Source organism: Podarcis cretensis (genome assembly GCF_951804945.1).
Source record: "Podarcis cretensis genome assembly, chromosome: 10".
Classification (NCBI taxonomy): domain Eukaryota; kingdom Metazoa; phylum Chordata; class Lepidosauria; order Squamata; family Lacertidae; genus Podarcis; species Podarcis cretensis.
Genome location: NC_137179.1, coordinates 37,254,557 through 38,398,799, shown reverse-complemented (window position 1 = coordinate 38,398,799; position 1,144,243 = coordinate 37,254,557). Strand labels below are relative to the sequence as shown.

Below are 1,144,243 nucleotides of genomic sequence, written 5' to 3'. Positions count from 1 at the left end.
CTTTGCCCCTCCTCTTCCACCTCACTTGCACGTCCCCGCCTACCCCCCCCCGCTCCATTGGGCCACCCCCACCCCACAAGCTGCGGGCAGGGGTTCGTCTGGCGCCCGCGCGGGTCGCTCTGGCCGTTGACTCACTTCAGGCTGGGAAAGGCGAGGGGCGTGTGGAGGAGGATTTGGGGGGGGGAGGGGGCGGTTAGAAGACCCAACTGCCAAAGGAGGCGGAGGTCACCGTTTGTCAGCTCGCGAGCGCGAAACATGCGCCCTCGAGGAGACCGCAGAGAAAACCCCGAGCGGCGGCCGTTCGCCCTTCCGAGCGGCGTCTGCGATTGAAATGACAGCACGAGAGACGGGACTTGGACGTGCCTGAGCGATGGGCCGTCTTAGGGAGGAGCGGGAGGTGGGCCTGAAGGGGTTAGAAGGCAGTGCACACAAGCCAATGCACACGACGTTCCCTCAGAGGGCCGGCATTTACAGAGACCACGGAGGAGGGAGAGGCGACCGATTTCCGTCACTGACACTTGATGATGATGATGAGGATCGGAGGAGGGGGCGCTGGGAGAGACCGGATCTCTCGCTCTGCCGCCTGTCATGTCCTCCCTGTCAGAACAAAGATGACGACGCGTGCTGCTGCTTCGTGTTTAGTCACTTCCTCGCCTTGCCAGAGCAGTTGCTTTTGAGGAGCCTCGCGGCAGCGTGTGCGTGAGAGGAAGGGAGTGAGGGACAAAGTGAAGAGCTGCCGTTTATATTAGAGATCATATGTATAAATGCGTGGTGGTGCTCAGCCTTTAAATCCGTTTTATTCTCCATCGACATCGCTAGCCCAGCCCTAAACTCTTTGGTCCTGGGGATGCATTACAGCTGGGTGGCTTCCGTGTTCTCTGTGGGTCAGCTGCACACACGGAGTTCAAATGAAAGTTGAGGTAACAGGGAAATGATGTTCACGTCTGGAGGAGAATCCTGCCTGTCTTTCGCCAGACATCATACAAAAACACTGCCCAGTTTGTTTGAAGGTCCATGCTTGTGTTATGTATAGAGCTGCACCAGGACTTTCTGGATCTGTGTCTGTAAGTAGGAGGAACCATCCACTGTATGGTTCCAATGTGATACAGATGTCAAAAATTACAGGAAACACACATCCTGGTACAGACAGAGCATCAATGATGACAGTATTATGGAACCACAAGGCTTCCTAATTCTATTCTTCATAAGTGGTACCTTGGGTTACAGACGCTTCAGGTTACAGACTCCACTAACCCAGAAATAGTTAAGAACTTTGCTTCAGGATGAGAACAGAAATCGTGCTCCGGCGGCACGGTGGCAGCTGGAGGCCCCATTAGCTAAAGTGGTGCTTCAGGTTAAGAACAGTTTCTGGTTAAGAACGGACCTCCAGAATGAATTAAGTACTTAACCCGAGGTACCACTGTATTGACGCCTTACTGAACACAGCTTCAGCCTAAATCAGAGCTCCTGATTTAAGGTACACAAGCTGTTATTTCCACCTTCTGCTCATTGGCACTGTATTCCTCAAGAGGGGCAGATACTGCCTTCAACATGTTCAGTTCTCACACACCGGCTTTCACAGGGTTTCCCTATTCTGCGTCCTCTCATTTTGCCAGATGCAAATACTATAATGCTTATTCTTAGGCTGGTCCACACCCATTGTCTTCCAAGACACTTGTACTAAACCTAGAAGCCACATGAATAGAGTGCACTCTGAAGTAGTGCTACCTCTTGCTCAATCTTAATACAATGCTCTTCACATACAATTGCAATAAATGTTCACATAGAAAAATGTGTCATAATATGTGTCAGAAAAATGTAAATGTTACTGGGGTGGGAACATTTTAAAATATTAGGCATGCTGCTTCATTGCCCCAGCTCATCCCAAATCTACCTCTGGAGTCTGACTGTTGAAACTTGTGCTTGGCACAGCTGAGTGATCTTTCATGTTCTTCAGTAAGTCCTAGCCTTATAACATTTTTCTTCTCTTGTGTCTTCTCATATCACTGGCAAAGCTTCCTGGGTGAGGTAGCACAATATTTACTCCAAAATCAACAACACAGAGGAAACTTGCTTGATTTCTCACAATACTCTTTCGGATCAAAGAAAGCTTTTTCTGACCAAAGAGATGTGGTGAAAGGGTTGTGGAGAAAGGCTAAGTTCCTTATTATATCTTATACAATGAAAGACGAAAAAGGACATGATAAAAGTTTTTCCTAATCATAAAAAAATCATAGAATCATTTATTCTCTTTAATCCCATGGCTAGCACAAGAAGAAAGAAATATGGAGGACAACAATGGAATGGAAAGAGAACAAAAAAGGAAACAAAACCAATTTAACTGAATGCTTTCTACCTGCATTATGAGTTGAGCACTCTCATAAACAATCTCAGCACTTAATGGGGGTTCCCATCAATGCTTAAAGTAGTAATATTCCAAATTTATGTTTGAGATTCTTGGTGAATTTGAGCATATATAATTCAATAGAACAAGTGATATAAAAATAGGTACCTTTTTCTACCTTATCAGATTTCCTCTGGTAAGCTACCCAAATACTTGGGTAGTGAGGACATAATGGGCCCCAGACTGTAATATTTCTTTTTAATTCTGTGCCACATACAAATGATTTTAAAGAAACACGCCTGGGGTGTTTGAAGTTATGGTGATAGGTTGGGGCCCGGCAGTGGGTAGGGTGAGGAGAGGCAATGCAGGGCACACTGCCTACTATAGAACAGGGCCCAAGAGTCAGTCAAAAGAATCCTATCAGATCTGTTGAAATGGCTATTACTACTTTCTGCTGTTTCTTATTTAGCCTCAGTTTGCCTCCCTCCCTGCAAAGTTCTTCTTTAAAGAATGCAATCAAATAAGAGTCACTGCAATATTTATTTCCTTTCTGAATGCAGCTGAGTATTACCTTATGCCAGATATATTTAGGTCAATTGAAAAATCAAAACAATGAACAGACGCATCCTGCAGACTAATTTATGTGATTCTCTTGCATGTCTTCCCAGTAGGAGAGAATAAAAATACATCACATATACAAAATTCGCTTTCTCTCTGCAGATCAGTGTCCTCATCTGTACTGATCACTGTGGCTCAGCAAGACTTTCCCAGACATTTTAAAAATTGCATTTGGGAACACAGCTTTTTGGGACTAGCAGATGTGTTCCACTCAATTCTTCATTTTCTGGCTCCTAAGTGGAAATGGTAACTATAAAAAACTAATGAGATAAGTTCTTAAGGTTCAGACACTGAACCTGGTGATCTCGCTCTCTTTGAAATGCCATTTTTAATGCTACAGTTTTGCTTCTTCCCTGGAAATAATTATATCCTTTTGTTCCCATAAACAAGAGAAGAAGGTAGCAAATTCAGATACACATTTCCTCTCATCTACCAGGAGGCCTTAAATACAAAGCTGGCAAACCCTGTGGTCTGGTGGTGAGGTTTCTTAATTCTAGATCAGTAGTCTAGAACAATATTCTCATCCACAATTTTATTTTATTGTGGATGAAAAAGTTCACCTAATTCGGCACTGTCCACCAAGATTTAGTCCCCATCTGGCCATTTTTTATAGAAGCACCATCTCCCTGACCAGAAAACCTATTGATCCTGGAACAGGCTTAAAGAGTTTGCACCTGGTGTTGAGCCAGAGACACAGATTGGGGATATCAACCACATTGCTACCCAGTGCCCTTCCTGACCAAGTTGGCGAAGATGGTATCTGGCATGGTATTGGAAGATCACAGGATGATAATTTTAGGTGACCCCAGAATCCATATGGATGCTGCTGTTGGGCTGGTTTGGGACTTCATGCCCCCATGAAAACTGTGGGGTTTCCTCAAAGGGTCATTGGTCCAACACATCAAGCAGGGTATATCCTTGATGCAGTCTTCTCCAAGGGATTTGAGGGATGAAGCAATGAACTCCCTTGCCACAGCCACACCATTATCTGGTGACCTTTGGATTGGTGGTGACAATTTCCCTCCCACTCCTGCAAGATTGGAGGCCTTTGGGTGGTGTTTGGATAGCCTGCCCCCAGAGACTGATAGGACATGACACATTCCTGAATGCTCTAGGGTTCTTTTCAGAGAGGAAAGGTGATGATTTTGTCTAAGCTCTAGTCTCACGATGGAATGGTGAGATGAGATGGATGGTCGACACTTGAGCACTTTCTCCAGTGGCTCCTTGATACTCTAGGCAGCTGCAGGATATGTAGCAAGCCAGATGAATGACTAGAGTACAACTGACGCAAGTGAAGTCAATCGAGAGGAGGTCAGTGCACATAATGTGGCAGTGCAAGTAGTGAAGAAGGCTCATTTCACAGTCTCTTGTATCCTCCAGCAGCCAGCAGGCAGAGCTTTTTTGGGTGGTCCAGAAGTTGCTGAGAGCTGATGGGACTGGGTCTGGCTTTAGTCACCCTGGTGGGTGACCTTGTCTGAGAGTGAAACAAGGGTTGCACATTACCAAGGTTCACCCCTGTTGAGAGAGTGTTTCTAATGTCCCAGGCAATTACACTACAGGGTGCCGCAAGGCATTATCTTGTCCCCTATGCCGTTTAACATCTACATGAAGCAACTGGCAGCAGTCATTAGGAACTTTGGGGCAAGGTGCCACCAGTATGTTGATCACACTTTGTTCTATTTTTCACTGACATCTGGAACAGCAGAAGCTGTGCACGCCTTGGACTGGTACCTGGGTGCAATGGTGGGCTGAATGATGGAAAATAAACTGAACTGAACTCGCCACGGGACCACATTCACCCAGTGCTTTTCCAGCTGCACTGGCTCCCGGTGGAGTACAGGGTCAGGTTTAAGGTGCTGGTTTTGACCTTTATAGCCCTTTGCAGCCTAGGACCCTCGTACCTATGGGACCACCTCTCCTGGTATGCCCTGCGGAGGACCTTAAGGTCCATAAATAGCAACACTCTAGAGGTCCCGGGCCCTAAGGAAGTCAGATTAGCCTCAACCAGGGCCAGGGCCTTTTCAATACTGGCTCCGGCCTGGTGGAATGCTCTGTCTCAAGAGACCAGGGCCCTGTGGGATCTGATTTCTTTCTGCAGGGCCTGTAAGACAGAGTTCCACCTGGCCTTTGGCTTGGAATCAGCCTGATCCCATCCCCCTCTTTCCTTTTCCTTCTGTGATGGAACCCCTATTTGGGGACTTACCTGGCTTTTTTCTGGCCCACGTAGGACCAGTCTGGATAGTTGCCTTGGTGAAGATTTGACGTTTTCTTCCCGCAAACAGTTTTTGATCTGGGCTTCCACTGAAATGAGGCTGCATTTTAAGTTGTATTTTAATCCTGTTTTTAAGTTGCATTTTAATCAATTGTTTTTATACCTGATGTTAGCCACCCTGAACCCGGTCTTGGCCAGGGATGGCGGTGTATAAATAAAATAATTTATTATTATTATTATTATTATTATTATTATTACTCCCTTTGAAGGATCCGATTCACAGTCTGGGTGTGCTTCTGGAGCCAGCTTTGTTACTGTAGCCTCAGTTAGCCTCGGTGGCTAGGAGTACTTTTTATCAGCTTCAGCTGGTTTGACAGCTATGGCTGTTCCTGAATAGTTTAGCTTGACAATGGTAGTTGGTAACTTCAAAACTGAATTACTGCAACACACTCCATGTGGGGCTCCCCTTGAATTTGGGCCTAAAGCTACAGTTAGCACACTTGCTGAACAGAATGACAACCTGACACTCCTGTTCGGAACTCTGCACTGCCTGCCAATTGTATCCATGCATCTATGATCTTAGGACTGGACTACTGCAATGCACTCTTTGTGGGACTGCCTTTGGGCCTGCAGAATACAGTGGTTAGACTGCTGATATGGGCAGACAGCCAACAGCATGTGACACCTCTGCTAAAATATCTGCACTTGCTGCCCATATGCTACTGGTCCAGGTTCAAAGTTCTTGTGATAATATACAAAGCCCAGGACCACTTGAGCCCAGGATATCCTAACGGCTGCATGTGGCGTTACATCCAAGCTCAGTCACCAAGGCCACCTGGGGAATAGATGTTAGTTGCCTTCTGTGTTTCAGAGGGCTGACTAGAAGCTTCATTCAAAAGTTGGGCATTTAGAGTTGCTGGTCCCATGCTATGGGAATACTCTTCCAGCAGAGATTTAGCAGCCATCATTGCGGCCAACCTTCAGACATATCTTGAAGATATTTTTATGTTGAAAGGCTTATTCAGTTGCTTAAACTTTTAAAAAGCGAGCCAGCCATTCTTATTATCATTTTGTATTGTTTGTATGGTGTTTTATGCCTTATGTACTTTAAATTTTGTTGCATAATACCCTGATACTTTATTTGAGACGCCATCTATAAATATTCCAACAAGCAAGCAAGCAAACAAATAATAAACTTGCAGTAGCTGATATTGGTAAAGCCTCACTCCAGCATTCTCTATCTAATAGGCAATCCAACCCCGGTTATGTCTTGCAGATTTGCAAAAGTCAAAGAAAATACTACATATTAGTACAGCAAATCAGTACAAATCCTGTATTAAGCCTAGTACGGCAACTATGCTGGCACATCTCTACTTTTTAAACACTTTACTCCAATATTTTTAATGTGGATCTTGTAATCATATTACAAAATCTAGAAATGAATGTTATAAGATTAATTTGACAAGGTTGCCTCAGCCTTCTTTTATTACTCCTTTATTACTCTACATGGTGGTGGGCAGAAAAGAGGGTTTATCACATAATGCTTTCCTCTTGAGTAAGTGGGAGTAGAGATTACTGTCTTCACACTAGCTTGTTGTCAGCAAGAATAGCTTGCCATAATTAATTGCTACATGAAGTAATTTATTCCTTTTCTGAGCTAAATGGGTACCTTGAAGTCAAAATGCCTCTTGCAGTAGCTCCTGGGGATGTATGATGCACAATCCACCAGGAACATAAAAAAAACCAAAACTAGTGTATTGGTCCACAAGGGGAGGGAACCTCCAAAATCCACAGTTGGGCAAAACCTTTATTTGGACTAACCAGAATGTCACAGAAGCTTCTGAGTTTCCAGAATGCTTCGTCAGGCAGGATGTTACACAAAGCAGGGGTGACAGGGAGGAATAATCATGATAATCATAATAATAGTTAAAAATTAGGCCAATGTTGTTGCCTATCCTGACCCTCACTGCTGAATTTCTGTTTCTACCGAATTCTTTAATGCACAGATCTGATTGATGCATAGGCAAGGCACAGCTTGTGAATTACATAGTTAAGTGTGAGCTGAAACATTGACCCAACAAGCTACACACACTCTGTCTCTTGCTATTCTACAGTGGTGTGGGCACAAGCCTTACCATGGCAAACAACAGGTGTCTGTGCTCTGGGCAAGCAAACAGGCACTTCTGTGAGTGGGCTGAACCTGTAAGCTTTGTTTGTTCCAGTGCTGGCATCTCCATGTCCTTGGAGCTGGCTCAATATCCTACTTTCAGATGCCTACTCCTAGCTTTGATTCTGATGCTGGTGATCCCAACATTGGGAAGCAGTGATGTCACAGCACTGCGGCCCTTGGAGCTGAAGACTTTCACAACCACCTTCGCCTGGGCTCAAGGAACAATGTGCCTCTCATACTAACTTGTAGTTCAACAGCACAAGGAGCAGGTCATGGCCATGGATTGTGGGATAAGCTGCCCCTTTTAGGCAGTTCTCCAAAAGAGGTCAGACGTAGACTGGTAGCCTTCATTTCTGAACCTCTCAGAAACAAAATGTTAATTAGGAGCTCTCCTTGGTCCTGTAACCAACCAACCTTCCATGCTGCTTCCTCCATGGGACCAGTAGTGGACAGGAAGGGACAATGTCCATTTTTTTCTCTTGAAAAAGTATGACAGTATTCATTAGTGGTAGATCTATTACTGCTGCTATTAGTACTACTGTGAAGTATTTAGTTAAACTATCCTGTCTGAACTGCACTGGCTACCAATTAGTTTCTGGCCCCAATTTAAAGTGCTGGTTTTGACTTATAAAGTCTTATGTGGCTCAGGACCCCAATACTTCAAAGCCTCTCCCCCTTATGAACTGACCTGGACCCTGCAATCCTCTTCTGAGGTCCTTCTTCAGGTTCCTCTTCACATGGGAAGTCAAAAGAGTGGACAAAATCTCCCTGAAGGTGTTGAGACGTCATTCCAGGAGGTTGTAAGCTGCCCATGATTGAACATGCAAGCCTGGTAGAACTTTATCTTGTTCTGTGTTGCACATTGCCTGGATACCTATGTTAAACGCAGTATATAAGTTTTTCTAAGGGATAAATAAACCAGATTGTAACATCCTATGGTGTACATTTAAATTAGTTGCCCGTATTGCCTTGCCAAGTGATGATAAGAACTTCCTTTCATGGACTTCTGATCAGATGCAGAACTGTGGTGTGATTTTCTTATTGCTTGGCAGGAGGTCTTAATACAGTGGGTTTTTGTTTTTTTTTGAAGTTGTGATTCATGCCATTGGTTGACAGTGGTGGTGGTAAAACTTACAACGTGATGTTACTGCATTACATAGGGATGGCTTCTAAATGTTACAGCAGAGAGAGGAAGAACTCACCACAGGGATGCTGTTTTCACCACCCTTTGCTTAGTGTGCATACCATTTAGCTCAGTTTCCAGACTCAACAGACCCTCACCAGTAATCCTCTTCCAGACATAGGGAGCAGCATGGCAGAAAGTACAGGGGCAGGAATGGGACAAATGGAAGAGCCAACCTGTGCAAGAAAGGGGGGCTGAGATTGAAGAGCATGAGGAGAGGCAGAGAGATGGAGTTTTAAATAAAGGCCTTGCTGGTAAATGTTGGAATGAAAACTAATGCACCCACTGGGTATTGTGTGTTTTTAAAATAAAAGCAAACCTCTCTGATACTGTCTGTTTGATGAGATCTCAGCAGCTCTCTTCACAATAAACTGCTTCTCTTTTTGATAGTCTACGTCTGAGGAGATGAACTTTCCCCCCCCCCACAAGCAACAAAGAGCTATAATTATGTCATTGATTAAAACCCCTTCAGAAGAAAATACACAAACTCTACGAGATAAGAAGATACGAAATATACCGAAGCTACGCTTGTAAAAGAATAATAGATTCACTGCTCACTGGAAGAGTGAAATAAATCACTTGGATGCCTCTAAGTGCAATCCTATACATCAGGGTGGTCCAACACATGGCCTGTGACCCATGAGGCCTTGCCTTCAGCCCTGCTAGCGCCCTTCAGCGGCTCTGCTTTTCCACCCTTTCCCATAAGAGCTTCTCCTCCCGCTGGTTGGTTGCTTGGCCCCTCTTCCCTCAACAACAAAAGAGTGCTGCCCTCTTTTGACAGCTGGGTGGTGAGTGGCTGCCTGCCAGGGATTGCAGGAGTTTGGGCTGGATGACCCTTAGGGGTCACCTTCCAATTCTACAGATCCCCCCACTCACGACTGACCTGACAGGGCCACATGTTTGGGGAAGACGGTGGTGGCTGTGGCAACTGGCAGGCAAGTGAGGTGGATGAGGCGGCTGTTGTCCCCCTCCTCCCCCAACCCCATGCACTCTTCTTCATGGGGCTCAAATCATTTGGACTAAAAGGCTTCTAAAATAATGTCATTATTGTTGTTGTTGCTATTATATTTATTTATACCCCGCTTGTTTTATCCTGACAGGGACTCAACGTCCCTGACAAGGAGTCGACCTATTAGTTGTGTATTTAATCATATATATTCAATTTAATATATTAAATGTTTATATTAAATAATATTAACTATAATGAAAACACTTTAATTCATGATATGTAAATCTAATTCCGTGTGTGACCCACAGGTTCTGTGGTGAAGTACTCTTGTGGCACACTTGGTCTGAGAGGTTGAACCACCCTGCTATACATCTCTACTCAAAAATAAGTCACATTGAATTCAGGAAGGCTTAAAGGTAAAGGTACCCCTGCCCATACGGGCCAGTCTTGACAGACTCTAGGGTTGTGCGCTCATCTCACTTAAGAGGCCGGGAGCCAGCGCTGTCTGCAAACACTTCCGGGTCACGTGGCCAGCGTGACGAAGCTGCTCCGGCGAACCGGCACCAGAGCAGCACACGGAAACGCCGTTTACCTTCCCGCTATAAAGCGGTCCTTATTTATCTACTTGCACTTAGGGGTGCTTTCGAACTGCTAGGTGGGCAGGAGCTGGGACCGAACGATGGGACCTCACCCCGTCGCGGGGATTTGAACTGCCAACCATGCAATCGGCAAGTCCTAGGCGCTGAGGTTTTACCCACAGCGCCACCCGCGTCCCTATGCGCCACCCGCGTCCCTATTCAGGAAGGCTTATGCTCAGGTAAATGAATTGCAGCCCAATTTTCAGTTCTAGTGTGGTGGAACTCCCATGATTTTTGGAGGATGTTTGCCAAAATTTGCAGTAAATTTCATCTGATAGAAATTTAGCAGCAGCTGCCTTTCCTATCACTTCACCTCTATAAACGTCATTAATGAACTCCTGAATATTAGGATAGATAGAAAGAAAGATGGCAGTCCTACTGTTGGATTTTTGTAGACTTGATTCTCACTGCTTAGAAACTGCAAAAGCTAGCACTCCTTCCCCAAAAAATATGGCTTGTTTTTTCCCTGAATCCACCAGTTAGACAGAAGAGTTCCTCCTGAAATAAGATGACAATTGTTATATATATTTTTCTCTTTTTCCTTGGTCCCCAGCCTTTTCATATGGATAATACATGAAAGCTGCTAAGCTAAATGGTCTGTATGAGTAAGGCTGAAACTTTTATTTGTTAATTTCATAGAGCTGTTAGTTAGAGATAAACACTTTGACTCCTACACTCATCCTAATCTCCATATGTTCAGTTATCATAGTCACATAAGCACACAAGAGAATAAAATTTCAGGAAACAGTTATCTGCATGTCACAATAATGTTTCCTTGGAGGTACTAATTTCTATCAATATATTTGACTTTCATAGCCTTACTAATAATTACCTACAAAATCTATATACTTAGTACCATGTTCATAAACAATACAATCTCTGCTTCTCAGTAAAGGTTTAACAGACAAAATAAATTGAGCTTTCAGCAATGGGACTTTATTACCTTTTCAGTGTGCAGCATAATATTTTCACCATGATGGTATGAAATATGTCAAATAAACTGCTCTAAAATATTTTCACTACATTCCTGAGATTCCTTTTTGCCTGGTGCCCCAACTAAGCCATTGAGCCCTACCCACTACTAATACTTTGAGAATAAGTCTCTCTGTGATTTATCATCCTTAGTTCTTTTTTATTAAATGTTTTATTTACCAGAGAATTGGAGAAGGGGTGGTCGTCCAGCAATTTTCCCTTCCACCAACCACCAAATATCTCATTGCATCTTTCATTTATCTGTTTTAAAATTAAGTGTGTCATATGTTTGAAAAAAGCATTTGGGGATGGGGAGGGTAATATGTAGAGTTAGTTAAAGGAACTGTCTGATGCTATGCATGTTTATTTTGAAGGATTGAGTTTGATGCAGTCTACTTCCAAATAAGTGTGCCTAGGATTGCAGCCTCAGGGAATGTTGATGTGGATTCACAATGGGTCATTAACATTACCATTTTCTCCTGCTACAAAGAATCAGATCTTTGCATACCTAGTCTTGAAGATTTTCTAATGTTTAGGCCTGACAAAGAATGAGATGGACTCCCATTTCTCCTGGTCAAGAGAGCCATGATACAGTTTGCAGGAAAGGGAACATAAGTACAGTGGTACCTCGGGTTAAGAATTTAATTCGTTCTGGAAGTCCGTTCTTAACCTGAAACTGTTCTTAACCTGAGGTACCACTTTAGCTAATGGGGTCTCCCACTGCCACTGTGCCGCTGCTGCCCAATTTCTGTTCTCATCCTGCAGCAAAGTTCTTAACTCAAGGTACTATTTCTGGGTTAGCGGAGTCTGTAACCTGAAGCATCTGTAACCTGAAGCGGAGTCTGTAACCTGAAGCATCTGTAACCTGAGGTACCACTGTGCTGATTCTATAAAAATAATTAATGAAATGCTTGTGTAGCATAGAATTTATTTTATGTTTGAAGTGAGTCAAACACAATATATTCCCCCTCCCTCCACTTTCCCTCAGTGATGTAGATTGCATTTGATTTTTGAAGGCTCCATTTTCTGGTGACAATGCACGCAATTTGTTCTAATGACTCAATCATCCTACACATTGAATTTAAAACAAGGAGGATGCCTCATACCTTCAAGAATCTTTGCAAATGGTCTGACACAAACCTCCATCCTTATACAATTATCCATTTATTTGGCAAATCTTTCCTGCATATGGTCCCAACATATTAGGGACTCTGGCCACAGACTAGGGGCCTTTTATATATTAGCATGTGCTTAACTAAATAAACTCAGCTGAACCATTACAAATAAGCCTGCTTCTTCAGCCTCTGAAGTACATTCTCTTGATGAGCCCAGGTAACACGCACCACTCGTGTTTTCTGATAAATAAAGTGTAATCATTAACATTAATCCTCTTTCTTATGAGTAACACCATTTCCTTGACTGATGCTCCCTTAGGCCTCTAGCCAGGTCAGTGTTTTCTCTTGACTTCCTGCCACTTGCTGTCTTTACCCACCCCCCTCCCCAAGCAAGTAGAGATTGTGATAGGAAGATGCCTCACCATTTATTTGTGTCATCGGCTTAGTTCTCACAACTCGGTAAGCCAAACATGTGTAATCTCTCTGAGCACCTCCTAGCTGCTTTGCTCCTTCACTGTCCTTTTTGCTCCTGCACTGTGCTAAGCTAAGGTTTGGGCTTAGAGTGTCATGCAGTGGCGTAGTGTGGGTTACCAGCACCCGGTGCAAAGGAAGTATTGCGCCCCCTAACCCGTGTACCCTGCTTGGCACACTCCCAAACAATGTATATAATCAGCGTAAAGAGCACCTAGGTACTGATAGGTGTAGGCCCTGGTTGTCGTTATCAATTATATGTGAGTTGACAGAGCATGCACCAGCCCATGTCTTACTCTATGTGCTTGGAGTGTGAGAACTGCCCAAAGAGACACAGATTAAAACAGAATCCCATCCTTCAAATTCTGTAAATCGCTTATAGAAAGCAAGATATAAAGTAGAAAGGGCTAGATTAAGGAGCCAGGAAGTTTATAAGGAGCTGTTGTATATGGCAGTTCTTCAAGATTTCAGGCAAATATGTTTGTTTGCTTGTTTATTATATACCCCACCTTTTATCTAAAAAGTTCATTGTGTCTTATGGAGTTCTCCTCTTCCTATTTTATCCTTGCAACAACTTTGCGAGGTAGGTTAGGCTGAGAAGCAATGACTGGCTCAAGATCACCCAGCAAGCTTCATGGCTGAGCGAGGATTTGAACCCTGGTCTCACAAGTCCAGTCAAACCACTCTAACCACACAAGTGCACCCTAACCACTGTATCACAATCATTCTTCATTGTTATTTTAATTAGAAATTTTAAGTAGTTTTCAACTACTTAACTACAATCTTATGAATTGAACCTTTGTTGTTGTTGTTTAGTCGTTTAGTCGTGTCCGAAGTCGTGTCCGACTCTTCGTGACCCCATGGACCAGAGCATGCCAGGCACTCCTGTCTTCTGAATTGAACCCAAGAGCATATAAATTCAAAGCATGTGCTGGATCATTGAGTCATGCGTTCTCCCTATGTCGCTCAGCTACTTCTCTACAATGTTATCAAATAAATGTATTTAGCAAAAATCCAAACCCTTTTACTCCTTTATAGGATCTGATAGGAAATGAACAATGGTAGTATGATTCTAACAGAGAGCTGAGACTTTGCATCTACAAAAGAAATACTGTTCTGCACAGCCCAGAGTCCGTTGTCTGATGCATGTATGACAGGTTGTGCAAAGATGTAGTGATTATTACGCGGACTGAAATCCACACATGACTTGTTAAAACTCAATAAACTTAGAAATAAAAAACCCAATCAATTTTATGACCCATCTACAATAATCTATAATAAACCCATGTTAACCACATTCTTTTCTCTCTCTCTCTTTTGGAACACATAAACTATAATTACTTATTTCATTGGAGCAGTCTACAGCAGAGTGCCTTCAGGAAATGACTTACATAGAGAAGCTGCATGAGAACAAATCTCCTAATGCTAATTTATCTATCCTGATATTTAACACAGATTTAGCACATTCTTTTGCAGACATAAAATAAAAAGTGCCTATTTACCCAATTTCCCTGAGGTCTGAGCTGCTATTAGAACCCAGTCCAAGTTCATCCTGAAACTTAGATTTTTGGGAAACAAGATGAAAAACATAACAAAAGCAAAAGCACACCCACTTCTTATATGTGCAGTGGTTTCCATTTCCATTAATATACGTTCTCTTTCATGTGTTTTCTAGAAGTGTGCATTAGCTCTCTGTGTACCCCGAATAACAAGACAAATCAGAGTGTTCCACATCATCTTTCATGCTACCAAGCTGGATCACACCATGGGCAAGATGTGTTGAGGAGGATTGGCAGAGTCCACAACAAACAGGAAGTGTTGCCTCAGTTTGCCCATAAGGTTTTCTGAGAAACAAAGCCAAACTGACATGGGAAGCACCCAGAGCTCAAAAGGGGAAGGGCTGGAAAGGAGATGGCCGGGCTGTGGGGACTGGTCCATTAGGGTATATGTGGCATTGCCCCATTAACCTGTCATTAACCTGGGCAGCCCCTACTTATCTGCTTCCTTACAAGCAATCAGGGGAGGGTCTCCCTGTCATTGGCTCTGGCTCCACCTACTTTGGGCTCTCTGGCTTCTGCCCTACCAGGCTCAATGGACAATAATCACGAGAGGATCCAGGGGGGCCATGGCCCCGGCTGCACATTTTTGAGAGGGCACAATCAGGCGCCCCCACAATAAGCACAGAGCCCTGGCAGCGGGTGGGTTGGTCTAGTGGTCAGGTGGATGGAGGCAGCAGGTGAGGAGCCTGCCGGAGGCGGGCTCCTTTTGCCCTCCACGTGGATTCCACACACACACCCCTGGCATGTGCTCCCACCCCAGCTGCCCAGTCCATCAGGGGAGTGCAACACTTGCCCCGTCCCGAGCAGGGCATAAATAACAGAGTTCAGAAAATGTGCTGCTTTAGAGTGATAAGGAAGTAAATTATATGATATGGTCCATAATCCTTTTGCTTCACCCCGTATATGTCACATCTGATTGTCAGAGTATGGGTGGCATAAATTAATTAATCGTAGATGGTAAATTTTCACTTGTCAGCATTGCCACCTCTGCACTCTTGTTTTAGTGATAGCAGTATTTGTTTTGAAATGTGTGTGCAGGAACACTCAAAATATGAGTCCAAAACTATTATATGTGCTGTCTTTGCTACCCTGAAATTCTGATCTAGGGGAATTGGTTGAGGGCCCACTCACCCGGCTCCACTCACACACCACACACCAAACATGCTTGTAAATGCCATTCTTGGTTAGAAGGAAGCAGGTGCAGAGAGACCCACCTTTGATCATTTGTTCTGGTCTGAGAAAGCAAATCAATCTCAAGGTTAGCCAATGGACAATTTTCAGCTTCAGTATGTTGAAATAAATTAATATATGCAAGTAAGTGCATTTCCCTATGGGCAATGCTCACTGGCATTACCATAATTTGTCCTAGTAAATAAGGGGGAAATGATGGTGATCTTGTGCAGACACAGTGAAATTTATAATGGATAAAAGCAAAATGAAGGGGGATAAGGGTGGGGATAAAGCCGCAGTCCTATCAGGACCCGGTTTGCAGGATTTAGATGTTACGTTAATCTCCTAGGTGCAGTGAAAGCATGTCATGTGCTCCTTTTTATCACAACCCAGCTAGTTTTCGCCATGGCTTTCCTGTTTTGTTGCAATGCTAAAAATATGAAACTGATGACTCATCAGTTCCAACCAACATATATTTCACTTGTGTGGTTACACAGACACACTGTAAATAAGCAATTACCATTGTTGCTGGGAGATTTATTTTGTTGTTGCCGTGCCAACAATACAATTCTAATCTTTGTAGTTATGTTTACAAGAGAGGTGCTGGAGAATCTGAAGATCAATCAATGTTGATCAAAACATTGGACGGTTACTTGGCATCTTTACATAGATTTCTCTCACCTTCTGTCCAGATTCGTTTGTTCAGGTCCATTAGTGCCCTGTTGTTGAAAGCAGGGACACGGGTGGTGCTGTGGGCTAAACCACCAAGCCTCTAGAGCTTGTCAATTGAAAGGTCGGCAGTTCGAATCCGCACAGTGGGGTGAGCTCCCTTTGCTTTGTCCCAGCTCCTGCCAACCAGGGGCATAGCTAGCTGCCCCGGCACCCAGAGCGGTGGGGGCCTGGCGAGCCACCCACAGGGGCGCTGCGGGAATCCGCCCGGGGGGGTGGTGGTGCGGCGAGCTGCCCACGGAGTCTGCCTGGTGGACGCAAGCCCCATGCTGCCATTTTGGGCAGAGTGGGGCCCCGAGCCACTGCGTCACTCTCAGGAGAGACACATGGCTGGGGCACGCTGAAAGTCAGGCCCCACAGTAAGTGCTGCCCCCCCATGGTGTTCCATTTTGTCACCACCCTCATGGGTGACACCTGGGGTGGACTGCATCCCCTGCACTCCCCTTCCTACGCCCCTGCTGCCAACCTAGCAGTTTGAAAGCATACCAGTGCAAGTAGATAAATGGATACCACTATGGAGGGAAGGTAAACAGCGTTTCTGTGTGCTCTGGTTTCTGTCATGGTCGTCCTTGCACCAGAAGTGGTTTAATCATGCTGGCCACATGACCAAGAAAGCTGTCTGTGGACAAATGCCAGCTCCCTTGGCCTGAAAGTGAGATGAGCACTGCATCCCAAAGTTGAATTTGACTTGACTTAACCTTTATTGTTTAAAGTCCTTGCACACCTATTTATACCAGTGCAAATTTAAGTCCAAAGCTGGTTTCCAACACTGCATTCTAATTGTGCAGATTTGGGACTCATTTCACACAGGCACATTTAAAGACAGTTACAGACATTATGCTTGTCAAAAGGAGTGTTAAAGCATAGGATCTGAATGAATTGCATTACAATGTTAGTGTTGCTTGCAGCATGTCATCTTCATTGTGATGAGATTTGTTTCCATGCAACTGATCTGTACTGGGTTTTTCACCTTACATTGGAGTTGAATATAGCCTTAGAAAATGTCCTTTATATCTATTACATCAATCATATCTATAGGTATTATCTGTGTGGATGCGAAGAAGGAATTTCTGTTTAAAGTATCATTGGGACATTTTTTAAAAATAAAAAAATGGCATTTAACTTTACAAAGAAATATATTTGTTTAGAAAGTCAGGGTAGGAAAAGAAAAGCTTCACTGACATTTTAAAGCTATTAAATTCATTGTAGAAAACCATCAATATGCATACGATGCTAAAATGCATTTTAAAGGATAGGCTGCAAGCAAAGTGATATTTTGTATGACAGAATTTTTAAAAAGCCATCTGCTGCATTAAGAACATTTGATATTTCACCATGGTATAGGCATTTGTCATCAGTGTGACTCAGATGGCATGTAATTTGCTCTTGAAAGTATTCTCCTGCAGCCCTGTAGATTTCAGGAGTCATTAAATGGAATTACCAACAAAAGTCTAGAGAACAGCAGTAGGCTGCCAAATAGCTGGGCTGTAGATCTTCAAAGCCTACCTCTGGTTCCTTGCTAGGATAAAAAAAAAATCTTAATGTGTCAGCTGTAATTATACTCAGAAGTGGCATGATCCTAGGAGATGCAAGTATAAAAAGGCCTTTTGCTAGTGCTTCTTGTTATAAGAGACAGCTGAAATCCTTTTGGATTTTTCTCATGGTGGTATATTGAAACGTAAATATACAGCCTTCACGCTTGTATATGACCAGCAGTGCTAAAATCAAGAAACACATTTTGCAGCAGGCATCTATTAGCTTGGAAGGAAGGTTTCAAACCTCACAATGCTCATACAGAAAGCTCACACTGTTTGCGTGTTGAGTCCCACAGTGCCACCCCCCAAAATAATTCACACTTCACACATCAATTTTTGTTTAAGGTTTTTGGCATAATTTTGGCCACAACTTTATTCAAATACAAAAAATGTGAGTGGTTGCTTAGGCATTGGTTATGACTATCTGTCCATGCCCTCAGGGACAGAGCTGGCCTTCCGGACACCAACGGAAGCCAGAGTGGGAAACAAGTATTGGGTGAGAAATGAGGCTGGGAATCAGACCCACACTTCTCACCCTCATGTTCCTGTGGGGCTTGCACGGCCCAAGTCCGGCTCCACGGACAAGGACGAAAAGAATGGCAAGCCCCTGGATTCCTTTAACGGAATTCCCTTTCCGCATCATTTGGAGGGATAGGCACTTACCCCTCCAAGCACCAATTAACCAATGCCTAACCGCCAACCTTACAAGTTGTGACTATTTGCTACGCAGTAGGCAAAAACCAAATGGCACCAGCCAATCAGCCAAGTGGCAAAATTCCTACCAGGCCCCCGCTCCAAGGCGAACGACCCCATGACAGGCATAGCAAGGTCAAGCGATCAAGAAAAAACCACCCTATTAAAGGGAGGGAGGGCGGGTGATCCGGTGCAAAATGGCCAAGAGGACGTCCCCATGTCTGGCCCCTATATTTAAAGCCTCTGACCCCTCCTCCGAATTGGCAACAATCAAAATTCCCCAGCAACCCAATTAACCCCTTAAAGGCTAGGGTTGCTGACCAAATTTGCCTAGTCACGGCAGGGTGGCCTGTTCCCCCAACCGCAACACATGCTCTCTGTTAGGGAGAACACGCTTTGCGTGTTGAGTCCCACAGTGCCACCCCCCAAAATAATTCACACTTCACACATCAATTTTTGTTTAAGGTTTTTGGCATAATTTTGGCCACAACTTTATTCAAATACAAAAAATGTGAGTGGTTGCTTAGGCATTGGTTATGACTATCTGTCCATGCCCTCAGGGACAGAGCTGGCCTTCCGGACACCAACGGAAGCCAGAGTGGGAAACAAGTATTGGGTGAGAAATGAGGCTGGGAATCAGACCCACACTTCTCACCCTCATGTTCCTGTGGGGCTTGCACGGCCCAAGTCCGGCTCCACGGACAAGGACGAAAAGAATGGCAAGCCCCTGGATTCCTTTAACGGAATTCCCTTTCCGCATCATTTGGAGGGATAGGCACTTACCCCTCCAAGCACCAATTAACCAATGCCTAACCGCCATGGAGCCTCCAGCTCACCGCCAAACCACTCACAGACCCAACCAAGACCTCAGCTTGGCCACCACCGCACCTATCCAAGCCTCATTCCCAGAAGCATAAAGGTGCACGCCATCAGCTCGGAAAAAGGATGGCGACTTAAAAAGAATCTCAGGGTGAGAAATCACATCTCCACCCAGCCCAAAAATCTTTTTAGATACAGCGGAATTGATGCGTTTTCTGGCCCTTTCAGTGGCGGCTGGGCAATGACTGCCCCTCCACACGCATCGTTGCAAAAGCTTTAACCAAAATATTTTAGCTGTTGGCACCATTGCACGCAGTGTCTCCAGGTCAGTCAAAATTGCAGCACGCAGAGAAAAACAGTCCATAGAAATCAGGTCATTCTCGCCCAGCTGCACCACAATACCCTTCACGTAGCAACTGCCCCTGGATCCGTGGCAGGAGCTCTGACCAGCGCATTCCCTGTCTGGACAGCCAGGACAACTGAACACGCGGAGGAAGGCCAAGACCTGGACCCGCTCTAAGATAAAACAAGCAAAAATTGTAAGACACCAATAATGTTAACGAACATAACCTTTTAATGCATTCGATTTCCCACAACCTGTATTTTATTCCCACTGCCTTATTAACACGCTTTCCGGCCTACTCGGTGGTAGTTTGTCTAGGCATTTGTTCACGACTAGCTGCGCCTGACCTCAGCAGGGCAGCACTGACGACTGGGCCCCACCATACCGTCAGTACCAGCAAACATTGTGGGGGGAACAATGAATCCCAAGGCAATCGCATCCCGCCAGGTGTCGTTCCCCCTAGGGGAAAGATGCACCCCATCTGCCCTAAAGAGGGCAACAGCCTTGAAGAAAATAGCAGGGTGCAATATTACAGAACCACCTAAAGCAAGGACCTATTTTATTTTATTTATTATTTGTTAATTTATTTATTTTATTTACTTTATTTTATTCTATTGTCCACCGCCCTTATTAACATGCTTTCTGGCCTGCTCAGTGGTAGTTTGTCTAGGCATTGGTTCCCGACTAGCTGCACCTGACCTTAGCAGGGCAGCACTGACGACTGGGCCCCACCATATCGTCAGTACAAATAAACAGCGTGGGGGAGCAATGAAACAGGATCAGATTCAAGCTCACCCCCAAATGCTCCCAGGGACTCTTGTGTGGCCCTTCCCCCAAAAGGGGTTGACAAAAGCATAGCGAATCCTTGGATTCCCTTAATGGACTATCTTTGCGCATTGGAGGGGACAGGTGCTCCAACCCCCCCCTCCAGACCACCTTGAACCAATGCCTTAAATTATTATGAGTCCAGGGAGAGCTGCCATCAACTCAACTCAATCCAAGCCCTCTTGCATGCAGGAATGCAAACTTAAGCTGGAGGAAGACAGCAAACATTCTCGCCCAGCTGTACCACCAGCACTGCGGGAGGACCTGCACAGGTCACCCTCGACCACACCAAAGGAAGGATCTCCTCCCAAAGCATTCCCCATCAGGACATCCAGTAAATGTTCACATGGGCAGGAAGACTGGGATGGCGCCCCAGTCCAAACTCGTCAACATGCTTGCCAGCCTAGTGTACGATGCTGTGACCCAAATGTGCACAGCTGCTCCTATGAAAAGGAAATAACAGACAAGCATCAGCACAGACCTCATTTGACACTTCTTGATATAACCCTTGTCAGCGTAAGACTTCCAATGACCCGTATTCACAATCCTGTCTACTGACAGGCCCCCAGTCTGCAGCCTTTGCAGCAGTCCTATTCGGAAGGAATGAGGCATGTTCAGCGGTAAGCAAGCCGCAGGCCGTAATAACTGTTGCACGACGTAAGCACATTGATGCCTGGCTAACGGGAACCCATTTTCATGCACTAGGAGCGGGCCAGCCCCCAGGGAATGAAAAGCCAAATATTCTGTTATCCATAACTGGGCAAGGGCCCTCCTCACCTGTGGTGGGAACCCTGATTGTGGCACTCCTGCCCACTAAGTCTGTTTTAGAGTTCCCGATTCTAAAGACAAGCTCCAAAGGATAAGGAAAAGTCCTGAAGCAATAAGCCTCCAGACTCTCAGCCCCATGCTGGCACCAACAACCATTTTCCTAACCCTCAGTGCGAAAATGCAATGGACTACTGAAAGGAATCTCGCCTTGATCTTTAACCAGCAGACAAGTTTTAACTTGTTGCAGATACTACATAGGTAAAATTGACCAACTTCCTGCCCACTGTCCTATGAGGTTGGAGCCTATTCCAACCTTCCAAGGCCCTGCGCACTACAAACTTTATACAAGGGTCTCTGAAAATTAAAGCTTCAGTGTAACAGACATTGCAGCAGACTGAATTCTGATAGTTATAACAGCACGCCCAATCTGCAGCAGGTGGACCAAATACTGCAGGATCTGCTCAAAGGATGGGGGCTAATTCATCTGAATGGCCGAGGACTGCAAGCTTAAGGCTAAGAAATCCATCCAGCCCATCCCATAAGAGCTAAAAGCAGAAGGGGAAATGGCTGCTGCTCTGTGTGAATACTAATTGTTGTCAAAATGCCACAGGTGGTCTGGAAAAGTCTGGCAACAACTGAGTCTGGAGCCCAGGATCTGAAGCGCTTCATCTGAAAATGGGATAGAGTGTCAGCAACATCATTAGAGGATCCCGTAATTTGGAGAGTAGGAAGCACAATATTAAACCTTAAGCGGCGCAGCTCGAAAACGTGAGCGGAGGGGTGGAGAATCTGCTGGAGCGTGAGGACCGTTTTGCCAAAATGCTCACCACTACCTGGTTATCAGACCAAAAGCAGATCCGATGGTCACTGGACTCCTCGGGCCACATGTGAACTGCTACTAAAATGGGGAAAAACTCAAGAAAAGTTATGTCACATGATTGCCTCACCACACCGGGCTTGAGGCCATAGCTTTGCACACCAGTGGCCCTTGAAATAAAACCAAAGGGCAAAGATCCAGCAGCACCAGCATGAACCTGAAAATCCCTAAGCGGGTTCAAGGTATCCTGCCATGGCGAACTACTATTGCATACATTCAGGAATTGCTACCATCGCCTGATATCTGCCTTCACCACACTTGGTAGGCATACACAAAGGTAAGGGGACCTCAGGCCGCAGGCAACCTGGCCTAGTGGGAAGATTAATTAAGTGACCCAGCAAGATCGGATCTGATGAAGCATCACTTGCTACAGAGGAAGTATTACAAAATAACTTCCTTCAAGGCAGACAGGTTCTCCATAGGCGAGTGGTTTGTTTTAGCAACGATATCCACTGGATCGCTAAATAAAATGGGAATATGGGCAAAAGGTATTGAGCTATTGCTTGCCAGCTTCCAGCTTCCAGCGCTTGGGCAGGGGGCATCTTGTGCTGCCATCATGATATGTAAATTTACAGGGCCGACGCTGGCCAGAACCCCTAAAGAAGTCCTGACAAAGCTGTCGCCAAGCCAGCTTCCTTTTCCGACACACACTCCGTGCAATGCAAAAAAAAAAACACGCTCTGTGCGATGCAACTACGCACTCTGTGCAACGCACACACAAACCCTCTGTGCAACGCAACTACATACTCCGTTCAATGCAACTACACACTCCGTGCAATGCAACTACACACTCCCTGAAATGCAAAAAACACGCTCTGTGCAATGCACACACAAACCCTCCATGCAATGCAACTACATACTCCGTTCAATGCTACTACACACTCCGTGCAATGCAACTACACTCCCTGCAATGCAAAAACACGCTCTGTGCAATGCACACACAAACCCTCCATGCAATGCAACTACATACTCCGTTCAATGCAACTACACACTCCGTGCAATGCAACTACACTCCCTGCAATGCAAAAACACGCTCTGTGCAATGCACACACAAACCCTCCATGCAATGCAACTACATACTCCGTTCAATGCAACTACACACTCCGTGCCATGCAACTACACACTCCCTGCAATGCAAAAAACACGCTCTGTGCAATGCAAATACACACTCCGTGCAATGCACACACAAACCCTCCGTGCAATGCAACTACGCACTCCGTTCAATGGAACTACACTCCATGCAATGCAACTACACTCTGTGCACTGCACACACCCTCCGTTCAATGCAACTACACACTCTGTGCAATGCACACACACTCCTTGCAATGCAAAAACAGACTCTGTGCAATGCAACTACACCCTCCATGCGATGCACACACATTCCGTGCAATGCAACTACACACTCCGTGCAATGCAACAACACACTCCGTGCAATGTAACAATACACTCCGTGCAATGCAAACACACCCTCCGTGCAATGCAACTGCAAATCTCACACGCAATGCAATGCAATTGCAGCCCGTGCAGCGCCGTGCCCTGCAATGCACAGAGCAAACTACAATGCGGGCACGCAAAGGTGCTTTCTCCCACTTGCATATTGCAAATGTGGCGCCCATTACATCCCTCGCAGTGAGGTAACCACCAAAAGGACCTAAGTGTCCAGGTAGAGCAATGGGGGAGCATGCAGCTGTCCCATACAGGGACCAATCCTGCAACCTAGGCATTACCGGCACTATGCGCTGACCCAGTGAAACCAATGCTTATAGACCACATGGGAACACTATTCAGGCCGGAAACGCTTCCAGGCCATCAAATTCTAGGGCAAAGCCCTAGGATCACCTGCTAGGCCAGGCATAAATTCCAGTGAAATAGGGGAGTTGAGGTAGCCCACAGCTTGTCCAGGTACCCCTGCTTGCCCTTTTAGAGGGAAGCACTCCTTCAAGAAAACCCAAAGTTCTTTTATCACAAATGGGCAGAACTACCCAGCATCAGAATAGCCTAAAAGGAGCAGTTAGTTTTGTTTTGTTATAACAATGGCTAAGAGGGGGATATGAACCCTGTCTCCCAGGTCTTACACTTTAGCCAGTAAGCCACAATGGCTCATCTCTAAAATGGCATTCGCCACTATCAGGACAAAACAAACTTAAAGAAGATAAACTTGTTCAGAAATGGCATAGTTCAAGAGCATATACAGAGTGCTCATAGTCTTTGGAGGCACAGAGAGCCTCTGGGGCCCTTTGTCTGCCTCAGATATACATTAGGAGCAACTGGGCCTGCAAGCAGATACATTCCTATAGCGAGAATGAGTCACGTGGCAGAGACTTAACAAGTAACTGCTACCTGTAGCAGACTTAGGCTTGGAAGTTAATGTGCAGGCCGAATAGGCCTCCCTGTTTCTGCTCTTGAGAATCTTAGTCTCATGGCAATATTAAAAGAAGCCAAATTAGTGCTCCCACCCAAGGCTAGCTTAAAATTTGGCCAAAAGCGCTGCACACACTCAAATTAAAGCCAACCTTCGGGGATACTATAAACGAAAGTGATTCCAGCTAAGCTGGGAACAGCCCTGACTAGCCCCACAATTAAACAGGCAAAATGGGGGAACAGGGGCTCTTTCCCTATTGGGAAAGGCAAGCCACGGCTATAGGGAGAATCTTCCCACAGGGCAGGGTAAGGGGTGGGGTGGGAAATCGAACAGGAAAAAGGGGGGGAATTAAATTATTTAAGGGACTAGAGAGGATTAAAAAGAAAGGGGAAATAAAGAAATAAAGAAATGTAACCAGACAATGAGAAGATTGTCCAAGTACTCCATGTGATCCGGTGCAAAATGGCCAAGAGGACGTCCCCATGTCTGGCCCCTATATTTAAAGCCTCTGACCCCTCCTCCGAATTGGCAACAATCAAAATTCCCCAGCAACCCAATTAACCCCTTAAAGGCTAGGGTTGCTGACCAAATTTGCCTAGTCACGGCAGGGTGGCCTGTTCCCCCAACCGCAACACATGCTCTCTGTTAGGGAGAACACGCTTTGTGTCCACACCATATGGGCAGTTCATAAACAGTTCTTGAGAACTCCGTGTCCTATATTTTTCCATCCTGCATCCCCTTTTATCCTATTCTAACCCTTATTAAATTAAATTTAGCAGGCCAGGAACTATAGAACTTTATTTATTCCTTTTATTAATTAAGCAGTGTTAGGCAACCACCCTAATAATGAAGAGATGCCCAGGAATTTTGGCAATCCTTGTTCATGAGACTGAAAATCTCAGAGGCCAGATTCCTGACTGTCTTCAGTAACACTTCACTGGGGGTGAATTGGGCCCCAAAGCAGCATACAAAACATGGCATGATTCTGGATGATTGATTATGGTCAAATCTTCAGCAACGAAAAAAGGGAATGGATACATTTTGGCTGCTGGATCATTATATTTATTTACTTACTTAAAGCACTGCTCAACCACTTACTATTTTAAAATCTCTTAAGCAGTATACAAAAATACAATACTTTTTTTTTTACAATTATCATAAAAAAGATATCAGCAGGGAAACAGTAATATGAAAGAAGAAATCCAGTACAGCTTGGTTTTCAAATGTAATCCATTCCAGAAGACTGTTCAACTTCCAAAACGTTCAAAACCCGAAGCAGTCATTTCCGGAAGCATTTACATCCGGAAAACTCAATACGGAAGCCACGTTGCACGTTTGGCTTCCGCAAAGCATTCAAAAACCAAAGCAGTTACTTCCGGGTTTTCGGCGTTCGAAAGCAGAAATGTGTTTCCTACTTTAAAGCTGTCATCCAGCTGGGATTGATTTCACTGAAAGTATATGACTGTTTGCTATGCTTGCTAGTTTCTAGGTAATCCTAGTTTCTTCTTCATTATCATATTCAACTGAACCTCCTTTGCAACCTTGACCCCTTTCCCCTCTGCCACAACTCTGAGGGCTTTTCTTCAGTGTCGCCGTAGCCTTGGCTATACACTTTTACGGTAGCTCCTCTGCGTACCATTGGATGAACTGCTATGATGTCACAAAGAGGCTTGCCAGATTAGGTCTCTGAGGAAACTTTTTGCTTAGGGTTTTAACAAACAAACAAACAAACCTCAATATCTATATTCAGAGATTTGTAAGGAAAGTATATAAATTTTAAGCATTTCATGAATGTGAGCATTCAAAAGCAATTTTGTGGGTACAAATTCATCCAGGACTTTCAAAGTTCTTTGATAATATTGTATTTCACGCTTAAGAACCTGATTAAGGAAAATCCAGGCCTCTGTGTCATGTGCTTCTTTTAGCTGATACAAAATCAAGGCACGGGTGAGTCACTGGAAGCACATTGTATCTGTGCTGCAACATCTCCTTTATTCCCTAGCTACACTGGTAGGGAGAAAAAAGACCACCACCCCCCAACCCTGCTACATGACTTTTGCATTTGAATGTCTGAAGACCCATTAAAGAAATGCTACTGCGAATTCAACCCAATGCCACAGTATGCTAATGACTTAGGCACATGATAAGCCTTGATCACATTTTCATAATAAGGCCTGCATTCTGCTCCCTAAAGACATATACTGTAGCAGAGAATCTAAATGAAAAATGTGTTCGTGAAATGTTTCTTATGAACACCTACCTGCTCAGATGCCTTTTTACGTCAAATGCTACCATAATTTTATTGAACAAACTGCATATTCAGCTTCTTGCTTCTCTTCTTATGCTTTATACTGAGCAGGGCTGCCGGTCCATCTAGGCCAATGCTGGTTTCTCTGACTGGCAGCAGCAGCAACCCACAGATTCAGAGAAAGATGTTTCTAGCCCTACTTCCTGAGAGCCTTGTGAATGGAAATGGAAACTGAAGCAGGGACATTTTGCCTAGAAAGCTTGTGCCCTACCACTCAGTTGCAGCCTTTCGGTTAGTACTACTTCTGGTGCGAGGGCATATTTCTTTTAAAGTATACTTTTTTTTTTTTTAAGATCTCTCTGTTGGACAGGATCAGTCAGTAATTCCCTGGCTATTCAACATTTGCACACAAGGCATTATGTGCTACACAAAACATGCATACTCCTTCCCCAAAGCTTAAAAACAAACCCCAAAACAAATATTCAGAATTATCACAAGCTACCAGCATGAGTCTGACCAAACTGCGGGAGGCAGTGGAAGACAGGAGTGCCTGGCGTGCTCTGGTCCATGGGGTCACAAAGAGTCGGACACGACTAAACAACAACAACAACAACCACACTTTTCAGCCTGCGTATCCAAATGCTTGCATGGGGCATCTCTTTAAATGAATGAATGAATGAATGAATGAATGAATGCTAGTATGTGGGCAGGTCATTATGATGAAGCTCTGAGAGGGTTTGAGAGGAAACCAGGAGGTAGAGGTCATATTTTGGTTTCTGTTAGCTGGAAGCAAACAAAGAATGGCCATGTCATTTTGATTTGCTGCTAATGTCCTGCAAGGGGAAAAAAGGCAATGGAATAGAGAAGTGAGGGAAAATTAGGCTCAAGGCAGAAGAAAGTAAGTAAGATATGGCTAACCTTTAAACAATATGCTCGAAACCCTCATACCGCATGTATGATATCTATAAAGGGAGGAAAACTGCTTTGCTGTGGAGGGCTATTTTTCTCCCCTTTCACATGTTGGCTCCATGTTCACATAGCCTATGTTTTAACTAATTCAGAGCTCCAAGGATAAAAGGTGTCTATAAGCCAGCAAATAGACTACACTCATCCCTACAGATCACTCTGCAACAGATTGAAAAATAGTCTTCGTTTTCTTTCGTATCTCCAGAACACCATCTGTGAGAGAACACAACAGAATGGAAATTGCTCATGCAAAATGAGTGGGGGAAGGAGAAATGGCAAAATTTCACAGTATGTGGCTTAGGGAAGTTGTTTGGCTGGTTCTTGCAGCTTGCTGTCTTGGTCTCAAAGAGTGAGAGAGAGAAAGGAGGCAACTTGGCATTTTGGAGAGCAACTTCCTTTCGTGAGTCAGCCAAAACCAGGGCTATGAAGGATACTTCAGCTCGTCTATCAATGTATGTGACTGCATTTGTTCAAATGCTCAGGAGCCATTTAAAATGGAAGCTTGAGCAGTCCAAGGAGTGATAAAGACAACAACAACATCCAATAAATAAATAAATCATAGACTCCACATTCTGAATATTGGTAGTCTGGTGTAAATCAAAACACAGATGCAGAATCATGGTTGATGTTGGCTTGAGCTCCTTGATGAAATTGAGGTGTTGCTATGCTGACTGAGATTATTGTTCTTTCGCACACTATGGACTTGTTCTGCCATACAGCCCTCCATGTTCTTGAGTTTGATTACAGAGATCTAGGATTGTTCTTCAAAGCAGTTTGCTTTGGTAGAATTTCAAAGTTGATAGTCCTGGTTGTGGCTGTTCTTTGGCCCACTGAGAAGGGGGGCACAAGAACATGACTGTGTAGCAGTAGCCTGATTAATACTCTTGAAAAGAATAAGAGGACCTACCACTGTGAGTGGGACGTGGGTGGCGCTGTGGGTTAAACCACAGAGCCTAGGACTTGCCAATCAGAAGGTCGGCAGTTCGAATCCGCGCAATGGGGTGAGCTCCCATTGCTTGGTCCCTGCTCCTGCCAACCTAGCAGTTCGAAAGCACGTCAAAGTGCAAGTAGATAAATAGGTACCGCTCCGGCGGGAAGGTAAATGGCGTTTCCGTGCGGTGCTCTGGTTCGCCAGAAGCGGGCCACATGACCCAGAAGCTGTATGCCGGCTCCCTTGGTCAATAAAGTGAGATGAGCGCCGCAACCCCAGAGTTGGTCACGGCTGGACCTAATGGTCAGGGGTCCCTTTACCTTACCACTGTGAGTATGACAACAAGTCAATGCTTTTAGGTGTGTGATTCTGAGGTGAAATATGTAACTGAGGTGAAATATGTAACTGGACAGAACAGGGTGGTCTTTCATAGTTTGCAGCCCATCTATTGTTTGTAGAGCTCAAAATATGAAGTATGGTGTTTCCACATTGTTGTGGTTTTCAGGTGGGCTTCAATCATGTACCAGCAAATTCAGGGCATGCAAATAAAAGTTGATATGCAGCTCTTGCATAACAAAACTGCTGCCTACATTCTCCCCAAAATAAACTATTGGTGATAAGTGATGGGAAAAGGCACCAAAAAGTGTATTTGTTTGATGTATCATTGCCTAACTTTCTTGCAAACATGAACAACTGCTCGGTAAATAGTGGACATCAACAAATCTCCCTACAAATGAATCAGGATGAATGCTCAATAAACAGGTGATTTGGAAGTGTCCATTGTTACTATATATTCATAATAGGTGAAATGATAGAACTTGATAGAACAATTTAGAATTCATATTTAGACAGGGAATAGGTGGTGACTATGGAAGAATTCTGCAATTTGAGGGATGGATGAAAGGGGATCAGGGATAAGAAGTGCAAGTATCCTGATTTCTGACTATTGGGACCCTTCTGATTTCTGAGCGGTTAACATACTGCCACTTATTTTTATGCTTTGCTCCATTGAAAATGAAAGGAAACATTTTCAGACTTGATGGTATCACTGGGAATTTTCCATCAGGATCCACTATGGCAACACAATCCCAAGGCCACTGGGCAGGATCATGGCCATGGATTACATTTCGAATCCACATCATACCGTAGAGCTTTGGTTTTAAATGCTGATGCCCAACCAGAATTTCTACAGAGAGAGTGCCATTAGCATCTCCTCTTCCAACCCGATGGTTTCTGCACTGCCATACAAATGTATTGTTGGAACCTACTGGGATCTGTCAAATGTTTCTTTTTATGAACACTTAACAGATTCTGAAATAGAGATCATTCCCTCAAATCACAAAGCATAAAGCACCATTCCGAGACTGCCTATAAAATTGCTTTAGTCCAGGGGTCACTAAGGTTTACCTCGCCTCGGCCGGTTCACTCCAGCGGAGATCCCTCTGTGGGCCGGATTGTGCGTGTGTGAGAGTGCGCTCGCCTGTGATTTCCGGCATCTGCCTCTGTGCAGACACAATTTCCGGTGTCTGCGCATGCACAGATGTGATTTTCAGCTCCGCAGAAGTGAGTCCCTGCACTGCACTGCGCCTGTTTAGCGCAGTGCACAGGGACTCGCCAAGCAGGCAGCTTGGTTCGGGGGTTAAACTTGGTTAAACGAACCTCTGGGCAGCTTGTGGCCCATGGGCCTTAAGTTGCCTACCCCTGCCTTATTGCAACCATTTCCAGATGTTACTCTGAACACTCACAGAAGGAAGAGTGGGGTAATTCCTGTTGGCTCCACCTCTGTGCATGCTGACCACAATGATTGTACATGCAGTCAGGGGCCCTGCTTATTTAAGGGTCCCTGAATATACACAGAGAGCCTACACATGTAGTATCTATGCACAGAGGATATTTCATACATTGTAGTGAATGTGTGAATGGTCTCGCTTCTGCCATTTCTCTGAAGTGGCACCTGCTGCTTTTCAAAACCAAACCAAACCAAACCAAACAAACCAAAAAGCAGCCAATGTAAGTGATCTAGGTATCACTTTTACACTTCAAGCTATAACAGAGGTAGTTACAACCCCTCTTTAAATTAGCATACCTTTGTTTCCCCTGGATCCTATTTTAGACATTATCCTATTTGACTTTAACAAAACTGAAAGGCAGGTACGATATATTTAATATGAAGCTGGGTATCATTTTCACTCTGCTTGCACTTGAACCAGTGTTGTCAAACTGACTCCCTCAAAGACTTCATAAAGGGATTGAATAATACGACAGATGAGCAAGCCTGGTGGGAAATCTACAGATACTTTTTATTTATTTATTTATTTTAAATAATATTTATTTAAAATTTTCCAGAATAAAAAGGAAAGATAGCAAGAAAGAAAGAAAAAACAAATATGATTTACACTTGGTTTCAGTGGCATCTTTCCCGGACTCCCCCCCCTCCCCCTCTTGTATTCCATTTCCCTTAAATTGATTCCACAGATTCTTACCCCAAATTTTAAAACCTTATTTGTAATTTTAAATAACCCATTTATTCCAAATTAATTTATCTTATTTATCTTAATGAACCATTTTTCTCCTTATATTTTATATAATTCCCTAAGATCGACCCCATTTCCCTTCCACGAATTCCCCTATTTTCAAACAACAAACATGAAAAAAGTAAAGAAAGAAATAATATATAATTTTACAGCCTTTGGATTCCAAATCTCCCCCCCCCCATTCCCCGGTTCCAATCCCCAAAGTTCATCCGTTGTCTACTGCCAGCCTGGTGTATCCACGTCTATATCTCAACTCCACTTTGCCGTCTTTTGATAGCTTTTAATTTCAGAAAGTCCAATCTCGAAAAAACTCTCAGAAAAAGTCATTGTTCTTCCATCCAGACCTCTATGTTTAAGAGTCTAACTTAAATTCTATTTCTTGGTCCTTTTAAAGTCTGGATGTTCCAAATACTCCGGCTTCAAATTTGGTCCAGCTCTTATTCCTCAGGTTGCTTTTTCCTGTTCTGCTGCAGAAACCTTCTAATTCAGAAACTTCTTGTTCTCCACAGAGGCTTTTGTTATTCAGGAACATAACTTGCGTCAAGTCCCTTCCTTTCTTCAATAGATAAATCCATTGTCTCCTTTAGTATGGAAACCTCTGTAGACAAAATAATGCTTCGTTTTTGCAGCTTTCCCAAGAGATAACAGATCCTGCTCAAATTCATAGTATTTTTCCACTTGCTGCTACTGTTGCAATGTCCCAGCCTCCCTCTAGAGGGAATATGGTAACTTAATTTCTTTCAAAATCAGACCCAAAAGTCAAATAACTTGTTGCCTTTATTTCCAATAATTTATGTCCAAATTGTAACAAATCTAACCAGCAAAGCCATCGTAACAAAGTTCTCTTTTATTTTCCTGCTTTGACAGCTACTTTGACAGCTGTCAAAGTTTCTGTGTCTCTTCACCAGTCTCTCATAGCGGATCGTTCCCGGTTCCCGGGGGGGTTGCATTTTAGTTCCCACAAATCAGTCTTCTCCTCCAGCACAATTATTGTAATTTCCCTTCGTGAAGTTAAAATTTTTTTTCAGGTAAACAAGTTCATCTCTCAATCTTAGTTGTCAAATCCTTGCGTTGAGCCATCTACAACAGGGGGGGGCGGACTTCCTTTTTGCACTCCCCCCGCTCGCTCCAAATTCAAAGATCAAATTTCCCTTTTAAGTCCAATCAATTTACTCACGGGTTGTTCCTTTTAGTCCAAATCCGAAATTTTCAAAGAAGAAGTCGTTGCTCTCCGCCGAATGGCATGCGGCTTCGCTGGGCAGGGGAAGCATTGGACTCACAGCACCACACACCCCCCGTCACCCGCTCCGCAACTTTTAAAAAGGCTCCTTCGCGGGTCGGGGGGGCGCAAACGGTGCCCGCCGAGTCACCAAGTCCATGGGCATCTCCGCCCATGGTTTTTGAGGGTCCCCGCGTCGCCGGCACGGCAGGACCCGACCCCTACCCAGCCGACTCCCTCCGGAGCTCGGAGGGAGTCCGCCATTCGGCGATGGCGCCGACCCGGAAGTCTCTACATATATTTTTTAACATCACCCCTTTTAATTAGAAACTCATTCCTTGCAGGCCTAATGGAAGGAGTAGGTTTTAATGTGTCTGGCATACAAGTGCATAATAGGCTTCCATTTACACATACTTAAATAATTAATTATGAAGAGTCGTTAATGGCAAGACTAGAACAACATCATCTAAAGCAAAATCTTCACAGTTGACTTTACTGAGTAGGCAATGGTAGGCTCCTAATGAACAATTCATTTTTTATAGTTCTGCATATTGTTTTTAATACTATTTACTATACTATTTCTTGTCATTTCTCTCCTATAAATATTGCCATTGATTGATATCTTTTAAGATCATAATTTTAAATGTAATGTTGAAGCCTTGGGTCTCATAGCTTCTGTGACATCATTGCAGCTCAGCAAATGGCTGATAGGAAAGCAAATTTCAATGAATTGTTTTCCTCACCCAAGTCCTGAACCTTGAATGGTGCAAAAAAAAACAACAAAAAAAAACACCCTTTCTGTGCAGGTGAGTCCAGAGGGGTTCTCTGCCATAACCAGGCCCAGACCCAGAGAATCCTAAGTCCTTTGATCTGCCCCCCTCTTTCAGATCAGGGTCCCAAAGGCATGCATATGAAGGGATACAGAAAATCTCAGAATCAGAATCCAAGCTGTCCAATGAGGAATTCTATGAGAGAACTTACAAAACAGCATCTGTAGAAGGTGTTGAAGGGCATTCCGAGTGCTGAAAAATATTGCTGAGGATTAACCTTTTATGAACTTGCATGAACTTGAGTTGAACTAGTTCATTTTGTAAAAAGAACATGCCTGAACTAGCTCCTATTTTGGCAGGATGAACTATAACTAATTCCTTTTTAATATGAACTTCTCAAGCCCTGTGTGGCATCCATATTCTTCAAATTAGGCTCTGCACCAAACCAGAGAGATAATGTTGCAGTTGCTGAGGACCCCAATGTAATCTGAGCAAACTGCAGGTTTGTGCATAGATGATACATTTCAAACCAAAATTCCTGCAAACCACTGTCTTCTTCTTTGATCCATCTGGGGTGCAGTATAAATGTAGGATGGAAAATTCTATCCTCATTGATTGAGAAGATCGGAATAAGAAAAGTGCTGCTAGGTTAGTCTAAGACTCAATCTGCCTGAGCACCCTGTTTTCCCAAAGTGGCCATCCAGGCAGAGTTTGTAGACCATAGCCCTTGCCTGCTGTTGCTTCCTGGGAAAGGCCTGTATATGGAGGTTCCTATCACCACCACAGTTAATAGCCATCGACAGACTCCCTGAATTTGTGCAATCCCCTTTCCAAGTTATCTATGCTGGTGGCTGTCACCACACCTTGGCAGCAAATTCCATTAAGTACCATGGGAAGAAATACAACCTGTCTTTTCTGAATTTACAGCCAATCAATATCATTTAGCTGCCTCTGGATTATAATGTGTGAGAAGGAAAACAGCAGCATTCTATCCACTTCCTCCAAATCGTGGATAATGTTATAAACCTCTCAATAATCCAAATTGATCTTTTTATGTACTAGGACGTTGAGATATCTTCACAAATATAAATCCTTTCTCTTGACTATATTTTAAAGGTTAGCCAGCTGACTCCATGGCAGAAGGAGAATGTAGAAGACTGTGTGGGAAAGAATGGAGTCAGAATGAGACATCTTGGTTTCTTAGAGACTCCAACACCCCACATCCTTTCCTGCACAGACTGTACAGCTAAAGATGCCTCAGTAACCAGAGCCTACTGCTCTCTCATACAGTCTGTTGCTAGTAACAGATGACTCAGACTTATTATTACCTTTTCCACTGCAAGTGGCGCAATACCAGTGTGTGGAACCAGGGGCTTTTCTTCTACAGAGAGGAGCAATGTAATGTTGGGTGCAAACGGTTTCCCTTTCAGAACACATTTTGGGAGACAATGTTCCAAACGGAAGTTCTTTCTAAACTTCCAAGGAATGGAGCTGGACAATTAGATGAGTACATATTCAATGTGACTTGATGGAACATTTTTAGGACAGGGACGGGCAGACTTCAGGGTTGTCAGATCTATTTGTTTGTTTGAATTTTGTTGTTGTTTTTACTAGAACCCCAAAATCTACCAACCAGAGCCAAGTGCAAAAGCCACACATTTTGGATTAAAGCACAGTCTGCCTCTGAGCATGTTTTGAGCCTAGGGGATTGTTTTCAGTACCAGAACTGAACTAAGTTGCGTTCTCAGTAATCCAATCCTGGTTCGCTTTCTACGGTTCAGTAGCCCAGTTTCCAAAGAAGAAGTCATTTTATTGTCATTTTATTGCTGGTTTATTGCCCAGGGCTCTGATTCCAATCTTACGTCTAACTAACCCCTGTTCTATGGGACGCAGGTCGCGCTGTGGGTTAAAGCCTCAGCGCCTAGGACTTGCCGATTGAAAGGTCGGCGGTTTGAATCCCTGCAGCGGGGTGCGCTCCCGCTGCTCGGTCCCAGCGCCTGCCAACCTAGCAGTTCGAAAGCACCTCCGGGTGCAAGTAGATAAATAGGGACCGCTTACCAGCGGGAAGGTAAACAGCGTTTCCGTGTGCAGCTCTGGCTCGCCAGATGCAGCTTTGTCACGCTGGCCACGTGACCCGGAAGTGTCTCCGGACAGCGCTGGCCCCTGGCCTCTTAAGTGAGATGAGCGCACAACCCCAGAGTCTGTCAAGACTGGCCCGTACGGGCAGGGGTACCTTTACCTTTACCTTTAACCCCTGTTCTAGAAAACAACTGTAAGACCACTACTCTGTTTGGAAGGCTTTTAGGGGCTAATGTATGGGGAGAGTACAGTCACCCTGTAAGTTTTATTTTAAACTGAAGGGTAGGATATTAGTGAATATCACTGATATGAGTGAAAACTGACACAGAAGCACATGTTAATGCAATGTCATAAAAAACCCCAACACCTGTTGCAAAGCATTTTAAGGTGAGCCAGTGGAATACCAGATTAAAATACAGTGAGCAAAGATTGCAAGTCTTTGGTAAATGTCATCTGAATTGCAGTTAAAAAGATAAGGTAGCGTGTTGTGATGCACAAGACTGATCGGCTCTAAAGGTCACAACTAATTTAAATTTAATTAAAAGAGATGCCCTGAGAGCAACACACCCAGTAGTTCAGTGGAATGTTGATAAAGATTACAGATGCGTATTTTAAGCTTATTTGATCAGATTTACATCCCACCCTACTGTTCTAACCACATGGCTTAGGCTGCTCACCAGAGCAATACTCCATAAAAATAAATCCACAGGTACCACATTCTTAAGGGATAACACTCAAAAGGAACTGAAATGTATAGAAAACTGAAGGTGATGACAAATGCCTCTATAGATTCAGTGAAGGTGAAGGTGTTCAGCATCACTATCTGCAGCTCCAGAGTGTACCAACAGGTGATCTAACAGAAAGCTTTAATAGTATCACATATTACATATAAAACTTTGATAGTACCAAATACTACATAGTTATGTAGTAGATGGTTTTATATACTCTATGGTTAGGTTCCTGGGTCTGTCCTCAAAAGTGACCGATCAGTATATGACCCGAAGAGCATATTTGGTTGAGACTGATGATATCAGCAGAGCACTGAAAGTCTTGAGCCAATGATAGACAAAACAATTGAAAATGCTGGTGGGTCTGCTTCAGATATAGAAAATCTAGGACAAGACAGCCAAACTATTCATACCAGGTGGGTTGCAAGAGTACTTTGACACGGAACCTGTGGGCTGCACACTGTCTTGTTGTGTGGGTGGTGGTGAAGGAGTGAGGCCAAAATGTGACTCCGCCCCCAGCCCTCATGTTGTCTTCCCAAATCTGGTTAAGTGAGATGCTGGGCTTTGGGAAGGAGGTGTGAGGCTCTGGCAGGGTTCTAGAGCCCTCCCACCTCCTTTCCAAAGCAGGGAAAGTGCTAACTAGATTTTGGGAAGGAGGTGGGAGGACTCTAGAACCTGCCAGAGTCTTCATGCTGCCTTCCCAAAGTTCAGTGCCTCGCTTACCTAGCTTTGGGAAGCCAGTGCGAGGGCTTGGGGGTGTCAAAGCTTGCCAAGGGCCACAGAAAAAGGCATTGAGGGCCACACGTTAGACCCCACTGTTGAGCATAAATCTGTTGAGCATAAAGTAACTCTGAGATTTCAAAAATGATTTTGGACACTAAGATGCCTGTGATTGCATCATGAAACAGAAATCAGAAAATAAGTGCTGCAATGTTCTTCTTAAAAGGGGGGGAGTGGAATGTAATATAGATGGAAACCAACGTGTTCCATTAAGTGGGTGCATGGAGGGGAGCAGTTCTACCTGAGAATTTCAACCTGGGAAGGCAGCTGTTTTGAGATCCATTACATTAAGAGTTGAACAGCATTAAGCTTATTCCACACCTTAGTCTCCTGTGATATAATTCTACAAAGTTTGCAACAGCAAATATTACAACACCAGCAGCAGCAGCAACAACAACCCTTTTGATGAATGGGCACAGGAATCTCCCAGTACACAGCAGGAGCTCCAGGAAAGATCCAAGGTGGATTGGGAGAAAGGCTTCCCCATCCATGATGGGGGAAAGGAAGCCCTTTGCACAGTCTGCACACATCCCTTTCTCTAGTCGTAGCAGATGGGAAGGGGGAGAAGCACAGAAGTCCGCCCTTCCCTTCTTCCTGCACACCTCACCCCATGCTTTCCCTCTTTTTGACTGACTCCATAGGGCAGGAGTCAGCAACCCATGGCTCTCCAGATGCTGTTAGTTTGCAACTGCTGGCAGCCCCAGCCAGCGTGGCAATGATCAGGGGTGATGAAAGTTGCAGCGCAGCCGCAACCTGAGGACTGCAGGTTCCTTACCCTTGGTGTAGGGACATGCATAGAGAGGAGGTTTTCTGTGCATGTGGCCTAAGTTTTGGCAGCATTGTCTACTGCCTGAATTTTTGCAAACGATAGGGACGTGGTGCTTAGCTGTGCTTCTTACATTAATTGTGAAAGGAGGACCCATCCACCCTTTTCATAGTGAGAAAGATCCATTTCCTGTGGGAGGGTGATGGCTGTTTCTATGGAGCATTCATTCCTGCAACCCACACCTGCAGCCAAGCATATGTTCACATTAGGGAGGTCACAGCAAGATCACCTTCCCCTGCTACATTTGCATGGTGTTGTTCACAACAAATAATTCTGAGTAATGCAGAAGCTCCCGGGGTTGTGCTGTGATTTACTCATGCCATTAAAAATGATTACCTTGCCCTAATGGGCAAGATGTCTTCACCTGAAGCTTGAGACCTTTTTGTTTTCCTCACCCCTGCAACACCCGTCTCCAGACTCCTATTCATAAAGCTATCATCTGCACGTATGTGATGGCTGTCTCAAATGTTCACATTACCGCTGATTCCACATCCAGCGAAGAGAAATACACATCAGTCCCCCCCCAAATGTTTTTATAAAGGATCAATATGGGTAGTGGCTAATGGAAATATGAGTGAGGCTTTAAAAGTTTGCAGTGGGAGTGCCCTGGATGTGGAGTTGCCACTGAATGACCTATTTGTCTAGGGAGGTTCTCGTCTCATTCAGTAGCTCAAGAAAACAAACAAAATATCCATTGCAGTCTCCTTCAGTGTGTCAATGTGACATTGACATCTGCCACTAATTCTAATTTGTGTGACTCCCATATGATTAACAACATTTGTCCTTTATGCTTTTATTACCAATATGTCAACTTTTAGGAGACAGCATAGATGTGTCTAAGACTTCGATCTTAAGAGTACTTATTTGGAGATTTAGCTCTATGGAGTACTGCCAAGTCAATATGTTTAGGAGCTGGACCAGCAAGAAGTACTAATTGCTGTGCAATGGGGCCTGTGCAAGAGAACTTATAAGTAGATTGCATCCCTTGTGAGAAAAAAAAAACTCTTCAGCCTTTAGCATAAATACAGCTAGGAGCAATAGGGTGTTTGTATTGGTTTCCATTGGTCTACTGCATCCCCCAATGGTGCTATTTGAAATTAACTAAACACTTCCTTATTTTATAAATATTGTATATGCATTTCATTACTATTTCATATAATTACATTGGTTTCCAATAAAAGTTCCAATAAAAGGTTTGTTTTTGTTTTTGTTTTTTACGCAAACCAGAAAATATTAAACAGCAACATGCAACAGACTTTTTCACGTTTCTTTCTGGAACAATTCAGCAGTAGCTTGGTACGCCAAACCGTAAGTCTTTAGCAAATGAAGAGTTGCCAGATATACAGAAGCTTCTATTCTTTTATCAGCAAATACCTCTGGGTTATCCCCAGTGTCAGTTTACAATAGAAAATTCCAGGCATTGCTCAACAGCAAACAAACCCAACCCTTGAACTTAGAATCACTGTTCTTTTAACAGTTTAACAGCAGACAATCCATTGTTTTCCATTTGTTGCATACCTATCAGTTCTGATTATTTATCTCATTTGAGCGCCCAGCTGCCAACATTGTTTTGCGGCTAAAGATTATTAGATTAACCATCCAGTCACGTATCATGCAGAAAATAAATATAAAGAAAAAAAATGCACCGTGATTTAATGCATGTTTGCTTAGAAAGAAGTTCTACTTTGTTTAACTGGGCTTGCTTCCAGATAGGTCTGCTTAGCTGTGCAGCCTTAGGCTCGACAGCTTATGTCTTTGTCATAAACCACAGTCCTTACTTGAGGCACATCCTTCTGGAGTTTTCATTGACAAATTGTATCGATCCTTTCCCCCTTCAACATAACCATTAATCTTGACCCTCTGAAAATGAACAGTCCATACCAATTCTCCTTACAAAACAATTATGGTGTTTGCTTTACTACCAAGACAACAACAGCAAAATAATAATAATAATAATAATGAATAGTTGTTCTCTGGTGTCAGATCCACGTTTTAGAAAAGTTAGACAGCCCAGAAAAATGGAGGGGGGGGGAATCTGTTTAGAAATAATCCTGCATCTGTAGAAGGTCTGAAATTGCCTAAAATAAGTCCGGTTGAGATTTGCTACATCTTTTTCTGAGATTCAGCCCCAAAAAATTCTCACATTTTATGAATGCAATCCACATGTAGCAAACAGTTGTCATACCAAAGGCTAGGAAGAGTACTTACCATATGCACAGTTTGTAAATTGTCTATGAAATGCAAATACTATGAGAAATTACTCATTATTTACAGGAAAATGCACCCTTCTTTCCCCCCTTAGGAACAGAAGGTTTTGACAGACCTTTCTTAAACTAACATGTAGGGATGTGGGGAGACATTTGATTCAGTTTGCATTTCAAGGCAGACCTACCAAATCCAAACTTTCTGGAACAACAGGAGACCCAAAATACAACAACCCTTCAAAATCTGCACTTTTCTGAATTTTGCCATGAAGTTCTTCAGCCAAGTAACTGGCAGAACAATGGGGAGGAGGAAGAGGATCCTGGTGAGATGTGGGACACCCGGGACAAGCTGGGGAGGGGAAGGAGAGGTTGGTGTAGGAAGTACTCACAGGGTGATGGAGGATGATGAAGGGGTGGGGGTCAGTGCACAGGAATCAGAGTGGCAGGACCCATCACCAGAGGGGCCCCTGTCTCCATGAAAGTGGTGGGTTCTGAGGCATAGGGAGCAGTGGGTGGGGTGCTCCAGGAGGCAGCAGCAAGCAAAGGCCCATAGTCCAGCTCACTAGCTGACCAGATGGGGCTTGCTAGCTCTGGGAGGAGGTGTGTGATTCCTCCTTACCTGTCCTATTTCAGCTCTTTATATCTTGGGTATCTTTGACCTGCAGAGTGGCTCCAGCGCTGGAGGGTTCCACCAGCATAGCCTGGGCGTTCCTCCAAAATATCCATAGCAGGGTTTCTGCCAGATCCCACAGCCCCTCAGCAAACTGCTCTTCAGTAGAAGATTGCACCCTAAAGCTTGAACTTATAATAGCAGGTAAAGGCAACTCATAAGTGTTGCCCAAACAACAAAAGTTTACTTCATGAAGGGCTTAAGATTCCATCAAGACTTTGAAAGTGATATGCTGAAATCCTGGGCTTAGCATTGTATAATACATCATAATGCTCTTTCATGCAGAGTTTTGATTTACTTAACAGAAAGCTCTGTGAGCTGGATTTCTGACTTTGCAAATATGGGCACAGACTTAGGCCTGCTGTATTAACTTACTTCTAAATATATGCACTGGAAGCCTAATAATATTTGTTATTTCATTTGGGGCCAGGAAGGAGTCAAATTCAATTAGGGCTGCATGTTAGCTACTTATCAGGATAGTTTTGTCAGATTCGGATAAGAACGGGACTCCAGTGCTTTTAATAGCTGCATAGGAGCAACACTGGTTCTCTTGGGTTGTACGACACATGCTATTTTACTTGGAACTGATTTAAATGGGACTGATGTTCACATTTTAGAATTGGGGGTTAGGTTTCACTGTGCATTGAAGTATCACTGATTTCAAAAGGGTGAAGGCCAAAGGTAAAAGTGATGTTAAATGTGCTTTCTGGTGGGCTGAAAATGATCAGGATCACAGGAGGGGTGGAGGGGTAACTTTACCTTTTCTTTCATACGGCAGTCCCGAAGGACCCCTCTCCTCTGAATTTTCTATTTGCATTGGCAACAATGAGGGATTCCAACAAATACCAACATCAGAATGGATTTCCCTCAGGACCACAGCAGTGCAGGAAGAGTTAAACCCCTCACTAACTCTGATTCTTACCAGTTAAGGCAAAGATGCATTTAATGTCAGGTACCATTTGGTGCTTAGGAATGCCTCATAGAATTGTAGAGTTGGAAGGGACCACAAGGGCCATCTAGTCCAGCCCCCTGCAATGCAGGAATCTTTGAGCCAACATGTGACTTGAACCCATGACCATGAAACTGAGAGTCTCAAACTCTACCGACTGAGCCATCTCTGTCCATGTTTCAGACTTGTACTCCTAGAAGTCCGTGATTTAAGAAATCCCCTGGTCTGTACAGTGGAAATGGAGAATATGGGGAACAGAATGAAAAAAGGGGAAGAGGTGAAAATGTGGGTTGTCACATAACAAGGCAGGATAAATAACAGAAGTGGAACATTTCTGGACTTGCCAGGTTAGACAACGCTCTAGCTGTTAATGGGATAGAATTGTCAGCACTGGGAGCATTCTATACCTTGATCGCTCACAAGATAAGTATTTGCATTTTCCTCTTAGTAAAGTGATAGCTGAGAACTCTCCTTTGTGAAGTATCTGGCCACTCAAGGCTATTCATCTCCAGTTAACATTTTTAAATTAATGATTCACAGGCAGACAAATAACACCTTTTCCGGCATACTGTATAACTAAGGTATGAGCAGTCAAAGGTAAGATGCAGCAAATGAATAGTACCCTCCCAGGTGTTAAGATCAGCAGAGGGTGCCCTCCTGGGAGTTTCACCTCCTTTAGAACTTTAGGACTGGGGAGGCCCAGATGAGGACATTCTCTGTGGCAGCCCCTAAGTTGAGATTCCCTCCACGCAATTTCTGGCTCCTTCACTAGGCAGCCTTTGGTGAATACTGAAGATGCAGCCTCATTACTCTGGCCCTTGATGCCTGAGATGTGTGTTTTCAGGGCCCACACCATCCCTGAGACCACACTCCATTTTAAATGTTTTTAATTCTGAATTAACTGCTGCAGCCCACCCTGGGACTTGCTGGTGGAGGACAGGCAACAGCTTGAATGGTCACATTGGCAGGGATGTGCTGGAAGCTACAACTAGGAAGATCTTAGGTGAGCACTGTGAGGCACTTTTAATGAAGAAAGCTCGTTTCCAAGGCTTGCCCTTCAGGGCTGTGGGACCCATGGGTAGGGGATGGAGAATCATTAGGGGCAGCCATCAGGAGCTGTGGGGCCTGTGGATGTGCATGACTCCGGAAAGGTTTCCTCAGCATCCAAGTTGTTTAATTTATAACAAGCAGATATAGTTGCCTGTGACTCCAGCAATAGTTAGCACCCCCCCTCTACCAACATTTGACAGATGAAAATAGGGAAATGCAGACTCTCCTGCCTCCTTTCCAGGGCCTGGTTAGCCTTTGTCAGCACTGGGAAGGAGACAGGAGGACTCCAGGATCCCATCAGAAGCCTCTCATCTCCTTCCCAAAGCCCTGTAAGCCTGTGCCTGGCTTTGGGAAGGATGCACAATGCTATGACAGGGTCTGAGAAGCCTCTTGCCTCCTTCCCAAAGTCCTGGAAAAGCTTGCTAGCTTTGCGAAGGATGCAAGAGGACTTCAGGATCGTCCCCACAATCTTGGTGGCCTGGGCCCTGCTTCATTTCTGGGACATTTCTGAATTGAATCAGAAACTGGGATGGCTTCTGCATTTCCGGGAATGCCACATTTAAATAGTGGCAGTCAGAAGGTTTGTTAGCCTCCTGCATGGACCGTGAACATTGCAGATCTTGCAATGTGAAGTTTATTAAATATGACCCTAAGCATTCACTTGTGTCTTCATTCTAGGATTTGGCATAAAAGTTTTTCTGTTATTCTTTTTTTACTTGAAGCCCACTTATATATGAAGAGAGGAAGCATCCCTTCTTCTCCTTAAAGAGGATAATATAAAGTTTCTCATAAAAGCTCTCACGATTCCAAGAGTTGAAAGTTTGGCTTCATTAATACGGGCTCAGAGCATTTCAGATAATAAGGCTGCTGCATTAGAAACATGACTGCACCTCGCACCAGCCACCTAAGTGCAGCTGCCAAGCCGTATGTTCCATATGGTTCTGGCATTTTAATTACAGTTATTTAAATATGCAAAATAATCTATGCTATCTGAATGGAGTGTTCTAGTGGAAAGGAAGTTGGTTTTAAAAGATTATTTTCAATGAATGTGAGTGATAAGTGTCTGTTGAAACCATGGGTAATTAGTTCTGTGTTCTTATAAATTGTCAGATGATCCTACATCATCATCCTATCTAACAGTGTTAGAGAATAATAAGGGGAAAAAATGTTTTCAAAATCTGTCAAATCTTATTAAAGGAGCATTACCAAGAAAAACCTCATGAAAAACAGAATAACAACACACAAAATGGAACTTTAGATGAAATATGGCTTTTTTAAAAAAACCAGGAAAAGGGTTAACTTTTGTTTATTTTGTTTAAAGAAATGTGTATGCTGCTTTTATGCACTAAAACCTCTAAGTGGTTTACAAGAAATATTAAAATCATCACTAAAATAATTAAAGATAGATAATTAAAATTAACATCAAAAAATCAAAACATATCAACATCTCTGTGTCTAGATGAACAGACACATGAACAGAAAATGCTTTAAACAGGTGCTGAAAGGTGTCCCTTGAAGACTGTAAGCTGCAGAGGAAAAAAACAGTGTTATGATAGCTATGTATTGGACTCCTTGAAAAAGCAGAAAGTGGGTTAAGTCGGAGGTAGCTGATAGTGAATTAGAAGAGTCTCTGTGGGGTGGGGTAGGGTCCTGTGGTAGGGTCCTTAATGGTAGAGACACTTGGATTCAGATGTGCTAAATGAGTGCATGACACAATTCTGTTGTAATATTATCCCATGCTGATACTTTACAAGACAACAGGGGTAGTATTATAGTTCCCAAGGAAGAATGGGGACGCGGGTGGTGCTGTGGTCTAAACCATTGAGCATCTAGGGCTTGCCAATCAGAATGTTGTCTTTTCGAATCCACACAATGGGGTGAGCTCCTGTTGCTCGGTCCCTGCTCCTGCCAACCTAGCAGTTTGAAAGCACAGCAGTGCAAGTAGATAAATAGGTATCGCTGTGGCGGGAAGGTAAACGGTGTTTCCGTGTGCTCTGGTTTCGGTCACAGTGTTCCGTTGCGCCAGAAGCGGTTTAGTCATGCTGGCCATATGACCCGGAAAGCTGTCTGTGGACAAACACTGGCTCCCTCAGCCTAAAGCAAGATGAACGCCACACCCCATAGTTGCCTTTGCCTAGACTTAACTGTCCAGGGGTCCTTTACCTTTACCTTTTAGGATAGTTCCCATGGAAGAATTTTCAGAAGTCCTTCCATGGCACTTTTATTTATTTATTTCATTGTTCCCTCATGGAATTCAAGGCCAGTTACATGGGGTTCCCAGGTGGTCTCCCATCTTGCCCAGAAGGCAACCTGCTTAACTTCACCAAGGTGAATCAAGCAAGGGATCTCAAACCATGTACTGCCTTGTCTGAGCTTTGTGTTCCACACTTTCAGTTTAATATTAGAACAATGAATTAGCAGCATGGAAAGCAGACAATTTCAAATTTAATTAGGTATGGTTAGGTTGTGATTTGTCCTTTAAGGCTTTATGCCCTGGCAAGACCTTCTGTTCAGTCACTAGTTCTACGAGTTGGCTGTGACCCTGTAAGCAAAGAGAGTTGTACATGTTCAACAAATTGGCTTCAGTGTAAGTTACAAGGCTTACAAAGATTAAGAAATGCATTTCTAATAGACTTTCCTGGCTTTCCTTCCTGAATGGGGAAGTCCAAAGCAGCTTATAATAAACAATAAAAATGTATTTCAAATCATAATAACCTGCATTAATAGAAAACATTCCAAGATTCAAATAACAAATCCACAATTAAATCAGCAAAGTTTATTAAAACCATTTACATGTCTTATCCAAAGAGCTGAAGAACTAAAAAATGTTGGCATCCGTCTTCCTCGGGAGACAATGGAAGAGTGTGCCTTCTGGGTAAAATGCAAGCATTGGAGAGTTACACTGCTTGCAGTGGCTGTAGAGACCAACATGGGAGAGACATGTTGTATTGCAAATGGGGCAGATGAAGAAATAAAAAATGTATCTTGTCAAAAACTCAGTGATGCACTCCCTTTCAGGGTCCCAAAGTTGGAGAGTAAAGGTAAAGGTAAAGGTACCCCTGCCCGTACGGGCCAGTCTTGACAGACTCTGGGGTTGTGCGCCCATCTCACTTAAGAGGCCAGGGGCCAGCGCTGTCCGGAGACACTTCCGGGTCACGTGGCCAGCGTGACATCGCTGCTCTGGCCAGAGCCAGAGCCACACACGGAAACGCCGTTTACCTTCCCGCTGGTAAGCGGTCCCTATTTATCTACTTGCACCCGGAGGTGCAAGTAGGTTGGCAGGCGCTGGGACCGAGCAGCGGGAGCGCACCCCGCCGCAGGGATTCGAACCGCCGACCTTTCGATCGGCAAGCCCTAGGCGCTGAGGCTTTAACCCACAGCGCCACCTGCGTCCCAAAAAGTTGGAGAGTAGTAATACAGAAAAGGATCTGTTTCCTATGACTTCATAACCTTACGTTGCAGTATGCATGTCTACCATTGTGTTTAGGGCTGTGATCTTAACCACACACCCAAAGAACCCAGTGGTACCTCGGGTTAAGTGCTTAATTTGTTCCGGAGGTCCGTACTTAACCTGAAACTGTTCTTAATCTGAAGCACCACTTTAGCTAATGGGGCCTCCTGCTGCTGCCGCGCCGCCGGAGCACAATTTCTGTTCTCATCCTGAAGCAAAGTTCTTAACCTGAAGCACTATTTCTGGGTTAGCAGAGTCTGTAACCTGAAGCGTATGTAACCCAAGGTATCACTGTACAGGACACAACATCATCAACTGTTCATAAAGCATGGGTAGCTTTATAAGGCAGAAGGAAGGCACTCTCAGAGATCCTAGGACCAGACCATATTAATAATTACCAGCACCTCAAGTTGGATCTAGAAGCAAACTAAAAGTCAGTAAAGCTTGCTGGTCCTTGGTGGTTGAAAATACTCGGTTCTGCTTACACCTATCAGGAGATGAGCTTTTGCATCAGCTGCAGTTTTCAAACTATCTTCTAAGGCAGTAAATCAGTTTCCAGTAAAAGATACAGATACACTTTGTTTTATTGATCAAACTGCCACAGACTGGCCTGCCTGGATAACAAACTGTTTTGTCATGACACTTTTCTTGTAAAACCTACCCTTTGATCCTATCCTGGGCCCCAGGTGGTAGATTTGATTGAGGCTTTTAAACAACTGCCCATTTTGCTGCAGATTTGCTCTTTGACCTTTGAGTGTTGCTTTGAATTTCCCCCAAGGCACACTTTAGACCATACTGGGTTTATATTACTGCTTTGTCTCTGAAGCTGAGTCTAGATTTCTGATGGCAGTGAAATTTGCCAGGTGCCTTTGGACTCTATTCTAGGATGTCCATCCTCTATTCCATAATATTAATCTTCCGACACTGGGCATTCCAATTTATTTCAGAACTTCTATAAATCATTCTTTAAATCTGAGACCACTAACTGGCAAATAAAACTTTAAACACCTCTGTGTGGTTTTAAATTGCCTCTTGTTTTAAGGTGCCAACTTTCATTTAAAGACATGTTATTTATTCTCCAGCAAGCCAGAACAACCCTCAAAAGAGATTCATTTATAGACTTTCTTCACATGTTGAACATGATTAGTTAAGGCCATTTACACGGCAGTGACGAAGGAGGACACAGATTTTGCAAAAATTGGCACATGCTAAGGTATAGGTATAGACACAACTTTAGAAATAATTGCAATAATTTAAAACACAATGCATCTCACCATAGTGAGGAAGACTGTGACCAAATGACCTGTGTGCCTGTTGAGTTTGCTGTCCCAGTGATCAACTTCAAGGACCTTCTCATGTATCTTTAAATCAGATTTAGATCAGAAGTCCCTCAAACAGAGGTTGCCTTCAAACAGAGGACCATCCACAGTAAAGTATGACACATGGCGGCCACAGTGCAGTACTCTGTCCAACTCCTGACCTTTATGCTTCCAGTGGACCACAAAGAATGTCTACTACACACACAAACACAATGCTTTTTTCTAGAAAAATTGGTGCTGGTACTCACCATGGTTACAGTAAGTGCCACACTTTTAAACAACAACAAGAGAGAGCTGCCAGTACTGCGTTCCCTTGAGTACCCCCTGGGGAAAAACACAAGGCACTGCACACACCTATAATTGAACCAACTGCCACCCTGCAACACCACTGAAACTTACCTAGGCGGGGCTGGGTCGGAGCAGTAGTAAGGTCAGGGCTATGTGAAGATGCTCTGTTGGGGGCAATATGAGGCCTGGCTTCACTGGTATCCTCCCCTGCTCCAGCCCCATCCAGTTAACTGACAGTGATGCCTGTGTTGGGAGGGTGGCACTGTGGCACAATCAATCCCTCTTTCCAGGGAACTCTGGGAATTGTAGCTCTGTGAGGGGAATAGGCATCGCCAAACAGCTCTCAAATTACAGCTTTGGGGGAATCCATGACTGCTTAAAGTGGTATTGTAGTACTTTAAACGTATCTGTGAATGGGGCTTCTTTCTGGTAAGTGGTTAGCAGTTGGGCCCAGAAGGAAAGGCAAGCAAATGGGCAGCGGCAGCAACATTGGGGAAGAGGTGAGCCCACCAAGAGCAGTTTGCTCACCTCCTCAAAAAACCCCAGAAGCAGCATGGCTGTGTCTTCTGTTCACATGCATGTTGCAAACCACCCTTCTTATGTTGCAGATGTGATCTTCAGCTGCAGGGCAGTATATACATTTAATAAATAATAATAATTGACAAGGTGTGAGTTACAAGCCTTGGTCCTTTGTGCACAGCTCTTAGTGATTAAATTTGTTTCAATCCCTAGGTAGAAGACACACACAAAAATTACAATATTACAGGATTTATCTCTTACGAAATAAGTTTTCCATTCTGTGTCACCTTGACTGAGTAAATGCATCATGTTATAAACTAAACTCATTCAGAGCACAATGGAGCATAAAAGAAAAATGATTCTGAAAGGCAGAGGCACAAGTTGACTTTCATGCTTCCTAAGGACAGATATAGAAGTAAAATATGAAACATTTCTTTTATTCCTCATAATGGTTCTGGGAATCTTCCCAGCTATACAGATTGAGATGAAGTGAACCAAAATATTTCAAGACACCCCACGGCTATCTGAGCTCTTAAAGAAGAGAGAACAAATAAGAGATACTTCCCCCAAATTTCCAGGGAGTCCTGGTCATTTTGCTGATGAGAATTATTTATTTCAGGCTGCCTTAAAGTTCTTCATGGTGGATGTAATAACTAAAAAAGAGAAGTGTATACTTAAACTTCACATATTTTGCCATTCTAATGTATTAATTCTAGATAAATGTGCCTGGAAATAAATTCCACTTAACATCATGATACATGTTCAAAGGTCATGTTCTGCTCAGAGGTGTCCAGGCTCTGCCACCCAGTGATTGATTGATTGATTGATTGATCAGACATGTTGATTATCTGCCCTTCATCTGAAGGTCCCAGAGACCAGAAAAGACACAACCTATACAAAACAAAAGAATCAAACAGCATAAAGCAAAATGCAGTTCTATGCTGTTCAAATTTTATTGGTTCAATTCAATTCATTTACAAATAAAAACTGCAGTGACAGAAATTCAAGTGCCCTGTCCTTTTCTCTCTCTCACATCCCAAAGCTTGAGCAAAGTGGTCAGTCCATCTTCACCTGCCACTGAAACAACATCAGTGTCTCTGTGAGATGTGTGGTGGCATATGTTGAAGAAATTGATTATCCAGACCCATTTCATTCTGGCATCAGGCCCAGTTTTGGCACTGAAGCTGCCTCGTCTGTCTTGATCAATGACATACAAGGAGAGAAGCAGGGAAGTGCAACCTTATTAATCCTTCTGGACCTCTTTGGTGGTTTTGGACACCATTTCCCATGGCATCCTTCTGGATCAGCTCAGAGGCAAGGTGAAATGTCCATTTTGTTGCTACCTGCAGAGATTGGCAAAGGGGCACATCGACTTGGCCCCATGACAATTATGTTGTGGAAGATCCAGCTGGTTTTTATTTATCCACCCCCTCCCCAATGCTGTTTAAGATGAAGCTGCTGAGAAAGGTCATATGGGGATTTGGAATACAGTGTCATAAGTACGCTGATGATACCCAGTGCTATTTTTCTAGAAAAAGAGATGCCAGAACTCAGCACAAACACCTCCCTCATTTTCTTAGAACGGCAATGGCGCCCACCTGAGAGGTGCCAGAACTGAGTTCCAGCTGGAAAAAAGCTCTGATGATACTGAGCTCTCCATACTATGTGAAACGGGAGAAGCTGTGTGGGGTTGGGCCAGTGTCTGCAAGCAGTAATTAGTTGGATGAGGGCTAGTAAACTGGAGTCGAATCCTAAGAAGACAAAGGCCTTTTGAGTAGCCAGTCCTTGTGTCTGGGAACTGAGTAGATGGTCTGTTGCACTGTAGCTGATGGAATGGGTGCATGGGGCAATGGTGCGCTTACATTTATCTCTGTTGCTGAAAGTCCAAGTGGTATTAGTGCCTCTAAGTGCCTATACCAGTTATGGCTACAGCCATACTAGATGACCTTTCCAACCCTACAATTCTATGATGCTATGATTCATAGCTTTTCAGAGCAAGCTTTTGGACTTCACTTAACATCAGTCCTCTACATCTCCCCACTGCAGCACTTCTTGTCCCTACTTATTGACATCTGAAATTGTGTCCCCAGTATTAAGCATCAAAGACTGCAGTGGAATTGTTTTAGATGCTGATTTGATTGATTTCCCATTCTGCAGGTAGCATATTCACCCTGTAACATACCATAAGCGATGTCTTAGCAGCAGAACCTAGCTGCAGTTACTAGAGCGCCACATGCATTTGTTACATAACCCGTTGACCAGATTCGTGTTCAGCCTTGTCTGTCTAATTATACAGAGTCTGGGAATACTGTACGTATGTTTCTTCCTCCAGTAACTAATTAATGAAGGCTGAAATAATTCATGATGAATGTAACAGAAGCATAGTGGCAGATACTAAAGCTAAGACTTGATCTACTTTCTCACCATCCAGCAGACTGTGAATATTATATGCACACAAAGCATACAGAATGCATTTTTTTTAAAAGCCCGTACACAGCTATAGAAAAGGAGCATTGCATTATAAATTGATTGTGTATGTCAGATTAATCTCTGAAAATTATACGGCACATTAAACAGCATTAAATGCACAGGGGATGCACGGCTAACCTTACAGCCAGATCCTATGCTTTGCTGTTCAGGACCATGCTGATCCTGCTCACTCGGGGGGTAAATTCCATTGAGTTCAGGGTTGAGTCTTACGTTTGATATAATTTTCTAAGCACTATACATATAAAAGATAGTTTTTGCCTGTAGGCTCACAATCACATGATACAAAAGGAAAAAGGAATGGGCGGGGCAATGGGAACAGTTGCTCCTTCCGTGGCCAATGGATGGTCTCTACCTTGCCAATGCCTGGTTAAGAAGCTTGAGGTACCATGATACAGAGTTCACACACAATCTTACGTGAAGTCATCTTTGAAGAAAAGCTACTTCTGTAACCATCTCTATGGACAATCATTGACTTTGAATGCTCCCCCTGCCCAAACTAAATAATTGGGGATAGTTGGTGGTAGAATTTAAGCTTTTACAGACAAGGCCATGTTCTGCTCCAGTACTGCTCACTGATCCCAAGGCTTTCTGAATAGGGGGAACTATAGTGAACCATCTATTATTTCCACTTAATTTTTTTTAATAAATGTCCTCAGTACTAAAATTGTGGATCTTCTTATTAGTCACATGATTTGATTAACAGGAAAAACATATACATCAAAGATTGGAAAGGTATTCCTGTGCCAAGTACATTATTTACAACACTAACGTGGGGAATGAACTTGAGTCTCCTGGCATATAAATGGTCAGAAATCCTATACAGTGATCTATGTGAAGAGTCTCCACATTGTTGAGAGGGAGATCTGAAATAAATAGTATGAGTTATTTCTTTCGTCTGCTGCACAACAAATGGAACTTGGGAAAGCACTTCCTTGTAGCTTCTTTCCCCAATAGCCCAAAAGAGTTTAGCGGTTGAAAAGTCTTTGGAGCACTGTTGGCATCTCCTCCTTCAAAAAGTTCAACACAGCAAACTGAAACTAGTATAATGCTTGGATGCCTGTGGAATTGCATTGCAATTTGTTGAAATCAATGTTGCAGGACTTTTGCATTTAACAACACATAGTTATGGAATTCACCGACACAAGATGTGGCAATAGTCACTAACTTAGATGATTTTCAAGAAGTATTGGTTACATTATCAAAGGCTATTCATTATGATGACTATATGGAACCTCTAATTTAATACTGTTGAGGATCACTTGCTGGGCAGCTACAGCAGAGAAGGGATATTGCCTTCATGCTTGGCTCACAGACTCTGATTAGCCACTGAGTGAAACCTGATGCTGGATCAGATGGAACTTTTGTCTGATGCAGTAAGAGGTTTCCTTATAGTCTTCACTTAAAAGAGCAGCCTAAAGCAATGCTTTGATTTCTGGCAGAAACCAAATAGTAATTAGAAAAGATATTTAGGCACAATCCATTGAAATGTCTCTGGCACAAGGCACACCAAAGTGAACTGGCAGTCCATGTGGGTGCCCAGTTCTGCCCAGTTTCATTTGTATTTTGCTTGATCTTCTCCAGGTGCAATTTATCGAGCAGTTTTAGCAATGATGTATCACTTCTGGAATGGAATGTATTGGCGTGTAGGAATTTTAACGTGGTAGAATGCCAATAAGAAATAAGTAATTTTCTGTTGATTTGTCTCCCCCCACCCCAACCAGCTGAAATACTGTCATTAATACGCAACTTCCAGTCCCCCTATTTTACATATCTCTGCGAAGTAACCATAATTCTGGGCAGTTTGATATGACAGGCAGACCTTTTCTTTCTATTTTGAAAACTAAAGAACTGTAAAGAGAGAGAGAGAGAGAGAGAGAGAGAGAGAGAGAGAGAGAGAGAGAGAGAGAGAAATAAGTGCTATGTTGCTTTGGGGTTGATTGCTTTTTTTAAACCTGGTTCTGAGGAAAACTGTTCTTATTCCATTCACATACGAATGTGCAGCCGAGTAACAAATCTCACCATGTGTCTCAGGTCAAATACAGATGTTCTTTTTCTTCTTCAGGAAAGCATATATTATAAACAGCTGGAATTGCATGTATGTATATATGTAAGAGAGATAAGCGGGTTTTTTATGGGCTCTCCTTGGCTTAAAACATTTGCACCAATTCAGAGAAGGATACTGCATCTGCATGACTATTCCTCATGAATTATTCTTCCTGCACAGAAGTGGTACTTATTGCCTGGAGAGGAGATTAACTAAGGACTGGAATGACCCAAATATTCCATATTTAATGCATAACCATGGTTGGCGCTTGCTGGATCTCATAAATAAATCCTCAGAATGGCATTTCTACATCCTGCTGCAAAGACCTACATATACAGAAAAGGATATGCAGAAGATTTTTTAAAAAGAAAATATAATGTATGAGTGCCAGTGCAGATCTTAAGAAAAAAGGTAGAATCACCATCTTTCTTACTATGTGGATATAAACTTCCCTGTATAAACAGGGATCCCCCTAGTAATTTCCTCATCAATTTCCCCCTCATTCCACAGTGCCCAACAGTTTTCCATACAGCTAGGATCCCCACACAGGAAGTGTGGGTATATATGGTACATAGTTGCACAGTTCCACGTTTCATACCCAAATATTCTGGGTGGTGGTTTTTTACATCAGCTTTGCAAGTAAGTCCACAAACATTTCTGACTCAGATGATTATTGACTACTTCTCTGCTCGTATAGAACTATTTTTGTAATTTATGACATTTAGTTGGCTTAAAAGAAAACAAATACTTTCATTCCTGGTCAATTTGATTTAAATATTACTTGCCACAGGCTCCTTCAGCACATTGGGGCCAGGCAAAACCTCCTGCTCTCCAAACAGATAGAAGTGCATTTTCCTTCCCATCCATGACTTCAGCTCAATGTGTGTCTTTCACTGTGGATGAGGCAACATATGTAATGAAGTCATCTCTCAGAGTGTGAGACACTAATGACTGCATACTGTTTTGGTGGCAGCGGCACAGGCAAGGCTTGGCCATGGGTGAGCTAGAGGCGGTGCGTGAAAATTATTTCTCACACAACGGACAGGTGTCGTCATCAGCCTCAGCAAGGCATGGGGATCATCGGGACTCTTCTACAATTTGAATTCAGATGGGCCATTCACGGACAAGCTAAGAGACAGGACTTATGGGGCAGTCCTGGGTGAAGCCTACCCTTTCCTAGCTTCGCTCAGATCCACCTCTAACTTGGAACTGCTGGAACGCCTGCACTGGCAAGGTGCCTTGGAACCCACACGTATCAACTGTCCCATAGAAGTCAACTCCTAGGGGCCAAGGTCCCTTCATCCCCCAATAAAATATTTGAGAGGGCTGGGGCCCCCCAAAGTTGATGGGCATTGCCATTCACATGGTGTGTGTGTGTGCATCATCATGTGATCAGTTATGTGGGGTGGAGATTACCTGGCCCCCAAATATTTTATTCAAGTTTTGATGGCATCACACTCTTATTAATAGACAATATTCTGATGTGCTGGAAGATCAAATGAAAACATAATGAGAAGCTGATATGAGTTCTAGATGAGTGCCAAAGGAACAACATTAATCTGAACAAAGGAAAATGGAAGTTTGCCACAACAGAAACAAAATATCCAGCACATAGCTTAACCAAACAGCCATTGAAACCATAGCTTAATGTCTCTTCTCATTGAAACAACAAAACTGCTGTATAAAAATTTGCTGAACTCATCCCTTATCCAGCAATATTTGTTCTAAACAAGACAATAGTGCCAATGACGTTAGGCCATTTATTGATTCGGCATGCTGCATTTTCTTGACTGCTGATCCATGACCTTGTATTCAGAGAGGGCACCAGCAGAAGCACCTGTGTCAAAGTATTGCAATGTAAATGAACCAACAGTGACATCAGGAGATGCCAGGTCCTATATTGTTTATGCTTCCAAAGCACTAACTACTCAACTGAGTTGTACTCAGAGAGAAAAACGGTTCACCTGTGGGAAAACAATAACCGTGGAAACAGACTTGGAACACTCATAGAGCAGATGTCAAACCTTCAGAAATGAAAATAAAGACCCAATTACCATCTATCAAAAGGGAGTGTGGAAATGGGCATACATGACTGAGCAACATATGATGCCAAAGTGGTCCAGACAGAAGAGATCTACAGAACACTAAAAGCCTTAACCTGACGATGATGATTATTTAGTATTTATTAAATTTATATACCGCCCTTCACCTGAAGATTACTGGGCAGTTTACAGTATAAAAGCAAAAAAGTACATAACATAATAACAAACAAAACTATACCCCCACTCAGTTTAAAAGGCCATGGATTGTTTACTTAGCCAAAGGCCTGGGAGAAGAAAAAAGGGGAGCCACTGCAGAAAAGGCCTCTTTTTGTGGTGCCCCTGTTTGGACCTACTGTGACTCCTCAGCAACGAAATTCCTCAGTGACTGTGAGTCAGTTTCAGCTTAATCTACCTCATAGGGTTGTTAAGAAGTTAATATGAGGCTGAGGAGACTGTCTACACTGCCCCAAGGGCAAAACAACAATGTAGTTATAATAACAAAATTATCGTAGGCTTTCGGTGTGACCATGTTTCAACTTACCTTTCCTCATCTGTAAAATGGGAACAATCATATTCCTCAGAGGATCTGTGAAAATGAATGAGCTATAAAATATAAATATGTAATCTTATACAGTATTTATTTGATTTTCAAATTTACATGTCAAAGTTTTTAAAAATATTATTCTATTTAACAGATTTTTTTATAGAAAAAACTTCAAAGCCAGAAGCCATCAAAAGTGCATACAATGCTTTAAAAAAAAATTGAATAGACTCTTAACACAAATGGATTATGAGCAAAAGAATGACATAAAATATGCTATCTTAATTATGATGATACACATATTTCTGAACTGAAATACTTGTTTATAATGTTTCCCCCCCTGTATCTAATATAGAGGGTTTTTTCCTATTCTGAGCTGAGTGGGAGTTTGGCTTATTTTTAACTCTGCTTTTTTGTGTGTTTTTTTTGTGTGTTTTTAAAAACCATCGCTTACTTCAATTTTTCAATCTTACCTAGAAAGCAAAACATGAAGCAAGCCACACCATAATTGCATTGTTAGTATGCCAGTAGATGTAATAATCTACTATATCTTTGAATAATAAAGACAAAAACTTGATTATCATTTAAATGCTGTTAATATATGCCTGCGGGTTAGCCAGGACACCAGGTGTTCTTCAACACAAAACAGCAATTCATGTAAAATTACCAGTCTCTGTTGGTGATTATTTCTTCCTGACTCCAGTCCCAAAATATCCCTGCTGTTTTGTTTGCACTGTTCATTGTTTCCATTCAATTGGGGAGGGGGGTTGCGCACATCCGTGTGGGGGAGGGGGTGGGAGAAGACGGCTTGACACTCCTGCGCTAGCAAAGGAGCAGAGCTGAAGTGCTCTGGAATTCCTTACTTCAAGCTAACAACACTAGTTCAGCAGCTTCGGGTCTCCCTCGCCATGTAACCGATGCTCTTCGGTCAAGGGGAAAACAATAGAAAAATAGCAATGAACCTATTGAAATAAAAATTTTAAGGTCATATATATATAAATGTTCATAAATGTACCAAGCAAACACGTACATAAATATATAAACCACATGTCTGAAGCAGCACAGGAAAACAGCCCTGAAACCATTTTGACTCCCAAACTGACCAAATGTTTTCACTGCAAGGTCGAAGGAAAATGGAAAAGCCTCCCCATTGTCTTTTCCTTCACAAATACTGTCTTAAGGGTATGTCTGTGTATGAATAGGGTGAGCCTGTGACCTGGCTCAGGAACTAAGTATTTATCATTACAAAAGACTAGCTAGGCTCCCCAGGGTATCCAATCAAGTGACCATTAACATGTCTGCCAGACAGGAGATAAACAACACACTCAGATTTATGTTGTAGACCGCCCTTTCTGTGATGTAGGTATAATGTGTCTGGGGGGTGGTCTTGAGCTACACCCCTTCTGTGATGTATGTATGATGTTTCTGGGGGTGGTCTTGGACTCCAGGGCGGGCAATTTAAAATGTCTATATAAGGGTGGGCACACCTTTGTTCGGGGTCCTCCTCCTTTCCTGCTTGTGAGGGGGCACCCTGTTGCAACAGTTCAATAAAGATCAGGCTTACGAGCTGCTTTGCTTCTCAATATTCTCTGGTTGGCCTCTCTTATTTTCTCCGACTGATGGAGAACTTGCAAAGGACTCTATAAGGGCTCTTGTGTCCCCCATAAGGGAATGAGGGCAGATTTTCGTTTATTACACTTGATAGACAGTTTCTGAAAACTAGGGCCAGACATAAGAACAGAAGAGCCTCTGGATCAGGCCAGTGGCCCATCAAGTCCAGCATCCTGTTCCCACAGTGACCTCCTTCCTTGGAGGTTTTAAAGCAGAGGCTGGATGGCTATCTGTCATGGATGCTTTAGCTGAGATTCCTGCATTGCAGCGGATTGGACTAGATGAGCCTTGGTGCTCCTTCTGCCTCTACGATTCTATGAACTACAGGAGAAGCCTGAAAGCAGGACCTGAGCAATCTATTATTATTATTATTATTATTATTATTATTATTATTATTACAATTTATACACTGCCCTATACCTGGAGGTCTCAGGGAGGTTCACAAACAAGACCACAACATATAAGGTCAAACCAACAACATGGCACTCTTGCTTTCTTCAGCTTCCAGCAACCATTCTTCGGAAGCATACTGCTTCTGACTGCACGCATTGGACAGCGCTTCCCAACTTCTCCATCGGATTAAAGGTAAAGGTAAAGGTACCCCTGCCCGTACGGGCCAGTCTTGACAGACTCTGGGGTTGTGCGCCCATCTCACTTAAGAGGCCAGGGGCCAGCGCTGTCCGGAGACACTTCCGGGTCACGTGGCCAGCGTGACATCGCTGCTCTGGCGAGCCAGAGTCGCACACAGAAACGCCGTTTACCTTCCCGCTGGTAAGTGGTCCCTATTTATCTACTTGCACCCGGAGGTGCTTTCGAACTGCTAGGTTGGCAGGCGCTGGGACCGAGCAGCGGGAGCGCACCCCGCCGCAGGGATTCGAACCGCCGACCTTTCGATCGGCAAGCCCTAGGCGCTGAGGCTTTAAACCACAGCGCCACCTGCGTCCCTCCATCGGATTAGCAACTTACTAATCGCCACGTGCGGCAATTGCACATGCGTACCACAATGTATTGCTGAGCTGGGAAGCTCTGATTTGTTGACATTTTTCAGAATGTGCATTCATACCTAATTCTTACATGGAAAAATGTTTCATATAGAAATTTTGCAACTATCTTACTGGCCCTTAGATATGGAGCTTTCAAAAATGTGTGGCTTGAAATCCTCCAGTCTGTTTATACAATAATAGCAGAAACAAAGACCACCTTTGGTGAGCTGTTGGGACATTTATTGCCATCAGAGCTATGAATGTGATGTCACACCAGAGCACAAAACATACAAATATTTGTGTATATAAGCAATTTTCAAAACAACAACAACAACAACAACAAAACACCACCCAAAACCAACCTACGCAGTCTTCAAAACCTCCTAGGTATTGGCTACAAGAACACTGGCTACAAGAACCATACTGCAATAGGTTCCTTTTATAGCCAAACAACATATGACATGGGGGACCCATAACTAGATCTCCTGACATTTGTTTGTGCTGTATTTTGCTAGTGTCTTGGGGAGTGGGTGGGAGAGATTTGAGCAGAGGAATGGAACTGCAGGATGAGGTACTTAACCCTTTCTCCCACTGCTCCAATTTTCTGATCTGAAAAAACACCTCCTGAAACCTATTATTTCTGCAGGGAGAAACAGATGCACTTATATTGCCCACCCCCTGGGTCTGATAACAGATTTGAAAAGGGGATAATTTAGATAAGGAAAGTGACAAACATCCCCATCCCTAGAACCACTGCTCCAGTTAAATTTAGAGCCTTCCATTACTGCACAAAAACAAACTTTTTGAGATCCAGTTGCAAATCTTCTGCATAATGTGATTTTTAACCCTAGCCTAAGGCTGAACTGCTATAGTGTGATGACATTCTATTGAGCTGTCCAGCTGCTAAGTGGATAAAATACTAGCACAAAAAGCCTACAGAAGAGGCTTATGTAATGTTGGTTGAGAGGCAGATGCGACTACAGGAAAATTAGTTTGGGGTAGCAAAGAGGGGACAAAGATTATTATTAGGGGAAGAAAAGATTTAATCCATTCTGTATAGGACTTTTGTATACTGTGACTGAAAACTGGGGGAATAAATGGAAGAATGGGGAGAAAATGGTGTGGGGGAGCATCTGTCAGCCTTTGGAGTTATTTCTGGTGAGAAGGGATGCAGAGAAAAGATCAGCTATCGTCTGGATGGTATACGGTTGTCAGTGTTGTGCTTATAGAGTGGGGAATGGTATGCGTGAGAGTGTAACTAGGATTTATGAATGAATTAGGGTATGAATGGGAAATCGATACAGAAAAGTTTTTACAGATCTCCAGTAATGACTGAAGTGAACAGGGCCAGCCAAAGACATTTTGCTGCCTGAGGCAGAACAGCCAATGGTGCTCTATCTCCCAAGTCAGGGAGTACACAGCACCCAAGGCCAGCCAAGCTATTTTTGGCGGCTGAAGTAGAAAATCTTACAAGCACCTCTCCCTCTCTCTGGAAGTAAAAAAACAACAACAACCCAATAACAGTAAATTAAATAGCTAACCATTTGCTGCACTTTCATGACACTCCAAATCAGATGCCTGAGGTGGCCACCTCACTCTGGCTCATGCTTGGCCCAGTCCTGGCAGAGAAGCAAAACATCTTAATGAAGTAGTCATTAATAAATCAATTCCAATGAGCTGAAAGCCAATCTATTCTGCCCCTCCTCCCTGAAGAATGAAGAAGGGTTCTGTGCCTTACTCCAACTCTTCCTTCTGTTCTGACAGCAATAAGTGCATATGGCACATTTTCTTAATAAAGGTCTCTTTTGGTACATTATGTTAAAGATTTGAGTGAATCTCTCCATTTAATTGGCACTCCACGTTTAAAGGTCAGTCCCTCTGTCCAGCCATCCACGTTCTCTCTTTAATTGCCAGTGCACATGACTAAATCACCCTGTTGTTTGAGTCATATGTCAATATCTCAACCTGAGTTTCTTGATCTCAGAGGCAGAGTAGACTCCAGAAAGTAGGTAAGTGCGTGGGCAGAATTTTCCATTTTGTATGCACCAGCATATTGTCTTTGAAATTACGCCCCCCCCCCCCCGCCATGTGGAAATAGAAGCTTCCAAAAGGTAGACCATCTTTTTTAAAAGCCACTACAGAAACCAGGAGGTCTTTATTCTGAGGGAACAATTCACCAACTAGCCTAGGGGTTGCTGGGCTTAGTGGCACCTCATCACACAATAGCTGTGTCACATTCTAACTTTGGTTGCCCCCAGACTGTCAGTATTTTGCCAGAGGGATTTAAGCACATGCCAGAAATTTGGGTGCGATTCAAGAGCTCTGTTGCTCTTGCACAATCAATCCACTTAAAAAAAAAGAAGTCAGCACAGGGATGGGAAATGCACTGAAAAGTGTGGGGTGAACAAAAGATTAGTGGGAAGTTGTAGAAAAAACGACACCACACAAACAATTCAAGATGAATGCTCAATAAAGGTCATTGCTGTGAGCCCTCTAGACTGTAGCATAAACATGTAATTTTTTTTCAAGCATTAAATTGTTTAAAATATATATCCACTCCATGTGGCTTTAGAGCAAGGGCAAATAAACCAGAAAAGTGTAAGTGGGACCCATTATTGAGCTCACTTACACTTTTCATGCAAATAACATTGCTGAAACTTTTTTAAAAATACTGGAGAATGACAGGGAAATTCACAAATGGGTTTATCACAAGGGAACAGGAGGGATGATAATAGAATCATAGAGCTGGAAGGAATCAGGAGAGTCAACTAGTCCAGCCGCTGCAACGCAGGATTATTTTGTCCAATGCGGGGCTCAAACCCACGACCCTGGCTTTAAGAGACTCATGCTCTCTACCAATGGAGCTATCCCAGGCAGGCCTATGTTGTTGCTTGACGGAGAAAATGAACTGGACACATGGTGGCTAAGCTATGCTGTGAGCTTGGAGTGAGGGAGCGGTATAAAGAAACGATTCATGCTGGGGTAGCTGTATCTCTCCATTTAAATATCAAATACGACTGTTACAAATTCTTGAACCCATGTAAAAAATAACCTCGAAAGCATCCTGCACTTTAACATTGTAATCCGTGCTATAACAGAAAAGCACATGGGCCCCATCATATGGAAGAGCTGCTGTCAGCGATCATCAGCATGCATACAGCACTGGCATTTTCCCTGCTTTTATTATTTTTTAAAGCCTAGTTGTGTTACATAACTGTGATAAGATAGTAAGAAGAGCAGTGCCAGGCAATATTATATTCCTTGTCTGGTGGAAGTTACTTAGCCTTCAGCCATGTCCCTTTTATTGCACCACTTGAGGCAGAAAACAGGCCCCAAGAAAAGCCCCAGGCGCCAACTGTCGGGTCTCATTACCTCCGTCAGCTCCTTCACTTTCTGACTGAAGGGGGAAATTCTCCTACCAAGCGAAGCCTGTCACAGAAGCGAACACTTTAAAACACTGACAGAATGAGTAATTAGGATCTGTTCATTAATAAAGGATGGAGCCACAATCTGAGGCTGTCAACCACAAATACAATGTTAGTACAGCTGTGCGAGGTTGAAGCCAACGAGGCTACGCTGAAGAAATTGGCCAACCTTTTATCCCATGCCATTTTGTTTGGGGTTCTGTAAGCAAAAAGCTCCCCCCCCACTTTCCTCACCCATTGCTGCAACCCTGCCATTAACATATATACTGTTATTTTCCTGTCAGAGATCTTAACCTGTGGGACACAACTTGCCCATTGAGAAATATATTTTGCCGCCACTCTGCACACCACCAGCCCAAATTTATTTTTCTGGTGTTGACATAGTCTCTGGTCATTCAAGGCCAGCTTCTGATGTAGCCTTCAATGCCAAGGGACAAGGTGAACTCCTCTAACAGAGACCAAATATCTAGATTATTTCAAATATGTAGATTATTTTTGGCTCTAATGGAGCAAGAGAAGAAGCATTCCACACATGTCCATCAGAAAGCTTCTTCCAAAAACTTTATGAGGGGCTATTAAGTCTGTATAGTTCCTTCTGCAGAATCTCAGCTTTCCTAACTCAAACAGAAGAGCTGCGTTCATTTTTCCTTTGTTCCTCAGCACCATGACATCTATTTGTATACACTTTACATTTCTTTTATGTGTTTTCTCTCAACTGTTTCCCCTGTATCGGTTTCTAAAGATATATTGGGCTTACATTTTAATATCCGGGCCAAATTCAATTTAGTGTACAGGTCCCCATCCCCCATGCAATAATTCTACAGGCGATCTGTGTTGCATGCTGTGCAGCAATTTATACCTGCAAAAAACCACAAATCACTAAGGTTCCATGCTTTCCCTTCTAATTCAGCTGTCTGCAAACTCTCATTCAAACTTCTCTTAAACCTTTAAATCTCCCCATTAGCTTGAGGATAGTACACAGATGATGTCCTATGTTGCATACTGGTTCACATTCCAAAGGGGCAAACCGAACACCATTATTGGAAATCAGTTCCTCATCATGATGTTCTGACCATTGTCATGTGCTGATGCCTGACTTCCCTGCAGAGTTAATATAGGACCACCAACAGTAAGCAAAATAGTGTTTGGTGAGTGGCAGCATTGACACGGACACTATGGGACTAATGGTCAATGTTACGTTAATTTTCATTGCTTTTGATTTTGCTGCTGGGAAAGCATAGGATCATGACTCCATAACACTGGCTCAGCAGTGGCATTGCTGGGCTGTAATATCAGGATGCAAGAGTGAGCTGGGAGTCCTGGCTTCAATTGCTGCCACCAACTCTCTAGGTAGCCAAGCAAACTGTGTTCTCTGTCTCTCAGCCTTTGCCTCCCTAATGAAGAGGTGATGACAATATTTGGCTGCCTTACAGATCTGCTATAGCTAAGAAATACTGAGAAAATGTGAAACACCCCAGGGACTTGAAACTAGATTATTATTATGCACTACATAAATACAGACTATTGCTATTGTTAATGTTTGAGGTTCCCATATGTTGATTACATTGATTTAACCACCAACTGAGTTTCAGCAACTATATTAAAAATACAATGGCCATGTGATGTTTGCTCATATGATAAGCTGGCCATTCTGCCTTCCACTGCCTTTATAAGTTTTGATCTCAGGAAATGCCATTGTATATAAGCCAAACCTATTTTCTCTGCCTCACTTTTGTTGTGGGCTTTTTTTTTTTTTTTTTTGGATGTTATATCAATGGTTTTGCATAACTGCACAGTTATTGGCTTAGACAACCTCCTTGAGATATGTTTTTTTAAAAAATGGAAGCGCTTCCTACAATTATTTTGCATGACTTAAATAGGCAAGATTAAATATTCTCCATTAATTATTCACTTGGTTCTGCTGTGCACTTTCCTCAAACAATTGTGTACAGGTTTGGGATCTGAACAAGAGTTTATCTAAACCAAAACATCTGTGCCTTATGACAGCCTTGATTTCCCGCTGGAGCACACAACACACTGCAGTATCACAGAATGTTTTGCAGACTCCATCCGCTTTGCACTTCTACCTTTCCCCCTTCTTAATATGACACAACAATATAGGGCGCTGAAGGCAGAATTAGCAAGAACATATTTGCGTCGCCACATAACTCTCAGCTTCCAGCTTGACAGCGAAGGCTGAACTTCTGTTCCCATTTCACTGCTTTGCTACACACTTGTCCAAACTTCTAAGCGGTCTCTTGCCACTTGAGACATTCAACCATGGATTATGCATATCATCATTCCAGACCTTCTCTCCTGGTATGCATTTCCTAGGTTAGTTGAAAGGCAATCTAGATACTGTAAGCAAAAACAGTGACCAGTGGCATGACAAGGTGTGGAAACATTATCCTGAAAACATTTTGATTTTTCACCAAACCAGTGTGCAATATATAGAAATGTAGGTCAGTCAGAAATGTAGGAGATAGATATCTAAGCATGCTTTCTTGTATCATTTAAGTTTTTTGTCAGTTATTCACTACAACTTACCTTCAAATCAACCAGCTGTTTTAACCAACAGGCAATTGCAATCAGCTGCAGATCATTAACACTGAAGTGACATTGTAGCAAAGGATTTAGAAATCTGAGGCAACACACTGCCTTTGACTCATCGCCAGAGTCCATTTTACTGGTTAAGTTGTGCAAAGGGAGAATTTGTATCCTTGTTGTCAGCTACTGTGCTGCCTTTGGTACATAAGATCACCAACTGAGATGAAGCTACTGAAATCCTAGGGCACTGAAAGTTCAATTAAGGACACAGGGACAGCTTTGATCTTGAACTGGTGAGCCTTGGTTCATTTACCACACATTGGATCCTGCTGCTCTTTCACATCCTGCACAGCTGCAGAAGAAGGCAATTCTGCTTTGAAGTGGTCACTTTGCCTGCAAATACACCTTTAAAGAAGTCTAAAACAGCCTGGCACCTGAGCCTGTGACAGTCTGTTGTACAAATCCTTCTGAGTTCACAGACAGGACGTATCTAACAGCTCCTTTGGTGCTGAAATAGTCTGTCGTGTCAGCTCTTCCGCAAAACATGCCAGAAGGCCTCCCCGGTAGCATATGGGATACTGCTTCTCATGAATAGGGGCCAGAGCAGCATATTAGGCATAGCTCTTCAAACCATTCATCTTCATAGCTATTTGTTTATGCAATTCATACACACGTGACTCAGAACTCAGCTGTCACTATTGCCATCTCCCACCCTCCTCTAGACTTGGTTTTTTGTGTTCAGTGTTTGCATCATGCATGGCTTGAGTAGGAGTACAAGCCTCAACAAAGAACAGGGAAGCGATCAGTGGCTACAAGCCACAATGGCTCCTTTCTACCAACGTGAGCCAGTATGCCTCCGAATACCAGTTACCAGGGATCACAGGTGTGAGAGCTAGTGTGGTGTAGTGGTTAGAGTGTCAGGCTAGGACCTTGGAGACCAGAGTTCAAATTCCTGCTCGTGAAGCTTGCTTTGGGACCATAGGCCAGTCACATCTCTCAGCCTAACCTCACAGGGTGGTTGTAAGAGTCAAATGGAGATGGAGAAGAACCATGTACACCACCTTGAGGTGGAATAAGAATGTAATAATAATAATAATAATAATAATAATAATAATAATAATAATGCAATTACACCCAGGTCTTACTTACAGTCTTCTTGGTTGGCCACTGTGAGAATAGAGTGTGGGACTAAATGGGTCTTTGGTCCAATCTAGCAGGCTCTTATGCTCTTCATGCTGGAGTTGTCCTATTGATATCAAAAACATTCCCATAACTTTAAAATTAAGCCTAATGCTGTGCATACTGGAAGGACAACCATGCTCAGCACATTTCGGAAGGGAAATCACAGTTTTGCAAACCAAAGCATTAGAAGCAACGCAGAAACTAGCACAAAGAAAGCTCGTATCATATAATTGCTGAAGGCCAATACGACACTTTCAAGGAGCTGCCCCAAAACCTTGTAGTGTGGGATGCGCTCTTCAAGATTCCAGCTATCCCATTCCAATTCTCTCCCTGAATTTCTTGCACACCCCCAACATTTGGTCAGAATTGTGTGGCATACTCAGTCCTCATTTAGGGGCTGCTTTGAGGGAGTTGTGTCCCCTTCTAATGATTTTTCAAAAAATTGTTTTGTACCTCTTCCAGCTCTGCTGTGCCTGTAGTTTTTGTACATCTCAATCAAGTACCTTGCATACCTGTACGTAGACTGAGGGTGGTTGAAACTTGTGTATTTTGATATATTTATTTAAAGGTTTTTTTAAAAAAAGTTACCCTGAACTCTAAGATCAATACAGTTAACACTTCAAGCCTCACCATGTCTACTTGAATTAAATGGGACTTACTTCCAAGTAAATGGGTTAGCATTGCAACTAAAAATGTGTTCCCATTCTTGGTTGAGGTTGGCGGTCAGGATAAATAGATACATTGCACTGGCAGAGCAACATTTAATCCTGGTGCAATGAGTTTATGGCCACCAGTATCCAATTCTAAGCACAAGGGGCAAAGAAGAGGACAGAGTTTGGATGTGCTGGAATGAGAGAATCATAGCCAGAATCCTGTTTGCTTAGAACAGGGTGGGGAATCTCAGGCCTTAGGGCTGAATACAAACTCCCAGGCCTCTCTATTTGGCATTCAGAATTCCCCCAGGCCACACAGCCTCTTTACAGGCCCCAGCCCTCAATGTCCCTGCTTTAGTCTTCTTTCATAGTTAGGAATGTGTCCTTGGACACTGATAACGCTCCTTGTTTGCCTGGATGGAGAATACAGAGGGGTGTGTGTAGAAACTAGCCTAAGGTACAAAAGAAAAAATTACATTTGTTGCTACATCTACTTTTTGCCTTTGGCTCTTCCCACCCTTGCATGTGTCCCTTGGAAAATTGCCCACAAAGGAAAAGGAACGCCCCCACCCCCAAAAGCTGAGAAGTTGTCGTTTCCCTTGATGATGGTGCACAGAAATGCTAAAAGGAAAGAGGCAGTATAAGCAAAAAATAAAATTAAAATCCTCAATGCAGTGAGTAGCAGAGCCCAGGGTGGCAGGCCGGCCACATTGGAGGACAGGATTCTAATTAATGGCCTTTCTTCAACAAATGCTAATGGGGAAGCATCTCATTGAACATGGAAGTTACCAGGGACTCTGTATAGATGCTTTTCAAGTATGGCTGAGCTGGCTTTTATTGGAGTTATAGCGCTGTTGTGAGGTTGCAGGAATGCAATGATAGGACATCAGTACAGCCCTGGTACAGCAAGACTAGCTTGATCATATTAATTGTAGCTTTCTATGGATTGGGAATACTCTTGCATGAGTGGCTACTGCCCTGTGCGGTTGGTTGTTATCCTGGGACAGGATGCTGAGCTGAGCTTCTCTTCATAGTTCACAAAAATTACTCACTTCAGTTTCCAGTTTGGTTCAAATGATTTAGGGTTGACTAACATTGACTGATGAGCCAGTGCTTTACTCCCTTGCATAATCTTCAGTTCTGGCAACTCCATTAAGTTCTTGTGTCTTCAGATCTCGTGTGATTAGCGCAGGTAACTTAGAAGAAACTACGAAGTCTGCAGATAACACCAGCGACAGAGAGCGCCTGCCTTACAAAAGCAGCAGGACATCGCAAATGTCCAGTTGCGTTTGGACATTGCCACCATGGATTTTGCATGCTGCTCTGAGCAATTTGTGCAAAGTTGGTTGCTTTGTTTGCCTCCGTTTATGTAAGAAGCAGCAGCAGCAAATGCTGATGCTGTGGTAAATATACAAGGGGCTGATGCGGGGCTGGCCCAATACATTTTGGCATCTGAGGCAAACTACAAGATGGCATCCCCTTGCAAGGGAGGAAGAGGTGAAGATCTTCATTGGGAACAAGGTGGTGGCGGGGCGGTGGCGGGGGGTCAATTCAACTTTACCTGACCACTGAAATGGGAATCTTGCTATGGATTTTTGTATGTGATGCCAATAAAAGGTTTGATGATGGTGAAATGGGAATCAAAGGCTGTGGCAGGAGGGGAAAGGGCCCACTCTGAAACATGCCAGGTGGGTACAGGCTCCAGGAAATCCCCAAAGGAAGCCCCTGCCATTTACTTCCTAGGATTGGGAGGAGACCAGCAGTTCCACTTTTTCACCAAGAGTCCACTGTAAAAGTGGCATTGCAGGGACTGCTGAGGAAGAGGCAGATCCGGTTTCCAAGGAGTGTGTGGCAGCAGCAGTGGGTGATGCATTCCTTGTAGGCCAGATCTGCTGCCGCTGTGGATCCTGCTGCTTGAGGCAGTCGCCTTACATTGCTTCATGGATGGGCCAGTCCTGGGCTGAGGCTGCTGCTTCCCTCCCTCACCGATCAGCCTCCACGAAAGTCTCATCCCTTCCATTTATTTGTTGACAAACTTCCACACCCTAGCCATGCCACTGTGCCACCCCTCTGTGCCCTCAAAATGTATCATTTTTCAAATGATTTAAATGTACAAATCTGTAGGAGAAAGAAAATTGGTCAGTCTCTCACCTGGTACAATGAGTGTAGGGGACTGTGTGTGTGTGTGTGTGTGTGTGTAGCCTCCACTGAACACTCAGTAACATGGCCTGTACTGAACAACACTTGTTTCTGAAAACATGACCCATTGTCCCTTCAACTTATTTCTGCCTATAGTATTAGCATACATGTCTTTCCAGATATTTATTGATTTGGCTGTTGCCAAAGCACCTCCCAGTCACATAGAAATTAAAAATGATTTGGCATGGCATGTTGTTTACTAGTGGCACTTGGAAAGCTAGCAGGCGAACATCGTGATTGTTCTATTGATTTGTGGTTCACTTGGAAAAACTCAGCTGGGCAGCTGAAACTGACCATCATGGCTTGAAATACTGGCATGTCTTTTGCAGGACTGAATCCTGCATGACCAGAAGAGCAAAGTGTGGTAAGCGACCTGAAAAGCGAGGGTTTTTTAAATAAATAAATGGAATGATGCAAAAGACCTAGTAGACCTGTGTGAATGAATTTAAAGGCAGCTAAAGAAAGAATTCACTTATTATTGTGAGAGGGTTGCCTAAGACAGATTTCGGCTGGTCTCCTGGAAGTTGGGGTTCCAGGCTCTTCTGTCTGCTGTGAATGGGGATAATATATGCTCCCAGTTACTACCTACTAGTGAAAGCTGCATAGGCCAGGGCAGTTGCTTAATCCCCTAACCACCCTGAGTACAATTACTGTTTCTCTTTGAGGGAAGGCCATAATTCACAGTTAGAACACCTTTTATTTTATTTTTTGCATATCTAGGATCAGAAGTTCAACCAGTGAAATTTCCATTTAAAAAGATTCCAGGAGATAGGGCTAAGAAAAAACTGATAATATTGACGCAGGGCTTTCACATGCAAGCAACAGTTCTTCAATGGAGGTGTTTCTCAAGCCAGCATAGCTTTTGATGGCTATTGTTTGAGTTTTGAATGATCATTGATTCGATGGAGATCTGTCTTAATTACTAGCCCCATTCAGACGGAATGCACAAGGGCCAAGAGAGTGGATGGGTGTGGGTTGCAAACGCAAGCCCTGAGTCCAGTGATCCAATGCCCTAGCACAGACCATAGTGCAAAGGTCTGCAAAGTTGCTAAGTGCATTCTGTTGAATACCCTTAGCAACTTCCCTGAGATAGGGATCCTTGTCTTATCAGAGTTTCTAGCCATGGTGAAATTATTAAGTACGGTATGTTCAATTGAATGCCCTTAGAAACCCTTTGCAGACCTTTGTGCTAAATGTGTGAAGATCTAAGGAGGACCATATGGACCCAGGGTGTGGTGTGCCTCATTGCCTCTGTCCATCTCTTTAGCCCACAGAGGTTCATGGAAAGAGGCTTGATCAGGGCGATGACAATGTTCAATTCTGGTTATAACGTGCATTACATAGAGTCATAGAATTAGAAAGTTGGAAGAGATCACAACCCCCTGCAATGCAGGAATCTTTTGCCCAACTTGGGGCTTGAACCCACGACCCTGAGACTGAGAGTCTCTTGCTCTACCAACTGAGCTAGCCGAGGTTAACATTCTGGCCTTGTTTGGATTCCTGTTTTCATTTTGCTTTGTTTGGTTTGGTTTATCCGGTTCCAGTTTTCAAAGGGCTCCTGAGAAAGTGGCCACTGGTGCCACCCTGACCCATCAATTGATCTGCCTCCAGATAAACCTGAGAGCAGGGAAACAGGTGGGCAGGACACCCAAACAGGCACCGGTGTCAGCACTGGTGGGCTCTGCTAGGTCTCTGGCAACCCAGGTGCTTATCCTGGTCCTGTTTTGATTCACCATTTAACATGTCAAGCACCAGAGGCTGAAGTAAGTCTAGGAGCTGTTATCTCAGAGTAGCTGAGCATATAAACAAAGGCCCAAGCTTACACAATGTTTTTGTTCACACAGTATCCATGGGAATCGGGAATTATTATTATTAGAAAAAGAGATACTGCTGCATTCTTTTCCTGCCAAGCTTTCACCAGTGCAAGCCTACATACGTAGATAAGAAATATATTTTCAACTGAGTAAAATATAGATTCCCATGAGACTGTTTTTGTATTCTTTGTTTTAAAAAAAGAAAACTCCAGAGGGCAAAGCGTTTCAAACAGAAGCTGGTCCCATCTCCACAGATTTCTTTCAGCAAGCAAGAGGGGAATGTATTTAAATTAAAACAGTTCCAGGCTACAGGCTTTTGAAATGTGCCCAGAAATTCCGCTGACGCCCTCTCGTAGTACATACCCTCCAAAATTTCTCTGATGAAAATGGGGACGTCCCATTCCATAATGATAATTTTACTATTTATACCCCACACATCTTACTGGGTTGCCCCAACCACTCTGGGCAGCTTCCAATATATTTTAAAACATAATTAAACATTAAACATAAAAAACCCCTCTTCCCTATACAGTATTGCCTTCAGATGGCTCGGGGGTCAGATAACTCCATAACCTCCTACATTTCTCCAGTGAAAATAGGGACATCCTACCATTCCCTTCAACATTTCTCCAATGAAAAAAGGGACATCCTAAGGAAAAAGTGGGACATTCCGGGATCAAATCAGAAACTGGGATGGCTTCTCTAAATCATGGATGTCCCCACCCATATTCTCTCTTCTTCCTTCCTCATCTTCCTCATTTCCACTCTTGTCTTTTTCATTCCCTCTTCCAGGTTCTGTGTCCTATTATTCACATCCTTCAGTTGCCCTTTTAACTCATTAACTGTAACCTCTTATTCACATCCTTCAGTTGCCCTTTTAACTCATTAACTGTAACATCAATTTTTTTTGTCCATTTGGCCCATTCTCTTATCCATTTGTTCCAATTTCGCTTCTATATTCTTTTCGCTCTGCTTGATGTTGGAGTTAACCTCTGCAAACATTTTCATAATTTCCCCTTTAAGATCTGACTCTTGTTTTGAACCTCTCCTCTCTGCCGGTGTTTCCCCATCACCTCCTTTCTTTTGTGTATGAGACATTATAATCAAAATCCAAATACTTAATTTACAGTCCACAAATGTTCAATCCAGATATACAATCAATAAAATATTTTCCCTCTAGTAAGACACAGAATAAGAAAAGTATATAAAAATCCTCCTTCTAAATTCCCATACACTTAAATTTATATATGAGTTAATTTATATAAACAATTTTTTCCCCTAAATAGATTTTCCCAATCTAGTTTCAACTTGTATGGCGGAACACCTATTAACCTATGAAACCACAATATCAACATAGGCTGCAACATGGTAAAATGGCTGAAATGCTATGTGCAATGATAAGAGAAGGATGGGGAACTGGTGAGCCTACAGGTACCGTTGGACTACAACTTCTGCAGGCTTGGCCGTTGACTTTGCTGGCTGGGACTGATGGAAGCTGGAGTCCCATAGACCACAGGTTCCCTATCCATATTTTAGGAAATTGTGAAGGTTTAGAGTTTCTCTCAACGTGTGACTGGCCTCTGGCAAGATATTATCCCACAGTGTAACCTACCACAGAGGCTAAAATAATATAATGTATCCCACCCTCAGATCTGAAGAGGAAGAGGCATATAGGATAAACATAACAGTGAATAATAAAACATGTAAACTACTTGGGAATGTCATGGTTTTGTTACTACATTTTGTTTGCTATTGCATTATGCCTTTTAAAATATCCTCTCCACCGCTTTCCCCCTTGTGGTGATACAAAATGGCCGCTGTACTGTGAATGCCAGTTGCTGTGGACCACAAATGGGGAGAGTGCAGTGGTCCATGCGGTCTGCTTGAGGGTTTCCCATAGGCAGATGGGACTGGCCACCATGAGAATGGGATCTTGGACTAGATAAAACTTTTGGTCAAATCCAGCAGAGTTTTCTTTTTTCTATCTGGTGTATCCACGGGCAAAACATACACTTTACGATCCTTAGGAGCACGGATGAAGATAATATTTAAAAGGGAAGAGTAAAAGGTAATGAATGGGTGAGAAGTGGTTTCAAATTATATTCCAGGATCAAAGGACAGCAATCTGCAGAGGAAGGACACCATTAAAACAGCTCTGAAGCCATATATACAACAGGCCTGTTTGTATTTCTGTCACAGGACCTAGTTATCTGGTATCTCCCTATTTCATTTTCTTTCCTCTGTCTCTTTTCTAACCAGAGTTTTCTACAGAGGACTAGAGTACTGGCCCAACAAGTATGGCAATGCAGCCATTGCTTTAGAACTCCACCAGTGCAAATTCCTAAGGCAACATTGTAAAAGGCAAATGATTTGAAGTTCCTCCAGAAAATATGCAGCATGTATCTTGGCAATAAGCCAGCAGGCACTAAAAATAAGTCTTTAATACCTCAGTCCATTATAGCTAAGTTCATAAGTATAAATTCTAGAGCCCTTCTTTTAAACTTAACAGTTCATGACTATAGCACAGTGGTTAACAGATGCACATGGGAGAGAAGGAATTGGAATTCATTTGGGAGACAGTGGTGTCATATTAGAACAACTGTGTCTGGAATCCCTATAAAAGGGGCATTTGTGGCCTTGGCAAACAATTGTTTGATAGCTGGAAGGTGCTCCTCCCCCGTTCTTCACCCTACATGCAAGCATTCACTGAAATAATGAAATAACCATGTACCAGGCATTCTTGTTTTCGGGAAAATCTCTTTGGAGTTGTTTCTTTTTTAAAAAAAAGCAAAAGGAGAGCATGCTATAATTATTACAAGACATAAAGAAAGTAAAGATGAAATAATGTGGTTCTTCCCAGTGCTTAGGACTAGGAAGTAGCAGGGAGACATAAACAGAGGCTTTATATAGGGTTGCTGGATTTTCACTTAAAGCAAATGATTAGTAGGTTGTGGGATGGGCAGACTACATCCTGAGATCCTATTCCTTACACAATTTTAAGTGCAGTAGCCTTGTCATTTCCCCCCCCTCCCTCCGATGCGGGGCAACCCATTTCTGCTGGGATTTCCCCCTCCCTTCAGACAACCAAGTCAGTTGTGTATGGAATATGATTGCATAAGTGTCATGGTTACCTTTTCTGAAGGTTACTAGAATAACCACATTAATGTCACAACTCTTATCTCCAGTTCCCACATTGCTATGAAACATCTCTCTCTCTCTATACTGTAACTTGACATACAAAATTTAAGGGTGCAGTTTTTTGTTTTGTATGTTTTGTTTTTTAAAAAAACTTTATTCCCACACCAGGAAAAGTTTCACAGCATGCCAGGCAGGGTTAAAGAAACAGAAGCAGAGCTAGTAAAAATGAAAATAAAAACTGGCAGTCTTCTGCTTAAGCAGTGTTCCCAACAATGCTTACTTTCGTGAGTCAGCCAAAACCAAGGCTATGAATGATACTTCAGCTCGTCTATCAATGTATGTGACTGCATTTGTTCAAATGCTCAGGAGCCATTTAAAATGGAAGCTTGAGCAGTCCAAGGAGTGATAAAGACAACAACAACAACATCCAATAAATAAATAAATCATAGACTCCACTTTCTGAATATTGGTAGTCTGGTGTAAATCAAAACACAGATGCAGAATCATGGTTGATGTTGGCTTGAGCTCCTTGATGAAATTGAGGTGTTGCTATGCTGACTGAGATTATTGTTCTTTCGCACACTATGGACTTGTTCTGCCATACAGCCCTCCATGTTCTTGAGTTTGATTACAGAGATCTAGGATTGTTCTTCAAAGCAGTTTGCTTTGGTAGAATTTCAAAGTTGATAGTCCTGGTTGTGGCTGTTCTTTGGCCCACTGTGAAGGGGGGCACAAGAACATGACTGTGTAGCAGCAGCCTGATTAATACTCTTGAAAAGAATAAGAGGACCTACCACTGTGAGTGGGACGTGGGTGGCACTGTGGGTTAAACCACAGAGCCTAGGACTTTCCGATCAGAAGGTCGGCGGTTCGAATCCCCGCAACGGGGTGAGCTCCCATTGCTTGGTCCCTGCTCCTGCCAACCTAGCAGTTCGAAAGCACGAAGTGCAAGTAGATAAATAGGTACTGCTCCAGCGGGAAGGTAAACAGCATTTCCGTGTGCTGCTCTGGTTCGCCAGAAGTGGCTTAGTCATGCTGGCCACATGACCCAGAAGCTGTACACTGGCTCCCTTGGCCAGTAAAGCAAGATGAGCACCACAACCCCAGAGTTGTCCACGACTGGACCTAATGGTCAGGGGTCCCTTTACCTTTACCTCCATCAGCCTCATCTAAAGGGCAGTGGGTTGGGAAAAGCCGGATTAATCTGAAATAGTAGCATGCTTAGAGTTTTCATTATGAGCTGAGACCCATTAAGCGTTACCCATTGCCTCAGACCACGTTCATCCTCTGTCCCAGTCCACAAAATTAAAAAGTATCATTTTCAACCACTGTGGTCCAAGACAATGCTGTATTTATAATCAGATAACTGGCAGTTAATGGGGAAAACTGAATATGGATTTCTGTGACTCTATGCAACACTTCTTTTAGTCTATTTCGCATTATTGCAAGATTACAACATTGCCCAAAACATCTTGTTTTCAGTATCTACAACTTTGTTTAGAAAACAGTCTGAAGGAATCTAATGTACTATCTCTGAGGCCTTGCAGGTATACCTGATGCTAGTACTTGAATGAGATGCCGGCTTGGAACTATGTGTACCACCTTCAGAGTGTTCAAGATTCCCCGCCCCCTTTTTGATTGACATCCTAGTCCTATGGTACTAACCAAACACCTCTGCCAGTGCTGCTAAAGCAGCCTCTTGGGCTATGCTGGTTCCACCACTTCTAATGCCTGAAAGGCCCTCAGCTTTCTTCTTTACCACCTTAAAAGTGATGGCACCATGTAAATCTACTACTGGAAAGAATAAGCCAAGCAAAAGTATGCCACTGCCTGCTTTCTTCTCCCAAATACCCTCTTGTATAGGGGTGGTGGACGCGGGTGGCACTGTGGTCTAAACCTCAGAGCCTAGGGCCTGCTGATCAGAAGGTCGGCGGTTCAAATCCCCACGACGGGATGAGCTCCCATTGTTCGGTCCCAGCTCCTGCCAATCTAGCAATTCGAAAGCACATCAAAGTGCAAGTAGATAAATAGGTACCACTCTGGCAGGAAGGTAAACCGCGTTTCCATGCACTGCTCTGGATTCCCCAGAAGCAGCTTAGTCATGCTGGCCACATGACCAGGAAGCTGTCTGTGGACAAATGCCAGCTCCCTTGGCCTATAGAGTGAGATGAGCACCGCAACCCCAGAGTCGTCCGTGACTGGACCTAACGGTCAGGGGTACCTTTACCTTTACCTTTATAAGGGTAGTGCATCCTGTTTTGCTGCTTGAGGAAAAACAGGCACTTTCTTCCCCCACTGCTGCTGCTCCTCTGCCAGTGTCATGCCTCATACCTGCCCTGGACAGTGGCGGCAGCTTCTGACGAGATCTCACAAGATCCTGTGCACTCCATGAGATCTCACAAGATCTCTCTGGAAACTGGTGCCAGTGGTGGTACCACTTCAGCACTGGTGGCAGAGGCAGTGGTGGCAAGATGGAGGCCACCACACAAGGCAAGCGCCTCTTTTTGCCTTATCAATGTGGGCCAGCCCTGCTCTTTTATCGCACATAGGAAGGAAGAGGGATGTGATAAGCCATTTGGGCCAAGGGACAGCTTATTTAGTTTGTATCTGAACTCAGGTCCCTAAATGCCTTAGGATCTTGTACATTCTTGGACTGTGTGGTTGCCACTTTCATTATTGGGACCCCACACACTTGTAGTATAACCTGGGACTGGGAATTATAGAGGTTGTGTAGATACATAGTATGGAGTGGCCATAGGTGCCAACTCCCTGAGCCCCTGTGTGCCCAAGCACCCACAAAATTCCCCATGAAGGGGCTAGGCACCCACAAATTTCAGTGCCAGGGCCATGCACGTTGCATGGCACCCACGGCCCCAGGCACCCACGGTTGTGGGGCCAAGCTGGCATTCTTGAGAGTGGTCATTGCATTGATATTGAAGAAGCACCTACACCACTGGTCCCCAGCTGGTGGTCTGCAGGCTTCAGGGGGTCTGCATAACCCACCCAGGGGGTCTGTGGCACCATTTACATAACAGAAGCTACCATGGAGATATCAATATTTTCAAAAGTATGGGGTCCATGGCTTGGCTTTTGAAAAACAGAGGATTCACAATACTTAGCTAATTGGGAACCACTGACCTACACCTTAAAGGTCTTAGTACAAAGGTGTGGAAAGTTACTTCCAGACAACCTGTTTATTGAGCATTCATTCTGTATGGTTTTCAGGGAAGTTATACCACACCTGCTGTTTATTGAGTGTTCATCCTAATTTATTTCTAAGGTACAAAATCACATGAAGCAATTGGCATCCCATACTTTCCCATGTATCTTACCATCACAGTTGTGTTGCTGTTGTTTTTGTAAAATAAATAAATGGGAGTGGGTTTGTTGCATCCGAGTGCCAAATCGACTTTCATTGTGCAACCTGAATTTGCTGGTATGTGGTTTAGGGACAGCCTGGAAGCTGCCTGGCAATAGGCTGTTGGTGCTATAACAGCTTACTGTTAACAGTCCTTAAGTTGCGCAAACTGAAATCTGCAAACTACAATTTGCAAACTGAAACCTGCAATCTGCTGCAGCCAAAAACCACAAAAGAGAAATGAATCACATTCTTTCATCAGTCCTTGAAAAGACACACGTGGGATTTTTGCTCTCAGAAGTTCTCATTTAAGAAAAAATAGTAGGTAACCACTAGTGAATCGTGGTAAATTTTCAAAGGGAGCATTACTGGCAGTGACAGATGGCGGAGAACTTTCACGGAAAGCTTTCCTCTTCCATTCTCCAGAGCATTCAAACATGGATTGCTTAGAAAGTTACTCAAATGAACTCAGCTGTTGAGCAGCCTTCCATAAACAGAAGCGGTGAAAGAAAAAAAATGCCCAGGCCATTTAAGATTGTGTAAATTACACCAGCATTTTCTGTATTATCGTTTTACAAGCAGGTATTTACAGAACACCTTAATGATGGGGGATGACAGGTGACGTGTCCAACAACTTTGCTTATGGGGCAATAAAAGTAAATTAGTGACTGAGCAAGAGAGGAAAGGAAAATAAATACAGATTGTAATAATTTACAACCATAGAAAATAAAAGAGGGAATAAGCTAGGATGGAAAGAGTTCTATCTAAGCTATAAAACCCTAAGTAGTCATTTATCTTATCACTTAGAAGAGGTGGTAAAGAGTCTGAATTATGTTTTTGAGTATTGAAAACGTGCTGTGCACGCATTGACTTATTTTATTCTCATCCATACACGAACTTGATACTCCAAAGGCAATTTGAAGGAACTGAGAGAGGTTGGCCAATCTCTTTGGTTTCCTGTGTGCAATTTGTTATTGGGTGTTTCTTCACTGGACTATTCCAGTGGACTTCACATTGGACTATTCTTCACTGCCCTCCCCCATATGCACACAGTGGGTTAATGTCTGGACAATTTTTATCTTGTTGCGTCTCTAATTCAAAAGATACATCCCCCTACTGAAAGGATGGGTTATGCGAAAGAATTGTAGATACTGAAGCCATGGAGAAGTGGTGCTTCTTCAAACATTGTCAGACTCCAACTCCCATCTTCCCCTGACCATTGGCTGATGGAAGATGAAGTACAAAAACATATGAAGGGCAACTTCTCGAGTCTTTATGCAGTTCCCTTTAAAAAGAGACCTGGATTATCATACCTGGCAAGCATCTAACTGGTCATGTTCCAAATACAAGCAGTTTCCACTTGCAAAACTTTACTTTTCAAAGGGGGGGGGGAATTCTTGGTTGCTGTTTAGTTCTTAAATGACTTCTGACTGAGCCTCTTGGGCTTGCTGATCAGAAGGTCGGTGGTTTGAATCCCAACCCAGGGTGAGTTCCCGTTGCTCTGTCCCAGCTCCTGCCAGCCTAGCAGTTTGAAAGCATGCCAGTACAAGCAGATAAATAGGTACCACTGCTGTAGGAAGGTAAATGGCGTTTCTGTGTGCTCTGGTTCTGTCAGGGTATTCTGTTGTGCTAGAAGCAGTTTAGTCATGCTGGCCACATGACCTGGAAAGCTGTCTGTGGACAAATGCCAGCTCCCTCGGCCTAAAGCAAGATGAGCACAACAACCCCATAGTCACCTTTGACTGGATGTACCCATCCTGGGGTCCTTTACCTTTACCTTTTTTACCACATGGTATACAAAAAGGCCCTGCAGGAAAAATGTACAACCCCTAGTTTGGTGGTAGGTTTTGACAACAAAATGTTTGAGGCATGGATAAATAGGGATGAAAACCTGTGGGAAGATGCATATCATATAAACTGTGAGAGGATTTAAGGGCCACAAAATGGAATCTTTTCAAATAGGTTCACTTTGTTGTTCATTGTTTCATTTCTTAGGGGCACTTCCTGTCTCACACTCCGGTGATCAAGCTATGTTGCCGAAACCCTTGCTTCTTTTTTTTACAGCCATTTTATTAGGCAAACTCGGATGTTTTCACTTCCCTTTCTCAGAGGTGCAGTGCAGACTACATCAGTGAACTGCACCAACAGTTTGCAGGAGAAAACAGCTAGAGCGAACATCCTGTAAATTAACAGGTGCAGACATATCCTAGGAATGTGCATGAAGATAAGTGTGCCATCGATACAAAATCTGGTGACATTTGCAGATCTGAAGATCTTTAATCCCTTGCATTTGGCTTATGAAAGTCTCATAGCCACATCACTGAAGGACACAAATAAGCCCGAAAGCACTTGGACAGTGCTTTTATATAGATGCATACAAAATAAAAGATATTCTGAGAAGGATTCCAGAGGTCATAGGATTGGAATTTTGTAATCTAGACTGTACTTGGCCATCCAGGGAGGCCAGCAGTAAATCCAGTTATTCTGATGATGTCTTAATTTTCTAACATGCACAGGGGAAACAATAATCAAACCAAGCAAATATAATCAATTTTTGTGCTGTGTGCTGTGGCAGATAGAAATGCTGCACTTTTAAGATGTCTGTATTTGCAGTCCTTTGGTTTTCCCCTTTGAACTCTGGAATGCTGAATCTGCCAGTGTTTGTCTGCATAATAGGGCCGTCAATAAAGACTGAATGGAGTCATTTAGCTCTTACTGCACTATTTCTCTAATCAGATGCTCTGCTGCTGGAAGTGGAGTCAAAAGTTAACTACCCTGAGCCAGTGATAACAAACCCATATTACGCAAAAGCTTTACAACAGCTGGACCAAGTCCATCACTTTTTTTTGCAGGGGAGGGGGTCAAGTGATGGATGAGTTCAGTTTTCAAAATGTGCAAGCAACAAACATGTCTGAAGGGAGCTAACCCCCCCCCCAAGAGCATATAACTGTTTTAGTCTCTCCATGTCATATATCTGTAGGATGTTTTGTTGTTGTTACTGTTCCATTGTAGTTACCACATCAAATGGTCTATACAGATGTGAATAGTATTACAAATCAATCCGGATTATTGTTCTATTTTTTTTTTAAGATTAAATAACTGCTCTGGGGTACCTTGTTAATGATTTTTAGCTTCCCTACTGGTCCGTTTAGGTTAATCAATTTTATTTTAAAACAAACAAACATGGATATTCTTATTCTTATTTTTAAAAATTGGTGAAATGCCTCCCCACAACAAAAACAACAAAATCCTGAAGTGATGTAGATGTAGAAGAATAAATTGAATTACCCGTATTTTTCACTCTATAAGACGCACCAGACCATAAGACACACCTAATTTTTGGAGGAGGAAAACAAGAAAAAATATATTCTGAAACTCAGAAGCCAGAACAACAAGAGGGATCGCTGTGCAGTGAAAGCAGTGATCCCTCTTGCTGTTCTGGCTTCTGGGATAGCTGCGCAGCCTGCATTCGCTCCATAAGATGCACACACATTTCCCCCTACTTTTTAGGAGGGAAAAAGTGAGTCATAGAGCAAAAAATACGGTAATAAAAATACCTAAACTTACTGAAAAACAGGGTCAGAGTAAAAACATACAATCACTGGTGCTGTCCAAGTGCACAGGAAAACAAGAACTTATTTGCCTGGCATCAGACTAATAACAAGGTTGGTGCCAGGGAGGCCTTCCCAGGGAAATCACTCCATAGATGGGAAGCTACTAAGAGACCCATCCTCATCACCACACTCCAGACCTCTCTTGGAGGGCCTTAGATGAGCATCTCGGGGTCTGTGCAGGTTCACATGGGGAATCCGTACAGTGCATTCCTACACACCTACTCTGAAGAAAGCACTTTTGAATCCAGTAGGACTTACTCCATCATAAATGGATCACATCCTTAATTTTTTATAAGCCTTAATTCTTATAATTAAGCCTGCAGGCTTAATTAGGCTTGCCAGATCTCTTCGCTTTGCTTGTAGCATGGTTTGGCCCAAACAGTGCCTCCGTGTCAGTCACCTGGCATCATGTGACTTTAGGGTCAAATAAAATCACAGGGCCAACTGAAAAGAAATAACTCGAAGGGTTACAGTGGTTATCACCTCTGACTGTTGGCCATGCTGGTGGAAGTTGGTAGTGGGAGTTGGAGCCCAACGATGTCTGGAGTGCCACAGGTCCTCACCACCTGCCACCTAAAAAAGAAGAAATGCCCCTGGAAACATTGGAATGTTGCAGTTAACAAAACTAGTCATTTTCTTCTTTTAAGCCCATAGCATAATGGAGACAACAGCAAATGGACACCAACTGGAAGTGTGGATAGCTCAAACGGACAGCCAGGCTTGATCTCAAGAAGTACTATTGAAGATCTGAATAAGCACATATAGATATTATGAGGAGAAACACATACAGATCTATTTATTGGCTTACCAACTCAGTCCCCATGCCTCTCTGACCCTTGTATGTTGTTATAATATGAACTGAAAAATACCAAATAAGAATATTATGTTGAAAAATAAAGCAAAGTTCTAATTGGAAGAGTCTGGCTTACAAGAAAACGTAGAAATAGATTGGTCGTGCATTGTAGACTATCTGAAAGTCAAGTCTGGTGTTTGCCATGAAACACAGCATACAAAATTCAGCAATTTTCAACCCTGTGTTAATCAGGAAATAAATGTGGTTTCTCTGGCAACTCTATTTCAAATGTGTGAAACACACCCACTGTGTTGGTAAAAGTGAGGTGTTTTAAATGGTGATGAATGGTGATTGTACAGGTTCATATCTCCTTGCTCTAGATTAGATCCTATAGCAGCACCAAGTACCTGCTTAATTCATCACCAGTGCTGGTACTTGGAAAATAAAGCTAACACCCTGATTCTCTGAGTTCTTTGTCAAGAGAGTTCCAAGAGTGTACCTGGAGAACTGAAGCATGAAGAATGCTACAGGATTACATAGGAGGTGAAAGGGATTTTTTTCAGTAGGGCTATGCCAAACCTTTTAAGCATGAAATGGGATATTTTGAGGGGACAAAATACTCTGTGAACCTCTCACCCCTGTTTTCTCCTTTTTGCAGCCCTGACCCACCTTGAGCCAGCCACCATTTTAGTCAATGAAATTTGCCTCTGTGATGACATCACTGAAAAAGCTATAGTGGTGGCAATAAGTTTCATTTGCTCTCACTGAAGTCATCATGTAGGCAAGAGGGCTACATGATTACATTACGATCTATCGGTATGAAAGCCAAATGGTCAGAAAAGCCCCCAGAACATCCAGTTGGGACTTACATTGGAGCAATACCATCACACCTGAATGCTGGTTACCAGAGAGGAAGTGCTATGTATGTGCCCGTGTGTGTCATCCTGTTTTGAACTCCTCCCCAGTCAATTAAAATGGGAGGTACTTTACACAAAGGGGTGAAAATATTTGTGCGAAGGTGTGGAGCAGGGAGAATGTCTTACTGTTTCAGCTCAGCCCTTTGTTCCATCTGCCTTGCGTATTAAAATAATCTCTGACAACCTTGAGGAGTCACATGAAGAATGCTTAAATGCTCACTTTACAGCTTATGGTGTAAAAGGGGGGGGGGGGGTGGAATCATTATATATGAGTCAGGCGTGCAAGTTCCAATGAAAGACTCTATCTAACTAGGTCAGCCAGCACCGACAGTCATACCCCTTCTGCATTATTAACAAACTACAATGAGCAAATGCTCGCTCACATGTTTATCTTCCAGCAAACATGTTAGCAGCAAATGTGTCCCATTCCAGTGACACACCCTGTTTTCTATTAATGACGATTAATCCGTGGGTGCATACTGACTTTCCCCCAGCTACGGTCGGTGCATTTCTGAACCCTGATATCCAAAGGGTCAGGAGATGTGCTTTTGTGAAAGAGCACATCAGCACTGCTGATAGGCAGTGATCATGTCAGTTGTCTAGTCTGACTCATATGTTTGGAACTGTAGCTTTGCTTGCAAAAAAAGTACTGCACAGGCTGGGGTTGGGAGAAGGACCAGCTCATACATATTGATGAGTGAGGCAGAAATTTCCAATCCTCCCCACCAAAGGTAAAGTACAATACTGTATTAACAGAGCAATCCTAAGCATCTACACTCTAAAGTCAGTGGCACAGTGCTCAGTGGGGCTTACACCCATGCCCGTGCATGGAAGTTAGCAACCTGAGTCTGCAAACCGAAGCAGGAAGATGAGGAAGCAAGAACCGTCAAAACAGGGACGGGGAACCTGTGTTCTTGGACTCCAACTCCCATCAGCCCCAGCCAGTATGGCTACTGGTCAGAGGCTAGAGGGGCTGGGAGTTAGAGTCCAGTGATGGCTTGGTGTGGGGAGTCATCTTTGCTTCAAACACAGGGGCTCTGACTTTTGAGGAAGCAAGCATGGGATTGTGCCGAACGGGAATAATCTGTTGTTCTTTAAGTGGGGCTGCCATACGTCCTGATTTTTCAGGGCATGTCCTGGAATTCACCTCTGAAAATGCTATCCTGGATTATTTTTTGGAAATCGGGCAAATGTCCCAGAAAACCAGCAACAGGGGTTAAAACGTGCTGAAAATGCCTAAGAAAGCTCCAGAACTCAAAAATGATTGTAGCTTTTTACTAAAGAAAGCTCAACAACCTTTTGAAATTGGACAACCCAACTTTAAGGCTGCAAGCTTATGTCTGCCTTATGGCAGGGCTGGCCTGGTGTGAGTGTGTGTAATAGTAGTTGGAGTCTGACCCTAGCCATGTTTTCTTAGAAGGCAGCCGTATTGATTTCAGAGGCCCTTTTTAAACAGTCAGATGTGCTTAGCGCTGCAGTTTCAGTCAGTAACCTTGATGGTCTGAGAGCAATTGCTCACCGCCATCCCCAGAAGCTCTTCTTCCCTGAAACCAGTGTTTAATCTTTGCTTCTCCAAGCTCATGTGACAGGCAGGGGTGAGGATTTCTTATCTTAACAGCCAGAGTCCATAATCGGAAGGCTCAGGATGTCTTTGAAACCTATGTATGCTGCCTTGAGGTCCAGGATGGAAGAAAGGGGAGTTAGAATTCTAAGCAACAAGAGTAATGTATAGAACAAGAGGATGGAGCTGATGCTGTTGTGCCAGTGTTACTATCTTTCTTCCAGAACACAGATGCAATCAAATGAAGGCAACTGTTCTGATTATCAGAAGAGTGTTATACCACCAGTCACCAGGAAGCATCTTATTCATGTCCATTTATTTCCTATAAAGTATCTCAACATGATTTAACAGTAAAAACAATTATGATGATTGGTGCCTTCTGAATGCGAGGCAGACACTCTACCACTGAACTACAGGGGCACATGGTAGTGTGAACATCCTTTCCTGGCTGGTGTGTGAAACAGTCCTGTGTTTAGTGTCAAACAAGAATGCTTTCAGATATTCACCTGAGAAAATCAACATAGTTCTCTGCAGTGAGTGCCCATCTCAGTGTGACATAGGCTGTATCTTCTACCATCAAATAATTACAGTCGTACCTCGTTTTGTGACCAGGATCCGTTCCGGAGCCCCGGCCGCTAGCCAAAATGGACGCAGGGCAAAGCATCACGTCTGTGCACATGCATGGAGCGGTTTGTGCTACTGTGCATGCGCGAGTGGCAAACCCGGAAGTAACTCGTTCCGGTACTTCTGGGTTTGCCGCAGACGTTCGCCGGAATGGATGCTAGACAAGGCGGACGTTCACAGAGGTACTACTGTATTAAAAAATAACCTGAAATTCATTGTGATATGATCAGGTGTGGACTAAAAGGCCAGTCCATCACAGAACACACCCTTGACTTGCTTTGGCACAGCATCTCTTCCCCTTGAGACAGGTTCATCTGAACATTGGGGGTATGTTCTGTCCCCCTTTAAAACCATTTTTGAGCCAAACTTATATATTTCCTTTAGCAGTAACTGGAGAACATAAAGTGGAGGTATCAGCAGGCCCCCAAACAGGGGACAAAGTAATCTCTAGCAATCCAGCTGGTTGCATTAAACCTCTCCTGACCAAACCCCAGTCACGCAACCATCAATGGCTGGGTTGTCAGGGACCCCTACGATAACACTAGACTAACCCCCACAAACATACAGTGCAACATATAAAATCTCTCTGTGTGTAACATTTAAGGTCCTCACTCTCTGAATGGAAGGTTGGTGCATATTTTCCCCTGCTCTGCTTCTCAGTAAGAGCAAAGTCACCAGGCAGAGTGGCAGGATGGTGTGACCTGCAGGCACGCACCTGATGATTAGGAAGCAATTCAGTGTTCCAAGCCTACTGTTGAGTCACCAGCAGAGATATATTGAATTCTATCAGTACTGAAATTCTCGTGTGGGAGGCTTAAGTCTTGAAGTTCACAATTAAAATAAAAGCCAAAACAGTAGTGTAGATTTACTTTCAGTCTCTCAGCATGTGTGATGCTACTTTATTTAAATATGTGTTTTGGAATTTTCTGCAAACACATAAAGTTGTTAATTCAGATTATTGTGATATATATATATATATATATATATATATATATATATATATATATATATATATATTCCCCATAATTTGGACAAGAGGGAAGTACTGAGGTTCATGGCTCAAAATGTAATGGAGATGGTAATTGTTGTTTGCATTCCACCCTCTCTTTCTAGGCTCCTATCACCCATAAACACAGCTGCGAAGAGTCTTAATAAGGAACACCAAATAAGTCATCATTCTTGCTTGCTACTTTTGCAGAACGAACTTTGAAGGCTCTTTTTAATTTTCCCTTCTTGCTAATGCTAGCTCCAGCAGGCTTTCCCTCTTCCTCTGCTGTCATCTGTAAACAGCTATTCTATCAGGCTGCAGCAAAAGAGAGAAGAGAAGCAGGGCCACTCCATTGGCTTTGATGAAGCTGGTTCCATCAGGCTGTTCCTCTCCCTCAGCCGTTATTTTGCAACAACCATTACGTTGGACTATGGCAAAGAAGAGAAGGGAAGCTGATCACCCCCTGTCAGGCTTCTCCCTCAACTAACCTGCAACCTGGCAGCAGTCATTCCATCAGGCTGCAGCAGAAGGATAATATTTGGTATGGATTGTTTCTATTCCAGCTGGTTATTATGCGAACTTTGTAATGGGTCCAAGTTCCCATCCAATCACTTTTCCTTTTCCACTTTTCAGCTGAGACATAGGGCCAAAATTCTTTAAATAGACAAAGCAATGTCTAACTAAGTTAGACTAACTAAGTAGTCTGTTTTCCTGTCCTTACAACTCAGAAGGTACCTGTTTAGTGAACGAGGCTTGCCAGACCACACACTCAACAGAAGCTGGCTTTCTACAGATCTCTCGGCCTTAATAGAATGCAATGCCTCAATCTCAGATTTGTTTTCTTCTCACATGCTCCTAATGACAGAGGCTGACAGAGATCCACTGCACTGGGCACTGAGCCTAGAGGGTACTGCAGGGCATTGCAACTATGTCATAGTGAATTGAGGAGAACAGAAGGTGAGAGGTGGGAGTGCTGAATTTTTGGCTCACACAGCTGCTGAAATTTGAAAGACCCAAGTCTGCCCTTGCTAATGACTTCCTCTGGGTAGAATGACATCCTGGAAGATCCCTGCAGAGTCCATCTTGGAAAAGGACCATATCCACTGCCCAGAGCCAGAATGGTTGAGAGCTCAGCACCTAGATTCTCCAGTCATGCATTCACTTGAGTAGAGATAGTATGGGCTGAAGCAAGGAGCAGAGGCTGCCATAGATCCTTGAAGTCCTCTTTGACTAATGAAGATGCTAAAAGGAGCTAGACGTGGAGGAGAGAACTCAAAGCCACCAGATCAAAAGGCCCATTGACAACAGCAAGGACTGTGTCTGAAGATCTGAACCACAGAAGCAGCCCCACTAAGAAGGTACAGGAACGTCTCTTCTTCTCTGCCTTAACAGGACAAACCATTCAAACAAGGGATTATTGGGTGCACAGTATTTGGAATTGAATATTTGACCCTATGGTGCATTTTCTGAGGCCAAGCACACATAACCTCTTGATCTATATATTTGGACATTTTCTCAATGGTCCAGGCATATACAAGAGAATATATGTTTTTCAATGTGCATCCTGAAACCAACAGAAAAAAAGACACTTTCCCAATTCACATGTGGATTTTCATGTAACTGGGAAGTGGCTCATTGGTATAGCACAGAGTGGACCATGTCAAGAAGAAAGGGACAATGTATGAACAGACATAATTTATATTGCAGTACTCCCTCAACCATGACTGACAAATAGTAATGCCAAGTTTTGTGAGGTTATAGCAGGAGGACTGACTTAGAACTTCTCTCTTGCATAAATTAGAGGTAATCAGTGCATTTCTGAAAGAATCAGGATGAACTTGATCCATGTGCCCAGCTCAAGAAGCTGCAGATCTCTCTGAATCCCACTTAGATATATTTTTATCCTACCACCAATTTAATTATGCATCAGTCACATAATTGCCTAAGCTTTTATCCAAATAAACTCTGAATTACTTTTCACACAGATGCACACTTTTAAAAGCAGCAGAAGGAAATGGGCAAATCTTTTGAGAAATTATTGCTGCTGTTTGGGGCATTGCAACTGCATTCTCAGCAATAATTTTAAATAATGGCTTTAAAAGCATGAATGGTGCTCTTGAAAAGAATACTGTGCAGAGGACCTGCAAAAAAAAAATAAAAAATAAGTGAGGTGGCACAGACATCTCCCTCGGGCTTGTTATTAAATGTGTAGTGCTTCCAGCGCTTCTTTTCAACGATGCGTTAAAAACCCACTGCTGCCATAGGAACAAAAGAAGAATGAAGCCACTGGTAAGTTGCCAGCGCTGAAGAACGCTGTGACTCACTGAATTCTCTTTCACAAAAATGAAGTTGGCTGAGCTTTAATGACAACACTAATAATAAAAATAAAATGCATGCATCCCACCACCTTAGCTGGCCAATGAATTTCAAAAACATACTTTATTAATTACAAATTCCATTATGAAAATGTCACGGGGTAGATCTGCTATGAAACTAATGAAGCTTAAGCTTCAGGGTCCCTAATCCCAGAGGGACCCCAGAAGTGAATTTACTCCACATTGTTTCATGGGGGGGGGGGGTTAATAGACTCAATTTGAGTCAAAAACCATAAAGCACAGGAAATTTTTATTCACACCAGTGACTCTGACATGTGAGATAATCCAGCACAGCAAATTTAAGGAGAGATAATCCAGTACAGCAAATTTAAGGAAATCTGAGATGTAGTAGCTATAAAAAATAAAATAAAATGTGGTAATCTGCTGTGGAAAAATCCCATTGAAGAAGATAACAGTTGTTATCCAGACCTCATTGCTGGTTGCAAAGGGAGCCCTATAACAGTTTAGGGCCTCAAAAATGTAGGTCCACCACTACATCTGCCCTAAACCAGGAATGCGGACCCTGTGGTGATGCTACCTGGCCAGCTCCCATTCAACTGCAGCCAGCAAGGTCAGGGGGATGGGAGGTGGAGACAGGCAACATCTGGAGGGCCACAGGTTTCCCATCCCTGTCCTGCACTACCTTTGTTATACTCCACTGTCAGATTCAGTATCTCTCCTGTAGCTGGAAACCTCAGAAGAGGAGAGTGCTGTTGCATTCAGACCCTGTTGGTGGGCATCTGGTTGGCTCTTCTTATGTTCTTATGACCATCTTGAAATCTGCCTCTCAAACGTGTTACAGAATTGCCTCCCCCCGAACTCTTCGTTAAACAGCTGGTGACTGCCAAACTCTTGGACAATTACCTGTGGCGCTGTGAATTAAACCACAGAGCCTAGGACTTGCCGATCAGAAGGTCAGCGGTTCAAATCCCCGCGACGGGGTGAGCTCCCGTTGCTCGGTCCCTTCTCTTGTCCACCTAGCAGTTTGAAAGCATGTCAAAGTGCAAGTAGATAAATAGGTGCCGCTCCGGCGGGAAGGTAAATGGCATTTCCGTGCGTTGCTCTGGTTCGCCATAAGCGGCTTAGTCATGCTGGCCACATGACCCAGAAGCTGTACAGCGGCTCTCTCGGCCAATAAAGCGAGATGAGCACCACAATCCCAGAGTTGGTCACGACTGGACCTAATGGTCAGGGGTCCCTTTACCTTTATGTGGGGCAGAGGTTGGGAAGTATTGATGTTTGCATCTCTCATTCTCTCAAAAAGCGAGAGAGAGGGAGAACTGTAGCCTACAGCAGAAGTGGAGTCCAAGGAAGACCTGTCCAAAGTCAAGTTGGGTAAGCAGAAAACACAGTAGCGGTGAGCGGCTGTAATTCTCCGCTGACAAGAGGGGATTCAGTTTGCAGTTTATTTCAAGTTACTCAAACAATGCTCTGCTAAGTAAAAAAGATGAAGAGATGCAACTCCAGCGCTCTCAATGGGAAAGTTTCTCACATCCCATGAGATCATCCAAAAAGAATGGTCTTTCATCTTGTGCAGTAGTTATTTTGTTCTCAGCCAGAATTCTGTCTAAATTGAGTTCAAAACGAAGGACACGCGAATTGCACTTTTGAACAGTGTAACAGGCAGCACACCTAGGGACCAGCATAATAAGCCTGATAAAACAGGCTTTTCTATCAAACTCTTTTAAAGAGCATAGCATAGACACTGGTAAGCATCTGAATGAAAGACAATCATGGCTTGCACTGCACTGTGTGAGTCACTCTGAGAGTGGTTATTTCTTCACCAGGGACTGGAAGGCAGACAAACACCAGACCAGGCCCATTTTGAGATTTTGGCCCACGGTGACTGACTGCATGTTGGGGGCTTGATAAATGGCCTCTTGTTTTCACTTGAGCCATACATGATAAGGAAAGTCATTCAGTTCCCATTGCTGTATTATCAAGAGTGCACAATGTGTGAATTAAGTGCCTTCCCCTAGCAAGAGAGATTCCAAGTGTCTAAAACAGATAAAGGGAAAGAAAAATGTCAAAATCAATGGCACAGAAGCAAGCGCAGCAGCTCCTTCTGCCGCAGCCGGCTCAAGCTGTCTTATTTTATCGGCCTGAAACAGCTACTAAGATCAAGCCTGCGATGCAATGATTCCCCCCCCCCCATAAGTAAGGGTCAAACAAACACGCTCTAAAGCCTGACCTTTCTAAAAGGGGATTACCTATAAATAGCAATGGTTATCCCTCACAGTCTTCTGACACAAGGCAACCACTGGCATGAAGAGGAGATCCTTTCCACTTGTTCTTTCAGGAGAACTTGGGAGAGGCACGGGGCACTTGCTGGCCAGGAATAGCCCAGAAGAATTTGCCAGGGATCAAGTAAAAAATAAATAAAAATAAATGCCCAGCAGCTGCCTCTGTATCAATTCCCTCTTGGCCCCCAAACCCCTCCCCAGCCCCCAGTCTAAAACAGAGTGTGTGGAACATTAAGGCTTTATAGCTGAAACATGTCACTTTTAGAACTCATTGATTAAAACAATAATTTTAACCATTTTTTTTTTTAAAAAATAATGGGCTAAGTACTCTCAGCACTGTTTGTTCAAACCCCAGGGTGTTTGAATGCTAGGATGAACGGCTTGGCATGCTTCTGCTGTTCCATTCAGCTCTTCTCTTTGAGTCGTGAAAACCGACTGCATTGGCCACTAGGCAACCAGGGAGCAAATCAAAAGGACAGGGGGAACAAAGTGGTGCTGTTCATTTTTCATACAGAAATGGTACAGTGCATTCTAGACAGGGAGCTTTGGTTGAGGCACAGTTTGTTGTCAGGTAAAGAAGACAGGCAATGTAAACAAATAACTTCCGTACCTGTGGTCTGTGGCAAGGCCGTCTTAAGGAGTTGTCTCTAAAATATCCCATGCGTTGAAAATGGAACTGTGGTGCATTTATTTGATTGTATGTCCTGCTCTCTGAACATCTCAAATTTCCAAAAGTCATATGATCAGTAAAATAAATGTCTGGTTTTTGAAGAAGCCTCTTAGGTGCTCATTTGGTGTTATGGATGTGGTTTACAAGTTAGCAGTGGGATTGAAGTCATAAGTGGGGGATTTGTGTGGGCAGCTAAGGAAAGTTTGGGCACACATTATGCCCTGTTTAGCCAAGCTGAACTGCAGCTCCAGCACAGCAGATGTAGTCTTCCTATCTGGAGAAATGCTGTGAGATCCTGCCCTTCCTGTTGGATATGGGAAATGCAGGTTCAAATAACTTTATCAGTGATTAATCTCACTAGGCAGGTCACATAATGTTAGGCACAACCCCCTCTCTTGGTCTCCTTACTTTACAGACTTGTTGGAAAATGTTGACCTGGGCTCCTCAGAGGGAAGACAGGACACAAATGTAGCTAATAAAGAAATCCATTCACCAATAAAGCAACCCTCAGAGCTTCTTTCTTGTACTACCATGTCAAGCAAGTGAGTATACGAGGAAGGGGACTAAACTGAAGAGAAGAACTGGGCAAAAAAGAGCACTCAGTTGTGGGAGGAGATAATTTCAGGGAAACTGGAGGAGGAAATGGTTAATTTCCTTAGCAGAGGAAACAGGGTAGGTGAAATTAGAATAGAAAGGTTTTCACAAAATTCCCATTTCTCCATTGTCTTCTTTCTCACCCCCATTCTCTGTTCTGAAACTTTGATTAGTGAAAGATTGATAAAACTGATGCTCCATCCCCAAACCTCATGAGATATAACGGGCTTCAAAGAGATGAAACAAAAAATGCAACTAGATACAACCCAAAAATGATTTGAGGACACTTCTGTACAGTAACATATTGGGTCCTGCGATTGCCAAGGGAGGCTCTGTTGGGGGGGGGGTGTGTCTGTGGCTGGGTGTTGCCTGGTTCGTGCTGACTTGTGGCATGGCTTTCTCTGTGGTAATTCCCCATTTGTGCCCTCGATGGCGAGGTGCATCTGTTTCCCTCATTAGTAACACTCAGGAGGAATTAGATAACATTCCTGTTCAGTTGGACATTTAATGGCTGAAAGATACTGTTTGCGTGGACAGGCGGAGTCCCCAGATCCCACGCGGTCCCCCCCCCCCGTCATGTGGAATAACGACTCAAGACAACGTGCTATGGGATTAAATTGGCCACAACTTTATTAAATTTCAAATGTGGGTAGACCTTGGCTCAGGCATTGGGCGTTCTCCTTCCCCAGTCCCCAGCCGGGGACCTAGGGAGCTTCAGGGTTATCCAGTGTGTGTGTGGGGGGGGAATGGGCCGGCTCTGGAGAACATATGTTCAAGCAGAGATAGCCGTCCCCGTTACGCCGCCACCGCAGGGGAGAGCAATGACGACCTTTCGGCGTACGGTCAAAGCCTCCCTTCAGAAACCCCTTTAAAGGGGAACCCTGGTATCGGCCCCGCAAAGAGGAAGATGGACTAAAGGATTCCGCCCAAGGCCTGATACCGCCAAAGTTGTGACGTTTTGCTACGGGAAAGGCGAAACCTGCCAATGCAGGGAAATTCCTTTCCGGCCCTTTAAGAGCGACCTTAACGTAGCAGTGCCCGCATACCTGTGAAGAAAGGCTAACCTGCAAAACCTGTGAAGAAAAATTAACCTGCAAAATAAGACATTAACTGAGGGTGGGTAGGGCGGGAGAAGCTCTGGAGCCAAGTGAGGATTCCCAGGTAAGATCCTCCCTCTATTGTGTGGGCAGGTAATCCCTCCCCTACCTGGCCTGGTCTCCTTGGCAACACCTCCCCCAGGTGGGATTGGACAATTGACTGAGGTAGGCAGAGACCTCTAGGTATCCCACCTGAGGGAGGCAAAGCCAAGCCTATGCTGTTGGAGCCGCTTCAGATCTAGGGGCTGCACGCGTCCAGGCAAAGGGCACCCCCCGTTTTAAGCGGGGAGCGGTCATTCCAGCAACCTTGACATTATTAGCTATGAGGGTACGTTACTGCTTTTAAATGCTTTTAAATGTTTGTAATGTTTTAAATGTTCTTTATTATTTTTAATTGTTTCAAATATTTATAAATTTTATTTTTAATTGCCACCCTGGAAGGGCAGGATAGAGATTTAGAATAAGAATAAGAATAAGATAAGAATACTGCTGCTTGATTTCCAAAGTTCCTGGAAGCTGTCCGTCTTCTGTTTTCTGAGCACCAGAGTATTATTTTTCAGCAAGAGATGTTGATTCCCCTTTATTCCATGTTGGAGAGTGCTTAAGGTCAATTATAACATTGCAATCTCTCTGATGCGTAGTGGAGCCAGGCCAGGTCAAATAGGAAGTAGACTTGAGCTCATTGACAGAAGTGCAGCTAGGAATGCCCTATTAAAGCTGTATGTAAACAGCTACCTGGCACTTTTTGTGAAACTGACTCAGACTGTAAGTTGATACCATAATGGGTCCCTCAACATGCCAGCACCAGTGAAATACAAACCAATTAGTGTGTCCTTATTCAGCCATTTTGTGGAGCCCTGCAGATTCCTGACCAATAAACCACACATCCTCCTTGGCCCATACACACTTACACACACACACACACAAGCTTTGTCCTATCCATATTCTCCTATCTTACCCCTGAAATGTTACTAAGAAGAGACAATATTTGGTTCACATTGGTGAAATTGCATGTATTATTCTTGCAGTTGACACATGATAGTTGTTCATCTGTTCTTATAGATGATGCAGTCACTATACAGAGCAACGGCTCCTCAGCAGAAACTTAAATCTAATTGTGGCCTCATTCTGTAGCTTAGTGCAACACACCGCAATGGCTGCATTTCCTTCCTGGCAATCTTTCAAGTGGGCAGGACCAGAGGCCAAAGTGGGTGGAGCAATTCATGTAAATATTGCCTTTGTGCAATAGGCTAGTTTCTATGCACACTCCTTGTTGTCCTTTATCCAGGTTAGCAAGAGTCATTATCAGCTAAGTCGAAGCACTCAAGGAGGGTATGAAGCAAAGCCAGTGAGAGGGGAAAATTCTGAAGGTTTGAGTACACTGAGGCCTAGTGTAATGGATCATGCTTCCCTGAACAGGGTCAATGCAGCAACAAGGTGTTTCAGGATACAGTTGTATGTGCCTGCCAGCCTGCTCTGCCTCCTTTGAACTAGCCTGTTGTCCTCAGGTGCACTGGAGGCTGCTTTCTGGTCACCAGTGTTGAAAGTAAGATTCAACTACCAGTCTAGGTACCTTTTATACAAATTTGGGAGCAGGCACCATCCTGTTTTGTGGCTCAGACAGCAAAATGCCTTAAGCCAGCTGTGGCCCTGAGCTGACCTATAACCAGGCATAGGCAAACTCGGCCCTCCAGAGGTTTTGAGACTACAACTCCCATCACCCCTAGCTAACAGGACCAGTGGTCAGGGATGATGGGAGTTGTAGTCCCAAAACATCTGGAGGGCCGAGTTTGCCTATGCCTGTTCTGGGCCAGCCAATTTTATCTTTACTGATATAAATTGGTGTTTTGTAGTGTTAAAGACACCCTGCCTCCCCCACCCACCCCACAAAAAAAGAATAGAGATGTAAATACATCCAACAGTTAATGTTTGGTTGTAAGTATTCCAGGTTTCAATCATGAGACATCCAATACGTCAGTTCAACCCAGGCTTGTTTACACAAATCAAGGGATTTTCAGAGTCACAAGTCACTCCCTCTTGGAATAACTGTGTAAGCAATAACATGGCTCCATTTATAAGCTTAAGCGTAAGTAGAGGACAGGAGTCATCCGAAATGCTCTCATCTGGTTTTACAGTATTCCAAAGCAAATGAAAAGGTCACAGTTGCTGCATGAGCAAACTCAGTAAATGGTTGCTGAATAAACTGTTCCTTCCTGCAACACTTTGAAGTGTGTCCATTAAAAACGGAACATCGCATGCCATGCTTTTTGCAGCCATTCTTCCATTGTGGGTGACTGCTTTTCACTTCCCATGCTTTGCTACGTTTTTTTCTTGGCTGAGTGGGTGTTTCAGCTGTGCCCCTGGTCTAAAAGCTACTGCTAACCACTAACTCACCCTAGCCACATGCTGCAGAACTACAACTCCCCTTAAGCAGGGCTTGCATTGTTCTGAAGCTATGCCTGTCCATACTTTCATAGCTGATGCCTATTAGCACAGCAGCCTAGATGCCATCTTCACGTGGTTGGTACTTATGGTGCACACAGAACCCTCATGGTTCTTACCCATAATGCAGTGCAGCACCACCATGATGGTGCACAAGGGAGCCACGGAATCCATTGTTATCATGGCTTCACTTGCCATTGCCCAGAATGATGCTTGTTAAAATGTTGCTGCTTTATTTTAACCTGGGCTCGTGCTTTATAGCGTAGATCTTGTTCCTTTATACAAAAGCAGTTGGATTAGAGCTCGGCCTTTGCATGCATCTAAATAGAATGAAGGCGGCAGCAACGGTGGCAGCCGGGAGGTGAGGATTACATCAAAGCTTTCAGGACACTCAGAGTACTGCTACTGGAGCCAAGGGATTTTCATGGGTGCAGAGGCACAAAGTAACCCCTCTAATCCCTTTCTCACTGGCTTACAGCCTCCAAAGAAGCTTAATAATTAAAGAGGAATACAGTCAAAGTGTTTTTAAGGACATATGGCGCAGCAGATTATTTTAGTTGTTTCCGAACGGCAAACGCATAGCAGGCTCTTAAGGAGAAAACTGGGGCTGATTCCCTTCTTTTTGTCTTTGCCCGCTCCCCTCCCAAAACAATAGTTTGTACATTATGTGGGAAAAGAAGCTCACAATAGATAGAAAAGGCTTTCACATCCTGTCAAAGCTGAAACAACCAGCAAAAATGCTGTGCTCCTTTGCACAGGGAGAAGAGAATATACCACACTGAACATAGTGGAATGAAGAACCAAAGCAGGGACATGTGCACCTTCTCTCTCTCTCTCTCTCTCTCTCTCTCTCTCTCTCTCTCTCTCTCTCTCCTATTTCTCTTTCTTCCTTGTCGCATCTAACAAAAATGTGTGACATGATGTCACCGCACTGTATGTGTCTCTCCATCAGTGCTTCACATCATTGGCTGGCTGCGCAGGAGAGCTACATGGTGTGATGGCAGTGACTCACACCAGGCATTGTTTGTGTCAGATACTAGAAGGGGGGAAAGGAGAAAAGGTGTGGAATAGTGGCAGATCTGCCTCTTATACCATCAGCATGGCCCTGTCTTCTGCAGAAACATGCTTAGTACAGGTCTGCATAGGTTCTGTAGCTGAAGGCCAATTCACACAGCCAATTTGGCACAGCGAGTGACTCTCCAGCAGACCTGGCCTTGAGACAAAGTGCTTGTAATCTTGATTCATCATTTCACCATGAACGTAACTCGCAGCTCAGCCTTCTTTTTTGCAGCGGGGCAGCAAATCTAGGTGGAGTCTGAATTGTAAGCTGTGTTCGTGTGAAGAGAGCACAGCTGTGCTCCCCCTAACATAATGCCATTTTGTATGCATTAAATGTTTAGCAAAACTTTCCTGCTCTTCTGAATGCCTCGCAGAACACAGCATGAGTTTGTAAATAGGTAATATCACATTAAAATATTGATGGATCGATGTTCCAGGGGAGGGGGTGAAATGCATTTTTAATAAAGACGCATCTAGATTATTTTCACGTAGGCCATGTGTCACCTGATCCTTCAAGTTAAACAAAGCTTGGCTAGATCAGTATCATTGGGTAGAAGGTATAGAGCCGAATGCAGTGGATCTCTTGGGGTGATAGGCGTAGGTAGAAGGAACACAGCCAAGAAACAATTGTGAGTATTGTGGGGGTGTGGATGAAGATAGGCGCAGAATGCCTAAGTTTGGCAATGGTGGGAAGCAACTAAACATTATGTATGTGGTCAACAGGACAATGGAGCTGTTAGGCACATGTACACCTCTCCGTGTGCTAATCAGATCAGTATTGAGGTGTCCTGCGCGGACCAGGAGTGTAAGGGTATCAAGTTGGTGTAGTCAGGCTGGTAGCAGGCCACAGGCCAGAGTTGTAGGACCTTGGACAGCTCCAACTTAGGAACTTGATCTGATAGATCTATAGATCATCTTTTCTGCTTCCCAAGGAGGGGAGAGCCTTACAGGGATAGTCTTTGGGCATATAGTTGTGTTCCAGCTCTGTCAGTTCCTCTGTGTTGCCTGCATGAGTGTAAAAAAACAACAACACCCTGGCATATGTGGGAGAATGAATGCTCCAATGTTGTCTTGAGTGAGTGGCTCAAAGGGCTTTTAGCTAACTTACTCAGAATCACAGTTATCCATGGAGTTGGTCCAGCACCTCTGCAGTTTTCACGGCTACTCCTTTCCATCTGGCTAGACACTCCTCCACTGGGTCAGAATTTGAGCTGCTTCTCAACGTGGAAATCAGGAGCAGATAGTGTGGTGGGGCTGCCCCACTTACCTGATTTTCCCCAGCTGCTCTTTTTGACCCACCCAAGTTGGTGCCCATCACTACCTTTCTCGGTGCATACTCACCCTAACATGTGCATGAGCTATACTTTTCTGCACAGTACAGCTCATGCATACAGGGCTTGCATTTATTAACACTTACATGTGTAGGTCCCTATGCAGATGGCAAATTCAGTACATGGAGATTGGAGGCAGGTTCTTCAGGTATGGGCTGTAGCTCAGTGGTAGAAAACAGTGAGGCTTCAGACATCTGTTGAAGGCATAGCTTTTTGCCCAACACATATAATTGACCCCTGTCACTTTGAGATTTTGAAATATTAAGTGACTTACACACACTTTAAAATCAATAAATAAAACGAGGAAACCAACTCTAAATAGTGTTGCAACTCAACTGCTGCTTTCCTTCAGTTCAGTGGAGCAAATTTTGGGTTGTCATCCCCGCAGCGTTAATGATCCCATAGCTTGGAGGAGGAACAGCATGGGCACTGCTTACTCAAGCATTGGGAGGGTGGACATAGTTTTGTGCTGCATTTCCTGGTGCATGCACACCAGAAAACATTCTATTCCACCCTCTGATGAAGTCCAACTCATATGAAGAAGCAATTGATTCTGAATGTTAGCCATTTGTAGCTCATTAAGGAAGTACCAATTAACCCAAATGACCTGCATAATTGAATTTCATGGACATTGGCACTCCACTTCCAGCTTTGTCTTCTTTGCCAAACCAGAGAAGTGCTATCAGAAAAGCCTTTTTTCATCTACTTTGAAAGGAATTATGGTAATTTACCATAGCAGACATTGCCTTTGGTTTGGATCAGCTCATTTCTTTATACGGCCATATACGGCTACAAATAATTCCAGTTTGCCACAAATATATGCCAAGGGAAGAGGACTTAAATATTTTCATCAAAATAATAATAATACAAGGTGACAAGAATTCAATGTAATGGAATCAGAGGTACCCTAAAACTGAGGAGAGGAAGGTAAACTTTGAACAGATGAACTAAAACTGAGAGGAAAAAAGCATTTAGAAATGAATAAAGAGTGAGAAAAACAAACATAGTAGCCACAGTGCTGTGTGGGTGGGTGTAACTCTAAGAGAGGTTTGCACAAACCTAAGGAAAAGTAAGAGAAAACAAATTAATGAAGTGTAAATCTTTAAAAGGGTGTTGTTTGATGGAAAATACTGTCAGAATACAAAAGAACAAATAATTCACATGGGAAACCCTATTATTGAACTTAGGGAGAACAGAAAGAATTGATCCTATACTGAGCCTTCCTAAAAGTTTGCTGACTAAGAACAACTCTAACATAAACTGGGGTATGTGGGGGGAAATACATTGAAGTATTGGTTTTTAATTTTTAGTAAAAGGTAAACAATTTGGAGGGATGTCAATAGTCTACTGCTCTTCTTAAGGCTCTGCTTTCCCAGGCATATCTATCTATTTATCTCTATCATCTATCTATCTATCTATCATCTATCTATCTATCTATCTATCTATCTATCTATCTATCTATCTATCTATCATCTATCTATCTATCTATCTATCTATCTATCTATCTATCTATCTATCTATCATCTATCTCTATATCTATCTATCTATCTATCATCTATCATCTATCATCTATTTAATTTGTAAATCTCTAGATCTCAGAATAACAATGCTATTTACTTACTTCAACATCCCTCCCACAAATAACTGTGACTGGGAAAATCATTGTCTGTGATGAAAACCTAGACGTGCCAATCAAAACAAAAGATCCACCCTACTGCTCCATGCCCTCTGTCCCCTCACCTCACTTGAGCCCAGGGTGGTTTTCTAGTCACTCTGTGACTTCACTTTTTTTTTTAATATAAAAAACGCAGTGGTCATTTTATTGTAAATGCAAAACTGCAGTGTGTTTGTTGTTGTTTTTTTGGACACCCAAGTCCACAAATCAACTCAGGTCTTTAGGGGGTCGCGGATCTGATTCAAGATCCTAATGGCACAGTCTGACTTGGGCATGTGAAAACCTCACCCAATCAAGCCAATTTGCCTTACAATTTTAGCTTCTCATAGAGCTGATTTGCACAGTGTGTTTGTTTGCTGTTCAGATTAAATAGTCAAGAATCCCATAATTACTTGGTACTCATTTTATACAAATAGACACTTAAATTTATACTGCTGTTTAGAGAAAGTACCCAGAACTGTTCCTTTAAAGATTCCAGGTGGCGTGCACACAGTTTAGTGCTTGCTTACACAGAGAAAACAGAAGTTTTGAACCCCAAGCCATAGAACTTAAAAAAACCTCATAATAGCTAATGTCATACGTGCTTCTTTATGCTGAGTGCTCAGCTAAGCAGAATGTTTTCCCAGTAGCTCACACACTAAACTTTATGCAAGTTATAAAAGAAGCTTATCTAGTCCAATAAAAAAAAAAGTCTTGACCTTTGAAACCACAAATGTTGATGGGAAAGAAGATTTTCAGCTATACAATATATTGTAGTAGATAATAATTTTTTTATACAGATATACTTTGAAACAATGCTAGGAGATTATGTTGTGCTTACCTGTACTAGGAGCCAGAGAAAAAGGTTGTCTCGACCCCATTAAGTTAAAATGTATGGGTGCTGTTTTAGGTGTGCTTCCAGTGTGCAAAGCAGTTTACAAAAAAGTCAGAACAATAAAATTATATCAATAAGGAGCATTAACAATCATTTAATACATTCAAAAATTAAAATAACAACGAACTAACAACAGATTAAAAATTTCATCCGCTTTCTAAATATCTCAGTAGGCTTCCCTAAACAAAAAAATGCTTTTAACAAGCATTGGGAAAAGAACAGCAAAGACCCCTGCCTGATGTCAGTAGAATGGGATTTCCACAGGTACGTGCTGCCATACTCAAAGATTTGAATTCTTTAAAACGTGGAATGGGTATTATTGTAACTGTGATAGTTCCACTGATCAAAGCAGTCAAGTGGTAAGGAGGTAAGGAGAGCTACATCTGGAGAGCTATATTTGGGCCACTATGGGCGTTGATTGAAATCTGGGCTGTTCTTAAGGGTCGCTTGTTTTGGTTTTATAGTCTGATCCTCAAAGATGTATGGGGGGAGGGCTCCTCCTTTGCCTTTGCCACTGTTCCATGGAAGATGATCCAACAAGCATTAAGGTATCAATCAATGGTGGTCTATAGCCATTGCAAGACTGTCACATAATTCTGCAGTATTGTTTCTAACTACACCATACATTTAAAGTGCATTCAAGGAACATGACCCTCCCACAAATAATTCTGGGGACTGCAGTTCCCACCCACAGGCCCACAGCTCCCAGTACCCTTAACAAATCACAATTCCCGGGATTCTTTCTGGGGAAGTAATGTGCTTTCAATGTATGGCGTGGATGTGCCCTTAAACCTTGGAATTATTAACAGAGTTCAGCATCTGCTGCATAACTGTTGCAGATTGTTGCACACAATATGATCCACTCTGATTACCATTTTACTTTTTTTTTTTTTTTTTTTTTTTTTTACATCTACAATTAATGCAGTAATCTAAATATATCACTAGCATGAATAATTGAAATGGATCTTTGGCCAGTCAAGACATTACTCAGGTTACTTTTCAAAACGCTCCTCTTTTATGACTATTAATAACAGAAAACAGCTGTTTCCTCAAGAAGAAACTGCATTTAATATTAGCAAGTTACACAGCTGTTGAGCTTGGGTGGTATTGTGAGAAGGACTAGCCTAGGGATAGCAATGTTGGAATGTACTATGTTTTTAAGGAGTTTTAAGGGCATTGCACCCATGTGGTCCTCACAGATTGAGAAGCTGAACACACAAAATGGCACCTGTGTGATGTACAAGTGGCCTGTGTTTTCTCAATGTGACCCTTATCGTTCTTTAACTTACACAATCAATGTACAGTTCCTGTGAGTAGGGGGAAGGTCCTTTGCAGTGCCAGGCCTGTTGGTCCAAGACATTTTGGCACCTAAGGCAAACCACAAAATGCCTCCCCCTGCCAGGGAAGAAGGGGTGTGTGAAGATCTACACTGGGAACAAGCAGGGAATAAATATCTACATTGGGAACAAGGATGGGAGGAGGCCAGCTGCACCTCCTATTCACCAAGAGGATGCTATAGAGGTGGCATTGGGGGTACTCCTGAGGAGGCAACTGATCCAGCTTCCAAGGAGCGTGCTGCATTCTTGGCTATGTGGATCCTGCCACCTGAAGCATTTGCCTTACCTTGCCTCATGACTGGGCCGGCCCTGATTTTTCCACTGCTTTAAACAACCAGCTGTGGTTGTGTGGCTCCATCCTATATCTCTTGAACCAGACGTTGCTGATTTTAAAGAAAACCAGATTGAATGTGTTCCACTGGCATGCCCTCAAGCACTGAGCATTCAAACCAAGACAATGCAATTCATATTGTTCCTGAAAGGCAGCGGATGAATATTTCAGACATAAATATTTATACATGCAGACGCTCTTGGTTGCAAGGCCATTTTGACAAACAGAATTCTTTGAGTTACAAACAAAGGGTTTCCTAATGGATGGAATACAAATGTATTAATAGACAAATTCTATTTAATCTTGCAGCAGAGGTGGAGGAAAGATCCTTGGTTCAGTGACAATTGCATCCAGGATCTTAATGACTTACAGTGACCAGGGCAGAAGGTGCTGGGTCACCCTTTGATTTCCCCTTCCCATGCAGGCCAATGAAAAGAATTAAAAACATCAGCTCTAAGGCTAGCATAGTTTTAGGACCTTTTGTGGGGCATGTTGGGACAACCAAAAGCCATAAGATCTTGAAATCAATTGGATCTTTCAGTGTGCTTGGGGCAATGACTTCTCATTTACGGCCCCACAACCGCTGGAGCACCCCCAGCAGAACGGCATGACAGCAGAGCCTTCTTTTTTAGATATTTATTAACATTTAAAACACATACATTTACATTTACACAATACATATTGTGATGGGATGATGAGCTGCTTGTGCGTAAAGCTTAGTCCCTCAGAGTTTGCTCAACTTAGCAAGGCTCTGTTTTTAGTGGAGCCCTTAAGCATGGCTCCCTCAGTCGCTGGCAGAATCCGACAGTGGGCGTTTACGGAATCTACTCCAGCATAAAAGCTCCTTGACGGAAACGCGTCGTCTAGATTCTCGGCGCGACAGTTTCCAGCGAGGAGTGGGTGTACCTATGGGAGGACCTGAGACTTCTCCGCTGTTATCGCTGGAAGACTCCCTGAGCCATTCCTTCGTCTCTCTCTCTCCCTGATCTCCCACTCTCCCCCTGCTGCTGCCTTCCGCCGCTGCTGAGTCTCTCCTGACTTCTGAGAGCCCCTCCACCGCCTGTCTTTCCGATGGCAGTTCCCTGACATCCACCTCCCCTCCAGGGCCCCCTTCACCCCCTCCCGCCCCCTCCCCTGCTGGCGGTGAGGATGGAAAACCCCGGAAAGAACACTCCTCATCATCAGAGGATTCAAACACTTCTCTCCACTGCCTCCCGTCTCTTCTCCCTGTGTCCTCTTCCCCGTCTGAGTCTATTCCCTCTTCCAGCCCTGATTCTGGGAACCCTTCAAACTCCTCTTCCTCATCGGTGGTGCCGAAGTGTTCCCTCCTGAACCGTCCCACGGGCTGAGGTTTCCTTGGAAACCGTTGATGAAACGTTTCTATTAAAACCTCGTCATTGACCTCCTCTGCCGGTACCCATGTGTTTTCCGACTCTGCTTCCACTTCCCATTCTACTAAATACTCCACCTGATTCCCTTTCCACCTGGAATCAATGATTTCTGCCACATGCATGTTGCGTTCCCTTCCTTCTATGACTGGTGTTTGAGTAACCTCCCTCTCACGTTCCCCCCACTCTCGCCCCTCTCGGTATGGCGACAGTAGAGACCTGTGAAATACTGGGTGCAGTTTCATGTGGTTGGGTAATCTGAGTTTGAATGCCACCGGGTTGACCTGTTGTATGACCTCAAAGGGTCCCAGCCGTTTGGGTCTCAATTTCTTACACCCTCCCTTGAACGGCAGTCCTTGGGTGGATAGCCACACCCTGTCCCCCACCCTTATGGTTTCACCTTCCCTTCTGCTTCTGTCTGCTTGCTTTTTGTATTCTTCCTTGGCCCTCTCTAAGTTAAGTTGGAGTTGCCGGTGGATCGCTTCCATCTCTTCAACAAAGTGTTCCGCAGCTGGGACACTCCATCTCTCCCCTCCTTCTCCTGGAAATGCCCTGGGATGACACCCATAATTAGCCAGGAAAGGACTTATCCCTGTGGACACATTCTCCGCATTGTTGTAGGCAAATTCTGCCAGGGCCAACTTATCTACCCAATCATTTTCCCTGTCATTTACATAACACCTCAGGTATTGTTGTAAAATCCCGTTTGCCCTTTCCGCCTGCCCATTTGTTTCTGGGTGCCGGGCAGTGGAAAAATTGACTTCCACGTGCAGTAAGCTCATGAGTTTCCTCCAGAACCTGGAAGTAAATTGTTTCCCTCTGTCGCTGACCACCCTCAAGGGGGTGCCATGCAACCTGAAAATATGCTCTACAAACAACTTGGCGGTTTCTTCCGCTGTGACCGCGTGTGAACAGGCTATAAACTGGCACATCTTAGTTAATAAGTCTACCACCACCATGACAGCTGTCTTCCCTTTGGATTTTGGCAGGTCCGTCATAAAATCTATGGATACTGCCTCCCATGGCCTTTCTGGTGTGGGTAAGGGTTCCAATAGCCCCGCTGGTGCCAGCCTCTCCCCTTTGGCTCGCTGGCACCTGTCGCACCCCCTAACATATTCCCGTACGTCTTCCCTCACCTTGGGCCACCAAAACTCCCTGGTAACCAACCACATGGTTTTGTGCTGCCCGAAGTGCCCCGCTGTGGGGCTGTCGTGTAACTGCTTGAGCACTCTGCCCCTCAGTTCCCCATCAGGTATGTACAGTGCCCCTTTGTAATACAACACCCCGTTCTTTTCCTCAAACCCCCCTGTGTTCTCCCCTGTCCCCCTGAGTTCTCTGAGTTTCTCTTGGGCGTATTCATCGTTCTCGGTGCCCTCTACCAGTTCTCTTTGCCCCACCAATGCCGCCCCACACACCCAGTGGTCCTCAGGGATGATATGCCTTTCCTCAGGCGCTCCCTCCCCCTCTAAATACTCAGGTTTTCGAGAGAGAGCGTCCGCCCTTACGTTCTCTGGTCCTGGTACGTAACGAATTTCAAAATGGAATTTGGAGAACTCCTGGGCCCATCTCACTTGTCTCTGGTTCAGTACTCGGGCAGTTCTCCAGTACTCCAGATTTTTGTGGTCGGTCCGCACTTGGACCTTGTGCTGCGCCCCAATCAACAAGTGTCGCCATCTCCGGAACGCTTCATGAATGGCGAGCAATTCTCGGTCGTATACAGTGTAGTTCCTCTCGGATTTGTTCAACTTCTGCGAGAAGAAGGCACACGGTCTCCATTCCTACGTATCTTTTCCCGGCTGTAGAAGCACAGCCCCCACCGCTCGGTCTGAGGCGTCAGTCTCCACTTTCAATGGTTGCTGTAGATCCACGTGCAAAAGTTGTTCTTCCGATGCAAACGCCTTCTTTAATCTTTCGAACGCTCGCTGCGCCTCTTCCGTCCAGACAAATTTCTTCTTGCTGCTAAGACAATCAGTGATGGGCGCCGTCAAGTGGGCAAAGTTCTTGATGAACTTCCGATAGAAGTTTCCGAAGCCCAGGAACCTTTGCACGTCTTTCTTAGTTTTCGGTGTCTTCCATTCCAGTACCGCTTGAACCTTGCTGGGATCCATGGCCAATCCCTTGTCTGACAACCGGTACCCCAGGAATTCCACCTCTCTGGTATGAAACTGACACTTCTCCAGTTTCACCCACAGCTGGTTTTCTTGCAGTCTGCTCAGTACCTCTCTTACATCTCGCACATGCTGCTCCTCATTCTCTGAGTACACCAGGACGTCATCTAAGAACGCTACACAGTTCTTGTAAAGCAATGGTCCCAGGACGTGATTCATGAACGACTGAAAACAGGCCGAGCCCGCCTGTAGACCGAAGGGCATAACTAGGTATTCAAAGGCCCCCAAGGGGGTGAACATGGTGGTTTTCCACTCATCTCCCTTTCTCATACATATCAGATTATATGCCCCACTTAGGTCCAGCTTGGTAAAAATTTTCCCTTTCCTCACCCGGGTCAAAATGTCATCGATTCTGGGCATGGGGAAAGTCACTGGTTCTGACACTGCATTTAGGGCCCGGAAGTCCACGACCAATCTGGGTTTATTAGTATTTTTTTTGTCCACAAAGAACACTGGGCTGCCCCCCACCGCTCGTGACTCTCTGATGAAACCTCGCTTGAGATTCTTGTCAATGAACTCCCTTAACTCCTGCATCTCACTGTCTGACATTGCATACAGCTTGCCCACTGGCAGTTGTGCTCCTGGGAGTAAGTTAATTTGACAGTCAAAGGGTCTGTGCGGGGGCAGTTTATCTGCTTCTCTTTCGCTGAAGACGTTAACCAGGTCTGCGTATTGTCGTGGTACCTTCCCTTTATCAGCTACTTCCATCCCTGCTAGGGTGGCCTTGGCTCCCACCTGGGCTTCCCCTTCCTTGCAGTGTGCCAGGCAGTGTGCTGACCCAAATGAGACTACTCTCTGGTGCCATCCCACTAGCGGATCATGCAGCGCTAGCCAGCTCATTCCCAAAATAATGGGCGCGCCTCCCAAGGTGGCCACATTAAACGCTATCAGTTCCGTGTGTCTTGCCACCCTCATTATCATTGGGACAGTCTGCTGGTTAACTTCTCCTCCCAACAGCGCCCTCCCATCAATCGTGGTCACCTGCAAAGGGTTACTTAGAGGGATAGTCTGTATCTGGTGTTCGGCTGCAAACTCCTTACTCATAAAATTACAGGAGCTGCCTGAGTCCAATAGCGCCTTTATCTTTAGTGGGTGTCCGTTTGGCAGCTCTAGTGACACCTCTATTACAAGCGCTGGTCTTGGTGGTTCCGGCGTGGGCACATTCACTGCTCTTTGGCCTGGCTGCTGTGCCCCGATGGTGGCAGCCAGGCGTTGGCTTTTACTTGCTCCTTAACTCCCTCCTCCTCCCCCCCAACAGCTCCCGCCATCCCTTGCCATTCCTTTCTTTGTGGGCAGACTCTGGCAAAGTGACCTGGCTGTTGGCAGAGAAAACATTTCTTGGTGCCCTTTCCCTCCTTCTTCCGCCCTTCACTGGGGTTTGAAACTGCCCGCGCGCGCGCTGTTCCAATTTCCATTGGCCCTACTGGCGGGGAATGCTGCTCGGGAATCTCTGGAATGCGGAAATCCCTCCAACGTTCCCCCTTCCCTTCCCGCTTCTCCAAAGCTCTCGCCTCCTGGCGTGCTCCTATGGCCAGCGCTGATTTAGTCAGCTGGTCCATAGACTCCGCCCTGGGCGCCCGGGAAAGTTCGTCCTTCACCGCCGAAGATAGCCCTTCTTCAAAGAGCATTTGTATGGGTTCCGCCGACAGGTCCCATCCCAATTTATGAAGCAACATGGTGAACTCAGTCCAGTACTCACGGACAGATCGGCTCCCCTGTTTACACCCCATTAACTGTCTGCGCACCACTCCCTGCTCAATCTCGCTGGAAAAAATAAGGTCCATGGCGCGAAAAAACTTCCTCGAGTCCTTTAGGGCGTCATTATTAGCTGCCATCAGGGGTCTCACCCAGTCCTTCGCCCCTCCTTCGAGATGGCCAATCACAAACGCTACCCTCGATTCCTCATCGGGAAAGTCATCAAACTGCAGATTGAGGGCATATTGCATCTCTGTTCTAAAGGCTTGATAGTTCCTGGGATCCCCCCCAAACTTCTGCACCAATCCTGGCACCTTCCTCGTGAGTGGGGTGGCTTTCCCCTTTTCTGCATCCTGAGCCCTCCTCTCCTCGAGCCTAGACGTTTGCAGTGCTAGCTGGACCTCCAACATCCTGTACCTTTCTTCCAGGCTTGGACCCGCTCCAGCTCCTCCTGCGTCTCCTGCTCCGGTTGGGTTGCTCATGATGCTTCTTTTGCACAAGCTGCTTTCAGAGACTGTCGGATTGCTGTGATGGGATGATGAGCTGCTTGTGCGTAAAGCTTAGTCCCTCAGAGTTTGCTCAACTTAGCAAGGCTCTGTTTTTAGCGGAGCCCTTAAGCATGGCTCCCTCAGTCGCTGGCAGAATCCGACAGTGGGTGTTTACGGAATCTACTCCAGCATAAAAGCTCCTTGACGGAAACGCGTCGTCTAGATTCTCGGCGCGACAGTTTCCGGTGAGGAGTGGGTGTACCTATGGGAGGACCTGAGACTTCTCCGCTGTTATCGCTGGAAGACTCCCTGAGCCATTCCTTCGTCTCTCTCTCTCCCTGATCTCCCACTCTCCCCCTGCTGCTGCCTTCCGCCGCTGCTGAGTCTCTCCTGACTTCTGAGAGCCCCTCCACCGCCTGTCTTTCCGATGGCAGTTCCCTGACACATATACACAACACACTACCTTATTTTCATAACATAAAACATACCTACATTACTCTATACGATACCTACCTATACTATACATATCAACATACCTACACACCTACCCCACACGGACACCCACCAAGTGACTTGACTTCCAGCTGTTCTTGTTACTCTACTTTATTTTTCCAACTAGCTTAAACGTATTTCATTATTTCTTTGATCTCTTCTTCTATCTTAACTTTACTCTCCTTTCACTCTAATCATTTTCTGGATTCACTCAGTATCTGTCAAAAATTCTACTTTTCCACATAGATTTTGATGTATTCCTTAAAGATAGCTCACTCCTTGTTCACTTTTTGTACTACTGGTCTACCGCCAGCATCTTGTGGTGGAGAAGAAAAGATCAGAGACTGCTTTATGCAAGAGTAGTGAATGGTATGGTAGCCCAAACTAAAAGTTGCCTGAATGGATGACAGGCAAAGACCAGGAGAAGATTTGGATCTGAAGGATCCTGAGCCTGCTCAGTCACCTGATATGCCCATGTGAAAATGGAAAACAACCCCAGAAAGGAAACAACAACAACATGGCTTTGTTCTGTCTCTCATTCTGCATGCCTGTTTGGACTTTGGAGACTATGGATCTTCCAACAGCAGAGTTCCTAGACCTACTGGTAGGGTTGTTTTCTCCACAGATGTGTACCCAATCAGCTCCTTAGATGGGAGATCACTAAAGGCCCCATAGAAAGGCAAGAAATACCAAATACACATATATACACACACATCTTTATTTTTCTATTGTGAAAATGGTTATGCATGAGAAAACTGTCCATCAAATATGAAAACAGATAATAGATCTATATATTTAACATATTTGAGATCATAAATAACAAATATTAAATGTACTAAAAAGACCATAGATATTTTAATAAAGAAATACACAAATGCACATTTTTACTATTCACACCCCAAAATATCATTAATCTCCCTGCCCCCTAAATGTACTTTTAGCTATACTCCTGATTTGGGAGAAAGACCACTGCATGTGGAGGCACTGGGCCATGAGCAGGCTGCTCTGCAAGATAATTTTGCTGCTGTTCCACTTGTATAAATCTACAGTCAAACGTTGAGTCTGATGGACCTAGCATAGGGGTCAGCAACCCGCGGCTCCGGAGCCACATGTGGCTCTTTTACACCTTTGCCGCGGCTCCGGGGCGGATACTAGCGAGGGGAGGAGGCGCATTGTGCGCCCCGACACTCCCCACTGTTGCGGGCGCTGTACTGGCTGTGACGTTGCATGGGGTGGTACGTGCGTTAGTCACGCACCGTCCCGACGTCACCTTCCCACCCGCCCACTACATTGTAAGGGGCATGTACGCTGGTCACTGCATTGTAAGGAGGCGTGTACGCTGGTCGCTGTTTTGAAGGGGATTGAAGAACACACACACAAAAAAAGGTAACTTGTTAATTTAATGTTTATTTCTATGAGGAGGAGTAATTCTGAGGGGTCAAACAAAGAAATAGTAAAAAAGTGACAAAAAAGTTATTTTTATAATGACGAGTTTTGCGGCTCCCAGTTTTTTTTCTTCGGAAACGGGTCCAAGTGGCTCTTTTTGTCTTAAAGGTTGCAGACCCCTGGTCTTCAGATGGAATAGCAGAATGAGAAACCTCTGCCAAAACAAAAGGTGAAGTCATCATGTGATATCCTGCCTGTATTTACTTATGTAAAGGTGGAAGATTCAGCGGCACAGGCTTAACAGAGTTACGGTCACATCACATGTGTGAAGAGTAATCTTAAATTGTTCTCTCTCTCTCTCCATATATATATATATGAAATGCAGAAAATACAGTATCTGGCAATTCTAAATATATATAAATAAAGTGATCATTCACAGTAACAATGATTGGTGGTAACACAATCATTCTAATTTTGTTATGCTAGTTAACGCTTGTAGTGAGCCGGGAAAAATCCATCTCAGTTCCAAACTAAATTAGAAGAGTAAAACTTCTTGGTTCATTTTAATTCAGCAGTTTTGCACTGGAGGCTTCCTTTGAAGCTCTTTTGTTGAAAAATTGAAGAAAGGAAATTTTAATTAATCGGCTTCTTAGATCGCTTGTCCTCATAACCGATATATTCTTCCACAAGCTCATGTGCAGATTCTTTGCTTGAATGATGGGGGGAAATGTCAAAAGACATCATTTAAATCAGAGGACCACTTGCCACCGCCACAGCTTCCATCTATTTGAACCCAAACCATGTTATCTCCTTTTTTAAAAAATCAGTGCAACAGGGGAGGGGCTGGAACCCTTCTTTCTTCATAAATTCAATATTCAGTCATCAACTTTCTTTGAACACCAATCCTGAAAAGCTTTGAAACCTTTGCTGAGCAAGAAAGTTGAATGGTAAATTATTATGGCCATAAGGTGAAAACTCTGGGAGGGGTATGTTTTCATCTTGAATCTCAAGCTGTCAATATGTTCTATATTAGCAGGCAGGAGGAAAAAAGCAAAGGACCTAAGGCAGTGGTGTCCGAATTTTTTTCAAAGAGGGCCAGATTTGATGAAGTGAACATGTGTGAGGGCCGGCCAAAGTTGGTGAGCTTTTTTTAGAATTGCTCCCCACAAAACGTACAGGTTTATGGCCATGCTGTAGTGTAGTCCTTATGTGACTGTGAATAAAAGGTGGCTGGGCTCATTGTCTCGGGGTTTGGGAGGAAAGAGGTGACAAAACTGATTTCCAATAAGTGCCCCCCTTTATTTCCATAGCAAGTCCTTGAGTCTGCACTCTGAATGGTGACACCAGGGACCTAGAAGGGGCAGGGCTTGTCAGTCCAACCCTGCACAGTCTCATCAGGGCTGACCTTAAGGCAACTGGAACAATTTGGCCAAACTGGGCCCTGCGTGCCGCTTCAAAGGGCCCCCCCCGCACCAGGGGAATTTAGATGGATTTTATTTATATCTATAAGATTTTGCAGACTTTGGCTGTGAACTGGGGCCCTACCAAAAAAAAATTTTTTTCAAGTTGCGCCCACTGCTTCAAACTGGGCCCCACTGGCTAGCCCTGAGTCTCATAGCTGCTGGGCCTGAGTTGCCCTGCCCTTGCATGAAGTCTTGGGTTTACAATTTTGGGAGAGGGGAGACTGTGGCACTGGGAAGAGGGCAGGCTGGTGAGGCCCTCTAGATTTAGAGGCCTGAGTTGCCCTGCCCTCGCATGAAGTCTTGGGTTTGCAATTTTGGGAGAGGGGAGACTGCCTGCTGGGGAGCGGACTGGCGGGCGAGGCCCCCTAGATTTAGAGGCCTTAGGCTTCAGCCTACTTAGCCTACTTACATCCGGCTCTGGGTCAAGGTGGCCACCGCCCCTCTGCCACCATCATCGCTGCAGCATCAACGTCCTGAACGTGTACTTTAGTATTTATTTATTTAGACACGCCCCCCCAGCCGACCAGATTGGTCGACCCAAGGAGTGATGCAACCAGGGACTCCCTAATGGCGCGGGGGCTAGCCATGCCCCCTGCGCAGAGGGGAGAGCTCGTGATGAGCCCGCAAAAAGGAAATGGTTTTGGTGGGCAGGTGCTTGGGGGCCGCAAGGGATTGTTTTTTCAAAATTGCCTGGGGGGCCATTTGAAACCGGACTTTGGACATGCCTGGCCTAAGGTGTGTAGACATTCACAGTAAGCGAGCCAGTGGCAAAGTTTCAAGGTCACTGTTTCTTCTAGAGAAATCTGACGCTCATTACTAGGCAGATTAGTCCAATCAAACAACTATTTGATAGTAGAATTTCAAATTAGGAACACTCAGACTTCCCTGCTGTTTCAGTCCTTGAAGTATGCCCTGTGTCTACCTATTTTATTTATTTGTTAACTTTATTTTGTCATTGAACAACGTTAGAATAAAAATATAAGAAGACTATCTGGGGGGAAACAAACAAAATCTGTGGCAAAACATTTATATGTATCACAGCTTTGTCCCCACAAAGCAGACCCCATTTCTAGAAGTTTGCTTTAACGGCACAGTTCAGCAAACCATAAATACAGTAGTTTTTGTTGTATCCTTATGAATAACCACACTAAGATTTTTTCTGTAGTTTATCAAGCGTCCCCCCCATAGTCGTGATATCCATAGGCAAAGAAACGTTTGTCATCTGACTTTCAGACGTTGACTTCATGCCTGGAGATGTTATGGACCCTGAATCGCCCCTGCATTAGGGATTGGTTTCTGTTCTGCCCTGAGGTCACTGCATGCAGTCCTCTTTCTGTTCTGCTGCATTTCCGCTTCCCACAGAACCTGCGTTGTTCACCTCAGTGTCTGCTGTGGCAAAACTTTCTATAAACAATTGTGCAGTGAATTCCCTTATCATCATATTCTTCCACACCGTTCATTTCAGTGAAAAGGAAACACAATGGAAATTGGGGGTGGGGAGTCATCAGTTTTATATTCTTTGCACACTGAAACAACAACAGTGAATACTGAACATATTTGCCGAATTGATTTCCATTCCAGACCTGGGACAAATAAGCAAACACTGGCACTTTCCACTCCTGTTTTTGTCAAAATTCTCTTACATTCCTATTCTACAGTTATTCCATTGCTCTCATGGTGGGTTGGTTTTTTTGGTTGTTGTTTTTTAACTGTTCCCTTGGTTAGTGATAGAATGTCACCAAGTTCTGCCACTTTGAAAGAATTCCCAGTGTGCAGCAGTAAGTAGCCACTTCAGGCTGTGGGTCTGCCAATCTCAACTTTAACCTAATGGCTGGCGATCTGTGTCACAGGTTACTGAAACATTTAAAGGGCACAACCATCATTTACCGTATTTTTTGCTCCATAACACTCACTTTTTTCCTCCTAGAAAGTAAGGGGACATGTCTGTGCATGTTATGGAGCGAATGCCTAAGGATGGCAGGGGGCGATCTGCTGCAGTCGTGAGCAGAGGATCCATGGTTCCCCTTCCTTCCCTCCTCCGTGGCTCGCTTTGCTCGCTTTGAAACAGCAAAGCGGGAGAAGAGCCACTGAGTGGGGAGAAGAGAGGGACAGAGAGCCTGGTTACAAAGCATGGGTCCACATGGATCCTCAGGATTTTTGCACTGGGTCACCCCAAATTCACCATCAGATCACATAGTATGTCCATGGCTACAGCTTGCACCAAAAAATCACGCACCCACTGTTGCTTGGGGCCGCAGTGGTGCAAAAACGTGGTTACAAAGCATGGATCCACATGGATCCTCAGGATTTTTGCATTGGGCTACCCCAAACTCACCGTCAGATCACATGTCTGTGGCCACAGCATGAACTACAAAAATCATACATCCACTGTTTCGTTTAGAATATTTTTTTTCTTGTTTTCCTCCTCTAAAAACTATGTGCGTGTTATGGTCGGGTGCGTGTTATAGAGCGAAAAATACGGTATTTATTTGATTTCACAGGATAAATATGGCACTTGGGTTCCAAGGAGCCACCCTTAGTTTATCTCATGATCTTTGTTCTGCTGCGTCAGAGCATGCACACGTTTTTTAAAAAGCCAATTGATTTAGCATTTCTATGTCCCTCATTATACTAGAACATTTGCTACATGTCGTCTTCCCAGTGTTCTTCACTGGTATTTTATTTTGTTTTAGTGCATGATACTGGAAGACATTAACAATCATGATGCTTTTTTAAAAGAAAACCTTACTCCAGAATAGCTTGCTTTGTTCAGTCAAAACTCATAGTTGCCTCTGACCTCCGCCATTTCTGCAGATGGATTAAATATCCAAAACAAACAACACAGCACAGACTATCTTTTGGGGATTTTGATGAAGTTATGCAAGTCCTTCTTCCAACAAGGTAATTAAAAGCCATTTATTTACTCAACAGCCAGTGTGGCGTAGTGGTTAGAATGTCAGACTAGGACCCGGGAGATAAGAGTTCAAATCCTCACGTGGCTAAATAGCTCACTGAGTGACTTTGGGCCAGTCACTGCCTCTCAGCCTAACCTACTTCACAGGGTTGTTGTGAGGATTAAACGAGGAGATGATGAACCATGTACACCGCCTTGAGCTCCTTGGAGAAAAAGGTGGGATATAGATGCAATGAATGAATGAACGAACAAACAAACAAACAAACAAACAAACAAACTTAATAAAGATAGGTGGGGAAGGGGATATTTTATTTCTCAGGTTAAATGAATCCCACAGTGAATTTAACTATCAATAGGGCACTTTCCTCAAATACAACCCTCCAAGCAGAAACCCCCAACCCCCACCTTCCAGTTCATGCAAGTTGCTTTGGCTGAGATCCCATGTGTTACTTTACTCGCACAGGTAACTGATTTTTGGGTTTAAGAGACACCAAATAACACCTGTACCAGACTAGAGAGAAGTAATCCTGGAAATCAAGCGAGAGACCGAAATACTTCTATTTCAAATGTCCCCACCCCCAGAGTACTCTGTGTTCTTTCCAACAAAAGCAAATTTTACTCTCGCTGTTAGCTAAGGTTTAGCATAAGATCTCTTCTGTTATGCTGCCTGTGACCTCCTTAGATCTTGTCACAGCCCTGCTGTGCAGAATGAAATGGAATATTGCAGTGCTTGTTCCTGAGGGGAGATTCTGTCTTCCTTACCTTTTGAAATAAGTAAGTCTTTTGGCTGCAATAATCCACTGCCATGTCCGTCTGTATGCACGGATCAGCTTGCTAAATTTGTGTTTTAAAAATCTCATGAAAATTTCCCGGCATCTTAGTGCAAATTTCTACCACAGGCACATTTTGTGTGCAGTTTTGACTAGCACATTTTTTTTGCAAGCAAAATTTTTCCTAATATAATGTATTTTTGCATGCAGTTTGTGGCTGATGGAACTTGGAGTTCTACAACAATCTAGAATGTTGACTACTCCATCTACACCCACATCTGATCCTAATTCTGCATTTAAGAGAACATGCCTAAAGAGAAGGCTGTTCTACTATGGGTTGTTCGGAATGATTATTATTATTATCCTCCTGCATCAATTGCTCCTGCTTCATCAGCTCTTCATTGCAACCTCTTATATATCACATTGTGTAGCCCAAGCTAGGTCTTCTCTTGCAGCCTACACAATGCTCACTGATCCAAGCTATATGGCACCATGGTGCTGGCCCACTGCAAGACACTTGTTCATCCTCTTCTGAAGCTTAAAATCAGACCTGCTCAAGGCTATTGTGCCACCAGTGCTGTGAATCTCTGACAGCCACATCTTTCAGAGGGTGCGTTTCTCAAACCACTTTGGTTCCCAAGCTTGGTTGGGGCTTGATGTTCACTTTGTTTGCTTTAAAGGACTCAACCTCTTCTCAATTTCTCTCTTTGTTCCCCCACGCGCAAGAACAGAACATATCGTACTAACAAATGCTAACGTTTTATTGCCAGATCAGGATTCTATTTTATTTTTTTGCCCAGTGGCTGGCATGTATCTGAAAAGAAGATTTAGCAAATATTCAAGACCAGCTTGATTCAAAACAAATGTACTAATTGTTAGTGCCTGCTTGTGCCACGTACTGCTTCCTTGCTGCTTTTGTCCAGCATATAGTGCTAATGATACTTCACACTTGGAAAGCACTTAAAATATTCTTTTAGCTCTTTCATGAGCCATTATCAGACAGTCACGGCAAAACAAAACAAAAATGTGGGAGAGGAGGAATGGTTAGGTTAACCCCCCCAAGGACAATATTGGATTAGAGTTTAGCTTAAGCCAGGAGTTGATGTGTTTTGCTATCAATATAGGATGTGGATCATTGGGATCCATTCCAGCTGGGATTCAGGCCTCATCATGGGACTGAAACTGCTGGTCGATGATCTCCAGCAGGCTAGAGACAAAGGTGAAAACTGTTTCCTAGTTCTATGGGATCTCTCAGCGGCCTTTGATATCATTGACCATGTCATCCTTCTGGACTGTCTAGAGGAGCTGGGAGCTGGGGGCACTGTTATACAGTGATTCCGCTCCTTCCTCCTGGGCTGTGTCCAGGAAGTGGTGTTGAGTGTTCAAACCCCTGGGCTCTCACTTGTGGGGTGCCTCAGGGTTCTGTTCCTCTCCCCCATGCTTTTTAACATCTACATGAAGCTGCTGGGAGAGATCATCAGGGGTGGGTGAGGTGGGTATTCATCAGTATGTGGATGACACCCAGCTCTACCTCTCTTTCAAATCAGAACCAGTGAAGGCGATGAAGGTGTGAGTGTCTGGAGGCGGTTGGAGGATGGATGGTGACTAACAGATTGAGGTTGAATCCTGACAAGACAGAAGTACTGTTTTGGGGGGACAGGGGGCGAGCAGGTGTGGGGGACTCCCTGGTCCTGGATGTGGTAACTGTGCCCCTGAAAGACCAGGTGTGCAGCCTGGGAGTCATTTTGGACTCACAGATGTCCATGGAGGTGCAGGTCAATTCTGTGTCCAGGACAGCTGTCTACCACCTCCATCTAGTATGCAGCCTGAGACCCTACCCCCCCCCCCACAGACTGTTTTGTCAGAGTGGTGCACGCTCTAGTTATCTTCTGCTTGGACTACTGCAATGCGCTCTATGTGGGGCTACCTTTGAAGGTGACCCAGAAACTACAACTAATCCAGAATGTGGCAGCCACACTGGTGACTGGGGGTGGCCGCCGAGACTATATTACACCAGTTCTTAAAGAGCTACATTGGCTTCCAGTACATTTCCGAGCACAATTCAAAGTGTTGGTGCTGACAGTTAAAGCCCTAAACAGTCTCGGCCCAGTATATCTGAAGTAGCGTCTCCACCCCCATTGTTCATCCCGGACACTGAGGTCCAGTGCTGAGGGCCTTCTGGCGGTTCCCTCACTGCGAGAAGTGAGGTTACAGGGAACCTGGCAGAGGGTCTTCTTGGTAGTGGTGCCCAGGCTATGGAATGCCCTCCCATCAGATGTCAAAGACATAAACAACTATTTGGCTTTTACAAGACATCTGAAGGCAGCCCTGTTTAGGGAAGTTTTTAATGTTTGAAGTTTTGTTCTGTTTTTAGTTCTCTGTTGAAAGCCACCCTGAGCAGATGGCAGGGTATATTATTATTATTATTATTATTATTATTATTATTATTATTATCATCATCATCATCATCATTATCATTATCATTATCATTATCATTATCATTATCATTATCATTATCATCATTATCATTATCATTATTATAGCATTATTTCCATGAAATAATATTGTGTGAATAGGTGAATCAGATACCTGTGTTACCTGGTCACATAATAATCACCCGATTTATGGGGAGATGAAAGAAAGCAATGCTCATATCTGCAAAAACAAACTCTGGATCATGCGTAACTCAAATCCTTTGTGGTTCTCGGGCTTTTGACATGACTATTCCCTCTCCCACCACCTTGATATGACTGCTTGAATGTGACATCTTGTGTAATGCACCTCCAGGCAGTGCTGGCTTTATACACAAGCTAAGCAGGCTAAATCTTAGGGCCTCAGGTTATGAGGGGCCTCTAAATACATTTTTAAAAACCCTAAATTTCAAGTTTTACATAATTACATAATAATGCACATTTTGGGTAATGCTACTGGGCATCTTAAACTCAATGTGGCATAGACTGTGTCCGCACTCCCTTTTACTCTGCCTCCGGGATGCTCCCACTGCTGGCTTGGGAAGTGGTGTACATATTACATTAGCTACAATCTGTATCTATCCTGTTTCTTAAAAATGAAATAGTGTGTTTTGATGCGTTTTCCCCAAACCAGCTCCAATCTGAATTGAGAACTACAGTACCAAGCTCTGCTTTTAGCTAGTGATGTGTACTCAGCCCCAGAAGCTCAGCGTTGTCTTCATATGGCCCGGCCTATCAGAATGTTTTATAGTTTTGGATTTATTAAGTTTTTTAACCTGCTTGTAACCATGATCAACAATGTTTTCTTATAGTGTATATTTAGAATGAAAAGTAATTTCCAAGGTAGTCTCTTTGTCTCCAGCCCTTTGTACTCAACTTCCCTCTTCACATGAGTAATAAATGAAGACGACTAGCCTCTTTCAAGCAACTTGGGGGTAAGGAATAGTAAATTACTGCTGGAAGTAATTAAGACTCAATATATTGGTCACTGAATGCAAGCCTGGAATCATCAGGGACATGACTTCAGTGTCAACACATCCTGCTTGGTAAAACTTCAATCGGGATCTGCTGCATTTTGCCCCAGAACTTTCTCTACACCTGATCATGCTGGTTCTCAAATGATTCTCTTGCATGCTGAGAGCAGCTTCACCTCTGCATCAGAATCACTGCTAAATGTATTTAAAAATAAAAAAAATAAGAATTGGAGTGCACTTATATAATTTGATATGTTAAAGACAAAGTTCTTCTGGTCTCTCCTCCACAAAATCAGTCCGTGGGTGTAAAAGAGTAGCTTTTCCTGCAATTGCCCCAGGCAGGTCTCTGTCTCCCCCCCTCCCGCCGGCATGCTTTTTGACACTCATGCGGCCAAGCTAGTCCTGTCTGATCAGTTGCCAGGTAAAGGTGTGTCAGCTGAAGTAGTGGAAATTTCTCTTCATCTTATAAATAGTTGAACAGCCTGACTTGGTGAAATGTGAAGCGAGCAAATATTCCATCTTCTCCTCGGAGGGCAGATCGGGATTCAGTCTATAGTGCTGTCATGTCAACAGTGTCAGCACTGCTGTTCATGATGCCATGGCACTATAAGTTATTCATGCGAACACCACCAACAAAGGTTTAGCTTCAGCCAGGGATGAACATCTACCTGCAACTTTCTCCTTGGTTAGAAGAAGCAAAAAGGCTCACGGGCCACTTAATCTGCGACAGAAATAGACTGTACAGCCTCTAGGGCCTGCGTGTGTTGCAAATGCAGAAATGTGACTGCGTGTCGCAGCAGAAAAAGGGCTCCCAGCACAGGACTTTTTAGGAAAAGGGAGGGGGGATTATCATTAAAACCCTAATGCAATGTGACTGGCTTACTTGCAATTTGCTAGGGAAAACTGTACATTTCCCTTATGATCATGTTTATACACTAGCCTATTAGCAGGCTTTTTTCCTTTGGCTAATCCTAATGCTTCTTGGCTGAGCACCCTGACCCTTGTTCTCTGATGTCTTAAGACAGATCTCCATCAGAGGCTTTTAAATCACAGTGAAACGGCAAGAGTTCTCCTAAGCCCCCCCCCTCTCTCTCCACCCCCTGAAATAATGGGTTTCTGCCTTCATACTAAGAAGAAGAGGAGGAGGAGGAGGAAGAGGAAATGCAATGGCAGCATTTTAGATCTGGTCCCGTGCCCAAAAGCATGCTAAATGCAGCCTATTGTCATTTTCTCATTTCTAATTGATAGGGCCCTGTCAGGGCGGGTGTCTCACGCTCCAGAAAAGAATGTCACTGGGCATCATTCCCTGCACCTTGGCGAGACATCATCATCTAGTGGTAAAAGCAAGGGACTGTGAATGAAGAGGCAAGCATCTATTCTTAGCTCTGTCGTTGACCACTCAGGAAATTGGCCCCAGCAAGGAAGAAAATGGGCTGATTCTCCCCACCCCACCCCCAGCAGCAAGATGGATTTTTTATATATATAAAATGAACATTATTATAGTAATAAAGTTTTCCACCATTCACTTTGGGGACCATGTTCCTGGCTGTAATCCTGAGTACCCTCAGAAATAGGTTATATCGAAACCAGTAGAGTTTAGGTCCATGTAAATGAGATAGAATGGGACGCGGGTGGCACTGTGGGTAAAATCTCAGCGCCTAGGACTTGCCGATCGCATGGTCGGCGGTTCGAATCCCCGCGGCGGGGTGAGCTCCTGTCGTTCGGTCCCAGCTCCTGCCCACCTAGCAGTTCGAAAGCACCCTTAAGTGCAAGTAGATAAATAGGTACCGCTTTATAGCGGGAAGGTAAACGGCGTTTCCGTGTGCTGCTCTGGTGCCGGTTCGCCAGAGCAGCTTCGTCACGCTGGCCACGTGACCTGGAAGTGTCTGCGGACAGCGCTGGCTCCCGGCCTCTAGAGTGAGATGAGTGCACAACCCTAGAGTCTGTCAAGACTGGCCCGTACGGGCAGGGGTACCTTTACCTTTACCTTTAAATGAGGTAGAGGTGAAGGCCTGAATTTGATCGCTCCTCCTTTTTTTGGGGGGGGGGGAGCACAACTAACAAGCATATTTTCTACACTAGGCTACGATGATGCAATGGGAACTCTCACTTCCTGTGGTGCAGCCTTGGAGCGCTCAATATCTATGCATTGGCAAGTAAGTTTCTTGTAAAAATATTGCCACTGTAGCCCTTGAGAGAATGTGCTTGAAATGTTGCTCTGAAATCTTCTTTGTCTGTTCCTCCAACTTTGAAAAGGGGTTAGAAATGTAGGAATCTGCCTCATTTGAGGTCAGACTACTTGTCCACATTGCTCAGTATTTGTGTGTCCTGATTGGAAGTGGCTTTTCAAACTCTCACAGAGAGTTCCTGCTTACTGATCCTTCTAACTGGACATGCCAAGACTTGAACCTGGAACTTTATGCATGCAAGGCACATGTAAATAGTCCCTCCTCACATGTATGGGTATGTGCTGGGAGGGGGGGGTATGTTTAAAATGGAGTATATACAGGTCTAACTGATTTTCCACTTGCTGTTTTGCCCTTTTCCTGCCATGTTCCCCTGGAAAACTCACTCTTTAGCACTAAATCAGGGCAAACATCAATCCAGAGAAAACCCTATGGACATTCACACTTTTTGTGACGTCCCTATAAAGCATGGGTCTGAGCAATTTCCTCCTTGCATGGCTCCTTTCCAAGCGGAAACCCACTCTTTAGCAATAGATCGGAACAAGTGGCAATCTGGGGGAAAACCCAATTTGCCATTTGCTCCGACTGAGCACTAAAGATCGGTTTTCCTGGGGGAAAGCAGCAGGGTAAGTGAAAATGTGGATGATTCCATGATGTTGGACAATTAGGGATGTTTGTGAGGGGTGTTAAGAGGCAGGTGGAGGCCACAGGAGGAAGAAAAAGACAACTGGAAGAAGATCCTTAATCCTAAGAACCATGAGTAGAGCCCTGCTGTATTATGTGTGGGGCTGCCTCTGAAAATGGTTCAGAAACTTCAGCTGACGAGGAATTTAGTGGCCAAACTCCTCCAGAGGCCTTAGTTGCTGAAGGGCAGGTTTCTGCTTGTGCTGCTGCTGCCAAAATAGCTTCCCATGCAAAGGAGACAGAGCAAAGCAATTCAGGTTTGCCCCACTACCTCTTAAATCTCCTCTACCCTTATTAAGTTACAATACCATTTTACACTCTTGCCTACAAGGCTGATAGGGAGTTCCCAGAGCCGGCCTTTGATGGGTCAGTTTACTTGGAGGAAACTGGAGAATTTATTCTGGGTGTGTGTTTAATATGTGTTTACCTAGAAAGATAAGATGGGAGAGGCAACAAGGTTTTAAGGTAGCCTTCAAAGCAGCATCAATTCCCCCAGAGAGCAAGCAACATGCCCTTGGGCTAATCCTAAATCTGCTTTCAGGCAGGCAGCTGGCATTCAAAATTCTCAGAGTTTACTTCAGCTCCCAGCCAAGCAAGTAAAGTGTGCTACAGCTGCTAACCACCAGCCATCAGTGGTCATTTCTCAAGCATCTTCCAGCCATCAGTGCCCACTGAGGAAGCATTTTAGTTATAGAAGAACCCAGAGCAATGGCCATGTCCTCAGTTGTGGCTATATTGATAGCTTTCTGTTGGCTCAACTAGGTCTAAGTTGATGAGGTCTGCGTCCATAGTCACCATGCATCAACAGTGTGAGCCACTCTTCACTCTTGCTGTGTTCAAACATCCCCCATCACTTTGCAGATTTTTCTCAGCATCACTGCAGTTGTTCCAGTGGCTGCCAATGCCTCAGCAGGGAGGATCAGATTGGAAGCATGGGAGTTGTCTCCTTCTTCCATAGTTAGGAGTCCTGCAGTGAATCCTATGCTCTGTTGCCGCAGGACTGGATTGAATTCCAAATCCATGCAAACGTGTAGTTCAGTTTGTTAGCTGCCTACCAAGAGTACTAATCTTTCATGAAGCATGATATTACCATTTAAAGCTCTAACCCAAAACTCTTGTTCTCTGAGAATTGTATTACACAATTAAGCAAATTGCCCTGAGGTCACACAGCAGTGGAATGGAAGGAGCTTTATTTGCAGTATGCAATAGACATGCATCTGTGAGTGGCTGACGTTAGAATTGTCTATGGGATGGAAAGAAATAGGCCATTACCTGCAAATCTAGGCTTAAATAGCTTCTCTCTCAAACTAGGCAAATCTATATTTCATCTGACGCTCACCAAATTAGTGTTACCCTTCTTAAACTTCACTGGAACTGATGATAAGCTTACATTGTGTACAAAATGGAACTGTTCTTCACTGAACACAGAATTCCACCCGGGCTTCTGAATGTGGATGATAGCATTATGTAATGCCATCTCTACTCCTTTCTCGAAACACATTTCATTGGCAAAGCTCGGCAAGCTGTGGGCTGTATGGGTGGCTCAGGGACAGAAGCACCCATAAACCCATCCCCTACTCTCTCCCCACTGTATTTCACATGGAACAAACCATGGTTGGCTAGTGTTGCCCTCCAGTTGTTGTTGGACTGCAGTGCCCATATCCCTGACCATTGACCATGCTGGCTTCTATTGATGGGAGATGGAGTCTAATGACATCAGGAGGGCCATAGGTTCCCACACCCTTGGAATAAACAGAAGCACTACACTGTTAACCTTGGGGCTCCTTTGTGCCTTCTGCTGACCTAACACTGGAAATCAGTAGAATGTGGCCTCTTCAGGAAACAACCTGAGATACAGTGGTACCTCGGGTTAAGAACTTAATTCGTTCTGGAGGTCCATTCTTAGCCTGAAACTGTTCTTAACCATGAGGAACCACTTTAACTAATGGGGCCTCCCACTGCTGCTGCGCCGCCGGAGCACGATTTCTGTTCTCATCCTGAAGCAAAGTTCTTAACCTGAGGTACTATTTCTGGGTTAGCGGAGTCTGTAACCTGACGCGTCTGTAACCTGAAGCACCTGTAACCCGAGGTACCACTGTACAAACATAGGAAACAGGTTCTTCAGGAAACAACCTGAGATACCAACATAGGAAATAGTGGTCCCAGTTGATAATGGGTTACAGGGCCAAGCCTGGCTTCAGGATCTGCACATCCCAAAGTTTAAAGTATGCTCAGAATGAGCTGAGCTCCGGGACCTTCATTTATTCTACCTTGAGAGCAGGGCTGCCCATGACAGTGCAATGTACCAGCTAGAGCAGGGTTTCCCAAACTTGGGTCTCCTGCTGTTTTGTGTGGGTTTTTTTGGACTACAACTCCCATCATCCCTAGCTAACAGGACCAGTGGTCAGGGATGATGAGAACTGTAGTCCCAAAACAGCTGGAGACCTAAATTTTGGAAACCCTGAGTTAGAACATTAGTCAAGAGTAGGGGTACTGAGGTTCCAATCCCTGCTCCGTCTCAATGCTTAATTGTTGTTGTTGAGCCAGACACTATCTCTCAGCTGACCTCATGGCGTTGTTGTGAGATTTTTTTTTGGAAGGCAAAAAAAATTACTATATGTAGGCTGCTGTTACAGAATACACTTTATTGGGAGTGGGTGGCGCTGTGGTCTAAACAACTAAGCCTCTTGGGCTTGCTGATCAGAAGATTGGCGGTTTGAATCTGCACGACGGAGTGAGCTCCTGTTGCTCTGTCGCAGCTCCTGCCAACTTAGCAGTTCGAAAACACACCAGTGCAAGTAGATAAATAGGTACCACTGCAGTGGGAAGGTAAACAGTGTTTCCCTGTGCTCTGGTTTCCATCACGGTGTTCCGTTGTGCCGGAAGCAGTTTAGTCATGCTGGCCACAGGACCCAGAAAGCTGTCTGTGGACAAATGTCGGCTCCCTCGGCCTGAAAGTGAGATGAGCTCCACAACCCCAGAGTCGCCGTTGACTGGAATTAACTGACCAGGGGTCCTTTACCTTTACCTTTTCCCCCCTTCTTTTCTTTTTACTCTTTATCATTCTATAATCTGTAGATAAAAGTTTTCTAAAGATGCCACAAATACCAAACTATCTCTCTTCCAACCTTGTCATTTGAGACCTTGTAAAGATTATCCTGTGCTTGACCACTACTCAGGGGCAGAAGGCATTGCCAAGGGCAAAGACTTTAAATGTTTTCCCTTTTTTGTGATTTCTGTAGACCTTTCTTCGAAGAGCTGTTGGGTTTTTGTTTTTTAACACAAAAAAATATTTTATAGGGTTAATGAGATTTGTCATTCTGGCAGTCTGACAGATTTGACTATCTCTCGTATTTTTTCATTTCACTGTGCAGAATGCTAGCAAAGGAAAGGTGGCTGGCGGTCAAAGTTCTTCCCTTTTTAGCAATCTGTTCTTGCACAAGATTTATTTTTCCATTGTATCAGCTTTTTACAAACGAGACCCACCCTGAATGCACAGTAAACCCTCTGTGAACTCTGCTCCTGGCCTTTCTTGATGGCAAATGTTTCAAAATGGGACTGTTTGGAATGTTCCTCTGCTCAGAGCCTCATGAAGCAAATGAGGCTGATATTTAACATATCCACTGCATGCGGCTCCTTCACATTTGAAACTGCCTTTTGCTGTGCCAAATTGTGGGTCCATCTAGCCTAGTGCTGCCAACTTTGAGTAGTGGTGGCTTTCTGGTGTGTCCAATGAGGGACTTAGCCAACATCTGCAAGCCAAGTCTTTTTTAAAAAAAACAACAACCACCCTATGTATTTCAGGGATGGAACATGGGAAGGCTAAGTTCTATCATATTATTTCTGGGCCCTCTCTATAAATGAGGGTGAAGGCCCAAATAATTGCAAATAAAATTGTCTTCTTCCTCTCCTCCTTCTCCTTTGGTACTGATTATTCCCACTAGAGTAGCCATCTGTCTTACTTTACAGAAGACTGTCGTTCATTGGTAGGGCTATCAGAAGGCAGCTCTGCTATCTGAAGACATCTTTCAGTTGAAGGGTCCAATCCAGTATATATAAAGAACTCTGAGAAAGGAGAGCATCAGGGGCCTTGAAATTGCACATCAGCGGCATACCCTGCAACATGTTGAGTCCCAAAGCCAGGACGTGCGTCTTCCCATCTGTACTCCCATGTGAATCATGTGACCAGTGCAAGATCACAGAGCAAAAAAATGTGTTGACCCCCTCAGTTTCCACAGTGCCTAAGAACAAGCATTGTGGGGTGCTGTGTAAGATTGTGGCTCCCCAAAAGAGCTTTTCTCAGGGTGAGATCTTGGCACGGAATCACGCGATATCACTGCAACCAAAATGGCCACCATGGTCTCATGGGGTCGGGGGGAGAATGGGTTGTCCTGGTTTTCCCAGCACACTTGCAGGGCATGCAAGACTGGTCAGACACACAGGTCACAGTCTTCCCCACTGTCGTGAAATGGATTGTGTTTCTTATTAAAGTGCAGTAAGTATTTTCAAATTTGCACCTGTTAATAATAAATAAATAAGCATGTGCCACATTTATGCATATCTGTGTCATATTTTATTGTCTCTTGAGTGATGTATTTCCTCCTTTGGGGTGAGGTGTTTGTGGTCACCCTAATTTCCGCTGCTATGTGCTCAGCTCATTCACCACTTCGAAAGGTTGCAAAAAAACTAACAACAGCAGCACCACACATACATACATACATACATACATACCCAAGCTAAAGACCTCTTAATCATATTATAAACCTGGATTACTCTCATTAAGTAGCAATACATATTTTCCACCCCTGTTGGAGTCACTATTTGATGTGGTTGGCTGGAGTCCTGTGGTTTTTGAGACTGGAAAAGGGGTGAGAAACGAGATCCCTAAAATAATGAATAGTTGAGTGGTAGAAGCATTCTCTTCCTTTCTGCTTCATGCACTTCTGTGTGTGGCATTTGCAGGCTGCAGCTCTCATGCCGATGATAATAAAACAGTGCTGCTGCCTGCAACACAATTGAATAAAATGAGACCATTTCCCCCGCCTTATCTCTGCTTCCTGTTATTTTCCTAAATGCATTCCCTCCTCCCCCCTCCCCTTGCTAAAAATATACAGCGAACCTTTAAAACGGCAGAGCTGCTTTTGGCCTTGCTATCGTCATCCAGATCAATTTGGAATAAAGTCCTCTCTCCCAATCTATTCTAATTTCAGTGTACACTCTTGCCTGGCTCCTTGCCAGAATGAAGCTCAGCGAATGGTAAACACTCATTGATTCACAGGCACACAGACTTCCCTGCTATGGAAGGAGTTTCTGGATGTACGGCCACCCAGCACCCCACCCCCTCCACTCCACTGCACATTTACACATCTATAAACATCAAGTCGGTGTCACTGTTGAGACATCCGGCCCTGCAAGTGTCACGAGGGACAGAGGATGCCACTTCACTGAGCCGTCCATGCCAGCAACCATCCTGAGCCTTGTCCGCCTGCCCCATCTTTAGCCCCACCCACCCTAAGTCACAACAGGCATGCAAGATTAGGTTGTACTAAGCTGATTTGAAGCAAACTGGCTGAAGCCAGATTTCAGATACATTTTTTGCTGGGTGATGATTAAGGGCTCTTCTCTGTTCAGACTTAGGCATGCCCATGATGATTGATTTCCATGAGTGATTTTTGTGGACTTAGGTTTCCCCAATGCTACTTTGGTACAGATCAGAAGTTGAACATTAAGTGCATATTTCTTGGACTGGTAACTCAAACATTAGGAAATAAAGCAAAAGAAGAAGGAATGCATTGTGTGTGCGTTTTGCATATTGTTATATGCCTCCTCTCTCTCTCTCTCTCTCTCTCTCTCTCTCTCTCTCTCTCTCTCTCCCCCCCCTTCTCTCAGCACTTACCAAATTTTAACCCAGTACAGTGGTACCTTGGTTTTTGAACATCTCTGTTGACAAACGTTTTGGTTTTTGAATGCCGTAAACTCGGAAGTAAAGGCTTCTGTTTTTGAACACGCCTCAGAAGTCAAACATGCCACACGGCTTCCACTGAGTATAAGATCCTGAGGCCTTGCTGTCAGCTATTAAGTTTTCAGTTTTTGAACATTTCAGAACTTGAACGGTCTTCCAGAACAGATTACATTCAAAAACCGAGGTACCACTGTACTAGAATGTATCTTCCAGATGTGTCTGTTTGGCTTCTAGAGTACAGTACTGTGCTTCTTTCTTTAGTACTGAATATGAGAACGACATCTAAAATCTGTTCAGTATTGGGTCCTGAAGTCTTATTCGCACAGCATAATGTGTACAGAATGAACACAAAGAGAGTGGAAGTGGGATAGCATCACAGGCTCTGCCCCCTCCCCAGGTTTCCATGCATCTGTCTGGAGGCTTGAACTCAGTAAATGCATGTTTAAGTTGTGCGTACGTGTGCAGTCTTCTGTTCACACAGTTTCAGATGCTATGAAAGTGCAGATCCCAGCTGTGCTACAGACCCCATGCCTACACCACTGAACAAAAATTGATTAATTATTAAAATATTTATATGCTACCTTTAATCTAAAAAGATCAGGTTACAGGGTGATTAACAATAAAATAACCATGTATAATAAGCTTTTAATTGCTTTAGTTTTTTTTACAAAAATAAATAAATATGCTTTTCATCTAGTCCAGCAACCTGTTCCCACATTGGTCAATCAGATGCTAATGGAAAGCCAGCAAGCAGGGCCTGAGTGCAACAGCATTCAGGCCCTTTATGTCACTTGTAAAACCTTGAATTCTGATAGAAATGTATTGGCCGACAGTGCAACTCTTTCAGAATGGGTGTAGCATGGTTCTTGTTAGTGATTTTATTCAAAAGGCATTTTGCAGAAGCTGCACTTTCCACATTGCCTTCAAAGGCAGCCTCACATAAAGTGCATTACAGTAGCCCAGCCTAGTGTGACAACTAAGATGCGCTTGTTTCTTCAGAATGGGGCAGCTTCCTCCAATTTTAATCTGTGTATTATAACTTATTATTAATATTTTGCTTATGTGTCTTCCTTCCAGATTTGAAGAATGATCAGGAGAGAGTCCTTCTGGGTTGTTTTCTTCTGTTTTATATCTGTATTGGCAAACAACTGTGCATATTATTTGCTATTCTGTCTGATTTGTTTTTTTATTGTGATGGCCTAATGCTCCCAATATTAAATATGACTTACAGCTACATTATCAAATACGGCTGCTAGATTTGTATGACGAACTGAAACACACTTCTATCTAATGGACGGGCCAGGGAGCACAATATAGGATCATTTTAAAAATTAACTAAGTTTTTGTTTAGTGTTTCTGGTCTTAAAATGGCACAGCAGCTGAAACCATCAGTGCTCTTCTGGGTTTAAAAAAACCCCCAAACACCTGCCTGCTCAAACTAAAATCCTGCCAATTTGCACTTGATGGACTGCAAACATTCTATTCTCAAAGGACTAAAACAAAGCCAGGCCAAGCCAGTACTTTGAATCAGGGCTTATAGAGACTTATGTGTTAATTAGAGGCTAATTGGTTGTTTAAAGAACAATCGCTGGAGTTTAACTGGTATAATTTACATAAATGGTAAGGAAAGGCTGTGTAATATCTTGATTGTTGTGTAAATATTTGATGTGTGATTTTTTTAAAAGAAATCCTACACATTTTAAATGTTCTCTGCCCAGTTCGTATGAAGTGGGTTGAATACTTCTCTGTGTTTGGAATAAAACAAGATTGCTTTCAAGAGGGTCTTTTTAGTGTGACAAGAGGAAATATAAGCACAGATTTTTCCAGATGTGGTTCATTCTTACTGCTCTGAGAATTGTATCTGTGTAAGAGGGGGATAGGGGTGTCCTAACATCTCTCAGCACCCAGGATTCTTTGAGGTAAGCCATGACTGTTTAAAGTAATATGATACCACACCCTTCAACAGCTTGAGTCCCAAAAATCGGGACTCACGTCTTCCCACCAGGGACTCGCACAGTCCCCATAAATGTGGGGATCACTTTTTTTCAGGGCAAGATCTCAGGGTGAAATTGCCCGAAATCACAGCACCCAAAATGGCCACAGTGCTCTCACATGAAAAAACAGGATGTCCCTTTTTTCTGGGACACTTGCGGGGTATGTGATACTGCTTTTAATGTATAGCGTAGATGAGTGAAGCCTTACTGTGGGACACCAAGACCAACTCACTCAAATATATTACTGAGTGAATTGTGTGTCCCATTGACACTTGTCTCTCCTTTTACTCTGTTGTTTGTTTGTTTGTTTGTTTTCAGGGGGTTGGAGGAAGTGCCTTAACTGTGCATGAGAGCAACTGAGTGCAGCAAAGCCACTTCTCTAACTTCCAGGAAGATGGGTCACTTTTGCTTGTCAAAAGGGCATGGTGGTGGAAAGGTCAGTATACAAACATACTTCCGTCAGGAGTGCTAGATTGGATCTGCTGGTGCATTTGCACCGTGCTGACCTCCCATTGTCTCAGCCCTACACTTTTCCCTCCCACAAGCCAGGAAGCTAGTGTAACAGCTCTGCCACATCCAGCGAGCCATTTCTGTTGTTAGATGATATCATGCCTTACCAGTACTATTACAGAGAAGCATCCGTGTCTAGGCCTTTCCCCTAAGGGGTTCTTTGGTTACCTTTCCCAACTCCTCTTCCCAAAGCACATGCTGGGAAGAAGCAGAAAGTGTTGCTGAATCATTGCATGATTCTGATTCACCATGATTACTATAAATTGCTTATTTAAAGCATTGCAGTATGAAATAATGGCATTGCTCTCTTTCTCTCAAAACAGGGACAGTTGTTAATACTCTTTGCATTGATCAGAAGTTGAACAATTATTTGCTTTAAATTTGTCCTTCTAGCTTAATAGCTTGCCATATATTTTTTCCTTTGTCTTCTCATAATTAATAACAGAAAGTTCACAGCAGTGGCCAGCAATCAAGCTCCTTATCTCATGCAAACAGAAACCTATTTATGGAAAGAAGTGGTTGAGGTACAGTAAATTAGAATTAGCATTTTTTATGCCAGCATCATAGGGGAGGGGGCTTCTGTCATTATCACATTAAGAGATGAGTCATTTCATCCCTGTGGGCTAAATTCCAGAGCTGCATATTCTCCCAGTGGCCACTTTTTTCTTGTGATGTGAAGGCTACAATTCCATTTCAATTTGGCTTCCAGCCTGGCTTTGGAATGGAGATGACTTTGGTAGTCCTGATCTTTGTCTGGAGATCAACAGAGGGAACAGCTCTCTATTTATTTCACTAGGCTAATCTTAGTTGCTTTTGACACTGCAGATCACATCAGTCTCTAAGGCCAAATTTGCACATAATCCTAAAGCAAACCATGGCTAGACATGAATGAATGTGTTTATGGTGTAAAACTGAAGCTGTTTTGATCCTTCCCTGGCCTTGCTGCTTTCAGATTACCCAGAGCTAAACCATGGCTTGGCTTAGTGTTGTATCCAAACCTGGCCATGTGAGGTGAGACAAATTATGAGCTGTAGCCAACTGCAGCTGAGTCAGCAATCTCTGCTTACTGTTTCATTATTGTGTTGAATTAAGATAGTTATATCTAGATATTGGCGGCAAAATCTTTTTTTTAGAGTTGGCAGTTACTTGATCTGGTGGATTAGTTAGTTTTTGTTTTTATTTTTAATGTAATTTGAAAAATGTTCTTTCCTTTCTGTATTTCTGTATTTTTTGTTACTACCATGAACCCTTTGGAAAGGCACTTCATAAATAGTTAAAATAAAATTATGAGAATTGGCCAACTTGCTGCACCATCATATTGTGTAGCAAATTGTCTGAAGAAAACAAAAATATGCCAAAATCCAGGTGGATTAAAGTGGTCTAGGAGGTTCCTGTGAGGACACCTTTCCCTCCAGAAAGGAGCCTGAGACCATGTAAATAACATACTGAGCATCTGTTAAGGAACATTCTCCTTCATAGTCTTCCAAATTGGTGACAAATAGCCCCTGAGACATGTGCTACGTGTGAAGGAAATACTTATTTTGAGTAAGGAAGCCAGCCTATGCCAAACCTGATGCTTCGACTTCTGCATATTCCAATGTTGTGTAGCAACACATTAGATAGTTATGATTTAATCTATGAAGACTTTCTTGAAATTTATTGTAAGGTGACTTATAATTGATGCTTAGATCAATTCTCTTAATTGTCCGTTCTACTTTTGGAGAAACTATATATTGTCCATTGGACTGGGAGTGGAGGATATGTGTTCCTTCCATCTGTCACAACAGATGGGACATAGAATGAGAAAGTAGTATGTGCCCTCTCTTCTTTAGCTAACAAGAAGGGGGAACAGAAAGAGGAAGGGAAACTGTCCTTGACAGAAATCAGGAGCAGGAAGAAGACAAATAGGGAAGGTGACATCCTTCTGAAATGTTCTGCTTTGTTGCTTTTAAGGGAATGGATTTCAGGCTTTCTACCCTCAGAAAACCCTTTCTGCACCAGTTGGCCTGCTGAGAAGCCACTGAATGGCATTTGTTCCATCCTTGCCCCTTTCAGAGAATCCTGGGTTACATTATACCCTGGAACATTCTGTTCCAGCTGTGCTTGACATCTGAAGATCAATCATCGTGGGCAGTACATCCTTTTCACAACACCCCCCATTGCTTGTAGTTTAACTGAGGAGCCCATAATCAGCTTCCAAACAACTGCAGAGTTCCTAGGAGTTTCTAAGTTCCAAGCTTACATAACGACTTTACAGAAACAATAATAAGGCTGAGGTTATATTGGTAGGCATGTGGTGTAAGGCCTTCTCATTGGTGGTGCCTAGGCTCTGGAACTCTCTATCCTCAGGGGAGCATCCTGGTCATAGGAACATATAAATGTGCTTCATAATGAGTCCCATCGATTGGTCCATTTAGTTGTGTGCTGTCTACACTGAGTGGCAGCAGGTTTCTGTTTTATGCGACTAGAGATGGAAATCTCGTCTATCCACTCATGATTCAGATCACTTGACAGAAAGGGTGCCTGAAAATTCCACACTCCCTTTCATATTATGTAGTGCTGATATTTGAGTGAAACACAAATTTGCATTGTATATCTGTTTTTGAAGTAATTCTCTTTATTGAAGTCGATGCATATGCCATAGCCTGGTACTCCATTGATTCTTGTTTTGTTGAAATGCTTGTTTTTTGTTTGTCATTCTATATTTACCATTTGATATAAACACACACACACACACACAGATCCCAGTCCAGAATCTTTCCCACATCTACCCAGAGACATACATATCCTCAGCTACCTCAAAAGCAGAGAAAGTGCAACAAAACCCAACCCCCCGCCCATGAGAAGTCCACTCAGATTTTTCTCTCCCATTTGATCATTTACAAAGGTGCAATTTATTTTATCATTAGTTGACAGCAAAGGGTTAGGAAAAAAAACCCTCAGGGGAATTTTTAGCTCATCCCAAGGTGGGGAAAGAAGTTTTCTTAGATCCTTGACATGACCAGATTTAAGGTACGGTATGTCATGTATGTCTACGATGCAAATTCCATTTCCAGAACCTGACACTAATACACAGTGAAGTTGCAATAGCAGCACTCTGGAAAACAGCAGGTATTTTCTTTTTTGGCTGCATTTTGCTGACAGAATTAACACAGGAAGCACTTTGCTGCCACTTGCCTAGAATTCCCTAAGGAACACCTTCCATCTGTCAGAGACTCACACCAGAACACTTTAACCTGGAAAAATCCACCTTCAAACATTCTACCTCTTTCATCCAAGCTGCTTCTTTTAAGTGCTTTGGACTCAGAGCAGCTTAAGCAAGGGGTTGCCTAATGTTTAATCTCAAAGAATGCTGGATTAAAAATAATATTTTGCGTGATGTACAGCACAGCTCAAACCGAGCAGCAAGGCTTGTATTACCAAAATCATCTTGACAGTTTGCGCAGGACGATTGACTCAACCCTGCATTTTTCTCCTCATCACAGTGTGTAACAACTGCAGTGTCATCATAGGCCGTATTTTTCTATTGTGAGGACAGATAATCTGACTTAATCTGACCCAGGTCACGTCAGAAATGAAGCACTTTCATTTGGCAATGCAAAAGGCAATGGAAGGCAGGAATGTGCCTTATTCCACATCAGACAATTTGTCCATCTGGGCCAGGAGCACGTAAACTTTTTCAGACCAAGGCTTTGTTGGTCAACCTTCCTGGGGGCTAGGTGCTAGTGGTGGGTGGGGCCAGAGGCAAAAGTGGACGGGCCAATGAATATAATTTTTACCTTTGTACAAGAGGATATTTTTTATACACATACATCCCTCTGTCCTCCATTCAGGCAGCCAAGAGGCATTATCAGACTTCAAAGACACATTCCAGCCAGGCAAAAACACTCAAGAGGGGTATGAAATAGGCCTGTTGGATGGCGTGGCCAGGGAAGAGTGGGTGCTGCTGATGAAGGAGCGTTGGATCCATTTAGTCCCGCATCCTGGTTCACACAATGGGCAGTCAGATTACCTGACTGGCTAATGTATTCTTTCTTCTGCCTAGTAGGTGAGATGATTAATGAAGTGAACAGATTGTGCCCATAGAGTATGAGGCCCTGAGCCTCAGGAGTCAAAGTAACTAGGTGTCAGGTTTAGCGCTTCTCCCACACAAGACACGGAATGCTGCCAGTTTAAGTAGCTGAGGTTTATTTCTCAATAACACAACTCATCATTCACTGTCAGAGTCAGTTGACTCGACTGGCTTCTGATCCCTCTCAAGGCCAGATATACGCCACGTCCTTCGCTGCCTCCTGCTGCCTTGCCTCTGCTCTAATCCATGGGTAGGCAAACTAAGACCTAGGGGCCGGATCAGGCCCAATTGCCTTCTCAATGCAGCCCATGGACAGTCCAGGAATCAGCATGTTTTTACATGAGTAGAATGTGTCCTTTTATTTAAAATGCATCTCTGGGTTATTTGTGGGGCCTGCCTGGTGTTTTTACATGAGTAGAATGTGTGTTTTTATTTAAGATGCATCTCTGGGTTATTTGTGGGGCATAGGAATTCATTCACACACACACCCCCAAATATAGTCTGGCCCCCCCCACAAGTTCTGAGGAACAGTGAACCGGCCCCCTGCTGAAAAAGTTTGCTGACCCCTGCAAAAATCGCTTGCTCTGCCTCCTACTTCTTGGTGACTCAGGTGCAGCCAATTCCTCCTCCTCTGGAGATTCCTCTCTGCTGGGCGTGTCCCTAACTCTAGGGGTCTAGCCATGCAGGGCATGGCTTCCTCTTTTACACTCAGGAGGAGCCAGCCATTGAACCACAACACGCTCAGCCTCTTCCTCCATCTCTCAACATCAAGGAGGCCCTGCCCCCAGCCAGCAAATATTGAGAGGGTCAAAGACCCCTCCACCCCATAAGTTGGTTTGCCTGTACCTTATTCCCCTGTATACCATCTTGACCATCAGCCTTTCTCCTCATCCTATTCTTGAGTCTTCTAGCTGTCCTCACTTACACTCCCTGCCTGCCACTCTCTGTCTCCACCCACCATTCCAACCCACCCTCCTCTGTTCCACACAATCATTTCTACCTTTTATGTCTTCATAAGGCTTCTGTTTAAAGGCAACACATCAGTGTGTGTTGAATGTGTGAGGGGCATCATGCTATGCAACAGATGTGAATGCCGCAATCTCTGTATGGATTCACAGGAGTAAGACACATCTTCAGCTAGCAATGTAGGGTTTCTTATGCTGGAAGGGGGAAAAATGGCTGCAGAAGGAGAATGGCCCATTGCCATAAATTATTAAAGGCTTTAAAAATTAATAGTACACCAGGAAGAGAATCACAGAATACATTCCAGCTCTTGGATTTCTCTGCAAAACCTAGTGAGCCGAGGTGAACATATCCCAGGGGCTCAAACACATATACTGATTCACTGTACCGATTCCTTGGAAAAAGAAAAAGAAAAGTGAAGAAAAATGAAGATGACAGCGGTTCCTTGCCATTTGAAAATCCTCCTAAGTTAAAATGGCAAAATGCAAATAGTAATTTGAATTTTGTACTTCCCTGCCTCCTACACATATCAATAAAATCAGAACTTTTTTTTAGTTGCAACTTTAGCAAAAAACAGAAGGAAGAAATTTCCAAATACAAAATATGAAAGGATAACTAGTAGTTAACAGACAATCAATTTAATGAGTATTTAAAGGAGAACTGTGAAAGCTAAAAAACACTAGCAGGACTGGAATAACACCTACAATGTAAATTAGTAAAGATAAAAGAACAAAATACACGATAAAAATGTGATAGAAGATACCAACTGAAGGGACGGATGGAAGTCAGGTCTCGGCAGAGCCAAAGGGTTTATATGCTGGTAAATGTACTGATTGTTGGAAAAAGATTATTTAAAGAAAATAATATTTTTTTTAAAAAAAAGTAGTTAATGGACAATCAGATATTTATTAAGATATTTTAATTCACAATTAACAATATGTAAACTTAGATAGAGAAAACTCCCAAACAACAAAGGCATTTGCTGAAAGTGTTTTCTTGTACTGTCCCATTCCAAAATCCCTTTGTGCCTTTCCCCATTATTTCCCCCCCATTATTCTATAGGTTGTCTTAACTTTATTCACACCTGTCCAATATATTTCTTTCGGTATGGATGTTTTACTGATTTTGAGCTGGTTTCAGGGAGTCGCAGCCCAAGCTGTGCATATCAAGGGTGGCAAAAAGTGGCTCATGCCACAATGCCTTCTCCCCCATCTAAGGAAGAGGATACATTTCCTGCAGTGAGCTAAATCCATTAATCAAAACCATATTTTTCATGATTGAGAACCATGGATTTCTGCTGCCCTCTCCCAAAACCCTGATGAAAAAACTGTACCACCTTCATTCTTGGTCCCCCTTTGGATATCAAAATTATAGCTCATTTCAATACCTAAATAAGATACCATGTGTCACCCCTAGCTAGTGAAGTGATATAGCATTAAAGGTAAAGGTAAAGGTACCCCTGCCCATACGGGCCAGTCTTGACAGACTCTGGGGTTGTGCGCCCATCTCACTTAAGAGGCCAGGGGCCAGCGCTGTCCGGAGACACTTCCGGGTCACGTGGCCAGCGTGACATCGCTGCTCTGGCCAGAGCCAGAGCCAGAGCCGCACACGGAAACGCCGTTTACCTTCCCGCTGGTAAGCGGTCCCTATTTATCTACTTGCACCCGGAGGTGCTTTCGAACTGCTAGGTTGGCAGGCGCTGGGACCGAGCAGCGGGAGCGCACCCCGCCGCAGGGATTCGAACCGCCGACCTTTCGATCGGCAAGTCCTAGGCGCTGAGGCTTTAACCCACAGCGCCACCTGCGTCCCCCTATATAGCATTAGTAGGTTACAAAGCGGCTCAAACTAGTGTCAAAATATCACTGCAGCAGCTGCTATGCCACAGTTCAAAGGAAAGTAAGTAGGGTTGGATTAGACCTTGGTGCCTTGTGTTAAGATTTCTGCTCTGCTGTGAGCTCCCTGGGGTGTGTAGGAAAGCCATGATCTCTCTGGCTTAGGTACCTATCTGTGAAATGAAAATGATAGTGATCTGCCTGAAATTACAAAGGAGAAATAAGGATTGTATAGCACTTTGCACATTGCACATTTGTGGTTTTATACCAATAGTTTAAAATAAAAATATATATATCCATTTAGAGGAAGTCGGCTAGTCATCTCATTTCCCAATATCCTGCGCCATACTTGAAGGGGCCCAACTGCACATGATGCTTAGGAGTGATGTAGCAGAGGGGAAACACAGGAGAGTGCAACTCTGGGGCATTTTCAGAGGCCAAGTCATCTGCTGGAACACCAGGATGCCTGAAGGGCTTGCTTTGCTCTGGAAAATGACTGAGGTGATAATGAAGCTTTCACGATTATGACAGATTGTCGTTGTGGATTGTCACAGAATAAAGGCACGTAATGGTGCAGAAAGTAGATACTTTCCCTTTTCTTTGATGGCATTCCCATTTCATGCTAGCTGTTTAAAAGGCGACACAGTTTGCAAGATTGCTTGCAGTTCAGATTAAAAGTTCGCATTGCATTTTGGCTGGTGGAAGCTCTTTTGTTAAAGCTCGGTGTGTTTTAAAAGTTGAACCACTGCAGTCAGGCGTAAGCACAGCACATGTCGTTCCAAATGGTGCATGTACACAGCAACGTGTAGTTTGCCCCTAGGAACACATGCAACCTTTGTTTTACTGTAACCTAAGTATTTTTTTCTGTGCGCTACTTTGCTGCTGTCTGCATTGAAATGTAAGTAAACCTTCTGGCAGTAAGAGCTGTTTGACAGTGGAACGGACTCCCTCAGAAGGTGGTGGCCTCTCCTTCATTGGAGGTTTGTAAGCAAAGATTAGATGGTCATCTGTCATGGATGCTTTAGTTGAGATTCCTGCATTGCAGAGAGTTAGACTAGATGACCCTCATGGTTCCTTCCAACTCTACAGTTTTATGATTCCAGGCTTCTCCAAGGGACAGTTTAATGCAGGGGCCCAGGGGTTAATGCATGATGACTACAGTGTAGTTCTGACAAGGTGGCCTTAGGCAAGCCTTGTTCGCCCACCTCCTCCCACCCAGTGATTCTATGGGTAAGTATGGCTTATTCAAATCAGTGGCAGTGACAGGGCTTAGGGTCCCAAGTGTGGACATATTAAATGATCAAGATTACCAGTGTTCTTCTTGATACAGCCCCAATATTTTTCACTGCTACAGCAGCGTTTGTTTTTCGACTGATAGTCATTTTAAGGGCTTATAGACCTTTTGTTTCTCTCTCTTGCACTAAGTAATTTATTTTTCTATCGCTTTTGGACAAACAAGTGCAGTGACTCAAGCTCTAGTGTCTTTGGGGCTTAGTCATTGTCAATCACACTAGAAAATCTACAATCTGCTCTCATATTGAAATGAAACACAGTGGAGAGAGCACAGCACACTTGCCCAAGGCTGAGTCACTCTCAGCTGTTCACCAGAGCTCAGTGCTTCTAAACAATTAATTTTATGTGATAAAGTAAAGGCTGCTTTATCTTTCTGATCTGTTTTGTTTTTTTAGAGTTTTACTGCAGCATTCAGCATGCTGCCAAATCAACAGAGCATTCTTCTCCTTCCTTGTAATCACTACAGAAGCAAACCCCTGCACATCTCAGAGGCTAGTTTGGGTTTGAGCGTATGTGAATCACAGCATTTTTCAGAACAACAAATGCTAGACAATGAACTATTTAGAGCAAGATAAAAGGGCCTTTGACTGTGACCTGAAAACAGGTAACTCCAAAGAAAGACAAGTAAGAAGCCAGTTACTGAATATTGGATTTGCCTGACATATAGCGCTGTGTCTTCTTAATACAATGGTGCTTATCTGCTGTATATTTGTGGGACTATTGGTATTTTACTGCTTTTATTCTGCAGAATAAAAGGAGCTGTATCATCTAGACTTCTTTATCCTAGCAGTAAATGATTTTGCTCCAACTCTATAAAATGTAGGCAAGTTTTATTTCAAATGTTCATGATGCACAACTGATGAGCTTGTTTATTTATTTCAGAATCATTTCTTTTTGAACTAGTGAATTCTACCAGTTTCTACAAGGATGTGATTCTGTTAGAGTTATCATAACTACCTGTGCACTTGCAAAATTTAAGGAGAGTGGACTTGGGCTAAGAAGAAAATTTTCTATTAAAAACTCCCATTTGTGCGACGACCCATGTGCAATAAACTCTATGGGAATACTTGAAAGTCAGCCATATTGATTACCAATGAACAAAACATTAGACCTTCATTTTGACAGGAGTTCAGATATGAGAGGTAACAACTAGAGAATTTTTATATATATGTATAACAGTTCCAGCTGCTATCTGTTGTTGAAAAACTGGTCAGGCTGGATTTTTCCGATGCTGGTTCTTGCGGTCTGTTCCCCACAACATTTTGAGCATCCAATTAAAATTGAAGACAGTTTGTGAAATGTAAGTTGCATGTAGAATAGATATGTCCATTTGTTTTGCAGTAATGGTTTTGCATTAAGATTGCAGTGTCCCAAATGGAGCAGTCTGGGAGTGCGGGGAGGGCAGGGCAGGGGGAGAACCCAGTCTGCACTAGGAAGAGGGGTGTAGGAAACTCAAGTTGAAATCCTGTACCTATACACTTCGAAGTAAGTCCTGTTGAACTCAGTGTGGTTTGTTTCTTAGTAGATGTGAATAGGAGTGCACCATCAGAGATCTCAAGGGCTGAATGAACATACTGTAGCCACCAGTGCTGGCCTGTGGCCTCCAGGAGGGAATATGGCCTCTGAGTCAAAAAATATATATTTGCCACACTGTTTTTAATAGTACATCTGCTACAGTAGGGAAGAAACAGGTGGCAAGTGTGCCTGCTCAGACGTGCTTCCAGGTGTCAACTGTGATGGGCAACTTCAAGGCTCCTGCTCACCCTTCCTATCTTTAAACCAGACTTGGAGCAGATAGCTCATCAAATACAGGGCTCCTTCAAATAGAGAACCATCTTCTGTAAAGAAGGACACACGATCACACTAACGGAGAGCCAGACCTTTCTGGGTGTGCATTCCTTCTGTGCAAGTCCATTCCTCTCTGTATGTTAATGAGGTGAAATGATAAACTGTGGTACAGAAAAACAGGGAGCGGAGTAACCATGGAAATCAGCCTGTAGCAGAGATTTGGGCTATCAAAAGGGATTTATTTTATATCTTTGCCCATTATTTACTCATCATCTCTGCTAACAAACACTTATTAAGTAAATCTTGGACTCCTTTAAAAAGAATAATTAGAAGCTAGTGTCAGGAATAGTGTTTTTGAGACATGAGTCCAGAGAGCATGCCTCTGTCTGTTGAGATACTTCCAGTTATGTCAGATATATTGCCTCTGCACAGTTCTGCATACTTTAAATGCTTAATTTTTCCTTAAAACTTGTTAAGCTTGTTGCTTAGATACCATAGAGATAAGCACCTTAAAATACTTATAATAGAGAGCATGACACTGGAAAATATCTTTGGACTGTTTACTCCCTGAAATGTTTTATGAGAGGAGATAACGCGCCAAAGGCATCTTCCAAATGCTTTTTGCTGTGCAGGTGTGTGTGGGTGTGTAATCTTCGCTTGCTGGCTGTCTCTTTCCTGTGCAGGACACCTAATTCCTTCAGATTCAACAGGATTGCTCTGCCTGCTCTTCAGATGCTATCAAAGTCAATACTTGACATAAAAAGTCATGAGAGTTGGACAGCTGCTCATATTTCACAAAGGAAAATGTAACAACCAGTCTTATACTCTGCTATGTTTACTCTCCCAGGTACCATGTTCTTTTTTAAATAAATATATATAAAACAGCTACAACATTTTGACAAATTTGTGGTTCACTATGTAGATGAAGGGGAAGTCAGCCCATGCCTTTAGAGCCTACATCTGAGTTGCCAAGGCTTGGATTCGCTTCCCTCCCTTTCCTTATAATCAGTGGCCTACAGGCAAGTCACCATAGCATATCTGATATACCAAAGGAATATTTCAGGAGCCTGTAATGGACTATATTCAGGTTTCCTTGCTTGCTACTGGCCTAGTATTGTTCTTGTTTGTTCTGTCTCTCTGTGTATGCCTTGCGGCCTTGCCAAGTGTTCTTTCTGATAAGGAGGAAGTTGTCTCTGCTGAGCGCAGACTAGAGAGAAGAACCTGTCGCAGCATGGAGGCCTGAGTGAGCACTCCACCTCTGAGACCAACAAGGCAGGGCCAAGCCTTTACATTAGCTTCCTGGCAGGTGAGATCCTGTTGAATATAGGGAGGAAGAACAGCAAAGCAACAGGGAGATCAGTGTGGTGCAAACTCACTGACAGGAGCACTGGATTGGCTCTGCTAGTGCATTTGCACCCCAGCAACTTCCCTGCTACCTCACCCCTTCCTCTCTCCTTCCTCGTAAGAAAACAGGAACCACCAGGCAAGAAGGTAGGGCAGCAACTCTGGTCCACCACCAGGAGTGGTAAGCCACTTCCCTCTGCTGTTTGATCATCCCACAAGTTCAAAAGGGCAGGATGTGGGGCGTTTTAGATGGGGTATTCCTGCCATAAGTGGAAAAATGTCCACCTGCTACCACTACCACACCAACAATCCCATACCCCTCAGCTGTCTGACTTTCAGTGGTGAACAGGGCATCACCCTGGCTTCTGATTGGATCCTGGGATGTTCTGTTTTGGCTCCCGCAAGAGTGTGGCCCCAAAAGACATACATTTTGAGGGGCTGTGCTCTCATGCATGTCACATGACTGGGAGCGTGACCCTGAAAGAGGTGTGTCCTGATTTTCCTCTGTGGGATGTTGGAGGGGATGCAATCCAGGGGGGTGATTGATGTCATATGAGAAAGCTGCACAGGGCCACCTGTGCAGAATTTTAAAGGAACATTTCCTTACATTAGCTGAGGTTGATTTATAGGGTGCTACTGTTGAGAATGGGACGCAGGTGGCGCTGTGGGTTAAAGCCTCAGCGCCTAGGACTTGCCGATCGAAAGGTCGGCGGTTCGAATCCCTGCGGCGGGGTGCGCTCCCGCTGCTCGGTCCCAGCGCCTGCCAACCTAGCAGTTCGAAAGCACCTCCGGGTGCAAGTAGATAAATAGGGACCGCTTACCAGCGGGAAGGTAAACGGCGTTTCCGTGTGCGGCTCTGGCTCGCCAGAGCAGCGATGTCACGCTGGCCACGTGACCCGGAAGTGTCTCCGGACAGCGCTGGCCCCTGGCCTCTTAAGTGAGATGGGCGCACAACCCCAGAGTCTGTCAAGACTGGCCCGTACGGGCAGGGGTACCTTTACCTTTACCTTACTGTTGAGAATAATAAATATTCCTTACATTTGAAATGATGTAAAGCAAAATGCTTTTCCTGAATGCCCTCCCTGGAAATTTGAACACAGGAGTTTTGCAAGGGTTAGTCAGTTAAATTTTCTTTTCCCAAAACCGCTTCTTTCATTTCAGCTGCTAGGCAAAGCTGACTCACATAGTGACAAAATTACAGAGGTGGAAATGATCTCAAAGTTCATCAGGTTCTCCTGCACAGCACTGGGATATTGGTATGGTTGGAATCCACCAAGCTTCCACATTGTGGGTGCGTTGAGATGCTTTCTTATGGTTTGCTTGCTTGATGCATCAGTGTGCATAACCTATCTAGAAGCGGTTGAGAGTAAGGGCTGTTTTCTACTCCATTCTCATACTGGGACTTCAGAGAACTTTTCAGGGGAAAGACATATAAAGCCAGGTCTGCATCTGAAACTTAGCCTCACGCCACCTTACTCAGTTGCTCCTTGAGATGGGCATAGGATGTTCCACTCACCCACTTCCTTGACTGGACCCAAGGCCCGGATGGCTTTTGGGAAATTCCCTACTTCTAAAAAGGGAGCCAGAGAGCTAAAGGGAGACCTTCACCATCAGGGCTGGCCCAGGACGTTTTGCTGCTTGAGGCAAAACAGAACATGCTGTGCACCCAATTTCTCCTCCTTTGCCCTCCTGCTGCCTCTTCCACCATCTGAGATGACTGGAGGTAGGCCAGGGAAGGCCAGGCTGCTGAGAGTGGGTGGGGAGAAAAGAAAGGAGGCTGGAGAGGAGAAGGTTGTAGGGAGTGGAGGAGGGTAGTCAACAAGCGCAGGAGGTGGTGAGCAGCACACTCTAGAGATAGCCAGGATCTGCCACCCCTGCCAGCTGTCTCCAGCCTGTCATCCTTGAGGTCCCTTCCAGCTCAACAGTTCTTTGATTCAATGATTCTATGATTCTATCGGCAGGCAGGCATGCCCTGTTCACCATTCATGATCCCTATGCCTGCTTTGTCACTGTTGCCCCTGCCCCTGGTCTAGGCAGCTGCTGTGGACTGGATGCAAAGGAGTGGTAGGAGGCACCAGCTGGGGAACCCCCAAGGGAAGACAGCTCAGAGCCAGGGGAATTGGTGGTGGGATGATGATGAGTGGTCAGAGGGAGAAGAGGCAGCAGCCTGGGAGGAGGAGGTGGTGGAAGCTGAAGAAGTAACAGGGTTTAGTGAGCAGGAAGCTGCTGTGGCAGAGAGCATCCCAGAATCAGAGGCAGAAGCGGAAGCGGAAGCGGGAGAGGAGGGGGGTCAAGAGGAAGAGTAGAGCCAAACTGCTAAAGAAGCCAGGGAGTTTCCCCCTCCTGCTATAACTAGCTCCCCTCCCCCTCATCTCCCAGAATGTGAAGAGGCCTGTGCTGTTTTGGTTTCTTTAACTAAAGAGTTAACTTCTCTGACACCAGTTTTTATTGCTGATATGCTCCTGACTCTAGCTCCTGCCACCAATGTATTTTATGAAGGAAAGAAGGAGGGTGTTTTTTGGTGGGAAGGGGGAGGAATAATGAGTATGGGATTAATCTGAGTTTGAACTACCTCAAAAACAAAACAAAACCCTGAACTGTTCCCATTTTGGGGTAAAAAAAAGTGCAGCCTATTTCTGAACCAAATACAGTGGTACCTCGGGTTACATATGCTTCAGGTTACATACGCTTCAGGTTACAGACTCCGCTAACCCAGAAATAGTGCTTCAGGTTAAGAACTTTGCTTTAGGATGAGAACAGAAATTGTGCTCTGGTGGCGCAGCGGCAGCAGGAGGCCCCATTAGCTAAAGTGATGCTTCTGGTTAAGAACAGTTTCAGGTTAAGTACAGACCTCCAGAACGAATTAAGTACTTAACCCGAGGTACCACTGTAAGTGAAGGGTGGACAGGCTTGCAGAACTTTGAACATAACCGGTACAGAGGTGATTGAATTGCCTGCAGAATTCAGCATAGGATTACTTTTCATTCAAGCTTCATAGGAATCTAATATTTATGTGTGGTCTGAAGGTTCCAATGATGCAAAAGAAGCTGTAAACAATTGTTCTTTCCCTGCGTTGTGAAGTGAGGGTGGAAGAGAACTTCTCTTCTGTGACACTTTGATACAGAATCTGCAATGAATCTTTAACCCTAACTTTCAGATAAGAGAATCCAAAGTGTTTTCTTTTTAAAAATAAATATCAACTAGATTTTACATTATGATGACTGTAAAAGCATTTCCCCCCACTCCTGCTAGAGCAACTGGGAAAGAAACATGCCCATTTGGCAATTTTATTTGTCTTGACAGAAGCTTTAGCTTGTAAAAGCATTAGCAGCACTTGATTTTTATTTTTATTTTTTTGACAATGGTGGGAGAAATAGCTTCCTGTCCTTTGAGTTAAATGCCTCCACTTATGTTTTTGCTTATAGAAAGGCAAACATTAATAGCCTAGGAAGAGATGCTTTTCTTAAACTCAAGCAAGGTGACACATAAGGCTTAAGACAGCTAAGGAAACATGATAGATAGTTATGTGGCTGAATTACAGACAGACGTGGTGAAGCCCCCTACCCCACCTCCCGGAAGCTTTCTGCTCTTTGTAGATCAGCTTATTATTGGAAATGGAATACACTTGCCTGCAGTTAATCCTCAAAGTAATTAAATGGAAAGGAAGTGATTAAATCACTGAAAAGGAATTGGTTGCTGTTTCAGAGGGGGGACCTAGGTCTGCTAAAATACCTCACTGTTAGCTAGCTTAGGCCCACTCATTACTTTAAGTAGCATTTCCTGTTTACATAGGTAATTAATGTTTATGCGCTAATCCTATGTTGTAATAATTAAATAGAAGTGAACGTGGAAAGCATCATTATTGTGGTCTGCTAGGTAGGAGGTACAGAACGGTTAGGATGTTGTTGTTTTTCTCCAGCAGTGGGATGGGATTAAAATGACAGTAGATGGTAAACTGGTACCAACATAAGCTGCAGTTGGGCTGAGGTTTAATTGCCATGTTGGTTTCAAAGAATGAGAGGCATAGAGCAGTTGAAACAACAATAGTTCTGTGTGGTGCTGTGCCAAAAAAATGTTTCCTGTGTCTTTTTCAACGATTCTCCATCAATTCAGGAGAGAAATTGCATTCGAAAATTACCAGTTTCCTGCCTACAGACACTAGGCAAGTTCCTTCACTGTTCTCTTTCTGGCGCCTGCGAAGAGCATTTTTGTTTAGACCGGCCTGCTCAGATATTCAGAATGCCTTTTTTTAGTTTATTGCTGGTTTTCATTTTCTTGAATGTTTTAATTGCCCCCCCATCATATTGTTTTTTTTCTTTTCGTAAACTGCTTTGAAGTTTTCTACACACAAGGGTTATACAAATTTATGAAATAAATATGTAAATAAATCAAGATGGAGAGGAAATTTTGGTGACATTCTTTCTGGTGTGGTACCAGGTTTTTTTATCACACTTAACTTAAAACTTTGAAGTGACTGAGATGTGTGTTTGTGTGAGAGAATATCCCTTCATTCTACACACCAACTCACCAGGGGATCTGCACTCTGCAGCCTTCTTGGGTGTCCTGTAATTCCTCCCATAGGGCTATTTTGGGTTAGGATGTGCAGACAGGGAGGAAGCCTTTAGAGCACCAGATAAAAGAGTTACTAGGGTGAGTGTTTTTGTAGCAACCTGCTGGAATGGAAGGAGTGAAGTAACCCAAAGTTGCTAGTCTGTCAGCTTGGCCAGTGGAGATCCCCTGCATTCCCATCTCTCCCTTGGTCATAGCCAGATGGATTAGCGCCTGCTAAATAACAGTTCCAAATGCCAGACGGTCAAGTATGATATACTTGGCCTTCCAATGAATGCGAAGCATAATTAAATGGAAAACAGAACAATAACAAAATATGTAGGGTTGATAGCTTTGTTTCTGGGAGCTTCTTGTGGGATCATTAGCTGCAAAACAAATGAATATTCAGCAGCTGAAGTTTCACCACAGCACTATGTCTCTGCTAAAAAAAGGCTGTACCTGTTGAATGTCTGTCTTTCATGCAGCCATTAAAAAAACCCCCACAGACTCACTCTACACTTGCTTGGCAACTACATGACTAATGCTGAACCCACTAACAGGCTGGCACACTTTGTTTTTGTTTGGAGTGGAAGAGGAGAAGGTAAAACCAACTGTTTGATTTAGCCTGCATTCCTTTGCACTCTTCTTACCTGAGAGGAAGTCTGACTGAGCATAGTGGAAGTTACTTCTGAGTAAACATGTATAGGATCACGAAGTTTAGAAAGTCTGTGTGAGCTAAACTTCTGCAAGAGCCCTTCCTATCAGATACATTATTTCATTTGAGTTCTGCACCACTTAACAATGTTTCTGGAGCTCTGTTTGGAATTCCTCATGATTTTCAAAGGAGAAGGATAGATGGCACAGAGGTAAGAAACTAACAGTGGAAAGTCATCTGGTTTCCTCAGATCTCTGCCTACTATTTTATAAACCTGTCTCACAGGAAATGAGTTGCAAACTGCTAATTAGTGTGGCTCACTTTTTCACTAGGGTCTGTGCTTCTGTAGATTCCCTTCTCCGCTGCATTCCCTCATATCCAATTTTCCCTCTGTGGGAAAGTTAGTGAACCAGAAGCTGCTGCACAGCTTCTTTTTCTGTTTTCTTAAATATATATATATATATATATATACACACACACACACACAAATTTACTGTGGAAAACAAGAAGTCATATGCAAACAAACCAACATACAATCTAAACACTAATCATTTAAACAAAAAACGGAATCTCCATATAAATGATTCAAACACACTGTAATAAATAGCTTAGATTTCTTACATGCAACAAACACCTTAAATAGCTCAACTTCTCTCACATTTTTCAAATAACAAATTCCTTGCATATCTCACATTTCCTAAATACCTTGAAAATCTCAAATAAGAACTTACCCCAACAACTAAAAGCACTGTCGGTGGGTTTCCCCTAATGAATCCAGTCAGCAAAATTCTGCACAAGAGACTTGGGGGGGGGGTGTTTGTTTTACAATATTCCTTTATCAGCATTTGGTATATTTTTGAGAATTCTCCACGCTTGTTCTTTTTGAATAATATCTCACAATCAGTTTTCTTATTTCTTGTTTGTGTTCCAAATTACCTAAGTGGGGTTTTATTTTATTTGAATATATTGAATACCACTCCACAGCTTCAAATGCACCTGCTTGCCATTATCTTTCTGATTTTATTTTATTTTTTTTTAAAAAAAATCAAACTTGAGTTTTACTGCATGTGTTGGGCCAGTTGCAATTTGGGCTAGACCGACTCTGCTAGCCCCTTTTGCCTTCTGCTCCAGCCATATGGACTGCATTATCCAGCCACCCCCTTCTCCCATTTGTGCTGTCAGAAGTGGAAACTATGAAGAGGCCACTTCTAACAGGCTGTGCCCAGAGAGACTCCTGGACATTAATAAATGTAGCCACAGGAATCAAAATACAAGGGCTTTATTTAGAGCTTTAAAAGGTTTGTGCCACCACAGATTTCCCATAAGGAAGGAGTAGAGGGCACTCAGAGAAGATTTAGGCCAATCATTCCTCATTTTCAGTGCTTCTGCCCCCTTTAGCTCAAATTGCAAGTGACAGCAGGAGACCCTCTTACCCATTATGCTTCAATTAGCTTGAATTGTCAGCAACAGAAGACCTATTACATTCAAATTGTTGTCCTTTTCTAAGGAAAGCTATTGGCTGGTCACAATGGTGCTTGTCAAAGGCAGCTGTCTGGTAGCTACCCTATCCTTGCTTTCTGGGCAGAAAAAGGGAACGGAATATGGCAAACCATTTTAATTTTGAAAACCTGATGAGAAAAGTGCCTGGGGCACAAAAGAAAGCACCTCTTTGAGGTAACAAAACTGTACTAAAGGGGTCTTGAAAAATTATAGTGTTTGATAATGCTCACAACACCAGTGGTTCAGCAAAGAAGATGTGAAAACTGCTGGGTCAAAGAACAATGTAACTAAGCCTTCCCCATCTTACTGCCATTGAGATGCTGTTGGATATCAACATCCATCAGCCCCAGACATATTGGCCAGTTGTAGCCTAACAATGTCTGGAGGGTACCAGGTTGGAGAAGAAAGGCTGGTGCAGCTTTGCTGCCTACAGACAGTTCCACAAAGAAGGAGTGAAGTCAGTGGCTTCCATCACAGACTGTGTGAGTTACAGCTGCTCAGCCCCTGTCTCTTACCTCAGAGGGCCTTGGAGTCAGCTGTTGACTCTTAACTGGCCATTGGCAACAAGGGAAGATTGGCTTCCACCACAGGCTGATGGAGACCCAACTGCTCAACCCTACTCTCTTATCTCAGAGGATTCTGGTGAGAGCTGCTGCCTTGGAAGACACAAGAGACAAGCAAGGAAGAGAGTCAGAATAACCCTGGTTCCTTGAAAGACTACTATGGGAAGCTGCTAGACTTCATGAGAAGCAAGTTGGCTGAAGCTTGAACTCTCTAGTCAATGTCAGCTCAAGTATCAAAACCAAATTTCACAAGGTCGCACTATGAGATCACAACAAGTCCAGCCCTGGTGGAGTGATTCTAACCAGGACAATATAAGGTTGTTAATCAGATTCACCTTACTCAGGGCTGGCATCAATGCCTCGCATCCTTGGGCAGCTGCAAGGACTCCATGGTGGTGTCAAGACCAGCTGCTGATGCCTGTTCTGGGCACCCCTCAGTCTCTTCCCCAGTCTGGCATGTAGCCATTTTTACATAAAACCTTTTCAGCCTTAGTGCCACATTCCCTTCTGAGGAGCCACATATTTTAACTTTGTATAGGAGGCTGGTTTCTGCACACACACTCACACACTCCTTGCAGAGCTCAAGGACAAATTCCAACCAGGCAAAAACACTGAAGGAGGGTGTGGAGCAAGACTTGTGAGAAATATAGCCTGGGGAAGGAGGGTGTGGCTGAAGAGGGGGGGATGACCTGGGAAAATCAAATAGAGAGGCCAGGGTGGGGGGCTGCATTTGGCTCCTGGGGATGAGGTTCCCCACCCCTGGCCTAATGGAGAGGGTTGTTGTGAGAAGTAAATCAGATAAATACTCTAAAGCATTTCTTCATTATTACAGTACCTTAACTGTGCAAATAGTTGCATCTTGGTTGCCATCAGGAGAAAAAAACACTGTAAAACACCCATTTAAGTCATGAAAGCAAAATGGAGCAAGTAACAGTTACTTATTTATTTGAAATATTTATATGCCTCCCTGTAGCTATGTTCTCAGGGTGGATGGCAACGAGACATAAACAAATTAAAACGTGTGCAGGACCTTAATAAAACATTCCACCCATTTTGATGTGATGGTGATTTTAATGCCTTGTCGGTGTACCCTTCAGATAAACCTTATACCAATTAATACACCCATACCATTTTTGACAAAATGACAAATCTTTCTAGCACCACAGATTTAAGAAGGTGTTTTTTTTGTTGGTTTTTTTTGGTGAAAAGTTTCCTGAAAGTAATAGCAGTGTTAAAAGATACTTTGATTTAGTGGCTTGTTAATTTGTTCCTATATGATTAATGCGATTGCAGAATAGATTTTGCACATTACCCGTATGGTATTTTTAAAGCTTTGCTGCATAGCCATATGTTGGTGTCCAACTAATGGTTTGAGGACTGGTGTTCATAAATCGTTTAAAAATATCAAAAATTAGGTATGCAAGCTTTAAAACCATGTCTAAATGATTCACTGATTGTGAAAGGGTTTAAAAGCAACCTACATTCATTGTATGGTATATGTGCTGTGTAGTTAGATATGTACTAATCCTCTAGAGTAAGGAGAGTTGATTGGATAAAATATTTTGGCCACAAGACTAGATCCCTTGTTGCATGTATTTAATTCCAGCAGATATAACAGGAATGTATATGCATGTCAGAATAGGACCTATATTTTATATTCCAGCTCTATACACAATCTTTATATCAGTTGAATGGCCATGTCTTCTACCAAAGAATCTTGGGAAATGTAGTTCAGTGGGTATTCTTGGTTATAGATCTGTTGGCAAGAGGGAACAATTGTTAAAGTTACAATTAAGCTAACACTTTAGCTATACTCTTAGACAGTATATACAGACATTACTGTATATTGCATTCTGCCCAATGCCTCTGAAAGGGTCAGGGCTGTGAAATAAGGGACACCTAAAGCTTTGATAACTGCAAGCAGTGAGGGTTTCCCATATCAGCCTAGAATAACCACCCCTGGTGAGTCTATTTCAGAAATGGACTCACCAGGGGTGGTCATTCCAGGTCATGCATGAAGGTCTCCAGCCAAGATGTCTGTGGGGCTTACCATGGTGACACTCTCAAGCATTTTGCCGTGTGACTTGAGAGATCCTGCCTTGCTTTGGAAAATGGAGGTCAAATTACGTAAGTGCCGCATAAAGGGCCAAGCGTCAATGTAGAAGCAGAAAGTAAAACTGTGAACCCACAGCAGCTGCCTGCAGACCGGCAGACTTGTGCAAGAAGCAATCTTCCAGCCTTCAAGAATGAGTGCGTGCTTTTTAAAAAGATAAAAGAAAAAGCAAGAATAAAACGCAAGAAACAGATCTTTAAAAATCAAAACATTCAAATTCCCGAGAATGCATCTGATGAGCCCAGTTTGGAGAAGTGAAATCAACAAAGCCAAGTTGCACTGGACTCAAAGTTATGGCACTGCCTTCTTCTGTGTTATATGAAAATGCTGATTTCAATTTAAAAGTTTGGGATTAGGATTGTAGATTTTATCCATGGGACCTGCAAGAAAATGTTGTTTTGGGGTACTCCTGTTCAGTCAGCTTCTGCACCCTCCATCACAAGAGATCCATAGAGTGGCAACACAAGAATGGGCCTTTTCTGTAGTGGCTCCCTGTCTGGAATGATCTCCCCAGAGAGGCTCGCCTGGCACCTTCATTGCATATCTTTAGGCACCTGGCAAAAGTGTTTCTCCATAACCAGGCTTTGGGCTGATTAACATTCTATGGTCTTTTAAATGTGTTTGTGGGAAAGGGATAATTGTCCCCCCCTTTTGTTTTATTATGTATTTTGTGTTCTTATTTTGTATTTTTATGTTGTAAACCACACTTCGACCTCTGGGTGAAGGGCGATATATAAATTTAATAAAGAAAATAATCTTGAATTCTTCCTTTGATTTCTATGGGCAGCTCTCACTTCCGTCCCTGGAGACATTTAAAAGTAGCTTCTTAGTGAGAGAATTCTGCCTGGGCAATGAGGTGCTTCTCCCCAACCAGTTATATCTATGTGACTCTACCTCCATGTTTGCCAAGTAATTCTGTTCCATTCACCTCACCTCTGTTTTTCTCTTTTCTATCTCTTTTTTCACAACAGTTGTCCACAGTCCTTCTTGAGCTGTTGGGGGGGGGGAACCCTCTCATGGTTGGGTTATTCCTAAGGTTGTTTGTTGTTATTTTTTGTTGTTGTTTTTTTGCAGCCCTACAAATCAGAATCAGTGGACACCCCCTCCCCCAACTTTGTATGTGGGTGGTATAGATTTGGCTATGTAAATGCAAGCACTCAGAGACTTGTGATCAGTATTAATATGTAGATGACAGCTTAGGGGAAATCTAATGAATTATATTTTATTGATTGGGTGTCTTATGGTTTGCATTATATGCTGTGAACTGCCCTGACACCTCCCTTGGAGCCATTTGTGGGAATTTAAAGATCAGTGAAGGAACGAATAAATAGATGGATAACTAACTAAACAATTTTCCATTTTAGTGCTCCAGTAAAGTCTTTGACATCAGCTTTGAATAGAGGCCAATATGAGGCTTAGAAATGCATTCCGTCTCATGAAATCATTGGCTTACGTGTGTGTGTGTTGTGTGTGTGTAACTTGCCTCATCATTTTAGCTTCTGGCATCTTCAATCCCTTCATCCTCCTTTCACCCTGCAAAGATTCTGACTGAATAATTAGGCTCAGTTGTGCCTGATTACTTCCTAGCTAGGGGCACCTCAGTGAACTGACCCTGATAGATAAATAAATAAATGTGCCGGGATTAAACTCAGAAATCCTCCTGTCGCTGATTGTCTGGCAGGGTTTTCCAGCAGGACTCCTGCAGAGCTACTATACATCCTGGCTGCAGCATTCCCCTGACAATCTGCAGGAAATACAACCAAAAGGCATTGTATATGGCAGGACTAAATTGTGGGCCTCCTCTCAAGTGGCCAGATTCTCCGCCTTAACAAAAAAACTAAGGCCAAAATGCAAAGTCAGTGATCCAAAGCTCTGACATTCTTAGACTGAGAGGGATGAAGAGAGGAAGTTGAATTAACAGTTTATGGGAGAGGGGGAGCGGGGGTGTTTTATCTCTGTCAGAGAGATACGCATTAATCCACCAAGGTTATTCCAGTTGTGCAAAAAAATAACCAAGGCAACCAGCTGAGTAATTAAAAAGCTAACCATGCTAATTTTTTCCATCAACAAGCTTTTAGTGAATGGCAAATTTCCCTCAGGAAAAAAAGAAAGAATACTAACTTAAAAGTGCTGCAGCAGTCTGCAAGCCAAGTAAATCCGGCTACGGCTACTATTTTTAGGGATTTAAAACCTTGGCTTCGGCAGTGCTGTGGTGGCTAGAATAAGAAGATTTTGCAAGTGTGGTGGATTAGCCCCAGAGGCAGTTGTATGACAAAGCAATATATTTGCAAGAGGAGAAATGGAGAATGGAGGTTTGTCCTTTTTCTTTAAACACAGAGAGAGAAAATTTGATGTGCTAAAGTAGAAGTGGAATGCGTCCATTCAAAATTACCTTCCAGCTCCATGTTGTGTGAATAGTTCACCTTCCAGAAAAAGATCTAGCCAAAATCAAACAGAATGGTTTTGCTGTGCCACAAACGAGAATATAATGATGGGAACAAGCAAGCTTTTTAAATTGAAGTTACTCTCCTAAAAGCAATGGGAGTACTGCTATGTATGTGGTTGCCAGCTAGTCCTCCCCGCTGCCACCACATTATCACAGCTGGCTTTTGCTTAATCCTCTGATGTGCTGCTAACCAGGATACCTAAAGGCTCATCTCTGCTTGCACAGTGATGGGGATAATGAAGTACAATGATGAAAGGACTTTTGGTTCTTTTTAACCATTTCACATTTCAGCTTTCCCATAAAACGAGTGTCTCTGAAAATCTGCAACAGGCTCGCCAAATATTGAAGGTGTCAAGTGCTTCATGGTCTTTATCCTTGTGGCTAGTCTGGAAGTGCCAGCTGGTGAAAAATACCCCCGGCACACATCACGCCAGTGCTTAAAAACTTGCACTGGCTGCTCATATGTTACTGGACCAGAGTCAAGGTTCTTGTATTAACTTACAAGGTCCTTAAAAGTTAGGGTCCAGAGTATTTTGAGGACTGTCTGATCCTTTATATGCCTGCCCGATTAATGAGATTCACAGGGAGTCACTATTGGTAGCCACTCAAGGCTCAGATGCAGTGCTCATAACTGCCAGAAGTCATGTTTTCAGTGCAGGGGGCAGAAGCCTGTGGAACTCCCTTCCAGCTGAGAGAATAGGATGCTGGACTAGATAGGCCATTGGCGTGATCCAGCAGGCTCTTCTTATGTTCTTAAGAATGCCCTGTCAAGTTACATTTGTGTTGCAACAGGGTTTGTGCAGGAGATAGCCCTCTTTGATTATGTGGATTTTTGAACATTTTTTAAAAATATATCATGTGTGATCTCCTTCATGCCCACCTTCTGCAGCTATTTCAGACTTCTCTTTTCTGTGAATTCTGATGAAAACAAACCTAATCTGTACATCTAGGGTAAATATGCAGATCAGAACTTAATTATAGTGGTACCTCGGGTTAAGAACTTAATTTGTTCTGGAGGTCCGTACTTAACCTGAAACTGTTCTTAACCTGAAGCACCACTTTAGCTAATGGGGCTTCCTGCTGCCGCTGTGCCACTGGAGCACGATTTCTGTTCTCATCCTGAGGCAAAGTTCTTAACCCAAGGTACTATTTCTGGGTTAGCGGAGTCTGTAACCTGAAGCATCTGTAACCTGAAGCATCTGTAACCCGAGGTACCACTGTATCCTTTAAATAATTATCACACTTCTCCATTTTTTGAGATACGGTTCTATACTCAGGAAAAAGACCCAGAATGATTTTTTAAAAATGTGTATTGTAGGATAAAGCATATTTAGAGATCCATATCTATGTATTTAAATATATTTAAAGCAAGCATTTAAAAGAACTTTTTTTCCAAGTGAATTTTTATTGTTTTCCTTACATATTCTTTTCCAACAAATTGTAATAACACCATACATTCCCTTTGACTCTGCCGAGTTGCGACCCCCCTCCCTCCCCACAACTGGTATATTTACCCTCTTTCCATCGTGCACATCATTCTCATATTAGTACTATTATACATTGGAGGTATTATGTCAATCCTGCTAGTGTCTTGACCTCTTTACAATTCTTCTTTAAATATTCAATAAATTTACTCCAGTTATTTTGGTATCTTTGATCTCCCTGGTCCCGGATCCTCCCTGACAGTTTGGCAAGTTCTGCATATTCTGTCAACTTCGCCTGCCACTCCTGAATAGTTGGTATATCTTGTACTTTCCATCTTTGGGCCAGAAGGGTTCTCGCGGCAGCTGTAGCATACATGAACAAATTTTGATCTTCCATTTTAATTTCTGTTCCTATTAAGCCTAATAGACACGCTTCCGGTCTTTTGGGGAAAGTATATATAAATATTTTTTTGAGTTCATTATAAATTGATTCCCAAATTTTTTTTACCTTATTGCAGGTCCACCACATATGGAAATAGTCCCCATCTGCCTTTTTGCATTTTCAACATTTTCTTTCTTTTTTCCTATACATTTTAGCTAATTTTACTGGTGTCAAATGCCATCTATACATCATTTTTAGCAAGTTTTCCTTTAGAGCCATGCATCCTGTAAATCTCAAACCCTCCTTCTATAATCTTTTCCACGCATCCAATTCAATGTTATGCCCAATATCAATTGCCCATTTTATCATTGATTCCTTTACTTCTTCGTCTTTTGTATACCATTCTAGCAATAAACTATACATTCTTGATAAAATTTTATCTTTACAGTCTATTAACTCGATTTGGAATTTTGATTTTTTATCTTCGAACCCATTTCGCTTTTTATCTTCTTTTAATAAGTCACTGATCTGGTGGTATTGCAGCCACCCTGTTAACCTTTTTTCAATTTGGTCATATGGTTTGAGCTTTATCCCTTGGTCTGTTTTCCTAGTAATATCCTCGTATGTTACTCTTTCCCCTTCCATGTTTACTTTTTTTGTTGTCAACTCCTCAATTGGTGATATCCACCACGGTGTCTTTCTTTCCAGGAGGTTTTTATTCCAATCCCATACTTCATATAAAGATTTCCTAATCACATGGTTTAGAAAACCTTTATGTACCTTTACTTTGTTGTACCATAGGTACGAATGCCAACCGTATCTATTGTAGTGGCCCTCTAGATCTAATAGGTCAGTATTTTCTAAAGTCAGCCAATCTTTTAACTATACCAAGCACAAAGCTTCATAATATAAAGTCAGGTCTGGTAAATCAAAACCTCCTCTCTCTTTCTTATCTACTAGTATCTTCATTTTTATCCTTGGCCTTTTCCCCTGCCAGACAAATTTCACTAATTTTTTTTGCCAATCCTTAAATTGTCTTATCCCTTTTACCACTGGTATTGCTTGAAATAGAAATAACAATCTAGGTAGTATATTCATTTTTATCACAGAGATTCTGCCTAATAATGACAATTTTAGTCTGCTCCATATATTCATATCTTTCTTAATTTCTTTCCATACCACCTCATAGTTGTCCTTGTACAGGTTTATATTTTTTGTTATCATCCAAATTCCTAAATATTTTATTTTTTTTTAGCTATTGTGATTCCTGAGTCTACTTGTAATTCTTCCATCTCTTCTTTTTTCAGATTTTTTGCTAGCATTTTCATCTTATTTTTGTTGAGTTTAAACCCTGATACCTTCCCAAACTCTTCCATTCTTTTTATTTCCTCTTTCACACTTTGTCTTGGTTCTTCCAACGTTAAGACTAGATCATCTGCGAAGGCTCTTAATTTAAATTCTTTTCGTCCCACCTTGATGCCTCTGACTTCTGATGATTCTCTTAGCTTCTTGTTCAAGACCTCTAGGACTGTAATAAATAGCAAGGGAGACAAAGGACATCCCTGCCTAGTACCTTTAGTTATCTCAAAGTTATCTGATATGTTGTTATGTTGTTATGTTGTTAAAAGTTCTTTTAACAACAACAAGCATTTAAAAGAACTTTTAAGTATGGATTCAATAGTATTTAAATGCTTTTTATGCAGATAAATGCAGAGAAGCTTATGATTAATGCAGGTGATCCAGAGATGGTCAGTAAGCAAAGTCATCAGTCCATCCCCAGGGGTGGAGGAAGGGGGGTGCGGTGGGTGCAGACCGACCCAGGTGTCACCACTGAGGAGGGTGACAAAATGCCAGGCGGCACTCACCACGGGACCTGCAGTGTGCCTGAGCCACACGTCTCTCCTAGGAGAGATGTGGTCGCTTGGGCATAGGCAGGCTCCATGCTGCCCAAACAGTCCACCCACTGCCTCCCCCCCCCCCAGGTGTAGGGCGGCTGAATGGGAGGAGGCAGGCAGACTTGGGAGGCCCTGTGGTGCGCCCCTCCCCAGGCGCCTGAGAAGCTTCCTCTGCCACTTGAACCTGCAACTTGGTATTATCAGCACTATGCTCTATCTAACTGAGCTATCCAGGTGGCATGTTACATGCAGGGAGACTAAGTTGCTTTGACAGCCCCAAAATATATATAAAAATTGTTATTCAGTATAAATGTTATCCAGTGAATACAGAACTGCCAGAATGGCTGCATGGTTGCCTCCCTTCCCGCAATGTACAGGCTATGACCATCTGGCCAGCAGTAGATCATAGACTTTCCAAAGCCCTGTTTGCCACTTGGTCTTGATACGACAGTCCAGGATTCGCTGCCCGTAAGTGCAAAGGAGGAAATTAAGTGATCGCTGGAGGAAAGAGGTACTGTGGAGCAGCTGCTCTGTTAGTGCTATAGTGCTGGTTCATAAACCGTTTTGGTCATTAAATTCAACGGGATGCAGGCATGATTAGTACCTAGCTCTAGGTGGATGCATGTACATTTTGATTTATTGTTAATAGCCAGAGTCTTCAGGTTGGGATCGGATCAAATTTAAATATAGAACCCCAGTGATACTGCTGATGTTGGAATGAAGCAGCACAGAATACGTGACCCACAATAATTTGATACCGGGCTGCGGGCGGGGGGAGTCGGACTGAGTAACGTCCTGCCACAGAGCCCCTGTTTCTTGGAACAAATCCACGCCCTCTAAAACATGCCAACAATTCTTCCATTAAAGTGATTGCCTAAAGTCTATGCAGACCACAGAAAGAAAGTCAATGTGGCTTTTATCACTCTAATTCTCTCAATTAGTCCCCCCCCCCGCCCCCCTCAGCCCTGGATGCTTCAATCTTTCTCAAGATAATGTAGCTTTTCCCTTAGGTTCTCATTCAAGATTTGTCAGAGAGCAAATGTGTCTCATGCATTGCTCTGACTGCCATTCAAAAATATGCCAAAGCTCTTGTTGTCACATTGTTGCTATCCAAACCATTCCTGCAGGTTAAAATGCCTTCCTCACCCCTTTTATTCAGTCTACCAGCTCTGTGCATGTCTGCATACAACTTCCATAAGGCTTTGTCCATCAGAGGGGGAGGGCAAACGTTTTGCAAAACAGGTCTTAGCGTACGTGAGACATCCCAATCTCTGCATGGCACCCTCTTTCTTGCCTCTTTCAGTTGTGTAAAGCATTGGAACCCAAGTATTGCAGCACAGATTTTTATTCTGCAAAGTCAGGAAGGCAAGGCTGGGATAGACAGGATACAGTAGTCAGCTGTGTCCCTATGCAGTTCAGGCCAGTGGGAAATTTGACCCAGAAGGTTTTATAGGTCACACCATATCACATGACTTGTGGTTCCAGCTACTTCTTCTGTAGCTCATTTCTTTAACCAGACCCCAATGGTGATGCACATACTGTATTTCCCATTTATTGCCAAAAGAGATTTTAGGAATTGATCTACGACAGGCACAGAGGTGCAAATAGTTTTTAAATCTCGACTTTCAGTGAGCTGCTTTGAACTGTGGAGTTGTGGGATCTGAACAATTTTTAACAAATAACTGTTTTCCTCTGGCAAAATACTAAACTGAACCAGCTTCAAGAAGGTTAGAAGATAAGTTACAGTATTTTGAAAATACATTTTAAATTGTTTTGATTTTGTGATCAACATTGCAAAACAAATACATTTAAGAAAACCTAAAAAATAAATAAATAAACTATTAACTAAGAGTTTAGTGTCAATGGGGGGGAAAGGGAATAGAAAAAGAATGTCTGGGGGGGGGTGTTTGGTTTTTTTTGCAGAATCTGGATTTCATATTGGTCTAAAGAATGCATATTGGTTCTTTGGTTGTCCTTGCCCCATTTCTCCCAGTGTTGTGAATTTCCAAGAGAACAGTGCTATAACACATCTTTTAATGTGGTTCTAATTCACCTGAGTGGGACGTGGGTGGCGCTGTGGGTTAAACCACAGAGCCTAGGGCTTGTTGATCATGAGGTCATGGTTCGAATCCCGCAACGGGGTGAGCTCCCGTTGCTCGGTCCCTGCTCCTGCCAACCTAGCAGTTCGAAAGCATGTCAAAGTGCAAGTAGATAAATAGGTACCACTCCGGCAAGAAGGTAAACGGCATTTCCGTGTGCTGCTCTGGTTCGCCAGAAGCAGCTTAGTTATTCTGGCTACATGACCCGGAAGCTGTACGCCAGCTCCCTTGGCCAATAAAGCGAGATGAGCACTGCAACCCCAGAGTCATCCGTGATTGGACCTCATGATCAGGGGTCCCTTTACCTTTAATACACTTGAATAAATGCCCCAAGTCTTAGGGCCTAGGAGATTTATTGCACCAATCACATATTAAGAGTCCAAGGATGCAATCATATGCACCAGGAACGGGGAATCTGTGGGCCTCCAAATGTTGTTAGACCCCCCCCCCATCCCACCATTCATAGCTGGTTCTGATGAGAACCCAACTGGGCTTACTTCTGGGTAGGCATTTATTTATTTATTTGATAGATATGTAATATGTTGATATCCTGTCCTCCCTCCAATCTAAAGCTCAGAGAAGCAAACTACAATAATAACAAAGCAATCATATCTCAATAAAACATTGTTAGAACTACATGATCAAATAAGTAGGACCACATCCCCGAAAAAATTCCTTCATAGTTACTTGAATAAGTTTGCACTGTCAGCTATCCTGCAAATGGTGGGAAATGTGAATAAATACACCAAGTATCAAAAGATCTCTACACTTCTGTTTTGTTTATTCTCTTTTGAATTTTGCTGTCCAAATATGCATTTCTTTTTCTTTTCTTTGTGAGCCTAAGCCAGCCTTCTCACCATTTTTATTTTCGCAATGACTGCTTTTCTATTAGGACAGCCTTCTGGATTGCAATGGAGTCGCAAAACCTTGGTGCTATCCTGGGAGTTGCAGACAAGATAACCAGCTCATACCAAGAACTAACTTAGTTGGTCTTTAAGGTGCTACTGGAAGGAATTTTTTTATTTTGTTTTGACTATGGCAGACCAACACGGCTACCTATCTGTAACAGCCTGTTCTTTGAACAGTTCTGCAGTTATGAAAAGAGGTGCAGTCACAGTTCTTCCCAAGCCACTCCTGCCCTCGTCCCTTCTCCCCTTTTGCCTACGACGAGGCAACACAGGAGTCCTGGTGGCTCTGGCAAACAGGAGAAGAGAGGTGACCAAGCGCCCTGAGGAAAGAAATAGTTTTTATTGTCGCACAGCAGTCGGAACAGATCTGGGCGTGAGCAATCTGGAATCTGGCAACTCTTGCCCCAGCGCCATCTGCACTGGCCATGTGGATAGCAACTGTGTTCAAGGACTATATTGGGTCGTAAAAGCTTCTACCCACTTTAAAAAGCGACGGCGTCATTTTTGATTGATATTAGCAAGCCGTAGTATGTCACATAGCTTCAATCAGCATTTCTCAGTAGTCAGACTACATTAGTTTGGGTCAATAATATCAGCAATCCCATGGGACAAATTTACTTGCATGTCTTTGTCTGGTAATGATAATGACATTGTCTGCCTGTGGGGAATTGACGTCACAGAACTAAGCAACCCAGGAAGAGCCGGAGTGAGCGAAACAGAAAAAGAGCGCAGAGGGGACTCACTGACTCAAATGATGCACTCTAGGAGGATGCTACTATGGTGCAGCTGATGGGGAAAAAACAATAATTAAGTACCTTTTTTGGAGAAGCAAACATTCTGAACTACAGGCAAAGCAGCCAGTTAGATACCATGCCTAGGTGTCTCCATTTTGCCACTTTGTCAGTTGCCCGACTTTAAATAATGTCTTTGGCCTTAGTCAACAATATGTAAAATTTAGAAGGAAAGGGACTACAGGTTCTGCTACGGTGATGTGAAAAAAACCAGGTGGTGGTGGGGAAACCATTGCCTAAGATTCTGGAGAACCAATACCAGTCAGCACAGAATATATTAGTGTAGACGAACACATAATCTGATGGCCTAGTGTATGATCCTTGAGAACTTGCATAGGTTCTGGTGGTGAAGACTTTCCTGCCCCCACCCCCCACTAAAAACTCCTGGGTGGAAGGAAAGAAATAAAAAGAGCATACTAATGTGAAAGATGAATTTCAGATATTTCTGATCCCTAACTGATGATGGGCAACTTTGACCTACAAAACTGTCTCTGGAAATGCGACCTCTGCACCAGCACGTCTGCCATGCCTCCACTCTGCCTAAGGACAAGGTAGGCAGGAGTTCACTATTCCAAGTTACAATTTATCTGTGAAATGTTCTAAGCTCAGATGTTCTCCCACCCAAAATAGAACAGTAGCTAATCATTTGTAGTGTGTGTGTGTGTGTGTGTGTGTGTGTGTGTGTGTGAGAGAGAGAGAGAGAGAGAGAGAGAGAGAGAGGGGAGCAGCATTTTTAAAAGAATAACAGTAATTTGAAGAAACCTGGGTGTGGTTATTTTGTTTCCTTGTCTTGTAACTGCGTACATATAAGATCTTCTCTTTGTATATTGATTTACTATAAATACACAGCTTCATTTGTATGTGTGCTTACAGACATTTAATTTAGAAAGAGGCTCCGTCACTATTGCTGTAGCAAAGCCAAAGCATGCCTAAACTAATTAAAGCTAAGTTTGTACACTGATTACAGCTTTGCATAAGATGCATTCCTGTGCTTAGGTTCTTGTTTGATACCGGGATGCTTTGCCTTGACTCTTAGCTTTATGTGACAGTACGTGAAGCAAATACTCCTTTCCTAATGCTCCAGGATTTTGTGGGAAATTAAGAGTGTTGCTACTGCCTGCTGCTCTCCACCACTATTTCGATATAAACCCATCCTGTCAGCTTGGAACTGTCTCTGGCTACTGGGATATTTCTGCCAGATCTTCCTCATTCCAGAATGCCATTGTTGCCTTGTTGGATATTGCATCGCTCTCTTTCTTGAAGAAGCCCAGAACTTTGTTATGTCTTGCAACAATGGTCGCCCAGTGAGCTTCAGCACTAAGCAAACATGTGATGACATTTCCCCCCTGCCTAACAATCTACTCACGACACCACACTGGCTTTCTGTGCACCCCTCTTTCCATTTTTTGGCTCCATTCCAATGATTAAGTATGTGGAAGTCAGCTCCACTGAGCGGGGACTGAATCCCAACTAACATGCATAAAAATGTCCTGCACATAGGTGTGCAGGGCAACACTATGCAAACACAATCTCCTGATAAAATGCAATACATCACTGGGATTCTCAGGCAGCAGTTCCCAATTAGCTAAGTACTGCAGACCCCCAGTTTTGCAAAAACCAATCCATGGACCCCCTACTTTTGAAAAGGTTGATAGTCTTTTTATGTGAATGGAACCACTGTTCTAAAGTATTGTGATTCTTGGGTTGGCTGTATTGTGTCAGGGATGATTTTGTATACTGTTAGCTGCTTCCTAGTCAGTAAATCAGACAATGAGCCCCAATAGATTGGGACCCTTTTTCTTGTCCTTTTGCAAGCTTCTCTTGGTGCACTAGGCAAAAGAGTTGTTTATATTTCCTTCCTTCCTTCCTTTAATTTAAAGTTATTCTATGCCTCTAAATTTAAATTTAAAGTTATTCTATGCCTCTGTCTTGGGCCCGGTCTTATTCAACATCTTTATCAATGACTTGGATGATGGACTCAAGGGCATCCTGATCAAATTTGCAGATGACACCAAACTGGGAGGGGTGGCTAACACCCCAGAGGACAGGATCACACTTCAAAATGACCTTGACAGATTAGAGAACTGGGCCAAAACAAACAAGATGAATTTTAACAGGGAGAAATGTAAAGTATTGCACTTGGGCAAAAAAAATGAGAGGCACAAATACAAGATGGGTGACACCTGGCTTGAGAGCAGTACATGTGAAAAGGATCTAGGAGTCTTGGTTGACCACAAACTTGACATGAGCCAACAGTGTGATGCGGCAGCTAAAAAAGCCAATGCAATTCTGGGCTGCATCAATAGGAATATAGCATCTAGATCAAGGGAAGTAATAGTGCCACTGTATTCTGCTCTGGTCAGACCTCACCTGGAGTACTGTGTCCAGTTCTGGGCACCACAGTTCAAGAAGGACACTGACAAACTGGAACGTGTCCAGAGGAGGGCAACCAAAATGGTCAAAGGCCTGGAAACGATGCCTTATGAGGAATGGCTAAGGGAGCTGGGCATGTTTAGCCTGGAGAAGAGGAGGTTAAGGGGTGATATGATAGCCATGTTCAAATATATAAAAGGATGTCACATAGAGGAGGAGAAAGGTTGTTTTCTGCTGCTCCAGAGAAGTGGACACGGAGCAATGGCTCCAAACTACAAGAAAAAAGATTCCACCTAAACATTAGGAAGAACTTCCTGACAGTAAGAGCTGTTCGACAGTGGAATTTGCTGCCAAGGAGTGTGGTGGAGTCTCCTTCTTTGGAGGTCTTTAAGCAGAGGCTTGACAACCATATGTCAGGAGTGCTCTGATGGTGTTTCCTGCTTGGCAGGGGGTTGGACTCGATTGCCCTTGTGGTCTCTTCCAACTCTATGATTCTATGATTCTAGTATCATGTACATAAAACTGAAAGCTTGCATCTCTTTTAAGACTGTGGTCTATGACAGTTGTAAGTGGATGTAACTTCCAGATGTTTAGTATTCTGAAGTACATGCAAGAACAGAACAGTACTACTTAGAATCCACTTGGTTCTCCATTTGGCAATTACTATTTATTCCTTTTGCCACTTGTGTGGCAATGCCATTGAGTTTAGAGCAGACTCTTTATGCAATAGAGCTACTATGTTGGAAAAACCACAATGGCCCCTGGCATTTATGCAATAGAGAGTGATCTTCAGCTACTGGCAAAATGACTAAAATAGGTTTTCCACACTGCTGAGACAAGTCCATACACTTGCACTGATGATGTACAGTAAAGCTTTTCATACTGCTTTGGTCGTCCAATGAGCGGGGCATAGTAGACAGATGTGGGAGTCCTGGAATGTGGGGGAGTCTTCATACAATCAGTTTATAGTGCAACCATTTTTTATTTATGGGATCTAGACTAGCTTTTTGGCTCCACATCTGGCCCCAGCACGTGGGCCAACTTTGTCAGGTGGGTGGGGCAACCCACCTGTCAATCACGTCATGCCATAATGATAGCTGTCCTGACTACCTGTCACAACCTCTTGCACAGGGTTCTCAAGTGCATATTCATGGAGGATAAGGTATCAATGGCTACTGTGATGTTAACATATGAGAATGCTGGAGGTGAAATAGTTAAACAGGTTACCCAATCAGAACCCAGTGGGTGGAGTCAGAGGGACTATAAAACCAGCTTTGGGAGGGGCGAAGAGGAGGGAGTTTATTGGGAGTTGGGTGGTTGGTTGGAGTGGGAGTGAATTGGGAGTCTGTGGGTAGGTTGAGTCAGTGTAGTGAAATAAGCTGAGTCAGGAACAGTTAGGGGCTAGGCAGACAAGTAAGTATCTGAGAGGTGGTTTAGTGAGTGAGAGCAGGTAGCAGAAGTTATAGGTCTGGATAGGCAGCCCATGATTGTAATTGACTGAGACCGTTTATGAAACCACACACTTGTTAAACTGCGATAAATAAACAGAAGTTTATTGTCAGGGGTTCAGGGAGAGAGGCGCAGAGGAGGGAGGAGACCGAGAGTGAGGGAGAAGGATTCCAGCCTGACGAGGAAGAGGACGACAATGACCCGAGATGGTCCATGAGTCCGTCCAGTGAATCGGAGGATTCCCAAAAGGGAGCCCCCCTGGTCAAGCCAAGGGGAGCCCAAGGGGGAAGCAGTCAGGAGCAGGGGAACGTAGGGGGAACCGCCAGTGGGAGTTGGAGATCGAGACCTGCTTCTCCACCGGAACGGAGTGAAGAGGGTGGAGTTACCAGTGTGTCGGGAGGAACAGAACAAGGAGCAGAGGGGGGAAGGAGATCGGGGCAAGACGTCCTGCCGGAAGGGGCGGAAAGCAGTACCGGGAGCAGTGTGGCTGTTGAAAGGAAGGTCAGGAGCAACGTACGCGCGCCAAGTTCAAATGTGGAGGCGCGCGGAAGTGGGGAGAGCTCTGGGGAGGAGCCTGGTGCTAAAGCACGAAGGAGGGGGCAGCAGGCAGGAGAAGACTCAGCCTCTGGGGAGTCCCGGAAAGAGGGAACACAGGGGGGCAGGAAGACCCTGCGGAAAAGGAAGGAGAGGAAAAGGTGGAGCAGCACAAGCCTCTTAAATTGGTGCAGGGGAGGGACGGACTCAGAGGGGACTTCTAACATCTAAGGGTAACAGATGTGGAGCCACGGAGTTTGGATGTAACGACGACAATGATCTTCAATAAAACCTTTTGTATATAACTTGGACTGGACTTAGGTCTCTTGTGAGCTGGGACCCAGGGTGGCTTTGACAGTAAGTCCCCTCCAAAGAACGCAAAAATTTTTTTTTGCAAAGCTCACGAACGGTGACAGCCATGAGTGCGGAGGAGCAGTTGACAGCTCTGCGAACTACAGTTTCCGAACTCACTGCTGCAGTCCTTGCGTCTCAGAAGAAGCATGACGAAATGGAGAAGCGCTGCCAGGACCTGCAAACCAGGTGGGAACGTGCAAGCAGGGAAGGGTTCCCAGGGTCCAGATCAGAAGGGATTGGACTTGGACGGAGGGGGGGCAGCCTAGTCACCCACTTCGAAGGGAACCTGAAGCACTACCCCAGTTTCAGAGCAGACGTTTTGTATGCATTGCACTTGCTTCGTCATGACTTTAAAGATGAGGAGGAGAAAGTGGGGTTTATTGTTTCTCACTTGCATGGGCCGGCCAGAGACTGGTTGCGCAATTTGTGGCGTGAAGATGGCCCTGCCCGCCGCGATGCAGATGAATTCATTAAAGCAATGGATGCCTGCTTCCAGTCAACTGTAGATGTGGATCTTGCACGCAGGGAAATTTTTGGATTGCGGCAAGGCAAAGCCACTGTGCGTCAGTACCATTCCAGATTTTTTGCTTTACTGACTGCGCTAAGCTGGGAGAAGGATTGTGCACCTGTGAGGGATTTGTTCTGGGAGGGGCTCAGCGGTCCCATTAAGGATGAACTTGCCAGGGGAGACAGACCCCGGACCCTGGAGGAGCTTGTGCAGAGGGCTTTGGCGATTGGGATAAGGCACGAGGGACGTCCTTGGCACACTGAGGAAGAACGTCAGGTGCGTCCACCAGCGAGGACGTCTTCTTTCATCCCCAGGGAGTTCAGTCAGTCACATCCTTCGCCACTGGGAAGGCAGGGGGAGGAGCCCATGGAACTTGGTGGTGCTAAGGCTCAAGCAACAGCCAGAGCCCCAGCTTCCGGTGCAGTAAAGGCACAGCCTCCTAGAGGGACCAGGAAGTGTTACATTTGCGACAGTGCACAGCACATGGCGAAAGAGTGTCCCCAGAGGCTGCAGAAACACACTGCAGCTTTAGCAACTGTTGCAGCAGAAATGATGCAAGCAGAGCAACCTCAGGGAAACGACAGTGCCTGGCTGGAAGCAGAGCTGCTGGGGCTCAGCCAGGCGAATCTGTAGAGCAGTCCCCAGCGCTTTTGCAACGCACAGACCCTTTACCACCCAAGCCAGCGGTGCAGCTCACTGCAACACTTCAGTTGCCGAATGGAACCACCCTGGAAGTCCCCATCACGATTGATTCTGGGAGCAACGCAGACTTTGTGGGGACGCACTTTGTCAAGCAGCATCGCATAGCGCTTCTGCCAGCGACAACACCTCTGAACGTAGTCACGGTGGATGGCAGGAAATTGCTAGGAGGACAAGTTGTGCAACAGACGCCTCCCATGGTGATGAGGATTGGAAATCATCGAGAAGTCATCAGCTTCAATGTCACCCGCCTTTCAGACACGCCTATAGTATTAGGCATGAGTTGGCTGGAGAGACACAGTCCTGCTGTAGCGTGGTACCAACGGCAGATCACCTTTTGCTCATCGTACTGTGCTCAACATTGCATCCAGTCCAGCCAGGAGGAGGGAGCTGAGCAGCAGTTGCAACTTGGCTTGGTGCAGGCAGTACCCCGCAAGTACGAGGGGTTCCTGGAGGTTTTCTGCGAGAAGGAAGCTGACCAGTTGCCGCCCCACAGGCCTTATGATTGTGCCATCGACCTGGTGCCAGGGGCGCAGTTGCCGACTGCAAAGCTGTATTCCATGTCTGAGGACGAGATGCAAGAACTCAGGGAGTTCATAGAGCACAATTTGAAGCGCGGATTCATCCGAGAATCGAAAGCGGTGGGGGGCAGTCCTGTTTTCTTTGTAAAGAAAAAGGACACGCCCCAAAAAAGACTCATTGTGGACTATCGATTCATAAACAGTAAGACCAAACCCAAGGCCTCCCCCATGCCCAAGATAGATGATCTCCTGGCAACCGTAAGGAAGGGGAAGATCTTCACCAAATTGGATCTGCGTGGAGCGTATAACCTCATACGCATCCGGGAGGGCGATGAGTGGAAGACGGCCATGTTCACGCCTCTGGGCACGTACGAATACAGAGTGATGCCATTTGGTCTCCAAAATGGATCTCACGTCTTTCAAGCATTTATGCATCACGTGCTAGCGGGACTTCTCTACAAGAAATGCGTGTGTTTCCTCGACGACATCCTGATCTTTTCGGAAACGGAGGAGGCCCATGAGAAGGACGTAAAGGAAGTCCTGCAGAGACTACGGGAGAACAAGCTCTACGCCAAGTTAGAGAAGTGCCAGTTTGATGTGACGGACGTGGATTTCCTAGGCTACAAGCTGTCCGACAAGGGGCTGGCCATGGACAGCGCCAAGGTCCGCGCGGTGTTGGACTGGAAGAGCCCTCGCAATCGGAAGGAAGTCCAAAGATTCATCGGCTTCGCCAACTTCTACCGCAAATTCATCAGAGGTTTTGCAAAGGAGACGGCAGCGATCACGGACACTCTCAGTTCCAAGAAAAAGAGGTTCGTGTGGACGGAACAGGCGGAGCGCTCTTTTCAGAAGCTTAAAAGCCTTTTCGCCTCCGAGGAGCAGCTGCTGCACGTGAATCCAGGCAAGCCCATACGAGTAGAGACCGACGCGTCAGACAGAGCGGTTGGAGCCGTACTCCTGCAAGAAGATCCACATGGAAACTGGAGACCCGGTGCCTTTTACTCCAGAAAGCTCAGCAAAGCGGAGCAAAACTACACCATATGGGACAGGGAGCTGTTAGCCATTCACGCAGCGTTCAAAGCGTGGCGACATTTCCTCATTGGAGCCAAGCACACAGTGCAGGTCCGCACGGATCACAAGAATTTAGAGTATTGGCGCACGGCGAAACTCCAGAGCCAAAGACACATGCGCTGGGCAGAGTTCTTCGCGGATTTCGACTTCAGGATAGAGTACGTCCCAGGGGACTCCAACGTTATAGCCGATGCGCTCTCCAGGAAACCGCAATATCTTGAGGAAGCGGCGCCAATAGCAGCCAGGCACATTTTTGCACCGCAGGCGTGGGCGTGCGCTGCCATCGCTGTCGACCTGGACGCAGTGCGACGCGCGTTGCAGGTAGATCAGTTTGCACAATCCAAAATAGAGGAGCTGCGTAGGGGTTCGCTGAGAGACGATGAGTTCCAGTTACGCGACGGACTGTTAACTCACAAGGGTGCCCTCTACGTGCCGAGCGACGAGCTCCGAGCAAAGGTTCTGCAGCAGTTGCACGACGCTCCCAGTGCGGGCCATTTCGGCAGGGAGAAGACAATAGAACTGGTGGCCAGGGACTTTTGGTGGCCCCAGATGCGAGGAGAAGTAGCGGAGTACGTCGCCAGATGTGACACTTGTCAGAGGTCCAAGCCAGTACACCAGAAGCCGGCGGGCTTGCTGGAACCACTGGAAACACCACAGCAACCGTGGGAGAGGGTGGCGCTGGACTTCGTCACTGACCTGCCCAGTTCCAGAGGCAAGACGGCGGTACTGGTGGTGGTGGACTTGTTCACCAAGATGGCGCACTTCATTCCCTGCGCGAAGGTGGCGACGGCGGAACAGACCGCCAAGCTCTTCATCGACCACGTGTTCCGGGCGCATGGGCTGCCGCGGGCCATCCTGTCCGACAGGGGGCGCCAGTTTATTTCCAATTTTTGGCAGAAGCTCCTAGGTATCCTGCGCGTCAAGATCAACCTAGCGTCGGCAAGACATCCACAAACCAACGGCCAGGCCGAGAGGGTCAACGCGATCATGCAGCAGTACCTGAGATGTTATGCAAATCAGCGACCCACAGCTTGGGTGGACTACCTACCGATGGCGGAGTTTGCCTACAACAACACGAAGCATGCGTCGACGGGGGTGACGCCGTTCTTCGCGAACAATGGACGTCATCCCAGGACCTTCCCGGGGTTCGTAGCACCAAGAGAGGGGGAGCCGCAAGAGGCCGACCAGTTCGCTGCAGAACTACAAGAGGTGCACGAGGAGCTGCGGAGACATTTGGAGCTAGCCAAACAAGCATATAAGGTGCAGGCAGACAAAGGCAGAAGAGTGGGAGAGGACATCCAGGTGGGGGACTGGGTGTGGTTAGCGGCCCAGGCGATGCCAACCAAGTCGTTGGCCAAGAAGAAGCTAGGGCACAGGCAGCTAGGACCATACCAGGTGGAGGCTAAGATCAACCCCGTGGCTTTTCGACTGGCCCTCCCCGAAGGTTCCAGAGTCCACCCGGTTTTTCATAGGTCGGTGCTCACTCCCTACAAGGCCCCGCACAGGTTTCAGGAGTCTGAAACAGTACCGCAGCCACGCACAGAGTCACCTAGGAGGGAGGGATCGCCTAGGGTCGAACCACTCAACGAGGTCACAGAGATCCTGGACTCGAGATGGGGGGAAGAGGGAATAGAATACTTTCTAGTCAGAGAGGGTGCACCAGTCAGTGCCAGTGGGTGGGTGCCGGACTACGCTTTAGACGAACCTCTTTTAAAGGACGAGTTCCATGCCCTTTTCCCACATAGACCCATGCCAGCCGAGTACTTCGATGACTGGCTCTTTACCCCCACATGTTCAGGCAGCACTTTCCACGGCTTTTCTTCAGCCGAGGAAAGAACGCCGAACTCAAACTCGCCCAGGGGATCGTGTTCGGGGGTGGACACAGAGCCCTCTTATTGGTGGGATGAGCAACCAGAGGAAGCCTGGCGCAAGAAATGGCTGAAGGGGCCTTGGCCGGCAGCACCAGACGAAGTAGCAATGGAAGAGGGAACTGCGAACATTTTGGGTGAAGAACCCGAATTCGAACACACGTACACTGAGCTGCCAGCAGAGGTCATGGACGTAGCCGAACTGTATCCTGCATCTACCTCCGAGGAGCTGCAGTTCCCACAACCCGCACCCGATGGGGGGGAGGGGGGAAGGGGGGGCTTCGAGGGGGGGATGGATGTCAGGGGTTCAGGGAGAGAGGCGCAGAGGAGGGAGGAGACCGAGAGTGAGGGAGAAGGATTCCAGCCTGACGAGGAAGAGGACGACAATGACCCGAGATGGTCCATGAGTCCGTCCAGTGAATCGGAGGATTCCCAAAAGGGAGCCCCCCTGGTCAAGCCAAGGGGAGCCCAAGGGGGAAGCAGTCAGGAGCAGGGGAACGTAGGGGGAACCGCCAGTGGGAGTTGGAGATCGAGACCTGCTTCTCCACCGGAACGGAGTGAAGAGGGTGGAGTTACCAGTGTGTCGGGAGGAACAGAACAAGGAGCAGAGGGGGGAAGGAGATCGGGGCAAGACGTCCTGCCGGAAGGGGCGGAAAGCAGTACCGGGAGCAGTGTGGCTGTTGAAAGGAAGGTCAGGAGCAACGTACGCGCGCCAAGTTCAAATGTGGAGGCGCGCGGAAGTGGGGAGAGCTCTGGGGAGGAGCCTGGTGCTAAAGCACGAAGGAGGGGGCAGCAGGCAGGAGAAGACTCAGCCTCTGGGGAGTCCCGGAAAGAGGGAACACAGGGGGGCAGGAAGACCCTGCGGAAAAGGAAGGAGAGGAAAAGGTGGAGCAGCACAAGCCTCTTAAATTGGTGCAGGGGAGGGACGGACTCAGAGGGGACTTCTAACATCTAAGGGTAACAGATGTGGAGCCACGGAGTTTGGATGTAACGACGACAATGATCTTCAATAAAACCTTTTGTATATAACTTGGACTGGACTTAGGTCTCTTGTGAGCTGGGACCCAGGGTGGCTTTGACATTTATGTTCCAATTTAACCCTGACTGGACTCAGTATTTTACCAGGTAGGGCCAAGGTGGTGGCAGCGAGAAATCAAGTGGTGGCACAGGGATCAATAGACGGTGAAACGTCCGGGGACCCTGTGTGATCGCCACAGCTACTAGTCATTATTGAGAGGCAGTGTGCCTCCGAATATAAGCTGCTGGGAATCAGGAGTGGGAGAGAGCTATTACCTTCTTTTCCAGCTTGTGAGCTTCCCATAGGCATCTGTTTGGCCCCTGTGGGAAACAAAATGGTGGATTAAATGGCCCTATGCCCTATTCAAGCAGACCTATTCGTTTCCTAAAGCCAAATGGATCAGACCCCAAGTGTTTTGAAATGACTTGCATAGATTAATGAGTGCAGCCGGTGTTGGTATTAAATCAATGATAATATAAGAAGATTTTTCCTAACCGTTATCCTAGAGGGGATTTTTTTTTTTTTTTTAAAAAAAGGTTACAGTCATATATTTTCTAAGTATATTCATCTTTTTTTATTTAATTCTAAATATATTCTCCCAATTTGTGAGGGTTTAATCACTGCACAGAGTGCATTCAATTTTATCCATCCTCTTAAAAATAAGAGCCTTTTTTGAGCTGGAAACCTTTCAAACATGCTTTCCCAAGATCCGTCTGGAACTCATCCATCTTTCCTCTGACAATTCACCTAGCAAATATTTGCCCGTGTTAATTGTAGATAACCAAAATGCCGTTAGTGTTTACTCTAATGATACATCATTTCTGAATTATAATTGGACAGCATTACTATGGAAATTCTCCTTGAGGCAGCATCCATCTACAAGCCAAGTTTGTTCATTACTATCAGTCTTCTGAAAAGTTCAGTTAGCTGCAGCATGTAGGCAAAAACCTCAAAATGTTTAAATTAACATTAAAAGAAGAGTTCATCTCCACATTCATTTAGAAACCTTTGAGTATCATTCCTTATGATTTTCATTCCTCGGGGGCCTTTTTTCCTTGCGGTGCTATCAACAAACAACAAGAAACCTCAAAATGTTTTCATTGGCACTTAACATGCTGCATGCGGCTTGCTGCCTGCTGCCCAGGAGGACTCCCCTGAGTGAGTGCTTGAGGGCCCTGCTCTTGCCACTTACCATCTGGCCTGGGGCGGGGCCTGAAGCCTCACAAGGACTGCTTGCTGCTTGCTGCCTGCTGCCCAGGAGGACTCCCCTGAGTGAGTGCTTGAGGGCCCTGCTCTTGCCACCTACCATCTGGCCTGGGGCGGGGCCTGAAGCCTCATAAGGACTGCGTGGTGCTTGTTGCCTGCTGCCCAGGAGGACTCCCCTGAGTGAGTGCTTGAGGGCCCTGCTCTTGCCACTTACCATCTGGCCTGGGGCGGGGCCTGAAGCCTCATAAGGACTGCGTGGTGCTTGCTGCCTGCTGCCCAGGAGGACTCCCCTGAGTGAGTGCCGAGGGCCCTGCTCCTCTCTGCCACTTACCATCTGGCCTGGGGCGGGGCCTGAAGCCTCACAAGGACTGCTTGCTGCTTGCTGCCTGCTGCCCAGGAGGACTCCCCTGAGTGCCTGAGGGTCCTGCTCCTTCCTGCCACTTACCACCTGGCCCAGGGCGGGGCCTGACAAGCCTCACTAGGACAGTTGTTGTTACTGCCGGAGGGGCAGAGTGTTTTTAAAATGTTTTTTAAAATTTTTTTATATGTGGGGGGTGGGGGTGGGATGGATGTTTGGTTGGGTTTGGGGATTATTATTTTTTAATTATTTTTTTGATGTTTTGTAATTTCTACATTTTTTGTTTGTATTGTTTTATTGGTTTTGTTTGTTTACGGTGTTATTTTGTTCTTAGGGGGAGGGTTTAGGGCTGCCGGAGAGTGGGCCCCAGCCCACAAAATGGCTGGGGCATGTTCCACAGGGGGGGATGCACTGGGACAACCGATCTCAGTGATCACGGGTAGGAGGAGGAGTTACGCTAAGACCAGACCATGTCATTACAGAGGAGGCAGGTTTAGTCGTTGTCTGAGGACTATCCCTGCCTCCGGGTCTGGTCCTGACCGGATGGATACAGGAATCAGCAAGGGATACCCACCTGACCTGAAGGTGCTGCTGTGCAATGCCAGGTCAATGATTCATAAGACTACTGCCATCCATGACTTGATCATGGATGGAGGACTTGACCTGGCATGTGTAACAGAGACTTGGTTGGATGAAGCAGATGGGCCTGTCCTTGCCGCTGCTTGTCCACCAGGTTTCTCTTACGCACAGCAACCCAGGTCATGTGGGCGGGGAGGGGGGGTTGCAGTGATTTTTAGGAAGTCATTAGTTTGCACCAGGCGTCCTATTGGGAAGACCCAGTTTTCCGAGTGCATGTTCTGGAAGTTGGGCAATAGGGGCAGTACAGGATTCCTTTTGGTGTACCGACCTCCCCGCTGCACCAAGGATTCCCTGCCCGAGCTGCTTCAGGTCGTGGCGGATGTTCTCCTGGAGACACCTAGCCTGGTCGTCCTAGGGGATTTTAACATCCATGCCGACACGACCTTACAAGGGGCTGCTCGGGACTTCGTGGAAAGCATGGCCTCCATGGGGCTGTCCCTGAATAAGTCTGGCCCAACCCATAGTCGCGGACATGCCTTGGACCTGGTGTTTACCTCTATGGATGTTGGTGATCTGACACTAAGTAAAAGCGAAACGAAAGAAGTGCCATGGTCAGATCACTTCCTGGTGCAACTGGACTTCTCTGCGACCCATCCCCTCTGCAGGGAGGTGGGACCAATTCGGATGGTCCGCCCCCGCCACTTAATGGATCCAAATGGTTTCCAGAGAGTGGTAGGGGATGCTTTATCCCATGTTGATGGCCTTTCAGCCGATTCCCTGGTGGCCCGCTGGAATGTGGAGTTAACCAGGGCTATTGACTGTTTGGCTCCGAAGCGCCCTCTCCGATTGCATGGAGCCCGGACAGCCCCGTGGTTTTCCACGGATCTGAGGGCAATGAAACAATCGTTGAGACGGCTAGAGCGCCGGTGGCGGATAACTCATTCCGAATCTGACCGGACACAGGTTAGAGCTCAACGTCGAGCCTACCAAGTGGCGATAGCGACGGCGAAGAAGAATTTCTTCACCGCCTCTATTGCATCTGCAGAAAACAGCAGCAGGAGACTTTTTCAGGTGGTTCACAATTTAGTGGAACCACCTGCAACATCGGGGCCCAGTACGGGCCACATGTTCTCCTGCAATGATTTTGCAAAGTTTTTTGCAGATAAAATCGCTCAGATTCGGGAAGAAGTAGACTCCACCGTGGGAGCAGGGCTGGGGCGGGAGAGTGCTAGAGTTCTGTCTAGTCAAGTTGAGTGGGATCAATTCCAATCTGTTACCTCCGAGGATGTGGACAGGCTGCTTGGACGAGTGAAGCCAACCACCTGTCTCCTGGATCCTTGCCCATCCTGGCTTATAAAAGCTAGCCGGGAAGGACTGGGCGATGGGCTTCGTGGGGTGGTGAATGCTTCCCTCCGTGAGGGAGCCTTCCCAGACCCGCTGAAAGAGGCGGTTATTAAACCGCTTCTTAAAAAACCATCTTTAGATGCGGCCACGATGGCCAACTATCGCCCAGTTTCAAATCTTCCATTCTTGGGCAAGGTGATTGAGCGAGCGGTGGCCGAACAACTCCAGGCACGCCTGGAAGAAGCGGACCATTTGGATCCCTTCCAGTCGGGATTCAGGCCTCATCATGGGACTGAAACTGCCTTGGTCGCACTGGTTGATGATCTTCGGCGGGCTAGGGACAAAGGTGAGAGCTGTTTCCTAGTTCTGCTGGATCTCTCAGCGGCGTTTGATACCATCGACCATAACATCCTTCTGGACCGTCTTGAGGGGCTGGGAGCTAGGGGCACTGTCATACAGTGGTTCCGCTCCTTCCTCCTGGGCCGTGTTCAGAAAGTGGTGGTGGGGGATGAGTGTTCAGACCCCTGGGCTCTCACTTGTGGGGTGCCTCAGGGTTCTGTCCTCTCCCCCATGCTTTTCAACATTTACATGCAGCCGCTGGGAGAGATCATCAGGAGGTTTGGGCTGGGTGTTCATCAGTATGCGGATGATACCCAGCTCTACCTCTCCTTTAAATCAGAACCAGTGAAGGCGGTGGAGGTCCTGTGTGAGTGTCTGGAGGCGGTTGGAGGATGGATGGCGGCTAACAGATTGAGGTTGAATCCTGACAAGACAGAAGTGCTGTTTTTGGGGGACAGGAGGCGGGCAGGTGTGGAGAATTCCCTGGTCCTGAATGGGGTAACTGTGCCCCTGAAGGACCAGGTGCGCAGCCTGGGAGTCATTTTGGACTCACAGCTGTCCATGGAGGCACAGATCAAATCTGTGTCCAGGGCAGCTGTTTACCAGCTCCATCTGGTACGTAGGCTGAGACCCTATCTGCCTGTGGACTGTCTCGCCAGAGTGGTGCATGCTCTGGTTATCTCCCGCTTGGACTACTGCAATGCACTCTACGTGGGGCTACCTTTGAAGGTGACTCGGAAACTACAACTAATCCAGAATGCGGCAGCTAGACTGGTGACTGGGAGCGGCCGCCGAGACCATATAACACCGGTCTTGAAAGACCTACATTGGCTCCCAGTACGTTTCCGAGCACAATTCAAAGTGTTGGTGCTGACCTTTAAAGCCCTAAACGGCCTCGGTCCAGTATACCTGAAGGAGCGTCTCCACCCTCATCATTCTGCCCGGACGCTGAGGTCCAGCGCCGAGGGCCTTCTGGCGGTTCCCTCATTGCGAGAAGTAAAGCTACAGGGAACCAGGCAGAGGGCCTTCTCAGTAGTGGCGCCCGCCCTGTGGAACGCCCTTCCAGCAGATGTCAAAGCGATTAACAACTACCTGACATTCAGAAGACATCTTAAGGCAGCCCTGTTCAGGGAAGTTTTTAACGTGTGATATTTTATTGTATTTTTGCTTTCTATGGAAGCCGCCCAGAGTGGCTGGGGAGGCCCAGCCAGATGGGCGGGGTATAAATAATAAATTATTATTATTATTATTATTATTATTATTATAACATGTTTGTTAGCATAGTACAAGAGAAGCCATTTTGGATTAAAGGCAGATCATGCCATACTTTTGAAGCACATGATCCTTCCCAAAAAGAATTATGGGAACTGTAGTTTCCCCTCACAGAAATACAGTTGCCAGCATTCTTAACAAACTACGGTTCCCAGGATTCTTTGGTTTGAATATGCACACTTTTAAAAGGATCATTTATTTGGCATACTATTTTGTGTGCATATACAAGTTTATTCTCAAATTTTGCCAGAGGACTGGTCTACACTAAAACACCTTAGGTAAATCTCATTGATCCAGTATCAGTTCCTCTTGCTTTTGTTCACTAGCTCCAGAATCAATATTGGCTCAATGGAAATCTATCATAAGTGCATTCTGCTTTCAATAGGCAGGCCTTATGCTTGGCTGGAAAAGTGGTAGAAGAGGCAGGTATGACTATAAATGTGCTGGGAATATTTGATCTGCAGCTTAGATTTGGTATAAAACACAGGTGGTTTGGTCAATCAGCAAATTTCAACATGCTGACACACATTCACAGATTTTCCCTGGCAGAACTAACTGGTATGAAGTTAGAATGTATGAAGAGTCCTGCTGGATCAGGCTAAAAGCCCATCTGGTCCTTCTAGTCCAGCATCCTGTACTCACAATGGCCAACTAGATGCGTATAGGAAGCAGGACCAACAATTGGCATGCAGAGACATATTGCCTCCAACAGTGGACAGCCTTATTCTCCATCTTTGTGTAATCTTCTTTTATAGCCATCAAATTGGTGGCAATCACTTTATCAGCACTTGATCCATGCCCACACAGGTGAGTCAAGGAATGCCTATTTAAATGAACCACAATGCTTGGATGTGAGATCAGATTAGGGGCATTATGGGATTTAAATGGCAGCTCTCAAATCCAGCTGCTCAGGACTGATTGGAATGCAAAAAAAGGAGGACTTGACAGGATGTTGCATAGTGACACCATGCGCTTAGGTTGGCCTTGGAGATGCGCACTGCTCAATCCCAGGCTGCTTTACAAAAGAAAAGAAAAGCACTTGCCAGTTGGACCTGCCTCTGTAAAGGTGCCTTTTCAAGCAGCTCCCACTCTGCAGACTTGCAAGCAATAGACATGGCGAAGAATGATGTTGAAGGAGCCACCGTGGACAGAGCTTTCGGATCGCCACACTGGTGGACAGGCGGAGTCCCCAGATCCCGAGTGGTCCCCCCCCTGTCATGTGGAATAACGACTCTAGACAACGTGCTATGGGATTAAATTGGCCACAACTTTATTAAATTTCAAATGTGGGTAGACCTTGGCTCAGGCATTGGGCGTTCTCCCTCCCCAGTCCCCAGCCGGGGACCTAGGGAGCATCAGGGTTATCCAGTGTGTGTGTGTGGGGGATGGGCCGGCTCTGGAGAACATATGTTCAAGCAGAGATAGCCGTCCCTGTTACGCCGCCGCCGCAGGGGAGAGCAATGACGACCTTTCGGCGTACGGCCAAAGCCTCCCTTCAAAAACCCCTTTAACGGGGAACCCTGGTATCGCCGCCGCAAAGAGGAAGATGGACTAAAGGATTCCGCCCAAGGCCTGATACCGCCAAAGTTGTGACGTTTTGCTACGGGAAAGGCGAAACCTGCCAATGCAGGGAAATTCCTTTCCGGCCCTTTAAGAGCGACCTTATCGTAGCAGCGCCCGCATACCTGTGGAGAAAGGTTAACCTGCAAAACCTATGAAGAAAAGTTAACCTGCAAAAGAAGACATTAACTGAGGGTGGGTAGGGTGGGAGAAGCTCTGGAGCCAAGTGAGGATTACCAGGTAAGATCCACCCTCTATTGTGTGGGCAGGTAATCCCTCCCCCTACCTGGCCTGGTTTCCCTGGCAACGCTTCCCCCAGGTGGGATTGGACAACTCACTGGGGTAGGCGGGGACCTCCAGGTATCCCACCTGAGGGAAGGCAAAGCCTATGCTGATGGGGCCACTCCAGATCCAGGGCTGCACGCGTCCACGCAAAGGGCGCCCCCCGTTTTAAGTGGGGAGCGGTCATTGCATCATTTTAGACAAAACACTTTTCAGTGCCTCTGGCTCACATATTCACTGAGGGATGAGACACTGGCTCGAGTTATGCACATACATGAGTGAGTCAGCTCTGTTCTTGCACTAGTGTGAGAGGAAAGCCAAAAGGATGCAAAGCCTTTGCAGGGAGGGGGATCATAAACTGTTGGAGGGCTGGTTGCTGAAGCTCAGGCGCTCTCACTGCAAAACTAGCAACAGTTGCTGCACGGATTATTTTTTAAAAGTCAAATCAGTTTTACTTCCCCAAATGTGATTGCCTCTTCTGCTTCTCCTTGAAATTACCCAGATTGTTCTTGCATCATCTCTACAACATCTCCCAGTTCTCTGTTTTCTTCACTCCTTTTTCCAATCTCTCTCTCTCTCTCTCTCTCTCTCTCTCTCTCTCTCTCTCTCTCCTCTCTCTCTCTGAAATGACGCAGGCTATGAATAATCTAAATCAAGTGACAGAACTTTCTGTCACTTCCTCAAGCAGAATAACTTTCTAACACTGTATTTGAAACTGTCTGCTGGTAGAATATTTTCAATCTGTTTTCCAAAGTGCAAATATGGGAAGGGGAAGGGGTGGCAGTGAGGAATAATGCCAAAATGTACTTCTCTCTCTCTCTCTCTCTCTCTCTCTCTCTCTCTCTCTCTCTCTCTCTCTCTCTCGCTCTCTCTTTCTCTCTCTCTTTCTCTCTCTCAAATGGTCTATTGATTCTCTGTTATTCACATAGAGGGTGGTACATGGCTTCTACTTGCCTTAGGCAAGCTGACATTTTTCTGTTTTTCATGCCATTTTGATTGCACCCCATTGAGGATACTTGGAAATCAACCAGTATATTTAGTATTTAGCCACCTGTTTCCAAGCCTCTTCCTATATAATTTAGGTAATGAGCATAGATATTTATTTCTGAGCTTCTAGAGGCATGTGGCTGTATTTTGGATGCTTATCTAACAAGAAAAAAGCACCGGCGTTTGGTCTGAAACCCCTAACAAGGCACATGACCATACTTAGGCTGCATACACATGACATTTTATTCCAGAATCAATGGAGACCCAGTGTTATTTCTTTTGTTTTTTAAAAAATGTAGTCCACATACAACCGAGATCTATTGCATATTTTTTTGCCCTTGTAAAGCAATGTTTCATTTATTCTACATTACCATACAGTGTGCCCATTTGAAAACAGGTGTAGTGCTGTGTGTGTGTATGCACACCTTCCCAATGATGTTGTGAGTGAGCATATACTAAGATCGTAATCACCATTTCCTTCTTCATTCACCTGGGGCATGTGCAGAGGAAGAGGCATGGACAACCTAAGCAAGGGGAGGGTTTTCGAAATGTGTATCAAGTAAAAACCAGCAAGAAGAAGGTGCCAAGGGAAGTTGGTGGGGGATGTGATAAGGAGAAAAGTGGTGGTGCCACCAAATTTTGGAGAGTTTTGTAGGGACTTTTAGAAATTGTTTTGTGGGCTAGATAAGGCCCATTGACTGATGGCTAGATATCCCTGGAACAATGGAATGAGTTGTCTTTCAATGTAGCTTGCACTGTTTTTAAAAAAGTGACTAAATTCACTGCTCAGGAAGCGGGAGAGTGTGATGGATTGACCATCTTTCATGGATGGCAAGGAAGCATCTTTTCACCAGCATGTCACTTTTTCTCCAATATAACCCAAGACCCGTGATGGGCTTTCACTTGCCAGAGTCTTTGTAATATATTAGGAATGCGGTTTCACATATAAAACGCATTCTGCAACATAATTTACCATGACCCAACTGCCTGAACACAGAACATTCATTTCTGACCCAGTAGGAACACAGGACAAACGATGGAGCCAACACAAAGCACTGCATGAATAAATGGGACACAACTTTATTAACTACATTTCCAGTTGGTTCAGAGTAGAAGTAACTAACATAGTGCCCTCCACTATGTACAATAACTTCCATCATCCCTAATCACTGGCAATCCTGACTGGAGCTGATGGAAACAAGTACAACAGCATCTGGGGGGCACAGCATTGACCACCCCAGGGTATGGGGGCAGGCACCTTGACCTGCCTAGGCCAACAGTCGGGAGCCAGCCTGCCCAATAGCCAAAACTGGCTGCAAGGAAACCTGGAAGGAAGAATTTCCCCCCTCTATACTGCCTTGGTCAGACCATACTTGGAGTACTGTGTCCAGTTCTGGGTGCCACAATTTAAGAAGGATGTTAACAAGCTGGAATTTGTGCAGAGGAGGGTAACCAAGATGATTAGGTGTTTGGAAACTAAGCTTTGGGGATGCTTGAGGGAATTTTGTATATTTAGCCTGGTAAAGGGGAGACTGAGAGGAGAGATGATAGCCATCTTCAAATATCTCAAGGGCTGTCACATGGAGGATGGTACAAGCTTGTTTTCTGTTGCTCTAGAGGGTAAGATCCAAACTAATGAATTCAAATCACAAGAAAGGATATCCCAACCAAACGAGAACTTTCTGACAGTAAGAGCTGTTTGACAATGGAACAGACTCCCATGAGAGGTGGTGGGGTCCCCTTCCTTGGAGTATTTTAAGCATAGGTTGGATGGCCATCTGTCACGAATACTTTAGTTGAGATTCCTGCATTGCAGGCATTGGACTAGATGACTCTCAGGGTCCCTTCCAACTCTACAATTCTATTATTCTATGGATGCTGTAACATTACCACTGTGGAAATGAAATTCAAGTGTCTGTCCAATTACTTCTGTGTGCAGAATGTGGAATGGGGGTCACCTTGTCCTTCACCTCAAGCAGGGAAATGTCTTGAGCCTTTTAAGATACACCAGCTAAAATTGGGCAAGATGCCCACTGTAGCTTTTATATGACACAGGCAATTTTAGGCTCTTGACAACTCCTGATGAAAATGCAACACAGAGAGTTCAGAGAGTGATTCACTGACTATTTATAATGGTCAGTGAATTGCCAGACAGATAATGCCCCCATTTTGTCACAGTTTAACCACAGTTTAGCAATTTGCAAGTAGAAATTCACAATTTCCCAGTTAACTCTTCCACGGATGAACCTTCATTTTCCATATATTTATATATCTGTCACCATTTCACTGCACCATGAAGCACTACGGGTTGCAATGCAGACACCCCTTCAGGAAAGAAAGTGCCCGGGGCATCTTGATTCTGCTGCCATGCTTCTTCCAGAGATACCTCTTTAACTCAAAGGCAGAGATGGGGAACCTGTGGGCCTCCCAATGTTGTTGGGCTACAGCTCCAATCAACCCTGGCTGGCATGACCAATAGTCAGGGATGATGGGAGCTGTAGTTCAACAGAAGCTCAAGGCCTGTAAATTCCACATTCCTGCCTAAAGGAGTGATTCCACAGATGCCACTGAAAGGCATGGGCATAGGTGCCATCCATCCATCTATATAGATTTAAACTGGGGAAAGCTCACACTGCACATGCTTTTTTTACAGCATACAAGAGGCCAGGTACCCGTCCTGAGGAATTCAAAATTCAACATGGAGTTGGAGAGTAAGGAGAGGCAGGAGCAGTGATTTTTTTCTTTAAAAAAATGTTTAGGGGTACTCTCATTTTTCTACTCATATTGAAATACTGCCCCTCAGTGAGGCCAAACTTAGATTCACAAAATGTTTACGGGTATGTGTCCTCCCACATCCCCCCAGAAAAAAGGACTGGGCAGGAGTAAATAGGGGAAGAAGGTACAAACTGCATCAGCTGCAGATACTCAAGCCTGGTTACAGTAGTAGTAGTAGTAGTAGTAGAAGAAGAAGAAGAAGAAGAAGAAGAAGAAGAAGAAGAAAGAAGACGGGGAGGAGGAGGAGGAGTTTGGATTTGATATCCCGCCTTCCACTCCCCTTCAGGAGTCTCAAAGCGGCTAACATTCTCCTTTCCCTTCCTCCCCCACAACAAACACTCTGTGAGGTGAGTGAGGCTGAGAGACTTCAGAGAAGTGTGACTGGCCCAAGGTCACCCAGCAACTGCATGTGGAGGAGCGGAGACGCGAACCCGGTTCCCCAGATTACGTGACTACCACTCTTAACCACTACACCACACTGGCTCTAGTAGGGCAGGGATGTCCAACTTCCAAGAGACTGCGATCTACTCCCACTAAGAAAAACCTGCCAGTGATCTACCCATTGTATTGACCAAAGTTGTTGAGCTTTTTGGGGGGAGGAAGAGCCAAAGCTGTAGAGCTTTTGCTTTTGCTTTTCGGGGGGGGGGAGGGGAATCGATCAGGATCACACGATTAACCAGGATCGCCCAGGGACCTACCGCAATAGACAAGTAGATTGCGATTGACCTGTTGGACATCCCTGCAGTAGGGCATAGGAACTAGGGGCTCGTACCAAAGTCTGAATTAAAGAAGTGGGTTTTGAGGAGGGTTTTTGCAGTCTGTGAGGGAGGTCATATTATGCAGGTGTTCTAGGTGAACTTTTGAAGCACCCTGTGAGTCCCTGATCTGTTGGTGCAGAACTTGGGTAGACTGAACACAACACACACATTTGTGACCTGACTGGGCCATGTGCCAGGATAGAAGTGCTCACTTGCAATTGGCAGGATCTTTGGCAGTTGTTTGACAACATCTGGTAATAGACACTACTGGACTCTCTATTCCCTCTCGCAAATTTACTTCTTTTTTTTACCCCAATTTGTCAGAGCAGTCGTGAAGAAGGTGGTGAGTCTGTGAAGTGGCTACAGGACCCCCAGATGCCACACCGATCGGCCTTCTGTGTCCTCAGTGATGGTAAGGAGTAGCCATTGTCAGGCCTAGCTCTTTCTTCACAAAGGACTGTGTGGAGCTCTAGCACTGACAACCATTCCTGGGACCGAGCTCTGGTAAGCTTTGGCAACTCTGTTCATCAGCAAATTGCAAACAGAAAACTATAAGAGTGTTCCTATTTATAAGTGACCTGGGAGAATGATTCCCTGCTAACATGACCCAAGACTAAAGGAATGGAAGAAGATCCAAAAACAGGGAGATGACTGCATTCGTGGATATCTGACACACTTCATCCAATTGCTTAACAAACCTTACTAGACAACAAATTAAAACACAAAGCAGACTATGCAGTCTGGTGGTGATATCTGAGAGCATGCGTTTAAAGTTCTTTCTTCGCTGACCATGCACGATTAACCTCGTGAATTTGGAGTTCGGGCAGCACAAGTTGTTGAACAAAAAGTTCAGTTGCTCATGAATAATTTGTTTTCTAATGCACACGTGGAGGCAATTGTTCAACACAAGCCTTTTTGTGTTGAAGCCATCTGTGACTCACTGCATCACTGAGAATGATGTGAGTTCTTTATGTGGGAGCAACCATACGTGAAGATGCCTGGAAATGTCAGGCATAAGGCCACCTAGAGAGAAATGATCAAGATTGTATGGAAATAGTAAATTCTTTAAAATTTACCACTAAAAACCAATCACTTATGTGTTTTATTATGGTCAATTGACCAATAAACAAAATACAAATTTGCAGCCTCATTAGAACCAGTTATGAATGATTAACACTGGCAAACTAGGAACTAACAGTCATAGCAGGTCTGAGAGTTACGATATTTTACCACTTGTTTGGTAATAGATTTAAGGTCAGGGAAGCTGCTCAAAAGGGTCCCTAAGGAAAGGCAAAGAAACTTCCTCATAAGAGGATAAACTATACATTCTCTAAGCCCTGGAAATTGTCTTTGAATGATTACAATGCCACCACCTATCCATGAAGAGATCTTTGTCAAATTTCCTGTCTAGGATCTTAGAGGGGGTCATGGGCTGGTTGGAGGCACCTGCTGGGGAACCCCCAAGGGAACCCCCAGAGGAAAAAGGCTCAGAGCCAGGAGACTGGTGGTGGGATGACCATGAGTGGTCAGAGGGAGAAGAGGGAGCAGACTGGGAGGAGGAAGTGGCAGAAGCTGGAGAGACAAGCGGTATTAGTGAGTAGGAATAAGCTGGGGCAGAGAGCAGTCCTGATTCATAGGCTGGAGAGGAGGGGGACCAGGAGACAGAGAGGAGGCAGGCTATGGAAGAATCTAGGGAGTCTCTCTGTCTAGCTGAAACCAGCTCGCCTTCCCCCCGGTCTCCCAGAACATGCAGAAAAATGAAAAGAGCAGAGAAGAGATTGGTTGTATGCAGGCACAGTCTCTGGTTGCTTGGCAAAAACCCTGGAAAGGAGGGGACTTAGGCGGCTGTGGGAAGGCCTTCACGTCTCACGACTGCCTCATTGGGGCAAGACCTATAGTGCGATCACTGCACTTCTTTGGTTTCTTGAATAAAGAGATAACTTCATTGACACTGGTGTTTTTATTGCTGACGTACTTTGACCTTAGTGGGTGAAATATGGAAATGGACTGGACTGAAAACCCTGCTCTTCTGTAAGAAAATTTACACATGGCATTCATATGCCAGAGGCAGTCCAAGTCAGGCCTAGAGACTGTGGTGTGCATAGTTCATTAGCTGATAGGCAGCTCTTTGCACATCTATATTTTTTGTTCTCTGCTTGACTATAGATTTGGCTTGCGCTAGATCAATGACAGCAAATATGTGAGACAAACCAGCAACACAATTTCCCCCCATTAAGTGCCTTTTCCATATAAACAAAAAAGAGTTGAGCAACTCCTGATATGCCAGAGACATTGGCGTGGCAGAGGATCAGTTCCAGATCTAATAACAAATAGAATCTGTCTATGCCAGGATACTTCATGAGCTACTAAGTCCACCTTCGAGATTCACGGCAGTGTTAAGGACACTGTTGAGTTTACGCAGGTGAGCTCTCAGAGAGATGGACTGAATTACTTCTAAAGAAAAGGTAAGCCCTGGAAACGTGACTGGGGCTCTCCACACAAAGCAGGACTTGAATACAACCGTACTCTCCCCACTTGTGATTTTCAGCAACAGGTATTCAGAGGCATACTGCCTCCAACAATGTTGGTAAAAATGCAGCCATCATTGCTAGTAGTCATTCATATCCATGAATGTGTCTAATCCTCTTTTAAGCCACCCACATTGGTAGCCATCCCTATATTTTGTGGGAGAGAATTCTGAACTTTAACTATACGTGAAGAAGTCTTTCCCTCCATCTGCCCTGAATCTTTCAACATTTAGTTTCATCGAAAAGTCCCACATTCTAGTATTTATCCATTATCTCCACATCAGGCATATTTTTATACTTACTTGCCTTTTTGCTGAACTAAAAATCCCCAGATGCTGGAAATTTCCTCATAAAGGAGCATCTCTAGTCACTTGGTCCTTTGGGTTGCCCTTTGCTACACCTTTTCCAGCTCTGCAACATCCGTTTTGGGGTGAGATGACCAGAACTGTGCACAATATTCCAAGTGTGGTCTCACCATTTTGTTGTTGTTTAGTTGTTTAGTCGTGTCCGACTCTTCATGACCCCATGGACCAGAGCATGCCAGGCACTCCTATCTTCCACTGCCTCCCGCAGTTTGGTCAGACTCATGTTTGTATCTTCGAGAACACTGTCCAACCATCTTGTCCTCTGTCGTCCCCTTCTCCTTGTGCCCTCCATCTTTCCCAACATCAGGGTCTTTTCCAGGGAGTCTTCTCTTCTCATGAGGTGGCCAAAGTTGGAGCCTCAGCTTCATGATCTGTCCTTCCAGTGAGCACTCAGGGCTGATTTCCTTCAGAATGAATAGGTTTGATCTTCTTGCAGTCCATGGGACTCTCAAGAGACTCCTCCAGCACCATAATTCAAAAGCATCAATTCTTCGGCGATCAGCCTTCTTTATGGTCCAGCTCTCACTTCCATACATCACTACTGGGAAAACCATAGCTTTAACCATACGGACCTCTCACCATAGATTTGTGCAATGTCCTTAGGACTATGTTGTCCTTCATATTAAAGGTGTTTACTAAATTTTCAGGGTTATTCTTTCATATTCTTTTAAAATTAAAATAATACTAGAATAAATGTGCAGTTTCAAGTTCAGATGCAGATTGTCAAAAGATTTTGCCATATTGACATATTTCAAAGTAATCCTCTTTAAATCTTCAGCAACACTACTGCATTAAGCCTGGATATATATCTCTGGAGGGTTTTGTGCTTTTTTGGGGTAAAACTATCACAGCTGATTCTCTGGCTGACTCATTAGCATACTTCATGGCACATGTTCAACAACTACAATGCATTGCAAAACAGAACAAAGCTGTAGATCCCAATCTTTGCTTGGTACAAAGTGTAAGGTACATTGAGTGACACAATGATCTAACATTTAAAATACACGCCTGGTTGTTCTACATTCCCATTAAAAATAAATCTCTTATCTTTGTGAAGGATGAATTGATTGAACTGCCTTTGCAAATTTATGCATGCCAAATGCAATTAGCCATCAGAAGAGAAAACAGCACATGGTGGAACGTTTTCAAACATGCCTTGGCAACAAGCAAGGCAGTGATAGAGCACTTTGCAGTATAAGACCCGTTCACTTCTATATGAACTGAGGATGTAAGTGGCCAAGTAAAATATTTAACTGCACACCACAAGTACCTGGCAATTTTGTACGATTTGGAGAGAAAGCCTGACTCCACCATAAAGCCAACTGATGGGCTTTCATACCCTCCAACATTTCTCAGTTGAAAATAGGGATATTCTATTCTACATCAGGGAACACGGGTGGTGCTGTGGGTTAAACCACAGAGCCTAGGACTTTCCAATCAGAAGGTCGGCGGTTCGAATCCCCGCCACGGGGTGAGCTCCCGTTGCTCGGTCCCTGCTCCTGTCAACCTAGCAGTTTGAAAGCATGTCAAAGTGCAAGTAGATAAATAGGTACCGCTCCGATGGGAAGGTAAATGGCATTTCCGTGCGCTGCTCTGGTTCACTAGAAACGGCTTAGTCATGCTGGCCACATGACCCAGAAGCTGTACGCCGGCTCCCTTTGCCAATAAAGCGAGATGAGTGCCGCAACCCCAGAGTTGGCCACAACTAGACCTAATGGTCAGGGGTCCCTTTACCTTTACCTTTATTCTACATCAGGAAGCTTCTCCTGTGTTTGATTCCCTGCACACAGATGCGTCATTTGCACATATACTTCTGTCACCTTGAGCAAATTACAACCTCTCCACTGAACTTACCTCACAGGTTTTTGTAAAGAAGAAAACGTATGAGGGAAGGGATAATGTACACCACCGTCAATAGATAAATGAAATGAAATAATTTTTTTAGCTATAAGCTGCTTTATCACACATGACTTGCCTGCTTGATTTCAATGTCAGTTTATGACTGCGGCCTTGTTAATTGTTTAAATTCTGAAATAACTTTTCATATTTTAAGGTGTTTTTTAAAAAACAAAACAAAACAAAATGAAGTTTTTGGCCATACTTGCCACCAGTTGATATAACAGCCCCCCCCCCCCATAATCATTCCCAATCCCAATCCCAACCCTGTGTAAGGCATTTATGGGAACCTGTGGCCCTCCAGATTTTGATGGTTTCCAAGCCCCATACATTCCAATGGTCAATGGCCTCAAAATGCATGTTATCTGCATTTTGATGTGAAAACTCATGAGTATGGGAGCTGCTTCAGAATGGTGTGAATTATGCTACCATGTAGTCAGGAACAGTCTGTTGTGTCCTTCATACAAATTCATGACTCATCCTGTGTGCCATTGCTACTTTGAAAAATAAGAACCCTTTAGACTTCCTCCTAAATACAGTTGTCTCAGAGTTCAGTTTCATTATGAACCAGAGAACTGATCTTAACATCAGACCTCATCATCAGATGTTCATTCAAGCATAACTCAGGAAAACAAGTTTAATACCCAACAGCCTTAGAGGTAAACAGGATTAATATTCTTCTCAACATCTTCCTACCTATCTATTTATGTGGCAGTCTAAAGTTTCCAATCTATCTTTGTTCCTTGTGCCCCCTCAACAACTTCCTCTCTGCTATTTTAAGGTGGCAGTTGATACTCATATAAAATTCTAGCTATCTGTCCCATTTAGCTCATCTTTATTTTGAGACTGTCAAAAGATAACTAATGAGTATTGGTCCTTGACTCCCCACCTTAAAATTGTATCAGTTTACATTCAGTGTTGAAGGCAACAGAAAAATCTGAGGTAGTTCAATGTGCATTTGGAAAATAGTTGTGATAGAAAACTCCTGACAAATCCATTTCTGCTTGTACTGGGGGGTGGGGGAGAGAGAAGGGGCAGTTTGCCTCATCCATTCTTTTCAGGAAGACTTGGGAGATTCAATCATGAAGGGACAGGGTTGGAGTAAGGGAGCCACATTGGTTGAGAAGGCCAGTCAAAGAAAACTGTAGCTGGAGCCAGGCTTCTCAGGCCAACTCCACCCCGCAGACCAACTCTTTTCTTTCTCCCTCCCTCCCTCCCTCCAATAATGTGGGTTTTACCAGTTGCCTTTTCAAGGGGACGAGTAGGATTTTTTTGGGAAGGGGCTGGACTTCTTGATTGGCCTTTAGGATCCCACTCTTTTTTCTGGCTTTCTGGGAGTCGTGCTTCTGTAGTGGCAGCAAGACCCATACACGTACAGTCAATTAAAAGTTGGTTTTGTTAAGTTGTGGGTGAACACATCAGACGGCACAGCGATTCTTCAAACAGCTCTTGTTTATTCACAGGCCAGAACAGAACTGAACTGAAGGGTTCAGCCAACCTGCTTATACAGAGCTCCACTACAACGCAACTGTAACAACTTTCTGTAACTATCCAATCACTGAACGTCACTTTCAATCCCTTATTTGCATATGTGGACCTGAGTGAAAACTATCTACAGTATCCCCCTGCTGGCCCAGGGTGAGAACTTCAGTACATAACAGGTTTTATTCCAGAAAAACATGCCACTTGTCCGGAGCTCTCTGCCCTCATGACTTATGGCTACCCTGATGATGATGCAACTAAATCCTCAGCGTTGTTCCTCTTCCTCTGGAAACAACACATGAAAACGAATCTCTTCCATCGCTTCTATGTTGCCTTTGGATACACCTGACCTGTTGGGGGCTTTTTTGGGGTGGGGAGGGGTCAACTCTTTATAGCAAGATGACCAAAACTATATTACAAATGATCTTACCAGATTTGCTCTTCAGGTGCCAAGAATAAAGGGATCTTATTAAAAAAATTGTATTGATTGTGCATATGATTCTCCTGCTTAATATATTTGTATATTTTATGATGTGAATGGGATTTGTATTTTTGGTTGTTTTTACACTATGTTTTTTTCATGGAAGTTGCAATGGCCTGGTAGGCTAGTCAATAAGAAAGAAGGAATAATAGCAAAGGATAAACAATTTATTTAAAGACCTAGAAGACAGTGGTCCCTTCCAAATGCAGATTGCCTGTTCTCAAGTTGATGAATGTGGGCACACTTAGCAGTTTCTGCTAAGAGGCAGTAGAAATATGGAATTCATTGACAGTTAAACTTCTAAATGTCCACTCGGATCAGATCAGAATTTTTGACAGGATTATGCAATTCTTCTTTCAGGAAACCCTCCCAGTAGCTATGGATGTTCCAGGACCTTTCTGAATGACTCAGAATTATATGAATCCTGACACACACAATTACCATATTATCCAGTGCAATTTGCAATAATAATAATAATAATAATAATAATAATAATAATAATAAAAACCAGCCAAGTTTGTACTTACTTTTGACAAAGTCATCTCCAAAGCATAAGTTTGCTTTTGCATTTAAAAAATAAAAAGGCCAGCTTAGCCTTATTATTGAAGTATTGCTTGTTATTGTGATTCAGATTACAGAGGAGTGAACTGCCCCTTAGGGACCAAACCACCTTTTGAATAAATTACTTCCGACATTTTATTCATAACTGGAGGCCTGAGAGACGGAGCGTCTTTTCCAGTAGCATGTCCTTGCTGGTTTTGTTTCTGGATATGCAGCATGGAAAATAAAAGCTTGAAGCAGGGTGGGGTGGAGGGGAGATAAGTAATGAACTCACAACTAATGTGTGTGCTAGATTTTATCCTCTTTCCCCTTTTCTTTTCAAATGCTTTTGAATGGATAAAGGACGCTGCCTAGCTTTGTGAAGAAACATTTTCTGCTGGGGTTTGTGAAGAGGATTCAGGTCTGTTTAGGTAGGATGAAGTTTCATCATCAAGAGATTAGCTTAGGTCACTTTAGTCTGCCAGACCATTAGTCCCTTATCCTTCTTTCTCTTCCCCCAATTATCAAGCTTATTGTAGTCATTTATTACATGGGGAAAGACTCCCCCCTCCCAATGTAGGCAGCTACATGAAGTCCCATTTTATTTTATTTTATTCTGAATAATTTATATCTTGCCTTTCAGGACAAAAGCCCTCCCAAGGCAGCTTTGAGGAAATTTTAAAAACAGAATAATATAATAAATATAAGTTTTATAAAACTCCCTGCTCCTTAAAGCTGTAGTTAAGATGCCAGTACACAAACATATCAGTAAAACACAACCTGCAACACTTTTTCTGCTTAAACAAGTTCTGCTTAAAGGCAGCACAGATAGATCATCAATGCCTCTTTGAGGAGAGAATTCCAAATATTTGGGGGCCATCACTGCAAAGGACCTGTCTCTAGTATCCAGTCGGATAGACCTTAACATCAGACAACTGAGCAGATTTCCTGATCCATGCAGGTTCATATGGGTGCAAATGGACCTTCAAATAACCTATTCAGGGCATTAGAGGTCAAAAGCAGCACTTTAAATTGAATCCACAAATAACATTGTCAGTACTGTATGAGTATAATTTTCTGGCTTCCACATTCTATACCAGATAACGTTTCTGCATAATATTCAAATGTACGCAGCCCTACATAGTGTATGCCAGATACAGGAAAACTCGGCCCTCCAGATTTTTTGGGATTACAACTCCTATCATCCCTAGCTAACAGGACCAATGGTCAGTGAAGATGAGAGTTGTAGTCTCAAAACATCTGGCGGGCTGAGTTTGCCTATGCCTTGTGTATGCTATAGTAGTCTAGTCTGGATGTAACCACTACATAATTCCCCACCACTGCCTGCCCTACTGGCACAATCCTCATAAAACAGCTACTAGATATAAAAGGCTTGGTCTCTCATTCAATGTAATGGCTTTAAAAAATAAAATTATAATAGTATTAAAACGGAATGAGGAAGAAGGAGGCAGGCATTCAAATAAGGCTCTGTTGGGTGCTATGCAGGTTCCATCTTGCACCTAGAATTACTGGGCTGTTGTTCTGAATGTGGATTTGTGTCAGGTGTGCATGCAGGAGCCAGGTCCTGGGACCAACAGGACTCTGCAGGACTGGGGCCTCCCTAAGTTTGTTCTGAAGAGGCAAGGCGCGGCCACACAGGTGAGGCTGACTGGTAACTCACAGGACCTGGTGGAAGGGATATAAGGTCAGCTTTTTCCCTTCGGCTCTTTGCCTCAGCAACACATTCCTTGCCTTGCTGTGTTTGATTCCTTGATCCTCAGACCCCTGACTTCGTGACTCCTTGCTTCCTGATCCTCGGACCCTTGGCTTCTTGACTCCTGGCTTCTGGACTCCCGTTCCTGCTCTCACCCCGCCATCTTGCCCCCAGTCCAGATGTCCCCAGCCGGGACTTTGAACCGGACCGTGACAATTTGTGTTAGGGGAGGGATAGTACCTCTTGTAGGGGGACATGTTGTGTTCCTTCTGGGGTAGTCTGTCCACCTTGGGTCCTCACCTTGCACTCAGCTCTCATCTATGTCTCCTAGAAGCTGTCAGCATGCAGCCGCGGCCACACCCTGGGAACTGCTTCGAGTGGCTGGCAAAACCAAATGAGGGTAGCCTATGAGCCTCAAACCCTTGGTGAATTAGGGGCTTCCCCTGCATGTGAAGACAGGCCCTGGTGGATTGAGCAGATGAGACCAATAGTAGGTGCAATGGTCAAGAAGCTGGTTTCTGCACATGAGCTGTATACGGAAACAGGAGCTAGTTTGCACACCCAGAGAAACACTTCTGAGGTTGCCTCATCACGCACAGCTCCCAGCACAACTTGCCATTTTACTGCAACACTGCTGGCCTTTTCTAGAAAGGTCTGCCTATGTGGAAATGAATCCCGTGGCCCCCTTTCAGGTTGTGTCAGCCAGTAATTTTAGCACTAAGATTAGATTTGGAAGTTTAAAGCATCCACCCTGGAAGCTGGATGAGCAAGTGCGACGCTGTGCTGCTTTTCACATGTCTTTGTTAAACGGAGAAAACTGTGTGTAGGAAGCAGCAATCTGTACCCACAAGACACAGAGAGAATCCATTTGTTCTTTATGTTGAAATGTTCTTTTGTGAGGCAGCTGCATCTTCGAGCGAGAAAGAGAAGAAAAAGGATCAAATAAAGTCCAGATTCAATGTGGATATAAAACTCCCTGTCTTTAAATCATTTTCTTTTCAGAGGTCCTACCCTCTGGAGCAGTGGAAAATAAGCCTGCTCCATCTTTCATGTGACAGCCCTTCAGATATTTGAGATGGCTATCATATCACCTTTCAGTCTTCTCTTCTCTAGGCTAAACATACCAAACTCCCTCAGCCATTCCCCATAAGGCTTGGTTGTCAGACCCTTGATCATCTTGGTCACCTCCTCTGCACACATTCCGAGTTTATCAACATCCTTCTTTAACTGTGGTGCCCAGAACTGGACACAGTGTTCCAGTGTTCCTAACCCCAACCCTAACTCTAGCCCTAACCCACCTTTCTGGAGGTGATATGACTACCTCCAATGTAGGACTATTCACCTTTTGTCCATACCTTGTGTGAAGCTTTTTGCACAACCCTAGTGGCCTATAAAGTTAAAAGAAAACCTGAAGCCCCAATACTACTCAGCGCAACAATGTACGACACACCTTCCTCTGCCCCCCCCCTTTTCTTCTAAGTTCCAAATGTCAGCAACTGCTGCTAAGCGTCAATGGCTTTCTGCCCAAAATGACCTGGCAAGTGCCACATCTAATGATTCCTTGGGACAATCAATTTATAAATTAAAATATTTCACAAGTGCTTTCCAAACGCTTTCAGCATATTACTGTGGTTGGCTGATTATAAGTCACTTTCAGCCAGATTGTGACATCATTAACCATACTCAGACACTTGGAGTATCACCTTCCTTTACAATAAGCAATATAATAATGCATTCCATATAAGAATGTCCAGGGAAGAATATTATTTACGGCATGCTGTGGAGAATTAGATTCATCTAGACCAATGCTTAAGCAAAGTGTAGAATAATTATGGCACTATAGGTTACAGCTCCATAGCCCAGAATTTTGTACTGGTGTTGGTGGAGGATAATAAACCAGGGCTAAGGTGTATGAAACAACCTATTTTCTTCTTTTTTTTAAAGCAAAAGCACCTCCTGAAGGTTTGAATTTCAGCTGATGAATGGTAGTAGAAGGGATTGCTTAATGACATGATGTTGCACTTTGAACCCCCAATTGTTGGGACTTCAAAGCACAGCACAGGACTGTTTGAAATCCCTCTGCAAGCAGCCTTGTGCTGCTCCTTAGTGGAAAAGTTTACTAAGGGCTTTCAAACAACCCTTTCTAAGCAACCCTGTATCCTGTTTGAAAACCCTTTGTAAACATCCCCCAGCACAGCTCCTTAAACCTCTGAAAATTGGAGCAGAGCTTGGCTGTTTGGGAAAGAGCTTTCAAAAAGCCGTGTTTCTCTTTGAACCTCTGGAACGCAGTGCTTGAATTGGTTCCCACTGAATGGAAAACACTTTCTCCTTGAGCTGAGATACCATCTAAATAGACTGGGCAGAAAAGACTGTTGGAGCACCGTCACACCAGCTGATGGGTGAGTGGGAGCATGTCTTCTTTCAACAAAATAGCAATCACAAGTTCACTGCAAGTTCCCCATTGTTGCTTTGAAGTCTGACCTCACCCAACCCTACAACTAGTGTACATGGAAGCGGTTTAGTCATGCTGGCCACATGACCCGGAAAGCTGTCTGTGAACAAATGCCGGCTCCCTCGGTCTGAAAGTGAGATGAGCACCTTTGACTGGACTTAACCGTCCAGGGGTCCTTTACCTTTTACCTTTTAATCAAGCAGCATTTCACACAAGCTTGCTCTGGATGATCTCTTTCTGTGTCTTGTTAATCACAGTATATATATGTTGTACACTGTCATGGAATATTCTGATCAAGAAGACCTAAGAAATCTCTTAAGGGCCATAAATGCATCAAATAAAATTGAAGAAGAAGTCCACAGAAATCTTCTTGTTGAACTTTCCTGCCTTCTTTTTTGCTCCATGAAGCATGACATAGATATGGGCTGCCTTTCACTGAAGTGTCAGTCTTCTACGAATGATTGGCAAGCAACTAGCAACAAGGACCAAGAAATGTCTGCTCAACAATAGGAGATGGGCTGATAAGTGAATACCTTCCTTTATTCTGCACCTCTTTAAGCACATGTGCCTATGTACCATAAACACATACACCACGGATGCCTCCATCACTGCAGAGTACTTGACAAGATTGCACAGGATACTAAAACTATGTACTGTATGACTTTTGGTAGAAATAAGTGCCCTGTCAAATAATTACCATTTACTTGAAATATGAGATGGGGCAGCAGAATAACATAAGAAGGATCCTGCTGCACTGAAAAATGTCAAGCCTTCAGATGTCTGCGGAAGGTCATAGAAATGTTTCTCTCTTTGACATCTGATGGGAGGATGTTCCACAGCACGTGCACCACTACCGAGAAGGCCCTCTGCCTGGTTCCCTGTAACTTCACTTCTCGCAATAAGGGAACCACCAGAAGGCCCTCAGAGCTGGACCTCCGCGTCCGGGCTGAACGATGGGAGCAGAGATGCTCCTTCAGATATAGAGGGCCAAAGCCATTTAGGGCTTTAAAGGTCAACACCAACACTTGGAATTGTGCTCAGAAACGTAATGGGAGCCAAAGTAGATCTTTTTTTGATGAAGGATGGGTGTTGATCTGTTTTGCTTTGATGTAGGTATAGCCTTCCTGTGCTTCGACAGCCATCAGCAAGCAGCACTGCTCACGATGTCATTGGTAATGCATGGATTCTTCCTTCATCACCACTTAGTGGTGGCAGACAGGAACTTCATCATGCAACACTGCATGGGCTCCCTCTGGCATTGCTCCAAGAAACCATATTTAGATCCATGGTGTCTCAGCATTGTTTATTTAAAAAAGCCATTCTCCAGACAGCTCTCAAATGTGTTGCTGCTTGCAGCTGGTTATGGAAAAATGCAGCAGGTTTAAGTGTAGGCTCCCTTGGATCACAGGGTGGAAATTCTATTTCTTTGATGAATTCAGAGTCTGCTGAAAATATTCGTATGTCTGTCACAGTTCAGCAAGCAGCCTGATGTGCCAGCTATTAGTACCCAGCAGAGAGCAGGCATGTAACCTATTTAGCAAAACGCTCACATGTTTCACAACCAGAACGATCAGCTGCTAAGCTCTGAGGCTGAGGTGAAAGCAGTTTTGTTAACAAGACCAGCAAAAACCAAATGGAGTATTATATTGTCACCCACAAAAGACCTTAGCTGGCACCTTTGCACTTGAGCCGAAGAACGTAGGATCCTGCCTTATATTGAGTTAGAGTCTTCTATCTGGTCTATTTCTGGCTCAGTGTTGTCTACACTGAGTGGCCGTGGCTCTCCATGGTTGCAGGCGGGTGTCTCTTCCAGCCCTGCCTAGTAATGCCAGGGATTCAACCACCTTGTGCATACAAAACAGGAGCTGTATCATTGAGCATGGCCTTCCCTCCTCTCCTCACAAACTCAAGCCTATCTCTCTTTTTTAAAAATAATATTTATTACTTTTAAAACTTACAATAAAAAAGGAGAAAGAAGACAAAAGAGAAAAAAGAGAAAAAACGAGAGAAAAAACAATACAATACAATATATAAACTATACAAAACACAACCTTAACACATTAAACTAAACACAATAAACTAAACAAAACAATACAAAAACAATTTAAAAGCATACATCATACCTTTTCCATATTCTATCTTTCATTCCCTTGTTTCATCGACCTCCTCTCACCTCCCTTTTTGTATTCCATTTCTATTAGTTGTCTCAGCAATTCCTTTCCCTCTTTCTCTATTTTCTGTCATATAAATGTCTTAACATATTTTTAATCTTATTTTCCATTAAAACTAGTATACTTATTTAAGCTTAACTCCTTAAAACATTTCCACTAAGGCCATAAAATTTCATTCCAACATTTTTCTATCACTCATTAATTTTACAATATTTCTATATATAAACTTTAAATTTTCCAATCTTCTTCCACCATCTCCTCTCCCCGGTCTCGGACTCTGCCAGTCACTTCTGTCAACTCCATACAGTCCATCAACCTGGAGATCTTATGTCCGAGGCTCTTAACTCTTTTCCACGTCCCTTCTGCAGGTCTTCTTCATATTCTTTGATGCTAAAGAGCAGATCTCGGGGAAACTCCGACCTAACGATACTTTTATTCCTTCTCGACAGGTCAGCCAAATTTCCTAGTTAAAGCTAAGATCCATAAAGTATTTCAGGGCATGTTTCAAGATTCCTCCAAATCCAAAGGCCCCCAGAACTCTAATCTCCTCCTGACCCAAGTCCATGTCCCAAAAGTCAGTTAATCCCTGCATGGAGGGATCTTTCCAACTTTCCTTTTCCAGTCCAGGCCGGGCTCCGATCCTCAAAATCTGACTTTTTCTAGTCTCAATCATAAAAGGCCTCAACTTATAGTCCTCAATTTGCCTCTGTAAGGCTGAGGCTCCCACTTGTATTACTTTAGGTTCGACAACAACAACTTTCTCCTTCTCCTTTTCCACAATTTGTCCTGCTAAAATAAATTCCTGTACCAAATCCTGAATAATTTCTGTTTTGGTGCTCACTTTTTGTCCCAAATTAATCACTTTTTTGTCCCAAATTAATCACTTTTTGTGCCAAGTTATCAATTTTAGTAGTCAAAACTTCCGTCTTCTTGTGAAGTTGTTCCAACGAGTAGTTTATCTTACACAATGCAGTCATTAAGGCTTCTCCTGTCGACATTCTCAAATAGTCCAAGGTCAATCCCTGATTCTCACAGTTCTTATCATGCAGCTGAAGATTTCCCAGCTCCACTCTTGTAACAGTTTCAAAAGCTCCCTCTAGAGGGAAACAGTCTCCACTTGTATCAATCCTTTCAAGCACAGTTCAAAAAGTAAAGTTAGTTTCAATTTTCAGTTACTTTTCCTCCTTTTTAAACGCAAAAGAGGACAATGGAAACAATATATTTCTCTTATTTAACTAACTGTGAACATACGTTCTCTTCACTGTCAATGAACTCTCCCAAAAACGTCAATCTACTGGCAGCCCGTTTCCAGGTTCAAAGCAGTGGTAATTTAATTTTTATCACTCTCTCCTGCAGGCTACACAATCCAAATTTCCCCCCCTCTTCTCCTGCTTCCAAGGGGGGTTTAATGATTTCAATCGATGGATGTTTAATCCTTTACATAAGGCTTTCCAAGACCTTAGCTTGCAGCTTCTTTGCTTCAATCTATTTACAAAAGGGGAAGGCGGACTTCCTGTTTGAAACCTTCCCGTTTCGGTACCAAATTAAGACGTTTGTAAATCCAATTTTCCGTTCTACTCACGGGTAGTTGTTTGAAGTCAAATTGTCCACAGGAAAAAGTCAGCGCTCTCCGGCAACAGCAATGCGGCTTCACTCCGTGAAAAAAGCAATCAATTCGAAGCACCGCGCCACTCACCCCACGTCGCTCCGGATCCCCAAAACTGGGTTTCCCCGTGAGCAGGGGAGGCGCAAAGGGTGCCAGCCGAATCCCACGTTCACAAGCTTCTCCCGCCTGTGATTTTAGTGGGTCTCCGCCTTCGCCATGGCGGTCAGACCCTGATTTCCACGGAGCAAATTCCTCCCGATCGGAGGAACTCCGCCATTGCCGAAGGCGCCAACCCGGAAGTCAAACTCAAGCCAATCTCATTCCGTCAAAGTAAATATGAATCAACTGATTAGAGCAAGTTGGGGTGGGAGATTTAGCACAGACAGAAAGGAAGCACTTCCTCTTTCCTCCTTTTTTAAAATTTTATTTTATTTTGACAAAACACTAATCATAATAAATAGAAATAAAAATGTGCACCCCACCACCAAGACCACTGCATTGTAACTATCCAGCCTCCCAGAATGTCAACACCTCTTGCGATGGTTTGACCCCTTTCCGTTTTCACAGTACAAATTCTACAAACACCCTCCATATCTCCTCAAAATAATTTCTCCTACATATTCCCCGCCTTACCTTAATGGCACATGTTAATTTATCGTTAATAGCTATATCCCACACCTCTTTATACCATTCTTCCATTTTATGATCTGCTTGCCCCTTCCAATTCCTGGCTATAATAATTCGTGTAGCTGTCAATAAATTTGTGAGCAAGTCCTTCATAGCCTGTGAACCTTCCACCCCATCACAAATTGATAATAATGCTGCCTCTGGACTTTCGGTCAGCTTTAACCCAGTGATTTCTGTTATCTCCTTAAACACCCTTTGCCCCCCCCCCAATTGTACATATTTACACCCCCACCACACGTTCCTCTTTCCTTCTTCAGACAGTGCATGCTTAGTGAAATTTGCTACCACAAAATGTAGCAATGGCTGCCAATCTGGATGGCTTTAAAAAGGATTAGACAAATTCATGGAGAATATAAGGCAAACATTGGCCACTGGTTAGGATGGCTATCATATGGCTAGTATCAGAAGCCAATAAGCGAGAGACTTCTATTGCACTCATATCTTGCTTGTAGGCTTCTCTTAGGCATTTGCTTGGTCACTGTCAGAACAGAATGTTGGACTAGATAGGTCTTTTGTCTGATCCTGCATAGATTTTCTTATGTTCTTGCGTTTGAGGATAGAAAATGCTAGGAACTGAAGCTGTGGACATGCGAATTTGCATGTAGAAGTTTCATCGCTGAAAGACAGCCCAGCCCCATTTCTAGAACTGAAATAACAGAGTCCTATCATCTTGTTTGAAGAGGTTGGCAAGAAAACATTGGAAAACGGTTTCACAATTAAAAGATGCTCTGTAATAATTATAGGTCTTTTTTTTAAAAAAAAAACCAACAACCTAAAATGATGAACAAAATGGGAAGCACAGAAGACGTATATTAAGTTGTCAGTGGGGAGCATAATAATTAATAGTCAAGTGTTTTGTTTGTGTGCTGAATGTCGACATTCCTCACCATGTTTCTTTTATACACACAACATTTGACTACTGGCAAAAACACACACACAGATAGTCACTCAACATTACAGTCAAAGGCAATCTTTGTCTCTGTCTAACCTTGTATGCCAAGATAGTTTATTCATAGAAATGCATAGAACTCACACAGGCTCTGCTGTTCAATATCCAAACTTCTGCAGGCTGTTCGGCAAAATTCTGCATATGCTGATACCTTGAATGATATCATTCAGAAGCCAATAAATAATTTCATAGGGCTGGCACTCATGTTTATTGTACACAAACTTTGAGGCCCAAATTCTGTTTTGTCAAGAGCAAGGAGGAGAAAATTCAGAGATCGGATGAGGCTGAGGGAGCAGTCTGGCTTTCCTACGTACTAGTGCTGTGCTGAAACCTGTCCTGCAACTTCTCCTAAGGTTTCTTCCCCTGCAAAAGAGACAGTTTTTCTGTCTAATTCTCAGGGCGTTTGAGAATTTCTTTAAAATTTCACTGTGTGTGGGGTTTGAGCATACCACTGTGTGCCACCCCATTCTCTGATTCCAGGGGTTCCAAGCGCTTACTCAGGGTTCATGTTTCCCTTGGAGTGATGGACAGCAGAGACTGTGGTGTATTTATGATATATGGTTTATTTACACATATATACACCCTGGGCCTATGATGGAGGGATTCACAGTATCAGCAACCCAAAAGGGCCTTGGTTCCCCCTTAGCTGCAGCTAGGATTCAAACAGAGATCAAGCATCTCTCTGACTCTCTCACTTCCCAACTTGTTGCTTCCCAGCCTGAAACTTTTCTTCCTGCTTCTAGCTCCTAGCTCACATCACTCAACTCCCTTGTCTCAACACTGGCCATTGTCTTTCCAGCCAGTTGAGGGAGGGGGCCCACCCATTTTCTGTCTATCCCCGAGCCACTTCCTTTGTTCCCTTTGTTGTTGTTGTTTAGTCATTTAGTCGTATCCGACTCTTCGTGACCCCATGGACCAGAGTACGCCAGGCACTCCTGTCTTCCACTGCCTCTCGCAGTTTGGTCAAACTCATGCTGGTAGCTTCAAGAACACTATCCAACCATCTCGTCCTCTGTCATCCTCTTCTCCTTGTGCCCTCCATCTTTCCCAACATCATCCTTCCCAAAATCTCAACATTTGTTCCCTTAATAGCCCATTACCTAGGGTAATCACCTCAAAAGGGCAGCTAGCAATTTGAATCCTTGCTTAGATTTTAACACTTGCTGGATCCAGGAATTAGAAGGGTCACTACATACAGCCTGCTCCCCTGTCCAAACACATGACAATACCTTAGTCAGCCAAGGGCTTTGTGTGTCTGTTTTTCTTTCCAGTCAACATTTATCCAGCACTCTGCAGCTTCCTTGGCCACCCTGCACTTCCTAACCTGGAGTGGGGGAGGGGGAAGAGGGAACCACGGGACAATGTCTTCGCCATGGTCATAACTGGAGTATGGGCACCCAGATGGCTGCTGTCATAAGCAGACTTCTCATCCAAACATAGAAGTGTGGCCTACATTTGAGGGTTACTTATATTTGCATCAATACAGCAAATAACCATATAAAAACGTATAGTCTTGGGGTGGGTTCGTGCAGTGTATTCCTTCTTCACGTGTGTAAACCCAACCCAACCTATTTTGAAGATGTGGTCATGCAGAGGCATGCCTTGGATGATCTGAGGAATCACATCTATTGCGAGCTGTAATTTCCATGGTTGCCACAACAATTAACCCCAGATGCCACAGTCATGCGGCACTACTGTTGACTATTTTTATGACCTGCTGATTCACACATTACATTCCTCCACCAAATGTGTACAGGGAGAAGGTGGGGCTGCTTAGACAGAACTAGGAAAGAGAAACTACTGGCTGGGACAACTGTCCTCTAGCACTAAGCAGAGATCCATGTCTAAATGCAGCATTTTAACTATATTTTAACATCTTCTCCAGGAAATGTTTTATCTGCAAGGAGCAATTGTTGGATTGTTAGTCAATCCTGCACAGACTCTTCCATCCACAGAGATTACCTCCAATTTCATGCATTTGGCTATACGTGAATGCATCTGTTGCCCTTTTAGGTATGTTGGGCGGTATTCATAGAAATGGAATGTGGCATAAATTAATGCTGGCAGGAAAAGATGAGTATGTTTTCTGTAGAAGCACTGAACCTGCTCCCTGTCAAAGCAAAATTAAATTGCCTTGCACACAGGGACAGGAGAGCTTCTGAGGTCAGATTTTGTTTACGGTGCTGGGCAATACTAATTTCCTTGCCTCCCTGAGCTGTGAGCTATTTTCTCCAAACTGCTGCTGCCCATGTTAACACTTAGTGACCTTGAGGCAGGGGGCAGATGTTAGCAGGGTTGGCTTAATATAACACCTGTTCCGGGGATTTCTTGGCTGCTAAAGCCAAGAACAGTCCATATTTAGGTGGCGAGGCACATACTCAGCGCATTCTTCATTGGAGAGGGATTTCCTAAGGGAGGGAAATGCCATACTGGAAATCCCAGGTGTTATCTGTCAGCCTCTCAAATGCCAAACATGAAGCTGTTCTGACAGAGTCCCAGCAGCCTAAGCAAAGAGGACATCCCTCCCTGGCTTCCCACACCAAAGTCATTTTCTTAAAAGAAATAAAAAAATGCATTCTCTTCCTCAGTCAGTTCCTAGCTTATGAGCCCTTTGCCCAAGAAGGAGCCAGCCTGACTGGCTCGCTTATCTCGCAGCCTTGCTTCTTTCAAAATGTTGAGCAGAGTTCTAAATCATTGGGAGAGCAGGTGTGTGTGTGTTCAGCAGAGTTTATTTTATTTAGCTTGACTTAGTGCATTTATATCCTGCTTTTGCTGCAAGGAGATCAAGGTGGCATATATCGCTCTCTTGCTCCCCATTTTATCCTCACATCAACCCTGTGAGGTAGATTAGTCTCTGGCCCAAGGTCACCATCTAAGGTTCATGGCTGAGCAGGAATTTGAACCTTGGTGCCCCCAGTCCTAGTCCCCAGCTGTTGTCAGACTACAACTCTCATCACCCCTGATTATTGGCCCGGCTGGCTAGGGATGATGGAAGTTGTAGTCCAACAACTTTTGGGGACCTGAGGTGGGAAGGTTGTCTCAGTCAACTAAGCTTTTTGTTGCCCCCAGCTTATGAACTGCCGATAATGTTCTGTGCTCATTGATGGTGCTGTTGTATAACAAAATGACTAACTGAAGCAGGAGGCATAACATGAAGGCAACTCATCGATTCCTACCAGGTGCTGTCATATTCTGCATTGAAGTCTTCCACAAAGCTTTGTGTTCTCGCTCTCTTCCACTGAACTGAAGTGTCTTGTTATCTGTACTTAATTGTAGCATGCCATGCTACTGAATCCTACCAAGCTGTTGAGTCCATATACGGCATGGAGGAGTTCTGACCGGCCTAATGTGTGTTCATTTTCAAGATGGTTATTAAGTCACTCCAGCAAAAACAAATAATAAAAAATGGCACCCAGTTTCCAATCTCTTGCCACTGTCGGACTAGGCACCAGGGCCCATGTATGGGCTTTGGTTTGACAAGTGCTTGACAGAGCAGCACTGAAGTAGCACAGACAGGCATTCCTCTGGCTTTACTTTTTAAAAGCTTGGGCATACATTGTGCCTGAGGCAGATGGCAGATGCAATTTGGGTGCAGAGGGAAAGCACAATTTACTCAATTGGGAGGTGAAGCAGAGCCCAAGACATCCCATTGCAAGTGGTGAGGGGGGCAGGTAGACCAGCTGGGTAATTGTGCAGCTTTTGCTAATCTTCTCATGGCTGTGCACTGTGTGCCTTTTCTTTTCAAAAATTAAAAAAAATGGTCATTTAAATTGTAATGGTTCCTAAATACAGGTGTCGCCTCCCCCACTTTCACGTGATTGACTTGTGCATATATGTGTGGGTCTCGGAAAATAATTAAAGAATTTGTTTCAAACTTGGAAATGGTAGGAGAGAGCTGGAGAGTCCTTGCGACTCGTGAGGAGACCTTCCTTGGAGCCCAAAGAGGATGTCAGTGAGGGTGGAGGAAGCCCCAAAGAGACCAGAGGCACAGTGCAGCATTGTTTAAGCTGCTCAGCCTCCACACCTAACAGCTGGTGCATGGGGAGGCACAGCAGCAGCCTCTTTCCCACATGTCCTCCAGCCACCAGCTGGCCCCAGAACTTCAACTCTGGATTTAGATATTTTTGGACACGGTATTTTTGGTCTGGATTGGAGAGAGAGTGGCAGAGAGGGAGATAGAAGTGTTTTTAGAGGCTGCTCCCCAGTTATGCAATTTTCATTTATGCACACCCCACACCCCCCATGTAAGTTGGTGGGACACCTGCTTATAGAAATAAATATATTAAATTGTACAAAGATTACAATATGACTGCTGATTTCTCTTGTCCCAACAGGAAAAAGGTGATTTTCTCCACTGCCATCCTGTTACAGTTATTGCTTCCACGCTTGCTAATTTTGGGCTTGAAAACTGGGTTTGAAAACAGCAAACAATGCGAAGCGGCACAAACTAGGCGCCTTCACTCTTTTGCCTACTCCGGTCCAGAAAACCTTATAAGCCAAAATGGTCTTCAAGGTATCACTTATTGCTGCAGTCATCAAGTGATGAACATGCAAGCGTGGACCTCACCATTTCACGGAGATTTGTGGTCCTTGCATGGAAGTATCTGAGCTCAGGGTTGCAGCTTTGTCAGTAACACACAAAATACTAGTCCTAATAGGCAAGGGCAGATGAAACAGCATTCATTTCTTCTTCTAAATTGTATTTGGAAAGGAGGATTAGTGTATATAATTCTAGATTATTTTGCACTGTAAGACAGCGTGATCCTGATTCTTCACTCGAAGGATAGTAAACATATTTGCTGGTATGAACAGGACTATCACCTTGCAGAATGTCACTTGCACCAACAAGGAAGCAGTTAGTAGTCTCTTGTCTCTTATCCCAAATGGATGTGGAGAGATGCTTCCTCCCTCTTTAAGGAGCCATTTAAATCTATTGGAATTTCCATGCTGCCTTCTATGGGGCGACAGATAGATTGCATATTAAGAGCCTGATCTTATTCTCACATAGATTATGGTTTTACATTAATGCAAGTCTATCAGTCAAAATGAAATTGCTTTGGGTTCAGCCAAATGTAAGCAATAGGGATGGGCTGAGATGAGTGGGTCAGAGCTTGGCCTCTTTCTACAGAGCTGGGGAGAGCAGGGAGCGGGGAGGATTTCCTCCCTCCCTCCGGCTTTTCTCTTAATAAGAAATTCTTATCGCAGTGTTTTCTTTTAGTATTTAAAATATTGTTTCCCGACAGAGTGAGTAGATTAAAATGGCAAAGAGCCAGATAATAGCCAACAATGTCACATCTTCCTTTGGGGAGGGGGGGCTGGCTGTGGGGGGGGGGGGAGGCTGGAGGGGAGAGCACTTGATCATTCTCCCCCCCCCCCCGCTGTTTCTCTCCTTGCCACTTAAATGATTGTTTGCAAGTAGTCCTCTGTTCCCATTACTCTTTTGCATCTACGGTGGAAGTGCTTTGACATCAGCTGGCAAAGCGACAGAAAAACAATGCCATCTACTGTAAAAGGAAGCGCTCTTTTCAGATACCAAGTGGGAGGGAAAGGAAATCAGCTTCCAAACCGATGCCCTTAAAATACAATGCACTGTCCCTGAGTTACCCCAATAAAAGAAGGAACTTCTCAAAGCAACTCAAAAGAAAATGCCTAGGGTATTTATTCCTGGAGACCGTTGTGTTCTCGAGTCAATGCCTGACTCACCCAATTTTTCATTATTCTGTTTCATCAGTATATGAACTCCCTTTCATGCAAGGACAGACGCAAACTGGCCTGCCTGAACACACAATCGCCAGTCTTGTATCAATGGAAACTGTCACTCAGAATGTATGAAGGTGGTCTCTCAAGGAGCCTGCTTTCTGAAGTGAACAGCCCTGGAATACAGCTGCAGTTTGTGGCAATATTCATCTGGCAATCTGGCAGTTTCTTTTTTAAAATAAATTTATTTATTTTATTTTTCATATTAAAATTTATAATCAAATATCCAACATACAACATAGAAACAAGATTCCCAAGAATCTCCTGGACTTCCCTCCTCCCTTTTGTGGGTTCTATTGTTAATCATTTCCTCCCACATCTTTTATAATAATCCAAATCTTTTACCTCTCCATTGTGTCCAAAATTCACCATTAAACTATAAGTGTTATTCCAATCCTACTAACGATTTTAACAGTTTACCATGGTTTTTAAGATAAATTATGAGTTTTCCCCATTCCATATTGCAGTTTTGGTCTTCCTGATTTCTGATTCTTCCGGTCATTTTAGCCATTTCGGCATAATCCATCAATTTGATCTGCCATTCTTTTCTGGTAGGGACTTTATCTTCTTTCCATCTCTGAGCCAATAGCATCCGTGTATCTGTGGTTGCATACATAAATAGTCTTTTCTGCTCCCTTTGGATATTGGCACCTAGAATTCCTAAAAAGAAGGTTTCGGGTGGGTTTTTTTTAGAAAATATTATTTTAAACCCTTTTTTTCAACTCATTATATATCAGTTCCCCAAATTATTTTACTACCTTGCATTTTCACCAGTAATCTGGCAGGTGTTTTTTTTTTTTTTTGAATTATTTTTATTAATTTCCAATAAAAAAGAATTTTTAGTCATACATTTTGAATACAATCACAAATACATATTTTTGACTTCCATCAGTTCATCCGTGAATCCTCCGTGTTCTTGTCTTTATACTGCAAGTTCAAAATTTGTCATTGTCTTTTATCTTAAAATCCACCTACTCCCCCTCTTCCCTTTTTTACAATGTTTCTATACATATTTCTTCACAAAGCTTCCTGTAAACATAATCTGGCAGTTTCAGCTGCATCCACAATGGGAATGCGAAATATCTTGGTAAACTGTGGTTTTAGAAACCAGGAAATATTCTGCTAAGCCAGGTGCAAAAGAGCAGGAGGAAATGGAAGGCAGGGGGAAGAAGGAATACTGGCACATGCAGAAAACACATTACACTCCCCAATCCTCCAAACCATACTTTTGCGCTTCAGTAATGTCTAAATAGGAATGCGGGTGGCGTTGTGGGTTAAACCACAGAGCCTAGGACTTGCCGATCTGAAGGTTGGCGGTTCGAATCTCCACAACGGGGTGAGCTCCTGTTGCTCGGTCCCTGCTCCTGCCAACCTAGCAGTTCAAAAGCACATCAAAGTGCAAGTAGGTAAATAGGTACCACTCCGGCAGGAAGGTAAACGGCATTCCCGTGCGCTGCTCTGGTTCACCAGAAGCGGCTTAGTCATGCTGGCCACATGACCCGGAAGCTGTATGCCGGCTCCCTCGGCCAATAAAGCCGCAACCCCAAAGTCGGCCACGACTGGACCTAATGGTCAGGGTTCCCTTTACCTTTACTTTGTCTAAAAGCATCCCATATCTGAGTTGCAAACCATTATCTCTCTCTCCATAGTCCAGAAGCCAAAACCCCAGTTTCTTTTCAAATAGGATCCTCCTCTCCACAGCTCCACTCTCATCTATATAACTGTAACCTGCCTGGCTCTGCACTGTACAGGATACCTAGACGATTGAACATTACTCTGAACAGTCATTTCCAGTGTGTTGCAAAAGCTCTGGGGCCCTGTCTCGATGACATCTTTACCTTCCCATCCACACTGATCCTCCCAATCAAGCAGATTTTAAAAGGAAACGGTGTTCTTACAAGGAACATAATTTAGGTTTCGATACTCCGTGCTCTCGGCGCTGTGTAGTCTTACCTTAACTGAATTGTGTCTGGGGCTTCTGCCTTTTTGTAGCCTGTGTGAATCACACCTGTGGTCCCAAACATCTTTGTCATCACAGGTGTTTCATTACCTGCCTTGGAACAGCTGCTGTTTTGAAAAGCCAGAGAGAGACATTATTAGTTCAACATTTCAAAATATCACTTTTTCATCACATGTCACAGAAAAGTTGTGCTCAAAACCTTACTTGACATTTCCATTGGTTAGGATGTCCTCTGCAGGGGATTAAATGCAAATCATTACAAATGTATCCAAATTAGCACTGTCCTCTTGTCTACAGTCCATTAACTGTAGACATGGAAACAAAAACAAACAGCAGAATTTAGCCATTTGGCGTGGGAGATTGGTGATCAATTTGACATAAGCGTTCTTATTCCACTCTAAGACCACGAATTTGCATTGACGAACATGATCTTAACCACATTACTCACAATGGTGAGCATCTTAATCTCTGCATACTATTTAAGAGATAAACATTCAGTTCTCCAGGGTACTTATGTTCAAGAGCATGTACGCTCGTGGGGCCAGCCATGCTCATTCTCACAACAAAAAGACTGATTCTTCTTATTCTTCCCATTACATGGCCTTCTCATGTCGCCTCAGAAAAAAATGCAAAGAAATTCATCAAACTAATACATGCTACTTCTCTGTCTACTTTGTGTTAGACAAACATCTCTTTTCAGTTCAACTGTGCAAAGGGACAGTAAATGTAATTAGGAATAAAGAAATACTGCATAGGAATGTATAGGATATTTTCCTGCATAGTATTTTATTTTCCCCCCTCTCTGAGATCTGACCCTTATCTGTCATCTTTCCCTCCCATATGAAATGACTGCGATAATAGTTGATTAATTCCCCCCCATACTGTAACTCAAATGCTTTATAAAAGCAAAGCCCATTGAAGCCCACCTTGAAGCACCCTACATTTGCTAGAATGGATTGAAAACAAATTCTCTGGGACTGAATCCAGATTTTATTTAGGAGAAGAAAGCATATTGGAGGCAGATTACTCCATGCTGATTCCATTTGGGGCTGGTAAATTAGGGCGGCCAGTAGACTGGACTGATCCAATGTGTTGCTTTCTTTTTTATTAAGTGGACACCCATGGTAGCGTGCAGTCTATTTAAAAGGAATACAGTACATTTGCACCGAGAAGAATACTTCTTCAGCCAACATTTTCTGTGGTACTACAAATTAAATTATCATTCCTAATTCATATTCTGAATTAGCTCCCCACAGAGATTTTTATTGCACTTGCTAGAAGTCATTTTAACAAATTGGTATATAAATTAAAAGGAAGAACACTCGATTTGTTCTAATCGAGGACAGAATTTATTTTCAGAGGCTTTAAAAGAGTTGTCTTTGCTCTGTGAAAATGGGCGCCAGCCACAGTGTACTAACATAAAAGGGATGAAAAATGAAACTATAAGAGTGACTGCAACTCTGAGTAGCCTGGTTTTGGTAGGGATATGAAACAGGAACTCTCCAGTCAGTGTCCAACACTCTGTAACCACCTGGCTGCACTGGCCCTCAGGTGACTCAAGCAGAGCGATGGATTCAGGGAAGTGCGAGCAGTTTCCCTCGCACAGAGTGCCAAGCCAAGGGGCCGCAAAATTGAGAAGATTCGTAATTGAGAAGATCTATTTGGGGGGCACCAACTTTTGGGCTCACACAGGGAGCCATATTGCAGAAGATCTTCAAAGTCCACCCCTGCCAAACTGTAAACACAGCCTCACCTGGCTGAATATAACCGCTGTCTCTGGCCTGATTTCACTGCACTTTCAGAAATTCATTACCTAGCTGTAGCCTGGGCTGCTCACAAACTGCCTGAGCCCCAGCTGGAACCCCAGACTGAACCTGTAATGAAGTTGGCCAGAATGCCCTGAATGTGTACTACATGGTTGCCTGCAGCGCCGTCTTTCCCAAAGGGTTTAGTGGTGTGTTGAGCCAGGGCGCTGGCCTCTCAGAGGTGCCCCAGCAAGTGGGGGAGCTGCATGGCTTTGCCAGAGGCCTCCCCTTTCCCCGCATGCCTGCCAGCTGCACCCCATAAGGCTGGCGGGCGTACAGCTTCCCTCGCAAGCCTCGCACGCCTCTGTGGGGATCGCTCTCCTCCCGCGGAGGCTTGGGAGGGGCGCGACTTCACTCCCAAGCCTCTGAGAGGATCACTCTCCTGCAGCGACATGGGAGAGAGTTGCGACCCCCCACCATGGCTGGCAGTGCACAGCTACAGCCACCCCAACACTATCCATGGTAATTTGGGGGCGCTGGGCGGATATTTGCACCTTGACGCCGCATCTGCTAAAGACGGCCCTGGTTGTCTGTTCTGATCTAAAGCCTCACCTACCAGAAGCTTGGTCTGAACAACAAGAACTGAAGCACTCTGGTAAGTGCCTTTTGTTGTTATTCATCCTTTTAAAAATTTCTGCAGAAGTCCACAGTTAGAAGCATATTTTTGGCTACATGCAGGGTACAGCCCTGCCAGGCCACAGGGTGAGGTGTCCTGCTTCAGGGAATAGGAGCCAACTCCTAGGGATCACATGGAGAAAGCTTCACATTTGCTTAAATCGCACCTCACTTGCCCTCACTTGAGGCCCTGAGGATACACAAAATGCAGCCGAATATGCACATTTCCCAAGGACTGTTAGAGATTAATACACAATGGCTAGGGAATGTACCAAATGTAATCGAGATACGAGCATTCCCCAAGGCCCATTTAGGATTATGCATAATGGCCAGAGGCTGCATGAAATGCTATCAAGATATGCATATTCCCAAAGGCCTGTTGAAGATTAGGTATATTGACCAGGAAATGCACACAATTTCCTCTCCATGGACAGATTATGTGCACATTCTCCAGGGAGTGTATTGAATATGTGCACTAGCCAGTGGTTCTTAACATTAACCACTCAACTTACAATAAATACATGGGTCAGAGGAACGCAGGGCTGTGCTTGTGCAATCTCTTTCTATGGAACAGACTGCTTGTGTCTCATTCTTCTTAGGAATGAACAACAACTGAGCAGCAAATGAGATTCCCTCTCTATGACAGCAGTCATTTATCTATGGCTTGTATTATTATTAATTGAACATTGTGAAATTTGCAACTGTGAAATGTCCTACTTTTTATTTTTAGACTGCTCTCACTTTAGTACAAGGTCAAGAGGCACATGCCAGCCTACCCTCACATCTCAATTACAACAATAATTTTTGTGATTGATTGAGATATTGATTTCTCCATAGCTATCTGAAAGCAGCTTTTTCCTGTGGGAAGAGCACCAAAGGCAGGAAGACCACAAAGGGATGAGTGAGCACTAGCTCTTATAGTTCCTAGAAAAATCACAGACTCCTCATATTGAGTTGTAATATAATTATCAGAGGGGAATATAGTAATAACATTATTATACTGGATTTGATGAGTTGAATGCTGATCCAGAGGGGATTAGCTTCTAGTTGTCCAAGCAGAAACACATAGCAGCCTTTGCTTGTTTTGTTGGTTACAGTTAGGGTTTTGACAACTGAACAAAACTAATTTCTGGCCTCATCCTATCCAGGAAGTTCAGAAAGATACTGCAGCTGATGGAATCCTAAGCTGTTGAGAGGTCCTACCAAATCAATAGGGACGCTCTCCCTCCATCTTGTTTCTGGTGTTGGTCATCCACTAGGGTGACCAAGACCGCCTCTGTCCTATAAATGGACCTATACTGAAACAGATCCAGACAATCCATAAGAACCTCGCAAGTTGATTCACCACCTTATGCTCAGGCACCTTGCCCAAAACAGTTTTTTGGTCTCTCCCCAAAATTTTGGAGAATGTGTCCCACCCACCAGTCTTGGCTTATTAATTAATGCACAGCTGTCAGTGGGTATTTACGTGTCTCTTGGAAGAGTTTCAAATTCATGTTTTGCAATGTTAACTAGTGTAAATCCAGCAATTGCCAAGAGGAATTTTCAAAAAGCAGCTATTTGTTCTTACCTTGTCTTGGGTTATGTGTTTCTGCTTTAAGTAAATTACCTGTAAGACATAAAGATAATTTAATGGCATTCTCATATTGATTTTTTTTTTTTATTTACTATTTTTATGTGCAGCAAAATTGATTTTCTGTCTCTGCAATCATTTGCTGCTTAGCTATAAACGGACGCCATTCAGAAAGCTTGCTACTTCTGTTTTCAGTGAGCAGCATCACACAGGGCTTTAAATCTCCTAGGGACACTCGCCTATAGACTTTCCCCCTTCAATGTAGTAGAAGCTGGTGGTGCTGAGTGATGGGAAGATGGCAAAGAGGACACAGCCCCACTCTTCCCCCACACTTACTTATTTAAATGTATTGCTTTAACCAATTTATAGCCCACATTTTCGAAAAATTGTATCGCAGAGTGGCACATAGATAAATTATGCAAATACACAAGAATATACACAGCCACATACTTTAAGCCAAGACAGTCAATAGCACTATCAATTATAAATTTACATGTGAATACTGTACATTAAAAGAGTCGAGCGTAGTATAATTTTAAAAACAGGTTCACAAATTTCCATGTCCCAGACCATGGTGGTTACATTACACCCCCAGTACCCGTTTTTGTTGCAGAATTTACAGAGAAGTAGACCTCCACTGTAGTCCTTCTGTACAGTAATACACAATATCCCGCAAATTTACAGTTTTCTTTCTATACACAAAAAATATACAGAAAGAACTTGGAACAAAAACAAATGCCTCAGAGAGTCTATTGATTTTGCTGTTGGGATGTGCTTTTGTTCAGGCCATTTGTAACATATTGGGGTTATTTCTCCTCAGCAAAAACAGATCCAATGATGCACATTTAGGTGCCCAGAGTTTCCATTTTTAAAAGAAAAAAACAAACCAGACTACTTCTGATGCCACGTCTATTGTTTGGTTTTGGAACATTTTCTATCTCCCAGAAAGATTGAAATGTAGCTTGAGTTGGAAAAAACCATCCTGAAAACTTTTTTGTTTTGTTCAATGAACAGGTATTTCAGGGCCTACTTAAATACTGGGAAAGATTGTAATCATGTGAGAGTCAGTGCCCAAATAGATCTGATATAAAACGCAGCAGAATGGGGTGGGGTGGGGACCCAAGTGAAGTGTGATAAACCAGCAATAAGAGCCACAGGGCTGAAACCTATTTAGATAGCCTGTGGCATGTTGGAATGCTTGGGTTAATCAAAAGAACAGAAAACATGAAAGGCAATTCAGTGTGGTCACCACCACTTTTTGCAGAAGAAAGTGTTCCTTCTGTGTGTTTAGGGTTGAGAAGTCTTTAGCACTTTTTGTCTCAACCACCTTTTGAGCTGCTCCTGGTGCCCACCCCCTCAGCCACTCATTTCCAGTGTAGTCTCTGACCATTTGGCTTAACCTCACACAAAGTTGTTGTTGCTCATTTCCTAAATGAGTTTCTAGTTCCTGAAGTTCCTTTTTGTGTAATAGTGATGGCACTGTGAGTCTAAACCACAGAGCCTCTTGGGCCTGCTGATCGGAAGCTCAGCGGTTCGAATTGATGGGGTGAGTTCCCATTGCTCTGTCCCAGCTCCTGCCAGCCTAGCAGTTTTAGCACACCAGTAAAGGTAAAGGTAAAGGTACCCCTGCCCGTACGGGCCAGTCTTGACAGACTCTGGGGTTGTGCGCCCATCTCACTTAAGAAGCCAGGGGCCAGCGCTGTCCGGAGACACTTCCAGGTCACGTGGCCAGTGTGACATCGCTGCTCTGGCGAGCCAGAGCCGCACACGGAAACGCCGTTTACCTTCCCGCTGGTAAGCGGTCCCTATTTATCTACTTGCACCCGGAGGTGCTTTCGAACTGCTAGGTTGGCAGGCGCTGGGACTGAGCAGCGGGAGCGCACCCCGCCGCAGGGATTCGAACCGCCGACCTTTCGATCGGCAAGTCCTAGGCGCTGAGGCTTTAACCCACAGCGCCACCTGCGTCCCTTATAGCACACCAGTAAAGGTAAAGGTAAAGGTACCCCTGCCCGTACGGGCCAGTCTTGACAGACTCTGGGGTTGTGCGCCCATCTCACTTAAGAGGCCAGGGGCCAGCGCTGTCCGGAGACACTTCCGGGTCACGTGGCCAGCGTGACATCGCTGCTCTGGCGAGCCAGAGCCACACACGGAAACGCCGTTTACCTTCCCGCTAGTAAGCGGTCCCTATTTATCTACTTGCACCTGGAGGTGCTTTCGAACTGCTAGGTTGGCAGGCGCTGGGACCGAGCAGCGGGAGCGTACCCCGCCGCAGGGATTCGAACCGCCGACCTTTCGATCGGCAAGTCCTAGGCGCTGAGGCTTTAACCCACAGCGCCACCTGCGTCCCTAGCACACCAGTACAAGTAGATAAATAGGTACTGATGTGGCGGGAAGGCAAACAGCGTTTCCATGTGCTCTGGTTTCTGTCACAGTGACCTGTTGCTCCAGAAGCGGTTTAGTCATGCTGGCCACATGACCCAGAAAGCTGTCTGTGGACAAACGCCGGCTCCCTTGACCTGAAAGCGAGATGAGTGCCACAACCCCATAGTCACCTTTGACTGGACTTAACCGTCCAGGGGTCCTTTACCTTTTAGCTTTTACATTTCACCCCTATTGGCAAACCAAATTTTCAGTTCCTGACACTCATCTGCCTGATCAGTCTCCTTAGCCAGCTCCAGCTGAGTATTTTGTAGCCTGGCTTTCAGGCCCATTTACTTTCTTGTGAGATAGGAAGCCTTTCACAGCACACACCAGCTACAAGCTCAGTGGGTCACCTTTGGCAAGCCGCCATCTTTGAGCCTGTAAAATGGGGACAATACCATTAGCCTACCTTATAGGCCTGTTGTAATGATTACTAAAATCATGTATGTACATTCAAAAGTACCATATAAAAAGTAACTTTAAATATAACTATTATATAACAGGTAGTATATTTAATCATATAAAACAATAATATCTTTTTCACCCAGACATTTGGAGATAACATAGTTACTTTTTATGCTTGCTGCTGAACTGTTTTTGTGGCTGGATGCTGTATTTTAAATTGTACTTAGTTTCATATTTATGTTATTTAGTTTTCATCCTTTCTTCATCATTCTGGCATCCAACAGAATGTCTTAAAGAATCACCACCACCGCCCTCTTTCTTCACACTGTGGTATGTGAGGTAAAACGGCAATCGATAAAAGCACGTTATTTTCAGGATGTGGCAACTCACAATGGCTGCATAGAGGAATCCTATGGATTTAATGGGGTACTCTTGGTTTCCATTAGCAATTTGTTTCACCAGTCTTAAAAGGTTCAGAGCAGCTGCCTGTGATGAACTGCTAGTGGCATATTCTCCCCATCCCCACAGCAGGGGGAAAGGGCACCTCCTAATGTACGGTCGGTGGCATTTCTGTAGCAGCATTTGCTGTGCTGCCTGCTTCCATCTGCTGAGAGGGAACGGGCATAAACAACAGGTGCACACAAGAGAACTCTGCCACAAGCAACAAGGTCGAAGGCAGCAAAATAATCCTTTTTAGAAATAAATAAATAAATGAAACGCTCTGCCAAAAGACCGTATTAAAAGCACTAATCTGTGCACGGACAGCGCTGCCTGTGGAACACACAGAGAAAATAAAACACAGAAAAGCACATATTTGTGCGAGACTCCAAACTTTCCACCCATTCTCTTTCACAACAATGACCTTGAAACAACGGCACAGGCTGTCACCCTTTTGAACGTCTCCCAGAACACCTTACCTTTTTCTGCCCAGTCATTCCCCACCCCCCCACCCCCGGTTTGGAATATTTTTCACCTTTCCTGCCTTGTACTCAAAAAGTCTCTTGGGCTTGCTCTGGCTTTAGCCGCTTGCCTCATGTTACTTGAGCGCTCGCATTAGCAGCTGTCAGAGGATCTCCAAATATCAAAATATCATTTTGCTTCTGTTTGCTGGCGAGAGAGAGAGAGAGAGAGAGAGAGAGAGAGAGAGAGAGAATCTGTATGCGAACTGTCAATAGTAACAGGTGAAGCCTTGACAGGAGAGGAAGAAGGGGCTTAGATCTTACAACATGTATGAAACACCTATAATCACATCCTCTGCCTCTTGTCTAACCATCTTATCAGGATCGCTTTTCAAGCTGAGCTTATGAGAAACGTGACTGGAAAATTTTGGCACACAGTGCAAACTTTGTCTTGCTCAATATTTTTCTGAGCACCCAGTGTGATGTAGTTGTTAGACTAGTTGGAGAGCTGAGTTTGAATTCCGATCTTGTTAATGAAGCTCACTGGGCCAGTCACTGCCTCTCAACCTAACCTACCTCACAAGGCTGCTGTGAGGATTAACTGAGGAAGTGGAGAACCAGGCACACCACCTCAAGCTCCTTGGGATAGAAATGCAGGTCAGAAATAATATGAGGACATCAGACAACATCTGAAAGGGAAAGAATTGTGCAGGGACTTTACATTTGAAACTAAACGCTGAGAGATTTGGAGAGCAGTCTAAAAAGCCTTGCATGGGAAGAGGAACAATGTACAGACTTGTTTACACTGGCGGCCTTCTGCTTCTAATAAGTCTCCATAAAGTCTCTATAAAGATAAGAGTATACTAATAGACAAACAGAGCATTGGTGCCGGTTCTTTATTGCAATTTGAACATGTTGATTAATCACTGTTATTTATCAATGTATATTTGGGAGGTAGGCTGTTCAAAGACATAATACTTCCTGCGAAGAGTCACCAGCTAAGGAAAATGGCAGCGTCTCTCGTCCATTTTCACATAGTGCCCGTTGCACTTTAATGAAATGCTTTGGCTATTCTGCTGAAAGTATGTATTATTCATCAAATGATGCTGATCAGACCAATAACAGAGAGCCCATGATAATAGCTACTGTTATGTGTTCCTATTATTCACAATACGGGGATCTCATCCATTGTGCAAAGGGATGTCTCATAACTCTTGATGATGTATAGCACGGTGAGTGTGAAGGATCTGTTTTACTTAGCGACTCACAGAATTTAGTACTTCATTAACAATTTCAGTAATAGTGTTGTCAGCGTTATAAAACCAGCCTTGGTTGATTGATGTTTTCTTTCTAAAGTGGCTTTAAATCTGAGAAACCTGCTTCCTCGGAAATGTCACCCTGTTGCATAAGATCTCTTTCCTTAAAAAACCCTCAGCTGTTCATAGGTTGATTCTGCCTTTGCTTTCTGGGCCAGCAGTTGGGCCAAATAGCTGATACTCAGGCTTGCCTACAACAAAACAGTATTTTATTTTATTTTATTTTATTTTATTTTATTTTATTTTATTTTATTTTATTTTATTTTATTTTATTTTATTTTATTTTATTTTATTTTATTTTATTTTATTTTATTTTATTTTATTTTATTTTATTTTATTTTATTTTATTTTATTTTATTTTATTTTATTTTATTTATTCCCACAAGGATTTTTGCTATTTTCCCAAGTAGCAGAAATTATTTTTGAAAATGTAATTTTAAAAATTAGATGCAGCAAGAGGATACTGGTTTACAACAGTGATATTTTTCTCGAAAAAGAGGTGCTGGAACTCACCATGAACACCTCCCTTGTTCTCTTATAATGGCTGTGGCACCTACCTGAGAGGTGCCGGAACTGAGTTCTGTTGAGTTCTGGCTGAAAAAAAGCCTTGGTGTTACACGTTTGTGTGTGTGTGTGTGTGTGAGTGAGTGAGAGAGAGAGAGAGAGAGAGAGAGAGTCATTTCCACAAGACAAGTCAGGACTGACAAATGTATTTTTGTCCTCCCTGTTTCCTTGGATCATGCAGTGAGAGCTCCCCCTCCTGTTTCAACCTATTTTAACTGTCAGATTGAGGTCAGGGTGGAAATGAATCCCACTGCATCCATTCCAACTGCAATATGTGCTAAAGTCTGTGGTTTAACAGGAGCATCAAAATGCATTTCAACTGGCAGCCTAAGTGAAAGGAGTGGTGGGGAAATAGAGCCCCTCCAGATGTTGTGTGACTCCAATTCCCATCATTCCCAGCCAGCATGGCCAATGGCCAGCGATGATGGGAGCTGTAGTCCAGCAACCTCAGGAGTCCCTCAGGTTCTTCAACTCTGCATTAAAAATTTGCTTTTCAGATTATAGCCTTTGCTTGACAGTTTACCTCGAGTTCCTCTGATTCTGCCTTTACACAAGGGTAGCCTATGTAGTGCCCTCTAGCTGTTGGCAGACTGCTAGCTCCATCCCAAAAGTGAGCAGGCTGGGGCCATCTTGACCTTGCTATGGCATGCTTGGCCACCATATTCAGGACCAGCGATGATTTTCTTCCTGCAGACAAACTGGTGTTTGTCTGCCTCAAAGCAATTGTTGCAATTTATGGCAGATAAGGCAGATTAGGCATTGGGTTCGAATTTGGCTAATGGGTACCCCATCAAAGGGGTTTAAGGAGGTATTTCTGTCCGGGAGCCCACTAGGGTAGCACCAGGGCTTTTTTCCCAGACAGAATTCAGTTCTAACACCTCTCAGGTGGACGCCATTGCCATTCTAAGAGAACGAAGGAGGTTTTGGCACCTCTTTTTCTAAAAAAAAAAGTAGCACTGCCCTCACCCCAAGGAGAGTCCTCCAGTTTGACATGTCATAGGGCAACCTTCCATCCAGGGTTGATCCAGCTCACTCACCTATCAGCAGGCGGGTGGGCTGATACAGAATCCATACCCAGTGCCTTCACCAAAGCCTACTTGGATGTAATCAATAAAGCTGTGGCCTATTTCAACCCAAATGCTGGTGTCCTTAGTCTTATTCCTTCCCTGGGGCTGCCTTGGCTGGCCTGTGTGCTTCTGCACCTGGGCACGCAATGTACTTTCCGATTCTTGGAGTGGGATGGGAGTTGTCGGAAAGGCCTTTTGTGTCTTCCTGATACAAAGGTTAAATCATGTGGCATGCCCAGGTAGTACAGTTGATCCTATAATTCAGAGGACAGGCCCCATAGAATAGGCTGAGATAAACATTGTTTTGTTGCCAGTGGAAAAGCAATTAAAATCCTGAGTATTGTATTTTATGTAACGTTTGTTTTAGCAATCTAACGGAGCCTACACAGTCGCATGACGTAAAATCTGTATTAAAGCAACATGACAATATAAAAAGTGTATCACCACTTCAACCACTGCAAAATTATATTTATATGCAGAGGCTTGTCAACAGCAAATGGAGGTTCTTCCAAATTACAGTGCAAGCAAACAAGGAAAACATGTGAGAGATAGCTGATACAAAATCATGCCAAGGACATATGTTTGAAACTTCCAGATCTACTCCTTGTTTCAGCAATGGAAACTACTCCCTTAAGAGCGAATGGAGTATTGTCCCAGTAACCTGTTTGCCCTCAGCTAGCCCCCACCTCTTTGCCTTCTCACTTACAACCAATCCAGGGGGTGGCACTGTCTGACAGGGTGGCACTGTGGTCTAAACCACTGAGCCTCTTGGGCTTGCCAGTCAGAAGGTCGGTGGTTTGAATCCCCACGATGGGGTGAGATCCTGTTGCTCCATCCCATCTCCTGTCAACCTAGCAGTTCAAAAGCATACCAGTACGAGTAGATAAATAGGTACCACTATGCAGTGGCGGAGCTTCATGCTCCAGGACTGGGGGGAGGAGAGCAGGTGGGGGTGGGGCTGGCGCACATTCTGGGGGCAGGGGGCAGCCGCGATGGCACCCCACCAGGATTGTGCTGCCAGGGGCAGTGCGCTGTCCCTTAAAATCCGCAGCCACTAATACCCGTAAATGGCAAATGTAGAAGAAAATCCTACGGGTACTAGAGAGGACCCGCAAATGAAAGTGATGAATGACATTAGAATTAATTGCACAACAGTCTCAAGCTTGCAAATCAGCAATAAAACATTTTTTGTTCCATTTTACCATATGTCTGTTTCAGCAGCGATATCATAAAAGCCCATTTTTGTAAGTTTGCGAATTTAAGCTGCTCTTTTAACTTTTCATGGTCGGAAAATAAAGCAAGTGGGCATGACTGAACCAAGATGGACTTTCAGGCCAAATGGGGGAGGCTTAATGGGCCTATCTGGGTCTGTGGGCGAGAAGTTCCCTGCTGATAATCCAAAGGCACAAATGGGGACATTTGTAAGTTGGAAAACTGCATGGAAACCTGTTGCAGCAGCCTCTAGAACTACTGGGGGGGGGGGTGTTCCTAAGCAGCCATTCCCCGGACAGAGTTCAGGGAACAGCCTGTCTGCTAAATGAGAGGTGGCCGCATCCTGTCCTTCAATGAAACAAATGAAAATCAGTAGGCAGGAAGAGGAAACAATGTGCAGCCTCTAATCCTTTTCTATAATTGATGGTCTGGCTCAAGTTAGCTAGCTGATTAAAGAGTGGTCTTGATTCGTTTCTATGACAACAGCATTCCTTTAGAGGGGTTCATTCATTTACCTTCTATCTTCAGGGCAATTGCAAGTTTCAATGGAGTTTCAAAGAACACCTTTCCCCCCCATAGCTATTAACTGGCATGGTCCTAGGTAGATCTCCCTATTCAAAAACAAAACCTGTAGCCCATGTTTATTGCTTAATTGATCAGTTAATTTTATTATGATTCCTCACCACCTTCCAGAAACGTACCTTTGGAAGAACTAAGGTTTCCACTCTAGTAAACATCCCACCAGAGGAGCCAGCACCTAGGGGCCGTGAGGGCTTCAGCGCCCACAATGAAATATTTGAGGGGGCCACCCCCCTCCCCAAGTTGATGGGCACTCCCATTCAAATGGTATGTGTGCACTGCATCATGTGGTTGATTATGCAGAGCAAGGCTTATCTGAGCTCCCACAATATTTTATCCAAGTTAGCATCCCTGCATCCCATGAACAACAAACTCTTAATGTCAACAACTATCTGACTTTTGGAAGACATCTGAAGGCAGCTCTGTTTAGGGAAGTTTTTAATGTTAATATTCTGTTGGGAGCCGTCCAGAGTGGCTGGGGAGGCCCAGCCAGATGGGTGGGGTATAAATTATCATCATCATCATCATCATCATCATCATCATCATCAAAATGGCACCATCCATGTACAAAATGGAGGCATCAGCAGGCTGGAGAGGACCATGTGGTTTGCTGAAGTACAAAAAAGACTCTGACCTTGAGAACCCTAAAGGAGCAAGAAATAAGGACTGAGGGTGCTCAGTAGGCACAGGACGCTGGGAGGAGGGAAATGAGAGCTGTTGTAGGGTGGTGGAATAGAGCGGCTGGGAAAAGGGCATGGCTGGGTGGGTGGTTAGGATCCTGAACAGGAGCATTCCATGCTGCCACAATTTTTATTTTTTTATTTTTATTTTTGCAGACCCCACTTACATCCATTAAGGTAGAACCTTAAAATCTGGGCAGGAATCCTGCAGAGGAGGATTCTGAAAGCAGCCTCGTAAGAAGCTGAGAAAGCTTCCCCATCTACAAATCTGGGGGAAGAAGAAGAACTCCCTGTGCCTAATTAGCTGCCTCAAAATGACAGCTTTGCATCGGGGAGATGAAACAGTCAGCCTGGTTTTTTCCCTTCCAAGCCTGCACCACTCCTTTCCCTTTTCAGTAATCCAGGTTTTGCAGTGCTATTCCTCAGTGCAGCTCAATTTGTTCAATTAACTTATCTCAAGAATAACTTTAGGCTAGTTAAACTGATCTAGGGAGTCTGACAATTAGCTCGAGTGTAGTCAGGCACACACTCTGCTTCACTCCCTCTTACTGTCATATCTTTTTCTAACAGCAGTATCTTTTAATAGAAATGGAATAGTTGTCACCTAATTACAACCATCACACCTTATTAGCTCCCTTCAGTCGTTCTCTAATCACACGGTTATAATTGTGTGGGATGGGAGAAGCTCTTTGCACATCTCTCTTGAGTCCTCAGCCACAACCATGCACACACAAGGGCTGAAGGTGAGAGCCAGTTTGGTGTAGGGGTCAGAGTGTTAGACTAGGACCTGGGAGACCAGGGTTCAAATCCCCATTCAGCCATTACTGAAGCTTACTGGATGACCTTGGGCCACCTACAGTCATACCTCATGTTGCGAATGCTCCAGGTTACGCCTTTTCAGGTTGTGTCCCGCAGCGACCCGGAAGTCGGAAAGGGTTACTTCCGGGTTTCGCCGCTCACGTATGCACAGACGCACAAAATGACATCACGTGCATGCGCAGAAGCAGCGAATCACGACTCACGCATGCGCAGACGCAGATTGCGTTCCGTTCAGGTTGCGAACGAGGCTCCAGAATGGATCCCGTTCACAACCAGAGGTACCACTGTATTGTCTCTCAGCCTAACCCAGCTTGCAGAGTTGTTGGGGAGATAATGGGGGAAGGGAACCATGTATGGCACCTTGAATTTCTTAATTCTTAATTCAATTACATTAATAAATGAAAAATAAAATAAGCTCTGACATGGGCAGCCTGTCTATGGAGGCCATAGCTCAGAGCATCGGGTTTGTATAAAAAAGGTCCTAAAGAGCTGCTGTCCGTCAATGTAGACAATGAGCTTGAGGGACCAGTGTTCTGACTCAGTATAAGGTAGCTCCCCATGTTCATATGTGCAGGTTCTCTCTATGATTTAGAACACAGTGCCATCCAACAACAAAAAAAGTCTCCTGCATTCTTTATTTTGCAATCATTACCTATCCATTCACGAGAAGAGAAACTGCATTCTAACATTATGAAATAGGAGAGGCCATTTCTATAAAATTCTCGTTGCTGAGGGTGCAGGTTTTTTTTGGGGGGTGTCCTTACAATTACTTTCAAGGTGGCCAAGGTTAATGTGATAAGTTAAAACTATAATATCTGTACAAATATCTATACCAAACCACCTTAAGCAGCATACAAATATTCTACAACAGCATTAAGACTCAGCTAAAAACAATTCTGGTGCTGAAGGAGACTCTTGAGAGTCCCATGGACTGCAAGAAGATCAAACCTCTCCATTCTTAAGGAAATCAGCCCTGAGTGCTCACTGGAAGGACAGATCGTGAAGCTGAGGCTCCAGTACTTTGGCCCCCTCATGAGAAGAGAAGACTCCCTGGAAAAGACCCTGATGTTGGGAAAGATGGAGGGCAGAAGGAGAAGGGGACGACAGAGGACGAGATGGCTGGATAGTGTTCTCGAAGCTACCAGCATGAGTTTGACCAAGCTGCGGGAGGCGGTGGAAGACAGGAGTGCCTGGTGTGCTCTGGTCCATGGGGTCACAAAGAGTCGGACACGACTAAATGACTAAAAACAACAACAAAAAGAATTCGTCTCAAGGACTCAAATACACTGAAGGGCATGGGAGAATAAAAAGGCCTTCATCTGGCACTGACAGTATCTTAATGCAGGTGCCAAGTGAGCCGTACTGGGGAGAGGGTTCCCAAAGCAGGGCACCCCCACGAGAAAGGCCCTTCCCTCTTTAAGCAGGACAACTTGGAGAAGAGTGTGTGGCAAAGAGCTTAATGTAGGGTGTGTGTGTGTGTGTGTGTGTGTGTGTGTGTGTGAGAGAGAGAGAGAGAGAGAGAGAGAGAGAATTTCAATAATGCTAACAAGGTGTACCTCCTTCTTTTTCTGCACATAGATTAGATACTGCTCCTACTTCAGTTTTCATGCTTTAAAAGCTCTTTTAGATGTAAAGAGGCAAAAGTTTGGATTCTTACTTTAATGCTTCATATTTAAAATGCACAATGCATCTAAACAATAAGCAGAATTGCTGAATTTTCAGGAAGGGAGCCCTCCATTTCTACACTGGATTATGTCGTCTGTAACTAACAGTATCAGATGGGATGTCTGGATGAATGTTCACTGCTTGCTTTTATCCCATGATCTAAAAGGCACCTGAGGAAGATAAGGCAAATGGATGGCCTTCAGTTTACATAATAAAGCAATTTTCATTATCATGTAGGTGTAGTGGGATAAGGGGTTGCTTGTGCGTAAGCTCCCAAAACGCTCCAAGTTGAGCCGTTGGTTAAAACTCTCCCTAGCCGGACAGCCCTCAGTTTGTGGCTGTCTTAATCACTGGCAGAATCCATCAGTGGGCGTTTCCTGAACTTCTTCCAACACAAAAGTTCTTTGACAGAAAGTCTCCGCCTTGATTCCCTGCGCGACAGCTTTCTGTGCAGAGTGGGCGTTCCAAGGGGAGGTCCTGAGCTCTCTCCACTGGTCTCGCTGGAAGCGTCTCTGAGCCTTACCTCCGACGCCTCTTTCCCCCCTCCTTCTTCAGCGGAAGCTCTCCCTCTTTCCCGGCTGGTTCCCTCCCCAGCATCCGAGGGTCTCCCATCATCTGAGAGCCTCTCCACCACCCTGCGCTCCGATGGCAGTTCCCTGACAGTAGGATTAAGACAGAACTGTTCAGCTTTCTTTGGAAATGTGAATAAAAACAATTTCAGGATCAGGAAGGTCACATCCAAAACATACATTTAAATCACCACTGTACCACTTTTAATGCCATAGTTTGATAAGGGTGCTGACCTCACAGAACTATTCCCAGCACGCTTAACAAACTCCAGTTCCCAGAATTCTCCATGACTGTTAAAGTGGTATAACAGTGCTTAAAATATATGTCATGGATGTGTCTGAAATATCTCTAAAATCATTTCCCCTCTTTGCCTTACCTGAACCTCTTCCACAGCCTCTGTTCTCTTAGGTTGCATGGGAACATGGTGATCTTTTTAAAATGGCACTGTGGGAGCTTCATAACATAAACACTTTGGGACACAGCCTCAGTCAAATATGTATGCAATTGTTGATTCATCTTTTTTTAATGCCTAGTTTAGTAAAAGCTTCCTTGCCCTGTTTGCTTGAAATATTCATTAGGGAACATTTTTGTAAACTCTTGGTATTCACACAACAAAATACATCTCCAGAACATTCCCTGAGGTCTTAACCTTAACTGAAAAAACATTAGCTGAACCACTAGTAAGGACTGCTATAGAAAGCAAAGATCTTCCTCCCATTTCCATTTTGTTTTGTGTGAATATTTGTACCCTGTTTTTTCCTTCCAGAAAGGGAGCCAGCAGCAGGTACATTCCTAAGTTGCCTTCAAGTTTGTGTAAAATGTGGTTGATTAATTAATATAGCCTATATGCAGGTATTTTCTACGTACATTGGGCCTTCTTGGAAAGTTTATGATAAAGACACATGGGAAGCAGTGGGCATGATCCTGAGCCACCCATGCTCACATGCATTCAGTCAGTGTACACATGTTGTCTGAACAGGACTCCAATCTTCTTGTTGGAATATCCAATATTCCTCCTGTATAAAGCTAACTATAAATACCTTTTGCTTCAACTGCTTTTACTGAAAATTAGCAGTAAATTACAGGAGTCCACACCCTTCTACTGAATAGTACATTAGTCCATAAATAGCACTGCTCACTTTGAGGGGACCACTTGTGAAATTTAGTTCTATTCAAGTTAATAGCATTAGTTCATGGGGTTTTTTATTTTAAAAAATTGAGTAAATTCTTAGTTCTGTGCTCATAGCGTTGCACGTATCTGATAAACTGATGTGCTTGACTTCAGCAGAAGAGGTCAAGGGTTTCAATGTTTTTCATTTTCACACCAAATTGCTCTGCCTGTTCACCCTGGAATAAACGATAACATGAGATACAGGATGCAGTGAGGGGGAAGCATCAGTGCAAAGAAGAGAAAAGCACAAAAGGGAAGAGGGAGAGCAGGAGAGAGGTGGGGGAGGCACTTGGAGTCAGTCAGAGCTATTTTTGGCAGCAATTCCCGTGGTACACTCCATTTTTCTGGAAAGAGGTGCTTCTGTTATGCATTTTCACACAACCTAGGGAGAACTGCCCATGTAACAAATGGTAGGCTTTGATGTTGTAAGGGGAAACTGCAGAAGACCCATGTATCGAGTTGCCAAGGGGAAAGAGTGTGGCTTATTAATTTATTTTATTTATTTAAAAACGGCCACCTAACAGATTATGGGCTTCTCCATAAGAGCTCCCACAGTACTTTGTGGATGTTTGGGACATCCTAGCTACTGTAGCTTCTTACATAGCATGCGCTGTGAATCCACAATTCATTCGGACACAACCCATCTGGATATTTTCCTGTGAAAATGAAATGAACAGGACGGGGATGATTATAGTTTTGTACCAGTTTACTCAGGAGAGCTTCAGTTGGGCAACCAGTGTTTCTTATGCGAAAGAAAGGATTCTGGTTCGTAAAAGAGCCGCTGTGCCTATTCCATTGTTTTCAGAAAGGGAAATTCATGAGAAAAACCAAGTTGTAGCTACAAAAGGATTCAAGCGTGTTAGAATTAAGACAGTGAAGCAGGGACAGATGTTGGGTAGCTACAGCCAAAGTATTTTGGCAATCTCGTAACTATTCCTGGAAAACAAAATTAGGACAGATACCATCCCAACTGATGTACAAAAGTTCTCCCTACTGACTAATCTTTGAGGCCTCCTCTTAACTTTCTAAATTTGCCATCCCCAAAGAACAATAGATAGAATTATAGACAAAACACAACATTTGGGAGCCAATCCCTGTTGAAGCGACTCTCCATTTATTTGAACTTGTTTCAGTCTTCTAGGAAATATTTGCAAACAAATTAGGAAGTCCTCAGGGACAGTATTAGGAAGTGGTACAGTGTGGTTTACTTATGGAAGAAATCATCCTGGCTCTCTTAGTTAAGCCCCTCAATACACAAAACAGTCTGTTTCATGTCAGTGAAACTGTGTTCTTTTTTTCCTACTGGGGATACAAATAATAAATAACAGCCTTATTTAAGGATTGTTGAAATGGGCTCCCTTTCCCTGTTTAGGAGTCTCAGAGCCACATCAGTCATCCTTGGAAAGCTGAGTATGTTATTACAAGGCACAAAGATTGCAAGAAAGCCATTTTACTTTTTAATAGTATAATCGTTGGGATAATACACATGGCTGAAGTAGATTATGTAGAACAACCTGCAATTCAGATAAAACAGATGGAATCGTGGCTTCACAATTTTGCTTAAGAAGGAGTTTATTGGTTTGTGTTTTCCTTTTTTTATTTTTAAAGCTGCATAGCAAACTCTGTGTTGCAAAACACTGTTGTCTTCATGGAATGAGGGGTCATAACGTTTCAACCCTTTGGTATAATAATTTTAGTTTCAGCTGAGGTGGGGTGGTGGTGGAAAACAAACCATTAAAAATAAAAGTTGCAGAGAATTCCCTTGGCATAATAATAATAATAATAATAATAATATAGGTACACTGTGTGAATACGAAGCAGAGCTCTCATCTAAGGGCAAATAAGCTTATTTATAGCAGCTGAGTTATCAGAAAATATAGAGAGAGGGAGATTCTGATGAAGAGTTTATACGCGTATTTTATCTAAAGGTTGTTGTTATTATTTTGCTATCATGCCTTTGTATTTATTCTTGCATTGTTTTAACTTTCATTGATAAATGCTCATGCATTTTTGATGTCTTATTCCATTATGTCCATGAAGGACTTATGATTACATAACTAGTGAGGAGAGAGTGCAGGCTTTGCCAAACAGGTGCCATCCAGTTTTTGCAACTGCAGTTCCCATCGGCCCCAACCATGAGGGTACCAGCTCAGCAAAGGCTGAGATAGGGCATCTAGAAGGAGTGGTGCAATCATTGGTGTACTGGAGGGGAAAGAGAGGAATACACTTGTAGGTTGTTTATTTTAGCAGAGCATGAGAAATATCTGGTGTATTTGGTGTTGTTCATCATCTTTATAAATGACTTGGATGAAGAAATTGAGGGGATGCTCATCAAATTTGCAGATGACATCAAACTGGGATGGGGTAGCTAATACCGCAGAAGACAGAATTGGGACTTAAGATGACCTCAACAACCTAGCAGTTCAAAAGCACGTCAAAGTGCATATAGATAAATAGGTACCGCTCCGGCGGGAAGGTAAACGGCATTTCCGTGCGCTGCTCTGGTTCGCCAGAAGCAGCTTAGTCATGCTGGCCACATCACCTGGAAACTGTACGCCGGCTCCCTCAGCCAATAAAGCGAGATGAGCGCCGCAACCCCAGAGTTGGCCACGACTGGACCTAATGGTCAGGGGTCCTTTACCTTTATCTTTACAACAGATTGGAGAACTGGGCCAACGAACAAGATGAATTTCAATAGGGACAAATGTCAGGTTCTGCACATAGGCAGAAATAATCAGATGCACAAATATAAGATGGGGAACACCTGACTTGACAGCAGTACATGTGAAAAAGATCTAGGGGGTCTTAGTCAAACCAGAAGATGAATAAACTGGGTAACTTTGGTGTGGTTATGGACTGTCTTCCAATACCAGTTGCTGGACGTCACAAGAGGGGAAAGCCCTCTTGTCCTCAGGTCCTGCTTGCCAGTTTTCCATAGGTATCTGTTTGGCCACTGTGTGAAAAGATTGCTGGACTGGGCAGGCCATTGGTGTGTTCTTAGGGGTGTGTTCTTAGGGGGGAATTTCTATGGCGGCTGCCATGATGAGTTCCTTTATTTTTTACTTGGGCACGTCTGGGTAAAACCCCACAGGAATCCTCTTAACAGTTAAAAGGGATTGTTTGGAAACTTTGTTCCTCTTTCCAGTCTCTTACTTGACACCTGATTGTTGTGTGCATCAGATCAAAAATGGTGAAGAGCATAAATTTAGGCGCAGTACATTCCAGGAGAATTGCAAAGAAGGAGAACAGATTTTTTTTTTCTCCCCTGAAAAAGCAAAGCTAGCAATTTCAAAAATAGTAAATAACATGCTTATTAATGCTATCTAAAGCTCCCTTGGTTATTATTATTAGATTTGCTGGGTTTTTCTTTCTTCGTTTCTATGGTAAAACTGACAGAGTTACTGAAACAAAATTACTAAGTAATGCATTGCATGATGATCATCACTGGTGTGCCCACTCCCACGCTAAGCATAGATAATTTTCTAATTCTTTGACATTGTCGGAGTGGACTTTTCCAGAGAAAATGTAATCTTGTCTAATGTGCATGCAAAAATAAGTGCTGAACTAATTAGCAGAAAATGTGAGATCTTGGCTGATAACTACCCAACATTAGGCAGGTGGATATCCCTAGGCTGACTGCTTTACAGCCAGTCAAAAGAATATTTGGGGAGAGGGTAAAAACATGTTTAAATACAAATTTGCCGGTTTAAATGGTTTGGGTACTGGGTTGCTCTAATTCATTGAAAAGCAGCAGAAATTGTTTTTTCTCCCTTGGACCAAAAGAATATCTCCTCTGACAACTGCTTCTTACAAAGTAGTCGCAGCTAAAATTATTCAGTGGAAAAGGTGAGATCTAAATATTGTAAAGTGGGCTGAGTTTACAAGGAAGATTCACAGAACAAACCAAATGCGACTTCCTGATGAGAGCTCATTTTTAATCATATGGAACTCTATCTCCAACAGCCTGTTACGTCACTTGAAGAGGAGGAGATTAACCATTAAGCTACCACAGTGGTCCTGCTTGCAGTCTGTGTCTGATGGCAGATGTGTGCAATCATTGGCAACCCGGGGTGCTGACCATTGGCCATGCTGACCAGGGGGGCAGGCTGATGGGAGCAGGACCCCAACAATATCTGGAGAGTCATGGGTCTCCATCTCTTATTTCAAATATTTGTGGATCATGATCAAGTTTTCACGCTGGTATTGTTGTTAGCTTAGTATAATTTTTGTTGTCAAGTATATTTCCGAAATCCTGGCATTGTTATTCTAGAAGCAAAAAGTCGTTTTTGCTAAATCCTCTTGTTCAATAAGTTGTTTGGTGATGAGGGGCTAATTGCACTCAATGCTCTGTGCCAATTGGAAGCTAATGAAGCAATACACTTTATATTACAAAGCCTCCACTTTCTAAAAGCCCAATTTTGCCAAAGGATATTCAGACAAAGCCATTTTTGCTATTATTCTTTTGACATTCATTATATCAGTTCACTTGGCTCACGTTCAGTCACCTTTCTTATTAACCTCCTGAAAACATTAGAGGAATCCTGAAATGTTTTGAACAAAAATGTTAAATATTATGCCTGAAACTGCCTCCCCTGTCTCTGTTGATTAACCAGCGTCCTCCTCCTCCTCCTAGTATTTTCCTGTCCTCTTTATCAGTCTTTCCCACTAACCACCCTGCCCGCAGTTTAGTAAAGGTAAAGGTAAAGGGGCCCCTGACCATTAGGTCCAGTCGTGGCCGACTCTGGGGTTGCGGCGCTCATCTCGCTTTAGTGGCCGAGGGAGCCAGCGTACAGCTTCCGGGTCATGTGGCCAGCATGACTAAGCCGCTTCTGGCGAACCAGAGCAGTGCACGGAAACACCGTTTATCATCCCACAGGAGTGATACCTATTTATCTACTTGCACTTTGAGGTGCTTTTGAACTGCTAGGTTAGCAGGAGCAGGGACTGAGCAACGGGAGCTCGCCATGTCACGGTGTGCTGGTCCAGGGGGAAGGTTACCGTGGGGCGAGGTCCAGGACCTGAGTCGAGGGTCGGCAGACAGTCCTCCACAGGCGAAGCAGGGTCCACAGCGAGGAGCCGGGCAAGAACACGAACTCTGTGGGAATAGGACTGGGTGACGGCCGAAACAGCTCTTCGACGACGTTGCTCCCGCAACCCGGGACCGGGCTGACTGGCCTTTATCTTCTCTGAGGCCAGGGGCGGTCCCGGCCCCCAGGTGACCCACCTCTCCTGGCCTTAAGGTGAGCACTCCTCCTGGGAGAAACCAGTTCCCTCTGCCTCTCTGCCCTGAGCCTCTGCAGCTCAGGAGAGGCCGGTGGGTTACTGAACCCAGGGGGAGACTCACTTTCCGCTGACAGGGCTGGGAGAGGCACACCTGTAGGCAATGCGTCCTCAATCGCCTCTGGAGCCAGAGTGGATTCACCTGGTGCCTGCTCCTGAGGATCCGGCACAGGTGCAGGCGCTTCAGAATCAAGGCCCTGCCCCAGCTCAGCCGGCCCTGGAGGCGGGGACTCCTGTGCAGGCTGGGATTCCTCCGGCCCCTGAATCGGATTCCCAGGCCATCACACACGAGGATTTGAACCGCCGACATTCTGATCAGCAAGTCCTAGGCTCTGTGGTTTAATCCACAGTGCCACCCGCGTCCCTCAGTTTACCTATGCCCATACGATTTAATTTCCCGATTTATAATTTCCCGAGCGCTAGCACTGAAATGAACCCATTCAGGTATCCTTTCCCTGTGTAGGGAAAACATGTGAATCTGGGTGGCTTTGAACTCTACGGTTGGCCATGTGGTTGAAGGTTCCATATAAATGTCTCCCGGTATCTAGGGAAAGACTAGAGCTCAGTGATAGGGTCTTCGGCTTGCAAAGTATGAGAATTTCCCCATATCTCCAGTTTCATGGTGATGGAGTCCCTGAGCAACTGTCAGTCAGAACAGACAATAGTGTGGTAAATGGACCAATGATCCAATTGAATAAAGGGCACATTCACATGTCCATACAACATGTCTAGAGGTTCCATGTGGTAAGCTTTCCAAGGGGCCTTACGTTATTTTCTGGTTGTCTGAATCCACCATTAGATTCTGCTTGTTGGCAACTCAAGCATAAATATAAAAAGCCTGATAATGTGCATTCTTTGACTAATTTGATGAATCATCCCTCTAAAGAAACATATAATTGTTCCTTTAAAAATGTCGCTATCTGTTTATAGACAGAGATTAAAATCTATTCCTTTCAAGAACACCAGTGATCAGGCGTTCTCGAATCATAGCTCACTGCTTTCGATATATATATATTTGGAAGAAAATGGAGCTTTCTTTCACTCAGTATTTAAGATGCTGTCAATCTAAGAAGACAAGACAATAGAAGTAATTAATACTTTTTGTACCTTTTGTCTGTCTTTGGAACACAGAAGAACTCTGGTGTGTGTGTGTTTTTAAAGAAAAAGAAAGTAAAATATACATATAAAGAGTAATTTATTTATAGTTATAGCAATTATAAACATTTCTAAATAGGCCTGATCTGCTCACACTCTCACCCTGCATTCACACTTAAGATCCTGGCAGATGTGGATCTTATAATGTTTCTGTGAATGTCTTTTTCATACTTCTTGCCAAATCTTCATAACTATATCAGCAAAAATAAAGATAAAGTTAATTTCATTAAAAAAATTATTTCGATCCCTCAGTTCAAAGTTACAGATTACTGCATTTCACAAATTAAGTTTGCTACTTGTTTTCCCCCCACACCTCCCAAATCTATTGTTTCCTTTTCTCCCAATTGGCTTTCAGATATCAATTCAACCTTATGCAGGGCTACTACTATCAAGCCTTGGCATTTAAAATTACTTTTCAACTATGATGTTTGCTTTTATTTATCTGAGGTTAAATGATTAACAATGACACAACTAATACAACTAACTGGCATGGCACCATGTTGGAGATACTGTGCTGGAGTAACTGTGGTTTTCCTAACCAAGAAGCTGGAATAGCAAGCCACTCCACAAGATGAACTGTCCGTTAGTTTAGTATGCAAAATGGGAAGGAACACAACCTTGATGTCTCTTATTCATCCAGTTCGACTCAAAGAGGACAGAACTGGTATATCTGCCTGTTTGGAAAGTTCCACAATCAACTCTACCAGTTTAATCAGCAATTAAAAATCAGTTAACTTTTTGCATTTTATAATACTGTTTAATGTTCCCCTGCCCCCCAACCCTTTCAGATAAGGATTATTTGTTTTTCTTCAAAATTAAGTGGGTTTGGACTCTACTGAACCAAATCCAGTTATACAGACACACATACATGTGTGTGCAAACAAACACCAATCAACATAGAGGATGAAAACAACCTAACTCACAATCTGACAATTACTAATATTCTTTCTCAAAATGGAAAGAAAATAAAAGCAAACTGTAAGCTTTTATTCAAAGGAATTAATTTTTCATCAATATTCTGCAATTGTATATGTGTTTTTCCTCTCCTTTGCCCTACATGGGACTTTACAAATCTATTGTTAATTTACTTAAGTGTTTTGAGAGAGAGAGCAAGTGAATAGCGCTGAGTAGTTTGATAGTAATTCTATTTGGATCTCATTTGTGTAAGTATGGTCAAGGTGGGGTTGAGGATCAGACTGATGAAATGACACTAGATCATCCTGTTAAAATGTGCAGAACAAACAGACTGGATTTAACCTAGAGACTCAAGCATCACATCTTGACTTTTCTCCTTCAAGCTGATGATTAATGGAAGGTGATAGGCTTGCCTGCACTCTTCCTCTAACCAAGTTAAGCCAGTATACAGGTACAGTGCTACCTCAGGTTACAAACACTTCAGGTTACAAACTCTGCTAACCCGGAAGTAGTACCTCGGGTTAAGAACTTTACCTCAGGATGAGAACAGAAATTGTGTGCTGGCAGCGGGAGGCCCCATTAGCTAAAGTGGTGCCTCAGGTCAAGAACGGTTTCAGATTAAGAATGGAACTCCAGAACTAAGTTCGTAATCAGAGGTACCACTGTATTAGGAAATGCAGAAGTTGGTGTGTACATAGTGCAACACTGATCTCCAGATTATGGCTATAGCTGCATACACAACTGGGATGTTAAGTGTGAGATATTTGGCCATATTCAGCCACGATTATCACATCTGAGGTCCAGCTACGAGGGCCTTCTGGCAGTTCCCTCACTGTGAGAAGTGAGGTTACAGGGAACCAGGCAGAGGGCCTTCTTGGTAGTGGCGCCTGCCCTGTGGAATGCCCTCCCATCAGATATCAAGGAAATAAACAACTATCTGACTTTTAGAAGACATCTGAAGGCAACCCTGTTTAGGGAAGTTTTTAATGTTTGATGTTTTAGTGTGTTTTTAATATTCTGTTGGAAGCCGCCCAGAGTGGCTGGGGAAACCCAGCCAGATGTTGGAATAATAATAATAATAATACATCTCAATGTATTAAACTGAGATATGCAGTTCTTACCTGTTCATTCAGTGCCTTTGCAGTGCTAGTTACGAAAGCAGAAAGGCTCCAATTAACCAGTTTACTGTTCTGTCCAAAGCATGAAATTGTAGTTACCAGCTTCAAGCCAGGATATTAAATCATGCTTTAAAGTTGGTTTAATAGCCTGGGCTTGTTCAAAGGTTCATAACCATAGTTTCCTTGTTCTGAAACTATGGTTTAATATTAAGAGATACAATTGTTCGAACCAGCTCTTCACATCCACCTGCTACAGCCTCTTGCATGTAATATGTGTGTGTGTGTGTGTGTGTGTGTTTGTGGGTGACTCCTGCATGGAGACTTTTTTCCTGCACACATATAGTTTTTTGCTGAACCAGTGTGTGGCTTCCTTTATAGGCAGGTCTATGAAGTTCATATAAAAAAGCTGCAAATTTAGTCTGGTTTGTAATTATCTTCACTGTCCTGGCTGAAAGATTTAGTATTTCAATTTACATCCTGGTTCTGTTTTGTGGTCTCTACTGTGTGTATGCTACACAAGGATTTCTGCTTTTTCCATTTTTTAATTCCCCCCACCATTGAAATATCTACTGAAACCAACAACTAATTTTCCACTTGAACAGCAGCCAGTTGTGAACAGATTTCGGTCACTAACCTCAGATGAATTTAAGTCACTGACATAAAGATAAATAGATTCTGTGTCTTGTTACCAGTCCTTGAGCCATCTGTTCTTCCATTTTTTTATTCTCTTCTCTTTCTTTCTTTTTTGTCAAATAGAAGATATTGCCTCCGGCTCTTACCTCTAATTTTATGGAGGCCAAATGAATATTTGTGTATCATTTGTCTGATATTTATGTCATGCGTGAGTGGTGTTATATATATTGTTGTGCTGCTGCTCTTGTTGCTTTCTGTGGCTTCTCATTTAAGATATACCAGCTGCAGTGATATAAAACGAGACAGAGCTGTTAGCCATGAGCTGTTAAATCCCAACAGAGCTTGAATAACAATAGAAAATAATATATCAAAATACATATGCATTACATTTTAATGGTGACAAATTAACAATGCTTTCACCCCATTACTTTTGGGGAAGGGTCGCAGGTCAGTGGTAGAGCATCTGATTTTTGGTCCTAGGTCCAATACCCGGCATCTCCAGGTAGATCTGGGGGAGACCTGAAGGACTGTCACCAGTCGGTCTAAATTGAAGTTGTTGAGGCTTTTTTTTTTTTTTTTTTTTTAGGATATTGCTCCCCACAAAAATTGTTGGGCTTAACTTACATTTACCCTTAGGTGTTGAGGAGACAGAAGACAGTGACTGTGGTCAAACTTCAAAGAAACAAGCTCTCCATTATTATTATTGGCATCTCCTTTCCTGGGCTGTCAACCTGTTGCCCCAGATGATGGAGACTACAACATGCAGCAGCAGCAACAGATAGCATGAGAGCTGAGGCCTGATTTGATGAAATGAACATGCACGAGGCCCGGCCATTTTACCTGTCATTCTTAGAATCATTAAAATTAAATGCAAATTTTATGCAACGATTTTATCCAAAGTTTTTTGCAAATGGCATACTTTTCATATCGCCACATGGATGACAAATCTATACAGGTGTTAAATCACTCTGTCTTTCATATCTGAAGGCCAGATGAAAAATAAATCCAGAAAGCTGAAATATATGTCAGGAACATTGTAAAGTACAATACACAGTAATAAAGGTTGTCTGTCAACTTTTAAGTTCACAACATATGAACAGGAACACTTGTTGTGTCCAAATATATTTATACCTGATTTAAACCAACTGACATTAACTGAGATTTTACAATGTATTCATCTCAATTGGAAAGAAAACATGCCTGCACTAATGTGAAAGGTTGAAACAGATCTTCTGGTCTGCAGTTGAGGGATCCCCACTCTCGGCCCTCCAGTGACAGGTTGGACTCTAGGGGTGCTCCAAGGCTATGGACCTGTTCCTTCAGCTGGAGTTCAACCACTCCTAAAACAGTTAAGAAGTAACAAAAACTGTGCTCTTCTTTCGTGATACCTCAAATCAGCATGTCTGATCTTAAAACCATCTCTGCTCCTCGCCTCACCAATGTTTCAGTGCTCCTTTTCCTTTTCTAAGGCTTCCTGTCATATCATGATAACACCCAACATTTATTCTCTGCTTACTCTGCCAATATATTTGCTTACAACGTTTACAGGTATGCACTTTTCCAAAACAAAAAACCAAAAAAACCCCAGACATTTCCTTAGAGTTAAATCCTGCAAGCAATTTCTTTTTTAAAAGCTTCCAGATCAACATGGAATATATTTCCAGGAATGACTTCATCCACTGCTGAGATATAATAGTAGTCTCCAGAGAGAAATTAAATTCTGGTTTTAAGAATAGAAAGAATGATTGCATGTTGGTTTATGACAGGGGGAAAGAGAGAGCATTACATCCATTAAAAGTATAAGGAAGTTAAGAGAGCCAAAATCCACCTTCTTGAAATTTGACAAGAGCAATGGGGAATAAATATGCATGAAACACAGTATGCTTTGACAAACATAAAGTATCTGTGATTCACACCTAACTGACTTAATGTATTTCCAAAGCCAAAAAAAGATTCATTTGCTGGAGAGTTAAAGCCAACAACCCAGTTCCATGAGATGTTGTATGAGAAGAACAACTCTTAGGATGGTGCAAAGAGGAAAGTGGTTTCAGACCTTTCTGGGAATGCTAGGGATTGAACCTTACAGCTTCTGCATGCGTAGATCAGCAATAAATAAATAAATAAATCACCCAATGACAGTGAAAGAAAGTCTTTATTCAAGGAAACAAAGCACAGCTCAGGCCTAGTGGTCTCAGCAACTCTTTCCAGGAAGTCTTTCCCCTCTGCTCTCTAAGGCTCCTCCTCTGGTTCCTTCTCCAATAGCCCAAGGCTTCGCCTTCATGCCTATCTTTTTTCTGCATGTTCTGAGAGACTGGGGGCGGGGAGCAGGTCACAGCAGGAGGGGAGATACCCTGGCTTCTTCCACACTCTCTTGACCCTCCCTCCTCTCTGGCCTCTGAGTCTGCACTGTTCTCTTCCACAGCCTCTCCCTGCTCACTAAACCCTATAGTTTCTGCTACTCCTTACACCTTCCCCTCCCAGCCAGCTCCTTCTCCCTCTGAGCACTAATTCCCTAGCTCCGAGACTTCTTCCCCTGGGGGTTTCCTAGGTGGTTCCACAGCTGGTGGCTCCCACACTCCTCTGCATCCAGCCAGGCCATGACACTATGGCCCTTCCTGCAGTACTTCCTTCTGACCCTCTGTAGCTCAGCTGCATTATGCTAGGTTAAGAGTTTGTGTGCATCTGCCAGAGTTGGAGAGTGACAGCAGTGGCTCATCAGGTAGAAACTTAAGAACTGTTGAAGCAGACTCAAAATTCCTTCATGGGAAGGTGCAGTGGAACTTTACCCTCTCCTCCCCATATGTGCCCCCATGTTCTCCTCCCTGAATCTGCTCAAGGGGGTTAGGAGAACCCACAGAACAGCACACAGGAGATCATTTCCTCACACAAGAAGAAATGTTTGCATTGATGGAATGGTTGACTTAGCTCTGCGTTGAGTACAACCCATTGGTTTCAGTGGGAACTAACTTTGTCTGCATCCAAACCTATATGCTTGCGATGTGGGCTTGCAGTTACAGTGGTACCTCGGGTTACATACGCTTCAGGTTACAGTCTCCCCTAACCCAGAAATAGTGCTTCAGGTTAAGAACTTTGCTTCAGGATAAGAACAGAAATCATGCTCCGGCGGCGAGGCAGCAGCAGGAGGCCCCATTAGCTAAAGTGGTGCTTCAGGTTAAGAACAGTTTCAGGTTAAGAATGGACCTCCAGAACAAATTAAGTACTTAACCTGAGGTACCACTGTATTATCCAGTAGCCTCTTATCTTTATCAAGTTTTGTAACTGTGCAGAAATATCTTTCAGCCATAACTCCACTTACCTGGAAAGACCCTCACATTTCAAACAACGAATTGCTGTTTTTCTTTCTTCTGTTGTGGGGTGTTTGTTATCAGAATTTCCAATCTGCTTTTTAAATAATTTTATAAATGTAGTTAGCACAGAATATCACTGTAAAGCATCTGCAGTGCTTGTCAAAGCTAATTGAATGACTGTTATTCTTATTACTATTACGACTAAATGGAAAGCAGCCCCTTCCAAAGTATCTGTATTTTGTAGAGTTGGGCTTGAAATTCAGTATTTTACAGTGAGTATAGACCTGACAACAATGAAGGCCATCTATCTTTTCCCTCCCATTTTCTAAATGCTGTTAGGAGAGGTCCTTTAAGCATCTTTTTCTTCGCTGAAGTTATTTCAGTAACCATTTCAGTGTCTTTGCCCTTTCCTGCTCTTTCCAGTGAATTAGTCAGGTCTCGCTATTAAACGAGGAAGCATAATGGATGCTCATTAAAAGCAGAAGTAAAGCAATTAGTGTACTTAAATCAAAACATCTACACAGCATCCCAGTGGCTTGATTTGGTTTGCCGAGGAGAGTTCGTGTTGCTCGTCTGCAGGTTTTCATCCTCCAGCTACTGTGGAAAGATAATCTCTCCTTATTTTTTCAGCAAATGTCAAGCCATCCCATTTCTGTTTACAGATGAGTGGGTTTCAATCTCGAAATGTTTATTCTCAACCCCCATTACTGCTGAAAGATTTCTTTAGCTACCCTCGTGGAAAGTAAGATTGTCTGCCATTTGTATTCTGAACCAAGCTAAGGGAGAAAGCTCTGGGAAAGGGAATTGCTATATATATGATTGGATTGCACCATTGGGAGCCATTCCAGCTGTCTTTTCAGTTAAAGACTGCACACTTCACCATAGGACAAAATTAATGTCCATGAAGTAAACTGCTCAAATGAACCCTTTTGACTGTAAGACTGCTATCCTAAGCAATCCAAGGAAGTTATATATGGAGGGCCAATAGCAGAGGCTGATGCCGAGTTTCTTTGTTCCCTTCCACATTAGAGAACTCTAATGAGTGATTTGTCCATGGAGTTTTCTTGGCAGGGATACTGGAGTGGCTTGCCAGTTCCTGCTCCAGGTGGATCATGTTTAGTCAAAACTCTCCACTATGACCTGTTCGTCTTGGGTGGCCCTGCATGGCATAGCACATAGCTTCTCTGAATTATTCAAGCCCCTTCGCCACGACAAGGCAGTGATCCATGAAGGAGAATGTCTGATTAATGTGTAGCTAATATGGTTCTCTCCAAAGGTTGCTGGACTCCACCTCCTATCATCCCTGGCCAATAGCCATGCCAGTTAGGAGCTCAATTCCAACAACATCTGCATTGGCTACCTAAGTACATGGAGCTCACAGAAGCTCATCTGAGACCTGAAGCCCCAATGCCCTTGAGAGATGTTCAGGTGTTTAAGACCAGAAGGCTTAAAGATTATCGTGCCCTGCACTATTGTGACTCGTGCCATTTGGGAAGACTTTGCTCCTTGTCACGTCACTGGTTCAAAAGATGTGGTACTCAGACTTTGGAACTCCTCCCAATAGATTGTGTTGACTCTTTTTCTGATACTTAAAAAAAACAACAGAGCTGTACTGATGCCTGGGAAGTATGAAAACTGATTCCAATTCACATTTGTCCAGAAGGTGTGGATCTTGTTATCTTAGCATTAGAATTCCCAAAGATCTACATATTGAAGTATCTTAAAAATCATCCATCTGACAAGGAGACATATAGATGTTGCAAGCCAAAAAATGCTGCCTTTTAATGTACATTAAAATTACACTGTTGGCCAATGTTGTGCTCAAGCAATGTCCCTTTCTTGTATTCTTGAGTGAGAGAACAGATGATTTGGAAGATCAATAATTAGAATTACATCCCTGTACCTCCTGTACTCCTAATATAGACACTTCAGTTATCAAAAATAATAATAATGCATCTTTTAAGCAATAACCACTGTTGGCTCTTTTTTACCAACATTTTTAACCTTCTTCTACTCATTCACTTTAAATATCACCTACTCTACATGCTGTGATTTCTGTTCAAATTCTTTCTTTATAATAAAAAAACTAAAATAAATTTGAATATAGGAAGTTGTAACCTGATGCAGATATTGTTGGTCCATTTAATATTAAAAGTCTATTTGGATGCATAGCAAAGTGACACTTAATCCACTGTGCATAAATGAAAATAAAGAGTGATCTGGGTTTCTCAGCTCAGCTTTCTAGTGAATGCAGGGTTACAATCTCTAGCAAGGGATTGCCACGAGACTCTTGCTTCTTCCCCCTTCACACTATTTGCATGATTTGATTGCTTCTATATTGTAGTCGTTAGTATAGGAAGCCTTATATTGTGGCTTTGGCTAGGCTTGGGTCGCTATGATAATGCTGTAACAAGTGAAATATGGTCCTGAAGACAAATGTTTGTGGCTTGGCTCACATTGTGGCTCAGTCTATGGAAAACCACGAATGTCTGGGAGCCCTCAGACAACATTATGGTGCTGTCTAGACTGTCATTCTGCTGTTTCTCAGGTTGCAATAAGTCTACCTGAGGCCATAGATTAAGTGTTTTTGCTAATATGCCTTGCATAGGGCACCTTCAGCTTTGCTTTCCCTTAGGCAAAGCAGAAACTATTTCACGGAGAATTTCATTGGGCACTACCGCATATTGTTGTTGTTTAGTCGTTTAGTCGTGTCCGACTCTTTGTGACCCCATGGACCAGAGCACGCCAGGCACTCCTGTCTTCCACTGCCTCCCGCAGTTTGGTCAAACTCATGCTGGTAGCTTCGAGAACACTGTCTGCATATAGCAAAATTTTAAAAAAAGTAAAGGACTCCTGGCTGGTTAAGTCCAGTCAAAGGTGACTATGGGGTGTGGTGCTCATCTCATTTTTCAGGCCAGGGAGCCGGTGTTTATCCAAAGAAATGGAAGTGGCTCCGTTTCTCCTGTCGCTTCGCTGAAGGGGCGCTGAGCAGAGAGGGGGAGAATTTTTTTTTCTTGTTCTCCCCCTCTAAAACAAGGTGCGTCCTATGGTCGGGTGCGTCCTATAGAGCAAAAAATATGGTATTTTACTTTTAAAAGACAACTGAAGGCAACTGTTTAGGGAAGTTTTTAATGTCTGACGCTGTATTGTTTTTAATATTCAGTTGGAAGCCGCGCAGAGTGGCTGGGGAAACCCAGCCAGATGGGCGGGGTATAAGTTAATTTATAATTATTTATTATTATTATTATTATTATTATTATTATTATTATTATTATTATACAAAGGAAACTTCCTCCTCTATCAAAGAGAGAACAAGCAGAAGATAGACTGACAAATATGCACCTCATCTTCTACCTGGTCATGTAACCCTGGTGCCCTGCCTGGTGATGGATCTCTGGGCTCTGTATTCTTTGTACCAGGATGGGATAAAGTAGTCCCATTTCTACACTGAGAAGCACAGTGAGAAGTGTGAGTTCCACTCATCCTGCAACACCAACCTACTGAGTCTGCCAGTAACACCTATGAAGGGTGTGTGGGTTGATATAGACACAGTCTTCCAATATGGATCCCAGCATATTGGCAAATTCGAAGTGAGAAGCTTTTGTCACACTTTGCTTTTTTTTTTAAAAAAAGTGGCCTAGCTCTTCAAATCTGAAAATTAGAAGCACATTCGTCAGGAGGAAAAACAGAAAGGCAAATGTTTGCTAAAGCAACACAACCTGTGGTCACTCATGCAGCATGCTTCAATTTGCTATACAGATTGCTTTTTATTCTTGTCTCTGTTTGAAGAAATTAATTTTGTGATTTCTATTCATCCAGCCTCCTAATTATGCATATGAGACTGCGCTCCATGTAGAATAACCAAACTTGTATGCATTTACTTTTAAGGAAAGCCATGATGAAAAATGGCCGGATGTAACCATGATATTTATGTTGAATTGTAGAGTGCAAGTATAAAGAAAGATAATGGGCTGGGGGGGGGAAATACTACGGAAGAATGTTTGGGGGAAAGTATTCAATTAAATTGGCCTTATACCTTCAATTACTCGTTTGCAAGTTAGGGATGGTACTTTTGTTCCTTATGGTTAAGGATGCACAAATCTTCAATTCTGGTTTCTCTCAGTACTTCATTCTTTCAATCTTAAGTTTAGTTCACCACAGTTCTGCATCAATTTGCTTTGTGGGGGGGGGGGGAGCCCTTCACCAGGGCACTATGTTGGCTACCCCTGCACCATATTATTCCACTGTACAGAATTGCAGGTCTGAAGTCTTACCAAAATCATTGGCTCTATTCCCTTTCCAGTCAGTGGTCAGCTTTGCAATCTCTGTGACAGATAAACTGTAGAATCTATTACGTGAAGGGTTCAAACTGCTCACTCCATTTCATCAGCATCAGCTGCCACAGGGCAAGCCTGAATTTGTGCTAGGCAATTTGAAGCATCCTACCACGCCATATAGGGACATGGGTGGCGCTGTGGGTTAAACCACAGAGCCTAGGACTTGCCGATCGAACTGCTAGGTTGGCGGTTCGAATCCCCGCGACGGGGTGAGCTCCCGTTGCTTGGTCCCTGCTCCTGCCAACCTAGCAGTTCGAAGGCATGTCAAACTGCAAGTAGATAAATAGGTACCACTCCGGCGGGAAGGTAAAGGGTGTTTCCGTGCACTGCTCTGGTTTGCCAGAAGCGGCTTAGTCATGCTGGCCACATGACCTGGAAGCTGTACGCCGGCTCCCTTGTCCAATAAAGCGAGATGAGCGCCGCAACCCCAGAGTCGGCCATGACTGGACCTAATGGTCAGGGGTCCCCTTTACCCCTACCATGCCATATCTTGTGATGAAGTACTAGATGAAATCTAGTACTGACCCATAATAATGCACTTCAACCACTGCAGAATCCTGGGTTAGACTGCATGGCAGCTGCTCTACATGCAAGTGCACTGCAAATATCATCTATAATAAGATTTAACTGACATAAACTTATACAAATATTAAATGATTTATTTCATCATCAATGAAATAATATGAATTATTTATATGTTATCTTGTAGCAGCCCACAGAGCTGCAAATAAATATTGTCAGAAAATAATCAGCATACGCACTACTGGCAAATATTATTCCATCATCTCTGCTGATGCCACTCAAAAAGACAATTTGTTGACAATTATTATATAAATGGCAATGATTTGTCAATGATGACTAATAAAAATGACATGGGAACATATTTCCTAAAGGAATGATGACTTCAGTGTACAAGATAGATAAGTGAAACTTTCTGCATTTTCTATTTCTGGTGAATCACCAAAACTTGGGAAAGAGTTGTGAAGACTTATTTGATTGTCTCCACTCTCCAGCAACTACTAAGTCCTGTTTTGACCAAGAGAAAAGATTTCTCCATAATTAGCAGATGGCAGCAAGTGAAAAGTTGCACCTGTTGTTTGGCTCAATGTGCTCATTCAAGGCCACCAGTGCCAGCAACCCTGATGGCCATGGACAAGTTTTTTGACCCTTCCTGCTTGAGACCATTCCAGATACTATCTGAAGTTCACAAAGTAAAGCTGGAGAAAGGTACTGCTGGCTACAACCACGCCTTGGAACCTAGGAACTAAAGGCCAGATCCTTATCCCCATGAATCAGTCATTTTCCTTCAGGGGAGTGTGACCCCCAGCTAACGTAGTCCACTCATCAACTCGTAGTCCTGTAGCACAACACATGCATTGCATTGTGCCATGACACCTCCAGCTGAAAGAATCAGGCAGCAAGCGACAGAAGAGATTTCTTCCTGCCTTAGATCCATCCTAGAGAGCTGTTGCCAGTCAGAGTAGACAACATGGGATTAGATGAGGTTATGATCTAACAGGGTATAAGGAGATACCCAATGCCATTATCTCTGGGTTGAGCTTTATTCTACTGACCCTCATCTAGCCCATTAATGATTCTAGGCAATGATTCCACTGCCTCACTGGTCTCCTTGGCAATGCTTCCCCCAGGTGGGATTGGACAGCTGACTGAGGTAGGCGGAGACCTCCAGGTATCCCACCTGAGGGAAGGCGAAGCCAAGCCTATGCTGATGGAGCCGCTCCAGATCCAGGGGCTCCGCGCGTCCACACAAAGGGCGCCCCCTGTTTTATGCGGGGAGCGGTCATTATCTCTGGGTTGAGCTTTATTCTACTGACCCTCATCTAGCCCATTAATATTTGATGTAAATATTGAAATGCATGGCTCACATAATGGAACTCTGTGCCACCACCCATGATATGTTCCATGAGATAGAACAGAAATCCATCCACACCACTTTTTGAAACCTGCCTTACATGTAGGAGTGGACAGACTACCTGTTGGAACTTGTAAGGCAGAAGACAGGGAGGCAAATGGTAAGTGAAGACAGAGTCAATGCAGGCACAGCCAACTAATTCTAGTTTTGTCCTTCTCCCTGTTGATTTCTGCTGCTGGGAATAAGGAAAGGAAGGTGGCAGACAGTGCTCAGGGCTGCCCCCACCCAGGAGGCAAGGTGAGGTGACCACCTCAGGTGGCAGGATCCACAGGGGCAGCAGATTCTAATGCAGATCTTTATTCCCTCCTCATTTCTGATGCAGATCTTCACTTGTTCATTTTTCCCTGTTGGGGAGGGGGGTATTTTGTAGTTGGCCTCAGGTGCCAAAATGTATTGGGCTGGCTCTGGTGGTGCCACATTAGCCTCCACTGAGTGGAACCACTGCAAAACAATACCATTCCTACCCAATTCTACAGATTTTATACTGGGCTCTGTCCTCGGGCCTGGTCACCAAATGCTGGAAAGATCTCAGTTCCACCACCACTTGCTTTATCTCTGGCCTAATGGCTCTGCCCTCAGGCTCAGCCCAAGTATTTTTGCATTCAAGAATCAGCAGCCCTGGGGCTAAGCTTCCAGATCTTCCTCTCCAAATGTACCTTTTCTCCTTTGTTCTGAAGACCCTCCCTCTAGACCTGTCAAATGACCACTTCCTTAGTCATCCCAGGAGAGTAATTGAATCGAAGGTAATTCCAACTGCAGTTTCATTGCAAGAATTCCTGTGGGAGATCTCTCTCGTCCCTGTGTACTCCCTTACTGTATTTCCACAATCAGCAGGTTTGGTTTAAAAATAATCCTCTTTGCCCCCTAACTTCTGAGTCATTTCATTTCCTCTAATTATATGTTGAGACACTTAGTAAATAAAGGGAACAGCATATATTTTTTAAAGCTTTTAAAAGAAGCAACACCCAAAATAACCACCCTAAAAAGTTAATGATGGTAAATATATCAAATACTTGTCAGTATAAGAGCTGATTCAAACATGCAGGTGCTTATGTGCTGTAGTGCTTGCATGTGACTCCGACTGCCTCAGAGTGCACATTTGGGCTTTGCTCTTTAGAAAGTGACTCCCACATGATCATTTCCTTCTTTGTGGAAAGCTCCCGACCCGAAGGGATTTCCATTTGATTTCCCCCATGCTGAGAATTTTTAAAAATGCAACATAGGGTGACTTTCAGAGCAGCAGCCCTTCACATCTGTTTCAGGTAGCCATGTGTCCTGCATAACAGAGGGCAGCCCTCTGTCTGAAGGATTGTCCTTTATTGTTGTCAGTTAGCTGGCCGCGAGAGTTTTAATAGCACAAGGATGGAAGACTGAAGAAACCCCAACTAAAGAATCATGGCAAGAAAAATTGATGGACTATGCAGAACTGGCAAAACTGACATAGAAGCTACGGGACAAGGATAACTGTGACTTTAAAGATGAATGGGAACCCTTTACAAAGTATGTGAAGACGCAACAAAGCGAACTGGACTCCTTGGCTGGTTTTGAATAAACATTCACAAACTTTTTATTGATAATTATCAGCTAAATAGTTTGAGGATCTTTACAACTGTGTAACATGCAGAAAACAGCATTTTTAGAGAAATCAAAGACTGGAACTGAGGGAAGTTGCCGGTGGGGGTGGGTGGGTTCTGTGGGGGGAGGGAGGAGGGGAGGAAAAATGGAGAAAAATAAGTATGATATGTTTCTGGATAATATGTTTTGTTTTAATTTTGAATAAAAAAGTAATTAGAAAAATTAAAAAAAATTGTTGTCAGTTAGCCACTTTCAGTAAATGCAAAAGTAACTTCAAAGTTGTCTTGCCGAACTTGTTGGGGGGGGGGGGAACCTACCTACAACCATAGTTACACTATTGTATTCCCAGTGCTTTTTCATATCTACATGAAGCTACCAGGAGGGGTCGGGGTGGGGTGGGGGGGAAGAGGTGTCATCAGTACATTGATGATATTTGGTTCTATTTCTCCATAACATCTGAATCTGGTGGTGTTGTATGGGCCCTGGACTGGCACAGTTGTGGGCTGGATGAGGGGAAATAAGCTGAGCTTGAACCCTGGCAAGGATTCACTGTGGTTGGGTGGCTCACATGTCAGCTTTGGATAGGGTTGCAGTCCCCCTGAAGGAGCAGCTACGCAGTTTTATGGTGCTTCTGGATCCAACTCTGTCACTGGAGGCCCAGGTAGCCTCTGTGGGCCGAAGAACCTTTTGCCAGCTGTGACTGGTATGGCAGCTACATCCTTTCCTAAGCAAAAGCTTAAACACAGTAGTTAAGGCATTGACGACTTCATGATTGGATTACTGCAATGCACTGTATGTGGGGCCTCTTTTAAGATTGATTTGGAAACTGGAGTTAATGGAGAAAAGGCTGAAGCACACTTGCTGACAGGAGGGAGAACATGTGTGTTCATATACGCACTTCTGAGAGGTTTCAGATATTTTGCTGGAGTTATTACACAGGTTGGTCTATGGGCATGTGATGACCCTTACCTTAGGCCCGCAATAATTTCTCATGCCAAAGGAATCAAGAAAGCTTGGTTTAGTATACAAAATAGAAGTGACAGGATATATAAATACTGCTTCAGATAGCAAAAATACAAATTAAGCAGGCAGCAGCCCCCTAAAACACGCACACCCCTCGATCTGAAGAGTGACTCCCTAACTATTTTAAAGTCTACAGAATGTGGGCATGACAATTTTGCCATAAACCCACCCCAGAAGTGGAGGGGGCGGGGAGGAAAGTATACCTGTCCTTAGAGTGAAGCAGAAGGGGGCTGAGTCCTGAGGAGTGCTGCATAACGTCTGTTCTGTCACAGCTAGAAGAGGTACTGACTACTGGAAAGTCTGGGGTTTAAATCATGTTCTTGGCTATTGTCTCCTAGTAGGGAAGGGAGGGTGAAATATACTCAGAGTCCTGTAGCAATTCCATGCTCTTTATTGCAGCTTGTAAAACAGTGATTGAATTGCCCCACCCCCCCCCAAAAAAACCTCAGGCTTTTATATATATTATTTACACAATTAGTCCCGTCTGATTGGCTGATTCTGCTTCCCTCCTGAAGCCTGATTGGTCTTTTCCTGCAGGCCAATCAGTTGTTGCATTCTACGATCCTACCAGCCTAATAGGCTGATTAACTTCTTCCTGGATCCTACTTGCCTATTGTTTTAGGATCCAAGGTTAGTACATAACAGAGGGGCTTTGAGATGAGGAAATCCTATCTTTCCCCCAGAGTTCCTGCCCATTTTTCACCTTGTCCATCCTAGTGAGAAATGGCTAAAAATGGCCACCCTGTTTGCTTCTCACTCTGTGTATGCTTTGCTTAACCAAAGGGTGAAAGACTTGTGTTAGTGAGTAATTTAAATGACCCTGGCCATCTCTTTGTCTGTCACCTGTAGCACAACAGCTTGAAGGTGTCCATTCAGGAGTTTGAAGAGAATTTGCTGGCAGCTGGATTTGCATGTGTTGACCAGCGGTAAAATCCCATTTTAAAAGTGGATTTTACTAGATTATGCATTTATTCACTGCCAAAGTCAAAGTTTATATTCTAATAATTAACAGATTTAATTATTCAACATTGCTAAATGAAACATAATTACTTATTTGGTCCAACTGATAACTTTGTCCATTATGATGAGAAGATGACTTAGCAGGGTATGCTCATAAAAGCAAGAAGCCTGAATGGATACCACTGGTGAGCAGCTTTGTTCCCAAATTTAATAAATTGCTGTTAGTCTTCCATTATATGCTCCAGATTTTATCTTAGATCCTATCTTGCACATTGATTGTCTGGCAAAGGAACTCATGGGTTCAGGCTGGAAAATGATGGTAACATTTTAAATTTCTCGTGCTTTTAGTACTGAAGAAATGGAAGCCCTACATCTAACTGATGAAACAGCTTAGAGGTTCAAAAGGGTAAAGTAAAAAGTAAGTTTCATTCTGCATGACCCACTTGTATACTAATTCCCCTTTGAAATCAAATGAGACTCTAATTTTCTTTTGAGTCTTTCTGCAGCTCATTCAATTCAGTTTACTAATCCACTCAGCTGAAACAATTAAGGAACATGAAAGCACATAATGGAGTTCCTCTTTGTTGGTCATTAAAGTGTGATTTACTCAAACTTAACTCCAGCACCATCACATATTCTAATATAAAAAGGAAGTTCTTCCAGTCCCACAAACAAATGATATCATTAGGCAAGCTGCTGTTACACAAGACTACAATTCATTAGCTTCATCGTATAATGGACTGTATGATTTAAAAGTGTTTTCCTCTTTTTTTAAAATAATAATAATAATACAACTTCCTTTGCTGGAATATCTTTATTTTTTCTAACTGGTTATATATGAATATATGAGAGAGAGAGAGAGAGAGATGCCTTTGCTTGGTTTGTGCACACATATTATACACTGGAAACTGGCTAATATTAACTGCCAACAGCCCTTCCCCTACCACCCCAAACCATTGTGGCTGTGATGTGATGGCATAGAATGTTCACAGAATGCTATCAAAGAGGAAAGTGCAAGATCAGTCTGGATGGGAGAAAAACTCCACATGTATTCTAGGGATCCTTGATCATAATGCTTTCAGCAAGTCCCAAAATTGCAACTTGATGAGGAACACACTGGATTATTTTAAACAACATAAATTTTTGTTATGATTCTGCATTGAAAATAAACAAATTCAAAAAAAAAAAAAAAAAAAAAAAAGCTGCCTCTTTCAAAGCCAGACCATTGGTTCAAGCTGGACTGACAAAGGTTATCCATGGTCTCAAGTGCAGACCAGTCCTTCTACATGAGACTCTTCACAAGAGAGGCCAGAAACTGAATCCAGGATCTTGTGCGTGCTAAGCCAGTGCTCTTAGTTCATCCTTACGACAGCGTAAGGAATTTGCAAATATCATGCATGATGTGTGAAACTGATTATTTGAATCAATCAGCATGCAGTACCTATACGATAGCCAGAAATCTATTTTCTCTGTCAGGCTTGGTTCTGCACAAAATGCCTTTGTACTTCTGGGATTCGGGACAAACTTAATGAGACCATTTCCAGACAGACTTGGGTGCTAGCACTATCATTCCACAAATTGCATTGTAGGGTCAATATGGAGTCCATTGGGTACAAAACAGAATACATGTAAGCTACCACAATGCAGAAGGCAGGACTTTTGTGGCCAGGACTACAAAATGGGCAATGCTCTGCATTCAGGCCATCTACTGAAAAGAGATTGTATAATGACCAGAGGTGCACAGTCACCCATTTATATTCCATGATGTGTCATACACCACAACAGGAAGTTGACACCATCAGTGTTGTTTATTTTTATATATTTAATAATATCCAAGGGAAGTATCAGTTAATGTGATCATAACACTAAAAGTAGAGCATAAATAGAACCTCTTTTGTAAAAAGAACCTTATTTCATATGCATATCCTTTCAAAGTCTTTTTTCTTCTTCAAGCATTTACAGCTACCAGCTGAGACAATCACAGCTCTCTTAGACAAACAACAAACTCATGTTTTATTACTTTAATTTCCTAAACAAATTAAACTATGGTAAATGAGAACACATGGAAATAATTTCTGAATGGCTGAGAAGGAATGCAGACTTTAGATTCTGATCAAATGAGCTGTCCTGGACTGCAAATTAAAAGCTGACATAATGTTTTGCTCAAAATTATGTTTTAACTGCATGTTGAGCATTTCAAATTATTACTGGGTTCGATATATGAAAATGCCATGGCCACAAAATGTACCCATTGCCATAGTTTATTTACTTTTTCTTGACATTTAAATCCTCCTCTGTTTTGGTCCTGTGTCCTGCAGGATGTTTAAATGCTTTTCCACTCTGCACTGGGCATTGGGACAGGGGGACACAGCTCCAAAACAGCAAACAAGCTGTTGTATTAATGACTATGTTCCAAAATTTCAGAGGTCCAAAATCCACAGTTGGGCAATATCTTTATTGGGACCAACCAAAATGAGACAAAAATGCGACAAACCTTCAGGTCCTCTAGAACTCTTCATCAGGCATTGCACAATAATGCAGCAGCTACTGACCAGTTGCGAATGTCAATGGTGGAGGAACCCTCTCCGGCACCCGGGGTGGGGCAGCCCATACGGAGTGTGCATGTGAGGCATCCTGTATGGACTGCACACGGCCGTACAGGCTGCTGCTTGCATGTGTATGTATATGTGTGGTATCCCATACGGAGTGTGCATGCGCTGCAGCCCATACAGTCACCATGCAAGAGGTGTATGGATGACACGCGAGAGCGGCAGCCCGTATGGACGCCGCACACCCTCGGCCACTCTACAGCTGGGGGGATGCAGGCCCCCCCCCAAGTGGCACCCGGGGTGGCCTCCCCCTCCGCCCCCCACTTCGTACGCCCCTGGCCAATGTCCCTTTTCTGGGGAAGGTAGTAGAGAGGGTAGTGAACCTGGGAGAGGCCAAAATTCAGGGCCGCTTGCCTCTTTCCTTCCGTTCTGCTCAGTTCCCTACGTCACAGTTGCAATGCCCTGTGGCGCCCGTTCAGCTTGGAACCCAGGGCGACAGAACTGGTTGCGCTGCCCTGAATCCACATCTACCTAGGACCATGTGCATGGAAAGCAGATGCGCTACCAATGAACTGTGGTTCTTCCCTAGGTTGATAAAGGAAACCTGGGGCCACCATACCTAGTCTCAGCCAATGGGATTGTGAAGGAAGTGGGGTGTATAATAGAGGGAGCAGGAAGGAGGGTACACATGCTCTATAGCCATGCCATTAATGCAGTCCAGTGGCAAGTCCCTGCTGGTCAGCCAGAGGAGACAGCAAGTGGGAGATACTTGCCTAATTTGAAGGTACACTATTGCTCCCAGAAGCTGATCTCTGTTGGCTAACAGCAAAGGGAATAGCTACCTCATAGTGGAGTTACTTAGAGGTTTAGGGTTTATAAAGCAGACTAGTGCACAAAAACCCTCCAAAACTACTTCAAGGAAAACGATGTAGACAATATAACAACCCCCCTCCTATGGGACACAATGAAAGCGGTCACCAGAGGAGCTTGCATAAAAGAGAAAACATTCCTTAAAAAACAAACCTCCTCAAAAATTAGCAAAATAGAACAAGACATCACAGCCCTCTCAACACGCTACAAACAAACAGGATCTAAAAAACTCCTCAAACTTATAGAACAAAAAAGGAGAGAACTAGACTCCCTAGAAATTAACAAAACAATGATCAGCATTCTATATTCTAAACAACGTTTCTATTAATATGGAGGGAAAAACTCCAGATTACTAGCAAATAGATGCAGGAAAAAAGCACTCAAAACAAAAATACACTGCATCACCCAAAAAGACGGCAACATAACGTTCTCCCCTGAAGAAATAACCTCAGAATTTGCAGAATTCTACTCCAACCTATACACCTCCCATAACCCACCAGAGAAGGAAATCAGAACATTTCTATCAGGACTGACCATGCCTACCCTAACTGATGAGGAACAGGAATTCATGGACAGCCCTATCACCCCAGAGGAAATAGATGTGGTCCTCAAAAACCTGAAACCACACAAAGCCCCAGGCCCAGACGGCTTCACAGCAGAATTCTATAGGAAATTCAAAGAAACCTTGATGCCCTACATGACCCGCCTATTCAACGACATCATAAAAGGGGGCCCCATCCCCAAAACCTGGACCCACTCCAAAATAGTCTCCATCCCAAAACCACTAAAAGACAGCCTCAAAGTAGAATCATACCGCCCAATCTCATTAATAAACCAAGACTACAAGATATTCACATCAATCTTGGCCAACCGCCTAAAAATCTTCCTACACAAGTTAATAGCCCCAGACCAGACTGGCTTTGTCCCTGGCCGCAATATAACAGACCCCATCAGGAAACTACTGAACCTGATCGAACACAGCAAGGCAACGAAACTCCCATTGACAATTATGTCCCTAGACATCCTCAAAGATTTTGATTGCTTAGAGTGGAAATACATATTAGCAGTACTAACTAACATGAAATTTGGCCCCAACTTCCTACAAATCCTCAAACAAATATCCTCCCAAGCCTCAGCAAAATGCAGAATTAACAATATGGATTCTAATACTATAGCTATCCAAAGAGGCACGAAACAAGGATGCCCACTGTCTCCCTTCTTATTTATCCTAGCTCTGGAACCCTTAGCAATCCGCATCCGAGCAGCCACAGACATCAAGGGAGTGGAAATAAAAGGCAGAACCTATAAATTAGGGCTCTTTGCAGATGACCTAATGGTGACAACACCAGACCCCATAAGCACAGCAACCTCCCTAATCAGAGAACTCAACAAATTTGCAATGGTGTCGGGCCTACAGGTAAATTTCACAAAGTCAGAAGCTATGTGCTTCAACACCCCTCCTCACACCCAAAAAGAGCTCATGAAGGTCACCAAAATAAAACTCTGCCACACCAAGTTCAGATACCTAGGGGTACAAATAACCAGAAACCTCAACAAATTGTACCTCCACAACTACAAGCCCCTGTGGCGACAAATTAACAAAGACCTAAAGAGATGGAATAACACGAATTTCACTCTCTCAGACAAAATAGCCATGATCAAAATGATCACAAAACTAACCTACCTATTCCAAACCCTCCCAATCGGGATCCCCTCAACCCAACTCCGCAGTTGGCAGAGAAAACTACACTCTTTCATCTTCTCACATAAAAAACCAAGAATAAGCCCCAAATACCTGCACCTCCCCACCTCAGAAGGAGGATGGGGAATCCCCAACATAGAAGCATATTACATTGCCAACCAAATACGTCATACAATCCCATACATACTAGAAGATGAGACAAAACAATGGGTACACCTAGAGAGGCACACAATTGAAAATACCTGCACCACAACATACCCACTCCTCCCAAACAAACTAAAGAAAATTCCCACAACACTTAACAGGTACACACAGACCATGCTCAAAGCATGGAAAACAAATAGGCAAACTATCCCCAACCCCATCCCCACTAATCCCCCTGGCGTACCACCCATTATTCCACCATGCAGCACAAAACCTCCAGATAAAAGCCTGGCGAACCAAAGGCTTATATCGCCTAATAGACTTTTATAAAAATAACAAACCCTTGTCAACACAAGAAATACAGGACAAACTAGAAGACACCCAAATGCCCTGGTTAACACAACACCAACTACATGCCCTCTTAAACAACCCAACAGTAAAATCAGCAGCAACTAGGCCCCTGACAACCTTTGAAAACCTCCTCCTAACAACAAAGGGAAATGGTAAAGGGACGGTATCCGCAATATACAAAATACTACTCCAAAATCCCGCAAATCCCCTAGACGCAATCAAAAAACAATGGGAGAATGACATAGGCTATGAGATTAACCCCACTCAATGGACCAGAATGTGGTCCAAACCCCCCTTTAAATCCATATCAACGAAAAGAAAAGAACTCACACTGAAACTCACCTACAGGTGGTACCTAACACCAAGGAAACTAGCGCTAATACACCCAGGAACCTCACCAAAATGCTGGAGAGGGTGCACCTCCACAGGCACATACCTTCACATGTGGTGGGAGTGTCCCAAAATCCAACTATTCTGGACAACAGCCATACAAGAAATATGTAAAATAACAAAGCAAGTATTAGACTTCACCCCAGAATTGGCCCTACTAAACATCTTCCAAGACAACAATGCCCATTTACACCACAAAGAACTCATAACCCACCTACTTTCAGCAGCCAGAAACACCATAACCAGATACTGGAGAGACCTGTCAGGAGTAAGCATGGACCAATGGTACCAAATAGTATGGGAAACAGCCCTACTAGAAAAATTAACTAATAAACTGAAACTGACACGGGGACAAACAGAAGAAGACACCTTCACCCCAGTATGGCTCCCCTTTATCACATACACAGCCCAACAGGACAATGACAATAATCCACCAACAGCATACAAATCAATATGGCTAACTTGATCCAAAACACCCACCCACCTCACTCACACACGAAAACAAAGATCACCACAGCCAATCACAAACAAACAATCACATCCTAGGCCAACCCCAACCTCTCTCACCACCAAAGGAACACAAGTGAACAACACAAGCACGCTGACACCAAACTACATACATTAAGCATAATAGAAACACCGCTACCCAACCCCAACCCCATCCATCTCCCCTCCCTCCACCCTCCTTTCTTTTTTTCTTCTTCTTTTTTTCTTCACCCCCTAATGCCTCAACAAATGAAATGGATTTGTAAAAATGTTACACGGGGGGGAAAAATACGAGGCATTACATTTACACTGTAAAACAAGAAAACCCTTAATAAAATATATTTTAAAAAAACAAAAAAATAAAATAAAGCAGACTAGTGCTATATACAGTGGTACCTCGGGTTACAGATGCTTCAGGTTACAGATGCTTCAGGTTACAGACTCCACTAACCCAGAAATAGTACCTCAGGTTAAGAACTTTGCTTCAGGATGAGAACAGAAATACGTGGTGATGGCATGGCGGCAGCCGGAGGCCCCATTAGCTTAAGTGGTACCTCAGGTTAAGAACAGTTTCAGATTAAGAACGGACCTCCAGAACGAATTAAGTTCTTAACCCGAGGTACCACTGTACCTTAAGAAATTCAGAGGAGTGTTATAGCCAGAGCTAGTAGTATACATTTTGTCTTCGTTTAATGGAAATGCCCATTAAAATGTGAGCATCAATGAAATTGTCAAGCATCACCAGGCTTGTTGTCCACATTACTTGTCTGCCAACTCAGAGATACTGGGAAAATACATATATCTTGCAGCTTTCATTTTCTTGTGCTCGCTGTGAGACAAAGGTGGTTTCTAACTGAATAAATACTTAATCAATGATGAATTACACCCTGCATGACTCTAATTGCTCTGGCTACTCCATCTAATTTAGTATCTAATATAGATTGTCTTGAATTAATCAGCTTGACAATTTGTTCAATTGCGATATTTTTAAATAGAACAAATCAGCTATCAGCACATATTGTTCAAGCGCATTCAATGAAAACACTGGAAGGTAACATGACATCTTCCAGAATGGTCATCGTACTCCAGGAGACAAGCTGCAAACACTTGCCTGTCCCAGTTTGTGACAATTTGCAAATGAAACATTAGAGGAGCTTGAGAGCTCCATAAATCTACCAATTATTCTTCAGTAGCAGTTGGCACTTGACCTAAATGCAAAGGAGAGCCGGGAATACAAGCTTCACCCAAATTCAGTTCTTTTGAATTGATATGGATTAAAGCCTGGGGCAAATGAAGAGGAACTCAGCTATATCATAAACCCCACTGGTAAGTTCTCTTTGGCAAACGAATGAGTCATTCCTTCCTGAAGATCTGAATTTTCCAATTCCTTTGGGCATCGAGAGAGTGTAGGAGAAAACTATGTCCCTAAAAAAGAATGAATAGAAGCCCTTTGTGTAATTTGGGCGTGGAGAAAGGGTTGCAACTTCTAACATCTCTACAGAGGCCTGTGGAACTCCCAACTGGCAGCGCACAGAGAAGGTAGTAGTCAAATCAGTGTGCCATTGATATTTGCAGTGTGTAATCAGGAATATTTCTTTTTATGCACTTCTTTCAGCACTTTATATACCGCTCAACACTGTAGTTTCTAAGCCGTGTATAATGAAGTTACAAAAGAGATACAATAGAGACAACATCAGTTAAAATTGGATATAGTCAACAATACACGGGAGAAAAGGGGGAGGGAATTACGTTCAGTCATGGAGCGCACAAGAACATCTGGGAATGGGCAAATATGTCAATTTCAGCCTCTCAGTTTCCCAGTCACATTTCTTCATGAAAAATTGTTAGCATTTTAGTGTGAATTTCTCCTAATATACACATTTGTGTATGCAATTTTACCTGATATACACATTTGTGGAAAACAATTTCCAGCAACGCTACACATTTTTATGTTATTTTCACTAATATATGCATTCATATGCACATTACCCTACTACATGCATTTTTCTACACATTCCTTTGCTGAAGAAATGAATCCCTCTCTTTTCTTACCTCACAGGGTTCTTGTTTGAATGAAAAGGTGGAGTGAACACTGAGCTCCTAGGCAGAAAGGTGAGACAAATGTAATTATTTGACCCCTCATTTTTTAGACTGCTCCTTTCCCCCCCTTTTTTTGGTAAAATAAATTTTAAAAAAAATTCTACTACTAGGTTGTGCTGCTAATGTTTCGATTTATGTTATATTTGTTAATGCTTATAAGCTACCCTATACACTGTTCCCACAGTGGAAGGACAGGTCACACACACACACACACACACTGCTTAGTCGGCTGAGGTCAATAGATTGAAAAACAGATAAGTGTCATGAATGCAATCCAATTTCCGTTCCAACTTCATTAGACAAAAGCCCCTGCAACATACAATCCAAAACACAGTGACTCCATGCAGAGGTGTTTTTAGGGTAGCATGAGCAGTTTGGGTAAAGTGTGCCCGTAAAAGTATGTATACTAGTGCATTGTATTGGGGGGAAATGCATCTATTTGTCAAGACTGCTTTAAAAAAATGTGTTTATTAAGAGAAATTTGCACTAAAATGTTAATGAATATTCATGAGGATTTTTTATTTTTAAAAATCACAAATTGCTATGTAGAGAACTGAATTCAAGAGTGTCAGTTTCAATTATCTCAGTTTCACATTTTTCCAAATTTATTCATCCCTAGTCCAAGTGAGTCGGCTCCAGTTAATAATCTGCCCACCACATTTCTGCATGTGCAACTTGTCCTCTAAGTCTCAAGACTTTACTCTGACATAAAAATGTGCAGTAGGATCTTCTGCAGGAAGAATCATCAGTCCTCTGTTTTGTTGAGTGATGATAGAATGGTGCTTCTGTTGATATTTCTTTTAAAAGGGGGTGGGAGTGAGTGTTCATTTTAAAATGAATGCTGGGAACTCAGTTATTCCCCTGGTCATCTGGGGAATAATCTGGTAATCTGGAATTTACCATGTATCCACCATAAATTAACTGAATATATTTTCCTCCTGCAATATTACTTCTTTATACAGTCTTGCTTATTTCATCTCTGCATACATTGCTCTGTTGTCTCTTTCCCCCTTATTTGTATGTGATAGCTCAATTTCATTGCTTAGATGAGATTAATCAAAACATTGCTGCCTACGATAGAATAATGGAGAATGAAACTGATGGAGTACGCAGAAGTGGACAAATTAATAGGGAGAATTCGGAACCGACGAGACCAGAGTTTCACTGAGAACTGGAATAAATTTACAGAATATATTAAAAATACATGTGATAATCAGGTAACGTTTGTAATCTATCAAGAAGCTTTGTGATAATGATTGGTAGAAATATTGTTTAAAAAACATGAGATGGTAAACATTGACTTAGTGCAATATAAAACTGAGAAATGTGTTAAAAAGTGATATTACGGAGAACTGTCAGACATGCTGATGGAAGTCCAAAAAAGAAGCAGTCAGTGAGAATTGGATGTTTAATTGTGTTTAAACTTATGCTGGAAAAATTAATAAAAATTATTTGGGGGAAAAAAACATTGCATGAATGTTAAACTTATTACGACCATCAGCATTCAAAATGGTTGCCCTATCTGATTGCAAAACCATTCCCTAATATACATCGCTAAATAGGACATGGCAACAAACTGATATTAAAAAGACTTGCTATTGTATTGTATTGTGATCATAAATAGCTGCACCAAGAAAGGAAAATGCATTCATGTATAATATTATGAATTAAATACGACATATAAAATATTCATTAAAGCTCAGAGAAATATTACCACAATTAGTTCCTTCCTTTAATGCGAAACATCAGATTGCCTGCTAGGAATGAGTAAAATAATGGGTTATTTAGTAGGAAATGCATTATTGCTATGTGATACTACCCGCTTATTGTCAAACCAGTTCTCAGACATTGGTATTGGATCCCAATGATTTTCATTAAAATATTTGGGGTGAATGCCAGAGCTTCAACTCTTGAAGCCAGGTGGTCAGCAGCTTCAGGTCCAGGGGCTAAGTGGAGCCTTCCAAACCTCTCTGTCCAGCCCTCGGGCCTCCCTCCAGCCTATTTTTCCCATGTTAGATTCCTGCTCATAGTGAATTCTAGTGAAAACTTTCATAATGTTCTGCTGGCATTAAACTCCCAATACTCTAAATCAGTGGCTCTATTCGAAAGACGCTGGTTTTAGAATAGCAGATCATTGGATGATTACAAATATATCGACAACTAAATTTCAGTGGAATGATAGATCAAGAGCAAAGCACTGCGTAATATATAGATTCCCCCCTCCTTTGTGCATCTCCCTTTAGACTACAGTGCTGGGGAAATGCTTTGACTGTCATTATATCCGCACCAAATGTTTCAACTTGACACATCAACGTGGAGTAAAACAGATGGTCTTCGGGTCCTTTTATATATGAAGAGGAAGATTAGATTTAACTACTTCTCTCTAGTGTGACCCTTAAAAAAAACAGCCTGAAGAAAAAAAATTGTTTAGAGAAAACTTTCCAAAAGTTTTCTTTCTTTCCTTTTTCTTTCAGTTCTCAGGTCTCAAACATTTGTGAGTTATTGCCTTTGTGTTAAACATTTAATCAAATGAAAAAGTGAATATGTAATTTCCTTTGCCAGATTAATGTTGTCACCTCTGAGCCTGGATTTTCACATTGTTATTTTTTTTTTAACCTGGTAAAGTCACAGCGACATGAGACTTATGAATCACCTTCACACGGTGAGCATCTCAGTCTGAATATATTCCTGTGTCCGTAAATAAGTCAACTTCGACATTGTGGTCTTTTCTTTTCCAGGACCTGGTGAATAGAGCAGTGTGGTGTGGCTGATCTTTTAAAAGTCATAGTAATATAAACAGGAGCAGCCATGCAGTGGGGCAGTGCTGCAGAGCTGCCACCCCGACACTGGCATAGTTGTTGCTTAAGTACACAGCGCTGGAGTGGGGTGGGGCAGAGCAGTGGCAAGGTTGGGTCTGTGTGGGTGCACTCACAGAGGAACGCTGTGGAACTCCAAGCAGTGTGTCCACAGAGCACCATGCTATCCCAGTAAGCAGCAGTCAGGAGGACCAACTCGCAGCACACTCCCTCCCACTGCCCCAGCCACTCCTGAGTATGAGCGCCATTGTGTTCCCACAAGGAAATAGAAATCTGACACATCAGGGCATGGCAAAGCTTGCTCATAATGCTGGATAACAGGACGCTGTCTGACACCAGGTCAAACTATTTGCCCACCTAGCCTAGCACCGCTGACTGGTTTTTCATGATAAGGTGAGCAATATATAAGTTGTCATGTTACATAAGACGACCCCCCTTTCTTCAGATGGTTTCAGGTAGCCTCCTGGTATATTCATAAATGGGCAGACATTACAAATCGGCGTATGACTCCATCCTTAGACACAACCACATGAAGGCGTATTCAAAAGGAATTCTCATTCTGTAAAAGTTACGGTGGGCTCTCTTTCCTGGTTTATTTTTTAAAAGCAGAGACAGCGTGGCCTTTTGTCAGGGATGCTGCAGTTGTACCTGCATAGAGCTGGGGTTGGGCTAGATGATTTCAAAGGGCCCTTCTAACTCTAAAATCCTGTCAGTCTATAAACCACCTCATACTGACTTGACTTCAACAAAAGTAAATCTGGAGAAACCAGCCTCAAAGACACCATTCTTTTGCCTCTGAATTTCACTGGAAGTTTGGCAGCAAAAGAGACTTATGATCTGTTTACTTTTCCACAATGGAAAATATTGTGTCCAATGTAAAATATCTTCCCCACAAGCACCTACAGTTGTGCAGAACAGGCTGAACCTGATTTTAACTGAGGCCTTGTCTAAGAAACTGGCATGGCCGCTAAAAGAATAAAAATATTTTTCCCCTCTTTTAAATCTTTGGCATGATTCATTGTGATAGCTCTCTAGAGCAACCTTCCCTCATGAAGTGCCCTCCAGATGTTCTGGACTACAACTCCCATCAGCCAACTCCCATCAGCATGAATAGATTTTGTGTGGAGGGGTGTTTAATCAGTACTATGAAAAATATGTTCTTTTTTCAGTAGAATTTGGCCTTCCTTTATCTCAGTTTAATATGTGATTTTATATTTTTCAGCTCTTTGCTTATTAAGTGCTATCTGAAGGGAAGGTAAAAGGTAAAGGTACCCCTGCCCGTACGGGCCAGTCTTGACAGACTCTGGGGTTGTGCGCCCATCTCACTTAAGAGGCCAGGGGCCAGCGCTGTCCGGAGACACTTCCGGGTCACGTGGCCAGCGTGACATCGCTGCTCTGGCGAGCCAGAGCCGCACACGGAAACGCCGTTTACCTTCCCGCTGGTAAGCGGTCCCTATTTATCTACTTGCACCCGGAGGTGCTTTCGAACTGCTAGGTTGGCAGGCGCTGGGACCGAGCAGCGGGAGCGCACCCCGCCGCAGGGATTCGAACCGCCGACCTTTCGATCGGCAAGCCCTAGGCGCTGAGGCTTTAACCCACAGCGCCACCTGCGTCCCACATCTGAAGGGAAAGGAACCAATAATTAGGAAATTATGACCACTGCATACATTCAGTCTCTTATCTGAATCTTTGTTCAGTACACAATTTGAAATGAAAGCCACAGCTCCAGAATATTCAGTTAGTGCACTTTTCTGTTACACTTCAGCCCTAAATGCATTTACTTGTGAGTTCTATTTTATTTCGACGAGATTTGCTTTAAGTACCCATGCTTAGGCCTACACTTCTAATAAGGGCAAGCAGAACATATCAGTTCCATTCTGTAATTGTTCAAGGAGTTTGATAGCTGGTTGATTCTCACCTGGTTGAATTTTGGTTAGCAACCCAGATTCTGGAATGTCAAATTTTGGAATAAAACAGCTTCTTCTCAGAACCCCTCCCAGGTGTGAGGGGCTTTGAGAAATTGACCCAGAGTGAGGTGACTGCTTCATGCAGCAGGATCCACAGAGGCAGCAGTTCTGGACTCAAGGAATGCATTGACAGCTGCTGCCGCCACTGCCACATACTCCTTGGAGGCTGGATTTGCTGTCATCTCAGCAGTACCCCCACCGTGCTGTCTCTACAGTGGACTACTGATGAATAGGAGGGGCTGCTGTTCTCTTCCCACCCTTGTTCCAGATGTAGATCTTTATTCCTCCCTTGTTCTTAATATAGATCTTCACACACGCCTCTTTCCCTGGTCAGGATAGGTGCCATTTTGTGGTTTGCCTCAGGTGTCAAAATGTTTTGGGTTGGCCCAGGCACCACCAATTCTGTACATAGTTTGGCTCAGTGTAAGATGGCATGCCGAGCTACATAAGGGACCATCTTTCCGTGAATCCTAGAAGACCTGCTCCCTGCCTGGCAGGCCTTTTCCTACCTACCTAGCAGGATGGGCCTTAACTGACTACAAAAGCTGAGACTGCTGAAGAGGCCAGAGGCCATCTTGGCTGTGTCTTAGTCATCAAGCCTGAGCTGCCATCACTCGCCATAAACCACCATTGGCAGGACTGGCAGCAACAGCAGCAGATACGTTCTATGCTTATGACAGTATCTTATTCTCTTGTTAATCTGTTTTAAATGTGCGTTTTATATTTCACTTCCTTGTAATGTTTTCTTCTGAAATGTTTAAGATTTCAAAAGTTTGTTTTTTGTTAACTTTGCTACATTAAATGTGCATTCTGTAGCTGGCCTCCTTTGTAATGTTTTACATTGGTTTCCTGTAAATTGTGTTGATTTGAATGTATACTTTATATTGGACTTTCTCCAGTTTTGTTCTGGATTGCTTTACAGTGGTACCTCAGGTTACAGGCGCTTCAGGTTACAGACTCTGCTAACCCAGAAATAGTACCTCAGGTTAAGGACTTTACTTCAGGATGAAAACGGAAATCGTGTGGCGTCGGCGCAGCAGCAGCGGAGGCCCCATTAGCTAAAGGGGTACCTCAGGTTAAGAATAGTTTCGGGTTAAGAACAGACCTCCAGAACAAATTAAATTCTTTTTTTTTTTAATAATATTTATTAAAAATTTTCCAGAATAAAAAGGAAAGATAGCAAGAAAGAAAGAAAAAACAAATATGATTTACACTTGGTTTCAGTGGCATCTTTCCCGGACTTCCCCCCCTACCCTTCTTGTATTCCATTTCCCTTAAATTGATTCCACAGATTCTTACCCCAAATTTTAAAACCTTATTTGTAATTTTAAATAACCCATTTATTCCAAATTAATTTATCTTATTTATCTTAATGAACCATTTCTCCTTATATTTTATATAATTCCCTAAGATCGACCCCATTTCCCTTCCACGAATTCCCCTATTTTCAAACAACAAACATGAAAAAAGAAAAGAAAGAAATAATATATAATTTTACAGCCTTTGGATTCCAAATCTCCCCCCCCCCCATTCCCCGGTTCCAATCCCCAAAGTTCATCCATTGTCTACTGCCAGCCTGGTGTATCCACGTCTATATCTCAACTCCACTTTGCCGTCTTTTGATAGCTTTTAATTTCAGAAAGTCCAATCTCGAAAAAACTCTCAGAAAAAGTCATTGTTCTTCCATCCAGACCTCTATGTTTAAGAGTCTAACTTAAATTCTATTTCTTGGTCCTTTTAAAGTCTGGATGTTCCAAATACTCCGGCTTCAAATTTGGTCCAGCTCTTATTCCTCAGGTTGCTTTTTCCTGTTCTGCTGCAGAAACCTTCTAATTCAGAAACTTCTTGTTCTCCACAGAGGCTTTTGTTATTCAGGAACATAACTTGCGTCAAGTCCCTTCCTTTCTTCAATAGATAAATCCATTGTCTCCTTTAGTATAGAAACCTCTGTAGACAAAATAATGCTTCGTTTTTGCAGCTTTCCCAAGAGATAACAGATCCTGCTCAAATTCATAGTATTTTTCCACTTGCTGCTACTGTTGCAATGTCCCAGCCTCCCTCTAGAGGGAATATGGTAACTTAATTTCTTTCAAAATCAGACCCAAAAGTCAAATAACTTGTTGCCTTTATTTCCAATAATTTATGTCCAAATTGTAACAAATCTAACCAGCAAAGCCATCGTAACAAAGTTCTCTTTTATTTTCCTGCTTTGACAGCTACTTTGACAGCTGTCAAAGTTTCTGTGTCTCTTCACCAGTCTCTCATAGCGGATCGTTCCCGGTTCCTGGGGGGGGGGGGGTTGCATTTTAGTTCCCACAAATCAGTCTTCTCCTCCAGCACAATTATTGTAATTTCCCTTCGTGAAGTTAAATATTTTTTTCAGGTAAACAAGTTCATCTCTCAATCTTAGTTGTCAAATCCTTGCGTTGAGCCATCTACAACAGGGGGGGGCGGACTTCCTTTTTGCACTCCCCCCGCTCGCTCCAAATTCAAAGATCAAATTTCCCTTTTAAGTCCAATCAATTTACTCACGGGTTGTTCCTTTTAGTCCAAATCTGAAATTTTCAAAGAAGAAGTCGTTGCTCTCCGCCGAATGGCATGCGGCTTCGCTGGGCAGGGGAAGCATTGGACTCACAGCACCACACCCCCCCGTCACCCGCTCCGCAGCCTTTAAAAAGGCTCCTTCGCGGGTCGGGGGGGCGCAAACGGTGCCCGCCGAGTCACCAAGTCCATGGGCATCTCCGCCCATGGTTTTTGAGGGTCCCCGCGTCGCCGGCACGGCAGGACCCGACCCCTACCCAGCCGACTCCCTCCGGAGCTCGGAGGGAGTCCGCCATTCGGCGATGGCGCCGACCTGGAAGTCAGAACGAATTAAATTCTTAACCCGAGGTACCACTGTATTTGATATTTCATTGTGATATTTTTAAACCACTTTGGGTTTTTTTCTAAAAAATATAAAGTGGTATCATGAAATGAATAATAACAGTAAGAACTTCCTTCCTGTATACAACTCCCACATGGCCAAACTAAGTTTGTAGGAGAGATTCCTCCTGAAGCTTAACTGCAGCAACAAGTTCTACATAACTTGTGAAGTGAAATAATGGTGTGTAATTATGCTGCCCATGGAAGACATCCAGAAGTTTCTGAATCTCCCAAAATTCTAACCTATTTATAACAGTGTACATTTACCAGTGACATTGATCCATACCTCACTTGATTACTAGGAAAACATTTGCCCACGAGAACTGAAAATATCACCATTGCTTTCTCTGAAAAGCAACAAAGCGTTCTGAATTTCCAGATAAGCTTTTCACTGGGGGTTTTATGGCATAAACTCACGACTTCTTTTCAACAGTGCTTCATTTGCAATACAGAAGTAATCTCTCTGTGTGTTTTACTGAAAGGACCTGTTCCAAACCTTGACAGTGTTCTGTATTTATAGTAGCGCTGTGCTAAACCCTGATCCCCTGTTAACATTAAGTTGTTTGCTCTGGATGATAGAGGCATAGGTTTTTTTTCTGCCTCTTTCGTCGGGAGGGAGAAAACTTCAAATAAATTTATCATTGTGAGATGGTGAGAGAGCAGGTATAGTGGTTACCTTTTTAATTTAACAAAATGGTTGAGAGATCTTTTATGTTGCCCAACACCTACCTACCTACCTTCTTACCTTCCAAAAAAACACCTGCAACTTATTTAAGATTCTCCATACATGTTCTCAGTGGTGTGGGCTTCCTAACTGGCATATTTTTGTGTGCAATTTTGCCAAATCTATGCATATTTGCAAAATCATTTCCCATGCTATAATAGTTTTTTTTTTCGCTTATATGTGCATTTCTATGCACACTTTACTCTAGGGTGTGCATTTTTGTATACATTACTTGGCTGGAAACTGCACTGCGAAATTTGAAGAAGTGTGCATTTTGCAGGATGGCTGTGTTTCATTTTTCATATTGTTACATAAAGTAAGTTACATAAGTTGACTTTTCAATGAGAACTGAATTTCTTCCCCATACCTACTTTCAAGGCAGAAGGTGCCTCAGAGACCAGCCTAAGAAACAGCCCAGACTGGACACCTAGGTAGAATCTACACACGTATAAAAAATGCTGTGAAAATGCTTTATTTTAAAAAAAAGGTTTTGAAAAATACATTGAATTTTGCATAGCTCACTGTCGACATCTAGTGTCACATTTGTATATTGTACTTTACAACACATTTAAAACATTTTATATGCAGCTGTGTAGCTGAGTTCCTAGTTTCAGCTAACTCCAGTTAGAAAACGCTCAGCTCTGACTGGTTTTTTCATCTGTTAAATCAAGAAAAGAAACCCAGCCACTTTGTCTATAAAAGTAAGACCATCCATGCCTGAAAGTTATTAGATTCTGCCCCACACCAAATCAAAGATTAATGCAATATTCAGGGGGTATTTCCACCCCACTCCCTTGAGATGCCCAGCACTCTTTGTAACAAATTACCCACTACTGGATCATTTCTGGATTTTATCCATTTATCAGTGTTTGTGTGTTCTGAAGCTGCAGAGGTGGAAGACCATGAAATATTCCACATATGAATATTACCGCTTGCACAGAAGTGTATATCAAGTTTGTCAGCAGTGCCTTTTCCCCCACAGAGAAGTTTCCATATATTGCTGTTTCATAAAATGGGACATAGAACATCAGTCAGGGCTCACAGAATATTTTGAATATATTCATAGCTAACAGGGCAAGAAATAGAAAAGGCCCTGAGTTTCGCCAAATGTGGGTTATGATCCCGCTGGGATTGTTGCAAAGGAGGAGAGTGGCTATAGCCCAGTTACTTCTGACTGGAGATGAACAGAAAGGGCTGCACAGGAGATAGGCGGGGGGGAGACGCATACATCGAATTGCTACGGCAGCCTCCCAATTACTTACCACGTCGCTGAAACTGCTAATGAGGTTCGGTTTAATGTTTGTGAAGTGCAAGCACCGTTTAGCAAAGAAAACGCTACATTGCATGGAAATAACCTCTCTGCTTTGAATGGACTCCATAGGTGGTCACCCTACAATATAGGAGCTAGATGAAGACCTGGAAACCTGGCACATCTTGATTTACATTAATTAATTAGTTAAGGCAGCAAGCCTAAACACACTTAATAGCAGGCATGTCCAAAGTCTGTTTCGGGGGACTAATCCGCCCCGCCGGTTGGTTTAATCCGGCCCCTGTGGGAGTTTATTTCCTGGGGTAATATCCCCAAAACACCTCATCAACATCAATCCTAAAAAAAAGTTCAAAAACTTCAACCCTACAAAAAGGTTAACAACTTTGGTTGGCCCAATGGTCGGCCCTCACGGCCCTTCACTTCATCAAATCTGGCCCTCTACCCTGCCCATCTGGCTGGGCTTCCCCAGCCACTCTGGGCAGCTTCCAACCAAATATTAAAATACAGTAATATATCAAACATTAAAAGCTTCTCTAAACAGGGCTTCCTTCAGATGTCTTCTAAAAGTTTGGTAGTTGTTGTTCTCTTTGACATCTGATGGGAGGGCGTTCCACAGGGAGGGTGCCACTACCGAGAAGGCCCTCTGCCTGGTTTCCTGTAATTTGGCTTCTCGCAGTGAGGGAACCTATTTAGATTTTTGCTATTTCACATCAACTGAAAATGCTCCTGTTTTGTGTACCATTTGGCCCCCCTCTTCATAACATTTTCAGCCATAAAAAGGAGGAATTGCCAGCGTAAAATGTCAGCTGATGGATGGGGACAGCCTTAGCAGAGAGCTGATGACAGCATCCCTGCACAATTCTACAGAACCCTGTATGATAGTTGCAAACATAATGGAAATTGAAGGTGTTATAACTAGACATTCGCCATCATGACCTCCATGGATTGCTTATTTATCTCTGTTGACCTGCACCATGCGGAGGTGGGGCGCTCAGAGAATGAAGCCACCTGATACCATTAAGCAGTATTTTGCTGGAAATGGCAGATCCTTTCCCCCGTGTGGGTTGGAAAGGTTTGAGTTCCTTATGACATTTCTAAAATTAGCCCCTTTGTATGTTCTTCGATTGATTTTTTTTCTTGTCCTTTTTAGATTCTTGACACGTTTCTCAAAATAACCGGGGCAACAGCTTTTTGAATCATTTCACTTGGAAATTAAAATGGAAATCTCTGCTTTGAAGCCACACTCATCACAAATGATGCCTTGAAGGAGCTTACGTGTTGACTGCAACTTATATCATTTGTTAGCTTCTAATATTTTGTTTTCAGGTTAGAAAGACAAGCTGACTTTCTCTCTCATTTTTTAAAACATAGCCATTGCACATTTTAATAAGAACAAAGCTATTTTCTGCCCTGTAAATTAAAATGTTATGGACTTTACATTTTCCCGCATGAAGAATACCAGGGCAAGAGAACCAACACATGCTGGTTTTTGTATCCTATCTTTGGGAAAGCCCCACAATGTATAGCTTGCTTCATTTTTATTTTTATTTTCATTTTAGGAATTGTATAGACACAAGGGTCATGCTGGGGCAATCAAATAAATGTTTGGGTTAGTTTGCATATTTTGGTTGTGTGCAGTTAACATAATTTGTAAATCATTTCTGTTAATCTCTAAAATACCAAGCTACATTTTATTTGAAGTATTTAAAAGCAAACAACCGAGTTTTTCCATGAAGGGGTAGAAAGGGTACTTTTCTTCCCCATAGTGACATTGATACCTAAGGACACAGGAAGGAGGTTTCAGAAGAGGGGCCACTTGCTAAGCCATTGTATTGGTAAATTCATTCACTTTATTCTCTGAATCCATGAGACCTAGCAACTTTTTTTTTTAAATCTCGACTCTCAGGATCCTAACAAGACTCCACAGGCTAAGTGAATACCTTGCAAGATTTCAGGCTAAAGTCCTACCAAAGTGTATTTTGAAGACTGAAAGTTCAGTAAACAAATAAAAGGCAGGCACATAAACAGCCTTTTTAATGTGCTCACTGGAGTTCTTGTGTTCCTGCACTTTATAAACAATATACATGGAAAACGCATTAAAAGGGTAGAAATAAGAAGTGAATAAGTGGTTATAATAACGGAGATCTCCTACTTTAGGTCACAGCATGAACACATGAATATTTATTTTAAAGGCCACAAAACAGAAAAGTGCCTATGCTTTTATTCTCTTGCATGTTTGCATAATCCCCCAGAGCCCCATTAATGAAACCAGTCAACTTTTCCTCTATCCCGGACTCTGAAACTTTGACCTGAGGCATTCTTAGTTTCAGTGTTTGTGAGTTCTGTGGAGGAGGCACAACCATGCCGCTTGGGAAGATCAGGGTATTGAGAGCCAGTGTGGTGTAGTGGTTAAGAGCGGTAGTCACGTAATCTGGGGAACCGGGTTCATGTCTCCGCTCCTCCACATGCAGCTGCTGGGTGACCTTGGGCCAGTCACACTTCTTTGAAGTCTCTCAGCCCCACTCACCTCACAGAGTGTTTGTTGTGGGGGAGGAAGGGAAAGGAGTTTGTTAGCTGCTTTGAGACTCCTGAAGGGGAGTGAAAGGCAGGATATCAACTCCAAACTCCTCTTCTATTATGGCTTCTATTCTCATGAGTACCTCAGAGCATATCAGTCAATAGGTGGTGCTGCTCCATGTACTAGTTGCAAGGAAGAAGGCTAGCAGAGGACAGGCAGGGGTTGGTGGGAATTGTCCCATTCATCCTAATGGACAAGCCTCCACTGGTAATGACATAAGTACAGTGGTACCTCGGGTTACAGATGCTTCAGGTTACAGACTCCGCTAACCCAGAAATAGAACCTCGGGTTAAGAACTTTGCTTCAGGATGAGAACAGAAATGGGGCGGTGACGGCGAGAGGCCCCATTAGTTAAAGTGGTACCTCAGGTTAAGAACAGACCTCCAGAACGAATTAAGTTCTTAACCTGAGGTACCATTGTAGTTTTTTTTAAAAAAAGTCTCTATTTTTAAATCTGTATTTTGCAGTGAATTAGAGTTTCACAATCTTCGAGACAACGAAGTCAAGTCTCTTCTGTCTCCCTCATGAGGAAAGAAATGGCTGCCAGCAGTGCTTAGTGCATGCCATCTAGTGAATGACAAGCAGTGTTTGTTTGTTTAATTTATTTATTTACTGAGAAAATACATTAAACAATGACATACAAATACCACAAATACACACAGAACGCATATGATACATATAACCCCTACAAATTAAACAAAACATCTACCCACCCCGTGACTTCCCTCCACCACGACTCAACTTCCCTAATTTTAAATTTGATTATTTCATTGCATTCCTAGAAATCTTCATCTCTTACGACCATCTTACTTTTACTCTCTCCTTTACTTTGCATACTTAAACTATACATACTAAACATATACTTTTATTCTCACAACCGCTTTACATATTTAATCTATGCATATTAACATATTCTTTTTAGAACAGCATTTTCCCATGTATTCTTCAAAACATTTCCTTTCTGATTTTAATTTTTGATTTGTTTGAGGTCTTATGACTGCTGTTAGTTTTGCCAACTGTGTATTCACTTAGTTTACAAATCCATTCTTCTTTAGAGGGCACTGTTTCGCTTTTCCATTTGCTGGCTAGTACTATTCTGGCAGCTACTGTATCATATAGAAATATCCTTTTCTTGTTCTGTGGAATATCATTCCCTATGATGCCCAATAAATATGCCTACAAGCAGAGTGTTATTATCACCTCTCTGGGAGTGCATGAGGCACTTCACAGGCAGTTGCCCAGATTTCACTGCAGTCTTAATAGCAACTACTTTAGCCTCTCTCCCGGCTTGTGACCAGAATTCTGGAGGATTGCAGTGAGGAATAGGAGACAAAAACCTGTACGAACAAGTTAGCCAACAAGACATATCAGTTTAGGCATCACCATTTAAACTTATTCTAAACTTGCCAAATGTTGGTTGTACCAAGTATTAAGGGGGAAGATACAAAGTGAAGGTGAATATAGTGCATGGAGTTAAATGAAATCACAACCTGTTGTGACTTTGGTCTAAAGCTCAGAATCTGAGGAGGTGAAGCCAGGTGAGTCCAGGGCTGCCGTACCACCTTGCTGGAGACCTGGATCAACCTCCTGTTGCTAGAGCCAATCGGAGGCTGGTGGTGCTGGGACCCTCATAGATGCCATTCCCCAAGCTTGACTCAACTGAAGATCCAAGTCCTTCCCCAAGTGCCATGTCTGCCCAAAGGCATGAGGAACACACCAAGACACAGGCCATAGAAAGAGGATGATGTCTGTTTTCAGGCTGGGTGGCAGCAGCTGCCCTTTAATATCCATAGTCTTCAGGCCAAGGAGATAGAGCAAGGGTGGGAAACCTATAGCCCTTCAGGTACTATTGGACTTCAAATCCTGTTAGTCACAGTCCACATGGCCAATGGTCAAGGATGGTTGGAGCTGTGGCTCAACAACATCTGCAGGGCCTCAGGTCCCCTACCACTGGGACAGAGCCTGGGCAGTGTGGATTGGAGGAAGAGATTCACAAGGCCTCAGTTCCTCTTCACCCTTTGTTGGAGCGAGTTGAGCTATCCATGGTGCTGCCACTGTCCTGTGATTCAGAACAAAACCGGGTTTGTTCTGTTTGCCAGGATTGAATGACACTACAATAAAGACTCCTTTCCCTGTAAGACATCCTCTTTCATAGCAAGATCATAAATATTGTGGTGAATGAACCTAAAGAGTAGGAAATCCTTGCAGAACAGATAGAACACAAGTACAAATAACTTCATTTGTTTTAAGTATTTAAAGTATTACTTGATGAGAAACCATGTAGGGCATTGCCTCCACGACTTTCCATTCAGAGACAAGAGCTGTAATAGCCTTTTTGCAGCCAGTCCCCTTTCTCCCCACAGGCCCCTCTCTGAACATGGCCCTATCTCGCAGCTACACTCAAGGAGGAAGTGGAGGCTAATACAGAAAGCAGGAGCAGATATTGGACTGGGCCTTCTAGAAACTATTGTAAGAAACCCTAACTCTCGGTAAGTAAGACTACCAGATTTCCTTATTCACATCTATGTTTAACTGATGCAATAGAAATTTTCAAGTAATAGTTTCCTCCTCTTCTGCCTGTGTGCTGTAATGCACAACCAAAAGCATGACAAGTATCCTGATGTAAATAATACCTTTTATCTTGATACTTGTGAATAAAGAAAGTAGGGACTATAGGCAGTTGAAGGGAATTGGGTATGTTTAGCCTGGAAAAGAGAAGAGAAGACTGAGAAATGATATGATAGCCATCTTCAAATATCTAAAGGGTGGTCACGTGCAAGATGAAGCAAGCTTGTTTGCTGCTGCTCCTAAGGGTAGGATCCAAACCAATGGATTCAAATTTAAAGAAAATCCTAACTAAATATTAGGCAGAACTTTCTGGTGTTAAGAGCTAGTCTACAGTAGAATGGACTATCTCAGAAGGTGGTAGACTCTCCTTCATTGGATGTTTTTAAACAGAGCTTGGGTGGTCATCTGTCAAGCGATTATTTAGTTGTGATTTCTGCATGGGGGGGGGGGGGGTTAGACTAGAAGACCCTTTGGGTCCTTCCAACTCTACAGTTCTATGATTTTATGATCATCATCTGTTAATATTGGCCCTTCATAGCTCAAACAGAAATTTGAAGTGTAAAACCCCCAGATCCAAGAAAACATGTAGATTGATGGATGTTAACGAAAGAGTGAAACAGCATTCCCGGGTTATCATAATGGGTGATATCTAATTATGTCTATCCAATAATGAAATTGGCATCTGCTCATTCAACAGGACTTTCCCTTCCACTCCGTTCCCTATACGTCAACCTATACGTGTATCAGAAGGTTGAGGGAGCCTCTTGGTAGAAGGCAGGAAGGGGAAATCTGCTTGTGCAACACTGGATATTACCCTTAGTCTTATTTTACCAGATATTAGATTCAGTGAATGAAAATGAATCACTCCCTATTAAGGCATCAGTCCCTTTAAATTGTGAGTTCTTTCAAATGCATCTGGGAGTATTTAGGGTTAGCATATACAGTTTCAAAAGCAGCACATACTGAGTGTCCTGCTGGCACAGTTCTTTCTTTCTTAGGGGTTTAGACTGATTCCTTAGGTTAATTTCTTGCTTGAATTAGCAAGACATTAAAAGAGAGAGGTGTGCTGAATAATTAAATTAGATGATATTTTATCATCCTGAAAATGTGAATCCATTTATATAAGCATTATGTTTGCAACACTAGTCAATTGTCTTGAGCAATGAAATAGAGGTTCTCAAACAATTGAAAAAAATGAGATTAAGAACTCACAGAAACTAAATTGCAAGTTTTTAAAATAAATATATATATACACAAGGTCAACACTGCATGTAAGAGTATGTCATTTGAATTTCAGCTAGGCACAAAAGCATCACATTTAGGGATGAGGAGATACCCAGTTCTTGTAGTATCTACATTAAGGTGTGAACAAAGTAGCACTTGTAGCTCAAGGAATGCTGCTTTGAAGAAGAGGATTTGTATTGAGGGTTTCTAACCTGATATACTTGGTGAAAGTTGCTCTACTATGGAGTTGTTTTCAATTCAAAAAATGCTTTTGAAAATGAGAGCTTTGGACATGAGTTGAGAGGGAGAAGTGAATGAGTAGAGAGAATGACAGAAGGTGCAGAATCTGCATGCTCTCCTATGTGCCATGACATTTAAAGAGGCTGGCAAGATTAATCTAGCATTCTTTCTATACATTCTCTGTCCTTTCTTCACTCATGCTTACAACATGTAAAAATGTCCTAGTTACATACATAACAAAAGTAGTCATAAATAATTAATAAAGCATCAAAAATGCACAACCAAATTCCACATAAATCGTAAGATCTAAAATACAAAAAAATATAAATAACAGCAACAACCCCCACACCCCACAACAATAAGCTCTAAACAACACTCCACCCTAGTTCACAGCCTCAGCTTTTGTAGCTGGAGTCAGTCCTTCCCTTCTTCCCAGGCCAGGTAGAAAAAGGCCTGAAAGACAGGGAAAAGGTCTTCCAGGATGCACAACCACACACTGAAATGAAGTCGACTGATTTTGATAGTCTGTTCTTAGATTTTGGGATGTAGGAGAAATTCAGTTTTGTTCACATTTAAAGGTGAATCTACCTGATCTGCACTTCCTGAAACAATACACAAACCAAAAAATAATCATCCTTCTAAATTCACATTTCTCTGATCTTTTCAGTGCAGTTATTCAGCTTGTGTGCAAAAATGCATGTGCTACTAAAAATGTGCATAAAAATGCATATCTCACTGAAAACAGGAGAGAAAAACGCATTATATTAGGGGAAATGCTTTGAATTGTATATATTGGCAAAATTGCATTAAAGGTGTCTGTTAAGAGAAATTTGCTCTAAAATGCTGAAAAATTTTCACAAGGACTTGATAAACTGATGTGCAAATGTGGAGAACTGAACTCATGTTTGGAAAAATGAAAAACCGAAATGAAAATGGACAGATTTGCCATTTTTTAGCCAGATACCACTGTCTGTAATGCCGCTCAGTATTCCATCACACTCCCATGCTGTCAATCCTTCTTCTACACCAGGGGTCAGCAAACTTTTTCAGCAAGGGGCCGGTCCACTGTCTCTCAGACCTTGTGGGGGGGCTGGACTATATTTTGGGGGGAAAGGAAAAGAATGAATTCCTATGCTCCACAAATAACCCAGAGATGCATTTCAAATAAAAGCACACATTCTATTCATGTAACAACACCAGGCAGGTCCCACAAATAACCCAGAGATGCATTTTAAATAAAAGGACACATTCTACTCATGTAAAAACATGCTGATTCCTGGACCATCCGTGGGCCGGATTTAGAAGGCGATTGGGCCAGATCCGGCCTCTGGGCCTTAGTTTGCCTACCCATGTTCTACACATTCTTCTACGTGTCACATATTCACGTAGAGCAGGTATCTTCAACTTTTTCAGACCCAAGAAGAAGAAGAAGAGTTTCGATTTGATATCCTGCTTTATCACTACCCTGTTGTTGTTTAGTCGTTTAGTCGTGTCCGACTCTTTGTGACCCCATGGACCAGAGCAGTACCCTAGGAGTCTCAAAGCGGCTAACATTCTCTTTTTTTTTTTAAATAATATTTATTAAAGATTTTCAAATATAACAGAAAAAGAAAAACATCCAAATTTAAAACCTTATTTTCATTGGCATCTTTCCAGGACTTCCCCTCCCCTCCCCCTCTTGTATTCCAATTCTTTCAAATAGATTCAACAAATTCTTATCCCAAATTTTAAAATTATTATCATTGGCCCAATTTAAAAAAAATATTTTCCCATCCCCTAAAATCAACCTGTTCCCTTCCACGAGTTCCCGTCTTTAATATGCAATACAGATTAAGATAAACAGAAAGATAAAAAAAAGAATAAAATGTAATTTAACACCCTTTGGATTCCAAATTTCCCTCCCCCCTTTCCCGGTTGCGTTCCCAATGTCCATCAATGTCTACTGTCATCCTGGAGCTCCCACATCTAAACCACAGTCCTTCACCAGTCTGCTTTGCCGTCTTTTTATTAGTCTTTGCCATCTTTTGGTCATCTTTGGTTTCACATGTCCAGTCTTGGAAGGAGTCTATCTTCCAACTTTGTCCAGTTCTTGTTATTCTTATTGTTCTTGTTGTTCTCTCTCCTCCTCTTTTTTTTTCCCCCCTGCTCTCCTGCACAAATGTTCTAATTCCAAAAAGCTTCTAATTCCTCTGCAGAGGCTTTGTTATTCAGGCACAAAACATTACGTCAAGTCCCTTCCATTCTTCAATAGATAAATCTATTGTCTCCTTTAGTGTGTAGACCTCTGTAGACAAAATAGTGTTCCATTTCTGCAGTTTCCCAGGCGATAAAAAGTCCTATTCAAATTCGATGCCAACAATACTTGTAGTGTCCCACAGCTCCTCTAGAGGGATTATAGTAACTCAGTTTCCTTCCTGATCACACCCAACAGTCAAAGTAACTTATTATTCCTTGTTTTAAACAATTTATATCCAATTTGTAACAAATGTGACCAGCAAAGTCCTCGTAACAAAGTTCTCTTTTTGTTCTTCCGCTTTGACAGCTCCTTTGACAGCTGTCAAAACCTCTATTTCTCCTCTCCCGGCGCTCTTTCAGATCGCTCCCGGGGTTTCGGGGGGGGGGGTTGCATTTTAATTCACATTCCACTTTTCTCCTCCAGCCCAGTCTTATAATTTTCCATCGCGAAGTTAATAACTTTATCAAAAAAAGGTTACACTCGATCTTAGTTGTCAAATCCTTTGCTTTAGCTCCTCTACAACAGGGGGGAGGCTGACTTCCTTTTTGCACTTCCCCCGCTCGCTCCGAATTTAAATAGAATTTTTCCCCTTTTTTAATCCAAGTTCCAATTACTCACGGGTTATTCTTTTAAAGACCAAATTTTCAATGGAAGAAGTCAGCGCTCTCCGTCGAATGGCATGCGGCTTCGCTCGGCAGGGGAAGCGGAGGACTCACAGCACCACCCCCCCCCTGTCACCCGCTCCGCAGCCTTTAAAAAGGCTCCTTCGCAGGTCGGGGGGGCGCAAACGGTGCCCGCCGAGTCACCATGCCCATGGGTTTCAGCGCCCATGGTTTTTGAGGGTCCCCGCGTCGCCGGCGCGGTAGAACCCAGCCCCTGCCGAGCAGGCTCCCTCCGGAGCTCGGAGGGAGTCCGCCATTCGACGATGGCGCCAACCCGGAAGTCCAAAGCGGCTAACATTCTCCTTTCCCTTCCTCCCCCACAACAAACACTCTGTGAGGTGAGTGGAGCTGAGAGACTTCAGAGAAGTGTGACTAGCGCAAGGTCACCCAGCAGCTGCATGTGGAGGAGCGGAGACCCGAACCCAGTTCCCCAGATTACAAGACTACCGCTCTTAACCACTACACCACACTGGCTCTTTTAACCCACTTTTAACCCATTTCTTTTAAAACAGATTTACATGGTGGTAATGCTCCTGGTCCTCCTTGGGTCAGATTGCAACCCACCAGTTGGAGATCAGTGGCGTAGAGCATTTCAACGATACATGCCTCATTGAAGATAGTTTTTTTTCCCCCAGAACAAAAATGAAAGATGTTATAAGTTCTGGTTGATGTCAGTGTTGACTTCTCAATAGTAAACAGATTCAGAATGACTTGGGCCTGTGTTTTATTCTACAGTTTTGCATGTTGTTTTATTCGTTTCCCATTGTTTCTCATTTTGATCCTATGGAAGAAGCAGCCCAGAAACTGTTTGAGTGAGGAATGAAAGAAAATGTAAAGAATCGTCAGAACAGAGGTTCATGAGGAGATTTCATCCCTCCCATATCCAAGAATCTGCTGATGTGCTGATGTGCTCTGCTGATTCTCCAGAGAGGAGGGGCGGTTTCTGCTCTCTACTTATTCCGCTCCAGCCTCACATGTCGGAGAGAGAGAGACTGAGTGTTAGAGAGAGATTGTGTGTATAGATAAGGTTGCTGCTAAGAGCAGCTGCAGACACTCAGTGCAGTTCAGCATTTTTCAGTTTAGACCTCATTTAGCTCTGTATATAGTTGTGCATTATAGTTGTAGATAGAATAAAGAAGATTCTACAGAGCTGCTCTCTGAGTCGTTTATGCTCTGCTATACTCTGCTGTCTGACGACTGTCTTCTTGTGGAAGTGAATCCGGTGCTCACAACTCTAAGCTGTGAGTCCACAGCACTTTGACCTGTTCCTGTGCAGAAGGTGGTCTCTGGAAGTGCTACCCAGCTCGCCTAGCCCAGTCAGGCTGAGTGGATGAGTCCAGTTGGTGACACGGGCTCAAGGGCGATGCTGACAGTTCATACGAGCCTCGGTGCGAAGCTAGAGAAAACTTGGCAATTTGCGAAGGAGTAACGCTTATTTCCACATAGTCTTGTAGCTTTTACTGAACAGTCATTTATAAGGAATAATGAAAAAGAGCCTCTTTAAAAATACATGAAGGGCAAATGTGTTTTCTTTATCAGCTTCACAAATTTGATGCACGTTCTAATTTCTTTCTGTTGTACCTTGCAGGGGTCCATTGATCTTCTGGCGTGGGAGGACTGTTATGGTGGGAGTCTGTTTCCCTCAGCTAGATGACAGCATTAATTAAGTTGTGCTCTGGGAAAATGAAAATAGTGTAGAAGCATATTTGCCTCTCTGCCAATAAACACTTCAGTGCTAAAGTACAGGACGTTTTCCACCAAAATCAATTTGATTTGGCTTTTTTTTTTAATGCCACTCATCTTTTCTTTGTCAGATATGAAGAGCAAGAGAGTGCACATTTTGTTTTGAGTTTTTCAGATTTGGTCTGTGGTTTTATTGTCCTCATTCATGCAAAAGCTTCAGTCCTCTAGCAAACTTTGAACCTCAAGGGACTTATTCACATAAATGTGGAAATCAATTGCATGAAAATCAGTTGCACTGACTTCCGAGTAAGTATGATCAGGATTAGAGTCTTAAAATGACAAATTCCACAAATCTGCTTACCTTCCGTGGTCAGCAACATTGCAATCAGGCCACAGCCATGCCTGAGACCTGGGAAAATTGCCTGGGTGGATTCTAGTCTGCCCACAAATTGGCATGGGTCCAGCATGAACACTTTCCTTGTTCTCTTATAATGGCAGTGGTGCCCCACCTGAGAGGTGCCGGAACTCAGTTCTGGTGAGTTCTAACTGAAAAAAATAGCCCTGATTATCATCATCATCATTAGCCTAGATCGTTCTTCTTCTTTTTTAAATAGTACAGTAAAAACAGAACATCAACAGAAAGGAAAAATGAAATTGAGAAGGAAAAAAACATTGAAAACAAACATATTTGTTGTGTAGTACTCCCCTCACCCACCCACCCGCAGCTTCCCTCCACTACAATTCAACTTCTTTAAATCTTTATCTCCACATTTATCCCTGCATTCTCCAAATGTATCATTATTTGTACTTCTTTTATCTCTTTTCTTTTCCAATCCATACATATATTTTACATTTTTATTCTAAGCATATTAGCATATCTTTCTTAGAACAATACTTTAACATATAATCTTCAAAACATTTCCATTCCTTTTTTAATTTTTGATTTGACTGATATCTTATGATTTATGTTAGCTTTGCCAGTTCTAAATATTCATTTAATTTGCATATCCACTCCTCTTTTGAGGGCAAGATTTGAGATTTCCATTTAGAAGCAATCACTACTCTGGCTACTGTAGCTTCATATAGAAAATTCTTTTTTTCACTTGCGGTGTATCTTTCACTATCAAGCCTAGGAGATATGCCTCTGTTTTTTTAACAACTGGGATTTTCAACATTTTCCTTAATTCCTAGCCTAGATCGTTCTTTGCTATGCAAACATCTCTAAGCAACTTACAACATATTTTAAAACATAAGCATCAGTAAACTACATTATAACATTAACATATCATTTCAAAAACACATGCAATTAAAAATAATAAGAGAAACCCAACAGCCACAAAAAGCTTTGGCCTCACACTAAGAACAAAAGCAACATTATCCTAGTCCATCAAAAGCTGTGTGGGGAAGGGTAAATTTTCAGCATGTGCTGAAAAGATATCAGCAAAAGCACCAAGCAGATGTCACTGGGGACAACACTGAGCAGATGAGGAATCACAAATGAAAAGACCTTCTGCAAGGGATGGAAAGATCTGCCAATCTTGGTTCTCTCAGTTTCTGATTTTCCCAGTCTTAAATTCAGTTCACCACATTTTGCAACAATTTTTTTAAAAAAATCTAATGGGAATTCATCAGCATTTTAGTGTGAATTTCTCCTAATAAACACATTTTAATATGCAGTATTGACAAATGTACACATTTTTGTAAGCAATTTATTCCAATGTAATGCATTTTTTGTGTTAACTCTACTAATATATTCATTTTTCAGCATGCTTTCCCTTAAGATAGGAATTTTCAAAAATACATTGTTTAGTTGACTAACTGCACAGTACAAATTTCAAAGGATAGGTTGTATTTTGGTTCACATATAGTTTAGAAAAGGGCAGGTTTGATATATGTGGCTTCAAATGAGACCTGAATCCAGTTCCCTACTCCAGGGGTGTCCAACAGGTCGATCGGGATCTACCAGCCGATCCCCGGGAGGTTCTGGTCAATCGCGGTTGATCACGTGCTTCCTTTCTTCTGCGGTGGCAAGAACATCCAGCCCCGGCCCCTCACCCCCTCCTCCATTTCCGCTTGGTCGCTGGAACCTAAGATGGAGCTTTCGCTGTGAGGCAGATTGTTTCCTTAGTGATACTTTTATTAGTGACTTTTCCTCTTTACTAAATTTTGACATGTTCCCCAAAATAGAACGTTTCTCCCTAAAAAAATGGGATTTTCCTGCCAAAAAGGGGTAGATCACTGCCAGTTTTTTTATTCTATGAGTAGATCACATTCTCTCTCTTTTTAAAAAATAATTTTTATTAACCGGCCAATCAAATCAAATTAAATTACATCACATAAATTCCAAATTACAAAGCCGAATTTTAAATTTTGCTGGGGGGACCCATATTTCAAGATTCGAAGGGGGATTCTGATCATCTTCTTGCTACTGCGTTAGTCCAAATCAGTCCAAATCAATCCAAGCAGAGTTCATAATTCTATCCAGTCTTATCTTGCTGTTTCCACATCACATCTTGTTCATATATTTTCTCTTTTTTCTTTATGATCTCTTCTGATAGTCTCCTTAAGCCGATAAACACCAATAATAATCCTGTGTGAATTTTTCCGTTCTTCCAATCCTCAAATCGAGATGGTTTCCATATATCATCGCCTTCATAGATAACATCGCTCTTTCCATCATTAATCTCGCAAAACTGTCGCTCTTAAGTCCCACTGAGGAGTTTCACCCACAATATAAAAACAGCTCTATTTCTCTATTTCTCCTCTCAGACTTAAGTCCTCTGACAGAACTTCCCAATATGGTGACGGCATTTTTAACTGCGTCATTCCAAAGCTCTTATACATTCCACGCTCTTCTTAAAACATACTTTGGTTCGAAAGTTTATCTCCACACAGCCTTAAATCCACAGCTTAAGTCCTTAAAACGACATTTCTGACTCGTGAGGGGAGGGGATTCTTGTTTAATCACATAAGGAAAGAAAGGAAAGTTTTTTTCCCCTCCCCCATCAGTCATTTGCCATACCGAGTCTTGGCGTATCTTCTCATGATTTCTCTTGTTCCTCCGACTCGTCTTATTTTATCAGAGATCTCTTCTGTTAGCAGTCTTTACTCCCCCTTCTTCCTTGAGATATGTGCATTCCTTGATCCAAATTGTTTCTTTTGAAGTTCTTGCAGCTAGTGGCGCAGATCAGGGACGGCGTCCAGGAGCACCGGAATCCCACAGGAGGGCTTTGTGCCTAGTGCCCCCATCCCCACAAATTCGAGGGTGGTATAGGGCACAGCAGGCAAGGCAGTCCCCCCCCCCACCATCCTGGGGCGGGGTAGGGAGGCTAATTACTCTCATCATAGCCTCCAAATTACCTCGTGTGGGTCGGAGAGATGTTATTGTCAGCCATCTTCCGATGCGCCCCCTAGTGGCCCCCCCACATTCTCTTTGGAGTTGGACATCCCTGGCCTACTCCATTCATACCCTCTCCCTTTCTATCATCCCCTGAGCTTCCCTAAGAGAAGAGCTTGATGTGCGCATGATTCAAGATTTGCTTTAGTTGCTTTATCACCTGCCTTTTAAACCCCTCTGCATATCAGCCTTTTTGAGCTTTTAACTGAAAGATCATTTAAATTTAATCAAGCAAAGCTCACTCTTGTTGCAGCAAGAGGTGCTTGTCTTTTAAGAGTTTACTTTTCCTTCCCCTTTAAGAGTAATACGGCACAGCCAAACCAGCTTAAAATATAAACAAACATGCCTTTTAGTCTCAACCTGCTGATTAAAGTTTACCATTACCGATCAAGTAAAACTTTAGTTAATTAGTCTACCAATTAAAGTTTTCGGGATTAGTTTATTAACACCAACATGTATTAATAAATCCTTGCCAATAAAAAAAATTAAGGGAGCAGGGAGCAATCTAATAGTGTAGGCCTGAAACATCATTCTTTATTCAAGCCCTGAATGAGAAATAAAGAGAGAGGGAGAAAATTCCAAGTGATCAGAATGATATTTATTCCAGGCCCAATACATTATGGAAGAAATCCTTCCTTGGGGCATGTTTTTAGCAGTGGTTATCATTGTATACATGGGATACAGTACAGCAGTCACGACAATATTCTACACATTGGGATATAGCTAGAAATGTACCTCTGAAGAAGGATTCATCTCAAAACATGTTGAGCCTGGACCAAGTCATATTCCAAGCACCTGGAATATTTCTCTCTGTGTGTCTTACAGTAGTGACTTTTTGGTTGGTTTGCTGCCAAAGCCTTGAATAATTTCATACTACAAGCCTCAGTGATACACTTGAAATACCTCTACTCGCATGCCCTCTGACATTTCTCCGATGAAAATAGGGATGTCCCATTCCATAATGATGATTTTACTATTTATACCCATCTTACTGGGTTGCCTCAGCCACTCTAGGCAGCTTCCAGCATATATAAAAACATAATAAAACATTAACCATTTTTAAAAAAAACCTTCCCTATATAGCATTGCCTTCAGATGGCTGGGGGAGTCAGATAATTACAAAGCCTCCAACATTTATCCAATGAAAATAGGGACATCCTAAGGAAAGTGGGATATTCCAGGATCAAATCAGAAACTGGGATGGCTTCTCTAAATCAGGGACGTCCTTGGAAAATAGGGACACTTGGAGGGTCTGTACTCTTCATATTGACATCTGCTCAGATTATTTGTGCCTGAAACAATAGGAAAGAAGACAAAGAATCATATGTGCCTGTAATGGGATAAGGGGTTGCTTGTGCGTAAGCGCTAAAACGCTCCCAGTTTTGTAGTTAGTTTCAAACTTTCCCTAACCAGACAGCCATGCGTGCGTGGCTGCCTTAATCACTGGCAGAATCCGTCAGTGGGCGTTTCCTGAATTTCTTCCAACATAAAAGCTCTTTGACAGAAAGTCTCCTCCTTGATTCCCTGCACGACAGCTTTCTGCGCAGAGTGGGCGTTCCAAGGGGAGGTCCTGAGCTCTCACTACTGGTCTTGCTTGAAGCGTCTCTGAGCCTCACCTCCTTCCCATCTTCTTCAGTGGAAATTCTCCCTCTCCCCCTGCTGGTTCCCTCCTCAGCATCCGAGAGCCTCTCCACCACCCTGAGCTCCGATGGCAGTTCCCTGACAGTGCCATTGACTTACTTTAATTTGGATACCTACTCTGAAAGATCTATTTATTTTATTTATTTGAGACTTTTATATACTAGTTTTTATCAGAATAATCTCAAAGCAGTTTCCACATCACTAAAACATCATACAATGCAATTAAAGCATAGTGGGCAGTTTCATTCCAATAATAATACATACATACATATCTGGGATGATCCAGGCAAAAATAAATCAAGTTTCATCTTTCAAAAGGCTTCAGAAAATACATGGGTCTTTGTGGGACCATTCATGTTCCAAGGAGATGGAATTCTATAGTAGGGAGCCACTACAGAAAAGACTCTCTTCTGGGTCCTGCACAAGGCTACAAGTGGATGTCACCCTTAGTCTAGGCAACTGTGTATGATTTTTTTTTGTTTTTTAATAGCTCTGAATATTTTGAATAGCTTGGAAGGTGGTATTCACTTAGGGTCACTTTGGAAGGGCTTTACCTCGGAGATTCATGTCTGATTCCCAATCCAAATCTTCTGTGGAAAGTCACCAATGGCTTTCTATCAACACACAAGAAGCTAGTTGCCATTTTCCCTCTTTTTATTTGACTGATATCACTTGTGTGGAGATGAAACAGACAGAAATGTCAAAGGGTGTCTCTAATTTGTCTCTGCGTGTGAAATGCCAAAATGGGATAAAGAAGGAGGTGAGAGCACTTCTGCAATGCTAAGCAGTTCTGTCAAAAACTTTGCTATACATTTTTTTACCTTGTCTAATTTCCAATTTGCATATAAAGTCTTTTTTATGCATGTCTCTTCTCAGACCAAATTAGGAAAGCTAGCTGTACAGTTTCTAGTATTTACATGCAGAATAACACAGCATCCACTATTTGTTTTCTTTTTCTGATTCCCAGCAAACTAATGGAACAAACTGTTTCCCAATTTCTTAGTTGTGGAGAACATGCCATATTTTATCTGAACCAGCCTTTTATTCCTTACAGGACGCAGGTGGTGCTGTGATCTAAACCACTGAGACTCCTGGGCTTGCCAATCACAAGGTTAGTGGTTCAAATCCCTAGATGGGGTGAGCTCCCGTTGCTCTGTCCTAGCTCCTGCCAACCTAGCAGTTTGAAAACACACCAGTGCAAGTAGATAAATATGTACCACTGTGGCAGGAAGGTAAACGGCATTTTCGTGTGCTCTGGTTTCCGTTACGGTTTTCCATTGCACCAGAAGCGGTTTAGTCATGCTGGCCACATGACCTGGAAAGCTGTCTGTGGACAAACACCGGCTCCCTCCCGGCCAACATGAGGATTGACTTGGGTGTCCACTCAGGAATCCACAGATTGCTGGATTCCCTAGATAATGTATGGAATTCGTATGAGGTGGTCTGAGAGCAGGTAGCCAGCCAAAGTGTTAGAAAATAATGAGATAAGAGAAAGAAGACCATCACTGGAAACTGTCTTAAGATCTCAAGAACTCTAACTGTAAGACTTGCTTAACAGAATCTTAGCTGATAGGAATCAGTATTCACTAGGACTAGCTAGATGTGTTTAACCTGCTTTATTTCTGTACGCAAATGTTCCTTTGGGATTGTTGTGTGTGCAGTGCCGGATTTATGTATAGGCTAAGTAGGTTGAAGCATAGGGCCTCTAAATCTAGGGGGCCTTGCCCGCCAGTCCGCTCCCCAGCGGGCAGTCTCCCCTCTCCCAGAATTGCAAACCCAAGACTTCATGTGAGGGCAGGGCAACTCAAACCTCTAAATCTAGGGGGCCTCGCCAGCCTGCCCTCTTCCCAGTGCCGCAGTCTCCCCTCTCCAAAAATTGTAAACCCAAGATTTCATGCAAGGGCAGGGCAATTCATTAGACTCAGGGCCCAATTTTATTCTTGTAAAGAAGCTAAGAAGCTGGTAAAATGCGGTCTTAACTATGCTACCACTCAGTGGATTTGTAACTGGCTGACTGACCGAACCCAAAGGGTGCTCATCAATGGTTCCTCTTCATCCTGGAGAAGAGTGACTAGTGGGGTGCCACAGGGTTCTGTCTTGGGCCCAGTCTTATTCAACATCTTTATCAATGACTTGGATGATGGACTCAAGGGCATCCTGATCAAATTTGCAGATGACACCAAACTGGGAGGGGTGGCTAACACCCCAGAGGACAGGATCACACTTCAAAACGACCTTGACAGATTAGAGAACTGGGCCAAAACAAACAAGATGAATTTTAACAGGGAGAAATGTAAAGTATTGCACTTGGGCAAAAAAAAATGAGAGGCACAAATACAAGATGGGTGACACCTGGCTTGAGAGCAGTACATGTGAAAAGGATCTAGGAGTCTTGGTTGACCACAAACTTGACATGAGCCAACAGTGTGATGCGGCAGCTAAAAAAGCCAATGCAATTCTGGGCTGCATCAATAGGAATATAGCATCTAGATCAAGGGAAGTAATAGTGCCACTGTATTCTGCTCTGGTCAGACCTCACCTGGAGTACTGTGTCCAGTTCTGGGCACCACAGTTCAAGAAGGACACTGACAAACTGGAACGTGTCCAGAGGAGGGCAACCAAAATGGTCAAAGGCCTGGAAACGATGCCTTATGAGGAACGGCTAAAGGAGCTGGGCATGTTTAGCCTGGAGAAGAGGAGGTTAAGGGGTGATATGATAGCCATGTTCAAATATATAAAAGGATGTCACATAGAGGAGGGAGAAAGGTTGTTTTCTGCTGCTCCAGAGAAGCGGACACGGAGCAATGGCTCCAAACTACAAGAAAGAAGATTCCACCTAAACATTAGGAAGAACTTCCTGACAGTAAGAGCTGTTCGACAGTGGAATTTGCTGCTAAGGAGTGTGGTGGAGTCTCCTTCTTTGGAGGTCTTTAAGCAGAGGCTTGACAACCATATGTCAGGAGTGCTCTGATGGTGTTTCCTGCTTGGCAGGGGGTTGGACTCAATGGCCCTTGTGGTCTCTTCCAACTCTATGATTCTATGATTCTATGATTCTATAAGCAGTGGGGCGCAACTTGAATTTAAAATCACCATGGTATTTAACAATAATATATTATGTCGTTTAGAGAAGAAATTGTGAATTGTAGAATTTTAAATACCCGTCATCATTCTTGGCTTCACTCAATTTTGTTTATAACACTCTTCCATTTTCTCCTAGTTGTGAGGGTGGGGGATGGGGAGGGGCCTCACAAGTGAAGTAGCCTAGGGCCTCTCTTCATCTAAATCCGGCCCTGTGTGTGTGCATGTGTCTTTTCAGATGGCAAGACCTTTTTCCTAAGAATAATCTCCTTGTAAACTTTTAAACTTGGTTCATAAATCCTTGTCTTCTATAATACATGCCACACTTAATAGCCAAACCCTACATTCCCTAGGCAGTCCAAGGTGCTTAGGTTATTTGGTGGAGGCAGCCAGGGAAAAATAAAGACTTTGGATTGGTGGCAGCAGGAAAGTTTGTGGGGAGGGAAGGGCAGAGTGGGGTGCTCTGATTACCGGATCTCCCACACATGGGCCAGGGATCTTTGGATTGGAGCAATCACCAGGACGGTGGACATACTAGCTGCTGAACTTGCCCTCTCGCAAAGTGAAGCTAAACCAGCCCTCTGGTTCTCCGGAGAGCTGGTGATGATGAAACATGTAAGACAGCAACTTGCTGGAAAACTCAGTATGAGTCTGACTGAACACAGGCTGGAATACAGTATGTTTTAAGCCCTATTCTGTGGCAGTGGAGGCAGCAAACACACACACACACACAAACTATTCGGCCTCCATTGCATCAACAAGGAGCTGTCCAGCGAACCTGTTTCAAGTGGTCAGGAGTGTTTTATACTCTGGCCCATGTGAAAATAATTTAGACCACTCGACAGCCCGAGTTGTAAACAATTTGCTCTGATAACCAATTTTTGGACAATGTACTGGAGCGTGTGGTGGCATCTCAGCTCCAGAGGTTACTGGAGAAGACTGAGCATCTAGATCCATTTGGGATGCAGACAGATTTAGTCACCTTGGTGGATGATGTACACTGGAAACTGGATAGGAGAAGTGTGTCCCTGTAGGTTCTGCTGCACCTCTGAGTTGCTTTTGATACTGTCAGCCACGATATCCTTCTGGGCAGCCTTGCTGGGATGGAACTTGGAGACACTGCTTTACAGTGGCTCCATTCCTTCCTGGAGAAGTGAACCCAGAAGGTGGTGCTGGAGAACTTCTGTTTGATTCCTCTGTCATTGGCCTGTGGGGTTCCCCAGGCTTCTGTTCTGTCTTCCATGGTAGTTAACATTGCACAATAGAACTTCCCATTCCATTCCTCTTCCTGTGCACCTCTTGTACCCTCCCCAAATTTGACTTAGAGGGTTGAGGACAATCCAGACCAGAATGGGGAGAATGCACATGGGGAGAGGGGAGAGGGAGGGAAAGTTCTGTTGTGCAGCTGAAAATCTTTGCCCTAGGAGATCTACTTTGTTGGATACCACCCATAGTTTATAACAGTTGGTTATTACACTAGAGTTTTCTCATTGCATTCACTTACTGTCAGCATTGATTCTGCACATATGGCTCATGGTTTCATGAGGTCAACAAATAATGATATTGAGATTTTATGTCAAGGCCTTTCTCCAGATACATTCTTTATTCTATTTACACTAGTTTCCAACAAAATTAATGGGTTTTTTTGGCAGTTGTACCCTGGTTAAGGGGCTCCAAAGAGGTGCATCTGGTGCCTGTGCTACAAGTCTTTTTGGGTGCCTGACAAAAATGTTATTCCATATTCACCCAGGCACTTCAAGGTTTTAAAGTTTAATTATTTGAAGTATCTTACATGTTGCCTTACTATTATTTCTATGGGGATGGAATTGATCCTAACATCCTAAATAGGATGAAGGGTGATATATAAACATTTTAAATACCTAAATATTAGCACAGCTGCATTTCTTCAGTCACAGAGACATTCATTTTATTAACTTTGCAGGGGATGCCTTGTCATTGTGAGCCTTACCAGTTCAAATGAGTTATTATATAATAGCTTTTAGTAAGAAGCATTCAGGAAGGCCTAATTCTGTATGTATGCAGATATGGCAGATATGGAAGAGGGAGAATGAGAAAAACAGGAAAAAATGGTTTCCTTTTCTTCTTCCTCATTGGCCCATTTCTTTCCTTTTTCCTTTCTAAATCATAGATGCCCATGCTTTGTATAAATAAAGAATCCCATTTAAATCTAAAGACATCACCCCAGACGTTGCATGAGCTATGTTAAGCACCCGTCAGATGGTCTTGTTCCCTGCTTTTGACAAGTGAGTTCGGAGACTTCAAATAACTTATGAAAGCTTTGAGTGGCAATTGCTTTTATTTAGTAGGCTAAGCACCGCTACCACTCTCATTAAACTGGACAGGCTTCCCCAAAAATGGATCACTGCTAAATAGGTTCATTTCAAAGTTTCTGAATGTCATGAAATATTGTTTATATGAGGCTTTTGGGTTTCTGGTTTGCACAGAGGAAAGAGTGGGAAGCTCTGTCCTCGTTAATGAAGGATAAGGTTCTCTTAGCTTTCCTTAAAATTGGAAATGTCAACTTGTACTGCATTGTCAGAATAAGAGGCCGGCATGCATACATTTTATGATAATTGTTACGTGGTGCCAGCCTTGCGTATTTCTTTCTAGCACAGGCGTAGGAGCAGATGAAGAAAATGCTGCCCACCTTCATGTTTGTATCTTATTTCAGTGCTCAAGATGAGGACCATTTCATTTACTTTTGACAGGTACACAACCTGGCTTGGAAAGGGAAAAGGTCTTGTAGTGAGAGGGAAAGGTTTGGCTTAAACTCATTTTCTGCACTTGTGCTTATGCTCTCTCAGTGGCTGTCTCTGGCAAACCACAGTAGCAAAAATGTTGGCAAACCTGGGAAGATCGGTCTTTGTACAGAAAGTATTGATCTGATGTGTAGAGATCTTTCCTATTCTGCTTAATTCAAGAAGCTTCTGGAAGTTTCTCTGTGTGAAAGAAACAAGCAGAAGGTTCATGATGTTTGGGCTATTCCTTTAGAGAAGCTGAGTACAGCTGGTTTAAACTGGTTCTGTTATCTCTTTCTGTCAAGGTCATGCTGACTATAACAGTGAGGCCAGAAGGAGCCTGGGTTTCACACACTCTGTTTCTATCCCCCCCCCCCTTTCTGGTGTGGTGGTCTGTATGTAGGGTTAAGCTTTAGTCTTACTATAAGTTATTGTAAGGGGACACGGGTGGCGCTGTGGGTAAAACCTCAGCGCCTAGGACTTGCCGATCGCATGGTCAGCAGTTCGAATCCCCGCGGCGGGGTGAGCTCCCGTCGTTCGGTCCCAGCTCCTGCCCACCTAGCAGTTCGAAAGCACCCCTAAGTGCAAATAGATAAATAGGTCCCGCTTTATAGCGGGAAGGTAAACAGCGTTCCATGTGCTGCTCTGTTGCCGGTTCGCCGGAGCAGCTTTGTCACACTGGCCACATGACCCGGAAGTGTCTGCAGACAGCGCTGGCTCCCGGCCTCTAGAGTGAGATGAGCGCACAACCCTAGAGTCTGGCAAGACTGGCCCGTACGGGCAGGGGTACCTTTACCTTTTTACCTAAGTTATTGTAAGTTTAAGTTAAGTCTGCTGCAACTGGATTTCTTATGGACAGTGCCAATCCTGAATGTATTGGATTTGTGACCATTACAGTGGTACCTCAGGTTAAGTACTTAATTCGTTCCAGAGGTCCGTTCTTAACCTGAAACTGTTCTTAACCTGAAGCACCACTTTAGCTAATGGGGCCTCCTGCTGCCGCCATGCCGCCAGAGTACGATTTCTGTTCTCATCCTGAAGCAAAGTTCTTAACCTGAAGCACTTTTTCTGGGATAGCGGAGTCTGTAACCTGAAGCGTATGTAATCTGAAATGTATGTAACCCGAGGTACCACTGTATTCTCATTTGTCTTCAGTAGCAGTAAAGCTCTGCTGGATGAAATACAATTTCCCCTGGTCTATTTTGGGGGGGAATCCTGCAACGTGTTTAAGTTTTTACTCTGCTGACTATACATTGGAATCTATGCTGGATCAATACTGAGTAGACTTTAAATGACAGGAATGTCCATCTTTTCATGGGCATGGCAAAATCTATTCATTTTCAGAGATGGAGGGCTTTCCATTATGAGCGGTTATGGCCAAAGGGTTCCATTTCCTTTCTTTTAAACATCAACAACAATGCTTTGACACTGCTTCAAAAACAACAGGGCTACAATGAGCAGTTTGGCAACGTAACGATGTCCTGTGGTCCAATGGGAGCAATGCTGCATCATCATGTAGCACCAGGGGCATTGTGGGGGAAGAAAGGTAGATGCCCCCACTGACCAGGATATGGTGCCATTTTCATTGGGCCATTGTGTAGGAGGACATTGCAACCATTTCTAGCTTGATGATTACAGTTTTGCCACTGCTTCCAAGTGGCAAGGAAATAACTAGAATCCTCCACCATCTCTTCTCACAATGGAAGTCCCCCAGCTGTCCTCAAATGAACAGAATTAATAAAAAATGGCTGCACATAAGGGAGGGTCGTCTTAGTGCTATTTCCTACATAAGGGTGCTTAAAGAGGTCAATTTAAATTGAATACTGCTGCTGCAAATACAGTATTTCCAAGTACTGCTGGCATTCACCACACGGTGCTAAGGAATCGAATGGTTTGCTTGAATGACTCATACACTGTGATAATAATTGATAATATGGTGTTGATTAGTGTTTTTGTGCAACAATACAAACCACAACTTGAGCTGTTGATATTTCAAAAACAATGGCTGCTCTTTGGGATGCATGAATTATCTCTACAAAGAACATAAAGATCCAATCTGGTCAGCCCACATCTGAAAACACTAAGAAAAGGTCATCTTTGCCAGCAACAACTCCTTGTGCAATAATCTTTCTTGGCACTGGATTTTCATCTTTTGAACTCTATGCATCTGACTGGCTGGGTCTTATTTTTACATCATATATACCAGGTGGTGGTGAGTACTTGATTTGCACTTTTTATTTATTTCTTAAACTTATTAGTTGGTTGGATTTATTTATTTATTTTACTAAAACTCACAGCAGCTTACAGAGAAAAATAAACAAACACATACATCAAAACCAGCATAAAACAAAAACAAAACAGAAAACTATAAAATGCAATCATGTTTTTAAAAGGCAAGATTAAAATATCCCACCCACTCAAGAAGTCCAAGGATAATTACAAGCCAAAGTATATCCAATTGTACTTAATTATACTTGATTGAACTTAACTTACTGAGACAACATCAGTTGCCTTGCTTTCATATCAAATCTGAAAAACCCGATTTGCATATATGAAACGTTTTCTAAATGGTATATATTATTCCAGGCCAACTTTAGGTAAAATTCATAAAATTTATGCCAAGCTTCTATTATTTCATCCTGTCAAATATTTTTAATTTGATCTCTGTACACCTGCTGTAACAGATGAGATGGAGAATCACAGAATGGTCACCAATCATTGGGTAGCGAGATGTCGGAAGATAACCATCAAACCAGTAAGCTACTGTGGATCAGGGGACAGATCTGCATGAATATACCATTGATCCAAGCACCATAAACATTTATCTAAACACCATATGTGCCAGAAGAACTATAAAAATGGATATTAGCAATGCAGGTGACTCCATTCATTCATTTCTCCATTCATTTTTGAATGGAGCCATTCATTTTCTGGAAGCCATTCATTGTTGTGCTCTACTCTTCTTACAAGGAGTTCAGCCTGGTGCACCAGGTTCAGCCCCCTACTTTATCCCCACAACAACCCTGTGAGGTTGATTAGTTTGAGAGTTGTCAGGGAAAAAACTAAGAGGACCCAAGAACCGAAAGAGGAAAAATCCCACTGTTTTCAATAGGAATTTCAGACAGAAGGTGAATGGTACACAGTGCCCAGGATTTTGATTCATTGTTCAAGAAATCCAATGTTACTGCAAATCTGTGCTCTCAAGCATTAAAGATTTATCATATTCCTTGGTGCTCAAAATATTAGAAGCTCATGAATCTTACATCATCTTACATTTTCCACTAACTTTGCCAGCAACAACTCAGTGTATCATTTATAAATAACTTCAAAAGAAATAGTTGAGCTGACCTGATTGTTCTTGGCCCATAATGAAATTGGTGATGGACTTTTATAAAGATCCCATTATTGAATAGTTACACTTGGCTTGTTTATAAGGGAATGTGGAGCTCTTTGGGAAGACTTACAGTGGTTCTTTTACTTTGTCACATCCAGTGAATGTTTTATGACTCATGCTTTTTCCAAGGAAAAAAAAAATCTATATCTAGATTATCCTCAAGCCATAGTGTGCATTATAGCCTTGCTAGTTCTTCTTCAGCTCAGATTGCGATTTCAAGCTGGAAAAATACTCATTGCCTGTGCCACTTCTACCATCCCACCAATTAATAAATAAATAAAATTAGACTTCTGACTCAAACCTGGAGAAGTCACTGTTATTAATAACTTTATTATGATACATGCTTTGTGGTTGTCAGGGACCTGCCATCAGTCCTGGAGGGAGAGCACAAAAGCCAGAGGGATTCCAGAGAGCGTCCAGGGATCGGGAGGAGCAGCCCTTCTTCTGGGGAAGAGAATCAGCATAGCACCAGTGGAGAAGGGGTGCAGCTGGGGGAAGTGGCGAGGCGGTCTCATGACTCCTTGCCTGGGACCAGCAGGGAGAGTAGGGGTCCTCCGTTGCCCACGCCCTCCCTGCGCAGAAGGCTTTCGCGCAGAGAGGGTAGGCGGAGACTAGGCGTCAAAGAGCTTCTTTGCTGGAAGAAGTTTAAGAAACGCCCACTCACGGATTCTGCCAGCGACTGAGTCAGCCACGGGTGAGTGGCGGTCTGGACAGATAAGGTTCACTTTGGCAGCCCAGCCAGGTGTTTGCACCCAGCCAGGGAGATAGGTACCTGCTTATGCACGAGCAACCCCTTAGAAACCACTACAGTGGTTTAAGGAGAGATGTGCACAAATTTGGAGCAATTTTGCATTACATGCAGACTAAACTCTGAAAATAGAGCACAACTTTCCATAACTAATATTCAAATATTAATCCGACCAAATGGCTTGGGAAGTCCAAGATAACCAAATGTGTTTCTGACACATTGTGTTCTGTAGCCTGGGCAGTGTGGAATATGGAAGGTTGAATTTACAGCAGAATGGTGGGTCAGAATGTTAGGAAATGCTGATATATTCCAGCACTGGTTTCTTCTGTCTGTCTGCTTCATATAGGAGGAAAATGTTTTTCAATCTACAGGATTGCACATGAGACTAAAGCAAATGATATGAGGATGTGTCAGAACTCTTTTCAAATGTGAGGGAGAAATAGCTTGGCTTATTGATAATGAAACCCATGAAACTGTAGTGAAGGAAGCTGCTGATCACCTGAGACATTATTTCATATTGAAGCAAGGAAATACAAAAATAATGGTGCATATTGGTGGGAAAGGAATGGCATAGAGTGTTATTTCTAAGCTTGCAGTAATAAGCGGGCCCTAGTAATTTTTCCTGATAGGTAGATCTATTGATTCAGCTATGATTTAGTGCTGCTGTAGGTAAATCAGTAAATTCACTTCACCGTGTAAAATGGTATGCTATTTTCTGTACAATACCGACAAAGAGATAAAGCATAAAGAAAAGAGTTACTGCTCAAATGTTTTCAAATAGATGAAATAAAATATTTGATCTTCAGAATTTTTTCCTTGCTTTCCTATAAAAATATTTAGGGCAGAAATTTTTAATATATCCTGAATTTTATATGAAAACACTATAAAAGTTTTAAAAAATGGTTCCAACATCAGCCACTGAAATCCATTTTAAAGGACCACAGCTAAAAATGGCAGCTGGAAAGAATGCATTTCTTGGTTATCTGCTGAAAGGTGAGCAGTCAAGGAGCCAGATGCATTTCTACCTTTACCAGAGCTGTTCCAGCATCTTGGCACCACAACTGAAAAGGCTCTGTCTCTCATACCTATCCACCATACGGGGAACTTGGAGCAGAGACTGAAAATTAAACTAGGAGTCACCATCAATGCTGTTGGATCAGTGGACACATTTGCCATCCCAATCAATGGAATACAGGAACCTACATCAACCACTACATCTGCACTCACAGAGAGAATCTCTTTGCACCTGTCCTCTGTTCAGAAATGAAGGGAAGGTGGATGTCCTATCTTGGTAACAAATGAAATGGTGGTGTGTCTGAGGGACCATGTTCAGTGCAGGAAAGGTCAAGCTAGTGCAAACAGGAACCGAGCTGGAAGAGTGAACAGTTTCTGGTGCATAATGGATTTTGGAGTGGGATATATATTGAGATATTCTGGGGTGCCATAGGAGGTCCTTGCAGGCATGATGGTTCCCCCAGGCACTGCCTTGGTTAACCCTTGAATTAGACTCTGAGAACTGAGCAGATTCCTATGGGAGGAGGCACTCCTTAAAGGTAAAGGTAAAGGTAAAGGTAAAGGTAAAGGTAAAGGTAAAGGTAAAGGTAAAGGTAAAGGTAAAGGTAAAGGTACCCCTGCCCGTACGGGCCAGTCTTGACAGACTCTGGGGTTGTGCGCCCATCTCACTTAAGAGGCCAGGGGCCAGCGCTGTCCGGAGACACTTCCGGGTCACGTGGCCAGCGTGACATCGCTGCTCTGGCCAGAGCCAGAGCCAGAGCCAGAGCCGCACACGGAAACGCCGTTTACCTTCCCGCTAGTAAGCGGTCCCTATTTATCTACTTGCACCCGGAGGTGCTTTCGAACTGCTAGGTTGGCAGGCACTGGGACCGAGCAGCGGGAGCGCACCCCGCCGCAGGGATTCGAACCGCCGACCTTTCGATCGGCAAGTCCTAGGCGCTGAGGCTTTAACCCACAGCGCCACCTGCGTCCCTTAAGGTATTCTGGTTCAAAGCCATTTAGAACCAGCATTTTAAATTAATTCAGGAAGCAAATAGGTAATGATTGCAGATTGTCATATTGGTGTTATGCATTCTCATCCACATGCTCCAATTAACATCTTGGCAGCTAGATTCTACACTAATTGCAGTGTCTGAGTTGTCTTCGGAGGCATGGTTTCAAGTTGGCTTGCTTCAGATAAACAAGAGTTAACATTAACCACAGTTTGCTGGTTTGGACAGGGCAACAAACAATGGTTAAACAAAAATAGACACAAAACTTTCCTTGCAGACATTCAGGAAAAGGGGAAGGACCAGGGATTGCCTAGGCTCATTTTTGTCACACTAAAATATAGTTTAGCATGACTCCTGAACATGAACATTGTGTGTTGGTCAGAGAATTGTAGAGTTGGAAGAGACCACGAGGATCATCTAGTCCAACTTCACAATGCAGGAATCTTTTACCCGACGTGAAGCTCAGACTCATGCCCCTGAGATCAAGAGTCTCATGCTCTACCAACTAAGCTTTAGTATCTGGGTTTTCCATCATAATATAGTTATTGAAGTAGTGAGCAATAACTTGTGATGTTCCTCTTCCCATGCTGACTTTCACTCACTAGATGCAAATTAACGTAGACAGCTATTAAATGCCAGGAAACATTTACCATATGTTTAATATCACAAAATCTGCCACTTATTTTTTAATGTGTTTGCCAAATCCAAAGCAAATATAATAATGCAGCATAGTTAGTAAAAAGAAATGTAATTAAATGCAATGCATGATCACAGATCTGTTTTAACTTCTCTGCGTTACCCATTTTGGTTCATAGCCTAATGAGGTCTTGTCTTCACTGTAACAATTCATACATGGGTGAATTTAATTTTGACTCCAATTATTTATTAGCACGTTAGTGACGGCCCATTGTGTCCCATGTAATTAGCCATGCAACAGTTGCTAGGCCAAGGCTCAATCCCCTGAGCTCATGCCAGCATAGTGGAGCTTCAACAGAATGTGAAAGAAGCTTGATTATAAAAATAGCATTCTAATCTCTTGACAGTTCATATTCTATTGGCAGATACCCTCAGATGCTATGCTAATAAAAGCTGCAGTCTTGCATTTGGTGCATAATAAGAAGGTTGACTATGAAATCTGTGGCAGTTTAGCCTTTTATTTTAAATGATCTTTCTTTGGCAAATGTGAAAGCACTCAGCCTATGGAAACAGCCTCAGAGTGGCTTTATGTGTGTGTTACCACATCATACCCCCCCATACACAATGTTCCCCATTTGGTCTGAGCACACATGATGGGTTTGGATAGCAGGTTTGGATCTGGTCAGTGTATGGATGAAAGACAACCCCTTTGCCACCTTGGGTTCCATGATGGAATAAAGGCTATGGATAGTCTCTCCAAATTGCACCATTGTCAACTTCTGATCTGTATCCTCCAACCCTCCCCCCTACTGTTCTTTGCCTCCCATCAGTTGGTGCATAAGGTGGCCACCTCACTCTGCCTAATGGTAGGGTGGGACCTGCTGAGAAGGTAGAAGGTAGAAATAAATGTTCTAGACTCCAGGCAGGAACACAACCTTCCAAAAGTTTCATTCTTCATCAAAGGGACATAGCTTAAATTGGTCTTTAGCACATTTAGTGCTATATAAGGTGCAGCTCTTCTATGGGAGCTTTAGAACAAAATACGTGCTTGAAAATATCTGCTTTATCATGTATGGACAACTGCCTTCCTTGACTATTGGATCTCTACCACATTTAGCCCAGGCCTTCGACATTGTGTCATCACTGTCTGCTGCCTCTGGTTTCTCTCTGTGTGCCTTCTGTTTGCCACCATGGGTGCTACCTTGCCCTATGGGCTTTGATTGACTGAAAGTGGACACTAAGAGACAAGGGCCTCTTACCTATAAACATTATATTTTCAGTGCCATCAAGATACCTTGTGCTGGGATTAAGAAATCCATTCTCATTTTTCTGTTATTAGACCTCTTCTGCACAATCCAAGCAGAATGTGCATTCAGCATCAATGCCTATCACAGACATTCATTTCTTTGTGTGAATTATTTAATCAAAGGAAAAAGGAAGATATGTTAGAAGAGGGGGAGACCTGGGCTCTAAACTGGTTGAAATCCATTAGCCCAAATTCCAAAAAGTGCGGAATAAACACATGGAAACATATATTCAATGAAGTCATGCTTCATTTAGTTATAACCTCTGCATTCAGGTTATATCTGATCTAGAGAACTGGAATTGCCCATTGGCAAGTGTTTTTTTCTAGATTGGTGTCCTGACACGTGCCTTTATAGGATGTTTAGGGGCTATTTTTAAAAATTACATGGCCAGAAGAAGTTTGACAGGTACAGCTTCTGTTGTCACTGCTACGCTGTCATTATGGAAGCCGTTCTTTCCCACTGTCATGCAACTATTTAAGGCAGAGGTCATCTTTGAGTCAGAAGCTGTCAACCTTAGCCATGAATCTTTTTGTCAAGAGTGGATCTCAGTGCCCTACACGAGCCTTGCATTTGGCATCCCAGAGCATTAATTGCTTTTGAAACTCCAAGTTCAGGTCAAATTAATGATATTCAAATTAATTCATGTTTTGCAAATTACTCAAGTGTCCTTAACTGTTGATTTATCTATTTATTTTTTTAAAAAAGAAAGTTCAGTAATTACTAAAATCCCATTCTGTTCACATGACATGGGTCACAGTGAAAAGAAAAAGTTGCTTGTATACACTGAGGAAAAATGTGTCTAAAACATTTGCAACATACAGTATATTTAAAGTACTAGTAGTAGTCATGGCTTTTCCCAAAGTCTCCTGGGAGCTGTAGTTTGTTAAGGGTGCTGAGAGTTGTAAGGAGACCCCCTATTCCCCTCCCAGAGCTACAGTCCTCCACCTGCCACCCACATGCCCTAGTGGCCCTCAGTCATTCATGTAGAATGAGAAGCAAGATATAAAAGTGATACTTCTTGTCCCAGAGTTTTAGCCTTACAACTTGCCAAGCATCTCCTGGCCCTGCATGAAAGCTCTCCTCCAAGCAGTCCATTGACCATGTTTGCTTTCACCCCCAGCAGCTGATAGCCTTGTGACTGTCAGTGGTTCTCAACCTGTGGGTCCCCAGATGTTGTTGGACTACAACTCCCATCATCCCTGAGCTCTGGCCTTGCTAGCTAGGGGTGATGGGAGTTGTAGTTCAACAACATCTGGGGACCCACAGGTTGAGAAAGGCTGGACTAAGAGATTTTGCAGTCTCTGCAGCTTGGCTGGAAGAACTGTTCGTCAAGGGGGAAGTCCCTCCTCCTGAACAGAATCCAGGGGAGAGAATGGCAGTTGGGAATTGTCAGTTGGGGAAAATGGCGCTCCCCATGTGTGTGTGATATATATATATATATATATATATGTGTGTGTGTGTGTGTGTGTGTGTGTGTGTGTGTGTGTGTATATATGTATATATATGTTATTACAAAGGTTGAGTGCCACTCCCACTCTCTGCTGAGATGTAGCAATATCACAGGAGTTCCAGGCTCTCAGCCATGGCCTTTCTATGGCCGCTGCCACCAGCCTCCTCCCTTGGGCAGCTCATAGTAGCTGCTGGAGAGCAGGTGAAGAGGAGGAAAGGCTGCCGCTACTGAGGCACAGCCCCACGTGATGTGCCAGCTCTTGGTCCTCAGATACTCTTAAGACATTTGGGGCAAGCAGAGAGCACGGCTGCCCTGGGCAGGAAGAAAGGGGGAGTGGAGCGGAGCAGAGGACAGCACAAGGAATACTGATTTTTTAAAATAAAATAAAAAATATTATGTGTCCATATCTAATATTGCCCCTTTCTAAAATTTATTTATTGGTGTGTGTTTTTCCTTCCGTAAAACTACCAAGAACACAATAAAATCAAATCATGATTAAGGGTTTTTCTCAGGATAGTGGGGGGCTTGTGTGCTGTGTTCCGCTGGTGCTGTGGCAGCGGCATTTGTCCTTCTTTTAATAGGAATTGTTGTGTGTTTGTGTGTAAAAATAGGGGGTTGTGTGGGGGGGGGGGGTCAGCATAATTCATGCTGTTCCCTGGCTTCTTTCTTGGGAGAGAATTTGGTATTAACAAATGTCTTAAGAGTATCTGAGGACCAAGATAAGCTGCCCTCAAAAGATGTCCACATTTTACCTACTCTACAGTTAAAATTATTCTCAAGTTTTATTTCTCATACCTGGTCAAACCAGATAAGAAAATACACACATGAAATTTATGTTTTAAAAAATAATGACAAATTGCACAACGTGCTTCCCGGTTTAACGTGATGCATTTTAATAGGGAAAACCCCTAGAATTTTAGTTGACTGTATATACCCTAGTTCATGAATGACTTTTCAGCAAAGTATATCATAAAATGTTGAAGAAATAGGTTGCATTTTCTCCTGCCATGCTTGAAGATTAATAATCCAAATGATAGAAAGACATCTGTGACCCCATTATATAAAGCAGATGTGGAAATGGATGGCATTTCTTATTTTAATTACTTTATTTATAATGTAGATAGACAAGTGAAATGTTTTCTTTCTCGGTGAGGTGAATGGAGACACTATTATCAACTACAGAAACACTGAGTCTACAAACACCTTTGTGTGGCAAAAGGCTGCTGCCAGTCAGTGTAAACAATACTGAGATAGATGGACCAGTGGTCTGATTCAGTAGAAACTAGCTTCCTCAGGCTCAGTGCATTCACAATGTGATTGTATACAATGTGTTTGGGAGAAAGGTGGGATAAAAAATGGTAAAGGGACCCCTGACCATTAGGTCCAGTCGTGGCCGACTCTGGGATTGCAGCGCTCATCTCACTTTATTGGCCGAGGGAGCCAGCATACAGCTTCCGGGTCATGTGGCCAGCATGACTAAGCCGCTTCTGGCGAACCAGAGCAGCGCACGTAAACGCTGTTTACCTTCTCGCCGAAGCAGTACCTATTTTCTACTTGCACTTTGACATGCTTTCAAACTGCTAAGTTGGCAGGAGCTGGGACCAAGCAACAGGAGCTCACCCCGTCACGGGGATTTGAACCGCCAACCTTCTGATCGGCAAGTCCTAGGCTCAGTGGTTTAGAGCACAGCGCCACCCACGTCCCTTGAAAGGTGGGATAGAAATACCTTAAAATCACAATTGTGATCATAATAATATAACATACACGGAGACCTACAAAGACATAAGTGTAGCATACCTCAAAAGTGGAGAGAGGTAAGAATTATGCACATCCAGCTCCCATGCTGATGACACAAAGCTCTACTTCTCCTTCACATCTGCAGGCATCGCAGTGGAAGTGCTGGACCAATGTCTTGCCTCAGTAATGGACTGGGTGAGAGCCAACAAACTGAAGCTCAATCCAAATAAGATGGAGGCACTAGGGTGGTTCCCTAGACCTGATAGGTGGGAGGTTGCCTGCTTTTGATGGGGCTACACTCCCTCTGAAGGAGCAGGTACGTAGCTTTGGGGTGTTCCTGGATTCTTTGCTGTCACTTGAGGCTCAAGTGGCCTAAATGGCAATGAGTGCCTTCCGTCAGCTTTGGCTGGTGGCCCACCTGTGTCTCTATCTGGACAGGGATAGCCTAACTTCTGTTGTCTATGCTGTGGTGTTCCAGATGTTGTCGGACTCCCAACTCCTATAATTCCTGAACATTGGAGTCAACCAACAAGGGTCCCTTTTCTCATGTTACAAAATGTATTGTAAGGAATAGTTGCTGTCATAAACTGGCTGTCATGAAGCAGGAAGGAGGAAGAGGATCCCAGTGAGGGATGTAGCAAGCTAGGGTTGGAGAAGGAAAGGTTGGTGTATAAAGTACTCATGGGGCAACAGAGGATAGTGAGGGGGATGGGGGTCAGTGCACAGGAACCAGAGCAGCAAGACCCATCACCAGAGGGGCCCAAATCCCCAAACATGGCAGTCTATGAGACATAAGAAGCAGCGTATGGGATGATCTAGGAGGCTGAGGCAGGCAAAGGCCCACAGCCCAGCTGGCCAGGTGGGGCTTATTAGCTCTGGGAGGGAGTGTGTGATTCCTCAGCTGGAGTAGGCTTGGGACAGGTGAGGGTCACATACCTCATCAAGCCCAGATGCTGCAGTCAGCATGCAAGGTATACAAGGGAAGCAGAGCTGAGGTGCTGTGTCTGCTCAACTTCCCACATTGGTTGGACCAAAGCTTGGATGTTATCGGGAGCTCCTTGGGACTGTGCTTGTGTGGGACTAACATCCTAGTGCCTTGATTCCTGGATTGGCTGCCGAGGCGGGAATTTGGTCTGACTGGACTTTGGACCTGTTGGCCTGCCGGATTATGCGCTAATATCTGCTGTGGGTTCGTGTACACTCGTGGGACATACCAGGTAACCCGTGGTTCAGGACAGTTGCTGGCAAAAGTAATGGTCTAAAAAGTATGATAGTTGGGACCCAAGCAGCAGAAATGACCCAGGAAGCCAGCTGCAATCCCTACCACAGTATTGCTCAGGATCAGACCCTATTTCCTAAGAGAAGCCTGAGGAGCATGGAGAGTGGTGCAAAAAACAGGGACAGGCTGTTATGAATGCAGAAATCCTGCATTTGGCCTTTAGTGGTTCAGGCTACATATAGTCAAAAGGGAAGTGCTGCACATTAAGAGCAGAATCTTGTTGTCTGGATAGCCCAGGTCCTCCATACACACTGTCCAGACTTGCAACCTGGGGAGATCACTTCGGTGCTGCTAACACAGCAGTTTGACTTGACCCCTGGAGGTGCACTCCATTGGCTCAGAGACAGATGGATGCCAACAGCAATCTGTGTTCATTAGGATTTATGGAAATCAGAGTATAAGTGTCCCAACCAGGCAGGATCCAAAAGTTTTAAGGAATAATATACTTCTGTTGAAGTAATCAGCAATTGCCTCTGCTGAGACCTGGTTTAATAAAACTTTCCATCTCAGTAGTACCAGACTTGGCTAAGTATTTGTAATTAGAGTAGATTATTAGAAAATAATCGCTCTTAATGCTTGTGTGCTCTTTTAAGATCCAATACAAACTTAATCTATCAATAGGGAGTAAATTATATAACGATATCATTAGCATTTTAATGTAAGATTAAGGGAAATGATTTTCTTTCCTTTTTTTTTGAAAGAGAATTTTAAAGCAGTTGAATAATTGGTGTAACTAAACTCTTGCATCTTTTACATAGTTTTTTTAAAAAAATATTCAGCTAATATTTACTTTCACATGGAAAAAATTGTTACCTATAATGATTCAAATTCTATATTTAGTGTTAAAGTTGTACTTTCCAAAAAGGAGAAAATAGTCATTTTAGAACCATGAAGGTAATCATAGGGCAATTAGCTACCTACACAATCATGCAATAACAACATGTTGGCAGGAACAAAGTTTTCCTATCATGGACTGCCAGTGTCCATGACCTGACCTTCTAAGTGGGCCATCTCAGATGGATCCTTGATTTATCTGTAGATCCAATGTGTGGATCTTGGAGGTTCAACTTTGAAACTCTGCACTCTTTTGAAAGTAGCTTGGAAACAGAAGACAGGAAACTCATGCACAGCAAAATGGGGTTTTTTCACTGACAAGATTCCCTTTGGCATGTGAAAAGCACTAGTTTACTAGTGTTTTTCTGTTTCCAATGTCATTGCATGTTCTGTACTGCAAAAGTAAAATGCAGCATGCGTTTGGGGAGAAGAAGGAAATGACATGCAGCTGAAGGGCGTAGCTGACATCTGCATTGCTCATGCAGTTCGGATCAGGTTGTCTTGGCAGAAAGGAGTTAAGAGTAAAGATCAGGTGAACCTAGCCTTCCATCTTAATCTCCTCCAAGTGACTCAAAATAAGTAGTGTTATCTTTAAGCCTGTCATGATATTAGCAAATAGTTTGACTTACGCTGAGGCAATCCAGACTAAATCAGGCTTGATCTGTCTGCCACATTGCACCAATAACCTATCCTTTGCCTATCCCATCTGCTTGCTTTGGGTTGAATGCAGGAAAGTCATTGAGCACGAAGAACACCTTCTGCAATAGAATGTCCTTTCCTTCTCCTCCCCCAGAAGATGGCAACTTCCTATGTTCTTTGCAAAGTCTACTGAAAGAAAAAGCCATCTACTGATGACTTAAAGTCAATTTTGCATTAGGAAGTCAATTTTCTTATACTGATGAATATGTTTGTTAGCAGCATTTACCTGATGGAATATGAATTCACATTTTAGCAAGCAAGTCAACAAAGGAGGTTAACACTTCTGTTGAGCCTTCCTAACTACATGTCCATATTTCAAAAATTTAGCACTTTATCCTGCATTACCCTTGGTTGATATCTCCTTACACATTCTCATATTTGTACAGCTTATCCAAACATTTCTGATATTTGCTAAGACATATCTCCATACCAGATTAAAACAGCCATCTGAATCTTTCTTTCTTTTTTAATCTTTGGAAATGGGAGAAAATCTACTCTGCTGAACTACTGAGATATGAAATAATAGCATTCACTACATATTATTTTCATCAAATTTTAAATTGCACTTCTGAGCCTCTTCTTTCCATTATTTCTCATTTAAATAATCTTCTCTCTTCAACCAATAATAAACCACCCTTTTCAGAAAAGTGTACCTGCAAAATCTTGAACCCTCAATTGTGTTTTGATTATGGAACCTCATTTTACTAACCCATTGTTTTTAAACAAACTTGATTGAATTATTTTAAAACAATGATCAAATATAAAGTGTTGTCTTCCAAGACAAAAAAACCCATGATGTTAAGTCTTGTAAAGTCATCCACATGGCCTCAAAACAAGCTTGGAAAGTGTTTTACATTACAAATTAAGCTCACATCAGTACTGTCCCTTTTATAGCAAAACAGAGTTAGAACATCATCTTTTGAGACCAAATGCCAGAAAGACAATTTTGCATTTAAATCACATATGAAGGCACACATATTTTCTCAAATACATTACAATAGTCACAGACCCCATAGTCAGATAGTATAAAATACTACAGCGGAAAGTATGCACTCTCTATATTCACACCATTTCCTCAAAACTCTTGTTAATAAATAGTTTGCGACTATTTCCCCCTCTTTTGCTTTGAAGAATACCCTTTGTGAAACATGATGCTTGGCTATGTAACAATTTTGCAGCAGTAAAAATCCATCCATTTCCCATATGAATGTGTCTGTGGTTTGTTTTGGAGGATCATATATTGGCTTATTAAATCAAAACATGCACGAGGCTTTGCCCTTGGTCCATGCTTGTGTAACTATTTTTAATGATTATTTTTATTCACCAAAAGTCTTGATTAAGGGTCTCTGAAGGGACTCACAGCAAATTATTTCTATAGAGGCAAATAACAAAGAACTCTCAAATGTTGAACAGCAGTGCATAAGGATTTTACACAAAGGATCTAATTTACACTAGTTTTTACCCATGCCCACATCTCCTATTCAAACAAGAACCAAAATGAATGTTCTAGCATTTCATTGGTCTTTCAAGGTGCTTTTTGAAATGTCTCGCACTTGACATCTTACTGATTTCAGGCCAATTATGCAATAGATGAGAGATTCATGATGAATCATCAGTGTATTTCAATATAACCTTCTCCCCACCCAGCCCAATTCACTGTTGCTTTTTAAAAAAGTGTAGGAGAAGTGCTCTTCTGCCAGAACAAAAAATCTGCAATAAGAGTCATTAAGTGTGTAATGTATTCAGCCTCTCACTGTGACTAAGAGGCAATGTGGGAATTGTGAAAGTGAAGAATAGCAAAGGCAATAGTTCAACTTCATTGATTCACTGGGTGTCAGCTGTTAGAGAAATTAGAAATAGGCATCTCCAAGTGGAAATATATGGGGAGGAAGAATAATGATCTGTGTATTTTGTTCATTACATGCCTCTCTTTTTTAAACAATAAAAACTCTTCCAAGACTGAATATTGTATTCCAACTTTTACTTTCTTTATTCTTCTCTATAATTTGTTCAACACATGAATTCTATTTTTTGCACTCATGTTAATATTTCATTTTGCCTTACTTAACTCCCTGCAAGTCATTATCTGTTATTAATTACTACTGGCAGAGATCCGATTTAAGGCATTGAAGTTAGGAAAATACTATTGTTATTGATGATTTTTTTTTAAAGTACAATACTTCCCTCAGACCAATCCACAGCAGCTAAAAATGGTGCTTCGTTTTAATATAGAATTGCTAGCTGCCTCTGGTTCTCTGTAGAGCATCTTTCTGGGTGTGGAAAATAATATCCTCTACTCAGGCCTCTGCTAGCAGAGCATTTGCCCTTATTAGCTGGCTAACTACATCTCTCTCTCTCTCTCTCTCTCTCTCTCTCTCACACACACACACACACACACACACACACGCACATGCGCACGCGCACACACACACACACACACACACTGGGCAAGGAACAGGGAGAACAGGAAGCTCCCCGCAGTAGCACTTGTCACACAGCATACCTAAAGTAAACATAATGCACAACCTCCTCTCCCTTCCTTAACCACTTCAAATATTCCTCCCTGAAAATCACCATTCTGTTTCATTCCAAATTCATTCCTGAAAAAATTGTACTCAGTATGAACCTGTTTTTACACAACAGTCAACATACAGTATATTGGTTTATTCATTCTGCTGATCAACTAGCTTTAACATTTCTGGGTTTGATTCACTTCAGAATTGGTCTTTTGTCTTATTTTACTTAGGTGGATGAGTCTATGATGAACATCTTATAAGCATGGAGATATCTAAAAGGAGTCTGAAGCTTCTTTAAATTCAGTTTAAGTTTTCAGAACACACTTTAAGAAAAAATGTCTTTTTTAAAAAAAACCTACCATAGACAAATGACAGGACTTTTTTTGCTGAAATACACAGAGAATACTTTATCCTTTCTCCCTTAGGTTGGAACTATTTATTTAATCTGTCCAGTCAATCATAACAAGATCTGATTGAAAATGTTTAATTTCTTCTTTGAAAAGATTGCCTCCAAGTGGAAGAGATCATTACTACACTCATCCAAGATTCGTGAATTAAATTTAAGGACAAACATTATTATTTTTGCATTTGATCATTCATTATACACATGTGCACACACAGAGTGCCAGGTAAATAAAAAAATCAGGAGAGAATCTGGAGAGAAGACCATTCATTTGGAACAAAGTTATAAGTATTTCTATTATGAAATTAGTCATAGGTCAGCACAATTCAGTATTTGCCAGCTTCCTGCAAGCTTTCATGGAGTTTCACACTGAGGTGTGGTGAAGTAGTTGGTGTCAGATTAGGACTAGGGAGATCTTGGTTCAGCCATGAAGCTCCTTGAGTGACCTTGGATTTGTCCCTGTCTCTCTTAACCTAATCTATCTATTTTCAAAATAAAATGGGAATGTGATAAGTACTGTACAGATACACATAACCACTTGATTCAGGGAGGGCGCCAGATGAAGTAAGTCACATACAGAAGACGAAATGAAGTTCTATGTTGATTGACAAATTAACAGTCAACAAATCCTTGGGTCCATATGATATAAAAGTTCTTGAAAGACGTGAAGTGAAATTGCTGACCTCCTAAGAGAATGACACAATCTATCATTAAAACCAGTTCCCTTACTAGAGGTCTGAAAGGGGGGGTGAAAAACCCTCTCTGAATTTGCTACACCACTCATGGGCAACAAAAAGGAGACATTTCATTTATCTTTCAGAAGGAGAGATTGTTTTAGAACAATTTGTGGGACACTTACTGCTGGCTGCAAACAATGGCAGTTTCTCAGGTCTTTCACTTTTTAAAATGTAGTTTTGTGACCTCCTGCAAGTGAGTGGTGGAGATTAATGCAGCCAGCAGGAGCACCACTGCACTCCACACAGAACAACAACAACAAAAATTTTAAGCGAATAAAAACAGAGAGAGAAGAAAAATGCCACTGTTTGCTGGGAATAATAAGAACCCTCAGGGTTGACCTAAGAAGGTTTGCTTTCTCAGGTGAAGAATAAAATGGCACTCCCTCCCACATACAAAACTCAACTAGACTTCCAGTTGAATCTTTCTTCAGCGCTGGTGACATGACACTGCCCTCTGCTCAGTGGAGGCTGGTCTATGAGGACAAATGAGATACTGCCCCACCGACCACAGTTTGTCCTCAGCCAGCCCCCACCTGCCTGCCTTCTTACTTATAACAATTCCAGGGTGTGGCTCTGGCTGTTGCCCTCCCTGCTTGCCACTCAGCCAGTCCCACTGAATCTGAGACAACAAGCTAGTTTAGGTTGGCCTAAACTACCCTAAAGGGACGCAGGTGGCGCTGTGGGTTAAACCTCAGAGCCTCGGACTTGCAATCAGAAAGTTGGCGGTTCGAATCCCCGCGACGGGGTGAGCTCCTGTTGCTCAGTCCCTGCTCCTACCTAACCTAGCAGTTCGAAAGCACATCAAAGTGCAAGTAGATAAATAGATACCACTCCGGCAGGAAGGCAAACAGCGTTTCTGTGCACTGCTCTGGTTCGCCAGAAGCAGCTTAGTCATGCTGACCGCATGACCCGGAAGCTGTACACTGGCTCCTTCGGCCAATAAAGCGAGATGAACGCCACAACCCCAGAGTTGGCCACAACTGGACCTAATGGTCAGGGGTCCCTTTACCTTTAAACTACCCTAAAAGCATCTGAAGCTTTGCTCTCTGACAGAATGACTAGGAGTGAAAGGAGGCTTAGGAACGGCTAGGGGACTGGTCCCCCCAGTAACTGCTGCCTGAGGCCATCATCTCATTTTGCCTAATGGTAGGGCTGGCCCTGAGCACACACCTCCATCCTATAACCCTTCCAACCTCCCCAAAGATTCACCAATAGTTTAAGGGTCCAAAGCTGCCCAGCAGTTTCAGGAGCAAAAAAAATTGGCAAATTATACCCAATGTAAGCATTAAGTTATGACACAAACCCCCAGCCCCAAATACGATGATGGGCCTGATCTGGTGGTAGCTAATAAGGAAGAGGAGTTTGGACTTTTGATTGATATTTCACTGAAAATCTCAATAAGGATATTATAAACCTTTAAAAAAGGCTGGAAATGGGCAACTAAAGCTAAAGCCTCTGGGCTAAGGAGGAGCCATGATTGAAGCTTATTTAAAAGAGAAATTGTGTTGAGAGGTTTTCTCTCTCTCCCTCTTTCATAAGAGCTCAGGGTCATTCATTTAAAATGATTGTCAGTCAAATCAGGACAGAGAAAAGACATTGCTTTTTCGCACAATGTATGATTAGCATACAGAATTTGTTACCATTTGTCGCAATTGCTCCTGGCGTAGATGGCTCGGAAAGGGGATTACAGCCAAAACTGCCATGGAAACTAGAGGAATATTTCAAAATTTATCAAACACCTTTCTAATCACTGCTGTATCAAGACTATTACTAGTCCTTTCAAAATGGTCAAGTTATCCTCCTCTGCCCTCTTTGAAAAAATAGGGGGGGGGGGAATCTGATATGGAGCAGTGGCGAGGCTATTTTTTATTTTACAGAAAGAGCCTTTGCCCATTTTATTGTTAAGAGTAAGACCTGCCCATTCCACCTAATTATTTAAACTCCCCTCCTGAAAATATCCTTCCCACTTTTACAGGGGTCCTATGAAAGTAATGGTGCTGGGAACATTCAGCACATCTTACAGACATTTTAATCCCCTGAAAAATGCACCCCACAGAACATATCGTTTCAGCTCAACACCAAGTCAGACTGTCATCCTAAGTACTCCTCTGAATGTCTTTTCCATTGAAATGGTAGACACCTGAACTAGAGCTTTTGAATGCAATCAATAAGACTGCTTTAGAGTAAGTACCCTGAGGATTGCCATAATCTTTTCTCTATAATGAAAAACAGGAAATAGGAATCGATTTTCTATTTGTGGAAGCATTACTGAATACAAAAGATATCACTCTTCTACACTGATCTATTCTTTTTTACAATTTATTGGCCTCACAGGTTCCAGAATTAAACTCTCCAACCCAACCATGAAACAAAGATTTAGTGATCAGTCTGACAGGGCACAGAATGAGACAGAACGAGCGCACTGAATTTATGGAGTCAGTCTGGATTAATGGAGTTTGTACAGTAAGCTCACTGTGGAATACATTTGACGTATTTTATTATTAATAGTAGTAGACATCTTGCTTCTTTCGGTTGGAGAGAACAATCCTGTCATCTCTCATATGGACCCACAGAAGTCAAATCACACAATTGCCACTACAGGCCAGATGGAACCTAGTGATCTAGCAATGGGATGTTTGCCGCCCCTTTGGCAAGACACCAAGGCTAACAGCCCAGGAGTGAAGGTTACTCACTGGCTATGCAGAGGCTCTGTCCCAAGCAAGGGTGCAATGCAGTCAGGGACTTGGGGGGGGGGGCACAGAGATCATATTGAGAACCTTGACTTCCAAGGTAAGAGGGAGAAACCAGCTGGTACCATGCATTCTGGCCTCCTAGATCCTGTGGTTTCTGGATGAAGGTTAAACCAAACTGTACAAGTCCACCTGGCTACTTTCTTGACCTTCCTGACCAAGGCCCATTAGGATCCTTGCTGATACCCACCCAACCTGTGTGTGTGCTGTTCCCCCTATGGGCTTACTGTAGTATAGGGACTAAGACACAGGCACACACCTGTACAGTACTGGATACCACATTTACAAGTTGGAATGTGGGCTGGATTTGTATGGGAGACATTGGATTGTCTCCCATGTGAACCATCCTTCACATGAAGATCTTCCTCAGATGTTTGACCTACCCATTTAATGTGAAATACAGTGAGTGGCAACATGGACCAGGGCCTTCTTGGTAGTGGCACTAACATTTTGGAACTTGTCACTGAGAGGTTTAAAAGAGGCAATCTTATACATTGGGAGTAAGACCTATTGAACACTTCCACAGCATGTGAAGCTTTCTCAAAATCAAACTCAATAGCCCCAATTTAATTAAATTTGGCCACACTTAACTCCCACTTCATTTTCAATGAGACTTTTGAATAATTAACTTTCTCTAGGGCCAGTTTATATTCATCAGGATTTAAGCTTAAATGATTTCCTGAATCAATTTTGACTTTGAGGACACAGAGTTTTAAGAATAGTATCTTTGCCTTTTGGACATCTCTGCAAGCATGTGAACCACACCAGATAAAGACGGAACAGAGCTGAGAGAGCAGAATATACATTTATTTAAGAATCTGGAGATCAAGATCTATTCTGAACTATCGAGGAATACAAACGCATAGTCCAGTCATTGTATTTTTATGGCTCACAGGAAATACTCAGGTGAGATTCCAGACCTATATCTTCATATATTTGGTTTTTCTGACTACTCTCATCTTCTCCAACTTCCTCATCTCCCATGAAAATATTTATCTGTGGGCTCATAGCCGAAATGGTGGCCATGCAACTGGCATTTGGAAATACCATGTCACAATCATTCTCTCCTGTGGATTGCTGTTGTTCTGATTTCTCTTCTTCTCTTTTGTCTGCAGCAGCTGCTTTTTCCGCTGCTGCCCTTTTCTCCTCCTGGCGCATGTCTTGGTACACCTGATGCATGATAAACTGTGTTGTGTTCCTAGGGGCACGCATTCCTGGTGCCCTCCATCCACACAGATTCATGGGGCGCAGTCTCCCCTTTACAGCTGCATGCATAAATGCTAACAAACGCTGACTCTTCCGCTTCCGATTACGGCGGTGACTTCTCCCAATCCTACAACATCTGGATTTCCACTGGTGACTTGCATACCAATGCTTTGCTTTCTCCTTCTTAGGTGATCTTTTCTTCTTCCAATAGCCTCCCCTTTTCTTCCATGGTCTACCATTCCCAGAGAGCGTACCGTTCTTCCGTTCGGAAAAGTGACAAGCTTTGGGCTTCTTCACTTTGGTATCATGATGGCTACCATGAGACACTCCTGGATCACTTCTTTCACCATTTTGGTCCCTTCTTCCCATGTTGGGCCATTGTTTGGTATATCCTAGTTGCAGAGACAGCTGCTGATAACACCGCCGTCCCTGTCTCCACATTTCAGGAGATAATTGGGAAGCCTCTTCCAAAAAACTACCTTTCCAACTTTCGATTTTTCCTCCCTAGGAGTTTCTCCTTCCACAGCAGCCACTGCTTGTGCTGTTAGTTCTGTATTGTGTGGTTTGTGCCTTCTGCCCTTAACCAGCTGGGCGCACACTCCTGATTTTCCAGTACTTTTTTTTTCCTGGTCGTTTTCTGTTGCTCCCTCTTTCTTTGTGGCTTTGGTGCCACTGCTCGTAATACAATGAGACCCCGGTGTGAGATGCTGCTTTGACCCAGATTCAGTGGGCCATAGGTGTCATGCCACTAGGGGTGGTAACTTCCTTTCCTCTTGGGAGCCTTGTATAGATTGAATAAAGCATCGTCATCACCCTAGGCAACAGGGAACCAATCATAAAGCAATGGGTGGGGCTGTAACTGGACATTCCGCCAGCTTTTAACAGGGTGGGGCTGTGATAGGTGTTCTTTTGAGAGCAGCTCTGTAGAATCAAATACTCTTGTCTTCTTTAGGCTCCAGGGCAACTGACTCCACACAACTGTCATGGTAGCCATGTTGGTGTGCATCTTTAGCCAGACATAGCTTAAGGCAAATACTATTTTCAGATACCCCAATCCAGTGTAACAGTAATCAATAAAGACTGACCGATGCCACATGACATCTTTAACGACTTCAATGTAAGCTGTTACCAAAGATTAAGTAATGAATCCGTTCTACTTTTCAGAAAAGAAGGCTGAAAAACAAACCCATCTCATGATTTTCCTGTCCAAATTACACAGGGATGATGTGAATAAACCGCCCATGACCCCATATTTAATTTTCTATGTCTGCCATATATATATCAGATTTCTGGACAGTTCCTACAAATGATGCTTGGGTAACAGTCAACATGTTTCTATCTACCCAAACTACTGATGCAGTAACACTTAACATTCTGTTTTGCGCAGAATGTCTGGGCCCACAAACTGCTAAATATATTAATGCTCATATGGATTTTATAGCTAGAAACTCTGTTTCTTATAAATGTATGTATTTGGTTATAGTTAAATTTTAATTTTCAGTTGATAGCACACACCCTACAGAATATGCCCTTCTTCCAGTTTATCAAAAGGTTGAAGGCAGAAGAAGCTAACTTTTAAATACCCAAAGGATTAACTACACACTGCAATCAAATACATATAACCAAACCCTGCTGTCCTTTTTATTTCCAGGACAGCCATATTGGGGTGTGTGTGTGTGTGACTTGGAGCAGACAAGTAGCAGGGAGAGGGTTCCCTTAACCCTTTCCTTTCCCAGTGCTACTCAGCTACAAGTAGGTCTGCTCCAGCTGGTTTTTCCTCGTCTTAACTACAAATGTGCTTTGATCTATGCATGGAGAAAGGCTTCAGGGCGGTTTGTAGCAGAGACCTAGCAGGCAGTATAAGGGCCGCTGGGCCCCTCCTGTTCCTCCCTTCCAGTTGTTGTTGTGGTGGTTTGTTGTTGTTTTTAAGAAAGCTGGTTTGGATTCAGTTTCAAATGTCTCTGTGTAATGTGTAGTTCGGTCTGAAGCAGAATATCACATAATTCCCTTTCTCAGTTATTGTATGGCATTCCAATTTGGGTACAAGCATTTAATAGAGAAGTTGAACAAATTCAAGTGACTTTTCTTCTTAAGATCCATGGTGACCCTAAATGCATAAGTTACTTAACCCTATGTGTTAAAACCAGTCAACATCTGATGGAAATCAATGCATGGCTCACTACAACCAAGGCATGGCTGAAAGTCCACTTTAGAACAACAACTAACTCCTTCTTAAGCTCAATGCATGAAGACCTGGAATGGTATAGAGCAATTCAAGATAAAATCCGTAGTTTGGGCATTGCTCTTGAGAGCCTTGAAGCATGTGACGAAAGTTACATATTCTAAATAATCAAACAGCGACTCTACGACCATGAAAGACAGCGCTTGTTACCTCATACTACTAGATCCTGTTCTCTGGAGGCCTTAGGTATTACAACACCCTACAGAACCTGTGCCAAATATCTAAAGGATCTACTACTCCCTTCCCATCGAAGAGATTATGCTTGCGAGATTAAATGCCTTCCCCTCTGTAGTGACCAAAGGTAGATTCTCACATGCCCCATATCAAGCCCATCTGTGTGCCTGCAACCAAAAAGTACCTGATTCAATGAACCACATTCTCTTAGATTGCTCTCTACACAGTAGACCTTGCCAACTGATGCTGAGCAAAATGTTGGACCTCCGGCCTGTAACTCTGAGAAGTCGTCAAATGAGGTTTCTCATGACAGATCAGGACAAAGATGTCCCTGCTTTAGTAGCTTCCTTTTTAGCTACAATTTTGCCCGAAAGGGTTCCCAATGAACCATCCTTTCAGGGAACAGACAGGGCGAAGCAGAATATCTAAGTGCACACGATCACAGTGTGACCTTATGACCCTCAACAGATTCACCCTTGTCCTTTTAATTATCCTAGTGACCTGAAATGTTTTAGATTGTGATTCCAATAAGGTCTTTGATTTGATTTGAAAAATAACTTAATGGGATCCAAAATTGCCACAATATGATCAGAAACACTTCTGTTTATCCCAGGTTCTTTTCCCCTGACTCCCCCATTGCTCCTCAGTCCCTTGTACACTACCCCATGGCTTTCTAATGTGTTTCCCAATCCTCAGGATTAGCTTCCAGGGGGAAAGGAGGGGCTGCAGTGAGACGGGGTTTGTGTGTTGAAAAGCCCCATGATAAGCAGAATGTTGCCATGGAGCTCAGGATCCAAGTTTTTGTGTTTATGCAGGTAACCACACCTATCAATAGTCTATGGATTTGTATGCAATAAAGTAACTAGGGTTTAATCTAGGGCTCAGCTGATGGGACTAAATCTGCTCCTTCATTCATGGTGGAGAGAGTTATCAATGGATACGTCCCATGATGGTTATGTTCTGCCGCCACAATCAGAGGCAGAAATGCTTCTGAATACCAATTATTCGAAACCACAGTATGGGAGAGTGCAGCAATGCTCTAATTCTGCATGCACGTTTTCCACAGGCATCAGGTCAGCCACCGTGAGATCAAGATGCTGGACTAGATGGGCCATTGGTCTGACCCAGAAGGCTTTTCATTAACATCTGCAGGCAGCCCTGTTTAGGGAAGTTTTTAATGGTTGGCATTTTATTGTGCTCTTAATACTTTGTTGGGAGCTGTCAAGAGTGGCTGGGGCAACCTAGTCAGATGGGAAGCATATAAATATTATTATTAGTTATTAATTTCCCTATGTCATCAAGGCCAGGTGGCAAATTTCACCCCATAAACATTTGAATGCTGCAGCCTTTTGCTTTCTCGGATAAAAGGCTGCTATTCACTCCTATGAGAAAAAAGCAAAACACTGCATTCTATTGGAAAGAAACCAAAGTACCATTCTAAACTATGCTGAAAGTTCAGCTTCAGAAACTTGGCCATTAAATAAAACAAAGGCTCTGCTTCTAATATGTTCCTTCATTGATTCTTATCAGCGTGGCTGAGAAGAATGACCATTTGAAAAGATAATGAATTATCTCCTTTCATTCTCTATCAGTACAGGAGCTGTCACATATTCAGACTCAGGCTTAATTTCCACCTTGCCTAGCTTTATTCTCCAGACACTTTAGGGAAGCTAAAAAGCATGAGAGTTCTGTAATCCTGATACATAGAAACTTCAGCCAGAATTACTAGATAACTTATCAAGTCCGTTGTTAAAGAGCACCCAACTTTAAATACACACACAAAATACAAATATGAGGATTTGACAAGCTTTATTTATAATATCTCAACACATGATGGCAGTAGTACTCTTTAAAATGGTGATACCAATGCAAGTAAATTATCAACATTCTAAGAACCTGATATTATTTGCAAAGATTTTTTTAAAAAACAAACAAACCAGAGGTTGGCTAAATTTCTGAGTATTTGCTGTCTTAGTTGCTAGTAAAAAAGATCAACAGTTGTTGACAGAAACCACATGGATAGGAAAAGGAGAGGTCTAAAGATAGATGCATGTGTCTCCTATCATTTCTACTGCACATATGCGTGCAAGTATGGCTTTGACTTTAATCTGCACCCAGTATTAAGAACAACTCTTACAACTGAGGCAATAAACCTTTTGGGCTGAAGGCTGCATTGACTCATGGTCAACCCCCCCAGCGACTGCATGCCAAAGTGCAGGTTGCCAAAATGTAAACGAATGTGATGATTTTTTCTTTTCTAAAGAAAACTCCGAGGGTTCCCATGCTTTTTATAGTTGGGTGACTATGGGATCAATCAGTTAATATGTATTAATATATACATTAAAGTATTGTTTTAAAATGTACCAGGACTGGCTTAGAGGGCCACAATGTAGCAATGAAAGTAGAGCAGCAGAATGGGAAGCACTGGCTGGCTGGGCATTGGAGTGAACATCTGAGTACACATTGGAATACATGTCAGAATGCCCCTTTAAGCACAAATCGCATTGCTCTCAAATGAATGTTATTTATTTATTCAATAGAAGATTTATTGCTTATAGCTATAGACCATTGCATATAATACAAATAAAAAAAGCAAATGCCTAAAATACAGACAGTCAAAGTGCGAGTCTGCAATAAATCACACCATTCAAAGTTGGAGTTAACACTTTATTAGCAAAAACACAACCTTCACAGACTTGGCTGAGTGTCAGGCCTAACGAGCACAGCAGCTCATCCCTGGTAGTTTTATGCCATGAATCAGTTGCCAAGAAAAAGTCCCAACCTCCCTGCAGCCTTCTAAGTCTCTCCTCTCCAGAGCTTTCCCCAAGCAATCAGGGACTAAGCCTATGTGCAGCCTGTCGCTGCTCCGTCCATTTCAGCCCAATTCTGGTTCTGGAAAGCAGGGAGGGAGGGGAGCTTGTGGCAGCATGAGATGGAGCAAACTGCCACACTCAGAGCTTTGGGAAGGTCAGTTGCTTCAGTAAGTCCAAGCCATCTATCTGCTCTGACCCTGACTAATTGCTACATTCCTTCTGTCTGCCATGTAATCTCCGTCTATTGGAGCCGGTCACAGCCAGGACAGGCCAATTCTAATTTAAGCAGAAGAACTGACCACTGTAGGCACTGCTCTGTTTTAAGGACAGTATCTTCTTCTTCTTTTTTTAAAGTATTTTAATTAAAGATTTTCTTGGTTTACAAAAGTATGTGCAATGTCTCTCTATCTCCCCCCCTCCCCGTAACATTTTTTTACAGATCAGTTTTATTTGTTGAGACATTAGGAAGAAAAGGGGGAAAGAGGTGGGGGGTGGTTGGGGTTGGGTGACGATGTTTCTATTTTACTTAATGTATGTGGGGTTTTGTGTCAGCATCGCTTGTGCAGGTTCTCTGCTATTCACTTGCGTTCCTTTGGTGGTGAGAGAGGTTGGGGTTGGCCTAGGGTGTGGTTGTTTGTGATCGGCTGTGGTGGTCTTTGTTTTCATGTGTGAGTGGGGTGGGTAGGTGTTCTGGATCAGGTTAGCCATATTGATTTGTATGCTGTTGGTGGATTTTTGTCATTGTCTTGCTGGGTTGTGTATGTGATAAAGGGGAGCCATACCAGGGTGAAGGTGTCTTCTTCTATTTGTCTCCGTGTCAGTTTCAGTTTATTGGTTAATTTTTCTAGTAAGGCTGTTTCCCATACTATTTGGTACCATTTGTCCATGCTTACTCCTGACAGGTCCTTCCAGTGTCTGGTTATGTTTCTGGCTGCTGAAAGTAGGTGGGTTATGAGTTCTTTGTGATGTAAATGGGCAGGAACCTCACCAAAATGCTGGAGAGGGTGCACCTCCACAGGCACATACCTCCACATGTGGTGCGAGTGCCCCAAAATCCAACTATTCTGGACAACAGCCATACGAGAAATATGTAAAATAACTAAGCAAGTATTAGAAACCACCCCAGAATTGGCCCTACTAAACATCTTCCAAGACAATAAGGACAGTATCTTCTAAACTGTCATAGACACTTGAAGTAAGTATTAGGTAGTGTGATGCTAGAGAGGAAAGCATATATGTAGAAGGTAAATACTGACCGAATGTTGGGGACAGAGTTTCTTAGGAAGGAGTGCTTCATATTTGAATGTTTTCTCTCCTTTGGTGTATTAAAATATATGAACAGAAACATTCTGTAAAGTTTCTACAATGCACTTTGTATTGCTCTGCACTTATTTCCATAGTGTCAGGAACTATTGAAATATATCATTTCACAGAAGTCTTCTACTGTTGCTTTGAGTTGGTTGGTGAGCTTAGTAGAGAAGCGAGGAATTTTATTTCTTCACTATTATCTAGCACAAAATTACTGTGAAGACAATACACATACTTGGTGTACATTTTTTTTACTTATACAGTATAAGGACGGTTTCCATGTTTCCTCTCTAGTACAAAGCAATGTTCAACATTTTACAAGAGAGTATATTTATTTTTAATATTAATGTTTTAGTAAAATAACCTGATCTGGCACCTAGCTGCCCTCTATAGCAAGTAGGACGCTAGCCTATATGGAGCTTTGGTTTCATCCAGACAGGACTTTTGTTACATTTTTATGAAAAAAATTATGGAAAAGCTTTACATATAGAATATGATTAAAAACAAGGTAGCATGGGTCATTTTCTATTTATATACAATTCTTATAGCTTTACTATTACAATTTTAATGTGGATAAAATTATGAACCAAGTATCATTAATATTCAGTTTCTCTAATACTTATTCATTCCCTTCTCCTTTCATCATAGTTATCATGTCAGCTATTCTGCACTGATTACAATGCACTGGTTACAATATGGAAGCATGGTATACTTTAATAGAGAATGAATTAGTATTCAGCACTGTGCGTTACTGACTGCAACTGTTTACTTATTATTTTACACCAATACAACCATATCATACTGTCACAAGCTTTTGAAGCAGTTTGCTTTAGAAAGCATACTTGCAAAAGAAATTATGTTACATGACATTTTCGTTATGGCCTAAGCCTAAAAGAGGCTCCCAACAGGCAGACGGGGTAGACACATGTACGCATGAGGGGTTTTGCTCAGATTAATGGGATTGCCATCTAGCCTGATGTCTTCAAGAGATTTGCGGATGTAAGAATAATCCTTCATTTTGCAGAAAGTATCTTCATGCATCTCTTGTATATTGTTGTTCTAAAAAGAAAACAAAAGATTTATTAAAGCCACTATTTAAATTCCAATTTAAATGTCAGTTTGTCAACAATAACCTAATAATTAGTAGTAGCGTGCACTGGATTTGGATAGATCCTGGGGCCAAGCAGGGTGCCTCAGAGGAATTTTGGGGTTTTTAGAGGTGAAGTGGGATATCAAAGAGGCACAAGTCAAAGCCCTAGGACTTTGTGATGAAGGTCAGATGAGAAACTGAATCAATAATAAAAAGAGCAGGGAACTCTGAAGTAATAAGAACTCTGAATAATAAGAGCAGGGAGCTCTGAGTGTCAGTGTCTGGAGGCAGTTGACAGATGGATGGCGGCTGACTGGTTTAGGTTCAATCAAGACAAGACAGAAGTACTGTTTTGAGGGGACAAGGGGCGGGCGGATGTGGGGGACTCCCTGGTCCTAAATGGGGTGGCTGTGTCCCTGAAAGACCAGGTGCAACCAGGACTCACAACTGTCCATGGAGGTGCAAGTCAATTTGGTGTTCAAGGCAGCTGTCTACCAGCCCCATCTGGTATGCAGGCTGAGACCCTACTTGCCCACAGACAGTCTCGCCAGAGTGGTGCAGGCCTTGGTTATCTCCTGCTTGGACTACTGCAATGCACTCTACATGAGGCTATATTTGAAGGTGACTTGGAAAATACAACTAATCCAGAATGTGGCAGCTAGACTGGTGACTGGGAATAGCGGCCAGGACCATATAACACTGGTCCTAAAGGATCTTCCCTGGCTCCCAGTACATTTCAGAGCACAATTCAAAGTGTTGGTACTGACCCTTAAAGCCCTAAATGGCTTCGGCCCAGTATACCTGAAGGAGCATCCCCATCGCTCAGCCCACACCCTGAGATCCTCCTCCGAGGGTCTTCTGCTAGTTTCGTTCCCTCACTCCGAGAAGCGAAGTTACAGGGAACCAGGCAGAGGGCCTTCTCAGTAGTGGTGCCCTCCCTGTGGAACGCCCTCCCTTCAGATGTCAAGGAGATAAAGAATTACATAAACTGAAGGTAGCCCTGTATCAGGAGGTTTCTAACGCTTGATGTTTTTTTATATATATTTTTAAGATATGCTGTAAGCTGCCCAGAGTGACTGGGGAAACCCAGCCACATGGGCAAGGTATAAATAATATAATTATTATTTATTATTATTTTGTGGCACCTTAGATATCTAGACATCAAATGCTGCAGACAAATATCTGCTGCAACCAGATATTGGTTTTATCCAATGCTCCATGTATGTGGTTCCACTGGTGCAATAGGACCTCCATTTTCTCTCCACCTCTTGCATATACCGGAATCTCCTCCCTGCCTCCAAGCTGATTTTGTGGGAAGGTCGGAGGGTGACAGGATGGGGAAAGGAAGATATACTGCACACACTGATGTCTGTTGCGTCAGGAAAGCTGAAGCGCTGGATGTGGCCCGATGTGTCTAATCTTACCCACTATGTTGGGAGGATGGGAAGAGGGAGAACATTAGTATTAGAGAGACCAGAGAGGAGGAACTCTGTTGTGACTGACAGGTCTAGCTTGCTATCAGAGGACATGATTTTACCATTGTCCACAATCCCCGTGCTATGGGGGGTGGAGGGAAGCAGCTTTGCAAGACCACATGTAAGCTGTGCCTGTGAGTACCTTTTGTCTTGAGCGAACTGTGCTGAGTGATTAGCATCATGGACTGATGAAGCTTGCTGCAAAACCTGGATAATATCCGGACAACAGGTCTCATCTATTTGGCTTCAATTGATCATTTGGCTTTGCGTTTCCAGCTAACCACTTGAAGAACGCCTTCTGGCAACCGCTCCTACATTTATTGCATTGTGCTTCCAGTGAACGACTATTTGTTCCAGCTGTGTTATGACATATTTATTGCATACATAACCAGTACAGCCAGTACAGGCTTGGTTATGCACATTGGACTTTAGTTTGCCCATTGTCTAGTTGGTTTATGAGGGTATATATTTATTCCAGTAAAATTGTTCTTTATATTCACAAGCCAGTTCTGGTGTTGTTGGTTTGTTGTTCAATTATTGTTATAACACCTGATACTTTTTGTGTATACATATGTAATTTATGTCTCCAAATTTAAGAAAAGCTCAAGGATGCGGAGGGGGAGAGAGAGCACCTTTGTAACCAATGGGTCCAACTTCTAACAAAAGGAAATAATATTTAGTTCTTCCTAGCACGAAAGCCCCTGAACCTATTTGTATGAAATTTGGCACACTTCTTATGCAGTCAACACTATATCCAAAAGAATTTATTGATTGTTTTAGCCCACCTGCAGATGAAGAGACTGGAGGCTTTCAGGGAGTGGAAGTGGGATATGATCCAAGTTGTTATCAGTGATGTAAAGATGGTGCAAGTCAAACATATCCTGAAGAAAACAAACTATTATTATTATTTTTAAAAGAAGTGATTTCTTTGTTCTCGTTCTGAGCCACACATGAGTACAGACACTTAAATTCAGCCAATCATTTTAAACATCTGTACCAAGATTGATTCTTTTTAGAGATTCAATGAATGTCAAAGCTCCAGTTGTGTGGAACAATCGGCTTAGTGGTTTTATTTGCTTGTTTTAAAGTTTGCAAAGCCTGGCTACTTCAGGCCATAAGACTGAGCTTGACCTCACTGCAGCTCTCTCTTTATTACTGCACAATTTCCCCGTTGTTCTCAGAGCACGGAAGACAGAATCATACCATGCTGCCATACAACTGCCACCTTACTCTGACAGTGACTTCATGCAAGGTATTTTTTCCATTTGAGTATTAAATTTGAGTACAAAAATATGGCTTCTGTATCAGTTTTGATGTATATGTGCATGGCACAGGTTGCTTAAAAATACATGCTAGTGGCAAATTTCGATTTAAAAAAATCTTTTGGTTGTTTTTACTGATAATGTTATTGTTTTATATTTGTAAACTGCTTGGAGCTTTTTCACAATCAAGCAGTGCACAATAAAATAAAATAAATAAGAGGAAAATAATATGTGCCTAATCCATGATCCTTTCTACACTGACCTTAGGAATTAAGCCTCCGCCACCATGTTGTTTTGCACTGGAATAACTATCTCACATCACTTTATATGAGAGAACTCCCTCCTGCTCTTATAATGGCTATTTTTATTAGTCAAATTGAGGGATTTTTTTCAAATTAGTCAGCAGTTAAATACAGAACTCACTTTAAATGCTTCTTGTCTGATTCCTTTGCGACCAAGCCTGTTGTTACTAATATCAATGAATATCAAGGTTGGTGGTAATTCTGGAAGCTGCCTTATCTTGTTATCTCGAAGTATCAGTTCCTGAAGTTGTGGTAGTTTCCTGAAGGCATCTTCATCAATTTCAGATATAAAATTTGAAGTCAAGTCAATCCTTTTTAAGTTGCCTAGTCAGGGACACCAAAGCAGGGAAAATAATTACTGCCTTTCTGCCTGCTTTTAAAGACCAACACCAGGGGTGGGGGTGGGGAGGACAGACAATCACTATTCTTTGGATGCAAATAGTTCCAAATTATAGTTCACAATATGATGTTATGTCCAGAAGATGTATGCTACTATGCACTTATCTTTCAGTATGAGAAAGTACTTTGCATAGCATGCAATAAAATAAAGTGTATTAAACAATACTAAAGTTATCCATACTTAGGTTAGCAAAGTCATCCCTGTTGACCCTTTTGATTCTGTTATAGCGAGAGTAGAAATGTGTGGTTTCCTTCGGCAAGGGGGGAAGATCTTCGAGTTCACGATCATCACAGTAGACAGAAGTACTTAGGCACATACACAGAAGACAAGTTGGGAGGCCTAAAACATGAAAGAAGAAACCATTCACTTAGCTATACACTTGTAAAAATTCACACAGAGCCATACCATCCTACAGAGCCACACGGTCTAAGTATCTTGCTGAACCAGTTTATGGTTTTGTTTGAGATTTTGAAAAGCATTTGGCTCCTTTTATTCTAGTTGTTCTAGGCTTAGGCTCATGTGTTCTCATGAATAACTTTCCTCCTCATGAATAACTTTCCTCTTAGTGTAGCAGAATAAAAAGTTCCACATTTACACAATTTGTGGAGTAATGCATAGTGATATTTTTCAGATATTGGGAAACATTATATTGAATATTTCATGCACTTTGTGTTACGCCATTCACAACTAGGTGCACATGCAAAGATGTGTACAATATCAATGCTCCATTTTTTTGCCGTTAATATTTATTTTAAAAGTTGCAAACCACGCTTTTGTAAATTTACAATTAAATGAAACAAACACACAAGAAGTTATTAAGTGGATTTATTCTTGGAGGCTATGTGGCTGTTCAAAACCAACAGCTTTCAAAGACTCAGTGTAATCAAATCCAGTGGATTCCCTTGTATATTAGATTGGTCTGGATATGAAAATTGCTGCTTGAATAATCCGAGTGATTCACTACATCTGTAATGTTTTATAGGAAATACTCTTATGAATAATGGAGCATTTTGTCCCTACTAGATTTCTCAAGCCATAGTCAGGAAGATATCTTCATTTTATATTCTACCTCCAGGATCTGTGTCTTCCCTTTAAAACTTAATAAACCTGCATACATTTAGTTTGGTATCCAGCATGCTTTTTTGATATTTGAGGAAATTGGTCCCCCCCCCAATGAGACCTCAATTTCCTTAGAATTGTTTTTAATTAGCATCTTTCATGCAGAACAATGACATCAGGAAAGGCTTCAACCAACCCTTGAGGAAAAACTGCTTGAAAGCTGTAGATTATTAAATAAAACATCAAACTACTGCTGAATGAACATAAGAAAATGATCTAAAGCATTTAAACCAATTTATGAAAGGGCTTCATTAACAGGTGTGTGGATGTAATTGGGAAGAGCTCTGCATTTCCCTATTGCCTTCTGAAAAAGGAGGTGGGATTGAGAAACATCACAAATATTTGTAGAAAATAGAACATAATAGTGCAAAATGACGCCATTTTATATGTCTAATGCTGTTAATGTGGGTGTTTAGAATAGACTGGAAAGCAATATTTAACATTACTGGTTAACGTTACTGGATTCTTTTTAGTGGGATTTGGAGTGTTTTCCAGAAGTAAGGAATTCAGGGCCTCCCACCTCCATGTTGCTCAAGACCTAAAGCCCCATTTACTCCACTGCCCTTGCTTCTGCTCGTCTCTTTTCCCTTGCTGTTCCTGAGCAGTGACTGGTCGCCCCTGAACCTGGTGTGAGGCAACCTGTGGTCAATGAGGTTATGTAGGCGGGGACCAATAAGGTCATGTGAGTGGGACTAAGGAGGTTACATGGAAAGGGCCAAATTGTTCTGGGCCTGAAACCAGACTAGAATCTGTTTCTTACAAGTCTAAAAGGTAAAGGGACCCCTGACCATTAGGTCCAGTGGTGGCTGACTCTGGGGTTGTGGCGCTCATCTCGCTTTACTGGCCGAGGGAGCCGGCGCACAGCTTCCGGGTCATGTGGCCAGCATGACTAAGCTGCTTCTGGCGAACCAGAGTGATATCTATTTATCTACTTGCACTTTTATGTGCTTTCGAACTGCTAGATTGGCAGGAGCTAGGACCGAACAACGGAGCTCACCCCGTCCCTGCAGCTATTTAGTCACCACACTCTCAACCACATTGCCCAGGGAGGAAGTACTAGTATAATTATACTAATTAACCTAAAAGTTAGTGACATTATTTTAATTAACATACAACCAAGCTTTAAGGCTTGTTTGACTTATAGGAGGGATCAATGTTGTGTTCTGGGGAGGAGGCTTTAGTTATTTCCTTTTCTTTAGCAACTGACATCTCACTGCTTGGCTCAACTCAGCTCAGCTTCTACCATAACTGGTAAAATAACACAAAATCAGCAATTTGCTTTTCAAAACTGGAAGAAAATAGATTAGATTACCCAATTTATCTGTCACTCTTGAATGTCCACACACTCATAAACCTGGTAACTACTGTGGGAAGAACACAGATTCATTCCCATACTTCTTTCCATCTACTGGTGGTAGTTATAGCAGCGCAACGGTGCCTCCCCCATCCCCTCATCACTAGATAATTTAAGAAGTCTAGATGGTAAAGAGGCAAGTCTGCATACTGCAAACCTGTATAGAAAACTGCATTACATATTCCCTGATGAAAAGGCTCCTTAGCTTGTGTGGAATTATAGGCCCAAATCTAGACTAAGCAGAAAGCCAAAATCATGTCCCTCAACTCTCTCTTACAAACCTTCATGTGTATGGGGACCAAGAACTCCTGGTCCATGAGGTGAAGAGCCATCAATAAGCTTAGGTGTGGATGCTTCTTCTTCGGGTTCTTCTGGCAGTGGAGAAGGTAAATAAATCTCTCGAGTTACAGATGGTACTACTGTTCCAATCTCTACCTAGGAGACACACACATATTAAAGCAGTAATGTGGTATCGGTATGCAATGTCGATTTTTATTATAATTTGCCATATATTCAAGTTACCTGGACTTATATTAAAGGCTTGGGAGTCTCTGGTGAGGTTGGAGCAAGAATGTGTCAGTAAGAAAGCATTATTCACTAAATGCAGGCAGAATGTGTGGTGGGAAGACTTTTTCTGTTGTCTCAGAGGAAATGTAAAATATCCATATCACATACAAATTAGTACTTTTTACAGCAGGATATATCATTCACCATCTTGCTGCTGTAACCAACCACTCTAGGTTCACATACTTAAAAACCAATTTATCTTTGCAACCCAAACTTGGCAGATAACCTGCAGTTTTCATGAAGCTTGACACCTTAAGATATTGGGCAGGGGTCACCCTACAAGATTAAATGTGTGGTTTCTGACAAAAGCATCCCACTTTGTATACCTACATGTTTGGGAGACTTAGAATAGCTCTTTAGTTTACGTAGTAAGTATCCAACACAGATTGGAAATAGTTTCAGAATCCTATTTTACCAGTAGATGGCACATACTCCCTGGAACACAACAATATCAGCTTATTTTCTGCTCCATAACTCTACAAATTTATAGAATCGTACATTAACCCACTCTTCTTTAAAATTCACTTTAATTTTTCTTTTCAGTAAAGCTTTCTTTCTCATACATGCTAGATTGTTTTCTCTGGAGAAAGCTGGCAACAGAGTATATAAATTAGTAACATATTGCAAAAATAAAATAAAATCCAAATGGTTGTTGTTGGTGGGCTGTTTTTTTTAAATGGAATTGTAAAACTTTCTGTATTCTCAATATACTGAAATAAATTGAGTGAAGGACTGAGTTAATAAATCATTTGCTGGCTTGTTGTTTTTTAATCCCCCCCCCAACTGTTTGAATGAACATTTCCCATGTGTGTTTATGGGGGCAACCATTGTTCAGAATTTCAGCAAAGAACCAAAACAGTGCCTGCAAAGCTGCAAATACAAAGAACTTGGTTAAGAAAGACTCTCCTCCTTCAAGAGAGGGGAGGGATTGTGGGCGGGATCCGATCCCAGCCTCAAGCAGGGGGCATTAGCCCCCTGCCGCCCACTCACCTGGCTGGCGCACCACGCCCACGGGCAGGCGGCCAACCAGGCGGCTAGAAGGGAGCATGGACAGCAACTTAACTTGTTGCTGCGCTAGCCACGTGGCCTCACTTTTCGTCGTCCCGTCGCGAGTCACCCACCCTCCACTCCCTTAGGGCTCAGGGTTCCAATTTCTCTTTTGGCCTTGCTATGGATCTTAGGTTGGTTGCCCTGGATGGCTGGGGGGCCTGGTAGGAATTTTTCCATTTGGCATTAGGCTTTGTGGTTTTTTCGCCTACCTCGTAGCTAGGTGTGGCCATCGGGCTAGGTGTGGCCATCGCCTACGCCTTCAATTTTTGGGTATTCCGTTAAAGGAATCCGGCGTATTTGGATATTCCGTTAAAGGGATCCTGTCCGATGCCTGTGTGGCGGGGGGCCATGGCACGACCCTCGGTGACATCAGGGGAGAGCTTATAGTTGGATTAGCATCAACGGGCTCCACCTACTGGTGAATAACCCCCCCCCTTTTCAGACTCACCCCTTTCCGAGTGGGTGGAGTCAAGTCACGTGATCCAATGCCTAAGCCAATACCTTTTCACTTGCTGTAATCAATAAAGTTGTGGCCTTTTCTTGCCCATTAACCTTATATTACTTGTCCTCGTGTCTTCATTTCACTACGCAGGGATCGGGTCCTCGAACCACAACCTAGACTGCCTCTCATGTATGCGACAACGGCCGCGAGAGTTTTAATAGCACAAGGATGGAAGACTGAAGAAACCCCAAGAAAAATTGATGGACTATGCAGAACTGGCAAAACAAATACAAGCTACGGGACAAGGATAACTGTGACTTTAAAGACGAATGGGAACTCTTTACAAAGTATTTGAAGATGCAACAAAGCAAACTGGACTCCTTGGCTGGTTTTGAATAAACATTCACAAACTTTTTATTGATAATTATTACCTAAATAGTTTGAGGATCTATACAACCGTGTAACATGCAGAAAACAACATCCTTAGAGAAATCAAAGACTGGAACAGGGGGAAGTTGGGGGGTGGATTCTATGGGGGGAGGGAGGGTGGGTGGGTTCTGTGGGGGGAGGGAGGAAAAAAGGGGGAAAATAAGGATGATATGTTTCTGGATAATATGTTTTGTTTTAATTTTGAATAAAAAAGTATTTTTTAAAAAAACAGAACCTAGACCGCCTCTCCCCATATGAACCAACCCTGACCCTGTAATCATCATCTGAGGCCTTTCTTGGTGTGCTTCTTTCATGAGGGCCTGAAGATGGCACAACAAAAACAGAACTTTTCTGTGGTGGCTCCACATTAGTGGAATGCTCTCCCCAGGGAAACTTGCCTGGCACCGTTATTACATATCTTCAGCTGTTGGGAGAAAACATTTCTCTGTTACCAGGCCTTTGGCTGATCAACATTACATGGCCCTTTAAATATGTTTGTGGGAGGCTGCTTACTGGTTTGCTTTTGATTGTTTTGTTATGTATTCTGTGTTCTAATGTTATATTTTTATGTTGTGAACTGCCATGTGATCTTTGGATGAAGTGATAAAAAAAATAAAAATTAGGGGTCTGCGTAAGTTCTGTGTGCGTGCTGAATAAGGTGAATTGGGGTTATTCCAGTCATGATTCCATGTTCCTGACCAGATCACATTATTAACAAGGAAGATCAGGGACCTACTAAGCTTCCAAGTTTTTCCTGAGGTCTATTTTCCCCCAAGAAGTTAAACACATAAACTTTCCTCCTCTCCTTTCATTTCTAAGAATCAAAACTAAGCTGACAGAGCTTGAGTGGTGAGGAGGGGTGTCTGTGTGTTTGTGTATCTCGTGTTTTGACTGATAGAAAATAATTCACTGTTATTAAAAATTAAACCTAAGGTCACTCAAGTTGCAGTGATTAGGGAAGCGATGTTGAAATAAAAGAGAGAACACACCATGCAACAGAAGCTACAGTTCCACATTGCAGAAGCTACAGTTCCACATTCCAATACCATCCACATAAAATGGTACAGCTTCAAGGAACCTTGAATGTTTTCTGGTCCAACCTCTTCTAATGCAGGCTAGGCACCAGTGAAGCATGCCACCTTACTTCACTTTACTCCTCACATACACCTCCCTCACAGGGTTTTGATTAGTTTTGTAATCCTGAGACAGGGAGCAAAGAGGCAAAAGACACCCCACCTCCCCCTTCAATAGATAACCTGGAATTCCTCTTCTTTGCAGAGAACAGGAACCGCCACCATCAATGCCTTCTTTTGTGACTATGTAGCTAAGAAAATGTTTTCGGGATATCAGTATCTTGATGAGATGAGATATAAGTTCTTGTCCCTCTAGGCAGGGTGACAAGGATAATGACTGTTAATCAGATGCGTGTCTCTAAAACACATTGTTCCCATCTGTCATTTTGAAAAGGAGACAGCTTAGACAAGAATGGACTTTGGGACAAATCAAAAGAAGACCAAAAGAACACAGGAAATCAAGGCAGATGTTTTCTTCATGGAGGAAGTCTAGAGGGAGGAACACATTCCAGACGTCTTGACCCAGCAGGAGCATTATGCAAAAGTGCTAACATATGCCATGTAAAAATATGGCAGCTTATCCACTTGAAGCAGCAGACATGATGAGCAATTTACTTTTGATCAAGGCCATATCAGAGAATATCATCTTTTCTAAAATGATTTTTTAATAGTAATTGCAGCATGTTTAGAAAATACAATAGAGACTGACGAGCTTATAGAAGTGTTTTTACATTTAGGAAGCTATATCTCTTACAGTGTAACAGCATGCATGATGTTGTTGTTTAGTCGTTTAGTCGTGTCCGACTCTTCGTGACCCCATGGACCAGAGCATGCCAGACACTCCTGTCTTCCACTGCCTCCTGCAGTTTGGTCAGACTCATGTTTGTAGCTTCGAGAACACTGTCCAACCATCTCGTCCTCTGTCGTCCCCTTCTCCTTGTGCCCTCCATCTTTCCCAACATCAGGGTCTTTTCCAGGGAGTCTTCTCTTCTCATGAGGTGGCCAAAGTATTGGAGCCTCAGCTTCACGACCTGTCCTTCCAGTGAGCACTCAGGGCTGATTTCCTTAAGAATGGATATGTTTGATCTTCTTGCAGTCCATGGGACTCTCAAGAGTCTCCTCCAGCACCATAATTCAAAAGCATCAATTCTTCGGCGATCAGCCTTCTTGATAGTCCAGCTCTCACTTCCATACATCACTACTGGGAAAACCATGGCTTTAACTATACGGACCTTTGTTGGCAAGGTGATGTCTCTGCTTTTTAAGACGCTGTCTAGGTTTGCCATCGCCTTTCTCCCAAGGAGCAGGCGTCTTTTAATTTCGTGACTGCTGTCACCATCTGCAGTGATCATGGAGCCCAAGAAAGTAAAATCTCTCACTGCCTCCATTTCTTCCCCTTCTATTTGCCAGGAGGTGATGGGCCCAGTGGCCATGATCTTCGTTTTTTTGATGTTGAGCTTCAGACCATGCATGTTAATGCTGTGCTTTTATTATGTTGGAAGCTGCCCATGGTGACTAGGGCAACCCAGTCAGACTGACGGGTTATAAGCATTTATTTATTTATTTATTTATTTATTTATTTATTTATTATGATAAATCTCACTGCTTCCTAGGTAAGTGCACAAAGAACTGAAGCTTCAATTTGTGGTTACTAATTTTATCACTATGGCTATTTGTGTTAAAGATCTACATTTAGATAAAAGCTTTTGCAGCTCTTATGATCTTTTCTCTTTCTGAAATATCACTTTATGGCAGCAACAACTCAGGGGACTTGGCTTGGTCTGGAAGAGAGATGAACGACAAGGATTCCACTAGTATTCTGCAAAAATGTTAACATTAGAAAGTAATGCTGGTATAAGGGATGCCAACTTAAATGTGTGTTCGTGCACCAACACTCTTTCATTTCTCACCTTATTCTGCTTTCTTTCTGCCTGTTCCTCTCACTTCTTTCCACAATGGCTCTTTGTTCCACAAGCATTTCCTCTCACAATACCACATGCATATATTTCTTTTCATAGCTAAAGAAATCAAAATTTGCTAGGTGTACAGCCATGCTGTGGTGCATTGGTGTAATGGTGCAAATTCACACCAAAATCTGAAAGCAAACAAGTCCTGATCTGAAAGGCAGGAGGCAATACAATCTCTCAACAGACAGATTCAGCTGAAGAAACCAGGAAATGGAACATAAGGGATAATGACTCATGGATGTAGTTTCACACTCCTCATGAATCCTTCATATATTCACCCTCTCTGTGGCTGTGCCTTGGGCAAGAACTTGTATTTACTCCATCTAGAATGAACTGGGATGCTGAAATTTCTGACATGACTCTTCCATAGTTAAACACTTCAGAAAGCATTCCAAAAAACGAGAATCAAAGATGTGTTTCCTGACTGCTAAATCTTAAGCTTCACAAGAATGTCAATAAAATGATAGTTCTGGCTGTCTTTTGGGCATCAATCCAATGACAGGTGATTTAAAGCACTGATCAATATGCTACTATGCCATTTCACACAATGAGAACATGTGACCTGGAGGTTACAAGGGAAATCTGTTTCTCATTAGTTTTATCCTAAGCCATGCACTATTCTGTCTTTTACATATTTGACAGCTCAAACAAGAGCTTAACAAGACAAAGATGTTGCTAGGTTCAATAATGCAGAAAATTGTTTTTTATCTTCCAAATGTTTGTTTTTGGCAACACTTGAAAAATCAGAAATGTGAGATTGTGATGGGGCAGAGGAATAGTCCGTGTGATGTATTACTTCCCCCCCCCCCTTTGTTTATTTCCTCTGCTGTTCTAAGAAAGCATTTTCTCCCTCCAAATAAATATACAGTGGAAATTATATGTCATATATGGAGTAAAAAGTAAAAAGAGGTTTGCTTCACAGAAGCAATTTTCATATATCAGTAGTATATAATTTAATAAAATTAATAATACAGTGTCCCATTGAAAGGTCTCATGAACAGCATGACATCAAGACACTTAGTTCATGTGAATAGAAACAGTAGGGACAAGCAAAGTATCTGAACTGTATAATTGAAGAAATAAGATATCCCCATAAAGACTTTTCTACTGAAATCAATGGGACTTAAACTCTTCCTTGTAAGTTTGACCTCATTATGATCTTACGGATTCTCAAATAAAACTGAAGTAACTGAAATGCCTTTAGGGATCTTGTAAAACTTTTGATTGGGTGCTGTTTATGCTTGCCAAGAAGGCAACATTGCTACTCTTACCTAGAATGTCTAAGTGGTGGCCTGCAACAAAATGTTGCATTGTGAAGTGGTTGTGTTCAGGGTACCAGACACCTAAATCTGCTCACACAAACACTGTTCCCCCCTCCCTTTGTTTGCCAAGCCTTTAGTCAGTACCCGTTGGGCTGTCTAGAATTTATTTGGAGGGGCTCGGTTGCCAGGGGATACACATGTACACCATTTCAGCTCCAATGAATTCTCTTATTTCCCCATTCATGTATATAGCCGTGTCTCTCTTCCGTCCCTGTTGGTATTTAAATATAGCTTCTCAGCCTAACCTAGGAAGTGAACTACGTATCTGTACAAGGAAATGGCTCCTCCTACCACAAACATGTGTATTTGTCCTCTTTTCTTAGTCACTCCATTCTAGTCCTCCTTTCCATCCAGTTGTCATGTTTTTTCTCTCACTGAATCCAATTCAATGTAATTGGGCTATTATGGAATTCTTTGGGGAGTCTCTGCCCCTTTGGGATATTTTCCTCTAAAAATTTCTCATACCTTCAGTTTACCCTAAGTCTAGCAATACCTCTCTTTTGTCCACAAGTAGTGTGGTTTTGGCTACATAAGCATGAGTATGGGGATTCTCAGATATGCAGTAGTACATGTTTCTTCAAAGTCAAATTGCATACTGTGAATGGTATAACGGGGGGAAATAAAGTATTAAATACATTCTAAAAACCTTTTAATGTCCATCTTATGCACTTTCCATTCAGTTTTCCTAAGCTAAGCATATATTCTACAGTTTCTTCCAAAGCAGTCTGCTACTGTGTTTTCTGTGGTAAACAGGAATGCAATTTTAAAATGGTTTCCTGAGTGGTTTCTATTAAGTGCCCATTGGCTTACCCTGGCAAAACCCCCAAGCCACCTAAAGTCCTGAAACCCTCAGAAAATTCTGTGTTAATGTAATACCTGTGGAAAATGAAAATTATTCAGGGAAAACACACACCCTTGTTTACATGACCTACACTATACAGTATATGTGAACTTAACTGCATATTGGCCTCCATAGCTGATGGATATGAATGCTAATTTTTCTCCCTTCGGCAATCATTATTTAACCATTACCTTTAGCAACAGAAGCCCAAGTAGTTATTTGGATCTGCATCTTCCAAAAAAAAAAGCAAAGTAAACTAGTTCCCAATGATTTTGTATCAAAACCAGCTGATCAAAAGATCTTCACTTAGTCCCAACCCAAGTGGCTCACGATGACATTATTTTCTCTTTCAACTCAAACTCTGTTTGTAAAACAGGTGAGGCAATCACCTATAATCTTTGAGCTCAGAAAACTGCTGCTAGAAGTGCTGTAAACAAAGCCCCTTTGCTACATCTGAGTAAGACCTGACCTAACCCCCCCCCAAAGAATTTAAGGTCTTTGATCCTTCTCCTCTTACCCTGCTCTTATCTCCTCTCAACCCCAACAGAGGGAGAAGGTGTAAGAGCCTATTTTTGAACAAGACAGAAGTAGCAGCAGGAGGAGCATAATCCTCCCATGAGGATCCACTGATTTCTGCACACCTATCTTCCTGAAAATGAGCTGCATCCTCATCTCCTTCCTCTGATAAAAACCTTCAGCAGTCGTTCAACCATGGAAAGTAAATGAACTTTTGCACTGTTGACAGATGTGTACAAATACATGATATTACCAATTTGGCATTTTCTAATGCATTATTTAAAAACCAACCCACAATTCTAAGCATCCTTTTTGACGTGATTGTCCACATAGTGTAACATGACCTGGGAAGCTATAGTCAATTGCTTCCCAGCCTGTATACATGCATGTAGGATCACCATGTAGTATTTTTGTCAAGGCTGATAGGAGTTGTGTATGCTGATTCTCTTTCATTTCCCCCCTGCTACAATCAATCTCTTATACCATCACAGCTGAAAACATTTTTCTCTCATTATGTCAGCTTTTTAGCTTTACCCCCTTCTGCTATTATTTAGTCTTGAAAATTTTCAAGGAAGAGAAAATCATCATGTTTAAATATGCCTTTTAATCAGAATGATTACACAGGAATTTTCATTCTTTTTAAATAATTTAAACATGTACCATCTAAGAGACTTTGACATCCTCCCCCCCCCCCCGCTGGTCCATTGCCCTAGTTCAAATTTAATTTCAAGGATTCTAAAGGAGGGGTAGTCATTCCCTTACTTTTGCTGCTTAGCAATTTTCTCTTGGATGCTTCTCTTGATATCCTTGCTTTTTAATTTTATCACATTATGCTAAGGATTACTTCTATGAAAGTAATGGAAAATGCTACCTGAGTCTATGTTAAATGTCCTATTTTACTGGCACTTAAACTTTAGTAGGGAAGACTGACTTCATCCAATCACATGTGCTTGACCCTTGCATATCTTGCCGTATTATATCAAATGTCTATCTGGATCCAGTAGGCTATGAATTCCTCATTGCAAGAAGAAACAGTCCCAGGCACTTTAAAAGAGATGTTAATTAGATTGTCTTGAAAAACAAACAACTAGCCTAGACCTATTAACAGGTCCAAGATGGTCACAAATATCCCCTTCCTAAGTATGGTATTTTACTGGGCGATTGCTAAGTAGTTCTAGATCTCATGGATAACGCTGATTTTCTATTTGAGTTGGGTTTTCTCTAATTGAGTTGGGTTTCAGGCCTAGTTTTGGAATGGAAAATGTCTTTGTTGCCCTCTGGGATGACTTTTGCCAAGAAGGGTGCAAGGAATAGTAAAAAGGAAAAGGTGAAGCCTTTTTAATTTTATTTTATCACACCTTTATAATAGGCATATTTGTTTGGCACTTTTAAATAACTGTACCAAGTTCTTCGCCCTGGCTGGTTTTATGGTGGTTTGCATTTATGCTGCTCTGTTTATGCTGGCTTTTCTCTACTGCTGGTTTTATTGTTTTAAACTTTGGATTGTATAATAAAAATGCATTATACATCTTATACATAAGATGCTGCAAACAACTTAGTTATATGGGCAGTATATAAATGTGATAAATAAATACTATCATAAGAGTACAGACACATGAGTTGAGTATAGTACATGTGTCACAATGATACATGTGTCAGTAAGTGCAATTTGCATCTTATTAAATGTGGACTGCAAATAGAAACACCCCTTTCCCCACCTGTGTGAAGGAGGATGTCTTACATTGCTCTGTTATGTCTCATATGACTTGTCTTGTTTTCAGACTTACACTCCTGCCTAGAACTACAATTCCCTCTTCTGCTATTCTAGGGTTGGTTCAAGCATTTGAAAGGGAATTCCCATACATCTTCATTTTCAGGCAGGTAGCTCAGCTTACTTATTCAGCTCTGGAGTTTGAATCAGAGCTAATAAAAATGTTTCCACTTTAAGATTTTTATAGACATGGGAATCTTTCAACAGCTACAGGCAAACATGGACACGTTTCTCAAAAGAGACTGATACGCTAACCCCAAAGAAAAATATAAATACTATATTTCAGAAGCTTGAGGAACATTTTGAGGCTCAGCTCAAAAATGAAAATAAGTACAGATTACTCCTCAAATTGCACTCCCTTTCTAGTCTCTTTCTCCTGCTGGACCTAACCATCCCTTCCTTGTTCTTATGTTTATTTTCTTTTAACATTTCCTTTTTCCTGTTGTCTCTGCTTGGCAGCAGACACATAAATTATCTACTTGAATGGCATCTTTCTTTTCCTCAGTTCTCTCCTGAACAATAAGCCCCCTTAGGATGAAATATTTTTAAAGGAGCCAAGTTCCTAGAACTTGGAAGCTAAAGAAGAAACAAAAGCCAATATACCACCTCATCTGCAGATTGGTAAACTTCCAGAACTTTCCACTCTAGTATTCTTCTTAACTATGGCAATAGGACAATTAAAGTGAACCTGTTTAGATCTTCCACCTTCCTACCTGGAAGGATCACAGTGATACAAGAGACAGCAATGTACAAAGGGAGATGTCAGGAGCCAAATTCACAAAGGATCACAGTGATACAAGAGACAGCAAAGTACAAAGGGAGATGTCAGGAGCCAAATTCATCATCCTACAGTTCAAAATCTGCACAAGCTGTCCACTTTCCTTAGCACCTGGAGGATGGCAACAACATATCCTATCTAAGAAGATACATAACTCAGAGCATTTACATAAAATTCCAGGCATGCATTCTTAAAAGTTTTATACCATTTGTATGAATTTGTAAAAAGAATTCCAGTGTGGGAAGAAGACCTCCCACTGACACCATGGCAAAAATCCTAGACTTCTATCTTGGCTATAAATCACAAAAAGAAATACACTTTCCTCACAATGTGAAGAAAACACTGGTTTTACTTTCCTATATTTCATTGTGTAATATAGCCAGACTTTCGTTCCTAAGATGCCCAACATAATATAATGTTTATTGCCCTAAACTGTCAGAAGAATGCTAAAGAGAAACAATTTCTATCAGTCAGATTCCAGTTGCTTAACTTCACACACAGAGACTATTCTCAAAGCAAATGTAAAACAAAATTCTCACATGAATATCAAAACATTTTCAACTACCTCTAAAAAATTGTCTATTTTTTCCTTCCAGGCCTGGTCACTATTGACATCATAAGCCAATAGGTACAAGGTCAACCAAGGCAGTTGCTATGGCAATGGCCCAGTGCTGTCTATATAAGTGATTAAGGCATGTCAGTTCAGCGTTGCTGGGATCCTGGGTCTATGTGTCAGAGTCAGTCTTTGAGTCTGTCTGTGAGTTGGAGTCTGTGTTATGCCTTGAAACTGGAGCAACAGAAATACTTTGAACTTGTATATATCTATCTGTAGCTGCAAAGCCTACAAGCTGTATGTATATATGAACATCTGGAACTGTATTACTGAATCTTTATCTTCTGCAGCAGTAAACTGTTTTGGACCTTAAGGCGTCTCTGCATGGTGACTAGAACTGGGGACAACTTCTGCTACATGGGTATCTCATCTCAGATTCCCAATATTAATGTAATAGCAGCTCCTGGCTATACCCCAAGTGATCCACAAGAACATGAGATGGGCTCAAGCACCAGCTGTTCTAGTGTGTTATCAAAAGACATGATGGTATATCAACAGATTAGGTGATGCCAACAGACCATGGTACAAACAGGTGAGATAATGGATGTTTGCTTTATTCTATTTTAGCATGCCATCACTCAGTGATTCCCTAATGAGATCCACCAATATGTACCTATTTCCTGCAGAAACACACAAATTGCTGACTGTGATCTGAATTGTAAACTGAGTCCATTAAACAGAAAATATAAGTACCTGTCAATGTAACTCATTTCTTCTTCCCAACCCACCTAATATAAAAATGTGTTTGTTATCACTATTAACAATTGTACAATATAATACATAAGAGCAAAATAAACCCCACAATTTAGAATTACCTGTGCCTGATCAACAGACAGATTTTCATCATAGTCATATAGGCTATCCAGATCTTCCAAACCAACATCATATGTTTCAGAGTCGTAAGTTACAGGACTCCTTGTAGGACCAGCCAAAACAGCATCAAAGAGAAAAAAATGCATGAAAATATTTGCAATGGCCTTCATTCTTCAGTCTCCTAACGGAAGAGAGCATATACGCGATTATTACAAATATAAATGCAAATATCATATGAAATATAATACATAGGTTATTGAATGCTATTAACTAGAAATGTGATGAGCTAAGGAGTTTTACAAATAATTCGATGTGTGTATACACAGTAATCGGTCACGTGAGCCATGATGGAAATCAGGAGAGTGCAACACTTCAGAGAGAAACATTTTCAAATGATACTTATTCTAGTTAGACATTCTACTTCAGCATATATAATTGGAATTATTTGTCAAGTAAACAATATACATACTTGTACAACTGGATGTATAAGGGCAACATTCCCAATTAAACACTACTCTAAAAGAGATAAACTTTGGCTCCATGAGTAAGAAGTCCTGATGGGATTCATGTTGTCTCCTTTGCGGTCAGTGGACATCACAGGTGCATAGCTGTGCTCCATCTCTATGTTGGTTGCAGCCTGTAGGTGGGTATTCCATTTTGTGAGGAGGGGTTGAGACTCTTAGTGGGGTGGTTGTACAGAAAAGGTTGAATACATTAGGAAGAGTGATCACCTGGATCCAGAAATCAGAGGATACTCTAGGCCTGCTCTCCCCACTTCCCGCTCAGCTTCTTTCAATACTTTGGATTGTATTTTAGTGTTGTGGTCTCCTGTAAGGGACTGCTACCCTATAGCATCAGGTGCTCCCCTGACAGCTAGGAGTCCAGCACATATACCTAAATAGATACAGTTTGGTTATGGGATAAAGCCAGTATGGCTCAAATGGGACTAATCTGTTCATAAGCGTGGGCTCAGGCCACGGGATTCTGGGCTAGAAGTACGCTGCCTAAACTCTATGCTGCACAATAACTCATCTAGTATATCCTTCCTGGTTCTGCAATGAGTGACTCCAGGTTCATGCACATGTTGTTCCAATGGGTTGAATGCAGGTTCTGGTGGCAATGTGAATGCAGCCCATGAAACTGGATTTTGAACTCACAGAGCCTCTGCACTCTTAGCATGCTAGATTGGGGTAGGTTACAACTATATTGTTTACAATTGTTTTATTGAAATCTAAAGTAGATCTGGAACATTGGTTTGAATTTTGTTTAAAATTCTGGCCACCGCCCAACTAGTTAGTCACCCTTAAGCCAAACTGGAATCAATGTGCTTTGTTAGTTGCAACTAACTTGTGCCAAGCACAAATAGCTTTTGTTGTATGGGAGCCATGTGGTCTGAACATTAACAGTCTTCTCTCATCATTTTAAAGCATTGCACATCAAATTTTAAATACCCCTCCCCCATCCAATTTCCAATCTTCATTGTATCATTCACATACATTGAGGGATTTATATGGGGAAAGTGTGAATACACACACACATGCACACACTGTATTTAAACTGAGAAAGCAGCACATGACTTTATACACATTTAGAAACTGTGTTTAAGGCACACAGTGTATGATATTAGAAATTCATGAGACAATTTGTCTTTTGAGGTTCCCTAGACTGAAACAAACTGATATTAAGCCTCTTGAAAGAAGGCCTTTGTGAAGCAGGTTTACACATGGAGGCATGAAATTCCAATGGGAATGGTGAATAGCACAAGGCACTCATTTTTCTCTTATACACTTTCCAGTTTTTTTAGCTACCTAGAAGACATAACCTACAGCTCACAGACTCTCTTTGCCTATAACCAAGGGTTAACTGTATTGCACTTTTCAGAATTGATTTATTTACAGTGTTAAAAGTTTGTCTAAAGAGTTGCTTTACAGATATGCTATTATGCTGATAACTTAGGAACCTCTAATACGTTAGTGAACTTGTTTGCAATTTTTTGTAATAAATAGTATAAGGACAGTCTAACTTATAATTCCAAACAGTGTGATGATTTGTTCATATTGTAGCTTGTACTGTTTTTACTACTGCTCATATTGTCTAGAACGTCTACCGTAATTTGCAAAGTACCGGTAGTTGATTTTTTGTTGTTGACATTCTCAAAAGGAGCTCTGAAGTAAGTCCCTGATTATCTAAATGTGCAAATGTATTGCTGAAACTGAGAGACTGTGTCTTGAACACATGACTGGAGAGAGATCTGAACCCATGTCTTCCAGATCCAAAACCATCACACTACCCACTGAACATACTGTTTTGTTCTACTGGAAGAATAAGAGTTTGGACCTGGCAAAAGAGGATATTATATCATATTACTATTTTATTGTTTTATTATATAAGTTAGATTGCATTTACAAATAAAAAATTATAATCTAGTATTTTGGAGCATATTTGGCTGTTGAAGACCACATCTAAAGAAATAAAACCACACCAATCTCTCTCATATACTATATATATGTCTCTGTATATGTGTTATATATATACACACACACACCTGTAAATCTGCTTGGTCCACTAAAAATTGCTTGTGAAATCTGTGTGCTTCTGTACGCCTTTTAGAGTATAAGCAAAATATTGGAACATACTGTAATTACACTGGCATCTACAAGAGCTGTCAAATATTTTGATGCCAATAATGTATTACTCTCTCACAGGAAGGTACTAAGAAATAGCCATATAAAAATAGCATAAGGTACATTTTTATAATTCTAATTATTCTCAAAATATTAAAATGCATTGCTTAAAAATAACTTCTGCTTTTTTATATATAAAAAAATCCAGTTTGCTAATCAATAAAGAAAGAAACAGAAAACTTACCTTTGGCTCTTGCTTTCTCAAATGGCACAGAATTACTTTGAATGCAGAGCCTGTGGTATTTGACCCTAACCAATGGCAGTGGGGTGCCTGGTTTGTGGGAGGGTGGTACAGGAAGCTCTAATCCTGAGAAAATTCTTGGTGCTTAAACACCTTCATATCACAATTTCTGAAAGAAGTCTAAGTGCAAAAGCTAATGATGTAACTGGGTGCAATTTGTTTTTGCAGAAAGAGGATTTAAAACCCATTACTACACCAGCTAATACATCATTCAGCATTTCCAAGAATAAACAAAGTTCTGAACACTTGAGCCTGTGTTTTTTAAGCCTAGTAGTAAAAAAAGGAACAACTAAACACATTGCGTACCTTTTGTTATATAGTTTCTATTAGTGTTAATACAATTATTTATTATTTTATTATGCCAAATGAACATTTAGTGTGCAAAGTGTGTTTCAGGAAATATCTACATCCATCCTCTTAACAAGAAACTTGATAAATATGATAATATTTTCACTAGACATTTGAGCAACTGAAGCTAAGAGGAAATGACATGCTCAAGGCCATCCAAAGAGCTCAGGGCTCAGTCATTTGACCCAATTATCCCCAAATTAAAACATTGCAATAACTTCAGTCTAACCACCAAGAAGGATTTTCCTCTTCGCTAATTATGATGATAAATGAAACCCAGTGCAGTGCATTCCACACAGTGCGTATTTTAATCCCAAAAATCACAACTGGAAATCATTTGGTAGGGTTTCACACGTTAGCTCCTATTGTCTCTTTGCAAGATGCTTTTCACAGTGAAACACATGCCTGCCACACTCAGAAATTGCTCTGGATTGACCAACACTGGTGCATGAGAAGATGCCAAGCGGTGTTCGTTTTGCAGCCCTTGGTAGCTAGCTGACATTCCCCAGAGTATTCGACAGAAATTTACACATACCTTTCTTCTTTAATCTTTAATCCAGCTAGTGTAGAATGCAGCTGCTAAACTGGTAAGGGTGGCAGCTTATGGAGCCATCTGACATCAGGCTTGAAAGCACACAGTGACTGTCAGTGTGGGTCCAATTCAAGGTGTTAGTACTAACATATAAGACCCTACATGGCTTGGACCCAGTACCTAAAGGTGTCTTTCCCAGTATCATCCATCTTGGATCCTAGAATCAATAGGTGAGGGCTTGTTGGTACTGTTACCACATGGAGCTGCCTGTTTAACAATGATCTGTGACAGGGCCTTGTCAGGGGTGGTCCCCCATTTGCAGACTGCCTTTCTGAGCGAGGAGTATCCCTCATTTCTGATTTTCAAGGGGGGGGGGCGAAATTATTTTTAAAATTCCAATGGACCCTGCCATTTGATGGCTGAAAGTCACTATTCCTGGCAACCCTAAGACTGCTGATGGGAGTATATTTTTAACTTTTTTAAATAGAATGTTCATAAACTATTTTTAGTTTTCTTTTGCAATGTTTTCTTAGAGCTGGGTGTGCTGGTCTGGGCTCCTTCAGGAGGATGAGCAGAATATAAAATAAATAACAGTGACAACTGTTGCCAGCTTTGTCAGCTTCTGTATTGCACATGGAACACAGCACCTGCAAGTCTAGTCATCTTTTGGCATCTTTTCCTACACCTCAGTCAGCAAAGTGCCTTAGTGAAGGCATGGAGAGGAATTGAAAATGTTTGTCCACAAAGTTTCTTCCTCAGTGATCCTGGGGGCACAGACTTCCTTCCAAGTAACAGTGACTTTGGTGACATGTTGGTGAAAGGGGCCCACACCATAATGCTGGCAGTCCTTCTGGGTGTAGTAACTTCAGCAACTGGGCTTTTCCACAGCCAGTTCTCCTCAGCAGGAACTGTGGCACTTTTGCAAAGACGGCCATTGCTCTCTCAAGGCACAGCCTTCTCAATATCACATCCACCCACACCCTGGGTATGAGATAGGTCTCCTACTTCCCTACTAATAGACTAAATAACTAACAAGCTCTCTCAGTTGCCCTGTGATGTTTAGATAAAGGGGGATATAGAAAATAAACAAATGGGCCCCCCTTCTTCCCCCACCCTCTTCAACCTAGATAGGGCTGTCATTTCTTAAATGGGTCACAGATTGTATTGGAGAAATACAATTTATTTAACCAAATAATAGCAAACAGAAGTGTTCAGGGTAAACAAAAGAAAATAAACAAGTGCACCCCATATAAAGACTATAGTAAGAGAAGGCCTTGTAGTATAGTTAAAAAACAAACAAACAGTAATGAATTATAGCTGAGGCCTAGTTAAGCCTGAACTCTGCAATATATTTCTTCATCTCTGAGAGGCCTGCTTGCTAAGTAATTATTTTGAGATCTCCCTTTTCTCTCTCCAAAGTATACTGTTTGGCAACATTGATGTGGCCTTTTCCTTGTGCGAATCCCAAACTAATTCCTCCCCACAACTCATGCTGTAAAGCATCAAGGTATATTTCCTATGGCTTGATGTAGGTTAACTGTAGATAAGACTTTCAGTACATAACAAAATCATTTTGCAGTTTGAACAAAGGGAGCTCGCGCTGAATATTTACTGGATGCTAGTGGGCATTTATGTCTTTTTTAAATCTTTCCCCCCTTGCAATCTCATCTCACTAACTCCCTCAGTCTTAGTTAGTTCTCTTTCCTCACACCCAACTCTAGCTCTAGCCCTGATAATTCTCCCCTCAGAGTGTATATAACTCCTCCTTTGCAGGGGTGCCATTTCAGGGTGGGGAGAAGAGGGCTTATCTTGCAAGGAAAGGAAACAGGCTACTCCAAACTAGTTTTCTTCAGGAAAGCAGAAAGACAATTGTAATAAATGGGCTTCAGGTTGATAAATGGCTTGAGTGCAGCACAATAAGCAGAATCACCTGGATTCTACCAGCTGAAGCAGTAACTGTGGTGACAAAGCTATAACCGGGTATTTTATTAATTGTACTTAAAGTTCTGAAACATTTATATACATGTGGTGTGGTGCAACTTCCCAAACATATCCTACATAAAAATATCCAGGAGATAGTGAGCTGCATGGACATTTAATTTCGCTACTCAAAGGAATGGCTGCCACATGTACACAAATCTTCCTGCAGTGGCTTCACTATTTCATATGTTAATCTTAATTCATCTAGAGTAAGGACTTGTTGACATTATTAATGTTGCTGTTGCTTGTTGCATTTTGCAGAGTATAATGGACAAAATAATCCCCACTAAAGCAATGAATTATTACATGCTTGATGCCAACAGATGACCATGTGGAAGCAATCATTAGGTGGTGCAATTTAAAGTTGTTTCCCTGTGGCATCTACAATGAACAGGTTTATCTTCCTTCACAGATGTAAGAAATTAGATTAAAAGAGAGTGTTGGGCTGTGCTCATGACCTGGTTGCCAGAGGAACTAGGGAACACAGCCCAAAGAGATTGTCTTCACAGCTGCCATATATAAACAGTCAAAGATTAATAACTGTTGGAATCTAAAGAGCTACAGTAGGTGAGGTTCAAAAGAATTAGTTACTTTTTATTTCGCAACAACAACATTAGTAACTACTCCACTGTCTTCAGTTTTTCTATTGGTATGTTCCGAAGCTACACTCAAACAACTTCCAAGTCCTAACATTGCCTTATTTCCCTAAACCAGGCCTAGCTGAATGGATTTTTCTGGAAACTGGGTTCTGAAAAAGAAAGTGCAGTTTCACAAAAGATACCCAATACAGCAGATCTAAAAGGACATTGATTACAGGTAAGAATGTCTACTTCTTGTATTCAAACCTCTTCTTCATTGTAATAGTACTGATAGTGCACCATTGATATGCATGGCACTCACTGTACAGGTCCCTGTCCCACACAGTTTACAATCTAAATTTTAACAAAGGGAAAATAGAAAGGGGAAGAAAAGTGAGATAAACGTGCCGCTAACAGGGAAAGAATGCTAATGCATTTTTCACATCCTGGGACTTAGCTTATATATGGAATAAGTACTAAACAATCCCTTAGATACATATACTTTAGATATGCCACTTCACTATAATTATATGAAAACAGTGTCTTTTAAAAACTAATAATATGGTTGCTTTTTAAGTAGATTGTTGGTGCTTTCTTGTGTTCAAATGCTTCACTTTGGATGATTTGGAATGAGAAAATCTGTTGCTGTGCTCCATTTTGTTTTGCTTTTACAAAGTATGTTTCAGATTATTGAACTGTAGCATGTGTGTGTGTGCGTGTATCTATCTATGAATGTGTATATTTTTGTAGCTTCAAGAAAACCAACATTGGGAATAATTGCCTAAATTTAAACGAGTCTATCATGACTTGAAATAAACAGTTTTAGTAGACCAGTTCAAATTCTGCATTTATGTACTGCAATATTTGGGGAAAATAGTGAGGGTAATTTATGTTGTCCTCTCCCCTACCCCCACAAAAAATATATTAGAGGGCTTGGGATATGAATCTGATTCCAGGCTCTGGAATCTGATGGAATCTGATTTGGAAACTGATTCCAAAGACCTAATGTCACTCTGTTTCCCCAAAATCTGCCATATGGGAAATATTTACCATCTGTTCCCAGTTGTTAGTATCAGTTATACTGATTGACTATTGTTTGCTTTTGGCTCTCATGGACAACATGTCCAAACTGGATGACAAAAAATAGTGGGGAGAGGGGATAGCACAAATTAAAATGGCAAGTTCATCATTCACAACCAGTCCCTCATTAAACTATGTGTAATGAAACACTGATGTCATGACAGTCCGATTCTGCAGTTCGTGAGTCCAAAGACTGAAAATATTTTGAAAAGGCATGTGAATAAAAACTAAGAATCCTGTTTAAGAATTGTTCTCATTATAACCTAGTACAAATGCTGGATTACAATACACAGTAGATTTTTCCATCTCTTCATCCAACAACTGGTGATGGCTGGGAGTGGGAGGAACAAAATATCTGGTGTTAGTTCAGTGCATGCTTCTTGGACACGTGGAATACTGCTGTGGTCTGCAGTGTCAACCTCTCCTGCACAGTTGAAGCCCACCATAACTGAGGATAAAAGAAATGGAGGTGGGGGTGGAGGTTGAGAGCCAACCAAATCCATGATAGGTTGGCTATTGTGGATATGCTGGTACAGTACTAGGTAGGAAAAATGCTGTAATTCAGAACTCAAAATAAAAATATATGAAGTGTTACTTGTGGAGTTGCATAACATTAGACTACAGCTTCAAAATGGTGTTGTTTGTTTGTATCGTTTGGTACTATTAGGTAGAAATCCTAAACATGCTTACAGTACGCTTTACTTCCCAATAAGCATCATATGATTGTGCAGTTCTGGAATCATCTGTCTCAACAGACTTTTAATAGACTTTACTGGTTAAATTAATCAATACTAAATATACATTAATTATATCTCATATGCTACTGAATAAAGATGCATAATATATGATGTAGGTTTTTCCTTTAGCAGTTACTTTTTCTCCTTCAGCCATGAAATATGAGACTCTTTGTTATATAAAACATAGCTCTTGCAAACTTTTCCTTTAGACTTGCCAGTGATAGATGATTTAATTCTTTCCAGCTACACAGTTGGTTGAGTAGAAATTTCTTGCATGTGGTACATAAAAAGGACAGATGGGTGTGATCCTAGAGATGTGTGTCCCTTTTTACAACTGCTATGAATATTTTTAATACAAGTTCAAGGGATGCATTAATTACGTGAAACTGTACCTTGGGATGTGCCATTTGTAATTTACCTTTTTAGACATTCATTTATGCTTGAATTGTAGTTCTTTTGCTCCTTTGAATGACCATTCCTCATCATCAGATTCTTTAGACACAGCTGTTATTGTTTAAAAAAGTTGCAAAACTGATAAACCTTGCTGTGCTCCATCCTCATTTCTTTTATGTTGGACGTTCAAGAATACCATGGAGTTCACATAGACAGTACAGCAAAAAATAAAAAATAAAAAAATCCCCCAGGAATTGTTGGTGTTGCCTTGAATTGGTCTTATGCATTATAGTTTCCATTTCTTGCATATAGCAAACATTTTCTATATTTCTGACACAGATTCTTAATAGTGCTTATCAGCATATTTTATATATGGGCAATTCCAAACAGATGGGAATATTAGTTTACTGTGGCAACTTAAAGGTAGACTAATTTAGACTTTCATAGGCTAGGAAACATGTAAAATTTGCAATTGGACAGAAAGGAACATGGTCAAGTGTTCAAAACTAAATATATGACAAAAACTAATTAGTGAGTCACATTTCTTTATTAACATCATCATCATCATCATTATCATCATGTAAAGTTGTTTGACTAAAAATAAATTACTATGGCTACTGTGGCTCTAGTTATGTATAATTTAGCATGCAAATCTACTTTTTTGGAAGGTAAAGATAACATTCACCAAGTAGAGATGAACAGATTTGTCAATTTCAGTTCTCCTTTCTCATTTTTCCAATTTTAAGTTCAGTTTGCTCCATTTCTATGTCAGTTTACATTTGGTTAAATAAAGCCTGCACAAAAATTTGAACACAGTTCATGTGCATTTCTCCTAACAAAATCATTTTTTGCAGTTTTTCTTTGTGCACTTTTTCAATAAACAGATACCTAAGGCTGCTTCTGCTGTTCATGTGCAATGATAAATGAAATGTGTTTGTAGCAATGCTAGTGTTTTAGGGATGTACATAACTTGCATTCATCTTCTTATAACTCTTCTCTCAAAATTCCTTAGATGGTTTGCTAAGGTATACCTTGAAATTTCTTACAGGTGGAATTTACTGACAATTCTGCTGGTATATCATGAGGGAATAGTACAAGTAAGAAAGTACATGTTTAAACATCACTCCTGGTGGAAAGCCATGCTCCATGCATATGGAGCTTCTGAACCATATGATTTTACATGTTCCTTTTTGAAAAGAGATATTTGGCCCCATTCTAACAAAATGAAGCAGTGTTGCAGCTGTTAATGTCTTCAATATAACACTTTCCGTGAATGAAGAGGGTGGGAAAGAGATTTCTGCTACTTATTTTTATCATTAAACATGCTATCTGGCATCTACAGCAATGCTCTTTTTTAAAAAAAGATAACAAAATAAGCAATTATATATTCTACTTTTGCTTAATATGTGAAATGTACTACACCTGAATCTGCAGGCCAATATGTATAGAGTGTAGAAGAAGAATGCCAAAACTTTTATTGAACCCACAGCTAGATAATACATTTGAGTAGCAAAAGCATCGTCTTAATAGAGTGACATTTAAAATAATTGGGACAATTAAAAATCAAACTCCATGGGGGGGACAGTATAATTGACCGAAAAACACCTGGAAGTTCTAACAAGTTTAATGCCAGCAAAACCTGTTTACTAACGCAATTATGGTAACACTAAGCTGTCCTTAAATAACAACAGCATGAAGAAGTCGGAAGCATAACATGAGGTCAAATGGAATTGGAGGTTTGATTTCATTGCCATCCAGGCGGAGATAGCGGAGTCGTGGTAAGTTTCTCTCATAGACATGATCCCCTGGGATAGGAACTGGACATATTTGGGTTCCATTAATACCTAAAATAAAAAAAAACAAGACAAGAGCATAAGAAAAGTGGTTGGGAATCATTGTCTTCCCTCCCCACAAAAAACTCACCAAGTAAATATTTTAAATATGATCCTGTAAGATTAGGACTTGTTGGGAAGCCAGAGGAATCACAGTTCAGCATTTATTTCCTTCTATTTTTTTATCATGGAAGATGAGAAAGGTAACAGAGCAAATTAAAAGCGGCTGCTGCTCAGCAGTCACCAGGTGATGAGGCTGCATGTTGCCTCTTAAAACTTGGCAGTATCTTCTTCACCCCTTGTGAGGAGTGGTGTCTAGTAATTTTGATTTGCCCGGGATTTGAATTTTCTAGCGTGATTGTTCTTTGAACTAGAAGCTCTTAGTGTTTCCCATCTGTAAAATGGGTAAATTGTTTTTGGAAGCAATGCCTAATTCTGTCGTGCTATCATGCATGTGTGTGATAATGTGACTCGATGTGTGATTTGTGGTTAGGCTCACCAGCTTATGGTATGCACTGATTGTTTCTGTTTTATTCTTGTGGTGCAATTGCAGTCTGGTTTGCATTAAGCTGATCTTTGTTGGCCCGGTATCATGCTTGGATGGGTTGTTTAATGGTAAGGAATCTGCCAGCACACAAAACATCTGTGTACCTTAGGTCAGGGATGGGGACCATTCTTCTGTTAACATGTATATTTCTTCTGCGGCAATCTATTGTGACTTGTAAATCATTATTGTGTGAATCCATCCCTTTGGTTGTTCCCCCAGCTCAATCCTCCTCTTCCTCTGCCTGTGGGCTTCCATAACCACATGAAGTTAAGCTATGGGCCACAGAGTCTGCATTATTATCTTAGGTGAGCAGAGCATTCTGTGGGCTCCGCCCTCTCTCTCCAGTTAATAAGACCCATCTACATTTTACTTTGGATCTCCAACCATGTGCCAGAATTTGTTTTGTGGGAGCGGACCCTATGTTTCTTGTACTTGATCCTCATCCCATTATATGTGATCACAAATATGAATGCTGAATGCCAAAAGTCCAGAAGTGAATGCTTCCATTTTTGAATACGCCTTAGAAGTCGAATGGCTTCCGAGGCGCATTTCTCAAGTTTCCCCATTGAATTTGCTGGCAGACCTTTGGTCCTCGGTTTTCAAACATTTTGGAAGTCAAACGGACCTCCGGAATGGATTACATACAAAAACTGAGGTTAGCCAAAATAGGGCTTAGTCACTAGCCAATGGAATTTACAGTTTAGATCAAATGTACAGAACTTGTATTTCTGAAATACAATAGGTTCTCATTAAACCAGAGCTGGTCTGGTTTCTTGTTGCTTCTAATACCTATACACTTTTGGACTTGTGAATGCGTGTGTGTGTGCATGGGCATGTGTGCACAGCACTGCAACATTTGTGCTATAAATGGGAGGAGTGTGGGGGAGGGGTATTTCTGTGGAAAAACATCTGTCTGAGATTGCTGATATGCACTTACTGTCGATCCTGTTGTTGTCAAGATAAAGGTGCTCGAGGTGAACATTGATAGATGGGATTTTGGTGAGTTCATTGTAAGATAGCTGAAGGTCAAGAAGAGATGAAATGTTAAATATTTTGGATGGTAGACCTTTATTGGTTAATTTATTGTTGTTCAGTCGAAGGAAAATCAGTTTGAGCGTTGCATCAAAATAATTTTCTGGTATTGCTTCAATGGAGTTATTGTCCAAAAACAGCTGTATTACATTAGCTGGAGGGGTTGGTGGCATTTTTGTAAGTGAATTTTGAGCGATGTTGAGTAGCATGAGGCTGTTAAGTCCTTGGAAGGTGTCACTTGAGAGAGTACTGTCCAACAGTTTGTTTTGATGTAGATCTAGCGCAGTGAGGTTTTCCATATTGTTGAAGACCCCTGCGGGGATTGTAGTGATTTTGTTTCTTGCCAAACGCAGCTGCTCTAAACTCAATGGCAATGGAGCAGGCACTTCTTCTAACTCATTATTCTCAAGAAATAAGTAGAGTAGATTCTTCAAGTTGCCGAATACACCCTTTTCAATTCCATTGCTGGTAATTTTATTATTGTTCAGATTTATCCATTTTAGTTGTGTAGCATTCACAAAAGATTTCCCTGTAACTGTTTCAATGAGATTGTTTTGAAGGTAGAGATACCAGATTCTTGCTGGGATGGCTGGAATTTCTTTAAGTTCCTTGCTATCACAATATAAGGCATTTGGGAAACTAGGAGGACAGAAGCATTCTTGTGGACACTCAAAGCTGTAGAAAGACCAGTCATATGTATCAGGCTGATCATACATTGGCCTGATATTACGAGTCCACACAGTATGGGTCAAGAAGACTACCAATAGTCTGGAATACAATTGTACATTCATAGTTAACCTTGGAGAAAAGGGGAAAATAGTTATAAGAAAGTATACATCTCCACAGTATCTTTTTCTGAAAGCAACAATGTGCATTCCTTTATAAGGGTGAAATGCTGTCTTGCATGGTGTCACAACTTTTTTCAAGAGAAAAAAGAGGGGTCATCTCTTAAATTCAGGGGGAACTACAAGCTATGACTCTAAGAATAGTATGTTTCAATCTGGATTTCATTCCTTTTCTAGATACAGTAAGTGTGTGCACATTCAGTTCATGTTTAAAAGAAGTTAGAGACAGAGCTTGCTTCTCTTACTGAATTTCAGTAACATTTAAAAACTTGCCTTTCTCTTATTGAATTTCACTAACATTTAAAAACTTGCCTTTTTCCAAACTAGGGAAAATATTTCACGTGCAAAAATCCCAACATAACCCAAACATAGGTGGCATACAGTGACTGACATAATTGCCTTTATTGACTGCTATCCAGTCCTAGTTTGGTCCTCCATGAAGAAACTCACATCTTCTTTTGTACTCCTAGATGAGAAGGCATATGGCTCTGATTTTCTAGGCCTGGTTCTCATCACACACAAGAAAAAGATCAAAGAATATTTTAACGGCTGCTTGCTGGGTATGTTCCCTAGAAGTCTAGAGAGCTCTGTTTGAAAACCTACTCCTCTTCTTCAATCGCTCCCCTGTGCCCCAAATTATTGGCTTTCCTCTTTAAAATGTAAATTACTTAGGAAACAAATTCTCTCTAGAACTTCACTTTTATTGCTTGGCCACGTATTCAGATTTCTTTGTCCAGTTCTTTTTTTAATTTGTTCACATTAAAACTCACATATTCCATAGCTATACATTAAAAAACCTAACATGCAAGCCAAGTTACTACAATGCAGTAGTAATTATACAGCAACAGTGCATCCCAAATTTTTATGTCTGTCTTGGTTCTCTAAAAGTATATATAACATTTCAAAAGAAAGAAAGAAAATAAGCCAGATACACTGGTGCAGAAAGGTTGGGGTTTGGTGTTTTTTTGGAGGGGTTTTTTTTCGGGGGGGGGGGCGAAGTATTAAAGAAAATCATAAGTCATAAGGATCACTAAATCAAAGGGAAAACCAATGCCTTACATGGGTTTTGGGTTTTTTTTAAACGGCTGCTTCTCTAAAGTCCAACAGCTGAAAAGAGCTAACAGGCTTTGAAACTGCTGTCCACAAAATAGCAGAATACTGCCTGAAGTAATAAAATAGAAAGAAGAGCAAGTGAGAGAAACTAAATTATTTCCAGAGAATGTCATACTGGATTTAGCACAATGTCTCTGACATCTTTCTCTTACAAGAAATATATACCAACATTGTTATAATGAGTAACTGAAATATTTTACCTTGTACAGGTTAGGTGATGATTTCTGGTGGCTGTTGGAAATCATTTAAGTACAAAAGTCTTTGTTTCCTTTTAACATTATTTGTAGTCTGAGCTCTTGTAAATTTGTAGCATAAAACCCTAAATATACAGCAGTAATCCCCAGACACATTACCCAAGACACCTAACATTCTGTTGTTTCTAATTTGACAATGCTTGAGAATCTAGCTTACCTCAGCTTTCTTGGATTCTCTTCTGTTCTTCCTATTGGTCACTGCGGTTAGACTGTAAGAGGTTGACTCAGGCAACACGCAGTGTTTTATGAATACAGCCTAATATATACGCATCAATGACTACAATTGTTAACCCTTAAAATAGCTATGCACCTCAGCACCTTCATGCTAAAGTACAGGAAATCCTGGCTTTCACATCAAACAGTTGCAGCCCTTAAGGTCATTGCCAGAGATGTTAAACTCAAGGTTTAAAAGAATGAATAGAGTGGGCAAAAGGAATCATTACTACATATATAATAAAATGTTAATAAATCATTTTCATCTTAATTAGGAAACAAAGCATTAAAACTAGTGCCATCTGTTCCTGCGGAAACCTTTTATTTGATTATGATCAAAAACAGATGCAGGAATGTTTTTAAAGATATGATTCTTGATTAGGAAAAGTAAGTAAGATTATTTGCTAAGAAATTCTTTGATACTCTTAGAATAGTTTGATATAATTTGATGCTTATTCTGCATATGTTATTTTTGAATAACGTTCCAGAAATGGAACTGACTTTCTGCCACCTGATCTAATTTTTATGCTAATTAGTTTTAAGCATAAAGAGTTTTGCAGTGAGAAGCATGTGTATCCCACATGATACTAAAAACAATAATAAAACAAAACATAAAGTGGTCTCCAGATTTGAAAAATCTTTTTGCTTTGAAATTGGCTGATGCAGCTACTAAAGTGGGGTAGGAGGTAGTAATTGGAATGGTGCCTCTATGCCGTTACTGATGTGCAACAACTTGTCTGTAGTGTTCTGTTGGGGCACAAGGCACAAATATCAATAGCACTAGCATGGTACTCACCCAACCTCCACCCGCCACTTGCAAGGGCACATGTTTCTCTCTACTGTTGGCCAATAACCACAGGCAGATTTTAAGACAAAAACATTACCAATCTGACAACCTGACTACTTGTCATTTGCAAAACAATTTTTTTTAAAGAAACTGTGATTGAAATATTGACAGCAAAATGTGTTTCTCCTTAATTAGTAGGACTTGGGTTGGAATTCAGTGTTGGGCTAGTACAAGTGTTCTGCCTGTGCAAGCCTAGCAGCTTGCTACTGCTCTCTATGCACTGCATGTTATTCTGGGGGTTCTCTTAATCCCACCTGCCCCCAACCCAATTTTGATAGTGGAGGGCCCTGGGGAGGAAACATTCTTGCTTAGGGTTTTCAATCCTGGGGCATGTTGGGTCAATCCCTCCATTGGTATCTAAGTGCTCCTGTAATGCAAAACAGTTTTAATTCTAACTCTATGGCGTTTTGGTTTAATAAAACATATAATTACAATGTTTTATAGCATTGAGTTCTTCGTTCCTCAAAATAGTAGTGATAAAGGAAGAAAGCCAATGACAGGTGTCATAGAAACACTTTCAATGTGATCCATGGAAAGTGTGCTTAATTCTACAATCAGGAACATGCTTACTTGAATTCCGTACCTACTGTGTGATTTAATTTCCCAGGTGAGGGTGTTGGGACTTGATCGTTCCCATTAGAACTTGTAGAATGTTTGTGCATCTTTAAACGGATAAGTTCCATGGATTCTAGTGGGGTTAAACTATGCCTAATCTTTCTTGTATTCAATAATCTTTCTTTCCATTTAATCAGACAATCATAGAATTGTAGAGTTGAAAGGGATCCTAAGGGTCCTCTAGTCCAACCCCCTGCAATGCTGAAATCTAGACTAAAGCACCCATGACAGAATGCCATCCAACCTCTGCTTAGGTTTCTGGACCCTTGATCATCTTGCTCACCTTCCTCTGTACAGGTTCCAGCTTGTCATTATCCTTCTTAAATTGTGGCACCCAGAACTGGACACAGTGCTTCAGGTGTGCCCTGACCAAAGCAGAGTGGTGCTATTATTTCCTTTGATCTGGACACTATACTTCTGTTGATGCATTAGAATAGTATTAGGGTTTTTTTGTTTTTTTTGCTGCTGCATCATACTGTTGACTAATGTTAAACTTTTTAAAAAATCAAACCCAAAATGTGATCATAATATGGTGCCTTGCATGCACTGTATAGCATTCATATTTGCACCAAGGAATTGTGCAAGCTTTTGCAAGGATGCAGAGTAAGAGCCAGACTAAATGTGACATTAGGAACACAGGAAGTGCCATATACCTGTTGGCCCATCTAGCTCAGTATTGCCTACACTGATTGGCAGGGGTAGAGAGAGTTTCAGACAAGAATCTTTCCCAGCCCTATGTGGAGATGCCACAAACTGAACCTGGGGCTTTCTACCTGCAAATCCATGATCTCTTCCACTGACCTGCAACCATTCCCTAAAATGCATATTTGAATTTAGCACGCACTGCTTCTTTTTTAAAAATGCAAATAGCTGCTAGGTGGTAGTGTGTGATCACTGTCAAAATTGAAGCATGTATGGAGGGAATTTTTTTAACCCTTTCTTGTTTTGATCTTGAATAAAATAGCTACTCTGAAGCTCCTAATAGAAATATGGTTTCGGAATAGTGATCTTTCTCATAGCTGCAGCAGGGGAGGAAACAGTTAAATTCACACTTCACACATGCTGTGATGCATCCTCTCAACAATGGGTTCTGTTTGCATTTTTAAAATTTGCACATAAATGCAAATACACTTTTAATGTCATGTCTGGTTTGACCTCTATTGGTTCATTTAACACAGGTTTGTCAATTGTCTATTTTACATACCCTCATCTTTATTAATAAGGAACACTCTAGTTTGAGCCTCTGGGCATATTCTTGAGGGAGGAGGCAGCGTTGCAGTCTAAGTGTGAAGTCACAATGGAAAAAACAATGGAAGTTTGCAGAATATGTACAGACACCTAAGATGTTATGTATTGTGATAGCTACACATTCCGGACAAATATACATTCATTTAGTGCAATATAAACATTTCTAATAAGCAGACTATTGTTAACAAATGACCGCTCCCCACATCAAATAGGGGTGCCTTCTATGTGATCACGTGCAGCCCCCCGGATCCCAGTGCGACTCCTGGTAGTTCGGACTGGCTTCATCCTCCCCAGGCTGGATACCTGGAGGTCTCTGCCCACCTCAGCCAATCTAGATTAGGGGCATCATGTAAGGGTGAAAAAACCCCTTTTTCTGTAGAAATATGGGATGCCTCAGTAACATATGTATCAGAAACTGACTGCGACATGCACATTTTTTTGTGTTGTTAGATTAGAAAAACTAAATAAAAACATTTATTAGAAGGAAGCAGCAGAGCAAAATATTCCAAGGACAACCAATCAATATGCCCAAACTTTTACAAAAGAACTCAGTCAAGGAAAGAATTGGAGGTGAATGCTCCCACTTCAGATGTATTTGGAGCACATCCAAACAAGTTTAATCTGAAGTGGTCTGAACCAACCGCTTTGGAGATTTGGAAAGGTTTTCATTTTTAGGGTCCTTCCTCAGGTTGATACTTTGATGTAGCTCCCACATTTGACTCGGGTGTTATCCATAAAGTGAAAATGCGAGGTAGAATGGGTGGGGTGTAATTCTGTGACAGACAGCTTTATTTTCCAACCAGGGAATAACTTTATCAGGGCTATTTCCCCCCCGCTTCCTGTCACAGTGCTTTTGGAATGATGTAAACGACCATGATAAAATACTCTTCTTTGCTCTTTGTGACTGGCAGCAGCAGTGCACAGGGTGTTTGAGAACCATGACTTACAAAAAATAAGACATTTTAGTGGCTCTTTTGCCATTAGTATCACATTAAGCACTATTAAGCATAGTATTTTATTTTTAGTACATCTGCTTTGCTAGAGAAAAAGTAGCTTAAGTAACTTTTCCTTACACTGAATTAGGTCTCACTCAGTAGGTGATTTTCCTGCCATCCTATTTGAGATTTGCTTAAAAAAACTACAACCTAGAGATGCCAGGATTCAACCAGGGACCTTTGCATGCCAAACATGTGCTCTACCATTGAGCTACAACTCCTCTACTACCAATTTGAAGGGTAACATCAACAGGCAGGAATGAAAAATAAATTAGAAACACAGTTGTATAGAAACTTTAGCTATTGTTTTATCAATTTGGCTGTGATATTGACCAGCTTTCTGGGAAAAAATTGTTCATTGTTATTCTAAATGAAATACCAAATCTGGTTTGAATTTGTGCTTTTATGGGCTTGTCTAGTACTTGTATCTAGCAGATGGATTATTTAGAGGAAAATGAAGCCACGAGGCTCTTTTACAGAGTCTGGGACTTGAGAGTTCTAAAAAAATGTATCCATCATACACTAGAAGCAGAGGCAGCTGGTATTAAAAGTGTGGATTCTACATCATCATCATCATCATCACTTAATCTCTAAGCAGGGTACAAAAAACTGAAGCAACAACAGACAGCTTGAACAAAATATTACAAAAATACAATTACCTATAAAATGTACATCCACAAAAGTCTCACAACAAGGAGTTCATGGAAACCGCAAATATCACCCTAGTATCTCACTCTACTTGTTTTTTATGTGCAGGCCTAAGGTAGATGGTACTTCCTGAGGCTGCCAACAGCTGTGTCCCACTCAGCTGCATTCTCTACACTCTGTTCCAGGTACAGAAGATTTATTGAGTTTCCCAGGGGGTCCTAAGGATGGGGAAAGGCACTCCCTTCACTCACAGCTCTTTCTTCACCCTCTGTTTCTCCTCCTCCTCCTCCTCCAGATCCCATTGAAGCAGTTAAACTGTTGTGTATTGAGTCAAAGGATTTTATATCTGTATTATTATTGTCTGTATTTGCATTAGGGTAAAGTAACTGCCTTTTGGTTCCAGAGGGTACAGCTACTATTGGTTCATTTAAGCTGCTGTATTTGGATCCTCTGTCTTATTGGTTTCCTCCAAAAGGCAGGACTGTGATTGCCTGATATTGTTCCCTCCAAAATGTATCCTTTCTAGCTAGTTCCCTGTCCCTATAAATGTAGCTCTCCCCTCCTCAGGTCTCAGTCTTGTTGCTTTAATAAAGAAGTGTTACTAGAGAACTGTCTCCAGCATATTATGTCAAGAGAGCTGAAATCACAAACCCCACATCACAACATAAACCACCATAACTTATTTGTTATCCTTAAGCTCTTCCTACCTATTCTACCAGAGGTCTGCCAACAGAAGTTCCACTCATTTAGCCACAGCTGCTAAATGATTCAGAGGGAGTACACTTCTGGATGCAACATACAAGTGACAAAGAGGCGTCTTTGAAGACGGGTCCATTAGGGTGAATGAGGCACTGCCCCACCAGGCTCAAGCAGCCCCCATCCTGCTGTATTTGGAGCCCAGAAGGAATTTGTCTGCAAACAGATTGGCCCCCTTTGCAGGTTTTGCTTTCCTGATAGCAATAGTCACAACTTTGGCAGAGGGAATCCTAGTCTAACAGCAGGTGGGGGGTGAAGTGGTGTGTCACCCCAACCTCAGAAAAGGCGTGTTCACAGGGTACCCCGTTAGAGAGGTCTAGATCAGGCCTAGGCAAACTCGGCCCTCCAGATGTTTTGGGGCTATAACTCCCATGATCCCTAGATAACAGGACCAGTGGTCAGGGATGATGGGGATTGTAGTCCCAAAACATCTGGAGGGCCGAGTTTGCCTATGCCTGGTCTAGATGGAAGTCTCTGTCCAAAAGCCAAGGCATTTGGCTGATGGTCCATAGAGCTGCCTTCAGCAGCCTGGGAGGGCCATCTGTGTAGGTCTGCATCTTGTGGATAGCCCATTAATCCTAGGCTCGACCCTGTCATGCCTCAGCCCTATACCAGGAGGCTGAGAGGGATATACACCCAATGTTTAAGCCAAATCCTACCTCCATCTGGATTTGACAAAGTTGTGACCAATTTTACAATACGAGAGCGTTTTCTTGTCCAGTTTGTTCACTTTCCTTAATGCCTTGATCCCTGGGAAGGGTTCACTGTGCATGGGTCTGCAATAATATTGTTATTAGTGGAATTTGCATCCTACCTTTTTTCTGGTGTTTGAGCTTCAGAGACTTGCCAGCAATCATTTAGTTGGATTGGATTTATGGCTGAAGTTATTTAATTTTTTTATCACCCTTCATCCTAAAATTACAGGACAGTTCACAGCATAAAAGTACAAAATGAGAACACAAAATGCATAAAAAACAAACCAATAACCCCCCCCCTTCCACCACCACCCCAATTTAAAAGAGTGTTAATCAGCCAAAGGCCTGTTTATAGAGAAACATTTTTGCCTGGCACTTAAATGTAATGAAGGTGCCAGGCAAGCCTCTCTGGGGAGAGCATTCCACAAATGGAGCCACTGCAGAAAAGGCCCACTCTCATGTTGCCTCCCCCCGGACCTCTCATGGGTGAGGCTCATGAACAAGGGCCTCAGATGATGCAGGGTCCAGGTCGGTTTATATGGGAAGAGGCAGTCCTTGAGGTATTGCAGTCTTGGATTGGAAGCTGTACCTATCAACAAATATCCTGCATCTAATAACCTGTGACATCACACACACACACACACACACACACACACACACATATTTTCCTCGTATGCTGTGTCTGTTGGATTTTGTTTCATATTTGAAACATCACTAGTGACACCAGTCTGGTATTTTACAATTCTGAGTTGCCTTGTTTGTTGCACCTGCTCCAGGAAGGAGCACTCTGCCCTGTACGAACTGGAGGCTGCAGCAGTCAACTCTGTGGCACCCGAGTTCGGTTTCTAATTGATGCTTCATAATGAGTCTGTGTATAACCCCAGTAATTTTGACAATCTGCTATAGGCATTCATTATTGTACACAAAAAGAACATGTTAACTTGGCTGCTGTTAATACATTTCCAGCTTTATTTAGCGTGATCTATAATGGTCATTTTTAGCATTTTCTTGCTGTTTCTTTACCATAGTGATTCCATAATGGGTTTGTGATTCTATGCAAGTGCTTAAGAATTATGTTTCTTTTGGCTGTATAATTTAACCAGGCTGGTATATCAATCTTGACATAAATCTGTTTCATAATTTGCACAAGGACCTGGTTGCGTTGTTCACAATGTAAAAAGTTGATCCTGATTAAATTATAAAGTAGATAACCAAATGTCTGCAAGTGTCTCTGTAATTTCTATTCATTTAGCAGAATACGTATGTCAATTGGCAATCTAAACAAATAATAGACTATATGGTTGTCTGAATCATAGAATCGTAGAGTTGAAAGGGACCAAAAGGGTCATCTAGTCCAAACCCATACAATGCAGGAATCACATCGAAAGAATGCTTAATATATAATTTTGGGAAATTGATGTCTCTGTTTGGCACACAGAAATTTCAGTGAGCACTGGATAACCAGGGGTAAGAAAACTGTGCCCCTCCATTAGTTACTAGACTTCAGCTCCCACCAGCCGTGACCACTGGCCATGTTTGCTGTGGCTTTGGAGTTGCATGAGAGTTGGAGTCCAACAACATGTGAAGGGCCACAGGTTCCCTAACCCTGCTCTTATGTTAGAAGCATCAAGGGCAGGCAAGCTGCACTCAGTACCACACGTTTATATATTTGGTCTCAGCTCTATGTCTCCTTTGGATACTATGCTCCCTGAGTACTTGAAGGACCATCTTTCACTGGGCAAACCTGCCTGTACATTGAGGTGCTATTGATGGTCCTTCTTCAGGTGTCTTCACCTTTAGAAACTGTGACACCTCTTTCTTCCCCAATGCAACCTATTGCACTGGGATATGAGTATACTCCTGCAACATTACACTCAATGGGATTCCTATTATTAAGAAAGATGAGTTTGTTTTATATTTTACTGCTTGACCTACTGTATTCTTATGCTAACATTTTATGGGCGAGCATGAGGAAGGAGGGAGATGCAGCCCAAGATAGGAGAAGAGGTGGTAAGGGAACACCTAGCTACTTTACATGAATTCAAATTTCCAGGGCCTGATGAGCTGCACCCAAGGGTATCAAAGGAGCTTGTGGATGGAATCTTTGAGAATTCTTGGAGAACAGGTAATGTCCCTGCAGACTGGAGGAAGGCAAATGTCCCCATGTTCCAAAAAAAAAGGGGGGGGGGAGACCCAAATAACAGGTAAGCCTGATGTGACATTAGAGGTTTCAAAGTATCTGGCCCTGTTGTTTTTCAACATCTTTATAATTGACTTGGATGAAGGAATTGAGGGGATACTCATCAATTTTGCAGATGATACCAAACTGGGAGGGGTAGTTAATGTCACAGAAGAATTGTTATAATCAGGATTCAGTATGATCTTAACAGAGTGGAGAACTGGGCCCATACTAACAAAATGAGGGTGACCAAGATGATCATGGGTCTGGAAACCAAGCCTTATGAGAAATGCTTGAGGGAGTTGGGTATGTTTAGCCTGGATATGAGGAGACTGAGAGGAGATATAATAGACATCTTCTAATACTTAAAAGGCTGTTACATGGAAGATGGAGCAAGCTTGTTTTCTCTTGCTCTGGAGGCCAGGACCCAAACCAATGGGTTCAAGTTACAAGAAAGATTCTAGCTACTGGAAACTCTCAGAACATTCAAAAATCCATCAGATTCCATAAGTCTCCAGGGGTAGAACATCTTAATAGTCCACCTGCACAGGCAAAGGTTGTTGCTATGAGATAAAACCATAGGTTATCTAACATCACATTTGAGACCACTTCCACCACTTCAGTCAAGGAAACTATTGGGATGCTAGGGCAGTCTCTGCATCTGGGACCTTCTTATTGTTTCTGCCACTGTTTCTGGTCTCCAGTCCAGTAAAACTTGTATAATAAAATGAATTTGGCATTGGAGTGGATTCAGAATTTCCTGCTTCTAGTGCTGCAATAAAATAGGTTTCTGCCATACAGTATGGCTAGTCTAAATCCTCCATACAGAACTTGTGTAGTTACATTTGAAAGTATTGGCTGCAACCCTGCACATATTTGCATATGCTTATGTCCCACTGATTTCCTGGGAGTTCTATGAAGGTTATTATGAGAGTATCCTTTTATCCATAATTCAGCTCATTGGAATTAGATACAAGGCACATGGTAGATAAGTTTTGTTTTGTTTTGTTTTGTTTTTAAAAAAGAACTTTTAAAACTATGAAATACATAAAACAATTTATTTGATGGAGCTGTAGTCTTACAATAATTCAGCAAAATATAAAATAGTGTATTTTTTGGTTTGTTTTCATCTGCACTTACTGTTTTCTAAAAATGTAAACATACATTGACAATAATTTGCACTCAGTATTTTTATTTGCTATGTTTTATTTCTACAATCATGTTAAATGTAGCATGCAAATAACTGAATAACAATAATGGTGTACATGTTTCACTGTAAAGTAACAATTCCATTTTAAAGATTTAAACAAACCACACCAAAACATTTTTTACTGATTAAATATAAAATGCATTAACAAAATAAAAACCTGGAAAATGTTGCTTTTTTCAATTCTTTGCATAAATCATAGTTAACTGGGGTTTTAAAATATGTTTTTGTATGTGCTATCAATTTATATAGCTATACTGATTTATTGCTTTCCTGTGTAATATAATCACAACAAGAAAACAACTCAAAGGAATAAAAGTGGATGAGAACCTTTGATTTGAATATAGGAAAATAATGTACATATATTGGTCCAGCCCTAAAGTACTAAATACTCTATCTAGATCAGAATATGCCTGACTTCTGCAAACCTGAGTTAGGACTGCACACCTGAGTAGGACTGCACACAAGGAGTGGTGTGTGTTTATCATGCATGTACAGTGCTTTTTAAAAATATCCTTTTGAAACTCAGGCTGTACTTGTCTAGAAAAGAAACATGAAAACAATTTTGTCCACAATCTATGGGGACTTCCTAGCTTTACAAAACTTTGACCTCACAGATTTTCTAGAACAGAAGCATTCTTTTTAAAGGTGGCCATGCTGCTTGTTAACAAACACAATTGACATTCTGCAATACGGCATTCTAGCTTTAAAGTGTGGTAAATTATGAAAATGGAGGTGGCCACTGAATGAAGTAATGCACAAATCACTCCACAGTGATATCAGCAGCCATTCGGAGACAGCTGTACATTTCTTGAGGAAGATCAGATCTTGTGAGATTATTTGCATCCAAACGCAGATGTCTGACCCTTGAGTAGGCTAGCGCTCCAACCACTTTGCAAAAGCTGCTCACTGGAAATTCTGTAATATCAAAGGCACATTATTAGTAGCAGAATCATATACAGTGGTCCCTTGGTTTAAGAACAGCTTAGTTTATGAACAACTTGGATTAAGAATGCTTCAAACCTGGAAGTAGGTATTTTGGTTTGTGAACTTTGCCTTGGAAGCAGAACATGTTCTACTTCCTGTTGAGTGTGTTCCATTTGTAAATTGAGTCCCCCACTGCTATGGGAAAGCACGCCTTGGTTTAAGAATGCTTTGGTTTAAGAACGGACTTCCGGAACGGATTAAGTTCCTAAACCAAGGTACTACTGTATTCCCCAAGTGGTATTCCCTGGAATGTACCAAGATTTTGTATACTGAAACATATATTGGCTATTGGATTTGTCTTCTTTGCAATAACATCATGATTGTGGCATGTGATCATCTCATAGTCATAGTCAAAGGGATCCATGTCTGTGTTCTTAGATTCATAGCTAATTATAAAAATAAATGAATTAACGTCTGATATTGTATTATTTTAAGATATTTTCTCTACAACACATGAGAATTATACAATTCCTCCCCCTGCTGCATTAAATTATAATTACTATCAACAACTCAGTATCTCCTGAAATTCTTGGAATTAGTGAAGTTTGCTAACAAATATTTCAAACGGAGTGTTAGTATTTTTCATTTTGTAGATAAATTGGAAGGGGTAGCAAAGTTATTAAATGAAGATAATTATTGCAAAAGATTGTGGAAACAAACTGGTGATTAACAAATTTTGGCAATCAGAACAAGTTTTTTTTAATTATTACAATTTTAGGATTCTAAAATTGGTCTCCTTATAACAATTGTAAATGAAAGATTTGCACTAGATTTGAGACAGGGGTAAATTTATAGAATAAATTCTGTAATTTTAAACTCGAGACCTCATTTGTGGTCCATTGTGGTCTGGAAGGTTTCCCTCAATCTTGTATGGGGTAGATTAAAGAAGTGCTCCTTTAGGGAGAGATTTGCTCAATTGAGACTGAAGGTCTCATCAGAGTTTTAGCTGGCTGGTAATGGTAACTAACTAATACTTCCACTCATAAATTTGGTTTTATCTTTGCATTCTTTGGCACTAGTTAAATTTCCATTGCCACTGAGGCCAAACTAGACTTGATGCAGCAGTGGTTGGTGGGGCTGCACAGGTGGGACTGTGTTGGTTGAGCTCTTGACTTCCCACTGCCATGCATCATTGGGCCTGCACCATGCTGAGCTCCCAGCTGCCATGCCCCCACCCTCCACTGCCGTAGCAACCAACAGTGATGCAAATCATTGGGCAACCAGGAGAACAATGCAGCCCCACGTGCAAAGCCCCATCAAGTGCTACTGGTTTGATGACAAATCCAGGTCTGTTAACCCAGGTGGCTGCCACACAGTTAAAAAGCAGCAGAAGCACACTGTGACTTGGAGAGGCGAAGTAGAGGTAAAGCTGAGGTTTTTTACTTTCTCAACAGTTGTCTGGCCACTACAAAACTGATTAAGAGCTGATTAATCTGATGAAGCATACCAAAATCAGATAAAATATACCAAAATACAAATTGCAGACATTTTAAAGAAGAATGACATGAAGCAACTGAAAGCATTCAAAGTAAGGCTAATCCAGTAATATATTACTGTCCTGCAATGAGAACATCAGTCTGCCCATAAAATGTGGGGAAATGTTTGAGTAGGAACATTTATTAATAATAATAATAATAATAATAATAATAATAATAATAATAATAATAATAATAATATTTCACTGCAAGATGCAGATTGATGTGATACCTTTGCTTGATATCACTGGAAACACCTGGAGATTTCAAAATGATGACCTGTTGATGTATGGATGCATGAATATGAAAATAACTTTCTATACAATCAACCATGGGTTGCCTTGCTGGGATGGAACAGATGGGAGACCATTTTGCAGTGACACAAGTCCTCTCTTGTCTGTAGGTCTCGGAGGGTAGTGCTTTGAGGACTTGTGTTCAACCCATTGACTGAGGTTCCACAGGGTTCAGTTTCATCCCCTTTGCATTTCAGAATCTTCATGAAACCACTGGGAGAGACTATCTGGGAATGGGTTTTCATCAGTATGCCAATATCTTCTTTCAGTTGTATTCTGGTGAAAAGGTTCTTACAAGGTACTCCAAAACACTGGTTATGTGGAGCTAGGGTATCTTTTCTCTCTATGTCCTGGAGCAACAGAAGACATTGTTCTTTAAACAAGTTTTTGATTCTGTTGCTGCTTAACTTACTTTATTGATTGATCGTTTTGGCTCTTGGATGCTGTTTGTAGTCTATTGTGTTTTTGAGATTACAGTATTGTGATTTTATGCTTTTTATATATATTGTAAGCTGCTTTGAGCAACTCCTTTTTGGGATACACATTTTGTATAAATAGGAATAAATAAAGCATCTGCTTTATCAGGAGCTCTTTAAAAGTGTGTCAAATATCTATCATCTAATACATTTTATATATATCAAGCACTGTACTAATAATCATGGTCAAGCTGCTAGATTTAAGTTGTCAGGCCAGCGTTCATAGTGGCCATGTGCAAATTTAGCAGTGTTAACAGTTACTAAGACTGAACACTGGCTGAAGCTGGTTCCTGGTTTGGTGCTGTAGTCTAGACAAGGAGAAGACTACTGTTTAACTTCTATTCACCCAATAACCAAGAGGTTGTATAAGTTTAGTGTTTATACATTACCTTGGGTACCCATGGGCGCACATTGTTTTTCAGAGTCTTCTAGTCACCCTTTCCCAACTCTTATTCTGAAAACTAATAGCCACAAATGAAGAGGACCAATAGTGGCTGCTTGTTTCTTTACTGCTATGCCTCTTTCCAAGTCGTCTTTTTTGCTTTTGCCGGATTGTTTCCCTTTTACCATGACTTATTACTCCAGCAAAGAAATTTCAGTGAAGCGCATCTACAGTAGACATGTTCCTTGTGTTGATTTTTTCAAAACAAAATTTGACACCTCTTCACCCCATGCTAGTTTGATCATGCCATTAAGAATACTTTCACTGGAATAAGGATGGAAAGTGTTAGTGGCCCATTCTGTGTTATTTGAGTCCACTGGCAAGTCTTGCATGAGTTCTCATGCATCTGTTGAATACCACAATGCTCCCTTTAGGTAGTTATAGCTTTTTATTTATTACTAGTAGCAGCAATAGCAACATTACAATGACACGTTTCTTGTATATTAGTGGACTTCTTTTCAAATAATTTTCACCTAGCGTTTTCTTTTTAGGCCTATTTCTGGAGTCATCACTTAGCATCCTATTCGTTAGATGAGTTTTTGGTTTTTGTGTGCAAATTCAGATCATAAATGGGTGATAGCCAACATTAGTCATGAAATAGACCAATTGAAATCAGTGGACTTAAGCCCACTGATTTCAGTGGGCTTAGTTGGAGTATGACTAATGTTGGATATCACTCAATATCATTAATTGATTTTCCCATGTTTTATGCACTGTGGCGCTGTGGGTTAAAGCCTCAGCGCCTAGGGCTTGCCGATCGAAAGGTCGGCGGTTCGAATCCCTGCGGCGGGGTGCGCTCCCGCTGCTCGGTCCCAGCACCTGCCAACCTAGCAGTTCGAAAGCACCTCCGGGTGCAAGTAGATAAATAGGGACCGCTTACCAGCGGGAAGGTAAACGGCGTTTCCGTGTGCGGCTCTGGCTCGCCAGAGCAGTGATGTCACGCTGGCCACGTGACCCGGAAGTGTCTCCGGACAGCGCTGGCCCCTGGCCTCTTGAGTGAGATGGGCGCACAACCCCAGAGTCTGTCAAGACTGGCCCGTACGGGCAGGGGTACCTTTACCTTTACCTTACAGCCTCCTAGCTACCTCATGACCTCAATCCATGGGTTCTGAATCAAGGAGACCCACACTGGGCTAAAATGGGGACCACCTGCCTAGCCCTGGATCTGGTCCCAAAATACTTTGGAGGGGGGGGAGCTTATGTTTAATTTGGGGTGGGTTTTGGGGGGTGGTTGTGTGTGTGTGTGTTTTAAGCCCTAATTAGACATACAGCCAGAAGGGGTTTTTTTTCTCTTTCCTCCCCTCCCAACAAATAGCAGGGGGTAAATTCTGTGGGTATTCCTCTGCAGGCAGCTTCTTTGGAGCCCCATTGAAATTAATAGGAGAGCAAGCTGGTGCTCAAATGAACCCTAACAATTAGAGATGGGATTGTGCAAACAATTTTCTAAGTGAACTATGCCTACTTATGTTGCAGTAGAGTGGATTTATTGTTTTCATAGATAGTAGATACGTTGAAGTATATCACAATTAGAAAAGAAAGCCAAAGGGGGCTACTAATCAAAACACCAGGTTTGCTTTGAAAGCAATGCTTCCCACAAGAGATGGTAAGCACCAAGTTCATGCCACACTATGAACTGAATACAGGTTATAAAGATCACCTGCTTTCTCCATCTAGTGCATGTATTATCACCATACAGTATTGTTTAGGACAACCAGAACTACTTTTCTGAAAGAAGAAAAACACCATTTTTGTCACCAGGTCTGTTGTTTTCCAATGTGCCACCTTCAGGCAGGTTTCATTCATCTCCTCCAGCACTTTGCTAGGTGAGACAGAATAAATGAAACTCCTGTTTGTGATGATTATTTGTTCACCAGTGAATAGATTTTTTATGAAGGGAATCTCAGATCCCACTGCTCTTAATTCTAATTCTTCATATTATTGTTCATATATTTATAGTACACTATTCTCAATTATTTTGATACTGGTTTTGTTGGTTACAAGTTGGCATCCCAATGTGCATGTCTTGTATAATTTTTGACATCATAAAATACACAAAGTGCTGTATTTTAGCAGAACTATATTCAGGCAAGAAGTTTGGTTCGTCACTTCTGTGGAAATATAGCAGGGCTGGCCCACTATGAGGTAGTGGCTTCTGCTAAGTTCTCATGAGTTCTTGCCAAAATATCACGAGATCTTGCGAGATCTCATGTGCTCTGCAAGATCTCACTGGAACGCATCCTCGCGGCTGCTTTGTGGTCGCTACCATGCAACTCAGGTAAGGGAAAGTTTGGCAGAGATAGGGCTTCAGTGGTGGAACCTTCCCATGTCTCCTCAGATGGGACGGGCCAGCCCTGACCCTATAGTTATCTCTGTGAGGAAACCAATGTATGAATGCATCCTGGCAATAATATCACTCCCTGTAAGGAGTACTAAGCAGTGCACGCAGGAGGGAGTTCCACAGGTCAAACTTAAGGACACACCTGTTATTTAGCTAACATTTCATTGTATCACCTTTACCTTTTTTTTAAAAGGGAAACATTACTCACTGTTTATCTGATTGACTTGGAGGTAGTAGTTTTCGAGATGCTCATTTACTGTTGGAATGCTCTTCAGCTGATTATAGGAGAGATCCAGCTCAACAAGGGTAGATATATTGAAAGCATTGCCTGGTATTCCAGAATCTGTCAACTTATTGTGAGATAGACGTAAATACTGAAGATCTTTAAAACCCTGGAAATACTGATCAGGAATGTTGGAAATCTGATTATTGTCAAAATATAGCATCATTAAATTAGGAGGCAGTCCCAAAGGCAGTTTAGTAATCTTATTAAAGCTCAAGTCAAGATACAAAAGTGCATTTAGGCCTTTAAAAACTCCAGAAAGTGTATCTTCAGACAGTTGGTTGTGCTGTAGGTGAATGACAGTCAGATTCACTAGTCCTTCAAATGTGTTGGGATTGATTTTTGAAATTTTGTTATGAGTGAGTTGCACGTCATCCAGAGTATTGGGAAGTGGTCCAACAGCTTCGGTTAAATTGTTGTTATTAATATGAAGTTTTTTCAAACTCTTTAGCTTGGCGAAGACTTTGCCTTTTATTTTTGAATTTTCCAGATGGTTATGATCTAGGATTAGCCACTCCAGGTCTGTTACATTATCAAAAGCTTTCTCTTCTATGCCTTCGATCATATTATGGCGGAGATACAGGTATTTAATTCCAGGAGGAATAATTGGGAGACTCTTCAGTTTAAGATTGTCACAATACATGGCTGATGGATAGCTTATAGGGCAAGTACATTCTGGTGCACAGACTGCTGTTGAGTGATCAAACATTGAAACAGCATAACCATAATCAGGCTGTGGAGCATAATACCCATCATAATCATATTGACAGAAGATGCCACTAATCAAGAAAAGGAAGAAAGGAAGAGAATTCAGATGCATCTTTGCAGTGTGTGTTGCTCCTGTTGAGGGAGATAAAATGCATACAGTTACTTGACTGGTGATTACAAGGAAGCATATCAAAATAATAAAAACAGAAGTTCATTTTTCTATGAAGGGATGTATGGAAAATGAACTGACTGTATGAAAGTAAAGTGAAATTCGGTGCATTGTTAATAGTTATGATGGATAGAGAAATTAATATAGCTCAGAATATCTGTGTTCATATTCCAGTCAGGGATTGAGCCAGTTGGGATACTTTGGGCCTGTCATTGTTTCAATGTAACATACCTGTCCATGTGAAGATAAAATGGGATCACCCATGTATGATGACCATGGTGCAAAGTGGAATACAATGTCATACATTATCTGTTACAAGAACTTCTTCATGCATGTCCAACATCCTACATAGATATCACTTTCACATAACCATCATGTGCTAGACCATTTTCTTGCCTCAGTAATGGACTGGATGAGAGCCAATAAACTGAAGCTCAATCCAGATAACACTGAGGCACTGTTAGTAAGTGGTTTCCTAGATTGTATGGGTAGGAGGTGGCCTGTTCTTGATGGAATAACATTCTCTTTGAAGGTTGCAGGTACTTCTTTATCCTTGAGGCTCAGGTGGCTTCAGTGATACAGAGTACCTTCCATCAGCTTTGGCTAGGGGCCCAGCTATGCCTCTATCAGGACAGGGATAGCCCAATTCTGTCTATGCTCTGGTAATATCTAGATTAGATTGCTGCAACACATTATATGTGGGGCTGCCTCTGAAGATGGAAACTTCAACCGGTGCAGAAATTAGCAGATAAGTTGCTAACCGGGGCAAGAAGGTTAGAGCATATAAAGGCAATCCTGGCCCTACTGCACTGGCTGCCAATTAGTTTATGGGCCCAATTTAAAGTTATGGTTTTGATCAGAAAGCCTTAAACGGCTTAGGACTGCAATACCTCAAGGACTGCCTCTCTCCATATGAACTGACCTGGATCTTGTGATCATCATCTGAGGCCCTTCTTCATGTCTCCTCCACAAGAGGTCTGGAAGATGGCAACATGAGAACAGGCCTTTTCTGTGGTGGCTCCTCATTTAGGGAATGCTCTCTCCAGGGAGACTTTGTTACATATCTCTAGGCACCAGGCAAATTGGCTAATTAAACAATCTATTGTCTTTTAAACTCTGTGGGGCACGTGTTGCTGTTTTTGTTTGTTACTGTGGTGGGTATTTATGTGCTTTTAGATTGTAGACCTCCCTGTAATACTGGCATGAAGGGTATTATATAAATTTAATAAATAATAATACATTATGAACACACACTTTGGCATGCATTCATGTTGTTGGGTCAGACTTTATTGGGGGTGTGCATGTGTTCATACTTTTCTTTATAAAGCTGCACAAATTGTGTACAATAGGGAGAAAAATGAAATGGCATGAACCCAAGCCTTTATGCCATATTTGTAACAATTTCACTAGGAAATCAGAAAACATTAGGAAATGGATGCATAATACATATTGGAAATAGCAAGTCTTATTGTATTTTTGTTTAACATGTTTCATTTAAATATGATGGTTAACACATGCATTAAAGCATATTCACAGAAACATAAGAACATATTCTGCTTTCTTAACATACTGGATGGAACATGTGTCTTTCATGTAGTTCCTTATTTGTTACATTTAGGTTATTAGACATATGTTTGACTTCAGCCTTTTTCCAAAGCAACAGTTCTTTGTAGTAAACATTCCTATTGTTTCATAATATACACCTTTTTAGAATACCTCCACAAAGTGGGATACTTTATTTGGGTTTGATGAGGATAGGCTACTTGAGCATTTCAGCTGTTTACCTTTGAAATTCCACAAGTAACAATTGCATCTCAAAACTTGGGAACACACTTCAGCCTGACTGTCAGTAGTATTTCAGTCATTAGTGCAGGGGAAATGTGGCCAAAACGTATCTGCACAACCTCACAATGGAATCAGCTGAAAACTTTTATGTGGTCAGTTGTCAACTTAGTACTTATAGGAGCTTCTGTAAGTCCATACTGTTCTCAATGAACAAGAGTTTGTTTTGGTAGGGGTACCCTTGGCAGAGGTTGAAATAGAAGTGAGATAGAAATTTGGGGAAATTTAGTAGAATGACTAGCACAGAAATTTAGGAAATCAATAAATAAATGCTGGCCAGAGTATGGTCTGAAGGCAAATGAGGCCATCATCACCTTGCTGTAACTAAGCAAGTCTGGGTCTGGTCAGTGTCTGGAAGGGGGACCATCTGGGAACCTCATGTATGCCCCTTGGGTTCTGTGATGGAAGAAAGGCAGGATATAAATGTAAGAAAAGGAAGAAATGCCTCCATGGAAGCTAATCTTTGCAATGCAGCTGCCACAGCTGCATTAGATTTGGACAGCCATAAGCAAATTTCATGTTCTCATGTTACAAGTGCATATTCTTTTGCCACTTGATTTTTTTGCCCTGGATAAATATGCCTAGCAATATCTTAATGGAATGGCTGGATCATTTCTGTGTGCTGCACATGAAAATAAAAATTTAAAAACCTATTGCTTGTACTAATTACTTGGGCAGCAAAAGCTTTTTTGCCCTAGGCAGTGATCATTCTGAAACACTGCATCCTCCCCATCCCAGAGAAATTTTACAATATTGCCCTTGAGACCATAATATATAAATGCACCTTATTTTTTAGCTGTAGCAATTTATTTTTAAAATAAAACATTTCTGTGTAGAAATAATAAGAGAAATAATAGTTGGGTGTGTAGAAAAAGAAAATGTTGGGCCTTGGTATTCATTTATGAAATATAATTAATTTATTCAGTGAATCCTTGCAAATTAGAGTTTATTAGGACCTTGGAAGTTTTGACAAGATAGAATTGGGGAAGTGAAAGACATATGGATGAGATGGTTGAGCTTCCATTGGAGATACTGGAAAAATTTCATTGATTTTAGTGGAGTTAGACAAATACTCAAACAAAAGGTTTTATATTTTAACTCCTAACCAATATATTTAAAAGATCTAGGATGGCGTAGTATGTGGATGACTCCTTCAAGATTTCTCTTTAAAATTTGACTGACAGTTCATCATTGTGCTTTGTAGTCCTAAGTATTACCATTTCATGTGTGTGAATCAAGATAATTGGGTCATTAGTAAACTGGTACTTTATGAACACTTCTCTGACACACATGTTTGAAAATCTTCTAAAAATCTCCTTAAAATTTCTATTGCAAGCATTACTTTGACATTTGGTATCTTCTTCCATAAAAAAGCGAATTACTTTGCAGTAAGCAAGCAAACTTACTTGTGTGCTAGTTTTAAAAGTTTCATTATGAAGACTCCAGAACACTTCCATGAAACAGGGAAATTAAACAGTAAACTGCTGCACACAAAACTCCCCAGCATATAATATTTTGGATAGACTTATTTCATAATATTCCAATTACAGTGGAGTCAAATTAAGCATATTGATTTAAATTTTAACTCCATTTAAAAATTAAATTTAATTTGTTAACATACTAATCAGTAGTTGGATATACAGAAATTTTCGTTTGCTAGGATTCCCACCCACCTACCCAAAGGCTTGGTCATTTGTACTGAATGTCCCTTCTCGTAGAAGCCAACATGTTCTACAAAGGAGTACAACAATAACCCACAAAACATGTGGAGCATTTAAAAACAAACTGTGAAGGCAACTGCACAAAAGCAACTGTACTCAGTTTGCAAATTGGCAAAGTTGTGGCATGTTCTCATTACTGCTTCCTTCAGCTGCTTGATTGTTAGTGTTAAAGCATGCGAGAGCACTTACCTTTCTGACTTGAAGCTGCTTGCTTTAATTCCCACAGCAGATTCAGTAAGGGACTGGATCAACCAATATATGCTATAAACAGTGTCAGAAGGTAACTGGCTGCCAGATCCTCTGTGATACAAGGGCTTGGGGGGAAAATCCTAGTCACGCTGTTGTCTGAGGCTATGTCATCATGGGATTCTAGTGGTGCGGTATGTAAAACTGCTGCTGTCTAATCAAGTGCAGGTGGACACTGAATTGTAAAGGACAACCCATCTGTTCTCCCTGTGGAACAGGATGGAGATAACCCCTTTAAGGAACCTGAAAAAGTTCAAGCTGACTACCACAGCATGAACAACAGAATTATAAAAGGGGGAAAAACAATTTTAAATAATGCTCAAATTGCAAACAGACATTGCATTTTCCCTAGCTCATTTTATAGCCTTCAGCAAAATCTAACAAATAACTCTCAAACCTCAGTGTAGCCACAGTTCTTAAGCCAAATGACTCATTCCTTTTTTCTTGTTTTTCTTTCTGCTAAGTTATGTACAGTACATAATGGTTCAATGAAAGCTATAGCAGTGGAAAAAATATATAACCCCAAATGGTGAAACTACACAAGGTTTTTCCTTTACTGTACTGTAAAAAAAGTATTAGTAAAAGGGAAGATTGGATATGATGGTTCTGGTTAAATATACATCTAACCATAAACCATGTACATTTTATTTTATGGCTTAACCTAAATATTTATATAACAAAAACTCTCTCTCTCTCTCTCTGTACACACACACACACACACACACACACACACTCATAATGTTGAGATAGAAATAAATGGTTGGCAGCTTCCTTAAAATTATACTAACATTTGTCCCTTTTAGGACTTAAAGACATTCAGAATCTGGAAGCAATCAACTGAGTGTTGTCTGTTTCTTATTTCATGGATACTGTTCAAGAATGCTTCCTAAAGCTTGGATGTGAATGCTATTGAAATAAGGCACTGCCAAATATAATGCTATAAAAATAAGGAAAATAACTGGCAAAACTTTAAGTATTCTTTCTGGTTCCAATATATCCAGAAAATTCCCATCAAAGATCTCCATTTTGTCTGAGACACATTGCTCCTTTAAAAGAGTGGTGTTTACACCAACTGGTTTGGTGAGGAACAAGGAAGAAGGGGCAGAGCATGATTTTTTCAGACAATCTAGAACAAACTTATTACTGCATCAGATTTATTTTTTTCTACAGATTGCAGATACCATTGGTGTGGCAGATGGATACAATAAAATGCCTCTGCTTTGTGTATTAATCAATAGCATAATAACTACATTTATCTTCATGGGCTCTCCCACTTTGATCTTATGCTAAGTTTACCTTGTCTGCATAGGGTGTTAGACAATCAATCACCCTAGGGCTTTCTCTAATGTTGATCATACTTGCAGTAGACCTACTGAAATTAATAGACCTTAGGTAGTCACGTCCATTAACTTCAGTGTGTCTACTTTGAGTATGACTAACATTGGAGGCAACCCATAGTACCGTATTTTTTGCCCTATAGGACACACTTTTCCCCCTCCAAAAATGAAGGGAAAATGTGTGTGCGCCCTATGGGGCGAATGCAGGCTTCAGGAAGCTATCCACGCAGCCCGGCAAGCTCCCAGAGTGATGCCAAAGCTGCGTGCAGCTTTGCCATCATTCTGGGATCCGTTCTGGGGGCTGGGGTCGGGGGAAGCTCGGGCTCCCCTCGCCCCCAGCCCCACAGGCTCCCAGACCGGGCTTCGCACAGCTCTCTGTAAGCTGTGGGAGCCCGGCGCGACTTCTTGTGGAGAGCTGCCCGTTCTGGGGGCTGGGGTCGGGGGAAGCTCGGGCTCCCCTCGCCCCCAGCCCCGCAAGCTCCCAGACTGGGCTTCGCACAGCTCTCTGTAAGCTGTGGGAGCCCGGCACGACTTCTTGTGGAGAGCTGCCTGTTCTGGGGGCTGGGGTCGGGGGAAGCTCGGGCTTCCCCAGCCCTAGCACCGCTCCTGGGGGGGGGGATAATTTTTCCCCCTTTATTCCCCCCCCCCAAATCTAGGTGTGTCCTATGGGCCGGTGTGTCTTATAGGGCGAAAAATACGGTATTTAGACTTGCATTTAGACTGTTGCTTTATATAAAGAGAAGATAATTTGAGGAAAAACAGTTCTCATAAATGTAGTGATCACTTTGTCTCTACTCCCACCTGAATACTGTATGGCTGCTTTATTGTATTTATAATGCAATAATGTTCAATTGATTCTAAAATAGTTGTGATTATTTTAACTTAGGATAGCTGCCTTGAAGAAATGGAGAACAATAATGGTCTAATTCAATTTAAATAGATAAAAAAACAGAAGCAAAAAGTGCGTGCAGCATATCAGCCACCACATATCAGATCTCCAGGGCCTAGCCAATGAGAACTTTAATCACAAACTACTATCAGAAGCTTTCTGACAGAACTGCAACAAACTGTTAGGTCTGCACACATCAAGCACCTGATCCTTTCCATTAGTTTGGGTGGGCTCTCTTTGAAGATACAAGTCAAAGCTATGGTGTGAAAAATTGCCATAAACCCAATTTCCTAGGGAATCTGCATCAATACAGTAGTAACTCTATGTCCTTTCTGTGGACATGTCTATCACGAGTAGATAAGAGGGAAACTGGGCAACTCTAGCTTCAATCCCAGCACCCATTGTTGACTAATGCAAGCCTTTCATCAGCTCACCATAAAGGTGAGTTAAGGAGGTGGCTGTTTGGCCATCCTGCCCACCCCTGGTTGCTGTTTGGAAGGGCGAAGCCAACAGAACCCAAGATAATGAGGAGGATCGTAGTATGAGGTAGGTTGGCTACATGCCCTACATCCAAAGATGCCTCCAAGTACTTGCTGGTGGGTAAATGTTGTTATCTGCCCACACTACATGACCACTAAAGTTGTGACAGAATAGCAGTTAGCCAAATTAAATAACACCATTTTCAACAATAAAGAGCAGTATCACATAAACAAAACAAAATGTTCTATTGGCCAATCATAGGGCACCAAAAATTCCCACTCAGCTCCCAAGTGAGGCACATAACCAATCCCATGACCACGATTTCCAGACCAGACATAGCAAATGCAGTGGGAATCTAAGTAGTAAAGGTAGCTCTCCCACTGAGGAGGACTGGACTGTTGTGAAAAGAATTATTAGATACTTAAAGGGAACCATGGACTGTACACTTAAACTGCCAACAACTATCCAAAACTTCTAGGTTACACAGATGCTCTCTGCACCAGAGACACAAAGGATTACAAATCAACAGGTGGATTTCTCTTTATGTTTGGAAATGGTCCTGTTTCCTAGGCCAGTTGTAAACACGGATCTGTAGTTTTGTCTTCCACAGAATCAGAATACATAGCTACAATTGAGGCATGTAGACAGCTGGTCTGGATTGAGCAACTGACCAACTAACTATGGGCTTTAGGTTGTTTGGGGAGAAACCTGTCCAGTTAATTTAGGACAGGCATAACCTAACTTGGCCCTCCAGCTGTTTTGGGACTACAATTTCCATCATCCCTAGCTAACAGGACCAGTGATAAGGGATGATGGGAATTGTAGTTCCAAAACATCTGGTGGGCCAAGTTTGGCCATGCCTGATTTAGGAGAACCAAAGCTGTTTGAAATTAGTATCTCAAAGTGAGATTTTATTTTTCCAAGAATCAAACACACTGGGGTAAAATACCACTATTTGTGTGAGGTAATACAAGATGGACTTGTTGAGTTGGCATATTGTCAAAGCAAAGAGATGACAGCTAACATTATCACCAAGCCACTCCGAAGAGACAGTTGTGAGAACCTTCAAGCCAAGATTCTGGGTGGTTTATTAATGTTGCATGCAATTGTTTATATTTGCCTGAGAAGGGGTTTGTGGGAAATTCAGCATCATATTAACCAGCATGCTCAGCTCCAGTTAATGCATGAAGGGGTTAAAACCACAGAGTAAGCTGTTTTACTGGACTCAGCTAGGTTGCGCCCCCTTTCCTCCGGTGATGAACAGGTAGGAAATTTATTTGTTCACTTTCTTTCCTCTGTTTGTTCTATTCCACCATGTGAACCAACTAGAAAGGGCACTTCAACTTGATTGCTCCAAGCTCAGACCGAGTGTTACGAAACTTCTTACCATATTTTGTAACCCAATTTTTCTGCCCATGAATCTGACCTTTAGAAAGTCTGTAAATAACAACCATTTTTACTTACCAAACTGTAGAAAGCAAAAGTGCTACAAATGACTTAAAACAGGATATTTAAAAGGTCTATTAGCATATATTCTTATGCTTCACTTTGCTGCATGTTTTGTGTTTTAAAACCTCTGCTGGGGATCTCTCTTACTGCTGAGTATTCTGCCTCATGTTTGGATCTAGGAATCCAATGGATTCTTCTTCATTTAACCAATCAGAAACCGACACATTCAACCAACTATCTTGAGTCAGTGTCCTGATCATACCTAGAACAATGAGAATGAGCAACTGGATTTTGGGTTCTTCAATGACAAAGCACTTAATTGCATCAGCTCATAAAGTGCAAGTGATATACACAGCACTCCCCGCTAACTATAGTTGTATCTTGGTTGCTGAATACCTTGGAACTCGTACGTATTGGCTCCTGAACAATCAAAAACCAGAAGTGAGTGTTCCACTTTTCAAACGATTTTCTGAAGCTGAACATCCAGCGCGGCTTCTGATTGGCTGCAGGACATTCCTGCAGCCAATCGGAAGCCATGCCTTTGTTTTCGAACGGTTCTAGGAGTTGAACGCACCCCTGGAATGCATTCTGTTCGAGAACCAAGGTACCTGGTTAGGCAACTTACCAGCAGACCTGTGCTCCATCTTCAACAGCTGGAGCAACACTATGGCCCTGCCCACCTGCTTTCTTAAACCCCCTTGTCTAACATGGATTACACAAGCATCTGAAAGCTATTCATCAACAGCAGTTTCAGCTGCTCCCACCACCTCCTTGAGCATGGAGACAGCGGATTGGGGTGCTCAGAGAGGATCCCAAAGATACAACTCACTCTGGGGGTGTTGCAGGCTCCTCAGCTGCCTCACAGAACCCCACAAATCATTGGTCCCTCCCCCTTGATTCTCTTCCTCCCCACATGCTTCCTTTGCCCACACATCCTCCCACTATTTGGGCATCAAAAACACTTTTTTTGTATTGTTGCCATAAGGAAAAGTATAGAGAAGCAACTATATCAGAACTATATGCAACAGTATCTCCTTGGGTGAAGTCTTACCAAAGTCTTGCTTCAAAATGGCATCTGACACCCAAAAAATGGAGAAGAGCACCACCCACTCCTCGTGATCCTTTCTGCTAATTTGGGCAATGATATCTTGAGTAGTGTCTGAACGTATAGAGAATAACTGCAGTGGGATAGGCATTCTAAAATAAATTATGTTACTGTTAATGAAGGATGAATGGCTTGCTTTTGGGTGTCAGCTTTCCTATTAGTGGTCACTCACATGTAGTACTGGGTGATGGTAATGAGTCAGGGAGGGCAGGTACACTTAACCAGCTGCTACTGCCAGCTGCTACTGCTGAGCAGTGTTTGAAAAAGAGGATGCCTTCCATGTTGTGTTGGTTTCTTCCTCCTTCCCTTTTCATGCTGTCTAGCAAGCTCAACAGAATGCAGCATCACACCATCCGCTCTATCTTCTTCCTCAGGACCTCCCCAGCATATAAGAAATGAGCTAGCAGGAGAGATGAATTATTTTCTCTTCTCTTCTTTACAATTTTAGTGGAAGGAATGTACTTCTGTCTTCAAGTTTAGGCTACACATTTCCATTTCCTTGCTAAATCATTGAGAAATGAAGGATAAATCCTGGGATCAGATGTTGGGTTGCTTACTTGAATGAGCAAATAAAACATATCTACAAAAAGCTTCAGTGTACTGTGTGAAATTTATCAGTTTATTCCATAAATTGTTCTGCAGTCATTGGCATGCAGGTATTAGACCATCTTCTGCACTGGACGGTTTTCAAGGAGCTTCACTGCCAATTCTGAACGGTGTTAACCCCCCATCCTCCGTGATATCTCACATCATTTGCCTGTTCCCTAAATATATTGAAACCTTAAATACTGCTCATAACTCTTCATATTTAAAAAACTTTTTACCCATTTAGAACTTTAACATCATACTGAATCATATAAATGTTCCATGAAAAACAATCTGCCTCCAATCGTGCAAGGCATTCATTATTTTTAATGGGAATGTTCCCAGACTGTCATTTTGCTTGTCTGATAGCCACACTTTACTTGCATTTCAAATGGAAAGTATTAGAGTACATAATATAAGCGTTAGAGAAGTTGTGGTACTCTTGGACATGTTTCTTATTCCTAAAAAGGAAATGGCAGCTTTGGAGATTTACAAAGTGGTACTCCTAGTACAACCTATTAACAGACCACAAGAGTATTAATCTGATCCCTGTATCTTTTTTATGGGAATTCAGAATTACTCATTGCATTGCTTCTTTCTTGAAAATGTCTAAAACTCCCTAATGTTATCCCATTTCTTCCCTCTCTTTATTAATGTCTAATTTCACAATGTTTACAGAAACAGGTTTTCTGATTCATTTGTTGAGAAAAATTGTGTGCAGAAAGCTTCAAAAGAGCAGGAAGAGAGATATATTTTGAATGTGAAAAGGGCAAAAAGATTAGGGGCGGATCCAGTTAATCCCGCATATGAGGGAAATCTGCACGCTTAGAGTTGCATATGCAGAAGAGGGTCTGGTAAGATCTGTGGCAGATTCAAATAGAGTGAAGCATGTGTCAGAGGTGAATTTACTGTATGTGAAACTATGGGTTGTGCCATGTGGTTCTTGGCTCCATTAACTGTTTTTTACCAACAAAAAGGGATCTGGATTTCAGATGGCATATATTAGTTTGTCAAAAACCATTTAACCCTTATTTATTCATTATGACTAAACTGTGGGAGGCAGTGGAAGACAGAAGTGCCTGGCGTGCTCTGGTCCATGTGGTCACGAAGTGTCGGACACGACTAAACAACAACAACAACAACAATTCATTATGAACAGTCATGTAGAGAAAGTAAAAGATGCTTAGAGAATACAATTTCATATCTTCAACTTCAGAGAATAAAAGTGGTATAGGGTAAATTGAAGCAATGAGGAGAGGCAGACATCTTATTTTTATCACATGATCAGTGCGGGAGGGCTTCCATGTAAGAGCAGTCTGTAAGTATCAGGGACATGGGTGGTGCTTTGGTCTACTGAGCCTCTTGAGATTGCCGATTGGAAGGTCGGTGGTTTGAATCTGCGTAATGGTGGTGAGCTCACATTGCTTTGGCTCAGCTTCTGCCAACCTAACAGTTCGAAAGCAAACCAGTGCAAGTAGATAAATAGGTACCACTGTGGCAGGAAGGTAAAAGGTGTTTCCACTCACTCTGGCTTCCATCATGGTCCTTTGTTGCGCCAGAAGTGGTTTAGTCATGCTGACCACATGATCTGGAAAGCTGTCTGCAGACAAACGCCGGCTTCATCGGCCTGAAGTGAGATGAGTGCCACACCCCATAGTCACCTTTGACTGGACTTAACCATCCAGGGGTCCTTTACCTCTACTTTTTTACCTGTGAGTATCAGAAGAATCTGTCGATGAGGCTTTTAGCTCATTTCTCATTTGGTTTTGAATCCTGCAACAATTTTGGAACAGTGTATTTCTCACTTATAAAATTAATGATTAAAAGACATTTCCTTCAAAATCTGATATGCAAAATCTGATATGCAGGAAGAAGAGTTTTAGAAATAAATACTTGCATATACTGTACTTGCTTTTCACTAAAATCACTGACACTTAACAAAATAATTTTCCAAGTCACAGGCAAGATTTAGAAAATAATTTTTGTGATACAATTATCTAGGTATGGTATATAGGTGTTTAATATGATTTAACCAGGTAGATCACATTCTAATTCCCAAACCAGTTTGATGACTCCAGAACTGGAGGATTTCCTTCAGAATACCCCTTCCCCAATATCCAGCACCTAGTTAGAACACAAGTCTTTGTTTAATTTGCCTGCTTTAGGGGAAACCCAGCCAGATGGGCAGGGTACTACTACTACTACTATTACTAAATTATTTATTATTTAGAAATGTAAATGTAAAGTATGCAAGTATAATGATCCATTTTATCGCCATCTACTCCCTTTAAGTTCTTCAATGTATTTCTTTTTGTCTCCTAGGTCCTATTACAGAACATTAAGAAAGTAAGGAAATTAAAATGTCCAATTTGCATGACAATAGGTGGTAGTCTGCTGTTTTATTCAGAGTAGACCCATTGAAATGGATAAACATGACTACATTAGGTCCACTAGTTTCAATGGTTGTGCTCTGAGCAAAGGTTAGTTGCCTGCTTACCCTGTGCTGTTTTTCTCTTTTCACGTCTTAATATACATGTAAGGAATTGAAGGAGAAAAATGAGCCAGTTGTATCATTCAAATCGTCCAAATTTGGATACATGTGAGCAGTATATTTCCTTTCTTCTGAAGGAACTCTCATTTTAAATGTTGGTGCATTTGGTGAAAACAGCAAGGTAGTGAATTAAAATTATCTGAAGTGTGAAACATCCAGGACTTCTTCCAATTCCGGGGGCGGGGGGGGGCGGGCACACATTTTGTGGTAACTGTACAATCATGAATGTATGAACGTGGAACATGATAATGTTCATTATTTTAAGACACATCTATCTATTCCATCGTTCATGGTGAATGCAAGAAAAACATTTGATCACTAGAGGCTGCTGGGACACAGTGTAAGCAGTTAACTGCCTGGCCTTCTTACAGGATAAGGGTGCCCAGAAGTAAGAGACAGAGGGAAGGGCTCTCCTCGTCCAATGGCCTCATTTGTTTGTTTTATTATTGTTTCCATCTCTCTCTCTCTCTCTCTCTCTCTCTCTCTCTCTCTCTCTCTCTCTCTCTTATACACACACACACACACACACACACACCCCTTGGATATCCTCAGTTCTACCTTACCCATGGGACACTGGTGGTGCTGTGGGTAAAACCACAGAACCTAGCACTTGCCGATCAGAAGGTCGGCGGTTCGAATCCCCGTGACGGGGTGAGCTCCTGTTGCTCGGTCCTTGCTCCTGTCAACCTAGCAGTTCGAAAGCACATCAAAGTGCAAGTAGATAAATAGGTACGGCTCCAGCGGAAGGTAAACGGCGTTTCCGTGCGCTGCTCTGGTTCAGCAGAAGCGGCTAAGTCATGCTGGTCACATGACCCGGAAGCTGTACGCCGGCTCCCTCAGAGATGAGCCTGTGAGATGAGCACCGCAACCCCAGAGTCGTCAGCGACTGGACCTAAGGGGTCCCTTTAGCTTACCCATATCCCACCTGTTTCTCCAAAACTCCCAACTCTAAGCCTTACCCAGATTTCCATTCACCATTACTGTTCAGACCTTGTTACATTATTTTAACAGTTAAACATGCTTTGTGTCTATGTTTATAGTTCTTTCTGTTTTCATCAACTTTTTCTGCTAACTCAAGATCTGATTGCATTTCTTCAAGAAAATTGTTTTCTTTTCCTTTCCTTTTAAAAAGCAGTTGCTAAATTTGCATGAATTACATTAGATTTTGGCATGTTGCTTTATATCAGTATACTCCAGGTAGGGACGCGGGTGGCACTTTGGTTTAAACCCCAGAGCCTCTTGGGCTTGCCAATTGGAAGGTTGGCAATTTGAATCCCCGCAATGGGGTGAGCTCCCATTGCTTTGTCCCAGCTTCTGCCAACCTATCAGTTTGAAAGCACACCAGTGCAAGTAGATAAATAGGTACCACTGCCTGTTTCTGTGTACTCTGGCACTCAGCACAGTCCTCCACGTGCCATTAGTGGTTTAGTCATGCTGGCCAAATGACCTGGAAAGCTGTCTGTGGACAAACACCAGCTCCCTTGGCATGAAAAGCAAGATGAGCACTGCACCCCATAGTGACCTTTGACTGGATGTAACTGTCCAGGGGTCCTTTACCCTTACCTATTGTACTCCAGGTAGGAAGGGATCTGCCAACCCTCCATTTTTTCAAAATTACCTCAGAAAACCCTTTACCCCCTCAAAGATCTCAGCTTTTTGCTGTTGCAACAGAACCACAAAGTGACTTTTCTGCTGTTCTCCCCCACACACCTTAATGCTATTTAAATCAATCAATCAATCAATCAATCATAGTACTGTGGATTTGCACCTAAATTACAATTGCAAACAAAAACAACCAATTTCCATCATGATATTAATTATTCTAGTATAAAGAGTCAAAATTTCATTTGCTATAATAGAAACTGAAGAAATTTTGAGTTGTTAAGAGTTTATTTGTTACTTTCTGGAATAGCCTTCTTCATGATATTAGTGGAACAACACTCATTCCCAGCAACTGGTGTTCAGAAGCTCGGAGCCCATGAATTTGAAACCAGCATGGCTAGTAGCCATTGATAACCTTCTCTTCCATGTATTTGTCTAATACCCTTTTAAACACACCAAATCTGTGGTAGTAAGATCCATAATTTAAATATATTGTGAAAAAGCACTTCTGTCAAGGCCGTATCCAACATTCTCTGACAGAGTTTAAAGGTACACAACAACAGAATCCTACACAGCAGTTGCACTAGCAGAGGCAGCAGCTGATTCTTGTTGTGCAATCTGTTCCACAAGAATACCGGTAGTTGGTAACAACGTGAAACAAGTACAGTATACTGCTATCCTATTCTTGGCCTGTTTTCTAATAAGGCGAATAGAAGTCTGAGGTACCAATCTTCATTGAGAAAATATCCCAAGGGAAATGATTATTTTCCCCATCTCGCCACCTCTGTTGCTTTATACCAAAAGAAGAGTTTTCTGTTGACTCATCTTGTTTTACCCTCAGCTGATGTCCCAAAACATTTATCTGGTAAGCTCTGTATAGCTCTATACAGATAATCTGTATGCTCCATTAGCTCAGTAAATTCCCTAAGGTATCTAAAGCATTTTTATCAGGGAAGCCAAGAGCAGGGATGATAAGAAATGTGGCCACAGGGTGAGTTTTCTGGTGGTTGGTGCAAAATATTAAATAAATTCACAGTTGTTGTCAACATGTTGAATGTTTCACTAGAAGGGCTGAGACTCTTTTCAATTTTCTAGCAGGAGCCTTAGTGAAGAGATATATTTTGGATATCCTTTCAGCTTTATTTATTTATTTGTAAAGTTTTGAATTGTATTATATACCATACTGAAATACTATTTTACTTTTATGAGGGGGATAATGGAAATCAAGGAAAATCTCTTACCTCTTAAATGCAAAACCTTCTCATATGGCCAAACTGTGGTTAATACGATAAAAAGAAAATAGTTTATGGAAACATAACCCTCCCAATTTTTTACTTCTCTCATAAAGGTGAATTCCTCTTTTCTTCTCCAAATGTGTTTTAGTATCTTATTAATAACTAGAGGTGAACATTTTTTCTTAAGATTTTCTCTTCAGAAAAAATATATTCATATGTCTTTGAAAAGATATATGTAAAAACAATTAAGATAACCCATGTTAACTTTAACTGTTGCTTTTTATAATAGCTATTAGTTTTCTGAAGCTATTCTGACATTGTTTTGTACGTGAGAAGCTATATAACACACAACAAGGTTTTGGAGTTTGCCAGTACTGTTTAATATAAAAACATACATACATTGAAAATATTGTATTTTAGACAATTAAGAGGTATCCAAACTTTTCTTTGACATGTGGAAAGATATATAGTTAACTTTGAAGACAGTGATCCCAGAAATATACATCCTTATTTTGGTATACTTGCCACTAACTGAAGCCAGTTATAGAGATGAATGTAGAAGGTTTGGTTTCAGATGACTTTTAAAAGAGAAGACTTCTAAATCTGCTCACCAAGTTCTGGCCAGTTATATATTCTCAGATGTAATTCTAGATACTGCTGAAAAGGAAGTCTGCATATCTCTCTACATTCTATTTTAAAAGGTTGTTGAAACTCAAATGCAGTGAAAAGATGAAAGTGCATTGTTGTATTTAAGAGCAATGAATTAACGTTGTGGGCTTATGCCTGCTTAAATTTACACATGCCTGCAGTTTCACTGCATATATCCCCTTGAGTGGGTTACTGCAGATGCTCAGATGAATGGAAATCATATGGGTATATTGTTTGGTGGATTATGACACAGAGAAGTGGTAATGAGAGCAAGGAGAAACAAATTGCTCCTCTACAAGTTAGCTGTTGTAGTCCAGAAATAGCAGCATCCAGGGATACAATAATCATGTATTTTGTGCAGCAGATGTTTCCTAATCTTGCTTAGAATTATATTTAGGATATTTATAAATGAAAATTTGAATATATTAAGAGAGTATTTTAACCAAGAATGCTAACAAAAGCAACATTTTAATATTGCTTATGTTATGTAAGCACACTGGTACCTACATTCAGGCTTTATTCCTATGGAGTTTGGTTGAGTCTTCAGTTGACTATTCCTGCCCCACACCAAGAATAATATATATATATTGGAAGTTTCATTTCCTTTTCCTCCAAGTAATCCCTTTGTGTTGTTGTAAATACCACCATCTATATAATTTCTAATTGTGAAAAGCATGACAAATATTTACCCCAAATCTCATGCACAGTGGAATACTGAAATCTGTTGCGCTCAGCTAATCAATAGAGACCACAGAAATACACCACATGCTGGCAAGGAAGTAAAATATAGTAAATTCAGCAATTTTGTCTTGGAATGATCTATTAGGTTTTTGCTTTTTTTTTACATACATAATGATATCCACTCTGCAGGTAAGTTTCCAGTATTTGGCTTTAATGTTAGCAAACATTTTAACAGGCAACAGGTATTTCTAGCAGAAATGCATTTGTGCATCTATTTGTAATTTCCAAGTTGTATTACAGATCGTTCATAGATACAGCGGAAGGAGGATGGCTGGATTTCCCAGTACTGCACAGGGTTGCTAAACAGACTCACTCCTGAATAAGAAGCCTTTTTGGTGTTGTATCCAGGGGGACAAAAATCATTGGGACCAACGGCAGCAATTTTATTGTTGTGAAGGTAGACCACCTGGAAAGTAGAAACATTGTAGAAGTGAGACAGGCTATTGTGTTGCAGAAACCTAACATGGGTCATTTATCATCATTTCTTACATTGATTTCCACATACTTAAGCCAAAATCACTTTTTAAAAATCATCCCTTGAGCAATCACTGTAACCAGAGTAGAAGAAACTTGCTCCCACTCATTATTAATACTTCACTCTGCCCACCGGGCAACACACTAAAGTTCCCTGCACATAGCTGTCAACTTTCAGATTTGAAAATAAGGGATCAGCAGCCTCACCTGTCCCGGGGACAGTCTACGGGATATCTAACAATCTGGGATAGCAGTGGGAAGCAGTGGGTAACGGCGCTGGAATAAGGGAATTTCCCGCAAAAAAGGGGAAGGTTGACAGCTATGTCCCTGCATTGTGTTGACATCTCCATATATTTGTTGCCATCCTTGTGATACTACAGGAAGACCAGAAGGCAGAAGCTCTTTTGATCCTCTAATATACATTTCCAAAACATATATAAGTCCTATGCAGGAGTTATTGTGCTTACACAATTGGGTTGTGAGGGGCATATGTCCCAGCCCCATTCTCCCAACTTTTCCTTTGATTGCATGCACTTAGAAGCTTCTTTGTGACTGGGAACACTGATATTGCAGATGTTGTTATTGCAGGAAAACTTTTAAGTGTGTTCAACCAAACCTGCTTAAAAACTTTCTTCAGACCTTCCCACTCAGTTCGGGAATGTCAGCATCCCCCTGCCCCCATGGTTTAAGCACAATTACAATAGCACCAGAGTAGGGCTGTAGACTTGAACAACCCCAATTTATCACTGTTGAGGAATGCTCTCTGTTACACATGTGGAACAGTGAGTGACACTGAGAATAATGTGGCCAATCTCTGCTTGTCTGCTGCAGTCCCTGCTTTTCCCCCCTGGAGCCACTGGATTACAAAAAGACTATTGATATTGTTTTACAACAAATGAAAATAAGATACCTTGTAATGCAGATATTATCACAAGATCAGTAGCTAAGCAAAGTGGGTGGAAAAACATAAATGAAAATGGTTTTTTGTCCACCTGGTAATTAAACTAGTCTTATGTTATCTGTTATTTATTAATTTATATATGCTTTTATTCCTATGATGGAAGTGCAAATAGCAAACATCAGGTTCCTGGGTGGTGTCCCACCCAGGTAGCTAGCAGACGCTGACTATCCTGTGTTAACGTCAGGAAGGTTACTATAACTTTCAGAAAGGTTGTTGGATAATGGCATTCAGACCAATTGTTACATCCCTACATGCACCATTACTTCATATAATTAAAAAGGCAGTTCATCAGAATGATATATTACAGCTAAGCATTTATGTATTAGTTAGTGAATGGAGGAAATGCAGTTTACTGCTCTATTAGATTTTCCAACATCTTTATTAGATGTAGGTACTACTGCCAGTCCTATGTTGCCTGTGAGATATACAATAATTAGAAATGTTGTATATCTCAGTCTTATGGTATACTTTACCTGTACATATTTGTGTTCTCCAAGCCCAGGAGGTACTTTGGCAAGCTCATTGTGGTCTAAATGTAATTCTCTCAAATGTGGCACGTTAGCTAGAGAGCCATTATCCAGGCTAGCAATGTTATTGAAACTGAGACCAAGCCTGCAAGAGAAAAATATTGTGCAAGCTGTAGTGAAATAACTGTTCTCATAGATAATTGTTTCTGTAGATTCATCACACATTAAACACCTTGTAAGTTATTATCTGTATTCTCTAGCCATGCCACAAAAACAGGAAAATAGTGCACAAGTTGCTATACTAAAAAACATGTACTATAGTTACATTTAATTCTATTGCACATGGCCAGTTGTAGTCATGTATTGTGCCTACATAGGCTTGTTACGAAGCTAATTTCACATCATACAATTATCACTATGTGCACAATATATCAAATTAATAACTGGGTAAAGGTAAAGGGACCCCTGACCGTTAGGTCCAGTTGTGGACGACTCTCGGGTTGCGGCGCTCATTTCACTTTACTGGCCAAGGGAGCCGGCGTACAGCTTCCAGGTCATGTGGCCATCATGACTAAGCCGCTTCTGGCGAACCAGAGCAGCGCATGGAAATGCCATTTACCTTCCCGCTGGAGCAGTACCTATTTATCTACTTCCACTTTGATGTGCTTTTGAACTGCTAGGTTGGCAGGAGCAGGGACTGAGCACCGGGAGCTCACCGCATTACTGGGATTCAAACTGCCGACCTTCTGAGTGGCAAGCCCTAGGCTCAGTGGTTTAACCCACAGCGCCACCCACGTCCTTAGTACCATATTATTTTAAAGTTAGATTTTAGTACCAGATAAGATTGCAATATCTCTATACATACTGCTGCAGCTAGAGATACCTGTGTAGTGCAGCATAAAAAAAATAGACTTATTTGTGGAAATTGGGAGAACCCAGCAATATAGATGTAATTTTTAAGAACTGGTTCTTTACAGCTTTGTTTTTGTGGTAGCATGTATACAACTCCAGGAAATATGTATTCAAGTCTCATATTAGACATTTACTCAACGAAGGTAGGGCAAACTACATTAGTATATGAAAATTGTTCATTTAGTATATTTTTAGCCTACCTTGAAGACTATTAAACACAGAAAGATGAAACAATTTAAAGCTAGAAAACTAGCTAATGTAAAATTCAATACATTTTCAGTAACGGCTTCTTTTCTTGCCAAAGTGCTTGGAATGATCCAACTCTAAACAGCCTGAAACTTGTTAACAGATGCAGTGAGCTGTGGCTGTTGAGGAAGGTTTAGGCTACCAGTTTTGCATAATGCTGGGCATTTTTATAAAATAATAATTACTTAGCCAAATTGGTTAGTCCTTTTAGACTGTCTGCATCAACTTTGTTGATTTTGTTGCCATCAAGGTGAAGTTCTGTCAGAGATGTGGGAAGACCTGCAATAAAAGATGGAGAACGTGTGTTGTAAAGACCCATGGAAGGTAGACTGTATACAAAAACACATTGCACACAAAGCTCCTGTGGGAGTCAGTGGTTGGTGTGAGCCCATCCAAGTCATTTCAGGGGTGATGAAGCATGTTTGGCCTTTACTATAACACAGTTCCCAAGTGCAACCCTCCCTCCACCCTTAGAAGTAAACTGCAGACATTCACTTATATGGAAAGAAGTAAATGTGCACTTTCTGGTTCATTTAGGGCTGCCATACATCCAGGATTTCAGAGTGTCCTAGTTTTTACTTTTTGAAATATGGCAACCCCAGGTTCATTATGAAGGAATCTGAACTTGCTCGCTGCCCAAGAAGGTCCTAGCTGCCTTGTTTATCAAGCTTTTTAGCTACTTTTTAGACTCTTTCTTTTTGGTTTTGCTAGAATGTGACAATGTGGTTTCCAGATAGATAGACAGACTGCTAATTAGTTGATTTATAAATGAAAGATAGAGTGGTACAAGATATGGATGGATCACTATCATTATAATATGTTGCAATTGCACGTGTTCCATCCTGTTTCTATGTTTATGTGATTTTTTTTTTTTTAAAAAAACCACCAATTACCGTATTTTTCGCTCTATAAGACGCACCAGACCACAAGACGCACCTAGTTTTTGGAGGAGCAAAACAAGAAAAAAAATATTCAGCATCTCAGAAGCCAGAACAGCAAGAGCGATCGCTGCGCAGTGAAAGCAGCAATCCCTCTTGCTGTTCTGGCTTTTGGGATAGCTGTGCAGCCTGCATTAGCCCCATAAGATGCACACACATTTCCCCTTACTTTTTAGGAGGGAAAAAGTGAGTCTTATAGAGCAAAAAAAACCGGTAATATATGAATATATATTTAATTATTACATATTATGGTAAAGCATCTTGTTCAGTTTTTGAGTCAAGAACTGTACTGCAAAAGTTGAAGAGAAAATCCGAAGGATAATTATACTATGATCTGCAGTTCATGAGGAGCAGATCAGGTCAGTTCACACTGGAATTCACACAACATAAATTCCTTATTTACTCCAATCAGTTCAGCATTGACTCTGTCTCTCTTCATGTCCAGCCTATGCAATGTGCAGAGCAGTGTTTCCCAAACTTGGGTTTCCAGCTGTTTTTGGACTACAATTCCCATCATCCCTGACCACTGGTCTTGCTAGCTAGCAATGATGGGAGTTGTAGTCCAAAAACAGCTGGTGACCCAAGTTTGTGAAACAGTACTGTTGGTCAGTGGTTCACCCATGCTTGTGATTGTACACATATTCCTAAAATCATTCCTAAATCTTAAAAGCAGAATGTAAATGGGATATAATAAAGACTGACCATGCAGAATGATGGAATTAATCTCACAAGTTTAAATAAAGCATAAGTATATACATACTTTATATTACTATTCTCTGCTTCTCTGTGGGAAAGTCCACCCTCCTAAGTGGGAATGATAAATGCATATTTGATACCACGTAGCGTACTTTTCCGTGTATAACACGGCCCCATGTATAGGACGCCCCCTAATTTTGGGGACTCCAATTTAAGAAAATGACCCACAGTTGTGGAGCTTTTTGGGGGGAGGATGGCCCTAAGTTGTTGAGATTTTGGGGGGAGGAGTAGAGTTGTTGAGCCTATACACAGAAAAGTACGATATAAATACTTTCCATTTAAACCTGAGTGTCTTTTGTTACTGTATTCTAAAAGTAAAGTAATATTCTGCATGTGATGCATTATTTGCATTCAACAATTTTTAAATATTTTTTACAATTTACACAATTTAAGATAAAAATATAAAATAAAGTTCTTCATAATATTTTGGCAGTGATGCTGTACACAGCCTCAGTTTCCCAAGTAGTGTGCTTACCTTTAGGGACAGTTGTTATATTGGTATCTGAAATACGGATGTAAGAGAGTCTCTTCATCCCTTGAAAGCATCCATTTTCTACACCTGAGCTTTTTAATGGATTGGTACCCAGTTCTAAAAATAAGCAACATTGACAATTCTTAACCAACAGATTAATACCCCTCCCTCCTTAATTCTTCTCTAATTGTGTTAAATTGGCTGCACCGTACTTTGTGAAATAATTCCAGCCTTACTTTTAAAATAAAAATCACATTTAGTGTTGTGATACCTCTGTAAAGGTTCTTTATAAGAAGTGATAACATTCAGCTGGTAAATTCACAGGAGTTTTCTTTTACTTGATTATATTTTCTGGGTTGCAGCATGTTGTGAAAATTTCATTCCATAAAAAATTGGAAGCTGGAGATTTTAACAGCCTAGCTGAACACTATGAGACAAATGTTTACTTCAACTCTTCCTTTTGATTTCTCTCAGTTACACCCTCCTTTATAATGCCCAACTGTTACATGAAAAGTACTTTAGCAAAAACAGGATGAACCAAAACACTTGATACGCCCAATTACACTTCACTTTTTCACATTCAACCACCCACTGTTACATCCCCCCCTTGGAAGTGTTTACATCAATAATAAAATTAAGAAATTTCTTAGTCTGGATTCTGTCAAATTTTACTGACTTTGAATTTTACCATCTTTCATCTGATAAAATCTTATCATGGACTCTATCTGTAAGCAGTGATGCATACCTACGACAATCATATTACTTAGTCCATTGAAGACGGCTTTCCTTAGTTTGTTTATTTCATTTTCATGTGCTCGTAGCTCCTGCAAGCTTTTAGGCATGCTTTCTGGAAGTTCCTTCAAATTGTTTTTGGAAAGGTAAAGTCTCTCCAGTTTCTTGAGTGGAGCAAAAGCTCCCGGGCTGATTTTGCTGATTTTGTTGTTAACAAGGATCAATGCCTGTAAAGCAAGAAACAATAAAATAGAACTTTGTTAATGCCACACATGGGCATACTGTTAAAGGAAGATACAAGTATCCACTAAAGATACAAACGTCCATTAGAATGTTAATTCTCTATGTCCTACAAGTTTGTACAGTCATACCTCAGGTTACAGACGCTTTGGGTTATTTCCAGGTTTCAGAGGTCGCGCATGCGCAGAAGTGCTAAATCACACTATGCTCAGGAGTGCCAAATCACAACCTGTGCATGCGTAGACGCGCCGCTGCGGGTTGCGAACGCTGTGGGTTGCGAACGTGCATCCCTCACGGATCACGTTTGCTTTTTTAAAAAAAATATTTATTGGTGTTTTCAAAATACATATAAAATCAAAAACAAAAGTTAAACAAAAAATAACAAAAATACAAAAAACCAAAACTTAAAAACAATTAAAAACACATAAAAATTCAAATACTTATTTTCTTTTAACTTGTTTCTCAGACCTCCTCACACCTCCCCTTCTTGTATTCCAATTTAAGTTATTAGTTCAGCAAGTCCTTAACTTATTTCTCCATTTTGACTTAATAATTTATTCTAACCTGTTATTATTTTACTTTTTTCTTTCTTTCTTCCATTTCCTCAATTTATATTTACAAACCTTATTTTCATTTAGTTTAAACCGTTTTAAAAACCAATTTTAACCTGTCCAAATTTACACATCAATATTTATACCTCATTATTTTTTCTTAAACGTTTTTCCTAAAATCGACCAAAATTTCCCTTCCACGACTTTCCCAATTTCCATACCAATAACAAAGCAAATTAAGAACAAAACAAACTATATTTATATACCCTTTGGATTCCCAAACTCCACCCACCCTTTTCCCGGTTTCAGTCCCCAACAAAAATCCATCAGTCTCAATATACTGTTTAGCCTGGAGATCTCACGTCCGAGGCTTTCAATTCTCTTTCAGTTCCTCTCTGCCGGTCTTTTTGATAGTCCTTGATGTTAAACTCCAGATCTCGAAGAGGCTCCGGCCCAACAGGATCCATGTTTCTACCAGCCAGACCTCCATATTTAATAGTAAAGCCTATGGGGTACTTCAAATCTTGTTTTGTACTCCTTTCAAGTCCAGATGACCCCCAAGCTCCAGCTTCCACCTTAATCAAATTTATAATCCTTCGGTCTTCAGATCTCCACATAAGGAGATCTCTCAGTGCTCCACTCTCCAATTCAGGCCAGGCTTTCCACATCAAATTTTTATTTTCCTTTTTTTGTCATCATGTCAGGCTTCAAATTGCAACTCTCCTTTAGCATCTGTAAATTTTCCACTCCTCCTTCCTTTTCTTCAGGAGCAACATATGTCTCCTGCTCCATATTGTCAAAGCTCTCAATTTTCTCTATTTGTTCGGTTGAATGGGCTTCCTGTTTCAAATCCTTATTAGATTCAACAATGTTATTTACTGTTAAGTCCAGAGTTGTAACGTTTGTAGCCAAAACATCGATTTGACCTTGTAACTTTCCCAAGAGAACAAATGTTCTGTTTAATTCAGCTTGGATTTTCCCTCCTCCAGCCATTCCTGTAATGTCACTAAACCCCTCTAGGGGGATTTTAGTTCCTTAATATTTCTTTCAGCTCAAGTCCAAAAGTCAAGTTATTTTGTATCCGCTCTTCCTTATTTTCAACAGATTATAATCAATGTAACCAGCAGAAGCAACAAAAACAAGGTTCTCTTTTCCCGTCTTGACAGCTAACTTGACAGCTGTCAAACTCTTCAGTATTTCATCAACAGGCTCTCTTGCGGGACGCTCCCGGGTCCGGGGGGGGGGTGAAACTTCAGCTCCCAAAATTGATCTTTTATCCTCCAGTAAAAATTCTTGTAATGTCAAAACCGTGAAGTTAAAATCTTTTACTAAAAAGAAATCAAAAGTTCTCTCGACCTTAGCTAACAGGTCCTTTGCTTTCAATTGTTTACAAAGAGGGGGGGTGGACTTCCTTTTTAACCCTTCCCCGCTTGTTACTGATCCAACAAATTTTTCTTTAAAGTTCGAATTTCCGCATTACTCACGGGTTGATGTTTTAGAGTCCGATTGTTCCAAGGAAAAAGTCAGCGCTCTCCGATAATGGCTTGCGGCTTCACTCCGCAGGAAGGAGTACTCTCAGCACCGCGCCGCACCCCGTCCCCGTTCCGGAGCCTTTAAAAAGGCTCCTTCGCAGTTTGGGGGGGCGCAAATGGTGCCCACCAAGTCACTATGCTCACAGGCTTCCGCACCTGTGATTTTAAGGGTCCCCGCTTCGCCGCAGCGGCAAGACCCAGTCTCTGCAGAGCCGATTCCCTCCGGAGCTCGGAGGGAATCCGCCATTAATCGATGGCGCCAACCCGGAAGTCCTCACGGATCACGTTTGCAACCTGAGCATCCACCGTAATGTGATTTGGCCTTCATGTTTAGGACTGTGACATGGGGAAGGGGGCCTTTAACTCTCCAGCTGTTCAACTGGAACCTAGTGCATACTCTGAAAATATGAGTTTACTTTGGCTTTGCTCTGAGAAATGACTGCAGTGTCACTGCAAGGAATCTGACGAAGTCACAGTGGTACAAACTAAGTACTGGGGGATGCCCCAGTAGTTTCCTCCAAGTACTGTATCCTCTCCATAGTAGCTGCTGTACAGAAAAGTTATCTGTGCTTAAGAAAATGCATAAAGGATCATGTAAATGCAAGCCTTAATAGCCTCTCCCTCTCAATGTCTACTATATCTATAGTTATTTAACTCTGGACAGAAGTTGAGGTTGCCTCCAACAAGAACCTTCTTCCATTAATTGAATTAAACCTACATTTACATTTCCTGGGAATCATCATATTTCTCCACAAGGGATGTCTCAGTCACTTGTCTGAGAGTTATGACATCCTTGTCACCATGCAGCAGGAAACATATATTGACTGTAAAGACTCAGTACTTAAATTAATTAACAATTAGTCCTCCTTCTGTCCAGCCCTGTCTTTAGAAAGATCACCCTTTGGGTTAAAGCTAATGCCAATCGATGAGATTTTTGCCTATGTGGGCATCTCTCAGTCCCTTCTTAGTTCAGCTTTCTGCACAGGAGATCACTGCCCTGATCCATTTTTTTGGAAACTTCCAGGAAGCTGCTTCATATCACTCTTTTTCAAGACACTCCAACCCTATAGATGATTGTGGGAACTAAACCGCCTCACCTTTAGCTAGATAGCTATCCTTATTTCCTCTCCACAACTTCTTATTTTTCAGCTGTACTTGTTTTTCTGTTTTACATTAGTTAGGACCTTTGCAGGAGGAAGTATCATTACAAAAAGAAACATATTTTATTTTTCTATTTTGGGGAGGGTTTCTCATTAGCCAGGGTGATATCTGCCTAAAGGGAAGCCTAAGGGTTGATTAGATTATCAAGTCTGTCACAGAAGACATAATAATTAATCCAAGTGTGCCTGACCATTGGGAACTTCCATAACGCACATTGACATGCAAGCATCTGTCAGGAATCTTGGTTGTGATTGTGCACATAAAGGCAATAGTGAAAATTAGAAAACCATTTATATCTCCTTTGCTTGCAACAGCTATTTACATCTCATTCATTTATTATTCTCCTGTCTTCCTTATTTCTTCAGTCATGTTCTCCCTGAATTCTCACACTAGTCCAGTTCTAGTCATTGACATTCAAGCTTTCCCCCCTGGTGCATTTAGGCCTCCATCTATATTGTGCCTGGTTCCCATCTATATTCCATGTAAGGTATTCTTTAAGCTCCATCTCTGTAATAGGAACAATTTAAGCTTATGGTTCAGGGAACATGGGTTTGGGTAGACTGTGACTCATAACAACTGACCATCTTTCTGTATTTCTTTGCCAGCTATTCAAGCTACAAAGCCATTTTACTCATTACCTGCCATTTTGTGTAAATAAACCTTATGGTCATTGGAACTGGTTTTGTTAGTGTTTACTAATTTTCTGCAAATAAGCAAAGCAATGTTTTGCAGAGTAATCAGGTCCATTGCAATAACCTCTGTGACATAAAATTATTTCCACTGAAACTCCCAGGAGTGATGGTTCTGTGAACATAAATGAGCAGATCTTGTAACACACACACACACACACACACACACACACACGTAAACATAAATGTACACGTCCTAATCAGAATTCCCATGATTGTCAGAGTTGGCTCAGAATTGGATTTATATAGCTCATACAGGACTAACCAGTTTTTTCATAATGAAACAAAGTACTTTGGTTTTCTAGATTTAAGGCTCAGCACATACATTCTGTGTTGTCACAACTATTCATCTTGCACAAGTTCCGAATTGATGCTATGTCTGAGTCACTCAAAAAACCTCAAAATTCAAGCCCCTCAGATTCTCACATAAATTTCTTGTGTGTAGAACCAAAAAAAGTGTTCCTTGCTCACAATTTGTGTCTACTTGAACTCAGACTAGGAATATGTTTTAAATATCTGGTCTGTGTCTTAATATCTAAAGTGCCTTTGAAAATGTGAAGAGCAGGCTTCCTCCATCACTGAACAACTATAGCTTTTATACAGTCTTCTCAAATACTTAGGAACAAACTACACATTGCTTTAAATGTAAGGTCATTATTAAGAAGAACCCCGCAGGATCAGCCCAAAACCCCACCTAGTCCAGCATCCTGTTCTCACAGTGGCCAACCGGAGGCCTAGAGAGAGACAGTACCTGAAGCCAACAATATTCTCTTTTTAAAGGTGCAAGGGGTCTGATTATGGAGGGTTTAACTCTCTATGTGCTGTAGTATCAATGCTGTTTGATGAGAGAGAAAAGCTATTGACTTCTCTTCATGCATGCTGTAGACCTGATTCTGACTGGATCCCACCCATAGCTGCTATTAAAAAAATACACTACCAACAGGCCTTAAATAGGATCACACATTCAATGTATTACATTGTTTGTCCCTATGGATCCAGGGCAAATGGCATGGCTTTCATGCAGTCCTTAACCCCAACACTTTTATTTTTAGCAGTTATTGCCCCCTCCTTTGCCATCATACTGTACAGTCAAAACTGCACACCATTGTTAGTCCAGGAAAATATTTTTACTCATGATCCCTTCTCCTCCCTGGTCCCCAAGGAAGTCCATTCCAGATCCCACACCTGCTTCTTTCTAGTTACAAAAGGTAGGCATCTTCCTGAGTAAGCTCCTGAACAGGAACTTTGATTTCACTGTTCTGTTCTCCCTCAGTCTCTGAAAGGAGGCTGGTGGCAGTAGCCAGACATCTGTGAGGTAGAGGGGAAGTTGATCTTCTGAAATGAATGGGTAGAACTAGTAGGAGATCAGAAAGTGAGCTTCAAAGAGATATTTTTTAAATGGAGTGCTCTCTTCCACACAAACACACACACACACACACACACACACACACACACTCACTCCATAGCTAGGTGACCAACCTATTAAATAACTACAGGGAGGTGACAGGGTTAATCTTTCATCTGTTCTCTGTCCCCTTCCTTATTGACACACCACTACAACCACAATATAATGTAGTATATAAATTGCATTCACTTCATATGCAGCAAGTAAACTGAGGCAGAGATTGATTTGCTCACTGCCATATAGTCACCAGAGCCTAAATCACTGGACTACAGTAGCAGTCATCTGGCCCTACTATGTTATGTGAACCTTACTTCTTGTGTACCTGTTTCCTCTTCAGACTCTCACAAAAATATGAGATTAAATATATTTACATTTGGAAAGTGCTTTGAGATGTTTGGAAAGCAATAATTATTCAGGAATAATGTTCCCTTGTTATTTTGATCAGTGGAACACAGCTGTAGAGCATATTTGCTCACTGAATGCATTATCTTACTTGTAAGAATGGAAAAACAGATGGTTCAACTCTCTGTTTTGATTTCTAGCCATTCTAAATCCTTTCATAATTAAACTTATGCCAGCTATCTTTAAAACGTGCAGGAGGAAAAGCTGAACATTTGCAAAGATCAGAAAATATATAAACAGCTGCAGGGAGGGAAAACATGAAGAAAAAGCAGAAAGAGGAGAAACTATTATTTTGAACAGTTCATGTGTTGTATATTTTCTCTCTAGTGTATTTGATTTCCTGTTCATTGTCAGTAAAACAGGAGGTATGTTTTGCAGATGGCTCCACTGTGTATATGATAGATGTGCATGGTTTTAATTTTGTATACTAGTCAGGAGTGGCCAGATCTCTGAGAGGAAGAGGTCACTCAAAGTTCAGCAGTGCTAGCAGAAAGCCTCTCCCAAAAACATTTACTGTTCATTTAGCTGTGGACATATTTTTCTCTTCAACTCAGAGCTACAAGGACTACCACTGAGATATAAATGTCCAGTCCATTTTAATACGAATCTCTGAACATTGTTGATAATGTTCTATATATGTTTATACACCACCACAAACAGAAGCTGCTTAAAAATAACACACACCCTTCCCCTGCATGCAGTAGGAGCTTCAGAGCACTTTTTGTTGCCAGGGGTCAGCAACTAGATTAGGGACTTAGAGAGCTGCAGGGCCACCAGTACAAGGTGAAGGTGGCATCAGGCACGTTGCTGGGTCAGCCTGGAGCTGATGCAGTGATCGGGCCTAGATCAGAGCCAGCAGTGGCGCCAGCTTGGAATCCAACATCCTTTGCCAAATCAGCCCTCCACCCTGCAATGACTTATTTCAGGGCTTTCTGTTGTCTGCCACTGGTGCGGATCCCACTGCTGTCACCCATATGTTCAGTGGGTGGAAAGTGGTGCTACACATCAGTGGACTATTCTTGGCATCATTCAGTATGCAAAGATAGTGAGGGTCAGGCAGAGGGACACCTCTACCCAGTCTAAGCACCCTAGACCCCAAAGCCTGATTTAAATGGGGTGTGGATTGCTCTTCCAGTCAGCAAGCTAATCTTGTGCCACATACTTAGTTGACTGGTCGCTCACCTATCCAAATGGTCCCAAACACCTTTACTTTATTATTACTATTATTTATTGAATTTGTATACCTGCAGGTCTCAGGGCAGTTCACAACCCAATAACCCTGACAACACAAAATAAAAACTCCCCAAAATAAAAACAACCCAATAATATCCCCTCCAACTCACACCCTCTCATCACTGCTGAACCTAGTCATTAGGTGGATGAATTGATGATAAATACAACTTTTCCTTCCCTTCCCACTGCTTTAAATTAAGGTGACCACTCTGGCAGAAAGGTAAACGGTGTTTCAGTGTGCTGCTCTGGTTCGCCAGAAGCGGCTTAGCCATGCTGGCCACATGACCCGGAAGCTGTCTGTGGACAAACGCCGGCTCCCTCGGCTAGTAAAGCGAGATGAGCGCCGCAACCCCAGAGTCGTCCACGACTGGACTTAACGGTTAGGGGTCCCTTTACCTTTTTATGGGAATTCCATACCTTGATGGTTAGTAATTTGTTTAAGAAATAGTAACAATCTTCTAGTGGTTAGTAAAACCACTCAAAAGGAAGTTCACAGAATAAACACGTCAAGCATAATAAGCACCAACCAATAAATACAAGAAATTGCATTTTCAGAAGCAAGCCGCAAATAAACCCCACCCTCAGAATATTAACCCAATGTGAATGAGTAGAAAAACACCCAGAGCCACTCTTGCCTTTAGCATTACTTCACTTATTTGACAGTGGATTCTGGTGAGAGGTGAACTTACGGCAGAAACACATGTAGCACTTTGGCTGCTAGCATACCAAGTAAATAGTTCCAGATTTAGCTGGCTATCAAACACAAACTCCTCCTATCCTAAGGAGAACATATAGCAAAGAAGCCAGGTGGGAAAACTTGAGAGGAGGGATTTGCCTGGACCAAGGCTGCTAGACATGCTCATGGCAATTAGAGTACTAAAAATTAAACTGGAATGGGAAAACAGGGATGTAGCCCATATGTTACTGCTAGGCAACCACACAAACATCTAATAATCCTGGGGCACGGTAAAATTCTCCAGGAGTCTGGGTGAGCTCAAAAAGAAAAGAAAACAGTGACAGTTACAGTTCTGCATGAAGGAATTCTCTTCACACAAATGTTCTCCCAATAGTTTATATGACTAGTCTTGGTGAAATCTCTCTGGGATTTTGTATTTTGCAATTGTGATTGTTTGAGTCATCTTGAGTTCAGTCTTGCATGGAATTTGTGCCAAATCTGTCCAAATGTTTTGGTTTTTTTTGGATCCATTACTTCCTTTTGCATAATTAAGTCATTTATAATGTTTTTGGAGGCCCCCCCCCTTTCCATTAAGCTGTGTTGGTGGAGGCAGTGGCCTTTTAGTCACAATATTGAGTCCCTGGAAGGAAACAGAACTATATGATCCCCTAAAGATGTTACTGTTACCTAAGGCCAGCACAACATTTCAAAAAATATTGCCTATTCTTCATTTCTCAGTTAGCTGCTAAGCTACAGGTAAAGCAACCAGTCACGTGCCTGCCCTTATCTCACTCCATATGCTTCTCCCTGACTGTCCTGTGCATGCCGACTCCTGTGGCTCAGTCCAACATATGATTAACTTGGAAATTAATCCTGCTCAGTACAACTGTGTCCCTACTCCCAATAAGAGTGCATAGTTGGTTGTAACTCTGGAAACCAGGGCGATGAGGAAGAGAAGTCAGCAGTCTAAACAATAAGAAACACTCAGTCTGAACAGTCAAAACATACTGAATTGAGGGATTATTCTGCTCTGAATCTAGCTCAAAAGCAGCCACAAATATACTAACCAGTTTTAATATAATGGATAGTACATTTTTAATCATGTTTTAATCATGTTTGCTGGGTTTTCCTATGCTGAGGATGGAGAAGTAAAGCCACAGGATTTCTTGCTAGTTTCACCATATGCCTTGATCCCTCTGCCTTCCAAGCAGACCTTCAGACAAAGGTCTGTCCCAAGCACTATGAGCCACAATCAGCCCACCTCAAAGCGTAAAGGCCTTTGTACATGCTGTGGCCTGCTGCAGGTGTCCTCTATTTTGTTTCTGCTCTTCACGTGCCTCTTCCTATGAAGAATGCAGCCTCCACAGAGGCCACTGCTGCTCCTGGGCAGTACTAACACAGTGTTTGAGTGTAGCAACTCTACAAAGGCTTGTAGGCATAAGGGTTCCTATAAGCTCACCTCAACCCAGATCCATCAGGCAGTATCAGTAGAGACTTCATCTATTCTGTGTAGGCAACAGCTTCTGTAGAAATCAACAGGTGCCAATCATAGAATCATATGATTCTATGATATGACTAGCACCTTGCGTCCTTTGTGCAGCCATGTAAACCAGGTTCTCTCTTCATCCTTCTATATCCACAGACAGCAATTCACATACTATCCAAAATGATTCCACAGAACTCCTTAGGGGTTCACTCATTTTTAATCCTTTCATACAAATCCCCATTTGGTATTAATTTTGATGTGTTTCCGAATATCTCAAAATTGAGATATTCAGCTTGGTTTTAAATTATTGCACAGCTGGTGGGTATAATTTGTCCACACTCTTACCATCTGTCCTGTGGATGACAACTTTGTCCAAACTATAGGGACAACTGAAATATTAAAACAGGCCTGCTATGGGCAGTACTGCATGTTGATTTTGTTGTAAGAAACTCATTAAGTCTGGAAGTAAAATATGCATGTACATGTGTCTGGGAAACATAGAACAACCTTATTTCTCAGGTGCATGCATTGCATATACAGTTATTTCACACTGGTGTTTCCTGCAGCAGTTCTAATAGGTACCATTAGATGTTTTCAATGGTAGTTGAGGAACCAGGAAAATAACCAAACTTCTGCTGTGTATTCAGATATATTGGTGTTGTTTTTCATTTGGGCACTCCTAGCCACTGAGGGACGCGGGTGGCGCTGTGGGTAAAACCTCAGTGCCTAGGACTTGCTGATCGTAAGGTCGGCGGTTCGAATCCCCGCGGCGGGGTGAGCTCCCGTCATTCGGTCCCAGCTCCTGCCCACCTAGCAGTTCGAAAGCACCCCTAAGTGCAAGTAGATAAATAGGTACCGCTTTATAGTGGGAAGGTAAACGGCATTTCCGTGTGCGGCGCTGGTGCTGGCTCACCAGTGCAGCCTCGTCACGCTGGCCACGTAACCCGGAAGTGTCTTTGCCTCTTGAGTGAGATGAGCACACAACCCTAGAGTCGGTCACGACTGGCCCGTACGGGCAGGGGTACCTTTACCTTTACCCTTAGCCACTGAGGCCACCTGAGCACTCCAGTGACCATGTAGAAACCAGGACCTGCCAACCCAATCCTTCCAGGACAGTATAATCCCATCCAGGGCAGGCTATCACTCCACATCCTACTACTAAATCGATTTCAGAAACAATTGCATCCACCCATTGCTAAGATCGCAGAAAGGAAGGTTGTCTCTTGCAAATACCTGTTGTTTGCTGTCTGATGTTGCGAGAGATATATCCTTTAAGTTTAGAACATCTAAATTTCTTGTTAGGCTTTACAGGGGAGATGAGGGACAGGAAATGATTTATCCACTAGGGGTCAGTGAGTAGAAATGTAAACCATTATTAGTAGCAGTATTCTTGTTGTTGTGAAGCACAATTCCCCTATCCCTCTGATATGCTCCAGAAGGATACTCTGGCCACCAATAGGAAAAAGCACTGAGAGGAGAAAGAGCAGGGTCACATCCACCCATCTCTCTTCTGATAAATGTCATGAACCAGGGTAGCCAAGGCAGTTTCAGGGCCATGACCAGACCTGAACCCATTGTAATGAATGCACCTAGCTTATTCCCGCTCATTAATGTCAATAGATCTACTCTGAGTAATACTAAATTGACTATAACCCACAATTACAGTAGCAATAGTGACTTAGTACATAACCTTTATATGTTTATATGCAAAATATTTATATAGTACCAACAGCAAGGTAGATATTATTCCAGGTCAGTCTCTGAACCTACTGGAACTGATCAAACATGTGACTAACATGTAATGTGTATTTCACTGCAACTTACATGAAGATCCTTCAAGTTCTTGAAATCTCCATCTTTTATTTCAGTAATTTTATTGTTCTGTAGGTCCAGTAGAGTCGTATCTGGAGGGAGATCCTTTGGAACTTGATCCAGACCTGTAATGGGATTTTAAAAATAGCAATTAATAAGAACAAGATAAAAGTCCTGCTGGATCAGACCAAAGGTCCAGGTAGACCAACATCCTGTTCTTATAGTGGCCAACTAGATGCTTATAGTAAGCCCACAAGTAGGATCTGAATGCAACAGTCCATACTTGTGATTCCTAGTAACTCGTATTCAGAGGCATATGGTCTCCAACAGTGGAGGGAGAATATAGCCATTATGACTAGTAGCCACTTATAAGGTTAAATGGTTAACCCTGAATGATTAAGTCCAGTCAAAGGCGACTATGGGATGTGATGCTCATCTCGCTTTCCGGCCGAGGGATCCTCTTTGAATTTATCTATTCTTCTTTTAAAGCCATCCAAGCTGGTCACCGTCACAATATACAAAAGCATAAAGATGTGTTAAAGAGGGTCAGTAGTTACTTATATCTTCATTATTGAAGAGAGCAACTGATTTCAAGCTTTCACTACCTAAAAATTGAAAAGATTGATAACAACTGCTACTCTGAAGTGGACAAGTGGTTCATCTACCTCAGCATTCTGTCTTTGATAATAGCCAGTTCCCTCAATGAGGGTTAAGACCAGTGTTTCCCAAACTTGGGTCTCCAGCTGTTTTTGGACTACAGCTCTCATCGTCCCTAGCTGGCAGGACCAGTGGTCATGGATGATGGGAATTGTAGTTAAAAAAACAGCCGGAGACCCAAGAATGGGAAACATTTGTTTAGATGAAAGACAGACAGATCTCTCTCAAGTTTATTGCACTATTCTCTTATTAGGGATGCCGGTGGCACTGTGGGTTAAACCACAGAGCCTAGGACTTGCCGATTGGAAGGTCGGCGGTTCAAATCCCCGTGATGGGGTGAGCTCCCTTTGCTCAGTCCCTGCTCCTATCAACCTAGCAAAAGTGCAAAGTAGCAAGTAGATAAATAGGTACCGCTCCAGCGGGAAGGTAAACGGTGTTTCCTTGTGCTGCTCTGGTTCGCCAGAAGTGGCTTAGTCATGCTGGCCACATGACCTGGAAGCTGTACGCCGGCTCCCTCGGCCAATAAAGCGAGATGGCGCCACAACCCCAGAGTCGGTCATGACTGGATCTAATGGCTTTACCATTATTCTCTTATTCTGGGGAAGTCACACAATGAAATGTAAAAATATCATAAACATCCAGTTTGCTACCTTGTATCTTCAACTGTTCACAGTAGTCTGGTCCTATAACAATTCATCTGTAGTTCTTTTCTCACTTTGGTCCTTAGCCAAGGCATCATTCATCATCAGTGCCATAGAAGGAGTTATTCCTATCGTTTATTCCAGGGTGCCCTCCAGAAGTTGTTGGGCTATAACTTTTGTCAGCCCTAGCAAGCACGGCTCATAATCAGAGCTACCTCTTACTTATTCTATTGAATTTTGAATGAAACCAGTCCTACTGATACCCCCACCCCCGCCATCCATTGAAGTAAAATAGCTTCCCTTTCCCCACCAATTCAAACAACCAGTTTCTTCATATAATGTCAAGTCAAGCTTTAAGTTCACTGCTTCAAATTCCAAGTCCTCCATGTTCTAATTATGGTCAGTTAAATCCTAAACTCTAATTCTGGATGACAGTCAGGGACCCGGTCTTGGAAACTTTCCAAATACCATGTTCTGCTGACTTCAGCAAATATGAAGTGCTTGAAGAAAGGCCATGTTTGGATTCAGTTCCTTGTCATACATCTAAAAAGAATAAATTGTATGTAATCAACGTAGTCAGACCAAAAACATGCCTCATTTGATTTGTATCCTTCCACTAAAGTACAGAGCTGATCACTGATTGTAATGAGTAAAACATCAGAATATAATTAAAGATGTTTAGCATTATTTTTACATTCAGGCTTTTCCACATATCAGTGCTCTCATATTTATCCTCATCTAAAATGTCCAGGCTATTAGATTAATAAAAACTAAGACAATTTTAAATGACTCCATTGCCATTTCTTTTTTTGAAACAGAAACTATATACAGAGCGTTGTTTTTACAAACAGATTCATTTCTGTTCTGTGAATGCCTGAAGAACATCAGTCAGTTTAAATTAAAAGCACTTGTGATACCATTTCAAATTAAAAACACTTGTGATACCATTCCATATATGTGGCTTAGGTGAAGGAAGAAAATTAAAATTATTTCATATTACATAGCCCTATCTAAATTAAATAACACTGTCACCCACATTTGCTTTTCTAACCAAAATATCTTGTAAGTATGCATATTCATTCTGTCTGTCCTGTTAGTATAGAAAGTTTTCACAGAAAGAAAGAATTGCTCAGTACTGCGATGTGTGCCCATTTTTGACACTAGCCCTGAAATTCATAGTCATGACTAACTTGGGTCAATTAATTTAAATGGCTACACAGTTTTTAAAACACAGAAGCCCCGAAAAATATGTCAAAGGCCTGGATGAAAAGAAAGGTATTCACTTGGCACCAAAACTGAAAGGTGCCTCTGAATGGATCTTAAGGTTCAAGTAGGTACATATGGGAAAGTAAGCAGAAAGACAGGGTAGTGAGGAGTCTGGGCAATTTATATAAAATCCACAATTTATTTCAAACAAAGCTAACACTAGAAAATATAATAGAAGTACAAGCTGAAACTTTTGAAGGTAAGACTAGATTGATCTATGAATAAAACCAGAGGTAGAACCTTAGCCTTATCTTGATTCATCGCTCTCTTTTTAAGTTCCCATATTCCGTCTAATGCCAAGTTATGTTACCCTACCCCCCTTACATTATTGCAAACCTATGGTCATTTCTCTCTGCTCACTAGTGAAAAGTCTGGTTTGTGCTCAGGTTTTCTCCTGCCTTGACTATTGCAGCCTTCTTATCTCTGATTGTCATATGTCAGTCCTATTTCTATCCATAAGTTTATGAATAAAATAATTTATTTATTTTAACCAAGAAATCTTACTGGCTTACTGTTGGTTTATAAGTTAAATATAACTTCAAAGTCCAATTTGCATGAATTCTGAAGCTTGCAAAAGTTGACTCATAATAGCTTGCTGCTATAGATTCCTTGTTGCAGGAGCTGATAGAATTGCCTAATGTGTTTATATAAACCCATACTTTTGGATTTACTTATTGTGCTTAGGTTTAAGAAAAGACTTATTGCCACTACAAGTTTGTATAAAATTTGCATTTTCTTACAGAACTTGTTGCAAGCACAACTTGAATAAACTTGAATTATTTCATCCATCTGGACTCTTAGCAAATTAAAACATGCGAAACTGATCTAGCAACAGGAAGCCATATGGCAGTGATTGATTTTCTTGAAGATTTCTCCATTCATTGCTCATACATGACTCAGCCTGGGCCACTGGGCCTATAAATTGCCTTTGTCATTTATATCTTTTGCCGAATATATTCTGGAATGACTAACCCTTACAATGTGTTCCAAATAATAAGACCTTTTGATCCTAGTATTTCATAACACCATTTCCGCAGCTGAAGTTATCAGAAATACTGTGTAGTAGTATATACAATTATGGTAGCATTTGTAAATTTCCATCACTCAGAGTACTTGTCCTCTCGCCTGACATGAAACTGCATGCACAGGAATAACCCCTTATATCCTATATCTCTGTTTTAGACTGAGCCAAGCATCCAGGTAGCACAAATTTCCTACAGGCTGGTGCTACTTTGCAGATTGGGAGGATGGAGGCATGTGCCTGAACCTTGGCTGCAACATTAGTTCCTCCCTGTGTGTAAATGGCTAGAGTCTTTCCAGGAGACCCCATATGACAGTTACCTCCATTTATCTTTCCATCAAGTTGCTTCTGTGCAGAAAATGGTACAATTCCTGTGCCCTCTATTTCACATGAGGCATGAAGTCTTGATTGCCAACAACTTTCCACCACATGTGCATGTTGCAAAATTTGTTAGTGGTTCATGACGAACTCCACATGGGATTCATGTGGTTCACTACACTGAAGTGATGCCATGTATTAAAATTCTGTTTGAGTGTTTGGACATTCTTTCAAAAGCCTAGTATGCCTGCGGTTTGTTTCTCAACAACCCTAATTGCTATGTGATACAATTCATTTTATTTTATTTTATTTTATTTTATTTTATTTTATTTTATTTTATTTTATTTTATTTTATTTTTTCTTTGGGAAGGAATGGCAGACTGGTAGAGATGGGAAGGTGTGCTTCCCCTGTTCGTTCCCCCCTATAGTGTTTTTGGGAAAAACTTTTAAACAAGCCATTGGCATACTGATTACAAAATTCTAACAAAGCAAAAAGCTCATATGACTCTTCCTATGTGATGTCTATAACAGCAAATGGGTAGAATGTATGCCTCAGGTGAACTCTTCAGCAATGTAGGCTTGATTGCTAAATGTGCTGGAGAGTTTTAAAAGAAAGTATTAAGAGAAGTTCCTTTACATGCACAACACATGCACAAAGTATATTTTCAAATTTATTTGACTCTTCATCAGTTTTTCAAGAGCTGGCCAAACCAAAACAACACTGAAACTCTTTCTTCTGCTGCTAAAAACCAGACTTTTGTGAAAGATCCTCAGTATTTTCATTTGTGCAGCATCATCCTGCTTTTTGTGTGGAGGGGTAGTGGTTGGTGGGCGTGGTTTGGGAAACATCTGTTCTGCACCTCTGACCAATGTGAGCTGTCGGTTTGCAGACTCAGACCAAAGGATATAAATGACAGAGAGATGATGGTACTGAGTCCACTTTAAATACAAATACAAAAAAGCTACAAAAACTTGCACTATCCAATAATAGTGACATGTGACCAAACATGCAGACAATCAGTTACAAATTTGCTCTTAAAACTATTGGAGCAAACAGCAACTGTACCACTATATATGATAAGTGTGAGAAGATGTTTTGATTAAACCACAATCTTCCAGTGCAGAGATTTTGACTCCATATATGCTAACAAAGGATGTGCTTAATGCACATATTTTTATTACTGAATTCAGGGATGGGAAACTGTGGTCCTTCAGATGTTGCTGGACTCCAGTTCCCATCAGCTCAAGTCAGCCTTACCAGTGGTCAGGGAGCATAGGAGTTGGAATCCAGCAACATCTGCCCCCTGAGTCTTAAGAGGCTGGAATGTTGTTTGCAATAACATTCAGTAATGCATGGATGGAGAGATGAGAATCAATCAGGAAAAGTAATTATCCACCCAAATTGCTGGGCATTTAAGTAGATATTTAAACAGGCTCTCAACTCAGCTAAGCAAACCATCCAAGAATATTTTCATATTTGATCATTCAGTCCAGAGGGAATTTTAGCATAAATAATATGTTGTAAAAAGCTTGTTGATGGGATATAGTAATGTTATCTTGTTCCACCCTTGCACACTAGGGAGGATGAAGTCTGGATAACAGTCAACTTGAATTCTTACAGCATAACAGAATTAATTCAGCCAGCATTCTGAGGCTCCAACAGCTAGAGCAAAGCAATAGTTTGTCTGGTGTGAAAAGCTATAGAAAATGAAGTCCCTATTCGGATTTAGAATCTAGCAACAATTTGGGATGTGAATGAGATACGCCATACATATATGAAGTATATTCATGAAATGGACTGTGATTAAAACCCTCAAAATGGCACCATTTATCAGTGGACATAGCTCAATCTGAACTATTTCCATCATTAATGGGTTGGTTTTGAGATTTACGACCAATGTCCAAAATGTTTGTTTCATTAAACTTGTTTTGGACATACACAATCAGTCCGTAGTAATGGACATTCTTTACCTGTAAGTCAAGGAAATTAAATTTTGATTTTACTGGCCTACTGAAAGCTAGAAATGACAATATTTGTCAATTTTTTGAGAACTGTATGATTCAAGTTGTGATTAGCCAGTCATCTCTTTTGCTAAACAGATTTCTAATGGCACAGGATTGATGGGGAATATTTTTCTAAATGGGAGCTAATATTTGGGAGATCTCAGCTTTGAGAAGGTGACCTCTCCTCCAGCTGAGGGGAAGTGGTTGTTGAATGGTTATATGTGTGTCATAATAGAAGCAGTTTCTAACTGGAGCACAGAATTGGAGCCTAACCAGACATTACTTTAATAGCATAATTAGCAACCATATTTTTTAAATTGATAGTTATGAAAGTGGGGTGATTTTTCATAAGGGTCAAGGAAATTAGGGGAGGCCAGTTTTAAACTTCCGTCCTCAGTTGCAATCCTAATGAAAATCACATAGCTTAATATTTAAATAACAACAACAACCAAGCATAGTTGGCAATCACACTATTAAAGTAATATCTTGTTTGCCCCTTTATTGAAGGCTAAAAATATCTTTGTTTCTGTGTAACTCTGGGAATCATATGTAGGCAGGAGCTTTGCTGTTTGCCTCTCCCAACCAGCCAAATATTACAAAAAGCATCATAAATATATCTCTTCCAAAAAACCCAACAACATCCAGTAGCTTCATAGCATCAAGGCCGTCAGCAGATCTCTTCAGAAGAATGTGAAGGACTATGCAGATGGAATAAGTTTGGTGTTCATTGACTCCTTTTGAGTTCTGGTTTCAATTTGAAGACAACTGATCAAAACAGAAATCTGTCCTGTTCCAGTAATTGTCTCAGAATTGTGTTTCTCTCATATAAATAAATGGTAGCTGTTCATTGCTGCAGTACACATCCCCTCCATTATTTATGACAATGTCATTGACATCTCCACTTACAGTACTTAAAACTGCGCTGAATTTTTAACAGGCCCAACTGAAAATTCAAAGCATACCCAAAGCTCTAGTTCAGGCACAATGTTGCTTATTTAGAAGATACAGGTTGACTATATAATTGTAGAGGCATGCATTTTCATATAAGGAAGTGATAGGATAATTAACTTCCTAGAAAGAATTCACCAAAAACCCCAGACAGAGAAATAAAATTGTCAACTCAACAGGAAAAACAGTCATCATAGAAACTTAAAAAAAGAAACAAAAAAACTTTTGCTCTTTTGATCCTTAACTTTTCCCACAATTTCTAAGTTTTATGGGGTTTTGTTTCCTTTACTTGGGATCTACTTCCTTGCCTAGATGTTTGACCTTTGCCCATTGCTTTGCTTCCTCTTCATGTCTGGAAAGCATCCAGTACACAAACATGTATATTTCTATTTGTCAATGAAGACTAAAATAGTTATATTTTAATCAAACTAGAATAATTAAAAGCATTACTGTTAGTCCCAAATTAAAGCCAATGTTAGAAAATGTTAGAGTCCACATGCTCATATTTCCAAGTTAAAACTTGTAACAACCAGTTTTATGTAGCCCGTGTAACCTTCTTGATCCTCAAGAAATTATGAGTAGCAGAGTTTGGTACTCAGAATTTAGATTTACCTGGATTTGTAATATAGGTCTGTGTCACCCAACCATATTTAAAAAAAGGTAAAGGGACCCCTGGCCATTAGGTCCAGTCGCGGACGACTCTGGGGTTGTGGCTCTCATCTTGCTTTACTGGTCGAGGGAGCCGGCGTACAGCTTCCGGGCTTATTATGATAGAACATTGACAAACTGGCATTTCCTTAAAGAGAAATGCCTGTGGTCTTGAATGAGAGGCAGCGTAAAATGGACGGAAAGCAAATGACTACCACTATTTCTTTCATGGTCTACCACCACAAAGACCCTGTTTTTCAGCTGACCTATTCTCAGCTGAACTCTCTCTCCTTATTTTCCTTGTTGTTTTCGACAAGACTATCATACAGATACTATCACAACAATGGCAAAATTATAGTGTGACAGGAGAACTCAGTAACTATGTTGGTGTTGATACCCAAAAATAGCTTAAGCTGTCATTGTGAGCCAGCATAAACAAACATTTTATGAAGCAATATTTCATTTTGCTCACCTAAATCAGAGCACTGCACAACTCGAAGGTGGCACTGGCAGCGGAATGGACATACTGGGCCTTGCAGTGGAGGATAAGTATCTAGAGTATCTGTAGTTCCAGAACCTGCTTCATCTTCAAGCATAAAATCAAACAAGCCTTTTTGGTGGAATGGCTTAGCCAAGCAAAGTGGCAGGAGTAGAAGGAAGAAAACGGCTACCTTCATGGTTTAGTTCATCTATTCAAGGTGGCAGCTGTGAATCTAGAAGTCAAAAAAGAAGAAGCAAAGATTTGTAAATTGGTGGCATTGTGTTCATACTCATATCTTTCACATAATTATAATCGAAACAGTTTTTGGTGGAGTTGTGCTCAAGTGTGTAAATGCGATGGTAAAGGTAAAGGTAAAGGGACAGGGACCCTGGACCATTAGGTCCAGTCGTGACCGACTCTGGGGTTGCGGCGCTCATCTCGCTTTATTGGCCGAGGGAGCCGGCGTACAGCTTCCGGGTTATGTGGCCAGCATGACTAAGCCGCTTCTGGCAAACCAGAGCAGCACACGGAAACGCCGTTTACCTTCCTGCCAGAGCGGTATCTATTTATCTACTTGCACTTTGACGTGCTTTCGAACTGCTAGGTTGGCAGGAGCAGGGACCGAGCAACGGGAGTTCACCCCGTCGCCGGAATTCGAACCGCCAACCTTCTGATCGGCAAGTCCTAGGCTCTGTGGTTTAACCCACAGTGCCACCCATGTCCCGATAAAGCATTACCCAGATATAATTTATGTAGAAAACCAATAAATATTTATAAAACAGAGATTCACAGAGGAACACAGAGTCAGTTCTGTGCACAACTGTCTGGATAGTTTGATTTGACTTGTATTTATTAGTAACAAACAGTTGTGTTAGGATTCTGCACAAAAATTAAGGGAAGAATTGTTTGCCAGTTCTTAGTCAAGATAGCAAATGGACTGAATTGTTTTTTTCCCCATTGTCATGGTTAGCCTGAGGCTGTGAAACTTATGATAGTATTGGGAAGGGAGGGATAATATTTTGTTGTTGATTTTTTTTTAAGCCCAAAATTTGCCAGGCTGGCAATATCATGTGAAAGGAACCTTTAGTTGCTTAAAGTAAATCCGGTAAAGCATTTTAAGGGAAAATGTTGAATTTCAAGTTTGTTATTTTTGGCTTTCTTGTCTGTATATCAAAATATAGTCCAATTTTAAAACATCTGCCATAATACTACAGGTGCCCCTAAAACTGTTTAAAAAATGACAGCCAGGCACCTTACATCTAATTTTGACATTCAGCTGGATGGCGTTTACCTGAAGTTTCAGGTATCTCAAGGGGGGGGGGTGGTACAGGAAGAGGCAGGGCAGGACCTTGAAGCTCCTCTGCTGTTGTTTCTTGACTCAGATGCAATAACAGAAAGGATTGGGCTATCTCTGCTGTTTCGTAGTTGTGTGCAATTCCCCCCCCCCCCCACAAGTTTTGTTTTTCTATAGTACATTTTTAAACTCAACAGCATAGCCTCACAGATGTATGCTGCTTATTGTCAGCACCCTTAGGGCTAATTCATGTTACGATGACCACTCATACCATTGTGGCTCAAATGCTGTTTCCTCATATCTGGATCCCATCCTATACCAGTAACATCTGTCAAAAGAAACCACACAGGATGAACTGATGACACAGTTATTTCCCACACTAGCACTGCCAGAGTGGCATTGGTATGGAAAGAAACCATGTCATCTACTTGCTTGCTGTTTATAATTATTGCTTACACCATAAAACCCTGCTGCAGGGAAACAGCCCCCAGCCTGCATTGTCAATATAGAAAATCAGCCCAGTAAGGAGGGTTGCAACTCATCCTGTATAATACAGGATTGCCCCATGTTTTAATGCACAGTTTAACATCCTGTGTTGATTCAATACAGGACATCGTTTGTCCTGTATTTCCTGCATGTCTGTCTTGCTCTCTTGTTCTTGCTCTTTCTTGGCCAAGTTGGGGACCCTCTCCAAATGACTGCCTCCGTTCCTACAGGGAAGGCATTGCTGGCTTGGATGGAGAAACCGCCTCTTGCTTCTTTCCTTTCTTTTTTTCTCATCGCTCCCTCTCTCATCCCGCTCCCAAGGATGAGCAAACAATGGGGCAAGGCTTTCATGTTGCTGCTTCCAATTCCCTTCAGCTCCAGGGTGGGTTGAGGCGGTCTTCCACAGAGCTGCAGCCTGGGAGTGCCAGGCCTTGTTTCTCAGGGAGCAAGAGGGTCTGAGTGGGTTTGGTCAGTGTAGACTAGCAGCTCCAGTTCTGAACATAATTATCTGCATGATATTTGAGAGAGGAGGGTGGAGGAGAAGTAGCTCCCCAGAAGGCTTGCTCCCCACCCCCTAAAATTTTCTCCCTCTTTCAGAAATTTAACATACTCCTCATCAGAATATGCCCACCCCATTTGCTTATTTTTTTGCCCCAGCCTACATACAGTAGTGTATGTGTGTTAAAGTTCATGAATTTAAGCTCTGGGTAGCAAAGCACAGACGTATTTACACATCCATGTGCATGTGACAAATCCCAGAGGGGTTGTCCTGTTAGGCTGCAATGTAATGGATTGTGCTGAAGTCATTTCAGCACCAGGTGTGAGGGGACTTCACCTATCAATCATGTCCCCATCCTGTCCTGTATTTTGCCAGAACAAAGGTGGTAACCCTACCAGTACAGCACCATGCCCCAAGTTATAAGGCCTCTATTGGAAGGCTCTTACAACTTAATGGAGAACAAACAGCAATGATACTCCACTGTGCATCCCCACAGATCATAGCTAACTGTAGGCTCTTTCTCCCAGCATGAACCAGGACAAAATCTTTTCAGTTTGCCATTATGAGGATGAGGATGACAAAGCTACTGTAGCAGAAGTTCTGTAAGATGGTTGCAGGTTTGTAGATCTCTTTGTAGTGAGAATGGGAGCAGAATTTTTAGTACTGAACTTTACTACTGAAGTCATTTGGGTGGTATTTTTATTTTTCTATGTAGGTGCGTGTGAATTAAAGCACAACACAATGAAGCAATGAACTTGGTTTTATTTTGACCTTAACCTTCCTCAAAGGAGTTCTGGTTTCCATATCATATATACCCTCTCCACCCCCACCCCCAATATATTTTATTCTCATGATAGCCTTGTGAGGGAGGTTAGGCTGAGAGATATTAACTGGCTCAGAATCACCCAGTGAGCAAAAATGTGGACCCATGCCTCCCTGATTCAACCCAACACTTTAGAATGATACTGTACCACACTGTCACACAGGTCTCGAAGTCTATTAACTCTACTTGAAGTTAAAAGACCTTGGCATGTTCACAGATTAATAGATTAATGATCTAATCCTGAGGAGTATCATAAGGGACAAATGTTCTAGCAAATCCAAATGTGAAACATAAAATAACATAAATGGTATTTTATTTCTTCTCCCAGTTAATCAGGCAAAAGGATGGTTTATATGAGCTCTTATTCCCCTGCTGCTAAAATGTTACGATTTTTTGAAAATATTTCTGTGCCTTAAATTAGAGTCTAGAATGAAGTCTGTAAGGGTTTTGTTTCGTTTATGAAACCTGTAATATTTTTTGGTAAAAAATCAATTGATCCTATCGGCCATTAGGATTCTCACTTTAGGGGCATAACTGGCACATGAAGAATGTCATGGTAATTCCGTGTAAGTCATTGTTGAAAGATGATTTACAAAAGAGGCACATCCTTTGCTTATGTCACTTATGTCACAAATGACGACCCACATAATGTAAAAGGCATTTTTAAAAACCCCTGATTAACAATGATATTCTGAAAGATCTCAAAGGAACTGAAGTTCAAAGGAACTTCAAAGGAACTTAAATAAATCTGATGAACATAGCAGCCTAAAATAAATGAAAAAACTCTGTGTCTGCCAACTAACGATGGGCCTTATCCTTCAGTAATTGCTGGAGTATTCCTTCCACACCTATTCTGTAGTTGCAGAGAGAAAGCCCCATTGAACCTTGTGGGACTTACTTTTGAGTAAGCATGCATAGAATTGTGCCATGTATTAGTTCAATCAGTTATTTCTGAGAACAGCAAATAAGGCTTGAGGTTATAGTGATTCTTTTATCGGATCAACTAACAGACAATTGTAAAAGGCATGTAAATAAAAACCCCAGAATAGCCAGAAAAAAGATATACAGACAAACAGCAAAATAAACAAACCATATGGGGAGAAGGATTGTGAGATGATACATATATATTATATTGAAGGTGGGGATGGGTGGGGTGATTTAATTCTATACTGAATTATGCTGTGGTATTTCTTTCTAGGAGTTTAAATCTTACACAGCCTGATCCATAAATCAGTTGATCCAGAGTCCTAGGACTGAATGTTTGGCAAAACTAGTTTGCAGAATAGAAAGATGTCTATACCATTTAGAAAATGGAGAGAATAAGGACTTTTCTAAAAAGAGAACTACAGCTCTATCTCAGTTTCATCTACTTCAACAGCAACTAATATACTGCATTTCTTTTCATAGCAAATACTTTTCTTAGAACAGATGAGGTAAAGAACATGCTACAGGGCACATTCAAGATTTTGAAAGCATGTTTATTTCCATTTTAAAACTGTATGGAATGCCTGCTTGTTTATCTTTAGTTTTTCCAGTCAAGAAACTTCTTGTCTTAAATATGCAATCGCTGTTTACATATGCAATATACCACTCTGCAGTGTTTAGAAAGATGTCTGCTACTCTGGGCAAAACATTCCTCCACCACCCCTTTAACTTAAAACAAATACCTTCTGGTTTTCAAACTACAAAACATGAAGTTTCTGTTTTCCTCCTACAACATCATATACTTCAAACTTTGCATTAGAGCAAGAAAATGCACAGCTGGAAAACTCGGAACATACAAATCCTTACAAAAATACAAAGAAATGGCCCCAAATGTAAAATAATGCTAGGAAACGTCCACAGTTCTCTAGAATGCTCCCAAATAATGCAGATATAACAGTACTAAACATCTCTTTTAAAGCCACTTCTTTCAGGCTCCCTGTTTCTCCTAGCTTTTACAGAAGTTTTACTGTACTGGAGCAGAGTTCAGGATAATTATTGAAAGCCATACCTTTTAATCCAGGGATTTGCAAAAGGCGCCCTCAGAGCTGAGATGCAATTAAACTGAAATATTCAAGCCAGGCAGAAGAAGGTGCAGGTGTGGAAAGGAGGAGGGGTAGATTACTGCTCAGTTGTCTGTCACTTGGTGGAAAACCCTCCTGCGTCTTCTATTCCATAGCACAGTTAAAAAAGTAAGGTTTCCCTCAATGAACAGAATCCAAGCTGACACCCACAGTAGATCATATGGTAATGATATGTCTCCTGTATTGTAGCCAGAAACTTTATCAGCCCCCCTTTTCCCCTTATTTCTTTTTCATGTGTTCAGGATCCTAAGTGCTTTTACAGATCAGCACAGAATGCTTTGCTTGATGCCATTTTTTTCTTATTTCCGTCATTTTCTTTAAAAATCACATATTTAGTTAGATCATTTTCTTTTGTGGAAGAAAAATGTCTAGAGAGAGCGAGAGAGGCTTCTGGCTTACAGTAGTGTATGAAACCCAAGGAAGTGGAAGGAAAGTAATCTCTCAAAGTTAGTAAAAAAAACAAAACCACACAGATTTACAGGAGAAAATACGGTAAATGAGTTAGCCTTAAGTCAAATATTTCTGCAGGTACCTTTTGGTTTACAATAGGAATAAAGTAAGCAAGCAGACATGCCTTTGCTGTGCATACATAATCCCATGATTTTGTACTTTAAAAAAACAAGTAGGACTGGAACTTGCAGTCTGTATCTTTATTAAGATTCTAATGCACGGTGCAATCCAGTATATGTCTATTCAGATGCAAGCCCCGATGTGTAAAATGAGGCTTGCTTTCAGGTAAATGGGTATAAGATTGCAACCTTTTCTGTATGACACAGAAATGTATCATACTGACAATTTTAAAAGTGCAGAACAGAAATAAAAAATACAAATAGGAGATTTTTAATAATACATTTTTACTTGTTTTGTGATCCAGGATTGCAACCGTTACATGAAACATTTTGTACAGATGTTGCACTGTGGCTTCTCAAACTATACAGGAGTTATACATATATGCTCTAGTGACGTCACCTACAGTAACTGGTGGTTAGAGCAGCCTATAATCCCATGTATACCTTGGAGTCAGGCCCATTAAACTCAGTGTGAGTTACTTCTAAACAAACTTGCATCAGACTGGGGTACAAATGCCAAATGAACACATGGAGCTTCCTTCTGTTCTTACCTTTTCTGCTTAAAATATGTGGGTTTGAGTTGCCATGTTTAAACTTGTAACTTTCTCCCTCCCCTCAGGCTGCAACCAGGTGCAAATGCAGTGTCAGTTAAAGGCTTTTTAGGAGAGAGATAAGTTATTAGACTCGCAAGAGACTTTTAAATCTTACTTGCTTTGTATTCCTGGTTGAACACCAGAGACCTAAAAGTCATTAAGTTTGTTCTCATTCCTTCCTACCAAAAGTAGGATTTAAGAACAAGTCACATTTAGCACGACTTGATTGCAGTATAGGGTTCAAATCAAGGGCGTTGTTTTAAATAAGGCATGCTACTTAAAGTAATATTTTAGAAGTGCTATGAGGATTACTTATCCATCTTTTTAACAAAGCTGAGTCAATTTAGGCATTCCAGGGAGCTGATAGTCCCTTTGTGCTACCCACTGAGAACAATAGTTGGCAATTCTTTTCAGATGAGACATTGTGGTGTATATGATTGCTTTTGCCCTTATACATTTCAACCGTCAAGCAGAAACTAATCCTATTCAGATGAGCCACTGTTAGGTTCACTTACATTGCAATGGCTTCTTAGCAATTTCAGGTATTCAAATCCAGGTCACTTGCTATGTCTGGTGCTCGGAAATGTTTGAAGCAAGACTTTTGATTGACAAGAGGTCAGGCAGTGGGTCAGTTCTGAACCTCCTCAGTTGTCACTTTTCCTTTAGGTTCTCTTTAACATCTTCCAGCAAAATTCTTGCACAAATAACTGAACTTTCTAAGTTACATGTGCAAGTTATTCTCTATTTAATGGGGCCTTTTCCCAGGAAAGAATGGAGTTTGAACAAATATCCTTCCTACCTCCTACTTTGCTCAGCCCTTGGAGCACTTTAAGTGTGCCTGAACTGGGACATTGACTCCCTAGCCTTCCCGCTAGTAAGCAGAGCACCACTGTCAGTGATGGTTAATAAAGAAGTATTTGATAGTTGCCTATGATGGAGGGGTTCATAGCATTAACACCCTAATAAAATCTTGCTTATTTCATAGCCACAGCCTTGGATCCCAGCAGAAATCAGGCATGGCTCTAATTCTCAGCTGCCCAGCCTACTTCTTGCTTCTACATCTCAAACACCTCAACTCTGGCTTTTGTCCTTCTAACAAACAGGAAGTTGAAGGAAGGGGGCCCAACCATTTTCTGTCTGGCACAGAGACACTTCCTTTGTTACCTTAATGACCCATACTTAGCAAGCCATTACCAAGAAGCTGGCCTGGCTATTCCAGCTATTGAATCCTTGTTGGATCCAGGAGTTAGAAGAAACTCATACAGCCTACTCAACTACCCCCAACTCACAACAATATATTAGAATCCACAGTAAACTGACCACCCTATATGCGTGTGGCGAAGCTGGGAATATTTGTCAGAGTTCCTGGAATTTTCCAACTCTTTTGGAGAAAGTCCGCCAAAGGAAATTCTCAGAAAAAAGAAAAAAAATTCTGATAATTTTTTACTTTAGTTACTGTTGTTTGATCTACCTTCTCTTTCATGAATTTTTTGAATAGTCAGTGAATAAAACAACTATGATTTGAAGCTATAGGAAACATATTTTTTGAAAAGTGTGTGTTTTTGAACCCTTATATTGTGGGGTTTTCTTTAAGCGTTTGTGTTCCTTGGGCTCCCTTTGTATTTTATTTTTATTTTTTACTGTGTTTATTTGGAGAATCATGCCTGATTTCAGGGGGTTACAAGCAGGATGGGGGGGAGAGAAAGATGTCTGAGCAGGGTTGTAGGAGTAAGAATAAATGCACAAAGTGGAGGGATGAAGGTTAGTGGCAGCCCTTGTTTGATGGTCAAATGGTCAATGCTTTTTTCTGGGGGGGGGCGCAGGGGTACACATACCTCTAAACATTTTGTGAATCTAAGTTTGGCCTCATTGAGGGGCAATATTTCAATATGAGTAGGAAAATGAGAGTACCCCTAAACATTTTTTAAGAAAAAAAGCACTGAGGATAATCTTTTTTAAAAAATGTGTTATCTTAAACTACTCCTCTCTCCATGGCCCATTGTGATTTCTATAGCAAGTGAAGAGATGCCTCATAATGGTGCATGTGCGATATGAAATAGAAGCTGGGAGGACAGAGAGGCATTGTTGCTTTTTACTAATTGTTATCACTCCATTTTTTTTCTCAGGTCTTAACTAAAGCAAGTAGCATTTTTCTCCTGTAGTCCTTTCAAAGTCCTCAGGAAGCATCTTAAGAATGTTTCAAAGTGAGAAAGTAAAGTTACTGATGTTAACACAATAAAACATGGACAAAATGTTTCCATTAAAAATACTGGAGACAGCAGAAAGGTTCTACATTGGCTGAAATATTATTTGGACCTCAAAGGGAAGGTTTAGTCTGTCTGGAAACTTTTTTTATAGCTTCTCCTGTGAAATTACATCTGAAAAGCTCTTACTCAAAAATGAGACCACAAAATGTACTTGTGTTTATAATTTAAGCACTGAGGATAGTTAAACTGAATTGGCTTGTATTTCAGGTCTAACTTTGTTCTAAGAATGTATTTTATTTCATCAAGGAAAAATAGAATTGGGTTATTGCTTTATGACAAAGCTTTGCACAACTTTGATTCGTATAGCTTGGGGACATATTAGTTTAGTTTAAGACTTGTGTGGGCTTGTTTGATGTAAGAATTCTCTCCTATAAGAATTCTGCCTCCACTATAAAAAAAATGGATTTTGCTAACTCCTGTTCTTCCCACCTGGTTGTGAGCAAAGAGATTTTTTTTAATGTTACCTGACGGACAATAAATACCAGATTTTGATGTGTGGAAAGAGATAAACCATTGATGAGGGTGTCCCAACTGGAGTTCTGTCCACCAGACATCTTCTAAACCTCATAAACTCCCTGCTCCCATAGGAACCTGCTTTTAAGATTGGCCTCAGAGGTCTTGTTATTTGTTCTGTCCATACATGGGATCAGGCATGAGACTCAAGGCCTTCTTGGTGGTGGCACTGAGATAATTCTGGAATCTGTGGTGGATAACTGCTGAGTACCCTCTTTGTCCATCTTTAGATTAGGAATGAGCAAAAAATCACCTTCCCAAAGTCTTCATGTTATTTCTGGGTGGCAATATTAGGTTGGGAGCATTTTCCAGATGTTTTCTGGGGAGAAGTGGAATTCTCAGTTTGGATGAGAGTGAAAGCAAAAATGCTCAGAAAACTCTCTTCTGATCAATTTTGGCTCTATAAATCTTAAATGAAACTCTATTGTTAGTTTATATTGGTGGCTGAATGGGATAATAGAGGAAGACTGGAGTAGAGGCCAAGCCCGTTGCTTAGAGAAGGATGGGGTTCATTGTGTAGCCCTAGTGCAAATGCCAAACTCTGTGAAACACCTAGTGATGTGGCCCAGTGATTCTTAAATCTCATCTCATCTCTCTCTCTCTCACACACACACACACTTCAGTTCCATAGCTATTTTATGAAACAGCTCAATAGCAGGTGTTTGTTTCTGAGGCAGGGACAGTTTCCTATTCTAGATTCACCTTACACCTTGTAGGGAGTTTGCAACTAAATCCAAATTGCTGTTGCATTTGTTTAACAGAATATGAGACAAGGCTCTAAGGGGGAAATTGGTATGAAATCCTTCAAAATGTTCCAAGCATCAGCTTCTCGTGCAGATTAAGTTATATTATCCACACTGTATAAATCTTTTGGGGTAGAATGGGAGCTTTGTAGTAGAAGATCCCTCCATCTTTCATGTAAGTGACTGCAAGCAAATGTTCTGTCATGTGGAAGGTGATGCAACAGGGAGCAATTTAAAACATTCTCCTTGTGGTGGCTATTTTCCTATACAAAAGCCTTTTAAGAGCACAAGATAGGTGGGTACAGAAACATCCCAGGGATAGGGTACATGTCTTCCTCTGGTTGTTTTGGACTCCAAATCCCATGAGCCCTAGGCAGCAAGATCAATGGCCAGGAATTATCGTTGTTGTTGTAGTCCAACAACAGAGATTCTCCATCCCTCATCCTACACTCTTTTACAACTGGAATGCTTCTCAAGACCACCATTATCTAATTTCCAAATGAATCCATTGGTAGTTTGGGACTCTCACGGGAGCTACAATGGCCTATGAGTAGATGATCTGAACTTCTTTTGTTCCTTGTCTGTCAGCTAGGTATATCCATCACAAATCTTTCCTTAACTTTATGTTTTAACATAAGGTGGTCCTTTAGCCTCCAGACTTGATTCAGAAGCTCCTGGGTGTGGCAGATGTGTATATGACTTACTGAACCTGACAATTTCGTCTTGCTTTATATTTCTGCTTGCAATAGGGATCTTTGTTTCTAGTGAGCTTTGCTCATCACTGTCTAGGAGTACATTATGTGAACTGGTTCCACAGGTTCCATCTGTGGAGCATGATATTTTAAGGCAAGAAGGTGGGGAATCTGTGACCCTCCAGACATTGTTGGACAGCAACTCTCACCAACCCTAGCCAGCATGGTTAATAGTCAGGGGTGGTGGCGATTATAGTCCAGCAATGTCTGGAGGGCCACAAGTTCCCCATCCCTATTTCAATGGAAACTTTGCCTCTCGTATCTACCTACCTCAGATTTGCAATAAGGTCAGCTGTTTTATAAGCATCTGAAAATAAATGATCTGGAAGCAATTTTCTGTACAGACATCAAGAGTGAAATGATTGGCAAAAAAGCATTTCTTCAAAGCTCTTTCTACGGACTGTTGATAATGAAGACTGAACAATTTGCTATTTGTTTTGAGGTAAACATCAAAATCAAAATCTCTGGAGGCGTAAACAAACAGAGAAGCAAGATCCTGAATAGCATGGGGGTGCGGGGAGATGGCATGTAGATATTATTGACAGCAGAGAACTGGACATTCCACCATCTGCCTTGAGCTTGTCCATCAAAGCAAGAAAAGTATTGGGATAGACCCAGCTATGATCAGTCATTTCCAGAAACCCTTCCAACTGATTCTACTGAAGGGCTTTTTGAAATCCACAAGGATGGAATAAATATAAATAAAAATCCAGACTTGAGTTTTGCAAGATTTCCTAGCACTGTCTTCCTGTAAATAAAAACAACATTACAGTTGATGTAATCCTGCAACACAGTTCTAGCAAAGACCTTCATAGCATGTCTGTTAAGCAAATTATTTTTCAATTCTTACACACATTATTTTCAGTGTTTGAACAGGGCTGTTGTCTGTTTTGCACCACATTACTTTCATGTCTGCCATACCTACATCCAAAAGTATGTACCTTTCAAACCACAAAGCCACAGAAATTACCAAATGTATAGACTTGTTGAACCCAACCACAAAAAGAGTAGACAGATTTATTTTAGGGCTACAATTTGTGTGTGTGTGTGAATCAGTTATGTGATTATCCTTTGTCCATATATTTTTAATTTTAATTTGTGCTGAAGATCCACACAATCTGTAGCCTACCAAACCACATGCAACCAACCAGCCATGTAAAGCAACCCACCCAGGCCTTCCAATACTGCAAAACATGGCAAGTGATATGGCTGGTCATCTGTGCTTTGCTAGTTGGGTAACATTGGTGCAGGTTTGGTATGTTTTGTGTGGATGTGCAACTTACGCAGGCTCTCCAAGTGGCAGCAACCCCCTTTCTCAAGGTGCCCGTCTGCTCCTTACTGAAAGAAGTAATTAGGATCAGCATGTGAATGATGAGGATATTTCACCCCTCCCATCGCAAGAATCTGGTGATTTTCCAGAGAGGAGGGGGCGGATTTTGCTCCAGTACTTATTCCGCTCCAGCCTCACTTCAAAGGAGGAGACTGAGTGTTATCTCTGTGTAGATAAGGTCACTGCAGAAAGCAGCTGTAACACTCAGTGCAGTCCAGTGTCTCCATTTGTATATAGTTTGTATAGTACAGTAGCTGTAGTGAATAAAAGAAGATATTCTTCAGCGCTGTCGTCCGAGTGATTTATGCTCTGCTGTACTCTGCTGTGCACGGCTGTGAGTTCAGTGCTCACAGCTCTTAGTTGTGAGTCCACAGCACTTAGACCTGTTCCTGCAGAAGAAGGTCTCTGGAGATTTATGCTCTGCTGTACTCTGCTGTGCACGGCTGTGAGTTCAGTGCTCACAGCTCTTAGTTGTGAGTCCACAGCACTTAGACCTGTTCCTGCAGAAGAAGGTCTCTGGAGGTGCTACCCCAGCTCGCCTGGCCTAGTCGGGGCTGAAGTGGTTGAGCCCAGTCGGTGGTACTGGCTCAAAGGCAAAGCTGACAAATGATATGCAAAGGGTAGGGATACAGAATCAATATGGAAGTTGGATTTTTTTTTGTAGTATGTAGGTGATCTCCTATAAAGGGAGCACAATCAATAAACAAAGTCAATGAGCATTTCTCACAAGTTTCTGGAGAGTTGTGGCACATAAAGTGGGGCGGAGTGGGGCAGAGCAGGAGAGGAATGGAGTGTTTTCAGGCTTTTTCAATGGGTTTCAATTATACATGATTTCATCGACGTGAGCAGTGCGTTGGAACGTAAACCCCACGTAAAATGGGGGAGGCCTGTAATACAGTTCTAAAGCATTGTCTTTTCATGACTGACTATTTTGGCAATGATATACAATCACAGAATTGTAGAGTTGAAAGGTACCCTGGGGGCCATCTAGTTCAGCCCTCTCTGCTTTTGCCCGGCAAAAGGTATCTTTTGCCCGGCATGAGGTTCAAACCCATAACCTTAAGATTAAGAGTCTTATGCTCTACCCTGGCTATCCCTGGCTCTGTGTTGAATTTGAAAGTGCTGAAGAAGCAAGGGTTGCTAACCTCATGGTAAAGTAGCAAGCTCGTTGTAAGAGATTATATGATCACTGAAGATCCACCTATAAATTGGTGAAATTGATTTTTGATGCCAAGTTGTGATGAGTTTTCTATTTGCTCATTTCAGATTACTAAAATAAGAGGCACCAAAGTTGGATAGTAGATTTTGTAGATTACAAGTTAAACTCCATGGTTTAAACCATTGCACATTTGTAAAATTTCCCTTAGCATGTTCCTGTTCTGCTATAACTACTTTGCCTGGTTGGTACCAGTTTTTAATAGAAATTAGTCTTGTTACATCATTATAATAGTGTTTAGTATTTTGTACATTTAAAAAGTAAAGGTAAAGGTACCCCTGCCCGTACGGGCCAGTCTTGACAGACTCTGGGGTTGTGCGCCCATCTCACTTAAGAGGCCAGGGGCCAGCGCTGTCCGGAGACACTTCCGGGTCATGTGGCCAGCGTGACATCGCTGCTCTGGCAAGCCAGAGCCGCACACAGAAACGCCATTTACCTTCCCGCCGGTAAGCGGTCCCTATTTATCTACTTGCACCCGGAGGTGCTTTCGAACTGCTAGGTTGGCAGGCGCTGGGACCAAGCAGCGGGAGCGCACCCCGCCGCAGGGATTCGAACCGCCGACCTTTCGATCGGCAAGTCCTAGGCGCTGAGGCTTTAACCTTTAGCGCCAGCCACCTGCGTCCCACCTGCGTCTGTACATTTATCCATCCTTTATTAACATCAAGAAGGTAAAGGGGGGATCATTCTGCACAGAACCATTATTCAGTAATATAAATTTTGTTATGGTCGCTTCCCAGTTGTATAATGTTGTGTAATTCAGTCTCAATGAGCTGTTAATAAACAAAATATTATTTGTGATAGAATGTTAATTTTAACTCTGGCTGTTCTCCTGAGCCATGGTAGATTATTAATCTTTTGTTTATAATCTTTTTCAATTGTGGTTATTAATATATTAAGATTGTGACTGATTTGAGGTCAGGATAAGTATCCAGCTGGCTTGTCTTTCCATTGTAAATTGTATTCTGTTTCAAATTGAAGTTACTGCTAATTATTCTTACTTATCTAAGTTTATTTTATAACCAGATGCTTTGCTGAATAAAAATAAAGTGTCCATTGGTTGTTTGAAAGAGTTAATTGGGTGGGTCTGGGTTAAGGCAATAGCATCTGCATGCATCATCTTAGGTTCTATATGTCCAAATTTAATTCCAGAAATGTTCTTTGTTGTTTCTGATTGAAATTGCATGTGGTTCCAAGAAAAAAAGCAAAAAACAGAGGAGCAAGTATTGTGTGTTTTTACCTGGAATGGACTGATGGAAGCTGGGAGCCAAAAGACAATGCTTTGAAAAGTAAAAATAAAAACTGTTATAAAATATTAGAAAATGACATATTAATGATGACTATTTGGGTAACTACTTTAAAAGTTCAAGCAAACTATGTTTTTCCATTCTAACAAACAAGAGCAAGTTTAGCATCCAAAAAGCAGCAGAAGCTGTTTTGGGAAGACAAATTGAGAGGATGATTGATAAAAGGGTAGAAAAAGCCTGTAATTCACTAACCACTTAAGCTGACATTCTTGTACTGAAGCTGGCTTTAATGCTCTTGAAGACCATAGTGGAAGACAGCTGTCTTAAATTAGAAGCCTAATGCTATCGGCCAGATTTAGCTGCAGAGGTGTGCACAGATGTATACAGCACTTTTGGCCTTGAAAAGGTCCTTGCTGTAGATGCACAAATGAATTGACAATTTGGCTCAGGATAACAGATGACCTGCCAACCTTATCTCCATTTGTGTTAAAAAATGGCCATGAGTAGCACTTTCATTCCAATGTAGGTAGCCAAGGAATGCACTAATGGAGGGAGTGTAGCCCCTCATTGAGCATGGAAAGTGAAGTGATGTTATACACCTGAGGGGTTTTCACTTATCCTGTTCTCCTGACATTGTGCATCTCTCAAGCTCCACTCCTGGAATCCCGCATGACATCAGCCCCACTTCTGACACATTGAGCATGGATATCTGAAGAGGGAAGCATTCTCACATAGAGTTCTACACACATTGGTTTCCACATGGTCTGGATCCCTGCCACAACCAGGGTTCCACATCATGTGGAAACATATGTACATGGCCTCTACATATGCACATGTGCCCTCCTCAGATGTCCATGCTCAATACATGGATGTTGGAGTCAGGGAGATGCATCACATTGGGGGTGGTGTCCCCACCTCCTTATTCTCATGGAGTGCCCACACATATAATACATGAAGGGGCCTATTGTTGTGGTTAGTTTTAGCTCTTTTGTGATCTTGGGGTTTTGCTATCCTATGTACAGTCCTATACAGCTCTACCCAAAAGTAAAATACATTGAATTCAATGGGAATTATCCCCTGGTATATAGGACCATAACGTTCGTCCTACTGAAATTGAAGTCACTTTAGTTACCTTGCAATTTTTATTATTATTTCATTGTTGGGTATAACAGATGAAGCACACATGAAACTCTTTAAAGGCACTTTCATGGCAAAACGATATAAGTTATACTGAAAGCTCTACTCATTTTTTGCTGAGAAAGGAATTCCAGACATGAAGACTGAATGCCCAATAATGCCTTTCTCAAATATGCTGTATGAAAGTTCATAGCTTTAATTCATTTAATGTTTTTGACGACCAAGTATTGTGTATCTTTAAAATAAGGTTATGACAGCTGTTTTTCTTCTATTTCAGGCACCTGCCCAAACAGCTCATTAATCCAAAGTATACAGAAGTCAGCAGGATTTTCCCCACCCCCATCTGCCTAATTTAATTCAGTGAACAATAGATCAGCATCCTAGAGCAGTTTTCTCAAGGTATGACACTGATAAAGCATCACTGGATAAAACTACAAATTTCAATCTGGTATACAGATATCTAAGATTTTGCACTAGAACAGCAGGTTAAGGGCCTTTCGACACTTACCTTTTATAGTGGCATTAGCGGGGAGTGCCAGACACTGCCCATAATTAGTATATTTGTGTTTTTGTAATGGATGAGACTCTAGTCATAGAACTTTTCTCAATTTGGGCTCAACCTGCCATAAATGGAAGGCAAGAAATGCACTAGCTCTCCAGTAATAGGAATATGTAGCCAAAGGCACAGGTGGTCTGCTGAAAATTTACTCTTAAAAATGTCAGATCAAACAGCAACCATACCTTTATAAATGGTAAGTGTGAAAAGGTCCTAAGTCCTACAAGTTGCCTGTTCTTGTACAACTGTGTTAGGGTCACCGGGGAATGATCTGGGAACCTCAAAATTTATGGAGCTGGGCATCACATGAGACATATACTGGGGTGTATAGGTTCTCAGGCCTCAGAGGCCTCCTCAAGTGCATGGACAGCATTGGCTCCTTCAGTTGGCAGGTGCTATGGGGTCTCTTGAGGCCAGGCCTTGTATAAATACTGAGAGCCAAGTCTTGTGCCCTTTCAGAGTGGGGTTATATTGCTTGCTGCAGGGGTCAGCAACCTTTTTCAGCGGTGGGCCAGTCCACCGTCCCTCAGACCTTGCAGGGGGGGCAGACTATATTTTTGGGGGGAGGGAAATGAACGAATTCCTATGCCCCGCAAATAACCCAGAGATGCATTTTAAATAAAAGCACACATTCTACTCATGTAAAAACATGCTGATTCCTGGACCATCGGCGGGTTGGATTGAGAAGGTGATTGGGCCGCATCCGGCCCCCGGGCCTTAGGTTGCCTACCCCTGGTTTGCTGTATCTAAAAATTGGCTGAACCATCCCAACTTTCCTTTTCTTTTTTGGCAATGTGTGGGCCATGAGGCAAAAAGAAAATGCCCTCAGAGTTTAGGAGTAGGAGACTTAAGTGTTTTGACAAGGTAGTCAACAGAGGGGGGCCCCATCCTTTTTTACACTTCTTAAAGAGCTTTTTTTAAAACCCAAAAACTGTTAGTGGCAGTAAAACTCTCTAAAGCCTCTTGAGTTGTGTTTCCTGTGCCAGAATGCCCATTAAAGCATTGGTTTGTTGTGATTAAACTGTTTTTCCCTGGGGGGAAAAGGATGGTTTCACCCTGGCTTTAAAAAAAATGTAAGTGAACGGTTCCTTGACCACCTCATCAGGAAACTGTGATATGTCAAACCCGCCATGAGAACGTGTGTGAAATTCACCACTGCCACCCGAAAGCAGTAATTCCATGAGGGAAATGCATTGTAGGTAGCCTACAGAGGTAAAATAAATGCATACTTGAATGCTTTTACCTTTACTACTGGAATGCTAGGGAAATCTTTCTATTATTGATCGGTTCTTTGAGGCTGTTACACAAAAATGTTAGATGAAACACAACTCCTGGCTTAGCTGATTGGTAAACAACAACAAAAATGTGTTCAGAAGGACCAAATTATTTCAAGTTTTCCTGTGTACAGTACATGAAAGCTATTAGATAACTTTTTTGCTGTATTTATTCTGATCTCTTGGCGGCCAGAATGATTGATGGTTACCAAAGAAGCTATCCATTTTGCTGACAATTGCAGTGTTGGTTAAACCCTTGGCATCATTGGCTAGTACTTTTTGCAATTCAGCTACTGTCTTGAGTATTATTAGAAACCATTATTTTGTGAAATACAGTATTTTGTAAAGTACAGTACAAAATGCACATGCAAACATACAGTAGCTTCCAGTGGGAAGGATCCATATATAGACTTCCACAGAAATGTTAAGAGCAGGTCAGCTGGGGGTCTAATGTTGATCCTCTTGTTTGCATTTCTAAAGTAATTCATATCAAGTGGAAAGGTGTGCAGCAACTCATTTGTAGCTAGACCTGTCTTTTACATGTAAAACTGTCCTGCCACTTACATGGGAATGAATATTCTTCAGGAACTTGGAAACAACACATTTCTCACTGTTATGTGCTGCTTCTTTCATTCTGAGTAGGATTGTAGCCCTATTCACAAACTGGGCGAACTGTACAATAAAGGTACCATGGGTTTGTGCCCACACCACCCACCACTGAGCCTAGCTCATTTAAATCAGAAGAATATAAAGGGCAAGAAATTTGTCTTGTACACACTGAGGGCAGATCCATACCATACATTTAAAGCACATTCAACACACATTTAAAACTTGCAACTTTCCCCCAAAGAAACCTTTTGTTTGTTAAAGGTACTGTAAATGTTAGGTCTGTATGAGGGGTATGGTCTTCAGTTCTCATAACTGTTTGACGGAAGTCGTGTGATTTAAATGTGTGTTTGATTTGCTTTAAATGCATAATGTTGGATCTGTTCACAGAGTCTGATTAGGGGAAACCTGAAATGTCTTGCTTGAAAGCTTTCAAGTTGCGATGGGGAGTGAATTTTAGAGGATCCCTAATTTTGAAGGGAGGTGGGCGATTTGCAGGTTGAGCAAAATTATTTGAAAAGTTTAGTGGTGATGGCAGTCTATATCTTATCTATCTATCTATCTATCTATCATCTATCTATCTATCTATCTATCTATCTATCTATCTATCTATCATCTATCTATCTATCTATCTATCTATCTATCTATATCTATCTATCTATCTATCTATCTATCTATATCTATCATCTATCTGTCATCTCCTTCCGTCCTTCCGCCACCACAGGCAATAGAGGCAGAGCTCTTCTTCAAAGAGGTGGCAATCAGTAATGGCTGCCATCCCCCCTACCTCTCTCAAATGCCATTGAGAGTTTTTTGTGTATTTTTTTGGTGAGAAGGCAGATCTATTAAGCTGTGCTAAAACATCTGCAGCTGCTACCAATTGTAGCCTCATGAGCTTATGAAAGAATTCCCCCCCCCAAAAAAAAACCCCACATCCACCATTTGCTGCCTATGAATGGGATAGAAAAGGGCAGAGTTTAGCTCAGCTCTGTGTGTACAATTGTTACCCCCTCATCTTTGCAGCTGGGTGGTGTTAGAATATAGTGGACATGCCCATAAACCAACTTCCTCTGGTAGGGGGACTTTGCATCAGAGAAGCCCCCATTACTGCAGTGGAAAACACAGCTGATGGAATATTACTGCTGGCAGGGCTTGTTTTTATAGGGAACTCACAGGAACTTAGTTCCAGCACCTCTCAGGTGGGCACAATTGCCATTCTAAGAGAATGAGGGAGCTGTTCATGGTGAATTTCAGCAACTCTTTTTCTAGAAAAATGGCACTGACTATTGGCAGTGTTTTACTTACTGTTTGAAACAATTGTCTTCCCTGGCTGGCAGCAGCTCTCCAAGTTGTCATATACAGAACTTTCTCAGCCCTGTTCCCTGGGGTCTTTTAATCTGGAAACACTGGAGCTTTCTGCATGCAAAAAGGGTGCTCTACCACTGCATTGTAGCCTCTCCTCTTCATGTATTCTGCTTATCCCAATTGATGCCAATGTTTAACATTTATTCCAGTAATGTACCGTAAATATTTGAACTGCGAAGCTTTCTGTTTTAATATTCCAAATGAAGTAGAGCATTTCAACCAAATACAAGCTCATAAAAATGTCAGTTTCATTAGAATTTAGAGTCAGCATGCACGGTACACAGAAAATTAAGAATTTTTGTGACCATGATTTCTGCTAGTTTCCAGGAGCAGCCAATGAGGTTGTGCAGACCGATGTAAGCAGTAGGAATAAATGGCCACTGCTAAGTCAAGTCATGAGTGATGACCAAATGGGTGAGGGGTCTGGTGCCCATATTGGAAGGAGAAGCAAGATACCAAGGGAAGCAGAGGTTGTATAAAGTCATGGAAGCACATAACTGCTGAGAAGTAGGAAATTTGAGTAAGGGCTGTTGATGTCAACATTGCACTGAGCACTCCTACCAGCTGCACATCAGCATGGTGCTTAGTTTTTCCAGCTTCCTTCTGCTTCTACTTTTATCTTGCATCTCCTGCTAGGTAATAGGTTCCTTTCCCTCTTTTGGTTGCCCTCAGCAGCAGCAGGTTATTGCTGTTTCTTAGCCTTTCAGTGCAACACTTGCCAGCTGCTGCTCGGGACAGCTAATTCTCCAGACAACATTCAGAAAGTCTGTTATTGATGTTCATCGCTGGTCTGTTAGCATATCCTCGTCATTTGGGTTGGTGGAGATGGCTGTTTCCCATTAATTGACTAGAGGAAAAGAGAAATGATTAACTTAGTTTTAATACACTTCCCAGAAAACGAATATATCTATAACATTTGTCCTGGGACCACACATTTCTTCACAATCTGTTTCTGATACATTTGGGCTTCCTATGAGCGATTTCCAAAGGAAGTAGGCACATTCTCCTTACTCATAGTTCCATTCATGGACTATAAGACACACAACCCCCCCCCCCTTTACCATCGGACGCTACACAAAAGAAATAGGTAAAATATGTGGCATTTAAATTCAAAGCTTTCTTTTTAGTAGACCATTTAAGCTAAATCTGCCACATTGCCATGTTTTTCATTACCTTGCTTGCTTTTTCCAAGGCGTTGAGTCCATAATTTCATAAACATAAGGAAACTAAAATATTTTGGCTCAGCATTTATAGAAGACATGAGCCATTAATTGTGTGATGCTGTTATTTACCCTTGAGAGTTTCAATATATATTGTATCATAGAGATCAGGTGAGTCAGAATTTGTTTGGGAAGGCATTCTCCATCAGTCCCATGGTCCTAGCAGGAAGTGATGTTTGTGAGCATGCAGTGGAATTTCATTCTAGTTAACAACAGTGGAGCTTATGTCTCCAGTGAACCCTCCCCACCAGCTTTTCACTTTCTCAAGATTAAATATTTTGCTGGGTGGGGGATTGACAGTGAACCAGGGGAACATTTCTTCATTCCTTATTTCTGTTTAAGAAAGCTGAGAAAGAAGGGGTAGATTTCTTGGGCGGGGGGTAGGAACATAAACTGAATCAAGCTGAGGCGAGTTCACTCATTGCTAATATTCAATATCAAATTCTGCTTTCAGGTGATTCATTTGGGTTTTTTGATGCTATGATATTATTAAAATGATACCATTGCAACTGTTAGAGGATATAGGACTCCTGTAATAGGAGCATGTAAGCAGAGCCTGCTGGATCAGGCCAAAAGTCCAGCTAGTCTAACATCCTGTTCTCCCAGTGGCCAACCCAATGCCTATGGGAAGCCTGAAAGCTTGGCCTGAGCTTGAGAGCACTCTCCCAGCAACAACCATGCAAAGGCATGCTGCTTCCAACAGTGAAGGCAGAACATAGCCACTGTGGTTGGTAGCCAGTGGTAGCCTTGACAGCCATGAATCTGTCTGATCATCTTGTAAAGCCATCCAATATGGTGGCTATTGTTACTTCTTGTGGGAGCAAATCCCATAGTATAACTATGGACTGTGTGAATAAATGATTTCTTTTGTCTGTTTCTGAAACTTCCAACATTCAGGTTAATTGAATATCCTTGAATTCTGATATTATAAGAGAGGAAGAAAAACTTTTCTCTGTCTGCTTTATGCACACAGAGGAAACAGCCTAAACTGGGGGTCTCAGCCAAAAGTACTTATTGTTTTTGTGAATGTGAATGCTCGGCAGCGTCAAACAGCCTGAGGAAAGAACCAAAGGAGTGACATAGTGCTAAGAGCTTTGGAATGCTGGGGGTGGGGAGAGAGAACAACTTTCTTCTGGAGAGACTGGGAGGTGAAGTGAGAGAAAGGAAAGGTGGCTGAGGAGAAGAAAATAAGTTCAATCTAAGTGGAAGGAGAAATCATAATCTTTACACTAATACATACATGTTTTCGTACGCATTGCTAGGCTGGAGGACTGCATTGCAAGATTTGGAGCAGTGTGAATTTCAAAGAATGGCCCTGTTTCAGTTTGCACATCATTCTGGAAAGTGTGGACTAGGTAAGTTCACCTTTAAATGTGTACTGAATCAAATGGTTACCTGATATCTGTTTCCTGCTGACTCTGGTCTTGGCCATGCCATCATCTGCGTGTTTACGTGGTGTGTGAAAGGATTCTACATGCATACAGATGTAAGCACATGAAATTTCTCCATACAAGGGACCCCATTGGTCCAAGAAGTCCATGTGTAGAGCTTCCTCACATACCCAATGCCCAGATGACCAGGCACATCACCACCAGGTGCATGGGTAGAGGAAGATGAAGCTAATCTTCACAGCCCCACAATACCACTCATATATATTTTTCAGGCACATTTGAATTCCCCTTACATGATCCTTGCTTGGCTTAACCATGTGACCAAAATGTAGTAATTCAAAGCAAGAATGATGCTGTGCCCCTGTTAATCAGTGACCACAGCAAGCCTCAATGAGAGCCTCTAAACCAAGGGAAGGAGGGCTGGGAAAGTTTACTCTACTTGAGGAAAGGAGGAAAGAATTCAGGCAAGATGGTGGCCCATCCTTTTAATGGAAGCAAGCACTCTCTCCTGAGATTTTGCTAGGCTGCATGAGATGCAGGGGCCCCAAGATCTTGCAAGAAAATAAAACCCCTCCTATTCAACCATGGTGGCAGCATCAGATGTTGCAGATGTTGTGAGCAGTATGTTATCATTGTAAGCTAGAACTGAGAAGCATGAAAATGAGTGATTGTGCAGGGGTGTGGTATAGCGACCAGCAGACTAAGATGCATGGCAATGGATTTATGGGTGTTGATCCCAATTTAGGACCTAGTGGTTTCCAGTTTGTAACCCTTTGCTTGACACTTGGCTAAGAATTAGTATTTTGTCGAGTGCACTGAATTCTGTTTGCCTCTTCTGCTCAAACTGAGAAAAGTATTACAATGGAAGATGGATTTCCCTGACGGCATATTTTTAGTTGTACAAGTACGAGCCTGAAGCTAAGCTGACCGTGATCCAGAGAAATGTTAACACATACCTTATGATAAGGCTGTTTGAGGAACTGACCTAATCCATACCTCCTGGACTACTTTACATGCTACCTTACAGACATATGCATATTATGGATGTATTTAAAAGTGTATCACAATAAAATGTTAATCATTCATGAAATGAAGCTTCAGACATGATAATGAAGCAAGAGGAAAAAGAAATAGAAGGAGAAAAAGCTCTAGGATGTTTATTCTAATTTGTGTAATCATTGTGGATGTTTCCCAGGATCCAGCCTATTGCTTGTGTGGCAAGGAAAGTAACAGGACTGTGTAGTTTATTGCCTTGTGACATGGACTTTCCTCATATTTCCAAGAGCAGCCCTGCTTTTTCAGAGTTTGCATGTGCACTTTAGACTCCTAACACAGAGACTTAGAGGAGCCGTTCCTCCCCAACATTCTGGTCACATTGCCTTCTTCATTAGTCCAGCATTCTTTCATCTTGTACTTCTTGGATTTTTTTTGTAAAGAATGTCATGAAGTGACTTGCTAAAAATGCATTAAGGGCCCCTTTAAGGAGATGTTGTGTTATCCCATATTAGGGAATGTACTCCAAGATCCTATTCAGAAAATACATATTTTTCAGATAATAGTTTGCAATGAAATTAATTGCCTGTGCCAATCTACAGTAGAGTGGTTTGTGCATTTGATTTATTTATCACCTAACATTACAGTATCAATGTGACTTGCACTGAAAGCAGGCAAACTTCAATATCAATGTGACATATAAGAAATATAACACAGCTGTACCACTTCAAATGATCACACAGGAAAAAAGCTGCCTACCCTAACAACCTTAAGCATAATTACTAATAAAAAAATTTAATTAAACCTCTCCATCTTCACACCTTTTCATTCTCCCCCAAATACTGTCACACAGTCCCAGTATCACAGAGTTCCAGTTCAAATGGTTTTTTAAAAGGCAATCCATATTGGTTACGCCACTGTAGTGAAGTTTAGGTCCTCTAGTGAAGTTTTGTCCTGTAATCTCACAAGGGTGGGAGATCTGATGAAACATAAGCTATACTCAGTTTGATTCTTTTCTGTTATGTCAAGCCACTCCAAATTTCAGAGAGAGCAGGAGATGAACCATATCCCAAATATAGAATCATAGAATCATAGAATCATAGAGTTGGAAGAGACCACAAGGGCCATCGAGTCCAACCCCCTGCCAAGCAGGAAACACCATCAGAGCACTCCTGACATATGGTTGTCAAGCCTCTGCTTAAAGACCTCCAAAGAAGGAGACTGCACCACACTCCTTGGCAGCAAATTCCACTGTCGAACAGCTCTTACTGTCAGGAAGTTCTTCCTAATGTTTAGGTGGAATCTTTTTTCTTGTAGTTTGGAACCATTGCTCCGTGTCCGCTTCTCTGGAGCAGCAGAAAACAACCTTTCTCCCTCCTCTATGTGACATCCTTTTATATATTTGAACATGGCTATCATATCACCCCTTAACCTCCTCTTCTCCAGGCTAAACATGCCCAGCTCCCTTAGCCGTTCCTCATAAGGCATCGTTTCCAGGCCTTTGACCATTTTGGTTGCCCTCCTCTGGACACGTTCCAGTTTGTCAGTGTCCTTCTTGAACTGTGGTGCCCAGAACTGGACACAGTACTCCAGGTGAGGTCTGACCAGAGCAGAATACAGTGGCACTATTACTTCCCTTGATCTAGATGCTATACTCCTATTCATGCAGCCCAGAATTGCATTGGCTTTTTTAGCTGCCGCGTCACACTGTTGGCTCATGTCAATTTTGTGGTCAACCAAGACTCCTAGATCCTTTTCACATGTACTGCTCTCAAGCCAGGTGTCACCCATCTTGTATTTGTGCCTCTCATTTTTTTTGCCCAAGTGCAATACTTTACATTTCTCCCTGTTAAAATTCATCTTGTTTGTTTTGGCCCAGTTCTCTAATCTGTCAAGGTCGTTTTGAAGTGTGATCCTGTCCTCTGGGGTGTTAGCCACCCCTCCCAGTTTGGTGTCATCTGCAAATTTGATCAGGATGCCCTTGAGTCCATCATCCAAGTCGTTGATAAAGATGTTGAATAAGACTGGGCCCAAGACAGAACCCTGTGGCACCCCACTAGTCACTCTTCTCCAGGATGAAGAGGAACCATTGATGAGCACCCTTTGGGTTCGGTCAGTCAGCCAGTTACAAATCCACTGAGTGGTAGCATAGTCAAGACCGCATTTTACCAGCTTCTTTACAAGAATATCAAGGGGCACCTTGTCAAATGCCTTGCTGAAATCAAGGTAGGCTACATCCACTACGTTCCCTTCATCTACCAGGCTTGTAATTCTGTCAAAAAACGAGATCAGGTTAGTCTGACATGACTTATTTTTCAGAAATCCATGCTGACTATTGGTGATCACAGTATTCCTTTCTAGGTGCTCACAGACTGTTTGCTTAATGATCCGCTCCAGAATCTTCCCTGGTATTGATGTCAGACTGACTGGGTGGTAATTATTTGGGTCCTCTCTTTTCCCCTTTTTGAAAATAGGGACAACATTTGCCCTCCTCCAGTCTGCCGGGACTTTGCCTGTTCTCCAGGAATTCTCTTTTTTTTTTTTTTTCCACTTGGCATCTGATTTTTTTTTTATAAATATTTATTGAGATTTTTTAAAATACAAAATGCAAAAATAATAAACAATATAACATGAATCATAACACATTTTTCAGAACTTCTTTGGACTCCCTCACGTCTCCCACTCCCACTTACATCGTTATAAATTTTTCCCAGCAATTTATCATCTTGTTTATATTCTTAAATTTTGTTCAGTTAATTTAATCTATTCTCCACAAATTTTATATTTCCCTCAATCTCACTTATCGTCAATTTCAAATCTAATTCAGTGGTAGGCAATTATTCATGATCTAGCATCCTTCTTAGCCTTCAACCAAATTACAATACTTTTGTAGATAAATCTTGAATTTCTTCCAGTCTTCTTCAACCCTCTCTTCTCCCAGGTCTCGAATTCTGCCAGTCATCTCGGCCAGTTGCATATAGTCCATCAGCTGCATCTGCCACTCTTCCAGTGTGGGTAGATCTTGAGTTTTCCAACTCTTGGCAATGAGTATCCTTGCTGCCGTTGTTGCATACATAAAAAATGTTCGGTCCTTCTTTAACACCTTCTGGCCGACAATGCCCAGAAGGAAGGCCTCTGGTTTCTTAGTGAAGGTATACTTAAATACCTTTTTCAACTCATTATAAATCATTTCCCAGAAGGCCTTCACTCTAGGGCAAGTCCACCAGAGGTGAAAGAATGTTCCTTCATGTTCTTTACATTTCCAACATTTATTATCAGACAAATGGTATATTTTGGCAAGTTTAACTGGGGTCATGTACCATCTATATATCATTTTCATTACATTTTCCTTCAAAGCATTACATGCAGTGAAGTTCAGCCCGGTGGTCCACAACCTTTCCCAGTCCTCAAACATAATATTATGCCCAATATCCTGAGCCCACTTTATCATAACCGATTTAACCATTTCGTCTTGTGTATTCCATTTCAGCAGCAAGTTATACATTCTTGATAATACCTTAGTTTTTGGTTCTAACAATTCTGTTTCCAACTTCGATTTCTCCACCTGGAACCCTACCTTTTTGTCATTTTTAAAAACTTCTTTAATCTGAGCGTAATGTAACCAGTCTCGCACTTTATCCTTCATTTTCTCCAAACTCTGCAATTTCCAATTGTCTCCGTCTTTTTCTAATATTTCCCAATATTTTGGCCAGTTGGCCTCCATATTGGGTCTTTTTCGGGCCTTAGCTTCCAGAGGTGAAAGCCACCTCGGAGTTTTATTTTCCAATAAGTCTTTGTATTTTGTCCAGACTTTAAAATCTGCTTTCCTGACAATATGGTTCTTAAAGACCTTATTAATCTTAACCTTATCGTACCATAGATATGCATGCCAACCAAAGGCATTGTTAAACCCTTCCAAATCCAATACGTCAGTGTCTTCGAGAAGTAGCCAGTCTTTTAGCCAGCAAAAGGCTGCGGCTTCATAATACAACTTTAGGTCTGGCAGGGCAAAGCCCCCTCTTTCTTTCGCATCAGTTAGTATCTTAAACTTAATTCTGGGCTTTTTGCCCTGCCAGACAAATCTAGATATATCTCTCCATGCTGACTATTGGTGATCACAGTATTCCTTTCTAGGTGCTCACAGACTGTTTGCTTAATGATCCGCTCCAGAATCTTCCCTGGTATTGATGTCAGACTGACTGGGTGGTAATTATTTGGGTCCTCTCTTTTCCCCTTTTTGAAAATAGGGACAACATTTGCCCTCCTCCAGTCTGCCGGGACTTTGCCTGTTCTCCAGGAATTCTCAAAGATGACTGCCAGTGGTTCTGAGATCACATCTGCCAGTTCTTTTAATACTCTTGGATGCAGTTCATCTGGCCCTGGAGACTTGAATACATCTAAACTAGCCAAGTATTCTTGTACTATCTCCTTAGTTATTCTGGGCTGTGTTTCCTCTGCTGAATCATTTGCTCCAAATTCTTCAGGTCGGGCATTGTTTTCTTTATCGGAGAAGACTGAGGAAAGAAGGCATTGAGGAGTTCAGCCCTTTCTGTGTCCCCTGTTTGCATTTCACCATCTTCTCCTCTGAGTGACCCCACTGTTTCTTTGTTCTTCCTTTTGCTACGAACATACCCATAAAAGCCTTTTTTGTTGCTTTTAACCTCTCTAGCAAGCCTGAATTCATTCTGTGCTTTAGCTTTTCTGACTTTGTGTCTACACGTGCTGGCTATTTGTTTGAATTCCTCTTTGGTGGTTTCCCCCCTTTTCCATTTTTTGTACACATCCTTTTTTAATCTTAACTCAGTTAAAAGTTCTTTAGATAGCCACCCTGGCTTCTTTAGGCACCTTCCATGTTTCCGTCTCATTGGTATTGCCTGAAGTTGTGCTTTTACTATCTCCCTCTTAACAAACTCCCAGCCATCATGAACTCCCTTTCCTTTTAGTATTACTGTCCATGGGATCTCACCCAGCACTTCCCTAAGTTTTATGAAGTCGGCTTTCTTAAAGTCAAGAAATTGAGTCCTAGTATGCTTGGCTGCTCCTTTCCGCTGTATAGTAAACTTCAGAAGAGCATGATCACTCGCGCCTAATGATCCTTCCACTTCTACCCCACTAACCAGGTCATCAACATTGGTTAGGACCAGATCTAAAATGGCTGTTCCTCTTGTTGCTTCTCCCACTTTCTGGACAATGAAGTTGTCTGCAAGGCCAGTGAGGAATCTGTTTGACCTTATGCTCTTGGCTGAGTTTGACATCCAGCAAATATCCGGGTAATTGAAGTCCCCCATTACTACTATCTCCCTTCCTTTTGCATGCTTGGCCATCTGTTCCAGGAAGGCATCATCTATGTCCTCCGTTTGGCTTGGGGATCTATAGTAAACTCCCACAATGAGGTCCCTGTTATTCACCTCTCCCTTAATTTTGACCCAAATGCTCTCACTTTGGCTTTGAGGTTCTAAATCTTGGATCTCTTCACAGGTATACACATCCCTGACATATAACGCCACTCCTCCTCCTTTCTTGTCTGGTCTGTTTCTCTGAAATAGATTGTAACCCTCCATTATTACATTCCAGTCGTGGGACTTATCCCACCAGGTTTCAGTGATGCCTATTATGTCATATTTAGTTTGCTGTACCAAGAGCTCAAGCTCATCTTGTTTATTACCCATGCTTTGCGCATTAGTGTACAGACATTGAAGTCCATTAATCATTCCCCCGTGTCTCTTATTTAAGGATTTTTTCCTCCCACCACTAGGTCTGCGTGCTGTTTGCTCCATTTGGTCTGTGACATTTGGATGATCATGTTCATCAATTGATAGACTCCTACCTTCAGGAGCACTGTCTTCCTCCCCCACATTAGTCAGTTTAAAGCCCTCCTGATGAGGTGTCTGAGATTTTTGGCAAAAACATTCCTCCCAACCGTTGTGAGGTGCAGCCCATCGCTTGCCAGAAGTCCATCTTCAAGAAACTGCAGTCCGTGATCTAAGAATCCAAACCGTTCCTGTTTACACCATTTGCGAAGCCAGCTGTTCACTTCCACTATTTTTCTCTCTCTCCCTGGGCCACGTCGTTCAACTGGGAGGACAGATGAGATGACAATTTGTGCATTTAATTGCTTCAATTTCCTGCCCAGAGCCTCATAGTCTCTTTTGATCTTCTGGAGGCTATTGCTTGCAGTGTCATTGGTTCCCACATGAACCAAGAGGAAGGGGTATTTGTCAGTGGGTTTTATGATTCCTTGTAGTCGTTCAGTTACATCTTGGATCTTAGCCCCGGGGAGACAGCACACTTCCTGAGACATCTTGTCAGGCCCACAGATCACTGCTTCTGTTCCCCTCAGTAGGGAATCCCCTATCACCACTACACGCCTCCTCTTAGGTTTGGTCGGGGTTCTTCCGTGATCTGTCTGTTCCAAGGTCGCCTGCACATTCCCTGAGGACTGACTTTGCTGCTCGTCTTCATATACCTGATCGACTGTAACGAGGGAGAGATCCTCAAATGGAGTCTGCTCTTCGTCTTCCATTCTAGGGGAGAGGACCTCAAAGCGACTGTGTATTTCTAAACAATCAGAGCGAACCCTGGGCCTCCTACTTCTTTGAGTCACGTTTCTCCATATATCTGGCTCCTGTGTTGGTGAACTAGCCTCCTTCTCAGGGGAGTCCCCTGTCTCCTCCTTGGTGGAGACGGTGTGCTCTGTTGCTTCCAAGAAGAGCTCCAGCTCTCTAATTCTTTGGAGCGTAGCCACACGTTCCTCCAGTTGCTGGACTTTGTCTTTTAAGAGGGCAATCAACATGCAATTGCTGCAGGTAAAGCTGCCTGCAACCTTTGGCAAGATGGCAAACATTGTGCAGGAACCGCAGGCGACTGCAGCTGTTCCCTCACTCTCCATCTTGAGAACGTGTCGTTGGGGCTGGCTACAGTGGTCCTCCACCATAAGAAGCGTGCAGACAGGACAAGTAACTCCCCCCCCAAAAACCCTAGGTCTCCCCCAACAAACTTTTGAGACTAGCTCCCCTAAATCTAAAGATAGATCAAATTGATCTAGATCAAATTGCGCTGCCCTGCAAGCTCTGATAAGCTCCTCCCACAGCTAATCACCTACCTCAACAGAAACCCTGCCCCCTCTGACCTTTGCACAGGGAGAACAGCTAATCAGCCACAAGAAACACACACAGGAGAAAACCCTTTTTGCTCCTTCTTCAGCCGCTGCCCTGCAATATGAAACTCTTCACGTTAGCTCTTCACACAGCTATCACATTTTTAAAAAAAACTGTTACCATGAAGTCTATCTGGGACCACAGGTGTTTACTTAATTATTTGATTTATTCAGATAGCATGACCTGCTTTTCAGTTGAAATTACATGCCAAAATAGACTACTATCATGGCCCGCCCAGATAAGGAAGGGACATGTCTGATAGTTAACTCCTTATTGGCAAAAGAAACACAGCAGCTTTCATGATGTTCCAGATAAACATGCTTACACACTTGTAGCCTCTAGGCACCTGTCCACAGGTCTGGGCCCTATGGAGCAGTTGCAGCAACAGTGGGGTCCCTCCCCTCCTCTGGCTTGTATCCCCTCCTTTGGGTTGCATGCCTGCAACCTAAGATGTCTCCTGCACAGAAATGATTAGTGCTCTTCCCTCTTCAAGCCCTTCTAGCTCTAGAAGACAGTGGGCAGGGAAAGGTCGGGACTCTACTGACCCATCGTCCCTCATCTGACCTGTCCCTTCTTCTTCCACCACCATATCTTGCACACCTTCTTCTGCCTTGGGGTGCCCTGATATTCCCTCCTTCCCTGGATCCTGCCTTGCGGGTGGCGTCACTCCCCCCCTAAATCACTGGTCTCCTCTCCTGGGTCACTGCCCTGGTGCCCTGCCTCCGCCACATGCTCTTCAGAGCCCTGCCCATCCCTGACAACCAATAAAGCCTAAAACAATCCATTTAAAACAACATGGTATCATTGTTCAACTCTGTCCTGCAAGCAAAGAAGTTGACCCAGCTGGGGAGTTTCCATCTCCCCTATCAGTTCTGCTAGACTTTGGTTTCTGTGTGTGTGTGTGTTAGAGAGAGAAAGAACAAAGCATAAGTACCTTCTCCATGGAAACAGTACAAGTGATAGTGGAGTGAAGTGGGGGACTTTTGATCGGCATGCACTAACATGCTGGTTATTGATATGAATCCATAGTTTATTTTTAACAATGGTTTAATTTGATGTACAGACCAGGCCACTGTAACTTCTTTATAAAAAAGTAGGTTTAAAAAAGAAGAAGAAAGAAATAGAAAATTTGATATGCTATATTTAAAGAAGGCAACATAGATAGTATCTTTGGCTACCTAAATATTAAGCCATCCCTTAAGAGACCTATTTTATGAAACAGGTACCTTGTAAAAATATACATTAGAAAGATTTTCTCCAGATGGTAAGTACAAAATGACCACTCTTCCCAATGCATTTCCCTTGTGATCTATAACCATCAAAGCTACCTCTGACTCATTTTGTTGATTCCATCACCCAAACCTACATCAGCCGGCCACTTAAAATAAGTTTATAAAAGTGTTCAAGGTTCACTCATTGCTGAATCAGGCTATGTTTACAGAACAGGAAACTTTAAAAAATAAATTTGCCTCCATAATTCTACAGAACAAGAACCTAATCAAAAGCAGCCTTACAGCTGGGTGTGTTGCCTGCTTGCCAAGTTCATATTGGCAACAGCTCCTAATAAAATATAAATGCAGTGGTTATCTTTTGTTAGCATGGGAAAGAGACATATCTGAAAGAGGAGCAGCCAGTCACAAAAGTATTTTAAAATGAATCTGAAATACAGACAGAGCTGGCCCAAGTTACTTTTCTGCTTGAGAATCAAATCCCTTCAGAACAAACATCTGACTAAACATCAGGAAGAATGGATGATTTAGTTGAGATTTCTGCATTGCAGGGGGTTAGACTAGATGACCATTGCGAGTCCCTTCCAACTCTACAGTTCTATGGTTTTGTGACAAGATGGTGCCCCCATCTTGGGAGAAGAGTGCTATTACATCCACATGTTTCTCTAATATCTGTGGCATAGGTTGAGTACATGTAATTTTCTACGTGAAGTCCATTTTCTGCCATTTCTCAGACGATGCTGATTGCATGCATTGAAATGACTTTTATGGGGAAAGTGCTTCACCAGCCATGGCAGAGCGCTGCAACAGTGTTGTCAAGTTGATAAATGACTGAAAAAAGGCTTCTTGCAGAGAATCAAATCCCTTCAGAACAGTCCCTTCATTGCCTCATCTCTCTCTTTCTCTTCCTACAGTTGTCTATGAGCATCTGAAAACATCTGGTTCAGCTCTTATTACAAATTCAACTGCACTGAGCACAAAAAGAACTAAGCAGTTCTTAGCTGCTTGGGTTGCTCACGTTCTTGCACTGTGGACTGGATTTTCCCTTTTAATACAAAGGGAAAATAGGCTCCACAGAACGTTATGAAGTAGGTTATATAAAGTTCATAAGATGAAGAAAGCAGCTGTTGCTTTCAGGCTTCTATCAAACAACTATAGATGCATAGAGAGGCTAGAGGGATGTTATAGGAGCTAAAATGCCATGAGACCTAAACCACATGCTTAGTCTGTCCATCAGGTTAGCTTTGGGGGATCCTGGCTTCATGAACAATGGAAATCCTCTATCCACACCCCCACCCCAACACACACACTTAGTGTGACTATACAGCTTCATTTACAGTTGTGCACTGCAAAATTCTTCCCTTCTTTAATGCCTTCTCAGGTTGAGCTCCACCAGCAAGTATCATAGATGCAAGATACACCTCACACTTAGTGACCATATTCACACCAGAGCTACAATTCTCAGTTGTTGCTCACATCGGCCTGTCTCAGGAGACATCGGAGAAGTGTGCCTTTAGGGGTGAAGTCAAACTGTTGGAAGGTTACAGTGCCTGCTGTGGTTATAGAGACTCATACAGGAGATGTTTCATTGCAGCTGGGGTAGATGAAGGCATCTGGTTTTGCTGATGCAGATGCACCATGGCATTTGTGCTCCTCCCAGTGGCCATTCTTCCTCTGGTCACTGTTATGGATGATCACTGCAAGGGATTCCCACATGGCAAGGTTGATGTTGCCAGTTTTCATGTCATGTTTGCAGACATCTCTGCAGCATGGAGTTGGTCTGCCAACAGGCCTGGTTCCTTTGGCAAGACAGTTACAGCTAAGGCTCACCTCTCCAAAAGGGTACTGGAGAATATGATGCTAACAACCAATACCAAGATGAAGGTCTACCAGGTTTGCATGTTGAGGTTGTCTCCTCCTCCTCTGCGAGGCCTGCCAAGGTGCTTTGGTGCATCCCTTTGAGATTGCTGGTGTGCCTTGCTGGAAGGCACCTTGGCGATTGTCAAAGGGACGAGCCAGGGCAGAGGCGCTTTGGCACGACCCGTTGACAATTGCCAAAGTGATCCCAGAAAGTGCTCTGGTGCTTGTCAGCAGGGTTGGGTTGACTCACACCAGGGTGCCAGTCTTAATTGAGACATTCCAAGATTGGTTTCTGTTATCCGGGATGCCCCACTGAAAACAGGACAGTTGGAAGGGTATGGATTCAGGAGGTAGTGATGAATTAAGTAGTCAGCTTTCAACAAAACTGGTCCATGTGGAGGCAGGAACTAGACTTCTTGGGTACATATGCACTTCTGGATTCAGCTGCTCTTGCTCCAAACAGAGAGTATAAATACCAGTTCTGGCTAACATGGTGCCCTGTGCATCATCACTGGCCATAGCTATGCTGGCTGGGGCTGATGGGAACTGTAGTCTCAAACATGTTCCAGCTTTACAGTTCTCTGACACTTGGACATTTGAACTGTATCTACCCATTCTGCAGATGCTCTTAGCTTTGGGCACTTGACCTGATGATCTTATTTACAATTAAATAAATGTAAAAAAACCAAAAAAGCTGCATGCCTTTGACTTTTCCTTGGAAGTAAGTAAGTTCTGGCTTTCTTTTGAGTAAGCAGAAGATTGAGTTCTTAGAATGAAATGCAGAACAAGCTCTAAACTTAGTATGTATAAATTGACATAGGCTATTGAGGCCAAAACAAATTTTGCAATCTCTTCAATGTTCTAAGCCAACTTAAAACATTTGATTGAGGCTCAAACTGTGTTGTGCCCTGACAGCTAAACAAACATGCAGTTCTATATCGCTAAAAGGCTTATTGGCAGAAACAGAACAATGCGTAGGCTGATGTGTCAGGAGAGCTTTCTGACAGAAAGCATGCTTTAAATACCCTGTTAGCAAAGTAGTTGAACTCTGTGACATGTCAAAAACATGAAGAAGTTCAAGAGGGAAAGATGTGAGAACAAGCCTTTGGGAAACCACTTTAGCTTATGTAGAATTATTTGGGGCAAGGGGGTTGAAAAATAAATCACTTGAGGAAGAATAAAATTAGAAATATGACTGGAAAGACATACATTGTTTAAAGGGGATGAAAAGAAGACAACTAAAGTCTTGTGTTTCTTTTCTTTTTCAGTAGAAGCAAGCTATTTTTATCATTATACAATGCCTAGTTTCTGTAGATTCAGATATGGTAGAGTCCCTACTACTACGAATAATAACAATAAATAATAATAATAATAATAATAATAATAGGTAAAGGTACCCCTGCCCGTACAGGCCAGTCTTGCCAGGCTCTAGGGTTGTGCGCTCATCTCACTCTATAGGCCGGGAGCCAGCGCTGTCCGCAGACACTTCCGGGTCACGTGGCCAGCGTGACAAGCTGCATCTGGCGAGCCAGCGCAGCACACGGAACGCCGTTTACCTTCCCGCTGGTAAGCGGTCCCTATTTATCTACTTGCACCCGGGGGTGCTTTCGAACTGCTAGGTTGGCAGGCACTGGGACCGAATGACGGGAGCGCACCCCGCCACAGGGATTAGAACCGCCGACCATGTGATCGGCAAGTCCTAGGCGCTGAGGTTTTACCCACAGCGCCACCCGCATCCCATAATAATAATAATAATAATAATAATAATAATAAATCATAGCATGTTTAGAAGGAGATCTTATCTCAGATATTCACTGGGTCTACAAGCAGAGGACCTATCTTTTATAGTTAATCATTAATAAACAGGAAATTTTTGACGTGAACATTCAGCCATAATTTAATGCAGCCTCTAACTTGGCAAGATTCCCAAATCAGCAGATGTTTCTCCTTTATATAGCACTAACAGGGTGTGACTAGCAATGCCCGGGAATTTTCAGGAAACCCCCCCCCCCCAATATTGTGATTTTAGAATGCATAGTGTAATTTGTGAGTTTGTGCCCATCATGCCAAAAATGGAGTGAAGTCACACCAAAGTCACGCTTGAGCTCACCATCTTGATTCAAAATGGCACCTGGCATCCAAACATCAATGAAACACCGCCAACCCCAGCGGCAGCTCTTAGGGCATCAAATTTCAGCAGCGCCCTAAGTGACACCCTCCACCTCTCGTGCTCCATTCTAAATCATATTTGCAGCATCCCCAGTAGTGCCCCCAAGGCTCTGTGCCCAGTGTGACTGAACTAAATTCACCTCTGCCTCACCTCAGAAAACTTTGTGCTGAGTTTGGAAATGATATATTGGAAGGTGGCCAAGCCTGTGTCAAAAAAGCCAGGTGAAGTCACACCAAAGTTATGGTTTGGTTGCCATATTGAATCACAATTATGCCTGGAATCCAAATATTGATTAAGACTGCCATCTCCACTTTAGGAACCCTCATGCCAAATTTGGTGATGATATCTTAAGAGATGACTGAACCTGTTTCTCAAAACCAAAGCATAGGGTAACATTGTACAATGCAGGCCTAAAATAGGAAAATAGACAGTCACTGTGAGTAGAATCGTAACAAATTCCAGCTCAGATAGAAAATAATAACAGAAATTCTCTGGGAATGAAACTGGATTATGCTTTCTTCTGATAGAAGCTTATGAATTATGATGACAGGACCCATAAATATGCTTGACCTATCACATTGTCAACAAAAATATTCTCCTTTGTCTCCGCCCCGTTTCCTCCACAGTGTAATGCACAGGTGAGAAAGAAAGAAGACAAGCCTTGTTCTCATAAGAGTTCACAACTCAGTGGCCAGATAGTTTGGACAGATGTGATGCAGGGGAGGAGGTAAAAAATCAACATTAAATAGAAAAGAAGCACGATCTGCTACCATATTTCCAGTCTATGTCCTATAAATTGGACTATAGAAATTGTCCATAATGTAGACAATGAATCTGACACAATCAGATGAATTGCTGCCAAGACCAAAATACTTGTCTTTGTTCCAAATGATTTGCAACTGCAACATGTTCTCTGATTTATTTCCGAGATTTATGTGGCAGCAGTCATCATCTATTTAAGATGAAAGAAACAGGAAGGAGGGTCATGGTGGAAGTATTTGTAAGACAGATCCTGAACTCAAACTTTACTCAAACAGAATATGAAAGAGAAATGGGAGGGGAAAGATGATTTGCTTGTTGTCTTCAACACTCAGAGTAGAGAAACTATTTGTTTAGAATCATAGAGCTGCAGGAATCCTTTACCCAAAGTAGGGCTTGAACCCACGACCTGGGATTAAGAGTCTCATGCACTACCAACTGAACATTGATTGCCTTCTGCTTTCACAAAAAGACACATGACTCCCAGTTGCTACTGATTTTGTTTGGATTTTTTTTTTTAGCTTTTAGTTTGTCTTTCCTTAAAACTGAGGTGAAAACAACATTAAGCGTCATGGAAAATTCAATGACATTGTGGCACAATAAGCATCTTATTAAGGTCTTGTGGCAGGAGGGGTGTTCTAGAGAAAGCACACTGATCCCCAGTCTCCTTTTCATTACCCAAATGTTATTGGGTAATATGATACATATAATATGTCATTTCTATGAAAATGTGGATCCCACTCTCTTTTTGCTTCCTCTTTTCTGTGGCTGTGTAAGTGGTCTTCCTACGACATGGGGAGGGCATGGCTTTACATTGGTGCAAAATGCACCCTCAGATTGTTTCAGGCAGTCCCCCAATACAGTGGTACCTCGGGTTAAGTACTTAATTTGTTCCGGAGATCCGTGCTTAACCTGAAACTGTTCTTAACCTGAAGCACCACTTTAGCTAATAGGGCCTCCTGCTGCAGCTGCGCCGCCGGAGCCCAAGTTCTTTTCTTATCGTGAAGCAAAGTTCTTAACCTGAAGCACTATTTCTGGCTTAGTGGAGTGTGTAACCTGAAGCGTATGTAACCTGAAGCGTATGCAACCTGAGGTACCACTGTATCTGGACAGGATAACTGCAGGATAACTGTCTGAGGGTTTTTTGCATAGCCCTCAGCTGTCAGAACATGGCTATTGCCTGAATTTACATGGCATAGTTGAGTGTGTCTTGGAGGCAAAGTACGTGAAGGAATGTATTCCATTGGCAGTAATTCTATCTCTGCTCCCTGTGAGTAAGAGTCAGTCTGTGTTGGTGACATAAATTTCCACACAGAACATTTTTGTTAGTTTTGGAAGTAAATGAAAGGCTGGTTATTTCATTCCATTCTTCCACCTTGAAGGTTAATCCAGATTTTAAAGAGATATGTGAGGTTAAAAAATAGAAGCAAACAGTTTGCACTTAAAAAAACAATTGTCCTCCCCATTCCTATGGGTTTTCTTGCTTCTTTTTGTGTACACCCAGCTATGAAGCATTAGTCAAAATGTGATGTTTTGTAAATGGCTAATCTTGTCTTTTCATGTCACTCCCTTAATTTATCAGCATATTTTCTGTTTTTCTCTGACAGAGAAGAATACCAGTGGGTATTCGGTGGGGCACCGTTGTATGGGAGTGGGTAGTATCCTTGCTGTTATTACTGTTGTTCTTTAAGGGCTATATGGACTGCTTGAAGTGCTAAAGAATCAAACAAAAGAAACTTCACTGTGGGGCCAAGGCAGGACATCAAGAGCCAAGCTAGACACAGTGCCATTTTTGCAACTAGCAATTGTTTGAATGGCTTTGATTACAGGTGTGAAGCTTTAAACAAAATGTTCTAAATGAATTGAAGGCATTTTGGGGGCTTTAAGGAAAATGAAAAAGACGGCTGCACATGGGAACAGGTTCCCAACACATTTTGAGAGAGAGATTTTTATTGAAGAGAATGCCCTTCGGTGCTTTCTTAAAAAAGCAGTAAAGACTACTGCACTTCTAACTCAGCTAACTTCCATCTCACCTAGCATATATGCACCATGAGCAATGGCAGCTCAAGACTGAGTCTGGTTCATCTTGCCACATCCCTTATGGAATTCCATTATGAGAGAGGCCAAAAAGCCCTGCAGGCCAGGCATTTATCCTTGCCCCAGGCACAGTACCAAGCACCGCTACTGGTCAGTTGGCACTGCACCCAGTGAAACGCCCCCTAAATTTCTGCTGCCATTGGTCAATTCACCAGCTAGAGGATGATCCAGCCTACAATAGGCCAGTTCACAGGGGAGGCCTGAGGCCTACTTGCCAAGCTGCCCACCTGATGAGGGCAAACAGATTTTTCGGGGGAGGGGAATCATCATTCAGCACAGCTGAGACCTATTCTCTCAGCCATTTATATTTACCCCAGGAGTCTCCAACCTGGTGCCTATGGGTGGCATATCACCTGCAAAAGTTTTTCTTGGTGTCCTTGGACAGGTGCCCTAGACTCTGAACTTTAATTTTAAAAATTAAGTCTATAGCTCTCCTAGAAAGAAAGCTATGGGGCGGCAAAATTGCTTCTAGGCAATTTCTGTGAAATGAGAATGGTGTGGCAGCTTTTCATATTTTTTCTGGTGCTGAGGAATGTTCCCTGTTGCTATTAGATAGCAACAGCATCAGTGTGTGTGTGTGTGTGTTGTGTGTCAGGATCAGTGGCAAATAGCTGATTTTTCATGGTAAGCATAAGGTTGTTGTTCTAATTTTATATCATTCCCCAAGACAGCCATACTGTGTTATGTCATGCCCCCTCCATGGCACCCATTTTGTGACTGGCACCCCCAGCACTCTAAAAATTCAAAATGTGCCCACTATTCCCAAACAGTTTGTTGACAATTGATTTACCTAATGCACTTTCAGAAATGTTGGTCCAGAGAAACACAGAAAAATAGAAAGCTGCCACAAACCAGGTCAGACCATTGTCCATCTACTCTGTATTGTGTACACCGACTAGCAGCAGCTCTCCAGGCTTTCTGGCAGTGGATGTTCCCAGGGGACTGAACCTGGGACTTCCTGCATGCATTCTACCACGAAGCATGAACCCATTTCATTCAGATTTAAGCATGTGTATCTTGTTCATTGAAAAGAAGGCATTTGAAGGTGCACAACTGGAACTAAATCTTGTCTTCATCTCAAATTATGGCATTTTCTTCTTTTTAATATTTTGACAAAGCGATCTTATACAGAAATATGGGGCTTACTCTACATAGGATGGTAGCTAGTAGCAGATGGTGAGGTATGGCATAGCGGTGCTTACCCGACCTCCCAGCATGTGGATCGCAGCTGCTTGCAGGGAGAGAAAGTGAGAGGGTCAAGGCGGCATGGAGTTCAGCCCTGTGCAGGTGCACCGGATGAGGCAATGTGGTGCTCCTGCTGGTTTCCCCCTTGCCTATTCCACTCTCCCTCCCAGTAAGTAACAGCAACCCACCTGCTAAGAGGCCAGGTAAGCAGTGCCCCATCACTCCTATGAGTTCTAGGTCTAAGCATCAATTTTGATGAAGAGCTTTATGTATCTGCAAGTTTGATTCGAGTAGGATATTGTCTCACTTGCTCTGTGCATTTGAATTATTTTATAATGACTAAAAATAAATAAATCATTTTATGCACTTTTATCATTCCCCCCCACCAAGTTGAGCTGCTAACTGCAAATATAGATTCCCAAATGAATTCAGCAGACTTGGCTTCCGAAGTTGGTTGTAATTCATAACTACCTCATGTTGGGGGGGAAATGTTTAAAAATATTTGGGACCATTGAAAAATTAGATATGTGAATCTGGTCTTCACGTAAAACAATGCCAGTTCATATTCACCAGGTGGTGTGCTTCAGATGAGAAATCTTTTTCTTTTAAAAAGGTTATTGAATATAGATAAGAAAGAATGAAATGGTGCCATGAAAGCTTAAAAGGTAAGAAACACACACACCCTTTTGCATCCATTTACATAGCCTTGGTATCATATCCTGTGAACTGTGTTATGATGAAGCTTCAAATACTGCTTTGAACATTTCTGTGGTTTCTTGAATAAATATCCATAATCCAGTATTGTATGCTCTTAAATTTTAGGCATGTACTTTTTCAAAAAGCAATAAAACCTAATATAGTTCAACAGGGGAAAGATAAAAAATGTAACAACAGAAGAATGGCAGTCACTCTGTTGCAAATGTAAAAGAAAAAAGAGCAAATGACTCCTCAAAGTATCAGACTATAAACTGTCCCAAAATAGTAGGGCAGGCATGGCCAAACTTGACCCTCCAGCTGTTTTGATCCTACAGTTCCCATCATCCCTGACCACTGGTCCTGTTAGGGATGATGGGAGTTGTAGTCCCAAAACAGCTGCAGGGCCAAGTTTAGCCATACTTATGGTAGGGGTTAAACCTCTACACACACCCATCCAACTCTAGTTGCATTTTCATTTAAGAGAACAGTTATATTTTATTGCTGTAAAAAAACAAAGGAACTCTAAGCTATGGCTCCTGCCTTTAACTACCTCTAGGAATGAGGGAGAGATTGGATTCAGTTCACTTCTAAAGATGAACCTACTTCATTTGCACTTGCAAACCAAAATACATCCTCCTTTGAAATTTGCACTTCTCTGAATTTTGCAATGCAATTCTCCAACCAGTTCTCCACCTTGCACACCCCCCAAACTAGTTTCAGGTGGTGTTGGAACAACCTCCAGAAAGAGCACATTGAGGGAAGAAAGAGGAGATTGTTCCACGAGGCAAGCAGAAATGCTTGCACTGGTGGAACATTTGTAACAATGCAGCATTGAATTCTTCCCACAATTGTGTTGTGTTTTTTGTTTTTTTTTTGGGGGGGTTACTAAAAACTAGAAAAGCTGCAGAGTTTAAGCAGCAGTGACTTATGCAGACAGAAAGAGAATAAAATAAATACTCAAAACAGCAGGATAAAATCACTTTGAATAAAACCAGCTATATACCACACAGTAAGATAGACTAAAATGCTTCAATAAATGTTTAAAGGTCATGATCTGTTGCCTGAAACTTAACTGTGGGTGCAAAGGAATCTTCCTAGGGGGTGTGGTATGCCATAAGTGGGGCAGCACTGCATATAAGTCAGCTATTCTTTCTTCCATTCATATTTGTTAAAAGTATAATATTGAGAAAATCAGTTTTTTCTTAACTTTTCTCTTAGATTCTTATGAATTCACTCATGATCATATGTGACGTGTAAGATGTTAGTTTAACTGGACTTTCAATTGGTCACTCAGTGTTGCATTCAGCGTAGAACTAAGTAGCACTTTGTGTGAGCAGAACGACTTGCCCTTATGCAACAGGACTCCCACCTAGTTAGAGGGATTGTTGCGTTTTAATCCTACTAGCGGAACAAATGCAAATGGGGATCAATTGGCAGCTCTGGAGAAGAGAAGCAAATGGACAAATGCTACAGTCTGGTTATATAGAACTTCCCTGGTGAAAAAGACATGTTGCAAGAAAAAGCCAATGTGGTGCAGTGTCAGACTAGGACCTGCATACGCCAGGAGTAAGCAGGACGCACACATTGGATTTCTCCCATTCACTTCTAGGGAAGAGGTTGCGCCATGTGCACATGCAATGTGTGCATCAGAGGTTTTCTTCCTGCAGTAAGTCATTGGAAGGAGGGTTTCTTTTTAATCAAAGGTCAATGGAAGCTGGCATTCGCAAGGATGTATTACTTTACCTGCATTTTTCCTTGCTCTGTCCTAAGGACTTGGGGAAGTTAGAATTTATTCTTTTTGCACATTAATTATCTTAACAACACATCAAATACATTTAGCTAAGAAATAGTGAGCTGCCTGTGGCCGCACAGGTTTCAGAGCTATTGTAGTCTGGATCAGCATTGCAAGGTCAACGTTTGCGGCAACCCTCTACAGATCTCCCAGGGAGTAAGCCTCAATGAACTCAGTGAGGATTACTTATTGGTAGATACACATAGAATTGCACCGATTCTGTCCACTGCAGCACTTGCTTCAATCCAGCTCAGTCTTGTAATAATCACATTTTCCCCTTGGCTAAGCAAATGGTGTTCCTAAACATAGATTTGCCTTATGTTAGTTTACACCAGAATAGACTATCTAACCACCTACTGGTGGGACCAGGGAAGAGGAGAAGTTGATCTCATAGGATTTCGGGGAGTGGTTCTAAATATTGCTAAACTGCAAGTCCTGTCATCCCTGATGATTGGCCATGCTAGCTGGAGCAGTATCTGCAGGGCACCACCTTGGCATCCCTGCATAGTAACTTTGCAGATATTACATTGATGGGAGGAAATGACACTACAGACATCTAAAGCATGACTGAACCTAAGCAATTCCTCACTAGGAATACCTGTAATGGCAGAATGCTGACATGCTTAGTGGTCATGAATTATCTTAAGCTATGTGGCACAACCCCCTCCCTCCTTTCCAACGCATGGAGTGTCTACTTCCTGACTCTAAAGTGAAGCCAGTAATGACAAAAGTCCATCTAAAGCTAAACACGACTGCCTCTTGGCTTCCAAATGGCAGATGGTAAAAAATATACCCTAATTTCTTTTGCAGGGTGCATTATCCCAAGTTTCCACTCCATTATGTTGAAAACAGACCACACTCTATTTACTGGTGGCTTTGCTAAAATAACCCTTGTGCACATTCTTTTTAACAATTCACTTTAACTGCAGCAAGGAAGGGGAGGCTGATTACAAAGCCACAGAAGCTCAGCCTACAAGAATGTTGACAGCACAGTGCTGTATATAGAAATCCATTGCATGGATGTAATGAAGTTGCAAAGCTGAGCGAGGGTTTGCAAACTGCCCTTTGCAATGTTATTTTTCCCATGTCTCTTTCTGTACCATATTATTTCCAATCTCCACATCAGATGATGGGCTGATTCTGGTTTACATTGTGGGCTCTTCTTGACATAATGTTTGGCTAGTTGAAGTGGCTTTTTATTACCATACATCTAGAAAACTTACATAGACATTGATAATTCGGGTAAAGTTTCTGGGCTTAATGTTCAGTCATAAGCATAACAATAGAGATCTTTGATTCGTTTTGGTTTCTTATTTGTCCGAAATTTCTGATTATCTGCTCAACCTTTGGACTATTTAGGATTTTTATTCTCAATCTAAGACACTCTGGAATTAAACTCTTAAACTGCTTGGCTCCTCTCATTGGGCCAGTTCAGCTGATGCTTGAAAGGTCCACTTCAGCCCTGTCCCCTGGCTTCACCCTGGCTCTGCCTCTGGCCATCCGTGCAGGAGAAAGCTATCCAAAATGCATCCCATATGAATAAAATCCTACAGACATTAACCAAAATTGCATGATTGGTTCCCAGATAAATATCCAAGAATCAGCCGTGCAATTTTGGCCAATGCTTTACGTGGGCCCCACCGACACATGCGGGGGTCCAGAACATAACAAAAGGGATTTTCTCTATACCCCCAAGCTTTTGACAATGCTGGTCACATAGCTACATTTTAGACATTATAGTAGAATTATGGAAGCCACTCCTGAATGATGACACTCCTGTAATGTTTAAAGACCTGCAGCTGTGTCAGTGGGTCCTTCTTAGCATCACATCATTGCCCTTGATCCTGGTCAGGTGGTGATTTTTGTTAAGCCCATGTGATTGGCCCTGAGCACATGGTTGTGGAACTTTAAATTACAGCAAGACTGTGGGATGACCCATATGAAGACAACCTAAGACCATTTAAAAGGTACATCAATTCACGACAAAGCAGAGGCATATATATTATGCAAGGAAAGGGCTCTTCATCCTTTAGTACAGTTTCCCTTGCCTGAGTAAACATATCTGAGCTGTTTTAATAGGGTGTTTCAGGAAAACAGATCATATCAATCAACTCTAAGAAGATTCTGCAGTCATTGTCACGAAGGCTTTCTCATTCCATCAAGTGAAAAAGGCTGGGTAAACTATAGAGCTTCTCAGTTCTTGATTTCTCAGCTGAGACCATTAAATTAAGAATTTAATTTTTACAGGATTTGAAAGATGTGAGTTATCCTTTCTTAGGAAACCAGATGGGAGACTAATGCAGTGTATTTCACAAGCCACTGAGCAATAACTGTATGGGATCTGCTTTCATATACTTTTGACACAGTTATATTTGAACCAGTAACCCTCAGTCTGCATAGCCTTTATGATTCCCTTGAGCCATCTAGCCTGCTAAGTGGTTTACCCTCGGATGCAATCTGATGTTGCAATGAATTGCAAAATATGGGTGTTCCAAAGCCAGGATGAATGGTTTACAGCCATTTATTTCATATGGTTTCAAGCAGATCTCCATGTGCTGGTCTTTGTGGCTTCGCCTGTCCTCCTCCTTTGCTTTCTTTTGCAATTTGCTTACGATCATTCCTCAGGCTTATCATTAAAAGCAGACAGCATTGAAAGAGTTTTAACCCATTTCATAACACATTTTACATTATTAAGACTCAAAACCACAATCTGACCCATTTCTGTTGAAAAGCGAAACTAACTTGATTCCATGTGGGTAACGCTGTAGGAGTCTGATGTGTAGGCTGGGGGCTGGGGGAAGAGGAAGGAGGGATAACTTGATCATGTTTTCTCCCTTTCAGCCCCTTATGAGGAATGCTTTGATTATTTACATTAGGGAGACACACAACTTCACAAAAATGCAGTTTATATTTGATAGATGGCTGCTTTGTGTTACCAAGGAACACAATCTGCTTCCAGAGATCTGTTTGGTCTTTGAAGATACAGAGATTGTCTCCTGCTATGGCCACTCCTATCTGAGTAAAAGCCAGTAATGCCCCTTCCTCCTTCCCAGTTTAGAAAACCATAAAATACAATTCCTTTGCCTATAGAGTTCAGCTGTGACAAAGCTTTTCAGATCTGCCGTCAGAATACTGATAGGCACAAGCTGGTTTATAAGCCTGCTGAAATTCTGTATTAATTAGATGACAAAGATGGAAAGAGGCAGAGAGGAGAGAGAGAGAGAGAGAGAGAGAGAGAGAGAGAGAGAGAGAGAGAGATGAAAAACAGCCCCACTCAGTGTTATCAAGCAAATTAAAATAAAGCATGGGCGGAATACATCAGGCATGTCTCATTGCAAACAGGAAAGCTCAACTTTTAGCTGGAATTTAAACAGCAGTCTGTGCCTTGCAAAAACACACGCAGTAATGTCAGACTCAGCAATGTCCCCGCTGATGTTTACAGCTATGCTCTGGTCTGTGGAAATGTAGAAAATCAGACGGTGGGTCCGCTTGGCTCCCCTGGCTCTGAGACAGCGAGCAAAAGAAAAAGACAGACTACACAAGCGCCACCTCACTTTCAGAGGTGTAATAGCAACAAAAAGGATGCTCAGCTTTTGCAGCATGCATTTTCTTAGTATGCATTGTGCATTCCAACAAAGTTGTTGTTGTTAAGGAAGATATTTGCAAGTAATGTATTGATTGATGGTGTTTTGGTTTTTTTCCTCGCTAGAATGTTTGTTGGTGTTTGATGAAGAGACAGAAGTAGTCTACAAGGCAACAACACTATATCATTAAAGGAAATACCCCTAAATTTGCCAGTTATTGCTGAAGTAACAGAGAGCTCCTTTTGCATCCAACTTTGATGCTGTCTGCATTGCTTTTATTGCTGCTTTGATCTTCCACTCCATTTGCGGCTCTTTGCAGGGGGTGCAGCAATTCACAGTGTGATGACATCAGATTGCATGTGCTGTCTTTCTAGATAGAGGCAGGGCTGTTGCTGAAAGTGCCATAACATTTCATTCTGGTCCAAGAGTCCTCTTCCATTGTTTTGCTATTGTTGTTAATGTTCCCAAGGTGCGGTGCTGTGAGAGTCACTTTTCCATGGCTTTGTTCCATGGGGATGTTGTAATATTGAAAAGCCCGCAGCCACATGGCCAGGCCTGATGATCATCATATGGATGCTTCCCACCAAAGTGGATCCCAAAGAGAAGGAAGTGCTGATGCCATGGGAAAGACGCCACGTGGTTTAACATACCCGCAGGGCTGCAGGCTTTTGAATATTCAAAACAGAGCAGAGGAATGAAGTCCAGGAAGAGTAATTCCCATGGTGCTGTTTTAGGGTAGAAAAGCCAAGAGAATCTGAAGTAGTTCCAGCCTAGTAGAGTCAGTATTTTATAACCTGGGGATGCATTCTTCTTTAAACAGCCCTGAAGCTTTGAAAAGGTTGCAGCCCCAATTTTTACTGCTTTCTTCATTTGTTTAAAACATGTAAATAAATGTTCATCACAATACCTTCAAGAGCAATTTAGTATAGTAACCAAATCTATAACAGATAATCTATAGTCATATGGTTTAGATTATCCGTGGAAATTCTACTTTTGGCACCAAAATGTGTTGACCCCAAAATGAGCATGTTTACTATTGCCCCTTCAGTCCGAAATGTTTTTGCCATACGTAAAGCAGCAACCATCAGTTGATTCAGACATATCTTTTTGATCAGGCTTTCCCTGGTCCATAAATTGGACCCCGTTTTTACTTGCTGGAATGCCTTGTATTCCTGTTTTTATATGTTTCTATATAACTGCTTTGCTGATTTTGTCATATTTTTGTTTTAATTATGTTGTTTATTGTTTTTATGTTGTACACCACTTAAGTGGTTAATGAATACTTGAAATAGAATAGAATTAAAATTAAAAAGTGATAGATGACGACTGAGAGAAACAATATTTAAAGTGTGTGGAGATAACAAAGAAAGGTTTTGCCTGATGGGTAAAGGCTTTGACACCAGGTTATCCTTCTCAGCAGGGTTGGATTTAGGTTTGATAAGGCCCTACGCTAATGAAAAGGGACACAGGTGGTGCTGTGGGTTAAACCACAGAGCCTAGGACTTGCCGATCAGAAGGTCAGTGGTTCGAATCCCCGTGACGGGGTGAGCTCCCATTGCTCTGTCCCTGCTCCTGCCAACCTAGCAGTTCGAAAGCATGTCAAAGTGAAAGTAGATAAATAGGTACCGCTCCTGCGGGAAGGTAAACAGTGTTTCCGTGCGCTGCTCTGGTTCGCCAGAAACGGCTTAGTCTTGCTGGCCACATGACCCGGAAGCTGTATGCCAGCTCCCTCGGCCAATAAAGCGAGATGAGCACCACAAACCCAGAGTCAGCCATGACTGGACCTAATGGTCAGGGGTCCCTTTACCTTTAAGCTAGTGAAAGTAATGGGGCCCTTTATATGTCCAGCTGTCCTTTGTCAACAACAAATTGTCACTGTTTTTGTGCTGAATATATGCTGTAAGGTAATTTATGGACCTAATAGGTATCTAAAGCCATTTGCACATAACAAATGAGAGCTTACACAACACAAAACACTGTTGCTGTATGTAGGTTTTATTTTGTTTTTTATCTTATATTTTGGAAATGTACATCCAGTTTTTTTGTCCTTTAAATTTTTTGGGGGGCCCCCAAGAGAGTGAGACCCTAAGCTGTAGTTTGTTTAGCTTATACATAAATCCGGCACTGCTTCTCAGGGAGGACAACGTTTCAGTTGGGGGGCTGGTACTGAAAATGTATCCTCTCTAGTTGACATAGGTCTCATCTCTGAAAGAGGAGTGGCTCATGGCTGAACAAAACATGCTGTTTGCAGTATTCACTTGACAACTGCTTTTTAAAAAAGACCTACATGTCTAAAGTTAGAGGAACCAAATCATCCACATAGAAAAGCATGTGAATCTTATGGCAGCAGTGGGGTCAGGGGACCTTGGGTCTGTGAACTGAATGTGGCCTTCCTGGCCTCTGTATTTGAACCTCAGAACTCTCTGTAGACTATTGTTTTCCTGCCCAGAAAGGAATATGGCCCATTGGTGGGGTACATTTTTCAAGCCCCTGTCTTACAAGTTCCAGCTGAAGGGGTGAAACAGTTCTGGGCCAGAAAGCCATGAGGGAGATTGCTAGGCGAAAGGCTCTTTCAGCATTCATCCAAATTTGCTCACACAAAACTTATGTGGTGGTAAACTATGTCTGGTCTTGACTGAGCATCCATGCTGCTTTGTTTATGGGGTGCTTATACTACAGTGAGCATTCATCCTGATTTTTGTGTGTGGTGTTTACAAGTCTTCCCATTAATGATTTGTTCATCCCACGTATTTCAGTGCATTTCCTCATTACTTCCCTAATACAAAAAGGCATTTTTAAAGGGGGGTGGGATTTGTTGCACTAGGGCAACAGAGCACTTTAATCAACTTTAATTGTGCAAACCCAAATATTCAGTACGTGTCAGAATCCCTTCCTCAAAATAGTGGTATTCTAGAGGCACTCTTACTTTTTCTAAGCTAATGAAAGCCTTTACATAAAATGTGGGGGAACTATGGCCCTTAAGATGTTGCTGAACTCCCATCACCCCTGGCCATTAGTTAGGCTTGCTGTGACTGATGGGAGTTGTAGTTCAGCAATATCTGATGGTCAAAAGTTTCATCAAACCTGCTTTACATAGTTTTCAGCCATGATGGGTGGCTATCCTCAGATTCTTTTGGTTCAGCATAGATATATTTCTGGAACCAGTGTGATAGAAGGTATTCCACATTGCATCTTGTTTTGCTTTTTGTTCTTGGAAGCCCATTTTAAATTTCTGGATACTGTGTTATTGGCATTATAGTCAAAACCACCCCAGGAAAAATACATTGTCAGATACTGCCTTTTTATGATTTATAGGGTGACTCTGTTTGTGCTGGCTGCTGCATATATATGATTTCAGGCAGAGATAGCTGTAATATAGGTGAGGTCCTGATTTGAAGATAATTTTATTTTATTGCCTTTTTCCTTTTTTCTCCCTTATCAATTGTTTTATTGTAGTTGGATTTTTTATTTTTTTATAAAAACAACACGATTCTGGCTTTTATTTGATGTGGTTTATACATATAGCATTTTTAGTATTTGTATGTGCAAATGCAATTTGCTGCATACCTTTGAGCCAGTTTGAAGTTTTGCAAAGGCTTTTGGCCATAAGCAGTAACAGTTTGAGCTGACATATCTGATTTTTCCTTCATGAATCACAGGTGCTGCTAGGAACCTTTGTACTGCCAGTGGGACCTTTTCCCCACAAGGTTCCTAGCCTTGTGGGGGATGGATTGCTGTTCTGATTGCAGTGGGGAAGGGAAGAGATAAGCCCCCACCTTGGGCCGTCTGCAGATGACCATATAGAGTTATTTGGAGGGCCCCTTAAATAGTTGACTACATAAACTTTGCTTTGTGTACCTTTGAGAATTCATCTGCCCTTATTTTTTCTCAGTGTGTGGGCAGGAGGATATGGGAAGAGTTTCCGTTTGTCATTCCCTGAATGATACAGAGGAAAGATTCCAGCTGTCACATACCCTCCAACATCTCACAGAGGAAAACTGGAATGCACATCTTTGGGAGCTATGTTCTTGCAGGCGCCAGGTAACTCCTATGAGAGCATGGCCCTCCAAAACGGGCAACTTTTGGTGCTGCACACCCGCAGGAACTAAAACAGGGCATCCTGGGATGCATTCAGAAACTGGGGTGGCTTCTATAATTCCGGGATGTTCTACTCAAATTGGGACAATTGATGGGTGTGCTGTCATTCACTTGGAACAAAAGAGTCATACCAGCAGACAGGAGGAGAGGGATTGATATGAGTTCCAGAGAAAGAGTGGGATGGGGGGAGGAATATAGCTGCATCAACTTTCACAGCTCCTGGACATTTCAAGGAACATATCCTCCACCATGTCATACCCCTCTTCGTATAAAAAAGGTCATTCCCTAAGGCCTTCCCAAACTGTTTTTATGGATTGCTGAAGCTACTGCTCCATTGACTGTATGTGGCAGTCACTTACTCTGTAATAGACTTCCTCCCACTGATGTTGTTCTTTGGGTTAAAGATATACAGCACTAGAAAATTGCCCTACAATAGGATATTGACAGTTCATTGAATACCCTTTGTGGTTTTAAATGACTATTGTTTGCCTTTTGGTTTGACTCATTTTAAATAGAAGTCATTTTGCAATCACAGGATGAAATCTGGAATATAAATCAAGAAACCTCAGCAGCAGTTGCAGAGTGGAAAATGATGGGTCCTGTGTGACATGGTGCCTTATGGTTCCTGTGCATGTATTTAAATACATTTACTAAAGATGTCCCCTTGGAAATTTACTGCCTAGATACCTGGGGAAATGACTGAAGCCTGAAGAATGACCACTAGGAACTCCCACTGAAGTGATTTAAATCCAGAGAAAGATCACTCTAGCAATAAGGTGTTGTGGTTGTGACCTGCCAATGCCCCGGACTCATAAGTGAAATAGCCTAAAGTGGGGAGCACCCTCTAAAAACCATTGAAATGCCCCTTTGGCTGCTCTCTGTACAATCCATACCAAAAATACTGTATCCGAAAATATCCACAACTGGAATTGACGCTCTGGTGACAACTGGAAGCTGGAGGATGTGCAGGAAAGTGGTGGCTGCTGCTCATCAGCTGTTAGGTAGGGATACCGAGCAGCGTAAACAAGGCCGTGCTGTGCCTTTGTTCTCTCTGGAGCTTCCTCTGCCCTCACTGACATATATTTGGGCTCCAGGGAGGGTTTCCTCATGAGCCGCAAGCACTGTCCTGTTCTCTCCTGCCATTTCCAGGTCTGAATTGTTTTGTATTTCCCAGTGCTGCACACACACAATCAACTTGTGCATCTGTGTGTAAGTGGGGGGATGCCTGTACTGTATGCTAAGCTTGGTAACAAAAAACTAGTATATGAAATGCTTATAGGACACATGAATGGACAAGAACTTTCTCTCTTGCTCGCTCTTAAACAAGAACAGAACAGCAAAAGGAAACTCCTGCTTCACCCTGGATAGAACTTAAAACTGTATAATGACACTTTCCACACATAGCCCTCCCCCCTTATTTTTATGCGAGAATTAAATAAGTTTCATAATAGAGAAAATCCCATTGCTACAAGATAAACCTGATTCTGTATATAACTCCTGGCAAGCCAGTTCCAGCATTCCTATGAGGTGAATCCATTCCTCAGTTCAATACTAAACTAATGCACAAATCATGGGAAAACAAATCAGAGATAACTATGCCCTGGCATTGATTTTTATCTTTCAAAGTACGTCATTCATTGTTCCCTTTGGGTTGTTTCTGATGGCAGACCTTCCTTCATTTGAAAGGCTAGACCTTGTGAAGTAGTTTGAAAGCGATCAGACAGACAGAGCCTCTGGGGGTGTATGCTGTTGTTTCAGGAGCTGCACACCTCCCACACAGCTCTGCTTAAGAAGTCTCTGTAGTATCAGGTGAGGAAAAGCCTGTCCAAGGCTTTTTGAACATGTCATCCATACTGTGAGAACAAAAAAGGCAGACCTTATAGAAAACACCTGTGGAAACGGAAAGCAATTTAAAACCAGATGAAGAGATAAAACTCCAAAGGTGGATGTTTTACTAGGCTTCTTAATTCTCACTCGAGTTTCTGTTGTGAGTTTTATGAGAAATAGTTGCTGCGTTTTCTTTTCTTTTTGGTAATGAATTTTTCTTTTGATTGGGAGGGTCCTAGAGGACCATAAGGCTGTATTGGTGCAGCAGAGGAATTCTGTATGCACACATTGTTCATCATTTACAATTCACAGAAAATGTATAGAGCACCTCACAAATGTTTCCTTTTCACTCTTGCAGACACTTCAAGGGGAAACTGCATGTATCACCAACCAAACATCTGTAAGCAACAACCTCTCCTTGCTTCCAGTTGAGCATGCCCTTCTGGTCTTAAGAATCTAGAAATGTTAGCATAACTTAAAGATGGGGGAAATCAACATTAATTTCCCCCATTTTTTCCTGTGTGTTTCATTTCTTTTCCTTAAAACCTTACATCTTGAATATCTTCTTTCAAGTGCACTCACAACAAAAACACAACTTTTTATATACCTTGCAATCAATAAGTGTTCAAAGTACTGGCAAACAAGTAACTTTGGACTGAAAGAAGGTATGGGTCTGAATGTGGTTTAAATTTATTAGGAAGCCTGAAAATATACAGTACAGAAGATAATGAAAGTATCTCAGTGTCATGAACTGGCAGGACAATGGAGAGAAGAAGAGGGTGCCAGTGAGGCGTGTAGCCATGACTGGTACACACTGGGGCAATCTGGGGGTGGAGAAGCAGAGACTGGGGGTGTAGGAAGCACTCATGGGGTGACAGAGGATGGCAAACAGATGGAGGTCAGTTAGGGCTGCCATACGTCCGAAAATAGCACCTGGGTAGAATTTTCAGAAATTAGTTAAAATGTCTGGGAAAATCTGGGGTGTATGGCAGCCCATATCAGAAGTGTTGATTTTTTTGACAAACTTCCTAAAAAGCTCAACAACATATGTGTCTGGATTTTCACTTTTTGAAATATGACAACCCTAGGTCAGTGCACAGGAACCAGAGGAGCAGGACACATCACCAGAGCAGCCCCCATCTCTATGAATATGGCGGGCTCTGAGGTATAGGGAGCAGCGGGAGGGGTGCTCTAGGAGGCTGTGGCAGGCAAGGGCACACATCCCAGGTCCCTAGCTGGCCAGGTGGGGTTGCTAGCTGTGGGAGGAGCTGTGTGATTCCTCAGCTGGAGTAGGTTTGGAACAGGTGAGGGTCATCTGCCTCATCAAGCCCAAATGCTGCAATCAGCAGGCAAAGTATGAAAGGGCAGCCGAGCTGAGGTGCTGTGTCTGTTCAACTTCCCATGTTGATGGACCACAGCTTGGTGTCCTAGGAGCTCCATGGAAATGTCCTTTTGGGGATTGAACTCTGGACTGGCTTCAGAGGTGGGAATCAGGCCTGACTGTTAGATTTGGCCTGCTGTATTGAACCTGGACCATGTTCCCTGATCTGTTGGACTTCTGGAGTACTCATTAGCATTTGCCAGCAGGACTGGACACCAGGTATGCTGGGGTTCTGAACACACAGAAATGGGATACACAAAAACCAGACTTGTGTGATATTGTTTCAAAGCCTCAAGGTCATTTGCTCTGTGCTTTTATTCTGATACTATAGTGTACAATGTTTGAAGCCTTGATGGAACTGACATCAGGGAGATCTGATTTCAAGTTAATACTCGCCCATAAGGCAACTGGGTAATGTTTGGCCAGTCAGTGTCTCTCAGCCTTCTATCTTCATAGGATTGCTGTGAAGGTAAGGAGGGGGGGAACACTTTGGGTAAAGTAGGATAAAATTCTAATAAATAAATAATAAAAATGAATAAGCTTTACTAAGACATTTCGGTAAAGTCATAGGTGTACAGATGTTAGAAATGCAAACATGAAAAGATTAACCTTTTTTTAAAATTTGTTTTTCTTAAAGATTTTCTTAGGTCTTAAAGATTCTTCTTATAGTCTTAAAGATTTTCTTAGGTCATAGTCTTTTCTGCCAAACAAAGGTTCCATGTTAGGATACAAGAACACACACCTTTTTTCTGCTCAAGGGCCACATTCTCTTGAGCAAACTACCTAGGGGTCACATGCCAGTGGTGGCTAGGGCCAACCCACACTTTTTCACATTCACCCATGCATGCACATCCATTCATGCTCATACTTTCTTGCAACCAGTGTGGATGGTACAAGATCAATGTAATGTGACCTGACTGACTAGCTCTAGTCAAAATGCCAGCAGCTGCACTTCAAACCAATTGAAATGACTTGCTGTCACTATCTTTTGTTAGCTCTCCACAATTTATCTTTTTTACTTTTCAAAGTAGGGAAGTCTGTGGCTAGGCTTCTTCACAGAAACTTGGGTGGTGTGAACTGTTCCACCTTTCCCGGTTCTGTTGAAGCTATGCAACTCCCATCAGAAGTGCATTAGCCCAAAGAGCAATAAATGTGACTTAGTCTGACCAAATGTAAGGGGAAATCTGAGTTATAACAGCTTAACCACAAAATATGCAAGAGAGTACACATTCCAAGCCCAATGTTAGCTTTGAAATTAAAATGTGATTACTATTGCTGAGTCGTCTGGAAAAGGGCTAATATGAAATTACTCACATTTGTGATTTTATTTTTGCATATATTTAAAAGGAGGCTTTAAAAACCATTTTTTCAACTCTCTTGAACTTTTCACTCATTTTCATCCATGCTTTGAAAAGTGTGGTGATGTTCTTGCACTTAGCAAAGTCAATGCATCTACCTTCAGTAGATAAATCCAGCTGGCTGTGTTGACCCAAGTAATGTTATTTACTGAAGGACAACAATGTCATCAACAGTTTGTGACATAGCATAAGGTAAAGGTAAAGGTACCCCTGCCTGTACGGGCCAGTCGTGTCCAACTCTAGGGTTGTGCGCCCATCTCACTTAAGAGGCCGGGGGCCAGTGCTGTCCAGAGACACTTCCGGGTCACGTGGCTAGTGTGACAAAGCTGCATCTGGCGAGCCAGCGCAGCACACGGAAACGCCGTTTACCTTCCCGCTATAAAGCAGTCCCTATTTATCTACTTGCACCCGGGGGTGCTTTCGAACTGCTAGGTTGGCAGGCGCTGGGACTGAGCAACGGAAGCGCACTCCGCCGCGGGGATTCGAACCGCAGACCTTTCGATCGGCAAGTCCTAGGCACTGAGGTTTTACCCACAGCGCCACCTGCGTCCCTGTGACATAGCATACTGTTGTCTTATTTACAGCACATTATCTATGTGTTCACCTGTCTTGTGTGACCTTGTTTGAGGAAGTAATATAAGATGGAGAAATTTTATTTTATTTTTAAAATAAGTACTGTGGGGTATGGGTAAGGCACTGAACAGCACAGGAAAGTTGAAGTTTGGTTTGCGGATGAAGTTTTTTATATAAATCAGTAAATTATACCAGACTTTTGAAAATTCATCTCATCTCTAACTTGCACTTTGGTCTTTTAGCTAGCATACTAGTAACAAGCAATTCAAAGATAGCTGCAATGTGTTGCCTCCAGATATTGTTGGACTACAACTCCCATCATTCTTGATCATTGGCTAAGGCTAATGGTGGCTGATTCCAACATCATCTGGCTGGCATCCCATTGCCTTCCCCTCCTCTAGCTACACTCCCCTAAGAGAATTGCCAACATGTCTCTTCTCAAGAAATGAGAAAAGAAAAAAGGAACTTATCGACTGTAGATTCCAAATGTTGACATATAAATATTTTAAATACATAAAAATAAATAAGACCTATTTCTTGGAAAAATCATAGCTGTTTCCTAATTCTGCTAGATCTCTGAGGCTTTTGATACAATCGATCATAACATCCTTCTGGACCATCTAGAGGAGCTGGGAGCTGGGAGCACTGTTATACAATGGTTCCATTCCTTCCTCCTGGACCGTGTTCAGAAAGTGGTAGTGGAGGATGAGTGTTCAGACCCCTGGGCCCTCGCTTGTGGAGTGCCTCAGGGTTCCATCCTCTCCCCCATGCTTTTTAACATCTACATGAAGCCGCTGAGAGAGATCATCAGGAGGTTTAGGCTGGGTGTCCATCAATATGCAGATGATACCCAGCTCTACCTTTCTTTTAAATCGGAACCAGTGGAGGCAGTGAAGGTCCTGTGTGAGTGCCTGGAGGCGGTTGGAGGATGGATGGTGGCTAGACAGAGGGTGAAACAACAGTTGAGCTAACAATTCTGAAAACCCATCCACACAAAAGTCTATGACTGTATTAGTTGGTGAGGTTCTTGAACATGTTATGTCACTTCGATGAGCAAAGATATTCGCAAAAATAATTTGGATGGACAGGTCCAAATACATTAGCTGTAAATGTCCCTGCAGTACCACTGAGGCTTGCTCATAGCTCCACCTGTTGGAGAAGCAACTACTCTGCCTTAAGAGCAGGGGCGTGCAACTTGCAACATAAGGATGTGACACTCTGATTTGATTTTGTGGGGTGCTTAGCCTAGTTTCATGTAGGTGGCAAGGAGAGGAAAATAGGGAAAAGGGTGGCAGAAAAAGTGGGAGAATGGGGTGCTTCACACACTCTGGCCTTCCCACTTTTGGTTCTGGCCTCTCTGGCTTGTGGATCACTGGCTAGCTGCAAGCAGTTGGAGATAAAATCACCTAGCTCTGTGGGCCCAGTGTTATGAGATTATTTCCAGTTGATGTAGTCTGATGATGTGGGCAGAATAATTGCAGTCATTTGATCACTTGCCCCCTGGACTTGTTGGTTTAAGATAGTTTGAGTGGGGCGGCCATGTGGGGTTCTGAATGTAATGAATGCATTGTTGCATGATAATATGGTGCCTTAAAGAGGCTGTGGTGCATCTGCTCTTAAAAGCTCCAGTGCGATTTGTTTTGGCATACTGTTCACCTACCACACATACACATGGGTAGACACAAACACATGCATCTTTCTTACCTGATCCCAATTTTAAAAACCCCACAGAAACTTATATTTAGATTGCAATTTAATGTTAATTTAATTGCTTAAAAGCACACTGGTTTTTAGTTTCCCTTTTTAAGATTTGGATAGCATTTCAAAAAGTTCTGCTGTTCCTTTCCCAAAGTCATTTGGTATTTAAAATGCCTGCCTCTGTGAAGTATTTCTATCTAGGGTGAATAGGGCAAACCAGCTAAATTGATTCAGAGGTCAAAGGTTAATCTAGAGTTAACATTCTTTCATAATTGCATTCCACTTTCAACCGCCCCAAACAAAACCCCGAGCACACCCCAATTTAGCATATATATGTTTAATAAAAATGGACAGCCTGAGAGCCTTTTAGACCCGAAATGTATGTTCACATCAGGTTCGCTATTTCCCCCCCCCCTCCCTAAATGACAAAAACCAGATGACTCTCTGCATTGTAAGTTCATACTAGCCCTATTTGGTCCTTCATCCCCCCCTCCCCTTGTGATAACTTTCACATGAGAGAGAGAAAGTAGGGGCAGGTTAGCAAGCACCACCAATTCCAGCCCATCACATACCTCACCTTTGCAACCCTCCACAAATTGTAGAGTGCCTTTCTGAAGTGAAGACCCTTCGCCACTCATGAAGAGACAAGAGAGCAAAATTTGGCAATCATGTCTTTCACCAGAGAATCCCGAGAACTGTAGCTGGGTGAAGATTTTGAAAGTTCACTTCAAGATTACTCAAAGAGCTACAGTTCCCAGAATTCCCTGGGGAAGGGAAATCACTATTAAACTAATTTAAATCTATGTTGCAGATATGCTCTGAAAGATGCTGGAAACAGCAATAAAAGGAAAGCAACTGTTTGCGAAGGAAATGATCAGTAGCTGGGGATGTACTAAAAAGTTCAAAGTCTAACATCTTTGGCCTCTTCAGTACATTGCCTACTCACAGATTATTGTGTTGACAATAAAGAAAAGCAGCAGGTAAATGGAGGCTCCTTTCTGTTTGGTAACTTTGTCTCATTTGAGAGCCCTTCATTTCTGAATTAGCAGGGGGCATTACATACCTGAAGCTCTTATGCAGCCTTTCCCAACCTGATGCACTTCCGTTATTTGTTAGACTACAACTCCCATCATCCCTGACAATTGGCCATGCTGACTAGGGTTGATGGGTCTTGTAAGTCCAACAGCATCTGGTGAACACCAGGTTGGGGAAGGCTGCTCTAATGTCGAGAAGGTTGCTTATTAAATGCATGGGTGGGCTGCATCCAGTCTGCTAAGGCCTTCCTTTTCCCTCTTACCTTCAATGTCCAAGCATTCATAGTGGATCCCGTCAACATTACAGGTGAAGCATTGCCTGTCTCTAATCTATGGTGCTAATTAATTCATTTAATGAGTACTGATTTATAATAAAAGCAATAATGACTGCTCAATCCATTACTGCCATTATTATATATTAATGCACATTAAATTAATGAATGAAATCATACACATTCTATTACTTTTTAATAAGTAAATATATATTTGTTGTATAACAAAGGGTTCATTATGCTTTTCTATATAACCGTGGCTGATTGACTTGAAACAAACAGAATATAATATATCTCTACTCAAATTGTTTTGATAAAAGATGGTTAAGCTTTAAAATTTCCTCCAGTATTTTCCCTCTGAAACATCCAAAATCCCCTCTAGCGATTATAGTTTTTATCATTTCCCCATACATCATTTTTATAATCATTCCTATTGCTGATTGTATATGCCTGTATATGCCTCGGCACATTTTGCAGCTTTCACTACACCGTAGGCAAAATTCTTCTTTTATTGCTGCTATTTTTTTTCTGCTTTATGTGCCAGAAATATCCACCTGGAAAAGATAATGAATACTGAATATGATCATACTACTTGCACAGATTAAAATTGTATTAGGCAAAGAGAAATGTCAGCTAAGCAGGTTTCAGCTAATTTAGACAAAATGTGGATTTCTTGCCCCCTGAGCCTATGTTAGATTTCCAAAGTGTTCATTTTAACAAAAGGAAGTTCCTAGTGCTCATTGTTGTGGAAGAAAAGCCTAAAATATGCAGGGAACATGTCAAAAGTTATGAAATGACAAGAGCCCTTATAATCAACCATGACTAGAGCTGCTCTCTATGCTTTGGAGGGGGGAAGTATGCAGTGGGGAGCCTGCTGTACTTGTGTGGCCTCCATGCATGGTTTAGCACTCTTACCCTGTTGGGCTCAAAATCACATGGGGAATGTTCATGAGCAGGCCATTTAAAAATAAATTTTAACTGAGTGCCTGTAGTTCACCCACATTGTAGCCCCAAAGCGCTTCAGAGGTCCCCGTTTCAGTTCAGGGCACCTCAGACACATCCCACTTTGCCTTGGACAAGCCCAGAATCCCTCACTTTCATCAAATTTGGGATCCACCTGAATCTACTGCATATCCCTAGTAATAACAAAAAAAGTGATATAGTTTACTAAACACTGCTGATGTACTTAGAATACAGCTACTACGAGTGTTTGAAACAAGGCTCGTGAGTTCATTTCAAATGCTTTTTTGCATAATATACATAATATACAAAATGTATGTTTACATTTATCACAGTGTATTTCGTATTTGCAATATCTTGAAATGCCTTATTTTTTCACTTTCATAGTTAGTTTTAGTCTATTTTTTTATATACCACATTTCCCACAAGCACATCTGTGCTCAAGGTGCAGCCTAAATACAGTAGTACAGTAAGTAACCATGATACCTAATAAAAGTTACAGTATCACTGCAATGCAACACTAAAAAAATCAACAATTAAAAGTTCACTGGAAATATATAAAAATAAAGCTCAGGTAACAATATCTAATAACTTCATATCCAAAAGTGGCCCCAAAGCTGACAATATTGGCACCTTGAAACCCACCCACCAATCTGTAATACCTCAGTTCCAAAGGCCATTTACATTAGAATTCTCTGACATCCCTATTTACAGGTTGGGGGGGATTAAACAGACCACTAACATGTTCATTAGGCAAGTGTAGATGTAGAATTAAGAACCCCAGTTTCAGAATCAAGCCCTGGAATTTTCCAATCAAACACTGAAAATCAATAGAAGCATAGCATTGGAACAGTTCTAAACAGTATGTACATACAACTTGAGCTCTACACTTTCTTACTTTAAGGTATGGTTAGCATCACTTCCCAATGTGCCACTCTTCCATTTTCCCTACTCCAGTCACTCCCAGCACTGCAAAATTAGGAGGAAACATCCCTGTTCTAATTCTAAGAGTTAACCAAAATACTGATGCACAAAAAGCTTTTCAGTTCAAAAGTGATTTCAGAATTTCCAGCTTGTCTGCCAGGAAGACAGCATTGTATTGCAATTTGCAAATCCTGGACAAGTCCCCTAAACTGAGAAAAAGGTCAAGCTTCCATAAAGGACATGCCTTTTCCATTACTCAAGTGAGGTTTCAGTGACAGAGATAATTCCCAACTTTGTATCTTTATTCCCAGAAATGGATTCTCCACATATCTATATTTCCGGCGGAGCAGGCTGTTGTTTCGGCTACTCTACCTTTACCCCTCAGTTATCTTCTCTGCCTTAAGTGTTAGTGCTGCTGACAGTGACATTAATTTTATGGATTTCAGAAAGTCAATCTTTGCTTATTTATTGCACTCTGACTCTTTTCAAGGATCTCTCCAAACATCTTGATTTCTTCTATACTTCTGCTATGCTTGATCCTTTTTAAAACTTCAGTTTAGCTTTCCTGTGTTTGGAAAGCCAAATAGAGAAATAGTTATGGATCCCAAAGGAACTAGGCCTGACAATGTGAGTAGTCACATTGTCAGGCCTAGTTCCTTTGGGATCCATAACTATTTCTCTATTTGGCTTTCCAAACACAGGAAAGCTCAGATTATTTTCTGGTCATCAAATGGACCAAATTTCACCTCATTCAGCCATCCTTAATTTCTCATTCTTATTTTAAAGGTCTACCTTAGGTTAGATGTCTAAATATTACTTATAAAGCAGCTTGGGATAGAGACAGGAGCAGCTATTGTGGCAGTGGCAGTGCAGAGTTGGCCTCTGGCAGCTCCACTACTACCATTTACCAGAACTGCCGTGAAACCAATCAGGTGCACTTGTGCTACCCAAACCTTGCTATTGCCCTTCCTCAGCCCCACACTTTCCTGGTAAGCATCCACTGCTAGAATACCAGCTCTGCAGCTGTGCCATGCCATTTTGGCTGCTCCTGGATAGAAATCTGAATGTTCAAGTGTCTGGGAAGAAATGGTCTATGTAGCAACATTAAAAACTCTTCAGTCTCTTCTGTTCCATAAGATTGTTTTCTGAGATATGAGCTTTGGTAGATCAAATGAAATATCAGAGCCAAATTGGTTTATGAGCTGGGAAAGCACTGCAATTAGTGCAGGTTTTTATGTCTTTAGTGGAGTTGTAATACGATACAAAGATACTGGAAACAAGTTCTGGAGGTAAATGATCAAGGACCAGGGGGCCACAGTTATTTTGGATCATAAAATTGTTTTGCTTAATAGCTTGGATAATTCTCTACACATTTCTGTAAGACTTTTGGCTCTGAATCTGTCTGTAGTGGCCAAAAAAAAAAAAAGGTTCTATCCTGGAAAGCTCCAAAAATGTAATCAAAGCCCTAGAAACTAGAGAAATTGATGGCTGATACTGTTCAAAAGAGAAATGCTTCAATATTATTAGGAGTTAAGTGAGCATCTTTACTGTAATGTCATTGTTGATTTCATTCTATTGGATTAAAATTTGTTTCTGTAGAAACCTTGTTTTATTTATTTATGTTATTTGACACCTATTTTCCCTGTATTCAAACAGATGTATGTGTGCACATGTATACAAAAGCAAACAGACACGTACCGTATTTTTCGCTCCATAAGGCGCACCGGACCATAAGGCGCATCTAGTTTTTAGAGGGGGAAATCAAGGGGGGGGGGGGGAATCTTGTCCGCTTCTCCCAGAGCTTCTGGGGCTGCCAGGGGAATCCATCCCGCTTGCTGTCTTGGCTTCTTCTTTAGCCGCACACAACCTCTCCAGCCAGGAGAGGCTGTGCGTGGCTAAAGAAGCCATAGCCGTGCGCAGTCTCTCCCGGCTGGAGGGGCTGCACGCAGCTATGGCAATACCCCCACCTCCCGCAAAAGCCCACAGGAACTGCGCACCCTTTAAGGAGTGCACGGCTCTTGCGGGCTTTTCTACGAGGAGGGAGAAGGGACTGACTGGCCGCGTCAGTCCCTTCTCCCTCCTGGGGAAAAGCCCGAAAGAGCCGCGCGGAGCTTGTGTGCGGCTCTTGGGGGCTTTTCCTGCCTGCCTCCCCCCTGCATTCACTCCATAAGACGCACACACATTTCCCCTTACTTTTTAGGAGGGAAAAAGTGTGTCTTATGGAGCGAAAAATACGGTATTTTTGACAAAGATGGAGATAAGCTGGCAATGGGAAATGTTGATGGCTTACCAAAGGGGGCCTTGCAGCACAATCCTGTACATATCTGTTTTGAAATGAGGTGTACCCTTTTCAATAAGGCTTACTCTCAAAGTGTGGATATTACTGCAGCCTTAAAGACGGAGAGCCCTTAATGTCCTAGTTCAGCTTAATCAGGCAGACTTTTATTATGGAGGGGGAAACAGTAAGGCACAGATGTTTGCAATACATTTTTAAAGAATTAATATATGGAATTAGACAAAGTATATAGCTTAATATCTTTTCACAAAAGCACTTTCTTGGGATTGAGTTCTAGAGTGACAGGCAAATGAAGTGAACTGTGAAGTTCTAAATGGCAGCAAAAAGCAGTTGGCTGCTAACTTTGGAGATTCAACTCATCATTCGGAAAAACTTTGACAGTAAGAGCAGTTCAGCAGTGGAGCAGATTCCCATGAGAGGTGGTAGAGCAATGGTTGGATGGCCACCTGTCACGGATGCTTCAGCTAAGATGTCTGCATTACCGGGGGTTGGACTAGATGACAGTTGGGTGCCCTCCAACTCTATGATTCTTTCAGTATTTGCTCCAAACAGGCTTATGAGAGAACTTCAGGTGATGAATGCAATTTTGTGTAGTTTTATTAGGTGCTTAGAAGTAGAACACCAAAGAGTTGAAAGCATGTTATATCAGCTTTGTCAAAGTATTGTTATTATATTAAAGCATCATGCCTGGTCTGTATCATTCTCCATCCTCCTCGTGTTCTTCTAACACAGACAAGTAAAAATATTTCCAGGAAATCTTAGCTGAGAAGGCTTTTGCGAAACAGTCTGTCTCTTCTAGTTGATGCTCTACAAGTAAAAAGTAAGTGATATCAACAAGGACAGATGATGGAAATAATCCAGAAGAATGTTAGACACACCTAAGTCCCACTGAAACAAAGTGTTAAGTCCCTTTGACATATTGATTTCAGTTTGACTTGACTTCCTCACTTTTAAATAGGAACCAGTGAAGGCAGTGAAGGTCCTGTGTGAGTGTCTGCAGGCGGTTGGAAGATGGATAGCAGCTAACAGATTGAGGCTAAATCCTGACAAGACAGAAGTACTGTTTTGTGGGGACAGGAGGCGGGTGGGTGTGGGGGACTCCCTGGTCTTGGAACGAGGTAAACATGCCTCTGAAAACACAGGTGCGCAGCCTGGGAGTTATTTTGGACTCACAGCTGTCCATGGAGGCACAGGTCAGTTCTGTGTCCAGGGCAGCTATCTACCAGCTCCATCTGATACGCAGGCTGAGACCCTACCTGCCTGTGGACTGTCTCGCCAGAGTGGTGCATGCTCTAGTTATCTCCCGCTTGGACTACAGCAATGCACTCTACGTGGGAGTTAGAATCATAGAATCATAGAATCATAGAGTTGGAAGAGACCACAAGGGCCATCGAGTCCAACCCCCTGCCAAGCAGGAAACACCATCAGAGCACTCCTGACATATGGTTGTCAAGCCTCTGCTTAAAGACCTCCAAAGAAGGAGACTCCACCACACACCTTGGCAGCAAATTCCACTGTCGAACAGCTCTTACTGTCAGGAAGTTCTTCCTAATGTTTAGGTGGAATCTTTTTTCTTGTAGTTTGGAACCATTGCTCCATGTCCGCTTCTCTGGAGCAGCAGAAAACAACCTTTCTCCTCCTCTATGTGACATCCTTTTATATATTTGAACATGGCTATCATATCACCCCTTAACCTCCTCTTCTCCAGGCTAAACATGCCCAGCTCCCTTAGCCGTTCCTCATAAGGCATCGTTTCCAGGCCTTTGACCATTTTGGTTGCCCTCCTCTGGACACGTTCCAGTTTGTCAGTGTCCTTCTTGAACTGTGGTGCCCAGAACTGGACACAGTACTCCAAGTGAGCTCTGACCAGAGCAGAATACAGTGGCACTATTACTTCCCTTGATCTAGATGCAATACTCCTATTGATGCAGCCCAGAATTGCATTGGCTTTTTTAGCTGCCGCGTCACACTGTTGGCTCATGTCAAGTTTGTGGTCAACCAAGACTCCTAGATCCTTTTCACATGTACTGCTCTCAAGCCAGGTGTCACCCATCTTGTATTTGTGCCTCTCATTTTTTTTGCCCAAGTGCAATACTTTACATTTCTCCCTGTTAAAATTCATCTTGTTTGTTTTGGCCCAGTTCTCTAATCTGTCAAGGTCGTTTTGAAGTGTGATCCTGTCCTCTGGGGTGTTAGCCACCCCTCCCAGTTTGGTGTCATCTGCAAATTTGATCAGGATGCCCTTGAGTCCATCATCCAAGTCGTTGATAAAGATGTTGAATAAGACTGGGCCCAAGACAGAACCCTGTGGCACCCCACTAGTCACTCTTCTCCAGGATGAAGAGGAACCATTGATGAGCACCCTTTGGGTTTGGTCAGTCAGCCAGTTACAAATCCACTGAGTGGTAGCATAGTCAAGACCGCATTTTACCAGCTGCTTTACAAGAATATCATGGGGCACCTTGTCAAATGCCTTGCTGAAATCAAGGTAGGCTACATCCACTGCGTTCCCTTCATCTACCAGGCTTGTAATTCTGTCAAAAAACGAGATCAGGTTAGTCTGACACGACTTATTTTTCAGAAATCCATGCTGACTATTGGTGATCACAGTATTCCTTTCTAGGTGCTCACAAACTGTTTGCCTAATGATCTGCTCCAGAATCTTCCCTGTTATTGATGTCAGACTGACTGTTAGACTGCTGCAAGAGCGGAGCTGCAAGAAGGAGATGCCATAGTCTTAAAAATGACACACAAATATGTATAACACATTTATTAAAATAAATACCAGATACTAGTAAAAATTCTTTTCATATGTGTGTATGCAGGGAAGGAGGCAACAGGATTCTAACATGTGAACAGAGCCCATGTATGTACAAATGATATGTGCGTGGGATCTTTGCGCTTGATTGAGAACCCATCCAAAGTCAGGGTCCCTGATTATGCAAGCATTTGTACACTTGTGGGCTCTGCTCAGACCTGGAGGACAAAGGCAGATTCAGAAGATGCAATCGCCCTCCATATGTGGGGTTGTTGTATGAACAATACTGATTGAATGTGACCAAATCACTACTACTTGACCAAGACTATAGATTTGACCAGATTGTTTGCATACAGTAAGTCACCACGAGTTGGTTTGAGTGGCTTTTTGGCAAAAGTGGAAGTGGAACACGTCAATTGATATGGGATTATGCTTTATCTTTATTTGCATTTAGCTCTTAATTTGAGTAAGGAATTGGAACACACACCTGGCTTTGTTTTCGTCATGTTCTGTTATCTCTTACTCAGTCTCTCTTTTTTTCTTTTGTGTCATAATGTAAGACTATTTCTCCTCTCCCGACACATCAGCTATAATGGACCATTGTCTGCAATTGACAAACTCCAGCCTATGAAAACTTATGCTGCAATAAATTAGTTGATGTTTTAAGAGCTTTATACTGTTTTAAGAGCTTTATCTTTTATTGTTCTGTGACATTATTGTTCTGTGACATCATGGCTGTTCAGCCAATGCCTAACACTTGAAGACTACAGCTGATTTTAGGCTACATCTGAAAGCAAAACATTTGCAAGTGTTTTGTTTTGTTTTTTAAAAAAACACACAAATAGGCTCCACAGGAAAATGAGGTTTTCTCAGATATTTGCCATGGATGCAACAATATTTGCAATTCTTTGGGGAAATTCACCATTGAGCAAATCCCTGCAAACTTACCGTACATTACATAAATATAAAGGTAAAGGTAAAGGGACCCCTGACCATTAGGTCCAGTCGTGACCGACTCTGGGGTTGCGGCGCTCATCTCGCTTTATTGGCTGAGGAAGCTGGCATACAGCTTCCGGGTCATGTGGCCAGCATGACTAAGCCGCTTCTGGCGAACCAGAGCAGCGCACGGAAACGCCGTTTACCTTCCCGCCTATTTATCTACTTTCACTTTGACGTGCTTTCGAACTGCTAGGTTGGCAGAAGCAGGGACCGAGCAACAGGAGCTCACCCCGTCGCGGGGATTCGACCTTCTGATCGGCAAGTCCTAGGCTCTGTGGTTTAACCCACAGCACCACCTATGTCCCTGCTACATAAATATATCCAATGTCAAATCTGCCAATTTGCCACCTGTTCATACGTATTTCTGATTTGCAACTGAAAACTTTCCATATTTATGGAAGTTAATAATTTACATAATTTTATCAAAAGGAGTATTACTGATCTTGTACATGGGCTCATTTATTTTTGTCAGTATTATTATTAGTTCATCTTTCCAGCATCATGGCTTCTATTCCTGCACCAATTATGTTTATTCTGCAAACAGCTATTTGACAGAATTTGATAGTTACTAACTTTAGTTCTTCTTTTCTTCTCCAAGAAGGAGTGCTGCTGCCCGAAAGAACTATTTGGAATGGATTTCTCCTCCTTGCAGGAATGGAACAATCTTAAGTTTTATATTATTTTACATGACCACCTTCTGCCAATTCCTTTTCCAACTGCACTACAATAGATGGAAGGAGATTCTATTTTCCTTCTCTCAACTAAAACAAGCCTCTTACATACCAGTGTGGAGTTGCTCAGATTTCTACAAGTTAGTTTCCAGATACACATCCACCTAGTTAAGCTTTCAAATGGTACCTTTGATTCCAATACAATTAAGTTTGATAAGATTAATTAGATTTTGTTTAGCATCATGAGATGGAACTTTCCACCTTTATCCTTAGTGACAAGCTGCTGGTATGGAGAAATCTGATTCCATTTGCATTAAAAGGCAAACTTTCCACTTTGCACTTTATAAAACAATACATGAACTGAAACACACATGTCTGAATTTTGAAATGCAGTTCTTCAGCCAAGTCATGTGTACAGAAAAGTATACAGTAGGGTAAAGTGTGCATTTAAAAAAATGATAAATTAGTGAAAATATCATAGGAAAAATGCATTGTATTAGAAGAACCCTTGGGGAAAGTATGTTGGGCAAAATTCCCTGGAAAATTGTGTATATTAGGATAAATTCCCACAAAAATGCTGATGAATTTTCAGGTGGGAGGACTAAATTTAAGATTGGGAAAGTAAGAAACTTGTCACCAACTAGAGGTGCTCCCTCTCTGCCAGTGGATCAGCATGTCCACCAATTCCATGGGCCCAAGGAAGCAACAGGATTGCTCTCATGATGTAGCAAAGTCAGTTAAAAACATAGTCATTAAGGGAAATCTTTCTTACCTTTGCTTTGTTCAAAGGATGAACATGTCGCTCTTAACCAATTCAGTTGCTTTAGGTGGGGCATGATCTAGCCAAAACTAAGCAATTTGAAGTTCTGTTGATGAAACATGTACTTAAAGCTCTGCCACTGAAATTAATAAGACTTCAAAGTGTATTTGCATGTCGTATATACCTGAAACAAAGAGTTGGAAAATTTCAGAAGAAATGGGGGAATGAATATCTTATGAAAACAAAAGGACACCACCCAGGGGTAGATTTTTGATTTTGTTTTGTTTGTGTAGGAGCAAGCCGGAGTAATAAATCAAGTAAAATTGAGTATTAAGTTATTCAAGTTGGCTCAATTTAAACCACTGGAAATGTGATCATACATTTGAGCAATGATAGCAAATAGGCTTGTACATGTTCTTTCCTTCTGCATGTTAGGACTTTGAATATTTGGCTAATGCTTTATCATGGCTGAAGTTGAAAGAGACTAGGTATGTGTGTGAAAGCATAGAGGGGTTTACAAAATGTTTCTACAGGCACATGAAGAGGAAATCCAACACTTTTAGTAGGAAATGTTATCTTAGGTAGGTTCAAACCATATAGTCTTGCCCAAGGTTAAATCTTGCAACGTTTCCACTAAGCCATTCAAATATCTTTTTATAAATAATTAAACCACTCTTTTAATACTAATCTGCTGCAATATTCATTTCTTGAAGTGTTGAAAATACAACATCTTTCCCATATGAAAACATAGGCTTAAGACTTTCAACCAAGGAGATATTCTCACACAAAAAGCCCCTCTGAGCATCCTTTGTTCTATTTGTGTGGAAGTTTGGATTTTATGAATGCAAGATGGCAAGTCAGGCTTTTAGATATACAGTGCAGTCACAACACACATTCACTTTACTTGCACAAATTCAATTATACATGCTTGGCTCAACTGGTGGCAGTGGCCTTCCCAGTGATGGTTGCAGCAGAGGTCCTCTGCACAGGGCTTCCCTCACTTCCAGCAGGCAGTTTTTGGCTATGCATGATTTTGTGTTTGTGCGTTGCCTCTGGAAAGTACCATATTTTTCCATGTATAACACAAGATGACACCTATTTTTTGAGACTCCAAATTAAGAAATGGTGGGAGATTGCCCAGAGTTTTAAGCTTTTATTGAGGGGGATTGCTGATAGCTGTTGAGCTTTTTTGGGAGGGGGGGGGATTGCAGAAAATCACTCCCTGCCTGACCAACACTGCCTATCACAACAAATCGTCTGCCAGCAGCAGTTGCCACAGCCACCAATCACACGCCCAATTGCCGCAGCAGCAACCAATCAACAGCAGGCCTTGCCGCATCCACCAATCACCTGCCCAATCGCCACTGACGATCTTCTGCTCGCAGGTGCAACCAATCACATGTTCCCCCTCTGAACTATCCATGTATAAGACGACCCCCAATTTCTATCATTTTGTTATAATAGAAAAACATTGTCTAATACACAGAAAACTACAGTAAAACTCACATGAGTTGTGACTGTACTGTGACAGCCCTGCCTTGCTTAGCTGGAACAAGATAATACCTGCAACATGTCTCAGGGCCGACTCAGGATTTTGATATGGTTGCCAAACATTATTATTTCTAGTTGTACACCTAGGAACACAGCCTTATACCTGTTCAGATTATTTGCCATCAAGGCCAGTACTGTCTAATTCAACCCACAGCATGTCTCTAGGATCTCAAGCAGAGGTCATTCCCATCAGCTTCTTTTATCCATTTCCATCACCTATCATACCCTTTTAACTGAAGTTGCCAGGGACTGAGTCGGGGACATTTTGCATGCAAACCATGTGTTTTAACCATTGGAGAATGGTCCTTCATTCTGGCATGATATATATCTCACCTGAAATAATGTGCAGAGTGGAGTGCAATAATCCTTTGGATTTCACACTTCTCCAATTTTCGCGATGCAGTTCTCAGCTCAAATAATGGACATGCTTAAAAACAAATATTGTAGAAGGTTGCTCTCTGAGCTCAAATACATGTTTAAATATATAGATTTCTTTTTTTAAAATCACCAATTGATGCAGAAATGTGACATAAAAACATATGAAGCTGACACAGACTGGAAAAAGAATCACCCATCCACCCTTTCCTTCTAAAATCAGAAAAGGAAGGTGATGTCTTATCCTTTGCTTTGATCTCAAAACCAGGAATTCAGATCTATATTGCCTCCATCCACAGAGATACCATTGTATTATTGTGGTTAACAGTCACTGACAGACAGATCTATTTCCTATGAATTTCTTAGATCCACTTTCTAAGTTACCTAGGCTTGTGGGCATCATCACGTCATACACAAGTAAACCCTATAACTGAATACGTGGTGAATTTGCCGGTTCTTGTTCTCCATGAAATTCTAGTGTGCTTTGCAAATTCAGACTCATAGGTTCTGCCCCATGCAGAGGCTGGCCAATAAATGCTCTCATCATACTCCCCAGGTGCCTTTCCCCAAATAAGATAACTTGATTATGTGTGTGTGATGTAATTTGGCAAGCCCCAGAGAAAATATATATCCTTTTAGGCAATCCAAATTGACTTTGCAACTTAGAAGCATTTATGTTCCTCCCTCCTCACTAATATAGAAAGTGACAATGGAAATTTGAAGAAACAATCCTTCTCACTATTACAAATGTACACATGGTGCAAATTATGGTTTATATACCTAAGCCATTAAACATACTTTCTTGGTATACTTTACCCAGTACAGCTGGGTGTGCCACAAATGGTTTACAAACATGTTATGCACCAATGAGTATATAACTAAACTATGTAGATATTATAAACATTTCCATTTTCGTCTAGCAGGTTTTTTCCTTAATTGAGCTAAATTGATTAAGACTTATCAGTTTAATAAACAGATAACCCTGCCAACTTCTGTCTTTCCTTCCCAGCCCTTTGTTTACAGCACTTCACTGCATATTACAGTCAGATCAGATTTATTTATATGGCGATAGACACATTGTAACTGGAGTAACAGGCCCCAAATAAAAGAGTATTACACGTACCAAGAAGCATAATACAAACAAGACATACAAAACCTTCTATCCATCCAAAACCCACTCTGAGATCAGAACTCCTATCTTGATAGCCAAACTTAAAAAAAGGATACCCTCTTGACCTCTCCCTTCATACAGAATTCCAACATAATGCTGATCTGGCTACCAGGTAAATGCTTTTCAAAAGGGCAAAGATCTAATCCTTCCTAATGCCATTATATTATATGCAATAAACAAAGGGATTCCTACCAGATCTCGTCACAAGAGGCATGCTCTTTCTTCCAATGGGGTCTGGCTAAATCAACCCCCCATTAATGCTCCTGGCAGGAGATTAGGGTGCACCAGTATAAATGCTCTTCACAATTTAGGGAAGGTAAGAGAGTTTAGATACTTGTTGATCTGAAAAGATTTCCTGTCATCCAAACACAAATATATTGGGGAACAAGTTCCGAAAGAAGGGGCCTTCAACTAACCCCTGAAAATCCATATCCTTAACTTGTTGTGTGCCCAGTGCAATCCCCAGCCCAGTATAGCTGAAGGAGAGTCTCCACCCCCATCGTTCTGCCCAGACACTGAGGTTCAGCGCCAAGGGCCTTCTGGCAGTTCCCTCACTGCAAGAAGCAAAGCTACAGGGAACCAGGCAGAGGGCCTTCTCAGTAGTGGCACCCGCCCTATGGAAACCCTTCCATCAGATGTCAAGGAAATAAACAACTATCTGACATTTAGAAGACATCTTAAGGCAGCGCTGTTTAGGGAAGTTTTTAATGACTGATGTTTTGATGTATTTTTAATCTTTTGTTGGAAGCCGCCCAGAGTGGCTGGGGAAACCCAGCCAGATGTGCAGAGTATAAGTAATAAATTATTATTATTATTATTATTATTATTATTATTATTATTATTATCATCATCATCATCATCATCACCACCACCACCACCACCACCACCATCATCATTATATTACACCTCTACATTACGCACTCACCCAGAGCACACCTTCCAGGTGCATCGCCCAACCCCACCTAGTCCTCAGGTTTTCATTCCACATTCATTCCCCCTCATTAACAGCCGCCATTTTCAAATGATTGTTATAGTGTATTGGTTCCAAAAACTGCAGAAGGTCAGCCGTGCAACTGATATCATCTATCTTGTTTTCTGATACATCCTGTAAAAACCTTTAAGGGGCTGGCCTAAACATCATAGCTTGTTTCATGGAGGGTTGAAGTGTGAGGGGGACTTTGAATATTTGGCATTTTTTTTATCCCCTAAATTCAAGGAGAGGAAATTTGTGTGAATGGAGCTCCATTCACAGAAGGCCCTTCCATTCACTCAGTTTTGAGTGATTCGTGTCGCCATGAAAAGTGCCTTCATACATCCCTAAAGAAAGCAAAATATATCTCCCTGAAAAGATGCTAGTGCCCTCTTCAGTTTTCTAAACAGTCTAAACATGATGTGATCCTGGCTCTCACTGATTTATGAGGTGTTCTGACTGAGAAGATTTCCTTTGTGGATCCCTGCATGTCAATATGTTTACTGAAATGAAATAGCACAGACTCATTTAGTGAAATCTAGAAATTATGTCCACTAAAATGAAATGCTTGCCAAACTGTTTAATGAAATATTATGAGGAGTTTTAAATAAGTAAGAAAAAAAGGTATATTCCACACACTCAGACTATCTGATTTTAAGTCACTTCCAGTATTGGTCTCGGTCCAGTATATCTGAAGGAGCGTCTCCTCCCCCATCGTTCTGCCCGGACACTGAGGTCCAGCTCCGAGGGCCTTCTGGCGGTTCCCTCACTGCGAGAGGCCATGTTACAGGGAACCAGGCAGAGGGCCTTCTCGGTAGTGGCGCCCACCCTGTGGAATCCCCTCCCATCAGATGTCAAAGCGATAAACAACTACCTGACATTCAGAAGACATCTGAAGGCAGCCCTGTTCAGGGAAGTTTTTAATATGTGACATTTTAGTGTATTTTTCATCTTTGTTGGAAGCCGCCCAGAGTGGCTGGGGAAACCCAGCCAGGTGGGCGGGGTACAAATAATAATAATAATAATAATAATAATAATAATAATAATAATAATAATAATTATTATTATTATTATTATTATTATTATTATAAATGAAGTCTATTTTGAGAGGGAAATTTTGGGAGTGGTTTAACAATCAGTCCCTCTTCAAAGGGAACTTTGGGAAGTCTTAACTCTATGAGAAAATTAGAGGGCTCAGAACTCTTAACAAACTACAGCTCCCAGAATTCTCTGTGAGAAGCGATGGCTGATTGAAGTGTTATCACAATGCTTTAAAAATATGATGTGTGCAGCCCATGTTTAACAACAGCCATCAAACCCTGCACTAGCGTGCTTGTTGACAAAATATAAGCTCAGTCATCCCACTGATACTTGTCAAAATGGACTTGAATAAAACTATTTAAAATATTCATAGTTCATTATGCTTTTGTTTTTAGAATAGCTTCTGAAGTGATATCCTGCAATCATATGGTTGGTGTTCTTACATTCGCATAAACTAAACCGTGACTAGCTTTGTTAACTACTATATAAAGGCCAACGTTATTGGGGATGTTTTCTTGGAGTAATTGTTACAAAATAGGCAAAGTAGCAATTAAAAACCGATGGCTGTTCAAGACCTAAGGGCCAAAAATCATGTAACAATAAATGGGTCGCCATACCAAGTAAATATAAACTGCTCCATGAGAAGCCTAGACTGTTAGGCCCCATTCTCTAGCAGTTTAGGCTGAAGTTCTTCCATTTTCTTAAAAACTCCCAGGAACTTCAACAGAGATAAACTAAATAAATCCAAGCACTCCAAGTTTATCTGTCTGCTAAAACAAGCTCTTTTAGTCAAGTACATTTACTAAGCAGATACAGGCATGTCCTTTCTCATGTTCATGTTGCTTTTTTAAAAAAAAGACTCTCCTATTACCTATATGAGAAAATGGAGGAGGTGATTCAATAAATTCAGCAGGCACAAAGGGGTTTAGAAAGAAATCAAGTACTGCCTGCCATCTAGTGTTCTGACAGAGGATGTGAATACAGATTCTTAGTGGGGGAGTTGAGGGGGTGGAAGCGCATGGCCTTTTTGAAAACAGCATATTCCCTTGAAGAATTTAGGAATTATGAACATATGAACCATCCTTATACTGAGAACAGCAGTGTGTGTGTGTGTGTGTGTGTGTGTGTGTGTGTGTGTGTGTAGACACACACACAAACATTATACATATAAAAATATTACATATGCAAAGTATGTGTGCTATGCCCGAGCAAAGTATCCATGCAACAAATGAACCCTTCTTTTAATGATACCACATTTGTTTCCATTTTATGCAAAATGATGTTAATAAAATATACATTTAGAAGAACCTCAGGTGGGAGCGTTTTGACAGTGGATGCAAGACCAACCTTGGCTTCTATATTGCATGTGCAACTACTATTTGTAATCTTTCAGCCTGTGTACAGCAATATATTTTGTATGTTTTAGCCTCTTCCACTGTGTAGCTGGGATCATAATGGTTTCAATGGGGCAACCTACAAAACAGTAATCGTGTGCAGTAGTTTATAGTACTGAGTATTCAAAACTGAGGGAGCAATGGTGACACCAAGTGGCCAGAAAGACTGTGTACTTAATCAAAAACAGTTATGTTCTGCTCAGTGTAAAAATGATTTAAAATATTATCAGTGTTATACCATAGATAAAAATAAATAGGATAACAGTGCATTTAAATTGTGCAGCTTAACATTTCTAGATAAGAGGACTAGGGAACATGTGTGCCTTAGTGTAAAAAAACTTTCCCCCCCAGCTTTAAAAGGCAGTATATATTTCTGTGTATCTCCCTCCCCCCTGGTTTCTTGGCATGTGCTACTCTATTAAAAGCCTAACTAATCTGTTTGTTAATATTATGCCTATGTACATTTTAAAGGCTCCTACAGGAAATCAATATGGTGATATTTAAGAATTGTCGTGTTTCTTTTTATGTGCAGGAATGAGTGGAAGGTAGGCTATGATTGATTGGAAGATTTTGAGACAGAGTGATTTGTAATCAATTACCAAGAATTACTCTCTCCCAATTTTTGCATCATAGCAGCACTAGAAAGGCCTTTCCCCCACTATCTAAAATTAGGCTGCTGAGATTATGAAAGCTGTAAGATGGGGGTCCAGGAGAGGATTGTTGTGTGACAGACAGGACTGTGAGTTTGGTTCCGGTACTGAAAACCAATTTCTGGTTTGAGCATGTGCACAGGGGCATCCTGTTCCTTAATTCTGTGTTAAAGAATTCCCTGCCCCTTGAGCCACTATTTTGCACCTGGCTTTGACTGGGTTTCTATTAAAAGTGAGAAGCATAGTTTCTGCAAGCCTGAAGTCAACCATCTATCTAGTTTCTCTAAATCGCCGCTCCAGCAAAATTCAGTAACAACCTACTCCAACTGGCAGTGACAGTCTTGAGGCTCCTCCAGTTGTTTGACAGCAGAACAGACTTCCTCTGAAGTTCCTTGGAGGTTTTTAAGTAGAGGTTGGATGGCCATTTGTCATGAATGCTTTAGATGAGATTCCTGCATTGCAGGAGGTGAGATAAGATGGCCCTTGGGTACCTTCCAACTCTGATTCAAGAATACTGCTGGCCGCTTGGACACTTTAGCTAACTTTTTTAAAACAACAACAACAACCCCCCACTTGTGTAACATTCTTCTGTTAAGATCTTTACACAGGGCAGACTCCTGGTCCAACCCTTCCTCTGATCTTCACTAGCAATATACTGTTTACACACCAAGGATGAATAACTTAATATTCAGGTCTCTGCTATCCACCTTGACTGCAGCTCTCTAGCCTTTGCCTCACACCTCCTTCATCAACTGATTTTCCCAATGCCTTTTCCCAACTGGTAGTTATTTTTCTTGACAGCTAAGTGCCCATTCTTCACTAACCAGAACCTCCAGTTTATCAGTCTGCCGTTTCCCAGAGCAATCAAAATGAATTTACCTGATCCAAGACCTGTCTAAAGACTCATTAAAAGCAATAGTCTCTCTCTCCCTTTTCAGAACCTGTCACCAACAAGCTACTGCTAAACAGTCCTGCACAACACCTCAATTTTGACAGTTTCATATTGACACCCAGTGCTTTTGTTCTAAAAAAAAAATGTTTAGGGGTACTCTCTTTTTCCTACCCATATTGAAATACTGCCCCTCAGTGAGGCCAAACTTAGATTCACAAAATGTTTAGGGGTATGCATATCCCTGCGTCCTCCCAGAAAAAAAGCACCGCTGACACCAGTCCCACATTGGGCAAAAATATTCCTGATTTGCAGGGGGTTGGACTAGATGGCCCTTTCCAACTCTACAATTATGTGAAGAGCAACAGAGGTCACATAATTTCCACCCTCCAAAGCACAAAACATAAATAGACAGGCATAGGACCCATCTGCACTATATGTTTAAATCAGTATTATACCACTTTAAACAGTTGTGGCTTCCCCCAAAGAATCCTGCAAACTGTAATTTGTTAAAGGTGCTGAGAATTGTTAGGCGACCCCTATTCCTCTCACAAAGCTATTATTTTCAGCGTGGTTTAATTGTCAGTGGCCTGACCTCTGCTTGATTTTCTTTTCCTCTCCAGTATTTTACTTTGTTCATCGTTATATATTTTTCTGATATTTTGACTAATTTCTATCATGGATTTTATGCATTTCTTTTTTTCTGTATGATTCCAACCACCTAGAAACCTTCATTTAAAGTGGAACAAAGACATAAACAAAAATAACCTGAGATCTATAAACAAGGGTTTTTTGGATGGTACAAAATTTGACCTAAGTACTGCTGATTCCTGGAAAATCAGAAGGCTGTAAATAAAGCGATCTGCTTTGAAAGAGCTTATCAAGCTGTTAGAGGAATAAAATAATGAACCATACAGAGAAACATTTATTTCCACAGCAAGCAAAATATCATAGATAGCCAGTGGCAATTTCTGGAGCTGAGGATGAAATCCCAAATATGTGTAGGAAAGTCCTAAGAACTGGTTTGTGTGTCACAAAGTTGTTTTTTTCAAGAGGCCTTCAGGTCAATGTAGTCAAAAGAACAGATTCAGTGAGGGGGAAAGGTCACCAGGGCATCCATAAGGCATACAAAATAGGAATAATTATAATAATCTTATTATTGAAACCAGACCATGTAAAATATAAATGGTGTATTGACTCAGAAAAGCTGGTGTACTTACATCAACATACTAAGTACTGCACACTTGGTCTTAATAAAATTTTCACCTATTTCACTACAGGAGATTATAATAATCATCAGTGTAGTTTTTTAATCATGTGCTCAGTTTTTATGGTCCAGTTTACAAAAAAATAAAACAAGAAAAAATTACAACCATACTAACATCTCCCCTAGATATTACCATTGAAATAAATGAATAGCATAATTAAGCTGGAAAACATGGCTTTTTAAAGCAAAATTTCTGTAGAAAAACAACCTGACCCACCTACCTATTTGATCTGCTGACAATCTCTGACAGTCAGATGCATCTCAGTTAGCCAAATCATATTTTACTCTCCTGGGATTGCTTTTGGCAAGCTTTTTCCACGTGGGAGGAAATGTGTTAGGGGAAAAACACATCAGTGAAACTTCAAAGCAGCAGCTTAAGGTGATCTTTTCATTTTCTTGAATGACGAACTGGCTCTACAGTGCGGCTGAAGAGCATGCTGTGCTCTTCATGCCTAAGGTGCCTTTTAGCCTGTGAACAAGGTAAATTAATGGAAATCACACTGGAAGCAAGTAAAACGTTCTGGCAGAAATGCTTGTATACTTCGTCTCAAGCATCTTTTGTACTCCTCTTCAAGTTTGGTTCCCTCCAGTTGGTTTGGTCAAATAAGAACCAATGTCTAGATGCATAATGACTGTGTGGAGGTTGGGGCACTACCTCGCACCTCAGTGTGAACAGGGATTCTGCAGCTCTGGCAGTTCTTAAAGCTGATCACACACACAACTTTTCTACCTTTCCTCTAGGAATAAAGCTACAAAAAAGAAAAGAAAAGAAAAAGCAAATGCTTCATGACCACTATTGGGGTTCTCCCATTAATAGCCTGGGTGACATGCAGGTAGTTTCAAACATTATCAAGCCAGAAACTGGCAGCCTGTATAGGTCAGAATAAAGACTTAATACTGCTTCAGAACAATATGTTGTTTTAACAACTCTCAGTTCGTCTCTGTTTAGTACATCTGGAATTTGGGGAGTAGGGGAGGGGAAAATCACGTGAGAGTTACTAGCTTGCCTGACATCTTTCTGGCTTGATTATGAATATAGAAACAGGTCTTATAATGAATCAAAATGGTCTATTCAGCTTGGTATTGTCTACAGCAGCTGTCAGTGGTTTGCCATGGCTTCAGAAAGAGGAGCCTTCCCCAATCCCGGTTGACAATACCTTCCTCATGGGAAGCAGAATTTTCCATGAAGGTGGAAACTTGATTTGACAATTGGCCAACTGAAATAATGTGGCTCCTAAATAATAAATACTTCCAATATTTTACACCTAGAATTTATTTAGCAACTGGAGACACTGCACCATTTTGCTTACCCTCATTTATTAAATAATACTTCAAATAGGGAAGAAAACATCTATTGTACTCACACTATAAAGTCTTTTGCCAAGCTGCCAGTTTCAGAACCCTATTCAACCACGAAATTCACTAATAGCTTTGGGGGAGTTACTGCCCATTAATCAAGCCTACTTCACTGGGTTGTAGGAGAATGAAATGAGAATATATTGTAACCAACCATAGATTTTAGGGGGGAAAGAAAGTCAAAAGTTAGTAAGTTCTAGTAATGCTTACCTACTGAATGTGAAATTTTATTAAAAAATAGACTTGTAGATGCTGCAAGTCTCAACACTGAACATTCAGCGTATAGCTGTGCAAGGTATTTTCCATTTTCCTTTCTCCGAAAACTGCACTGCACTGACAATACAGTGTTGCAGCATCTACGAGTTCTGTGTTTCCATTCCACCTCCCTCCTCTTTTCTGCCATTGCCTCATGATCGCAAGTATTTGTGACCTACAGCTGTAAGGGCTTGAAGCCCAAAGCACCCAAAAAATCTCTACATATGGCATCACTCTCTTGGCCGATTGACTGAGCTGCATATAATCTAATGTGACTGATATGCTCAGATGTGATGTGACACATCTCTGTGCAGGCTGTGGTGCTGTAAACCATTTTATAAGTCAGTTTAATTAGAACGATGAGCTGCTTAGTAGGCTGACTACCCCATCACTGGGACACTATAATGCGGCAGCAATCCTATGCTACTATCAGCAGCAAAGCTAAATCACAAGGATAGCTCTAAAAGCAAAAACTGATACACCACCAGCTTCTGCAAAATCCTTGGCAGCTCCTTTCACCAACTACTGTGATGCGTGCCAATCATGACTCTTCAACAGCCATGCTTGGAAAGCATCAGAGCCGCCACCTAGAAACTTTGGGTAATTAAGCAGCATATAAGTAGCTCAAACAAATAAATACATGGGTGGCAACTGCTGGAGCATTAGGCAGATGTCACAAAGCCTAGTCCTTCAACACTGCAAACTCAGACACACTGCTAGGAAGGGTACCTTGGAGAAGAAAAGTTGTCCCAAGCAGTTTTGGTTTTTATTTAGAAGCGCTAAACATTTCTCTTTATAAATAAGTTCCTCAAAACTCATTCAGAACCATGTACTATGGGGTGCTATCCTCTTTGTTGCTGTTGTTCCTATACTGAAAAGGCCCTAGGTGGTGCTGTAGCCCAGTGGGAAAGTTTAGGCTTAGAATTCAAGAGAGATTGGGTAATATCCTTGGCTATAACCTTTCCAGGGAAAGGGCTGGAGCGCAGCTCTCCAGGATTTCAGGAAATACTGAGACTGAGACTAGGGCTTTTTGCACACAAAGCAGGTGCTGTACTGTTAAGCTCTTCCCTGTGGACTGGAAGAAGCAGGACTCCAGACCACCGAGCGAGGGAGAGCTAGGATATGCAGGAATTATAGGCCTTGGAATGGTTTTACAAGTGCCTTCCATGCAGAAACAAAGGAAAAGTCCATGGCTTGATGAATAAGGGAGGAAGAGGTTGCATGTGACTGACTTTTCTACACTGGGTAGAATATTTTATTGCATTTCCCCTTTAGGTCTCCAGGAAGCCCATCAATAGGTGTATACTGAAGCTTTGATCGGCCTGGAACTGTGTGGATAAAGGTTGTTTATATCATCTGGAGCAGGCATCCCAAACCTTTGGCTCTCCAGACGTTTTGGACTACAATTCCCATCATCCCTGACCACTGGTTCTGTTAGCTAGGGATCATGGGAGTTGTAGGCCAAAACATCTGGAGGGCCACAGGTTGGGGATGCCTGATCTGGAGGGTCTACAGTATCCGAAGAGAGGGTGGGAGACTTCTCTGAACCAACAGGATTGTTTGTACACTTGCAGCCAAATTCACCCTTTGTGACTGGTTCCTGTGCCAGATCACCTTTTCATGCAGAAAGAGAGAGAAAGAGAAGACTTTTTGAGTCAAGGTTAAGGGGAAGCACTCAAAATGGCAGGGGAATGAAATCTCATGGCCCCAGTGCCCTGAAGTCCTTATTTCTAAACCTGAAAATATGGGTGCTTTCCCTAAGGGAGGGGGAATATGGCTCCACTGATTGCTATAGAGAGTCCTCTGCATGCAGATGTTGCACCCGGATGAGGAAGGATGATAGTCTATGTTTTCACCATCTGTCAACATGATTAGAAATAGTTTCTTGCTACCAATCCTTTGGGGCAGAATTTTAATCTGATTGCATATACAGACACAGGAGAGAATAAAGGCAAGATATACCAGACCATAGATTTAAACCTCTAAGCAAATGATCCTGAATGGACTTCTCCTTGCTCTCCTTCCCGTGCACATGAATCTGTTTTCTCTCTGGTGTTTTAATCTTGCAAATTCATTCCCCCCCCCCTCCAATTGGTTTGCTCAGCAGTGATGATTATGCAGGGGAGAAATGGCAAAGGGGGTCAGGCAGCAAATGAATGAGGAGTGAAATCTCAAAAGATGCTAAATGAATATTTATGCAGCACGATCTTCACTCTCACATCACAGCACATAATGGGATCAGCAGAATTCCTGCTGGGTGAGCTGACTCTGTGAAAACCTAGTTTAATCTGTACATTAGGCAGACATCCCACAAGCCAAGAGAGCCTTCAACACCATGTGAAATATTTATTAAAGATTCTAATTTCAAAATGTGTCTGTATTCCGATAGGTAATAGGAAAGGGGAAGAATCTTGCATAATAATTCAAAGCTAAAGAAACTGAAGAAAAATGAATAGCTGGAATGATTTTCTGGCTTTGTGAGCGTTTATTAATCTCAAGTATTTCTTTAAGCAAAATAACTTTTATTAGCCGTTAAAACATGTTGGCCTATGCCTTTAAGCTGGGGTAGCATTCACAGGAGCAGGTTCAGACATGGAACATGGTGCAGCTGCTGTGTGTGTTTGTGAGTGAGTGAGTGAGTGAGTGAGTGCATGAGATGGGAAGTAAGGAAGGAGGAAAAATCATATTGTAAACTCCTGATGCCTTAGGTGATGTGTCCAACAAAGATAAGAACTTACATCTAATGTTTATTTTATTAAATTTATATCCTGCCTCCCTAGAGGAAAGAGCCCAAGGCGACATCTTTGTTGATAGCACCACTTTCTAGTTGTCGCTGAACAACACAGGCAAGTTTCAAGCTCTGCATATACATGTATATTTGGATCAGATTTTCCTATGGTTTATTCAGATGTGAAGTTCAAAGACTGGCCCTCCTCTTGATTAAATCCTTTATGAGATTATTCACAATTCAAAGGCAATAGCATAATAATGTAACTGAATTTTACCTGTGCTTATGCTTATTTAATGGGTTTGTTTTTAAAAGATATATTATTGTTCCTTGCATATTGTTCTTGTGATATAAGGATGGGATATAAATATTGTTGGAAAAACAAGCACCCACCCAGTTCATCCATAAGGGATAGTTGCAGGTCGCCTTGTTGTGGAGTTAGAGTATTTGTTTTCAGAGGAGGAAGAATAGATATACTACTGTTTCCCTTTGTCTGTCCAAAGACTGAATGACAATGGATACTTAGTTTCATCTCAGCAATGAGTCCCAAGTTTAAACTCAAGTCTTAATCATTTGGTAAAACTCCGAAGAGGATTCTCCATATGTTACCTTGTTTCATTTTTTGCTGGATGTCCTTTTCTTTGCAAGTGGATTGTTATTTTCATAGCATGGCATGGTTAGGGGAGAAAGGTGTATCACTGGTCATTAGTGATGTCACAAACACTATCCATTAGGTGCCATGAAAATCACAGACAATCCTGATAATGGCATTCTTACCTATGTTACTATTTATAGTTACTATTGCATCCAGTATCAGGGAAAGTTGCTCATGAGTGGGACCATGTCACTGTGCTCATGTCCTGCTTGTGAAGAAGAAGAAGAGTTTGGATTTGATATCCCGCTTTATCACTACCCGAAGGAATCTCAAAGCGGCTAACAATCTCCTTTTCCCTTCCTCCCCCACAACACACACTGTGTGAGGTGAGTGAGGCTGAGAGACTTCAGAGAAGTGTGACTAGCCCAAAGGTCACCCAGCAGCTGCATGTGGAGGAGCGGTGACGCGAACCCGGTTCACCAGATTATGAGTCCACTGCTCTTAACCACTACACCACACTGGCTCAGAGCTTCACAGAGGCATCTGGTTGGTCACTGTGAGAAGGAGATGCTGGACTAGGTTCCTTCTTGCATTCTTATATACCGTATTTTTCGCTCCATAGGGCGCACTAGACCATAGGGCGCACCTAGTTTTTAGGGGGGGAAATAAAGAAAAAAAAATTCAGAGCACTCCGAAGGCTTGCGGATAGCTGCCTGAAGCCTGGAGAGCGAGAGGGATTGGTGCGCCTCTTGCTCTCCAGGCTTCAGCGAAAGCCTGCATTCACTCCATAGGACACACACACATTTCCCCTTCATTTTTGGAGGGGAAAAAGTGCGTCCTATAGAACGAAAAATATGGTACCTGTGAAAAGAATCAGATGTTGTTATCCTGATAACAGTAAAGTAAAAGCAGATTTGAATGAATGTTTTCAATACATTGTTGGTTAGGGAGAACCGAGATTTGCTCTCTAATACAGTTGCCCTAATAAATATAATTCTCCATAGGGACTACACCCTACTAGTAGTCCAGATGCATACTATATGATGTCATTGTATGCAAAGATGAAGGTGGTCATCATTTCAAATTGATGCCCTTGAGTAGAGAGGTGAGTCAGTAATGGGAATGGCCAGTAGCTAAGGGTGCAAGCCTATTTGTGAGGTGGTGGCAGTGACCATACACTGACCTCGTGTTTATTTCCCACAGCTCTAAAAAGGGGATTAGACAAATAGACAAATGAGGCTACCAATGGCTACTAGATACAGGTAATTCTTCCAACTGTTTTTTTTTAAATATATGCAATGTTTTTATATGTGTTTTTATTGTATTATGAAATTGCAGTGAGGAGCCTGCTCTTCTCATTTATGCTACCTGCGCATTTTAGGAACCTGGTTTTCCAGAATTCTTAGACACGTGGGGAGCTTGCACAAATAGTTCCCTACTGCAGAGAGTCACCCTCTAACTTGCGGAGGGCAATGGAGGGAACACGAAACAGGATGCTTGTCCCCATATGATATTGTGTGGTGATAGGAACACCTTCTAAAGCCTCCTGACTAGGGCAGACAGCTGTACAGCAAGCTACATCTGCCCAGATTCCCCCTACTACAAAAGTGCTAAGAGACGCAGAAGTCCTGCACACTTTTGCATTGGGCCCTCTGACTGGTGTGTTTAACTAGTAGCACTGGAATCCTTTTGTCGACATTTCTTTATAATTATACAAACTCACTTCCTCTGTCCTGACCCTTCTTGTGGGCACACCTGTGAACCCATGCTGTGTACATGCTCCCATCTACTCTGCACCCAATGTGCTCCCACCACTAGTCTGGGAGATGGTGTATGTACATAGAGCATTAGCCACAATCCAGATTGATCCTGTATCTATCCTGCTGCTCCTAATGAAATGGTGTGTTTTGATGCGTTTTCCCCAAACCAGTTTCAATTTGCATTGGGACAAAAGACCTAGATGCTATCATTTCCCTAATTCTGTCATTTGATAAGCAATAACAATAGGCTTTTAGATAACCGGTGTTTATCCCATCATTTATATTTGCCACAATATTATAAATACACAGAACTTAAAATATAAAATTTTATGACTAAAAAAAAATGTACATGTTTTATGCAGCCCTGATACCAGAAAAGAAATGCTTCTGTTTTACTTCAAATGCTTCAGTTGCATTTTTGTAAGTGTGGAATTGGGAAGTTGTTGTTTTCTTTTGTTTGTTTGTTTTCCAGCATGTTTTTTTAAAACTATCTCATTGGCTAGCACTGAACGGTTTGAGCTGTATAAATTAAGGAGACGTGTGCATGTGTGTGTGTGTGTGTTGCCAACTCACTATTCCAAATCCTAAAGTGTGGGAGTGTGGATAATAGTGACAATCGAAATGCAAAACCATAAAACCATACCTTTGCAGATTGTCATAAATATTAATGCTGATGTTTAGTGATCTTGCTAATTTTATTCTTTTCTGTGCCTGCACTTCCCTTTGAAAAAAGCAACAGCCAGAAACATCTTTCTGACAATTTTCCTCCGCTAAAAGCTAGCAACAAAGGTCTCTAATACTTCAGATTATACTCAAGGGCTAAGATGCTTTTACTAAACACAAGGAACTGTTTGCTTTTATTCTGCTGACGTTCATTTTCCTATCTTTCATTGTGAAACCGGCTGAGCCTGTGGGCATGTGTGGATGGAAGATGCTAAAAATAGAAAGTGTAGCCTAACAACTGGCTTCTGATTGGCTAGCGACAAAATCTGCCTGGCCTATGGGAGCCGCTGAGAACGAAAGCAATTCAGCCTGTGTTTGTGTGAAGCGCTTTATCCACGTCAAAGAGCTCCCGGCTGTAGAAATTATTTTGGTTGCAGTTTAGCAAGGTAATAATCAGCTCAGCCGCCCGAGAAGGTTGAGGACAAAACAAAGGCGTATTAGCATCTACAAAGCACAAATGTTTGGCAATACAGAGCTGCGAATCCTTCGAAGTTCCAGGAAGGAGAGGCAAAAAAAAAAAAAAAAAAAACCCCAATGGATTTTACAAAATGCATGCACAAACAAAAGACTCAAGAGAATTTGTTGCTTCCACCCCCCTTTTTTGACCCCTCATAGTTTTTTCAAAATCACTGAATATTTCTTTGCAGCTTTCTAAACTCATTTATCCAAGGTTTTTTTTAAAACACACACACACACACACACACACACACACACACGAGAGCAGCTTGGTGCCATGCTGTGACTTGTGTTCTGTAACCAACAAAATTGCCATTAGTAACTATGGCAATATGAAAATCCTGCAGGACATTCAGTTTGCTTTTCAGATGGGATAAGCATCAACTACACAGCTGAAATGGTTCCACTAGAGGCCACTGTTGGCCCAAAAAACCTCTAATGCTGTTACTCCTGAAGCTCAAGTGAAGAAACTCTACAGTTGCTATTATTCCAATAGCTTGTGCATGTTCTTAGATACACACTATCTCAAAAAACAAAACTCAACGCTAAGGTGTATCACTGCTTAGGTTCAAAAATTCCCACAGAATTCTTGCCAGCAGATTTATCAGATGTGGAACCAAGGGCAAGGAAGACAACTATGAGCTGGAATTTCCCCTCTTATATATGCAAACGAAGATCCTATCAACAAGGGAGAGCCACAATCTTAGCCAACCACCCCAGCCATCAGACCAGTCACACTGCCGGATAATCTAAAGCTGAACTGCTTTCTGCAGGTTGCAGTGGGATAGTCAAAACAACAAAGGTCTGGGATGCAGTAGTGGCAAAATATTACAGAGAGGGGACAATTAGCTGAAGAATTGAGAGGCACAAGCCTTTGGAACATATGATGACTGGAAGCTGCCCTACACCACCTCAGACCATTGATCCATCTAGCTCAGTTTACACTGGCTGGCAGCAGCTCCTCCAGGGTTTCAGGTGGGAGTCTCTCTTAGCTCCACCTGGAGGTGCTGGGGATCAAAAGCCTGGAGTGGTCACATGACATGCATTCCATGAGCTTCTTGTTGTTGCAGTTCCTCTTCACAATTCTTTCTAGGTTTTGGCACAGAAGCTGCTTTGCTCTCCCTGTCAGGGGAAGAGACAAGAGAAATGTGTCCCTGTTAATTCTCATTGACCACTCAGCAGCTTTCGACACCATCAACCATTTTATCCTTCTGGAGCGGCTGTCCAAGTTAGGGGTGGGTGGCAGAATGCACAGAAAGGTATACATTTCCTACAAAAGAGATATAGAACTTTTGATTCCTGAGTAAGCTAAAGCTATCCAATATTAGAAGCACAGAGGAAGGCAGTACAGCAGTATTTTTTAAACGCGTGTTTTTATGGGCATTTTCTTTCTTACACATTGTTTTGCTCCTCCTCTGTCCTTTTTGGGCTCCAGGGAGGGTCTCCTTGCAAGCCACAAGGACTCTCCAGTTCTTTCCCACCATTTCCTGGTATAATTCTATTCATTTAATTATTTCCCAACACCACATATATATGCAGACATCATTTGCATTTTGGACATAGTGGTAGAGCCCAGGAATCTTTAAAGGATATAGCCACACTGCGACCAAACACTGGGACCCATCTACTGTATTAATTTGTGAGCATTCATTTATGGTAATAGTAAAAATGCTTAATACTAAATGGATGTGGATTATAAACATTTAACAGCTAAACATAAAAGGTGTCTCATTAAGCTATAATCTGCTTTTTAATAAACAGCAAACCAAAGCACAATAAATGTGTTTTGTCACTGTGCACGCAATAGCACGATGCTAAAGTAAGAAAAAGGGACGCGGGTGGCGCTGTGGGTAAATCCTCAGTGCCTAGGACTTGCTGATCGTAAGGTCGGCGGTTCGAATCCCCGTGGCGGGGTGAGCTCCCGTCGTTCAGTCCCAGCTCCTGCCCACCTAGCAGTTCGAAAGCACCCCTAAGTGCAAGTAGATAAATAGGTACCGCTTTATAGCGGGAAGGTAAACGGCGTTTCCGTGTGCGGCGCTGGTGCTGGCTCGCCAGCTGCAGCTTCGTCACGCTGGCCACGTGATCCAGAAGTGTCTTCAGACGGCGACGGCTCCCGGCCTCTTGAGCGACATGAGCGTGCAACCCTAGAGTCGGACACGACAGGCCCGTACGGGCAGGGGTACCTTTACCTTTACCTAAAGTAAGAAAATAAGGCCGAATACCCTTCTAGCCCAGCATGCTGTTCTCAAAGTGGCTGTCCAAATGCCTGCAGCTGCAATCAGAACCTGAATGTAAGTCTCCCCACCTCTGATATTCAGCAGCTGTGATCTAGAAGCATACTCCTTCCTGCAGTGGAGGTAGAGCATATGCATCATGGCTAGTAGTCAGTGATAGACTTAACCTCCAGGCATTTGTCTAATCCTCTTTTGCAGCCATCCATTGCTACATTTAATAGGAGCGAATTCTATAGTTTAACTGTGCACTACGCGAAGAAGTACTTAACTTTTGTCCACCCTGAATCTTCCAACATTCAGCTTTGTTTGAGTTATTAAAGATTCAAATGGTATAGTATGTAAATACCTATGATGGGATCAGACATACTGGATTAACCTTTCTACCTTTGTTCAGCTGAAAACACTAAGCGGTTAATACATCATGGATGTGCACAATTAAATTGGGTCTTTGATAGTGAATAACTGAGCTCATGTGCAAAATGAGAAGACTGACATTTAGACATAACGTTGGATGGAGAAATCATTCCGTCTCAGTTGAGTAAAATATTTAAGTAGAAGCTTATACTTTGCTCAACTGAGGTCTCGTAGTCCGTTATGGAACACTTATTATTTCCTTGTGACATATAACTGAAGAGCTTACAGTGGATGAAGCCCAATGAATTTTATTACTGCATTCTGTATATCTGTAAGAGATTCTGGGAATGAGGCTTTACTCAGTAATATTTACTGGGTGACCTCAGAGTTGGAGAGCAATCTGAAGCCCTAGCTGGGAGCAGTGGGGGAGAATGGAGTGCCAGATTACTGCTGCATCCAGAATGCTGCGACTTCAGCTGACAAGGTGGGGAGCTGGCTATTTCAAACTACTTCTTTTTTCTCTGCTAGGCTGGGTCCAGGCTTCTGTGATGGACTGTTCCAAACTGGGCCCTTCTCTAGGAAATGGGTTCAGCTTTGGATCCAACAGATCCACCACCAACCTGATATGATCACTTTGGCAACAACAACAAAAAAACCACCTTGAAATCTCCATCATAATTGATCATAAACTAAACATGGATCTGCTGCAAGCACTTTTAGCACTTGAGAGGGATCTCTACCCCAAGATTCCACCTCGGGCCTTGGTTTCTTTTCTGATAGCCACTGCCAGAATGGAAACAGCAGTCAGGTGGAAAACAGGGGCGGGTCTTACTTTGCAATCTTGGTTCATCCATATATGGGGAATAGCATTCAAACACTTCACTCAGCAAAGCAAGGTAATAGATGGGCAGAGCAAGAAATACAAATTTCTAAGTACATAAAGGTAAAGGGACCCCTGACCATTAGGTCCAGTCATGACCGACTCTGGGGTTGCAGTGCTCATCTCGCTTTATTGGCCGAGGGAGCCGGCGTACAGCTTCCGGGTCATGTGGCCAGCATGACTAAGCCGCTTCTGGTGAACCAGAGCAGCGCACAGAAACGCCGTTTACCTTCCCGCAGGAGCAGTACCTATTTATCTACTTGCACTTTGATGTGCTTTCAAACTGCTAGGTTGGCAGGAGCAGGGACCGAGCAATGGGAGCTCACCGCGTCATGGGGATTCGAACCGCCGACCTTCTGATCAGCAAGTCCTAGGCTCTGTGGTTTAACTCACAGCGCCACCCGCGTCCCTTCTAAGTACATAGTATTTGTTTATTGAGTATATAAACAAATCAACCTCATTGCTTGCAGTGGTTCTCAACCTGTGGGTCCCCAGATGTTGTTGGACTACAACTCCCATCATCCCTGAGCTCTGGCCTTGCTAGCTATGGGTGATGGGAGTTCTAGTCCAACAACATCTGGGGACCCACAGGTTGAGAAAGGCTGGCTTACAGCCTCCCATGACACATGTTTTGCTATGGAAAGTCTTAATTCAGCAATGAATTACCATTGTGTGTCCCTTAATTATGACAAATATGATTGACAAACTATACTCCAAGTTTTGTTTAGTTTGTGTTTATGGTTCTTCTGTAAAAGAAAGTGTAATACATTTTTAATTCAAAAAATGGAGTTGGGAGGATGTTATTGCACCAGCTGAATTCAGCTTGTCTTGCAAAACAAAACCACACTCCAGACTTACTCATATGAGCATCCACTAGCCATAACAGGGGTTAGATCAACAAGTCTGATGCTAAAATACACATCTATTTAAATCCCCTGGTGATTCAGAACAATCAGCACATTTGAAAACCAGACCAGCTAACTATGAACTCAGTAATATGATTCCAAGCTCTACAAATAATAATAATAATAATAATAATAATAATAATAATAATAATACAATTCTGCCACAAAGGAAAAGACTGAAAAATGTACAAATTTAAAAGTGTAATGTATTTGTGTGATGAGACTTCATGGTGCTCTTTGTAAGATTTATTAATACCTCCTGCGTGATCTTTTTTTATAAAAACATTGTTCACTGTTTTTTTGCTTTCTGCATCCACATAAGCCCTTGCTGTAAGTTTTAGATTGTCCACCCATTGCATCAGTGGTTGTCCACTTGGTCTATTAAAATTGTAGCATCTCCATACTAACACTGCTTTAACCCATCAGCCTAAGTCATCTCTTGTCACATGTCATACATATGTCCATTTTAACTTTGTGAAGCTAAAGCAGAGTCTGTGATATATATATATGCTTGAAAAATGTATTCCATGTAAATGGAATTCTAACAACTCCTTAATAGAACACCTTAATGCAGCAATAAGATTATTTTCATTGCCCACTACAGAGATACAGCCAAACCCTACTGGCTGGAGTTCTTGGGCAGGAAAAGGAATGAACTTGCTACCAGATCTGATCCAGGTGCATAGAATTAATAAAACGGATAACTATTTTAATTCTAATATATTGCATTTCAATACACCAACCATTTAATACATACTCAAGTATATTAAAGATAGACAAAGTCCACATTTACTTTACATGCAAACGTAGTACTAATGTAAAGATACTAGTTTAAATAAGCAGAGTTAAAGACTTCATTCTCCGAAAAGTTTGTGGTAGTCTGAAACCTCCCTACCTGACTGATTGAAGAGCCAAACTTAAGCATGCCAGATATGGGGAAAGTTAGAGATAACAGTGTTGTGTGCATTGTACTAAGAATCTATTCAGAGAATCAGAGAATTGTGGAGTTTGAAGGGACCCTGAGGCTCATCTAGTCCAACCATTAACATGATTGGATATATTTTCAGAAATCAAATAATTGATGCCAATTCTATTTTTTCTTTCCACCTTCATAAATCATACACTGAACAATATTATTTGTATTTTTAACCATGCAGCTTTTTAAAGTTTTGGTCTCCATTAAACTGTCATCTTTGTCAGAACTCCACGAGCATGTCACAAATAATTAAAAGCCTCTCCAAAAGACAATTTGAGATTCATTATCGATCAAGATTCTGCCTCCTCAAAAGAAGGCTATCATTTTCATGGCAGTCAGAAGACATGTCCCTTTGAGGAGGACGACTCTTGGCCTTACTCCAGCTATTGATATTTCTAAGTGATTAAATCTGACCTCAGTGTTGCCTCCCACACCAAGAGCTCCTATTATATGTTCCATCTTTAGGTAATGGGCTTTGGCAACTGCCTGTCTTTAATCCACATAGCTTCCTGCTTTTGGCTGAAGTAATGCACAGCCTATAAACATCCAATAGTGAGATCAATTTGTTAAATAAAGTTTTTGGAAGTCTCTGACTCCTCTAGAGAACCTGTCACAGGACAGATCACACACCTTTGCGATGGACACAGAGCCACTGCAGACGTTCTAGAGAAACCACAAGAAAGGAAGGATATGTCGTTTGCACTTAAACCTCCTAATTTCTTAGTGGGTGGCCACGTCTTACGGTGGGAGGTGCACCTCTACCAAAATGAAGGAAAAGACTTTGCCTCTTCCAGTTTCACATAACACCCAAAATGCATGAGGAGACAAAGACAAGCTTGTTTGCCTCAAATAAAGCAATAAAGTAATTAAGATTTTTTTAAAAAATGCCTTTCATGACATCAACTATTTAAAACATCAAAGCATGAATGTGCAGATTCAGATCAGAAAATGATTAAAGAGAAGGGGTTTAAGAAACCTAAATCAAATTTAAACCTAAAACCATTTCAACAAAACCAAATAAATTCAGATGCAATTACAGATATTCCACTGCCTCCTCTAATAGCATTCTCAGCAGTAATCAGCATCTGAAATAGCCTTCAAAATAGAAGTTGGTAATTTCCCTAAAACTGTGGAAAGAATATATCTATAAGCTTCCCTGTAAGTAAGCCTCCCTGGACATGAAATTTCCATAACTGGAGCACCACTACTAAGAAGGCTTGAGATCTTACCATCTCTTGCTATGCCTCTGATGCTTCCTTTCTGCCCACTTATCTGCAACATGGAAAGTAATTAATTCTCTGAGCAGTGTTCAGTGTGTCCTTACTTATCCATAGAGTGGTTAGAAATCAGTGCTCCAGGGACTAAGTGAGACATTTCCTAATCCAACATGAAGCCATTCATAGCTGTGTTGAAGAGCAAACAACACACCTCAGACACAAATTCCTTTTCCTCTTATTGTTGAATCATGAGTATATTATAGAGACGCCATCTTAATTTCTTTGCTCCCATATTTCAGATATTACTACTAGGTAAGATTTGCTTTGAGTGTCCTGATATTCTGGCTGCTGAATGTTCCCCAATACTGCATTCTACACTATTTATGCACATATATATTTATCTTTGCCTGATTATTAATCTGTTTTCTGTTTTCCTTCCAAGGTTTGGTAACATGGTTGCCTCTTATTAGCACATGACTTCAGACTCAAATTCTTCCTCATGTCCTTAGACCAGTACTTATCATACAACCCCTACCTGTGTGAATTTCACAGTTGAATTCTCAAGTGTCAACTGACTCCTAAACCACCCATTCTACTCTTCTTTTTAAAAAATCCCATATATAATAAAAAACAGAACTTGGAGATCATGAACCATGGCATGAACATATTGTAGATCAAATGTATACAAGCAGAATAGGAAGGTGTCATGGAGACTCACTTAATTTGTCTAAATATCATTCTTCCCTTTCAAAGAAACATCATGCACTGTGGAAGTCAAAGTTCAAGGTATAATTTCTTACTTGGCAATATACTATTCTACAATTTACAAGACTTCCTGAGCATTTATTTCTACATTACAACTCATTTTTTCAGCCATGCATTTTATGAGAAAACCAATAGCATTTAAGAAATATAAAAGGGGACAGAAAATGTCAGAAATTCTTACGGGGATGCCACAGTATTTTTATTGCACTTGCCTCACTTTCAAAGTGGCCAAGCGTTGTTTGTGAGTGTCCTACCCATTCTACAAATCAGCTCTCTGGCACTTTGCATCCCCCCGGGTGCTTGTGTTTTCTAAATACGCCATGGCATCCTTAACTGGGATTTCCTGTAAACACAGGAAGGTGAGGAAGCTGCATACAGAGTACCTGGCAGCTGTTTTACAATTGAATCTTCATGTTTTGCTTTGATCTTTAAAGAAATAAGTGATTACACCAATCTCAAGGAATTCATTAGCCAGCTTCTGGTGCTTCAAATGAAACTCTGAAGATGACACTGGGCATTTCCAGACTGAATCCCAACCCTAAAAGTGTGACAATCACATACCAACAATTTCAGGTAGCACAATTATAACTGACTGGGAGGTTTTGCACAACAAACCAGCTTCTTCCAAAGATTGAACTTTTTGCAATAAGCAGGGTGATGGGAAGATGCCCTGGAAAGTGTGGGATAACACATGCTTTGATGCACCATTGTGTTACTTTCCATAAACAAATAAGAACACATACTCATGAAGTAGCCATTGCTGTCTAATTTCCCTGCAAACAAATCAGGATGAATGCTCAATAAATAGGTCACATGGAAGCACCAACTTTGAGGTAGCTTTGGTTTTGTGAGAGCTGGGCCATAAAGAAGGCTGATCGCCGAAGAATTGATGCTTTTGAATTATGGTGCTGGAGAAGACTCTTGAGAGTCCCATGGACTGCAAGAAGATCAAACCTCTCCATTCTTAAGGAAATCAGCCCTGAGTGCTCACTGGAAGGACAGATCCTGAAGCTGAGGCTCCAATACTTTGGCCATCTCATGAGAAGAGAAGACTCCCTGGAAATGACCCTGATGTTGGGAAAGATGGAGGGCACAAGGCGAAGGGGACGACAGAGGACAAGACGGTTGGACAGTGTTCTCGAAGCTACCAGCATGAGTTTGACCAAACTGCGGGAGGCAGTGGAAGACAGGAGTGCCTGGCGTGCTCCATGGGGTCACGAAGAGTCGGAAACGACTGAACTGTTTGTTTGTTTGTTGTATATCAGGAAATGCAAGCAACTAGGGAAAATGTTTATTGGAAAGAAGCACTCGCATACTAGCCAGGGCCACCTAGCAACAAGAAAGTAAGCTCAACCAAATGTGCACCAGAATCCTGAAGGAATTCAAAAGCTCCTTGAGAATGAAGGAGCAAATAAATAAATAAATAAAATAGAGGCCTCTTTCACAGGGGAAGAGATCTTTTACAAAATTGAGGAACAGGTTTTGGCACAGCACTAATATAAACTAAGGGCATGTAAAACCCAGAGGCAACCTGATAATTAAATTAATTGCTCAGTTGTTATGTAGCCAACACACAAGATATTAAAAAGTTGAGTGTCTGATTCAACTTCATATGCACATGCCCATACAATGTATTGTCTTAAAGTGTGTGCATCGTTTGGAGCTCTTTAGCCAAGTGTTATTTTATAATGTGGTTAAGATACTTGCAGGGTTTTTCTCAAAGACTACTCCAAATCTTATCATTAAGCCACTATAAAACATCAAAAAACAAAACAAAAACCTCAAGCTAAATTACTCTGTATACAATGCTTATTATGTCTCACTTCAAAGCAGATCTCACATGAAGATCATATATATATCAGGAAAGGAGAGGGCAGGGATAGGGTGGTTTATACTGAAAGGAGGAAAAGGCATTTACAGAACAGAACGTAGGTGTTGGGGGGACAGTAAGCTGTTATATTCTTGCCTGTTTAACTCTATATCTAAAGTTGTCTAATATAGAGTATTCACTTGAAGCTGTAGAGAATGAAATCTTGTTCCTTCAATTTTGCAGTTAATGCATCTCCTCCTTTCACCATTGCATAGGACAGCATTGCTCAGCCTGGTGTTCTCCAGATGTTGTGGACCACAACTTCCATCAGCACCAGCCAGCATAGCCAGTGGATAGGAATGATGGGAGCTGTAGCCCAAAATTAGGAGAAGTTGGCGTATGAGATCCATAGTGTACAGCATCTTAGTGTGAAATGGGCTGAAGTATAGTGTGTATACTGAGAGCCAGTGTGGTGTAGTGGTTAAGAGCGGTAGACTCGTAATCTGGTGAACCGGGTTCGCTTCCCCGCTCCTCCACATGCAGCTGCTGGGTGACCTTGGGCCAGTCACACTTCTTTGAAGTCTCTCAGCCCCACTCACCTCACAGAGTGTTTGTTGTAGGGGAGGAAGGGAAAGGAGAATGTTAGCCGCTTTGAGACTCCTTAAAGGGAGTGAAAGGCGGGATATCAAATCCAAACTCTTCTTCTTCTTCTTCTCATCACTACTGGGGAAACCATAGCTTTAACCCAGTAGTGATGTATGGAAGTGAGAGCTGGACCATAAAGAAGGCTGATCGCCGAAGAATTGATGCTTTTGAATTATGGTGCTGGAGAAGACTCTTGAGAGTCCCATGGACTGCAAGAAGATCAAACCTATCCATTCTTAAGGAAATCAGCCCTGAGTGCTCACTGGAAGGACAGATCCTGAAGCTGAGGCTCCAATACTTTGGCCACCTCATGAGACGAGAAGACTCCCTGGAAAAGACCCTGATGTTGGGAAAGATGGAGGGCACAAGGAGAAGGGGACGACAGAAGACGAGATGGTTGGACAGTGTTCTCAAAGCTACCAACTGAGTTTGACCAAACTGCGGGAGGCAGTGGAAGACAGGAGTGCCTGGCGTGCTCTGGTCCATGGGGTCACGAAGAGTCGGACATGACTAAACGACTAAACAACAACAAAGTTTGTGTCAGTGATGAAATATTGCCTGCTCTTAGCACAACATAGGTGACATTTAAGCAGTGATTGTCTTAGCCAACATACAGCTTTATGGCAACCATTTTCTAATCTTAATTACAGAGTCCCTGAATGTAGCATAATTTGTGCCAAAACTAGTTGACACATGTAATTTGAAAGAAGTCTGGCATATTGCTCTCAAACTTACTTTGTGCAGTGATTATTTTTTAAAGGCAACCTATTAAGTGACACATTTCCCCTGTTTTGAAAAACAGAAATGGACTTTTAATGCCTATCTAGCCAGTCAAACGAATGTGTGTTTTCTGTATAACAACCAAATAAGAATCATTATCAGCAAACATTGTTTGAGGTAAGCTCAAAAACCAAGGCAATGTGATATTTGAGTTAGCTTCGCATGCAAAAAACAACAACCCCAGGTTGAGTTCCTGGCATTTCTCAGTACAGAGAGTTTCTGAAACCCAGGACAATTGCTGCCAGTCAAGGAAGCAGTAAAATGAGCCAAAACTGCAAGTAAGTAAGTTGCTATGGACCTTTGCTTGTGAACATACTTGTGAATAGACATTGCAAAAGAATCGGCCCATAATAAAGGGAATTGCTAGATTAATTCTTTGTAAGTCACCAGAAGGCCACAGGTTTCTTATCCCTGCTATACAATACAATCAACAAGAAAGAAAGAAAGAAAGAAAGAAAGAAAGAAAGAAAGAAAGAAAGAAAAAAAAGCCAACTCAGGACACATTGTGTTAAGCCAGGACACTCTTCATGTGCCCTTTTCATATCCCCTACATCTGTGCATCATGCCTGGTTAATCACCATATTGTGCTTATTTCTTAGGCAGTTCTTATACATGCAGGCCCTACTGACATTTTTCAGTTATTACTAGGAGTTATTTTGGAGCCTGCTGTGAGCTGTGATGCAGTGGCTGCTGCTGCTGCTGCTTTGGTGAAGACATAGTTACGAGGTGGATTTCAGCCTAAAGGTATACATATGTTCCTGCTGCAAATAACTGTTTGAGGAAGAGAGTTTTGCTACTGATACTTAGTCACATTGCCATTAGCAATAACTTTTTGCTGCCTTCCAAAGAGTTTCTGTCACTGCAGGCTGAGAGGATAAATGTCCACTCTTCAAGTTTCCGTGTCTAGAGCACATCACTTGTTGTTGGTCTTTTCAGATTTCCCTGATGGGCAGAGGCTGCCTTTTTGGCTTCAGCAGACAAATAGGGTCCACATTTATTGTTGGACTACAGCTCTACAGTAACCATCCCTGCCTGTTGGCCATGCAGGCTGGGGCTGATGGGAGTTCGAGTCCAACAACATTTGGAAGTCCACACATCCAAGATATAGAGAAAAGAAGCATATCAAAGGCAGTTCTCTAATCAGCTTAACTGCAATACAATACAATCACTAAAAGAAATAATTGCATGAACTCTTCCAGGCTGAAAATGCTTAGAAAGCTTTATTTGCACGTGGTCCAAAGTCTTAATTTGTTTTACCATTGTGCAAATATTTATGGAAGCAGAAACTCAGTTTCTTGTTTTTAAAAGCCTTCTGCAAATGACAATGTGCAGAAAGTTTTATAGTTTTTATTTGGTTCATGCTCACAGCAACCAGGCAAGATGGAACACAGGAATCCCAGGCTTATAAATGAAAAACTGGGGAAACATTCAGTAACTTATCCAACTGCAACATTAAGCAATACAATACAATTGATGAAATTTAAACAACTGAAACAGAAGCAATGTGATAAAGCATACTATAATATTAAGTCATCATAAAACTGACAGAATCGGACTGCATTAAAATGTAAAAATCTGTAGATTGGATCAGCAATTTGTCCAAGGCCAACTCATTTGGAACCCCTTTCAAAGGCTGTACAAAAATAGTAAAGTATTATGTGTCCTTCATGTTTTTGGGATACTAAGATTCCAAAGAGTAACAATGGTTGAAATTACTATAGTCTCATCTGACCTTCCCATTCCACAGTACAAAATTCATTAACAATATATTCTGGAAGGCAGTAGATCAGGTGGCTTTCAAATGAGTTGGAGAAATCCACTTGATCATCATGAAAGCTCATGGATGGTTCCATGTAGAGTGGCAGTATACCTTTCAGTAGTAGATCCTAGGAACAAATGATGGGATGGCTCTCACTTGCATTTCCCCTCTGTGAAGTTCCAAAGCCATGGATACAAAATGCTGGATCGATGGACTTTGATCTAGGTGGGCAAACTTTTGTTCTACTGAGGGCTGCATTTCATTGGGAGTAATTTATCAGGGGCTACAGTAAGCAGGGCAGAATCCTGTGGAGGGCAGGACCAGAGTCAAAAGTGTATAGCACCGCCCTTTTCCTTTTCTTTATCTTGCTGCCACACTCATTCTCTCCGCCCCCCCTTCCTCCTCATTCTCTCTACCCCTCATCCCTATCCAACAAGATGCCACTGGAGGGACCAACTGCAAGTCTGAACTGGACTTCTGAAAGCTACAGGTTGCCTCCACCTGGTATAAATGGAGTCTTTCTAAAAGCATTATGATCTGCTGGCTGAATATCAGGGAAGAGTCATAACAGGTTTACAATTTAGAAGAAAATATGTGCTTGAAAACCAACCCATTCATTTCTGCTAACGGATCAGGGATCATATGCTTTCTTTTTTGACTCAGTGACCCCAGTTTTATGGCCTTTTTCATATGCATGCTGAATTCAAAATACCGCCAGTACTTTTAAAAAAACAACAACACACCTCTTAACAGGCTTTTCAGTCATGTGAGGACAAAAGTCATATTCACAGTAACCTTAGTGCTCATTAGTGGAAGAAAGGGGAAAGCATGCATAATGTCAGCTAGCACCACGGCTGCAAGAAAATTAGAAGAAAGGCAACATTGTGTCTGAAGCTTATTAAACTGCAAACTTTTTCCTCAGCAATCAAGGCAGTGCATAGATGCAAATGAGACACTTACATAATGCTATTATACTTGAAGTGTGACTAAAAAGCTGGACTGATTAAGTTACTATGCAAGGTTTGGAGCTCTTTTGCTTTCTCCCTTAAAGCAAAACATATTATGCATATTAACTGTTTAAAATGGACCATTCTGAAATTGCTCAGAACCAAATATTTTTACATTGAAGTTGCTCCCATTTTAAGTTTTGTTTATTTTTTCCTAAGCAGTAGCAGAGAGCTGAATGAACATCCTCTCTAAGCATCTTTTCAATTTCACAGGCTGGATTTCAGTCTAATCTCAGCAAGGCACAAGTGTGCCCAAATGGATTTATCAGGCTGCACTGTGCATTACGTTACTCAGATTTCAACAGCCTATTGACAGTAAGACAATTTCTATTTTCAGATGAGTACTCTGCATCAACATGCATCATGTGTAACTAAGGTCATGCTCCCCCACACAATTGCAAATTAAATGTATGAACCTCACAGTTTACAATAGCCCTGTTAACTGTCGTGATAACCGGGGATGGACGTATGTGTCAAATCTTAGCTTCTCATTTTCTAACCTTAAAATAAGTTTGCCACATCTTCGTATCACCTTGCGAATATTATAGGTTACTGACTCATCCTTCACAACAAGGTCCCAAAACCGGTTACAAGGATAATGTGCAATTTTACCTAATATGCACTTTTTGCAAGCAGTTTCCCCAAAGTGTAAAGCATTTTCACAAATTTGTCTTTTCTTCTTCCAAATTTCCCCTTGATATAAACCCCCTTTTTTGGTAAACTGCATCACAAAATTCAGAAAAGCTTGAATTTCAAAGGATAGATTGATTCAGTTATTTTGGGGAAAGCATGAATTAAGCAGGTTCACACTGAAATGCTCACCAAATTGAACAAAGTGATAATAACACTACTTTTAATAATGTCAACTCTGGTCTATGGAGAGATGGGTTTAAGATTCCACTCAATGATGAAAATTCAGAATCAGAATTTTGCCTATGTGAAAACTCAGCTTCCTTTTCTAAGCTGGGGGCTATGAGTGGGAGGTATTTGAACCCCAGTCTCCCAGGTCCAGCCCTCTAACCACACTGGCTCTCAAATTGAAACCATTCGCAAGTAGGCAATATCTTATAAGAGTTAACTTTTTTTAAAAATGTCTTCAATTTTTTAAGCCGAGCTTTAAATTGTGTTTTTAAAAATTATTTTCTTATAGTTTTATTGATTTATACTGCATTTTAATTTTACAGTCTCCCCACCCCACCCCTTTTTGCAAGTCACCTAGAGAACTTCTGTCATAGAATGGCTATAAAATATGGCTGTTGTTGTGTTGCTGGCATTGTTGTTGCTATGAATATAATCTCTGGCTATATTGATGCATTTGTTACTGAGAGGCACCCAGCAGGCATACGGCTGTGATGCTACTAAAATGAATATTTCTGATAAGATGGGTTAATTGTCAGAATAATTTGTGCAAGAGTAGCTGATTAATCCTTCCCCCGTGCCTCGCTGCAGATACTTTCATTTTCCTCATACCTTTAGCATTGCTCTATGAATGGCCCCCATTTTTTACACAATGTTCTGTTCTGATTACCATCTCCATCCCACAAATGAAAGTCTATAACAAGAGGAATTGGTATTACAGTGCTGCTATAATTCATTCCCTTGACAGAGACAGAAACGAGAATTGACAATGACACAAAGTAAATCCATTCCTATTCCAATGCCTCAGATTGCAACAGAAACCAGAAGATAGCATAATTTTAACCCATTCATATTGTGACAGAGATGAGAAATGGTTCAAAGCAAAGCCATCTTCTTTGACTTTAGAAATGCTCGTACCAGAAATAAAGATCAACACTAAGCTGGTATTTTTACAAGGCCTCGCAACTACACATGTATCCCAGTGGCAGCTGGTGGGCTGGAGCTGCAGAGCTGGTCTCCCGACAGCAATGTTGCTGTGCTTCTCTAGACTGCACTGCGCGGTGATAGGGCAACAAATGAGTCTTTGGCTGAACCAGGTCTCTCATGTCTTTGATTAGATCAGTGGTGGATTTAGGGGAGCACAACCAGTTTGGTCACAATGGGTGTGAATCCTAGGGGATGATGCATCTATTATATAGAATAATAATCAACTCTGATTCTATGTCCACTCTAGTCTAGGTGGTCAAATATGCATTACAAAAAAAAAGCAACCAGGAAATGCATCATCAAAAAAAGAGGACACAGATTTGCGTTAACATTTGCATGTGCTAGTTTATGCAAATTAGAAATATAGTACATCTCACCATAGTGAAGGAGACTATGGGGAGGTGACGTATCTGCCTGCTCAACCAAGTGTTGATGAGCAACTTTAAATCCCCTGCTCTCCCATTTTATGGATCTTTATCTTCAAACTGGCCTTGAACCACACTCCCCTTCAAGTAGAAGACTGGCAGACAGCCTAAGAGATACATATACTTCCACCTTTCCACTGTTCAGTCTTCAGTTACTGGTTTTGCATGCAATGGATCAAGCGAAGGAAAAGTTATTGCACACTGGTTGTTTGCATTTCCGGGGGGGGGGGGGGCGTGTTTTGACCATCGGCAATGATCTTCAAAAACAATGTGCACTTTATCTCTACGAAACCAAGAGACCACACCGCAGTCAACAGGCTGCCAAAGCATCAAGAGCAGATCTATACTGGGCATTTGACAAAAAATCATTCCCCTAGCTGTGTTACCACTGGCCATCTCTTTGAAGAGGTTTAAAGACTCTCTCAAGGTAAATCTATATTAAAAAAAGGAGTATAAACACCAACAACTGGGAAACACCGGCCTGCAAGCACTCCAATTGGAGAAGAGCCTTTACCAAAGGTGTCATGGGCTTTGAGGACGCTTGAACTCAGGATGCAAGGGAAAAACATGCTAAGAGGAAGGCACGCTTGGCAAACCCTCACCATGATCAACTCCCATCCAGAAACCTATGTCCCCACTGTGGAAGGATGCGTGGATCAAGAATTGGCCTTATGGACTCACTGTTAAAACCATGTTCATGGAAAACAATCTTACTTGGTTCCGAGTGATTGCCAAAGAAGAAAACCACTGACCAGGAGTGCAGTGCAAAGATGGCCAGCTGATCAGTTAGCTGGGCTTTGAACATCAGCTGAAGCTGCCCATTTCCGATGTGCTTAAGTGACAACGATAACGCTAAAATAATTTTGGGTGCTCGATGGGACTGATCATTTCTGTCAATCTGAAGAACTGTGAAGCATCTTCTGGAACAACAAAGTGAAAAATATCCAGCTGTATACCAATTCCAACAGGAAGCAATGTTTCAGAGGAGCTCAGCTTTGGAAAAAAGCACATGTTGGCACATAAAAGGAGGCACAGGAGAGCCTTCTAGCTACAAGAAAGCAACAACAGATTTTGCTACATATTTTAGCAGCGGCCCCACACCATGCCAGCAAATAAAAAACAACTCAGAATAAAAGGAACAGAAATGATGCTTTATTTTACAGCTGATGCAAACAGCTGTGCCAGCTATGCCTATCTGAGGGAGGCAAAGATACATATGCTTTCTATTGGTAATGATACTTCTGTGCTACAGAGCATGGGCCACAGTAATCACCCTTATGATCACTGGCCAGTGAGTGCAAAATTCGGAGTGCAAAATCCTATCCTCCAATTGATTTGGAGATAAAATATAGGAAAATCATGTGGGCTAACGTCTTTTTTATGTTGAGCCAAAAAAGAAGCTCCAAGCAAGCCTTCTATTTTGCCTGCAGCACTCCCGAAACTGAGCAGACGTAGAAAGCGGATTAGAAAAACGAGAGGATGAAAGGGCATTAGCATGATACAGAGAATATATCCTCCAAATGGAGAGTTACCACTACCTCCCAATATTTCAAGTTTTTGGGTTGCTGGAATTTATTTATTTTTGTAAGATCTGCATGGGTCCATAAGAATATAAAAATAGATATATTAACTTTTTGTGGCTTGTTTAGGGGGGAGGACCTTGTTCTCTCTTGCTTCTGTTCATTTTTCTGATTTGACAAGAAACTTCTGGCGATACTTGAATATACATCGGAACCCATCCAGGAAAGCAGCTTACTTACCATATTGATAGCCTTAGGCTCTTGCTGATTTCTTACTAACCAATGCATAAAATTATTTTTAAAGCAGAGCACAGCTTTAAACAAATATTAGATGTAAAATCTAGGTCACCCTTTCTACTGAAGGGCATATTAAGAGATTTCTTAGATTTTTAAGTTAAATACAGTTTCTACCACATGACTTTGTGGTTTGAGCTAGTTAAATATGTCACAGTTACAGTGATGTAAAAATCAGGAATGTTTGGTCAACATGAGATTCGAGTTATCTTAAACATTTAGGATTAAAAAGGTTTTTACCATTCCCATCCTTGGAGTCTTATTGTTGCAGCCCAGCTTTTCCCCAGGATATTTAAAGGAGGTGAAGATTAATGAACAGTTCCAAGACCAGGATGCAAAGACCTGTTTTAGGCATGTCAAAGGATTTGTGCATGGCCTAGTGGGATTTCTGACTTTCCTCCCTTGGAACTGCAAACTCCTATGCAATATAAAAAAAGCTATTTTTCAGATTTCACTCAGCTCACATCCTCACCATACATTCAAAGCACACAAAAATCACCCCAGAGAATCCTAGCACTGCAGCTTACCCCTCACAGAGCTACAGTTCCCAGCCACCTAACCAAACTACAGTTCCCAGGATTCTTTGGGGGAAGCAATAGAGTCACAGAATAGCAGAGTTGGAAGGGACCCCAAGGGTCATGTAGTTACTCTCTGCAAGTGAAGGAATCACAACTGAAAGTCATGTGCATTAAATGTATGGTGTAGTTGTGACCCTTGTTACAAAAGACATTTAGCATGTGAAGCTGGCAGCATGATTCTGGTAGATCAGGTCCCCCCCACAAAAAAGTGCTTTTTCGAGCACTGTACCCCAAAACAATAGTATAATCTGTTGTGTAACCTCAGAACTCCACCAGCTTATTCTGCCTGGTGTGCAAACTTAACTCACAGATGCAGGACATAACCAAGGAATCATTTTTAGCATTCTAGTCTGTATCTAGTTTTCAGCGCCTGCTGCGGCTTCTCTGGAAGTTGCATGGAATTAAAAGGAAGCACTTAGCCCCCAAAAAGTGAGTGGCCCTTTGAAGCTCAGCACAGAGCCATTGTAACATTTGCCATGGATGCCATTTTATCAACCCATTTATTTATTTTTAATCTATCTTTTAATTAGAGCCAAAATGCTTTTTCTGAGAAATATATTAAAAATTAAAATATTAATGAATTAGAAAGAGCTATAGCTCTAGAACACTGTAATGCTGTCTGCCACCATTTTTCACAATGTTTAATGGCAGTGACCAGAAAGATTGGTTTTTCTTTTAAATTAACATTATATGAGAGCTGCAACACTATGAGAACTCTGTGCTGAGCTGTGATAGGCAAAATGACCTGTTAGATCACTGTTAGACCACATCAAAACCACATCTGTTTAAAAAGATGGATAGGTAGCACTAATTGCATCTGCCCCTGTAAATGTGATGCTACACTTCTATTCAGCTGCAAAATAAATAAATGAAAACAAAATCCGACTTTCTTCATGTACAATGATTAGATGACAGCCTCATGTGTGGTTGCCCAGTAAAAAGAGTGAACAAAGCATGACTGTTTTCATTTATCTGCTGCTTCCATGAAACACTCAGACCTCGACCCAGGCTTTGGCAATCCAGAAAACTATGTTATACTCACTTGTACCAGAGGATCCCCCTAAATCACTTCTGCTTCCAGAAAAATTGACACACTGGGTCCAATCCATGCATTTATTTTTGATATGACAAACAGAACCATAATGGTACTCTAACTTGTGTGTTTTTTTGGTGGTAACTATTTGTGTTTCTGAATATTTTCCACTGTTGTGAGATACGATATTTGCCACAGCAAATCTTGACAGATGAGTCACCAAACTGTAGTAAATTTCACCCTCATCAGGCACATTCGGAAGAAATTTTACCTTGTAAAAACAGTGCATGAAATCACATAAATTATCTGGCCCCAAACAGAAAGTGTGAACATTATGCCCACTCCAGATCAGCTCTACCCATCACAGTGATTTTTCAGGCCCTCGATAACAAAATATCCCCAAAGGATAACAAAATATCCCCAAAGGATAACAAAATATCCCCAAAATATTTACCTGTATGCAGAGCACAAAGAAATGCAATAAGAAAGCCTTCCTTCCACATGCACACTCTGCCTGTCATATTAATGAGAACCTTACTAGCATTTTGCATAGTCCTGGAGCTCTTACATTGTGGTTTTGAAATTCAAGTCTATCCAGGCCCTCCTGTCGTAAAATATGCATTTGCTGAATGATCAAAATTGCTACCAGAGGGTACGCTTTTAATGTGAGAATTAAACCTGAACTTACTGGACTTAACAAAATGGCATATAAAGTTCCCTAAAAACATGATTAGGTTGAACATGATGTGGCGACTGAATTTTCAGGCAAAAATATAAAGACATCGTTAAATGACCCTGTGGCGCTATATCTGTGTTTTTAATTAACTCAGTGGAAAGGGGTAATTTGAAAGGCACTTGTTACAATGGCTGTACCATTGCCCCACAGAAAGTTGTTTAAAAGGCAAAGATTTAATGGCCCAATTAAAATTAAAGTAAATGCCTAAGGCCATCACAAGTGTCTGTCCAAGAAATCAGATGCTACACATCTTTCTTAAAGGATATTCAGCTTGGAATTGTAATTTTGCTGCTTTCTTGATTGAATGCCCCTATAGCCTGACAACAGAAACTTAAATATGTTTACTCTGAAGCAGGTTATACGGAGTTCAGTGGCTAAAGTACTAAAGTGGATGAATATACAGGAGGCATCATAATATTTCACTGCAAGCAGAGCTTGTGTAGAAGGCTTTTAGAAACCCCTACAGAGGCTCCCAGGTTTGTGTGGCGGGAGGAAGAAACAGGAAAATGGAGAAGCTGCGACAAAACTGTGTGCAGTGTATCATACAAGATTCATGTACCCAGGGGAAGAATTCCACATTGGAAACAAAATCAGGTGATTTGGAACTGCAAAACTAAAAATTTGGATAAGGAAGATTTCAAAAGAACAGATGCTGTGTGTACTCCAAATACTGATGGAAGTTCACAGTACAGAACTGAAATGGTACTGCTACTTTAAAATTAGGGACACAGGTGGAGCTGTGGGTTAAACCACAGAGTCTAGGACTTGCCGATCAGAAGGTCGGTGGTTCGAATCCTTGCCATGGGGTGAGCTTCCGTTGCTCGGTCCCTGCTCCTGCCAACCTAGCAGTTCAAAAGCACGTAAAAGTGCAAGTAGATAAATAGGTACCACTCTGGCGGGAAGGTAAACGGCGTTTCTGTGCGCTGCTCTGGTTCGCCAGAAGTGGCTTAGTCATGCTGGCCACATGACCCGGAAGCTGTACGCCGGCTCCGAGATGAGTGCCGCAACCCCAGAGTCTGTCACGACTGGACTGAATGTTCAGGGGTCCTTTTACCTTTACTTTAAAATAGCTTATTATAGTTGTTGGCACATTAAAAGTTTATCTCCAAGGCAGCTTTGTTTGCTGCTTCCTCATCATATTTCAGTGTTAATTTATTTGCATTAACTAGCAGGTTAGATTCATCAGCAAAGTAAGATTTGTGTCTGCCCCTTATATTCCTTTTAGCAAACAGAAGCGCTGCATTGCAGAGACCAGAATCTAAAATAATTGAAACCTGTAATCAAAAAGCATGGACATAAAACCAATCTAACTAACATTCTGATTTATGGGATGTGATAGGATCTTCTTCAGATATTAGGAAGCCTGAATGCCTCCAGTATGGAAATCCTGCCAATCAGGAACAACAATGATCTCAGACTGATGCTTTCAAAACATACATTACAGAATTTGTTAAACCGCTGACAAACACGCAAACCGCCGCTACACACAAAAAGCTGGAACTTATAGACCACATGAGAAGGTTATATGTATTTGTTGCATTCTAGGTTCCTTCTGTGTGATCCTGCTGAAGGAACATTTGTCAGTTTCCCGTGTGAAACAATAGCATTTCTGGACAGGAGCTTTTTATGTGCCAGTCATGCTAATTCAACATACTTGGCACCTCTTAGCCACAGAGGGATTTCCTGTTCATTGCGAAGAATTGGAACCACCATTTGCAGTACTGGAGGCACAGTTCAAAGTAGATGTTGTAATGCAAACACACCACAATGTTTGACCTTCTTCCTCGTGGTTTAGTACTGCAGTGGAACTTAGGAATGGGAGGGAGGGGGATACCAGCTTCACTGGATTTTCAGAACGAGACCAGAACCTACTGCTTTGGGGCAGGCTCTCAGAGGGCTCTGGGAATAAAGGGAAGCTGCTAGGCATGGATGGGAAGCTGTGTCTCATTTGCCTTGGGCAAATGAAGCAGGTGCCTAGTGCAATCCCCTGTGATATGCTAGACCCTGCCTCACATGCACATCTCAGCGTGTGGGAGAGTCAGTGTTGTGCTTGGAGAGTTTGACTGGGATCCCCCAATAGCCATGAAGCCCACCCTGAACCCACAGAGTTTCTGGGAATATAACATGGGGAGGAGGGAACCATGGACGCCACCTTGAATTCTTTGGAGGAAAGGCAGAATTTAATTGCATAATTAAATTTAAAGATGAATGTCCTTAGATTGAAGGAGGGAATGGTAATAAGAACATTCTCCTTGTAGGTTCAAAGTTCTTTGGGGCACTACTAAGCACTGCATACCTTATTTAGTGTGTGTTTTCTAAGGTACCTTCCACCTAACCAAACAGAAACCACCAAGTCCTGACCCACAACTGCCCATACAGTGGTACCTTGGGTTAAGAACTTAATTCGTTCTGGGGGTCCATTCTTAACCTGAAACTGTTCTTAACCTGAGGTACCACTTTAGCTAATGGGGCCTCCTGCTGCCGCCGCAAGATTTCTGTTTTCATCCTGAAGCAAAGTTCTTAACCCAAGGTACTATTTCTGGGTTAGCGGAGCCTGTAACCTGAAGCGTCTGTAACCTGAAGCGTCTAACCCGAGGTACCACTGTACTCCATCCCCTCCTGCACCAGGTTCTACTGGTGGGAGTGGTCTAGTGGGACTTGTAATGGCCCACCCCTCTTTTAAAGGCACCAGCCACTTCCGCATTTCTTCTTACGCATTTGTCATCCATGTTTTGTATGTCTCTGTCACAACTGAGAGCATTAATCACATGGATGAAACAGAGTTACATGTTACAGTTCCTGTGTGTGACAGTGTGTTTAATATATTTGCCAATATACTGCAGTAGCTGGCATATGAAAATGCTCCTGTCTTCCCAGCATATTCTCCTCCCAGCACACCAGATAGACGGCTTTACAGGCACATGATCATAATGCATAGATGGCCCTCGGCGTCCCTTCCAACTCTACAATTCTCTGATAAACATCAAATTAATATTATGCAAATTCCTCTGGAAACTCATATAGCCTTCATCTGGTACACCATGTGAATTTTTGTGTGCGTTTCAAAAGCATGTGATCTGGACATTTGCCATACTTTAAACTGAGAATAAATGACAAGTTACTCCAACAGAAGCACTGAATCCTGTCCAAAAATAAAGTAAAAAATATCAATTATTTGTGGTGTCAGGAGGTTTGTGACAAACACTGACTAATATTGTGAATGATATAGACTAGTTTCCTTCTGCTAATGTTTTTGCAATTACATTTTCTAGAGGTAAGAAAATTCTGATTTACATCTTCTCGGTTGATTAAGATATATTCCTGACTTGCACTTATCCCCCTGCCTTTCTCACTTGCCACGTGTCTGTTTTATGCATCTGATGCCATTCACCTTGCAGTCATTCCTTGCTTTGAATTCAGGGCTCACCTTTCATTAGATAATTGGAACCGCTGTCTCCTGTGCTGTTCTAGAAACGGATGCTCAGCAGCATCCTATCTGGCAACTCTGCTCCTCATTACAACTTCCCAGATGTTGCTAGCTCAGAGTGATCAGGGTTGGCAGACGACTGCAGGGTGTTCACTTGCAGATTTGCTGAGAATATGGGAAAAGACAACCCTGGTTCTGAAGACATTGGGATAGGTTGGGCATGGCGAGCTTTTATACCTGGGCTCCTTCACCCCAGCCTGGGAACTTTATAAGCAGCTGCAGCTAGGAAGGGGGCTATCTTTGGGTCACTGTCAATGAGATAGTGGGGCTTTGGTGATTCCTACTTTCTTTTGACATTTTGGAGGAGCTGATTTTGCTTTTAGGTTGCGGGGAGGTGAATGCATTTGAGTTTTGAAGGGTTGATTTAAAGATGTTATCCTGATAGATTAGCCACTTTTGGCATAATGTGGTGTCTGGATTAATAAAAAATGAGAAATAATAAAATACTATACGTAATATGCACCTGAATGTTGATCAGAACACTGCTTGAAATAACAGAAACAAGCACTGAACCCTCCCCACTCTGAGAAGCAATCTTGATGAGATTGTGCCCTCGGGCATAATCACAATTATTTTACTGCAATGTTTTATGAGCGCGCACTTAGCTAAACACTGACAAAAAAAATTGAGCTAAGTATATGTAACAAGGCAGATTTTAGGAGAATGTTATTTCATCAACAAACACATGTACATTGATAAATAACACTGGGTGGGGGAGCCGCAAATGGTTTAGCACATGGAACAAACACCAATGGTGGGGCTGTTCAGTATGGTCCTGCTCCCAATTTGCTCTACATAGTGGCTACAGCGCATGAAGAGGTAATATGTTCCTTTGTTCACATGTATTCTGCATCCTTTCTTCCTTGCCTCTTCCATTCTGCCCTGATGCTACATACCTTCCTTTGATCACACAGAGTGATTTAGCTGCTCGTGTCCTTTGTTATACAGCAACTTCCACTGATAATGGCCAGGAAGTTATACCAAGGTGGAACCTGGCTACTACTAGATTTTCCCCTTTTGCTTTCATCTTCATAATAGTTGAAATACTGTTACAAAAGGCCTGTAAATGAATGGGGATGGAGAGTAGATTATGCTCACATGTGTAAAATGTATCTGTATGTGCATTTGTCTAAACACACAAGAACACAAAATGTGGACAGGGAGAGAGGCACAAGCCTCATCCCCACTGAATGCAAGTTAATGTTCCCTACAGATCTTTCCCATGTGAAACAGGGAATGTTGGGAGTCTGAGGAGGAACGTAATGTGTAAGAGGAGTTAATATTTCTATTCTGCTCTTTCAACAACAAATGGTGAGCTCAAAGCGACTCATAAAAATCACAAAAGCATTAAAAAACACACCATTACAATATTGTACTATCAAACACAAACGCATATAAATAAAGCAAACAGCAAATTTATCTACATGATTAAGAAAATTCAGTAAAGTCATGGTAATTCAAAACATCAGAAAATATAAAAAAATCATTCCTCAGAATGATTAATACCATTCAATAAAGTCCTATCAGAAAGAGCTGCTGAGTACCAATAGTTTGCATGCACTCCACTGCCACCACCTGCAACTAGAGCATTAATGTGCTCAGACAAATCCTTTAACATGACATGTGGGTGATTTTCTAGACAGGGGTGTCCAGATGCAGGTCATCTTTAAAATGTTGGAGAAAAGCCAGCCTTCAGCCAGTGTGATAAAGTGGTTAGGATGCCAAACACTTAGAGTGTGGTGACCCAAGTTGAAAACTCCACTGAGCCATGAAGCTTTCAGGAGCTCAACCTACTCTTGAGTAGGACCCTGGCAGAGACACATGCCCAAGTGGCAGGTTATCTTCCTCCTGGTCATTCGTTCGGGAGCTTCAAAAGCTTCCTTCTGCCCAAACATCACAGCGACTGATGCCAACAGACACCAGCACACTTAGGGATCTGCAGAGTCTGTGCAGTTTGCGTGACAGAACTCAGCATTTTGGCTAATCTGCTTTATTTACATATATACACACATGGAGCACTGCAACATGGCTCTAGCATCAGACAGCAAAGAGAAAAAGAACAAAGGACAATAGACCCACTTCACGGAACACAGTGACACAAACATCCTGTCTCCATCACTTCCCACTCTATGGAGTCAAAACATACACTGCCATGTGATAGACAAAAATCCCATGACTGCAGTCATGGAGCAGAAGCTCCCCAGGTGACCTTGGAACAGTCGCTACCGCGTAGCCTATCCTATCTCCCTGGGTTGTTGTGAAAATAAAAAGCAGGTAGGGGAAGAGAACCGTGTATGCTGCCTTGTGCTTCTTAGAATCAACAAATTGTAGAGTTGGAAGGGACCACAAGGGTCATCTAGTCCAGCCCTCTGCAATGCAGGAATATTTTGCCCAACATGGGGCTTGATTTAGAATCTCACACTCTACTGAGTTATCTCCCTGGGTATAAATTAAAGAAATGAATGAATGAAAAAGCCTCAGGCTCCCAGAACACCATATTGGCTCTCTGCAGGGCAGGTGGTGCCCTCCAGATGTTCTGGACTACAGCTTCCATCAGCCCTGCTGACTGAGGCTGATGGGAGTTGAGGGTCCACAAGATGCAGAGGGCACCATGCCAGCTTCCTCTCCTCTAGGCTATTCAGGGGACCGTGAATGGACCTTTCACATTGACAGAGGCAAGAGACGGATTCGGCCTTTCCCTCCCTGCTCTTGGAAAGTGCTTATGTACAAGCTCATTTACTTTCATGAGCAGCTCTTCTGAATTCCGTGTTCAAAACTATATGTCAGCAGCAATGGCGGTTCGGCAGCCCGAGTGAGGCATGTGTGTTTGAACCTGAGGGTGACAGGAGAATAATTTGAAATGACTTAATCTAGCTTCTGTATTATAAAGTAGGAATGTAATATAAAGCACTGAGGTAAAATGGCTAGCCAGCTGAGCCTGGTATTTTAAAGTAATAGAGGGTATGCACCAGAGCGACAAGAGTCGAAGTCAGGTTAATGGTGATGGCAGGAAATAGACTGCAATTGAGGTATGAGTGATTGGCCAATGCAAATAAGTACGTGATTTGGAGAAATAAAGAGGAGTGTCTCTACTGCCAATGTTATCAGGTTGACAGCAACTGGCCCCAAAACTATCTGGGGATGAGACATTTCACTTAGTGGTAAAGAGAGGAGTTCTCTTAGGCACCCCTTTTCTTTACTAATAAATATGTTCCATCCATCCACCCCATCTTAAACTGAAGAACTTCTGACAAAGGTTTTTCTTAAACCACCTTGCCACCACTCTTCAGCTCCAAACACACAGCTGGCTTCTGAGTCAAAATTATTTTTAATATCAGCTCAGAATACCTATTAAAGGTGTGCAAATTTTGCAGGTTCTGTTGACTAGAAACAGGTTTCCACACTGTATCTTAGTTGTTTACATCTCTTCACCCAAAACGAGGAGTTTAAACTCTCCAATTTCAAAAGTAATTCATTTCTAGCAAAGGGCAGAAATAAGCCTCTATTCTGCCTTCTCTATTACGTTCCCCTTTTTGACACTTGTCAGAAACCCCAAACCTACCCTTTAGTATCCTCATGGACCAGGCTAAGCTATCCCCTGTCCTGGGATCTCAGCAACTACTATTCCTGAATAATTCCAATTTCAAGATTAACATTAGAAATTCTCCTAGTTTTGGTGAAATTTAGGAGGAATGGAAAAAGTATGGCAGTGTGAATGAACAGAACAATAAGACAAAGGACTGGTAGAAATTTGCCCATCCCTAGTAGAAAGCAGAATGGAAGCTGTCTTCCCTTATCTTTCTCCCCCCCCTGAATTATCTATTGCTACAAAATGCAAGGTAAAATAATTTTGCTGTGTTGCAGCTGCCGAAAATTAAATGGCGTCTTTCAAAGAGCTAGAATTTACTGACATTTTAGATTTAAAATTCCCACCCTGCCTTTTCTTTAACAAATATTTAAATAAAGAATTTCTCAGTTAGGACCCTGCAGACATCTATTGGGAAAGTTCATTCCTTCACAAGGTGGTTATTCATATTCTCCATTCCAACTCTGTTCTATGGGGCAGTCATACATTTTGCCAACGACAGAAAATAAATGTAGTTTAGAAATATTGGTGCTATACCATACACAAGGTCAAAGAAGACAAGAGTAATTTGCAACTACTAAATTGCTTGATGTAATACTCTGGCGTGATAATCTTTAAGAGGAAGCTTTGCATAAGTCAAAGGTCTTCAGAGCAATATGCAAATCAAATCCTACCACTTTCCTAAATCCTTTTAATCTAGCACTTAATCTCAATAATGACCCAGTTCTTGGAAACTTAACTGAGCTCAGCCTCTTAATCACATTATTCAGCTCGCCCTTCACAAAGTTTGAAAGGAGATAGATAACAAACAAAGCTAAAAAAAACCTTGATGAAATATCATCATTAATTTGGCTGTGTAAGAGTATTTTATTTACTGTGAACATAGTAGGGGGAGGGTATTCCCTTGAAACCAAAGATAGGGACATAAGATGAGCCCTGCGGGATCAGGCCAAAGCTCCATCGCTATTATTCTCATTCTGGCCAAACAGATGCCCATGGTAGGACCTGAATACAACAGCATTCTCCCCACCTGTGACTCCTAGCAACCTAGCATTCAGAGGCACACTGCCTCCAACAGTGTTGTTGACAGAGTTTACCGTACTTCATTTCATTTACTTATTCATTGAATTTCTATAATGCCCTTCATCCAAGGATCACAGGGTAGTTTATAATACAAAAACACAAAATTGCATAAAATAGTAACAAACAAACAAACAATCACACCCACACCCACACCCATGAAGCACCCTGCGGAGCCAGAGGAGGGCTCACAGAGGTTCAGATATGCAGGAATTCCAAAGAAAGTTGCCCAAACCATCAGAATGGTTAGGTCTACTAAAGAAGGGGACAAACTTACAGCAAAGGTCCAACAGCTCCCTGCTTGGCCTTGCTCACAGCATTCCGTGAGACAGACTCCACAGTGAGGTCTTGGAAACATACTCACAACCTTTATAAGCCCAGGCAGGCCACGTCACCTGGGAACACAGGTGGCTGTTCATTACCTCCCCCTCTAGCTATGCCTGGGGCCTGTGGATACGTCTAAGCATGTGAAACACATATGAGCTCAGTGCTACAGCTGCTACCAATCATCTTGACCATCAATATGCTGCAAGGAGGGCTTCCAGACCAGCTTGCCTTTTGGGGTCAACACCCCCAGTTTAAAAAGCCATAGATTGTTTAATTAGTCAAAGGCCTTGGGAGAGGGGGGGTGTTTTTGTCTGGCACCTTATTGTTTAAGAGACCATAGAATTGTAGACTTAGGAGGGAGCCCAAGGGCCACCTGGTCCAGCCCCCTGCAATGTAGGAATCTCAACTAAAGCATCCATGACAGATGGGCATCCAACCTCCCTAATGAAGGAGAGTCTACCACCTTCGGAGGGAGGAAGGCAAGTGAGAGTGTGGCCTGTGGAGAATCCTAGATACCAGGCAGAGAAGCTAGGAAGGCCGCATCCCTGGGCCTGAGGTTCCCCAGTCTCCCCTAAAGCACACAGTGCAGTACAGTGGTACCTCGGGTTAAGAACTTAATTCGTTCCGGAGGTCCGTTCTTAACCTGAAACTGTTCTTAACTTGAGGTACCACTTTAGCTAATGGGGCCTCCTGCTGCCGCCGCCGCACCACCGTTGCGTGAATTCTGTTCTCATCCTGAAGCAAAGTTCTTAAACCGAGGTACTATTTCTGGTTTAGTGGAGTCTGTAACCTGAAGCGTCTATAACCCAAGGTACCACTGTACCTAGAGTAGGAGGGGTGGGGAACCTATGCCTTCCAGACCACCGGCCATGCTGGCTGGGGCTGAGGGAAGTTCCCCTGCCGCTGCTGCAGGGGCAGCAGCTGTAATTTTCATACCTACCAAGTGTCCTGGAAAAAATGGAACATCCTGTTTATTAATGCGAGATTGTGGTGGCCATTTTGGGAGGCACCTGGGGGGGGGGCAAGATTGCAGCACTGCTCACATGACATGCCCAGGAGCGCATTGCAGAAGACGTGCGTCCTGGTTTTTGACCTGAAAAAAATTGGATGGCATAAATTCTGCAGTGCTATAAAAAAGGTGGAAGCAACATGTTTAAAATGCAATTGCAGGAAGGCAGGCCAAAAGGCCTTTCTCTACCAAGCGTTTCATGTGATTTCATTCTCTGCTTCCTCAGTGTGTCAAGCTGAGAAAAACAGCCAAGAAGGCCATGAGACCTGGAACAAATTCATTTCTCACCTATACAACTGCAAGTGGTGCTTCTTTCACAATTATGGCTCTTCCCCCCCCAAGTGCTCTTATTTCTTTGTGAGGTACAAGTAATAAAAAGGAAGGATGCCACACACACACACCTGTTCAAGAAAATGGTGTGTCTTAATGGTCATTTGAACAACTTGGCAAAATGCATCATCCCTACCCCCAGAGCATGTTCTTTTTTGCCCAACAGCAATTGCAGCCGTATGTGAATGGAAACATCTTTTGCGGCAGGGGAAAAACAGGTGGTTGGCAGAGCAGGCGTGAGCCTGCTCCTAATCGATACCACCATGCTGGATGCTGTATGGCCCTAATAGAATCTCTGGGAATGAAAAGTGTGTGCTTCAGCTAATAATTCAGCCCGTTACGATTCAGATGTTGGAAAGAGAAAAGAAAAATCTAATCAATACTGGGAAATCTCATCTGTGGTTTCCATCTGCACAAGCTCCCAAGACTGCGCTTTCTGCAACATGAAACAATGGTGGCACATGGAGGGTCAGGCAGGAAGGCAACTTGCACGCCATCTCCACCCAAGAGAGTGAAACCAATTCTTCACTGATGCTGCCGTTATGATTCTGATGGACACACACAATTATTCAGCCTAAAAATATCTGTGAATTGGAAAAATATAATCTGAGTTTGGGGAAGGATGCAGACTCATATCTAGACGGGCACAGAGCCCAAACTTTTCATTTTAGAAATTCACTGATGAGTTCGCAAAAGAACAAGGTAGAAATAACAGTGGCAGCATTTTCCTGCATTCCTGTGCATTTACTATATATCCCTTGGTAGAAAAGGGGTAAGTTGGAAGCAGAACCACACACCTTTTTTTCAAATTCTCTGGAATTTCATGTGGCTCCGAGCTACCTTGCCTGTCTTGCCCCACCTAGCAGCTGCTGTAGCTTTTAATGTGTGCATGTAAGGAAATGGTTAAAACAGTTTATTGTAACACATACGTAAGCCACCCAATATTTCTCCTCTGAATTCCCAAATTAAAAAAGCAAAATGATTTATTAGAAAATAGATACTTACTATACAAAGAGACTCACTGTCACTTGTCCAACCCCACCCCTCGCTCTGTCACAAAACAAATGAATCTTAAAAAAAACAACCCCACAAATGAATCTTTTTAATTAGAGAATGTTTTGGTTACAAATCAAAGTATTTGCAGGGAAGCAGAGTGTACATCCTTCCTGTGGAAATAAAGTGCATGCAGGGGAAGTTTGAACAAATAAGGAGCAGTATGTAGCATTAAAGTCCTTTCCAGGGAAGGTGGTGGCAAGTTAAAGTCCAGTTAAGAAGTGTTGAGAATGTGGGATAACCAGCCTCATATAACCAACATGCTTAGTCCAGTTAGAGCACGAAGGGGTTAATACCATAGAGTAAAGCGTGTTCTCCATCACGGAGAGCACGTGTTGCAGTTGGGGATTCCAGGACACCTTGCTGTTTCTGGGCAGATGTTTGGCCAACTCGTAAGCAGGGACGGGCTGTTACTGGGGGAAATTAGATGTTGCCATTTAGTGATTGACAGCCCTATTTGTTAAATACAAGGCACACAGCAACGGACGTCCTCTTTCGCTGCGTGCTTCGGATCACCCGCCCTCCCTTCCCTAATGTTAGGCTGTTTGCTTGTCCTTGCTATTGCCTGTCATGGGGTCGTCTGCTTTGGGGCAGGGGCCCGGTAGGAATTTTGCCATTTGGCTGATTAGTGTGTGCCACTTGGTTTTCGCCTACCGTGTAGCAAATCGTCACAACTTGTAAGGTTTGCGGTTAGGCATTGGTCTGGAATTGGTTGCTGGAGGGGTATGGATTCGGCTGTGCCTGCCCCCCAAAATACTGCTGCTGGTGGAGGGGTATGGATTCGGCTGTGCCTGCCCCTCCAAAATGCTGCTGCTGCTGCTGCTGCTGCTGCTGCTGCTGGGTTTTACCGTTAAAGGAACCCAGGGGCTCCCCCATGCTTTTGTCCGAAACCCCCTGGCAAGGGGCTAGGGCCACGCAAGCCCCTGGGAGCATGCTGGGGAGAGGTGAGGCATGGTTCCCAGTCCCGTCTCTCTCCCCAGGTGACTTACCCTTCCTGACTTCGCGGGGGGTGCGAATGTCAGAGCTGTCCCCGTGCAGGGACAGTTAGTGCTACCAATGCCTAAGCAACCACTCACATTGCTGTATTTGAATAAAGTTGTGGCCAAAATTATGCCAAAAAAATTAAACAAAAATTAAGTGTCAATTGTGTTTTTCTTTGGGGTATATTGGGGACCTCGACATGCAACCTGCTCTGCCAGGCTTAGCTATGTCACATTCTTTACCTTGGGATGAATTGGGTAGTCATGCTTATTGTTATACCCCTGTCTACCTGTTAAGCTTAGCGTGTAAAGAGTTTTGAGCAGCTTGCTCTAAGCTCAGACTACACAACAAGCTACTCTTGAGTTAATATACCTCTCTGTAGCTAAGCTAAGTTTTACTGCCTGTGTGACTTTTTCTGAATGCTGTATGAAAAAGCACATGAATCTGACCTTTGGAGAGCTTGCAAGTAAGTAATTTACCAAAACAAAACAAAACAATGTTATTTTTAAAAAGCAGAAGCAGTAGTAACAACACTAAACCTGAAAACCCCTCCCTTTCCTGGGCTCCAAGTCACATAATTCAGAGCAATTGAAGTTTTTTTATATTAAAAAACTTATTGTGCCAATCTGGGATCCATTATAGAATCAGTAAATGAAAGCTTTTAAAGTTAGTATGAGCACCACTGTCTCTATTATACAATCAATCAATCAATCAAAGCTGTAAAAGAAGTAGGTAATAGTTGCATCATTAAATATTGTAATGATACAAACTGCCATGAATTCTGGCCTTTTTGCAACACCCCACCCAAAACCCAGAAGAAACTTTGTAACTGGGTTTAAAATGGAACGTTTGCCATGATCCATCTTTTTCACTCACCACCTCATCAAGGATTGAAAGCTAATCTGATTGTGTGCCAAGTACTCTTTCATAGATGCACACTGAAGCAATTATGTGCCCAGGGCAAATATGGGTCATGTGAATTGGTTTTCCATTTTTCTCAGGGACAAAGCCCGCAACATGAACCTTGTGGTAGCTTTCATCTGCAGAAAGCCACCAGCAGAACACACCCTGGGCTACAGTCAGTGTATATGAAGTGTGATCTCTCCTATACTTGCACAATGCTTTTGTGTACTTAATCCTGCAAGTTGGGGTTTCCCTCTTCCCTCTGCTCAGGTTCACTAATTTCAACTCATTTCTAGATTTTTAAAACTCAGTGGGAAGATTCCATTTCCATCACCTCATCATTATATTCCGGGGGGGGGGGGGATATGTTGGCAAACTTCACAGCAGGACAGTTCATCTCAGAGGCATCTTAAACTGTTTGCAGCGTGGTGAGGAGGGGGGTGACATCAGTCAATATTAATAAATGGACAAGTCCCATTTGTATGCATATCAGTGAAGACGCTTGACATTGTTTACAGGTATAATACAGAGCTACATGCCTTCTTACTGCTGCCTGCTAGGCCTTAATTATGTAGTCAATTCCAGCAGATAATTTAGAGTCCTACACAACATAAAATTGTATTGTCAACCACAGATATTCAGTTTGGGTGCTTAGCAAAACATGGTCTCTTCTGAGTGCTAAGCGAAAGCATGCACTTTCAAAAGAAGAACATTGTTAAATCCATGTTGAAACTGTTTGTAATGAAAGGTTGGCAAAGTCCCCCATCTCTTATTTGTTCCAAGCTAGTTCAGAGAATCCTTGCAAAAAAAAGCCTGGGCAGTTTGGAAGAGGCCAGGTCCACTCTGAATTCTTCCGTGACAACCTCAGCACTCAGGTCTTGCTTTTGGGTTTCCTATGGACATCTGGTTGGTGACTTAGAAGAGGTTTCTGGGACTAGATGGGCCACCAGCCTAATCCAACAGGCTCTCTTCTTATGCTCTTAGGTTAAGAATGGCAGTAAAGAAAGTCCAGCAATGATTATCTGTGGCCAGAACAAGGTAGTTTGGAGCTGCTAAAGCTAAGGCAAGGTTCAGCTATGTTCCATCACAGGCACAGTGGAAGGGTGTCCATAAATCCATTCCAATTTGCACATGCAGCATTTTAATATTTCCAACCATGCAAACCAGCCCCATCTTTATTTTTTCCTAGAACAAGATAGGCACTTATGGCCAATCTGAGAGATTTAAGCCATGATTCAGCAAGGTAATTTGTCTTCTTTCAAAAGAATGAGTCACCCTGCCTTGAAGAATTAAGGGTTTAGCGAAGCCTTGCTTCTGGACTCGATCAAAAGACAAGTGACGTCAATAGCAGTCTTGCCATTTACTTCAATGAACCTGGGTGTGCGTTCTGTGTATTAAGCTGTTTGTACAAAAAAAACACCACCCACCCCCAAAACAACAGCAGGCTTTTATTCAGGGGTTGAGGAAGTCTCTGTGGGTAAAGTAAACAAGAACTCTCGCTTCTTTCTTGCAAAACAGTTTCTGCAAACCACAGGATGTGGACAGAGTTGTCCTCTTTCTAGCTCCATCGTCGTATTCTCTGTGCATACATTGAAAGCACATCCAATGTGCATTTGAAGCACATGACGTCTCCCAAAGAATAATAGGAACCATATTTTCCCTACACAGAGGTACAAGACCCTATATCCAGATTCTTTGAGGGTAGCCATGTGCTTTGAAATGTGAATTGGATGTGCTTAAATGTATGGTGTGGATCTGATCTTAATTTCACTGAAGTGCTTGAAAGCTACCTGGTTTGCTTTCACTTGGCTCCCAGGAGGATCTCAACAGCATGCTCCAGCAAATGTTTACTCAGAAGTAAACCAGAACACATTTAATGGGAATTACCAAAAAGGACATTTAAAATGGACAGACCCAGGACTTCTTTATTAAAGATATTTCAGAGAGTCCAAAATAGTGATGGATTAGGTTCCCCAGCCACAATGTGGAATGGGTTTGGCTAATGTGGGTCATTTTGCATACACTGTTGAGTACTTTCCAGAGTTCAGAATAGAGATGGATGGGCCCATTAAAGTCCAGCCCACCCCCATTTTCAGGAAGATTGGAACTAAATCCATCCTGTTCCATTTCCAGGTGGATATTTACAGGGAAATCCTTAGAAATCTGCCCAGAAACACATTTAGAATAAACATTTGCAGCGACTTCCGGTCGGCGCCAGCGCTTAATGGCGGTCCGAGCCTCGAGCTCCGAGGCAGGACTGCTCCGTTAGTTCGGGTCTTACCCGCTACGGCAAGCGGGGGACCCCTAAAATCACAGGCGCGGAGCCTGTGAACAAAGGAGATTCGGTGGGCACCTTTTGCGCCCCCCGGTACTGTGAAGGAGCCTTTTTAAAGGCTTCGGAGCGGCATCGGGGTAAGCGCGGTGCTGAGAGTCGTCACCCAGCTAGCGGAGTGAAGCCGCGTCGCCATGAGCGGAGAGCGCCGATTCCTTCCTGCAATTGGAATTTGACTACAGCACCCGTGAGTAAGATTGAAAAAGTAACGGGACATTAAAAAAGAAATTTGGCTGAAAACGGGAAAGGCAAAAATTAAGGAAGTCTGCCTCCCCGGAACTGCAGAAGAGATAAAGCAACGAAAATCAAGCTGCACTTAAAGGGAATCTTTCTAATTTTTTTAAGCTGTCAAACTGACATCGGACTTAAAACCTCCCCCCAGATTGGCAGGAGAAGGGGGGAAGGGATTGGAACGTTGTTAACCTGCTGGAAAATTAATGGAAAATTAAGATCTTCCATTGCCAAATCCCCCGGGGTCGGGCTGCCCAAATAAGACACCGGGACGTGGACTGTCAAACTTTGAGAAGTGGGGGCTTGTTTGCAACAAAGTTACCGGACCTTAGACGTACCCTGTTGCATTTTGGCCACATAGAAAATAGAGACATTACAATTTGGATATTGGAAACTTCTGGCTACTGTTATACTTCCTTGCCTCTTTGTTTTTTTTCTATCTTTGTCATTTGGATACAATTGAATGCTCCCTCTAGAGGGTTCTATGTGAAACTGTTGCACTTGGAAAAGTAACAGTGGGATTTTCCACTTGGGAATCAACTCTGTGAAAACGACCTTGAGGATATGAGTGCCCCTACAGAAGAGATAGTAACAAGGCAGAAAGCAAAACAATCTCAGAAGAAAAGGGGCTCTATATCAGGAACTGCAGCTGTGCAGGAAAAAACACCAGCTTCTATGGATCCTATGACTCAGGCACTACTTAAAATAAATCAATCCCTGGAAGCATTGACAAAGCTATCGACAGAGAATTCTAAAAAATTAACAGAGTTGACAACAAGGTTGGATGTGAATACAGCTAGTGTTAAATCTAACACAGATTCTATAAATAGATTAATTCAGGAAAATTCAGAAACACGAAAGATTGCAGAAAGTGCAAAAACAACGGCTGAAGAGACAAGGGAAAAGTTTGGGCCTATTATTAAAAAAGTGAATGAGCATGATGCAGCCCTCTCCTTACTGGAACTTCAACGTAAAGAGAAGAACTTAAAATTTAGATTGGTGCCTGAAGGGGAAGGGGACAACCTTGTGAAATTTCTTACAGAGAACATCATAACTTTTTGGCAGGAGGAATGGGAGGAAGACGAGGAACTTGAGATAATATCAGCCTTTCGACTGGGTAGAAAGCAGGATAAAAAACCAAGGGACTGTCTAATTACACTGAGATCAAAAGAAGAAAGAGATAGAATATTGAATCTGCATTATCAAAAGGCATTGGTGATCCAAAATTGTCAGATACAGATTTTTAAGGACATTCCTAAATACATTTTAGAGGTGAGAACATATTACAAAAGCCTAGCAGACCTGCTGAAGAAAAACACTATACCATTCAGATGGGAGTTTCCACAAGGATTGTCCTTTAACTTCAAAGGAAGGAAGATTAAAATAAAAACAATTCAGGACAAAGAACAATTTTTGGAGAGGTACCTGGAGGATCTGCAGAAAGGAACTGTGGAGGAGAGGGAACCACCTGATATAGCAAATTTGTCATTTGGACTTTCACTACCACCATCGGAGGAAGAGCAGAAGCTTGGAGCAGTTGGAGGAACAGCTACCTAAATACAAAATGTCTCTGCAACTCCTTAGTTGGAACTGTAACGGTTTGAACCTTCCTCGGAAAAGAAGACAGGTTTTTCACATTTTGAAGAAAGAACAATTAGATATAATATGTTTGCAAGAAACCCATATTGCCAGGATACATAGGAAATTACTGATAAATAAGAGACTTGGTCAAGAATTTATCTCATCAGACAAAGTAAAGAAAAGAGGTGTGGTGATCTATGCAAAGGAAAAGTGGGCTCCAAAATTGATATTTAAAGATGATCAAGGAAGATACCTGGCAATTGAAATACAAATTCAAGGAGAAAAGATATTAATTGTGGGAATTTATGCCCCAAATGAAGGGAAGGCCGAATTCTTTAGGAAGTTGCATGAGACATTAGTTGACTTTTTAGATTATAAAATCCTAATGATGGGAGACATGAATGGAGTTGTCTCAACAAACATGGACAAAGCACAGAGACAAGTGATTTCAAAAGAAGGGAGACTACCAAAGATCTTTTTCGAAATGACTGAAACAATGGACTTGATTGATATTTGGAGAATAAAGAACCCTCTAGAGAGAGAGGGAACTTTCTTCTCTGAAGCAAAAATGACATGGACAAGAATAGACCAAATCTGGATTTCTAGCAGTCTGGCGTCAAGAACAAAAAAAGTAGAAATATGCCCAAAAACGTGCTCCGACCATAATGCGGTGAAGATGGAGATGAAACTAACAACAACTGGATCCTTTAGATGGAGAATGAATGACACCCTATTTAAGGATGAAGAGATCCACAAGAAGGCCCTTAAAACATTAAAAGATTATTTTGAGATCAACAGGAAAACAGATGTGGAAAAAAGAATAATTTGGGACGCAAGCAAAGCCGTGATGCGAGGTTTCCTGATTCAACAAAATTCTATTAAGAGGAAGCAACAAAATGAGAAGAAGGAAAAAATTTTAGAAAAAATAAAAGAAGGAGAGAAGAAGTTGAGGTCTAAACCAAAATCCCATGAGATCTTGAGAGAAATAAAGTTCTATCAGATGCAGTACATGGAGCTTATGAACCAACAAATAGAATGGAAGATAAGGCAAATGAGACAAAGAACTTTTGAATCAGCGGATAAATGTGGGAAACTTCTGTCATGGCAATTGAAAAAAAGGCAGAAAATGAATACTGTAATAAGTTTAGAAATGGATGGAAAAATTATTCATAAACCCAATGAGATCAACAATTGTTTTCAAAGCTTCTTTAAGAAATTGTATGCACAAGGGTCAAATAACGAGCAAGAAATAGAAGAATTCATCAGAAAATACGGTTTACCAAAAATCTCAGAACAAAGTAAAAGGATCTTAAATGAGGAAATAACAGAACAAGAAATAGAGGGTGCCATTCAAAATATGAAATTGGGAAAATCACCAGGACCAGATGGCCTGACGGCCAAATACTACAAAATGTTGAAAGAATGGTTGACACAACCATTGAAGGAAGTTTGTAATGAAATTTTGAAGGGGAAAAAGGCACCTGAATCGTGGAAAGAGGCTTTCATCTCACTTATACCGAAAACAGAGACTGAGAAGAACCAGGTTAAAAACTACCGCCCTATATCCTTACTCAATGTGGATTACAAAATTTTTGCAGACATTTTGGCAAAAAGATTGAAAAGAGTTTTAGCAGAAGAGATTCATAAGGACCAAACAGGCTTTCTCCCAGGTAGATATATGTCAGACAATGTGAGAAACATTATAGATATTTTGGAGCTGTTGGACGTTGACATTAATAGGAAAGCAGTTTTGATTTTTGTGGATGCAGAGAAAGCCTTTGACAATATTTGTTGGACTTTTATGAAAAAGAATCTCCAAGGGATGGGGGTAGGCCAAGGTTTTGAAAACGGTATAGGTGCAATATATTCTCAACAAAAGGCCAAATTAATTGTAAATAATGTGGTAACAGAAGAAATACCTATAGAAAAAGGTACACGACAGGGTTGCCCAATATCCCCTTTGCTTTTTATATCAGTCCTGGAGGTATTGTTAAACATGATCAGAAAGGACCAGTTGGTTAAAGGAGTTCAGGTCGGAGTTAGACATTATAAATTAAGAGCATTCGCAGATGATCTAGTATTGACTTTGCAACAGCCAGACACCAGTACCAAAAGAGTATTAGAATTAATTGATATATTTGGTCGAGTAGCAGGTTTTAAATTGAATAGACAAAAAACGAAAGTGTTGCAAAAAAATTTAACAATGGAAGAAAGAGAGAGTTTTCAGAATGAAACAGGCTTGGAAATAACAAAAAGGGTAAAATACCTGGGGGTAAACTTAACATCCAAGAATGTGAACTTATTTAAGGACAATTATGAAAAATGTTGGTCAGAAGTTAAAAAGGATTTGGAAATATGGTCAAGGTTGAAACTTTCCTTGTTAGGCCGAATCGCTACCATTAAGATGAATGTATTGCCTAGAATGTTGTTTTTATTCCAGACGCTGCAGATTGTGGACAAGATGGAATGTTTCAAGAAGTGGCAGAAAGATATATCAAAATTTGTCTGGCAGGGCAAAAAGCCCAGAATCAAATTTAAGATTTTAACTGATGCAAAGGATAGAGGGGGGTTTGCCCTGCCGGACTTAAGACTTTATTATGAATCAGCAGCTTTCTGCTGGTTGAAACACTGGCTACTTCTTGAGAACACTGACATTTTGGACCTGGAAGGGTATGACAATAGTTTTGGTTGGCACGCATACTTATGGTACGACAAGGTAAAGGTGTATAAAAGCTTTAAAAACCATATTGTAAGGAAAGCATTGTATAACGTTTGGATTAGATACAAAGATTTGCTGGAAAGTAAAACCCCTAGGTGGGTGTCACCAATGGAAGCTAGGGAAGTAAAAAAGCTTAATATGGATTCTAAATGGCCAAAATATCATGAGATTTTAGAATATGATGGCGAAAGGGTGAAACTTCAGAGTTATGAGAAACTAAAGCCTAAGGTTCGAGATTGGTTGCATTACCATCAGATAAATGAGACATTTAAACAGGACAGGAAAATAGGATTTCAGAAAGAGAAGTCAAAATTAGAAACAGAATTGTTGGAATCCAATACTAAGAACTTATCAAAAATGTATAACTTGCTGCTAAAATGGAATACACAGGATGAAACGGTGAAATCAGCTATGATTAAATGGGCACAAGATATCGGTCATGATATTATGTTTACTGACTGGGAACAGTTATGGACCACCGGTATTAAATTTACTGCATGTAATGCATTAAGAGAAAATATTATGAAAATGATCTACCGATGGTACATGACCCCAGTCAAGCTTGCAAAAATTTATCATTTGCCTAATAATAAGTGTTGGAAATGTAATGAGACTGAAGGCACTTTCTACCACCTTTGGTGGACCTGCCCAAAGGTTAAAGCTTTCTGGGAAATGATCTATAATGAAATTAAGAAGATCCTTAAGTGGACTTTTCCTAAGAAACCAGAGGCTTTCCTCTTGGGCATGGTGGGCCAAGTGGTGTCAAGGAAGGATAGGACTTTCTTTATGTATGCCACTACAGCAGCAAGAATTCTACTGGCAAAGTATTGGAAGACGCAAGAACTACCTACTCTGGAAGAATGGCAAACAAAGGTGATTGACTTTATGGGACTCGCCGAGATGACGGGCAGAATCCGGGACCAGGGGAAAGAGACAGTGGAAGAGGACTGGAAGAACTTCAAAATATATCTTAAAAATAATTGCAAAATTGAGGAATGTTAGGATGTCAGGGGGTAAGAAGTAAAGAATTGCAGCAGTAAACAAAAAAACTTAAGAATTTTTTTATGAAAGGGAACTAAGATAATGGATCCAAGGGTTGCTAAAGAATTATTAAACAAGGATGCAGGGATGGGGAGGTATGGGGAAGTCAAAGAAAGAAGGGTAAGAACCGATGAGTATGATGTGATACTGTTTTACATTGTTTTTTATTATATGTGTGGAAATTAATAAAAATTATTATAAAAAAAAAAAATAGAATAAACATTTGCTCTAAGTGGTCAACTTACGTGGTGCTCTAAGGGGTTGTGTGCCATCTCTGTTCCCCTGCCCCAAATGGTTTGCTTTAAAACTGTGTATCCTGAGCTGCTAGCATGACACATGGTGCTCCAGTGCACGGTTTCAGTGTGCGTGGCAGAAGTCCCCCAGGAGTGACAGGACATGACAGCATTCCCTCTATGCGTCTTGAAAACACATATCAGCAAGGAGCCCCCAACACAGACTTTTCAAGCTGAGTTTGGCTAGATATAGGTATTTATTCTTTTTGTAATCTGCTCTGAGGTTTTGTTTTGTTTGTTTTTACGGTCAAGCAGTACCTATTTTTTTATGACATTCAGGGGCCAATGAACCTTAAAAAAGAAAAGAGGAAGGAGGTTTCACCATCAAAGTAGAGGCACCAGCAGCATCTTTCTCTCTCCCCCCCCTTATTTAACTGTACTAGTCTCAGCTGTTTCATGCAGCAGAAATAGCAAGTGTCTGCAGTCACCATATCCTCCCATCACCCCACATTTTGAATGAACGTATTTCATGATGGAGTGTCTTTCCAGATGCATGGCAGAGGCAGGGTGGAGAGAGAGTGACTCCCCCTGGCCAGTGCCTTGCCTGCTCTTATATTCCAGGGCCAGGTGTAGGAAGCAGCACAGGACAGGCCAAGGAAGAAATTGGTATTCGGTTAAAATAGTCCACAAAATTTATTCATCACAGATGTAAGTAAGCTATGGCAAAGGCCTTGGGTATGTATCTGGAATCAACCAGTAGGCTGGGTCGACCAGCATCAAATCAGGGTGATCCTATCTGATGCTGTTTAGATGGATGCTATGGCCCATTAACTCCCCTGTGGGCTTCCGGACAGAAACACAACTTCCTGGACCCCTTTAGTGGGGTACCTAATAGTCTAAGGATCCAACCCAATGCCTTATCTGCCAAGAAGTTGTGGTGATTGCTACGAAGCAGGTGAAAACCTTCCAGCAGGCCCAAATTGTCTGCAGGAAAAATTCCTCACTGGCCCCGAATACAGCGACTGAGTATTCAAGGTGTGCTTATAAAACCAAACATATCATTGGCCATCCAAAACAAAAAGGAGCCTGCACCCATATTGTCCCATTAACCCTGGCTGAGTTAGCATGACAGTGATGAGTGGTATAGGCCTTTGTGAAACTTGGTGAAATACATGATTTATGAGGGCAGCCCAGTTAAAATGGAATGTCAATCGAATTCATTTGTTAATACAATTTCATGTACATGTAGAAAAATGACAAAAACATAATCAAGTGTCAGAAAGTCAGGGTAAAACAATATGCATCAAGAAATGTAACCAGGTAGAAGAGATCTCCTGTCCTTAACTTCACTGTCATTTAAACAGGGGAGAAAAGGCATGGCCTGAATGATAATAATAAAAACTCAGTTTGACATAGATGTGCAGTACGGGCATCCCCCCCACTTATGTGGGGGTTACATTCCAGGCCCCCACGAGCATAAGCAAAAATCGCATAAATGGGGAGCACCCTCTAAACACATTTTAAACACCCTCTCTGCCACTCTCTCTCCAATGGACAAAAAATACTGTATCCAATAATGTCAACAACTAGAATTAAAGCTCTGGGGCTGGCAGGAGACTGGAGGAAGCGTGTAAAAGCGGGCAGCTGCTGCGGCAACATCAGGGCAGTGCAAACACACCAGCGGAGCTGATGCAATGCTTGTGCACACCTCACCACCACCTTGTGCTTCCTCCTTCAGACCCAGTATGCAGCAGCAACGCAGGCAGCTGGAGTTCAGCTGAGAGCCACTGCTTTACCCAGCAGCCCCCCACACACACCCCACTCTCCAGAGACCCACTGGGTCATTTCAGCACCAGCTGAAAACCTTTTAGCTCCCCCAGGCTTTTTTAATACCTCTGTGTCTATGGATCTATTGTGTTGTTGTTTTTTAGTTGTTAATAGTTTTTATTGTTTTCAGCATTGTATTTTAATTGTTGTATTTGTTGTCTGAGCCACTCAGAGAAGTTCTCTGCCATGGGGCAGCTATGGGGTTAAGAAAAGTAAATTAAATAAATGCCAGCCAAGCTCAGATTTCTTTGTGATGTATGTGCACAATAGAAAGGATGAAGTATTCTGTGTCAGATGCAGGACCAGTGCCATAGCACCAGTTATTTTCCACGCAGTCTGCTAAGAGGAATCGTGGCCAGTGTGGTGGTGTGAGTAGGCTGCCCTAGATCTCCTAGCTTCCCAACATTGTAGGTCGCTGCCACTTACCAAGAAGAGAAGGGGTGAGGTGCAAGAAGCTCAGTGTGGAGCAGTGCATGGCAGTGGACCTAGGCTGATGCTCCTGCAACCATGTGCTGCATCCATTTTTTAGCTGCTGCTGCCCTTTCTCTATCACTAAACACACAAATTTGCACTGAACTATTCAACTATTCAACTATTCAACTAGAATTCAACTATGGTTTTCCCAGTAGTGATGTATGGAAGTGAGACCTGGACAATAAAGAAGGCTGATCGCCGAAGAATTGATGCTTTTGAATTATGGTTCTGGAGGAGACTCTTGAGAGTCCCATGGACGGCAAGAAGACCAAACCTATCCATTCTTAAGGAAATCAGCCCTGAGTGCTCACTGGAAGGACAGATCGTGAAGCTGAGGCTCCAATACTTTGGCCATCTCATGAGAAGAGAAGACTCCCTGGAAAAGACCCTGATGTTGGGAAAGATGGAGGGCACAAGGAGAAGGGGACGACAGAGGACGAGATGGTTGGATAGTGTTCTCAAAGCTACCAGCATGAGTTTGACCAAACTGCGGGAGGCAGTGGAAGACAGGAGTGCCTGGCGTGCTCTGGTCCATGGGGTCACGAAGAGTCGGACACGACTAAACGACTAAACAACAACAACATTCAACTAGAAAGTACCCAATTCTAATATCCATAGATAAATGTATACCATAGGTGTTCAAATGTTCAATGGAACATTTAGTCTGAGGCACTCTGACAACAATTCACCCATCTGGGTTTGCAGGCCTCTAGCATTAGCAAATAAACACCTATATGATTTTAAAGGCTCTTTTTTTCTGTGTACATTTTGGTCCAATTATTTTTTTTAGAAGAGAGAAAGGATGGATAGATATAGATGTCCAAGCAGAACAACAGCATGAAAACTTTTCAAGTACTTTTTCTAGGCAGACATGCAGGTTTTTGTTAGCTCCAAGGGTGAGTAATATAAGAAGTAATTAGTGTGATAACACATTAGCATAATGTTCCATATGGTGTTATTCTTGCATTTGAACATGACAATTATACTTCAATAAATTAAGTTGGCTGGTCTGCCTTCCTCACCCAGCATGAAAATGCTGAAAATCTATTACATTTGAACTCACTGAAGTTCTCTTGCAGATTGTGGCTTTTGGTTGTTGTAGTAATTTCAAGAATGTTTGGAAGCCTATTATAGACACACTCATTTGAGGTTTAAACTACTGTGTTTGCATGCCCTGAGAATTGTAGCTCAGCACCTATAACAAATGACAGCTCCCCAAATTCTTTTGGGGAAGGCATGATTGTGTAAAGTGGTGTGATAGGGCCACAGTTGCAGCAATAATCAAACTAACAGATCCATTAACTTCCTTGACTTTCTCTAGAATGGCACGTGATATCATTGGATCCCTTCTCTTCCCCAGCCTTTGCTGTCACCACAAAGCTGATTCTAATGATGGATTTGGTAATTTCTTCCTTTCCAGGTGGCTTGAGACCTCAGCTAAAGTCTCAACATGATGATACATTCTTTTCCCCAGAATGCTTTCTCATTTGTCAGTGGCTGCAAGGCATCTTATTAATCTAGAACAAAGATGTTGGTAGAGGCATCAAAGCTGGAACACTTTGAGCCACCCCAGGCACACCCCCTTTGGAGCCCTAGTGATGCCAAAACTCTGGAGTCAGTTTGGCCAGGGATATGTAAGTTGCTGCAATGGCAGGAACAGGGGATCCAACATTGGATGTCCTTCTCTGATGTCAGAGAAGAACCTCTGATCCACCCTATCAGATACCCCCTCCCAAGTGTCCCTAGTTCTTATCCTCTAGGGACAGTCACAGATTTACAGAAGCCATCTTGGTTTCTGATTTGATCCTGGGATATCCCATTTTTATTTATTTTATTTATTGAATTTATATACCGCTCTATACCCAGAGGTCTCAGGGCAGTTCACAGAAAAGATTACAATATATAAAGTCAAAATAAGAACAATAACCCAATAGCACCCTCCCCCCCCCAAAAGAGCCACATTTTAAAAGGGTATAGGATGTCGGATGTCAATCCGGTCAACCAAAGGCCTGGTTAAAAGGGAACTTTTTCGCCTGGTGCCTAAAGGTGTATAATGAAGGCACCAGGCCAATTTTTCTGGGAAAGAAGCTCCTTAAGAAGTTTTCCTCAAGACGACCCTATTTTTCATCAGAAAAATGTTGGAGGGTAGGTCATACAGAAGACACCTTCTAAGGGGCCACTAGACGTAGCATCTCCTTTTACAGTTAGAAATTCTTGCAGTTTGCCAGTAATGTCCAGGTTTTACCAAATAACACAACACAGGGAAAGAATGCCTTTTCTCCCAGGCTGAAGACATTGCTGTTTCATAAACTGAAATCAGCTAAGCTATGGAGAATTTAGAATATTTCCTTTATATGAAGAACACAATGTATTTTCCTCATGAAAACTCACATAATTAACATGCTTATGAATATGTTAGATGAAACGGGACTGCATTTATGCAGACATCACTGAGAATCACGCATCTTTTACAAGGCCTGTCATGACTCTGTTTTCGCACTCGGCTCACATGCTTCAGCGCGTCTTTAAATTATCTAGGGCACGTCACATGACACCTAAGTGTGAAACAAGCATTTTCTCCTCCCAGTACCATTATTTTCATTTTCAAAACACTAATTTGCAACAAATGGCAGGAGTGGAAAAGATGTGCAGCATCATAAGGTTTTGGCTCAGGCATTTTAATTTGGAAAGTGAGTTGAGAATAATGTTCAATGAGCTTTCATCATCCAAAGCGCTAGTAAAAGCTGTACAATGAGGAATTAAAAAAAACCTAAAAATTAAAAAGAAAGATGGCATGGATATAATTTGCGCAGAGAGACGTTTGTTTGCATGTAGTCCTCCCAACTAAAGCTATCATTAACCTATACATTTATTAAGTGCCACTGCCTAAGGATGCCATTCAGCATTTGTAAGCAAATGTGGGGGTAATATGTACACAAGATCTATGAAAATAATAGCTAATAGCCAGAGATGAAAGGACACCATGACAGTCATGGAAAATTGAAACAAGGTCTAAACCTCTTCAGGGCATGTTATTGATATTTTGTAAGGGAAGCATGAAAGAGAAGTGTGGGAAAAGAGAATCCTAAATTGATACGGAACAATAAACCCTTTGGAAGGCAATAGAAGCTGCAGTTTGGATACGGCAGAGACAATATGATCTATAGTAATTCAGTAATTAGATACATGAAAGCAAGAGAGGCCCATATAATTACATTTTGGAGGCAGTGAGGAAAACAATTGTTTGTCAGGGCTGATAGAGATTTTCATTGTCTCTCAATTACATAACTGTTTCTCATTTTTATTTCTGCAGCCTTGTAGCTACCTGAGTTATGAAGCCAAAGGAGCAGCTCTTGTCTACAGGGCTCAAAATTAAAGGACTCTGGTGAATAAACACTTCGGAAAGCAAGAAGAGAGAAAGAGCAGGAGAGATAATTTCCAGACTTTACTTGCAACATCAATGCCAGTGGGATAAATTTAACTAGAAATAATAACAGCAAAGCATTGTTTGGAAATCTCTAAATATATGAAAGTAAATATATGAACTGATTTGCCAGCATCTCAACATCATAGCCAGGTAAGGAGGAGTAAGAATCCCAAGGGATCTATGAATCATTCATGCCCCCTACTCCCAAGGAGGTGCCTTTGAAGATTATTTAGAATGGGGTGATTATTCAAAGTAAAGCACTGCTTGTATTAGAGCATGGGTAGGCAAACTAAGGCCTGGGGGCCAGATCCGGCCCAATCACCTTCTAGAATGTGTCCGTTTATTTAAAATGCATCTCTGGGTTATTTGTGGGGCCTGCCTGGTGTTTTTACATGAGTAGAATGTGTGCTTTTATTTAAAATGCATTTCTGGGTTATTTGTGGGGCATAGGAATTCATTCATTCGCCCCCCCCCAAAAAAAAATAGTCCGGCCCCCCACAAGGTCTGAGGGACAGTGGACCAGCCCCCTGCTGAAAAAGTTTGCTTAGAGGGTCCACTTTAAAGTGAAAACAGCCACCCTCTCTGAAGGCTCACCTCTGTGCTCCTTGCCACTCCTTAATATTTTCCCTTCCCAACACCAAAAACATAGTGCGGGGGATAGGGCACAGCGTGTGTTAGAACCACAGCATCATAGAGTTGGAAAGAATGCCAAGGATCCTCTAGTCTAACCCCCATGCAACGCAGGGATCTCCACAGCACAAGGGAGACCTCAAAGGACCACACTTTGGCTGCAATTAATGCACAGCTTTGAGGACTTCATTTTCTGCCAGAGATCACAGTGGTTGTCAAGCTCTCTGGTGGAAATGAGAATCCATTCATCAGTTGCTGATGAGGAGGCAGTTCAGTGGGACTCTCCTGTGTTGAGGAAGCCCCCCATCCCTTCTGCCCCACAGGAAGGTGCTTTAGTCTTCAGGGCTAGAAGCCCAGAAAGAGTGGCCACAGCAAAAGAAGAAGAAAAAGGCATTTACAAATGCATATAAATCATTCAGAGACTTCTTAATACTTAGAACAGTGAGGCAGATAATAAGATTGTACCATCAGAGAAATGCACTAACAAATGAATCCTAAATCTCTGGCCATGCTCTTTTTACCGCAGCTGGTGCTCACAAGGAATAAATTGTTTTTATTCCAGCAGTGTGTATTTTGAGAAAGGTGATGCTATCAGTATGATAAAAATTACTGAATACAACTTGTCTAGAGCTGCTGCAGTTTTCTTTTCTTTTTAATTAATTTTTTATTAAGGATTTTTTAAATACAACAAACCAAATAAAACATACAAAAATATCATGTGTCATAGCATGTTTTCTAATCCTCTTTGGACTTCCTCACATCTCCCGCTCCTGCGTTCCAAGTTTATAAAAATTAAACCAGCAATTTATCACCTTATCCCCGCCTTAAAGTCAATTTTTACAATATTATGTCTTAAATTTTAGATATATTTATTTCCTCTTTGGCGCATTAAAATTAACCCAATAGTTATCTAAAAATTTGGTTTTTTCATAAATTTAACTTATCTTCATAGTTCACTTCATCTGTTTCCATGGTGCCCAATTGTTTATGATCAAACATCCTGCTTAGCATTCATACAATTTACAATACTTTTGCAAATATATCTTAAATTTTCTCCAATCTTCTTCCGCCGTCTCCTCTCCCAGGTCTCGGATTCTGCCCGTCATCTCGGCCAATTCCATATAGTCCATCAGTTGCATCTGCCATTCCTCCAGTGTGGGTAGATCTTGAGTTTTCCAATGCCTGGCAACGAGTATCCTTGCTGCTGTTGTTGCGTACATAAAAAATGTTCGATCCTTCTTTAATACCCCTTGGCCGACAATACCCAAAAGGAAGGCCTCTGGTTTCTTAAGAAAGGTATACTTAAATACCTTTTTCAGCTCATTATATATCATTTCCCAGAAAGCCTTCACTTTAGGGCAAGTCCACCAAAGGTGAAAGAACGTTCCTTCATTTTCCTTACATTTCCAACACTTATTATCAGACAAGTGGTATATTTTTGCAAGTTTGACTAGGGTCATGTACCATCTATATATCATTTTCATTACATTTTCTTTCAAAGCGTTACATGCAGTGAAATTCAGCCCAGTAACCCACAATTTTTCCCAGTCCTCAAACATAATATTATACCCAATGTCCTGTGCCCACTTTATCATAGCCGATTTAACCGTTTCATCTTGTGTGTTCCATTTTAACAGCAAGTTATACATTCTTGAAAGTACCTTAGTCTTAGGCTCTAACAGTTCCGTTTCTAACTTCGATTTTTCCACCTGGAATCCTAATTTTTTATCAAGTTTAAAAACTTCTTTAATCTGAGCATAATGTAACCAATCTCGCACTTTGTCTTTCATTTTCTCCTGACTCTGCAATTTCCAGTTGTCTCCATCTTTTTCTAATATTTCCCAATACTTCGGCCATTTGGCCTCCATATTGAGTCTTTTTCGGGCCTTAGCTTCCAATGGTGAAAGCCACCTTGGAGTTTTATTTTCCAATAAGTCTTTATATTTTGTCCAGACATTAAACAATGCTTTTCTGACAATATGGTTCTTGAAATTCCTATTAATCTTAACCTTGTCATACCATAAATATGCATGTCAACCAAACGCATTGTCAAAACCTTCCAAATCTAATACATCAGTATTCTCAAGAAGCAGCCAATCTTTCAACCAGCAGAAAGCTGCTGATTCATAATACAACCTTAAGTCTGGCAGGGCAAAGCCCCCTCTTTCTTTCGCATCAGTTAATATCTTAAACTTAATTCTGGGCTTTTTGCCCTGCCAGACAAATTTGGAAATATCTCTCTGCCACTTCCGGAAACACTCTGTTTTGTCCACAATCTGTAATGTTTGAAATAAAAACAGCATTTTGGGCAATACATTCATCTTTACAGCAGCAATTCGGCCTAACAAGGAAAGTTTCAATCTTGTCCAAGTTTCTAAGTCTCTCTTAATTTCAACCCAACATTTCTCATAATTATCTTTAAATAGACTCAGATTTTTTGCTGTTATGTTCACCCCTAGGTATTTTACTTTTTAAACCACATTTAACTCTGTCTCTTTCTGAAACTGTTCTGACTCTGTAACTGTCAAATTTTTTCCCAGCACCTTAGTTTTCTGCTTGTTTAATTTAAATCCCGCTACCCGACCAAATTCTTGAATTAGTTGTAATACTTTTTTCGTACTAGATTCTGGCTCCTGTAGGGTCAAAACTAGGTCATCTGCAAACGCTTTAAGTTTATATTGTTTCTCTCCGACCTCAATCCCTTTAACCAACCGGTCCCCTCTGATCATGTTCAAGAACACCTCCAGGACCGAAATAAATAACAATGGGGAAATAGGACAGCCCTGTCGTGTTCCTTTTTCAATTTTGAACTCTTCTGTAATCACATTGTTTACTATCAGTTTAGCCTTTTGTTCAGAATAAATTGCATCTATCCCATTTCCAAAACCCCGTCCCACTCCCATCCCTTCCAAATTTTCCTTCATAAATTTCCAAGAAATATTATCAAAGGCCTTCTCCGCATCGATGAAAATTAACACTGCTTTTGTATTGATATTTGTTTGCAAGAGTTCCAAAATATCAATAATGTTCCTTGTATTAGCAAACAAATGTCTACCTGGGAGAAAGCCTGCCTGGTCCTTGTGAATTACCTGGTTCAAAACTTTTTTAAATCTACTTGCCAAAATGTCTGCAAATATTTTGTAATCCACATTTAGAAGAGAGATGGGGCGGTAGTTCTTAAGTTGGGTCTTTTCAGTTTCCACTTTTGGTATCAATGTGATAAACGCTTCTTTCCACGATTCCGGCGCCTTCTTCCCCTCCAGAATTTCATTGCAAACCTCCAGCAGTGGTTGTATTAAATAGTCTTTCAATGTCTTATAGTACTTGGAGGTGAGCCCATCTGGCCCTGGGGATTTGCCCAATTGCGTGTTCTGAATGGCTTGTTCAATCTCTTGTCGTGTTATTTTAGAGTTCAGGATTACTCTATTTTCTTGTGATAATTTTGATAGTCCATTCTTTTTCAAAAATTGTTTTATCTCAGCTTCATCTTGCGGCCCTTGAGAATATAATTTTTTAAAATATCTCTGGAAGCATTTTCTGATATCCACAGGGTTCTGAATATTTCTTCCTTCAATCTCTAAATTTGTAACAGTATTTAGTTTTTGTCTCTTCTTCAACTGCCATGCTAGCAGTTTTCCACATTTGTTCGCCGATTCAAATGTTCTTTGTTTCATTAATTTAACTTTCCACTCTATTTCCTGGTTTATCAATTTAGAATATTGTGCTTGATAAAGTTTAATTTCTCTCAGAATCGGCTGTGACTTCGGATTTAATCTTAACTTCTTCTCGAATTCTTTAATTTTCTTCAAAATCTTATCTTTTTTCTCATTTTGTGTCCTTTTCTTTACAGCATTCTGTTGTATCAAAAACCCCCTCATCACAGCCTTACTTGCGTCCCAGATAGTTCTTTTTTCCACTGTAGTGTTCAAATTTATCTCAAAATAGTCCTTCAGGGCTTTTTGGGCCTTCTTGGTAATCTCCTGATCTCTGAACAAATTGTCATTCATCTTCCATCTAAAGGAGCCGGTTGGTAGTAGTGTCATATCCATCTTTACAGCATTATGGTCGGAGCAGGTCTTTGGGCAGATTTCCACCTTCCTAGTCTTAGGTGCCAGACTAGAGCTGCTGCAGTTTTCTGACTCAGCTTTGGAGGAGAAATAAACTCCAAAAAAAGAGAATCCTCTCAAAATAACCTCCCCATTCCCCCTTCTGCCCACTACAAAAATTCTATGACCAATACAGCGAGAAAAATCCTTGTAAGACAGTGGCAACTGGCAATTATACCCGCTGTCAAAAGCTCCCTTCAGACATAGCACTAAGCCATGGCCTAGTATTGTGAGAACAAGCCTAGCTTCCACATACATGTACATGCATCCTGTCCCTTCTCCAGGGTGGCTGTGAGGAGTTCAGAAGCTTAGTGTGTTGTGCATATCATAAACCATGGTTAAGTGTGGCTAATGAAAACATGCCAGTTTATAAACGATGGTTTGAAGTTGGCTGGTTTTCACTAACTATAGTAGTTTCTCTGGTTTCAGACAACATGGCAAGTTCCAGTTTTTGTTTTGTTTTGTTGTTTTTAATGGAAGTGTGCCAGCGTATGAGGGGGACATGAGCCCAGGGGCAGTGGGTAGCCTAGCTCACATAACATTGCACATAACAGTTTAGCGTTCTATGTGGACCAACCCACAGAGTAGCTTCATAAGTTGTAGGATGTTTCCATTATGACAAAGATAATGGCACACAAATGAATTAAGGGAGGGAACATGGAAAACTGAAAAGAGGAAAAACAAGCCAATGCGGCATTGTTGTACCAAGGCGAGTCCATCATTTGCACCAAATGTGTCACTCGTTATTTGTATTGTATCCTCTTTATTAGCCTCTCCATTAAACGGATAATGAAAATCAGGTGCCAATGTGAACCTGCATTTATCTCAGATATGTCCTCTGCTGAGCAATTAGGGTGACTTTTTGGTAATTAGTTTTGATCTGTGATTTGAGGTCCGTTACATATGCGAAACAGTTTCAACAGGCAGTCATAGAAGCAGTTAAGTTGCATTGCAGCAGGAGCATATGGGTGAATTAAATCTCTGTGAGAAAACCTGGAATCAATACTATCAGCCAGAAACATGTTGTGTCCTGTATTTCTTTCATTATCTCCAAATTGTGCTTTATGAACCCTGTGTGGCGAGATGGGAGGTCTAAGGGGGGTGGGGGTGAAGGAGAATCATTCTGATGAGACAGGGAAGGAAGACAGAGAGAATTCTGCCAATATCTTTTTTTAAAGAGCAAGGAGCAATAGCTCCCTTTTTATCTTATGAATTTTGTTGGTAGGGATGAAAGACCTTGCTAGCCCCATAATGAATAAGATTTCAGCATATGTTTGGCAGAAGATGGGGTGGGGGTGGGGATCCTAGATAAAATACATATTTCAGTTCCTCTTCAGGCAGCAAAAAAAAAAAAAAAAAAACTTCCCAGAAGATGGCAAATGTTTGCCTTGAATTTATTTGATTTCAAAATAAAAATAAAATAGCTCCCACCACCCAAATTCAAAACAATAATTGAAGACCTCCTTCCTGTCAGCCTCTCCTCCATTGCTCTGAAGCTTCTGTGTGTCAATTCACATTTTGGGCTTGGGATGTGATTCCCAGTCAGCTGTAGCACTTTGGGATCCTTGTGAAACTCCTGTTATGCCTTTCAGGGTCAGGCTATTGCATTTTTCTGCCTGAGCAAAGGATAAGATGGCTCTCATTCCATACAGAAGCCCACTAGCCTGCCAGCTGTATCATACCCAGCATGGTCAGAGTGTTAGACTAGGACAGGGTATCCCAAACTTGTGTCTTCGGCTGTTTTTGGACTACAATTTCCATCATCCATGACCACTGGTCCTGTTAGCTAGGGATGATGGGAGTTGTAGTCCCAACAACAGCTGGAGACCCAAGTTTGGGAAACCTTGAACTAGGAGTCCAGGGTTCAAATCCCCAGTGAACCAAAAAGCTCATTGGGTGATCTTGGGCTAGTTGCTGTCTCTCGGCTGAACCTACCTCACAGGGTAGGTAGTGAGGATAAAATGGGGAGCGCAGAAGAACCATATACATCACTTTGAGCCCCTTGGAAAATTTAGCAGCAGCAGCAGTAGTAGTAATAATAATAATGTTCTGGTGCCACAGGCCTGTATCCTCCACCACACCTGAGGGAAGCAGATTAGCGGTGCAGAACAGGCCATGTGGCCCACAAAGCTTTGTACCCCAACATCTGAGGTGGACGCTTCATCCCTGCTGAATAATAGGGCCGGGTCAGATTCCACAGCTATTTCCCACTCATTCACTTAAGTTTCTTGGGATTCTACTACTTAGCTCATGACTGGTGTTCTCACTAGACTTTACACTTGCAATCCATGGAGGTAGCAATAGTTGCTGAGGCCTGAGCCAAAGAAGCCACGTTTGTGTCCCTGCATGATGCAGAAGCCATTATCCATAAGGAAATACCAGGAAGGTTTCGCCATGAAATATACAAGGACCAAGCAGATCCTTCTTCCTTTCAAAACTAAGTTCTGGTTCTCATCTGCTTTTCTGTACTTTTCTGAAATCTGGCCATCATATGGTCCCGAGGAAAATATAGTGCAGGAAATGGCTTTTGAAATCAATTAACTACTAGGCCTGAAAACATTCAATATGCTTTCAAAGCGAAATCTCTCAATTTGCTAATCCCACAAAAGAACAAGAACTGGCTAACAAGCCCTTGTCTGTACTCATACGCTGCAACATTCTACTGTCCAGAATTGTTAATTGTACACATTTTATACTATGAAAGTCACAAGAGAACCAAGGATACCAAAACTACTGGGTTAATGCCTCAGTGTTTATAGACTTTCCCTCTCCATGAAGCAGCACAGAATCCTAGGACTGGACCGTATGGAAAAGTAATCCAATTCCAAGCCCTTGGAAGGTGATCAGGGTTGTAATTTGGAGAACGGACACACCACTCTTTTTTTATGCTAGATCAACACTCCCAAAAGGGGAGTGTTGATCTAGCATTGTTTCTTACAGGAACAATTTCTACTTACCAGAAACAGGTAAGACAATATTCAGAGTGCAATCAATCAACTGTTTTTTGCAGGGGAAATGGTATAAGCAAAGGAATATAGAGATGAAAATAACTGATTCAACTCTAAACCATACAAAGCTGAAGAAATAATGAGCCACTGTCAAAATTGTAATTGTGCAGGGTATTTCATAACATGAAACTGTCTCATCCATTTAAATTGATGACCAGTTCAGGCTATAATTAGAAATCACACATGTTCTTTGTTGCATATGAATGTGCTGTGTGCTATGTTAATCTCTTTTGCTTTGCTTAACCACACAGTGACCAACTGATGTACAATCACAGAACAAAGAATGGTTGATTAAGCAGAAAATTCAAGAATCTAGTCTCCAAATTCTGTCTCCAATCCTATGCAATTTTGCTCATAATTACACCCCACTGTATCTAATAGTGTTTAGCACCCAGTAATTGTGCATAGGATCAGAACCTTCGTCGCTCCCCACTTAACATATTTTTTCATCCATCCATCAAATTCAATTCATTAAATAGCTGTCTACTGCAGAATGGCTTTAGTCACTGAAATAATGATGAATGATCCATGCCAGTCATTTTCTTCTTCGTTACTAATATTCAGAGCCATCAAGTGGGCTTTTGGTTAAGGCTTTGTGATGTTTTATAAAGGGACATGGTCATTCGCAGCTAATGAATGAGCATTGGAACAATGTGGAAAGATTGAAATGGTGAAGTGATAATTAAAAGTATCTGAGGGTGCTAGAGAAGAAGCAGACTTCAGGGCAGGAGACTGATCAGGAGTGTGTGTGTGTGTGTGTGTGTGTGTGTGTGTGTGTGTGCTTTCAAAACCTCTGAGTCATTCTCTGTCTTAATATTTTTTTAGTGAGCAAATGTCAGTGGAACACAGCATTTCAAAACTTACTAGTGCCTTTTGCCACTCATAAATAACAGCCTGCTATTACAAGGTAGTTATTTAGGACTGCGGGCAGCAAGGGCAGATGAGAAAGTTCTGTAATTGAATGGCATAGATCACTCTGCATGAAGCAAATAAGCTGCCCCTGATGTGCTCTTCTCCTTAATGAAAGCCTGTCGTCTGCGTCTTGAGAAAGGCATGTGCTCTCCTGTAAGGATAAAAAGGAAGAGCCAATGTCCCCAGGAGGCATCAAAGTATAGTTAAAGCAGTTTCCCAAACTTGGGTCTCCAAGTTGTTGGACTACAACTCCCATCATCCCTGACCACTGATCCTACTAGATAGGGTTGACTTTTATTGGTGCGCACCCCCTGTCAATCAGCTGATGGTGACATGCGGTCAGGCGAGCCATTTCCCATTTGCAGTGTGATCTGAATTCAAGTCACACTGCATTCCAGCATTCCTGATACTTCGGTGTATAGCTGATCTCAGCAGGGACCAATTGATCGGAGCAAATGTCATACACCCCCCCACACACTTTGGGCAGGGATTAGTTCCTGAGTGGAACCAATCTTTGCCAGGCTTGGATTTGGTGCCAAATTTTAAAGGCACTGGATAAAACCCCAGTTTGCCAAAGAACAATCAGGAATGCACTCTAAGGCTCCTACCTGTTCCATCTTTACCTGTCTGACACCTGATGTCATATATGGTATCAGGTGTGGGGTGAGTGGGCACGGCTTGGGCTGAGTAGACCCAATTAGGCACATGGTTCAGAACCTGCTCACTGCTGAGGACAGGGAAATGGCTTTCCCCCTTCACCCCAAAATGTTAGCTTCCTCGTGCAAGCTAAAGTAGAAGCTTCATAACAGAAAACATTAAGAAGGGTATTTGAGGAAATGATGTGGGTGAGTTTGCCTGCACTTGTGGTTGCTTGGTTACTTGGTGACACATGCCCATTTCTCACCAACAGCACTTCTTTCTTCTCCTTGGGTGTCAGGCTTTAGATTTATTAATACCCAGTCCTTCCTCGTTCCCTGCAGCCTTGATTGCCTTTATCTCCCCAGGACAATCTGCAAGTTGTTCCTGCCATCCTTGGTCATGCTGGCTCTTCAGTTTAGATAAGACCTTCAGATACTTTCACGGCTGAATCTGACACATAAACAACTGCGTGGGATGTTAGAAGCACTGGAGCATGAGATAGCAAAAGCCCTTTTTATGCTTCTGATGTTAGTGCTTTGCCAAGATCAATGAGAATTTGAAGATGGGGAATGGAATCCTTGTTTGGATCACATGACCATTTTGTATTCCTAAGCAAAGAGAGAGTACGTGGTCTCTTATTGACAGTCATAGGCCCTCCCTTGCTTCCTGCACCTATCTTGATGTTCGAGGGGGTGTGGGAATGGTGGGGGGGGGGCGTCATAATAATCCATGGTGGCTCCAGGGTCACCCATATCCACTGCCAGATTTGAGACAGCAAGAAGCACATAAAATATTGACACTCTTGTTGTACCTGCATGCACACACACATCCCTACCTATTACTTTTGGAAAGTTAATTTCTTACAACTTGAAATCCTGTTCAGCTCACAGTATTGGAGCCACTCTGTGTTCAGAAACACCTACTTACCTACCCCATTTATATCCCCTCTTTCCTCCAGGGAGCTCATGGTGGCATACATGGTTCTCTTCTTCCCCAGTGTATCCTCACAACAACCCTGTGAGGTATGTTAGGATAAGAGATAGTGACTGGTCCAAGGTCACCCAGTGATGGCCGAGCAAAGGATTGAACCCTGTTCTTTCAGGTTCCGGTCCAATGCAAAAACCACTACTGTTATGTACCGAAGTTCTCACCCTGGGCCAGCAGGGGGATACTGTAGATAGTTATGCAAATGAAGGATCAAAAGTGATATTCAGTGATTGGATAGTTTGTATGCAAATGAAGGATCGAAAGTGATGTTCAGTGATTGGATAGTTTTAGAAAGTTGCAACAGTTACATTGTTCTGGAGCTCTATATAAGCAGGCTGACTGAGATCCTCAGTTCAGTTCTGTTCCAGCTTACAAATAAAGAGCTGCTTTGGAAGAATCGCTGTGTCATCTGATAAGTTCGCCCACAACTTAACAACTACGCTGAACACCACCGCTTCAGATAGCAAGTGGGGAACTGAGTAGTAGAATGTTGTATGTTAAAAGCAAGTCTGTGGAAACCATAGCAGAGAGAAAAATATAGCACAGGCTTTTCTGTGATATGCTATATACAGTATGAACAGTATTCCAAATATGTAAAATACAATCTTGCTTTAGGCACTGTTTGCTTAAAATCAGAATAGCTATGCCATTCCAACAATTCTAAGCATGTAGCTCAGCTTGTTTGATTTCATCATAAACTCTCTTTCAAGTTATTGTGCTTGAGCTCTTGCCTAAATGTCCTAGAATAGTGCACAATTTAATACTGAGCATATCTAATTGCATTTCAACAGCATTAATACTTCTGACATAGACCAAGCCAAGTCAGAGAAATCCTAGAGTCGAAACAGGTCATTTTCTTGCCTGAAGGACTTCCTGACTTTTGCCTGTTTTCCGTGAGATCATGACTGTGATCTAAATGCTGCTTCAGTCTGTGAATTGAATTTTCTTTTAATTTGAACATCTCTTATATTCATTTGTGGTTTCTTTGCCTTCATCAATCAATCCATTAGCCCAAGTAACTTCCTCTGCTTCCAGAAGATATCCCTGGATTATGTCATGATTCAATTCCCCACTGTCCTCACCAAGCTAATGTGTTTTCACATGTGAGAAGGATCGCTTACACAGAAGAGTGAGATTCGGCCAGGAAGATATGACTTCCATCTGCCATAAGCCTGATTCCATTTGCAGAAATCAATCTCCTGCTGGATGGTTTTGAAGCCACGGTGCATGTGATAGCCAGGGCAATGGAGAGTGCAGTGATTTTCTGTCAGGATAAAAAGGGAGAGCAAATTTCTCCCTGCTATCAGAAAGCCAAGGTGACTTTCCTTTTTGGTTGCACAAAATCCAAAGTGGGGGAACAGAGGAAGCCAAGTTCCATAAGACGGACTGAACCCAATAGAAACTTCGATTAGTTTTTCATTTAAAAAAACCTGAAAGTCGCAGGAGTATGTGACTGTTGCTCCTGCTCCTACTTTCTGACTGAACAAAAAAGAGTAGAACATTTACTGTGTGCTTTGGAAAGTTTTCTGTTTGCTTTGTATTTAGACACCACTTAAGATATCATAAGCAAATTTTTCATTATGGTTCCTTCGAGTAAGGCACAGGTTTTCATCTATGTTTGGATACAAGTGGATGCCATTTTGACGCAAGGTGGCAAAAATGTACATTTTTTTTTGCAGTGTTAACATATCTTCAATGTATACTCCGCTCCCCCCCTCCCTTCATAAGGTAAAGGTAAAGGGACCCCTGACCATTAGGTCCAGTCGTGACCGACTCTGGGGTTGTGGCGCTCATCTCGCTTTATTGGCCGAGGGAGCCGGCATACAGCTTCCAGGTCATGTGACCAGCATGACTAAGCCGCTTCTGGCGAACCAGAGCAGCGCATGGAAACACCGTTTACCTTCCCACCAGAGCAGTACCTATTTATCTACTTGCACTTTGACGTGCTTTCGAACTGCTAGGTTGGCAGGAGCAGGGACCGAGCAACGGGAGCTCACCCCGTTGCAGGGATTCGAACCGCCGACCTTCTGATCGGCAAGTCCTAGGCTCTGTGGTTTAACCCACAGCGCCACCCGCGTCCCCTGTATCCATGCTCTATTAACTGACTATCTGATGCTCTTAAGGTTTTAAGAAAACTCATTCCGAATGACTAAAGCCAGTGCTTTTTTTCTGGGGGGACGCAGGGGTACGCATACGCCTAAACATTTTGTGAATCTAAGTTTGGCCTCAGTAAGGGGCAGTATTTCAATATGAGTGTACCACTAAAAATGTTTTTAAGAAAAAAAGCACTGACTAAAGCATTTAACATGCTTCAGCTTCACATTGAAAAGGTGAGTTATTTTTTAAAACACAAGCCTCTGTGGTCAGCAATATATCTTTTATAACGTTATTCGTTGTTTTTTCTAAAAATTCATGTTTTCTGGAAGACCAGGAGTGAAACAAGTGGAAATGGAAAACGAAATTGAATAGATGGAACCTCATTAAGCACAAAATTACTCAACAAAACCCATCCTGAATCAATTAATCACAGTGTATCATTACTTTAATTTTCTGATACTGCTACAATCAGAAGAGCAGCCATTTGCATAGCTTTTTATATTAATAAATGCAAGTACATTTGTTTATAGCTATTGAAATACATAATTTTAGACACATTAATTAAATCCATTCAGCCTTCCTCTGCAAGCATTAAACTGAAAACTAAAGCAGCCAAAATTGGGCGAGCACAACAACAAAACCCATTTTGCTCATCATCCTTTTAATTCCCTTGCTTTTGAAAGAGAATGCTGAAGACAGGAAAGATGGAGGTGGGTAGACGCATTACGCAGAAGAGCAACAGTTTTAGGAATGAACATTCATGCTTTGAATTGGAACTCAGCAGTACATGAACTACGGAAGCCACAGAGTGACTGGGGAAACCCAGCCAGATGGGTGGGGTATAAATAATTTATCATTATCATTATCACATGGTCATATAACATGGGAAAACAATTAAGATACTAGTGGCAATCTCACTGGATTCCTTCTGTTTCTTCTCACAAACAACAAACACAATGTCTCTCCGCCCTTTCTCCTGTGCTTGCTTCATCAGTGGAGGAAGGCACTGTGACCACCACCAACTATGGATGAACTGATCTTGTGCTATACCCTGCATTGCCACACCAACCACACATGGGCAGAGACAGCTGGGCTTTATAATTCTCACCCAACAATGGCCCCTTCATTCTGCTCATAGTGTCCACCCAACTGGAATGATGTGAGGTGATTGCTGCTATTGAGGGCATAGTACAATTCCCTCCCCCCGCTGGATGTATAGATCAGGGGTGAGAAGCCTCCAGCCTCTGGACCTAAATAGGTAACCTGACTACTTTGGCCAAGCCACATGCACCTGCTGGTCACTGACATCATCAGGCATGGGCAGGTAAAAGGGCAGCTGGGCTGAGTCCAAGGGGCTTCTGAAGAACCGACAATTGTCTGATATTCAAGAGGCTCTACACTTTGGCTTTCAGAAGTTTTGCACACCTGGCTTCTGAAGTGCTGAAGTTGGCTGATCACTGAAACCTCTAAGCACAGTGCAGGTTTATTTGTGAGCCTCTTGCAAAGAGCTCGGGATGTCACTTTGAAGTGTCAATGATCAGCTAATTGCCAGCTCTTCAAACCACAGTGTGCAACAGTGGAGCTCTGCACAGCACTTTGACTTCCCAACAATCAGATGCTCTCTCCCCAAGGTTTCATGCCTCTGCCTAGAGCGTTCTCCTGGAAACAGCTGCCCTAGGAAAGCTCTCAGAACTGGTGGGTGGGAGTCAGGCAGATGGAAACAGCCATCCCTTGCAAGCAGAGTGAGTTACAAGAACCTGGTTCAGACGTTGGAATATACACAGAAGGGTGTAAAAATATGGAGTTAAGCCTTGTCCTGTGCTGCTTCTGCAAAGGGCACATGTAAAGGCTCATACATGATACCAGAATCCTCGCAAGCATGGGCCTCAGCCACACATTCAAACCTACACATTCAGTTCATGCACACCGAGAGGCAGTGCAAATGAGGAAACGTGCAGGCAGGCACCAAGCTTGCAGATATGATTCCTCCTCCCCGGTGCGCTTGTTGTTTGCATGTTCAGACACATGAGGCTTAGTTTATTTGCTCCGTGCAACAAGACGATTCAAGCAACAAATTGATTCGTTTTGCTTAATTTAAGGAGTTCATAACAGCACATATGCATACATATTGCTAATCATGGTCAGGTATAAAAGAAGTATAGAGTATATTCCAGACAACTGATTGATTGAACTTTAAAGTTTTGATTCCCACAAACTTTAAAGCACTTTATAATTTAGAATTGAAAAACATGTGCCTACATCAGGTCTTTTAGCGTTTGCTCTATATGAAGTATTGTGAAACTGCAGCGATTGCCCATAAAAAACATTGGTAAACAGTCTAATACTCTCATAGCAGCTTCTCATAAACTGTCATGTTTCTCTTGTTGTGTATTTGCATGCAAGTTTAGGATGAGAATTCAAACATTAATATTTATTTTAAAATGTTGTGCACAGAAATTCTCAAGAATCATATTTTATACAGTGGTACCTCGGGTTAGGTACTTAATTCGTTCCGGAGGTCAGTTCTTAACCTGAAACTGTTCTTAACCTGAAGCACCACTTTAGCTAATGGGACCTCCTGCTGCCGCCGCGCCGCCGGAGCACGATTTCTGTTCTCATCCTGAAGCAAAGTTCTTAAACCAAGGTGCTATTTCTGGGTTAGCAGAGTCTGTAACCTGAAGCGTATGTAACCTGAGGGACCACTGTAGTTGGATCTTAGTTGTCCTTTTCCTCTTATGGGGGAGCAGCTGCAGAGCACTGATTAAATGGGGTATGTACATGTGTCTATGCAGTGTCTGTATTAACTCTGAACTATGTGATCTCCATCCTATTTTGGCTTCAAACCAAAAATGTTTACAGGGGGAATGTTTTCATATCATGAAAGAAAATCATAGCGGGGAAAATTTCTGCCTCAAATATATTCAGTTGTGCTGTGTTGTATTCTGTGGTGCTGTGCAATTTATAGTGTTTAGAGGCTGTCTGCATCTGAATGGGAAATATTGGGTCTTGTTATCATAAAGACTACAGCAGAGTGTTCCCAGGAGATTGACTCTCCCCCATTCAAGAGAATGTGTATCTTCTGGAAATGTGCATGAATCAGAAGAGCCCTAAAGAGTGGGTGGAGCTGAGGAGCAACATGGTTTGTTGTTGTTTTTTACTGAGGCAGAGAAAGGACAATCAGCCCATGTGGGCATAAAAGTAGTATGCAAAATGGACACAGGATACTGGAAAAACTCCATCTTCTTTAGCCAGCAATGAGCTCTGAACTGTGGCTGCGTGAAACTGAAAAACAGATTTATGGGTGCTCGATAGCAATCATTAACTGTGTAAGAGTTCAGATTCAATGGATTAATTTGTGTTGAATGTCTGCAAATGCATATAATTATATAACATGTGTGGATCTGGGTTTCTTATATTGATGGTCTGCTTTTCGCCCCAAATGCTATCAAAGGGAACAATTCCATTCCAAAGGCTTAGGGCACAATCCCAAAGGCATCCTGTGGTATTCAGAATATTTCTCCCTCTGAGGGCTTCTCCACACTTCTGCTGCTTCCATGTCTGAGCAATTTTCCACTTGCCCCATGCTTTCTAGGCATAAGTCTGAGCAGTTTTGTCTTTGCCCCACTGCTTTCCCCCAGAAAACTCACTCTTTAGCACTGAAAATCCTCAGAAAATCCAACTGACGTTTGCTCTGATCCAGCAGTAAGCAGCAGGTTTTCCGGGGGAAGGTGATGGGGGCAAGCAGGAGTGTGGATGTACCCTGAGCAGAGTAGGAAGGCTACTCTCAGAGGAGGAGATCCATCCTTAGCAGCATACCCTCTTAGCCAGCATTGAAATTACTGGTGCTGGTGCTCCCCGAAATCTGGACCAATCCCCTGGTGTAGAACAGAAAGTGCCTCCTAGAGTGACTGGGGAAACTGAGTTAGATGGTCAGGATAATAATAAAATTATTATTGGTATTAGTATTGGTATTGTCCTGGAGAAAACCTCCGTAGAAGTGAGTGCAGGGGGAGGCCAAAAGCAGGGAAAGAAAAGATGAAAATCCACTCTCCTTTCATCTTCTACCCTGCTAATGACAGAATGGCAGTGCATGGGTATAGTTCCCTCTGATCTAGTAATATTGCTCTGCCTTCCATTTTGAAATGCATGATTGTGGAATATGCATGTGCATGCACACACATATGCATATATAGCCTTATTTTCACTTATTTATTGAATATTTTATTAAATATACCTTTCCCTTCCTCCCAATGAAGCCAAGGGCAGCAACATTTATTGGAATATTTACCATAATCAAATAAAGCCAAGAAGGTTGCAGATTGTCAAAATATGATCCTTATTATGGTCAAGTTCATTCTTCGTTCAAATAAAAGTATGTCCATCCAGCAATCTGCAATGCAGTAATGTGAAACCATTCCCTGTTTCCTTTTTTTTTTTTTTAAGTACTCTTCTTGGAAAAGAAAAAACCCCACTGTGATAGCCAGGGCATTAAACCGCAATCAAGATATGCAAATGCATCCCTAAATGTGATTTGCTTGGAAAGAGAAATTAATCTAAGCGTTGTCAAATAAACAGTGTGAAATATAGATAATTAAACACCAAATTAGCAGTTGTAGCCTCACGAGAAGGTTATGCAACTTAAAAGGTCCCCCATCTCGAGGCAGAATGTGGCCACCTAATATCAAAACACTGAGTGATGCACAACCCAGGCGAGCATCTCAAAACAACAGACTTAGTCAACTTTTGTAAGTTATTTTCCAAGAGTGTCAGTAATATGAACAATATGCTGATAGGGTACGTTGCTCTGTTTGTCTATACAGATCATTGGGTTATTGCACAATATGAGATGCTGGAATGCAAACAGATTGACTTCAGTGCCAGACTAGGCTAATTCATACTGAGATGCTGAAACTATACATCCAAATAACACAGAAAAGTAGGTAGAATTAGCACAAAGACAGCTATCCCAATGTGCAGCACAAGAAATTGTTCCAGTAATGCAGTAAGGTAGTACATGTATTATGTAGTGGCAGAGAAAATATGGGAAACTTTTCTTGGCAAAAACAGTCTTGCTTGCCAAATGGAGCACATGGGTCGCAGGCTCCCTCCAGCTTGGCCACACAGAGCTACACAGAGCCATGACTTTCTAGAGCAATAACCTGATGCCAGAATGATCTTAGGTGGCCCATTTTTGCATAGCACTGTGTACAGAAGCCCCAACAATCAGTGGCAGACTTTGGCGCCTCAAATTTCAGTAGCACACTGTGATGCCAAAATCTGGTGTCCCCTTTCGCCTCTCTCCTTCCATTGGACTTCATAATTGCAGCACCTGCTGCAGGATCCCAGAAGCTCCGCATCCAAACCAGTCAAAGCTCAATGGATCACATTTTACAAGCTTGCATAGCACACTGCCCAGTGCTTTGCTAGCCCCGACATCATTGTGAAGTCAGGTGACTGGCGGGCAGCTCCACCCACCCATCAAACTTGGCCCACAGGGTTTAAGGAAGATCAGACTCCAATTCACTGGTTGGATCCAGTTCCTCATGCCCAATATATCCAATCAAGCATGATGTTGTTTCTTAAATTAATACACCTGATGTGTTTGTGTATATTCATATATTTATCTGCCAAGTTGAAATGCCACATGGAGTCTAACTTGGGTATTGCAGTGTAAATTAAAAAATAAGAGCATAGCAACAAACATTTGCTCCAGAGGGAGAGAGAAATCACTGATGTGAAAATGCAAACGGTTGATCCAGTGCTAATTATTGCCTTTATATAACAGTTTGTTGTGGTTCTGTTGAAGGTGTTTCAGAATAAAACAAGATATGATAATGACACCAGGGATCTGGTCCCCCATAGGGATAGCAACATTACCCAGTAATACTGACAGCATGTTCTGTTACCATTACTAAGGAAGATAATGCCTATCAAAACTTATGAGTAACATGTCAAAAGACATGACTCCCTTCAGGGGAAATTTTTAATTAAGAGAAAAATATTAGATAGCTTTGAAATCCTGCGATCGGCAACCTTTGCTCCCTTACTACTTACCTTCAGTCATGTTGAATATAAATATGGCAATTAGACACCTTTATAAACAAATGTCAGGAGTATCCTACCTGCTAGTGGTTGACTGCAATGCTGTCCTTTAGGGGCTCCAGCCCACAAAAGGACACATGGACCTTCTGTCTCTGAGCCCAAACTGGTTGCGTATGTCCCTTCCCCTCCAAGGCCTGCCACATTCTAGAGCAAAACAAAGCAGAACAAAAAACGCAATCAAAATACATTTTGGTAAATGTCAGAAACTCTGTGAATGTTGGCATTTCCTGATACGGTGGTGCCCCGCAAGACGAATGCCTCGCAAGACAAAAAACTCGCTAGACGAAAGAGTTTTCCGTCTTTTGAGGTGCTTCGCAAGACAAATTTCCCTATGGGCTTGCTTCACAAGAGTTCTTGCAAGTTTTTTTCCTCTTTTTTTTCCTTTTTCTAAGCCACTAATAGCCGCTAAGCCGCTAAGCCGCGAATAGCCGTGCTTCGCAAGACGAAAAAACTGCAAGACAAAGAGACTCGTGGAATGAATTAATTTCGTCTTGCGAGGCACCACTGTAATTCTAACATTTCAGGAAGCCAGTAGGACATGCTGGCTTTCACGGGGAAATTTCTCCGCTCTCCCAAATGCCTTTTGCTAATGTTCAACTTCCACCCCAAAGTCAAATGGTGATATTTTGTGTGGTAGATGGGTAGTGTCCAAAACACACCTTATGACACAAGCCTTTCTGACTGTGTTGCACATCTCTAGCAACCCTTTTACTCAGCTTGTCCCAGTCTTAAGATTAAAGGAACACCAAGAAAAGGGATGTTTCACAAATGAGACATGCAGGAAAACATTGCTCCTGTTCAGGGTTTCATACACACTGTAAATTTTAATCACAGAGTCTAAACCCGATGCAAAACCTTACGAATTGTTGTGTTGCTGAAATGTTTTGGAGCAGAAAGGTTAAGCCAGTTTGAGCTTTAGATGAGAGGTGCTTCCTTCTGCTTCCTAAGGAATATTTCGCAGTGAGCCGGGAGAGGGGAGGGGGCTTGGGAAGAAGGGAGAGAATTGGCAGCACTCTGAGAAGGTCATCTAAATAAATCATCACTAATGAGGCATCTGCCATTTAAAATAAAGCATCATTGCCTTGTCGCTGTGCAATTTCTTACTAAATTAGTTTCCACATATGGCATCAGGTCCAATCTTTTCCTGCCATCGTTGATGCTTTGCGATCACAAAACAGGGCTATCTATGGAAATAAGGCTGTGGACATCAGTAAACAGATAAGGGCTGTGTCTCAATAGAACAGCATTTGGGAAAGCACTCCTCTCTGCATTTTCCCCATCCCTCCTGACTCCCTTCCATATAAATATGCAATCAGCTGCACTCCCACCCTCACTTCCCCAGGGTGCAGAGAGCGTGTATTTGCTACTACTGCTTTGTCACACTTAGGAAGTGAGAGGGGCTTGGACTGATTACAGGGATCTGCTTCTTTTTATGTCGTGGGTCAAGTAGGAAGAAATTAATGCAGCCCCAGGGACACTTTTACTCTCCTGGTCAATTGCCCCTTGTTTTGCCATATTTCGCCAGGAGTACAAAACTAAATTCTCCACAAACATTGGAACAGGGAGGAATGAGAATTTGTTGTATGTAATTCTTTCTCTCTTTTTTTAACAGAGGCATGATTTAGGGTACATTTTGCTTTGGCTCTGCTTTACACAATTTTTAAAACACACACACACACAGAGAGGGGGGGTGACACAGCTGAACTCTAAACACAGGCTAAGTAATAACAAAGTGGCTTTTTTATTACCTAATACGACATACATTCCCCTAGGAATAGGTGTGTGGCCTCCAGGAACTCAGCAAACTTAGGGTAAATATGCCTCACTGCTGTGTGGTTCAGAGATCCTTGTTATCAGTGTAAAAAAGAAAAATGAAAAAGGTCAGGGGCTTTGAATTAAATGTTTGTTTAGGCATGTCTATCCAGGCATGCAGAAGCTGGTGTGTTTTAATCTCTTTCACTATTCATTTTAATTATTTTTAAATATTTTAGTTGTTTTAAACTGTTTTTATTGATCATTTTAATACTTGTTATAAACTGCTCACATTTTGTTAGATAACAAAAATTTTGTAAATTTTGTTAGATAACAAAAATACCAATTTCCAGTTTCTATCAGATTCCACTCATCCTTAAATTCCTTAACCTGGCCCCACCCTTGAAGCTTTTAAGCCGGGGACACTCAATGCACTGCCACCCAGATGTTATCAAGAGTCCAACTCCCATCAGCTTCAGACAGCCTAGTAAATGACCAGCAGTTGTAGTCTACCAGGATTGAGGGAGCTTGCTATGGTGTGCTCCACCCAGCCTATAATTGGGAATGTGGCATGAATCGCTTATTCCACAGTCCCCGTCTTTTGTGGGCATGAGGATGCAGCCATCATTATCCCAGTACATAGATCTGGAGTTTTGGAGACTGCTGTAACCTACTGCTAGGGCTATTTGATTTCTCTGCTCTCTGGCTCATAGCAGACTTCACTGGAGGTTCTGTGTAGATACAATTACATGGATGGTCCCAGCCAATCAGGGATTACATAGTGAATAGCACAAAGCCGCAATGCTACCGTATGTAGCCATTTTTTTCTGCCGTATGACATCATTGCAAATAAACAACAGCAACTGAGAGAGAAGATAATCGCTGGGAATACTCCCAAATAGGAGGTGCTTTTTGACCATGACACATGTTCACAAAACACATTTGATTATTTCAACTCAGCCATTGATCTTCCCACCAGCAGCACCAGTCAGGAAGGCATGTAAATGTATCACAGTTTGCACTCTGAATAACTATCAGACTACACCTGACTGATAAGGCTTTAGAGAACTACATCAGAGTTTGGAGGACAGTGTGTAGAGATGGGAGTGCTGGACCTTAATCATATTCTTCCATTTGCCTTTTTTCTGCCATGGGGGGCAATGGGGGGAAAGGGGGGGAAAATAGCAGCATGACTGCCCCAACACTAGCTAATAACATTCTTCTCAAAGTCAATATAAATGTGAAACCAGCCATGCGATACTGGGATCTCGTACTGCTCTTTAGAAGCATGCAGATCCCTTGAATATTAAAACCATGCCCTCCCCACAACAAGTCCCAATTTGATAAATTGCAGATTCACTATGGCTCAAAACAAATAAGCAAAATCAATACCTTACTTAATTTCAAGGTTGAAGAACTTTAGACATCACAGGATTGTGGAAATCCATGAAATATTGGGAAAGTGAAATCAAACGATGGTTTCATCTCTGCAAATTCAATGGTTTGGCCTGGTTTGAATAATTGCAAGCATTCAAGAACTGACATGTTACATTCCTGTAAAACATGTCTGTATGTGTGTGCTGTATTTATGATCAGCTAGAACTACAACTACGCAGCTGGATCTAACATTTCTTCCCATCTCCATCCTTTGTTAGCTTTTCATAAATGATCTCCAATGAAGAATAAATGTTGGGCAATGTGAATAAAGGTGAAAGTAATGTTGAGAAGTCCAGGGGAAAGTATGACTTCTTCTGTTCTTACAGCAAATAATAATAATTAATTAAAATTCAGCAGGCATTGAAACTCATCTGCCACTGCCACTCCCTTTTGCAATAAGAGAGTAATAACACTTTTCCGATTTGTGTTTTTGTACTGGGGCTTTTGTTAAGACATTGTTTAGGAAATGCTTAGGAAAAGCACCACATATAAAAATATGAGATTCATATAGATCTATCAATCCTAGGTGCTATTTAGCTTATTTCCCCATTTTTAAAAAAAATATTTTAAAGGTATCTCCTGCTTATTTCTCAAGGCAGCAGACGAAACAATAAACATATCCACATTTATGTGCCAACATAAAATCCTAATTTTGCTATTAAAAACCAAAAACAATGACTGTGAGTTGTATCCAGCATTACTCATACTCAGTAGACCCACTGAAATTAATGAACACAATTAATTTAGGACCATTAATTTCAACAGCTCTACTTTGAGCAAAACTTAGTCGGCTACAACCCCTCTCTGGGAATAGTCATCGAAACAGAAAAGGCTTTTTTACAAAGGGCAAGTTTTTGTTTGCCACCTAAAACAAAGGCGTGTGTGATCTCAGTAGCAAAGACCTTGCACTGGGATGGGTGGAGCCAGAACAGAAAAAGCCCCCTAGCCTTTAGCTGCTAAGATTCATGTGGTTAAAGAATCTGGAGTACAGTAGTACCTTGGTTTTCAAACGCCTTGGTTCCCAAATTCAAAGTGTTCCGGTTTTTGAATGTTTTTTGGAAGCCAAATGTCCAACATGGCTGTCAGCTATTGTTTCCAGGGTGCCTGCACCAATCAGAAGCTGCGCCTTAGTTTTTGAACATTTCGGAAGTCAAACAGACTTCTGGAACAGATTAAGTTTGGCGCTTTTGTTTTTGCTATTTATTTTGCATTTTTCAGTTAATTTGTTTTTGTGAATGTGTGGAACCCAGTTTGGCTACTGATTGATTGATTTGTGTGGCTGCGGAAATGGATAAAAGCTCCCCATCCAAACAATGAATATCATTAGTGCAGGTACGGAAAAAAAAAAATTCATTTTTATCATCTACAATACTGTCTTATTTATTTTATAGTACAATACAGTCATTATTGCTTTCATTATATAATCAATGTTCTCGTTAGATAGTAAAATTGATGTTAAATTGCTATTTTATGGGTTGTTTTTAAAAGCCTGGAACGGATTAATCCATTTTGCATTACTTTCTATGGGAAAGCGTGCCTTGGTTTGGGAACGCTTTGGTTTTGGAACAGAATTCCGTAACAGATTTTGTTTGAGAACCAAGGTACCACTGCCGTACCTTAGACAGTGACAGGAGAGGACTTGTGGAGGAAAGTAGTCATTAAGATACCCAGTTCCCTACTCATTTAGAGCTTTAAAGGTGAAGATTAGCACCTTGAATAGAACCAGAAAACAAGCTGTCACCCTGTGTAGATCAAACAATAATAATATGGTCAAAATGCTTCACTGTGGTCAACACACAGCATTTGTGTCAGTGGACGTTTCTGGACCCTTTTCAAGGGCAGCCCTATATAGAACACACATTACAGGAGATTAATCTGGAAGTAATTACAACTTCCGGGTGGCGCTGTGGGTAAAACCTCAGCACCTAGGACTTGCCGATTGCATGGTCAGCGGTTCGAATCCCCGCGGCGGGGTGCGCTCCCGTTGTCGGTCCCAGCGCCTGCCAACCTAGCAGTTCGAAAGCACCCTCGGGTGCAAGTAGATAAATAGGGACCGCTTACCAGCGGGAAGGTAAACGGCGTTCTGTGTGCTGCGCTGGCTCGCCAGATGCAGCTTGTCACGCTGGCCATGTGACCCGGAAGTGTCTGCGGACAGCGCTGGCTCCCGGCCTATAGAGTGAGATGAGCGCACAACCCTAGAGTCTGGCAAGACTGGCCCGTACGGGCAGGGGTACCTTTACCTTTACCTTTAATTACAACACGAAAGACCATGACAAGGTCTGGGACAAGGTTTTGTAAATGGAAAAAGACACTCCTCCCTTGAAACTTTTTTGTTGTTGTTAAGCCTGGAGCCTATCCCTTTGGCTGTTCTCATGGGAAGGCTTTGTGATGCAACATCTTCTCAGGGACATTTCTGAAAGTGCTGCTGTCAGGATGGGCAGCTGCAGTCCCTTGAGCTGCTGGCAAGCAGTCTGAGAAGCTCAAAGGAAGGAAAACAGCAGTGTAGGATACTGCCGTATGGCGAGTCAGACCATTGATCCATATAGCTCAGTATTGCCTGTGCTGACAGATGTTATCTCGCCGGGGTTTCTAGCAGGAGACATTCCCAGTCCTTACCTGGGTATGCCAAGGATTGAACCTGTGAAACTTCAACACACAGAGCACGGAGTCATGACTGTTCCTCAAGCAATAGAAACAATGAAAAACACTTGCAGTCTTCTACAGCTATTGAGTAAGGTATACACCAAACCTTCAACTCCAAACCTTGCCATTTTTCTTTACATTCACCCACTTCACTCAGAAGGAGATGAAAAGGGGTTCCCATCTTTGTGGGGGGAACAAAGAACCCTCAGAAGAAAGGGGCAGTTTTTGGTGCACCTTGGATCATTCAGACATGAGGAATATTGTGTTAGTTTTCCCAATTATTATGCTAGTGCTTCTGTTCTATTTCCTAATGTTCCTTGCACATTGCAGTGCTGTTTGCACTGTGGAACGATGGCTTTTCCACTGATATACCAATCTCTCATGCTAAATATAAGCCACACCAGTAGTGTGGTGTGACACAGAAATGAATGCCACCAGACAACATCGCTACTCCTCAGCCTTTCCACACATACGTGCTTCTATTCCCCCAGTATTCACACATGAAAAATGGCAGGAAAGAACAATATTCTGGCACTCTGCCCCAAATTTCATCACTTTACTCCCACAATTTTCTGGGTTAACGGTTGCAAACAGATTTTTTTTTCTTCTTCCTGGAAGTAATTAACACACCAATAAGTGCTAAACCTCCACTATATGCTGCTAGATTTCTGGAAGTGGCTCTTGGGGTCATGTTAAAGTTCAACTATAATGTGGAAATTAACAGTTAGAGAAATGAAATAAACTGACGTGCAAATGCAGCCCTTTACTTATTTCTGTTCAGAAATCTGGTCTTTTCTAGCCAGTCATGTTCTTTCTCTTCCTCCCTTCCTCACGAGGTCTAGCATATATTGCTTCTTTCCTCAATTAATCAGCCAGATCACCCTATTCAGTCATCTGGGAGGATTTTAAATCTCAATTTCCTAAATGAAAAAAATATATAAGGGGAGGGGGGAAGCTTAACAGTTCATCCTTCTTAGCCAGAAAGCAACATTCAAGATGAGCTTCAGATGGCTTAGAATAATTACGGCCAGGCTTCAGTTTCACAAATGCTCAAATTACTCGGTTTATGTATCATTTAGATTAAAATATTGTCCAGAAGGTACTGAAGACACACCCCGATCCCCCTTCACATTTTAAGCCTTTATATGTGACCATTATGTGTCTAATATCTATTATTACATGTTGGGTGTGCTTATTAGAAGGGTTCAGTTCAACTTAGTTGTCTTGAGCATACACTAGTAAACAAATGGGACTTTAAAATGGGACAATAAAATGCTGACAGCGCAAAGTGCTCTGGATCAGGATGCCAGACTTTTTGCAGCGTACTAGCCAATTGACCAGTGGCAATTCAGAAGTGGGCAGGCTAGCAGGCTAGCTTAGGGGATGCAGCTTTGCCACACACAGTTCTGCCTTCCAACACCACACTGCTACCATGCTGCTCACCCAGCATTCGCCACCTGAGGCAGCTGTCTCACTCGGCCTAACAGTAGGACCGGCCTGCTCCTATTAAAGGAATTTATCTGACCATCATGGTTGGGAAATTAACTTGGAGCACATCTACACCATGCATTTGAAGCACATGGCTCTCCTATACCAAGAATCCTGGGAGTTTGTTAAGGGTGCTGGGAACTGTAGCTCTTTGAGGATAAAAACTACAGTTACCAGTATTATTTTGAGGGGAAGGCGCCATGGCTGTTAAAGTGGTACAAATACGCTTTAGATGTGTGGTGTGCATGTGATCTTTGGCTCTTCCAAGATTGCAAAGCGGGTGGATTCCTTCAGCTTATTTGCATCCGGCTTCCCAGCAACCTCCACTTTGCACCTGCTTGGCAACAGCGCGTGCTCTAAGACAGGAATCAGCACCACAGCATTTAGTTCAGCCTTAGCACCCTGTTACGGTTATTATGCAGATAAGCAGAATGTTTATGAAAGAGCTGAGGAAAATGCATGCATAGAATTAAAACGTCCTGCCTGAGTCTGAAATGCTTTTTTGAAGTTAATGAGAACGGCTTTGGACGTTAGAGTGATTATAATTCTTTATTTCTGCTTTGTAAATAAAGTCAGTTGTGGGGGTTTTTCTAGGAGGAGGTTGAGAAAAAGTGAAACTTGAAATATTGTTTTACCTGTCTAAGGCAACTTAGTAAATATTTAATTACATTACTTTAAATAGTGGTAGGTTAAATCAAAGGGGTGGAGCAACCCATAAAAATGCAGTTTGTTTAGTACTTTGATCTTTTTTTTATCGCATTCATCTGCCTCTTTCTTTTTTATGTATTATTTAGATAGCTATTCAATTTATATCCTCCACGAGGAGCCCAGGGCAGAAAGCAACAAGTGATAAAGCAATAAAATAAATATTCAAAACAATTCCCAGTCTGGGAAAGATCTCATCTTAAAAGCACGCATGTTCAAAGTCCGGCCCAGGGGCCTAATTCGGCCCGCTGGTCAATTTAATCCAGCCCCTGTGGCAGTTTATTTCCTGGTGTAAAATTTTGAAAAAAGCTGAACAACTTCAATCCCAAAAAAAAGCTGAACAGTGTGGTGTAGTGGTTAAGAGTGGTAGACTCGTAATCTGGTGAACTGGGTTCGTTTCCCCGCTCCTCCACATGCAGCTGCTGGGTGACCTTGGGCCAGTCACACTTCCCTGAAGTCTCTCAGCCCCACTCACCTCACAGAGTGTTTGTTGTGGGGGAGGAAGGGAAAGGAGATTGTTAGCCACTTTGAGACTCCTTAGGGTAGTGATAAAGCAGGATATCAAATATAAATTTTGGGTGGAAATCCCCCCAAAAGCACAACAACTTCAATCCTAAAAAAAGCTCCACAACTTTGGTGTTAAATCTTTAAAAATGATCCGCAATCTCAGTCATAAAGAAGGTCAACAACTTCAATCCTAAGGAAAGCTCAGCAACTTCTATCTTTTTTTTTTTAGGGGGGGGAGTCAACAACTTTGGGGTTAAATTCTTTTAAAATCTCAACAACTTTGGTCGGCCCTCACACCTGTTTCACTTCATCAAATCTGGCCCTCTTTGAATAAAGTTTTGACACCCCTGGCTTAAAAGGCTGGTTGAGATAGGAAGGTGTTCCGTAGGTGCTGAAAAGACAATAGGAATAGTATCTGTCTAATATTCAAGGGGAGATGATTCCAAGGGGCAGGTCACTAAAGGCCAGACTCCAACATTGTACAGAGGAGATCTCCTGATAAGATGTTATCTGCAGAAGGCTCTCACCTGCAGAGCACAATGATGAAATGGGTATATAAGGAGTGAGATGATCTTTCAGGTATCTGGTCCAAAGCTGTACAGGAATTCATATACCAAAACCAGCTTGAACTTAGCCCTGCAGCTAATGGCCAGCCAGTGCAATTCTTTCAACAGCAGGGTTAGACGCTAGCAAAATCTTACCCCAGAAAAAAATGTAATAAATTTTATTTAAAACAATAATGAAAGGTGAGCTGGCATACTATGCAGGTGAGGGAAAAGTAGTATAGTAAAACCCACAAAAAGTCTGAGAAATCTCAAAATTGACAAAGAATTGAGTGTGTGTGAGAGAGAGCTTAATACATGCAAAGCACCATATGTCAAATAATCCTACCTCCATATGTGCTTTGATAGGTTCTGATGTGGCTTTACTGACACAGAAAGCAGTCTTGCAGTGGAAGAGAACAATCACAGTAAATAATATGCGCTCAATATGCCGTGACAGTAAAAAATGGGAAAGGCTTTTTAAGAATTCTTAGAAAAGGGATTTAAAAATATCATGATAATTGCACAAAGAGTATCTGAATTTGGAACAGTCTGTACATTTCTGATAGCTTGTTTCCAAAAGGATATATTGGAAATAAGGAAGGTAACATAAATGATCCAAGGGAATCTATCAGTTCTTAACTAACAATGCCATTCTATTCTTGTCTACCCAAATGTAAGTCCCCTTATGCAGAGCTCTGCAGCCTAAGAAAGAATTAGGATGTGTGCTCCAGCACATCCAACAACATCTGGAGGGCCACAGATTCCCCACTCCTGCATCAAACTGTTGAGAATGGTTGCTTTGCAAGTAAGGTTAGTGAAGGGAGAATGTAATGTAAGATGGTATGGGAAGTGTGACTGCAGAAATATGCTTTCTTCTCTCTCCCACACATGCACAAATACTCAAGGTCATCAAGTGAGAACTGAGAGACTGTTTTGGAAAAGAACATATGGAACTCAATGAGCGAGGATGTCATGATGGCCACAAATAAACATGGTAATAGCTTTTTTAAAGGATTAGTTGTGTTAATGAAGGATAGGTCAACTGGGAGAAGAACACACAAGTACTGGTGCCAATGTAGTTTTTTATCTCTTTTTGTCTCTAAGGTCAGAGTTATGCTATAGCTTTATGATAAAACTGGCAAAAGATATAATCCATTTTCATCACTGCCTTCTAGTCATAATCGTTAGAAATGCAATCTTCGTTTTCATTTATAATAAACTGGAGGGTGTTGATTCCATAGGGGAAGACAAGCCTGCTGGCAAACTTCCTGGGGAAGGCTTTGCCAACCTGATGCCCTCCAGATGTTTTGGACTGCAACTCCCATCAGCCCAAGCAAGCACAGTTTAGGAAAGCCTGTTCTAGGAGATGTGGCTGGCCTCTAGGGACAAATTGCTGAGGTAGGTAATTGGAAAGGTAACAGCCTTCCATGCATCCATATAAGATGTGCCCCAAAGGAAGGATGAATGCACATAATTCCGAGGACAAGGGTAGCCAACGTGGTGGTCTCTAGATGCTGTGGACCACAATTGCGTCTCGAGGCCCCAAGACCCACCCCCAAAATAAATACACATGGACACTTATATTAGATTAAGTTTTGGGTAAATTTTTGGCAAAATTTTTGGCCACAACTTTATTGAAATACAATCACGTGAGCGGTATTGGCTTAGGCATTAACTCCCCACTATAACTGGCTCCACCTCTCAGGGTCAAATGGGGTAAACCAGACGAGGGAGCTAGGTCGATGAGGACCAACCTAAGCTCACCCCAGGGTTCCTGTGGTCCTGGCATGGCCCTAGCCCCTCAAGCGGACTTCGGACGAGATCCAGGACCCCCAGATTCCTTTAATGGAATACCCAGCTCCTGGAGGGGCAGGTGACGGCCGCACCTCCCCTCCCCACAATCCAACTGAGCCAATGCCTAACCGCCACCTTACAAGTTGTGACGATTTGCTAAGGGGTAGGCAAAAACCAAATGGCTAAAGCCAATCTGCCAAATGGAAAAATTCCTACCCAGCCCCTGTTCCAAAACAGGCGACCCAAACCAAAGCAAGGCCAAGCGACTCTAACTAAACTATGGAGGGTGGGTGGCTGTTCAACAGTGTGAAGCAAGTGCCCCTCCTTGCATCACACTGCTGTTTTTAAAGCCCCTGGGATCACGTCACCACTGGCTATTGGCTAAAATTGCCTGGTGTGATCCCAGGGGAATGGCCAGGACTTCTTGTTCCTCCCCCCCCCCCATTTTAACCCTGTCAGGTGAGCTCTTGGGTCCCGTGTGCAACCAGGACCCTCTGTTATGAGGATCCCATCTCTCATCAGCGCCAGCCAGCATGGCCAATGGAGTTGCAGTCCATGTGGGCAATTACTGTCTGGGAAAGCCCCATAGCAAGTGCAGAAAACCATTTGTCTAGACCTAATAGCTTACGGATGCCCCATTCTTGAACTTTAAATTCATATGGGATGTTATGTGAGAATGTGTAACTGGCCTGAAGGAGTCCAAAGGGTTGAAATGGTCCAAGTGGCACTTGAACGCACATTCATCTGGCTGTAACCTTAGGCTGATAAAAGGTAGACTGTTGGAGTGGTGTTCCATCACAAGTCACCTTGACAATACTAGTGGAATAGGTTGTCTAAAGTCCTGCTGAAAACCTAGGGTCACACTTTTCTGTAGCCCATAAGCTCCATGCTCTATTCATTCTTCTGTAATGGGTTTTATTAAAAGAAACTTCAAATGCATCTCTCTTAGCTAGTGTCCTCTCCTGTCTTGTGTGCTGCTGCTGATTGGAATTTCAATTAAAATATATTTTTCAATTATATCTATTATAATAAACTATACGAGCACGTGTTTTTGCATCCTCCATTTATGCCTAATTAATCATTCTAGGACTGCCAGTACAGGGAGCAGCAAAGTCAACCTCATCTGTGAGAAGTACTAAAAGCAAGACATATTTATTATGCTTAACTGCTTAAATTATAAAAAGGGCACGCTTACAGCTCAGTGGGAATTTGTGTGTGTTATGTTTGCAAGTAAGTGCTTTCCCTGATTGACTAAAGAAGCATCTTAAAGTCTTTAAAGGATAACAGGGCTCTGTTGCTGAGTAACTTACTTTTTTAAAAAAGTTAATTAAGCTTTTGGTCTGATATACTGTTTCCTACTTGGAACAGACAAGGTATTGCTTCACTTGGAAAACTTAAAAGTGGAAACTGCTTCCCCAAAGCTGATAATCTTTCTTATCAGATTAATGCAACATTTATATTTAGAGTGAAACAGCAACAACCCAATATTACAATGAATGGCTAACAACTCTACCCAACCCCCCAAACTGAAAAAGGCAGGATTTAATATGGAATGCTAACACAAAAATTATGGCAACCAACCAGTTACTAAATGAAAATGAACACTCAATCCCAACCAACCAACCAATGACCCGACCCTCATCTCTCTAAATTAAAACAGTCAAGATTTCATATATTACACTTACACAAAATGGTTTCAAAATAACTAGCTATCAACTGACCCAGTATTCTTTTGTCCCCTGACTACATCTTCTAAGGTCACAGCCTCACCTTTAATCAATGGACAATTTGCATACTTTTAAATTACTTTGCATATGTTAATACATTATAGCTGGTTTTAACTCTGAGAAGTGGCAGCCTTGGTACACATAGGGACCATTGTGAAATAATATAATCCCATTTTTCCCATTTTCAAATGTAGATTTATATCCCCGAAAGCATAAGCATTTTCATTGCAATTTATAGTAGCTTCCATGCAGTAGTTATAACAGGCAGAACGTGTGAGGGGAAAGAAGGAGAAATGAGCTCATAAAAGCCTCTGAAAAAATATACACTCCTGATCACGTGCAACGTAAGAGAAGAGACATAAATAATCTCACTTGATGGGTCCAGAAAAGACTATGCTGCAGATATGACTGCACGCAATTGTTTATACACTCCTTTGCAGAGAGTTTTTCTACAGAGAAAAAGGCCCCCCTATATTTTTCCTTCCTCTGCAATCATTAGACATTGACAGTACTCAAGAGTAATGGGGGCTGGGGCATTTGGGGACTGATAGGTTGGAAGGCAGAAAGACTGACTGAAGATGAAGCCAGAGCCAATGACAGCTGCAACCAACTATTTCTACCTTTGTCCCTGTCTTCCTGTCTGCTGATTTCTACAAGGGCAACACTGAGCCTAAGGAGGAGAAGGCTGCGAGCCAGTGCCACCTCCTGAAATGATTGTGAGTAAGAAGGTAGGCAGGTGGGTGGGGATGCCTGGGCCAGCCCAAGACATTTTGCCACCTGAGGCAAGCCCCATCCCTGCCAGGGAAGAAAGGATGGCTGAAGGTCTACATCAGGAACAAGGGGGGGGGGGAGAGAGATAAAGATATCCATTGGGAACAAGGGTGGGAGGACAGCAGCAGCACCTCCTATTTGACAAGAGGGGGTGTTGCTGAGGAGATTTGACCTCCAAGGAGCATGCTGTATAGTAGCTGCACAAGGCAAGACTCTTCAGAATCAGATGGAACTATATTGTTCTTGCCAACACAGCAGAAGGCATGAATGTAATGTTGATGCTTCTCAATCAAGATGCAGCAGGTGCTGCACGTAGGAGATGTAGAGTTCATTCTTATATCTTCCTCATGCATTCAAAATAATGCACGACAGCTTAAACTGGAGACAGAGGCCATACACAAATGCTCATTGCCCCTGCCCTCAGAATCCCTGCTCATGCCTAGAACACCCCCTCTCTCCCCATCGTTCCTGTGCTGAGCGGAAAGGTTTGAAATGGGTTTGTAAATGCTTTGTTATTCCTCATCAGTTTCTGATTTTGAGCAAGAAGCTGCTGCTCTTTAGACCAAGTTAGAAGGCAGAGGGTATCTGTCAGCAGTCATCAAATCAGCAAGGAAGATCTATCTTCTTTAACAACATTTATGTACCACTTGTTAAAACAAAATACGGTACCTTCAAGTGGTCTACCATTGATAAGATAGGAGCTTTTAGTTCCTTGTGATTGCCTGCAGAACAATAGGAAAGTCTCAGTTTTGTAGTCTCCCTTCTCATTTTCTTATTAAAAGTTGATAAAAAGAAATGTCTCAAATATGCCAAAATGAGGAAATGTTTTATTGTAGATATGTGCCTAACATGTTTCAGCATGATTGCCTTATCAAGAGCTTATTCTCTCATTTCTTTGCAACTTTAACCAAGAAAGCTCTGTTACGAAAGAATTTGCATGGCAAAAGCGGAACTTCCTGGTTTTTGTGCTGACTAAAAGTTAACACAGCGTTATTAATAAATATTGGCTTATTTCTACTAATACCTATACAAGAGCATAGGTGCAACTATGCCCAAGGGACATTATTCATGTGGTCATTGTGTGCTTTGTAAACGTATTCCTAAATACAAGTCCTTCACTAATCCTGTGGATAAAAGGGTTTATTCCGTTTGCCGTTTCTCAACCTCCTGCAGCACCTCCAACATTATGTACACTACAGAATGTGCATGTCACAAACTCTACATTGAAAAAAATGAAAACCTCACTTTTAATCAGTGTCTAGTAGGCGCAGATAAAGTTTTCAATGGGCCTAATTAGTTCTCTTTGTATACAGAACATGTGTAAAAAAAAGTGGGAATCAGTCTGTCTCTTTGTTATCCTTGCATATGTTTACTCATGAGAAAAACCGTTCAATGTGGTAGCGTATATTTTTTTCCCTTTCCTTCTTTCTTTAAGGTGCATTGCTCAATTCACCATCTGGAACTTGTTAGCAGTTCAATAAGGAAAACTTTCTACATTCAATCCTCCTCATGGGGCTGCATAGACTGCTAGTATTCCTGCAAGCTGATTTAGTCATCTGAGAGTGTTTGAAAGCTGAAGGTGTTTATTGGATTCATTTTCAGAATGGCAACTTAGATTTGTTGGTCTGATTTATATTTTTTTAAGGGTGTTGGCACAAACACTTGTGTCTATGTAAATCAAACACACAAGGTAATTTACCTGTCAAGGAGAGGCCCACTCCTCCCACCCCAGCAGTGCATCTTGACATGTCCCTTTGAATGAACGAACAGGGCTGTTGCTTCAAATGGGGTCAAGTTACTAGGGCACTTTCCTGGCAGGTGGGTCAATGTTGCTTCCCGGGAAAGGCGAGGCAGTGGGGAGGTTGGTATGGTGCAAAAACTAGCAGGAATGCCAGATTGGCTCTGCCCATGGGTACAGGAAGCGTCTGGAGTCTCCTGGGAACCTTACGCATATTTTTCTGAGGAAGGCAGGAAGATAATAAATGTGGCAAACCAATTGAACAGTGCCAGGACATATGAGGGAGAACAGCAGTAGCCTATTAAGGCTGCATTCTATACACACTTACCTAGGAGTAAGCCTCATTGAATTCAGTCTGACTTCAAGTGATGCAGGAGATCTGGGTTTCAAAAAATCTGTTTCTTTCATTAAAAACAGTCATAATGTAGTCATATTTGGATCACTGGGGAAGAGTGAATTAATTGCTTTCTCCATGCCTTATCTCCCAACTTAATTTCCCCCTTGAAGCTATTAACAGTGGAGGAGGAAGGGGAAATACATGCAGTTTATGTCAGGGAAACTGCATAGGGCAAAGGGTTAAATCGCCCCTCACACAGCTTTATTACCCTGATCCAAAAAAACATGGGTTTTTAATTAAAGGAAAGGACATAGGGAAATCCATCCTATGTAGTATGAATATCTGAGTGGGTGTTTTTACATATTGTACGTTATAATAATAATATAATAATAATTTATTATTTATACCCCGCCCATCTGGCTGGGCCTCCCCAGCCACTCTGGGCGGCTTCCAAAAGAATATTAAAATACTATGATACATCAAACATTAAAAGCATCCCTGAACAGGGCTGCCTTCAGATGTCTTCTAAAAGTCTGGTAGTTGTTGTTCTCTTTGACATCTGGTGGGAGGGCATTCCACAAGGAGGGCGCCACTACCGAAAAGGCCCTCTGCCTGGTTCCCTGTAACTTGGCTTCTCGCAGTGAGGGAACCGCCAGAAGGCCCTTGGTGCTGGACCTCAGTGTCCGGGTAGAACGATGGGGGTGGAGACGCTCCTTCAGGTATACTGGACCGAGGCCGTTTAGGGCTTTAAAGGTCAGCACCAACACTTTGAATTGTGCTCGGAAACATACTGGGAGCCAATGTAGGTCTTTCAAGACCGGTGTTATATGGTCTCGGTGGCCGCTCCCTGTCACCAGTCTGGCTGCTGCGTTCTGGATTAGTTGTAGTTTCCGGGTCACCTTCAAAGGTAGCCCCACGTAGAGTGCATTGCAGTAATCCAAGCGGGAGATAACCAGAGCATGCACCACTCTGGCGAGGCAGTCCACAGGCAGATAGGGTCTCAGCCTGCGTACCAGATGGAGCTGGTACACAGCTGCCCTGGACACGGATTTAACCTGTGCCTCCATGGACAGCTGTGAGTCCAAAATGACTCCCAGGCTGCGCACCTGGTCCTTCAGGGGCACAGTTACCCCATTCAGGACCAGGGAGTCCTCCACACCTGCCCGCCTCCTGTCCCCCAGAAACAGTACTTCTGTCTTGTCAGGATTCAATCTCAATCTGTTAGCCGCCATCCATCCTCCAACCGCCTCCAGACACTCACACAGGACCTTCAGCGCCTTCACTGGTTCTGATTTGAAAGAGAGGTAGAGCTGGGTATCATCCGCATACTGATGAACACCCAGCCCAAAGCCCCTGATGATCTCTCCCAGCGGCTGCATGTAAATGTTGAAAAGCATGGGGGAGAGGACAGAACCCTGAGGCACCCCACAAGTGAGAGCCCAGGGGTCTGAACACTCATCCCCCACCACCACTTTCTGAACACGGCCCAGGAGGAAGGAGCGGAACCACTGTAGGACAATGCCCCCAGCTCCCAGCCCCTCAAGACGGTCCAGAAGGATGTTATGGTCGATGGTATCAAACGCCGCTGAGAGATCCAGCAGAACTAGGAAACAGCTCTCACCTTTGTCCCTAGCCCGCCGGAGATCATCAACCAGTGCGACCAAGGCAGTTTCAGTCCCATGATGAGGCCTGAATCCCGACTGGAAGGGATCCAAATGGTCCGCTTCTTCCAGGCGTGCCTGGAGTTGTTCAGCAACCACTCGCTCAATCACCTTGCCCAAGAATGGAAGATTTGAGACTGGGCGATAGCTGGCCATCGTGGCCGCATCTAAAGATGGTTTTTTAAGAAGTGGTTTGATAACCGCCTCTTTCAGCGGGTCTGGGAAGGCTCCCTCACGGAGGGAAGCATTCACCACCCCACGAAGCCCATCGCCCAGTCCTTCCCGGCTAGCTTTTATAAGCCAGGATGGGCAAGGATCAAGGAGACAGGTGGTTGGTTTCACTCGTCCAAGCAGCCTGTCCACATCCTCGGAGGTAACAGATTGGAATTGATCCCATGCAATTTGACTAGACAGGACTCTAGCACTCTCCCGCCCCGGCCCTGCTCCCACGGTGGCGTCTACCTCTTCCCGAATCTGAGCGACTTTATCTGCAAAAAACTTTGCAAAATCATTGCAGGAGATCATGTGGCCCGTACTGGGCCCTGATGTAGCAGGTGGTTCCGCTAAATTGCGGACCACCTCTAAAAGTCTCCTGCTGCTGTTTTCTGCAGATGCAATAGAGGCGGTGAAGAAAGTCTTCTTCGCCGTCGCTACCGCCACTTGGTAGGCTCGACATTGAGCTCTAACCTGTGTCCGGTCAGCTTCAGAATGAGTTATCCGCCACCGGCGCTCTAGCCGTCTCAACGATTGTTTCATTGCCCTCAGATCCGTGGAAAACCACGGGGCTCTCCGGGCTCCATGCAATCGGAGAGGGCGCTTCGGAGCCAAACAGTCAATAGCCCTGGTTAACTCCACATTCCAGCGGGCCACCAGGGAATCAGCTGAAAGGCCATCAACATGGGATAAAGCATCCCCTACCACTCTCTGGAAACCATTTGGATCCATTAAGTGGCGGGGGCGGACCATCCGAATCGGTCCCACCTCCCTGCAGAGGGGAAGGGTCGCGGAGAAGTCCAGTTGCACCAGGAAGTGATCTGACCATGGCACTTCTTTTGTTTCACTTTTAGTTAGTGTCAGGTCACCAACATCCGTAGAGGTAAACACCAGGTCCAAGGCATGTCCGCGGCTATGGGTTGGGCCAAACTTATTCAGGGACAGCCCCATGGAGGCCATGCTTTCCATGAAGTCCCGAGCGGCCCCTTGTAAGGTCGTGTCGGCATGGATATTAAAATCCCCTAGGACAATCAAACTAGGTGTCTCCAGGAGAACATCCGCCACGACCTGAAGCAGCTCGGGCAGGGAATCCTTGGTGCAGCGGGGAGGTCGGTACACCAAAAGGAATCCTGTACTGCCCCTATTGCCCAACTTCCAGAACATGCACTCAGAGAACTGGGTCTTCCCAATAGGACGCCTGGTGCAAACTAATGACTTCCTAAAAATCACTGCAACCCCCCCTCCCCGCCCACAAGGCCTGGGTTGCTGTGCGTAAGAGAAACCTGGTGGACAAGCAGCAGCAAGAACAGGCCCATCCGCTTCATTCAACCAAGTCTCTGTTACACATGCCAGGTCAAATCCCCCATCCATGATCAGGTCATGGATGGCAGTGGTCTTATGAATCATTGACCTGGCATTGCACAGCAGCACCTTCAGGTCATGTGGGTATCCCTTGCTGATTCTAGTATCCATCTGGTCAGGACCAGACCTGGAGGCAGGGATAGTCCTCAGACAACGACTAAACCTGCCTCCTCTGTAATGACATGGTCTGGTCTTAGCGTAACTCCTCCTCCTACCCGAGATCACTGAGATCGGTTGTCCCAACGCATCCCCCCCTGTGGAACATGCCACAGCCATTTTGTTGGCTGGGACCCACTCCCCGGCAGCCCTGACCCCTCCCCTTAAGAACAAAATAAGACCTTAAAACAATGAAAACAAAACAAAAAAGAAACCCCAAAAAACAAAAAACAATACAAATAAAAAACTCCAAAAATTACAAATCCATCAAAATCAAAACAAATTCCCAACTAAACATCCATCCCACCCCCACCCCATCCCTGCATATACAGTAATAATAATGACAATAATAATAATAATAAAGAAATAAAAAGGAAAAGGAAAATTTTAAAACATTTTAAAAAGAACTCTGCACCCCTCCGGATCCCCCTGGGCCGCAGCAGCAGTGACAGCAATCGTCCCTGTGAGGCCTGTCAGGCCCCGCCTAGGCCAGATGGTGAGTGGCAGGAAGGAGCAGGGCCCCCAGACACCCACGCAGGAGAGTCCTCCTGGGCAGCAGAGCACAGCAGTCCCTGTGAGGCTTCAGGCCCCACCCCAGGCCAGATGGTGAGTGGCAGGAAGGAGCAGGGCCCTCAGACACCCACACAGGAGAGTCCTCCTGGGCAGCAGAGCACAGCAGTCCTTATGGGGCTTCAGGCCCCGCCCCAGGCCAGATGGTGAGTGGCAGAAAGGAGCAGGGCCCTCAGACACCCACGCAGGAGAGTCCTCCTGGGCAGCAGAGCACAGCAGTCCCTGTGAGGCTTCAGGCCCCACCCCAGGCCAGATGGTGAGTGGCAGGAAGGAGCAGGGCCCTCAGACACCCACGCAGGAGAGTCCTCCTGGGCAGCAGAGCACAGCAGTCCTTATGGGGCTTCAGGCCCCGCCCCAGGCCAGATGGTGAGTGGCAGGAAGGAGCAGGGCCCTCAGACACCCACGCAGGAGAGTCCTCCTGGGCAGCAGAGCACAGCAGTCCTTATGGGGCTTCAGGCCCCGCCCCAGGCCAGATGGTGAGTGGCAGGAAGGAGCAGGGCCCTCAGACACCCACACAGGAGAGTCCTCCTGGGCAGCAGAGCACAGCAGTCCTTATGGGGCTTCAGGCCCCGCCCCAGGCCAGATGGTGAGTGGCAGGAAGGAGCAGGGCCCTCAGACACCCACACAGGAGAGTCCTCCTGGGCAGCAGAGCACAGCAGTCCTTATGGGGCTTCAGGCCCCGCCCCAGGCCAGATGGTGAGTGGCAGGAAGGAGCAGGGCCCTCAGACACCCACACAGGAGAGTCCTCCTGGGCAGCAGAGCACAGCAGTCCTTATGGGGCTTCAGGCCCCGCCCCAGGCCAGATGGTGAGTGGCAGGAAGGAGCAGGGCCCTCAGACACCCACGCAGGAGAGTCCTCCTGGGCAGCAGAGCACAGCAGTCCCTGTGAGGCTTCAGGCCCCACCCCAGGCCAGATGGTGAGTGGCAGGAAGGAGCAGGGCCCTCAGACACCCACGCAGGAGAGTCCTCCTGGGCAGCAGAGCACAGCAGTCCTTATGGGGCTTCAGGCCCCGCCCCAGGCCAGATGGTGAGTGGCAGAAAGGAGCAGGGCCCTCAGACACCCACGCAGGAGAGTCCTCCTGGGCAGCAGAGCACAGCAGTCCCTGTGAGGCTTCAGGCCCCACCCCAGGCCAGATGGTGAGTGGCAGGAAGGAGCAGGGCCCTCAGACACCCACGCAGGAGAGTCCTCCTGGGCAGCAGAGCACAGCAGTCCTTATGGGGCTTCAGGCCCCGCCCCAGGCCAGATGGTGAGTGGCAGGAAGGAGCAGGGCCCTCAGACACCCACGCAGGAGAGTCCTCATACGTTGACATTGTCAATCAAAGTTTAGTCCTTTATTTATTGTTAGCTTTACTAATCAAGTCTCCAATTCTTCCCCATGGCTTCTTGTAGCAATGGCTCCAATTTCTGGAAAGCCACGATAAGCGAATGTGGGCTTTGGCACGGAATTAAATGCTAAGCAAACATTGGAAGCAATCCACTAAGCACAGAAGCTGCCCATCTGTATTCATTTCCATGGGGGTCTATGCAGGGCAATGATGTCTGAGCACCAGTGGTGCCCTGTGGATTGCATCAATGGCCTGGACTCGTTAAGAGCGATGTTGCTTAATGGCAGCGGTGACAGAAACTGCCTTCCAGATGACTTGAGTCTTTGTAGGTCAGTTTTCTTCAAATTAGGTCTCTTCCTCAAGGCGCATTATCTTAAATTGCAGGTGATATAACCAGTAATGCCAGCTACTAACCCACATTTCAGTAATCCCATTATGCTTATAGCAGAGGGCTAAGTGTCCGGGAAATTGCAATCCAAATGGTATGAAATGAATGAAGTAAATATTGTTCACTTCTCCCATTCTGAAGGGTTCTCATGTTCCATATTCTTGTTCTTATGATTCCGTCCCCTCCATGAAAGCAGTTCCTTCACTGTTGTATTAGAATGGTATGAACTATGGGTGGCCTTGTCTAACTTTGGAAATACTCCTGTGCAATGGCAGACCTACCGTTTTGGGGGCCTGAAGCTTGAACTGTTATGGGGACCCCTTTGCAACCTACAACAAGGTCTCGATAACCACTGTTATCTTATTCAATGGGGTGGTTCCAAGACAGATCACCGCAACTTAAAAAAATTGATCACTACATCCTACTACATTAACTACTTCCTCTCCTTCCTTGGAGGTTTTTAAGCAGAGGTTGGATACCTGTCTCATGGATGCTTTAGCTGAGATTCTTGCATTGCAGGGGGTTGGACTAGATAATGACCCTTGGGTACCTTCCAACTCTATGTTTCTATGATCTCAGATTTTGATTTAAATTGCTGTACAGTGGTACCTTGGGTTACATACGCTTCAGGTTACAGACTCCACTAACCCAGAAATATTACCTCGGGTTAAGAACTTTGCTTCAGGATGAGAACAGAAATCATGCTCCAGTGGGAAGAAATATTCAGAACCCTGTGGATATTAGAAAGTGCTTCCAGAGATACTTCAAAAAATTATATACTCAAGGGCCACAAGACGAGGTTGAGATCAAACAATTTTTGGAAAAAAATGGACTACCTAAATTGTCACAAGAAAATAGATCAATCCTGAATTGCAAAATAACACGACAAGAGATTGAACAAGCCATTCAGAACATGCAATTGGGCAAATCCCCAGGGCCAGATGGGCTGACCTCCAAGTATTATAAGACATTGAAAGACTATCTGATACAACCACTGATGGAGGTTAGCAACGAAATTATGGAGGGGAAGAGGGCGCCGGAATCGTGGAAGGAAGCTTTTATCACATTGATACCAAAATCGGAAGCTGAAAAGACACAAGAACTATCGTCCCATCTCTCTTTTAAACGTGGATTATAAAATATTTGCAGACATTCTGGCAAGTAGATTTAAAAAATTATTAAATGAAGTAATTCACAAGGACCAGGCAGGCTTTCTCCCAGGTAGACACCTGTTTGCTAATACAAGGAACATCATTGACATTTTGGAACTTTTGCAAACAGATATAAATACAAAAGCAGTGTTAATTTTTATAGATGCGGAGAAGGCCTTTGATAATATTTCCTGGAAATTTATGAAGGGAAATTTAAAAGAAATGGGAGTGGGACGGGGTTTTGAGAATGGGATTGATGCAATATATTCAGAACAAAAGGCTAAACTGATAGTTAACAATGTGGTTACAGAAGAGTTTAAAATTGAAAAAGGAACACGACAAGGTTGCCCTATTTCCCCTCTGTTATTTATTTCGGTTCTGGAGGTGCTCTTGAATATGATTAGAGGGGACCGGTTGGTGGAAGGAATTCAGGTCGGAGCGAAACAATATAAACTTAAAGCTTTTGCAGATGACCTAGTTTTGACCTTGCAGGAGCCAGAATCTAGTACGAAAAGAGTATTACAATTGATTCAAGACTTTGGTCGGGTGGTGGGATTTAAATTAAACAAACAGAAAACCAAGGTATTGGGGGGAAAATTGACAGATACAGAGTCAGAATGGTTTCAGAGAGAGACAGAATTAAATGTGGTTAAAAAAGTAAAGTACCTAGGGGTAAACATAACAGCAAAAAATCTGAATCTATTTAAGGACAATTATGAAAAATGCTGGTCAGAAGTTAAGAGAGATTTAGACAGTTGGACAAAATTGAAACTTTCTTTGTTAGGCCGAATTGCTGCTATCAAGATGAATGTATTGCCAAAAATGTTGTTTTTGTTCCAAACACTACAGATTGTGGACAAGACGGAGTGCTTCCGGAAGTGGCAGAGAGATATATCTAAGTTTGTCTGGCAGGGCAAAAAGCCCAGAATTAAGTTTAAGATACTAACTGACGCGAAAGAAAGAGGGGGCTTTGCCCTGCCAGACCTAAAGTTGTACTATGAGGCCGCAGCTTTCTGCTGGCTAAAAGACTGGCTACTTCTCGAAGACACTGACGTACTGGATCTGGAAGGTTTCAACAACGCTTTTGGTTGGCATGCATACTTATGGTATGACAAGGTTAAAATCAATAAGGCCTTTAAGAACCATATTGTCAGGAAAGCAGTGTTTAATGTCTGGACAAAATATAAAGACTTATTGGAAAATAAAACTCCAAGGTGGCTATCACCTCTGGAAGCTAAGGCCCGAAAAAGACCCAATATGGAGGCCAAATGGCCAAAATACGGGGAAATATTAGAAAAAGATGGAGACAATTGGAAATTGCAGAGTTTGGAGAAAATGAAGGATAAAGTGCGAGACTGGTTACACTACGCTCAGATTAAAGAAGTTTTTAAAAATGACAAAAAGTTAGGGTTCCAGGTGGAGAAATCGAAATTAGAAACAGAACTGTTAGAACCTAAGACCAAGGTACTTTCAAGAATGTATAACTTGCTGTTAAAATGGAACACACAAGATGAAATGGTTAAATCGGCTATGATAAAGTGGGCACAGGATATTGGGTATAACATTATGTTTGAGGACTGGGAAAGGTTGTGGACCACTGGGTTGAACTTCACTGCATGTAATGCTTTGAAGGAAAATGTAATGAAAATGATATATAGATGGTACATGACCCCAGTTAAACTTGCCAAAATATACCATTTGTCTGATAACAAATGCTGGAAATGTAAAGGAAATGAAGGAACATTCTTTCACCTCTGGTGGACGTGCCCTAGAGTGAAGGCCTTCTGGGAAATGATATAAAATGAGTTGAAAAAGGTATTTAAGTATACTTTCCCCAAGAAACCAGAGGCCTTCCTCCTGGGTATTGTCGGCCAGAGGGTGATAAAGAAGGACAGAACTTTTTTCCTGTATGCAACAACGGCAGCAAGGATACTCATCGCTAAGCATTGGAAAACCCAAGATCTACCCACACTGGAAGAATGGCAGGTGCAACTGATAGACTATATGGAATTGGCTGAGATGACTGGCAGAATCCGAGACCTGGGAGAGGAGAGAGCTGAAGAAGATTGGAAGAAATTTAAGATTTACCTACAAAAATACTGTAATTTGGTTGAATGTTAAAGAGGATGCTAGATCATAAATAATTAAGCACCACTAAATTAGATGTAATCTGGATGATAAAGGAGATTCAGGAAAGTATAATTTTTTTTTTGGAGAATTATTAGATTAAATTAAACAATGAGATTTAAGAATGTAAATAAGTTGATAAATTGCTGGAAAAAGTTTTACAATGATGCAAGTGGGAGCGAGAGACGTGAGGGAGTCCAAAGAAGTTATGAAAAAGATGTCATGATACATGTTATATTGTTTATTATTTTTGCATTTTTGTATTTAAAAAATCTCAATAAATATTTATAAAAAAAAAGAAAAGAAATCATGCTCCAGTGGTGCAGCGGCAGCAGGAGGCCCCATTAGCTAAAGTGGTACCTCAGGTTAAGAACAGTTTCAGGTTAAGAACGGACCTCTGGAACGAATTAAGTACTTAACCCGAGGTACCACTGTACTGGATTATCTCACATGTCAAAGTCACTGGTGTGAACAAAAGTTTCTTATGCCTTACAATTTTCAAGTTTTTGCAACTCAAATTGGATCTACTCGACCCATTTTTTTAAAAGCAATGTGGAGTAAAGTAACTTCTGGAGCCCCTCTGAGATTAGGAGCCCTGAAGCTTAAGCTTCATTAGTTTCACAGTAGATCTGCCCCTGCTCCTGTGCATCTGTTGGTCTGTTGCAATCAGGGCCATAGCTACTGGGAACTAGTCAGGTTTTTGGTCCTGGGTGAAGCCCCCATTGAAGCTCCCAGCCTGTGTGTGTGTGTGTGTGTGTGTGTGTGTGTGTGCAAATGTGCATGGGGGTTCCAAACTGGGACTTTGACCCAAGGGAAATAAAGCCTAGTTTCACCCCTGGTTGCAACCACCTTTACTTAGACCTGGAGGACAGCCGTAACCCAACAAACTAGTCACAGGCCTATTTGGCACATTTCATAGGCATGAAACCCATGGCCTTTGGTGGCAGGTATAGGCTCTGGAGCAGTGCTATTTTTCTAGCAAAAGAGGTGCCAGAACTCACCATGAACACCTCTCTTGTTCTCTTAGAATGGCAATGGCGCCATTCTAGAATGTGAGGTGCCAGAACTAAGTTCCGGTGAGTACCTGCTGGAAAAAAGCCGTGACTATTACATGGGGATGGAGGGGAATTTGATTCCATTCACATTTAAAGATGAACATTCCAAAACCATACACAAACACATCTTTCAAAATCCAAAATATGTGCTGCCCTTCTCCAGCTATGTAATGTGTACAAAAATGCATATACTAGGGTAAAGTGTGCATTAAAATGCTTACATTTGTGAGAGTAGCATGCAAATGCTTGACCACAGAATTGGGCAAGCTTGAGCACAGTAGTTTACTCCAGTACTGGATTACTGCAATGGGCTTCCCTTTGAAAACTGATGCAGAAATGAGGGCAACTGAACTTACAATTGGAAAAATGAGAAACTAAGAGACAGACTTGCCCATCCTTGATGACTAGTTAGTCTAAACTAGCCCATAGTGGTGGGAGTTTCTCATGGCTTTTGTGATTTCTATTAACCATAAGACATTTACATGGAATTGTGAGAACCACTGTAGAGGCTCTGAAACAAATGCACAACTATAGGAGTCATGGAGAGAAAGAGTAAGAGAGAAAATGAAACATTTCTTCTTCAATTTACTTCAGCAATGCCTTTTTCACAAGAGTGATGTATAAGGAATTTTTGTATGTTCGTTTCAGAATTTCATCCATACCCATTACTGAAACTCTTACTTGGTTTGCCTTTCATTTGTCAAAATCTAGTTTGCTTCATGTTTTATTCATTAGTAATTACTTTGTTAAAGTACTCACATTCATCTTGAGTTCTTTCTTTCTTTCTTTCTTTCTTTCTTTCTTTCTCTCTCTCTCTCTCTTTCTCTCTTTCCTTCTCTCTTTCTTTTAATTTTTGCAAAAGCAATGGTGGCAGTAGTGCAATGAGCTGTCTTTTGTCTCAGCAGCCAACACCCCCATTCCCAAGAACACCTCAGAACAACATCCAGAGCATCCTAGGAAGAACAAAATGGCAGCCACTGGGAGTGTCCAGTGTCAGAAGTTAAGTCAAAAGAAAAAGGGAAATTGAAGACAGTTCTCACACCACAGCAGAACCACAAATGGAAGAAATTGGTTCCCAAACAGACTCCTCTGCATTCATTTCCCAACATATGGAAATTGGGCTGAACGGGTCCTGTTCTGTTCAGTTTCCCACTCGTTCTGAAACAAATGCACACCCTTCATTTGCAGTATGCTATTCTGTTTCTTGTAACCACTGTAAGGCTCTCTGCAGCATGGAGCATGGGAGCCCTTTCAGTTCTGCACCACAGTGGTATGTGGGCAGAAAGCGCTGATTGCGCTGCTCTTTCCATGCCATGGGCCACCCCTGCAAGGTTCATGGTGTTCACGTAAAGACCTCATTCTCATTCCTAATATATGTAGTTAAAACAGCCTTCCTCTCCAAAGGCTTATAAAAAATTAAAAAGGATCGATAAAGTATGCTTTGGAAGAAAAATGGTTTGTCTAGGCAATGTAATTCTCATTATCCAAATCTTCTGAAATGAAACCTCCTGGGGCAAAAGGCTGAGCAATTTGGGGCATATGCAGCTTATTTTCAGGTATATAAGCCTTTTGGCAGTCACATTTAAGTGGTGTTTGTTTTGGTTCGGTTTGTTCTGCTTCCACATTCATTCGCAGGGTTTACGAGAAAAACTTCGTGTTTCTGTGGTGAAGCACAGAAATAGATTCATTTGCTTTGTGCTCTCCTTTCTCACAGGCATTTGGCAGAGCGGTTCACATGGCTAAGGAGGGGCATGTTTCTGAATGAGAGGTCTAGCCCAAGGCAGCAACAGAGCACTGCTGCTAGCATATTTCTCTCTCTCTCTCTCTCTCTATATATATATATATATATCACAATATCCCCTTTGGGTAGTAATAAATTGCAAACGTTTATGAACTTTAGTTACTGGAAACGAGAGGAAGTTACCCATAGGTTATGCAGATCCTCATATACTGTTGTTGTTGTTGTTTTTTTACTTACCACCCCCACACAAAAACCACATACAATATTGTTCACAAGTCCACAGTCCTCTTCAAGCACTCACAATTACATGTGAGGGCTTGGACCGGATAGGGGCAATGTGTGTGTATGTGTGTTTTCTGGCTAGCCACCCCTGTCCAGGAGTGGCTGGTGTGGTGGGGCAGTGCTGTGCAGGCCATTCCACTGTGTTGGCTGCTTCTGCCAATATCCCTGTGCACACTGCCCCTGCCCCTCCTCTCCTGATCTCCACACATTTAGGTCTGCATTGAGATTCTAACTGCATGGTTAGTGTTAAGTTGTGGGTGAACATATCAGACGACACAGCGATTCTTCAAACAGCTCTTGTTTATTCACAGGCCAGAACAGAACTGAACTGAAGGGTTCAGCCAACCTAGCTCCACTAGAACGCAACAGTAACCATTTTCTGTAACTATCCAATCACTGAACGCCACTTTCAATCCCTTATTTGCATATGTGGACCTGAGTGAAAGCTATCTACAGTATCCCCCTGCTGGCCGGCCCAGGGTGAGAACTTCAGTACATAACAGTTAGGGTATTCAATAGGGACAAATGAAGGTACTACACTTAGGCATGAAGAACCAGCTGCACAGATATAAGATGGGGGGGGGGGGACACCTAGCTTGCCAGTAGTACATGTGAAAAGGATCTAATGGGCCTTAGTGGACCTCAAGCTGAACATGAGTACCTAGAGATGTTGGGGTTTGAACCTGGGACCTTCTTCAAAGCAGATGCTCTCTCACTGAGATATGCTCTTTTTCTCTTGTGTTCAGTTCAGCTTGGTTAGTATCCTATGTACATCTCAAAAACCCCTTTTGCGAGAAGGTCTGAACTGGAGCCTGCATGTGGGGACATTGGAGCAGGGCTTTTATATGTGCTTTGATCCACTTCAGGCCCACATACAGTCAATCAAAGAAGGTTCTGGTTCACACAGAATGGAGGCTGTGCCAATGGACATTCATTTCACTGAGAAGTGCCACCGTATGTAATATATCTTGCATGCAAAAAACCACCAAACCCCCATACACACCACCCATGGCACCTCATAATGAGAGAAGAGAAGCTGAAACGCAGCAAAATCCTAAAGGAATTCCAAAGAGTCCTGGGAATGAGGCAGAAAAAGGGACGCCTTTTCTGCAGGGAAAGAAAACTTCCAAGAAATTAGAAGTCAGATTTTGGCAAAGCGCTAGTGTAATTAAGCAAGCAGTGCAGTAAATCACAGGCTACCTAATGTCTTTTAAATTGGTTTCTAATAACACACGGCCCTTGTGAAAAGACACTTAGTGCTGGTTATTATTGCCATTGCTAATATTATTAATATTCATAGGATGGCATTCAATTAAGTTTTACTCAGAGTATACTCACTGAAGTTAATGATGGTGACTAAGATAGGCCCATTAATGTCAATGTGTCTACTCTGGGTAAAACTTAGTTGAATGCCACCCATAACACCACCACTGTTGTTGTAAACCATCTATGTGTACCTCTCCCTTAACTAGAGCAGTAGCTGGTGTTGACAGGAATGGGAGGGTTCCATCTTATCTTTTGCTTCAGACAGCCAAATGTTTTGGAACAACCCTGCCCTCCCAAAAAATCTCACCCTCCCCTCCCCTAACATGCAGACTGCGTTGCTTGCAAACATCCTGTCAAAATACTTCTCAGTCATGGCCAGAGTATTTAAGAGATGCTCTTCCTCCATCCTTGCAACAACTACAAAATCCTAAAGAGCAATTTGTTGTTGTCTTTTGTTCCTGTACGGGTGGCGCTGTGGGTTAAACCACAGAGCCTAGGACTTGCCGATCAGAAGGTCGGCGGTTTGAATCCCCGCGACGGGGTAAGCTCCCGTTGCTGGTCCCTGCTCCTGCCAACCTAGCAGTTTGAAAGCACGTCAAAGTGCAAGTAGATAAATAGGTACTGCTCCAGCGGGAAGGAAAACGGCGTTTCCGTGCACTGCTGTGGTTCGCCAGAAGCGGCTTAGTCCTGCTAGCCACATGACCCGGAAGCTGTACGCCGGCTCCCTCGGCCAATAAAGTGAGATGAGTGCCACAACCCCAGAGTTGGTCACGACTGGACCTACCTACCTTTACCTTTTTTGTTTCTGTACAGTCTTTCTCCATGATTTTGTTACATTCCATTTTTTAAGGAAGATTTCCAACAACAATGACAACTGTATGAATAAATACAATTATCACTAAATAGTGCAGAACATGCCTGCAATGATGTGTCTGGAGATTTTGCTTCCGAGTTCCCATTAGCATGACATCCCATTAACATTATATGAGTCTGATGTATTGCAGTCGGCCTCGCCATAGGATTATTACAGGAAGCTGGATGTTACTAGCTCAGGCAGAGAGAGCTTCAGGCAGGCTTCCATAGCCACATGGAAAACCTGGGAGTGGTGCGGATGGCAGCAGCATTTGCAAACCTCATAGCCCAAGGACACATACCTCAATTTCAATGGGATCTTTAAGTATGTCCATGATTTCATGTGCCCAAATAACATTTGCCCACCAGGGAGTCTGCTATATAGTCTGCCTCAGATGTTTTTAGCAACTTAAGATCTGCGGAGGCTTTTAGCTTAATGGAGGTTTACACAACCTTTTGCCCTACGGTTTAAATGTCTCCAGCCCTGGTGGGCCTTGTGGTAAGTGAGGGTTTGGGTGTGTGCTGGGAAGGATAAGGATGAAGGAGAGCCTTCATGTATGTAGCAGTAAATGTAAAAATAATGCAGTATCCAAAAAAAATTATAAACGCAGCCTGAATGTTCTAAAGCTTAGCTAGGTTTTGCTTGGTTAGGAGTCAAAACCAACTGCTCTCTGCTGTATAGGACCATTTAAGCTGCCCAGATCTTATAGGCAGATAGCAGACCTCCTCTGTATGAACTTGAAGAATCTGGTGTGTTGTGCTGAATCTCAGTGATTCTCAAAGCTGGGATAGAAATCCATTGGAGAGATCCATTGGGGAGTTGAGGGCACTCTGCTGGTTTGTGGTATGTGAATGCTATTGGCTGTTGGTGGGGGACAGGGGACAGGTTAGTGGGTGGAAATAAGCTGGTGCAAGAAAGTAAAGCAGGTCTAACAGTGGTGCCCAATGTTCTGCACTGCAAGTCCCATCAGCTTCAGTCAGCATAGCCAATGGTCAAGGGTGATAGGTGATAGAGACGGTCCAAAGCATAGGGAGGGCAGCATGTTAGTTGTCTTTCTGGGCTGAAGGGCAGAACTGCCAATTGGGTTCTACACAAAGGGAAAACACAACTGGCAAAAATTCAGATAACCAATGCTGGGCTTATAAGCATTGCTAGCGAGCAAACCAGACTTGAAAGAAGACATGCAGAGGAGGGTATCTTTGGGCTTTGGATTTGTAATTTTAATACAAATCCACCCAGATACAGATCTTAATTGAAGACAGAGGTTAGGATAATTTGCGGATATTTCATGATTACTATCGTGACAGGGTTGCCTCCCAAGCAGGCAAGTATCTTGTGGAAATCAGCCTGCAAGAACACAGCATGTGCAGGGAAACAACACACACAGCTGTGCTGGGAAGGGGGGGAGAGGAAGGAAGACGTTGGCAGGGAGGGAGCCTTGCTTCCTAAGAACAGCGGTCTCAAGTAGGAAGGGGTCTGCACACGTGAACCTCACCCAAGCCCAGCGGTTCCCCACCGTCCCACCCCTTCAGCACAGGGTGGAGCACATCACAAACGGCAGACTTTGAGAAGCAACTTCAAAGGTTCTCCCTGGAGGATTTTCCCGTAACAGAATTGAGAAACATGAAAATACCAAGCCCTCTTGTTTATCTTTACTCACTTAATCAGTCACATTGCTTCTTCAAAGGTTAATGCTATTTTTTTATGCAACGTACATCCCCTCCCCTCAATATATTTCCAGTTTTGTTCTCTTTTTTGTTTCTTTGCCTACTTGGATTGATTAGGTTGTCATGCTGGAAGGCCAAGAGCACAATTGTGTGCATGTTTACTCAGAAGTAAAGCCTACTGTGCTCAATGGGCCTTACTCATGGGGTACAGTTGGATAGGATTGTTATGGAGGTCTACAAAGATATGCACTTACTGATCACATTATTTGAACTTTTATATAATTTTAATCTATTTAAATGTTATGTATTGTTCTTTGCAATTAACCTCCAGGATCTCTCTCTCTCTCTCTCTCTCTCTCTCTCTCACACACACACACACACACACACACACAGACACACACACACACACAGAGAGAGAGAGAGAGAGAGAGAGAGAGAGAGAGAATCCACATGACAAAAATCTATACACAAGCAGTTCGTTCCCAATTGACTCCTATAATAGCTTTTGTGTTGCTCTGCAAAGCCACACACATGAACATTCACTTTAACATGCTTTGCCATGCTAAAATGCTAGCCTTTTAGCTCCTGTAAGATATGGCACAAGACAACTGTATACGCAACCAAGTCTTCACAAAAGAACAGCTCTTTGAAATGCTCAGTGAACTATATGGAGATTAAATTTATAGACATCAAAGGATCTATTCCTTCATTAATTCAGAGATCAATCCTGGTTATGGGGAGCCAGTGAAAGTTACACTGACTTAATTTAAGCCAGAGTAAAGTATGCCAGATCCAAACCCTGTTTTAGGGGTACATACCAGCTGGGCTGGTCCCAGTCTGGCATAGTGAAAAGAAACCAGGAAAACAGAGATCCATCTCAGCCAGCATTGCCACAAGAATGGTGCTCGCACAGGGGAGAATTCCTAAGCACCATTCTAGTAGCTCATGGGAAGAGGCTCTCAACCACCAGCCCAGGAATGCAAACTAAGAGGGCACATGTGATGTCCCTAGCAATGCTCAATTCATCAGCCTATCAGCACAGGCCGCACATTGTGCACTCCAGGCGTGCGTACCACACACTTTACCAATCATATAGCCATGAGCACCAACAGCATGGCACAGAACAACCAGGTAAAACAAATACAGGTGGAGCACACCAGCACATCCCACACTCCACACACTGCCACTGCCTGGGCTACACCATAGAATGTGCAACACAGATGGGGAAATGCCTATGGATAGTTTATTGAAAGCACCCTATGAAATACACACAGCAAAGGCAGCCATCAGACAGCAAACACACACCCCTCCCCAAACCCCAAAACAAGCCCACCTGCAGCAGAGATGATCCTGGACATTGGCAGCAGGCACTGCCTCCTTGTCTTTAGGGAGGGAAAAATCCAAGTTTCTCACGTTTTCAGCCTGAAGTTCTCCCCACTTGCAATTTTAAAAAGGAAATCCACATGAACATTCACATTTCTCCTAATGCATATTTGGATGTTTGGCATAATATAAAAATTTCTGCAAGTATTTCCCCCTAAAATAAGACCATTATTTACATTATTTTCACTAATATAGACATTTTCCCCATGTATATACTTCATTGTATAACCATTTTGGTTAGAGAACCAGATCGCAAAATTCAGAGATGTGTGAATTCTGAAAGATAGCTGCATTTCAGTTTGCATCTTGGCTTCATGAGGGCAAATCAGGTTGGTTCCCATTAAAATGCTAACTGACCCAATTTCTCCCCCACCTCTACCTTCTCCTCACTGTCTCTTCTACTCTCAGAAAAGTGCTTGCTGACAGAAGGGGAAAGATCACCCTGTGGATGGGGCAAATGTTAATGAGGCCCCCAACACTTCTCCAAAATGGGCATGAGTTGAGGTGAAGCGCTTCACAAAAAGCAGCCCCTGTTTCAGCTAAGCCCTCAATAGGCTATGCCTCCCATTATTGAAGAATACTGTATCTGAAACCTGGAATTCAACGTATGCCCAATCCCATCTGTCACTCAGGCACTGGCAATGTCTACCACTGCATATTAAACCATTGCTCACAAACACAGTCAAAAGGGAAAATGTATGCTGTTCCTTATGTGAGCCAGTGTTTGCAAAAGTTGAATCTGAAGGAGGGGGAAAGGCCTGTAAAGGCATGAAGTGTATTTTCAAAGCTGGCAGGCTTGCCAAATACTTTTTTGCCAAATACACAGCAACCACTTAACGGATGTAGAGAGGGGGAGGGGGAACCTCAGTGCTGAGGGCCAAATCCAAATCACTATCTGGCCCTCGGTATTCTCATCAGGTCACACACATGTCCAAGTCACACCCCTCACTCTGCTTTGCCCCCTCTTTACCTGGCTCAAAATTGTCTTTGAAACAATTTGAAATTATGCTTCTCACTTGCATGGATGGAGGATAGAGAGGGTATTTGTGATAGCCGAATGTATGAAGCTACAAGTCACATTCATTGCTCTTCCCACATTTGCCTCTAGCCCTGCCATCAAATGGAACGTAGCCCTCAGAATGTAGCCACATTCTGAAAAAGTTCACCTGCTCTAGTTGCGGAGTGAGTAGCCCATGGAAGTTGTGTTTGCCTGGTCTCTGGTGGAACTAATACTCCAGGGAGGAGCTTTGTTGATTATTCCCTCCAGGTGCTTCTACCTCCCCACACCTAACAGCACTCTGGAACCATGTTTACAGAAGCACTCCTGCCCCTCCTGTGAGGCAGGTAGTGCTTTGCAACAACAAAAGACCAGTCAGGCTTCATTACGACAGTGTAACTTGTAGTTTGCCCCTCAAATGTTAAGGCTTCACAGCCATGATCAATCCTAGAAGAAGCTGGACTTGAAAAAGCTGGCTAATCGGTTCTTCTTCCCAAAGAATTATGTTCCCATAGAGCCCTAGTTTTAACCAGTCTCTTTTTATTTTCAGTTCTTTATTTTGCACTAGCTTGAGCAACCTTCTCCAACCCGGTGCCCTCCTGATGCTTTGGAACACAACGCCCATCATCCCTGACCACTGGCCTGTCTGAGGCAGGAGTCTAAAACAGCAGCTTGGAGAGAAAAACAGTCTTGTAATTCAGCGGAAGGGGTGATCCATGTGCTACTGATCTGTCAAATATGTTATTTCCACAGAGGTTTTACCTATTCTGCACCTCCACACACACACCTGCCACAAACCTCTGCCCCTGTGTACATAAAGGCTGGATTATTCTTACATGCTGATGTGGCTTCATTACTTTGGGTTTTATGCCGTTCTCCTTGGCAGCAATAATAACTGATTCCTGTGTGCTCCACTAAAGGAGCCACGTGATGCTGATTCTCTCATGCACTGCCATGGAAATGGGAATGGAAATAGCTCAGGTGACCATGTGAGGTGGACCCCTGCCAAGCAATTGCATTTAACAAGAGCTGGAGATAAAGGGAGCACGTGGACCGTTCAAAGAACTCCAAAGACATGCATTCACAGGCACCCACACACACATAGACAGCCTTCCTCCACCCCTTCAACAGCCCTTTTGATATACTACCGTTTTCCTCACATTTTTTTTTTAAAAATTATTCGTCTCTGTCAGCATGTTTGAACCAACAGCCAGGTTGGGCAATCCTTCCTAGAAGATTAAAATACCACTGAGGCCAGATTTCTATGATGCAGGAGTTCTCACACTTTGTCACAGCATGCCTCCCCAGCGTAAACCTCCTCACAAGTAAATCAAGGTGCTTTCACATTTCACAGGGCAACCTCCCCCAAAGAGGCTCACCTGCTGCTTTTGTTACATAGTTTTAGGTGACAGGCAAAAACATTCCTCTTCTCCCAGCCTCTGGCTAATTAAACAGCCTTTAGCCTTTTAAACTTTCTTTTTTGGGGGAGGGGCGTGACATACACTTACTACAATACCATATGGCACGAAACTTACCTGAATTTTGATCTGTGCTTACACAATGCCCCCAAATGAATATTCTTTGCTATTATTCTTAATTACTGTAATTTACACAGATTCCTTCTTCAGTTATCTAACGCTGTTTCTATGCTGGAATCTGCAAAGGGAGCTATGTAACGTCAGACACAGGCCACAACAAACCAGTCCAATTAAACAATCATGTTGCGTTTGGTTACTCCTATCGTATATAGATCTGTATTTAGCTCAAGCTTATTACAATATAGATTGATGGACCTGATGGCAACATAATCTAGGTAAGTGAATACCTGCTTCCTGATAGGGATCTGGGAGTCCTAAATTTAGGAATTTGGAGATGGAGTCCCTGTGTCTGCTCGTACTGATGCAAGGCTGCCTCAGGTAAAAAGGGTGTTGTCATACACTTTGCATGACCTATGGATCAAAAGACAGTTGCCGCACATTTTGTGACCCATTAAGTATACTACCTTGTAGCCTGAAAAACTGGCTTGCTTGATTTTGTGATAACTCTGTAAGAAATGGCTGGTTGTCATTTTTCTATGCACTGAACAGACTTTTCTGAATAAACAAAATTAGTTAGGTTCTTGTAAAAAAGCTACAGCAGGGATGGGCTCCCTTTTTTATTACTGTTTATGAATATTATAATTTCAGATGTTTAACCCTAACACTTCTTCCCCAAGGGGAACCCAGGACTGCTCACAGCAGTAAAATTACATGAAATGATTCAAAACATTATGACAGCAGTTAAAACCAGTGGAATAAAAACTTCATAAAACTGTCAGCCAAAAAGCCTGGACACATTTTTCAAAAAGTATTTACATATTTCAAGAATGCAGGTAAATAGATCTCTGCATGCTCAGAAATCTGCACAAAGTTCTGAGCAGTTGTCGAGGAGGGCGCACAATGCCTTTTGCACACCCTCCAGTCCCCTATTAGCGCACACTCAGACACAACCCCTTTCACACTCACACACTCATCATAGACACAGATTCTAGAGCCTCTGGGAAAGAACCAATAAGCAGAATTCTGCTTACAGAAAGGATGCTCAAGGTCACTATTAACTGATTCCTCATGCTCCTGCATCCCTGGTCTAGGGCATAAAACTGCCCACATAGTGCCAGTTGCTTATATCATTGTGGGAGAACAAACCCCCAGGAACACAAGCAGAAGGTTCGATCCTAAAGGACTCCTCCCTGCTCAGCAAATGTCCTTCCATGAAGGAAGGTAGTAGGGTTTAAAAATAAAAAAATATGCAGCTGTGTTGAACTACCTCCTATGCCAGTTTGGGGGTTTGGAGGCTCCCTTAAACCTCTGGAACAGATTTTTGGGAAGTGGGGGGGTTGGGGGAGTCAGCTAAAATCATATCCTGCCCTACCATTTGCATGAACCTTCAATTATGGAAGGATTAATTCTGTGCATGGAGGAGCACCATAGGATCTAGCTGTTTGTGTGGGTGGGCATGCACAAATGCTCCCATATGGAGGCAAGCTTGCTTGGTCAAGTAGTTTATATGGACCAGGGGGGTGGGAATCCAGCTAACTAGGCATTCAATTAACTGATCTTATATTCAGGGGGGGAAGCAGGAGGGAGAAGAGGGAGGGAATCATTTATTTATGCTGTTCATGTTAGGGCCATCATTTATTCATACTGTTGATATAGTTCTTTCATCAGCTTCATATCACAGTTGATCATACATCCAAACAGTGCCTGGGTCTAAGCACCACCATCACCACCAAAAAGGAAAAAAAGAAAAATGGAGCCAAAAATCCGCAGCACTTTAAATGTTGCTTTTCAACACACACTGTGCAAAGGTGCGTATGTTAGGCCAACAAACACATCCACACACATATACACAAAGTGGCAGTTCAATGCTTCTGGGACAGGAAAAGAAAAGGGAAAAAACCATGTATAATTCAGTATTCTCGTCTCTCTGCAGGCTTTATATAGCAATTTAACTAAAGGCAAAGGGGCTTTCTGAGTGAACTGAAATGGAATGAAAGAAAAGCCAGTCATGGAATTGTAAGGAGGGAATGTTCCTTCTTGCAGCCATCTAGTCTAGCCTCCTGCACCAAAGTGTCATGAGGAAAAGTGCAAGCAAAGTCCACCCAGATGTCCTGCGTTCTACAGCCATGATTTTATAAACATGGTTTCAGACAGTGTTCGCAGTTGTTGTTGTTGTTGTTGTTTAGTCGTTTAGTTGTGTCCAACTCTTCGTGACCCCATGGACCAGAGCATGCTAGGCACTCCTGTCTTCCACTGTCTCCCGCAGTTTGGTCAAACTCATGCTGGTAGCTTCGAGAACACTATCCAACCTTCTGTCGTCTTCTGTCGTCCCCTTCTCCTTGTGCCCTCCATCTATCCCAACATCAGGGTCTTTCCCAGGGAGTCTTCTCTTCTCATGAGGTGGCCAAAGTATTGGAGCCTCAGCTTCAGGATCTGTCCTTCCAGTGAGCACTCAGGGCTGATTTCCTTAAGAATAGATAGGTTTGATCTTCTTGCAGTCCATGGCACTCTCAAGAGTCTCCCCCAGCACCATAATTCAAAAGCATCAATTCTTTGGCGATCAGCCTTCTTTATGGTCCAGCTCTCACTTCCATACATCACTACTGGGAAAACCATAGCCTTTACTATACAGACCTTTGTTGGCAAGGTGATGTCTCTGCTTAAGTGTATGCAGTACAGAATTTCTAATATATTGATGCATGCCACTCCAGTTTCTGAGTGGTGAGAGATTCCAGGTTTTCCAGGCACTTACCCAGGGTTTGTGTCTCCTTCAGAATGAGGGGCGAGGAGACTGTGGTGCCTCTATGATAAATGGTTTATTCACACATATATGAGCCTATGATGGAGAACGTGCCGAGCATTCACATCCCCCCAAAGGGTCTTGCTTCTCCTGTAGCCACAGCCTTGGATTCAGACAGAAATCAAGCACTGCTTTCCCAGCCTGCTGCTTCCAGCTTCTAGCTCCCATAACTCAATTCTCCACTCTGGCCTTTGTCTGTCTGTGAGTTGAGGGAAGGGAACCCACCCACAGCACTGAACCACTTCCTTTGTCACCTTAATGACCCATACTTATAAGGTTGTGTTCTTTGTTGTATATTTTGTTGGTGTAAACTGCCTTGTGCATAGTAATATAGAAAAGAGGTATACAAGTTAAAAGTGAAATGAAATACTTAGGCTGTTACCTCACAAGGAAGCTAGCCTGGCTATTCCAGGAATTTGAATCCTTGCTTAGATTTTAACATTTTCTGGTTCCAGGAATTAGAAGGCTATTGGCATGCAGCCTACTCCTCCCTTCCCAAACTCATAACAATATATTTTATACCGTGTAGGTTCATTCATACTGATTTCAACTAGCATGTCATGAAACAAAGATACAGGGTCGCTGCCCCCCAACACCAGCGTCACTGCTGCTTACTTGGGACAGCACTGGGGCAGGGTGAGGAGGCAGAGCTTCACTATCAGCAGGGTGGCTCCACCCCCATCCCTCTACTATGGCTTACAGCCTATTTGACTTTAATTATGCCCAGTCACTGTGGCAGTCTAACTCATAACCCCCATCCTGAATGCACTTATAACTAAGGCACTGAACTAGCTTTCAAATTATGGTGATGCCAAACCGCCAATTATCATGGTGACATGTTCATACACAACAATCAAGTGAAAACTAAATAATGTAAGCTAGGTGGAAAGATGTTCAGCCTAGATACTGAACATTACATTTTAGACTGAGGCAGCAGACAACCAAAGGTATGGGCAGGTACAATTAAGTAGATGTAAATAAGTACCACCGATAAGAAGTGCACAAGTTAGAGAACATATATACCTGTACACATTGCTATTTTTCTAGAAAAAGAGGTGCCAGAACTCACCACCTCCCTTGTTCTCCTATAATGGCAATGGCACCCACCTGAGAGGTGCCAGAATTGTGTTCTGGAGAGTTCCAGCTGAAAAAAAACCTCCTGTGCTGTACATCTTAGAAGGCCTGAGTGCTTACATTGCATTTATTATGGGACTGATCAGTGCTGCTTTTCATGCAGGAAGGCTGCTAGGAAGTCATTTGTACAGGGCTCCCTCAACTAGATTTTACTCTTTGATCTATATCTGTTGCTGGTCAAGCAAATCAATATACCGGTAATCCTAGAACTGGCCATGTTTGCATCATGCAGGGTCAGTTGAACCCAGACTGCAGACAACAAGTTAGAAAGATGCCTCCAAGATGCCTCTGTGATATTTTGGGTGATGTTAGGTACTTTAACAATGATGCTCTAATGGTATCTAAACTTATGCAGTTATTGGTCCATAAGAGTCAGCCATCATTACATATAATTGAGTTGATAAAGGGGAAATGGAATGTGCGGTTTGGTTATGCTTTAAACGTACGCGATGCTAGGCTTCTCCCAATCAGATACATAATCTCTATAAATATAAAATTCATATTTTAAAATACAGGCCTGTCTAAACTCAAGCTACCAAAGATGGTGGGGAATGTTGGTGGATGCAGGGAGAGATAGTGGTTCTCTAGTAGACAAAGTAAGGCTGAAATCTTCATGTAGCCTGCCAGCGCTTTTCTCCAAACCATGCAGTCCCAGGCTGCTTCTAACCCACTTCTAGCTGAATTTCTACTTAACTAATTCTTGCATAAGTAAAAATGTGCATAATCAGATCTGACAACTACATATTTGTTCATTTAATCATCACCCGTGACCTGACGTTTCAGAAGTTTAGGTTGCAAAGCAACATACAATGCAGAAAGAAAGTGCATTCCGGTGGACTGTACATGCCAACAACTGCTGCAGCTTTGTGTGTTTTATGAGGCCTGTGCAGGTCGCCTGCTGCTCTCAGGGATAGTGGAAGATGCAGGCATGGATGCTGTTTCCCAGTGTTGAACTACAATTCAGTTGCCACTCTGGTTGGTATTTGTAAACAGAATGGGAGGCACCATCCTGTCCTTCATCTCAGGCAGCGGAATGTCTTGGGTTAGCCTGCTGATATCCAGTTTCTGCACCTTCCTCTGCTCAGGACTTGTGCAAGCTGTCTCTGTAGCTGGCACATATGCATCTCTATGCTGACAGCATTGTGGAAGGAGACCAGAGAAAGTACATATCCCATTCCAGGACAAGAAGATTGCAAGGTTCACCACCATCACCACCACTTGCGGTATTTCTAAAGTAGACTCTCCTCTATGAGCAACTCTCCTAGGAATCTTGGGCTTTTTAGTTTAGAACAAAGGCAAGTAAGGGGGCATATGATAGAGGTGTATAGGATATTTGTATGCTGTAGAGAATTTGGATATGTAGAAGCTTCTCTCTTTCTCTCTCACCAGAATGTTGGAGGATTCAGGACAGATAAAATAAAGTATTCTTCATGCAGTGCATAAACTACGGAAGCTGGTACCACAACATGGAGTGATGGCCATCAACTCAGATGGTTTGTAAAAAGAGAATTAGGCAACTTTGTGGAAGATAAGGCTATCTGTTTGGCTAATATGGGAGCAAGCTGCTAGATGGGCCATTGACCTGACACAGCAGGGGCTCTTACGTTCTTATGAATTTTAAGTGTTTAATTTAAGGTTATTTTTTAAAATACTGTTTAATCAATAGCTCGTGGCAACAACCTATCCATTACAAACAGTACTTTTCTTTTGCTGATGTTGCTTTTAAGCATTTCAAACATTTGCACAATCACGAGTGAAAGAGGCTTTCACAACATCATCATTGGCAAATTGTATTTGCACATGTCTGAGGAAGATATCAGTAAGCAGCAGCGTGCCAGGTCATATTGTTCCTTGAGGCTGCAAATCATCCCCCCTCCCTTGTGGATCAAAACAACCGCATGAAGAACTGCAGAGCTAAGAGCACCAAAGAAACATCATCAAGGACAGGAGCACTTTTATTTTCAGCAACGGCCTTTCTGTCTGCTTACGACCCCAGCTGCAAGTACACTGTGTACTTCGCAGGGTTGCTTTCATGATTACTATGAAGAACTCAAGAGCCCGAGCCAAAGCGAGAGAGATGCAAACATTCATTCTGGCTGAAAGGGACAGGATGCACCATGATCCTGCCACCTGATGTACGAGGACACGCAGAAGATGTGCAGGATCCTGCGCAGAACTGTAAAATGCAGGCACCTCTGAAAGGCAAACACAGAGCAGGAAAGTCACATTGGGAGACACTGATGCCAGAGGCATGCCAGAGGGAGGGCAGGCACAATTGTTTTGTTACACCATGCCTTTTTGGGTATTAAAAGTTTTGTTTCTTTCATTACTGATTTGGAAGCAGTCCACACATTTTTGTTACTTTTGTTTGTTTGTTTTCTATCAATTTCAATGGGAGACCCAGAAAGTGCTCTTCTCGTCTGTCACTGTTTTTCATCCAAATGGCATGGGGTTTTCTGGTACTCTACTCCCCCACTGCCCAAGGATTAGACCTGTGACATTTCAGGACAAAGGGCCCCCATTTATGAGAAACTAAAAGGCATACAACACAGCCTAACAGGGACAGCCAACATGACATGGTGCCTCCAGGTGTTGTTCAGACTACAAGTGCCCTAGGGAGCATAGCCAATGGTCAGGAATGGGAGGGTAGTCCAACAACATATGGAGAGTAGCATGTTGGCTACACCTGTCCTAACTGCCATGTGAATGAAGCAGAACTACTAAGTGGCACAGCAAAGGAGTAACCAGGTAGACAGATGGATGCTAATCTTAACAAGCAAGGTGGAGGAACTTAGGTGCCAGGTAGTCTGAAGCCATAGGAGAGAAACTGAACTGATTTTGTGTATAGGAAACACCAAAGGGAACCACCAGACAGCGAGAGAAACAGCTCAAGGAAAGTAAATCACGTGTCAGTCACTTTCATAAACTCCCTCCCCTTGCTTGCCTTTCACCACCATGACTGGAGAGTTCTCTGTGGGCAAGGAGGGCAAAAGGCCTATTGCATTGTTGGAGACCTGTTGCAAAGATGTTGCGTTGGTACAGAATGGTCAGGTTGGATTATGCCTGCTGCCTCTTCACCCCCTCCCAGTAACCTTTCTGTGAACTGTATCGGCACCCAATTTAGGGCGCTGCGGGTGATGTGACCCAGAGGTAAAGCAGCAAGCTGGAGAGTCAGAGAAACGTTTGAGAGCAATGTCTGAGTTATGTTTGAATCCAAGGCTGTGGCTATCAGAGAAACAAGACCTTTGGGGTTTTTAATTCTGTGAATCCCTCTATTGTAGGCTCAGGTTGTATGTATGTATAAATAAACTATGCCTCATAAAGACACCATAGTGCCTCGTTTCCAAAAGGAAACATGAATTCAGGATAAGCACCCAGAACCCCTGGAATCTTGCATCGCTCGGCGATTGGGGTGGTGTGCAACAATATGAATAGAAGATTCACTCAAAAGTCATTAATTTGTAGTGCCTTTTCATTTTTACAAGTAAAATAAATGAGATTCGTTTGCTTAATTTTCCATTCATTAAATGAATGTACATTGCTGTTTATTGGTGCAGCTTGCACCTCTAGTCCACACCTTGGTTCTAGTAATAGTAGTTATGGGCAGAATTGCACTGTCAGTAGAATGTAGGCCAGGTGCAGTCTTTGGCCCACTCCCAGAAGATACCTAAGCATTATTAAAATCTCTTCTGTCTCCATCTTAAAACCACACCAAGATGTATTATGCAGCAGCACAGAGCCAGTTTTGTGATCCTGACTCTGATCCTCATTACGCTACTCATATCGCTTTCAGGTTGGGAAAGGGCACGTACACAAGTACAGAACAGCTCCGGTCCTCCATGTTTTCAAAATAAGAACAGATCATTTATTTTTTAAAATCCACTTTGATGAGATTGCATCCACTTCAAGAAGCAGAAAAGTACACAGCCACTGGATTGCAGAAAGGGGGGGGGGAGAGCCATGCTTATCTGAATGCTGGATTTTGGGCAAAATGGCTGTTTTCTATGTTACGTACTACATTGGTTTGATTCACGCGTTTAATAAAGAGCTGCATCAGAGCAAAAAATGCCTTCTTCCTGTTGTGTAAGAGAGTGAACTCACAAACCTTCATTGATTTTGCTGATTAAAACAAAGTCTGTGCCATTGACTCAAACAGCAGTAGAGTAAAGCCTGATGAAATCACGCAGGGGCTTCTCATTGATTTAATTAAGCAGTGGCTCAGGGCAGAACGTTAAGCTCACTTTTTCATTTTATGTTTCTGTTAACGATGTGAAAACAGTGGCATGTATAGCAGTGCTACAGAAATTATTTCAAAGCTACTCCATGCTGACTCAATTGCTTTCTCTTTACTGTTGTCAACTGCTTGTGTTGTGAGTTTTAACAATAGGTTTGTACATAGCAGCTGTGTCCTCCAACTGCTTACCAGCAGCAGCACTCTGCACCTGCTGCTTGAGGCAGCTGCCTCATTCTACCTAATGGTAGGGCCAGGCCTGATTATCTTGTTTGTTATGGGGAAACAAGAAGCGTTGGAAGATTGTGTGTCCTGCTGCTATGTGGCAATGCAACAGCTGCTGTGGACACTCTCACAGAAAAGAGAAAGGAGAAGCTTGCAGTTCAGTATTTAACAATGATAAGCAGTCCATTAAATCTTGAATATATTTGTAGAAGCAACACATGACGTAAAGATCTCCAACCATTTTCTGGCTGTCAGCATCTGGTACAGTTGTGCTCTGAAGTCATGAGGGGTGTGAGCATGGGTTTCTAGACTAGCTGGGCCATTGGCCTGATCCAACAGGCTCTTCTTATGTCTTACATAAATGCCGATGAATGTGTCAGGGGCAGAGATGGGTTCATCATACCATTAGTATTGGGGATGAGCCTGCCACCCTATTGCTAATCCTGTTCTTTCTGCCAGTGCAAAATGAAAGTGAACATTGAGGGATCATTATATATGCCCACTGGTATGCAGCATTCAGCAACTACATTATAAAATACAAACAGTCACAGAAATATCAGCACTTTCTTGCCTCTCCTTTGCTCATTCCAGATCAAGCAAATGTCAATAGAGGCAACTTCCTGTCTTTGTATATAAGAGAAGGGGAGATGCTACAGCTCTTTCTCTCTCTGTTTACCACATATCACCATCCACTCTTCTACAGCCTAGCGCTTCTGAAATTACAACTTTATCATAGATGGTTAGATCTATAGCCAATGTAAAAGGTGCTTACTGATAACAGTTTCGTATTTTTCAGTTACTTTTTCAGTGTCAGGGCAAACTTGATTTTGCATTCATTTAAGTCAGTCCTACTGTCTTGAAAACCTTCCCTTCACAAACAAATGCTAAGCAAACACTTCTGTTGCAAATTTCAGATCTTTCTATTCATTGCATTGTTTTGATAGGAGCCTGGGGTCAAATCTGATATTTTTCCATTCCGAGTATAATTACCTTTTTCTTTTCTTTCTTTACAGCTATATGAAACACTTTGCAACCATCATTCCACTTTGCAACAATCGTTGAACCCCAAACCACACATAGGGAGGGAGCTCTGTGCAACTTCCCCTCATGGTCAACCTTTTACAAAAGTAAGCAAGCCAAGAGCAGCCTCGATCACATGCAAAAGATGAGAAGTTGGAGGAGGCATGTGTTATTTCTCTACCAGCTGCTTTCAACTCTCAAAATTGGCCTTAGTGTTTCCCACTCCAAAGAAAAAGGGTATATTGCACATACTTTTTTCCCCTTCATGGGCAGAAAAGCAGCTTCAAGGCGATTGATTTAAGAGGGAAATGGTTGGTAGGGAAAGGATTAAGCACCTCCTCCCCACCTCCCCTCCTCCTCCTTCTGGACTTGACTGCAGTTGCCCAGCACCAGCTCTTCTGTGTAACATGTAGTTTGCCCTGAACTTTGCAGCTCTGAAGAGTTCCTGTCTGGAACATCTTCATGAAGCCAGTATGCCCGTGTTATTTAACAAACAGAAAACGTTGGGAAATATTTTGGCATATTTATGTCACCATTGCTCAGCTGACATTTTTCAGAGACAGCAGTGGAGAACACATAGTACTTGCGCATAAAACCCATTGATAAAGGGATTTGTTCTGACTGCAGAGGTGACAAATTGTTAACTTTAGCACTATCGAGGGAAATCTTTTACGGCAGATGCCTTGTAGTGGCAGCTGTGGTTAAAGGTTACCTTGATCCTAGAGAATGCCACCTGGTTATGTCATTACATGCTCAATTTGTTTCTGTTTACTTCGGCTGTTTTTTGTGAGTGTGTCTGTGTTATAAATTTAAACCACTGACAGTCCTGTTTAATTCTCACAGCTCATAAGCGAGCAATCCTGGTAACTGTAGTTCTGTGAAGACACAAGGGATCTGCAAGAAAGAATCATCAGTGTGTTCACAAAGCTACAATTTGTAGCTCTACAATTCTTAGAGACATGGCACAATGGCCATGCCAATTCAACCAGTTTTAGACTGATTGGTGTAAGTAAGCCGTAAATGTGGCCCAGAAGGTAGAATTCTGTCCTTCAACCTGTTTGCAAATCCCTCCTGAACCGGCTTGCTGGTGTGGATTAATGGTGAGAATGTTAGGCTAGGACCTGAGATACCAGGGTTCAAATCTCCATTGAGTCACAAAGCTCACTGGGTGACCTTGGGCCAGTCACTGCCTCTCAGCCTAACCTACCTCACAGGGTTGCTGTGGGGATAAAATAAGAAGGGAAGAACCATGTACACCACCTGGAGCTCCTTGGAGAAAAAGCTGGGATAAAAATGCAGTAGAATGGATAAATACATTTTATCTTCAGCTATTGAGAAGCCATCAGGATGTGAACCACAGGCTGTTTTAGCACAGTAGCTTGTGAGCTGCAAAGCAAAAAGTCCCAGCTCAGAATCTCATCTCTGCTATGAAATCTGGCAACATTAGGCAGCCCACTGTTTCTCAGGACCAACAACCCATACACAGTGCAAGGAGAATAATACTGATCTACTGTATATGGCTGCTCTAAGAATAATGGAGGCGTGGACAAATGTGAACTGCTTTGAACTTGAAATGTGCTTTATAAATGCCCTTTTAAAATAAAGTTCAGTTCCCTGTATGAATTATTGGATTCATTTTCCGATGCTTGGTGGCAGGGATGGTATTCCCCTGGTCTATGAGCATTCAGTGATATGTGCTGGAGATTTTGTTACATATTCAAATGGGTGCACATAGGTTGGGGAGGCTGCTGCCACAACGCCACTCCCCCTACACAGATGCATTCATAAAAACCATTAATGTCTGAAAAAAGGTCTTACATGCTAGCTGCTTTGCCATTATTCTTGGTTGTCATAATGTTTAAATATGTTGATAAAACCGTCTTCTGCTCAAACCACTTCTCAGCATTTTCCTGCCACCCTGAAGAATCCTACAGCTATCACCCAGATCCTGCATAATATTTTAAAGATGTATATCTTACCAATACAAGTATATAAACCTCAACAGGTGAGGTTCAGAGTCTGTCTGTGTGTTGAGCTAATATACTTTTTGAAAGTCTGCAAACAATTGCTCTTTGGCATGGCCTTTGTTGCCCCCAAAAGTATCATATCTAGTGTGGGCTCATATGAATTACCTGTATATTTTTGTTTCATTGCAAAATAAGCTGACAGATGAGGGATTAAAGGCTTGAAGCACAGCAAGAGCTACTTTTGATCATTTGAAAGCATTCAGATGTATCATTGCTCGTTCCAGTTTTATAATGTTGATGCAACTGCCATAAAGCTCTGTGCATGAAAAGCTGATCTAATATTCCCATCTATTTATTTATTAAGACCATTTCTCTGCCTCCCAGCAACCAAATTCTCTGGGCGGCTTACAATAGTAATAAAAACCTTTTTAAAAAATCAGAAGAACAAAATATAGCCCGCTAGAACAAAATATATAATGTGATACTCAAAAAGGAAAATCTAGCAGCAGAGAATTAAAACAAACTCCTAAGGAAACCTAACTATATTTCAAGGCAGTTTTAAAATATCTTTAAAAGGATTTAAAGGTAATGAGTTAAGCCTCTCAGCATGAGGTCAGCCTCTTGGGGGAAGCATTTCGCAGCTGGGGCACCACAACCAAAAGAGGTCTTCTCCTCAGTGGCCACCTGACACACCTCACTTGGTGAGGTCACCCAAAGAAGGATCTCTGAAGATCTGTCACGGTCTGCATTGCTAGAAGCATTCCTTTAAATAGCAAGCAGCCATCAGGGGATTTGAAAGTTCAAAGCCATCGCTTTGAATCCACCTCATAAATGGATTGGTAGCCAGTGCAGATGACAGAGCTCTGGTGTAATATGACAGAAATGCCCAGCTTCTCGTACACAATGACCCCCAACACCAGTAGTAACAGATGACAGCACAAACATTCTAGCATTACTAAGTTAATTGGCACATGCTAGCAGTGTTATAGTGTTCATCTGAACATGTTCAAAAATGAGGATGGAGACAGGGTTGTGTGCACAAGCACCACCTCATACATTCCTCTGCACGTCAGCATTTGCTTAAACACGCAACGAGCCCTCTGCATTATTATTATGAACCCTGATAAGACACAGGAAAGATGGAGGAAAAGTATATGGAGTCAGATGTGCACAGGGACATGGGGGCAGGACTTGTGTGTCCACCTCGGCCCCCATTCTCACGTAACCCCTGTGTATTTAGGCATATGTGCTGCAGTGAGATAGAAAACTGTTTCTCTGATTAAAGCCTAGGGCCAAGGATGAAGAAGCTGTGGCCCTCCAGATGTCGCAGGGCTCCAACTCACATCATCCTCAGCCAGCATATCCAATGGTCGTGGATGATGGGAGTTGTAGTCCAAGCTGTCCAATGATACCTGGAGGACAACGGGATCTCCAACCTTGCCTTGGGAAACAGAACTGAGCTTCTTGGTAAGTTGCAATGTGGTGCATTCTTCTGGAGTGGAGAAGCTTAAACATTTAACCAACCTCTCTCTTGAGACGTGTGTGCACGTGTGTGAGAGGGAGAGGGTGAGAGAGACAGATAGCAGTCTCTGCTGTTGTGTGATGTTAAACATGCCTTATCTCTGGCAGAGATCTGAACTGATTTCAGTTTTGTTTTGTATTTTCTACAGGTATTCACACTTGCCTCTTTTAACTCCGTTTAACATTATCAATATGTGACAGTTCCACCACTGTAGCAACAGGAAGTGCCAGAGAACATTGTGTTCTTGCAGCTGGCTAAATAAAACATGTTCTTTTGAGGGAGCTTCAACGAATGTAAAGTTTGAAAAGGAAATGAAAAGATGTCATCTTAATAACAACACAACTGTCATTTCAAGGGAGAATCTAGATGCTATGCTTTGTCCAGCTCATAGGAGAAAGCAAAGTTCTTAAGGGCACGTGTATTTTTCTATTCTCATGTTTCAGATGAACTGGATTTCATTTTTAAGAAAATAACAGAATCAAGGAAGCAGGTCAAACAAATGCCATTTGATTGTACTGCTTATATTCAGAAACATCTACATAAAATAATATATTGTATAACCATATTTCAAGATAAATACAGTCATTATTACAAGAATGAGATCGTACTAAAAACTGGATTCCTTCTGTTCTATAGTTCTGCACATCATCTATTTTAAAATAAAATAAACAAATGCCATCCTCTTCTACTGGGTCAGCGTTCAAGTCTAAAGAAAGGTTTTATACTTCCAGTTCAGAGTTTCACTTTCCTTGCTTAGTAAGCATTTAGAGAATTAACTTCCATGAAAACAAAGTAAAAAAAAAAAAGAGCCCATGTACTTAGGGCTGGATATTATTTCATTTTTATTCAAAAAACAGATATGCTGCTTACTGAACAGAAAACATCTAAGTGGTGTACAAAGGACAATCTTAACTATACATTTAAAAATACCCATAAAAGAAGACATTAAAACCAAGTTAGCACAAAATTTTAAAATATAAATAAAACCAGCAATATAAAAACAATTATGCATAATAAAACCACATATTAAAATTACATGACCGGGTAGGCTTAGTGAAACAAAAACACTTTTAGGGGGCTCCAAAAACACTGCAGCAAAGGAGTCAGCCTGACATTAATGGTTGGAGAATTCCAAAGGATAGGAACTGCCATGTTTAAAGATCAAATCCTTGCAAGCGAAGAATGAACAATAGGTGGCACTTGCAGATTGAAGCAGTTGTGGTTAATAACAGCTTTGGCCACCCTGAGACAGCAGAAGTGAGACTCTGTTGGTTGTCCTTGATCTCTCAGCAGCTCTTCACATCATTGACCATGGTATTCTTCATGAGAGGCTCAAGGACGTGGGAGTTGGAGGCACTATAACACAGCGGTTTTGTCCCTACTTGCAAGGCCACCACCGATGGCTTTCAGACGCTGAGGTCCCAAAAGGCTCCATTCTGTCTTCTATGCTACTTAACATCTCTATTTGCTGTCATCTGGGGATTTGGAGCCCAGTGTCACCAGTATGCAGCTCTATCACTCCATTCCAGCAGAATCAGGAGAGCCTGCTATATTGTTGGACGGGTGCCTCGGCACAGTGATGGACTGGATGGGGGCGAATGAATTGAGGCTGAGTGCTGATGAGGTGGAAGGGCTGTGGGCAGACGGTTCCCATGTCCAGGAGTGAGATGTAGAACCTTCATTTGAGGAGTTGTGCTCACCCCTGAAGGAACAGCTTCATAGTTTAGGAATACTCCTTGATTCCAACTTGTCAATGGAGTCTCAAGGGGCTTCTGTGGCTTGGAGTGCTTATGCCCAGCTTAGACTAATACACTGTTCTTGGGCTTAGGGAAGCCTGGCCTCAGTTGTCCATGCTATGATGTCCTCCCATCTGGACTACTGTAATTCGCTGTTCATGAGGCTGGAGTTTGGAGAACGCAGCTGCTAGGCTGGTAAGTGGGGAAACCCTATCAGACCATTTGTGACCGGTCCTGAAAGTGCTGCACTCGTTGCCAGTGAGTACCATCATACACAGCCCTAAACAGATTTGGATCCAAGTACGAAAAGGAACATCTTCCCCAATATCAACCATCTCAGACTCTACATTTGGCATGGCAGGTGGTGGTGCCACCACTAGGGGCTACCCAGCTTGTGTTGACCTGTGAGAGGGCCTGTTCAGTGGCTGTTCCCTGTTTTTGGAATGCCCTCCCTGGTGAGGTGTCTCCCTGATTATTGTCTTTTAAGAGGAAGCTAAAAACATTCCTGTTTACCCAGGTAATTGATGGCTGAAAGACACTGTTCCTGGCATCCCTGAAATCACAGATTGGATGTTTTAAAAATGTGTTTAACTGGGGGTTTTTTAATGCTTTTTTAAAAAAAATGCTTTGTTTTATTTCTATATTTGCCACCCTGAGCTCCTTCAGGAGGAAAGATGGGGTATAAATTGAATAACAAAATGCTAGTAATAAATGAATAACCACGGAACCATTTTGAAAATGTGGGTTAAGCTATGATTCAGCTCCATCAGTATTTCTCATTTCTCCAGTTTGGTTCCAGTTCAGACAGTAACTTTCGGGGGTGGGAGAACGGTTCGATAGCAGGTTCAGCCTCTTAGAACTGCTTCAAATATATTTCCTGTGGATTGATGTCATCCTGTTACGTTTGGAATGGAACTACCAGGGCCAATCTGTGCTGTTTGAGAACAACTACTTATTTAGAAACAGTGATTGTACAATTTGTCCTGGGTTCTTGTGTCTATTCTTCCTTGCATACAAGCTTGAAGGTAGATGTTCTACTACATTTTGTTCCTAGTTTGCTTTCAAAGTTGGTTGATCTGATAAGATAGCAATAAGTGTCCAGCCATTCCTTACCGGCTGCATTTCTTAAACTTCCTCAGACAATAAGCTCACAATTTCACTTAATTATTCAGATATTTTGAGATTTCTATAGTGCTATCATACTGGCTCCTGAGCATTTGCAAACATTAGATGTTGCACTAAGCATTTTTATACGAATAAACTCCTAAAACAGGAAAGGCAGCCTATTTATTTTAGTGTCACTACACAGGAAATAAGAATTCCTTTTCCAATGGATAAAATAAATCTTTGGCAGGACATAGTTTGTCTTTGACAAGATAGATTTCTATTTACAACTTTTGGGGATTTGAAGAAAAAAAAGCATATAATCTTGTTATTTTATCAAGCAAATCACTGAAAAACAATATTAATTTGAACAAGATGTATGGAAAGATGCTGGCTACATTTAGCCATAGCCAGCGGCAGTATTTCTCATTTAAACCCCAAAAAGAAAGAAAAAGAACAGAAGCAATTATGTCATTGTTACCTTTTCCTCAAGCAGTACAACAATAATTCTTTCAGGGTTACTTTTGTCAAATGCTGCCTGAGTGCGTATTCATAATGCATCTGTTTACAATAATTAGCAATGTTGCCAAATAAATAAATAACCCCCAAAACATTTGCCAAGTAAATGAAGGAAGGTTTGGAGGGAGCGCTTTACAGTTTTCATGTCATTGCCATTAACTTAGTTTCTCAGACTTATTATTACATTTTCTTACTGAACACTTCATGCCTTTGGCAGCCCACAATGATGGAAGGACATTATTACACAATGCATGATGAATCCTTCAGATCCATCTGCTGATTTCTCTTCCACTGATATTTTAGCAATATTTTCCCAGGTGCCAAAAACTAGCTGATTTTCAACACTTGAGAAACTCTGCACACAAGGCTTCTAAAACACAAGTGCTGACAATCTGCTGATGGGAAGCATTGCAGAAGGAGCTTAGCAAGCCCTGCTCTTCATGTCACCCACATGCTCACAAACAGCTGAATGTCAGTGCTTGGGAAGAGCTGTGCGCACTTTTTTGCCTGTGTGGTTTGATTTCAAACCATGCTGCGAAAAATGGGGCAGCTGACCTCACTGTCAAACCTGGCTTGTAAGGGTATGTGGGGATAGAGATCCAGCCAACAGGCTGAATCCAGGTTTCCACCCCAGTTCAAAATGAATTGTCATACCCTGTACTTTTGCATTCCATTAAGAACATAAGAAGAGCCTGGTGAATCAAGCCAATAGTCCACAGAGTCCAATATTCTGTTCTCATTGTGGCCAACCAGGTTCAACCTTTTCATTACCTCCACCTTTCATTACCTCCACCTTTGCAGATATACCTGACAACAGAGAATCACATTCCCTCCATCTGATGAAGCGCACTCTAAATGCAAGAAAGCCTATTTCATTAAAATGGTTCATCTGCAATGTAGCACAAAGTTTCTATTGCAACACAATTTTATTCTCACCCCAACTCTCTTGTATTTTTTATATTGTGAAGTGCTGTGATCTACAGATGGAGGCCGGTATACAAATGTAATAACTAATAATGATAATAATTTAAATCTAGCAAGAAAAATAAGTGAACATGAACTGAGTACATCGGCTATAACTTTGGTTTACTGTCATACAATAGGATTGTGTGGCAGGATGTGCAAAGGAGAGGACAAATGTGTCTTCCTGATACTCCCGTACAACGTAAAAGGTGAAGAAGACATGGGACTTGCAAAAGAGAGGAGGAGGAGACCCCAAGAACATATCTTACAAATAATTTCAGAGGCTTTAAGCACTAATTATGAGGAATAGACGAGCTCTGGCAGGTAATGGCAAAAATTATACGATGCAACCAATTTAAAATGCTGAATCCTGAGGGATATGGTTTTGTGATACAGCATAATTATACTTCCTCCACATGAAAGTGCAGTATTCATTTCCCAGAGCACTCAGCCAAACATAAATATCATTACAAGGTCTGATCCAGTGTTTAGTGAAATCCACAGACATGCTCTAGAGGGCCAAGAATCATATGGAAGAAAAACCTCAAATGCTGCAAAAAGTATTAACAGAGTGACCTAAGAACATGCACATACAGTTATTTAAAAAGCATATAATGGAGACTCTGTGCAAAATGCAATCTGATGAAAGGATATCGGATTATTAGATGATCCAACCAAAGCATAACTAGATGCCTCCAGGAAGCCCGCTGGATCCTATGGTAAAGGTCAGCTGTGGAAAGCCTGTTGGGCCTGAAGAAAGCAGCCACCATCTCCTGCTGCAGATCCAACTTTAGAATTTAGCTTTTTATAATTCCTAGAGTGCAGTAGGGCATGGGGAGTGTTCTTAGGTATTTCTGCAGTCAACGGCAGCAAAGGAGGCAGAATAGCTGGCTACATACAAGCCTCACTTTGCTAAAATGTCATCCAAATTATCCTTTGGCATGTGCATAGTCTGCTAGTGTTCAAACTTTTCCTGAAGTCTAAAGGCACTGGTTGCAGACAGAACATGAATCACCAATTCTGACCTGTCTAGCATAACTGGAGACAAGGAGGATTCTATCAAGGCAGGTCACATTTATGTTCATGTTTGATTCTAGTTTAGATCATTGATCTGAATTGCAGGAGGCCTTCTGTGATTTTTTTGGGTGAAAGTTGAAAGAATAAGGCTATGGCTCTTTGTTATAAAAGTTATTTGAATGCATTTATTTGTTTAATTTCTTTACCACCCTTCATCAGAAGTTTACAATATTGTTGCATGCCACCCCAATCCCTGATGAAGGGTATGTGTTTCCAGGGTACATGTTTCCTTTGGTGAATGAGGCACACCGTAGACTGTGGTGTCTTTAGTGGTGTCTTTAGGATATATAGTTATTTACACATCTGTACAACCTGAGTGGGTGGTGCTGTGGGTTAAACCACAGAGCCTAGGACTTGCCGATCAGAAGGTTGGCAGTTCGAATCCCCGCGACGGGGTGAGCTCCGTTGCTCGGTCCCTGCTCCTGCCAACCTAGCAGTTCGAAAGCACGTCAAAGTGCAAGTAGATAAATAGGTACCGCTCCGGCGGGAAGGTAAACAGTGTTTCCATGCGCTGCTCTGGTTCGCCAGAAGTGGCTTAGTCATGCTGGCCACATGACCTGGAAGCTGTACGCCAGAAGCTCCCTTGGCCAATAAAGCGAGATGAGCGCCGCAACCTCAGAGTCGGCCACGACTGGACCTAATGGTCAGGGGTCCCTTTAACCTTTACCTTTACAACCTGAGCCCATGATGAAGAGGCTCACAGCATTAACAACCCAAAAGGGTACTGTTTCTCCTATAGCTGCAGCCTTGGATTCATACAGAAATCAAGAATTATTCTCAGATCTTGCTTTCTCTTTTCCAGCTTGCTGCTTTACCTCTAGATCAAATCACTGCAAGCTCTTCTTCAAACTCTGACTTTATCTTCTAACTAACCACATGCACCCATTTGCCTTCACACACAAAGCCCCTCCCCCCCCTTAATGGCCCCTCACCCAAGCTATCACCTCAACACAGGTTCATATTTGAACACTTGCTGCATCCAGGGGTCAAAAGGGTCTCACATACAGCCTACTTCTTCCCTGCCCAAACTCACAATATAAAAACACAACAAGACATAACATGGTAAAAAACAATAAGGGGGGGACCCTGCAGTTTAAAAGGTCATAGAAGAAGAATGACCTTTAAAAGGTCATAGAAGAAGAATTCCCTGGAAAAGACCCTGATGTTGGGAAAGATTGAGGGCACAAGGAGAAGGGGACGAAAGAGAATGAGATGGTTGGACAGTGTTCTCGAAGCTACCAGCATGAGTTTGACCAAACTGCAGGAGGCGGTGGAAGACAGGAGTGCCTGGCGTGCTCTGGTCCATGGGGTCACGAAGAGTCGGACATGACCAAACGACTAAACAACAACAACAACAAAAGAAGAATGTTTTTGTGTGACCGTGTTGGCTACAGCTGATGGGAGTTGTAATCCAATAACATTTGGAGGACAGCACATTGTTGACCTCTGGCATAAGCAATACTGAGCTAAATGTACCAGTGATTTGACTTAGGACAGGGCAGCTTCCAGCATTCCTATAAAGAGAAGTGTCACGGGTCAGAGGTAGGCCTGATTCTTTCTCATGTCAGCAGCAGTCAAAGGTTTGCAGGACTTACTGACTGCATAAAATGTGGATGGTGAAGTTTGGGATGCAATTTGGTGCATATTCATGTGCAAGTAAGCTTTGCTGAATACAGCAGGGCTTGCTACTGAATAAACATGCGCATGAGTGGTAAGCCACCAAAAGAACTGTGAGGAGCAGCAACCTTGAAGGGGGTGGGAGCAGAAGCGTCCAAGGGTACCCAAAGCCAATTTGCAGTCTGAATAATTTTAAAAGATGATATTATGCTCCATTGTGCTGGACACAGAGGCAGGCACTGGGAATCTATAACTAAACCCAGGACACCATCCAGCAAATAAAAGCCTTATAGAAGCTGAGATATTCCTGTGAGCCATGGGCAGGGAGAAGGGTGGGAAAGCAGTTTGGGAGAGTCAACGATTTTGGCAAAACAAATGAGAGAGGCATCCAGTGCAAATTTGGAAGGATGGAAAGGGGACTTCTCAAAGTTACACCCCAATCTATCACACCATTAAGACCACAATTTACTTTGGCCACATCAGTAGTCTCATCGCTTAGTTTTAAAGTCATGCTAATCTTTTGCTAGGGGACGCAGGTGGCGCTGTGGGTTAAAGCCTCAGCGCCTAGGGCTTGCCGATCGAAAGGTCGGTGGTTCGAATCCCTGCGGCGGGGTGCGCTCCCGCTGCTCGGTCCCAGCGCCTGCCAACCTAGCAGTTCGAAAGCACCTCCGGGTGCAAGTAGATAAACAGGGACCGCTTACCAGCGGGAAGGTAAACGGCGTTTCCGTGTGCGGCTCTGGCTCTGGCTCTGGCCAGAGCAGCGATGTCACGCTGGCCACGTGACCCGGAAGTGTCTCCGGACAGCACTGGCCCCTGGCCTCTTAAGTGAGATGGGCGCACAACCCCAGAGTCTGTCAAGACTGGCCCGTACAGGCAGGGGTACCTTTACCTTTACCTTTAATCTTTTGCTGAGATCAGGGGTTTTAAAGAGTATGCAAAAGCCAACCATGCAAAGAAGTGTGTATGTGCTCAGTTTAGAATCTAGAAGAAACTGTAAAATCAATGCAAAAAAATAGCTTGGCTGGTGCATTATTTAAAAGATTAAGGGTTCCGAAGACGCAGAGCTGGCCATTAATCAACATTTTTACCTGCAGCTGTTTGGTGGTCTAGAAATGTCATTCAGCATATGGCGTTGTTCTGTCTTTCCAGAAGAGGAGATTCCCCCCAAAAAAACAATTTAATCTGCAAGAGGGTCATTTAGATATCACAAAGGGGGTCATTGGTAGAAGAAGAAGAGGAGAAGGAGGAGGAGTTTGGACTTGATATCCAAACAACAAACACTCTGTGAGGTGAGTGAGGCTGAAAGACTTCAGAGAAGTGTGACTAGTCCAAGGTTACCCAGCAGCTGCATGTGGAGGAGCAGGGACGCGAAGCCAGTTCACCAGATTACGAGTCGACCACTCTTAACCACTACACCATGCTGGGTCCCGTCGTCCCCCCCCCCCCCCATGAAATATACTGGAGTTTCCCCAGAAAGGGTAAATCCAGATTAAATGTGGGACACAACTGGCATTTTGATGAAACAAAAAAAACTTGCATGAAGAGCAATGATCCATCAATAAATACCTGGTAAAATCATGGCTGTGAGTTCAACTTTTGCCCTAAAGTTCTCCTTGGCAGCTCTTTTTTTTTTTTTTTTTTAATAATTTTTATTAACTGGCCAATCACATCAAATTAAATCACATCATATAAATTCCGAATTACAAAGCCAAATTTTTAAATTTTGTTGGGGGAACCCATACTTCAAGATCCAAAGGGGAATTCAGATCATCTTCTTATTCCTGCGTTAATGTCCAAATCAGTCCCAATCAGTCCAAACAAAGTTCATAATTCTATCCAGTCTTATCTTGGTGTTGCCACATCATATCTTGTTCGTATAATTTCTCTTTTTCCTTTACGATCTCTTCTGTTAGTCTCCTTAAGCCAATAGCAAGTGTAATAATCCTGTGTGGATTTCCCGTTCCTCCACTAAGTCCAGATGGTTTCCATATATCTCCTTCGTAGATAACATCACTTTATCCATCGTAAATTTTGGCATTTGTCGCTCTTAAGTCCCACCGAGGAGTTGATTCACGATATGTAAACAACTCTATTTCTCTCTTTCTCCTCCCAGACCCAAGAGCTCCCACAATGCCTCACAAAATGGCGAACGGCATTTTTTCCTGACTGCGTCACTCCAAAACTCTTAGCTTTCCAGCTTCATCTTGAAACATTGCTTTGGATCGAAAGTTTATCTCCACACAGCCTTAAATCCACAGCTTAAGTCCTTGATTTCTGACTCATTAGGGGAGGGGGATTCTTGTTAAATCACATAAAAAGGTAGAGGCAGGTTTTCCCCCCCCTCCCCCCTCAGTCATTACCGTATCTTGACGTTCTTCTCATATTTTATTGTTGTCTTGTTATCAGAGATCTCGTCTGTCAGCAGTATTTACTCCCCTTTTTCCTTGATGTATGTGCAATTAATCATGTCCAAATTATTTCTTTTAAAGATCATTGCAACCAGCGGCGCGAATCGGGGACGGCGTCGAGGAGTGCCGAAAATCCCACAGGAGGGCTTTGTGCCTAGTGCCCCCACCCCCACAAATTCGGGGGTGGTATAGGGCACAGCAGGCAAGGGCTGTCCCCCCCATAATCCTGGGGGGGTTAAGGAGGCTAATTACCCCCCATCATAGCCTCCAAATTACCTCGTGTGGGTCGGAGAGATGTTATTGTCAGCCATCTTCCGATGCGCCACCTAGTGGCCCCCCTGGCAGCTCTATCCATTTGGTGTTTTCAGATCGATTTTCCTCCTTTTTCCCGTTTTTCTTTTTGCACATTCTTTTATAATTTACAGATCCACCAGGTGGCGCATTGGAACATGGCCGACAATAACATCTCTCCGAGCCACACGAGGTAATTAAGAGGCTGCTATGGGAAGTATGCAGTCTTCCCGACCCCCCAAGGAGATGGGGGGGACTGTCTTGCCAGCAGTGGCCATAATGCACCCCAGGAATCGAGAGAAGGGGGTGCCGGTCACTTGGCACCAGCCCTCGGTGAAGTCGGCTCTTCCCGGACGCTGTCTCCAATCTGCACGTGCTGGTTCGCTTTAGCTCGGAAATATAATTGGAAATATATAATTGGAAAGGAGCTGAAGCACATACATCAAGCAAAGTTTGAGAGATAAGACTGCTGATTAATGGATCTCTGGGATCAGAGCGGCGGGAGAGGACAAATAAATCAAGTGATGAAGCGCCATTAAGAGACTGGTAGGTCTGGAGAGAAGAAGGAGGGGGGTGGAGGACGAAACTTTTCTTTTCTTTGCCCTATGTGAGTATTAATAATCCTCCACCCCAAAGAAAGAAGAATCGCCGTATTTTATTAATCATAAGCAGGAATTTAAAAACTGTGTGGGATGAATTAATGATGAATGAAGAGAGGATCGGTAAATATCGGAGAATGGAAAATTCTATGACGCAGTTTAAAATGGCGTTTTGCAAGACAGGCTTGTTTAAGAAAGACGGGGGAGGAGAAGCAGGACTATTGGAATGTGAATGATGACTGGAATTTGATCTTAACCTGGTAGAGCCCTCTATGAGATATTTTACAAGCCTGGGAAAACTAAAGGGCAGACCGAAGATAAATCTTTGAAGGAGGAGGGGAATGGCACAGACGATGTTTGCTCCAACCTGCTTGTGAAGATTATCAGAGATCGCAAAGAAAGGAATATATGACAACAACAAGAAGATGAAGAAAGTAATAAAGAGACTATCTGGATAGAACTGGATAGAAAAAAATTAAAGCAGTAATAGAAGTGATGTTTGGATCCTCATTCGGAGCTTGATGTATGGGTACCCGCAACAAAATTGAAAAATTTGGCTGTATAATTTCGAACTAATGTGAATTGAAATAATTTTTATTAACAGGCCAATCATATCACATTATGTTTTTTTTAAAAATAAAGTTCTCCTTGGCAGCTCTATCCATTTGGTGTTTTCAGATGGATTGTCCTCCTTCCCCCCCCCCCCCCGTTTTTCTTTTTGCACATTCTTTTATAATTTACAGATCCACAGACTACCTTGAAGGTATTGCACATAATTTGATGAAGAACAAAGGCAACAACCAATTTATGCACAATCGCATGCGCACACACTGTGCCAAACCTGGAAGTGACCCAAAAATGTCACTGAGAGGGCAGAACAGGAGCCTTTATGGAGGGGCAGAATGTAACCCACACAAAAAACAAGGATTGCCTGTATCAGAAAACAGTGAGGCAGCAATCCTAAACACACCTAGGACTTCATACCACTTGATATTAGTTATCTATTACTCTTGCACTAGTCACAAGACAGTTTAATTTTTATCTGACAGAAAGCTGCATCCACATGTGTGCATGTATGTATGTGTGTAATTGTGTGTATGTGGGATTGTTTGTGACACAAATCTCTTTTAATTTACTGCTACCAAAAATGTGTCTAATCTAGCTTTTATTTTTGCTACTTTTTAAAAGACACCAGGTAAGATGTACGTTGTTGGTTGTTTTTTTAAAAAAGGTGATTGAAGACTCCCCAGTCCCACAAGGAATGAAAGAAAATACATTTATGGAGAGGGAGGGAACATTCTTTTCAGAATCACAGATGACCTGGACAAGAATAGATCAAATATGGATTACTAGTGGGATGGCTCCTAAGATAAAGAAAGTGGAAATCTGCCCAAAGACATGCTCCGACCATAATGCAGTAAAGATGGAAATGAAAACAACAACAGCTGGCTCCTTCAGATGGAGAATGAATGACACCCTATTTAAAGATCCAGAGGTGTACCAAAAGGCCCAAAAGACTTTGAAGGACTATTTTGAGATAAATCTAAGGACAGAAGTGGAGAAACGAGTGATCTGGGACGCAAGCAAGGCCGTGATGAGGGGTTTCCTGATACAGCAGAATTCCTTGAAAAGGAGGAAACAACAGGAGAAGAAAGATAAAATTTTGGAAAAGATAAAAGACAGTGAAAAGAAATTGAGATCTAACCCAAAGTCACATGAGATCTTGAGACAAATTAAATTGTACCAGAAGCAATATATGGAATTGATGAACCAGGAGATTGAATGGAAAATTAAACGAATGAGACAAAAGACATTTGAATCGGCAGATAAATGTGGGAAACTCCTGTCATGGCAATTGAAGAAGAGACAGAAATTGAACACAGTCACAAGCTTGGAGGTAGATGGAAAGAATATTTCGAAACCAAACGAGATCAGCAATTGCTTTCAGAGCTATTTTAGAAGATTGTATGCACAAGGGCCGGAAAACGAAAGAGACATTGAAGAATTTCTTAAGAAATATGGATTACAAAAAATTTCGCAACAAAGTATGGCGTTTTTAAATGAGAAAATAACTGAACAAGAAATTGAGGGTGCCATTCAAAACATGCAACTGGGGAAATCTCCAGGGCCAGATGGACTAACCTCCAGATACTACAAAGCCTTGAAAAACTGGATAATTCAGCCACTTAAGGAGGTTTGTAACGAGATATTAGAGGGGAAAAGGGCACCTGAGACGTGGAAAGAAGCTTTCATCACACTTATACCAAAGACTGAGGTTGATAAAAAACAGATCAAAAACTACCGCCCTATATCATTACTTAATGTGGATTACAAAATTTTTGCAGACATTTTGGCAAAAAGATTAAAGAAGGTGCTGGTGGAGGAGATTCATAAAGATCAGGCAGGCTTTCTCCCGGGTAGGCATATATCTACTAATGTAAGGAATATAATTGACATCATAGAAATGTTGACAGTGAACATTAATACGAAGGCAGTTTTAATTTTCGTGGACGCGGAGAAAGCCTTTGACAATATATCTTGGAAATTTATGAAAAAGAATCTCCATGGGATGGGGGTAGGCCAAAGGTTTGAAAATGGTATAAGTGCAATCTATTCTGAGCAAAAGGCGAAGTTAATTGTAAATAATGTGGTTATGGATGAACTACCTATAGAAAAAGGGACACGTCAGGGGTGCCCAATATCCCCATTACTTTTTATATCGGTCCTGGAGGTCCTGTTAAATATGATTAGGGGAGATCAGCTGGTAAAAGGGATTCAGGTCGGAGCCAGACATTACAAATTAAAGGCTTTTGCAGATGATTTAGTACTGACCTTGCAAGAGCCAGACACTAGTACCAAAAGAGCTTTGGAATTAATTCAAATATTTGGCCAGGTCGCAGGATTTAAGTTGAACAAACAAAAAACCAAGGTACTGGAAAAGAACTTAACAAATGTTGAAAGGGAAAGATTCCAAGAGGAAACTGGGTTAATGGTGGCAAAGAGTGTAAAATACCTGGGGATTAACATGACATCTAAGAATGTGAACTTATTTAAGGACAACTATGACAAGTGCTGGACTGAGATAAAGAAAGATTTAGAAATATGGTCAAACCTGAAGCTTTCCTTGTTAGGTCGAATTGCTGTGATCAAAATGAATGTATTGCCTAGAATGTTATTTTTGTTTCAGACGTTACAAATTGTTGATAAACTGGACTGTTTCAAGAAGTGGCAGAAAGACATATCTAAATTTGTCTGGCAGGGCAAAAAGCCCAGAATTAAGTTTAAGATACTTACTGACTCTAAAGAAAGAGGGGGGTTTGCCCTGCCGGACTTAAGACTTTACTATGAATCGGCAGCTTTCTGCTGGTTAAAAGATTGGCTACTTCTTGAAAATGCAGACATTCTAGATTTGGAAGGATTTGATAATAATTTTGGTTGGCATGCATATATCTGGTATGACAAGGTTAAAGTGTATAAGGGTTTTAAAAATCACATTGTCAGGAAAGCACTATATAATGTATGGATACGGTATAAAGATTTATTGGAAAACAGAACTCCCAGGTGGCTTTCACCTATGGAGGCTAAGGAGGTAAAGAAACTTAATATGACAACCAATTGGCCGAAATATTCTGAGATTTTAGAACAAGAAGGTGGTGAATTTAGATTACAAAGTTATGAGAAAATAAAGTCCAAGGTACGAGATTGGCTCCATTATTTTCAAATAATGGAGGCTTTCAAACAAGACAGGAAAATTGGTTTCCAGGTGGAGAAATCGAAATTAGAAACAGAATTGTTAGAACCCAATACTAAGAATTTATCAAGAATGTACAACTTGCTGTTGAAGTGGAATACAATAGATGAGACAGTGAAGTCTGCTATGGTTAAATGGGCACAGGACATAGGTCATGACATTATGTTTGCTGACTGGGAGCAGTTATGGACCACAGGTATTAAATTTACGGCATGCAATGCCTTACGAGAAAACATAATGAAAATGATTTATAGGTGGTACATGACCCCAGTCAAGCTTGCGAAGATTTATCATTTGCCCAATAACAAATGCTGGAAATGTAAAGAGACTGAGGGTACCTTTTTCCACCTTTGGTGGACCTGCCCAAAGATTAAGGCCTTCTGGGAAATGATTTATAATGAAATTAAGAAAGTGCTTAAGTGCACCTTTAACAAGAAACCAGAGGCATTTCTCTTGGGTATGGTCGGCCAGTTGGTGCCGAAGAAGGACAAGAATTTCTTTTTGTACGCTACTACGGCAGCAAGGATTCTTCTAGCAAAGTATTGGAAGACACAAGAGCTACCCACGCTGGAGGAATGGCAGGCGAAAGTGATTGACTTTATGGGACTGGCAGAAATGACCGGCAGAATCCGCGACCAAGAGAAAGAGACTGTGGAAGAAGATTGGAAGAAATTTAAGATGTATCTTAAGAATTATTATAAAACCGAGGAGTGTTAAAATGCTGAGGGAAAAGAAGACGTAGAATTGCAGCGATAATTGGGTTTAAAATTTAGGGTGGAATAGAGAAAGAGGATGAATTTATATTTAAATTGGGCAAGATAGGTTGCTGAATGAGGGTACTAAATTAAGGATGCAAAAAGGGAAAGGTATGGGGAAGTCCGGGAAAAGAGGGTTATGAAAATAAGGTTATGAAAATATGAGCTTTTTGTTTGTCTGTTTTTTGTTGTCTTTTGTTTTTGTTAAAAAATTGGAAATTAATAAAAATCTTTTTTTAAAAAAAAGAGAAAAGCCTATAGATCAGCTTTTTAATTATTTTGCTGTTGTTGTTTTTCTTTTGGCAAGGAATCGAGTTTCCCAACTGTAGAAAGTACATCCAAACAGCATCTTGCTGGCTATCTGCCATTTTTTTATGTAAACCAGCATACACCTATTTTTGGAATTGGAGAAGTCATTGTTCGGATGTTATAATCAGCAGTTCAACTAAAACAATGCACCTTGCAAGCATGGCAGGAAATGGGGGCAAATACTAATTACTGTCATTTTCTATTTCACTGTGAGTTGGCAGCACTTCCTTCTCAGATTCTGCTGGCCCCCAGTTCTTACAAAAGTAGAAATGTTAAATTTCTGTATAGCTGTGAACCATCTCCGCCCTGTTTTGAATCTGGCATATAAAATGAATGTTCTCTCTTCTCATAATGTTTATTTATGCTAAAGATAACACAGCTAAGACCTGTGGAGCCCCACCTCTGTTGTTCATTGGTGACTCATGGTCCTGAGGACAGAGAGCTGTAGAGGATCACTTTCTAACAAAGGTATGTTTACAGGTTTGAGGAGGAAGAGGGAGAAAAGTGTGGTGAATTTTCAAGGTGTCCCATTTCACTACCTTGCAAACATCTTGGGTATATTCTAGGCATCAGGATTCATTAAAATAATAATCCTTAGTATTTACACACCATTCAGAATGGCCAATGTGCTTCTTGTATGCTATTTCATTCAGTGCTATTTTTCACGAAAAAGAGGTACTGAAACTCACCATGAACACCTCCCTTGTTCTCTTATAATAGCAATGGTGCCCACCTGAAATAATTCTCTGGTCTCAATTATGTTTACCATAGCCTGCAAGGCCATTAGCACCATAGTGAAGAGCGGGTAGGTGGCATAGGCCGAGAGACCGTGGTCTGCTGTAGAGCCCACTTGGTGACTTTATGCTGAGTTGGTATTTTAAATGGGGACGTCCTAGTTCATCATCCCTGTACTAGGGATGTCCTAGTTCATCATCCCTAGTTTTCATCCCTGTACCTACCACAGCACTGATGCCCTTCCATTTGTTAGCATATCACATCGCACAAAGACAGTTTCACAATTACATAATAAAACTTGGCTGACAAATTCTGGGAGGTTTGACTAAAGCATATGTAAGCTCTAAGAAAGCCCGTAAGGTTTCATGAGATTCCACAATGGTCCAGAATATTCTAGGACAAGGGTCACCGAACCTTTGAGGCCTGTGGTCACATTGGAAGTTGGAGGGAATGACACATGGGTAGGGTTGCCATATTTCAAACAGTGAAAATCCAGACAGAAAACAAAACAAAAACCCCCACCAAAACTCCAAATTCCAAATTCCCTTCAAATTAAAGTTTACATTGCAAAGTATGATATCAACGACTAAAACGGGAAGGAAGAGGAAATGGATATAGCTGGGTATTTCCAGAGCTATCTATGTTAGCAAGCTCATAGCTCAGGGAATTGGGATTGAAGCCTTCATTAGGGAACTAGAGAGACACTCCAGGACCAAATCTTTGCTCACAGTGCATGACAATAGAATGTTTATAGCTTCAGTATATAATAATGTTTTTGTAGGCTGTTATCATTAAAATGATAAATGTGTAAAAAAAAAAAAAATCCAGCACACGCATTCTTCCATGAGTTTAATGAAATGCTAATGTAATGGTTATAAATACATGGAATTATAAATGACAGATCTTAGATAATAGTTTCCAACTGCTACACACTGTCACATAAAATTTGATGAAGTACCTTAATAATGAGGCGGCTTGCCTATTAGATTACAAAGACCGTTTTATAGCTTATGTCACTTCAGCAGTGTCCCCAAAGATTGATAAGTATCTTCTGATATAACCATAAGCATTTTATAAGTGCAAAAGGTAAGCACCTCCAAGAAAGCAGGGCCAAACTAATTAAAGACATTATGACTTCCCAGCACTTAAATTTTTTTATCAAAGGTTCTGTTAGTTAAGCACACTGAGCAACATAGACCTTGGACATGGTCAATGGCAGGTCCACCATTATGGGCATTCGAAGAGCATGGAAGAAATAAAGAAAGCTGCATCATCTTGTTTGTTTTGGTTTTCCAGCATATGGTAGATGAATGAAACAGGCAGTCGACGCCTCTGTATACCAATGTATATCCTCCATATATCTGTATATCAACTCATGTAAATTGTGTGCAGTTGAGTACCCTGGGATCCGGAGACTGTGATGAAACAGGGGAGTAGGAAATGCATTCCTGTGTTTTCCTTGTCCAACTGGAATTGTGTCAGGGGAAACACCTGAACAGAGCTATAGAGGAGATGAGAACAGCATCCAGTGAGAAGCAAAGGGAAATCTCACAGCAAGTTTGGAAAAGCAGTCTTCAAGGTCAGTTATGTGCTTCCTTCTCTAACCTCAAACAATACATTCTAAGGTTGTTTATTTGGGGGGGGGATACTTCAAGTGGCATAGAATATAGCTGTGTGCAATTATTGTGCTCAGAAAGGAATTTAAAAGATTGAGCATAATTCCTGCTGGGGTTTAAGCCAGTAATTATAAATAGAGTTGGGACTTATTCTTGCAGCATTGAGCACTCCAGGCTAGGTAAAAGCTCTTTGCGCTTTCATCTCATTTTCCATGTGCAGTGAAATTTTTGTATGTTTGTGTGGAGGGACCTTTGGCCAAATGACACAGGTATATCGGATCATCTGCTCTTTGCAAGAACTAGGCTTTAGGGCAGAATGACACTAGGTACAGGCGATGCATGATTACATCTCCTGACATTAAAAGGGGGCAGGGAGAACAGGCAGACTTTTTTCATGTCCATGTGATTAAAAATTTTAAATATAAACCTGCATTGCCTAAAAAGTATGTACAGTGGTACCTCGGGTTACAGACGCTTCAGGTTACAGACTCCGCTAACCCAGAAATAGTACCTCGGGTTAAGAACTTTGCTTCAGGATGAGAACAGAAATCGCATGGGAGGCCCCATTAGCTAAAATGATTCCTCAGGTTAAGAACAGTTTCAGGTTAAGAACGGACCTCCGGAACGAATTAAGTTCTTAACCCAAGGTAGCACTGTATTCTTCTTGCAAATATTTTGTTCCTGAAATATTAAAGCTAGGACATCCAGAAGACTTGGCCATGGTCTTTAGCTTTGAATGAGATCTTAGGATCAGAGCCATGAGGGGAGGTGAAGCAGCCGCCTCAGGTGGCAGAAGTGCCAGAAGGGGCACCCCAGTGGGTGCCCCACCTGCCCTCCTGCTTTCACCACCACTGGAGAAGCAACCCAGGTAATGGAGTCTTCAGCAACGGCAGGGCAGAGCAGCAGTTCTTGCTGGCCTCCCCCACCCCTAGAAGGTACCAGCAGCAAAGCCTTGCAAAATGCCCCCCTCCGGCAAGAGGGAGCTGTTCCCGTACACTGTGTTGCACCCTGGCAGGCAGTCTTTCCTCCAACCAAGCAGCAAGGCTCGGCAAAGGCTTTTCCATAAGGAAAAGCTTTTGCTGATTTTTTTCTCCCTGCCCAGCAGAGTGGCGAGAATATTCAAGAGTGTCTCCTTAAGAAAGAGTCCTTACAAACCCTCACCACCACGCCAGTCAGGGGCGAGGAGTTTCAGCAATGGCTTCTTACTAAGGAAAAACCCTTGCAAAGCCTCACCTGACCTCCCCTTGAGAAGCTTGGGCCCCCTCCCATACCCAGTGGCAAGGTATTCCAAGGGCTCTTCCTTGAGGGGAAGCCCTGGCAGAGCCTCATGCCCCTAACTCTATACTGGGGCAACTGCAAAGCATTTTGCCTCAGGTGCCAAAACATCTCAGGGTGCCCCTGGATCTGAATTTAAAAATGGGGCAAATGCATCAGTTGGGAGATGAGGGACACAAGGATGCCCAAGATATCCATAACATCATCATCATCATCATCATCATTAAAATTTGCAAAAAAATTGTTATGTTTTTAATAACAATAATATATTAAAAAATGCCCTATACCCATAGATCTCAGGGCAGTTCGTAACATGTCCGTATGAAGCATGGTGGGCGTGCTACTTTCTCACACAAAAAAGTGAAGAATGGGACCTGTACATCTGACACCATATCTCTGGTTCCACCAATTTTATAAACTTTCTCTCTTTTTAAAAAATGGAAGTTGGGGAGCCAGAAAATATGGTTTATCTCCCTGTGGACACCCATGAGGAATTTAAGTTTATTATTCTCTCATTGGCCAAGGACCATCAATGATGACATTCCAAGCGAAAAGAGAATGCACTTGACCTGAAGGCACAAGTTAATTGCTATGTTCTCAGATATACATTGCTGGAACAAAATGACAAGAAGCAGCAACAAAGTGAAAACATCAGATTAAATATTTGGGAGGATGATAAACAAGAAACTCAGCAAGACCACCCAGCTTCACTCAGGGTAAAATGATAAATGCTGCTCATACAAATTAAACGGGGGAAGACGAGTTCATAAAAAATAATGTGGGGCAAGGGGCTTTTTGTGCCTTGAAATCCTTGAATTGCAAAGAAATGGAAGATATACCAGCAAGTTGTCGTAATTTCTAAGGTCATGTAGTGCCAAATTTCAGTTTTCTATCATGAAGCGTTATCTCTAAATCCCACTGGCTTTGGTTGTATTTCTCAGAAAAGCTATGGTGATAATATAAAATCACCCATGGCCTAGCATATTTCAGTTTAATTTGACTCAGAATGCTGATAACACTCACATGGTGCTTGTACATCACAGTCACCAGTGCATTCTGGATATGCTTCTAAAGAAAACTGGAAAAAGCATTATTTATGTACTTGATTTCTAAATGTATCCTCTGCCTGGAGGCCCTTGGGCATGTGTGTACAATAAAAATGCATAATAGTTAACATCCCTCCCTGACCCCCGGAATAGGGATGAAACATAATTAAAAACCAAATGGAATTAAATCTGCAGAGATCCAGTTTTTACATTGGAACACAAACAAAAGTAATTTTGACAATGGGTGGAAGATTTCCCTTCAATACAGTCTTTTCACTGACATATAATATATCTAGAGGCATATAACCTGCTCCCTTTGTAAAAGACAGGTTAAATGTTCTTTGTAAAATGGTTCAGCTACAAGGGCAGAATTAACTGTGACGGCAATTTCACATCAACCCAACTGAAATTATATTGTAAAGAAATCCTCGCCATTTCCTCGTGTGTAGTGAGCACTTATCCTGCTCCATTTATAATTCCCACCATGGGAATTTTGAGCTCTCTCTCTCTCTCTCTCTCTCTCTCTCTCTCTCTGTGTGTGTGTGTGTGTGTGTGTTTCCTTTTTCTGTAGACAAGCTCCCAAGTGGCAAAAGATCTGAAGTTCCAGGAGTTTCCTATAGCATTTCTGTTCTGGCACAAATTTTAGCTGTTTTATATGTATTATTATTACTATTCATTTCATTTCTATACTGCTTTATAAAAGTGCAAAAAACTGCTTTAAAAAAAACAGTTTTTATATAAAAAACTGCTTTATAAAAGCAGTATAGATCTCAAAACAGTTTACAGCCTACATTAAAACACTAAATAAAACAACGCAGAACAAAAACATTACCGAAGAAAGTCAAATATGAAGTATACATTCAAAGCAACATAATTAGCTGGAAACTATCCTAAAGATTTCAGAATAAAACATTACAAAGGAGGGCAACCGCAAAATGAACATTAAATGCAGCAAAGTTAACGATCAAAAAAATTATCTGTAACATTTTTAAAGGAAACATTGCTAAAGGTAGTGAAATACAAAATGCACATTTAAAACATCGTAATTAGCAAGAAAATAAAATGTGACCTGAGTGGTCCTATACATAAAGTGTAAATAAAGTGTTGCAATTTGGAAAATCACCTCCTTCATATTAATCCTTCAAAGGAGTGTAGGGTGGCCATGCCTGAATCCATTCCCAGCCAAAGCGCAACACTTTTAAGGGTGCAATTCTATGCGTGCGCACTGCAGAGTAAACCCTGTAGAATGCTGAGAAGTTGTGTACAGGATCTCTTATTCAGTGGGACTTATTTCTAGGTAAGTGCACACAGGATTACAGCTCAAGATGTGTTAAAAGTACTTTCAGTATTGTGTTTCAAACAACCAGGACAGCACTTCAGTTGATGGGGGATTTGAAAATTCTCTACCCGAAACTCGACAGAAACCCAGGAATTACATGTTAGTGAAACTGTGCATATTCTCTTAGGACCAGGTTCAGCTAAACAATCTTGCTAGTGGGAGCCAGCACAACAAGGCTTTCACTGCCTCTCCTCCCTCTGTCCCCCATGCCCCACAAATTGACTCTGTGGGGTCAAGGAAACCCCCAGAACAGCACATGGCGATAGGGAATATTGTTTCATCTGGCAAACAAAGATGCTTACACCGGTGGAACAATTGTATTACAGCAACATTGAACTCCACTCTAAATGTTTCTAAATAATTAAAACAGCAGGATTCTTGCTACTTTTAATTTGAAATTTAATTATTATACTGACTCTGTGTGTGTGTACACACACACAAAAAAACTGCAACAATGTGTACCATAGAAATTTAAGCAGAAATGCTGTGAACATGATTATTTCAATTTTTTTGTTTCAGATTGTCAGAGGGAATATCAGCACACAACAATACTCAAATTTATTAGAATGCCCAAGTAACATTCCTCAGACATATACTTGCCATGGCCTATATTAATAGCAGAATTGAATTACTTTAGTTTTGTCCTTTGAAGTAATTCCCCATGAGAACTGGGCCCAAGAGAGCTCCTAAGGGAGTGGATAAGAGCTCACAACTGTAATTCTCCTCCAATATTCCGAATTAAATTATTAATCATCATCATTATTAGATAGTCTGCAACTGAGGATCAAAATATAAAATGGGTGGACAGTCAAATACCAGCACCTTCGCTTGATGTCACAGACAACTAATTCTTCTAAATGTATAGAACAGCCTTGCACAACATTACTGCAAATGTTTTATCTCACCAAATTGGTTTTTGGAATTCTGTAAAATGCTAGTGCTAGCATATCTTGCTCACATGCACACGAAACCACATGCGGGGGGGTGGGGGGGTAATATACCATACCACTTCACATTTTTGTGCAAGAATCCCTAAGTGGTTTAGAGAGATTATAAAATCAAAACACACTAAAGTACAAATAAAGATCAGAATTCAATAAATGCATTTAAAGTTCTTCATTCAAAATAGGAAGGCAACAACTGAACAGGATAAAATTCTCAAAAAATTCTGGAGATTCGTTTTTGCAAAGCCATTGCTATCCAGAGCCCTGTTTTGAAGTCCCCACACACTCTCTTATGTTACAGTGTCAGCGTGGGAGCTGTAATATTGACACCCCTTCCTCATTGCTGTTGAGGTAATGCTGGAGGAGCCTGCGCAGTTCCCCCTATGCAGACCAGTGTTGCCCCGGTTTCCTAGAGAGGAAGTTCCATGGCACGAGGGAAAACCACATAGGTTCCTTTCACAAGACCTGTGGCTTTCCTTGTTATTTCAGGAACCTGGGGGGGGGGCTGCACTGCGACAACTCCTGTATCACTAAATGTGTCACCGCGCTTCCCAATTCCTTGATTTAGAATGTGAGCCTTAGTGACTCAGTGGCCGCTTTCAATACAAGGTGAGAGTTATGATCCTCCAAGATAAAAATCTGAACCAGAGAATTACCTGGAGTGGGAAGTCATCATGCCCATCCCTTATTTGAGGTAAGCATTGCAAGACCTTGAGACTCGCCCCGAGCATGGAGGGTCGAGTCTTGGCAATGCCACTAGTAATATTATTATTAAACCTCTATTAAATATTAAACCTGGAGCTAAGCAAGTCAAAGGCTGAAATCCAGGTATCCAGAGGCATACAGAACACCTGTTGAGCTCACTCTCTACGTCGTCTGTGAATTATTAATCAATTTCTGCGCATTTGGAACAGGATTTTGTATAGAGGAATATGCTGTTAGCTCACAGAAAACACTCAGTGACATTTAAAGCAGATAGTGACCATGTTTCTATCTATACCCAACAAACCACCTTCCTAGCATATTACAGCAGCAGTTTCATTTGAACACGTATGCAGAGCACAGGCACAAAGGAGGAGATGGTTGGTTTGACAACAACAGTGACCTAAGTTGTAGGTATTACTCCGGAGTGGCTATTTGTGCTTGGAGAACATTCTTTTGAGAGAGAGAGAGCAATGCTTTTACCTGAAGAAAGCTGTTCTGAGAAGAAAATCAAGAGCATGTGTGAGAACTGAAGTGTCATTTTTTGGGGACAGAGAACACTAGCCAGGCACACAATAAGGTGGTGGGGGGGGGGGTGCAGTGTGTGTGGCCTGTCTCTTTAAGACACATGCCTGGTATATAATAGAAATTCCCCTCCCATCTCTGGGTGCGGTTCCCTCTTTGGTTACCTGGGAACTACAATAGTTGCAACCTTAGTTTTGCCTATGCAGCAAGTCCCACCTGTTATGCTGAGTTTCTGAAACTGATAGTGTTTAAACACTGGGTTTTTCCAGGGTGGGATCTGCATATACGTTTTGCAAGTGCTTTGTCACTGCAAAAGAATTGCATATTTATAATCTTCATAATTATCAAATTATGGTGTATTAATTTTCTCAAAATAATTCATATTGCTAAAATGACAGCCAGATTAAGCAACTGCTTCTGAGCTTTCATTAAAGGCTTCAATTCAATTCAATTTGCCAATAGATATTTATGAAAATCATTGTTTCTCCCTTATAAAAATGCAGTGCCTAATAAGTCATAATAGTTATTAATTTCTACTGAGGCCTCCATAATTGGCTAGATTAATCAATGTAAAACATTTTGAGTGATTAAAATGAAACCCTGATTAATTGAGCAGCGGATCTAAAAAAAAATGGTTTTTTAAATGCAAATTCTTAAAAAAAAAACCTGTGGATAACAATCTCAAGCTTAGAAGACACATCCCTCCTGTGTGACAGAAAAACAAGTATCCTTTATTAAAGGGGTGTTTGGTGCATACATTTGTTTATTCTCTAAAAACAAACTATTTCCCCCAACTTTAGTAAGTTTGTGTGTTTTTGCTGTTATCCAGATTTCATTAATCAAAAGTTTGAAAGGACATTCAGATTTCTTTTAAAAGCAGAATCTGATGCATGCTTACTTAGAAGCAAGCATGATGCATTGAATGGAGCTTACGGTAATTCCAAGTGAGTTTGCATCAGGTGAGAGTCCTAATTTATTTTCCCCTTTTTCATTAAAAGAATATTTTATTTAAAATATAATAACAAATAATGAATAATTAGTTAACACCTCTCTCTTTTTTAGACTCCTATTAACAGAGCTATCCTATGTACCTTGGAAGGGGAGATCTGCAGTTCCTCTCCACTGCCATGCCAGCAAAGAGGAGACTATGTATAATCCTATTTTTACACTCCTGCCACCCATCAACTTTGGGTGGTAGTGTAGGACTACACTCTTAATTCCTTATGCCCCAAATCACAATCTATACATACATATATTTTCGTTCTCTATAAATTGATTATGCTTCTGTGGACCTTCTTTAACCCTTATAGAAGCGGTAATCTTTGTCGTAATGGCATAATTTCTGCCTTTCTCCTCCTTCAAGATGTCTGACTTCTTCATTTTGCCTTGTGTGAACTCTCATGCTCTGATTATTGCAAGGGAATTATTTCATCAAGGGAGAGGAAGAGCTGCGAAAGAACCTTGCTTACTGCTTGGCCACCGACAAAATGAAATTCATTGTGACATTGCCAAGTGCATGGATGAAACTAATCAACTCCACAGCTGCCTCACACAGAGGAGACTTTAGCCAGTCAGCAATTCCCCATCATGTACATACACAGGATTATATGAAACCCTGGCCTTCAAATGCTAAATCTGCAAGCAGGACTTTCACTAACGTCCATTTCACAACACAGAAACATTGACTTATATACATATTTGGCTTGGACATACCTTCCTTTGTTCTCATTCTAGAATCCCCAAAATGCAATTGCTGAAAAAGTTGCCAACTCCAAAGGGTAGAAAGGCCAAATAAAGAACTAAGAAATGAGAACATGTTGGGCTGAGCCTTCCTTCCTTCCTCAGAGACATAGGAAACAGAGAGAGGATATTGGAGGAGGCTGAATTATATGTAGTTTTGTGGATTGTTTTTCGCATATTGCTAACTGACCAGACAACAGCTATGTGGAGGCGTAACATGTGCTAGAAGAAACAGAAGCTGCAGGATGATCTAAGAAGCAAGCAATCCATGGGCCGAAATCTTGCTCCTGGAATTCATTCTCACACAGTTCTACTGTTAGAATGAACGCTGAGGACACCATTCTGCTGTTGCTTGAAGATATATTGGCATAGAATGCCGCCCTGTGCCAGGCCAGACCATTTTCCCATGTTGCTCCAACTGGCAGAGTCTCATCCCTGCTTGGCAAGGCCAGGGAGTAAACCTAGGACCTTCCGCATGCATGGCATGTGTTCTGCCACTGAGCTATATAGAGAAAGAGTAGTACAGCAGTAATAGCCCAAATGATGATGCCAATAAATAATAATAATAATAATAATAATAATAATAATAATAATAATAATAATATTTCTGTCCTGCCCTTTCTTCCAAAGGAGCCTAAGGCAGCAAACATCAAAATGTTTAAGCAATAAAATTTATATACAGTAGTTGCTGCCTATGGGTGTTTCAGGATAAAGCTAGGCCAATCAAGTGTGCAGGAAGTATGGTCATGGTAAGCTCCACTGGAGGCTGCTATTATTGAGAAGCAAATGATGAGACAGAGCTTATCAACGGTTGCCAGGTTAGCCATGATAATGGAGAAAAGGAAGGCTGGGGTCGCAGGGGTTGAGCAGTACAGTGGTACCTTGGGTTACATATGCTTCAAATTACAAACACTTCAGGTTACAAACTCCGCTAACCCAGAAGTAGTACCTCAGGTTGAGAACTTTGCCCCAGGATGAGAATGGAAATCGCGTGCCAGCGCGCAGTGGCAGCAAAAGGCCCCATTAGCGAAAGCGTGCCTCAGGTTAAGAATAGTTTCAGGTTAAGAATGGACCTCTGGAACAAATTAAGTTCGTAACCCAAGGTACCACTGTTGTGTCCTAAGACCTGTATGAACTGTTCCATTAGATGTTGGAACAAAGAGTGCAGGCCCTCAACAAAGTCATCTCCCCATTATGATGTGGCCCATTTCTCTCTTGCCTCCAACTCAGTGACACCTGCTGCTATATATGTGAGTCCATTTCCCCTCTCAGTTGCCCTTAAGTGGTGGTGACTGATAATCGCAGCCTACTCCTAAACACACAAAACACCCCAAGTACAGCCAGAACCCATGGCCCTTTGGATGTTGTTGGACCATTGGTCATGTTGATTAGGGCTGGTGGGAGTTGGAGTCCAGTGTTTGGGAGGACCACAGGTCCCCCATCCCTGAGCTACGGGGCGGTTCTTCACATATGCATGTTCACCTGGCATTGCAAGATTAGGTGATGACCTCCACAGGTAAGTAGGTTAGTAGCCACAGATGAAACCCAGCAGACAAAACTTTCATATCACCTCAAATGAATTAGAGTGGAGTCAGTTCACATATTCAGCTGCCACTCACCAGATGTGAAGTAACCAAGGGATACACTTTTATCCTTTGACGTTCAGAGAATGAGATGTTATACATTCCTGAAGAAAATTTAATCACTGTTGCATATATGATTTCACAGGCTGCTTGACAATCAGAGTTTTGCTGCTACTGTAAAGTTGATTGCTCACAAACATTTGTGTTAGAAAAATAAATCCACCAGGATATATGAGGAATAAATAGGTCATAAAAATGCCTGGAGACCCACTTTGACAGCTTTGCAACCTTGAGATATACAAGAATACCACTCTACTTTTTAAAACCAGGAACTTATGTTTCAGTGGACCCACCTCGGGGAATGCATTTTGTGAGATTTCTTCACTTGGAAATTTGGCAAAGTAGTCAAAATAGAATTGCAGAGATAGCTGGTATCATAAATTGCTGCAGGGGATGGAAGTTTGTGTGTTACATCCACTCACTAGTCAATGGGATGGAGTTTTTAATTTGAACTTACAAACACATACACAAAAACCCTTCAATAAACATTAGAACAGGTGGAAATCTTTTATTCACATTAATGTTATATCCCAGGTGGACTTTTTGATCTGAGTCTGCCACAGGAATCAACAGGGCTTCAGTAGTTTTAAGCTATCTATGGGTAGGGCTGGATGAATGTAGATGCTGTCCACTTTTGACAGCTGTTAAGCATTAGAATTTCATGTTGTTGGTGTTGTTGGTGTTTCGTTTAGTCATGTCCGACTCTTCATGACCCCATGGACCAGAGCACACCAGGCACTCCTGTCTTCCACTGCCTCCCACAGTTTGGTCAAACTCATGTTGGTAGCTTTGAGAACACTGTCCAACCATCTCATCCTCTGTTGTCCCCTTCTCCTTGTGCCCTCAATCTTTTCCAACATCAGGGAATTTCATATAACCCTCTAAAAGCGTTGAAACTTTTCAGTATGGGACAAAGACTTGACATGGAGATTCTGATGATGAATAAAGAAGATTGCTCCAGGAGTTCATTATTTTTCAAATGACCATCCTAGGCAGGGAGGCAGGTAGCCAGCAATGCATTTTTTAAGGTTACACAGCAAACCTATAGCTGCATCGTGATCAAAACGTGAGCTATACACCAGACACAGTCAAACTACTACCGACCTTCAAGACTACCACTTTCTCTTACTGAGCACAGCTCCATGGAAGGGGAGACTGACAACCCTTACAGGGGGGCCTCATTATGTAGTTTCATAAGTATGATGGCTCTTTCTGTACACTGTTGGCATGCAGCTTCTGTGGGAAGCAGTGTCTCATGTGCTCCACTGACATCCACATCCTCGAGCTAAAAGGATTTCGCCCCACAGATCTCTAATATCAACTGCATATAGATTAATATGAGTGCATGTGAGTGCATCTCGTTTTAAGAGAGTTGTTCATGACTCTAATAGTTTCCACACAGCTCCCAGGCCTGGGACCAAAAGACACTAGCACTATGCTGATTTTCCCCCCCTGTGAGTGTTTTTGCAGTGAAAAACACAATCTCAGGGAAGCCAGAAGCCCCTACTTCCATGACATCCACCCCTGGCCATAGATTTCTTAAAGGTTGGTAACTTCTTCAATACGTAATCCTGGTCAATCAGTTATTATGTAATTTATTTATATATTTAGCAGATTTCCATACCACTTTGTTAACTAGAACTCTCGAAGCTGCTAATAAATCACAAGAGATACACCAAGAACTATTTTATATATAAAAAACCAAAACAACTAAGCCTCACTGGAGTTGGTGAAAATTGTGGGCAGGGCAGGGCAAATCCCTGATACTGTCTTTGCTTGCCTGCCTCCCTCCTTCCTTCCTTCCCTCCCTCATTCCCACCCCTTCTTTTTCTTTTCCAGCAGATTTGTTATTCCAGGTTGAGGGCCACTTTCAAAACCCAATGCTTTGCATATGAATTGTTCCTTTAAACATGTATGGGTCGAGAATCTGTTCTTTATATTCCTACCACGGCTGCAACTCTGGGAAACGCTCATTAAACTGATCTATATGGTAAAAACAGGAGAATCGTGCCATATGTGATGGTCTGACAGTTTCATAAGACATAAATCTAGTAATTAATGAGTGAAGTGTTCCATGCTCTGCATGTTGTAACTTAATAATAACCTTCTCTAATAACATATAGCTTCCCTGTATCATCTGGTAAATCTAGCTCAAACAAGATCAAAACATCAAACTATTGGCAACATGTATCCTGGCCAAACCAAACCGAAAAGAAAAAGCGACGAAGGAAATATGAGGAGAAAAGAAGTTTAGCTGAGAATGTAATAGAAACCTCTTCCTTATGCTGAGAACTGTGATTTTATTCTGAACTTTTAAATATACAAAACAGATAAAAGGTAAAGGTACCCCTGCCCGTACGGGCCAGTCTTGACAGACTCTGGGGTTGTGCGCCCATCTCACTTAAGAGGCCAGGGGCCAGCGCTGTCCGGAGACACTTCCGGGTCACGTGGCCAGCGTGACATCGCTGCTCTGGCCAGAGCCAGAGCCAGGGCCAGAGCCGCACACGGAAATGCCGTTTACCTTCCCGCTGGTAAGCGGTCCCTATTTATCTACTTGCACCCGGAGGTGCTTTCGAACTGCTAGGTTGGCAGACGCTGGGACCGAGCAGCAGATATTCCTTCACAAAGCCTATACAACTGGCATTGGTGTTTATGTGTGTGTGTTTAAATATAGATATTATTCTTATTATTTCTTCCATGCTACCCTTCATCTGAAGATAACAGATAGAATACAATATAGAAACACAAAAATAATACCACAATAATGGATGAAAACATTAACACTCTCCTCCAACACACAGTTTAAAAGGCTATAGATCAGGCATAGGCAACCTTCGGCCCTCTAGATGTTTTGGCCTACAACTCCCATGATCCCTAACTAACAGGACCAGTGGTCAGGTATGATGGAAACTGTAGTCCAAAACATCTGGAGGGCCGAAGGTTGCCTATGCCTGCTATAGATTCTTAATTAGCCAAAGGCCTGGAAGAAGAGGAATGTTTTTTAATAAAATTTTTTATTAAGTTTTCACATTTTATCAAGACAAACACATACACACATAAACACAGACAACACGTATGAAGTTTCATAACCTTAGTTTCCTAACCCCAGTTCTTGACCTCCCCCCACCCCCCCTTCATACATCCTAGTTCAATTAAATTAACTCAGCAAATTCATATCTCTCATCCTTTACATATTATTATTGTATATATATATATTTTTAAAAAACCTTTTACTTGGCCAGATTTTACTTATCCAATTTTCTTATAAATATTAAAACCTTTTCTAAGGTCGACTCGAATTCCTTCCACGAATTTCCCTTTTATCTTAAAAATAAATCATAATAATCAAACACAGAAGTCATAAAGAAAAGAAATTCTCCTTCCCCCCCCCCAGCCCCGGTTTCTGTCCCTTCCAAATGTCCCCTCGTCCACAAAAATAGTTTTTAGCCTGGATTCCTCACATCTGAGGCCTTTAAGTCCCTGTCAGTCTCTCTTTGCCAATCTTGTTGGTAGCCCTCCTCATTGGTCCTCGGGTTTCGAGGAGGTTCCAGCTCGGTCTCATCAGAATTTCTTCCATCCAAAGTACTTGACACCAGCTGCTGCAGAAAGTCAACCAATCCATACTCAAAGAGGAAGCCCCAGTCATATTTCTTGTTTCTTTTAAATTCAAATATTCCAAAAGTTCCGGGGGCTTCCTCCCTCCTCTTTCGCAGATTTGTAATCCAAGGGTCTTCTTCTTTATATTCTAACAATGTAAGCTTGTGGTTGGTAGTCTCCATCTGTACTGGCCCTTGCTCACTCTCCCCCTGTTCCAAAGTTATCTCTTCTGATTCAGCTGCAGATTTTTTCCCAGTCAAGTCCATTGTGCCTTCAGCAGAGTCACTTATTTTAGAGTTCAAGGTTATGAGTTGTTTACTCATAACCGCAGTCTGCTCCTGCAGTTTTCCCACAAGAAAAAACATTCTTTCTAACTCTGCCTGTAATTTTCCATCTGCAGCCATTGTAATGTTTCAATGTTTCCCCTAGGGGGATTCTGGTTACTTAATAGTCTTTTCCCAATAGTCCTTTACCTTGTTATTTCCCTACTTTGTTTCCAACCACTTTAGTTCAAATGTAGCCAATTAAGTCCAAAAAAAAGTTAAATAATAGAGTTTTTAACTTTCGCTGCCCGTTTGACAGCTCCTTTGACAGCTGTCAAACTCCTCGTTCCTTTTTCTCCGGCTCCCATAGAGGACACCCCCGGGTCTGGGGAGGTTTAGACAAAAGCTTCTAAAATTCCATTCTTACTCTCCAGCACAAATCTTCTTCTGTCAAATTCGTGCAAATATTATCTTTTACAAAACACCAAAGAAAGAACTCTCCACCTTAGTTCTCCGATCTTTGCTTTAAATTTTCTGTAGGCAGGGGGGTGCGGACTTCCCTTTAGCACATCCCCCGATCGTGCCGAATTCAAGGATAAAATTTTTAAAGTCCAAATTCCAATCTACTCACGGATTAATTAAAGTCCAAATTTCAGGGAAGAAAGTCAGCGGTCTCCGGCCATGGCTCGCGGCTTCGCTCCACTGCAGTAGCGGTCTACTCACAGCACCATGCCACTCCCCGTACCCTCTCCGCAGCCTTTAAAAAGGCTCTTCGTGGGTCGGGGGGGCGCTTTAGGTGCCCGCCGAGTCACCAGGTCCGCAGGCTTCCGCGCCTGCGGTTTATAAGGGTCCCCGCGTCGCCGTCGCGGTGAGACCCATCTGCAATGGAGCCGATTCCCTCCGGAGCTCGGAGGGAATCCGCCATTAACCGGATCGCGCTAACCTGGAAGTCTCGGAAGAAGAGGAATGTTTTTGCCTGGCTCCTAAATATATGTAATGAAGGTGCCAGACTAGCCTCCCTGGAGAGAGCATTCCACAAATGGAGCCACCACAGAAAAGGCTCATTCTCGTCTTGCCACCCTCTGGACCTCTCATAGAGGTAGCAACATGAAGAAGGGCCTCAGATTATGCTTGTCAGTACAATCAGGCCAGGATTGGTGTCATATGCACAAACTATCTTGCCCTGGTGAGCAGACTCACTGCTGAATTCTGCACCAGGTAAAGTCTCCAAACTGTCCTTAGAGGCAGCCCCACGTATAATATGTTGCAGTAATCTAACCTAGAGGTTACCAGTATGTAGAAGACAGAGGTTAAGCCATCCCTATGGGTGAGGTGACTTCCAGGCAGCCTGCTTATTTAACACTCAGCCCAATTTATTTGTCAGGAGATGAGCTGATGCATCAAAGCAAGTTTTACCCTACACCTTCCAGCACGTTTCCCCCCGTCACTTGCCTTATCACAGAAAGCTCCATCTTTTGTGGAAATCAGTTTGTTACTCAAGACCTCTAAATCAATATTTCTTTCTCTATAAAAGTACATACATACCACTCTCTCATAAAGAGATAGAGTATGGTGTCATGGTTAGAATGCCAGACAAGGAGACTAGGGTTTCCATTCCCACTCAGCTATGAAGCTCACAGGGTGACCTGTCTCTTAGCCTCGCTGAGTTTTCGTGAGGATAAAATAGGGAAGACGACAACCATGTATACTACTCTTAAGACCCTTGGAGGAAAGGTGGGATATAAATGTAATAAACATGTCTCATAGTGCAGAACACCCTTCCAACAGAAATGCAGGCAACACAAGACGACTGACCTCTGGGAGATTACAAGGGGTAAAAAAAAAATGGATGTACAGTGCCATATTAGAAGCAAAAAAACTTGTTCTGATGAATTGGAAGAGCCGCAAAAAGATCCCATTGAGTACATGGATTGACAATATGGACAGACTAGTTACATACGAACGAATTTCATATCAACACAAATTAAGAATGGATAAATAAGAAGAAATCTGGAAGGATTATTTAAGAGATAAGGCGGAAAGTGGTGGGAAGTAGGGGAAGGAGAGGTGGGGAAATATTGTTAAAAAGGTGTAGTTATAGGTATATCAGTACTCAAATCTGAATTGTTAAATTGTGTTATTAGTGTTATTGTGGTTTTTGTTGTATGTGTTTTTTGTGGTTGCTGTTTGTGTTGAAAAAATGATTAAATAAATTAAAAAAGACAAGACAAGATGACTGACCTCTGGTTGAGTCCAGTCAGGCAGGAAAGCATAGGCTCGAAAATGGGCTAAAAAATTAAAATTATAATCCAACAATTTTCAAAACACGCACACTCAATTTAAGGAAGCAGAACTTCTTTCTGCAAGTAGCTGGGGTGGGGGCGGGACATCTGATGAACTAAAGAATTATGATTATTTATTTCATAAAGTTTATACATTGCCTGATTGCTGGGGGTGGGCAGAGCTTGAAGTGGTTTTGAAAAGATGAAAATGCCAGTTATCACACCCAATGAAGAGTTGGTACCACTGGGCACTTGCCAGTGCCCCCCACCCCCCTTGGAGGGTTCACTACTCTGCCTCATTTCACTTCCTTTTACCTTGAGACAGGAAGGAGCCAACAGCAGTAATGTTTTTAAAGAAACCAGTGTAGCTGGCATGTGCTGCTGGTGATGGCTGGTGTTTTAACTTCCTCACAAGTGACCCCATCATAAAGCCCCTATGGGGTGACTATGTGGGGTCCCTAGAGGCAATGGGGGTGGATAAAATTCTGGGGACCAGCACCAATGTTTCACTCATATGCTGCCCTCACCTTTTTGCTACTGCCAGGCTGTTAGCTCACCTATCATGAGAGGAGAAGAGCTGAGCTACTTTCACCCGGGGTACCTACCCATCAGGGTCGTTCCTCTACCACTGATGGTGCCACCTGAGCAATGGGCAGCTGCGCTGGCTCCTCCAGTGCTGCTATCCCTACCTGGGAAGGAGGAGGCCAAGGGCCTCATCAAATCCAGCAACAGCTGTGAAAGCAGTGGCAATTTTCTATATTCATTATGAACAGCTGTTATTCCCTTCCTTTCCGAGGCACCTTTTTATATACTTCTTCATGAATCTGACTTTCACAAAGGCAAATGTGTGTTAAGAAAAAACCTCACAGAGAAGTTCTGCTTTGTGGGGGAGTAATTAGAAGCACTCCTAAAGAAATTACCTGTCAACCTTCTTTTCACTGGGAAACTGGGGGAAGTCAATCATGTAAGACATGTGAATATAAAATTATCATAATAATAATGTTTGTCCCGTGGACAGCTGGGAAGCCTTATTTAACTCTAAGCAAAAATAGCCTCATCCACCCCATATCTCTGTTTGCTTATCTGCAATGTAAGCAACTCATTTTTATGTCCATGTTTGCCTTTAAAGCAGCATGTGAAGCAAAAGCTTGCTTAAAAAAACCCCAACCATTTGAAGCTTTTGATCTGTGTCTCTCAGGGTCTTTCAGTTTGAAAGTTCCTCCCTTCCTGAAACTGATCGTTCAAGTCCCAATATGCATTCTGAGTGACTGACTGAGTGATTTTTAATTTATGTATGTGTGCTGCTAACAGGGGTGGGTGAATCCCAGTTTAGATTTCTCTCCATTTCTCTCCCCCCCCCCCCCATCATAAATTCATTTTGCCCTATTTCCTCATCAGTTTGTAATTTAAAAAGAAAATGCTGGTGGCAACTTGCCCGTATCACACTCTCAGTGGCTTCATGTAGATATTAAAAATAGTATTCAAGGCTATTTAATATCCACCCTCTCACACCATGAACCATGCTCTGGACCCAAACAGTCAAACTCCCTCTGCTCCATTTAATAAGCCAGGATGAAAGGGCATGTGTGCAGGTGTATCGATACCAACATCTTATCCACACCTGCTGACTGCATAAACTGAAGCCTATCCCACAACACATTGCTATGGCACTGGATGCATCATCTGGAATTGCAATAACTGTAAATTCTCATGTTGTACCAACTGAGGTGAGTCCAAAGTTGAGCATCTTGAGTCAAGGTCACTCCAACTTTATAATCAAAATGTGTACCACTTGTTATCACATTTTGATTATAAAGTTGGAGTGACCTTGACTCAAGATGCTCAACTTTGGACTCATCTCAGTTGGTACAACATGAGAATCTACAGTTATTGCAGTTCCAGATGAGTGCTCCAGTTGGAGAACAGCCTTTACCAAAGGTGTCATGGGCTTTGAAGAAACTCGAAATCAGGACGCAAGGGAGAAACGTGCTAGGAGGAAGGCACGCTTGGCAAATCCACACCATGATCAACTCCTGGCATGGAAACCAATGTGCCCACTGTGGAAGGATGTGTGGGCCCAGAATTAGCCTCAACATTCACTTATGGACTCATTGTTAAAACCGTGTTTATGAAAGACAATCTTACTTGGCTACGAGTGATCGCCAAAGAAGCAGAATCAAAATGTGTAGCCAGTTGGTCACAGTGGGTCCTTGAATGCTCCAGAGGTCACCGCCATCACCACCACATTGTATATTGTATCTCCACAAGAGTCCTGCAACAAAGGCGGTAAGATTTACCCAAGACCAACCATGTGAGCTCCATGGCCAAGCATGATTTCTTCATGGCAAAGCTGGATTTCTCGCTTCAAAACGCAGCATTCTAACCATCACGACACACTGATTCTCATCATGGTATAGTTGGAAATTATTCAGAATGCAGAAGTCAGCAGAACTCGATAGGCTTTGTAGTTTCATGAGCAGTAAGAAAATACAGAAGTAAATTTGAATACTGAGGTAGGCAGAAAATTAAGAAAGAGTAGCAGCATTTGTTCTGGAGAAAGAACAAAGGCGGTGTTGGTTTTTTCTTTTTTTCTTTTTTAAAAAAGAAGCCATTGGCTATGAGCCAATAAAGCAGCCTGCACATGTGCAACTGGAGCTTCCCCAGAGCCAGATGACAAAAGGAAAGAAATGTATATGATCACAAAACTCTGTCATAGCTGGCTATTGACACCTTGTGTGCACACACTTGGGATTCTAGATCACGAGCAGTGAAATCCGTGTAGAAATCCCTGGTGACTTTAAGACTGAATTTGAGTAAATCATCAGTGACACTTTTTCATTCTTTATCAGATCCAGATGGGGAAAAACAAATAGTTTAATCTGATAGATATAGAGTAGGGTAATAAAAACACGGTTAATTCATTTTGAAGGCTTTTTTTGTTTTTTGTTTTTTTTACTAAACTTCTCTATAAAGCGCATATTCTGCTTAATGGCACCCTGTCCTTTTAATTCCCCCACTGCTGACTATGCTATTATGGTACACTCTCATTAGAACATTAATAGGATCATGCAAGTTTTATGTGAGTCTTCAGTGCTCTAGGCCACATGAGAGTCACGTTGCAAGTTACATATATCAGTTAATTACGTCCCCTTTAGCCACACTGAAAGCCTTACTGTAGTTTATCTTATCCTTCTACAGTATAGTTGAGTTCATTTGAATCAGGTAGAGAATTTTCAATATTCAGAATCTAATTTAATGAATGTTGTGCCTGTAAATGCAGAATGCCAGTTTTTAAGATTACTGTATGGATGACTTCGGTGTTATCTGACCTGATTTTTAGTTCAGAGAGCTAAAAATTAAATCTTACTAATGAATATGCTTCTTCAGGACATGATAATTTATGAATGGCCCTACTGATCTTCCTTTAAACAGCACATTATACATGAAATTATGCTAGTCCAAATCCCCCAAAGACCTTGAAAGTAGAAACAAAGTCAGGTCCAGTCCAGGAAATGTGCTAGTCCAAGATGCAGCAAGATGGGACACAAAATAGAGACGGGCAAAATCTCCTTGTACTGGCTCTATTCAGAATCATCTTGGTGCAATGTTTAGAAGTAGCTTGTCTGTTTTCTGACCGTACCTGTAATGTTTGGTACGTACATGCAGTTCTTGTCATGAGCATATATACCATCATATTGCTCATTGGGAATTGTAATTCACTTTTCCCTATCCACCAGGCATGGGTAGAGAGGTGCTTGGAAGTTCAATTGCTCCATTCATAAGTAAATACACCCAGAAACAAGGCAAGGTTTTTAATGAGGACAGTGGGGAGGAGAAACCGCCACACAAAATGTAAGCAAGTAATAATCAACAAGAGTTTCATCAAATATAAATTGGTGTATGACACCACAGTATAGCAAAACTAAGAAGGAAGGCACATTTCTTCAAAAAAATGAATTTTCTGGAGGCAGGGAAAATGCTGAAAGGTATTCAACTTGTTATTTATACAGGGGTAACTGCCATGAAGCCCACTTGCTCATTCGCTGGGCCTGCTACAGAGTTATGAGGGTTTCCTGTGCCTAGGACAGTCCTTAAATCCACCAAACACCTGGGTTTGACAGTATGATTCTCATGCACCTCCTTCTTAAATGAGTTATAGCATAACTGAGAAGTTATGTGGTACACAGATGCTTTTTAAAAAGACAAATAAATAATGCATCTCAGGTGTCACAAGTCAAAATAGCTGGAAAATATATAAATTGAAGGAGACCCCCCTTTTTCCTCTTGCCAGACTATTCCTTGTGCCCCAGGCAACAAAACTCAGGGCCTATGTGTTGGCTGGCTGTGTGGTGTATGACTGAAGACAGTGGATCTGGGCATCAACACAGAGTTAAGAAGAGGGGAAGCACTAGCTTTTTGTTGCAGGCACATTATCTAGAAGCTGTTTGTTAAACAGGTTGTAATATTGATTTGGTCTGGAAATGGACTGTTGGAACGAATTTATTTTTATACTATGTTTCTTTTCTTCTTTCTAATTCAAGCTGGAACCTAAGAAAATAGCTTATTCCGGGTAAAACTATTTGTCCATCTATCCCTTTGGTAACCAATATAGTACTCTCTCTATGTTGTTAGGCTAGATCCAAGGTAAGCAGAGTGGTGCACTCCAGGTGTTGTTGAACTACAACTCCCATCAGCGGCAACTAACATGGACAAAGACCAAGGTTGGTGGGGGTTACATTATAACATCTGGAAGGCACCACATTGGATGCCCCAGATCTAGCCTATCTAGACTACTCTGGCTACCAGCAGGTCTCCAGGCTTCCTGGCAGAGGACTGTATCACCTGCAATCTGAGCCCTTTGACTGGAGACACTGGGGAGAAGCAACTGATGCCTTCTGCATTCAAAGCATGTGCTCTGGCTTTGGATTCTTCGACTGCCAAACCCTGAGCTTGAATACACAGAATCTTATTTTGCATTCTCAGCAGGAGAGAGAACTTCTGGGGAGAAACTGCAGGCAAAGCAAATGAGTCCTTGTAATACAGCAAACATTACCAAATGAAGAAGTGTCCATACCGAAGAAGGCGATTACGCACTTGGGTGACATCATCGCTTTCTCTCTGCCACAGTTTTCTCCAACATGAGCAGGAAAAGCAGAAGTCTGATAACAGTCAAGGGAACCAACAGTTATGGGGGTCATCAGAGTCTCCATCACTTCCAGTCAATTATTCACAATGTACAGGAGAACAGAAGAGTCCTGCTAGATCAGACCAAAGTGCAATCTGGTGCAACATCCTGTTTCTCCACAGTGGCTTCCCAGATGTCTCTGGGAAGCTCCCAAGCCCAATATGAAGACAAAAGGCTTTTCCTGTTTTGCTCAACAGCAACTGGTACTCAGTAGTGCATTGTCTCTGAAAGGCTGCATAAAGCCACCATGACTAGTAGCCACTGAGAGCTCTAGCCATTCCTAACCCTCCTTTAAAACCATCTGAGCTAATGGCTCTCACCACATCTTTTGATGGCAAATTCCAGAAATAAATCAGGCATTGTACAAAGCAGTACTTTCTTTTTGTCTTTTCTGCGTGTTCTGTCAATCAGCTTCACTGGATCACCCTGGGGGATCTAGTGAGAGGGAAACAAGCATTCTGTACACAACATGCATATGATCTCTCACCACAAGGTCTAACCTTGCTAGTCTTTTGCAGCGCTGGATCTAGGGCAGTGCAGGCAGTCTCCCCACACAGGGCGCCAAGAAGAGGAGGGGAAACTATTGAGATAATCCATTTGGGAGAGCCAAACTTTGGCCTCACACAGAGCACCATATTACAAAAGATTAGAACAGATTTTGCTCCTTGTGTTCCTGGTGACAACGGACAGTCAAAAGTTAACTGAAATGACACTGGTAGTTCTGGACAAAGAGGGAGGTGTTGCAATCTGACTTTGCCAAGATTTCTTTTTTTCCTATCACCAACCTCGGAGGTAGCCTGTTAATTTTGGGCTACAACTTCCATCAGTCCCAGAGAGAACTGCCAATGGTCAGGAATTACAGGAGTTGTAGTCCACAACATCTGAAGAGCCCTACATTGACTACCCTTAACCTACCCAGAAATATAAGGTCTTATTCATTACAACTTTTGCATAACATTTCAGAACTATTTTATAATCATGCTGTAATGGTTCTAGGGGTTGCTCGTGCGTAAGCCGGTGCCAACACCTGGCTGGGTTGCCTGAGTGAACCTTTTCTGTCCAGACAGCCACTCACCCGTGGCTGTCTCAATCGCTGGCAGAATCCGTCAGTGGGCATTTCTTAAACTTCTTCCAGCAAAGAAGCTCTTTGACGCCTAGTCTCCTCCTACTCTCCCTGCGCGGAAGCCTTCTGCACAAGGAGGGCGTAGGCAGCGGAGGACCCTTACTCTCCCCGCTAGTCCCCGGCAAGGAGTCATGGGACCGCCTCGCCGATTCCCCCATCTGCCCCCCTTCTCCACTGGTGCTACGCTGATTCTCTTCCCCAGAAGATGGGCTGCCTCTCCCCATCCCAGGACGCTCTCTGGAATCCCTCTGGAGCTTGCTCTCTCCCTCCAGCACTGATGGCAGTTCCCTGACACATGCCATTATAATCTACACAGGAGTTCAGGCCAGTTGTTTCAGGCAGACGACAAAGCTTCTCTGTATGGTATCCATTAGTAGGCAACTCAGAAAAGTTCTCATAATAATTAAGAAGAGTTCTTTCTTATTCAGGACATGTATACAGTACTGCATAATTATCCAGTCAAATGTTGCTAGGAATAGCTACTCACCAGCTAAAACATGGTTTGAGTTCAACATGTGGTTTACTTATTCCATCCAAACTCAACAAAGTGTGTCATTGTAATCTTTCCCTTCCACTTCCCCTTTTGTTTCTAAAAATGTAGAAACAAAAAAACAATGCTCAGATAAGATGTCTTATCTGGCTCTGATACTTTCCTCATGTTTGTTTTGTAGCCAGCATTAAAGCATTCTCTTCCTGAAAAAGGGCTTCTTGCATTTTCTTTTCAATCAGCAACTTGCACTGTATTATCGGATGTGATCTAAAAACTGGAGCACACACACAGAGAGTGCTGAAAATTAGAATAAATGGCAGCCACTGTAGAATCAAACAGAGGTTTCCTTCCAGGAACTGGTAGGATTCTTACCCCAAGTGTTTTAGTACAACTCATCTTGGCTGTGAGAGCCAGAAGACTGTTCCCTGCCTTGCAGGCCTTTCCCTGCCTGCCTAGGCCCTGACTAACTCCAGCTACAAAAGCTGAAGCTACTGAGGAGCCCAGGGACCATCTTGGTTGACTCTTAGTGCAAACCCAGGTCACTGAGCCTGAGCTTCTACAACCATTGCCTGTCATCATTGGCAGGATTGGAGCAGCAGATATGTTCTATGCTTTATTCTCTTGTTAATTATGCTGTTTAAAATGTGCATTTTACATTTGACTTCCTTTAGTAATGTTTTATTTTGAAATCTTTAAGATAATATTTCAGCTTCCTGTTAATTATGCTGCTTTGAATGTATACTTTATATTTGACTTTCTTCAGTAATGTTTTATTCTGGATTGTTTCAGCTGATGTTTTAATATAGACTGCAAACTGCTTTTTTTTTTTTTTACAAATATAAAGCAATACAGAAATGAAATGAATAATAAAATTATTTAGAAGGTTCTTTTCATAAAAGCATAAAGGAAGGAAAGGGAACTAGAGATCTCCTTTGAAATTGAAACTTATTTGCTGAAATCTGTAACTATTCAGGTAGGTAGCCGTGTTGATCTGACGCAGTTGAAATATTTGCATGCACACGAAAGCTTATACCAAGAACAAACTTAGTTGGTCTCTAAGGTGCTAAAGGACAATTTATTTATCTGTAACTATTGGTCATGATATAGCATTTGAAAGATAAATGTTTCAGCTAGTTTTTGTGATTTAAAGATGAATAAAATTATTTAGATTTTAAGCCTACAAGCATCATCTGCACTTAAATATTTTTATTTGAAGTGACATGTTACAGGACTTCCGGGTCGGCGCCATCGCCGAATGGCGGACTCCCTCCGAGTCCCGTGAGTAAATTGATTGGACTTAAAAGGGAAATTTGATCTTTGAATTTGGAGCGAGCGGGGGGAGTGCAAAAAGGAAGTCCGCCCCCCCCCCCGTTGTAGATGGCTCAACGCAAGGATTTGACAACTAAGATCGAGAGATGAACTTGTTTACCTGAAAAAAAAATTTAACTTCACGAAGGGAAATTACAATAATTGTGCTGGAGGAGAAGACTGATTTGTGGGAACTAAAATGCAACCCCCCCCCCGGGAACCGGGAACGATCCGCTATGAGAGACTGGTGAAGAGACACAGAAACTTTGACAGCTGTCAAAGTAGCTGTCAAAGCAGGAAAATAAAAGAGAACTTTGTTACGATGGCTTTGCTGGTTAGATTTGTTACAATTTGGACATAAATTATTGGAAATAAAGGCAACAAGTTATTTGACTTTTGGGTCTGATTTTGAAAGAAATTAAGTTACCATATTCCCTCTAGAGGGAGGCTGGGACATTGCAACAGTAGCAGCAAGTGGAAAAATACTATGAATTTGAGCAGGATCTGTTATCTCTTGGGAAAGCTGCAAAAACGAAGCATTATTTTGTCTACAGAGGTTTCTATACTAAAGGAGACAATGGATTTATCTACTGAAGAAAGGAAGGGACTTGACGCAAGTTATGTTCCTGAATAACAAAAGCCTCTGTGGAGAACAAGAAGTTTCTGAATTAGAAGGTTTCTGCAGCAGAACAGGAAAAAGCAACCTGAGGAATAAGAGCTGGACCAAATTTGAAGCCGGAGTATTTGGAACATCCAGACTTTAAAAGGACCAAGAAATAGAATTTAAGTTAGACTCTTAAACATAGAGGTCTGGATGGAAGAACAATGACTTTTTCTGAGAGTTTTTTCGAGATTGGACTTTCTGAAATTAAAAGCTATCAAAAGACGGCAAAGTGGAGTTGAGATATAGACGTGGATACACCAGGCTGGCAGTAGACAATGGATGAACTTTGGGGATTGGAACCGGGGAATGGGGGGGGGGAGATTTGGAATCCAAAGGCTGTAAAATTATATATTATTTCTTTCTTTTCTTTTTTTCATGTTTGTTGTTTGAAAATAGGGGAATTCGTGGAAGGGAAATGGGGTCGATCTTAGGGAATTATATAAAATATAAGGAGAAATGGTTCATTAAGATAAATAAGATAAATTAATTTGGAATAAATGGGTTATTTAAAATTACAAATAAGGTTTTAAAATTTGGGGTAAGAATCTGTGGAATCAATTTAAGGGAAATGGAATACAAGAGGGGGAGGGGGGAAGTCCGGGAAAGATGCCACTGAAACCAAGTGTAAATCATATTTGTTTTTTCTTTTTTTCTTGCTATCTTTCCTTTTTATTCTGGAAAATTTTTAATAAATATTATTAAAATAAAAATAAAAAAATGAAGTGACATGTTACAATAATTATTATTTTTTATCATCATCATCATCATCATCATCATCATCATCATCACTACTGAGTTCCAGTTCAGGATATTTGGCAATGCTACTGTATATACGAGGGGTGAAGGAGGTTTCTGGGAACCTCTTGTTTGTGATCAGCACTGCCAGCAAGCTATGTTTGCAAAGAATCACTTTAATATCCCAATTCTCCCTTTGGAAAGATGTCCTTACCTGTCATGTATCCGAGGCCACACACGACAGGTATATGGGAGGTTAATATGGCTTTGAATGGCATCACAGGCAAAATTAGGACCCTTGACAGACCTATTTAGGCCTCTGGGCCAGATGGCTTCCCCAACCCTGTGATAGAGAATCAACTGAAACCTCACCATACACATGACAAACCACCCAGTGGAAAATAACGATCTTTCATGTCCATGGTGGCTAGAGATGTATCACAGCTCACTTACTGGATTTTCTGTGTTAAGGGAGAATCCATGTCAAATGTATGGGCTGGCGTGTCAATGATAGAGACGTTGTGTGGCCAACACAAAACACATCCAACATGTGCAGCACCAAATCGACAATAACTCCCCTCCATTAGTGTAGTATTTGGAGCACAAAGAACAAGAACTGTGTCCACACTCAGTTTCCTCTCATGAATGCAGGGGTAGGTGGGGAATCACTGAGATGAGGCCTTATTAAACGTTCCTCAGATAAAGGTAAAAAATGGACCTCGAAAATTCAAGGTGCATTTTGCTACACAATACTTATGGCTCATGAAAGAATTGCGCTCTAAACACCTGACATTTTATACTATCTTCTGCCTGTAAAAAGAAAAGGGGGGAGCCTCAGAATCTTTGAGCTCATTCATTCCATTTATCCCTACATCTTTGCTCCTTTCAGTTGCCTCCTCAAAGAAATTACATCAAGAGACCTCCCCTGGTCAGCACTGTCGAACTTCTTTGAACGATGAAATTTCAATCTGTCGCACACAAAGCCAGATGCATCCGCTGCGCCAGTGTCCTGGTAGAGAAATAATAGCAACTGCCCAGCCAGAACAATAGAATACTTTCCCCGTTCTAGGTGATCGGCTGTCTCATTATACAATTGTGAATAACAATAATCCCTGACGGTCTCATGGGTGACATTTCTCTTTCCTTATCAGCACTGCTGCATACACCAGTGCTTGATAACACCACCAGAATAAAGAAAACGACGCCCACCAAGCTGTCTATGTAGAAGTAAAAATGATGTGTTTATTGAAAAGAGAATCAGCTGGTGTGATATATATATATATAACACAAAACCTTTTCAGAAAGCTTATTTCTCCGCTACAACTTTATGGTGAAACCCAATGAATTGCCATGCAGAGGCAGCAGGCAGGTCTCGTGATGAGGCATCAGTGTATTGACGCCGGCAAAAGATGACAACTTATCCCCAGCTGTACCATGCAAGGACAGTGCTACTCAGATTAGAGCAGGAAGGAGGAGAGAGGTGGATGGTCCCATCTGGTTTAAATCTGCAGTTCTTTATGGGCCCTGATGGCTTGTAGAAGCTGTGGAAATAAATTATGAGAGCACTATTTATGTCTAGTCATAGATCTGTTTATTGATGTATAAGTAGCTTCTCCAAAAAGTAAATTACAATAATAAATTCAACCATGAAACACAGGGAAGAATTCAACATAGCACTAAGTTTAAATCCCTTAGCAGTGTAGTGATTGCAGAATGACTTGTGTTAGTGGGGTGGCTTGAGCAAGGCAAAGGAAGCCAATATGGTTCTCATGACTGCTTGCACAACAGATTTCTGTAGCCCCAGTGTTTCCCTTTGCACAACCTGTTCTTTCTCTACACATTTTTATTGCTTCTTTTATTCCTTATGTTGTATTTCATTGGGTTACAATTGGAATTCCACCATGGACCACTGGAATGAAATGAGGGTCCCTACACCACAATCTGGAAACCCCAGCCTTAGAGGGCACCAGAAGGTAGCAACACACGAATGAGCCTTTTCCCCAGTGGCTCCCTGTTTGTGGAATGCTCTCCCCAAGGAGGTTTACCTAGAAACTCCATTACATTTCTTTAGACATCAGGCTAAAACATTTCTCTTTAACCAGGCATTTAGCTGATTAAAATTCTATGGCTTTTTAGAGGGGGGAGGTTATTGGTTTGTTTTTGTGTTATTATGTATTTTGTATTCTCATTTTGTCTTTTACTGTTGTGAACCACCCTGGGATCTTTGGATGAAGAGTGGTATAGAAAATAAATAATAATAATAATAATAATAATAATAGGTCTTGATCATAGCACTTAATCTTTACCCTATTTAACCTTCTCATGCAAATTTAAGCAAATGTTTTTTCCCCCAGCTGACCTCTCGGAGGTTGATCATTCTGCATTAAATAATCTGAGAATTCACCATGCTGGTTTCACTATGCTGCAAATCCATATCACACTGGTAAGGGACAAATTATCTCACTATCAGCGAATCCTGAGCACGTTTACCCGTAAGTCAATGCCATTTAATTAGTGTGTGAGTAAAGGGTTGCAGCTCAGGAAAACTATGTGGAAACATAATTTTGGTGCTGCTATGAAAAGCACTTTGTGAGAATATTGTCATTGAGAAAGTATACTATACCCTCTATTAAAAAGACAGTGTTATATGAAAAGAAAGCCATTTTGAAAAGATAAAGAACTAAAGGGTAGTTCCTGAAATACATCTTGGCACCGTTTCTTGGAGGATTTGTTTCGTTGTTCTGAAACCAATTACATACCTCAAGAGCATCATTGCCAAAGAGATTCTATGAATTATGCAGCAACCCTCATCTATAGGAACAAATAGAAAACCTGATAGCTCTGGAATAAGGCTTTACAATACCCAAGGTATTTGCATATGAAAAACTTGTAGATTAAGTTTTAAGAAGTGTTTGTTGCCCACATAATTTCATCCCCCTTTTATGCTTTTCCTCTGGAGAAAGTGTTTATTACATGGACGGGAGGAACCACTGTCCTAAAGTGCTTGGGGCTGCTTTCATAGCATTAGAAGCTCTGAGGAGGAGGAGGAGGAGGAGGAGGAAGAGGAGAGTTTGGATTTGATATCCCGCTTTATCACTACCCGAAGGAGTCTCAAAGCGGCTAACACTTTCCTTTCCCTTCCTCCCCCGCAACAAACACTCTGTGAGGTGAGTGAGGCTGAGAGACTTCAGAGAAGTGTGACTAGCCCAAGGTCACCCAGCAGCTGCATGTGGAGGAGCGGGGAATTGAAGCCGGTTCACCAAATTACGAGTCCACCACTCTTAACCACTACACCACACTGGCTCTCACTGGAGCCAGTGGCAGAGGAATCCTCTCTGGCACCAGGGGCGGGGCAGCCCGTATGGACTGCACATGTGTAGCATCCCGCGCGTGTGCACTCTGTACAGAATGCCGTACATGTGCAGTCCGTATGGGCTGCCGACTGCGCATGTGCAGCAGCCCGTACAGTCGCCATGCAAGTGGCAGCCCGTACAGACTGTGCATGTGTGGCGACTGTACGGGATGCTGCACATACGGACTGCGTGCGCCCTCAGCTGCTCTACAGCTGGGGGGAGGCAGGGGCCATCTTGTCAACCCCCCCCCGAGTGGCACCCGGGGCGGCCCTCCCCCTCTGCCCCCCACTTCATATGCCGCTGACTGGAGCAAGACATTCCTAACACTAGGTGAGCTACCTGAGCCAACAGACCTCCTACCATAGTTCATTACAGGCCTAATTTCATAAGGATACATGGATATAATGACATTTTAGAGTTTTAAAAGTAAGAGCTCTCATTGCCCACAATATGAAATGTATTGATTGTTTATGGTCCCCAATACCCAAACTGGAGCACTTCAACAACCCCACACACTCAAACAAACAACAACAACAGTCTCAGTCACTGCCCTTTCCCATGTAGAGTGGGAAGGAAAGTTGTGATCACAGTGGTACTTGCCTGCAATCCCCCCCCCCCCAAAAAAAAATAAGTCTGAAGACTAAGCCCTTCCTTGTCTTAACATCTGCTGACATCCACGGCAGATACCTCTGAGCACCTGATAGCTTTGGCTGAACCACTTCAGAGAACATTATTCTGCTGGGAGTTTGACAGGCTTTGAAAAAGCAAAACTTGGCTGAGATACCTTGAGGGTCACTAGAGTGTCAAGTTGACCTACATGCTCCAGCAGAGAAGGCAAGAGCACTCAGGAGCAATCTACATATCTCAACATTCCTCTGTGTGACAAGAGACTCAACATCAGCACCAGCCGTGCCAGCCAGAAAGTCCCCCAGAGCATTCAGGAATCCATCAGATGCTGTAAGCCTCCAAAGAAAGACCATCTCAACAGGGCCCCTACAACTGCAGTCTGAAGTAGCTTCATCCACCCCAAACATATAGAATAAAAAGTATTGCTGAAGCAGAAGCAACATGGCCTCCACAAGGGCTGCTGATAAAAAAGTGGGACCAGGAGAAAAAGTGATGGCTCCACCTATTCTGACCTCTGGCTCCAGTACAGTTTGCTGCCCTGTCTCCACCAAGACCAAAGGGGAGCAACCACCACCAATGCAGTTGAATTTCTACCCAAGAGTCCCCAAGCCCCTCTCCTTGCTCTGCCACCAGAAAGTCACGTTGTGCAGATCCAGGCCATTGAAACCAAGCTCCCACAGCCGACAGTCGCCCTGAATCACCATTGACAGCAAAAGCAGCAGATATGTTCTATGTTTAAGTTAACATTTGATTCTCTTGTTAATTGTGCTGTTTTAAATGTATGTTCTATATTTTACTTCCTTTAGAAATAATATTTTATTTTGAAATGTTTAATAATCTTTTTGGTTCATTTTCTTGAGTTAAATGTGCATTCTACTCTTGGTGTCTTATTTCGAAAGCTAAGATGGTATTTTAGTTTCCTTAATACCATATTCACTTTTAGCTCAAAACACACTTGATCAGTAGCCAACCCAGGTGCCAAAAATGACCAGGGAAAGCTTTTAACCTTCAGCTTGCTGAATTTGATGGTTTTCACAATGACATTAACTCCCTTGTACACCCGTATCTCATCCATACTTCATATGTTGAGAAATAAAAGAGTTAATAGGAAAAGAAAACACCTCTATCTGTGGTCTTGCAAATATTTAGTCAATAGGTCCATTCATAGACATGTGTCAGGGGGAGGGGGAGAGGGAATAATTGACCCCAAAATGTATACATAAACATATCATCAAAGATAATTGGAGTGCAGAATTACTGTTTACTTGCCCACTCATGAAAGAAAAGTATGGCCCAACTTACAGTCAGTTCATGTCCTGATTATAAAATGCTGGTAAACTGATAGATTAGATCTGACAATCCTGTTTCTTTAGTTTCTACTCTTTCAAATCCCAAGACTTCTAACATGTTTGATAAAATGGTGGTGCTTTTTGTCAAGATGGGACAAGCTAATATATGGGTCTGCGGTGCTCACACTTGTTTGTCTCCGATACAGGAAGGGTGAAAGGAATAGACAAGGCTTTGGGTATGCTGTGGTTTTACATAACCATAGGAAAAGCATGCAATTGAGTTCTGGACACAAACTCCAGCAACTTGAGCCCTTAACTTGCATATTTACATTTTTTGAGAGGGAAAGCCAAAACCATTATGCTTTCCATGCTCTGAGGGCCTGCAGTTATTTCCTAGAGTGGTTTCTAGTCCCATTCTGGAAATTTTTCCACCTCAGCTTCCAAGACATTAGCCTTTTAGCCCAGATGCCAGAAGGGCAGGATTTGGTGATATCAATAAATCCAAGCATCAATTTTCAATAAGCTGGATTCTGTTTCAGAGCCTAGATTTTTCCCAGCAACTGAAAGTCATTTGATTACACCATCCAGCATAGTTTCTTGTGAGAAGAGTTAGTGCATTAGAGACTGCTGAAGAGAGATGAAAATTTCCACATTAACAGGGAGATTCCTTAATGCTACAGCCAGCCCTCTAATAGCATATCTTGCTTTTAACTGAACTATGGTTGTACACACACCATATATTTAAAGCACATCACTCCACCACAAAGAATTTACTCCTCACAAACCTACAATTCCCATGACCCTTAATGAACTACAGTTCCCAGAATTCTTGGGGTGAAGTTCCATGTGCTTCCTCTTTCCTCCTCCTTCTGTGTAATGGGGAGGAATAGGGAGAAGAGCAATAGCTCAATGGTAGAGCAGACAGTGTGTATTCCTGGTTCAATCTCCAGCATCTACAAATAGGGCTGGGGATGTTTCTTGTCTGAAAACCTAGAGACATGCTGCCAGCCAGTGTCCATAATACAGAGCTAGATGGACCAGTGACTTGATTCAGTATAAGTCAGTCCCCCATGTTCCTAACAGCAGCATCTATCTATCTATCTACCTACCTACCTACCTACCTATCTAGCTATTTGTCATCCATCTGACTCTGGGCAACTTCCAGCAAATTATAAAACCACAGTAACTTCAACTTGCTCAGAACACAGGACTTTCGTGGTGGAGAATTTGGTATCATCATCATAGAACTAGTGCAGATGCAGAAATAGAAAATGTCAAAATCGGTTTGTTTCAGAGCCCTTCTGGTAAGATGGAAGCCATATAAAAACCTTTAACATACATCTTCTTGAGTGCAGTATTCAGTTTCAATAGTCACAAAACATGCTTTACTAATGCTCTCTCTATTTGGCTGTTTTTGAAAGCCTAAACACCTCGTGCATCACACAAAACTGGAATGAATATAATATTTTCACAACGTACCCATCTTTCTTTACACAGAAACTGAATTTTCTTGGATGCACAATACCAGCACTCTGATTCATAGATAGACATAAACTGCATCTCAAGCCTGAGACATTCTCCCTTCCAAATATATAAAGGTCACTTGTTTCACATTTTCTACTTCTTCCTATTGAGACACTCCTATGTTCTGCTTACTCCTCATGTGGTGTAGCGGTTATCTGCCAGAATGAGTTACCGTACCTTTCAAGGTTCACAGTTCTTGGTCAGAAAAACCTCTATAAATAAAACAAGGCTATATACACACCACCACATTGTATATATCAGTGTGATGCAACACAGGAATACTCTTTGTTTCAAACACTCCACATAGGGATATATCACCTGTCAACAGAGCTATAATGATGCACAAAAAGGAAATGTGTGGGAAACATTTGACAGAGGTTGTTTTGGTGGGTCATGAACACTTTCCTGTTAATAGGACAGGCACTCAATGGAGTCACTATGGGTCTGTTCAGACAACAGCATCTCCCAGTAAAGGCAGCCATAATTAAGAAAATGAAGGAAAGTATTATACCAGGCTAGAAGACATTCAAACTATCTTAGGGGACTACCATTCCCATCATGTGTAAAAACCTGTTGGCCTGCTTTGCACAATTGGCACAGCATTCCTAGGGGTTATGTAGAATAGTTCTTTTAATCTCTTAAGAAATGGGACTCACCTGCTAAAGTACGTCTTCAATGTGGAACTCAGTCTTGATTTTCTATTTTGCATGTCCATCTTCCTCCTCTTTAAAAACATCCTGTCATTGAAAGGACAAATAGGACAGGTCTATCAGTCAGAACTATTAGCTAGGATTAGGGACAGAGAAGAATAATAGAATTGTAGAGTTGGAAGGGACCCTGGGGGCTATCTCGTCCAACCCCTGCAATGCAGGAATCTCAACTAAAGCATCCCTGACAGATGACCATCCAACCACTGCTGAAACATCTCCAATGAAAGAGGTCCATAACCTCCTGGGAGAATCCATCCCACTGCCGGACAGCTCTTGCTGTCAGCGAGTTCTTCCTTATATTTAGTCAAAATCTTCTTTCTTGTAACTTGAATCCAATTTGATTGTTTGCATTTAAAGCCCGGTTTATCAAATTTGCACTTTCTGAAACAATATGGAAACCAAAACACAGCCTTCCTTCAAAATTTGCACTTATCCAAATTTTGCAATGCAGTTCTCCAACCAATCAGTGCTTACAAGAATGCATATATTAGGCAGGAGTTTGCATCAAAGGGAACATATTGTTGAATAGAACACAGAAAATGTATATTAGGAGAAATTGCTTCAGAAATGTGTATGAGTCAAAACTGCATACAAAAATATGTTTATTAAGAGAAATTCACACTAAATGCTGAAGAATTTTGATGAAGATTTTTTAAAAAATAAAATTTTCACATCACTGCAAATTTAAGACAGGAAAAATGAGAACTGTAATTGACAGGTCGCTCCATCCCTCATTAGGATAGCTAAATGGCACCCTCCCTGACCAGAGCCTGCTTTTATTCACCTGGATACCAATTGCTGGAGAAAGCTTATCGCCTCTTCTCTCCATCAGCTTCTATTGCTTTCAGCCAATGGCCACTGAAGTGTTCCAATAAATAATGATTGATTCTGGCAATGCAAACTTCCAGAAGTTACATTTAAGAAAAGAGTAAAACTTAGAAACAACGAACAGCATGCTCACCCAATGTATCAATATGTTCATCAAATGAAAACATAATGATGGCAATTAACTGTGAAGTCTGAAATAGTTTTTGTTTGGATTTTTGAGACTGTACAGAATTAAAAAAATAAACCCCATGGGTCCCAACTGTGGACTTCCTGTCAATATCTAAATGGGCATCACTACTGAAAATAGGATACTGGTGATGTTGGACCTTTGGCTAAACCAGCAGGGCTCTTCTTATGTTCTTAAAAATGCTTTCAAGGTTGCTTGAAAATGGTTAACACCAAACAAAAGAGGAATTGTGATTTCACAAGTGATGAGGATGAGGAAAAACAGCTGGGGTACAACACAGCAGCTTCTTAATTTAAACAACAACAAGCCCACCAGACACAGGAACTTCTGATAGTTTAACAGTAACTACTGTCTTTTAATTCAATCCCACCTTGCTAGCTCAGAGGTAAGACAACTCCCAAGCAAAGAGTTGCCTAGAACTTCTAGGCTTCAAATGGACAATGGAAGAGTTCAGACACTATACATGCAAATAAATGTCACAAATGCCTTTCCCAATTAGACACACCCATTCAGTTGCATTGAAATTGTCCTCAGTGTGTCCTATGGAAAAACTGCATTGCTTTAAAGTGCCAGGCAAAATTCCTGGCCTGTGAACCTACAGGCAGGGAAACATACATTTGTATGCACAGTGCTAAGGTGTGTTAAAACTCTTGTATCTTGCAATTAATCGGAAATGGAAGTGGAAAATGTTTTTCAGCCCAAAGCCTGTTTTCGCTCATGGGTAACTTTCCAGAGGCTTCAGGCCAGTAGTGGGAAGGGCAGAGGCAAAAATTGGTGTGGCTAGAAGCAAGAGCAGGCAGAGCGATGGATAAAAACCTCTTGCCTTTGTGCAGTAGGCTACATTCCAGCCACACAAAAGTCAAAGGTTTCTTCTGCACACACATAGCATCCGTCCTCTATCCAGGTAAGCAAGAGGAATTATCACAGTTCAAGAACATGTTCCACCCAGGCAAAACCAATCCAGGGGGGCACAGAGGCAGTGAAAAGTCATAGAATCATAATTGGAAGGAACCACAAGGATCATCTAAGTCCAGCCACTGCAATGCAGGAATCTTGCACCCAATGTAGGACTCGAACCCACAGCCATGAGATTAAGAGTCTCATGCTCTACCAACTGAGCTATCCATCCTAAGCAGAAGGGTGTAGCCTGGGGAAAGTCCCACGGGCTGGATAAAGAGACCTGATGGACTGTCTTTGTCCTGTGGGCCTGAGTTTCCCCCATCATTGTAATAAATATTCATAAGATAATCTTTAAAAAGTGATTATAGAGTTTTGCAATTGCAGCTTTGCACAGTTTTGCGGAGGAAGTAAATAAATGGAAATTGGGTTTCCCCCACTCTCCATTTTTTAAATTTGTCCTCCCACACAAACGTGCACAAAGCTGTGGTTGTGTCAGTAAAATAAGTTGTGAGTCACCTGTACTAGAAGAAATGTGTGCTAAAATGCTGATAAACCTTTATGAGGAATTTAAGAGAGAGAAAATCACAAACTGATGCAGAAATGTGAAATACTGAACTTAACACTGGAAGGAGAGAAAAAATAACCTCTGGGAAACCAAAGTTGACCTATTTGTCCATCAGGCTAGTCACAAAGTTCTAGATGCAACAACTGTATTCCATATTTTGTTGCACTGTGCAAAATATGAGCAAGCCAGGGCAGAACTGATACTACCCTTGCTGGTACCTTTCCCGGGAAAATCAGAGGCTCACTATGTCGGGCTCCTATTGGAAGACCGGACAAATGCTAGAACATTAGCAGGGGCAAAGTTTTTATCAGTGGTTGCAAGAACCAATGATCCCTATATTCTGAACAAAATGCTTGTTTAACCTGGAGGTAGGCTGTATGCATTGTGTATTGCTTTGTAACGATTTGTTGAGTCTCTGGACCGTAATAAAGACTGTTGTTGTTGTGTTCCGAAACAGATTGTACAGTTTTAATCCAGTATTGTTTCAGATTATGAATGATTCCTAAACGCCAATAAGACAAACACTAAAATAGAGCACAGCATTGTTAAAAGCCTCAGGAAATTATTAGAATTATCAGTACTTTATCAAATCAATCGCAAAGAAGAAGAAAATCCTCTCTCAGCAATCACTAACAACGTTTTGGTCAAACGGGCAGAATAACAAAACAGTGTAATGTACGTTTGATATACAGCAGCAAAATCAACCACTGTGGAAATAATGAGATATTGACACAAAAAAGAGCATGTGCGAGCACACCACACCACAACCACAGAGTCAGAGGATGTTATGAGTACATTATGAACCTTTACTCAGCTGTCACTATGCCCCACTGTTCTTCCTGACAGGTTATTTTTGTAATTGTAGCAGAACTCAGTGCATGTACTGTACAGCTATAGAAAATACCTTTCACCTTGCAAACTGGATTACATTAACTTATGCAATTGCTCTTTCAGAGCAAACAATTCTGCATTATTCAGCCCTACTCTGCTCCATCCTCTACAATGGGGATGGGGAAGCCATGGTGCTCCAGACGTTGTGGACTCCAATTCCCATCAGCCCCAATAAGCATGGCCAATAGTCAGGGGGTGATGGGAGCAGTGGTCTAGCAGAACCTAGAAAGTCATCCCTGCTCCACAATAAAATATTCTGCACCACTTTCCTTCAATGCTAAAGCAAATGGAGGAATACTTTCATACTAAGGTTTTTCAGTTAATAACCGCAGGCCAAATTTTGCCCACCAAGAATTCAAAGTGACTCACCAGCACAGGTCACAGTTAGGGGAGAAACAGCTATTTTTAGAAGTAGGGGAGAAAGCAGGCAAGGCACCACTAGGAAGGTCTGGGTGGAAAGCAATGAATGACATCAATATACATGAAACAGAAAGGGTTATGCATAGGAATTGTTTAGTATGTGCTCTGCATTCTCACATGCACACTAGGGATGGGTGAATCTGTCAATTTCAGTTTGAGAATTTTTTAAGTCGTAACATAAATTAGCATTTTAGTGAATTTTTTTCATAATATCCATAATTTTTTGCACGCAATTTTGCCTACCCACATACAAAAAAGTGCAATTTTTGCAAAACAACTTCCCTAATATGTATTTTTTGTTATTTTCACCAATACATGCATTTTTTATCTACACTTTACATATAGTATATGCATTTCTGTACACATTACTTGGCTGGAGAACTGCACCGCAACATTTGGAGAAGTGCATTTTGGTTTGCATATTGTTTTGGAAAATGAATTGGGTAGGGTCACCTTTAAATGAAGTCCAGGTAAAATTTCTCCCCTATCCCTAATGCATGCTAAAGATGCTTACTGTATATTAGTTCCGAAGTTTGATTTATTATGGCCATTGGCCCATATCGAAAACAATACATCAAAATTTATCCATAAACAATACAATTTAAACAGTTAAAATCCAAGTTAAAACACCCATATAAAACCAATTTTACTTCAATTAAGTAAACACTATACACAATAAGCTCCCTCTATGTAAAGCGAAATTCAAATCCCTCGGATTTTGGGAGATATGCGTCTTAGTTCTGGCACTTATTGATGGTTCTTAAGTTTAGCTAAGCTGTCAGAGTCATACAGTGATCCATTTCTCCTTTTTTGAAATAAGACATTAATCAGGTATCTAGCGACTGCAAGGGATCTACTTGTGTCTTCGTCGTTTAATAAGTATATTATTTGGGCTTCCTGAGGTCTGTCAGCAATTCTCGATAAGTATGGGGCCAGAAACTTGGTCCGTGAAGCCGAATGTAATGGACAACAGAAGATTATATGATATAACGATTCTATAGATCCACTTTTACAGTCACAGAGCAGTGAGATCTGTCCGTTGGAGAGTCTGTTACCCAACACATTTGATGGGAAAACATTGAATCTAGCCTTTATAAAGGCGTACCTGTGCATCACCACAGATAAGGTAGTTAAATAAGATGGAAGTTTCGTTGGAGGTGTTAAGCCAAGGTTTATCGGCGAACAGGTGCCACCACCTGTCGCAATATTAAATTGTAAATCCATCTCCTCTAATTTGTGAGTTATAATTCTCTTGGCAGAAATTAAATCCAATTTTAGTAGTTCAGATGGAGATAATCCTAAAAACACAAGTTTCCCATGTATTATTTTTGCCCAAGGGCTAGGGAAGTCATCTCTCCAGAGACACTGTATCAAGTGGAGATTTGGAAGTTTATGCCATAATTCCAACCAGTAACAGAGGATGCATTTCCATAATGTGGTTTCTAGAGATGTAACATTTAGTTTGAGTCATATAGCAGTATTGCTTACACACCTGGGTAATTTTAGCAATCTTCTTAGAAGCTGGTTTTGGATTACCTCCAATTGGGTTAGATTAACAAAAGACCCCCATATTGGAATTGCATATGCTATTGTTGCAATCACCTTTGCCTTGAAAACTTTTAACACTGATGGAATATGGAAAGCCCCATCTGAAAAGAAAAAACGCAGTAGCGCAAAGGAAAGGGCTTTAGCTCTATTTAATACATATGCAAGATGGACCTTCCAGCCCATGTTGTGTTGGAGAAGGACTCCCAAGTACTGAAATTTAAAGACTTGGTCAATTGCTTTTCCGTCTATTCTCCAATTATAGGTTTTTCGACTCTTGGTGAAAATTAGGACTTTGGACTTGGCATGATTAATTGTAAGAAAATTTGATTTGCAGTAAACATCGAAAATTTTTAATGCCCTCCTAAGGCCAACTCTTGAAAAAGATAGGATCACTGCGTCGTCTGCGTAGAGCAGAAGGGGGCAACGATATTGGGCAAGACGGGGGGCGTGGGTCGTTTCTTGAGAATCTATCAGAGGCGCCCTCATATCACTTATAAATAGATTAAAAAGGGTCGGCGCAAGGATACATCCTTGACGAATACCTCTATTGATGGTTACTGAATTTGAGAGGTCGCCGGCCGGAGTGATTCTCACCCTGGCGGCCGAGCCATCATGCAATTTAGTTATTAGCCACAAAAGTCTTTTGTCTATTCCCCATCGTGCTAATTTTCCCCAAAGTAATCCTCTGGGGATGCTGTCAAAAGCGGCCTTTAAATCAATAAAGGCCGCACAAAGTTGGCCTCTATTTGGGGCGGAATATTTCCGGGCAAGGTGGTATAAAACTAAGACATGATCAACCGCTGACTGATTCAATCTAAAACCAGCCTGTTCAGGCCCAATCAGGTTGTTCTCTTCGGCCCACTTAGTAAGCTTAGTTAACAAGAACCGTGCATATATTTTCCCAATTGTTGACAATAAACTAATATTCCTGTAATTTCCCGGGTCATCTGTCGAGCCCTTTTTATGAATTGGAATAATAATCGCATCCTTCCATATTCTTGGAACCTTCACACTGTTGTTTACGGCATCAAAAGTAACGGCCAGGATTTTCGCCCACCAGTCTGCATGAAGTTTTATAGCTTCCACCGGGACTAGGTCAGGACTGGGGGCTTTTCCAACTTTGAGATTAGAAATGAGTCCGTGGATTTCTTCCGGGTCGGTGGGTGGCCAAAGAGGGAGCTGCTCATAGAATCCATCGATTGTATTAATATTAAGGTCTGGTAAGGCAAAATAGTTCCTTAAAAAGGATTCCCAAACTGGGGCAGGAATAACTGATAGGGGGTATCTTTTAGATTTTCTGTTAACCAGCATCCAGAATTTTCGGGAATTACGGGTATTTGAGGCAGCTATAAGGGCGTGCCAGCGGTTCAGTTGCCATTCCTGTTTGGCCTTTTTTTGCACATATTTGTAAGCTGATTTTGCCTGATAGTACTCCTTGGAAAGCATAGTCGCCCCTGAGGATTTGTAATCATTATAAATAGCACAAAGATGTTGTTTGGCTTGTTTGCAATTATGGTTAAACCACAGTGCACCTGTCTTGAAGTGGGCCCGATTTGCCTGGTGGGTTGGGACAGTAAAGAATGACGTGAGGTCATTCAACAGATTGGCAAATAGATTAATAGTTTGATCGTGTTCATATGAAGTTATGTCAAGGGCTGAATAGGTTTGTATGATCTCCTGTTGAAAAAATTCAGAATATTTTTGAGCCTGCGTTACAGACCACTTTATACCCTTCACTCGTAATGCCGTATTAATACCCTCTACCAGGTTTTCTGTGTTAGTATCTAATTGAGTTGGATGACTGTACTCGTCCCCGTGCCAGTCTAGGTCAAACGTAGCAGCAAGTGGAAGGTGGTCACTGAACTGAATATTGTCAATCTTAAAAGAGAGAGCTTTCGGCATCAGATCACTCGAGGCTAAAAGGTAATCTAGTACACTGTTTGATTTTATGCCTAGGTAGGTGGGTATACTCCCCCGGTATATCGGAAGGGCAGCAACCATTCAGGGGTACTAGGTTTAAGCGAATAGCCATTTGGTAGAGAAGTACTCCAGCCTCATTTACTTTAGGGTCTTTTGAGGTTCTCCTCAAGGCATGTCTCAAATCATAATTATCGAGGCATGGAGCAGACCACCATTTAGCTTTAGTTAAATCGACCCAATTTGCTGCTATGCGTGCGTTAAAGTCACCCCCAATTAAGAATTGGCTATTGGAATATTTGACTCGGCATGATACTAAATGATCTTCTAATATTTCCCATCTATCATGCAGTTCAAGGGACGAACCCCCTGGCGGGAGGTAGACATTGGAGATTAGCAGTGATACTTTCCCCCCCGACATCAACCCGGATAAAGCATAGGGGGGAGCAGTCAAAACTAATGAAAATTTGAAATGCAGCTTCAGTGAGACACCAATTACTAGACCACCTTTCGGCCGTCCTCCTTTCTGGGAGGGGCAAGCTGGAAGAGATAGTAGGTCAAATCCATTTATAACAATTTCACCCTCCTCCCAAGTTTCTTGCAGTAGAATGATATGAAACGAATTGATATACGACTGGAATTCTGGGTCACATTTTTTCCTGCGCCAACCAGCGATGTTCCAACAGAGGATCGATATTGGTGGTTTTTTGGGTTGTCCGGCTAACCGTCATTTAAAACTGTATATTAATCAATGACACCCAGTGATGACAAGCAGAGTAGTAGTGGTTGGGGGGAGGGCATAGGAAATCAAAGCAGGGGTCTGCAATATCACCATTTTTTCTCAGTAGTAAGGAATGCACATTTATTTCAAGGGAGTAGCTTCCAAGGAAAGCCTATCATTCTGTAAAGGCAACACACTTGGGGAGCAAATAAAACAATCTGGACATGAGTAAAGTGCTTTAACAAACTTACCCCATTATCTGCCCCCCATTCAGCTTCTGCTTTTTCCTTTGCTCTGGGAGAGGCCATTCCCAAGTTTCAGGTGTGAGTGGTCAACATCCCTTCCTCTAATTGCTTAGCAACAGTGATTAAGTGTCCTTAGCAATGGTGCTGCCTGCCTAGTGCTAAAGCATTACAGCTGTGTTTGTGTTTTGTCCTCTCACTTTCTTCAGAAATGTCCAATTTACTTCCTTTAAAAATAAAAATAAAAACCCTAAGAATCTGGGAGGTCTGCTAGGCTTGGGCCCACCAACATCCAACCTCTTCTACCTATCTGCTGGCAGCCCTGCCCAGAAATGGAGAAAATGTTTGCTCATTGCTGACTAGGCTGCCTAGCTCTGTTGCATAGTCGGCTTCTCCCAGTGCTTCACAGACTATGCTGCTGGGGCAGGATAACCAAGCAAAGACAGAGAAGCAGCTAGCCCAGCCCAGGCCATGCACTGCAGCAGTTATCACACATGCACATAGCTCTGATCATGTGATGCACACCAGCATCTGCACTGCAACATTTGCTTGACATCTAAGGTAAAGGTAAAGGGACCCCTGACCATTAGGTCCAGTCACAGACGACTCTGGGGTTGTGGTGCTCATCTTACTTTATTGGCTGAGGGAGCCAGCGTACAGCTTCTGGGTCATGTGGCTAGCATGACTAAGCCGCTTCTGGCGAACCAGAGCAGCACACAGAAACGCCGGAGTGGTACCTATTTATCTACTTGCACTTTGATGTGCTTTCGAACTGCTAGGTTGGCAGGAGCAGGGACCGAGCAACAGGAGCTCACCCTGTCGTGGGGATTCGAACCGCCAACCTTCTGATCGGCAAGCCCTAGGCTCTGTGGTTTAACCCACAGCGCCATCCGCATCCCATTTTGACATCTAAGAGTACTGAGCAAATGGTGCTGAGGTGTTGGAGGACCGACACCATGTGGTCTGCCCTTTATTCCTAAGCTAGCTTGCTGTCCTGTTGCTGTCCTGACATGGCTGTCCTGTTGCTAGCATTGAAGTAAGATTCAGCTGCCAGCCTGGTCTCCATCTATATGTCAAACTGATGCTGGGAGAGTGTGTGCTTGATGCTATCTTGTCTTACACCTCAAGCAGCAAAATGTCTTGAACTGGCCCTGCCCATGGCTAGTGGGCTGTGTTTAGCTGAGTTACAAGACACTAGGACAGATCCTTTCTTTCTTTTCTTTTTAATGCTTTTACACACACCTGGGGGCAGAACTTTCAAATGGCAACTGCCTAGAGTGTACCATGTCAATTGGCAGGAAAAAAGCCTGTCTCCTGCTTAAAAGATAAATGACTAATCAACAGCATCCTTCATGCTCAGCTTCACACAGCTTTGTTTATCATGTATTATTTATTGGAGAGCTGAGATAGAATTCTGGAATGATTAAACTTCACATAGCAAATGGGGCTTTGTATACCTGCGCAAAATTAAAAGGGTGCTTCAAAATGCCTGGTGAAAACCAATATGCTTAGTGGGGGAGGAGGGGGTAGAAAGAGGGGGCATCCTAAAGCAGAGAAACTTCTTTGCAGATCATTGCTAATAGAAGTTCATTATTTCAAGTACTAATGAGCGCCAGTGCAAAAGAGCATTTTCTGGTGATATTTCTTTATGAACCTAATAAGTGGACTAGAGTAGCTAAGTAAATGTAGGTTCTTTAAAAGCACCACGACCCTGAACATTAAGATCACCCGGTTGGTCAAAATATAGTGAAACATCTGTACATCCCAGGTTTGCATGCTGCGGAAGCAAGCAGTGAGCAAACCTTTTAACAAATTCTGCAAACTGCTTAAATTCTGCAAGCAGAAAAGAGAACATGCTGAAGTTCTGCTCACCGTCATGCAGTACTGGAAGCATGACATGGGTCCCCTTCTGGTTTCTGAACTAGAACAGACACTTATTGAAACATCTTGTATGTCAGGAGGCGGGGAAACTTTTTCATCCCAAGGGCTATATTTCTTCCAGGGCAACTTTCTGTGAGCCACATACCAGCTCTGTTTAGGGCATGGGGTAAAAGGGGATGGAGCAATGGATCCTTTGTACAGTTGCATCTGTGCAGTTGGCTACATTCCAAGCACACCCATATATTCAGGCCTCTTCAACCAAGCATGTAAGAGGTAGTATCACTGTTCAAGGACTCTTCTCAGCCAGGTAAAAGCACTCAAGAAGGGCACAGACTGGGCTGGGGAGGTCTTGGCATAGGGAAAGACCTGAGAACCAGACAGATTACCCAGGTGGTCCACATTTGGGCAATGGGTTGGAGGTTGCCCACCCCTGTTATATACCAATGCCCAGGTTTCCAGATGGCGGATGAGAAGAATGGCTGTGAAGGCTGCAAGAGGAAGATCAGTCAGGGTGACTAAACTAATTTGTAAGAGTTTCGATGAAAAGCAAGTTACGTTCCCTCATAAACTCCACCTGTTTTTCACCTCATAAAATTTGAGAAATATATTTAAAAGCAAAACATATGTGAAAATAAAATAAAAGTAATGAGTAAAACCTCACACACAAATAAATTCCTGGAGCCTGCTTCAAAAAGGGAACAAAATAAAAAACCCTTCCATTTAAATGCATGTGTTGGATTCAGACTTGCAAAGCAATCCTAAACCCCAACTGGCAGTAAAGGGAAGAAGCAAAATGGTGGGAATACTTGTTGTATCTCACTAGTTGTCCAGGGAGTGTTAAAAACTACACCTAAGCAGATCATACAGATTTGAGCTTTCAGTTTTCCAAACACCAACCATTCAGAATTTCTAGCATCTTCCCCTTCGAATTTTGGCTTTGGAGCAATTACATGATGTAATCTGTTGATGATAGCTGGCCACAACTGGTCCAAAAACAATTTAAAATTAGATAGAAGTTCAGGGAGATAATTATAAGGATAGCAAGTGAAAGCTGATCTGGACGAAATTGCACCTCCAACAAATAGGTTTTCTCATTATTGTGATTATTCTAGAAGCAAACCCAGCATAAATACTTCTCTCAAATTGTTGTTTATGACCAACGCCATGTTTGCTAACTCTGTCTTTTGCTTTTCTTCATGGCAACATGTAAAGAGATTAAATGGCAACCTACTGGTAAACCATCTAACTGTGATGGCTGCATGTGCTCTACTCCTTCCTCACTGAGGACGAGGGCTCAGTGGGAGTAAGGGAGAACCAGGTCAAGTCTCCACACCATGAGGTTTGCTTCAAAGAGGATCAGTTTCCAAATTCAACTTTCCTATTATCTTCAATAAATGAATAACTTGAATAGCCCACCCCCATGCCTCCCTTCATTCTTCTGAATTTCCTCTTGGGAGGGAATGTTCAGCTTCTCTTCTTCAAGCTTCATTTAAATCCTGGTGGTGGCAACCTGGCAAGGGTTGATGTTGCTCTCTAGCCATTGCCTTGGATGGATCAAAACCATTATATCATTCCTATCAAACATTACCCCTGACAACTGCAAAGGGGCCTTTGGTGATATTGGACAAAGCATATATTCTTTTACGTATTTGTTTTACATGCATGTCATATTTTGTCAAAGGATGTGGAAGAAACAACAGGAACCTCAGCAACTAGGTGCATGGGGTATAGAAGGTCTAGAGAGAATGTGCCAAGTAGAAATGGGTCTACTTTTGCAGCATTTGTACAGATAGTAACGAAGATACATTATGGTAATGGTTGGAATGTGCAAATAAGGGGGCTTTCGGGCATTATCACAAGGTCAGGCCTAAGCTGTATGAGTCAGGAAATTTCCACAGACGGTTGTGAGTGCTTCCACTGAAGGGATGATTCCTCCCTTTGAACTTTACTTTGGAGTCATAAAAAAAGGAAGTGTATCTCTGGCTCACTTGCACTTCCTCCTCCAGTGCATCTAGTAAGAAAGGGACTGTTTATTTCACAATTCAAAGAAATGTGGTTAAGGTTAACATAAGTTACATGAAACATTTTGCACAGATTCTTGGTATCTTGTACTTTCCAAGTGGTATAGAAAGGAAGACCCCCCAAGAAACTGCTTCTCTTTTTCCTGTATCAGAACAGTGCATCAATTTCCTGGCAAAACCAGTGTGGTACCACTCCAATTCCTAATTTTTCAGCTAAAGTTCTAACAAACTTCACAGCGCCTTGACCCAGTCTTGCTTTTTCAGCCAGCAAAAGTCCCATCTAGCTAAGGAAATGAAAGAGATGGGGCTCCATTTTTTTCCCTTTTCAGCCATGTCCACCCCCGCCCCCAAAGCTCAGAAAAACCATCTTTTTAAAAACTAAGTTGAATGGCTGTGCAATTTCCCCAGGGTTACATGGCTTGTTGCACTACTATTCTGGCCAGTAATGATCTGGATAGATGGCTCTAGCCATTTATTTCATTATGGCCTGTCTTCTCTTTCTTGGAATCAACGCTATCACTTTAACCCTTCATTTTCTGAATAGGGTTGGCTTGATAACCTACCCCCACCCCTTTTCTCTCTCTCCTAAATTGCAGGGGAGGGAATCATAATAATAGTAAAGGTGGGAGAAGACAGTATTTAACCATTTAGCCAGTATTTCACACACACCCCAATGGTCCCAATGAAAATCTCCCCCTCCAACATTTGCCCACTTGGTGACATACAGATAGAAGTCTAGAATCAGAATTGCTGTTCTGCTTCCTTCTTAAAGCAGAACAGAATGATTGGGTGCTGCTAAATTGTCCATGTCTGCAAGCACCCTGAGGTAGTTGACCATTAGCAGATTAAGCTGGTAGCAGATTCTTTGAGGAAAAGTAGTCATGTATCAGGAGAAAGCTATGAAGAGTTTAATTTACAACAGAAATCTGTGAGACAAGTGGGGTAACAATGTTCTAAAATATATAACCCCAACATAACATGAATTTCAAATTAAAACCATATCCTTTGTGTTGCTTTCCTGACAGAAATGTGCTTTCTACAATTTGCTCACTTCCACCAACACAACATTACGGAGAGAAAATTACAAGTTCAAAAGGATGGTGGGGGAGAAAGCAGAAATGCATCCAGTAGTAGCATTGCTACTTCTGGGTATATTTCTGCATTCCCCCACCTCAGCCTCCTCCTTTTCAACTTGCAATAGTCTTGCTACTTCTGCCTGAAAATGTTTCATTTCTTCCATGAATGTGGCAGATATGAAGGTTGCCAGGGCAGGGGACAAACCCCATTTTACCAGATTAAGTGGGCTGATTTTAGTTTAGCATACTTGACAACATCCTCTTCACTGTATCCCCTAGTCTTGGGCACATGTTCACTTGAAAATTCTTTAATGGATGTATCTGGTTTTGGGGAATGCACGCCTATAGAGTTTGGGACCAGGATAGCTGAAAGATCATCTCACCCATTATATACTCAGTTGATCATTGTGCTCTACAGGTGATGGTCTTTTGTAGATAACATCTTTTCTGAAGGCCTGTTCTGCACAAAGTAGGAATTTTAGTCCTGCACATTGTAGGGCTTTTAGATGGGTGTCATTTTGTTGTCTTTTCAGCATCTACTGAAGCCCTTCCTCCCAGTCTGCATCTGTCTTGAAATTATTTTTTAAAGATTTTAAAAATTGTTTTATCTCTTGTTGCTTGCTGCCCTGAGCTCCTTTGGGAGGAAGGGTGGGATGTAAATTTAATTAATAAATATATAGATGAAATATTGCAGTTTGCTGTGAAAATATTGCGCAATACTAGTTTAACTGAGAATTCAGCTTCAAAAACATAACACAGAACAGATGTCATTTTAAAATGTTTATGTTAAAACTAAAGAGCAAATAACCACCCTGGGCAAAATTCTGCTTTCCAGTGAACATCACATGATACAGGTTTTCTTTCTCTGTTATACACATGCTTAAGCTTCCCTTGGAATTTTGCCATTGTACAAAGAGTAGCTCATTACTGCAAGCAAATTTCCGCAGAGACTCTAAAAAAATCTCCCTTAGTGTGAACGAAGCTCAGTGTCCCAGAGGAGGCACATGAAACAGAAATGGGAAAGGATGATGTGAGGGCCGCAGACATTTTGCAGTGATGTGAAGCCAAGCTATAGCTTAGTTCAGGTTACTGCAGTAGCAGGAGAACCAGGGGAGGAAAGTAGAGGCTATGATCTAATCTCCAGGATCTTGCACACTCACACAATCTTGCTAAGACATGCAAGACATGCCCTCCTGCCTACCAAAAGCTGACAGGATATCTCTAAACTTTATCAAAAATATGGTTCTTCCAAACCAGAAAAAACATGTCCTCCAACTCAAGAATGTGATTTCTTGCTACCACACACATATACCCTCCTCAAGCAATGGAAACAAAATTAAAAAGAGTCAAATGGACTATTCCTTGATGTTTTCTGACATGCCAACCTAAAACTAATCAGGCAAAATAATTTTCTAGACCTCTGAGATATAAATTCATGTGCAGTGATGGTAAAAGGCTCTGATAATAAGTGTGCTATAAACAACCATGAAATTGGAGGTTAGCATTGTCTTCTTGTGATTCATGCAAGCTCCACTAGAGCTTTTAAGCTCAGCCATCTGTATGGAAAATTGACCTGAAGCAGGTAAAATGAGATTACATTTATTCAAGAGCCCTAGCTGAATGATTCAATATGGGCACAACTCAGTCAAAAAGAAGCCCCACTGGTTTCAAGTGGGATTGTGAAGCCTGTGCCTCAAGCTCTCCCATTGGCTAGATCAGGGCTATATTTGATATGGCCAGTCCTATTCTTGGATATTGTTACCCAGTAGGTGGTCTGATCTAGGATTCATTTTATAAAAGTGTTAATTGTGCAATAAAAGCACTTTTTAAGCCAAAGCATTGCAAATGTCCAAAGCAATAATAAAACAGCTAAAATATATACGGGTGAGCAGCACTTAAAATGCATAAACACTTAAAATGCACAAGACAACTAAAAACTGCTGTTTTCTATGTACACTGTAATAGTGAGATACACAGGTAGGACTCTCTGGAAAGGTGATTCCAAAGCTGGGCTGCCACCTCAATGAACACATTGGCCTGTGCCTATATAGAGCTTTCAATGTATGGTGTGAATGTGGTCTAAATCTCTGAGTACCAGTTACTGGGGAGCAACAACTGGAAAGGGTTATTGCCTTCATGTCTTGCTTGCTGTTGTTGGACAACAGTTCTTATCATCCCTGAACAGGGCAGAGTCCAGCACTGGGGAGGGGGGAGGGAATGCCCATTGGCACTGGTAGGCTGGAAGGCAGAGAGGCCAGCAGTAGGCAGAGGCAGAGACGATGACAGTTTGAGCAAGACACAGTGAGAAACGGAGGCAACAAATTCTACTTTTGTTCCCATCTTTCTCCCTGCTGAGTTTTACAAGGGCAAAACTGAGTATAAGGAGGAGGAATCTGTAAGTAATAAAGCAGGAGGGCTTGGAAGAATAAAAATGGATGCTGGTGGGGCACTGCCCCATTTCCCCTAATGGACCAGCCTCCACTGGAGTTTAGAGGGTGCTAGACTGGGAAAAGCTGATATAACCACATGTTGGGCTTCTTGGTTAGATGGTCCATGTTCCCTTACGGGGCTTAGATACTCCTCTTGTGGGTTGGCTCCTGAGTTAATCAGATTACTATCTTTTGCTATGGCTTTCTGGGGAAAAGATAAGGGAAGGGGACAGCCAACCAGGTCTCCTTTTTGTTTTCGGCAATTGCATTTTTGATTTTGTCAACTATCTTGCTGATGTGATATAACATCAGCGTTGGGGGATGGGACTGAGCAGACACTGAAATGGGTGGAAGTTTGGTTCCCTTGGCTCAAGGGAACCAAGAATTGCTCATAAGTGTGCTATTGTCGTCCGACGCATCCTAGACACAATTGCTTACCCTTAGTCATTTACTGAGCAATGTCTCTAAACAGGCACAACTACCAAATATTCATTTTCCAGATAGAGGTTTTAGTTTAAATAGAGTTATTTTTCTCCTCAGTAGTACAGCTTCACCAAAGAGACGACTTATCTGAACATATGTAGCAGCCGATCTCTTGAGGAGTTCAATAACAAATCCACTTTTTAAAAAAACAAAAGCAGAACCATCGGGCTCACCAGCCCCCACAGTCATGTGATTTAATAAACAAACACTACTAACTGAAAGACTACCAGCTGCTATAGCTTGAAAAATATGCAGTCATCTTCGACATATTGTAACTAACACACACACACACACACACACACACACACACACACACACACACCATGCATTATGAAAGGTGGTCAGTCCAGACCTGTGGTCCCCTACATAATGGAATCAGGATCCCATGCTAAACAAGAGCAAAGTCAAAAGCACAACAGTAGTACAAACAAACAGGAACATAACCATAACCAACAGCCACCCTAAAAGCTCCCTGGCAATTCCACAGCCAGAAGAATGCTAGCAGGTGACACACTGGTGCATGGAAAGCACTAGTCGACACACAGTGATGGCAGAAATGCAATAATAATGGTCAGAAATCCATCATCTTACAGCCTCCCTTGGACAACACACACCCTAAGCTCTTCCTGTCAGAGGCTCCAGTTGCCTACATGTAAAACCTATAGATACTATACCCTTATCGGCTCCTAATTTAGCTGGAGTCCTCTGCCATGGCTGGGGGGTGGAGGTGGGGTGGGGTGTCCATTGGGAATGTGTTTACTTATGTCACCTATTTTGCAGATGTAACATTACATTGCTGCTGGCAGAAGGAACCACCTCTGACTGAGGATAGGACTGTGATATAAACTGCAGCTCCTTGCCATGCTTCCATCCCAGACGTCTCATTTTTGCCATAGAAAGTTAAGAAGCTGCCTTATACTGCATTCATACAGCGCAGCACTGTCTACACTGACTGGGGGGGTGTGACTCTCCAAGCTATCAGAAACAGACCCTTTTCTACTTGAGGTTGAACCTAGGGGTTGAATCTGCTCCACCACTGAGCCAGGTCTCTTTCTCTAAAAAAAAATAATGGGGTGGGAAAGTATTGCAACTCAACATTAACTCAGTATTCCAGCAGAAAAGTTTCTGCCCGTGCAGCATGGTTTATTGTAGTAATTCTATCCTCATGCTGCTGGTTTAGATCAGGAACAAAGCTTCCCTGGTGGCAAATAAATGAGCCATGGGAAAGCTACAGAAGAGAACATTTCACAAGTTTGTGTTAAAAAGAAAAACAGAGGAGAAATGTATATAACAAAAAAAAAAAAATATTAAAAGCTGCTTGAAAGGTGTGGAATATGTTGAACAATCTGCTTCCAGTCATCAGTTGAATGATAAACTCTTAGCAACAGAGCTTGTTTTGCTGAGATCACAGTTTCTTCCAATTTTTCCAAATGTAGAGTTTATATGAGCAGCTAATCTCCCTGCTGTTGCAAAGAGACATTTTCTTCTATGTTTTCATCTGAAATACACTGGATTGTATCCAACTCAGGGGTCTCTGAAATAAATGGATTTAAGTTAGCTGCAACCATTGGTTTCAGTGGGTTTACACTGTGTGACTTAGTTGGGATCAACCCATTGGTGGGGAGGCATCTAACCAGTCCTGTGAGCAGCAGCCCTGCACAAAGACTTCTGCTTGTGCAATGGGGCTTCCCTCCCTTCTCCTGCTGCACCCCGAAATTAGCTCTGGGGGTCAAGAGATCACCCAGAAAAATATGCCTGAGGAGGAGAGGGGGCATTGTTCTGTCTGGCAAGCAAGAATGCATGCATGCACAGAAGGAACAATGGGAAGAGTGTGACATTAGTTTCCACCCATTGTTTCTAATTAGCCGTTCACATACACCTCCTTCTATTGGTGGTTACAGAAACCTCAAAAAGTGACCAGCTTCTTCCATGGAATGAGTAGGATCCTAAGCACAATTATTCAGAAGCTGGTCTTAATAAGGATAATGGGGCCTTACTCCTCATTAAGTGAGCATAGAAGTACAGCCTGAACCTGACCTGTTTATTTATATCATTTAGATCCTGCCTATCAGTCTCAATAGATAAAGCTTCAAAATACATTAAAAATGATAATATCAAGCATAATCAACAAATTCAAAATTAGAAATGCAGTATCCAGTACTTAAACCACCAGTATATAAACACTGATCATCACAGATTTCTGAAACGTCTCCAAAATAAGAGTTATTTAAATTATTTCCTAAAGTACAGCAGCACAGGTCATTGTAAGGCAGGTAATGGGCAGCATACACAGCATTGAAAATGGTTTCCTGCTCAGGCGACAGAGCATGAGACTCTTAATCTCGGGGTCATGGATTCAAGCCCCACATTGGGCAAAAGATTCATGCATTGCGGGGGGGGGGGGGGGGTTGACTAGACAACCCTTGTGGTCCCATCCAACTCTAGAATTCTATTATTCTTCCTACATTTTATAGATTTGACTATAAGGCACCCTAAACTGAACTCCCAAAAATGACCTTAATAAGCCTCAAACAGGCAATCTCTGAGAGATAAACTCAACATAAGCTATGAAGAAGGTAAGAAAATTACATCTTAAATTAGACCTGAAAGTGAACAGCCCTGTTTGCTGCTGCAGAATGAAGCTGAACATGCTCATACCTCCCCTCCTCCAGGATCATTCTAGGGCCTGCAGAAAGCAATGCTGGTGGAATTGGAGCACATTTGGGTGAGCCACTGGCAATAATGTCAGTGGGCTGCAACATAAGCTACTTCAGGCCTGTATAACTCATTACCCATCAATCCAAATTTGGAGCACCATCCATTGAACTGTAGCTTGACAATTCCTTGATTTGTGAAGTCTCAGGCATGTAGGAAAGCTGAGAGATTTGCTGATCCACAGATTGCACATCACATACATGGTTGGAGTGCAGTGCTCACCTTTGTGGGTCACAAGTTGTGAATCACTGGAAGAAACAGCGCAGGCCTGTGCAGTTCATGACCCACAAAGCTGACTACCATCAACAGCCACGCATGATGTCCCACCAAGGGCTTGGTAAATTTCCTAGCTTTGCTACCCGAGGCAAGAGAGAAAATGGCGCCTCCTTTCCTCATTCCAGCAGCCTGTCATCTGCATCTTACTTCAGCACAGGTGAAGGAACAGCATTCTCTGTAGTGCTTGGAGGCAGCAGGATAGCTATGGGGTCACAGAGCTGGCACTCCATGCCTCCTAGGATTTTCTCCCTGAGGTGGCCACCTCACTCTGTCTGATAGGGCAGCCAGTGCTGTACCCAACCAATACTTCACAAATATAACCCTCAGGGCAGGAGTGAGGGACTTGAGACCCTGCAGATGTTGTTGATTCCAGTTCCCATCAGTCTCAGACAGCATGGACAAAGGTCAGGGGAGTTATATTCCAGCAACATCTAGAGGGTTACATATTCCCCATCTCTGCCAGAGTTACCTTGCAATACTGGCAAATGTGTACTCTATGTTCTGAACAACGATACGAGTTTGATATGAGTTTCTAAGAAAAAGCCTGAGCTGAGTTCATAACAGTTCTTAATTGTTCAGTGCTTAATCTAGTACCATCTTCTGAGAAATCATCTAAATTGCAATTAGTCATTAGGCAGATTCATCCTCTGGACAGCTACAAAAGTGGGCTTTTGGTTTGCTAATCTTTAGCTGTTGCATTATCATTGTTTATGCCATTCTTTCAGGCGGTTTGCAGGAGATGGTAAAAGCAGAACTGACTCTTTTATACACACACACATATATATATATATAAACATTTGTGGTAAGCAGTGAGACACAGCAGTGTCGCAAGCAAAACACAGTTGCTCAACTGCACCTGCTAGTGCAATTACTTTGACACAAAATGAGTCCTTCAACATTCTCTGTAGATTAAATCAACAAGAGCCTGTTAACCTGCCGTTCCAGCTGGTAACAAAATTTGTTACCTTTCTCTTGAGCTTACATAACATACTAGCAATGAATATTAACAGCAATAAAGCTTGTTTTTCCAATTTCTGCCAAGCACAAATCAAGAATAGAAACAAAATCACTTTGAAAAATGGGTAGTTCTTTACCATCAATGTACTGTTCTCTGGAGTTGGAAAAATGTTGAACCTAATATGAATACTTTATTCCTTTACCTTCCCAGTTTTGAAAATGACTCGGTCTGAGAACTGCCTGTCTCTTTGGGGGCAAAATGTATATGAATGTCATTAAATTAACAGCCCACAGCCTATTCTCCAAGGTATCCCTGTGACCAAAAGGTGGTACAATACATACAAGAACATACCCCATCTTATTTCATTTACACTTTGAACCGAGTAACTTTGAACCCAGTCCAATATAAGATATAACTTGGCATACTGTTCTGTCAACAGAGAACCTCCCCCCCGCCCCAGCTTTCATTTCTTTTCCTAGTTATGTTTTGTGAAGAACAAAAAATAACTTCAGTGGTCATGACTGCATTTTGCTTTGTTTCTTTGCCTTTGTTACTAGTCAATGTAAGGGCAAAATGGAAAAGATGTGTCAATTAAGCTATCCTTTGGCCCTTGTTTCACAACATCCTTATCAGTAACTTTGCCCATCCCTACCACCCTCTGCTGACCCAAGGACTACTGTTATCTTAAAATTCTCCACCAAGAATTAAGTAAGTGTAACAGTATTTTTGCCCACATTCTTCCTCACCCCATTGGGTGACCCTCCCTCCCTCTGTTCTTTCCTCATTGTCTGTTTTAGATTATAAGATCTTTGGGAGCAGGGTTCCGTCCAGGTAACTCCTTAAGGCACTCTGCTTACTGTTATTAATAGTGCATATATGGGAACGTTGTTGGTATCCGTCTGTCTCAAGAGATAATGGAGTGCACATTTGGGTGTGAAGTCAAACTGGTGCTGGGTAGCAGCACCAAAGTGACCTCCCTGGGGCAGAAGCCTAGGCTGCCCGGACAACAAGACCTCCCTCTCAGCCTTGCTGATGTGGTCGAAAGGAAAGCAGAGCAATGCATTTGGCACCAGCTGGGCTGCAGGTGGTGCTGGAAGGAGGCATACAAGGCGCCAACCAACCATCTTAGGGACTCCACTCCAGATTTGTGTAGGGTTTACTCCTTAGCCCTTTCTTCTCCTGAATATATCCTGCAAGGCAGTGGAGGTTTAGGATCAGATATGGTAATAGTGATTATAATAATATTTTGTGTACAGACAATGGTTGTGCTTCTTTTTAACATAGAAACTACCACAATAGTGGTATATGAGTTTAAAGTGTTGATGCCACATTATTTCCACTTGGGAAAGAGTTTTCCCACAAGTCATAGTTAGGAATCTAGTATTCCTAAACTGAAATACATAAGGATTTAGTTACGGAGTTTCATAAAACTGGGCCCACAATACAGATTGCATGGTTCCTGGAGGATGTGAACTGTGCATCTGAGCCATGACAGACCACTAACTCAGTGATTCGGGAGGGATATAAGGGTTCAGACGGTCTCAGAGGAATTCTGGGCCCAAGTTGTTAAGGGCCTTGTACATTCATACAAGTACCTTGAACCTGGCTTTGTAACGTATGGGCAGCTGGTGCAAGCTAACACAAGCCGTTATCAAATTGTAAATTCACAGTGCAGCTGGGAAGGTAGGAGCATGTTTTTTCACTTGTATCTTTTATGATAACAATCTTATGCACACTTACCTGGGCCCAATTTTAACCCAGTGGAACTTATTTCTAAGACAACATGCATAAATTCAGGTTGCACAGCTGCAAGCACACTTGCTTGGGAACAAGATCAATTAAACTTGGCGAGACTCACTTCTAAATAGGCAGGGCAGGATTGTGCTGTGAGTGTTATTCATTTTCTTATGTCAGCTTTGTGGCTGCTGTAGAAGGCTGCATGGTTAACTGTATCGATGCTGACTAATCCTTTGCTATGGCATCATTTAGAATGATGCCAGTTATCTGGTAAAATGATAATGTTTTCATCACAGCTCAAGGTAATCATGAGACTGGCACCAGTCTGTGGTCAAAACCAAACATGATGTTAGTCACAGCACTCAACATGACCAAGCTTTTCTCAAATAAATAAATAAACAAATAAATAAATAAATAAATAAATAAATAAATAAATAAATAAATAAATAAATATTTATACCCTACCCATCTGGCTGAGTTTTCCCGGCCACTCTGGGTGGCTCCCAATCAAGTGTTAAAAACAATACAGCATTAAATATTAAAAACTTCCCTAAAAAGGGCTGCCTTCAGATGTCTTTTAAAAATAAGATAGCTGCTTATTTCTTTGACATCTGATGGGACGGCAGGCGAGAAGGCCCTCTGTCTGGTTCTGTGTAACCTCACTTCTCGCAATGAGGGAACCGCCAGAAGGCCCCTGTACAGTGGTACCTCGGGTTAAGTACTTCATTCGTTCCGGAGGTCTGTTCTTAACCTGAAACAGTTCTTAACCTGAAACACCACTTTAGCTAATGGGGCCTCCTGCCGCCGCCGCGCCACCGGAGCACAATTTCTGTTCTTATCCTGAAGCAAAGTTCTTAACTCGAGGTACTATTTCTGGGTTAGTGGAGTCTGTCACCTGAAGCGTCTGTAACCTGAAGTGTCTGTAACCCGAGGTACCACTGTAGTTCTGGGGGACAAAGCACAATCCACAGGGAACTTATGCTTTCTACCAAGTCACACCACTGGTCCATCTAGCTCAGGCCTGGCTACACTCACTGGTAGTGGCTCTCCAGGGTTTCAGGCAGGGGTCTCTACCAGCTCTAAGGAGATGCTTGAGATTGCACTTGGGATACATCTGGATACAGTGCAGATGTTCTGCTTATGAACTGCGGCCCTTCCACTGGTCAAGCCTCATGGAATCCCCATAGGGGAAATTATATTGTAGTCTGGGTGAAAACATTCATTTAGCAGGGCAAAGAAACTCAAGATAATTATTTTCTGTTTCATAATCTTAGCTTTTCGGTGTAGTCTCCGACTCCCACATCATATTTCTCCATGGAAGTTGTAACATGAAGAACGAATAGATTTTAGTGGAGGGTTATAAGGGAAATACATTACCAGTCAGCTACAATTTACAGCCAGGTTTCAAAGGAAAGCAAAAGCATAATCTGAGTGTGGGAAGTGCCAAGATAGAAAGACTTTTTAATTAAAACTAGAAACATTCACTGCATCCTAAGAATAGAAAATGTATTCCAAAGTATGTGTCAGAAACTCAGAGATGCAACAAATAGGTCATTCTTTTTCTAAAAAAAAGAAAATACGAAGGCAACAGTTTACAATCACCAAAGAAAGGAATGTAAAGAAAACATAATATACAGATTTACCAAGAAGCACTATCTCTCTCGGTGTGATATTAACAGCCAAAAATCCCTACCTGCCAATAACATCCTCTATAAAGGGAGACTATAAAGGGAAAATAGAAAAAGAACCATCTTAACTGTCTGGGCCTGCAATGGAAAATGCCTTTAGGGGTGCCAATTTGATAGCTTCACAGAAAGAGGAAATGACTTGTTCGTAGCCAAAATAACTGAAGACCCAACAATGCATTTAGAAAAACTAGCAAAGTCATTTTGTGTGAGAAGGAAAACACAACTGGAAAGTACTTATGTTTTCCTTAAAAATACTGTTTTTGTTTTGTTTTTTTGTTTTGCTTTGTTTTGTTTTGTTTTGTTTTGGATACTCCCTCACACATTGGTTGACATCTTTATACTGGGTAGAAAGGCTGGACTGGAAAAATGTTGTTGGGAATATCTATCTGTGCTCCTGCCTGTAGTGCTATTTTCAAAGAAAATGTTGTGAGGCCTAGCCAAAGGAACCTGAATGGTGGCAAAGCGCATTACCATACAAAGATTTGGTGAGCTTCCATGTGAACTTGGTTTGGATTTGCATTTTCCTACTTCTATATATAGATCCTGACTCAAAGAAGAGTGTCACCCGGTGCTAGCCCCCATATTTTTTTCATACAGAAATTTAACATTCAGAGGACAGACCCCACTACATTAGAAAAAGGTGGGAATTGTATTTCTAAGTGCACAAATTCATTAGCATCTAAACATGCATGTTGTAGTGGGTTGATGTCACCGCAAAGATGCGTGAAAATCAAAAGGCAGTTCAAGCATCTCTTGAGAAAATTGTCAGTGCTCAGGGCCGTTTCACATTCCTGCTCAGAAGTCAGTTCCATCAAGAAGAAATCTGAGCAATTTCCACACACGTGGATAGTATGGTGTGACACTCCTACATGAGATGTTTGCTGCTGTATTGGTTATAGAACGTTGTTATGATCGACACAAGAGAACTGAGCAAATTGTTAACATATGCAAGGCAGCGTTCAGAACTGTTGTACATCCCTCCCCTTTCAACTTTTTTGCTAAACTTTAGAAATAACTGTCTCTTGACAATTTTCCAAGCGACATAAAATGGTTGTAGAAAGACCCAGAATACTATTTTTAATGGCAGACCCCTTGAAAGTTGTCCAAGGTAGTATAAAAAATTCCGTTCTACGGCCTCAGGATTAGACGACTTTGATGTACGTTCCTAGCATAGGTGAAAGTTCTTGAGAGGCCATCCACACAACTCACCATTGTTCACTTTCCCAGGCAAATTAAGTGTACTTTTTCTCATGTAGGAAATACATTTACCGTATTTTTCGCCCTATAGGACGCACCGTCCCATAAGGCGCACCTAGTTTTTTGGGGGGGAAATAAAGGGAAAAAAATTATTTTCCCCCAGGCGTGGGGCTGGGGCGGGGAGGCCCAAGCTTCCCCCGACCCCAGTCCCCAAACAGGCAGCTCTCTGCAAGCCGTGGGAGCCCACGCTGGCTCCCGCTGCTTGCTGAGAGGTCCGCGAAGCCTGGACATGCTGAGCTCAGCGAGGGCAGGCTTCAGCATGCAGGCAACTCTCCGCAAGCAGCGGGAGTGCTCCCGCTGCTTGCAGAGAGGTCCGTGAAGCCTGGACGCACTGATCTCCGCGCGCGCAGGCTTCGGCATGCAGGCAACTCTCTGCAAGCAGCGGGATCGCTCCTGCTGCTTGAGGAGAGGTCCGCGAAGCCTGGAGAGCGAGAGAGGTCGGTGCGCACCGACCCCTCTCGCTCTTCAGGCTTCAGCGAAAGCCTGCATTCGTCCCATAGTACACACACACATTTCCCCTTCATTTTTGGAGGGGGAAAAGTGCGTCCTATAGGGCGAAAAATACGGTACTTGATAACAACAAATTCTTAATAGGGGTGTTTATAATGGAACTGCAGAGATTCAGAGTAGAAACTAACTATTTATGCTGGGAAATATGATATAAGATCCTTATAAGATCAGAGCGTGTTGATTCAGTTGTAGGATTTGACCTCCAGATGGCTAAACTTAGATTACAGTTAACTAGAACAAATATTTCTATTTCCCCCCAGTAGCTGGATATGTCTTAAATTTAAATAGTAAAATGTTTTCTTTCCCCACTTAAGAAAATAAATTTTCTGAATTTAAGTTCTGACACCACTTCTTTTGGCTTTAGGACCTATTTTAACAAACTTGTCCCAACATGCATGCATTACTCATAGCATGATAAAACACCTGTGAACATGCCAACATGGCACACATGTAAACCCACCAAAACACTAAAATAATAATTTTTGGGGAGAGGGAACTTAAAAGGTCTTGTGGAGGTTGATTGGGAACTAAACAGAGCTGTCCCTGGTCAAAGAAGACTAGAGTGACTTGTGGTGTTTAAAATTAGTTCCAGAAAACAACAAACCATCAACCAAGAAAACAGGGATAGTGGTTAAAACCAAGTCTGAAAAACATTATCTACTACATGCAACAAAAGCCTGCCAGAATAAAATGCTGAGTAAGTGAGGCAGGAGGAAAATGGCAAATCACAAGGCTAGAAAATTCATAAGGTAAATGTAGCTACTGATAAGTCCTCCTCTCTAATTCACCTCAAACATGCTTGCACCCTAGGTGGGACACAGATAACCTTAGGAAGTGGGCAACTTTTTTGGAAGGCACATAGAGCTGTGTGTCATCTGCACACAACACAATCTTAATCCCTGGATGATTTCTCAAAGAAGTTATGGGTAACATGGGGGGAGGGGAGAGACAATCTTCTGGACACTATAAGCAAGTAGCCAAGGTGCAAAGAAGGGGTCCTCTAACATTATTTCTGGAACCTTCCTCAAGGAAGCACCAGTACCACCACAAAACAGTTCCTCCTACTCCCATCCCCATCAGTAAGTCCAGGATACCTGGTTCAATGGTACTGAACACTGCTGAAGTGTCTAGCGGAAACAACATGATCTCCTTGTATGAAGTTTGTCTACCCAATTTACCAAAGCTATCTCAATCCCCAAATTAGTCCTGAATCAAATAAAAAATGGGTCTAGATAGTCCATTTCATCCAAGAACCACTGGAGCTGAGATGCTACTACATTCTCAAAAATATTGCTCAGGAGTAGCTGGTAATGATCCAAGATAGTAAGCTCTAGAGAGGGCTTTTTTTACGGTGGTCTTACAACACTAGCTGGAATTTTTCTTGCTCTGGGGAATCATTCACCACTTTCCTTATCCACTCAACCAAGCATCCTCTGACTACTTTAATCAGCCCAAATGGGCAAGGATTAAGTGCACATGTGGTCGATCTCACATTACGAAAGATCTTATCTTCCTCAGGCTGTACAAATTGAATTGTATCCATCACAACCAGACAAATAGGTGCCAACAGTACACTCTCAGGATCAGCTATAACCATGGCATCAGAGTGGATGCGAGCAACTTTATCCACAAACTGTCTAGCGAAATTGTCCCAGCAGGCTGCTAAGACCTCATCGTCGATTTTCTCTAGTCCTTGATACAATATACCTCTTACTACTCAAGTCAGCTCAGCAGGACAAGTCTGTGCAGATGTAATAGTGACAATGGTAAAGGTAAAGGTAAAGGTACCCCTGCCCGTACGGGCCAGTCTTGACAGACTCTGGGGTTGTGCGCCCATCTCACTTAAGAGGCCAGGGGCCAGCGCTGTCCGGAGACACTTCCGGGTCACGTGGCCAGCGTGACATCGCTGCTCTGGCCAGAGCCAGAGCCAGAGCCGCACACGGAAACGCCGTTTACCTTCCCGCTGGTAAGCGGTCCCTATTTATCTACTTGCACCCGGAGGTGCTTTCGAACTGCAAGGTTGGCAGGCGCTGGGACCGAGCAGCGGGAGCACACCCCGCCGCAGGGATTCGAACCGCCGACCTTTCGATCGGCAAGTCCTAGGCACTGAGGCTTTAACCCACAGCGCCAATGGAGAAAGTATTATTTATTTGCTGCTGTAGTCACCACAGCATAGAGCTCATCCTGAGTATTCCTCCATTACCAGTGAAAATAGTCATCCCTGAGACTGCATTGTCCCAAGTTCTCTGGGGTGGGGAACCTCAGGCTGGGGACCAAATGTGGCCCTCCAGAACTCTCTGTCTGGCCCTTGGAATTCTCCCCAGGCCACACACTCCCAACCCCTCACCAGCCCTACTTTGCACCTTCCTTAACTTTTTATCTGGCTGGAATATGTTCTAGAACTCCAATAATGCTTTTTTTACCTGGGTGGAGAACAGAGAGGGGTGTGGGTGTGTAGAAACTTCTTGTCACACCCTTCAGCCCAAGATCCCAGGGCGTGTTACAGCAGTTAAAAACAGTTTAAAACAAAATTACAGAAATAAGGTGGGAGATATAAAAAATATACTTCTCAAGCTAGGGTAAAGACTAACCTACTGTACAGAACTAAAATTCCCAGTTTTTGCTCCACCTATCATGTGGCCCCCAGAAGGTTTCTCCAAAGAGAATGCATCCCTTGAGCTGAAAAATGTTCCCTTCCCATCAGTTACATTTTACCCCTCGTTTGCAAAATTGAGCCCAGAATTACAGGTGCTCCGACTAGAAATTATTGATAATGATATCAATCAGTGTCTGGACAGTTGAACAATCCTGCCTGGAGGCCTTCAGATAACACTTCCTGAAAGTTTACATTTCCATCCTTTTGTGCACCTGGATCCAAAGCCCAAATTCTCTAAGGGGAAAGGAACAAGACTGAAATAAGCAATTTTAGATTGTTCCATTGGGTCTTTTGCGGCATTTTAATATTCAGAAAAACAGAAGTATTAGGTATGGAATGCGAGTCTCATGGTCTATGTCATCAGGTGCAAACAATGTTTGTGACCCAGTATCTCCTCCCCCAAGCTTCCTAACATTCTTCTTCCTGGTTATTAGGGGCTCCTTAAAATACATCTTTCTTTGGCATCATTTAGAAATGAAATCTAATGGTAACCAACTGGATATTCATACTTCTTTACGTGTATAGCATCATCTAGAAAACATGTTTTTATTAAATCAGGGCGCAGAACGCCTAAATCAGTAGGTTAAGCCTGTTCACTTTCTGTTTTAAGGCTCAAATATAGTATCTGCTTTCCAAGCCACCTTTAAATTTTCCTGGCAGACAAAGTTTCAAGTGACACTTCACTCCCTAGACAGCCAATCAGATGTGACAGGAAGGTCATTAAAGAGCTTTAGTGAGACTGCTTTGTGGCAATGGCTGTTTCTCAAACTATTGTCAATGACTATTATAGTCACAGAGCCATGTGTACACCATACTTCTTTGTTTATTAAAAGCATTCATAGTCCACCCTTCAACCAACGGTCCCAGGGTAGAAACGAACAATAAAATCAACACACACACACATACAAACGTCTCCAAAAAGGTACCTCTGTTTTCTCACTGAGAAAATGAAAATATCACTAGCAGTGTTAAGTTATGACTTCCTGACAGAGCCACTTGCCACAAGGTTGATGCTTAAAAAGTATTCTCAACATGGTGAATTTTGCAGTTGCACTGTCACTCTCACTCTCTCTTGGATTTACCACACAAATAGGCCTCTTTAAGGCATGGACTAATCAAGGTGTGCTAGCTGGAGTCAGTACAGTCAGGGGCGTTCCGAGGTGGGGGCAGGGGGGGCAGTCTGCCCCGGGTGCCATTCCAAAGGAGAGGTGACAAATAATCAGCAAACCTCCGAGGCACTCACCGCGCACCTCTCGGGACGCGCGCAATGCCCCCTAGGGCAAGCGCCGCTGTGGGTACCGGAGCAAGTCGCTCCACCTCTGAGTACAGTGAGCACCACTAGTACAATGGGATTTGGAGAACACTCAGAATGATGGCAGTGGGGAGGAGAGGAGAAACAGGGCTGCCTTCAGATGTCTTTTAAAAAGAAGATAGCTGCTTATTTTCCTTCGCATCTGAAGGGAGGGCATTCCACAGGGCGGGCGCCACTACCAAGGCAGCCCACTGTCTGGTAAAAGAGAATTTGCCTAGCTCACATTCTCCAAAGCTATACAAGACCCAAAACATAGCCATGATCCAGACTTTGCAATCCTCTAAATTTCGTAGTGCAGTTTTCCAGCCAAGTAATGTGAATAAAAGTCCATATTAAAATATTTAAAACTCTGAGTTGAGGAAGGGGCCCTACCCATTTGCTGTCTGTCACAGAGCCTTTGCTTTCCTAATGGCTTGCCACCTTTCCTTTGTTCTCTTAATGGTCCATTACCCAGGTGATCTCCGGAACATGGGAAGCTGGGTCCAGGGATTAGGAATCTGGGATCCAGTTTAACTCCCCTAGCCTTGATTAAATTCAAACACCTACTGGACCCAGGAATTTAGGCGAGTCTGGCACCCACAAACCTATAACAATATACTTCACGGTCAATGAAACTGAGCAGCTTTGGATAGACAAAGCATCTCAGCACAGTGACTGCAAACATTTACACCAATGAATTTACCTATGCTGCCAGCATAATATCTCTGAAACACTGGCATTAAGTTATGTTATGCCTGCTGGTGCAATGGTTTTATGTCCCACCATAAGCAATTACATGCTAGCACAGCAAATCTTGGGCTCAAGCTGTTAAATCCATCCTTAAACTACAGACTTTGATGTAATCCTATTGCTTACTTTCATTCAAAGGACTATGTTGAAATACCTTATACAAACTCTTATCATGCAAACATTTATGCACTTAGAGAGCCTAGTAACTACCCATTTTATGGTAGAATGTTGCATGTTTTATGGGCAGCAATGCAAACTGAATTATCTTTGGCTGTAAAACTTGTAATATTTATTACGGTCAAAATAAAAATGGAAGGGCACTCAATTTTCCTCTAAAAATCCAGGATTGGGGAATACAACCCTTACAAATAAGTGAGCCTATTGTATCCCTGGCTCTGATCAGCAGAAGCCTTCACTGTTCTGAACCCCTGGCCTACCTGGCAGGAAGTCAGTATGCCAAGTCCATAGTTCAAGGTCCCAGAGTCAATCCACACAAGCAAAGTCCGAAAATTCAAAGGTCAGGAATACAGTCCATTCAAGTAGCCAAGTCTGAACTCCAGCAGTCCAGAGTTAAACCCAAGGTCCAACAGCATCCAAGTCAAGATCCATGATAAGGGCAGTTGAGCCCACATAGCTTCCCTTTTGTACTTTGCAGGCTGATTGCAACACCTGGCCTCAATGAGGCAAATGGCCCTCACCTGTTCTGCCTACTCTAGCTGAGGAATCATACCCCTTTTCCCAGAGTTAGCGAGCCCCACCTGGCCAGCTAGGGAGCTGGGCTGTCTGCCATTGCCTGCCTGCCTCAGCCTCCTAGAGTGTACTATCCATTGCTGCTTATGCCTCAGAGCCTGTCGTATTCATGGAGATAGGGGCCCCTCTGGCTCTGGTGATGGGTCTTGCTACTCTGGTTCCTATACACTGACCTCCTCTGTCATCCTCTGAGCACTTCCTACACCAACCTGTCCTTCCCCATCCCCAGCTTGCCCCAGTTTGTCCCAGTCCTGGCTACACCCCTTGCCGGGATCCTATTCCTCCTTTTCCTCCTCCCCATTGTTCTGCCAGTTCATGACATTTACAGCACAAAGGTCTAAAAATGTGATCACCAGCCCATCTTCAAATGTTATTAAATGTTATTTAATACATGCTTGGATTTTGCTTCTCATTCAGCTGGAAGTAGACAGTTTGAAATTACAGGGAAGAAAATTACTTAAATTTAATGCAATTTAGAAAAAGGTCACATTTCAGCTTCTTTTGTGTTTGAGGCATTTTATGTAAAAGTGTTTTAAATAAATCCTAAAGGCTAAAATTCCTGCAACTCTCACCTCTACTAGAACACAACAAAGTACCAGTAAGAGTAGAGTTAATGGGTCTGAGTATTAAGTCTATAAGGTTTTCTAGAATTGTATATGCATGTATATTCGTAAACTGTGTTCATTGTAAAGGTTGCCTCAACTGCTGTATAAATTGTACACTTTTAATGTGCAGATAATGCAATCTAGAATTCAAGCTCCATAGATTATACCCCCTTTTTTTTATTTGGTATAGTTTCAGCAAGGGTTGCATTTAAAAAAAAACACAAAGCTGTCATGAGACAACATATTAATTCTCATAAAGGATAAAATGTTATCCACACAATGAAACAGTAACAGTTTTAAAAGAAAGGGGGAACTAACTCCTGAGTTATTAGCAAGTAGATAGATCTGATAACATTCACAAAAAAATTAAATCAGAGGAAATGGAAAAAAGATGTGGTTGTCTGAAGCAACAGGAATTATTATGAAATTGTCAGTGATCAATAAACACAAAGCAATCAATATTTGAACAGCTTTATGATGTATGAATCTGGCATATCCCCATAAGCAATGACCTGGAACCGAATTCCCATAATTTTATTAATGTATTTTAATGCATGTACAGGTTGCTGAATTTTTCAAAAAAGCTCTAAAAAGTATACAATATTAAAACAACAATAATTTCAATGAACATACAACAGATAACCAATAAAACAGCAATATAAAAACCACAAAAACAAATAACAAAGAAATTAAGGGGATCCAAATGCAGAAAACAATGTCTGATCTTATGAATTGGGGAAAGCATGGGCAAAAGGAGAAGAGTTTACAAAACATCTGAAACAATTGTTGGTTGCTATTTTATGTATGGAAGAGGGAAGAGTGTTCCACTGTATGGGGGAATTAGCAGAAAACCTAATGAATTCTAGAAGAAGTGTACCATGTTAAATGCTTCAAAAAATGTGTGTGTGTGATAAGCCAGGGGGTTGTGAGAGTAAATTCTATACAGTTTTCATGGATCACACCACTGCTGCCCACATCATGAAATTTGGGGTAGTATTTCAGCATACAGTTCTTTCCCACCATTTTTGTGCAAACATCCACTAGAGTTAATGAAATTTAGCACAATATGGTGGTGTAGCTACTTAAGACTTGGTTCCTTCAACCAACCTTCCTATGAAAACAGTTTGTAGTTTTTATAACCTACATGCTGTATGACCTGTTTTTTGTATTTCTGTTTCATTGACGTGTTCTGCTTGATTTTATTTGCTACGCTGTTTTGGTTTCAACTGCAATTCTGCACACCGCATAGATATATATTCTATATGAGCTTTCAGTATCAAAGTAAAGTATCTGTTATTATTAATGTAATAATGTGCAGAGTAAAAACCTCCTGCATTCTAGGTAAGGACAGCTGACATCTGTGAAGAAAGAGAGGAAATTCACAAGGCCTTGAATTTTTTGAACAAGCCATAGTTTTAAAGCCTGCCTAACTTTTTAATATGTATATAACTGTTCTGCCTTGCTTATTCTTGGAAAGTGAAGACAGTAAACCGCGATGAATCCACTTTCCCACTGCCTCTACCATCCCACCTCCATTCAGCACCAAAATAAAACCCCACCTACATCAGCCTGTCCAAAAGCTGTGTGGCAACCAGCCTCTTTTCTTTGCCCTCTCCTTGAGACTGACACTGCCTTGGTGCTGAATAGTCTAATGGGAAGAGTTCAGTGCCAGGTCTGCACTTTCCCAGCCATTAGCCAGCTGCCACTGCATTTCATTATTTTGAAAGGGGGCTGGGTGGGGAGAGCTCTGCATCAAAGCCATTTCCAAACAATGGGGTGGGGTGGAAGTAACCCGGCCAGGACAACACTCTAAAATTTGAGTGAGTGAGTGAGTCTGTGTGTGTGTGTGTGTGTGTGTGTGTATACGTACACAGTGCCATCTGGAATCCGGAACCACAAAGACCAGGCAGACCAGCAGGAGGGAGAAGGCCTTTACACACCCTGCTTTGTTTACTGGTGTAACAGTTAATCCTGATAAACAAGACGACCTTGGAACAAGTGCCTGTTATCATTGCATACCCATTGTTTGACGTTAAGCAGAACTGCAGCAAGCGGGGGACGGGGGACAAAGGTAGAAGGCGGGACCTCCTATGGAAACAAAGGAGGCAGACCACGAAGAACAGCCTTTGATTGGCTTCTCTGCTTGGCTAAGACAGAAAGAAGACTATCTGCCTTCCCCCCTCCCACTTCTGTTTTTAAAAAAACCCCTCTCTAAAGCTGCCTGCAAAGCAGCCTAGGTACTTGGCATGACAATGCCTACAGCTACTATTCGTCTGTTTCACTTGGCTGGGTTCCTTGTCTGATCCACAGCTCAGTAGTTCAAAATCATTCTCATTCTCTCTCTCTCTCTCTCTCTCTCTCTCTCTCTCTCTCTCTCTCTCCATCCTGTTCACTGCTTGTGGCACGCAATCATAAAGATAACATGGGCTAATCTGTTAGGAGGCTTACCGGACCTGGTAGTAACTCGCCACACATGGGAACTCGCCACATATATGGGATTTTGTATAGATACTGCAGTGAAACCGAAAGAGAAGCTTACAGCTACGGTTTTTGTTTGTTTGTCTGCTTGTTTTAAATGGCTCTAGCCTTACGGTGGGATGCAGGTGGCGCTGTGGGTTAAAGCCTCAGCGCCTAGGGCTTGCCGATCGAAAGGTCGGCGGTTCGAATCCCTGCGGCGGGGTGCGCTCCCGCTGCTCGGTCCCAGCGCCTGCCAACCTAGCAGTTCGAAAGCACCTCCGGGTGCAAGTAGATAAATAGGGACCGCTTACCAGCGGGAAGGTAAACGGTGTTTCCGTGTGCGGCTCTGGCTCTGGCTCTGGCTCTGGCCAGAGCAGCGATGTCACGCTGGCCACGTGACCCGGAAGTGTCTCCGGACAGCGCTGGCCCCTGGCCTCTTAAGTGAGATGGGCGCACAACCCCAGAGTCTGTCAAGACTGGCCCGTACGGGCAGGGGTACCTTTACCTTTACCTTTTAGCCTTACGGTTGAAAATATGCAACGTATGTAAAAGGATTTTGGTAGTACCTTTTAAGAGCTGCTACCTCCATAACCTCTAAGATTAATTGATGGACATAAGAAGAGCCTGCTGAATCAAGCCAGTGACCCATCTCATCCAGCATCTTGTTCTCACTGTGGCCAGCCAGATGCCTGCAGGAAACCCACAACCAGTAGCCAAGTGTGAGAGCACACTCTCCACTGTGGTTTTCAGGAATTGGTATTCAGAAACATTACTGCTGCCAGCCATGGAGGCACAGCATAGCCTTATCTTCCATAAATTTGTGCAATCCTCTTTGAAAGCCATTAAAGTTGGTGTCATGACTTCCTCCTGTGACAGTGAGTTCCACAGTTACTTTTCTACTGGGTAAAGAAATATTTTATTTTATCTGTCCCGAATCTTCCAACATTCGGCTTCATTGAATGTCCATGAGTTCTAGTGTTATGAGAGAGGGAGAAAAACTTTTCTCTATCCACTTTCTCACCTTGCCAACAAAGGTCCGTATAGTCAAAGCTATGGTTTTCCCAGTAGTGATGTATGGAATTGAGAGCTGGACCATAAAGAAGGCCGATCGCCAAAGAATTGATGCTTTTGAATTATGGTGCTGGAGGGGACTCTTGAGAGTCCCATGGACTGCAAGAAGAACAAACCTCTCCATTCTTAAGGAAATGAGTGCTCACTGGAAGGACAGATCGTGAAGCTGAGGCTCCAGTACTTTGGCCACCTCATGAGAAGAGAAGACTCCCTGGAAAAGACCCTGATGTTGGGAAAGATGGAGGGCACAAGGAGAAGGGGACGACAGAGGACAAGATGGTTGGACAGTGTTCTCGAAGCTACAAACATGAGTCTGACCAAACTGCGGGAGGCAGTGGGAGACAGGAGTGCCTGGCGTGCTCTGGTCCATGGGGTCACGAAGAGTCGGACACGACTAAACAACTAAACAACAACAACATCCACTTTCTCCATGCAACACATCGTTTTATAAACTTCTATCACTTCACCTCTTATTCAGCTTTTCTCTGAACTAAAAAACACCCCAACACTGCAGTTTTTCCTCATAAGGAAGTCTCTGTGCCCTTGAGCATTTTTGTTACCCTCTTCTGGACCTTTCCCAACCCTACAATATCCCTCCCAGCTGCCATAGCCTCTGGTTTCACTTTTTGGTACTAGTGGTTCATTGCTACATTTCATACTTTGTTACAACAGTGCATTTTTTGCTGGGAAAAAATGCTTCCTACTTCAACAAAAAATCAGATTGTGAGTTTGAAATAAAGCTATATTTTAAATAACAATGTAGCACTGAAATGGCAGCTCTTGGACATTATCTCAGCAATCTGTTTAACAACAGTGTGATATAAGCCAGCATTATTATTCAGTAGAAGGAAAGAGGAGCCTACAACAAAGAAAGATTGAACTGCTGTGTTTAAGTAATCAATGTCATTGTAGATATACTGCTTTCATCATATTTATATATAAACACAAATACTTTATGCACGTTTTCTATCTGTATTGGTTACAATTATTCTTTCATTGTTCTTTTTAAATCTGTTATGATATACAAAGGTAGTACATGCAGTTTTCAGAATTCCCAAAGAAAATTGCATACAAATAATTTTATTTGTAGAATTCCCTGAAGGAGGACCTGAGAGGTCTGAAATGCATTAGGCTTTTTCTTCTACCCCTTAGCTTCCTGTCCCCTTCTGCAATATGGAGGAAAGAGTGCTGATGGTGTCCTGCCTAAAAAATTACAGCTGAGCTGAAATGAGATGTGGGTGAGGGATTCCTTTGACTCATAGCTCTTCATTATTACATTCCATCAGCCCCAAATACATAGATTTTCATATATACTTATACCTCCACTTCAGATAGTTTGACATGAGATAGGAAAGTGCAGATGGAAAGAACTTCACATCCAGGAAATTCTGCAAAGCAGAATGGGGGTGGGGGGGCAGAGATGTATGAGCTGACTCCACATTGAGTATCCACAGAGGACGGATGGGGAACCTGTGCTCCTCCAGATGTTGTTGAGCTCCAGCTTCCATAATCCTCAACCATTGGTCATGCTGGTTGGGGCTGATGGTAGTCCAAAGACATCTGAAGAGCCATAGGTTCACCAGATAATAATAATAATAATAATAATAATAATAATAATAATAATAATATATACCTGTGATAAAGGGACGCGGGTGGCACTGTGGGTTAAATCACAGAGCCTAGGACTTGCCGATCAGAAGGTTGGCGGTTCAAATCCCTGCGACGGGGTGAGCTCCCGTTGCTTGGTCCCTGCTCCTGCCAACCTAGCAGTTGGAAAGCACATCAAAGTGCAAGTAGATAAATAGGTACCGCTCCGGCGGGAAGGTAAACGGCATTTCCGTGCGCTGCTCTGGTTTCGCCAGAAGTGGCTTAGCCATACTGGCCACATGACCCGGAAGCTGTACGCTGGCTCCCTCGGCCAATAAAGCGAGATGAGCGCCGCAACCCCAGAGTCGGTCACGACTGGAGCTAATGGTCAGGGGTCCCTTTACCTTTACCTGTGATAAAGGGATGCCCCTTCTCACTTTACCCTGGAAATGTGGAAAAGGAGTGGAAGTCACTCAGACTTCTTGTTGCACTGTTCCCACATCACATGAATTGGTAAGTATTTCATTTCATTTATGCACTCAAGAAAACTAGTAGTGGGATTTTGCTTGTACTGTGGCTAGAAAGCACAGGTCCTAGTGGTTTTCCCCTTGTCCGGTCACTTTCCAAGGCAAAACCTGCTCTTTAGTGCTAAATCAGAGCAAATGTAAATCCGTGAAAAACCTGACTGACGTACAGTATGCTCTGATTCAGCATTAAAGAGCAGGCTTTCCCAGGGGGAAGCAGCAGCACAAGCAGAAATCTGGATTAGCCCTTAGATGCACACTAAAGAGCAGGTTTTGCCTTGGAAAGTGACCGGACAAGGGGAAAACCACTAGGACCTGTGCTTTCTAGCCACAGTACAAGCAAAATCCCACTACTAGTTCTCTTGAGTGCATAAATGAAATGAAATACTTACCAATTCATGTGATGTGGGAACAGTGCAACAAGAAGTCCGAGTGACTTCCACTCCTTTTCCAGGGCTCCACTACATCTAGGAAAGGAGTTGTCACAGGGACAAATCCAAAGGGCTAATGCTGCTGCAGTGTGCATCTAAGGGCTAATCCAGATTTCTGCTTGTGCTGCTGCTTCCCCCTGGGAAAGCCTGCTCTTTAATGCTGAATCAGAGCATACTGTACGTCAGTCAGGTTTTTCATGGATTTACATTTGCTCTGATTTAGCACTGTGGTGGAGCCCTGAAGCTGAAAAGTGCCTTCTCCTTGTAACCTAACAGCTGGATTTTTTTGGCAAATGAATTTGGGAAGAAGAAGACGAAGACGAAGACGAAGACGAAGAAACAACCTTTGGCATTCAACACTTAAAAATAAATCAAACTAGCCTCAAAACAATAGTCATTTCCTGCTATTTTGTAAAGAGCTGTGGGAAACGGACAGGAAAATGCAGCAAAAATAAGACATTTTCTACTAAAAGGATAAAGAGAATAGACATGTTTAGAGCCAAACTGTATGACTGGATCTCCCCAAAGGTTTGCTTTTACTTTGAAGCCACTGTAGAGGGCTCTGTATTTGATTGGAGGAGCAACTCAGGGGGAGGGGAGGGTTGCCCTTTCTCTTGCGCTATTTTCTTGAACCAAATTCCCTTTGCAGCTATGCTTAGCCCCATAGGATGGCTTACCTATAGGCAATGAAAGATAACTGCTTAGGCATCAAAAGCAGTACACTATTATGCCACTTTGCATATAATCCATTAAAATGAAATAAGAGTAAAGACTATAAACTTTTCCTACATGCCTCCAAGTGTCTTTTTCTGCTTTATGTAGGTATGTACAAAGGATAACCGCTTGCAGTAATAATACTTCCATTTCCTGGAATATGACGGGGGATTTATGCCGGGGACTGGCCATCTCAACAGCCAATTCTGGAACACAGCCTCATAAGCTGCACAGAACTAGGTTTTACCAGAAATGCCTACCTAGCTGAGAGACTTCCACTTCAGTGGTACTGACAGACTACCAGTAATATGTCTCTGGGCAAATGCAGCATGAGCCTAACATTGGCTTTTGCCTGGGCATTGGAACAAGGTACTTTAAGGGATTTCAGTTCATCCTGCTCTTGTTCTCTCATGTTCCACCTTCTTCCATTGCCCATCCCTTATGTCCAAGCCTCTCTGCCCTTACTCTTCAGTCATGACCAATCCAGAATGATTCTTCCTTAAGTTCTTTTGCTAACTCCTGGGTGGCTTTGGGTCCATTTCCTTCTTGCTGCAACCTTTATTCTATTACTAATGTCCCAACCCTGCCATTAATAAGGTCAGCCTCAAAATGCAGTATTCATTGGAACAACAGGGTTTAACCTGTCAGAACTAAAGAAAAAAATGATCAAGAACATGATCTGTATGATGATGTGTTACACACACACACACACACACACACACACACTTACATACATACATAGTAAAGGTAAAGGGAGCTCTGACCATTAGGTCAAGTCGTGACCGACTTTGGGGTTGCGGCACCCATCTCGCTATATTGGCCAAGGGAGCCGGCGTACAGCTTCTGGGTCATGTGGCCAGCATGACTAAGCCGCTTCTGGTGAACTAGAGCAGCACACAGAAACGCTATTTACCTTCCCGCAGGAGCGGTACCTATTTATCTTCTTGCACTTTGACGTGCTTTCGAACTGCTAGGTTGGCAGGAGCAGGGACCGAGCAACGGGAGCTCACCCCGTCACGGGGATTTGAACCACTGACCTTCTGATCGGCAAGTCCTAGGCTCTGTGGTTTAACCCACATCACCACCCGCATCCCTTTTGTTTATTTGTTTGTTTTGAGAGTGCAGTTCCATATGGAGGGATTTCCCTGGTTCACCTACAAGTGCAATATGATGTATGCATAAAAATTTCCATCAAGAGGAAGAGCCTTATCAACTTTCTCTAATGCTTTTCTTAAACCACAATTGGACTAGGAAAATAAATGTTGTTCTTACCTCTCATGGACATCAATAAATTACAGCTAGTATGTGCAAAATGTGCCTGTTGGTTTCAGAACTGTTGCAAAGGTCAGGAACTATGTGTTGATGGTGCTGGTGGTGTATTTTCCACAGAGAAGTTACAAGAGAGAGAGAACTGGTAAAAATCTGTTGAGTCAGCCAGCAATTAGAAATGAGCCAAAAATCCAATCACACTTTTTCTCCCCATTAGTCATTAGTAATAAAATTCAGATTAAAAACTGATCTTGGACATGTCTAGGCTGATGTCTGCCTAGCGCTATTATTAGGAGGTACCTGCAGACTGTGAGCAGAATCCACTCCCGCCAATTAAATCACAGATCTGGACTTTGCACAGAAAAAAAGAAATTGCAGAAGGGCAGGTCTCAGAAACAATGAAGCAACACAAGGGGAAATAAAACACAGTAAGTCTTCTTATTCCCTAGTCTCTTAATCATTCACAAACTTAACCATTCCAGATTGCATCCTTCTGAAAGTGTCATTCCTAGAACTGAGCATAATCCTCAGGCTGTGGTCTGAATAGTGCAGAATAAAGTGGAACTATTACTTCTCATTAACTTGGAAACTCTGGTTCTATTAATGCAGCTTGGAATGGCATTTGGCCTTTTTTGTAGCCACACTACACTGCTGGCTTGGGATAAACTGCAGTTCCAAGATCCTTCTCACGTGTTTCACTGTGAAGCCCCTCCTGCCCCCCGCCCTGTACCTGTTTATTTGGTTTGGGGTTGGGGACAGGACTATTTGCAGAGCATTTAGACATTAGTGTGCCCAATGATCAAAATGTCTGCGCTGGTATAAGGCACTAAAGCAGCTCCCTATATTCCTATCTAATATTTTCTCTCCCTTTAATTTAAACTGAGTTTTACAAAATTCAAGAACAAAGTTGTGCAAATGCACATGTGCCCTTGGAAATCAAAATGGTGCGTGACAGAAAGAGCAAAGGAAAATATTGTCTCTGTGTATTGTTTCAGGTGGAGTGATGTAAAAAAAAACACACCAAACTTTCAGGTCTGATTGTTTTCCAGCTCACTAGATGCCACTGCAAATTCCTAACCTTTGTAGAAAAAGCCCCAACCATGTTAAAGTCAAGGTCAGTGTTAAAACAACACTTTTAATGTTAGCAGTTAATGAGTAAAGACATAGAGCTGTGATACCACAATACAAGGAAACAAAAATGAAATGAAAGGATGTGAATTCTTTGACAAACACTCTACACACCACACCGATTTCCTCAAGCCATTTTAGTTTTATGTATATAGAAATTAGGACAAGAGTTCACAGAGTATTGTTTTCTGAGCTAAACCTTCTGTTCAGAGACTCAAGCACCCATTCCTACCTAGTAAAAAAAAAAAAAAATCCTCCTTCATAGTAATTTGCCTACTGCCATATTTTGTAAGCCAGTTTGAGATATTTTATTAAAAGCTATGAACTAATAATTATAATAGTTTTCATATATTACATTATTTATTATTATTATTATTATTATTATTATTATTATCTTCTTTAACATTCAACTTCTACATACACACATACACACTTTTAAAACCTTAGCCACACCCAAATGGTGTGGTTTTTTAGAAGTTGATTCCACTGCTTCCAATCCCACCAGGCCAAAAGTTTCAGGAGGACTCCATCCCACGGCAGAAATATTTAAGTATTTCTCAGGGATACTCTTCCCCTTCAGGGTTCCACTTTGGTGTCCAAATGACATTGGCATGAAGAGTAATCATTCCGATCTGGCCTTAGGGGCTGGCATTCCCCTTCCCCTTCATAGGGAATCATGTAGCACAGGGAGACTGCACACCAACTCCCATCAGACTGTGAGGCTTTAATATAACAGATTTTTTTTTCGAGGTAGAAAAGCAGATGAATTCCTACCACCACCACCTCCATTTTCGTTTGAACTGTCTGACTTAAAGGACAAGTATTTGGGTATAATGTAATAATAGGTTATGACAATAGATGTCACTCTTATGAACGGATTCAGAATTATAGGATGCAAAGAGGAATTCCTGGTGACTGACCAGTGTCCTCCTCTACCATATGTATTCTGATGACAGCTGAAGTACTTAGTAAGCTTCAGGTTTTGTATTTAAACCAGAAGCTTCTCTAAATCAGCTGACTACCTAATCGACTTAGGCTGCATTCCAGGAGAATGGACGTCAAATGCCCAAGTGGTTCCATACTGTCAGGAGCTGGAGCATGGTGTGATATGATGTGAAGCCAGGACCTGCTGAAGCCTGTCCAATCATTCCAGTATTGTCTCTTACTTAACAGGGTCCTTCTCTCCCTGCACCGCCAGCAGCCTCAGTCTCCACTCACTACTGATATGTTTTTGTTTCTATTTTCTCAGCATTTGAGGATTTTATACCTACTGGGCTTTCTTTTTTCTTTTAAATGGCAGGATGCAACCTCTTCTTACACCACTTATCTCCCAAATGTGTTATTACAATTAGCAACCGAATTAACAAGAAGGTCAACACCTTATGCGGCTATTTCGTACACCAAGAGTGGATAACCTTAGTCCCAGGGGCCTAATGCAGCCCTCCAGACCTTTCTATTTGGCCCTCAGTGCTCTCTCCAGACCACATCACACCCCAACTACCCAGACTATATCCCATGCTGGTCCTGCTCTGGTGTTTCATTATTTTTGCTTGGTTGGAAGGTATCATTGAACTATGATAATACTTCTATCTTGCCTGGATGGACAGATACTCATGTAGAAACCTCTCACTTCTGCATGGCTGGAGTGCAGCTTGCTGTGAAAATATCAGAGCCCCATGTTTCCTCACCCACCACTGACATGTGGTTCCTGAAGATTGCCCACGAGGGAACACAGCCCTCAGTGCCCGATCCCTGACTTTCATACACACATGAAAGTCAAGCTCAAGTGCCTTTCAGTAGCATCTCTTTGAGCTGGCCTTTGCGGCTCAAACATAAGTCAGGAAAGCATGAGACATCACAGTGAATGCTTAATTTGACGTTATTTGGCTATGGGGATAAGAGGGGGGTTCTTTTTGGCTGAGGCATGCTATAAATCTAAAGCACATCCATTAGTTGCCCATGACCTTAGCGCAATGTGTTGCATGTTGTTGTTATTGTTGTGTCACTTGGGGCACCAAGAGGACATCTAAGGGCATGTGTGTGCCCACAGACACCACACTGACAACTGCTTAAGTAGGGAATGCACACCTCGAATTCAGATTGATTGACCTCACGTATTGCTTGCAACTAAGGTTGCAATCCTATACTCAGGGAATAAGACCCATTAAACACAATGGTGTAGACATGTATAGATTTGCACTGTAAAAACCCCCAAGGCCCCTTAGGGAGTAAAAGATGAACTGTAGCATGATCTTTCATAAGCAAAAACCCACTTCCAACAGATGAATGAAGCTCACCTCCAATACCTTTGCCTTGGAAGCTCATGCCACAACAAATGTCTTAAGGCAAGGCTCTCCAGATGTTGATGTCAGCCTCAGCCAGCATGGCTAATAGTTGGGGACTGTTATGTACTGAGCTGAATCCTAGATCAATAGGATCCAGAATGCAGCAGTCTGATTGGTCCGCAGGAGTTACCCAATCCAGCTGCAGGTGGAAGTGAATCAGCGACCTGATTGGCCTGCTTCATCAGGCTCCTGGATGAAGTGAATCAGCAACCTGATTGGCCTGCAGGAGCAGCCAATCAGGCTCCTGGATGAAGTGACTCAACAACCTGATTGGCCTGCAGGAGCAGCCAATCAGGCTTCTGGAGGAATGAATCCGCAACCTGATTGGCCTACAGGAGCAGCCCAGAATTAGCCAATCATGCGGGGCCCATTGTATAAATAATGTATATATAGCTAGATGTTTTGGGGAAAGTTTCATTCATTGCTACTACAAGCTGAATAAGGAGCATGAAATTCACACTCGACTCCGAGTATATTTCAGAGACAGTGGAATTGTCATCCAGCAACATTTGGAGGGTAGAGGGTTCCTCACCTTTGCTTTAAGATGTCACAGAATTTGTTGGGGGAGGTGGTTGCCACAACACACTAACAGTTCTATTCTTTTGGAATAACAACAGCTGGCACTGAATTGATTCAGCAGCAAAGAACATGAGGAAAACAGCACGGCAATCATCAGTTTCACATATTTGGCACTTCCTTGTGGTAGATTCCAGGCCGGTGCCACATTAGACATGTCTTATAGAAGAGAAGAAGGTTTGTTATGATATGGAGGGAACGTTCAAAAGCCTAAAGGGGAAAAGGTTAAGAAACTTTCTACTCAAAAACATGCTCCCCCCCTTTATCCCTTGTGCAATATTCCCACTCCATTCTTTTTTAAAACAAAAAATCTGGCTTGATGTGCCATCTGACACAAAATAGCAAGTATAAACTTTCCAGAGAACTAAAATAAATCAAATGGTTCATGAAATATACTAGAGTCACAAAGTGATTTCATGCTCTTTATTCAGCTCATAGTGGCGAGGAGGATTGAATGAATGTCCCCTCAAAGTATCTGCTTTATATACATTATTTACACAATGGGCTACACATGATTGGCTAATTCTGGAATTCTACTGTAAGCCAATCAGGTTGTGGATTCACTTATATCTTGAGCATGATTGGGTAGTTCCTGCCAACCAATCATACTGCTGCATTGTTCTAAAACCAATCAGACTGCTGCATTCTGAATCCTATTGTTCTAGGACCAATCAGACTGCTGCAATTTGGATCCTATTGTTCTAGGACCAATCAGACTGCTGCAGTTTGGATCCTATTCAACTCAGTACATAACAGTTCAGAAGGCAGAAACAAGCCTCAAACTGCTGCTAAATATTTTCCCCACTTTAATTACTTAATACAATATTTTAAGCTGCTTCAGATTTCCTTCCTGTAAGAAAGATGGGACAGGAATATTTCAAATGAATATAAATAAATACATAAAATTTTGATGGCATAGATGGTGCACTTAATGTGGTAAACCATGGACTTGGTTTTGCTGGTGGGGCAGCTGAAAGCGGGAATAGCCTCAACACAGCTTTTGTTCTATACTGTGTACTTTAGCATTTCAGTCAAAAATTTCTTCAGTGTGAACAGTCTTTGCAAGCCTTTGTTTCTGAAATCACTTCACATTTGTGTCCCCTTCCTGTTTCCTTTGTTGTTGTTCCAAGATTTCCCTTTGCCCTTTTTTCTACTTCTACTTGAACCTCTCTTTAGCAATGCTTTTTGCCTCCATAGGACAGCCTGTCTCATGATTTTGCAGGCTGCAATTTTAAACCCTTTCACATTAAATTGCCTATGATTTAAAGCTCCTTGGTGCACAATAATAGAGGATTTTTAAAAAATTTAATTCTTCACATATATAAAATCAGCTACTGGTCTTGCTGTTAACATATAAAGCCCTGAACAACTTGGGTTACAAGAAAGATCACATGTGCCTGTATAGATCCATAAAATCACTTAGATAATCTGGGGGGGGGGGGTATCCTCCTTATAGCACCACAACCTACTGAGTCTCATTGGCCATTTTGCACTGAGATCAACAAGCCTCCGGTTCCACTAAACAGAATTATCATCCAAGGAGCCAGTAGAAGGAGCTGAAACCTGAACAACCACAGGGAAATAGGAAACTGGCTTCTGCAAGGTTCAAATAATTTAACCCGTTTTGTACGCCCTGAGTGACAGAATCTCTCCAGTGTTCTGCAGCCATTTAACTGGACAGGACAGGGGTGAATTTAGGACTTTTCATATATGAAACATGAACTTTGTACCCCCTAGCTATGGTCCCTCTCCATTCAGTGTATTTGAGTCCACTTACAAAACAAATATCCAGATTCCCAAGATTTTCCCATCCCAAGAGCAAATAAGGACATGCAAGTGGCAGTGTTTTACCAGAGACACGTGCAAAAAATAGGGACAGTTTGAGAATACGAGCCACTAATCATGGGCTCTCAAATTTTAGACCAAGGCTGGGGAAGCTGTGGCCTTCCAGATTATGCTGGACTCCTGCTCCCATCACTCTTGACTACTGGCCAGGCTGTCTGGGGCTAATGGGAGTTGGAGTTCAACAGCATCTGGAGGGCTACAAGTTCCCCATACCTGTTTTAGAGGAATGGCTTGGAGGATTGCAGCTTGTTACTGCAGTCCTACAGTGGGACTATTCTGTTAGTTTTGAATGACATCTAAAATGCACAGCACCACTTCCTTGCAAAAACGGGCACAGAAACCAAATCCTCATGCCATTTATTCTCTGCAGTACAAACGTCATTTAATGTACTTGGTGCCAGCACATTTGCTGCCATGTGTTCCCTCCCTGCGTTAAAAATGGTATGCCCGAATGTTTGCTCAGCTCTGTTGTGCAAGAAGCTCTTCAAACATTTGCTCAAGATCTGTGTGGCTTTTGTCACGTGCACAGTCGCCTTCAGACAAAAGACACAAAAGACAAGAAGGGCTTTATGCTCACTGTGCTAATGCTGCATGCACAGATTTTTCCCTCTTTTGCAAAGGGTCACAAGGCAAATTCATGCCTCAACTTGAAACAGAGGGCACAGAAAACAACTAAAACAGAGGAAGCAGAACATCTTCCTTATGTGGGAGACTTAAGAATTTGGATCTTTGGGGCTTAGGTGTTTTCTTGTTGTTGTTGTTGTTGTTAATGATGAAGCAGAGAAACGATAGAAATTTATGAGAAGGGTTGGGGAAGGGCCGTAACTCAAGAGTAGAACATCTGCTTTGCATGCAGAAGGTTCCAGCTTCAATCCCCAGCATCTCCAGATAGGGACTGGAGAGATTCCTGCATGAAACTCTGGAGAGATGCTGCCAGTCCGTGTAGACAGTACTGAGCTAGATGGACCATTAGACTGACTCAGTATAAGGCAGTTCCGTACTTTTAGTACGCATGCATGATTAGTGTAGATTCCATTTCTTAAGTGTTTAGGCTCAGGGTGGGCAAACATTCATTCAATGCATCAAGCTCACAGTATTTTGATGGCCACTGGCATGCACAGCTTTTCCCTTGTTTCCCTTTTTTGTTTTAAAGAAAATGAACTTTCAGGGCTGGTAAAAGCTCACCATGAAATAGGTTTCCTGGCTTGAATTAAAATCCATGTCAGAAATGAATTATTGGATCCTTCCAGCAATCCTTGCCAATCCTTAAAAGGTAAAGGTAAAGGGACCCCTGACCATTAGGTCCAGTCGTGACCGACTCTGGGGTTGCGGCGCTCATCTCGCTTTATTGGCCAAGGGAGCCAGAGTACAGCTTCTGGGTCATGTGGCCAGCATGACTAAGCCACTTCTGGTGAACCAGACCAGTGCACGGAAATGTCGTTTATCTTCCCGCTGGAGCGGTACCTATTTATCTACTTGCACTCTGACGTGCTTTCCAACTGCTAGGTTGGCAGGAGCAGGGACCGAGCAACGGGAGCTCACCCCGTTGCAGGGATTCGAACCGCCGACCTTCTGATTGGCAAGTCCTAGGCTCTGTGGTTTAACTCACAGCGCCACCCGCATATCCTTATAGTTCTCCAAATTCGTCCACACTAGTATCCGTTCCTCGAAACATTCCCCACCTTCCTCTTTTCTTACCTTTCAAGTGGTGGCAGGAGCAGCAGCAGCACTCAAAAAGGGGGCTGGAAATGGAAATGGCGAGCACTTAATGCAAGTGCCTTTGAGTCTAACTGCAACGACCCACAATGAATGCTCACAAAAATGTAACCTTTTTCATGCTGAATGATGAGATGCTGGCACCAGGCTACATTCAGCTAGGCTGATTTTGGATTGCGATACACTTGAAAATCATTGTGGACCTGGAATAGAGTGCAGAATTAGACCCCCCTCGCCCCAAATATAGATTTAGATCCCTCTCCATAATTTCCCACTGTGGCCTTTAACAAGCATTCATCAGTTTCTAGTTTGCAAAATGTCAGTAATGGCAACCTAACTCAAGGTTAACCTAACCAATTATTTGGAAGGACAAATAATTGAAAATACTTAGGACACACAGTATGATAGATATAAAAGAAGCAATTAAAAAAAATTAAAAATGTTGAAACTGACATTTTTAGGTTGCATATGCAGGATGCGTCTATTAAAAGCACATGGCCGTGGTCCATTTTGAGTATTTAGGAACAGCTTGTTCAGTTTTTGAAGCCATTCCTCATAAGCTCCATTCAACTATGCCACCTGGGAGATGGAGCACTAAGTGATTGGGTCAGGCTGTCTTGCTGCTCAAACTCATGAAATGCAGTAGCCATTAAAGGTTATTAAAAGCTATTTTTAAATTCACACAAATCTCGCTAGGACAAATTGCCAAAAAATTCTCTGAACGCTCACTTACTAATACCCATTAAGGTTTCCAAAACACAACAGAATAATAAGCCTTTTGTGCAGAACAACAAGATGCCCACAACAAATACTCTAGCCTCAAGAATACTGTAATTTAGGAGAAGAGGATTAATGTTCCCTTTTGTTTTAATATGCTATTTGGCTCCTTAGGCACAAAGTCCATTTATTTACCATTGTATAGGATGACACAATTTTCATCACTTTTTCATTGCTGGGACATTAACTCATTTCAAACAAAGAATTAATATTGAAATCCTGTGCCAACCTAGAAGCAATCAGTTCAATGGGACTAATTCCTAGGTAAGAATATATAGGATTGGCAGCCTTAATTATCCTGCTAACCCTCAAAAGGAAAACCATAAAGCTCAGAGGCAACATAAGCAACAAGTTAAATGTTCCCTTTCCAACAATGTTGCAAATGCTTAGATCTGAGTCTCACATGCTCTCATCACCCAATGGCTTTACTTAATATCACCCAGCTGGATGTGGGAACTGAGGCCACTGGTGCTTGAAGTTGTTGGGCAATAAACAAATTCCAAAGACCTTCCTTATTCTGTCTATGCTTTCATTTTCATAAAAGCATGTCAAGGACAAACTCAAACAGGCTGGGCTACCTCCACTGAAGCAGCAGTTTTATCACCTCAGCAGAAATGTGGAATGTATGCCTCAAGGAGTGAGCAGCTTAGTGCTCTGAGTCAAAGGGTCTTCAAGCAATTTGCATGACTATTTTTGACAAGATGCCATGTGATAAGACAGGGGTTGACAATGGATTTTGGCCCAGTGGACACATTTGGAATTTTGAGGAAGTGCCCTGGGTGACAATCACAAAATGGCTGCCATGGGGGTGGGGACAACATAAAATGACTGCCGCATCTAAAACAGCAAAAAGAGGCAGGGCCACAAAATGGTGTGGGCATGCTCCCCCATCAGTCATCCCCCTCCCATGGAAGAATGCTCACTCACGAAAAGCTCTTTGTACCCCTCCTCTGTTCAGAATTGAAGGGAGAGCAGTCAGTGAAATGTGGACATGTTTAAGGAGGCATATTCAGTGTGGCAGAGGCTGAGCCAGTGTAAACAAGAACCAAGAAAGAGACAGAAATAGTATCTCATACACTATGGATTTTTGAGGGGATATTTGCTGAGGTGTAATGGGAGGTGCTGGCAGCCACACTGGTACCCATGATGAGTACTGCATTGGGGATTCCAACTTCTGAGTGAGGTACTACTTGGGAAAGTGTCTCCTTAAAAGATAATGACCATGTCAATGTGTGCTGGTGTGAACTTTAATATTCACACACTCCCTGCTTCCCTTTCCTTCAGTACAGTCACAAGGAGCAGTTTGGAAGCTTTTAATTCCAATTTTGCTTAACAAAAGCTTGCCGTGTTCTCTGCAACTAGCAAACAAACTGTGGTTAATTTTAACTATAGTTAGTTTCAAGCAAGTCAACCTCAAACCATATTTTATGAAGCTGATTTGTTTAAATAAGTCATAATTAAGTTTAAGATGGTTTAAATTAGCCATAGGTAACATTATCTACAGTTATAGATCAGGGCAGCATATATCACATCCATATTATACATTTAAAGCACTCTTATACCACATTAACAGTCATGGCTTGTCCTCTCCCACCCAATCCTGGGAACTGTAGTTTGTTAAAGGTCCTGGGATTTACAGTTCTGGTAAGCAGTGGTAAGAGGAACCTCCAAATATGATCACTCACAGTAACTGACAATTTAAATGGCCCTACTGTTTAGGTGATCACAGAGAATGGAGATGTAGACGTTTTAAAACTACTCACAACTCTACATTTTTATGTAGTGCTTTCTAAATCTGTGGTTGATCTGACTTTCATGCTTCCAACACCAGGTTTCCTTCCCGGCAATCCCAGTTTAAAATCTCATGTAGCAGGGCTAAGGCATGCCTTGCCAGAGCATGCAGTGTGGTAGATTTGAGTAGACATAGATGCATTTCAATATGGCAGCTCCTTATATCCTTGAGAAAGTGATGCTGCCATCTTGGAGGTAGGATTACTTCTATGATGGCCATATGGCCTATGTTACTAAGGACAGGACTCTATCTGAATGGCTGCCTGGTTCAAATTCCTAACATGGGAGACTAGCAGGGGCCTTGAACTTGCTTATCAGCAACTAGCATCTGAATAGCAAACTGAACAGGCACTCAGGTCGTCCATTCACATCTTCTCCATGATGCCCAAATGCTGTGTATTTCTGTTTAAGTTATAGTGATTATTTCTAAATTTGCATCTGAGCAAATGCTATGCAAAATGTAGCTATCTTTTTTGGCCATACATTAGTTTTGGCATTTTTTTGCTTTTGCAAACTTATTCTCCTCTACCATCCATCTAAAAAAAGAATCTTGCCCATGAACTAGAAAAGCAGCAATAAGAGGCACTTCAGAGGGATTAAATTCAACACATTTTTTAAAAAAAGAGTGTTTTGTGTCTAATGAGCCATATTAATATGTTATCTGTTGCTGTTTAATGCCTGCATGTTGGATCAAGCAAATAAAACAGCATTTGTGAAGTACCATGAGAAACTGAGATTGATTTGAGACAGGCCAGGAAAGGAAACCATTGCTTCAGATCTCAACATTGAAAGAGCTCTGTGAAAAAGCAACAAGAAGGCACAAGAAGGAAATGTAACAGTCACTCCTTAGTTCATAAGCAAGCTTGGTAGCTTAATTATTGTGCAACTGCAACTGAAATCAGATACAAAGCCTAAAAAACAAGCTGAAAAAAGCGAACTGAGCAGCTCTTGTGAAAGTCCAGCACAGACCAGAGCAAACAAACACACCAAGGCTGGAACTGGCTAGCGAGAGGTCAATCAGATCACATGTATGATAAACACAAGAGAAAGGGCCCGTATAATTTGGTTGGCATCACTAAATGGAAAACAGTCTTAAGAGGCACTTGCTGCAGGAAATGTTTTGCCTTATTCCAGCTTGTGGCTTATTCCAAAGCAACAGGATCTCAACACAGGTAACTGTAGATGGATCAAGATATCATAGCAGCCCTGTTTAATACAGACACTGTGAGTACCGGGACAAGGTTAGTTTGCTCCCACATCTCTTAAGAGAGAATCAAGCTGCACAAGAACCCAGGGGAATATTCAAACATATATTGACTGTTCACACACAATTGTTACAAGTGTCCACATCTGAAATTTCAGTGTTGCTGTAGTTTTCATGAAGATGATGCATCCAGCCATTTTTGAACTATCTCCAGGTCCTTGTGGGGTCCTTGCAACTGAGATGATCATTCTGCTTTCCCCATTTTGCCCAAAAGCACGTAAACATGATGATGACAATGGCAATGCACTTAATAATGTACTAAGTGTTTTCCATTTTCAATGCTTAATCAAACCCAGTCTCAAAACAGCTAAAATTAGGAGGAGCTTCCACAGCTAAAGCAAGCTTACTTCTAAGTAGCACCTCTTATTTTACACATTTGTTAAATATTTGCTTGTAGAAAACAACAATATTCTTTTTAATTTTGTGTGTATGGGAAACCCCCAGCCCTTATATGTGCTCTCACAAGGGAAACTCATGGTAGAGTCCTGACAAATGTCTGACCCCACCCAGGAAGAGTCTTAATAGTTGCATCAAAAAAGTTTCAGCATGTGTGTTAAATGAGTGAGGCTAACTAGTACAACTGCGCATCTTCAGTAAGACTTGCATTATTATTATTATTAGTAGTAGTAGTAGTAGTAGTACCCCGCCCATCTGGCTGGGTTTCCCCAACCACTCTGGGAGGCTTCCAGCAAAGATTAAAAATAAATTAAAATGTCACTCATTAAAAAATTGCATCTGTATTGCATCTGTTAAAATGATGGCATTGAGTACACAATATGTGTTATTCTATAGAATTGTATATTCATTAAAAAAATAATGCTCGTCTCTGCTTCCCTTGAGTTATTAATTAGTTTGTAGCACTCTAAGCATCTGTTTTGAAAGTTTTGAACAGAATAGCAGTCCAAGCTGGAAACAGTAATTCTCTATATTTACAACATACAGCTTTCTTCCATTTCCTTCCTTCAGATGGGCTTTTTGAATAAATAATAAATGAATAAGTGCTCACCTGCACCTGTAGTCCCCAAACAGAGAATCTGGCACCAAGATGGAGCCCCTTCCTTGTACAACTGCCATGACTCATTTACTGATGGCTGAATTGACTGCCAAGATTGGTAGCTCTGTGGGGAACAGCTAAAATCTGTTGCTTAGCACAGTTTACATGGGTTAAACTGGAACATGAAGTTATAAATGTTTGTGTTTCTCAGCTTTTCAGATCCCACAGAAAGCTGCAGTTTAGTACTCTGACATCATTTGGGGAGAAGTAAAATAAAGGTCAGTGGGGAAAACTTACCGTATATTCAGGGCAGGCTGCAGGGTTTTTTTTGGGGGGGGGGCTTTGGGAAACATAACATCTAGTGGGCCTCCTCCTCCATCTGTGGAACTTGCTTGGCTACCCTTTTATTTTATTTTAAATGGCTGGCCAACTTAAAGCCAACTTAAAGAACCGTAAGAAAGAGCAGCTAGGACCTTGAACTTGGCCATTAATTATATATACTGTAGCTCTAGTTAAATTGTAATAATTATTTCTAAATGTGACATATGAAACATACAAAAACTGTCTGCTAATTGTCCTTTGAGGGAGGGGAATATTGTGGCTTAATCCAAGTTTCTGAGTTTTTAAGGTGAGGGAGAACTTTGCAGAGTAGCCCTGTGTCACTTGAATTCTGAAACCCAAGGCAGCTGCTATTTGTCGAGGCAAGCCTTGAAATTACTGAATGTATATTGGGAAAAGGGACAGCTTTGCTGAACAACTGTGATACCAGCAGAACCCATCCCAAGAAACAGGGATAGATAAGGGCAGAGGACATTGCTAAACAAAAAGTGGCAAGTATAAAGGTAACATGGGACTCTTGAGAGTCCCATGGACTTCAAGAAGATCAAGCCTCTCCATTCTTAAGGAAATCAGCCCTGAGTGCTCACTGGAAGGACAGATCCTGAAACTGAGGCTCCAATACTTTGGCCACCTCATGAGAAGAGAAGACTCCCTGGAAAAGACCCTGATGTTGGGAAAGATGGAAGGCACAAGGAGAAGGGGATGACAGAGGACGAGATGGTTGGATAGTGTTCTCAAAGCTACCAACATGAGTTTGACCAAACTGTGGGAGGCAGTGGAAGACAGGAGTGCCTGGCGTGCTCTGGTCCATGGGGTCATGAAGAGTCGGACATGACTAAACGACTAAACAACAACATAAAGGTAACAAATATTAGCCATATTATGCAACTGTATTTTTACTTTATCTTTTTAAAACAGAAACATTTTGATAGTTGTCTTTGAGGTTTAGTTTTGTAAAATAATAATAATAATAATAATAATTCCTTGAAATTTCCCCAGAGCACTTACTGTTTTTCCTCCTTCACATAGATCAAATGTGAATTGCACCCTTCCCCTTTTAAATAGAATGTTTACCTCCAAAGGGAGCTGAGGAAACAGCTGCATTACAAGGGAGAGACAGTTAATGATGTGAGGGAGCAAACTCTAGTTGGACTTTCATAAACATTTGTTTTCATTAACACCTATTAAATTCCAGGCACCAACTGACATCTGGGATGACTGTTGCCTTTAATAAAAAATAAAAAAAAGATTAAGCTGTAGGAAGAGTTCCACAAACATATTACGAAGACTGACAAGCCTTCTAAAATATTCCTGAAAGACCTGTGTAGATAAAAAGAATTTGAAGGCATACATCTGTAATAAGGGACTCTTTTGAAGAAAATAATCATAGTGTAGTATCCTTGAAAAAAACGTTTGAGACCATGGATCCATGGACAGTGGCACTGATTCTTCCATATCTCAAGGTTGTGTCCAATGCTTGTCCCAGCACAGTAGACCCATTGAAAATAATGGACACAACCCTTTTAGGTCCGTTAATTTGAATGGGTCTACTCTGGCTAGGACAAATATTGGATACAACTCTCAATTTCCAGTTTAGGCACTTGAGACCCATAAATACCTGAGAGCCAGCAGTATTTATGATTAGCTTTCACAGAATTAGAGGAAACCCCCAAGTTTGCACCACCTTGATCTGTAGTTCCTGAACCTCCTCTTACAAATCAGATCAATCTCCGTGGGCAATGCATGGCTACTTGGACTAGTGCTACTGTACTGAAAATTTATGGGGCCTTTTTAGATGAGGAAGAGTGAGCAGTCAGGGGGGCTGGAGATTGCTGGAGAAATTTTTACTGGGAAGAAAAATGCACGCATTGCTTTTGGGCACCGTGTAACCATGCTAGTAAGCTCACAACCCTGCAATGACAGAAACTGTAAAAAGATTCTCAAACACTATGAGTATGAGGCAGAAAAACAAACGCCTCTCCAGCAGAGGAAGAACACTTTTGAGAAACTGGAAGACAGACTTCGGCACAGCACTAACTTGGACTGTGAAGTACCTCAATGGCTAGTGCTTTCTTGAGCCCATCTGCCTATGCCAGTACCATAACAAAGCCTCTATGCCCTTGATGCTTTCCATTTCTGAATTGTTCTGTCTGTTTCTAAACTTACATGTTGCCTGTTCCTTAGACAGAACTACTAAAACACATTCTCGCTCTCTCAAGGCAGCTTGTAACAAATCATAGCAACAGCAAATATCAAACTACAAAGAAATAAACTGGCAGCAGCTAGCAGAATAAAGCAGCAGTAATCAATAATACAAGGGGGAATAGCCACTATTTCAATCAACAGAAAACCAGGAAATATAAAGATTAGCTGAATCCAAAAGAGCCTTCTTAAAGACAGGTTGCTGCCTGACTCATGAAAACACCTGAAGTTGGGGCTAGTGGGCCTCCCTGTAAATGAGAATCCTTAAGGCTATTGCCACTGCAAGACAACATTGGCCACAGACTGTGGAAGCACATGGAGAAGGATCTCAGATTTTGTACCTAGAGAGCAGAGGAGGGCATCCTTAAGGTACCCAAGGCGATTAGATATTTAAAGGTAAGACCTAGCACCTTAAACTGAGCGGGGAACCACTGCAGATTGACTGAGGCGTATTAGTCTGGTATCGGTCAATCAATTCCTATCAGCAATCTGGTGGTGATATTTCTGCTTCAGTTAAAGCTTCCAAACACTTTAAATACAGCCCCATAGACATGGAACACATTGCAATAGTAGTTTCCCAGGCCCTGCTACAAAGTCTAGTCTATGTATATTTAACTTAAAGCCAATATGGTGCAGTGCTAGAATATTGGACTAGGAACTGGGACACCAGGGATCAAATACTCACTCAGCCATGAAGCTCACTGAGTAACTTTGAGCCAATCACCATCTCTCAGTCCAACCTGCCTTAAAAAGGTGGTTGTAAGGATGAAATCAACCACCTTTTTAAGGCAGGTTGGACTGAGAGATGGTGATTGGCTCAAAGTTACTCAGTGAGCTTCATGGCTGAGTGAGTATTTGATCCCTGGTGTCCCAGTTCCTAGTCCAATATTCTAGCACTGCACCATATTGGCTTTAAGTTAAAAAAAGTTAAAAAGTTAAAAAAAGGTGGTTGTAAGGATGAAATACATGGGACGCAGGTGGCGCTGTGGGTTAAAGCCTCAGCGCCTAGGGCTTGCCGATCGAAAGGTCGGCGGTTCGAATCCCTGCGGCGGGGTGCGCTCCCGCTGCTCGGTCCCAGCGCCTGCCAACCTAGCAGTTCGAAAGTACCTCCGGGTGCAAGTAGATAAATAGGGACCGCTTACCAGCGGGAAGGTAAACGGCGTTTCCGTGTGCGGCTCTGGCTCTGGCTCTGGCCAGAGCAGCGATGTCACGCTGGCCACGTGACCCGGAAGTGTCTCCGGACAGCGCTGGCCCCTGGCCTCTTAAGTGAGATGGGCGCACAACCCCAGAGTCTGTCAAGACTGGCCCGTACGGGCAGGGGTACCTTTACCTTTACCTTTTTTAAGGATGAAATAGGGAGAGAAACATGAATGCCACCTTAAGCTTCTTGTAGAAAGGTGTGATACAACTATACCAGGCATCCCCAACCTTCGGCCCTCCAGATGTTTTGGACTACAATTCCCATCATCTCTACCACTGGTCCTGTTAACTAGGGATCATGGGAGTTGTAGGCCAAAACATTTGGAGGGCTGCAGGTTGGGGATGCCTGAACTATACTAATAAAATAAACTTAATTTTTTTTATCCTATTGATCCCCCTTCAGCTTCCATCCTGTGCCTCTGTGGTTTCCTATCTCAAATTATAGACTATAAGGTCCTCAGGGCAGGAACCTGGGATGTTATACTCTTTAAAGTGCCATGCACAGTATCTTAAGAAGTGACTCCTTGCACAGGAACCTTCCATTTCCCTTCAACTGAGTTCCTGCTCTGTATCCCCCATTGTGAACTGAGGGGTGTTGAACTGGTATGTTTGGCAGGGCCTTCTTGGTGGTAGAGCCAAGCTGTGGAACTCCTTAACCCAGGAAGGTTTGTTACTTCTCCCCTGCCCATCTTCAGATGCCTGACTAAAACACTGCCATTGCAGCATGAATTCGAGTTACATGGCAATTGAATTGTCCTATGAGCTATCACTTTACGATTGTTTGTTTTTATTGCTTGGCACTGCTATTTTGTATTCTTATCTTGAAGTACTTTATTACTGATTTGTTGTTAGCTACCTTAAACTTTCTGTTTTTTGTTTTTTTTTATAATAATTTTTATTAGTTTTCCCATTTTTAAACAAAACAACAACAACAACATAAAAACATCAACAAATACAAACAAACACACAGGTGTAAATTCTTAACCTCATTTTCATAAACCTCCTTTCTCGGACTTCCCCATACCTCACCCTTTTTGCATCCTTATTTTACAATTTTTCAGCAACCCTTTTTGCCAATTAAATTTAAACTTGTTATCTTTCTCAATTTCACCTTAAATCATCAAACATTTTCGGCTGTAATTCTGCATCTTCCTTCCCCTTGACATTTTAGCACTCCTCAGTTTTATAACAGTTCTTAAGATATACTTTAAACTTCTTCCAATCTTCCTCCACCGTCTCTTTCTCTTGGTCACGGATTCTGCCAGTCATTTCTGCCAGTCCCATAAAGTCGATCACTTTCGTCTGCCATTCTTCCAGTGTGGGTAATTCTTGTGTCTTCCAATACTTTGCTAGAAGAATCCTTGCTGCTGTAGTGGCGTACATGAAAAAAGTCTTATCCTTCCTTGACACCAATTGGCCGGCCATGCCCAAGAGAAATGCCTCTGGTTTCTTATGAAAAGTACATTTAAGTACCTTCTTAATTTCATTATAAATCATTTCCCAAAAGGCTTTAATCTTTGGGCAGGTCCACCAAAGGTGAAAGAAGGTGCCTTCAGTCTCATTACATTTCCAACATTTATTATTGGGCAGATGATAAATCTTCGCAAGCTTGACTGGGGTCATGTACCACCTGTAAATCATTTTCATAATATTTTCTCTTAGGGCATTACATGCCGTGAATTTAATGCCGGTGGTCCATAACTGTTCCCAGTCAGCAAACATAATGTCATGTCCAATGTCCTGTGCCCATTTAATCATGGCTGATTTGACTGTCTCATCTATTGTATTCCACCTCAGCAACAAATTGTACATTCTTGATACATTCTTAGTATTGGGTTCTAACAGTTCTGTTTCCAATTTCGATTTCTCCACCTGGAAGCCAATTTTCCTGTCTTGTTTAAAGGTTTCCATTATTTGGTAATAATGAAGCCAATCTCGCACCTTGGGCTTTAATTTCTCAAAACTCTGTAATTTAAATTCACCGCTTTCTTGTTCTAAAATTTCAGAGTATTTTGGCCATTTGGATTCCATGTTAAGTTTCTTCACCTCCTTAGCCTCCATAGGTGATAACCACCTAGGAGTTTTATTTTCCAACAAATCCTTGTACCGAATCCAAACATTGTATAGTGCTTTCCTAACAATATGGTTTTTAAAACCCTTGTGAACTTTAACCTTGTCATACCATAAATATGCATATGTCGGAGAAACAAGGGGTATGAAAACAGGATTATGAAATTATACATGTTTTATATGTTTTTGTTTGTGTATGTGAATGTGTTGTTTGTTTTTATTTGTGTTGGAAAACCAATAAAAATTATTTTAAAAAAATAAATAAATAAATAAATAAATATGCATGCCAACCAAACCTATTATCAAATCCTTCCAAGTCCAGAATATCTGCATTCTCAAGAAGTAGCCAATCTTTCAACCAGCAAAAAGCTGCCGATTCATAGTACAGTCTCAAATCCGGCAGGGCAAACCCCCCTCTTTCTTTTGCATCAGTAAGTATCTTAAATTTTATTCTGGGCTTTTTGCCCTGCCAGATAAATTTAGATATATCTTTCTGCCACTTCTTGAAACAATCCAGTTTAACCACAATTTGTAATGTCTGAAACAAAAATAACATTCTAGGCAATACATTCATTTTGATCACTGCAATTCGGCCTAACAAGGAAAGCTTCAAATTCGACCATATTTCTAGATCTTTCTTTACCTCTGTCCAACATTTATCATAATTGTCTTTAAATAAATTCACATTTTTAGATGTCATGTTAATCCCCAAATATTTTACTTTCTTTGCCACCATTAACCCAGTTTCCTTTTGGAATCTCTCTCTTTCAACATTTGTTAAGTTTTTTTCCAGAACTTTAGTTTTTTGTTTATTCAACTTAAATCCTGCCACCTGACCAAAGAATTGAATTAACTCTAAAACTCTTTTTGTACTAGTGTCTGGCTCTTGTAAAGTCAATACTAGGTCATCTGCAAATGCCTTCAATTTATATTGTTTAGCTCCGACCTGAACTCCTTTTACCAGCTGGTCCCCCCTGATCATGTTCAACAAAACCTCCAGGACTGATATAAAAAGTAATGGGGATATCGGGCACCCCTGCCGTGTCCCTTTTTCTATGGAAAGTTCATCAGTAACCACATTATTTACAATTAACTTAGCCTTTTGTTCAGAATATATTGCACTTATACCATTTTCAAACCTTTGACCTACCCCCATCCCATGGAGATTCTTCTTCATGAACTTCCAAGAGATATTATCAAAGGCTTTCTCTGCGTCCACAAAAATCAGGACTGCCTTCGTGTTAATATTTACAGTTAGCAGTTCCATAATATCAATTATGTTCCTTACATTATCTGATAAATGCCTTCCTGGGAGAAAGCCTGCCTGGTCCTTATGAATCTCCTCCATTAACACCCTCTTCAGTCTTTTTGCTAAAATGTCAGCAAATATTTTGTAATCCACATTAAGTAGTGATATAGGGCGGTAGTTCTTAATCTGGTTTTTTTCAGTTTCAGTCTTTGGTATAAGTGTGATAAAAGCTTCTTTCCACGATTCAGGTGCCTTTTTCCCCTCTAGTATTTCATTACAAACCTCCTTAAGCGGCTGTATTAACCATTCTTTCAATGCTTTATAATATCTGGAGGTTAATCCATCTGGTCCTGGAGATTTCCCTAGTTGCATATTTTGAATGGCACCCTCCACTTCTTGGTCTGTTATTTTCTCATTTAAAATCAACATACTTTGTTGCGAAATTTTTTGTAATCCATATTTCTTAAGAAAATCTTCCATGTCTCCTTCATTTTCCGGCCCTTGTGCATATAATCTCCTGAAATAACTCTGAAAGCAGTTACTAATCTCATTTGGTTTAAAAATGTTCTTTCCATCCACCTCCAAACTTCTGACTGTATTTAATTTCTGTCTCTTCTTCAATTGCCATGCTAGAAGTTTCCCACATTTATCCGCTGATTCAAATGTCCTCTGTCTCATTTGCTTAATTTTCCATTCTATCTCCTGGTTCATCAGTTCCATATATTGCATTTGGTAGAACTTAATTTCTCTCAGGATTTCATGAGACTTTGGTTTAGACCTCAGTTTCTTTTCTCCTTCTTTTATTTTTTCCAGAATCTTATCCTTCCTTTCATTTTGTTTCTTTCTCTTTAAAGAGTTCTGTTGTATCAGAAAACCTCGCATCACGGCCTTACTTGCGTCCCAAATCACTCTTTTCTCGACCTCTGTCCTCAGATTTATCTCAAAGTAATCCTTCAAGGTTTTTTGGGCCTTTTTGTAAATCTCCACCTTAAACTTTCTGTTATGGGTGGGAAGACAGAATAAAAGCATTTTAACAAACATATTTAATTATCTGAGTTTGTGGTAAAACTATTTCCATGACCAGCCAGAAAGGCCAAATGCAAACCAAGTTAAAATACAATGTGGTACAAATGCCAATTTTATTACCAACTTGTCAAGAACCTGTGAAGGATTGTGATAGAAGTTGTAAATACATCAGAGTCCAAACCTCTGCTGAGCCACAAACTCACACCTAATCATATTCTGTTCTGTTGCCATTATGCAAACTGGGAAATAACAGTTGCCTATTTCCCAGGATGAATTGGATGAACGTAAAGTATTATCTATAGTAAGTACAGTATAAATAATTGCTTTGATTCAATATTATAAGAATGAAAACAAAGCATCATAGGAATAAAACAATCCAGATTCCAGTTTACGTCAAACAAGCTGAGACGACAGGTCAAATGCTGACATTTGAGAGGAAAAGGTGTTAAGAAAGGCCATGCCCCAAACAGAAAGCCAAATACCTGTAAAAGGGTACACAAACAAGTTGAAGGATTAGAGGTCAAGTGGATGATTACTAGAAGACAGAAGTTTCTTTCACTGTGAACAAGCACACACAATGCCCCAACCTTATACTGCTGCTGAAGTTCACCTTTTATAAAATGCCCTGCTGTTCACTTGCTGAGGCCTAATTCAAACACTGGCAATGAATACCTAATGCATGTGTGATGGTTGCGCATACACTGTACCTAAACTCATATGTCTTGCTGATTCTGCAAAGTCCAAAATCTAATGCATGGGAAGTGGTATAGTGTCACAGATGCACTATCCTTACTTGCATTCAGAGTTCCACAGGAAGAGGACAATTATATTTAAAGACATCCATGCACCCAAAAGAGAGCCATGATTAACAAGAACCCAAGAAGCTACTGCATTGAAATAAGTTGCTTAAAACTTCAACATCTTCCTTGTCTAGATACTATATTTGACCAATGATATGAGAAGCCAGATACGATATAGCTGATTTGCTTTACCAGCAATAGAGCATGCCTCAGACAGTTCTTGGGACTGTGCCCACTAGACATAAACCATTTGAAACCATTCATAATAACACCCCCTCCCCACCAGGGAAGAGCTACATCAGGAACAAGGGGAGGGGGAAGAAAGATTGACATTGGGATCTGCTGTCCCGATGAATCCTGTCACATGAGGCAATCACTTCACCTTGCCTCATTGGGGGGCCGGCCTTGAATAAAGTTCTATATCAAGATCTGCTGCCCATGTGGATCCTGCCGCCTGAGGCCTTATGGGTGGGCTGGGCCTGAGGAAGATAGCAGCATTGGAACTAGAATCTGTTAAGATACAGTGGGCACAATCCAAAGGCAAATTAAAGGTAAAGGTAAAGGGACCCCTGACCATTAGGTCCAGTCGTGACTGACTCTGGGGTTGCGGCGCTCATCTCGCTTTATTGGCCAAAGGAGCCAGCGTATAGCTTCTGGGTCATGTGGCTAGCATAACTAAGCCACTTCTGGCGAACCAGAGCAGCGCACGGAAAGGCCGTTTACCTTCCCGCCAGAGTGGTACCTGTTTATCTACTTGCACTTTGACGTGCTTTCGAACTGCTAGGTTGTCAGGAGCAGGAACTGAGCAACGGGAGCTCACCCCGTCGTGAGGATTTGAACCGCCAACCTTCTGATCAGCAAGTCCTAGGCTCTGTGGTTTAATCCACAGCGCCACCCGCTTCTCTAAAGGCAAATTAGCTTTGTCCTAAATTTAAGAGCATTCCATGCAGACATTTTTCAACTGTATGTTTTGAACAGATGGGTCTGCCTTAACAGAGGTCTAGCAATGGGTAACTGTTTATATGTGTGCAGCTACAGCTTGCTCTCTGTTTCCGTAGCTAACAAAGCTAAACAGTATCTGACCTTATTGGCTGTGAAAGTCACCTTGCACCCAAGCGCCCCCAGATCCAGTGTATACAGTGTGGTTGCTACATTACTAATTAGGGTATAAATCCGATATTTGTATCTGTATTGGACTTTAAATTGTTTTTATGTGTGTTTTTATTGTTGACATTTCAATTGTCAAATTGCTTTGGGATCTTTTACAGGAATCGATTCATAAAATAAATAATATTTTAAAGCTGCTAGTTTAATATCCTGCTTCTCACGCAACCTTGCTACCACCCTGGAATGTAGGTATAACAAACGAAAAACGAAAAACCTTCTGTCACAAGTTTAAACATTAATAAATAGCAATTTCTTATTGCTTTTGGTCTGGCTATTTATCCCTACAATCTATTTTTGTAAATCACAAACTCTTAACAATGCACTTAACATGCTTTAGACTTTTCCCTAGCGTCCTATGAGAGTGACACAAAGTGGAAATTTGATTAGTTTCAAGAACCATGGCAAAGAGAGAATTCACCTAGAACCCAGTTGTATGCTTGTCCATTTCATTGATTTTGCAAGTCTTGCCCTTCTGCCTTGATGTTTTTATGCAGCATCACATTTGTGGGAGTGAAAAAGTCACAATTAGCCATCAGGAAACACTGTACTTTCTTCATAGAGTTCCTATTAATTCCTCATTACCAACTCTTATAGTCCTGGTAAGTTATTCATGCCACATCGATAACATTGCCAGTTCATTAGAGGCCAAGTTTTATACACCAAAGAACCTGCAACTATGAACTACAGCTATGAGGAGTGAACAAAAGTCCTACAAAGCAAACAAACAACGGTGGACTGCAGACCTGGGGAAATGGTCAATGTACAGTTGTTCCTGCTGTGTCCAGAAAGGCCAACAACTATTTTTTGAAATGAACTAGTCACTACACGGTAACTTCGTTCCTCAGGATTCACATTCACAATTGCATGAATATGGAGGAGCTAATCTCCCAGTGACTTCTGTATAAAATACATAAAAAAGGAATAATAGTTCACACACCACAGATTTGAGAGGTATTATTAAGATAAAATATTATTTTGTGTGCTGTCTAGAGGGCATTTATAAAAGCTCTAAATGCTTATTATTCAGGATTAATTCAGCCTGGATAAAGAGCAACTGCTGGATCAGTTTCCAGAGATTACAAATCAAGATACATATTCCACGCTATCAAATGAATTCTCAATCACTTACAGTGACTACTTGTCCTTCAGCATGCGTTGAGCCTCATTTTCTGCCTGGAAATGTGTGGCAAGCTGTTTGGCCATAAAGTAGAGGGGAAAGGAAGAAAAACTCCCTCAAGACCAAAATCAGTGTAGGCTGAGATGAACAGAGAAAGAGACTTTCACTAGAACCCTAAAATTTAGGGCTTGGATCAAAAGAAAGCATAAAAGTGGGCCAGGTATTTCAAAGGCTGATAAACTAAAGCGAGTGTTTTGTAAACGAAACTCAAAAAAATGCCTTTTGCTTTCAAACCATTTCTAAGCCCAACTCTCGTTTGAAGAGGTGAGTCACCATTTTGAGCACTGGCATCAGAAACAGCAGGCCTCTTAGTTACCTCAACTGCCTGGAAGTCTCAGTTGGCAGGAGATGTATTACACATCCAAACACACAGATGCTAAAACTGACTTGTTTCTGGCAGTTACCTGTGTTTATGAGAAAGGATAGGCTATTACTGAAGTTTTAGCAGTGGAAAAAAAACCTAACCACAGCTTTTAGCTGAGAGTGGCTAAGGAAGGTCACCTCCCTTCATAATGGACATTTCAGAAGTGTCATAATTTGTCCTCTAGCCATGCACAAAGCCTGGTAAGACTGTGTCATCTAACATTCTGTGGTCTTAATATCCACTGCTACCTCACAAAGACATATTTAATATCATTTTCCAAACAGATGTTAGGTAGGATAAGCGTTCTAATGCTTTAAGGCAAGTGGAGAACTTGTGGCCCTACAAAACTTATCTTTTCTGAACATTGCACATGCTGGATGAAGCAGATAGTTGGGTTTTATTCTTTTTCTTTACCTGTGGAATTTTTATTGATATTGAAAAACAATAAAATTTGATATCTCGCTATCTATATAGTTGGGTTCTAACAACATATGGAAGACGCCCAATTCTGCTTTAAAGGCTACCATTTAGAAACTAAATACTGATCCATTGACTGAATAAGTCTTTAAAAAAACAAATATTATGTTTATGAGGCAGCAAAACAAGCAACTGTCTCACCTAGACTGAGCTCGAGCAACAATGGCCTCAAAAGCATAACAGGATGCCTTATTTATTCTGCCAAAAACATGTGCAGTTCAATCCTGTACACGTCTGCACAGAATATGATGAAACTCACTCCCAGCTTAAGTGTGTATAGGATTGCACCCTTAAACTGAAGTCAAACAAGAAGTAGGGGGTAGATCGTCACTGAATTATGAACACAGATTGTTATTAGGACTGCCATGTTTGATTAGCCAATTGATCAAAGGGTTTTTATTTGATTTAAAAACAAGGTCCAATTCATCAGCCACATATTTATTTTTTACTATAAGCAGATATATAAAAACTACAGTTGGTGTCACCTTAGAACACTCTCCTATGTGAGAAAATCGGCACCTCTAAGGCTAAGGCCTGCTCCCATCACCTAGAAATAAAGTATGACTTTTCCTTTAGAACTATTGTACTCATATAAAGATTTATACATATATAGTCATCTGGCTAAGTAAAACTTATGCCAGCTGTGGCTTATGGGAGTTGTAGCCTGACAACACCTGGAGGACTTCATGCTACCTATCCCTGCACAACTTCATTTCACACTTTTCCTCATCTCTGAAGTGGCTGGGTCACCTTGTGTTAATAAGCTTCCTCTCAGAATGAATTTCTGCATCTGAGAGAAATTAACAGCAGTCTACCTCTCAGTGTTCCTGTGAGAATGATCAATTTAAGACTGCACTGCAACAAACTTTGCAGGTTAGAATTATACTATTCTGCTAATGTTTGGTCCAAAAGTCAGTTTTATAGTGATGGCACTACTCTTCAGCATAACAGATGAGCTTCTCCTGTGGTTGACTAGGTTCTGTACAACTATACACCACATAGTTTGACAATCTCAAAAGCTGTTTGTTTTAAATGCAAATGCCCTGTTACTGTTTTTTTAAAATGCTGCTAGTAAGATCTGTAGTCAAGAGGAATATTTACTCAAGTTGTGAGAGACAAAGTGGGGGTCAGTTCTACAAGTTATGCAAAAGCTCTTAACAAGGGTCATGAACAAAGTCACCCAAGCCTTAAAAGGATTCAAAATGTTAGCCATCACACAGGGCCTGCTCCAAATTCAGTATCACAAATAAGCCTCCTGCAGCAGGTGTAGCAGCCACTGTGTACAAGCAGCCAACCTGACAAAAGACGAGACTTATATTGCTTCCATGACTGCCAGAACTGACATCATGAAGGCAACCAAATGCTTCAGGTTCCAAAGCTTGGTTAAAAAGCAAAGAGAAAAGCATAAGCATGCTAGATCAAGCAGAGCTGCATCTGCAAGTCTTTCATGCGCAAAAAAAGGAAGCTGCAAAACAAAATAGTATTTCAGTCACAGGAAACCACTGTCAATGTACTTTCAATTACTACTTTTTTCCAAAAGGGGTTATGTGTTCTGCTTAAGTGCAACCACATATTTGCAATCTTTCAAGCTGTTTCGAATAAGTAAGGTTTCAGAGCAAGCATTGGCTCACCGAAGATGCAAACTGTTTACATAAAGCAGCTGTCTTCAGTGTTATCAGAAAAGCACCTTTTCCCCCTAGCAGCTGACCTACTTAGCAACTAAAACCCATGCACAAATTAAAAAAGGGTTGCCAAGACAAATGCCAACGTATTTAAAAAAACAAAAATTTAAAAAAATTTGCTAACAACTACACTCAAAGACAAGAAGCACATAGGAAGCTGGACCTATGAAGGCCAAAAGGCTCAAGTATGTGACAGTGTTCATTCCCTATATGAAAAGTTCGTAACGCTCTAGCCCAATTTTACTATGGCCTTCAGGTAAAGTGAAATTAATTTATTAATTGCTTAGGAAAGAGTGGCACTCACTGTTGCCTACAATTAAAATCAGTAGAGCTTTATAGAAATAATACACTACTGGAAAGGACCAGGCTGTGTAGGCATTTTAAAGCTAATGAAAAGTTGTGTGCGAGATCATGAAAATGTAGCTCTTTCAGGCTCATGTCATAATTCAGCTTCTACAGGTGCTTAGGAACTTGCTTTCCAGCGTAGCTTGGCCATGGATAATTGGCATTCATGTAGTGCTTAAGTGAACAATAGCCCTCAGCCAAGAAGCTGAAGTGCATCATCTCTACAGATGGCTATGGCATTTCCTCAAAACTTAGAATGGGTTCAGGAACATGTGGCCCTTCAGATGTTGCTAGACTGCACTTCCCCCTTCAGCCACAGCCAGCATGACCAATAATCACTTTAGTCCAGCGACGTATGGAGGGAGACACATTCTCCACCACTTAGAAACTTAAGTGTGGTATACACTGGGTCCAAGAAACCCAGATTACTAGAAATCTCACTTGAAGCAGGTCATTTAGTTTACCTCAGAAGCAAGAACTCAAAGCTGAGGAAAGCAAGTTACACGATAGCAAATGATTAGCTGTGGGAGTTCAGACCACCTTTCAGCGTTTAGTTTTTAAATTTTTTTGGAGAGGGTGGATAATTTCAGTAGCTGGGACTATGCCTATTGCTTACAGAATCCAAGCTAATAGATTTCCTAATGTAAACAACCTTGGACTTCTCAGTGTTATGATCAATATTGTTAGGGTACATCTGAAATAGGAACAGAACCTCTGGTCCTCCAGATGATGTAACTCCTATCATCATCTACAAGCATTATCAGTGGTAGTACAACATCTGGAGAGATTCACCCCCATCCCTCATCTAAAAGTCATAAAGTTACAATTTGGTATGGAGGTAATCCAAGATTACTAGCCCTAAAATGGGACATTTTTTAGATTTAGCAGGCACACCATACAACATGAATGTCCCACAATAGGAAGTACTTTAGCAGTGTGCCAAGCCATATAGGATGGACGCAGATGGATGAGACAGGTACTGAAACCAGCCATGGATTGGGGGAAGGGCCATTTTCATCAGCAGCCAGGAAAAGGATATAAACTTGCAGGATACAAGCTCTATTTACAAGTTTATAAATTCAGACTTTCGGTCCAATTCTACACACATTTACTTGGAAGTCCTGCTCACCTCCAAGCAAAGTGCCCAAGATGTCTGCCTTAGTGTCATCAGGCCAGCACCAGAACACCTGCTATCGTTGGGAAAGAAAAACATACACATACATACCTTTTGCTGGATCCCATCTTACTGAACTCTAAGAGAATCTTGTGTTTGAAGAAAAGCAAAAGGCAATCAACCTTTCTGTTGAGTGGTTAACCTGCTCCTAAGGGCTGTGTGACATTGATCCTAGTAAATACCAATTGAGCTGGGCATCCGTCAAGTTGGAAATGAGGTTTATTTTTATTTTTTCTTGTTTTAATGGTTTGCTAGCTCCTCGTTCATCAGGAAACCATGTAAACATTGATCCGCTGGATTTATTCACTGCTCGTTTGTTGGTTGTTCTGCATGTCTGTTGGTCGTTCTGCGTGTTTTCCTCATATTTAGGAATAATTGGACCCTTGCATGATTTCCACGTTATGGCCCATTTTTAAAAGTGTTAAAAGTGATACATTAATGTATGGTCTGGGCTCCTCAAACATTTATACCCAATGATCCTCTTCTTCCATCTAAAACTTTTATCAAGTTCTCCCCTACCTCAAGTGCTCCCATCCTTTACAAAAGTCCACTAGGACTAAAAATAATTTTAACTGATCCTATGCAAGCACGACAAGAGATTAAATTAAAATGCCAAGATAGGAAACAATTTATTATAGAGAGAAGAAAAGTTTCTCATCCAAAATATAGAAATCTGTACAACTTTGCCACAATCAATATACATGAACTGTACAAATTTACACCAGTTCATAATTTACCAAAAAAAAAAAAAGATGACTAACAAAGTTCACAAAATAGATGGTGGTTTGTGGAAAAGACTTTTACCCAATTAAGTACAAGGAAATTACAAACCAGACCTCCACTTTCTAAAAATAAGAGGTTTACTCAGTCTTAGAAAACTACAAGCTAGCAAATGTACAGATAGCTGGCTGGTAAAACACACCACAGTTCAGACAGTGTCTTTATATGGTCTCTCTCAAGCCTGTTGGCATAGCAGATCCTGCTCACTTGCTACTTTGAAGGCCAATATACAGAGATCTGACCATTTTCCCCAGTTCATGCTCACCAAGTGTGACTTATGTACAGTTTATACAGATTGTTAAGTGCTAGGTAAAAGTCTTGTCAGATAAAATTTCCAGTACTACCATGTTCATAACAAGTCTTGTTACTGAGCTGCCAAAAATGTTAACAATTTTTTTTCCTAAAAATGTCAATAGTGCAAATTTACTCTGCAACATTTACTGCAGAGAATAAATTTTATAGCTATAGCTTTAGGCTGAAAACTGATGTTTTTTCAAAAAAAATGGGGAAAAAATAAGCAAGACATCTGGGAGAAAACTGCAGCCTTCCGTGGACAACTTCACACCTTAGGAAATAAAGCAATCATCTTTACTCACAGGCTATTTAAATCACTGAAAGGTACTGTCGAAACTATGGCACTGCCACTATAAAATAAAAGTTTACCATTCTATCTTGTGCCAGGTCTTCACAGGTGTGACATGGTTTAAATTCCATAATCCATCCCCAGAGGAGCCCACCCAAAGTAAAAACCAAATTTTATCCATCCATTATAAGATGATCCATCCATAGGCTATTATCTTAACCTGATACAGTCATCATATTGTAGCTCTTGGAGGGACTGGTTCTGCCCAAGAGGAGTTCTTCCTTACAGCTTATTCTGCTGTCTACCATTTGCATGCTGGTGCTGTTTTGGCTAGCTCCTGCTGGTGTGGCTTCATACAGCACACAGATTGAGCCATCCTCTCCGATGCGATAGGATACCTCGTAAGGGTCGACCCAGAGAGTGAGTTCACTTGGAAGAAGCCGGAACAGTTCTTGACCGCTGAGTCCAATTCGTTGTGCTGCCTGCCCAATCAAGGGATCCATTTTATGGTTGATCCGGATGCAACGATAGCCCGATCCTTTGCATGGCTTTTCAGGGAACCAGTGGTGTTTATAGTGTTCTACAGAACAAAATGAAAGCAACAAAAGATCATATTTTGCTCTTCAGATAACCAATGTGTCTAATCGTGTTATTACGCTTGAAAATGGTAGCTTAGAACAAGAGCACCGGGGGCGGGAGGGGGGGGGGAATACGACACAGATGCAAAAATGTAGAATAATATTCGATGGCCTGGAAAGTAATGACAGCCTCAACAGAAACCAAGTATTTTGATCATTGTAGCTAAAGGCACATTTAACAGCCTATGCATGTATAAAATCAGTACTGAATGATACCCTCCACAAATGGGGGTGAGAAAAACATGTAATTGGGCACCTAGACACCTTAAAGTAGGGTGATAAAACCAATTTGGGGGTCGGGGGGGGAGAATCTTGAGTATATATCCAAAGGCCTCTTCACAGTTTCATTATGTGTAGTTTGTAATGCAGTAATATTCTCCCACATCTTTTTTCAGCTGTACCATAAATACACATCTGAAAGAAGCACGAAATCTATTTCCTGTTGTGTGCAACATATCACAGAGACTTGTGCAACCTTCTCCATAAGCAAATAAGAATATGCACATATGAAATTCTAACATGTGAAGTGGAACCTTGCCTGCGGTGCTAAACAAAGAGGTGTCCTAAGTACTGTGTCACACCGCCTATATGTTTGGCTATCCAAGTTTTCCAGAATTCTGGATTCCTAACAATTGGGATAGGCAAGTTATGCATATTTCTTTTTTAGAATTGGTTTGCTATCTCTTGAGTCTATTATTACTGAAACACACTGGGTGACTGATTTTTGAAAAAATGAACTTTTTGACATTTCCCTTAATGTTTCGCTCAAATTTGGACTTATCCTCATATGTTTACATGTATGGATTAGGTATTTACTCTCAGCAGGACAACATCTGCTCTTACATTAGAACAGGAATCTTGTTACAGTAGGTTAAACTGCTTTAACTAAAATCTTCCAATGCTACCCATCATTTTATCTATTATTTCCAGAACTGTGCTTAGGAGCCTTTCCAAGTAAGCAACTCAGAGTAAGATGCATTTAATCCAATAAGATGGTTGTTTTCTTTAGAAGGGCTGCTTCTTCCTCCGACCCATTTTTACTGTTTAGAAACAGTGGGGTTGTTTTTTAAAAAAATATGCAAAAGAATAATAGCCAAGTCCAGTGTAGGTGGTTTTATTGTTATGATAAAGGTACTTCAAGGAGCATCTTGGACCCAGTCTTATAATGTACACACAGAACCTAACCACATCATACTGAATTACTACATTACAATCTCCTTACTGGCATTTCTTTGTCTTAGTACAATGAAGGGAAAGCACACTAAGACAAAGCGAAAAGAAAATGAGGGGCAGCTGTGTGTTGTGGGATAAGCAGCAGCAGGAATTAGCATGGTATTATGCCCCTGCAGCAGCCACCAAAGGGAGAGAAGGAAAAAGGGCTACCACTACAGATTGGAGAACAGCTGAGGTAGAAAAGGGACACTAGCAGCACAATCCCACATATGTTTACGTAGAAACAAGTCCCCTTTCTGTTCATTGGGTCTTGCTTCCATGTAAACGTGTGTTACGATTGCAGCGAAGAACTCCCCCAGATGAGCAGAAAAGGGTAAACGGTACTATTCACTACCACAGCCTTGCCACAGATATGAAGTGTTGACAAAAATCCCTTCCCTAAGAAACCAGGAGGAAAAATAAATAGGATTCTTAGTCTCCAAATGTGCAAAGATTATGGCTACAGCAACCCCCCTGGACTGCAAATGAGGGGCACAGAACACACAAAGAGCTGATAGGACCACCCTCGGACCCAGCGCAGACCAGAGAAGGAAAACCGATTCCTTCTGCAAAGGAGCTTTTCCTTCCGAAAGAGACAAACAGGCAACTTATGGCCACTTGTGTCTGTCCCCAAAAGCAAAAGGATGCAGATGAGCGGGATAAACAAACCTTCACGCGTTTATACTAACAGCTGTGCAAAGTAACTCCTATGTACTCAATTAGTTCAGTAACTACCGAACCTCAACCCAAATCACCTTCATGTGGATTTGAATCATGTAAAACAAATAACCACTGTGGTGGGCGGGGAATAGCGCCGCCCCGCCTTTATTTCCATAACTGCGTAAAAGTGCAATTGGTGTCTGGGTTTTGTGTGTGTGTGTGTGTGCGTGGCCGGGGGTGGGGGGAGGAGAACTAATCTGCATGACGTTAACTTGAGTACAAACACTGAAGAAGGAACAGAGGAAGGCAGGGAAGGAAGGGACTTTCCAGGCACGCAGCTGAACATACATACGAGGGGGAAACGTGCCACCCCCGCGCCCCTCTGGACGGGACAGCACGAAGGAACCGTTACTGCGATAGTACTGTACTATAAAACAACGCACTACAATCTCGTGAATCCCGAATTTTGAAAGCGCGCGTGGGGGTGGGGAGAGAGAGCCATTTCCTGGTCTTATGCGAAATGCATCTCTTTCTGCGGCACATTTTATAGGAGATCATTAACTCCACAACACCCTTCCCACCACCACCAAAGAAAAAAAAGTATGCAGTCGAGGCAGCGATCCCGGCTCCTCCAAATGCTGCGATGGAAAGAGAAACAAAACCTGGAGAGGGAGGATGAGGCAGCATTAGAAAAGCGGGGAGATAAGGAGGAGGCGGAGGAGGTGGGTGGCGGAGAAGAGATAAATACTTAAAACTGTCCCCTTCCCACCCCCTCTGCTGCCCCCCCCCGCCGCCGCCCCATACCTGCCAACAGCTCCTGCAGGCTCTGGCTGAACGTCTGCAGCTGCCGCTCGTTCATCAGCCCCTTGGTGCGCAGGAACTTGGAGATGAAGCCCACGGCCGCGGCGATTTCGCGTATCATGCTGGCCCGGGTGTAAAGGGCAGGATGCATGGAGGCGGCAAGGGGTAGCCAGCTCCGGGCGTTGAGTAGAAAGGGGCACGGTGGGCGCCCACGGGGCCGCCTCAAAGGGGGGTGGGAAGCGGAGGAGGAGGAGGAGGAGGCGAGAGAGCAGGCGAGAAAGAAGCGGGTTAGAAAGGGGACGGAGCGATCGAGTTCAAGGGACTTTTAAGTTAACAGGCCCCCCGCTCAGCCGCCTCCCTGTGACGTAGGCTGGCGGCAGCGGCGGCTCCACTAGCAGGCACTTCCAGCATCTCCTTCTACGAGGCACGAAGGAAGTGGCTGTGCGTGCGCCGCCTTTTATAACCACGTCCGGGCGGCAATGGCGGCTGAGAACCCGCCGCGGCCAATCCGGGGATCGCACCATTGTGACGTCACGTTCGGAGCGGAGGGGCGCGGGGGAGGAGTGATGTCACCCGGTTGTAAACAAATAGAAGCAGAAGAAGAAAGAGGAGCTGCGTCGTCGGGCTGGAAAACAGCAGCGGCGGCGGGAGCAGCTGCTCGAGAGCGCGGCGTCTGGCCCTCGAGACGCGCAAGGCAGGAGCGCAAAGTTGCCGGCCTCGCTCGCCTAAGCCAGCGCGGAAGGGAGAAACGACGCGAGCCGCCTTGCTCCGGCCGCCGCTCCTCTTCCCCCGACTGCGCATCTGCAGTCCTCTGCTGCCTGCTAGCTCGCACATGCTCCCGCTCACGTCCAACTGATCCGCGCCCCGGTTCAGTGCAAATCCATAGCTAGCTCTGGAAGCGTTCGCGGAACCGGGGAGAAGGCGGAGGACCCCGGGGTTGCTCAGAGGCAAAACCTGGCGCGACCGGGCCTTTGCAGAGCCTGCTGCCTTCCCATCCTCCCCTTCCCCCCAACCTCCAGCTGGGAGCTCGCAAACCAGCCGCTTTCCTTAAGCCGCAGCAGTCACGAATGTGGCGAGGCCTGGGAGAGAAGGGCTCAGGAAGCTTCTGGCGCCTGCAGCCATCTCACAAACAGCACCATTGTAAACAAATGCAGTGTCTTTTGGTGCTCTAACGGTTACCGGTAGATGGAAAGAGGTGAGACGGAGGGGGCATCGTCCCAAGACATGGATCCCGTAAGATTTAATACATATATATATATATTTCTCCCAGTCTGATTGCAGCTTGCAGGCCAGGGATTCCCACCTCCATCAGCTCCAGACAGCACGGTCAGATGTCAGGGGCGATGGGAGTTGTAGTCCAGCAACATCTGGTGGATCAAAGGTTAACCGACCTTGAACTAAAGAGGCATTATCTTTGTCCACTTGACCGGTCATTGGTGGACTTGGTACACTTTCTCATAACAAGGGAAAACAACTGTGCTCCAGATCATAGAATCATCGTATTCTAGAACCTATCAATGATCATGTTGTCATCTAATGCTTTCACAGCAGTAGCCTAAACAAATCATTCTTTGCACACCACAAAAATTTAAAAAATAGGCTGTGTTCTGGTGTCACCACAGTAAGTTATATGAGACAGAAATTTAAGAATTGTTCATTCTCTCACACTTCAGCCATTCTTCTTTGTAAAGTCACACAACACACACACCACTATACTGTGTAAAAGAAAATGACCCAAGAATAGGTGCCTGGTCTCTCTAAGCCAGGGCTGAGAACCTATAACATATAATTCCCACCATCCTTGACCATTGGCCACACTGGCTGAGGCTGGTCAGACTTGGGATTTAGAGGTTTTGATCCCTTTCTAAGGGCTTCATAATACTCATCCCTGCTTTATGTTATCATGCTGCATTACAGCATAGAAAAGATACAGTTGCTTTACATAAAAACAAAAAATCAACCACACTCGTGTTATTGTGCCTGAAACATCTCAGCAGTATGATTGCTTGGTTATTGTTGCTGCATTTGGTTTCAGACAACATGAGAGACATTTATCGGTTCTTTCATTGGACTAATTTCTGCTGGTCAAAGGGTCAACATATTTTCAATCTTCATCTTGCTTTTCCTCAAGCAGAAATGTGTCATGTTATCTGCAGATAGGAAAGAGTCACAGGCCCTTATTAGGCTTTTCTTCATCTGAACTCTTCGGTGGCTGTCAGCTGAGAAATCGCCTTTGTATGGAGGAGATGGGGGGGAAGCAGCAACAAAAACAGACTGAACACAATCCAAGTTGAATTACCTCTCAGAACCTTATAATATAGCCAGGAAAACTACACTCTTGCTAAATCTTGTGTGTGTCATCAGATTTTTGAAAGCAGATGACAACGTAGAACAGTATTTTAAATCCCACTGTAGGCCTATATGATCTCTCTATAATTTTTTATTCACAAAGGAAGTACCAATATACATAATGCTTTAACACAGAACTCAATAGAGTTGGAAAACCAATTAATTCAGGATTTTGCGCTCCCCTTGTTAAATATAATCCTAGCAGTGCCTCCAAATGTAATTCCACGTACCTTGGCAAGCAGCCCTTTGTTATGCTGGGAACAGGACGGGGGTGGATCTTTATCAGATCTAAGGTAGGTATGCCATATCCTTGGAATGCCCAACCAAAGGATTGGTAGGCACGACCCCTTCATTTGTAGATTTCTGAAGCCTTTATAACTACTGCGAAGGAGTGAGCATATTAAAACCTGGACTATGATGGCTATCTACTCGCTTCCAGAGCCAATTTAAGGTGCGGGTTTACATCTATAAAGCTCAATATGTCTATGATCATGGATAGAGAATCTGTAGACCTCCAGATGTTGCAGGACAACACCCTTCGCTGGCCTTCCTGGCTAGAGCTGCTGGAGGTTGGGGCCAAAGAGGGCTACAGTTTCCCCATCTCTGGCCAAGGTCCTCCATACCTCAAATATTGTTTCCCGTTATCTACAGTGGTACCTCGGGTTAAGAACTTAATTCGTTCTGGAGGTCTGTTCTTAACCTGAAACTGTTCTTAACCTGAGGTACCACTTTAGATAATGGGGCCTCCCGCTGCCATTGCACCGCCCCCCCACAATTTCTGTTCTCATCCTGAAGCAAAGTTCTTAACCTGAGGTACTATTTCTGGGTTAGTGGAGTCTGTAACCTGAAGTGTCTGTAACCTGAGGTACCACTGTATTTCCTTCCATGTGTAAGGGTCAGCATAGAGGCCTCTAGCCTGGTGTGCACTGTCCAAGCAGGGCCTTCTAAATCTTCAGCCCTGATGGGCCTGGTGTTCCAGATCGGTTTCCCTGGGAATATTTGCCAGTGCTGAATCCTGGAGGCACTTAGGCTTTATAAGCTTCCCTGTTCCGACACGCCTGCCAGAGAACGCCTTAATCTTTTGCTGCTGCTTGTCTGCTGTGTCAAGTTCAGTTGTTGCTGCTTGACTTTGGGGAGAGTTGAATGGGTTTTGGAATCTTTTTTTAGATCACTTGCTTTTAGAGTATGTATCCTTTTAATTTCACAAGCTGCTTTGAACTAAGAGAAGAGCAGAGTATCTTGTAGGGTGCTCAAGGCAGTGAAGCTCCAGCAGCGGGAACGGTGCGAGGAGGAAAGGGGTGTGTTGTACATCGGGAAGGCTGCAGCTACGGGGAGAGGCCATTTGGAACATGCATGGCTTTGCTTGCTACAGTGTCCTGGTTACCAAACCTCTCTGCCAAGAAGGTAGGTGTGAGAATGAGACACAAGACAGTTGGAAGCAAGGCAAATCAAGAGCAGCAGCATGAGCTACTGTGTCTGGGTGCAGTGCCCCATGTGGTGAATTGCTGAAATGCAGCCTCTCAGTGAAGTACCTTCAGGCAATTTATTATTATTATTGCAGTTGAACCTTGCTTGATCAGCAGTCGGCAGGGCATTCCTGAGCTCTGGCATGTACATACATCTTTGATTATGCTTTGGACAGGTGGGGTCAGACCATGCCCTTAGAATACAGTAAGCCTGCAACTTATGTGGAGGTTACATTCTGCGGATCGCGTCTAAAGCCAGAATTGTGTATAATTGAAACACGTTGGGTTCAATGTCAGCAGGAGTTCTGGGAAGGGGGGCCAGGGCACCATGGCTCCCCAAATTCCCAATGAAAAGGCCGTACCCCCAAAGGTTCTGCAGGGCTGTGTGCACACGTCATGGGCCATGCTTGCATCACACGGACAAGCCACAGGGCCTCCGCATAACATGCCAGCATGCCAGAAGGCATGCTGATGTCATGCATGCACACCATGGGGCGTGCTGACATCTGGGGTGGCCTTTTCATTGGGAATTTGCAGGCAGCATCTTACTCCAGCATCCTACTGCCCACAGGGGCTAACTGGCTACCTCCACAAGCCTACATGCGGGGCATAATGGCAGAAGCCCTCTCCTACTGTTGCTGCTCCTCTGCAACCAATCTGTCGTGGTATGCAGCCCCGGGTTCGATCTTGGAGGTTCCCTGTGGAACCCAAGGAGGTTGAACTTTACGTGTTGATTGGAATTTTATCAGCCAACTCTTTAGAGATAGGCTGCTAGTCTATTTTTTTAAAGTCATGAACACACAAAGCTAGAATGCTAGTGGCCCAACGAAAGGTAACCTGAGCAACTCTGCCCTTGAAATCAATAAGACTTAAAAGTGATTCATTTTCCCTGGGTCATACTCCTAGATCGAAAGCCTGCTGCTACATCACAGAACAGATATATTCTGTGATGGCTGAACAAAGAAAATAGGTTCACAAAGAACACTCCTGACCTTTAGAACTCACTATCGCTCGATGTTTTAATCATCAACTGTAATATAACTGTGTTGAGGAAAGGACAGGTCAGTAATGGACGAGAAGGGGTATGGCTGGCTACAAATCAATAGAATCAGGGCTGAAAGCGATTAACAGTACAACCCTAGACATCTATTCACAAGTAAGCCCTATTGAGTTCAAAGGGATTTACTCCTAGGAAAGCAGCTAATCCACACTTACCTTTTGCCCTGCTCTTTCCAGGCTTAAAAAGCTCCATATCCAAGCATTTTGTTTGTTTTCGCTCCAGAGTTTTGCCTGCAAACACCTGCTCTTTCAAGCTCATTGGGAGCAAACAGCAATCTTCAGAAAACCTGAATTGATGTTTGCTCCAGTTGAGCACTAAAGAGCACGTTTTCATGAAGAGAGCTCTGGAGCAAAACAAAAGCCCCACATACTCAGACATGGGACTTTTAAGCACAGACCTGTGTGTGGGAAGAATGAGGCAAAAGGTAAATGTGAATAAGCCCTAAAATTGCAACCTAAAGTTTCATTAAACTCAGTGGGGTTTACTTGTGAATAAACATCTATAGGATTATATTGTAAAGGACATTCATTTGTAATTTTATGCAATGTTCTAGGCAATGAATAAAAAAGAAAAGCACATTAATGATTTTACTTCACTTTCTTAGCTTCAATCACAAATGAGGTGGCTCATACAAGGAATAGTTTTTGTTTGCTTACAATAATCTGAGGCATTAGAAAGCACAGCACATATTGATTATTAAAGAGGACTACAGAGATTTCTTCTAGCTGACCCAACCCATATTGGCATTCCTTGTTCTTTCAACATCATTACTTTAATTCAATACATTCGCACCTGGTTATGGACAAGAAAGCTTTAAATGCACAAAAAATGTGCATTTGTGAACTATTAGCACCAAGATTATTTGAAAGACAAATGGCTTGTTAATCACCATAAATCAATTAGACTGGTGGATCTGCATTTACATTGGCGCCATTTGATTAACTGCAACAGGACCTAATTAAGAGGTTTATAGATCACATATTTGATTTTGTGTTAGTGTGCGTTGTTTTCGTCAGAACTTGTTAATATTTACTCAGGAAGACTTTCTAATCTAGCAAATGGTCCTTGTGCATGTTACCCCAAAGCCAACACTGAACATCATGTTAGGTATCCTTTTTGCTGTTCCTGAGCTGTCTCATAAGACAATGAAGTTCTGAGGTGGCAATCCTATCTGGGATGTAGGCTCCTTCCTACTTCGCCTCATGCTACTTCAACCATTGCTTGCTTGCGGTTCAGCTTTTACTTGCATTGCCATTACACCACTCCTACTTCCTCCTGCTACCCAGAGATCAGGCCCAAAGCAGTTCTTAAAAACAAATATGTGATGGGAACAAAAATGGACAGCCAGTTTGGTGTAGTCATTAGAGAGTTGGACCAGGGCTTAAATTCCCGCTCAGACATGAAGCTTACTGGGTGACTTTGGACCTCTCCTCCTAACCTACCTCACAGGGTAGGTTGTGAGGAGAGCATTGGGAGGTGGGAACCATGTATGCCACCTTAAATTTCCTGAAGGAAAAGGTGGAAAATAAATGCAATAAATGAATAAATATGCTGCCCATCTCCTATAAAGTGCCCCAGAATTACGGGGAAATCATCATTCCCTTTCTATCAACTGCATATCTCAATAGTGGCTGTACTGGAGAAAAGGAGAAACTGCTTTTCCTTATCTTTGCTGCTTACCTTTAAAGAAACAAACCAAAAATTGAGACCATTTGATTATTCTCCAGTCTCTTTCAAACAATGACCAATTTTCTCAGCTTGCCTCTGATGTATTTATGGATATAGCAAAAGATGAAGAACCCCAGTCATGTACACAAGCAAAATAAGAAAAAGAAGGATATCATTCTAGATGCAGTATTTAAATGTGGCACTGGATGAACTGTTTCAGATCCCTGGTCTGTACCCTCACTAATCATTTCAGGCTACCAGTGCATAGTAGTGTACTGTGGGCAGAGCTTTGGGGACAAATTTTCCAGGTCCCACTCAGAATGAAAAGCAGCCTGGGCATCTGCTGAGGAGTGCAAGGGGGCCAGTTACCCTCCTAAGTTAGCCACAAACCCTGATTCCCAGTTTTTATGTAAAAAATGCAAGTCTCTAGTTCTTGTAGAACCCAAGATAGGAAGCAAAATGTGCAAACATTGCTCTTTTCATTTGTTTTCTGGGAAACACCTGGGTTTTTAGACAATGAATGAAGTCTCATAGAAAAAGAATCCAGGTATCCAGGATTTTAGTCCAGTATCCAGAACTGTTCTGCATTTGATGCACTCTGATATTGCTTGCTTTGAAAAAATTATTTGAGAACTCAGAGAATCAGTTAACAAAGTCTCTCTGTCTACTCAAGGTCTGGCGTAGCTCAGCTGCTTAAGAGCATTGCTTTGGCAGACCTAAAGGTGGATTCAGATAACCTCACATAATTATTTTCATGTGACAAGCTGAATGAATCTTTGCCCATTGAAAACTACTAGCACTTGCTTGCACAAATTCAAAAAGATGCAAAGGAGAAAAGCAACACAAGACGGAAATTTAAAATGAATGACTGACTAAATAAATAAATAAATTCTAGAAATTCTGGATAGACTCTGAAAGGGACAAACGGGACAATAGGGAGACCAGGTGTAGACTGATACTGTTATAGCTCATGGTTTCTTTACTACTGTGTATTAACAAAAAGCAAGGCACATGAATGAGACTACGGGGAGCCAAAGCAGCAGGGAGTGATTTCAGTGGATAAGCCACTGAAAATCCATAATGACCTGGTTCAGAATACTGAATTTGTGTTATGAATTGAGCATCATTTCCACACACACCCAAGAAGTTCTCCTCCACCTTCAAATGTTAAACGTGATTCTGCGCATTCATAGTCTGCCCTCAGGCTGAAAGGGCTGCTTTACAAGAGCATCTGCCAACGTTCTTCCATAGCAACCTCTTTGTTCCCAATGAAACTTTCACTGATCACAAGGTAAACTACAAAAAATAAAAATAAAAATATGCAGGCACATGTATATGCATTCTATAGTGGTACCCCTTTTACTCTGAGTGGAAAAGTATTTGATTGTTGTGAACTATATATACATCCAGGCCACCCAATTAAGCAGATATTGGTTCTCTTGATTATTTATTGTAGTTGCTTTCTTGTGTCCTTGATCTATACTTGAAATACTGTAAATACTTGTCAGGAGCACCTCTCCCAATTTTGTTCAGCCCGTGAGTTAAGAGGTGCCAGGTGAAGCTGTCCCGTCACTGGCAGTAACTCATAGCCAGGTCTCCCTGGTGGCATCCAAGCTCTCAGTTTATATGTGGATTATTCAGGACTGTGCACAGGTGATCAGGAAAGGGGAGGAAAATGCATTTTATGCAACCAGACGTGGGTAACAAAATACAATTTCATCTCCTCCAAAGTGGTTGAATTATTATTGAGAAGACAAGGGTCCAGGGTTATCTCATTACAAGCACCTGTATCTCACCCAGCATGAAAACAGTACCCTATCAGCACAGTCAACTTGGATTGTGGAAAAATAACTACCCTTGTGATTAAACAATATGTATTATTCCAGAGAGACAAGAAAATACAACAGCCTAAAAATCCCACCACTTGGGGCAAAATGCATTTCAAAGACTGATGCACATGTGAACTCATCTATTTGTCAGTTTCAGGATGTCATAGGATAAGCTCATTGTTCTGATCTGCTCTCACATAGAGTCTTCGTCCAGTGGACATTTCCCCAAAGGCAGTATTTCATCTCCGACTCAAATCTTGATGGTTGGACTTGCCTGTTTCTCCACAGGTCTGCTCTGTATACACTACCCGACCTCATTAAATCTGGTATTTCACAGACATGTGCCATACATCTATTCCAGCAGCAGATCTTAAAAGCTGCCTGGGGCCAGTTGAGGCATGCTTTATTTTTTCCTTCTGCCTAATCCATTTAGGCATTTATAGTGCACCCATCGCTGGGTTGTCTGAATGCTTCTCCAATACCTTCTTTGCATATGCAGATAAAAGCAACATTCCATATGGCACATGGCTGTGAACTATAGACACACCACACTCATAAAGGGTGTGCCTACAGACCACCATTGTCAAGCGTGCACACGTGTGAAGTCCACCCTGCCAAAGTAATATCTGAAATACAGTAGGAGACTTGCCACATCTTCGTTTCTTGTGTATTTTGATCCCATGTATATGACACACTGGATTGAAAAATTGGATTCCGGGGCCGTATCTGGCACCTGAGGTTGTGCTTAATATTTTGCTTCAACTCCACATCCGCACTTACATATGTACATTTATAAGAATGAATTATATTCCACTCTTCTGCTAAAAATATAGAGCTATATAAAAATAAAGTTTCAAACATACAAATCCCGGCCACGCACCACTTTTCGTTCCTAACAATTTGCAATCTACTCAACAAGATGCCCCTGAATTATATTTTTGTCCCCACTAACAAAGTAACAAATGATGTGATGACACATAGATGTCATCCGCTCTCACCAAGATCCAAGAATCTTCACTTCCAGTATTATTTCATTATAAGAAGCAGGAGTGATTTTCACATCTGCAATACACTTTGTAACAGCATCCAGATCAGTCCTTCTGATGTTGAAAATTCTGTAGCCGATTCCTCATTATTGATGACGCTCTCAAGTCAATTAGTTGCTCCTTTCTATCAGGTTGCCTTGAAGTTCTGTGTCAAATTCCTTTCTGAATACAGAAGCAAAACAGAGTCAGTTAATGAGAGTTGAACATTCTTAGAATTTCTTATTTCAATGATTTTCATAAGTGGCAAAATACTGAAGGAAATGGACTGTCAGTAGAAGATCAAGTAAAGTTTTTGAATAAATACGAAGAAGATCTGCAGAAGGGACTTGGAAAATAGCCAAGAGCATTGGATAGAAGATCACCAGGATGAAGTTGGTGGACTATATGGAACTGGCGGAAATGACCGGCAGAATCCAAGACCAGGGAGAAGAGTCGTGGAAGAAGACTGGAAAAAGTTTAAAGATTTTTTATGGAAATACTGTAAAATTAATGAATGTTAGAAAAATGTTGGAATGAAGTTATATGGCTTTAGTAGAAATGTTATAAGGAATTAAGTATAAATAGATTAATAGAGATTAAAGGAAAAAATAAGGTTAGAATGTGTTAAGATAATTATAGGATAGAAAACAGAGGAAGATGGAAAGGAATTGCTGAAACAATTAATACAGGTGGAATACAAAAAGGAGGTGTGAGGAGGTCGCTGAAATAAGTGAATGAAAGATAAGATACTGAAATTGGTTGATGTGTTTTGGATTGGTTTTGTTTTGTTTTGTTGGTTTGATGTGTTGGTGTTGTGTGGTGTTTTTGTATTGTGTCGTGTTGTTCTTTTTTGTAGTGTTTGGATTGTTGGAAAAGTAATAAATATTATTTTCCAAAAAAAATAAAAATGAAGTTCTGTATCAAATTCCTTTCTGAATACAGAAGCAAAACAGTCAGTTAATGAGAGTTGAACATTCTTAGACAGAATTTCTTATTTCAATGATTTTCATAAGTGGCAAAATACTGAAGGAAATGGACTGTCTCCATAAGACTTTTAGGACTGAGTAAATATTCTTTCACAATATATATAACAGCCCCATCCAGTTTTTCTAAGCTGGTGGACAAAGATGTCAGCAAGGTCAACATAATCCAAGTCTTGCCACACCCTGTTACAGGCAACTCTTCCATGTGTGAGTCTATTCAGGTTGTCCACTGCTGTACATAAGAATACTGAAGATAGTTATTTTCATTATCATTTCACAAACTGAGAGCATAGAATTGGCATAGCCTAAACTTGTTAGCCATGTTCCCATCAACAGAACATGAAAACAGCAAATTGAATGTGCTATACAGTACTTTAAAAACAGACACAGCTTGATACAATGATGACCTAACATCACATGCTTATTCATCATTTTTAAAGTATAACTACTTGTTACTGCTATAGTTTATGAAACACTGTGCAGTCCTACACACATGTATTGGAAGTAAGTCTCACCTAGTTCAATGGGGCTTACTCTTATGTAAGTGTACAGAGAATCATAGCCTTACAGCACAACCCAATGCATGTCTACTTAGAAGTAAGTACCCCTGAATTCCATGGGACATACTCCCCAGATCAGTGGGTATAGGATTGCAGCCTATATTTTAATTTTTAATGTTGGCCTTCTGAAAAACACACACTGAAGGCCTATCCAGATCCATTTAAACCAGTAGAAGTCATAACCTTGAGTTCAAAATGATGTGAGCTGCATCCTTTGAGCAGGGTAGCATCCTTTTTGACATTTTATTACATGCATGGCTTCCAGGACAAGTATTTCTAACTGCCAATTTAGCCGGCTTCTGTTCATGAAATGAGAAGGATGCTGTCGGGTCCATTGCCTCAGGTAGCAAGACATCTCAGGCTGGACCTGAGTGACTCTAGGGAGCATTTAAAATAAGAGCTCATCCACACTTTTGCTTGACCCATATTTTGATCACATTGTGTTCTGATTAATTCCCCTAGGTCTGAGAGCTTTTCTTGTTGTTCTGCAGCTGTGCCTTGCGGAAATCTGATTTTACCCGCTGAATTGAAGCTCCGTTAAGCAAATCTCTCTTCAGATTTTCCATGCATCTGATAAGACCTGACTCAGCGAGTAAGATCGGATTTTCTCAAGGCACAGCCATGGAGCAACAGGAAAAGCTCTTAGACCTGATGGAATTAATTGGTACACAATACAATGAAAATATGGATCAAGCAAAAGTGTGGATGAGCACTAAATCAAGAAAGGTTTTATACAGGGGGCATCCATAGCCCAGCAATGCAGAAAGGAGATAAAAATTCATTCTAACTTCTCTGTAAACATGGGTAAGTTTCACATCCACACTTCCAGTTTAGAAAAGGGCTGTTGTTTCAGGTTTTTGTTCTTTGCAGATTACTGAGAACTCATACACAAAAGCCCAATTCCAAATCTACCCTACAATCAGTTTCACTTCTCCATCACTTCTACCTTCAGCAGTAGCAATGGGGAAAGTCAAAGGGGAGTGGTTGGTCAAGTAACAACTAACTGGAAATTCCAGGAACACAGATCTATGGCAACTGCAGTTTGCTTGGGCTTCTGGGCCTTTACCTCTGGTACATTTGCGCTGGGAATTTCTTGTTAGTAAGACTTCTGGGCCAAATGAAGGCCAGAAGAGCAGACTTCTCTTTGTGCCCTTCCCACTGCTGGACAATCCCTCTCCATTTCACCACCATCACCACTTTAGCCTTCTTCTTTCGAGACGACACTGTTGCAGGGAGAAATCTTCCTTTGGGACAGATCACATGGGAAACTTGGAGCAGAGCACCCCTTGCAAATTTCGACTAGCCAGTGTGTGGATTTATTTTGAATGCCAGACTCTGCCAGGTCTTGGTGTTAATTACTGAAGGCAGAGGAAATCAGAAAATGAATTGAGAGTGGGTCAGAGCTGATGGCCTAAGTTATGGCCAATTAATGGACACTTAAATCTGGCCGTTACATGGAGAAAACGTTTCTCAGGTTTCTTGGCAGACAATAGATGTGTGGTGATTCCCTGCTATGCCTTTTGATGTTTTCTGGAATGTGGTTATGTCAGCCTGCTCTTGAGGCCATTTTTAAGTTAGAGACAGTGGGTGATAGCCAACATTAGTCACATTCCGAGTAGACTTATTGAAATGAATGGATCTCTTAAGAAATGCCTTCACTGACCTGCAATTTCGAATGCTACTGCAGTTCTGGGTGGTCACTGCAACAAGGTCGCTTATGACGGCAGGTTCTGTGTTTGTGGCCAATTTCAGGTGGAAGATATTATTCACTATCTGTTAATCTGTCCTTTATATAGTAATACAAGAGAGATTTCTGAAATGTCTGTTGACATATGGAAGCAGGAACACCTTGGAAGAAACAGTACTATTTCTTTTGAGTGACACTAACAGCTTTGTGACACATGAAGTGTATCTTTTTTGCACTGGCTGCAAAAAAATAAATAAAAAAAATAGAGTGTTAGATAATATTGTTGCAAATTGTTTTGGGAACTCTGAGGTTTAATCTGAAGCTCAGTTCGCTGATGGTACCAAAGGCAGATAGAGGAGAGTGTGAGCTGTTCAGTTTCACCAGGCGTGAAAATTCTGGGGCACCGCAGCAGGCGCCACAGCTATGAAGTCTAACAGAAGGTGAGAGGCGGGGGTGCCAGATTTTGGCAACGCACAGGATGCTACTGAAATTTGAGACGCTAAGGTACACTAGGATACTGATGGTACTTCTATTTTTTCTTCTTTAATATTATTGACGTTTGTTATGCTATTACTGTGTTTGTGTTTAGGTGTTTTATAGCATAATTGTCTAGCACAATAAATGTACTGAATTGTGTATGACTATCACTGGATATGCCCCAGGATATCAGGTTTGGTTCACACACGCCCGTCCCCAAATCATGCCATGCATCTAATAGCAGAGGAAAAGAACAGAACCACCATATATGGGGGGAAACTGGCAGCCCTGGTTCAAGGAATGCTGTGTTAACAGTTGATCCTCAGTTCTGGAACTACTGCAGCTGCTTCAGTCTTATTGCCCCCAGATTCATAGCAACCCATTATGAATGAAGAAGCTACCAAGAAGGCCAGCCAACAGATCTTGGCTGGAGTTGTGGGATGGTGTCTCAGTTAGTTTGTAATCCTGCCAACACTGACCTTTCTGATGCTGATCTAATGAATGATGATCATATCCCTGCAAGCTTCAGATAGCAGAGAATACCACTTACGTCTGCATTGTATAAGGGCACATTAGCTGCAAGTTGAACAAGTCAAGGGTAGTTCTCTGCATTCATATTGGTTTGCCCTTGGCAGCATCTGTAGCACACACTTAAAGAAGAAGAAGAGTTTGGATTTGATATCCTGCTTTATCACTACCTGAAGGAGTATCAAAGTGGCTAACATTCTCCTTTCCCTTCCTCCCCTACCTCTGTGAGGTGAAAACAAAATAAAAAAATTCCTTCCAGTAGCACCTTAAAGACCAACTAAGTTGGTCTTCTTCAGATTCACATGTATCTGAAGAAGTGTGCATGCACACGAAAGCTCATACCAAGAACTAACTTAGTTGGTCTTTAAGGTGCTACTGGAAGGAATTTTTTTATTTTGTTTTGACTATGGCAGACCAACACGGCTACCTATCTGTATCTGGGAGGTGAGTGAGGCTGAGAGACTTCAGAGAAGTGTGACTGGCCCAAGGTCACCCAGCAGCTGCATGTGGAGGAGCGGAGACGCGAACCCAGTTCACCAGATTATGAGTCTACTGCTCTTAACCTCTACACCACACTGGCTCTCAAAGCACATGACTCCCCCCACCCAATGAATCCTGGGTACTATAGTTTCCTCCCTCAAGCTACAGCTTTCACTATCCAAGGATTCTTTGGGTGAAGTCATACTTTAAATGTATGGTGCGTACACAGATTCAGATGACTGCTAATCATATCTGTATTATTATTTGCCTGCCCTTCACTTTTAAGGTCCCAGCGCAGGGTTGCAACAATTAAAACACTATATTAAAACCAGTTTAAAACAACTTACAATAAAAGAAATAAGATAGGTCTCTCAGTTCCCTAAGTAAGGATTGTACACATTATTTCCCCCCCCCATTTTGTGTTTGGGTTATGCTGAAGAATACTGACATCCAAAAGTGCCCTGTGAGCTTTGTGACTTAGTAGAGACTTGAAAAATAAATGTTGCTGATCTAAGTCCAACATTCTCTATACACTACGCCATACTGGCATTTAGGAATCTGCTTTCACTAACTATTCCTTAGATTCTTCGAGGTTTCATAAGCATGGTTCCCTTCTGCCCCAGCTACAGCAGGAATAATGGCATTTTAGAACATACAGCTCAAAGCACTATTTTATTCAAGCATTTCAAAATACAAACATAATCCTACAATGGCCAGGCAGCTCATTCATCACAAATTATTTTCTCCTGTATATTTATAACGATCCAAAGTTCTCATAACAGCAGAGGAGCGGGGAGGCAGTTGAAAAGAGAGGTTTTAAAAGGCCTTAGTCCGCAAGCCCTCTTTTTCTGACTTTCCTTCCGTTATTTCAACTTGTTGAAAAGAAGTTAAAGCAAAACAGTACAAATGTCAGCCATCTGTAGGTTCATTTTTCCAGGGAGATTGAAAGGAGGCCCGTTTGTGTTACTAATAAAAGGCAACTGTATACTCCAGCAAAGCAAATATTACTGTTACCAGTAATAAGGTTTCCAACAGTCCAGCTTTTTTAAAAAAGTAGTTCTATAAATAAGTAGCCTTGCCCCAATCTGTGTATTTTCCATTTCTAGACTGTAAGTTTACTTTTGCTGATCAAAACTGATCCAAATCTCGCGGCCAGGTGCATGTTTATCAGGTTGGCAGTTCAGATCTTTCTCAAGGATTACATTCACAGCTTGAAAACGTGGGTTCTCAGCCAGGGACTGCCATTCCATTTTAAACTACATGTATACAGCTTGCTTATATATCCCAATGATTGATATCACCTGGTATATCTTTATTTCCCAATATTTAGAGGAGTTTGTATGACCACCACCAGCGTCATTGAAAGGGGGGGACAATCCCTGCTGCCGCATATGCCGCCACAGATTAATCTTGGATATGCCCTAGAACAAGCTTTTGATCCTTCCTCTACAATTTTCCGCCTTCTCCTGAAATCTCTCCCCTTCTCTCACTAAAATCTGAAATGGCACCATTGAGAAACGGATGTAATAACAAGAGAGTAACACCATGGAATGAGATGGAGAGATAAATGGGAGGTACAGGCATTTGTTGTTAGTATTATTTAGCTGTTGAAAAAAACATGTAAAATGCAGAACTTGAGCATTACATTTTCTTTCTAAAATGCACAGAGTTTAATTTTCAGTCTAATGCTGCTAGTTTTTGTTGCTTTCGAGAGTGGATATTTCTGATGTTCCCAGCTATTAGGAAATTAACGTACTTGGATAGGAGATTGAAATACAGTACTTAATGAGAATCACACCACTGGTGACCATTTCTTTCGACAATATAGCCCCATAAAGTGATAATGCAATTAGCTGTTTATTTCTGGCATGCATGGGCAGTGCAGAAGCATGGGAAACAGTTAAGAAGAGGAAAGCACAGAAAGGAAACACATTCTAACCATTTAGAATACATCGGAATGTTCTGAACAAAAGAAAGAAAATTTAGAACCTCGCTGAGGTATGGCCCCTACATATGGGTCAGAAAGGGAAGTATAACACAATACGTCCGGAATCAGGATCAGCACAAGGATACAAACTCCCTATCTGCCAGGGCTAGGATCACCAGAATCCTACATGCTGCTGTTACAACACAGTAAGTCAGGAGTGCCCTTGAGATGTTAGTGGACTACAATTCCCATCATCCCTGGCCTTGTGAAGTAGAGTTGATGGGAATTGTAGGTCAGCAGCGTCTGGAAGGCACTACATTGGCTATCCCTGCAATATAGGAGGCGGCCAGTAATTATGTAGACTTATGCCTCAGTCCTAAACCAATTCACTTGTACATCAGTACAAGTAATTCCCAGTAATTCATGGCATTTACTTCCTCGTAGGTATGTTCAGGCTCAGGATATGGGTATGTTTATTCTGCCTGTCAAAAACACTGATCTTTCCTGATCATAAAATATACAGTGTGCTATTAGAAAGCGGGAGGTATAAACAAAGAAAAAGAAATCTACTCATCGGTTCATATTAAGGGGGATGGAGTGTGAAAATGAGGAAATGTCGCCTATTACAATAAACCAGCATGAATCCTGTCTCATGCACATTTGATTCAATGCTGACAACATCCCACTTGAAAAAAGAGTGAGAATTAACAGTGTAGCCAATAATTGGTTACAAAGGACAGCTATTGTTTCTTAATCCCTTTTTCCATTACTCGATTACACATTACGAGTATGTGCTCCTCCACCTCCCATTGGATGCACAGATGCTAAAACCACAGGAGATCATCTTAATCCTCAGGTGCTTTCAGAACAATGAATTCAGTTAGTCTTATTCCAGATAAACCATTGACAGCCACAATATGCCAACATGAAAAAAACAGAGAAGCATGGTAACCTGCCTGCCATTTATACAAACACTGATAAATGTTTTAGCTTATTCATATATTTATATGACTCTCTCTCTCTCTCTCTCTCTCTCTCTCACACACACACACACACACACACACACACACATTCTTTCATGAAATTTAAACTCCTATTGGATTTTATCCCTTGGATTAATAAAAGTTGGTGTTCTGGAACTACTCCAGTTATTAATATAATGGGCAACTTATCGAAAGGCCAAACTAGACGTCATGATAATAATGCATCAGATTGTTGTTCTTTAAATAGCAGCTGGGTGTAGCGAACAATCAGAATCGGGGCCTTGGTGTGTTCTAAGGGGAATGTTAATCCTCCCACATCCCAATGAAAATCTCCCCTAAAACTGTTATTATCCCCATTTGGAAAGTGTTCTTTGACTCCTGTGGAAACATTCCTCTGGGGGGAAATCTCAAGGGGGTTTTCATTGGGATCATGGTATGTTTGTGCAGGGAGGGGGGAGTTTCAAGCCTCCTGCACACCATGGTTCAAATCTTGGTCAGCCTCATCTGCCCCTCAGCAGCTGCTATTTAAAGAACAAAAGCTGAGCATGTTAAATGCTTGTGCACATTTAATGTTACATCTAGTTTATCCCCAAGAGGAGTAACTCGTATACCTGCTAATCAGCTTATATGTTACACAAAAGTATTGCAAGAACATTTATACATAGGACGAAACTCCCAGTTTCAGTTATTTTTCACTCTCCCACTGAAGTCTGAAGTCTGCTCAAAATAGTGTTACTAGCCACCCCAATTTCTGCTGAGCGGTGAGCAAGAATCCAGGTGTCCTGGCTCTCAGCCAGGGTCTTTGTCTCTTTGGGGGAAAATAAAGCATAGTGGAGTGTTTGAAAGATGGTTTATTAATGCATATGTACACCCTGAGTGTAGATGAAGGGAGTGCAGAGTTTACAGCATTCCCATTTCAGGTGCAGCTTGTCCTTTCCTGCCCCCCAGAATTGGATTCAGAGCCATCCTGCATGCCATCTTTGTTCCTGCTTCTCACCTCCACGACAGCTCATAGAACTCTTCCCCATTCCTTCCCAGCAAACCTTTAGATTTCAAAAAGGACAAATTTTCCTGTGACACCATGCCCCCTCATCACCTTGGCAACCTGCCCATTCTCCTATCACTGTCCACTCCTCAGAGAGGACAGTTCTTTTGCATTGCCAGCGCCCTTCATGGATCCGTGCTTGGTTCCCTATCGCCCCACAATGTCTCTGCACTAAGCTAGCCCAGCCAGGCTGGTTTGCATAAGCTAAGCCAGGAACTTCTCATATGGTACAGTTCTGCAGATTGTATTTTCCCTTCATATCCTCAATATTATGTAAATGCTACCCTTTATTAGTTTCTAGTATTCATTAACAGACTCTGGTACCCCAGCAGAGTACCAGAGTACCAGTTTACTATTCCTATAACAATAGGAACCAACTATTTCAAAAGACCATTCAAAATAGAAGACCCAGGACAGAGGCTGCCACTCCAGCTGATTCACACATGGAAGCTAACAGACGAACCTTATTCATTGTTAATCAAAAATAACCCCCACATAATTCAACAAGACTATAGAATCACAGCACAAAAACACAGGCAGAATGGTTTCTGACTAGATCCACTGGTTTTGAAAAAGCTGTCTGAGCTTTTTGTTTAGAGCAAATGTGCAAAGAAATATGTTCTTACTTTTTTAGATTCCATTGTTAGAACCACATAGTGTACTCCTAGAACAGGAGGTTATTTGGCCATTTAAATTTTTTCAAAGTGCACATGGTCCTACCCAGAATATATAGATAATTCTTGGATTCCTCAGCTGTTAAGGTTGGAATGGCAAAAAGAAAATGCAGCCATGTTTGTGTCAGGCATTTCCTTTGTAAAAGAAATACTGCATGTCCAATGAACTTAGCATCCTCAGGAATTTCATTGTACAGAGAAAAAGCTGTCAGACCTCAGATACAGCTTCATATTACTGTGATAATAACACCACTGTGTTTGAACACCCCCAACACACTCTTCCAGTCAGTTAGAGAGAGAAGCAAAACCAACCGTTCATGCAGCAGGCTTGATTAACAACTGAAATTTTCTACCATACAAAAGTAATCAAAATTCATCTTCTTGGATGATTCTATACAAAATACGCTTTATCTTGCAGTTTGAGCTCACAAGGAGTAGAAGGGAGATGGAGATATAGATGTAGTTAATCTTACTTGTTTTGTGTGGTGCTGATCAAACGATTGCCACCTTGAGTGAGTTTGCGTATTTCTTACTCTGCTGGCATCTGGCCGAGAGGTTATGTAGTCCAGACAGCCAGTCTGAAATGTAGATTTAAACTACTTAATATCCATTGTTGTATCACTTCTCTTTGATTAAGCTGCCCTACCCTCTCAGACAAGTATGGGCAATTCTGAAGTTCTAGTAAGCAACTTAAGACCCGGTTTATTTTTGCAGCAGACAATATAAGAAAGCAAAATTACTACAGGAAAATCGAAGGAGGCATGCTTTACTACATACACATTTTAATAACAAGCATTTAAAACTCTGCCCCCCATGCCATGCCACAAGGATCACACTCAGTGAAGTCATAGGCATTTCTCAAAGCTTTCACAGTGCAAATAATAGCCACAATGTCTGTGGTGTGGGGGAGATCCGATCCTATTACTGTGATGTTCAGTGAACAAGGAGCATAGAGATCACAGATAATAAGGTTAACATATAAAATTTTGGACTAAAAGGCAAAACCACCTGAACACCAATCCATCTGTGACTGGCTCCCTCACAGGACTACCTTGTATCATCTCCAGAAAGGTATGCTCAGAGCAAATTATTAAACCAGGTCAGGTCAATCTAGGATTAATTTTTACTAGGACTGTATATTTGCACTTGAGTCACTAATGCACATCAATTATCCTATGCACATTTACTCAGAAATAATACCTGCTAAATTCAATGATATTTACTCCCAACTAAGTATGCTTAGGATTGTAGCCTTACATGCTCAACTACAGCTTGGCTTCCTGTTAATCCACCTTGTGCAAGCAGGCAGAGGTGGTGGTGTCTGGAGGTGGGATTGCCAGAGCCATAAATTTGCTTTTCAAGCAGTTTAGGGCTTCAAAAACAATTCTTGGAGTGAAGCAAATTGATTCCTTTGGATTTTAACCAAAGCTGCATGTGCAGTGCTTATGTGTGCTCTTACTATGAAGAAAGCTGTGCGGCAGCAGCAAGCTGGAGTGCGCATTTGCAATATTATTGAAATGTGATACCTTCCCAAGCTCCACCCTGACACTGTCACACATTGGCTGCATTCAAATGTCACAACAAGCCTTGGTTTCTTTTATTGTGATGAGAACACCCTAGAGCAAGTCTCATGTTTATGTACACTCCCTCCCACTTTCTGCACATGTGGGGAGGAAACGTGAAGCTTCCATTTGTGGTTTGGGACAAACCACAGTTTCCCATCTTGTCTGAATGTAGAAAACCATGGTTTGTACTACCCAAAGTTAATAAACCATAGTTTGATCCCCCTTTGGTATCCTGTTCTTTTCTTGCAAGTTAAACTAACTTTAACGGCTTTGTTTGTTTTTTTGCAATACAAAGTTTCCATACATTTTCCTGCCCTGAAAGAAATCCCTATATGCACACAGTTCTTCTGACATTTCTCAAGTATTTTGCATTGTTTACAGTTTAGAACATGTTTCCGGAAGTCTCTGTCTCTCTCATACACATATACTTTTACGACAATCTTTTGAATGGAGCTTTGTTTCAGATGAGTAGAGCTAGGGTGTGGAAAGCCTGTTTTTGACATAAGAGAACCAGAACCATGATGATGTTAGCAGAACAGACTAATTAATTTTTGTTAATTAAACCTTCCAGTCTACATGACCTCATTTCAAGAAGCTTAAGCTGCTACTCAGGTCAGAACTTGTTTTGTGCAGCCACGTATCCACCTTCCCTCTTACAGATTATGCTGAAGGGAGCCAGCCTGTCAACTTGCATGAGGACATGGATTTATCCTTGACTAGAGACTCTCCAGTAGTGCCTAATTTCAGAGATGAATCCAAATTCTTGAACAATTTACACAGAGAGAAATTGGAAGGGACAAAACAACCCTTTCTTAGTTCTAGTCTCTTCATGAATCGGTGCTGCTGTGAAATAAAGAGATCACCTTCAGGGATGAGATAAATATTAGGGGGTAGCATAAGATACATTCCACTTTGCTGCAATGGGGGGTGGGTTTCAGGATCATAATGACAGAATGACAGATAATTTTTTAAAAAGAAAGAGAATCCAAGCTAGCAGCAGCAGCAGAATGAATAGCCAACATCACAGTGCTGTGTGCTGTGGAATTTATTGCTTCTAGGCTTCCATTTGCCCTTTGTCAGCAGCCCCACAGTGTGTGAAAATATAAATACAACAATGAGAAGTCACTTATGTGGGCTTGCTGTGATAATTTGACCTTTCTCCTCCACAGTCCATACTAGATAGTATATACATAAATTCCATCACTGCATTGTTCATTTTCCCTCTTGCGAGTATTATAATAGGAGCAACAACAAAAACAAAACTACACATGTGTGGGGTAGGTGGGTGAATCTCATATTTATTTTCTAGAGGACTGTATTCTTTATGTGCAGATAGCCAGTCCTAGGAACAGCAGGGGAAACAGAAGTACACATTGAATCAGTTCCACTTCTAACCTGCCATGTTAGGTAGGTCACAATTCAGAAGTAACACATGCATGATATCACATCAAACAGAAATAAAGATATACATTAAAGTCTCACACCAGTTAAATCAGCAGTGGGAAACCTCAGGCTTGGGGGTCAAATGCAGCCACCCAAGCCTCTTTAGCTAGCCCTTGGAACTCCCCCCAGGCCATAATAGTAACAATAATTTTATTATTTATACCACACCATCTGGCTGGGTTGCCCCAGACACTCTCTGCATGGCTTACTCCTCCCCAAGCCATGACCCTCTTTGACACTGTTCAAGTGTTTTTGTCTGGCTGGAAGAAGGAGAAGATGCATCTTTCAACTGAGATAATACATTGATCCAACAAGTGGCACACCCCCTGTACCTTCCTTATGAAGTGTGGGGCAGGCCCAGCTTTCGCACAGCAAGTGGCTGCAGTCCCGGGACTAAGCAAGCAAGCAGGCACTCTTTGGAGTGGGTTGGATCATCAAGGTTTGCTTGTGCCAACACTGGCTTCTCCATATCCGCAGTGCCAGCTTAGGCTCCAATGAACTCTTAAGTCACCTCCCTGCACTGACAGGAGGCCAGCTACATCTCAGAGGAGAGGTGCAAAGAGCCTGTCTTTGTGAGTGGCTAATATAGGTGCGTCCCCCCCATAGGTCCACTGTTAAGTCCATGCACACACCCATGACTCATAATCTTTCGCTCTATCTAGCTCATTAAAATACCCATACACATTATACCTGTGGCAGCAACTCCCTTCTGAAGGTTCCTTGGGCTAAAGGTGAAGGCACCATAAGTGAAACCTACCACCCCCTGATGGCAAACAGAGTCTCTCTACCTTCAGAGATCTTCCTCTGGAAACGTTTCCCTTATGAAGGCTCATTATGAAAGGTGCCCTGTAGCCCCCAAAGGTTGGTGGGCCCTGCATTAAGCCCTGTGCACTGAGGTATCCAATCAAAAACCTTGGAGAACCAAGCCAGAATGGGGAGTTGACGTACTGAATGCACTTTTATATCAGCAGCAGGCTGAGGACCACTATGCCCCCAAAGGTTGTGTCTCTTCTGTGAAGAAGAGTAGAAGTAATTATGACAGTCCAAATGGCCCTATCATGGATCAAGTCATCCACACTTTTCTCAAGGCAGGTAATTACAAAAGAAAATGCCAAAGGATTGTGCCTAATGTATTTGTCAAGTAGCTGCTCCTTTAGGCTTTAGTGCATAAATGCAGGTGTCATCCTCAATATATTGCTTGATGTTTGAGGGAGATAGATTGCTAAGCATGTCCTTATCTACAAATACCAGGAGATGAAAAAGCCATTTGGCTTGACCTTTCTTGTAGAAGAGAGGTAACTGAAAGAAACAGAGAGCAATTGTTCATAGGCTTCATTTTATCACCTGCAGGGTGGGATATTTTCTAACCTCCTCAAAGGAATCTTAGATTTTGTTCTACCTTCCACCTATACCCAACAACTTAAAATGACTTCTGAAAGATGGGTAGTGGGCCCATAAACATTGGAAAGGGTTTGGTTGCCAGAGCTGGCCGGCCCACCCATTAGATGCATTGAAGCAGCTTCCTCAGGCAGTGGAAGCACAGAAGCAGATGCCCCGCCTGCCTGAGTTTCTGATGGACAGCATTGTCACTTGTCTTCCTTGCTCCTAGGGCTGAGAAGACAAGCAGCCAGACCACGCAGAATGCCACCCACTCTCACCAAGGAGGCATTCTGGCACACAGCGTTGCTGCTCATCTTCCCCACCCCTGGGAAGAAGAAGATGAACAGCAAGACCTTGAGGAAGACCCCCCCCCTCACTGAGTTTGGCAAGAGGGTGGCATTCTGGTGGTGGCAGAAATAGCAAGGTGGGTGGGATGTGGAAGTGGGTATCTCTTGAAGATCTTTTTTATGCCAACAGACCTATGCAGTTTTTTGAAATAGCCAGTTATTTTGGTGATTATTTTATATACCATTCCATATTTAATTTTATCTGTTTTATACCACATTAATATTTTACATGAGGTGGTGCTCAGAACAGGTGGACGTGTCAATTTCCTCTCCGTTTCTTTTTTCTATCAGTTTGTGAACTTTTATTTTAAAAAAGAAAAATTCTCATGAATATTCAGCAGCGTTTTAATGTTAATTTCTTCCAATATACTATACACATTTTTGTATGCATTTTTGCCTAATAGACACATTTTTGCAAAGCACTCCCCCATTATAATGCATTTTGTCTTCCATATTTACGAATACATGCATTGAATCCACACTTTAATTTCTGTGAATTTTGCAAAGTGCAAATTTCACATGACTCTGTTTCAGTTTGCATCTTGCTTTGGAAAGTGTGAATTAGTGAAGTTTGCCTTTAAATGCAAACTGAACTGAAGTTCTCCCCCATCCCTAACTTGTGCTCTAGGAACACTTTTGTAAATAACTAAAATCCTTCCCACATCTATTCTCCCTCTTGCCATGGCGCTTGCCTGAAGCAGGTCACCCCATCATGCTTCATGGCAGAACCAGCTTTTAAAACAAAACACAACTGAGCAAGCTATGGATAATTTCTCTATTCCTGATTACTCGCATCCTGAATCTTGCAGAAAGACAGATTGCAGATTAAAGAGATTGCCAGAAATGATTCAGCTTTAGCGGAGTCCTTTACGAAAAACAGAAGGAAACAAAACAAACTTTAAGTGAAATAACTTGCACAGTTTTCCTAGATTTGTGCGAACGTTTGCTGAAAGAGATCACTAGGCACCTCCTGAGATAGGTCAAGCTCACAGTTTGAGGAACTGTGCTTCTAGGAGGTTCAAGCTGAGGGAATAAACTAGGAAGGTTTGTCTGAAGTGCAGAGACTGTTCACTTTGTGACTGAAATAGTAAAAATGGTCTTAGAAAGAGTTTGAAGATAACACAATCTTTTTCATATTTCTTACCCTATATAAATTGCTGGTGTGTGTGTGGTTGTAGAGGGAAAAGAAGTAACTAAAAAGACTACTTCTGCTTTCAAGCTGACCACATTGTGGTCCTACTTTTTGTTTCTCATAACATTGGTCAGAGAATCAACTTGTGACTCAGCTACATTAGTAAAAAAAACAAAACAGCGTTTTGAACGCATTATAAAGATGCAACACCAGATGGTGCTAGAGAGCAAAATAATTATTTGCTATTTTCCCTAGTGGTTTTTTTTTTGTTGTTCTTTTATTATAATGATTTAATTTCTGACTTATTTATAGTGGGTATTTTTTCCTGTGTGTAGATCCACCCCTGGTGTGTTTCATAAGTTTTGATTCTATCTGGCATACTAAGGGCCAAATCAGAAGCTGCGTGCCAAGGCCCTGTGACTCCACAGTTCCCTAGGGAAATGAATAACAACAGCATACTGGGTTTGGGCTGAAATGATCCGGCCTGCCATTCAACAGATCACTTGCGTGGTCTGAGGTCTGTCTGCAACACCACCTACTGAGGAAGGTGAGCGGATTTGTTGTAAGTCCATGGCAGCACTTCCTAAAGAGCAGGAACTCTGAGACCAACTTCCCCTGTGTTTCCCAGATAGTGTTCCTGTAGCTCCTGCCAAAAATCCAATTTAATGTCTACTAACTGGTTGTAATTGAAAATAATCCAACAATTAAAAATGTCCCCCCCCCCAATATACTAAAATAAATATTAAGAAGCAAAGACTGCTGCTGCCAAACTATTTCTTTCCAAGATATATGTTGCATTAATATGTTAGACTGACATCTTAGCGAGCTGGAGATCATAAGGTCTGTTTTATGGTGCATTAAAACCTCATAATGACCATTTCAGAAAGGCAGCATAATACATTATTCAAAGTTAAACGCTGTCTTGAACGATAAGACCAGCATGCCATCAACCAATAATAAACTGGAGGATTGAAATATCCCTTTCCATTTATCTGTGAGGTCATTTACACAGTCAGAGCAGGACCATAAATGATGTATCTTTTCCTATGTAGAAGAGAAAGTGCATTGTTATTTTACAACATCAGTAAAATAATTTTAAAAAACGCAACTGCTGAGGGAAAGGCCATTATTATGCAGTTTAAACTTTCAGGCAAAGTACATTACCATGGATTTTATATAAACAGTAAATATATTTGTAGCACTTAGATTCCATATCAGTATATTTCACATACTGCAAGAAGCACTGCAGATGGACTCTTATAGAGAGATGGACTCTTATATTGTGGTGCTTTCATCAGCTGTGTGAGGTTTACCCATTGTACCCCATGAAGGATAGGAAAGTCACAAAACACTCCCGTGAAACATCATACAGAAACAATTCAGATGTTTGGCAAGATGAACTATATAGTTTTGCTGCCATTTCCCTTAAACCAAACCTTACAAAAAAATTAAGGTACTAAGAATAATGCCTATATAACTGGAGCATTTATGTGAAGAGCAAATCAGATCATATAATAGACAACAGAAAGAAACACTGATCCTTGAACTATCACCCGCAAGCTAACAGAGGGAAAGGCTACATCACTGCTATGCATTACACGGAATATGTTGACCAAATCTGCAAAGGATTTCTGTAATAACAGGCCGCCTCTTAATTTCACTTGATCAACCAAGTTTTGATGTGAAACCAGACTTCAGCCCTGCAGCTTCTAAACCAAATCGACCAAACAAATTCCTACCTCATGTATACAGTTGGGAGAGATTACTGTGTGCATAGGTCAAAGGTGGGGAACTTGTGGCCCTCCAGATGTTGTAGAACTCCAACTCTCATCATTCTCGACTATTAGTTATGTTTGCTGGGACTGGTGGAAATTGGAAGCTTATGATCCAAATTCACTCCAGTTATGCCTAGACTTTTGTGTAGAGCCCCATCACAGCTTCTACTGCACTTACAGAGTTTGTGGTAAAGGGTAGTGGATACAGATACGATCCTGATTCTCATTCTATTCCTTCAGTAAACTTTATATAGACCTATTGCTGTATCCTTTCTAAAACGGTGTGATGTGACTAAAGATAAACAGATTTACATTGGCTCAACACACATCCCTCCCTAGGGCACCTGTGCTCCCTCTCCTCACTAATCACATGGCAAATGTCTCCACACATTCACCACCATCTTGACATATACACACAGCATTTGAGGTTCGTGTCCCTGAACTTTGAGAGAATCAGCGTGCATTTGGAGAGTGACGGCTGTTCTTCCAGGTCTGGGAAACCTACTAGAAAAATTGTTGCCCATGAATATTCTGACGTGCCTGCATAGTGCTATGGACCACCCAAACCTTACACTATGGCACCACTACTGTTCTTTGCTGTTGTGTGATTATGTCAGCCTATATTTAAATACAGTGGTACCTCGGGTTACATATGCTTCAGGTTACAGACTCCACTAACCCAGAAATAGTACCTTGGGTTAAGAACTTTGCTTCAGGATGAGAACAGAAATCATGCAGCAGCAGCAGGAGGAGGCCCCATTAGCTAAAGTGGTGCTTCAGGTTAAGAACAGTTTCAGGTTAAGAATGGACCTCCGGAACGAATTAAGTACTTAACCAGAGGTACCACTGTATTTCTGACCTGCACTGTTGTATAAAATATCATAAGGTGGTATACAAACTAAAAACACGCTATCACAGTAAAAACAATATAAAATTTCCAACGCATCATCAGTAAAAGCTGGTTGGCAAAGAATATTGGGTTTGAAAGGCCTGCCTGAATGAAAAAAAATTGAAGACACCTTAAAAACGAGCGGGGCTGGCTTCTGCTGAACCTCTGTTGGTGAGGAGATCCACAGGGCAGGGCTGCCACACTAATGGCTTCACCAGCCAAATATTTGGGGCATGTGGGACCACCAAAAGTGCTCCATCAGAAGACCTCATCTACTGAGGTGAAGCAGAAGGAATCAGGTACTTTGGGCCTAAAGTACTTTGGGCCCCCATTGTTTAGGGATTTGTGGGGCACCCACAAGACCAGGTGACCTGACTATGCAAGCAGGATTTCTGTTGTTGGGGTTTCCTTACAGACAACCACATGCAATGCACAAGTCAACATGCCATTGCTCTGCATGTAGTAATGTGTGAATGGGGCTATTGTTACTGTTCTACTATCAACACAGATGTGTGTTCTGTTGTCACAGTTACACGCATCTTTAGCATTGAGGAGTACAAGGCCTAACTTGACATACCCCTCTTTGAAGCCTGAGGCCCAGGAAATCTCTTTTGAATAATCTTAAATTATATAAATAGTCAAAGTCACAAAGATGACATTTTATTGCTTGCATTCATTTTGATTACCCTGCCTCTGCTTTTGACAAATATTTTTGGAAAATAAATGAGCAAAGAATAATAGCAGGACTCCAGGGTGTCGTTTTTAACTGATAACATTGAAAACAGTGTATTTCCTTGGGATTAACAACTGGCTAGAATCAGTTAATCACCCTAGTCCATTAACCCCATCTGGTAATTAATCCCTAGTTTTCAGTCATCAGCACTCTAAACATTTGCCACGCTTAACAAAAGCAGTGCTTCAGCTGGGATTTATTCTGGGTATATGGTTTCTTTATCCAAACTGGAATATATTAACATTGTCCTCGAATTCAGTGTATTTTACACATTTCATATCATCAAGAACATACTTGAAAGAGAGTAAGCCCCACTGAACGCAGCGATCCTCACATCTAAGTAAAAATGCCTAGCACTTTGCTGGGAAAGATATTCTTAGCACTTCTGAATTTATGGCTCTCTTTGCCCATCATCCACTTATCTACCACAGTTATTTACATGACTGAAGTCAATAAAATGATGCGGTGGTTTCAGAACACACTTACTAGGGTGTTTGTGCTTTGTATATTCCGATAGACCTAATTATTTTCTACCTTTATTGTGTGGGAGACTGCCTCATTGTACATTCAAATCATTTCTTTCTATAACCTTCACCTTCATTGATTTTTTCCTCTGTATTCTGAATGTTGACTCTGAGATTAAAGCCATTTTTTCTTCAGCAGAACTCATTTAACAGTAGCTTTGCTATTATGAAGCAGAAATTATTTCGGATTGCACGTCGCGAGGGGGAAAGAGAGAGATTTCTACCCTAGCCAGTGGCAATCTGCCTTTTAAGTAAATAAACCTCTTTTAGAAGTAGTGCATCACAAATTGCTTTTATCACAAAGTTTAAAAGCATAATACAACGTATTGAAAAAGATATAAGGCAAGGCCTGGGATTCAAATAAAAAGATAATGTTACTAACAGTACATTTATGAGGGCTATCAAATATAACAAATTTGCAGAGTGAGATGCTCAGCAGCTTATTTTTTTCCCGTCTTTCCCAGATGTTACTTTAATCAAGTTGATACTTGAAATAGATGGAGCCTTATTATTATGTGAAGTAATTTTCCCTACAGATACAGTAACATAACTCAGCATTTTGAATGTGGAGCAGGTGAGATTATAAATCACTGATTGAATTTGCCATAAGAATCTAATAAGACTGAGCTCATTTTCCTTAACAATTTATGGTTCTGATTTGATTATGCAGTTTATTTGCCTGGCTTTATTACTGCATTAAACTTTCCCCCTTTTTTTCATAGTGCCTCATTCTCTATGATCAAGGCAAATTTGAAATACTTTCTGTGTGCACTGCTACTCACTTGGAGACACTCTGATCAGTCAGCAATATAGGCCTTCAAAATCTACCCAACTCAATGGGTGATGCCAGCAAGTTGCAGTGGCCTTGGAAAAGAACTCATATGTACTTCAGATTCACGCCATTGTGTCTTCAAGACTACTAGCCATTGTAATTAATCTTCCAGTTTGGCTACAGAATGAACCCTAAAGATGCTACATTACTGTTTAATAGTGAATGTGGAAAATGTAAATGAATTGGGCCTATTCGTTTATTACTATTACTATTATTATTATTATTTATTTAGAAAAAATTATAGATTGCTTAATCATAAACTCTCTAAGCAGTGTACATAACCAATAAACAATACAGTCTAAAGGTAAAGGTAAAGGTACCCCTGCCCGTACGGGCCAGTCTTGACAGACTCTGGGGTTGTGCGCCCATCTCACTTAAGAGGCCAGGGGCCAGCGCTGTCCGGAGACACTTCCGGGTCACGTGGCCAGCGTGACATCGCTGCTCTGGCGAGCCAGAGCTGCACACGGAAACGCCATTTACCTTCCCGCTGGTAAGCGGTCCCTATTTATCTACTTGCACCCGGAGGTGCTTTCGATCTGCTAGGTTGGCAGGCGCTGGGACCGAGCAGCGGGAGCGCACCCCGCCGCAGGGATTCGAACCGCCGACCTTTCGATCGGCAAGTCCTAGGCGCTGAGGCTTTAACCCACAGCGCCACCTGCGTCCCCAAAAACAATACGGTCTACCACCAGGTAAATGGCCATAGGACTGCGGTCTCAGTGAAGAAGGTTTTAATAAACAAAATAACTGTGCAAGACTCAATCCCAGAGGGATGTCTCCACTGTGCTGGTGGCACATGTCATGGGAATATATGAGACATTTTTGGAGGGAGTGGGGGGAATTTCATGAGATATCTTGGATTACTAGGCAGATCGTGGAGCTTGAACCCAGATTAATGGTGTTAATGCTATTCACTGATTAGCATAAACATGTTTTTAAAATAAAGATACTATAATGATAATTGCCTTGATGGCCATAGCTTGCTTAGAAGCTGCACTGTTGTAAGGACTCTAACATAGGCTCTTTGGAGAAGTGATAGACTTGTGCATGGGATTTAACTTTATTGAACTTGTCAAGAAATGTAACACACCCTGATGACTTCTGTACAACTCAGTATCCCTTTATGAATAATTGTCCCTCTGTTCCTAGAACTGGCCTTGCAGATGTTGTATTTTGCTTGGACATGCCAGAACAAAAAGCACAAAAACATTTGTGACTTTAAGTTGCACTTAGTAATCTCTTTTGTTGTTGCAATTTTTCAATGTTGTGCATTTGTAAAGCTTTAATAAACATATAGAAAACAAACAAACTGCAGGCCAATGACAATGTATGTCACGGTGTACATTGCTTTCCCCCTAATGTTCAAATTGTCTTTTTCCTGCCCACTGCTCCTGTCTGCCAAAGTGAGCAGGATGGCAATTTCACTGTATAGTTATGCCATAGGAAAAAAAGATTTATACGATCTTGCTTTTCAGCAAGCTGGTGCCCTGTTTATAAAGGAAAGACTGCCAGTCAGTTTCATGTCTGTTTGGAAGCACCCTGATAACTATATCCATGTGAAAGTGGCAGGAATGGAAAGTACTGACACTGTGGAAAAATATTTACTTAATGGGGGATGGCATGTATATGGAAGGCATATGAGTGAACCATAAAGTATGTTCAGAAAAAATAAAGTATTTGGATTAGAGATGTCTGGATAAGCAAGGTTTTTTCTGTTTATAATCTCATAGGGTGGGGATGGGGAAGTAGATGGCTGGATGTTTCAGTCCTGTAGAAATCTGAAACATATGTTGTTTTCCTGTGTTAGCAGAATAACACAAATTAGTGGAACCCGAGGAAGATAACAAGCAAGCCATGATCACTTCCCATTCAACAAAAGGCAAAGTTATTTTGACCATTGACTTCAGTCCTCTGAAATTTCCCCTGACATGCCAACATTGCTTCCTGCCACTTACTTTAGGGGTTTTGCTTCTGGACTTTATACAGTTTATTTTCTGAAACCATAGAGGGAGAGTACAGATTATTTTTTAGGGAACTGGAGAAAGGGAGAGATATACAGTAGGAGATATACAGTACAGCCAATTCACACAGTAATTTTTTCAGGGTAAGAATATACCTCACAGAGCTCAGTTTCAGATGGGAAGCTGTTTGCCTGAATGCCTGAAATCATCAGATCCACATTGAAACCTCTGAAGTTGCCATGTCATTTCCTTCCATTGTTGTTCGAGGACCCAATCCCCCCAAAGTGGAATGAATACACAAGGACACGTGATATAAGGTTATCGCGACGGGACGACGAAGAGTGAGGCCGAGGAGGGGCTGGCGCCGCAGTATTAAGGCTGCTGTACACGCCCCCTCGGAGGCACCTGGTTGGATGCCTGCCGATGGGTGTGGGCGCCAGCCAGGTGAGTGGGAGGCAGGGGGCTAACGCCCCCTGCTAGAGGCGGGGCTCAGGCTCCCGCCCACAACCACTCCCCTCTCTTTCAGGAGGAGAGTCTTTGGCTTCTTGGCTAAGCACATGTACCAAAAGTCTGGACCTGCTGTGATGTCCTATGTTGAAGAGAGTAAAATGGAAATGAATTGGAGAATGATGTCAGAAAGAGCTCTTCCGAGTGTATAGTATTATTAATTATATGCTTTTTCTTTTTTTAAAAAAAGCATTGTCTTGTTCATCCCTGCAACAATATGTGTGATGTGAGATCCAAGGTAAACCACCAACGCCTCCCTCTTCAAATGCAGTTGGTCCTGTAGAAATGTTCAGGCTTCAAAAGACTGTTGCATGTTTTTTGCTCATAAAAAATATTATCGAGAAACAAGTTTCATTCTAAAAACAAATGCTAATTGCAGATGGATCCTGCATTATCCTATAGTGCATCCATCTGAAAAGAGTTAAAAAAAAAACAGGTGTAGCCAGTCCTGGCAATGGATTGAGTATATCCACGCCTTCCCAGCAGTGTTGTGGGTGGGCATAGACCAAGATCACAATCACCACTTCCTCCTTCATTCACCTGGGGCATGTGCAGGAAGGAAAAGGCATGGATAAACCTAGTCAAGGAGAGGATTTTCAAACATGCATCAAGTAACCACACCCAGTTTTGTGGACAGTGGGATCTAGAATCAATCTAGATTGAAAGCAACATGTTGAGGATGGGCATGAATAATACTGGATCAAGAATTACATTTTTGTGTGTTTCAAATAGGTTACTGTGGCCCAAGTGTCACATGACTGAGGGTCCTCCTCACAAATAAATGAGTTGGTGAAATAGGAATAACCTGTCACCTGCAGAGGTTTGTCACTTTGGGCCTCTCCCTGGAGAAGCAGTTAAGAATTGCAAATCCAACAAACATTTAGAGGAGATGCAACTCAGATGTCAGATGTTTTATTTAACGTTATTTATTTCTTACATTTATACATCACTTTTCTTTCATGAGGAGGTTCTCAGGGTGGCATATATGGAGCTCCAGGCCCCAGTCAGATCTGCTTAGTTTTTGTAAGGTGGGTGCATCATATGGATGTGTGCCCAAAATACCACTCTGGGCTGGGCACTTCAGCATAATCCTATGCATGTTTACTCAGAAGTAAATTCCTATGTGTTCAAATGTTACGTTCTTGCTTGGGATCCACAGACAAATGCAAATCTAACTACAAAGAACAAAAGGAAAGCAATGGAGGGTCCCTCACATCATCTGTAGACAACTGAGTATCATTTCTGGGTAATCACTGCAGCCATTCCTGAAGGGCCACAATATTGTAATCTTGAAAAATGAAACCACAATCAGACTGGATTACTTTTGTCCTAGTCTTGTTTTGTTTTTATATCATTAAGCGCTAGAATTTGACATCAGGATTTTAATGCCAACTCAGACCTGGTTAATCTCTGCTTAGTTTATCCATATGTCTACCCAGCAGAAGGTCTTACATACTAATCTGAGTATCACATACACTACTGATTGACTACTCTTGATTTTGTCTGAATGCACAAAAGTGTGACTGTGCAAACCAATATAAGTCTAAGCAAGTGCTTAGTTCTAGTACAAATATACTAAGAAGTCTAGTGGCAGACAATCGTACTTGTCTTAAACATTTATGGTGCTTTGGAAACTCATTTCCTGGCCTAGTTTATTATTCTATACCAGGGGTCTGCAACCTTTAAGACAAAAAGAGCCACTTGGACCCGTTTCCGAAGAAAAAAAAACTGGGAGCCGCAAAACTCGTCATTATAAAAATAACTTTTTTGTCACTTTTTTATTATTTCTTTGTTTGACCCCTCAGCATTACTCCTCCTCATAGAAATAAACGTTAAATTAACAAGTTACCTTTTTTGTGTGTGTGTTCTTCACTCCCCTTCAAAACAGTGACCAGCGTAGATGCCCCCTTTCAATGCAGTGACCAGCGTACATGCCCCTTACAATGTAGCAGGTGGGCGGGCGGGAAGGTGACGTTGGTACGGTGCGTGACTAACGCACGCACCGCCCCCATGCGACGTCACAGCCAGTGCAGCGCCCGCCACAGTGGGGAGTGTCGAGGTGCACAGTGCGCCTCCTCCCCTCACTAGTATCCGCCCCGGAGCCGCGGCAAAGGTGTAAAAGAGCCACGTGCGGCTCCGGAGCCGCGGGTTGCAGACCCCTGTTCTATACTTATAGGCTTGAAACTGTGGGAGCAGATGGTGTCCCAAAGTAAAGAACAGAGAAAATATGAAATCTATCTATCTATCTGTCTGTCTGTCTATCTATCTATCTATCTATCTATCTATCTATCTATCTATCTATCTATCTAATCTATCTAGTAAAAGGGTAAGGGACATATGTCATAGATGCCTTGCCCAATCCAGTATTAGACTTTTTTCATTTCTATTTTAATTGTGTAGTTCACATGATGTTAACCTCCAACAACACCAGTTTCAATGCTTTCCCCCTAAAACTTGGGTTTGCCTGATACAGGGATATTCCAATACATTAGGAGAAAACAGGCTCCAAAGTGTTTCACATGGGGGTCGCATACTATTCGTTTCAGTGGTTTAGGGTGGATCAGAAGTCACTGCCTGGGTGGGGTGTTGTGTACATGCCCTCACTCTTGCGGGATTATGGTGGGAGAGAAAGGTAAAGGATTCCTTTCCTCTAAGGCTAAAATGGCGTTGGAATGAAGAGAATTGGTCAAACTACTAATTTTACATGAATTTATAAAGCTAGGTATCTTTCCTGAGCTGTCAAGTTGAAAGGATACGTTTAGGCATAACTTTTTTAACACTGTAACAACTTTAAAGATGTGCCCCCCCATCATTTCCATAACACCATGCTCACCTCTTCCTCTGTGCTTTAATTTCTTTTCTGAAATTTTATTCTCATCCAAATCTGCTCTGGAATGCCAAGAGAACCTTCCAGAACAGCATGCATGGAGGAGAGTGAGGAGATCATTCCATCGGGCAAGCAGAAATGTTGAATTCCATGCCTAATATTTACAAGGTTCTTGTTTAATTCTTCAACAGCCGGGTTCCCACATTACAAATCAGTGCAAGCTAGCTAGTCCCTGAATAAATGCTAAGGGTGTGCATTGGCTCTAAGAGGCAAACTGCACACACAGGCACACACACCCAAACACATTTAAAGAGCATTTGTTGCTTTTTTATTTCTCCTTTAAAATTATTATATTCCACATATGAACTATAGCAACACAAATAAAACATAAGCCCAGGAAAGGTATTAGTGCTCCTGTGTATCTAACCCAATTTCACTGTTTATAGTTAGCCATTTAGTAGACAGGAATGCAAAAATCAGCATACATCCTTGGCCTCTTGGAGCCTTGCAACATTTCTCCAGCAGTTCAGACTGTGGTGTTTGTTTTTAATTCCAAAGGATTTGAAACACAACTTAAAATTCACCAAAGGTTGGATGATTAGGGATTAAGACGACGGAACTGAACATTAGCCACTCCAATGCCCTTCAAACAGCAGCCCTGTATCTCGACTCGTTTGTTGTTGTTATTTATATGTATTGGTTGCTTCACTCATAAAATGACTCAATGTGACTTACAAACTTGTACAGCCCAGAATTTTCCTCAGAGATGTATGTTTGTTTGTCTTTGGCCTTATAAAGCAGATCTCTGCAGCTCTGTTTAAAAGGTCAATTTACGTACCACGGTTATTTTTAACAGTTCGCCATCTGTATTTCCTGTTTCTCTATATGTGGTTTCTGAGGAGCTGAAAAATGCCACACCTCCCACTCTTGTATGTGCTGAAGACAAACAAGCATATTGATCAGATGGAGAAAACAGAGTTCTTCTACACGTTTTAACTATTCACAGCAATTCATGATCAGGAAATCTGATAGGCATGATTCCTCATCTTTCTGTGGATTAATAAAACATGTCCATAGTCCAACAGAAGCATTACAGGTAAACTTTGTTAAATCTTTTGTTAAGGTGTAACCCCAAAAGAATCTTGCAGCCATCTAATAAGAAACCAAAGCAGTCTGTTCATTGTTCCCTTCATAACTGAAGGCGCATATAATTTGTTATTAAGTGATTAAAGTACCCTGCTTTCTTTTGGACCACTATTCTGGTTTCCTTGGCTAGGATTTTTAGAACTACCTTATTTTCTTACCTTTATGGCACCACATAAGAGGCTACTTGAAAGGCTTCCAACTGGAAAATACAACCCTATTCAGCTATACTCACATATATTGCATTTCATAAAACGAATGTCAGCAGTAGGCACTGGAAGGTTTTCACATACAGTGCTTCCACTGATGTTTGACAACAAAGACAGGACTATTCATAGCTAATGTTTATATTTCAAGAACCCTTCAGGAAGCAGCTTGAAAGGTTTCTGCATGATGGTTGCTCTAAGCAAAACCTGTTTGTGGTGTCAGACCACCTGCAATATTCAGCTTAACCAAAGGGCAAGCTTAACATCACTGATTCGGCCAAATAACAGAACGACAGTAGCCATATTTGGCCTTCATTGTCTTCACACAATTCAAATCATGACTTCAGTTGCATGAGGGACACAGTGAGACCATGTTCACTGGGCCCCACCCTTTCTGCCATTCCTTTTCACTCTTATTTACCCTCAGTGAAAGAATTTGATGGGGGGGCGGTTTCAAAGGAATGAGGCAACAGGTTCTACAGAAGACCCACATTATCTATGCTGTCTCTTCTCCATGTGGGATATTTAAGATTACTCCTTTCCACAGTCCCTTGGGAGGACCATAATTACATAAAGGCATTTACTGAATGAAAAGGAGCATAGTGCATTGTGATCAACCTATTAAATAAATCCCATTTAAGGACCTCTGCAATCTAATTAACACAGTTAAGACACACAGAGAGACATTAGACAGTTGCTTGTTGGACAGCATTTTCCTGCTGGATGGTATATGTTCAAAATGTTGATTGCAGAATCTGGAACTAGGATTTAATCCCTTTATTTATAAAATATCAGGATTAACTAATTACACTGAGTGACAGCTTTAATTATAGTACAGTGAAATAAGTATTTATGCTGTCAGTGTAGCTTTCCATGTTCCACCAGACTTATCCAATGCTCAGCTTGTCTGAATTCTGTCTACCCATACCTCTTAAATGGCAGTATTGAATCATCAACCAGACATCATAATGGAGGGAAAACTGGAATATCATTCAGAGTTTTGGCCAGTTCATTTCCTTCTGGATCTTGCCAACCTATTCTGAATAGAAGAGAGAAATGGTCTGAAATCCAGGAAAATGGTAGCATGACTTATCTTCCAAGAAACATTTCCTTTGAATTAATGTTACAGACAACACGTTGAAGACACAAGGCAAAAGTGCCCAAACATGTCTTGTGCTGCTTTATCTTGCAGCACAAAAATTAAATTGAAAAATTCGTCCAGAAAACATGTAATGCTTATGAGTTCAGTGATTCACACAACAAACATACCATATTGGCCCAAATATAAGCTGCACCCAAATATAAGCTGCACCTTTAAAATTGGAGGGGGGAAGGGGGGGAACCCGAATATAAGCTGCTCCATTCCTCGCTGCCCCTGGCTGCACGCTGCGTTGCTGGCGGCCTTTCCCCTTCCTTCCTCGCTCTCTCCCTTCCTTGCCTTGGGGGAGAGGACAGGGGCAGGTCTGCTTTGCTGTGCTCCTGGCTGCATACCGCAAAGTCACGAATATAAGCCGCACTTTAACATTTCATAGTTGAAATTTGGGTGGAAAGTGAGGCTTATATTCAGGCCAATACGGTAGTTTGTTGTGGATTTTGTTTGTTTTGTTTTTTTGGTGTCCAGCAACTTCATCATTTTCCTTCCTTCTTTCCTTCCTTTTTGCAGCCTTGCATTCAGGTTGGTCATATTTATGGTGCTCGTCAGTCCCAATCATATCAGTGAGATCCAAAGAGAAATGAAGCAGGCATATGAATTTTTGCTAGCACTCAAAAGAAAGCAAGTATCTGAAAACTTACAAGGAAATACTCTTCAATTTGGCAAATAAATTCAACCATTTTTAGCCTCTCCCTCCCTTGCACCTCTTGTTTATTTATTTTAGTGTAGTATGAAAAAGTGATCCAAAATTCATAGGATGGGATCTGACTCAGACTATTGATTTCAGTGGGTCTATTTTGCATAAGTCTGATGCCACCCATAGAAACAGAAATTTGAGCTGAACAGATGCATTAACAACCTACACAGCTGACCATTCTTCTATAAACATATGGAAATAAATTTATTTATAGAATAATGATGGGATGGGATGATAGGATAATAACCTTTTCTTAGTGAATCTTGAAACCATATTTATATGGAGGCAAATCTCTTTGATCTCAGTGAAATTTACATCAAGCAAACCTGATGAAAGTGGTGAGGAAACAAAACAATTTTCTTGTAATACACATTTAATATATCTCACCTATAGCTTAATATACTGGCATGATCTCTAGGTATTTATTGCATTATTTATGAATTCATTTCAAGACTAAAGTGAGAGGATGATAAAAATGTCAGTAAAATGCATTCTAAATTTTAAAAGAGGCAGTTTGGCCATGGTAAAATTGAAGTTAAGAAACTGGACATAAAATAGGTTTCTGCCTAATTACCAAAGAGACCTTTGGATGAGGGGGCAAATCACTTTGATTTGTTCCATTTCCCAAACTGATGCTTCCTCATTCACTTGCACACTAATTCACTGTCTCACAAGAACATGGTATCAAACTGATTTCCTCTCTTCTACAAACAAATTATATGGTGAAGGATTGCCAGTAATATTAAGACCAATCTAGACACGATGATGGAATAATGGGAATCCATCTCAATCTCTGAATCATAGCACCTGCCTGAGGAGGGGCACAATCATGATGGTGTGAGGAAAGAAGGGATTAACACTTCCACCTGGGTTATTTTGCCCAATGAAAATCTGCCTCCCTTCCCACCAGTTGGTTGCTGTTTGTTTACATATGTCCTGGACCAAACAGCAGCTTGGGTGGGAGAGTGATCTTCATTGAGGCAAATGGAGGGAAGGGTTAACTCTCACACATCTCCCCTTAAGTCCATATCTAGCCTGGGCTTTACTGCATCTGCTATCTGTTTTGAAGAGGCTGAGATATATTCATGTGTATTTCAGTTTGGCCCTGAGTGAGTTGGCAAATAAGATACAGACCAGGAGGGAAACCTAGATGGGTTGAAAGCAATGTAGGCCTGAGCAGAGAATAATTGTATGAAGACATCAAGGTCAAACTGAACATGAAGCCATCAAACAGAAAGACCTCTGCCCTCGGCTGTGTGCACACCATGCATTTAAAGCATTCCTCCCTCCACAAAAAATGAATCCTGGAAATGGCACTGTAGTTTGTTACGTGTGAATGGAATTGTAACTTGAGGGGCTAAACTACAGTTCCCATAATTCTCAGGATGGGGGAAATAAGCTTTAAATGTACAGAATGCAAACAGCCCTAGAAAAAGGAGACATAGCTCATTTAGCTCTTTTTTCACCAACAGATAGCCTGCTATTCTATATTTATAAGAGTTTCATGCATGCACACTTCATTAAACATAATGGATCTCTCCATAGATCTCTAACAAGCACCATAGAATTGCATAGGCTTCTACAAAACAGTTCCTTTCATTCCTACCGCTCTGCTAATTCAACACAGAGTCTCCAACAGTTCCCCCATTGTTAGTGGTCTAAATTAATGCTGCTTCCCTCACGGAAGCTTGAGATGTCCATGGTTAGAAATTAATATATGAAATTCCTATCCAGATATAGATTTCAATTTCAGCCAAGAGCCTGAAAGCAGTCAGCACAAAATGACTTCTATAACTAGAAAACCAAGCTGGCTTTTCCCATTAAAGTTAATGAAAGTGATTAAATTCATATTGCATTAGATTTCTCTGTGCGGTAGTTGTACATGGCTAGTGAATGCTGAAAATTAAGGCAATGCTCACTTGCTTCTCATAAATATTTCTAAATAGCACGGCAGCAAGAGAAGCCTAAGAGATGGCAATACTTAACTGTAACAATATGAAGAAGATCAGCAACACATTCAGCCAGAGTGATTTTTGCCTCAAAGGGAATTATAAAATTCCTAAAGAAGAATCTTAGTAGAATGTTTCTTTACACAGAGGCTTTTGTAACTGTTGGGTACACTGAATTAACCACACAGAGGCAATGTTGCCCATTCAGACTAACAGCAAATCCGCATGGATGAGCAGAGATGGAGGACAGGGAAGCAAAATAATCTCAGAGCAAAAGTCTCACACTACGAAGTTCCTCTTATTTGGCTGTGTTACTTCCCCCACATCTGGCTTGGGGCTGTTGCCACCAGAAGTGGCAGCTGGAAGCTTCATTAGACAACCAGTACTTAAAGAACATCCTCTACTTTAACAATATGGATGCAAGCAACTGACTGAGATTTCCGGTCACATGTTTGCCATGTGTTTGCAAATATGCATCCTCCCCATCAACCCTTAGTCTTCACTGCGAGGACACATGGCAGCCGTTCTGCACAGTTATTTCTTTGCAACATCTGGCGTGGCCTTTCATGTATTGTTCCCCGCTGTCATTTTGTAGCATGCTTTGGGCATTGTGTTCTTTTCATGGCGCATATGTGTTTCCTTCCAGCAGGAGGTCGGGAATAAGTCTTTGCACTAGGAAGGGAGGCAGGCAGCTTTGAAAGAGCAGCTTTTAGAGCAGCTTTGAAAGCATTGCCTGGCCATTTAGTCAAGTGACCCAGCAGATAACAGTACATAAGAGAAACTTTGCTTAGGTCGGACATTAGCAGCTGTAAGCACAGCAGCATTCTTGTGGGATGTCTTGCAAAGACTTCAGGTGGGGCTGTCATGATCTGCCTTGACGCCGCTTAGCAAACTTAAGCTATCAACTGTTTTCTTAGTTTTCATATGCTTCATGGTTAAGTCTCCATCTCCTGAGTGTCAACTGTCTGCCATTCTCTATTCAGGAAAAGCCTTTGTTCTGCCATGTCTTACATCTGCATTTCATTTACTTCAGGGATGGGGAACTTGTGGTTCTCCATATGCGATCGGGGACTACAGCTCCCCCTGACCATTGGCCAGACTGACTGAGGTGGATGGGAGTGAAGTCCAACAATATCTGGAGGCCCTTGGTCAACCCTTATTTTGTCTTTCTACCTTAACTCTATAACTGTTCACTATTATTGGCTTTTATGTTTGGAACAGCTTGGAAGGAGATAGTTTTAAAAGATGAATTCATTGGGGAATGCATGTTACTTTGCCCAAGGAAAGAAATATTGTTCCCATTTCATATGCAATGTGTTGTTCATTTAGATTGTGAGCCCCTCAGTGACAGAGTTGAAACATAACAGGAAAACCATGTGAATAAGTTGTGACAAGTCTCAGGTTTTCATGCTCCCCCCCTTCTCTTTTCACCCCAGAAGAGGACATTGGAAGGTGATTGTAAACCACAGTTCACCTGTAGTCCAAACTCAGGGAACTGTTGTTTGCTTAAACTATAGTTAGTGAGAAGTAGTCATATGAAGCCCATGAGTGGTAGTCATTAGGTTAATTAATTTCAGTGGTTCTATGCTGAGTAAAATGTAGCTGAATACGCCACGTGCTTTCAGAACTTGACTTTTTCTGAAACCATCATTCAAACAAACTATTGTTCCCCAAGTTCACATTTCATGGAGAAACCTTGGTTAATTTAAAACTGGAAGCAAATGCTTGCAATATCTTCTGGTGTGTGAAGTGTGTGACCCAAGGCTCACCATGGCTCATATAGCAGGAAATGGTGGCTTTTTATTATATCTGAACCAAGCCAGTGCATCTGCCTAGCACCTCACACAAGGGACACCATTCTCAGCTTTAGTCATAATGAAGACAAACTAGTCACTGTTAACATTATCAGGCTGCTAATAACGGAGCAGAATTCTGGACGCCCTCAGAGGGCTTCCTTTGTCTCCCTGACACCCACAGCCTCTTGCTGGCCACCACCACGCACACTGACCTTTGAAATATGGAAAGAAACATGCTTTGAAATCAAGCTGGCAGGAACAGCATTCAGGCTGCCGTCACTGGGGGCTCAAAACAAGCGGGGCTATAGTTTGCAAGCTGTCTTCATAATTACTTGAAGCAGTTGTCGCTCTAGCCCGAGTTTGTTCATTACACCCCGACAAACAGCTGATATTTGTTAAAGCACATAAGCCACTTTGTTGAGGCAGCCCTCGATATTGTGGGAAACCCTGCAGCTGCAAGTCACATGCAGTTCAGAGTATTTTCTGGTTCCTTTGCTTCCATGCATGCCTTTTATAGCAGTGCCCTTTTACTCAAACAAAAAAGGGCAGGGAGAGAGCAGGCAGCCGTGGGAGGGGGGGGAGAACCCTCACTTAGAAGGTAAACATTAGCTAACAAAAAAAGGCTTGATACGCTTAAGGTTTATGACCCAAATCTGGTTCTCATTAAACAAATGCTTGTGCAGCACTAAGGAATTCTTAGTAATAAGAAAGCGATGGCTGGAATTCAGGATGGGCGAGAGGCAGTGGAACAGCAGCCGTGCCTGTTTCAGTGTTCCAGCGTTGGCTACTGTCTGGGTTGGCAGGTCTCCCATAACTGCCAGCAGGGAGCTCTTGGAAATGGTTTCACTTGGGATTCAGAAGGCACAAGGCTCACTTTCAGAGCACCTGGACTTGGCTAATAAATGCCAATGTGAGGATATAAAGGGTGGGGTGGGGAGGTAATGCTCTCAGAAAAGAATACCACTTGCTGGAAGCCACCCAGGGGGGCGGGAGTGTTCTTGTTCATGAGTCCTGCTTGAGAGTTTTCCGCAGACACCTGGATTGATATTGTGAGAATAAAGTGTTGGACTAGATCAGGGTTTCCCAAACTTGGGTCCCCAGCTGTTCTTCAACTCCCATCATCCCTAACTAGCAAGATCTGTGGTCAGGGATGGTGGGAACTGTAGTCCCCAAAAAAGCTGGAGAACAAAGCTTGGGAAACACTGGACTAGATAGACCATTGGCTTCATGATCCAGCAGTTCTCTCCTTATGTTAAGAAGACAGGGCTCCTGCACCTTTAACTATTCAATGACAAGCTACACCTGCTGAAATTCCCTCTTTCACACAGCTATTGAAGGTGCAGGAGTCCACTGTTCCCATCTGGCCATTGTAATCTTTCCCCTTTTCTTTCTTAGAGGCCCAGCACTGTTATGGTTGCTTCCACCATTCCCACCCAAAAATCAGGGTACTGCTGTCCCACCTTGCTTCAAGAAGAAGCCAAGCTCCTAACAGAAGTTGCTTAAGGAGACAAGAGCACTAAAAAAACCAAAGAGCAGGAGGACACATGCCTCTGAACATGTCTGCAGGATACTTCAGTGTGCTGGGTGTTCAAAGAAGTCCTGGTTTGGCATTCCTCAGCCAGGTGACCTTCAGATGCTTTCAACTACAACTCCTATCAGGTCCAGCACCTTAGGGCTGATGGAAGTATGGGTGTGCTGGCTGGGGCAGATGGGAGTTGTAGTTGAAATCTACCCCAGGTTGGGGTAGGCTGTGCTAAAGGAACCACTTTCCACTGCTAGACCCTGGCTCTCTACTGCTGGTGAACAGGCTGCTAACTCTCCAGTAGAGCTGGCTTTGAAGCTAGCACTCTAGTCAAAAGAGAGGGGAGCCAAGGATGCCTATCTGATTTTTATTTTTATTTTATAGAAGTATTTAAGGGACACACTCTTCCAGAAGCAAAGGTTTATTGAGAAAACATAGGGAAATAGTAATTAAATGGATAACTCTTGAAGGCTTTCCAGGAAGGGAGAGAGGAAGAGAAGCAAAGACTGAGGGTAAGTTTGTGGCACAGTTGAGCTTTGGAGGAGGGAAGGGAGGAAGCACCTGAATTTTTCAGTTTTTCATGGCCAGGCAATAGGTGTACAGCGAGGCATTGATTGGATCAGCAGCAGAGGAAGGTTCTAGCATTAATTATCTCAGGAGATCCCATAGCTGCTGAAGTTACAGCAAGTGTGGCGCCTTGTGTACGGTCAGAGTGTTGGACTAAGACTTGGGAGACAGGGGTTCTAGTTCCCACTCAACCATGAAACTCACTTGAGCTCCTTAGAGGAAAGTCAGGATATAAATGAAATAAATAAATGTGCCCCCATGAGGTGTACATGCCAAGACACCCATAAGGGAACAAGCAACCAAAATGGGCATAAAATCTTGTTCTATGGAAACAGTCTGAAAGTATCAGAGGCCTGGGCAGAATAGGAAAAACAAATGTCTCGTGCCTTCTGTTTCTATACTGTCTCAGTCTTTTCCTCCCTCATGTTGAAGATGTGGCAGAGGAGACAGGAAAGCCCTTGTGCTTACTATGCCCTCCACATCTGAAGTCTAAGCTGCTTTTGATTGCATCTGCATCTGCAAGGCAAATTGGTTTTAGGTGGGTGGCATGGCAAGTGGGGTTGACATCATATCCCAGCAATCTCGATTTTCTTATTACTGGCTTTTGGGGAGATATTTTAGAGCCTGAAAAAAAGCATCAGTTTCGGGGGAAGGCGAAATTGTTTTTCAACTTTGACTGCTGTGTCCCTATATTCACACACAGATTCCTGTAGTGCCAGCAGGACTGTTTTGCTCCTTGCATTTCATTTTGTTTTAATTTTTACCTCTTGGTATAGATAGCTGCTGCTCAGAACCTGTTTGGCCCCCTGTTATGGTTATTTTTAAAGTTTGTAGCTCCTGGACTGCAGTGTTCTTTGAGTTGTTATTTACACCTCTCTGACATAACTGCAAAATGTTTCACAGTCTGGATGGTGAGAAATGCAGGGGAGAATTGGGGCCTTTTTCACCTCCAGAAATGCTTAAGAAGCAGACAATGAAAAGGTGACAGTCAGAGTAAAAAAAGCATACTGGGTTCTCCTGTGAGAGTGACAAAAGTTGCTGAGCACAGTGGGCGGAATTATGTACAAATTCAGAGGCTGTCTTTTTGTGTGTGTAAAGGTTAGCAAATCTCTTTCCTCACTTTCTTTCCCAGAAGTAACTTTATTTCTCCTATTTGTTTGACTGAAAAGCCAACTCTTCTCATGCCCGGTATAGTTAGGCCTGAGCCAAAACACAAACCCCTAATTTCATGGGCTACCAAGCGGAACCCCGCCCCCGGCCTTTCACTGATGGTTAGTTGTGGTAGGGATGCTTGAGCATTTAGTTCAGAAGTGAAGTGACTTGATTTGCTGGCCTGGGCTAATATGTGGATTGGAACACAGTTACCCTTCTGTTTCTTGAACTCTGGTTTTTGTGTCCTTAGCTCAAAAAAGCCAATATGCCAAAATGTATATTTTAGGTTAAAATACATATTTTGGGGTAAAATATGTAAAGAATAATTGCAAATGTTTAAACAGTAGTTGTTAAAAAAAAACCCTCAAAGGATGATGTGGAAAATGAACAGTACAGTATCAGAAAATAGGGTGGGAGAGTCACCCAATTGCCTAGACAACTGACATGGACTGGCTGGATGCAGAGGAGTGGCAGGAGGCACAAGTTGGGGAACCCCCATGGGAAGAAGATTCAGAGCCAAGGGATTGGTGGTGGGAGAATGACAAGTGGTCAGAGGGAGAAGAATGGGAGATGAAGGTGTTGGAAGCTGAAGAGGTAACAGGGTTTAATGAGCAGGAAGTGGCTATGGCAGAGAGCAGTTCAGAAGCAGAGGCAGAAGCGGGGGGGGGGGGAGGCAAAGTGGAGGCAGTCTGCTGAAGAAGCCTGGTCTCCCAGAACATGAAGAGAAATGAAGAGAGACTAGACCAGGCACCAGCAAACTCTGCCCTCCAGATGTTTTGGGACTACAACTTCCACCATCCCTAGCTAACAGGACCAGTGCTCAGGGATGATGGGAGCTGTAGTCCCAAAACATCTGAAGGGCCGAGTTTGCCGATGCCTGAAATTGCTTGGGAACCACCTGGGGGAGGAGGAGTCTGAGAGAGCAGTGGGGAAGTGGGGACCTTCAGTCCTGGCAACTCTCTCATTGGGGCAAGATCTCAATGGGGAAGAGCTGCTGCGATCACTAGCCCTTTGCTGTTTTGGTTTCTTTGAAAAAACAGTTAACTTCACTGACAGTGGGTGTTTTATTGTTGACCTACTCCTGACTCCGGGTCCTGACAACAACTAGGCAACTCTCCCTACCATCCTGCTCTGTGTTTCAGCAGCTTGGTGCAGGAATACGTATAGGAAAAATTGCCAGATTGCCTAAGCAACTAGGTGACTCTCCCTTCTGAACCTCCTCTGCAACTAACTTCTGGTCCTGCAGAACCACAGAAGTTGATTAATTGTAGGTTTGGAAGTTTCCAGGGAGGGGGTATAAATGCCCACTATCCCCCTAAAATATATAGGCTCAAACACATTTCCAAGGCTTAGGAGAGAAACAAGAATACATATAGTATGTGTAAAACCACATTTGTGCTTACAAACCATATTTGTAAGCAGTCTCCCTAAGCTGGTTTCCATGCCTCTGTTTCCCATTCCTAAATTAATGTCTTAATTTAAATGTTTGAATGAAGTGTGATACATTTCTTTCCCCTCCCCCTGCTCTACTTGAGCCCTAACAACAGCAAATGACACGACTGTCGTTCGAAGAGTAGGGTTACACCCGTGCCTTGTTACCTCATTTTCATGACAAAGATTGTATCTGACATTTAATATCCAATATCTTTCAGGAAACAAAGTGAAGGGCTCCTCCACCCTGACCTTTTCCATGCACTCTCTCTGTGATTGGTTCATGCATTTCACTCCTCCCTGCATATTAGGGTCTCATCAATCAATCAAATAGTGATTGCAATGTAATATCACAGGGCAGCATGATTTTCAAAGTGTGTCATCAAGGGTTTAGAAAACTAAAATCCCACCGTGCTTCAAGTAGTTGTTCATTTAAAACATAACACAAAAAGGTTGGATTCTCTTGCATGTCCGCCACATCACAAGATCTGAACAGCAACTGTATGGATTTTTGTGTAACACACTAAAATAATGCACAATATTCATGGTCAGCTAGCAACCTCTCCTAGCTTAGTTTGCACAAAGGTGGCTCAGAAAGCCATAATGAGGCATTAAAAACACACATACAAACAGATTGTGGAAAATGAGTAGTGACGTTTGATGGCTATAAGTACAACTGGAAACTTCTGGGATAAATTCCTAGGAACGGTTATCCTTTTTTGTAACATTGTAGAATTAAGAAACACATGTTCAAATGAAACTGCAATTGTCTGAAATTAAAGATGGAACATTTCACTGGAATTCATAATGTTCAGCAGTATGGCAGATTTACACAACCCCAATTCACACCCACCTCACAAATTATAACATTGGAAGATGAACTCTGGATGTGAAAAGGTCACAGAGGAGCTTGTGAAAGAGCTTGTGTATGTTCTTTATGTGAGTGGACCGGAGTTACCTCTGAGTCTGGGATGATTTCAGGGTGTGTTTCTGGGAACAGCTAGATCTCTAGCAAGATTATCTGCAAATAATGCAATAAACCAGAGGTAAAAAAAACAAAACAAAACCTCACCACATGTGAGTTACTCTCAAATCTGCCCCACCACACAATAGAATTGGACTTCCCTGCTGCTGCCACTGCTAACGGTGAGCCCCCCCCAAGCTGTGGAAGAATATCTCCTTTCCCCTGAAAATTCATGGAAAGTGTCCTTCCAATTTCTCTGCTCACAAAAATAGGGAGGTGCATTTTGACAGGCCACTTGTGCCCAGCTCTAACTAGATCAGATGAAGCACAGAAGAAAGGATTAAGATATTATTGAACAACATTAGTGGAGTGAGTTCTGAAAGCAACACCCGTAACTAACTTTACTGCCATCATCATCATCATCATCATCATCATCATCGTTTTAGTGGTGCCTTTCTACAGGGCATGAGAGGCAGTCATTTAACAGGCAAAGAAGTATGGAAATATGGTAGTAAGAAAAGTTACTTCCTGTTGTTTCATTGGGTCTGCCATGCAGCATTTTCATACACCTGCTATTACAGTGGTCCCTGCAGTAGCACAGACTGAATGGCTGCAGGGAGACAATACAAACCTGGGGGTGGTAATGAGCCATGGTTGGCAGCTGCAAGAGAGGTGGTCCCTATAACAAGCTGAAGATGAGGGGGCGGCAGGTGAATACTTGAGAAAGACTGCTTCCACCTGTGCCAGGGTACCTGCAGGGCATCCTTCCCCAACTTGGGGCCCTCTAGATGTTTTGAACTACCAATCTCACCAGCCCCAGCCAACACAGCCATGCTGGTGGTTTGTCATTATGGACTCTGAATACACTTCAGAATAAGATAATCATAGTTTTGTTTCTGTTATGCTTAATAACCTTTTTGGAGAGAAAATGTTCCTGAAGTCCTCTCAGTTGTGAAAACTGCAGTCAGGGCCTTAAAATGCTTGCGAGGAGCCAAGTATTTGATTGACATGTGGATGCCACCCTTTGCAACTAATTTGGGAATATGATTGTTTGTCAGTTCCTCATGGGAGTGTGTGTGTGTGTGTGTGTGTGTGTGTGTGTGTGTTATCCTGTGGAAGATCTTCAAAACAGGACCTTACCCGGAAATCTGTCTGTTGTTGTCAGCTGCTTGGAGCATCATTTGATACAATAATCATCACTGTTGTGAAATATGATTCTCTGTATTCGCTGCTGAAATTTACATATTGCAGTTGTAATGATATTTTGTCCATTTTGTTGTAAAATTCTTCTTATTAATCCAGCACTTTTTTGTGGTTGCTAAACGTGACGCAAGCATTCCAGGTGGAGCCAGCCTCTGAGCAACCATGCATTTCACTCTCCTGCCCCATTCTACCCCCAAACTCTGCTTATGTTTTGCCCCTTGTTATTTTGGCATCGGCATGCCAGTCCAATGGTGCAACAATAGCCGTGTTAATCCACTATGCCTGCATATCTTTGTGTTCTGCTGACACAAGAGAACTGAGTGGCCCTCCTGTCCTTGTCTAGTGGCTGCAACCCAAAGAAAGTATTGCACTGGCAAAAAGTTATTATGACAGTGAATGTTGCACTATGGGTGAAGGCAGAGCACTGCAATTGTTAAAAAGGTCAACTCGCTGTCCTCTTTCCCCCCACTCTATGGCAACACTATTGATATAATAGATCAATGAACTTTAATGGAAATACGTACAGCTAACATCTAGTATGTTCCTTGATGTACTAGCATGACCCAAATAATTATTTGCCATTTTCTGGCAATACTGTTACTATGGTTTCCACCGAATGTAGCACAGGTCTGATGCTCTCTAAACAATGCATGCGCCTTTCCAGGGCAGAAAGGATGTGCTAAAAAGTCATTTTATACTTGGTGAGAAAATAGGAACCATGTATCCTTTTTACTGTGGTCTCTTAGGGGTTCGGGGAAAGGAATTATTCAGTGGCAAAAGGGACTAGATGAAATGAAAGCTAAAATCACCAAGAGATGGCTGGCTTCCCAGAATGATAGTAATTATTAAAGTGCCTTTGCACCATCTATTCCAAAGAGCTGAGTTGGCATCACATGTTTTAATAAATAGATCCACAAAAGGGAGGGAGAAGCATGCAATTAATTTGTCATTTCTCTATTATACAATGCATGAAAGAGCTGAAGTGCATAAATGCAAAATCAAATTCAGATGAAGAGCCTAGTGGGGGCAGTTGCACTGGGGGGGGGCTTCCCCTCCCCCCAAATCCTCCTTTACAGCCTATAATATAGTGATCCAGCATAATTCCAGGCTCCCGTTCCATTCTCGTTTCTGCAAAGCACCTCTCTGTTTCTGTCTGAAGGTTTTGTTTCTTTTAAGAGAAGGACATTAAGAATGTAACTCATCTGCACTGAACATCAGCAGTAGGGAACCTGCTTCCAGATGTTGGACTCCATCTTTCATCAGCTCCAGCCAGCATGCATTGGGTGGATGTGATTTCATATATTTGTTGTTGTTGTTTAGTCGTGTCTGATTCTTCGTGACCCCCATGGACCAGAGCACGCCAGGCACTCCTGTCTCCCACTGCCTCCCGCAGTTTGGTCAAACATGCTGGTAGCTTCGAGAACACTGTCCAACCATCTTGTCCTCTGTCATCCCCTTCTCCTTGTGCCCTCCATCTTTCCCAACATCAGGGTCTTTTCCGGGGAGTCTTCTCTTCTCATGAGGTGGCCAAAGAACTGGAGCCTCAGCTTCACAATCTGTCCTTCCAGTGAGCACTCAGGGCTGATTTCCTTCAGAATGGATAGGTTTGATCTTCTTGCAATCCATGGGACTCTCAAGAGTCTCCTCCAACACCATAATTCAAAAGTATCAATTCTTCGGCGATCAGCCTTCTTTATGGTCCAGCTCTCACTTCTATACATCACTACTGGGATATATTACGACTACTAATTTTCTACCACTCCTTTCCTCCAAGGAGCTCACAGTGGTTTACATGATGGTTCTCCCCTCTCTCCCATTCTACACTCAGATAACCCTGTCAGTTTAGCCTGAGAGATGGTGACTGGACCAAGGTCAACCAGTGAGTTTTATGGTTGAGCAGGGATTTAAACTCTGGCCCCAAGGTCCTAGCTCGACACTCTATTTTTTAAAAAAATAATAATATTTATTACTTTTAAACCTTACAAACAAGAAGAAAAAGAAAAGGAGAAAAAAAGAAGAAAGAAAAGAAAGAAAAAACAATACAATACAATATATAAACAATACATCACACAACATTAACGCATTAAACTAAACAAAACAGAACAAAAACAATTTAAAAACATACATCATACCATTTCAATGCCTTATCTTTCATTCCCTTGTTTCATCGACTTCCTCTCACCTCCCTTTTTGTATTCCACTTCTATTAATTGTTTCAGCAAATCCTTTCCATCTTTCACTATTTTCTGTCATATAAATATCTTAACTTATTTTAACCTTATTTTCCATTAATACTATAATACTTATTTATGCTTAACTCCTTATAACACTTCTACTAAGGCCATATAATTTCATTCCAACATTTTTCTAACACTCATTAATTTTACCATATTTCTATAAATAAACTTTAAACTTTTTCCAATCTTCTTCCACCGTCTCTTCTCCCTGGTCTCGGATTCTGGCAGTCATTTCCATCAATTCCATATAGTCCATCAACCTGGTGCTCTTCTGTCCGAGGCTCTTAACTCTTTTCCAGGTCCCTTCTGCAAGTCTTCTTCGCATTTATACATACACTTTACTTTGTCTTCTGCTGATCTTGTTCTTAATTTCCTTTCTTTGATGCTGAAGAGTAGGTCTCGAGGGAGCTCCAACCTAACAATGTTTTTATTCCTTCTCGACATGTCATCCACATCTCCGTGGTTAAAACTAAAATCCAAAAGATATTTCAGGACGTGTTTCAAAGTCCCTCCAAATCTGCAGGTCCCCACAACTCCAATTTCCTCCTGACCCAGGTCCAGATCCCAAAGGTCAGTAAATCCCTGCATGAGGTGATCTAGCCAGCTTTCCTTCTCCAGTCCAAGCAGGGTTCCAATCTGACTTTCTCTGAATTCAATCATAGAGGGCAACAACTTGTAATCATCAAGTTGCCTCTGTAAGGCTGGGGCTCTCTCCCTCTCCACTTGTATTACTTTAGGTTCAACAACCACAACTTTCTCCCTCGCTTTCTCCACCATTTGGCATGTCAAAGTAGATTCCAGTATCGGTTCCTGAATAGTTTCTGTGTAGATGTTCACTTTTTGTCCCAAATTAGTCACTTTTTGTCCCAAGATATCAATTTTAATATTCATCACATCCATCTTTTTATGGAGCTGTTCCAATGACTCACTTATCTTGCATAGTGCAATCACTAAGGCTTCTTCTGTCGACATTCTCAAGCAATCCAAGGTCAATCTCACGGTTTTCTCTTGCAGCTGGAGATTCCACCAGCCCAACTCTTGTAACAATTTCAAAGGCTCCCTCTAGAGGGAAACAATTTCTGTTTGTATCAATCCTTTTAAGCACAGTTCAAGCAGTAAAATTAGTTTCAATTTTCAGCTACTTTTACTCCTTTTTAAATGCAGAAGGAGACAATGAAAACAATGTATTTCTCATTTAACTAACTGTCACAGTCAATGAACTTTCCCAAAAACGTCAGTCTTACTAGCAGTCCATTTCCAGGTTCAGAGCGGTGGTGATCCAACTTTCCTCACTCTGTCCTGCAGGCTTACGCGATCCAAAATTTTCCCCCTCTTCTCCTGCCTCCAAGGAGGGGTTAATGATTTTAGCCGTTGAAAGTTTAATCCTTTACATAGGACTTTCCAAGACTATAGCTTGCAAATTCTTTGCTTCAATCTATTTACAAAAGGGGAAGGCGAACTTCCTGTTTGAAACCTCCCCGTTTCGGTGCCAAATTAAGACATTTAAAAATCCAATTTTCCGTTCTACTCACGGGTAGTTGTTTAGAATCAAAGTGTCCACAGGAAAAAAGTCAGCGCTCTCCGGCAACAGCAATGCGGCTTCACTCCGTGAAAGAAGCAGTCAATTCGAAGCACCGCGCCGCTCACCCCACATCGCTCCGGATACCCAAAACCGGGTCTCCCCGCGAGTAGAGGAGGCGCAAAAGGTGACAGCCGAATCCCACGTTCACAGGCTTCTCCCGCCTGCGATTTTTAGTGGGTCTCCGCCTTCGCCGTGGCAGCCAGACCCTAAATTCCACGGAGCAAGTTCCTCCCGATCAGAGGAACTCCGCCATTGCCGGAGGCGCTAACCCGGAAGTTCTAGCTCGACACTCTAACCACCATACCACAATGGGTCTCTTATATAAACAAATACATGTATTTTATTGCGCTGCTGCAAAGTGATGGGGCTTCTCCCAAGGACTAATGAATGCATGCCTCAATTACATCTTAAGTTTTTGGTCATAATTCCAGCATTTCTAGACTATGGTAAAGGTAAAGGTACCCCTGCCCGTACGGGCTAGTCGTGTCCGACTCTGGGGTTGCGTGCTCATCTCGCTTAAGAGGCCGGGAGCCAGCGCTGTCCGAAGACACTTCCGGGTCACGTGGCCAGTGTGACGAAGCTGCTCTGGCAACACTTTCCTATAAAACATCACAAGGTGGGAAAACATTCAAAAGTTTATAGTGTGATAATGCAACACTGATGGGGAGGGAGTATATTGGCAGTCATACTGCTGCTAACCTCATTAAGAAATTAGGATAGATTTGTCCTTCAGCCCCAGAAAAGGGAGCACACAAACCTCAAAGAACAACAGCAGCAAAATGTAAAAAGCAAAATGATGGAGACACTTTGGTGTGATGGAAATGCTGCTGTTCACCCAGGCATGCCTTTGCATTAATTTCTCCCTGGTTATTAGTTAAGTATATGAATAAGCCTAAAACTGGCTGTAACCCGCCTGTAACAGCTCCCCTCTTCAGTAATGCAAATATGTGCTGGCAAGCCAGAGAATCCAGATGGCAGACTGAGCACCAGTGTAGCTATGCATGCTATGTTGCTCCCAGTTCCATGCCACAGTGGTCCTGATGCGAGAGGAACACAGTAGCTGTGTGTCTTGGCTTGCTTTGTGAGCCCTTTGGGTTGCCTAAACTTCACTGCAGTGACATGCTCTTGGCTTGTGGCGCACTGTGGTTTGGGTTGCACAGCTTGCTTGGATGGGGTGTGCATGTGTGTGTAGCTGGATCACTCTGCTTCTGAGCAAGGAGGTTGAACCGCACAACTCCTGCTTCTGTCATGCAATGACTGGAGCTGCAATGTGACACTGGGGGAATCTATGGATGAACCATTCACATGCTCTTTCCATGAGGTCTGTTTTTAAACAACAATAACAACAACAACCCAGATACATTTCAATAGGTTTCCTCGTGCATATACTTGAACAAAACGATTGAAAAAAATATAAAAGGCAGAGGAGGAAATTCCCTGCCGAGATTATCCTTTGTCTATCTGTTACTGGCCCAAGCATGTTCTACTTTAGAATGGGCAACATGTACCTACTAGTCCTGGAATGTCTTGCTTATGAAAAACAGGGAGCTTTAACCATCTGATATTTGTGTAGAGTCAAAATCTATCCCTCCTGCCATCACTGAATAGATTAAGGTATGCATTCTTTAAAAGAAAGAAAGAGGAAGGGGAAACTCCAGAATACCTTTAATTTTTAGTCTTCCTTCATTCCAAGAGATTGCTGTCTCCAGCTAATTTCCTGTCTAGCACCAAAAGTGCCTAATTCAGGGGGTACCAAAACCCTGAATTAAGTTCCGAAGTTTAGGAATGACATGCTGCACATATTTTACACAGCTAAAGAGTCACCCAGCATCTTTGTCTGCTGTTGAGATATTCCTTCCTTGCAAAAAAAAAAAAAAAAAAAAAAGTATTATTATGAGAGTTACCATCTCACTGCCGCTGCCCGCTGACACCTGCAGCTCCTCTTGCTCGTAGCAACAGCATGGCAGACCAACATTCAACAAGTACTGCTTGTTTTCTCATGAGATTTCTGCCTGTTGCACTGCTGTTTGTTACAAGCGCAGTATCAACACTAGGGGGAAATGGTGGTGACCGTAGCAGTAGCAGCAGTGGTGCTGCAGAGAAAAAGAAAGAGGATCATGGAAGCAGAAATGTGGGGCTGAATCCTTGGCTGTACAAAATGTACATTGTGCTGCAATTGTACATTGTGCTGTACAAAATGTACATTGTATGCTAATGCAGCTGCTAAAAACATGAGAGTCCATTCAGAAGAGAATGGGGCAATTACACCTATTATCTTCATAAGATGCCCCAGTTTTGCTACCCATAGAAGCCTCGGGTGGGCAATATTTTCTGCCTAGGGCCACCTTCCTTCAGGGATAATCTATTGTGGGGCTGTGGGGTAGCTTTTGGTGGAACCAAAGCCAGTAATGGGCAGTACTAGAGCTTTGGCTTTGGGACACTTGGAAGGGTATGCATGCAAGATTTGGTTTTGATAGTGCATATTAGCAGCTTTCATATATAATAAGTGAAGCAATGCTTTTCTAGTCCTTCCAAATATTCCTTCAGTGCAATCCAGAAATAAGGTCATTCTGTTCCTTGAGACTCTCAGGTAAGTGATTGCAACGTCAGCCACCTATTTACCCACCCCATGCTGCAAAAAAGACTGTAAAGCCCTCCCCAAATATTTGCAAGTCTCCAAAGAAAGGTTATTCCTTATTTGTGTAAAAAAATTGTGTCTGCGTATGGATTTGGTGCATATGATGTGTGGCATGATCAAGAGGACCTTCTCAACGGATCAGCAAGAACGTGATGGGACATGCCGGCTCTTTGAAGCCAGTGGACCAAAATCACTTAGGCTTTAAGGAAGAAGAAGAAGCTTTAATTGTGCCTGAGAGGCTATTAGAAACCTTTCAAGTGCAGGCTTTCAAGTGCTAGGCCAGCAAAGAGTCTGAAAAATTATTATGGGAAATGGGCATTGCTGCAAAAGTATCGCTTTGTCTTCTGCACAAAATTGTCAGTGCACCTCAAGAAATGATAAGCATAGATGTGGACATGGTATGTCCTCAGAGTCCATAAGGTGCACAGGGCTTATTTGTTAAAACAAATGGGAATGCAGATAAACAAGCTGACTTCTACTAGTTCTGTTGTCAGCCAATGCCACAAAGAGACCAGAGCCCACATTGCTTCTACCTCCTACTCCACACAAAAGAGGAACACAGAACATTGAATTTGGGCAGAAGTCATGGAGAAGCTCAAACATCCTCTCCAGATGGTGCATGCTTCCTGCAGTAAGTCTATCCAGTGGTGTAGCTTGGGTTGCCATCACCCGAGGCTGCACAGAGTTGGGGGTGGGTGGGAAGGAAATGGAGGGGGTATGTATGAAATAGTGTCTGTGTCACCCTGGAGATTGCAGCTTGAGAGATAGAAGAAGAAGAAGAAGAAGAAGAAGAAGAAGAAGAAGAAGAAGAAGAAGAAGAAGGAGAAGGAGAAGAAGAAGAAGAAGAAGAAGAAGAAGAAGAAGAAGGAGAAGGAGAAGAAGAAGAAGAAGAAGAAGAAGAAGAAGAAGAAGAAGAAGAAGAAGAAGGAGAAGGAGAAGAAGAAGAAGAAGAAGAAGAAGAAGAAGAAGAAGAAGAGTCGTGGAGGTTAATTCCTGACTGGCATGGAAAAGCCATTTTTAACAGAGCCCAGCAATGGAAGCACACAGCTGTATTGAGACAGCACCAGGTGTTGAAATGTTGTGCTCCTAACAATTTCATGCCCGGGGCCACTGTCCCCATACACCCCCATGCTACACCACTGAGTCTATCTCAAGTCTGAGAAATGGGGAAGTAGTGGGACCCCTTAAAATCTACCTGCCTCCTAAGCCTAAGTTCAGTCTTAGGTACAAGAGCTCCCACATATTGACCCAAACACAGCAAGGGAGATTGGCCCATGATATCTGGTGGACCTGTTTCCTTGCTCCTTGCATTCATTGCCCTTTCCCACAGTTCACTCTTTTGCACAAAGTGCAGCAGTAGCATACGGTAATTGCTGTCAACCTCCCACACCTCTCAGATCTACTGTGAGGAAGAGGCAAAAGGGCAGGAAAGGAAAAACGTGTGTGCACACACATGAGCTTGCAGGCTCAAAGATAAACAAAATACTTTGGAAGAAGTACAAGAACTAAGGAGCTACAATAACTGGGTCACTGATTCTGAGCCAGGAAAAACATACACAAGTGGAAATAAGAGCAGTAGAAGAATTTTCATATTACCTCATCCAAAGGTTTAACGTGTCCAGACAGCAAGATGTTCTGTCTTCTGGAAAGTTATTGTGGGAAAGGAAGAAGGCATCTCTGAGGCATTTCCACACAGTCTAATCACAGCTATTTAGAGATACGATTCATGTGTCCGTACACGTGTAACCGGAGATGTCTTCAAAACCTAATAAGAAGCAGAAGCAGCAAAAACATTAGGAGGACACATTATTAAATTGATCTCTGATAGTTTAAAAACAAACAACACAGTGATTGGGACTAAAAAAACAAACAAACCCAACTGCATATTTAAATTATCTTTGGTGTAAGATGCTTAAACTTACCGTAGTTTATAACTATATGTGAATTCCCTGAAATCTAGGAAAACCACTGCAATCCACAGGACTCTCGTGATCATAGACCATTGGGTAAAACCTTTCCACATAAGGCAGAGCAAATTTTTAGTACCTTACCACTATACAGTTTGAGAAAAGGCACCATTATTTAGATAGCATCAATATAATGTGTCCTATCAATGTGGAATCTAGGATTTTGAACACTCTTGGTATGGCAAACAAGATGGCCAAATGAGGGACAGATCTGCTAGGAAAGCAATAACAGGGGCTCTAAATCCAGAGTGGCCCCAGAAGCAACTTTAGTTCACATTGCTTTAAAAAAATTGGTCTAGTATTGATTAATTTTTAGTTGTCTATATTTCAACAATCCCAAAGTTTGAGAGTCAGCAGCACCAGGTTTTTTTCCCAACTGGAACTCAATTCTGACACCTCTCAGGTGGGTGCCAGAGAACAAGGGAGGAGTTCGTGGTGACTTCCAGCACCCGTTTTTCTAGAAAAATAGCACTGGGTTGTAATGTTGTAAAGGGCGGTGATCTGTCGTGACACAGCCCCATTGAAGAAGATAATAGTGGTTACCTAGACCTCATTGCTGTTTGTGAAAGGGCCCACATAGCAGATCAAGCTTCAGGGCCCCAGAAACGTAGGTCCAAATGTAAGATTTGAAACGAGTGAATAAAAATTGTGCCTGGAAACGTCTTTTGCTTTGGATCATTTTTGCCCAGTAAATACATGCCTTACAGTTGCCTTTGTGTATTTGCTTTTTGCTAATCCAGGAAAAAATACTTGTGTGGTTTTAATGATAGTGTACTATAAAGTTTCCATTTTACTCAAAGGAGTGTGGGGAAAATATGCAGTAAAGGTCCTTTGTGGCTAGTGAAGGAAGAGCAGAGGAAGAGCTGGCCACTGCAGGCAACATCAGTTTACAGGTCCACAGTGGCCCTGCTCCTACTGCTGCAGTCTGGCTTATTGCAATGTTTGAACCTGGGTTTGTGGGTTTGGAGAGCAAAAAAACATGAGCTCAGGTTCAGCTGCCACAGCAAGCCAGACTCTGGCATGTTTCCCAATAATGCTGCAGTAGGAGGAGGGAAGGGAGAAAGAAAGAACTTTTCAGCAAGTTGTCCAGCTTCTCTGCCCCACCACCTATCTGAATATGGAAATGGGGACCTTTAGACAAAGAATGGCTGTGCAGCATACCACGCTGTTCACAAACATGTTTGGATCAGGCCCCTTGTGTGTAAAAACAGGAGAAACTTCACATGTAAATTTCACACTGGACGAGGGGAATCAAAATTCAGGCTTTTGCTTTAAGGAGAATAGGAGGGGCACAGATCAGATGAAAAACCGCATTTAAAAAAAAAAAATCTACCACAGTAAATATGACCTTCTGCCCCTGACTCACTTGGCTGGTCAACCATCAAGCATTCTGCCTTATTGCCAAAGCCATGTACTGAACCACAGTAGTGTATGTTTCTTTTTTTAAATTTGTGCAGTTCCCAGAAAATAAAGTGTGTTGTTATGTTTTGCTACAACAGCAATGTTTCTGGATTGTTCCACCTAATATTTAAAAGTAACAGAGCTTTCATTTTATTTCACCAAGCTAGCCACTTGGGAGTCCAGGAATAGCCAATGTTTATAAAAGAGTCTAGCTCATACAGTTAAAACTATATTTATTTCTTTTAGCTAGAGGATGCAATCCTGAAGTCTCTTTTTCTGAATTAGCTGCATTAATTTGGTCCGAGGAGACCCTGTAGTCTAAGATTGTTGCAGTGGGACGTGAGCCAGAGCCAAAGTGGTGCTTGGTCTAGTGGTTAGCATGACATCTTCTTTGGCGATCACTCGTAGCCAAGTAAGATTGTCTTCCATAAACACGGTTTTAACAATGAGTCTGTAAGTGACTTTGGAGGCCAATTCTGGATCCACATGTCCTTCCACAGTGGGGACATTGGTTTCCGTGCGGGAGTTGATCACGGTGTGGGTTTGCCAAGCATGCCTTCCTCTTAGCACGTTTCTCCCTTGTGTCCTGAGTTTGGGTGTCTTCAAAGCCCATGACACCTTTGGTAAAGGCTGTTCTCCAACTGGAGCGCTTGCAGGCCAGTGTTTCCCAGTTGTCAGTGTTTATACTACATTTTTTAGATTTGCCTTGAGATAGTCTTTAAACCTCTTTTGTTGACTACCAGCATTATGTCCATTTTAAAGTTCAGAATAGAGAAGTTGCTTTGGAAGACGATCATCAGGCATCCGCACAACATGACCAGTCCAACAAAGTTGATGTTGAAGTATCATTGCTTCAACATTGGTGATCTTTGCATCTTCCAGTACACTGATATTAGTTCGCCTGTCTTCCCAAGCGAGTGTAAAAAATTTCAGAGACACCGTTGATGGAATCTTTCGAGGAGTTGGAGATGGCGTTTATAAGTGGTCCATGTTTCACAAGCATATAGTAAGGTTGGTAGTACAATAGCTTTGTAAACAAGCATTTTGGTTTCCCTGCAAATGTCCCAGTCCTCAGACACTCTGCACTTCAATCAGGAGAAAGCCCCACTCTCAGAGCCCAGGCGATGCTGGATTTCGGCATCAGTGTTGGCCCTTGTGGAAAGATAACTGCCTAGGTAGGAGAAGTGATCAACATTTTCCAACATTACACCACTGAGTTGGATTTGTGGTACTGCAGAGGGGTTATTTTGTACTTGGTGTAGCACTTTGGTTTTTTGGATGTTGAGTGATAGGCCAAGCTTTTCGTAAGCTTCTGCAAAGGTACTTAGGATGGTTTGGAGATCATGCTCTGAGCATGCGCACACTACGTTGTCATCAGCATACTGAAACTCTATGACAGAAGTTACGGTAACCTTACTCTTTGCTTTCAGCCTGCTCAGATTGAAGAGCTTTCCATCTGTTCGATATATGATTTCTACTCCAGTGAGGAGTTTCCCTTCGACAAAGTGTAGGATCATGGCCTTCACAGCCATTGTAACATACTGTTTGTTATCATCTGCCTGTTCTGCCGTTGAGGACTTCTTGGATCATTCTTTGTCTAGCTCCTTCCCTTTGACCTTACCGCTTTGGGTGACCCCTGCTGGGAGTACGAGATTCCCGACGGCTTCACTCACAAGGGTCATAGGAACATGCAAGCCCACTCACCATGACAAGGTGATGATCCAGCAAGTGGGGGTTAGCATGTAGGACTGGGGAGACCCAGGTTCAAACCTTCATTCAGCCAAGGAGATTACTGGGTGACCGTGAGCCAGTCACTCTTTTTCAGCCTAATCTATTTCACAGGGTCACTGTAAGGATGGAAGGAAAAGCAAAGGTTGCATAAAAATGTAATAAATAATAATTCAGCCAAACTCATTAAAAGAAATTCCTATCTTACAGGTTTCAGTAGGAGAGAGTCCCATGCTATGTTGTTACTTTCAGGTGTGGCAGCTGAAAATAAACTAAGAAAGATGCTCATGTTCTATGTAGTAGTAGCTCAAGAATGTACAAAGGAAAATATTCAATTGTGCATTCAAACTGTGCTACAAAACACAGCCCAGTATTCCATAGAATGAGCACTCAACAAAGCATTCAGCGAAAATATTTCATTATTTTTCAGAATAATGCATCCTTGCTCAAAATGATTCTGCACAAAATATCCTAACATACGTAGCAATGTACTATGGAATGTGAACTGCATCATGAACTGGTGAAGAAATTTTTCAGATTATAACCCTAGAGATGCTTTGCTGATTAGGTCAGATTGCTAATACAATATGTTCTTATTTTGTATTTTTATGTTGTGAATTGCCCTATTTTCTTTGGATGAAGGGTGGTATACAAATTTAATAAATAATAATGAGAGGGAGGGAGGGAGGGAGAGAGAGAGAGAGAGAGAGAGAGAGAGAGAGAGAGAGAGAGAGACTACCTCCTTGTTCTCGTTGGCTTCCTTTTTGGGGAATCCAAAGCTCACCTGTCTGCCTACCACCAGCACACCACCCACGTCAAACTTTCTCACTGGATCCTGCTTTCCTCGACTTTGTGGCCTGGTTCACACATTCAGACCTAGCAGGGATTGAATGGAGGTGCCAGCTGCATAACTCAGCACCTCCATGTAGTGCATGTCTTAAAGCTGCATGTCTTATTTGTATGCATAGATGCACATTTTGAAGAGATCGCCACAATTTAAATAGAAATAGAATATGTTTCACCATAGTGGGGTAAAGAGGAATGTTATCAGGTGACCTGTGTGACTGTTCAGATGGCTCTCCAAGCGCTAGCTGTTGATGGGAGAGTTTGAGGCTCCCCCTGTTCTTAGGGTTCTCTAATTGGGATTGGGGAGCTCTTCAACTAGAGGACCATTCTCTCAAATAGAGGTCACCCTATTCCAGAACCATGCGTTTCCATGGTAAAATCACCTGTCCTATCAAATTCCAGCCTATTCCATTTGCAGTCAGAATGTCTATTATCAACAACTGCTGCCTTCAACATATTCTCCAAGTGCTTTCATACACAGATTTGTATGCAAAATTATTCATTCTTGCATATGAATATATGAAGTTCCACTATATTGTCAGAAGCATCTAGCTGGCTACTATCCATTAGGGATTTGTTCAGAGATCTTTCATAGGTTTGCTCAATATCCTTTCTAACTAGTGACCCCAGTGGCTAAATGTGAGCCCTTAAGCATATGAAACACATACTCTACCTTTGCATTATCTGCCGTTAACCTATGGCCTCTTCCCAAAATGGCATTTCTAGCTTTCCTACAGTTGCACTGCATCATATATTTTATAGTCTTAGGACGACACTCATAATCATTTTCCCTACACTTGGCACTTGTTTCTCAGTCTTGCAGCAGTGCTTAAACAATAGATTACTTCCTAGCTCAGCACATAGGTGATTTTTTCAAAAGCACTGTGAATTTCACAAGTCATAAATCAGTCGGCAGTTTCAGAAGATGCCTCTGTATGAATAGAACCCCATTTTTTTGTTTTTAAGATAAATGAATCATCTACTCTCATGGGGGTTTGCACATTTTATGCTAAATGTTAAGAGAGCTGCCACTAATTTAGCCTCCTTCCTGTGGGTGCCAGTGCCCTGAACAATGAGTAATGAACTTTATTTGAAGGGAAAGGGCTTGACAGTTAAAAATGTAGGCTAAAACAGTGGACCTTGGAAAAAGCCAAATCACTACTGATGAGAACAACTGGCATAAAAAAAGATCAGCTGTAACCCTGGAAACAGGAACACTGAAGTGCCAACCTCAGCAACAAGCACACAGCTCATACCTGGTATTTTATATTGTGCCTTTGTTGTGTCACTGAAAACATGCTAATATATTTTTTTCTCAGAACACATAAACAAGATGTTGCCTGGGGATAGATTAAAAAAAACACCCAAGTGTGCTGATGTGTCTGTCTATCAGCTGGCACAACAGTGAGTGTATCTGAGCAGCACCTGACAGTTGTGCAACGCTGGCCTTCGCTTCAAGTACATCAGTGCAGGCTGAACTGTAACATGTCTAAATACAATGCCTGGCAAGCCTAAACCAATATCAACATGCATCTAAGAAAACTTCTGGGAAACAGAATAAAGGAGCTTTTGCTCATTAAAGCCCTCTTCAGAAAAAGCACTCAGGTGCTCAGCAGAAGGATGAGCTCAGCTGTGCTGGCTAGCCATGCTCTCAATAAAGGTAAAGGTAAAGGGACCCCTGACCATTAGGTCCAGTCATGACCGACTCTGGGGTTGTGGTGCTCATCTTGCTTTATTGGCCAGGGGAGCCAGCGTACAGCTTCCGGGTCATGGGGCCAGCATGACGAAGCCGCTTCTGGCGAACCAGAGCAGCGCACGGAAACGCCGTTTACCTTCTCGCTGGAGCGGTACCTATTTATCTACTTGCACTTTGTGCTTTCCAACTGCTAGGTTGGCAGGAGCAGGGACCGAGCAACGGGAGCTCACCCCGTCGTGGGGATTCGAACCGCCAACCTTCTGATCGGCAAGCCCTAGGCTCAGTGGTTTAGACCACAGCACCACCCGCGTCCCTATGCTCTCAATACTGGGTGCCATTCACTGGTCATAACATTTCTTCTCTGCCCAAGGATGATATGTTCAATTCAATGCATGAAAGAGGCCTCTATGCATGTACAGCTGTATGCATGTGGTGCTTTCTGTGCAGTTGGGAACCTCAATCTCACAGGGTTCCAGAGTATCAGGGATGTGGACTAGAGGGGTACACTGATATCAGGTTCCAGACATAGGACATCCCAAGAGGACCACACTTGTACATTCCCTTGGAGAGGGCTCAACTTGCACAATGATGTGTTCATTCTGGGAGCCTTTGCTCATGACTGCAGCAGTATGTCCCCACAGCAGCTTCTTTCCGTATCCCTGCCACCATATAAACAATTCCCTCCACATAGAATTCCGTTCCCTGAAGGAGTAGGTGCAATGTTTGGAGCTGCAGCTAGATACCTCACTGTCACCAAATGTCCAGGTGAACTCAGCGGTTTGGAGTGTTCATTAGTCAGCTTTGGTTGGTGTGCCAACTATGGCTGTCCCTGGACAGGAATAGCCTTGTCATGGTGTTCCATACATTAGTAACCTCACCACTCTGATGTGCTATATGTGGTGCTACCCTTAGGCCTGGTTTGGAAGCTGCGCAAGTTAGAGTAGCTAGGGTGCTTAGTTGGGTCAGTTTTACACATATTATCCCAGTGCTGAAAGATCTGCACTGACTACACATTAGCCACTAGGACAAGTCCAAAGTTTCGTTGCTGATATTTAAAGTCACAAACTTAAATATCTTACGGACTGCTTCTCCCTGGTACACGAGAACCTGCTGTTTAAGATCTTCTAAGGAGACTCTAAGGGACGCAGGTGGCGCTGTGGGTTAAAGCCTCAGCGCCTAGGACTTGCCGATCGAAAGGTCGGCGGTTCGAATCCCTGCGGCGGGGTGCGCTCCCGCTGCTCGGTCCCAGCGCCTGCCAACCTCGCAGTTCGAAAGCACCTCCGGGTGCAAGTAGATAAATAGGGACCGCTTACCAGCGGGAAGGTAAACGGCGTTTCCGTGTGCGGCTCTGGCTCACCAGATGCAGCTTTGTCACGCTGGCCACGTGACCCGGAAGTGTCTCCGGACAGCGCTGGCCCCTGGCCTCTTGAGTGAGATGGGCGCACAACCCCAGAGTCTGTCAAGACTGGCCCATACGGGCAGGGGTACCTTTACCTTTACCTAAGGAGACTCTATTGGCCACTCTATGACCAGCAGATTGTTGCTTAATCACAACGTAGAAGTGGGTCTTTTTGGCCGTTACACTCACTGTACTCTGGAATTCCGCCTCTTGGGTAACTCATGAGATGGATACAGTAATGACATTTAAAAGCATCTTAAAATATCTGGAACCACTACACTGACTACCCCAATCCAGCCTAACCCTCTCACAAATATCTTGTTTTTTTATCTGGAGGATTTCTTTATTTGTATGAAAAGACATTAGGTCACAAAAGCTGTCCTCTGTCACCTGAAGTGGTACAGAACAGGTCCAGGTTTACTACCTCAGAACTAGGCTGTGGAAGGGGTTTGCAAATATGAAACACCAATGAAATAATCTAAAACCCAAAATGGTCGACATATTTACCATAATTTAGGCCCTGGATTGTTTTAATTGTCTTTTAAGCAACCACAAATGAAGATCTGGTTTAATAATAATAAATAATAATAATAATAAATTTTATTTATATCCCGCCCTCCCCAGCCAAAGCCGGGCTCAGGGCGGCTAACAACAATCAAATAATCAAACAATCAAATAACATTTCATTATAAAAATTAATTAAAATCAAATTAATGGCAACCGTTAAGCAAAATTCTGTGCAGGTTGCCAGAGGAGGGAGTCAGGCTGCGCCTTGACCAAAGGCCTGGTGGAACAACTCTGTCTTGCAGGCCCTGTGGAAAGATGTCAGGTCCCGCAGGGCCCTAGTCTCTTCTGACAGAGCGTTCCACCAGATTGGAGCCGCAGCTGAGAAAGCACTGGCTCTAGTTGAGGCCAGCCTAACCTCTCTGTGGCCTGGGACCTTCAGGATGTTTTAATTTGCAGACCGTAGGTTCCTCTGTGGGGCATACCAGCAGAGGCGGTCCCATAGGTACGAGGGTCCTAGGCCGTATAGGGCTTTAAAGGTTAAAACCAGCACCTTAAACCTGATCCTGTACTCCACCGGGAGCCAGTGCAGGTGGTATAGTACCAGATGAATGTGATCTCGCAGCGAAGACCCCATAAGGAGTCTCGCCGCGGCATTCTGCACCCGCTGGAGTTTCTGGGTCAGTCTCAAGGGCAACCCCACGTAGAGCGAGTTACAATAATCCAGTCTGGAGGTGACCGTTGCGTGGATCACAGTGGCTAGGTCAGGGCGAGAGAGATAAGGGGCCAACTGCTTAGCTTGGCGGAGATGAAAAAATGCCACCTTTGTTATAGCTGTAATCTGCGCCTCCGTAGGGAGGGAGGTATCGAAGATTACACCCAAACTCTTAACGGACGGTGCTGGCACTAATTGCACCCCCGCAAGAGATAGGAGTTGCCCCCTCAATCCCATATCGTCCCGTCCCAGCCAGAGGACCTCTGTCTTCGAAGGATTTAAGTTCAACCGGCTCCCACGTAACCATCCAGCCACAGCTTCCAAACATCTGGTCAGTGTGTCTGGGGCCGAGTCAGGATGGCCATCCATCAACAAATAGAGTTGGGTGTCATTGGCATACTGATGGCAACCCAGCCCAAAACTCTGGACAAGCTGGGCGAGGGGGCACATAAAGATGTTGAAAAGCATCGGGGAGAGTATCGCACCCTGAGGCACTCCACACACCAAGGAGTGGCACGATGACAATTCCCCCCCAAGCGCCACCCTCTGTCCCCGACCAGAGAGAAATGAGCGCAGCCATTGAAGGACTGTGCCCTGGATCCCCACGTCGGCAAGGTGGTGGTCCAGGAGTTCGTGATCGACCATGTCGAAGGCTGCTGACAGGTCTAGAAGAATCAGCAGCCCCAACCCGCCTTGATCCAGCTGCCTGCGGAGATCATCTGTTAGGGCGACCAGAGCCATCTCGGTCCCATGACCAGCGCGGAAGCCAGACTGGAATGGATCCAGAGCCGATGTTTCATCCAGAAACCTACCAAGCTGTTCAGCAACCGCTCTCTCAATCACCTTACCCAGGAATGGAAGATTCGAAACCGGGTGGTAATTGGATAGATCTAAGGGATCTAATAGGGACGCGGGTGGCGCTGTGGGTAAAACCTCAGCGCCTAGGACTTGCCGATCGCATGGTTGGCAGTTTGAATCCCGGCGGTGGGGTGCGCTCCCATCGTTCAGTCCCAGCGCCTGCCAACCTAGCAGTTCGAAAGCACCTCCTGGTGCAAGTAGATAAATAAGGACCGCTTACCAGCGGGAAGGTAAACGGTGTTCCGTGTGCTGCGCTGGCTCACCAGATGCAGCTTGTCACGCTGGCCACGTGACCCAGAAGTGTCTGCGGACAGCGCTGGCTCCCGGCCTATAGAGTGAGATGAGCGCACAACCCTAGAGTCTGGCAAGACTGGCCCTTACGGGCAGGGGTACCTTTACCTTTACCTTTAAGGGATCTAATGATGTTTTCTTTAAGAGCGGGCGCACCACTGCCTCCTTCAATTCCCCTGGGAATATCCCGGTGCCAAGGGACAAATTGATGATATCCCCCAGGGGGGCCCGCACCTCGTCTGGACACGCTCTAATCAGCCAAGACGGGCACGGGTCAAGAGGACAGGTGGTGGGCTTTCCAGCTTGGAGGAGTCTGTCCACATCGGCTGGGGATATCCGGTCAAAGTGGTCCAATACTGGACCCGAGGTGTGTGGGGACCATGGTGTGTGGGGAAGGGGGTCTGATTCTTCTCACACACATTATCTGAAGCATCAGCACCATCTCACACTCAGAAGCAATGGACGAGAAAAATAGCAGATTGTGGTATTCTGGGGAGGAAAACAGCATGGGGGGGGAGTAACACCCCCTCCTCACATGCTGGATCAGAGATCTCCGGGGCTTCTATTTTGTGTAAATTATCACCAGATAACACACTTGGGTCTCAGCAGTATTTCATTCAGAATCCAAATAGGACAGGCAAGGCAAGATTTGTAAAGGAGGTGAGATTATTATTATAATTTATTGAATTTATATACTGCTCTATACCTGGAGGTCTCAGAGCAGTTCCCAGAAAAAGATAAGTCTTTTTCTCAATGCACTTTAGAAAATTACAAATTATGTGCAGTGTCTTCTGTATATAGTCATTCTTTCAGGGGGTTTTTTACTGCAAGCATTTAAACATTTATGACTGGATCTGTCTCCTCTTCAGGAGCAGAAAATGGAAAAGAGTCACAATGGCAGACAGAGAAAAAACTGGTGGAAAGTACAGCATTAAGTCATCACCAACATGAAAATGCTTACAGCAAAGAGCCCAAGGGAGATGGAGAAAGAGACACAAAATGCTACCTACAGCCTATGAAGCACATTATTAACAGTGAAGAAGCTGCCTCATAGCATCAACAAAGTAGCTCAAGGTTTCGCAGATCTAACCTGACACCATTCCAGCGATATCAGCACATGACTTCAAACACTACACCAGGAGACAAGGAGCTTAATGACTACTCTCTGGTTTAGCACACTGAATATTGGTAATATTTTTGAAACTCATAAAGTATCATCTGTCACCTTCAGGCAAAAAGAAAAAAAGCACATTGCTGTACTAAGTAAAATGATCTTAGAGAAATATGTCAGGCCAGAACTTGACAGCTGTGCCTTAAAATAAACAAACATACATTGAGAGATTTTTCTTCAGGTCCACTTTTTCTGCGATGGGGAAGAGAACAAGAAGTGTGAAAATTCAAAAACACACCTGATTCAAAGACACTTTCAAAGTCTATTCATTTACTGGTATGAGGTGTTGGATAGTTCTGATAGGTATTCATCCTTTAAGCAAAGCTGGATTTTTAATTTATTTTTTAATGTAGGTCTACAAGGATAGCATAGCCCATGGATCCCAACACTAGAACCCACAATTCCTACCCATTCACTGCTCCTCTTTTTCCTACCCCTGCAAAGAAACGATTGGAAATAGAAGTCTTCCTGGTGTCTGCATCAGACCAAGGAAGAGAAGGGAAGGTGTTTCCTAGGCACCTTCTTCTATAAGTTAAGAATCAATCTTCTCGTCCATTCATCTCACCTGAAGTTCAGCCTCAGGTGCTGTCACTATTAGCAGGAAGCCTTCCATTCTCTATACTGTGACCAATCTGTTACACAGAAACAGAGGAAGCTTATATACCACATCAGACAATTTGTCCATCTAGCTCAATAATATCTACTGTGACTCATACCAGCTTTCCAGGTACTCAGGCAGAGATCTTTTACATCACCTGAAACTGTCCTCTGAAATAAAACTCTAAAAGGTGGGGCCTTCATGTGCTCCATATTAAAGTTATAAGTTTAATGTACATAAAATGGTGTATTTTAATGCATTGTATTGAAAATGTTGTAAAGGCATTTTACCGTAGGCAAAAAGTTGCACTTTGTCAAAAGCGTCAATGAAGGCTGCTATTTTGCCATTTCAGTGCACTAAACTACTTGATGACTCATCACCGGAAACAGGAAGTCCTGAGCTCTCACAGCAGGAAGCTGAAACCTGAGAAGCCAGCCTGTGCTTTATTGGAGATGGCTAGTACTGGCAGCAGCAGCTGTTGAAGAGAAGTTCTGCAATGATTAACAAACTTAGCATCTTCCTCTGGGGCCAGATGGTAGAAAGTTTACTGAACAGCATAAAGGGCTGAACCCCATTGCTTGTTTGCAATGTGCTACTTGGCCATTTTATAACACTTATCTTATTGTAACTAGTATTTAAGACTGTTTGGCAGTAAAGCTTTGGAACTCATTTTTGTGGTGGAGAAAATTCATTTTGACACAAGGTCCAGATCAGGGATTCTGATCCTGGTCCCTGTGGGCATCTCTGGAGTGTGTATCAGTGTGCCCTACCCTGTTATTCCCCACCCCCATTCTGCCCCTGTTCTGCCTATTTCATAATGTGTTGAGTGATACTTTTGGGTCACTTCTGGGTTCAACTCCATGTGCGTGTGTGCAATCACTCATCTTTTGGGTGCTTGTTAATCGGTCGTTGCCTGTAATAAAAATACTGTAGATTGAAATGTCCATAGAACACAATACCCAGGGCATGTAACCCTATCATGAGGCAAAGTGAGGCAGCTATCTCAGGGAGGTGGAAAAGGAGCAGCAGTGGTGCTGAGGTGTTGAAGCACATATCGCTAATTAACTGTATATACGCAGGATTTAATATCATGAGGCAATGTGAATATATATTTTCCAGGAATAAGGAATGCATGAAATAATATTTAAAGGTCTGTGTGGAAGAGTATGAATAGAGTGAGTTATCAGCACCTTAGTTTGAAGGGACAGAGGGGAAGGGGAGAAACCTGGCACCATTGGTGGAAAGATTTTAAGGTTTTAATTATTGTAACATCTACAAGCACGCCCAGGCTGCTTGTCTACACTCCTGTGAGGCAATTTTTTCTGGTTTCTGCTTCTATGAACTACAAATTTGGCTTCCACCACCAGTTAATGTACTTGACGATATCAGAGTGACACAACAGAACTGGAGTGTGCCACTGAATCTGACTCACAAACCACTTCGTTCCCATAATCCAGTCTGTCGGCTGCCTAAAGGCAGTGCAAAGAGATCCATGGACATCTTCAGATACCGGCAGCTTCTGTACATGTTTAATGCAAACACTGAATCCCTACACTGGCTTTTTGGAGCAGACTTCTCTGAACTCCCATTTCAAAAGAGCCTGGAAACCTGCTCCTTCCAAAAGGTGAAGTTTGGAATAATGGAGGTAGAGGGAAGTCACATTGAAGCCAATATATCAGAGGGACTCTATAATGAGGCAAGCAAGTCAAAAGTAGGGCCATTCAACCTGCTCAGAAGAGCAAGGTTAAAAATAGCTGACTTTCTCCTATTATATCTGTCACTGGTTTTTTATAAGTCTTATTGGAGATTCATGAAATTAAAAATATGAGATCCAATGCTCACTGCATTATCCATTTCATGAATTGCATTTGTCTAAATAATTTATATGCTCCCTCCACCATCATGATAACAGTGAGTTTGGATATCCTTCATTATGCTTATCCTCCAGACACCCACTGTGAGGTAGAGTAGACTTATCCCCCTTTCTACAGATGGGGTATTAAGGCATAGGGAGATTAACGGATGGGATTTTCATAAGTCTTTACTTTGCCCATTTATCCAGCTGAGAGCATTCTGTGGTGCTGGATAAACCAATGGGCTGATGGTAAACTAAGGCCTTTGCTCTCATGTGATTCTTTGAAAACAAACAATTTTACCACGGTCATTTTAGTTATCATCTGAAGCTTCCATCTCATGTTTGCTTGTCCATGATGGTCACTTTCATTGTGTGTTATCAAGTACTTCATCAATGGTGAGAAGTGGGGAAAGCTTGCTGTGATGAGCTTAAATTAGGGATGATTGAGATATAAAGTGAATCAGCGTGATACATACTTCCTGAGCGAATACATGGGTCAGAATGCAGTGGCCTTTCAGGTTTCTTGCATTACTCCAAAGTTTGGAGTACAATTCTTGTCTCAGGGAAAGGGTGCCAAAATGTGTACTTAGTTTGCATTCCTGTGCACATTTAGTTGCGACTTACATCTCAGTAGACAAGTGAACTTAAAACACACACCTATAAGACAATGGCTGCCAATAACTGTCAGAACTGACACTGAATGATCTTACTGCACCTGAGGTGAACCACAAAATGGCATCTCCCTCCTCACCATGACAGGAGTCCTACTTTAGAGTTGAAGTTTTCAAATTCATCCTTGAATGATCTCCAGCCATTTAAGAAAAAACCACTTTGAGCTTCCTATGCATTGTATTCATATTGACTCTATGGAAATGTAGTATTTCCTCGTCAAGTCGCTCAGTAGAGCAAAACTTTGCTTTTTGTCCTCAGTGCATCAGTGGTAGTTGGTGCCCATTGCGGCTGGAAGGGCAGAAGGCAGGGAGACCAAAATTGGGTGGAGCCAGAGCCAATGGCAGGTAGTGACAGAGCCAACAAACTTTAGTTTTGTCTTCATCCTCCTCCCTGCTGTGTTCTACTAGGGCAACACAGAGTAAAGAGGACAGTGCTGACGACCAGACCCACTGCTTAGACTGGTTGTATGCAGGGCTTTTTTCAGCTGGAACTTGCTGGAACTCAGTTCCGGCACCTCTCAGATGAGTGTCATTGCCGGTATAAGAGAACAAGGGAGGTGTTCATGGTGAGTTCTGGCACCTCTTTTTTTAATTATTTTTTAAAGAAAAATAGCACTGCTTCCACAGTGCACCAGCCTCCACTACCATCCCCTGGTGCTTAAAGATAAAGAGATCAATCTATCACCTGATGATCCTGCAGCTGTGGCCAGGGTTTCCGGGGGCATATTCAGTTGTATGTTATACCATTTGTACTATAGCCATTTTCAAAGTATTCAGTAGATTTAATAGATTTTTTTAAAGAAAACAACCAAGTTCTCTGTTGCAGCTTGCTGTTACTGGTGGGCCCCACATCTGAAAAGGTTGCATTCTATTGACAAGGTGGGGAAAGAATGACATTTTTTCATTGACAAAATACTGTGGCTTGAGTATGGGGGAAATGTGATTTCTTAGCAACATAAATCGTTCTGTGAGTAAATACATCTGGCTGCCTTGCAATGAATGAATAACAACTACAGTTTTTGTGTGTGGAAAAATCATAGTTTAGAAAGGCCACGATAACTGAGAAACAATGGGACATTTGCATATATTTCAAGGAAGTGATATTTTCTCATGCCACCCATACAAGCTGATGACTTACTGGAAGTCTGCAAAACAGGTTCCCAACAATTTGCATGATTTTAGCAACCTCCATATAATGAGACAAATTCGTTGGAAAGCAATACAGAATGCATTGTTAGTGAAAAGGAATACTGAAGGAGTCTTCTCCATTATGAGTTTTCAGAAGGATGTTAGAAGAAGATAACAGCAAGAAATGCACCAAAGATCAGGGATTTCTAGGAGTGAATCTACTGGAATGCATATATGTTAATTGGTGCAGTATTAGAAAGATCAAATAATCCTACAGCTGAGATCAGTGTTTATATTCTCATACCCGTCCTTATTTTTAAAAAGAAATAAATCTGTGATTGAATGCCAAAAAGCCCTTCTGAAGCAGTGGCTCCCTTGATTAAGATTTCCCATCTTGGCAAGTCCTAAATCAAGAGACATCAAAGTACTTTCAAAATAAAGAACAGCTGAAGAAAAATGTATGAGATGACAGAAGGCATAAACAATAATACCATGCATATGTTTAAGTCATCTGAAAGTGATCGCAGTGATGTGTAAAATATTCGGAAATAAACATTTAAATGGCAGCTTAATTCCCCCAGGGAGAAAAGTCTGCTTAAACCTTAAATAAATCCTGTTTAGACTAAACCACATCCGTTTTCCCCTTTTCCTTTAAGAGCACTCTTAGCTTCTCTGATTGGCTCTGTATAAAGAAAGATCTGTGCTGCTGCAGACTTTCATTCAAACAAATGTGGAATCAAATGCATTAAAAGATGTAGAAAGCCCACACAGATCTTCTTTGCCCCTTGGTCCTGAAATTAAGGCATATGCAGTTGCATTATGCCCTTGGTAGATTACACTCTGCAAATTGCTAATGGACGGTAGACAGAAATAATTGTTTATAGGAAAGGAATATGGTTGGGGAGTGCATTTCATATATGTACCTTATAGGGTACATAAAGGTAAAGGGACCCCTGACCGTTAGGTAGTTAGGTCCAGTCGCTAATGACTCTGGGGTTGTGGCGCTCATCTCGCTTTACTGGCCGAGGGATCCGGAGTACAGCTTCCAGGTCATGTGGCCAGCATGACTAAACCGCTTGTGGCGAACCACAGCAGTGCACGGAAACACCGTTTACCTTCCTGCCGGAGCAGTACCTATTTATCTACTTGCACTTGATGTGTTTTTGAATTGCTAGGTAGGCAAGAGCTGGGACCGAGCAACGGGAGCTCACCCCATCGTGGGGATTTGAACTGCCAACCTTCTGATCAGCAAGCCCTAGGCTCTGTGGTTTAGACCACAGCACCACCCGTGTCCCTATGGGGTACACACATTGCCTATAAAAGCTCGTGCTGCCACAAACCCAGCCAATTCCTAAGCCCCGGCTCAGATTTTTACCAGGCAATAAAAGCTTTGTGTGGTAGAGATATAGCAAGGTACCCTTCCCCTCTGCTATGCAAGACTCAAAGTAATGTTTAAAATAGGTCAGGGAAAGCAATGTGGTGCCATCCTGATGCTGTCGGACTCCAACTCCCATCAACCCCAGCCAACATGGTCAATGGTCAGGAATGATGAGAGCTACAATCCAACAACATCTAGAGAGTGATCTGTTGGCCACCTCTTTTATTTTATTTTATTTGGTAATCACTCTTGGCCAAGTAAGATTGTCTTCCATGAATATGGTTGCAATGGTGTGTCTGTAGGTGACTGTGGAGACCAATTCCGGATCCACACATCCTTCCACAGTGGGGACATACCGGTAGGTTTCCAGGTGAGAGTTGATCACAGTGAGGATTTGCAAAACGTGCCTTCCTCTTAGCTCACTTCTCCCTTTCGTCCCGAGTTCGTGCTTCTTCAAATTTCGTGATGCCTTTGGTAGAGGCTATTCTCCAATTGGAGTGCTCACAGGCCTGTGTTTCCCAATTATCCGTGCATTTTTTTAGATTTGCCTTGAGAGCGTCTTTAAACCTCTTTTGTTGTCCACTGGCATTTCGCTTTCTATTCTTAAATTGGGAATAGAGTAGTTGCGCTTTGGAAGATAATAATCAGGCATCCAAACATGATCAGTCCAACAAAGTTAATGTTGAAGAATCATTGCTTCGACACTGGTGATCTTGCTTCTTTCAGTACACTGACATTAGTTTGCCTATCTTCTTAAGTGATATGTAATTTTTTTCGGACACCCCGTTGATGGAATCTTTTGAGGAGTTGGAGATGGCGTTTATAAGTGGTCCGTGTTTCACAAGCATAAAGTAAAGTTGGTATATACTGTATATATACTGATATACACTGTAGGTGATCCTCTTGCAGCACATCTGTAGGCACAGCCGCTGGATTTGCATGGTTCTTTCCTCTCCGATCTTGAAAAAAGAGATGGGGCAACCATAGTTTAAGTCTTCTACAAAGTGCACTCAAATCATACATTACTTTATGGTGGAGGTAAAATGAGCACCTGCAAACCGCCCCTGTACCAGGGGAGGGGGACTGCTACAGTAAATGTCCAAATCGCAATCATCCTTAAAAGAAAGAAAAAATAACCAACCAACCAACAACTTAACAATAGTTGTTTACAGGGGGAACAAAGAGGAAATGGTGAGGAGAGGACTCCAATAAGGAGAATGCTGAGCTGCATTCTTGTGACCCAGCAGGGAAATGTCACATATCCTTGGTTGTGTACTGATGCTGTGTACAAGATCACCACCAGGAGAAAAGAGCAAGGCAGGCTGACAGAAGTGTTGCTTGCAATTATCACTAGGTCAGCATGTTACATACAACCCCTGTATCCTTTATGTGATTTATTCTAAGGCACAGAATTTGAGTATAGAGAAGAGGCTGTATCTCAGCTTTCCCCAGCCTGGTGCCCTCCAGATGTTTTGGACTACAGCAACCAGGCAGCATAGGGTTGAAGAACCAGGTTGAAGAAGGCTGCTGGACCTGAATGGTGCCTTTTTGGAAAGCAAATTTTTGTGCTAAACTGTCCCCAGTTGTATGGCAGGCACTGAAATAGGCCCAAGTAACCAGGCTTTGAGGATTAAGGAAAGGTGAGTGTGAAGTGGGCCAGTGTGGCATAATGGTTAGAGGGTTGGACTAGGACTTGGGAGAGCAGGGTTCAAATCCCCACTCAGCCATGAGCGACCTTGGACCAATCTCCATCTCTTAGCCCAGGGGTCAGCAAGGCTTACTGGGCATGGGCTGGATCACTCCCATGGAGATCCTCCATGGGCCAGGCCAGCGCAGCGCAACGCTGGAAATCACATCTGCGCATGTCCGCGGTGCCGGAAATCACTTCTGCGCATGCCCAGACGCTGAAAATCATGCCTGCACAGAAGCGATTTTCAGCATCTGGGCATGTGCAGAACCGATTTCCAGTGCTGCGGACATGCGCAGACACGATTTCTGGTGTTTGGGCATGCGCAGAAGCAATTTCTGGAGCCACAGAAGAGAGTCCCCGCACTGTGCTGCGCTGGTTTAGCGCAGCACGCGGGGACTTGACAAGTGGGCAGTTCAGTTCGGGGGCGGCTCATGGGTCAGTTAAACGGCCTCTGTGGGCTGCTTCCAGCCCATGGGTCTTAGGTTACCAACCCCTGTCTTAGCCTAACCTACCTCACAGGGTTGTTGTGAGAATTAAATGTGGAGGGGGAGAGCCATGTACACCACCTTGAAATCCTTTGGAAATAATGGTGGTCTATAAATAAAATAAAAAAGAGTGCCTTTATCAAGTATAACAATACCTACTTTTGTAGTAAAACTGCAATTACATGTCAGTCACATTATCATCTGGTGGACTCTTCTTATTTGATAAAATGGGATCCAGTATTAAAATTCCCTGAAATGAAGCATTTCCATCACATGACCAGAAAGATTATTTTGGAATACATCTATTATCAGCAACAAAGCATTCCCTTCAATCCCATTATCTGCTGCTATTGTGTTTTATGGCACAGATAAAAGGTACCATTTTAAGTCAAATTGTTCTCTTAAAATGCCCAGTTTTTCATCTCTAAGCAGTATAGTAAATGGCAGACAGAAGGGCACCAGGAGAGGGCTTGTGGGTTCACCTACAAAGTGCACTGCTACAAATATACTCTAGTTTTTGCATTGACTCAGCATTGTCACATACAATATTATCTCTCTTGCCGTGCCAGCATCTGCAATATCGCCACACTGGACCTTTCTGGAAAACTAAACAAAGCTTTCTTCAGATGGAACTAATCCCAAATGATACTTCTGCAAGTCTTAGTCTGGTATCAGTAGTGATAGGTTCTGCCCTAACATAAAAGATAAATGGAGGGGGGTTGGGTAGCTTGGTGTTAGCAGAGAAGCTATATAATGGGTCACTCTTCTTCTCTTCCTCATTTCTTTAACTCTGGATAGATGTGTTCTCCAGCACGCTTGAAGAGGGATGTGTAGCCTAAAATAAAATCCAGGACAGTAGGAGAGGAAATAAAACGATGGTTCTTTGCCAAAGTATATTTTGTAATAAAATAGCTGTTATGTACTAAGCTTGATTCCTAGAACAATAGGCAAGTAGGACCCTGGAATGCAACAACTGATTGGCTTGCAGGAAAAGACCAATCAGGCTCCAGGAAGAAGTTAATCAGCCTATTAGGCTGGTAGGATCGTAGAATGCAACTGATTGGCCTGCAGGAAAAAACCAATCAGGCTCCAGAAGGGAAGCAGAATCAGGCAATCAGACGAGACTCATTGTGTAAATAATGTATATAAAAGCCTGAGGTTTGGGGGGCAATTGACTCACTGTTTTACAAGCTGCAATAAAGAGCATGAAATCACTACAGGACTCTGAGTATATTTCAATAGCTGAGCGCTTCAATACCATTTTTGTAGTCTGGAAGATGCACAGCAAGACACATTTTGGCTACACTCCTATACATACTTAACTGGGAGCAAGTCCTGCAGAACTCTATAGGACTTTCTTCTGAGATAGGATTGTGATTAAAAAAAACAAAACACAACCCTATGTCCTGCTCCAAACCTCACAGGTGGCACTGGGAAGAAGGAAGTTGTACCACCTGACATAAATGACATGATAGGCAATAGCCAGCTGACTATGATTGTTGTATAGCTACAATCGCGGCAGCAAAATTCATTTGTTCATTTTATTTGTATGCTGCTTTTCCACACACACACAAAAATGCTCAAAGTGGCTAACAACAAAGAAACAGGTTTGCATTTCAAACAAGCACTATGAAACAATTTCATAATAACATAGCAAAACAAAACTATAGTAACATACGGAAAAAAACATATGTCAATACTATAAATATGACAGGATTACTGAAACAACATGCAACATTCAATAGCACAAATAACAAGGGAGCTTTGCAGTTTCATCTTAGTCGTAGAAACACTCCTCCCATGATGTTGCAAAATAAATAAATATGCTTAGGCATGTTCCATGATAGCCCAGCCTCCTCCAGAGAACACCTTATCTGTTTTTCCTTCTGAAAAATATATTCTGAATGCTACAGTCAGTGACTATTGAACTGAATGATGAGTACTAGGCCTGTAAGGAGGCATAGTTTTCTATTCCAGCCCGTGTTCGTCACATGCAGCACTGTTTCCATTCTCCTTCAGTTCATCTTGCACCAAGAATGGCATTATTCGTCTCACTGAAATTATGAAGCTTATTAATTGTGTAAAATGTGTTGTCATTGTATTGTTCCACCCCATTCATTTCAGTGCAAGGAAAATGCTTGATTATATGTCATTACTGGATTGAAAGCAGCAGCAGTGATTACGAATACTATTTGCTGGATGGATTTCTGTTCTGGACGTGGGACAAATAAGTGAACACAGGCCATTTCTGCTGCCATTTCCATCTGAATTCTCAGACATCCCTGGTGACTACTAATGCCACACCACCCACAAAAACACATATGCAGCCATTCCATTTGCACACATGCATCCCACACTGTCTCTGTACTGATGTGTCTCATCGTAAACCACTTTCATCACAATAAATGTCACCTCCAGCTGCTTTCCCTAGCCATCCCTTGATACCCATTCACCCTCCCACTCCTCAGTCTCTTTCCTCACATCTCACTCCAAAGTCTTAAAAGATGGAGAGGATCAATGTGGAAAAAAAGAGAAATAGAGAAATTAGGCAGATCTGTGCAGATGGAATATGACAGAACTTGAAGTAATTATCTCTTATCCTGTCTTACACCAAAAAATGAGCATTATATTAGGCCAAATATAGACCATGGACCCCTAGTTTTTAAGAAGCTAATTGTCTAATAGATTCTATATTCAATTTTTCTCTTGTCTCATTAAAACTAAATAATGGATAGAGATTTTCTCCCTTCTATCTTTTCCCGTTTAATTGCATTTGCTGCATCCACTCTCCCGCGTCCTTCTCCTGATATTGACAATACAGCTAATAGCCCTCATTTTTAGCAGTGGCAATTTGGACATTCCTGGGCATCCTCATATAGTAATAGTTACCTAGGAGGAAATTAAGGGATGCTCTTAGCATACTGAGCAATAGCATCTACAGTTCTGTATGAGAAGTTCAAAGGAGTGATTAAAGTAGAAAACTGCAACCCAGACCTCAAGTAGGGAGATTTTCTCATGCCAGTTCATAATTCTGCCCATGAAAATGTTGCCCAGCAGACATTTATTTAGTTTGGGAAATATCATTCGGCAGCGCTTAACCAATTTTAAACTACAGCAAGGACTAATCGCCACAAGTATAGCTAAAACAATATCAGCACAGTAAAATAATACAAGTGTAAAAGCAGACAGCAAAACCGCACTTAAAAGACTAGCAGCAGTACCAATATGAATAACAAAAGCCATCTGGAATATAAAAGCAAGTTTTCAAGGTCCATTTAAAAGCCTTCAGCGTAGGAACTATGCAATACATGCAAATCTAGGGAGGGACTTTCATGTGCCTGGGGCCACCACTGAAAAGGCCTTATGTCTTGGGCCAGCCAATCAAATTCTTCCTTGTGGCAAGTCTATGAGCAGGATCACAGAGGCTGAGTTTGGGTCCCAGGCAGGCTCACATTGGTGCAAGTTGTGCAAATTTTCACTGTTTGAAATATGGCAACCCTAGGATAGTGCTTTTTAAAAAAAAACAACAACAACCATAATCATCAACTGGAGCTTTTTTGCAACTGCAAGTAATAATAAAAATAAGAGAAGAAATCGGCCTTTTCTGTTGTAACACCTCACAGAATACATTCACAAAAGAAAATTGGGAAGCTCTATCTGTTGGATGTTTCAAATGTCTCCTAAAAACTCATTTTGTTTAACCTGGCCTATGATGTCTCCAGATGTGAAGGAGATAAAGAATTATACAACTTTAGAAGACATCTGAAGGCAGCCCTGTATTGGGAGGTTTTTAATGCTTGATGCTTTTACTATGCTTTTAGATATGCTGTAAGCTTTCCAGAGTGGCTGTGGAAACCCAGCCAGATGGGTGGGGTATAAAGAATAAAATTATTATTATTATTATTATTATGTTTGAGAATGTTATCCTGTTCGGTTGCTGACTTCCTGTTTTAAACGGCAGAATTTCAGCAATGTATTTCATAGAATCACAGGGCAGTAGAGTTGGAAGGGTCACAAGGGTCATCTAGTCCAACCCCCTGCAATGCCTTTCTGCCCAACATGGAGCTCAAGCCCATGGCCCTGAGATTGAGAGTCCCATGCATTCTGATCATTTGCACTCACTGTCTTTAGATTTTTGAAAACTGCTTTGGGATTTTTGCCAAAATGTTAAATTGGTTTATACATTTTCTAAATAACTGATACTCAGATTAAACTACAAACAACAGTTCAGGATAGTGTGCACATGCTAATGAGGTACACTACAAAAAGCTACCCCGTGTAGGAGTTAAGTGGGTTCCTCAGGCAGGTGAGCCAAGTCACACTTCTTTCCTTCACTCCAGATCACTTCAGACAAAATTCTAATAATTGTGGCAAATTAAACTTAGCTCTTGCTGTTAAGTTCCGGGTGAACATATCAGACGACACAGCGATTCTTCAAACAGCTCTTGTTTATTCACAGGCCAGAACAGAACTGAACTGAAGGGTTCAGCCAGCTTGCTTATATAGAGCTCCACTAGAACGCAACAGTAACCACTTTCTGTAACTATCCAATCACTGAACGTCACTTTCAATCCCTTATTTGCATATGTGGACCTGAGTGAAAACTATCTACAGTATCCCTCTGCTGGCCCAGGGTGAAAACTTCAGTACATAACACTTGCCTCTGAACTATTGACTAAACCAGAGGACTTCTGACTTTACAATCAATGCAGATGATCCAGTGGCGTAGCGTGGGGGGTGCAGGGGGGCCGGCCGCACCGGGCGCAACATCTGGGGGTTAGGGTTAGGGGCGCAAATCCACGGGTTAGGGGGCGCAAATTACTTGCCTTGCCCCGAGTGCTGACAACCCACGCTACGCCACTGAGATGATCTATAACCAATCGATAAGCCTGAGTTCTCCAAGATAATATTGTGGAAACTCAGCTGTTCTCCCATTTGCTGAAAACTACACATCCTATTTACTTTGTCCCAGTTGCAAGTACTATTTCCTTCTGGTTTTGTCTTACAAAATTTCACAAATACTTAAATATGGAACACATTTTCATGCTTGGTGGGAATGCAATTTTTAAAATATATTTTGGACCACAGTCTTCAATATTATCTCCAAAATTGTTAAACAAACACTCTCGCCGAACCCAGCCTTAGCCCTGTTTTCACTAAACCCAGATTCCAACCCTAATACCCAGCATAAAGATTTAATTCTTATTGGTAGCTATACATCTAATGGTAGTGTATTACTGGAAAGCCAAGGTAGAGCTACCTCTTGTGACTTGGTTCAACAGTATTTGGGATATACGTAGTTAGTTCAAAGTGACTAACTGAGCTGGGAAGAGTTGCAAATGGAATTATAAAGGAAAATACCTTTGATGAAACCTGTTCTCCCTTTTTTTCATACGTAAGGGGAAAAGAAAGTAAAGCTCTCCTACCAGCCTCACAAACCTTTCTGTGGAGAACCTATATAGGCTGCCAATGTTTTAAGACCGTGTAAAATGATGCCATAAACAAAACATTATAATCTTTACTTTGCTGTGACTGTATTGTATAATAAAATATTTTTTTAAAATACAGAAATGTACAGAAATATTTATATTGTTCATGAACTATCACAATGAACCTTTTATCTTTGATAGGCCCTGTCACACATTTATTAGCTTTAAAACCCTGAACCAATGTTTTTAAAGAAGGGCTTTCACATAACGTGATAGTCGAAATACATATATCTCAAAAATGTACTTGTGAACTGGAAGTGATAACGCCGATGATAACTAACCCTGAGCTCACCCATTTCCTAATAATTAGCAGCTCTTATCTGACAGACACCATTTCCTACACATACTTTTTGCTCCATGATAAGAAGTAAAATGTTTGCTTAAGGCAGAGCTATTTCTGTTCATTGTAACATGCACATCGCCACTAGAAGTACACAGAAGGAGAACAAAATGGTAGCAAGTTGGAAATCTGAAAAAGCAAAAACACTAGATTTTGTTCACACTTAGAGGTGGTGTGTCTGGCACCTTCATTGTACAGATCCTGGCCAACGCTGAAGACACAACTCTTCACCCTGGCTTCTGACACTTGAGGTGTATGTTTTAGGAGACCACTTTATTTTTGTGACTGTAAGTTGTTTTAAACTGTTTTTTAATGTTGTGTTTTAATGTTGTAACCCACCCTGAGACCACAGAGTGAAGCATGGGTAGTTATTATGATGATGATTAATAATGATAATAATTTGTTCTGCTCCATCTGGAACCTTATTATGTATTTTATAATTGTGATGTGTTTTATAATTTATTCTGGGACCTTCTGGTGAAGATTGGGTAAGAGATCGTATAAAGAAATAAGCAAACAGTAACCAAATCTCAAAATAGCAAAAATGGCAGAGGCATGTCTGCCTTGATCTATAGGCTGAATTTGGACGTTGGGCACAAGGTGAATCAATGATACCAGCCTCTTTTTCTTAGATGATCACCTTATATATACACCATGGAGGGTTGGCAGGACCATGGCTGTAGGACCCTCCCCTGACATCATATTCCCTGCCTGCCACCTCAGCCCTTCTGCGGTCCACACAATCAGCTCAACATCTGAAATGGACATCTGACAGCTGTGTTGTGGAGAGCTGGGTGATTTTTTTTATTTAAAAAATCAATCCTCTTGTCAGACTGAGAATATCCCCTCAGTCACTAGTTTAGGATATTCCACCATTTTTCAGCAGAGTTTCTTTTCTTTCAGGAAAGTAAGCAGCTCAACAAAGCTTTAATAATAAAGAAAACTAACACAATAACATACTATCTGACAGAAACTAAGACAACATCATGAGGCAAGAATGACAGTTGGCCTCTCTAACTGAACTTTAACTGAACACCCAAAGGGAGGGGCAGATTCCGGAGCACAACACAAAAGCTCCACCCACCAGATGACAGACATTCTACTATTCATATTAGCCCCCAGTGTTTTTCTAACAAGCTGCAAGTGTGCTATGCAGGTGCCCCTTTTCAGGCATCACACCAAACCCACAGATGTTCTCTGGGCTGGCACTCAGCTAGCCTTGGAGTCCACTTGCAGTTATGCCTGCCTCTCTGCCCTTCAAAGGATGATTCTGGAACCTAGACTCATACCATCCAGTGCCAGAAGTATTGGCAGATCAGTCAAAGGGCTGCTTGTGTGGCTGAGCAAGATTTGGTATAATGCACTTGGATTGCCAAACTAATAATAACCATGTTTTAAAAACCCTGCCCTGATTTGGGAAGTCTTTAAAGCGTGCTTTAGTAATTCTCCAAGAGAAATTAGCAGATCATTTATTCAGCTTGGTTGCCACGTGAAAAGCCCTTGGAAATCTGGAACAATACAAAGGCCTAGAGTTTCCGAGAATGGCAGCACACAGCATCTTTCTGAAGGACTTTTCCCATATTCCTTCTGGAACTTTCCTTGCCCAAGCAGCCTTGCCATGAGCAGGCATAGTGCAAGCCCATTCATTTCAGTGAAGCTTTGTATGAATTGTGCTCACAGTGTGTGTGTATTAACGTCAAAACACTTTGTGGCTGTCAGGGAAAGATTAGACTTCTTGACCACATGCCTACATTATGATTAATTCATCGTTTTAATTATAGACCCTTTTTGTAGATAAAAGCGCCACTGAGTGACAGAATTACAGTGACAATGACAGGGGCAAATCTCTTTTCTAATTTAAATGGATGACGCAAGCACCCCATTGAGCGCCTACATATGGTCCCCTCTTGTTCTACGCGTGCCAAAATCACATTCTCAGCAAGGACTATAAAACATGTGGGGGCAAACAAGAGAAAGCTCCAGCTATTCAATTAAGCATGAGCAGATATTCACAGAGGAGTTTAAAAAATGGACCAAATTGGCAGCCGGTTTCAAGAAAATGAAGAAAGTAAGCTTCCCCACTGGCCAGGCTCATACAACCAGCCCTGATGGCAATTTCCAATAAAGCCTGACTATATATGGCAAGTGAATCGTGAGCCAAAGCAGCTTTCTTGATTCATAAACTCTCACTGCTACTCACAGAAGCTACTCTGTGTTCTTCCATGAACTCTCACCTCTGTCATTATACACATGTGAGAGCACTGAAATGTCCAAGAGAGAGCCAGTAAAAGTAATGGGATTCATGCAGATGAGCATTAATGTTTACAGAAACCACTCGGATATAGAAAGGACCAGCGTCCTTCGTGAGAATAGGACAAGGGAAACTGAGTATTTAAGTAGGGTCCTGCTCTCAGTCATTTGGGCTAGATAGGCAGCTCATCTTCCACCTTGTGCCCCCTCCAATTAAGGCTGTTGCCCTGTGGAAGCCAGGAAGAAATTATTGCATGTTTTGCAAAATTGGGTAGGTGGAGGGTTATCTGGCTTCAATTGACTCACTCATCTGCCACACCTTGGCAGGTAGGCCAGTGATCAAGCAGGAGCCATTTAGACAGTATAAGAGTCTGGGAGGTAACAACTTTGCTAAATGGCAGACTAGAAGTTAAGACAGCTCCCAAGGCAGTCACCCGCCTTAGGTACTGGTGGGGTGGTTGCTGGGGCAACAGTGCCTGGGCAGCTGCTCTTTTGGCTGGCATTCAGCTCATCCTGGAATTGCGCAGGCTTGCCATGAAAGAGACAGCTTACTGTTGAGGTGGGCCCTGAGGTCCATCAGCAGAACAGCCTCAGCAGGCCTTGGGACACAGAGACTGTTGGGTCCTCCTTGATCACTGGTCTATGTTAACTGTGAATTGATCTTAAATGGCATTGGGTCCCATTTAAATCCACTCGTGCATCCATCTCTTTATTGCCATTCACAATTAAATGACCACATGGACAGAACAGGCAGAGGAAACTGTGGTGTTCCAGCTCAGACTATTTGTTCATCCAGTCCAGTGTTGTCTACTCTGATGGACAATGGTTCTCCTGCTATCCAATCCTTTTAACTGGAGATTCCAGAGACTGAATCTGGGACTTCCTGCCTGCAAAGCATGAGAATCCTGCCACTCTTTCTCAGACAACTGGCATACTTTTGGAGAGTGCTGAGATTGGGTGGGAAAGATCCATGCTAACGTCCCTGACAATGTGCGTGTCTAATTCTCACACACAGTGTTACCAGAGCAGCATGGGATCACTCCAGGGGAAAGTAGCTCCCATCTTGGAGCTTGGGGAGAAGCCTCTTGGGGATGGGCAGGGTAAACTGTAAAAGAACAGGAGATGGCGGCTGTAGCAGCATCTCACTTATCACCCAACCTCCTGACCTCACTTGATGATAAACCTTCATTATCAAAAACTGATTGACACAGCATCAGCCAGCCAGATAGGTTATACATTGGCCAGGGTGGGGATGGAGGGGACAACCACCCTTTCAAAGCCAACCACGGCAGCATAGCAAATAGCCATCGTGTACAGAGCCAGCTATATCCCCAAGAAGTGAAACACTATTTAATTTTAGTGCACAGATAAAGGCTTTCATGCCTGACTGAACTTTCATGCTATCTGCATAAAGGAGTGCCTGGGGAGTATGAAACGACTAATGGCTAACTTTATCCTCAGAAGCCTCTTGGGGAATTTGCTGGGAAGATAGTGATGTGTTGGTCAAGTTAATGTACTCCAGGAATCAGGGTGGGGAGGGAGAGGCCCTCTTTCTTTCTAATGAGATGGGGAGAAAAAACAGCCTTGAAACTGTGTTTGCTCGGTTATCAGCAGATGAAGGAGAAAATAACACTGCCAGAGAGGTGTGTTTGATTTAATGCTTTCATTGCTTGCGAAAAGAGAAAATCACACTGAAATCAACCACCAAAGCAAGGTGAATAACAAGCGATTGTTAGTGTGCATAAATACCTTTAAAATCTCAGCTTCAGAGGAGTAGAAAGAGGAATAAATATGTGAGAAGTATTCATCCCACCCACCCTGTACTCTGGGGTAAGTCTCTGGGGAATTGGAGCTTTATGAACTAGCATAAAATAGAAGGCAATCAGAGCATTTAAAAAGATCATATTCGCTCATTGTTGGAGATTAGAATTGCACAGTTAAACCATTATTTGTATAGACAAGGTATAAATACAAATTACCTTCACAGCACTTTCATTAGCTCTCATGTCCATTATTATGTTTACCTGTTGTTTACTGTATTTTTTTAAAAAAGAGCACTAAAAGCATATTTTAATTACACCACAATCCTAAAAATGTCTACTCAGTAGTACCTTTCATTGAGTTGCAGGGGACTTAAGCTCATGTGAGCGTATATAGGATTGCAGTCTTTAAAACATACTACACTTACTTTGAAACACAATCATTTACTTTTTCCTCTTCCCTATCTCCTGTTCCATTTCACATTTCAGTTCATTTTATGTACATAAGCAATTTGACATTTTGGATCCAGCAAGAATTCTGAGGGTGGCTTACAGGAAAAGATTAGAAACCCATGAACGGTAGAACCAATAAAATAAAAAAGTAACAACCAAAACAGCAAAGAAAGTATCAGCATAAAACAAACAATCTAAAAGACCTGGGAAAATAAGTAGATCTCTGCTTGCTGAAGAAAAGATATTGGCCATGGTGTTGGGCAAGCTTCACTGGAGACTAAAAGTTTCCAAGGACTACTGAAGAAGCCCTTTTTCTGGACACCACAAGTTGCACCTTTGATAGTAGTGAGACTGAGGGACGGGCCTCTGACAATGGCCTCAGTACCCAGGCAGGTGGTCTAGTCTCTATGGCAGGGATGGGGAACCTCAGCAGGGTGTCTGGTGTCTGGCCCTCAGGACGGTCCCTTGGCATACTACTGTAAAAACATGCCAGCAAAAGACTCCGAAATTGAACACAGTGCAGTTATCCTCTGAATCTGCCGCTTTAGAATGCAAGTGAGGAATCACATTTGAATGTCTCCCGTCCATGTAAAATTTTAAAAAATTAAAAATCCCTACACTTGCAGCATTAGCACATCAGAGTCTTTTATCACCTCCTCCCTGACAGGCTAGATTACCTGCAGGAGGGTTTGATGGGATGGTATGTTTAAACACACAATCATCCTCCATCTGCATTCTGAGCTGGGGCAATCCTGTAATATACCGTATTTTTTCCTCTATAAGACTCACTTTTTCCCTCCTAAAAAGTAAGGGGAAATGTATGTGCGTCTTATGGAGCGAATGCAGGCTGCGCAGCTATCCCAGAAGCCAGAACAGGAAGAGGGATCACTGCTTTCGCTGCGCAGCAATCCCTCTTGCTGTTCTGCCTTCTGAGATTCAGAATATTTTTTTTCTTGTTTTCCTCCTCCAAAATTAGGTGCATCTTATGGTCTTAATATACCGAAAAATACGGTATATTACAGTGGTACATTGGTTTACGAACTTAATCCGTTCCGGAAGTCCGTTCTTAAACCAAAACATTCTTAACCCAAGGCGTACTTTCCCATACCAGTGGGGGACTCAATTTACAAATGGAACACACTCAACAGGAAGCAAAACATGTTCTTATTCCAAGGCAAAGTTCACAAACCAAAACACATACTTCCGGGATTGCAGCGTTCTTAATCCAAGTTGTTCATAAACTAAACTAAACTGTTCTTAAACCAAGGTACCACTGTATATATATAGTTGAAAGTTGCTCAGACTGAGCCTGCCAAATCCATGCCTACAGACAGCAACATCAGGCCTCAGTTGTATGATGCTACTGTTATTCTTTTTTAAACAGTTGCATTCTTGGGACAGAACCGACACAACCCACAGTCTCAGGAGCAGCTGTAGATTAACTACTTGCCCACATGTTCTCAATCTGTGTGTGTGCATGCACACACGCACGTACGCACGCACATTGACCTACTGTCCTTTATAGGCACCCAGTACTGGATTTCAGAGACCTTAGAAAGGAGGAACAGAAAAAAGAAGGCATTACGTGGTCAGTATTAAAGGCTCACTTAATGGTTAATGGTCAACCATTAATAGAAATTCCTTTTTATTTTTATCTGGGCCTCTTTTCTGTTAGACTTTCAAATTGCCTGTTGTAGAGGCTTTGGGAGCCAAGCCAAAGCAAACAAACAAATTAGACCTCCCCTCCCATCCACACTGCGAATCAGAGAATCGGGTCAGGGTGAAGGTAAACATATGATATTTGTAAATATGAGCTGGCTAGCATTAGAGGGTGGTATTTTGCCCAGGGCATTCTGACCTGCAATCACAGGCTGAACCCAGTTTGTCTAAAGCAAAGTCCAACAGTCTGGCATTTTCTCCCTGCTAAATAAACACTCTTAGTGTTCCCATTTTACACTTCAAATAAAACACACACACACACACACGGCTATCATGAAATGTGAGATAAATGGTTCTCTCATTAGCGCAACCCCAGTGCAAAGGACAACTGTGTTGCAATTAAGAGATGAAAAGAGGTTGGCAGTTTTCCTTCCAGGGATACGGTGCCACAGTGTGTTGGGCAAAGTACGCAACAGGAAAGCAGAGTTCAAAGAGCTTGTTTCCCTCATTATGTTCCTTTACTTAACTCTTGATATCAGCCTCAATGAAAATATACATCTTGTGCCAGGGGAGCAGTGAAGGGACTCACTGCTGGCAAATTCAGCAGAAAGACAACACAGAAGAAGAGAAGCTATCTTGCTGTGTGAGGAAAGGTCACGCAAGCCATGCATTCAAGGACCAGCCTGCGTTGTCAGCCCAGAGATGAGGAGAAGAGGACACTTTCTGTCAAGGGGCAAAATAGGGCTGGTTCCTGATCTCAAATGAAGTGATCAACTGTGCTGTGGTATTTCAACCCACCCACTACTCACATCTGGTTCCATCCTGCTTCCATTAAATAAAAATCAAAATCAAAGTTAGACTAAAAGTGTGGTGGGTGTCAGACAGAACTCAATTACCATAAATGGGGTGAAATGAAAGCGGACCTAACTCAGTGCATCAGTCCCCAGAACCTCCACTTAAAAGGATCTTGGGTGATGGAAAAGGCCTTGGACAATCAGAGCAGATAGCACTGGACTAGATCTGTCCCACTGGGCATGAGGTCTGTCTTACTTCTCTGAGTATGTTTCTTCCTGCTAAGCATACCTGAAGAACTGGACGAGACCAAGACAGGAAGCATTTAAACCTGCCATTGGTATGCACCCTTTAAGATACATGAGTTTGGGGCTTGGATCTGTAGGCCAACAAATCTGACATCTGTCATATAGTTTGACAGAGTCTTTCATTAAGGGCTTAGCCACACCTCCTCTTTTTCCGCTGCTTTCCCCTGGGGAAAACGAGGGGCTCAGTTGGAGTGCTCAGTTGGAGCAAATGGCCATTTGGGTTTTCCATGGATTTACATTTGCTCCTATTTAGAGCTAAAAAGTGGCTTTAACCTGGGAATAATAGCAAGAGCAAGGGAGAAACCACTGAGACCTCTGCTTTCTAAGCATGGGACAAGCAGAAGTGTGGATGAGCCCTAATAGTCAGCTTTGAGGGCAAGTTTGACCTGGACTATGGTGTGAAGAGAGGCAGCTATTCACCTGCTATTTACAATGGGGGGAAATTCCCACTGTGCTTATCGAAACAAGAATAGATGCTGGTGAATGTGTTGAATTTTGTTTTTCTTCATTTTCCATTTTAAGTTCAGTTCTTCATATTTCTGCATCGGTTTCCAATTTTTTTAAAAGAGAAGTCATCGTGAAAATTCATCAGCCATTTAGTGCAAATCTCTTCTAAGCAATTTTCCCTACTAAAACACATTTTTAAATGTTATTTACATGAAGACTATGCAAGTCTGTGCATTTTTGTAGACATTACTAGGCTGGAGAACTGCACTGCAAAAGTCAATGAAGGGTAAATTTTGAGGAACGACTGTGTTTTGGTTTTGGCATGAATTAAGTAAGTTTGCCTTTGACTATGAACTGAATTGAATTTCTCCACCATCACTAGCTGGAGGGCAGCATCTCTGGTCCTCAGTGGAGCATATGAAAGTACTAGGAATCCTCAAAGATTTTGCCTAGCTCTTATTTTTAAGTGACCAACCCAATTCACACTTTGCAGAATGCTACACAGTAATTCTTTATTTTTATTTTTTGTACTTCTTGAAATTTTGTAGCACAGCTAAAAAAAAAATGTACCAAATGTCCTCTAAAGATGAATTATTTGAGTAACAATGTATGCAAAGTGTGCATTTTGTGAATAATACGTTCAGGAGACTATAGTAGGTCAAATCATTGGTTCACTTTGCCCAGTACTGCCTATGACAGGCTGTGATTCTCCAAGGTCATAGGCAGAGGCTTTCCCCAGTCCTGCTACCTGATACCCTTTTAACCGAAGAGGCCAGAGATTGATCATGGACCCTGCTGCATGCTCTGTCACTGAGCTGTGACACTCCACACTGAGGCACCACTTGACCCATACTGCCGTCTCTCAGCTGATCCCTATCTGAGAGTTTCTGCTTATGGTTTTAGTTTCATATTATGGACTCTCAGTAAGTTTCATCACTCCACAACCCCCGTTGTGCTGGTCCATTCAAATTACTCTGAGATGTAACATTCAGCATATCTTCCAAGTTCCAGGACACTTAAATAGTCTGAATCATTGCTATTAACCTTACTGTCCCACCATTTAGTTTACAGCATGTGATAATAAGATGATTTGGCAAAAGGATGCGTTAGCTGGAAAGGTCAAACATGACAGAATCTTTAAGGCATGCATGTGCTTAAGCATCTATAAATAAAGAAATAAAGGAAACTCATTTAATGTTTGACGACTATGAAAAAGAAAAAGACCATTTTGCAAGGGGTTATGACAAGGATATATGAATGTATCTCAGTATTGTCGGTGTCTTGAGGATATTGCTATATAGGTCTTCTTTGCACTGGTGCAGGCATGCCCTGCTCCTGCTGGGTTTTGAGCTCCCAGGGAAGTGGGCTAGGATATGCCTGTGCCCTTGATGGTCCAATAATAATAATAATAATAATAATAATAATAATAATAATAATAATAATATTTATAACCCCCACAATCTGGCTTGGTTTCCCCAGCCACTCTGGGCGGCTCCCAACAGAATATTAAACAGAATAAAACTTCAAACATTAAAAACTTCCCCAAACAGGGCTGCCTTCAGATAGTTGTTTATTTCAGATAGTTGTTTATTTCTTTGACATCTGGTGGGAGGGCGTTCCACAGGGCAGGCACCACCACTGAGAAGGCCCTCTGCCTGGTTCTCTGTAACCTCAATTCTCACAGTGAGGGAACCGCCAGAAGGCCCTCGGCACTGGACCTCAGTGTCCAGGCTGAACGATGGGGGTGGAGACACTCCTTCAAGTATACTGGGCCGAGGCCGTTTAGGGCTTTAAAGGTCAGCACCAACACTTTGAATTGTGCTCGGAAATGTACTGGGAGCCAATGTAGGTCTTTCAGGACCGGTAGTATGTGTCTCGGGGGCCACTCCCAGTCACTAGTCTAGCTGCCGCATTCTGGATTAGGCGTAGTTGCCGGGTCACCTTCAAAGGTAGTCCCACGTAGAGCTCGTTGCAGTAGTCCAAGTGGGAGATAACTAGAACATGAACCACTCTGGCGAGACAGTCCACGGGCAGGTAGGGTCTCAGCCTGTGTACCAGATAAAGCTGATAGACAGCTGCCCTGGACAAAGAATTGACCTGCACCTCCATGGACAGTTGTGAGTCCAAAATGACTCCCAGGCTGCGCACCTGCTCCTTCAGGGACACAGTTACCCCATTCAGGACCAGGGAGTCCTCAATACCCACCAGTCCTCTGTCCCCCCAAAACAGTACTTCTGTCTTGTCAGGATTCGACCTCAATCTGTTAGCCACCATCCACCCTCCAACTGCCTCCAGGCACTCACATAGGACCTTCACCACCTTCATTGGTTCTGATTTAAAAGTGAGGTGGAGCTGGGTATCATCCGCATACAGTGGTACCTCAGGTTAAGAACTTAATTCGTTCTGGAGGTCCGTTCTTAACCTGAAACTGTTCTTAACCTGAGATACCACTTTAGCTAATGGGGTCTCCCACTGCCGCCGCGCCACGGCCACCCAATATCTGTTCTCATCCTGAAGCAAAGTTCTTAAACCGAGGCACTATTTATGGGTTAGCGGAGTCTGTAACCTGAAGCACCTGTAACCTGAAGCTCTGTGACCCGAGGTACCACAGTACTTGATGAACACTGCCTTGTTATGCAGCCACTGGCCACCAGGAGTGGCTCACCCAAAGGATTGGGGCTGCAGTAATAACCTCCTAGCACTGATGTTTCTGCTGCATACTAAGCGTGGGAGGACACGACAGCAGGAAGATTGGGACTGCCCACACAAACTGGCAGAAGTCGTGGGTTGGCTTTCTGCAGGTACACCCACACAGCCCCAACCTCACCACTATCTGGAAAGTGGCAGTCGCTGAAGCTCTCACACACACACACACACACACACACACACAAGGCAAGCCACTCCTTTACACTCTTAAAGTGTGGGGGAGACAGAAACTGCTGAGGAATGAGTCTTCTGAATCAGAAGAGTCTGGCCTGGTAGGATGAAGGAGATTTCTTGTACAGGTCATCCTTCAAGCTTAAAAGTTGGGTCAAACATGACTGGTACCTTTAAAGCTGTAGTGGCTTCCTGTTAGTGGTGCTAACGAACTAGTATTTACAATCTGACCAATAAACTCCTGTTCTTTCCATGGGGTTTAGAAAGCTGATAAACTGCAGGATCTTTACTCACAACCCACCAATAATCACTATGGCACTCTGAATTCTGCTCAGGCATTATTCCATTAAGGACATAATAAGAACATAATAAGATTCCTGTTGAATCAAGACCAGAGCCATCTAGTCCAGTGTCCTGTTCCCAACAGTAGCTGTGAAGCAAACAAGCTGTTATTGATAAAAACTATACATCTTGCATGTTGGTTTGTTTGGGGGCTATGAGGTTAACTTATTAAACCTGACCTGCCTGGGAATCAAAGTGGGTGGTGCAGATGGCACACAGGCAATATCTGCTGTTGAAAAAAGACCCTACAGCTTGTTTGATTTCAGGGATTGGAAGTCATGTAGCCAGAGAGTGTACGAGGGAACGAGATTAAAGGATGGGCAGGTCAAGGTGTGAGCTCAAGACATGAAAGAAACACAGGCTAGGTTGGAGAGTGTCAGATATGGCAAGTTTGATGTAAATCATTAGCTATAGGGGCTCTATAGGGGACCCCTTTGTGTGTCAAGTGCTAGTATATTGAAATAATACCAGCAATAATAATATTGATAATAACAAACACGTAGCAATTTCCATGCAGATTTGTGAGAACGTGTAAGAAACTATCTCCAAACCTGATGGAAATTATCCTGTCTATGAAATCTAGATGGTTGTTTAATACACTGCCTTTGCCCCCCTTGATGCTTTCCATTCACAGAAGGGCTGGCAATCTAGCAATCCCACTCCCAGAAAGGGAGGGAGTGATTTTCACCAGTTTCCTCTTCTGTCTCCTGCTTGACCTACTGTCACTCAAGCCCTTCAGAACAGATTTAGCTGGGCACAGGAATAAAGAAAAGGGGAGGATCTCTTTTGATCCAACCCCGTAATTATCAATCATCAGCAATACTCTCATAATCATAAGGAATTATTTTGTGTATGTTTAATGATGTGGGCTGATTTTTATAGAAGTGTTTGAAATAATACCCACTGCTTACATATAAAATGTCACCCTTTGCTCTTTTAAGCAGCGCTGTGGGTTAAACCACAGAGCCTAGGGCTTGCTGATCAGAAGGTCGGCAGTTCGAATCCCCGCGACGGGGTGAGCTCCCGTTGCTCGGTCCCTGCTCCTGCCAATCTAGCAGTTTGAAAGCACGTCAAAGTGCAAGTAGATAAATAAATACCACTCTGGTGGGAAGGTAAACAGTGTTTCCGTGCGCTGCTCTGGTTTGCCAGAAGCGGCTTAGTCATGCTGGCGACATGACCCAGAAGCTGTACGCCGGCTCTCTCGGCCAGTAAAGCGAGATGAGCGCCGCAACCGCAGAGTCGTCTGCGACTGGACCTAATGGTCAGGGGTCCCTTTACCTTTACCCACATAGAAATCTGGGTTTTACTGGATTTTTGATATATTGGAGGGCAGATCTTGACCTTTCATTTATACTCTTATTTGCTTCTGAAGCATTTCCGCATAAAATAGCTCACTAACTACCACACTATTTCAACCCAGGGCATACCTAAAGCTACCCAAACATCCTGTTTTTCCTGCAACTGTTGCTGCTTTAAGAGGACATGTGGTATCTCCCCACAGGTTTCCTGATCCTCATCCCGCCCTGGCTAGTTTACACTGATGTTATGAACAGCTATAGCTAAACAGTAATTTGAGTTTACATTATCAGACTCAGCAAACCGAATATTTTTCTTTCTTCCCAATAATATAAACAGCAGAGTGGAAAAAATCCAAATTGTTAACTCGGCTATTTGTAATGAATTTCGAAAACAGGCAGTTCAAGAATTTCATTGCTAGGGGTCAATCCTTTGGCCTCCTAATTGAATGTATTAAGAAACACCATGTGCACGCGCGCACACAAGCACACTTATTCTTTTTCTTTTGATTTCCTTTAACTGAAATAGATGTGCTACTTCCACTCTCTGATTCCCCCATTCATTTCTGGAATCCAATTATGCCTTCTTTCAGGCTTCTGTTTGCTAGCCTATGTAGGTCAAGCTCCTTTTACTCTGTCTTGTTGAACAGGGTCACCATTTCTCTTATCACTCCAGGGGATCTTTCTCTCCACATATTGCAGCTTGGTCGCACCATTCTAGGACACAGGTGACTAAGGGTGAGTCACATGAAGAAAAATTGGAGCTTGCAGAGAAATATGGTTCAACGCATATTAGAGCTGCCACAAAGAAAATAATAATAATTCTCTGATTGCTCTTTCACAGGGCCAGATCCATTTTTATCGCCTAATGCAGTGAGTAACATTTTCCATCCACATTGTGGGCAGCAAAATCAATCAAGCCACACAATTGAGCAATCAGATTTGAGCAGCAAGCTGTTATGGGCATTACATGTGCCTCCGAGGCAAGGGCCAGGCTTTACTTCAGTCATGCGAATCAAGTGCAAATATGGGTGCTCCAGATGAGTCTTTGGTAGTGCCTTATAAAGTGCTATTAACTGCCTCTCTTTATGGGGCATGCCTCCTCTTAACAGATATTAGATTCTCAATTTGCCTCAAAAAAAATTCTGAAGTCTTATCACAGTGAAGGTTCTCAGCTGTCTTGTAGATAAAGCAGGGAAGCATCAAAGACACACACAAGCAGGAAAACCTCAAAATGGCGCTAGGCATTTTAATTTTCTTGAACTTATAAAACAGAAAAATACCGATCTGTTTCACTGAAGATATTATCAGATGCTTGTGGGCAACAATTCATACCACTCAGGGTGAGCGCCTAGATGGGTTGGGGAGTGTGGGGCAAAATATATTAAGTTACTCAAAGGCCAGAGTGAAAGTCCATTGGCACAAAGTGGAGCCCTCTTTTTGTGAAAGACAGAAGGAGCATGAGTAGGCTGCTCTAAGCGTAAAATGAGCTAAAGGCTGTTGGTTGTTTAATCTGGTTCGAATGTATTGTGCTTGGTTCTACCAAGGTATTTTATCACGCTGGAAATTTTAGTGTTTGTCATTATCGTTTTGCATGCTTGCCTTATGGCAGAATTGTTAAGTTTGCTGTTTATTGGACCTGCTGAAATGATTATTGCATGTGTGTGTATATACATATACACATATATATATATTCCTTGTTTATTTTTATTACTTTGCTCCCTACTCTGGGATTGGAGAAAAAAATCAAGGAAGAGTGGACTGTAAATACTGTAAATAAAGCAAACTCAATGCCCCCTCACACTGTGCATGCCCAGTTTTGAAAACAGGTACTTTCAATAAATTATTGTTATTTATTTATTTATTTATATTATTATATTGTTATACAAAATTCTGCAAAATACAGTGTTATCAAACTGGTACTTATATACTGCATGATGTGCAGTGACTGGCTACTAAGTTAGCTGGAATCCTAATCTCCTGATGTAGCAGGACATGGTGGAGGGGAAGGCCACCATTTTGTGCTTTTCATTGGCATTGTTTCAATTTGCCCCACCTCTCCTGCTGTCTTAACACACTGTCTGCAGGGGCAGGACCACCCTCTGAAGGATTTCAGCTAAACTCTGTTGCTCCCCCAACTCTAGGCCTTTGTCTTCAATGGTGCACTGCTGCATAACATTGTTGCACTGCTAATGCTTCAGTGGCATAAATCCTATGTGCCAGCATAATATTTTGTTTTTGTGGCATAAGGGATTTAATAGTGACCCTATCATAGATTGAGGATAGGGTTATCCTGTTAAGATACTGAAGGAGGTGGAAGATACTTCACAATGTAATAAAATGAGCTACCACTCAGTGTTTAAAGGAAAGACTACCTCGGCTATGTTTTCATTCTCAAATAAGGTAACATGCCTGAATCAAAGCAGCTTCAAGAAATAAAATGTGCACCCTCAATTCTTATCCCTCCGTGATCAAAATTCTCTCCCAGTAGTTAAACCAAAACAAGCTTGCAGCTTTATTCATTGTAGATTTTCAAGAGAAAATATTTTGTGAACACTCAAGTACTTAAAAAAAAAAAAAATAGAGCTCTAAGGGAATACTGCTATCTGCTCTTGCAAGTTTAAAAGGCATGCTATACTTCTTCCCTTGAATAACAATTGGTTTTGTGTTTTTAAAAAGTCTTTACTGCCTGGCAGGACAGGCATTATCCAGTTTAATTCTGGCTTGAACCAGCCAGAACTGTTGAAAGAACAGGAATGAAGGGCAGCTCTACTGGAATCAAGTTTCCTTCATTTTGACATGTAAACACACCTTCACCTGAAGAATGATGGAACAGTGAGTGCAAACCGAAAGGCTAGCTTCTTAAGCAAGCCAAATAAGAGTTTTGCTTTCCTTCCTTTCCATGTATATACACACAACAAAGCTATTAGCAATACCAAATGGATAGAAACAGGACCATGGTGCAGCAGTTTCTTCCTCACAGCAAAGCTATGGGCATTGGCTGGAGAAAAGCATTCTGCAAATGCTCAAGAAAGCTTTGCACCAGGGAAGAGGGAACAGAAATTCAGGTTTCAGAGCCTTTCAAAAACATCTGAAATATAGTTCCACGTCCCATGCTACCTAATGAGGAGGAGGAGTTTGGATTTGATATCCCACTTTATCACTACCTGAAGGAGTCTCAAAGCGGCTGACAATCTCCTTTCCCTTCCTCCCCCACAACAAACACTCTGTGAGGTGAGTGGGGCTGAGAGACTTCCGAGAAGTGTGACTGGCCCAAGGTCACCCAGCAACTGCATGTGGAGGAGCGGAGACGCGAACCCGGTTCACCAGATTACAAGTCTACCACTCTTAACCACTACACCATACTGGCTCTAGTTTCTTCTTCTGTTGTTCAAGACAACAAACTAGCAACGGGAGGGGCCCCCAGGGCCAAATCTGCCCTCCTGAGGAATGTCAGCTGATTCCTTAGTTGCCAAGCCAGTGTCAAGGGGTGTATGTGAAAGAACTGGGGGCAGGGCTAATGGGAGGGACTGGCATGTTTCTTGGGAGGACTGGGACTCACCACATGATAAAGGTAAAGGTACCCCTGCCCATACAGGCCATTTGTGTCCGACTCTAGGGTTGTGCGCTCATCTCACTTAAGAGGCTGGGAGCCAGCGCTGTCCGTAGACACTTCCGGGTCACGTGGCCAGCATGACGAAGCTGCTCTGGCGAGCCAGCACCAGCGCAGCACACAGAAATGCCGTTTACCTTCCCGCTATAAAGCGGTACCTATTTATCTACTTGCACTTAGGGGTGCTTTCGAACTGCTAGGTGGGCAGGAGCTGGGACCGAACGACAGGAGCTCACCCCGCCACGGGGATTCGAACCGCCAACCATACGATCGGCAAGTCCTAGGCACTGAGGTTTTACCCACAGCACCACCCGTGTCCCTGCGCCACCCGGTCCTTAAACTGGCCCTTCCTCAAACTTGTTGCTGGCCAAGGTGACAGAACAGGAGCAGGGAGCCATTTTCAGACTAAGAAAACCACCATTCAGGAGTCTCCTGCCAGCGGTTGGTCAGGCCAGAGGCAAAAGTGAACAAATAAATGAACATATTTTTGAAAATCTTTGTCCACTAGGCTATTTTCTACACAGACACATACATCCCTCCATCTTGGCAACCAAGACCCATTATTAGAGCTGAAAGGTACAGTCAGGCAAAAACACTCAAGGATCTTTGTCCAGTAGGCTATTTTCTACACAGACACATACATCCCTCCATCTTGGCAACCAAGACCCATTATTAGAGTCGAAAGGTACAGTCAGGCAAAAACATTCAAGGATAGTACAAAGTGAGGATGCTGAGGGGCGTGGCCTTGAGAGAATCACAAGGGCCATGGAGGCCACATTTTGCTCCTCAGCCTGGGGTGTTCCATCCCTGATGCACTAGCAGTGGCAAGCTATGTTCAGCATGTTATTCCTCCCTGGCTTGGAATGATCAATTCACCTATCCATTTTAATTGATATTCATATATGCCTGCGGAGAAAATGCAACCAGGAGCTGGGAAATCGACCTTTGTCCGGGAAGAGCTCTGTACACCAGCACATAAATATGCTGTTCCTCATCACACATTCCGCAAATGGGGCTCAGCTCAGCTTAAGCTCTTACACTTAAGACCTGTTGAGGCACTTGTTGAAAGGCACAAGGAGCCGCCAGTCGAAGCCGCTCATCTCTCCTGGTGTTGCTGGGCGAAGAGGATAGCACAGAATAGGACTGCATCCAGTGTTCATGAGGAGAGCTTACTAAACTGTGAAGATTTCCAACCAACTTGGAGCCAGGTGCTAGGAAAAGGAAAGGACTCCACTGGACACTCACATAATCGACTGCATTGTTCCTTTGTTGCATTCATCTAGCCTGGAGGACTCAATAAATGTTTTCCTCTGCTCCCCATGCAGGCATTATAACAGGGCATATACAACAGCCTTTCAGTCTGAATTGGTGCAACTTCTTCAGCTGGCTGTTTTTAGTTTCTGTCTCTGTTTTTCCAACCTTCAGGTTGTTACTTCCCTTTTAAAGGACTTTATAATAAATTGGTAGAAAAGAAAAGAAAATTCCTCTGGTAGTAAGAGACTGTATTTTCCTACCAACCCCCCACCCCCGGTTTAAAACTCCCCACCTGCCACTTGACCAGCGAAAAGCTTGGATTCATCTCTGTCCTTCATTGCAGATTATGCGAAACTATTTAAATCTTGAGTGACAGTATTTACTAAAGCAGCTGTTGGGCTCTGCCACCAGTGTTGGGAGAAGAGGGGAGAAGATGCTTAGAAACAAGTTAATGGAAATTATATATATATATATATATATATATATATATATATATATATATATATTCATATTCTTTGGTAAAACCAGCTGCTACATTTCGTCCAGGTAGGAACAAACAAAATAACAGTGCAGAAATAACATTGCCACAAATAAAGGGGTTGTTTTTAGAAACCCTCCCCCCCCCCCCGCGCGCGCCTTTTTGTTTGCTTCTGTTTCTAGACTACAACGGCCTAGTTGCTTTCATTATCGTCACAGATGCAAACCGATGTAGGAGAAAGCCTCCCTCGCTCGCTGTCTCTCTCTCTCTCTCTCATTAATTTGTCCATGTCATTCATTTTAATACATTTCAGAGCAGGAGATTAAACTAGAGCAGCACTCTTGTTTTCAGTTAATCAAATATTTAACCATTTTGCTTTTTTGGACTGAAGTTGTATGGCTGACAATTACTGGCACCCAGAGTGGGCCTGAAAAATTCATGTTTTTGTTTTGAGTTGTAAAGAACCAGATAGTGTATTCGCATATGCCCTAGAGGCGATTGCCTCCTACTAGGCTTGAAGCCTACCCGAGCCAACTATCCGGATTTACTTAGGATACGACCTCTTTACTTAGCCCCTGCGCTGTGCCTAGTAAAGTATTGCTTCTGTTTTGCCATTTTAATTTTTGCTGCTGTTGATATCCATCTGAGCAAAGTAGGATTCTTAAAGTCTCAGTTCCCTCTCCAGTTTCCTGAAAGTCCTGTATCTGAAAGGTGGTGATGGTGGCGGTGACTCTAGTGCCCATATACGGAAATGCTAAGGATGTGGATTAGTTCAGGGAGTGAATTGGTATTGAAAGGGAAGGTCCAGTGGCAGCAGGACAAGTGCTTGACACTAATCCTCCATCTCTCTCTCCCCCCCCCCCCCAGGAATAAAGGAATTTCTTCATTCCACACTGTTATATTCTCCTTAATCTCCCACCCTACTGCTGATAGCGGATGCTTATGAGATGGAGGAGTGGGAAGATGAGAGGCATTGGAGCAGTTGCCCAATGCACTAGACAGGATATGGGGACAGTGGGGAGAGACTTTCCAAGGACCCACACAAACCTGGAGCTAACCCTGTGAATGAGCATAATTTTTGTTACTCCAATTCATACCATTCAGGGCCTTTCCTGTTCTGCGGTGGTTGTGGCATCAGCAGAGCTGATTCCAGCAGCCACTCCTTTTGGCCCGCCATTTTATTTTCCTCATAACTGCTCATATTTTGCATTGTTCTGAGGCATTCCAGGAAAAGGTACATCCAGCCTAAAGGTACTAGCAGAGGGTGTGGATATTGCTCTCGAAGAACAGAATTTTGATTTTTATAACACTAATGTAGAAAGCCCATCAAGATGCACAATCTCACAGAAAATTCTGACGGTAGTTAATGCCACAATAGCCCATCTCTCAACATCCAGGAGGTGTCAAACTGTTTCCCAGATGTACATGATTGACTTGTGACTGACCATAGCTATCTGTCAGCCAAGGCCCACCTAGGTCAAAAACTCTTTAAAAGATGGCTGTTGCCATTTTGTTCCTCAGAGTGCCTCAACTGGACTACCTATGCTGCTACATTACACGTGAGGAGACCAGAAGCTTGTTTGTAAGGAACTACAATAGGATAGATACACCTGAGCAAAAATATTCTCTTCCTTTTTATACAGTGGTACCTCGGGTTGGGACGCAGGTGGCGCTGTGGGTTAAAGCCTCAGCGCCTAGGGCTTGCCGATCGAAAGGTCGGTGGTTCGAATCCCTGCGGCGGGGTGCGCTCCCGCTGCTCGGTCCCAGCGCCTGCCAACCTAGCAGTTCGAAAGCACCTCCGGGTGCAAGTAGATAAATAGGGACCGCTTACTAGCGGGAAGGTAAACGGCGTTTCCGTGTGCGGCTCTGGCTCTGGCTCTGGCTCTGGCTCTGGCCAGAGCAGCGATGTCACGCTGGCCACGTGACCCGGAAGTGTCTCTGGACAGCGCTGGCCCCTGGCCTCTTAAGTGAGATGGGCGCACAACCCCAGAGTCTGTCAAGACTGGCCCGTACGGGCAGGGGTACCTTTACCTTTACCTTACCTCGGGTTAAGTACTTAATTCGTTCCGGAGGTCCGTTCTTAACCTGAAACTGTTCTTAACCTGAAGCACCACTTTAGCTAATGGGGCCTCCTGATGCTGCCACACCGCCGGAGCAGGATTTCTGTTCTCATCCTGAAGCAAAGTTCTTAACCCGAAGTACTATTTCTGGGTTAGCGGAGTCTGTAACCTGAAGCTTTTGTAACCCGAGGTACCACTGTAGTACCATTCTGCTTTTACCTATGTCAGCCTGTCAGTTTTATGCTTAATAAACTTCTTCTAAAACTCAAAGGGTTATTCCATGCCTAGGCCCTTCTTTCATGCCACTGTGTATATGAGCAGGGTCTTAGGGAGTTAAACAAGCTACTTTGGTTATCAGGAAGGGACAGGAATGCTGGATGTTATCTCACTTATAAATATTTGCATTGCATCTCCTGAAAGCACCTGAGGGAGTGTGGAGGCAGTGACCTGAGAGCCTCAGGCATGACTGGCCTACCCAGACTGGCAGTTGTGGATGGAAGGGAACAAAAGGTCTTTACCTTCTCCCATTACAGCACAGGGTGAACCTGGCAAAACAGAAAGCTTTCACTTGCTGAATGTCTACTCCTGCTGCAATTTTTATGGCCACCAAAGGAATACCAGACAATAAAAGCAGCTACTCTTTTTTTTTTTTTTTAGTGTCCAAAGTCAACGTTATCCATTCAGGTCAGGTCTAATCCTCCCCCAAACTCATGGTGAATCCTAGGCACATGCACAAATCTGGAACGGAACACAGAAAATCACTGTAAATAGCACTCTCATTTATCCAGTCTTGTTTTTCCACATAATTCTTGTATTCCTCGGGCCATCTGGATAATCTAAATTAATGATGCCGTATTGCATGCACTCACTGCTGCTGCAATCATTTCCTCCGCTGACAGTAGTGTAAAAGGAGAGATCTGGCATTTCACATGATTTCAAAGAAACGCTGTGCATTTTGAGGGGGGTTAAGTGTGGCCGTTTCAGAATTCTCCACCAAAGTCATAGTCTCCAGAACAAAGGACTTGCTGCAAGCAACAAAGGCACCAGCAAATATGAACCTTAATGCAACATGAATTAATCATCCCTCTAAATCTTTTATTTAATAAGGTAAAAATTATGTGGTTAATTTTTAACTACCAAGAGGATTTCAGTCATTCAAGCAGCTATATTTACCATTTACCTGATTAAATTATGAATATGCAGCTCAAGCTTGTTGGATTCTGGAATGTTAAGTGGGCCAGGGGCTGGCTCCACAAAAACTGGAAGGCAGGACTGAAATCTGTGGTTTCCTATCTGAGCTGGGTTTCTGTTTCTCTATACTAGTTGCTGAGTTGTTTCCAGTTAAATATTAAATTAATCACATACACACACACACAGAGGTCCAATTCTCCTCTTTCCCTTTGCAAACTCTGGTACTGAATATTCTGCAGACATAGACTGAATGTCTAAATACTTTCCAAATACAATCTGAATATACAATAGCTTCATTCCATACACACTTGATGTGCAATTTCTGATGTGGTAGCAAAGTGCTGGTGTTGGCAAACAGAAGAGGAGGTGTCGGTCTGAATCTACCATTTTGCTTTCAAGAAATATTGTGAGCATTTCCCTGTTTCTAAATGTCCACCTTTCCTGTTTGCCACCACAATGTGTTCTACCTTGAGGAACTGTTCAGGGGTAGGAGGGAAGCACAGCCTTGCTTCTTCTGAAGGTAAAGATCCTTCTCCCATTGCTCCTTTTCTCCAGCAGAACTACTAGTAGCAGTGCTTTAAAAAAATAAATGTTTAGGGGTACTCTCATTTTCCTACTCTAAGTTTGGCCTCATTGAGGGGCAGTATTTCAATATAATACTGCCCCTCAGTAAGGCCAAACTTAGATTCACAAATGGTTTAGGGGTATATGTACCCCTGCGTCCTCCTAGATAAAAGCACTGACTAGTAGTATTATCTACCAACATAGCTCAACATTTTGATCATATTGACTGGAGTTATCAGGGTTCCTGGAGTCTTTAGACACTACTGGTGCTAGTAGATTTTACAAGATCACATTCCAAGAGACGGGCTAGGTTGTTAATCCATGAGGCATGCTATGTGACGGAAATAGGGCAGATTAATCTCACCTCCCAGTGGTCTATCAGAATGTTTTCTAGTCAATGTTGTCAAGAGCAAACAAACAAAAAAAGCAGACACCTATTAGACTTTTCCTCTTGCCCAGCAAGGAATAAGTTTTGCTACACTTCTCTACTGTTAGCACCTCGTACAATTCTGAAAAAGGTATGAAATGTGCAGCTTGGAGTATTAACAGAAGAAGTGACAGATAGCTTCTACCTGCTGTGTCTTGGGAAGAGCAATAACAACACGTATTTGAGTTTCCTGTTTTCTTACCATTAAAATATCAAAGTCCTTCTGTAACTTTGATCCTACTGACACACAGCCTTAGTGATGAAAGGGAGAGCACAGAGTGGGATGTGTTGCGATAGTTTTGCTTCTTTCTTAATTCCTTCATCTCTATCTCTCTGCCCCCCCTTCCTTTTCTGAACTGCTTGTTGCTTCAATGCATGTCAAGTTCAGGGAGAGTTCAGGCTCATCACTTGCACAGAAAATGATTGAAAACCTTCGGATTCTGTTTCATGGGGATGGTGCCCGGGCACTGGCGGGTAAGAATTGATATTTAATACTTGTGCCAGTCAATGTGGAGCTTACACAAAGTACAGCTGAGCATTGCATATTTCAAAAGCTCGATATTATTTTGGCAACCTAGAAGACTAAAAGGAGGGAGACAGAACATTTTAAAAAGGTATTGGAGGTTATAACATTCAAAAGATGCTCTACCTTTGCCATGATATTGCTCACAAAATTCAGATCACCCTTTCAGGTCAGGGTGTTTTGTTTCCCCAAACAATGGAGTTGATACTTGTATAGCTATATCAATGCCATCACAGACAATAGACCAGAATATGCAGAGCAAAACCAAATAATAAATGCTAATCAAGGAACAGCTTTTCAAAGTGTTATTGGAAACTGATTTTTATTATTATTATAAAAAGGGGTGTTTAAAAGTGTATATTTAAAAAATAATAAACAAAATTACAGTTCCCATATAGCAAGAAATTTTTCAAAGGAAGCAGTCCCAGCCAGGAAAAAAAACAGATTCAAGCTACAAATTGCATCCTTGGAAGTATCAACAAACTATTCCATATGTAAGAAATGTAAGCATAACCTTTCTGCCTACATCAGTGGCAGGAAAAGTCCTGAGCTCTTATTATGTTTGGTATGTCCAGGAAACAGAGAGAGAGAGAGAGAGAGCATCTTGATAGGCAATTCTTCCCTACTTTCAATATAGCAGGACTGAGGCTGGATGCCAAAGCCTACTTACTCATTTTGGAGTAGGGTAAAAATGGCTGGATGAAGGGATGCCACATGAAACCATTCAATATCTAACCAGTACCTCTGGTATATATACCCAAGGTTACAGATGAAGTCCGCAAAGTACTTCAAGACCAACACAATGCCTTACATGCAGTGCAATGAGCAGAAGCCTGTGTGAAAGGGCTGGGATAGCAGTAGACTCCCTCCAGGAAGTGGTTTTGGCCACAAGCACTGTGGTAGACTGTCAAGAGAGCAGTGCCCCCTGTGTTTTACCTAGATGAGGTGGGGTTAAGGCAGACAGAAATTGTGGGTAAAGCAAATGGAAGCTACTTGGTTGACGCTAGATGACTAAGGACCAAACTAGATGGTACACCTAGCAGGGAGCAATGTATCTGAAATAATGACAGTGCATGGAGCCCAGTTCTTACTGGGATGGAAGTGTGGGGGGAGGGGGGTGATTACCTCCCCCACAGGGATCAGAATGGAGATCTTCCCTCTACCCAATGGCTGGGAGCTTTAGGAAAAAATCATTATATAACTGCAGTAGGACAGTGAAAAGATATAACTCCCCTCGCTGCACGCTGCCTTCCTGTAAGAATTGGGCTTGCCCACTCCCAGCCTTAATTTTTTTTTAAGGCAAAACAGGACCAGCCCAAAACATATTGCTTCCTGAGAAGAATAAGATTATTTCCCCTCCCCGTTCCATGCACAAAAGCCAACTGGTCTGGCAGCTGAAACTTACTTCAACACTGGTGATGGATAACACCCTCTGCTGCACTTGAGGCAGCAGACCAGATCAGAGAGCCTAGGACAGTCCATGTGGTAACATAGCAAAATGGCTGGAGTACTTGAGAGGAACAGCTGGAAGCTACTGCTCCCAAGCCTGAGGCAATTGCCTCCTTCTGCCTAATGGTAGGATCGGCCCAGAGGGAAACAAGATACATAGTTGTCTGCTACATATTAAGTAAACATCTCGGTCACATCCACACCATCCATATAATGCACATTGCTTCCCCTGAAGTATCCTGGGAACAGTCATTTACCCCTGACAGAGCTACAACTCCCAGCACCCATAGTGAACTAAAGTTCCCTAGTTTGGCCCTAACTTCAACTAAAGTCCAGAAGGCTACAGGAGCACACCAATTACAGCATATGGCTAAACCTGCCACACCATCTTTGAGATGTCAGATGAATTGATTTCTAATGCTAGCTTTCAACTGTGAGGCAAAAACAAGAGAATGCCTCAACACATGCCTCTTCTTCAACATGAGATGCTCCTTTGACACTTGAGACTTCCACTCCCAAAGTTAGAAGGCAGGTCATCTGTGTCAGAGACTGCACTTTCCAGTCAGATTTGAACCCCAACTACTAGTACAACAAGAGGAAAATTGCAGCCAGTAGAGCCTAGGAAGCCACCCACATAAATCTTGCAACCTAGTGGTGGGCTTTCTTTGTACAACAGGAAAACACTAACCTAAGACAATAAGGCCACGTAAATTACTGTGACTGAAAATTGTATTATTATGACTAAACAGGATTATCCAGGACTAGTCACGCATGAGGAAGAAGGGAGGATGGCAGCCTTTCAATGGGTACTTTGGACAGCTGAAAACTGGAAGTACTTCTTGCTATATTTTCACAGAGCATTAACAAACAAGGACAGCCAAATATATTTTGCTACCTGAGGCAAAAGCTAGATCGTGGCATCCCTCTTCCATCTACGGAAGAGGTGCCACAGGATTCTTACTTCACTTCAGCTCTGGCAAAAGGATCGTGTCCTCCACTGCTCCTAAGGACAAGAGGCTAACTGATGGGATTCAAGCAAGCCACATAGCACACCCAGCTCTTCCACCATCTTGATGCCACTGCCCATCGTCTTGGTATTGCCACCTGAGGCAACTAACCATCTCACTGTCTAATGGTAAGGCTGTCTCTGTTAAACAAAAGCAAGAAATCAACCCAGTGTAAATTGATGGCTATAGAATAGTAAGGATATTTATGTATGTTATATATTTTATTATCCCTGTTAACTTGACAACATATCCAACAGATTTTCTTCAAACTCATCTGTGCCTTACTGAATAGGGGCCTAAATATGACGTTTTCCCTTTTCATGAGGCACCTTCTGAGAACGAAGGGGATTTAAAAATATAAAGAGCCATTGTAAGAGATCTTTATGATACTTGGATGACTCACTCATTTTTGAGGAACACAACACAGTCCACTTTGTGTTGTGCAAACTCCACAGAGATGGTCTGATGGTATCTCTGTGTGACTTAAGTTCCTCCTAGTTTCCAGCATGTTTTGATTACATTAAGTGACAGTCCACTGCTTTAGAATCTTAAAAGCACTTGCAATGTGTGTTGCTTGGTTCTCCTGCCCAAAGAGCTTTACTTCAGTTTATCTGAAAGGTGGTGCTAGACACCTGGGGCAATCTGGGGGGTGGAGTACATAGCCAGCCTTGCAGGTGATCTCCCACACCCCAGAATCTGCAGTATTTAGTCTCCATCCTTCTGCATCCTTACAAAAAAATAAAATCCCTGGTCCTAAAAAGTAGAACAGAATTTTGACTATTCACTTCATGTCAATGTTTAAGGCTGCTGGAGCTCCAATGCATGCAAAAAGGAGCAAAAAGAAGGAATAGATCACTGCATTTGTGTACACAAAACATACACGTCAGCTATGGCAACTTTTCCTTGTCCAGGCCCCTTAATCTCCTATGTTGCTGTAATATATACAGGTACCAAGGACACAGATCTGCAGACCCTGGGAGCTGCTATGGTGTAACAGAGAAACCAGGGTCCTCATGCAAGTATCCCCTATTGTACCACCAGCAACATTTTCCCACAGACAAGCTGTGCAACAAGGAAGTTGTTTTGTGGTCTTGCACAAGCTGGGCAATAAGCTACGTGCTGCCTAGGTTCAAATCCTTGGGGCCAGGGCATTAAACCTTCATCAGGTTTTCTCAAACCAAGAGATACTGCTTTGTTGATAGTCATGAGCAGATGACTAAGCAGCTCCTGTTATCTTTATTAGGCCTGGCTGGTCCAGACACCTCAAGCCCTCAAGCTGCAAATCACACATCACTATTTCCTTCTAGATTACGTTCCCCATTCAGTCCACTGGGGTTGCCCTTTATACAGAACTTCCACCAATTTTCTGCTACTAATCTAACGTCTATGGCAGATAAATAGACTATGGAACATCTGTGGCTACATCTGCCCAATACATTTAAAGCACTGTGGTATCATTTTAACCATCAATCATGGTTAGGGTTACCATATTTAAAAACGCTGAGCTTTTGGGGGGAACAAACCCAAATGTTTCTGCTGCTTTTTCCATCGCATTGCCATACATCTGAGTTTTCCCTGACCTTTTGCCATTTTGGCAAAATTCCCCTGATGCCATTATTTTTACACCTGAAACCAGGACATGTCATGGGGGAAGCCATGACTACTAACAAGGAATCCTAGTGCTTTATATTGCAAGTGTGGCCTTTGAACCTGCATGGGTTTTTCTGACCACCCTGCTATATTTTTGAGCAAATGAATGAAAATGGGTATGGAAGTATGAAGGCCATGCGGGAAGATCACACTTGCCCCAAAGCAGACTTCCTTTTCCTATATATAAAAACACTTACAAGAGTGATACTGAAATGTTGCACAGCCCCAAAGTGATGCAGATGCAAATATATTCCAGCCAAGAGAGAGAGAGAGAAATCTAACAGCTTCACTCCCCCTGCCCATTTGGACACAGTGTGCCCGAACTTCCTATGTATATATGTGCACCTTATATAGCTATATAAACATATACTTATTTATTCATTTTCATAAATTCGCTTCACTGTTTGACTACATCCTCTTACTGCATATGGCAATTAAGAGTCAATGACCTTTTGCACTACTTCTACCCTGGTTCTCAAAGGAGCTATTATGTGGCTGGTTGGGACAGCACAAGTCTAGTCCTGTTTGAGTCAGCATGTCTGCTGCAGGAAAAACACTACAAAACTCTCTCAGTGTAGCCAAGCTCATTTTGTTTTTGTTAGGAAAGGTCAAGGCAGCGATGGAGAGAGGAGAAAGTCAGCCAGTGTTTGGAATTCGTCCCACTTCAGCAATACTTCCCCTTTCTCCAGGGTAAACAAACTACCTTTCATTATCTGGCACACCAAGTTTATTGAACAGGGGGCCTAAGTGTTAAAACGCAGGTTTCACATATAAGGAAATTGCACAAGCACCTTAACTACAGTTACCAAAGGTTCTTAAACGCCTTGAGCTATAACAGCAGCACTAAAATTCATCTTTTAAAAATATTAAACTTCAATGCAGACCTTGTGCTTGTTTTTTGAAATGCTGTTTGCTTTCCCTCCAGTGGCTATGAGAAAGAAATCTCTCATTGGTAGCTTGCAAAATATTCTATTTGTAAACTTTTCAGAAAAGCTAGGAATTTTTATTCTATTTTTACTAAAATGAGACTATCGAATTTGGAAACGTTTAAAAAAAAAGTGAGGAGCTGTTTAAATAGAGGCTACCCACAGAACAGAAGCCACAGTCCTGTCCTTCAGGTGCAGAGAACAGGGACCAGACAATCTTCAAGCACTAAGTGGAATGGGGGTTTTGCACTGCTATAGAAACAGAAGCCTAGGATGTATGCTTTCCTGCTACCTGATAGGGATGTGGGAGAAAATTGATTTTGTTTGCCTATTAATGAGAAATTCTTTGATTTTGTACTCATTTGAATCAAAACATGGTTATTCTTTGAAATTCGCACTACTCCAAATTTTGTGATGTGGGTCTCCAAACAAACAATGTGTACAAAAATGCATCTATTTAGGTGAAAGTGTGCATTAAAAATGAATATTTTGGTGTAACTAACATTGTATTGAGGAGTATTGCTAGCAAAAATGTGCATGTTAGTCAAAATTCTATACAAAACTATAGTTATTAGGAGGCATTCATGCTAAGATGCTGATGATTACTCATGAGGATTCATTTATTTAAAAGATTGTAATTGCTGCAGAAATGTGAAAAAGTCAATAGTGGGAAAACAAGAAATTGAAATTGACAGATTCATTCACCTCCACTACCAATGGATAGCTCAGTTGGTTAGAGCATGGTGCTGACAACCCCAAGGTCGTAGGTTTGATCCCCATACGGGACAGCTGCATATTCCTGCATTGCAGGGGGTTGAACTAGATGATCCCTTCCAACTCTATGATAAAAGGTAAAGGTACCCCTGCCCGTACGGGCCAGTCTTGACAGACTCTGGGGTTGTGCGCCCATCTCACTTAAGAGGCCAGGGGCCAGCGCTGTCCGGAGACACTTCCGGGTCACGTGGCCAGCGTGACATCGCTGCTCTGGCGAGCCAGAGCCGCACACGGAAACGCCGTTTACCTTCCCGCTGGTAAGCGGTCCCTATTTATCTACTTGCACCCGGAGGTGCTTTCGAACTGCTAGGTTGGCAGGCGCTGGGACCGAGCAGCGGGAGCGCACCCCGCCGCAGGGATTCCCAGCTCCTATTTTTGTTCATCGATGAACAGCGGTAGTCAAACAGCAGCTCTCCTTTCCTACCCATAACAGATCAAACTACCCAAGTCTTTGCCCATGGAGGTTACTCCTGGTCCAGGCATAAGTGGCCTACATGAAGGGACCTTGATGATGGGATTCCCTGTTGGGTTAGAAGGTTGCACCAAGACCCAGGTTCACTCAACGATGAAGCTCACGGAGTCACCTTGACCAGTCACTGTCTCTCAGCCTAACTTACTCCACAGGGTTGTTGTGAGGATAATGTGGAGAGGAGTGGGGAAACCATGCCTTGAGCTCTTTGGAAAAAAACCAATATATAAATGTAGCAAATGAATAAACGGAAGCAGAAGCAGGACAGGTTAGGTGACGGAGTCCTGCCGTCATGAGATGGTGTTTAGCATAGAAAAAAGACACAAAGAGGCAGCGAGTATTTTCATGATGGTAAAAGCAGCTCCTTCGGCCACTCTCCTCTGATTTTATTCTCCTTTGTTCTCTCCAGCCGCATGGCTGTTTTCCAATGTCTCACGTTACCTCATCCGGTCAAGGCTTTTATTACACCCATCACCATATAGGGTCATCACTGCCCAGAGGAAACACAACTCCATTTAAGGTCAATACATCCTAATACATTGTAAGGCACAGAGTGCTGGTCAGCCGAGGTCAGGGGGCACCCTGCGGTATTTACAAGCCTCTGCCTTGGCTTTATGACTCCCACAGTTAGGGAGCGGTCTGGAGGACCTCATTTGGCCCCTTAGCCTGGTGTTCCAGGCTAAGGGGCCAAATGTGGTGTAGTGTGAGAGCCAGTGTGGTGTAGCGGTTTAGAGCGGTAGTCTCATAATCTGGGGAATCGGGTTCGCGTCTCCGCTCCTCCACATGCAGCTGCTGGGTGACCTTGGGCTAGTCACAGTTCTCTGAAGTCTCTCAGCCCCACTCACCTCATAGAGTGTTTGTTGTGGGGGAGGAAGGGAAAGGAGATTGTTAGTCGCTTTGAGACTCCTTCGGGTAGTGATAAAGCGGGATATCAAATCCAAACTCTTCACCTCTGCCCTGTGAACTGATTGGTATTTAGAACCAGCATTCTGTGTCCAAGCAGATGCCCATGGGAAACCCACAATCAGGGCATGAGCATAGTAATAAGGTGTGACTTTCACTTTATGAGCACAGCACAGGGCATTTCACCCAATATTGTAGCCCTGCACATTTATGTCCTCAGTTCAAGGCCAGTCAGTACTATCCCACTGGCCTACTTGGAAAAAGACTTGACGGCTGCAACCTGGTTGGCAGCTTCTAAAATTCAGAAGCATGCACAAGAAAGACAGATGCAGATCAGGAGTGTCTGGTTTGGCTTGTCAGCTCCCCACTCAATGGTAATCTTCATATTAAAAGCCATCAAACCACATAAATGCACCCATGAACAAGATCTTGGTGGCTTTCTGCTAGAACTGCTGCCTCAGCCCTTTCCTGTACCACATTCCCATCCTGCGTTAGCATAAACTACTGATTCCATATGACTGATACTTAATTACTCATAGCAATGAAGACATGATAACCAGCAGCAGCTGTGTCATTGGCCAGCTTTTGATATGAAGCCAGAGGATACAGAGTATGGGAAGAGAGTCATATTTCCCCAAAGCTCTGAGCAGGGAACCTTCTGGAATATATTCATGTTCAAAGTGCTGAGAAACAGACGGCTTATTCCATTTCCCTTTTTGTTTTAGTTCTGTTGTCAACTGATGCTGTAACATTCCCAAACTCAACTGTTCTCAGCCATAGACTCAATTGACAGGCTGACATAAGCACACTTCAAGCACTGGATATTTGTTGTGACAATGTAGTGGTGCAATACTGGGGTTCCCTTAACCCTGCTGAAACCTCCTTGCTTTATGTAGATGATATGATTGGCTATATAAGGACCCATACCGATTGGCCATGCTGGGTGGGATGGATAATAATAATAATAATAATAATAATAATAATAATAATAATAATAATTTATTATTTATTATTTATACCCCGCCCATCTGGCTGGGTTTCCCCAGCCACTCTGGGCGGCTTCCAACTGAATATTAAAAACAGTACAGCATCAGACATTAAAAACTTCCCTAAAGAGGGCTGCCTTCAGTTGTCTTTTAAAAGTAAAATAGTTGTTTATTGCTTTGACATCTGCTGGGAGGGCGTTCCACAGGGCAGGCGCCACTACCGAGAAGGCCCTCTGCCTGGTTCCCTGTAACCTTACTTCTCGCAATGACGGAACCGCCAGAAGGCCCTCGGTGCTGGATCTCAGCTTGTGCCCCCCATTTGGAGGGCACCATGTTGGCTACCTCTGCACAGCACCATGGGTTGAGCTAGAGAACAGACATTAGCATCCTAGGAGAGAGGTGGCTGTTGTGATTTCTTGACTCTGAGCTACATACAGGCCCTGCACCTGGGCATTCCTGTCCATGCCCCCAAAGGGCTTGCTGCCTCTACCACTTGTGGCATCTCTGCCACAGATTGGCAAACAATGGCCACACAGCGAGAAAAATCATATTGGGGGGGGGGACACCCTCTGTTTCCAAGATAAAGCCACAAAGGGACCAGAGTTGGTGTTTAGGTTTTTGATAGTCCACACACAATGGCACATGCAGCAGTCAACTTTCTCATATAACCGTATGCAAATCACTCTTACAGCCTGCAAAATAAAGTAGCCTGGTGGGTGCTGTCAGAAGAAGAACAGAGAGCAGCATTTCTGTGCTAGGAGTGGAGTGGAGCTGCTTCTGTCCTCTGGTGCTGGAAGCTGAGGAGCGACGGAGTACTCTGCTACCAGTCTGCTCACTAACCTGCACACAACTCTGCAAGGCTGATGAACAATGAATAAATGAAATAGCCACAGATGTCCTGCTTTGTAACAAGAAAACCTGAAAGCTTCACTAATGGCTTTGTCCTCCACTCTATCATGCAAGCCATTAGTCCAAGGATTGCTGTTCATTGTCGCAGCTTGTGGTTTGGTGCTTGCATCAGCAAGATGGTGATGTTTGTCTGGCACGACAGCGTAAGTTGTCACCACCATGCTAGCAGCACTGTCAGATGATGCATAACAGTAACATTCACAAGTATTATGTTGCACTGAAATGAATGGAGAAGGGGGAAGTTAAGAGTAGGAACAGGACAGGATGGGAGTCTGTCCATCCATTAAAGCCTTTTAGCAACCACAAGAACTGGGCATGTTGATGCATAGCTATACTAAAATGGAAACAATTTATGGGTTTGCAAGCAGCATAGTAAACTGCTCCCATTTGCTTCATTCAGAAGAGCCATATAACAATGCCAATACAACCTGTTGTGTGTGTTATTCCCTGTACTTTCTTTCTTTTTTTTTTAGTCTATAGAATCTTGGGATATGCAAGAGATCACTTTCATATCTCAGAATTATTATCACTCTCACCATTTCGACACACATATCAGTTCTATTTCCATAGCTTCACGGGCAATAATTACCATTCTCTGCTTTTGAAGATTACTAAAGGACAACTGTTTAACACTGTTTCTATCCACATAGTCATGGTGAACAAATTTTCCCTTCAACTTTCAGTTAGCAGTCACTGAAGTTGCCAAAGGGATTTTGCCCATTTTCACTTTCAACACATGAAAGTGTCTTAAGCCTGTTACACTTTACCCTCTTAGTCTTATTTTATTCTGTCTCTAACTCTTCTACCGCCCCCTCCACACACACACAAGAACCAATTGCACTAACTGTCTCTGTCTGCCAACTGCTTTCCCAACTGCCTTTTCCCAACCAACTAACTAACTGTCTAAACCTTGGGCTAAGCCCTTTTATAAACAGGTAGGCTCCGCATCTGGCTTTTCTATAGGTCTATCTATTAACTCTTTCTCTCCCTTGTACAGACATTTTCAAAAGAACGGGCAAATGCCACAAAGCCAGTCTATGGTTTTTACACAAAATCATAGCCTGATTACTCAGAGTGCTCTTGCAGTCACTTAAGACAAAGAAGTAGATGCAGCTTTGCATGTAGGAAGTAAGAGACCAAACTTGTCAGTTACTGCCATTTATCCACTTTGCCGATGGACAGATTTGCACAACCTACCCTGATGACTGCAATTTTGCCTATCGTAACATAATGGTTCTCTCTATGATGCTGTCTGTTCATCATATGCAGGAAGTAGCCATAAACAAGAGGGATGTTTGCATATTACAGGCTTACTGCCAGGTGAAGGGGATCTCAGAGTTGTAGCCTTCCTCCAAACGTTATAAGCATAAAACGTATTTCTTGGAAATAAAATAATCCCCTTGCTTCCTCTTCAGGTTTGGACCTCGTATGTGCCATGCTGCAAATGTAATTTGCAATTTGATTTTAAAGCCTCAGAAGATATTGGTTTCTGTTAGAAAACAATGCTTGAAAGATAAAATAAATTCATTTTAAAGACCTCACTGTTTTTCATTTTTTTCCTATAGAGATTTAGAAGCATGCATGTCTGTTCTACCCCACCCCCACCCCGTCCCCCACTTCACTGCAAAAAGCCTAACATAGCAAAGCTCTTAACTGCATCACAGCCATGAAATAACAAGTTGATTCGATGAAAGTGGCACAGCCGCCTAGAGACCTGGGAAGAAAAATTGACATTTAAGCTCACAAATTCTGACTTGTATCCCATAAAGTTTCCAAGCTCACATCAGAGCTGTTTGAAATAAATAATAAAACAGAAAAAGGGGGGAAACACATGCCTTTTAAACTGGTAGATATGATCTGAAAGTCACAAGGCTGTGGAGCACATACAGTAATAAATTCCATAGGTCACCATGTCTAAGGCACATCAGAGCTATATGCTGTATGTCTGCCACCTCTAGGTTTATGTAATCAAACCCCAGGGACCTCACCCTAGAGCAAAACTGCTCCAAACCTGTAAAAAGAAAACCCAATTTATCCAGCTAAGAATAATTCATATCTATATAGGCATTTATTCTGTACCAAATTGATCAACCAAATTGATCCACACTGAAAATCACTCCTGGGAGAGTTCTCTCTTTTTTTGTTTTTGTTTTTAAAATCACATTTGAGCATCAGTTCTGTTTTTCTTGAATGACTTGAAAAACTGGTGACAAGTTACTGTAGTTTAGCCAGTTTGGAAACGTTATATAATTATCTGTCCACTGGGATAGAAAGCATAATTCCAGTCCACAGAGGGCACTGAACAAGTGTCAGATCATCTCAGTTTCAATTTCATCACTGTCTATAGATCCTAGGAACATTTCACATCAAATTCTGTTTATTTTGATTTTCTTAATGATACCTTCAACTTCGGCTCCAGGCACATTTCATGTAATTTCAAGGCAACACATCTTTTACTCCAGAAACTCTGTGCGTACTCTGAGTACCACAAAAGAGCCACAAAATTAAATCTGGTTTAATTATTTTACCGTATTTATTTATTTAATTTCTACATTCAAGGACCACAGCGGTGGTTGACAGTATCTGGTCCAAAAAAGGGAATGTGTCAGACCATCTACTTAACAAAAGAAACTGGGGGTTGAATGTGATTACTTATGTAATGAAAGCGTAATGAAAGGGCCTAACTGTATGTGCGATTAAGAGCCCTAAAAAAACCATTTATGTTTCACTGCATAAATGAATGACAGGAGAAAATCCTACTGTTTGTTGGATGAGACAAAGGGGGACAGGACTTGGGACCACACATGAGAATGGCAAAGTAGGGATTCACACATCCCTAGTCTACAGAAATTCTTACCTCCGGTTGGCATGTAGCCCTATTCACACAGCCAGAAGAGGAGAGGGAAGGGGAATAGGGCTGTGTTGCAGCCACACCACCCTCCTTTCTGACCTCCACACGTAGGACTGCACACTTAGTAATATGCCATGGCTGGCTTTTACGTTAAAGGGTCGTTACTCTTTTGAAGCCTAAAGATGCAATAGGTAAAATAAATGCATGGATTTGTACAGTCCTGTTTGTCTCCACCACTTTCTTCTTTCTTCCGCCCTTCCCCAAGACCTATCACTAAAAGAAAAGCTTGCTGATTAATGTTCTGCCCCAACTTCACAGAGATACAATGATTACATTTCCTGGAGAAAGTTCCAGCCCTTTAAGCAGCCTAGAGCCACAACTTGTTTCATCAGGATTACGTGCGAGGGCTCCGGCTTTGTTATGATCTGCTCAAGCACATAGCGATTCCTATCAGGCTGCTTGCAAGAAACAGTCAAAGATCAGGTTTCTGACTTTGCAGTAAGGAACAGATGTGATTTTCCATGATGCATCTCTGGGTTAAATGAATCAATCAAAGGCGTGCAAAATACATGGTTTGGTTTGAAAATAACTGCGGGCCGTAAATGAAGCAACTCTTCAAGTCCATGATGAGTACCCTTTTCAGGCATGTTCAACCAAATCTTTGTGCCAACTGGTAGTTAAATGACCTCAGTGTGAAAGAAGCTAAGAGCATCTGTCAAAAAAGGCTACTTATATTACAGTTCAAAAGATGGTTCCTGCACCTTTAACAGGTGTGCAGAAGAGGGATTTGTGGCAAGTGCAGGTTGGCATGCAACTATTAAAGACACAAACATTCTCTCCTTTGCATCTGGTCACCTAAGCAAAATGTGTGGTAGGGCATTGTTGTTTTTGAAGGTTATGCTGACTCTGCTGTTTCACATCCACATGGCGAAGGTGAGGTTGTCTGCTGTGCCAACTTCCATTGCATTTCTCTCCATCTGCCCATTTAATATCATCTAAGGTAGTATCTAGATGACCTCTTTATTGAGCATTCCTTCTGATTTGTTTGCAAGGAGGTGGTGCAGCAACAAATCTGCCAGCATGTAGTTGAATCCCACCTGTAAAAATCAAGACAGCCTGGAATCCTGAATTTAACAACAAAGTTCCTTGCATATTTACTTGGAAATTGATGTGTTCAGTGGGGCTTGCTACTGTGAAAATGGACATAGGATCAGGTACATTATCGCCACCCAACACAGCTTCAGGCTGATGCTGGACTAGATGGGCCCCTGGGCTGATCCTGCAGGGATCTTATGTTTTGATGTTTTTAAATATCATGGCCAGTCAATTCGGTGCTGCCAGAGGAAGGACTTTTCAGCAGACACATGTGGGGGCCTTCATGTTGAAACTGGCCTTCAGGTTTTGTCCATATCTGAAACTGAGACGGTTTCAGTGGTGGCTTAGTTCCCCCTGCTGTTATTGTACAGGACTTGGCTTGATGATCGTTTCAGGGGGCGGAATTACTTCAAATGTTCAGGCTTGTAACTGTTTTTGCCCAAATAACAGGGCTGAGAGATAATTCATTTTGGAATGCGGTATAATTGTTTTGCTTGCATTTGCACTTCAGAAGATCAAGGCCTGGAGTCACCAGATGTTTTTCTGAACAGGATTTTTTGGCTGTTATCCTCAGAGTGTTATGCAGAGAGTGGTGGATGGGAAGAGCAGGTAAAGCAAGAGGCTCCAGTCTTGCTTCACTCAAGCTTCAAGCCATGGTGGGTAGCTTAGAAACTGGATGGAAAGCGATCAAGAGGCAGCAAACAAGGAATGGCATAAAGCTGGATATTGTGTCTCTGAAAGGCATAGGATTCCCTTTCTTCCATTTTCTAGTGAAAACAACAACAACTCCATACTAAATCTGAACAACAAGACCTTTCTTTACCTTCCATAGCTGCTTATTAATTTTCGATAGCTTGATTATACAAGTAAATGAAATGTTTTGATTACAGAATTAGAATGCATATATCTTTATTTTCTGTTGGAACTAGCTCTTGTCAAGATTGCCAGATATTTGACTGAAAAGATAAGCTGTGCTTCTTCACAGAAGCAATACCCAGATATGTAGAATGTGGATGTGTGTTGCAATCGACTTATTGTAGAGTTAAATTTTGTTGAATGTTTTATAGAATTGTTTTTAATGATAATTGTATTATTCTATTTATTTTACAGTCAAGCAATGTATACATTTTATGAAATAAATATAAATAAGTAAACAAAATAAGTCATTTATTTTTTGCACTGCATTTCAACGGAAGCACAGTTGGTTTGATCCCTTGTTCGCAGGTGCCATCTATGTCTTCCAAGTCCCTTTTCTAGGTTTAATGGGCTGCAGTTTCTCTATCTGTGGACTTCACATCTGTTCCAGCCTTAGGTCCCCAGATGTTGCTGACTACAACTCCCTTCATCCCTGCCCAGTGGCATGCTGCCTGGGGATGATGGGAGTTGTAGTTCAACAACCAGGGAGCCCACATTTGGGGATGGTTGACATGTACATGTGGGCTGCTTGCAGCACTGGGATAAAGGCTCTTCCTTCCCTACCAGTCAAACATTGCCCTCTGACCCTTTGCTTGCTCCTCTTTCTCCAGTTTCTAGCTCACATAACAGCAAACTCTGCTGGAGGAAGGGCCCCACTCATTTGGTATCTGGCACAGAACCACCTTTCTTTTGTTCTCTTAATGGCCCATCACCTAGGGAGTTACCTCATCAGGAAGCTAGCCTGGCTTGATTAGCTTTTAAGTCTTTCTAGGATTATAGGGGTCTCACATGCACAAACTCATAACAGTATTCTCTTCCCCCAGAAGCATAGCTGACTAGTGGAGGAGCCTTGGGTGGAAGGAGTGATCTATACTTCCTCAATTAGTCTTCCTGGTTAAAACAACAACAACAGAGATTTATTTGCCTAAAAGATTACAATGGTACCTCTGGTTACGAACTTATTTCATTCTAGAGGTCCGTTCTTAACCTAAGGTACCACTTTAGCTAATGGGGCCTCCCGATGCTGCTGTGCCACCCCCACTGCATGACTTCTGTTCTCATCCTGAGGTAAAGTTCTTAACCCGAGGTACTACTTCCGGGTTAACAGAGTCTGTAACCTGAAGTGTTCGTAACCCGAGGTACCACTGCAGTAGTCTGTGATTCTAAACTGGCTGTTAAGGAGGGACCTTCTATCCTCTGCAACCAGCATGGAAACGCAGGCTGCTAGTTATCTAAAATATTTCAGGCTAGTAAATTTTCTGGGTTTATTTTTAAGGCTGCAGTAAATGGATGCACATGAAAATCACAAAGTGAATGGGTCCCGTGAAGAACATAAGAAATAGTGGCTGTTATTATGGAAAGAGCAGTACAATATGTAGCAAGACATAAAAGCTCATGTGAAATGAATTACAACAATGCTACATAAAAACACATGCAAGATAGACTAGTATAGTAGTAAAAAAACACAGCATTCCTCTTGGAAGGTGAATATTGTGGATGCAAAATTCCTTCTCTCTCTCTCTCTCTCTCACCCACACCCACCCACACACACACACACACACACACACACACACACGCCAGTCCACAGAATCAATGCTGCTGAATCTGAGTACATGAATGGCAGGCAGAAAAGAGCCTTGAGCAACAAGCGCTAGAGAGGGAGGTCAGGGGCCCACAACTGATCCCTGTGTGAGAAGAGGGGTGCTAACAAGTCCACAAGTCTGTCCCTATTTCCATTTACGAAATGTTAAGAGGCCGCGAGACAGCTGGCATTTGTCTCAAAGCCCTTGACAGCTCTGTAAATCAGCCATTCTTTCTGGTACCAGCCTTTATTCTGTGCAACAACACCCACCACCACCACCACCACCCCCAAAAAAAGAGAGAAGACAACAGAAAGGTTTGTAAAATTGAAAATAATGAAGATGTTTTAAGGAACTGGCATCTGTTCATAGATATTCCGCCGAGTAAAAGAGATGCTAAATGCATCGGATGAATTATTCATTGTGAATTATTCATTTAGCTCTTGCTTGTGGCACAAAGCGCCAAACCACTCCAGCCTAACTAGAAGTTTTCCATTGAGGGCCCATTATAAGCGTTGTCTCTCATTTCTACTATCCCATCCAAAGTCCCATTTTCAAAAAGAAAAGGAAGAAAATTTAGCACCACTGCTTACTACCGATTAAATCTAGTAATTTTTAAAATATTTTTTTAAAGACGCAGATCAATGTAAATCCTGTTTACATGTGACTGCTTATTTTAAAATAATAAAAATTCAGCCTTCCTTCCCACACTCAGCAGCACACAGTCCCTCCCAGGTGTAGCAGGTTCATGCAAGTCCTTAGCAATGAGATTTAACAGTGCAATCCAGTACATGCCTATTCAGAAGTAAGTCTCATTGAGCGCAATGTGCTTACTCCCAGGTAAGTGGTCCAAGGACAGAAGGCTTCATTGTTCAAGAGCTTTTGGTTTGCTTTGAGGTCAGGGGGAGGGGGAGGGGTCTTTGAGGAAGCCTAATAAATACTATCACAGTGAAGTATCTGCCACACAGCTTGAAATCTATTTACTAAATTGATCTGCCAAACTTGTTTCACTAGTTTTCCCTGACAGAATTGAATCTTGGGCAGGTGAAGCTCCTCTCAGGATATAACCCAAATCTAAATACTTCCAACCAAAAGGCACACTTTGAGGCAAGGATAAAAAATATGCTGCCCTCCATGTGTTGTTGGACTACATTGTCCATCATCATTGGCCATTAGCCAAGCTGGCTGGGGTTGATGGAAATTGTAATCTGACATCTGGATGGGACTATGACTGTTACAAATGACATATTCATGCATGACCATTTTTAACAGTGCTTTTGTGGAGTGTGCAAAATGCAGATCTGCTACTTGTGGTAAAGTGTTGCAGCTTCCATGAACCTGATTAGCTATAGATCACTCTGTTCCTGTGGATGGAACTATGCTGGTGTTAGACATAAGCATTAAACTCCTCCTACGCTGAAATAACCTGGAGGTATTTGAAGAGTGCATTTTCCTCCTTGGCTTTGATCTGCGGGGAGGGATAATCTTTGAAAAATATAATTTATGAATGAATGAGAAGGAAAAGAGTATGAAAGTGAATAATAAAGCCTCTATGTTTCAATAATAATAATTTGTCATAATGGAGCTTTAAAAAAAGAGATGGCTAAAATGCTCTAAAAGTGTTCCTGTACAAGTATTAATTTTTGTTCTTTTCTTTCTTTTTGGCTAAACATAGAAGCATTTCTTCAAACAGCTAGACATCTGGCCTTTACTATGTTCTCTCAGATCCCTTGAAATCTTATCTGGATTCATATAAGCAAAGAGCAATCTTTGAAGTCAATATGGCACATAAAAAGCTTCTAACATCAATAAAGCCATTCAGAAAGCAGTAAATGAATGAAGGAAAAAATTCACCCTGTCCCAACCCATTCACATACACACAAACATGCTTTTCCCACCAACGCTGCTAATTTTAAGAGTAGCTGTACCTCAGGTTACTTTACAAATGGGCTTGCAAAGTAAACTTAATAGAATTCACCACCAAAAATGGATGTTGGGTCACATTTCAGGTTGTTATTTAGAGCGACAAAATTATGGCACAAGTTTTGAGAATGGGCAGAGGGGCAGCACCCTGTTCCTGGAGAACTCAGGGATCCAGGTCTGAGGGATCCACAGCAAAGAGGTGGACTCTTTCCTACATCAGTTGAGCACTGCAGGCTTATGTGGTGATGGTAGCAGAGCTGTGATCAGCAGCGGATAACTGGGATCCAGTGTTTTAATTTCTTCCAATCCCTCCCTAGGAGTGTCACCACAGAGCATTGTGGGGAAATTCAAATGGCAACTCCAAGCCACTCTACACAGGAGACCCAAGGCATCTTTAACTTCAGAAATGGGCCTTAATAGACCCAGACAGCTGTCTGAGAATGCAGTATGTCAATACCAAGCCTGGAAAGATTCAACATAAGACAACAATGGTTCATAGGTGGAGGGCATTACTCACATAGCCAAAACAATTTATACAGCCTGTTCAACATCCTGCCCCTATCAGTCTCTAATACATAGATCTAAATTTCTAGTGTATATAAGACACCATGGTTAAAAACACATAGAGCCCATAGATATGATGTTTTAAAGGACAGGAAGGAAGCGTCTGACATAATAGCAAGACAAAATAATTCCTTCTTCTTTTGCCTTAACAGTAGAGGCTGTAACATCTGGGAATAAGAAGGATAGAACCTGCCCAGTAAACATCCATTAATTTTACCCCATCTTTCAAGCTTTTCAAAAGCTCTTTCGAAAGTTCGAAACTCACACTTTTTTTTCAACCGCCTTCCCTTAAAAACAGCATGGGATTGAGCCGCACTAAAGAGATGTATCTTCAAGCATTCATCTCCTCCTCTGTGGGGAGGGAATCCCACAACTGAGGGGCTGCCACAGAGAAGGCCAGTCAGAGCCCATCCCTCATTCCGTCCCCAGGGACCATCTCTAAACTCCCATCACAATGTTCCTTGTAAGCAAATGCCTCTAAATTACTACAATCACTACAGTTTTCAATGTGCTTTATGTTTCACATCATACATTGCCTTGATATTTTTGATGAGTTGGCATTATATAAATATTTTTTATAAATAAGTACCATATATATGGGACGCGGGTGGCGCTGTGGGTTAAACCACAGAACCTAGGACTTGCCAATCAGAAGTTCGGTGGTTTGAACCCCCGCGACGGGGTGAGCTCCCGTTGCTCGGTCCCTGCTCCTGCCAACCTAGCAGTTCGAAAGCACGTCAAAGTGCAAGTAGATAAATAGATACCGCTCCATTGGGAAGGTAAACGGCGTTTCCGTGCACTGCTCTGGTTCACCAGAAGCAGCTTAGTCATGCTGGCCACATGACCCGGAAGCTGTCTGCGGACAAATGCCAGCTCCCTTGGCCAGTAAAGCGAGATGAGTGCCGCAACCCCAGAGTCGGTCACGACTGGACCTAACGGTCAGGGGTCCCTTTACATTTTTACCTTTACCGTATATATTATTATTATTATTATTATTTTTTATTATTATTATCATTATAAAAATGGAAACAGGAGAAAAGTATGCTCTGGATCACATCCCAGTAGCTTTCTTGATGCCCTGCAGCTGTTCCCTGCGGCTGCTGTCAGCTGGAGCCCTTTATTTGCCGATTCCCAGAATCTTAGAAGCGCCTATATTTGTTCTGTTGTACCATCGCAAGTATGGTTATCCCTGTGCTCTAGTGAAGATTTGTAGGTGCTAATACAATTCTGACAAAGCTCAAATTTCAGAATTGTTTTTGCTAGGGATAGCTTACACCCAAAAGGCAGAAGCAGCGATGGACTGCCAGTGGCTGCATGACCCCATAGACACCAATAATTTCATCATAAAGTAATTCTTTTTTCAGGTGCTACCCACCCTCCCCACTTTTTATGCCCTTGCTTTATCAAAGATTAGCAGGATTTATTTTTATCATTCTAGTTTCAACGCGCTAGAAGGGCTCTTGTGAAAATCTAACATGAACTAACATTGGAGAGCAGAAACTGAAGCCACCAATTTCTTTTTTAAAAAAAGATCTGGCCGGAGCAGGAAAAGGGTGAAAAACAGAGCTGTTCAAATGTCGCAATATTATGTGATCTCTTATCTTTTTAGGGTTTGGTGCGGATGTTTTCCCTAACCAGCTTTGTCACATTGCTTCTAGAAAGGTCTCTGTGCTACTTACAGCTGTGTGGCATGCAAAAAATCAGCCTAAACTAACCTGTGTATGCATTAACGTCTGCAGGGGAAGTCCCAATAGCTTAATTCTTTAGTTCTTAAATAAGATGGTACTTCCTGTCAGTTACACACCCCTTTGACAACCCTACTCCTGAGGTACTCCAAGTAACAGACGTAGGGGATCACCACACCCCTCTTAATTGGTTTGGGAGTCTTCTCTTTTTGTGGAAGAATCTCTCCCCTGCTGACTGGAATGATACCTAGGTAGACTGTATCTTTCCAGCTTCTACTTCTCCTGGCTCAACCTCAGCCTCCCAGTTAATTCCTTACTCTTACAGGATGCCACACACTGTCCTAAGCGTAGAGACTCCTTTCTCTAGCTTGTGAGCGGATGTTTCCACCCAGAACCAACTCTCCCAACCTCTATCCCAACTCTCAAAATCCTCTCCTTTTCAAATTCCCCTCCTGGAACCCCAGTCAATCAGAAGTTGCCATTCGTTAACCATTTGCTGGCAGGGAAAAAGAAAAAGAAAACACTTGGGGACCCAACCTTCCCAGCAAAAAGAAACTTTTCTGTCACACTTACCTGTATGGGGCAGGCTAGTGGCAAGGTTGAGGCCACGTGGTTGACTTGCCAGGAGTTCCATGGCCAATCTGGTGCTCCATCATTCTCATAAATGCTTCTGGGTTAGGCTTGCTTGCCACTGGCCTTGAGAAATTATGGAGATCTGCTGATGCTGGCCACCTGCTTTCTTGCCTTCACAGGAGGCATTGGCCTTGACCACATTTGAAACCTCCCAGTCACACCCATAAGCATTAGCCAGTCAACATCTATGAACCACACCAATGGCCACATTCACTGATTTCCCCCTTTTCATTCATTCACATTTGTGCCTCAGCTTCAACCCACAAATAACCACTGGCTTCTGAAGGTGAATTTCAACCACCCTCCATCCACAAACATCAGCCTGCTTTTGCCTTACAAACACCCATGGACTTCCGAACGTGAAGTCCACTAGTTTCTGCCCACCATTTGTCAGCTTCTGCTAGGCCCATCACTAGATATAGATATAAGCCAACTTCTGACAATGGATATCAACCACAATCAAGCCACTATCCCTCTCAGAAAGTGAATTTGCCTTACTGTCACTCTGTAGCCACCACAGAGAGTAGATCACCTCTGTCCATTTGCCAATGTGCCACTTCCAAGTGGAGGACTGGGAAATGCTGGATCTTGCAGCTGTTGGGAAAGAGAAAAAGGCCCACCTTTATATCCACTCAGCTGCCATGTACTTTTGTGATGTCACAAGTAATCCTTAACCAACAGCAACAGCTGGGGATGTACCATCATCATCTCCTCAGGCCTCACACTTGTGGGTGCACCTCAGCAGTGATTTACTTGTGGGCTTGCTTGTTTTTTAAAAAATACTTATAGACAAATGTCTTTCGGCCAACTTGTTTAGGGCTTTGTGAATTAAAATAAGAACCTTGAACCTGGCCAAGCAGAAAATCAGCAAGCAGTATCAAATGACTGTATTGGGGGACTCTGCTTGTAGAAATGTGTGCGAGAGGCAAAACTATACGAAAGGTGTATATTAGAAGAAATGTACACTAAAATGCTGGCACGTTTTTGTGAGGACTTTAAACAAAAATAATACTGTGATGAACTAAACTTAAGACTGGAAAAATTAAAAACTGAGAGAAACCAAAATTGACAAATGTCACTGGAGAGCAACAGCAGGAGAGAGCTATAGTGCATGTTCTAGCAGACCTCCCATGGGTATCTGGTTGGCCTCTGTGGGAACTGAATAGTGAACTAAATTCACTTTGGTCTGATCTAGAAAGGCTCTTCTTACCTTTTTATCTGCAGAGACCAACTGCTCTCTCTGGGTGTATTTCTGAAACTAGCATGGTGTCCATTCAACTGCCATTTTAACTGACTGGTCAGCTCAATCGAGATATGTTTGCTCACTAAAAATTATCGTCTACAATTTCTCTCGATTTATGAAAATGCATGGGAAATGTGCAGGTATGCAAAATATATAGTCCAGTACTGAGTGAAGGGAAGAAAGAAAAAATAAATGAGGTTTCATCAGCCTCCAGCCTATAGTTTTCACAGTGTATTATGTCACAATGGTGCTGACATCAAGGTGGGAATTGCATGCAGTGCTTGCAAAATATCACTAAAAATGATCAGAGAAGGATGCTCTCTCTAGTAACCTACATGCAATAATTACACCACACATGCATGAATCTTGAGACCAAATTCATTATTCTTATTGCACCCTCTGCTGACTGGTTCCTTGAACAGCTTTAAGCAACTGATTCTTAACCAAGATATAGTGTGGAGCTGAGAGTTAACATCAAGAGAAATCCAACTGATGATCATGTTTGTTGTGTTAGGTGAGGATAGGGTGAGAAGCAATGTGTTTAAATTATAAGACTGGTAGGTTTGGGTTTAATGTTAAATATTAAATGCAAGGTCCCTATGATTGTCGTGGAAGTTTCTTTCCTTGAAGGTTTTCATCCTTGAAGGATGAGGAACTATTGCTTGGAGTATCTTAGGCACCAGGCTTCAAGGCGTTCATTCGCAGATGGGCCTGTAGCCTCCTGCTCCGAAACACACCACCACCACAACCCCATTTCATAGATCTATGGGTCTTTCTACATTTTGCATAAACTGAAATGGTGGGCATTCACTCTGTTTGTAATCCTGACTCGGCACACAGATGGTAAATCTAAGGAGATATATAACATGCACATGCTGGACGTTGCCAACTGAGAATGGTCTACCCTTTTCATAACTTTTGGCATTTTCCATATACTGACACAGCTCACTTTCGCAGTTTGGCTCTTCAGCCCCACCAGATCCTGAAATCCTACACAGGCATCCAGCATCACCAGGGGACTCTTCTCCCAGTGCATAAAATGCTGCCATTTCCCCTCAGCTGAAAGGAGCAGCCCTTCACAAAACAACCTGGCTGGCCTTACAACAGCTGTAAATTTATTATCAGAATACATGACTCTTGCCTGAATTATACTGCAAAGCCTGTCTGCACAGCAGGGCAGGAAAGCACCAAATGAGCATCGTTTTGTGTTGTTGTTTTTATTATTGCTGCTGGAACAAAGTAACCGGGTTGACAGGAGATGTGTTTGTTGGCAAGAAGGCCATGACATTTTGAAAACCGCAGGGACCATCCTGCCTCACCAAACACCAAGCATATGCAAAGAAAATGCATGCGGCCGTGGTAGAAAGGCACATCTATTGTCTTGCTAGCAGGCAGCGCCAGAATGGAGAGCATCCCAGAAATGACATACAAAACTATTTGAGAAAGTGCTTGCCAACGCTGAAAGAAAAGGAAGCAGCACAATGGTAGCTGAGGAAGAAGCAGCTGGGCGTCGCAGCACCAGCCTGCATATTTCAGTTTGTATTATCTGCACTGTTTCATACAGTAAAAGAGGTCTTCCAAGGGGAATCTTTTATTTATTCACCAAACAATCTAACGTTCTGCTTCCTTCATCAGTTGATCTGTACCAAGGTTGATGAATCTGTGGCCCTGCAGGTGTTACTGGGCTCCAACTTCCAGTCAGCATGGCCAATGGTCAGGGATGATGGGAGCTGGAGTCTAACAACATTTGAAGGCCAAGGTTTTCCGTTCCTGAGCTGTATGAAATATCTGTGTGTGTCTTATCTATATACCCATCTCAAAGCATTGACAGCAATTAATTCATTTTTAAGTGCATTTGCACCCTGGAACTTCTAGTCATTCAGCTGTCATCTGTGCCCATGCTGTTAAGGTACGTCCATCTTACCACTTACTCTACATCCAGTTTTCTAATCAGGCTGAAGCTGGTTTGAAAATGCAGGAAAGGTCAGGTTGGGGTGGGAAAGGGCACCAAGCGGTGGCAGACCTGCACCATGCTAGATTGGAGGGCAGTGGCTGAGGAGGACCACAAGCAAGAGGGAGGGAGGGAGGGAGGGAGGGAGGGAGGGAGGGAGGGAGGGGGAGGAGGTCACTCCTTCCTCCTCCTCTCTATTGTCACTTTTGCCAGGCTGGGCTCCTCATCAGCCACACCAAAAGCTGTGCAACCGCCATTTTGGACTGGCTGAGCTTGAATACGAGAAAAAAAGGCATCCTGACTAAAGTCCAAATGGCACAGGGGACACTTTTGTCCAAGAACAGGGCAATCCCATTTTTCTAGGGACGGGTGGCAATCCTGTACACACTGTTCTGGTTTCCAAGCCATAGACTATTCATGACGCACTGCCCTCCTAATATTCAAAATCTTTAGTAAAGTAAGATAATACATAAATAACACTGTATGTGGATTCCATCCTCCCAACAAAAACAGTCAAGGAAGAAAGTAAACAAATCGCGTAGCCTGCCCCTTGGAAACAATGGACACCGTGCAAGCAGTGATCAAAGGCAATGCAGGCTCGGTTCCGTGCTCAAGGTCACATCAGCTTCAGTTTTTTCCAGGTTCTGTTTGTAAATGCTTAATTGAAATTGCCCCTCGACTTAGTCTGAATGACCCATAAAGCTTTGTCATGCCAGAGCATTTGGGAAGACCTAGTAAAAACCTTTTTGGTAGATTCACTTGCTAGACAACAGGCTTAATTTCTCTGTTTAATTTGGTCTGGCCCAGTAAGTCACTGAATACAGGCATCAAATAGTTGGATTGCCAACACTGCATGCAAATACGTTAGAATAAAGGCTGCAGTCCTGGACTAACCAGGACTAACCTGTTCCCTAGACCAGGTAGATGGGACCCCCTATTGTCTATGCTGTAGTAACCTCTAGAGTGGAATCTACACACAAATTTTTAAAATGCTGTGAAAATGCTTTTTAAAAAAAACGTTTTGAGAAATACCTTGAATTTTGCATAGCTCACTTTCGTCATCTAGTGTCACATTTGTATATTACACTTTATAACACATTTTAAGCATTTTATTTACAGCTGTGTAGGGACGTGGGTGGTGCTGTGGTTTAAACCACAGAGCCTAGGACTTGCTGATCAGAAGGTCGGCAGTTCGAATCCCCATGATGGGGTGAGCTCCCGTTGCTCGGTCCCAGCTCCTGCCAACCTAGCAGTTCAAAAGCACGTCAAAGTGCAAGTAGATAAATAGGTACCGCTCCTGCGGGAAGGTAAACGGCGTTTCCGTGCACTGCTCTGGTTTGCCAGAAACGGCTTAGTCATGCTGGCCACATGACCCGGAAGCTGTACGCCGGCTCCCTCGGCCAATAAAGCAAGATGAGTGCCGCAATCCCAGAGTCGGCCACGACTGGACCTAATGGTCAGGGGTCCCTTTACCTTTACCTTGCAGCTGTGTAGCTGAATCCTAGGTTAGAGGAGGAGGAGGATATAATTAAATTTATATACCCCCCTTCATCAAAAAATCTCAGGGCAGTTCACAAGATAAAAAATACAAGATGAAAACACAAATAAGTATTTAAAGCAAAAATAAGAAAACAATAGCCACCTCCCTGTCCATGAACACATTTAAAAGCCTGTAGGATATTAATCAGCAAAAGGCTTTGTTGAAGAGGAATGTTTTCACCTGGCGCCTAAAGATATATAACAAAGGTGCCAGGCATAACTCCCTGCGGGGAATGTCCCACAAGTGGGGAGCCATAGCAGAAGAGACACTTTCTCATGTTGCTGCCCTCTGGGCCTCTAGCAGAGGACGCACACAAAAGAAGTGCCTCGGATGATGATTGCAGGGTCTGGGTCAGTTTACATGGGGAGATGCAGTCCTTGAGATGGGGGTGGGGGTGGGGGTGATTACAGTGGTACCTCAGTTTTCAAGTGTCTCAGAAGCCGAAAGTTTCAGTTTTCGAACACTGAAAACCCGGAAGTACTGTAATTGCTTCCATTTTTAAATGCACCTTGGAAGTCGAACGGCTTCTGCTGCGTTTTTATCCCAATTTTCTCCACTGACTTTGCAGACCGCCCTTTGCACCTCGGTTGTCAAACGTTTTGGAAGTCGAACGGCCTTCCGGAATGGATTACATTCGACAATCAAGGTACCACTGTATTATTATTATTATTATTATTATTATTATTATTACTACTATTATTATTATTACCTGTCCACCTGGCAGTCCTGAGGCACTGAATGCATTATACATCAAATTCAGCACTTTGAATTGGGCTCAGAAACTAATTGGTGGCCAGTGTATTTGGGCCAGGACTATATGCTCAAACTGTCTTGCCCCAGTAACCAACCTGGCTACTGAATTCTGCCCCAGCTGAAGTGAGCTTCATAAAGGTAAAGGTAAAGGTACCCCTGCCCGTACGGGCCAGTCTTGACAGACTCTGGGGTTGTGCGCCCATCTCACTCAAGAGGCCGGGGGCCAGCGCTGTCCGGAGACACTTCCGGGTCATGTGGCCAGCGTGACATCGCTGCTCTGGCGAGCCAGAGCCGCACACGGAAACGCCGTTTACCTTCCCGCTGGTAAGCGGTCCCTATTTATCTACTTGCACCCGGAGGTGCTTTCGAACTGCTAGGTTGGCAGGCGCTGGGACCGAGCAGCGGGAGCGCACCCCGCCGCAGGGATTCGAACCGCCGACCTTTCGATCGGCAAGTCCTAGGCGCTGAGGCTTTAACCCACAGCGCCACCTGCCCCAGCTGAAGTGAGCTTCATAGCTGAGTAGAAATTCGAACTCTGATCTCTCAGTAAGGTAAAGGTAAAGGTACCCCTGACCATTAGGTCCTGTCGCGGACGACTCTGGGGTTGCGGCGTTCATCTCACTCTATAGGCCGAGGGAGCTGGCATTTGTCCGCAGACAGCCTTCGGATCATGTGGCCAGCATGACTAAGCCACTTCTGGTGAACCAGAGCAGTGCACGGAAATGCCGTTTACCTTCCCGCTGGAGCAGTACCTATTTATCTACTTGCACTTTGACGTGCTTTTGAACTGCTAGGTTGGCAGGAGCAGGGACCGAGCAACAGGAGCTCACCGCGTTGCGGCAGAACTATACAAAAGTATACTGGCTCTCTTCTCTTGGTCATTAGTTATCTGTATTTTATTTAAATTAAGACATATAATATTTCTTCTAGAGATGAATTTTTCTTGGCATCTGATATATTACTTGGGGGCACTTCTCAGCTGCTTGTCATAATACATATTTCAAGGCAGATTTGTGATCTAATACCTTTTCTTGAGGATTGGTGTTAGTATATAATACTCTGCGCCATGTATCTAACAAGAAATAGGCAATGTCAGTAGGAGTCAGTAAATGATTTGTTGCCATTATAGTTATAACTGATTTTAGATGTATAAAATGTCCCTTCTGTGCCGTGCCCTGTGCTGCTTTTCACAAAGGCACAGAGTATTTTGTTCCATGTGTTTTAATGCATCTGCCTTTGCAAAGCTAATGCAGTACTAGAAATTGCTTTCTGTGGCAATTCATGTTTTATTGATACAGTGCACATAAAAGTAATCTTAAATATTTCAATGCAGTCAAGAGGTTAGGTAAAGAAAGGAAGTACCATCCTCCACCCTTGGAATTTTCTCAACTTTCATTCCAGATTATGATTTTCTCCCCAGAAAAGATGAAAATGTCTTTGTTATGAGTTGTAATGCAGGAATCATTTCTTCCTAAATGGCTGTGTGTGTGTGCATTTCTTGTAATGAGTAAGTATTTGGGATCTACATGGTTACTGGGGCTTACTGGAAACAGTACAGTCCAGTGAATTAAGTGCTGGGTATGGTTATGGAAAACATGAGCTCAAATTACAGTTATAGGTTTGTTGCCTTTGGGCAGGAATACAAGTTGACTGCAATTCCAAATTCTGTGGCTGGCACAATCAAATTCACAAGGTTTGCTGCAAATGGATGGTAAAAATAACAAATCTAAATCAGGTCCCATAGAGACCTTCTCTGGTGCCTGTGAGGCACTTCTACCGTGTGTGTGTGTGTGTGTGTGCACGCGCGTGTATATAATTTATTTATTGGATTTATATACCGCCCTTCATCAGAAGATCTCAGAGTGGTTCACAAGATAAAAATACAAGATAAATGGTGAGGGGGAGGGGTGTGATGAACAAACAGGATGCATGCTTGTTGGGTTGAAATGAACGACAGACGAGTGGTGGGTGTCATATGGGAGGCATCTCCCGAGCATGTCTCGGGGAGTCTCTTTTATTGAATATTACAGCATTGCCACATATGTGCTTGTTGCTGATTGGTTAACACAAGTACAAAGCAAAGGGTTTGGGGTGAACCTAAGAGAGAAAGTTTGGAATTGGGGGTCCTGGGAGAGCAAATGGGTGTGGGAAAGGGGGGAGAGAGAGAGAGAGAGAGAGAGAGTTTGGGATGAGTTGGTTAGCCGAAATGAGTGGTTTGAGAGGTAATTGTACAGGAATTGATTTGAAAGCTGGATCTGGGTGAGAGATTAATTTGGATTTGACCGTCCCATTAACTGCTCTATCTAGTTCAGTATTGCCAATGTTGATTAGCTCTCCAGAGTTTCAGGCAGGGAGCATTGGCAATACTGAACTAGCAGTGGCTCTGACACAATATAAGGCAACTTCCTTAGCAGTGGGTGGGGCCTGATTTTAGCATCAGTAAGATTTCCCAAATATGGAGAGCCTTCCCTGTCTTATTCCACGCCCCACCCCCCGCAATGGCCAATAATCTCATCTCTTTTCCTCCCCACTCATCTCCAATATTGTGAACTGGGATGCAGGATAAGTGCTTTGGATGATGAATTGTTGGAAGTCACGCCAGGAGAGGACCCAGCTACCTTCACCTGTTTACCACTTTTCTTGTCAAAACAATCTCTGTCCATTCTGCAATTCAAAGAGACAAATGGTAAGTGATGCAGTGGCCATTGTTACATCTCGTTTATCCCTAAGGAAAGCAGGATATTCCAATAGCTGTTAAGGTGTTAAATAAGGGGGAACGAAGAACAATTCAGAGTCTTTTCACATATGCTTGTCATACATCACCTTTCTTGTCACTTGGCCAATGTTGTTTGAACATAAGGGAGAGGAAGTCACACCGATGGAGTTCTGCCTATGATGGTGGAGGGATGGCATGACTGGCTTGCCGCAGGAGAACAGCAAACCCTGAGCAAAAGCCTGGTCCACAGACTCTGCCCCGAGATATACAAACAGAAACTTAGAAACTCATATACAATCCAGCAAGTTCTGACTTTATGCAGGCCATGTTTGTTAACATAAATGCACTACACCAGATTGGCTGTGTGGCAATTCTGTTTACTTTTCCTTATGGTTATACCCTCTGGTATAAACACATCTATTTCATATTACAGATATTTCCATATGCCTTGTGGAGTTCTATAACCACAGATACGTTTGCAGAATTTCACAGTTTTCTCGTCATTTGAAAAACACTGTTAGTAATCATAAACTTTCAAGCAAGGAGGCCTAGCAACTCCTTAGAAAGGGTCTTGCCTCTAAGGATACAGGTCACTTCTTGGTTCACATGGAGAAGCTGTTTTCAACGGAGCCCAGTGACAGACGTGTGTATGGCTGTACTGAGGCAGCACCCGGTGTTGAATTTTTGCACCTGGGGCAACTGCCACTGTGCACACAAAGCCATGCTATGCCACTGTGGGCAGGGGCAGAGACAAAAAAGCGCAGAGCAACAGAAGCACAATTTACCTTTGTTCACAAGGCTAGTTTCCTCTCCCTCTCTCTCCATCTCTCTCTCTTTCTCCTCCATCTAGACAAGCAAGAGGCATGATCAGCGTTCAAATATACATTTATAGCCCCGCCAAAAAAACCCAGCTGAGGTGTGAGGCAAGAGTCCATGAGGGACGTGCTGTGGATAGCTACATGGGCCAGCTGAAGAGAGCTAAAGGGCTGCTTTTGGTTCCTGGGCTTGAAGGTCCCCACTACCACCACCACGAAAGAAATTATAACCAGCAATGGAAGATCAGTCTTGGCAGGTCTTGGGAAATGAAGACAGGATACTGCCAAGGTGCCTGGCGAAGAAATGACAAATGGGGGCAGGGTGGTGTCAAAAAGGAGAGAAGAAACTGTTATGTATTGAAGTTATCACCTTGACCAGCAGGTGTATCATGTACAGTGGTACCTCGGGTTAAGTACTTAATTCGTTCCGGAGGTCCGTACTTAACCTGAAACTGTTCTTAACCTGAAGCACCACTTTAGCTAATGGGGCCTCCTGCTGCTGCCGCTCTGCCAGAGCACAATTTCTGTTCTCATCCTGAAGCAAAGTTCTTAACCTGAAGCAATATTTCTGGGTTAACAGAGTCTGTAACTTGAAGCGTATGTAACCCAAGGTACTTCTGTATATAGTTTTCACTCAGGTCCACATGAGTTAATTTAGGCAGGAAACCCTGGGTTGTTGTTGTTAAAATGTTGACAGCCAGCTGCCTATAAAAGCAAGGCCAGCTGAGCTGTTTGCTGTTCAGTTCAGTTCCAGCTTACCAGTGGCGTAGCGTGGGGGGTGCAGGGGGGTCCGGCCGCACCGGGCGCAACATCTGGGGGTTAGGGTTAGGGGGCGCAAATCCACGGTTTAGGGGGCGCAAATCCATGGGTTAGGGGGCGCAAATTACTTGCCTTGCCCCGGGTGCTGACAACCCACGCTACGCCACTGCAGCTTACTATAAAGAACCACTTGGAGAAATCTCTGTGTCGTCTGCTTTGTCAATCCACTACTTAATAGAAACTTATCATCTGCCACCTCATCTGCACAGTAACCTTCAACCGCAGCCAAAGCCTCAGAATTTCTACAGGACCCCAAAGAGCATTCTGATCTTCAAGGGCTGTTTTTTTCCTTCGTCCCTGTGAAATTGCCCCTCCCCCACAAAAAAACATGAGCCATGTACATCAGGCCAGCATTAAATGCAACTGTGTGACTCACCACCTCCTTGTCAAACAGATCTCCTTGATCCACCTTTTGCTTTTGCTCCTCTTCCCTTGTCTGCCTTGTTGTGTTGCTTTTCCTTTGTAAGCCTGAGGGAAGAGGCAGGCTAGTTCTGTTTTTTTCACTGATGTGAGCCACTTTGAGAGACAATATTCGTCTGAAGAGTGAGATAAAGAAATAGATTGGTTAAATATTCCGCATCATTTCTTTAGAGAGCACGATGCATTCTAAGTCATAGTTGAAGCTCAATTCTAGAATTTAGCTTCTTTCTGTTTATGATTATTTTGCTTGTTTTTGGTGGTTGCATATGGAAACACAAACATATCCAGTTATTCTCTCATGCTTTGCTTCTACTACATAAGCTTCACCTTAATTATTCACATTCATATCTAGAGGGAAAGAGGGAGGCTTTTTATGGCTTTGCAACGACCAAGTTTCCTCAAGTTAGATTGTGTTGTGAGCCAATAATAAGCAGCTAGAAAGAACTGCAAATCTCAAGTGCCACCAAGATCACCCACAAAGCAAGTCTCATATTTTAATATGTGTACAGCCCTTGAAACATTCTTGGCACTTTTAAAATATTTATTAAGCAAATTATCTGGAAGTGCATGAGGCCACCAGCTTGCTGAAGATATAAGCAGGACTAGGTCTGGTCATCGCCTGGTAGAGTGACTGCTTAGAAACCACCAGAGCTTGGAAAGAACTAGTTCAGTTTAACTACATTCACTGAATGAGATTTTTAAAAATCTCCAAACTGCACCTGAAAATGGTTCCCATAATTGCCGAGTGAACTGAATGTGAATTAATTTCATTTGGGGCTAGAACCTTGAACAATTTCTCATTCATCTTCAAGGTCTTTCTCGTACGCCTGGAAGAAGCGGACCATTTGGATCCCTTCCAGTCGGGATTCAGGCCTCATCATGGGACTGAAACTGCCTTGGTCGCACTGGTTGATGATCTCCGGCGGGCTAGGGACAAAGGTGAGAGCTGTTTCCTAGTTCTGCTGGATCTCTCAGCGGCGTTTGATACCATCGACCATAACATCCTTCTGGACCGTCTTGAGGGGCTGGGAGCTGGGGGCACTGTCATACAGTGGTTCCGCTCCTTCCTCCTGGGCCGTGTTCAGAAAGTGGTGGTGGGCGATGAGTGTTCAGACCCCTGGGCTCTCACTTGTGGGGTGCCTCAGGGTTCTGTCCTCTCCCCCATGCTTTTCAACATTTACATGCAGCCACTGGGAGAGATCATCAGGAGGTTTGGACTGGGTGTTCATCAGTATGCAGATGATACCCAGCTCTACCTCTCTTTTAAAGGCGGTGAAGGTCCTGTGTGAGTGTCTGGAAGCGGTTGGAGGATGGATGGCGGCTAACAGATTGAGGTTGAATCCTGACAAGACAGAAGTACTGTTTTTGGGGGACAGGAGGCGGGCAGGTGTGGAGGATTCCCTGGTCCTGAATGGGGTAACTGTGCCCCTGAAGGACCAGGTGCGCAGCCTGGGAGTCATTTTGGACTCACAGCTGTCCATGGGGGCACAGGTCAAATCTGTATCCAGGGCAGCTGTTTACCAGCTCCATCTGGTACGTAGGCTGAGACCCTATCTGCCTGCAGACTGTCTCGCCAGAGTGGTACATGCTCTGGTTATCTCCCGCTTGGACTACTGCAATGCGCTCTACGTGGGGCTACCTTTGAAGGTGACCCGGAAACTACAACTAATCCAGAATGCGGCAGCTAGACTGGTGACTGGGAGCGGCCGCCGAGACCATATAACACCGGTCTTGAAAGACCTACATTGGCTCCCAGTACGTTTCCGAGCACTATTCAAAGTGTTGGTGCTGACCTTTAAAGCCCTAAATGGCCTCGGTCCAGTATACCTGAAGGAGCGTCTCCTCCCCCATCGTTCTGCCCGGACACTGAGGTCCAGCTCCGAGGGCCTTCTGGCGGTTTCCTCACTGCGAGAGGTCAAGTTACAGGGAACCAGGCAGAGGGCCTTCTCGGTAGTGGCGCCCACCCTGTGGAATGCCCTCCCATCAGATGTCAAAGCAATAAACAACTACCTAACATTCAGAAGACATCTGAAGGCAGCCCTGTTCAGGGAAGTTTTTAATATGTGACATTTTAGTGTATTTTTCATCCTTGTTGGAAGCCGCCCAGAGTGGCTGGGGAAACCCAGCCAGATGGGCGGGGTACAAATAATAAATTATTATTATTATTATTATTATTATTATTATTATTATTATTACATGTGTTTAAGAAAGACTACCATATTTTTCACCCTATAGGACGCACCTAGTTTTTTGGGGGAGAAATAAAGGGGGGGAATTATTTCCCCTCCAGCCGCGGATATCTGCCCGAAGCGTGGGGCGCTCTGCTTCAGCGCGCCCTGCGCTCCAGGCAAGCAGGCTGCTATCCGCACCCTAGGGAGCCCTGCGGGAGTTCCCGCCGGGCTCCCTAGGCTTTGGATAGCTTCCTGAAGTGTGGAGAGCGAGAGGGGTTGGTGCGCACCGACCCCTCTCACTCTCCACGCTTCAGCGAAAGCCTGCATTCACCCCATAGGACGCACACTGATTTCCCCTTCATTTTTGGAGGGGGAAAAGTGTGTCCTATAGGGCGAAAAATACGGTATTTCACTCTTTAAGCTTAAAGATTATGATTGTAGGAGTTAATAAATTAAATGACTCACATTCCACTGCATGCATGTTTACTTAGTCTTCTTAAGTGTATTTTATGCTTCAGCACAGCAGCTTGTAACATTTTCAGTGCTGGCGGGAAATGTGCCAAAGGATCATTTGAATGAACTTGAATTGAACCGAGGACCAAAAGTGAAACAAACTGGTTTGGTTTTGTAAAGGGACAAACTTGGCCTGGAATTAGTTCCTTTATAATTGGACTTTCCAAGTTCTGAGAACTACACATCTCCTGCCTTCGGTTCCATGAAGAAACGTGGGACTAAACATAAGAAAAACCGAATAGCTAATAAATAAATGATAATTGTTAGTAGTAATATGGATGTGCTACAATAAGAGACGAAAAGAGTTCTGTGGCCTAGAAAGCTTCTTCCCACCCACTGGTTGATAAGTAGATTGCCTTCCTGCCTCAGGCAGCTTTTGGATGACATCCACTGTCAAACAAAAGAATTGTTTGGCACTAGAATCTGACCAGGCCTCCACTCCTCGTGTGGTTTATAATCTCATATGGAGCTTTTCATTAAAATATGACGGAAAAAACTTTCTTCCTTATTCCATATGTCACATTGGAACAAAACCTCCAGTACCCTGTAAGGCAGCAAAGCTAACAGCATCCAATTAATACAGGAAGTGCCATCTTCCCTCCCCCCCCCCATGCAATTATACTGAGTTTGTTGAGGCATTAACTTGAGAAGGATTTCAATCAGGTATGCATCCCCAACACCCACCCCAAGTTGGGCACAATTTGGCTTTGGAGGCACTTTAGAAAAGAGACTGGAAAAGAGCAGTTAATATGAGATTTATTTTAAACTGGAATTTACTTGTGATTTATTTTTATTTTTTTACTATTCTGCATTTTCTCTCTCTCTCTCTCTCTCTCTCTCTCTCTCTCACACACACACACACACACACACACACAAACCATGGATGAATTTCATTTCTGGACAAAATGTTGTGCATAATGACAAAAGCATCTGAGTTCCTTAAATATCTATTTCCGTATGCTTTGAGCATTATACTAAGAAAAAATAGGGGGGCACCACTGAAAAATACATGACTGTTTAAACTTTTAAATGAATGTACACTTGGAAGCTTTTCCATAGTATGCAAAGAAGTGATGGACTATGGGTTTTTCAGAACATTCTGAGACATTTCAATCAAGAATAGACATTGAAAATAAAGTGGCAATTATTCATGGATTGGGAAGGAGAATGAAACCTAATGAAGAGAGTTGCAGTGTAGCAAGTAGATGCCACCCTTTTTACCTTCCAATCTACCCCATGTGCTGTAGTCAGCAAAACTTTACTCAGAGTAGGCCTGTTGAACTTAATGGTCCTAACTTTGTTAATTCGAGTCGGTCTGATGTAAGTAAAACTTAATTGAATACCACCCCACACATTTAAAGCACGTGGAATTCTAATTTTCCATTAGTGAGAGCAATACTTCTTGCCTGATATCCCCTCTTCTTCCCTAATGTGTCATTCTGGGGTTTCTTCTGACCTTCCCCTGAGCTAATTTTAGGGGCAGAGTGCTCAACAGGAGAGAAGAGAGCAAAAGTGCTGTCTCCCACTAGTGCAACTATTTATTTGGGGGAGTCCATTTACGCCCCCTCCACCTCTCAAACAAAGAGGGCCCGCCCACTTTGTGCCAACAGATTCTCACCATGGCAATCTTCCTCGCTCTTGTGGAAGAAGATGTGAGTGTGTTGGTGCGCATTTAAAGTTACAAGTCCCCAGCCAAACACTCTGCCAGTTAATGAGCCTTGGATCCAAGAACTGGCATGCTCTTCTCCGCTCACCAAGACGCGTAATTAAGACTGCAGTTGGTCGGCAAGTTACTGCTTGTACCGCAGTGCATTCACGCAATCCACAGAGCTTAGGTTGTTTCAATCAAACCCCCAACACACACACCACAGAAAACTTTATTACCCTCTTGGAGGCATAGAGCAGTATATAAAAGAGACATTGACTTTAAAGCCTGCTTTCTGTTACTTCAAAAGTTTGACAAGCCCTTTACTTACAAAAGGTTATGGTTAGCATACATGATAAAGTTGTTGATGTTGTTGGCGTTGTTTACATTATCTGCAAGAGGCCATGAGTTATTACGGTTCTGTTCTGAGAAACTAAGCATCTTAAGTCAGTCAAACTGCACTCATGGCATCTAACTCTGCTACTAATCTACCGAAACTAGCATGTGGTTGAAAGAGCAAAAGTAAACAAGGCTTTGAAACCTTTGAAGATTTGTAATCAGAACTCTTGTATTCTTGGTAATTACCAGATAATGAGCCGTTAAGTGTTTATAACTACCTTCTTTCTCTTACAGTCCTACAGTAATTGTGTGTTTATTGTGAAGGAACTAGGATAGGATATGCAATCATTTTATATACCTATAATCACCAGGACCCCCCATGTGGGAAGAAGGCAAGCAAAGGAAAGAAAGCTATTTTTAACACTGGAGACCATCCCTAGTGTCATCACTGCATGGGTCACCTTGGAGAACCATAAACCATCTTCCGGCATTTAGTCGTTCTAAGTCCTTCTGCCAACCTGCACCCTAGAAATAACAATGCCAGGCTGCAGGATTGGGAAAAAGCATACTTGGAGGCCCCATTCGCACCATACATTTAAAGCACTATGATGCCACCGAAAATAATCATGGCTTCCCCCAAAGAATTCTGAGAGATGTCGTTTGTTAAAGAGTTGTTAGGAAACCCCATTCTTTCCTCACAGAGCTATAATTATCAGTGTGGATTCCCTCACAGAGCTATAATTCTTCACAGGGAGCTGTGGGAATTGTAGCCCTGTGAAGGAAATAGGGGTCTCCTAACAAGAGTTGTTAGGACACACTTAACAAACCTCAGCTCCCATAATTCTTTGGGGAAAGTATCACTCTTCAAAGCTTTAAATGCTTTAAATGTACGCTGTGCTTTAAATGTACGCTGTGAATGTGGCCTAAATGGATATCTGCCAAGTTGCCCTTGCCACATCTACATGGTTGCTTTAGCAAGAACATACCCAAGCAATGCATGTGCCTTGAGCACACACAACCAGCAAACAGCTAGTAGTTTAATACTTTATTGACAAAACACAAATTTACAGAAACTCCAGAGGGGCATTAAACACACACACATTTCTGGAGTCAGCTGACACCCCTCCCCAGGCTTATGCTTTGAGTTGGACTGTTTACTTCTGGGTTAGGGGAGATTCGAATTATTTTTCTGTTATCAAAGACAGTGGTACCTCAGGTTAAGAACTTAATTCATTCTGGAGGTCCGTTCTTAACCTGAAACTGTTCTTAACCTGAGGTACCACTTTAGCTAATGGGGTCTCCCGCTGCCGCTGCACCACCACCGTGCGATTTCTGTTCTCATCCTGAGGTAAAGTTCTTAACCCGCGGTACTATTTCTGGGTTAGCGGAGTCTGTAACCTGAAGCGTCTGTAACCTGAGGTACCACTGTAACATGGAAATGAACTCTATACATGTACTATAGAACATTAGTTATCCAAAAGTGGCTTTGGTGTCATGTGAAAACTTAAATATAATACAGCAATTAACAGTTAGAGAAATTGAATAAACTGCTGTGCAAACACAGGTCTAGTGGGATACCACACAAGGCATCAATGCATGAAATGCATTTTGCAGTCTTTGAAAACACACCTATCAGAAAAGCGGCATGGAAGAGGGACCGACCAAGGCTTTGAAAGATGCTGTGCTGCCATCTGGTGGTCTTTAGATATGATGGCCCTTACATAATATTTAAATTTATGACAAGCATCATTGTTTTAAGATGATTTGTTTTAGTTACAAGACGACAAAAACCTGCAGAGTCTCTCCAAACAGAGACCACTCTGAGACAGGTAAAATGAACATGGATGTTCATGACTAATGATGCCTTCAACACCCTGAAAATAATTAATTAATTAATTAAAAGAGCAGGATGCTGAGGTTACCTGCCAAATTCTATCAATGTACATTCCAGTAGCAATAAAGGTAAAGGTAAAGGTACCCCTGCCCGTACGGGCCAGTCTTGCCAGACTCTAGGGTTGTGCGCTCATCTCACTCTAGAGGCCGGGAGCCAGCGCTGTCCGCAGACACTTCCGGGTCACGTGGCCAGCGTGACAAGCTGCATCTTGTGCAGCACACGGAAACACCGTTTACCTTCCCGCTGGTAAGCGGTCCCTATTTATCTACTTGCACCCGGGGGTGCTTTTGAACTGATAGGTTGGCAGGCGCTGGGACCGAACGACGGGAGCGCACCCCGCCACGGGGATTAGCAATACAAACCTTAAAATAATTTCATAATAATGCCTCAACAATCTGAAGCATCAAAATATGTTAGTAATGAGGTTAGTCGTGTCACCTCTTAAGGGAGACTGTGACAATTCGTAATAACAGAGGAAAAGAGATATTGGATGAAATGTAACAGTACAGCTGAGATTATCATAAACGCATCATAGGCTATTTGATAGTTCTTTGTTTCATTTAATTGCCCTGACTAGGATCAATCATGGAGAGAGTGGGCCCTCTATAACTTTTCCTTGGAAAATCCCACCCCCTCAAAAAAATGATTTAATTGCAGCAAATGGCATTTTTGTGAGCAAACAGTACCTTGAGGGGGCCTGATTTTCAACCCTCTCACGACACTATGATTCTAATCCAGATTTTCACACACACCTCCAGAGCTCCTATTTTAAAAACAACAAGAGAGCAACATGTTTAATGCTCCATCAAAATTGGCTTTCATTTGTTTGTTTCTGCAGAACAGTAATTCAATGCATCACTATTTGGGACCCACATATACACTGAATACCTCTCCCTTGACTCTCCCTCTTATCATGTGACCTCCAGTTTGACAGCCTTTTCTTGCACTAGTACATCTCCTCTCTCTTGTTGGCTTTGTGGGGGTTTGGAAAACATTTAAAAAATGTTGGCACATGTTTCCGGTGAATTGTCTGTGAGAAAATGAAGTGCCATTGAGGAAGATGACGTCTCAATTTCTGACAAGACTTCCAGATATTCTTATGGAACCCTAAATAAATCTAAGAAACGCTTCCTCTCTCTTGCTTAATGTCGAATATAATCAAGAGTGGGTCTTCAGTATTTCCTCAGAAGCCTTGCCTACACACACACACACACACACACACACAGAGAGAGAGAGAGAGAGAGAGAGAGAGAGAGAGAGAGACAGTGAAATGACTCTACACATGTGCACACACTCATACCAGTACCTAAAATATGATCCCTTGTCATCCCATACATAGAACAGGACAATCAGTTCAACATAACAACAACAACATTTATACCCTGCCCATCTGGCTGGGTTTCCCCAGCCACTCTGGGCCGCTCCCAACAGATTATTATTATTATTATTATTATTATTATTATTATTATTATAGCAATAAAACATCAAACATTGAAAACCTCCCTAAACAGGGCTGCCTTCAGATGTCTTCTAAAAGTCAGATAGTTGTTTATTTCCTTGACATCTGATGGGAGGGCATTCCACAGGGCAGGCACCACCACCGAGAAGGCCCTCTGCCTGGTTCCCTCTAACCTCACTTCTCACAGTGAGGGAACCACCAGAAGGCCCTCAGCACTGGACATCGGTTTCTGGGCTGAATGATGGGGGTGGAGACGCTCCTTCAGGTATATAGGGCAGAGGACGTTTAAGGCTTTAAAGGTCAGCACCAACACTTTGAATTGTGCTTGGAAATGTACTGGGAGCCATTGTAGGTCTTTCAGGACTGGTGTTATATGGTCTCGGTGGCCGCTCCCAGTCACCATTCTAGCTGCTGCATTCTGGATTAGTTGTCGTTTCCGCATCACCTTCCAAGGTAGCCCCACATAGAGCGCATTGCAGTGGTCCAAGCAGGAGATAACAAGAGCATGCACCCTCTGGCGAGACAGTTCAAGACACCAGGACACATGGAGAGCGGCACAGAATCACAGGAGCAGGCCCTGACCTCAAGTAACATCCTCCCAAAAGATTGCACTAACAGTCCCTACAAACTCTATACACATAGGCTTGTCTGCACAGCAGGGGATCCTGCTGTTTTGCAGAGCTCCCTGTCATACATAAATGGCTTCCGTGTGCCCGGCCTTAGGCACACAGGGATTGTTCTCACAGTCTAATGAATGTGCGTAACCAGGGGTAGGTTCTCCTGCTGCAACCTTTCCCCCTACAAGCTGTGCAGTCCAGAAAATAAAGACAAACCTGGGCTACAGATCATGCTTTGTTGTGGATGAAACACACCACAATGCCTGGTTCAGACACAACTCTAAACTAGGGATCATGGTTTGTTTCCTCCCAGAATGAGCCAGTAGGAGAACAGCAGGTGCAATTTCACTCATGCACGCTAACTCTAGCATATGGCTCGCTACGACACATGAACACACCATTAGACAGGCTCAAGAAGCCAATAACTGCTCAGTTTTTCGGTATGATTTTAAATTTTGCTGCTGAAGAAAGTCTATGTTTGGTGTATAATGATCCTGTTCAGAGTCTTTTAAAGAGAGCATATACTGAAATCGCATCTTTTGACCTTGGACAATTGAATAATACCTCACAAAGCATGAGAAAGGGCACTTAACAAAAGAAATATGACTGTGTTTGAAAGCGCATCTGTGTGAATGAATGAAATCAATGTTTGAGCTGGAAAAGCATATTTCTACAGGTTCATAAAGCACCAACACAATTAATTCTCACTTTACATGTTCTGCAGAAGAAAAGCAATTATTTACAGATGGTTAGCTATCATTTTAATCAGAAACTACCATTATTTCAAAAGAAAAGTGAATTTCTGCCTACATAACCCATTTCCTGGGTTTTCAGGAAATGAATGAACCCAATAACATGACGCAAAGTCAGTGTCAAAGCAAAACCCACTCATATTTGCAAACACAAGAAATGTCAGGTTTCATGCATGGAGGCACACTGCTAATGTTCTTGTAGCACTCTTTTGTTGCTATGAAGCTGATCCATATGCTTGCCAATTTTAAATATCACCTCTCAGAAAGGAGCCTTTGCAGTCCTATGTGCCATCTGCTGCTTGGGATGGATGACGGCATACATTTCAGTATTGTGTGTGTGCATTGTGTTTTATATACACACACACACACTGTGGGGGGGGGGAATGAAGTGAAGGAATATCTTTATCAATCTTTGTTTACCTGTATCCTTTAAGATGTTATCAAAAATGGGAATTTTGCAGCCTTTATTAATGAGACTTCAGATCCATCTGTTAACAGTGTAAGTTTTTTTATTCAATTTGATGGGACTTAAAATTGGCTGAATTGTACCCTATTTATTGATTTATAAATATTGTAACAAAAGTTGGGTGCCACCCCCACTCTACCGAGTGGTAGCAAGATTGTGTGTGTGTGTGTGTGTGTGTGTGTGTGTGTGTGTGGCACTCAGTTCCTTTGGGGAACTGAGACACGGCTTTAAGTAATGTGATCCATTTACCTGTTTGCACCTTCAGCCTGCTTTCAAACAACCTGCCCATGATAGATCCCAATCTTTCTTTTCCCCATTCTTCCCAGCACACCTTACTCTCTCTTTTCCTTGGAACCCACACCCCATCACCATAGCAACCTGTCAAGGTCTGGTTTACAGGCAATCAAAGTCCCAGCAGGGGATATCAGGACCGGGGGCAAGATGGTGGGGTGGGAGCAGGAACAGGGGTCCAGAAGCCAGGAGTCAGGAAACCAAGAGCCCGAGGGTCAGAGAGCTGGGAGTCAAGAAGCCAAGGGTCCAAGGATCAAGAAGCAAGGAGTCAAACACAGCAAGGCAGGGAATGTGTTGCTGTAGCAAAGAGCCAAAGGGAAATGCTGACCTTATATCCCTTCCCTGCTCTTGCCACCAGGTGCTGTGAGTTACCAATCGGCCTCACCTGTGCAGCCACACCTTGCCTCTTCAGAGCAAACTTAGGAAGGCCCCAGTCCTGCAAAGTCCTATTGGTCACAGGGCCTGGCTCCTGCACACACACCTGACACAACCTCTGTCTGCCGAGGTCCAGGTTCTCAGGTGTGGCATCAACCCCTTTTGCGTGTTCAGACCCAGAGACCTTCCCCCTAAATAAAGTCACACTTGACTCAAATTTTAGTTTTGGTTTTTGGCAGAATTTAGGCCACAACTTTATTGATTACAGAAGGTGAGTGGATGCATATGCTCTGGTTCAACTAGCTCCCTGCACCCTTGTAGACAGCGCTGACCCAGGGCACCAGTATAGTCAGCCAAGGGTGAACACCTGGGAAGGCGAACAGCTGAGAACAGACTATGTTCACCACCCAGATGTCCCCCTAGACTCAGGCACGGGCACAACCACCTCTTGGGGTTTGACCAAACCAGTTGAGTTCCTGGATTCCTTTAACGGAATACCCTTCACGTAGGGATGGCGAGACCATTCTCCCATCCGTATCACCTGAACCAGTGCCTATCCGCAACCTTACAAGCTGTGACGATTTGCTACACGGCAGGCGAAACCCAAATGGCAGCAGCCAATCAGCCAAGTGGGGAAAATTCCTGCTGTGCCCCTGTCCCAACAACAGAGAACACACAACAACATACAAAGGTCAAGTGCACAAGCCCTAAAAGTAGGGAGAGGTGGGCGGGTGTTCCGAATGGAAGAGCCAAAAGAGGAAGCTCTGGGCACATGCATGGGTATATATAGGTCCCTCAATCCGTTTGGACTGCGCCCCATTGGCCAGATGAACCCAACATCGAGGGACCTACCAATTGGGTGTTGTGGCTGTCCGGTCTCACCCACCCACAACACAGGAGTTCGGTCTCCAGGTTTCACCGCAACATGTGCCCTCTTTTAGGGAGGACACAATTTGTCATGTTAATGGCTCTATCCCAGGTGAGGACCTGGGTTGGAAAGGAAGCTTGGCCTATCCTTTTCCACCAGCCTGCAATCTTCCCTTCAATACTCCAAGTAACCAAAATCCTACCATTTATTTTCTAGATAAACTTGTTCTGCTCTGTCTGATAGCACTCACCATATTTTTGTCAAGGTGCAAGGATTGGAAATCTTCATGAAGTTTCATATTTGAAACCCTGTTGCACATGATCTTTGACATTTTGCTTTAGAAAGCAATACCGCTCACAGATTAGGAAATACAAATCTTCTCCCAGATTTCTGTTTAATTGAAGTTGAAAACTCTCAGCTATAAAGGTCAGGGGGATGCTGAAGAGCAACAATGTTTTGAATGATGGCAGTGTTTTTGAATTTCCACTTTCTCCCATTGCCACTTAAATAATTTGGTAATTCAGCATTTTTCTGATTTGCTAGCATGACAAACTGGATGATGCTAAAAAAAAAATCAGGTATGCTTATCTGTGCAGGAAGACCGCTTCTGGGTCTGTGGTGAGCCAGACCACCACCTACCAAACAAACAAACAAGGACATAAGCATGCAATGCAGATACTCTTTACTTCAGCTCAGATAAGGCTGCTGAACCATTTTCTTTGCTTCTCAGTTCGTGTCTGCAACAGTTCAAATCCAATCTGGTATTCAGCTGTGGTGGCTGGTGCACATTAGGTATGTCAGAAAGTCAAGAGACCAACAGCAGGTGGTGCCAGAACCAAGGACAGGTAGAGCCAACTAATCTTGTTTTGTCCCCATCCTCTTCCCTGTTGAATTCTACAAAGGCAACAGAGATTCTGAGGAAGAGGATGCGGACAAAACAAGCACTAGTCAAAGACCCCTCTATTTTTCTCTGGTCCTTTAGTCATAATTTCCTCATCAATTTTATCTGGCGTCTAAGATCTTCACGCCATTTAGGTCTCGTGGTTTTTTACGATCATTCGGGTTTGTTTACAGTTTGTTTTCTTATCCATTTTCTTATTATGGCAACTGTGCTCTTAGAATTTTTATTAGCAGACGAAATAAGAAAAGCTACAATAAGTAAAGAAAACATTGTTTAATATGCAGGTCTCCTGATGTCACTGACATTTATGACATCTGCGCACTCTCAGCTGAAGATTTTGGAGAGCTGGCTAGGCCTTTGCTTTTTCCAGAACCTTCCTAGGAGTTTTGTTTTGTTTTTGCCTATCATCCAGTTGCCTAATCGTCATCCCACACCCCACACCCCCTCTCCCCCACCCCCGGCCCGGCTTCATGCTTCCTGCATTTCTCAGTAATCAGAGCCAAGAATACAATCTAATGCTGGGCTCGGACTTGTGCCATTTTAATGTCAGGTGAATTTAATGTCAGATGTATGCATGGAATATGATGGCTAGGGCCCAAAGCTGTTTAGCATAAAATAAAATCACGTTTGTGACTGCAAAGCTCCTGCCACATGAATGGAAGGCTCTTCTGTACCTGTGAGGGTGGGTCAGTATCAGCTATTTCTCTGCTCCAATATCTTATCCCTGGTGCCACATGAAAAGTTGCTCTGGAGAATCTCCTCATCACCTGGAGCCCATTTTGGGCAAGCAGAGAGAGGGGACTGTCAACATGTATTCTGTGTGTTCCTTCCTCTTACACAGTAAGTTTTGGATCCAGTTCTCTGCAGTTAATTGTTTTTTTATAAAAGGTTGCTGCCTGGTTCTGTTCATACGCTGAGCTTCAACCAGTTGCAGGAACATTTTTTATAACATCTTTGTCGGCTGCATTAAAGAACAGATTATCAGACTCCACAGCTGATGTTTAACTTAGTTAATCAGGGATCACGTCCTACTTGCATAAGCAAACCAATTATACAAGCTCACTGGGCAGAGAAGCTTTCCTATCAAGTATCCCCTGTGAACGGATACAAAATAATGTGAAAGCAACAGATGAGAGATATTGGGAACACTCTCTAAATTTAAGCTCTTTCCCCGGATATATCTTTATGCCAGATCAGCCCAGTTCAATTTACCTTTCAGTGTCCTGTTCCAAGTTGCAGAAATTGCAGAAGAGTAAAGAACATCAGTATATTTTTTATAAAATGTAAATGTAGAAAAGGAAGCTCTGGTGACAGCTTTTAATAGCATACAGTCATTCACCTCTTCTGCTCCAAAGAAGGGCTGATACAGATTGTATGCGCAAGGGGTTGCATTTTTCTGAAAGCTGACCAAACCTTTCAAGTTGCTTTGACTTTTGGGCCAGGAATCAGACCTGAATATTAAATTGCCAGATGGAAGCTCTTGATTTAACTACACATCCATGCGTGGTTTAAACAGGGTTGCAGAAGCATCAAAACTTCCTTTTGGGGGGTGGGAATCCTTAATGGGAGCGATGCAAAACAATTGCCCAGGGGTTGGTCTTGGCATGCTCAGTTCCTCTGGAGTGCTAACCAACTGCTTGGGAGGCAGGAACAGGAAAGGGGGGGTCATGAAGTGGGTAGAATTCTGAGCAGAACACACCATGTTGCAACATTTTGTTGTAGGTGCCATTTGGTGCCAAATATTGCATGATTCATAGCTGATGGTTTCATAAGTTAGTAATAATGTGTATCGAGACCAACCTTCCAGTATCAAACTTGGCACAAGGCTAGTCTGCACGAGATAATGCCGTGAAGACCATCACTTTTATAGGTTTGACTCTCCTCCCATCTGTTGCTTTCCTTCAAACATCATGGAATACTACAGAAAAAAACATGACCATATTTTTTAAAAGCAGCACAAAGGGGCAATGACAGAAAGCAAACCACAATCACTGGGGCATTTATTCAGGTTTCCTTTCTCCAGTTGTCTACAATATGCCTGCCACAAGTGCACAAGATGAATGGGACATTTGCTCCAGTTGCCAGCTCACTTAGGAGTTGTCAGCTGTTGGATTCCAGCTGCCTTCTGGGAGCTAGACAATAGTGGCTGGTTGCCCTGCATACCTTCACATTGCCTAGCTACTATAACATGCTTTCTGCTTCCTGAACCTGACAGTAAAGGTGGCTGGATGGAGGGGGAGAGCACACTCGGAACAGGAGAACAAAACTGAGTGGCAGAAAACTTTGGATGAAAGGTTCGTAGGCAAGCATAGTTCCTTTGCATAATCATTTAATCAACAATGGAGGAAAAGTTCATTGTTCACAATTTAGATACCCAGCCCTTTTCTCATGTGTATCAAGTAAACTCATTGTTGTTATATATATATAATCAGAGAATATTTGGTGTAAGCAAGACTTTTCTGACAATAGCAAGTGAAAACTGTGTGAAGCCATTCATCATAAGCAGCCCTATGAACATTTATTATCTTCCTGCATGGATCATTTACTAACAAGACACTGAAGAGGAGCTTCATTATGTTTCCTGGAGAAAAAGTGCACAAAATGTTGTAAAATGCAGCCAATAGAACTATATCAGACTGGAGTCACTTGGTTGATCTTACAAGGAGTTTTGGATTCAGCTGGAGCTGCGGATGTCGAAATCTCTTCATCTGGTTTTGCCAGAACAACTTGGCCACAGGTTATAAATTCAACCGCGCACTCACGAAACTGCAAAAAGAAAAAAAGAGGAAAATCAATATGCTTGTGCTTTGTGCTGTCACAGTGAGATAGCATTACTTTCGGGTATAACCCTAAATTAGATTATATTCCGCTAACAGGGAACAGTGTACATGTCATCCTGTGGTCTTTCAGCAAGGTTTTCCTATCCATTTTTTGTTCACCAGAGTACAATGCATATGAGCTTCTTTCAGGATTATTGCAAGGCCCTTTCTATTTGGGCTTAATTGTTTGACTCTGGGTGAGGTTCAAACAACTTCCCCTCATGCAATGGAACTTCTCTTTCTGCTCACCTCGTGTACCCCCCATAACCTTCCCAAATCTACCTTGGGGGTTCCCCCCACGCCAGAGCAGGGAATGCAGGAGGGAGGAGAAGGAGAAGTTCTATTGCATGAGCGGAAGTCACTTTGCTCATGCAATGACTTCACTGGAGTCATCCCAGAGTCAACCCAGCAGTGGCAATGCCAACCATTTAGGAAAATGGTCTAGCAGTGGGGGAAACAACACAAACACAAGAGCCAGTGTGATGTAGTGGTTAAGAGCGGTAGTCTCATAATCTGGTGAACCGGGTTCGCTTCCCCGCTCCTCCACATGCAGCTGCTGGGTGACCTTGGGCTAGTCACACTTCTTTGAAGTCTCTCAGCCCCACTCACCTCACAGAGTGTTTGTTGTGGGGGAGGAAGGGAAAAGAGAATGTTAGCCACTTTGAGACTCCTTAAAAGAGAGTGAAAGGCGGGATATCAAATCCAAACTCCTCTTCTTCTTCTTCTTCTTCTTCTTCTTCTTCTTCTTCTTCTTCTTCTTCCTGCTACCGGATCCAGAAATCCTGATGCATGAGCAGACCCAAAAGAGGATTCTGCATGTGAAAGTGTACAAATTGCCTTTTGCCCAGTCAGTATGTTTGTGCAAATGTATATAAGGTCTCACCTAGATAAATAATTTCAAAAATCCTGTTGAGGGACAGGTAGGGGAGAATAGGGTTGCCCAAACAAAGGTTCTATAGCGACTAGATTTGAAGTTGGAAGCCTGCAATTGAATCTACAAAATGAAATTCACGATAAAAGTAATTAGCCCACAAAATATACAAAAGACAGTGCAATACCTGTTTGTTCAAGAAAATGTAGATGATTGGGTTGTATACTGGGCTTGTTTTGGAAAGATATGTTGGGATGGTTGCAGCCAGAGGGGAAATATTCAGGGCTGGGTCAATAACAACAGTAAGAGCAAAGACTGTGTATGGCAGCCAGCAGATCAAAAAAGCCACCACCATCACAAGCACCATAATTACGGCTCGAAACTCTTCTTCTGGATTACCTTTTCCTCCCATTTCTTCAACTTTCTTATTTAGCTGTTAAATCAAATCAACAGCATTAGCCATTCAATAGAGGCATTTATTCAGCTATGTTTGGACTCATACAAATCCTATGTCTACATTAAAGCCTGCATGTTGTACATCTACAAGGTGCATGAATGAAAGCTAATATCTTCCAAATCACCATTGCTCTTATTGCAGTCTGGGTGTCTCTTCTGTAAACCTATATGTATGTCCTTGAATTTTTTGTGTTTTGTTCTTATTACAGTTTCATCACTGAGCTTTTAAATGCTGCTGTTATTTTGATTCCGTGCTGTAAATTACTTGGAGGAACTCTAGAAAGCAGAAAAGTTTGAAATAAACACCAGCAGCACATACTAAGCTACTAGGTTTCAGAATTGGCTTTAGCATAAAGGGACGTGATCTCCACATCATTTAACACTTGCTTTGAGTGACAGTTTCTAGACAGGGCACCATTTTGCAGCCCCAGACTGTGTATCTTTTTTAAAAAGAGTTATGCTCTTGAGTTGTATATGTGCATGCACATGATTTTGATTTTTAAGATCAAATGCAAAGATAATGTGGCCATAATTGCCTAAACTGCTTTGGTCAAGTCACTCTATAGTGCCTTCAGATGGGAACTCAAACATAAAAGGAATTTTCTGATATTTAAAAAATCTGGCCGTTGCTTATATAGCTGTATGCAAGTTTTTTAAAGTCTGCACCATTTTACATGATGACACTGACATTGACCGGATACAAATATGAAAAGAGCCAGGAATCCTATGGGCTTTCATTTAGGCTGCAAACTTGTGCATGCATTAACACCAAGAACGAATTGGCTTGGTGACAGAAAAGTATGGAAGTGGCATTGGCCAGCAAACAGGGACAGAGGTGAAATGGGGTGGAGGAAACAGTTGACTACTTACCCCACGCAGTGACCTAATGACATTGCCATATGAAAACCCAATGATCAGGACAGGGATAAAGAAGCAGGACAAGAAGTATACAATCAGAAAGCTATAGTTGTTCCAAGATCTGTCTTCCCAGCCAATGGAGCATGATGTCTGGACTCCTTCGGGTCCATAAGAACTCCAGCCAAAGAGTGGGACCACAGCCCAGAAGAGACAGAAAACCCAGATGAAACCAAGGAGCTGGTAACCTCTCTTCTTGCTCATCCGGAGAGTTCCCAGAGGCTGACAGATCACATTGTATCTTTCGTAAGCTAAAATGGTCAGGGACCAAAGAGAAACAATTCCTGGAAGATAATAAGAAAGGCAAAAAATGCTAGGAATCATCAAACGACAATATTCCACATTTCAATACTGTTACTCATATTTCATAGGAAATTCCAAAAAAATGTGAAATCAATGGGATGTACTTTTGCAACCCTATGCACACATATCCGGGAGTAAATTCCATGGGAGTCAATGAGACATACTTCCGAATAGAAAAGTACAGGATAGCACAATAAGTGAGCTTAAAATTTTGGCTGCGCTACCCAATCCTATCTAAGTTTACTCAAATGTCTGTCATACTTATTTCAGTGGGACTTACTCTGAAAAAGGTCTGTGTGCTTATACACACTTTGAGCAGTGGTTTAGAAATAACAACAAAATTAGTCATTTGGATTCCAAGCTAGGATGTTCCAGAATTTTAAAAAAAACTTTCCTTTCTTCTTTTTTTTAACTACAAAACACCTTCATGACCTTCTTTCATTTAGCATAGTAAAACCCAAAGATCTCACATCAGTAGTCATTCAAGAGGGAACTAAATGTTTGGCTGTTTATTCTGTTTGTAGTTTTGATATTGTTGCCGACTTGTCTGTTTAAAGGTATTTTAACTGTAAATTGTATTGTTATTTATCTTTAGTTATTGTTATTTATCTTTGCAAACCCCCTTAAGGGAGTTTGCCATGAAAGGTAGGATATAAATGTATTTTAATTATAATAGCAATACAACAGCAGCAGCAATATCTAGCTATTTTGCTTACCGAAATAATTGACAGCAAATCCCTGGAAAGTGCAGAACCTCTTTCCCAGGAAGAAATATCCGCGGTAGTTTGTAGCTATAACAATGGTGGTCCCACAGAGGGACATCATAAGATCTGAAAAGGAGACATTGAGAATGAATATGTTGATGGGGTTACGGAGCTGAGGATTCTTCAGCGTTACAGCAATAACCAAAAAATTATTAAATATTGAAAATAAAGCATTAATAAACATCAGGAAAGCCAAGACTCCATATCCAGCTCTTGGGGAAATGGTAGGATGCACGGTAATCTCCACAGTTGCAAGAGAACTATCATTCCCCATGGTGGTTAGACACACAGAGAACTACATGTTTTATTATAACACCTAATGCAAACTATGACTCATTTCCTAAATGGATTGGGAATCCTCTAATCGCAGAAATACACATAATTTGTTTTTTAAAAAAACATTTGATGAAGTTAAATCCTAGGATGAAAACAACAGCTGTCTTTTTTTTTTCTACCACCATGAAAGAGTGGTGAAGAGTAACAAAGAAGAGTAACAAACAATTAAGTATCGTAATAAGATTACGCACAGAACAATAGCCGTCTCCAGTTGACAAAATACACCACAGATTAGTTTAGAGGCAACCTTCCTTACACTAATTTTCAAAATGCAATAGAGTATTACTAACAAAGGAAGTGTGGGCAGAGACATCTTCACTGTGACCCCTGGGTATGGATGGCATGGGGGGCAGCAAAGGGGATAACCAGAGACAGGACCAATTTGTTCTGGTTTTCTTCCCCCTCCTCCTGCCTTCCAAAGATACTGTGGAATTTTAAACAGTGCTGTGGTACAATTACTTAGCATCTAACTGAACTCAACCCTGTGGAATACGTCGGGCTGGAAGACTCTGTTTTGACAATCCACCAGCTTTTTAATGTTATGCTTGGCAGCAGAAAATGGATAACACTGCTTCTCAACATGTTGTTGTTGTTGTTGTTGCAGGGGAGAGCTGAATTACTGGTCACATTATAAAGAAAAATAGCTTCCTGCCAACCTCCACAAGTGTAAGATGTATGTATTTTAAATGGTAAAGAATAAACCCTGTATTCGGGGTGTAGCTGCTACACTAGCTTCCCAGCAGGTGGGTCAGTGTTGCTTGCTCTGAAAGACAGGGGTGAGGTGGGAGGGTGGTTGGTGCAGGGTGCAGTGCAAGTGTACCAGCAGGGCAGGGCCAACAGACCCATGAGGCAGTGTGAGCAAGCTGCCTCAGGTGGCAGAAGCCCAAGAGACAGCGCTCCTGTGGGTGCCACACCCCGCCACCACCTGCCACCACCACCAGAGAAGCAGTACCAGCATCAGCACCAGCTTCTAGCAAGGTCTCGAGAGATCTCACTAAAATCTCACAAGAACTCGCCAAGATCTCACAGAGCACACAAGATCTCATGGGATTTCAGCAAGATCTCACCAGAACCCACTATCGTCACTGCTTTGCCGGCACTGCCATGCAACCCACATAAAGGAGGGTTTCAGTGGTGGGGCAGTGTGCTGACAGAATGGCAAGTTCCTGTTCACCTCAGGGGGTGAAACAGGATGTTGTGCCCCCGTGACAGGGGCACCAGATCAGTTCCTTCACAAGTTCACTGAGTTCACTGAGAGTTAGTAATTTGTATATATTTTATTTCTATATTTTATATTCTGATACAGAATTATATACAATCCATTTTAGTAAAAGTTCAGAGGGACTCCAATATCTATTATTAAAATATATATACATATTTAAAACCCCACAATTTATACTTGGTGTTTTACTGGAAATGTCAACAACAATCATACCTTTCTGCTCCAGGTACCTGCCAAGGATGTTTTAAAGCTCAGGGCCAGTCCAGACACATCTGAAGTAGGTATAACATTTATACAGTATTTATAGAAGCCAGTCACTAAGCAAACAAGCCAGGTGGTTCTGCAGTGGGCAGGCCGCCTTCATAAATTTAACTAGGCTGAGGAGTTACACCATGTACCATACTACACCCAAGTCAAATTCCTGATTTCAAGTTGCTGCGTCTTAAGAGTAGAGGTAGAAGGTCCAGAATTACATGTATGTATCCTATTTTCATGATACCATTAATATATAGGGACTGTCATTTTTAAATACTTACATTTTCATTTGACAAGTTGTTAGATTGTTTTGTGAATGGTTCTTCCTGTCATGATTTTGACATGTTGTTCAAGAAATGTTTTTTCTATATAATATTCAGTTTGCTAACTATAAATATTTTTATTAATTGCAGATTTCACTGATGAAGGACCAGAGTAGTTGGAAATGCATTGGACAAAAAAAAAACCTGTTCTGTTTTTCCTAACCTGTGCTTTTTGCTCCTTGTTGCAGTTGTTTAGAGCTTCCCCCTTTTTTGTTGGCATAAGGAGTTGTAGCATACCAACCATTTTATTGGGGACAATCCCCATTTTTTGATATCTATCTCTGGTAAATCACCAGCCCTATTTTGTCTATATTTTGTTTGGTGCTGTTTTGCCATGTTACATTTTGCAGTTGTTCAGGTTTCACTGGGCCACATAAATTGAAGCTGAGGTGAGATTTGAAAACACAGGGATCTCCCGGCTCCCTGGTAATCCTCATTGCCACCACAGAATTGGTCTTCAACTGGTGAGTCAGGAACGTCTATGGGCTCATGAACTGATCTCTGGTAGGTCACAACAGCAGCACTACCACCATAGAAGTATATGCTAGAAAGAGAGAGAGATTGGAAGGAGGATCCCCAAAAGCATTTGTGGGTGAAAGGTTGAAAAACTGAAGACTACTTTGCTACACTATGTCATATCTAATAGTGTATATATAACAGCTACCATAATGGGCTAGGTGATCTAGCTAAAAAATATGGTATTATCACAACCACCCAACATTCTACCAGTATTATGTCAGCATGAGTCATCTTTGCTATTATCAGCAGGGGCGGGAATATTTTGTGCATTCACATGATATTGAAGGGAGATTTTGATAAGAAGTTTAAGGGGGGATTTTTAAAAGGGCTTCATTATTAAGGGCACAGGAAGGTTCTTTGTGTGAAGGGACAGCAAAGGGAACATCACAAAGGAAAGGTCGAGCTGTTCTAATTGTACGCTTATTCACAAAGGACAGGCACAGTGGATGACAAATCTCCCCTGTTGACATGTTTCTTGATCCTCTTTCATCCATTGTTCTCCCCTGAGTGAAGCGAATGTGTCAAAATGTTGAACTCAGAAGCTGGAGGGGGGGGGGAATTAAGAATTGGGAAGAAAAGGAGAATTCAACAAACATTCCCAAAGAGCAAAGAAAATCAGTTATGCGTTGCGGCAGATCATGTTACCTTCTGCAAACTCGCTTGCTACCACTTCCCTTTGCACTGTTGAGATAAAGAAATCCCTTGGAAACATACAAAGAGGAAAAACAAGTTCCCTATTCCTGCATTCAGAAAGGAGGCTGGGAAAGTGAAAAGAGGAATTTCTACCCTTCAGTCTAGAAAGGCAGAAAAACTACCCGTGGCTTTAGCCATTGTGTTAAACAACTTCCCTGTTACACATTTTCTTGTGCAGGATCATGTTTACCCCCAAGGAAGCTGGCTGTATCAGTGATCCCTGCACACCTGCTGTTGAAACAGTAAGTACTGAGCTACAGCGTTATCAGATTCATGTGTTATGGTATCATGCTTCTGTTTATAGAATACTGCTAATTAACTCCCCTTGGGTGCTTTTCAGTTTTGTGTTATAACCATTCAAAATCCTGCGAAATCAAGCTACTTTAAAATGATGGGCAGCACAACTTTAGCCTGATTTACTCTCATAAATAAGCCCCATGCTGTCCAGTGGTGCATCGGATTGCCCCTAACATTTCACCAACATGAACAGGTCTGTGCTGATTAAGCATCAAAGTCAGGGATTGGCCAGTATAAATTTATAACTGAATCCATGGCCACAGAACAAAGTGCCTTGGTTGATTTCTGCTTCTTTGTGGAAAGCTTTTAGAGCCTCTCCTTCTGACAGCAGAACCCATTCCAATCTCTTATGCTGCCCCCTAAAACCTGGCATCAAAAACACCCTCCCTCCAGTGAATCACAATCGGAAAGGGTGTTGGTATGCAAGTCTTTCATTGTCAAAGGGGGTTCCTTGGATTGTAGCAGCACAAGGGTGTTTTTAAATATAAAATGTTGGCTTTGAGAATGAAATCCTTCCTTTCATCTCTGTAGATCTTTCTGCTGTGATTAAAGGATTCATTAAAAATGGAGTGCAAATCTTTTGAAGTGGATGAAGCAGTCTACTTGGAGGATCAATGTCATATTATTGAGGCGACCAAACCACAAGAAGACAATTTGGATTTGGCAGGAAAGAGTGACTTGGGAAATATTGTCTTTTCATCCTGCGAAACCCCAGCCCCATCCAGCCCTGAGATCAAATTGTACCCTAATAATATCACCAAGAGGAGGGCCTTCAGTGACAGCCCAAATCTACTCCACGTTCCACCTGTGGAGGATGGCGATGGTGACTTCACACCTTACCAATTTAACAGGCATGCTCCAGGAAGGATTTCTACTTCTCCAACTCTTAGGAGGCTACGAAACAGTACCCCAACACTCTCTCAGGTCTTCTCACTACAACACAGCACTGAGAGTGCAAGGGGGCACAACCAGATGCCACAAACTGAATCAACTCTTCTTGCTTCTCAGAGGTGCACTCTGCATTCTCAGCATTGCTCTTTGAACTCCAACTCTGGCATGCACACCGATTCACTGACACTGAAAGAAAACTCCACATTGGCTGACACACTATCAGTTCCACCACATCCTAAAGATGATTTTGTTGATGATAACACATTGCAGAACACGAGGGAGATCAGCCCTTCTTCCCTAACTAAGGAGAAACAGAATTCTCAGGAATGTGTTCAGGTAAGTAACGCATTTCCTCGTTCTTTGGTTTGCTATGTTTTGCTGATTTCTCAGATGGAACTGAAGACTGGTACTATAAATCAAGCCATTTCCGCTCTTGGGGTTGTAATCAACTAACTTTTGCTCAGAGTAGGCCCATAGAAATTTCATGGCCATGACTAAATTAGGTCCATTAATTCCAATGCGCCGACCTTGAGTAAAACTTGGTTGACTACAGCCATTAGATTTAAGAAGAATGTGACAGTCTAATCAATATTTAGCTAGGCCAGATTGCATGTGATGCCTCTCTTTGAGAGCAGGATTAAACATGCACGTAATAGCTAAACATCTGCACATTAGGGGGCTATAAAGTGAGGCATATTTTGTTTGCTTTTGCAGTGGTACCTCGGGTTACATATGCTTCAGGTTACAGACTCCTCTAACCCAGAAATAGTACCTCAGGTTAAGAACTCAGCTTCAGGATGAGAACAGAAATCGTGCTCCAGCGGTGTGGCGGCAGCAGGAGGCCCCATTAGCTAAAGTGGTGCTTCAGGTTAAGAACAGTTTCAGGTTAAGAACGGACCTCCGGAACGAATTAAGTACTTAACCCGAGGTACCACTGTACTTTTTAAACTAAACTCAGTAGGGGGTGTTGGGACGCAGGTGGCGCTGTGGGTTAAAGCCTCAGCGCCTAGGGCTTGCCGATCGAAAGGTCGGCGGTTCGAATCCCTGCGGCAGGGTGCGCTCCCGCTGCTCGGTCCCAGCGCCTGCCAACCTAGCAGTTCGAAAGCACCTCCGGGTGCAAGTAGATAAATAGGGACCGCTTACCAGCGGGAAGGTAAACGGCGTTTCCGTGTGCGGCTCTGGCTCGCCAGACCAGCGATTGTCACGCTGGCCACGTGACCCGGAAGTGTCTCCGGACAGCGCTGGCCCCTGGCCTCTTAAGTGAGATGGGCGCACAACCCCAGAGTCTGTCAAGACTGGCCCGTACGGGCAGGGGTACCTTTACCTTTACCTTTTTACAGTAGGGGGTGTTATATACTGAAGTTCTCACCCTGGGCCAGCAGGGGGATACTGTAGATAGCTATGCAAATGAAGGATCGAAAGTGACGTTCAGTGATTGGCTAGTTACAGAAAATGGTTACTGTTGCATTCTAGTGGAGCTCTATATAAGCAGGCTGACTGAGCTCCTCAGTTCAGTTCTGTTCCAGCTTACAAATAAAGAGCTGCTTGGAAGAATCGCTGTGTCGTCTGATATGTTCGCCCACAACTTAACAGGGGGCATGGTAATGAAATCTGTCCCCCGCCCTATTGCCTTTCTTCTCTGCTCTCCACTGAAGCCTTTTCTCCCCAGACTGCCTCCAATACCTGAAGTTAGCAGGGGAATTGTTCCAAAGAGCAGACTGTGTGCAAATAAGGAGGTGGAGCGGGGAGGTGATGCCCATGTCAGAGGTGGTTTTAGGGTAGCCTGACCGGTTTGGCTGCATCGGGCGACGACACCACAGGGAGTGCTGCAGCAATGATGTGGAAAGGAGAGTGAGAGGTGGGCTGTGTGTGCCGAATTTTAGCATCACACAGGGTGCCACTGAAATTTGAGAGCCCAAAATCTACCACTGCCCATGCCTGACCCACCGCCATATTCGGTCTGGTCTGAAAACAAAGCTCCCCCCACTCTCACTTTATAGCCAAACCAGCACACATCTAGTTGCCCATTCCTTATTTGTATCATTGAATATAGTTTTCAGAAATGCAGTAGCAGCCGCAATGAGAGTTCCCCTTCAAAAATAAATAGGAGCTTAAGGAGGAGAGAAAGGAGGAAACTTTCTTTGGGATCCCAGGGGAAGGGTTAAATTCGCCTTCTCCAAAGTACAATCCTAACTAAAATGAGATGCACTTATCGCCACTATTATGCAAGTTCGGTTTTTGCTTAGGGGTTGGGAACAGGTGAGTTTTGATTCTGTTCTGAAACAATTGTTTCACTAAAATGATTAAGAATTAAATTGAACTTTGCAATTCCTTTCTTCAGCAAGAACATGCAAGGTTAAAAGTGCCATTCTTGTGCCTTTTATAAAGACTAACATAGAATGCTTTATTCTTTTTCAGGAATTACATTTGCATAAACCTAGCAGGTACGTATTTATTTTAAAAGAAAATGGCAAAAAAGAAGCACTCCCTCATTCATTTTCATACTTTTGTTGACTCTTAATGAACCATTAAGAGTCAAGAGTGACATATTTACTGTAGCTAGCAAGATTTGTTCTATATAAATTTAGGGGGCTAGCACTGTAACTTTCTGCCACTTTCACACCTTAATGAGAGTTGCTTTATAAGCTAAAAATTGACTCTCAGGCATGCCCCAGCTATTGTTTATTGAGAAGACTCATAAGCATCTCTTTTATTGTTGTGTTATTGTTGTGTTATTTGTTATTAATTTTTCTAGCTTTTCTAAATACATAAAAGTCACAGCCCAGAACACTGAAATCAATGGGTATGAGGCATGTGCCTGGTTGACATCAAGACCACATTAATACTACTTATGGGCCACAAATCAAATCTGATCCATCCAGCAATCAACAGAATGCATTGTTTCTAGCAAATCTTGGAGGGGATAGCTCAGTAGGTTAGAGTGTGGTGCTGATAATGCCAAGGTTGTGGGTTCGATCCCCGTATGGGACAACTTCATATTCTTGCATTGCAGGGGTTGGACCAGATGATCCTCAGGATCCTTTCTATGATTCTCTGTCACTTAGGTTCCACAGTGTTAGAATTTATGATAATCTCTATGTGACCTGAACACACCATAGAACAGAGGGTGTGAGATTTCACTTTGCTGTTAAGGTTGACTGACCACAGCACATATTTGCTTTTTCCAAACCCGAAACATTATTGACCGTTCACAAATCTACAACGCTAATACACCCTTACAACAAAAATAATTCAGAAAAATCAGATGTGTCTCATGGAAAGTCAGCCAAACAGCATCTTCTTGTTCAATATTATTTTGGGGGTCTTATGCATATTTCCGTTTCAATACAAATTTTTGGACATTCATCCATCTGTAAATCTAAGGTACACAACTCGCAAGAAAAGTCAGCAGAATAATCTTGTCATATTAGATTTTGGGGACAACTTAGTTTGCAAAACTGGCAGCAGGACTATCAAGGCCACAAGGCCACTCTATAGCCCCACTGTGGCCTGACACGATTCAGGTCAATTCTGGACCTGACTTGATTTGCTTTGCTTAGCAAAGTCAAATCACAAAATCCACTGACAATTGCAGAAACACAAACAGTATGTGTTTAGGTCACAAATGTCATCTAAAATTGGACTTCAGCTGTGATATCTTGCTAGCTACCTGCCATGCCAACACTACAAGGCTATCTTAGGGAAGGGCAGCAGGTTCACTTGTATAAATTCTTAACTACCTTATGTGAATGTCTTTATCTTTTAAAAAAAAAATCTATATGAAAATTAATATTCAGATATTACTTAAATCTTAGACATTTTTGCAGTAAGCAGTAAGTAAATGTAATAAATAAATAAATGTGCATATTGGTACATTTTTAAGGTGTATCGTAAAATTTGTAGAATTGTAAAATCTGAAGGAAAATTGTGTTCTGATGTGCAACTTTGGTCGCTACTTAAAAATGTGAACCAAACAAAATCCTCTCCCTTCCCTACCTAATGGTCATGTATTTGAATGTCATTTCTATTAAAAGGGTATAATGAATCTTCATTCCGTCATCTCACAGTTCTTTGAGATGGTGCACATGAAATGGCTGCTGTGTGGAAACCATTCTTAAATTAGCACTACAGCATCCATTGCCTTACCATGTCAATCAGGCTGTTCTCTTCATGCCATACTTTTTTACTTTTGAAGTCTGTGATGGTTTGAAGAAACTGCCCAACCCACTTCTTGGAGATTGTAACATTAAAGATCATGCATTATTTTCACACAGAGACATTTTCAAACAACCAGTAAAGTGGGTTTTTTGGAGGGGAGCATTGATACGGCTCCTTGCCGAGGGCACAAGGAACCCTAGGTGTGCCTCCTTGTAGTAGTAGCATCATACAATGTTTGTGTTTGCCTTGTAGTCTATACAACTCAGCTGAACGGAGGCACAGCTCGGTGGTGGTGAGCTTGCCTGGATTTGAGATGTTCCCTGGAGACCTGCTGATATCAGATAGTGCAGCAGAATTCCTTTACCATTCAGCATCACTGCACAGCTCAGGTGAATACAGATGCCAATGGAAGAGATAGCCCTATTTTTGATCCCCACCTCCCTCTCCCCATGAAGTCAAATTTACCATGAAATACTTTATCATTTCTATAGCTAACAATGTCCTTGTTTCTGTTAATTAGAATCCAAAAAGCCCTGGTGGCCATTTGCTAAAAAAGGAACTGTGAGTATTTTGCAAATTCCTCTTTCTCTCCCTGCCCCCGTATTTCTATATATATATATATATGGGTTTGTCTCTACCAACAGTCCCCAAAGCACATCTTTATTGCGGGACAGGTTTGGGAATGTTGTTTTGAATAAAATGTAAAGAGAGCAGATTTTTAAAAGTTGCAGACATGCACCCAAACACACTTCAGGTGTTGCTTGGACATGCAGATATTTATAAAAATGGAACAGGGAAACACCTCTAAGTGACCGTGAAAGAGAGTGAGAGAGAAAGGTAACTGCTTACCTTTTCAACCTTTGGGAATGCAGCAGCTCTTGGAATCAGATGCAGATGCCTTGAGTTCTGTGCAACATTACAGCTGAGCCAGCACCTCAGCAGCCACCTGTTTTTAAGTAAATTTAGGCTATATGGCTATATGGACACAGAATCCTTGGTTCTAACTTTTCCACTCTGGCACTTTTGATAGAAAGAGATTGGTGCACCACTATGTTTATGGAGGATGGAGAGGACATGCCCAGTGTAATTAAGGTTCCAGATCTGTCATTCTGCTGAATACAATAAATTAAGGAAATATATCTACTTAACAATGAGGGACACGGGTGGCGCTGTGGTCTAAACCACAGAGGCTAGGGCTTGCTGATCAGAAGGTCGGCAGTTCGAATCCCTGCGACGGGGTGAGCTCCCATTGTTCGGTCCCAGCTCCTGCCAACCTAGCAGTTCGAAAGCACGTCAAAGTGCAAGTAGATAAATAGGTACCGCTCCAGTGGGAAGGTAAATGGCGTTTCTGTGCGCTGTTCTCGTTCGCCAGAAGCAGCTTAGTCATGCTGGCCACATGACCCAGAAGCTGTCTGCAGACAAATGCCAGCTCCCTTGGTCTATAGAGCGAGATGAGCGTGCAACCCCAGAATCGTCTGCAACTGGACCTAACGGTCAGGGGTACATTTACCTTTACCTTTACCTTTTATCTACCTAACAATAGATATATTAGGGGAATATATCTACCTAATGAATATTGGTATGACCATCTTTCACTACAGTGGCATGCATATACTTTGTGTCAATACTGACTAATCCATTATTTTAAAATAGACTAATCATTTATGGATCTATATTCTGTAGTAGTTAGTAATCACATTACAATAAATTCAAAATTTGGTGCATTTTCAAAATTCAGTTTGGGGAAAGCTGTCTGCTTGCACAAATCACAATTTGAGGAAGAATCTGCAACATCCTCTATCTGCAACATCTTCCCCATGGCTATGGATTTCACAGATTTACTGCTGCTTTTTTTGTTTCGTTTTTTGTCTTTAAACAGAGTAAAGACAAACACAAACAAATATCAGATCTGGAAAACTGTCTGTCCACAGTAACCCTCAACATACCAGATTGTAGTGATTATGAATTTCAAAGTGTCAAGGTACGAAAATGCTTCATATACTATAATGATACAATTTGTGTGTTGGTCATTTTTAGTCTTCTGTTCTTCTGTTTGGTTTTCCTTAGCTCTGCAATCCTATACCCACTTACTGGTATATGTGGGCATAGACAGATGCGCGCGCTCACGCGCACACACACACACACGGAGTGCTTCCAGACTGTCACTATTTTGAAGGAGGGTTTCAAGTGCATACTGAAACTTTAGGTTTGTGCAATTGAAGTAGATAAAGGCACTCTGGGCTCATTCACACTTCCACATGTGCTGTGCCTAGGAAGCACAGGTCTGAGCAGTTTTACGCTTGACCCGCTCCTTTCCGAGGGAAAACCCGCTCTTTAGTGTTCAATTGGAACAAACGGCAATCCGGGGGAAACCCAACTTGACATTTGCTCTGACTTGGCACTAAAGAACTGTTTTCCTCAAGGGAAAGCAGCAGGAGAAGCGGAAACACAGATAAGCCCTCTGTCACCTTTGTGACAGCACCACAAATCCACTTTAATAAAAACTCTTCCTTCTTACAGTTAGGAAAGAGACATAGTGAAAAATGTGGGGTGGATGAATGGGAACGTGTATAAACACTCCATAAACAAATTGGGATAAATGCTCAATAAACTAGTCATCTGGAAGAAAATATACACATATGCATGAATGTATGAACTTCTCAGTAGACATACTTCTTTTCGGTGTAAATTGTTGAGTACTTCTAAGTATACTTTAAGAGTCTTTTACAATGTAACACTGAAGCAGAAGCAGAAGCCAATGGCAACCCAAACAAGGGTATTTAGCACCAACAACAGCTTCAGTGATTGAACGGAAGAGCTGTTTGTATGGAAATGTGCATAAATATTTGTGTTTGTGCTCTCAACTGATAGGGTAAAACTTGGCAGGAAATCATGAATATGCATCAGCTTGAGCCAAAAGCCAGCAGTGATCAGTTAGATACTAAGAAGGAAGAAGCCTTGTGGGAGCTTTTCACAACTGAATGCACCTACCTTCTTGATCATCTCCAGGTTCTCAAAATGGTAGGCTTGGATTTTGCAACCGTTTCCTTCCCATTGTGGGGTGTTCGCTATGTCACTAGCTATCAATCTAAATGGGAAGTACCTTCACACAACCGTTTGTTCCTGCAGGAGGCAGCCTTTTGCAATTGGCTCATAGCAGTACTTAAACACGGATCTCTGTCTTGCAGCTCACTGGAGCATATTCTGACAAGCGTTAAAAACAGGCTACAGGTTAGAAAGTGCATTGGGCCATTCAGCTACAGAGCCATCACTTGTTAGAAAATTGGGTCACAGACTTGGAAGGGCATCTAACCTCCAACTGATGCAGGAGATTCACTGCTCCAACTTTCCCAATAGGTGACCATCCAACTTCTGCTTTAAAAAAAAAGCTTCTCACTTTTGGCTTGCACACACAACTCTGGAATTTGTCTTTCTAACTACCAGTATGTTGAGGGAGGGGGCTCCACCCATTTTCTGTCTGGCACAGAGCCACTTCCTTTGTTACCTTAATGGCCCATACTCAGAAGGTCATTACCTCACCTGGGAGCTAACCTAGCTATTCCAGGAACTGAATCTGTGCTGGATCCAGGAATTAGAAGGGGGCTCAGGCATACAGCCTCTGACCCATCTACCCCAAAATTCATAACAGCATTTAAATTCCTGAGCAAGTGAACAAAATCACTTGTTTTGAATGATAATTAGAACAAGGTTATTTTCACCATATCAGCAGTTGGGTCTTTCAAAGAGAATGTTTTCAGAGACCAGGTTATTTTCACCATATCAGCAGTTGGGTCTTTCAAAGAGAATGTTTTCAGAGACCAGCAAAGTATTCCATGGAAAGTCCTGTTATGATGAAAATGCCTCATCCTCAAGAATATTATATGCCACTTGAATAGCTTGGCTATACCTGTTTACTAGATGTAAGGCTCACTTAGTTCAGTGAGACTTACTCCTTGGTTAACGTATAAGGATTGCAGCCTAAATGCTTTAGAATCTAAGCCATCAGGATAGCTTGATTCAAATTAATTGAGTGGCCATTTTACCGAGACAAGGAAATTGCTCTCTTCAGCTTGTCAGCAATACAGAATCTGCAATGTTTCCTAGAATGTGACTGCTTATGTGTTTAGCGCATGCATGGAGGGTCTGTGGGGAAAGATTTCAAGTTTCAGGGCAAGGAGGAATGAATGTTTGTTAAGTGCTAGAGGCAGGTGTATAGCAGCAAGATGACAAATGAAGCCCATTTGTTATGTTTACTAGAGCTATAATGAACTTGGGTAAGGAATGTTTTATGGAAAAGGAAATCTGTAGCAACCCTGAGGTTCAGGGATTTGGAGAAGAAATAACTAACTAGGCATTGATGTGTTTTCTGAAGATATTTATGGATACATTAAGGTACCTGCAATGCAAGGCGTTTCTCTCGGATGTGGACTCTGGGCTACTGTTTGCCAACCTAGAGGAGTTAAATCAGGTGAGAAAACACTCTAATTTGTAGATTGACACTAAACAACATGTATCAGCACTGTGGCTTTTCATTATACGGCTTTAATACAATAGTTAAATCAGAACTATATTAACAAGCTCAAAGCAGTGTGGGTCCTTCTATTTAAATACTCCCTTCGGGGAAATTAGACATATAAGACCTGTGGAATTACATCTTCTAGTGCATTTCTTAAAGCAACAATGGCTCACTTATAGTCTATGTAGCAAATGTTGCATTCAAATACACAACAAATCATCCCTGGGTATTTGTTTGGAGTAGTGAAGCTGAATGTGCTCACTATGCTTTACATTTTTCTTCCACTGAATTATAAAAGCTCAGAGCTCATTTAGTGCCTTGCAGTCGAATCTTTCATCCAAAGGACATCTTGAATAAGATTCTCTTACTTAGGTGAGCCTCAGTTTTGTGACCAGTTTCTTCAGTGCTATAAAGGATCACCTTGTCCAGCCTATGCCTTCCATAGATTTCATCCCTGTGCTCACAAAGGTAAGAGTGACAATGTGTTAAGCTTAGCTGATGCATCAGTAAATGGTTAAAGAGCAGATAGAAGAGACTAGGTGTAAATGGACAGTTTTCACTGTCAAGAAATGAAACAGGGATCTGTATCGGAACTGCTGTTTTTTAACTTGTTCAGAAATGACCTAGAGTTTACACCCTGACCATGGCATGCTACCATCCACAGTTAAGTAGTGTGTGTGTGTGTGTGTGTGTGTGTGTGTACACATGCTTAAGGTTGTAGCCCCCATGAAACTACAATTCCAACTGCAATTGAGTTTGACTGACAGGGAAACAAGGGCAAGGGGGGAAGGGAACTATTATTTCTTGACCAGACTTTGTTTTTAAAGTATTTTCCTCTTCTCTCTGTACCTAGGGTATATAAACACCCACTTAGATAACCACTTCATACCTCCAGTGAAGTAGGCTCTGGCCCATGAGAGCATAAATCACAGTACATTTCTTACAGTGCGGCTCTATGCAAGTTTAGTTGTGTTCATGGTACAATTTTGCTCGTGTCTACTCAGAGTAAGTCCCATTGACTTCACTGAGGCTTATTCTCAGGTAAGTGAGCACAGGAGTGCAGCTTTACAGCCAGGTAAATGGTTATAACATTACAGCTTTAACATTTAAGATGCCAGCATGAATTTGTTGGCTGCATAACTACCCCTCTGGAATTCATCTTATTCTTGATTATGCGGAGGGGTTGATGAGTTTTAAGATTCAGCACCACTAAGCAAAGACCTGAGAATGACCTGAAGCAGCCAGCAAGAATGTGGAGTTAAAATTCTCCAAAAGTCCATGTCTTTTTGTAAACAAAAAATACAGTCCATCGAAAGGTATTTTAAAATTCATTTATTTCAGTGGGGATTTTCTGTAGCACAGTGCTATGTATATTTAGGCAAAAGTGAATCCCATTGACATCAGTGGAACTTATTATGAAGGTAAGTGTGGATTGGGCTACTATCTTAAGCACACACTGGAAAAAAAGGCTTAACTGTGGATGGAGCATGCACTAGGAATGATAATCCATCCTTACTACGAAGTAACAAGGAATTATTTACCATCTCAGATATCTCTGATCACAGAGGGTTGTGGACAAGTACAAAAAAAATAATATGTGCAATAAATGTATAGGCTCCTTCTGGAGGAAAGGCAAGGTATAAATCTAATAAATGAATATTTGGTCCTCACAATGCCAAGAGGGATATGCAACATTAGTCATACTGCAAGAGGACTCATTAAAATCATAGAAGCATAGAACTGTAGAGTTGTAAGAGATCCAAAGGGCTTGCAATGGGCTTGAGTCTATTCTGAGTATAACTTAGTTTTTGATAAAACAAAATAAAAAAAATTCCTTCCAGTAGCACCTTAAAGACCAACTAAGTTAGTTCTTGGTATGAGCTTTCGTGTGCATGCACACTTCTTCAGATACATAGTTTTTGATATTGCCCTCAGTGACTTAACATTTTTGTCTTGTAGTATTTCCAAGGGAACCTGTGTCAGAGTCATCAGATGTACTGCCTGAATTATACCTCTGCTATCTTTTACTTGGAAAAACTGAAGAAAAGAGAAGATTTTGGCATCTATTTGAAAGTAAAGCAATTGTTTTGCTGTTATCCTTGTTCAACATTTACAGTTGTGATATTACAGCGGCATTTTTTTCGAAGTCAGTTGCTACCATAGTTCACCGATACGGTTAAGGGTGAACTAAAGTATACATTTAATGAACTAAAAATAAACATCAATACCCATCCTTGTTCATCAGAAATCACTATCTCTACTATCATCCCCCTCCACTTCATGTGGCTTATACATCAAGAAATATGTCATTTTAAAGTAAAATATGCTATTGGGGGGAATTATTGGGGATGATTTTCTTATGTCAGCCTGAACTGGGGACACTTGAGAGTGTCTGTAGGGAAGGAATGGATTTTTCTGGTATTTGGAGCCTATGTTGTTTAGGGTTTTAAGCACTATTGCAAGCTCTTTGAATTGGGCCTAGAAATATATGGAAATCTAGTTCCTGTGATAAAGTGGGGGTGCTCTGCAACCTTTTCCACCACCACCTTGAGGCCTGTACACACAAAAGATTTATCTGCATATTTCCTTTCCTTTTTTTTATTTAGGTGGATGATTCATCCCAATTATTACCACATTAAGTGTGAGGTATAAGAGAAGGGGGTGCATTTATTCCTCTGCTATGGGAACTGGGTTGCCATTCTGAAAGCAATGACAATGCAGGGTTCTCATGAAATTTATTTTACTTAAGAAATGTGTAGCATACTGCTGGTTGGCGGTATGAAGCATTTTTCTGCTGACTGTCAAGAGTACACTTGTTAATCCTAATACAAAATTTATCTGTATTCGATAGTGGTGTGAACAGAACGAGCGGTGCAAACGTCTCCATCTCGCAGAACTGCTGGTTGCCCCTTTGCACAAACTGACCCGCTACCCCCTTCTCCTGAAGAATATATGGAAAAATACAGAGGCAGCCGAGAAATCTGTCATTGGTACAATTAAAGAAAAGGTGGAGAAATCTATAAGTGAGTTGGAGAAGGTCTGAAACTGCATTCTTGGTTCAGAAGTTGTTTCGAGTTGTTTTCACAGAGCCAGTCCTACCAATAGGCAGAGTGGTATGGCTGCCTCAGGCAGCAGGTTTTATGTGGCATGAAAAGGCAGCTAGTTCTTTAATTTGTTGTGCTTGTATTTTTATACCAGGGATAGGGAGAATTGTTTGTGGGATTTCATGCCTCAGGTGCCAAAACAACTTGGCTGATGTTGTGTGCTTTGCACTTGACTTGGGTTTCGGTGGGGAGGGCCTGGGTACCATTTGCTCCTCAGCCTCATCCAACAAAAATACCTTGGGCCAACCTTTATTGCTCAGCATTTAGGCATGCATGAAGACTGTATGGCAAAAACTATTCCCCTAGGAACTGAAACATGAAAATACCTTCACTAGCTACAAACAAAAGTAATATTATGTAAACCAGCTCATTCCAAAGAACACTATAAGCCTGATAACTCATATTTGGTATGAAACATGAACATTGATGCTCATACTCTTAACATCCACAGGGATGACAACACTGACTAGAATATATCAATACAGAAGGCACTCAGCTCTCCATATAGAGAATGCTAAGGCCCATATTAATGAAGGACAGAGATTTCATTTTCAGTAAGCCAACCTTGCTGCTCCATGGTGTATCTTTTCAGGAGATTTGGAAGGGAAAGTGAAATGGCTGGATAACTTCCAGAAATTTAAACAGCTACAGGAAATTATAGTTTGGCCTTCACTTTGGGATCAAGAAAAAAGATTTTTTGTTCCTGAGGTAAGCAATTTTTATTCATCCATCTTAAAAATATGTCCATAGCAGGGTCTTCTTAAATCTGCATAAAACTGTTAAAATAACATGGACAAATATTCATGGCTTAACTTCCGAATAGGTAACTAGCTCTAGAATGTTCTAAATACGCTCTGGAGAGGTGCCTGCACATAGACCATGCAGATCTTAGACCAGCACCCATACAAGTGAGCACTGAAAAAGTAATAAGCAAATATGGAGGGAGGGACAAGAGGGAGAGCTTTCCATGATGAGAAAATAGAGTGAGTAATTTGGAGGACAATAAAATAATATGGGCGCTGAAGGTGGGAATGTAAATAGATTTATTTGGAAATGATTCCTGAGGAAATCAATGGGGAGGAAGCAAAAATGGAAGGGGAAAAGAAAAGAGGTAGCCCTGTTCAGGGAAGTTTTTAATGTGTGATATTTTAGTGTATTTTTGGTCTCTGTGGAAGCCGCCCAGAGTGGCTGGGGAAACCCAGCCAGATGGGTGGGGTACAAATAAATTTATTATTATTATTATTATTATTATTATTATTATTATTATTAGTAATGACACAGCATTTATAAATGGATTCAGTCAGAAGGCAAGGAATTAATTTGACATTTGCCATGCCCATTTTGACATGCAGCCCTCAAAGGGTTGGGCATGAGTCAAGGTGCCTGACTGAGAAAGGTTAGTCACTGCTGCTGTTTAGGATTGGCTGTCAAGGTGGTATTTGTCTAACACATGTAGCCAGTCAACCAATTAAATAGTCCATTATATTATTTCTGTTACTCAGAATTTTAATTGCACTGTTACCACTTTTTATTCAAAAGTTCCATGATTATCTCTCTTTCTCCATCACCAGTGTCTCAAGAATTTATTAAGAGAAAACCCAAATGAAAACATCTTGTCACCAACAAAGAGATTTCTTGTTCATGAGGGGAGATTAACCCTAGCAGGTAAAGAGTGCTTTCTGTATCATAGTTATGTTACACAGCGAACAGAAATGTATACCTAACTCAAACTAATCTGCAAACCTAAAGAGAGGATATGAATAAAAGTTGGACAAGTGCTGTCTTAAGATGTTATGAACCTCCATGTTCAACATGGGAGCATAGAGTGGGGTGCATCACCTAACCTTCCCCTGGTGTCATGTCTACACCTGACATTTGCTCATACAATATGAACATCTGTAGAGAGAGGGCTTTCCTGCATAGAGCTATACATGCAAAGGCATGCCCAGAATATGGAACCTCAATCATTCAGTGTTCCAGATTCTGATGAAGGCTTTGCCTATACAACTATATGAGCAAAGGCCCCTTGCTACAGAGGTTTGTGCTCTATGTACAGACATCACAGAAGGGGTGTGTGCTGTTAGTGGGGTTACTCGGTTCAAAACCACTCCTTGCTTCCATGTTGTTGAACGTGAGTGCTCATGACACTAAAATAAGGCTGCAGGCCAACAAGGTCAAAGAATAAAAATATATTCAGAAGGAATAAAATCAGTGTGAGTGATGTCTCAGTACCACTCTTCTAGAGGGGGAAAAACAAGATGTGTAGGTCTTTTAAATAAATATGCTTTTCCAAAAGAGAAATATGTTAAACTTCAGTGTTTTCTGTTCATAATTAGCAGTCAAATTTGAACTAGATTGCTAAGAGTGAAGCATACAAAAGATTATTTTTTTAATCTGCTGTCTGCTTTTGAAATGAACTGGCAGGCGGTCATATACTTAAGACAGATAAAAATGTAACAGCTGATAGGCTATGGAATGTTACAAATAATTTGACAATATATATCCCTGTTTATTTTTGCTTTATAATCTGTTTGATAATCTTTTACTCGTGGGAGATTCAGTCATTTCACTAGCTCTGCTAAAAACTATTAAAATATTATGTGAGTTATGCAAGCAATAGTGATCCACCATTCTTCCACACTACTTTGGCTGCTCATGTATTGCAAATGTTAAACAACCCAAACTACAAAGCTGAATATTTTTCATATCCAGACTTTTTAATACTAAGCAGGTGGTGATATGGGGCAGTTGTTGGCTTCCTACTTCCTTTAAAATTAATCTCTGGAGCTTGAGCCACAAAACTTGAAAGTTCAGTTCTATTCATTAAAACAAACTTCCTAGAATTCTGGAACTAGAAAAACTATGCTTGAATCTCTTAGCAAGTAATTTTCCAAATTCTTTCAGTCAAGATAAATCCAAAAGCAAAATGTAGTGATGAATTTAAGGCAGAAAATGTGAAGTTTTGTTACAAAATAAAAAAATAAGAACCAGTGTTTACTTTTGCGTTTATTCCTCAGAACATATGAGACTTGTTGATGTCTACCTATTTCTGTTTGATGATTTGCTGTTGATTACAAAGCCTAACCGGCACAAAAAGGTAAGAAGAAAGGAAAAGAAAGATCAGCTACAGCTGTTGTGTTCATGCACATTTTGCTCTGTAGGTGCAGTAAACATTTATGTAATATTTTAAAATCATTAAAGTACAAATGTTGAGGGAAGAGTTGTGAATTGCTGACATATCAAAGAAATGAAGAACAGACCCTAGCAATTATATGATACTTATGGGCAGTGCCTCATAGTGGGCACATTTTGGTAACCCCTTAGGAGTAGAGGTCCATATTTTGATTTCATGCAAGTAGTCACTTGCATTTGATTTCATGCAATATGCACTTATTTTTTAAAGAAGCTGCAGTCCCTGGTGGCCCAAGCCTGGCTCCTTTTAACCCACCACCTCCTATTATCTTGTTGACTTAGACGTAAAAAGCAGACATCTGAAAGTAAAGGTAAAGGGACCCCTGACTATTAGGTCCAGTCGTGACTGACTCTGGGGTTGTGGCGCTCATCTCACTTTACTGGCTGAGGGAGCCGGCGTACAGCTTCCGGGTCATGTGGCCAGCATGACTAAGCTGCTTCTGGCGAACCAGCACAGAAACGCCATTTACCTTCCCGCTGGAGCGGTACCTATTTATCTACTTGCACTTTGAGGCGCTGTTGAACTGCTAGGTTGGCAGGACATCTGAAAGTAGACATGCTTTAAATGTACGGTGTTGATGTGACTAAGGTTTCATGTGCTTTCAGATACACTGAGGCTCCATAGTTTCCTTGTATTTTAAAGAACTGCAGCATAGCAGTCAACTGTATGCCTACTTATTACATTTAACAAAAATTATTAGAGCTTGAAATGTGTTTATGATACAAAGCTAGTGCCATGGAACAGAAAAAATAAGCATTTTAATCTTGTGGCAATTTTGACTTAAGTTCCAAGAGCTGCCATTCACAAATTTAAGTCAAGTACTACATGTCAGAAATGCCACAACTACAATCCGGAATATAGAATGCTTAGGTAATGTATTGGTTTTCCTTTCTGTTTCAGAAATCTGTAGTTTCTGACCTGAGTTTAACACCTGTTGGCCCATTTTTCACTCCCGAATTGCAATCTTTGCTTGAAGGTGGTGGCTACTGCACTGTGCTTGACCAGCCTATCCCATTAGACAGAATGGTAGTAAGAAATATTGAGTCCTTCCACATAACAGGTATGTTAAATACGTTTTACATATGGCTTGGTTACATTCTTCAAATATTGAGTAGATGCATGGCATATATGTGTTGTTGTTTAGTCGTTTAGTCGTGTCCGACTCTTCGTGACCCCATGGACCAGAGCACGCCAGGCACTTCTGTCTTCCACTGCCTCCCGCAGTTTAGTCAAACTCATGCTGGTAGCTTCGAGAACACTATCCAACCATTTCGTCCTCTGTCGTCCCCTTCTCCTTGTGCCCTCCATCTTTCCCAACATCAGGGTCTTTTCCAGGGAGTCTTCTCTTCTCATGAGGTGGCCAAAATATTGGAGCCTCAGCTTCACAATCTGTCCTCCCAGTGAGCACTCAGGGCTGGTTTCCTTAAGAATGGAGAGGTTTGATCTTCTTGCCGTCCATGAGACTCTCAAGAGTCTCCTCCAGCCCCATAATTCAAAAGCATCAATTCTTCGGCGATCAGCCTTCTTTATGGTCCAGCTCTCACTTCCATACATCACTACTGGGAAAAACATAGCTTTTACTATACGGACCTTTGTTGGCAAGGTGATGTCTCTACTTTTTAAGATGCTGTCTAGGTTTGTCATTGCTTTTCTCCCAAGAAGCAAGCGTCTTTTAATTTCGTGGCTGCTGTCACCATCTGCAGTGATCATGGAGCCCAAGAAAGTAAAATATGGCATATATGTAGGGACAGCTATTTTCTGTGCCCATCTTAAATAGCTCTCTCTTAAAATATTTGGAACACAATACAAATAAGCCAGTTGCTACCCCTCAAGCAAAATATATTCATTTCAGTCATCCCACCTCAATTTTTCTTCAGTCTCTGGGATGTATATAGGTCCAACAGCTTACAATGGTAGTGAAGGGAATTTACATGGTAAATCAGAGAAAGTGTGCTGAAGGGAATCAATTTTGATCAGACAGACCTGCCTCACTTCAGGATTAAAGATGTAACACCACTGTCTGTGCTAAACCAACCAATGTTCAAAAGAAATATTATTTTTTTGGAACACTTCTCATTTTGCCCACTATTCTAAACTGATCAGCTGAACTATCTTCACTCCTTTTCCTCTCCATGGATTCAGACTTGCTCCTGTTTCTGTATAAAATTAGAATCCAAGTGAAGACCTAGCTTTTGCATTTCCCATCAATGTGATTTTATGAGACCCCTTGTGATCACTGGTTTAATATCCATCTAAATCATATCTTTATGATATGCAACTATGTCAAATTGTCAAAAAAAAGGACAGAAGTGCCAGCTTTGCAGGTGGCAGCTCACTATGTAATTGTTGTTGTTTAGAAAATAGTTACACCACATAGCATGTAGTTTTATTTTCCCTAAAGCCAGAAGATTGCAGCTCACTCTCAGTCCCTTATCCCTGGTTACTTGTATATCCAAAACCAAGCTTAGGTATTGTTGATATTTCATGCAGTCTAAAAGTCAATCAATGGATACATACAAGTTCCATTGAAGTAGTTCTTGTGGCCTGTTTCAAAGGTAACAGATATTTGCTCCTTATAGAGGTCTGGAGTGAAAGCTGTGGAAGATGTCTTACCATGTGTCAATTGTTTTCTTAGTTTTTGGACTACGAAATGCTTTTCTAATACAGCATAGAAATCGGTTTCAGCAATGCATAGCAACCTTTTTACTACAAGCACAGACTGAGTCTCTCAAAGTAAGTATTTTATTTTACAAACATAAAAAAAAAATAAACGCAAGCAATACACCTAAGATAATGCTAACACCTTTCCCCAAATGATTTGAGCTAGTTTATTTGTCTGTCCTGGGTACTGTCCCTACCCCACTAGAGTGAGATACCCCTTTCAAAAATATGAATAGATGCTATTGCCTAATTAGCTATATGGAAATTATGTATCCCTAAGTTACTTTTGTTATTAAATTAAAACTTCTTTTTCACCTTACAGAAAACATGGATGTCACAGATGGAAACAGCAATATCAAATTGTACAAAGAGAGAAAATAAACCCAAAACTTCATTTTTTAGTTTACCTGCTGAATCATCTGAAATTTAGTTGTGGAACCACTAGACAATGTAACAGATTTACTTTTTTTAAAAAAACAACAAGGCATGCAAAATGTCTGTGAACATTTTTTGGAGCCTGGAAAGGTGAGACTCTGGAAACAATCTTGCTGGAACAGAATTCAGAGAAGGAAAAGAGCAACTTGGATGGTCATTATTCAAACTGTAGTGCTATGCTTATGGCCTTTGGTTCCTCACAGGATGGCTTGTTTTGGTTTAGCATTCCATGATAAAAACTAGAAAATATATGTGATATGGTACGGGAAAGGGAAAGAAAACTAGTGCCATTAAACCAACATCTTTAAAACTGCCTTTACAAGTTCTTCTGCAGTCAAACTGGGGTACCAGTAATCATGAGACCCGCTTAAATCAGAGTATTTTGTTTTTTGATCAAATACTACCGGGTTATGAAAGAAAGAAAATCCGCACAATTTTTTCCTACCTCAGAAACCACCAAAATGTCAAACAAAGTAACAGTCTTAACACTGATCTTCACAAAAACACCTCTCACATTAGATTATAGAATCACACAACCCATTTTTAAGCAGTGTGGTCACCTTGAGATTACCTTCCTCGCCTCATCAGCGCTTTGAAGAAATTTCATCAACATTATGCTACAAAGAGAGATACCTGCAGAACTTGGAATGGGGTTAAACTAAGAACTGAGAAATTGTAATTTCTGGCTGTAGCGTTCCAGAAAAAAATTACCCCAACCCCCAGTTAAAGCCGTGGGGTAAAATCAGTTCATATTGGCTATACAACACCAAACGGGGTTGCACATACTTTTGAGGTATACACTTTTTTGTAAAATTCTGGGTAAGAACCACACAGCTTCAGTAATTATTAGTTCAAAGAACTGTAGAATGAAGCAGAATGGCACCAATTAGAAGAGCCATTTTTATCACCTTTACCACAATTATGTTCATGATGTAACACCAAAAGGATACTACTCAACTTTGCCTGACCACTATCTGAATTTGCAAATGAATAAAAGTGGATACAGCGACATCAAAAGCACGGCAAATTAAGTCACTGCAAATGGTCTATTAGAAATGTCTAATTTTATTTCAGCCCAATAACAGATTAGAATACAAAAGTAACATTTCCACAAGTATCCACTCATGTTATTTCATACTGGATTAGCTGATGTAGGGTGTCACTCCTCAGCTTTCATTACTTTCCAAATGCAGAGTTTAGGGATTACAGTGCGTACTGAACTAAACTCTTTCACAATGTAAGGCACAACTACATGACCACAAGTCATAAACACACCACTGAGAGGAGGACTTGAGAGAGTCCAAATGATAAAAATGGTCATGCAAGACTATCTACAGATAACGTGAGTTTAAGGGTCCAGTTGAAAAAGAAGTGCAGTGTTGTGTAGGTAAGGCTACCTTAAAACATCTGTAAATATAAGGTAAGCACAGAATTTTTCCAATTCTAATTTATACAATTATACATAAAAATCAGTAAATATTATGCACAATATTCACATCTGCGACCATAATAAACCAATCATTAAAAAGAGGCCAACAGGACAGTACACTTTGTGGCACACATCCATTATAAGCTTAATAGCATTTGTCAACTTCTTGTCTACACTGTTGCAAACAAGAGGCTAATTTAATGGCATGTTCATGTTTAAACCAGTATCCAGTTTGCCAATATTACATACAGGTGACAAAGTCCAACAGACTTATGACCAGGACAGCTTGAATTGGTTTCATTCTTGTCCAACAGCTACAAGTTTGTAGAACTAAACTACATAGGTCAAAAGAGCACAAGTGAGCCTAGAATAATTGGAAACTACATTAGCATACATATCCAAATATTACATTTTTGGTGAGACAAAACACTTGGAAAATTTGGCAGTTACCACAAATCATACCTAACATTATAGTGAAGGAATCCTATCAAAATGCACTAAAGTTGAATTTCATATCAAGAGGTAGTTTAAATGAAATCTTACATAGTGGCATCAAGTGTCAGAATGAAAGGGGGAGTTGTGTGTTTATTTTAAAGGGGTTTTTTTTAATAATAATTTTATTACAAAAGTGACAAATCCTATACAAGCAGCATTTTGGACAGATTTCTATTATAAAAGGTTTCAGTGTTTGCTAACCCAACGTGACATTCTTTCTTATCCCTTTGGTGACGAGAGTTGGGATTTAACCACATGGTAGAATGTACATTGTATGAGCACCAACACTAGGAAATCTGGATCTGCCACACCAGTCTGTTTATATATCAACAATGAACAATGTATTTAGATACTTTAAAACTCAAAGCCAGTAGTAAAACTTTTCCATATTGGGGTGTAAGGAGGGAACGATAACTAAGAAAGAAGTCTTCACTGAACTTAGTGGCTCTTTAATTGGCACACAAGAGAAAACAGATTAGTTTCCTACCATCAGATATGTTCTACTGAATTGGGTGAAAACCTTTCCATTTGCCTGCTGTACAATGACTGCATAGAATATTGCATCACTCCATTAACCAAGACAGAACAGTCAATGCTGACCAATTGCAGCATTGTAAAATTGTAACTATTTTATAAATGCATACTACTCTTAAGTAGTATACTGGTTTTAAGATTTCTAGCAGTTCAAAACAGAATGTGAACACAAACATGTCTGCTCTTAGGTATAGGGATTTTTGTATGTACTTATTGCTATGGCCTGGAAAACAGACCATCCATGTAAATTCTAGAGAAACTCAATACTAAGAAAACAAAAGCTGATACATGAACTATGGAAACCAGTCAACTAATACTACAAATGTGCAAAATTGCTATGTCCACATTTTTCGATTCTTAAGTCAAACAATGCTTGTTAAAACCATGTAAATTCCTTTGCTATATATACACGTGTCCTCTGGAGCACTTAAGAATTAAAGATGCAATATTCCTAACAAAAATGAAGTTACTAGGAATTTCACTGAACGCTTGTCTAAGAATACATAGCCTTGTGGACCAATTACTACAACAATTCTTGCAAAACAGCTGTTTCATTTCTTGCATATTATGTTGGTTACACGAGAAAGAAAGTGCATAGTGCAAGTGACAATGCTATTATCTTCCCCTTCCTGAGGTTCTTAGGGGGCGTTTCCACTGAAGTAGCTCAAATTTCTGAACTACAGATCCAACCTTATGCTCTTTCTCTGAACAAAATGGATTATCCCTTGCCTCCACATATATACGTTTGCACCTTCTAGGGCTGCGATGTGTTGTCAATTAACAAATCAAACCACTTCAATATATTTTCACCTGTTTGAATGAGGGAGCAGATGGTTTTCAGATATTCTTTTGAATGCAAGTACTTACAAAAACTGTGACTGGCAAAGGCCTCTCCCCATTCTGTTGCACAGAACAAAGGACGGCTTTTCTAAGATGGTGCCTGCTGCAACACATGTGAGCATCATCTAAAACCAAAATACCTTTTCCTTCAAAACTTTAATTCATTCATAAGCATGTTTAATTGAATAAAACTGGTGTGATTAATCAACTAAGATTTATTTAATCAAGTAAAAGCCCTAATAATTCCCAATTACCTTAGTAGATGCTCCGGATATTACTTTACCATTTAGTCCTTTAAAAAAAACACCAAATAGATGGGGGAAATGTCTACACATGTAGCCACTGAATGATTAGATGTAAATTTGGCATATGGAGCATGCATATCCAACTCAAAAAAATTTAAGGTTTCATACATCCTATTTGTACTTGTTCATCTGGACATTTTTGAACAGATAAAGCAGCTTTATACTAAATCAGGCCATTGGATCAAATGTCATCTGCTCCCATTGTCAGCAGCCTCTCAAAATTTCCAGGCAAAAAATGGTATTTGCTGGACCTGGAATGTATGAAACATTTTTTATCTTGAGGCATGAGGGATTGAACTTGGGACCTTCTGAGTGCAAAGGTCATGCTAGCCATGACCCCTCTACAAATATATTTGTGTTAAGCTGTTTGCTTCTCCATTTCTTCCTAGTGCTGTACTTCCATTTCTCAGTCTACAACATTCTTCCTTGCTGGCATCACTTCCTTCATAGCATTTTAAATAGACCACATATCCAAAAGGTGTTAATTTTAAATGTCATGCTGTATTTTAGTCACTCTAAATTTTACAAAGTACATTATTTTGTGTGATTACAATGTGCATAGAAGTATGTATATTATCCTCGCCTCTCAAATCAAAAGAAAAGTAAAAAAGGAATTACTGTGTTGGGGCTGAAAGATGACATTTCCTGCCTAAATCCAATCTTTTAATTTTAAAAGAGCAATTTCAGTACCTTTTCATTTGGACAAAACATGACACCGTTGTACTATAAAACCTACGACTGAGATGTACCTCATTAAAGCAAGAGAAAGGCTCTTGGTGGTGGAATCTCAGTTACTTTAAAGCCATTAGCAGAACCTGGAATTTCACTTCCATTTGGCAGGGAGTTATGGCAAATCTCTAGCAAGAACTAAGAAACTGGAGACAAAAATTTACACTGAGAAAGGTAGAATTCCAAGGTGACTGCTTTCTTTCCTAATGTTGTATTTTTTAATTCCCACACTTCACAGTATTTTTTCCTGGGAACTTCCATGCAGTGTTTCCTGTGAAGGGAATTGAACAACAACAAAGATTTTATAATAATAATAATAATAAAATTAACTAAGCAGAAGACCTCTGAAAAGGTATGCAGCAAAAACATGGCCCAACCTCAAAAAGTTTCAGAGTAAGACCTTGCATATTAAGGATGATGTAGTCCACTTAAGTACCTTTGATATGATGAAAAGTATTCTTAGAGATGTCAAGCATACATTATACACTCGACACTTGCTTTCATTTTCAGTGAAATATATAGTGACGCTGTAATGAAACATCCTGAAAAGTTTAAAACCTCGAGACAGTTTCCCACTATCTGGGGCATTCACTGTAAGTGGAATCCCCAGAGAGTGAGAAAATAAAAGAAATAAGCAAAAAAGCTGCTTGTTTGGGCCTGCTACGTATCTTTCACACTTCAATGAAGCTATTAAACTGTAACCATCCCATTAGAGCAGCAGCATTTGATACACAAAATCCCTGCAAATGTGTTTACTTTAAAATGTGTTACTTTTAAACAAGGAAATTAGGATTAAAAAAATACATTGTTACTCCTCTGTTTAAACTTTATTTACAAGTTACTGGGGACTTATAAACTAGACACAGAAGCTCTTGTAGGATCAAAACCAAACAAGCCATAGATAATTTCAGCCTCACAAGAAGTACAATTGTTTGACTTTTTTATATGTATATTTTCAACAATACTATAATTTTGCCCATTGTTACAATCATCACCCAAACCAAAGAGTAGTCTGAGTGTTGTACGAAGTGCATAACAGAAACTTTATTCTAGCATAACATTTAAGAGCTGTGAGTAATTATCCTTGCAAGTCGTTGAAACAAGTATCACAGACACGAACGGGTTTCTTAGAAGAAGGAGTTAAGGCATTCTTAGCTGAGCACTCGGCACAGAAGATATTTCCACACTGTCTGCAGTGATGCTGTGAAACAGGAAAAGCAAAACAATTATATACAGGGAAAGATATAATGCCAAGCCATGGCATGAACATGCTCTCCACTCCTATGTCCTCCAAACCAACTTGTTATTGTGAACCTCGCTTTCACACTGCTCTCCTCATAATCCTGTAACTGTTTCCATCTGCAAGTATCCGTTCAAATGACAAGGGGGGAAGATGCCCATTGCCAGGCTGAGCAGACTGCATCAAGTTGTACAAAAATATACAAGGCCTGAACACGGCTTGTACTGACAAGTCTCTCACTGCATTGCTTACAAAAGAAAGCATGAGGCTTATACAAATATTTCCCTTACATAAATCTGACAGACATTACCAAAAAGTTCATTTTAAACAATCACCTTTTAAAAACGCTTCCTTAACACACATTGGCTGTGGTGTCACATCATGCTAAACCATGGTACCATATTTTTTCGTGTATAAGACTAGGTTTTCCCCCCTTAAAAATAATGTCAAAAATTAGGGGGCATCTTATACACAGTGTCTCCCCCCATTTTCTTAAATCTGAATTCCCAAAAATAGGGGGCATCTTATACATGGGGGCATCTTATAGATGGAAAAACACGATATATCACAGTGATCCTTGAACCCAATGTGCTCCCACCTTCCCCTCTCCTCCACAGGGGCCAGTTTCAAAATTTTGCTTCCACTTTTTTGTTAACTGTGGCTTCCTGTGTTTTCAGAATGATTAACGTGATCCACAGCCAACTTCAACAAGTCAGCTTCAAAGGCCAGAGACTGGTGTTTTTTTCTTTGAAATTAACCAGTTAATATTAAATCACTTTGTTGAACCAAACAATACAAATACTGTAGTTAAAAGAAAGCAGCAACTTCTCAACTTCTCTTCCTGGATGCATGGAAAATGGAGATGGGTATGTGAGCCTGTGGTTCATTCCAGCTCATTCACAGTACGCTAAACCATTTATTTTTTTGGAAATACAGCCACTGCTTCACTGCTTTCACAAAAATAATTCTCAACACACACACACACTTCTACAGAAGATATTCCCAGACATACATACCTTTCTTACTGTTACGGAAAAACCTTTCCCACAGGCCATGCAATTCTGAACCTCATTATCTTCAGCCCATTTCCGATTCAGGGCTTGTGAATGTTTGATCTATAAAATGTAAGAGTAGAGATTTTTATGAACATTAAATCGAAAACCCAAATCACGTCAAAGCTACTTCATGGAAATTCAACAGCAAGTGTTATACACACCCACACAACCCAGAATTGTTGCATATAATTTTACACATAACCACATCATTCTTACCACATTTGGTTCCTCTCCTCTACCCATCTACTTGACTCCCCTGAACAACTTAGCAAAGAGCACTGTTTACTTTAATAAATTTAAAGGTAGTGCAGAGTCTGTCTTTAGGCACCAAAATGAAATACCTGCAGTGACTGGTTCTCTCTGCCTAGCTCTTGCATGGCTGCAGTAGTGTCATCCAGTTTTCTTCGTGCATCCATCAATTTGCTCTGAAGTTTTTCAATTTCTCCTTCACTTTTAAGGCACCTAAAGAAGAAATCATAATGCTATTACAATGCCGTAAACTGAGGAAAAATAAAACCATCATTCACATGCGAATTCATACTGCTAACCTGCCCTCAGACTATTGTCAAGAACCAAGGGTGGGCAGGAAATCGATCCTTCTGGTTTCCTTTATATTAGTGAGAGAACTATTCCATTCCAACACTTTCTGAGTTGAAGCTACATTTCAAACTGTGTGAATCCCTATTCCAACGTGGTTTCAACCATACTAGTAAGGTAGCCTTCCCTTATTGTAGAAACAAATAAGACCATTAAGAAGTCTACATTGAACAAGAACTGAGTTGGCTTCCTGTGTCAAGTGGCTGGTTATGTTCCAGGAGTAAGTCACCATATGCAATACATGCACAGGGCAGTCAAAATTTTACATAAAAGGAGGGTCAGTGTTAGAATTTTGAATTTTAGCTTCTCTGTCAATTTGGGTGATTTATTCTGACTGCATAAGCTTATTTATTTCCATTATAATTTGTTTTTAGCACAAAATTACACAATTGGAAGTTTTCCCCATTCTATTATAAAAACAGAAGTCACCACATACATACACAAAAACATATTATTCTGCCTCTAACTCACTGACTTACCTTTCCAGCAGGACTCTCCTCTCATCTTGGTTATTTTGCACTGTGGCTTCCAGTACTGCAATCTCTCCACGTAAATCATCTGTTTGTTTTTCTAATTCACTAACTCTTCTTTGGCTGCTTTGCCACTCTTTCTTCACCGTACCCAGATTTTCATTTAAAGCTGTGATCTGCATGTTGAGTTTACCCTCAGCCTCCTCATGACTTTTATATTGCTCATCTTTTTCCTTTTTCTCAGCTTGCTAAGTCAATAAAAACATTTTTTAAAATGTAAGTATTTTTCTTATAATAACAACAACAACAGGTCTGTTCAGATGATATTTTACCCCTGGGATTGTAGCCAAAGAGGGAACCACCCCATTCTGCATATCTAACTCTTCTTGCTATGGAAAAAATATTGAAATCCTGGCTAGGATCCCAAATTGCTTCCCTTCATAAAAGTGACTCCAATCCAACAGCAGAATATGGGAGTAAGTAACTTCCACCTCAGCCTTCCATAACACTGTCACTCCAACCACCATAGCAGATTTTTGAAATAAACAGGGGAAGCCAGTGAGAAAGGAGAAATCAGTGAAAATAACTTTCTCTTCATTCCACCAGCAACGGTATCTCATGAATGGCGTTCTGCTCATGGGAAATTAGGATAGAAGCCTCTGTGTTTTGTCTTACTTAATATGGAATTCTCCCTGATACATAGTAAGTTAAATTGAGCAGGTTAAATATCTTGGATTAAAAGACTCTGATAATAGATAAGAGACCATCTTGGCTGTGAGTCCTCTGCCTTGCTGGACTTTTCCACCTGACCTGGGAGGGCAGCACCCTGAATGACTCCAGCTACAAAAGTTGAAACTGCTGAACAGATGCTTAAACATATTTAAGCATGGATACATATTAAGTACTCTCGTAATAGATATACCAACCAGTTTTGCCTCAATCTCAGCACATTTCTTCTTCATTTCTTCTTCTCTCTTTTTCAACTGATCTTTGATAACTTCTTGGTTCTTTTTCTCCTGCTCAAGAGTTGAATTAATGTTATCAACTTTTCCCTGTAATTCCAGTTTCTGCTTGATCAATAGTTGTTTGGCATCTTTTAAATTTGTTATCTCCTGTTAAAAACATACAGTATTTACAATGACAAAAATAATACTTGGGTGAGAGCTAATCTGAAATCATACTATTTCCCATGAAATAGTATAATTCTCAGAACAGAACAAGACAAAAATTCAAGTGAGTTATTTTCTATATCTTAACAGGTTAAGTTTAAAAACCAGATGAATGTGTCTTTTTGCCTCATTCCTAACCATTTGCCGAACTGCTTACAATATTTTGGGGGAGCTCAATTTCACATCTCAAGGGGGGGGGTTAGGAGAAGTTCTGCTGGCAGGCAGGAGGAGAAGCTGAATGAATGAATGAATCGATTTATTCGGTCACTGACCAGAGTGCAACATATGCAGCAGCAGAGAGCATACAAACATAAATGGACACAGTCAGCAATTGACTGGGGTGGGGGAGGAATACATCTTATGTTACAAACGCTTTCAAAAAAACATGCTTAAACTGGCTGTTTTTATTTGAAGAAAAAGCAGCCAGGGGCCCAGAGCAAGGACATGCTTCCCATCATAATTTTATGCTGGAAATCCATTTTCCCCACCCACCACCTCAACCCATTTCTATTTGATCCCAAAGAAGATATAGCTGCTTTTTTCTCCAAGGTGTAAATGTTGCCAGTTTAATCTATAATTCGGACCTGAAAAAAGGCACCTGTAGGAAGGATTAAACTCGGGAGGTGAAGTAAAAAGCAGCATAGCCAAATACAGTACTCACATTAATTAAAAACCAACACAAGGTCTACAGATACGGAAGGGTAAATGCAGTTGGCAAGAAAGGTGAGAAAGTTCACCAGAGTAAGCAGGCAGGGAACTTTTGAGTGAAATGGTAATACGCTGAACGAAAGAAGTGGCCCAGCATAAATGGAGTAGCATCTCAACATACTTTTTCCAATTCCTGTTTGCAGGTTCTGGCTTCTTCTCTTAGTTTGGAATTTTCTTTTTCCAGTTTGGTGCTTATGTTCTGAAGCTCAGTTGTTTTAGATCTTTCGTTAGCCAGATCCGTTTCTTTTCCAGCCTTGAAGCAGAGGAAATGGACAGGTATTTTTAAGAGACCACTTTTAACTGATTTAGAAAGCAATGATCATTTTCTGGAGGTAAAGAGATGCCTCTTTAAAATCCTGTTCTAGTGTATTTCTACTCTACATACATATTCTAACAGTATCAATTTTGACATGGCAGAAAAGCATCGCCTTCTAACCAAATGATGACAAATCAGTCCAGCAGTGAAAACATGCATGTTTCCTCATAAATAAGCTTCAGTGAAACTTAACAATTGCATATAGAACCAAAGCCACATGGCATATCATCATTAAATAAAAAATAAATTACCTTGTCTTTCTGTATTTCCTGTAATAGTTTATTCTGCTCTTTCAGTTGTTGTTCTTTATTGGACACATCCTGCTCTAATGTAGATCTTGCAGTCTTAAGTTCTTTGATCAACTGATTGTGATTACTAATTTGATTTCTGTTTGAAACCAATTCTTCTTGGGCCAAGGCAAGCTTCTCCTCTGTGGACTGAATTTTTGAAAAACACAGCTAAAGTTGCAGTCAGCCAGTCACAGTAGCAGATATGATTATGCATTAATGTGAAGAAACAGGAGTTGATTTTAATAGTAAAAAAAAACCTGTTAGCAATATGCAACAATTCCAATTCAGCTCCGAATACAAACATGAAGAAATAATATTAATAAATGCTGATACAAAATTTAGAGTGCAAATAAAAGGATTATTTTGAACTGATGCCATCGTCCCACTTCCCCTACCACATGTCATCTGAGTCTTGGAAGGCCCTCACTTTCGATTTGGGTCTCTGCACAAGCTGCCATACAAACCACGCAAACGGCTGCAGTCGTAGCTGCTTTCCTAGAGCCATTTCAAAATCTCTAGACATTGCACGGAGGTTGGGCCATTCCATCTCCCTAGTGCCAGATATGTTGTGATGTGTTTGTTCCATAGTTCTGATAAGCACAGCTGAACAGTAGATTGTGCCATAAACTATCAATTTGGCAGAGGAAACTTCAGGTATGTGTTTTCCTATAAACCTTCTCCCAGACAGTGAAAGAAGTAGTAGCTAAAATGATGTGAGGATGAGGAGAAAGGAAATCATTTGGGTGGGGAGTGAATGGAGGATGCCAAACAATATTAGTGGGGGTGGGGGAGAAGAACCTGAGGTTGTCTTCTTCCCTTTGCCCCAACTTCTAATAGCACCCTAGATCACATAACTAATATTAATATATCATAAATGGCCTGAAGCACTTTTGCCCCCAACTCCATGCCTCTTGCATCTGCTGCCGGGAGCCATAAACTATGACTGACAGAAGCCATAGATCAGGTGAAGGACTCCAACATTGTAAGTCATTCTTGTTATAATTTGAATAGATTGAAATCCGCTTTGAGAACTTCAGTTAGAAGATTAGGTATAAAATTTTCTAATAAATAAATGCGGCCAGCACTGCATCTGCAGTGAAATGAGCATTTACTGCTTTAATGATCAAAGCAGGCTAACTCTCAATGAATGCAAAACAAAACCCATATATGTCCAGCATAAACCAAAAATAAAAAAAAACTTTAAATATGTAATATTGTTAGAGAATGATACTTCTGCTGCTGTTGGTTGTAATCCTTTCCATTAGTTGTGTTCAGGATTACATATACGATGGCTAGAGGACTTAAGTATAAAGCTAGTTTAATTTAAAAATGTCTTAAATCCTGCTATAGCTTTAGTTATAAGGAAAATGGGAAAAAAACACAAATCAGAAGTATTTCTCCCAAATATTCCAGCAGAGGGTGCCATTATCATAGTTCAGACAACTCAGTATTTATAGGTTATTTACCCTCAAAGTTAGCACTTCATATAACAGGCACTTTATCAAGGTCTTTCTTGTTTCCTTACAAATGTTTTGCAGTATATACACCTTAGACACTAACATTTCCCCCCCCAAAAAAGAGCAATTGGAAGAGAGAACAGGAGCATTCCACACTGCAGTATTTTGCTGCAGATTCCACTTGTATCCTCTAATTGCCAATTTAAAAGGCACAGGAACACTACACTGCACACAGTGAGAAAAGATGCCCTATAGCCTTAAAAGTGATGTAATGTACCTGAAGATCTTGTTGTGTAGCCAAGAGCTCAGATTCTTTGCCATAAAAATCCAACTGAAGTTTTTCCATGTTCTCTTGGGTCTTTTTATGTGTCTTCTGTAGCTCTGCTATCTTTTCTCTCTCTGCCGTAAGCTCTTGTGCTGACAATGTTATCTGCTGCTGCAGTTTATTCTCCAGTTCTGCCTAACACACACACACAAGAAGAGTTTTCTTTATACATAATAAAGAGTAACATGGAAACATACAAGCACGAACATTTTCTATTTGCGTTATTGCTAATATTTTCGCTGTTCAGTTTACAGAGAACTTTACAATACTTGTCCCTATAAAATAAATACCTATAAATACCTATGGTTTATTTAATTTTGTTAAATGTATTCAGAAGACAGCAGTGCTCAGATCAATCCAAACTGGTAGCAAACCCTCTTTGTATGCTGTGGGCTCTTACCTTTTCTAAGAGAGCTGATTTCAATTCAGCTTGCTGTGTTTCATTTTGCTTTTTCTTCTGGTCAAAAGATTCCTTCAGTTCTTTCACCTTCAACTGCAACTGCTGCTCGTTCTTTTCTTTTTCTTTCAGGACACTTTGAATCTGCAGGACTTGCGCACGCGCTGAATCAAGCTCTGTTGCCAGCTGCTTGGAGATCTACATAGAGAAGAAAAGCAGAACAGTACTCTGTATTATCTTTACCAGATGTAGTATTATTTTCATGCTGCTGCTTTAAACATTATGCCTTGGAGAGGACACTGCTATGTCGTTATCCATCATCTGAGCTAAACTGAGCATTTTTTAAAAACCCACTTTATGAATTGGGTTGTAGAAATAGAATATTGCAAGATTCCTAGGTCCGTGCTCATACTTTTCTGAGTTAACACATGAACATGAACACAACAGCTATTTAATCTTGGAGCGATCGTCCACAATTTTATTAAGTGAAATCTGTTTTGGGTATAGTCTTGTGGAAAGTTAGCACTCTGTCTCTCTCTTTCCGGGTTTGATTCTAGCAAAAACTATTTGATAAAGCAATTGCTGATTTCACATGCTTGCGGTCAAAAAGTCAGTATTACCCCTTCTTGCTTTTCCAGCGAGTTTTTCAGTTCATTCTGCTCTTTAGCTATAGATTCCGACTGAAGCTGGAGTTGATGTCTAGCTTCTTGACAAGATTTCTCCTGTGTGAAAAGAATGACTGGTGAGCTCGTAAAATTTCCAAAATATAGACCTTTCTCTTTTTTTGGAAAAAAAATTGGGAAGTTTCAGCAATGAATTCTAACAGCTTTTAAAATCCCATTCAGTAGAAAACAATGGACAGTTTCAAAGAAACTGAGTATAATAAATAAATAGTGAAGATGATAGATAGATAGATAGATAGATAGACAGACAGACAGACAGATAGATAGACAGAGATACTGTGTAGATCACAACCTGGCACCACAAGGTTGGTTGTGAAAGAAACAAAGGTAATAATCTACAGCACTAATAAACAATGAGAACTTTTCTCTTTTCACAATGGACCCTTTTCATTTAACACTGTTCATCATAAAGGTCAGTAACAAAACCAGTTATGTTAGAAGCCAAGGCTGCCATCTTGTATCTACTCATGTGTTTGCCCCATTAAACTCAATGGAACTTACTTGTGAGTAGAAATGTACAGACTTGCACTGTAAGCATTTTTATACTTTTACATTTAATTGATGAGTGAAAATTAAGTTTTTGGAAACAAACTTTAACAACAGTAATCAGGGGGAGGAAGGGAAACCTTTTTAAAAATAAGAACTCAACTAATTTCAAGGATTCTTTTATTGTTTTGGTTTTAAGCACTGAATCATACAATTTTTAGGGTAAAAAAATTCCTAATACAGCACCTCTGCATAGATTTGAAATCTTTGCAGCATTAAATAAAAGTTTTGTGTATAACTGGTATAAAATAAGGAAAAAATATTAATTTACACATATTAAATGTTTTAGAATGCATCACACTAAGAGAATATATTGTCATCATAAAAAAAGAAAATGAAATTCTGAGGAAAAAGCTTCTATATGCTTTCAAAAACAGAAATTTCATCAAATGTATATTACTATTGTACTCTAATGTTGGCCTACACAGAAATCAGGTAAGAGAGGAAATACATGGATAATATCATCTTTCAAAATAGATGTGGTTTTATTTTTTAAGGCATGGGTCATACTGCCCTACACCAGCTGATATCATCATATTGTTTATAATTTCTTCTAGCAGATATTACTTTCCCCCCTCAAAGCCAGCAATTTCAGTTGTCATATTCATAACAACAGGTGCTTACTCAATTTTCCTGCCGCTCATCTCCAACAGGGTACTAGGGTCACTTGCCTTTCTAAAAGGCCTCAAAACGCCCACAAGAGAGTGAAAATTGTTACTTTAGTATCTGTTTATATATAATACAACATAAGGAATTCTATATCATGTTCAGGAAAACATATGGGCATCTTTTTAAAGTTATGACAGTGTTCCTTAATTAACTGGGTTATCCCCACTGCCAAAAACACAGAGATATTTCATACACTTTTAGTTGCATTTCTTCCACAAACCACATCAAACAAACCTGTTTCATTACCTCTCCCAATTCTTTCCAATGCCATTCAAAAATAAATCACAGCAGATGGACATCTAATTCAGTCAGTGCCCAAAAGAACCACACACGTGCAGGCCAAGATAATACACTTAATTAGTGAAAAGCTCAATTTAGTATACTTGAGAGTATTAATTTCCCATTGTCAGCTTCACCAGTCCTGGCATACTGCCCTAAAATCTCACAGCAAGTAGCAAAGCACAGCTAGTATTCATAGATGCACAAATCAGTCGCACAGGAAATCTCTATTTGTTTAAAAATTCATGACTCACTATTTCTGCCACTGCTGCCTTTCCTTTCTGTTTCTCTTTTTCCAATTCATCTTTGGCTTCTTTCAAAGATTCAGTGCTTTTTGACAATTTGTCTTTGATAACTTCAAGTTCCTTTAATAGAGTATCTTTTTCCAACTTCATCTTCTGCAAATCCTCTGTCACCGCTTGCAGCCTTCCATCCAGTTCCTTGTGACGTCTGTCTGAATCTTGATGTAATTTCTCAATATCCAATTTCAGTCTTCCATTTTCTTCTTCTTGCTTCAATATCTGCTTGTTCGCTTCTTCCAGGCTATCACATTTCTTTTGTAGATCTAATTTGGTACTAGATATTCTATACAGAGGGGGGGAAATAAAAATAGTTCAATACTAAACTGCAGCATAAGCCAACATTCACACATAAAATATAACAAGTGGGTCACATGTGTTATCCCCTTAAATAACTAATGTTTTAAGCTTTCTTTTCATCTCCTGATAGCTAAATGATATGCTGGCAGCACCAATAAACTATATATTATGAGTTGAAATGCAAATTCTAGAATGAAGAGCCATTTCGATTCAACTCTTTTCCATTTAGAAATACACAAACTCTTCCGTAACTCTGCCCCCGTTTTGTGGAACAGCCGTCCTGATGAGATATTACCGAGGCTCGCTATCTGAACTTTTCAGAAACAATTCAAGACATTTTTGTTTCAATAAGCTTTTCCAACTGGCTTTTTTAAAAAAAATCTCCCTTATGTGCCCATTTTTTATTGTCTTTAAGGTGAAGTTGCTTTTTGTACTGCTTTTAAAACTATTTTTAGCTGTTTTGTGGTATATTGAGAAACATGTAAAAGGAAATTCATAAATAGATAAGTAATAAAATGCAGGTCTGCTTGGTCAGTTGTGTGAATTTCAACTAATCTTATTTGTATTCTTGTTGCTTATTCAAAACAATTTATTCATAAAACTTGGTACAAATAGTGAAAGCAGTTTATCATTGACATTTCAATAGATCTGAATTATCTGATGAGGACAAACCAATAACAAATCCCTGCACTGCACTTGTGGAGAGCACAGCTCAGGAGCAGAGCATGGGTTTTGCACATATAAGTGCCTAGGATCAATTCATGGCATCTTATAAAATGATTTTTGGTAGAAGCACTGACAAATACATGTCTGAGGCCTTGGAGAGTCTCTGCCAATCAGAATAGGCAAAACGGAACTCGGTAGGCCAGTGGTACGGTTCACTGGACCACCACTGACCATCACTGGAAGGACATGTGTTACTGTGATGTGTCTAAGTAACTGTGGCATAATCAGAGACACCATAATGCATCTTGATCAGATGAGCAAAGCATACAGTTAGGTGTGCTGGCAGCTGGCAGCAGAAGGGAGAAATGTTTCCTGCTAAAATGCAGGGCATGTGAGTTAAGGGAGCAAAAATATGTGCCGTTTCTAGCTTTCTGCACTTAAATCTCCAACCCTGCTATAATCCCAAGGTGGGGGTGAGGGAAAAGAAGAAGCATTCTGCAACAAAAATGCTTGGGGTACCCATAACACTTCAATCCAAAGTTGGAACGTAGTATGTTTTAAGATATTTAGCATACATTTCTCTTTCTCTATCTAGTTGTTTGGTCAGTTCTGCAGCCTTCAGACTTAAGTCTGTGCATTGTTGCCTTTGCTCCTGTAGCTCCTGAAGTGCCTTTTCCTTACTTCCCATGACTTCAAGAATGTCAGATTCAAGTTTCTGAAATGGAAGATTTCAGAAGGTTAACATTTTTCACAAAATAAACTGCCACAATTTTAAGAAGTTTTTTTTTTAAAAAAAAAAAATCCCATTCTTCTAAGTAAGCAGAGGGCAAGACTTGTTATCTTGTATAGCATATACACATGATATTTTAACGGCGTGGTCTCCTTTCTTTAATTCCCCCAGTAACAGATAGAAACAAATTCAAAACCTTTCCCCACATTTAAGAAGGAGAAGACCACAAATATTCAAAGAAATGGCCACTTTCGAGATTACTTGGGTAAGATCCTTACATACAATCCAAATATTTATCCTTAAGCAACATATCCTGCTTAAACCTGAACTTGACTTTGATCAACACCAGTCTCACCCACTAAAACACACTGCAGAGCAGGATATCATCTCTGCTATGTGATGTTTAGGAATCAAATATGCCTCACCCACACTGACAGTCCAGCTGTGGCACTCAATGAATAATAATAATGAAGTTACACCCAAAATGCTACTTCTGAAAAATATTCCCCCTCCCCCTCCCCCTTCTGTCCATTTGTTCTGAAAAGAAATCGTGTTTTTATTTTGACAGATGTTGTTCCACACATATTTCAGGGAAGCTTACACAAATTTTGTGATTAAATGTGAACTGGCAATTGTTATTAAAAGTGCTGTTTTTAAAACTTTGCTTTCAAAGAGGCAGTCAAACGTCAAATAACCTCCAAACTTTAGTCCTTTACTGTTGTAAAGGCAAGTACATTACTGAAGCAGTGCTACTCACTGGCTTTTGTGCCATAGCATTTTTAGGAAACCTTCATTTCCCCCCTACATCCCTTACAATTTGGAGACCTTTTCTTTTCTTTTTCTCCTTCCTTTTCTTTTTCTTTGTTCTATATTTGGTGGCCATTGAATCAGGTGAATAAAAAGTTGATCCTACCTTCAAAGCAATTCTCCACTCATACCATCCTCACTTTGCCAATGTTGATAATGCACGTATCATATATGCAGCATATGAACAAATAATAATAATAATAAGGTTCCTAGATGCTAACCTTATGCTGACCTTCCAGTTCTTCATTTTTCTGCTCTAAATGAAGATGCTTTTCTTTGTACTCTTTAAGATTGGCTTCCAGCTGAGTACAGAATTCTTGTTTGTCATGCAGCTTAGCAGTAACCTGATCCAACTGTGTACTGACCTTATTTAGCTCCTTTTAATAAACATTGAAAAGGGTAATTTTTAGAGAATCCCCGTAACTGTCACACATGTTTAACAGCAAAAAAATATTACTTTGCAGCTGAAAGCCCTTAACTAATTCATTTTTAAAGTATTATTATTATTAAAATTTCCATACTGCCCTTCATCCAAAAATCACAGAGCAGTTTACAATATAAAAACACAAAAATGCATATAAAAAAATACTTCTTCTTCAAGTTTAAGAGGCCATAAATTGTTTCATTAGCCAATATGCATCAAGGAAAATTCATTCCCAGCTGAAAAATATGGGCTAGGACCCAAAGAACTGCTTAATTTACTTCATGAGCCACCCAGAGAACTCCATTATGGGACAGATATATAAATACAACAAACAAATAAAAAAGAAGTATTAACTTCTGAATTTTACACACACCCACACATTCATTAGCTGATTGACATTCCCACAGTGGCTTCAGACAATCCTAAAAAGTTGTGTGAATCGAGTCAAATCTGACCCATTTTCTTCCACTACAGTTCATTCACAATTGTAGTAAATCATGTATGCATCTCCCTTCATATTTCATTAAAAAAAATAGCTTAACAATATTGTTTTAACAATTTCAACCATAGAGGTCATCACAGAGTTATATTATTATATACAAGATTTCCCCAAGTGATCTGGTTTTAAGCATATCAGATTATCATTGTTAATCATGAAGGCATTTTACATGACCTTGTTGTTTCTCTCACCTGCTGTTTATCTTGTAATGCATTCTGGGCAGTGTCCAAGTGATTCTGGAGATCTGCTCTTTGAGCAGCTTTAGCTGCTTCTGCTGATAGAAGCAATTCAGTCTTTGCTTTTACCTGACAGAGAATTAAGCAAGTGCTTCAGTGTCAATCACTAATATTACAACAACTGCAGTTTCTTTAAACTACTTTTATTTTCCTGAAGTAAGCAGTTTACTAAGTATTCTGATACCAATTAAATCAATTATTCTTCCAAAAGATGCCGCTAAAACAGAATTCATCACAGCAATTCAACTGTTCATCAATTCAGGGAAAAGCCACAATTCATCAGTTTAATTCCAAAAATGGGTTGCCAATTGTGAGTATTTTTGAAGAACTTTCCAAACGTACCTTAGTTTTTCTGAGTTTTAAACTGACTTTTAACACAGAAATGATTTAAAATTTCATAGATTCTTTTCTAAGCCTATTTTCAATTCAAAACAGCTAAACCAACATTCCTCCAGTATAGCATTTTTTCAGTTCCAGGGGCTGGTACAAAAAAGAAGCCCATAGAACTAACCAAACTCTGGAGAGCTTCTAACCCACAAAGCCAATAACATAAAGCAAAGTCTTTTATTACTCTGGCTCTATGTTTTCTAACCCTCTTTAGCGTATAGCAAGACAATAAAGAGACAATAATAATACTTCCTCCAACCTGCCTTGATGTTCAATGCAAATGTAATTTGCAGGTAAATTACATGGTTCAGCAATATCGCCAGATTCAAGTCAACTACGCTTGCTGTTCATGCAAATCTTTGCTTCGTTAACTATAGCAGAACTGATAGCCCCAAGCTAGCTCCTGTCATCCAGAAACGTGAAAATATTTGCTTTGAGAGATCTTTTAAAAGAAAAGAGCTTCCAAAACAAACTGACAAAACGTTGCGGCAAAGTGCAAACCAAAAGGTGGGCAGTGGCAATGCACAGGTGAGGAAAGAGGAAAAAGTAGGAACAACTGGATGAGCAAATCAGAGCTCAAAAGCTATTTGAATTCTGATTAGCACTAAGGTCACATCCATGCTACATATTTAAAGCACATAGCATCTCTCAAAGAATTGTGCCAACTGTAGTTTAACTGATGAAGAGCAAACAACTGCAGCATGCAAGTTACACAGTTACAAACTTTTTTAAAAAAAAATAGCGATGTTTGCATGGATACTGGTTTAATTTCAGGGAATTATAGAAGCAAATTTCTGAAGGTGATCAAGATAGATTGCTGTCACCAGGCTTACTGAAATTAAACTAGTATCCCTGCCCCTCATATATTTTGATTCGCACGCAGCATAAAATTAAATTACCTGCAAATCAAGTTGTATTACTTTTTCTTTGCTTTCACTTAGCTGAGTATTTAATTCACTTATAGTTGCCTCTAAGGAGAGAACGCGGTCTTGAGAGGCTCTTAGGTGAGCTTTCTGCTCCTGCACTTGCTCATGCAAATTCTCTAGGGCCTGTTTATGACTTTCTGACTGGTTTTTCAGTTTTTCCGTCAGTTGAGTAACCTATAAAGAAAACAAAAGGATAATCAGAACAGGGAAACTTACAAAAATATATTGTCTACTCTATAATATGAAGACCAACGCTGACCGTTGGCCTTTCTTTTATAATTTTAGTAGGATAAGCACTACTATAGACTTCACACGTTTACCCTACTATTACTAGAATCAAATGCAAATTAAAGTTGTGCTGCAAAACCAATTTATAAAATTTAAGCATCAAAAGGGTAAGGGGTAAGGAAGTTAACTCAGAAGGGTCTATCTGATTATAGCCCTCCTATTAAGCTCCTTTTGAGTTCTTGGTGGAAGCTCAACTTTCGGTTGATTCCTACAAAGAAAGTCATTTTATATACACACCATACACTGGCTCTTCTCCCTAGAGGTCTGCCACACTTTGGCTCTCCATGGAGTTCTTGTGTTAACAAGAATATGAAACTGGTCGACTGCTGCAGCAAGAATAATCTTCCTTCTCCCTCTGGCAAAACATTTGTGGATTATGGACTACCATCCACTGTTTGGGCTGCTGAGGGCTACAAGCCTTTGCCTACAGAGACACCTGAAGCTCCTGATGGCATATATCAATTGCCACCTTTCTACACGTACCATGGAGATCTGTACTAAAGAAGGTGTTGGCATCTCTTCCTGTTTTGCACTATGCCTAAGAAAGGATGTGAACCAAGGTGGGTGATATAATGGTATTGTTAAATGGTGTCATTTAGCCTTCACCAGGCTTTGACTGATGCCTTCCATGCATAACTAATCTGGGGTCATCTTCAGCAAGCACAATCAGGGCAGTCTTATTGCTTGAATGCTATAAGGAGTGGCCTTCAGTGTTGCTAGGTTCTCTCTTACTTCTACTGACATTATTTTGCTTTCTACTTTGCTGCTACGGGAGCACAGGACTCTGACAATGTTATGCTAATTTGGCTAGGGTATACTGGTGTAGCAGTATGGGAACAGATTGTATCAGTGTATCCACAAACAACATACTCAAGTATTTATCTTACATATACATTAGAGGGGGAAAGCATCATCAAACACTGAATCAGATTATCACATCCAATGTGAAAATAATATGTTTAAACTACAAAATATCAGCAAGATGGGTGTCGGTACTCTATAGTATGGGTAGGGCTAATATCATATCATTGCATGTACTGAACAATTTTTCACATATTCAAGAGTATTAAAATAACAAATTTACAAGGAAAAAAACAAGAGTCTGATCTTTTAAATGCCTAAACATTCTTTCTATTTATTTTTACTATTTCAGTCATGACACACTTTGTGAATCGAACAGAAAAGCAACAGCTCTTTTTAAACGAACCCAGAATTCTACCTTAGAAATCTTACCTGTTCTTGCAATGTGTGGTTCTTTTCTTGTAGCTGGTTAAGAACAGCAGTTTCTCCTTCACCGGCTTGAATTTTGGCATACAAATCCTCCCTTTCCTTTTCCAACAGAGTGATATTCTCCTTACTCTTTTGCAGCAGGGCTTCAAGATTTTGGATTTTTTGATCCTTATCCCCAATCTGACGAAGCACTTGCTCCAAATCATTCTTGAGGGTGGCAGGAGAATAAAAGAGTTCAATTAATTATAACACATTTCTATTTACTTACTTACTTACTTACTTACTGTATTTTGATATTGCCATTTAACCATAATGGCTCCTGGCACAGTTTACAGTAAGAACATATTAAAATGATTAAAGTCTAAAAAACAATATGTAACAGGCAACAAACCTACCCAGAGAGCCACAACAGAAGGACAATCAAAACAGTTTCAAAATGAGCAAAACACAAAACAGAATTTACTGAATCTAATACCTGACCACCCCCCCCCCCAAAAAAGCGACAAGTTTTCAGTCCCTGCACTCAAAAACTGCCAAACCTTCAAAGAGGTGAAGTTCGAAAAAGCAGCCCTTCCCTGACAACGACTGCTAGCTAAGGACAACCAGATGTCCACAACTGATGATACCTCAAACAGGGCCTCATTGGAAGATCTACTACTCCCTGAGATACACAGGACCCAGATCATTTATGGATTTAAAAGTTAAGACCCATAGCTTGGATTGGGCCTCAGAAATCTAGCAGCCAATGAAGATAACTTCAGCACAGATTTTATATGGTTGACATATCATTATACCATCAGCAGATGAACATCAAAACTCTGAACCAGTTGAGGTTTTCAGTCCATCAGCTGTAATGCTTTTTTAAACTGGGGTGTCATTAATCCAATGTAAAAGTCACTGAAGCATGAATAAATGACAGGAGTAAAATCCTTGTTTTTTTGTAGCGGGCTCACCTGGTGCATCAGAGGACATTGATATTGCCACCTCTTGTACCTACTGCCAACATGATCTTTTTTTCTAGGAGCATGAGCTCTCTTACCTGGGCTTCTCGCAGCTTTGCTGTCGTGCTTTGCTGAAGATTCTGTTGCTCCTGGTGCTGCTGTTTCATTTTATCTAACTGATGCTGCAATTCAGTTGCATTTGCTGCTTTCTCCTTTAGCTTAGAAAAATAGTCACAGACTGTTGACTGAAAACTGATAAGCACAATTCAGTAGTTTAATAGCGTTTATCATTTTGTCTAATACTGAAGCAGTTTACAATAGATACCATTTAAATGAGTTTAGAAGACATGTATTAGGTTTGCACTAGACAAAATGAAGTATCAGTATTTCACCAGGGAATACTTTTTCTATTCCAAAAGGTGCCAAAGTACAATAAAAGTGTGTAACTTGGCATGGTGCTTTACATCTGGAAATTTGCATGTGAAAAAAAGAAAATGGCTTCTGTTTCATTAATAAGAATTTTGACATAATTAGAATTTTGCATGCTGTGCCTTAGATAACAATAACAACAATCTTCATAGGTTTAGTTAAAGCCAGATAGCGACCACTGCCTTAACCCCAGGACAAATCTTGAGGGGGAAGTAAATAATAAAGACCTCTTGTTTAATCAAGGAGGACCAATACTTTGATCCATTAAAAATATATCACCATACCTACCTTGTATGTCTTCAGATTGGAGAGAGAGGAGAGGGAACAGAATAAGGGATTTTAGAAGGCACAGTTCTTTAGCTAAGACTGAAACCATTCGGATCCCCACCCCACCCCTGTGTAGCTACAACTGAAGCACACAGGACATCCCAAAGAAGTACTGGAAGGGGAGCAGAGGGAAGAGACTGTTGGCAGCATGCAGGATGGGCTACTGATCTCAGTTCAAGAGAAAGATGAACCACGGCTCGTTCCACAAATTCCAGAGAGATCATCTCACAGAGCCCTGTGAAGACGATCAGTGCCTGTTCACCCTCTTTGCAGTGGCCAGTTCAATTCTGACTTCCCGTCCTCCTTTATTTTAGTACTGATTAATAATTTGTGTCCCTACTATTTTTTTTCCAAACTGTAAGTGGTCAAGAGACTTCAAAGTCTTCTCTGGATTAATTTGTCAAAGCAACTTGCACATTTATAGGGTACTGGCTTATACTTTATTAAAGTTCCAACAATATGATAAAGGATATTCCAGATACCTACTATGGAACATAATTTAAAAGCTAAGCAAGAATTGCATGTTGCTTATAATTCCTACCTGCTCCTCAGCCCGTGAAAGTTTTAGCTGAAGGTCAGCCACCTGCTGTTCCTTGTCCATCAGCTTTTCACTTGACAGTTGTCTCTGCTCTTTTAGCCGGCCATGGGCTTCCCCAAGCTGATGCTCTGTCTCCAGAAGTTTATTGTGCAACTGGAGGGAGAAACTGGTCTCATTATTCTCAAAGAAAATGTTTGGCAGACACTTGGCACTTTATCTTTTAATCTGCTATACTCGCATGCAAACTCTATCAAAACATCATGCAGTGGGTAACATGTATATGGTTCACATCACTGGATTGGGAACTGCACATAAAAAGGCACTGCTTTGGCAATATTTGTTAGGCGGGAGGGGCTCAAATCATTTCCTTTCAAGGATACCTCACCTAAAGAATGGGGTCAATTCCATGGCATGTTTTTATTTACTTGTTCATTTTGTATATTCTGCATATATAAGCAGCAATTGATTAGATTTCGATAACTGTGCTGTGTTATCTGTGCTGTGTTATCTGTGCTGTGTTAAAGTACACAAAGGAAAGGTGGATAACACCTATAGACTGCTTCTCAAACTTTATCTAAAAAAGAGAAAGGGAATCAGAAAAAATGGGAACCAACATACCAGACAGAGCTTGGAAATGGATTCGGCACAGAATGAACAAAGTATAATAACAATCAATTTAAAATAAAATCACTATAAGACTTTGCATTGATGGTATTTTATACCTTGCAAATAATTTTATATTTGTAATGAACACTAGGCATATTGCCCACATATCTTTGGGGAGTGTTGTAAAACTAAGAATTTCTGGAATCATGTCTTGGATAACATCAAATAATTAACTGTATATGAGATTCTAAAGAACCCACTGAATATCAACTTACATTAGTTAGAGGACTGTGTTGTTAAGGGGAACATTGAAATGGCCACTATACTGTTAGCAGCAGTTGGAATGTCAATTTCAGCTTAAGGATACCCTCCTTTGTCAGTGTGGATTTTTTGGGATTTGAGACTTACTTACAAGCTCCAACTTTACTTAATGTGTCAAAGCAAGAGAAAACAATTTATACGAAAATAAGTTAATTGAAATATGGATAACCTTCCTATTTTGGAATGAAAAAGCAGGGGATCATAAGGCCATATTGGTTCTTTGCTTTGGTTTTGTGAATTCACCTTTTTCATGCATTTTCTTTTTCTGTAATAAATATTTGTAATGATAAATGGCAAATATTTTAAAGACACACATACAAAGGATATGTTTTTATTCAGACGTACAGTTTGTATGTGCACATATGAACTGCGTAAGTACATTGCAGGAGGTTAGACTAGATGACCCTTGGCGTCCCTTGCAAGCGTACAATTCTGTGAGTCTATAAAAAGGGTGTCTACAATAAAGAAGCACATAAGACAAGGGAAGCCAACATAGTGCCCTTCAAATGTTGTTGGACTGCAGCTCCGATTATCTCTGCCCACTGACCCTGCTGGCTGTGGCTGATGGAAGATGAGAGTCCAATAACATCTGGAGGGCACCATGTTGGCTACCCCTGCTACGAAACATGTGTCAGTTGTATAGCTGAGGCAAATACAGATTGCAAGACTTGAGAATGATTCTGTAAGAAATATCTCAAAGAGCCAGAGACAAACAAAGCAACCTCTTTCAAGTTTGAGGCAAGTACAATATCCCAGGGACCAAACATCCTTTCTATCTCTCTTCTACTAGAAACAGCTGGAACAGCACACTTGTCAGTGATTAGGCCTTGCCAACCACACAGTAACACACAATCTATCATGTGTTAACCATTCTCAGATTAAAGAATCAAGGCTTGCAAAATCTAACCTTATTTGAGATTGTCTGATTCTTTTTATTAAATGCCATTTTATCAGGACTATGTTCCTATGAACAGGGGCCACACATTACACCTGTGCTTTAAAGCCTAAACTGGCTATCCTACATCTTTCAACAGCCTTGTATTTAAGCACTAGACGGCAGCTGTGGACAATAAAAATCTGCCTGCAGGCAATTGAGTTGGCTGGCAGATATGGGATAGTGTGTTCTATCCATCCCCTGAGCCCAGCATAGAAACCAAAAGGGATGTCCAAGGAGGCATGTCTCCTCCTCCAGGCCCAACACAGCAATACAGTCCTCTGTCCCTCTTCTGTCTTTCCCCAGCAAGCTAGATGTTTTTGTGGGATTATTTACAGGGTTGTCTTTTAACATGCTGGGTTTATGGATGAATTTTCTAGGAGCAATAAATGAGCTAAGAATTATAAATCACTTTACAAAGGGTTAAACATGAGAAATACATTTACAGCCTTACAGATTTGTACCAAGAACAGACTCTCCCATCACACTGGATCACACCTCTGAAATTGACCTGCAATATCACCTTGACTATATTGTCAACAGTTTGATAAACAACTAGAAAGAGGTCTTCTCAGAGGACATTCCCTTTGGAACCTTCCTGAAATACTGTGAAGCCTTTAGTTCCGCCTTTTGAAATCAGAATTACAAAAGGTACTGGGGATTCCAGACTGGTATGATATTATTTTTTAAGTATGTTGGAATGTTTTGTGGTCTACAGGGATAATATTAAGATTCTCCATTATGAAACCTCAAGTCTGGATGGAATGCATCTCTTTGTGATGTTATCACAGAAGAATTTCAGTGAGCTGCACTTCTTTTTCTTGAAATTTATTATTCAGATCAGTATTTCTCCTACAGAAAATCATCTTATTCAAATCCTATTAATTTACAGCACACTCTATGATGATGAAATGAATTTCCAGCTGAACTCATCAGTTAAAGATGCTGTTGCTTTTACTCTTGGTTGCTACAGAGACAACTGCAAGTTCTCCAATCTAAATTCCAAACAGGATGTCAGAATCTTCAGTTCTGGCACATCACCAAAGAACATTATCAACCAATAGACTTCAATCATGCCACAAGAGGTATGTTGCACTAAAAACAGGCACAGCATGAGCACAGGTCTATTACAGGCAATTGGTTAGAAAACGGCAAACTAGCTTTTCTCCCTGGTTGTTTTTTCCTTCCTAAGAAGAACTCGCACACCACCAAAAAGGTACAGATTTGTATAAAATGTCTATATGCTACTTTATATTTATAGATGAAAATTTGGAACCAGCTACTCTACACAGAGGGACGCAGGTGGCGCTGTGGGTTAAAGCCTCAGCGCCTAGGGCTTGCCGATCGAAAGGTCGGCAGTTCGAATCCCTGCGGTGGGGTGCGCTCCCGCTGCTCGGTCCCAGCGCCTGCCAACCTAGCAGTTCGAAAGCACCTCCGGGTGCAAGTAGATAAATAGGGACCGCTTACCAGCGGGAAGGTAAACGGCGTTTCCGTGTGCGGCTCTGGCTCTGGCTCTGGCCAGAGCAGCGATGTCACGCTGGCCACGTGACCCGGAAGTGTCTCCGGACAGCGCTGGCCCCTGGCCTCTTGAGTGAGATGGGCGCACAACCCCAGAGTCTGTCAAGACTGGCCCGTACGGGCAGGGGTACCTTTACCTTTACCTTACTCTACACAGAAATGCAATAGACCTGGTTTGGGCATGGAAACTGCCTTGGTTGCAGGGAGTGTCTGATCCTGTTAATTCTCCTTGATCTCTCAGCAACTTTTGATATCCATGACCATGGTATCATCCTGGAGTGGCACTGCTTTGTGCTATTTCCAGTCCTATCTGAGAGCCAGAGAACAGTGACTGGGGATTGTCCCCATAGAGCGTTTAATGTGGGCTTCCACAAGAGTTTGTTTTATCCCCCATGCTGTTCAACATCTGTATGAAACTACCAATTGGAATCATCTGGACATTATGAGAGTATTGTCATCAATATACTGATGACACACAGCTCTATTTCTTCTCACATCTGCAAATACAGTGGTACCTCGGGTTACAGACGCTTCAGGTTACAGACACTTCAGGTTACAGACTCCGCTAACCCAGAAATATTACCTCGGGTTAAGAACTTTGCTTCAGGATGAAAACAGAAATCGCACGGCGGCAGCGCAGCAGCAGCGGGAGGCTCCATTAGCTAAAGTGGTGCTTCAGGTTAAGAACAGTTTCAGGTTAAGAATGGACCTCCGGAACGAATTAAGTACGTAACCAGAGGTACCACTGTATGGCAGTGGATATGCAGATCGGAGTCTACAGAGTGAGGCATTTTGGCTGAAGTGACCCAAACCGTTCACTACACTTAAAAATTAACTGCTGTTAAACTCTGAACAGTATTTGCCTGGCAAAGCAGCAGCAGTGCAGGCCATCTTCAAGACTACCTAGCCCGGACATTCTGACATAGGCAAAAAGCCGTGCAGGAGTGTTGCTGACCATTCTGCTGCAATGGCAAAGCAGAAGTGGTGCTCCTGGAGTCCTAAACAGAAACGGGTGAGTAAGTGAGTGGCCAGGTGAGAGCATTCAAGTCTGCTCCCTCCCCTCTTCCCATAGCACTGTCAAGGCAAAAGTCTCAGTATGGCTAACAGGCAGGCTTGCCCTGCTCTTACACCACAGAACAAGCAGCCCCCACAACTTGCTTCCACTATAATCCCCCCTTTCCTCCAATGTGGGTTACCTCAGCTGTGAATTTATGCTTTATTTTGTAATCCACATATGAATATACATACATATACATACATACACACACACACACATATATATATATATATATATATATATATATATATATATATATATATATTTCTTCTGTGTGAAAAACATTCATCTTACCTGATTTAGTTCATTTTGAAGTTGTAGGCCATGTTGTTCTTTTTCCTCCCTTTGTTGTTGTAGCTGTTTGAACTCGGCCTTGAGGTGTTGGTACTTGGTCTCAGCTTCTGACAATTCTTCCTTAAGTTTCTGACTTGCTTCTCTCCTTTCATCCAATTCTTTCTGTAACCTCTGGAATGAGTCCTCAGATGCAGACAGCCTTGCCTGAAGTTGTTGACAGTCCAAGTCCTTTTGATTGAGGGTTGCTTGCAGATTTTTTTTGCCAAGTAATTCTTCATTTAGACTTTCTTCTAATTGAGTATAACCCAACTCTCTTTTTTTCAACTTTTCTGCCAGACTCTACAGTATTAGATTAATTTAAAATTAAAGTATAGGTTACTCCATTATGCTGTGAAGTTATTCTCAACTAAAATTCTTAAGAAGCGTTGACTGGTATCACGGTACCATTCTTTTACGAGGAGATAAAAAACAAAGTATGCAACAAGTAAGAAGGCCAACTGATTCAGTCTAAAACACATGCATAGTATGCTCTGCTCAGTGAATGATATCTATACTACAGGTATGGTTTGTGCTTGTTTCCACACAAGTGCCTCACGTGAAGCTGCAGCTGCAAAAAGGGCCACATCACAGATGAACATTTTACACGGTTGTGGCGGCCCAAGAAAGGTCTGTCACAAATTATAGCAGCTGCACACACAGCTCCCACATGAGCAAACAGCTCCCACATGAGCAAACGATTTTTCACTATCTCTATACCTGTCTGTAAACATCACAGCAATGCCATGTATTTCCAAATCTTGGGAGTATGGGAAAGCTGGCATGAATATGAACTCATAATTTCTATCTTTTCTCTCTCCCCAAAATCAAATGCATTCCCCTTTAAATACCAAGGGACAGTATCATGGTCTCTGTTTTCTTGTTGTGTTCTTTTAATAACAGAAAGAAAGAAAAAAGTCAAGGGGCACCTGTACCACTGAATTATTTTACTTCTGCCAGCTTCATCAACTGAGTTCTACACCTCTGAAATTCCAAGGATGCAACGTTGAGAATTTTAGCTAACCACTTGAAAATGCTAGGTTTGGTGTCAATTGACATTCTCAAATAAAGTTAATAGCTCTAGGATTCTTACCTGGTTTTTCTGTGTTAATTCATTAACGGAAGTTTGAAGCTTCTGAAGGTCCCGTACATATACTGCAACCTCCTGTGGTCCTTTGGCAAGTTCAGCTCTTAATTGATTTATAGTAGTCTTAAAAAGAAAAAGGAAAAGATAGAAGAACAATTCACATATTTGGTTCTGTCTGTGTGTGTGTGTGTGTGTGTTCCATGAGGGTATTCTAATGAAACTGAGTTTTTATTAGTTTAGATCACCACCAAGAAACTGAGCATATTTAATTATATCTAGAATCTCTGGAAGAGGATGCTTTGTTCCTGTAGCACTTCTTTCAATTTCTTCAGGATAAGAAGGAAACTTTGTTTCCCATTTTATTGTGGTAACCAGAAACATTTTTTCAGAAAGGAGATGGCAGTCTGCAAATTTTTTTCATAGTTATCTGATATAGATAGATACAGGACAATGTAATGGTATCAAGCTCAAAAGGTTTTACTAACTGATTACTAAATCAGTGTTTAACTTTTACATATGAAATGCAGGTCCCTTATTCTTTTACCACAATAAGTTATTATTTTAAAAAATGAAAGTTAAAAATATTGAGTGTCCTAGGGGCGGGGGGAGCATGCTTACTATCAACACGAGAAAGAGAATTTGGTGACAGAGCTCAGATCCTTGAAAGGTGTGTGTGCATGTATGAACCTATTTTGCATGTGTGTGCAGTCAAATATACTATGGCTACAAAACAGCTACCAGGATGTAGCTCGCGATGAAACTACTGGCTTTCCATAACATAAAAGCATTCGCTACAGACAGGGTTACTTTTGGACAACTGGTCCCTTTCCATGGTCCTTTTTTGTGGTTTTACGAAGCAAGTACATCTACTTGTGATAGATGGAATTGGTCTGTCTACATTTTAACACAAGCTTTGCGAGTGGTCAGGTACCCCACCTTGTCTTTGGACAAGCAGTAGCAATAGTAGAGTGCTTCCTAGCTACTACGCTTTTTGTATAAGCTCTAGCCCTTTTATTTCTATAACTTAACACCCCTTTCTTCAACCCAATGAGGTTCCCAATAAATTCATATAAAGCTACACTTCTTGGCCATGAGGGACCTTGCCACGCTAATCCAAGCTGTCATAATGTATAGGATTAGCAGCTATAATGTGACTTATTATGCCATTTTTGTATTTTCCAGCTGTGTGTTTTATGCTCCACTCGTAGGCTGAACTCAGCAGGATACGGCAGCTGTACTGCTGTTCTGCTCTCCCCCTTCAGACATAATTAGGAGTACAGGACTCTTGTTCCACTGATGTTATATCAAACGAGGTTCTATGTCAAATTTCCAAGTCACTTCTTAAAACTTAGAGGACATGTTTATTTTATTTAAGTAAAAAAGGAGAGTTAATCAGGGGTGGCTCTGAGGTACCGAAGGGGGAAAACCATGCCACGTCCCCCAACACTTCCACAGATGTGACATAATAACCACAGCCTTTAGTTTTTCTTCCTCTGTAATCACACTCTGTGGCATTGTTCATCTACTTACCCGAATATTTTGCTGAATTGTTAAAGTATTTGCAAAAGGTTTGCTGAAATGTCTTTGATTTGCACACAGATACACAGTAAGTTCCCACCTGATGTAATAAGATATTGAAATGATCTTTAGAACTGAACTCAATGTGATAGGCTAGGATTTTTGTTTTTGTTTTTTTTTAAAGTATTACCTCAAGTTCCAAGACCTCCATGAGAAAGCAGCAAAAAATAAATAAAACAGATGGGTGAATGGTGAAAGAAAGCAATGATAAATGCTAGTTAAACACCGTTAAACACAGATTTCATGAATTTCATGGATGTACTTTTAGCAGGGCTAGGCTGCAATTCTGGGGTTAAATACCACTGAATTCAATGGGGTTTACTTCTGAGCGGAAACACAGAGAGCTGCACTATCAGGCTGCAACACCTATGCACACTTACCATTGGAGATATTAGGACATACTTCCAAGTAAGCATATATAAGATTAAGTTGCAAGTATTTAGATAACTCTTTTTAATTCAGGGACCCAGTCCCACTACAGTTTACATTCTTCGAGTAAAGAGTATTTGTTTTGCTTTTTCATACTGGTTTATGCCCATTATATATCAATGGCAGTCCTCTTTGGGTAAGGAACCTGTTACCCTCCAGATACTGTTGGCAGCCTGACCAATGCTAAGAGACAATGAGAGTTTGAGTCCAACAACATCTGACAAGCCACACGTTTCCAACCCATACTCTCTATCAGTGGTTCCCAACTGGTGGTCTGCAGACCCCAGGCGGTCTGTGGCACCATTCACATAACTAAAACTACCATAGGTAAAGGTAAAGGGACCCCTGACCATTAGGTCCAGTCGTGGCTGATTCTGGGGTTGCGGTGCTCATCTCACTTTATTGGCCAAGGGAGCCGGTGTACAGCTTCTGGGTCATGTGGCCAGCATGACTAAGCGGCTTCTGGCAAACCAGAGCAGCGCACGGAAACGCCGTTTACCTTCCTGCCGGAGCGGTACCTATTTATCTACTTGCACTCTGACATGCTTTCGAACTGCTAGGTTGGCAGGAGCAGGGACCGTGCAACGGGAGCTCACCCCGTTGCTGGGATTCAAACCGCCGGCCTTCTGATCGGCAAGTCCTAGGCTCTATGGTTTAACCCACAGCGCCACCTGTGTCCCTTAAAACTACCATAAGAGATATTAAAATTTTCAAAAGTACGGGGTGCATGGCTTAGCTTCTGAAAAACAGGGGGGGCACAATACTTCGCTAATTGGGAACCACTGCCCTATATAATCAAGTTATAAAGCATTTTTAGTATCTAGAATCCAAGAGGAAGATGAGCACAGATGACTAAAAAGAACATGTCACAAACACTGAATAAACAATATGATAAATGCAAAACTAACAATCTAGACAGACAACTTGTTTATAGATTTTCATATAGTTGACCATCACAATCTTAAGCACTTTTTTTGGTTAAAAAATGAGGTGCCAGTACTCATATATTGATTAAAGTGCCATGGGTGCCAGCAGAAAATGGCTCCAAGGGGGGGGGGGAGGAGAGAGAGAGAGAGAGATGCCAGTATTCTGTACCAGTGGGTACTGTCACAAAAAAGCCCCGCCTAGAGATATCACCATATAATAATGAGAATAAAAATGATATTGTGAAATGGGAATTGACTTGGAAGTAGCAGTGCACACAGGCTTCCAAAGATGATATGAATTGATAATGATAACAGATTCTAGTAAAGTTTTTTTTAAAAAAAAAATACAGTAAAGAAAGAACTCAAGAAAGAGTCCTAGATTAATATTTATTTTTACATGAGAAATATTTTTTGCCAGATACTCTACCTCTGAGGTTGAACATTCTGCTCGCAAATGATTACACTCATCTTTCAGCTTCTCAGATTCTTTCTCACGCTCCAAAGTCATCTTGTCCATCAGCATTTGAACTTGAACTAATTCCTTCTTTAAAACAGCAACATCTTCCACCCCGGGCCTCTGAAGCTTTAGAAAAATGAAAGAATGGCAAATACATCTTATGGAAATCAGACTGGCAGCATATTTTCAATATGGTTTGCCAGAAATTTTCTGACTTGACACCTGCGATCGGGGATATTAATAGCACACAAAAAATATTCTATACTGCACTGGCCAGATTTAGATCTGCTTAAAACCAACATGGTGGCTGCATCATGTGCAATATTTCTGTATTTGAACAGTTCTAGAACAGCAAATCTAGCTTTCATTTCTTAGGTCCAGACAGTTGGTTTTAACTTCCTGGGATGTCTTTACACTCAACTCTTGTTGCTACAGTCCTGTGTAACTACATCTACTGGAGCTGCTCAGAGAAATTCAAAGTCATATGAAGGTTAAAACTTGCAACAGCTGTGGGTAATAACTTGTATCTAGTTACTTTTTGTACTCAGGAATAGTTTCCTGGGTAGAAAATGCACTGTGTAGTTGATTAATTGTGCATACGTAAATAAATTTGAATGTGGCAACAGAATGTAAAAAAAAAAAAAAGCCATGATAAATTAATAAACAGGGGAAAAAATAAGTACAAAATTCTTACTTCCTAACAACAATTTCTCTTTCCCTCTTTCATTAGTTTTTTTTTAGTTTAGGGCAAGATAACAGATTCTTACATCAGGGCCTTGTTTTGTAACATTAAAAAATCACTGTCAAAGATGAACAATAACAGCTTGTTTAAAAAATGCAGTTAAAATTATCAATAGCTGGAACCGTCCCCTTCCAATTTGGACAAAGAACAAGTAAAACATGATCACATGATAATATGTTACCAGCTCTGTTTTCAAATCTTCGCATACACCTCTCTCTTTTTGTAGCTCTTGTGTCAAACTGGCCACTTTCTGTTCTGCAGCTTGTCGAAGGCTTGTTTCTTCATCATATTTGGCTTTAAGATCTCGTTAAGAGAAAGGTCACACAAAAGGTCATTCATTTAATTTAAACTGAAACAAGTATCGTGTTGCATAACAATTATGGACACTTACCCACAATTTCAGTGGCCAACTGTGCTGCTTTCTGTTCAAATAAGTCTTTCATCTGCTTAATATTAAAGTTTTCTACATGACTCTCTTCTAGCTGCTGTTCTAATGATTCTAATTCTAAAAAGAAAGCATGTTTATTGAATATCTCAGAAGTGGAGTAATGTTTTACAGACCCCTATACTGATAAAAATAACATTTTTTCACATTAAATAGAATCTTGTTGTGTGAATAAAAAATGATGATTAACATAATCAAATCCTAAAAAATAAGTACTTTTTTTGGAACTCCAGTTATATTGCAAAACAACTATGCAGACATGCTGCATTTTCATACAAAGTACAGGCATGTTTCACGTTTACTCACAGCAATCTTGAGCACTATTATTTAAATTTATTTTCCCACATTACTCACTTAGATTATAAGGATTTCCTGCTTATTTTAACATAATACTAAAGTGGAGGACTACAAGTAATTTCCAGAGCAAATAGATCATCAAATTAATCAAATTAACCGTGTGTTAATTGTGGTTTCCCAATTATTTAACCTGGTAGCAATTGTGGTTTATTAAATCATTAACTATAATAAGCTGCAGCAAAAATTAATTGTTCTAAAAGGGAATAAGCTACAGGAACATGTACACTTTTACAAGAAAAGTAATCTCCTTTCCTCTAATTAAAACACAGAACCAGCATGACTTTCTAGAGGTACAGAAATGGCTCCAGACAAAAGCAGAGAACAAAATTTTAGAATATTTGTCAGCTGCACTTCAAACTGAAATATTTGCACTACAGCTGGTTGAGTCACTTTCTTGAAGCAGACATTAGGGGGGGGGATGCTTCAAGAGATATGTGAATCATGCAATAACATTTTCTTGACAATTACATTTCTTTAACCACCACAAAACTGTGTTTAAAAAAGTATGTTACCTGTAGATGCAGCAGTTTCCAGTCCATCAGGTTTAGACTCCTTAAAAAGAAAAAAAGAAAATTTTCAGAGGTATTTAAAAATATTGCCATTTAGTTCCACACACTTAAGTTGCAAAAGTTAAGAACTGATTAAATTCAGCACATTTTATTGATCAAATTCAACAGTTACCTCTAGAGAATAGAATGCCAAGTTGTTGTGACTAAGAATAATCCTGCACATGAGTAAGTTACCAAGACAAATTATTTAGTACATACAAGTACTTCTATGAGTCCACACACTACACTAAGGGAACAATAAATAATGCTATGCTTTTATGTTATCTCCATTCACTTTGACAGGACTCCACTGAAATGAATAAAGATTGTAAAGTAGTTGCATTTGTTGGGTTACTATGCATTCATTCTGCTAGGATCAAAGGACAGAGCTGCAGGATGAAGCCCCCACGGTCTTATCCCACCTGGAACTCAAACTGCCAGAGAGAGGCAAAGCGACCAGAGAAATGAAGACAGATGCAGATAGGATCAGTAGGTGATATCAAATACTCATACTCAAGAGTAGGCTGGTTGAAATCAATAAACGTAAGTAACCAAGTCCACTGATTTCTATGATCCTAATGCCAAGTATGACATAGCTGGATATCACCCAGTAAAAATAGAGGGGGCGGGTTTCTCTTTAATAGGATTTTGATCAGTACATGCATATCTGGTTTTCACAGGTTTTAAGAGTGCATTAAAAAAAAGAGCACATATTAAGCAATTCTTCCTTAACTGGCACTACATTAAAGAGTGGTAGAAGGAAAAGATCAGCAGAGGAAAGACAATAGAGAAGAAAAGGGTGATAGGAGGAAAAGGAAGCCATGGGGAGGAAAGAGAACAAGATGGGAGGGAAAGGGACAGAAGACTTAAGAAGGGGGGGTGCAATAGGCCCAAAATATGAATATGAAAGCTTTGTAGCTGGTCATATTGTTGACACTACTACTGTATAGTTCAGGGGTGGGAAACCGGTGAACTTACAGGTGCTGCTGGACTTTTAACTCCCCATCAGGGGGATTTAAGTTCAACAGTGTCTGGAGTGCCACAGGTTCCCCACTATTGGTATAGGTTAAATAAATCTATTAAATAAATCTATTAAATGATAAACACACACACACATGCAATATTCTTAAACTACTTCAGTAAATGAGTTATGGAACTAACTGAATCAGGCCACGTGCCTTACAAAAAAGGTTTTAATCTTCCATTTCAAGGATGATAACAAACTGCTTGTGGTAAACCTGCTTCAAGTATTTTTAAAGCAATTACTTGCTGCCTCTGCCCTTGAACTTTCTCTAATTCTTTCTTCAGCTCTTCAGAGTACCATCGCTCCTCCTGAGCAAAGGGAAGTTAAAAGCATTTTATGAGCTTATAGGTTTGGCAATCTTCTAATGCACTTTTTAATTTTAAACAAAGAACTGCATTCACAAGTAATGCACACTTCCAACCTTAAGTGAAGCTTGCAAGTCTTGAACTTCTTGCCGTAGTAGTGTTACATCATCTCTGAAAACATCCCATGTTAAAGAGGAGACAAATAATGTTTGAACTTGTGTTAAAATAAATTTTTGCAGTTAAATTAAATAACATTTATTTCTCTGAGAAATATTCAAACAAACTACTTTCAGTTAGTCTTCTGAATTCCAGATACAAGTTGAGCATATATCCATTAGCTCCCCTTCATATTAACCATCATATTTAGAAATGCTACACTTATTAACATAAGTACCTTAAGATGCAGTCCAAACTTAAGCATTGGCTTTAGCTGGACTTACTTCCTAGTTAAATCAACTTAGTACTGCAATCCAGTTTTGAAATGCATACGCAGTCATTTCTCTACATGAAGCATTAGGAAAACATCTTTTAAGGAAAAAATTTATTTTAAGAAAAAAAAGGGGAAACCAGAACAGTCAATAATTACTACAACAATGATATAATGTTATAGAGAGAAAAGCATCTTTGCTACGGCAGCAACTTATTTTATTTATGTGTTACTTTCCAGCAAAGTCTTGAAGCAACAACAATAAACATTAAAAATAAATCAATATTAAAAATTGTACACTAAAAGTTCATTCACAGAAAAATCGTAAGAAGTGATGAACAATTCAAAGGCCTAGCAAGTTTTTACAAACGATACACAAGAAAATCCCATTGTACCTTGTCTGCTACAATGAATAGCATGCAAGCTGCTGAAGATTCTAACACTGGTAACCTTCATCCTTTCATTTAACTGAACCATTTATCTACTGCAGATTAACATGCCGTTATGATAAGTTATTACTGCTTAGTATTGCTTAGTACCTGTTTGGAGACATGTTAGTTTCTCTTCCTTGGCTTGTATCAATACCAGATTCATGAACTGCTTCATAGTGCTTAAAAAGTTCTTCAGCTGATCCATGAGACTTCATACAAAGAGGACAAATAAATCCCTGTAACATAAAGGGGGGGAGATTAATAGTATTCCCTTGCTTTTTATACTACTTTTAATTCATCATTCTATCTAAATATAGAATATTCTGGAACGAAACAAGAAAACTGCATTTCAACAATACAGTTTTCAAAACACTCATAAATATGAGTCAAATGAAAACTATAAATTGAGATGGATGTGCCTGCAATAGTTGCAGTAGTAAACAATAATTGTAATTTTGAATATGATAAGCAAATAATTGCTAATTCAATGCCAGACATGCCATACTTATCCACTTTGACTTTTGGAACACTTTTAACTTACATTTTAAACCTATATCACTTCTGTCACTGGGTTTGTCTGCACTTCGTCTTAATACATGTATGATACTGATCTATAGGATCTTTCTGCAGAATTCAGATTCCAGACTCCAATTCAGACACTGTGCCAAAACACAGCTAAGGAAACTTACCTCTAGGCCACATTTGTATGTAATGCTGAACTATGTGAGTGAAGTAAAATGAGCCCAAACAAAAACTCAAGCTCACAGACTCTACCTTCACCTTCCCTTCCACATTGCCAGGAGGAACACCTCTGGAACATTTAGTTTCCATTTTATAGACGCTTGGCTTAGCCTTACATATTAACCAGAGACAGTGATTTAAACTGCTTAGCCAGCTTCATAACTCCTGGATTGAAGCAGAGGCAGATTTAGGGAAGCACAACGGGTTCGGTCACACTGGGAGCGAGGCCTTGGAGTCGCCACATGGGGTGTAGCAACTATTATGCAAAATGGAAGGCGAGATGTGCGGGGTGCCAAATTTTGGAGTTGCACAGGACACTGCTAAAGTATGAGACCCGAAGATCCACATATGACTGTTTTAAACCATGACCTCTAATGCATACATGAGGAAGATGAACATGTTTATGTTCATACATAATGCTACGCCAGTAATCTGCAGAAACTAAATGCTGCAAAAGTTCTTGTCCTGGCAGCATGGATGGAAGAGATGAAAGAAGGACCATTGTCCAAAGTATAAGGCAGCTCCCTATTGGCAACTGCCACACATGACTCTCTTTGCAGGCTTCGTGCTTTTCCCCCTACGTGAAGAGAAAACACTTCTAAACAGGAAACACAATGTTGGAAACTTATGAAATAGGCCAATGAGCACAGACTGCTGACTCAATCTTTGAAACATGCCAATGAGTGGATTTCCCATCCTCCTTGATGAAATGTTCCCTCTGAATACTGGGGTTTCTAATTCACATGTAGAGCATTATAATGCTACAGAAGAGAGCAAGAAGCACCTACACTGAATTCTGCAAGCACACCATAACTGCTAGACTGAATAGATCATATCAGCACAATCCAACAAGGTAAGTCTACTGTAAATACACATTTGGTATAAAATGTCATTAGAATAATAATGAGGAATGAGCTCAGCAATTCCTTTTGACCTATTAAATTCTTATTACTACCTGCACCACCGCTAACTGCCAACCTCCTTTATGCTGGACGTTAAGAATAGGTAGGTAGCATCCTTCCTATGACTTCCACTTTAGAACAAATGGTATATTCACTGTAGAGCTTACCTTACTCTTTATAATTGTTTTATATGTAATTTAAAAATTGTTTTTATTTATGCAATATTTATGTAATATATTGTAAATGTATCATAAATAACTTCAAGATGCCTCCGAGAAAACAATTCACAAAGAAAATAAACAATAGCTGTTGGGTGCGAACTATTATAACATTGTTGAAAACAGACATGTTGAAAAACATGTTTTTAAAAGTATTTACCAACCCTATCAGAAAAAAATTGCATCATGATCAAAAAGCTGTTAAAGACACTTGTATACATGGCATTCTTCATCACTAAGAGCTGCTTCTAACAGTACATTTTCCTTATATGCAAATAGAATCAGGAAGTATGGGGACCTAAAATGCAGATATAGCATTCAAATGGAAGCATCCTCCATTTTATTTGCAAACCGATCACTCAACGTTCAACCAGGCAACCATTAGCAACTAAAATGCACAACTAAGGCTGCCGTGTTTTATACACTTAGGGCTGGATCAAACGCTCCAGCTCTCTCATGCAAAAGACCAAGATTTAAAATAATAGTAAACACATTTAACATAAAAACAATGCACCGTAATCTACTTAAACTATAGGAAGACTATAAATTTAAAAGTTTGTACACATTTTAATGCTGTCAACTAGCAATTTTATTCATGTGCTAAAATTCAAGAGATCACGTCGTAGTTGCTATGGTGATCCCACAAGTGATAGGCAATGATTATGTTGTTATCTAGGGCAGAGTTAACTAAACTTTTATATCAAATACTTTTTGCAAATAATATTTAATATTTAAAAACACTATATTTACGGTAGTTAGGATTTACATGGCAACATTTGGTCAAAAAGAAATGGCAACCTCTCACTTGGGAGGTAAAAATGGCACTCCCACTCATACCACACAGGCTTGGTTTACAGCACAATCCTACGCATGTCCACCCATAACTAATTCCAAATGTGTCCAATAAAGCTTACTCCCTATTAAGTGTGTTTAGGATTGCAACCTTAGACACTGATAGAATGAATCCATCAGCCCCAAACAAAGCAAAAGCATGGTACAGTATTTTTAATGCTTTCTTCCAAACATTTCAGCAAAGGCATGCCTTAAAAGAGGGGAAGCTAAAATGGACTTACATGTAAGATTTAGCACTTTGATCAAGCCACTCACATTTACTGTTTTTGGCATCCGTCTGTCTCGAGAGACAGTGGAGTGAAACTCCAGGGGTGAAGTCAAACTGCTGCGTTAGCAGCACCAAAGTGATCTACCCGGAGCGCAAGTCTGGGCAGTGTGTCTGGAGGTCCTGGGCTGCCCAGACAACAAGACCTGCCCACCCAGCTTCACTGATGTGGTCCAAAGGAAAGCAGAGCAATACATTTGGCACCAGCTGGATGTACAAGGACTCCTAGGATTTGTGTTGGGTTTACTCCTTGGCCTTTTCTTCTCCTACAGGTAAAGGTAAAGGTACCCCTGCCCATACGGGCCAGTCTTGACAGACTCTGGGGTTGTGCGCCCATCTCACTTAAGAGGCCAGGGGCCAGCGCTGTCCGGAGACACTTCCGGGTCACGTGGCCAGCGTGACATCGCTGCTCTGGCGAGCCAGAGCCGCACACGGAAACACCGTTTACCTTCCCGCTGGTAAGCGGTCCCTATTTATCTACTTGCACCCGGAGGTGCTTTCGAACTGCTAGGTTGGTAGGCGCTGGGACCGAGCAGCGGGAGCGCACCCCGCCGCAGGGATTCGAACCGCCGACCTTTCGATCGGCAAGCCCTAGGTGCTGAGGCTTTAACCCACAGCGCCACCTGCGTCCCTCTTCTACAGGAGAGAAGGTAAATTTCCTCCATATCTGTCAATGCTAGTATGTAGAGTTACACTGCAACATTCTAATTGTTGATTGTACATGAAAGCAATACCTTTTTAAAACGCACAGTGCAAAAGCTAATTGAGCTCATTCCCAGATTCTCCTGACAGTGCCTGAGTGCAATTGTTTTACTATTGATTGGTGTTTTATTAAAAAGACGAAAAAAATCACCCTTTACCATAAGAGGTAACATTTTCTAAGAGAGGTTTCACTACATACACTACACACACACAAAAAAAATCCTGACTTTTCTTCAAGTAGTAATGCCTTCCTAGTATGCCTACGAACTCTCAATAGAAAACCCCAAGCAAAACTACAGCTGCCTATGTATGAGCCATGTTGAAGGTGGTGGATTCTTCACCACTCCAGCCTTCTACAGGTTTGAAACGCTCTGGCAAAAATCTCCATCTTGGTCCGTAGCACAGACCAAGTTGCCCAATATAGCTCTATATCCAGAAACCTAGAAGCAGAATTTCTAGTGAACAAGTCTGTCAAGCCACAAACACTTAAATGGGAAAATGATTTTATATCCTGTTCTGTAAGTTCACAATGAAATATGCCGGAGAAAATTCATGTATCAAGTTGTTCAAATAACTACATGAGGAACAAAAACATGCAAAGCTATTTTCAATATGTAAATGCCAATCTTTGATACCACAGCCATTCCACAAAAGGCAGCTGCAAATCAGAAAGAAGGATCCACAAGACACTGTCAGGACATACAATATCTGACACTAGCCTTCTGTTATGGATATAACACCACCACCACTAAAAAACCCAACAACCACCAATACACCCTGTATATTCCTAGAGTAGGAAGTATCCAGAAAAGCTGAAAGGGCCCACACCAGAGCAACCAGAAAGGAAAAGCACTTATTTTTCCAAGCATCCCAGAACCAAGCCACTGAAGCCAAATAAACAAGACCCACAGTGGCAGTAGGCGGTTCACGAAGCTCCAATCTTCTTGTTTCTATCCCAACGTGCTCTTGGTAATGTTCAGACAGATCAGTGGCAGTAACACACATTTTCATGCACACTGGACAGATGAAGCCCTGTGAAACAGTTGCTTTTAGGCATGTATATATTTTAAAACATTGGAAGCAAACTGAATGTCAAAAAAGGCAGCACAATGCTCAGATTTTCTGTGGCAGCAAATATATACAAAATATGGGATTCACCAAATGGAGAACCAAACACAACGCAAAACAACATTTTATGCAATATTGCAAGATATTCAATGCAACTAAACACTGAACATTGAAATAAGTAGGAGTAAGCATTCCTAGGCAATTTTTCCCAAGAGGTCAGATCCAAGGTTTAGAACAAATCTAAGTTCAATCTAAGGCGATGTATTATTGTAATATTGTATTATTGTAATATTGTAATACAGTACCTCTGAAGAGCTCTCATTGTTGACATCCACTGCATTTCCTGGGACTGCAGATGAATCGGAGTCAGAACTCTGAGATCCAACTCTGCCCGGAGTCTGAAAACAAAAAGGCAGATGTAATATATTTCCTTACTGTATTGCAAGAAATAAATAGATATTAAATCAGTCATACTTTATAAAATCTTTTGCAACAGATGCACATGTGAATTGTTTAAATTCTCTGTTCTAAAGTAACAGGAAATTACACTAGTGCCTCCAACTATATTCAAATGTACAAACTGAGCAGGAGCGTTAGAGCTATAGCAACGAGCATACAGGTTGGCACTATCACAAAATAAGAACCTTTATCTTATTAGTAGAATGTGTAATAAAAACTATCAATCGTCCAATAATTCTCTAGGCTCCATGGATGTTTAAAGACACATGTATGTTGCCTTGGCTTTATGCATTTCCCATAAGCAACTCAGTGAAGTACTGTAGCACAAGCTTTGTTTTTAAAGCATAGATCTCGCCTTACTTATTTATTTTTTAACACAGGCATTTTGTGCATATGCTAGACACTGAACATGTTCAGTGGCATTTTAAAAAAAAACTTTTGCGGAACAGCTGAACATTTTTAAGGCCTAGTGAATGCATGGATCTTCCACCTGTCCTTCTCTAGACTGAAGCTACCATGGCAGTTAATTTTTTTCAAATATGGTAGCCATTCTACATTTTAACAGACACAGTAGTGCCATATTTTAAAGAAAATCTGATTGACAATAATGTACACAGTACTTATTTGATCTTTTTAAAGAAATCACATATAGAAAACCTTTCACTTGTAAATGAAGGAAAAGTATAGTAATCTTCATCACCATCATTATCAACAACAACAAGAGGGCAACTGGGCCATCTCAGAGTTGGGACAATTAACCTTTTTGGCCCAAGGACCACATTCAGCATGTGCACAACAGTGATCACGGCCAAAGTGGTTGTGCCTATGCAGAGATGCATGGGGCCTCCTACCCACCCTTTGTAACTTCCTCCCATTATATATCAGACATGTGCCCTCTTTATTTTATTTCAGTGCCTACTAAAGACATTCCTCTTTCATCAAGCCTTCTATATGGAGATATTTATTCCAGTTGATAGTTGCACAGAGTTTGAATTGCTTTTATATATTGCTGTTGTTCTAATGTTCTAATCATAATGTTTTATATATGCAACTGTTTCACAGGTTTTAATTATATTGTAAATTGTCTTATGGGAAGCAATTTTTAAATGAAATACCTAGTAATAGATAATAATAAGGTGCACACTCACATATCACACGGATGCATAGTGCGCAAACACAGGCACGCTTCATTCACACATACACTTCTCTCACACATACATGCAAGCAACCCTGCATATGTAGGCATATATTACTCCATCCTAGCACTCTCATCCTAGCACTGCAATGAGGCTATTTCTCTATCACAGCACTGAACTAGGAGGAGAAGTTTAAAACTCTACAAAGCCCAGCACTGTGATGGAGTTTCAAATTGCATCAGTGCACATGGCTGAGATGAGAGTGCGCTGTTGGGGTGCTTTCTCCCCATCTGTTTACCTTCAAAGGCACCTCTTCTTCCTCTGACTCGGCACCATTATGAAGAAGATCTTACTGTTCAGGAAGAGGAAGAAGTACTCATTCCTGTTTCCTGAGCACCTACCAATGGCACTGTGCCAAAGGGAGAAGAGGTGCATTTGCAGATAAGAGAAGGCACACCCAATTCAGCAAGCAGGTGGAAGACTACTTGGCAGCAGTTTGGCAGGCTTCATCCAGCCCTCCCATGCATTTACTACCTCTAGCTCAGCACATCAGAGGGTACCTTTTTTGTTCTTATTTCACTTGTTATATATAAAGTTGGTCATTACCTGGGAAATCATAAGTAGATAAGGAAACTGCAAACTATAATAATCTTGTAGAAATTGCACCGAGCAATAAAGTACACACATTAGAAGAACAGGCTCTTAGTGATAAAAGATACTCTTAACACATCTTGAAGATCTCACCAAATCCACAGTAAAAACATAAGTCTTCCTTCATCAAAAACAACTAAGCTAATTACCAGCAAACTACACAAAAATCTTCTAAGCATTCAAAGTGGGTATCAAACATCTAGGATGCAGTTTTCACCGCATGATTTTAGTGTTTCATGGCACTGGCATTATAAGACTGGAGCATTCTCTTTCAATGGAGCATTCTCTTTCAGTGAGCTAAGTGACTCAACTCCATTCTGAACAGCTTACAGGTAAACCCACAGAAGAGGCAAGAATCACCTTTGGTCTTCAATGAGTCAATCCACAACTGAAAAAAACCCTCTATATTATGGTACTCTTGTTTCTATTATGTTCACTTTCAATATCTAAGTTTTTACCTACAGAAGATCCTTCCTTGTCCCTTCTCCTGCTTCCATAGCATCAGAACAGAAATCAGCCCTTCTTTTTCTTACTGACTGGCGTGCTGAAATATTTCATATCAGGGTCAGTAACCTTTTTCAGTCCGAAACTACATTCTCTCATGGTCAATCTTCTTTATATGTTGGGTGCATACCATCAGTGCTTGGGGAAACAGATGTTACTCTTATCTTTGGATTGTAGGCTACAGTCCAGCCAAGCAAAAGCCAGAGGTTTCCATACGTACAACTCCCCAGCCAAGCAACAGGCACTGTTACAGTTCTACGACATTTTCCAGAATGTGTGGAGAAGGATGTGGAGCAAAGTGAGGGAAGGATGTAGCCTGGGGAAAGTCCTGAGGGGCTGCATTTGGCCCCTTGAACCAATGCTCCCCACCCCACCCCCACCCCCGGTGTATATGAAAGTATGGAAGTGTCCAAGTCAGACCATTAATGAATCTAGCTCAGTACAATCCATAGATATTTTTCCAAGCCCTGCCATCACAGATCCTTTAACTGGTGAAGTCAGGGACCGAAACTGGCATAAGCATAGCATGAGCTATGGCCTCCTCACAATATCACCATGTGATAAAGGAAATAATTAGCAAGACAGATAAGAGCAAGCATTGCCATAGCCAGGATTTTTGTTGGGGGGGCAGGCTTTTGTTTGAGGGGTAGAACCTCAGATTTGTATTGATTTTGATTGATTTAGGGGGGTGGCTGCTATGCCCATGACGGCAAGATAGTTTTGAATATAAGCAATGACCAAGATTAAGGGCAGAGCTACAGAAGACAGCCACAGTGTTCATGGACTAGCAAGATATTCAACACACGGTATGTGTTAACTTGGGTTTACAAGTCAACAGAAGAATAGGAAAGTCAAATAACTGTGAACTACCCAAGATTACTGTGGATATGAGCCTGAAAACTCTCACCACATAAATGTGAAGCAGAAATGCCACTATTCTGTACCTCCAATCCAATCCAAATAAGTTTATTGTACTAGCCATTGGCCACGGCAAATCTAAATAAAAAATACAAGCAAAAGGGGTGTTGCGCCACGAATAATGGTCTTCATTTAGATCTCTGCGACTCCCTTACAGTTTACTGCTATATTGCCCAAGGTCTTCTTTCTGATCTTTTTGGCAAAAAGAGCAAATTTATGAGTCACTGAAGTATCTACATTGCTAAGAAGCCATAGGACCTTCTCTGCCAGGTGAGAAATCACCTCTGTTATGTACGTTATATCTGACACATGTCAGTATTCAAGCGTATATCAAAGGTGGTGATAAAGAAGGTGATTAGCAAGAGTACAGTCGTACCTTGGTTTTCAAATAGCTTAGTTCTTGAACATTTTGGCTCCCGAACGTCGCAAACCCGGAAGTGACTGTTCCGGCTTGCAAACTATTTTTGGAAGCTGAACGTCTGGCAGGGCTTCTGCGGCTTCCAATTGGCTTCCTGCAGCCAATCAGAAGCCGTGCTTTGGAAGTTGAACAGACCAGCGGAACAGATTCCATTTGACTTCCAAGGTACGACTGTACTAGGAAGGGTGATGGTGCACTTACTCTGAAGTAATGGTCACAGTAGTAGTTCCATGTTATGTATGTGTAAGTTCATATCATGGGCCCATATGTGAATGTGAGACACTTCCATCTACTCAAATAAGCAAATACATAATCACACAATGGTAGGAGCCTCTGCCTCCCAAAAGTACTTTAAGCACCATTCAGTTTGCCACTGGTTTTAAAACTCCCCCTATCATGGAAGAGGGGGGTGGTAAGCATAGAGAGGAATGTTAAGTCAGTTTTTTTTATTCTGGGGTAAGAAGTCCCCATGCTTTCAGTTGAATATAATTTCAAAGACCAGGGCAGAGAGCATGGAGGATGCCATGGCTTCTGAAGGCATATTTTAGTCAGGAGCTTTTAATAGTTCCCCTAGCCCTGGGAATTACTTGACCACCATGGCAGGCTAATGTCCTATGCACTCTGTGCATTAACTGCTACTAACTACTGTACTTACAAGCACAGGACTCAGCAGTGTTTGATTTGCTAGATTTTCCCCCTTTTCATTCCTCTCCTCTCTCACAGTCCATGTCAGTGGCAAATGGCATGTGCTGCCCCAACCAGTTGTCAGCCACTGAATACACACTGCCACTATTTTCCCACCTGAGAACACAGCCAACCCCAGAGGGAAGTGTACAAGATCCAAAGACATGCATACAAACATGTGCGACTTCAAACAGAGATTTAATCTGCTGCAATATTTAATAGCACGAGCCTTGGAAGAGTCAGTGAGTAATGCCTTCCACCCTCAACAGAGACACCTCCCTGTCAGAGGGAGAAACCAGCCGTGATTAACCCCGTCAAGTGCCAGGAGGCCTTCCGCACCAGGCTACTCTGCTAAGGCAACTGGAACCAGATGGGCAGGAGGAAGGCCGAAGCCCCTTCAGAAGCTGCCTGGGCCCCACATATTGGGGGCGGGGGAGACAAATGAGACTCCATTTCCTTCGCACTCCCCATTGCTCCCCTTCTGTAGTTCACCCCTCCTCCCGCCCCTGAACTTCCTCGCCCCCTATCCCACCCTCGTCTCGACCCCAACCCTCTGGCAGGGACCTAAAACCTAACAGCGCACCCCCACCTCCCCAAATCCCCCCCACGGGAACAGGCGTGGGCCCTTTCCTCCACCCCTCCACCCCCCGCCAAGCGGCAGAATCGCCCGACGCCCCTGTTGCTCCAGGCCCAGCTCAGCCAGTTGCCTGGGCCACTTTCCCCGGCCATGAATGAGCAAGGGAAGAAGAAGGGCCTCATCGCACCAGCAGCTACGGCCTGGAGAAGAGGGAAGTGAGGGAAGCGCCGCCGCAGCGGTGGCGGCTGGCGAGCCGGCCCCAAGGGCCAGGAAGCGGGCAGCAGCCAGGTTCCCTGCTGCTGGGATGGGCTCGTGTCTATAGGCGTGTGCGTGAGGAAGGAAAGACCCCGGTCAGGTGCCGGTTGTCTGTCCCTCGATCAGACTCCAGGAAGTGCGGCTCCCTCCGTCCCTCCCCGTGCTCCTGCTCCTGCTGCTCCAGCCCGGGCAGGCAAGCGCCGCAGCGGCGGAAGAAACGCCCTCTCGCCGCCGCCGCCGCCGCCGCCGCCGCTCTCTTACCCTCTGCAAAATCCTCCTAAACATTGCGGCGGAGGTCACGTCCCCTCCAGGGCGGCGGCGGCGGCGGCGGCGACAAGTCCGAGCTCAGCACGGCCAGCTCCCGGGAGTCATCCCCTAATCACGGGGCCACTCCAAGCCCTGCTCGCTCGGCCCGGCCCAACTTGCTCCCGTCGCTCCCTGACAGAGGAGGAGGCGGAGGCGGCGCTGCCAGGACTGGGGCGGGAGCAGGAGGCGGCGCCGCGAGGAGGTGCCACCCTCTGGGACTGGCCGCGAGGAGGGCGGAGGCCTCGGGGCTCTTTCCTCATCCGTCCGCCCCGTGAAGGAGCCGGGGTCTCGGGCGGGAAAGAGGGGCTGAGTTGCTCTTCGAAGTCTCTTCCGATAAGGGCGAGTAGAATTGGCGGCGCTTTCCCTCAGGCACGGCGGGAACGGCCGCTTCCTCGCTGCTGCCGCCGCCGCCGCCGCCGTCCTCCCCTAAAGCGACGCGCGGCGGAGAGGGGAAGTTTCTCATCCTCACGCCCCACTTCTGTTGACAGGGCTTAGGCGCCCAAGGATCGCCCGTGAGGAGGAGCGGGCCCCACGATCTGCTTCCAGGACCTAATCCAGCCACGGATAGGAATCAAAACGAAAGGAAAGCGTGCTCCTAGGCATGCGTAGAGTGCTCTGCTCCAGGTATGGCTCCAGCCATGTCCACACATAGGAGTTGTGGTGGCATAGGAAAATTGAGCATATGTGAGTTTTCAGTCCAGGGCGTTCAGATATCAGAGGTAAGCCTGTAAATATCAGCCCCACATTTTCCTCTGGCCTCCTTAACTCCAGATCCCACGGTCCCACAATCGTGCTCCACAGTCCCCACAGTTTCTGCACAGAATAAATTCTTGGGTTGCATGTTCTGCGCTCTTGCGAGAACTAACCCCCTCCATTTAGTACCAGACTCCATGAACAAGGCAAGATGCCGCAAGACTCCTTGTTGTTTTAATCACCAAAGCAGTCTTGAAAGCTTTACAAAGCAGTGGTTTTACGGGCCCCTACAATTAGCAAAGAACATAAGAGCCCAGCTGAATCAGACAAAAGGCCTATCTCGTCAAAAGTCCTGTTTCCCAGAGTAGCAAAACAGATCCCTTTGGAAAGACCACAAACAGGACAGGAAGGTGTGAAGGAATGAAAGCGTTTCAACGATTGTTGATTTTGGGGGTTGTAAAATGATTGCTTTCTGCTTTAGTTAGAGGCTGTTCTTCACTGGATGATCAAAAGATCACAGGGACTTCTAAAGTTCCAGAGGGCTGGGGCAACCCAGACAGATAAGTGGGGTATAAATATTAGTATTAGCTACCCTTGAGGTTCATCCAGAGGCTGTAGCTAGGCTGCTTGTGGGGGAAGATTACTATGTAGCTGGCAAAATTAGAAGGGCATTTAAAAGGTGGCAAATGGTGATGGAAGGAAGGGCCAGCAGCTGCAAATCTCAGTGCTATTTGTTATCTGGAGTTCTGGACTATAGAGATTACTATCTTCACTGTGGCTGTGAAGATGATGTGGGCCCAGTCAGCTTTCCTCCAAAGGGAACCATCCAAATATGTTGTTGTGACTACAGCTCCCATTGACCAGAGAGAGCAGGGGCAATGGGCAGTGATTGCCAGCACTTATGGGAGTTGTAGTTTGAATTATCTAGGGCAAGCTGCTTGGAAAACCTGGGGAAATCCTCTTATTATAACAGCAAACCTCTTAACTGTCAAGTCACAGAATTGTAGTGAACAGGAAATTTCCTAATTACTCTTGCAGCACTTTCCTTGCTCTTCCTTCCAGAGAAAGTCTATCACTTTTGAGTCTTGTGACAGATGTATGGGTGTTTACTCAAAAGTAAACCCTATTGTGTCCATGGCGATGGTTCTTCCCACTAAGACCAAATGATGTGAATAGGAGCTGCACATTCCAATGTACAGCATAGAAACGCATCATCTGCCTTTAGATGTGCATCCAGTTAATGTATGATTTCTGATCCAATGTGTTGTACACACTTGCATCTCTTTATCTGGATCAAGGCCAGTATAACATAGGATTAAGTAAAGTTTAAAAATAAGGGAAACGGGAAAAACACATCCTTTCAACCAGTTCTTTAGTTTTCTTGAGTTTTATTCAGAGCCACCAAGCTTCATTAAGGGGGGAAATTGTATTATAAGGAAGAAGCCACTTTTTCCTAAAAGTTTATATTTTGAATTTCCTCCAAACAAATCCATGAAGAACAAACTTTGGTTCACCACCAAACAAACCATGGAAACAAACCATGGTCCCAGGATTGCACATAGCAACAGGCCAGAGTTTGGTTTATGTCCAGGCCAGTGTGGTGTAGTGGCTAAGAGCGGTGGACTCATAATCTGGTGAACCGGGTTCGTGTCCCCGCTCCTCCACATGCAGCTGCTGGGTGACCTTGGGCTAGTCACACTTCTCTGAAATCTCTCAGCCCCACTCATCTCACAGAGTGTTTGTTGTGGGGGAGGAAGGGAAAGGAGATTGTTAGCCGCTTTGAGACTCCTTAAGGGGAGTGAAAGGCAGGATATCAAGTCCAAATTCCTCCTCTTCTTCTTCTTCTTCTTCTTCCCCATGCAGCACATTTATTTTAAACCATGGTTTAACATTGCTTATGGACACAGATGATGTGAAATGTCTATTTGAAGCCTGCTTGTAGATTGTTTTAAAAGTTTCATATGAAAACAGAGGAAAAGCATAAATGAGGTATTAATTAGTTGTTTTGGTTCTTATTAAGTAGTTGGTATTAAAATTTACAAAAGCAATAATTAGACACCATGCAGTTTAATTAAGGTCAAAATCTTGGAATATTTTAGTAGATGACTCAGAGGAATTATATCCTGCCATTGTTCACATAGAAAAAAAATAACATTTTAGGACCCAGTGCTTCACAATTAGCTCACCTCATACTACATTGAATTAAGTATTCTCTTAGAACAGAAGAACTAATTTAAATCTTCTCTAAAACTGAAAAAAATATCACTCCAAACTGAGTGATTAGGCAGTAAAATGGCAGGTGTAATGCAATGTAAACAAGTATAAAGTGATGCAAGTCAGCACAAAACATCTTAATTTCATATATATGTTTATGGGGTCTGAACTGGCAGTGACTGACCTGGAGCAAGACCTTGGGGTCATAGTAGATAGCTCAGTGAAGATGTCAACCCAGTATGTGGCAGCTGTGAAATAAAGCAAACTCCATGCTATTATCTATGGTGCGACCACAGTTGGAATAATTTGTAGCATTCTGGTTGATCCACCTCAAAAAGGATATTGTGGAATTGGGAAGATTCAGAAAACAGCAACTCAAAGGATCAAGGTGAAGGAGCAACTCTACTGTTAGGAAACGTTACAACATTTGGAACTTTTTAGTTTAGAGAAAAGGCAGGTAAGAGGAGACATGATAGAAGTGTGTAACATTATGTATGGTGTGAAGAAAGTGAACAGAGAAAAGGTTTTGTCGTCGGCGTCCCCAGAACGCCAGAAGTCATGGACATTCAGTGAAATGGAATATTGGAAGCTTCAGGCAGACAAAAGAAAGTATTTCTTCACACAACATATAGTTAACCTGTGGAATTCACTCCAGCAAGAGGTTGTGATGGCCAACTTGGAAGACTTTAAAATTGAATGAGACATATTCATAGAGCGTAAGGCTATCAATGGCTATTTGCCCCCATAGCTGAAGCAGTCTGCCTCTGAATGGCAGTTGCTAGGTGTCAGCAAGTGGGGAGAGCACTGTTGTGTTCAGATTCTGCTTGTGGGTTTCCACTGGGCATCTGGTTGGCCACTGTGAGAACTAGAAGCCAGACTGGAAGGGTCTTTGGCCTGATCCAGGAGGTCTATTCCGATGTTCTTTTTTTTCTTTCTAAGTATAAGTAATAGATTTGCCCCCAACTTTTTGCTCCAGTGTCATATCATAATCCCTTGGACATGCTGTGCTCAAGGTTTGGCAGCAGTGCCTGTGATTGACACACATGGCAGGTTTCTGGCTGCATTGTGAAGACATCCAGTACTGTATATAATTATAGATACATTGCCCTTGTCCACAAACCACTCCATCCTCTGACACCTGCATCAGCCAAGTCCCCATGTGCTTTGAAAAAAATCTACTTTGGAGGTGCATTTGTCTCCTCCACTAAATCATCTATTCCATGATCTCATCTTTCCCTGTGTTTCTGTTATTTAATGTGTGTTAATCCCTGTCACTTCTATCCTTCACCTCTTCCCTATTTTTTCTTTCTATTGGGAGGTTTTCTGAAAACAGTTCCCCCACCTGTCCATCCCCATTTCTCCTTGCAGTGGAACTCAGGTTCTATGCCTCATCCTATCTGCAGTTAGGAGTCTCTCAGTTTTATGACTGTGATTAAGACAAATGAATTCATAGCCTTTACATGTTTGCTTAGCACCACATTGTAATATCGGGGTTCCCAAACTGTTGTCTGCACGGTGTTCCATGGCACATCAATCGTGTTAAATATTCACATTTGTTTTTAATGGTATTTTAATTGCTTCTTTTATTTCTTATAATATTATTTTTGTATTCTATGCAATTCCAATTCTAATACAATACAATATATAAGAAATCATATATAAGAAATGGGGGTTGGACTAGATGATCCCCCAGGGTCCCTTCCAACTGTACAATGCTGTGATTCTATATATACCTAAGATTAGAGCCCTAGACATTTTTAAAAAGTAAAATAAATGAAATAGCAGTTGTTTGACATGCAGTTTCAGAGCAGCTTCCACGGGAAGGGGTTTTTAAAATTTTGAATACTGTACAGGCATACCTTGTTTTATTGTGGTTTGCTTTATTGTGCTTTGCAGATATTGCTCCTTATGAGGATGTGAGGTGCAGGCAGTCTGGCTGCTTCCAGGAGAAGGAAGCTCCCACCCTGCCACCCCTTTTCTGGCCATGGGAGTGGAGCTGACTAAGTTTGGGGCTGAGTTTTCCCCCTCCCGCCCCTGCAACCAGTGGAGCTTAGCTTAGTAGACTACAGTGTAGTGTAAGCATAACTTGTATATTTATGTTTTTGGCTGGAAAAGGGGTGGAGGGGAAGGGGGGGAGTGTCAGAAGGGGCTGGGATGGGGGGGACTGTCAGCAATCCCACCTGCCAATGCACTCGCCTTGGAAGAGCGTTCAGAGGCACAGGTTCAGCGGCCTTGGGAGAGGTTGCGGAGGTAGTTGGAGAGTCTTCCACAGCCTTGGGAGAAAGTGCAGCCTTCAGTATGTCACAGAACTCCTATTATAGCATTAAGATTATACAGATGGAGAGCACACACTGTTCAAAGAAAATATTAACGCAATATTTTTGAAATGGTAGGCCTGTGCTGTGAAAGAGTAGGTCACCCTGTGCTTTTCTTTTTAAAAGATTCATAAGTGATTATTTCATGTAGTGGTAATAATAATAATAATAATTTGTCCTCAGTGTATATTCTGCCTTGCAGAATAACACTGGCAACAGATCTGAAATCTGAACTACACAGTGGAAGGATGGAGGGACTATGGGGCACACCTTTTATACAGGGAGAAGTTACTTGCCTTGGTAACACACTGAGTATGGAGAGGAAAGTCAATAGAATAATTGAAGATGAAGCCAAGACTTACATGCCTGATCAACAGGGGATGTTGTTGGTGGATAGGAAGAGGAATCAAGGAGGGGAATGCTTTTGAGGAGAGAGAAGTGGATCAGTTTTGGACAGGTTGAGTTTGAGATGGTAATGGGACATCCAAATGAGGAAAAAAGTGGGTATATGTATTTTTAAAACTTAAAACCATGCCAAAACTGTTTGAATAAATGTGTTGCTTATCACAGACTATGATAGTCTCACCCAAATATGAGTGGTCAGATTTCTGGGTGCTAGTTTCAGCTGTCCCATGTGCTGCAAAAATATTCAAAACAGGTTTCACAGAGGCAATAGCAAAACACAGGAAGGAAAGATGCACAGAAATGGTAATGATGGCTGCGTAATATTCCCTTGAAGTCCTCATTTGTACAGTCATAAAGAAATGAAACCTGACCAGGTGTCTGCTGTCAGTAGTTGATGTTGAAATGATTGGCTGCCTTAAATTGGAGCTGCAGGAGGGTAGATGATCACTCCTCACCCACAAGAGGGTGCACACAGTCCCAAAGTAGTTTCCTTGGCTAGAGTTGTTGAGCTTTTTTAAGAAAACCCCAAAATTGTTGAACTTTTTTTTTTTTTTTACAAAAACGCCAAAAAAGAGCTGCATGTATTCCTAGCCAGAAGAGGGTGTGTGTTTCTATAAAGCACAGTGTGAAATTAAGTTTGTCATCTCTGCTCCCAGACAGTTTACTTGGTATAAGCCGTAGGGCAGTGTGTCCATTCAGGAAGGTCATCCACACTGAGACACATGATGGAGCCATTTTGCTGACACTACACAGGCCTGATCTGTGCCTAGATGAGGGTTCACCCACAGACCCCATGTACATCACTCTGAGTTGAAGAATGTTGGGACATAGACACACTAAAATTAATAAATAAGTAACCTACTCGAAATCAAAATCATAGGGCAATGCACACTCTAGTTGCCTTTCGGATGCAATGGAGCATGTAAACGGAATCTTTAAAATTATAAACTGAAGTGGAGTTACAGTGCAATGCCCTTAAAATATGTACATCTCTTCTATGTGATTTCAAACCCCAGAGACACTATAGAGACGTCCTAGTTTGAACTAAACTGATCCAAGCACAAAAAGGAAGGGGAAAATAGATTTCAAAAATAAAAGCAGTTATTGAAAACAGTATGTTCAGCTTGAGTTCTCTCAGTAAATAAAAACAGAGATCACAATTATAAATTTACAGTTCTGAACTCAAAAGGGGGTGGGGAAATGATTCCACTAATATATTTTCAAACTAACTCTGGCCTGATTATAAAGAGGTATAACCCACCCAGCTCAGAACAATGTGCAATGGATGTTTAAGTCACATGTTTTCATGGCAAAATAATATCCTTCTAATCTACAAGCAGAGTTAAGTAGGGTTCAGGTTGGTGGGATCCTGAGTGCTGCCTGAGAAACACAAGAGACCCAGTAGGAGCTGGGAGCAAATTCAGCAAGATATTGTCTGCATCGGCAGATCCTTCACCTGTTTACTGCAACTTCCATTTTGAATTTAAGGTGTGAGATGTCAAGAAAAGAGCTAAGAATAAATTGTAAAGAAAGAATAGGAAAATATGATGAATTATAGTGAGTCATGCAATAAAGCCCTGACAGAAATACAAACTAACCTATTTGGAAATATTGTTGAAAATTTGGAATAAATAAAACCATGAGAAATGTATGCTTTCTGCTGCAGCCTGGGGAGATGACAGACAATTGGGCAACATATATTGTTGAGGAGACAGCAGACTGTAGCGAAGCTGCCTAGACAAGTAAATTACAAAAATTTATGTAGTCTCAAGAAGTAAAAAAATCATTAAATTGGGTTGGGGGTTGAATTCCTGCATATTACCCTGAAAATGTACTAATCCCAATTGCTAATGGGTGTGAAAATTCTCCAGATAATGCTTTGAAAGTGTGTCATAATAATTACTATGCCCAGGAATATTTAATTATTTCATTAATTTTCCCCTCACAGCACTTCGCTTAGAAATTAGCTGAAGTGCAGTGCAGGGCTTGGCAAATGGATAATGCTGAACTCCTGTCTCTACCATAAATATGCTTCAGGGACGCGGGCGGCGCTGTGGTCTAAACCACTGAGCCTCTGGGACTTGCCGATTGGAAGGTCGGCGGTTCAAATCTGCGCAACAAGGTGAGCTCCCGTTGCTCTGTCCCAGCTTCTGCCAACCTAGCAATTCAAAAGCACACTAGTGCAAGTAGATAAATAGGTACTGCTACCACAGGAAGGTAAACAGTATTTCCATGCTCTCTGGCACTCGTCACGGTGTTCTGTTGTGCCAGAAGCAGTTTAGTCATGCTGGCCACATGACCCGGAAAGCTCTCTGTGGACAAACGCCAGCTCCTTCAACCTGAAGCGAGATGAGCACCACACCCCATAGTCACCTTTGACTGGACTTAACCGTCCAGGGGTCCTTTACCTTTCACCTTTAAATATGCTTCATGCCCATTAAGTTCCATGTGATAAAATATAATCAAGAGGATCACATCTGCCCCTCAACTTTTCCTTTCCCTTTTCAAAGTGATGCACACTTATCTGCCTTTTCCTTCATTTTAATAATCTTAAAAGGTTATGTGTGACTCACCAGTTTATGGTAATTAGAGGCATCTTTCTTTTATCAATAGATTATGAGCACATTGTACGCACTAATTAAGAAATTATGTGATGATAAAACATGAAAATTGAGCAGGTCCCAGGTCACAATGCTGTGTGAAAAGATGTGTTAGACAATAAGCTCAGCTGCTGAAGACAACATTCTGCTATTTGCCTTCATCTGATAGGACCAAGCAGAGGCACCATGATGTTGCTAGAGATATTTGCCATGGCAAGCAGTATACATTTTCCTCCATGTCTGATTCTCAGAGGGCTATTACTCATTCTGTATATGCAAAGCCAGGTTTTCAATAATCTTTCCTGCAGAAATATTTACAGCCTTTTCAATGTAGCTGCACTTTCACTGTCGGGCTCAGTGTGGTGCAAATGCACAACAGGTGAAAAGAGCTAGGAGAGTTTGACACCTAAAGCTGTAAACAGAATTATATAGCGAGCCCCATGACAATCTCCATCTAGCCCCCAGAATTTTCTAAGCCTTTTGCCCTACCACATGCTGTTTGTTGTGCCAGAAATACATAGCATCAGCAATCAGGAAAGATCACATCAGTGCAACAAACCCAGATCACCCGACAAAGGCATAGAGACAAGCTAAATGCCAGCATCAGGCAAGAAGGTACAGTATAGTTTACCAGGGAGTGCTAATATACATTCATGATTTTATTTGTATTCTATCTTTCCATAGTTAAAACCAGTCTGCAACATGAAAAAAGACATACCGTAATTGCAAACATAACAAAAAATAATGAACATAAATAAAACAAACGGTAAAAAACCAAATTAAACAATGTCCACGTAAACCATAAGACCACAAGATCTAAAATAAAGATACAAAAAAGAAAAATCAAAAACAGCAACAACAACAACCCCTCCATGCTGCCGCCACTGCCCAAACAAAAGCCCCTAAACAATACTTCAACCCAAGAGTCTGTTCAGCAGCCTCAGCTTTTGAAGCTGGAATCAATGAAGGCCCCACCCTCCTAGGTCAGATGAAAAAAGGCCTGCAAAGCAGGAAGCAGGTATGTTTTAGTGTTGCAGCTCCAGCCCTCTGGACTCAGAAGCAAGCTGAAATTAGACAGGCTGTTAGCATCTTGATGTTAAGGTGGCTACTGGAGATGTTTTGTGTTTGACTTGTCTGTGGGTGGCTCAGTTCCACATTACCTTTGTGGCATGGGAGCAGTTACAGTGTCGCTTTATCCCAGCCAACAATGGTAAAACCAGAAGGTTTAGACCGTGTATTAAGGAGCCCAGGGCCATACATCCCATAATCAGTACAGTTTATTTACGGACAAATTAAAAAGCACCAGTCTCATGGCTGTTTTTTTAACCTTCCCAGCATTGTGAAAAATCTTTTCAGGACTCAGCTGTACAGCTGCAAATAAAATGTTTTAAATGTGTTGTAAAGTGCATGGTACAAATGTGACACTAGATGGCGATAGTGAGCTATGGGAAATGCAATATTCTTTTTCAAAACTTTTTTTATAGCATTTTCACAACATTTTTACATATGTTTAGATTCCACCCCAGATTCCTGTTTTTATACCAGTTACCAATTCTTAAGAGGATGAGTCCTCTTATCCCATGGCTGCCAAATTTTATAAGAAGCCTTTGGTAAGGGGTGTTTTTGAATGTCATAGCAAGGGGCATTGTTAGTGGTGGAGCCCAAAACACCTGCCTATTTCCCTATTTTTAAACCTTCCCTCCACCTTACAGGGTGGCTGGGGGCAAAGCAGAGTGCCAGTGAGACCCCAGACAGCCACATCTTCTGTGCCCCAAGACTTTTAAGTACCCAGCAACACCTCCATGCACAAATTTATAATTCTAGAGAATCACCTCTGTTGCTGTGTTGTTTTGTGTTCCAGGCAAAAGGAGTGTGCCTCTAACACAGGGAACCTTTTCATACCTAAAGAGTAAACAAAATGCAAACGGCATTCCAAATGCCTATATTTTAAAGTGGGTTGCTGCTCATGTCTGTGTCAGTCAAACATGCATAGTGTAAAAGTTTCATAAGGCAGCCAGCAGCAAGGTGAAAGATGAAGAGATTGCTGAATAATAGAGAAGGGCATCTTCCAGACAGCTTAGGTTCATTTGAGAACAAACACAAAATATATTATACAATCTTTTCATTCCGCCAGGAGAGCTCCAGCCTCCCTCAGAGCTTTCTGCCACTGAAAAAGCCATACAAACGACTGATACCTCAGTCAGCAGAGGGCTTTGAAGAGCCAAGATGCAAAGTTAAGCCAGTATTATTGAGGGAGACAAATGGGTATAGTGGTTAAGACTAGAACATGGGAGACCAGGGTTCAAACTCCACTCGGCTATGAAGCTCACTGGGTTGTGCACCACCTTGAGTTCCTTGGAGAAAAGGTGGGAAATAACTGATAAATACTAAATAATAAAATATACAGGAATTAGGAGAGAAGCATACAGCCGAACTCCCCACTCTGACACACACACACACACACACACACACACACAGAGAGAGAGAGAGAGAGTGCAAAACTCAACAACACTAATGTATTGCTTTGTGATCCAAGACAGTAAGGTCATGGAGCCAGTTGATCCCATAAGTGGGTGGACTGTCTGAAAGGAGGAACCCTCTCTTCTTTCTTCCTGGATTGCTTCCTGTAGCCGTATAATTTGTGGTCATAATTTTGGCAAAAATGCTAGCATATTTCAACTAAGGATGTTGTCATAGTGAACACTACAATTTCCTGAAGAGATTACAAAGTCTTGCCAAGAATTGTGCAACCCTCTCTTTTATGATGTTAAGGAATATGAAGACAGGCATCGTCAAGTCCTTCGTGCAGCCTCTGCCCTATGGCACACTTTAGGGGGAAGCAATTAAATGCAGATTTAAAAGGTATCTCCTTAATCTGGCATGATTTATTGAACAGAACTGAGGGTAAACTGGGCTGCCTGAGGAGACCTGCTGTGGGGAAATGCTGTATATATGTCTATGTGTTTTGAAGGAACAAATATCTTGTGACCTCTGTGACTGTCAATGTACTATTACTGTATATAGCAAGCCTGTTTAGCAGTAGCTGTTTGGCGGCAGGTTCGGAGAGGAGAAAGAGGGAGGATTGCTTTGAATATTTATTAGGTGAGGCTTGGGTCAGGTAAATTCATTCTAATTGGTCTGCGTGACAGCAGAGACTGATTGGCTGCAGATTCCAGCCAGACAGGGAGTTGTTCTGTGGCAGCTGAGGAGATGGGGGAAAGGGATTTCATGAGGGAGGTATGAGGAACAGACCAGAGAAAAGCTGAGAGGAAAACAGGCCTGGCTATCTGTACACAATGTGTATAAAATAGACACTTGTCTAGTGAAGATCAAGAGAAGAGAAATGGTGTCTGAGTTAGTCTTAGACACTTTGCCATCCAGCTAACTAAGCACCCTGCAGCCATTTTGCCATCCCAGAATCCTTTTCAGTGTCACAGAGGATGTACATAAGGGCATAGCTCTCTTGTTCCAACACAGCTGCACTCAATCCAAGAATTGTGATGTTGCAAATGGCCCACATCTCAGAGCATATGTTATTTCACTGCCACTCATAACAGTACCAGCCACCCCACCCCCCAGCAACTGCTTCAAGTGTTTCTGCAATCAGGCTGGCCCTGGTTGTGATAACAGTATACCAGAAATCACTTAACTGCCGCTTCAAGACCTACCTTAGGATACATCTGAGGATACATGAAATGCTTGGAGATCTACACCTGATCGCAAGTTGTTCCCTTGATATTGGGGGTGGCGGGTGGGACTCCACTTCAGTCATTTCTTCCCACTCCCTGCCATTGACTCCCTCCTTGTCATTCTAGATCCCAACACCCAGGCTATAGGATATAATGATGTTACCACCTAGCATTGGATAATTCCTTCTGCGTCTTTATTCCTATTTATATATAAATGACAAAGATAAGCAGAGAGGAGCTTACGGTCTAAATTTAAGCAGTGGGAGTGAGAGACGGGAGGAGAAGGGAAAAGGCAAGGGGGGCACAAAGCTAACAAGGAATATTTGCAAGGAAATGCAGTTTGCATGTCATTTTGGTTGGAGGCACAATCCGTTGGTACTTGCTGAACTCAGTCACCCCGTGGAGCAGCAGGCTCTCCGGGCATGGAGAGTTAGAATGCAGTTCGTGACTAATGAGTTGCCTACACTTCTTTGCTTAGTTCATGCACATCTGGGTGCAGTGGACTGTTAATCCAGCTCCATCAGAAACTGCAGGTTAATGTTTAAAGCACAGTGAGTACAATAAATCAATTACAGGACAGGACTGGGCATGCTGCAGCATACGAGGAAGAAAAAGTCTTGACACTGCACTTGACACATGGTGCCAACAAGACTAAAGTCATAGCATGATAAGGTACCAGTGGCCCAATCTACTTGCAAATAACTTACAAGAAGTGGGTGGTGGTAGTAGAAGAGATGAATGAATTAGCTCTTTTCTGGGAGTTCAGTAGCTAACTGCAAGTATAACGTTCAAGGTTAATGTAGTCTAGCAAAAAGTCATTCATCAGATCCCCACGAGTTCAGCATGAACCCAGTAAACTGGAGCTGTTATCATAGATCCATATGAGAGGATGATGCAAATGAAACACCATCAATTGCTGTTATTGTTCTATATCAAATCCTTCTTGCCAGTTGCTGGTTCCACTTTTAGAATTGTAATCTAAAGCTTACAATATATACAACGTTTATTCAAGTGTTATAGATTCACATAACTCTTTATAAGGTAGGGTCGAAAAGCAGGTAGTTCTCTTGTTTTGAAGGATGCAATTAGATATAAATATTTATAAGTAATTTCAGATAGACTGAGTCCTAACAGCACAGTGTGGAGGGCATGACCCAGCCACAGTTAAGCACGTAATTTAATTCTCTCTCATGTAAACCAAATGGCTTTTACTCTCCCTCACCTTGGGAAGCAATTTGCGATGACTCAGCTTTAAAATGTGACTTTTGGCTATTTGGAGCATGGACATTTTAATCAAAGCTAGTCTTCAGTTCCCTTCCTGCTTTCTCAACATTGACACCAAAGATACAGCAGGGGGCAATGACCCACTTTGTCACCATAACCCCCACGGCTCCCAGCAAGCTGGGCTATTGAAAAAAGGTCCTCATTTCAAACATAGAGAAAGCATTCGTGCACATGTTACCATTTTAAGTGATCCACATTCTGTAGTTTTTTTAATGTAAGCCAGAGGGGTTCAAATGTGGCCCTTCTGTCCTCTCTATCTGGCCCTTGGGATTGTCCGCAGGCCACACACCCTTGCCCTCTCTCCTGAGGCCACAGACCCAGCTTTGAATTCCAGCTGGTGTTTTTGACTAGCTGGAATGTATCCTTGAACTCTGATAATGCCTCTTCCTTGCCTGGATGTACAAAAGAAATGGGTGTGTGAGTGTGGGTAGAAACTAGCAAACCACTGTCATGTGGCCTACAGAATGTTGCCCAGCAAGGGATGCAGCCCTCAGAATGAAAAGGTCCCTGCTCCTAGCTTTAGAGAACTACAGTTATTGCCGAAAACATGTTGAGCAGTGACAAACCAACCAGATTTAGCTTTCTACGTGCAACATGTGAAGAGATTCTGCTGCAAGAGGAAATGCACTCATTTTACTGTGCAGATGTTTTCAGAATAAACTCATACCTTTCTCGTTATCATAAAGAATACGATTTATGAGCCAGGCTTCCCACACCGCATAACAGCATTATCTCTGAGGATCAGAACACCTTCAGAGGCATTTATCACTGGAACATGTGATCCTTGGTGCCTTGTCAAGCTTTTTATACTGAGAATTAGCATTGTACAGTACTGTACAGCTACATGCCAGCCCAATCTCCATGAGCAATGGATCATGAGGCACAGCAGAGACACTGGTGTCTTTATGATATATGTTTTATTACACATGTCTACAACCTGAGTCTAGATGGAAGGGTTCAAAGCATTATACTCCAAGAGGGTCTCTTGCTTTTCCCATAGGTGTATCAGGCTTGGGTCTAAGGACAGAAATCAGCCATGCTCTCTTGTTTTTTTGTTATAGTCTGTCACAGTAAGTCCACATGGTGCTCCCCCCCCCCCCCGGGCCCTGCTCTTCTTCCTTGTTTCCGCTAACCCAGTGAAACAATTGCCCTCCAGCCTACATCATCCAAACTGAAACCCTAAGCCCTTTTTGTCTCTGTCCACTAACACACAGCTGGGGCAACACAAATACATAGGTTGTCTGGCACTGAATGTCCTGATGGCTCATCTTTTGTTAAATTAATGCAGTGCTTGTTTAGGGGTACTCTCATTTTCACTCAAGAAAATCACCATTTTAGAGTTCAAATTGGGAAATATAAATACAGTAAATGGACAAAAGTACAAAGATTCACAAAATGTTTAGGGGTATGTGTCCCCCTAGGGGAAAAAAGCACTGGGTTAATGTCTCGGCCATGACCAGGTGATTACCTCATGAGGAAGTTAGCCTGTGTTGTTTCCTTCTTGAATCCCTGCTGGATCTGGGAGTTCAGTGTTTGCAGTTTAATTCTCAAACACTGATTAAATTCCAACACTTACTACATCAAGAAATGATGGGTGGCTTGCATCCACAAATTCTGGCACCCAAATCATCTTTGTTTCTCTCCCCTGCACACGTTCCAGCTTGTCAGTATCCTTAAACTATGGTGCCTAGAACTGGACACAACACTCTCAGTGTGGTCTGACCAAAGCAGAATAGAGTGGTACTATTACTTCCATTGATCTGGACACTATACTTCTTTTGATGCAGTCTAGAATAACGTTAGAATTTTTTTGCTGCTGCATCACAATGCTTGCATGCATGAAGGTCTGAGAAGCCACCTGGGTTCCATGATGTAAGAAAGATAATAAGATTTAAAAATGTAAGAAAATAAGTAAGAACTTGGGCTGGTTTTATCATTAGTGGTTATTTCACTGCTAGTTTTGATTGTGTTTTAAATGCATTTGGTTAATTTTATGGATTGCTTGGTTAGACTTGGAATTTTTTCTAATAACTTTTAAATTATGGCATTTAATTTGAAATTGTGTGTTCATATTTTTTTTTTAATCCATGTTGACATGCATACAGTGTCATTTAACATGACCAACTCCATATGTTGCAGTGTGGCTAAAAATTAACCGCCTGCTGACAGCTCCAAATTGAAAATCATCCTGAAATAATGCATTTGACTGCTACAGGATGAAGCATGCTGGGAAGACTTTCTTCCAGTTTCCCATGCCACCTACCTCATACTATTGCCTATAGGTGATAGACTGGAACCAAGCCAGCTGTGGGGTTAATGGACTATAGGAGGAATGCAAGTGAAAGCAGGGAAGTACTAGTTATTGGTTATAGATCACTAACAAATGGCTCAGAACTGAAATGGATGTAACATCAATAGAAAGGCCCCACCAATCAAAATACAAGGCTAGGAGCTAGTCAAACCTATACATGCACCTGAAATGGTTAGGGCCATAAAAAACATAGGGACCACACAGCCCTTGTTGCTAGTAGCCCCTAGCTTCCCCATAACTTTTATTTATTGCCAATGACATGCTAGATATTAAAGTTCAGATACAGTTCAGAGAGTTTGGCTTCCTCAGAACATGAGTGCACTAGCGTTTTGCCATGTATTTACTGCCAACTATTCCCCAAGAGGACGCGGATGGCGCTGTGGGTTAAGCCTAGGGCTTGCCGATCAGAAGGTCGGCAGTTCAAATCCCTGCAACGGGGTGAGCTCCCGTTGCTTGGTCCCTGCTCCTGCCAACCTAGCAGTTCGAAAGCACGTCAAAGTGAAAGTAGATAAATAGGTACCACTCCGGCGGGAAGGTAAACGGCGTCTCCGTGCGCTGCTCTGGTTCGCCAGAAGCAGCTTAGTCATGCTGGCCACATGACCCGGAAGCTGTACGCCAGCTCCCTCGGCCAATAAAGCGAGATGAGCGCCGCAACCCCAGAGTCGGCCACATCTGGACCTAATGGTCAGGGGTCCCTTTACCTATTCCCCAAGAGTAGCATTTGAATCCCCTGGAAATTCCCAACAGTCTTCTGAGTACCACAGAAGGACACAAGTTAAATGGTTGGTTGTTGAAAATTGTCCCCAAAGCCTAAGATTTATAGAAATAGTTTCTATGCTTATATAGAGAGAAAGTGCAATATCCACCATGCATCTCTACAAAGCAATATAGGATAGTCATTCCTAGCATGAAACAACAGAAAGTAGGAGTGGGTGTAAGTGGGGAGCCACTGTAGATAAAAAGCATATTCAACATCCCATTCAAAGCACATGGTTTGCCACACACACACACCAGAATCCAGGATACTGTGGTTTGTTAAGGGTTCTGGGAATTGCAGCTCTGTAAGGGTGGAACTACAGTTCCCAGGATTCTTTGAGGGAAGTAGCATGCTTTAAATGTGCATTGAATGTATATGGTGTGTGGAAAGCAGTGGTGAAGCAGGAATTATTAGAAAAGATTCTGCCAGAAAGAAAAAGGTAGTGCCACAAGCCGGTAGGGATGCTGCAGGTAGGAGGCAATCTTGCCTAAGGAGATGTAAAATTCCGTTTAAAAGAAGTTATGTGGGAAAATCAGCTTCCTGAGATTGCAGATCTAGGTTTTAGAATATCTATCAGTGTCTTGTCAAGGCAAACCTGGCAGCTGAACTCTTTCACAAGAGTTTACTGGCAAAGATTGCCTGCTTTACTGCCAAGTTGTGGAAACAGAATTAATGCCGGTTAATTGTTCCCCTTATCTAAGCCAAGGTTACGTCTTTCTTATGTCACCTCTCTTTCCTGTATTGTAATAGACCTTACTCCTTTACTATGTGTTTGCACTATTTCCCCACTCTGTTTTCAAAAAAAAAAACCAAGAAAAATAAAGCAAGGATAGCTCCTGCAGAACCTATATTTTGTCATTGTCTCAGTTAAGTGCCAGAGCATTATACCAAGTGTTTAAGACAGATCTAAAATGTTGGACACTGATTTATTCTGCTAGTAAAACTGGGAGAGTGGTGTGCATTTCTTAATTCTTACAGCAATCGAGATTTCCAATGTGCTAAATGGGTGGCTTTGTTGTGAACTCGTAACACACTTCACTCTATAATTAGGTAACTGCATGCTAGTCTAGCATTAAATTGAAATGTAGTGCAGAGGAGGGAGGCAAAGTGCTAAATATAGCCTATTTCAAACACTTAATTGGCTGGGGGGGGGGGAGGTGTTTCTACCTGTACTACAGATATACTACTGCTGAAATTGGCTTGGTTATATAAATATATCCTAAGCAAGACATTGCAAAATCTAAGTAAAATCTCTCAGTATATAAAATGTATGTTTCACTGATTATTGCTTTAGATATTGTATATTTTCTAATGGCACTTCCAGATGACTTGTTTATAGAATATTCGTCCTGATTTGTTTGCTGGGAGATTAGATGATGTTGACATTTGGGTCCTGAGGTTCTCCCTACTCATGAGTAGGGCTTGGCAGGACTGGCCACCAGCCTAAAACCACCAGTTTGCTCAAAGGACTGCAGCCTCTATAAGACCAAAAAAGAAACAGAGGAAACCATATCTACAATCTGACATGGCAAAAGCACAGTAATCGCTGCCAAAGAAGGGAGAATTATTCTCTGGGTTTTGTTTTTGTTGTTTTGTCTTCTTAGCTGTAGCAAGGAGAGCAAATGTAGGCTGCATACACACCATGCTTTTCAAGCACACACCCCTCCCCAAAGAATACTGGGGGCTACAGTTACCCCTCACAGAACTACAGTTTCCAGCACCTTTAACAAACTACAGTTCCCATGTTTCTGGGGGGAGTGCTTTAAATGCATGATATATATGCATCTGTAGAGATAAATCTATCTTCGCAAGGCACTGGCAAGAGGAAGGAATGAAAGAGGTAATGCCACCCTCTCCAACTTTCTCTAGATGGTGCCTGTCTAGAAGCATAACTGACTATGTGACTACTCTCATTGCTTGCTGCCCATTGGTCTTTCACAAGTTGTGTTCAGATTCCCTTATACCAGCCCAGTGGCCCAGGGCACAGCAGCATATGTAACCTTCCAGATCTTCATCTCTTTCTAAGAATAAGACTCATCATGCTATGCCTCTTACATAATGAGTTGGCATGGCAAAATCTCCTCTCTCCTTGCTCCCAAAAATATATATTGCATTTTTGGGAAGTGTATCTAGCTTTGTCCATGGCATCTCCATAAGTGCATTAAGTGCTGCCTGTCAGCTAATACTTTGTAAGGGCAGTAAGAGAGAGACAATGACATCAGATGTACGCCAAAGGGAAAACGTGCCAGCATTAGCTTTGGAAAAGAGGGGGGAAACTTTCCGAAGTATGCAGCCAATATTCATCAGACTCTTATAGACTCACAAACACACACAATAGTATGGCATTTGTTGCTGGAAAGTGTTAAGTTGTGGGTTGACATAGCAGACGACACAGCGATTTCTCCAAGTAGCTCTTTATTCTTGTAAGCTGGAATAGAACTGCCTGCAAACAGCTCAGCCGGCCTGCTTTTATAGGCAGCCGGCTGTCAACATTGTAACAACAACAGCCCAGAGTTCCCGCCTAAAATAACTGACGTGGACCTGAGGGAAAACTATCTACAGACCTGAGTGAAAACTATATACAGTATCCCCCTGCTGGCCCAGGGTGAAACTTCACTACATAACAGAAAGAATTCTGCTTCTGTCACTTGGTACATGGCCGAGTGCGTCCATTAGCAAATGCAAAGTTTAAACTGGATGAGAAGTTGCAAAAGATACAAACTCTTGAGTGCAAAATTGCCAGGGCCAAGAAGGGTTGGTGTGCGCCACTAATAAGTGCCATTTATTGCTTATTATAAGTCCTATTACTGTATTTTAGCCTGCTAATGGGGAAGCTGCTCACATTGCTCAGCAATATTTATTGTGCACACAAAGCCTTAAGAAGCTATTGAGCCACGCAGTGTGTTCATCTTGTAAACAGATGACTGAAGGAATGTGCCCTTATCTTTGCATCAAGCCACTCATCATTTTGATGCTGTCTAAACTGAATGGTTCATTTTTAGCAGGAAAAGATCAGTCTGGCAACTGTAGGATCAATGGTCAACTTTGGCAGAGATTGGGAAACTGATGTGGACTCGGCCACACGCTCCAGCAAAGGATGGTTCATCGTAGCCAAATGATCATCTGCTTGCTGTAGTCTCAGCAACACACACTGAAGACAGACAATTGTCTGTTTGTTTTCAGATACTTGGAAATGGCATGACAGAGGCATCATTGCCCTTAGTGTGAACATTCATTCCACAGTTCTGTGGTTTCACAAGGCTTGGAATCTGCTAAACCTGTTGACGAAAGACCAGTTGGTACACAATGAGAAATGAATTTGTATACCGCAAGAAATGATGCCTCCATGCTACCACATTAAAATCTAGCATGCCTCCCCTGTCCATGCAGACTGCTTTAAAAAGATGTTTTAGGAACAAGACAAGGAGCTTTGAAAAGCAAATAGGCAATGAATTCCTTCCTTCCAAATGAGAAGCTATGCCTTGCATATGGCTTCACGGAGCAAACTCTAGTGCAACTCAGAGCCTGCCTACACATGAGCAAGGCCACAAAGCAATCACTGTAAAGAAGACTTGGCTTTTGCCCTCTCTTTCTGTTTCCGCAGATTATCTGTGCCAAAGTTTGATGACTGCATACATTTTATGGCTTGAGGTTTGGACTTCCAAAGCATGGCCCACACCTATCTAGGCTATCAGTGTTTTCACCAGAGGGCAAGCTTCTCAAGCAGAGCTTCAATGTCATCATCCCATTCCTGTGTTTACAGAGTGCTGAAAGCATTTGTGTACATACGAAAAAGAGGACCAATTCTTCTATTTTTGAAGTTGGCACATAGAAGGAACAGCCCCATGGCCCCTATGTGCATTATTAGAATGAGAGGCTCTTATTCATCCACCACACGTCTGCATGGCAAACACCAGTTTGTGGCTTTAAAAATGTACCCAAGAGCCTTGGCCATTCACAGCTCACAGATACATTTAATCACACGTTTCAGATACCCAGCTCTTTTTCCATATTTTACAATGCTCACCATGCAGACATGCAGTAAACAAATTGGAATTCATCGTTCCTGTAAGTGTGAAGCCATGATTAAAATATACATATGCTTCTGACTGGTTTTGTTAATATGCATTATGAATAAAGCACCATACGGTGTTTTCCCTGCTAATAAAGCAGACTCCTTTTATAACTAACTGGAACGTTTATTGTAGATTGTATATTCCTTTACAGTGATTTCTATCTGTAATTCTATCACTTTAAAAGATGCATTCAAATCATTCAACCATTCTAGAGAGGAAGGGGCTAATTTTCATGAAACATGTTCCATTAAACAGGTTGCACAGATTTCTCAGGCTTTTTAATAGATCATACATTCACAGCGATGGGTGAAGAAATGCACTGTTTCTACCTTGTCTCCATTCCTTCTGTTTCTACCTGCCCACCAGCATCCGATGAGTGCCTAATAGGCACTGCCTATGCTTTGGCTAGGGCTGTGTTCAACCTGACTCATTAGTGGAGCTTTGCTGGGCGGCAAGGAAGAATTTGGGTTTTTTGTTTTGCCAAAGGCAAACCACTGGAAGGGTCACTACTAAACAGGATGGTCTCTTTGGGATGTCAAGTGGTGTGGGTATCTTTTGGACTACTTATCAGAAAAAATTGCCTAGTGTTTGTGTGCATTTAATGAGCCTAGCTCATGGGCCACTGAGTGGTGTGGGAACAGGTTTCCCTTTGCCATTTATTGCTTGCCCTTTATTATTAGCCCTTTATTATTTGTGGCTCATCCATTGAGATTAGTGGCCCCTGGGGCATACTTTTTATTGCACATTCATGATGATATGTTCTCTTGGTGGTGTTGGGACAGTCACACACAACCCCAGTTTCAATACTGTTTGCACCTGCAAAAGTTTTGGAGCAGTCATATTGTTTCACTTCCTGTCAATGCATATCCCATAACTTCCTGTTGAAATCCCATAACTTATTATACCACAAATGCTCTGGTTTATTTTTGTCCCACTTCTGTTATGCTGTAGCCCATCCAGACAGCAATTATGTGATAGCACTGGGGGAGCATTGCAAAACAAACTAAAGCAAAATAAATCCACCACTATTGCACTATTATTGTGTAAAGAACATGCTTCAGAATAGACCTGCAATAAAAGTCAGCCTTGAGGGCTCTTGGGTGAATGAGCTACATCAGTTGACTCCATTCCAACCCAATAAAAGTGATTAGGGTGGGACATATCATAAGACTTTCATTGAGAGATGGGAAGTGTTAGTTAACACTTTATTGGCTTGGATCGCACATCATACTAAGCCAAACCTAGCATGAGTATATGGGTTTGCAGGCTGCCAGAGAGAAGACCCCAACCACTTTGCTCCTCCCTGGTTATATTATGCTGTGCAATGCTGAGCTAAACCATAGTTTGGCTTAACATGTCATCTGGACATGAGCTCATGGTTTAGCTCTCAGCCGACTAACCACAAGTAGTTACCAAGATTTGTCCCATGATTTATGGATTGCAGATCTTCTGAGAGAGCTACACCATGAGCTTGGGTTTGGGTGATACAGTGCATCAGCCAAACAAGCGGGACAGCCAAACAAAGCAGCTGGATTCTTCTCTATAGGAGCTGGCATGCTTATTTGGTTGCATAAAGTCATGGTTTGGCTTTACAATGCCTTCTTACCATTTCCCCATTGGTTCAGGTCCAGTAGTAAAGACTCACTCCAGGTTTTATGGCCAAGACAGGTACAATTGCCCTAAACTATTAATAGCTGTTTCCTGGTAATGGCCCACGCTGACCAGCCAGGCTGTTGCTACAGAGATCTGCCAGTTCTGAGAGCTTCCTCAAGAGAGCAATTAAAAGTTTTCCTTTTAGGCTTGTATTTGACCTTTAATAATCTTAAGAGACTCTTAGAGTACACATATTTTTACTACTGCATTTATTAAATGAATTATGTGCTTAAATATGGTTTTTATCCTTTTTGTGCTATGTTCTGAGAAACATTACTGAAAAGCAGATTATATAATGTGTGATTACAAAAGCACAGCTAACAAGGAAGCATAGCTTCGTACATATGAATCTAGGTCTCCATACTAGCTTTGTATGCCTATGCAGTACAATGCTATGCACAAGTCCCGTTATATCAGTGATAATTAGGATTACAGCCAGTGTGGTACAGTGGGACCTGGCAGACAAGGTTTCAAATGCCCATTCAGCCGTAAAGTTCGCTAAGTGACCTCGGGCCACTCACAGTCCATCAGCCTAACCCACCTCAGAGCGTTGGTGTGAAGATAAAATTGTATACCAATCTGAGCACCTTGGAGGAAAGGTGGGATAGAAATGTAATAATAAATAACAGAATGTGTGAGTGGTCTTGAAGAAGAGGCAAAGCAGCATCATTCTCTAGATTATGACATGAGAAACTGGTGGTGTAGCATGGGGAGGGCCACAAGGGCAGTTGTTCCAGGCACAGAATTGTAAGGGGCACAAAATTTCAACACCTGGTGCTGCCTCAATACAGCTGCATGCTCTTATCACTGGTTTCTCCATACGAACCAGGAAGTGACCTCTCCAGACAAAGAAACAACTTTTCTGATCTCTGTGACTGCAATCTCCTGGGTGATGCAGACGCCATTAGGCAGTTGAATGTGCATGCATACTCCATTCATTTCCCTCCCTTCCACCCACCCCCTCCAAACGGCCCCGCGCACTGGCAACCTACACTACGCCACTGATGAGAAAAACTACAATGGGAGAATCATTTTTTCTGCTCCTCAAACATCTGTTTCTCGTCTCTGATCCTAAACATGCTCAGGAGAGACATCAGAAATGAACACATCCAGCTTCCAGTACAGAACAGAGGAGAGTGGAGCACAACACCCACTCTGTGCTATTATCATGTGTATAGACAGGTTTACAACAAACCTGCGAATGTGTGCTTTTGTTTTGAATGACAGGGAAAGAAGTCGCTTTATATGTCAGACAACCTTGGCTGTTTGTTATCTTGGTCTCATTCCACATTTTAGTGAGGGACAGCATAAATCCTTCCTTTATGGCTGCATCAAACCTATTAAATGTCATGATCAGAGCTTGATAATAATTAACAGATTCTCGGATTACCCAGTTTATGGTATGATCACTCAAGAATCACTTCGTGAATCACTCAAGTCCCTTCATTTCCCTGTTTAGTTCTGTAGCAAGTTTCACACCAACTCCCAAATCAACCCAAATCGCAGCATATCACTTTATTGTTATTTTTAAAATACTATGCTTCTGTGCAAAGAAAAACTATGCACATTTCTTTCAGGCTTTCAGCTTACTGCAGTCACACTTTCACGCCTTTTAAGCGGAAGTGCAAAGTGTGTTATTAAGACACACCTTGCCTTTTTGTACATCAGCTTGGACTGGGGGTGGGGAGGCTGGATGAACCAGGCAGGGATAAAATAAGCCCAAATGTGAAAAGTCACCAAGTAATATTTTATTGCTGTTTAGAGAGTTGAGTTTCTTTCTCAGGAACACTAAACCCCAAAGCCTACAGAAAACTCAGGCAATGAAAACCCTGCAACTATGTCATTGCATTTTATTTTTGCCACCAGACTGGTGATGCCGGGGCATACCTGGGTTTGGTTTCCCTAGAATTGAGGTCACTTGAGACTGTGATGTCTTTGTGATATATCTACATGTATATACAGCCCAGAGGGACGCAGGTGGCGCTGTGGGTTAAACCACAGAGCCTAGGACTTGCCGATCAGAAGGTTGGCAGTTTGAATCCCTGCGACGGGGTGAGCTCCCGTTGCTCGGTCCCTGCTCCTGCCAACCTAGCAGTTCAAAAGCACATCAAAGTGCAAGTAGATAAATAGGTACCGCTCCAGCGGGAAGGTAAACGGTGTTTCCGTGCGCTGCTCTGGTTCGCCAGAAGCGGCTTAGTCATGCTGGCCACATGACCCGGAAGCTGTACGCTGGCTCCCTCAGCCAATAAAGAGAGATGAGTGCCGCAACCCCAGAGTCGGTCACGACTGGACCTAATAGCCAGGGGTCCCTTTACCTTTACCTATATACAGCCCAAGCATATAAAGGAAGAGCTGACAACATTAACACCTGAACACATACTGGGGCCCCTTTAGTGGGGATGGAGGAGAAATTTGGTTTGGTTCACATTTAGTGTTGAACCTAACAAATTCACACTTTAAAAAACTATATAAGGACTGTTTTGGTCATCATATAATTTTACACTTCTCTGGATTTTGTGATGTAGTTCTCCAGCCAAACAATGTTTACAAAAATGTGTATATTGGAAGAAATGGACATAATGTGTGCATATTAAGGAAAATTGCCTGCAAAAATTGCTGTTGAATTTTCATGAGGATTTTTTTAAAAAACCAAATCTGTGCAGAAAACGTGGAGAACTGAATATTGGAGAAATGAGAAACTAAGAGTGAAATAGACAGATCCGTTCATCCCTACCCACTATGTTTCACAGCAGAATGGAAAGCCTCTCAGTCCCATAGTGCTGGAATCTCACAGCATCTCTCTGTTACCAGCTCCAGCTGTCAAGTTAGAATAGTCTCACTTGTATTGTTCTCTTATGCTCAACAATGGCATCACTACCAGCTCAGCTGGGTAGGGAGCAGAAGGCCTGCCCATCTTCAGCTAGTACAGGATTAGTCATTCTTGTAGTCTTCTAGGTATTGTTGGTCTTCAACTCTCATCATCCCTGACATCAAAGCTGATAGCTGGAGTCCAACAACATCTGAAGGACCACAAGTTTCCTGGACCTGAGGGCGAGATAGAGAAACTGACAAATTAATTAATTAAATACCGTAGTTTCTGTGGCACTGTAGTTCTGTACTCTTTAGATATGCAAAGAGACACTTCACAAACTTGATTAGAGCTATTCACTTAGCAGTCTTCTTTACAGCATCTCATCTTACAGATATAAAATCATAGGCAGGGAGAGAACCCCAAAGATGACATCTAGACCAATCCCCCACAAAACCCAATATAGCACTGCCAAAGAAATTAGTGTTTAACATTGCATTTAGATAATATTATTCAGACCAAAAATGTAGGAATTCTGAGGGAAATTAAATGATTTTCAAATAAGATTGGTAACAGTTTCTCATGAGGGAGTGGGGAGGATTCACCTTTCTAGATCTGGGTTCTAGACTCAGTCTTTGGTGTGATCCAGGTGTCTTGTGTATTATAGCCACTAGATGTCTCCATCTGAAACTTCACGCAACATAATGGGAGACTGGTAAACAGGACTAATTCAGTATTTCTGTTGCTCACAATATGTGAGCAAACAGGTAAGGGTCTACAATATAAGGGAATGCTTTCATTCACTTAGTAGCCTGAAAAATCATCTGCTCCTGTATACACCTGCAAGATCGCTTACAGGAAATTCCACATGTGCTGTACATTGCCTACTGAATATCACAAGGGCAATGACCTGAAAATCGATGTTTTCTGCTATTGTCTCTGAACTCTGGAATGCACTTCATTTTGCCATTTGTAAAACCATCAGTTGCTTCAGATGTCTTCAGTCTAAAGGCACTCTTTTTATTATTTACTTGTTTGAATTCCCTGAATTCCCTATTTGTTTTTATATGCTTTTACTGGTTTTATGCTGCATTTTTCTTCTACTTCTACTGTTTCTTGTTTGTATGTTGTACCCTGCTTAGATTTTTCAAGTATTAAAAGGTTTGTATGTGTTTCTAAATAAATAAGATAAGTCAGAGCAAGCTAAGCCTGGCCATTTCACAAGACACCCACGAAACCTTGGAGTGGAAGAGGACACATTGCAATGCAACTAAAGGACCTTTGGTTTCTTTTTCCTCTACTAGTCTATCTTGTACCGCCTAACACACAAGACTGTGCAAAAAGCAAGCAAAAATGAAAGAGCATACTTCAAAATAGTATGTCTTGTTGTAAAGCCAGTAATGTAACCTAAACCTACTTTTGAAAGTTCATTGAGGCCAACTTAGAAAAGAGTTCTGAAAATAATGGGTGACTTCAGAGCATGTCACACAAGCTCTGTAGAGCTCACTCTAGTGTAAGTTTACACCAGTGATCTATTTTTTACAGATTGGTCTCATGACAAGTTAGTGTGGGTTACATGATGGGCCCACGTGGCTAGGTGTCAGTTTTGGCTTCTGCATCGCTGAAGGAATTCTACTCAGAAGAGCTGAATTATATAACCTGTGTAAATCAATCCCCTCCTACAGCATCCCAGAAGCTAGTACAAGCAAAGGGAACAGACTTTAAGGTCATAACCACCTTTTATTGATCCACTGAAAATACTGCGGAATTACTGGCACCCCCAGTCTTCCCCTTTTCACTGCCCAAACATACCAAACAGAATACTAAGAAAAATGTGTTCTTCTGAGCAACTCACTCACCTAATGGTTCCAATCTAATACCCAGAAAAAACAGGGAGAGCAGTTCATTGACAAACATCCCACCAACTGCATACTCAGGCAGAGCTGTATTGAGGGAAAACATTTTCTCCTGCTAATAAGGAACACAAGTTAATTAAGCTGACATCACTCCAGTCTTCCCCAACCTGGTGCCCTCTGATCTGCATGTTTTAAAGATGTTTCTAATGTTCTTATGTGTTTTTAAATGTTTGATTTTTTTAAAAAAAATCTACTGATCACCTTAGCAAAGAAGGGTGGCATATCAATGTAATATTGTTGGGCTACAATTCCCATCATAACTTGGCTATGCTGGGAGTTGTGGTGAACAACCTATGGGAAGCACCAGGTTGGAGAAGGATACATTAGTCAGTTGAAATCAGTGTCAATGCGTTTTTAAATCTGAATTCTCCACAATGTGGTTTGCATATATGTGCAGGTATGGAGAGAGAGACAGAGAGATAATGAGGGTCATGGTATTGACTTTGTGGTGATGTAAGAAATTTATGACGTTAATTCATCATTAATCTGGATGTTAAAATTGTTCTTATTTTGATAATAATAAATTGCATTAACCCAATGGGTCTATGTTTGTATCTTGAAAATGTGAAAACTTACCTTTCACAATAAAAAATAAATGCTGGTGGAATTTAACTTTTTGTTTTGAGGTATGTTGTCTCTGCTCTTACTGTAACAGGAACTATTCTACATTTTGAATTTCCAAATAATTAAAAAGAAAACTTTAAAGATAAACCTTTTTCATCTTGGGATAAAAAGAGAAAGAGACATAATAATTTTTATCTCTCTGTTTTTTGTGAGTTTATATGTGTGATGGACTGTAAAAGATGCTGCTGTGGCTTGGGTTGTTTTAATGTTTTCTTATTTTTTATTGTTAAATAAGTAAATAAAAAGAGCAAAAAAACTGAGAGATTAACCTTTTCAGGAAGTATACAGTTGGTTTACTTAACTGTCCTTCCTAAAAAAAAAAAATACAGCCATATGTATGTTGGTGTTTTGGTAATATATACATTTACTTAAATAAACATATTTCATAACTTCAACTAACATTACTCTTATCAAATAATAATTTGAGCACTCAATAAGAACAATAAGAGAATCCATGCTATGAGAAAAAATATAAATACTTACACAAATAAGCTACTTCAGTGTAACACAGGGGTGGTGTCATGGGAGCCTGCAACCCTCCAGATGTTGTTGGAATCCAATTCCTAGCAGAAGCAGCCAACGTGAGCAATGAGCAGGGATGATGGGAGGTGGAATCCAGCAACATCTGGAGGACCACGTGTTCCCCATCCCTGATGTAACATTTCAGTATATGCCCGCTTACAGATTCACTTCAAAACCCTTTGGTATGAACATTAAAACATTGGGCTTGATGGATTATATGGATAATCTTTGATGGCCAAAGGAAAAATGTAGATCAAGTACGGATGATAATCATGATGACGATGGGGTTTAAAATTGATTTTTAGATTCAAAATACTGCATAAGTGAATTTAATTTTGACCTCCATGACCTTGCGGTTTTAAAGCTGCTGGCACTGCAACAAAGTTGCTAGTCCCTAAAATTATATTGTTTGAGGTTTCCAAGAAGATAATGCTAGCTGTTTCCTACTTTAATGTACAAAATTGCAAAGGATGCTGTAATTTTAACAATCATGTCTGGATTACAGGATATCATAACAAGACATGGTAATTATAAATCCCTTACAGTGGAAAAGTTAAGGAAAAGGCTATTGAGTAAAGTTCCATTTTCAGCTACGACCAGCAGATTTCTTTTTGTCTTCTATTCTTAATTTTCATTTATTTTTTCTTCCTATCCTACCTTCAAATCCGGACATTAGAATAATGTGGCTCTTGGCTGGGGACAGAATTTAATGGACACCATTGAAACTTCCAAGCTATGCACTTAGTGCCTTAGGATCTTCTATGTAAGTCTAGAATGCTATATAGCTTTTGTGTGCACACGTCACAGTTTATATTTACGCACTGGAGCAACTGACTTACAATAGAAGCAGTGCCATCCCTAACCTTAGGCAGAGTGGTGGATGCAGGGCAGTGATGGAAGCCCCCTCAACCATCCAGTCCCAGGTGTGTCCTTAGAGACAGAAGGTGGGTCTGCCCAGCCAACTATTTGTCCACCTCCCCAGTTGCCGGGGACTGGTTTATGTAGCTCTCCATCTTCTGAAGAGACATCCAGCATCTGCATGGAGGGGACACCTGCCAGGTTAGTTGGCCCCTCCCCAGCATCAAGCTTAGCACTCTCCAGACTCTTCGACTCTTCACCCTTTGACCAGTCCTTCCAACAAGTCATCTTGGGATTCATGACACAGTGGATGGGAGGGGAAACACCTATTATCTGCAAGCACAGGTTTCATAGTTTCTCCATCCACTGAGCATGGCTGACTCAGAAGCTTCAGCAAGGGCTGCTTCCGGATGATCTGTTTATTGAACAGTCATCCAGATACGTTTCCAGGGAGATTAGATAATGTAGGCTATTTAATGAGCATTCATTCTTGTTTATGGGGAGGCTAGAGCTAGACAACAACTGCATCAAGCAAATGTTCCCCCACATTTTCCAGTGCATTTCTCCATCGCTTTCCAATTAGATCTACAAGAGCTCCCAGTCAACTATAACTGTGCAACCGGAATTTGCTGGTTTGTGATTGAATCCCACCCAAAAAGCAACAGTCTAGAAGCTCCCAGGGAATTGCTGGTTGGGTATCATCTGCATGAAGGTCTCCTCGGCTAGTGTAGCTGTTGCAGTTCCCTTTGTAGCACACAGACTGACTCCCTACCTGACATTTTTCAAGGTCACCACTTGGTTTGCTGTGGGCTCAAGTTAAAAAAGAGAACACCATGCAAGGAGGCAACATTGCCATATCTCTATGACTGATTAGAGAACCACTGCCTGTTGACCTTTGGCATACTCCCTCTCATAGCTAAGAACAAGTGATATTATACTCCAAGATCCACATTTACAAGGCACCTCAGTGCTGGGGTTGAATATTAGATCCTATATCACCCTTCACCAATCTTTGGAGAATTGCTGCAGCTCCGTGGCAGAGCATCTACTTTGCATGCAGAAGAGTCCATGTTGGAATTCTCCAACATCCCCAGGAAGGGCGACAGAGGGTGTCCTCTGCCTGAAACTTTGGACAGCACTGTCAGCCGTTGTCGGCAGTGGTGAGCTAGATGGAACCAATGGTCCAATCCAGTATGAGCCAGCTTCATATGATGTTCCCCTAACATGATGTGTTTCAGATGTTTGGATTACAATTCCCATCAGTCCCATTCAGTACAAGCATGCTGGCTGGGGCTGATAGGAAGTTGTAGCCCAAAACAGCTAGAGGGCACCAGGTTGGGAAAGGCTGCCCTACGTGCTTATGAAATGCTTTAGTCCTCATTTATGTATATGTTTTTATTGTCCTTACCTTTATTTTCCAAGGAATTCAGGGTGGCACATGTGGTTCTCCCTGTCCCCATTTTATCCTCACAACAACCTGTGAGGTAGGTTCTACTGAGAGGCAATGACTGGCTCAGGCCATCCACTGAGCTTCATGACTTAGTGGGGACTGAAACCTCCATCTCCCAGGCCTTAGTCCAACACACTGACCAATACACCACACTTGCTCTCACTGAGAAACCTAGTACAGTCGTACCTTGGAAGTCTTGCCAGTCAAATGCTTTGGCTCCCGAATGTTGCAAACCCAGAAGTGATTGTTCCGATTTGCGAACATTCTTTGGAACCCAAACATCCATCACGGCTTCCAGTTGGCTGCAGGAGCTTTTGGAATGGATTCCATTCAACTTCCAAGGTACCACTGTATTATAACGTATTACATGAAACATAACACCTCAACTGACAATTTAATTAACTTTCAATGACTTGTTCTTCAATTATTGGTCAAGGTGCTGTTTCTCTTCAAAAGTGCAATCTGGGAAATTTAAAGCCAAAAGGAGCCTGGTAGCTACTATAACAGAAAATAGATTTGTCACACCCTTATAATGCCATGCTGTGCGCACTAACTTAGAAATAAATCACACGGAATTCAATGGCACTTACTCCAAAATCAGAGAATTGTGTAAGATTGCAGACTTAATCTCACTAAATTGGGTAGATTGTTTTAATGGTCTTATTCTATCCTATCTGAATGTTGTATAATTAAGCAAGTATTAGTAATGGGTGAAATCTGTCAAGGATCTGAAATTCCTGGGGAATTTGTGAAATCAAGCTTTACTAAAGGTTCACACCACCTTCTGCTTCCTGTTTTGCATCTGGCAGATATGCAACACATACAAAAAAAGATGCATTGGTATTCTAGGATTTCTATTCTGGATCCTGTCCAAAGTCTACAAAACAAAAGATCCTGAAATAGAAAAATAAATAAAGCTGGGAAACTCAAGTCACAAGATTCCTTCCATCCTAAAGTTTACACGTTTTCTTTTTCCCAAGCTTTGAGCTGAGTTTCAGAAGGAAACCGTGTCCATGCCAATACAGCACTATCTGCCTTCTTATATCCATTTTATTTTAAGGCATTTAATTTGTTGTTGTTGTTATCATCAAGAACAATATATAACCACTCAGTTATGCCAACAGTTAGTTGTTTTTTAAAATCAGGTGCTGCTTAATACCTCAAGTATTAAGCCGTATACACTAGGTATACAGGAGGGCTATAGCGTAAAATCAGTTAAAATTAATTGGGGGGGGGGGACATACCGAAAATGCCTGCTGCTGTTTTATTTTGGGGGATTTTTTAAAGTCTTTACCAAGTACCAGATGTTCCAACAGGGAATTCTACAGAATTAGATCCACAGGACTGAAAGCACAGCTCCTGGTGGAGATGACCTGTGCATATATAGTTAACCATCGGGAAGGCTGTTTCTCAATAGCGTTTGCCTGCAAAACTGAATTAAACTGGTGTCTCATGCTCCACCACCGAGGGACCCTACTTGGGCTCAGAGAAATGGACTCAATGCCCTTTTCCAGCATGTGTGTCCTATGTATCCCATAACTCCACAGAAACACTTGGAATCAAGTATGAAAGCTCTGATAGCTTCACAGATTATTTTGGATAAACCCACGTGATGTGGAGTTGCCAAGGCAGTACACAGGTACGCATGACCTATACACATCTGGGTCTGGATTTATGTGTGCATATATGCTTATGTCCATCTAGAAAATCCATGCCCTTGGGCACTGGGAAGTGCATGGGAATGAAATGCAATCAGTGTTTTCACTCTTTTTGTGCATTATTTGCTGTATTTTATTTATGTGTTCTGTCTTGTTTTTGTAAACTTGGGTAGTGTGGATGCAGGCTGAACATTGACCTAACAAGAGTGGCCAGGCTAGTGAGGTGGTGCTGAGAAGCTACCCTCTTCCTGACACAGGGCTTGCCCACACTTTCACTTGTCCCACCGCTTTCCCCCAGGAAAACCAGCTCTTTACCACTGAATCAAAGCAAATGTCCCTGGATGGTGTACATGTGGGGCAGAGTGGCAAAGAGGTCGGAGCTGAGTGGGCAAACCACTAGTGACAATTCAACACTCCCATCGATGCGCCTGCCCTGACCTTGCCTCTTCCAAGCCCCCACACTGTTCAGACAGTGTCAGGAGGGCAGCTTCACAGCACCACCACACTGTGCTGGCAGGGCAAACTTTGGTAAGAAGCTGCCTGGTGCGAGGCCATTTGATGCCCTCCCCTGAGCCCTCATGAGGCTCTGGCAGGGTCCTAGAGCCCTTCCACCTCCTTCCCAAAAGTGGGTAAGCACTTACCAGGCTTTGAGAAGGAGGTGGAAGGACCCTAGGACCCTGTCAAAGCCCTCATGTCTCCTTCCCAAAGCCGGGGAAGGGCATACCAGGCTTTGAGAAGCTGCCCCCCTTGGCTGCCCGCCTGGTGGAACCGTACCAGTGCCCTAAATCTGCCTCTAGTGCTGGTCACCCCTAGATTCTAGCAACTACTGTTTAAGACTTTTCTCATATTTGTGTATCGAATGATAGTCACAACACTGCCATCTTATTTCCAGTGCCACCAAACCTGGCTACTTTCCAGTTAATTCTTAACTGCCAACCTCATGTCCATTAATGTCTGCCTTCATCCCCGCAAGCCACCCCATGCTAGTATATTCCAGCAAAAGCTTGTTATGGGCTTAGCGATTGAGCCTGAGACTCCCTTCCAAAGAGATTTTTAAAGAACTGTAACCTCCAGATAATCTTGAAAATGTAAGTTGATCATTTACAGATGTTTAACTTCACAAAAAGATTTCCACTGGCTTTATGTTCAAAGGTATTTATAGAATTTACAGCAGAGGCTGCCCAGCCTCTATATGTGGGCAGGCAGGGTGCAGTCAGCAGCCTGAAACTGCCACATTTGCCAGCAATCACTTGCCATTCCCCAACTTCCAGCCTCTCTCTCCTGTGGTGATGGTACAAGGAAAGCTATAAGGGATTCAGTGCATTGAACTGGATCCCACCCTCTTACAGACCCTGCTGTTTTGCAAGAGACTCCAAGGGTTCCTGTGCTTACCCAGGGTTCAGGTTCCTTGCAATGAAGGTCAATGGAGACAGTGATAGGATATGTGATTTTATTTACACCTATATACAACCTGGCCTAGGACAGAAGGGCTCACAGTATTAAGACTCCAACAGATCTTGCCTCCCACTAGATGTCTCAGGAGTCACAGCTCTGGGTCCAGAATAGAGCAAGACCAGCCTGTGTCTCCAGCTTCCAGTGTCAGCTGAAACTCACACCCACACAGCTCCTCTTGGACCTATTGCTCTCCATCCTAGGATGACATGGCATTCAGCCACATGAAATGGGGAAAGGTCCATCAATTTGTCTCTGTAGCAACAGGGCAACTCCTGTCCAACCTCTTTGGACATGTAAATGGCAGGACTTAACTGGCCATCTAAGGCCAGTTACCAAGAAACTTGTCTGACTGGTTCAGCAGCCTCTTACACTAGTTTCTTAACCTCACTGGGTACAGGATCACAGGCCTGGAAGGCACCCACAGATATCATCCAGACAGACCCCCCCCCCAAAAAAAAACCCCTATAATAATACTTTTACACGAAGAGGAGCCTCATTGCTATTGCATGAACAGCATAGTATGTGTCTTCCATCTTTTTCTTCCTTCCTACATACTGTACTGGGATAACTGTTCCAGGAAACTACTTGATGGAATATGGTTCCGATAGTTATACTGGCTTCCCTTATTTGTTTTAACTAGCCTATATTTTACAATACTTTTTACTGTTCTGCCGTTATCTGTGCTAAATGATGGATACTGATTGTGCTTTTATGATACTCTGCTTTGATTGGCCATGATGTCCCCAAAGCTAGCATATAAATAGTATAATAAAGAAATAAACTACTTTTAAAAATGATCCTGGCTGGTATTATTTTGCTACATTAAAACTTACTGTTGTCATTTTATTACCAAAAGTTTACTATCATTACTATCTGTTCCGATATGGGCCTGCTGTGGTAGCATTATCCTGAGCAGGGGGCCTCTTAAGATGGCGCAATGCCCCTCCCACTACCACCAGCTCTCAGTGTATTATGCTATCTATGAAGAACTCCTGACCGTATGTTTTTGCCGCTGCAGTTAAGAGCAGCTTCAGGCAGTGGCAGAACTTCATGCTCCAGCACCGGGGGCAGAAAGCAGGTGGGGGCGTGGCTGGCACACGTCCTGGGGGTGTGGTGCCCAGTGCAGGGGGGGCAGCTGTGATGGCACCCCACAGGGATCGTGGTGCGGGGGGCGGTGCGCTCCCCCTGCCCCCCTCTTCCTCCGCCAGTGGCTTCGGGATGGGGTGACTTGCATCTGGGAATTGATGTAGGGACAAAGAATGTCTCCTTCCTTCCTTCCTTCCTTCCTTCCTTCCTTCCTTCCTTCTCTCTCTCTCTCTCTCTCTCTCTCTCTCTCTCTCTCTCTATCTCTCTAGCACACATACATTTGGGGTCCCAGTGCAAAGCAGGACTGCTTTTTGGCTTACTCAGTTGGGTGGCTTGTAAAACCTGACCCTAAATGAGCAAACCAATTGTTCACAAGTGGCCACTCCTGCTTTCTCTTGCTTATGCAAAGGCACTGACCACCACACACACACATACACCCCGCTCTCTTGACATGCGCAAATACTTGCTGACTGTCTCCTTATGCCCAGGCATCTGCTGTCATCGCTGGCAGGTTCTGCCTCTGATGTTGTTCTTATAGGGAAAGCTATGCAGCTTTTTATTTCATGACAAATGCCAGTGCCGCTTGTATACAATAACAGCCTATTAATAATCCCCAATAGCTGTAGCAATGGAGTCAGAACGATGCCACCAGAACCAAAATGTTAACATCTGCAAAGGCAAGCCAGACCCGTTTTCGCTCTATGTGCTCACGACAACTGGCTCAGGCTACAGGACTTGCACTCTCGTGTCATACTCATTTTAAACTTGCAAGAAATTGGCCGTTTGGTGTGGCAGCACCTATGCTCTGGAACAGCCTGCCTGTTAATATCAGGCCTTCATTGTATTGCTTTTGATGCCTGCTAAAATACCCAGGCATGTAATTTAATTGTGTATATTTTTTCCCAAAACTATATTTTATCTGTGTTTTTATAATTTACTTACATCTAATGCTTTCCAGGTCTCCTTTTATCACTATTTTTAAAACCAACGCTTTATATATCTTGTTTATTGGATTTCTTACCCACTGCAAAGGAGGGTTTTACCATTTGAAGGAACATTCTTCTGATGCCAATTGATCTAAGTGTTTCTAATATTGCATTATTACACTATTTTATGTAAATCAGGCTTCCTCAACCTCAGCCCTCCAGATGTTTTGAGACTACAGTTCCCATCATCCCTGACCACTGGTCCTGCTAGCTAGAGATCATGGGAGTTATAGGTCAAAAACATCTGGAGGGCCAAGGTTAAGGAAGCCTGATATAAATGGTTCAGATATGTAAGTTTTTTAAATTATTACTAAGCAGCACATCAATCTTGGGGAACTTCCAGGCCTGCCTGCATCTGTGCAAGTAGAGCAGGGATCAGGACTCTGGGCAAGCAGGCAGCACCAAGCTCAAGCTCAAAAACTTTGGATTAAATTAAAGTTTATTTTAAAGGTCCCATTAAATAGATTAAGGAGGCATTCAAAGTTGGTACTGTTGGGCATAATACCAACTTACTGGAAGTTTCTGTTCCTTGCCACAGCTTCAGTTAACACCCCATCCTGATTCCAAATGGAAAGCGCAAGACTCAGCTCCAAAGCTTTAGTTTTGTTCCAGCTCAAGACTCATGTTTCTTCCTACCTCATTGTGGACTCTCCCCTGAGGTTTGCTCCCCATCCTAGTAAATATCCACTGCCAAGTCAGTAGCTTTGCTGTAATCCAATCTTCATCTGCTTTTGCCCCAGGGTACCTTTTAGTCCACAGCAAAGTGAAATGAGATGGGTTTTTAGCAGAGCTTGCCCAAGACATTTTGCTGCCTGAGGCAGAAGAACAAACGGCATCCCATCTCTCCACCGAGTCAAGGTGCGTAATACCCAAGGCCACACAAGCAGAAAATCCCACAAAGCACCTCTCCAAACACAAAAATACAATAATAAGAAATTAAATCAGGTACAATTTGCTGTCCTTTCATGACACTCATGTTTTGCTGCCTGAGGCAGCCGATTCACCCCGTCTAACATAACACCCAGCCCTAGTTGTTGACCTGCGCTTTGAACATGCCTGCGTTCACCAACAGGGTCATGCGGGAGGCTTTCTTGGAAGAAGAAAGAATTAACTTAATTCATCCACTGGGAACTGCGACAGCTTCATTGGCAGTTACACTTTGGAGGAGGAAAGCTACATTATGGGACCTGACATATCTTCTGGGCTGCTGCAGCATTACAATCCGACACACATTTTAAGATGTGTAAACTGTCTGAAATTAAAAGCTGCTATTCAAGCACATTCAGATGCTGAGAATGGTGTGTTTGTGAAGTAATCTACCCCACATAGTCCTTCCTATGCCTCGTCCTGGAAAGGGAAGGCAGCACTATTGTTTCATTATTCAGCCAGCTTTCCTTTCTTCTTTTTCAGACCAAGGAGGGGGGAGGGGGAAAACACAAAGAATTCCTCTCTTGCCTATTTACAAAACACACCACATGTTACTTTTCCAGGTTTCTACGATGTTTGCACTTGCAATATATGAGATAGGATGTTGACGCAGCCCATTGCAACCATTCCTTTGCACACCTCCCACTCATTTCAATGCGATTTGCAGCAAACAAAAAACCCAGTGAATAATTCCCTTTGCTTGCTTCATTGCAGGCATTGTCAACACAGGAAGCTGTATTGTACCAAATCAGACGATTGGTCCACCAGCACTGTTGGCTTCCCAGGGTTTTAGGAAGGAGGTTTCCCAGCCCTGCCTAGGGACAAAGCAAGTGCTCTATCACTGAAGAGCTATGCTTGCCCTCCATGCTAGAACTTTTCAGAAGTCTGAGCTACTATGTTCCAATTTATGAATATATTTTAAATAGAGGTCATTTCCAGACTGTCAATATTTTGCAGGAGGAAGTCAAGTGGATACTGAAAATGTAGATTTGTGCAATTAAAGTAGATTAAAGCACTATCTGTCACCCGAGGGGGGGGGGGAGACCTCTGAGTTTTTTTGTTAGAAAATTGCTGAGGAAATGCCCTGGACAGTGTGGGATGAACAAATGGGTAATGTGAAGATGCACAAACATCCCACAAGCAAAAGAGGATGAATTCTCGTTAACCTCCCCGCAAACAAATCAGAACAAATACTCTATAAAGAACAAAGTCTAAGCTTCATGTAAGCTTTGTGCGAGGGACTCATGATGAATGTTCAATTCACAGGTCATTTGGAGGAGCCTGAAAATCCTTTTCACTATACTGTGATGGGGAAAACTGTGACCAAACAATCTTCTGGCCTGCTCAGTCCAGGTCCTGTTGATGGGACCCCCTGATTCCTCTTCTTGGGGATCTTAATCTACGTCAGGCAGTAGGGATCTGGGATCTGAGCTTGGTAATGGACTGGATAAAGGCCAACAAACTGCAGCAATTCACGTAAGATGGAGGCATTGTTCAGGTTTGGTCTGTGTCTGGCCATTTATGTGAAATCCAACCCGTCTTAGAAGAGCAGGTTTGTGGGTGCTCTTAGATCCAGCTGCATCACAGGAGACACAGGTGGCCTCAGTGTTATGGAGCATCTTGTGCAGCTTAGGCTGGTAATACCAATTCTATCTGGACAAAGAGAGCCCTAAGACTATCCATGTTCTAGTAACTCTATCATTCTATTATTCTCACCTCCCAGCTGGATTTCTGCAATGTGTTATATGCGGAGCTGCCTTTGAGGACAGACAAGCAATTACAGCTTGCCCAAAACAGAGCAGCAATATTGTTAATAGGGGCTGGCAGATATCAGTATATTATGCCAGTGCTTCATCATCATCATTTTTTATTTATACCCCGCCCATCTGACTGGGTTTCCCCAGCCACTCTTCCAACACACATAAAACATAAAAAGTCAACCATTTAAAACTTTCCGATACAAGGCTGCCTTCAGATGTCTTCTAAAAGTTGTGTAGTTTTTTTATCTCCTTGACATCAGATGGGAGGATGTTCCATCATCTGCACTGGCTTCCAGCCTGTTATCAGGCCCAGTTCTAAGTGCTGTCACTAACCTTTATAATGAAAGCTTGAGAGCACCTCCTCGTTCTGGAGGTCCGTTCTTAACCTGAAACTGTTCTTAACCTGAGGTACCACTTTAGCTAATGGGGCCTCCCGCTGCTGCTGCGTGATTTCTGTTCTCATCCTGAAGCAAAGTTCTTAACCCGAGGTACTGTTTCTGGGTTAGCGGAGTCTGTAACCTGAAGCACCTGTAACCTGAAGCGCCTGTAAACCAAAGTACCACTGTACCTTAAGATTTTTATTGGAAGCCCGATCTAACGTGGTGTGGCAAAGGGAGAGGGTCTTTCCGGTGGTGGCACATTGGTTAAGAATGTCAGAAGAGTCCTGCAGGATCAGGCCAATGGCCCATCTAGTTCAGCATCCTGTTCTCACAGTGGCCAACCAGATGCCTACGGGAAGCATGTGAGCAGGAGCAATAGCACTCCCCCCCCCCCCGTCTGTGATTGCAAGCAGCTGTCATTCAGAAGCATATTGCCTCTGACAATGACAGCAGAACATAGCCATTGTGAGTAGTGCTAGCCATTGATAGCCTTAGCCTCCATAATTATTGAATGCTCTCCCAAGAGAGGCTTACCTGGCATCTGCATTAGTGGGGCATTTCCCTCACTCCTCCAGGCTTTTAAAATCCCATGCTTTTAGAACTATTTTGTCTCCAACCTGATGGTTTTTAAGTGCCGCTTACTGCTTTTATCTCATTCGCTGGATCATCACTTTGTAACGTTGCATGCTTTTAAAATTAATTTTACACTGGTGTTGCTTTTTACACGCTGATTGTTCTTAGTAATCTTGACAGTAATTTTATTTTATGGGTTTTAAACGGTGAACCGCCTTGACCGGATTGAGCCATACAGAAATCCATCTATAAATAAAGCAAAACAAAACACAAATTATTCTTAAACTGGGTTTGAAGTGGACACAACTTCAAGTAGGAGACTGCCCTCTAACAGCCCTTCAACTACCACAGGACTGTGCTCTGCAAAGGAGGTCTCAGCGCAGAGCTAAATAGATCAATCATCTGGCTCTAGGGCTGCCAATCTTTTTTCAGCAACTCCTTTCCCTCTCCCTCCCCCCCCCCCATGTCTTTATCTACAGATATTAGCAGGTGATTATGCTTCTCTCCATGCTGTGAAAAGCTTAACCCGGTAACTTTTGCAAATCAAGCAGCTGTTAAGTCACAGGAGGAGGCCAGACTGACCTGGACATGATAAAGCCAAGCTTTTTCTTTCTTTCCTCTTTTTAACTTTTGCAGCCTCCTCCCTCTGAGCTATTTCAGAAGTCTACCAAGTTTTAAAAGCTATCTGCTCTTTGGTGCGGAAAGTTGCTGCAGAGCAAAGTGCTGGTTGGACAGAGGCCAGCCTCTGCGCAATGTTTCTCGCCCTTGTGTTCACAGCATGTTCTATTTCTGAATATAAATCAGAGTATAAAAGCCCCATGTAGGTTTAGAGCTGCTGATATCATCATACCCTTACACCTGTTCATCCGGCCTTTAGACTGAAGCAGTTGCAAAGCTAATGAATGACATCTAAACGGTGCTGGATAAAAAAAAACCCCACACTGACTCAACTCTCCTCATAACATCACAAAAAGCCTGTGATCTGATAGATCTAATCTAAAGGGTCTGGTCTAATAGGGAAAGATATGTTATTGCAGTAAGCTGTCTGAAGTGGATGCTTCCTCATGGTTCTGTGACTTCTCATTCCATTCACAATGTCACACAGCTGCCTTCTCTGAGGGACATGCCAATTACATCATATGATCCCCAGCGTGGTGGCGGCGATCAAACAGGAAAACGTACTGGCAGACATGCTCTCCGGCATCGGGGCACCCAAGAAGGCAGCCTGGGAAGGCTGCACACCGCCTTTCATCAGGAAGCAGGAGGAGGACAATGACCGGGAGCAGGGCCGTCTTTAGCAGATGCAGAGGCCACGCAGCTTCCATCCTAAGCCTCTGCGGGGATCGCTCTCCTCCTGCGGTGGCTTGGGAAGGAAGCTGCATGCCCGCCAGCCATAAAGTTGGAGGGGCACAGCTGGTGGGCGTGCAGGGAAAGGGGAGGCTGCCGGCAAAGGCGCGCAGCTCCCCCACTCACTAGGGCGCCCCTGAGAGGCCGGCGCCCTGGTGCAACGAACCACTAAGACCAATGGGAAAGACGGCTCTGTATGGCACTTGGGGAAGCCTAGGAAGGCCTCAACACCAGCACCTGTAGCACAATACCCAAATGTAGCTGAGGAAGAAGGGAGCCCTTGCTGCTGGGGAGTTGCTTTATCACATTTCCAGCTTTCCAGGCGATGGGTGAGATGCATGCCACACTGCATAAGAAGGGGCAACCTTAGACCTGCAAAAGACCTCAAGTTTCACAAAATCAATTGCCCTCACATCAAAGTTGATGAAGGGTGGTTTTAAATGAATCTAATCAGGGTAGGTGTTGCAGCAAGTAAAGGTTATGTCATAATAAGCATGTGCCTTTAAGGCAGAAATTAGAAAGTTACTGTATGGCCTTCCAGGTGTTGTCAGATTACAGCTCTCATCATCCCTAACCATTGGCCATGTTGGCTGGGGTTGATGGGAGTAGGAGTCTGAGAACATGTGGAAAGTCTGCTTTAAGGTGCCACAAGGCTCTTTGCTGTTTTTGCTAAAACCTAGGGCAGTTTTGTTCTGTGTCCTATCATGCTCTCAGTAACACCAGCCTCAGGCAGAATTCTTCCTGAATTCTGCAGCTGTAGTTGGACTGTAGTTTCTGTCCTTCCTGACTGGAGCTGATGAGAATTAGAGGAGGGCCACAATTTCCTCATCCCTATCCTAAACCCCTAGACAGATTTTGTCCAACACCTGACACCCTTCATGCCAAAGGACACTTGGAAAGTGTGAGCCTCTGACTTGCCTCACTTCTTCAATCATCAAGGTTTTCCCAGAGGTTTCTGCAAACCTCCTGTTGATTTTACGGCATAGGAGTTAAAGAAAATACTCCTGTGAGAGTGCTGCATTCATTGCCTAGAAATTCCAAATGCTCTCCATCAACTGTGTGCTTTTAGCAATCTTGTCATGAACCTTTAAGTTTCCATGTTTTGACCTTCAACACTTACCTGATATCTCTTTGATATTGTGCAGCTTGGATATAAAATCCAAGGACGCATAACATGTAAACAGATTGTGATTTGACAAAATAGACCTGCTCCTGGATGAGAAGGAAACTGAGAGGCGTACGTTCAAGCAGTGGTTTAAAACTAACTTCCCACGTGGCTTCATGCACAGTCTGGCAAGTCCAACTTTAGTAAATGGTCAGCTGTATCCACTGTGGTGGAGTTAAATGGGCTACTGCTACTAATCAGAAGCAGGTGGCAAGATAATGGTTACTACAACATTAACCTCTAGTTCCTGGGCCGTGTCAGTGATTCATTAAAGATACCAAAGGTCCCAAAGTGGAAAGTTTTCTGTTTCCTTCCCATCCAGTTCTAGTTAAAATGAAGCTATTAATGATTACAAATCATTTGCAGTGTTTCCTAGTAAAGCGCTTTAGAAAGCTGATCAAATGATCCATAACTCTCTTGTTAAGCTGCTGTCAGGTCTCTTATCTTTGAATGGCAGATCCACACTATATATTTAAAGTATACTCCATCCACATTTCAAGCACATGACATCCCCCAAAGAATCATGGGAACTGTAGTTGGTTAAGAGTCCTGGAAACAGTACTTCTGTGGGGGGAAGTACAGTTACCGGGATTAATGGGTGTCCTATGCCTTGTGTGTTGAATATGCTTTAAATGTATAATGCGGATACACACACACACAAAGAGGATTTTAAAGTCAACCAATTCAGATTTTATGATTAAAATTAGCTGGTTGTGAGTGGGTCTTCCCTTTTTATTTTCCTTTTTTAATGAAGTTGAACTATTTTCTGTTGTGTTGTGAGTAAATGCAGCAATGTTTGCTGTTAGTAACCTGAACCAGTGAGGGTGGGGATAGGCAGAAAGGCAACCTATTCTTCTTCCTGATGGCTAGTTCTTGAGTGACCATTTGTTGCCACATAGATTGTGTTCTCAGGTTCTTTCTTTCTTTCCCCCCCCCCTCCCTCTCCATCCAGACTTCTTGCATCCTACTGTGTTTGTGCTCAGAATGCGACTGGTGGGAAAATTTTATTTATTCATTATTACAGTCATATTCCACCTTTCCTCTCTTTCTCTCTCCCCCAACTCCATTTTCTCATCACAACATCCCTGTGAGTTAGATTAGGCTGAGGAATAGTGACTGGCCCAAGGTGACCCAGCGAGCTTCATGGCATAGAGGGGATTTGAACCCGGATTCAACACTCCAATCTAACCACAACACCACTCTGAGCTGCTATTGTGATTAAGGCTATGTAAATTTGAGCGGCTTGAAATGCAGCAAGGTCATTTCCCCCGCACTGTTTTGTGTCACATTCTTGCCTTGCTGTACACACCAGAGAGGGCTTGGGGATGTCTTCACCTGAGGCCCATTACCTGATTTCTTCCCTCATGCCAGTTCACTGAAGCTGTCATCTGCGCATGTGCTATCATTTGCACATGTGCAACAGCTGTCTGAAATGTACACACCTCAGCTTAACTGCTGCTCCCATTTTCAAATTGACTGGAAGCTGGTTTGAAGGGAAGCACATTAAACAAGAGTATTTCTCAAGAAACAACAGGATGCATGTGGATTGTGGCTAACTTTATGTGTACTTGGCTTCAAACACCAGCAGTGGAAGCATGCTGGAGCTGGGGTAAGCAGCAATGTGTACTCAGCCACAATCTATTGTTGTAACCTCCTCAGAGCTGCCAGAGTGGGCAGGCTAACTGTCCAAATAAATAAAAGAAACGTAGGAAAGGTTATTTTTAAATAAGCCCTTCCCCCAACTCCCACACCACCCTCCTTCTGCTGATCGGATCTCCTTCAGCTACGTAATCCCTGACTTTTAAATGCCTGGACTTCTCAATTTTCCCATCTAAATAAAGATACAGGCATCCTTCAACAATAACATACATTCAGAATCATTTGTGCCTTCCACTAAAATCTTACCTTATCTTTGTTTTCCTTGGGGAGGGAATTTAATTACAGTGTTACATAAAACGAGTATTTTGTTAGCATTGGAAAGAGGCTATGCTCTGCATTAAGCTCCAAACAAGTCTGTGTTTACAGTACATAATTCTTTTTCCAGCTGTTCCCTTACTCATTAACAAAGTAAATTAGATATTTCTTAAACCAGCGCCTTACTTTGTTGACTTCATCGAAATGCAGAACATAATGGACATGGAAAATTACTACCCCAGAAGATGTTCAGTTATGGTGACTTCTTCAAATACTGTTATTATTGTTTCATTGGGAAATCAGTTATGGCTGCCACAGAACCATACTAAAAAAAACACCTAAATCTGTTCCTCCGGTGCCTCTTGTCACATAAACAGAGAAAAAGGGTGTACACTGTAAAATACACAGCCACTGTTTCAATGTTAATGTGGAAAACACTAAGCATCTTCACACTGAATCAGTCAAGTATGTGAAAACAAGTTTTGCTCCCTACATTCCAGTCAAGAGGAAGAGACAGCTGGATGAGGAAAAACCCCTTCCCCCATCCCCAATGTTAGGGGAATGACCTCCCCCATGTTAGGAAGTGGTTCAATTGGCTTGCAAGGTAGCTAGGCGCACTGCAAAGTCTAGTACCAGAGAGTCTGCAATCAGTTGCCCTCTTAATTTGCCCACAGGTGTGTTGTTATTTCTTTGTAATCAGTTTTATACTTGTAAACCACTTAGAAACCATTTTACCAATTAAGCAGCATATAAATCAATAAACAATATTTTAAAAATTGTCTAGACTTAGTATAACTAGAGCTTTTTATTTTAAAAAATCTCCATGATTGTCCTTCCAAAAGAGGTTCTATTCCAGGCGCTAAACCTGGTTGTGGATTTAATGCTTGCTCCATCTGCTCAGAGGTTGAAATTAGTTGGCAGATGTGCAGCCTGATCCTATGGACATTTATTCAGAAGTAGGACATAAGGTGTAGTAGTAGTAGTGATAATTTTATTTTATACCCCACCCATTTGGCTGGGTTTCCCCAGCCACTCTGGGCAGCTTAAAGCTTGATCATAAGATAGCACCCTTTGCTTGTAAACTTCTTAGTGCTGTACAAAGTGGCCTAAGCAAAGGGTGCATGCAATGGTCATCATCATCATCATCATCCTTGTCCTCACACCAAAAAAAAGGCGATCCACTCAGACTTAGTCAGATGCTTAAAGTAAATACGGTAGAGCACTGCATTCAATCTTACACAGGTACATTCAATATGTGGTTACATGTACTCTGTACTCGTTTTTTTAGGTTAGTTCACATGTTTCCTTTTAAATACATCATGTGTACAATCACTCCCACAAACATTTATACATGTGTACAAAACCCTTGTACCTGTGAACAGCATAATGTGTGAACTACTCTACTGGAATCAATGGGATTTGTGTTAGCTAAGCATGACTAAGTTTGGGTCCAACCCAATGAATGATAATGAACTCAACCTCCTGTTGGTCTTTGGCTGGTGAGTTTAAATTCAGAATACAGTACTTATATTGACTATAAACTCTTGTCTCTCTGCACAGTCTTTCATCAGGGCTGTTGTCTGAAAAACACTCTCTCCTTAGGTTTTCTTAACATATTACATTTATATATCTTATTAACTGAGGGAGGATGCTATGGTCGTCATCCCCCTCCCCCCCAAAAAAAAACAAGAGAGATGAAAAGAGCCCTGATTTATAGCTAAAAGTGACTGCTTTGGATAAATGCACATCTACATAGCTGTTGATTTAATCCCTACACTACAGCACCAAAATAGAGGTTTTATTGTTCAAGAAAATAATGAGGGAGTAGGTGACAAGACCAGTTTCTTTTCAGTTAACGAAGGTTTAAGTTTCATATGGAATTATCTCAAACTCACAGAGTAGGGCTGCATACACACCACACATGCAAAGTACATTTAAAGCCCACACACCCAAGAATCCTGGGAACTGTAGCTACAGTGCCCAGCATCCTTAACAAACTACAGTTCCCAGGATTCCTGCAGGGGTGTGTGTACGCTTTAAATGTGCATTAAATATATGGTGTGGATGCAGCCTACATTTTAGAATGCACACTGACCGCTAAGCCCTTGAATGGGAGGCTGCCCTAATGGGAATATCAAACTACCCAATAAGAATGTTAAGCGAACAAGGACTGAACTCAGTGTCTGGACTCAATGACCGAGCTATCAGGTTGTTTTCATCTCTAAAGACCGTGATAAATTATGACAGTACAGCCAAGGCTTTTAAACGTTTATAGCTGTGAGATGTGTTAGCGAGACCAAGCTGACCTCATAAATTCTTCTGCCTCAGTGACCCTTCCAAGTCTCACCACTGGTGTCTAAGGGCATACCCATGCCACACCGTTTATCAACACAAACTTCCTTCCTGAAATATATGCCAATCTGTCTCTTGAGATTTGCCTGCTTCAGATACAAATAACAGAATGAGCTCAACTGAGGCAATTGTGTTGCTTGGATACATTCTTCAGTAGGAACCTTTCCAAGAACTTGTCACAATGCATGGATGTGAGGAATCCCTTTTATTCATATCCTACCTCTAGAGCATAATTTTAGATGCTTATGTTTATAATGAAAATGAAGATTCTGTTGTAGCAAAAATGGCATGTCTCTTAATACAAGGAAGAGATAATAACTCTTGAGAGCTGTCTGGGATTAACCTGGATTAATTAAATGAAGGGCTAGTTCATTAGACGGGTTCATTAGAAACTAATCCAAGTGGCCACAGTAGGGTAATACATTTACCAGGCTCAACTAAAATGTCACAAAATAGCAAGTTTTGACTTCTGTAAAATATGTCTCTGTCTCTCTAGGCTGAATGTTAAGCAAATGACTACGGGGCAAGAGCATGAGTAAATTGAGCACTATATTGGAGCCCAGGGCTTTTTTTCAGCCAGAACTTAGTTCCGGCACCTCTCAGGTGGGCGCCATTGCCATTCTAAGAGAACTAGAGAAGTGATCATGGTGAGTTCTGGCACCTCTTTTTCTACAAAAAGGATTCTGTTGGGGGCCAAAAGCCTAGCTTCGCAACTACCCATGGCTTTTATACATTTTGAAGAGTACAGTACAGTAGTACCTTGGGTTAAGAACTTAATTCGTTCTGGAGGTCCAATCTTAACCTGAAACTGTTCTTAACCTGAAGCACCACTTTAGATAATGGGGCCTCCCACTACCGCTATGCTGCCGCCGCACGATTTCTGTTCTCATCCTGAAGCAAAGTTCTTAACCCGAGGTACTATTTCTGGATTAGCAGAGTCTGTAACCTGAAGCGTCTGTAACCTAAAGCGTCTGTAACCCGAGGTACCACTGTACAACATTTAGCCATCCAGGAGAGGGAACCTAAAACTGAACAAAGATTTTCTTCTGCTGCCTGAGGATGGGACATAACTTTTGGCAGTGGAAATTGCTCTGTTATGGTGAATGGGGAGCTGCCCCACCAACCTCAAGTCAACCCACACCTACCTACCTTCTTACTGACATCCAGTTCAGGGGGTTGCACTGGCTTTCAGCTTCCTCCCTCTTAGTCTGAGTGTTACTGTTGTAGAACTCAGCAACTCAGCAGAGAAGAGGATGGGGACAAAAGAAGAACTAGTTGCTGCTGTGCCTGTCATTGGCTCTGGCCTCACCTACTGTAGGTCTTCCTACCTTCCACCCCACCACCAATGGGCACTACTGACATTTGGAGCTTACATACCCTCCAGCTTTGATAATATAAATATTGCCAGATTTGTCTTTATGACCATGCCCTGCCTCCCATGGGTTCCAATGAAGTTGGGAGACAGACCTGAGCTGCTGATAAGTTTTAATGCTAATGGTGAGCAGCGACTTTTCTTTGCTTGCCCTAGAAGCCTTTAGTGCAATTTGAAATCTGTTTTGCATCAGGCAGACATATATCGGATTGAGACTGCAGACCTCCACAGATTTCCCTGTAAGTCCTACTAAACTTCGTGGGACTTTTCTGAGTAGACATCTATAGAACTGTGCTTTAGATCTGCCTAGCTCCACCATTTTCCATTTAAAGCTTGAGGCCTCACACACTTAACACCTTTTCTCCTGTGCCTTCTGGGCTTAGATCTGTGCTTTAAAGCTCCGTGTCAGAGTGCTTTTCCTTTTTTGCCATGCCACTTTCCCCAGAAAACCCACTGTTTAACACGGAATACGAACTGGAAATTGAGGTTTTCAATGGATTGCCAATTGCCTCAATTCAGCAGTAACAAGTGAGTTTTCGTGGGGAAAGCACCAGGGCAAAAAGAAAAGGGGAAAAGTGCTAGGATGCAGAGCTTTAAAGCATGGGCTTCTGCCTAGAAAAGTGGCACAAAAGGAAGTCTTGATGAGCCCTCAGAAACAGCAGATTTTTGGGGCCCAGCATTATGCTCAGAACCTGTAATACTGACCTGAAAGTGGCCATTTGTGAACAAAGTAACTTCAGAAGGAAACACCAACACGAAACCCCAGGAAACAAGGAATCAAAAAGTTTGATTCTATTCACTTGGGCTCCAACATAATGCTCAATCTTAGGGCTTACTCTCAAGTAAGTGTGAATAACAATGTAACAATTCTCTGTCCTGGACTGTGGCTGTGAATGTCTACAGAATTGAAAGATGAATCTATTTGCCTCTAGAAACTTTTCCATATGTAGCTTTATGGTATCGGGAGTTATGAAGAACACAGGAAAGGGGCACACCTTACAATAATATAAATTGCCATGTTCTTCCATTAGGTAAGTCAAAAGACCAATAAAAAGAGTGTAACAAATAAATATTATTTTGGAACTTTTTAATGAACTCTGCAACCTCTTATAAAACCATAACATCAACTATCCAGTTATGTATTATATGTCAATATTATATGTCAATATTAGTTTTTGTCACAATATTTTAAAGGTAACGCTCCAACTTGCTATGTACTTTCAACAGTGACTGATGTGCTCCTAGCATCCAATCCCCCACTAAATGGGTTGGCCAGTTTTGTTTTGCTTTTCAGCCAGTGGGCAGAAAAACACGCAGGTAAAGCCATTTCTCCCCACTAAGTCGTCATTGCTTGTTATTATCATCATAATAATCATAAACATATTTTGTGCTGAGCTGGAATTCTGGACTCACCAAAAACTTCGCTCTGTAACCCCAAAAGTCCTGCTCAGACATCTATGCGCTGCTCATCCCTGAAGGAGTCTAAGGAGAAATTCCCATTAACTGAGTGACTTGCAGCTGAAAGGAAAGAACAATTCTGTTTTATAAACACATTATGAAGAGAGTCTAAAAATACCATGGGAGAGAATAATGAAGAGGAAATTTCTGCAGGCTTTTTGAATCTTAAGAATTTTCAGAGAGAGATGGGAGTGATATCCTAGGGGGGGAACATGTTTCATACTTTTGTCACACAGCCTTCCATTTTGCATCTGTCTTGCTGAAATGAGAACAGCCCTGCTTTGACTGGATATAATGATGTTTTTTTTACTAAGGGCAAAGTTTAGCCAGACAGATAGATAAGACACTTGGCCATTTGGGTGAAGCAATCAAATGTACACGCCAAATGAACAGATCTATAGACTTTGAACAAAGCTCTCCTCGCTCAGACCCATCCCTCCACTCCACTGTAGCAAATGAATCAGGCCTAGTTAGTGGCTAAAGCTTGGGGATTGAGTCATATGACCTTGCTTGTATTCCTGGCTCTGCCTCAGCAAGGTGACTTTGGCAAGAAACTTACATCAGTGTGTGTGCTTTTTTTGCTTTATACAGTGAAGGTAGCTCCCATACCTGTTTTAATCTGTACCACGCTTTCGTAGAAATGCAAAGCATTTCAGCATATTTATTCTGGTTTTCCTTATCTAGGGAACATCCTGTAATATTCCTCATTGATCGGTGGATCTTGATAAAGTAAGACTACAATGACACGGTTTTGCCCTGCCCTGAAGTTGCATGATCTTCAGAAGGAGAGGCAAGCCAAGCTAATTTGGCATGCTGGAGAAATTCAGTCTCTGCATAAAATACCAGGCTATTGCCTGGAGCTAACTAGGGCTGGGTGCCTTTGTCCACCCAGTGACCCTGTTTTGCATGCCTCCAGGTAAAAGCAGCCGCTCCTGGAAAGAGTGTCCATATGCATGCCAGCTTCTATTCAAAGATATCAGAGCAGATAGCAACAACAATGGCATTCAGGCTGCTCTGAGAGTTGCGTCCAGCGGGAAGAGAAGCAGCAGTTTGTTGCAACAAGTGGGGTGAATATTTCCGTTCCTTTTGGAATTTGGTGACAAGCATACCAAAACAAATGACAGTAATTTAAAGTGACCAGAGGGTCCTATGGGAGAAATTGCAGGAGAAAATGGAGAGGAATGCAATGTCTACGTTCTTTATAAAGGCATTATCAGAATCCCCAATGCTCTTGGGAAAGAATTGTAGCTCAGTGAGAGACCAGACCATTGCCTTTGCATGAAGAAAGTCCAAATTGCAATCTCTGGCTTCTCCACTTAAGGCTGGCAGAGATCTCTGGAGAGATCCTGAAATTCTGGAGAGTCACTGCCACTCAATGTAGACGATGCTGGACTAGAGAGTCCCACCCAATTGTCCAGCCCAATATAAGGCAGCTTCCTATGTCAAAGGGAGCCAATGTGTTTTCCAGATGATGTTGAACTAAAACTCCCATCACCCTGGCCAGCATGGCCAATGGTGAGGGATGATGGGAGTTTAAAAAACATTTCTTTTTATTTATGTTGATCGAAACTATATAATTCAATAACATATAATAAAACAGGAAAAAAACCATTAAGTGAAACATACAAAAAAGGAGGAGGTACAAATTTGGGTCACTGCATTCACCATCCTTTGGAAGGCTATATTGGTCTGGGAGGGTTATAACATGTCCTCTCTAACCCCCTTAGCTTTTTTTAGTATCAGAATATTGCCCAAGGGCATCTTGTGATATTTTCATGTTCAAAGCTGGAGAGTCTCCAATAATTCCATAGTGCCATATTTGAACATAGTTATCATCATTCGCGTATAAAAGAAGCCTTGGCCACATACCTGAAAATGAGTCTGTTGTTGTTTTCCTCTACTGTCCTTCAATTTGTGAGTTATTTTTTCATCTATAGCTACAGACCAGATTTGACTTGTTCCACAAATCCCTCTAAATATTTCAATTTTTAAGTATTTCAATAACCATCCTGGCACCTTCCTTATCGTAAAAAAACCCAACCCTGACCTTTTGGGGAAGTGGGTTTGTTGTGCAAGACCTCTCGGTCAACTCTATTTTTTTCTCTCAACCTGAATTTGCCAGTATGTGATTGAATCCCACTGAAATATAGCAATAGTCTGGAAGTGCTCTCCAGCTCCAAAAAAAACAAAACTTCAGCCTTTCCTCATAGAAAATTTGCTCCAACCCCTTTTCTCATCTTAGTTTCCTTTTTCAGCACCATTTCCACTTCTGTGGCATTTCCTTTTGAATCGTTTTAATGATTTCCTGTCGTTCAAATGCTTTCCCTTCATTAACCGGAGGCTTGCCATCTAGCTTTTTAACACCAGTGGAACAGGCACATAATTGGATCCCTGTGGGAATTCAGACAGGACTACCTAATGTTTGCTTTTCACCCTCCCATTGGGAATATAGTATCAAAGGGGCAAAACAAACAGGATTTGGTTGTAGTTGAGTTACGTTGGATGGAGCCAACTCATGTTTTACTTCAGGCCTTGATCCACATTTGATCAGAATAAGTTTCCCAAGTATTAGGAATTGTGGGTCCTGAAATTCCAAGAGAGCAGAAGAGACTTTTTATGTACGCAATGGCAGCTGCTCAGATGTTGTTAGCCCAGAGATGGGAAGACATAAAGTCACTACCAGAGAAGAATGGCAAATTAAGTTGTTGGACTATGCCGAAATGGCAAAACTGACCGAAAAGCTCAGGAACCAGGAAGACCAAAACTTTAATAAGGAATGGGAGAAATTTATAAATTACTTAGAAGATCGCTGTAAGTAATTGAAAGCACTAGTAGGACTGAAATAACACTTGGAATATAATCAGAACTATGGATATAATGGAGTTATAAAATAACTTGGAATATTGGAATAAGATGCAGTAGAAAAGGCTTAACAATAGAACCCATTGAGGGGAAGGTGGGAAGTCCAAAGATTCAGAGGAATCTGTTGATTGTGGAAGCGTTGTGGTATGATTATAATTATAATTTTGTAAAATGAAACAAAAAAAAATATTATTGGGGGGGGGGAAAGAACCAGTTCCCCAAAGGTGACCTTTTTGAGCCCTCGGCCATAGTCAATTGAAACCTAAGCTAATGGTGTCTTTTGAGGCAGGCTCAATGGCACACCATTCACAGATGAGAGTTCTCAAATATGTGACAACCTACTATAGGCTACATTTGTGTCTAAGTGACTATGTTTGTTATGGTCAGAAGCACAACAATTACTCATCCAACTAAAAATGGAGCATTGTTTGAGTGACAGCTGCTCTCTGGCTTCCTGCAAGGATCTTCGTGTGCTGTTACTGGCACCATGAAAGGTGAGCATTCATCATTAACTGAAGCTCATTGCTTAGATACCATGGGGTTATATATCCTAGAAATACCCCAGAGACCCGCAAAAAATCACAGGCGGGAGAAGCCTGTGAGCGTGGGATTCGGCGGGCACCTTTTGCACCTCCCCTACTCGCGTGGAAACCCAGTTTCGGGGGTCCGCAGCGACATGGGGTGAGTGGTGCGGTGCTTCGAATCGTCTGCTTCTTCCACGGAGTGAAGCCGCATAGCTGTTGCTGGAGAGCGCTGACTTTTTCTTGTGAACAATTTGATTTTAAAGTAATTACCCGTGAGTAGAGTTGAAGCGGGAGAAGTGGATTTCTAAAAGTTTAATTTGGTATCGTAACGGGGAGGTTCAATACAGGAAGTCCACCTTCCCCTTTTGTACATAGACTGAAGCACTGAGGCTGCAAGCTGAAGCCTTGGAAAGCCTATTGTAAAGGACTAAATTTCCATCGGTAAAGAACATTAAACCTCCCCTTGGAGGCAGGAGAAGAGGGGGGGGGAGTTGTGAACTGAATATGCCTGCGGGAGAGAGCGAAGAGAGTTAAAATACCGCCGCTCAGACCCTGGAAACGGGCTGCTAGCAGGACTGACTTTTTTGGAAGGCTCACTGACAGCGATTAGAACGTTCGTTGACAGCTAGCTAATAAGAGAAATACATTGTTTCTACTGTCTCCGTATGCTTTTAAAAAGGAGTAAAAGTAACTGAAAATTGAAACTAACTTCATTGTTTGAGCTGTGTTTAAAAGAGGACATTATTGACTAATATAAACAGAAACTGTTTCCCCCTAGAGGAAGCTTTTGAAACTGTTACAAGAGCTGGGCTGGGGAATTTCCAGCTGCAAGATAAAAAGCTGTGAGACTCTGGGACTGACCTTGAATCGGTTAACTGTTATGGCAAATGGAAAGGAAAAAACGGACTAGTCAATTCCTGAAAAAACATTAAGATCTGGGAGGACTTGGCAGCAATCTAGGAGAGCCTCAATATCAGGCCCCCCTGCTTCTTCCGCTATTGCTTTTGTAACAGTATATTCAAAATCAAGAGGAATGTCGACAGAAGAGGCCTTAGCGGTTGCATTAAGTAAGATAAGTGATTCACTGGAACAGCTTAACAAGAAAATAGATGTGACAAATGCGAAAGTGGACGCTGCAACTATTAAAATTGACTTAAATACAGAAAGTATAATTAATCTGGGACAAAAGGTGAATATCAATACAGAAACAATCCAGAAATTGATACAGGAATCTACTTTGATACGGCAGACTGCGGAGGAAGCTAGGGAGAAAGCCGTTGCTGCTGAATGTAAAGTAACACAATTGGTGAGAGAGAGAGTCCCAGCCTTACAGAGACAACTTGATGACCATAAGTCGACGCTTGCTATGATTGAATTTAAAGAAAAACAGACAAATTTGAGGATCAGAGCCCTACCTGAATTGGAGAAGGAAAGTTTGATAGATTTCTTCATACAGGAATTTGCTGATTTTTGGGACTAGGATCTGGGTCAAGAAGAGTTTAAAACTGTGAGGGCCTTCAGATTTGGAAGAGGAGGGAAAAAAGAGAAGAACAGAATAAGAGACTGTTGGCAATACCAGAAGAACCTAGAAGTACAACAGCCAAGAGTGGAAATTTTTGAAGACGTCCCGAAATACCTTTTGGATCTTAGGTCTAACTACGGAGATTTGGTTGCCCTGCTGAGAAGGAATAAAATCATCTTTAGGTGGGAGTTTCCCCAAGGTCTATTCTTCAGCTTTAAAGGAAGGAAAATAAAAATAAGATCAGTAGAAGACAAAGTAAAGTTTTTGTATAAATACGAAGAAGTTCTGCAGAAGGGACTTGGAAAAGAGCTAAGAGCATCGGACAGAAGATCACCAGGTTGATGGACTATATGGAATTGGCGGAAATGACTGGCAGAATCCGAGACCAGGGAGAAGAGTCGGTGGAAGAAGATTGGAAAAAAGTTTAAAGACTATTTATAGAAATATTGTAAAATTAATGAATGTTAGAAAAATGTTGGAATGAAGTTATATGGCTTTAGTAGAAATGTTATAAGGAATTAGGTATAAATAGATTATTAGAGTGTTAAAGGAAAAATAAGGTTAGAATATGTTAAGATAATTATAGGACAGAAAATAGAGGAAGATGGAAAGGAATTGCTGAAACAATTAATACAAGTGGAATACAAAAAGGGAGGTGTGAGGAGGTCGTTGAAACAAGTGAATGAAAGATAAGATACTGAAATTGTATGATGTGTGCTAAACTGTTTTTGTTTTGTTTTGTTTTGTTTATTGTGTTAGTGTTGTGTAATCTTTTTATATTGTATTGTATTGTCTTTTTTTCTTTTTTCTTTCCTTTTTTGTAGTGTTTAAAAGTAATAAATATTATTAAAAAAAAAAATACCCCAGAAGGCAGCATGTTAATTACCTATCAGAGATACCAGCTACTAGTATAGAAAATATACCGTATTTTTCCGTGTATAACATGCCCCTGTATATAAGACACCCCCTATTTGGGGGGACTCAAAATCAAGAAAATGCACTATGCACTATCCGTGTATAAGACAACCCCTTATTTTAAACTTCAAAAATTTAGGAAAAAATATAGTCTTATACACAGAAAAATACAGTATTTTGCACAGTTACATGTCCTTTTTTCTCACAAAGCATGGGAGGGCAAATCAGGCTACCAAACTGTAATATTGAAAATGTGTATCTGTAATATTGAAAATGTGGATTGAGTGGAAGAAGCAGTCACATGATTGCACCACCATTGCTTCTGAGGATGCTTCTAGACTGTCACTGATGATTTATTACTATTATTAGTAGATCTGAAACATATACAGCAGAATTAATACACAATAATTAATTGTTTTGATAGAATTTCAGGGTATACAATTAACTGGTCAAAATCTGAATCAATGTCAGTGGGTAATTGTAGTTCACCTACTTTGTATACCAGCTGGTGATTTTGTTGGTGCCAGAGGTCTTAACATATCTCGGCCTTTTGGTTCCAAGAGAGACATTTCTCAAATTATTAAATTGAATTTGAATAGGTTGATAAAGGAGGTTACTTGGAAAGACAGGCATCACTTAAATTCAATATTTGGGATAAGGTTAATACACTTAAGATGACTATTCTTCATATACATACCTGGCGCAGTTTTGAGTGATAAGAATTCTAATGGTTTGAATGGCAATTTTGCACACAGCAAACATATGTACACTTCCCTCAAGTATGTGCCAAGGCTATGCTTAAACTTGTAATTCCTGCAGAATTCATTCATGAGGAAAACCATACAAGCTTATCAGTTAATTATTGTCTGAAACATAACACGCCTGGGCAGTTTAGGATCCATGTTGAGTTGGCAAGGTTACATGCCAAACTGCTTTACGCTGTTCACTGTAAACTTTCTAACCTAATGGGTGGGATTTTAAATACTTTTGGAGTCTTCAGCTCTTACGATAGATGGGGAAAATGCAAGGTTACGGAGTTAGCTAAAGCCCTAACTAAAATTTCAATCATCCATACTGTATTTCTTTAGTCATTCATTCATCCCACATCTCACTTTTAAATGCATTTCCTCGACAGTTTCTAAACTGCAATTAAAAAATAAATAAAAAATTGTTGCACTATCATTAAAGTGCCCTGTCACTCACTTTAATTGCACCAACCTAAATTTACAGTATACACTTGAATCCCTTCTGCAGAACAGTGACAGTCTGAAGGGCACCCTATTTCCCTTCACATTCAGAAGAATTCGTTGCTTGGGTGATATTTTTGATGCATTAAGTAACCTAGAAGCTTGGCTGACAAACACTTTTTTTCCAGTTAATGGTTTAAACAGCCAAGTAGACAGACTTCCTACTGTGTGCTCAAAAATTACTGGTGTGAGGCGAAAGCCAAATGCTCTGACTAGCTCTGGTGTACCTAATGTGAAAGAAATGTAATTAAGTTCCATCTTAATTAAGTTCACGATAACGCAGAGCTTGTAGAAAACAGGTTTTTGGGATGGATTCAATGTCGGCAGGAAGTTATCTCCCTTCTGGCAAAACCAGACATTTTTTACTATAATTTACATTTTTATTCTTTTTGTTAGCAGACTGAAGTTGCCCAATTGCTGGGTTGGGCCTTTAATGCTGCTTCCTAATTAGATTTGATTGCACTGGTCGGGCTTATGAATAGGTGCTGTGGACCAAAAACAATCCACACTCTATAGGTTGTATCCAACTAAGGCAGACCCACTGAAATGGATGAACCCATGCCCATCAATTCCAGTGAGCCTACTCTGAGTAGAAGTAACACTGGATTCATTCCTGTGTCACTTTTTGGAAGAAAGTAGTTTCTGCAGCCTTAGAAAGACCTGGATGATGGCTGCTGGATCCTCTGCTCCAGGAAATGTTTCAGTCACCTCAGCAGGTACGGATGGTTCAACTCCATCATTGACTGGAGTCCCTCAATCACCCTAAGAGGACTAAAAATAAGTGTCAACACAAGTTATTATATTTAACCATCAGTGAAAGCAGCCTCACCATACCAATCTTCATAGAAGCAGGCTGGTCCTATTGTGAGCCATGTGGCTCGGATGGGCCAGGAGAAACAGAGGACGGTGCACACCCACACCTCCAGCACTTGCAGGGCACCCACCACCACCGTAGCAGCAAGCGGCTGGCTAGCAACGACTAGCACCAATTCTCCTTCCTGTTTTCTCACCTGCATGCCGCTAACAAAAAACCCATGGTGCTCCATGTCCCACTCTGAGGAAGGGGTCATTCCTCAGGGCAAGGCATCGCAGACAGTGCTGCCAGAGAGTGGCTGCACTGCTGGGTGTTTACTGCAACAGCAGGCAAACGACTATTTAAAATTAAAACTTGGATGTTATCTGTATGCACCGTCACATCAACGCACATCTAGAGGGAGTCATAATCCCCTTCTATGCTGTGTCGCTGGAGGTGCACATATGCATCCATTGGGCAATGGAGATAGCAATGTGCAACGAAAGAAAGAAAGAAAGAAAGAAAGAAAGAAAGAAAGAAAGAAAGAAAGGCTGTTATCCTAACAATCTGGATGTCAGGGAGTTTTGGACTGCTAATCTCTCAAAATTTAAATAAAACTTCATAAAGGGTCAGAAAACACCATATTTAATGCCTAAGCATACAGTCTTAAAACCAGTGTCTGGAGGCCAAGTATGAGATTCCCAAATAAGGAGACCATGTTAGGAACTGATGCAACTAGTTGGGCTCAAAGATTGTTTTCCAATGCTACACGACAAAGTCCTTGAGAGCCTGTTAAGCAACCTATTTGTGAAATGTCCCTGGATTATCTCAGTGCTCATAAATCTAATTTGGCCACCAAGGTTCCAAAACTGCTTTTACCCAGCAAAGGTAATTTCTATTTACCTCAGTGGAAGTCAGTCCGGGCTCATGTTTCCCAATGAAATAAGGTAAAATGAAACCAGTTAGTGTCACACTCATTAATAAACAGTTTCTGATAGTCAGGAATCAGAGGAAGAAGTTAAGAACCACCTGACCATGGATCCAAGGTTGATACTCAGCTTGGGACCCAAGAACCCATCCATTTTGCCAGCTGAGTCCATATATTTTACTTGTTATTGCCCCATCATGGTGGCTGGAAGTGTATCAAGGCCCTCCAGGGGACTGGCTGATGCTGCCTGTGAAAATCACTCCACTCATATTAAGCCGGGTGACCTAGAAAAATGTATGCAACCACCACAGTAAGAGTAGGTTTGATTTACCTTCTAAATGTGGCCAAAGCTCTTAAAGCTGAGGAAAATGTGCCCAAGTCTTACCAGGTCGCAGTGTGGCATAGTGGTGGTTAGGGTGCTGGATTAGGATCTGAGAGACCAAGTTTTCAAATCCCTACACAGCCGCGAAGCTCACTGTGTGTCTTCAAACCGCTTTCTCTCTCTCTGTTTAACCTAGCTGTCAGGCAGGTCTGGAGTAAGACCTCTAGAGACCCTAAGCATTTAAAAGTTAATGAAGGCTGACTCAACAAAGCATGCCCATTTCCATACGCCATGGAGAAAATGAATCAAGTCTGTCCTGACACATTATTTGTGCTGCTTTCAATGCTGTGATCTCTGGGTGCCTGGAACAATGAAGAAAAAACTCTCTGTTTGTCCTCCAACAGGTACACACTGGGAACTTATTCTGAACTTTGTTCACCTTTTCATTGCAGAGGACCAAGCATGTCCACATCTAAACCCAGTGAGAAGATAGCACAGGTCCATTCAGTGGTACACAATTGTATTTCCAGCATGGGTTTGGTTTTGGACATCTTTTTCCACCCCTGACATCAAGTGTTTGAGAGTACTGAATTGTAATATGTGTATCTTACTATTAAATGGAGTACCCAGAGTGATGTATAATTGCAGTCAGGATACTGAGGTAACTGCTGGGACTACAACAAAGAAGTATCTGGAATGCTCAGAGTATTATTATTATTATTACTACCGTATTTTTCGCCCTATAGGACGCACTTTTTCCCCTCCAAAAATGAAGGGGAAATGTGTGTGCGTCCTATGGGGCGAATGCAGGCTTCAGGAAGCTATCCGCAAGTCTTGCAAGCCCGGCGGGAGGTCCCGTGGGCTCGCAAGGCTTGCGGGCAGCAGCCTGCAGCCCGAAAGCTTGGGGGACAGCGGGGAGGTGAAGCGCCGCCACCCCGCTATTCCCGGAGCTGCTCTGGAGGCTGGGGGGGGGGGAGAAGCAAGCTTGCTTCTCCCCCCCGCCAGCCCCACAAACTCGGGGGACAGCGGGGCAAGCTGCTGCCCCACGGAGGCTAGAGAGGCTGTCCCTGAAGGCAGAAGAGGGAGACGGAGCGCTCTGTCTCCCTCTTCTAGCTTGGGGATGGCTGCGCAAACCTGGGGGGGGGATTTTTTCCTTGATTTCCCCCCAAAAAACTAGGTGCGTCCTATGGGGCGGTGCGTCCTATAGAGCGAAAAATACGGTATTTTACATTTAAAATGCAACACTAGCACCTGTTTTAAGCCGAGCCTTAGATGTGCTGCCAAGAGTCCTTGGAGAAGGTTGCTTGTTGCCTGGAGCTCACACATGAGTTATCAACTGAAGATCTCCTCAGCATTAGTAGAAGGAAATGATTAGTCAAGGTGCATTCACAGCTGTTTTAGCAGTTTGCTTAACTGCCTGAGGATGAACAACAGCCTGAATCTCCACCCACTGCTGTGACTCTCAAGTCAATCATTCCAAGCAAAGGCTCTTCAAGTGCATTGCCAAATTTCCAACACTGTGTACAGGAAACAATGCCACACGCCCGGGAGGTGCAAATGGGCAGCTTCCTGGTTATGATGAGCTGGACCTGACAGGTAAATATGGAACAATGAGGAACCATTCGTGTTGTGTCCTCTGCATGCAAAATGTGGAACCATTGGCCTATACTATGATTTATGTAGTTGGTCAAATTTGCATCTCACCACCACCACCACCACCCCATTCTGTCAATGAGTTCATTGAGGTCTTCTGGCTTCACAGTGATCCTATAAGGTAAGTTCTCAGCTGAGACAAAGTGACTTACTCAAGCCTACCTGTTGAGCTTTATGGTTCAACAAGGGTCAAAAGGTGGGCATTCCGCCGTCCAAGTCCAACACTCCAGCCACACTTCCTCTATAGGCAGAAATTAAATATTAGGAGCAATGAGGGACAGAGCACTGGGAACATCTTGGAATCATAGAGCTGGAAAGGGAAATGCGAGTTCATACAGTCCAAACACCCCTCCCTGCTCAATGCAGGATGCAACAATGGCGTCCTTGGCAGATGGCTGATCCTTGCTGAAATACTTGTAGCAGAGAGCCTATTCCACCAGCTCCTCGAGGCAGACTGCCCTATTGTCTTCTATAATTAGGACATGTCTTCTAATGCTTATCTGCCCTCCTGCCATTTCTACCCATTGGTACTACCGAGACCTGAGCCAAACTTTCTAAGAAGGCACTTCCTCGAAACAAGAAAGCACTGTGCATGCATCTCCAAGTGAACTCAAGGTCAACAAAGAACTAGGCCTTGGCAGACAAAGTTGTCACTCGTATCCAAAAGTTCACCATGTGATAATGGAGAATATACAGATACTGCATTTATTTAAAATACATATGGGAAAATAGACACATATTTAACAAGAAAAACACTGGTCCTCTCCATGCTTTTTTTTTTTGCAAGCCTCACCTGCCTGTTGTTCCTGAATGAGGAAGTCTGTGTTTACTTTTCATTCCATTATCTAGAACTCCATTTCTAACGCAATACTGAAAAGGAAGTGCCATGAAATTTCTGTCTGGGTGGAAAAGGTGTGTGCTTCCTCCTTCCGCTTTGCTTCTATTAACCTATTTCTCATCTTTTCTGGCAACTGTAATATGAGATTTTTATCAGCATCAGATAAAGGAAAAGGAGAAAGGTAGAAACAGCAATGTACCTTTACAGGTGTAAATAGGTAATTGCAAGGATGTTGAGCATTGAGAACTAGATCGTCTGGGTGCTCTCATTTCCTTTCAGCAACATAGACGAAGACGTAAATCATAAACTGCCTGTGAACTTTCTGCAAGGATTTAGCAGTTCAATGTTCAGGATCTAAGCACTGTGCAAAAGACTAACAGTTTACTGAACAGACAACGCTAAGCTATTGCTTTTTAAATTCCACCATAAAATTATTGAGGAGCGGTCCTAGAAAGTACAGGGAGGAAGGTCCTCATAGCTTCTAAAGACCAAAGTCAATTTGTATGCAGCAAGTAACCAACTGAAATATGAAATGGAATTAATAAAATTCCCTTCTAAGTTTACAGTGCAGAAAATTGGGCCACAGATTGTTCATCTTGATGCAAAAGTTGAGATAACTTTCCTTTAGGAAAAGCTTTAGTTGCAATGAGATCACATGTTCAAAATACTGCATTATATATCATTATTAAGAAAATATAAATTATCTCCCTGCTTAATGTATCAGTTGTGATTTACTGTACTATCTAGAATGCAGCTGCATATGTACCATAGGTGTGTATGTGTACGTGTGAAATGCAAATTTTGTTCATGTTGATACCATATTGTGATTCTAAAAAAAGAAAAGATGTGGAACACTCTCATTGTGTCAATGCAATGTGTGATTGGCAACTTACGTAGCTCTTCATAAAAAAAAGGTTCCCCCCCCACCCTCTTTAAAGTAGCCAGCACTAGAATGATCTGCAGCCATAGGTACCTGATGTGTTAGAACAAGACGGGGTGGCCCAGCCTGTTTTGCCACCTGAGGTGAAACAGGAAGGTGCCTTCATGCCTCTGAAGTCCCCTCACCAAAGCCTCCCTTACCTGGGTCGCACAGCGTATTCTGGCGAGATCTCATGAGATCTTACAGAGCTTTTCGGAAGATATCTTTGAGTGCACAAGATCTCATGAGATTTCCACAAGCTGTCACAAGACAGCTTGTTGGAAGCCACCACTGTTTCTCTGCCAGCAGCAAAGGTGGTGAGGCAAACATGGCGCCTATGGGGACATTGCCTCTTGAGGTTCTGCCTCAGCCCACATCCCTGATATCTCCCAGCTCTTTCAGGAAAGTCCACAGTCATCTTTCAGTTTCTAAAAGTACAGCTCTAATCAATTTTCTTTGTCACCTTCTCCAGTTTCAGGGAGATGAGAGTGAATCTGCTAACCGCTGTCTGAATGAGCTATTTGCTGACTGGGTTATGGGTGACATTTGCTTCCAAAGGCTTTGGGCAGGAGTTCAGTGCTTCTCTGTTGTGAACATAAGAAGCTGCTGTATGCCATTCAGCCTTCTAGCTCAGGGTTGCCTCTTCTGACAGGCCGCAGCTCTGCAGGGTCTCAGGCAAATATCTTTGCCAGCCCTGATACCAGAGATCCTTTTAAAACTGGAGATGCCAAGGAGTGATTCTGGAACAAAGCCATCGCTCAGTGGTAGAGCAAATGATTTGCATGTGAAAAGTTCCAAGGTCAATCCCTGGTACCTCCAGGTAGGGTTGGCAAAAATTCCTGTATGAGCTTCTGCCAGGCAGAGTCAAAAACACTAAGTCGGATGGACCTCTGCTCAGACTTGGAACAAGGTTGTGTTGCCATGACCTTCTGCATACAAAGTATGCAAGCTGCATCCTCTCTCTACACCAGCCCTATTGGGCTGATCATCCAAACCAAGGATTAATTTCTAAAGGCCTCTGCAGACTCTCAGGCAAGAGAGACCTGTGCTCATCCCACAGCCTGATGGGGGTTGGGGGATGGGGGATGGAAGAGGTACTGATATAGAATCAAGTTGCGCATGTGTAGTAAAGAGACAGGGCAAACATGTCAGCTGAGCAGAGGTTAATATTTTTCAAACATACTTCCCGCACCAGGCACACTAGAAAATGGTTAATTAAATAGCTGCAAACCAAGGGAACCTCACCACCTCTTTCCCTTCCATTGCTACCTACCTTGCAATGGAGGCTCCCTCCTGTTTAATCTTCCCTTGCTAGTCTCTCTCCCCCAGATACGCAGTGCTTTGCATATAAAGTACACAGAATGCACAGCTGCATCTACGGATGCAGGGAATGGGGCTGAGAGTCCTCCAAAAGGATCAAATTTAATCTGAGGAGCCAAATTCTGCATCATGTGCAAGCCATGAAATTATTCTGTGCTGACTTTTCAGCCCGTGTTGGGGAAGACGTATGGATCCAGAATTGGCCTCCACAGTTGCTTACAGATTCACTATTAAGACGTTGTTCATGGAAGACAATCTTACTTGGCTACAAGTGATCGCCAAAGAAGAAGAAGAAGAAGTGTCCTTGACACCTCTTCAATTTGTCCATAAGATCATTGCCACCTAGCATTTCTATGGCAGTATGGCAGGGTTCCTGTAAATTTAACAGTCGTTCAACAGAAAGGGGTTACAATGGTGTAGCTTTCCCCATCAGTACATCATCTCCATACAAGATGACAGTTCACCCCCAGGATGGAGAACCTTTGGCCTTCCCGATGTTGCTGGTCTTCGGTTCCCATCATCCCTAGCTTTGCTGGCTGGGGCTGATGGGAGAAACATCTAGAGGACCACAGGTCCCACATCTTTGCTTTGGCTGCTGGTGTTCTCTGCATCATGCCGCTGTTAAAGGGGACAAGCACCCTGATGGAACATTTAAAAGGCAGTGCTTCCCCCCCCCCCCCCCGAGTCCTCAAGCCCAAAGCTGCCTAAATATGTATAGATGAACTTTTACCTCAGATGCCATGTGATAAATGGATCCTTAATATTTCCCGTCTTAAGCAGATAACCACAATATCTGTTAAAATGTCACTCACAAATGTTCTAGCATGCCTGGAATCCAAGACAGTGAACTATTTAGAGTTTGCATATACAGTTTATACAGTGAGTTGTATGTTTAATATAATAATCGTGTTCACTTCTCCCTATCACTCCCTCCAGTAAAGCTGTTTTATGGTACTCAGTTGTTTATATTCAAGATATGGGGATGACATATTATTCTTCAGAATTTTCAGGATATTTATTTTTCTACTTTTCAAGAGAAGACTTTATAATAAGTTTCATGGGCTTAATGTTTACAGCCCTGCCCACTTAAAGTCATATTAAATTAATAAAGTCTAGGAAACCGTTGAAGCTTTTCAAGTCCTCCTCAATTAGCGAACAAGACTCAACAGTTTTAAAAGGGTCCACCGTGCACTCTTGTGCTTTTCCTGTCTCGCCTTAGGAAGAAGAACAGAGTTGTTAACACCTGTTCTCACCCAGCAGTTTGGCATTTGAAACTGACTGCACTGTGTTAAATTTAAGCTTGACTGTCAAAACCTTCCAGCATAATCACTTGCTTAACTGGGCCCCAATTTCCAAGTACAATAACGAATCTTTCTTGCTATCAGACTTGATCGCTGAAGAACTGGAAGTATTTGCCTTCAGACTTTGTAAATTCTAGTGCATGTTAGCTGTGCATCTGTGGCCATGATTCTCAGATAATTCACCCAGCAGAAATCAGCAGGCTGGGACTGCAGCCCTCAAATAACAATTTCTCCCCAAATGTATAAAATATTCATTATTTGGAGGTAGGTTAGGGTATTCTGAAAATGAATATGTAATATTCAAACCTTACATTTTTTACAGAAGGGATTTACGTATTGATGTCCAGTTTCCAAACATTGAGCCGCAGAAAGAAATTATTTGGGCATCAACCTTGTACAGTTCTGTTGACCTATCTCAGGAAGAATGCGGCTACATCATACACTCTTCTCTTCACCAAAAATCTGAAATAAGTATATGTTGCACAAATATGTGTATATTAGCTTGATTTCATAACTCTGTTTCAGATGGGTATATGAAATTGCCTTATATTGAGTCAGATCACAGGTATAATAATCCCATTTCTATTCACCAGGGATGAGGAACCTGTGGCCCTGCAAACTACAGCTCCCTTCATTCCTGACTTTTGGCCATGCTGCCTGGGGAAGAGGGAAGTTGGAATCTCACAACATCTGTCCATCTCACAAGCGGTCCATCTCTGCTATTCACTGTGATTGACAGCAGGATCTGGCCCACTGTCCTTTACTTGCCCCACACCCAGAGATTATTGGGGATCAGTGCTGGATTTATGTATAAACTAAACAAGCTATATTTTAGGGCCCAACTCTCATGGGGGGGCCCAAAAAAAATTAAAGGAAAAAAATTAGATGTACATTTGCAAAATATAAGATAAAAAACAAATAAAATAAAACCTATATACAGCAACAGTGTTTTGTTGCCAATGTGTTTGCATTATGAAGTTTGTTATGAATAAAAAAATGATTTTAAGTTAGAGCTTAATAATTATTTCACTATTAATATAATTCTTACAAGGGACGCGGGTGGCACTGTAGTCTAAACCACAGAGCCTAGGGCTTGCTGACCAGAAGGTGGGCGGTTTGAATCCCCGTGACGGGGTGAGGTCTCGTTGCTCCTGCCAACCTAGCAGTTCAAAAGCACGTCAAAGTGCAAGTAGATAAATAGGAACCACTTCGGTGGGAAGGCAAACAGTGTTTCCGCGTGCTGCTCTGGTTTCACCAGAAAGCGACTTAGTCATGCTGGCCACATGACCCGGAAGCTGTACACCGGCTCCCTCGGCCAGTAAAGCAAGATGAGTGCCGCAACCCCAGAGTCATCCGCAACTGGTCAGGGGTCCATTTACCTTTATACTTCTTCTTAATTGTATTTCACTATTAATATGCTTCTTCTTAATTGTATTTCAGTTCAACAATTACTGGTACTTTGATAAAATACATATTTTGTTATTTGCAAATGGCTTTAGATACCTATTAGGCCCATAAATTACCAGCTAGCACATATTCAACACAAAAAACAGCGACAATTTGTTGTTGACAAAGGACAGCTGGACATATAAAGGGCCCCATTACCTTCAGTACCTTAGGGCCTCATCAAACCTAAATCCAGCCCTGTTGGGGATAGCAGCTATTAAAATTGGAACTTGAAACTGCAAATCCCTCATAGTTTTCTGGGTATGCCCAGTTCTCCTGCCAGCTAGCAAAGGAAATTTTGCTCTACATGTCCTTTCTGACTCTGCCAAAGCAGGACCAAAAATGTCTGTAGCAACATTTCAAATAGGTTGGGAGTTACTCTTTTATAAAAAGAAGAAGCAGCAGCAGATGAGCTGCTGCATTCTCTTGAGGAGCAGTGTCCTGGCAAAGAACCAATCAGAAGACATTGCACTCTGTCTTACCTCTTCCTCACTTGGCACCAAGAGGGCAAAATAATACATAAAGTCAGTTTTAAAAATAGTAGGTTTCTTACACAAGGTGACCTATTTACAAATACAGATAAATATAAAATGTTCATCATCATCATTTGGCCTATTCCTTCTTGATGGAACAAAGCTATATAAGAGCACAGAACATGCTGTCTCCATTTTAGCAAAGTGACTCAAATAAGAAAGCCACAAAAGAACAACGAAGAAGCGTGCAGTTAGATCCAAACAGCCTGCAGCAAGATAACTCTGAAAAGAGATTGCAATCAGTTTTGCACGGGCTGTGGTAAACTGGAGAAGATGAAAGGAGGAAAACTGTTAAAGCAGAGATCAATGTAACTTGTGATACAAATGAAACAGGAGCCTCTGGCATCTTGAGACACAGCATATATCTTTGTCAATTAGGAACTACTAAACTGTATGTGAATATGGACTTGTATATCCATGACATACATATTTAAATATACACCTTCCCTTTTCTTTCTCAACAGTTCTTAAAAGCCATGAGACAAACTGTATCACGTAAGATGTTCTCCAGTGGTGCAGTGGGTTAGTGAGTCTAGCTCTTAACCAGAAGGTTGGTGGTTCAAGCCCACCCAGCGATGGCTATGGTCAAGATTCCAACTCTATGATTCCATAAGAAGCCTAGGTCTGGGTTTCCCAAACTGGTCCACAGCCTACTAATGGCCCTTGAGCTTCATTCAGGTGGTCTGCAGCGTTTCTGCAGATTTGGGGTTGAAAATGGGAGGCAGCATATTCATCACATTAAATAGTTATACTGCTTTGAATTGTATTTTTATTGGCTCCTTGTGCTCCAAAATCTTCTCTGCTTTTGTGTTGTAAGCTACAAACAGAATTGCAATGGACTTTGCACACATTGGCTTCTTTGTGTGCAGACTTCCTGCTGTGTTCTGTGCACCATAAAGGTAAAGGTAAAGGTACCCCTGCCCGTACGGGCCAGTCTTGACAGACTCTGGGGTTGTGCGCCCATCTCACTTAAGAGGCCAGGGGCCAGCGCTGTCCGGAGACACTTCCGGGTCACGTAGCCAGCGTGACATCGCTGCTCTGGCGAGCCAGAGCCGCACATGGAAACGCCGTTTACCTTCCCGCTGGTAAGCGGTCCCTATTTATCTACTTGCACCCGGAGGTGCTTTCGAACTGCTAGGTTGGCAGGCGCTGGGACCGAGCAGCGGGAGCGCACCCCGCCGCAGGGATTCGAACCGCCGACCTTTCGATCGGCAAGTCCTAGGCGCTGAGGCTTTAACCCACAGCGCCACCTGCGTCCCTCCTACCTCTCCCTAAAGCTTGGGACAATTCCCACTCCTTCTCTTCCCCTTCTTTTCTTCCCCGATGCATTTCATTAGAGTGAAAAGAAAGAAAGAAAGAAAGAAAGAAAGAAAGAAAGAAAGAAAGAAAGAAAGAAAGAAAGAAAGAAAGGTCCAGTGCTATTTTTCTAGAAAAAGAGGTGTCAGAACTCACCATAAACACCTTCCTCATTCTCTTAGAACAGCAATAGCACCCCTGAGAGGTGCCGGAACTGAGTGCCGGTGAGTTCCAGCTGAAAAAAAGTCCTGGAAAGGTCTATAAACCAGGAACAGAGGAGGTCTACTTTCTCCATTGTTCCAGACTGCGCTCTTCCACCTCATCCTGATTTGTTCAGCTCATTTGAACTGGTTTTCTCCCTGTCAACTCTGATAGAGAAAGACAGCCAGAGGGACAGGAAGAAAATTGCAGTTTAAAGGAGTAATAACAAGTTGTTTTCAATTTAAGCACTGAAATCACCCATATAAGTACAGTATAAAATGCAAATATGTAGTAGTACCTTGTTCATATAGATCAGTAGTAGGAAACCACTGTCTCACAGGCCAATCTTGGCTTGTGATTGGTTCAGTTTGGTCTGTGAGGTCATTTCCCCAAGACATGGCATTGGGAAAGTTATTGATTCCAACTTCAATACAGTGGTACCTCGGGTTACGAACTTAATTCGTTCCTGAGGTCCGTTCTTAACCCAAAACCGTTCTTAACCTGAGGCACGCTTTTGCTAATGGGGTTTCCTACTGCCACTGCGCTGGCGGCGGTGCGCAATTTCCATTCTCATCCTGGGGCAAAGTTCGCAACCCGAGGTACTACTTCTGGGTTAGCGGAGTTTGTAACCCAAAGTGTTTGTAACCCGAAGCATTTGTAACCCGAGGTATAACCCACTGTACTGTTTGCACCTGCAAAAGTTTCAGAGTGGACATCCTACTTTGTTGCCAATTGGTACATGTCCCATGACTTCCTATTGAAAGTCTGCATCTTTTCCTACCACAAATGCAAGAGTACCCCTTGTTGCGAAGCACCCCTTAAATCCAGCTTTTGCACCTGAGAAGGAAATTCTAATTTGGCCTGTACAGAACCTCGCCAAAAAAGTTAATTGCAACATTATTGATTGCTGGCGTTTTTCACTGTAAATCTTTACTATCATCCCTTATCATCTGTATGTTTAATGCTTACAAAAGAGCATCAGACTTCTTCTGGAAGTTATACACCAAGATATAGTCATCTAAAATGCCACTCCATCACGTCTTCCTTCCTTCCTTCCTTCCTTCCTTCCTTCCTTCCTTCTCTTCCCCACAATAACTAATCAAGTACCGTCGTTTCAATGATCTAAGGCTCCCACCTGAAGAGCCACACAGATAAGTTCACCTCTCCCCAACACATACCTGGACAGCAGAATGATGATGCATTTTTAGAAGCCATTTCTCAGATTTAGGAGAAACTTTCTGACTGAAAGCCATCTGTGTGGAAATGCTGTAGCTTTACAAACAAACAAACAAATAAGGGGGGAACCTACAAGGTAAGAATCAGGCCAAAGCAATTAAAGATGTACTGTTCAGCAAGCTTCTAGTTTATGTTCTCTTTAAAGCTCTACAGTGGATTATTTCACTAATATCTGGTTTCACTTACAGCGATACAAAACAAGCTTTAATTGCATGCACCTCAGTAGAAAAAGGAAGCGTCAACTGATCCAGAAATCCTCATTCTCACAGTAATCGGGTAACTGCCTTTGGAAATGGTACAATTTCTGCTGGCCAGGCTTCAGTTTTCACCTGAGAGGGGGAAAGGCCTTTTGCAAGCAGTTTTTTAAACACACTTGAGTGACCTTCTGTGTATGCGGGTTTAATACTCTGTCCTTTAAGTTGTCAATTTGCTTTCCACTCAAGATATTGAGACTGCGGAGCCTTGAGACAAAATTTCCCAACAGTCACTGCTGTGGCCTTTATCTCTGACCTAAGGTGCTTTCCAGATGGCATGGCTGACCCTACCATTAGGCAGAGTGAGGCAATTGCCTTAGGCAGCAGCAGGGGCAGACATGCCACCTCCCCAAAGGCAGGAATGGGGGGCATCAGGCTTTGGGACGGAGGTGCAAGGCTCTGGCAGAATCCTAGAGCCCTCCTACCTCCTTCCCAAAGGTGGGCAAGTGCTAACTAGGCTTTGGGAAGTAGGTGGGAAGGTGACCCTTTGTCCCTTGGGCCTCCCCCTCCCCCCCCGTGCTGCCCTAAATCCACCTCCGGTAGCAGAAGGAGAGTGGGGCAGCAGGGGCAGCCTCCCATCCCTAGCTATTCCCCTCTGGGTGTGTGCCATAGACCTCTTCTGGCCTCATTTCTGATTGAGGAGTACAGTGGTACCTCTGGTTAAGAACTTAATTCATTCCGGAGGTCCGTTCTTAACCTGAAACTGTTCTTAACCTGAAGCACTACTTTAGCTAATGAGGGCCTTGTGCTGCCACCGCGCTGCCGGAGCACAATTTCTGTTCTCATCCTGAAGCAAAGTTCTTAACCCAAGATACTATTTCTGGGTTAGTGATGTCTGTAACCTGAAGCGTCTGTAACCTGAAGCGTATGTAACCTGAGGTACCACTGTATTTCATGCACTTAACTTGCAGTGGGTCTGTGGTTCCATCCTTGGCATCTTCAGACAATGGAACTCAGGTAGCAAGTGATGTGAAACACATATTAAGGAAGCTGCCTTATAGTGAGTCAATCCATCAGTCCCTCTAACTCAGTATTGTCGACACTGACTGGCAGCAGCTCCCTAGCATTTCAGACAGGGGCCAGTCCCAGCCCTACTTGGAGATGCTGAACATTGAACTTGGGACCTTCTGCATACTAAGCAGATACTATCCCACTAAGCTATGGCTCTTCATCATTAGAGTCTGAGGCTGCAGCTGACAGGAACAGGGCACTGGGGGTGAAGCTAGCTTGTGTGGCCTCCCTCTGTGCATTCTTGGCAAACATCTGAACAGAGCTAGAAACACATTCCAAAGTATAGCAGAGATTATTTGAACACATATCTTCTGCATTCTGGTGCCCTTGTTTTCACAGCAGAATGAGTGTGCTGGGGGAACCCAGCCAGATGGGCGGGATATAAATTATAATTATAATTATAATTATAATTATAATTATTACTATTACTATTATTTCAATTGGGGTTTAAACCACTTGTTACATTAAGTGAGTGAAATTGATTAACATGTGACAGCACCCCTGATTTTTGCATTTCAATACATTAGTTGCTTTCATGCAATTAACTTGCTATGTGAGAACATGATGATTCTCTGTCCTTCACCCATGTTTGCTGGTCCAAGCTGGTCCCCCAAAGAAATATGCAGCTAACCACTCTTGTTTCAGCTGCAATCCTTTGAGTTCAGTGAGGTGGTCTGGTATAATTGAGATGGGAGTTTGGTCCAAATAATCTCCATTCTACTATCACGGGCTTCGACATACTCAGCATTGCAACAGGATCTGCTCAAAGGGCAGAGTGCATGGAGTGCAAATTTTGTCCCTGCCAGATAAGCAGTCGTGAAATCAAGCCACCGCTTACTCAACAACTGTGAGAACAGTAGGAGAAAGCAGCTTAGGAAACATTGTCGTCTCTGTAGCTTGTACTCTAGCCTTTCCTGCGATGATAACAGGGAACAGGTAATTCTCATTCTGCAAATGTGACTTTAGGGGCTCCAATTTTATTTATATAAATACATACACTGCAATCCTACACTCACAACCCTGGGACGATATTTGAGTAGACCCATGCAGGATTGAACTAGAAACCACAATTAGATGCTAAGTGTAAGCTGGCACATACTGAGGAGCATATAATGGACTGAATGTTATTTATTTCATTGGTAATGCTGGTTACTTTTAATTATTGATCATTTATTACGTTTCTATCGTGTCTTCAACCACAAAACTCAAGGTGACACACATGGTATTCCCAGGTGGCCTCACATCCAGAAATTGACCAAAGCCAGGTTACAGCAAGGTACTTACTCATGTTATCTTCAGGCAATATATACATACTCAATTCAGGCATCCCAGTTATTGGGAATGGAGGTTGCTGATGGGTGCCTGTGCTTGAGGCAAGGTTCGTGCTAAGGTTCTGGGAGGAGAAAGTCTTGGCCCATGCTCAAGTTCCTGTGTCTCCTCAGAAGAACCATTTTATATTTATGAATTTGTTTCTTAATACATGTATATCCCACCTTTCCCTCAAGGAGGCTGGTATAGCAATAGCATGTGTGGTTCTCTCCTTATGTTCTCCTCACCATGACCTTATGAAGTAGGTTGTGCTGAGAGTCACCCAGTGAGCTTTGTGGCAGAATGAGGATTTGAACCCTGGCCTTTCATGCTCAGGTCAGACATGCTAACCACATACCGCACATTGGTTTTGCAAACGTTTTGCAAAGTGCTTGTCTGTAGCACAAAGCATCCCTTCTCCATTTCCTATCAAGGGAGTCCACCTGAGAGCAGCGGCGTAGCATAGGTTGTCAGCACCCGGGGCAAGGCAAGTAATTTGTGCCCCCTAACCCGGGGCAAGGCAAGTAATTTGCGCCCCTAACCCCTAACCTGCCGCCGCTGCCAGCTTCTTCTTGCTGCTGCCTGGGCTGGTCAGGTGTGGTTCTCTCCCGCGCTCAGCGCTGCGCTGGGCGGCCGCTGCACTGTCCCTCCCCCAGATAGTCCCTCCCTCGCTCTCTCTCCGCTCCGCAACGCAACGCACGCCTGGCACCCTCCCCCTCCACAGTGGGCGGCGACCCGGCAGATCGGATCGGATTCGCACAGCCAGCACTGCAGTGAGAGAGAGTGAGTGAGCCAGGTAGAGGCAAAAAGCTGCAAGTGCGAGCGCGCCCCCCCAAAATGTTGCACCCGGTGCGGCTGGCCCCCCCTGCACCCCCCACGCTACGCCTGAGAGTGCCATTATTACCTTTAGGCGCCAGGCCAAAACTTTCCTCTATAACCAGGCCTTTGGCCTTTAACTGAGACCTTTTAGAAGTGGGTGGGGTGTTTTTAATACAGTGGTACCTCAGGTTAAGTACTTAATTCGTTCCGGAGGTCCGTACTTAACCTGAAACTGTTCTTAACCTTTAGCTAATGGGGCCTCCTGCTGCTGTAGCGCTGCCGGAGCCCGATTTCTGTTCTTATCCTGAAGCAAAGTTCTTAACCTGAAGCACTATTTCTGGCTTAGTGGAGTGTGTAACTTGAAGCGCATGTAACCTGAAGCGTATGTAATCCGAGGTACCACTGTAATGTGTTTCTCTTTCCTCTTGGTTTTAATATATCTGAATGGGGTTTATTGTCTGTTTGGTTCTAAGTTGTTTTGGGTGGCCCCGGGCAAGATAAAGTGACTGAGAAATTCAATTTTAAAAAACGATCAAATAAATAAATGTGCCAGGGCTGAGGTGGTTTGGCCACAGGTTGTAAGAGTGTGGAATGAGTGCTGTTGCACACATATCCCGCTTGTGGGCTTCCTACAGCCATCTGCTCAGCCACTGTGAGAACAGGTTGCTGGACTAGATAAACCTATGGCCTGATCCAACAAGGTTTCTGTGATGTTAATGTGGCATTTGCGCTGTTTCTCTGCCCATGACTCTACCCTGTCAGTTTTCTGCTGGAAGGGTGTTCCAGCAGTATATTTGGTTTAAAGGCACCACCAGGGATGCAGTGTGTGTGTGTGTGTGTGTGTGTGTGTGTGTGTGTGTGTGTTTAAACTATTGTTGTGTATTCTAACATCAGAATAATCTACAAGCAAAACATCCAGTTCTTTGCAATGAAAACCCACCTCAGGGGAAACTGAACACCACTCAGCACAGGCAGAGTCTTGTTTTAAAGGCATATTGTCTCTGGAATGTATTCCTACAAGACCTTGCCCTGGAAAAACAACAGGTTTGAAGCAGAAAATCTTGTTCTTGCAAAGACAAATGCTTAACATGGTGATGATAGCCATGCTGTGAGGTGCTGGCATCTCATAGAGATAGAGTCTACCAATAACACTTTTTTGGGGGTAGGGGGGAATAACACCTCAGGGTGTTTTGACAAGCAAACACAGCTCAGGGGATAGGGTTACACCCCTGTTCTCCATATCACAGTCCCATTTCAAATGGGGAGACGGACTTATTTGTTTTTTAGAAATAGAAAGAGATGTGGACAGTCCTAATCATGCTACAGTATAAACATTAAACATAATTTGGTCTCAACAAAGAAGAAGGCTGAATAGTACTTTAATGTTTTCCAGGATGGAAAAAAAGAGTGAACAAGCTTCAGCACCATGATGTTTCTACTACATGCCCTTTCTGCAGGCTAGGATTTCTGTAGTCCATTCCTATCTTGTTAAGGCTTGTCACACCATCACTTCTGTAGCCAGAAGCAGATTCCATATCCGATCAGGTATTGGTTGTGAAAGTGGTAAGCTGCTACCTGATACGTTGAATGAATTCTGTGTTTTACCATCATGGTGTAGTTTTCAGATGAAAGTGACCAGAACTGTTTCGTACAATGATGCAGAATAATTACATAACAGGGAAGTTTGGTAAATTGTCTGTATTTCTAATTTATTATATTAAAACTAACGGCTTGGAAACCCAGCCAGATGGGTGGGGTATAAATAAATTGTTGTTGTTGTTGTTGTTGTTGTGCTTGGGAGTAGACATAACACATTTTAATTTATGTGTCTTGCCAATGGGCTGCAGCATACACTGTTACTTAGCTTTAATGTAATTGGAAAAAATACATTTAACATGCAAAGGAAACTTATGGTAAACATAAGTGCGACAAAAAATAGACAAGCATATGTGAAACTCACAATAAGAATGAAATGGTTGTGTGAAATTAATTTGTTGATCTCTGTTACTTGATGGATTCTAAACCAGCAGAAACTGTCCTGAGAATATTAAATATAGTTCTCTTTGCAAGAAACTGCTTTCATTTTCTCTCTCTCTCATTGCAACTTTAACTTTGCAGGCAGGGGTCTAGTGAACTGTTACTTATTCTAAACACTTGGCACAGAATTTATGGGTCCTTGAAAATGAGCCGGACTCCCAAGTGGTATGTTTCAGATTGAAGTGCATCAAATCAACTGTACTTGAGAACTAAAATTGACAGCAGACTTCAGCTTCAGTTTTGACACAAACATTTTCCTATGAAAGTCCATGTTTTTAGAATTAAACTCATTGCCTTCTATGATCTGCCACATTTTTGCTGCCATTCAACAAGTACTGCATAGGTAATCTTGTAAGGATGGCTTAAGACATGCACCTGTGGATTCAATCCTAATGACATTTAACAAGGAGTTAACTCCACGAAATTCAGTAGGACTTACTTTGGGGTAGGCAAGCTTAGGATTGCAGCTTCTGTTAACTCGTAAGGCTTAAAATGAACATTTTGTGTGTATTCTGAATTGATTATTGCTTGGAATCCCGGCCCTGGATAAATTTCAAGAATAGCATATGACAGAAATTCAAGGTCAAAGGCAGAAAAGGTGCCATCGAGATGTTACTGCATATCCAAAACATGGACTGTTTATTATACAGAAGTCGCACCACATTCTATTTTACATCACTTGGAGTATGGACAAACAGCCTGGGATCTAGTTTCTGTCACTGGAGAACATTTACATGAACATTCATCACTGTCAGGACAGGAGATGACTGGACGCTACAACCTCATGGCAGTCATACATACATAATGAAAGTTAGGGTACCAGGATTTCAAACCAGGACAACCCAGAGACCCAGGACAACCCATATAATATATATATATATATATATATATATATATATATATATATATATATATATATATATATCTTCAAGTTAGGTTTCCACTACACTTGAAGAAGCAAGCTAATCTATCTGCACATTAGAACTTTTAACAAATGCAACAACTTCACTTATGCTTAGCGCTCTCTCTCTCTCGCCCACAAATATGCAACGAATTGCTTGGCTAAGAGCCAAAAGAGCATGGTTGCTTCGTTTTGAAATGACAGCAAAATTAGATTTGTAGCATAAGTCTTGGCTCCAGTACAAATGTGCCTGGGAGAACCATCCATGGGGGTGGGGGAAAGAACCATAAGAGAGAGGCTAACATCTGTCATGGAACACTGAAAACAGTAGTATTTGTCTTCAGTTTGTAAAAGTTATTGCCATTGCATGCATCTGAAACACGCCCAGAGAGGGACTTTCCCAGGTTCCTAGAAGAATGCAGGGAGCTGTAATAGGAGATACAAAAGGAACTGCTTTGAGCTGGGTTTTAGGATCTTTCCTCCAGTTATCCTTTTTATCTGCTACTTTCATCATTCCTACTTGCTCCTGCTAGCCAAAACAGACATTCTGGACAAGCCTCAGATATAGGAATGATTTCCAAAGAAGTCTTTGGCTGGTGTGGCATTATTACTCCAGTGCCAAGAAGGGCAATGTGATCATATAAGGGGAAATGCAATATAGAAAGTAAAAACAGAAAGATAGAGGTAAACTCAGTCTTCATAGGACATTCCTGCACACACTTCAATGGGGACCTCCATTTATGACCACTGTCTGAGCAGATCATATTCTGAAAGTTTTGCTCTGATTAATTCTGTAGGGATGTGGGTTAGGATGTAAGAGTAATCAGACATCCCTTTTGTTTGATTGCTATTTGTCTTGTGTCACAACTCAAACACAGAATATTCCATTTCTATTAATCACATAGGCTACCTACAATAGAGCTAGTTCATAGTGCATTAATAAACTGTATTTAGTTATACTGCTTATTCCATCAGTGATGCAGCAATAAAGTGAAATACATGCTAAACACCATGGGCTGTATCTAATGTTAGCCCTCAGAGTAGGCCTATTAATATTAATTTCAATGGGCCAATTCTGAGTAAAACTATTTGGAGACAACCTTGTATTTCTTTAGGTGACCACTTAAGATAAGGCAAGATTTTTTTAAAAAAGAAATACATCTGTAAATGTTTAATCTTCATATCTTCAGACTCTATTGGGGTGGGGGGAAAGGCAGCCTGTTGATAGTACACTCAGATAAATGTTGCTTCACTTGTAATCTTAGCTAAAACTTGCAGGGTATAGATACTTATTTTGACTATAAAGGCTTTTGAACCCTCGTGACATCACAATTCCATATTGGACTATGTGTATTACTTCAAAATATAATGGAACCATGTCCAGAATTTATCAGGCACTTATTGGGAGAACCCAAGGGCTATGTGCACTTTTGCACTCCACTGCTGCTGTGTTCCATGTGAAGTTCAGGATTGCTACATTAATGTGAGATCTTTGGTAGGAGTCCCCATATCCTAGTTTTGCTTGACTCAGTGGTGTAGCGTGGGTTGTCAGCACCCAGGGCAAGGCAAGTAATTTGCGCCCCCTAACCCGCACGCCTGGCACCCCCCCTCCACAGTGGGCGGCGACCCGGCAGCTCGGATCGGATTTGCACAGCAGTGTGAGAGTGAGCCAGGTAGGGGCAGAGAGCTGCGAGTGCGAGCGCGCCCCCCCCCCAGATGTTGCGCCCGGTGCGGCCGGCCCCCCCTGCACCCCCCACGCTACGCCACTGGCTTGACTGCAATGGTCCAGAATTTCACACTACAGTTCAGCCTTGAAATTTTCAACCATTTTGCATCGCTAGCTCAGAAACCAGTCTAGTACGCTGGGGGTGCAGCACTTATATTCAGGGGGATACTCCCCAGCGCCTGGGTACCTGTTTTCTCCCCCTTGCCCAACTGACACAATGAGGCACTCGGAGTACCAAGTGGATCTAAGGAAACCGAGGTGCCACTCATATTACTCGGAGTTTCCATTCATTGAGAAACTGAAGGATCTGATATGGGAGAAGCGCACCATTCTCTGTAATCCTATACCTACAGGAAGAGCCCTACTGAGAGTTGCCTGTACACAGCCAGGGCGGCTGCCATCTGGAGTGAACTGGATCGAGCCTTGTCCGTGCGCACTTCCTAAACTATGAAATTCTTTTGTCAATGCTTGCGCGAGTTTAAACTAGTCATCACTACAAATATGGCATGTTGTTTGGGGGGGGGGCGACTCTCATTGAAAAGAAAGGGAGGCGCTTTTCCCGCTTCCAAATTGCTAGTCTGGGCGCTACTGCGCGAGGGAAGTAAGGCAGCCAGCCGCCCCAGGACCAGCTAGGCCCTCCTCCTTTCCCGTTAGGCTGAGGGGATCGGGGCCGAGGAGGCTGCCTCGCCTCAGGGCACCCCTTCCCCGCAAGATCAGCCCAGGGAGCCTCCTCGCTTCGCCCCGCCTCTCCTCGCCAAGCCCTCCTCCGAGGCGGGCCCTGCGCCTGCGTAGTGAGCGGCGGAGGCCGGGCCGCTGCGGGCGGGTGGAGGAATGCGCGTTACAGTTAAATAGTGGGTACAGCGGCCGCAGGAGCGGCGAGTGGCGGCGCTTCAGGGGGCCGGATGAGGGCGGCTGACTGAGGCGGGCGGGCGGGGCGGCGAAGAGATAGCGCAGCGCTTCTTCCAGCAGCTCCGGGACAGAGGCGCCGGCGGGAAGGCGGCAGCGGGCCAGCAGTCGGAGCGTCTCCATGGCGCGGCGTGGACTCCTCCTGGGCGGCCGCGGCACCGGCAGCGCCTCCGCTCCTCGCGGCGCTCGGTGCCCCTGAGAGGAAAAGCGCGTCGTCGTCTCCTCCTCTTCCTCCCTCGCTCGCTCGCTCGCTCCCTCCCTCCCTTGACGACGGGACTCACTCTCGCCCCGCCGCCGCCGCCCCTCGGAGCGGGCCGGAGAGCGAAGCGGGAGAGCGCCGGGGCCTCAGCCGTCGCCGTGACTGGAATAGGCGCAGTGCCGGGGACCGGAGGAAGAGGCGGCGGCGGCGGCAGCATTATTATTTCTGCCTCTATGATGAAGTTCAAGCCCAACCAGACGCGGACCTACGACCGGGAGGGCTTCAAGAAGCGGGCGGCGTGCTTGTGCTTCCGCAGCGAGCGGGAGGACGAGGTGAAGGCGGTTTGGGGGGGGGTTGGGGTCGGGCCGCGTCTCCCTCTCCCGGCGGCGGCGATGGTGCCGCGCCCAGTTTCCGCCTCCCTGGCTGCCCACCCCGCCATCCCTTCCTTCCCGCTGACTGGGACCCCCTTTGTGTGCGGGGCTTGGCGGAGCAGGCCGGGCTTGCCGCCCTCTCGCGATCCTCGAGGGTTCCTGCCCCCTTTCCCCGTCCCTTCTCCGGGGCTGGGCTTTGGCGCGGGATGCGTGGTCGCCAGGGCGCAGAGACCCACTTTTCTTTCCACCACCCCCCCCTCCGAGGCAGGCCTAGTCGGAGGGGCCGAGGAGGGGGCCGAGCCCGCTTCTGTAAGGCAAGGGAGATGGGGCGACCCAAGGTCGGGTTATTTAGGTGACTTGGTTGTGGCTGGAACGTGGGGGGAGTGGAGCTGAAACTGCCGCCGGTCTTAAAACGTGGTGTGCTTTTGTGTGTGTGTGTGTGAGAGAGAGAGAGAGAGAGAGAGAGGGGTGGGGGTGAGGGAGGAAATAAAGCCGGCTGTTCTTTTAGCCCGCCAGTGGCTACTTAACAGAAATGAAAGGGTTGCACACTGTGCCTTGAGCATTGCGCATCTTTAATACATTTGACACTAGCCGGACAGATCTGGCTGCCTCCGAAAACAGCATGGCTTGAGTTCAATGACCTCTTCTGCCACAGCGGGGAGATCGAGTTGCTTTTGTGACTGTCAGTTTTTACAGACACCCCCCCTCCGCCCCCGCGCACACACAGAGCAGAGCAGACAGGTAGGCGGCACTAGTTCCTATTTATGCAACAACAATCTGCATAACCAGCTCCTGTACATGACTTTTCTTTTCTTTTTTTACTCTGTCTCTTTGTGATGCGTTCAGAGTAAATAGTTAATATCTGAGTAGTTGTCTACTGTTCAGTTGCTACCCAGGTAGCTCAGACATAGTGATGTGGTTTTGAAGCATGTTTATAATGACTCATTAGGGGTGACCACTTGAATAAAAGAGGGGATGGTGCACGTACACCATTTGAATGGCAATGCCCATCAACTTTGGGTGGCCCCCTCGAATATTGGGGGGCCTTGGCCCCTACGAGTTGGCTGCTATGTGGGTGATATTTAATACTAGACATGCTCAGAGTAGCCCCACTGAAATCAATGCATTTAAGTTACAACGGGTCTACTCTGATTGTGACTGATTGGATATCTCCCAGCGTGCTTGGATGAATGTGTGTTTCAAACCTGTTTGTAAGGCAAACAGCATGTATAAATCAGACATGCAGTTTCACTTTTGCAACAGGCTAAATGTGTATATTTCTGCATACAGTATAATAGAATCTAGTAAGACTGAATAGGCTTTGAAATGCCACACTACCTCTGGTTTCAAATATATGGATATTGAGATGGATATACATATGCATGAACAGTGATTTCTACTGTAGTTGTGATAGAGGTCTGCACTGAAAAACAAGGCTCACCCCCCTTGAAATCTACTTTTGCTACCTTCTAGCCATATATAGTTTTATAACAGCATTACATTTTGCTGTTTTTCTTGCACTTCAAAGTAAGATAGCAAATGTGACTGTGCATTAATGTAGCAGATGGTAAGTTAAAGGCAGTCAAGATTTTTTTATATTTTGGGGACATATCAAGCCATTACTAAGTCTTCTAGAGCCTCTTTAAATAATTTTTCAAATAACCTGGCTGTGCTGCTTCCTTTCTGTGTTGCTGTCCATAAGGATATGTGAGAGAACTGAAAATATGAGACTAATGTATATACATAATTATGTATATACATAATTGGAGTTAGTTACCATTTAGCTCGGTGATCTGTTTGAATAAGAATTGGGCTGCAGGTTAGTGTAGCTTTTCAGCTGCTTTTTCTCCAGTTTCTTGAAAGGGAGATTATGGTCTCATTTATCATTTTAAATTGGGCTGTTCACATAAAATGTAAGCAGCAGCTTTTTAAAAGCCAAGTATTATACTGTGGACCTTTATTGGAAAGTACAGAATATTATTGTTCTATCCTTTGATTATATCATTTACCAGAAAAAAATATTAAACATGCCCGAGAAGTACCAAGAGCCATTTGCCATCTTGAGAGGCAGTGTAGTTGTAGGGAGAAACTGTGAAGCATTCCTGACTTCATAATACAGTCTCTACAGATTTACCTTTGCCAACACTAGTACACAATGGTTCTGTCACACAACCTAGAGGCAGTTCTGCCAAAAGTAGGCTTGGCTGTATCAGCTGTTAGGAAAAAGCTTTCCATATTCTGTGATGCAATTATACAATTCCCTGGTACAGTTGGATCTTGCTTCTGGAAGTATATGCTAGATGGGAAGTACAACTGAGATATAGCATGATTAAAGCTGAAGTGGGTGGGGACTGCTAACATAGGGCAAAAAACCCAACCAAACAAAATGCATTTCAACCAGAAATATTGTGCCCTAGGCACAACTACTACTTTTAGCTATTTTGTCTAAAAAGTTATTTTTGTGTAAACTTCTGTAGAGCAGTCTAAGCTAGTACGAATAGTTTCTGTAATTGTATTGTTTGAAACTTCACATTGCTGTTCTGGGCTACTAACAATGTAATTGAATGAGTGCAAATTTAAAGCAAAAGTACTGCTTTAAGTCTGTTGGCACACCTGAATTGTTTTGCTAAATATTGCCAGTATATGCTTCCAATAGGCTTCTTGCACAGTATTGGGGCTGTAGAGGGAGCTCCAGCTATACTAAAAAGTGAGATACTCAGCATCTTTTAATTGTTATTTTAGGTTTAAGTAACATATATTCAGGTTAGACGCAGGTGGCGCTGTGGGTTAAAGCCTCAGCGCCTAGGGCTTGCCGATCGAAAGGTCGGCGGTTCGAATCCCTGTGGCGGGGTGCGCTCCCGCTGCTCGGTCCCAGCGCCTGCCAACCTAGCAGTTCGAAAGCACCTCCGGGTGCAAGTAGATAAATAGGGACCGCTTACCAGCGGGAAGGTAAACGGCGTTTCCGTGTGCGGCTCTGGCTCTGGCCAGAGCAGCGATGTCACGCTGGTCACGTGACCCGGAAGTGTCTCCGGACAGCGCTGGCCCCTGGCCTCTTAAGAGAGATGGGCGCACAACCCCAGAGTCTGTCAAGACTGGCCCGTACGGGCAAGGGTACCTTTACCTTTACCTTTAACATATATTCAAAGAATGAGACAGTAACTGTACTGTGGCAACTACTTGTCCTTAATGTTTAGCAGCTTTGGGTGAGTGGCTTGAGAGATCCACTGCTCAAAATTCCACAAACACATATGGACAAAAACTGTCCATTTTTGTGTGTGAACTAGTTGCCCTCTTGTGTGTACTGGGGTCCTCCAGTGGTGGAGATAAAACTTAATTTGTCAGAGTTTCAGCAATAGCAGTAGGTAATTTATGTCTCTTAGTATTATCTTGAAACAATCCTGGCTTATTCCTCTTTTTGCATTCTCAATAGGATATTGTGTTTCAGAAAATTCTGCAAGGAATTTCTGTTCATAATTCTTGTAAGACTCTTGGGTACAGTTTTGGTGTTTGCAAAGCAAGGAGTTTTACTAGTCATCATGAAAGCACAGAGATTGCAGGTGTTTCGGTAAGATGAAACTAAGTGTTCTGTTAACAAAGGACAAGATTTGCAGTAATCCTGTCTTTTACAAGTGCCTGTTACATGTTCATTTCTGTGTAACAGTTTATGCTTATATACTAGCATGCCGTTATACTGTCAGTTGGTAGAGACTGTTTGTGACTTTCAATTAGCCTCTGCAGGGTCTTAATTGCTTCCAGTAATGAAGAGAGAGTTGGCATCTCGGTACACTTGATACAATTCAAATAGCTTTTTTTTCCCCTTTTTTTTTTGAAGTGGGGCTTTTCTGGTCTGTAAGTTCTCTTGATGAAAGTTAGTCCTCGCACAGAAGTTGTAATGGCTAAAAATCTATTTCCTATATAATAAAAAAATGCTTAATATAGAAAAAGGAGTACTCACAACTTAACTCTCAGCTGAAATGGCACAAAACCATGTGGTAAGCTGGCAGCCTCTGAGGTTCTTCCTTCATATTTCAAGTTACAACATAGTACTCTTTATTGTCCAGAGGGAGAATGGTGCTGAAAAGTTGCCTTTTTCATTCCTGTCTACAAACATATGATAGCCAACATTGGTAAAAGCAGTGTAAATGACCTTTCTGCACTGTCCTTGCCTTGACTGAAAAAATGGAACATTTTGACGGTGGATACATGGAACTCGAAATAGTTTCTTAACATTTAGCTTACAAAGGTGAGTCTGTCAGTCACACAGTCCACTTTGGTTCAAGACCAGTCAGGTGGACTCTGGCTCAAGTGAATACCTAATGACTTGCACACTGAAACGAGTGAAAAAAATGTGTTTTGTGGGGGAGTAACCCTGCAGTCAGTCAGTTGCTTTGGCATCCTTGTTATAGTTACTGAAACCTCTCCAGCAACATTTAGTAGCTGCAGAAAGAACTTCTTGTTGGTCTGTCAGCTGCCCAGCAAAGTTAAGAGGGACTGCACTGTTCATAAGAGAGACCTGAACAGCCTTAAGCTACCAACGCTATTAGCTGTCTCTTTTCTAATTTCCTTCTTTAACGTCTTCCTTCACTTTAGGACTTTTTCTTGTTAGAAGTGAGCATGATCAGTGCAGACCTGCTAAATGTCAATAAACTAAAGACATGATTTTTGCCCTGGAGTAGTCACACTTTGTTTACTTATTTTTATGGGAAGTATGCATTGTGCCATCAAATCACTGTTCTTTAGAAAGGGTAAAACAGTGTCTCCAACTTCTTTCACGCAAAGGTGAGCTTTGTGTGTCAAAAGGCTTGCCTGCACATCTTCATAATTCTGCCAGCACCATTTTATTGGTATGTTCTTAATATTTAATTTAGTCTAGAATGCCATTTTTTCTCACACACCATATGTGTGTGTGTGTGTGTATAAATAAATAAATGTGCAGTAGAACATGTGATAGTATTTAAATACTGAGCAAGGAAATGACTCTTTCAGAACATTATCAGGCATGGGTGATGCTGCTTAGAATTTGCCTGGCTGGACAAGTTGGCTGCTCAAGAGAGAATGAAGCAAGGAATTGTTTGAGCACTCCAGAACTTTGGAGGAACATATTGTGGGATCTGCTGCTGGGAGTTGCCTCCCATTTTAAAACAATCTTGACAGTTGTGCAAGAAGTAGATTATATATTTTATGTTTTTGCTCTGTTGTGAGTTGTCTTGGGGGATTTTCATAGCCAAATTTGAGATTGAAATGCCTAAATAAACTAAAAAGCACTTTAGCACCCAAACAGAAATGTGCTTTCTCTTAGCTGTGTTATGCTTGCTAGTGTGAATGGAACACACCACTTTTTATGTGCATACATCCTGCTTCCACCCTGAGAAGTGTTCTTTGATGTAATCTGCATGCAGAATTGCCATGTTTGATTAGCACTAGGAACTATCAGTTTGGAAGAACCCAGTGCTGTGGCTGCTGTTTGCTCCCAAGCAATAGCAAACAGGTTTCTTGACATTTTCATTAAGCCTTGAAAGAAATCTGGAGTTTTGATAAAAGCATTGGGCGCATCAGCCAAGGTTGTTTGTTGATGCACAAGGTAGAATACAATAGATTGGTATCTGTTGAGTATGGCAAAAGAATGCAGGTGGACAGGAATAACGCTGTTCAATGCATCAGTACACATAGCACTATTCCTACTTTATTTCCTCTGGGCATACCTTCTTGCTTGTAAATCTAAGACTGGGGTGAGGAATTAGATCTGGATGGAGGGTCCAGATTTGACCCATCTTCTCTGAGGCATTTGACAGGTGGGCAGGGCACTGACCTGTCAACCCCTTGAGTCATAAGATGTCAGGTGAATCAAAGTTCAAACAGCAGCTCCAAAGGAAGATTTTTCTTTCACAGCCCTGGCTTGAATTCAAGCTGGGATTGCAAGCAAATACCTTCTAGGTGGGTGGAAATACTGGCTTTTATTGTCAAACACAGGCTTATCCCATAGATTACATAAGAGAGAACAGATCTCCACACCTGACATCTGGTGACTGACAGGTGAGCAAATGGCCTCTCATGCTTTATTCAGAGGTCTGGTGGGCCACAAGTCAGAGAGTCTCCAGCACTGTTCTAAGAACCAGTGATGGCACGTCGATGAGTTGGAAAATGTCTATAATAGGTCTCAGCACTATAAATAAGTGTCATGGTGAATGCGAATAGCCTTTGTGGAAATTTGTTGTGATTGGACCATACTTTTCTGGAGGGTAATCTTCCCAACTGTATTGATTTGTAGGAAAGCAAGACTATTGAGAGACTCCCAAATTATCCTGGATCAATCATGTTTATTTATCCTATATAAGAAAGTAAGGGGGATTATTCAGTTCTAACATCATTATGAATCTTGTATTATTTTTTTTAAATGAGTATATGATAGCATGGTATATTTATCTTGTAGAATTTGATCTGTATCTAATGAATCCGGCATGTGTTCTGAAACTCTTTGGATTACATTCAGTTTATTTAATATAAATACTTCAGTTGTAAACACATGCATTTTCTTCACTAATGCTAGGGTCCGTAATTCAAAACACTGTCATGTTATGATATGTCATGGCTCTGAATCTTATGTAATGGTACAAAGCCATGTATTTAAGCTTCAGACAGGACAAACAATGACTCCTTCCTCCCTGCACTAGTAACTGGGATCTCTGTTCAGGCCTGTGATCAATGTAAATGCTGATTGAAACAATTTCACTAAGCCGAGTGTTTTGAAACAGAAGAATAATGGTGTTCATAATTGTTGGTGGTTGCTCACATGACTATGGAAAACACTTAATTCCTTCACTGAAAGGAAATTGGTATCCTCAGTTCATAGCTAGAGCACAAAACATTCAAGATACCTAAAAACACACACAGCTAAAAACAGGTAAATGCATTTGAGTCACTGGGTTCTTCCACACTTCTACTTGTTCTGCCGCTTTCCCCCAGGAAAACAGCAATTGGGTTTTCTGCAGATTGCCTTTTGTCCACTTTAGTGCTAAAGGGTGGGTTTTCTGGGTGAAAGCAGCAGGCCAAAGCAGAGCCACCCAGACCTATGCCTAGAAAACACAGGGCAAGTGGAAGTGTGAAAGAGCCCTTAGCTATTCCATAAAAATTAAATCCAATTTAATATGCTTTCCGTCTTCCTTGTGGCGGCTACATTAGAAAGTGCAGGAGAATGCCTCTCATATTTATTTCTTGGCTTGGCTTTCCAACCAATGTAAACTTCATAAGACTAAAGTATGGAATCTAAACAATTAGTTGCTTTGAATTGTAAGAATTCAAGAAGCCTGTACAGATTTGTATTTGCTTTGTTGAATCACAGTCTAGCTTCCTTGTGTTTAATATAATAGGAAAGGTAATGGCTCTGCATCTAAACCCTTGCATTTTACTGTAGAATGTGTGGCTGAAACTGCCCTCAGCGCTAGGATGGAAGCAATCCTTTGTGGGCTGCTAGTGAGGCTGGTCATGACACACTTTTTCTTAATAAAAAGTAACCCACTGAGTTCAGTTGAAAGCACAAGAATGTGCACAAAAGTGCACATGGAAAGTATTAGGTTTCTTCAACCTGTGTGCGCATTAACACACTGGTGCATACACAGATTTTCATGTCCAGAATGGGCTTTGGACTTCCACTGTAGACACAGAGGAATTGGGTATCTAATGCAGTCTGTATTGGCCTGAATAAGTTGTCATCTTGGTCTGGGTTTCTCCAAGAACATTATCTTGCTGTTCTGAATTGGGTTCTGCTTCCATTGTTACTGTCCTTCTACTTATTAAAACATTTGCAGTCGTGTCTGAAATGCTTTGAATAGACAGCTATTTTATTTTTTGGATAACTTAATTGGGTCATATTTTATTAAAACTGACAGTCTTGCAGTAAGTTGACTGTGAACCAAATATGAAAACATCCAGGAAAGCATACTCAAAACTTGACATATTCTCTGATTTTAATATGTACCATATTTTTCGCACAATAGGACGCACCTTGTTTTAGAGGGGGGAGAACAAGGAAAAAAAATTCTCTGCCCAGCGCCCCTTCAGCGAAGCGGCAGGAGGCGCTGCGCAGAGAGGGGGAGAATTTCCCCCCTCTTGTTTTCCCGCTCTAAAACAAGGTGCCGTTCAGGCGGCTACCTTGGAAGCCTGGAGAGCTTCAGGCTTCAGGTTCCTTTCGACCTGCTCTTTGGGGCTGGCGGGGGAAGCCCACCACCAGCCCCAAAGAGCAGGTCAGGGAGCAGCGGAAAGGCGCAGCGGAGAGGCTGCTGCCATAGTCGCGCGTCACCTCTCCAGCTGGGAGAGGGTCGCGGGGCTATGGCTTCTTTAGCCCCTCACGCGCTCTCCCAGCTGGAGAGGTGGCGCGTGGCTCTAGAGGCTCCTGCCATAGTCGCGCATCACCTCTCCAGCTGGGAGAGGGTCACGGGGTATGGCTTCTTTAGCCCTGCGCGTGCTCTCCCAGCTGGAGAGGTGACGCGCGGCCATAGAGGCTCCTGCCATAGCCGCGCGTCACCTCTCCAGCCGGGAGAGGGTCGCGGGGCTATGGCGTCTTCGCTGCATAGGACGCACACATTTCCTCTTCATTTTTGAAGAGGCAAAAGTGCGTCCTATAGAGCGAAAAATACGGTATATAAAAGTTTGATGCAAGGGAAGGAGCGCAGAATTCTTGAACTTTATAGCCTGTCACCCAAGCTTGGATCTGTTAACATATATTTGATATTGTTGGCTGCCTTGAGTACCATTTGGTGGACATCTTAAACATTTTGTTAACTTCACAAAATATCAGTCTGGTTTCATGAAGTCTCACTGAGTTTTAATTCACACAATCATAAGAAAATCTTTTTCTTTGCAGGTTCTTTTAGTAAGTAGCAGCCGGTACCCAGACCAGTGGATTGTTCCAGGTGGAGGAATGGAACCAGAAGAGGAACCTGGTGGTGCTGCTGTCAGAGAAGTCTATGAAGAGGTAAAGAATTTAAAACTCTCAGCTTGAAATGCTGTATGGATATGCATTCTCTGAATTTTAACAGATGACTCATTTAAGCAAACTTAACTGAGAGCCACATAGACAAGGGCTACTCCCCTCCTAGGACAGGCATGTGGCAGACCTGTTATAAATGACAGTAGCCATCCGCATGGCTGTTCTCGTGTTCATGAGATGCTGGCTATAAAGATAATAGCTTACTGAAAGAATTGAATCGTTCCTAATTTAAATGAAACACTTTCCACCAGATGCCTATCAGCTGGGTCTGCCAAACACTTGAGACCACACAGGACTCTTCTGCTTTATTGCATGGTTAGAGTTGTTTTCCAGGCTACAGTTTCTTCTAATCTTAATAATTCCACAGCCATCAGACATTTGTGTGTTGGTACAGGAGAGGCAGCCCTTAAGTTGTGGAATTCCCTCCCCACAGAGGAGGGACACCTTCATTATATGTGTCTGACACCTTCCTTACATAGTTCCTGTTGTTTGCTTGAAGAGGCCCCTCTTCACTCTGGCCTTTGAGTTAGATATTTATAGGACTCACCCTATTCTTCTGCCTGTAATTTATTTTAAACTGTTCTTAAAAATGCATTTCTAAATTGCTGTGAACCTCCTTGTAATCTTATGGCAGGTAGTGAATCAAATAAACTGAAATTTCCAGGCTGTGCTACTTAAGAAGCACTTATCACAGAATGAAATATTCTTTGTTTGAATGTATTGATAATCTTAGAAGTTTTAAATCTCAGCTAGGAAATAGTTTACAGTATGTGCTGAACACCTCTAAGAGATGTTTGAGGCCCAATCCGGAAAGAGAGGAGCGCTAAATCATCTGCATTCATCAAGTTGCAGATATTTCTGTTCCTAATTACCAGAGTGGGGGAGTTTGCATTGGCTAAATATAGCCCCAAATCATTAATATAAAAGTTTTTAAAAAGTGGGAGCCAGAATGGAACTAGCTACATTATTTAAGTATGCTAAATTCCTACACACTTTTTGCTTTATTACTCACATGCTTCCTAACTGTAAACTCTGTAAAAGAAAGAAAAGCAGATGCTCTGTTAGAAGCTTCTCAAATTTAGTTGTGTGTCTGAAAAAAATTGGTAATCAGAAAAATGTGCTCCCTGCTTCTTAGCTTTCAGGAAAACTAAAGAGACTCTGGCTAGGGCACAGATTTAATAGATCATGAAACCATTATTGGACATGCTAGTAAATTAAACATTGGTTTCGAATATTGTAATGAATCTGTAAGAACGATTGCTTGTGGGGAACATATCTGATTATCTTTATTCCTTGCAGGCTGGAGTAAAGGGAAAACTAGGCAGATTGCTGGGAATATTTGAGGTGAGCTGTTTAAAAATATATATTCTGTGATGTACATGCTGTGAAATGTAGTTTGCATTTCTAATACGGAAGGGGTAGAATCTTGGAAAACAGGTATTTTAATTAAGGACTGATAATTTGAATACCTTCTACACCATATATAAATAATATTGACATTCATGTACAAAATATTTATAAGTAGGGAAGATATTAAAAGGAGCTGATTCAGTAAATTGTGCTGATTGTGATGGGGACACTATCCAGTACCTGCATAATGGGTGAAAATATAGTAGAATAAGAATTGTCTCTAGGATCCCATTTTTGCTGGTCTGCAAAGTGACTGACCTAATGAATGCAACAAAGATTTGAAAGGAAATGTGATTAGGATTGGGGTGTTTGTATAGTTCTAGTTTTCAAGCAGTGAACAGAGAATATTAGTTTAACTCCTGGATAGATGCTGTAATTCACAGTACCTAATGAAATATGTGCAGATAGAAAAAGTGGAGCCCTGTTTCTAACATCAAAGTTCATGATGATGATGATCACGATGATTTTGTACCCCCACCTCATCTGACTGGGTTGCCCCAGCCACTGTGGATGGCTTCCAACAGAATATACAAAAACACAACAGAACATCGCATATTAAAAGCTTCCTGGTGCAGGGATGCCTTCAGATGTCTATGAAATGTCATAGAATTATTTATCTCTTTGACATCTGATGGGAGGGTGTTCCACGGGGTGGGGCTACTGAGAAGGCCTTCTGCCTGGTTCCTGGTAACTTCACTTTCCACAATGAGAGAGCTGCCAGAAGGGCTTCTTCAGAGTACAGGCTGAACAATGGGGGCATAGATGCTTCTTCACGTATACAGGTCTGAAGCCATTTAGGACTTTAAAGGTCAATACCAACACTTTGAATTGTGCTCAAAAACGTACTGGGAGCCAATGTAGATGTTTTAGGACTGGTGTTGTGGTCCTGGTGGCTGCTCCCAGTCACCAGTCTAGCAACCACATTCTGGGTTAATTGTAGTTTCTGAGTCACCTTCAAAGGTACAGTGTATTGCAGTAATCCAAATAGGAAATAACCAGACCATGTCTCACTCTGGTGAGACATTGTGCAGGAAGGCAGGGTCTCAGCTGGAGTACCAGATGCAGTTGGTAGACAGGTTCCCTGGACACAGAATTGACCTGCGGTCCGTGGACAGCTGTAAGTCCAAAATGACCGCCAGGCTGTGTACCTGGTCCTTCAGGGGCACAGTTACCCCATTCAGGACTAGGGAGTCCCCCAGAAACAGTACTTCCGTCTTGTCAGGATTCAAGCTCAATCTGTTAACTGCCATCCATCCTCCAACTGCCTCCAGACACTCACACATGCCTCAACTGGCTCCAATTTAAATGAGAGGTAAAGCTTTGCCAAAAGAACTCATAGCTGCCTCTTAGAAGACTGACATGTTTCTGTACTGCTACCAACAGTATACGTTTGCTTTTCACTTGTTTTTCCATTGGCTTTTAAAAAAAAAAACAGTTCTAATTTACATTTTCCTCCCCATTTAAACTATTGAATTTGTATATGTTCCATTGTATTTTTAAATGATCTTGTTGCAGTGTTTGAATTTTATGCACCTTGAGGGCTATATTATAGTGGAAAGATAGTATATAAGTGATTCTAAGTAAATAGCTATCTAATGTTGCAAGTGTGAATTAATATGTCTGTTCTCTCTTCTTCCTACTGAAGCAGAATCAAGACCGGAAACATAGGACTTATGTTTATGTTCTTACAGTGACTGAAATCCTGGAAGACTGGGAGGATTCGGTTAATATAGGCAAGACATTTTCAACCCTGCATGTGCTAAGTGTGTAATGCAGTATCAGAACCATGCTATTTTTAGGACAGCTTTCACACAACTGGTGTTCAAGAAGCATGATGCTGCAAGTTATTAAAGTTAGAGGTGTACTAAAAAGGTTCAAAGGATAACTCAAGAGCAGCCAGCACCGTTTTATTTTATCACTAATTGGCCACTGCTCTAATAGCATTAATAAAATAATTTATGGAAGTAGATAAATGTTGTGTTTGATTCCAGTTTGACACTCCATGGCATGCTGTTTTTACGAATACTTTAAACTACTAATTGGTTGAAAGAACTTGGGATAATGAGTAATATTCAGAATGCCATATACTTCTAATGAATCAGAACAGGGTAAGATAGTAGATAAAAAGCAGGCTATTTGCTTGTTGGCAAGGGAACAGATGGACAAACTAACTTTCATGTTAATTTGCACATAATTAACATAATACATTAATAAAAGTAGACACCAGCCTGTTAGTCTCACAGTGAACCATTCAGCCAACTGTGGTAATTAGAAGCCTTTATTTATAGCTCCAAATGTTCATGATCCTTATTCAGCACCTAACATCATAAGACCAACTTAGGAATTTTATGAACAGAGTTGAAGATCTTGGCTGTCTGTAGTTAATACCCTTGTTTTTCACAATTCTGCTTGCCGCTACTAAGTGCCCTTAAATAGTGGGTGGATCTCTGGGGGGATTCTTTAGAATGTTTCAGCCACATTTGCCAACTTTAAGTTGACAGATTGTAAGGTTCAAAATGTCCACTATTTGAAACATTTATTCTTTTCATGTTGTAGGAAGGAAAAGAGAGTGGTTTAAAGTTGAAGATGCAATCAAGGTCCTTCAGTGTCACAAGCCAGTACATGCAGAGTACTTGGAAAAATTGAAACTGGGATGTTCACCAACCAATGGAAATTCTGTGGTTTCTTCCCATCCTGATAACAACTCTCTATATGTTACTCCTGCACAGACTTCTGGGTTGCCCTCAACTGTAAGATAAAATTCAGCTACTTTTTTGTTCACCATCACAAGGGGAGATGTGTTAGTGGTCATGTGCTATGTGTATAGTCATTTAAATTGAGTGTGTGAACACTTTATGTTCAGACATATACATTCTTTCTTTCTTTTTTAGCAATGTTTAATATTTCAACAAACCAAAGCCATACAGGGAATTCTTAAAGATGCCTTAAATGGTCCTCTTTGTGGCTTTTTAAAACCTGAATAAAAAAAAAAACAGGAGTGAATTTGTAATTTGGCATTTGAGTCTGGCTTAATTTTGTTAAATTTCCTAAAAATCAAAAAATGCTGTTTTGGGGAAACTGTTTTTAATTTAGTCATCCTTATTTCCCTAAGTACAAAATTTGTTGGACAAGTTAAAAGGCAGCAGAAACCAACAAAGAAGTGCCTTCTATGTCAAGAAGTGTCCTCCCCAAATATTTCACTTACAAATCCTAACCAGAGTAGTGCCAGCTTGTCTGCCTCTGCCAATCCTCCACACTGCTCTTGCTTACAATTATTAGCCAAACAGGCAGATTCGAGAAAAATGCTAACATGCCAACCCCTTAACCTGCTTGCTCTCCTCTTGCCAAAGTCAGCCTTGGCTTTCTTTGCTATTCCAGCAGGTGTTGATTCACTACTGGGGACCATCCCAGCTTCTTCCAGCCAGTTTCCAAAACACATGATTTGGATCACTATTGGGAAGATAACTGTCCTGAGCTTTAAGGAAAAAAAGCAGACTAAATGGGGTTCTAATCCTGTTTTAATGCTTGCAACTAAAATATGGCTATAGAGATTCTCTAAATTATATGAAGTCTAATTTCAGAAATCTCTAAAAGCATTTACTGTACGCTGAACTTTCCCTTGATCCCTCAAGTCATTACTGTGGTTGAGGTAAAGAACTACCTCTATTATGAAACTGTCTCTTCTCATTCTTTCTATTTAACATAAACCCACTGTAAATAATCCAGCTGGTGTATAGTGTAAAGTGGAAAGAAAAGGTAATGTAAATACTCTGTTGCTCACACCAGTAGGTTGCTACGTAGGACTTCTGTGTCTTAATAGCTATGTAACCAGCAGAAACTTTAATAGCTCACTCACTGAATCTTCACCTAGTGAGTTCCTGCTCATCACATAACAGATAAAGGCACAGGAATCCTGTCTGAGAAAAAGGTGGCAAACTTACACACTAACTTCCAATACATTGGGTAAAAATGCTGCTATAAATTAACCCACGTGCTGTTACAATTTTTAAGGAAAATATTGGTGCCATATGCTTTCCTTCTAGAAACATGTGGGAATCACACATAGTGCCATAGAAATGCATTTAAGCAAGGAACATCAGTAAGAGGTTTGGTTGTGAGTGTTGCTTCAAGAGCCATAAGTAAGTACTATTAACTGGAGATGGACTTGCAACATCTTGCTCAGGTTAGAACTTCCAGGAGTTACTGGCTTCAGAGAATCTGAGTTGGAGCTGTAGATGTCATCAGTTTTGTGCTTGAAGAGCCTTACTTTCCATATTCTGATTCAGATGGTCAAAAGAACATTCATAGTAGACTGGTGGCAGACCCATCAATGTGAAACTTTGTACACTAATCGGATTAAGGAAATGGCTAGTTAACAAGTATGCATTTTTCCTGATTCCTAAGTCAGCACTTCAACCCCACACTCTTATTCAGTTATCACTAACCACATGATGATGATAATATAAGAAATGTCTCTTGTTCATCACAGTGATGGAAGTAAGAGCAATTTTAATTAGTTTTTGGTTACTATAACTGCTTTCATCTCAACTTTTGCTTTTGGAACATAAAACCAAGCCAAGCATAGAGAAGCTATATATTGGTAATGCATGAATACTTTGGTTTCTAACATTTATGTGTTATGTAAAAATGTACAGTTGTCAGTGCTAACCAAATCAAAGGTGATGGCTTATAAATACTCCAGGCTGCTGTGCCACATACAGTTTTAAATATATTGGTGTACAGATCTCTTCTGCCTATGCAACTTCAGATAAAGCCCCTTATTCATACTGACTTCTAAAGTCTGTCTTGCAACATAGCACTGGAATGACAAGAGGTCCACTGTATTATTTAGCTGCCATTGTTGCATTTTCACTTATAGACAAGTGAACACAGAAATATTGTCTATTTCTGTCATTTGGAAGAACAGACCGGACAGCATGAATGTGTCAAATAACAGCTAAGACCTCTTCTGTCAAGATTAAACCATAGTCAAATAACTCCAATAAGGAGTTCAGGGTTGACATTAAAATGCTGAGGGATTAGTATATAGTGAAGCATTCTTGTGGAACTAGGCCAGTGTTCCCCCTAAGTGACCTTTGAACCTGTAGCTGGCTTCACAAGGCAGGGAAATAAAAGTTGACTAGGACCAGATTCCACAGGGCAGTCCATGTCTTCAGTATCTTAAGACATGGTTTGCAAAGTCAGAAGGTCATTACCAGAGAAGTATAGGCAGGTCTTGACTTAATACAGTGGGAGTTTGTTACAGTGAATAGTTAATTGGGAACATGCCATACCAACATTGCAAGAGTATTTATGTAGGTTATAGAGGCTATTAAAAGTAAAAATATCATCCTGAGTGCTTATTGCAGACTAACCAGGGCTACTGTCAAAATGTTGGAACAAATGCTCAACATGCTTCTGAGAAGTAAAACATTTGAAGGAAAACTACAAGTTAAGTTGTAAACATTTTGAGCTGTGTGCATGGCTTTCTTTTAAAGATTGATGTAAGAATTTTGACTTTTTATATCTGAAATGATCCTCCAAAATAAAAAAAAAATTGAAACACAATCTGCAAAGACTGTAGCTTCTTTATGTAGCAATAAAATTCAGATTTAAGTATTGGGAACAGTGGTCTCCAACTCAACATGTGTTTTGAGAGTGGCTCATTCAAATCAAGTGTATTGCAAAGTCTGTAGTAGAAAACAGTGTTGGAAAACTTAAAAAACATGAGTGACTTTCACCTCCTTCTGTGGCCTGGAAGTTTTTCTGTGCTTGTAGTTGAGGGCAGGGACCACATCTTAGTGGTACACAACATGCTTTGCACCCCAAGAACCCCATGGCATTCAGTGGGATTTACTTTCAGATAAACCTATACAGAATTGCTGCCTATTGCCTGTATGCCCAAGCTACTCAAGAAGAAATGCTCTTGCTTGCCTCCCATGTCCCTGACTGTTGTTTCATTTTGTGGATGTGTCCACAAACTTGAGAATTTTGCTTACAAATATTGCTTCGTGGTTAGGCTCACTTCCTGCTTCTCACACCCATTTCTGACATCAGCTACATGCTATAAACTCTCAAGTGACCTGCAGTGATGTCACGTGGAAATGCTATACTTGTTCTTGTACCTGAAGGGGCAGTTATTTCAGGCCCCCATCTCTTTGCTCCTGGTCTACTTTAACCCTACCCGCTGCACTTGCTGGGTATGAGGCTATCCCTTTCAGAACAATGAACACTCCACTAGGGGGAGAAGGGCTCGATCTTCATTGAAATGGCAAACTTCTACCTGGGGTTTGAGCAATTTAGTAACTTCTCCCCACCTCCTGCTCTCGCTTCTCTGCTCTGCTTCCTCTGACATGTTAGGATGCACAACAGCATGTTATTGTCTATCCCAAATGCGTCTGTTCAGTGATCCAGCCAGTGTGGAAGCAAAGCCTTGTATAAGTCTGGACCACACTTTACCTTGTAGCACTATGCATGGCTCACAGAGAATGCCTCCCCACCCCCTTCTCTACACTCCTGATACATTACCTCATTCTGCTAAATCTGCAGTTAGCAGATTTAAAGAACAAGGACTGCTTAGCAGCTCTGAACAAGCATGTTATCCAGTAAAGGGGGAGGGGTTAATAACAAATATGTTTAAACCACGGCATGGATGCCCACCCCACATACTCCTCTCAAGGACATTCCCACATCTCCCAATTAATACATTCAGCATTCCACTGAACTTTCCCCCTCCTGTGTGAAAGGAAACAATGGAGAAAAGCAAGTATCTGCAACTGCACAGCAGAAGTGTGCTTGGCCCCTTATGTGAGCCTGTAACTTTCCCTCACTAGGCAATGAGTTGAGTTACTCTACAATTTTAATCTCCCACAGGTACTGGGAGTCCACTGAGACAATAAGGTGAGTGTATATTTGTCTTTTAATTTATAAACAATTTCTATATACTCATGTCACTCCTAAGACATTTGACCAGCAACGTTGCTGTTAAATGGAATAGTTTCACAATCCAGTCACAATACCAGAAAATAGAGCTTCTGTTCTTCTGGATAGGGTTGTACTAAACCTGAAGGACCAAGGGGTGATCCTGGCTCAAGCTTTGCCAGTAGAGACTGAGGTGGCCAACTTCAGTTGGTATGTCAGCTATGACCCTATCTGAACAGCTACCCATGCTTTGGTAACCTTCAAAATTAAATGACTATTATACTTGAGCTTCAGCTTTAAAAATAATCGGGAAACTTACAGAGTTTAGAACACAGCTGTGAAAGATTGCGAAGACTGAGCAGTATGCACATTAACCGTTGTGCAAGAGCACTAGCTCTGGGTTTATTTGCAAGTCCAAGTTTTGACTTTAAAAAAAGCTTTTACATTATGGCTTGCAACCTGGTAGGGCTAATCTGCTGCTCTCCACTTATTACTTGACTCCAACTTCCATTGGCTGTATCCTGCATAGTCAATAGGGACTCCCAAGATCTAGTAGGCTCTCCATTTTCCTGAATCTTAATGCACCAAACAAATCCTTTCTTAGAGACCTTCTGTACTCCCAACACATGACGTGCAGCAGATGGCTATAGGGAAAGAGGCACTTTCCCATCATGCCAACTTTGGAATGCTGTCCCCCCAGCGCCTCAGCTGGCACCCACTCTGGTGGATTTCTGTTACAAAGCAAAGAACTTCGTGGGGTCTCAGGATTTGTTATTGTTCAGCTTAAATTTATGTACTTTTTTGAGGTAACTTTAATTTTGCACTTCTAGCTTGCATTTCTGTATTTGTACTTAGGTGCACTTGATTTTAAACTTTGCTGATGGCACAATAGAAGTATCCTAAACAAAATAGGGGAACATTTTTGGGCCACTAAAACTTCAATATGAACCAGTGTGCTTTCTGAAAAGGATAGGACTTCTTTCTTGTCACATGGAAAGTTTTTCTCGCGAGGGGAGAGCTTATTTGGTAACTTGCTTTTCCCCCCCATTGTACAAATATGCTTGAAAATTTACTGTGCGAATACCAATCTTTAAAATGAGAAGCTCACTGTATAATGAATAATCACTCTTCCTTTTATTCAGTGTCATAACATTACAGTCAGAAGATGTTAAACAGAACCTATCAGGCATTTAAAAAATAATCCTGAACATAGGAGGAATGTACATTACACTCAGATATACATGATTTCTAACCGTATTAGACCTGAAGATTTTACAGTAACCATAATTTGCTGGGCATATGCTTCATTTAAAAGCATAACATCCACATTATTTTAGGCCATAATTACACTTGATATTCAGTATGTTTACTCTTGTAAAACTACCCATGCAAAGCATGGATTTATTTGTCACTGGGGTCTTCCTTCTTTCAAGAACACACACAAGAACTATATTTTTATCAGCTAAAGGAAAAAGATTTATCGTGAACATGGTTTTGATTTAAGCCAAGGCTTCATACATCAGTACACACGCCAGATAACTGGCCTGAATATTTATTAGCACCAAGATTAATATGAAACACCTGTACTGTAATTCAGTAAAGGAACCCCATCTTTCTACCTAGCCCTATCATAAAGCAAACATACGTAAATAATTCTACTTGGTTTATTAGTATCATACAGTGGGACAATTCCAACCAGCTGAGATGTACCGAACAAGATGACCTATTTATTGTTGATAGTCTTTTTAGAACTCCTTTACAGATAAAAGTTGTTAGTTCAATCAAACACAGATTCAAGTACCTTCAGTGACTCTTCAGCCACATTCCTTGACCTTTTTTTTTTTTTAGGGATAAAAGTCTAGTTCATAATGTTTACACTTCATTGGGAGAAAGATTCAGGTGGAAAATGGAAATTCAAAACCAACCCATGTAGTTACTTTAATTACTGCTCTCAACATTTAGAGCCAGAACACAGAACTTAACTGCAGTCCTAAAGGAATGCCGAAACTCCCAAGTTTTGGCACAAGAGCTGTTTTTCAATGCACACATGGAAAAAATATAGTATGCCTAGTTTACAAATGCATATACATCTGCTTTGCACCAACTCCCTATTTTAAACTTAGTAATATTTCAACACAAGGTGTTTCAACACAGTTCCATGGGCAACTGATGAGAAATCCTCAAATTTGAGTGTACACACCTCTCTAGTGCACAGCATAGATTCAACAGTTATTTGTACACATTTAAAGACATTTACCACATATGCAGGGCTGGAAAGGACACAGTCCAAAGTTAAGCGCCTCCCATGCCCATTTATTTCAATAGGAGAAATATAGCATGTGTTCAAAGCTACAATCCTATGTGCACTCATGCAGAATTGAATTCAGTGGGATTTACAGCAAATAAAAATATTTAGGATTAAGCTGTAACCCACTGAAATTTGTATAGCTCTTGCTAAATTATGCCCTATGTTTGAACATTAATTAACATTCCAACCGTATAGTACTTGACTTCAGCTACTGTGTACCATTTTTAACAGGTTTTATGGTATTTTTTCCATTGGTTTTATTCCAGAGTGTGACATACAGAGAGCCAGAGCTTACGCTGTCTGGTCTTTTTAAAAATAATATCATGGTAGCAGCATTTTAAAGCCATTTGCTATGCAGGTATTCAAGTTTCTTTCTTTAAAAAACTACTACAACTGCAAACATAAGCATTTTTTTCAATATAACTTTTATTAAACTGAGTGGGACTTGTTTTTGAGTAGTCAGAGATTATATCACTATGCATGTGGTTATGTTCATACTAGTCATTGACATATGAGAACTTAAACGCTCGTCAAGTGTTAGAGAAGAATAACACAATCAGTTCTCTACTATGGCAGACAGTGGTGCTATTCATTGGTAGTTGACAAGGACTAGCTAGAAGCCCAGAAACAATCTAAAAAAGAATTTCAACTAGAAACAATTTTTGAGATGGTCTCTCTCTCCTGTTGAAGCAGATTATCAGCCTTTTATCATGCTATAATGTAGTCAACTCTGACAATACCATCAGTAAAAGCATTTTTGTCTGTTGAAAATGTGATTTTAATAGATATTCTTTATCTTACATAAGAGCACAATACATACACCACATTCTATAGAAACCCCAGATGATGCTAGAATAGGTATGATGGGCAGAAAATTATGGACCTCAATACTGTTTCCCCCCACCCCCCAAACTGCAAGACAGACATTACCCATGCCAAGCTGGCATTACACTGGCCACATGGAAAGCAGAGATATCAGAAAGGTGGTCAAGGCAAAGAAGTAGGGTAAGAAAAGAAAAGAAAATTTAAGAAATACAGAAGGTAGAAGTTGGGATCAAAATATGCTCCCATGAGTTATTTACATTTTTGCGTTATATCTTAAGAAATAAGAAGTTTCCATCTTCAAATGAAGAAATGGGTCAAGAAAGTAGTAGCTTAAAGACTGCAGGTACAGCCAGAGCTAAGAAGCCTAATTGTAAATACCTTAGCAACCAATTGACCTGCACTGTTAACATCTCATTTTATGCAGAGGATTTATTTGTTTATTTTAAAGATCCAAGTTATTTTAAAATGTATTCTGATACTGGATAATACGTAGCACAAGACAGACAAGGTACACATACACCCAAAATTACTGTTTGTTTTGCGAGCTTCCTGCTTCAGTGGTACTTAACTTTGCAAGTACAAACACATTAATGATGCATCTAACCGACTCTGATAACAATTACATTTATCAGAGGCTTTTTAAAAACAAAAGAAATATTATGAACACTAATGTGGCATGGCCTATGAATACAGGTCGAGAGGGGGGAATCCAATATTTCACTACAGCTGTTAGGTTGATGAAAATCAAAGTGTTCTAATCTGGCTTCATTAAAAAAAAATGATTGTCACAATTGAAAAGTGAACAAAAGAACACAGCAAAACAAACTGTACAAAGGCAAAGTAGAATAACAAAATATTTTACTAAAACATAAGATTTACAGAAGATTTTTCAGACAAGCCATACAAAATGGTCACAAGCTTTTTTTTCTTTTCTCGAAGGGAGGGTTTTTACACTTGACAGCAGAATCACAATATTATTAGTGATGGATGTTTAATGTTCCCATTTTTGTTCAAACAGCCAAGCTTGTCCATCTACAGCGTCTAAGTTAGACTTGGCTAGAGGGCATATTCTAGAGTATAACTGGTTAGCTGCTTTAACCGATACAATTAGCATCACCATAAAAAAGGGAGGAAGAGCCCACACAATTAGAACAAAAATCCCTGCAGCTAACCCTGACTACTTTCATTCACAGTGCTTACACTTAACTCATGATGGGGAAAACTTATTAAAAGCAGAGATGTGCTACTGCTTTTAAACAATTTCACAAACAATCCCGATGATACTTCTAGCCTCTGCTCATGCGGAACAGGAGTGAATTAGGACAAGACACAGATTTGCTAGTATGCATTTAAATCACCAAAGAACTGATGTCTGGGTTTTATTCTGTAATGTTTTCTAAGACTGTGTCCATTAAATGCAAACAAAACAAAAAAAAAAAAAAAAAGGAAGAGGTCTTGGCAGAACAGGAAAAAGTGATGCACACTGATTCAGAGCACATTTTAAATATTATTCATGGCATATAGCCTAGTCCATGCTCTGGCTGAAAAGAGAAAAGAAATATGTATTAGACAACAAAGCATCTAACTTCAGAATTCGCTACTCCCTCCCACCTTTCTTGCCCAAAACTCATTAGAATACTGGCTATTCCTGAGGACTACATATAATAAAATGAATCAAGTGCCAAATGTTCCATAGTTTTGCACCCTCATCTTTATAGAGCTATAGAGCCATTTACAAATTCACATCAATAATGTGACACAACCAACATATGGTACATTGATTGTGTGACTCTTACGCACATCAGATCAAAGGCAGTACCCGCTTACAAGAGACAACTTATCAACCAGTAGGTTTCTCGCTTGATAGTTTCCACACATAAATCTATGTACACACTCATACAAGAAAGCTGAAAAAGTCAACTAGAGGTCAGACTTGGCCATAAGCCCATGATGACGCCCGCACTCATAGACTAGAAAGTAGGCTTCCAAGACTGCACAAGTTACATGGCCAAGATGTGACCTTTGAAGTGCAAATAGCAGCTTTGGAGAGGGAATTTTCCTTGGCACTGTACAGGAAGAGAAACTGTTAAACCTCCCCTGTGCCTTTTCCCTTTGCGAAGTCTCCCCATGGCAATTTCTTCACAGAACAAAAACTATGTGCACAAATTGCATGCACATCATTAACAATTCATCTCTTTTGTACCCAAGACTTAAAAGGCTGGACGTATTTTGTATTTACGGCATTTGAGTTATTGTATGTATGACTTGGAGTGATTCTTACAAAGATTTATTTTTGTAAGATACTTTAGGTATCTGCATTTGGGATCAAAAGCAGTACAAGAATTTTATTCATAACTCAATTTTCTTTAGTCTAGAGTAAGGGCACACTACCTGTTTCTATGGCTTGGGCTTCATTGGTCTTCCACTGCTCAGCTACATCATTTGCTAGTGGATCATCTGGGTTGGGAGCACTTAACAAAGCCTGGATTGATAGCAGAACTGTACGGATCTGCAGAGCTGGAGACCATTTGTCTGAGGAAGCAAGTTAGAGAGTACTAAAGCAACATTTCAAATACAAAACACACAGCCCTTAAAAGATAACTGAAATATGAAATATTCTTTCAACTCTTTTAATAATCTGAAAAATGCATGGAAGAGAAAGATATGTCATGCTTATCATGGCTTCAAAATACTTACCTTTCAAAATATCTAAACATATTCTTCCCAATTTGTCTACGTTAGGATGATAAATTTTGGTCATGAAACGTACTTTCGGAGCTGCCATTGGATATTCTTCTGGAAGGAATAGTTCAAGTTTAAATGTCCCACCCTCAAAGGGAGAATCCTGTGGGCCTGCAATGACCACATGAAAATAACGTGCGTTGCTTTCATCTGGTTCCGCTTTTATTCCAGGAACAGGTTCTGCCAGCAAGCGCTGGGTTTCCTGAAAGAGAGAGAAAACCAAAGTGGAACACACACACGTACTATTCCTCTAAGAGGGCAGCTATCCATGGACAAAGGGAGTATACAAGTTGTTGTCCTCCCAGTACATTTTACCAAACCCTCAGAATATTAACTTCCCATCTGGTGAATCTAACTTTTCAGACATCAATGAAGAAGCAGGCACACTGTATTAACACAGCACCAAGAACTGCAAACACTTCCCCTTCCTATATTCCATTATGTAAGCAAACAGGTCCAGCTATCACTTAGTAAATTTAGTTTCATATTGCTATATTTAGATGAGGTTGAAGTGCAGTATCATTCTATCGTGTTGTGATGTCTCTATCAGCAGGAAAAATAAATAACCAGGAAAGATCACACGGCAGTTCACAACATAAAAATACAAAATACATAATAAAACAAAACACAACCAATAACCCCACTTCCAAATGTTTTGCCTGGCACCAAAAGATATACAAATCATAGAGTTGGAAAGGACCCCAAGGCAGGATTCAAAATCAGCAGGGTGCTAGGCGCATTTTACACCTAAAGGTTCTCCATTTGCGAGCACCTCAAAAAGTCTGAGTGCCATTTTTTGCGACTGGCTGACACTCAAGGATTACTGAAATGTATGTGCTTTGAAGCCTTGAAGTATATGTTAAGAATAGACAATATGTTAAGGAGCAGAGTGCTTTGAAAACTGAAGTATGGTACCAATATTTTTATTGTAAACACCAAATTGTATTAACAATTTCTGCTAAAAATGTGTCACTTATGTGAATTGTGTATTAGTTCCTGCTTATCAAAATAATAAAAAGTGTTGTCACCCCCAAGTGTCAACTAGACATTCTGTTTTGGCACCCACAGCCCAGGTCTCAGAAGCCATTTGGCTCCTAGCTTTTCTATTTCAGTTTCTAACATTACCCCAAGGGTAATCTAGTCCAAGCCCCTGCAATGGAGGCAAGCGCCTCTTGGGAGGGAATTCCACAAACAGGGAGTCACCGCAGAAAAGACCTGTTCTCCTGTTGCCATCCTCTTGTGGAAGAGGCACACACAAAATAGCCTCACATGATGATTGCAGGGTCTGGATCCGTTCATATGGGGAGAGGTGGTCCTGAGCTGTTTAAGGCTTTATAGATCAAAACCAACACTTTGAACTGGGCCCAGAAACTAATCAACAGAATTTAGGCTATCCCTGTCCAGATAGGAGCAAAGGATCCAGGAGTACCCCCAAAGCTACGTACCCCCTCTTTTAGAGGAGGTATAACCAACCCCATCAAGAGCAGGCAACATCCTATCCATCTGGTCTAGGGAAGCACCCACTAACAGTGCCTCAGTCTTGTCTGGATTGTGACTCAGTTTGTTGGCTGTCATCCAGTCCAATACCGAGACAAGACACTGGTCCAGCACTTCCACTGCTACACCTGCAGTAAGGAGGAGTAGATCTGTGTGTCATCAGAACGTTGCTGACAACATACTCCAAAACTCCAGATAACCTTGCTCTGCAGCAATTTCATGCCACTACAAATCAGTTCACTACAAGATGCAAATATAGTAATGATAGTGTTGATAAGAGTGAGATTGTGTTTGGCTCTATTACTAAACAAGTAACCTTGGATTGGTATCAAAAAATACAGAATATCTTCAGCTATTTGGTACAGAATTGTGATCTGGGAATCTGCCAAGCACATCACTCCTGCAATGTTTAGACAACGTGGTCTGAATTCTCTTGCTTCCTCCATCTTCTGAATCAAGGGACATGAATGTCTGAAAACTACCCACACAAAAGCAAGGGACATTAATTGTGGAAAACCTGTTTCAATTCATATAAACCTGTTTCTGATGTCCATGAAGTTTAAAATGAAACTTCAGTATTTCAGGCTATGAATTATTTTTCAGACAATGGTTTTGTCTAGAGAAATAAGCTTTAGCAGAAGGTGAGAGGAGGGGAAGGGGAACTCGTTCACTGATGGATGGACACTGTTAAATGTCAGGAATTGACTATTACTTCTATAAAGGATCAGGCTGCAAGTCTGAACAGCAGCACAATCTACGGTAAATATGTTTACTCAAAATAAGTCTCACTATGTTCTATGGGGCTCATTCCCTAATGAGTTTAGGACTGTAGATTCAGTATAGCAGAAGTGTTCATTATTTTTAGAATACCCAGATCCATTGCTATTTCTTAAGTTACATCAACAGGATATTTACTTCCCAGGCCAGTCTCAAAGAGTCCTCAAACAGTTTCAAACAGTTCTTGTCTACTCAGAGAAAAGTTCTATTAATTTCAATGGAGCTTATGCTCACATACAGTAAGTGTGCATTAGTTCGCACCCTGAGACTAAGAAGTAAAAACTTATTTTTTGTTTTGTTACAGTGTTAACAACAAAAGCTAAGATATACAGTGGTGCCCCGCAAGACGAATGCCTCGCTAAACGAAAAACCCGCAAGACGAAAGGGTTTTCCGATTTTTTAGCGGCTTCGCAAGACGAATTTCCCTATGGGCTTGCTTCGCAAGACAAAAGCCCATAGGGAAATCTCCGGGGACAGCGGGGAAGCGCAGCGCGCCTTCTCCTCTGTTCCCGGACCTGTCCTAAGGCTTGAGGTGGGAGGTCCGGGAACAGAGGACAAGGCGCGAAGGGCTTCTCCTCTGTTCCCGGGGCTTGCGGTGGGAGGAGGGTTTTTCCTCCCCACCGCCAACATTCAGAACAGCCTTCTGAATGTTGGCGGTGGGGAGGAAAGCCCTCCTCCCACCTCAAGCCTTCAGGACAGGTCTGGGAACAGAGGGGAAGGTGCGCAGCGCTTCTCCTCTGTTCCCGGACCTGTCTTGAAGACTTGTGGTGTGAGGAAGGTTTTCCTCCCCACCGCCTACATTCAGAAGGCTGTTCTGAAGGCTGGCGGTGGGAAGAAAAGCCCTTCTCCCCCGCCAGCCTTCAGAAGAGTTCCCGCCTAGGCTGCGGATAGCAGCCTGCTGCCCCGCGCGAGGGGCGCTCTTAAGCAGAGCGCCCCTCACGCGGGGCAGACATTCGCCGCTTGGGGAGCCCTGCAGGGGAAGTCCTTCAGGGCTCCCCAAGCTGCGAATGTCTGCCCCTCACGCGGGGCAGCAGGCTGCTATCCGCAGCTTGTAGAGCCCTCTGGACCTCTTCTGAAGGTGGGTGGGGGCAAAAGTCTTTGTCCCCCCTGTCTGCCTTCCCGGGGGCTTTTAAATCGCCCCGGGACAGCGGAGAATTCATCCGCTGTCCCGGGGCGATTTTAAAATGCTGGCGGGTGGCAGCGCTGCCGCCTGCCAGCATTTTAAGATCGCCCCGGGACAGCGGAGAAGTCTCCGCTGTCCCGGGAAGGCAGGCGGGGGGAAGCAAAGACTTTCGCCCCCCCCCGCCCGCCTTCAGAAGAGGTCGGGGGACAGACTGTCCCCGGACCTGGTCTGAAGGCGGTTTCCATAGGAATGCATTGATTGATTCTCAATCCATTCCTATGGGAAACCGTGCTTCGCAAGACGAAAAGCTCGCAAGACGAAAAGACTTGCGGAACGAATTAATTTCGTCTTGCGAGGCACCACTGTACTTAAGATACTGTAAGTTGCAATAACTTGTAGCTCCATATCTGACATTGAGTTTCGGACTCAAAAGAGCTGCTTTTCCTCATAGCACTTGTGCCAGGCCCAGTGGATTTATGTCTTATAACTGAACAGTGACTCTCACACAGGTCACGAACTGTTTTGGAAAGTCCCCTTGGTTTCACAAGCAGTTTTCCTTGTGGCAAGGAGACCGATATTGATGGAAAGAAGTCTATAGTTCCCTTTGACTCATGGAACTAGTGTCACAGTTATTTGGACGCTGGCCTACGTATTTTCCCAGTTATTGTCTGAATAATGTATTTATCTGGCTAAAAATAAATATTCAATTAAGTGTCATAAATACTGTATACCAAACTGTACACAAGCCATTCATATTCTTAAAGCAGTGAGGTTTAGTTTTAACGAAGTATTTAATACAACCCCAAGAAAGAAAACATGGAGAAAATGCTTTTCTTCATGTACCTCCTAAACTCTCACACGATCCATGTCCCTTCTTTTACTGTCTTCATTAGTGAGAGCCTTTTCTATCTCTCCCTTCCTTCCAATCACTGATTTCAATGACTTTTTCCATAAAAGCCTTTCCTGGCTCACTTTAAGCTCTACATTTTCATCATCCCCTTCCTCCTCTCACTGGCCCGTCCTCATGTCCTCTCCTATCAGATTCAGACTGCAAGCCCTCTAGGTGCAGACGGTACAACTTGGTGTTCCACAGCACCAAGCAGTTTGTTGATGCCAACAACCAATGTTAGAGGTGTAGGAAGAACAAGAATGAAGACACTTTTCCATTTCCTGCTGGAGCATTCTCCCAGCTTTGCTCACTGCCTTTATGACATCTGATGCCTTCTTTCCACACCTCTTTGTAACTTTTAAAGGAACCAGAGCTATTATTAGATCTCAGCCAGTAGTCAAAAATCATTTAAAGAGATTGAGATTACCAGACACCTGTCATACATGAGTAAAGACAGTTGCAGATCTTATTTCCTGATCATCTGTTCACTTGCTCAGTCATTAGCCCATTTTACTTCTCCTTGCCACTTCAATCTGAGTCACAAGCCCCACACCTAAATTGTTTCCTCCCAACTCATTTGAGAAAAACTACTGGAGACAGTCTTTCCCTCCCACAACGCCGATACTTATATCTGAGACCTAGTCATATTTATTTTGGCATATCTGATTTACAGAATATGTCTCAACATTTTTAGATTTAAACAAACAAACCAAACTCTCCTTCCAAATTGGCACTTCAAAAGAAAAGAAACTTTTGCTACTTTCATGCTGCATAAATAGGTTTAAATTGCAGCAAGTAGTGAGAGAACAATGTTGGGTAAATTGATGCCAGTTTAGGAGCTATTCAGCTTTCTTGCTTGCTGGGCAGGATGGCTGTAAGTCTGCTTTCCTAATTGCATGGGTCTGTTCTTGAGTTCTGACACAGTCTTCACACTTCAAATTGCAATTCTCCTGCAGGACACACTGGGGTAAATAGGCACAGTAACATTTAGGCTAAAAAGACCAGTGAGGCAGCATGTCTGCAGTCATCTTTCTAGATATACTCTACAAAGGCCCCAGAAATGTTGTGATAGGTAGGATATTATTATTGCAACTGAGGTACAGCGTATCCAAATCTTACATACTGTTATAAAAGTTACTTGAAGAACTCAGGAGAGGTACTGGAAGAACAGCAAGGTGTTTCTATGTATGGTTTTAATGCCTTCAAATAAATTATAGAGTAGCAGTCCAGCTTGGATCTATTATCACTGAAATCAAATGTGTTAAAAATACTACTGATACTGAAACCCTACAAGTTCCAGGTCAGTGATCTGTGCCAGTGCTGGCAATTGCTCCAATACAAACTCACTGTACTCATGGCAAAGAAGCCCAAACCTGCTTAGTACACAGTGGAGTGACGCAGCCACGGTCACAAGGCCATTCAGTCCCAGAAGATCTGGGATCAAACAAAGAGAGCAGCAGAACTTTACTAGAAACATCTGTGTGTTGTCACTACAAAGGCAGAAGAAGAGTTTGGATTTGATATCCCGCTTTATCACTACCCGAAGGAGTCTCAAAGCGGCTAACATTCTCCTTTCCCTTCCTCCCCCACAACAAACACTCTGTGAGGTGAGTGGGGCTGAGAGACTTCAGAGAAGTGTGACTGGCCCAAGGTCACCCAGCAGCTGCATGTGGAGGAGCGGGGACACGAACCCGGTTCACCAGATTACAAGTCTACCACTCTTAACCGCTACACCACACTGGCACCCACCACTAAACTGACTAGCTACATAAGACTTGTCACTGAAATGCTAGTTTAGTGGTTTTGAACTATGTACAAACTAATATATGGGTAAGGGGAGCCCTGACCATTAGGTCCAGTCGTGACCGACTCTGGGGTTGCGGCGCTCATCTCACTTTACTGGCTGAGGGAGCCGGCGTACAGCTTCCGAGTCATGTGGCCAGCATGACCAAGCCGCTTGTGGCGAACCAGAGCAGCACATGGAAATTCCGTTTACCTTCCCGCCAGAGTGGTACCTATTTATCTATTTGCACTTTGACGTGCTTTTGAACTGCTAGGTTGGCAGGAGCAGGGACCGAGCAACGGGAGCTCACCCCGTCGCAGGGATTCGAACCACTGACCTTCCAATCGGCAAGCCGTAGGCTCAGTGGTTTAGACCACAGCGCCACCCGCGTCCCTACAAACTAGTATACAGAAGGCCAAAAGAAAAACTATTCTCAAATAGATTAATATGCTACAGTTTAGTACTGACAAGGATAACAAAAGCTTCTGCCTGGTGTGGCCTGTACAATCAGTGTTAGAAACTGGGATAGAAAAGCTAGGAGCCAAATGGCTTCTGGGACCTGGGTCGTGGGCCAAAACAGAATGTCTAGTTGCCATGGGGGAAGGGGTCAGCAACACTTTTTATTTATTATTTTGATAAGCATGAACTAATGCACAATTCACATAAGTGACACAATGTTAATATCACATTTTTAGCAGAAATTGTTAATACAGTATTAATTAAAGGTGAAGGTAAAGGGACCCCTGACAATTAAGTCCAGCCGCAAACGACTCTGGGGTTGCGGCGCTCATCTCGCTTTACAGGCCGAGGGAGCCGGCGTTTGTCCGCTTCCACAGACAGTTTTTCCAGGTCATGTGGCCAGAATGACTAAGCCGCTTAGTCATGTTTCATTAGGTGTTTACAATAAAAATATTGGTATTCTACTCTTTATTGTTAAATTCCTTAACATATTGTCTATTCTTAACAAACACTGTACTTTGAAGCTTCAAAGCACATATATTTCAGTAATCCTTGAGTGTCGGCCAGGCATAAAAAAATGTACTCTGACTTTTTGAGGTGCTCACAAATGGAGAACCTTTCGGCGCAATATGCGCCTGGCACCCTGCTAATTTTGAACCCTGTGTACAATTCTATATTTTTCTACTGTGTCCTACCTTTCAAACAGATAATGCACATCACAAGAACTCAACTTCACACATACCCCAATTAACCAGGGTCCACAAACTTTGGCTTGGCTTACTAGCCAGCCATTGCTTGTTGCTGCCCTCATGCGTCATTTCTGTGCCTCAGAGCAAAAGGAGGGAAGGAGAGAGAGAAAAAAGAAAGGACCTAAGTTTGTTTATTTTACAATGGAGTTTCTGCCTTTTGTAATAATGATGATGATGAAATACCCAATCCCCCTCTCCTACATTCTCCGCAATACACAGAAGGAAAGGCACTTGCTACTAAAATGAGGTGTTCGGGTGAAGGGGCTGAGTTGGTCCAGGATCCATTAGATCCTCAGTGGGTCTCATTGACAACATCAGGCATGATAGTTCTGCCCCCTACTCAATCTTTTGTGGTGGCTACAATGAACAGCAGTGCTGTGTGGCCCTGCTGCTCAGCAAAGCCTGTGGGAGTTGGGATTGTGCCTCAAGTCCTTTTGAGAGAGTGTGTTTTTAAAAACTATTTTTTGACTAGAAAGCCTTTTAACAAAAATTAGTCCATATATTGAGTCATTGCTCCATGTTGGATGTGTATTTTGAATTGCAACTACTATTGACTATTGAGATTATTAATCAAGGGTTCCATAAATCCCCTTTTGGGGGCTTCCCATGGGGATCCCACTGGCAGCTCTCCTTACATTCAGCTGACAGAAGGGGAAGTTTGAGTGCTAAGACTGATGCAAGATCCTGAGGGTGGGGGTTGAACTGCTCTGCCTATTTGCCACTTTCAAAATTATTTGGGGATAGCTGGGAAACTATTTGTCTCTTACTAACATTTCAGATTCCTGTAAATTTTCCAGCCCTGTTTGTCTCTTGGTAAAATTTTGGATTCCTGTAAATTTTCCAACATTGTTTTTGTAACAAGACTCACTTAGGTTTTGCATTTATTTTGTGATTCCATACATGAGCAACACAAGTATACAATCTGCTCAGAAATTAAGAGTTCAAGTTTGATATAAGTTTCATTTTAGGTTAGAAATCACTTTCTAGGAAATATCAGCTTTCAGTTTCAATTTTTGATAGGCTTGAAATCAATGCCTGGTGAGATCTCCTATCAAGTGGAAATGCTAAGGTCTTTCATGGTTAGTTGCACAGTTTCAGTAACTTGTGTAGCTCTTTGTTTCTCCATGTAACAAGGAGTAGAACTGAATCTGAGCTGCATCCCTTTTCACACTTGAGAGTGTATCCCACTGAACTCAGTGTGAGTGTGAACTCACTATTTCCAAGTCAAATGGGTATGTAGAATAAAAATAAGGTAAATACACAATAAATTTACTCATACTATAGTGAACATTTCTCTCAGCATACTGACTGTAGAACATTACATGTTTTTCCTTCAATAAAACAGAGGTAAATCAATGGCAAGTTCCCCATTAATACCCTAAGAGGCCTGCTGGATCAGACATAGTCCATCTAGTTCAGCATCCTGTTTCTGACAGTGGTCAACCAGATGCCTCTGCAAAGCTCACAAGCAGAACATGTCCACAAAAGTCCTCTCACTGTTGCTCATTCAACTACTTAATCCTAAACATGTTTACTCCATGTTCCACAGACCTCAGTGGGACCTAATCCCCTGCTTAAGTACAATTTAGGGTTGCAAGTTGGCTGGAGCTTTCAACAGTATACATTTAGCAGCAATTCTATGCACAACTAAGAACAGAGTACAATGTCTCAATCATACAAATCTTTTCCACAGCAACACTTACTGGAATCCAAACTGATTGAAAACACAGCCTTGTGACTTTTTCAGAGCACTGTTAAAATCATGTAACTCATAATCTGAAAACTCAGAATTACATATCAAGTGTGCACTGCTGAAAGTGTAGCAGTGATAGTATCAACACACAAAGGGTGTTAGTTCTGGAAGCTCTTTATTTTAAATCAGATACTTCCTGTTTTTAACTTTTAAGCTACATGTGAAAAGAAAAATCGATACAATTTCATGACCATTTTTTGTGCTCCATAATACGCCAAACATGATAGCACCCAAAAACTCAAGAGAAGTATGTGCATATGTGTTTTATCTGGCAGCATGAAATCAAAACATTCTGGGCCACATCCAGTGTTTTTCACACCTGTAGAAATGACTGGACCTAACTAACCTAGGTCTGTTCATTTTATTTATTACATTTATATCCCACCTTTCTTCCAAGGTGTTCAAATGTGCACAGTTCAGCCCTCTCCCAATTTCATCCTGACAACTACCTTGAGAGGCAGGCTAGGCGGAGAGACAGCGACTAGCCCATGGCCACCCAGGGAGTTGGGGACTAGAACTCCCGTCTCCCAGGTCCAACGTTTTAGCTACTATATACCATGTTGGCGCCAATGGGCCTACTCTGATTCAACGGATGCAACCCTCTCCCTTAAAAAAATATATTTATTTATTTTTTAAAGGCAATGCAACAAAACCTAGCTCGCATTTGGGGAGGGGAGAGAGCCTTGGCTAAGTCCATTCACTTTTGGGAATCACCACCGTACTGGCCAACCCTCGTGAGAAGGTGAGCCAGCAGCGGACTCTGCTGCTGCCTGAGAGGCGACGCGAGGCTTAGGCAAAGCTGCGCCTGCCACGCGGGTCTCGTGCGCCGCTTCCCAGCAGCTTGCCTGGGCCACGGCCAGGTCTCGCCCGCCTAGTTCGTGCGAGCGAGCGAGCGAGAGAGAGAGCCCGCCCCGGCCGCCTCCCTTCGCCCTGCCGCGGCTCAGCAGAGGCAGGGGCGCCGGCTGCAGCGGCGGAGAGGGCGGGGACCAGCGCCGTGACTCGCGCGGCTCAGAACCCAGGCCGGAAGGTGGCGGGGGGGGGGGCGCCTTCCATCCGCCCTGCTTGCGGCTCCCATTCATTCCCGGCAGGCAGATGCTCGCAAGGCGCCGCCGCCGCCGCCCCTCAGGCGCGCCCCGACTGGTCCCTCCCGCGAACGGCGATGGCTGTTGTCGCCACCAGGCCGGCCTCGCCCCCCGCGCCCTGCAGCGGCGGGGGAAGGAAGGAGGGCGAAGTCGCCGCCTGCCTGCCTGCCTGCCTGCCCCGCTCACCGGAAGCGCCGCGCTGCCCTCAGCGCTTTCCTCGGGGCTCCGGCGGCCCCGGGCCTGGGCGCGAGGCCCGGCGAGGCCTGCGCGCAGCTTGAGGGCCGAGCGGGGCAAGGGGGTGGGGACAGGCCGGAGGAGGAAGGGGAGCGGGTACCTTGATGATCCTGCGGGGCAGCCCGGCCATCTTGTCTTATTGGGATTCAGGCTCCGCTGGGTCTCGGCTCCGCTCGGGGCTTACGCACTACCGGAAGGAGCTCTGCGCTTCACTTCCCGTGACGTCACCGGCAGCGCCTAGCGAGGCATGCTGGGAAGTGTAGTCCCGGCGCGAGGAGGCGCGGGCAGGTTTGTCCTGGCCGCCCCTTCCGAATTAACACAGGTGCTTCGTGTCAGGAGCTTCCGTGGAAGGCAGAGCGCCCTTCGTCAGAGACACACGAAGCGTTAGCCATAGAAGAAGGTTGATTTACACATTGCCGCGCCAAGAACCTGAGTTCTGTGAGAAATTTTTTTACCTGTCTTCCCTTATTTTATGTATTTTATCCTGCTTCTGTTACTCATGGAAAATGCATTGAGCTGAGCACGACGATGACTATATCGTAGATCGCCTCACACTTTCTTCGCGGCCTTAAGAACTAGAGCTTTGCCTTCTTTTAAAGTGAAAACTAAGGTTTGCAGGATGCTAAATTTGGCAATAAGGAGCAAACGCCACACGCTCTAGCTGCTGCTAGCAGCTAGGAATGTTTTATAAGTGGAAATAAATAACCAGAACTCAGACCACCAAGTAAAAAGAAGGCAACTAAAATGTAAGTAGGCAGGGACAATGATTAGTAAGGTCCATAGACTTATGATCTCATCTGCGTGTCTATGTTCTGATCGGGGCATGATTCATTTGATGCAGACTGCTGTGGTTTGCTCCAAAATGAGGAACAAACCAAGATCTTCCCCCATGACCTAATGATCTATGTTATATGCAATTACATGCTTCCAGCTTCGACCCAGAACACACTACAAGCTACAGTCCTACGCATGCTTACTTGAGAATAAATTGAACTCAGAGGGACTATTAATGACATCAGGCTATTTGACTTTTATTGGCAGACTGTGGGCTTTTTTGTTCTCAGATTTTCTACTGTCATGGCTTTTTAATTAGATCATAAGGAGAATGCTGTGGCATACATTTTCAAAATATGTAAGAGGGTTACAGCATTTTTGTATATCCTCTCAACATCAGCTGACTACCACCTATGTAAAGCAACAGAATTATACAGAGATCATATCAGTCTTCAATCAATGTATGAACAGACCTCACAATAAAACTTCTGCATCAGTTAACACACAAAAATGGAAGATACAAAATTCTTGAATATCTCTTCTAGCAGGTAGGAAAACATGGTTACATTTGTTTAGGTAAGATTTGTACTCATATATTCATAGATCTCAACAACAAAAGCTACAGTTTCTGTAGCAATCTTATTTGCATCGGGGAGAGGGGGAAAGTGCAATGTTCAAATGATTAAACTATATATCAGATTAATCAGCTCTTTCTGGATATCTCAATGTTAGTTACAAAATAATAAGGCATGCCATACTGTTTCAATTCCCTCTGAACCACAGGGACAGAGTAGGATATTGCCATCTCCTATCCAAAAGAGCAGAAAGTGTCACATTGAAACGTGCAAGAGTGGAATTTTGAAACATTTGGTTTGTTTACAGAGGTAGGGTAAAAGCTAAATGACAATGGTGAGCTGGACTTAATGGCTACTGAAAGCAAATACTGAAAGTCTGTATCGTTGATACACTGACTAACACAAGATCTAGCCTTGGCAAAACCATGTGAAAAATGCTGTGATTGAGAGAAGACCAGAACGCCAAGTTAGCAATTTAGCATCTTCACCCATAAACTTACATACTGATCTAAACAAAACCAACAATACAAAAGAGTTGGTACTGGGTGATGCAAACACATACTAGCAGCTGAAAGAACATGCATATAGTTAGTGTGAGAGACAGCTACAAGTCCTTCATTCAGCTATACCCAAATACAAACTAAAGGAAATAAAGAACTCCATGCAGCTAGGGTGCCCAGATGAAAAAGAAGACAGGGTTCCTGCATTTATGTGCAGAAAAGGTGATTTTAGTAGCTTTAGCTTGCATGACAACATGTTACAACTTCTGAAATTCCCGCTTCTGCATAACTTTGAAAGGTGCAAGCTTCCTGTTCTCTTTTCTATCTCTTCCTTGAGGGTGTGCCAGAGAAAGAGGAGAGAGTGTGTGAACTGAAGGTTTGTTGCAGCTCATTCCTGTCAAGTTAAACAATGGTCTGAATTCAGCGTGCAAATTTGTGTTCTGGATTTCTTACAGTAGTTGTATTCCAAAAACAGCCCAATTCACCCTATGCATTAATTTGATATCTGAATCAAGTCTATATAAAACTTAAGCCAGGTGACGTTCAAAACAATAGTAGTAAATTAGTGATAACACAATTTTGCTACTTTCGTCAGTACCTCTGGGGAAGTGTTTTAGCTCAATGGTAAGAGCATCTGTTTTGCATACACAAGATACCAGGTTCAATCCTAGATAGGGCTAAAACCCTGGAGAGCCACTTAATATCAGTGCAGACAATACTAACCTAGATTAGCTAGATGAACCAATGGCTTGACCCTGTATAAGGCAGCTTTCTATGTTCCACAGTAGGTCAGGACCAATAATTAAATACAAAAGTTGACTAGACTTCTGTTCCTTGAGTAGTTGTGTGAAGGAGGAAATTTCAGCAAGTGCAGCCTTTTCTCAACTTTGCTTGACATACAACACCACTAGAAACCCCCACTTCTACACAAGAACAGTACAGTTCTAGTAAAGGCACAGCAATCCTGTCCTCTTTTGTACCTGTGTCAAAATGAAACTTCTCTTTGTATATGCTACTGTTGGGCATCCACACAAACATAATGTTACCTCTCATTTTGCCTTTTGCCACCCTGCTAGTACTATATTGGCCTAAACTCTGTAGTAAACTTTGCCATGAATGAAGGCTTTGCCATGAATTCTGAACTAAAGGTTTCTAATTGCTTTCCCCATTGTTTTTAAGTTTTTCCAAGTTTACATAATCATAATCTAACTACTTGTAAGTGAGAAGGTGTCACAGAGAGGGAGGGAGGGAGGAAGAGAAATTCATTCCTAGAAGCAGATTCCTTTTAGATCTTCAACTGCAGTTAGCCCTGTAACTCAACTCCTTGCCCTTCAGTCACAAGCAGTGAAATTATATGCCAATCCCCTTTCCAAATTATCCTTGCTTCAACTTTGCTTCCTGCAAAGACTTTTTAAAGATACCAGCGACATTCCAACTCAAGTGCGTAGCATTTGAAACTCTATTCATAGCCAAGAGCTACGCCAAGAATGAATCTGAGAAGATTTTAGGCTATTTTTTTAGGGCTGTCATGTTTGCATGAGCAGTTTGTTATACCATAGCAGCAAAAGTCAGATTTGCTGAATTAATTCTGCTTCATATTGATTAAAGGGAAAGAGCTCTGTCTTTGATTCTATCTAATCACAAACGCACATTTCTGCTACCATGCCTGTGTAATCCACAACACTCTTCATAAGTGACTGAGTTGAATTCACAAAAATAGTGGCAAAAGTTGTATAAGTTGCCACCTGCAGTGCTCCTCGGCCTTTATTTAACAGCTGCCTGGCATGCAGAAATTTGTTAGACACAGCATTTATCAACGTTTCAACCCCATACTAGGAACACAGGAAGCTGCCTTAAACTGAGTCAGACTATAGGCCATCTATTGCAGACACTGGCTGGCAGCAGCTCTCCAGGAGTTCAGACAGACATCCTTCGACCTGGAAATGCCAGGCGTTAAATTAGGCACATTTTGCATGCAAAGCAAATCTTCTCCCAAAGAGGGTAGTTGCCTTATACTGAGTTAGACCAAGTTCAGTATTGCCAACACTGACTGGTAGCAGCTGCCCAGCCCAGGCTTTCAAACAGGAATCTTTCCAAGCCCTACCTGAGGAGTTGAACCAGAGATTCCCCCACCATCACCACCAACAAGCAGATGCTTTTATGGTGAACTGTGCTCCTTCCCCAGAGCAGGGAAAGTCTCGCCTGCTCAAGTTAGGGTGAAGCAGTTGGCTGGAAGAGAAATGCCCCTGTACCACCTCCTTCTAGCTCTATGTATCAGTGTGGGTGGAAAGTTTCTATGCTCCTAAAAAAAAACAATACAGCAAAACCAGCGAGAGTCTTGTGACAAATTAAAGACTAACGTGCTCTGTTGTTTTTGCTGCAACCCACTGTCTAAAATTAAAAACATGCAGTCTTAAAAAACCTCAGCTGCTTTTTAATTGGGCGGCCTTCGGAGGGCCCTTGCCAGGACTACATTTCCCAGTGTGCTTTGGGGCTTAGGAGAGCAGCTCCCGGACGTTGCCTCGCGAGTTCCTTTTTGCCGTAAAGGAAGAAGCAGACGGTTCCTGCGAGAGCGGCGGGCTCCGTCGCTGCTGGGTTGGCTCGTCCGGGTAAGCGGCTTCCTTCCTACCTTCCCCTTTTCCAACTTCGCCTCCTGGCCGCCTTGTCCTGGAAAGTGGGGGAGGCAGCCGGGGAGCAAGGAGAGCCTGACCTGTCGGTTTGGCGCTTGGGAATCCTCTCCTTGCTCCTGCCGGGGAAAGCGAAAAGCCCCTTTCCCAATCCTTTCCTGCCGTTGGGGCGCGATGAGGAGGCGAAGGGAAGCAAAAGCGCTTCCCCACGTGCAGAATGCCCGGGTCGGGTCATTAGGCGCGCGTGTTCACTTCTGCCTCCTCCGACCAGCGATTTCATTGCGAGAGCAAAGCGCCCGTGGCTGAACTGTTGTCAATGATGCCGCGGTAACCTGCCTTAAAATAGATCCGAGAAGTTCTAGTGTTGGACATTAGCGTTCTGACAACCGGCCGAATCATCCGGGTTCGTTTCTGCAGTGCGGCAAATACTTATTGGCTGGTTTGGATGGTTAGTTGCCGCTCTGGAGAGACCCAGGATCTGCATCTGAAAGTGCACACACGCGTGTACAGAAGCGAGCCTGAGGCGAATCAAGGCAGGCATAGGATACATACTGTTCTTGCTTGCCGCTAGGGGTGTAACTAGCGCAATTGAGTGTAAAGAACGTTTCCCGCATTCCCTATATGTGGTTTTGACAGCCTTGGCACATGAAGGTTACTCGCTGCAACAAAAGTTTAGTGGCTCTTTGTTTAAAGTCTCTTTTGAAGGTTCATAAGCATGAAACAGAGTTGGTTGCTCTTGGGACCCCGTGGTAGTAGAAGCCCTCTCCAAGACCACTTCCTGCCTCTCTCTGAATAAAGGACCCCTTCAGAGGGAGGCTTGGGCCCACACTACATAGAAACCTGTTGCATCATTGCTAGCTCCTTCCTTACAGCTGCAAATGCTATTTAAACAGTGTTTAAAAGTGGTGCTGCTGCTCCATATCTGGTGGGAAGCTCCTGATAGTAGGGGGTTGCAGTGGTGGCGGTGGCAGCAGCCACAGACAGCCCTGCAAGCAGCAGATGGGAGTGGAATCTGCCACCTGAGCCAGACCTGTCCATCTTAGCTGATACCATCTTGCTGCTGAAGAAGGGTCTGGGAAGGAGAAACATCACTTCTGAAAAATATCTTGCTGAACCTGAGTGAACAGCATTCTGTCAACCAGCTGCTAATTGGGGCCAAGTTGTTCAAGAGTGTGGTGGCAGGCCAGCTCTAAACAGTCCTGCAAGCTAGGTGTTTTTGTTTTGTTTTGTTTTGTTTTGTGTGTGTGTGTGCACCATCCTGTTCTCTCCTTTTGGTTCCAAGCTAGATCCGGTTTATTTGTAGAAGGAGGTATCTGGAACCCTTTGATTATTGTACTGCTTTTTGCTGTTTTTATGTTGTATTTTTAATTGTTTTAAGGCTGTAGTCCTGTACCTACTTACAGTACCTAGGAATAAGCTTCATTGAAATCAGTGAGATTAACTTCTGAAGAGATGTACAGACTTGCAGAAAAGCAGGATAAAAAGTATTTAAAAATAAATTATATGAGGAAAGAACTGTTCTCACATGGCTCAGGCAGTTCGTGGTAACATTGTTTGGTAATGCTATGACTGAGCCATGGAGCACTTGCATTGTCTTGTGGGGCTCAAAGCTGAGATAAACTTCCTGGGTGGTATTCGTGATTTATGTTCATTAATTCCAGTGGGTCTGCTCTGAGTTGCACTTGGTTGACTACTACACCACTGCCTCCAGAGTCTGTACAATTGGTATAATGAAATTTTAGAGAAGGGGTGGGAAGCGTTTTTTTCAAGCAACCCATTGGTTGTCTCATGAAACTGGTTGGTGGACTCTAGGACACAAAATGGGTGAAGCAGAGAAATTAAGGTGACTCTTACCTTTGTAACAATTGACAGCATTCCAGCCATACATCAGAGTTTTCTGCATACACCACAGACACAGAGGAAACTGCCTTCTACTGAGTTAGGTTCATTGATCCATCTAGCTCAGTGTGGACTAGAGTGGCAGTGGCATTCCAGAATTTCAGAGAGGGGTCTGAACACACCTCTCCATACACACAGTCAAGGATGCGTTTTAGCCAACCAAAAGCACGGGAGGGGGGTGGCGGGGAGCAAAGCCAGCAATAGTCATCGCTGGGGGAGAGTCCCAAGGGCCAGGAAGAGAGTCCTGCCAAGCCACATTGTTCTCCTGGGCCTGAGGTTCCCCACACCTGTCACAGGGAAATAGCAAGGCAAAGATGGAGAAGACTTTGCATAGTGAAAAATTAAACAGTGAAAGTCTGGAAGAGCTATTGAAATGTGTACAACGTGACTTGCAAATTGTGGATCTAATACGTTTTGACTAATCTCCTGACAAACCACTGATTCCCAAACAGTGACGGACTGAACTGCGCAGATTTTCTTTAAACATCACTGTGACGTGACAGCTGTTTTGTCTGCTAGCATGGCCATGGCATCACGGAGGGCTGTGTTGTCGAGGACTGCATGGGCGCGTTTGGCCGCTTTCACCAAGCAAGTTCTGTCTCCTAGTAAGTGTGCATGGATTCTCTTTTAACTCTAATGGTGTGGGATCTTGCTTTGCACACACAGAAGGTGGCTGCTGCTGCTGCTGCCATCACCATGGAGCTAAGCAGCTTGTGGTTCTAGATGGGAAAAGAGTTTGTGTCTCCACTCAAGAGGAGCATGACTGAGCCAGCTCTGCTGCAGCAAAGGCAGTTCAGCAGCACTCCGGTAGTACAAGAAGAGAAGCTTCTTTCTTTTCCCATTCAAGCCTTGTTGCCCAAGTCTGTGTACAGGGAGCCTGGAGAAATGCGCTGCTGGCTGACAGACATGCAAAAAGGAAGACTATATGCCCAATCACTCTGTTGGAGGGGAGGAGCAATAACCGGGAAAACCTGCAATGGCATAGTAGCCTTACATGGATGGAAAAGTAGAACCCTCCCCTTTATTCCTGCCCATCTCTCCCAGAGTATTTGGCATAGAGCTGCCTTCACCAACCTGGTGCCCTCCAGCTGCTGGTAGATTGCAACTCCCATCAGTGCAAGCTGTACACTGCTGGTGCTGATGGGAGTCGTAGTTCAGCAGCATCAGGAGGGCACCAGGTTAGGGAATACTGTCATAGAGTTTGGACCGTGTGCTGCTGCAGAATGGCGTACACACCCAGCTTCCCAAAGGGTGTATGTGTTTGCCCAGCCTTACCTAATTTGGGTGGGTTCCATCTTTTCTCCTCTCACTCCCCACCATTTTTTAACAGACGTATTGAGTGGCAACTCTGCCATGTGGCACCTGAAGCTGGGGAAGGGTCTCCCTTGCATTGAACAGTCTGCAGGAGGGGCAGGGGGAGGGAAGAATACTTGGCTATCAATCAAGAAAGGTAGGACAGAGCTGTGTAGCTCTTCTGTTATACCATATGCCTCTATCTATCTATAGGGTTATGTGGTGTCATACTGCTTTTTTTCAAAGCAGTCTTGACACCTGTAAATACTGTGCAGTGCCAGTGAGGGACATTGCTTGGGGAGTGGCTTTGAAAAGTGAGATAACTTAACACAGACATCCCCAAACTCAGCCCTCCAGATGTTTGGGGACTACAACTCCCATCATCCCTAGCTAAGAGAACCAGTGGTCAAGGATGATGGGAATTGTAGTCCCAAAACATCTAGAGGGCTGAGTTTGGGGATGCCTGACTTAACATGTCTTCACATTGATTTATGTTCCAATCCCTAGTTTAGTACTGTGAGTTGTTACAATGACCACTTTATGCTCAGCAGTGTTCAAAGGAAACCCGCATTGTGCTGTTTTCTGTTTCCGGTGTTTTACTTGGCTCTTATATTTTCAGATGCATCTGTATTTTGTGCTTGTCCCAAATCTACATATTCAGCTCTTCCCGATGACTATAACTGGTATGTATTAAGCCATTCAGATTTAACTCAAAAGTTCATTTCACAAGTGTGTGAAAAGACACCAGGATGTCAGTTGCTATATTAGAAGTAGCACAATTGCCAGTCCACTCTTACTGCTAGAATAATTTATGAATTTTAGAATCTCTTTTCATTTCTCATTAAAAGAAAACACCATATTTTAGTGGAGTTGGGCTTTTGTAGAGCTATGAAGACTTGCTGAAAATGTATTAGACTCTGGAGAGATGCTGCTGGCCAGATTCTAGAAGATTGAGATATAAGGTATATTGGTATAAGGCAGCTTCCTATACACTGCTTTCATAGTAATCACTTTTGTCTTGCATCAGGCTGAACATCTCATTAGGATATCTGCTTAGTTGGGCTTGCTGTCAAGGAACTTGGCTTCAACAGCCCTAGTTTAGGTATTTAGTATTGTTCTACCTTGCCCACAGATTTTTTTGAATATAAATGAAAGTCTCTATGCTCTTTGTCTAATAAACTCACTAATTTGGATGTTTATGAGTGTGGTCAGTAGCTCCATAAAAATGCTGCTGTGAGAGAAAAACTGATATTGAAGTCAGACATTTCATTAGGATTGTTTGGACAACACGTACCGTTAGTGCATATTCTGGTTGCAAAGAACTGGGGAGGAAACCCAAACAGTGCTTACTCACTGTGGAAAGACTGATGCCAAAGTGCATGCCAAAGGTTACATACTTCAAAGGACTATACTACAGGAAAACAAGTGCTCTGCCTTACTGGACAGCTAAACAGCATTTTTGGTCTATTAGAACAACTTTAAATCATATAAATAAATTTAGATCAATTTAAATATTGTATAAAAATATTTTCTTGAGGTCTAGCCTCTATTCTGGATTTTTAAAATTATTATTTCATTTAATTATGCAAACCTTTTAGTTAAATCAAGAAGGAAAAAGCCTTGTCCAATGTCATCTCTTTCTTTTTTAGCAAAGTGGAACTTGCTGTGACATCGGATGGAAAAACTATTGTTTGCTATCACCCTTCAGTGGACATTCCATATGAGCACACAAGAGTATGTGAATCTGCAAAAAAATATCTTCCTGACTTTATCAGGCGAACATAGCTCATCTTTGGGTACCCTTCCAGTTTTCTTCTTGGTGGTTATCCTTTACCATGAACGTGATTTAAAAATAGGCTTGTGCTCAAAACTTAAGCTTGGCACACTTAACACAGCTTAAATTTTCAGCTTGATCACCAAGAAGTTCAGATCTGTGGCAATATATACAAGTTCAGCGGAACACCCTAGTCTTCAGCCCTTTTCAAGACTGCATGCATAATTTCACCTTGCTGTTATTTCCCAAAGTAATCCAGATATCTAGATTATGTTCATCTTTAAATTCTGTTCCATTAAGCAGAGCACTATTTCAGTAGCTGTTCTCCCAGAGCCAGCAGAAAAGAGGCTGCAGTCTACATTTCATGGATAATTAGAAGCCAGAAATGCACAAGTAGTAGTGAGAATGAGCTCTTGCAAGTAGTTTAGTTCCAGCAGAAGTTGCTTGGATCAAAAGAGGGGGAGGTTATTCCCATATAAGGTTCAGAACAGTGGCAGGCAAATAAGCTAGAGAAAAATAGGACTGATAAATTTGTTTGGAGTGAAGAGTATTCGCTTTTGTTCTGCAGCATAATGGGCAGGATTCAGCATGCTGTAATCTTTGGATGGGGTGGGGTTTTAAAAGATGTATACAGCAAAATGGCAAATTACATTCAGCCTAAAACTAGCAATACCTGCACATTTCATAACTGTAAGGCAATAAATATATATGTTTATGGCTTTTCTTTGGGGGGGGGTGTATTTTTTTTTTAGTTTGTTAATTGGGGCAGTTTTCTTTTGACAGCCCATTCCACAACTAGATCCACTGGATTATAGAGAAGAAACACATGATCAAATCCTGAAATCTAGATTGGATGGAAAGGACTTCAAGAACCAGCAAGGTCCTATGATTGAGGAACTTAGTAAAATGTTTTACACAACAAAGCACCGCTGGTACCCTGTGGGACAGTAAGTATTGTGTGGGAGGGTGACGAGTACTGCAGAACCTGGATTGGGTTGGATCCAGACTTTGCCTTCCACATATGGAAAGGCCCCTTCATCCACAGAAGGGTTTTCCTGCTAGCAGAGGGGAGGAAGGCAACATTTGTTGATTCCCTCCTCCCCCAGCAGCCTCCAGTTCATTCTTCCATGTTTTCAGAGGTTCCCTCAACCCTCCAGAATAGTTGGGGCAAAGCTATTTTGGGTAAGATACCAGAATTTTCATCTGCTCTGATTTTAGCTCCTACCTAAATGGCTATACTGATAATAAAGTACCTTAGAGAGAAATATATATCAAGATACATATGAGAAGACTTGTGCTTATCCAATACCTAAGTGGGCTAGGAAATATGGCGCTTGAATTTCTGGAATAGTTTGTTATGTTGAGAATTATTGATAATAATTTAACTCATCTGTTCCTACCAGTAAGATTTATATTTTATTTTTTGTATAAACAATGTAATTCATGCAGGCATGAATACTGATCCAGTTTTATGTTTGGCAGTCATCTATAGCCCTACCAACAAGAAAACAAACTTGCTTTTTTTAAAAAATGCAGGAATTCCTTTATTTTGTATTTTTTAACATACCTTTATTTATACTTATTCAAAGATATAGAAAACTTCATTCCCATTCAAAGTATCACAATGAACAGTAGATGGTGAAAACAAGGCTTTCCTCTAAGATAACATGTCTATAAAAGTCTACAGCATAAAAGTTTACCACATAAAATATAAGATTACAAGCATTAACATAGCTGGAGCAGAGCTTCTTAGCTGCCAGAGCAAATTTGGCTACCAGATGAGTATATTGTAGATATTAGCTATGAGTTCAACTGTCACTTCCTGGAGCGGATCAGCCTGGGAACCGGTTAAGAGTAGACAATAAAACATTTCCATTGGACTTTGTATAAAAGGAGCAAATCATTAGATATCCTTGGCCTGATTACATCCATAAATGTGTTTCCGTTCCATATGGGGTATTCCAAAGTATCCCCCCCTCTAAGTAAATCGAGGGCATCTGCTGGAACCTTATTTTGACAAAAGGCCCCAATAGTTTTTTCCACAACTATTCAGGGTCTCAGGGTAATGGGGCCTTGAATAAAAAGGTAAAGGGACCCCTGACCATTAGGTCCAGTCGTGACTGACTCTGGGGTTGCGGCGCTCATCTTGCTTTATTGGCCGAGGGAGCTGACGTACAGCTTCTGGGTCATGTGGCCAGCATGACTAAGCCATTTCTGGCGAAGCAGAGCAGCGCACGGAAACGCTGTTTACCTTCCCACTGGAGCGGTACCTATTTATCTACTTGCACTTTGACGTGCTTTCGAACTGCTAGGTTGGCAGGAGCAGGGACCGAGCAACGGGAGCTCACCCTGTCGCGGGGATTCGAACCACCAACCTTCTGATTGGCAAGTCCTAGGCTCTGTGGTTTAACCCACAGCGCCACCCGCATCCCTGGGGCCTTGAATAGTTGTCCTTAATTCGAGGACACCAAATAGACTCATCTGAAACCTTGGAGAGCTGCCGCCAGTAATTGTGGATGTTACTGAGCTGGATGGACCAGGTAGTAAACAGATTTCCTATTTTCCTGTGCTACACACATCACCTAGAATTGTGTGTCGCAGTCTCTGGCCATATAGTCCTACAGTTCAGCCACTGTGGATGTAGTTTAGCATAGAAGCAGAAGTCTTGATCAAGCTTTTTTTTAGAACAGTTAGCAAGAGAGACACAATCTGATGCTGTGCTGAGTATAGGATCAGATATAGGACTCCTAGGGAACTTTCATCCTTTGTGTGCTGCTGGAAGTTGGATTTGCCCACGAACCAAAAAAGTACAGGGTATTTTTGCACTACAGAAGACTTGATTTTTATTTTTATTTTGTATTGGGCAGACAAATATACAAGGTATAATAAATGTAATGTCAAAACACAATGTCAACATGACAATCACTGGTCTCTAAAAACGGAGTATTCAAATGACTGAACGTATGACAAAATACATTTTAATGTGTTTCTTCTCTTTTTTTTCCTTCAAGGTACCACACTAGACGCAAGAAAACCAATACCCCTAAAGACAGATGAACACCATGTTTGTCACCTTGTCGTTGCTGTCGGGGCAAGCGACTACTTAAGTGGATGAGATTGCTTTGAAAGTGTATATATATGTTAGGTTGTCATTAAAGTACTTTTATAACTCAAACTTGCTTTGTGCCTTCGCCCGTTCCTGTGTGCTGGTTTGCTGTGCATAATTTCAGAGCACAAGGACTGAACTAACAGCTCGCTGTTCCTACTAGGGCAGACCTTGGAAAACAAGGCCAATGCTGCAGCTGAAATGAGTGTTAAACAGGGGGTTGAAATCCAAGGCAACTTTGTGATGAGCAGAGGGAGCCCAGAGATCAAGAAGGAAATGCATAGCCAACAGAACTGGATGCCTCAGACTTCTAGGAGACTGACACTAAATAAGTGAAACATGATGACCACGAAGACTTACGTGAAGAAACATTAAGCCTCCAGCGCCAGTCATGATGGCAAGTAATGCCTGTGTGGAACATTCATGCTATGCCTACTACTGGAATTAACCAGCTCTAGTAAAGCTGTGTTCCAGAAATAATTTACTGAATGTTATTGATTAGCAGTTTCCCCAATGTGGATTGAAGAATTTGGCCTACATCCAATGCTGTAGCTCTGCTCACGCAACAGAATTTCCTCTCTTCCAGCCCCCCACATGCACAGAAATCAGCTCTGAAGGAGCAGGGGGGGGGCTGGGAAGGAAACAGAGGTCCTGTTTTGCGAGCAGAACTTCACTAGCACAGCAGTAAGAGACAACCCTTGAAACAGTTTTATCTCTTAAGTCTTTGGACTCCCAGTTTGGCTTACAAAAATAACTAGTTATAAAAAAACCAGTGTGGAACTTCAGCTCTTTGCTTACTGATTTAAATATTTTATTAGTCAAAAAACTATCATTTACTAAGTAGTGTAGAGAGTAAAGCAGAAGATTGTTCTTGCTCATTGTGTAATAGAATACACAATGAAAAAGGGATTGAGGGGAGAAAGCAATTTCAAGTATCAATTCTTAATTATCTAATCTCAGCAGTACTTGACTGGACAGTTAAGTCCAGTCGCAAATGACTCTGGGGTTGTGGCGCTCATCTCGCTTTACAGGCTGAGGGAGCTGATGTTTGTCCGCAGACAGTTTTTCCGGGCCATGTGGCCAGCATGACTAAGCCACTTCTGGTGAAACCAGAGCAGCGCACAGAAACGCCATTTACCTTCCCGCTGGAGCGGTACCTATTTATATACTTGCACTTTGATGTGCTTTCGAACTGCTAGGTTGGCAGGAGCTGGGACCGAACAACGGGAGCTCACCCCGTCGCGGGGATTCGAACCGGCGACCTTCCGATCAGCAAGCCCCAAGCCTCTGTGGTTTACACCACAGTGCCACTCGCGTCCCAGTCTTGACTAATAATGGGAAAGATATTTGTTCATATGTTGTAGGCACGGAATTCCCAGATTTCCTGCATAATTGGAACGTTGCATAAGAACATGAATGATTTGGCTTGGAACATCTTACAAGACTTAAAGGTAAAGGGACCCCTGACCATTAGGTCCAGTCGCGGACGACTCTGGGGTTGCAGCATTCATCTCGCTTTATTGGCCGAGAGAGCCGGTGTACAGCTTCCGGGTCATGTGGCCAGCATGACTAAACCGCTTGTGGCGAACCAGAGCAGTGCATGGAAACAACCATTTACCTTCCCACTGGAGCAGTACCTATTTATCTACTTGCACTTTGACATACTTTCAAACTGGTAGGTTGGCAGGAGCAGGGACCGAGGAACGGGAGCTCACCCCGTCGCGGGGATTCGAACCGCCGACCTTCTGATTGGCAGGCCCTAGGCTCTGTGGTTTAACCCACAGCGCCACCCATGTCCCTAGACTTAAGTTTCCCCAAAGCATCAACTCAGCTTAACATTGGGGAAATTAAATGAAGCTCTCAGGTGCTCTTTTACCATTTCTGCTTACACTTGTAGCCATCTTCTTCAAAGTACGGGAACAGCAACTCCTCTGATGGTACAGATTATGTCCCAGAGAGCCTCTTCACAGAAAGGTGTTGAAGACATGATCTAGAAAAATATCTCAATCTATTTCGGTGGGATCTGTCTAGGGCAGCTGGAAACATTACAAATATTTGGGGGGTGGGAAACGTAAGAGAATTTATACCATTAATCTGCACTGTCAAAGAGTCAGCTCTCACTGATTAAAACCAGCATGCCACCTGCTGCCCAGGTGCCTATGGAGATGGGAAGAATTGAAGCAACATTTGCTCCAAACTCTGTATTTGGGTGGGTTGGAGAGGAAAGTCATGTCCTCGGAAAGTATTAATCTTGGAAGCAGAAAACCAAGTGCATAAATGCATGCAAAACTTGAGTTCCCCAAGTATGTGAAAGGTAGACTAAGACTAAACTGTACCTCATCACTTCAATTAAAGTGGCATGAGGGAGTTGGTGACTCAGATCTGAAAAGTAAAGGAAAGATAAATGGTTCCATGCTATCAATAGTAAGGTTAATCAATCACAGTAAGTAAAATATATAAAAAGAGAAAAGGTACAGAAAGCAGCTACTAAAATAGCAACATTAAACCAGAGGAAATGGTTTTGTACCCTTCTGGAAGAAAAAAAGAATTAAGTTACCCAGAGCACTAAAATTACGAAAGACAAAATATGTTATTTCAGTTAAGTGTTTGGAAAGGAAAGGAATATTAAAATGGGAGCAGATCAATGTCATGATAGTGGCATTTTCTTTTTGGTTTTACAAATGAATCTATTCTGTAACCACTCCTGAATATAGATGTTACCATTACACATTGCAGTCTCAACCAGCAGAGGGCACTGCTAGACAAGACCTCGGCTTTAATTACCTATAATTTAACTACATACAGTGGTACCTTGGTTCTCAAACTTAATCCATTCCGGAAGTCCGTTCCAAAACCAAGGTGTACTTTCCCACAAAAAGTAATGCAAAATGGATTAATCCGTCCCAGACTTTAAAAAACCCCTAAAACAACAATTTAACATGAATTTTACTTTCTAATGAGACCAATCATCAATAAAATGAAGGCAATAATCAATATACTGTACTATAAAATAAGACAATATTGTAGATGATAAAAAAAAAATTCTTACCTGATGATAGTCATTGTTTGGGTGGGGGGCTTTTATCCATTTCTGCAGTCACACAATCAACCTGGGTTCCACATTCCCCAAAACGAAGGCACTAGGCAGTCCCCCAAAAGTCCCCAAAATGAAGGAGCAAGGCAGAGACAAAGGCAAAAGACAGACTCCCAAAAACAAAGGAACAAGGCAGAGTCCCAAAATTTTCCACTCACCCCTTCCATTGAGTGGGTAGCAGTGGCGTAGCGTGGGTTGTCAGCACCCGGGGCAAGGCAAGTAATTTGCACCCCCTAACCCTGGATTTGCGCCCCCTAACCCTATCCCTAACCCTAACCCCCAGATGTTGCGCCCGGTGCGGCCGGCCCCCCCTGCACCCCCCACGCTACGCCACTGGTGGGTAGGCTTACCTGGCAAGGTGCCACCCACCTTGCTACCAGCTGGGAGTGGGGTGGGGGCCAGTAAAGGGCTGGTGCTTTGTTTTCTTACTTGGAGTTCATCACTGGACTTCGCTGTTGTTTAGGTAAGTGTTCCTCATGGGGGTTGTTTGGGGTTGTGGTGCAGCCTGCTAGGCCCTCCCATGGCGGACGCCTTTTTCCCCCAGCAGTGGAGGCCGAATCAGGGCATGTTCAGCTTCCGAAAAAAGTTTGATAACCAGAACACCTATTTCCGGTTTTGCAGCGTTCGGGTTCCAATCTGTTCGTGAACTAAGCTGTTCGAGAACCGAAGTACCACTGTACTAGAATGGGGGGGCGGGGGTAGAGAGAGAAGTAAAATGAAGACTTTAAGACATTATCAACAATTTGAGGAAAATTTGAAGCGTGAGTGGGGTACACCAGGAAAGTTAAGCAGTTTGTAAGGAACTATAATACTGGATCATTTTTACACTTTTCTGAATAATTTGGCACAAGGGTACCTAAGTGAAACTATGTGTTTGTCTTGGTTCTCTGAAAGGAAGGGGAAGAACTGAACAGCTCCCCTCTCTTCGTTTGCAAGTCAAGAGTGGCAGGAGGTGATGCAAAGATAAAAATAGGGCACATGTTAATACTCTTATTATTTACAGAAGTTCAATTTAAAAGCAAGATGATTCCAAAGACATTTACAAGCTGTTTTAAAGTAACTTTGAAGTGGCCAAGAACATACGTGTAATGCTATACATGTTAACTTGACGATAAGCCCAATTGTATTACATTAGATTTGCTCCTGAGTAGACACATAGGATTGTGCTGTTAATGAGCTAGGCCTCTCTTTTCCAGAGTGCATCAAAGTGACACCAGATTCTGCAGTGACAGAGTATCATTTGCCACTTGTATACAATACTCATAAATCCTGAGAAGCCGTGTATGGCTACAAATACAAAATGGGCAGCTAGAAACTTAAAGAGCTTCAGTAAAAGGAAACTAGAAGAAGCTGAAAGACACGGCTATGCTAATAAGCCACCACAAGGTGGTCCCTTACAGCCATGCAAATGGAAATAAATCAAAACTGGTCTTGCCATTGTTATTTGCTATAGAGCACTAGCAATGTACATTTATATTAAGCTTCCTTGGGGTGAGCTTGTGGTATTTATGTGCCTTTTCCATCTAGAAAAAGCATAATTCAGTGAGTTGAGAGTGCTTGCTTATGAAAAATGTGAACCCTGAGAGTTGGTGAAAGTGTTTCTAACTGGTACAAAACCAGTCTTGAACATTTCAATCCAGCAATATGTTTATTTACTGACAGCAGGAAATATTTCAGCCCACAGCAGAAAGACAGATTTTGTGGCTATTCTTATTTCAGTTATGAACAGAAGAGGGCTCCAAGCTCTGCACTAATTGGATACGGAAAGTGCATGAGTGTTGAGATGCTTCAGTCAGCAGTACCAAACATCTCCATGAGTGTACTGGCTACAGAGGAGGCAGGCAGATCATTATGGTCTGCCCCAGGAACATCAGACTATTCTTCCCTGCACACACAGCAAAACACTTTGTTAGGGTTTGCAAAAGTCCCTGCTCTCTGGCTACTGCAGATAGAAGCAGGCCTACCGCCCCTATGATTTGCACATGTACTCAGTTATGCTGATATTTCCAGTTAATGTGAGGCTCTATGTGTACAGTATTCTCACTCCCTTAGCTTACTACAGTAGTGTTTTCATTCTTCACTTCAAACAGATCTTAACTTTTAAGTATGTGGAAGAAGCCTTTCTGACACAGAGAATTGCTCACTTCCCCCCAAAGCTGTAAGGATCAAATGAAATGCAATGGCAGCAGTTAAATGTGCTTAAAACACCCAATCATTTAGAAACTACAAAAAGGGGTGAGTAGAAGATTTTTAAAACAAGCTGACAAAAGGAGTGCAAACCTCTTCCCAATCAACTGCAACTTACCTCGCCCATATCTATCTATCTATCTATCTATCTATCTATCTATCTATCTATCTATCTATCATCTATCATCTCCTCAAATGAGCTGTGCCTGTATTCTCCAGCAGTGGGAAAGCAGCTTGGGGAGTGACTGAGCAAGATGATGGCTGGAGAAGAAAGAGTTAAGCATCTCTCTTGAATCTCTTGGTGGTATTCAACTATATCTTTTCAGTGGTGGTGCAGTGGTTAGAGAGTTGGACTAGGACCTGGGAGACCAGGGTTCAATTCCCCACTTGGACATGAAGCTCACTATGTAACCTTGGGCCAGTCACCATCTCTCAGCCTAGCCTACCTCACAGGATTGTTGTGAGGATTAAATGAGGGGCATGTTAACTATGTAAGCCACTTTGAGTCCCATGGAGAAAAAGGTGGGATATAAATGCACCAAAAAATTAAATAACATTAATTGACTTAATTAAGACAGGTTCATTAATTTCAATGGGTATACTGTTGAGTAGAACTTAATTCAATACCACCCTCTGATTCCAGGCTCTCTCTGCTGCTTTTCATTATACAAAAACCAGAGAGAGAGGCCACTGTAGTATAACATCTTGAACCTTTTCACTGCCTTGTTCATATATTTGGGAACACTGCTTGCTCATTCGCTGTTGCTTTCATGAATAAGCTAATGATAGAATACCTAAAACAAAGTTATAGTTCAGATAGTAGTTTGCTACTTAACCACAAAGATAGCACTTATGTAACCCCTGTGCATGGACTAAGTGCTTGGATTTTATATTTGAAGTTTTAATGTGCAGTATTAATAATGAACAGCAATCCATCTCACACACAAAAAGCAGAAATGCAGTCTCACTGGTATAGGTCTTTCAAGATTTTAGGGATACTTAAATGATGTTTGCATTGTGTTACACTAACATGGGAATACGTTGGGGGTGGGTGCCTGTAATCTAATTGCATATGCGTTGAAAGCATCCGTGAATACAGATTGTATTTCTTTTCTGAAAAACACAAGACCACAAACCAATCCCAGGTACCGCAGAGGTAAAGTACACGCTTTGCATTCTCATTGTCCCAGGGTCCCTTGGCTTTGCCTGCTATTTGTGTGGGACAGGGCTAAAAGGCTGAAATTCAATGCATACTTATTTGGGAATAAGTTCCACCGACTCAGTGGGTCTTCTGAGTAAATATGATAAAATGACACAATCACCGATGGTAGTTCCTTAGTTTTCTATAAATTCAGTTGTCCTTACCAAAATGTTGGTTTCACTCTCTCGTTTTAGTTAGGTTAAATGAATTAGATAGCAACAAGCAGTCCTTCTTCATTCACCAGATTGCAGTCAGGAGTACAAAGGCCTCAACAGGTTTCCCTCACAATTTTATTATCTTAATTGCATCTAAAATGCTTTGCAGCCATCAGCAAGCTTAAACCTGATATTCCTGTTTCCCCATCTAGAGGCTAGATTGTTTGTTTATTGTTAAGTGGGTGGAGCAGATGTAATAAACCTTAATCTGTTGTACATTATAATTAGCAGGTGCAGAAATTAAGAGAAAATACCACTGTCTTTTCAATTGGTTCTACAGAAGCACGCTATTAGGCAGGTAACAAAATTTAATGCACATATAAATTGTTCCTGGGTAATGGACTGGATTAGAGCTAATAAACTCAATAAATTAAAACAGAAGATAGCATTTCAATGCTTTTGTTTTATTGCAAACTTCACCTTTTGAAGAGTATGGCATAAATTCCATAAGGAACCAAACTAGTAATTTCTCTCACCTGCCTCCAACAATTCCTTGTAGGTTTCCACTTCTTCATATTCTTCAACCATGTCCCAGCCCTGAGCAAAATAAAAAGGTGTGGATTCAAATTCTTGCCTAGCAGGTGTCTGGGATCACCCCAAAACGGTTGTTAAGGAAGAGGCAACTCCTCCAACTGGACCATCACCTTTAAAGACTGAGTAAGATACTGTCATCCCTAGTCTGTACTTCTGTTGTAAAATGAAAATTGTCATTAGCCATGGTTCTCAATAGACGCCATGCTTTAGCCCTTGGCAACTCTATGGTGAAAGTCAATTCCATTTTATACCAGAATTGTACAAAATGGAGTTAAGAAGATACCTGCTGGGCTTCAGGTTATCAACCAAATCTAGTTAATATATTTTATCACCATTATAATCAAGAGCAACATTCCTGCAGCAACACTGCGTGGTTACATCAAGGAATTGCAATATAATTATTCTGATGTTATAGCATGGCTATATAACTTCAGCGTAAGCTAAGCCACATGCTGTCTCACAAACTAATTGTACCTTTGCATGGGCATGTTCACACCCAAGAACAATGTATATGGGGGGGGGCAGGGGCGGGGAACTGAGCTACAAAGAGCCCGAGGAAATAAAGGTGACTGAAAAATCAACGCAGCCAAGTATGCCTGAAGTTTATTCTTGCCAAGCATTCCCGATGTTCTAATTGGAGAAGAGCTCATCCTGTGGCAGGGCTAGAAAACAGGTCTTCCTATGCTAAGTCTGAACTGAAAGCAGGAAGGAGAGAAATACTATGTTGAAAGCCAAGTGCTAGTTTTTTCTTCCAAGACCAAAGAAAGCAGCATGGGGAGGGCAGGCAGGGATACTTCCTCCCACCCCAACATAATAGTTGACACTGGCACACAGAGCTAGACTTGCATGGGTGCCATTATGTAAAACCTGTTGGGATCCGAGTCTCAAAGTCTGTGTTGGCTCAAATGGAGGAAGGAGTGGCATGCAGCACACTTCCTGATTTCTCAGAATTACTCACTTTCTGCCTGAATTCTCAGAATTGCTGATTTCTTTAAAAACACAAAAAAACAAGTTTTCGTCAAACCATCAGATATACATAATAACCTTAAGCCAATATGTACTAAAGCAAATACGAACATAAAATTTCCCCACCCCATAATATCCAATTTTTAGGCAAACATAAGATTTCAATGGCCAGTTCAAGACTGGAAATAATTCTGGAAATAATTCCAGATATAAACAAATGCAGCCATAGTCTGGGAGCCCCATCTTGCATCCGTGTGATAGATAGGCATAGAGTTAGTTAGTTGCTTTCTGTTTCACAACAAACTTGTGCGTTAAATTTGTAGTTATGAATAAAGAATTCTTTTAAGGTGGGGAAACAGATTGAGAATTGCTTACTGAAGAGTATCCAGAGAGTTCAAAATACAGCAGGGAAATAAATACTACAAGCACATTGGAAACGGTAATGTTGCAGGATAATTTTTTGTTAGGACCACAGCAGGGGAGGAATGGGTTAGACTCACAGCCTGCAACTGCTATGCCTACGATGATCCCAATTATCAGCCCTTCTATTTGCATTTTTTACAATTTGCATGTTAATGCAAAGATGTATTTTTAAATATTGCATCTAGTCTGGCCTTCAGTATAAGATGAATTCATGTATTCAATTTAATTGGCATACTTTTTTTCAGGACAAACAATAAAGTTGTCATGTTATTTGTCATATTCTGCTATGCCACTTTGGTTAGAAAAAAATTCTTGCTTAAGTGAGAAAATATGTGAAGAGCCTCAGCAATACTGCAATAAAAAAGGGTCTCAAGTACAAGAATGCATATTCTCTTTTCAGTAAGGAGTTGGAAAAAGTTTGCATTTGTGCAGTGCTTTTTTCATGGGGTACGCAGGGATATGCATACCCCTAAACATTTTGTGAATCTAAGTTTGGCCTCATTGAGGGGCAGTATTTCAATATGAGTAGGAAAATGAGAGTACCCCTTAACATTTTTATTTTTATTTTAGAAAAAAAAGCACTGCATTTATGTGTTGCTTTGTTTTCTCCCTCTCAAGGATCTCAACTCTGGTCCCCTGTAGCCCAAATTCAACACACTGTTAATTATGTAACATTGTCTTCCATTTGTCAGAAAACATATTACACCTTCCCATAACTTATTGAATGTAACCCTGTTCTCTGAATCTTCATTTTTGCAACGAGCAGGGCAAACTTCAATTTGGGGCACAAGAGGAAACGTGTTTTAAGCTTTTACTCTCATCCAGTCTGTAACTCATTGCTAGAAGGCGTTTACCAGTTTGACAGTACAATCCTAACCAAATTTATTCAGAAGAAAGCCTGAGTTCAATGTGGCCCCCTCAGGCACACCTCATGGTACTCACCGAGGCCTCCTGACCCTAACAAATATTTAGATTGAGGTGGGGGTTTTTGTTTTGTTTTTTTGCTTGGGGGTTGGGAAATCACCTATTTTGTTTTGGATCTGTGTATATTTGTTTCAGGTACATATGTGTTTGGCTTACGGGTTTGTTTTCTTTTTATTGGCGTATGTGTGTGATTCTGAGCATTACTGTTTTTTCTTCCTCTGCCAGATGGGTATTTTGTCGTGTCTGTCTACAGTTTATTGGATTTCCAAATGTGCCCCGGGCCCCCCAAAAATTTAAACCCCCTGCCCTAGAAAGTGTGGTTAAGTTTGCAGCCAGGCTTCCATCAAATCACTCACTAGGGCCCTTGCTGCACTGGCCACACCCTTCAGAAGGTGTGGAGAGGGAGGGAATCAAACCAGTCACTCTGTAGGTTAGAAAATGTTTGTTATCTTATCTACATTAATAAACTGGAGCCAAGAACTCAGGTTAAAAACAAGACTGGGAGAATGGAAGGTGGAGTTTGATTCACTTTCAGTCTACAATCCTTGCGATCACTGAGAAATGTCAGAACTGAAAGTTGTTTTCTAATCTGGAAGGGTCTAGAACAGGGTAGATAAAAAGCAATGTTTTTTTTTTTTAAAAAAAATTATTATTTTTTAAAATTTATTATTCCAAAAATGAAACCTCCATCTGGTTGTAAATATTAAGATTATACCAGCAAGAATGAGTCTTTCTGTAAAAAAATATGATTTAAATCAAGTCTTACTGAATAGTGATTTAAATCAAGTCTTACTGAATAGTGATTTAAATTGATTTGATTTAAATCAAATCCACCCTGGTCTAGGATCAATAAAGAAACAGAAACAAATGAGGAAGTCGGGCAAATAATCAGGTTGCCTACTTTTTTTTTCTTTGGTAGGGATTCCAACTTCAGGTTGCCTAAATGATACAACTTCTTTTTTTTTTTAAGATCACTTGTATTTCCAAACAAAAGACAAAGGTTACATTTCAGCTGGCTGATGAAAAACCTTTAATATACTTTAATGTATTTTACTGGTTGAGCCAATGCATTCAGAAGTCAGCATCGCTGAGTTCAATAGAGCTTACTCCCAGGTAAGTCTGGACAGTACAGCAGTCATGCCCCCCAAAATTCATATTTAAGATACCAAATGATTTCTTATTGAAACACTGCCATCGCATCCTTCATTTTCGTACCAAATTTCTTCCAGAAAATTAGACTACATCTCACTAGCAAAAAAAATCTCCATTTCCCCACTTTTTGAGGTTTACATAAGAATACAGCTAGTTCAGGCCAAAGGCCCATCTAGTCCAGCATCTTTGTCCTCAAAGGGGACAAGCAGATGCCTGTATAAACCCCCTAAGCAGCAGCAGCAGCAGTCTCCCTATTTGATTCCCATAAACTAGTGTTCAGAGGCATACTGCCTCTGAAGTGGAGGTAGAACATAGCCTTCTTTTCTAGTAGTCATTGACAGCCTTATCCTTCATGAATTTGTCTAATTCTCTTTTAAAGCCATCCACGTTGGTGGCCATCACTATATCTTGTGGGAGTTAATCCTATCAACTACATGCTGTGTTGATTTTATCTGTCCTGAATTTTCCGGTATTCAGGTTCAATTTGGAAGTGAGAACAGCAGGAGAAAAGAAGGGGGATAACTCAAAAAGTTTTGAAAAATACTGTGACATATTAAAATACTAGCCCAAGACACAAATATTGAAAGCACTGCCACACAATCCTGCTAAATATGAAAATATCAACAACTAGACCCACCAGCTGCTATTACTCCAGAGGGAGGCTTTCTGTTCTCTGCATTTCAGTACTACAGTCACTAGAGGGGAAAAGCAGATTTTGTTCTCAATTAAATGCTGCAAGATCCCATAATTTTCCTAAGTAGTGATTAGGGTACTGTACTATGTACTGTTCTAGAATCAAATCCCCAATTGGTCTTGAAGTTCCCCAGCTGACCTTGGGCCAGTCACATTCTCTCCCTGCCTAACCTACCTTTTGCAAGGTTCGGCCAAAAAAGTGAGAACCTTGGAAGACTCCCTGAGTTCCTTGGAGGTAGAACATAATAAAAGAATAGGTAATTAATTAATCTACTTGCCAAAGTACAAGAACTCTAATGAGTCTTTTTTCTGTAATTAAATCTGAGGGAGAGTAACTTCCTCTGTATTTTTATATTATTACTTGCCCCATAACCCTTTCGAAATCCTTTTTTAGTGACTCCATATTTCTCTTTTCAGCAGGAAGCTGAAAAGGTTTCTTGAAAATTCAAACAAAGGATCATGAGAAAGCAATTTAGTGGCAGAGAAAGTCTAAAGATGCTGTTTATATCTAAAAAAAAAATTAACAAACAAAAACTGGATGAAGTCACGTATACCACAAATACTTAATAAAGACGTATTTGTCTCGGAATACATTGCAGAATTTTTTCACGATGAATCAGATGGGCTTAAGGAATTTTTTCAAGTCTAAAACTAGGCCATATTAAATGAAACTGTCTTCCATAACAGATTTGTTCCCAACTGTGCTTTGAATTTTTAAAAACACCCACGGACCTGTTCTGCTGACATTAATTCTAGTACATACAAGACAAACCAAAAATGTAGGAAGTGCCTTAGGAATATTTACAAACTTGTTGTCCCCCAGAAGGGAAACTAATGTTTCTGAACTAGAATTATTAAGTTATCCAATGCCAATAAATTATAGCTTAACTATAAGGTATATCCGTCTCATAATTGTATACTTAAGCAGCAACAAGTTTTAACATGTGCATATATCTCAGAAGGTGTTTACTACACATAATTTGATAATCATGCTTAGTCCTATGCAATTTACTCAGAGGTAAGCTCAGAGTTCACAAGGTAAGCTCATTAAATAAGTTCATGGTTCACAAGGAACTAGGCACAGGATTGGAACCCAAATTTGAAGACAACAAAGTAGTAAATAGGAATCCAAAGCATTGAAAATGTACTTTTAACCAGCTAGTTCTAGAAATAATGTACTCATGGGACAAAGTGCTCTAAACAGATATGCTTGCAAATTACTTCTCTCAACTCAGTCAAAAGCAAGAGATTTTAATATAGAATTATAATTAGAAACATGGAAATCTACAATGCCGTTTTCTACTTTGCCACCATAGCCGTCTTGCACTGGACAAATAGCCAGTTACATATTACTCTCTACATGATGTGTTCAGGAAATGAATTAACACCTACAAATTTTAAAACCCATATAAACCAGATCCTGAGCATGTTTACTTAGAAACAAGTTCCAATGGGAATTGCTTCCTGGAAAGTAATCCAAGAACCGTGGCCTTAGCCAGAAGCAAACCCCAATTATTTGAAGTAAACGAAGGGGGAATCAAAGTCCTCCCTATTCATAACAATTGCTTACAACAGACAGATACAGCGTAGCTTGAAGCACACATAAATATTTTACTTATTTATCTAGGAAACTTGCCTTTTCTACATAACAATTCAAAAAGGAGAACAAAAATGAAAGCAGGATACAATCTAAAAATAACAAACCTATCTGAAGAAAATAATAAGTGGGAATGGACTATAACAACCAAGAAAACCGATCAGGTATTTAAACCACAAAAATTATTTATAAACCAGAAAATGCCTATCAAACTGAACAAGTCTCTGAAGCCCATTTAAAGGAGTCACAGTCCTAAAATCTGGTAAATGGTCTTTCTTGAGGCCATTGGCTCAAACAACCTGGGAGCCATTCCTAAGAAAGTCCTCTTTATGGCAGCCACTAACCGTGATAGGCAATAGCACTCTAAGGAGGCAGGTACACATGAAAAAAGACACTCTTCCTCAAATACCCTAGTCCCAGATCACTAAGAGTTTTAAGGGTGCAATCATAAACACTTTTTATTAGGGAGTAAACCTCTCAAAGACAGTGGGACTTACTTCTAAGTAAACATGGAAAGTACTGAATTGCGAAGTTAAGATCTAGCCCCTTGCATAGGAACCAAATGCAGATCAGTGGAGCTCACACAGAATTGGCATTATATGGCCCTAAATCCCAAAATTAGCATGGGTGCTGCATTTTTAAAAGGTATGAAAACACTTCTTTCATTATTTTCTCAGCTTTAGTAAGAAATGTGAAGAGATTTTATTTTTGTATTTCCATGTAACTAATTGTCTTGCAGCAGATGGGTTTTACGTTGATGGATTAAAATGTTTCCATTGTTATGCTGTTTTACTCCCTCCATGGGGCTTCTTTATTTGTAATTGTTTAATTTAAATTGCACTGAAAGGGTACGGTTTATGCTTTCTAAGTAAAATAAAAGTCAAATGTAATTCAAGGCCAGCATTACATGGGCTTCACCCTCCTGCCAGCCTGAGGAGGGAAAGATGTAAAGCATGATGAACACCCTGGATTTTCTATTAAAAATAAAAATACAGTGGAAACAAATGCTTAATGTATGACATGGCCCTAAGTCTGAACCCTGTATTTACAACCATTCAGAGCTGCAGTTTAAGGCTGCAATTCTACACACACTTCACTTGGGAGAGAGTATCTTTCATCTTTTATGTTGTGAACTGCCATAAGATCTACAGATACAGTGCTATATAAAAATTTAATAAATAATAAATAGTAATAATCTCACTAGGACCAAATTCCACATAAACATGACTGGGGCTTGCTTGGGATAACATGCCACACATTCATAAATGTGATATCTCTATCACAATAACTTTTTGTGTTCTTTTCCTGCCGCCACAAAAGTTAAAGAAAAAGCTTTAAGCACACCATTGTTTTATTTTCAGTGCCTAAGGCATTATCTTACTATAGATTGATTGATTGATTGATTGATTGATTATTCAGTGGCCAATAGTAATTTATAGAGTAGAATTCTCATTAACAATATTTCACTGCATTCAGTACCAACTAGTAAAACAGGTTTCTTGTCTTTTACAGGTTCTAAACCACCACAAGCAGGTGCCAAGAGGTTTTTTTTAAATACACATCCTTAAAGGAAACAGTGGTGGTGTGTTTGTAGGAACCTGTTTTCACTGTCCATGCATATGATGCAGTATCAAGCCCAATGCCAATTACATGGGGAAATTCTCCAACAAGAAAGAAACAAATTCCCTTCATTCCGTGGGCTTTACTAAACTTGGTGAGGTGGTGGAATAATGCTTGGCTATTCACAGTGTCCCCCTTATGGGCAATTTCATTTTGTTCACTAAGAAGAATGGATCAGTCGTTTCCTTTGCCACTTTGCAACCCAAATCCTATGTTTATTTGGAATGAAGCCCCACTGTGTTCCACAGGATTTATTTACAAGTGAATGTACAGGAATAAATCATTAGAAATGATTATAGATTTTCCTCATTACAAACTCATTGGCACATCATGCCCATTCCTTCTGGGGGAAACAAGCAGATCTAAAACGGCTAGCTTACCACATTTTGAAGGAATGCACATTACCTATTCGACCATTATCAACAGCGATTTCGTTGCCTCTTAAACCGGCACCTCTGAGCCACTGCACACTTTCAAAGGGAAAGCACCGACCCATCACTGTGTCACAATCGCACACACGTACTCGGCGAAGGCATGTGTACACGCAACGCGAAGCTGCGCTGCCAATGGTGGCTTACCAGAGTACGTACACGCGTCTGCCACGTACACACAGAACAGATTCGCGCGCCATCGACACGCAGGTTCGGCATAGCTCCCCGCGATGAAGGAACGGTCACATATCTCCAGCCAGCCCAACCAGTTTCGTACGACACATTTCATAGAATCGCCAGTTGAAAGGGACTCCCAAAGTAATCTAGTCCAACCTTCTGCAATACCCGGGTGGTCTCGAACCACCAACCTTCTGGTTAACAGCCAGATGCACTAACCCATTGGGCCACTGGCACGTTTCTCCGGTCAGTTCTCTTTCAATAGCTACAGACAACAGAATCTCTCTGACAACAACAACAACAACAAAAGCTGCAGCATCGACTCTTTTCCATTGGCAACCGGTCAGTTGGAAGAAATGGCTGCTTCCTAGCAATTGCAAAAAAAAAAAAAAAAACACCATTTCAGGGGCGGGCAGGCGAGGCTGTTATTCAGGGCGACAGGAGCTTATGTTTTGTTTTTGCAACCGCACCACTTCCCTCCCACTCCTATTGTGAGGAGAGCGCGAGAGAAAGGAGCGGCGGCCGCCGCTGCTGCTGCTGCTGCTGCAAGACGAGCCCCATTGAAAGCCGAGGCGCAGGAGCCGGGCTGTCACGTGACGCGGTTCCTGGAAAGTTCTTGGAAAGCGGCCTTTGCATTTTTACCATTCGAGGAAGGGAGGGAGGGAGGGAGCGAAGGAAGGCGGCGCAGGAGACGGGCAAAGGAGGCGGCGGAGCCGAGCACCCACTTCGCTCCCGACGACGCGCCTCCTTGTTTTGAAGTTTGCGAGCTGCCGTCGAGCTGAGAAGCCATGCAGGACACCCCCCCCCCTTGTTGAAAGCTGCCGGCCCCAATTCCTTCAGAGCAAATGAATAATATGCAGCGAGTCCGGGGTGGGGGAGGGGTGTTTGATGCGTTCCCCACGTGCATTCTGTCCTCTTCGTTATGCCTGCCTCTCTCCCCCCCCTCCCCCCCTCCCCGGCGGCGGGGTTGGTAGCGTGTGCGCGCGCGCGCCAGCGACAAAATCCCTCCAGCCCGCCGGGAATTGTTTGCTGGGCGTCACGGCGTCACATGCAGATTTCCTGCCCTTGGTAGTAACAGCTCGTTGCAGAGAAGAATAACCTGCACTCGCCTGCCTGCCCCCGCTGCGAGAGAGCCAGGCTTGCCGGGGGCTGGGGGGGGGGGGGCTGGAGAGAAACAGAGCCGCCGCCGCTGCCGCCGCTGCTGGCCGATCCGTCTCCGCCCAGCCAGCAGCGCGCTTCTCCCTCTTGCAACAAAAGCGAGGCTGAGCGGCGCTGGCCTCCCGGGTTCCCAAAGCAAAGGCGAGCTTCTGCAAGCGCCTTCGGCCAGTGCGGGGAGGGGGAAGCGGGGCGGCCGGGCGGGGAATCCATGCGGCGCTTGCAGGCGGAGGTAAGAGTTTTCCGGAGTGCGCGCGGTCGTCTCGCCCCCGGGGCCGCCCACCGCGTGTTTCCTCGACAGCAGCCCGCGCGCCTGGCTGCCTGGAAAGCGAGGAGAAGGCGCTCCACCTTGAGGCCAGCCAGAGGGAGCCCGATCGCGCTGTCCCGGGTCTGGCCCAGGTGGAAACCGGCGAGGGGCCCTTCCCCACCTTCTCTAGTGCTTGCCCAAAGGCGGGAGAGCCGCCTCCCCTGCGAGGAAATCGGGGCGAAGCGGGAAGGACCTCTTGCACTCGCTCGCCTTGCAGCGGATGCTCTGCAAGACGCCCCCAGCCTAGCGGGATTCCGCAGGAGCGCTCCTAAGCGGCCACCGGCTCTTTCTCTCTCCCGCAGGGTTGCAGGTTGCTGGCGGCCAGGATCCGGATGGGCTGGGGCAGCCGCCGGGGCCTCGGGGCCGGGGCACGGCGCTCCTAGCTCGCTCGCTCGCCCTCCCCCTCTCCCAAACCTCGAGCCCCCAAATGACCCTGCGCTCGGACGAATCCTCGGATGGCACCGACAGGACTGGGCCCCAGTGGGAGGCTGCCGGAGCTGCAGCAGTGGCGGCGGAGCCTTCCGAGGAGGAGCGCCTGGAGTTCGCCATGCGGGAATTGAGGCTCGCAGGTAAGTCCGATTAGGAGCAATCGTGGCCTTGGCGAGGTGAAGGTCACTCCGGGGTTGCCCCGGGGTGACCAAAGAGGAAAAGGCTGGGGGTTTCTCCTTTTGCTGCGCTCCCCGGACACTGGCCAGATACAAAGGGGGGGGGGGACTTGTGCGGTTGTGGGAACCGGAGGGGCTCCCCGCCTCCTTCCCTGCCGGTGCCTTCGGGGCTGTAGCGTGGGAAGGGCTGGGAGGAAAAGCGGACCTGGATCGGGTTCCCGAGAGGACGAGCGCGACATCTGCGCGCGTTCTGTAGGATCGGGAAATGGGACGCGCAACTTCGGGGGGCCGCGCGTCGGGGGAGGAAGAGCAAGAGCTTTGGCTCGAGATGCGAGTCAAAAATACCCCGCGAGCCTGAATGCTTCCCCCTCCTCCCCCCTTTGCCATTGAGGAGGCTCCCTGGAAAGCTGCGTCGAGGTTTTCGTTCCGAGGATTCGCGACCTAAAATAACGAGCGGAGCAAGGTAGAAAACCACCCATCTTGTATAGTGATCTCAGGGCGAGGCTTTGCGAAGGAGAAGAAAACGAAAAATCCACACTCTCCCTTTCTAAGCGTTAAATAAACTTCTATAGTGGTGTGCCACAACTTCGTTTTGTGTTGGCTTTCACGTTTCGGATTGGGAGGCGTGGATACGTGTGGATTACAGTGGTACCTCGGGTTACAGACGTGTATTTTGCGGGGTGTCGCTTATTAGGATTGCTTCAAGGATAACTGTGCCTCTCAAAGGCTGTCTTTTAATTTATTCGGCAGCCTTCTCTGTGAATCGAGAGTCGCTGGAGACTTTCTGGGGAAACAGAACTGTGTCTTGAGCAGAAAACAGTTTAATTTGTTCAGTGTAGTTATGGAGCAGAATCTCTCACATGGACAGAATATTCGCTTAAAGTCTTTCAGCTTATTATGTCCTACGTTTCTTCCAGGAAAGGCTTTTCAAGAGGGCAGTGATTAGAATTTTACTGCCTTGTCATGGGAATTTGTGCGAACAAAGAAAACAGTTTTCCTACAAAAGCTAGACAGCAAAATATTCTCTTTAGTTTTTTTAAAAAAGATTGAAGATGTGGGAAGTTATTACGTGAAAGGGATGGTTTCCCCATCCCTGATTTGTTTTGCCCAAGATAAAGGAAGAATCTTTGGCTGTAAGTATGCCTGCATCTGTAAAGATTATATTGTGCTTTGCTGTTGTGCTCTCTGCATATAGTTTCAGGCATCAGAACGTGGTTGGGGGACTTTGGGGTTAAAGTTACTGTTAATCAAATAAGACACATTGCAGGATAGCATGAGCTTAAGTACTTCTGTCACTTATTATAGCACTTGAGCAGACCAATTCTGTGCACACTGCTGACTCAAGTAAGCCCCTCAGTGTTGAATGGGACTTATTCTCAGGTAGACATGCAAGAATGCAGAGGAAAATTGTTCTTGTTTTTGAGACAGGCCCCTTTCACTAAGAGTGAGAGACAGTGAGTTGTTCAAGGCCACCCAGTAAGTGTTTGGTTCAGCAGTGACTGGAAAGGGGTGGGGGTCCTTCTAGTGGAATCTACTTGAGTAACTTTGTTTTCCTCTTCTTATCAGGATGGTACTGGGGTAACCTGAGTGTTGTAGAAGCCAAGGAGAGATTACAAGATACATCTGAAGGGACTTTCTTGGTCAGAGACAGCTCGCACTCTGAGTACCTGCTTACTATTTCAGTAAAAACGTCAGTCGGACCTACCAACCTACGCATAGAATTTCAAGATGGCAAATTCCGACTGGATTCCATTATCTGTGTTCGGTCAAGGCTCCGGCAGTTTGACAGTGTGGTCCACCTGATTGAATATTACGTTCTTATGTGCAAGGACAGAAGAACTGCGTCTGAAATGCCTTCCAATGGAACAGTCCACCTGTATTTGAATAAACCTCTCTGTCATTCAACTTCATCTCTACAGCACTGCTGTAGGGTAGCTATAAACAGATACACTAATGAGATCCAGGAACTTCCTTTGCCAACAAGACTGAAGGAATTCTTGAAAGAATATCAATATCGGATATAAATATATCATCTACTCTGCCTCGCTTTTTTAAAAAAAATATGAATACAGTTTTATGAAATCAAAAGCCCTGTGCAGTCAGCTGCAAAAAAAATGTATTGTGTAAGGTCATTCTGAAAATAGCCAAGGTAATCTTTATGTGTAGAAGTGGCATGGGGTGATGTAGCTTGAACTTAGGACTCCACAGTCAAAACTTTGCAGCAGAGTAATCTCTGCTGTTTCTCCTGATTGGCCAGTCTCTTAAACCTCACTGAGAAAAGTGCCTGTGAGGTTTGAGATGCAAGCAGAGGAAAGGTTTGTCATTCTTCCACATCCATGCCTTCCTTTGGCTCTTAAAATCCTACTCCTTTATATTGGGGCAGTCCTGCATCTAAAAGTCAGGTCTACCAACCTATATCTTGTTTGGCTCTGCCACATTTGACTGGTTTTCTCTTTTGAGAACCAATGGGAGCATTCTTCCTGTACTACCACCAACAACAAACTAATTCAAGCGTTCTGTTAGTGGTGTGGCTGTCTTTGAAAAATCACTTCTGTACGAAGGGTGGGATTTGTGTGATTCATCACCAGTGATGTCATAGGCGTTACCTAACGCATGTCCCTGAGACTTGTGCAACCGCATTGCAAATAGCAATCTCGATCGATACAGTACCTTGTGGAAGATTCACATTTCCCACTGACAAAATACTGTAGTTCGAGAGCTGAGAAGGTGCAAGTGTCTTCTTGCCAAAAGGGCTAAGGGGAGAGCAAACATCTGGATCCCATACAGCAAATGACTTCCTAACTGCATTTATGGCACTCCAAACTTTTCAAAATTTCTGTAGGAGAACCTAGATACTGGGACATAAATTTCCAGTTGAAAATAAACAGCTGACACAGAAGTTATTGGTGGGGTGGCAGTTCTATAAGGAATGGGTTAACTGTCTGATTTTAAGATGAGCTTGAGGCTGCCTAAGATGCTGTCTTCTTACAGCATTAATTGCAGCCTGTTCGTTCAGTTAATAACTTGTTCATTTTAGTTTATGGCAGAAAATTGGGACATTGTAGTGGATATTTTACAACATTATAACACCAGAGTTTTGTTCATATTTACCCCCAAATGTTGACCTAGCAATACTTTCTGATTCTGAATAACTTATGAAAACCTTCTGATCAGTCCTACTCATTTTTGCTCGGAAATAAGTATTCTTGGGTTGCAGCCAAGTCTCATTTGGGACTGTTCATGGAATAGACTTCTAAGCAGACGTGATTAGGATCAGGTTGTAAGACAGCTAATCACATTGAACCAGAATTAATGGACTCTGCTTACTTGTATATAGCTACAATGATCTCCCTTCAACGTATGGGGACTGTACTACATTGAATAATCTAATTAAAAGGGAACCTTAATTCAAATAAAGCTGAATTGAAAAAGCAAACCCTTCACTCTCTTTTACAATGGCCCAGTGGATCATTTTTATATTAGGGTAGTATACCAAGGTTTTTGTTAGTGTGACAGAGAACTCCTTTTTTGTTTTAGATCCACTTACTGCCTATAATAGGCCTCCCTTGAATGAGACTTTATATAAGCCTAGAATAAGGCCTTGCAGTTGTGGTTTCCATGCCTGATCATGGATAGCAGCAATTATAACTTCCTTCTACAATGTAGAATTTTTTTATTCTTATTTCCTTGAAATGCAAGAAAGTTTATGTAATCTAAAGATTGTGTTTCCAAGGCTGTAGCTGTCAGATTTCAGATTGTATTAAATAAAGTAAACAATTGCAGAGGCTGCATGTCCTTAATGTGTTTGGGTTATTCGGAAAGTATCTTGTACAGTGCTTAAAAAAACATTTCTTGCCTTCCTTCATCTCCACTGAGAAATATGTGACAAAGAGAAATCTCATTATATCTCATTTTGTACACACTTATTAAAAAATTAGTTACCTAACATTGTGATTGGTGGTGTTAGTTCTAGTGTACTTTCTGTGCTCCACGGTTTTTGTCTAGTGTAAAGTTTAAAAGCACCGAATGTGTTACTGAATTCCAGCAAGTCAAATACTGCTACATATATACTACATATACAACTACATGTTGTAGCGTTCATAATTTGGTACCTATGAGGTTAAATAGAAGGGTGTTCAATCTTAAGACAGGTCTTGCTGGATCAGACCAAAGATCCATGTACTCCAGCATATTATTTCCCCCCAGTAGCCTGTCAGCTGCCTTTGGGAAGTCCACAAGTACAGTAAGGAAATAGATTTTCCTCACAGTGGTGACCTAGCATCTGGTATTCAGTGGCATTCTGATGGTGAACTAGAAGGCTCCACCCATCTATCATGCTTGATAGTGATTTGTAAACCTACGCTCTTGTCTATTAGAGCTGTCTGAGCTAGTGGCCAGCATCGGAGCTTACAGCTGAATTCCATGAATTCATTACGTGTTGTGTGAAGAACGAATTGCTTTTGTCTGTCTTGTCTGTCTGCTTGTTAGCCTGCACTTTGAACGTTGGTTTTATGAACAAAGGGGGAAATGTTTCTATCTGCTTATTTTATACTAGGCATATTAGCTGCATACGACATTGTACTGTAAAATCCTATGCAAGTTTACTCAGAAGTTCAATGGTACGCAATATTGCTTTAGGACTGAAGTTGGGGGCTCCTTGTATCTGTATTCTGCTTTCCCCCCTTTCTAGCTGAAGTTTAAATATGTCATGACGAGAAGAAGCAACAAAAACTCCGATCTCCTGAAGATTTCTCGACCCTGTAATAGATAGTAAGACAAACTTTTTTTATTATTTTTTTACCCCAGCCAGCCCTCCAAAGCTTTGGTTAATCTGCAAGAGTTAGAGTAAGACCACACATTTATTGAGCACACAAGCAGTCTTGGTCTTCCTTGGGTATATATTTGTGGGGATAAATGTAGGTGATCCACAGAGATAATGAACATGGCTGGCAGCAGTTTATGTGATTTGGCCAAATCTGTGCTCACTTGGTTTCTACATTGTTTTGGGCAACTTTGTCAACCAGAACCTTCTGTCTCTTGAATCAAGTAATGTAATGTGAGATCATCCCAGAGGGTCAGGAACAAATTGCATGTTGACATGGTGATCAGCCACATCAAGGGACTAATGTGCTTCCTTCAACCCAGCTGCTATCTGAACTATATCCCTGTATCCACTACATTGTTCAGAAGGACTGGGGGGGGGGGGGAGGACTCACTTCTCACAGGGTGCTGAATATACAGGAGAGCAAGATGTTTTGTGTCTATTCTGGCTGAACCTAAGGAAAGTGTAAAGGTCCTGGCTCTTGGTGGGGGGCCTTAATGGAGCTGGCAAATGTTAAAGCCTGATGATTGATGCCGACAAAAATGTATTCGTAGAGAGTGCCAGTACCATTTGTTAGTGCAAGAAGTTTTGCTAATCTAACCTGGTTGTTGGATATGTGAAAAAGAGTAAATAAGAAGGGTCTAGACTCAAGTGAGAAAGTCGTAGCACTCTAGCTGTTATTGGACTCTCATCAGTGCCAGCCTGCATAGTCAATAGTGAGGGATGATGGGAATTATAGTACAACAGCACCTAGTGGTTCACAGGTTAAAGGTAAAGGTAAAGGTACCCCTGCCCATACGGGCCAGTCTTGACAGACTCTGGGGTTGTGCGCCCATCTCACTTAAGAGGCCAGGGGCCAGCGCTGTCCGGAGACACTTCCGGGTCACGTGGCCAGCGTGACATCGCTGCTCTGGCGAGCCAGAGCCGCACACGGAAACGCCGTTTACCTTCCCGCTGGTAAGCGGTCCCTATTTATCTACTTGCACCCGGAGGTGCTTTCGAACTGCTAGGTTGGCAGGCACTGGGACCGAGCAGCGGGAGCGCACCCCGCCGCAGGGATTCGAACCGCCGACCTTTCGATCGGCAAGTCCTAGGCGCTGAGGCTTTAACCCACAGTGCCACCTGCGTCCCTGGTTCACAGGTTAAATACCCCTAATCTAGACAAAGAATTATCAGTTTAAAAAGAAGTGCGACTACTAAAATTGGAATAGGTTGAGCATGTAATTTTTGTTTCAACCTTTAAAAAAACCAAAAACTTGACTTTTGAGTTGGAGGGTTGTTTTTTTAAAAAAAGGTTTGTGTCTTTAGGGCTATACAGGTACATCTATCAGCCTGATTTGCATATTTTGGGAAAACGCTTCTGTCATAAGCAAGTGTGATGATGTGTAAGCACTCAGTTTATTGGAAACATTGGCTATAAGTTGTCATCCCCCCCCCCCGTTCTTTTACACAGACGTCACACATTGCCCCCGTGCTGTCTTGTGTGTTCAGAATAAGTGCACTGGTTGGTGGGAAGAAGCCTGCATGGGCGTGCTCATTGACTTCACTGTCCTAAGCAGAGTGGGGATCCTGCGGCTCCCCAGATGCTTCTTGGAGTCCCAACATCTGGATCCCTTCTCACTCTGCCTTGAAGCCAGCAGCAATGGAAGCAGCACCTTACAGCCACAGGCCCCACATCAACCCTGCTCCTACACCCAAGCAGATGAAAGGAACCTAGAAGAGGAGAAGCAGAAGGACCATGCTACGATTCACAACAAAACATCTGTCTCACTGTTCCTTCTCACAAACTGGGATAGGAGGTCTTCCATTCTTTTAGCATTGGTAACTCCAAACCATATCTACGTATGTTTTTTTTTGTTGCTGGTTCGGCTTAGCAAAGGGAAGGGAGGAAACTAGCTTTCACCTTACCCATAAGAGGCACAAGAGACAGCTATAAGAGACTAGGCAAGTTAGATATGTTTCTAATCAACAAATTCAGAGACATTTCATATTTTTTGCGTCCAAACTGCTGCTCAATAGCCAACTGAAAACCAACTTAGCCCTAACAGATTAAATTTGGTGGCACAAGTTTATTTGGTTTTGTTTTCTTAAAAGAAGGGCAGCAACACATTTTGACTCATGTAATAGGTCCTGCATACGTCCTTATTTTATAAAATTAAACGTTTTACTGTTTCTTAAACCAGGGATGGGGAAGCGGGTGCCCAGGGACCAGTTGTGGCGCTGCAGGCCTCTATGTCTGGACCTCAAGGCCACAGCTCTCCCTGGCCCAATTTGCATCAAGTGTTTTTGCCCGCTTGGAATGTGTCCTTAAGTTCTGATAATGCCTTTTGCTTGACTGTGTAGAAGGTAGAGAAAGGTGTGTGAAAGCATATTGTTGCACCACCCCAATTTCTGAGCGGTGTAAGATTCTAGGGATTCCCTGGGTTTCATGTTTCCTTTTGGAAATGAAGCACAGTGGGGACTGTGGTGTCTTTAAGATAGATGGCTTATTTACACATGTATACATCCTGAGACTATGATGAAGGGGTTCACAGAATCAACACCCCAAAGAGGTTGCTTCTCCCAAAGCCACAGCCATGGATTCAGACAGAAATAAACCATTGTGCTCTGACTCTAGCTTTATGCCGTTAACCGCCTTGCTGAATCCAGGTATTCAATGTCTGGCTTGATTAAATTCTAGCACTTACTGGGTCTAGAAATTTAGGGGAATCTGGCACCCCAAAACTCATAACTATATATAGGAAGTAGCCTGCTGTACAAAGAGAAATTTGACATTTCTTTTTGCTCCATTCACTTTTGACTCTGTGCCTGCCCACTTTTGGCATGTGGTCCCAGATGATTGCCCAGAAAGTAATGCAGCCGTCAGGCTGAAAAAAGATTCCACATTCCCGTCTTAAATTAACCATGCAATTTATTTATTTATTTGATGTGTCGAACCTCTTGCTATTTTTAGTGGAATTTGAAGACATTGGCGTTCATTCTCTGGCATTAGTCATCCGTGTTCAAAAGATAACTGCATTTTGAGAATATGTTATTACTTTGTCTCCAGTTTGGGCTGGCAAATCCTGTGCTCCAATCCCAAGTATGCAATATACAATTGTAGAATTTATTCCAACACAATGTGTTTGGAATCAAAAGTTTATTTTCCCAAGGTCATAAGACTTATCCAAGAGATATCCTATTTTGTTACCTGCTATATAAAAACAGCACCGATCAGCTTGTTCATGTACATATATTGAAGTAATACAGGTGGTTCTTAAAGCATGTTTAACGAACTTTTAAAAAATGGATATTTATTTTAACATGTATACACTTTTTGTGTACGATTTTCTTTATCAAAACTACCGTATCATACACACTGATCTGAAGCTTAGAGATTCACTGAGTCCTAAACTGCTTAGGAAGTCAATGGCTAAATCAGAATTTGATGTGATGTCTAATTTCGTTCCTTTCTCCACCAGTTTATGAAAATCCTGTATTGTCAGTTGGTCACCCCATTTCTGAACAGCTGTGGTGAACATTATGTACTTCCTTCTTGGCAGGCTATCAAGCTCTGGGTCATTCAGATGTTATGAAGAAGTACAATGTATTTGGTTTGGAATCAAAGCTGTTTGTGCTGACATCTACCTACCCTGTTCACAATATTCACCCAAGCCTGGTCAAATGAGAACATGGTAACTACTTTTGGCTAAAAACCTCAGGGGACTCGGCTCCCAATTAAATTTTTTTGGAAACAATAAATGGATTTCCATGAGGAGTCTTGGGAGCCATTATTTAACTCACCAGATCCTTTGTTTCCCAGTAACATATTTGTTTTAAATCATATTTCAGCATACAACTTGAGAGTTTTTAAGAATGATAGGTGGCCAACAAACACTGAGTCCTTAAACAGGGCTTGGCATGAAAGGCAAATCTCAGGTTTAAATGAGGTGGCTTGGCACCAAACGGTGTTGACTGACTTGATCCACACCAACACATCCAACACACATTTAAAGCACATGACTTCTCCTCAAAGAAGCCTGGGAAAACTGCAGCTCTGAGGGGGGAAACTACAGTTCCCATGATTCTTTGGGGGAAATCACATGCTCTGCACTTTAAATGTATTGTGTGGATCTGCTATTTGATAATACAAAATTAGGAATTCTATAGCATGAAAACATTTTTGATCATTTCTGCAGTGTTCAAAATGCGTTGGAAGCACTGTGGGTTTAAGAGGTTGCAACCTTTGCAAACCAGAACAACTGTCACAGGCACCACACACCACCAATAATTAGGCTTGAAATAAGTGGTTTTGTGGGGTTCTTTTAGAAGAGAGCAAAACATATGCAGGAAGGTGGACATATATAGTGATCTACGTATAATGGAAAGACAGTAGTTTTGTTCCAAGCCTTGATACAGTTCTTAGATAAACTAGTTCAAACAGAGCAAGTAAGTATGATCAGGTAGAGCAAGTAATACTGTACCTGCTATGACTCACATGCAGGCAACATTTGATATTTTTGACACTTGGTACATTAAGCACGGAAGCAAACACTGACATCCATTATGAAAAGAAATTGCATTTAATAACGTTCAATGTACTGTGAGTCACAGATCTGTCATTTATTAAATACAACAATTTCAAATAGAAGGGTGAAGTAAATGGTGAGGGAGAGATGTTAATAATTTTTTTGACCTATTTTTGAGAACCAGAAACTGGCAGGTTAGAGATTGCTGGTATGGTGATACACATGGTATGTAAGCTGGACAGATTCTGATTCATCCACATTGTTTTCAATGGCTACTTCAGGTCCTTCCATGGCCTTCAGTGTGCATTTAATATTAATTGTCATTGGGACCACTGTGTTCAGTTGATTAAGTGGTTAGATGAGTCAGTTTTGACTGATTAAAAATGTATTCCCAATGAAAACAGACTTTTTTTTTTAAAGATATAAATGCTTACAAAAACCACACCATACTCAAAAAGGCACTTTCCCTTTCTAAAGCCTCTACAGAGTTACTGGAGATGGTGAAAGGTTAGATGATATTTGCAGCAGGAGCTTCATAATTTCTTTTTTAAAGAGCTTGAAAGCAAGGCTAGAAGGGTGGAGAACAGCCAAACTGCATGCCTAATTAGGTCCTCCAGGCCTCCCCATTTTGGCCAAGCCATGCCCCACAGCCCTAAACCTGACATCGTTTATGACACCAGGTGTAGATTTAGAAGAAAGCTGGTAGAAGCCAAAAAAGCATTTATGCCTGCAAAGCATAGTGCCCAGGGTTTTGAAAGACCCAACAATCAGATCACACCTTAAGACAGGGACAGGTTAAGGTCGCAGCAGCCCTCTTCAGCATGGCCAATGGAAAGCGAAGGTGGAGTCAGTGTAATACAGAGGGACACATGTTTCCCATTCCTACCCTATACAGTGGTAGCTTGGTTGTTGAACTTAATCTGTTCTGGGAGTCCGTTTGACTCCTGGAACAGTTTGAAAACCAAGGCACGGATTCCAATTGGCTGCAGGAGCTTCCTGCACTCAAGTGGAAGCCGCGTCAGATGTTCGGCTTCCAAAAAACGTTTGCAAACTGGAACACTGCGATGTTTGGGAGCGGATTTGTTCCGGAGCCAAGCCGTTTGACAACCAGTACCACTGTACAAGCTTTCTTCTGGAATATTATTATTATTATTATTATTATTATTACTCCACCCATCTGACTGGATTGGCCCAGCCACTCCAGATGGCTTCCAACACATCTAAAAACATAATAATGGAAAGAAGTACATTTACTACTACTCCCAGTTTTTTGAACAAGTATCCATACTGTGATGTCGATTGTGACATTGCATTTCAGCAATATAACCCTAAGAAGTTGACAGAATTGCCGTGACTTGTTTGTTCCAAGCCTGCATCTGATAATACCAGGTGGATTATGAGGACGCCTTGCCTCCAAACACAACGAGGCAATAACATCACTACATCACAGCCTACGCTCTTTTCAGCCTCAATTTCAGCTCCGGACCACAATACTTGGAGTAAGCCAAGTACAGAGTTGCTGCGAGCCACTTTCATTGGGCTGCAGAGTGGTGATAAAACCACTGGACCACATTGCAGGAGTGTTGCAAACCACAAAGGCTGCGTTTCACCAGCTAATTTTGAGAAGCTGACAGCTGTGACTACTAGTCTCAGTCCGCATCTGCTCTGTGGAGATTCATGATCCAGGGTGGGTTTCTTTCACTCACAAACATGAAGTGCGTTGATAACAACACGACTGTGTGCTCAGCCTTTGACGCGCTTCCACCTCAAACGTGCCATATGAACAGCGGGCTGAGCGAGCTTGGAATCTTTCTGCAAATCTTGTGTTTGTGTGTTTGTAAATAAAACCACTGAAATGACTTTCCACTGCACCCCACCCTCACACGAAATAAAAACCCAGTTTGAAGAACCGCGAACTCCTGCCTGCGCTTCCACCTCCTTCTTCCCCTCAGCTGGGCGAGGACGGGGAGAAAACACGCTTCTGCTGCTGCTCAGTCACAGTTTACGCAGAAAGCCTTGACATGAGCCATTATTTCCTACTGGAAACTGTCACGTTTAGGGAAATGGCGTCAAAAGTAACCAGGAACTTCCGTCTCCAGACGATGCATTTTATCCTCCGTTTTATGTTTTGCCCTTAAGAAACATGGGCGGACAGCACTTCCTGTTTGGATATTTCGCTCTCAAGAAAGTTAGTGCTTGAAGAGCGATCTGGGAATGCCTGAGCTTGATGATCAATAATCCCTGCGCTTAAATTTGTAAGTATTTTCACCAAAAACATACATCAATTCCTCTCTCAGGTGGTCCGGCTATACAATTTCTCTCGGCTTTTTCTGCAAAGCTTCTCCTGCGAGCTTCTGCCCTCGTTTCGTTTCGTTTCGTTTCTACGTATTCCTTTACACGCTTCCGGACATTTCTTCGCTTTTTTCTTTTTCTTTTTCTTTTTGGAGGGGTTTAATTAAAAACCCGTCATAGACATGTAGGTATGGCTCCCCACTGTGCATACATCTTTATTTTTGGTTCTACAATTCGTGTTGCAGTTGTGGTGTATCTATTTTGTATCTAGAAAATATGGTGAATCCTGAAACCTTAAGAGCAATGAACAATCTATTGTCGCCTGCCCTGCTCTTATTTAGTTAAAGGGGGTATGATAAAGATTGCTGCCTCCAAGAGCTTTACTACAACGATTCTGCTACAGGTATCTGGCAGGTATCTAAGAAAAAAACAGATTCTTTCTTTCTAGATTGGGCCCCAGGGCATGGTGTGAATGTACTTGGCTGAAATTAAGGAAATCAAGGTTTGCAGGTTCCTGTCAGGGAACCCCATACATACTGTCTTAACAGGAAGAAATGTAGAATATAAACAGAAGAGGAGACGCCTGTAATTTTCCCCAGGTCTTCTATACTTTTTCCTCTGTTTTAATGTTGCTGCTGTGTCTTCCTGGATTGCAGCTGTGAACAGTTTTTTTGTTTGTTTTTTTTAAAATATTATTTTACATACTGTTTGATTTTAGTTGTTGTTTGAAAGCTGCTCTGGGAGATGCTGATTCAAATGTTTTTCTCTGACCTCTTCTGACTCAAACTGGACATACCTCCAAAACAGCAGGCAATAGTATATATGCTAATATAAATAAAGCATAACAAAAATGATAATATAAGTGAAAGCAGGGATAAAAATCAGCTCTGTTGACTAGAAACATGTTACATTAGGACAGTTTTCACAATGTGTCAAAGCATCATTTCTGGCGGAGCTGACCTACAACAGAGAATTCCAAAGTTTTGGTGCCACAGTGGAAAAGGCCCTGGCCTGTGTACCCAACCAACTGAGCCTTTGCTACTGATAGGATATGTAGCAAGCATTTGCTGAAGATTTTAGGTGACAGAATCAAATGGGGAGAAAGTGTTCCAAGTACCCTAGTCCCAAATCATAAGGGTTATAAGGGTGATCACTTGTGCGCTGAATTTTCCTCTGAGACAAACCAGAAACTGGTGAGGCTGGGCCAGCTGTAAAGTCACATGGTCTAAAACCAAACAAACCCCAACCCCAGTCAAAACTCTTGCTGACACCTTTTGCATCGCTTTTAAAGGCAGCCCCATGTTACAATGTGGATGCGATTCTCTTTTCTTTTTTAAGAAATTGGAGATAGGTTACTGTACCAAAGGGAGTGTCCACCCTATGTTAAAATGTCGGTTATCTTTGGGTGGGAACCAGTCCTAAATGTGAATATGTCTGATTGTCTGCTTCGTGCAAGGTGCCCTGATAACTTAAATCAACAAAAGATGCAGCCTTTCATCAATTTGATGCTCACATACTTGTACTCTTCAATTACTGAAACTGATCCAGCTAAAGTACTCTCAGGCTTTTAAAAAAAGGTTCCGACCCTGTCTGGGCATAAAAGGCGCATTTGGAAATCAAAGGACCTGTGGTGGAGTCCACTTCACGAACTAAAAACTTGCAATGCTCAGAAGGCACCCCCCCCCCAAATAAAACCCCTACATAATCCCTGTAAGTATAACACAGGCAAATAATAGTAATAATCTAGCACCCAAAAACCTGCCCCTACCTTGGAAAGTATTTCTGAAAAAAAGAAAAATTTGGAAGGACAAAGAACATTGGTGGGTGCTGCAGTCCCCACAGGTGCAACATTTAAGTTCTCTCTGTTTATTTTCCTTCAGGATGGATGCCAGGGACAAGCAGGTTCTGCGCTCGTTACGCCTGGAGCTTTGTGCAGAACTGCTGGTGGAGGGCCTTGTCATTCAGTACCTTTACCAAGAAGGCATCCTGACAGAAAGCCACGTGCAAGAAATAAGGTCCCAAGTCACCAACCACAGGAAAACCATGATGCTCCTTGACATCTTACCTACCAGAGGGCCCAAGGCTTTTGAGACTTTTCTAGATTCCTTACAGGAGTTTCCATGGGTGAGAGACAAGCTTGAGGCAAAGCGCAATGAAGTTATGCTAGTGGCACTTGATGGTAAGATTTCAAAACTATTACTGTATTGGGTTCATTCTTCCTTTGATCAAAGAGCTGCAACAGTAGAATTTACAGCTGGAAGGAGTGGACTGGGTTCCTGCACCTTTAATAGATGTGCAGAAGAGGGACTTTCAGTAAGTGCAGCTTGCCACACAAAGAGCGCAGGAGCTCTGCCTTCTCTTTCCATTTGGCACTGCAATCCTACATGTCTCTACATTGGAAGTAAGTCCGCTTGAGTTCAACAGTATGTGCTTCCAGATAAATGCATGTAGGACTGTAAGCTTAGTCTGTTAGCTGGTTATTTTCTACACTGTTGTTTTGTTGTCATCTTCTAATTTTTTAAATCTTAACTGGGCTTTTTATTGTGTTGCAGTGTGTTTTTGCTTTTCTGACTTATTATTATTTTTTGTGAGCTACAGTTGAAAGACTGGACAAGAAGTCATCTTATAAAAATAAATATTCAGCCATGTGAGCGCTTCATCCCCTTGGTGAGATCTAGGCTGTTGTCAGCCTAAGTAATTTGTTTGTGATGTGGAGTTAGCTGTTGCAAAATGTGATCCAAAGTCTAGAGTTCTGAGTAGTCAACTTGCTTCAAAACAGATGTCCAGACTGGTGTGTGTGTAAAATCCATTATCTATTTAAAGGGTTCATTTTTACCTTATAGGAAATTGTATGTGCTGTACTGATAACTTGAGTGCTCTCTAAGTAACGGTCACCCCAGTTAGGCACCTCAGGGCATAGAGGATAATCTTGCCTTCAGCCTAGTCTATGCAATTTTCTTATGTTGCAAGAGTTGTGGGGTGAAGCTTTGAGGAAGTGGCAGCCAAGCAGCTCCAGTAATGCAAATGGGCCTAGAAGCTATTGGCATTACAGTGGTAACTTCTGAAGATAGCAAGACAAATGTATGTTTAAAAATATTGAGGTAGGGGAGGATATACTATACCCTTTAGATCAGTATTTCCCAAAGTGTGGTACACATACCCCTGGGGTTGCATAAAAGGATTTCAAGGGGTGTATGGTATCTGCTAGATAAAATAGGATCATAATCATGTACCCCTATTGAGAGTTTATTCTTACTGGTGTACTCCGACCAACAAATTATCTCAGAAGATAATTTGGTGGTCGGGGTACACCAGTAAGAATAAACACTCAAAAAGGGTACATGATTATTGTAAGTTTGGGAAACATTGCTCTAGACAAATGAGGCTAAAAAGAGATTTAAGGCAGACTTGTGTACATTGTCATTCTAGATGATGTATTACATTTCTATCACACCTTTCCTTCTAGGAACTCAAAATGGTGCTGCCCCATCCCATTTTATCCTCACAACAACCCCATGAGATAGAGACAGGGATTGGCTCCGTTAACTTCATGGCTGAGTGGGGATTTGAACCTTGGTCTTAGTCTAGCCAGGGGTGTAGCTAGCTGCTCTGGCACCCGGAGTGGCGACGGCGAGGCGAGCCACCCACAGGGGCGTCACGGCAATCCGCGCACTGGGGGGCACCACAGTGATCCGCCCAGGGGAGTGGCGCAGCGCGGCAAGCTGCCCATGGAGTCCTCCTGAAACTGCAGAGTGGGGCCCCGAGCCACTGCTTCACTCCCAGGAGAGACGTGTGGCTCGGGCACACTGCAGGCCAGGCCCCGCGGTAAGTGCTGCCCCCCCCGGTGATGTGCCATTTTGTCACCCCCCTCATGGATGACACCCAGGGCGGACCGCACCCCCACCCCTTCCTACGCCCCTGAGTCTAGCCCTCTCACAGCTACACCAAACTACAGTGGAACTGATTTTACAGTTGAATTATTGTCTCTATTTGCTTGCAAACAAAAAGGCATCTGTATGAATGAGAGTCATTATAAACTTTTCCTCCTGAAAGTTGACTAATTCTCATACAGTAAAATAAAGGGAGAATGGAAAGGGACAACAATAGGATAGCACTGTGTAATAGAGACGAGATTGTACAGTGATGGGTTGCTAAACTTGGAATATGTGGGTTTACATCAGATATGTTGTATTCCTTTTTGCAGAGGAAGAATGAGACATGGGGAAAGGGTTCTGAAGTTTTGCTTACATAACTGGTAATTTTCAGACAACTGCTCATCTCTTATTATCTGATTTATATACATACACACACATCCTTGAAGATGCCCTTGGAATATGTGGGTTTACATCAGATATGTTGTATTCCTTTTTGCAGAGGAAGAATGAGACATGGGGAAAGGGTTCTGAAGTTTTGCTTACATAACTGGTAATTTTCAGACAACTGCTCATCTCTTATTATCTGATTTATATACATACACACACATCCTTGAAGATGCCCTTGGCTTAGAGTCTTCGGATCTTTTCACTTTAGGTTTTGTCTTGGGCTGAGGGATCCAATGGCCTCAGACTCATCACCCTAGTACTATTACTGTGGATTGATGAGCTTGGATGTTCATGGTTACTATGTTTTCGATCATCCCTGTTGAAGGAGAAAGGGCAACTTATATGTGCATAAATGTTTATGTTGTTTTAAGGAGGATAGTTACATTTCAGTAAGAATTCAGGAAGGCCTTTTTTGATAGAGGACAGTGTCCCGTCAACAGCATTGAAATAAGATTTAGGGGTCAGACCATTTGTCTTGTTTCGGTGGAATTGTGGTGGTGGAGGGGGCAAGCAGCAAAATGTCTTTGGCCAGCTCCACTGACAGTTTTCTAGCATGGATGTTAAATCAATACTCCATATTTTTGGGATAGATTTATGCACAAGGATGACATAATCTTTAACAAGTTTCTGTTACACAATCCTTGAGGTTACGGAGATTGTAACCTTGAATTACTTTCAAGTGATGCTTATGGGAACATTTTTAATAATAATAATAAATAATAATTTGATTATTTCACTTAGAATAATTTCTTTCTCCTCTGTCTCTGTTGACGTGACTCTTCATAATTGTAAAGTATGGCTAACAAAGTTTCCAGCTAGGTTTGGAGTGTTTTCTGGTCTGTATTGATGTTGGTCAGTTCTCAGGCCTGGCTAAGAGTTGGGAATGGGTGGTTGTGAATAGGCTGGGGCAAATAATTCTACAACCCCACAGCCTCTTCCTGGTCCCATAGCCATAGTTAGTGCCCATGCCTGTGTTATTCTTGCACAGTTGTACAATTTTTTTGGGAAGAGTAGGAAAAGCCTGGTTTGTTTATATTATTTTCTTTTTCCACTACGTGGGAGGGACACCTTGTGTTTGTGGACAGAAAGTTAAATACGTTATTCAGTAACTAATCTACTTCTAATGATTTGTACAATCCCTGTTGTAACCCAGGGTTAGCCAGCTGGCAGCATAGAGTGGGAATTTATTACCAACACAGTTTAATCTGGCCTCTGGTAACCCCTATGTATATTAAAGAGATTGTTTCACCAAGGTGGAAAAGAAGCTCATCAAAAGATGTGTACATTTAAAAATGTTTCATCTTTTTTTACTGATGTCAAATGTGCAATGCACAGGGAGCCCAGTGCAGTGTGGATTCCTCTCTTGAGCTCGGCAGGAGTCCGCCATTGAACCGCGCCACGCTGGGCTCCCTGTTTGGCCTCCTCCCAATGATGCAACTTCACACGTGTGTCACATGTATGGCATCACATACTCCCGACCCATGTCCAATGCATGATGTCACACAAAGATGATGCACACTGCCGCCCCACACAAATCTTGTACTCAAGGCAGCCCCTCTGCTTCCACCTAAATCTCCTTCCTGGACATCTGTTTTCCCAGCCGCCTTAAATTCCATCATGGAGGGGGCCCCCCTGTGTTCTCTGTGCTCTTTGCTCTGCTACATGCAAAGCTCATCCACTACCACACCTGCAGATGGAAAGCAGAACTAGAGCTGTGTGTCATCAGCATATTGCTAACAATGTACTCCAAAATTCTGGGTAATCCCACATAGTGGTTTCATGTAGATGCAGAATCTTGAGGAACTACACATTGAAGTCTCCACAAGGCGGAAGAGCATGCCCCAAGCATCACTCTCAAAGGGCAGAACTGGAAAAAAGCAAATGGGGAGGCTGCTTATCAACCGTCCAGCGTCCTTTTTCTCTCTCCCCACATCAAGCTTTCATGGTGTAATATGCATTTAGCAGTTGTTGTGCAAGCTTCTGGTGAAGCTCAACTCTTCACTTCCGTTTTTTATTTTTATAATAATTAAGAAATAATACTTCCTGAGTACAGAAACCTTAGAAAGTAAGGTACATGGTATAATTTCAAATATAAAATAGTTTTTAACTTAAATCTGTTTATAAAATTACAGTGCGAATTTTGTAAAGTACTATGGAACGCTCCTTACCTGAGTCTTCATGTATCTGAAAGTTCTTGTCTAGATTCAAATCATTCATGTTCCACAGACAGCATTCCTGTTATAATGTACCTTTTGATTATTTATTTGACTTGGATGACCTCCCCAGGCTATTTAGCTAATAACCCCACCTTTTCTGGACTGCAATGTGCAATCTGCTTGTTAGCTTCAGTTAGTAACAAAGCTTGGGCAACTCTTTGTGGATTGCTAATCTTGTAGTTTTAAGTATACTGGTAGAGTTAGCAGGGTCTGTTCCTATATGTAGGATTTGGAAGCAATAGCTTTCTATCGCAGTCATGGGAGCCAACGCCTAGGGGCTGTGGGGGCTTCGGCCCCCACAATAAAATATTTGAGGGGCCTGGGCCCCCACAGAGTTGATGGGCATTCCCATTCAAATGGTGTGTGCGCACTGCGTCATGTGATTGATTATGCACGGCGGGGCTTACCTGGGCCACCACAATATTCTATTCAAGTTGGCACCCCTGATCTCAGTTGTTCCCCAGCAACTGGTATTCAGAGGTATGCCTCCACAGTTGGGGTTCAGTTTTGCTATAGTGGCTGTTAGTACTACTAACAACTACTTGTGTAGTTCCCCTCCAAAGCCACCTATTAGAACATATGGTGTGGCTGTCTTAGTTTCTTGATGTATTTTTGCATTTAATGAAAGGTCTGACTCGGTTGGGTGTTGCAGCCTTCTTTTGAGGTTCTGAACAGTCAACAAATGCACGTACGCAGTGTTTTCTATTTTAATTATATTCCTGGAAAAACTCAAGCAGACTGCTGTGTGGTGTTTACAGCAAGAGAGAAATGCTGTATGCAGAACATTATTCCATCCCAAAAGTTTGAAAAGGAAGGTAAGATTCTGATTTTGTGCCTTGCATAGAGTTAGTATAATCAGATTCTATGAGGGATTCTCAAATGTTGTTGGGCCTGTTTGTTGAAGTGGGACAGATATGGGATTGTTTTATTCAACAGTGTGACATGATTTGTACAGTGGTACCTCAGGTTACATATGCTTCAGGTCAGGTTACATACACGTCAGGTTACAGACTCTGCTAACCCAGAAATAGTACCTCGGGTTAAGAACTTTGCTTCAGGATGAGAACAGAAATTGTGCTCCAGTGGCCCGGCGGCAGCAGGAGGTCCCATTAGCTAAAGTGGTGCTTCAGGTTAAGAACAGTTTCAGGTTAAGAACGGACCTCTGGTACGAATTAAGTACTTAACCCGAGGTACCATTGTAATTTTATTTTATTTTCTTATACAGTGGTACCTCGGGTTACATATGCTTCAGGTTACATATGCTTCAGGTTACAGACTCTGCTAACCCAGAAATAGTACCTCAGGTTAAGAACTTTGCTTCAGGATGAGAACAGAAATTGTGCTCCGGCGGCCCGGCGGCAGCAGGAGACCCCATTAGCTAAAGTGGTGCTTCAGGTTAAGAACAGTTTCAGGTTAAGAATGGACCTCTGGAACGAATTAAGTACTTAACCCGAGGTACCATTGTAATTTTATTTTATTTTCTTATACAGTGGTACCTCGGGTTACATATGCTTCAGGTTACATATGCTTCAGGTTACAGACTCTGCTAACCCAGAAATAGTACCTCGGGTTAAGAACTTTGCTTCAGGATGAGAACAAAAATTGTGCTCCGGCGGTGCAACAGCAGCAGGAGGCCCCATTAGTGAAAGTGGTGCTTCAGGTTAAGAACAGTTTCAGGTTAAGTACGGACCTCCGGAACGAATTAAGTACTTAACCCGAGGTACCACTGTATACCGATAATTGTATATGTTTGTATGTTATGTAGTGACCAGGGATCATTTTCTGATGAAGAGCAAGGTATAAATTTGCAAGACCCACGTATGGGATCAAGGCATTCTTTAAGAACAACCACATGTAAATTGTATTACATAAGTACAGTCATACCTTGGCACCCAAACGCCTTGGGAGTCAAACATTCCGGCTCTCGAACAATCAAAAATCGGAAATGAGTGTTCCAATTTTTTAACATCCTTTTGGAAGCCGACCATCTGGCACGGCTTCCGTATTTTTTTCCGGTGCGCCTGCACATTCTGAAACCAATCAGAAACTGCGCCTTGGTTTCCTAACGTTTCGGAAGTGGAACAGACTTCCAGAAAGGATTCCGTTCGACTTCTGAGGTATGACTGTAATTGTGCTCTACTTTATCAGGTTATAGAAGACATAATGTTACAAAATAATATGTATATTGTTTCTATAACTTGTAATCTACAAACCGTTTCATACAACTGCATTAAAAACCAGCTTAGTTCCATTACTGTCCCAAGAATTCGGAGCAAAGACTGAGAGGTGAGATGATAGCCATCTTCAGATATCAGATGGGCTGTCACATGGGTGATGGAGCAAGCTGGTTTTCTGCAGTTCTAGCGGCTAGGACCTGAACCAATGGATTCCAGTCACAAGCAGTGAGATTCCGACTAAACATTAGGAAGAACTCTCTGTTGGTTAGAACTATTTGACAGTGGAATGGAGCAGCTCGGAAAGTGGTGGACTCTCCTTTATTGGAGGTTTTTAAACAGAGGTTTGTTGGCCACCTGTCAGGGTTTTTTTTAGCTGTGATTCCTGCATTACGGGGGGGGGGGGGTTGGACTAGATGACATTTTGTGTTGCTTCCAGCTGTACAGTTCTATGAGTCTAACTTAGCTGGTTTGAAATTAAATGCAGTACTTGGCTTTAAGCTGATGTTTGTGAGATCAGGCGGTCCCATGTTCATATGGGCAATTGTAAAGGAGATTTCTCCCCCCCCCTTTTTTTTTAAGGTATGTGTGATTGTTCAAACAAGAAGTAGCAAAAGGAAGTGGGATAGCTGTGTAGATCTCGATTTCAGACTACCTGCGTTTGTGCCGTGCTACACAGTAGGATTTTGATTACAACAAAATTATCTCTAGGGTTGGATGAGAAGGCCCCAAAACTATTTCAATCCTGTTTATGTCATCATAGATGTATTTACCTTGTGAATAATAATTTGTTGTTGTTGTTTAGTCGTTTAGTCGTGTCCGACTCTTCGTGACTCCATGGACCAGAGCACGCCAGGCACTCCTGTCCTCCACTGCCCCCCGCAGCTTGGTCAGACTCATGCTGGTAACCTCGAAAACACTATCCAACCATCCCGTCCTCTGTCGCCCCCTTCTCCTTGTGCCCTCCATCTTTCCCAACATCAGAGTCTTCTCCAGGGAGTCTTCTCTTCTCATGAGGTGGCCAAAGTACTGGAGCCTCAGCTTCACAATCTGTCCTTCCAGTGAGCACTCAGGGCTGATTTCCTTCAGAATGGAGAGGTTTGATTTGTGCCAAATACTAATCAACCTCACAGCAGGATTACTTCCTTAGAGAATATTTCCAGTGTGGGCAATCATGACAAAGAAATATAACCGTCTAAAAGCCTCTGCATAATATTTATGATTATCAGGAAAAGCCCTGGTTGTTGGCAGGAAAGTGAAGTTCTTTCTAGGAACAGCAGAATGTTACATGATGTGTGTTTCTATAATGCAGAAAATGTGTGCTATGGAATTGTGTCTTCTAGGATTGCTTTCTTAGTTAACTTCTTTCCAGAATCTTTTCCTTTTCTCCTTTCTGAGTTCCACCTCTAAACCCCATTTATATAGATAAAAGTTAGATGCTGAGAAATAGCACATAGTCCCTGTACATAGGAATCTCAACATTGGTGAAAGGTTCTAACCCATCCTCCTTTCTGACATAAAAGGTTTTTGGGGAATGTGGATGTTAACTGATGAGCATTCAGTCTTGTGAATCCTTTGTTGCAGTTAGTAGTGAAGTTAGGATGCAGCTTTCCTGCCTATTTGTTATTTGTGAATAAAAGTATTGTGGCGTTTGCTATATTTATTGATATGTAAATATTCCTCCCATCAGTTTGCCCTAGTTTATCATTTTCAAAAGTTCTCTTTATGCATTTTTCTTTTTTTTTTGGGGGGGGGGGGAGGAACTGGGATTTCTATTAAATTAAAGTTACCAAAATAAGAATTGGAAGTTTAGTAACTGTGAATGTACATTTGTTTCCCACTTCATATTTTATTTTTTTGCTTTTGCCAGTGGCGTATAATTAGATTGTGATTATAAGACAGCAGTCCTATGTGCATTTACAAGGATCACAGTGAACAAATAAGAGTTGCTTCCAACTAGACATGCGTAGGATTGCCATGCATGAAAATGATCAGAAATAATTAAAAGCACATTTTCTTCGAACTATTTCCCAACCAAAGTTAAAAATATGGTTAAGTTCTCTTGAGTTCAGGGGTGATTTAAGTACATACAGAGTTAAGGATTCTATCAGGCTTCTCCAGATATGGAAGATCTCAATAATTTTAGACCAGTGGCAAATCTCTGCTTCCTGAGCAGTCCTCAAGAGAGCGCCCTGCACAATGGATTGTGTCGGGAGACAGTCAGGGGAGTGTGACTCTGTTGATTTTCCTTTAGCTTTTTTGATCCTGTCCCAGCTTGCAATGCTTCTTCTCCTTCTTGGGTGGCTTTCTCCAGAAAGTGGTGCTTTTTTGGTGGGGCAGAGGCAGGATAACTGCTTAGAGTCGAGATTTGTAGTCTAGTACCATCCGCAGTGCCGCAGGTTCCCCATTCCTGCTCTCAAAGCATACTTCCTGGTTTGGTCATATGGAGGTGATTCTTAGCCTCTGAGGCTATCGGAAGAGTGTCTGTTTACAGCTGTAGAACAAGCAGCTGTATTCGTATTTGCTTTTCAGTTTATACAGCCAGCAGCATAAGAGATGAGTTCTCCGGCTGTTAAGCCAAATAAAAGGAAAGAGCTAATGGTATCTACGAACACAGGGGAGGAGTAGTGGGTGGTGGTGTTTATAACAGAGTGAGTGTAATGAGGGGAGTATATTTCCTAATAACAAGCATAAACCATCACACGCAACGTGCCTCCACTAGCCCTGAACTCTGATCTGAGTGGCCTTCCTGCATCACTGATGACGTAGAAATGGTGCTACAGTTGTTGGAGTCACTAGATGTTGGCTCAGTTCCTCAAGTTTTAATCTGAAGTTTTGTTGTTGTTGGCCAGTTGATTGCAAACACAAATGTGAGTTTCTATTTCTGTTAATAAGATATTTTATCTTATTTGGGAACCTTTGCTCAAAACATTATTTAATACATGTTTGTTTCCTTTTCTACCTCTTCCACATTGGATATCTATATCTCAGAATAGACGGTATAACGTGTATCTTTCTATTAAAAGCATGTTTTCTTAATGTTACCATTTCCATTCCCTTAATTTCTTATTCGTTTTTCACTGCTATGGTTGGACATGAGGTAATAATACCCAAATCTGATTTACTCATACAATCATCTCTTATCCTTTTGGGATGGACAGCAGAGAATGGAAAGGATCTAGTTCCTTGTTCTTGTTCTTTCCTCAGATTCATCCATAGAGCAGTTGAATCTGCAGCACACAGATAATATCCCTTGCTTCCAAGAAAAAGAAATTCATTTATGGCAGGCACTTGTTCCAATAGAATTATTAAAGCAGCAGATGAGACTGGAAAGTTTTGACATAGATTTCAAGGTTTTTTTTATTACTACATAACTTACAGACAAGTTCTTGGTGCTAAATTATTCAACAAGTCAAAGTGACCCAGTGGATTTCCTTCCCATCACTGCTTTTATTATTTAGCCTTTCCCTAATGCCAGCAATGCTAGACTATAACTGTCTGGTTTGACTTTCATGTGTCTGAATACTTTCCTTCATTGTGACCAGTATTTATTTCTTGGCTATTTTTCTACTACCTGTTGGCCCATCTCTACCAGCTGATGAACTTTATTGAAGGAGTGGTATATAAATGCCAGAAGTAAATACCAGGCGGCTGCACCTCAAATTCTGAGAGGTGCATCTAAGTTATTTGCAATGCTGGGGTGCAGTTCATAGGTTGCATGTGGCTGCACACGATTCTCCATGGTGATGCAAGGAATCTTGTGGTGAATCTTCCGAACTGGAAGTCCCTTCATGGGTGCCACTAAAATAATGACCACTCCTTGGATTGTTTGTGCAGGTGGCAATCTATAGAACTGCAGAGCGAGGGGGCCAGCTCATGGGGGCCAAGCTGTTTCCCCCTCCCCAAAATCTTTTGTGAGGGGGCCGGCTCCTCCTCCTCCTGCCATGGAAAGAGGCCCATTGTGGGAGAGGAGCAACTGTGGCCATTGAAGCAGTGCCGTGCTTGGCTCTAGGCTCGGCCTCCTCCTGAAGATGTGATGTCATGCGCATGACATCACACACACGTCGTGCATCACACAGGCCCCCTAAATCTTTGACACAAGTTGCTGCCTCTGCTGCAAAGTTTGAATATTACTGCAAGAACTATGATACAACATGGGTTTTGATCAAGAATGAGCAACTCCCACTCCCATCATCTTAAGCCAGGGTGGCCAATGGCCAGAGATGATGGGAGCTGTAGTCCAAACAAACCTCAAGGGCCACATGACTTATTTAGAGCAAACAGTGTGTTAAGTACAATATTATTAAAATGAATGGTTGCTTCGTACTTCAAAGCTTATTCTTCATTCTGGAGCGTTATACATCTCTCTCTCTCTCTCTCTCTTTCTCTTTCCCTTTCCCCATATCTCAAATGTCCTCATAATGTCTCAGCATACATGCCTACAGGAAAAAGTCCTAGTTTGTGTGGCACCCACTGTGCCAATATGAAGTTTGAATTGTTTTTTGTTTAACTCGGAAAGGGCTGTGCCTGAAACTGTACATATGAAACTGTGGGGCAATATTTGTTTTACAGCTGCCTTTACTTTCCTCTTGATAAATAGAGGATTCATGTTTCCTCTTGTGCTGTCAGCCTTCTGATATTTCTGAATAATAGCAACAGTTATGAAAATTTGCCTTGTAGATTAAGTGTAAAATATGTCACAGATCTGAATTAACAAGCAGCAAAAAGTCGATGTATATCCCTGTCCTCTCAGAAGAGTGCTCTTTTTCATAACTCAGGCAGCCTGGAATTTGTGGGGCAGCTCAGACGGGGTGGTGGGAGCAAAGAGGGAAGAGGGAAGGAAGTTAAGGAAGAGTGAAGACAGGAAACACACCTTGCCTTCTCAGCACCCTGAGACCTTCCTCTGCTGTGCTGCAAAGTGCTAAAGGACTGCTAGCCTTAAACAATTTTCGTGCTTTTAATACTTGTGAATTTTGGAAGCGAAAGCTCCAGAGGTCAAACATCAGTAAAGGTAAAGGTAAAGGGACCCCTGACCATTAGGTCCAGTCATGACCGGCTCTGGGGTTGTGGCCCTCATCTCACTTTACTGGCTGAGGGAGCCGGCGTACAGCTTCCGGGTCATGTGGCCAGCATGACTAAGCCGCTTCTGGCGAACCAGAGCAGCGCACGGAAACACCTTTTACCTTCCCGCCAGAGGGGTGCCTATTTATCTACTTGCACTTTGACGTGCTTTCGAACTGCTAGGTTGGCAGGAACAGGGACTGAGCAACGGGAGCTCACCCCATCGCGGGGATTCGAACCGCCGACCTTCTGATCAGCAAGTCCTAGGCTCTGTGGTTTAATCCACAGCGTTTCTAGAGAAATAAAACCCTTTCATGCTGAATCACAGAACTGTACTGTTATGGTTTATAGCTTCATATATTGCTATTAACTGTGAATAGTTGAGTTCTTCGTGTTTTGCAATGAAGGCATACAGTCTTGTTGCAGTATTTCATTTAAATAGCAACCTTGCCTCTCTAGATTGAAGCGTTATATTCCTCTGTTTGATGAAATTTGGCTTCAGTTTCGCAGAGGTTTCTTTCTTCACAGCACTTTATTTCCATTGTTAAATTTCTGCTTTTGATTACAATTTTTTTGTGTCTTTAAAGTCTTATATATCTCATAAGTAAAGCATAAAATTGTGCGAAAAACTATTTGTAATTTAGAGTACTTCACTGTAGCTAGACATAATGTTTTTAATCCCTATATACTCCAAATCAAGTGGAACTTGTCTCTGGCCTGAGGCATCCTGTGGCAAAAGCTCACTTAAGGATTTGATAATTGCCCAGTTTGTGCTCTCATCATAACATATTGAAGCCCAACAACTGGCACCAGCTCCACACCAAATCATATTTCACTTGTGTTAAAAGTAAGGCAAGTTTTTATTAGATTCCTGAGGTGAGAAAATGCCTTCATTTATATGCGTGCTCAGATAGAAGAACATATGCCACATCTTTTGTATCACATCATTTTTATTCTTCCTCAGTTCTTTTGATACTGCAAATTAATATATCATCGCTTTCATCCAAGTGACAATGTGCAGGGACGTCTTCTTCCGAGAATAACCTGCCCCCTCACTAGTCTGGCACAACTTTTTCTCTGTCACAAAAAAAATTCTTCAAAATAGCTTAAAATGAGAGGGGTAGTGAGTGAAGAGCTTGGAAACTTGGGGCTTATCCATACTTCTGCTTGTGCCGTGTCCAGAAGCACAGTCTGAATGGTTTTCTGCTTGACCTGGGCTTTCTAGGCACAGGTCTGAGCGGATTTCCCCTTGCCCTGCTCCTTTCCAAGGAAAACCCACTCTTTAGAGATAGATCGGAACAAATGGCAATCCAAGGGAAACCCAAATTGTCGTTGGCTCCGACTGAGTGCTAAAGAGTGTTTTTCAATGAATAGGAAAACAGAAAGACAAGAGGAAGTATGAATAAGCCCTTACTTCCCAGAGCGCAATTGCAACGCAATTGGCAGATTAACTATATCAAATATTTGATGTTTTAGATATTCCTCTGAGTTCTTTAGTGCCATCCTCCTGAAAAAGAGAGCCATTAATACTGGAAACTTCCATAAACCAAAACTGACTCCTTCGTGGGAGCAATTGTGCTGTCACAACTGATGGGAGTTGTGTTTTGATTCTAGACTTTGATTTCAGCATTGCTTAAAATAATGTTTTGAGGCGGTACAAGGTTTCTCCTCTTTTGTTTTTTCTGTGCTGATTTTTTAAAGAATGCATTTGCTCTGAATGTTTCTTTGAATTGCTTCCAGAACATAAACACAACGCATGGCTTAATACCTAACCTTTCTGGAATGTATTTTACATTACGAAGCTAGGAGTGCCTTTCATTATGGATTTCCAATTAAATTATTCCCTGGTTGTGTCTAAAATAGTGAAATGGCTGTTGCCTTTCTGACTCTGGTCATCTTACCTCAAAAAGGATGTAACACAGCGATTTAGAAAAGGGCAACAAAAATGACCAAGAGGATGGATCAGCTCCCCTATGAAGGAAGATTACAACAGTTGGGGATTTTTTTGTTTAGAGAAAAGGCAAGTAAGAGGCAAAATTATGATTTTTCTGTAGAAAGTGGATAGAAATAGACTTTTCTCTCTCTCCCTCCCTCTCATAACACTAGATTCAAGGCAGATAAAAGAAAGTACTTCTTCCCACAGCACATTGTTACAACTACAGAACTCACTCCCACAAGAGGCTATGTCCTCTGATGGCTATGTTCTCCTACCACTGTCGGAGGCAGTGATGCTTCCAGTTTCTGGAAACTGCAGGAGTGGTGAGTGCTGTTGTGCTATGGTCTTGCTTGTGGGCTTCCCATAGGCTTTTTCAGAAAAATGGAGGACCCAAAAGGCCAGTTTGTCTGGCCTCCAAAACCTCATTCGATGATGGTGGTGGCAAAAATAAATAAATCTAAATTATTGATTGAGCTGCCAGTCCAGTGCCCTGATGGGGATGCAACTCAAGCTCTCTCCAGTCAACAGATTCATAATTTGATGGGTGGGGAGGGGATGATAAGCTCTCTGAGATCAGCTAAGGAGGGAGACTGTGTGCTTGCAAGTATAGGACGCCCCTCCCCAAACTGCTAGCATGTAGTTCTCCAGGGTAGATGCCAAAGCCAATGGCGAATTCCTCAGCCCAGATATGGTTAGCCATTCCTACGATAGACAACTTAAGGTCACGTGAACAACTCCCACTAAAATTTGCTGCGGGGAATACAGGTATGCAGTTATTAAAGGGCAAGTCATCCTAACCTTAAGCAAGGCATTGTCTACCAGCAAGGAAGACTGTTATGCTAGGTGTGCTTACTAGAGAGAGCAAAACCCACTGAACAAAGTGGGATCATTTCTAAGAAAACGTGTGTAAGTTTGGTCTGTTGTTCTATTTCTACTGTAACTGTTAGTTAATTAGTATCAATGAAGACTTCTGCAATTTTGCTCTTGCGATCAACTCAAATGGTAGCAGCATAGCCTTGAAGAGACAGTTTTGTTAATGTGCAATCAGTTTTAGCACAAAATTGCAGTTGTCACAAAGCATTTCCTTGTATTGAAGAGTTAGTTAAGTATAAAGCTCTCAAGTTCAAGGGGGCAGGAGCTGTCTTAATGAAGAACAGCTTCAAAGGTTTTCAGTAAAGATAAAATTCCAGGAAAGGTGCAACATGTTTCCCTACTAAGAATTTTCTGTTTTGCATTTTCTAAGAAATCTTGATGTCATCAGGAATGGTGAAGTTCCTCTCTCCCTTTTTGGAACAGTTGCATGTAAGAACAAGTGAAAGATTTGGAGGCAGTCCAGGACTCATGGAAGTCAATGGCAAAATTCTTGTTAGGGTGTGTGCGTGTGGTTCTTGCTGTCATCCTTGAGCTGGTTTAATTAAGAACAAGGGCCTATTTATTTCTTTGCTTCTAGGTTGAGGCTTTTTGGGATGTCAGGCACACCTCAAAACTACATCAGACAGTAACAACCTCCACACTGATCTAGGTAGTTGGAATGACAAACCAGGGACTGTGAGGATCAGTGCAAGTAGCATAGTTCAAAACAGTGATCTTTGGCACACAAGCACCACACTAAAGTTATACCTTTGCCATGGATGGTGCTATATACTGAATGTAAATACCCTACAGTAGTGGTTCCTGTCTGACAGCAAAATACTGTCTTACTAAGAGTTCTAGTGAAATGCTTTATTTGAAAATGTTGAATCTTATAGTATTTATTTTATATATATATATAATATTTATTAAGTTTTAGTTTAACAATAAAATACATAGATAATAACACAATCTTTTCCAATATCCACATTTCATATTCATCTTTGGACTTCCTCACAACCCTTGTTCCTGCCTTCTAAACTCATAAATTTTGCCAGCAAATTATTAACTTGGTTTAATTCATATAATATAATTTTCCAATATTAATATCTCAAATTTTGGGATTTAACATACTCTTATTGAAACTTAATCATAAAATGTTACTTATCCAAAATTTATCTTTTCGTCTTCCAATTAAATTTAAATTTGTATTTTTTATACCTAGTTTGTTGAAGCCATGTTTTTACTAATCTTACATCTTTCTTAACATTCATACAATTTACAATGTTTTTGTAGATAGTCCTTAAATTTCTTCCAGTCTTCCTCCACCAGTTCTTCTCCCAGGTCTCGGATTCTACCAGTCATCTCTGCCAGTTCCATATAGTCTATCAGTTGCATCTGCCATTCTTCCAGTGTGGGTAATTCTTGAGTTTTCCAGCTTTTAGCGATGAGTATCCTTGCTGCTGTTGTAGCATACATAAAAAAGGTTCGATCCTTCTTTTGCACGCTCTGACCAACAATGCCTAAGAGAAAGGCCTCTGGTTTCTTAAGGAAGGTATACTTAAATACCTTTTTCAGTTCATTATAAATCATTTCCCAGAAAACCTTCACTCTAGGGCAAGTCCACCAGAGGTGAAAGAATGTTCCTTCAGCTTCTTTACACTTCCAACATTTATTATCAGACACATGGTATATCTTTGCAAGCTTGACTGGAGTCACGTACCACCTGTATATCATTTTCATAATGTTTTCTTTCAAGGTATTACATGCCGTAAATCTCAAACCTGTGGTCCATAACTTTTCCCAGTCAGCAAACATGATGTTATACCCTATGTCCTGTGCCCATTTTATCATGGCTGATTTAACCGTTTCATCCTGTGTATTCCATTTTAACAGCAAGTTATACATTCTTGAAAGTATCTTAGAGCTGGGTTCTAACAGTTCTGTTTCTAACTTTGATTTTTCCATGAATCTTTTAGTATTTAGAGGTGAAGGAGCAAGGCAGCAAAAATGTAAAAAATAAATAAATTGCTAAATGTAGGGAAATATGGGTTTTAATTATAGAGATAATGATCTTTTGAAGTACTGTTTCAAAACATCTTTGGCTGTGTGTCAGCAGTCCAAAGCCAAAACCTGTGTAATTGAGTCTTGTTCATATTTCTCTCCTGATAGGCATGCTTCTTTCATTTCTGTTCCATCCGTACTATTTACATTTTAGATTGCAAGCCTCTCGGTAGCAGAAACCAGTGGGTTGTTTTTGTTTTGCTTTGTTTTGCAAAGTGGTGCTCCATAAATATCCTCTGCCATGTTTACTATCGAACCTCATAACATATTAACATAGAATCATAGAATTGGAAGCTCTCCCTGAGAATCACCTAGTCTAATCCCCTGCAGTGCAAGAATATGCAGCTATCCCTTATGTCTTCCTTATTCCAGCCATTTTTATAACTGTCAAATATTGGAGGGTGGGCAAATACAGGCTTTCAGAATCACGGTAAACACAGATTTTAAAAAGAACACCTTCATGCTTGTTTAATGAAAAATAAAATTCTTCTGCAGCTACTGAACTGCTCACGTAATCCAATGTGTTCAACAGTGAGAGATTTCCAAGAAGGCAGGAAACTGTAAAAGGGCAAGGCTTTCCAAGCTCTCCTGTTTGGTTTACAAAACCCTTGTGTTTTTAATGCTAGAGCTCCCTCCACCCCCCTCCTCTTTCTCAGAATCTCATCTCTAGGAAATCCAGAGTGCTGCATAACTGTGAAGCACTTAGATTTGCAACAGACGACTCAAAGTCTCATGCTTGAAATAATCTGCTTTTCAAAACTCAAACAAACCCACCAAACAACCCTCTTACGTGTATATAGCCCTTCTTGCTCCCCCACCCCCCCCCCACCCCCCGCTTGCTTTGTAGAGTGACTTGATAAAGGCAAGCTTTGGATAAAGGCGAAATAAAACTACTTAGAAAAAGACTGTGATCCTGGCATTGTGAGAGTTATCTGAAATTTCTTAAACAAATTAAAATCTAGACAGATGTGAAGCTTTCGGTGACACCTTGAATCTGATCTCAGGCTATAAAGTGGAGTGTAGTATTAACACACTATTAAACTCACCCATATCCTCCTCCTCCTCTCTTTCCGCTGCCAATCGATTGCCCTGCTTTGCAGATCTTGCTATCACCTACTTTAATTATGGACAGTGGTGAGTGGAACTTCCTTTGTTCTGGTTGGTATTTGGTTTGCAAATAATATTAAGCCACGGTTTGGTGCTATGAAATTGCCCTTTAGTTCAACAATTTTGGCAGGTTATTCTTCCAAATCCAAAATTTGCCCTTCTCTCTGTTTTTTGATTCTGATAATTGGGATTTGGGCCAAAAGAACTAATAACTTATCTGATAACTTTGACAAGGTGCACAATAGCCAAATTCAGAAGAACTTTGGATGCTGACCTTACGGCAGTTTGATATCAACAGCTCTTAAGGCAAGTTGACTAACCAACTTCAAGGCTGTAGGAAAATCCAAGACATGGGCAAATTCTATGCTGTTTTATCAAGTTTTATTACATAAGCAGCAACTAAGGAATACTGGTACGGACCTCTGGGTTCTCATGGAAGACTTTGGAAGGACACTTTTCAAAGATAGATATGATGAGTGTAACTACTTCAGGAGAACTGTGCGATGCACTCCCCATTTCAATAATTATGTGTTGTGTTGCATTGTTTGGTATTTGAAAAACGAATAAAAGTAAGTTGCATTAAAAAGCTGCTTGTAGAACTAGCACAAATCAGTTCTATGTGGCGACAGAGAATTTTATATTTAATGGTCTCCAGAGATTATGCATTGTAAGACAACGTGAATCACTATGGGTTTATATGTATATTGGTCAAAATGTAGTTTGGTCTTGGAAATGTGCAGTCTTCGGTCCTCTGTGGTGAATTATTGCTGTGTTAAAACAGCTGTAAAATACAGTATTTCAAACAGAAAGAATTAATAGTAAAAATCAATAATCCATGTAGGCCAGTAACTTTAAAGTCTCAACCAGGAGGTTTCTCTGCTTATAGATTATTTTTCTCATTAGCTTTTTCCTTTATTAAAATTTTCTTTGGATGTTTTGTCAGTAAAATTTGTACACTCTGTTTTTAGTATTATTTGTATTATTTAGAGTGTTGCATTTGTTTTTAGTACTATAAGTCCCATATTACATAAAATCTGTTAAACTGACATGAAAGTGGAGCAAGAAAATTACCGTATTTGCTGCTTGACAGACATGCATGTATTTGTTAAGCCTGCCCCAACTTGTCTGAAGAAACTGCTTAATAGTTGTAACTATAGTGGTTGTATAACTATAGTAGTTGTATTAAGTTTCCTAAGGCGCATGAAATCTTGCTTATTTGTGTTTGCAGCCCAATCCTGTACACATTTATTCAGCAGGAAGTTCCTCTGAATTTAAAAGTGCTTACTTGTAAGTAGTGTGCAGGACAATAGCCTTCATTTTATTGGTCAACACAAACTCTACAAAGTTCAGGCATAAAATAATATAAAACATCTTGGTACTGGTTGCTAGAACAGCTCTTGTTTGGTACAATAGCTGTACCAAACTTCTCTCAAGTGTTTCTTACTCTCAGGGATACCACGGTCCTTTTATTTGTTTTTGCTTTGCAAAACCCTTCCTTTCCTATGGAACATCCTGTGGAATGTAGGCTGTGTTTCTGTGAATTAGCTTACAACAGTACCAAATTGCTGATGATGAGGAACGTAGTCTTAGGTCATGTAGTGCAGACTTTTATTTTCATTTTTGCATTATTCAGGAGCTCCAGGCTTTCACCAGCAGTTTTATAGTACAACATGTGTTGGAGGAGATCATGTACTCAACGCAGGCAATTTGGAGCTTATTAAGAACAGCATGGTCTTCAAGGCAGTGGAGGGACTTAATTTGTATCCTAAAGCTGCTAGACACCCCTGCATTTCTTTTTCTATATCGCCTTTCCTACACGATTGCTTTTTCTACCTCTCTAGCCAGTGGCAGTAAATTGGACAAAGTACATTGCTACTTTGTGTTTTACCAATGTATATATTTTTGTTGCTTATGTTGTGCCACTGTCATGTACAGTTGTACCTCATTTTGCGGCCGGGATCCGTTCCGGAGCCCCGGCCACTAGCTGAAAATGATGCCACATCTGCGCATTCGCGTGGAGCGGTTTGTGCTTCTGCGCATGCACTTCTGCGCAATTTAGCACTTCTGCACATGCACGAGCGGCAAACCCGGAAGTAACCCATTCCGGTACTTCCGGGTTTGCCGCTGACATCTGCCAGAATGGACGCTAGACAAGGCCAACATTCGCAGAGGTATTACTGTACTGTATTTGCAGCAAATTGAAATAAGTCTTATTTTTATAATGTGTACACTTGCACCCTATACAGCAGGGCATTGATAATTCTAACAATGATTTACTGTATTTTTCGCTCTATAAGACACACCAGACCACAAGACGCACCTTGTTTTTGGAGGAGGAAAACAAGAAAAAAAATATTCTGAATCTCAGAAGCCAGAACAGCAAGAGGTATCGCTACGCAGTGAAAGCAGCAATCCCTCTTGCTGTTCTGGCTTCTGGGATAGCTGCGCAGCCTGCATTCACTCCATAAGACACACACACATTTCCCCTTGCTTTTTAGGAGGGGAAAAGTGAGTCTTATAAAGCAAAAAATACGGTAAATAACGCCGTGCCCCTTCTCTTCCACAAGCATGCTGCTCCTTGCACACACCTGCATGTAACTTCTTCTCTCCTATTGGACAGTGACACACATTGGGCAAGTGTGTAAACTTAAGGCTTTTCTGTAGAAGGAAGCAACTACAGGAGGCCCATGAAGGACTTGTGTATCTATTTTTCTTCCTTTCCTTACTATTCTCTCTGAGGTACCTATGATGTGGCAATTGCTCCCCCATGCATCACAATGGGTTTTTCACCAGCAACTGATAAAACATCTCACTGTTCATACACCTGTCTCTGTGTAATGGAGTCGTATTTCTGTCTTGAAAAGCTTGCATTTATAGGCCATAATTTATCTCATTTGTGTGGTCAGGGTGTATCAGCTGTGGAGTCGAGAGTTTCTTAAACTCTATTATTCGCTTTGTGGATCTGCAGTTTCTTTTCATGCTTGTGTTTTGAGTCCCTGTGGGAACCCCATCCATGTGCTGGTTAATTATTTATAAGTGGTCAATACTATACTAGGTTTACAGTAGGTTTGTTTTGGACTGTGGTTTGCATTCCCTAGTATTGTTTTGCTTGAGAGCCAGAGCTCCATGAGAGTATTTTCATAGCAGGAACCTGTTTTCATGTGATGGGTGGGTGGGAGGATATGAACCCGATACACCAGCACTGCATAAACAAAACGGTTGACAAGCCAGATATCCTGAAATGGAACATGGCCTCTGGGATTGCAAGGATCAGTCTGAAAGAAAGTTGTTTGCTTTTTGAAAAAAATTAAAATAAAACCAAAGATTTTCAAGGATGCTGAACTGTACTCTCAGTATCAATGTTTGCCACAGCCTCTGGGTACCTAAAATGCATAAACTAGATTAACTGTGGTGGGGGGGGGGGGGGGTTGTCCTGAGGCACCAGTGCAGCCGTCAGAAAGTCTTATGAAAGTTCTCAGCAAATATCTCCTCAAAAATCCACAGTCCCCATAGCATTTTTGTTCCTGTCTATTATTTTGCCTTTTTATGTGTGGCAGCCACTTTGTGTTGCCATTTTTTGACTGGCACCCATCAAAATTCTAAATGTGCCCATTGCCCCCCTAGAAGGTTGCCAGCCCCTGGTATAGAGTAAAATGGATTTTTCTTGAATCCTTCTCTCGTGTTGCTATGTCCATTAAGACCTCTTAAGTGCACTGGGACCAGTTTACCTACAAGATCACCACCCTTCCTATGTGCCCACTCAACTGATTTGGTCGGTGGAATTGGCACAACTACAGGTGCCACACAACACCTGTTCCCTATTTGTAAGAACTCAATCGTTTTGTGTGGCTGCCCCTGCACTGTGGAACTCCTTGCCTCTTGAGAACAAGCAGGCGACATCACTTATACACTTTTCAGCGCCTGCTTAAAACATTCCTGTTTAGACAAGCCTACCCAGATACTTAGAAAGCTGAGGTAATATAAATCTATTTTGATATTTTAACTTTTGTATGTTTTAAAGTAGGGTTGCAATTCTATTTTTTCTTGATTTCATTGATTTATCTTTTTATAAACCGCTTTGTCATCTCAATCAGCCTCTGTTTTTAGTTACTACTTTAGCTACTCCTAGGATTCAGTTTTGTAACAAGGCTGGTACTGACCTCAAAGGTTTATCACTGCACAGTGGTACCTTGGTTCTCAAACTTAATCCATTCTGGAAGTCCGTTCCAAAACCAAAATGTTCTAAAACCAAGGCATGCTTACCCGTAGAAAGTAATGCAAATGGATTAATCCGTTCCAGACTTCTAAAAACTACCCCTAAAACAGCCATTTAACATGAATTTTACTATCTAATGAGACCGTTGATCCATAAAATGAAAGCAATAATCAATGTACTGTACTGTAAAATAAATAAGACAGTATTGTAGATGATAAAAAATAAAAATTAATTTTTTTTCTTACCTGCACTGATGATAGTCATTGCGGGGCTTTTATTCATTTCCGCAGTCACACAATCAGTCAGTAGCTGAACTGGGTTGCACGCAGTCACAAAAACAAATTAACCAAAAAAGCCTCAAAAACAAAAATGCAAAATAAATAGCAAAAACAAAAGCACCAAATTTAATCCATTCCAGAAGCCCATTTGACTTCTGAAATGTTCGAAAACCTAGGGGCAGCTTCTGATTGGTGCAGGTGCCCCGGAAACAATAGCCGACAGTCATATCAGATGTTCAGCTTCCAAAAATCGTTTGAAAACCAGAACACTTATTTCCGGGTTTTCAGCATTTGAGAACCAAGGTGCCACTGTATCTGCCTACAGAATAAGCATACAGAGATCCCAGAACCAGTAAACATTTTTGGAAGGGGTGCTCCGTGGACAAGGAATTGATATAATACTCCCGTGATACATTATCCTCCCTTTGCTATGCTGCATGAATTCAGGGAAATCATTGTATTTATTTACTCTCTTATGTTGCCTGGCCTTTGGAGTTTAATTTATGTCTCTTTTCAGGACTCGCCCTTTGATTTTTGATGATGTTGTTTTTTACCCTTGACCTGGAAGTGAATCCCACTTTGATCTTGTGGCATTCTTACCAGCACCCACCCTTCCGTACCCTGGCAGAATATTTCACAAGATCCCTATCTGCAGGCCCATCGGAGTGTCCACATCAACTGTTTGCAAATCGCTACAATATAGGCTCAAGTTGAAAACCCATGATTAGTAAGCAGTCTATAGCTCCCAGGTAAGTCTCGTGTGTCTATTCCCTAAACATCCTTTTGGAGTGAAAGGTGGAACAGAAACCTATCAGCCAAGTAGATTAAAAGGGAAGGAAACAGCAAAAGTAATTGAACTTCTTCTGTGTCATCCTTGCTAACTCTATATATTCGAATAATTTGGATTGCCAGTCCCTGATGGTTGGAATATTAGGGGTTTTCCAGTTTTGCGCCAGCAGTATCCTGGCTGCTACCATTGCGTATTGAAACATGGTTTGATCTTCTTGTCTAATCTCCTTCCCAACCATCCCTAGAAGGAAGGCTTCGGGTTTTTTAGGGAAGGTATATCTCAAGATCTTTTTTAGCTCGTCATAGATAAGTAGAGTGGGGTCATCTTTCAACTGAACTTTCGTTTCAGGGGCCAGGTGTGCTGAGCGCGGTTAGATGGTTTTACACTGACTTGATTTCAGTTCTGAAAAAAAGACAGAGGTTCCTTTCAGTGCTAGCTCCAGGTTTTGGCTGTTCTTTGGGCTTGCTACTTTATTTCATTGGGTTACAGACGCTTCAGGTTACAGACTCCGCTAACCCAGAAATAGTACCTCAGGTTAAGAACTTTGCTTCAGGATGAGAACAGAAATCGTGCTCCGGTGGCGCAGCAGCAGCGGGAGGCCCCATTAGCTAAAGTTGTACTTCAGGTTAAGAACAGTTTCAGGTTAAGAACGGACCTCCAGAACAAATTAAGTTCTTAACCCAAGGTACCACTGTATTATTCTATCCTACCTTTCCTCCAACTAGATTAAGGTATCATATGTGGGTTTCCCCCCTCCTCTTTATATCCTGTGAATGTGAGGTTAGGCTGAGAAATGGTGACTGGCCCGAGGTTACCCCGTGTCTTGCATGGCTGAGTGGAGATTTGAACCCTAGTTTCTCAGATCCTTGTCGAACACACTAACCAGTACGCCACACTGGCTCTGAGCATCATTTCTCCCTAAGTAGGTCTACTAACCTTTCTACTACAGTGGTACTTCTGGTTACGAACGCTTCTGGTTACAAATGCTTCAGGTTACGAGCTCCACTAACCTGGAAGTAGCTGCTCCTGGTTGCAAAGTTTGCCCCAGGATGCGAATGGAAATCATGCTCCAGAGACGCACACGCAGCGGGAGGCCCCATTAGCGAAAGAGCGCCTCAGGATACAAACGGTTTCAGCTTAAGAACGGACTTCCGGAACGAATTAAGTTTGTAAGCAGAGGCACCACTCTATAGCCGCTGCCCTTTCACTTGGTCTCTTCCTCTGAGCCCAAGCTGTATTTGCATGGAGAGAGCAAGATAAGCAGAGGTTGCTTCTTCTCCTTCTTCCCACTGACAGGACATTCATAGATCTCCAGGGTCCCCCAGCTGGAGGGTGGGTCTTTGCAAGAGCCGACCCTTGGCCTTGGCCCCGGCCCCATTGCAAACTTATCCAGGCAGCAGCCAGTTTGACAGATATTTGGAACATGTTGTAGTGGAGGGATATCTGCATATATGCCCTGCCGATGAGCTTCCCAGGGACATCTGCCTTGCCACTCATGGATTGGAAAGCTGAACTAGATGTATGCTAAGCTAGATGTTCTGATGAGTGTTTTTCTGTAACAAAGCAGCATTGGTTGTAATTGGAACTAAAAATAACTGTAACTGTTTTACTGTAATCTCTGAGCTTAACTGCATTATATAACCACCTCTCGTAAATGGCAATTATTTTTATGATTGCAAGAGCAAACAGCTGTAGCAGAAATCCCAGATCCATGACCTCAGTTGTTGTGATGCTGCCTGTGCAAATTTTCTTCTTTAGCAATCGCCGTAATGAGAATTTTGCCCAGTCTAGTTGATTGTTTTGCAAGCATCCTATAGATGATACTTGACAGGCTTTGCGAAGAGAGAAAAAGGAGTGAGATTACCATGAGAGCTCCACTGTTTATCATAAAGACTGCATTCAGAATATCATATTTCAGTTTATTAAGCCAATATTTGAACAAGCCTTATGACCCCACAGTCAGCCACTTTGTTCCTCCCTTCGCAAAAACCATGAAACAAACCAGTTAAACTTAATTTCTCCTTATTTATAAACCGTGGAGCTATGGTTAACAACTTCAGAACAGCTTCAAAGCATGGTTTCATAATGTGGCTTGTTTGGAAACCTTGATGTAACAGAAAACTATGGTTAACTGAAGACTTCTCGGTTTATTTGCCTGCCTACACAAAGGGGGAAGTGAAATGGCTGCATTTGGGGTCCCAAGGCTTGTTCCTGCTTCTTGAAGACGTTGGATACATGGGCGTAGGTTTTTTCTTCAGTTATGGGTCTCATGAGATAAATCCTGAAAGGCCAGGATTGGGTTTTCTCCATATCGGAGGTTGGTTGAGTTTCTGAGGTTGTTCCATATTTATTCTTTCTTTTTGTAGCACATGATTATGTCTCATGGAGGGGCGTTGGCTTTTGGCATGGGTCTTAGAGCTCTGTGTGCCCTTTCCAGATCGTCTACTTTGAGTTTCAGGTTTGGAATTGTGGTTTTTAGCCAGCATACAATGAGATTGGCCGGGTTTTCGTCCTCCATTTTCTCGGGAAAATTGCGGAGGAGGATATTGCAGCGTCTACTGTGATCTTCAGGGTCTGCTAGTTTAATTCTCGCTTCCATGCTTTCTCTTTCTTGGCAGCTATCCATATCAGCTAATTTATTTTTCAGACATGTGTTTTCCTCTTGGAGTTGCTCTATTTGTTTTAGTTGCATCTGGTTTTCCTTTTCTAGAGTGGAGATGGTAATTTTGACTCATATGCAGTTTTAATTTCACTGTGGGGCCCACGGGACCTGGATGTCGGGTCCAACGGTCTTCAGTGGTTCAGGCCTCTTGCATGGACGCCATTACAGTTCTTCAAAGAAAAAAATAAAAATATAATAATAATATAAATAAATAAATTCCAGCAGGGGAGGGCCTGCGCCGCATTTGTTTTTCCCCAGGCTGGTCTCTGGTGTGCGGTTCTTCTGGGACCCCGGCTTGCTCTTTGCACTAGCCGCCAGGGAGGTAGGCTCGGGGTCGGGCCTGGGCTAGGCTGAGTGATTCCTTGTGGTGTCCCTGGCCCTCTCGGTACCCTCCTACCTCTCTTCCTTGGCAATGGTGGTGGCAGTGGTTTCAGCAGCAGTGGCGGTAAGTTGGTGCTCAGCTGGGGGTAGCTCTGTCTTGCCTCCTGTTTTTCTTGTTTTTTGTGTCTGGCTCCGGAGGCCTCCATGCCCCGGAGCTCCGCTAGGTTGTCAGTGGGGTGCTCTCGGTCCCAGCAGGATTGAAGTTGTTGGGGGGGGGTGCAGGAGGCCCTGCCTGGCCTCCTCGGTTGTCATGCTGGACACCCCTGATTCCCCCCCAATCATGGCAGCAGCAGTGCAGGGACTAACAGGTAGTGCAGTTGGTGCTAGCCATCCTCAGGAGCTCTGCGCAGCCATGTCCCCGCTAATATACTATTTTTAACTTCTTGCCTTACCCCTCTGCTTGAAAAAATCTCTAGTTAGATAAATAGGAAAGCATCTACCATCCCTGTCCTTTTAGGAGTTCTTGGTTTCCATGAAGTCGAGTGAATCAGCGCCTTTGGTTATGTGTTTCCTGTTGTGGCTGTTGAAATATTCAAATTGTACAGAAAACCAAAGACTGTTTTTACCTGTGTTGGCTTGATGAAATGAGCATCTGTTTCAAAGAGGACAAATTGGAGAATAGTTGTTTTAAAGGCTATTTCAGTATGAATCTGCGAATCTTTACCAGTGTGTTACACAGATTTCGGCCTTGTGCCTTTGTTTGTGCTGCCAAGGGCACCTAGCATTAAATCGCCTCATGTCCTAATCTTTCAGCTGTTGTTTACGGCCGTAATTTCTCATGGGGTTGGCTTGGGGGCACAAAATGTAACCTGTTCTTTGTTTTAAAACTGTAATGTGGGTGACTTCAAAAATGATGCTCCTTGCCACATTTACCAGTTGGTATATACCGGCACTTATTCTTGTAAGTCGTATTATGTGATCAACTCCTAAAGCATCCCTTGTGTGGACCCCCCTGGACCCCCTGTTCTTCCTCTCTGCGTTTGTTACAAAGATGATTTTGCAGTTTTAGCATTTCACACTCCCAGCGGCAGCCACTCTAGCATTCAGGGCAGATTTATCACTTAATTCAGTGGGTGATTTTGAATTTCTTGCTGAGGGAGATGAATGCATTTAACCTTTCATGGCTACACATATCCATTGCATGTCGGACTTGCGGGCTGTTGAATTCTCTCCTCCCTTGGAGGATTTTATCTTCTTTGTTAGAGAAAAAACTGCATCAGTGACCATACAGTTGTGCTATAAAAATAGAATTAAGTAGACTTTAGCAAATGTGAAAAGAATTATTTTATTTGCATTAGTTATTATTTCTGTTGGGACTGTGGACATGACCGTGGAACAATCTTTTGTTTACCTCTCTCTTAAGGCATTGCAGTGTAAAATTATAGATACAGTGGCACCTTGGTTCTCAAACTTAATCCGTTCCGGAAGTCAGTTCCAAAACCAAAGTGTTCCAAAACCAAGGCGCTCTTTCACATAGAAAGCAATGCAAAGTGGATTAATCTGTTCCAGACTTTTAAAAACAACCCCTAAAACAGCAATTTAACATGAATGTTACTATCTAATGAGACCATTGATCCATAAAATGAAAGCAATAAACAATATACTGCAGTCACACAATCAATCAATCTGTAGCTGAACTGGGTTCCACACAGTCACACGCAAAAAAGAGCCGCAAAAACAAAAATGCAAAATGAATAGCAAAAACAGACAGACCTCAGCGTAGCACTCAAATCAGAAGCATAACACTCAAAATGGAGCACACTCAGCTTCTGGAAAAAGTTCGCAAACCAGAACACTTACTTCCAGGTTTGCAGTGTTTGGGTTCCAAGTTGTTTGAGTACCAAGGCGTTTGAGAACCAAGGTACCACTCTCTCTCTCTCTCTCTCTCTCTCTCTCTCTCTCTCTCCCTCTCTCTCTCTAATATCTCACTTTACTGAATATATATATAACATAGAACATAAAAAGAGCCTGCTGAACCAGGCCAAGGGTCCAGCATCCTATTCTCACACTGGCCAGCTAGATGCCTTTGAGATGCTCACAAGCAGGACCTGAGAGCAACAGCACACTACCCATCTGAAATTCTTAGCAACTGGTATTCAAATACATACTGCCTTTGTTCCTAGAGGTAGCATATAGCTATGATGACTAGTAGACTTATCCTCCTCTAATTCCATTTTAAAGCTGTTTAATTTGGTGGCTAGTAGCCACGGATAGCCTTATTCACCACTGATTTGTCTAATCCTCTTTTAAAGCCAAAATCCATTTGTTATGTACAGTATGATTAGATACGTGTATTTACCACTCTTGAAATATGCCTTGTATTTTTTACACATCTCCACGTAACATTTTTCTAAATTAATTGCCCTTGTATTATTATCTTCATTGTTCCTGAACAAATCACAAAACACTTCGTTTGCCTAGTTCCCACAATTTTAAAGTGGCATTCGCCATGTGGAACTGTAGAAGAAGCAGCTACAGTGATGCCGTAGCAAAGTGTGGAATTCCTATCTGGAGGAGTTTATAATCTAATAAAAAGGCTTGAGCAAAACCAGCACCGAACAGTGCTTTCCTGGAAACAAAGCAAGTGGCGAGCGGTTGCTATAGCTGCAGTGCTTCGAGGAACATATGGCCTTTTAGGAATCACTGGAGACCTTCCCGCTGTGCTCCATTAACAAATCGTTGCTTCAGTACAAGCATAACCTCTGCAGTGACCTGCTTATTCGTGTATGTCCGCTGTGCATGGAAATCCTGTCTTGATCACAAACAGGGAACTAGAAGAAAATGCTGAGAGATGGGCAAAAGCATTTCCCCCAATCAGAAATAGCTTAACTAAATTTATCGCACTGTTTCTTCTCTCTCTCAGCTCTGTTCCCATCAATATTCCTTAACGCAGGACAAACATTTTGGAGCTCCTTAAGATTACATATTTCCCATCATACAGCCCTCTGAAAAACCACTTCTCTATTAAAATATGCCAGTTTCTAACAGGGCCCATCCACTGCTACTTCCATGCCAAGCTACTGCTTGTCTGAACGGTAGAGCTGGGTATAACTGGGCACTGTTTACCAGTAGCAGGCAGTGTGGTGGGTTGGCAGCACACACCTCTGACCTCCTCTTGCCTGTGTCACTGCAACAGACTGAGATGGAGAAGGGGAAGCAGTGAGGAGGTGGTGAGGATGACATGGTGCAAATGCAACAGTGGAGCCAATCCCCTCTCCATCCCAATGTGCAGCAGCAACGCAGAAGGTCAGATGGCCACCACTGGCACACCTACTAGCCACTACTAGTGTTTATTCTGCCGCAAGTGTTGTTGTTGTTTAGTCGTATCCGACTCTTCGTGACCCCATGGACCAGAGCATGCCAGGCACTCCTGTCTTCCACTGCCTCCCGCAGTTTGGTCAAACTCATGTTGGTAGCTTCGAGAACACTGTCCAACCATCTCATCCTCTGTCGTCCCCTTCTCCTTGTGCCCTCCATCTTTCTCAACATCAGGGTCTTTTCCAGGGAGTCTATCAAGGGAAGTAATAGTGCCACTGTATTCTGCTCTGGTCAGACCTCACCTGGAGTACTGTGTCCAGTTCTGCGCACCACAGTTCAAGAAGGACACTGACAAACTGGAACGTGTCCAGAGGAGGGCAACCAAAATGGTCAAAGGCCTGGAAACGATGCCTTATGAGGAACGGCTAAGGGAGCTGGGCATGTTTAGCCTGGAGAAGAGGAGGTTAAGGGGTGATATGATAGCCATGTTCAAATATATAAAAGGATGTCACGTAGAGGAGGGAGAAAGGTTGTTTTCTGCTGCTCCAGAGAAGCGGACACGGAGCAATGGATCCAAACTACAAGAAAGAAGATTCCACCTAAACATTAGGAAGAACTTCCTAACAGTAAGAGCTGTTCGACAGTGGAATTTGCTGCCAAGGAGTGTGGTGGAGTCTCCTTCTTTGGGAGTCTTTAAGCAGAGGCTTGACAACCATATGTCAGGAGTGCTCTGATGGTGTTTCCTGCTTGGCAGGGGGTTGGACTCGATGGCCCTTGTGGTCTCTTCCAACTCTATGATTCTATGATTCTATGAGTCTTCTCTTCTCATGAGGTGGCCAAAATATTGGAGTCTCAGCTTCAGGATCTGTCCTTCCAGTGAGCACTCGGGGCTGATTGCCTTAAGAATGGATAGGTTTGATCTTCTTGCAGTCCATGAGACTCTCAAGAGTCTCCTCCAGCACCATAATTCAAAAGCAGCAATTCTTCGGCGATCAGCCTTCTTTATGGTCCAGCTCTCACTTCTGCCGCAAGTACTTCTACCTTATCTCTTTTCTCAGGCTAGAAGGCCTAGTCAACTGAACCTTCAGTGCTTTAGTTTGTTTATTTCGCCATGGTAGGATGTCTCACTGTTGCCACGAAGTGTGCACCAGGTTTTGGGTGTCAGTAAGGTTAGAACCCAAAAATCAACCTCTCAAATTTGCAGCTGTAGCAGGAAGAGAATTCATACAACCATTTCTCATCTGTCTGATGATGATAACCCCTGTATGTAGAACGACCTCTTTCTTGCATCAGCAGAGTGCTTTAGCATCTTTGCCTCTGGCTCGAAGGTGTCATAGCCAAAGCCACCCATCTGAATCCAGAACGCCATGGTCCAAGCCAAGTACTCTTATTTATGCCAGCTGAGTCTCATGGGAGTTGTAATGTAAAACATCTGGAGGGAAACAGGTTGGGGAAGGCTTTGGTAGCGCACACAGGGGTTTGGGGAGTGACTTCACTAAACAGCTGTGTGGTAATGCCTGCTTCATACAATGTGATGATTGCAAGCAGTATAAGAAGCTGAAGTTTCTGAATTGGACGTAATATCACACCTCTCAGGCCTTCTACAGTATTGTGTTCCCTTCCTATATAGATTTTCTTTTGTCTGCCTGACAGCTGCATTATATTTCCAGTCAAGTAAAAATGAAAAGAGCTTAGCTATACAATACTTAGCATGGAAAACGAAATTGTTTGGCTTTTTCAGTTATAGTAATGATTGACTACTTAAAGAACACTAGCAAAATGCTAAATTGCTATTTGATGGTATCTTGAAGGGAGTAAGAATAAACTGCTTTAAGATAGTTGTGATTATTATTCCTCCATCTCTCTCTCTCTCTCTCTCTCTCTCTCTCTCTCTCACACACACACACACACACACACACACACTTCTGCATGTGATAGTGAAATATTGTTTGTGGCAAGGGTCTTATCTGTTATATCCACCACAAAGAGATGTTGAGATTTTTGCATGATGTCATCTAGTTCAAAAGGAAGCAGCCAGCAATAATGGGCTATTTACTATTGCAAAAAAGTAGAACACTTATTTTTAACATCCAGTATGTTCACCTTTGAAGCAAGAGCTTATTCCTTTGAAATGTGTACATGTTAGACTTTTAAGACAATCTGAATTGGACCAAAAATATCTACCTAATCCATCATCTTGTTTGCATCTGCAGCCACGTGCCTCTGAAAAAGCCACAATCCCTCTTGAGTAGACATTGTATCTCATACCATTAATAGCAAGATGCATGTAGAGTGGTGCTGATCTTTTTAAAAAGACATGTAGGCTAGAAACCAGCACCTCAACTTGTGGGAACAAATTCTATATTAATTATGCACTACATAGCCAATGGTCAGGGATGGTGAGAGTTGTCGTCCAGACTGGGGGAGACTGGTCTCCAGCCTTTCTGGAATTCAGTATTCCAAGAAATGAATAAAATAACAAAACAACAATTGGAAGTCAAACCAGAGTTAGCTTTATTAAATATATTTCAATGCAACAATCTTGATTTACATAATAAATAATTAATAAGCAATTTATTACAAGCAGCGAGACGTAATATAACTGTACAATGGAAAGACCTTTCTGGCACAATGATAGACAGAACAGTTTAGGAAACAGCTTTCCTTCAGACATTAACAAATAAGCTACAGTTGATAGGTGGAAAGATACAGAAAGATTGCTTTACCCCGCTGTGATTAAATTTTATAACATTTGCCAGTACAGTCATACCTTGGCATTCAAATGGAATCTGTTCAACTTCCAAAATGTTCAGAAACCAAGCGCGGCTTCTGATTGGCTGCAGGAAGCTCCTGCAGCCAATCTGAAGCTGCGGAAGCCCCATTGGATGTTCAGGTTCCAAAGAACATTCGCAAACCGGAACATTCCCAGGTTTGCAGTGTTCAGGAGCCAAAACATCCGAGTATTAAAGCGTCCGGGATCCAAGGTACAACTGTATTCCAGAAAACGAAGAAGCTCCACTACCAGCATTTGGCTCAATCTGGTTGATATAAACATAAATTACTATCTTTGCTTTCAACCCCTTTCCCACATTTGTAAATCTACCAACACTTTATATTGTTTCACTGGTAATTTAAAGGAAAAAATGACTATTACTCATAATTAATCTAAGCACAACCATAAGGGCTCATGATTAGGTGGTTGAATGTTATATGTTAACTATGTTTTGTCCTGTTTCCCCTTTGTTATTGTTATTATTAAAACCACTCCATGAACCAAGAACTTGTACATGGACCACTAATAAAGAATATATGTCATAGATATTACTGCAGATTTATTATTCTATTTTTGTGATGTACAAATGGCATGAGAATCAGTATTATTTATATCACTTATTATTCCTATGATCCCTGTTTATAAAGCCCATTAAAAAGTCTTTTTTAAAAGTGGAAGACTGAATCCCACAGAATGCTATGTTTTTGACAGAAGATCTGTTTTCAAGTTCTTACTGTTTGTGTTGGATAGTTTTTGTTATCTGAAAAATTGAATACTGTTGTTGTTTTTTAATGGTTGTAATAGTAGCTGCCCTTTCCATCTAAAAAGAACTTTGTAATATTCTTATACAATCTGTTCTGAACAATCCAAATTATCTGCTAAGCCTTGCATATCTATCTATACTCTTCCTAAAAAAAAAGAAAATGAAAACTTTTGACAATGACGTAGGAGTTGTATTTTTATTATTACTACTGTGCTGCTTTGATGTGGGGTTGCCGGCATGATCCTGGAGTTCTGAAATGTCTTTCAGAATAAGGCTGTTTTGTAAGGAGCTGCCCGTTTCCCTACTTCCCACATTCATATCCTACCATTATAATTAGTGCCCATTGAATGGTGTTTATCACCCATTTTGATACAATTTCCAAGGCAACAGAAGCGAAGGACCAGTCCTATAATTGGAAAAGGAAGCCAGTACTAACACTTGCATTCTGAGCTTCGAGAAGGATTACTACTTCTAGGTTCAGGTGTAGTAGTAGCAATGGAACTTCAGTTGGTTCTTAGTTCACCCTCTTTAAACAAACTTGGGTATTTCTCTACTTTGGAACTTTTAACTTTCTTTGTCACCACACATGTCCAGTGGACCTAACCTGCACAATATAGATGGATCAAGCTAACCACATCTCTCAAACGCTACTTCTCTACAGTTGAAAATGTGAAATTGCTATGTGCTTCTTTCGGTATTCATCAGCACTGGTACATTTGTATATTTTGGAAACTTTGGGTTGTGGGGACACTTACTGGACTCTATTTTGGACCCATGGACTCCTGAAGTGCAGATATTTTGACTCTATTACTGAATGAGATTTATTTATGATACCTATCTAATGATTGTTGGTTACTAGCTGATTGTTCCCCAGTAACAATGTGGCATTAAAAGTGGTAACAATTTTTCATAGCGATGTACATTTTCTTTTATTCTAGATGATGAGATACCTGGAATTCCTCGAGACGCTTTGAAGAGTCCACCAACAGATCAGCAGATCAACAAGCTTGCTAGGAGACTTGGACCTGAATGGGAGTGCATCGTATTGTCCCTGGGATTGACGCAAAATGACATTTATCGTTGTAAAGTCAATCACTCCTACAATATCCAGTCACAGATTGTGAGCGCATTCATTTTATGGAGGCAGCGTTTTGGGAACAAAGCTACCGTGGAGAGCCTGTGTACTGGCTTAAAGTCAGGAGAAGTGGATTCTTCTGTGATCCAGCAGATGTTCCAGTGACCCCCTAGTGTGACTGGAGGCTCAAAAGCCCCCTCTGTATGAAATTGAATCCAACATGTTCACAGAACTGGAAAATATTTGGCGTGCTTCAGTCCCTTTTGAAATGGATATAAGCACGCAGTTGAAGTAGCCACTCATGAGGTAGCACTACAGGTAGGAAGAAACTGGTGCCATTGAGCAGCAATTGGGGTAGAGGAGCTCCCACAGCCTTTGATCCATTTTCATCATCAGCGGCAGTGGTCAGGGATGATTTAGTCCAGCAACCTATGTGTGGGAAACCCAGCCAGATGGGCAGGGTATAAATAAATTATTATTATTATTATTATTATTATTATTATTATTATTAAGAGCCACAAGTTCCCATCCTTGCATTAGGAAATGCAAAGTGACAGAGGCAGCAGCCAGAGGCAGCGCTTCATGAAGTGCTCCCAAACCAGTAAGCTGTCATGCACCTGTGTAGTGCCAAGTCTAAGCACTCCTTGCCTTGTTTCCAGCCTCTCATCTCCTGTCAGTGACGTCCTGGAGACTCCTCTTCCACACAGCTGACACCCAGCGGCTGCAACCATTGTTACCTCAGGTTACAGACGCTTCAGGTTACACACTCCGCTAACCCAGAAGTAGTACTTCGGGTTAAGAACTTTGCTTCAAGATGAGAACAGAACTCGTGCTCTGGCGGCGCGGCAGCAGCAGGAGGCCCCATTAGCTAAAGTGGTACCTCAGGTTAAGAACAGTTTCAGGTTAAGAACGGACCTCTGGAATGAATTAAGTTCTTAACTAGAGGTACCACTGTACTAACAACTGCAGCTGTCAACCTTTTGTTTAGAAAGTAGAAGGGCATCCACCTGTAGGAGCTTATGTGCCAAAGCTACTACAGTAGTACCTTGGTTTTCGAACGTCTCCGTTAACAAACATTTCAGTTTTCAAACACTGTAAATGCTTCGGTTTTCGAACACGCCTCAGAAGTTGAACATGCCATGCGTCTTCCGCTGACTGCAAGATCCTGAGGCCTAGCTGTCGGCTATTGAGTTTTTCGTTTTAGAACGTTTCAGAACTCGAACATTTTTCCGGAATGGATTACATTTGATTCAGTTTTATGGACCACTTTTCTGCTTTAATATCTACAAAAGCTTAAAATGAAATACTAAAATCCTACTACAGTGGTACCTCGGATTACGTTACCTTCAAGTAACGTAATTTCTAGTTATGAGCGCTGCAAACCCAGAAGTGTATACTTCCAGGTTTCACTGCACGTGCGTGCACAGAAGCAGTGCCTCCAGATACGGACTTTTCGGGGTATGTATGGACCCCGAAAGAAGGGGACAACAGAGGACGAGATGGTTGGACAGTGTTCTCGAAGCTACAAACATGAGTCTGACCAAACTGCGGGAGGCAGTGGAAGACAGGAGTGCCTGGCGTGCTCTGATCCATGGGGTCACAAAGAGTCGGACACGACTAAACAACAACAACAACAACATGGACCCCTGGGATATTAAGTTTGTATCTGGAGGGTCCACTGTAATACATTTATAAAGAGAGCAGCAATATAGAATGGCCAATATTTTTGAAATGTTTTGGACTTGTTGAGGCTCAAAATATCCATTAAAAGGCATGGTTGAAAATAATGGTATTAGTCTGGTACCTGATTAGTGCTCATGTGGGTGTTTCTCTGTATGGTTGAAGGTAGTTTCTCAAATTCTAAGTGCCCAGATGTGCCCAGTTCGTGTATAAGGTGTTTGTGGGAGGGGGGGGGAGCGGGTTTTGGTTTGTGGTTTCTTGGTCTTGTTTTTAACATGTTCTTTGTGTTTTTATATTGTGAACTGCCCTGAGATCTACAGATGAAGAGTAGTATATTAAATAAATGAAATGAATGTTGCTATGTTCTGTATTCATGCAAAAGTTATGAACACCAACCTTTTTTGGCCCAATTCCATTGCGAAAATTAGGGTGCGCATTAGATTTGATGGCACATTAGATTCAAGTGAATACGGTAATTCAGTTCCATACACAGATGGAGGAGATTAACTGAAAAATGTTCTAATGTCCTAGAGCCAGCAGTGGAGAACCTTTGTGGCTCTGGAGGGCAGATCTTTACCTGGCTTCACCTTGTAGGCCAATTTTGACAGGTGGGTGGGGCAACCCACATGTCAATCAAATAACACCACATGACTTGACAGGTGGGTTGCCCCACCTGTCAAAATCCCTTTCAGTCCCTGTTATAGCATTTAAGCAGGGGAGAGTGAGGACTGTATGTTCTCTCTGCAGCAGTTTCTCCCACCATTTTAAAGATCACTGCTAGAGCAATCTTTGAAAGGGTGGGAGAAACCTGCTTTGAGTCAGTCCCCACTCTCCCATCTGAGGGCAGAGGAATGGGGACCGAGCAGTGAGGCAAGCACATGTTTCTTCATTGCAGTGTGATGGAGCAGCCTCTCTCAGAGCGGAAGCCTAAAACAGACACCAGCAGCTTTAGGCATCCTATTCTGTCATATAGCAATGAAGAGGAAAACCAGGTCTGCTTTCAGGTTTGCTGTACAAGCAGCAAGGAAAGCAGACCTGCTCTTTTTTTGGAAAGCCTGTCCCATGCTAATCCTTTTCAGAGGTTGAATGGATCAGCATGAGGTAGGTTTTCCAAGAAGGTTTTGCTCTTCAGTTGATGTCACCAGTGACACCAGCTGATTGCCAGTTGGGCATCATTTGGAGGGAATGGCCTTGCTGGCCAAACTGGACCCCCTGATGGGCCCATATTGGCCATGGGCCAGAGGTTTCCTACCCCTCTTCTAGGGTGTGATCTAATTTTGCATGCTTGCTTTGTCTGTCTCTACTAAACAAAGCTACAGAAACTGCTAAGCTTGTCCAATACTTTATTTGCAGTTGGTCGCCATTCAGGGTTGCTAATAAACTTAAGAAATGGAAAGTTTTCTGTGAAAAATTGAAGAATTGGAAAGTGTTCTTCCCCTACATCACAGGCTTTCTATTATGATAAATAAATCCAGCAATAAAAAAATATTTTAGATTGGAAATGCTAGATTTCCATAGAAATCCCTAAACATTTTCTGTAGATTAAAAAAAAATGCTGCAAAAAACGTTTGACTAAATATTTTCAGTCAGAAACATTTTGCAGCCATGAAGTTGACTCTGTGGGTTATGTCTGTCAGCCCAATTTCCTGCCCACAGTTCCAAGAAACACACCATCAAGTATTTATTTTTGATTCTCTATAAAGGAGCGCAGCACCACTTGAAGTAATTTATGCTCCAGTCAAATTTTAATTTTATCATGATGATAATTATGTAAGAGTATCTGCTTCCCAAATGTGTAATCAGTAAGCCAGTTTGGCCTTGGGGTCTTGTTTCTCATCTGTCAATCTTGTTTGAACACCATGGGAATGTATATTTGAGCTGTCAACAAATGAAGTGTAGTCTGGTAGGGGTGCTATTCTGTAAGTACCAAAGAAATGATGTAGTACAGTGGACACTCGGGTTGTGAACGTGATCCATGTGGGAAGCTCGTTTGTAACCCGCAGCATCTGCAACCCACAGCGCTGCGTCTGCACATGCACGGGTTGCGTATCGATGTTTCTGCGCGTGCGCAAAGCACGATTTAGCACTTCTGCGCACGTGCAAGCACCAAAACCTGGAAGTAACCCGTTCTGGTACTTCTGGGTTCAGCGTGGCGCGCAACCCAAAATTGCGCAAACCGAAGCATCTGTAACCCCAGGTATGACTATAGTGGTAAAGTGTGAATTACCAGTGGAGTTTGAATCTCCGCTGAGCTCTAGAATGGCCTTGTCAAGCCACTATCTCTCAGCCTGGGCTCCCCCCCCCCCTTGGTACTATGAAGAAAACACTAACTTACCTTACAACTGGGGACTGAGACCAGTGTACTGGACTAACTTTTTGGGAAACACTTCCACTTCATATATATGTGCACAGGACAGAGAGTGCAGGGCTAGGGTGGCACAGAAAATATTTGCCTACCCTCTGATCTGGCCCTATCCACCATTAGCTCAGTTCACCCTGTGTAGGTCAGCTTCATAGGAAAAAGTTTCTCCAGCCTTCCTTACAACACTGTTCTATATTGGGGTGGCTAACCTGTGGCCCTCCAGATATTGCTGGTCCCCAATTCCCATTAACTCTCGCCATTGGCCATGGTGGCTGGAGTTGGTGGGAGCTGGCCAACATCTGCGGAAACCACAGCTCAGCCATCCCTCTAAGCGATTTTCCTTAGCAGTAGTAGAAACAACTTGCATTAACTACTACACTGAGGGTTTCCACAGTTAAATTCACAGGAAACTAGTGCTAATCCGCCCAGGAACCTCACCAAAATGCTGGAGAGGATGCACCTCCCCCAGGCACATACTTCCACATGTAGTGGGAATGCCCCCAAATCCAACTATTCTGGACAGCAATCATACAAGAAATATTCAAAATAACTAAGCAAGTATTAGAAGTCACCCCAGAACTGGCCCTACTAAACATCTTCCAAGAGAGTAATGCCCACTCACACCATAAAGAGCTCATTACCCACCTACTCTCAGCAGCCAGAAATATCATAGCCAGACACTGGAGAGACCTGTCGGGAGTAAGCATGGACCAATGGTATCAAATAGTATGGGAAACAGCCTTATTAGAAAAAACTAACCAATAAACTGAAACTGATAAGGGGACAAATAGAAGACGCCTTCACCCCACTATGGCTCCCCTTTATCACATGCACAGCCCAACAAGACGACAAGAATCCACCAGCAGCATACAAATCAATATGGCTAACCTGAATCAAAAACACCCACCCACCCCACTCACTCATGAAAACAGTTCACTACAGCCAATCACAAACAAACAAGCACACCCTAGGCCAACCCCAACCTCTCTCACCACCAAAGGAATATAAGCAAATAGTAAAGAGAACCCACACAAGCAACACTGACACAAAACCCCACACATACACAAAGTAGAATAGAAGCATTGCCACCCAACCCCAACCACCATGCCCCCCTCCACCTCTTTCCCCCCTTTCTTCCTAAGGTAACACTAATGTCTCAACAAATGAAACTGATCTGTAGAAAATGTAGCTTAAATAAGAGACATTGCACATACTTTTGTAAATCTTTAATAGAAAATATGTTATTTTAAAAAATCACATGGGCTTTGAACACAAAGGATTTCTGGATCATTTGAAAAATAGTTTTCTTCTGGCATGGAAGAAAAGGAACAGAAGGTTTAAAAAAAATCAGAAAAGAAAAAAGGTACAAATAACATGATTTCAAATTCTGACCGGCATGCAGGTTTGACACCCTTCGTTGCCCAGGACTTAACGGACTCACAACCTGTTTAGAGCAGTCTGTAAATAATTGCTCTCAGGCTTTACAACACTCTTCTGCTACTGTTCTCTCATCACAGTTGAGAGGATTATGCTAAAAGGAAACCAGGACGATATGGATGCAGCAAACTCTGTAACTCTAGCAACAGTTGCTAAAGCACACTGCTGTCATGCTTTGCATGTTAATTACGCTTGAGCAGAGTCAGGTTTCGTACCCATGGGTCCATTATAACCTGGTTTCTTGAAGCACAAGACTAGTCTCCCTTGGAAGAATTGTTCTGGGAGGAAGTTTAGAACTTTGAGAGACATTTTCAGTTGAAATGAGACTTGCTAGGACATTCCTAGATAGTCTAATTTTAAAAAGGTGAATCGGGTCATACAGTCCTGAGAGTAAGTCTCATGGAATTCGGTGGGCTCACTTCTGGATAGACATGCATAGAATTGCACACTTATATACTCACAAGCCAAGAGGGCAGCACCAATTCAAACAGCAAACAAAAAACTTGCTCAGGTAGAGTACTGGTAGGTGTGCAAAAATCAGTCAGTCAATCAATCAATCAATCAATCAATCAAATCAATCAATCTTTATTACAGTCCATAGACCCAACAAATCATTACAAAGCAATGCACAATTCAGACAGCCTACCTCCAGGTTAAACAAGCATTTTGTTCAGACTTAAAGATAGAGATCATTGGTTCTTGCAACCACCGATACAAACTTTGCCACTGCTAATGTTCTAGCATTTGTCCGGTCTTCCAATAGGAACCTGACATAGTGAACCTCTGATTTTTCTGGGACAGGTACCAACAAGCGTAATATCAGTTCAGCCCTGGCTTGCTCATATTTTGCACAGTGCAGCAAAATATATTTTATAGAATCGATGTCTTGAGCACATGAGCAGAGTCTGTCCTGGTAGGGAACTCCTCTCAACCTGCCATCCAACACTGCAGAAGGAAATACGTTTAGTCTGGCTTTGGTGAATAACCTTCGATAATTTGGTACTGTCAGGTTTTTAATGTAAGGTGTTAACTTAAAGACATGCCCATATTGTACTCTTACTGCCAGCGGACTACAGACTGCGTGTGATCGAGATCGCAAGTCCCATAATCTTTGCTTTAGCATCTTTAGGGCGCCTTCATAACCCAGGTAATAAAGTTGGGGGGGGTGACAGACCAATAGAGGTGGCTTTTCTAGCCATGGTTTTCTGCCATTTGCTGACAAACTACTCATTGGTCAGGTGTTGGTACAAACCCTTCCCTAGATCAAATACTGAAATCCTGAGCCAATGTTTTAGGGCAGCCCACCATGCTTTAGTTGAAATTGGGCATTCACCAGCTTCTAACAAAAGTATGGGTTTGGGGACACAGTTGGGTACCTGCAGCAGAGATCATAGAAATTTTGCCTGAAAGCCATCTTGCTTAGGCAGGTCCCCATTATGCCAGACATTTGCAGTGTACAGGATTTTGTGTTGAAAACCCTTAAGGATGCTGGAGCATATTTGCCGCCCTTTGTGAAAAAGAATCTGAGTATGGCTTGCTTTGTGATCTCCGCCTTTTGAAGGGAGGTTTGCCAGTGGTGCTTGCAAGATCCTATATGATGGAATGTGAGCCCTAGATAACTGAAGTATTTAATCTGTTCAAGGTTATGGCCATCCAGCACCCATTTAGACCGGGAGAAGCTTCTTTCGAATACTAAAATTTTAGATTTTTCATAATTAATGGATAAACCATTTCCAAAACAGTAATCAGAAAACTTCCTCAGCAGATATTTCAAACCCGGTCTGATGGCCGCGTCATCCACATATAACAACAAGGGGGTCCTTCTCATTCCTATTTTTGGTGTCCATCTGGGTCCATTAAACTCTCTTCTAGCAAAAATATAGATGTGTATACTTCACAGTGATCTGGTTTGCACATAACAGGATCTTCTTAGTAACATTCCCACACTTATGGAATGTCCTCCAGGGTAAGGTGCATTTGTCTAAACCCTAAAATGCTTCTCTTTGCATCTCAAAGTTTAACAAGACTTTATGTATGACCAAGCAACTTGTGTTTCCATCTTTACGTTTAATAGCTTTGTAGAGATGTCAAATGGGACGCGGGTGGTGCTGTGGTCTAAGCCACTGAGCCTACGGCTTGCCAATCAGAAGGTTGGCAGTTCAAATCCCCACGACGGGGTGAGCTCCCGTTGCTCGGTCCCTGCTCCTGCCAGCCTAGCAGTTCGAAAGCACGTCAAAGTGCAAGTAGATAAATAGGTACCGCTCCGGCGGGAAGGTAAACGGCGTTTCTGTGCGCTGCTCTGATTTTGCCAGAAGCGGCTTATTCATGCTGGCCACATGAACCGGAAAAACTGCTGACAAACATCGGCTCCCTCGGCCAGTAAAACGAGATGAGCGCCGCAACCCCAGAGTCATTCACGACTGGACTTAACTGTCAGGGGTCCTTTACCTTTTTAGAGTTGTCAAATTGCACAAGACCCTTTATAATGCTCCGTCTCCCATACCACGATGAAGCATTTCAAAAACCCTTTTAAACATTGCTTTTAGGCTTTTGCTCTTAAATGAGGGGAGGCACAGGAAACACAGTCGGTTCATCTCTGGGTTGCATAATGTTACCACAGCAGATCTGTTACATTTCTGGTTTATTTTCCCTTTCAAGATATAGCATAATTATTTCTTCTTTTTTTGGCAAACCAGCCTTAGTGACTGAAAGTTACAGAAACGATGAGTGTAGCGCTTTCGTTTTCTTTCTACCCATAAACCTGTTTCAAACATAATTTGTCATGCTGATTCAACATCCTTTTTCTCTGTGTTGGGATTTTCTGCGTGTTGGGGTTTTTGACTGCTTGTTACTGCCTTGAGGATCCCATTGGTGGTACCAAGTGAGGAATATAAATATTTCAATAAACAAATATATGGCTGGCCCTATGCATCTTTGTTATGATAACATATAACCTCCTTTCCTTTCCTTTTTTTACACTTCCAGGGTAGAATAATAGAATCATAGAGCTGGAAGGGACCACAAGGACCATCTAGTCAAGCCCCCAAACCCATGATCCTAAAGTTAATAGTCTCATGCTCTACCAACTGAGTTGTAAGTTAGGGGCTATCAGCAATATGGTCTCTGAAGCAACATGGATGAAACCCACTACCTCCCACCTCCGGAATCCTTGGGCCAAGTTTGGTGACAATATCTCAAGAGGTGGCCAAGTCTATAGAGTACAAACAGAACACCGAAAGAATTTAAACAAGTCTTCTCTTAAATTAACATTAGCTTTTCATTTTCTCAGTACTGTTTTGATAACTTCCTCATAAAATGTCATTGCATATAACAGGGAAGCAACTGTGCTGGCAGTGTCAGGCATCTGTTCCCTCTTGTTTGTATTCTTAGAATGTCAGGCCATTGCATGAATATTTTGGTGCACTGTGTGCGTCAGTGTTTGTTTCTTTGGGCACTGCATGCAACGAGCACCGGAATCTCACCCACCAGCTGCACAAACCAAACGGAGATGCAGATAAAGCCTACATAAGAAGGCTCTTTCCAAACTGCTTCAAGATGCCAGCTGCTGCAGTATGTAATGCACCAACACTGGTG

At 42.2% G+C, this 1,144,243-nt stretch overlaps 13 protein-coding genes and 15 long non-coding RNA genes across 54 annotated transcripts; 15 read left to right on the top strand and 13 right to left on the bottom strand.

Moving 5' to 3' along the window:
• The first annotated feature begins 158,966 nt into the window (after positions 1 to 158,966).
• Positions 158,967 to 180,788, top strand: LOC307225445. The gene is made up of 3 exons (XR_013843017.1): positions 158,967 to 159,147; positions 177,297 to 177,362; positions 180,776 to 180,788. It is a non-coding gene; the product is annotated as an uncharacterized lncRNA (long non-coding RNA).
• A 115,564-nt stretch (positions 180,789 to 296,352) lies between these two features.
• Positions 296,353 to 307,465, top strand: LOC307225582. 2 transcript variants are annotated; one of them, XR_013843092.1, is made up of 2 exons: positions 296,353 to 296,934; positions 305,075 to 307,465. It is a non-coding gene; the product is annotated as an uncharacterized lncRNA (long non-coding RNA). The 2 variants fall into 2 exon arrangements; XR_013843093.1 differs by lacking the exon at positions 296,353 to 296,934 and adding an exon at positions 304,086 to 304,923.
• Positions 307,466 to 312,727: 5,262 nt separating this feature from the next.
• Positions 312,728 to 338,679, bottom strand: EPYC (epiphycan). Of its 4 annotated transcripts, none has more exons than XM_079993478.1 (7): positions 338,661 to 338,679; positions 332,420 to 332,598; positions 320,517 to 320,670; positions 317,943 to 318,101; positions 317,484 to 317,686; positions 316,584 to 316,679; positions 312,728 to 314,292 (listed from the first exon to the last, which is right to left on the bottom strand). In XM_079993478.1, exons 2-7 carry the CDS (start codon positions 332,585 to 332,587, stop codon positions 314,122 to 314,124), a joined length of 951 nt encoding a protein of 316 aa, XP_079849604.1. In that variant the 5' UTR covers positions 332,588 to 332,598; positions 338,661 to 338,679; the 3' UTR covers positions 312,728 to 314,121. The 4 variants fall into 4 exon arrangements, with proteins under 4 accessions (XP_079849604.1, XP_079849603.1, XP_079849602.1 ...); XM_079993477.1 differs by lacking the exon at positions 338,661 to 338,679 and adding an exon at positions 336,226 to 336,414; XM_079993476.1 differs by lacking the exon at positions 338,661 to 338,679 and adding an exon at positions 335,286 to 335,530.
• Positions 337,105 to 533,518, top strand: LOC307225574. Of its 7 annotated transcripts, XR_013843078.1 has the most exons (7): positions 337,105 to 337,207; positions 338,917 to 339,018; positions 420,557 to 420,678; positions 426,563 to 426,655; positions 487,069 to 487,169; positions 487,268 to 487,326; positions 488,187 to 489,236. It is a non-coding gene; the product is annotated as an uncharacterized lncRNA (long non-coding RNA). The 7 variants fall into 7 exon arrangements; XR_013843074.1 differs by lacking the exons at positions 487,069 to 487,169; positions 488,187 to 489,236 and adding an exon at positions 533,381 to 533,518; XR_013843075.1 differs by lacking the exons at positions 487,069 to 487,169; positions 488,187 to 489,236 and adding an exon at positions 509,119 to 509,449.
• KERA (keratocan) lies at positions 341,519 to 346,945 on the bottom strand. Of its 2 annotated transcripts, none has more exons than XM_079993470.1 (3): positions 346,771 to 346,945; positions 344,307 to 345,199; positions 341,519 to 342,834 (listed from the first exon to the last, which is right to left on the bottom strand). In XM_079993470.1, exons 2-3 carry the CDS (start codon positions 345,190 to 345,192, stop codon positions 342,668 to 342,670), a joined length of 1,053 nt encoding a protein of 350 aa, XP_079849596.1. In that variant the 5' UTR covers positions 345,193 to 345,199; positions 346,771 to 346,945; the 3' UTR covers positions 341,519 to 342,667. The 2 variants fall into 2 exon arrangements, with proteins under 2 accessions (XP_079849596.1, XP_079849597.1); XM_079993471.1 differs by lacking the exon at positions 346,771 to 346,945 and adding an exon at positions 346,560 to 346,734.
• Positions 355,854 to 367,237, bottom strand: LUM (lumican). The gene is made up of 3 exons (XM_079993472.1): positions 366,940 to 367,237; positions 362,236 to 363,150; positions 355,854 to 356,934 (listed from the first exon to the last, which is right to left on the bottom strand). The coding sequence occupies exons 2-3, from the start codon at positions 363,128 to 363,130 to the stop codon at positions 356,780 to 356,782; spliced, it is 1,050 nt and encodes a 349-aa protein (XP_079849598.1). The 5' UTR covers positions 363,131 to 363,150; positions 366,940 to 367,237; the 3' UTR covers positions 355,854 to 356,779.
• Positions 378,586 to 410,089, bottom strand: DCN (decorin). The gene is made up of 8 exons (XM_079993469.1): positions 409,843 to 410,089; positions 404,739 to 404,979; positions 396,776 to 396,888; positions 385,590 to 385,803; positions 384,848 to 384,961; positions 382,864 to 382,957; positions 381,527 to 381,665; positions 378,586 to 380,024 (listed from the first exon to the last, which is right to left on the bottom strand). The coding sequence occupies exons 2-8, from the start codon at positions 404,941 to 404,943 to the stop codon at positions 379,830 to 379,832; spliced, it is 1,074 nt and encodes a 357-aa protein (XP_079849595.1). The 5' UTR covers positions 404,944 to 404,979; positions 409,843 to 410,089; the 3' UTR covers positions 378,586 to 379,829.
• On the bottom strand, positions 466,182 to 718,036 carry LOC307225577. Of its 2 annotated transcripts, XR_013843085.1 has the most exons (6): positions 714,764 to 718,036; positions 712,850 to 712,946; positions 651,737 to 651,817; positions 553,889 to 554,012; positions 471,835 to 472,006; positions 466,182 to 467,441 (listed from the first exon to the last, which is right to left on the bottom strand). It is a non-coding gene; the product is annotated as an uncharacterized lncRNA (long non-coding RNA). The 2 variants fall into 2 exon arrangements; XR_013843086.1 differs by lacking the exon at positions 712,850 to 712,946.
• On the top strand, positions 563,567 to 580,337 carry LOC307225579. Its single transcript, XR_013843088.1, has 7 exons — positions 563,567 to 563,755; positions 564,187 to 564,343; positions 565,827 to 565,969; positions 567,124 to 567,182; positions 568,673 to 568,816; positions 574,664 to 574,928; positions 580,226 to 580,337. It is a non-coding gene; the product is annotated as an uncharacterized lncRNA (long non-coding RNA).
• On the bottom strand, positions 683,676 to 688,179 carry LOC307225710. Its single transcript, XR_013843150.1, has 3 exons — positions 687,035 to 688,179; positions 686,069 to 686,552; positions 683,676 to 685,678 (listed from the first exon to the last, which is right to left on the bottom strand). It is a non-coding gene; the product is annotated as an uncharacterized lncRNA (long non-coding RNA).
• Positions 718,037 to 719,457: 1,421 nt separating the features above from the next.
• On the bottom strand, positions 719,458 to 723,955 carry BTG1 (BTG anti-proliferation factor 1). Its single transcript, XM_079993488.1, has 2 exons — positions 723,531 to 723,955; positions 719,458 to 720,796 (listed from the first exon to the last, which is right to left on the bottom strand). Exons 1-2 carry the CDS (start codon positions 723,676 to 723,678, stop codon positions 720,432 to 720,434), a joined length of 513 nt encoding a protein of 170 aa, XP_079849614.1. The 5' UTR covers positions 723,679 to 723,955; the 3' UTR covers positions 719,458 to 720,431.
• A 107-nt stretch (positions 723,956 to 724,062) lies between these two features.
• LOC307225587 lies at positions 724,063 to 725,132 on the top strand. The gene is made up of 2 exons (XR_013843098.1): positions 724,063 to 724,741; positions 724,821 to 725,132. It is a non-coding gene; the product is annotated as an uncharacterized lncRNA (long non-coding RNA).
• An 8,700-nt stretch (positions 725,133 to 733,832) lies between these two features.
• LOC307225576 lies at positions 733,833 to 755,104 on the bottom strand. Its single transcript, XR_013843084.1, has 3 exons — positions 755,002 to 755,104; positions 742,742 to 742,846; positions 733,833 to 733,856 (listed from the first exon to the last, which is right to left on the bottom strand). It is a non-coding gene; the product is annotated as an uncharacterized lncRNA (long non-coding RNA).
• A 276-nt stretch (positions 755,105 to 755,380) lies between these two features.
• LOC307225571 lies at positions 755,381 to 848,755 on the bottom strand. 9 transcript variants are annotated; one of them, XR_013843064.1, is made up of 8 exons: positions 848,453 to 848,755; positions 847,775 to 847,836; positions 847,183 to 847,390; positions 780,017 to 780,185; positions 760,458 to 760,568; positions 757,818 to 758,009; positions 756,291 to 756,528; positions 755,384 to 755,435 (listed from the first exon to the last, which is right to left on the bottom strand). It is a non-coding gene; the product is annotated as an uncharacterized lncRNA (long non-coding RNA). The 9 variants fall into 9 exon arrangements; XR_013843065.1 differs by lacking the exons at positions 756,291 to 756,528; positions 757,818 to 758,009 and adding an exon at positions 783,493 to 783,635 and having other exon boundaries at positions 755,381 to 755,435; positions 848,453 to 848,742; XR_013843066.1 differs by lacking the exons at positions 756,291 to 756,528; positions 757,818 to 758,009; positions 847,183 to 847,390 and adding an exon at positions 783,493 to 783,635 and having other exon boundaries at positions 755,381 to 755,435; positions 848,453 to 848,742.
• On the top strand, positions 843,215 to 856,742 carry LOC307225588. Its single transcript, XR_013843099.1, has 3 exons — positions 843,215 to 843,277; positions 855,291 to 855,415; positions 856,296 to 856,742. It is a non-coding gene; the product is annotated as an uncharacterized lncRNA (long non-coding RNA).
• Positions 856,743 to 871,388: 14,646 nt separating this feature from the next.
• Positions 871,389 to 876,472, bottom strand: LOC307225559 (opsin-VA-like). Of its 2 annotated transcripts, XM_079993474.1 has the most exons (5): positions 875,871 to 876,472; positions 874,807 to 875,135; positions 873,668 to 873,913; positions 872,451 to 872,556; positions 871,389 to 871,708 (listed from the first exon to the last, which is right to left on the bottom strand). In XM_079993474.1, exons 1-5 carry the CDS (start codon positions 876,190 to 876,192, stop codon positions 871,692 to 871,694), a joined length of 1,020 nt encoding a protein of 339 aa, XP_079849600.1. In that variant the 5' UTR covers positions 876,193 to 876,472; the 3' UTR covers positions 871,389 to 871,691. The 2 variants fall into 2 exon arrangements, with proteins under 2 accessions (XP_079849600.1, XP_079849599.1); XM_079993473.1 differs by lacking the exon at positions 871,389 to 871,708 and having other exon boundaries at positions 871,762 to 872,556.
• Positions 876,473 to 877,353: 881 nt separating this feature from the next.
• On the top strand, positions 877,354 to 898,831 carry PLEKHG7 (pleckstrin homology and RhoGEF domain containing G7). The gene is made up of 20 exons (XM_079993453.1): positions 877,354 to 877,511; positions 877,703 to 877,753; positions 878,145 to 878,518; positions 879,445 to 879,508; positions 880,095 to 880,790; positions 882,873 to 882,898; positions 884,865 to 885,001; positions 885,133 to 885,173; positions 886,492 to 886,593; positions 887,484 to 887,633; positions 888,985 to 889,080; positions 889,501 to 889,596; positions 891,088 to 891,201; positions 891,980 to 892,151; positions 892,825 to 892,940; positions 893,804 to 893,897; positions 895,250 to 895,329; positions 896,326 to 896,485; positions 898,061 to 898,158; positions 898,409 to 898,831. The coding sequence occupies exons 5-20, from the start codon at positions 880,128 to 880,130 to the stop codon at positions 898,514 to 898,516; spliced, it is 2,253 nt and encodes a 750-aa protein (XP_079849579.1). The 5' UTR covers positions 877,354 to 877,511; positions 877,703 to 877,753; positions 878,145 to 878,518; positions 879,445 to 879,508; positions 880,095 to 880,127; the 3' UTR covers positions 898,517 to 898,831.
• Positions 898,832 to 899,568: 737 nt separating this feature from the next.
• Positions 899,569 to 946,385, bottom strand: EEA1 (early endosome antigen 1). 2 transcript variants are annotated; one of them, XM_079993439.1, is made up of 30 exons: positions 946,215 to 946,385; positions 940,657 to 940,749; positions 940,193 to 940,315; positions 935,712 to 935,839; positions 934,862 to 934,916; positions 934,683 to 934,748; positions 933,381 to 933,420; positions 932,458 to 932,571; positions 932,248 to 932,369; positions 931,295 to 931,450; positions 927,941 to 928,057; positions 926,812 to 927,150; positions 922,085 to 922,234; positions 920,886 to 921,005; positions 919,850 to 920,053; positions 918,302 to 918,502; positions 916,971 to 917,084; positions 916,078 to 916,233; positions 914,895 to 915,034; positions 913,309 to 913,639; positions 911,498 to 911,599; positions 910,881 to 911,075; positions 910,433 to 910,615; positions 908,660 to 908,845; positions 908,214 to 908,345; positions 907,142 to 907,327; positions 906,225 to 906,463; positions 905,490 to 905,610; positions 905,110 to 905,208; positions 899,569 to 904,054 (listed from the first exon to the last, which is right to left on the bottom strand). In XM_079993439.1, the coding sequence occupies exons 1-30, from the start codon at positions 946,236 to 946,238 to the stop codon at positions 903,932 to 903,934; spliced, it is 4,359 nt and encodes a 1,452-aa protein (XP_079849565.1). In that variant the 5' UTR covers positions 946,239 to 946,385; the 3' UTR covers positions 899,569 to 903,931. The 2 variants fall into 2 exon arrangements, with proteins under 2 accessions (XP_079849565.1, XP_079849566.1); XM_079993440.1 differs by lacking the exon at positions 940,193 to 940,315.
• LOC307225584 lies at positions 913,662 to 917,319 on the top strand. Its single transcript, XR_013843095.1, has 3 exons — positions 913,662 to 914,710; positions 915,221 to 915,314; positions 917,227 to 917,319. It is a non-coding gene; the product is annotated as an uncharacterized lncRNA (long non-coding RNA).
• LOC307225591 lies at positions 919,015 to 925,027 on the top strand. The gene is made up of 2 exons (XR_013843102.1): positions 919,015 to 919,176; positions 924,835 to 925,027. It is a non-coding gene; the product is annotated as an uncharacterized lncRNA (long non-coding RNA).
• Positions 925,087 to 927,939, top strand: LOC307225585. The gene is made up of 2 exons (XR_013843096.1): positions 925,087 to 925,168; positions 927,759 to 927,939. It is a non-coding gene; the product is annotated as an uncharacterized lncRNA (long non-coding RNA).
• A 77,204-nt stretch (positions 946,386 to 1,023,589) lies between the features above and the next one.
• NUDT4 (nudix hydrolase 4) lies at positions 1,023,590 to 1,040,220 on the top strand. Of its 2 annotated transcripts, none has more exons than XM_079993486.1 (5): positions 1,023,590 to 1,024,217; positions 1,033,117 to 1,033,227; positions 1,034,542 to 1,034,586; positions 1,036,298 to 1,036,385; positions 1,037,209 to 1,040,220. In XM_079993486.1, exons 1-5 carry the CDS (start codon positions 1,024,119 to 1,024,121, stop codon positions 1,037,409 to 1,037,411), a joined length of 546 nt encoding a protein of 181 aa, XP_079849612.1. In that variant the 5' UTR covers positions 1,023,590 to 1,024,118; the 3' UTR covers positions 1,037,412 to 1,040,220. The 2 variants fall into 2 exon arrangements, with proteins under 2 accessions (XP_079849612.1, XP_079849613.1); XM_079993487.1 differs by having other exon boundaries at positions 1,023,593 to 1,024,217; positions 1,036,301 to 1,036,385.
• A 5,327-nt stretch (positions 1,040,221 to 1,045,547) lies between these two features.
• Positions 1,045,548 to 1,058,052, bottom strand: UBE2N (ubiquitin conjugating enzyme E2 N). Its single transcript, XM_079993489.1, has 4 exons — positions 1,057,895 to 1,058,052; positions 1,047,404 to 1,047,650; positions 1,047,098 to 1,047,238; positions 1,045,548 to 1,046,247 (listed from the first exon to the last, which is right to left on the bottom strand). Exons 1-4 carry the CDS (start codon positions 1,057,922 to 1,057,924, stop codon positions 1,046,207 to 1,046,209), a joined length of 459 nt encoding a protein of 152 aa, XP_079849615.1. The 5' UTR covers positions 1,057,925 to 1,058,052; the 3' UTR covers positions 1,045,548 to 1,046,206.
• Positions 1,058,053 to 1,062,138: 4,086 nt separating this feature from the next.
• On the top strand, positions 1,062,139 to 1,070,411 carry MRPL42 (mitochondrial ribosomal protein L42). The gene is made up of 6 exons (XM_079993490.1): positions 1,062,139 to 1,062,252; positions 1,064,622 to 1,064,774; positions 1,066,082 to 1,066,145; positions 1,067,112 to 1,067,196; positions 1,068,020 to 1,068,183; positions 1,070,248 to 1,070,411. The coding sequence occupies exons 2-6, from the start codon at positions 1,064,690 to 1,064,692 to the stop codon at positions 1,070,291 to 1,070,293; spliced, it is 444 nt and encodes a 147-aa protein (XP_079849616.1). The 5' UTR covers positions 1,062,139 to 1,062,252; positions 1,064,622 to 1,064,689; the 3' UTR covers positions 1,070,294 to 1,070,411.
• Positions 1,070,412 to 1,070,560: 149 nt separating this feature from the next.
• LOC307225575 lies at positions 1,070,561 to 1,085,936 on the bottom strand. Of its 3 annotated transcripts, none has more exons than XR_013843081.1 (3): positions 1,085,329 to 1,085,936; positions 1,073,866 to 1,077,576; positions 1,070,561 to 1,073,482 (listed from the first exon to the last, which is right to left on the bottom strand). It is a non-coding gene; the product is annotated as an uncharacterized lncRNA (long non-coding RNA). The 3 variants fall into 3 exon arrangements; XR_013843082.1 differs by lacking the exon at positions 1,070,561 to 1,073,482 and having other exon boundaries at positions 1,073,779 to 1,074,115; positions 1,077,516 to 1,077,576; XR_013843083.1 differs by lacking the exon at positions 1,070,561 to 1,073,482 and having other exon boundaries at positions 1,073,779 to 1,074,110; positions 1,077,516 to 1,077,576.
• A 32-nt stretch (positions 1,085,937 to 1,085,968) lies between these two features.
• On the top strand, positions 1,085,969 to 1,091,405 carry SOCS2 (suppressor of cytokine signaling 2). 2 transcript variants are annotated; one of them, XM_079993485.1, is made up of 3 exons: positions 1,085,969 to 1,086,624; positions 1,087,321 to 1,087,587; positions 1,089,190 to 1,091,405. In XM_079993485.1, the coding sequence occupies exons 2-3, from the start codon at positions 1,087,446 to 1,087,448 to the stop codon at positions 1,089,645 to 1,089,647; spliced, it is 600 nt and encodes a 199-aa protein (XP_079849611.1). In that variant the 5' UTR covers positions 1,085,969 to 1,086,624; positions 1,087,321 to 1,087,445; the 3' UTR covers positions 1,089,648 to 1,091,405. The 2 variants fall into 2 exon arrangements, with proteins under 2 accessions (XP_079849611.1, XP_079849610.1); XM_079993484.1 differs by having other exon boundaries at positions 1,085,969 to 1,086,943.
• Positions 1,091,406 to 1,098,694: 7,289 nt separating this feature from the next.
• Positions 1,098,695 to 1,137,207, top strand: CRADD (CARD and death domain containing adaptor protein). The gene is made up of 3 exons (XM_079993483.1): positions 1,098,695 to 1,099,208; positions 1,101,126 to 1,101,424; positions 1,135,034 to 1,137,207. Exons 2-3 carry the CDS (start codon positions 1,101,127 to 1,101,129, stop codon positions 1,135,333 to 1,135,335), a joined length of 600 nt encoding a protein of 199 aa, XP_079849609.1. The 5' UTR covers positions 1,098,695 to 1,099,208; position 1,101,126; the 3' UTR covers positions 1,135,336 to 1,137,207.
• On the top strand, positions 1,129,215 to 1,133,115 carry LOC307225589. Its single transcript, XR_013843100.1, has 2 exons — positions 1,129,215 to 1,130,587; positions 1,131,573 to 1,133,115. It is a non-coding gene; the product is annotated as an uncharacterized lncRNA (long non-coding RNA).
• Positions 1,137,208 to 1,144,243: the final 7,036 nt, after the last annotated feature.

Bases quoted from the DNA above. Each gene is read 5' to 3' on its own strand.
- MRPL42 (XM_079993490.1), top strand. From the start codon at position 1,064,690: ATGGCCATGGCATCACGGAGGGCTGTGTTGTCGAGGACTGCATGGGCG. The intron at 1,064,775-1,066,081 runs GTAAGTGTGCAT...TTATATTTTCAG, and splicing joins CAAGCAAGTTCTGTCTCCTA to ATGCATCTGTATTTTGTGCT. The intron at 1,068,184-1,070,247 runs GTAAGTATTGTG...TTTTCCTTCAAG, and splicing joins CGCTGGTACCCTGTGGGACA to GTACCACACTAGACGCAAGA.
- PLEKHG7 (XM_079993453.1), top strand. From the start codon at position 880,128: ATGGAGTGCAAATCTTTTGAAGTGGATGAAGCAGTCTACTTGGAGGAT. The intron at 889,081-889,500 runs GTGAGAAAACAC...TCTCTTACTTAG, and splicing joins ACCTAGAGGAGTTAAATCAG to GTGAGCCTCAGTTTTGTGAC. The intron at 891,202-891,979 runs GTAAAGCAATTG...TGTATTCGATAG, and splicing joins ATTTTGGCATCTATTTGAAA to TGGTGTGAACAGAACGAGCG.
- CRADD (XM_079993483.1), top strand. From the start codon at position 1,101,127: ATGGATGCCAGGGACAAGCAGGTTCTGCGCTCGTTACGCCTGGAGCTT. The intron at 1,101,425-1,135,033 runs GTAAGATTTCAA...CTTTTATTCTAG, and splicing joins TATGCTAGTGGCACTTGATG to ATGATGAGATACCTGGAATT.
- DCN (XM_079993469.1), bottom strand. From the start codon at position 404,943: ATGAAGGTAGCCGTTTTCTTCCTTCTACTCCTGCCACTTTGCTTGGCT. The intron at 384,962-385,589 runs GTATGCATCACT...GCTTATTTTTAG, and splicing joins AAGTAATATGATTGTCGTAG to AACTGGGTACCAATCCATTA. The intron at 381,666-382,863 runs GTAATTATTATT...TTTCTCTTGCAG, and splicing joins GGACTAACCAATTTGGCTAA to GCTTGGTCTCAGTTTCAATA.
- BTG1 (XM_079993488.1), bottom strand. From the start codon at position 723,678: ATGCATCCTGCCCTTTACACCCGGGCCAGCATGATACGCGAAATCGCC. The intron at 720,797-723,530 runs GTATGGGGCGGC...TTTGTTCTGTAG, and splicing joins CCTGCAGGAGCTGTTGGCAG to AACACTATAAACACCACTGG.
- SOCS2 (XM_079993485.1), top strand. From the start codon at position 1,087,446: ATGACCCTGCGCTCGGACGAATCCTCGGATGGCACCGACAGGACTGGG. The intron at 1,087,588-1,089,189 runs GTAAGTCCGATT...TCTTCTTATCAG, and splicing joins GCGGGAATTGAGGCTCGCAG to GATGGTACTGGGGTAACCTG.
- LUM (XM_079993472.1), bottom strand. From the start codon at position 363,130: ATGCATCTGAATTCTCTTCCTTTCTTCCTTTTCTTGATTAGTGGCATC. The intron at 356,935-362,235 runs GTGAGTAATGTT...TTGATATTACAG, and splicing joins CCAAGTCAATCAGATAAACA to AATTTCCAGTGAGCAGCTTT.
- EEA1 (XM_079993439.1), bottom strand. From the start codon at position 946,238: ATGTTTAGGAGGATTTTGCAGAGG. The intron at 933,421-934,682 runs GTAATTGCTTTA...TTTCTTTTTAAG, and splicing joins TTCAAGGGCAGAGGCAGCAA to GAGTCTAAACCTGATGGACT. The intron at 916,234-916,970 runs GTGAGAGAAACA...GTTTATTAAAAG, and splicing joins CATTACAAGATAAACAGCAG to GAGCTAAATAAGGTCAGTAC.
- UBE2N (XM_079993489.1), bottom strand. From the start codon at position 1,057,924: ATGGCCGGGCTGCCCCGCAGGATCATCAAG. The intron at 1,047,651-1,057,894 runs GTACCCGCTCCC...TCTCTCTTTCAG, and splicing joins TGCCCCGCAGGATCATCAAG to GAAACCCAGCGCTTGCTGGC. The intron at 1,046,248-1,047,097 runs GTAGTGTGCCCT...TTCTCTTTTCAG, and splicing joins AGCCCAAGCCATAGAAACAG to CCAGAGCATGGACTAGGCTA.
- NUDT4 (XM_079993486.1), top strand. From the start codon at position 1,024,119: ATGATGAAGTTCAAGCCCAACCAGACGCGGACCTACGACCGGGAGGGC. The intron at 1,024,218-1,033,116 runs GTGAAGGCGGTT...TTTTCTTTGCAG, and splicing joins GCAGCGAGCGGGAGGACGAG to GTTCTTTTAGTAAGTAGCAG. The intron at 1,034,587-1,036,297 runs GTGAGCTGTTTA...TTCCTACTGAAG, and splicing joins GATTGCTGGGAATATTTGAG to CAGAATCAAGACCGGAAACA.
- EPYC (XM_079993478.1), bottom strand. From the start codon at position 332,587: ATGAAGGCCATTGCAAATATTTTCATGCATTTTTTTCTCTTTGATGCT. The intron at 318,102-320,516 runs GTTTGTAAGAGA...TTCATGTTTTAG, and splicing joins TGGTCCCCATACACATGAAG to GCCTCCCAACTTGTCTTCTG. The intron at 316,680-317,483 runs GTGAGTTCTGTA...TGTTTTCTTCAG, and splicing joins TCAGACAAGAAGCATTTAAA to GATATGTTTGACTTGCACCA.
- KERA (XM_079993470.1), bottom strand. From the start codon at position 345,192: ATGAATGTACAATTGTATTCCAGACTATTGGTAGTCTTCTTGACCCAT. The intron at 342,835-344,306 runs GTAAGTGCATAT...TTTTTATTTTAG, and splicing joins TGACAACAACAGGATCGACA to GTATTAATGGAACCCAAATA.
- LOC307225559 (XM_079993473.1), bottom strand. From the start codon at position 876,192: ATGGGGAATGATAGTTCTCTTGCAACTGTGGAGATTACCGTGCATCCT. The intron at 873,914-874,806 runs GTAAGTAGTCAA...TTGATTTAACAG, and splicing joins TCATTAGGTCACTGCGTGGG to CTAAATAAGAAAGTTGAAGA. The intron at 872,557-873,667 runs GTATTGCACTGT...TTCTTTTTGCAG, and splicing joins ACATTTTCTTGAACAAACAG to TTTCGTGAGTGCGCGGTTGA.